Below are 950,685 nucleotides of genomic sequence, written 5' to 3'. Positions count from 1 at the left end.
GAAAGGAGGAAATTTCCATCTCATTTCGTCTTCTGCAAGTGAAGCTCCACCTACAGCCATTGGATGTGATTGCTGTGGGGAGGAAAAGCAATGTCTTCTCCTGAAAGATAACCAACCCAATCCAATATTATTCAGCATTTAATATTCAGCAAAAATGGTCAGCAGGATGGTAACTAATTTGTGGGAAACCTTCAGTTCTTTGATGATAATCAGGGTTCTTCAATAAGGAGCAAGAAGACAGACTGTCCACACTACTATAATACATAGAGGATTAATAGGTGTGTTCTAGAATGTGTTGGTATGGGTGTAGAAAGGAATCCCAGAAGGAAGAGTCTTAGAAACTCACCGATACATGACAGATATATTAAATGCTAAATATGATTGCACATCAGCCACCGAATCCTGCAAAGTATCAACTATGAAGTACTGTTATAATTTCATTGGGTGTCAAAACCAGATGGAAAGCATTCCAAGAATATTTGGAGCAGAAAACTTGCTCTCAGGTCACATTTATAGTTGGATGGGATAATGACTTCTTTACTGTATATACTTATTGCCCTTACCTGTAAAGGAAGTGGAAACTCATATATTTCATGGATTGCTTGAATAGAAAAAGCCTCAAAGGAAAGTGAGAGCAGACCAGCAGGACACGTTCTTCTCTGAGCTCAGAGGAGAAGAGTGTGCCTGGCCACCCCTTCAGGTGAGAGCAGCCAAGCGGGTCGCTTTCTCCTCCTCCAAACTTGGCTTCCCTTCCAAGGGAAGCCGAGCTCAGAGAAGAAGAATGTGCCCCACTCATCAAGGCAAGAGCAGCCGGGTGGGGTGCACTGTCCTCCCTTTCAAGGGAAATCGAGCTCAGAGAAGAGCTTCACCAACACGCCATCCAGACACTTTCACCCGGGAAGCTGAGAGCTGAGAGATGGAGGGTGAGGTGGGTGAGGTGACACCCCAGGCCACCTCCTACCTCTCCTACTCCCACACATCAGCCATTTGGCAAGCCAGGTCCCTCTGCAGTCCATCAACTATACAAACCTTAGCAAAAATATTATTTACTTATAGTTGATAAAATTACAACACAAATTGTTGCATGTGAATATAACATATTTTGATCCTAAAACAACGTAAAATATAGGTAATACCTGCTCATTCTAATAAATGGAGGGGCATGGTTATCCACAATTATCAATATCTATGGCGTTTTACATGGTATTTTCCCATGTGGGCTTCTTTCCATGTGGCTTTTTTCAGTATTGGCTTTTTTCCCATGTGGGCATTTTTCCACGTGGGCTTTTTTTCTGTGAGCATTTATGTCAGTGGGTTTTTTTTCTGTGAGCTTTTTTCCTGGAACTCCCAAACTTGTAGAAAATGAATACAACACATTAGTTTCAAGCAGATCTATATTACACTCTGTGTAATACAGTTTAAGTCTCAGTGGGAAAGGCAGACTATAAATAACACAAATAAACTAATGGATGTCTGCTACAAGACATATATATTTATATATATATATATATATATATATATATATATATATATATATATATATATATATATATATATATATATATATATTGAAATCGAAATGTGAGGAGCGTGAATGGACTCAAACGAGCCACTGCCATCTATCTATGGTCATTAGTTTTTGAATGCAAGCTCTATGCATGTAAGAAGTGTAACCTCATAGGCTCTACTTTTGGTTCAACCCCAGCACCTCCATTCCAGACATCTCAAAAGAGCAGCCTGATGTCAACTCTTCACCCATCAGTGGGGCTTAGATCTAAATGCCTTATGTTTGAAGGATCTGTGCTGACCTCCACATGATGACACTGAGGTAAGACCTCTATTATGATGGTTGGCTAATCCAGCAATTGAAAAAAGTGAACACCAGCCCAACATCTCAGTGTCGTCTTGCTAGGGACCCTTCCCTGGATAATTAGAGAAGAAGAAGAAGATAAGAAGATGAAGAAGATATTGGATTTATATCCCGCCCTCCACTCCGAAGAGTCTCAGAGCAGCCTACAATTTCCGTTACCTTCTTCCCCCACAACAGACACCCTGTGAGGTGGTTGGGGCTGGAGAGGGCTCTCACAGCAGCTGCCCTTTCAAGGACAGAGTCTCAGAGCAGCCTACAATCTCCTTTCCCTTCCGCCCCCACAACAGACACCCTGTGAGGTGGTTGGGGCTGGAGAGGGCTCTCACAGCAGCTGCCCTTTCAAAGACAGAGTCTCAGAGCAGCCTACAATCTCCTTTCCCTTCCTCCCCCACAACAGACACCCAGTGAGGTGGTTGGGGCTGGAGAGGGCTCTCACAGCAGCTGCCCTTTCAAGGACAGAGTCTCAGAGCAGCCTACAATTTCCTTTACCTTCCTCCCCCACAACAGACACCCTGTGAGGTGGTTGGGGCTGGAGAGGGCTCTCACAGCAGCTGCCCTTTCAAAGACAGAGTCTCAGAGCAGCCTACAATCTCCTTTCCCTTCCGCCCCCACAACAGACACCCTGTGAGGTGGTTGGGGCTGGAGAGGGCTCTCACAGCAGCTGCCCTTTCAAAGACAGAGTCTCAGAGCAGCCTACAATCTCCTTTCCCTTCCTCCCCCACAACAGACACCCAGTGAGGTGGGTGGGGCTGGAGAGGGCTCTCACAGCAGCTGCCCTTTCAAGGACAGAGTCTCAGAGCAGCCTACAATTTCCTTTACCTTCCTCCCCCACAACAGACACCCTGTGAGGTGGTTGGGGCTGGAGAGGGCTCTCACAGCAGCTGCCCTTTCAAGGACAGAGTCTCAGAGCAGCCTACAATCTCCTTTCCCTTCCTCCCCCACAACAGACACCCTGTGAGGTGGTTGGGGCTGGAGAGGGCTCTCACAGCAGCTGCCCTTTCAAGGACAGAGTCTCAGAGCAGCCTGCAGTCTCCTTTCCCTTCCTCCCCCACAACAGACACCCAGTGAGGTGGGTGGGGCTGGAGAGGGCTCTCACAGCAGCTGCCCTTTCAAGGACAGAGTCTCAGAGCAGCCTACAATCTCCTTTCCCTTCCTCCCCCACAACAGACACCCTGTGAGGTGGTTGGGGCTGGAGAGGGCTCTCACAGAGGGATATCTCACTTGAATTACTATATTCTCAGATCACTGGGAACAGAATAAGTTCATGCTGATTCTATGATGTAGCTGTGCACCAAGCTATGCATGCTTAGATCCCGCTGATTTTCCATTGCTGTGCATGCAACTCGCATCAGATTGTATCTCTGTGTATTTATTAGTGTATTTAAACAAATGGATAAATGTGGGGACACTTTCACAGACTTGGGGAAATGGACAATATTTCCACCAACATCAATAATGTATGGTACATAAAAAGTGCTCTATCATTTTACTTTTCAGTCTCCCTCATTAACCAAATATTGCTTGTTTAAGTCTTGTATAAAGGTTTGCATTTTTGAACTTGGAAACAATGGGGATGACAATAAACAGTGGGCGTTTTTGCACTGACCTTAATCGGCAGCGACGCCCCTCTTCAGCGTGCAGGATCTGCCCGGATTTCGCACCAATTGCCGCGGAGCACCCGGAAGAGCCGGAAAGTCCCACGGCTTTTGCGGCGCAAATGGAAACTGGTTTTTGGCGGTTTCCATTTGCGCCGCAAAAGCTGCTGGACTTTCCTGCTCTTCCGGGTGCTCTGCGGCAATTGGTGCGAAATCTGGGCAGATCCTACACGCTGAAGAGGAGCGTTGCTGCCGATTAAGGTCAGTGCGAAAACGCCCAGTGTCTACCAAGGCATAATCTGGTCTGAAATAGCCGACCCAAGAATAATAACCTGGTTGTTATAATTCATCCACCATCCAGCTAAAACTGAAGGTCTTACATGTGGGAATATGATTAAGCTATAGGACTATTTTAATATGATATTTATCTTTCACAGTTATAAATGACCACTATATTACAGAATACATTGGAACACCATCCAACTGCTGGAAGCCCTTCTAACTGAGCTTCTGCCTCACTCTCTTCTTGTTACATTTAAAGCTTGAGCTGTGCTTGAGGCATGAGTCTAAAGGCTGTTAGTCTGAGGTTAGGTAGGAAGGTTTAGGTAGGAAGGTTAGGTAGTCTGAGGGTTTGGTAGGAAGGTTTGCTGGCTGAGAGGGTGTCTCAGTTGGGGGGGAAACTGGCATATAAATGTTTAAATCAGGGGTCATGTTGTAGAAAAATAGGTGTTGGAGCTCATCGAGGGATTGTTATGCAGCTGCACATACTATTCAACGGGCAAGGAGGTGGAGCTCTCAGAAAGGTTCAGGAGCTGCACTCCTGTGGGCTCCCACTGAATCTGAGGCCTGGTTTAAATAAATAAATAAATGACAGTATATCCTCAGCATTTTTCCTGATCCTGTGCTGATAACAGCAATTTGATTTTTTAAAGCTTTATGTTTGTTTCTGCCCATCATGCCGCTCCTGTTATAGAACATGACAGGCTGTTTTTTGTTTAGAAGTTTTTCACAGCTATACTGCGCTGAAATCTCATAAAGCCCCCTACAACCTATGTAATGCTTTTTTAAAAAATTATTATTATGACCAGCTACAATGACACAAAACAGTGCCCCAGTTTTCGAGTTCACCAGAAGCCTTCCTCAGGCTAAGTATTATAGAATATAAAAACCAAAACGAGGTGGGGGAGAAACAAGATATACAGGCTATTATTTTAAAGGCCTCTTCTCCCTGGCTTCTCTGTGCTTAATGCTGGCAGACAAGTAGGTATACATTGATCCATTTTTTTAGGTCAGTTGGCAACCTCATATGCGCACAATAAACCCTATCGCCCCACAATTGTTTCTTTCCAACTGTAAATGAAAAAAAGAGAAAAGAATCATAATTGAAAGTAAATCCTTGAGTTCTTAGAATAGGTAATATATGTATCAGGACATGTCTGTGTCATGTTTTAAAGATCACGGGTCTTGGCGTTATTTAAAAAACTGATTTTTAATGTTCCTTTTGGACTATGTTCCTTTTAGCTATGCAAGATATCACCATATTCAGTTTTTTTTCCTAATAAACATGTCTAGTCAAAGAAAGCATTAATGAAGCAATTCTCCAAATAAAACAGCCCATCATATCTGAATTGCAGCAGAGAGAAAGTGTGGTCTTTGTAGTTTAATCAAGATCACAAGACTTGTTTTGAGCGTCTGTCATCTTTAATTTTACGGCACTTCATTTCAGAGTGGTCCTGCCAGGGTCACATGCAATTAAAACACAGGCAAGATTTGTCTTGTGAAATCTTTACATAAAAAGTAATGTGTTATTCTATTTTTAACTTTTCTACTGAACTCTGTGAACTCCTTAATTACTCCCCCCATCACCTTTTTTGATACGACATGGGTTTTTCAGAAAAGAGAAGTTTGGAATATTTTCCCTCCCTTCCCCCCCCCCCCCCCTGAATCATGCATATGATTGAGGATAACAAAATTACCCCCATGGAAAAAAGAGAAGCATATTAGAAATATCTGAACATTACTGTTACCATTACAAAGGGACCAAATGATCAAGACCAAGGAAATAACTCCTTGGCTAGGAAATAACTCCTTGAAGAGGCACAACAGCAAACGGAAGGTTTTATTGGAGCCAAACACGCTCTTTGTCTCTTTAGTGTGGTGGACCATGAAATGTAATAAAGACCATAGCTAGAGTTCAGTTGTTGAATTGCGGTGGTCGGTAAATTGCAGAAACCCTTATTAACCTTATTGATAAGGAGCTTAGGGAAGTCCATTCAGTCCAGAATGGCTTCTTCTGTTTGTTCTCCTGTTCTCCTTGGTGTGCAATCCTGCCCCTCTTTGTAGGCAATCTTTTTATGCTGCACCCTGTATTCTGTGGAACTCATCTGTTCATTTGGGCAAAGGGTCACGTGGGAACCACAGAGCAGAAAAAGGAGGGCAATCCCTGCCTATTTACATGTGCAGGAGACTCCTCGAGAATGTCAGAAAATCATGCCTCCCAAGGATCTTTTCTATCGCCTCTCATTCCATGCAGCTGGTCTCAAAGGATTATTTTTGGAACATGTTGAAAAGAGTTATGTCTCTCCCCTTCCCCCCGATTTCCATTCCTACTTGCTAGTTAATCTTATTGTGTACATGAACCACTCTCTTTAATACTTGCATTCTTTTGGTAATGCCCAGTAAAATGAAACTGTGAAATCTGCTTTTTTTGGAAGTCATTTTTGAGTTTCCACTCCTGGAAACTGTGACCTTAAAAGTGATTGCCATAAAGAGACTCCCACTTGCAGCTTCAATAGGAAAGACTTTTCACATGAAAAGGCCTTGCCATCTACCTGGATTTTGCTGAGGCAAATTTTGAGGATACCATCTTTGCACTTCATGGAATTTTTCACAAGAAGCTTCCATTTTGAGGCCACCATCTTTCCAGCAAACTACATGTAATGTTTGTGTGTTCTCTTATAAGGAGCTGTCCTCCCCATCTCCTGCTTTTCATTCTGGTTGTGAGTGGAAATTGTCAGTCAAGTACAGCAGAAACACAATTTTAAACAGATACATTAAGGACAGCAAGGAAAACCAGAGCCAAGCCATAAATTGTAGAAGATGCAAAAAGAGAGGGGGGAAATGACTGTTTAAAAAGAGCCCCCCCCCAAAAAAAAGTTGGAAAATGCAGCACATTTTAAAGGAATGAGCTATTTAAAGCCTGTGGTTTGACCAAAGATGTTGAAAAGGGTTGTCAACTTTTTTTCTGGCAGGACTCCTGTTCCCTGAATGACTGCATAATGAAAACCAGTTTAGGAAGTGATTCTTTTTGTGGGGGATATAATGGAGCATTTGCTTTGCATGCAAAGGATCCCAGGTTCAGTCTGTGTTGGACAGACAAGATGCATAAATACAGGAGGAACGCTAAACTTTCTCTTTTGGGACTAGCCCTTCTGGAGACAGAGTTTAAAAGAGATGCTGGACACAAGTAATTTCATATAGGTAAGTTCTTATGTCTCACCAGCATCAAATATAAAATTTTGCTACAGAGGAGAACCCAATGAGAGTTTCATTCATGGTTTTCCCTAAAGAACCTAGGGAGATATTCTGTTCTGGAAGTATTCTGAACCAGTTCTCCTCAAAACCCTACATTACCAGAGTTCCGTGCAAATCCATAATATAGATTTATCCTGAGAATATTTTGACATGCATTGCATTCATCCATGGTGTACACAGAGAGTGCACTCAAGCTTGTTATACACACACCAGGAAAATAGGTGTTCTTGGACTTTGACCAGTACAAAGCACAAAGTAAACCTCCTCTAGGAGGCAGTGAAGAAATTATGTTCACCATCTGCAATATATGAATATTTTTACTATTTTGTTTTTAGCTTACGATATTGTATTTTACCGTGTTAGCTGCCCTGAGCCCTGCTTGCAGAAAAGGGCAGCCTATAAATTGAATAGAATGAATAACTAAATTCACATCGGAGATTTGCATTTTTTTTCTGACTTTGGCTCTTCATCTGAAAAAATGCACTAAATTGGATTTGGTTTTGCCGTGTTTCCATGCATGAATGACACCATACAAAGCTTACAAGGTGGAGATACTACTCAGACATCCATCACTGATAAAATCTAATATCATGCACGAATTCTAATCTTTAATGTTTATCAATTAATCAATTATCTGTTATATTGGCTTAGATTCAACTTGTATAGCGTATTCTATTACACAATTCACGTCAGCTTTGTAATTCTTCCATGACGACTCTTTCAGTCTGCCATAAGGGCGACTGAGAGATCAGGCAAGCTGCTCATTGGTGCCATCTGGCTGATGGGAACCAGATGTGCTGAATCAGCAATGTTACAGCCCCCTTGTCCAAATAAAACCCCACACTGACATGCTCCTAAAAGGTCTGCTAGGAAGATCTATGGGTACTACAGCCAACGTGGGTCAGCTTCCTCACTCCCCCAAATGAAATCAGTTGGGTAGTATTCTAATGCATCGTTAAAGAAGCACAGAATCTCACATTGCGTCCCATTGCAGGTGTCCATTAATAAGAAAGAAGAAAGAACACTTCCTCAATATATCTATATCTTAAAGTTCAGTGGATGATTCCAGTTAAACTGAGCTAGGCTGGTTTTTTCCCACTTTCATACTGAACCACTAGAAATTTTCATTTTCACAACAACGGTATGGCAAATTGTCAGCTTTTTTGCACACAGCTGTCTCGGTATTCTCATAATTTGAATGATTCAAGATCACTGTCTGGCAGCGTGAATCACAGCATGCCCCCGTGCCTGCCTCTTTTTCAATTATGTCTAAGAGGAAGACTGCTGGAGACCCATTTTTTCATCTTGCGCAGGACCCCAAAAGTGCCAGATTCCATTTCAATATAATATGAGATGGTACATTAAAGTAGATGTTAACAGGACGCTGAAAGATATGTTCCATGGAGATAAGATAATACATTAAAGCATAGGACGAGCACTTTACTAATGCGGATTTTATGAATACAGAATTAGCACCACAAATAGAGACTCTGTGACTTTATACTTCAACACCGCAAAAGCTGTTTAAATCCTGTATGTGCTACTCATATAGCCACGCACTGGAACAAAGTATTTTGACAATTTGGATACCACATTTCCAAAGTTAGATACCACATTTTGAAGTAATAGCCTGGGATAAGAACTTAATAGGCTTTGATCCATATACCAACAGCATGATCATATGGTTGTTAGAAGCAAGCTCCACTAAGGTCACGGGGGCTTGCCTTGAGGTCAATGTACCTAACGCTAGGATCTTTTGCGCACTTAAATATGAGTAAGTTCCCTTACGTTCAATGGAGCTTACTTCTAAATAAACAAGAATACAATTGGCCATCATGATTATCAAAGGGTTTCACGATTATCGTAGCACTGCCAGTATAGCTGGCAAGGGCAGGGTTGGGAGGTGAATCACTCCTTCAGCTTATGGCTGCCATCTTGCCTGCTACTGTCTGTCTGAGGGCCATGATCTCCCACTCATGCTAGCATCAGCTAGTGCTTACTGCTTTCTACAGCTATGTGCATATAACCAGGGCTTTTTTGTAGCAAGAACTCCTTTGCATATTAGGCCACGTCCCCTTGATGTAGCCAATCCTCCAAGAGCTTACAGTACAGGGCCTACTGTAAGCTCCAGGGAGATTGACTACATCAGGGGTGTGTGGCCTAATATGCAGAGCAGCTCCTGCTAGAAAAAGAGCCCTGCATATAACTATAAAACTCGCTACACAAGATGTTGGGAAATTCCAAGGCACTCCTTCTCCTATAACAGAGGCAGATGTTTCTGAAAGTTACCTACAGACAAAATAGAGGAATGTCTCCTAGTTTCTTCTAAAGCAACTTCTAATCTTATATGATGGAGGAAATCCAGGACTGTTAGCTTTGTGAAACATAGGAGCAACAGGAAACAGGGCCCATGGTGAGCACTAGGGATTGGCATGAACCAGGAAAACATGGTTCACTTCATGGCTCATGGTGTGCCAATGGACCGAACACAGACCATCACAGACAACCGCTTCCCATTCATATGACCCAAACTGGTTTGCTAAGTTCAGATGCAGTAGAAAGCATGATAGAGAAACGAAACTCTCATCAGATCTCTGGCTGACTCCATACATACATACATACATACATCATTTTATTTGTATCCCGCCCTCCCCGCCGAAGCAGGCTCAGGGCGGCTAACAACATTAAATCAATAAATTATATACAATGATTTCAAACAATAACTGATTTAACAATTTAATTAAAATTCTAAAATTAATAAAATAAAATAAGATTGACATCCTGGTGCTATCAAGACAGATGGTAAATTTTCCTTAGCAGTCTCTTCTTTAATCAGTGTAGGCCATCCTAAAAAGGATGGTCTTGCAGGCCCTGCGGAACTGTTCAAAGTCCCGCAGGGTCTGCATTTCTTCCGGAAGCTGGTTCCATAGGTGTGGAGCCACTACAGAGAAAGCCCGGGTGCGGGTACTCTGTAGTTTTACCTCTTTTGGCCTGGGGATAGTCAGCAGGTTCTTCCCTGCTGACCTCAGTGCTCTCTGGGGTTCATATGGGGAAAGACGGACCCTCAGGTAGGCAGGTCCTCGGCCATATAGGGCTTTAAAGGTGATAACCAGCTCTTTGTAACGAATCCGGTATGTAACTGGCAGCCAGTGCAGTCCACGTAGCCCCGGCTGTATGTGCTCCCACTTTGGGAGCCCCAATAGCAGTCTAGCAGCCGTGTTCTGCACCAGCTGCAGCTTCCGGGTTCGGCACAGAGGCAGCCCCATGTAGAGGGCATTACAGTAATCTAGTCTCGAGGTGACCGTTGCGTGGATCACTGTTGCTAGGTCCCGATGCTCTAGAAAGGGGGCCAACTGCTTTGCCCGCCTCAAATGGGAAAAGGCTGACTTAGCAGTGGCTGTTATCTGGGCCTCCATTGATAATGAAGGCTCCAGTAGAACTCCCAGGCTCCTGACCCGGCATGCTGCTTTCAGCGGCGCCCCGTCAAAAACCGGGAGAGGTATTTCCCTCCCCAGAGCGCCCCAACCCAGCCAAAGGACCTCTGTCTTCGCTGGATTCAGTTTCAGCCTACTCAGCCTCAACCAGGTTGCCATGGCCTGCAGTGCCAGGTCTAAATTCTCTGGGACGCAGATAGAGCTGGGTGTCATCCGCATACTGGTGACACCCAGGCCCATGCTTCCAGGCAATCTGGGCAAGGGGGCGCATATATATATTAAACAGCATCGGTGAGAGAACCACTCCCTGAGGCACCCCACAGTGCAGTGTGCGCCTCTGGGACAGCTCACCCCCGATTGCCACCCTTTGTCCCCGATCCTCGAGGAAGGAGGAGAGCCATTGTAAAGCCAACCCCCTAACCCCAACATCGGCGAGGCGGCGGGTCAGTAGCCGATGGTCGACTGTGTCGAACAAATGTAACAAATGCAGCCGACAAATGTAACAACATCAGCACCGCCACACCACCTCGATCCAGATGCTGCTGGAGGTCATCTCCAGTACCTACCCTCTCAAAGAAGGTGGCCCATACTCAGGGGCAGTCCGACACTCCATGGCGCCCTAGGCAGACTCACTGCCTGGCACCCCCAAGTGCCAGCATGGTAACCCCCCCTCCTTGTCGTGGCTTCGTGCCCCCCTGTGCCTCCCCACTGCGCCTCCTCCTCCTCCCTCCCTTTGGACCCTTTCCCACCCACCCTGTGCCAATTTCAATGCTGGAACCAGCTCTAATGCCACATTCTGGCTCTCTAAAGTCCCCCCCCCCCCACTCCCCAGCTGAACACTCAAATCATGGGGCCGGGCTGCGCTCACCATCTCTCAGGAACAGCATCCTGAAAGGGTGACCCCTGTTGCCAATGACTCCTCTCCCATCCAGGAAGTGGGGAGGGGAGGAGTCAGTGGCAGTGGGGGTTGCCCTTTCAGGACACTGTTCTTGAGAGACAGTGAGCGCAGCCCGGCCCTGCAGCGCAGTTTTACCTGCTATTTGAGTAAATATTCCAAGGGGCAGTATCGCACGTGAGCAGTCCAAACAGGAAAAAGCCGATTTTGTGCCGCTGTTTTGAAAAAGGGCATTAATGCGGCATTGAGGTGCAGCAAGCTGGGATGACCCTGGATGACGCTCGATTGCCAGATGTGGATGTCTGAATGAACACATTTAATCCGTCAGCGAGATGGAGCTGTGTCGCCACTAATGGTACGTCTGGCCGCACCCCTAGAAGACTATCATGTGTTATGAGTCCGTTGCAGGTACTTGCCTATATTTTTATATCTAGAGACACGATAGCACTTATTTCTAGTTCTGTATGCTTTTAGGTTTTAAATAAGAGTCCTGTCCAGAGATTTAGAGTCAAAATGGTTGCTTGCCTATATTTGTGCAGAACTACCCATTTCCTTTATGAAACAAAACAAATCACCTCGTTTGGAAAGGAAACAGAAGAAGATAATGGGCTCATGTTGGTACAGTATCCTTTCTCTCCTGCCCTCGTTGTTGATTAGGGTATCCCCATGACTAGAGTTGCCAGGTGTCCCCTGGACACTGGTGGGGGATGAGATCCAGTTTGGGAAAGTCTTGGAGATTTGGGAATGAAGCCTGGGGAGGACAGGGGCCTCACAGAGGTACAATGCCATACAGTCTACCCTCCAAAGCATTCATTTTCTCTCTGAAGATGAGCTATAATTCTGGGAATCCCTAGGTCCCACCTAGGGTTGCTTATCCTCAGGTGGGGGCAGGGGATCCCCCAGTTTGGAGGCCCTCCCCCCACTTCAGGGTTATCAGAACTGTCTGCTGAGCATTCTGTTATACCCTATGGAGTATAATTCCGTTATACCCTATTCCCCAACTCCCCAGAAAGAGATAAGTGTGGTTAAGTCATAAGAACTAGCAACCCAACAGGGGGCCATGAGAACAAGTGTTCAGTAGTTGTTAAAGTGTTGAACCAGGTCTAAGTTCAGAATCCGTATTCAGCCAATAAGATTACTGGATGACCTAGGTCTAGTCACTCTCTTTCAGCTTAACCTACCCCAAAGAGTTATCTGTGAGGCTAAACGGGGGAAAGGAGAACTATATATGCCACTCTTAAAGAAAGATAGGATAAAAATGTGCTGGAAAAACAGAACTCTATGATTTTTTTTTTTTCTGCTCACAGTCAAAAATTGGTAAAGAGTGTCTGAGGCAAAATGTTTAATGACAACACACAAGTGCAGTTCTCTGCCCATGAAGTGAGCCATCTCTGTACTTGTGATTTACTAGCTAGCAAAGAGATTGTTACTTACAAGAGCTTTTCTTATTTATTAATATTGCTGCTATTCTTTACTTTTTAAAAGATCTCTTTCTGTAGAGAATTTTTTCACTGGCATTTTGTTCTGTTTTATCAATCATTTGTTAGTCATTTTGCCTGTTTATCTGACAAACAGAAGCAACTCCTAAATTCATAAAATAAAATGCGTAAACAGATGGCATTCTCACATTTGGGAATGTATACATAATCCAATCAGGAAGCAAATTTGACTGCATATATGTGGTTTTTAAAGCATTACTCAGTGCTTCTGGAAGAATGATCCTCTTAGAATCATCCATTAAAAACTGCCAAAATCAGAATGTGGAATTTATTTACTGAGAATTTTCTGTCCTGTCTTCCCCACAACAAGGGGCCCAACATCTCATCTTAAAAAATAACATGGAGATAAACAATCAATAATAAATTGATCTGCAATAAACAGCTAAAAGTTGACAAAGGGGTTAATCATCATCATACAGAAGGCCTACAATCAAAACTGAAAGTGCCATTGTTGTTAATTAACGGCCCTTTTAAAAACTGCTTTATTATTTATTTATTTATAACGGTCATAGACCAGCAAACAATTCATAAAAGACCAATTCATAACCAATAAAAGGTGATATAAATATACAATAATTATTATACACTAAAATATGATACCACCTAAAATATACATAAGATACGAATACAGACTTTAAGACACTGACACTGAAGATGTAAAATTAGTGTTAAAACCAAGGATGAACTAAAAACCTTGTCTAGACCTCTTTGTTTCTTCCCTTAATAAATAAATTATTTATTCACTGCCTAAGCCAGCATTTAAAGCAGTAAAATCATACAAAATTAAAACTGCTTGTCCATAAAATCATACATAAAAAGCATAAAATACTGTTATAAAACTACAAATATAACAAAACGTGGCAGTTACAGCCAACAGATTGGCAAAGGTGTTTAGCCATTTCCTGATTGAATCATTAGAGTTTTCCTTATTCTTGAGACAAGTCAGCCAAATTTTGTTAATTTGTATGTAACCTCAGGGTTCCTATCGCTAAGAAGATTCTTAAGGAGTTGCAATTTTTGGCTATTGGTAAAAGGTGTGGCCGTGGAAAATGGAAGTACTTCTCAATGATCATTGGAAGCCTCACAGTCAAATATGACATGCACTAGAGATTCGATACCGTCATTGCAGCAGCAGGGACATAATCGTTCTTGGAACGGCACCTTTTTGTATCTCCCCTCCACCACCACTGAAGGGAGAACGTCTCACCTCATAAGAGTGAACGTTCTCCTGTATTCATTGTTTGTTAAACAATATAGGTAGGGCATCGGGGTCACCCTGTTGATTGGTTCTGTCTGAGCTTGCCATTTGGTTGTGCTATTGAGGTCGTTTTGTCTGACAAAGTCCAATATTCTCTGTTTCACTATCTCCCTAGCACTATCATAAGTGAGAGAACTGAGATATTGTTTGGAAAGGCCGTAATAATTAATTCTGTCCTCTATGGCCCTAATCTATCTTGGGACCAAGGTATCTTGCAGAATTAAACTGATCAAGCCCTTAGGAAAAAACATAAGTTTCAACCAGAACTGGATGGCCAAAATCCAAAACCTCGCTTCTACTGTAATCATGCCAGTTTCTATTCTAATTAATGCATTCGGAATGCCCTTGGGTACCTGCAGAACTGTTCATAAAAATTTTAATTGAACACTCTCCAGTTTTTTGTCGTTTGTAGTGATGTTGATTGGGGCACCAAATGTTAGCTGGCAGAGGGATTTATCCTTAAACAATCTAAGGGCCACAGTTATGTATTTACCCCCTTTGCCCCAGTAGAATTTTTGGATAGCCCCCGCACTCCTTTTGGCATTTGAGTTAATCATGTTTATATTGGTGGTTCTTCTTCCATTCGCTTGAAACATGACCCCCAGGTACTTAAAGCATGAAATTTGTTCAATGGGAATAGAATTTAAGTACCAATGGTGTGATCTGGCTGTCTTTTTGCCAATGACCATTACTTTGGTTTTAGCATAATTTACCTCTAGATTGTTTTCCAGGCAATATTGAGTGAAAGCTTTCAAGGCTCCTCTGAAGCCCAAGGGAGTCCTTGAAGGTAAAACAGCATCATCAGCATAAAGGAACACCCCTATATGTTTGTTACCTAGCTTCGGTGGGTGGCATTCTGGTTTATTTATATGTGATGCCAATTCATTGATATAGAAGTTAAATACGTAGGGGGCCAGGAGGCATCCTTGCTTAGCCCCTTTGTTGGTAGAAATGGGGTCTGTCAAATAGGCTTGATGGGAATATTTGACCTGGATGGTTGTTTGATCATAAAGGGCCTGAATAAGAAATAACAGCCGTCTATCAATGTAGGTGGCTCTTAATTTATCCCATAGGATGGTCCTAGAGATAGAGTCAAAGGCTGACTTCAGGTCTAGAAATGCAGCATATAATGACACACTTGAGTTTGAGGAATATTTTACAATCAAGTGCTCCAACAGTATGTAGTGGTTTAATAAGGCACAACTTTCTCTGAAGCCAACCTGTTCCTCACCTAGGCAAAAATCGTTCTCAAGCCAGTCTATAAATTGCCACAGTAAGTGTCTAGCATATAGCTTGCTATCAAAGATTTCAGGTTTTCACGGCTGGTAACATCATTAGGGTTTGTAGAATCTTTCGGGATCAAGTGCCGTGTTCTACTGGAGAAAGTTTTCCTTCCAGACGTTTCGTTCTCAGCTGCGGAGAACATCCTCAGTGGCATTGCAACCCTAATATAGCTTGCTTGTTGCACTCGACAGGCTGATCGGCCTATAGTTGTTTGGATCTTCTTTGTTTCCTTTTTTATATATGAGGATGATGATAGCTGCTCCCCAATCCTTGGGGATTTTTCCTGATTGATCCATTTGGGAAAACAAAGCTGCCGAAACTGGGCCCCACAAGTCTGCATTCATTTTGAATAGCTCTGGTGGAATTAGGTCAATGCCTGGGGCTTTCCCTGGCTTCAAAGTATCAATGAGCTGCTTTACTTCTGTACACCCCAATGGAGGCCAAGTTGGTAAGTTATGGATGTTATCAAAATTAAGTGGGCTTGTAATTGTTTCCCCATATGCCATTTTATAATGATGTAACCAGGCATCTGGCAAAATAGGGCTATTAAATATATTTGGTGACCTATGTGATGGATAAGAGCCTAGTTTCCAGAATAATACTGAGTTTTTTTCTTTAATTCCCTATATGTGCTTCCTGAAAGCATAGCATGGCAGATAAATTTCTACCCTCCAATGGAAGGTAGTTCCATTGGGTTGGGATTACAGTCTTAAATATGGAGCAGAGGTCCATCAGTGGCTATTAGCCACAGTGTATGTGTGTATATAACATTTTTTGCCACTGTGTGACACAGAGTGTTGGACTTGATGGGCCGTTGGCCTGATCCAGCATGGCTTCTTTTATGTTCTTATGTTCTTATGTTAAATGGTCTGACACTTTTCTGACTGATATGACTCAATGGCCAATGACCAATGTTCTAATATAAGGGGCTCATAATGCAAATTTCCCCAGGTTCAGTTGATTATCTTGACCCCTTTATCTCAGTGAAATGATCCTATTTGCTGAAACAAACACAAACAGGCCTCGGATTCAGTGGGAGCTCACACGAGCACAGCTCTTGAACCTTTCTGAGAGTTCCACCTCCTCCTTCTGAGAGTTCCACCTCCTTGTCCATTGAATAGTATTGCAGCTGCATAACAATCCCTGGATGAGCACCACCTATTTTTCTACAAAATGATCCCTGGACACAAGCCTTTTTTGTTGTTACTGTTTAAGGGTTTAATAGTTTACATGGCTCTTAGTAGCGGGCCTACTGTAAGCTCCAGGAGGATTGGCTACATCAGAGGTATGTGGCCTAATACAAAGGAGTTCTTGCTACAAAAAAAGCCCTATTTAAGGATGTGTGATTTATGGCATACCAAATCCCAGCAATCAGATTATCATCCAGACTGGGAAAATTGGAGACATGAAAGGTGTTCCAATCTGGTTGTTTGGAAGTGGAGGGAGAACCCTTCCTGAACAACCAAACAACCGATCAATCTATGTAAACCATCATTATTTAAGAATCCTGCATACTATGTAAAGTGGTAGGAAGAATCTTGTGGGAACAATCAGAGAAATAAAATTTCCAGCCTTTGTGGCATCCACAGGGCTTTGCCTTCTCTTTCACACCCACCCATCCCCGCACTATAATTCCCAAGTGGCGGTGGGGGTATGGTCATATGCTCTAGAAAGGGCAGCTGGGCTCTAACTTTCAATAGGTGATTCTTTTCCAAAATGTTCACAGATGCCGCTCATAATTGATAACCCACTTCGATTTGAGCTGTGGGGAAGTTGCCCATCATGAAAAGAAACCAATTACCTTTACCACCGTGACTGAGGGAACAAAGGGGTGATTAAAGATGCTAACAAATTCACAGTAAATGACCCTGAGACTGCCTTGTAACCATAGAGTGATGCCTGTAATCCATGTTAGTGGTTTTCAGACTAGAACCTGAGGACAGAATTTGTACGGTATCTCTGAATGATAAGTGAGTGATCTTCAGGAAGCTTGGGGTTATAACAGCCAGTGAAAGCTTCCTTTCTGACATCAATAAGCTTCTGAACATAGAAGGATTTAACATATAAAGGTAATAAGTTACACTTGCTAGAATAGGATTAAAAATGTATGAGATATAATATAAACCTTCTTTCATGCTTAAGGCTACTACATGTTCAGACAAGATTATCATGTGGCTGGAATTTGGATGAAACACCCCCATTGGGCACTTGATGAAGAATCACACCTTTGCACCAAGGCAATGTTTTCACATGGGGGGGGGGGGGGGAGAAACCTGCAGACAGGAGCGTTAAGTCATGTGGCTTTCTCAAGGAGCCACTTGTGCTCTTGACGGCTGTGAAAGATAACATGCCTCACTACACAGTACAATACTAATCATATGTACTATCATAACACTACTAGACCAAATAGCAATCCTTACTATAATATCACATACTTAATTAGTACAGGAATGTAAATTGCTACTTTTCTCATTAGCAGAACTGTAGGCTCAATCCTGCCTGCAGTTATCTAAACAACTCCCCTTGACTAATGAGAACTGAAGAAGAGGACTGAGTTCAAATACAGGATTTTATGATGGCAAGGCGACCCAAGTGATTCCCGCAGAACTTGGACTGCTGTCAATACTCTTGATCACTGTAAGCCAGTTGTAAATGCATTCTTTCCCCTTTAAGAACTTATATCCTGAAGATTTTACTTGGATGCATGTTGTTTGATGTGGAATTGCTTTAAATCACTCAGAAACAGATGAAGCTCAGTTGAGCTTCAGTCTGAATTAGGCCATGGAGAAGTGTATCAGCCGAGAAAATGCTTAGGAAACAGTTGAATTTCACAAATAAGATGTCTGAAAGTTCAGTTTGCCATTCGGCTGAGCATTCTCATGCAACGGCAGTGATATCATCAATGTGTTGAGTGGTTTTGCACCTGCAGAGTTAGTGGTATTTGCAATGGTGGCTGCCGCCCAGCTAGCCTCTTGTGGGCACATACTCACAATTTACATGGCTTGTTTGCACTGCATATGCTCTAGGGTAATCGCATGGTTCTATGTAAAAAAAAGAAAGGCTAAATACTATTTTAAATTATCCTAATTATGTTAGGGTTGCCAAGTCCAATTCAAGAAATATCTGGGGACTTTGGGGGTGGAGCCAGGAGACTTTGGAGGCGGAGCCAGGAGCAAGAGTGTGATAAGCAGAATTGAACTCCAAGGGAGTTCTGGCCATCACATTTAAAGGGACAGCACACCTTTTAAAATGCCTTCCTTCCATAAAAAATAATGAAAGATAGGGGCACCTTCTTTTGGGGCTCGTAGAATTGGACCCCCTGGTCCAATCCTTTTGAAACTTGGGGGGTATTTTGGGGAGAGGCATTAGATGCTATTCTGAAAATGTGGTGCCTCTACCTCAAAAAACACCCCCTCCAGAGCCCCCGATACCCGCAGATCAATTTCCCATCATTCCCTATGGGAATTGTTCAAGGAAGTGCATAATGGCTGTGGGGGAAAGGCTTCCCCCGCCGGCCAGCTGGCTGGGGGAGGGGGGAAGCCTGTAAAACCAGGGGATCCCCCGCTGGGACCTGCGGATTGGGAAGCCTAGATTATGTCCACTTGCTCATCTTTCCCTCCAGCTTCTATATTGGGAAGGACATGTCTCCTTCCTGCCTGTGCTCTGGATGATCTTTTGCAAGGGTTGATATTGATATTAATAATAAGGACTCTCCAATAATCTATCAGGTACAGTTTCCAATGGATTCCCCTTGGTTCGTACAGATGTCCAGGCCCCTCCTCATGTTTGGATTACATCCTACTAAACATTTGTCAGGAAAACAAATATTGGCAGCCAGATACATACATTTTTGACATCCCCCCCCCATCGGGGGGGGGGAAGCCTCAGATGAATCTGGATGCAGAATGTAACATCTTGTAGAGACTTCAACATTTGAGGGCAAAGCAAACGGTGTCATTCCCCCTCACCTCTGCAGTAACTTCCCCCAAACCTCGTTAATTTTTTTTTTAAGAAAAGATTAAATTAGATAGCTCCTTCTCCCGGTTTGCAGCAAAGGTGGAAGGGAAATTTGTCAGTTTCATTTATTGCACATGATATTGTATCTTATCCGGTTCACAATCCAAAAGCAGTGAAGTTCAGCAGTGAACTGACCAATTTGAGAAGCCCCCTTTACTGCAGAGAACACTTGGACAAAGCAAATCTATTTTCAATTTCACCTTAGCAAATTAGGCTTGCATCGGGACTTGCTGCGAAGGTGAAAGAAAGAACGTTACTTTCATCTTTATTCTTTTAGGGTCTTTGTTCAGGGATTAGATAATACACAATTGACCCTGAACTTTCCTGGACAGCTGGATACAAATCTTTTGCACTTGCAAGTGGAAGCGGGGGTGGGGGGGGAGGGAAACCCAGCTTTAAAAAAAAGCTGTGATGCAAGAACCCAGATATGTATAGAAGTAGTTTGGTATTTCCTTGGGTATCTGAAACACTGAGTTTTCATGAATATACAATGGTTAGAAAAGCTGAAACCACTGTGAAAATAAAATAACAAATTTGCTTCTCCGTCATTAAGCTAGCCAAGCCATTTATCCACTTCCCAGACTGAGTTCAAAGACAGTTAGAATGCTGAGCCATACTATGACATGCTCTAAAAATGAACATTGTCCTCAGATTCTTTTAATGCGTTCTTTATCATTCACGTCTTTATATTATGATCTGCATAGATGATAACGCATACATTTCTTATGCCACAGGTTTCTTTTTTGAGCTGAAAGTGTGCGCATGTGTATTCTCCTAGGCTTGTCAATATATTTTGAGAATGAATGAAGTAAACCCATGTATACAATGCACACTTCTGACTGAATTTATGCAAGTAATTCACTACTTTTCAATTCTGTTGTAAACAATGACAAAATGGATCTCAATCTAATGGCTTAACATGAAAAAAAGATTAATTGTGAACCTTTTGACATGCTCAAGTGAAACATGTTCATGAGCTCTCTAGATATGTGACTTTCATATATGCTGGCTTAATAGCAAGTAAGAGACATGTATCAGTAATAGCACTGAATTCAGCAAAATGACATTTGAGCTCCAGAAATAAATGAAGAATATTGCATAAAGCAAATGAAACTCTTCAGCAAACTCAGTCTTGCCAATCATCCTCTTTCTAGTTGCACTGATACAAGGAAAAAGCCACTGTCAAAATTGAAGGGGTTATAGTCCCAGCAGGATTCTACTAAAGAACCAGATCAAAACTTGTTATATAGCTACCTATTTTTTTTTAAAGATCTTCTATGCACTTTTATTTTATTGATTGATTTTATTTATTTTTGCTCATTTGCATCCCGCCCTTTCCCACAAACAGGCTCAGGGCGGATCACAACAAGAGTTAAAACGATTAAAAACTACATGCTTGTATAGGTCTTCAGACTTAAAAGATGTATCTGCTTAACTGAGGGCAAACAAGTTCTACCAGGAGTAATCGAAGCACGAATGCCATACTGAGCAGGGCAACATATGTACCTATTAATCATCCATTTGAACTGATTCCAGCCACCCTGTCCCCGTCTACCTCCACTAAAACATCAGTGTTGCCAAAGATGACAGTGCCAATCACCTCTTCAACAGGAAGGTCCTCATTTAGTACCAGCATGGACACAGCTCGCTACTGAGCACGAGGATCTCTTGTCTTACTTTTCATTGTTGTTTAATTGTCATGGTTGGCTACTGTTGCTGTCTCTTTTTTTCCATCCTTGGAGTTTAGTCAAGTGCTGGTTGGTTCAGCCATATCCCAGATATTTTTCTGCATATCTTAACCATTAATCCTACAGCTTGTACTTGGTTAATGAAGCAGCTTGTACTTGGTTAATCTTTGTACATTTATTTTCCTCAATGATCATTTTCAAGAACAATCTCAGCTGCTTAACAATTTAGGGGGTTGTAAAAATGGTGTGCAACAATGACATTGTAAATCCTCACTATTACATTTGAGTCATATCTCTCTCATACAGCAGATTTATGCATTAATCGTATATTTGGGGGTTTTAATTGCTCTAAATATTTGCTTTTAGATCTGTATTTCCACACGTTTTATTTATATGGTTTATTTTTCATTTTATGAACAAATCGATAACCAGGCAGACTCTTTTACCACACTGGATTAGTTTTATTTATTCTCTTTGAACTGTCAAACATAAGTCTACATTTTTATCAGTGGAATATTTTTACAAAACAGAGTAGGGGATGTGTATAGCTGGAAACATACATTTCAGTATAAAACAATATTTGATATATTCTAGACAGTTACCCTTTTGTTTATCCATGACAACTGAAACTAACCATCAAATATACAAATTGATTCAAGTCTAGCCAAGTAATCCTAAGGGCGTATGAAAAGGCTTTTAAAAAAGTTCTTTCTAGATGAATTTAATGCAGTTCACCAATAAAGCATCTTCAGGAGCATTATAAAATTTTTGACAAAACATGACATAGCTAGGGAAAGACTGAAGTCATATAAAGTAATGGAGATACAAAATGGATAGCTGCAATATTTTAAGTCAAGGAAACTCAGGGACTGATTTAGTCCTTAAGTTTTAATACTAAGAATCTTTACATTACTTTAAGAGATGATAGTTGACAATAGGGAGGAAAAACAGCAGTAACATTTGATCCTCTGACTTTTTCTCAAGGAGAAATCAGCATTCAACATGTTTTCATGATTTTCAGCATGAGAACTGAGGGTCGGTCTCTCTCTCTCTCTCTCTCTCTCTCTCTCTCTCTCTCTCTCTCTCTCCACACACACACACACACACACACACACACACACTCATTGTAACTGAATATATCAGTACCAATTTAGTCATTCCAAATCCCAATTTAACTCCATTAACCTTCAACCCTGTTTGTCTGGGAGTGCCATTGCACATGCCTCTAAGCAATATTTCATCTGGATTTGGCCATATTCTCAAATCCCATCTGGAAAATAAAGGCATGAAAAATGGCATAGCCCTGGAGTGTGCTGGCAGACTGACTGAAGCAAAGGGTTAATATAATACTGAGCACATATAAGCAAATGTTGACAATATATTTTTACTCTAATGTTTGGAAATTAAAGACAAAATCATCATTAAGTTTTCACAAATTGAGGCATCTGTCACTAGAAGGAAAAAGAAATATTTCAAAAAGATGTTTACAGAAATGTAAAAATATTAGATATCAAGACAGATGTGAACATATTCAGTAATATTCCCTGTCAGTCAGTCTTCAGAGCTGAAGATCTTTGTGAACTCATTTACCATTAGCGTCACAGTCTGGTTTTTGTACACCATATGAATTCCCGTGACCCCAGTCCCCTGTTCAGGTTGAAGGAGTATGTCATGATCCTGGGCCTAGGGAGGCCTGCAGGTCCCAGGGAAGCCCGCTTAGGAGTTACTGGGAAAAGCCTACATCTTCGAGGATCCCCTCTGTCCCTCTGATTGGGCAGCAAGGGTTTTGGAGCGAAACAGGCCCAGAGAGGGGTGGGGCCTGGGAAGAGAATATATAAAGGCCAAGCCCAGGAAGTGGGGGTTCTTTTCCTAGGAGGCAGAGCAGAGGAGCAGGTGCTACCAGGAAGAGACCCTTGCCCTTAGAGGAAGGGTGAGTAGGCTAGGTCTGACTGAGACAGTAGGGACGGTAAGCTCAGACGCGTTAGGGCATTTGTTTATTTTCCCTTCACCCTTTTACTGTTTTATGGCACCTTGTTAATTTATATTGCACTTAAATAAACCTTTTTGTTGTTGTTGTTGTTGTTCACTCTGCCTAGTCCTCACGCCTATTATTTGGCCTAAGCTACAGGAAGCCTGGAAGGGTTTGGGAGAGGACTCTGGGCTTTCTCAAGGGAGACCCTTAACCCAGAGTGGTGGCAGCAATTGGTAAGACCCCCCTGAGTCGTGACAGAGTGTCAGTCTGAAAATTACTCCTAAACTTTGAGGAGACATAAGGTTCATACTTTCTTTCATTGCTACCCTCTTTAAAAAAAAAATGGTTAAAGACAAATGGATGCAATTAAAGAGTCTCACTGAACATGATATACGCTTATTCATCAGAGGTGATTCTACTATGAGTTTATTATTGGTTTAATTATTACAGAGATTGACATGGAAATAAGACAAAAAAATGGAAACTTTTGCTACATGATGACTAATAATAATGATAAGTTCAATATAGCTGTTGTTTTTGGATCTCAGTAAGCATGGGCATTCTACAATTCTGGTTTTTTTTCCCCTCTGACCAGAATGTGCAAGAAGTTTGTTCATTCAGTGGCTGATAATTTTTTGTTTATGACAAATTATATCATACCAGCAACAAAGGGGTAGGCCTGTATGAGCATAACTATGATACCAGCTTTAGAAATTGCATTTGATTATATCCATGTAACCTCCCAAACGTATATGCTTACATAGATTTATAAATCTATATAAATTAGGGTTGCCAATCCCCAGGTGGGAGCAGGGGATCCCCAGGTTTGGAGGCCCTCCCCCCATTTCAGGGTCATCAGAAAGTGGGGGGAGGGGAGGGAAATGTCTGCTGGGAACTCTATTATTCCCTATGGAGATTTATTCCCATAGAAAATCATGGAGAATTGATCCACGGGTATCTGGGGCTCTGGGGGGGCTGTTTTTTGGGGTAGAGGCACCAAATTTTCAGTATAGCATCTAGTGCCTCTCCCCAAAATACCCCCCAAGTTTCAAAACGATTGGACCAGGGGGTCCAATTCTATGAACCCCAAAAGAAAGTGCCCCTATCCTTCATTATTTCCTATGGAAGGAAGGTGTGCCGTCCCTTTAAATATGATGGCCAGAACTCCTTTTGGAGTTCAATTATGCTTGTCACAGCCTTGATCATGGCTCCACCCCTAATGTCTCCTGGCTCCACCCCCAAAGTCCCCAGATATTTCTTGAATTGGACTTGGCAACCCTAATATAAATCTATATAAAGCAACAGTTCCTTTTTTTTCCTACTCAGACTTTAATTCTCTTAAAAGAAATCACATAGTTCATGAACTGTGGTATGACCATACCCACCAGGAACCTATTCCTCATTATAGAAACCCCCCTTAGTCCTTATTTAGAAACTGCCCTGCCCATCAACTTCAGATACTTTATATGTAGTATATAGCTTTATCCTTGCAAAGACAAGATTAGACACAGTAAAGAAACCTGAAGGCCTTTCCAACTGCAAAGAAATAAACTGATATGCTGATGAAATGAACAAGTACCCCAGACCTTGATGCTTCTGTTATACTAGCACCAGTTCAAACCTCATACCTCCCACATGCAGATCCATGAAGAAATACGTCTCTGTGGGAACAATCCATGTAGGTGCCTGTAAGGCCTGCGAGCTGCTTATCAGTCAACAGAGTGCATATCGCAACTTCAAACATCACTGGTAACTTGGCTGCCCAGCAGGCTATTAGTGTTCAGACCACCCACTGGGTCTTGCATAGTTTGCTACATGACAATCTCTCTTATTCCCTCCTTCCCCATCTGCAACACTTTTGGCAGTAACATGGGGACTCTGGATGCCTGTAGACAGAACCATTTGGTAAGCAACATGTGAACATTCCAGTTGCCCGCATGGAGTGCCACAGCATTTTTAAAGATCTCTCCCCCCATATTCCACATGGAAAGTGTTAACATTTGAATTGGCCTCAAACAGCAAAAACTTAAGATGTGACTGATTGCTGATAAATGATTGTTATCACATTGCATGCAGCCAATGCTACAAGAGTCCTCAAGAGAAAGCAAGACAATTCAATTGAAATTATAGTTTAAAAATGACCTTCAGTAATACATCATAAGGCATTCCGGCCATCTTTTCATTTACGCTGGAGCACCACTAAGAGGTGATTTTCTCATTTGGCTACCCATTTATTCTGTATGCCACACTAGGAACATTTTCCACTTTCTCTACAGGCACCTTATTGGTAAGAACTCATTTTAATAAATACAGGATGAATGATACAGTATAAATGGACGCTTCTCAAACAGGAAATAGAAATCCCTGAGATATCAGCACAATGCCAAAGTGTACCTATGCAGGAATGGGGCTATAATCTTCTGTAATCTTGTCTAACATGAGAGAGTGAACTACTTATGAACTGTACTCAGGATAAAGTATGACAGTGGCTGTCTGATATGTCTGTCATGCTCCATTGAACAGCTCCAGAGCTGTTTTATTTAAAATATGTATGGTTTACTGAACTAGAAAGAGTTTACTGTGCAAAAAAAGTGTAATTCTTAGCAAATAATGAGAGCTAAATATGTTTTGCATTGGAGTATTTACTGAAACTCTTTTCTTTTAAGGATGTATTTTATCATGCTTTTTGTTTTGTATGGGGGGGAAGGTGAAATGTAGTGGATTGCTTGAAAGAGGAGATCCTACAGGTAATTGTTTTACCTGATTTCCACGGAAAAAAAAATCTTAATTTTTTTTTTAAACAGGAATTTTCTCTTTCCCCTTTTCTATTTCAAATACGTTTTGCCAGGGCTGCACGAAATAGCAAAAAATAAGAGGCATCATCTGTTCCATTCCTTTGAGAATATTTCTATCATACTAGTGGGTGGGGTCATGCAATGAACACTGTCTTGTGATGGAATCTTGCCAGTTTTCTAGTTTACCACATTCCCTGAACACACACGTTCATTTGAAAGGTTTCCCATTCCCTTTCTCGTCATGTATAAATAGGAGGCTTTATTAGAGTTCTGTCTCATGCTTGTAGACTGGGTGTCCATTACACAAAACACACTCCATATGGCACTAATCAGACAGACTTAATTATTCGTTTCTTAAATATAACATCTTTATTCTAAATGAAATGAAAAAGGCTTAATAATATTTTTTTGCACGGTATGTTAACATTAAATCACTTTGCTAGTTAGGGAATAGGTTGGGAATTTAACCAGTTGTGAAGAAATGATACCTTGTTTTAGTGTAGTTTTCAAATGAGACTTTTCTAATTAATCTCTTCTGGAAAAAAAAGGGTGTATTTTGTAGCATGTGTATCAGGACTTGAGTTTGTCACCTTTGGTACACGTCACAAATTGTATACATACGGAACTCCTTGAGGTAAGAAAAGCCATACACACAAAAAAAAGTTTTGTTAATTTTTTATCTACATTTTTGATACTGTTACAAGCAGATTAGTGTGAAGGTCTGCTTTCAGATATGAAAGAGAAAATTTGGATACATTGTCTTCCTGTAGTTAGTTCACAGGGTATGTTCAGATTGGATTTTAATTAATTATTTTTCAAGGACTTGTCCCTAAAATGGATAACCAATTCTTATTTCTACACGAATGCACACACTTATTCCAGCATTATACCATAATTTCAATTACTTATACACTCTTTCATATCTTTATTCAACATGTTTTTTATTATTTACTTTTTACTTTTAAGCATTCTTTAGCCACATTCTTCCTAAAACACTGGGAATAAGGATTCTATATTTCTGCCTTACCCTATCATCCTTCTCCTTCTCCTCCTCCATCATCATCATCATCATCATCATCATCATCATTATCCTCCTACTCCATCATCATTGTCGTCATCCTCCTCCATCATAGTCATCCTCCTCTTCCATCATCATTATCATCGTCATCCTCCTCCTCCATCCTCCTCCTCCATCATCATCTCTAGTCTTTACTTGGACAAATCTGTGGATAATTTAATCCACATATTGAGATCATGGACCATGGCAGCTGTTTCCATAAACCTGAGAAAAGTTCCAGGTTCACAAAAAAAAATCTAAAAACAACACTGAAAGGTTACTCCGCCTCCCCCCCCCCCCCAATAGAAAAAGCACCTTTGGCTTTAAGAAATGAATGCCCACCATGCAGCAGCCACATGCTCCCTAATATGTAAATGTGCTCCTGCTGGACTTTTTCTAAAACAACAACAACATGCAATTAGGAATAAGGCCCGCTGTGGAGAAAAATACAACAGGTTCTAGAAAGAGGTTCTGGGTGAGTGCTCCCCCACACTTGTCTTCCCACCCAACTGAAGACATTCACTCCTCAGATAATATGAAGTGAATGATCAGATGAAGGCTGACACCGAAACACGGCTTTGTAAACCTAGGGAACGTGTTATCAGCTGCACTTCATATCAGCTACATGTATAAAGACATTGCCTTAATTTTCTGCAAAGTAACCTTGACTTTGTTGGCAACATCATTACTGATCTGGAGAGGTTTTTTTAGCATCTATCAGGACTTTGCACTTTTGGGAGTCTTCATTCTGAGTGGACTCTTTCATTAAATTGTAAATTGGTAATTGCCTTTATGTAAATGTATATTGTAAACTGCAAGAGTGTTTTGTTGTACATTATAAACTATGTAGTGCTAAGCATTTAAGATAATGAGACATCCTGCATTTATTGCATCTAGTTTTCAGAAGTATATTCTGCAAAGGGTTTCAGCATTGTTCAGAAACAACTTCACATAACTAATTTATTCTCTCCTGTTCCTCACCTGGAAATTGGCAACAGTGGTTCCCCAGGAGGAAATGGCTGATTTGGAGGGTGGAGTCTATGGCATTGTACCTGTCTGAGGTCTCACTCCTCCTCAAACAATACCCTCTCCAGATTCCACACCTCAAATTTCCAGGAATTTCCCAACCTGGAGTTGGCAACTGCTAAATTACACTGGCTGTCATGGAGGGGCTGCTGCTGAACAGTAGCAAGCAGCCAGGCCTAGTTAAGTCATGCCAGTCGGTGGCATCAAGTCACCCAGAAGGTGCTACCAAGCCTAGGGTAAAAAACCTCCAGGTGGAGCCAGATGATCTCCTGGGATCACAACTGGACTCCAGACAACAGATCTCTCTCCCCCAGAGAAAAGAAAAGTGTTTTGGAGGATGTACTCTATGACATTCTATTCAGCTGAGGGCTCTCCCTTTATATCCTATGGCTAGCAGCTTCTCCAGTGGCCCAATCTTTATTTGTCCTGGGGTGAGGCTGAGGGGATGAGAGAGAAAGAGAGTGGCAGGAAAGAGGTGACCACCATGGCCTCTGAGGAAATGCTATGTGAGGTCGCAGTAGAATGGCAGCCCTTTCTGAGGCCGGTTGATGGAGAGGACACAGAGAAGCATCAGAGATGATGATGAAGAAGATACTGGATTTATATCCCGCCCTCCACTCCGAAGAGTCTCAGAGCGGCTTACAATCTCCTTTACCTTCCTCCCCCACAACAGACACCCTGTGAGGTGGGTGGGGCTGGAGAGGGCTCTCACAGCAGCTGCCCTTTCAAGGACAACCTCTGCCAGAGCTATGGCTGACCCAAGGCCATTCCAGCAGGTGCAAGTGGAGGAGTGGGGAATTAAACCCAGTTCTCCCAGATAAGAGTCCGCACACTTAACCACTACAACAAACTGGCTCTTCCTGTGTGTCAGTCCCTGAGATAAGACTGTTTTGGTGGTTTGTTCAGTGTTCCCAGGCCTGCAGTAGGCGGAGGACAGGGGAATTAGCCAGTGGGAACCCAGAGGTGGTGACTTGATCCATGATGGGCCAATGGTTTCTGGAGTGCACACCTAAGCCAACGGGAGTGCTCCATTTGGCCACCACCATTAGGGAATTATTTTTGTTGTTCAGTCACATAGTCGAGTCCGACTCTTTGCAACCCCATGGACCAAGTCACGCCAGGCCCTCCTCTATTCCACCATCATCCACAGTCTGCTCAAATTCATGTTAGTTACATCAGTAACGCTGTCCAGCCATCTCATCCTTTGCCGTCCCCTTTTTCTTTTGCCTTCTGTCTTTCCCAGCATCAGGATCTTCTCTAGTAAGTGCTCCCTTCTCATTTGGTGGCCAGTATTTGAGCTTCAGCTTCAGCATCTGACCTTCCAAGGAACAGTCTGGGTTGATTTCCCTTAGGACTGACTGATTTGATCTCCTTGCAGTCCAAGGGACTCTTGAGAGTCTTCTCACCAGCACCACAGCTTGAAAGCATCTATTCTTTTGCACTCGGCCTTCCTTATGGTCCAACTCTCACAGCCATACTTTACTACTGGGAATAACATCGCTTTTACTATATGGAATAATATAGGAATAAGGCCCATTGCGAAGAAGAATACAATGGGCTCTGGGCAAGTGCCTCCCCATGCTTACTGTCTTCCCACCCACCCAAGTGAAGGCATTCACTTCTCCCACCCTTGATGTTTTCCCACCCCCACTCCCAACTCACCCCCTACAACTACCCCCCACCCCCAACCACCTCTTCATCTCAACTACTCCCACACCCTTGGCACTCCACTACTTCCTCCCACCCATGAAATTCACTCACCTCCACTCTTGCTGTATCCCCTTGGCCTTCACTCACCTCCCCACCCTTGCTGTCTTCCCACTCACCCCACAGTTGAAACAGATGCTGGCTTCCCAGTCCCCCAACATGTGTATGTGTGTGTGTCCCCTATCTGTGGTAGCTCAAATGCCTGAATCAGGCCCAGAATGGAGAGAAGGAAGAATAATTATGGGGGTGCAGGGGGGCATGATGATGGTCATGTAGACACTGAAACTCAGCATTTCCTTTTGTTTGCAGTGCATTCCTGTCATATTCAGCCTTGTGGTGTTTAGCATCAGTGTGAGCTTGTGATGATGATATTGGATTTATAACCCGCCCTCCACTCTGAATTTCAAAGTCTCAGAGCAGCTCACAATCTCCTTTATCTTCCTCCCCCACAACAGACACCCTGTGAGGTGGGTGGGGCTGGAGAGGGCTCTCACAGCAGCTGCCCTTTCAAGGACAACCTCTGCCAAAGCTATGGCGGATCCAAGGCCATTCCAGCAGGTGCAAGTGGAGGAGTGGGGAATCAAACCTGGTTCTCCCAGATGAGAGTCTGCACACTTAACCCTTTTAAACCAAACTGGCTTGTGGCATGATCTGTGTTTTTTGGCCTGGCATGGGTGTGTTATGGTGGCCAAACTGCAGCTCAGGAGCCACATGTGACTTTTTCACACATATTGTGTGGTTCTCAAAGCCCCCCCCCCCCGCCCCATTGGGTGGCTTAGAGAAGACATTTGTCTCTTTAAATCACTTCTCCAAGCCAAGCCTGTCTGCAGCTTGGAGAACACATTTAAAATTAAAGTTGCTTTCTTTCCACCTCTTGCTCCTCCAATCTTCCTTCCTTCCTTCCTTCCTTCCTTCCTTCCTTCCTTCCTTCCTTCCTTCCTTCCTTCCTTCCTTCCTTCCTTCCTTCCTTCCTTCCTTCCTTCCTTCCTTCCTTCCTCCCTCCCTCCCTCCCTCCCTCCCTCCCTCCCTCCCTCCCTCCAACATCTGATGTTCATGTCTTGTGGCTTTCAGTATTCTATGTGGCTCTTGTATTAAGCATATCTGGCTACCCCTTCCACAGAGCATGCACCTCAATGCATCTGTTTTCTGTAGGAGAACTGATCTGACTTCAGCTTTCCATCTCCTCCCCCTCCCTGCATCCTCTACCTAGGAAAAGTGCAGTCTTTCTGCTCAGTGGGGACTAAAGCAGCGTACATCATTCTCCTCTCCCCCTTTTGATCTGCACAACAACCCTGTGAGGTAGGTTAAGCTGAAAGTCTGTGACTTGGTTGCCTAGAAACAGCCTCTGGCTAGCAGCTTCCCCAGTAGCCCAATCCTTGTATGTTTTGGGGGGAGAATGGGGGGAGGAGGGAGAGATGGAGTGACAGGAAAAGAGGTGGCAGCCATGGCCTCTGAGGAAACGCTCCTAACAGGATCAGGCCTTGCTGCCTAGTTGCATTATGGTGTGGGCGGCAACTCCTCAGCTATTTCAGTGTCCTTCAGAGGCTGCATGTGCTGGGAGGCTGTCTGTGTAGACCATTGATGGGGTGGCAGAGATCTGTTGCCGACAGTGGCCGCAATGTCTTAAGTGAAGCCACAGTAGAGCGACAGCCCTTTCTGAGGCCTATTGGCTGAATGTCAGGAGCCATGCTTTGTGCCCTGGTATATTTTCTTCTCTAGTGCTATATTCTTCTGTGGTTAATATGGGAGTGGTGCTGAGCAGTATTGTATATTGTGTAGTGTCATTGGACTGCCTGGCAAGAGGCCTGTGAATGATGTCTGGTGTCAAGTCTGATGTTTCAATAACGAGACCTTCTTGATAAAAAAAGTTTCTAGTTTATTGTAACATGTTGCAAGACTGTAGAAGCAAATTGAGAGACTGGCGAGCATGTACAAAGAGCAAACATTTAAGGTACACATCAAAGGGATTCCTGAGGGTGGGGACACTCTATGCAGGGCACATTCACACATTGTTATTATTTTATCGTTTTCAAGCACCGGCTGGCCTTGAGGCGCTGTCTTAGCACCGGCTATCTCTGAGAAGGCACAACAATCTTGTTCCCATATTCCCGTTTCCAAGCATTGCTACATAACAAAGGATGGGAGAGGGGGGAGGAGAGCTTTAGCTAGCAGCATCTGAATACAGAATGGTTTTACCCAGGATCCTTTTCCTGAGCCAAAGTTACAGCTGAATTGCTTAGACATTATAGCAGACTTGACAGTCTGGTGAGAGAGCTATGAATACCATCCTGTGAGAGTTCTCTTCCCCTTCCCCTTATCTAGACCTGAAGGAGGGAATCAACCTTAGAGATAAGACTGTGTGATCTCCCAAGTATGTCTCTGGCGTGTCTCTTAGTGTGTTTATGTTAAGATCTGGGATTTGGGAGTGGGGAGGTCCTCACCTTGGGGCTATTTAGGAGCAATAGTAGTATGCATTTTTATTCCTAGCAATGCCTTTCTGAAGAAGAGGTCCTGTACTCGTGACATATCAATAAAACTTCACCTATCTTCATATAGTGGAAGTACACCTGAGTGTTACTTGGCAGACTCATGCAGAGAGAACAGAGAGAAGCACTGGAGATGTGTTTGTCTCTGAGGTAAGACTGTTTTGGCAGTTTGTTCAACATTCCTGCGTCTGCAGTATTTGGGGGTTGTCTAGTATCTTGCCAATATAGAGTTAAATAAGAAGAATGTCTCTTTCCAACTGCTCTCTTTTTTCTTATCTCTCTTTCTCAAGGCTTGCACCTGTTGTTTAGACTGAATGTAGCCGCTGTTTAACTGCAACAATGTAACAAGAATGTTGCCTTGGGAATGTATATCTTTACTATTCTCAAAGCAAAGTAATCATGGGAAGAGTATGGGAGGGGGCCAGATCTAACACACTGTAGTTCATTGCAAAGTATAATAATCCTAACCGGCTATCCCTAGTAGTCTTAACTGAACTTCTGACAGTGATCTTCATACCTGAGCCCGCTTCGGCGGGGAGGGCGGGATATAAATATAAAAATAAATTTTTATTATTATTACCTACTTGATGCCTTTAATAAACAGAACCATTTGAACCCAATGGACTGTTCAATGAGTGCACAGGGGGGTGATTGACAGGGCAGGGGAATCAGCCAATGAGAGGCCAATTATTTATGGGCTAATTATTTATTGAGTGCATGGAATGCACCTGTAAGCTAATGGGAGAGCTCCATTTGGCCACTACTATGGGGAATTATTATATATGATGATTCCTTCCTTGGCGACTTCTGTGTTCTGCTTGCTTCCTGCAAAACTTACTTATGGTAGCAAACCAAAAGCCTTTATAGTTACTACCTTAAGAGCATCTGGTAAGCGATGGGAAGGTTTACACAATTTTAAAAGAAACCTGGTTCCCTAAAATCTTAAGAGACCATGTTGGTCCCCTCAGTTGGTAGAAAAAGCTTGTGCCTCTGCTATTATACTGAGCAGGGAGAAAACGGGTACACTATAGATTATTCCCCTTTGCTAAGTTTAGTAAAAGTGGGGGCGGGGGGAGCTGATTTTTTGTGGTTCGGGGAGGATGACTTAATCCTCCTGCCCTAGTATTACAGCCCCAATTAAAATCACCACCCATGATCTTTTAGAGCTTAAATGACCCAATGCAGATGCCAAATTCATGTGTAACCCTTAGCCAATGCACCGGGAATGGAATATTCCATTGTGATGGTGGAAAGTGCTGTCAAGACCCATAGAGTTTTCAAGGCAAGAGATGAACAGAGGTGGTTTGCTATTGCCTGCCCTGGACTTTCTTGGTGGTCTCCAATCCAAGTACTAACCAGGGCTGACCCTGCTCGGTTTCCAAGATATGATGAGATCGGGCTAGCCTGGTCCACTAATAAGATAAAGTGGAATGTTGCATCGTAGAATAATAGTTCCCTGTGTAATACATATGTCTCTTGTCTCACTCTCTGCACACATAGGTTTTTAAGGTTTGAAAGCAGAAAATCTGAATAACAGTTTTTTTAAAAAATGAATTTCACAGCTCTCTGAGGATATTTCACCATTTCAAATAGGAAAGTGTTCAGCAATGTCTATATATTTTCAGTTGTCTGAAAACGTACTCCCGCTGGAAATCATTGCGTGGACTTCTGTGCTGTGGAGGACTGCCTATTCTCATATGAACCTAACTGAACACTTTGGTTAACTTCAGAGGCAATGCTTTGGGTGCCCTGCCACCTGAGGCCAGACTGGTCACAACCTGAGAAAAGGCCTTGTTAAATGTTCTCTTCATGTAGATCAGTCCGTCTCCCTCTATTGTTGTCTTCTGCCATTGGGTGAAGACTTTTTTTGGTTTTATATGCATAATATTGTCCTGACCTGGATTGCCCTTTCTAGCCCAATCTCATCAGATCTTGGAAGCTAAGCAAGATGGGTCAAGATTTGGTAGGGGAGACCAGCAAGGAATATCAGGGTAGTGATGCAGAGGCAGAAATGACCAATGACCTCTGAACACCTCTTGCCTTGAAAACCCCATGTGGTCACCATAAGTCAGCTGTGACTTGACAGGAACCCCTCCCCCCCAACATCGTTTATATGGCATTATACACATAATACTTTTTAATGTTTGAAAAGTTTTGATGTTTGCCATCTCAGAGACCCTGAACTGGGTTGAAAGCCAGCATAGAAATATTTTAAATGAACAAATAAAATAAACGTTCCTTTTGAAAAAAAATGTTTTAAAAAAAGAGACGAGGCCTGCTGGATTGGACCAATGGTCCATATAGCCCAGCATCCTGTCTCACATGGCAGCCATCCAGTTCCTTTGGAAGGCAAACAATTGGGCACAGAGGCCGAGACCTTCCCCTGAGGTTGCCTCCTGACTGTGGAATTTAGTGCCCCTGCATGTGAAGGCTCCCCTCAGTCACCAGGGCTATCCTCCATGGATCTGCCTAATCTCCTTTTAAAACTGTTTATTCTGGCAGAAAATTCTACATTTGAATCACTTTCTGTATAAAGAAGTATTTCCTTTCATCCATCATCAGCCTACTGTTTGGTGTAGTGGTGAAGTGTGCGGACTCTTATCTGGGAGAACCGGGTTTGATTCCCCACTCCTCCACTTGCACCTGCTGGAATGGCCTGGGGTCAGCCATAGCTCTGGCAGAGGTTGTCCTTGAAAGGGCAGCTGCTGTGAGAGCCCTCTCCAGCCCCACCCACCTCACAGGGTGTCTGTTGTGGGGGAGGAAGGTAAAGGAGATTGTGAGCCGCTCTGAGACTCTTCGGAGTGGAGGGTGGGATATAAATCCAATATCTTCATCTACCTCACAGGGTGTCTGTTGTGGGGGAGGAAGGTAAAGGAGATTGTGAGCCACTCTGAGACTCTTCGGAGTGGAGGGTGAGATATAAATCCAATATCTTCATTTACCTCACAGGGTGTCTGTTGTGGGGGAGGAAGGGAAAGGAGATTGTGAGCCGCTCTGAGACTCTTCGGAGTGGAGGGCGGGATATAAATCCAATATCTTCTTCTTCTTCTACTGCCCATCAACTTTATTGGATGCCTTGAAGTTCTAGGATTTTGGGAGAGGAAGAAAAAGTTCTCTTTATCAAGTTCTCTCTGCACCCCATGCATAATTTTATAAATTTCTATCATGTCCTCCCTTAGACTCTTCTTTTCTAAACAAAAAAGTCCCGGATTCCTCAGCCTTTTCTCATAGGGAAGATTCTCCAACCCCATAGTCGTGTTGGTCGCCCTCCTTTGTACTTTTTCCAGTTTTGCAATGTATTTTTTGAGATAAGGTGACCAGAACTGTATACAGTATTCCAAATAAGGTCACACCATAGGGGCATTATGATACTGGCTGCTTTATTTTCCTTAACAATCCCTAACATAGAGATTGCCTTTTTCACAGCTACAGCACCCTGGGCTGATACTTTCACTGAACTATCCACTATGACCCCAAGATCTCTTTCCCTCTCAGCAAAACTTTACAATCCCTTTTCACAACGAAGTCCTGAATGCCTCCTGAGGTTTGTAGATTTCCCCTGAAGGTCCTATATGACCCCAGGTAAGAATCACTGTCCAGAATCATTACATTTTCCTTTTGGTAACTTTTCCTAGCATATGCATAAAGTTAAATACATGTGCAGTAGCTTGCTTGAGGATGGAAAATAAATGTGACAATGCTTCTGACTTCCACCCTGGAAGAGTAGACAGAAACTGTCCAATGAGTAAAGGAATAACAAGACAAAGGAAATGTTGATAGTGTTTATATTTCAGGGTTTCATATCAGAAGAATGCTTTTTATAACATACATAGACTGTCATGTTCAGAATGTGCCTTAATTAACTGCATCTGTTTAAAGAGAATCATCCTCTATGTTATGCTGATGGTAATCCTCCATTATAATGTTTTGAAGGCCGATGCCAGCCATGGATACAAATACTTCATCAGCCTACATAGATCATGGCTAACCGGCAAAAAACCTGCCTTAGTGGCAGGAGTACAACCCAGGAAAAAAACCTAGAAGATAGTTAATTATTTGTTACACCTCACACAACGGATATGTTGTTATATTTCTTAGCTTTATGACGGTGGATATTAAAGTTGTCTTTGGCGGGGAGGGAAGGAGGGAAGCATTTTTTGGACTGAATGTATGAGATCTGGGCTGAGTTTTCATTCCTACCCTAGTTGCAGTTGAGTAGTCAGGGTGTGGCCAAAAGCATGAATCTTTGGTGCAAACAGAAGGGCAAGAAAAAAGGGGTTCCTGGTCGTTGGCTCCTGGCCCATGGTTCAGAGTTCCTAGCCTGTGGTCTGGAGCAAGCCCGTCTAGTGGAACTAGGACTAGTCTGATATAACAGACCATTTCAAGTTTGAATTCCTTCTCTCTGAGGGCAGCCTTTCTCGGCAATTCTTTTTCTTTTGAGAACAGCTTCCCTCGCCAATGATTTATCTCTTAGGGAAACCTCCTCTTGCATTCTGGCCAATTTCAGCTTAATTTTTGAAATTTCTGTCTGAGTTGGAGTAACATGTTCCTCAGGCATAGCACCATATCTTTTTCCTTCTCCTTTCTCTATCACTTTATCCTTTTTGGGGGCATCCTAATGAACTGATCTCACAAAGGTTTTTATGGGTGATAACAGACAGGCAGTCTGGGGCGGATGGGAGGCATCCAGAATCAGGGCGGCTCAAAAAGATACTGGTAGGAAGAGGGAATATATCCTGCATGGTTACCAACCTCCAGTTGGGGCCAGGAGTTCCCAGGAATTACAACTAATCTCCAGACTGCAGAGATCTGTTACCATTCAGAAAATACACAATTGAGAGAAGTCACTCCAAAATTGTATGCATAAACAAAGCCAAAAGGTTATAGCGACAGTTGACTAACATATTGAAAAATAACAGAACAATATAAGATACCGTATACAATGAAGAAAACACAGGTCCCTCAGTAAAGTTCAGTTTAAGGAGTATCAATTCCTGTTCCCGAAGAGGAATCAAAATGCAGCGTTCCAATAGATGCCAAAGCATTCCAACCTCACATGTGGAATGAAAAACTAATAAAAATTCCCTGTGGACAGGTTGTCAACTTCTGCTACACCTGTTTCTGAATCTCTATCAACAAGGGATATTCCACAAAATTCACAGTGATAAACATTACAATTCTCAATCAGAATACATAGAGACCCGAAGTCTCCAGTACGTTCTCTCTTAGGGCTCACGCTCCCAAATGCTCCCAGCTTGGAGCTCTAGGATTGGGCCACTGGGAACACTGCCTTCCTGATGGCTCCTCCCCCTTGTGAAGTGAACCATTACCTCAAATCAGTCTTCTCTGAGAGGCCAGGCAGAGTGAGAGCCAACAGGGGAGACTGAGCTGTGGCGGGCCACCTCTGTGCTCATCACCAGGCTGGGAGAATCAGCAGAGGTGGCTCCACAAGGTCCCTGGAAGCCTCTGCCACAGGGGGGCTGCTGCAGCTTCTGAGGGCCTCTGCAAGGCTCTGGGAACTGGAGCCACCACTGGGGCCCTCCTGAGGTTTCCAAAACACCCTGGGAGCTGCAGCCACTGCTGTGCCCTACCACTGTCTCCCGAGGCCTCCACAAAGCCCCAGAAGCTGCAGGCACCACTGGGGCCCTCTTGAGGCCTCTGCAAGACCTGGAAGCTGCAGCCACCAATGTGGCCTTACCATGGCCAACTGAGACCTCTGCAAGGCCCCAGAGGCCTGCTGCTGGAGACCTCCTGTGGCCTCCTGGGCCATTGCAGAGTTTGCAGGAGGCCCTCAGTGGTGGCAGCAGCTACAGGGTAAAACATAGGTGGAGTGGGAATGAATAGCAAGGGGTGGGTGTGGGTGGGAAGAGAGTAAGGGTGGGGTTTTTATGCCAAGTGATGGGGTATGGGTGGGGGGACAGCAAGGTTGGGGGGTGCTTGCCAAGGGGTGAGTGGGGAGACAGCAAGGCAAGGGGTTGAATTCCAAGGGGTGGGGTGGGGTGGGGGAGACAGCAAGACTTGGGGGATTAAAAAATGCCAGGAATTGTAGTGTGTGGGAAGATGGCAGGGGTGTGGGGTGGGAAGGCAGCAAGGATAGGGGGTCTTAAAGGCCAAGGGTTGGGGAGTAGCAAGACATGTAGGGTGGGGAGGGGGACTGAATGCCAATGGTTAGCTGGTGGGTGGGAACACTGCAAGATTGGGATGGGATGACAGCAAGGGTGTGTGTGTGAAAATGCCTAGGGTTACTGGGGGGTTGGGACTACAGCAAGGATGGGGGAATCAAATGGCAAGGGTGGGGGTGACTGAATACCTACAGCTTGGGGTGGATGGTAAGACAGCAAGGGTGGGGGGAAGAGTGGACTGCCAAGGGTGTGGGGGTAGCTCAGAGGAAGAGGGAAGAATGTTGCAATACATGGCTTTGTGTCCTTCCATCTTTCTCTTCCTTGATAAATCTTCCCTCTCTTTCTCCCCTTTCCCTTATCTGTTACTCTACCCCAACTCTTTTGCCCCATCCCTTCTTTCTCAATCTACCCCACCTTCTCTGATAACCTATCCCACATTTTCCCACTTTCTCCCTTTCCTTTCCAAACAGCTGCCATCTTAACATGCCTTGTGTCCCTCTATCTTTCCCTTTCCTCCACAGCACTCCATCCCCCAGGCCAGGGCACACACACAGCCTCTTTATAGACCCTGCCGTATTTCTACCTACAATGGGCCTTATTTCTAGTCAGGGAATAGATTGATTTCTCCTCTCCATCTTCCAAAAATGGTGCAGAACCATTCAATGTCCATCCAGGGTTTCAGGCACATCCTTCACTCTGTTTTTTGCAAGTACAGCCTATTTCAGTGCCCATTGGTCTTTCTGGATTGTAAGACTGAGAATAAGCTATTGAATTTGAGAATATTAACAAGTGGTATGGAAATTCTTGGAGAGATCTCTCTTGATCAACTAGGACATAAGAACATAAGAGAAGCCATGTTGGATCAGGCCAACGGCCCATCCAGTCCAACACTCTGTATCACACAGTGGCCAATAATATATATATATATATATATATATATATATATATATATATATATATATATATATATATATATATATACATATACATATATATACACACTGTGGCTAATAGCCACTGATGGACCTCTACTCCATATTTTTATCTAACCCCCTCTTGAAGCTGACTATGCCTGTAGCCGCCACCACCACCTCCTGTGGCAGTGAATTCCACATGTTAATCACCCTTTGGGTGAAGAAGTACCTCCTTTTATCCATTTTAACCCGACTGCTCAGCAATTTCATTGAATGCCCACGAGTTCTTGTATTGTGAGAAAGGGAGAAAAGTACTTCTTTCTCTACCTTCTCCATCCCATGCATTATCTTGTAAACCTCTATCATGTCACCCCACAGTCGATGTTTCTCCAAGCTAAAGAGCCCCAAGCGTTTTAACCTTTCTTCATAGGGAAAGTGTTCCAGCCCTTTAATCATTCTAGTTGCCCTTTTCTGGACTTTCTCCAATGCTATAATATCCTTTTTGAGGTGCGGTGCAAGGACATGTTATGTAACGCCAGGTCCATAAATAATAAGACCTCAGTCCTTAGGGACTACCTGCTCAAGCAGGATATGGACCTGGCTTGCGTGACCGAGACCTGGGTGCGGGATGGAGAGACGGTGGCTCTCTCCCAGATGGCGCCCCCGGGCTACTCGGTCTTTCACCAATCACGGACCACTGGCCGGGGGGGAGGGGTGGCGCTACTCATACGGGAGGGTTACTCCTTTAGGGCTCTCCCGGCCCCAACGATCGAGGGCTTGGAATGTGCCGGTCTAGCGTGGGAAGTGGGGGAGGGGTTGGCGATCTGGCTGGTGTACCGTCCGCCTAACGCACCAGCCAGCGCCTTACCAGCCCTGATGGAGGCGGTGGCGGGCTGGGCGTTGGAGTTCCCAAGGCTTATGGTCTTGGGTGACTTCAACGTCCATGCAGACGACGCGGCCTCCAATCAGGCGCTGGACCTAGTGTCTTCCATGGCGACGCTGGGACTCTCCCAATTTGTTACCACTCCCACGCATCAGGCCGGACACATGTTAGACTTGATCTTTGCGTCCGGGATTCTGGTGGACGGTATCGCAGTAGAAGCGGTGCCATGGTCGGACCACCTAGCCCTTAAGGCCCGTGTGGGTGCGCCCCCCCCGACCCTGTACAGGCGGCGAGCCTATTTTGGCTCGCCCGCGGAGTCAGATGGACCCTGAGCGGTTCCAGAGGGCTCTGCGGGACCCCTGGCCCCCTAGCAATTCCCTTGATGACCTAGTAGATACCTGGCATGACAGGTTGTCCAGGGCCATCAACGAAATTGCACCCCGGCGTCCTCTGCGCCCCCGAAGTAGGCTGGCTCCTTGGTACACCTCGGAGCTACGCCAGCTGAAACAGGGACTCAGACGACTAGAGAGGCGGTGGCGGCATACTCGTGACGAAGCGACGAGAACATCCTACAGAACGTTTATGAAGTCTTATGAGATGGCAGTCAAAGCTGCAAAGAAGGAATACTTTGCGGCTAGGATTGCATCTGCAAATTCGCGCCCAGCACAATTATTTAAGAAAATTGAGAATCTGACCACTCTGCCCCAAGGCAGACCAAACATGAAAGAATTGGAAATAGGCTGTGAGGCTTTTGCGAAATTTTTTGCAGATAAAATCTCGTCACTCCGCCAGGACTTTCCTGCCACATTGAATGCAGTAGATGAACCCGAGGCTCCGTGCCTGTCTTCTGGTGCTATCTTGGATCACTTCGACGCGCTTAGTCTTGGGGAAGTCGACGAAGTCCTCTCAGCTGTACGCCCTACAACTTGCGACCTTGACCCATGCCCCTCCTGGCTAATCAAATCCTGCCAGAGGGAGCTTAGATATCCTATACGGGATATCATAAATAGATCCCTCTTGGAAGGGCAATTTCCAACATCTTTGAAAGAGGCCATGGTCCGCCCTCTCCTGAAAAAGAGTACAGCAGACCCGGCCGAATTGGCAAATTACCGGCCGGTCTCGAACCTACCATTTTTAGGTAAGGTTATAGAGAGGGCAGTGGCGCTACAGTTGCAGAGTTTTTTGGATGACACTTCCGCCTTAGACCCTCACCAGTCCGGCTTCCGTCCGGGTTATGGGACGGAGACAGTGCTGGTCGCCTTGGTGGATGACCTCCAGCGGCATCTGGATCGAGGCGGCGTGGCGGTGCTGATATTGCTGGATCTGTCGGCCGCATTTGATACGGTCGATCATCAGCTACTGGCCCGCCGGCTCGCCGACACGGGGATTAGGGGATTGGCCTTACAGTGGCTTTCCTCCTTCCTCGAAGGACGGGGACAAAGGGTGGCCATTGGGGGGGAACGGTCCCGGAGGCACCCACTAGTATGTGGGGTCCCACAAGGGGCAGTTCTCTCCCCGATGTTATTTAACATCTATATGCGCCCCCTTGCCCAGATTGCCCGGAGGTTTGGACTTGGGTGCCATCAATATGCTGATGACACCCAACTCTATCTGCTAATGGATGGCCGGCCTGGCTCCGTCCCAGAAAGCCTGCACCTAGCATTGCAAGCCGTGGCAGGCTGGCTCAGACTGAGTGGGCTGAAGTTGAATCCAACGAAGACAGAGGTCCTGTGCTTGGGTCGCGGTGCCCTGGGAGGGGAAATCCCCTTGCCAGTCCTTGACGGTGTGCAGCTCAAAGCGGCACACAAGGTCAAGAGCCTGGGGGTTCTTCTGGAGCCTTCATTATCAATGGAGGCACAGATAGCGGCCGCTGCCAAGTCCGCGTTCTTTCATCTTCGTCGGGCGAAGCAGTTGGCCCCCTTCCTAGAGCGCCGCGACCTAGCAACAGTGATCCATGCTACGGTCACCTCGAGACTGGATTACTGCAACGCCCTCTACATGGGGCTGCCCTTGTGCCGAATTCGGCGGCTGCAGCTGGTGCAGAACGCGGCGGCTAGGCTGTTGCTGGGGCTCCCAAGGTGGGAGCACATACAGCCGGGGCTGCGCGGACTGCACTGGTTGCCAGTGGCATACCGAGTTCGCTACAAGGTGCTGGTTATTACCTTTAAAGCCCTATATGGCCGAGGACCTACCTACCTAAGGGACCGTCTCTCCCCATATGAGCCCCAGAGGGCACTGAGGTCATCTGGGAAAAACCAGCTGAATATCCCTGGGCCAAGGGAGGCCAGGCTGAAAGCCACCCGGGACCGGGCCTTCTCTATTACTGCTCCATTACTGTGGAACCAACTCCCTGAGGAGGTGAGGGCCCTACGATGTTTAGAGGGATTCCGTAGGGCCTGTAAGACCCACCTTTTCAAGATGGCCTTCAACTAGCGGAAAACTGTGACAAATCTAGATATGCGGCTATAAATGCTTTTATTCTTGAAATGTTTTTACTTCTGAAATTTATTGAAACTTGTTTATAACGCCATACTGTTATGTTAATTTTAATACCCTGTAATTGTTTTAACTATGTTTTATAAGTATAATTGATGTAATGTATGTTTTATGTTGTGAGCCGCCCTGAGCCTGCCCCGGCGGGGAGGGCGGGATAGAAATAAAAAATTATTATTATATTATTATTGCTTGATAAACCAATTCATGAGGTTAACTAAGGGTGGTTTCAGACTGGGAAACTGACGCGGTAGTACTCCGAGGCGAAAAAACCTGATCCAGTCAAGTTCATTTTAGAGGAATCAGACAGCCGCCGTTGAAGCAGCAGGATCCCGGCAGCCATTGGTGGCTGCGCGTTCACACAGCTAGCGCGGCTCAAGTACCCACTGCTGCTGAAAGGGTGGTTTTTCTTTAATAGTTCCTCGTGTGTGTGCTCATGCAGGGAAGCACAGAAGCGCACCTCCGAGAGGGCCTGATGAAAAAAAAAATACCGGGTGGTGCTGCAAATGGCTTGGCGCGATCACACAGCTCTCCCACCCATGAGTCACACCGGGGCATTCAGGCAGCAGGGGATTATTTTCATTTGATTCATTCAATTTGTATCCCGCCCTACCCCACCGAAGCGGGCTACATTCGAATTATGCGACCTACACCTGAATTACGGGGAAGCTACTGGGAAGATCCAGGTAGCCTTTTACTGCAAATAGGAGGTGTCTGGGGATGGAGTGGGAATGGGTTGGGCTTGGGGGTCAGATGTGCTTGTGTGAACGTGCACATTTAAATTGAGTGTGCGGTGTTCCTAGGTCGGGCCAAATTTCTAGTGTGAAAGCACCCTAAGTGGAAGAGTTTATTGTATCAGTCCGGCAGTATGTTTTCATTAAGTGTTTTTTTTTTTAATTGAATGTATTAATGAAAATATGGAAACATATGAGTTCCTTAATACCGCTGCCACCCCAGTAACGGACCATTGTGCTCAGGGTTCTAAGCAAAGAAGTCTACTTTGAGACTTGATAGATATCCTTGAGAGCCAGTTTGGTGTAGTGGTTAAGTGTGCGGACTCTTATCTGGGAGAACCGGGTTTGATTCCCCACTCCTCCACTTGCACCTGCTGAAATGGCCTTGGGTCAGCCATAGCTCTGGCAGAAGTTGTCCTTGAAAGGGCAGCTGCTATGAGAGTCCTCTCCAGCCCCACCCACCTCACAGGGTGTCTGTTGTGGGGGAGGAAGGTAAAGGAGATTGTGAGCCGCTCTGAGACTCTTTGGAGTGAAGGGCAGGATATAAATCTAATATCTTCATCTACCTCACAAAGTGTCTGTTGTGAGGGAGGAAGGGAAAGGAGATTGTGAGCCACTCTGAGACTCTTCGGAGTGGAGGGCGGGATATAAATCCAATATCTTCATCTACCTCACAGGGTGTTTGTTGTGGGGGAGGAAGGTAAAGGAGATTGTGAGCCGCTCTGAGACTCTTTGGAGTGAAGGGCAGGATATAAATCCAATATCTTCATCTACCTCACAAAGTGTCTGTTGTGAGGGAGGAAGGGAAAGGAGATTGTGAGCCGCTCTGAGACTCTTCAGAGTGGAGGGCGGGATATAAATCCAATATCTTCATCTACCTCACAGGGTGTCTGTTGTGGGGGAGGAAGGTAAAGGAGATTGTGAGCCGCTCTGAGACTCTTCGGAGTGGAGGGCGGGATATAAATCCAATATCTTCTTCTCTTCTTCTACTGCAGAGTTCAAAGGCCTCTTGAAAACAGCAGGGGAAACCAATATCCATATTTGAGAGCACTCGGATTGCCCCATACAGGCTGAGACTGAGGTTTATCTTGTAACGTGATGGTATGCCAACTGCATTCTGATTAATCCCACCACTTTTGGAAGCTTATCACACGTTCCTCAGTATGAAGATCAATAACTTGAAGTCTGTTTTCCTGAAAGACGGTGGTGCCCACATCTCCATGCGGTGCTTAGTGGGGATGTTCTAGAGTACACTCTTGACCAAACAAGGTCGTTGAGGCACAAGCAATACTCTTCTTGAATGGTGTACCCTCCACTCTGCTTAATTTGCCATCCAGGAATAAACACAGGCTCACTTGTTTATGGAAACAAAGATAACTCAGCAGTGTATCGCAGCCAGTTTTATAACCTATAGACATGGTGTCGTAAAATAGTTTTGATTCTGTAGTCGGAGTCAACCTAGCAAACAGTGCGGCTTATGTGGAGCTGGAATCTATATTTCCCAGCAGGCAGCGGATACCTCTCTATGAAAGCAGCTTTAAGTTTTTCAGATGTACTTTCGTTCTTTTAATTCCAGACAGCCTGAAGCCACATTTCCTTGTAGCACTAAAAAATAAAAAGCACTTAGGTAACAATCTCACTTTGAATCAGGAACTACAAATACAGAAAGCTTTATCATCAGTACAGCACATCCAAAAAACGTCTTTGTAAAATAAATCAAATTATATGAGCTAATTGATTCCAGGGAACATCAGCAACTGCAGGTGGAAAATGAATAACAGGATGCTTATTAATGAAAGGCTATTAATCAAAATTTACAATACTGATCCTTGTTCCTGTGATTTCAATGCTACCTGCAGTGGATATGGACACATTTGTTCCCTTTAAAAAAAAAAAAAATACTGATTTAGTAAGAAAAAGAAGTAACAATGTGTAGGATTTTAGCTGGAGGAAGAGGGCTGTTGGTATAAATGCTGAAAGACTATTCTAAATCCAACATGAAAGGCAATGGCAAAGATGCTGGGGTAATTAATTAACACTTAGTTTCGACCACAGAACAACAGGATATGGAACTGGTGCTCATTGCCATTTCCCCTTAGGCTCTGTCTCATGAGGGTCAGGAGCGTGGTTGTTGCACTGACAGTAAGTCAACTGGAGAAACACACGGAAAGTCCAATTCCAGAAATATCTGGGGACTTTGGGGGTGGAGCCAGGAGACTTTGGGGGTGGAGCCAGGAGACACTGGGGTGGAGCTAGGAGCAAGGGTGTGACAAGCACAATTGAACTCCAAAGGGAGTTCTGTCCATCACAATTAAAGGGACCTCACAATTTTTTAAACGCCTTCCCGCTTCATCGTAGCTGCTCCTCCGAGATGGGCTCAGCCTGAGCCCATCTCGGAGGAGCAGCTAGAAGCGGAGAAAAGGCGGCAGCGCAGCGGCGTCGCCCGCTCCGCCTCTGAGGTAAAATCGGAGAAGGGGAGGGTAGAGGCAGGCCAGGAGCATGGTGAGCCGCGAGTCCAGGTCCTAGAAGGACCCAGATTCACGGCTCGCCATGCTCCTGGCCTGCCTCCACCCTCCCCTTCTCTGATTTTACCTCAGAGGCGGAGCGGAACGGGCAATGCTGGTGCACTGCTACCGCCTTTTCTCCGCTTCATCTTAGCTGCTCCTCCGAGATGGGCTCAGCCTGAGCCCATCTCGGAGGAGCAGCTATGGTGAAGTGGAGAAGAGGCGGCAGCTGCGCAGCGGCGTCGCCCGCTCTGAGATGGGGCGGCTCGCCATGCTCCTTGGCACCGTTTCCCCCTCCCCCTGCTTCCGTTTTTTTGGGGAGTGGGGGAAGATGCTGGAAATCCTGAGGTCCCCCGCCAGGGCGGGAGGGTTGGGAAGCCTACACGGAAAGGAGACTTTTCATGATAGATATCCATCGTTCTTGCTACCACCTTTGGTGATCACTGACAATAAAAAAACCTATGATTGGGGAAGATCTGCACACACACACACGGCTCCAGTAGTGTAGAGCATGCAATCACATCACATTGTGAGTCACACAAAAATAGTAATTCCAGAAAATGCCAATACTAAGAAGCAGTTGAGAAGCGTGCAGAATCCTGGTAGGAAAGCAACTTCATCTGAAAGTTGGCTAGCTTTGGGAAATAATTTTTAAAGTGCAGGACTAAAATTAAGTCAGCATTAGGGTTGCCAATCTCCAGGTGGGGGCAGGGGATCCCCCAGTTTGGAGGCCCTACCCCTGCTTCAGGGTTGTCAGAAAGCGGGGGGAGGGGAGGGAAATGACTTCTGGGAACTCTATTATTCCCTATGGAGATTTATTCCCATAGAAAATCATGGAGAATTGATCCGTGGGTACCTGGGGCTCTGAAGAGGGCTGTTTTTTGGAGTAGAGGCACCAAATTTTCAGTGTAGCATCTAGTGCCTCTCCCCAAAATACCCCCCAAGTTTCAAAGAGATTGAATTCTATGAGCCCCAAAAGAAGGTGCCCCTATCCTTCATTATTTCCTATGGAAGGAAGAAATTGAAAAGGTGTGCCGTCCCTTTAAATGTGATGGCCAGAACTCCCTTTGGAGTTCAATTATGCTTGTCACAGCCTTGATCTTGGCTCCACCCCTAATGTCTCCTGGCTCTACCCCAATGTCTCCTGGCTCCGCCCCCAAAGTCCCCAGATATTTCTTGAATTGGACTTGGCAACCCTAGTCAGCAGGAGGAAGTGAATCCACCATTTTTCTTTATTTTCTCTTGGATACTGTCTCTAATTAACACCTTCAGGAAGTACATAGAATTTCTTCATAGATCTGCATTACAGAGTAAAACTTTATGTGGAATGGCAAGAACTTGCAGAGTCAATGAAGTCCGCAATTCGACTATCCAAATTCAAAACAAAAGACAGATTTTTTCCTAATGCATTATTTACTGTGTTTAATCAAATATATTTTAAATAGCTCCCTAGCTTAGTTACTGCACAAAATATACAAATAAACCCTACACATTTTTTTTAAAAAAAATATCTAAATCTGTAAAATATGCAATTTACCTAATTATGAACCAAATTCAGAATCTGGCAAAAATCTGCAGAAAGGCCCACGGCTTAAAATATTCCTCTGCATCCCAGCACCACTCTCATCTGCAGTTAAACAAAAGCTAGAGCAGGCAGTCCCACAGTGCCCCAGAGGGTCCAGAGGGCCCAGCCTCCTTGTGGCAGCTTCTCATTTTCAAAGGTACAGCTTGATTTACATAAATCATTCCTATGTTTCACTTATGCAAATAATGCCTCCCAACAGAGTTTTGGACTGCTGAGAGTCTTGCTATGTTCAGGGCTAGGCTTGGGGCACGAGTCTAGAGGTCTGAACTGGGGGAGAGGGAAATAGTAGCCGCCTGCTTTAAGCTGCCTCTGCCTTTTCAAACTCTGGTTCTTGTTGTTATTTTATGTTGAAATAAGGAAGGGACGGAGGACGCACAGCAGTAGCAGAAAAGCAAGGAGAAAATGAACCAAGAAAGAAATAGGAACAATTGAGGAACGGTGTGTAGAAGCAGGAGTGAATCAACTACCCCTAGGGAATTACCACTTGGAAAGTTTGTTTCTGGTATTCATTTTTCTGTATTGGCATTCAGGCCTTCCCTACCACTACAGAGAGGTTGGCCCAGAGTAGGAAATAGTGGGAAGAGGAATGAAAAGTAAGTAGGAAAAGTAAAAACAATCCAGTAGCAGAAAGGATGTGATGCTTTCTAGTGAAAGGGACAGGAGAATGATCAAAATTGCCCTCCATCTGAGACAGATGCAAGTTTTAAGTGCGTGGGTAGAAAGCTGGATGGGTTTTCATCCTAGAGAGGGGGAAGCAGAAATCATCCGACGTACGCCCAAGCATGGGTTGATGATTATTCATCAGGTTTACAGTTTTATGCAATGCTGTAATGAGTACTGTAGGACAGGACAAATATTTTCCATTCAACTAACATCTTGCTGGTTTTTCATCTAACACTCTTACTTTAATTATATGATAAATGTAACCTGTATCAAATTATGAATATGCGAACATATTGAACGAGTACAAGAAAAATAAGCACCAGATTTTTTTTATGGTATACAGAAACTCAAAGGTATAGCAAAAAAATCTGGTTTCCTTGACCACATTGTCATAATATACATATAGAAGTGCTTATTAAATCCAGAATGTGTAGGCAACAGAAAGAACACTGGCTCCATACCATCACAATGCATGGCCACAACAAAGGGAAGGAAAAGAACAGAGTCTTTCATTCCATGTTTCCAAGTATTACCAACATTACCTCTGTCTGAAGTATATCTATGTATCCATGCATAAGTTATTAACTAGGTTCCCTGAGCGTTGTTGCTGAAGTTATTAATATATTCAAATTATATTCCAGCTACTGCAAAAAAGTAGATCAGACAAATGTATTAAGTTCTCTTCAAACAAAAGGAGTAGTTTTTTTTTTAAAAAAAATTAAAGCCTCCACCCTTTGCTTAATGTCATGAACAAAATTTTAATAATATACAATAGCAAGAAGTTATTATAACATGGAATATTGGTCACAGCTGGAATTCAAAGGTAAAAAAAAATACAAACAGTTAAACTCACAAACATGCTGATACTGAAATTATGTAATTCAAACTGTTCGCTGAGCAAAAACGGAAAGAGAGAGAAAGATGAAGCTGGCTGAAATTCAAGGCTGTCTTCTTTGAACTTTGTCCCAGTTCAAAATACACTGGGCCCAATCCAAAGGGTTGACTGTGAACAGCACAAAATCAAAAGAGGCTGCAGAGATGGTTTAACCTCATATTGACTTCCTTCCCCCCCCCCACCTCAGTAAGCTAGTTTTACTATTGGTCACAATCAGCCTTAAATAACTCTTTACCCCAGAGAGCCATAAGAAACACACTTATAATGCCTGGGGAGGAGGGAAAAATATAAACAACAAACAATTAGGATTAAAAGTATTGGGACTGACTATATTTGTTGGTTTGTTTCCTTGTCAGCTGTTCTCGCTGAGGCTTGAGACTAGTCACTTTGGCACAACTATGTCAATGTCCTTACAAAACATCATCTCAGGCTACGCTTTCTGAAATTTTAGAGACAAATGCCTGATATTAATGTCAAAATGCAAACTGGTGACTCCAGAATCAAACTCCAGCCTACCAACTTCAATTGCAAATGCCCGCCTAGTGCAGAATGAGATGAAAACGTAGCAGGAAATCACAATGAAAACCCAAAACCCAAAGCTGTTGTTCTTTGTCAAGTTTTTTAACTGGGTATGAATGGTGCCACCTAAGCAGAGTTACACCCTTCGAAGTCCATTGAAAACAATAGACTTGCCAAGGGTATATCCCTGCTTAGGAAGGCTCAGTAAATGTCTGCTATGATTAAAATTAGTTGAATCTATTACCTTTTTTTTTTCAGTACCACTGTCATGTTACATGAGCGTTCTTGTGTAATGATTCATACTAAACTAAAAGCGACAAAACAAACACATAAAAGAGTATTCCATAAAAACCATACAATACTCAAGGGATTCAAATTGGCACATCAGATCCATCCAATATAACAAAATGCATTCCTAATTTAGGTTTTGTGAAACATACGGCTATTTGTTTTGACCTGTCAGAGATTCAAAAAATCGGGTGGCTTTTTAAAAGCTCCTAGTGAGCTCAACTAGCATTCAAGGCATTTGGATGAGCAGTCTCACAAGTTGAGTCCTTGTGTTCGATATAGACAATTTAAGGTTTTCTGTTGTATTGCCATCTTTCCCACTGAAAACAAAACTGAGAACTTCCCAGGATAAAATGGAATAATTTTGCTGGAGATGACAGTCTATGCATGGATTACGTTTTAGTGGGATAGATGCCATTCGTTACATTAAGGATAGACTCCAGGGACAATCCAGTAGATTTCTCTCTTAGCCACCTAGTGAATTGCCTTTATCTGCTGTTCCTGCCATTACCTTGCCATACAGACCCCGAGGAATGAAATTAATTCTGTGTAAAAGCCCAAAAAAGTGCTTTGTGATCCAGATTATTGAATAATTTCTGAGGAGACAGTGGCCAATTTCAACATAATATTTTTCCTTTTCCACAAAGAAGGAAATACCCAGGATAACCAGTTCACCAGACAGCACATGAATTTTGCAAGAGAGATCATTAAACTTGAAAACACATTCTGTCTGAGTTCTGGGGAAAATGTTATGTTGGAATTAGCCCGTTTTGTTGGTGACAACCCTTGACAATCGCTGGATTGTTCTTTTCTGGCAGTGGCTACAACAGTATCCTCAAAGTAGGTGGCCACTTATCGCCTCCCTCATGTTTTTGCTTTTTAAAAAAAGAGAGAAGAAAGTGAAACTTTTTAGGCAGCCTTTAATGATTGTGGGAAGCGAGCAAGAGATACTAGTTTAGCTCACTGCAAATTATTAGTGGAAAAGTAGGTCTCAGAAGTATGCTACATCTAAAATATTTTTCGTCACTTGAACATGTGCAGCCCAGAGCTGGCTCCATTCTACTAGTCGAAGGGAACAAACATTTCACGTTCACAGATGCTCCTAATTTGGTGCGGTTTGGAGTGTAATTTAGATCAAACGTATCCATGTAAATGACTCAAGGTTTTCTTAATTAGGTGCCTCCAAAGAAAAAAATGGGGACCACATCAGTAGGTGAGGGTGTGGTGCCCACAATACTGGAGTCTCTCCTATGACCAAGGTTCAGTGTTGCTTAGGCATACTATTGACATTTCAGCCCACCCCACCCCCCCGTGCACAATCATAAATCTGTACATGGCATAGACATAAAGACGCTGCTTCAGAGAAGCTGCCTAAAAACACCATCTCTTTGGCAGCTGCCTAAAGGGAGATCATTGCACTATGATTTAGGTTTCTCTTCCTTTCTTTGTATTTCATTCCCAGCATTTTGTTCCCATTACATGAAGGGTGCATTTCAGTGCACAGTTCAGCTCTTAAACTTTCAAATAAGTCAGTTGTATATGAACATCTGTAGCTTTTCACAGGAAGAAAAAGGCTTATGCCTGTCTGAAAATTACTGATCTTATATTGATCAGAAATAGAACAAAGTTAGAGTCTAGTGACACCTTCAAGACCAACCAAGTTTTATTCAAAGTATGATATTTTGTTTGCATCTACACTTATTCAGACACAATCTCATACCTTGAATAAAACTATGTTGATTTTAAAGATGCCACTGGACTCAAACTTTGGTCTATTACTTCAGACCAACGTGGCTACCTACCTGGATCTATGATCAGAAATAGAACAGCTATGTTGACTAATAAAATAGCATAGTTTGAAATGTAACATCAGCCCTTAGTTAAGAGCCAAAGAGGGGGGGGCATAGAAGTGGGGCCACGGAGGTGAGAGCAAGAAGCTGAAGAGGCTGGAGGCCACTCCTCTCCTTCTCTCCTCCAGTGTGACTTGAATTGCATGTAAGCGCCGATTCCCCTTCTACTTTTCCTGGAGCTCAGCCTACAGTGACCAACTTCCAATTCAAGTTCAAAAGAAGGCTGATTTGTATCTCTGCACTGGCTCTGTCGTGTTCTCAGGGCACAGGCAGGCAGGAGTCCAAAGCCAGTCCAAGGGCAAAGTCCAGGAAGTCAAGCAGGAGCCAAGACACCAATGCAGAATCACAAACCGGAATCAGAAGTCAGTGTTCAAAAGCCAAAGGGTCAGGTCAGGATCAGGAAGGAGTGTGGATGCAAGCCATTGAATAGACTTGTTGCTTCCACAAGGTTACCAGGTCCTGGGTGGGAGTTATATGGGAGCCTCAATCAGCCTGCTCTAGGCTTGCCAAGTCCAATTCAAGAAATATCTGGGGACTTTGGGGGTGGAGTCAGAAGACTTTGGGGGTGGAGCCAGGATACATTAGGGGTGGAGCCAAGATCAAGGCTGTGACAAGTATAATTGAACTCCAAGGGGAGTTCTGGCCATCACATTTAAAGGGACAGCACACCTTTTCAATTCCTTCCTTCCATAGGAAATAATGAAGGATAGGGGCACCTTCTTTTGGGGCTCATAGAATTGGACCCCTGGGTTCTGAAACTTGGTGGGTATTTTGGGGAGAGGCATTAGATGCTATACTGAAAATTTGGTGCCTCTACCCCAAAAAACAGCCCCCCCCCGAGCCCCAGATACCCACGGATCAATTCTCCATGATTTTGTATATGAATAAATCTCCAAAGGGAATAACAGAGTTCCCAGCAGACATTTCCCTCTCCTCCCCCCGCTTTCTGATGACCCTGAAGTGGCGGGAGGGCCTCCAAACCGGGGGATCCCCTGCCCTCACCTGGGGATTGGCAACCCTAGCCTGCTCCCTGGGTGGCAGTGACTCTGCTAGAACTCAGGGCTGAGAGATCTGAAGCATCGGCATGCCTCATGTCTTTGCTCTGAAAGTTCTTTCTGGAGCCTGCTTCGAACTCTTGAGATGGGAGGGGGAGAGCTTGGAGGAGATTGATCATCAACAGCTGACACTGGTGCCTGGAATGTGGGGAGAGTGATTGATGGGCCAGCTGCTGGTTGTTCGGCTTAGGAACTGACTGGCAACTCATCCAGGTCTGTTAATCCTTCCAGCTCCCCCTCGTCAGGGCTCATGACAGCCTCCCCCTTTCCCTGCTTTCCTGTGCCCTTCCTCAACTGGGAGCAGCAGGGAACGTGCATGGCCTATACATGCTGGCTGGGGGAGACATGTCCTGGCCACCCCCCTCCCTCCCCTCCCCCATCCTGAAAGGACTCTAGCTGCCCTTGAAGCCTGTGCAACCTAGGGGCTTCTCCTCCCTCCCACCCAAGAATTTGCCATTGGGAGCGGGGGGGCTGGCTGCCCTCCTACCCATGAGGCGCTATGGGCCTGTGTAGCATGCTGTTTCCTAGAGTTTTAGATGACTGGAAGGTTTATGAGATGCTTGTAAACAAACTGAACCTTTAGTTCAATTTCTTGTTCTTTCATTGCACACACTCAGACTGATTCTCCACTAGCCTTGTCCCGGTCTTACGCTCCTGTTCTCTGTGGGGCTTCCATCCAATTTCACACAAGCTGTCCCGGGGCTGCAACTCACTCCGCCTCTTTCGCACAGCAAGCAGAAACCAGTTTTTAGAGGGTCTTGCTTGCCGCATGAAAGAAGCAGAGCAAATTGCAGCCCCAGAACAGCTTGTGCGAAATTGGAAGGAAGCCCCATGGAGAAGAGGAGTGTGAGATTGGGACAAGGCTAGTGGGCCTAAATAGTCCACCTATCTGGTTAACTGTGGAAACTCATTCTGCAAGTGGCCTACCTTGCAGGGGTGACTTTCTTGATTAATCTCGTAAGGTTAGAAGCTTGCCCCTTCACTTCTGACTCTTTGGATAATCCAAGGGGCTGGCGATAGATACCAGTATTGGTGAGTGTGTGGACACCCCCCCCCCCCCCGGCTTTTGTAATTTTATGCTCTGCTGGCTAATACCAAGAATCCTCTGGATAGGAGATTCTTGGCAATGATATGCATGGGAAGCAGAAGAAATTCGGCTTTGCCAGTCTTCTTAGTTGTTGTTTTTGCTGGCATGGAGCAATTACTAAAGCACAACAACACATGGCCAGTTTTACTCTGCAGTGGAGCAAGAATCTTGGGAACCCTATAAATCATCTGCAAATTACTAATCACAATATATGCTACAAACAGGGACCCTGGCAGAGCAGGCATATCCTTCCCATTCTCCTTGACTTTGGCTCCTCACCTACCACCCCAGGGGCAGCCCTAGGGTGTGCAGCACCCCAGGCAAGGCCTCACTGTGCTTCCCCCTGCCACGCCATGCCCTGCCACCACCCTCCTCCATGGCAACCTCACCGGCCACCTCCCCAAGGGGGTGTATGGCAGAGGAGGGCAGGGAGGATGTGTGCGGCTGCCACGTGATGGCTCGGCAAGCCTATGAATGCTGCAGAGGCTGCACACTGTCTTGGGGCTATTGCTCTGCCTCCCTTCCAGAAGTTCCAGAAGGGAGGTGGAGCAACAGCAGCCAGGCATTGCAGGGGCCTCTGGGGTGCTCAAAGGCTTGCCAGGCAGTTGTGTGGCTGCCATGCATACGCTCCCTGTCCTTCTCCAGATTTGCCTGTGACCTGTGGGGAGCAGAAGGGCGAGGACACAGCAGAGGAGGGCAGGGGGCAGCAAGTGGCTCTCCTCCTGGTTGATATCAATCACCTGGGAGGCGAGGGGGAGGGCCCAATCCAATACCCCCTGGAGGCCCACACCCTAGGCAAATTTGCCTAGCAGGTGGGCCACCCCTGTATCCTTCTACTCCTTTTCTCAGTCTCCCTCTCTCTCCCCCTTCCCCACCCCTTCTCTGACTTTGGGCGTTTTCCCACTGACCTTACTCCGGAGCAACGTCCCTCTTCACCGCGCAGCGTCTGCACGGATTTCGCACCAACTGCTCCGCAGAACCCGAAAGAGCCGCAAAGTCCTGCGGCTTTTGTGTTGCAAATGTAAACCGCCAAAAACCAGTTTACATTTGTGATGCAAAAGCCGCAGGACTTTGCAGCTCTTTCGGGTTCTGCGGAGCAGTTGGTGCGAAATCCGCACAGACGCTGTGTGGTGAAGAGGGACGTCGCTCCGGAGTAAGGTCAGTGGGAAAACGCCCTTTCTCTTTCCTCCTTGCCCCATGCCTTCTCACTTCCTCTTTCTCCATCCCCTATGCCTACACTCCCTCCTCTTTCTCTCTCCTCATGCCTACTGCCGCTCTTGTCTTCCCTTTTTCCTCTCCCTCCCTCTTACCTGTTGTCTCTCCTCTTTGTCTCTCATTCCCCCCTCCATTACTCCCCTCCCCCCTCTACTTATTTGGATCCCACCTGCTGGCAGTGCTGCTGCACCCCTCTTATGCAGCTGTGGAAAAGGGAGTGCAGTGGACACTGTGGTGGGAAGCAGGAGTAGGTCACATAGTGAGAGTGACTTCTCTTTTGGTGGCACTACCAGCAATTCTTCCAGTTACAGGACCGCCTGCTCAGCTGCTGATGAGGAGAGGCAGAGATGGCAGGGCTTGCAGCATCAGTCATTCTTCCTTGCCTGCCTATAGTGCTGCCACCGCTTGCTCCCCTGACTGCAGTGTTACTGCCTTACAGCCTCGGATGTTCCCCCAAGTTTGTAGGAAAATCTTCTCTACACCTGGCCGGATATTTATGCATCTGCAGATAGGACTAGGTTGAGAATTAGACATACTGGTGTTATTACTTCTGGGTTGCGAAGTCTTGCTGAAAAATTAATATGAATAAAGAATGGTTATACAAAGTGTTGCACTCGATGGGTTTTTTTGGGGCTGGGGGGGGGAAATAAGATAACATAAGAACATAAGAGAAGCCATGTTGGATCAGGTCAATGTCCCAACTAGTCCAACACTCTGTGCCACACAGTGCCCCCCCCCAAAAAAAACCAGGTGCCATCAGGAGGTCCATCAGTGGGGCCAGAACACCAGAAGCCCTCACCCTGTTTCAGAGGAGGCGGAGAAGCAGCAGCACCAAGAATACAGAGCATCACTTGCCCCAGACAGAGAGTTCCAACAATACACTGTGGCTAATAGCCACTGATAGACCTCTGCTCCATATGTTTATCCAGTCCCCTCTTGAAACTGGCTATGCTTGTAGCCACCAACACCTCCTGTGGCAGTGAATTCCATGTGTTAATCACCCTTTGGGTGACGAAGTACTTCCTTTTATCTGTTCTAACCTGACTGCTCAGCAATTTCATTGAGTGCCCACGAGTTCTCGTGTTATGAGAAAGGGAGAAAAGTACTTTCTCTACCTTCTCTATCCCAAGCATAGTCTTGTAAACCTCTATCATATCACCCCTCAGTCAACATTTCCCCAAGCTAAAGATCTCCAAGCGTTTTAATCTTTCTTCGTAGGGGAAGTGTTCCAACCCCTTAATCATTCTAGTTGCCCTTTTCTTGGCTTTTTCCAAAACTATAATATCTTTTTTGATATGGAATGATACCATTGCATAGTAATGCTAAGTAATGCTTAGGTGAATAGTTGGTGTAGCGGAATTCTAGATCTCATCTCTACAACCTGCATTCAAAGCAGCAATCATAGGATCAGGCTTCAATTACATCAGCAAAATTGGAAATACTTTTTTAGGAGTACCAGGTGGTTCAAAAGTATAGATCATCTTGGATGGGGTCTATGTCTTTGTCTTAGGGATAGGCCCAAACTGGGGAAATGGTGGTTCATGTTGGTTCATTTGATTGCATGAACCATGAATGTTTCCATTTTCTAAACTGGTTTGTGGTTCGTTTGGTTCATTTGGCTCGGGAGGTGGTGAAACAGTCTCCTCTTGAGTTAGAGATGCCAAACTCACAGGGAATCTTCAACAGGCTCTCCTCCACTCACTTTCCAAGTTTGGTGAAGATTGGATTTGAAATGTCTGAGTCATAGCTCTCCTGAGCAGGTTCTCCAGGAAAGCTCAGCTATAGCATTAGATTCAGTCTCTGAAACCACAACAAGGAACACTTTTTAAGCCGTGAGAGGTGTTTAAAAAAAGTGTCCCACTGTGTGGAGGGAGAAAGAGTCCCTCAAAGCCTCCCCTACATCAGCCATGCAGCAAACAATTCTTCTTGGGCTCTCATGACAACTAATTCTCTCTTCATGTTGCAAAGTGAACACAGCTGAGTCAGGGTGGAGTATTCTACTGATATATAATCTGCTTCGATAGAGCACAATGAGAGCTCCATGGTTGATTCCCAGAGCTGCCATGAGCTCCCAGAGCTATGGACATCTGTTTTGGGTGTTTATAGGTTTCTCCACAAGTGTTGCCTAGGGATTGATTGAATGGGTGCCAGGCTGTCTGGAGAATGAACCGCAAAAACAAACCACCCAAGCCTCCATAGAAAAAAGGAGATTCGTTTTTGGGTTTGGGAATGATGATACCATATGAACCAGTTCAAAATGAAGAAGAAGAAGAAGATATTGGATTTATATCCCGCCCTCCACTCGGAAGAGTCTCAGAGCGGCTCACAATCTCCTTTACCTTCCTCCCCCACAACAGACACCCTGTGAGGTAGATGAAGATATTGGATTTATATCCCGACCTCCACTCCGAAGAGTCTCAGAGCGGCTCACAATCTCCTTTACCTTCCTCCCCCACAACAGAGACCCTGTGAGGTAGATGAAGACATTGGATTTATATCCCGCCCTCCACTCCGAAGAGTCTCAGAGCGGTTCACGATCTCCTTTACCTTCCTCCCCCACAACAGACACCCTGTGAGGTAGATGAAGATATTGGATTTATATCCCGCCCTCCACTCCGAAGAGTCTCAGAGCGGCTCACAATCTCCTTTCCCTTCCTCCACCACAACAGACACCCTGTGAGGTGGGTGGGGCTGGAGAGGGCTCTCACAGCAGCTGCCCTTTCAAGGACAACCTCTGCCCGAGCTATGGCTGACCCAAGGCCATGCCAGCAGGTGCAAGTGGAGGAGTGGGGAGTCAAACCCGGTTCTCCCAGATAAGAGTTCGCACACTTAACCACTACACCAAACTGAACTATGGACCAGCCCAGTTCCATAATGCATGATTGAACCATGGTTCGTTTTTTAGTTCATGCCCATCCCTACTTTGTCTTGTCATTTCAGGTATCTCAGAGGCAATCGTTATGCTAATTGTTGTGATGCTGTGTTCCATGGTAACTAAAGGGAACCTCCAAATTCTAGGGCAGCAAATCTCTGAATAGACGTGATAGGAGACAACATCAACAAAAAGACTTGGCCTTTATTGATCTGTTTGTTGGTCCTCCGATGCAACCGGTTGGCTACTGTCTGAAACAGGATGCTAGACTAGATGGACCACTGGAATGGTCCAGTAGGTGATATCTTATGTACTTATATTCTAACAGCAAAGTACAAGGTCCAAAAGGATCTCCTGAACAATGGAAATTTTCCTGTTGGAACTGAAGAATATTGTGGGTGGCTTTCTAAATGGCCAAGTCATGGTATTAATAACAGTTGAAAAACACAGACCCTTCTCTAACTGCCCTTGTATTCTGTTTTAGTAACTGGCTGCTGATGGATTTTTTCTGTCATTTCAGACAGACCCATTTTATTAACTGGCTGCTAGTGGAATTTATTTACCTGTTCATACAAACCCACTTGAATTGGGTTAGCAAAGCATGGTCGAGCCACTTTTGAGGAAAATGGCTTTTCTTCCATTTACAACCCCTCTGCTGTGCTTCTGAATTACTGTGGTGTGCTGTTTAAAACACAGGTGTTGAACTCATTTGTTATGAGGGCCAAATTTGACATAAATGAGACCTTGTTGGGCTGGGCCATGCCAGGCTGTGTATACCTGTTTAAGATTAGGTAGCAGAGAAATAAACTTTATAAAGGATACGGACAAACACAAGATTTTTATAAATATACATATATAACATGCTTAAAACATTAGCACTTGTCTTAAAGGTACTTTTTTGTATTTCTTCCATGGGATCCAGGGAACTGGACAAAGGAATCTCTGGCTCTTTCCTTCTTTCCCCAGGGGACCAGGAGGGGGAGGATCCTCAGCCAATAGAAGGAAGAGAGGCTTGGCTCAGTAGTTCTGCTGTGCAATTGAGAGAGCCTGGCAAAGCAAGCTCTCCCTCCCCCCCTTTCTCTCCAAGGGAGGAGCTTCAGCCAGTGGAGAAAATAGAGGTTAAAATGTCCATAGCACTTCCCAAAATCCCACTCCCCCCCCCACACCCTTTTTTGCTGTGCAATCTTCCTAAGATTTTTTTTTTTAAAAAAATTGTAAGGTGAGCACCATAGCACTAAAATCTGAAGAAAACTGTGTAGCAAAAAAGGTTGGGGGAAAGGAGAGTGGCACTGTTTGAAATGTCCATAGCACTTTAGACGCAGCTCATTAACGGACAGAAATTCACTGTATGAAACCCCCATCCCTATATTGCTTTACTCAGAACTGGGCTACCGAAGAAAGAAAAAATATGTTGATTGTTGACCTTTAGTAAATGCTGTGGAAACTAAGGTAACTCTCATAACAGTTTGACCACCCCTTCTCCTGTGGCTTCATGTTGTAATGTGTTGGAATCTTGCTGACTTCCATGCTCTCCATGAAGCTCTAAGGGCATTTTTACATTATAGTAACAGTGCCTTTAAAAATTATCGATGCTTTAAATGTAATACCTACCCCACTAGAGTGTCTTTTCAGTTTTAAAATGGCTTTCCCCCCCTGTTCGGCATTCACACCTTCAGCACAAATGGCATGAGAGAGACTCTAAGGGTTTTTTTTTTTTTAATGTCATGTGTGAAAGCTCCCTACGCTGAGAGCGTGTTCTGCCCTCTCTCAGTTTGCGTAAGCTTACATTTGGCTTCTCCAGCCCCACATATCACAGGGTGTGAGTTAAATCTTTACTCTGACCTGAACCTTCAGAAACAGACTGGAGCAAATAGAAATCGCATGTAGAAACTGCATCTCCTTTCCTTTCAAAATATAATAATAATAATGGAAATTTTGCAGACTTCACTTGGTAAGCGCTCCGAGCTGTCATACAATAGCTTTAATTTTTGATTTATCCTCAGCATTCTGCGTATCGCTGCTGAACTTGTCATCACGTTGTCATCGCTTCCTTTTGCGTGAGCTACTGTTGCATTCTTCTTACATGTGGGTTGCTGGCTGGGATGATTTTTTTTTATAATAGGTAAAAATAAATCTCCTTTTGTTAAATATAGTTTCCAGAAGTGAGAGATCTTTTGCTATGCAATAAAACCAGCATAAGATACAGCATTTTGCGAATCTGTTTTCAGTCACTGGATACTCTTCACTTCATGGTGCTTCGAAAATGTGACGATGAAGCCAAATTTTTGTACAGAGAACATTCCACTTCAGATCTGTAGCACTTTTGTTTTGTGTGCATGCGAAATGGTGTTAAACAACCTAGGTATTTGTGAGGGGGGGGGCATTATTCCTCCCTTCTTTCTCGTGATACGTTTTCTCTGCTGTTGTTAACAAGGGGTAGTGAAATTGATTGAAGATGTTATTAAAAGAACTAACAGTGTTGATGGAGAGACAGAAAGGCTGATAATTTTGTATCTGGCAGAAAGAGAAGGGGGGGGGGGGGAGCTTGGATATGCAAGCGAGTAGTGCCCTACAGCAAAACACAAGTGACTTTGAAACATTAAAAAAAACACACACAACCCAATCCGGAATGAACAAGTTTCTGAAAATCAAAGGTGAATCAAAAGGAATTGGCTTCTGCCCGGGTAAAGCAGCCAGACAGGCCACAGTAACGGCTCCACGTGATAAACCAAGAGGCAACTGCAACGCTCCCCAGACAACTTGCCTGAAAGGGACTGCCAAGAAGCCAGATGCTGTTGCTGGAAGAGTCTCTGCCACAAGTTCTGGGCATCTGGGTTCAGTGCTTTTCACTTAAAGAAGAGGGAAGAGCAAGGAGGAGAAGGAAATCGAGATCCTGCCTTTTCTACACAATAATAATACCTACTCGTAATATTATTATCTAATATAGATTTAATACTTGAATATTGTTTTGTACTTTTGAGCAGAGGTGATGCTTAAAATATCATTTACTGCAACCAGTTCCATTTTTTGCATTTTGAAGGAAGAGAAATTACATAGAGCAGAAGTCTGTAGATTTGGAAATGTCCAGGATCAGAGACAAGCTATATAATGGGTCACATTTTTTTTTTTTAAAAAAGAACAAAATCCCCTGTTCTCACCTTTTACTGAGGCAAACCCAAATGACACGTAACATTGTGCAAGCTTTCAAGTTCAATAGAACCTTTACACAAGATTTCATCAGGCAGATGTTACAAAAATTACAAAAAAGGGGGAGGGGAACCCAATAATTGCCAGGTTCAGATCTTAAGCTAATCTTTGATGGGTAATAATTGCCAGGTTCAGATGTCAAGCTAATCTTTGATGGGTGACCTTTGGACCTTGTTGGATTGTGTTTTTTTTTTCCCAAATGAAACAATTCCCCATTGTTTGTTCCTTTTCCCCAGAATGCAAATGCTGTGGTCCAACCTTTTTGAGCTTGTGGGCAACTTTGGAGAGGCCAGCCACAAAATGGCTGCTGCAGGAGATGGAGCCAACAAAATATCAAGGATGGAGATTATTCATAAACCTAATGGTTACTTTTCAACATTTCAGGCATTGCCTTTTAAAATAAACATATTATTTCAGGCATATAGCCATGGTGGGGCACATAAGGTCATGTGTCCCTCAACTCATGGCCCACAACCCACAACTCCCAGCAAGCCTTCACCTCTCCAACTGTCAGAGAGGTGCAGAGGAGAGGTGTTCTTTTTGCTTCTGCAGTTGGCTTCAGCCACAAAAGCAGGAAGAAAACACAGTGAGCCCACCCCTCTCAGATAGTCAGAGAGGCTGGGGAGGGGGGGCAGGATCTTCCTGCTTCTGCAGCCGGCTGCAGACACAGGAAGAAAACCCAATGAGCCTGCAGTTCTCTGACAGTCGAAGAGGCAGGGGGGAGGCTTTCTTCTCTTCCCCATGTCCCCTTCCCCTCTCTCCTGCTCCCCCACTGTTGGCTTTCCCAACTGCCCCAGCATCCAAAATTCTCTCTCTGTGCCCCTGTATTGTTTTTAAAATGCCGTTGCATAAACAGAGCTTATCTGCAGTCTTGCAGCGATTGTCCTTATGCTGTGGTGGCAGCTGCTGCTGAAGCAATTTTTTAAAAATCTGAGCAGTCGATCGGAAGCCCTACAGGGGAAAAGGGTCCACTTGGCCCCACCCACTTTCTAAAAACATTTGGTGGGCACCAGAAAAAGTTTCAGCAGGAACCACCGGGCCCAGAGACACAACGCAGGGGACCCCAGCTGTAATAGAAGAAGAAGAAGAAGAAGATATTGGATTTATATCCCGCCCTCCACTCCGAAGAGTCTCAGAGCGGCTCACAATCTCCTTTCCCTTCCCCCCCACAACAGACACCCTGTGAGGTAGATGAAGATAATGGATTTATATCCCGCCCACCACTCCGAAGAGTCTCAGAGCAGCTCACAATCTCCTTTCCCTTCCTCCCCCACAACACACACCCTGTGAGGTAGATGAAGATATTGGATTTATATCCCGCCCTCCACTCCGAAGAGTCTCAGAGCGGCTCACAATCTCCTTTCCCTTCTTCCCCCACAACAGACACCCTGTGAGGTAGATGAAGATATTGGATTTATATCCCGCCCTCCACTCCGAAGAGTCTCAGAGCGGCTCACAATCTCCTTTCCCATCCTCCCCCACAACAGACACACTGTGAGGTAGATGAAGAGATTGGATTTATATCCCGCCCTCCACTCCGAAGAGTCTCAGAGCGGCTCACAATCTCCTTTCCCTTGCTCCCCCACAACAGACACCCTGTGAGGTAGATGAAGATATTGGATTTATATCCCGCCCTCCACTCCGAAGAGTCTCAGAGCGGCTCACAATCTCCTTTCCCTTGCTCCCCCACAACAGACACCCTGTGAGGTAGATGAAGATATTGGATTTATATCCCGCCCTCCACTCCGAAGAGTCTCAGAGCGGCTCACAATCTCCTTTCCCATCCTCCCCCACAACAGACACACTGTGAGGTAGATGAAGAGATTGGATTTATATCCCGCCCTCCACTCCGAAGAGTCTCAGAGCGGCTCACAATCTCCTTTCCCTTCCTCCCCCACAACAGACACCCTGTGAGGTAGATGAAGATATTGGATTTATATCCCGCCCTCCACTCCGGAGAGTCTCAGAGTGGCTCACAATCTCCTTTCCCTTCCTCCCCCACAACAGACACCCTGTGAGGTAGATGAAGATATTGGATTTATATCCCGCCCTCCACTCCAAAGAGTCTCAGAGCGGCTCACAATCTCCTTTACCTCCCCCCCCACAACAGACACCCTGTGAGGTGGGTGGGGCTGAAGAGGGCTCTCACAGCAGCTGCCCTTTCAAGGACAACCTCTGCCAGAGCTATGGCCGACCCAAGGCCATGCTAGCAGGTGCAAGTGGAGGAGTGGGGAATCAAACCCGGTTCTCCCAGATAAGAGTCCGCACACCTAACCACTACACCAAACCGGCTCTCACAGGCTGGCATGATAAGCATCTTAGCATCCGAATCTGGAACTTTATTGCTTCCCACCCCCCCTCCTTTATTTTTAAATTTTTGTAACTTTTGCCTAATGAAGAGTCCTATTGAACCCAAAAACTTGCACAATTTTTGTGTCATATGCGTTGGCTTCGGTAAAGATATGACATTATTTTGTTTCCATTTCTGGATTTGTGTTGGCCAGCCTTTTCTCACATTTTTTAACCTTTCTTCCCTTGCTTGATACATTTTGCTCCTTTTAACCCATGCTCCACACATTCTTTTGTCACAGCTTTATGCTCTGTTCTCCCTGGTGATGTGTGACGTGCATTATGGAGAGACCTTTGTCTAAGCTTCCACAAGTTTTCCGAGTTTGAATAAATTGTTGCGTCTCCTGGGGCCACAGTCTTCCTCATCTGGAGCATAGCTACAATAGCTGACAAGTGTGAGGTTCTGTAAAATTGCAAATCTCATAATTTCATGGTTTTTGTGGCATGTGTCTCCAAGTCTATGTCAACCACAGATTTTCAAAGCAGCCAAAGGATGAAAGCTTTACAAATGTACAAAGCAAATCACATAGCATCGAAGTGTGCAAGAGTGAGAAGTGTCTCATCAAGGCAAATATGCCTAAGCCATAAATATGTGTAAAACACATAAAATGCAAATGACTGGGTGCCAAGAATGAGCAAGAATTACTTTAAATCAGTGTACAAAGGGAAGCAGCAAAGTCTTCCATCATGAGGTTTGAGCCGTGAGTGGATCTCTTGGATACAAAGCAATGTTTCTTTTAATTAAGCTGTCTTAAGCTGCGCCTTGCATGCTTTTATGATGATTATAGGAAGAGTAGTCTGGACATTCAGCCGTTGTTTATTGATGGTGTTATGGTAGAACAGGTGACAGAATGGAAGTTTTTGGGAATTACTATGAAACAGGATCTAACATGGGGGGCAAATACTTTAGCTCTAGAGAAAAAGGCCCAGCAACGACTATACTTTTTAAGACTCTTAAGATCACAACAACTGTCAGGGAGTCTGCTGGTTGCCTTTTATCGTAGTTCCATTGAGAGCATTTTATCTTATTGCCTCTGCGTGTGGTTTGGGAGCTACACGGAAGCAGAGAGAAGGGTGCTCCATAGAGTGATGGTAAGAGCACAGAAGATTTGTAGATGTTCTCTCCCCTCATTGGTGGATCTGTATAATAGGGGATGTAAAAGGAAGATACAAATGATCTTAAGGGACCCTTCACATCCGGGCCACTTGCTATTTGAGATCTTACCGTCAGGTAGGCGATATAGAGTGTTGAAGGCTAAGACAAATAGATTCAAGGGCAGCTTCTATCCAAGTGCCGTGGTTAGGCTAAATGCAGGGTTATGAATGGTTATTTGTTTTTAGATGCATTTAAATGGTCTATGTATATGTCCTTTTGGGGGGGGGGTGTTGATGTGTTGGTATGTTTGTGGAAGAGCACCTCATTTCGTTGCTCTCATTTTCTTTTTTGAGAACAATAACAATAAATTTATCTATCTATCTATCTATCTATCTATCTATCTATCTATCTATCTATCTATCTATCTATCTATCTATCTATCTATCTATCTATCTATCTATCTATCTATCTTTTCAAGGAGTAGAGACATTACAAAGAACTAATATTTTGAAGTATTGTGCAAAATACTATTGGAAATTTTTCACTCGGTCTTTCTCCTAGACTGAGGCAAGGGGTATAAACATTTCCCTCTACTTTCCTCCCCATCCTGAGGAACTGCTCTGAAATCATTCAGCTATGATATTAAATGGTTTTATTACATGAAGACTGGCTAAAATATCCAAGGTACCAGTCCAAAAAGTACTGCGTTCACTGTAAAGTAAGTTTGTTTTCCCTCAGTGATGTAATCTCATAGTTAAATTCAACTGACTGCAACTGTTAAGCAAGGAGGGTTGGGGGGACATGGTAGAGGAAGCAGCCATGATCATGATGATGTCTGGGAAAAACTGACTGAGGCTTGGCAAGCCTGATTAGAAAAAAGAAGAAGAATTGCAGATTTATACCCCACCCTTCTCTCTGAATCAGAGACTCAGAGCGGCTTACAATCTCCTATATCTTCTCCCCCCACAACAGACACCCTGTGAGGTAGGTGGGGCTGAGAGGGCTCTCACAGCAGCTGCCCTTTCAAGGACCACCTCTGCCAGACCCAATGGCTCACCCAAGGCCATTCCAGCAGGTGCAAGTGGAGGAGTGGGGAATCAAACCCGGTTCTCCCAGATAAGAATCCAGTACTTAACCACTACACCAATTGTATAGGCTCAAAGCCAATTTTGACATAGTGAAGGCAAGAGGAGGGGGAAACTTAGCCCAACAAATGGAATTAAGAATCTAAAAGGTTAGTTAGAAAACAAGTCAGGAGCCAATGGTTAAGAACATAAATATAGAATAATTGTATGTAAAAATACATGTATTTATTGCAGAAACATTTAAGAACATATAAGGGCCCAACTCAAGCCTTAGAACATAATGGAAGTGACACATGCTCTATCATGAAAGCACACTGCTTCTGATTTGGTACTTTCACTTGTATTTTCTAGACCAAAAATGGAAGGCATACACTTACAATATTTTTCAGCTTGTATGTATCTGTAATGGACACAAAGCTCGTCTTGAGGAGGCCTCGCAAATAATATTTTCCTGTGTTTGATTTTATATTGGAAAATTATTTTTTCGTCCTGTATCTACTTGTTTACTGCTTTTTGATTGTAACAGGAGCCTATGTATACACTTTACATTGTTTGACCTCTGAGGAAAGTCCTATTGTCTTTGCAATACAAGTTGACTTTTAGACACCAAGCTGTGGCTTCTCATCGTGGGCTTGCATACTAAAGCTACGCATGAACCAGCCCTCTACAGGCCCAGCTTCAAGCGCGACTCCTTTCGGTGGGTATGTTGGGAGTATAACCAGGACAGGGGCCATTGGAGAAAGTGCAAATTTGACCACAAATGTGATGCCTGCTTGGACAACCCACTTGGCTATCTTGTAGGAATGAAGACTCTCATCACGTGTTCAGGAGAGAATGCGTCTGCCTTGCCCCTTTGAGCAAGGGGCTCAATTGCGCCGAGAATAAAAATAGCTTACAGCATCGAACAGACAAAAGCCCTAACAGGAAGTCATATGTCCATGAAGTCATGTCTTCAAAGTCTAGAGGAACTAATACCAGCTCAGCAGTTATCAGGAATAGATTTATCTGAGGACCGCAAAATGTAGTTTGAACACGGGTGTAAGAATCTTCTGTTCTTGTGTCAGCAAAAGGAAGCAAGAATACGAGTGTAAGATGTCTGCGCCCTTTAGCCTTTCAGACACAACGTGGGCAGCTCAGGCCGATATGCCAAATGCATGATCCACCCACATTTCTGTCTTCAGGCTTTGTGGGGTCTGGGGGCTCAAGCGTGTGAGCCCCACACTATCTTATCTAAAAGGTCCAACCTCGTCATAAGACATCTTATGAAAAGCCTTGTGAGACTCGATGGCAGAGTCATCCCCAGTTAGCGCCCAAGCACAGAGAAAGCTGCTAAGTGGCTGGACAAATATCAGCCCCGCTCTGGGTAGTCCAATTGGACACTCCTCGTGAACACCTTGTATCCTGACAACCAGATCTGAAAGGAGTCAACAGTGCTTCCCTTTAGGGTTGCCAGATCCGACTCAAGAAATATCTGAGGACTTTGGAGGTGGGGCCAGGAGCAAGGGTGTGACAAGCAACACTGAACTTCAAAGGGAGTTCTGGCAATCACATTTAAAGGGACTGTATGCCTTTTAAATGCCTTCCCTCCATTTGGAAATAATGAAGAAGAAGGGGAAGAAGACTGCAGATTTATACCCCGCCCTTCTCTCTGAATCAGAGTCTCAGAGTGGCTTCCAATCTTCTTTATCTCCTTCCCCCACAACAGACACCCTGTGAGGTGGGTGGGGCTGAGAGAGCTCTCCCAGAAGCTGCTATTTCAAGGATAACTCCTACGAGAGCTATGGCTGACCCAAGGCCATTCCAGCAGGTGCAAGTGGAGGAGTGGGGAATCAAACCTGTTTCTCCCAGATAAGAGTCCACACACTTAACCACTACACCAAACTGGCTCTCTAGGATAGGGGCACCTTCTTTGGGGGCTCATAGAATTGGACCTCCTGGTTCAATCTTTTTGAAATTTGGGGGTGGGGGTTGAGGAGAGGCAACGGATGCTATGCTGAAAATTGGATGCCTAACTCAAAAAAAGTTCCCCCAGAGCCCAAGATACATATCAATTCTTCATTATACCCTAGAGGAACTGATCTCCATCAGGTATAACAGAGAGCCCAGCAGACATTTCCCTCCCACCCTCTGCTTTCTGATAACCCTGAGGTGGAGGGAGGGCCTCCAAGCTGGGGGGTCCCCTGCCCCCAACTGGGGATTACAACATACAAAGAGTATCACGGCAGAAATGAACAAGGAAACAAAAAGCAAAAAGCCCCACGTGAACCAGCTTCTATACCCAATTACATAACAAGAAAAACCATTCAAATATAAATAATTGTATTTAACCCACATATATATTGCTTTCATCAAAACAACCATAATACTCAGCCCTTTGAACAAAAGGAAGCATTTACACCAAGAGTTCTTTTCCTTTATATGGTAAAATTGTCCAGCTTTTCCATGTAATCCTGGTGTGATATTCCAAATGATGAATGTCTCTCACTGGATGCAGCCAAATTTTCAAAGAGGAAAGGACAAGGTGGTACTAATACCCTTGTTTCGCAAAAGCTTTTTCAAGCTATAAAAGACCTCTTAGCAGAGACTTCTTCAAGCTGCAATACACCTCTTGGTGGAGAGCATATTCAAGCTGTAATAGACATCTTAGCAAAGAGCTTCTTCAAGCTGCAATAGACATCTTAGCAAAGAGCTTCTTCAAGCTGCAATACACCTCTTAGCACATTCTTAAATCAAAGGCAATCATAGCCCAAATGTTTTCTAACTCATCCTGGTGGGGGAAGGGCCCCATCCTGGTGGGTGAAGCCCCTTGACAGTCAGATGATGGACTTCACAGTACCTTGTAGAACCACTGTGTGATCTTGGGCCAGAGCACTGGATGATGCCATAACCAGTACTGGGTCCCACGCTCTTTAACTTGTTCATAAATGATTTGGAGTTGGGAGTAAGCAGTGAAGCAACACAATAAATCATGAACAGAAGACAACCACCAGGACAACGCCCAGCAAATCTGCCCTGCCTTGGGCCCAGAAAGAGCTTCCTCGAACCCTTGAAGGACTAGTAAAACCCTGCCTGAACATGTGAAGCTGTTTTATACTCAAACTAGTGGTTCATATAAGTCTATTCTGTATACTCAGATTGGCAGCAGTCCTCCAGGGACTCAGCCAGAAAAAGATCTTTTGCATCACCTACAACCTGTTCCTCCTTTAGCTGGAGATGCTGCTATAGATTGAACCTGGGATCTTCTGCATGCATACAAGCATACCCAGTTATTGACACCCCTCTCCATGACCTTTAATATTTTTTTTGGGGGGGGGGATTAAAATGAATATCTGGGGGAAGCAGGTTAGAGCCCATCCTGGAAAACCCTACTTCCCCCCCACACACACTATCAGGGACCACCAAGCTGACAACCTCAGAGCAGAAGGAAAATGTGTGGCTATATCCATTCTTGGCTGTGATTCTTCAAGACACGCACCCCTGGGGAACCTCTAGAACCATAAGTGGAACAAGCAGAGGGGTGGATAGTGGTGGTGATGGCTTAGGAGGCTCCATCACCCTATAAGCGCATCTCTGAGCTTTTCCTTGCCTGCATGCTTACCTGTGCTTTTTATTATATGCTTACTGTTTCCCACCTATCAAAGCTCACAAGAGATCATGTAAGCATGATCTCATCCCCACTGATCAGCTGTTTGGAAGCCCATGCTTTCTGCTCCCTGCAAAAAGCCATGGGGTTTAAAATTTAAATGGCTCACAAACTGATACGAACCAGGTCAGTTTAGGAGCCAGCCTCCTGATTACTATACGTTTGTGTTTCGGTTTGTGGTTCTGCCGTGAACCATGCACCAACCTGCAAAAATGTGGTTTATTCCCATCCCTACTCAGAAGTATGGAGAAGACTATGATGAAATCTTCGTACCAGTGGTGAGGCACACTTCATAAAGAATGCTCTTGAGCACAGCAGCAGCAAGGAGGATGGATGTGGAGCATCTAGATATAAAGACTGCTTTTCTACATGAAGAAATAAAGGAAGATGTTTACGCGGAACAACCACCATGAACATTTACTTGAACAATCCAAAGACAAGCAACTTGCATGCTAATTGTAAAAGTGCATACGTGGGCTGAAACAGACTGCAAGATGCTGGAATGAGAAACTTCATCAAATTCTAACCAAAAAGGGATTTGAGCAAGGCAAAGCAGAACATTACCTATACTCTAGAGAGACAACAAGTGGACGTGTTCTGACTTATATGGATGACCTGATTTTATGCTATGAAGACAAGGAGGACTGTGTTGAAATAGTTGAGCATCTGAATCAAGAAGTAGAAGTGAAAGTATTGGGAGACATTAACATCTTGGAATACAAACAGAATAAGAGGACAAAAAGCAGAAAACTTGAAGTAGCACCCAGCTTTGTAGAGGTGAAGTAGTCTTTAGAGAACCTGGTTGAAGAGTCACAGATGGAACAAAAGAAAGGAAGCTAATGTGTAGTCACTTTCTGTCTTCTTGTGAATCAAAACTCGTGTCACTGCGCTCTCAGTTCATACAGCTTAAAACAACTCTTTCTGCACTTTCCTTGTCTGATGAAACCGCCAACCAAAATAATGTGTTCGTTAAAAAAAAAACACACACACACACACAGAGAGCTTATAACAGATAGCATGCACATTCCACAGGAAGTGGCCGGTATTTTATATTATACTGGTAACACTGAATGATGTTGCCAGATAAATTCAGTCTAAAGGAAATATGACAGTGACTTTTCATATCTTAAACTCAACAATATTTAGTTTGAACTGTTTGCAGAAAACTACCACAAAAAAAAGACAGAGATAAAGCAGGACATTATAGCTCTTCATTAACAGTAGTTGTAATGTGGATAGTAGAGCTGAGGCACTGTCAATCTCAAAACTCACTTAAGGCCTGAATCAGGCTGAAAAGAAACTCTAGCTTAGAATGGAAGGTTAGTATTTACCTGTACTCTTTTTGATAGTACTTAAAGACCACATTTGATATTAACTGCCCTACTGAAACACTGCCCTACTAGTCTTTTTAAGTATGTGTCTATTGATCATTATGAAGAGAACTACCACTATGGTTTTGCCTGGTAGGATGAAGAGTTTAGTAAATAGATGTCGATAGTCCACACTGGCTAGGCATTGTTCTCTGGCCTATGGGACATCACATTAAGTTGGCAGTGGGAACAAGAAGATATCTAAAAGTAGTTTGCAGGTGTGGACACAGAGATGACTGAGAAGTTTTAGCTAAACCTATATCATTTGGGGGATGATGCTGCTCTCTGGAAATTTGAATGATAGAGGTTTACAAGATAATGCATGGAATGGAGAAAGTAGAGAAAGAAGTACTTTTCTCCCTTTCTCACAATACAAGAACTCGTGGGCATTCGATGAAATTGCTGAGCAGACAGGTTAAAACGGATAAAAGGAAGTACTTCTTCACCCAAAGGGTGATTAACATGTGGAATTCACTGCCACAGGAGGTGGTGGTGGCCACAAGTATAGCCACCTTCAAGAGGGGTTTAGATAAAAATATGGAGCACAGGTCCATCAGTGGCTATTAGCCACAGTGTATGTGTGTATATAACATTTTTTGCCACTGTGTGACACAGAGTGTTGGACTTGATGGGCCGTTGGCCTGATCCAACATGGCTTCTCTTATGTTCTTATGTTCTTATGAAGGAAGGTCAGCAATTCTATTGACTGCTTTAGAAGACTACTCGCTTCTAGTATACATAGAGGCCTTGAAGGATGCAGTGGTCTGTCCTCTGCTGGCCTGTCCTTTGGACCCCACAGTCCTTGCAAACTACCACCCAGTCTTGTACTTGCTGTAAAGTAATGGAGACGGCGGTGGCGATGCAGCTCCAGGCATTCTTTGAGAGCACTGACATCCTGAATGCCTTCCAGACCAGTTTTTGCTCTGCTCGTGGGATGGAGACAATGTTGGACACCTTGGTGGATGATCTCCGGAGGCATCTGGCTCGAGGTGGTCCAGTATTGCTGACCCTTCTTGTTCTGTTAGCAGCATTTAATACAGTTGACCACTATGTGTTGGCCCACTGCCTCACCTATGTGGGCATATGGGGGCTGGCCTTACAGTGGCTGGTCTCCTTTCTCCAGGGTTGGGGACAGAGGGTGTCACTTGGGGGGCAAATTATCCTGGCAGCACAGCACCCATTGCAATGTGGTGTGCCGCAGGGAGCAATTATTTTCCCAATGTTATTCAACACCTATATGTGCCCCATTACACAGATTATCCAGATATAGGCTGGGGTGTCAACAATATGCAGATGACACCCAGCTCTATCTGCTGATGGATGGCTACCCAGATTTGGCCCTGGAGGACCTGGGTAGGGCACTGCCAGCTGTGGCTGGATGGTTGCAACAAAGCCAGCTGAAACTGAATCCATCAAAGACAGAGGTCCTGCGCCTAGGCTATGGGGGGCTGGGATCAGCAATCAGGCTCCCATCATTTGACAGGGCTCCATTGGTGCCCACATCAGGGGTGAGGAGCTTGGGGGGTACTCCTGGATGCCTCTCTGACCATGGAGGCCCAGGTTACCACCACTGCAAGATCTGCCTTTTTCCATCTGAGGCAGGTCAGACAGCTGGTCCCGTATCTCACCCCCATCACCTGGCCACAGTGACCCATGTGATGGTCACTTCCAGACTAGATTATTGTAACTCTCTCTATGTGGGGCTGCCCTTGATCCTGCTCTGGAAACTCCAGCTGGTGCAGAACACTGCTGCATGGATATCATGGATGTTGACATTGTTGCCTGTATGGGCATTCATCCATCCTGTGTTGTGCGAACTGCACTGGCTACCTACTGAGTACCAGATCCAGTTCAAGGTGCTGGTGCTTACCTTTAAAGGCCTATCTGGCCAGGGGCCAACATACCTTCGGGACCGCCTCTCCCAGTATGAGCCCCATAGACCTTTATGATCAGCAGCCCGACATCTTTGGTGGTACCCTGTCAAGCATGCGGGCTCAATGACGAGTCGAGGTTAATACAAAGACTACGTTTATTGACAGACCGATACTTTGGCTCAAGCCGTAGCTTGAGAAAAATGAAACCAACATTGATACACAACTTTTAAGATACACTTCAAAGGGATTCCTATGTGGAGGGGAAGCAGGGGAGCGTTCACACATAGAATATCAAAACTACATACATTCCCAGGGCGTTATCAGGCATTCGGCCTTGCATTGCCCAGATGGCTCATCCTCCCGTAGAAGGATTCATGGGAAGGTGCTGATTGCTTTGTTCCCTCTAATTAACAGTCATAAAGCAAAGAAGAGCCAGGAAAGAATAATAAACTAACAACGTTTGGTTCTCTGGAATCTTACCCAGGCCTGCTTTTGTCAGGCCATAAACCCATCAGTTATTGATCAGAATTAGCCATGCTTGACAGTACCCGGCCCCAGAGACATCCGACCTGCCTCATGGAATGAGCTCCCTTTGGAGATCCAGGCCCTGTGGGACCGACTCCAATTCTGCAAGGCCTATAAAAGAGAGCTCTTTCACCAGGCTTTCAGTGAAGGCAGCAGATGTCACCTGTTATTGGCTTCCCCTCTTTCATTCCACCCTAGTGCTGTAGGACTTGCTGGAACTGGACAGTAGGCCATGCTTGTGAGGCTGAATCTGTCGTTTTTAGCTTTCAATGTTTAGTTCTGTAATTTTGGATTTTATATAATTTTAATTTGGTTTTAACTGTTGATTGTTTCTATGATATAACCTCCCCTGAGCTTTTTCTACAAGAAGGGCGGGCTACAAATATTCAAGAAAATAAATAGTGTGCTCGGCCTATATATTTGTAAAGAAATCGATGTTACAAAGATACTAATGTCTCTAAAGGAAACACACTATTCAATTTTAAATAGAGTCTATTTAATTCAGCCACCTTGCCTCCCTGGAGGAGAGTGGTACTGTCCTCAGTTGGTTCTCCTCATTCCTCCAGGGATGCTTTCAGAGGGCTGCTATCGGGGAGGAAAGGTCATCCCAACAAGACCTAAATTGTGCGGTGTCACAGGGCTTGGTCCTTTCTCTGATTTTATTAAATATACACTCTCACACACTCTCTCTTGCTGAAATCATCAAGAAGTTTGGAGTTGGGTGCCATCAAAATGCTGATAACGTTCAGCTCTTCCTCCTGCTGGATAAGCATCCGGTGACATGGCTCTCAGCACTATCCTAGTGCCTGGATATGATAATTCAGTGGTTAAAGGGGAGCTGGCTGGGAAAAACTGGCAGCTTGGAGAATACCTTTCATGTTGCTTTCTTTCCACATCTCCCTCTCTCTCCCCCATCTATTTAGTTTCTTTCCACCCTCCCTCCCTTTATGTCTCGCAGCTCTCAAACCTCTGACATTTATTCTTTGTGGCTCTTACGTAAAACAAGTTTGGCCACCTCTGAGCTAGAGGATCTCTTCTGAGACTTGATGGTGTCTTGCTGATAGCTGTGGACTCTGTAAAGAGCCTTAGGTTGGGGTTGAATTCTGCACTATCATTGGATAAAGAAGTGTCCATGGTATGCTGAGCCCACTGTCTGGCTCCTTGTTTGTCTGGGTCAGACCTTGCCACATTGATCCATGCAATGGTCACATTCAATATGGACTACTATAATTCGCTGTATGTAAAGCTACCCCTGAAAATGCTTTGGAGACTGCAGGTGGTCCAGAATGCGGATTTCAGGCTGCTGACTGGAACATCCTGGTCAGCTCATATTACTCCAGTTTTGTGGCGGCAGCAGTGGCTACCAGTTAGTTTCCGAATTCAGTTCAAGGTGTTGGCGTTAACCTTTAAAGAACTTCGTTTGGAACTCTCATACCTGCAGGACAGCCTCTCCCATTACAATCCCTCACACTCCCTCCAGTCATCCTCTAGAGGTCTCTTGCAGGTGCCGGCCCCAGGATGTCTCAGGGAAGGATGTTCTCAGTTGTGGACCCTGCCTTGTGGAATGAACATCGAGGACATCTGTGTCTGCTATACCAAAGGGTGTGCAAGGCCAAATTGCTTAGGTTGGCCTTTGGAGTATAAGCTGAATGTTTGGGTTGTTTTGTTAGTAGTATGGTGCTAGCCACAAATTTAAACGGTTTATCATTTTAATGTTAATAGTTTATATTTCTTATCTGCTTTCATTCTGTTTTTAATTTATTTATGCTGTTTTAATGTTGTAAGCTGCCACAAGAACTTTTGGGTGAGTGGTGATTAAAAAAAAATCTAATAAATAAATACCTTCTGTGCCCATTGAACTCAAGGGTATACCTCTGTTTAGGATGCATCTGTAAATATTGTAGAACTTGTAGACCTACCACTGGAAGGAACTTTTCACAGTTCCAGAAAGTACAAAAAGTATAACACTAGCATAAAAATATGAACCTTAATGGTCAATAACTAAATTAACCAGTTGACCTAATAATTATTCATACTTATTTTGCCTTCATTTATTTTTGACTAAAAAATAAATATTTTTATTGAAGTATAAGTGTTGAGCTCTGAAGAATGAAGAATGACATAGTGTTTACGGCACGCTGTATATTAAACTTATCAAACACCTTTTATGCATTGATGTCAGAACATATCAGCCTAGTAACGAAGGCTGCATTTTTAGTTGATTAATTAGTTAGACTAATCAATTAGAACATTGGATAGATTTAAAAGATCTCCTGAATTAATCAGGCAGCTAATGTTTTTTTTTTAAAAAAAACATTTTAATACAGCAATTTACAAACACCATGGGGGTAAAACAGTTACCTTAGAAGAGGCATTCCTCTTTCTGTCTGATTCAGAGGGAACACTTCTTCCAAAATGATTTGTACTGTATTGTAATAAATGCATCTAATATCAAGTATTTTTCCAGGAATATTTTTCATATGCAAATTAATGCAGATTTAATGTTGATTAACATTTCCTGGATTGGCACAAGCCTTTTAAATAAACTTCTACGTGATCCCCCATGCTTGTTATTTTAAATAGTTTATACTGTCATTTAAACTTGTATACTCATTTTAACTTCTGTTAACTATTTTTTTTTTAAATTTGTGCTGCTCATTGACCCTATTAAAATTGAATTGAATTGGTCTGGAAGATGAAACATCTGATAATTGAAAGGTATTGGGTTAGATTCTATGCCCTCTTTTATTTTAATTTGTTTTACAAAATTTATGTCCTGCCTTTTATGATCTGTTGTTCTTTTTAGTTGTAATGGTTTTAAAATATGATTTTATTATGTATGTTTTAATTTCTTAGATGCATTAGTGGCCCTTATGAAGACATATTCATAAGGGCCACTAACACAGCTAAGAAATTAAAACATACATAATAAAATCATATTTTAAAACCATTACAATTAACTAAAAAGAACAACAGATCATAAAACAATTAAAGCCAGAACTGAAATACAAAGAAAGACATAGAAACACCAATTAAAGTGTTAGGCAGGAAGAAGGGATTACTGAGAGAACAACACATGGGGAAAAAAACCTTCACCCACTGTCTCCCTGGAGAGAGAGTTCCAGAGTCTTGGTGCCATGACTGAGAAGGCCCTCTTCCAGATTGTCACACACCTAATCTCAGAAGGTAAGGACACCCAAAGCAGGGCCTAGGAAGACATCCATAGTGGTTGAGTAGGTATATAAGGGAATAGGAAAAAGGAAAGGTCCCCTGTGCAAGCACCAGTCGTTTCCGACTCTGGGGTGATGTTGCTTTCACAATGTTTTCACGGCAGACTTTTTACGGGGTGGTTTGCCATCGCCTTCCCCAGTCATTTACACTTTCCCCCCAGCAAGCTGGGTACTCATTTTACCAACCTCGGAAGGATGGAAGGCTGAGTCAAACTAGGGCCGGCTACCTGAATCCGGCTTCCACCGGGATCAAACTCAGGTCATGAGCAGAGAGTTCAGACCACAGTACTGCAGTACTGCTGCTTTACCACTCTGCGCCACGGGGCAGTCCTTCAAATATGTTGCTTCTAAATCACATATGGCTTTAAAGGGCAGTATCTTGAATTGTGCCTGGAAACAACTTGCAGGCCGATGTATGTGCTCCAAGACTGGAATGAAATGGTCCCAATGACCCACTCCAGTCAACATCCTGGCTGCAGCATTCTGAAATTTCCAAAAACTTCTCAAGGGCCGCCCTATGTAGAGTGCTTTGCAGTAAGAAATGGAATAAAATAAATTTTTAAAAATCTAGATGCGACCAGTGTATGCACCACAATAGCCAGGACTTTTCCGCCTAGGAAAAGTCACAGCTGGCTAACAAGCTGAAGCCGAAAACAGGCAATCCTGACTATAGCTGTCGCCTGCTTGTTCAGAAACAGCCCTGAGACCACAAGCACCCCTAGGCTACAGACCTACTCCTTCAAGAGAAGTGCAATCCCATTCAGAATTAAAGGTGACACCTTTAATTCCAGGACAGACATTCCACTCACCAGTAGCATGTCCATCTTGTTGGATGAAGCTTCAGTTTATTATAGGGTTGCCAAGTCCAATTTAAGAAATAGCTGAGGACTTTGGGGGTGGAGCCAGGAGACTTTGGGGGTGGAGCCAAGATCAAGGCTGTGACAAGCAGAATTGAGCTCCAAAGGGAGTTCTGGCCATCACATTTAAAGGGACGGCACACCTTTTCAATGCCTTCCTTCCATAGGAAATAACGAAGGATAGGGGCACCTTTTTGGGGGGCTCATAGAATTGGACCCCCTGGTCCAATCTTTTTGAAACTTGGGGGGGTATTTTTGGGAGAGGCACTAGATGCTGTGCTGAAAATTTGGTGCCTCTACCCCAAAAAACAGCCCCTCCAGAGCCCCAGATACCCGCGGATCAATTCTCCATGATTTTCTATGGGAATAAATTTCCATAGGGAATAACGGAGTTCCCCGTAGATATTTCCCTTCCCTCCCCCGCTTTTTGATAACCCTGAAGCGGGGGGAGGGCCTCCAAACCGGGGGATCCCCTGCCCCCACCTGGGGATTGGCAACCCTAGTTTATTAGACCACATCCACTCCAAAACTGCCTTTAGGTACCATTTTAGGGATTATATAGCCTCCCAGATTTCAATTGGACATATGAGGTAGAGCTAGACTTGCCAGTCTCCTGGTTTTGCAGGCCGGTGGGAGGAAGCCCCATTCCAACAGCCACAATGTGACTTTCTACCTCAGAAGTCTTAGAACTCAGCGAAGTCTTCCATAGGCTCTTGTACAAGCATTTGTGAAACAGCACCAGCAGCTATTTTAATTCTTCGCATTGTTTTTTTTGGCTCCTCCGCAAAGGCATGAGGAATAATTTTTCTTGCCCTAAACCAGGGCTTTTTTTGAGCAGGAATGCACAGTTTCGTCTGGCTTGGTGTCGGGGTGTGTGGCCTAATATGCAAATGAGTCCCTGCTGGGCTTTTTTCCACACAAAAGCCCTGTGTGAAACAATCAGGGGGTGTGGCTTAATATGCAAATTAGTTCTTGCTGGGCTTTTTCTACAATAAATATATTGTCATCATCATTTTAAAAGAGAATCCCAAATAAGTGCCCATTAATGCAAGAAGGATGCTCCACTGACACGTATGCAGCGAAAGTAACTGCACTGGCTGCTTCCTGCTTCACTTTGCTAGCCAATCAGCTTCTCCTTCTTCCTGCTTCACTTCTTAGCCAACCAGCTTCTTCCTGCTTCACTTTGCTAGCCAATCAGATTTTGCATCATCCACACAAGTATCTTGGCATGGGCTAATGTAACTGGTAGTCAGATCAGACTTTCTGCAGTTTCTATTCAGTGAAAATTAACAAAAATTAGTCCTGAATATAGAAATGTAATGTACACCATCACTATAAAGTCAGGCAGGAGTTTCAGGATGGTCTTATAGACTAAGCACTATTCCTTTACTCATAGCAATTATAATATGCCTCTGTTTGAGCTGATTTTTTTGCAATGTTTGGCATTCTGTGAGCAAGATCCAAAAGGAATCTAAGTTGCTGCTCCAGAACTGCCTTTGGAAAAATTGCAGTTACTGCCAAGTTGTAATTTTTATGCTGATGATATCACTTTTTAAAAAAACCATGTGAGTGCCAAATGTTAAACTAGAATCAGCCTAACTGGCAACCACTGAAAAATACTGCAAAAAAGCAGAGACCATGGCCTTTCCAGAATGTCAGAATCACTTTTTCAGTCTTTGTGAAAGTCTCATTAAGCAGTGACATTATATAGTGGTATGCATTTCCTTTTTCAGTTCTGCATTTATGATACAGGATCTTTGCATTATACACACAAAGAGCTGAAGATTACAACCAAAAAATTATAAAAACAGTATTCAAAATCTGATTTAGGTCTCCAATGTGAGGTCATTTTTTTTAGAACTCAAAGATTTGTCACCATCTACATGAGGCTCATCTTATGTTTTCTCTAACATGCAAACAAGGTGAACAATACTGAGAATGCTTATGTTCTTGATAAACACTACAATATACTGGAAGTAAGCTTGCTGGAGAAATATTGTCTTCTTCTTCTGTCTGGGGGAGCTTCTCTACAAGGTCCCCAGATAGAATCTGGGGATAGCTCATCACCTGCACTTAGCGCTTTTTTGATATCCAAAGGAGTCTTCGTCCCCTATAATATGAGGTAAAGTGTGAAATAAATGAAGTGACCACCTCAAATGTTGTTTGGCCTATCAGTTGAAGGGATTTACACTCTTATAAGCAGGCCTCAGATTCAGTGGGAGTTCACAGGAGCACAGCTCCTGAACCTTTCTGAGAGTTCTTCCTCCTCCTGAGAGTTCCACCTCTTTATCCATTAAATAGTATGCGCAGCTGCATAGCAATCCCTGGATGAGCTCCACCACCTATTTTTCTACAAAACAACCCCTGCTTATAACGTAACTCACCCTGCAGAGTATATATTGTTAACCATCACCGAGAAGCAGAGAACTCCACCAGAGAATTTCCAGTCACAAACATTCATTATAGAATTTCCCTCTTAATAGTATTAGATTGGCTCACCCTTTTAGGTGTCCAAATAGTATTTTCATGTTGTTTTATGTTCGGGAGACCCAGTTCGGTGTAGTGGTTAAGGACTCTAATTTGGGAGAACCAGATTTGACTCCCCACTCATCCACGTGCAGCTCCTGGGTGACCTTGGGTCAGTCACAGTTCTCACAGAGCTGTTCTCTTAAACATAGTTCTCCAAGAGCTCTCTCAGCCCCATCCACCTCACAGGGTGTCTGTTGTGGGAAGAGGGAGGGAAGGAGATCGTAAACCAGGCTTTCCAATCCCCAGGTCCCAGAGGGGGATCCCCTGGTTTTACAGGCTTCCCCCCTCCCCCAGCCAACTGGCCAGCGGGGGAAGCCCCACCCCCACAGCCATCATGCACCACCATGAACGATTCCCATAGGGAATGATGGGGAATTGAGCCGCTGGTATCGGGGGCTCTGTGTGAGGGGGGCTGTTTTTTGAGATAGATGCACCAAATTTTCAGTATAGCATCTAGTGCCTCTCCCCAAAATACCTCCCAAGTTTCAAAAAGATTGGACTAGGGGGTCCAATTCTATGAGCCCCAAAAGAAGGTGCCCCTATCCTTCATTATTTCCTATGAAAGGAAGGCATTTAAAAAGATGTGCAGTCCCTTTAAATGTGATGTCCAGAACTCCCTTGGAGTTCAATTATGCTTGTCACACCCTTGCTCTTGACTCCACCCCAATGTCTCCTGGCTCCACCCCCAGATATTTCTTGAATTGGACTTGGCAACCCTATTGTAAACTGTTCTGAGACTCCAAGTAAATCCAATATCCTCCTCCTCCACCTCCTCCTCCTCCTTCTCTTCTTCTTCTTCTGTCTGGGGGAGCTTCTGTACAAGGTCCTTTATGATTTTCACGCTATTGTCACTGCCTTGGATTTCTGAAAGGAAAAAAAAAAATACAAATGCTATAACCAACAGGAATGTGCAACTGCAGCAATTGTCACATATTATTTTACACCGGTAATATTAATGGACAGCCAGTCCTGGACAGGAGAGCTTAGTTATGTGAAAAACAAGAGCTCTTCCTTTTATAACCTACAGGGAAACTAAGACTTTTAAAATATCCTGGTGTCTTCATTCAATCTTACCAAAGGGAAGAACCTTTGTAATCTGGCGATCATTTATAACTGTAGCAAGCAAGCAAGATTTGTCAGTCACTAACCAAGATAAATATTTCTGTTAATTCTGTCACAGGAAATCCATGGATTTTCTATAACGGAACAGAGGCCTAGTTTCCATTGTGAAAGTAATACCTATGCCTAGGCTGTGCTATTTCCAATTACATCATATAGTTGAATTCTTTCATTTGAAAAAGAATCCCTGCGTATATAAAATGGCATGTCAGGGAGAAAGTTAAACTTTCCCCTGTTAACACCTATACATTCCAATAGCTGAAGTTCTGCCATGAAGCTCTTTGAGTGACCAATTACTCTTTCTCAGCCTACTCTACTTCACTTTGTTGCATAACTTCAGTGTTTACGTATGTAATTTTCGCACTTACTAGTGAGTAATTCTTAATTTACGTACAGACGTATACTAGTCTTTGCATGGCAGTCTGTCCTTCCACTACCACTTTTTCATAGAAAACGGTAATGAAAGAACGTGAGACTGAAACCTATAATCGCCTTTGTAATGTAAAACTTCTTTTGATGATGAGATAACAGAGTTGCTGCTGCTGACTGACTCAGGATAAGCATATTTTTAATGTGATTGATGGCTTTAAGTCTTAAAATATGGTTTCTGGCTGAGATATTTGCATGAGATGTTGAAGCATGTATAGCTGTGCTTTCATTGCACAAAAGATAAGGTAAAATAAATGTTCAAGGCCCCTGACATAAGGAAACTGTTTTACATGCTGTAGGTTTTAGATAACCTGACACTTGTTACCGGTCTTATCCATTACAGGCTTTTTAAAAAGCTGTTCTTGCTGTCTAATTCCCATATTTCTATTTAGAGAACTCCAGTAAGAATAGAATATTTTCTTCGCTGTAGAAATATCTAAAAAGCTACTGAAGGCCTTACTTCGGCTTTATAGCTACACATAGACACAGACCAGCCAATGACTGCATAGACTCCCCTTTCTGCTCCATTTTAATCTCTCAGTTTGACTTCCATCTCAAGTCATTATGTAGTAGGTAAAAAGGACACCTGGCCATAGACATCAGCAAAATTAAGAGGTAGTGGGAGCTTATGTTGTTCATTTCCAGGGCTTTTTATGAGCAGGAGCTCACAGGAATGCAGTTCCAGCTGGCTTGGATCAGGGGGCATGGTCTAATATGCAAATGAGCCCCTGCTGGGATATTTCTACAAAAAAATCCCTGTTCATTTTAGAAACCCTTTAAAAGTTGCTCTCTTTAAAGAACAAAGGGATTTTCAATATTACTAGGAGTAAGGCCCATTGTGAAGAAAAATACAATGGGCTCTAGAAGGAGGCTTTGGGTGAGTGCCTGCCACCCTTGCTGTCTTCTCACTCACCTAAGTTATGACATTGACTCTCCCCACCACCTCAAGGGGAGCTGATCTCTGCCATCTAAAAAGCAATTGTAAATCTGAGTGACCTCCAGTGGTTCCCCAGGAGGAAATGGCATTGTGCCTGTCTGAGGTCCTATCCCTCCTCAAACCCTACCCTCTCCAGGCCCCACCCCTTAAATCTCCAGGTATTTGCTAACCTGGAGTTGGTAGCCTATCTCTTTCCCTTTATCTACCCCTCTGACTTCCGGTTTCCATCACCTTCCCCCTTCCTGCAGCCTCTATATAGGAAAATAACAGTCTTTCTTCACAGTGGTAGGGGGGAACCAAAGCAGTTTACATCATTCTCCTCTCCCCCTGTGTGATTTGAACAACAACCTTGTGAGGCAGGTTAGGCTGGAAGTATGTGACTGGTCCAAAATCACCCAGTCAGCTTCCACAGCAAGAACCTCGGTCTGGCAGATCCCACTGTAAAGTCCTAGCTCCTATGCCATAGTGGCTGTCATAGGGTGGCTGCTTCTCAACAGTACCAAGCAGCCAGGCTTAGGGTAGCTAACCCCCAGGTGAGGCCATCCCTTTTTCTTCCCCTCTGACTTCAGGTTTCCATCACCTTCCCCTTCCCTGCTGCCTCTACATCAGAAAAAGACAGTCTTTCTTCACAGTGTGGGGGAGACCAAAGCAGCTTACATCATTTCCCTCTTCCCTCTTTGATCTGAACAACAACCCTGTGAGGCAGGTTACCCAGTCACCTTCCACAGCAAGAACTTGTGTCTGGCAGACCCCACTCTGATGCCCTAACTCGTATGCCCTCCTCAAACTCCACCACAGAATCTCCAGGAATTTCCCACCAATCTGGGAAGGTACCACTAAGGGCCTCTGGGTGAGTGGCCCCCCCCAGCCTTGCTGTGTTCCTACCCACCTAAGTGAAGGCATTCACTCCCCCCCCCACACACACCTCAAGGAAAGCTGATCTCTGCCATCTATCCAGATAGCAGTTGTAATTCTGAGAGATCTCTAGCCCTCACCTGGAGATTGGCAACAGTGGTTCCCAGGAGGAAAGGCCTCTCCCTCAGAGGCCTGTATTAATGTCTTAGGAATTTCCCACCAACCTGGAAAGGTACCACTAAAGGCCTCTGTGCGAGTGCCCCTCCCCCAGCCTTACTGTCTTCCCACCCACCCAAGTGAAGGCATTAATTCCCCCCGCATACACACACCTCAAGGGGAAGTGATCTCTGTCATCTGGAATTTCCTGACCTGGAGTTGGCAACCTAGCAGCCTCTACCTGGGAAAAGGACAGTCTTTCTTCACTGTGGTGGTGGTTGGGGAAACCAAGCACCTGGAGATTGGCAACAGTGGTTCCCTGGGAGGAAATGGCTGGTAGCATTAAGCAGCTGACACTGTGAAGAAAGCCATTACAAGACCCCCTTTCAGTCCCTCTGAACTGGCCTCTTCCTGCTGTGAATGAACATTCCTTGAAGAGATGAAACTGCTGTTTGTAGACAGACAGAAATAAATAAAAAGACTGAAAGACAGATACAGGGAAAGAATAAGGGAAAGAACAGAAGGGGGAGGTATTTTATTTATTTATGTTAATTTTTATTCCACCTAGCAGAGAACTGTCTCCTTCAGAGGTTAGTGGCCTTCTGCTGGGGTTCTTGCGGTGGAGAGCAGAATCAGCCAATGGCACAGCAGAGATGGGTTGCGAGCCAATCCTGCAAGAATGTGGAGAAAGCTGTGGTAAGCAGGTGACAGAAAGGCTACCCAATGGTAGTGGAAAGTGGTGACAGACAGAGTGTCAGCCAATACTTGGTGCAGTACGGTCCCAGTGACTGCAATGAATCAGGACGCTGGAAACTGCCATCACAGTTTTGGTTTTATGACTAAAGGATGCCAATAAAGGTTGTTATTGGAATTTATAATAGTCCATTATAGCGATGGGCATGAACTGGGAAAACGGAGGCTCATGGTTCAGGGTTTTCACAAACCCTGAACCATGAATCTCCAATGAACTCTTCCATTGGACAAATCAGATTGTGGTTTTTCTGGTCCAGGAGTTTGCCCCATTTCTAGTTAGCTCCAAAGGCATCTAAATGCCTTCAGAGCCCACCTCCAGACCAGGCTGAGCTCCAAGAGTGAGCTCCAAAGGCCTTTATAGGCCTTCAGAGCTCATTATGGGAGCTCAGAGGAGTTGGGTGGCCCTACTTGACAGAGCTCTCAGAGTGAGTTTTGAAGGCTTTTATAGGCCTTATATGTCCTTGTATGGGCAGACCCTTATATGGGCAGGCCATATAAGGCTATAAAAGCCTTCGGAGCTCACTCTCAGAGCTCAGTCCACCCAACTAGACTGAGCTCCCAGAGCAAGCTCTGAAGTCCTATAAAGGCCTTTGGAACTCAGTCAAGCTGGCCCAACCCTCTGAAGGCATTTTAATGCATTCAGAGCTCACTTCCAGTAGGATGGCCCAACCCAAAAGTCCCGTCAGGCCAAGGGACTGGTGGTGGGCTCATTTAAATGCCTTCAGAGTCTGCCTAAATCCTCCCTGAACCTCACAAACCTCCCATGGAAGTCCTTGAGTTTGGGGGAGGGGTCATGGGAGGCACATTCTCCCAGATCCCTCATTCGGGAACCATAGACCAGCTTGGTTTATGCCCGAAATGTGGTTGATGGTTAGGTTCGTGCCCATCCATAGTCCACAATCTTAGACAGGGTCTATATGTTATACCCACCATGGAGATCGGCATTGCTGTGGCTAGTACCCTTGGCTGTATGACATTTGCCAATGGGGATGGAGAATTTCTACACATAGGTCCTCTCTTACATGCCAATCTCCATAGTGCTTGTACCAAAGAGGCCAGATCTTAAACTAGTCAGTATAGAGCCATCTATTTGCATAACTGAGATAACAATTAAAAAAAACTGACCTGATAAATGTTGATACTAAAAAAAAATCTGGTTCACATATGTTACTCTATGCTTTGTTACATCAATCCATTAATGCTAATTCAGGCATAGCAGATGAAATGGATAAAAGAAATATTCCAGTGCACAATCACTGTAAAACACAGCAGCCAATCTCCTAAATGTGGAATAGTCTTCAAAAATGTGGAATAGCCTTCTAGTCTTCGTGCAATCTTTGGTGAAAGAGGTGAAAAATATTTAGCCAACTTATCAGTAAAGTGTATAACTCTCAGAAGTAATGTTGCATATAACTATTTTATGAATCAATGTATTTGCTAATTGTTTTCCAATTGCAAAAGAAGAAAAACAGTCAACATGTGGTAACTTTAGTCAGCATTTCTGAACTGCGAATGATAAACACCTCTGCCTGGCTCTGGCATTTATCAGTACTGAGATATTATTATCGCATAGGCTCACAGCATGGTTACTGTTATCATCAGGGGAAAAAAGAGGGAGCTAATCTTAATGGTTTGTAAAGCCGTTACCTGCACTGGTCTGACATTTATCATGATCATCTTACCACATGGGTCTTCCATAGCAAAGGTATTTTATCTGGAAGGGACATCACTATGAATTATTATTTGCAGCTAGGTAGAAAATTGTATGTTGTAGATACCTTTTCTTATTATAAATCACAGTCACATTTCACCATTTCCCACACAAACCTGCTGAGGACAGGCTTTTTGCCACAACACTCACTCTCTCTTTTATAGTTTCATGAAAATATTGGATATTATTTCATTAGAAAGGTTGATACTTATCTCTGTGGGTTTGTGTATGTGTGTGTATGAAAGACAGAAAGAGAACACAAGATTTTTATAATACTGTATTACAAATCTTGATATTTTTTTTTTTAAAAAAATTGTCTCCATTAAATCATGTGTGAGTTAACAAAATAAAACTGATTCACTTTCTCCACTTGGACACCATTTTGGGACAGTGTTTTCAATTCTCAGGCATATAGGGAAGGGAAGGGGGCAAAGGCACGTCCTTCTTGTTCCCACAAGCTCACCAGCTCCCTTAACTTCTGTTTGCTTCCTTCAGCCGCCCAAACGCTGCATTTGAATTGCTCAAAAGCCACAGGTGACTTTTAAACCACAGTTTGACAATCTGTTGTGTTAATGGCTACTTTTTACAATAAGGTGAATGTTCCATTACAGCGGAGCACAACCCCAAGGATTCCCTCAGGTCCGAATGGAAAAAGAATTATTCAGAAAAGCACTAAATGTCACATCAGGCTTTTTCTGCCCCACTTTTGAAGTACATCATATAGAGAAGATGACAAAATTTGTTTGTTACATAGGCTGCAGTCTTTCATACCATTACACTAGGCCCCTTGTGTGTGTCAGCAGGAGCAGCACGATGAGTCAGATATTCACTAAAGCTCAAGGCCTGACAGATTATCTGCAATTTACCAAAGACATCTCAGCTATCCACTCAAACCAAGAAATGGGATGCTGTCCCAGAGGTCCTAGCAATGTGGCATTCCTCTGGGACATGCTTCCATTTTCTAATGAGAGGGGTGCATCACTCACTCACTCATTCACTCACAGAAGACAGACGTGCACTGCTGCCTCTGCTGGGCATCTGGCTTACCTGGAAATGGGAGATTTCATGCTCCTTTAAGGTTTACTGGTACCAGCAAGTTTAAAAGGACTGTGAAAGAGGGAGCGTTCTGGTCCCTCCACTACTCCTCCTGGGAAGAAATGGAGCTTCAGAGACCCCTGCAATACTGCAGGGAACATAATACAACTCTTTAGCATTCCTTTTAACCCAGATAGAATGACGGAGGAATGGTAGCAGTTCCATACTTAGAATCATAGAGTTGGAAGGGACCTCCAGGGTCATCTAGTCCAATCCCCTGCACAATGCGGGAAACTCACAAATACCTCCCCTTACGAATGAATGAATAAATGAACTTTATTACAGTCATAGACCAATATAAAAACTATAACACATCATATAAAACCCTCCTAAAATACCTAAGATAGTATAAAATACCCTCCTAAAAAAACATAAAATACAATAAAATACATAAACATTTCCCCACCTATACAATCCAAGATAACTAAAATATAATTGAACCAATTTTAAAATTCAAGTCAGTTCCAATTTATATAAATCCTTTAAATCAGAGTATATAAAAACATTTATAAACTAAAATTCCAAGAGATCATACAAGACATGCAGTTTCTTGTTTCTTAGTATGGAACTTCACAAGATAATGGCAAAATTTGGCTATCTGTCTAGAGATAGTTGGACTTGCATCCACCAAAAGTTTCTCCAAACATGCCTCGTCCGCGTCTGCCATTGGTTTAACTACAAACGGGGAAACAAACCTAACCCTCTGTACCTGGTGGAAAGGGCATCGAAAAAACATATGAGTCATCGACTCCACCTCTCCCATAGCACAAGGACAGCGTCGGTCTTCATACGGGACTTTTCTATATTTCCCTCCCCTTACATTCATTCCCCTTCATTGCTGTCAGATGGCCATCTAGCCTCTGCTTAAAAACCTCCAAGGAAGGAGAGCCCACCACCTTTTGAGGAAGCCTGTTCCACTGAGGAACCGCTTTAATGGTCAGGAAGTTCTTACTAATGTTGAGCCAGAAACTCTTTTGATTTAATTTCAACCCACTGGTTCTGGTCCTACCTTCTGGGGCCACAGAAAACAATTCCACACCTTCCTCTATATGGCAGCCCTTCAAGTACTTGAAGATGGTGATCATATCACCTTTCAGTCATCTCCTCTCCAGACTAAACATATTTATGGGAAGGTATCTTGGCCAGACCTCCTTCCTCTTCCCCTCCTCAACATCTGGAGCTGGTTGCATGCAGTATTGACCATGCAGGATTACAGGTTTTTAAAATGGCTTAGATCCAATCCTCCTTCTCAAAGAACAATTAGGTATAACTTGAAACCAGCACCATTTGAAGCTACTTTGCACTCAACATACAATGCAGGCTTGAACAGGATTTACCATCATGTCCCAAGGTATCTCCCAATCCCCTTTTATCCATTTGTTTTTGTAAAATCTAGCTAGATGAAGAGTTCTGGAGAGCTCAAAAGCTTGCACTGTTGTCACCTAAGAAAAATTAGGTTGGACCTAAGAAAAATTATGATGTGGAAAATGTTCTTGCTTTTTTTGATTTTGCTTTGGGACCAGCATGGCTGCAAACAATTTGGATTCATGGAGCCAGAGTATGAGCACACAAGGGAGAAATCACTGATTCCTGCCCCTTCCTCCCAGCTAAATACCCCTAGCATTGTATCAAACATTGTTCTTGAGGGTCCCCTGACTCCCAGAAATGTCTTTGGGGCTACATAAAGCAGGCACACAGCAGTGGGAAGAAGGAAGTAGAAAACCCTGTTCTGTAAGCAAAACTCTGCAGGAAGCAAGCCACTGACAAGAAGAAAAGGAAGGAATAAAACTTTAACTCTTCTGCTAATACTTTACACAAATCATGATTACAGTAATTTTAAATGGACATGGATATTTACAGCAAACCCCTTTGTTACATATCAGGAAGTCCCGAGTTTATCTTCAATAACTCCCATTTGATAAGAACAGTTGTACCATTTCAGCCTGACACAAATGCATTATGTTGCAAGGTAGTGGAGTGTGACCTCTGCCCCCACCTTCAGCCTTGCTGCATTATTCATGGCTGACAGACCTGGTGTTGTGTTACTCTACCTCCCACTTCTTTTTCTAAAATCCTGCAAAGCCATGTGTCCATGTTTCATGTTAAACTGGTATTTATGGCTCACCCTAAAGCACAGTTTAGATTTAGGGCCTTGGGTCTTTGTACTCTTTTACCTCAATCTAGTCTTGAAAAACAAACAAACAAACAATTATGCTTCAAAGCTTTGTAAAACTATTGAACATTTTTATCTTGTCCCTTTACATAAAAACAAAACAAAACTCTCTTTTGGCTTCTCCTATATTCTTTGTTGTGTAGGGGTTGTTGTTTTCTTTTTATCATGTTCACCTGCTCCCTCCAGAGGGGAGAAATATCTGCAACAAGAATATTTTGACTACTGGTTTTGTCTATCTGTCTGCATCATCTGCCTCTGTTGAAACATAAAAATGGAGTGAATTAGGTTGTGATTTGGAGTGCGAAAGAAAATGTGAGGCTTCTGGTGTTGGCTATAACCAGCCACAGTGTTGGGCAGATGCTGTGCGAAGCTCCCCTACTGTGCTGCTGTGCAAGCTTCCCTGCTGGTATGTTTGCTATAGTTTTAATGTCTGTGAAAAAATTTTTTTGAGGCAACTAAATTATGCTCTGCCCTCTTGGATGTAAATAAAACATCCGATTGAGACAATTTGTAGTGCCCTTACCCCGTTTCAGCAGTTCCATGCCAACCCACTCATTTAAATATAATGATCGCCTCCCGAAATCCTGTACAAATGTTGCTACAATACAATCCATGTATGGTTCTTCTGGCTTAAACTTTTTTTTTTTAGCTTAATGAGAGTAAATTGTATGCATGTAGATAAATGAATAAACAGGAATAAAACATATAGATGGATAAGCAGATCTAAACCAGATAATGCAAAAATATACTTAAAAAAAATCTAATCTAACTTTTTTTTTGGGGGGGGGGGTGTTATCATTAGTTGTCTAAATCTGAATTATCCAGTTTAGACTGTATTTCTAAGCACAACTGCACGGTGATTTATGTGTTCAAATTAACTTATATTCATTCTAAGAGAAAGAAAAAATAATTTATATTCTTTTATTCGTTTCTCAAAAAGAGGGGGAGGAAAGAGGAGAGGGATATACTGTAAAATAAAATGAATGTTAACTTGCCACATTTTTACACTAGCAATTGATCAGTTAATCAAATGTGGTCTATAAAGAAAGAGGAGTTTCCCGATGAATATTCATACATATTTTTCAGTCCATTAGCAAGACTTAAGACAATGAGTTTCTAACTCTATCCCATTTAACAAATACGGATGTGAAATTAATGGAATAATAATAATAAAAACATCACAGTACTTAGAAAAAGTTAAACTCTAATGTCTGAACCTCCAGGTGCCATCGTTTGAGAAAAATAACCAATAATCGTCATTTTTTAAAATATATTTGATGGGACTGATTATGCAATGTGCAACTCTAAATGGCTTATAGCACATTGTACCATGGTTCCATCCCATTGGCTGCAGTAGGGTGCAGGCAGATGGATGACAGTGACAAGGAGAGAAGTGCTTTTGCTTAGCCGTGCGTTAAGATGCCATCCAGAAGCTCTGTGCGCTGCAGACACTTCATTAGGATGCCAGGATAATGGTAAACTACCACTCAGAGTGACACCCCATTTCCTGCTTACTGAGCTCTCCAACCTCGGCAGATGTCAACAATCTCACAGTGCTACAGAGCAGACCTAACTTTCCAGTCACTTTGACTCCAATTTTTTTCCCTTAACAGTGCCATACATTACAGGCAATATGTAGCAGCAAGTAACGGCAAACAGAAAACACAGATTTTCTGGCCCTTAATTGTTACAGAAACAGTATCTCATGCAATAAGCTTCCCTACGGTTAGAATACATAGAGCCAACTCTGCCTTTTTCATATAATGGTTCCCCTTTCCCTTTTTGGTCAGTGCTTCTTCCTGGGTAATAAATCAGTGAACTTTGATAACTAAAAAGCCTGATCCTGAGAGAGACTCCTGACTAGATTTCATTGGTTTAACTAGGGAAATAATCTGTTCCTCTTTTTCCGATAGATGCTTTTGTTCAGCTTCAGTTTGGTGCATAGTTCTCATGTGCACAGAAAGAGCAGACTTGAACATCTGGATAGTGTGATATTTTTCCCACAAATGCACAACTTTGAGGCTATCACACACCTCCCTAACAAGCAGTTAAAGCCAACAGAGATGTGAGCTAGAAGGCTTTAGCCTGCATTTCCTTCCAGAGACATAAATAGCCAGATAATCTTTTTCTCACATTATTTCTAAAGACAGAAATAGTATGGATCATATGACAAGAAATATCTTGCATCTTGTACATTCTCCCCCCACATGGTCTCTGTAGCAACAAATAAAACCTCTCAGAATGAAGGGGTAAAATAGCATTTCTTTTATAAATCCGTCAGTGTTAATATAGGGGATCTCAGTCTCCAAACAAGTTTCATGGCTTACTAGTTCTGATCTGCGTGTTCACAAAAATAAATCCACATCCTTTTTCCACGAGACAAAGGGGTGGGGAATATGAGGAGGTAAGGCAATGCAATCCACCAACTACAATGTGATTGCTTGATGGGAATCGGAGATCTCCTCCCCACCCCAGCACAAGCCATTTTAACTCCTGAATGGAGAAACACCCCTGACTGACTTCCGCAGGATTCCTTTCCAGGTTTTGCTGAGCTCTGTTAGATGCAAAAGATGACAGAACAGAGCTAAAGGGGAAGAAAAACATCACCCAGTTAAATCTGGAAGGTATTATCACGGCATGTTCTTTCATTAGGCTCGCACAGAGATTCTTTGGAAGAAGAGAGCTTTTGCTTTACTTATATTTCAATTAATCCCAGCCTATTCAAAGTTCTGCTACTGTCTATATGGACATATATGCATTCTGCTACTGTCTATATGTAAAATCCCAAGCATAGAAATCCTAAATAGTAGATTTGGTGTCCATGATTTTGACCCCATGCTGTTGCCAAAATAAAAAATAAACACATTTTTTTCTGTTAAAAAAATAGAAAGCAGTCAAATAAGTCCTTTACAAAAGAAATGTATATAGATAACTGTATGAATTCCCAATGGTGGCATCTAGGGCCAACGTAACGAATAACCTTTTGTTTATTTCTCTGTGACAGAAATTATAATGGAAAAAAATGTTGCCTCCCTTAAAAAGTGTTCCCCCCAGGCCATTTCAAGGGCTCAGAATTAGTCAGAATTTTTAATAGTAAAAGGCACACCGATTTTATTCTTTTGTTCTTGTTTTTTTTTTTTTTTTTAAAGCAAACAAACAAAGTAAACAGCATTTCCCCAGGGGAGATTTAGACTTGAAGACTGTTTATTATATCATTTGAATAAGACTAGACCTGGCCTTTTGACTTTGAACCACTACCAAATTTCAGGCTGTGAGGAAATTGTTCTACATTTCCTGACAAATCGAGTTAAGCAGACATTAAGTGGGCTTTAAGAAAACAAATGGCCATCTTTATCACAGGTGGACACTGATGGCTTAATGGGGCCTGGGCTGATTGTATCACTTCTAATGGCTTGACGGGAAGCATTAGGGTTTTTGCATAAAGAACTGGCATTGCGAGCCCTGCTAACACAGACCTGTCAAGCGCTCTGTATCCCTTTGTGCATGGAAGCAGATGTTTGTATGTATACTATGAACTGGCATTAGCAAGCGACAGATGCCTGTATGAATGCCAGGTTTGTGAATTTTTACAGCAGGAGCATGTTCTGAGGAAGTGCAGCCCTGCCCTCTATCATAGGTAATTCCCGGTGGGACTGCTAAATCCCAGCTATGTTTTCATTATTTTGTGTTTTTTTTCCTAGCAACTGGATGGATATGTCTGCTCTGAAAAAGGGGACGATGAGAACACAATCAAATTCTTGCAGATTTGCAGCATCAGAGTGGTTGTGAGGCTATTATTATGTTTTGCCTCTGCAATTTCCTATGTAATATAAACCACCTTCCTCAGAGAAGAAAAGGGGGTAATAGCTGTATAATTAAAACCTGGATGAACGTAAGGTTGTGAGCAATTTCTTCGTGTGTTACTATACCCTGCAAAAGCCAAGCCACCTCACAGATTTCTCTCTCTCTCTCTGTCTTAGCATTTCACTACTCTCTGCATCCCAAACTTATACTATAGTTGTCTGTCAGTGATATGAACAGGTAGCTTGCAGTCCATTAAACAAACATTGGGACCCCCTCACTTTTATTTGACATTTTATTTGGCTGTGACAAATGAGCAGCAGTTGGATTATAACATAATTTGTCTTGTCTTTATTACCAGCACAAAGGACACCATTCATTAATTATTCTGCCGTTGCAGCTTAACACTAACTGGAAAGGTCCCTCTTCGGACAGATGGCGGGGACGATGTTATTTATATCAATCAGCCAAAATCCTCAGCAAGGATTACTGTTCCTGAGACTACAATGATTTATTTCTTTTTACCTCACCCTCCCTCAACCCCTTCTGCTGTCAGAGATTTCTCTATAAAAACAAATTTGATGGGAATCTTAAAGCAAAGCCATATTTAACCTGTTAGCTCACAAAACAACATGCATGGTACATCGGTTTAACTACCCATCATATTAGTTAACTATTTTTGAACCTGTTAAATTGGGGGAAAATGGCTCAAGAGATGTGGTATAGGGGAAAGACTGAGGGTCTCTGAGCAATGAATTTTGCAAAAATTTACCTTTTTGGTAAGGTTATACTTCTGTTGCCCCCAGAGACCACCAGGATCAAGAAATAGTGCCAGCTGTCAGGCTTTCTGTTTCTGATAAGATGAGATGACCCACCTTATTGCAGAGAGACCAGCAGTAGGCCTTCTGAAAGATGAGCTAGAATGTTTAACTAAACTGAGGGTCAAACCATACATGAGACAGAGGCTCATCCATTCCTACTCTTATTGAGTATCAAGGGTAGGGTAGTGATGGATTTTGCCTTATTTACTCAATCTCCTTAAAGGCTCTGTGTGATGAAACAGTTGTAATTTCTGCAGACTAAATCCACATTTTCAAAAAATACCTTCTGAAATCTCTTAAAGGTCTGCTTAACAGTTGCCTTGGATGTTCTCTTCAAGGAAAGAACCTTACTCAGGTGGATTATTTCATTCCATAAAGGTTAAGGTTTTCCCAGATCATTACAACCTGGCACAATGAAAAGATTAAAATATGGGAAAGGTTATTGTCTACAGAAATTATTGGTATAACCTTGCTATCCTGATTAGTTTGCAAATATTAAAAGTTCCATCAAGACAAATATCAGCAACATGCAAATACCCTTGCAGGTTGTGATTAAGATTTTAAATGTATCCTTTTGCTTTTAGTTAATGAAAAACAAAGTCTTGGAGGATCTAAGTTGTAATTTATTAAACATGAAAGGCTCCTTGATGAAATATAGAAATGAGATATATTTTGCATTTCAAAGATTTAAGCTGACAACTTACTTGCATGCAAATAAGAGCAAGATTTGTAAAAATATTTGAAAAGAAATTATTCCTGAATGTACTTATTACAATAATGTGGCATGCAGATAAGAGAAACACACAGCATTAAAAGACATTCATTTCTCCAAAGTCTTAAAATTAGCTTCTTTCTGCCATTGTGTATTAATGTTCTTCTTCAGGAATGCAGCATATTAAAGAACTGAGCAGAATTAGTAATAAATTTGTTAATTACAAATTTAAGCAACACAACTGTGTTGTTTTCCCTATGTTTCTTTTCAAAAGAAGAATTGCTAATGCATTTTAATCATTTATGTATAAACATTTGAGAATAAAATATTCTGAAGTTTATCAATTTCAAGAGCTGTTTATTTGCTAGCAAAATAGGGCATGTTATACAACATATATCTTATCATTTTTGCTCATCAAATTCCCATTTGCAGAATGCAAATTTCTCTGGTCTAAGTGCTCTTGCACCTCAATTTAAATGAATAATAGGATAGACTCTATTAAAATCGGTTTAAGGTTGCCATGGGTGACATATCAGTAGGGTTAAAATGAAAAAAAAAAGGTCACAGAAGCAGTCCTTACAACTTTTTTAAAAAATAATGAAGCATATGCAAGCATCCGTATAGACTTAAGCCACACCACCACCATATTGAAACGACAGACAAAGCATACTTCGTAGATTTTACTAACATTATATTCCAAACCAAATGAAGAGGGAAATTATAGTCCCATTAGTAAGTCTGGGGATGTATTTAGTTGCACTGAAAGTTAAAGAGTCAACTCTGCTGCAGTAATGCTGCAAACTGACAGGTTATGGATTTGTAAAAATAACAGAGAATGCAGCACATGACTCCACTTTTCCTGGGATAAATCCTTCATTTCAAGGACCCAGCAAGGTATCATAATCATGCTACTCAAACAGCTAGAAACTATACCCAAACCCTACTTTTTGTGACAATTTTTGCATATGCAGCTAACTTGGTTTATGGGATTAGGCATACTTTCATTTAATAACTATTGAAAATTCTTCTACACTCTAGTAAAGGCTTTCTTGATCTATTTGCACATAGTGTTGCTCGTGTCATACCCTTACCCGGTGTAATGTGGAACAAATCACACCGCTAGCCATTCTTAAGAGTTTGATGAGCAGAATGTCTTCTGTTCTGAACATTAAAAATTGGTATCTGAAACCTATTAGTGCACCATATTTATTACTCTCAAATGATTTCCATTTGGATATCAGAGAATCAGAATTTTGCTACATTCCTTTCTTCCTTTACAATAAAGGGGGTGGGGGGGAAATCTCCTTATTTGCTAAGGTTACAGTGCTAGTTTAATTTTCATGGGAGAAGTGGAATATTTTGAAGTGAGTAACATTTACTAAGTCATTAGTTTTATGCAAACTAGGAAGCAAGATGAAAGAAAAAAAAATTATCAATTATTTATAGATTGTTAAAATGTATCTTAGTGCAGTGCTACTGTATAGAAATGACAATTAGCCAAACTTACCTTCTTTAATTAATAATGCATACATTATGCTCTTTGGGCAGCTAATCACCAGTTCTACAAATTTGTTTGACACTGTTGAAGATACCTAGCACATGGGTGTCAGAGAAAAAAGAACAGTGCTCTGGCATTAGTGGCCAACTATTAAATGCTGCATTTGAAATAGTTACCCGGGTGTCCAGTCTTCAGAATACTCCTCTCCTTCTCTGCCTGCTTCAGGACAGACTCCAAAGCATGAGTGCTTTTGGCGGCCTGATACCTGTATATGTGAACAGGGTATATGGTTACTATTCAAATATCCACCATTTGCTAATCAAAAAAGCAAACCAGATTTAAAATAAAAAACAACTTTCTGTTTTGTATTCATTGCTACCTATTTGGGCAAGAGCTGATGCCCGGGAAAGTCAGTGGGTTCAATCAGACAATCAGTTTGGCCCACAATAGCCACCCTTCCCCCCTGGATTAAATGGGTGTGATTATGCATGCGCACCTGGCTCCTGTGCCCCACTCTCCCTTACCTCACGCTATAATGACTCCCACGTGAATTAAATATATGGCAAATTCAGGCGGCTTCCCCAGTGAAGCACTTCCACGGTGGGTTTTAGGCCATCTGATCACTCCAGTGTATCATGGAAACACAGGGGAGGGACGGTGGCTCAGTGGTAGAGCATCTGCTTGGGAAGCAGAAGGTCCCAGTTTCAATCCCTGGCATCTCCAAAAAAGGGTCCAGGCCAAAAGGCGTGAAAAACCTCAGCTTGAGACCCTGGAGAGCCACGAATGGGGCTGTGGCTCAGTGGGAGAGCATCTGCTTGGGAAGCAGAAGGTCCCAGGTTCAATCCCCGGCATCTCCAACTCAAAAGGGTGCAGGCAAGTAGGCGTGAATAACCTCAGCTTGAGACCCTGGAGAGTCAGGAATGGGGCTGTGGCTCAGTGGTAGAGCATCTGCTTGGTAAGCAGGAGGTCCCAGGTTCAATCCCTGGCATCTCCAACTAAAAAGGGTCCAGGCAAATAGGTGTGAAAAACCTCAGCTTGAGACCCTGGAGAGTCAGGAATGGGGCTGTGGCTCAGTGGTAGAGCATCTGCTTGGGAAGCAGAAGGTCCCAGGTTCAATCCCCGCATCTCCAACTAAAAAGGGTCCAGGCAAAAAGGCGTGAAAAACCTCAGCTTGAGACCCGGAGAGCCGCTGCCAGTCTGAGAAGATAATACTGACTTCGATGGACCAAGGGTCTGATTCAGTAGAAGGCAGCTTCATATGTCCATATGTTCATATGTCCATGAGCGGTGTGATAGTTCCACTATTTCCAATGCATCCTTCCCTCCCCCAACCCCACTCCAAAGAGCGCTTCAATGCTCCCATAGAATCAGCCAGGAGTGTATGTGCACTTGTCTGCTTCTGCGTACCACATGGCGGGACTTGGGGAAAAAACACCCAACCCAGCTATGGGTCCATGGTTGCGGCACCTTAGCGATGTGGGCAACCAACCATGGGGCTGCTGTGCTACGATGCTGGCTTAAGGGGTGCTGTCTGATCGACATAAACTGCTCCAAAGTCACATTGGTTATTTAAAGCCAAGATACTACTGTGGCAACCTGCCCGTCTGATAGCACGCTATGATAAGTGTTGCGTACCTGGGTACTGGGACACTTGGAACACAGCAGTTGCCAAGAATTGGTGCTTACAAGGCAAACACAGATGGAGAGAGTTTTGAAGACTCGGGTTCCATATATGCATATAGCCAAACTTCTTTTTAGTTCTTCTCATAATAGTCTTGAGCTCACACCAGACATTTCTGCCAATGCACAGCTATTGCCACAAGGCGCAGCCCTGTGTCTTCTTGCCTTTAATTTAGAAAAATGGTTCTCTGATGCCATCATTGTGCAAGGATAATGAGGACTGGCAAGCACTTGGGCATGTGGTTCCATTCTCTCTTCAGGCTTTCCTTTTTATCCTCCCTTCTCTTTCTCCCTTCCTTCCACCTGGGTTTCCCTTTGTTTCTTTTAATCCCCTTCTGCAATTCTTTTGCAAAGCAAGGAAGGAAGTTTTGTGTTTGGCTCCACCTGCTGTGGAAACCATATTGGATTTGGGTGGCATTCGGGTGGCATTCACCATCCCTTTTAAAATCCCAAACTCGCCCATAGACTCAGAAAGATTGAGGACACCTGCTTTAATGGTAAAAATATGCTATGACAATTTGAATCTGACAAGCATAAATGCTTCCTGCCCTAAAATAAACAAGATGTGTGTATTTAAAAACAAACAAACAAACCCTCAAAGCTAAATTTCAAAATTGAAATTTGATGTTTAAAGTTTGCAATTTGAGACACAATTTTAATTTCAATAATACTAGAAAGAGACCCTTTCCCATTCTTTTTGTAAGTCCCTACCATTTGCAAAAAAAGCCCCCATTTATGGGATATCTACATGACATGTGTCAGGACATTTTAAAATAGAAATTGCAAGTGGTGATCCATTTCCAAGTTGAAAGTTCATACCTTTCACCTGGCACTATCTTCCAAACATTAAAAGGTTTCTTCTGTACATCTAGGGTGACTCTTCCAATTAAGGCTGTGAGATCTGCCCTATCCAAAGAAAGAAAAAAATCAACATAAAGTATCTTGTGTTAATAAGGTTATGCAAAATTGGTGAGAGAGGATGAGTTCCATTTTTTTCCTTACCACAGTTCTGTGTACAGCACCCCACACTTTTCTTGAGGTTCTCCTTACCATCACAATCAGTTTTTCTGCCATGCAGGGGACTATAGAAATAAGATGCAGTCCAGAGTCATATATGACCCATCCAATGTATAGATGATATACCTTCTAGGTGATGATATACCTTGATCTGGGATCTCAAACTGCTACCCCCAAAAGCTGATAAATGATGGTGGAAGTGCATGATTTCTGGCAACAAAGTGGAAGGTGAGAAGGGTTGCTTTCCATTGCCCATTGCTTTTACCATGCAACCTCCTCTCTCCAGCTATTTACACTGATATGCCAAAACCTAGGTGAGGGAAATGTAGCTGGGAGAAGAGATTTCAACAAAGGAGGGTTGGAGAAGGAGGACTGGGTCCAGACCGGCATTTAAGTCAACACATCTGCCTCCCATCCTGCTCCCGTACTCATCCCATCTTCTGGCATCTTTGAGGCAGCTCAAAAAGCTACCATTTATGAAGTGGTAGCAAATCCTTCTGCTGCACGCCATCCATCTTTCTGGGCATCTGAATGTGGGAGCATGCAAGCAAGGCAGGTTGTTGATGTAAACCCGCCAATCTGCTCTAGGTGCTCACTGGTATACTTTAAAAAAAATGGCAAGAGTGCATATACGCATGTATGAAATGTATGAAAAAAAGAAACCCAAACTGCACCAAGGGGATAGTGTGCAACAGCCATCTGACCGTGCCAAAGCACCTCCTGCGCGGGAAACGAGTTTGCAACAGCCATCTGACCGTGCCAAAGCACCTCCTGCGCGGGAAACGAGTGTGCAACAGCCATCTGACCGTGCCAAAGCACCTCCTGCGCAGGAAACGAGTGTGCAACAGCCATCTGACCGTGCCAAAGCACCTCCTGCGCGGGAAACGAGTTTGCAACAGCCATCTGACCCTGCCAAAGCACCTCCTGCGCGGGAAACGAGTTTGCAACAGCCATCTGACCATGCCAAAGCACCTCCTGTGGGGGAAACGAATGTGCAACAGCCATCTGACCATGCCAAAGCACCTTCTGCACGGGAAATGAGTTCGCAACAGCCGTCTGACCGTGCCAAAGCACCTCCTGTGGGGGAAACGAATGTGCAACAGCCATCTGACCATGCCAAAGCACCTTCTGCGCGGGAAACGAGTTCGCAACAGCCGTCTGACCGTGCCAAAGCACCTCCTGCGCGGGAAACGAGTTTGCAACAGCCATCTGACCGTGCCAAAGCACCTCCTGCGCGGGAAATGAGTTTGCAACAGCCATCTGACCATGCCAAAGCACCTCCTGTGGGGGAAACGAATGTGCAACAGCCATCTGACCATGCCAAAGCACCTTCTGCGTGAGAAACGAGTGTGCAACAGCCATCTGACCGTGCCAAAGCACCTCCTGCGCGGGAAACGAGTTTGCAACAGCCATCTGACCGTGCCAAAGCACCTCCTGCGCGGGAAACGAGTGTGCAACAGCAGTCTGACCGTGCCAAAGCACCTCCTGTGGGGGAAACGAATGTGCAACAGCCATCTGACCATGCCAAAGCACCTTCTGCGCGGGAAACGAGTTCGCAACAGCCGTCTGACCGTGCCAAAGCACCTCCTGCGCGGGAAACGAGTGTGCAACAGCCGTCTGACCGTGCCAAAGCACCTCCTGCGTGGGAAACGAGTGTGCAACAGCCATCTGACCGTGCCAAAGCACCTCATGTGCAGGAAACGAGAGTGCAACAGCCATCTGACCGTGCCAAAGCACCTCCTGCGCGGGAAATGAGTGTGCAACAGCCTTCTGACCATGCCAAAGCACCTCCTGCGCGGGAAACGAATGTGCAACAGCCATCTGACCGTGCCAAAGCACCTCCTGTGCGGGAAACGAATGTGCAACAGCCATCTGACCGTGCCAAAGCACCTCCTGCGCGGGAAATGAGTGTGGAACAGCCATCTGACTGTGCCAAAGCACCTCCTGCACAAGAAACGACTGACTCATGCAGGAGTGTCTGATCAGGATTCTCCTGCTCCATTTTGAACCAGTCTGATTTGAGACACCTCCCATGAGCCCAAAGTTGCCAGTCTGGACCTAGCCGAAGATGGTGAAAGCCACTTTCCCCTAATTCAAACTGCCCTCTTCACACGTTGCTTTGCTGCTGTCCAGTGTAGACTCAGATTCAGAGCCTCCTGAAGAACATCAAATTCAATTGCACTCTCAGTCACGCTGATGTGACACAAACTGAAAACAACACAAAGTGAGATCCCTGCTGTATTGCTTCCCATGTTAATTACACATGAGGTACATAGTTGCACAAGTGATTCCTCCATCAGTAAAACCCAGAAAGGAATCAACAGAGATCTCAAATGAGTGGAAGTGCTATTTCACAAATCGAAGGAAGCATACGATCCAAACCCATGTTTCACAGCAGAAAACCTCAGAAAACCTGTATACTTACATTCTCTTAACTTGCCTATTTAGCCATTAAGACAGGAAGTAGTATATATATTAGGACATATTTCCCTACACAGGAATATAAGGGGATACTTTTTGCTCAGATATCTGGTTATCTGATCAGGATGAAATATGAGGTCATTCAGAAGAAAACCGTCTCCCTTTGAGATTCCATGGAGACACAGTTTCATATATAATTAGACAGAATATTTAGGCCCAAGCTATATGTTTGTGTGTGCAAACGCACATGACAATATTCCAGCTAATGTTTAAATAAGGAAAGCCACCATACAGGGATTGTTACAAGTGAAGAAGTGGCATAGGAAGGAAGTGCTTAACTATTTCTTTATCTCCTGTTTTCCTATTCACTATAGTCTCACAATGCTATAAAAGTAGGGAGAAATTATTTGCAAGAGAAAAGTCAGTAGAAGGTGAATGCTTTTGAATGAGGAAAATTGTGAGGATATTAGCACATGCCCCTCCCCTGCCACTTCCGTATTTCTGATTGCTCTCACTCAGTACAGTTTTTCCTCATATAAATGGGTTATCTGCTATTGTTACATATATTTGTATGTAATGTAGTCTGGTCTTCATTTTCCTGTTTAAATCCTAAGGAACCTAAAGTTCCTCGTCCTCACGTTTTTGTTTTTTTTAAAAAAAGAAGCATCCAGATAGCAAACTTCCATAGCCTTGGTCTATTAATGGCTTACTGAAATATAGGATTGGGGGGGGGGGTATGTGGTTATAGGGCTGCCAGGCCCTCCCAGTCACTCGTGGCATGTCCTGGGGGAGTACGGTTAACACCTTCAGGTTGGAGAACTCCTGGAGATTTGGGAGTAGAGCCTGGAGAGGACACAGACCTCAGTGGGGTACAATGCCATAGAGTCCACCCTCCAAAGCATCCATTTTCTCTAGGGGAATTTATCTTTGTTGTCTGGAGATGAGGTGTCATTCTGGGGGATCCCTAGCTCCCACCTGGAAGCTGGCATTCCTAGGGTTTTGGGTGCAGAAGCTGAGTTTCCTTAATACGAAATATCAATAGGTTTGCATATAACAGCTCTGGGAAAGGGTCCCATTCATGGTTACTACTCTCTCATTGAGATAGGACTGAGATAATTAGTTTTGGTTGGATACGCTCATTCCTACTGTGGTAAGATTTTTCACTTCACCCTGAAGAGGACAACTCCCTTTTCTATTCTTGTCTTTTCACTTGAAACGGAACACTGTCATTTGTTTTAGTGTATGTTTTTATTCACACAGAAATGGATATGCAGCTAAATCAAGGAGTAATCTTTAACAATCTGCATCAGATGTGTCCATAACAACAAGAAAGATTTGTGCAGGACAACAATTACCTTTTAAAACACATTTTAATACCATGGAGGGTATCATGGACAACATTTTGCCCTGTTTTTGTTTGTTATAAGCTGAGTATTTGCAATAATTTATGGACAGCTTTGAATTTATAAATATGAAGGCACTGCCAAATATTTTAACTATTCCTTCATGGCAAATTGTCTTTAAATACTGGCAGGATATTTTTTTTTTCTGTTTTAACATTTACTTGCAGACCAGAAACACTTGCAGTCTATTGCCCTGGCCTTCTGTGAGAATGTTAGTTAGCAGTGCTCATAAAAACTCAATTCATCAATGTGAACATAATTTGCTATGAACAGAAAGCTCACAAAAGGGTGAATTTGTCAGATAGACAGGTGGCCTGAGATCTCTCCCTGATACTGAATGATATGAATAATAGATTCTGGTAAATCTATGCCAAGACTTGAGCAGTAAACACAGCTGCCTCCATTCCCTTCCAGAATAACAGCTTCGAGAACGAAAAGCATAGGAGCCACAGTTCCACCTGAGGACTGAGCTTGTGTACAGAGAGGGAAAGAGACTGATTCTCATTCTCACAAAGAAAAGAAGCCTTGTAAAACTAATATAGTCAGTATTTTTTTTTTCCCCAAGCCCTCATTTGCTAACCCCAGCTATGAATGGGCTGTAAAGAATGGAGGAAAGAAGAGGAAGGAAGAAACAGGAAAGGAAAAGAGCAGAACAAATCAATTTTAAAAGTGTTTGATCTTCAGGAAACCATTTACCGCTCCCATTCTGGCACAGAAAAGACTCGTCGCTTTGTTAGCGAAAGGATTGGGACCAAAAGTAACACACTGTTAAAAATGCAGCTCACCTTTTATTTATAAAACTTATTCCTCTTGATAGAGACATAGTCCCCCCATAATAGTTTGTCTAAACCTGCTGTAAAGCTCTTATATAATATCATTATTCAGGATTTTTTTTGTGTGGGGGGGGATTATTTTCAAAAGGATTTTCACAAGAGGGATACACCTTTTCTATCAGTACCATTCTAGTACACGAATGGAGTGAATCTGGATTAGGGATGCTGCAGAGGATGCAGGGAAATGCTGCTTTTGACATCACCATCACCTGTGAACCATCACCTGTGAACCACCAAAAAGCTTTGTGGCTGTGCAGCTGATGTGGAGTTTTGTTTCATTTTGCCATGCAGCCACGTTAGCATCTATGCAGTAAGTGAAATAGATTCTCCCACAGGGTCATGGACGGTTGGGTCAGGTAATTAAATGATGTGACTGGGGAAGGGGGATTACGACTCCAACAAGATTCTGTACAAATGTGCATGCGTGAGATAATATTGATGAACACTTCGATGAACACCAAATGGTATGATTTTTTTAAAAAAACACACAGTACTGGGTGTCATCTATGTGGGTGGAAGTATGATTTTCCAGCCTTTCCCCCCCTCCCCGCACTAACTGCATCCAAAATATACCCCCTCCAAATTGCCCTCATGGGAAAAGGGGGATCCATAGGAGCAGCATGAGTGGGGAGATGGAAGACTGTGGCAAGAGAGGGAGTTAGATGGGATCCAACTTACAGAGTTGATGAATGACTTCCTGTCTGGTTTGTACACTCTTTCATTCAAGAATTGGCTGCACAATGGTGTGCAGCAATGACTGGTGGGTGGAAGGGGGGGGTGGACTTTGAACAGGCTGTGTGAGAACATACATGCATGAAATGCTGTAGATTACACTTTACTGCACTGTCTGAACACAGAAGGACCACACTGAGCAAGCTCAGGCTGCTCACAAACAACCTGCCCCGCCCCCAAGACTTCCTGCTTGTGAATGTCAATCAGACTGGGCACCCAATCATCCCTAATGAGAATGTGCAAAAAATTTAAAAAGTCAGGTGTGAAATGAAGTGGTAGCATTTTAAAAACTTGAGCTGGATTCCTTACCACCAGAACTAAAACTAGTCATAATCGGAAGCTGTGAGTCATTTAATTGGTTTTAATGACATATATTTTAACTCCTCCAGAGGCAATGGTCAGGATATTCCCAGTTATTGAACCCTTTTATCAAGGGAGCCAACATTCCACATTTAGGGTTGCCAAGTCTAACTCAGAAAAATCTGGGAACTTTGGGGGTGGAGCCAGAAGACTTTCATATTCCCTAAAATAAATAAATATTTTAGTGCAGCAGTGCAGTTCCACTGAATACAGTCTTCATTTCCTCACCCCCCAGCAGCTGCACACACGCCCCTCTCTCTCACACACACAGCAGCCAAAATAAACAGTTTGCAATCCCACACTTTTGTGATCTTATCGGGGCAATTTACTCACTGAGTTGCTGAATGTAACCATCTGCTGTATATTCAACCAAGTTCTTCATACTAACACAGGGAAACCAAAGGTTCTAGTTTATTATTTACTCTCTATTTTACTGTCCAAACAACTTCTGAAAGGAATGTAAAACAAATCCTCCATTTGTTATGCTGATTTCCCTTCCTTTCTAGCAATTCATTGGGAGCAGCTATGTTGTTCAGCAAGCTTGCCCCACCCCCATTCAGCCTGGCTCCTACAGATTTAAAGGCACACACACCTTCTCAAAAGCAAGCAGTTTCCAAGCTTCTTCTAACCTTCCGAAGTGGAAAGGCACATGGTGGCTATTGGGGCGGGGCATCCCCCCACAAGCCAGCTGATTGGAGGCAGGAAGGAGCCTGCAAAACCGGGGGATCCCCTGCTGGGACCTGAGGATTGGGAACCCTATCCACATTTCAGGCAGACAGGAGAAAATATCCCAGTTCTACAGGCAATCTAAATATTTACTTGTATTATGGGCATAGTTAGGTATGAAGTGGCATTTGAGTGAGCTTTTCCCTCATTCCTTGAGATTCTCTATGCTTCAGCCTTCAGAGTAAGAAACAGGAAGGGACAAGGTTTAATCCCTCTGACTAGGACACTTTAAAAATACTCCCCACTTATCCTGCTTCATTTACATGTGAAAAGGAATAGTTGCCTTCCTGATGTCTGGGCTAATTTATTTTATTTATTTATTTATTTGATTTAATTTATATCCCGCCCTACCCCACCAAAGCGGGCTCAGGGCGGCTTACAACACAAGGATTCTAACACAAAATTCAAATTTTAAATATAATAAAAATATACATAATTAGAAAATTAAAACACTAAAAACATTAAACCAGTGCATCAGTCCAACAGCTACAATCTATACACTTCCTTCAACATTTTGATAGTTTGGTGGTTTGATGCTGGTCAGTTATAGGCCAACCGGAAGAGAGCTGTCTTACAGGCCCTGCGGAATTGTCCAATATCCCGCAGGGCCCTGACCTCTTCCGGTAACTGGTTCCACCAGCAAGGGGCTGTTATTGAGAAGGCCCTGTCCCTGGTTGACTTCAACCGGGCCTCCTTTGGCCCGGGGATTGCGAGCAGATTTTGGGAGCCAGATCACAGTACTCTCTGGGGAACATATGGGAAGAGACGGTCCCTAAAATAGGCAGGTCCTAGACCATATAGGGCTTTGTACAATTGTGCAAACAGGGAAACACTTTTTTTTCTCTTGGTTCCTTAACTTCCAGGTAGAGGCGGGAGATCTCTGGAATGACAACGCTGAAGGGGCTGAATGATTTATATTGATGGAGTGGCCATGGCTCAGTAATAAAGCAACCGCTTGGCATGTACAAAGTCCCAGGTTCAGTTGTAAAAAGAACAAGTGGAAACTTGTGAGGCTTTGCAGGAGGCACATCACTCCCCCTTCCCCCACTATTTCCTCTTTCCTTTTCCTAAAAGCTCCCAAAGCCTCGGTCCCCATTTCCTTCTCTACTTCATAGTTGCCAACCTCCAGGTAGGAAGGAAAAGCGAATGGCTACCATGTCAACAATGCCTCAACAACAAGGTAAACAAAATTACACAATCTATTATACAAATTATTCAGAATTATTCACAAAACATATCCACAATATGCATTACGTGTACCAAAATTGTGCAAACAGGGAAACACTTTTTTTTCTCTTGGTTCCTTAACTTCCAGGTAGAGGCGGGAGATCTCCTGCAATCACAACACATCTCCCAGCTACAGAGTTCTGTTTCCCCTTATGCTTGCCAGCCCCAGTTTGGGAAACTCTTGGCAATTTGAGAGTAGAGCCTTGGGAGGGTGAGGTTTGGGAAGAGAAGCAACTTCAGCAGGCCTGTAGCCATGGGGGGGGAGAGGCTGTGGGGGCACTGCCCCCTGACTTCCAGGCAGGGCCCCCCTGACTCCCAGGGGCTCCTCTGGGGGTGAAGTCTGCTTTCCCCCCCGTTTCTTTTTGCCATGGCTTAACTGGTGAAGTGTCATCAGTGGCAGCTGGAGCTGAGAGAGCTGGGAGAGCTGGGTAGGGCGCAGTGCACTGCAACAGCAAGAGCACCAGGTGGAGATGAGGAAGCCACATGGAATGGGCCAGGGAGGTGGGGGTCAGATGGAACTGCTGGCTGCAAAGCACTAGGGTGGGGAGGAGGGAGGTGGAAGGAAGCCCCCCCTGCTTTTACACAATGTGCAGTCCCTTCTCGATGCCAAAGTTTTAGGGTTGGCTGCCTTGACTTGGCCACATTCAGAGCCTCCAGCTTTTGCCCCTACCCCAGAAAGCTTCCGAAAAGCAGCATGTCCTGCAGTGAATGGGAAAGGGTGCCCCCTGATTTTTTAAAAATCCCCCTGACTTTTAAAATCCTGGCCATGGCCCTGAACCTCAGCAGGGTATAATGCCATAAAGGTAAAGGTAGTCCCCTGTGCAAGCACCAGTCGTTTTCGACTCTGGGGTGACATTGCTTTCACAACGTTTTTTACAGGGTGGTTTGCCTACCCTGGAGTTGGGAACACTATCTCTTTCTCACTTAATAGCCAACGTACATTTATCTGCTCCTCTGTCTTAAGCTTTTCCTCTTCCCCTCCCACAAGCAGCCTCTGCCTAGGAAAACTGTGGACAGTTGTGTGCTGCTGGCTACCAGGCCAGCCCCTCAAAGCGTTAGTGGGGGAGGGCACATCACTTTCCCATTTTCCCTTTCCCACACTATTTCATCTTTCCTTCCTCTGGGCAATCACCCTACTGTTTCCTCTCCCTGCCTTATTCTCTCCTTCTCACCAACCTACTTTTTATCTGCCTCCCATCTTTCAGCTATATTTATTATTTATCTATTATATATTTATCTGCCGCCTATCCCGCTCCTGTCCCCAATCCATCTGAGAGATGTCCCGCTCACGCTGCAAAATGCCACCACTTCTGAAGTAGTAGCTTTTTGTGATGAGTGGGACGGCCCGGGGACAGCAGGTAGACGCGCATGTTTCATCACACTTTTTTGATCTGCCCATGTCCGGTCTGTGTGCCAGTTCCAACTGCCAGTCTGGACCCAGGCCCGGGTTATTTTTCAGGTTTGTAGAAAGATCTGTCTTGCCCATTCACAGCTCCAGTCACCAGATTTAAGTATCCTCAGATTTTGCTAACTTTGATATTAGAATATAAAATGATTATTTGTTCCAACTTTGCAACCTATTTCCTATCATATTTGGAGGTAATACAACCGTCAGAGGGATGGTGGCTCAGTGGTAGAGCATCTGCTTGGTAAGCAGAAGGTCCCAGGTTCAATCCCTGGCATCTCCAGCTAAAAAGGGTCCAGGCAAATAGGCATGAAAAACCTCAGCTTGAGGCCCTGGAGAGCCGCTGCCAGTCTGAGTAGACAATACTGACTTCGATGGACCAAGGGTCTGATTCAGTATAAGGCAGCTTCATATGTTCATATATCTAAACCCTGAGCACGCTCTGGTGGGGGAGGGCAGGATATAAATCGAATGAAATGAATAAAATAAATAAATAAATAATTTTAAAAAAATTCTTAGCTGACATACATTGAAAGCCAACAACATGAAATTAGGAAAAAGTGGGTAGAAAACCAATGCTTCTCCTCAAATTAAAAATTCTGGGTTTTGAACTTTGCCCCCTTCTAGTAGTCTCGGTAGAGATACTGCAATTGCAACAAACAAGATGGTTAGAATTGAAAAGATTTATTTATTAGACCCCCTCACACCCTGTCTTCAGGGGGCTCAACATGTTGAATATGGTACAATTATATTCTCACAACACCACAGCGGGTAGGTGAGGCTGAAATGCAGTGATTAGTCAAAGGTCACACACCTGGGAGTTTAATAGCTGAGCGAGGATTTAAAACGAGGGATAGCACAAAAGAGTTGGGACTTGAACCTCTCCAGTCCTAATCCAACACTAACTATTACACATAGACCAAACAGACCAAACAGATCCCCTTAGACCAAACAGATCCCCTTCAAGCTCACACTAACTACGTTGCAATATGGCTTCCCATCCTGGAAAAATTAGACAGTGACCCATTCTATGTCAACTCTCTTACCAAGAATACGATGTACAAAGATCTCTTGTTGTTCTAACCTTTTATTTGTAATAGCCTTTCTCTTAGGTCATTTAACGTCTCAATATAATCAGCATGTCCCAGATACTTCACTTTCTTTTTCCCATATGTGTTGTGGTTATGTTGTTAATTGACTTGTTGCACCCTATATATTGCCTTGGATCATACCCTAATACCAGCTGTGGTACGACAATGTTAATTTACGTCATGTCTTGTTACAAATTGCTTTTCGCTATAGCTGTATTCATCATATGTCTGTATGATCCTCTTTATTTCAATAGAAAATGTTAAAACTCCAAAAAAAAAAAAACACCCAACTATTACACATACTCAAATTTACTGGATAAGTCATCATTAGCAAACAGCAGTATACATATGCGTGTGTGGCTTTTTTGAGCAGGAATGCACAGAACACAGTTCCGGCTGGCTTGGTGTCAGGGGGTGTGGCATAAAGGAAATGAGTTCCTGCTGGGCTTTTTCACCCAAAAAAGCACTGTATGAAACAGCAGTGATGTCAGGGGTGTGGCCTAAAATGCAAATGAGTCCATGCTGGGCTTTTTCTACAACCCCCCCCCCCACACACACACGATGCACACTGTCATTTTGGGCTACCTCCATTCGTTCTGATACGCGACACTGCTATGTTCTTTGACTACATAATAGGATACAGATGTTGTTATTATGTAAGTTCCAGAGAATGAGAGAGGTAAAGTGAAAGAAGGTACAGCAAATGCTTTTATTGGACGAACTTCAATCGCCTTGCAAGGCTTTCATTCTCAATCTGCTTTCCTTTCTGCCTGAAGGAGAGCTTTGTGAGACTTCTCTTATCAGCTGAAGATGGAGCAACAGAGCCGATCACCTTAATTACTCTGCATCTCTGCACAGCGGAGGCATACCTACTAGCTGATACCTATGCACAAGGCATCTGGGAAAAAAAAAATTCACTTTACAGTCACTCAATGTTTACACTAAAAATATTCACTTTACTTAATATTTATGCTAGTGCTTTATTATCTGGGAAACCAGCAGGGTATAAGCATCATCACAGCAGTCAGTGATAATGAACAAAAGTATATTACAGTTAGTGATAAGATACAGAGAAAGATGCCCAACTTTCAGAGCGGGGTTTCTTTTCTCCATCCCCCAGGATTTCTTCTTTGACACATTAAGGCTCAGGATATAGCTAATCAGGATTTCAATGAGAATTAATTGTACTGATTTCAGTGGCGTCAGCATGGAACACATTGGCTGCAGCCAGACTGGAAGGCTGGCGCAGTTTTGGTGCGCTGCTAATTACTCTGCTGCATTTTGTGACGGAGATTTTCACCCTGATCCGGCCTCACCACATGCTTCTTCTGTGGTTGACTGTTTAGGTTAGAGCTGCGCATCAACCACAGAGTATGTGGTCTGATGGTCTTCTTCTAGAAACAACTTTGACCTTTTTTGGGGGGGGGGGGATTATTTTTCAGGTTTTTCAAGAGACGGTACAGAAATGAATATAAATATGACATCATAACAGGATGAGAAGAAAAATTACAGGTACATTAAAGAACACAAAAGGAATACCATGTAAGATGTTTTCTGAAAACTGTCACGTATTATAATACAGAGATGAATTTGCTAGTATTCTAAATGCAATTGAAAACATATCTTGGGTATGCATGTGCACACACCTTATGTGCACTTCCAGGGTTTTTTTTTTTTTTAATAATGGCAAAACAGGAATTAAAGCTTTAAACTTCTGAAACAGTTTGAGCTCACACCAGGGGAGTTCAGACATTGGGAAACAAGGGATGAATGCACAGAAATCCATAAGCACTGGACTTCCTCCTGTGGCTGTTTACTCTGCATCCAACATGTCCTATGGTGGAGTAAGTATGACAGGGGAATTGGCAACAAATGTGCCTATGTGAATGAGCCCATTTAATCCAAAAGAAAACAGTAACTATATCAGTTCAAACTGTCCATCTGACCTCAGCCATTATGGCATTTGACATCATTCACTCCTAGCCAATGGGCAGGGGAAGGAACAGGGGTGACCTTTGTCACTTAATGTTATGACTGCAGTTAGGATTGCCAAGTCCCTCCATCACTGCTGAGGGGGAATCGTTCCTTGCGTGTGCTTTGTGTGCACAGCACTATGACATTACCTAGACGTGATGTCATCACACTGGGGACATCACACTAGGGACACTCTAGGACTTGTGATAAGAGTGTCACACCAGAAACGTTCACTGTAAAACTCTATGGTACCATAGTGTTTTTAGTGCGAGTCCTAGAGCATCCCTGGTGCAACGTCCCTGGCTGATGACATCACTTATGGGTGATGTTATCATGCTGGGGGTGGTGCACACCGAAAGGGCTCTTTGGGGGCTGGAATCCCCTCAGCGGCCTACTCCGTTGTTGGGTTGGGGCCCTTCAGGGTGGGAGCTTGGCACCCCTAATGACAGTATTCTTCTATGGACTCTTTTATGGCAGTGGCAGGAATGGCTGGTGAACAAGGGAAGGCATCCCTCAGAACAAGGCTTTTCCTCACCTCAGTTGGCCATAGCTGGGCACTCCTCCCTTTGTGTCAAGTCATGCTTGCAGAGAGGCTTGCACAGTGGAAGGTCATTGTACCCTGCCCACCAAGACTGCTCAGCAGCTCTGAGGTTGTACACTCACCACTCATCCCGATATGGTACAAGCGCCACCATCATGTCATCATTCTGACCAAATCGTGAATGTTCCACTGCACCAAAACAGCAGCATGGCCAATAAATTGAAGCTGGGGAAAATTATCTTTCATATATAGAAGTAGTGAAAGGCCCATCAAGTCTGATGAGAGAATGAAATGTGAAGATTTCCTATTCTTTCTCCAACCCAGTTCCTCCCTTCTCTTCCTTGCTCTCATCCATTGCCACTGCCTGAGATTTTATTTATTTATTTATTTATTTATATCCCGCCTTACCCCACCGAAGCGGGCTCAGGGCGGCTCACAACATAAAGGTTCTAACAGTAACATTCAAATTTTAAAATACAATAGCAATATGCATAATTAAAACATTAAAATCAATACATCAATCCAACAGTGTGCTATCTATAGACTTCCTTCAGTATTTTGGTACCAGTCAGTTATAGGCCAACCGGAAGAGGACTGTCTTACAGGCCCTGCGGAACTGTCCAATATCCCGCAGGGCCCTGACCTCTTCTGGTAACTGGTTCCACCAGCAAGGGGCTGTTATTGAGAAGGCCCTGTCCCTGGTTAACTTCAACTGGGCCTCCTTTGGCCCGGGGATTGCGAGAAGATTTTGAGAGCCAGATTGCAGTACTCTCTGGGGAACATATGGGAAGAGACGGTCCCTAAGGTAGGCAGGTCCTAGGCTATATAGGGCTTTAAAGGTAATAACCAGCACCTTGTACCGGACTCGGTATATTATTGATCAAAGGGTAGCACCTGGTCTGCTTTTCCAAACCCCAGCAGGTTTTGGAGAGGGGGAAGGGCATCAGTAAAAGCAAAACAAGGAACACCAGATAAAGGGTTTCAGGCTTAAGAGCCAGTTTGATGTAGTGGTTAAGTGTGTGGACTCTTACCTGGGAGAACCAGGTTTGATTCCCTACTCCTCCACTGGCACCTGCTGGAATGGCCTTGGGTCAACCATAGCTTTTGTAGGAGTTGTCCTTGAAAGGGCAGCTGCTGTAAAAAGTTCTCTCAGCCCCACCCACCTAACAGGGCGCGGGGGGAGGGTAGAGGAGATTGTGACCACTCTGAGATTCAGAGTATAGGGTGGGATATAAATCCAGTATCATCTTCTTCTTAAGACAAATAGCACCAGAACAACCAAGAGAGAAGTGGGAAGCAGAAAGAGAACATAGCAAACACAGCTAAGGCTGAACAAACATGAATCACTACTTTGAAATAATGTTAAAATAAAGGAGGGGAAAGGAAAGCTAGTGAGAGAAGAAAAGATTGAGAGAGAATGGTGAGGATGACAGTGATCAACTGGAGCAAAGAAATCCAGGTAGCACAGAATGTTGGGATGGGGGCTCTTTCCTGGAAGAAAGAGGATGGGATAGATTTGGAGAAACTCATAAATTAGAATCAGGAGCAGAGTTTGGCTGAGGGGTGAGAAAAAGAGAAAGGATGAACTAAGATATTGAGGAGAAGAGTGAGACTGAACTGAAGATGAAGGGAAATAGCACTAGTTATGGTTTGTTATTGTTGTTGTCGTCATCGTCGTCCTCCTCCTCATCAGACATTGCGTGTAGTATAGCCCAGAGATCCAAAGATTGTCTAGAAGCCTTAAGTTCTAACTCTTTTAGCATTATGCACCACTAGGTGTTGACCGAGTCTTATATGATACAGGGTATACTGTGGATACATGAACAAAATCTAAAAATGTTCATGAGTCCTCACTTGTTACTGTAATATTGTAGCTCAATATATTTCTATGACTACCTCAAAAACATGCATTTGCAATTTTTTCCCATTTAAATGAGCAACTTTTCAAACAGACAAAATCACTTTATCAGAAGTGTACGTTTCTCTGTTGTGCTCCCAGAACATCAGAAATGTTTTCATGGCTGTTTTGAACATATTCTTTGCACAATAATTTGCCTGGAAAATATTAGTCCACATGAACTTCTATCATCTAAATTTTGGGATGCCTGTCAGAACTGGAAGAACTTCAATCGAGGCCCAGTACTGGTTACAAAGTATAGGCATTTATTGAGAACTGCAGAGCTGAAGGTACAGGATAACACTGATACCGAAAGTTAGCATTTGTTACACTTTATGCGGTTCCTGTGACAACAATAAAACAATCTTTCACACGGGCATAGACAACTGTCTGTTTCTCAGGACTTGTTATCAGGAAGGGAGGATGGAGTCCCGCTGAGAAAGCCTGGCTTCAAAGGCCATCTGCAGATGTTGATCAGAGGCTATCTGCCACCCTTCAGTGATCACAGTTTGTTTGAAATGCACAAGAATGTTGGTTAGTTGCTGAAGCAAGGTTGCAGGGGTTAGTGTCTGAATACAATATGGAGTCACTTAGGCTAACAGCACCTAAGAAAGTTACAAGTTCTGACAATGCCCTTCTCCATACAGTTGAGACAAATCAGCTCAATAATTCACACACACACACACAACAAATGAAATGAAATAAAAGATTCTTTGCTTAGCTCAGCCAGTCAGGCAAGAGGGTAAATACCATGTGACGAATGTGATTAATTATATCATGCACTGAAAGCCACTCAGGAACAAACTGTAGTCTAAAGCGTGTGCACACATACACATGCACGCGCACACATGCATGCACACACACACACCTATTTGTAGGCTAACTGCAAGTAATAAATACCCTTGTAAGGATCATCACCTGCTTGCAGATAAATCATGATACATAAAAAGCTAAACTGATCAGATAAATTATTCACATTGAATAATTCGCCTATCTCCAGATCCAGCCAGCCCAGATAATTCACAAGCAGTAAAAGCAATAAATCGTCCTTGGTGGATAATCTGACCAGTTCCATCTGAAAGTTCTAGCTATAAACTGGGAAAAACAACAACAACCAGGCATTTATGCAGAACCTCGTTCAGCAACTCAGGAGAACATACTCAGTATCTGCAGGATAGCAAAAACATTTTCCTCCCTTCCTCCAGATGTCTCTTTTTCTTTCCAGAAGTTACAGAGCATTGGACAAGCAATAACAGATGATGAACACATGCATAACTACAAATGGGCAAGCTGATTGTTTTCAGAATTGGTATAAACATTTGCTCTCGGATTGAGATTTAGCCCATAGCAAATCTTTACATTCATGTTATAAACCTCTGACAAAAAGAGTTTATAGTGGAAGTGCTGACAGTGAGGAAATGTGGTTACGGTCAGAAAAGCAAATGGAGAAAAGTGCCATTTTGTAGTTCCATATGTAGAGCCCATCAGTGGCTTCCATATATAATTTTGCAATGTTTACGCGTTAAAATAAGAGCATACTAACTGCTGCTGTGGCAAATTCTACCTAGGAGTTGCAAATTTTGGCAGAACAATCACCCACACCCATCCGCCATTCTGCTTCACACTACTTCTTCACTTGAAGTACAGAGCAAAAAACCATTTCCCAGGCATCTGGATACACAGCTGATAAAGCAGAAGAAGCTCTCTCTTTTTTTTTTTTTAGCAACAAAAAACCTTTTAAGTAAATTTGGGAAATGAGGTATTAAATAAAGTAAAACTTGGAGAAGTAGAAGGGAAACTATGTAGAGGCAAATTTCCACAGATAAGGGGACAAATAAGAAAGAGAGAGGCATGCAAGAGACATCCTAATTTTCCAGACAGAAGGATGATATGAAACAAGGCAGATATCGAAATAAAAAAGTTAAGAGTAGGAGACAGACCCTAAAAGAGGAACCAAGACAGAAATTGTAAACTGACTATTGAATAAGTGCAAGTGAGTTGAGTGACGCTTACTTTTCCACAGGGCTTTTTTTTGTAGCAGGAACTCCTTTGCATATTAGGCCATGCACTCCCGATGTAGACAATTCTCCAAGAGCTTTCAGGGCCTAATGTAAGCTCCAGAAGGATTGGCTACAACAGGGGGTTGTAGCTTAATATGCAAAGGAGTTCCTGCTACAAAAAAGCCTTACATTTTACATAATAAAGCTTAAGTTTGTGTAGAACAAATACTGTAGGTATTTGGGCTTTCCGAAGGTCACCTTCCAAGATGGTAGTTATTTAGGTGGCATGGCTAGAATTTATCAATAGGGTGCCTCACCACTAATGCTACATGCTTTGAATTCTTTTTAGGTTTGTTTTATAAGTCATATATGGATATTAAATACAGGTAAACAAAATACCTGAAGAAAATCTTAAACATACAACAGATGCATGGAAGCACTGGAGCTGTAAGATAGAGACAGAAAAAGTGGAGGAGAAAAAAGATTAGCCTTAAGTACCATGTGATGGATCAGAAATGGAAAACCAGAAGAAATTTGACATCTTCAGGGGAAGTTATTTAGTTATCTAATTTGCATGTCTCCTTTTGGGACTTTATAGGGCCCCCAAGGCAGGTCTGAACAGCTATAAAAACAATTTAGTGCATCCATAATGACCAGAGGAGCTAATAAAAACACAATAAAAATAGAGCATAGTGCACATCAACAGTCATCAAAAGGCCTTTTAGAACAGAGATATTTGTTGTTTTCTCTGAAAGGCCTGAAGAGATAGTTCCAGAGGATAGGCATGTTAGTCTACAGTAGGAAAGAAGAAAGAAAGAAAGAAAGAAAGAAAGAAAGAAAGAAAGAAAGAAAGAAAGAAAGAAAGAAAGAAAGAAAGAAAGAAAGAAAGAAAGAAAGAAAGAAAGAAAGAAAGAAAGAAAGAAAAGTACAGTGGCACCTTAACTGCTAGAGACATCCCAGCATGAACTTTTGTGAGTCACTTCTTCAAATGCTATGAAGAGGAAATCATTTCCCATATTTTTATAAGGGAAATTACAGACAGGGAGGGGGAAAGGGAGGAGTTGGTATAGAGAAAGATTTGGTGGAAATTCTATCTTAAATTTTCTGGGGTGATTATCTAAGGCATGGACTGGTCCTCCTCCCTGTGCGTTGTGCTCACTCACTCAGCCATCCCTCCCCTCCTTCGACACAATCAAAAGTCGCCTACACCTTCCCCCAAAAGAGTCCTGGGCTGAAGAGAAATGGACAGGAGCAAGTCTGGAAAGCCTGGAACCATCTGGGCTCTGATGACTATACAGCCTGGGTTGGGGACCATGGGCAGGAGACACACCAGCTGCCTGGGGAGCCTTCCTGGCATACATTTTGCAGTGTCTTGTAGCCATTGCCCCAGGTGATGAACCAACAGCAGCCCTGGTGGCCCTGATGCCTAGGCAAAGTGCTGAGCTGGGGTCAAGCCACCTCTGCTTCTGCAACCCAGCGCAGGGATTCCAGTTTACATCATGGCCCTGCAAGGCACACTGCTTGCCCAGGCACACCCTTGTGACCAATGTGTTGATCACTCACCTGCTCATGGGAAGGCATCCATGAGATAATTTAATTAACTTACATTTAGTTAGGCTGGGTGCCCCCTAACATATTTACATGCTCCCCCAACAAAACAGAACTTGGCTATGAGCCTGATCAAGATTGGTAGCGATTTTATTCTGTCTGTAGCAGTAGAAGAAGAAGAAGATATTGGATTTATATCCCGCCCTCCACTCCAAAGAGTCTCAGAGCGGCTCACAATCTCCTTTCCCTTCCTCCCCCACAACAGACACCCTGTGAGGTGGGTGGGGCTGGAGAGGGCTCTCATAGCAGCTGCCCTTTCAAGGACAACCTCTGCCAGGGCTATGGCTGACCCAAGACCATGCCAGCAGCTGCAAGTGGAGGAGTGGGGAATCAAACCCGGTTCTCCCAGATAAGAGTCCTCCCCCACAACAGACACCCTGTGAGGTGGGTGGGGCTGGAGATGGCTCTCACAGCAGCCGCCCTTTCAAGGACAACCTCTGCCAGAGCTATGGCTGACCCAAGGCCATGCCAGCAGGTGCAAGTGGAGGAGTGGGGAATCAAACCTGCCTCTCCCAGATAAGAGTCCTCCCCCACAACAGACACCCTGTGAGGTGGGTGGGGCTGGAGAGGGCTCTCACAGCAGCTGCCCTTTCAAGGACAACCTCTGCCAGAGCTATGGCTGACCCAAGGCCATTCCAGCAAGTGCAAGTGGAGGAGTGGGGAATCAAACCCGGTTCTCCCAGATAAGAGAGCCCTGGCTGACCCAAGGCCATTCCAGCAGCTGCAAGTGGAGGAGTGGGGAATCAAACCCGGTTCTCCCAGATAAGAGTCCACACACTTAACCACTACACCAAACTGGCTCTCCAGAGTACAGCAAGAGTCTAGAATACAGCAAGAGTCCAGTAGCACTTTAAAGACTAACAAAATTTGAGTTGGGGTATAAGCTTTCGTGAATCACTGCTCGCTTCTTCGCAAAAGTGTTACAAAGAAGGATAAACAGCGATGAACAGAAGAAGAAGTCTCTATTTAATTCAACATGACAGAAGGTGCTAATTCAGCATTTTCAAGGTTGTATATCCCCATCCTGAATCCCTCGGGACCAGCACAGGAGGAAGTGTTCCCCATGTGTGCCATGCCACTAAGGTCCAGATTGGGCTTCAGTGGTTCCGCCTCTGGACTCTGTCCTGGACCTTTCCAGGAAGGAAGGTGCTCAATATCCAGACTGGCTTGAGTCAAACCTGATTTTAGGATAGTTGCATATTTAACACCTATATGCGCCCCCTTGCCCAGATTGTCAGGAGGTATGGACTGGGTGGTCACCAATACGCAGACGACACCCAGCTCTATCTATTGATGGGTGGCCAGTCCGACTGTACCCCGGAAAATCTGGACCTGGCTCTTCAAGCCGTAGCATCCTGGCTCAGGCTGAGTCGGCTGAAATTGAATCCGACAAAGGTGGAGGTTCTCTATCTGAGCCGGGGTGGTCCAAGGGGAGGGGTCCAGCTGCTGGCTCTAGACGGGGTGCCATTGATACCGGCCCCTAAGGTCAAGATCTTGGGTGTGCTCCTTGAGTCCTCCCTTACAATGGAGGCCCAGTTAGCAGCCACTATTAGATCTGCATTTTTTCATCTTTGGCGGGTGCGGCAGCTGGTTCCTTTTCTGGAGCATAATGACTTAGCAATAGTGATCCATGCTATGGTCACCTCAAGAATAGATCACTGTAATGCTCTCTACATGGGGCTACCCTTGACGCTGACTCGGAAACTACAGTTAGTGCAGAATGCTGCGGCATGGCTGTTAATGAGGCTCCCTCGATGGGAGCACATTAAGCCAGTGCTGAGAGAGCTGCACTGGCTACCTATTGTGTTCTGAATCCGTTTCAAGGTGTTGGTATTGACCTTTAAAGCCCTTTATGGTCAGGGACCTGTTTATCTGCGGGACCGCCTTTCCCCATATATTCCCTCAGAGAGCACTGCGTTCAGGGACAAAAAATCTGCTGTCCACCCCTGGACCAAAGGAGGCTAGGTTGCATTTGACACGGGCCAGGGCCTTCTCGGTGGCAGCACCAGAGTTCTGGAATGCTCTCCTGGAGGCCATAAGGGCCCTGCGGGACCTTCCTACATTCCGCAGGGCCTGTAAGATCGAATTGTTTCGACAGGCCTTCGACGAGAGAGAGCTGCCACCGGACATCAGCTAGACTTTCTGGTGACCAACCGTCTGAAAAGCAGAACCGCCAACATAGTAATGGTACAGCACCGTGGAATAGTTTTTAAATTTAATTGTATTAATGTTTTATCGATTTTATTGACTTATTGTTTTAAATCGTGTAAACGACTGTTGTAAGCCTAAAATAAATAAATAAAATAAAATTTAAATTTGCTAATTAGTTTCAATTAGCTACAATAAGCACACAGCTGAGGTCAGCCTGGGATGACCCATCTGAGATCCACAGGGTGCATCCAGCTATACGATCGTTTTGCCTGGCTCCTCTGGGCCTATTTCTTTGGAGTAGCACAAATGCCTCTCATAAAGCCTTTGTTTCAGCAGCAGTGATCCCCAAATAAGTTGTTGTGTGGAAAAGTACTGTTCAAAAGCAGTGCAATGCTGCTTTTACAGAACTCCACCCCCCCCCCCAAAAAAAAAGAGACGTGATCCCCAAAGCATCTGCATATCTCCAGTGCCTCTTGTGAAGCAATTGATTTTTTTCTTTAGAGGTCTGAAAGGAGCAAAACCTTCACTCTGAGTCTTAAAAGTTTTTTTTCCCTCTCTGGGCAGAGAACAGGTAGGAGGGTGGGGGGGGGGGGTCAGTTCAATTGTTTTCCAGATTTACCTCAGCCCACCTTCATACAAATGTTGATAGAGCTAGACAATGGGATGGTCAAGCTCCCCCCCCCCCCACTCCTGAAGTAGGGAACAGAGATTTGGAGGAATTAAGACTAGAGAGATTTCAGGAAGGAAGGAACTGAAGAATCTTATCTGACCCAGCCTGTCCTGGTCAGTGGGTGGGGAAAAGAGAAGTGATAGAACTCACTATCTTGGGTGCTGAGTCCCATCAAGGCCTTCTTGGGTGCTGAGTCCATCAGAGCAGACAGAACTCTTAATTGAGGTCTGGTGGAGGCAGCCATTGACCATGTGCTGACCTGAAGGGCTGGAGGAAGCTGCAAGGTAATGGTGATTCTGTAAAAATATATAACATCCTAAACTAAGGAGCCTGTCCTATATTTTAATATCTATTAGGGCATGTATAGAGAAAGGCACAGAGGAATTGTATTTTACCCATTTCTTTTGGATGCCTTGCTCATTCTGGCAGTGTGCTAAAAATATGCTTGTGAACATTTTTTAAAATAAACACTTTATAACTTTTGATGCTGGTAGTGGTTCTCTGTACCACATATATCTCCAGTGTCTTGGACATGCTATTTTTTAAAAAAAGCACAAGGTATGAACAAGACAGTAAAAACAGTCCCCATGCTGACCAGATGCTGGACAGCAGTAGACACAAAAGCAAGGTCTCAGAGCTTGGAAGGGAAGCTGGGAGTCCTGACCCTCCCAGCAGGCAAAGGTAGGTGGAAGCAGTGGTTACCCAAGAAAGAAAAGCCTCTCCAGGTGCTGGGAAAACCTTGGGGGGCTGGGTGGGACTGGACCTGCAGGCGTCTCTGTGTTGCAGCCAGGCAAAATCTCTGTCACACTGCTCTAGTCAGGAGTTGGCCAGGTTGGAAACAGAGCAGCAAGACTTCTATGACATTTCTGACACACATCCAGAAATAGGGTTGCCAATCCCCAGGTGGGGGCAGGGGATCCCCTGGTTTGGAGGCCCTCCCCCCTCCACTTCATGGTCATTAGAAAGCAAGGGAAGAGGAGGAAAATGCTAGGAACTTATTATTCCCTATGGAGACTTATTCCCATAGGAAATAATGGAGAATTGATCCGTGGGTATCTGGGGCTCAGGGGGGGCGGGGATGCTTTTTTTAGGTAGAGGCATGAAACTTTCCAGTATAGCATCCAGTGCCTCTCTCCAAAATACCCCGCCCCCCCAATTTCAAAAAGATTAGACCAGGGGGTCCAATTCTATGAGCCCCTATCCTTCATTATTTCCTAGGGAAGGCATTTAAAAAGGTGTGCGGTCCTTTTAAATGTGATGGCCAGAACTCCCTTTGGAGTTCAGTTATGCTTGTCGCATCCTTGCTTCTGGCTCCACCCCCAATGTCTCCTAGCTCCACCCCGAAAGTCCCAAGTTATTTCTTGAATCGGACTTGGCAACCCTATCCATAAACCAAGGAACAATGTTCCCTCTGAGGTCAATGGGCCATGATCTCATTTTGCTTGCTTGTCACTCCTGCATGTTCATCCCAAAGCAGGTAGGCACTTTAGGGACTTCAGAATAAAATCTCTAGCCTGAACTGTCCACCCAAGATGTGAGTAATCATTTCAGATGTTCTCTATACCTTTCCATCAGAACAATTTCATTGTACTGTGTTTCCCAAATAATTAATAGCTATAAAAGGCATATATTCATTGATATAAAAGTACAAGTCAGAATTCACTGAGCCAAGAAGAAATAGGATCATTTTCTAGATGTTTATAGTTCCTTTTACAACTAGATTATTGTGTTTGGTTCTGAGATTGCATTAACAACAAAAGATTGTTAAAAAAAAGACAACTACATAGTTAAATAGAATTGTTATGAGGAAAATTAAAGTATAGGTTGTTTATGGTCAAAAGGATTACTAGAATTACAGCATGATCATCTATTTCAAGGTGCACAATCAAGTTGTTATTAGCTAGGACTAATGATGTAAGATAAAGAATGAGAAAAATTTAGTCTGAGCATCAGGAAACATATTATGACATCAAGATCAATTAAAAGAGAAAATACCAAGCCTACTGACATACCACATAAACCATTAACAGTACAAAGAACAAACCCTGGGTAAAAGGACCACATTGACTTGTAGCACAATTAACACAATTATATCATTGCAACAATACACACCAGTTGAATTTGACTCCACTTGAACAGTTGAGAGCTATGCAGAAAACAAATCAATCGAACCCAGCTAATTAGAATATAACAAGTAGTTTGAAATTATGCAAAGCTTAAAGTCTTTTAACTCATTCATAATTCTGACTGTAAATTAGTAACTGTATGTCAGTAACTTCATATGCCTGCTGCAATAAATACAGAGAACAGGATATGTTTTGTCAATAGGCACCCTTCATGCACACTGGATACACAAGTAGGAAATAATAAGGTTACTTAGTGGCTAATGAATTAATTCAAGCTTCAAGATAAGATCAAGAGATCCTGCTGACTCTGCATGCTAATCAAGTGATTGATTAATTGCTACAATCTTAATAATTATAGGTTATAAATAGAAATACATTTAATGATATTTTGCATATTTTTTTTCCATTTTCAGCCACTCATCTATTATTTGTATCTAGGACTGTGGGCACAGTTCTCTCTCAAGTGATCATGCCAGATGACCATGAGTTTCTATTTTACCCACTATGTTGGCAGCATTGGGGTGCCATCCAGTTAAAGCTAAGCACTTTTAAATCCCATTGATTTCAATGGGAGAGTTAAGCACATGCTTGAATCTCTCCCACTAAAATCAATGGGACAAAAAGGTAATTAAGTTTGACTGGACTGTGCCCTTTGATTAGTTGTCTCGGTATTCTGATCAATACAAGTTGGATGATTTGAAAAAAAGTTGAGCCCTGTATGTCTACATGACTTCATAAAAACATTTTTCCTCCAGAGGAACCTTTGACTACTTTGTTACTTGCCCATTGGTCAGGGGGACGATATGTCATAATTCCCAGCCATTTTACAAGGTGCCAGTAGTGATCTGAAAAAGGAATGCTACCTGGTCCTACTGCCATCTGCTTCTCATTGCCCACCTGTTACCATACTGCTTCTACCTATTGCCTCTTCCCAGAATAGCTAGTTCCCCTCTTCATTCCCTCCAGATATCTTTAAACACAACAACATGGCAAGTCACCCTGGCCAACAGGGCCTCCTGATCTTTCATGAGATTCCTCTTGCAAGAGCTTGTGAAGGCCTGTTGGTCATGTGTAGCTCACCATGCCATGTTTAAAGATGCCTGGGCAGCTGAAGAGGGAAGGAGCACTAGCCGATACAAGTATGAAGATTCGTCTTGGCCCACACGGCCAATTGTCCCACCCAGTTAAAACAACAAAAGGGGTTCGTCAAGGGTGTATTTTGGCTCCACTTCTTTTTAACTTATACCTGAATGATACAGTTGATTCTCTTGCAGGTCCCCACTTTTTCCCAGTCAAAGTTGGTGAGAAATTTATTTCTATCCTGTTATATGCAGATGACACCCTGTTGATTTCTCATACCCAAATTGGCCTGAGAAGACTGTCGAGACGCTTTAGTCAATACTGCAAGGATCATCTATTGCATGTAAATTTTGACACTAGCTACTCCAGCGCAGGCACAGCAGTAGAGGAGAAGAAAGCAGTGGATAGCCTTCCCCCCCAAATCACTGCCCGAAGACACATCTCACTTGAGGCAGCTCTATTTTTGTTGTAAAAATTCATGGGACTTTGGTATGACGTTCTTAGTACAGGAAAATATAATATCACGATACACATACAGAGAGAAAGGATTGCTATGTTGGTGATGAATTTCTGAACGAACATTTATAGAGGAGCCGGTATGGAAAATAGATACACCCGTTCAGGGTTCGTTTTATAGAAAAATAGGTAGTGGAGCTCATTACCATAACTCATTAGCGTATGCCACCACCCACCACCAGCCAAAAGCAACCTGATGCAAGAAAGGAGAGCCCTGGGAGAGCAAAGCCTGTTTGGGCTGGCTAGAGATCCAGCCAGACCAAGCAGGCCTTGTTCACCTGCGGCTCTTCTTGACTGCCCCCCTCCCAGTTAAAAGGCCAGCAAGCCACCCACTACCCAAAATCACATAAGAAGGGGAGAAAGGATGGTGCGGGCTTAATGGGAGTTAATGAGGGCAGCTGGGGGTGTGGCAAAACTCCTGGCGGTTGGCTGGCTGCCCGCTTTCCTAATCCAGGGATTGTTATACAGCTGTACCTACTATTCAATGGACAAGGTATTTGGTGAGGAAGAGGGGGAACCCTCAGAAGGGTTCAGGAACTGCGCTTCTGTGAGCTCCTGCTGAATTCAAGGCCTGCACCCCTTCCATCCCCAGCATCATTACGTACGTAGTCTCTTTGCCAGAATGAACTCCTAACATTTTGGATTCAGTGTATTTTAGCACTTTTGAAGGTGTGTTTAGAGTTTTTACTAACCATTTCCATTTAATTTTAATGTCTGGATATAGTAAACATACATGTAATATGTATATGTAATCATGCTCTTAATAGAGGCATCTGGCTGGCCACTGTCATAAAAAGAAGGGTGGGTTGAATGAACATCTGGTCTCATCCAACAAGGCAGATCTTATATTCCTACTCCAACCTTGGATCACTACTGAAGTTTCCCCCCTCCCCAATGAATGCAGATTTTCAGGGTTATACATGGTGCAAAATTTCTATTCATGCAAGAAAATTAGTTGATTCCTACACTTTGCTTCCTTTCATTTAACCAATTTTAATCCATAAGAGAACACATTCTCTTATCCTATGACTGCAGTGTTTACTCAGGAGTCTTTGGTGAGGTACCTTGTCAAACCCCTTTTGAAAGTCCAAGCACATGTACAAGTTTGTTCATGTTATGTACTGGACTCTATGTTTGGCAGGAAGCTTTCGTGTGCCTGGGCTACTGCAGGAAAGTACTAGGAGATCTGGATTGCTCGTATGAACCATTGAGCAGTTCTGGCACGAAGCTTGACTGCCATGATTTGGTATGGGGACTAGGGGGGTGGTTCTATCTATGCATTTAAGCGGGGCTGCAGCCTCACCATTTTGTCTTAGTATGTAGTTATCAATAAAGCATGGTTCTTGTTTCGCTCCTATGCATCGAACCCAGTATTTAACAGTTCACTTTCTCAAAGAACCCCAAAAGGTTGTTGAGGCAGGACTTGTCTTTGCTGAAGCCATGCTGATTTTTCCTCAGCATGTTTTATTCCTCTATGTGCCTAAGAATTGTATCTAGATTACGGTTCTTGCTAATTTGCACAGGATAGACATTAAGCTAACTGGCCTGTTATTTCCTGGTTCTTCTTTGGATCCCTTTGTAAAAAATCCGTGCAACATTTGCTAGCCTCCAGTCTTCTGGTATAATGGCTGATTTAAGTGTCAAGTTATGCATACTGGTTAGTAAATCAATAATCTCACACTTCTTTTACCAGACCCTGTGCTCCCTTCTGTTCACTTCAATGGGGCAAACTTTGCATTTTCTAAAAGCAGCCCCTTTTGCTTTTTATAGCTTCATTTACTTGGGTTGTTCACCATATAGGCAACCTTTTAGATTTGGCTGTAACTTTCTTAAGTTGGGGTATACATTTTCTCTGGGCTTCAATTAGTGTGGTTCTAAACAGCTTCCATAACAATAAAGGAGGTACACAGTGTGCAATCACACCAAAATCTAAAATGCTAAAGAGGACCACACTTTATATACAATTATAAAGAGCTACATCAGAGCAAGGAGTCCCGTATATCATGTCCCTCCTCCTTAGTCTGACACTCTCCAACAAGTAGGACCCTGAAGATCTTGTCCACATCTCTCTCTCTCTCCCCTTCAGCTGTGCCAGGTTGGCAACCCAAACCTCAAGGGAATGAACCTGTTCCCTGAGATTTAAGAGGTCCATGCATCAAGCGCATGCATGCGTGTGTGCCCCCCCCTCACAAGTTCTGACCAATGAACACATAATGATACATGTGGAACTCCCTGCAAAATATTGGATAGCTTCCAATCCCCCATTGGCTTTCCATCTTCATAACTAGTTTGGTTGTTTAGAGATGTTTTAGGATTGGAATAGAGGGCTTACTTGAATCTGTGCAAGAGGGGTAACGCAGTACACTGCCCTCCTTGCTGATGTGGAGGTGTAATTACATAAAATTCAGATGTAATCAAGATAAATACAGAGACCATTCTCAATGCTGTAACGGAGACTCTTTCTCATTTTTGTTAAGCTAGTTAATACCGGTAATGGCTAAGGAACTCCAGGTTTATGGGTTTCAAGTAGATTAGCGCAGCTAATTCATTCGTTTTATTTTTGTATTTCCTAATTTGTAACCCTCATATCTTATTAAAATTGGGTCCTGGATGGTTCCTCACATAGAGATTTTCAGTATAATTATAACTGTTTCTCACTGTGATTCTTGGGGGCTGCTTGAAATTGACTCTCATGACATTTGGCAGCAACTTCACACAAATGAAGCAATATAAATATGCTGAGGGAAAGTAAAGGGAAGTGTTTTTCTAATTGTTTGTTGTGGTTTTATTTTATCTCTTTGCCTGCAGATCAGGTTTTCTACAAACTATCTTGATCTGATGTGGTCAGCAGGGAAATGGCATATAAATAAATACATAAATAGGTTGATTACCATAAATGAGAAATCAGGTGTAACTGTCTTGAAGTTTGAGGGAAACGCACACATTCTGGAGATTTGTCACAGTAGCCTTCTTCCCCCAGCTATGCTCCCTATACTTCATACATATCTGAAATCCACTGGCTAAAGAAGCCGCTACCAGTTTTTCTCACATCTAGATACAAACTGTGAGATGGGGTGGAAGAACTTGGAACAGGGGACCTTTTCTTAGAAAGTGCCTGGTTTTCAGAAGGATGTTGCACCAGCCTAATAGGGTTTACGGACTGGGCCTTTTTAATATACTTCTAATGGGAGAACAAACTTTTGCAGTCTTGAAAGGGTTACTGGACTTCTGCAGCTTGCTTGATTCAAAGTTATGGCACTGAAGGAGATAACAGTGAAACTGTACTATAAAAGTAAATTACTATCATGAATATTAAGCAACAAGAATATAATAAACATGACTGCTTACATGATTCTGATTTATTGATACTGATTTGCTTGTAAATTATCACACAAAGTACTCATTTTAATTTTTTTAGCAACATGTGCAGAATAAAATTTGGTGGACACTTCCTGGAGGCTTTGACATCTGCCATTTAATTCATTTCTAAACATCCACTTTCCTGCAGGCACGCACACACACGTGTGTGTGAAAGTAGCTCTCTCTCAGCACCAAGTACAGAAACGTAAGAACATAAGACAAGCCATGTTGGATCAGGCCAGTGGCCCATCCAGTCCAACACTCTGTGTCACATAAGAACATAAGAGAAACCATGCTGGATCAGGCCAATGGCCCATCCAGTCCAGCACTCTGTGTCACATAAGAGAAGCCATGTTGGATCAGGCCAGTGGCCCATCCAGTCCAACACTCTGTGTCACACAGTGGCCAAAAAAACCCAGGTGCCATCAGGAGGTCCATCAGTGGGGCCAGGACTCTAGAAGCCCTCAACTGTCCCCCCCCCCGCCAAAGCACCAAGAATACAGGTGCTCCAGAGTATCACTGCTCCAGACAGAGAGTTCCAACAATACGCTGTGGCTAATAGCCACTGATGGACCTCTACTCCATATATTTATCCAAAGGAAATTTTACTTTCTGTTGGTTTCTGTGGTTAAGAAAAAGATCCATGGGAGGTGAGTTGAGGAGGCAGCTTGCAATATGTGCTCTCAGTGCTCCTGTATTCAGATCTTGTTTTGTCAGCACTGCTGCAAGGGACTTCTGCTTTCATGGTCAAATGGGCAGTTCTGCTGTTGATCTCAGACTAGGCTTGTTTCCTGTTAGGTGAACTGGGGGAAGACAGGTTCAAAGACAGAGCCTATGCACTTCCTTCACCCCCACTCTGTCCTCCTTGTCCACATCTCAGGGACATAACTGATAACTTGGTAAGTAAGGCAGATTGGAAGAAATCTCCATAAATACGTGCACAGCTTTTTTCTGGGCTCACATTGTTGTTGTTGTTGTTGTTCAGTCACATAGTCGAGTCCGACTCTTTGCGACCCCATGGACAAAGTCATGCCAGGTCCTCCTGTCTTCCACCATCCTCCGAGGTCTGCTTATGTTACTCTAGTTCAATGCACTTTATACCTTGGCTGATACATAGCTAGAAAGGCAGACAGACCCATCCGCATTCAAAGCCCATTGCAAACGTCTCGCCTTGTTCTGTGTGTCTATCTTCATGATTTTGAAAATTCAGCTTTTGTCACTGTGTAAGAAATCCAGCTGCAAAACCTCCGACAGGTGGCTGCTGCTTCTTCTGTTGAAGCAGGTACCCGTTGAATCAAGTGGTTTTATTATGACATTTGTGAACTTCTCAGCACCAGAGGCTGGAATTCCCCAAAGCTTAAACAATTATACATTATTCATCAAGGTCCGGCAGCAGAAAATTTGAGTCACTGGTGAGGAGGGGTTAAAAACCACAGAAGGGATCTTTATTTCTCAAAACCAGTCTTGCGATATGTGAGTGTATGCATATATAACTAATGCCAGAGATATGTTCCATCTCTGCCTAATAGAACAGCAATGCATTGCCAAAGTTACTAACTAATAGAGATGGCAGGCATGAAGAGCTAATAGTTGTACAAAAGCCCTGCTGCCTTTATAGAGGATCAGTTATTTTTTTATCCACACTCATGGATATGTCATTGGAAAGTCGGATTACTTTCACCTTTAAATATGTCAAACTGTGCTTTGTTTTACATGCCTGTTTCACTTGGTGACATGCAGCTTTACATCAAGTATAAGGCGACTACTAGATATTTCTGGGTCAGAATCTCTCATTTTGCCTCCTGCCTGTATAACCTGCTGCCCCCCCCCCCCACCGCCACAACCACATTTGCACTATTGCCGACACATTGCCAAAAGGAGAAAAAAGGAGCACACACATTTTGGTGCACACATCTCGGTTCAGTTTCTATTAGCCCAATAGTTTCTATTTCCACAGGTCTAATCATTCACTTTTTAAAAAAATGCGTTCATGAAGAGGATGAAGTTTTCATTGCTGTGATTATGTTCTGGTCAAAAAGCATACAAGAGAAAGAGCCAATGTAAACAAAGAGCTCAGCTGCATGGCGTGTGAGGTTGAGATGGATCTGGGCAAATGTGTGTGTGTGTGTGTTGGGGAGAGAGAGAGAGAGAGATGCAAATTGAAGATGAGCAGAGGAAAAGTACCATTCTGTAAATGGTATCCAACAGATGGATCTGAAGAAGCATGTATAAACTTGTCCAGTAGTCAAGGTTTCGCTGTAACCTCTTTCTGTATTTATTAAAAATAAAAGCCAGGAAACCTCCTTGAGCTCACATGCCTCTCTCATTTGTCCTCAGTGTTTTCTTCCTACTTGCAGATCCTGTATTTAGACACTAAACTTGCTTCCACTAATGTTTTGATTCAGTTGCAGTGTTTTCATTTCAGCAGTGGATGCAGGGCAGTGGCTTCTGTACGGATGGTCACAGCGCATACGCAATTTACAGCTAGAGAAGTTCATATAGCATCCGGTTTCCTGAGCAATAATAATGCAGGCCTTTTTGACAGATAGCCAGGCCTGGCACTTGTCTTGATGAATATCGAGAAGTTGAAAGGTCCTCCTTCAACAAGCTTTTGAAACAACCCATTGGCAGGGTCCAGAGTGGCAGCTTGGGGCAGCAGTGTGCTGACCTGGAAGTAAGCTGGTACAAACAGATGCACCTTGGGGTGTCCAGATGGCACGCGGCCCACTGCCAGAACAGGGACAAGTTGTGGGTACCACAGCACTCACGTGCCTTACTGCCTTTCCCCTGGCACTTCCTGGCCATCCAGACGGCTGGGAAAGGCACCTGGGAGGTTTGCTAGCACTTCCGAAATGGTAGCTTTTGGGGGCACAAACTGGGATGCCTATGGATTGGGTGAGTGCAGGAGTGGAATGGTGTGCATTGTTTGGACGTGCTTTTTTGATCCGCCCAGGTCCTGTCCCCGTGGCAGCTTAAACTGCCGGTCTGGATTCAGCCATTATGTATTTTTTCAAATAGGCTTTTAAGATAGTATATACTATTGCAGCAAAATATCATTTATCTCAGGGTTGATGGACAGGCAGGTCGACAGGAATCTAGTCCACAGTTTTAGACGACTGATGGTGCTATTGCCGATTCATGCTTTGTGGAGCACACAGATTGAGCTTGGAGCCCCAACCTTGTGTCAAAGGTAATATAACCAGGCCTGAGTCATGATTCTCTTTCATTCCCAGCCATGTTGTGCCCAATTCAGATCAGAGCCACAACAGGTGCCGAGGAGGAGCTTCAGCCTTTCTTCCTATACAAGTTTCCTGTACCTGAAATTAGGCTTGCCAACCTTCAGGTGGTGGCTGGAGATCTCCTGGAATTACAACAGATCTTCAGGCGACAGAAATCAGGTGGACTCTATGCCATAATAGCCCACTGAAGTCCCTCCCCTCCCCAAACCCATTCTCCTCAGGCTCCAGCCCCCAAATCTCCAGGTATTTCCCAATCCAGAGCTGGCAACTCTCCTGAAACAGTTTGAGGGTTGCTAAGTTGCCTGGTGGGGATCCCAGGGGACATGTAGATTTCCCCAAATACTGCCCCTACAGATCCCATGTTTCCTGACATTCTGGATACTGCTATGGCAACCTCAGGAATGACCCAGTATGAGATCTTCCGATTGCTGTTGCACATAAAGTAAATTCTGAGGAAAGAGAATAGAGGATGTTTGTGGTGGGATATAGAGGTTGTAGGTAGCACTGTGGCACCTGGACCATTGCATTCCCAATTCTATCAACAAGAATTTTGCAGCTTAACCAAGTTAATTCTGTAGTTTCTGCATCACTGTTTGAGAACAGGGCTTAACCCTTTTATCCGTGGATCACCTTGACGGTTAGCCCTGTTGTCCATATTTCAAGCGGCAGCTGCCTATGGTGTGTGGCTTCAAATCTGGGGACTTCATTCCGTCTCTGTGAGTGGGTATGTATATTACAGCTGCATGACTGACGCTATAAACAGCTGCATTTTAAAAATATTTGGAGAAATATTGCATTGAATCGGCTACATATTTCTAATGCAAATATCAGACCCAGGGGAATCGCAACTTCAGATTGATATAAAATCCCGAGTGCATATATGTCCATCTTTTAAAGATAACAGTTAACTCGAGAATGAACTTGAGCCGCGGACAAGTTTGTTCCACGCAATCCAAAGCAGGTGCTTTACAATGAGAGTGGCAGCATCAGCAAGAAACGTAGTGTTGCTTATTCCTTCCATTTCCTCACTTTCCCTTACCATTCTTTCCCCTCTTTTCAGCTGTCACTCAGTACAGCAGGTGCAATATGGCTGCCAAAGATGCTTTCCCATGGCCAAGATCACCAGGTTTCCCGGCACTTGGGTTCCATAAAAGACTATCCTGCTCTTTGTTTAAGCGCACACTCTTTTGTGCTCATTTCAAGTCTTCCCTGCTGTCTGCCAATAATGTAGTGTCATCTGCATATCTCAAATTGTTAAAGCTCCTTCTGCCAATTTTTACTCCACCTTCTTAGAAATCTAATCCAGATGCTGAGCACAAGAGAGTGTAGGCTGCATGTGTACATATGAGAAGTGTTTGGTCCAAATATGTGTACATATTAGAAAAGTTTGGTCCAAACACATTCCAGCCCACTCAGCTGCTTATTTGCATAGCACATCCCCAACCATGTCTAAGCAGTCAAATTTCATTTCCTCAATGAGAGCATGTATAAATGTAATTTACAGCCAATCCATGATTATTTCAAGGGACAGCAAATGGCAGAAGAGTTTTAGGCTTAATGACAATTGTGATTCTAGCAAGTTCAGTAGCAAAAACAGAATTATAGCTTTAAAAATAAATTCTAGATTACAACAAAAGCAACATTTGCATTGCATCCTGTTTCATGCAAAATCTAAAAAAACCACTATTTCCAATATGAAGCACTAAGAAAAACTTGGTACAAATGCTAGAAATAACAGTTATCATCCAAATGGCAGAATGATATGCGCACATGCAGTATGCATATTCTTTGTGTCACTGTGGAAGCTGAGAAACCAAAACCTGGCTCTCTAAAGAAGGCATATCATGTGATCAGCTCTGCAATCTTATGCAGTTACACCAGTTTAAACCCACTGATTTCAAAGGGTTTAGACAGCAGTAACTCTGCATAGGATTATATTATTAGAATCAGAAGCCTGAACTGCTGTCTCATGCTTATTACAGTTTGTACCACTTCATTCTTGAGTCTGACTGTTAATGGAAGTCAACTAACTATATATTTCTCTCAGCCGGAACAATTCGTCTTTATTAAAAATATTTACCATATTTCCCCTTTGTGGCTTAAAGTGGCTTAAAATCCCAAAATTAAAGCTGCACAAAGTACAATAAAGTTTATTTCACCCCCTCCCCAAGAAAATGCAGCTTGTTTATATGTAAAGTGTCATCAAGACATTTCCAATTTATGGTGATCCTATGAATCAGTGACTTCCAAAATGTGCTATCATTAACAATCTTCCTCAAGTCTTTCAAAATGAGGTCTTTGGGTTCCTTGATTGAGTCAATCCATCTCACATTGGGTCTTCTTCTTACTGCTGCCTTCAACTTTTCCTAGCATTATTGTTTTTCCAATGACTCTTGTCTTCCCATAACGTGACCAAAGTACAATAGCCTCAGTTTAGTAATTTTAGCTTCTAGGGAGAATTCAGGCTTGATTTGAACCCACTTTTTGGCAGCCCATGGTATCCATAAAGATCTCCTCCAGCACATTTTGAAGGAATCAATTTTCCTCCTGTCAGCTTACTTAATTGTCCAGCTTTCATACATATACATAGTGATGGGAAATACTATGACATGGATTAACTTGATTTTGGTCACCACCACACATCCTTACACTTTAGGATCTTTTCTACTTCCTTCATGGCTGCCTTTCCCAGTCTCAGTCTCCTGATTTCCTGGGTATAATCTCCCTTTTGAAGAAGAGTTGATTTTATACCTTGTCCTTCACTACCTGAAGGCATCTCAGAGTAGCTTACAATTACTTTCCCTTCCTCTCCCCACAACAGACACCCTGTGAGGTAGATGGGGCTGAGAGACCTCTGAGAGAGCTGTGACTGACTCAAGGTCGCTCAGCTGGCTGCATGTGGAAGAGAACCCAGTTCTCCAGATTTGAGTTCACTGCTCTTAACCGCTAGGAGCCTTAAAGCTGGGTAGTCATTACTTTTGTCTTCTTGATGTTTGGTTGTAATCCTGCTTTGGCATTTGGCATTTTGTGCTTTATCCTTCATCAGTAGTCATTTCAAGTCGTCTTTGATTTCTGCTAAGAATGTGGAATGATCTACATATCTCAAATTGTTAATGTTTCTTCCACCAATTTTCACTCCACCTTCATGTAAATCAGATTCAGTTTTCCTTATGATATGTTCTGCATACAGAGAGAAGAGATAGGGAGATGAGATAAATCCTTGTCTGACACTTTTGCCAATTGGATGCAATTCTGTTTCTTCATATTCTGTCCTAACAGGCTTGAAATAGCTCTATTGATACCATCTACTCTTGGTGATAATTGTTAGTTGGTGGATCTGGACATCTGGTGCCTTAGTTCAGAGTCTACATTGCCATCCACCTGCTACTGGACTGCTTATGATATACTATAGCATCCATGTGCCTCATGGAGAGCCAGTTTGGTGTAGTGGTTAAGTGTGCGGACTCTTATCTGGGAGAACTGGGTTTGATTCCCCACTCCTCCACTTGCACCTGCTAGCATGGCCTTGGGTCAGCCATAGCTCTGGCAGAGGTTGTCCTTGAAAGGGCAGCTGCTGTGAGAGCCCTCTCCAGCCCCACCCACCTCACAGGGTGACTGTTGTGGGGGAGGAAGGTAAAGGAGATTATGAGCCACTCTGAGACTCTTCGGAGTGGAGGGCGGGATATAAATCCAATATCTTCATCTACCTCACAGGGTGTCTGTTGTGGGGGAGGAAGGGAAAGGAGATTGTGAGCCGCTCTGAGACTCTTCGGAGTGGAGGGCGGGATATAAATCCAATATCTTCATCTACCTCACAGGGTGTTTGTTGTGGGGGAGGAAGGTAAAGGAGATTGTGAGCCTCTCTGAGACTCTTCGGAGTGGAGGGCGGGATATAAATCCAATATCTTCATCTACCTCACAGGGTGTCTGTTGTGGGGGAGGAAGGTAAAGGAGATTGTGAGCTGCTATGAGACTCTTCGGAGTGGAGGGCGGGATATAAATCCAATATCTTCATCTACCTCACAGGGTGTCTGTTGTGGGGGAGGAAGGTAAAGGAGATTGTGAGCCACTCTGAGACTCTTCGGAGTGGAGGGCGGGATATAAATCCAATATCTTCAATATCTTCTTCACAGTTCCTCTGACTATTATTTGAACAGTGGCTGCAAGTTAGTTTAGTAGTTTGTAAACTGTATTCTTGGAAATCCCTGGAAACTTATCAGGAATTGCAGTGTGCTCAGGTCAGTAAAAACATCTTTGATAAAAAACTCCCTCTTCTAATATTATATATTTGATGTGTTCTGAAGGATTTACAATACATATACAATAGCGGGGACAAATGGGCCAAGCCAGCACCTCTGTAAATTGAGTGTGAGCCTAGAACACCTCTCAGAATTCTCTGCAATGTACAGACAGTCTTTTGCTGGAACTGCAAGGGTTCTTTAGGCAACACCCTGGTGCAGAAAAGGTTCTTGTTGTGTAAGTCAGGAGGGCAGGCTGCTTTTGAGTTGAGGCAGTTTGAACCTCTTCACCCTTTGTTGTTCTGGAGAGTTACTGAAGTGGATGGGGTTTCCTGTTCTTCTTGCTGTTCTTTGTGTTTTGAGACAAACTAATTATACTTAAGCTCTGCTGGACTTCGTTTTACCCCTACCAGACACACAGCAGTCTGGCAGAGACAGAAAACCAAGGACCACTGATCTAGTATTACTGCTCCTGACTTATGAATGCATTTCAATCATAAAACACCGTTGTTTCATCCCTATAATACTGCTTTTAACTGCATGAGACTGCAATGGTGCTTTTCTACCCATAATATTGGCCATTTTCCCACAGAGCTTACCGCGGAGCGACGTCCCTCTTCACCGCGCAGCGTCTGCGCGGATTTCCCATCAACTGCTCCGCAGAACCAGGAAGTGCCGGACCTTTTGCGTCGCAGATGTAAACCGCTAAAAACCAGTTTACGTTAGCGACGCAAAAGCCACGGCTCTTCCTGGTTATGTGGAGCAGTTGGTGGGAAATCCGCGCAGACGATGCGCAGTGAAGAGGGACGTCGCTCCGCGGTAAGCTCTGTGGGAAAACGGCCATTGTTTATAACTGCAAGTTGCAAAAAAAAACTTGGCGGAACAGCTGTTATCATTCTCAAGAGCACTATCATATAGATTTTTAATGGCATGTTTCTGAGTTCTCCTTTTCTGAAATCTTAAAGCCTCTATTGCTTTTTAAAAACAACAGGAATCAGAAATCTTCCAAGCTTATACACGGTTTAAGCAAACTTTTGCTAGTACGGGACAAATCCTGCAATTCACAAGTTAACTGCTTATACTCTGACTGAAGAATTAAATTCTAAATTCTATGGGTGAGATGCAATCTAACAACAAAACACACTTGAAGATTTGTAGTACTGGAATATACAGAATTTTTTTTTAAAAAGAGAATAGAATGAGAAAGAAAAATCAGTTGAAGAGACACTGCTAGCAGGTTGTAGAAGAAAACAAAGCCAAATAACCCTTGACTGGATCATTCTGGGATCATTCTGACTGTAAATGGGAAGCCCACAAAAATAGGGAATAATATTTTAATTTAGAAATGTCTTTGGAAGAGAAAGATGTGGAAAAATTTCCATTGTCATTCCTTGCCACATAAGTGAAATAGCAGGCTGCTTGATCCTGGATAAATTCCATTTCCCAAATAGCTGTTTTGGCAACAGTAAAATGCTATTTACATTTCCACGTGATTTTGATGTTCTCTGCCGTTGCTCCTCATGGAATGAACTTATCGCAGCAATGGATCCACAAAAGGGGAGCATAGCTCCAGCCTCTGATAACCTGGGCAGTTCTGCTGCTTATTGCATTGGCCAGCTCCACAAGCTTCTGACCTTCTGAAAACTATAGTCAGGCTCAGATGGCATTAGTCACGGTTCTTTTTATTATGCATATTTCAAATTTAAATCTGAAACAAGATGGTTGTGGATCAAGACCACAGTTATTCACTCTAATGAAGTTAAGGCTGTCTTGAAAAATAAGAGCAGATGACGTGAAAAAAAATCCAGGCAAATGGAAAAAGAACTCAAAACAAGAACAGTTCTTTAAAAAGAGTTTTATGTAGCGAAAATGCTACAAATACAATAGGAAGCATGACTGAAATGTGCTGATTGTTGTACAGCTATGGCCTACTTGTGACCGCTTAAAACTATGGGTCGAGAGACTGAATATTCCTCTGTATAAAGATAAAACAAGACATCAGCGAGAGAAATTTCAGCTAGGTTCCACAGATTCCAGGGTGCAATATTACCTGATTTTGTTTCCAGGGTAGTTCCAGGCATCAGTAACCTACAATTTTTCTGATTAGGCTTTCTAGATTTTTTATATATATAATTTTTATTTTTACAAACAAAAATAATAAAAAAAATTCAATACATTACTACAGTTATACATAGACACCTTATATAAACACAGAGGCATCAACATAAAGAAGATGAGAAGAAGAGATTGGATTTATATCCCACCCCTCATTACCCGAATGAGTATCTTCTTTATCACCCCCTTCCCACAACAGAAACCCTGTGAGGTAGTAGGGCTGAACTCCAAAAACTGCTCTTGAGCAGAATAGCTCTTAGCAGGGCTTTTTTTTTTTGTAGCAGGAACTCCTTTGCATATTAGGCCACACACCCCTGATGTAGCCAATCCTCCAAGAGTTTACAGGGCTCTTAGCACAGACCTTTATGTAAGCTCCAGGATGACTGGCTACGTCAGGGGCGTGTACCCTAATATGCAAAGGCGTTCCTGCTACGAAAAAAGCCCTGGCTCTGAGATAGTTATGACTGGCCCAAGGTCACTCCGGCAATTGCATGTGGAGGAATAGGGAATCAAACCCCACTCCTCTCAGATAGAGTCCATGCACTTAACCACTACACCAAACTGTCTCTCTGCACTTTTTAATTTTAAACATGGATTTATAGTCATCTACTTTTTCTATTATATCTATTTCCTACCTAAACAATGTACTATTCTATTTATTACAACTGTGAAACAGAACTTGCTTTGTTGCATAAGATCCCCCCCCCCCTCCGCTCACCCGGTTCTTTGTAATTGCTCAGATCATCACACTTTCCAGTTTCCAGCTCTTTTTCTTACAGGAAGTGGCCCATTCTTACAGTTTGCAGCTCTATGGGGAGAGTAGGGGAGGGCAATGGCGGCCATGGCAGCTCTCACCAGCAGGTCGGGGAAGAGGCTGGGTCATAGCAAGTGTGGGAAGCTTGGTCTTGCTCTGGCCTGATGCTGGGCCTTTCCCACAGGTCAGAGAGGGCTGGTGGGTGGGGGCAGCTGTGCTACCCTGGCTTGCCCTCTTTGCCACATGGGTGATTGGTCCAGCATCACTATGGCTCTGATAAAGGGTCCAGCCCCCCCCCCCCTCATCAGGCCAACACTGGGAAAGCAGGCGACAGTGGAGGACGCACAGCCAGGCCGGCTTCTGGAGAGCCTGGAGCTTGGTGCATGTGGCAGATCCTACACATCAATGGACTGTGGAGAACATGGTGGGGACAGCCTGACCAGAAGGTAGGCGACCCAACCCAACCTTCCTCTTTCCTCAGGAGCCCAGCAGTGACGCAGAGAGCTATGTGTTGCCCTGAGCCATGGTTAATCAACACATGGGGAGCTTGGGAGCCACAGCATGAGGGAGGCAGTCTGAGCAGGCACAGTACTCAACCGAACCTCCCCCTTTCCATGGAAGGGTGGTGATGCAGCAGTCATGAGGGCTGTGACTTGTCTCAAGTTATGGGTGATTGGTTGGGGAGGGGATTTGGGATCCAAAGGCATTTGAATTGTCCCTCAGGACCCTCTGGGGCTTCCATAAAGCACCATCACCCCATTTTGGCCGAGTCCGTGGGGTAGGCTCCAGATAATATCTCCTTTGGCCCCAGGGAATCACTGTGGGTGGGTGAGGGGACTGCAAGGGCTTCGTGAAGCACATTGTGCCCCAGGAACTAGTGGCCTCAGGCAGCCTCATGGTGCAGGGATCTCTTTGCTGCAGCAACACAAGAGACGTAGCTGGTAACTTGGGACACAGGTCCATTGGGAGGGCCTTTTCCATTGGCCCTCAGGAATGAATGGGCCCAGCAGCCCAGGACCATGGGTCCAAATGCTCTTAGGACTGGCAAACACATAGGTTCAAAGTTGCCACAGGAGTGGCGATGTGGGAGCATCACACTGAGGCTGCAGGGAGGGCCCTCCAGCGCTAATTTGCTGGGGAGGGAACTCCTCCAATATGCATTGCTTCCTGATCAAATGATACCCCTCATGGGTTAGGAACCATACATTGGTTAGGTACCTTGATGTGTACACAGATACACAGGAACAGATAGACAGCTATATAGGTAGAGGGATGTATACATAATAAGGGTTTGTAGAATCTTTCGGGATCAAGTGCCTTGTTCTACTGGAGAAAGTTTTCCTTCCAGACGTTTCGTTCTCAGCTGCGGAGAACATCCTCAGTGGCGTTGCAGCCAGAGCAGGTGCTCAGACCTTCTTGGCTGCTGTGCATTGAGTGGGGCCAGGGCTGCTGGAGAGCTGCTATTTGTAGGCTGGAGGGGGTGTGATGAAAGGGCAATTGTTTTGTGGATGTGCCCATTGTTTGGTGGGGCTTCCTGGAAGGGTAGTGATAAGGAAACTGGCTGTTGAATGTGACCATTGTTCTGTGTTAATTGCTGGGAAGGTTGGAAGGGGGTTGAAGATAAGGAAGATGGTTGTTGACTGTGCTGATTGCTCTGTGAAATTTGCTGGTTGTTCTGAGACTTTCTGCAATTTATAGTCTGTAGGGTGTTTTGCAGAGCTGGGTACCAAGATTGGTGGATGAAAATGCCTTCTTCCTTTCTGTTAAAATTGTGCTGGTGTTTGTAAATCTCAATAGCTTCTCTGTTCAGGCATGAAAACCTGAATTCTTTGATGTATACATAGTTCAATAGATCGGAAGATAGATAGATGGGTAGACAGAAAATTTAGTAGATAAAGAGGTAGATAGGACACTCCTACTGCTTAGCTGTATTAAGGCAGAGGTTCCCAGAGTCAGGCAATGACATTTTGCCTAAAAAACACCAGTGGGCTTGCCACACTTCAGCTGGGGCTGGATAGAACTCCCATTTGCTGGGCTCAGTGGTACAGCATCTGCTTCACATAGAGAAGGTCCCACATAGAGATGGTTCAATCCCCACCATCTCCAGTTAACAGGTCTAGCCAGGGGTTTTTTTTTTAAACCCAGCAGGAACTCATTTACATATTAGGCCACACCCCCTGACATTGTCATTGTTTCACACAGGGCTTTTTTGTAGAAAAAGCCCAGCAGGAACTACTTTGCATATTAGGCCACACCGCCTGACACCAAGCTAGCCGGAACGGTGTTCCTGTGTGTTCCTACTCAAAAAAAGCCCTGGGTCTAGCTGTAGGTGGCATGAACTACTTCAGCCTAAGACCTTGCACAACTGTTGCCAGTTTAAGTAGAGGATGCTGTCCTTGAGAGACCATAGGCTGGATTCGGTATAAAGAAGCTTCACGTGTTCAAGAGTATGATTCAGTGTAAGACAGCTTCATGTGCTGCCAGCATGCATGATGATCCCATTGGCACCAGGGGCCCACACTCACTAACCATCTCTGAGCCCAGTGCAGCATGCTGCAAAAACTCAACCTCCTCTGCATCTGTGCCTTTCCATACCTCATGGAAAAAGGCTTCTGCTCCTCCTGCTGCTTCCAATGTCCAGCTAGTGGTGCAGAATGCAATGGTTTCTGCTCCCTCTGCTGCTTCTCCCATGCAGCAAACAGTCGTCTCATCCCGTGGCATGCGGGTGGCCACGAAAGCCAGAAATGTTGATGCCCTGGAAGGCATCTCTGAGGTGTTGTCCTCACACAACATGTGGTTCACAAGGATGACAACGTGCAGGTGAAGCATGCTAGGAAGTTCAGCGTCATGGATGGTGAGTCAAGGTATGAATGACAGAGAAGGAGCACTGCAGAATATGCTGGCAGATGATGGTGAGAACAGTCCTCCACATTGGACTCTGGGTTCTCCAGCATCTCTGGGAGGTCTTTTATCAGAGGCTGTAGGTGAACTACCAGAGGAAAGAGGAGGCCCAGGAGGAAGAAGATGGTTTCATGCTTGTGAGGAGAGACTGACAGCAAGTGTCCATCCAGTGAATCCTCTTTAAAAGGGGATGCCAAGAGGTCCGAGTCTGATTATTGGAAAAAGGTGGCACATGTGCCCGGCAATCCAGCACAGCTGGGAATCATCACAAGGCTCTGAGGGCCATCTGGGGCCATCAGGATGCTTCTGACAAGTCCTGTATTGACTCCGCATTTGGGGACAATGAGGACACTTCAGATATCCACCTTTCAGATGAGATCAGGGAATGGATACTGGACCATTTCTACATTGACATGTTTACTTTGCTCAAGCCTGAGGGCAGAACTGGACTGGAAAACTAAAAAGAGGGACAGAAGAAAGGGAAGTAGGAGAGACACTATTGAATGCACATTCACTAATTGAATGGTGGGGTACCAATTTTACATGAAGGTTGTAATCTGCCTACCCAAACAGGGGTTGGCAACTGAATAACCACCTTGGTAAGGTTCTCAAGGCTAAGGTGACGGATAGGGTTGTGGCTGCAATGGAATATGATGAGGTCTTTCACAAATGTGCATCACACAATGTAAGGGCCAAGAGGGATTTGCTGCATGATAAAATGTGGCTGGTAGTGATTGGGCCAAATGTAAAAGGTAACCTGGATTCCCCCAGAGGAGGCAAGTGGCCTTCTCATCATGAGCTGCCCCACAGATTTTGTTGGGAGTTCAATTGGGGTGCTGTTGCAGGGCCCGATGAAAATACAATCATAACTGTGGGCTATGCTTGGGATACCACCCCAATGTGACTTGCTGCCATTCCTCCAATTCTCAGCAGTTCTTTTGAGGAAATAGGCCCTCCTCCAATGTAGACTTCCAAATCCCCCACTGAGGGTGGGGAACCTACAGTTTGTGACCCCCTCCCCCACAAATCAAAATCCGGGGGGCAGGGGACAAAATGGTGACCATTTTGTGATGCTCTAGGATTACTGTCTATGGTACCATAGAGATAAAGGCTAGAGCAGCAAAGGCAGAGTCCTCCAGGGAGCCATGTGCAGTGCTGAGTTGGTTTCCCCTAGGGCAGGGGTGGCCAACGGTAGCTCTCCAGATGTTTTTGCCTACAACTCCCATCAGCCCCAGCCAGATGGGAGTTGTAGCCAAAAAACATCTGGAGAGCTACCGCTGGCCACCCCTGCCCTAGGGTGTGCTGGTGCATAACATTGACTTTCCCCATTGTCACTGCCCCCAACCAGTGCACAGGTCTCTGACTGTGAGAGAGAGGGTGGCTAATATTTAATGTAACAGCCGCATTGGGGAGGGGATGTGTGTGTCTTTTTGCTTGTGTGAGAGAGAAGCTGCCTGAAAATGCAGGGGAGGGGAGAGAAAAGAACGTGTGTGTCTGTTTGCCTGTGTGTATGAGAGAGAGGCTGACCGAGAATGCCAGGGGGGGTGGGATGTGTGTGCCTGTTTGCCTGTGTGTGTAAGAGAGGCTGGCACACACAGCCTCTGTGTGTAAGAGAATTGGTGGGGGGGTTGGAATGAAAAAAATTGTTTGTATGTGCTTATATTCTGGGACTGTCAGGGCTATTGCTGATTCCTGGAGCTATCCAGGAAGAGAAACAGAGGAGGGAAAAGTGGAGCTGGAAGTGATCGGCAAGCAGCAGTAAGTTCTCCCTTGTTTGCCTAGCAGCTGAGCCTAAGGACTGGGGCTTGAGACAGGTTGTCTGGCTGGGCTATTCTTCAGGAGAAGAAGAGGATTCCCGTGACAATAAGCAAAGCCAAAGCTGAGTGTGAGTGGACATAACTTGTTCTTGAGGAATCTTGCTGCGCTCAGCAAAGGCTTAAGTCCATGCCCCCTGCAAATTTACAACAAAACCATGTGCTTCCCCCAATTCCTTTGCAGATTTGGGTTGGAAAATAATAACAAGGGCATAGGGAGGACTGCTTAATAGCGCTAGGTTCAGTCCTTGGCATCTTCAGTTTTTATTACTGTCAATCAAAATGCAGTTAGTATTATTTAGTGCACAGTTCTTACAGGTAAAACAGAGTTCTTCCAATTGTGTCCAGTTCCTTTGCTAGACCCTAGAAGAAACCCAAGTGGTCCATCAATTACACTGTTTTGCACAACATTCTGTGGATGCTGCTTCCATCATGAAGAGCTGCCAGCCTCCAGGGGGGTCCTGGAGATCTCCTGGAATTACAGTTGATCAGTTCCTCTGGAGAAAATAGTGGATTTAGAGGATGGGCTCTAGCATTATACCTCACTCCGATCCCTCAGGAATTTATCCAGAAATTTTCCTATTGAAAATTGGCAACCTGACCCCCATGTCTCGCCAGATGCTACTGATGTTTGCTTTGAGAGCCAGTTTGGTGTAATGGTTAAGTGTGCGGACTCTTATCTGGGAGAAGCGGGTTTGATTCCCTACTCCTCCACTTGCACCTGCTAGCATGGCCTTGGGTCAGCCATAGCTCTGGCAGAGGTTGTCCTTGAACGGGCAGCTGCTGTGAGAGTCCTCTCCAGCCCCACCCACCTCACAGGGTGTCTGTTGTGGGGGAGGAAGGTAAAGGAGATTGTGAGCCGCTCTGAGACTCTTCGGAGTGGAGGGCGGGATATAAATCCAATATCTTCATCTACCTCACAGGGTGTCTGTTGTGGGGGGGGGGGGAGGGAAAGGAGATTGTGAGCCACTCTGAGACTCTTTGGAGTGGAGGGCAGGATATAAATCCAATATCTTCTTTTTTCTTCTGTCCATTAGCAAAGGGTGGGTAGATTCAGTTAATCTTTCAAGTGTGGGTTTTGACAACAGCCCTAGAAGGTAGGCTATCCTCATCTTTCAGATGGGGTGGTGTTATAAAAGACAATGAACCTTAAAATGTAATTAGGTGCCCTGTGGCACCATAAATGTTTATAGACATTTTTTGTAAGAGCTGTACAATAACAAAAAAAGAAACAGAACCAAGGAGCCATGAAGTGTTGGAAGTAAGGGATGGAAAGTTGTTATAATGTTATAATATAAAATCAAATGTTGTAATAGAAATGTTACATTGTATCTTATATTCTAATAGCAATGTCTAATAACAGTGGGTGGGAGTGTATGTGTGCACGATGGTGGTGGGGGAGAAGCATGGGGAAATAAAAAGGCTGCAGTGCATGAGAAAGGGCAAATCATTGCTGGCATGTGGTATATCCTGGCACAGGGGTGGCCAAACATATTTAATGTAAGGGATGCATAGAATAGACATCAGATGTTTGAGAGTAGCAAGACATAAATGTAAGAGGTTTGAGAGCCGAAGGCAGGGAAGGAAGGAAGGAAGGAAGGAAGGAAGGAAGGAAGGAAGGAAGGAAGGAAGGAAGGAAGGAAGGAAGGAAGGAAGGAAGGAAGGAAGGAAGGAAGGAAGGATGGGAAATAGATGGGGAGAGATAGATGTAAAGAAAGCAACTTTAAATGCATTCTCCAAGCCACTGGCTGGCTTGGCTTGAGAAGTGATTTAAAGAGACCAATGCCTTCTCCAAGCTGGTCAGTGGGATGGTGGGAGCTTCAAGAGCCACACAATATGTATGAAAGAGCCACGTGTGGTTCCCAAGCTGCAGTTTCGCCACCCCTGTCCTGGCAGATAGAGAACAGATTTTTCAGGAACCGTAGCGCAATGGTTAGAGGACATGCTGCGATTGGCGGTGGATGAAAGGCTGGTCTACCGACGAATGATGCAACAACAACAATTCGAGGACATTTGGGCACCATTTTTGGCGGCTGTCAATAATTTACAGGGTCCGGGATGTGATCTTGAACATAGTTCCCTCTAGGCTGTGGGGGCCAAGGTGGTCCAGAGAGCTATATCAAGTATTAGGCATACAATAGGCAGTGATAGATAAGTATGGGCAACAAGGGTGATGGGTCACAGGGTGTTGGATGAGTGGATAATTATGAACGATGCAATTTTTGTTTGTTTAATTGTTAAATACTTATTATTACTATGGATCTGTTATATATACTAATCTCAATAAATGATGAATATTGAAAAGAAGTGTTAACAACAAGGAAGCTATTGGCATGAGGTGGGGATTAACAATCTCAGGTATTTATTTTGGGAAAATGTTAACAAATATAATAAAGTGATAGGTTCATAGTTATTAGTCTCAGGTACATGTTGCCAAACCACAAGACGTAAGAAAATTTGTGTCTGTATTCAGATAGAAGGTGCATGGCTGTGACTTATCTGTCTGGGTCAACTTTTGGAGGTGCTTTCTGAGGTAGTAGCTGGCATGATGCATTAGTGATGCCAGCCTCCTGGTGGGACCTGGGATCTCCTGGAATTACAGCTCATCTCCAGAATACAAAAGTCAGTATGGATGCTTTGGAGGGTGAAGTCAGTATGGATTGAGAAAATGGATGCTTTGGAGGGTGAAGACTATGATGTTGTATCCCACTGAGGTCCCTATCCTCCACCGTCAAATCTGGAGTTGGCAACTCTACATCCCCATCCATGACTTCAGAGAAAGTTGCAGGTTTGGGGGACTACCCTGAAAGTGACATCACAGGAAGGGGTGGGTTTTTGGTGCAGTGTGCTAGAAGTGGCATCAGTTGACGGATGACCTGAAAGTGACATCATAGGATGTGACATCACAAAAGTGATATCACATCCTTGCTCCTGGCTCCATCCCCAAAGTCCCTAGATATTTTCTGAGTCAGACTTGGAACCCTACTCCAATGGCACCTCATGGAACATAAGAACATAAGAGAAGCCATGTTGCATCAGGCCAACGGCCCATCCAGTCCAACACTCTGTGTCACACAGTGGCCAATATATGTGTGTGTGTATACACACACACACACACACACACACACACACATATATATACACACACACTGTGGCTAATAGCCATTGATAGACCTCTGTGCCATATTTTTATCCAATCCCCTCTTAAAGCTGGCTATATGGAAGGCTGGGAGGAGTCCAGTGGTGTCTCAGCTTCTGCCACCCCAACTCAGAAGTGAGCTGACCTTAGCCACCACTCCAGTCAAACTGCATGCCCTTCTGTCATTTCTAGACTCCTTATTCTTGCCAGCCTGCAGCTGCTTACCTCAGGGAGGGCTTCACCTTCAGTTTCCTAATTTGTTTCAGTGGTGAGCAGATTGTGACTGATGCAACTGACCTCAAATCCACCTGGGAGAATCCTGGAGTAATGACTGCCTAATACAAAAGGAGCATACTGCTGGGAGCATTGCCAGTCCTTTTGCAGCCCCTCCATTGCTCAGCTTGAAGGTCTTCCTGAAGAAAACACCAGGTGAATTCAGACTTATTCATCACTTGCCTTATTCATCACTTGCCTGGTCATCACACCAAAACCTGACCTTCTTATTCCAGAACTCCTTCCCCCATATAACTGCTGTCCCAAGAATAGGAAACAATTCTAGGAAGGTGAGGTCTCATTCTATTCCCAGCCCAGTTCACTGTGCAGGCCACCAACTGGCGCACCAACACCCATTGTAATACTTCCATCTTCATGCCCTTGGTTATTCATATATGGTGATGTGGTGCAGAGTCATCTGCTGTAGAGCATTCCAAGCTCACACAGAGTGCCCTGCCTGTCATGACTACCTGTTATCGGAAAGGCTTTTGAGTCTCTTATTTTTAATGGGGAAATTAACTAAGAGACTTGGTAGAGCGAATGAGGAGCAAAGGATCTTTACTTCAATTATACGGAGTTTGGGTTTTCAGCAAGAATACTCCAGGCAAGTATATTTTATAGTGTTTACTCAAAATATGTAATAAAATAGATTCGCACACACAAATACACAATACAGGCAATCAAGAAGCTAGGAATGATAGAGGTTATCGATAGAGACTTTAGGGATTGTTGAGAAGGGTAATAGTCACCTGATCCAGAAGAGGAGACGTCCTTTTCAGCAGGAAAGTTGGAGAGAGGGACAAGCATGACCAGCATAGCAAGCCCAATAGACTCAATTACAGGAGTAACGGGGGGGGGGGGGCACAAACTTCAAATGGCGCCCTACAGAATGCACACTGAAATGGATTTCTAGCCCATCTTATATAGAGTCCTGAAGGGTGGGGAACCCTTTAGTTACTAAGGAGTCCTTAATGGCTCTTTTGAATAGGTTTTCAGTTAGAAAAATAGATTGTGATCTCAAGGTATTCACTAGAATGATGGGCTAGGATGGTTTGGTACTGGTTTGGGTTGACACTCAGGAAGAAACCTCCTAAGATAGACAAAGACTTTGAGAGACAGGGTGGGTCCAATGAGGGAGAAAAAATAGAAGTGGCTGGGTGGAGAGGATGTGTAGAAGGGACAGGCTATTAAAAATAGAAGTGGCTGGGTGGAGAGGATGTGTAGAAGGGACAGGCTATTAATCAGTATTGGAAGATTAAGGTGTGAGCAATACTTACCAGCAGTCCCCATTGTTATTATGTATCCTGTTTGGGCGGAGGCGGAGGAACTGGGTGGGGTTGCACTGAGAGGAGGCCTTCAGGGGATGACCAGAACAAACTCTCTGCTGGGGCCTTGTCTCACCTCCAGGAGGAGAGGTTCTGCAGCCTGGCACTGGAGACCAACCATTACTCAGACCCATTTCCCAAGGGCCTCTGGGGACTTGAGAATCCACCATAATGAAAGGCATTTTTCACTCACTGGCCCCATCTACCTTATGCTCATATGTAGCAGCTGTCTCATCTTTTTTTGCCTTCTCCACTGCTGTTGGGGGTCTGAAGCCTGTCCTGTCCAGCCAGAGATGGTTCTTGGCTACATCTCCCACTTGCTTGGACAAGGCCTAGCACCAAGAACCATGTGGCATGCGGCCACCATTTCTTTCTTTAGCAAGACTCACACCCACAGAAGTCTGGTCCCATATTCATCTACAAGGACAACTCCTTCCTTACAAAGTACAATTTTGCTGGATGCCTGCAGACTGACGTGGCAGTGTTGGGCCTTCCACTCAGAGATTCTGAGTCCCATTCATTCTGAATCAGGACAGCAACCATTGTTGCTAAACTGGGCTTGTGGCCTTCGAGCAACTTGGCCATTGGGAGATGGCAATGTGAGGTGTATCTGATGTACATTTGTCCAGAACTGGCTGCTGATATTTGACACTCACTCATTCAGTTTCAGGGGGACAGCCGAAGTCCGTTTGGATCTGTGGGCACAGCACTGTGCACTGGGCAAGCTTTTACACCATCTCATCAAGCTGCATCAGGGACTTCAAGATAGGGTGCAAGCTACTTGGATTGGCAAGTGAGGTGTGAGATGGGATGCCCTCCTACCCACAGTATGAAGCTGTTTGGATCATTACCATCATCCAAGTGCGCTAGAGATTTAATCTGGTGAAAATGACTTGGGGACTTGCATTGGTATTGACTTAGTGAACCAGTCTGAGGTGGACCTGCTAATTTTGAAAAAAGGAGCTCCAGGATGCAACCATCTTTTGGTCTAACTGGCTTGAGTGACACTCTTGGCACGGGGTCCTCCACCCAGCAAGGGTCAACATGGTGAGGAGAAAGTTGACCAACTGGCTGGGTGAGTGTGTGGAGGCCATGGGGGGGCCATAGGATCTGCCACTCAGACATTTCACACCAACTGCTGGCCCTGTTTAGGCTTGAGAGACTCCATCTGTCTCAATGGGGGATGGATATATGGCTACTCAGTATTAGGAATGGCCCAGTTCAGTAGAACAGATATCTGAACATCCCATAGTGATTATAATGGTGTTCCTTGTATCAGTAACGAAGTCAGTTGCACTGCTCTTCAAACATTACAAAATACATTCCCACCCCCCCTTTCAACACAGAGATTAGACACTAGGTCAGGAAAAGTAACAGACTTGAATTTAAATAACTACAGTGTAAAGAGGTCCTGAAATTAATAGGAAACGTTAATGTAAAAGATACCGTTCACTATCAGTGCTGAATGATATGATCAAGGGTAACTGCCTCATAGAACCATGTGTTCTTCCCATGTTTCATGATTAATACATTACTTGATGTTTATGTTTCATAAATTACTCCCGGTAGCTGCCTCTGCCTGGCTGTCTTCTGTGTCATTTCTGTAACCGTTGAATGAAAATGGTCTCTTGAATGGGCTGACAGCAGCGCTTGCCGTGCCACCATTGCTCTACCCTGTAAGACCGTGTATGTGAAATCAGTATGTTTATCAGCTTACCCACTTAATCCATTACTTTCAAATGTTACTGAAATGGTGTCCAAAGAAGCCATAGTACAACCAGGGCTGCATCAGTGCTAAAATGCAGTGGAAATACTGAAACATTTCCAATAAAATACCCTATTGCTGAAAGTATTCAGCTTTTCACTGTCATTGTTTTCCAGATCTACTGCTGATTTGCTCCGTTTTTCTTAATCCTTGGAACTAAGTATTTACTTACTTCATTTATACCCCACCTTTCTCCCTGATAGGGATCCGAGTCACTTAAATTACTCTCCTGCCTTCATTTTATCCTCATAACAATCCTGAGAGGTAGGGTGTCAGAGATCCTAATCTGACACTCTAATCACTACACCACACCTGTCCATCCCATATCCAGAATGTGTTAATTTAAAAAAGAAAATATTTTAATTAAGAGCAAAAAATGCAACAGATCAGGAGAACAATGGCATGGTAGAAGCTTGAAGAATTTGAATATTTTTGTCATGAGTGGTGTCTGGGGGCTATCTCACTGCAACTGATATGTACCCAATCATATTTGGCTAATGTTCATGATGGCAAACAGTGCATATTTCAGGAAGTTCTACTCTTACTTTCAGTGGGCAAAGTCCCCTTTAATGCAGTGGCATTTTTCAGCACTGTCGAAAGCATTCATGAAAAGTGTCCACTGTTCATAATTTCAGCAAGTGTTAAGTTCTTGGGTTACAACTCACACTGTTAAGTATGACAGAAATTGGGCTGTGTCAAATCTGCTTAATTATTTATACACAACGATGACTAGAAGATAATGAGTTTTGTAACTATTAGGAATGAACTGAAATCAATAAAAGATATCAATAGGATCAGAGTTGGGTCATTATCTTCTTATCTTTTCTGGGTATCACAACAAGGGACACTTCACATATCTATATGTCAAGTTTAAACCAATGTACAAGTTATTACTGTTCCATTCTGATAAATGAAATATCTAAGTAGAGCAACTAAACATCACCTTAGGGTTGCCGGGTCCCCCCTGGCCAGCAGTAGGGGAAGGGGGGGGGTACGGCTGCCAGATCCAGATCCAAAAACTCCTGGAGATTTGGGGGTGGTGCCAGAGAATGACAGGGACATTACTAGGTACAATGCCAAGGAGTCCATTCTCCAAAGCATCCATTTTCTCCAGGGGGATTGATTCCTATAGTTTGGAGATGACCTGGGAATCCCCAGGTCCCACCTAGAAATTGGCATCCCTACATCACCTTAATGTTGTACAAAGTAACCAGCAGGCTACTTTTTTTTTTTTTTTTTAAGAATAACACATTTTAAAAAAAAAACCTGGACAACTAATTTCCCTTCTATGTAACAATCTTCTAAACCCCATAAGTGACTGCTCATTAGCCTGTCAATGTTTATAATGGCTTTCAGAACTGTAGCAAGAATTAAAAATAGTTCACTGAGCAGAAACGGACATTTATTTGTCATACTTAAATATGAACGCTTGAATGAGCCACCCTCTACCCCCTATCGTTCCCAAATCAAAACCACTTGTTTATTGCTTGTTACCTCTACCTTGCCAATGAAGAGTGCATTAAAAATAATCTACTCAGTCATCTGAAAATCCTTCATGTCCCAAGATAGAATTCCCCCATGAAGGAAGAGACAGTAGAATAATGATAGTGTTTTTTAGTTTAATTTTTTTTTCTGAAAGTACAATCCAAGGACTGATTGGAAGTAAGAGACTGTGTAATAAGGGAGAGTGATGGATTTAACCCCCAAAGAGCAATGTTATACAGAGATTGTCTAAACATCAGAAAGAGATTAAAGGCAGAGAGTGCATTAAACATTTGAGTGCTGAGATGCCTACAAAGAACGTGAAGGAAAAGGAATGTCTTGCGGTGCCCCTTGAACCAACTGTATCCCCTTGAAGGACCGAAAAGTCAGCACTCCAAGCAGACATAACAGGTACATGGGGAACCACCTGAAGTATATGTTAGAGCAAGAGAGCTTCAAATGAATATCTCCTCATTTCAGGTGCAGCACAAAAGCTGCAGCCAGAACTCTAAGGAATTGTTTGTGCTGTATTGCTTTTCTGTTAGATAATTACATGAATTTTGAAGTGTGAGATGAATCCCAAAAGGCACTGTTCTTTCTTTGTCCTGTTTGTCTTTATGACAAAAAAGGGAGAAGGTGGGAGTGGGGACTATGGATTGTGCCTCCAAAGGAGACGAATTCCTCAGCATGTTTGCATTGTGTTGCACGCTTAAACCACCATGGGGTATTTCTAAGCAGGCAAGAAGGAAAGGGAAGAATTTTGCAAGATATATTGAACTTTGTTATATGAGATGCTAGCCATGAAGAGCTTTCCTTAAACCTAAAGACTTTTATGAACATAAAATCAAATTAAACAGCACATTAAGGTTTCTATCTTCTCTGACTGATGTGCACGCGCAAACAACTCTCATTAACGGTAATGGCAATAATGCATGCGCATCAATCGGAGAACAGATCCCTAAGTGCTTTATTGTTTTTCCTGGAGATTTTTCTCTATTGGACTTTAATTAAGCTCCTGCTAGGCTTGCAAGTTTTCATTTTTTAAAGTTTTTTTCTATGAAAAAGTAGAAGTAAAATCAGCCTCTTTGCTGGTAAAAGTGTCCCCACCCCCAATTGTCACAACTGAGCAAAAGATCTCTTAGAAGCAAGGCATTTGTCCTGAAAGTTGTACTGCTGTTTGTCATTCCGCAGTGTGTGTGAAAGCTGATCAGAAGAAAACAACCTGGCTTGATCTTCTGCCTTTTATAAATAGTTTGATTCACAAAAATAAGCATAGCAGATCAAGTTTTTCAAAGCCTGAATGTTAACATCTGCTATTGTCTTCAGATCAAGCCAATGTTAAATGCATAGCTGCGGTGCCTGGCTGAAAAGTTGGCATCCCAAGCTGTTATAAACACATATGCATTACATTATTGGGATAGAAAAAAAAATCTGAATTTAGGATTGCAGTAAACCTACGTTTCCTGCACTGTAGTAATATCACACACGCAATTTCAATTTTCATCCCTCCTTTAAAACATAAACACACAGTCCTCTATATTATTTATTTATTTTATAAATTAAACTTTTAGACTGCCCTCCCCTGTATACACAAGGCTTATAAATATTAATCATGCCTAATAGTATTATGTTTGGGGTGCACAAATGATGAGCACGATGTATCTAATTTGGATACAATACAAATGCAGTATTATTTTTTCCGGTGTACTTAGTTCTTCTACAATAGAAAAATTTAACAGACAAAAATGAAAGAAATGGAAATAAGAAAGGAAAGTTAAAAGGCAGGAGCAGGTACATTTGGGGTGTATTCTCTACAATTTGGGGGATTTTTTTTTTTAAAGCACAAAGGCTATTTAATTAACTGGTACTGTATGTGATGTACTTACTTATTGCTTTCACAAACTGCTCAAAGAAGCAGTGTGGGAACAGTGGTTCAGGCAGCTTTCTGAAAAACATCTTGAGTGCTCCAGTGACAACGTAGATGTCCTCCCACTGGCTGTCGTCCAAATTCAGCTTCTCTTCTGGGAAAACACGAGGAGAAATGGAACAACTGGTTTTAATGAAACAATTACAAGACACTAATTATTATGTTAATGTTTGCCTACTATCATCAGCAACCGTTAACAGCCTTCTGCACCTAGAGGTTTGGTGCTGTGCATGGGTTCCCCCCCCCCCTTTTTTCCCCCTTTTTTTTCTGTAGGAAGAGAACATTTTCAATGGAATACCATCTGTAGGAATGCAGCTAACCAAAAAGCAAGAGGCACAAAGAGACAGTAGCATTGACACAGAATGTCAGATACATTTATTCCCATAATGCATCAGTAGAAAAAAATTAGCATCACTGCTCGACATTATTCAAAGCTATTTTGTTTCGAGGCCTAGGGCTAAGAGTTGCCAATGATGACCAGCTCAAGGGATGGGCCTAAAGGCCTCGCTGAGCCAACATGAGACATATGCTAAACATGCCAATACAAAATGAGTTATTGCTTTACATGTGCTAGCCTTCCTGTGTACAAGAAATAATGGGCAACACTTTTCTGGTTTTTTTGCCTGAATGTAACGTCAGTGAGCAATTCAGTACTGTGGGGGATGGGGGGGGGATATTAATTCCTCCTTACTGCTTCAAAAATATTTTATTTGGTTTTCAACTCTGAGAGGAAAATTTGCCCAGCAACAATATTAGACAGACCCCTGTTGGCCTACCTAGGCTATGCAAAGCTGTTAAAAATGATGAACACACTAAAAATGAACACACTAAAGACAAACCATAAGTGTTTGCAAAATTGATCCCCCCCCTCAAGCTTGACTGAGCTAGGAAATTTAAATATAAAAGGAGGAAGAATGCAAAAAAAAAATTCTAATAAAAAGATTGGGTGATTATTACGTTGCTTTTCTTTGAATCATTAGAAACATCTGGCATTATTATTAGTAGGCTATGATAAACTACAGAATCACAGATTTAACAAAACTAAGAAAGTGAAAATGCCTGTCGCTCCAGAATGGGAAAGAAGTCTCACTTTCTGCAGAATCACCTGTTCCAAAAAACCAGATTTAATTCCTAAATGGAAGGTATCACTTCAGAAATATATTAAACACAAAACTCAAAGGGAAAAGTCTCCAATCCAACTGAAGTACTTTTGCCTCATGTTTATTTTGCCTAGTCCATGCTAGTGCTAATCCTTGCAATATGTTTACCTGAAAAAAATGTAATGACAAAGTAAACTACATACTATAATTAACACTCTTCTAATATGTATTTCTTTTTGAAGAGAGCTATCAAAGAGGAAAATAAAGTTAGGTACAAAGTATCCAAGCATTACATGATATAGTGACTGTAATTCCTTTTTTTGTATTACTGCCTTTCTCTTAATTTCTAATAAAAGGTTGCAGTTGTGAGTAAAAAGCATACTTGCACCAGTTTCCCTTTTTTGCCACACACACACGCACACATGGGGGGGGGGAAGCATTCTCACCGTCACAAAAACAATTCACTCTTGAAAATGAATTAGAAGCGACTTTTCTTAAAACGCCACGATCAAATTTGATTGATTGTATTTCAACAGTCTTTTATTTTCCCCCACACACCGCTGAAATAGACAGACAGCGTTTTAGAAGGCCAGTTTTTACACAGATATCTGCTCACAATAGCATCAAAAAGAAAGACCTGGTGGGGTTTGCTGTCACTTTAAAGAACAGGGTGGGTTTCACATTGTTGAAATCTGTCAGATATTTTGAAATGTCCCTCTCACTATGGTGCCACACCCCCTGCGTGCCCTTATAATAAAATTGGTTTTACTCCTGATTAAATCATTTTCTCCCTACCCACTACCATACTTCTCATAATGGACCTGTGTGCACTACAGCTGGTGTTCTTCCCATGGTACCAATTCTTACTTTATCTTTTAAGCACTTTGCTGCTAAGATCTCATGCAGAGTGCTTATGTTTTGTTAAGAGCTTCATTCTTAGAGAAATAGCTTAACACATGTTCTAAAAATGTTGTACAACTTATTGCTTAAAACACATTTTGAAAATGTATAAGTACTGTAGCTCTGCACAAACCTTTAAGTGGAAACCCTTAAAAAAACCCTCTAGGTTGGTAAGGCACCCCCCCCTCCCCCGGTGCATTTTATTTAAACATCAAGAGTCAAATACATTGATTCTAAGGCTTTACTAAGAATTATCTTCCCAGATTTTTGCACCATTTCCAGCTCTTCAAGGAAATGTGTTAGGAACGTATCATCTTGAAAGGAAAGGGTGTCATTTAACCCTCAAGCAATAAAGTGCCTTTAAAAATGTTTGTTATAAGGGAAGCATGCCAAAAAAGAGGGGGGGGGAGGGGAGAACCACAATTAAAAAAAAATCAGTCAATTCAAAGTAACATTCTAATTTTTGTTATTAGACATGGGAGACTTGGTTACAGTGGTTTGTGGCCTAAAAAGAAAGTAAGGCCTTCTCCAAGTATTTAATGCAAGTGGAACTCCACCACCACCACTCCGTCCTGTGCAATAACATGGAATATAAACTAGGTAATGCCATGTATATCTGGATGCAATGTATCCTAGCCATCTAGTTTGGGGACCTCAAATTGGTCTCAATTTGTAACTATAATGTATCTCAAGTTGGTAACACTGAAATTCTATGCAGAGTTACACCGTCCTAAGTCCACTGACATCAATGAGCTTAGAACAGTGTAAGTCTCTTTAGAACTGCACTGTAACTTTTCTGGGTAAACAGCAGTAAGATTGTGATCTGTTGTGTTGCTTCTTGCTAGGTGCTGGGCCTATCAGTCCCTCTTCTGGGCTTGCTTCACCATGGCTGCTAACAGATAGGCAGTTTGGGGTGTATGGGAGGTGTCCCAAATCAGGCCAGCTCAGAAAGAAGTGTCCTAAACCGTCCACATGCTCCCCCACAAGCTGTCTTCATCCCATCAGTGGGGCAACTTTGCACAAACTGATGGCTGTTGCACACCATCCCCTATAGCTTGGTTCAGGCTAGAAGCTGCTTGTGGCAGCTTGGAAGGTTCACACTGTCAAGGCACCTCGCTTGCTTGCTTCTGTGTCCAGACGCTAAAGAGGCAACTGGTGTGTGACTCAGAAATTTTCTACCACTTCTAAAGTAGTAGCTTTTTGAGCTGCTCTGAGGATGATGGAGGATGGGTTGAGTATGAGATGGGGGCAGGTGGCAGTAGGGTTGCCAAGTCCCCTGTGTCCAGGAGCGGGGGACTTTCTCTCTCATGCAATGCAATGACGTCACCCAGAAGTGACATTATCGCACTGGCGATGCTGCACGCGGCTGCTGTAGGCATTTCCAGGAAACCTCTATGGTTTCCCCGGATGCTCTAGCCATTTGGGAGGGAAAAACTCTATGGCACCTATTGTACCATAGAGTTTTCCCTCCCAAATTGCTAGTGTCCAGGAAAGCCATAGAGTTCCCTTGGAATCACCTAAAGCGGCTGCTGTGCACTGTTGCAATGATGTCACACCAGCAACATGTGGGGGAGGTTCCCCCCACCAGCCCAAGGGTTTGGAACCTCCCGGGTGGGGCTTGGCAGATGTGCTCATTTGGACAGGTTTTTCTAGTCAGCTTCTGAAGCACCTCTGGGGCGCCTCAACCTGCCCATCTGTAAGCAGCCCACGTGTTGCTTGTCTCCTTGGCTTCTAAGAGCTATCTAGAAGGAGAAATTTGGATGACCCCACAGTAGCTTTTAAGGAGCTACATGATATCTTCTTGTTCCTCGTTTTCTTGTTCCTGTTTCTCCTGGTGTTGTTTTTGGGGTGTGGACAAAACAAAAGCTACCTGCTGGGTGAATTTTTGCTAGAGATTTTTTATCTTTCCATTTCTTGGTGCCAGCAACAGCAGTCGGCAGTGTCTCTGAGCTAGTTACCAAAGGCTGAACAAAGCTCTGAGTTGCTCCTGAACTCTCGTCTTTCCAAGTGCCTAGTTAGCGTGATGCTGCTTATGTTTTGCCTATTCCCTCTAACTTGCAGGGGGAGAGAGGGGGGGACCTACCCCCTCAAGCCTGCTGCTTTGTGGCAGGGGAAGGAAGAAAGAGACTTAGCCCCTCATTTGGACTCTCCTAGGTTCACCACTAAATTCTATGCATGTCCTTGCATCTTTTCTGGGTCCAGCACAAAGACTTTTGTTAAGCACTTAATTCCCAGGTATGTGGGGGCCTAATTTTCATCAAGATTATGGCACATGGGCTAACAGACTTTCAACTTGCTATTACTTTCCCAACCTGAAAAAGCCCTGGAATCTGCAATCTGAGAGAAGCTAGAAATGACCATCAATAGGTTATATACAGGGTTAAGGATCACATTCGTAAAGGTAGTCCCCTGTGCAATTCCCCCTAATGGTCATATGGAAACCATACAGAGGAAAGGGATAAAGAAGATGGGTGGCAACAATTTGTGCTTTGTCTCTGGCAGCAAAATATCTTGAGCTGTCAGTAGTAATTGAGGAACCAAACCCAGGTCAGAATGGATTATTCTGTGTGATCATCTTGGGGGAAAGCACCCACTAAAATTCAATAATGGAATCATTGATGAAGTATGGTCTTTGTCAAAGAACCATATGTCTGAAAGTAAGCAAAAGATCAAGAAATACCACGCTGCAGTATACCAAAGTCCATCTACTTACAATTTGTTTATAATGGTAGCTAGCTAAATACCTCTGAAAGCTTGAAAGCAGGTGAAGATTAAAATGTTTATTCCATGGTATTTTCTTCCACCTTACCGGGCTTAGAGCTGCATTGCCTCTGAACTTGAAGGCTTCATTTAGCTATCAGCTCACAGCTGTAAACAGCTGTATGCCACTTTTTAATTGTTTCTTTAAGGAGCTGAACACAGCTCATCACTCTTCCATTTTATCTTCATAACAAAGGCATTGTGGCACCCAGCAAGTGTGGATCTGAAGCTAAGTTTTGCCGGTCCAGGTATAGACTCTTAATCAAAATCACCTGCCTTGAGGTTTTTACAAACAGAAATATAAAAAATTCTAAAATATTAACCAACTTAATGCAGAGAACATGACCAGAGAGTGCAGGAATAAAGAAGATGCAACTGCACTAAAGACACTCTCAAAGGAGATGACCACGCAACTGAGCCAAGCCGTATTGTTGGGAAATGTTAACTATTTTGTTTTGTTTTGTTTTATTTGATTTATATCCCGCCCTACCCCACCAAAGCGGGCTCAGAGCGGCTTACAACACAGGGATTCTAACAATAAAATTCAAATTTTAAATACAATAACAATTTATATAATTAAGAGATTAAAACATTAAAATACATTAAAATCAGTACATCAATCCAGCACTACGCTATCTATCAACGTCCTTCAGTATTTTGGTAGTTTTGGTGGTTTTGGTGCCGGTCAGTTATAGGCCAACCGGAAGAGGGCTGTCTTACAGGCCCTGCAGAATTGTCCAATATCCCGCAGGGCCCTGACCTCCTCCGATAACTGGTTCCACCAGCAAGGGGCTGTTATTGAGAAGACCCTGTCCCTGGTTGACTTCAACAGGGCCTCCTTTGGCCCGGGGATTACGAGCAGATTTTGGGAGCCAGAACACAGTACTCTCTATACTATAGACTCTCTATACTATAGAACGCAGTACTCTCTATACTATAGTTTACTATATACTAAACTATAATTGCTCACCCCAGTATTAACCCCCCCCCAAAAAAAAAAATATTATTTCCCCTGACTATCCAATGGTTCAAAGCTGTGGCTACTGAAAAGAAAATGGATGCAGTCGCTTAACAGCATTTTGATGTAAACAGATGATCATGCAAGGATATTGTCTAAGTATACATCTATGCATTGCTAGAATACCCCATTTCCATGGAGCTCAGCACTAAATTAGCAAATAACTGAACTAAAAAAAACATATGTTCTGTGCCTGTTGAAAGGCTTTTGTTTATCACAGTTCTCTGAAACTTCAGTTCACTGACCTGAGAGCAAGCTGGAAAAACCCGGTGCTGCTAATTTAAATCTTAATTGGAGTTAGAGGGAAATAAGATTACTCTGTGGCATGCTCAGTCTTGGAGTGGCTCCATTGATACCCGTTGAGTCATACTGATCAGAGATGAACTCTGCCATTGTTTCTGCATGAAGAAGTCCACTATATTCGACCAAACCACAAGCGGCTCAGAAGCAGTGCATGATGAAAACATAAATGATAGTTCAAAAGGATTCTGAGACATGTTTAGCCGGCAACTCAAGTTATACTTTGATATACTGCCACTATCTATACAGAGATGTAGATGCAGAAATTCAGGAATATGAATGAATTGGGCACTTGTTATCATGCCATCAGCATCTTATCCACTCTGCTTCTTCTCTGCGCGCCATTTTAAGAATGTGGCATGGCCAGAAATAGCTTCCATGCAGTGATTCTGGCACTCTGATCTTATAGATACAAACAGCTGCACTAGCACTCCGAGTGGCTTGCACTGACATAGTTACAGCAGCATTGTGTGCAAGGCAGCTGGGGCATGTTTGCCCTGCTATGTTGTCAATTGGTTGCAATCCCTTCATAACAGATTACAGCCATGTATTTTAAGAGTAGGATTGTGGCAACATGAAGAAGTGGATCTAGGATTCAGCTGTGAAAGTGAGTTTAAGCTTTTGAGCCCCTCAAGGTTTATTTTTCCCCCTTTCTTCATTACCCTCATTCCCAATTGGGGGTGGGGTGGGGTTGTCCCTTTATTTCAATGGACTTGTCTGCCTTCTGTGTTTCGTTGTTTTGGCTCCCCATGCAAAATCCAGGCGTCTTTGGACATCCTTGCCTATATGCATGAACAGAATTCATATCCAAAGTAGTAATCTAACCCAAAAGCTATAAGTAATTTTATGCATGCAAAGCTTATACCATCTGGCTGTATTTTAAAGCAAGGACTATTCCACTACTGGATTAGTTCTTAGAAGGGCTTTTTTTGTAGCAGGAATTCCTTTGCATATTAGGCCACACACCCCTGATGTAGCCAATCCTCCAACAGCGTACAGGGCTGTTAGTACAGGGCTTACTGTAAGCTTCAGGAGGACTGGCTATATCAGGAAGGTGTGGCCTAATATGCAAAGAAGTTCCTGCTACAAAAAAGCCCTGGTAGAAATCTGAGCTGGATAGGAAATTCCATAGATATGTTTGAGTAACCTCTGATTTGACTCAAGTTTTTCATTCACTGGACAATGTGAGCCTCCCCCACCCGCCCACTATGCATCATTGATCAGGGAGGGACGGTGGCTCAGTGGTAGAGCATCTGCTTGGTAAGCAGACGGTCCCAGGTTCAATCCCTGGCATCTCCAACTAAAAAGGGCCCAGGCAAAAAGGTGTAAAATTTCCTTGTGTCCTTGGAGAGCCGCTGCCGGTCTGAATAGGCAATACTGACTCTGATGGATGAGGGTCTGATTCAGTATAAAGCAGCTTCATATGTTCAAAGTAAAAAAAAAACAAAAAAACAATCAGTGCAATCACAGAAAAATGTAAAATGTTCAAGGAAAAACATTATGGCTTACCTGAGTTTGTGTCAAGCATGCTATTTCTGGGTATTGAATCAATGTATGTATTGGAAGCCATTTCCTCTCTGCCTCAAAATTCTTCTCTCTCATAGTTGCATTTCAAAGCTTGCTTCCCCCTTCCCCCTTTTCTCTCTCCTTCCTTTCTCACCTCGATAGAAGATTTAGGATATGCAAGTAACCTTGATACTGGAAGCCAGGTGCCTCCCCCGACCAGTTCCCATCCATACATCTTAACAGAAAGACAGGAATGTCTGGGAACCGGGAGAAGTTGTGGTAACACAATGGTAGTTGATAGTACCCTTTGAACCTTTGTAGCAATTTACATCTGCATGTTATGGTTTGAAGTTATCTTTGCTATTGCCTTTGAAGTAGCCTTTAAGAATCTATACCATGTGAAAGTTTGTATCACTTCCAAGGTATCACCTTGGAGCAAGTACCGGATTATTAATAAAACGAGTCTTTGTATCAAACAATCGCTTGGTTATTCGAAATACCAATGCTTGACATTTTGGAAGTGATCCTATTAGGAATTTAACTGAACTGGCAACTTTCTAACTGCATGGCGGAAAGAACTCCAGATAACAGTGAATTCCCTACTTCCTTGGAGAGGAGACGAGGTGAAAGCGGAGAGGAAGAAGCCGGGGTACGAACCCCTCCGTGGCACATACTAGATGCCCATAGGTTTACAGGGCAAGGGTCTCCTCTGCATATTCAACAATTCCTCATCACCCCCTGAAGTTGGGAACCGTGAACTTCCACCACCCTAATGGAGGAGGCACCACGTCAGAGGGAAGCCATCCTGACGCAACATTCCCACTGGGTGAGAGTGATGATCAGGGAGAGCAGGCAAGAAAGTGCACGAGCCGGTGGTGGGGGGGAGCGAAAAGAACCCCTAGCTGAGGAGGAGGAGGAATGTGAGGCTCCTGAGCAACCATGCCCCGAAGGAGAAGAAGAGCCAGAACCTGATGACCGAGGAATACTCCAAATGGTAAGAAATGAGATGGCCGACATGGCAAGGGGTTTGAGGGATGAGATACAGGCCAACGCCACCTTCATGGCGCAAGAGATGAGGAGGCAGCTTGACAGGGTGCTGCAGGCCACAGACCCGAGGGGAGCCGCAATACCCCCGCTGGCGAGACAACCCGCAGCACCGCAGCCGCCGCTACCCCCTACTCCATGAGATTATGGCCAGGGGAGAGAATTGGTTGCTACATTGGATGGCGACCCTGAGGAGGTGGAATACTTCTCAATCCAAGCCAATAGCTATATACACTATTGGGGAAACAGCTTCTCAGATTAATTCAGCCGAGTAGACTACTTGGGATCGAAGCTGAAGGGGGCTGCTAAACGATGGTATGTGAGTCTGTATGAGACCCAAAGCCCCGAGTTGGACACAGTAGCTGCCTTCCTTCAAGCCTTACTCACGCAGTACGAGGACCCACTCCAAGAAACTCGAGCGCTGACAGCACTACGAAACATGCAGCAGGGTCAAAATCGGTGCATGAGTATGCAGCCGAATTTCGGGCAAATACGGCCAAAGTCTGGGGGTGGAACGAGTTGATGAAAATCAAGCAGTTCCAAAGGGGCCTGAATGCAAGTGTTTTGGATCGAGTTCTACAACAAGCCCATCCTACCACGCTTGTGGGATGAGTGCAGCTAGCCGGTGAAGTAGAGACCAACATGAAAAGAGTGGCCCTGCAACGCCAACAGCAGCAAGGGGGGACGTGATTCTTGGTCGGGAGCAAAACCAGATGGGAAAAAAACTAACCCCACAGGGGGAGCCAATAAATCAGCCACCCCACGACGTTGCTTCTGATGTGGGGACCTGAACCATCAGGCCACTAACTACATGGAGTGACCTCGAAGACCCCCTTACTCCGAAGTCCAGTGCGCTGACATCAAAGAAGATTGCAACTCGCCCTAAAGAATCAGCGAAAGGGAGCACTGTAGCCGTTACTTCTCTGGATGAAGAAACCATCATCATAGATGGGTTAAGTGAGATGTCCTAGGAAGACGAGGCGGCGGGAAACGGGAACGACCTGCACTGAGGTGCCAAGCAGCAAGTCGTGGAATTAATGGCACGACTAAAGGTGAGAATAACTGGATCTTTGTTTTTTGTCTCATTGACTTTGTTAAACACAAAACTAAAGAGGTTTGTCCATGTCCGGGCCCTAATTGATTCAGGGTGCACAAGATAAATAATTACGCCCAAGTTAGTGGAAGCCTTGGGTCTCCCCAAGGTCCCCTTACCACAACCCACACAATTCAAACAAATGGACGGGACAGTAATGAAAGGGGAACCATGTGTTGACCAAACTCAAGCTGTGCCGGTAGGCATAGAAAACCACAGAACTCTTTGTGATAGCTCCATCCGCCTCTGTTGACGTGGTACTAGGAGTGGGGTGGTTGGCGAAACATGAACCAGACATTAAATGGGGAGACCAAACCATAGACTTTACTGATAAAAAATGTGAACACCACCAGTGGGATAAAACTTGGGGCCCTGAGCCACCCCCTAGGAACGAGAGACTGTGCTTAATGGTAGAAGTACGCTCCATCCCCAAGGAGTACAAAGACTTAAAAAGGGTGTTTAGTGAAGAGGAAGCAAATGAACTTCCTCCCCATCGGGACACTGACTGTGCCATAGAACTGATTCCAGGGCATGAGCTCCCTAAAGCTAAACTTTACTCCATGGGATGGGCGGAAAAGGCTGAATTATGGAAGTTTTTAGACAAGAATCTAAAAAGAGGATTCATCCGACCGGCCACCGCCCCCCCATGCAGCCCCAGTACTGTTCAGAAAGAAGAAGGATGGTGGGTTCAGGCTTTGCACAGATTTTCAAGGGATTAATGGGATTTCTACCTCAAATGCCTATCCCATACCTCTAATTAAAGACCTTTTGAGTACGGAGTCTGAAGGGAAAATCTTTACCAAACTAGATTTATGGGATGCTTATTTCAGAGTGCACATAAAAGAGGGAGATGAATGGAAAACCACCTTCAATACTCCCATGGGACAGTTTGAGTACCTAGTCATGCCGTTTGGATTACAAGGGGTTCCAGGAGTTTTTATGAATTTTATAAATGAAGTATTATGTAAATATTTGTATGAAGGAGTCGTGGTGTGCATGGATGACATAATTATTTATTCCAAGGATTTACAATCTTGTGTAACGTTAGTAAGAGAGGTACTGAGTACCCTATATGAACATAAACTACGCTAAGTTATCCAAGTGTGAATTTCACAAAACAGAACTGGACTACCTAGGATATAGAGTGTTGGAGAAAGGGTTAGCCATGGACCCTGCCAAAATTCAAGCAGTACTAGATTGGGAACCCCCGAGGACATGTAGACAGCTCCAATCATTCCTTGGTTTCGCAAATTTTTACCATAATTTCATTCAGGGATTGGCGCAGACTATGCTGCCCCTAACAGACCTCCTCAAAACAAAAGGGAAAGGCCTGGAAGTAAAAAAACCAGGGGCGAAATTAGAGTGGACAGCCAAATGTCAGGAGGCGTTTAATAAATTGAAAAGACTATTCACTAGTGAACCTATTCTCAGTCACTCAAATGAGTTAAGACCCTTTGTGGTTCAATGTGATGCTTCCGACGTCGCTGTGGGAGCCATTCTGATGCAACCAGATGATGAGGGGAGGCTAAAACCCTTTGTCTACATTTCTAAAAAATTCTCTCAGGAACAACGGAATTGGTCTGTGTGCGATAAAGAGGCATTTGCCGTGATGTTCGCATTAAAGACCTGGAGGTCCTGGTTAGAGGGAGCCAGGGTACCTTTTCAAATTTGGACAGATCATAAGAATTTGGAAGCTCTCACAGGACGCAGAAAGCTACCTGAGAAACAAATTCGATGGACAGGATTTTTCGCCAAATTCGACTTTACTTTAAAGCAAATTCTGGGTTCCAAAAACGTTTTAGCAGATGCTTTGTCTCGACTTCCGCAACACAATAGCCAAAGGGAGGAAATTATTGACTCTATTATCTCACCCCATCATCTGTTGGGAACAGTAACTACCAGGTCCAAAGCTAAAAAAGGAAAAATAGAGGAGAAGTGGGAAGGTGAGAGACTAATTGTCAAAGTTGAAAAGGAGGCGGACCAGAAACCTGAGGGGGTCATTAAGGGAGAAGGAGGATTCTGGTACAGAGAAGGAAAACTGTATGTGCCAGAGAGCCTCCGGAAGGAGGTATTACAATTTTGTCACAGTAGTAAAATTTCTGGGCATTTTGGTTACGTAAAGACCTTACATCTGGTGAATCGACAATTTTGGTCCACCATGAAAAAGGACATTTTGAATTATGTGGCTACTTGTCCAGTATGCATAATGGCTAAGAAAAGGGGAGGGAAACCCCATGGACTGTTATAACCGTTGTAAACCGCCAACCGGCCATGGTCAGTGGTTTTGATGGACTTTATAGTGGAACTCCCAGTATCACAAGGGAAAACTGATTTTGGTAGTGGTGGACACTTTCTCAAAACAGGCGCACTTCATTCCATGTGCCCAGTTACCTACTGCAAAAAAGTTAGCCTATTTATTTTTCTAGCATGTGGTTAAATTACACTCATTCCCAGACAAGGTCATCAGCGACAGAGGGCCTCAGTTTGTTGCCAGCTTCTGGCGGGAGTTTTGCAAACTAACAGGCATGGAGCAGGGTCTGAGTTCCGTGTACCACCCTCAGACTGACGGACAAATGGAAAGAGTGAATGTGCTCCTAGAACAGTTTTTACGGTGCTATGTAAATTACCAACAATCCAACTGGGTAGATCTGTTACCATTTGCGGAGTATGGATATAACAATAGTGTTCATAGCTCCACCAAAAGTCTCCTTTCAGGGTGGTAAATGGTTATGAAGGGAAGCCCTTTCCACTATTACCGGGAGGAACTACCCCCGAATTACCTTCTTCATTTGAACATTGGTGGGGGAATTTGGGAAAGGTGTGGAAAATAATACAAGAAAACTTGGAAGTGGCTAAAGACACTTACAAGAGACATTATGACAAAAGTCATGTTCCAGTGTGGGATTTTAAAGTGGGGGAAACAGTTTTCCTTTCAACTAAGAACTTACCTATATCTCAACCTTCCAGGAAGTTAGCTTACAAATTCTTGGGCTTGTTCAAGATAAAGAGAGTCATCAATAAAATAACAGTGGAACTAGAATTACCAAAAATGTTCAGTAAAATCCACCCTGTTTTTCATTGCAGTCTACTACGCCGGGATCCTGGAGCCACATCTTGGCACCCTCGACCACAAACTCCACAACCTATCCAGATTGGGAGTCAGAGTCACCATGAAGTCAAAGAGATTTTAGATGCTAAATTAAGGAGAGGGGTGTTGTATTTTTTAATCAGATGGAAACATTTCCCACCAAGTCACAATGAATGGGTGGAGGTTTCAAATGTAAGAGCAGAAGAATTAATAAAGAAATTTTACAAATTGAATCCAAATAAACCCCGGAAGAAGTCTTAGGGGGAGGGCAGTATGTCAAGCATGCTATTTCTGGGTATTGAATCAGTGTATGTATTGGAAGCCATTTCCTCTCTGCCTCAGAATTCTTCTCTCTCATAGTTGCATTTCAAAGCTTGCTCCCCTCCCCCACTTTCTCTGTCCTTCCTTTCTTACCTCTTGATAGAAGATTTAGGACATGCAAGTAACCTTGATGCTGGAAGCCAGGCGCCTCCCCCCCAGTTCCCATCCATACATCTTATCAGAAAGACAGGAATGTCTGGAAACCGGGAGAAGTTGTAGTAACACAATGGTAGTTGATAGTACCCTTTGAACCTTTGTAGCAATTTACATCTGCATGTTATGGTTTGAAGTTATCTTTGCTATTGCCTTTGAAGTAGCCTTTAGGAATCTATACCGTGTTAAAGTCTGTATCGCTTCCAAAGTATTGACTTGGAGCAGGTACCGGATTATCAATAAAACGAGTCTTCATATCAACCAATCGCTTGGTTATTCGAAATGCTGATGCTTGACAGTTTGTCTTAAATATTAACATTAAAGGCCTGGTGATTTCTCAAGGGCTCATGAACTGCACATGGCCATTTGTGAGTCTGTATCCAGTGAAGGTCATTCAAATAAGTTTTCTATTGCACATGCAGAAGAGGGGGCAAACTGAGTGATCTGTGCACTTTAGTGACATAAGGGTGTGAACACAAGCAGTTTGGCCCAACATAGCCACTCCTCCCCTCTGGATCAAATGGACACTATCAAACAAGCACATCTGGCTCCCATGTACCATTTGTCCCTACCTCACACTAAAACAACTGGATTAAATAGCCATTGGCAAATTCACGCCCCCCTGTGATTAAATTTTATGTTTGCGTGTGGTGTGATGACATCACCCTGAGGTGACATCATCATGCACTTGCCACGTCCCCTGCGCAGCCCTTGGCAAGTTTGATGGGTGCTGTGGATTGGAAGCACTGTTCTTTCTAGCCTTTAACGGGTTGGGGGAGCTTCCTTAAAGCCTAGAAAAACAATCCCAGCCGGTGTTTTCACTCTGCAGCACTTGCTGAGTTCGGGGGGGGGGGCGCTGCAGAGTGTAAGCGCCATTATTTCTTGGATTTAAGGGGTCGGGGGAACTCCCCCTAACTTCTTAAAGCCAAGAAAGAACACTCACAGCACTTCCCCTCCCCAGCGCTTGCTGAATTCGGAGGGCGCTGCAGACGGGAAGCCAGTCAAAGGCTCGGGGACGGTGTGAGCGGGGAGGGGGTGCCTGCCTTGCCCCTGCTGGGAGTTGGTGCCCTAGGCAGTTGCTTAGTTTGCCTACTCCCACCCGCCGGCCCTGCCCAGGTGCACCATGGGAATGCTTGAGTGGTGTGATCATTCCACCCCATTTTTGGTGCATCCTTTCCCCCCAACTCCACTCTAGCATGCACTTCAGCACCCCCACAGAACATTGCCAACATTGTGTGCGTGCTTGTCTGCATCTGTGCACACACAGTGGGACATAGGAAAAAACCAAGCAAGTTGCAGGCCTGTGGTTGCAGCATGTTAGCAATGTGGATGGCCAACCACGGGTCTGTAGCACTATGACGCCAGCTTAGGGGTGCTTTCTGATTGACAGAAACCACCCCAGACTCAAGCAGATTATTTAAAGCTGAGATACTGCTGTGGCAGCCTGCCCATCTGACTGCACCCTCAGTTGCCACCTTGGGAGAAACAAATATCTCCCACTGTGCAGGTCAAAAAGAAGAGGATGAGAAAGAGATACAAGAATCATTTCATGGGTAGAAAAGGATGATTGAGGAAGGTACGTTTATATAGCCAATATGTGGTGAAGTTCAGAGCTCCTTTTCACAGGGGCTTCGTTTCCCCTAAAACAGTTTGGAGCACAGAAGTGCAGTCTGACTTTGTCCTACAGTTGAAAACTGAGGGTGCCGTCTCTCACACACTAATTAAATAATGCAGTACCAATCCACTTTCAAGGCACTTTCCAACTGGATTTATGCTGTGTGAAATGACAAAACCTACTTTCAAACAGTTGTTAAAAGAGGATTGAAACTGCATTATTTAGCATGTGGGACCACACCCTAAGATTTCCTCCATGGCACATAGCTCCTGCTAGGAGCTGACTTCCGCCCTTCAAGACTGTTTGGAAACTTTCATTAGTACAAAATCCCCAGGTTGCTCTCAGGTGTTGAATACCATGAACATTTTGCCCTGCCACTGACAGATGGATGCACTGGCAGATTATCTGTTTCTGAGTGCAATTCAAAGCGCGGGTCCCTACCTTTAAAGCCCTTAAATAGGCTTGCACATGGGCACTTGAAGGACCCTCTCATCCAGCACACCTGTTGAAATCTTCATCCCAAACCCTGCTCTGTGTGCTCCTGTCCCCAGAGGCGAGAGACATTGTCATTGGAAACAGAACTTCTTCAATGCTGTCCACTTGGTGCTTACTCCTTTGGAGTTTAGATGCCAGGTCAAGACACTGTGGTCAGGGCTGGCCCACCCATTAGGCAAATTAGGCATTTGCCTAGAGTCCCGGCAGGGCGGGGACACCAAATTTGACCCTCGCCCTCCCTATGCCCTAGACAAATCACTAGTTTGCCTCCTCCTCTGCCCGCTCACCCCTTCCCCTCCTCCGTAGCTTGCCCACCCCACCTCCTCTCCATGGCTTTCCTTCCTCCGCCCGTTCCACCTCCTCCTGTCACTTCTCGTCTTCATCCACCCATCCTGCCTCCTCCCCATCAATTCTCTTCAACTGCCCGCTTGTCCCACCTCCTCCCTGTGGCTTCTCTTTGTCCACCTGCCCCACCTCCTCCCAGACACTACTCCTCTTCCTCCACCTGTCCTGCCTCCTCCCCATTGCTTCTTCTCTTTGTCCGCCTGTCCCACCTCCTCCCCATTGATTCTCTTTGTCTGCCCACCCATTCTGCCTCCTCCCCATTGCTTCTCTTCCTCTTCCTACCCCACCTCCTCCCCGTCATAAGTTACTCTACTCACCCCCGCTGTCCTGGAGAACCGGGCTGGCTTCCCTCTGCTGCTGGGAGTTTGCCTCTAGTGTGGCATGGTGCTTTCTCCCCCCACCCCCCATTACATCCACGTGGAGTCCTCTTGATTAGCAGCAGACTGCAATTCGACCCCCCCCACTCCCCCAGTTTCTTTTTGTAGCAAGTGCCGCCATGGACCACTTCCTTTCTGACAGCATGATTCAGAGCATGGCCCTGCCCCTCCCTGGTGGGTGGTCATAGAGGAAGATTGTGCCCTCTTCTTTGCAGCCATCAGCAGGACAAGGACATCTCCCTCAGTTCTGTGGCGTGGTCCTTCACCTCTCCCGAGCAGGAGAAGGAGCTTGGAGCCAGCTCTGCTAACCAAGGGGAGAACTGGTGCTGGGAACTCAGGCCTGAAAGAGAGAGAGAGAGCAGGCAAAGGTCTGTGGGGAGGGGAGGGAGGGGGCTAGAGCTGGCTAGAGTTGGACTTCCCTCTCTTGCCCTTCGCCAGCCAGATCTTGGATGCTCCTTCCTTCCTATTAGTGAGCCAAAAGTCTCCTGGAAGGAGGAGGGTGAAGAATGCAGAGGTCTTTTTTTGAGGGGGGCGGGATCTCCATGCTGAAAGGCCCAGAGAGATGATCAAGGGAAGTCCAGCAGCAGCCCAGCCCTATAGGAAAGTTGCTTTTTTGCCCCTCCAACCCTAACCCCCCCCCCCAAAGTAGTCTGAAGACGCTGTCAGTAAAAAGACCATCTTTCCAAACCAGACTAGCTGCTGATGCTTCTGCCCAGGGACTGATGACACTGCCACAGAGGGAATTCTCATTGGTGCCTGTCTCTGCCTGGGCACTGCCCACTCCCCAGTATTTGAGAAGCAAAAGCCCTCCTCCCCCCTTCACTGCAGTGAGCAAAGTTTCCACTCAAGGCTGTTGAGTGAGGTTTTCGGGGCCTGGGGGACAGCCATGGGGGTCTGGCCTAATCCTGCTGAAGATGCTGTTGGTGATCCTAGGACTATCCCTGGTCCCTGGAACACAGAGGAGACTCCAGATTCCCTGTAAACAGAGCTTTTTTTTGGTGGGGGGCGGGAGGGAAGAAGAAGAAGACTCCAGATTTATACCCCACCCTTCTCTCTGAATCAAAGTGGCTTACAATCTCCTTTATCTTCTAGCCCCACAACAGACACCTTGTGATGTGGGTGGGGCTGAGAGAGCTCTCACAGAAGCTGTCCTTTCAAGGACAGCTATGCGAAAAGCGATGACTGACCCAAGGCCATTCCAGCTGCTGCAAGTGGAGGAGTGGGGAATCAAACCCGGTTCTCCCAGATAAGAGTCTGCACATTTAACCACTACACCAAACTGCCCTGCACATGTAACCTCAAAGCTGGTAACTGCAACATTGGGCAGGGGGGCTTGTGCAAGAATCTCTGAGCTGTCGAGAAGCACAGCTTTCTAGAAAGACCAGTTCAGTGTGAAAAGATTTTGTGTTGCTTCATCCCTTCCTTCCTGAGGGAAACACATCCTTGACCAAGAGCCAGAGTTCCAGGGAATCAGCATCAGGGCTTTTTTTGTAGCAGGAACTCCTTTGCATATTAGGCCACACACTCCTGATGTAACCAATCCTCCAAGAGCTTAAAAGGCTCTTAGTGCGGGGGACTTCGACACCCTTCTAATTTTTACTGTGTGTGAGCAAGAGGTCAACTGCTTCTGCTTACTGGGGGGGGGGGGGGGGGGGAGGCACCAGAATTGAATCTTGCCAAGGGCACCAGAAAGCCTAGGGCTGGCTTTGACTGTGCTCTGTTCAGGCTTTTAATAGAGCTTGGCAATTATTTTGCTTATTAGTTGGTCATTTTTGTATGTTTTCATGTTGAGTATATTATTGGTTTTCATTAGGCTAAGTCAGAGTCTTGCAGCCTTTTTGTTGGGGCGTTTTCGCACTGACCTTAATCAGCAGCGACGCCCCTCTTCACCGTGCAGGATCGGCGCGGATTTCGCACCAATTGCCGCGGAGCACCCGGAAGAGCCGGAAAGTCCTGCGGCTTTTGCGGCGCAAACGGAAACCACCAAAAACCAGTTTCCATTTGTGCCGCAAAAGCCGCGGGACTTTCCGGCTCTTCCGGGTGCTCCGTGGCAATTAGTGTGAAATCCACGCGGATCCTGCACGGTGAAGAGGGGCGTCGCTGCTGATTAAGGTCAGTGCGAAAACGCCCTTGGTCTTGGTTGTTTTATTTTGCTGACATTCAGTATTCTGGCCATTTCCCCCTCATTGCTAGTCAGGGAGGTTCATAACTTTGTACTGTTGCTATTTATTTGAATGGTTATTCCTGATTGAATGGTTTTTGCTTGTTTCAGATGCTGTTGCAAGCTGCAACCTTGTTCTGGAGAGGGAAAGAAATATTCCAGAATAAATAAATCAAATCAAATCCCTATCTGTACATGATCTGTGGGGTTGAAAATGTTTGTTAGATGGGAAAATTCTGGAGTCCTGACAGTCTATACTTATTCCTTACGTTCACTAACCTTTATATTCTGTCTGTTTTTATTATTTAAAAATGGTTCCATTAATACAGATAACCATGTAAACTAAAAATCTAGGATGACCTTACGTTCTGTTCAGGGTGGGAGTCCTTTTTTCAAGAGAGGAAGTGGCGTTAGGGTAGAACAGTGTCTCTTTGTCCATGTTCATGCCCACGGCTCAAAAATATCTCCACACTCCTTGTCATTTTAAAATGGGCTTTCCAATTAAAGCAGGGCGGCTCTCGGATCCTGACATACAGCTCTTTCATTGCTATCCCTTTCAAGGTTTTTTAACACAGCTTCTGTTTCCATGTTGTCAATGGTCTTTTCATAGGACACAATGTTTCATAATATTTGGCAGACTTATCCAAAACCTGATTCACTGTCTGTTTGTGATCCCTGGGTCAGGAATTACTCCAGACATAAAGTTCCCCAAAGGGTAAAACAAATTATTGCAATTAAGATTCAGCAGGAAAAGACAAAGGAAAAAAAAAGTAGCTGTTCTATTCATATTTGCGAGATTTTAACTCAACATTCACGTTTTCATGTGATTCTCCACAAAATGTAGCATTGTAATTGATCCACTTAGAAGACTAAAATAGCCTTGCTGCCTTTAAAAAAATAAAATAAAACCACCACCATAATAGGGGATTAAAAGGACAAATGTAAAGACAACAAGAACCAGAGTGAAACTTTGCAATGATCCTTGTAGATTTTGTGTGGTACCTAGTTGCTATGAAATCCTTCCCTCACCTCCATTGGACTTGATCCAATGAGCAATAAAATCAATGGGCAGACCTGGTGATTTCAGCAAAGGACCCAAAGTTAAAACTGAGATATAACTTTACTGAGATATAAATTTCCTCTTCTACCTAGTAGCAGTTATTTTTGTTGCGCTACAGGGAAGTGATTTGCAAATTGTGTCCTGGAGAAACCTAGGACTGGAAAATGCTTTCTTCCTGATCTGCACCTTTTGTTCAATGAGTAGCGTTTCCAGCACCGCCATAGCAAATGCTGGGAGATTTTGCCTGTGGAGCCTGGGGAAGGTGGAGTTTGCTGAAGATGTGATGTCCCTTCTGGGTGAGATTCTCGGAATATCCCTCAGTTTCTATGCTAAATACATGGGGGAATTCTTTGAGGGTCATCATTGAGGCCATTTTCTGGCCATTTTTTTCTCCCATTCCTCAGTTTTTCAAGGTTAGGGGACTGAAGCAGAAGTTAGGGTTTACCTGATACTGGTAGGCAAATGACAAGCATAACAGCAAGGGACCCTTCCTTGCTGGGCATGCCTATGTAGCTAGTTTCTGAACTTTAGTCTGAGTTTATCTTTAGGTTTGGGCCTAGTGACTGTGGTAACTTGAAGCAATCAATCTGTTTTATTTATTTATTTAGTAGGCTTATATTCTGCCTTTTCCCGTAAATGGGCTTAAGGCAGTTCACAACATATAATAATAACAATAAAAACCCTACATATCAAAGTTAAAGCACCATATTAAAATTAAGAGTAAAAAGAAGAAGAAGAAGATATTGGATTTATATCCCGCCCTCCACTCCGAAGAGTCTCAGAGCGGCTCACAATCTCCTTTACCTTCTTCCCCCACAACAGACACCCTGTGAGGTAGATGAAGATATTGGATTTATATCCCGCCCTCCACTCCGAAGAGTCTCAGAGCGGCTCACAATCTCCTTTATCTTCCTCCCCCACAACAGACACCCTGTGAGGTAGATGAAGATATTGAATTTATATCCCGCCCTCCACTCCGAAGAGTCTCAGAGCGGCTCACAATCTCCTTTACCTTCCTCCCCCACAACAGACAACCTGTGAGGTGGGTGGGGCTGAGAGGGCTCTCACAGCAGCTGCCATTTCAAGGACAACCTCTGCCAGAGCTATGGCTGACCCAAGGCCTGGCTAGCAGGTGCAAGTGGAGGAGTGGGGAATCAAATCCGGTTCTCCCAGATAAGAGTCCGCACACTTAACCACTACACCAAACTGCATCACCGGAGGACAAGGCACAGCATATCAAAAACCAGTTGTAGGCCCACCTTAAATGATGGCAATAACAATAAGACAGCACTGTAATAAAGCCTGTCAGCACAAGGGAGGCCAAATGATGGAATAATAGGACACCCAGTGCCTCAACCATAGGCATCTACTAAATAAGATGATGGTAGAAAATTGGAGAACATTTTAAAACTCCAAATACATTTGTTTGTGATACAGCATCATAATTGCTAAAGCAAAATACAATTGGTTGGTCTCAACTTTCTAAATGACTGTTTCATAATGAGAATCCATTTTGGGTTATCTGACCAAAGATAAGACTTCAATGGACTTACAATATCAGTCACCACTTTACTACTGCCACAAAGGGGAATTGGAATTAATTGGATTATGTTAGTCTCCGTTCGCTGATTGTAGTAAAGTCTCAAACTGTAACATTTCAAACAGACCATATCTCTCATCAACTAAGGGATTTGCACTCCAACTTGCTGCTAAGCCTTAATTTCATTCCTGTGCTTTCCTTTGGTTTGGAAGAGGTCACTGAAATGCTTTATTCAAGTTTATTCGCAATGATAGAGCAACTCTCTTCATTACTTGAAGTTACTTTATGTAGCAGCTATGCTCTTTATCTTCTGAAAGGAAAGAAACCTCAACTGTCACTTCCTTTCAAATTCGACACTGTTATTGAGATTGCTCGCTTATGTGATGTTCTAGTAGGTAGGAGAGATTGGGCAGGGCGATTAAGTTTGGCAAGGGATTTTCACAAGTGGCACGATAGCCCATTCCAGATGTTCTTTGGCACATTCCCAAAATGCACATAAAGGGAAACATCCCTCCTGGACCAATCACCTAAGTGGCCAGCAGAATATCTACAGTGAGCCCCTCTTTGCATACAAATGTATGCATATAAACTCCTTCACATGGTTGGGAACGTTGCAAGAAATAGAGTAATGACTGCATTGAATGCCTATGCATGTACAGTATATATGCACAGAGGTTCACGGCAGATATTCACCTGAACAAGCACAGCCATCACAGTGGCCAGTGTTATTGGTTTTAAAAAAGATTTTAACTTGTTATGTTTACTAATCAATATCCATTCTCTTCACACCCATCTCCCTGTCATCTCTAATTCAAAGATCTTGTTGATTTTAGTACAATATTCAAGCTACTTTCTCTCTACATACTGCAGCAGCCTGCCATCCTGCTTACTGCTGCCCCGTAGCTTCATCATTGCAGATGACCAGAGAGTGAATGATGGACTCTGTCCTCTCACCTGTCTCAGACGCAAGAATTTCCCTCTGGCTTTCTGTTCCCCTCTGTGACTGAACTGAACTGACCACATAATATGTCTCTCTTTTTTTAACCAAAGATATCCGGCTGTCCCACCCTTTGAATGCTCAATATTTTGGCTTTTTTGGCACAACCCAGGAACTTGAAGGAAAGATCAGGAGCCTTTTAAAACTTAAACTGCTGACAATAGTTTTAAAATTTGAAAAAGGAACAAAATATTGTATTTGACATAGAGGGGAAAGGTCAGGCGAATTCAGGGATTGAAATGTCTGAGGTAAAACCAGTTTTTGCATAGACTTTAGTTCTTTACCTTTAGTTCTTATGAGAGTTTCTTAAGCTTCTTTGCTGTTTCTTGAAACTTTATACTGAGAGGCTTTTGTTCCAGTATTTTTCTGTAACCCTCCAGCACACTTTCTATAGAATCTCTCAAACTTTTTTGGTTTCCCAGAAGGTTGGTATCCAGTATCCAGACACCTTCTCTTGAAACACCAGTTTTTGACTGACTCTTTAGGTCCCTATTGGCAATTTGCCCCCGCCCCTGTTGGAAGAAAGAGTCAGACATGAAAGTCGGGGTAAACTAAGGGCCACTATATTAAAACTTTAACGTGTATTAAATGGCAAGGGCCCAAAGTAACTTGTGGCACATCAAGACCAGGGGTCACAGTCAACCCCTCCTTTGCCCTATAATGGGTGAGCCACCCTGCTGCTGGCTAGAGCCATCTTGAGAAGGCTGCACGCAGCCAGCACAGCAAATAGGCTATGCCCTGGAAGTCCATCCACCGAGACTCACAACTTAAGGGGAGGATTTAGCCAAGGCAATCCCCAAAATCAGTCAGCATTCCTCACCCCCACAAGGGGTGATCAGCCAAAGTCTGCACTACATACAGACTGGGAGGGTGAGCCGAGCACAAAGCAAAGAGTGAGAATGGTGGGGGCAGACCCAGCCATTGTAAAGTTCCAGCTCTGGCCCCACCTAGAGCCAGTTGATGCCTCAGCCATCTGCTCTTCCTACTTCTGAAGGAGGCAAAGGCGACTCCTGGCATCATTGGCCAACTGCCTTGCAGAGCCATGTTTTATTCACACCAGACCAGGGATCTCTGTACTCTTCAGAGCTATTTTCCCCGTTAAACTAGGTAGGGAATCTTCTTCTCTCCCTAGAAGATTTTTCTTTTTTTCTTTTTCCCCTTGTTCTGAATGGGAGTCTGCATACACTTCCTGAACCTCCTAGTCACTCCTCTGCAGTTCTCCTGTCTGTGTTAAACCACTCTCAACTAAGGCTGAAATCCAACTGTCTCAGTCACGGCAGAATTCTGACTTTCTCCAATCAAGGCATAAAATCTGAGTGACTCTCCTCAGCATCCAGCTCTCTCAAGGCTGCGTCTGCTCAGCTGATGCTGTCCAATCAGATTGCTAAGAGCAGCCTGTCACTCAAGGCTTTCTGGATCCATGAAAAATTAACCCTTCACATACTTTTACTGTTTGTATAGTACTCTGAGTCTTTTAGAAAGGTGCAGTGTGTCACAGAGGGCTATTGCAAGTTAGCTTTGGGCAGGTGACAGAAAGGCCTAGCAGGGTCTTCTAAAGGGGATGATTGCCACCTGGTTCCTCTGTGTGATGAACATCAACAAACAGAGCTGCTCTTAGACAGTCCTTTCCTCCTTGATCTCCTCCTTGTTTCTAAACTATGCACCCTGACACTACTACAGGCAATAATGGCTCTATCACAGGTAACATTTGGCTCTTCATATTGCTGAATTAGATGTATAATACACATTTCACATTCAGTAACTGTATTTCTTCACATTGGGTCAACTAAAAAGCCACTGAAGAGTTACACCTACCTTCTGATTAATCTTCTTCTGCAAACTGATTGTGCACACTGACTCCCAGTGATCACACCTTGATGTTGTGTTTCGTATCAGAGGAGGAAAGATGTGCACCTGGGTGACTGATGGTGCAATCCTAAGGGGAGTTATGACCCTCTAAGCATAGAAGGTGTAACTCTGTTTAGGTCTGGACTCAAGGTACAAAATACTGGTCTGTTGTCCCTATCTGTCATACAATACCATCGCTGTGTTCGGAAAAGAAAACAGGATAGTTTTTTGATGCTGCTATAATCGTAATTGTTTGTCTGTACAAATCAGCTGCCATGGAGCTTACTAGGAATGTGCATTTGGATCTACTCTAGCTGAAAATATATCTGAAAGAAATACCTGCCAGTGGTTTTCAGGTATATTTTGGCTCCCCAGCTGTAGCCAAGTTTTCTCAGGAAAAGCAAAAAAAAAAAAAAATCCTGACAAAATCCTGGAATTACCAGATAGATCCAAAAACAGGGGAGAGGCAGGAGCAGATTGCTCCTGTCTCTCAGCTGTTCGTCAGGCTTGTACGGCAGCCCCTTGAAACCAGGGGTGTCAAACTCATTTGTTATGAGGGCTGGATCTGACATAAATGAGACCTTGTTGGGTTGGGCCATGTGTGTCATAAAATGTAACGCCAGGTAGTGGACACACACACAAAAAACACAATTAAAGATTTATTTATTTTTTTTAAAAAAAACACCTTATATAAATCATGCTTAAAACATTAGCACTCTTGCAATATTTTGCTTATTTGTCTCTGATAACTGACAGCTCTTATTCTGAATTATTTCATCAAAAACTGGAGACAATGTCTGTGCTGTCACAATCTTAAGTATGTTGTTCAGGTGTTGTTCAAGTGTTCATCTGTAAACTGCAAACCTACTTTTGATTTGCTCGCGGGCTTGACAGGAGCCCCCTGGGGCCTAATTTGGCCCCCAGGCCACATGTTTGACACCCCTGCTTTAAACTTTAAAGGGACTGAAGAAGGCAGCCCAAGAATCGGTTGTACTGGTGAGGAGCAGACTGTTCTGCTGGCTTGGCTTGGGGCTGGCTTTTCATGCCGTCTGGTTTACAGGAGAAGCCAGCCTAGCCAGGACCAGCGGTGTCTGCAGAGAGCAGATTGGTCCCTACTAGCTGGGCTTTGCGCTGGCTTCTCCTTCCTCCCAATTTAGACCATCCTGCAGGAGAAGGACACCCAGCCAAGATCTGCATGCTGTGGGGAGTGATCTGCTTCCCACAGCAGAGCAGATCCTGAAGCCGGATATTCCTGTAGCTCAGTTTGAACCATGTTGTAGGAGAAGCCCCCATAACCAGATCTGCATGCTGCAGGGACCAATCTGCTTCCTACAGCAAAGCAGATTCCTGGGCGGACATCTTCTACAGCTTAAAAAAAGCAACACAGTATTTTTCTTCGTGGTTCTATTGGACTTGAACCAAAAAATACCATTTTTATAAATTTGCATACTCCTAGAGCTTATATCTGAACCACCCATCTGAAATGCCGCAGCCACGGGTGCAAGAGGAAACATAGTAACATTTATAGGGACATCCATGAATAGGTGGGGTCAGAGCTGAATCCATATTTATTTTGTTACCCATCATTATTTCTGAGATGAAGATTCAGGAATTCCTTGAAAAAGACTGATGGCAAGAGACCTGCATCGAACAAACTGAAGTTGCATGTTACAAGACAAGTCTGTGGAGTTGTCCCACCTACTGAACACCCACAGATTTTGATACTGATTTATCAACATTTGAAGAGAATGAATATTGCAATAGCTTGTGGGTAGCATTCAAATCAAACAGAGATTTATGCTTCCTTTTGGATACAGAATTCTAAGCAAAGTTTTGAGGCAGCCGACAACAAAGCAATCGACAAGAAAGATAGCATCTGCTTTTCTGTCTATTCAAGCTGAGGGTTTTCATTCTAAATGCAACAATGTTTCCGAAGTTAACATAATTAACTCACAACAATCCTGGAACATAATAATATAGGATACAGATGGAAATTCAAAGCTTTAAAAATGTCATATAACTGCAACAGGATTACCATTTTATATAAAAGAAAAAATCTGAATACTAATCAAAACAGGTGTTTTTATTTCAAACACTTTTGAACGCTGTGAAATTACCAGCCGGGTTATTTATGTATTAGCCAGCTATGAAGTATTCATTTATTTATTTTTTAAAAAAATATGATCTGTGATAACATCAAAGTGATGAGATTAAAAAGAATGACACCGAATATTGCCTCGTGAAACAATAAAAGACTAGGAGTTCAATTGGCTGGTAATTTCTGTAGGACTACTTGAGAGATCATCCTAATTGTTAATCTCCCACTAACTAATACTTTATGCTTTAATTATATTTGAACACAAACAGCAAAGGTTTGCAGGCATACTGCCCTTCTGACAATATGTTTTCACTGGCCCAACGACCGCTTGCAAAAAAATAAATAAAGCTAAAAATGTATTTCCTCTCAAGAAGGAATTTTCATCACAACGTTAAAAAGAAAGTGGGTGGAATAACTCCCACTGTTTAACATGTTATCTTTTTTTTTTTTTTGGTGGCATTCATAATAGCTGAAGTCTCTCTAGGCGAGATCTTTCATTTTAATCTCATGTTGCACAAAATTCAGGGTAACAGGTCTGGGGTCAAGCATCATTCATCATTAGTTGAAGTGACATTTGCAACCCTTCACACAGCAGCTGCATGAAAGGAGAGGGGAAAAAAGGTATTCTTAGGAAGAACAGGGGCTAGAAAACAATCCAAGCACTATCTGCGACAAGAAAACAAGGTGCCACTATGTCAGCATGGTAATGCACTTAAATTCGGTGATGTCATTCTTCCGTAACCTCAGGAGTCACAAGGCACAAGGCAGCTGCATTCCTGAACTTAGTAGTTCTGGTGGAGATAAGTAATGACGGGATGTAAATGAATTACATTAGTGTGGCTGTGAACACAGCTCTGTGCATCTAAATGATGATTTATATCAGGATCCTATCTCTCTTTTTTAGAGTTTTCTGCTTGTTAACAAGGCAGCCCTTGTTCTCCTGGCATCCTCCGGGCATAATGGGTTCTGGGAAGCTATAGCAGATAGCTTTTTGAGACTGCGAGACAGCATTCCAGGACTTTATAGCAGAATGCACTGGCTAAATTAGGACTTCTAAAGGCCATTAACCAACAAATAAAACTGTGTTCCCCTACTCCTCCATCCTCTACAGCATGTTTTGCCTTCTACCAAGCATTAAGATCAGATCAGGAAATGCAAGGAAGTAAAAGGGAACCATAATCGTCTGCATGAAAAAAAAGATAAATTTATACTAAATGGCTAATACTTCCCAGTCCTTTTGATATTACAAGTACATTTTATGGCAATATATATTTTTAATGTCACAGTAGCTTTTTATTATGTGAAATATAAGATCTCTTTTGGAACCATGTACATTTTTATATCACATTCATTAAAACAGCACACAGTCGGATTGCGTGGCTTAGGGTGTGATACAGCACCCCCCCCCACCCCAATATATTAATATGTTTAAACTGATAACTGATTTATGTAACTTGTAATTACCTTTGTATTTTAAAGCATAATGTGATATCACTTGCTTGAGATGTTAGAAAATAACCACTTCACAGGAGAACTGTAACTTGTCTTATTAGGTTTGGGTGTATCGGAAGAAGTGCGCTTGCTCATGAAAGCTCATGCCTTGAATAAAATTTATTGGGTTTAAAGGAGCCACTGGAGTCAAACTTGGTTCTTGCCTTACTAGGGTTATTGACTGAATATTCAGGCTGAAAAACCAGGAGAAGGGGGGAGCTAGATACGAGTTCATCTAATGCCTTTCACTTGGAATTTAACCACACCCAATGCCCATGATCACTGACAGCACACTAAGTTGGAAGTAAGCCATAATGAACTCTATGGGGCTTACTTCCATGTATACATTCTTAAAACTGAGCTGTTAAGAGAATCGAGCCATATACAGTTCTGGTCTGAGAAATGCAAGAGAAGCATAACATACCCGTTCCACCCTTTCCCTCTTCCATTCCCTCCCTCCCTCCCTCCACAAGTTAAGAAGTCACCAGCTTTGGCTGAAAGAAATTTTAGTGGAAAGTATGCATTTCCTGGGTCCTGCATTCCACTACAACAAAAAATGCTCTATTGATTCAATGAAGGCTCTTGCTATCGAACAATGACAGCTTTGACCCCTCGAAATGTCCTTTAGCTGTTACTTTCTCTACTTGGCTCACAAAGGTAGCTCAGCCAACACACTGGTCACACACGTAGATAGCTAAGATAGGAGACGGCCTTCTCTTTCAAGGAACATATCGAATCATACATTGACCAGAGCACCCGGGAAATCACTCAATTGATCTTTTGCCCTTTCACCTTCCTATGGAATTTATTAATAGCATATCATGCATCAACAGCAGAGGCAGAACAGTTGTAAAAAGAATAAAGTTGCAATGAAAGGATGATTGCCAGGCCATGTTGCTATTACATTCCCCTTAAAGAGACCTGTTCTTTCCCATACCTTAAGTCTCTTGTATCATAAAAGTGTGTGAATTTTAGCAGATTTTGGGGGGATGTATGCCATGCATTTAAACTCAGACTTGATGCTATCTCTGCTAACTCACAGTGCACAAAGTCTAATTCAGTCCAATTTCAATTAGTAGAATGTTACCCCAAAATTTTGCAGGAGACTGCACTGCACAATCTTCCACATTAAAATAATATAGTTCTGTCTCTGTAGAAAAGAGCAAGAATCCAGTAGCAGCTTAACAAAGAACAAAATCTGTTGCAGAAATCTGAGCTTTCATGCAGCGACTCACGGGAGCTCATACCATGTCACGAGTTTTGTTAGTCTTTAAGGTGCCACTGGACTCTTGCTTTTTTCTACTGCTAGAGGCAGACTAATGTGACTACCCATCTAGTTCTGTCTCTGACTCTCAAAGGAACATATTTTAAGCCATTAAATCTCACATTATGTTGTTGTATGCTGCTTGTAATCCACCCTGATCCCATCCATGGGAAAGGGTGGAATATAAATCCACCGAATAAAAAATAAAATATCCTGCCCAAAGCCAACTTAGGGAACTGCTCTGCTATGGTTTTCTTTCTTTGTGGTCATGGACAGAGGGTGGCACTTGGTGAGACAGTCTCCTAGTGGTACCCATTTGAATGTGGAGTGCCACAGGGGGTGGCCCACTCACCAATGCTGTTTAACATCTATATGCACCCCATTGTCCAGCTGGCATGGAAGTACGGGCTGGGTAGTCATCTGTATACTGATGACATCCAGCTCTATCTGTTGGTGGATGGCCACCTGGATTCTGCCACAGAAAATCTGGGCAGGGCATTAGAAGCCATGGCTGGGTAGTTACAACAGAGTCAGCTGAAACTGAATCCAGTGAAGACGGAGGTCATGTGGCTGAGCTGGGGCAGAGTAGATTTGGGAATCAGGCTCCTGGCCTTTGATGGGGTGCCGCCGGTGCCTGCACCAAAGATTAAGAGCTTAAGGGTGATTCTGAATGCCTTGCTTTCTATGGAGGCCCAGATCACCACTATTGCCAGGTCTGCCTTTTATCATGTTTGGCAGAACAGGCACTTGGTCCCGTATCTTTCTGCCCAGGACTTGGCTACATGCAATGGTCAATTCCGGGTAAGATTACTATAACTTGGTCTATGTAGGTTTATACTTAAACCTGACCTGGAAAATCCAGTTGGTGCAAAATGTGGTGGCTTGCCTGCCGACTGCGACACCTATGTGGCTTCGTATTCAGCCAGTTCTTTGCTAGTTGCGGTGGCTACCATTTGAGTACCAGATCCACTTCAAGGTGCTGGTATTAACCTTTAAAGACCTGAGTGTCAGACAGTGGAACTTCAAATCAACCAGACCTTGAGTTGATACAACGTTTAAGCTTTATTCGAGAGTCCATAGCATCTGAACAAGGAAAGATTGGAACTGATACAGTGTTGCATACTAGAGCATGTCTTAAGGAATTTTACATCAAAGGTTACTATGCAAAACCCACATTTCTAAACATTGCTAGTTCGGGGTGCAAGGTTTCACGTGGTCATTCCTTCTTATCTCATTGTGATTGCTACTTTGCAGTCTGAACTGCCATCCCTGGAGGCGCTTATCTTCAAAGGAAGGTAGCTTTTGTTAGTTCCAGGGAAAGGAATGTTCACACTAACTGTTAGTAACATTTTGGGCCTCTGCTTTGATATGCAAGGTTGTTCCCAGGGTTAGTAGCATAGGTTAAAAGATGGAGTCAGTCAGGCTAAGCATTTCATCACAGTTATATTCCATTGTCTGACACTGAGCAGCCTGGGACCAGCAAATCTAAGGGACTATCTCTCCTCATACACCCCCTCAGAGAGCCTTATGTTCCTTGGATCAACATCTACTGTTTCTCCCTGGCCCAAAGGATGTCCTTTTCTTTCCTGGCCCCCACCTGGTGGAACATGCTCCTACCTGAGATCAGGGTTTTGTAAAACCTATTGCAGTTGCATAGGGCCTGTAAAATGGAGCTATTCCACCAGACTTTTAGTTGAGGAGGTAGACACCCAATTATTTGGCCTCCCTGCACAGAAGTTGCCCTGACCATCTGCCCCATGTGGAGTTTTGGTATGATACGTAGGGTGTACTTCTGCTACCACCTGCTTTTAATGCTCATCTTAAATGCTCATCATTTTATCTGCTTTTAATGCTATATATTAACTGGTTTTTAAAGTTATGTAACCTGATTTATCTGCCCTGAGCCCATTTTGGGAAGGGCGGGGTATAAATTTAATCAATCACCAACACCGCCATGGATTTATCCACGGAATTTTTCTCCTAGAATTTTAAAATATGAATAGAATTCTTCCACTCAATCGTATCTGATAGATTTCCCCAGTCCTACTCAATATGGGCTTACCCTGTAAGAAAAGGTGAAAGAAAAAAGGGAAGTCTTTTCATAGTTGTACTGTATACACACTAGTGTGCATGTTGAAAACAGTCCATTCATGAGCGTGCTGGCCTCAGCTACCTCCCACATGCTATTACCAGCATGTAAGCACGAAGTCTATATGTACAGGGAATGTGTGTGAGTAAACTCTGTCCTGGTAATGGGGAACACTCACTAATTCCACACTTAGCACTTGCTTCTCTTCTGTGTGGGACTCCTCACAGCGGCTCCTCTTCCCAGATTCTGCATTGGTATCTCAGGAACGGGTCTGCATGTTTCCTGCCCCACGCAAACTTGAGAGCCAAGAACAGGACCAGGACAAAGGCTAATGCAGAATGCTCCTGATGTCACCAACAGAGGGCCATTGTCTTTCAAAATGTCTAGCATTCTTATCCCCTAAAGCAGGGCTCTTGAGAGGCACCACGGGTTCCCACAGAGATTGTCTTTGCCTTTCTCACATTCAGAAGAATATACCGGTGCGATGAACTGCGCCTTTTAAAAGCCTCAAAGCACTGTACAAACAGAGTAAAGGTATATGAAGGGTTAACTCTTCACAGAGCCAGAGAGCCTTGAGTGATGGGAAACAATCCGATGGGAAAGCATCAGCTGAGCAGACGCAGCCTTGAAAGAGCTGGATGCTGAGGAGAGTCACTCAGATTTTATGCCTTGACTGGAGAAAGTCAGAATTCTGCCCTGACCAAGAGAGTTGATCAAGCTTTCCGCTTTAGCTGAGAGTGGTTTAACACAGACAGGAGAACTGGAGAGGAGCGGCTGGGAGGTTCAGGAAGTGTACAGAGACTCCCATTTAGGCCAAGGAAAAGGAAAAGATCTTTTAGGGAGAGAAGAAGATTTCCTACCAAGGTTAATAAGGAAAATTGCTCTGAAGAGTACAGAGATCCCTGGTCTGGTGTGAATAGAAACTGCATATAGAGACCTAGGCCGCATTCAGTTGGGCATTTTGGCCCATCATGGCTACCCCCACCCCTGGATTAAACAGGCGTTCATACAGGCACATCTGGGCCCTGCACCTACCTCATCTTCAGATGCCTTACATCAACTTTTAATAGCCACCAGGTACTCCCTGGTGGCAAATAGCTGAAGCACTCCCATAGTGCATTTCTGGGCCCACTGGGGTGTGCCATGGATTCGCCTTGTATGCGCATGAGCCATGTGACCAATCCTGCCCCGCCACTAGGCAAACTACGTGATTGCTTAGGGAGCTGGCCTTCTGGGGGTGCTGAATTGGGTGCCCCTACAGGACTCAGTGGACTGTGCAGAACCCCTTCTTATCTTTGCCATTGCTGCAGTGGCACATCTTGGCATGCAGGAGAAGCCCCCAGTAAGCAGTGGCTGTAGAAGCTGATGTCCAGCAGGCAGGCAGCTTGGCCCAGGAGGAGGTGGCCAGGAGGGTCGTGGCAGGGTCAAAGGGCACCATCCCATAGGCCACCACTGCCAAGCCCAGGCTCCAGAAGCGCAGCTGGCCCCTCACCCAAAGCAGCCCCAGCAGCTGCTCTATGCGGCCCTCCCTCCCTCAGTGGCAGCACCACCACTGCTGCCACTCTGCATGGGTGGGCAGCATTCTATGGCCCACTATGAGTCCACGTTGCCCTTCAGCACCACCACCAGTTGGGCCCCTGCCACCTCTTCTGCCACCACCACAGCAGCAACATTCCTATCCCCCTTCAGCAGTGGCAGGGGCACCACCGCTAGCTCAATGCCCGCTGACCCCAAGACCCCTAAGGGGGTGAGAAGCTCCTCAGCTCTGGCCTTGGCCAAGGCAACTATCAAGAAGAACCCCAAGATGGCTAACATCAGTGTCCAGCTGGAGATGAAGGCTCTCTGGGATGAGTTCAACCAGGTGGGCACCAAGATGATCATCACCAAGGCCAGCAGGTCAGTCAATCATCCCCCCTTCCCCTTCCTTGCCCTGGTCTGTGGGGACAAGGAGGGGGGCTGGAAGGAGAACCTTCAGGGACTTTCCCACGTAAGAAAGAGAGATGACTAAAAGGGGGGGGGGATACAGATCAGAGAGGTTTGCAAAATGATGCATGTGGTGGGGGGGGAAAGGGGGACATGGAAGACTTTGTAGGTTCAAGATGGACAACTGAGTGGACTTCCTCAGAAACAAGTCTCCCCTCATTTAAAAGTGGCACCCGTCTATCTGGGAAGAGGTCTTGGGTTTTTTTTATTTAAGAGCCGGGACTTTTTCTGAGGAGGAATGCACAGGAATGCAGTTTCAGCTGGCTTGGCCAGTTTCAGCTCCTGGGCCAAACTGCCTGCCTGCTGGACATCAGCTTCTGCAGCCACTGCACACTGGGGCTTGGGTTGTGGCCTACAATGCAAATGAGTTCCTGCTGGGCTTTTTCTATTAAAAAGAAAGCCCTGAAAAATAGTAATGGCGTTGATTTATTTCTTTGATTCATCCTCATGAGGCTTGGTCTTTAACAGAAGAAAAAACTCCATGGCTACATGTTGCCTCAAAGTAACGTCCTGCCAATTCATGGCATTTTATTTATATGCAGCTGCTGACTTCTTGTCATGAGCAAATTGTTATGCAAATATGATATTCTGAGATCTTTGCATTGACTATCAATTGATTAAAATCAATGCCTTGCTGAGTTCAATTCAAGATGCTGGATCTTACCTTTAAAGTTTCTCTTGACCTGTGACTTACATACTGGAAAGGTCATCTCTCTCAGTTTAACCTTGAGTGGCACCTTCATTCTTCCAAGTGGTTTCTACTGTCCCACCCTTAACTCAGATTAGTGTTAAATCTGCCTGTCCTTGTTCTCAAGCTTTTCCAGCAAGGGATGTAACAGACCCTGTGAATTCCCAGATTAATTTATTTCCTTCTTAAATAAAAAGTAAGATTCCAGCCCCTTCTGCTGCCAAGGTATGCCTTTCTCTTTATATCTCTGAAAGGGAGGTAGCTAGGAACTTATGCTCCACCCCTCCCCGCCACAATGCAAGCTGAGAATTTAGAGGAACTGCTAAGCTTGTTGTTACAGTGGTTTCTTCATATAACAATATGCCATTAAAAAAAAACAAACCTCTAGACCCCCTCAATAGCAGGGAGAAATGGCTGCCAGAGGGACAGGTCAGAGAGCTCTGAATTTTCCCACTCACACAGCAGCCATCCAGCTTCCAAGATCTGGCAAGATCAGGCTTGCCTGGGTTTTCCAGGTAAGGGAGCAATTTCAAGTATTGTGCTTTTCATTTCCATTCATCTGTTTTGGAGAATTGGTTTTCAGTGGGGAGGGGGTGCAAGTAGTTAGCCTTGTCTAGGGTGCCAAACAGTCTAGGGGCAGCCTTGCCTGTGGCGTGTGTGCAGTCCGTGCCTCTCTTGGCAACCAGGCATGTGCCATCTGATCCCCATGGCATGCTTCTAACTGCATGGGCTTTTTTGAAGTTGAGAAACCACCATAGCAAGGTTCCCATCTGCTTGCAGCCCTGAAGAGTCAGTCAGAAATCGGTATTTCAAGAGAAGGGTTTTGAGTACTGCAAAAGGGTGCACCAACCTTCTGGGAAACCATCTGAGAGATACTAAAGAACGAATGCTGGAGAGTTAAGGAACAATCCTGGAACAAAAGCCTCTTGATACAAAGTTTCAAGAAACTGCCAAAAAAACTTAAGAAACTTTCATTAGCTTGTACGTAAGAACTAAAGTCTGTGCAAAAAAAAAAAAAGTTTTACCTCAGAAATTTCATTCCCTTAAATTCACCTGACCTTTCCCTTTATGTCAGATTCAATATTTTGTTCTTTTTTAAATTTTAAAACTGTCTCAAGGGCCATTATTAGCAGCTCCTGGTCCTTTTCTCAAGTTCCTGGGCTGTGCCAAAAAGCCAAAATACTGAACTTTCAAAGGGTGGGACAGCCAGATTTCTTAATTAAAGAAAAAAATATATTACATGGGCAGTTCAGCCACAGAGGAGAACAGAGGAACATTTTGCCTCTGAGGGAGGGAAGAGGAAGGGATCTGTCATAATGGGTATGGTTAACTGTCCTTAGAGACCTAGGCCGCATTCAGATGGGCATTGTATGTATGCTTCTATAATGCTCCAGAGACAACGTGTTCAACAAACTCGGTCCACAGCATGACCTGCGCCCTGGAGTTGGTACACATAACTCCCACTAGTCCTGCCCCTAAGTAAATTTGCTTAGAAGTAGATAATATTTCTAATGAAATTAATGGGACTTAGTTTGGAGCAATCAAAAACAGTATCAAAAACAGTAACAGTATCAAAAACAGTAACTGGAGAGCCAGTTTGGTGTAGTGGTTAAGTGTGCGGACTCTTATCTGGGAGAACCGGGTTTGATTCCCCACTCCTCCACTTGCACCTGCTGGCATGGCCTTGGGTCAGCCATAGCTCTGGCAGAGGTTGTCCTTGGAAGGGCAGCTGCTGTGAGAGCCCTCTCCAGCCCCACCCACCTCACAGGGTGTCTGTTGTGGGGGAGGAAGATAAAGGAGATTGTGAGCCGCTCTGAGACTCTTCGGAGTGGAGGACGGGATATAAATCCAATATCTTCATCTACCTCACAGGGTGTCTGTTGTGGGGGAGGAAGGTAAAGGAGATTGTGAGCCGCTCTGAGACTCTTTGGAGTGGAGGACGGGATATAAATCCAATATCTTCATCTACCTCACAGGGTGTCTGTTGTGGGGGAGGAAGATAAAGGAGATTGTGAGCCGCTCTGAGACTCTTCGGAGTGGAGGGCGGGATATTAATCCAATATCTTCATCTACCTCACAGGGTGTCTGTTGTGGGGGAGGAAGGTAAAGGAGATTGTGAGCCGCTCTGAGACTCTTTGGAGTGGAGGGCGGGATATAAATCCAATATCTTCTTCATCTTCTTCTATCTTTGCACTTGCTGCACTTGTTTGTCACAATGTCCTGGTACTCTTAAGAGCCCTAGTTTGATTACCAGAGCCCGTGGGACTGAGTTTAAATGTTATTATTTTTCTATTTTTATTTGGCAAGTGACTTCCTCAGCTACAGAACCATGTCTGTAAAATGGGGATAATAATGAGATTATGTTTATGAATGCAAAAATGAATAAGATTAAGTTTATGAAGCACTACATAAAAAGTAAGAGCTTGCAAATGGTCCCAAATAAAAGCATGCCTCTCTTTCTATTATATGAATACAGGACAATTTCTTATATTTCTATTTATGTTTTTGATTGTTATGCACATTCTCTGGTGTGATTTCTTTTCCCCTGGAGGTTTTCCATTTTGAGACTGACAGAATAGGTATAATGAGATCTGCTGTTATTCCCAAAACACATTTCTTGCCACATAAACATAGGCAATTTCTTTTATACAGATAGATATAAATGTGCCCTTTAAGAGTTGAATATGAAAGTTTACCCAAACAAGAAAAGGCCAAAAGAAAACAAGACTGAAAATCCATTTTAACAAGTCTCCTCACCCTTTGTATCTGGGGAATTTTAACAGTTCTTAAAATGCTAGAATTCTATCAATCAGAAGATGCCTTAAAGGGACAGAAAGCCTTAAAATATGCTTCCTTATGTCCCTTGTTGAGAAAGGAACACAGAAGGGGAGGAAAGTCAAACAATACAAAAAGCATTAATGCAGAGAACAGTGGGGTCTCTCCCTAATTTGACTTTCTCTACTGGTGGTCTGCAGCTGTATCCAAACAGGTTATAGTGTTGGCTTCTCATGAGGACTACAACAAAGTGGTGTTTGTATTCTCAAGAATACATTTCATTTAGTGGCACAGAATGATTCAGGTCTAAAAATAAAGGGGGGGGGGGGAGAGAAGGCATTTTCCAGCATAGCCCGAGGTAGCTCCCTGAGCCAGCAGAAGACAGAAGCACCCTTGTTTCACTGGTTGTTCATGAAGATAAAGGCTATCAGAAACCTACTTCACATGACTCACTGGGGCCTACTGGCAGCCTGTAGCTGATTCATTCTGCTTGTACCAGCTTGTAGTCAATTGACTACAGCAACAGACTACACCAAATCAATAAATATTCTCTACCTTCACATTGTTTCTTAAAGGTAAATCGCATGAGAATGGTATCTGATCCCACAGCATCCATCAGAATCTGCAGAACTAGTTGCAACAGAAAGCATATTTCGGAATGGCACTTGGCATTTAAGCCTTGACCCCTGAAAAATGGGATATGAATAATGGCACAGAAGCCTCCATGTGTGGTGAATACATTTTTTGCTATCCTTTCAAAATATGCAAACTACAACGCACTTTGGATTTAAACTACTAATTTGCTTTACTCGTTTATAAAATTTACCTTTCTTGGGACCTGCTGGAGGTGACTCTGAAGGTAAAACAATTCAATATGTTCATCAGCAATAAACAGCCATTAAAACTAGCTAGGGCATGAAAATGGGTAAGATAAAAAAGATTTTAATAAAACAGTACTCAGGCTAGAAGCAGATCATAAAAACAGCTTTAAGACATGAAACCCCTTAGTTAAAAGCCTGGAGAAAAAGAAATAATTTGTCCTGGTGTGTAAGATTATTAGGACAATCACTGGGGGCCCCTCAAGAAGTAGGGCACTCAAATGCCAAGATTCCAGCCCTGTCTCTACTAGCCATCCATCTCACCTCTGCAGAACTCAGGAAAAAAAGTTTAACTAGTGGATTGGACAATACAAATGGAGAAATTCCAAGTATTCTGTCCTCAAGCTGTTTACCATAGAGTTTCCAGATATTCCCAGAGCTACCCAGGCCCTGAGGGAAAAGTGAGTCCTTGGTGAAAGACAGCTTGCCCAGTGGCCCAATCCTCATCTGTCCTGGGGTTGGATTGTGGGGTTGGTCACCAGTGAGACTGAGGGACATGCAGCTCAGCCAATGGAAGGCAAGGCAAGTCGTCAGCAAAATGGCTTGCCTTTTATATATATAGTAAGTAGTCAATTCACGGTGGACACTGGGACCATGGTGAACAGAAAGCTGATTGTTATAGAGCAAGAGTAAAAACAGTAAAAAGTAGATCACTGCACAACTAAACAATATCTGAATGTGCAATAAAGTACCCTTAGGTTAAATCATGGTATCGTGTGAATACTGCTAAGTCACCACACTTAAAACTAAATTTATTGCTCACACCGGACATTCTAATACTAAGACATAGAACACCATATAACTCTTAAAACAGACCAGTCACTTTTGTTAGACTAACTAGGGATGAGCCCTCTTGCAGGGAGGGTGGGATATAAATAGAAAGTAAGTAAGTAAGTAAATAAATGTTTGATCATCCCTCCGTTTGTGCTGATAAAGGCAGTCATATGAGGCACTCGATAGCAACGGTTACCGCGAACAAGGGAAGGATGTTTTTTAACAACTATTAAGATTAACATCAAATAAAACCCTAAGGCTAACTCCTCTCATAGTGTTACTTTTGTAAAGATAATCCTCATGTGCACCACCTTGAGCTTTCTGGAAGAAAGTGGGATACAAGTAAAGAGTTTTAAAACTCTTGTTAAAGTTGTTTTAATGAAGTATATTTGGGAGAGGGGGTTTATTTTACCGGTTTTATGGTGTATTTTATCATGTATGTTTTAAATTGTCGGTTGCCTCGGCAGTCCTCGTATAAATTTTATAAATAAATCATACCATAAGAAGAGCCTGCTGGACCAGTGGTCCAGCTATTCCAGCATACCCTTTCATACAGCAACCAACTAGTTGCTCTGGAAGGCCAAACAAAGATGGAGCCTTCTCAGCACTGGTTTCAGAGGCTTGCTGCCTCTCTATATGGAGGCTCCCTTCAGTCATCATGGCTAGTTGATGCACCTCTCCTCCATTAATCTAACTCCCATTTAAAGTGATCTAGGCTTCTGGCCATCTCTGCCTCCACCGGTCGTGAATTCCACACTTGTTAAGTAAATAAGTATTTTCTTTCGTTTCTCTTGAACCTATTTCTCAACAATTTCATTGAGCACCCCAAGTACTAGTAAGATTATAAAAAGCAGCAGCTCTCTGAAGAGGCAGCATATATATTTTCAAAAATAAATAAAATAAATAGAAGCAGGGCAGTTTATGTTGTTGTAACTGCAACTGTTGTACCATTTCAGCAGCCGCAGAGCTTATGTTTGAATCAGCAATCTGAAATGCTGAATCATCACATTGACATTTTGAAGACCATCCATGAACGGCATGATGCCAGAACAGAATCCTTATTTCTTTTGTTACCACTCACTGTTCCAAGTATGAAAATTCAGGGAATTTCTTTTAGAAAAGAGATGAATGGAAGAATGTATAAACATTTGGATGCACTGCACAAATGGGAGCTACATATTTTAAGATAATGTTAGTGGGAATTCTACCACCTACTGATGGACCCACAAATCTACAGATTGATCCGCATTTGAAAAGACTGAATATTAAAATAGTTTCTGGCAGAATATGTGGCTGGAAATATTATGAATGATCACTATCTAATAAAAAGTGTATCTGAATGTGATCTTTTCAGATACATTTCTTTAAAAAAGGAGTGACCATTCATCATTATGTAATATTTTGAAAAGCAATCCAGTACATAAGAATGAGTCTGATGCTAACCAACAATTGTAAAGTCATATGTGCCTAACCTGAGAAGGGATTCAGAGTTAAAACAAAAAGCAGCTACATCCCCTTCTGTCTTCTTTTGAAGGTAGCTTACCTTATCTTCACAAGTGATATACCTGTTCCAGGTCTTTGCACTTTTCCTGACAGGTTAGGGGCATCAATCTGCTCTTTCAAGGAACTCTATACAGGAATGCCATTCCCTGTTTTATCCTCCACAGCAACCATTTGAGATTGGTTAAGCTGAAGATTACTGACCAAAAGTCACCCAGTAAATTTTAGGTCACAGTAGGGATTTGCATCAAGTTGTCAGATCCTGATTGTCTTCCCATTACATAGCACTTCCTAATGTTTCAAACATTGGAGTCTTATTTTTTCCCACTGACAAGCTGGCACTCATTTCATGGCTCCAGGTATTGTATCTAGAAGAGATCCTGCATTCACAAGGTGCCCCTCCTCTTCTCTAGGTTATGCACTCCACCTTTTGTTCCTCCCATCCCAGTTTGGTATAGCGATTAAGTGCGCGGACTCTCATCTGGGAGAACTGGGTTTGATTCCCCACTCCTCCACTTGCAGCTGCTGGGATGGCCTTGGGTCAGCCATAGCTCTTGCAGGAGTTGTCCTTGAAAGGGCAGCTGCTGTAAGAGCTCTCCCGGCCCCACCTGCCTCACAGGGTGTCTGTTGTGTGTGTGTGTGGGGGGGGGGGGAAGTAAAGGAGACCACTCAGACTTTGATAAGGGATGGTCTGTATTCTTGGTGCTTGGTGGGGCACAGTGGGAGGGCTTCTAGTGTCCTGGCCCCACTGGTGAACCTTCTGATGGCACCTGGGTTTTTTGGCCACTATGTGACACAGAGTGTTGGACTGGATGGGCCATTGGCCTGTTCCAGCATGGCTTCTCTTATGTTCTTATATCTGGGGCAGGGATGGTCTGTATTCTTGGCCCTTGGTGGGGCACAGTGGGAGGGCTTCTAGTGTCCTGGTCCCACTGATGGACCTCCTCATGGCACCTAGTTTTTTGGCCTCTGTGTGACACAGAGTGTTGGAATGGATGGGCCATTGGCCTGATCCAACATGGCTTCTCTTATGATATTCAGAGTATAGGGCAGGATATAAATCCAATATCATCATCATCACCTCCTCCGTCTCCTTCTGAAAGAGCATTAATTACAGATTTTCTGTGGTATCTCCATCTTCAGTCATTAACTTGTTCTGCATTGAGGGGAGGGAACAGAAACAATGGTAAACTGCATTTTTAATCTTATTGCAGGTACTGTCTTGGAGACATATTCAAGACAAAGTGAATAGGTCCAATAGGAAGTTAATGACACACTATGCTGGATATGAATAAAAGAGAACCTGAAATGGTCCAGTGTGTTCATTCTTTCAGACACATGGCAAACTTCACTGGAACTCTTCTCTTTCTGTGATTAACAGATGTTCCCCATTTTTCTCAGTCTCAGCAATTTAAACCACTATCTTCAATTTTCAAGCCTAAGATACATTATTATAGGATACATCATAATGATATACTGTACGTTCATATACAGTATCCCATACAATGACTAGTTGATTTATAATTCAGATCCAATAAAGAGGAAAATTGGTTTTAACTGATGATCAGTGAAATAATAAATGCATTAAAATGTTTGAAAAGAACATCCTTTTCTAGCAGTCATGGTGACATAATAAAATTAAATATGGATATCAGATAATGACCGTTATTATTAGGCAAGGGAATATAAATGGGGTTTGGAAGGCAATCATGTAGATCAGATAAAGCTAAAGAACAATGAACAAATAAAGAAAATAAGTCTATAGAAATTAAACAAAGTTTTAAATTTTGCAAAGTATGCATAAAATGCAAATATATTGCTACTGATTTTGTCCTATACTCTGATTTAGCTTCAGTATTGGGTGTATTGCTAAAACTGTATTGACTGAGGAAGACCTTATTTTTAATTTTAATTACTGCAGCATGATGCAGTTAATTGTTATACAATTTCTGTATTCTGTAGCCAATAACTCTCTTGAAAGAGCTAATAGGTTCCACTTGCATTCTGCTCAGCCAACAATAGCACTTCCCTTTTTCCCAAGGAGCCTTTGTTCAACAAAAGGGGCTCTTTACACCAGATAAAACATCACTGCTAGCTGAACACCAGTAGTAGGATACAACCATGTGGGCCTGCATTAACTGAGAATTTTGACTTAAAATTTCAAACAATGCAGAAAACCACTGCATCAAAGACCACTGTGCTTCAAAATCATTCCGTTACGTGGTCTCAGGAGGGCTTCTTTCCCATGTATGTACAGCACTTTGGCAATTATTCTAGTAAGGTAAATATGCACATGTATGTTAAAATCTATTTGGTACCATCAAATAGGTTTCATTGAATGGAAAAGATATGAGGATGACTTTTTATGTCTAGGGACGGGGGTGAACTGGGAAAATATGATTTGGAGTTTGTGGTGTGGCCAGGTTGCGACCATTAGCCGTCACGAACTTTTAAGAGCGAAACAAACTGGTTCGGCTTGTAAGGTTCCCAGATCCTAGTTCAACACTTTAACCATTATACTACATTGGCTTTCATAGTGTTAATTTTGAATCTAGTGTTTGTTTATTCACTGAAAAAAAAAATACAGAATTGCAAGAAGGCTGTATTTTATGTAAGAGAATTCTGTGAGAATTTGTTTAATGGAAAAAAGTTATTGTGTATGTTACTTCTTTAAGTAGTATTCAGTGCTAAGCATCATTTTTTTTAAATCTCATTAATTTCTGCTAAACTCTTTTGATATAGCATTGTTTTATTTCATTGTGCACATTCTCTATAGGTAATAGTACTAAAAATGCTCTTTGTGCCTTATTCTTAAAAATTACAGCAGATTTTATATTCATAATATATTAAAGTGTCTGCACCAGGGTTCCAATCTATTTTCTATTGGTAATTTATAAGCTTGTAAACATTGTTCAATCAACACATCATATTTACTCTCAGAAGAGACTATTACATGCCATGGAACAATTTTTGCATTATACACCCACCCACCCACAGTTCTTTCTGGTATGTTATTATTTCTTTGTTTGCAGAGGTTACATATATCAGTAACTAAATGCCAGTGTGAATTTCTAGTCCTCCTTCATCAATCAAAATGGATCAATTAAAGACTAGTGAAACTAGATCAAAACTCCAAAGCTGTATGGTCATATTACCCACTTACATTATTATTAAAAAGCCACATCTATATTCCAAACTGGGCTACCATAACCCCTTTGTCATTTTCCAATAAAAAGCCCATACCAAATAGGCAGAGCACACCGTAATTAGCAGCTGGCAGAGAAAGCTGTAAATCTGTATGAGTTCTGAACGATTTGCTTACATTGTTGCTTTGTTGACAAATGATGCTGTACATGTTAATGTTCCTGAAATGTCCCCATTGCACCTGACGTGCCAATAAATGCCAGCCAGTTGTATGAATTATGGAAATAAGATTTTTGTTTATGAAGGTATCCCAGACATTTATTTTACTGCATGCCTCTTGACAGATTTAATGTCTGGAGTTACATTGAGAAGATATTTGCTACCTGACAGAATGGATAATGGAAACTTTAGAGGCTTTAAAAAAATGAAGGCACTAGTACATACATACTATCATACTATAGACCCCCATATACATATACACATGCATGCATACACACACTTCACAGCTCTGCATTTTCCTTTTTGTGCAAACCCTGCATATTTTAAATGAGAGGAATCTAAATTGTTCCTAATGTACAATAAATTGGATGAAGCCATTGCTGCAGTATATAACCAAACTGAGGCAAACTCTCTCCAAGAGCTACTAAAACAAAGATGTTCCACACCATGTTATCTGTTTTTCAAATAGATGACTTTTTCTCCTGTCTGCATACAGTGTCTCATTTGTATGCAACAGTGCTAAAAGTTTGGCATCCTTGAGTATTGTAAAACACACACAACATCCAAAAGCTTGTACAAAATTTATTTAGAAAGAAAGCTATAAAATGATTGTCTGCATGCTTAGGCAAGCTAGAGGCTACCGATTTATGAATAGTTTACTCTCTGATAATATTGGAAATTAGCTGAATGCACCATTAAAAACATTCTGTATTTAAAATTGATATGGAGTCTTTCATTAAAAATGCATGCAATGAAATGACATGCTTTGAAACCTGGAGCAGCGACAATTACTGACAAATGTCACCTTTTTCACCTTCATACTCAAGTCAAAACCTTTCTTGTGGAAAGATTGTGTGTGGGGGGTAGAGGAGATTCAGGAATATTTTAATAATCCTACAAAGAAAGCAATTGGAGGTTATGTAAGGAATACTGCGGATCAATAAAAGGATACGGCAAGACCACAGTCCTCTAGCTTCTATTTTACTAGGGCAACTTAAAATGATTGATTGGTTTGGTGCAAAATGCCTGTTTGGGAAATTGGGGCAGAAATTGGGGCAGTATAGTGGGCATATAAAATTAACATTGGAGAGACCTGGGTTCAAATCCTTGATCTGCCAAGTAGTTTTTTGAGTGACCTCGTGGCCAGTCACTCATGTTCAGCTTAACATACCACTCTCAGGGTGCGGTCACACGTACCATTAAAAGCGTGTGTGTAGCGCTCAAATCTGAACTGCTGAATATTGATTCGATGCAGGGCAGTTCAGACGAGCATCCAAGAATGTGATTCATTCTGTTGTGCACGATCAGACATCCAATACTATCACGTTCATTTTTTGGAGCATGCGTAATCAGATGGTAATTTCTGGGAGGGGAGGGGGTCCATTGAACATGCGCCCAACTGTTTGGAGCTGGGAAATCAAAACTTTCTTCAGAGGCAGGGGGGAAGGGCGAAAGTTTCTAGAATTAACGTTGCCGATCCAAACCACGGAACTGCCAGGAATTATTTTCCTAGAAATTGGAAGTGACAATGATATCTTGAAATCCTCCACATTGAAAAAAAAAAGAATTTTTTCCTGTTCTGAATAGTGGGATAACGTTTCCCCCCCCCCTCCGATCCTGTGTTGATTGGAGAAGCAGAAGCGTCACCTCAGATTCCCGGATGATCTGGCAATGCGCATGTCTGCTGGGGCTTTTTTTTTAAAAAAAAGGTGAGAGGCAGTATCGCACGTGAGCTGTCCAAACAACAAAAAAACGATCTTGTGCCTCTGTTTTGAAAAAGGGCCGGACTTTATGTGCTGTCAAATTAACGTGGTACTGATCCGCAGCAAGTCGAAATGACCCCGGATGACGCTCGAGTGCCAGATGTGCATGCCTGAACGAACACATTTAATCCGTCAGCTAGATGAAGCTGTGTCGTCACTAATGGTACGTGTGACCGCACCCTCAGGTTGGTTGTCAGGAGGTGAGAATGACCATTTATCTTTCCCTGAACAAGGAAGGTGTGAAAAGAAATACAGAATAGCAGTAAGGCCGTATGAATGACCTATTTAGTAATGGTGAGAGGGTTTTTTTTGCAGCTTCAGTGCAATAGATTGCTTATGCCATCAACACAGGAAACTGCTATCACATCCCCTCTATTGTAGCTGCAAGTATGATGCAGAGATCCTGCACAACTGGCCAGAGAGAAGGCATGGCTATTATGCTCTGTGAGTCCTTCAGGTTCTGCACACTCACAATGCAAACTATCACTGGCTTGATTGTATGCTTCTTACATTAGGGACTAAGAATAGATTAGGCATTTCTACCAATCATCTAGTTTCCCTGTGGGCACTTTTTTTGAGTTGTCTGAGGTACAGTCAGATGTGGTGAAATTTTTAGACTGATAGTTCTAGAGGACTTCTGACTTGGCCCTTTCCCAAATTGTAACTAGCCCAGCACATGAAAGAGGTCAGACTCTGGACCTTACATTGATCCCTTAAGGGAAGGTTTGGTGTCAGGACTAGAGATCTGTCTGGAACCATGGTCCGACCACTATCCACTTAAAGCCAAGGTGCATGTGGCTCTGCCACCCTGCCTGAGAGGGGGCCTGTTAAACTGGTCTGCCTTCAGAGGCCCATGAATCCTACTGGGCTCTAGAACAGGGGTGTCAAACATGCAGCCCAGGGGCTGCATCAGGCCCACAGAGGGCTTCTGATTCTGAGCAACTGGATCTTGTCTGCTTCTTTCCCCCCTCTCTCTTGCTTCCTTCTGCATCTCAACTTGCTTTGCAAGGCTTGCTCAATCGCACAGGAGCTACAGAGCAAAACCTCGATTTTCTCCATTGACTGAGGCTCCCCCACTCCTGGTCCCCTGGGGAGGGAGGGAAAGAGCCAGAGCTTCCTTTGCCCAGTTCCCTGGATCCCATGGGAGAAATACAAAGAAAGTACCTTTAAGACCAAGTGCTAATGTTTTAAGCATGCTTTATTTTAAGTTTTTTTAAAAAAAAACTTTAGTTGTGTTTGTTTGTGTCATTCAAAAAGTTTATCTCTCTGCTACCTAATCTTAAATAGATACACACATGGCTCAGCCTGATACAACACGACCTGACCCAACAGGGGTCAGATCTGGCCCTCATAACAAATGAGTTTGACACCCCTGCTTTAGAACTCCCTGTGAAATTTTAGGATCCTAAACGTGTGTTCTGTTGAAGTTCCAGCGGAAGCATGGAATGTGAAACTACGTAATAATAATAATAATAATAATAATAATAATAATAATAATAATAATAATAATAATAATAATAAAGTTTTTATTTGTATCCCGCCTCCCCGCCGGAGCAGGCTCAGGGCGGCTAACAGGACATGGTATATACCATGATCAGTTATATAATTCAGTTATACAATTCATACTTGAAGCTATCAACATACTTGCCCCTTGTCATCCTCTCCTGTCCTTAGGATGAAACCAGCCCCCAGTTTACCAGTTTACCACAGAGCTGGGTAATCTGAAAAGGATAGGAAAACATGCTGGCAGAGAAATCATTGCATCTGACAGACTATAGAGCTCATTGTAAGACTTAAGAAGCAATGGTGATGGCAATAAATAAAGGTTACGTTTCTAGTATTATTGCCAGGGCTTTTTTTTTTTAGCAGGAATGCACAGGAATGCAGTTCCAGCTGGCTTGGTGTCAGGGGGTGTGGTGTATGCAAATGAGTTCCTGCTAGGCTTTTTCTACAAAACCCCCCTGATTATAGCATCAGCTAGTTCATGTCCATCATAATTGTTCATGACAGCTCAGCATTTGCTGATGCCTAAATCTCAGCCTTTATTGTCCCAGGCACAGCTTTTGTCAAGTTTTTTGCTGATAAAATATCAAAAATATGTGCTGATCTGGTTGTTTGAGGTGTGCCAGAAGAAAGACTGTGTGGCCTATTTATAGATAAGTTTAACCCAGTTTCTACAGTGGATGTTGACAAGGTCCTTGTACTTTTGCCTATTTTGACTGCCATCACATCAACAAACAGCATCTATTATAAATCAGTCACTAACTCAGGGAACCTTCCCTTGTTTATTTGAAAAGGCAGTTATCTACCCACTACTTTAAAAACCATCCCAATAGAAAAATTATATGGCCAATTATTGCCCAGCCTCTAATCTACCATTTCTGGGCAAAGTGATTGAGAGACCATTAGCAGAGTAACTCCTTCTTGGATAACTCATCTACTCTAGGCCCTTTTCATTGTGGCTGGGAGACAGATGGAATGGTTAGCGTTAGTTGATGATGAACAAATAAAGGCCATGCCTCTCTGTTGCTCTTACTGAGCATGGATGGATCTCTATATATTTTTGAGTGGGGGCAAAACCAAAAAAATGGTTCCCCCACTCAAAAAATAGGATGCAGGTGATTTAAACGCCGGCAGGATCTTTAAATGGGGAGGGAAGCTGTGGGGCTGCCTTTCCCACCTCTCCGCCTTGTGGGGAGAAAGCAAAGGTAAGCAATCTGCCTCCCCCCATTTAAAGACCCTGCTGGCCGGCAAGGTCTTTAAAAGGAGGGGGGAGCCACAAGCTGCTTTTGCCACTTGTCCGCAAGGCTGAGAGGTAGCAAAAGCAGTCGATCTTTCTACCCCCGCCTGCCCACCCTGGGGCTACTGCCCCCTCTGCCCCCTCAGATCCAGTCCGGTTACTGAATTTATCTGCAACCTTGGATACAGTAGAACATGCCATCTTGTTGCAATGCTTGGAGACAGAAATGGGTATCGGGGATGTGCCTTGAACTGGTTCAAATCATCCCTAATGTAATGGACTCAAAGGATTGATACTGGGAACCAGTATTCCTCAGTGTAGGACCCGTCTTGTGGGGTTCCACAGAACACAGTTCTATCCCACATGCTTTCCAATCTCTGTAGAAAGCCCTTAGGTAAAACCATTCACAGTTTGGGATGGTGGTGGATGTCATCAATATGCAGATGATACCCACCTCTGTGTATCCTTATTCAAACCTCCTGGTGATACCATAGAGGTCTTAAAAAGCTGCTTGGCTGCTATGGTTAACTGGTTAAAAGAGAACAAATTAACTTCTGGTATTGTTCTAACTTTGTTGTTTTATTGTTGTGAGCCGCCCTAAGCCCGCTTGAGGGATAAGGTGGGGTATAAATCTAAAAATTAAATTAAATTAATCCCCCAAAAGACGGAGGTAATACTGGTTGGGAAGATGACAACCTGAAGAAAACTGTCATCCCCACTTTTGACGAGTTCAACTGATCCTTGATGACTCAGTTAAAATCCTTGTGGTTTTAGTGTATCCAGCTTCTACTGGAGAAACAAGTAATGCAGTTGCACAAAAGGCTTTCTTTGAACTTAGCCTAACCCAGAGGTGTTGAGTTCATTTGTTACGAGGGCCAGATCTGACATAAATATTAATTGGGGGGGGGGGCAGGCCATGTGTGCCATAAAATGTAATGCATGGTACGGCAGATACACAATTAACATTATTTTCCCCTCAAAATACAAACAAAAGCAATTGATTCCTAGCAATAGAAGCATCCTCCCCTTCCGGGTTTCAACTCCTTCCTGCTCCTACCATGAATATCCAACACCTGTCTCCCTCCATTCTCCACAGGCAGCTACAAAGTAAGCATTCTACTTTGTTGCCACTGGAGAAAGGAGTGGAGGTCAATGGGAGGAGGAAGAGGCCTACTCCCTCTCAGGAGGGGCAAACAGAGGGGGAGCAGGTGGCCCCTTTAAGAAAGGCTCCCAATGCTCGGGGTGCCATGGTTGGGACCCCGACAGGCTTCCCCACCCCCCCAGAGATCATGGTCCCAGGGATGCCAACAGTGCCACCCAAAAGATCAAGGGGGAGGGCTCAAGAAGCACTCACCTCATTAGTGAGATGTTCGCTGTGGATGGCAAACCCTTCTCCCTTGTGGAGGAAATAGCCTTTCACCAGCTGCTGCACCACCTGGTTCCTTGGTACTCTGTCCCTTTGGGGAGGACCATTAGCTGGTGAGTCTTGCCCGCCATGCATTGCTCTGTGGTGGCTCTATTCAAGGCCAAGTTCTCCAGATCTTAAGGTTGAACTGTCCATTTCATCATGGGCCTTTGGATCAGCCAACAGCATAGCTACTTTTCCCTCACCACTCAGTAGTGGTAACTGGAAGACCTCAGTGTCTGGACTGTTGGGCCCAGGCCCAAGGAGGGGGCAATCCTGTTACCTGGCTACAAAGTGGTTCTGTTCCATGCAGACCACACAGCAGCAAATGTTGCTGCCAAGATTCAGAGCAGCTTGAGTGGGTGGCAGCAACATCATCTGTGACTATATGGTGATGGATGCCGACACCAACATGCTGTCAGCAGTGAGGTCTGTGTACCTCAAAAGCATTGTGTGCTAGGCACACTCTCTGCACTTGGTCTTGAAGGGTGCTTTGGGGCTAAAGAGCACTGTAAGGCCTACCTGAGATGCTGCCACCCATGAGCTGCAGTCCTGCTGTAGACCTGCGGGCTCCTGCCTGCCAACTTCTCATGCAGCATCAAGTCTGCCTGTCCACAGTGTGAGAGGCAGGGGACGGGGATGAGCCCTAACACTGACTCATCCAGGATGTGCCCGCCTGCTGGATCTCCATGTATGCCATGATAGTATGTTTGGTGGAGCAGAAAAGCATGGTGCAGGATGTCATCTCCTCTGTGACCATCCTGCATGGGGAATAGGAGCTCAGAATCAGCTCTGACTGGTTGACTATCTCCCAGATGGTGCCTGTCCCTCCAGGACACCACCAACATGCTCTGCACCCATGCAGCCAGCCTGAGGCAAGTCATCCCCCTGATCTGAGGGCTGGACAGGATGCTGGCCTCCACATTGTAGCTGAGTACAGGGGGATGGCTGTACTCTTACAGGCCTAGGTCTTGGTAGAGAGGTTGCGGGTGGGTATCTCCACCTGGCTGTATACTCTCAGCAAAGAAAGGAAGTACAGGCTGACCTGTATCTGTGATCCATGTATCAAAGGCAGCATTGCTCTCTGTAACACAGAGCTCATGGACTGGAAGTGTGAGCTCTGCAGCCAAGTGTGGAGGCTTCAGGTCAGCAGACATGGTAAGAGGGAACAATGGGTGAAAGAAGCTGGGGGGGAGAGGTGGAGGAGGGAAGAGAAGGAGCCACAGACTAGCACAGACTCTGCCTCCAAGACCCCAACCAGGCAGATGCCCCACTACTGGCTGTTAGTGGTGAGGTGGAAGGTCAGCAGCAGTGTGCCATAGCAGAGGATTCAGCAGAGGTGATGGTGAAGGTGTATTTCACCAAGTCCCCTGAGCTTGCCTCAGCTGATCACCTCAAATATTGGTCATCCAAGGCCATAACCTGGGCTAACCTCTCTTGTTTGGCCATAAATCTCCTCTCCTGCTCTCCCACCAGCATGAAGGTGAACAGGTGCTCTGTCATCTGGGAGTCCTTCTCAGCCCCAGTTCTCCCACCTGGACCTGGCCAGGGTGGATGAGTTGGCTTTCCTATAGGTCAACCTCTCTCTTAGGGTTGCCAAGTCCAATTAAAGAAAAATCTGGGGACTTTGGGGGTGGAGCCAGGAGACTTTGGGGGTGGAGCCAGGAGCAAGGGTGTGGCAAGCATAATTGAACTCCAAGAGAGTTCTGGCCATCACATTTAAAGGGACAGCACACCTTTTAAAATGCCTTTCTTCCATAGGAAATAATTAAGGATAGGGGCACCATCTTTTGGGGCTCATAGAATTGGACCCTCTGGTCCAACCGTTTTGAAACTTGGGGGGTATTTTGGGGAGAGGCACTAGATGCTATACTAAAAATTTGGTGCCTCTACCTCAAAAAATAGCTTCCCCAGAGCCCTTAATACCCACGGATCAATTTTCCATTATTCCCTACTCTCCCTTCTGGGCCATGCCACTGTAGACCTGCTGGAGTAAGATCAAGGCCTCCCAGTGTTGTCCCCCCAGGTGTCCCCTCTCCCATTCCTCCTTCTGTCTGTGTGATCCAATTTGCAGCCAATGAGTTGCACTGTGATGATGGGTGGGATGATGGCCACCTCTGCTGAGTGGGGTCGGGCTTGCTTCTCAGCCAGCCCAAATAACATCTACCTCATAAGCAAACACCCACCTCATGAACAAACATCTACCTTATAACAAAACACTACTTCATGAACCAAGCAACATCCACCTCATAGCACATCTACCTCATGAAATAACATCCATATCTACCTGTACATCTGCCTATACAAGCAAGCCCCTGTTTGACTACCCCTTTCCATCCTCTTTGTAGAATTCATAATCACAACAAATCATCTCTTATCTGTTCAATGTATTCCACTAATGGTGAAGAACCTTCCAGAAATTTCACCTAGGGGTGGGCTATGACTATTGTATTTGAGCCTGAGGAGACCTGGGAGTGTTCTAAGTGTGCTTCTTTCCTCATGGAGTCTGGCTGGGTGCCTGCCAAACTGCCAGGTGTCATTGTGGGAAGCCTCTGTCAGAACTCTGGGGATGCCTGGTCTGCCTTTCTGATGTCTTTTCATTTATCTGTGGAATACAAGTATTTGTTGTGGTCAGTGGTGGGATTCAAATAAATTAACAACAGGTTCTATGTCCTAATGACCATTTTAACTATATCAAAAGATATACCGAAAGGTAGTTTAATAATTCACGCATTAAATACTGCAATAAGAACAGTAAAAGAGGTAAAGACAACTAGATTATGTTTAAAGAAAGATTTATTGAAGATATTTCCATATTGGGAGTTCTGGCCCTCACATTTAAAGGGATGGCACACCTTTTCAATGCCTTCCTTTCATAGGAAATAATGAAGGATAAGGGCACCTTCTTTTGGGGCTCATAGAATTGGACCCCCTGGTCCAATCTTTTTGAAACTGGGAGGGTATTTTGGGGAGAGGCACTACCGTCCTCCACTGCGAAGACTGCCCATTTATACTCACTCTCTATTTCCTATTACTCAGCCAGTTTTTGATCCACAAGAGGACCTGTCCTTTTACTCCATGACTCTCAAGCTTTCTAAGGCGCCTTTGATGAGGAACTTTATCAAAAGCTTTCTGGAAGTCAAGGTAAACAACATCTATTGGGTCCCCTTTGTCCACCCCCTCAAAGAACTGTAACAGGTTAGTGAGGCAAGATCTTCCCTTACAGAACCCACCCTGAGTCTTCCTCAATAACCCGTGTTCATCAATGTGCCTGCTCATTCTGTCCTTGATAATGGTTTCTAACAACTTTCCCGGTATTGAAGTCAGACTGACTGGCCTGTAATTTCCCGAAAATCCTCTGGAACCCTTTTTAAAGATGGGGGTGACATTTGCTACCTTCCAGTTTTCAGGAACGGGGGCAGATTTCAATGAAAGATTACATATTTTTGTCAGAAGATCAACAAGTTCAACTTTGACTTCAGCCCCCAGGTCAGATGGTTGACACCCCGGCTTTGCAGAATGAAGTGTCACTCTGGCAATGTGAGCTTAAAAGGCTGGCCTCCCTAAAAAAGCAGTGTGCCAACCAAAGCTGGTTATACAAGCTTGAGCAAACACGGGTGGAGGACTCACATGTCCAGGCAGAGGGTTTTTTTACCATCACCTGAAAGCTACTACAGTTGGGGCTCCCAAACGCATGCCACAGAACCCATCTGAACAGATCAACCGTTGGCTGGGGAAAAGCCCAGCTATCAAGCCTTGCATACATGGCAACACGCTCCAATATTTATCTCTCTGCAAAAAGAAAAATCTGTCACCTAATTTGACTGCCATTTGCAAAAAAACCAAACAAGCCCGACGCCCCCACAAGCGTTTGCAGCCCACAGACCTTCGCCTACTCATCCTTCCAGGAATGAAAGTGGGCGGGGCTTCCTGACTCCGCGAGCGCGCACGAGCGAGCGGAGCCCTTCTTTGCCGAGGGGCATGCCGGGTCTGGTAGTCTTTCGAGCCTCCTGCCTGCTGCGCTACCGAGCACAAGGACTACGAGTCCCAGAAGGCGCCACTGTGGTTAGCTTGAGCTGCTTTTTCCTCGGCACCTGGGTTTTAATCACACGTGGGAGTGGTGAAGCTGGAAGGGGCTAGAGGGAGTGAGACGCAATTCCTGGCAGGGCGCGCGTCTAACTTGTTCGCTTGGGCTTTTTTGCAGTCTGGTGGGGAAAAGAAACTGGTGAGTTTTAGGCACTTAGAGGGGAAAGTCCCCGTTGATCCGAGGGTGCCCGACCAACAAACGGTTCTATAGAACCGATAGCGCATTAGGTAACGGTTCCATAGAAGTGGTGCGAACCTGCTGAATCCCACCACTGGTTGTGGTGGATGGGCATGCTCTGGACCCAAGTGCAGTCAAATAAAACACCCATGTCAGTGGGTGACCACTGCAGCTGTCTGTTTCCAAGTTAGTGGGTTCCTTGGCTGAGTACCCACATCCATTGTACTTTCCCTGTTGTCATGGGGATAGTTTGGAAAGCCCCCATCAAAAGTCTGAGGGTGCTTGCCTTTCTATCAGTGTTTCGGCTGCATATGCCAGCCATTGGTGGTGGGGGGGAGGGTGCCGTGAGTGGCTGGGTGCAGCTGCCAGATGCAGGTGCAGAGTCGAGATAAACACCCCCATCAGTGGGTGTGCTCTGCACCTCTCTGTTTCCACCCTAGCAAGCAGGCGACTGGGATGAGTACCCACATCCATTACACCCTCCCTGCTGGTATGGGAATACTTCGGGGAGCTCCCTTTAATGTCTGGGAGTGTCTTTTAATCTGTCTTTCATACATAGGCTGCATGTCTCAGCCCTTGGTGGAGGTAGTCATGTTTTGGGGGTTGGGTGTCATGGTGGACTGAGGGCTTTAGAGCCACCACATCTACTTCCTTCTCAGGGCTTTGAGCCACTGGGTCTACTTCATGCTTTGACCCACCACATCTGATTCCTTGACAGGATTTTGACCCCTCACATCAACTTCATTATCAGGGCTTTGACCCACCATGTCAATACACAGCCACCTGAACCTTTATCTAGGTTCCCCATGAAGTGCTTTTCTGGGGGCACCTTCTTTGATGGAGTGTAACTCAGACACTATAAATCTAGTCCTCACCAAACTTGGAGGACAGGCAGAGAAGAGTCATCCAGAGATCAGCTGGGAGATTGGTGATTCTAGCATGCCAGGGGGCTGTTTTACTTCATCACAAATTTACAAAAATGGTTCAGTTTGTATGAACAGGTTTTTTGTCTGTGATGATCTGTGTTTGGTTTATGAGTGCACCACAAACCAAACCATCTTTTAGCAGTTCATGCTCATCCCTAGCCACCATATCCTTCTATTACTGAATAGAGTACAGGGTATGTATGCAAGATTTTATGCATTCTGGTGTTTTAATTCTCCCTTCCTCAGGTAACGCTGCAAATTGGTTGTAGCCCATCTGCCTGTCCCAGAACTCTGGACAATTGCCCCTACAAACACTGAAGATTATAACCATTTTCCCACACAGCTTACCTCGGAGTGACGTCCCTCTTCACCGTGCAGCGTCTGCTCGGATTTCCCACCATCTGCTCCACAGAAGCAGGAACAGCCGCGGCTTTTGCGTCGTTAACGTAAACTGGGTTTTAGCGATTTACATTTGCGACGCAGAAGCCCCGGCACTTCCTGCTTCTGCAGAGCAGATGGTGGGAAATCTGAGCAGACGCTGCACTGTGAAGAGGGACGTCACTCTGAGGTAAGCTGTGTGGGAAAACGGTTTATGTCCTTTTACTTTAACTTCAGACTTAAAAGCCTTGGAGAGGTTTGAATTGGGAGGTCATTCTACAGAGGTATTGCTAACCAGTAGTAATCCCAAATTAATGAAACACTTTGGGAGGGCTAAATTAGATACACAGGGTAGCAAAAATTTGTGCTAACTGGATTGAAATTGCAGGTCTGTAAGATAAAATGCTGCTATGGATTCAAATCCGAGGCATGCATTCAAGTCTTTATTTTTAAATACAAGTTCTTAAGCTTACTAAAGGATCACCTATCCCGCTACAATGGTATGAATAGAAAGCGCTTCTGCAATTATAAACACTGCAGTCCCTACATGTCTGGTTGTTGCAACCTAAGCTATTTTCTTCTGACATCTGTCACCTCCATTGGCAGGATAGGGAGCCCAGAAATTAATACCACACAAGTTATAGGAAGTGCCCAGATCTCTATGGTTTTAATCATAGAGAATTGGGAAATTTCAACCCTGGAACTAATGTCATAGCATCACAGAATGCTGGTCCCTGCCATTTTGCTTCTGCTGTGCCATTAAGCAGCAGCACGGATCCAAAGGCAGGGGTCAAGAGGCCACCCACCATAGCAGGCAACCTAGGAATGCCACCTTACAGGGAACAGAGTATGAACTTCAGTGAAACAGTATCCCAGATGAACAGACCTGTGCTGTTGGCTACTTGCAACAGTGCTAAATCAGAAATGCAAATTTAGCAAAATGGCCATAGAGCACTTTAATCAAAAATAAGAACTGGAGTGACAGAATGCGAAGTTATCCAAGAGCACAGACAAATACCATGTTATAATATAAAATCATAAAGCCTTCCCAAAGCTACTGAGATGGTTTAATGATTGGGAGAAAATGGACACAACAAGCACAAAATGTCAATTTTGATTATCTTGTTCAGCACAAACTTTCTGATAGGATAGTATTCCTTTGAGAGTCATATCTGCTGATCCTAAGTCACTCTTCTCATCGACAGTCTTAGCTTCCTGCTGCCCAGGAAACCAAAACCAGATTGTGAGGTGCTAGATTGGAAAGTTTCAGACAGCCAACCAAATGTCAGAAAATAATTATGTTCAGATTCACAGAATGAGCTGTTCAAGTTGGATCCTGATCAGCGCATTTCTGACAGCACATCCACATTATTTCACATACTTCCTGCAACTTTGTTTTCTGTCATATTGATACAGCCTAAAGCACATGATTGCAGTTCTAAATGTAACAGTGCAATCTTAAATTGTAACACACTTCTAAGCTCATAATATAGAAGGGTATAATTCTGTTGAGGATTGCCCTGTAAGAGGCATAATCCCAATGCTAAAGTTTAAACATTTTGTCTAATGGCCATATGTCAGGAGGAATATTAGACAATCAGATTCTTACTTTGTTAGAAATGTGTTCCAGGTTCTTGTGTGTAGTTCCTTCCAGCTCTTCCAAATCATTTATAAAGTTGTTGTTTCGTTATTGATTTGCTAAATTCATTGTGTATGTAAAAATCAGGCTCTCGCAGACATGCTCATGTCTCCCCCTCCTTTTTCCCTGAAGAAAAGAGAAAACAAAGAACCCAGATGGTTAAAATTATTTTAAAGCAAATATTTAATGGTCGCAGCTCAATACTTCTGGCACATACTCAACATTATAAAACTGACACTCTGCATTTGCTGGGTTTGCTGTATCCCAGCCAGCCAAATGAATACCTAGGAGTCTCCTACACATCTGTAAGCATAGCCTGGTGCAATCTCTAATAATGATGACTGGAAAACTAAGGTTGCTTTGAATTCAAAGAAGATTCCACAGTTCCCTAAGAACTAAGAAAGGCTGTAAAGCCTAGGCTGATCCCATGCAAGTTCTTCCCAGAGCAAGTGTTTTAGAATGCTGTATTGTTCCAGATAACACCATTTGATTAATTTTCAAAATAGCATTGCAACAATCACCTGCACTTACTTCTAATTATGAAAATCAAAAGATGCCCACATGGAAAATGTATAGTGCCCAACTGTAACTAAGCCTTTTCCCCTGGCTAAGATTCACATCATAAACAGGAATCTCCCAAGGCTTGTGATTTGGGTGTGGATTGGATGTGTAGTTTTAAAGTCATTAGACCCATAATATTAGCAATACATAGCTGTCCCCCAAACAACCTGAGATAACTATCCCTGGTTCTAAATTCACAATTGTGACTTCAATGTATACATTGGAGGAAATGGGGGGGGGGAGAGATAACCTACTCTTTTTACCAATTTTTAACAATAGCGATGCTCCCCGAATTATTGAAAACTGGAGTAATGCATTGGCTGAGCACAAACTAGGCATGACTTTGGAGTTCTATGACTGAAACTCAAGATTTATTTGGCTTTTGGCTGGCACGCATATTTGTATTATGGGAAACACAAGATGGATGGGTTTTTTTCTCATCACTATATCAGAAACACTTTATTAAATACTTGGATAAAATATAAGAAATATGGTGATGAGAGGAAGCCGCTTTGGATAGTGCCAGCAGAAGTAATAAAAATAACAGCTGAATCTGAGGAAGAAAGAGTGATATCATACAATCAATTGTTAAAGATTCAAGGTGGGAAAGTTGAATTAAAGTCAGCAGAAGAGCTAAATAATAAATATGACTGGTTCCAAATGCAACAGATAAAAAGTCTGATGGAAAATGATATGAAATCTGATGGAATTAGACGTGAGCAAACAGAATTGGAAATGGTTTTGCTTGGAGACAATGAAAAATTAATATCAAAAGTATATAAACTATTATTGAAATAGTCTACAGAAGAGGAAGTAGTAAAATCTCAAATGGTTAAATGGGCAATCAATATAAACAGAGAAATCCAAATGGATACTTGGGAGCACCTTTGGAAGAACTCGATGAAGATATCAACATGTCAGAATATCAAGGAGAACTGTTTTAAAATGATGTATAGGTGGTATATGACTCCGAAGAAACTAGCAAAGATGAGTAAAAAGATGTCAGACAGATGTTGGAAATGTAAGCACCATGAAGGTTCTTTCTTTCATATGTGGTGGACCTGTGAAAAAGCAAAACTTTTGGCGGATGATACAACAAGAAATTTCTAAAATTTTGGGCTATGACTTCAAGAAAGTGGCAGAGACCTTTCTGCCAAATAGAAAAATTTCCAAAAGAAGATAGGACTTTAATTTGGTATCTGCTCTCAGCTGCTAGGACATTGTATGTGCAGCTGTGGAAACAAGAAAAAATACCAGAGAAATGGGACTGGATTGTGAAAGTTTTATCATGGAGCGAGATGGATAAATTAACAAGAACTTTGAGAGACTATGATCTGGAAGTGTTTAAAAAGGAGTGGAAGAAATTTAAAAAATATATAGAGTTAGAATGGAACGTAAAAAGACATTGGACAATCTTTTAATATGAATGAGAAGAAAAAGACAGTGTGTTTTGATGGGTTTGGGATACCTTTATATTTGGATTTAAATATATAACTTCGGGGTAAGTCTAATAACGGAGGGAGGGGGGATTGAAAATATCATATGGGTTAGGGATAGAAAAGATATAACTAAACATCGTAACCGTAGGTTATTAATGAATTGTTAAAATACAACATTGGAGGGAGGGGGGATTGAAATGTCATACGGATTAATATTGAGATAATTAAGAAATAACTAAGTTGTATAACCATATGATATCAATAAATTGTTAAAACATAAGATTTATTTGGCTTTAAAAGACAGTATGAGTGGGGGCGCAATATAGGACTTGGGCCATAGTGTTAGAGAAGAAGAGTCACTTTTCTCTTGTACAGTGTTTGCTTGATTTAAAATGGTTCCCTTGGCTGCTTTAAGCTCGGGTGGGGGGGGACGACAGTCAGGAGACGGTTGGTAATTAGCATGGAATACCACACAAGAAGCCAGCAGGAAATGATGCAAGTGCTTGCTCAATGGTAGAGTGCAGCAAAGATTAGCAGGATGAATGCTGTTAATATGCCCTCTTTGGCTTCATTGCCAACCCCACACCTTCTGACATTTCATAAGAACATAAGAACATAAGAGAAGCCATGTTAAATCAGGCCAATGGCCCATCCAGTCCAACATTCTGTGTCACACAGTGGCCAAATATATATATATATATACACACACACACACACTGTGGCTAATAGCCACTGATGGACCTCTGCTCCATATTTTTATCTAACCCCCTCTTGAAGGTGGCCATGCTTGTGGCCGCCACCACCTCCTGTGGCAGTGAATTCCACATGTTAATCACCCTTTGGGTGAAGAAGTACTTCCTTTTATCCGTTTTAACCTGTCTGCTCCTTTTTCAGGGCTTAAAGGGGCTCCAATGGAAGAGGACTGTGGCAGAGATTTCCTTCAAAACCTCTATTTCATTCATTGTTGATAGGATCCTAGCCAATGTTTTCTTCTTTCTTATGGCTCAAAGTGCTGTTCCTTTTTAGGCCCTCCCTACCCCCAGCATTGGCTGCTTTAAGTAATGATGGATTAAAAAAAAAGGAGGAAATGGTGATTACCTTGTCACATAAGATAATCATAGCAAACTCTCTTCCTTTTCTATATAATGGGTTTTAAAAGGCCACTTTCTCCAGCTTGTTGTATGATGATAACATTGATAATGATGATGCAAGAATAAAACTCTGTATGAGTGTGTGTGTGTGAGAGAGAACCCTTTTCAGACATTCTAGGTAGGTATGATGAACAAACATTGGAAGGCAGTAGGACTGTGCTGGCAAGATGTGCCTCTGACTTACCCAGAATCTACATGTGTACATGAGCACATACAGTATTCCTGAACACACAGGCCGTTTTCGCACTCACGTTTTACTGGCGCCACGACCATCCTGACGCCGGCGAATCTGCATGGCTTTCGCACCAGAAGCTCCGGCGCTCCCAGAAGCGCCGGCTACTTCCGTCGCTAAGCCAGCGCAAACGGAAATCGCAAAGATGCAGGAAAACGTTTGCGCTGGCTTAGCGACGGAAAGCGCCGGCGCTTCTGGGAGCGCCGGCGCTTCTGTTGCGAAATCCATGCAGATTCGCTGGCGTCAGGAGGGTCGTGGCGCCAGTAAAACGTGAGTGCGAAAACACCCACAGAGAACAGAGAGTAAGTTCTATGCATATATTCCAATGAACACACATAAACTGGGGCAGAGTTTGCCTCTAGAATCTGGCACTCTCCTCTCACCTTTTTTTGGTGCATCCCTAGAACATGTGAAGAGGACTAAAAAGAAAGAGAGACAGAGCAAATACAGAAAACTCAAAACAGATTCTCCCCTTTTCTACTTCCTTAACTGTCTTACTTAATGCTTGAATTAGTGTGGATCAAGAACACTAGTAATGGAAATGGGCTCAGTAAAAAGGTTCACCATATCTGGTAAAAACAACAATATAACAGACATATTTATACATATAAAAAGTCTTTCCTTTATGCTGATATGTCAGTATAAAACTTTCAGAAGCACTAGCTAATGTACAGTCTCAGTGCTACAATGAATGATGCTGAACAGAAAGGAGGGATGGGTGTGTGCAAAAAGAAGAGAAAGAGAACAAATGCTGGTAATGTCCATACCATTTTAATGGCTTAGTTTTATGTGATACAATAATTAGCACAGTACCCATTAAAATATCAATTAGCAACCAGAAGTCACAAAGAGAATTGTGGCTGGCAGAATGGCCCCAGCTGACAGCCTCTTGTGGCCCAATTGGAAGAAGCAGCACCCATGGAAAAGAAAGTGGGAACTTCACGTGGCAGAGGTGGCGTGAGAGACAGGAGCCTTCAAGTAAAGGTGAGGGCCAGTTTGGAGAAGGTTGCTGAGGCAGGAGCAGAACCCTGGACTTTGTTGGAGGGTCTGCAGAAAGGCAGCTGAAGGAGAGTTGGGCATGTCAGGACCCAGCATTGGGGACAGGCCAGGACATCTCTTGTCAACAGTGAATAGAAGAGGATACAAGACAGCCAGTTTGGTGTAATGGTTAAGTGTGCAGTCTCTAATCTGGGAGAACTGGGTTTGATTCCCAACTTCTTCACATGCACATGCTGAGTGACTTTGGGTCAGTCACAGTTCTTGAAAGATATGCTCTCTCAAGAAGAAGAAGAAGAAGAAGAAGATATTGGATTTATATCCCGCCCTTCACTCTGAATCTCAGAGTCTCAGAGAGGTCACAATCTCCTTTACCTTCCTCCCCCACAACAAACACAGGACGGTGAGGCTGAAAGAGCTGTGAAGCTGACCCAAGGCCATTCCAGCAGGTGCATTTGGAGGAGTGGGGAATCAAACCCAGTTCTCTCAGATAAGAGTTCATGCAGTTAACCATTACACCAAATTGGCTCTCTTTAAAGAACTCTCACAGCCCTACCTACCTCACAAGGTATCTTTTGAGGGAAGAGGAAGGGAAAGGAGACTGTAAGCCGCTCTGAGTGAAGCATCGGTTATAAATTTAATCTCTTTTTCTTCAAAGTGGAGTGCAACCAAGGAAACAGCCACTGAGAGACTGGTGATCTGTGACACTAAGGGATACAGGGAAGGCCTATCAGAAGGGAGAACCCCAGAGACTGTAACTGTGGGACCAGAGTTTAGCCAGAGCAGTGGAGAAGGCACCAGCCTGGGTCAACCCAGTGAGAATACACCAAGGTCTGAGGAGAGAGACTGGGACTGGCATTGGTATATCTATTGTAACATTGAATGGGTGGCTGGGGAGGAAAACAGGAAGGTGTCACCTGGTCTGTGGCCACCTTAGTAGTTGACAAGAACCTCCCAGTACTAGCACTAATTACAATAAGAACAGCAACACTGATAATGTTATCCTGTCTGCTCAGAATAGCAACCTAACTTTTCAGTGTATATAGCCAAGGCTTTTGCTTTGACTGCTGAAAAGGGGCCTCCTGTGACTTCCAACTGTGGTATGAATACTTCAGCTTTTTGACACAGTCACATAGTAGTACATGTGAATTTTGTCTTACAGGCAGCTAGTCTCATAGGGATACTGAGAACTTCTCAGGAATATGATCAACATTTGAACTTTCCTTGTTCACAACACCCGTTTTGAAAGCTCCTTAGAAAGCTTGAGAGTCATGGAGTAAAAGGACAGGTCCTCTTGTGGATCAAAAACTGGCTGAGTAATAGGAAGCAGAGAGTGAGTATAAATGGGCAGTCTTCGCAGTGGAGGACGGTAAGCAGTGGGGTGCCGCAGGGCTCGGTACTGGCTCCCATGCTCTTTAACTTGTTCATAAATGATTTAGAGTTGGGAGTGAGCAGTGAAGTGGACAAGTTTGCAGATGACACTAAATTGTTCAGGGTGGTGAGAACCAGAGAGGATTGTGAGGAACTCCAAAGGGATCTGTTGAGGCTGGGTGAGTGGGCGTCAATGTGGCAGATGCGGTTCAATGTGGCCAAGTGCAAAGTAATGCACATTGGGGCCAAGAATCCCAGCTACAAATACAAGTTGATGGGGTGTGAACTGGCAGAGACTGACCAAGAGAGAGATCTTGGGGTCGTGGCAGATAACTCACTGAAAATGTCAAGACAGTGTGCGTTTGCAATAAAAAAGGCCAACGCCATGCTGGAAATTATTAGGAAGGGAATTGAAAACAAATCAGCCAGTATCATAATGCCCCTGTATAAATCGATGGTGCGGTCTCATTTGGAGTACTGTGTGCAGTTCTGGTCGCCGCACCTCAAAAAGGATATTATAGCATTGGAGAAAGTCCAGAAAAGGGCAACTAGAATGATTAAAGGGCTGGAGCACTTTTCCTATGAAGAAAGGTTGAAACGCTTGGGGCTCTTTAGCTTGGAGAAACGTCGACTGCGGGGTGACATGATAGAGGTTTACAAGATAATGCATGGGATGGAGAAAGTAGAGAAAGAAGTACTTTTCTCCCTTTCTCACAATACAAGAACTCGTGGGCATTCGATGAAATTGCTGAGCAGACAGGTTAAAACGGATAAAAGGAAGTACTTCTTCACCCAAAGGGTGATTAACATGTGGAATTCACTGCCACAGGAGGTGGTGGCGGCCACAAGTATAGCCACCTTCAAGAGGGGTTTAGATAAAAATATGGAGCACAAGTCCATCAGTGGCTGCCACAGTGTGTGTGTATATATGAAATTTTTTGCCACTGTGTGACACAGAGTGTTGGACTGGATGGGCCGTTGGCCTGATCCAACATGGCTTCTCTTATGTTCTTATGTTCTTGTTTTGTGTTGAGTGAAGAACATCACATGGTCACTTTGATGATGTCCTCACAATGCAAAAATGAACAGTATTTTGTATTCTGCATCAGTGCAGTGGTCAGGCATAGTAGTTAAGAATGTTGGCCTAGGACTTGGTAAAACTGGGCTCATATTCCCACTGTGCCATGGAACTTCCCCAGGTGACCTTGGACCCATCACACTCTCTCACAATAAGCAGTGGCAGCATTTAGCCTGGTAGCTGAGCAGTTGCTGTTGCTGACCCGCTCAGAATTTACTGACATGCTTGGACAAATCACATACCATTTTAAATAAACTGAAAGTGCATGTGCTTCTTTTGTGACTACATATTTGGTGGCAGTCATCATACTGGTGCATTGTACTGGCTTGTAGGCTTCAATTATCGGGTGTCAGAAGTCATGCAAGGCAGAATCATTCAGTCCAAGATAGGGGAGTCCAGAAGTTAGGCAAGGCAGAGTCAGTGGCTTAGCATCTATCATACTTGTTGTGTCTATGCCTACAGCCTCTCTTGGCTGGTTTTTATACTCTTGTGTCTACAGTCATGCTTGCAGCCAGCTACTCACAAGCAATCCTACAACTACTCATCTTTGTAATCAGCAAGCATTGTGCCAGGAGGCATTCACTTTGTCGTCTTGTCTGTTGCTCTGTTCTCAGCCTCCATCTGTGGCGCTTTAAGAGTGTGGGTGATACTAGTGGGTTGGGATTGACCAACTGAGGTTTACTTGCTGAATCAGGGTTGGAGGGTGTTGGTGGTTCTGAACCAGCTGTTGGCTGTGAATCCTGACAAGCCTGCAGCTCATTGTCCTGCTTGTCAGCTTCTATGAACTCAAGGCTGGCTATATGGGGCTTCTTTTCTCCTGAGGAGTGCTCGCTATAGCTGAGCCTTGCTTGACCCACAACAGGCATGTTCAGAACTGACTGAACTGAACTAGTACCAGGCAAGAGTGAGAAAATGTGTACTTCCAATTAATACCAAGGGATAAGAATATGCATGGTTTTGGAAAGAGAGCAAAATGGGAAAGGTTAGCGACTCAACCTGTGCAGCTGTTCCCTCCCCTCAGTAAGACTGACAGTGCAATTCTAAATAGTTAAATCCTTCTAAGCCCGCAGCCAAGGGAACCACCTGCTTTGCAAAATAAGATTTTTTCCCCCATCAGCTTGCAAATTGGCAAATGGATGGGGAAGAGGACAGTTGTATCAAAATATTTTCTATCTGGATCCAATGAACTCTGAGTCAGCTAAAAAATGGGCAAGGCCACCATAGAAAGGCAAGTCACATAGCCTCTCCTCTCCACTTGCAAGAAATATATTTCTCCACTTGCAAGAATATATTTTAAAACATATAACAATTATGATGTACTAGGAATAAGGCCCATTGTGAAGAAAAATACAATAGGCTCTAGAAAGGGACTCTGGGCAAATGGCCCCCTGCTGTCTTCCTACCCAACCAAGTGAAGACATTCACTCCCCCCCACACACACCTCCAGGGGAGCTGATCTCTGCCATCTGGAGATCAGCTGTAATTCGGAATGATCTCCTGCCTTTACCTGGAGGTTGGCAACAGTGGTTCCCCAGGAGGAAATGGCTGATTTGGAGGGTGGCGTCTATGGCATTGTACCTGAGGTTCCACCCCTCATCAAACCCCTCCTCTTCAGGCTCCACTCCTCAAATCTCCAGGAATTTCCTGACCTGGAGTTGGCAATTGCTAAGTCACACTGGCTGTCATAAGGGGGCTGCTGCTGAACAGAAACAAGTAGCCAGCCCTAGTTAAGTCATGCCAGTCAGGTGGCATCAAGTCACCCAGAAGGTGCTGCCAGGCCAAGGATAGCCAACCTCCAGGTGGATCCTGAAAATCTCCTGGGATCAGAACTGAACTCCAAACAACAGATTTCTTTCCCCATCCTGGAGAAAATAACTGCTTTGGAGGGTAGACTGTATGCCATTCTATTCACCTGAGGCCTCTCCCTTTACTGACAGAAGCTGGTTGCCTAGCAACAGTCTCTGGCTAGGGGTGAGGCTGAGGGGAGGAGGGAGAGAGGGAGTGACAGGAAAGAGGCAGCAGCCATGGCCTGTGAGGAAATGCTCCCAGTGCGGTGGTGGCTCTCTATTTATTTCAATGGCCTTTGGAGGCTGTGAGTGCTGAGAGGCTATTTGTGTGGACTGTTGATGGGGCACCAGAGATCTGTTGCTGGTGATGCTTTTTGTGAGGCCAGTTAACAGAGAAGAGTTGGAGATGTGTCTGTCTCTGGAGTAAGACTGTTTTGATGGTTTGTTCAACATTTCTGGGCCTGCAGTAGGCGGGGGCTGGGGAGTTAGCCAATGGGAGGCCAGAGACACTGAGTGAGCCATGATGGGCCAATTATTTGTTGAGTGCATGGAATGCACCCATAAGCTAATATGAAAGCTCCATTTGGCTACCACCATAGGGGAATTATATATAATTAGGAATAAGGCCTATTGTGGAGAAAAATACAATGGGTTCTAGAAGGAAGCTCTGGGTGAGTGCCCCCCTTGCTGTCTTCCCACCCACCCAAGTGAAGGTATTTATTCCCCCCCCACACACACACACATACACCTCAAGGGGAACTGATCTCTGTCATGTGGAGAGCAGTTGTAATACTGAGTGATCACCAGCTGTCACCTGGAAATTGGCAACAATAATTCCCGAGAAGAGAAGGCTGATTTAGAGGGTGCAGTGTATGGCACTGTACCTGTCTGAGGACCCACCCCTCCTAAAACCCCACCCTCTCCAGGCTCCACCCCGAGTTGGCAACCCTATCTCCTTCCCTTTATCTGCCCCTCTAACTTCAGCTTTCCATCACTTCCCCGCTCCCTGCAGCCTCCACCTACCTAGGGAAAAGACAGTCTCTCTCCACAGTGGTGGGGACCAAAGCAGCTTACATCATTCTCCTCTCTCCCCTTTGATCTGAAGAACAACCCTGTGAGGCAGGCTAGGCTGGAAGTCTGTGACTGGTCTGAAATCACCCAGTCAGCTTCCACAGCAAGAACCTGTGTCTGGCAGACCCCACTCTGAAGCCATAACTCCTATGCTCATAACTCCTCATACTCCACCACAGAATGTACAGGAATTTCCCACCAACCTGGAACTGGCAGCCATAGTCAGGACTGGCCCCAATATCTTCTCCCTCAGAGGCCTTTAGTGATACCTTTCAGACCAACACTCTCTCTCTCTCTGATAATGTTATTGGACTTAAACACAGGACTTCAATCAGTCTCTGTCTCCCACTTTCCTACCCTATCTCTGTATCTGGCCTGCTGGTATGGGATGCCATTCCTCCCATTTCTGTTTCCTTTCCAGAGTAGGATAGGGAGGAGTCCTCAGCCAATCGAGGAAAACCTTCCTTCCTCCTCTGTCCCTCAGCCAGTCAAGAGAAGGCTTTCTTTCTCTCCTCTGCAAAGCAGAGTGACAGGCAGCTTAGCCAATGGAAACATAAACTGCAGGAACCAAAGTTGGTTCCCTCTTTCTAACAGAAGCAGCTAGGTTGGCTAGCCACTCAGGCAAGAGAGAGGAACGGAGTCAACCAAGGAGTTCTCCCTCAAAGGCCAAAATAAGACTTGAAAGGAATTCCGCCATTGCCTTTTTCTGAGAGACCCGAGCTTGGTTGCTTTTTACTGAGAGAAGCAGTTGCCTAGCAGCAGCCAGTCCTTAGCGGGTTCACAAGAGAGTTAATCTTTGTCTGTCCTGGAGCCTGCAGTGGGTGGGGGAGAGCAGAGTTAGCCAATGTGATGCAAGAACAGTTGATTGATGGTTTGATGGACCAAGGGTTGATGCACCATAGTCCCACCCATCCCAACTAATGAGGGAGCTCATATTTGCCAAGACAAAACAACTTATATATATAAGATGATAGGGGAATTGTATATAATTATAAGAAACAGGGATGGGAAAAGCAATGGTAAAACATGCATTCACAGAACTTTATCAATCTACCTTCTAACTGTCAAGTCAACGGATTCAATAATGAGTCAAAGTTGATACTAAGTCTTTATTTATTGATAACCGGTGCTCTGGCGCAAGCCTCTAGCTTGCTAAGAATGAAACCAATACATTGATACATGGGTTTTAAGATACACTTCAAAAGCATTCCTATGGGGCAGGGGGCTTACAGGAGGAAACATTCGCATACAACTACTAGATACTTTCTCGGCCAATGGCTAGCAAATGCCCTTGGATTGTTATGCAAGGCTTTCCCCCACCTCAGGCCCTGAGAAGGCGCCGACTAGTTTCCTTCACACCAGTTACAAATCAAAATACGAAAAGGGGGACGGGAAGCAACTAAGGCAGAACATTAGCAGCAGTGGATCCATTATGATTTTAACAGGGCCTATTGCTTAGGCCATGATCCCAAGTCTTAAGTCGTTATTAGTCGATCTTGACACTAATACACACAAAAAAGATGTTTGAAGGTTCCAGAATTCTGCTCACTATTTGTGAACAAATTGCAATCTCAACACAGAGGTGTTTGTCTGTTTCTCAAAATACTGTTTCAGAGTGATTCCCCACTAGTCTTGTCCTGGTCTCACGCTCCTCTTCTTCGTGGGGCTTCCTTCCAATTTTGCACAAGCTGCGCTAGGGCTGCAACTCACTCCACCTCTTTCATGTAGCAAGCAAGATCCTCTAAAAACTGGTTTCTGCTTGCTGCATGAAAGAGGCAGAGCAGGGCAAGGCTAGTGAGGAATCGGTCTCAGTGCCACGTTCCATAACGGTCTCAGTGCCACGTTCCATAGTGGAGGCCTGCAACTCACTCCACCTCTTTCATGTGGCAAGCAAGATCCTCTAAAAACTGGTTTCTGCTTGCTGCATGAAAGAGGCAGAGCAGGGCAAGGCTAGTGAGGAATCGGTCTCAGTGCCACGTTTCATAATGGTGACTGTTGAGCACATATTCCTTTCTAGAGAAATACCTTTCCAGTGGTAAGGTGGAAGTACACTCTGTTTGATTGAACAGATAAGCAGGCATAGAGCAGACTACAGGAGAGTCCATGTAGATTGTCACTAAATTCTTTAGAAATTATTTTCTGTACGGGGTCCTCACTTAGGATTGTCTGATAACAACTAGAGGTTTTTTCAAGATTAGTGACGTTCTTTAGAAAAGTTTACCAGACTGGGTGTAGGTAATGTAAGACAGTTTTATTCCAGGGAACATTCAGTGAATGATAAACTTTTGACAGATTTGGATGTTTTTCATTTCAGTGATTTTTAAAAGTGTTTTTAATGCTTTGAATTGTGTTTTTGTAGCTGGATGTTGCATTGATAGCCACCTTGAGTCTGAGGAAATAAGGAGGCATAGAAATGTTTAAACGAATTATAATTTTTTTTTTAAAGTTAAAGGTTTATTGGATTTATATACAGAGCATTGCATTGTAATTAATTAAATGACCACTCCACAACACAGAATACATAGAGGTTTCATTATTTCTTAAAGTGTGCAAAAAGACTGAAATATAGATAAGTAGGGATGGACATAAACTGGAAAAATTGAGATTCATAGAGGTTCATGAACCATTAAAGCACAAACTTCCATGAACTTCTCTATTGCACAAACCGGTTTGTGTTTCGGGGAGTTTGTAGAGACCCCCAACCAAAAGTGAACTCTGAAGACATTTAAATTCTGTCAGAGCCCATCACCCTCACCCAAGTGATCTCTGAAAGCATTTAAATGCCTTTGGAGCCCATTTCAGGGTCAGGCTGTCTTTCAGAACTCACTTTAAATACCTTCAGAGCTCAATTGGGTGAGGATGGTGGGCTTTGATGGCATTTAAATACCTTTGGAATCCACTTCTGCTTTAGGTCACCCAACTGGAACTGAGCCCTGGCCATCAATATTTCAGCTACTTTATACTAATATAGTTGACCACACAGTTAAGGGAGAGAGAAGAACTTGCTGGGAAGTAACCTGGTATGGGCTTTATCAGCTCAATAAAGGAAGATGCTTTGCACTACCCAACGTAGTCCCAGTCCCATTAGGAGCAGCGGATCCCCAAGCCCCCCAGGGCCACACAGGCCCTGTGTAAGGCAGCGAACCATCCCCTGACTTACCAGGAGGTAGAGCTGGCACCAACGATGACCCACCACCGAGCACCCCGGACGACGGGCCCGCTCCCACATCCGAGCCAACAAGCCCTACAGCTCCTCCGGTCGAAGATGCAGTTGACCTGCCCTCCAAAATAGACAAACGGGTCAGTATATCTGCCTGCAAAGCCCGCTTAGGAACCCACCCCTTCTTAGGCATCTGAGAAGGTAGAAACCCTGATGCCTGCTCCAAGGCCTGCAGCCTCTGAAAAATGACTGCCTTCACCTCATCCTCCACCTCCTCATCAGAAGATGAGGGGGGTGGAGGATGCTTCGGGGGTGGCCTAGGAGCCTTAGGGGCAGGCTTCTTCCCCTTTGATTTTCCACTACCTTTACGCCCTGACATGCTCACTAAAGAGCACAGCCCAAATCAAAATTAAGTGGAAAATAGACTGCTGTAACACTTCTAACCACTCTGACCCAAAAAAGGTGAGTCACAAAAACCCACCAAACCCTTCAATTATCCTAACAGAAAAAGGAGGGGGGGAGAGGGCCAAAGCCTACACCTAAAATGGCCGCCACCTCACTCGGTCTAAAAATGGCCGCCGCCTCTCTAGACCTAAAATGGCCACCAAGAAGAAGGGAGAAGAACCCAACAAAAAATGGCCACCTAGACCCAGGAAAAAGAACAACCACCCAGGCTCCTACAAAATGGCTCAACCCCTCTCCCACTAATAACCACCTCAGAGTCTCCTAAAATGGCTAACAATGCCACTGCAAGGGAGCTCCCCAACTCCCCAAAAGCAGAAGTCGCAAGGAGAAAATGATTGCCCCTTACCAACAAGGCAACCTCTCCACACCCCGCTGCCCCACAACCGCACTCAGCCCCACTCCACCCTGATGGGCTGAAGCACGAGGCCAGCAGCCTTTATACCACTCTGCAGATCAAGAATATGCACGATGAGCCTAACGGATCCCACGATGCTCTCAAGCCGACCGCGCACAAAATGACTTTCCCAGGCCTAATCCCCCCAGGTGCAAGCCAGGCGCTCAAACACACACTCCCTTCTGGCCAAGCACCCGAAGAGGACTGACAGTCCACGGAGTGGAGGCTTCCGAGCAGGCGCAGAAGCCCCGCTCCCCCAAGACACGTCGAAAGCGCGCCGAAGAGTCCGCTCTCCCTCTAGGGGGGGCAAAATCTCCCCGGCAGCCATGCCATGATGCAGCGGGCTGCCGGAGGCTCCGTTATCAGCTCAATAAAGGAAGATGCTTTGTTCTCTTACTCCTCCCCATAGACATGTTTTCAGTTTCATTTATTGCAAGTAGGAGCTTTGTGTGTCAAATGGGTACAGGCAAGGTCAGAGTCCATGTTTCCCATGATCTGGCTACAACCAGACTGGACCAAGAGGAAATATGCCAACCCAAGTTAGTGAAGTACATAATATATGCTATGTCCCTAATATGCTTGACTATTTATGCAATATTGCAATTTACAATTTTCTACAGATTTGTGGGAAGTTCTTCCCTGGAAAGAAAGCATCCTGCCAAAGGCTCCACTTTTTATCTTTCCTTTTGATTTTCTGTAGGCTGATAAAACCTGGACATCTTTGCTATCTGAACAGTTTAACTTGGGAGATCTTCCTGGGACAGCACTTGAAACTTCTGTTTTAGATATTGTAAGGATTTACAGTTTTAACACAGAGGCATCATACATTTTCAATGCTAAAGTGTCTTCATTTTAAAATACTACAAATAGCAAAGCATTATTTTGCTTTTCTGGGAATCAACTGGACCTCTGAATCTTCAAAAAAAATTTTTTTTAAACTTCTCAAGGGATTTAAAGTATGCCCCAATCCTGTGTAGCTTGCTTTTTCCCTACCCCTCATGAGCTATTTGTCCCCACACACAACCCACCCACCCCAAGATTATGACTCTTTGATGTTAACTTCTTTCAGCTTCTCCATCTCACTTTGAGGAGGAGAAGAGTGTGGAATATAAAATTAAATGTTAAGTTTAAGGGATCTGTGACACTGGAGCTCCCCCATCTGAAAGTGCATCTGAAGAAAGAGGAGTTCCAAGGGGAATGATAAGCATGGAGAGGAGCCACCTGAGTCCTACCTATCCATTTCTTTTCTACTTGTCCCTGTGGTGAAGTTTATGTAGATTTCAACTGGAAAAAGTATTAAAGCTGCTTGCAGTGCAGCCCTATGCAGAGTTTCTCCAGTCCAAGGCCAATTAAATTGATTTGGTAGTCTTTATGCTTAAGTGTATTTCACTAGCTATGAGTAGCCGTTTGAAGTTATGATGACAAGGATCATTTCAATTTATTTGAGGTGTTCCTTTTCTTTTGATGAGGTACTTGCAGCAACATTTCTCAGGAAGTGTGAAAGATTCCAAGACAAAACTTTCTGTGTGGAATTTCACCTCACAGAAGAAGGGCTACTGTGTTTTTTTTTTCTTCCCTCCCAGACAGCTGTTGACCAATGTTTACCCACAGCTCCTACTGGCATTAAGGAACAGACAAGGCACAGGAAGTTTCATCAGATGCTATGAACTTGTCTGACAAGATAAACAGAACATATTACACCTAGATAAAGCAGTTCCTTCATGGAAACATGTTGATGTGGGGAAGAGTTACAGGGCTTCTAAAATCATCTTAGTCTCACATGAAGAAATTATGTTGTAGCAACGATCATAAAGTGAAAGTGGCATGAAAAAGCTGGTAGAGGGATTGGGGGGGGGCATTTCTGCATTGGGTGGGGATGTCTCTGACATGCTGACATCACCTGGAAGTGATGTCATTGTGTTGGTGACATCAGGGAAATGGTCTGGTTTTGGGGCAAAACTGTATGGTAAAATCAGCATCAAACCAGAGTTTTACTCAAAAACCAGAGCACTATCACACAACATCTCCCACACAATGACACTTCTGTGGGACATCAACATGTCAGGGACATAGTGTGCAATTTTTCTGGTTGGTGGTGGGCAGAAGCCCCAAAACTGGGGGATCCCTTACCTGGAACTGGGGAATGGTATCCCTAGCTTGAACTGTATTTGTGCAGTATGATTTTATCTTTGACACTACTGACTTGTGAATCAATCGAAAAAGAAAGTCACTTATATGTAAAATTTGGGGCTTTGTGGATAACTAGCTAGTTTTATTATAAGAAACTTCCACCATTTATGTAAACACTCCCCAAAACAAATATGTGTGAGTTACTGACTAAGAGTAATAGATGCAATGTAATTTTCCTGTTCTCTACTTGGTCAGATACTGAATTACGTTTTATTTGAAGATATTTTTCTAAATATATATAACACTTTTTTTAAAAAAAAGATAAAATAACCATTTGAAGACACAACAAACTAGATAGATTACATAGTCTCCCACCCTACAAAAAACCTACATTCTCAGTTACCTATGAAGAAAGAACTATATAATTTTAATCTGTGCGATTGATGACAACAAAGATATTTTCAGAAAACTGGCGTTGAAAATGAAATCCTTTTAGCAAAAAACAAGAACAACAAAGATGTAAAGTGTTCAGTGTGTGATATTCATAGTTGTGGCTATGTGTTGGCTTTCTGGGAATAGAAAATTGGGAAATTATAATATCAATAGTAATTACTAATTCCTACCATCATAACCCAATGCCAAAAATACAAATAGGAGATTGGAGAAAACTGGAATTCTACATGCATAAATGGGTGCCAAAGTAAGTGTGATTAAGACACTAAGAGAGTTGCAAACAAACCCTAGGTCAGCAATGACCACAATTATAAGTTCATTTTTTATTTTAAAACATGTCTAATATTTAGACTGCTGAAAGCTTGTGGGGATCATTTTCTTAGCAATGCAATATAGATACAGGAGTGGCCAAGTGAATTCAGCATCAGTACACACAAAACTAGGCCAGTGTTAACATAATGCATAAATACCATGGGTCTCCAAAAGACAAGTTGATGCAACTTGGGGAAATTATATAGTTTTAAGTTACCACTGCTTTATTGGAGAAAAACGATCCTTCACATGAACAACAACAAATGAATAAAAATGTTCATAATCTGATAGTTTGGTCACAGACAGGCAACAAAGTAAAGCATATCAAAGTTTCATTTATTTCAATAGGGAGAACAGAACACCTGGTTAATTACCCCACTAAAACTACTGGGGCTTAAATTGCTTCACTTAAGCTAGATCATGTATTGTACACCATGCAATCCTTATTTAACTTATAGATTTTAAAGATGCGCGAATGCACCCTTATACTGCAGTCCTATACAGATACTGCAATCTAATTCAATTTATTTCAGTCCGCTTAGATAGGGGTAACACTGAGTAGGTTTGTACTGCCAGTCAATTGGAATATGTAAAGAAAAATGGCACATTATACTTTTGTTAATTTTCACACACCAGATAGTATTTCCATGATTCCTTACTTCATCAGGTTTGATTTTCACACTGAAAAGATGTTTACACTTATTAAGATAAGTGTAATTATTTAAAAATGTATGCACGCTTAAAATTGGTCAGATATTTGCAAGTAGTTTATAGATTTTTAAATAACCAGAATATCACTGCACATTAAACATTTGTGTGGATTCTAAATGGTCAGCATTCCCCTTCCTAAAGCTATGGTTCATTACAAGCATTTTATTTAAAATCCAATGATCTCCTGAACAGGAGTTTAAAACAGACTGGAATTTTAGGCAACCACTGTGTTAAATTCTATAATGAAGTTTTAGAAAAGACACGTTTAATTAAAATCTTGAAACAATGCTGGGAAATGAGTCTTTCTAGATCAGTGGGAATGAGAAGCAGAATTTAAAAGGGTGGTAATAAGTTTTTTCAGTCATTAGTCAGTTCAAGTTAAGCACTTCAGAACCCTATTTTTGTTCAGTCGGAAAGTTAGAGTCCCGTAGCACCTTTAAGGCCAACAAAATTGTATTCAATGAGAAAGTTTGTGTTTGATACTCCTCCCCTAAAATCAGTGAGACCTATATCTCTGGCTGGGTCATGCCTTGGCTTGTTGGAGAGCTTGCTCAAGTCAAATACAGAGAAATTTAGCAAGGGAATACCTGGTAAAGTCATCATATCATTTCTAGGACATGTTATTTAGCACCAATATTTCTTGTATCTCAATTCGAAAATTGTACTGTTGCCTTTGAATAAACTGCAGAGCAAGAATCTATGATAAACAGGTGAAAAGAGAGCTAGGCACAAAAAATCCTACACAGTTCCCATTAATATAACAATATATCAACAGCCACAAAATGCATCTTACCAAAGAGCATGATCTATATCTATCAGTTTTACTTCAAAAAAAAAAACACCCCTATTATGTAATATCTACATATACTCAAGGAGGAGAAGAACAAGATGCTTTTGAGAGGAAACATTTCACAAACTGCAGAGACCCTTTTGAAAAACTGTAACGTAATTTAGTTCTCATCAAGCTGAAAACTGGTAGAAATTTCAGCAGCTGAGTCAAGTCACAGAAGCCTAGCAGTAAGCAACGTTACTACCTATCTGCATGGGCTTTTCTTCCTCCTAAAAGCAAACAGCCTCTATCAATAGTATCTCAAGTTTCTGCAAAAGTAACAGTTCATAAAAATCTATGAAACTACTACTGGGAACAAGCAAATTAAACAATGACAGTATTTAAAAAAATGAACGTGTTGGTGTATTCGTATGATGGAAAAATGGCTTCTTCGCTGGAATTAATACATCCTTCAGAAAATGATTTTAAATAAATCTATAACATATGAGCTCAGTTTTCATTATTCTTCTGGAAGAAGACAATTATATTTATGTGATGGAAGGTCTGTAGCTCTTCAAGAAAATGGACTGAAAGCAGCTTTTTTGGGTAGGGGGGAGGTCGTTTTAGTGGAAGGGGTAATAATCATACAGTATTTCATTTACATTTATGTCCCATTTAAGGCATTCTTGCAACTTGCCTCATTGCTGGTAGGCATGCCTTGCTTTTAAACTGTCTTTTAGGGCAAGGTGTTTTTTTTTTTTAAAGCTTTTCTTATAGTTTATGCAAAAAATATTTTGTCCCCATTGAATATATACTTTTCCTCCCCCCGATGGACAGATGCTTTTATCTTCACATCTTCTAGTTCCTCTGAGACAAAAAAATACTCATCAGATTAACATGGTAAAAATGCGTTCACATGAGTTGTTGCCGGGTGGAGATGCTTTGCTGTAAACAGCAAAAACATTGGCATTTTTGGTTGCAGCAATCTGACAAATGCTTTCTTTGACTTACGCTTTGAATGATCAGTTCAAAAACTGTCTCTGGTTACAGTATATCTTCATCCAGATTCGGAAATGGAAAAAAAAATAGTGAGTATACCTGCATGGTTAATGATTTCTGTCCAATCTCGCCCCCCCCCCCCGTGTCCCAAGAAGAAGTTAAATAATTCTAATAATCCAGATATCAGTTGCTCCTCTGCTAGTCATGAGAAAGTTATAAAAAGTTTATAGGAAAAGCATGATAAAGTCAGAAGTCAAGGGAAATCTGCTCAGTTAGTTATTTTTATTATCACTGGAACTAAACTCACAAATGTCGTTAAGCAAAGAGTTTAAAGCAGCCTGAACAGATAGCTACCCCACCTCCCCCATCCTCAGACAAATGCACACACACACGCATGCACGCCAAAACCTCAAGGCCTGCTGCTTCCAATTTAGTGCAATCATGCCTCTTACTGGATGACGGAAGGTGCAGCACGGACAGTCACAGGCAAACGGAGTATTCATGGAGACCTGGAAATGTACAAGAAAAATAATGACGTGCATTCTGTGGATAATTGCTTTTCTTTTTCAAAAGCTGCATCCAAAAGGGAACGTCACTTCACCCAAAATCCATAGCTGTTTGTACCGTTAAAATCTGGTGCTGAAGACAGATACTGGAAATGGTCTGGGTTAATGGATAGAAACTGAAGCATAGAGAAACTGAGGACTTCCACTTTCTACTGCAGTAACAAGCACACACCAAAAAAAGTATGAAGAAAAATGGCTCAGTGTCTGAATTCTTAATTATTTTCAAGAGAGGTTTTTAAACAGACAATGAATATGAACTAAAGTTTTACATCATGCTATTCTCCTCAGCTTTTTTTTTTCCTCTTTAGGCAGTAATAGAAGCTACCAAAGCTTCATATATTTTACAAAATTAAGCAGTTTGGCAATAGACTCTTCCTTATGTCACTAGTGTTCAAAGCCTAATTAGCCTTTGTCACTTCTGCTGTGACTGTTATTAAGGGTACCAATTTGTGGCAAGAAAGATGACAACCATAACCAACACCTTTCCATTAGTATGTCGATTTTCCATTCAGATGACACATGAGTCACGTGAAGACACACTGGCTGTGACTGTCTTGCCTTATCATATCCCAAGTCTCTTGTTATACTCAGATGTCTTAGCTTTTTTTTTGCGGGGGGGGGGGGGGGCAACAACTAGAAATGTCAGCTTGAATCAAACCAAAGTTCATTCAATGTAAAAGCTTTTAGAAAGTCTGTAAGGAGGATATGGTATACCATACAACCAGGCATTTGCTACCCACAAACAACTTGGTTCTCACTAGATCAAATCTCAGAATAATTGACTGGTGGAAAGAACCATGGCAAAACTGAGTTATGTGGCCTCTTGTGTGTGAACGAACACTGGTTTAAAGGGCTTTTTTTGTAGCAGGAACTCCTTTGCATATTAGGCTACACACAACTGATGTAGCCAATCCCTCAAGAGCTAACAGTACGCCCTGTACTAAGAGCCCTGTAAGCACTTGGAGGATTGGCTATATCAGGGGTGTGTGGCCTAATGTGCAAAGGAGTTCCTGCTACAAAAAAAGCCCTGGGAAATACCATTCAATATTGCTATGCAGGGATCATGGGACATCATGGACAAAAGCCAAATGGGACAGGGACTGAAATGAAGGGGATGAATGAGTGAGACTGCACAAAAAAGCTAGCTGGATCCAACCCAACATATCCCCTTGATCAAGGAGAGTGTTCTTGACTCATGTCAGAGTATGTGGTCTAGGGTGTATTGAACTGTTCATGCTTTTCACTAAGCTACAGAATGTATGATGGTCTGGTCATTGAAAATTCCAGCACACCTGGGATCTCATATTTATTATTCTTATCTCACATTTTTCCCAAGGAGTTCAGGATGGTGTACACTGCTTTGCTACATTCAACAACATTGTTGATTTTCCTAATGAGACTCTGACACAGGTGAAAATAACACCCTTTGACCTCAGCCTGTGGAAAGGCAATCCTCACTGATTCATACAGGAAAGGAAAGGTCCCCTGTGCAAGCACCAGTCGTTTCCGACTCTGGGGTGACGTTGCTTTCACAACGTTTTCACGGCAGACTTTTTACGGGGTGGTTTGCCATTGCCTTTCCCAGTCTTTCACACTTCCCCCTCCAGCAAACTCATTTTACCGACCTCGGAAAGATGGAAGGCTGAGTCAACCTTGGGCTGGCTACCTGAATCCAGCTTCTGCCAGAATCGAACTCAGGTCGTGAGCAGAGAGTTCAGACCACTGCTTTACCACTCTGCGCCACGGGGCCGCTTGCATTCATACAAGCCTTCTTAAAATCCACTAAAAACTTTTGAGGTGACAGATCTGGAATTATTTCAAACATTCCATTATAGGTGTCCATGTTCTTTTTTTGAAGTAAAATGTAAATACATGGTGGGTATGAATTACCCACCTTGGCATGCCATGTGGACAATTGGTAAAACGTATTTGGGATTTTATCAAAGGTGCCATCTCCATAGAGGGCATCTTTGTTTAATTCAGGCATAAGATCTCTATTACCTAAAACCAGAATTCTGTCTGGATTTTCCCACACTGGAATCGTGAAGTATCAGTTGCCTATACTTTTCAGGAATGTCAAAATGTATGGTTTTTGGGTTAGGCAAATTACTGCCTGCTCTGTGATAGCTTCTTTTTCTTAAATAGCAGAGGTAGTTAAGGCCTCATAGATCTAAGAAGCTAAGCAGGACTGACTCTGGCAAGTATCTGGAAGGAAGAAATCAATAAACAGTTGGAATTAAATTACAAAACATGGTATAATGGAGAATTGATCCACGGGTATCTGGGGCTCTGGTAGGCTGTTTTTTTTAAGGTAGATGCACCAAATTTGCAGCATAGCATCCAGTGCCTCTCCCCAAAATACCCTCCAAGTTTCAAAAGTATTGGACCAGGGGGTCCAATTCTATTAGCCCCAAAAGAAGGTGCCCCTATCCTTCATTATTTCCTATGGAAGGAAGGCATTGAAAAGGTGTGCCGTCCCTTTAGATGTGATGGCCAGAACCCCCTTTGGAGTTCAATTGTGCTTGTCACAACCTTGCTCCTGGCTCCACCCCCAAAGTTCCCAGATATTTCTTGAATTGGACTTGGAAACCCTATTCCACGTGGGCTTCTTTCCATGTGGACTTCTTTCCATGTGGGCTTCTTTCAGTAAGGGCTTTTTTCCATGTGGGCATTTTTCCATGTGGGCATGTTTCTATAAGGGCTTTTTTCCTGTGAGCATTTATGTCCATGAGGTTTTTCCTTTGGGCTTTTTTCCTTTGTGCTTTTTTCCTAGAACCAAAAATGGCCATCATTTTAAGAGCGGAGTGTGTATACTGCGGAGGCACCAGGTGAGGTACGGCACCTTTCTTTGTACTCTGCATCCATTCCAACAATGAATAGGTTTCCTTTGAACAAGGGCAGGTCATAAGCGCCCACTGTGAATGGTGCTCAGTCCACAATATCCTCAGGAACAGAATTCTACTTTTCCCCACAGGTGTCAACAACATTCCTTCACTTATATAGAAGGAACCAAAAGGTTAGAGCTGGGGGCGCAATCGTTTGTGGATTGCATTGGGAGGCCCAACCATTAAGAAAAGTATATTCATATATCCGCGCGCACACACACCTTTCCTGTTCATAGTGAAGTGTGCCAGAATATTTAAGGTTATGATGTTGGAAATAGGCTTTTACATACCCTAGATAAATGCTCCTTCTTATGATGAGTAGAGCTTATGTGCAGAGAGGGATCATATAACCTCATGGCCGTGGCTGTAGCCCTCTTTATGATTCTTGGGGGAGCTAGGCTACTCACTGCGAGGAATAGGGCATACATTTTGGTCTTGTCATAATCTCTCATCGTAATGTTTACCCCCACCTTTAACTTCAGAGCCAGTTTGGTGTAGTGGTTAAGTGTGCGGACTCTTATCTGGGAGAACCAGGTTTGATTCCCCACTCCTCCACTTCTAGCTGCCGGAATGGCCTTGGGTCAGCCATAGCTCTGGCAGAGGTTGTCCTTGAAAGGGCAGCTGCTGTGAGAGCCCTTTCCAGCCCCACCCACCTCACAGGGTGTCTGTTGTGAGGGGAGAAGACATAGAAGATTGTAAGCCGCTCTGAGTCTCTGATTCAGGGAGAAGGGCGGGATATAAATCTGCAATTCTTCTTCTTCTTCTATCAGAAGAAGGCAAATGCTGCAGCATTGGAGCAGGAATTAAAATTGTTGCCTGACTACCCACAGCAGTTATTACAAATTAAGTCTGTGTCTTTTAGTATAGCCCAAGTTCTACATTTTGGTCATGCAAATGTGTGGCAGAATGTTGGAACAGTGGAATGGAACACTGGAAGTTAGTTTTTATATATCTGTCTGTGGAGCAAATGACTACCACAATGGAGCCCATATCTTTTTACTGGCAGGCATTGGTGTCAGGCATAAGAGATGGCTGCAATGTTCCATTGGTTGGAGAGCACATGCACAGGTCTGAACTAATGATATAACTGACCTGGATGGGCAGTGTTGACTGTTTACTAGTTGTACACTTGAACAATACCGCTCACCATCTCTTACTTATGCTGCAATAAAGTCACGGGGCACTTTCCCTCCGGTTCATTGCTCAACATGGTTGCTATATACTGCCATCCACCACATCTTACTGGCTGCTGGTGGTATAAAAATCCATGGACCCCAATGCTTGTCCTTTTGTAACAGCTGTTCCTCCAGGGCTCTGATCTGGATGTTCTTCAACAGAACTTTGTTTTACCAATGCTTTGAGTTCAAATGACAAAAAAAGATAGAAGGGCATTTTACTGTCTCCTCTCCATTTTCTTTGGATATAAATAAGACAATAAAGGGGCTCTGTGAAACAGCACTATGTAATTCCCCTAGCGCTTTCCAGCATGAAAGCAGAACTGAACTTTTCAGAAAGAATGATATCTTTATACATGAGAGACTGGTGCCAGGACAACTACCAACTGGCATGCTATTCAGAATGAGAATAGGTTTTCAGATGTCTCCCGTATTAACATAAATAACACGGCCAGCACTAAGTATGGTCCACCTAAAGTTCAATGGACTCAGTGTGGGAGAGTTAAATATTCCATTAAAAGGGAATGCTTTAAATACATTTCACTTTGGCTGGATCCATTATTTTATGTATATCACACACATTTTGCTTCACATCTATCATAAACACACATATACACTCAACAATACAAGCGTCACAATTTAGATTCCCCTTCCCCACCAAACATTCAGCATCACTAATGCTACATAGCTTGCGGGGGGATATTAACATGTGGCTTGCTCTTCAGCTGGCAAAAGAAGAACTTTTGCTGTGAATGCTATAAAATGTTACCATTTTTTAAAGTTAATAGGATGCTAAACAAAATGGCTAATAATGCATTATACAATTAGTTGCCTTTCATATCAGTGCATCTATTAATGTAAAATATATTCAGAGGAGTTTTGGAGTTGCAATTTTAGTTAGAATTGCCCATGTGTGAAAACTAAATTATTTATTTTGGGTTTTTTTGAGTTCTAGATACATCAGCTTGCAATATATGCATCATATTTGAGTGCTTTGTCATGTGTCACAGATTCCAGAAAATAAAAAACATACATCTTTGTAAAAAGCACATTTAATTTTGTACAATGCTTGGAAATTAAGCTTGCTTCAAACTTAGAAAGTCCCAAAGACCATTCCCTAAATCAAGGAACTCATCTGTCATAGCAAGAGATACAATCTTATATCTCAGGGGCAAGAGATACAATCTTATATCTCAGGGGCAGCCAAACTTGCTTAATGTAAGGGCCACATAGAATAAACATCATATGTTTGAGAGCCACGAGAAATGAACGTCAGAAGTTTGAGAGAAGGAAGGAAGGAAGGAAGGAAGGAAGGAAGGAAGGAAGGAAGGAAGGAAGGAAGGAAGGAAGGAAGGAAGGAAGGAAGGAAGGAAGGAAGGAAGGAAGGAAGGAAGGAAAATAGATGGACAGAGAGGGGTGGAAAGAAAGCAACTTTAAATACATTCTTCAAGGCACTGGCTAACTTGGCTTGGAGTAGTGATTTAAAGAGACAAATGCTTTCTCCAAGCCAGCCAATGGGGTGGTGGGGGCTTGGAGGGCCACACAATATCTGTGAAAGACCTACATTTGACTCCTAGGCTACTGTTTGGCCACCCCTGTAATATCTAATGCTGAACATGGCCTCAGGGTGTGGATCAAAAAAGTACTGATGGAGAAAGTTTCTACAAACCTTCAAAAAAACCTCCTAGTTTGTGGAGAAAAATGCAAAATCATTTTTAGAAGTAGAGGAGATATACTGTTAAAATGAGATCTCATAATGCTACGTTACAAGACTTTAGCTGTGGGGTGGTGATGTTTAGTAATGCCAATAAACAACGAGAGCAGTGAAAGTTACAAAGGGAAGAAGGAAGCAGCTGTGAGAAAGAAGGAAGAGGAGGAGGCAGCTGTGGGAGGGAAGAAAGATGTTGATTTTTTTTTTTAAGCAGGGCACATCATGGGCACTATAAGCACTGCCAGCAGTTCAGACTGTACAAGTAATGTGAGCAGGGGAGGCTGAGATTCTGCCACCTCAGTCAAAGGCCAGGCAGAACAGCTCAGCTTTGCAGGTCCCAAGGAAATGTAATAGGTCCTACAGGCCCTGATTTCAAGTGGGAGGACGTTCCACCAGGCTGGTGCCAGAGCCCTTGTTGAGGCTAATCGAATGTCCTTCAGGCCAAGGACTAACAGAAGGTATTGGTCAGCTGAGTGTAAAGCTCTTCTAGGCATATGTGGAGAGAGTCAGGCCCATAGGTATGTTGGTCACTGGCCATGTAGGGCCTTGGATGTTATTATCATAACATTGAACTGGATCCAGTACTCAATTGGAAGCCAGTGAAATTGACACAATGCCAGGTTACTGTGCACCTGCACAGATGTTGCTGTCAGTAGGCATGCTGCTAGATCAGGTTCAAGATCAGCCCCTCCTAGAGCAAGTTACAGTAACCTAGAAGTGACCATTGCATGGATCACTCTAGCCAAGTTAGGGAACCATTTGCCTGACCATCTGTAAATGGTTCAAGGCTGACCAGGAAACAGTGGTGACATGGGCCTCCATAGAAAGCAAGGATCACCCCCAGGCCCCTCACCATAGGCTCTGGCATCAACGGTGCTCTGTCAAGTGCTAGGAGATGGATTCCCAATTCTAGACTCTCATGGCTCAGGTACAGGACCTCCATCTTTGCTGGATTTAATTTTAGCTGCCTGGACTGTAACTATCCAGCCACAACCTCCAATGCCCTGTCCAAAACATCTGGGGTGGCATCTAGTCAGCCATCCATCAGCCAATAGAGTTGGGTGTCATCAGCATACTAGTGACAACCCAGTCCAAACCCCCAGACCAGCTGGCTGAGGGGATGCATAAAAATGTTAAACAACATTGGTGAGAAAATCACTCCTTGTGGTACACTGCACTCCATTGGTACCACAGTGAAACCCTCTCCTTGAGTGCCACCCTCTGTCCCCAACAATGGAGGAAGAAGGAAAGCCATTGTAAGATGATTCCCCGAGTCCCTATGCTGGTGAGGCAGTGAGTCAAAATATTGTAATTGATCATGTTGAATGCTGCTGTCAGACCAAGCAGTAATAACAGTGTGACCCAGCTGTGTCTCCAGGTGTCTCTGGAGGTCATCTGTGAGGGCAGCTAATCAGGCCTCTGTCCCATGGCTAGGACAGAAGCCAGATTGGAAGGGATCCAGGATAGTGGAATCATCCAAGAAGGACTGGAGCTGCTCAGTCACTGCTTTCTCAACTACCTTACCTAGAAATGGAAAGTTCAACACTGGGCAGTAGTTGGCAAGGACTGCAGGGTCCAGTGATGTATTTTTAAAGAGCAGACGCATCACTGTCTCTTTCAAACCTGCTGGGGATATCCCTGATGGCAGGGATAGATTGATTATATTTCCCAGAGGGACACAAGCAACATCTTCACAGGTCTTAACCAGTCAAGATGGGCATGGGTTTAAGAGGCAAGTAGCAGGCTTTACAGCTACCAGGATCTTGTCAATCTTCTCCTGGGAGAACCAGCTGAAGTGGTCCAAAACTGGACCAGATGATGGACAAGGGGCTTCCAGTTCCCTTACTGTATAAACTGTGAAAGGGAGGATCAATAGCCAATTCCTTATCATTTTGTTTTCCCTGAAGCAAAGAAGTTAAAGACTGGATAGTCCTAAATAATTGAGGCATGAGCTTACAGATGCAATGGAAACCACATAAGATGTCTTCTTTGTGGTCTTAATGCCATCTCATAGGCTTTCAGAAACATCCTGTGAGTGAGATGTTCTTGTAGCTTCATTGGGGCACACTGCCACCCACACTCCAGTTGTCTCAGTTCTCATTTCATCCTCTATAGCTTCAGGGTATACCATTAGTAGCTAGGGGGCCCCTACCATCATCAAAGTGACAGCTGCCCTGCCCACACTTGCACGCCTCGCCCACACAAAAAATGAACGCCGTATGTTTCCTTATGGGGGAGTGACGCAACAGTCCCCGAGGGGGCTGCTAGGGATCCCCCCCCAAGGAATGCCGGCTGTTTCCTAAGGGGGGGGGAAGGAGGGTCAGCCACTGGTGTAGCAGGCTTCATATTGTTTTGGGGAAAAGCATGTTTTGCAACACAGACATTTTTTAGAGAATTGTGGAGATGCAACGGTTCTAAGCAGCCATAGTTTGGAGAGGAGACATACCCAATGGATAAAATGATGGCTTTAAAACTGAGCACGGCTAACCTTATACATGTAACATGTTGCATGTCGATACAACTCATGCTCTTTATCTTGTTCATTAATGATCCGGAATCAGGAGTAAGCAGCAAAGTGTCCAAGTTTGCAGATGACACTAAATTGTTCAGGGTGGTGAGAACCAGAGAGGATTGCGAGGCACTCCAAAGGGGTCTGTTGAGGCTGGGTGAGTGGGGCGACAATGTGGCAGATGAGGTTCAACGTGGCCAAGTGCAAAATAATGCACATCGGGGCCAAGAATCCCTGCTACAAATACAAGTTGATGGGGGTGTGAACCGGTAGAGACTGACCAAAAGAGAGAGAGAGAGAGAGAGATCTTGGGGTCAGGGTAGATAATTCACTGAAAAAAAAATGTCAAGACAGTGGGCGATTGCAATAAAAAAAGGCCAACGCCATGCTGGGAATTATTAGGAAGGGGATTGAAAACAAAGCAGCCGGTATCATAATGCCCCCCTGTATAAATCGATGGTGCGGACTCATTTGGAATACTGTGTACAGTTCTGGTCACCGCACCTCAAAAAGGGTATTATAGCATTGGAAAAGAGTGTAGAAAAGGGCAACTAGAACGATTAAAGGTTTGGAACACTTTCCCCATGAAGAAAGGTTAAAACGCTTGGGGCTCTTTAGCTCGGAGAAACGTTGACTGCGGGGTGACATGATAGAAGTTTACAAGATTATGCATGGGATGGAGAAAGCTGAGAAAGAGGTACTTTTCTTCCTTTCTCAAAATACAAGAACTCGTGGGCATTCAATGAAATTGCTGATCAGGCAGGTTAAAACAAATAAAAGGAAGTACTTCACTGTTACTTACTTGATCCCTTTTTAAGGTTGGCATTGTGTGGTGATTAACATGTGGAATTTGATCTGGCAGGTAGTAGAAGTGTGTAATCTCTTAATAAGCATAAGGAGTCTTTTATCCATGTTTAATTTATCTAGCTTAATCCAGAGGAGGTCCCTGTCAACTGAATCAAATGCGCCTTTTAAATCTAAAAAAGCAACAAATAATTTCTGGTTATTTTGCACAGTGTACTTGTCGACTAGACGGGATAGGGTAATGCAGTGGTCTAAAGTGGTCTTCCTTTTGCAGAAGCCCAGCTGTTCAGGGCCTAGAATTTTTTCCTGCAACATCCAGAAATTGAACTTGACTAATAGATATTTGGAGTAAAACTTGCCAATGACGGGGAGTAGGCTAATTGGCCTGTAGTTGGCAGGGTTAGTGTGATCACCTTTTTTGTATAGCAGGACCACTATTGCATTCAACCATGCCAAGGGAATTATTCCAGTTCGATCTACAATTGTAAACAGAGATGCAAGGGGAGAAGCCCACCAGTCTAGGTCTAATTTTAAGATTTTGGAGGAAATGGCATCCGGGCTGGGAGCCTTTCCTAATTTCAGTTGTGTAATTAATTCTATTATTTCCTCTGGAGGGACAGGAGGCCAGTCAGGTAAATCGGCTAGGGGAAACTCAGATGGTTCAGCAGAAGTTAGATCTTGATGGAACAGAACTGAGAAGTGCTGAAACCAAACATAAGAGGAAATGACAGACATAGATGGGTCTTCAGCCCGGAATGCACCCGAGACTATGGCCCAGAAATTATTAGAATTTTTTAAGGTAGTAGCTTGGTATAGCTCTTCCCATTGAGTTTTAATATAATTGTGCCTCTTTTTTGTTATAAGGTGGTGCAAATGAGTCTTAAGCTCAAAGTATTCTGATGACAAGGTCAGGGCCTTTGAATTGTGGTATTGGTTGTAAACTTTACATAGTAGAGTTTTTGTTTCTTTACATTCTCTGTCGAACCATCGATGTGTAGAGTTTACTAGAATAGTTGCACCTCTGCTTGGGCATTCTGAACTGACACTCAGTGATTCAGAGATATAAGATGTTAAAGAATTACAAGTTGATACAGATACATTAGGGTCAGATGCACATATTAAAGAGGATCTGTATTCTACAGCGGAACCAGATCTGAAGAGCTGTTGGGTTTTCTAAACTGTGCGATCGTTCCATGGAATTCTGAGCAATAAGTCAATCTTGTAAGGTTGCAACAGGAGGAAGAAATGTGAAGACCAATTTGAAGAGTCAAAATGAGGGGAAAATGGTCACAAATAATAAAATCCCCCAATGTAAAATCTTTGACATAAGGTTTCAATAAAGGAGAGATTAAAATGTAATCAATTACACTACAACCCCTCGGGGAAACAAAGATGAATTCTGTTGAATTTGGGTAGCCAATCAAACCATTTAACCAAATTCTGTTGTATTGCATACAGAATTTGGCAAGAAAGATGTCTACTGAATTTAGAAGGCTATCCTTGGAGTATCTTGGATAGGAGAAAATGGGTGGAAGGGTGTGGAAGGGTCTTGATTAAAATCAAGAGCTTTAAAAATATGTTACAGTCCTTCCCTACCCTAGCATTAAAGTCGCCCACTAGAATTTTTTCTATGGTTGGAAATTTCCTCTTTAATTCCTCCATGAGTGCAAAAGAGTTAGCTTATCTAGAGAGGGTGGTAAATATAAATTCACAATAATTAAGGAGAATTTTTTGAGGAGAAACTTGACGACCTGCACCATAGAGATGTTTGCCTGTAGTGTGATGTGTTCCAAGAAAAAAATGTGAGGAGACAAGTATAGACAATCCTGCTTAAAAATGACCCCTTGCATTACTTCTGAAGCCTGGGAGGGAATGGGAGTGGTATAACATCAAACCCCTTAAGATATAAACTCAGCATCCTTGGCCTTATTTTGCCAGCCGGCCACATTCCAGGAGACGATCTTAATATCCAGAATGGTGAAGGGTTTGGATGGCAAGAGTATGAAAGGGGTGGTGAGTCATTCTTCTCTAGCTAGTTGTTCAAGGGTGCCATTGGTATCATGAAACACAGATCCATTACCTAAGCGGCTCGAGATGTTCTTAATTAGTTGACTTGTTGACTTGTATTTGGTCATACAATCTCACTATTGCTGCTCAGAAGGGGGTTCTCAGCCATTACTGGAGACGCATGAACTTCAGCTTGTGTTGATGACTCTAGGTTCTCCTTGAGATCCAATTTACCTTCTATGGTGGAAATTAAATCAGTCTTCTCTTCAGCATTCACTTGTTGGGAGGGTGAGTGGTTTAATTCCTGTTTTCCTTTGGCCTACCTCCATAGAAATGAGAGGAGTTAGAGGGGCTGATAAAGCTGAGTGTTGGGCATCATGAGCAGATTAGATACTTGTTGCGTGCAATCACTTTTTGTTTTCAAAAGTTTGTCCCACAACACTTTGAGTTTAGTTGTGATTGCAAGTTGTTCCGTAGATGGGAGGGCTGTGAAAGAGTTAATTAGAACCTGTTCTGTGGAGTTCTCAAGAAGGAGATGCTCTGAAGCTGGGTTCAGGTAGAAAGGTGAATCAGGACCCTGAGCCAAGTCACTCTGGTCTCCAGCTTTCGTCATTCCTGCCTTGAAATTGATGTCCTCTGTCAAAGAGCCCTCTTTTTGCCAGTGGGGTAGCAGGGGGTTTAAAAGAGAACTGACAAAGACCCTAGCTGGAAAAATCCCCTTGGTGTGAGGGAAGCATTTCTGGGACTGCAGCAGACTGGGGATCCTGGAACTGCTGAAAGTGAGTAAGATTCTTTGAAGCCTGATTTGGGTTCCACCATAATTAAGAGGTTCCACCATAATTAAGTCCATTGATGGTAATTTCTCCCTTAGAAGGGCTTTTAGATGGTAAGTAGCCCATCGAATTGAGTTCCATAAAAACTTCTGTCCTTTGTAAGGGCAGACGGCTAAACACACTTTAGAAGGTTGCAGCTTTAATTTTAATTGGGCTCCCTCCTCACACTGCTGCTGTACCAAGTTCTTCTTTGGGCTCTTCACCTCTTCACTTGCTAATTTCTCAGGGTTTGTTTTAACTTTGGTATTTAGCAAGAATTTCTGAGACAAGTGGTCAGTTTTATTTTCAGTTTGTCTAAGTCTCTCAAAAATAGATTCAACAGTTTTAGCAATTAGCTGTATATGATCACTTGTAGCAAGTTCGAAGTCTTTGTCAACCTTTTGAGTTTTGAGATCTCTCTTAGTACTGGGAAAATGGCCTCACATCTATCCGTCTTGCAGGTGCCACAGCAGCGTAGAGCTTTTTCCCTTGCCAGATGCAACGCCATGCCCTCTGCCATTCTTTATGGCAGATTTAACAAGACAGCCTACTCAGTCAGAGACTGTCTCTGTAAGCAAAAATGTGTAGAGTCAGTTACTCATATTCTTCTTTATTGTAATTTGTATACAGATCTTCGTCACAAGTATTTACATCCTCTTTTGGTTAGCATGGTTGATTGTTCTGATGCACTTAAGGTCTGTAGTCTTTTGAACGATATTTCATCTAGTGTCACTGAGAAAGTGGCTAAGTTTCTTTATTCTGTTTTAAAGGCACGTCAGAGGATCTCATAGAAACAGTTTATGTTTATGCTTTTCCTGATGTATATGTATGCAATCGTTCCATTTTATCTTTTTTTTAACCAATTTGCTCTTATATATATATATATATATATATATATATATATATATATATATATATATATATAATTTATATATAATGCCAATAAAGGCTAACTTGACTTGACTTGACATATACTGTGACAACTACCCACTTGAATATAGTGGAAAGAGCCTAGTTGTGGTAGAATGCCTCCCACTGACTTCCATGATGCCCTTGTTTATTCTTCTTACACAATGTTCCCCCTGATATGCATCTCTCCGTCATTAACTGCTTTATCCTCTCACTCCTCACCACTCCACACATGGCTCCACTTTATTATATCCCCACACATTCAAGAAACCTTGGTAAACCTGCATGGGTCTTTAATTTGAAATAATCTGAATACATTTGCTTTTCAATGCAGTGCTAATCAAAGACAACAGGTCTGGAAGCTCCTCCATGTTTCAGGCTCTGTCTGCCAACAACCACTGCAGCCCAGGGGGAAATGTCTTCTCCTGTCCTGAGGAACATGAGAGCATTGTTGGCAGCCAGATTTCTATTGAGCTCAGGCCAAATTTAGATAGGACCAAAGCAACCAGGAATGCTTAACGATAGGGATGAAGCAGAGACAGAATGAGCAATGCCAGGGCCTATTTAGAATCAAATACATAAGCCCACCCAAAACACATCAAACACCCACACAGAAAAGTCTTAATCTTTCAGAAATAATCATATGAAGCACAGCATGATTAAAACAGTATGTGCTTAAACAGCTGGAGTCCTATATATGACTCTTGAAGCATGTCTTTTCTTGAATGAAAATAACATTTGCCCCCCCCCCCCCCGATGAAAGAAAGAGATGGACACAAGTGGTGGGTTTAACTAATGGGCCACTTTATTAATTATAACAATATAATGGCAAGGGCAAACTAACACGGTATTAGCAAGGCCAGGGGTATACAACCCCTCCCTTGCCAAATCATGGACAAGATCCCCTGCCCCAGGAAAGAGCCATCATCTGAGCCAGCCAGCACAGCAAAGGGGATTGTCCTAGAATTCCCTCTCCAGGGTCGTACAACCCAAGGAGTGGATCCAATTAAGGTGATCCCTCAAGGCAGACTGCTCTCCCCACCCAGAGCCATACAACACTTGAGTTGTACTCATCAGACTCCCGTTCCCCAAAAGGGGGATTTAGCTGGAGCTCACCAAACTGCATTTTATGCCCGTTAAACTTCTGCCAACCTAAAAAGTGACCACCTATTTAACAGCACCACCCTGTCCAATTTCCCAATTTCCAGTCACAGTGCAAGGTAGGTGAAAACACCTCCTCCTATGAGCCAATGCAGAAGAGGTGAAAAATTCCGACCTGGCCCCCAAATGGGCAACCAGCCAAGAGCCTGCACTAATAACCGTGTAGGAGGGTGGCCGGGTAGGAGGATCAGGTGAAGACTGATGCCACCCATGGGGCCAGCTAGGAACATCAGCCGGCCCTGCCCAAAGCCCTGACACCCTGGAAGTGGCATAGCTGCATACCGACGCCTCTCCCTCCTTTCAGGAGGGCAAAGGCATCTTCCAGACCAAGTAGCCATGGCCACCAGCCAAAGGATCTGCAAAGCTAAACTAACAGCAAGACATCATCAAAGTCAAAGTTTATTAAAAACAGTCATAAGACCAGCATACAAAATAATATAAGATAATACAGTATAAGAACATGGCAATAGACAGTTACAGCCATAATTCCTAAAATTCCGGACCGAACTAATCCTTCACTAATAACACAATTTACAGTATGATCTACGCTTTTAAATTACCAGATAACAATACCTAGCAACCTTGCGTGAGACGGATTCATAATTGTCAGCCAATAAAAACTTCATCACTTGTTCCTCGGCGTATTTACAATAATTTGGCAATGCTTTAAAATGTGAGAGCGGGGGTATCAGCAGCTGCTGTCTCTCTTCATCATACAGAGGACAATGAAGAAATATATGGGCAGCTGACTCCACCTGATTCAAAGCACAAAAACAAATCCTCTGGTGCCTGGGAGTCCGGATATATCTACCAAAAAGGACTGCTGATGGGGGCGCATCGAAACGGGCTCTAGTAAATGCCCATCTATAATTAGGATTTTTTTATAAATCCAAAATAAGATGTGGATCTTAGGCTTGGTCCCAGTTTCAGTTTCTTGTAATAACAAGGTAGGGCTGCATAATCATTTTGTGCTTCGATATCCTTAAATCTTTGAGAAATCAAACTCCTTGCATACTTCTGCCCTCCCTCTAATACATTTTCAGGATCTAACCCAATTGATTTCAGTTTATCAACTACTCTATGAAACCATTGGGGACAAGGAGTTGATGTCAGAAAAACAGGGATAAGCCCCAACGGGTTCAGATGAGTCTTAACCCAATAGTTATACCTCTGAATCCAGACATTCAATGTGACTGTGGATAAACCAGCTTCCTGTCTCAATATCAAACTTGGTGTACCTTTCGGGGTATAAAAAAGTGCTCTAAGAAATTTCGATTGCACTAACTCCAGTTCTTTAATTTTACTCACAGACAATATTTGTGTTCCATAAATCATCTGAAGGAGAACTCTGCTCAAATAACGTTTAAGAGCAGCCGGCACATACTGGGCTCCCTCATTCCTAAAGAAGCGCAATATAGCATTTGCGCTCTTTTGTGCTGAACATGCTGTATATTGAATATGACTGGAAGCCCTGCCGTTAAATGTAAAGGTTAATCCCAGATATTTAAAATTTTTAACCTGATCTACCTGGACCCCATCCATTATCCCCCGCATGGCCTCAAACGGGAATGGGAATTTGATTATGTTTATAGGTTTATATTTTTGATAGGTTGGAGAAACTTTCTCCCTTAACCCCTCTGCATTAATCTTCCCCCCCCCCCCACACACACACCTTCATGCATCTGTTTGTAATTTGTTATAGCTTTTAATGCAAAACTGTGTGCTTAACATTCAGCGTGTGTAGATAAAAATGGTGGATCACCGACTCAGATTCCCGGGGCTTAGATAACCTGCCAATGGCAGGGCAAAAGGAAAACATGTGACTTTGCCAGTATTATGCCTCTGGTATTATGTTGTAACGCAAACAAAGATGATCGCGTTGTAACGCGAACACGCATGAATGTTAAAAAAAAAGGGAAACATATGAGGGAGGGGGAAATTGCTACGATTGTGAGGGAAACTCCGGGAGCAGCAGTAATGCGGAATCAGAACACATGGAACATATTGGGAATTGAATCCAGGAGAAATTCTCTAGTGTGGAATTGGGAAATCACACCCGCATGGAACAACCCCGGAGCGAAAGGGAGGCAAATGCCAAATGCGGAATCAGCCCTAGTATGTTGTTCTTGACAGATGGTTTCGAAGGCAAGAGTTAGGCTGGGAAGGGGAAAATGTGTATGTAAAAAGTGTCAGTAACTTTTACTGACAGACTGAAAGAGAGGGAGCGAGAGAGAGAAGAGTGAAGTGTTCTGAGCAGATGAGAGGATATATATTAGAGAGATTGGAGAGAGAAAGGGGAGAACAGGATAGAGGTCTTGGAAAAGAAGATCATCATGTGAAGAGCTAGTTTAGATAGGAAGGAATTTATAAAGTGAGGTAGTTAGGAAATAATAACATTGTGAAGGGTTAGATTTACTATAGTGTCTTTTGGAAATTTTCATTTGACTGATTTGTGTTTCCAGTATTAGGCTGGAGTCAGAGAGATATTATTGAGTATTCTGAACTGTATGTGATTCTTAAAATAAAGTTCTTTTTTATTCACTTTATTTTGTAAATATTGTGCTCTCCACAGTTCTTCACTTAAGATCAATGGTTTGAGGGTAACTCTCATGCTAGTTAGCCTTTGATATGAAAAGAGGGGTTTAAATGAGTGAGGATCCAGAGTGATCCTGTTGGCAGCACAGTATGTTGGTACTGAGGGGAGGCAGGAAAACAGTTTTCACCTGAGATTTGAGAGATTTGAGAGGGCCTAAGAGGGAAAGGGACTGCTGAGCACAAGTGATATAGAAATGTGAGATACAAAAATAACAAAGAGTGAGGACAAGGTCATACAAGCCACCCTCAAGTGAAATGTTGCCAAAGTACCATGTTTTTTAAAACTATATTTAGCTTATGAAATCAGGACTTGGCTTGCAGTCAATCATCCAAAGCCTGGTTTGCCTCAATAAATGCTGGTTTAATCAGTGAGGCAAACTACTAGAGTGAAATGGTGAATAGTGAACGTGGTTTTGATTTTGAGCCACTTCTCAATTTCCTGGGGGTGGGGATGGGGCTGAACCTGGTCCAGGCTCACACTTAAAAATCTATATTAAATTAAATATGAAATCACATGCACACACACACACACACATATTTAAAAGAAGAAGAAGAAGATATTGGATTTATATCCCACCCTCCACTCCGAAGAGTCTCAGAGTGGCTCACAATCTCCTTTCCCTTCCTCCCCCACAACAGACACTTTGTGAGGTAGATGAAGATATTGGATTTATATCCTGCCCTTCACTCCAAAGAGTCTCAGAGCGGCTCACAATCTCCTTTCCCTTCCTCCCCCACAACAGACACCCTGTGAGGTAGATGAAGATATTGGATTTATATCCCGCCCTCCACTCCGAAAAGTCTCAGAGCGGCTCACAATCTCCTTTCCCTTCCTCCCCCACAACAGACACCCTGTGAGGTAGATGAAGATATTGGATTGATATCCCGCCCTCCACTCCAAAGAGTCTCAGAGCGGCTCACAATCTCCATTCCTTTCCTCCCCCACAACAGACACCCTGTGAGGTAGATGAAGATATTGGATTTATATCCCGCTCTCCACTCCAAAGAGTCTCAGAGCGGCTCACAATCTCCTTTCTCTTCCTCCCCCACAACAGACACCCTGTGAGGTGGATGAAGATATTGGATTTATATCCCGCCCTCCGCTCCGAAGAGTCTCAGAGCGGCTCACAATCTCCATTCCTTTCCTCCCCCACAACAGACACCCTGTGAGGTAGATGAAGATATTGGATTTATATCCCGCCCTCCACTCCGAAGAGTCTCAGAGCGGCTCACAATCTCCTTTATCTTCCTCCCCCACAACAGACACACTGTGAGGTGGGTGGGGCTGGAGAGGGCTCTCACAGCAGCTGCCCTTTCAAGGACAACCTCTGACAGAGCTATGGCTGACCCAAGGCCATGCTGGCAGGTGCAAGTGGAGGAGTGGGGAATCAAACCCGGTTCTCCCAGATAAGAGTCCGCACACTTCACCACTACACCAAACTGGCTCTCCCAAACTGGCTCTGTTGTCAACAATCATGTGGTCTTGATTTTTTCTTCATTTGTAATAGTCTGAACCTGAAAGAAAGTGGACTCTGTTAAAGATAAGATGCCATGAACTCCTTACGTGAGACAATTTGAGTAACTATTTCATTTGTGTATGAAAGGAAATGCTTCCTTCTCCCCTTCTCCTCGCAACTTAAGCTGAGTAACTAGCCCAGGGTCACATAGCGTGCTTTATGGGTAAGTGGAGATCTGAACTCTGGTCTTCCCAGACCAGTACTTTAACAACTACACCACTCACATACTAGATACGTAATATGAATCTCCAAATACATCTCAGAATCCACAGTAAATGCAGCTTCAGATGCTCATATGAAGACATTCTCATGCACAAAGAGTATGTACGGCTTGCCCATAAAAGCTCCCTGGGGGATTGTGCCCTTTCTTGGAAGGGAAGGGGGTTATGACAACCAAAAAGTATAACGTAAATTGGTGCCATTCAGCTTTAACAACAAAGAGACCGAGCATTTGTTCATCCTGTATGTTTGCAGTTTTGAAACGGGCACTCGGCAAAGTTATGAAAATATTCAAAAACTAAACATATTGCAAATTAATGCAAATTTTATTGGCATTAGCAGATATGCAAATTAGCTGCCAATCTTTCACAGTTGGTCACCTTCCAATGTGGCCCTAAGTGCCAAAAAAGATGAACACAGATTTGAGCCACATTTGTGCATTATCAGGTCAATGCTTGAAATTGGACAGCATGTCTGGTTTTCAAGTGTAATGAGATGTGTAGGGATGGGTGTGAGAGAGAAGAGGAAGTGAGAGTCAGAGATAAAAAAGACTTGACTCTTGCTCTCTGAATGTTTACTTACTTTGTGGAGGAAAGTATTTTTAAGTTCTGCATTCCCTGAAGTTTATATGTGAATTCCATCATGCACAGAAGACTTGAATCCAAGACGGCCTCAACACTGTTGATGATTAACTGATGCAAAGGAGAAACCACCTTCTTAAATGGGTGTTTGCAACATTTGCTGCTTTTTAAGTCTCAGTGGTGTTTTAGTCTGCTTCACTTGTCTGTTCACGTTGTAAGTTCTATGTTGCTGACCATTTGCAATGTTAAGCAACTCTAATTTCATCTCACAAATCAACTCTTACAAAAGTGAATTACAGTCTGATTGTCCTGCCTGTCATGGAGGTTCCATAGATCCAGTGCAATGTCCTGGTTAAGCTTATGCTGTGAAAACAAACAAGACAGAACAAGTACACAACCGCACATGAGTACTGTGAACAACTGAGTTTGTTCAGGAGCTTCATGCAAAGCCTTGGATGGGGCAGATGTGGAAAAATAAAAGGTATACCAAGATCACCTAGACCAACCGCCCTCAACTGTTTTGAGTATTTGGAATTTTGAGAAGGGGTGGTGTGTCTGCTGCAGGGGATGAAACCAAGCCCAAAAACCCTCCTCCTCGTTTTGCAAAAGGATCACATGGCAAGCACACGGAACACACAAAGCTGCTTTTACCAGAAGCAGATCATTGATCTGTCGTCAGTATTATTTGTACTTATAAGAAGAATGGCCACTGGCCACTGGGAGCCAGGAGGGGTAGGGTTTCTACTTACTTACTTTATTTATTTAATTCAATGTATATCCCACCCTCCGTGCGAGGCTCAGGGTGGCTCTGGCGGCTAGCAGGCTCTGAACAGTTCTCACCATTCTTGTAGCAGTCCAGATCCCTGGCTTGCAAGACTAAAATAAAGTTCCCTGTCTGACTTATTTATTATTTATTTATTACTTTAAATTTCTATCCCGCCCTCTCCGCAAGCGGACTCCGGGCGGCTAACAACATACATTTTTTTACAATTTAACCATTAAAACTACAATATAAAATTATTTAAAACACTTAAACATTTAAAACATTCCATTGCATTTTTGGTGCTGTATCACTATAATATAATTTAGCGTAGATATAAATGTAAATGGTGATCATGGTACTCTGTAACGGTGCAAATTGGCAGCTCTCTCCCGATTTAGGTTAGGTCTCAAAGGCCTGTCGAAACAAGTTTGGTCTTACAGGCCCTGCGGACTTGCCAAAGAAGCTCCTGCCAACATTCTTCTACACTTTCTGCCTCAGTTTATTCCATGCGAAACACATGAAGCAAGTTAATTAACCGAGAGCCAAACTGGTCATTGTATTTGCACTTGTATTGAAGCATTCCCTATAGCCACACAGCATCTGCAGGAAACTGTTCTTTTTTAGAAAAGGAGAACCCACATGGGCTCAGAACATCACCATAAGGGGAAATGGAACATCACCACTTCACCCAAAGCAGTTTTCTTGACCAAAACCCACATGTGGTGGGAATTATTTTGCTGATTTTTTTTCTCCACATGGAATACCTGTACACTGCTGGGGGAGGGGGGGAGAGGCAGGAGCCCTTTCTCATCCCCACAACACTGTTCCAATGAGTGGTTCGGTTGGGTAATTTTAATTTTTCTATGTAATGATCTAGGAGTCCTCCATGGGAAGGTATACATCAAGTATGAGGCTGAGCCAGGACTTCTACACCCAGAACTTTTCTGGATGGTGCCACTGGCCACAATATGTGGAAATAGCTGGCCAAATAATAGTTAACCAGTAGTAGTACTCCCCATACTCCTTCCTTGCAATACAGCAGAAGATAACTGCATTGAGAAGACATTCGAGAAACATTTCTTCAGTTGTCCAAAAGGGAAACACTGATTGCTATTGCAACCTCTCTCTTTGCAAGTGTGTTTACTACAACTACATTCATATACAATACTGGGGAGAAATCCTGCCACATTCCCCCTTTCCTAAAACCTGTTTCTCAACACACTAGTCAGAAAAGTAAGGTTTATCAGACAAAAAAAAAGATAGAAGCACTGCAGGTCTCAGTTTGTTCAAGTCACCAGATCTCCAGCTCAAGAACTCAGTTTGTAAAGAAATAACTAAGAGAACAGGTCTTTGACCACAGGTTGAAAGTCAGAGTTATTCTCTCACCACTGGGTAATTAACAACATACAACCAGCCCAAACCAGATTAAGCATTGCTGGTTTCAGAAGAGACTTGCAGGAGTCTCAGCTTTTCAGGAGGCAACATTTTTCAGAAGGTCTGGGAACAAAATGAATGAGAGCATGTACAGTGTGCCTTTAATTTACTTCTAGGTGCAATCCTACATATGTTTAAACAGGAGTAAGTCCTTATGCATTCATTAGGATTCACTGTCAAGCAAGAATTGAAGCCTGAAAGAGGCGTGGTATTCTTTGAGCAAGAAAATTCATATGGGAGTTTTGGACTTCCAAGTATTTTATTTTAAGAACCCACTGAGTGATTTGGGGCGGATGGGGGGCGTCCCAAAGTGCCAGTCTGTAATCAACCATTATGTTCAACAGCTTGAGTCCTTGAAGAAGTTATCTTCCTAGTTAGAGAAGCAGGAAGGATAATACCCCTCCCCCAGGGCCATAGCCAGTGGTGGGACATTAGAGGTTGTGCTGCCTCTCAAAGTAGAGGTGCTCCAAATTAGAAAAGCTTGTGGGTTCCCCCTCCCCCCCAGAGGACGAGGGATCCTGGGGCAATTGTGGGGCAACCATGGTTCCTCCCCTGTACCTGCTCCCTCTGTGCCTCTCCTCTCTTCCAGAAAGGGATTAAACTTTAAACTTCCTTTCTGGAGCTGAACCACAGTAGCAACATGATTTGTCCATTGGATAAAGTTTAAACCCCCTCTCTGTTCAGCTGGCAGGCAGAGGGAAGAGAGGGGGTGGCTGTGTGGTCTCCTTTCTGCCAAGTCTTCTTCCTGACCTTGCTAGATGAGGATCTTGCCCAAGATAAACCTGCCATGCCGCTGCCTATGATTAGTCAGTCCTGCATGGCACCTTCTTGTGAATGCTAAGATTTGGTGCATTAGGGCTGCTTCCCACCCACCTGGGTCTGCTTTGGAGTTTTGTGATGTGATGCAATCAGGCCCCACATCATGGTCACCATGACATTTGTCCTCATCCCAGCAGCCTCTTGGGCTTGCAGGAGGCACTGGAGAACATGGGGCACCTGGTAAGCTGAGTGAGAATGGGCAGGGAATTACTCTTGGTCCCTTCTCCTCTGTGCCTTTTGCAGCATTTCACCCCCTATTCATTCTCCTTTAAGCATGTCATGCTTAATTAGTGGAGGATGCATCAGCAATGGCAGGAAGCAACAAGCCAGAGGACAATGAGGGCTTCAGGTGCCCAACCAGGCCTGAGTATAGCCAATCCAGGAGTAGCAAAGGATTTCAGCTGCCTCGTCCTCACCTACTTGCCACCAGGCAGCACAGGTCAGTCATCAGCTTTGGTTGGCCAAGGGATGGAAGGCTCCATCGAGGGAAGCCGAAAACTGCCGCTAATTAAATTAAATGCATGCATAGGCCTATTCTAAGTAACTTTAATTTAATTAACTGCTGCCCCCAAAGGAGTTTAAATGCCCCATGATGAAAAAAATTCCTAAGTATGGGGATCCCATCCCCTTCAGCTTTTCTTTCATTCAGTAGCAGCAAGATTTCATTGTGAGACATATGCCTGTATAAATCCTCCTTTTCAGGTTTCACCCTCTTACAAACAGAAAATGGCTGCCTTCCTCCTGAATATGAAAGGGCAGCGAAATGTTCTGAGTGAAATGGCATGTGTATCCACACTACGGCCACCTCAAGAATATATCACTGTAATGCTCTCTACATGGGGCTACCCTTGTCCCTGACATGGAAACTTCAGCTAGTGCAGAACACTGCAGCACGGTTGTTAATGGGGCTCCCTCGATGGCAGCACATTCAACCAGTGCTGAAAGAGCTGCACTGGCTATCTATTGTGTTCCGAGTCCACTGCAAGGTGTTGGTATTGCCCTTTAAAGCCCTACATGATCAAGGACCCGCCTATCTATGGGACTGCCTTTCTCCATATGTTCCCCGGAGAGCACTGCATTCAGGGACGCAAAACTTACTATCTATCCTCAGATCAAGGGAGGCCAGACTGTGTTTCATATGAGCTAGGGCCTTCTCACTGGCAGCACCAGAAATGTGGAATGCCCTCCCGGAGGCCATAAGGGCCCTGCGGGATCTTTCTCAATTCTGCAGGGTCTGCAAAACTGAATTATTTTGGCAGGTCTTTAACACCTATCCGGGAGAGAACTGCCACCCTACACTGCTGAGGAACTGCGATCATTATTGGATCACTGCCAGAAGAGAGAAGATCCCACCTATACTGAGGCTGAACAGCACCTTAAAACGTATTTTAAATTGTTATTTTATCATTTTAAATTACAATTGTAAATGTTTTTTCTGAATTGACTGTCAGCCACCCTGAGTCCACTTGCGGAGACGGTGGGATATAAGACTGAAGTAATAGTAATCATTATCATAATAATAATAATTTGTAAAACAAACCAACCAACCCTTGATTCATTCTATGTACAGGCCTGAATTGGGCAGTAGGTGGGATAGAGACTTTAAGTTCATTTGGGCTTTGGAAGCTGTAACATTTCTCCTTTTGAGAAAGAGTCCCTGATTGATCCTCCCCCCCCCCCAATCTCCTCCCTGGAGAACCATTGACCAATATGTGTCTCAGAGGGAGCCATAAGGATAGCTCCCCAACCAATGAATTAACGTACGAGTGTGGATAAGCCTTGTCTTAAGGAAAAGGATTTCTACTTGAAGTGCTGAGTTAAACAAAGACAACAGAGAGACAGATTGACTTCACAGCTGGCAACCTGCCATGGCCTGGATTGCCTGGTGAGAACAATAAGGAGGAATGCAGGAGGGGTCTGGAAAGTAGTTTGATTTGGTATGGCATCTTCTCATTTGCCTTAATGGAGGGCTCCACTATCTAGGCAATGTGTCCCTTGGGTATCACATAGCATGGATACTCCTGCTGCTGAGGTACCAGCTTCATATAAATAGAAAAACCACTTTCAGAAGCAGCAGCCATGTCCACAAGAGTATGAATGTTCCTCCAGCAACCTTGTTGATCTCCAGAGTACCTACACTTTGTCTTATGTATCCAGTTATGTGTGCATAATTCAAGATGGTGGCAACTGCCCTGTAGACCTTTAAGAAAGCGATCACCTATATCCCATCCCGAGACATGTTGGTTGTGGGGCTAGGATAAATCACCCATCTCCTTCACTGGTGCTGATAAATGCCAGGTCCATTAATAAGACCGCTACTTTGCGGGGCTTTATTACAGAACAACAAGTGGACCTGGCATATATGACAGCGACCTGGGTGCGGGATGGTGAAACTGTCGCCTTGAACCAGCTTACCCCTCCTGGGTTTACTGTCTGTCACCAGTCTTGGACAAATGGGCGGGGGAGGGGGAGTTGCAGTGCTCATTCAAGACTCTTTTTCTTTCAGGGCACTCCCTGACCTGAACATCGCTGGCATAGAGTGTACTGGCCTGCTGTGGGAAACTGAGGAGAGTTTGGTGATCTGGGTGGTGTACCGACCGCCTAACGCACCACTGGAGAGCCTACCTGCCCTGCTGGACATGGTGTCCAACTGGGCATTGGACTTCCTCAGACTCCTAATTTTGGGGGATTTCAATGTCCACATTGATGATGTAGTGTCCTTGCAGGCACAGGACCTGGTGTCATCCATGGAAACGCTGGGACTCAACCAATTTGTTTTGGTTTCCACACACCGGGCCGGTCGCACACTAGATTTTATCTTCAGGGCAGGGATATCAGTGGATCTGATGGCGGCAAATGCTGTTCCATGGTCACACCACTATGTCAAGTCTGCTATAAATTACTCAATACCTGTATTAAGTTTGGTTCTGAAGTGAAGGAGTCTGGGTACCTTACAGTGTACACCGATTGCTGCTAGCTCACTTTCCTGCCCCCTCACTAGAGAAGCCTTTGTTGTGTAGTCTGCTTTGAAATGCTAACATGTGAATGAGATAAGGGCGCCTTCCCAGCCTTGCTCTCTGTGGGAGAGGCTTCGGCCTGGGAACGAAGGGAGTAGCATCCTAGTGCGAAAATGTGTTGCATAGATTACCCCCACCGTAGGAATTCCTTTCATCTATACCTTAAATGCTGGTTTAGAGCCTATGTATTTTAGTCCTTCAATCTTTGCCATGGTCTCTAGTTCTGTTTACAATAAACTTGTTGCTCTGTTTCACCAAGAGACTCGTTATTGAATTCAGCCGACTTGACATTTTGAAGGACTCCTCTATCTTGGAGTTCAACCTTTCCGGCAACTGAAAAGGCGATGTCCGAACAGTCTCCGGAGAACGGAGAACTCCCAACCAGAGTGGAGGGGGCCGAGACACCCTGGCACATCCATACGGCCAGAAGGACCGCGGCCTCCCCTCCCCAGTTTCAGCTGGTGGTGACCCCACGGCAATACCAGCCAAGGACCTCCACCACGCTGATGGATCAAGCCCCGATCCGACGGGAGGCGATCATGACCCGCCACACCAAGCGGGTCCAACTGGCCGAGGCCGCCGCCGCCGACCCGGGCGAGACGAGCGAAGGCGCCGGAGCTGCGGGGACTCAAGACCCCGGGAGTGGAGGCGAAGGGGCTGAGTGCGGAGCGGATGACGGAGGGGCGAGACCCAAGGACCAGACCGATGAGGATTACGAAACGTTTCGGGCGATGGTCCGCAGGGAGATTGACGGGGCGGTGAGAGACCTCAAGGACCAGATGCAGACCCTGACCGCGCAGCTGGGCAGAGCGCTGGGGGTGACCGGGGCTCGCCAGCAGCAGCAAGCCCCGGCGGGTCCGCGGGGACCCCCGGCTCAACCGGGCCCTGCCGCCCCTCCACCCGGAGCGGCCCCGCAAGCCCCAGCGGCGCCCCCTCCTGCCCCGGTCAGACAAAGAGACCTGGGGGGAGGCCAGGAGCTGGACGCCACGTTTGATGGAGACCCGGAGGAAGTGAACTACTTCGCGATCCAGGCGAACAGCTACATGTACTACTGGGGGGACCTATTCCCCGATGAGATGAGCCGCGTGGACTACCTCGGGTCGAAGCTGCGGGGCGCAGCAAAGAAGTGGTATGTGACCCTATGCGAAACTAACAGCCCGGTCCTCCACTTCGTAAACACCTTCATGCAAGCCCTACTGACCCAATACGAGGACCCCCTGCAAGAAGCCCGAGCGCTGGCGGCGCTGCGAAACATGAAGCAAGGGGCCCGATCCATCCGAGAGTACGCGGCCGACTTCCAGGCCAACGCCGCCCGGGCTCGGAATTGGAACGAGGTGATGAAGATCAAGCACTTCACCAATGGGCTGAACCCGAGCATCCTGGATAGGGCGCTCACACAAGCCAGCCCCGATACCCTGGTGGGGTGGATTCAGCTGGCGGGGGAGGTGGAGACCAACCTGAAACGAGTGGCAATGCTGCGCCAAGCACTAGCCGCCGGCAGGGGAACGCCGAAAGCAGCCCCCGGGAAGGCTGAGCCACCTAAAGTCAAGAAGCCGGCGGCGGCTGCTCCGGGGGGGCCCCGACGTTGTTTCCGGTGTGGGGACCCCAACCATCTGGCCTCCGGCTGCCCCCAACCAGCCACCGGGGCTGCCCCATCGCAGGGAGCCACCCGCCCGGGCACCCCCGGCCCCAAAAAGACCACCGGCCGCCCTAAGGATGCGGCGAAGGGCAGCGCGCTCCTAGTGCAAGAGGACCTGCAGGAGGAGGAGGTGCGTCTGTCCGAGGAGCTGGCCGAGCTGGCGTGGGAAGAGGAGCCGGCGGGAAACGACGCCGACCTGCTTTGAACGGTGCCAGCCAGCAGGTCGACCGGGAGGAGGCACCACTAACGGTGAGACCCACGGGAAGGTTGTACTTTATAGTGGTCAAATTGTTGAACCCAAAGCTAAAAAGGTTCCTACAGATCCGGGCCCTCATAGACTCGGGCTGTAATAGAGAGCTGATTTCCCCCAAGGTGGTGGAGGCTCTGGGGTTGGAACGCTTTCAACTGCCCCACCCCATGCACTTTGAACAGATGGATGAGTCAGTAATGGGGGGGGAACCCTGCACGCAAGAGACTGAGCCGTGCCCCCTGGGGATTGAGGACCACTGGGACTCAGAGACGTTTGTGATCGCGCCCGCCTGCGGCTACCCCGTGGTCCTGGGAGTGGGATGGTTGGAGAAGCACGAGCCTCTCATCCGCTGGAGAGCCCAGACCATCAGATTTCCAGACCCAAGTTGCAGCCAGCACCTTTGGCAAGCGGCATGGGGGCCACGAGCGCCAACCGCTCGGGAGAGGGCGTGCGTCCTGGTGGAAGAGGTGCACCATGTCCCGGACGCCTACCACGACCTAATGGAAGTGTTTAGTGAACGGGAGGCCAACCAGCTACCCCCCCACAGGAGCACAGACTGTGCGATAGAACTGATCCCCGGGGAAAGCCTTCCCAGGGCCAAACTCTACCAAATGGGGTGGGCTGAGAAGAAGGAGTTGCGTAAATTTCTAGACCTGAACTTGAAAAGGGGGTTCATCAGACCCGCGACGGCCCCCCACGCGGCCCCCGTGTTGTTTAGAAAGAAGAAGGACAACAGTCTTAGGCTTTGCACTGATTTTCGCGGGATTAACGCGATTTCCATGTCAAACGCCTACCCCATCCCCCTCATCAAAGACCTGCTAAGCACGGTGGCGGGGGGGGGGGAAATTTTCACAAAGCTTGACCTGCGGGACGCGTACTTCCGAGTGCGCATCAAAGAGGGGGATGAGTGGAAAACGGCGTTCAACACACCGATGGGACAATTTGAATACTTGGTCATGCCGTTTGGATTGCAAGGGGCACCGGGGGTGTTCATGAATTTCATATATGATGTATTGCGGAAATTTCTGTACAAGGGGGTGGTGGTGTACCTTGATGACATCATTATTTATTCTCAAGATGAACAGTCCCATGTGAAACTAGTGAGGGAGGTGTTGGCCACCCTGCTGAAGCACCAGCTCTACGCCAAGTTGTCCAAATGCGAGTTTCACCGCACGGAACTAGATTATTTGGGCTTCCGGGTGTCTGGGGACGGGCTGGCCATGGATCCAGCCAAAGTTCAGGCAGTTTTAGAGTGGGCCCCCCCGAGGACACGTAGACAGCTCCAAAGTTTCCTTGGTTTCTCCAATTTCTATAGGGCATTCATTGAGGGGTTTGCCCAGATCGCTCTGCCCCTAACAGACCTCCTGAAGACGAAGGGGAGGGGGGAAGAGGCAAAGCGACCAGGGGCCAGGCTGAATTGGACACCGACTTGTCAGGCGGCTTTCGACCGGCTTAAACAACTGTTCACAAGCGAGCCGGTCTTAAGCCACCCAGATGAGCGGAAGGGGTTCGTGGTCCAATGCGACGCCTCCGATGTCGCCGTAGGAGCCATTCTCATGCAAAGGGATGAGGAGGGGAAGCTCAGACCCTGTGCTTACATTTCGCGAAAGTTCTCGGAGGAGCAGAGGAACTGGTCGGTGTGGGACAAAGAGGCCTTCGCTGTCATGTTTGCACTAAAAACTTGGAGGTCCTGGTTGGAGGGAGCCAGGGTGCCCTTTGAGATATGGACGGACCACAAAAATTTAGAGGCCCTAACAGGGAAAAGGAAATTGAGTGAAAAACAAATCAGGTGGGCGGGCTTCTTCTCCAAATTCGATTTCACCCTGAAGCACATCCCGGGGACCCGCAATTTTCTAGCAGACGCCCTGTCCAGGCTCCCACAGCATGAGAGCCAGAGGGAGGAGGTGATAGACTCCCTGATCCCCCCCACGCAAGTGGCGGCTATGGTTACCACCCGCTCACAGAGAAAAAAGGAATTGAGTGGGTTAAGCAAAGAACGAATCGCCCTGGAGGCCGAACGGGAGGGAGGTGGGCGGCCAGAGGGGTTGCAGAAAAGAAAAGATGGTCTTTGGTACAAGGGAGAGAAACTGTACGTCCCGGAAACCTTAAGGAAAGAAATTCTCCAACTGTGTCACTGCTCCAAGCTAGCTGGGCACTTCGGCTATGTCAAAACCTTGCACTTAGTGCACCGGCAGTTCTGGTGGCCGTCTCTAAAGAAAGATGTGTCGGACTTTGTGGCTGGTTGCCCGGTGTGTGTGATGGCAAAAAAGAGGGGGGGGAAAACCCCAGGGCTCCTACAGCCGTTAGAAACAGCGAAACGGCCATGGGCCGTGGTGTCCATGGACTTTATAGTCGAGCTGCCACCCTCCCGGGGGAAAACAGTCATACTGGTGGTAGTGGACACGTTTTCAAAACAAGCCCACTTCATCCCCTGCAGCCAGTTACCCACAGCCAAGAAACTAGCAGCTTTATTTTTCGACCACGTGGCCAAACATCACTCCATCCCTGACAAGGTCATAAGTGTCAGGGGCCCTCAGTTCGTTGCCACCTTCTGGCGGGAGTTTTGTAAATTATTAGGGATGGAACAGGGGCTAAGCTCTGCCTATCACCCCCAGACGGACGGACAGACAGAGAGAGTGAACGGGGTGCTAGAGCAGTACCTACGGTGCTTTGTAAGCCTACGGCAATCAGACTGGGTGGACCTCCTCCCCTTCGCAGAATACGCTTACAACAACAGCGCTCACAGTTCCACCAAAGCATCTCCCTTTGCAACAGTGTTTGGGTATGAGGGGAAGCCGATCCCCATGTTGCCAGGGGGGGAGGGATTGACGGGCTCAAGTTTCGAGCAATGGTGGCAAGGTCCCAGCCAATGTTGGCCAGCCATACAAGAAAACCTGAAGCTGGCCAAAGAGGCGTATAAAAGACAGTACGATAAAAGCCATGTGCCAGTCTGGGACTTGAAGGTGGGGGACTCTGTATTTCTGTCAACAAAAAACCTGCCTCTGGCACAACCGTCTAGAAAGTTGGCTTTTAAGTTCCTAGGGCCATTTAAGATCAAGCGGGTAATCAACCCGGTGACAGTAGAGCTAGACCTTCCCCCTGCTCTTGGTAAAGTCCACCCTGTTTTTCATTGCAGCCTGCTGCGCCGATCTCCGGGGCCGTCCAAGTGGCACTCACAAGATTCACCAACCCTCCCCTCGAAGGGGGAGTGCCGGAGCCTCTCGGGGCCCGAGTTGCTGAGCCATAAATGTGAATCGCCCTCCTCGCAAGGCCGCCCGGCAGGGGAGGGGGCCTAGGGGGGGCAGTATGTCAAGTCTGCTATGAATTACTCAATACCTGTATTAAGTTTGGTTCTGAAGTGAAGGAGTCTGGGTACCTTACAGTGTACACCGATTGCTGCTAGCTCACTTTCCTGCCCCCTCACTAGAGAAGCCTTTGTTGTGTAGTCTGCTTTGAAATGCTAACATGTGAATGAGATAAGGGCGCCTTCCCAGCCTTGCTCTCTGTGGGAGAGGCTTCGGCCTGGGAACGAAGGGAGTAGCATCCTAGTGCGAAAATGTGTTGCATAGATTACCCCCACCGTAGGAATTCCTTTCATCTATACCTTAAATGCTGGTTTAGAGCCTATGTATTTTAGTCCTTCAATCTTTGCCATGGTCTCTAGTTCTGTTTACAATAAACTTGTTGCTCTGTTTCACCAAGAGACTCGTTATTGAATTCAGCCGACTTGACACACTATGCCTTGAAAGTCCAGCTAGACCTGCAGCTTCCACCCTGTTTAGGCAGCGAGCAGATTTATGCTCTCCCGCAGAGCCAAATGGACCCAGAGCGGTTCCAAGAAGCCCTGTGGGGTCCAATGCCTCCTGGTGGGTCATTAGAAGAGCTTGTGGAGGACTGGTATTCCTGACTCTCCACTGCCATCGATGACATCGCTCCCCGGCGCCCTCTTTGCTGCCGTACCAAAGCAGCTCCCTGGTATTCCCTGGGCCTGCTAAGGATGAAACAGCAGCTTAGACAGTGAGAGAGAGTGTGGTGGTGTGCTTGGGATGAAGAGTCCAGAACTTCTTATAGAACACTTATGAAAGTCTATGAGAAGGCTGTGAAGGCCGCTAAGAATTCTGCAAAGTCTAAGAATTCTGCAGTCGCGCCCAGCCCAATTATTTAGAATTATTCGGTCTCTGACAACTTTGCCATCGAGCAATCAAAAAGATAGAGAATTGGATATTGGCTCTGAGGCTTTTGCGACATATTTTGCAGATAAAATCTTGATTCTCCACCAGGACCTCCCAGCCACGGTTGATACAGAATGCGAACTGGAAGCCCCTTGGCCATCAGATGGTCTGATATTGGACTGCTTCAGTCAACTCACATTAGAGGATGTAGACAGGATCCTAGCTGTGGTGAAATCTACCATCTGCCCCCTGGATCCCTGTCCATCCTGGCTCGTAAAGGTCTGCTAGGATGGTATTAGGGACTCTCTGGGTGATATTGTTAATCTGTCCCTGACAATTGGGACATTCCCAGAGATGCTAAAGGAGGCTGTAATTTGCCCGCTTTTGTAAAAACCTTCGCTAGACCCTAGTGTGCTAGCTAACTACCACCCATTCTCTAACTTGCCATTTCTGGGAAAGGTAGTGGAGAAAGCTGTAGTGGAGCAGCTGCAGGTTTTTCTGGATGAAACATCCGCCCTGGACCCATTCCAGTCTGGTTTCCTCCCAGGCCATGGGATGAAGACGGTTCTAGTCACCCTCACAGATGACCTAAGAAGGCATCTGGACCAAGGTGGGTCAGCGTTGCTGATTCTTCTTGACCTATCAGCAGCATTTGACATGGTCAACTATGACCTATTGACCCACCATCTTGCTGTTGCTGGGGTGCAGGGGGTGGCCTTACAATGGTTTTCCTCCTTCCTCCAGGGACAGGGACAAAAAGTGATGCTTAGTGAGCAGACTTCCCTGCGGCATCCATTTATATGTGGAATGCCGCAGGGAGCTATTCTCTCACCTACATTATTTAACATCTATATGCGCCCCCTTGCCCAGATTGACCGATGACACCCAACTCTATCTGTTGATGGATTGCAGACTGTCTTCTGTCCCTGAACAGCTGTTGGAGGCATTAGGAGCTGTGGCTGGATAGCTACAGCAGAGTTGACTGAAGTTAAATCCAACTAAGACGGAGATCCTGTACCTGAATCAAGGTGGGGGGGGGGTGAGTTCATGCATACAGCTCCCAGCCCTGGATGGGGCCACTTTGGTACTGACTCAGCAGGTGAAGAGTCTGGGAATGATTCTGGATGCCTCCCTGTCCATGGAGGTCCAGGTCACAACAGCTGCCCGGTCTGCCTTCTTCCACCTACGGCAGATCAGGCAACTAGCACCATACCTATCCTCCCAAGATTTGGCTACAGTGATCCATGCAATAGTCACTTCCAGGCTGGATTACTGTAACTTGCTCTATGCTGGCTTGCACCTGAAACTGATCCAGAAACTGCAGCGGGTGCAGAATGCGGCAGCTTGCCTGCTGACCGCATCACCTATATGGGTGAGCATACAGCCGTGTTAGTTTTGACTTTTAAAGCCTTATGCGGCCTGGAACCAACATACCTACGGGACTGTCTCCTTCTATATACGCCCCGGAGGTTGCTTCATTTGGCCTCCCAGGATCTTCTGACAGTCCACGGCCCAAGGGATGCCCGTCTACCAGGGCCTCTACCAGGGCCAGAACTTTCTCGCTCCTGGCCCCAACCTGGTGGAATCAGCTCCCAATAGAGATCCGGGCCCTACCTGGCCTACTGGCTTTTTGTAGGGCCTCTAAAACGGAGCTGTTCCACCAGGTCTTTGGATGAGGCAGCGGGCATCCATCTATTAGATCGATTGACCTCCCCCTATGCCTTTATGGCCCACTGCATCACTGTATTGTGGAGCTATTCTATCTTGCCCACATCACCTTGCTGAACTAACTCACTGCACTTACTGAAGGTTGAATTGTTTTTTTATTATGATTTTGTTCTGATTTTAATTTAAATTGTTGTACTCCACTCTGAGCCCCTCAAAAGGGGGAAGGGGTGGAATAGAAAGTAATAACAATAATAATAATCTGAATGCTCCTCCAAATCTACCAACAATGATACCCTATTACTGCCACTGATATATAAGATTTTTTTTTTAAAAAAAGTTTCCTGTAAGTGTTGCCTTGAGTAGCAGCAATTCTGCAAAATAAGGTGCTGCCAGAGAGCTATAAATTCCAGTGTTCCCCACACTTGACTTTGGATTCTGATGGGCTACACCTAAACCAGCACTCATGCCCGCCCAGCCTCTGGGCATTTAACCCTCCTGAACTACCATGGTGCTAAGCCTAGCCAAGCACAAGGCACCCCTCATTAGGACTATCATAATGTGGACCAGAAATCACAAAGACTTTGGACTGTGACTTTGGACTTTAATGTGATGTGAAATGTGCTGTGGAGACCTGTGTTCAAATCCCCACTCATCCATGAAATTCAGTTGATGACTCTGGGCCACTCATAATCTCTTATTTTAGCGGTAAAGTTACAACGGGGAAGAAGAGAATCATATGCATACACTATCCTCAGTTCTTTGGCGAAAGGGTTGGTTAAGAATATAACAGTTGGAACTTCCAAGGAGCAACTGATGACGGGATTTATGGATAGCAGAGTGCCCAAGGCTTTAGCTCAGCAGAGCCCATCTGGTCACAGTGTGTGTTCAGGAAAGAAACACAAGTTACATGGAGCCTCTTAATATTTGAAAACTAATGCAGGGGTTTATTATAAGAACTCCATTTCTGGATAGAACAGAAGACAGATAGATTCTCTGGTCTAATCTAACAAACTAGATAGGCTGAGATACAGGAAAGCATCCTGATCTCACATCGCCAAGATGGAGAGTTAGGTTATTGTGGTGCGGGCAAAGGGGAAGCCAGAAGGAAGGAAATAATCCCTGAGATTAGAAATCTACTTCAAAGGAATAGCATCAGATAATGGAAGTAAAGGATGTTCTGTGTCCTGACCCCCTTTATCTAACCCTTTTGTAATCTTCCTCTGTAGTCTGAGAGAGGAGACAACGTAAAGCCCTTGACTTCCGAAAACTGATAGTATTATTTAAAATTTAGTTAAAATACTTGAGAGTGATTGTAAAAACCGGATCTCTCAAGAAAAGGAAAATGTGTTTCCATGAAGCCTACTTCTCCTGACTAAGAAAGCCACAAAAATCTGTCTGTACCACAAGTGGCTCCTTGGTTGACTCTTCTGGAAGAAAGTGACCAATGGCAGTCATTTATCATTGCCCTCCAAGAATCAACTCATCTACAGCTCTTCCCACACCAGTGCAGTGTTAGTAATCTGGCATAGGAAATTGCATGCTGTGACTAAATCCTTATAACATTAAGAATTAGCTGCTCACCCTAATGATGTTTTCTACAGAACAATCTAATCTAGTAAGGTTTTGTAAAAGGGGAGGAAAGCCCCACTATAATCAATGATTTCATAAAATTCCTTTTTAAATATGCATGAAGCAGTCTGGGCCTTTAACAGGGGAAATCTGCGCAACATCTCAGGATACATACAATTTATTGGCTACACTAATCTCCATATAGGTTCCCAAAGGATAAAGGGGAAAAAATGAGAAAAAAGAAATGTAAACTATCAGAGAGAATTTCCCTAGTCTGCTTAAAAATATTATTTCCCGTCAATCTTACCATGTGCTAAAAATGCTCCGGATTTCAGGTTCCTATTGACCCATTAAGGACATACAGAGCTGCTATCTGGAAGTAAGCGACTTGCACTGAGGTTCTCTGCCTGCAGAGCCTTTGTTAACAGACAAGAGGACTGCAGTTACCGGCTGCCTTTGAAATGGATATGTTAGGTCAGTGAAAACTGCTGGGTGGTTTTCAATGAATCCTTATTTCTTCTTTTCTTTAAAAAAAAAAATTACAACTATGAAAAGTAGGTGCTGGTTTTCTTCCCCGTCTCTTTTTAGGAAACATCTCCTAAACTCCCAACCCATGTTTATTGACCTGTTGAGTCAGTTTCAAAGGTAACTGCAGTCTTTCAGCAGAGAGGAAAAAAAGGCTCCACTGTCAGGACAGACAACAGTAACTCAACTCAACTCAACTCAAATTGACTGATAAAAGTAACTGCTTGATAATGTTCAGATCTGGCAGTTTTGCTGAAAAATACATACAGATTTCATGTTACAGTTTTTGCAGAGTTGCTTTTTGTAGCCATTGGCTCAAAGAAAACATCTGGAGAAGGGCTTTCCTTGTTCTTGTCTTTTCCCTTTCTTAGTTTGTTGATACAAGGAATAAGAATGACAAAAAGCATGGTTTATCTCAGTGGCCAAGGGGGTGGGAGGAAAAAACAGCTAGCTTGTCAGATGTTAGGATAAATGGGAGTACTACTTGCTGTAGGATTACTCAGAGAAAGGGCTGCTATAACATGTTTCAGCTAGCACAAGGTTTCAAACATTATAATATGACTGCAATTCTGTATTTGCATACACATACTGTATAAACCCCAGTGGAATCAGTTTTGCTTATGTGTATATAACTGGGCACAGGATTGTAGCTTTATGTGAATATTAATAGTGACTAACAATGCCACTAGCGAGTTACCTTTACAAAGGGGATACAGCACTTATAAATCCAATGCTGTAGGTATGTTGGAATCCATAAAATTTGCAATTATGGAGTCAGAATTTATTGTGCACATATGGAAAATAATACTTGTAAAAGAGAGTGAGGTTTGTGCCTGGTGCTGTCAATACTGTGAAGGATGGGGTGATTATAAAGCAAATTAACAATACTTTTAAATGTGCATTCACTTATCTTTCCAATTAAATCCTTGTTAAACAACTGCACAGACAGTAATGGTACTTCTGCAAAGCATGGATCAAGACTGTTTTATTGCAATTTTTACTTTATAACAATTAATCAGCTAGTCATTTTTTGTATTATTAAATTATTTAGTTAATAAATATTCTCAATTGGCCAACATATTTGTGCTTCCCAGAGTTGGGGCTCCCTCCTCCCAATGTTGGGATTTATATTTGAATGTTGTATTAGATATAGGACCACTCAAGACAGATTTTATTTTATCGCTTATTATTGCGGCAAATCAAATCAAATAAAAGCAACACCAGATGATTTTCTTGCATTATAAAAATCTGCCATCCTTTAATATGTGTTACAGTCTCTCCTTTCTAATGAATTCTGCTCCTTTTACAGGTAGAACTTGCATTATATTCTTCATAGGTAAGAAATATTAAAATGAGAGAAAACCAAAGCTCCCCCCTCCCGAGATGCATACAAATACTTAAAAAAAATACAGTAATTGACCTATGGGTGATACGTTGTGTTTTACAGTTAGCATGCAAATAAAGACATTCAAAGGTCACCCTACACTGCAAATGCCAAACATTTTGTAAACAAACTGTCTGATATGCAGACAATTATGATTTACCTTCATTTTTCCATGAGCCAGCACTTGCCAACCAATGAAATAAACTAGCCTGCATGCGCCATCAAGCTGAAAAGCAGCCCACCAGCTGTTCATGGCAGTCCACTGGGGCTTCATAAACCTTCTGTTTACCTGCCTATCTGTGACAGTTAAAACAGGGGTGTTGTCAAGAATATGGCAGGCCGCAGCATATAACTAGTGTGCTGCCTTCATCATGGTGTACCATAACCTACACAGGCAAGAAGAAGGAGAACATGCCATTGAGTCCCAACTGACTCGGGGTGGGGGGGGCATCTCTATCCATAGGGCATTCCATGCAAGAGATGAGCTGAGGTAGTTTGCCACTGCCTGCTTCCACATAGCAACATCTTCAGCTGGTGTGCCAACTGCAGCCACTCCTGGACCATCCTGAACTTGCTACAGTGATCCACGCCTTAGTTACATCTAGACGGGACAAGATTATTGAAATACTAGGAATAAGGCACATTGTGAAGAAAAATACAACAGGCTCTAGAAAGAGGCTCTGGGTGAGTGCCCCCCCTTGCTGTCTTCCCACCCACCCTCCCACCCAAGTGAAGGCATTCACTCCCCCTACCCATTCACTCTTCCCACTCACCCATCCCCCAATTTCCCAGCCTCACTCCTTCCAACTACTGCCAACCTCCAACCACCTCTTCCTCTTAACTACCACTAAACTTTAGCACCCTACCCTTGTTATTTTCCCATCTACCCACCAATCCTTCACTCACAACCCACCCTTGCTGTCTTCCCACCCATCCCAACCCTTGGCATTCACTTACCCACCCTTGCTGTCTTCCTACCCACTCTGCAGCTGAAACAGATGCTGGCTTCCCCACCCTCACCCCCATATGTTTGTGTCTCCCCGTGTCTGTAGTGGCTTAAAGCCCTGAAATGCTGATAAGGAAGAATAATTCTGGAGGTGTGGGGGGCATGATGACAGGCACACAGATGCTGGAGCTCAGCATTGCTTTTGTTTGCAGTGCATTTTTGCCACCTTTTCCTGTCATATTCAGCCTTGTGGCATTTAGCATCATCAAGAGCTTGTGGTATGATCTGGTGTTTTGTTTTTGTTTTGTTTTTTGGCCTGGCATGTTGTTATGTTATGGTATACTATAGAGCATGCACTTTCTATAGGGAAACTGATTTGACTTCAGCTTTCCATCTCCCCTCCTGTAGCCTCTACCTAGGAAAAGTAGAGTCTTTCTCCACAGTGTGAACCAAAGCAAGGGGAAAATTCAGCAAGGTATAATGACACAGAGTCCATTTTCTCCAGGGAAACTAATCTCTGCTATCTGAGAGCAGTTGTAATTCTGAGTGATCGCCAGCCCTCACCTGGAGATTGGCAACAATGGTTCTCCAGGAGGAAATAGCTGATTTGGAGGTGGAGTCTATGGCATTGTACCTGTGTGAGGTCCCACCCCTCCTCAAAACCCACCCTCTTCAGGCTCCACCCCTCAAATCTCCAGGAATTTCACAACCTGGAGTGGCAATGTCATCTTCTTCCCAGCAGCAGTAGCAAGTAATCAGGCCTAGTGTAGCCAACCTCCAAGTGGAGTCTGAAGATCTCCTGGTATCTCCAGACAACAGATCTCTCTCCCCATCCTTCAGAAAATGACTGTTTTGGAGGGTAGACTCTCTATATATTCAGCTGAGCTCTCTCTCTTTACTGACAGAAGAAACCTTGGTTGTCTAGCAACAGCCTCTGACTAACGGCTTCCCCAGTGGCCCAATCATCATCTGTCCTGGGGCAAAGGAGGCCTTCTGAGGGAGAGTAGCCACCAAAGGATCAAAGATGTATGTCTGTCAGAGGTAAAAGTGTATGTGTGGGTTTTGGCCATTGTTTCCAATGTTCCAGGGCTGAAGTGGGTGGAGGGCAGGGGAGTGAGCCAATAAGAGTGCAGAGGTGCAGCGTGACAGGCATAAATCAATGGGAGAACTCCATTTGGCCAATACCACTATATTTTTATTATAGAAAGGATGCTGTGTTTGGGGCTACCCTTGAAGTGTGTTAGTACAGAATGCTGTGAATAGACTGCCAGGTGGGACCATTGTGCCGTATGGTTGCCAACCTCCAGGTGGCACCTGGAGATCTTATAATTGATTTCCAGAAGACCAAGATTAGTTCCTCTGGAGAAAATGGCTGCTTTGGAGGATGGATTCTGGCATGATACCCTGAAGAGAGCTCTCGTCTCTTCAAACCCCACCCTCCCCAAGTTGCACCCTCAAAATCTCCAGGTATTTCCCAACTCAGAGCTGGCAGCCCTAGGTTACAGGATCATGTGGCATCTCTCTCACAGCAATTGTGCTGCCTTCCGATCTGCTCCAGAGCTCAATTCAGTGTGTTGGTTTAAAGTCTTACATGGCTTGAGACCAGAGTATTTGAAGGACTGTCTTCTCTGCTATGTTCCTTGGCTATTCATTGACCAAAGAAGTTTGTCAAGTGGGTCTATAAGAGAGAGCTTTTCAGAGGCAGCTTTTAAATATATATATATATATATATATATATATATATATATATATATATATATATATATATATATATATATATATATATATATATATATATATATACACACACACACACACATACACACACACGCACTTTATTCTGTTTTTTTATTATTTACATTGTAAACTGTCTTCAGTTTCTTTAAGGAAGAAATCCTGCTTTTAATAAATAAATAAAATGTAACTGTAGTTACAACAAAAATCCATAGCAGGCCTCAATATACAAATGGTGATCTTCAGTCTAGCATCCCAATTCATTTCAGGGCATCACACTTCTAGTCTAACCACTACCACCACCCCGCTTGCTTTCTCTTTTACAACACTGGATAGCCAACAGGTTGACCAGGTCAGACTAGGCCAATCATGTAATCTGAATGCTCTAATGCTACCCTTGAGGAAAGTGGGATAACAAACTGATTTTAATATCTAGGTTTACTATAACTGATTTTTTTTTTCTTCCAACTCTTTTCAAAAGATAGGGGGGGGGCAGGGTTTAATAATTGTCTCAGAGAATCCCTTGGACTTTTAGTTATTTGAATTAATGCAGCAGAGAATCCAATAGATTAGGAATACCCTACAATATTCAGGGATGCTAAAAGACTTGCCTTCTGGTAATCAAGATTTTGTTTTTTTTGCTTTTAATAAGAAAAATAAATCATTGATAAAAGATTATTGTGTTATCCAGAAGTCCAAGAATGTGCCATATCAACAGGCTTCTATACAAAAAACAACAAACATCTTATGTACCATTATAAAGTAAATAAGGTATATTGTTCTGCTGTGGCTATTGTCAGCAAGTACAAAATCAGCCTTTTGATTCTGGTAATAAAAGGATCCAGTCAACAGCAAACAATAATTCAAAGAGATAGTTTTATTTTATTTTAAAAGTGGGGTTCTGTTACATCTGAAGACACTTTCTAAAATGCTTTACAGTGAAAACTAGCAATCACTAAATACTTGTTCTCCTTCTGTCCTACTGCCTGGTTGTCTTTTATTCATTTTCTGATCCTATTGAAAATATCCTCAACAAAAAGAGAGGCTTGCGATAATGGTCAGAGGCTCACTCTCTTTTAAACAGCACTTACCATTCCCTTAACATTCCCAAGGTTCCTCTATGATTTTTCAAATGTGCAACTGTTTCAAGATTCCAGTCAAAAGGAAATAAGAATAGTCTAAATTAATGTCTGTTATGCACTCTATGGAGCAGGGGATTCAATGGAAGAATCACACATGGCCAAATGCGTAGGAAATGAACAGTCAAGTAGTTTCCTCATGGAAGGATTGATCAGCTGTTCAATTTGTGGCATTTTAAATGGATTTTTCATGCAATGCTGGCTAATGTTTATTACTGAGTAATATTAACAAGAGCATCAAAACTCTTCTCATAAGACAAATGAGAGGGGCAAATTAAACATAAAAACATGCTTTTTCTTCTTCAAGTAGAATAATGGGGAGGCTGTTGCATCATACCCAGCACAATCCTAAGAACACTTCCCTGGAAGTAAGTCCCATTGAATAGAGCATTGTAGAATTTTGAGTAGACTTGCTTAGGATTGCTCTCACAGAAACATTTTCAGACTGAAGAAGGAACACTTCCTCACATGTCATACTTTCTAGGGTCCACAATAAACCCACCGCATGTGCAGGGGCATCAGTTTCATACCGGAAGATAAGAAGTAGCTGTGATCCCACACTGAGTCACAGAAACAACAAACCAGGGCCTACTTTGTGTTCTGGTCTCCCCTGCCCCCTTGAAACCAGTGGAACTAATGTGGAAGTCAGTTTTGACTCCAGGTAAAATATTGCATGGGGCTGTATTTAAACAGATCCAAAGACTTATTTTAATTGAGTTGTTGTATTTGATTTCCACCTGACTTCTAAGAAGTACTGAGCAGCATTTTACCAAAACAGCAATAGGTGTTTCCTAAGTCCATGCAACAAGTTTGTCAGCAGAGTAGGGAACTGAATATGGCTTTTCCTGTTTCTAAGACAGCTACTACATCACTCAGATCCACTGGTCTTTGCCAGTGAAAATCCACTTCATCCAGCCCTGCAAATTAGTAACACTGTATACCAAATGGCTAGAAATGCAAGAGAAAAGATGGTGCTTACAAGTGTGTATTAAGAGATGGCTGATCAAGTCACTTAGACTTTCCCACAGTACTTTAAAGCAGCAAAAAGAACAGAGAATGAACATCTGAAACTTTACTTCTGGGAACGGGAAAAAGTGATATCTAACTAGAGCTTGCATGGAGAAATAAGAACTCTGACTGCCTTTTTTAAGTTGAATGACTTTACTGACTTGGTGGCTTGGGATGGATTTGGCAATTCAGTTTCATACAGAGATGTAGGACTTAGTTCATCCCTGGTGTAATTCCATCAAGCTCAAAGTGATGAGATCCTTTGTATATATTTGATGACAAGTTCACAGAAATATTTTAAACAGACTTCAGTAGAGTTACATCGAGGAAGAATTTGATCCTTTTCGGGGGTGGGCTCCCATCGTCTTTTAAATGCCTCACAGTTGTCTTCACAATTTGAAAATATTCTTTGGAAATAAATATGTCATATGTATATGAACCTTAAAATAAGGCAACATGGAACACATAACTAAAACATAAGAACAAGAAGAGTTGAGAGATGCAGAAATGCAATTTCACAGTACTTAACATACAAAATTACAATACAAAGATGAAACAGGTTCAAGGATATAAATGCTAATTTATGACTGCAATTGCCTAACATAACTAATATCCAAGCACAGTCTCCAGCATATGTCTATTGAGGTATTACAATATACACAAATGTTTAAGTATGGTGAATCCCAGGTCATAATATATGCTAATGTGGTAACATGAAGTACTTTTCTCCCTTTCTCACAATACAAGAACTCGTGGGCATTCGATGAAATTGCTGAGCAGACAGGTTAAAACGGATAAAAGGAAGTACTTCTTCACCCAAAGGGTGATTAACATGTGGAATTCACTGCCACAGGAGGTGGTGGCGTCCACAAGCATGGCCACCTTCAAGAGGGGGTTAGATAAAAATATGGAGCAGAGGTCCATCAGTGGCTATTAGCCACAGTGTGTGTGTGTGTGTGTGTATATATATATATATATATATTTGGCCGCTGTGTGACACAGAATGTTGGACTGGATGGGCCATTGGCCTGATCCAACATGGCTTCTCTTATGTTCTTGTGTGACACAGAGTGTTGGACTGGATGGGCCATTGGCCTGATCCAACATGGCTTCTCTTATGTTCTTATGTGACACAGAGTGTTGGACTGGATGGGCCATTGGCCTGATCTAACAGGGCTTCTCTTATGTTCTTATGTGACACAGAGTGTTGGACTGGAGGGGCCACTGGCCTGATCTAACAGGGCTTCTCTTATGTTCTTATGTGACACAGAGTGTTGGACTGGAGGGGCCACTGGCCTGATCTAACAGGGCTTCTCTTATGTTCTTATGTGACACAGAGTGTTGGACTGGATGGGCCATTGGCCTGATCTAACATGGCTTCTCTTATGTTCTTATGTTCTTATGAGAGCATGTCAAGAGTGGCCTGTTGAACATGTGGGCTTTGCAAATTGTAGCGAACACACCACTGTAGTATTCTCATATAGTAGAGAGGTCACCAAATGAGTACCCCAGCAGGTGTGGGGCCGCTTCTTGTCCCCAGAGCATTCGCACAGAGGAAGTTTGAATGAAACTTTTTGTGGGTGGCGATCACTACTGTTTGTATAATGGCAATGAACCCTTTTTGAGCTGCTCTCATTCTACAAATCTGGATGTGTGAGGAGTCCACAGAAGGGAGAGAAAGTGAGGAGTTGGAATAGAGGGAATGCTTATTAAATTTGCTGATGATACCAAATTGGGAGGGTTTGTAAATACAGTAGAAGTCAGAAACAGGATACAGGATGACCTTGACAGGCTGGAAAACTGGGCTAAAACCAATAAAATGACTTTTAACAGGGATAAATGTAAAGTTCTGCATTTGAGTAGGAAAAATCCCATGCATAGTTATAGGATGGGAGAGACTTGTCTTAGCAGTAGTATGTGCGAAAAGGATCTAGGGGTCTTAGTGGATCACACGCTGAACATGAGTCAACAGTGTGATGCGGTGGCTAAAAAGGCAAATGCAATTTTGGGCTGTATCAACAGAAGTATAGTGTCCAGATCACGCGATGTGATAGTATTGCTTTACTCTGCTCTGGTAAGACCTCATCTGGAGTATTGTGCTGTGTTTTGGGCACCGCATTTTAAGAAGGGTATAGACAAGCTGGAATGGGTCCAGAGGAGGGCGATAAAGATGGTGAGGGGCCTGGAGACCAAGTCCTATGAGGAAAGGTTGAAGGAGCTGGGGATGTTTAGCCTTGAGAGGAGGCGGCTGAGAGATGATATAATCACCATCTTCATGTACTTGAAGGGCTGTCATATAGAGGATGGTGTTGAATTGTTTTCTGTGGCCCCAGAAGGTAGGACCAGAACCAATGGGTTTAAATTAAATCGAAAGAGTTTCTGGCTCAACATTAGGAAGAACTTCCTGACAGTTAGAGCAATTCCTCAGTGGAACACATTTCCTCGGAAGGTGGTGGGGCTCTCCTTCCTTGGAGGTTTTTAAACAGAGGCTAGATGGCCATCTGACAGCCATGAAGATCCTGTGAATTTAGGGGTAGGTATTTGTGAGTTTCCGGCATTGTGCAGGGGGTTGGACTAGATGACCCTGGAGGTCCCTTCCAACTTTATGATTCTATAAGAGACGTAGGGTATGTTAAGATAGCAGGTTGCTGCAGCGATATCTCAGCTTTAAATAAGTCACATGAGTTTGGGGTGGTTTATGTCGATCAAAGCATTGTAGGCCTGTAGTTGGTCATCCACAGTATTAATGCATGGCAACCACAGATGTGGGGCTGGGGTGGGTTTTCTCCCAAATTCCAGCTGTCCGTGCGCAGAAGTAGACAAGTGCACATGTGCTCCTGGCTGATTCTATGGAGGTGCTGAAGTACACATTGGAATTGGGTTGAGGGGGGAAGATGCACCAGAAATGGAGTAGAACAATCACACCACTCATGCATTTCTACAGCATGCTGGGGTGATCAAATGGCCAGAAACCCACCATGGAAGAGCTTCACCAGAGAAGTCCCTGGAATTTGCCAGTGACTATTTACCCTATGCAGGCGTCATTTTAGTGTAAGGTAAGGACAAATGAGGCATGGGAGCCAGATGTGCATGTGTGATCATGCCCATTTAATCTGGAGAGGGGGGGTGGCTATGTCAGGCCAAAGTGCTCATGGGACCGCACCCATAGGATGTGGTCAGATGAGCAGATTGCCATGGCTGTATCTTGGCTTGAAATAAGTTGCATGAATTTGGGGCAGTTTACGCCAATCAGACAGTGCCCCATAAACCAGCATCATAGTGCTGCAGGCCAGTGTTGGTCATCTTAATTGCTAATGTGTGGCAATTGAAGATATTGAAGATATTGGATTTATTTCCCGCCCTCCACTCCGAAGAGTCTCAGAGCGGCTCACAATCTCCTTTACCTTCCTCCCCCACAACAGACACCCTGTGAGGTAGATGAAGATATTGGATTTATATCCCGCCTTCCACTCCGGAGAGTCTCAGAGCGGCTCACAATCTCCTTTCTCTTCCTCCCCCACAACAGACACCCTGTGAGGTAGTTGAAGATATTGGATTTATATCCCGCCCTCCACTCCGAAGAGTCTCAGAGTGGCTCACAATCTCCTTTCTCTTCCTCCCCCACAACAGACACCCTGTGAGGTAGTTGAAGATATTGGATTTATTTCCCGCCCTCCACTCCGAAGAGTCTCAGAGCGGCTCACAATCTCCTTTACCTTCCTCCCCCACAACAGACACCCTGTGAGGTGGGTGGGGCTGGAGAGGGCTCTCCCAGCAGCTGCCCTTTCAAGGATAACCTTTGCCAGAGCTATGGCTGACCCAAGGCCATTCCAGCAGGTGCAAGTGGAGGAGTGGGGAATCCAACCCAGTTCTCCCAGATAAGAGTCTGCACACTTAACCACTACACCAAACTGGCTCTCCCGCTGTCATATAGAGGATGGTGTTGAATTGGTGCAATCACAGACCCACAGCTGGGTTGGGTTTTTGACAAATTTCTGCTGTGTGAGAGCAGAAGCAAGCAAGTGCACATATCTTCCTTGCTGGTTCTATGGGGGCACTGAAGTACATGTCAGAGTGGGGTTGGGGGGATAAAAGGATGCAGCAGAAACAGAATGGAATGATCACACCACTTATGCATTTCTGTGGCATGCCAATGTGTGCATGCCAGATGTGTGCTTGTGATTGCACCCATTTAATCTGGAGGAGAGGGGTGGCTATGTCGAGGCAAACTGCTCATGTGAGCGTACCCATAGTTTCATGCAGATACCAACATCTGTAGGAGAGTTCCAGAAAATGAACTCCATACATTCATATAGTTCTGCCATTAGTCTAAACTGAGATATAGTTGCTGTACAGGAGCTGAAACTAAAGTTATTCAAGTTAAGCTCATTTTAACTGAAAGGTATGAATCAAATTTGCTTGCTTAGCAGTTAATCTTACTAGTGACGAGCAATGTTTGTATACCATGAGATAATCAGCAATCTTCTCACTATAACAACTATACTTAGAAGTGTGGCAGCTACTTTGACCTGAATAATTCAACACAGCATCTCTTCTTTTGAAGACTCTATTGTATGCATTTTTATTCCCTCAGAAATACTTACTTACAAAGAAAATAACTATATCTGCCTTTGAGAGCCTCTTTCTTGTGTGATTTATAAAATGGTAAGCCAAGATGGACACAACTCATCAGCAACGCTAAAACCCTGGGGATGGCTTGGGTTGCAATAAAACAACGTCTTCTGCAGCTTCTGCATAATAGGAGCAAGTATGCTGTAGTGGTTAGCATGCTGGACAGTGGAGACCTTGGTTCAAAGTCCCACTGTGTCACGAAGCTCACTGAAAGACTTTGGGCCAGTCAGTCTCTCAGCATTTCTTATCCCATGGTGATGATAAAATAGGGAGAACCATTTACCCTAACCTGAGATCACTGGATGAAGAGTGGAGTTTAAATATTTTTAAAAGTTTATTGGAAAATATTACATTTATTTTATACTATTGCAGAAAATCAATACAAAATACAATAGAAACAAAAGCTTAAACAGATCTTGGTACATATTTCCATGATTTCAAAATTAAGTGTCTTGAGTTTGCCTTTTTATTTTTGAATTTTCTTTTATTCTTCCCAATGATTCTTTAGATTTTTTTTGTGTTTTTATAACTTTCAGATACTTCCAGATTTCATTTCATTCTTTAAATATTTTTTTTCTTCTACTAATGTACCTTTCAGATTCTAATTTTCCATCATTCCCCCCCTTTCATTTTATTCTTTTATCACTCTGTTTTCTTTATGGCATTACTATTGCTCTTCCCCCCTTTTTTCTCTTTACTATATCTCTTTGCACTTCTTTACCACTCTCCCGCAAAATGCCACTCATTATCCCATGCCACTAATGTGCCACAGTTTCTGAAATCCATTGTATTGTCATTTCAGACAGATAAGTACTAAACAAAACATCATCATGGTGAAGGAATCACTTACCCTGATTGACAACAAATCGCAACTTCTGTATCATTGCCAGATTGCCGCTGACTCTGCATAGTCCATCAACATCCAGACCTGAAAAAGAAAAACATATTTCTTATTGGCTTGTGTGAGAATTGGATTTAAGATGTCTGTCAAGAAAATATAAATGTCCTAACAAATATGGAGAAATATATACTCCAGTGAACTTCTTGAGAATGATTCACTCCATGGAGGGGAGCCTCCTGGTGTACCTTTTCTGGTTTTTTGAAGAAACAAATTACATCTGAATTACTTTTGACTGGAGGGGAAAGGTTGAGATGGTACACAGGAGCTTCCCTGAGTGTAAACTCTTCTGCCTTCTGCTGAAATTGAAGGGCAGCACCTATGCACACAGTACAGGTGTGGAGTTTTACTGTCCTTAATGGGGAAGGGCATGTGGCAGGGCAGGAGATTCATGTATATATCATCACACACACAGAGAGCTCTGTATTGGGGTCTATCCATCTGTTCAGTACATTTTTATCCCGCTCTTCTTTCAAGGACCTCGTGGCAACATATGATTATTTCTTCCTTGTTTTATCCTCACAGCAACTCTGTGAAGTAAGCCAGGCAGAGAGAGAGAGAGTGTGAGTGGGCCAAGGTCATTCAGTGATAATCCAAGCTGAGTGGGGATTTTTTCCTAGGATCCTGCTGTATGTTTATTTTTATTAATTAATCTAAGGGCTAGTGTGAATACAATTCCTCTACTTCTTCACCACATTAAAGAACTTAGCCATCTCTGTGGGCTCACAATTCAGCTATGTAGCCAATAATTTTGGAGGGGGGGCAGGCAGGGGGCCGCTAGGGTTGCCAGGTCCAATTCAAGAAATATCTGAGGACTTTGGGGGTGGAGCCAGGAGACATTGGGGGCAAAGCCAGGAGCAAGGGTGTGACAATCATCATTGAACTCCAAAGGGAGTTCTGGCCATCACATTTAAAGGGACTGCACACCTTTTTAAATGCCTTCCTTCCATAGGAAATAATGGATAGGGGCACCTCCTTTTGGGGCTCATAGAATTGGACCCCCCTGGTCCAATCGTTTTGAAACTTTGGGGGATATTTCAGGGAGAGGCACTAGATGCTGTACTGAAAATTCAGTGCCTCTATCTCAAAAAAACAGCTCCCCCAGAGCCCCCAATACCGGCAGATCAATTCCCCATTATTCCCTATGGGAATCATTTTCCATAGGGAATAATTGCCCAGTAGACATTTTTCTCCCCCCCCCTGCAGCTTTCTGATGACCCTAAGGTGGGGGGGGGCTCCAAACCTGGGGACTGGCAACCCTCTCTCTCACACACACACACTTACCAATTGGTTCCTCCACAACAACATCTGAAATGAACAGAGGCTACCCTGCTCTCTCTCTCTCTCTCTCACACACACACACACACACACACACAAACTTAGTTCCTCTGAAACAAAAACAAAACAAACCGAGGGACTGTATTGCTGACACTTCCCATGAAGTACTTCCTGCTCAACTTTAAAGATATACAGACACACACAAACATTTTGAAATTAACCTGTTTGCAGGTTTCTAAACCTTGCAGATTTGCAGGAGATCTAGAGCTGCATGGTGGCTGTGGGGGAGGGGCTTCCCCCACCGACCAGCTGGCTGGGGGCGGGGGGAAGCCTGTAAAACTAGGGGATCCCCCGCTGGGACCTGGGGATTGGAAAGCCTAGGGGCAGCAGTTTAGCATGGTGGAGCTTACTTATGAAAAAAACCTGCTAATAATAATAATATTTAATTTGTATCCCGCCCTCCCTGCCAAAGCAGGCTGAGGGTGGCTCACATAGCATGTGATTGCACTGACAGAAAATGCATTGTGTTAAAAATTCAAGCAGTGATATTTTATTATTGTAACTCTGGGCATCACAATGAATGAGGAATGACAATAATGCTGTAAGAGTCTTGCCTGCAGCATACACACTTCTCTTCAGCCCAAAAACACTTTAGAAATGCTAATGACCTCCCTGGTGGGAAATGGTCAATTCACACCTCCAGGTAGGACAGCTAGAAAATGTTAGCTAGCAGGGAAATGAAAGCAGCTTTTACCTGCAAAAGGGTTTTTTCTCTCTGTCTCTCCTTTCAGAGTAGACACAGGACAATAAGACTTCTGGCCAGGCTGGGGAAACTGGGAAGGGGGCTTTGCCTGGTGAGAGCCTTCTTGTAGCTATGGGCCTGTCACAATTCCCTTCTACCTTCTTTCAGAGCAAATTTTCCATTCCCAGTGTCAATATAATATAATGTCACAGAAGCTTACCTAAGCCAATCCAGGGTTGCCAGCCCCCACCAGGGGAGGGGAACCCTCTTCCCCAGCCACCTTTCCGCTAATGATCAGCTGGCCAGCTGGGGGGGGGGGGAGATGGCATGCAAACCAGGGGTGAGCACAGCAGCATCTTGATACACTGATGTCATTCCCTGTGTACACACAAGTGACAGTGTGTTGCTGGGAATGCTGGGGACACTCTGGTATTTGAGCAAAACTCTATGGTAAAACCAGAGTTTTGCTCAAATACCAGAGCATGCTGATGTCACTTCTGGTGTACCCCGGAAGTTACATCACTGTGTTGCCAGCACCGTTGCCACAATTCTGAACTAGGCCTGCCTCACTGCTGGTAATTCTCCCTGCCCCCTACCAGTTGCCAGGGGGACCTGGCAACTCTATGCTAGTTACTCTCTCTGCCTAACCAACTTCACAGTTTTGTTTTAGGAATAAAACGGATGATGGGAGAGTGTTGTAAGCTGCTTTGGATCCCAGTGTGGAGAAAGAAGGGGTATAAATATCTTTAGAAATAAATTAAAAATGCTGATGCTGACTTTAGCCATGGCTAACAGTAACTAGATTCCTCTTTATCAAGATGTGTAAAGCAGCTTGTTTCCCTCTTTATGGTACAACCTGTCTAGCATTAACTATAGTCATCCCTAAACTGCAGTGAAGGCAGACTTGGGGTGTTCATTCTGGTGATTAGTGGACCAAAGCAAACAGGAGAAGAGGTTTAATCTGCAGCATACGTTTTGCCAAAACCTATACATTCCTCAGAACTGTGTGCAGAGTAACTGATTTCTCTGGATAGACTCTGGACTATGTGGTTATTCAACTGCAGCTGGAGACATTTAGATTCATTGGAACGGGAGTGCAATAATGCATCTAAAAGTATTTCTCATAAACCTCAGTATTATTAATGAATATAACAAAAGTATTAATCTGAAGGATACTGTATCATGAGGAATTATCTTGAATACATGAGAGTATCACACCAATCACAGTGGACACGTGCTATAGACTTTCTGCTTTAACTACTCTAAAAGCCGAACCAAACCAATATAAACGGGTGGATCTGGACATCCTTTTTCTCGCCTCACTATCCCAGCTGGATTCACAACTAGTTGCTTTGGAAATATATTTAGGCCATGTGTGTGCGTACATATGAGCAAGGGAGAGAAAGCCTATGTGAATATTTTACTAAAAGATGTTCTGCCTTTAACACTATCCTACTCTTGAGCTTCTGAACAGCTTTCAAAGAAAACAACTTCAGCTTCTAAGAGCACCTTTATCAAAAAGGAAAACATCCGTATTCAGCTGTCAGTATTTCTTGATGGTAGGCTTCAGTACTTGGGGGGAAAAGATAAGAAAAAAAGTCTTTTCAAAGTTTCCTGTTTCGGGATGGTATTAAAGTTTAGTGGTAAAAGAATATTCTGCAATAACACACATTCAATGCAATAAAATCTGACTCCTAGTTTAGTATATGCTGACCTTCTTATGTTTCAAAATGGTGTTTATCACTCTGACAGATCATGGGGCTTTCTCCTACAGTATATCAATATTTTCCCCTCCCTTTTTTTCTTTAAAGGAGCTCAGAACAGGGTGGACACAAACTCAGGAATCATAATCCAAATGGTGTTAAAAAACTCAGTGAAGACAAATGCAGCTGTTGCAACCCATTCCCACCATAAATCTTGAAAGCTTTCCGGTTTATATCTGGGGTAAGAATTAAATTTTCTGTAGTCCAGAGTACTATCCATATATAGCAATGTCCTTATTAAATGCTGTAGGTTAGAATAGTCGTTTTCAGGGCTTTTTTTGAGCAGGAACGCACAGAAATGCAGTTTTGGCAGGATTGGCATCAGGGGGCATGGCCTAATATGTAAATGAGTTCCTGAGTGAAACAATGGTGATGTCAGAAGGTGTAGCCTAATTTGTAAATGATTCCCTTTGGGCTTTTTCTACCAAAAAAAAAAAAAAAGCCCCTGGTCATTTTCAGAGTTTCTACCTTCAGGAAAATGTTTTCTTTACAACTTCCCTGTTAAGGAATTCCTGCATATCTGACAAAGAACTCCAGGATTCTGAGATACATTTCAGGACACTCAGTTCATATGAGATACTGGTAGGGTATTAGCTCCACTCTAAATGTGTATTCCAAGGGCAGAGTAGCCTTTTACCTTACTGGAAAATGGATCTTTTTTGGAAAACTCATGTTGTATAAGCACTCTGAAACTGAGGAAAGGGCTAATATACTAGAGTGTCTAAAAGAGTGATTAAAATCTCTGGTTCGAAAATGGCCTTTGCATTGAAACCACCAGGTGACCTAAGCATCTCATCAGTCTCAGCCCCACCTGAAAATGAAAATAATATTTGCCTACCTTGCCATGCTGTTTAATGAATTAATTAAGATACTTATAACACATCTTTCCTTTTGATTCGAGGCCACTTGCAATTTAAAAGCAACAGAATAAATCCCAGATGCCTGCCAACAAAGATTGTTTCTGAGAGGCATTTTTTTTTCTTCAAGAAGATTTGTTTTTATTTTAAAACCAATATAAAAGTGGTGAACACAACTGCAAGGCTCAATTTTTTTTTTTTGAAACATTTTGAACACCTAAGTTGTTACAAGAACGCCAAATGTTTTTTTTAAGAGGAAAATGCTTTTGAAACTAATTTCACACGGAAGCTTTTCACACTTACCGTTCTAAACCAGAAGGGAATCGTTACTGGGTCGTCAGGGAGAAATCCGGTACAGGGATGGGAGTTTCACACAGTGCTTTCCCTTCCAGCAGGGATCTGTCACTGAAGCATTGTATCATTTCATAGAGTTCCACTTTCCCTTTTGTGCCCCTTTTCACTGGGCAGTGTGTGTTCTCTCCTTTTTTTGTTGTTGAATGTCCATTTAAGAGCAATATGATGCTGTATCACAATGGGGTCCATGCATCCCAATCGTGGTTCTGTTGCATTCCAAAAGAGAGAGAGAGAGAGATCATGCGCTGGCCAGTAAAAAGGGGCGCAAAAACTGCTGGTGCTTCTGGAAGCACTAGGGGGTATTTCTCACAGCCTGCTGTAGCTATTCAGATCCAAGAGGAAGCGTTGAAAACTACACGGAAGCAGTCTTCAGTAATTACACCTCAGGCACACCCCACTGCTGGTACAGCTCTGGGACTGTCCGGAAAGGTAAAAGTATTCCAGTAGCAGTCAATTACTAAAACAGATCTGTCTGAAATGACAGAAGAAACCCATTACTGGGCAGTAACTGGCCAGTTGCCATACTGGAATACTTAAGCTGTGTGAAAAAGTACACTGTCTACTTAAAATACTGACCTCTACTGAATTTTAATTTATTTATATCAAAAGAAAATACTTAGTTAACTTTTCACTTCAGAGATAGATCAACCGTGCAAGAACAAGAAGAAAGAAGATCTGATTAACATATTCATTCATGACTGTTAAGGCCCGGGATACTGTTATTCCAGCCTGTTCAGACACTGAATGAGGCACAAGACACTATTGGCATAGTTGGTAATTGCCCATCCAATGGAAAGGGTGGTGGGAAACTTTTATAAAGCCTCTCTGCCTTTTCCACAGAGGCTACTGACCCACCTGTTCTTCTGTGAGGCAAAATGATTTACCTGCTTCATGTTGCTTTTAGGAGGCAGTATGACTAGGACTTGTCTTTGGACTGGTTAGTCCATAGTTAGAGATGGAAGGAAATGGGTTTCTTAATATAGGTAGGGAATATTGGTGACCACCCTGAGGCATCATACAAGGAAGGGCTTATAGAAACAGCCCTTCATTTTTTGTGTGTGGTCAGAAGGGTTGGGAGGGAATGCCTTTGGTGCTGAGAAGTATCAACCAAACCCTTAGTTGTTTGTGCAGAACATGGGGGTAAGGGGAGATTAGATGGTGCAGTTCATATGAAGGCAAGGATAAGTAAGACTAGCAAAATCACTGGGCAACTTTGGAGCCATGGCAGAATTGCCCAAATGGCAGTAACCATCAGACTGTCTAGTACATCCTGCTTTTAAATATATTATTACATTTGTGATTTAGATCAGTACTTGTTAACAATACATTAATGATCTGAAGTCATCAGTTAGGATGCTTGTGAATATACCATAACATCACACAAATCATAAGAACATAAGAGAAGCCATGTTGGATCAGGCCAATGGCCCATGCAGTCCAACACTCTGTATCACACAGTATCACACAGTGGCAAAAACCCCCAACATGTGCCATCAGGAGGTCCACCAGTGGGGCCTCCCCCCACCAAGCACCAAGAATACAGAACATCATTGACCCAGACAAAAGAGTTCCAACAATAGACTGTGGCTAATAGCCACTGATGTACCACTGCTCCATATGCTTATCCAATCCCCTCTTGAAGCTTTCTATGCCAATCAAGCCAATAGCTAAAAAGTGTGGGCTGGAGATCACTCAGAATTACAGTTGCTCTCCAGATGGTACAAATCAGCTTCCCTTGAGGAGGGGAGGAGTGAATGCCTTCACTTGGGTGGGTGGGAAGCCAGCAAGGGTGGGGGGCACTCGCCCAGAGCCTCCTTCTAGAGCTCGTTGTGTTTTTCTTCACAACGGGCCTTACTCCTAGTATGTCTGTGTGTGTGTGTGTTATTATTATCCAAAACATTTTGAATTAAGATATGGATACAGGAAAACAAGGGTTTGATGATAGAATGTTTACTTAGCCTTTTATGTAGATGGGATAAGAGTGACCAGAGAAAAAAAGCTGAATTTAGAGAGTGTGGCTCATCAGTATACAGTGGTAGTTAAATATACAAATCAACTTTGCCTAGACCTTAATCTTACTTCTGCTGTATAGCACTTCTCTTGCCATCTGAAGAATTTTTAGTTGAATCAGAAACACGGTTCGCGACAGTGCTGTCAGCAAGACTTTCGTGGAAGGCTTATAGTAACAAATGAAAAAAATATAGTTTGACGCTTTCTTTAAAAAAAAAGTAGAATCCACCATCAGAGTTCATCAGGCAAGGTGGTGCTTTCATTGGAAATGTGTAGTTGTCCTTTCTGAATATATTTGTTATCTTTTTATCATGAGGAGTATTTTTTTCCCAGCTAAACAAAAATGACCTCATTGTTTCCCACTCTATTTTCTTTTAAACATTAGCTGGGATGATTGAGATTCAGGAATGTGGGAAAATGGATTCCCAAGCCATCTCTATCCCTTCTAATTCTGAGCTGTAATTTTTGGCTGGGCTTGAATCACAGTCATCGCATTTCACTGTGAATCTCACTGTAAAGTGATCTTTCTTAAACATTTCTTTCACTCATCATGGGATCAGAAACAAAGCTATTCTACTCTTTCAACAACACTCTCAAAATGTCTTCCCTTTTTAACAAAGGGAGAAATAAAAAACCTTCCAGTTGCCTTTAAAATGCATTGGTGTATATGTCTTTTAAAGAGGAAGTATTGACAGTTTGACACCCTGTTTGTAAAACTTGTCATGTGTGTGTCAGACGCTACAGATATTTTAATCAGTTTTGTTTGCAATTCATTTTGGGTCTATGCAAGACAAGGCAGGTGATTCCAATTAATGTACTGCTGAAGTCATGAACGGAAAAAAATGCCATTGTGTTAAAGTGAAATTAGACACTTAAAAATCTATTAGTATTGTTACTGAATGTGATTTCACAAATGTATTTCATCACCTAACTCATCTCAGTTTTCTTTTCAAATGAAGAAAATTTTGCTGAAGGAGAAATAGAAAGTTACACAAGACCTTAGTTATTAAAGATAGTTATTTCATTCAAAAACAGTGGTAGTTTTAAAGTTTTTAAAAACACTTTTAAAATACATTTTATTTGATAGAACAAGATTGCAGAACCAAAAATTTTAAAAAAGGTGTTTTGATGCAAAAATTCTGTCCTAGGACATCAGAACTTTTATGGAATTATTTGGAAAATGTATGTATTCCATCCAGTATTCCATTCTTTTTAGTGGATCTGGACATACCTGATAAAACCTCAAATATGCTTTCACTATTGCTATTTAAGATTTACAATGATGCAGTGTAGATCCATCAAACATACAAACTGGTTATGCTCAAATTTCTTATAATAATAATAGTTCACTGAATTTTTTTTTTAGAAAGGAACACCGCATCCCATTGATCCAGACGTTTATTAATTATTTATTTACCTCATTTATAAAAAGGCAGTCCCTCTGTGCAAGCACAAAGTCATTATTGACCCATGGGGTGATGTCACATCACAACATTTTCTTGGCAGACTTTTTACAGGGTGGTTTGCCATTCCCTCCACCAGTCACCTACATTTTACCCACAGCAAACTAGGTATGGGGACCCAAAGCAGCTTACATCATTCCCTCCATTTTATCTTCACAACAAAAATATAGATCGATGGGTTGTGAACCTGCATACTGACTGCATGGTGACTTGCCTGCTTGGTGTGCAGGTAGCAGACATTATGCATGGTCTAGATAGGCTGGAAGACAGTGCTGGGAAGGAACCAGTGGTTGCGGTGCATGTTGGCACCAACCATGTGTGGAAATGTAGTTGTGCAGTCATAGAGGAAAAAATTAGGCTGCTAGGCAGGTAGCTTTCTGAGAAGTGGGGCTTGTCCCACGCACAGGGTCAGCTAGACAGGCACAAATTAGGAATCTCAATGCATAGATGAGATGATGGAGTAGGGAGAAAGGGGTTTAAGTTTGTTAGGCACTGGGATGCTTTTTGGAACAAGCAGGATCTGTGCAAAAGAGATGGCCTTCACTTGTCTGAAGAAGGAGGCTGCTTATGCTTAAAATAAAAAAAAGGTGATAGAGCAGTTTTTAAACTAAATCCTGGGGAAAAGCCAACAGGAGATGAAATGGATGGCTCCCTATACTGTTCTATAGGGAAGTGGATTAGGAGTGGCCACTGAGAGGGTGACAAATAATATTGACTGTGTGGCAAGCTGTTGAACTCATTTGTTACAAGGGCCAGATCTGACATAAATGTTACCTTGTCAGGCTGGACCATGTGTGCCATAAAATGTAACTTCAGGTACTGGATATACAAACTTTATAAAGGTGATTTTAGATGTCAAATGCCAACAGAAGGTGAATGACAATAGCAGGCTTGATTGGATAAGGTGTGATATGCAGAGGGGTTAGTAGGGGTGGTGATATCAGTATTGGTAATGAGACAGGAAACCTGTCTCCACTTGGTCCAGAAGGATCATTCCAGGAGGATCTAAAGAATAAATGGATATAAGATTGACATTCCAATGTCTCTACACTAATGCACAGAGTATGGGAAACAAACAGGAGGAACTGGAAGTCCTAATACAGGAAGAAGACTCTGACGTAGTAGGCCTTACTGAAACTTGGTGGGATGACACTCACAACTGTAATATTAGGATTCAGGGGTACAATTTATTTAAAGGGGACAGACAAATGAAAAAGGGTGGATGTGTCGCAGTATATGTGAAGGAGGTATATACTTGTGAGCAGGGCTCTTTTTCTAGCAGGAGCTCCTCTACATATTAGGCCACACACCCCTGATGTAGCCGATCCTCCAAGAACTTACAAGGCTCTTTTTTGTAAGCTCTTGAAGGATTGGCTACATCAGGGGTGTGTGGCCTAATATGCAGAGGAGCTCCTGCTAGAAAAAGAGCCCTGCTTGTGAGGAAATATGTGAATCTGAGCATGGCAGCTCAGTTGAGAGTCTCTGGGTCAAAATAAAAGGAGTAAGAAATAACAGTGATATTATGGTGGTCTGCTATAGACCACCAAGCCAGGTAGAGGACTTGGATGAGATACTCCTGCAATGGATTGCAAAGTTCTCCAAGCGAAGGGACACAGTGATCATGGGAGATTTCAATTACCCGGACATCTGTTGGAAGTCCAACTCTGCTAAAAATGAAAGGTCAAATAGATTCCTGACTTGTCTTGCTGACAACTTCCTTTTCCAGAAAGTGAAAAAGGACACAAGGGGATCTGCTATCTTGGACTTGATTCTCTCCAACCAGGAAGGATTGATTGAAGAAGTGGAAATAGTGGGCACTGTGGGCAGTAGTGACCATATGATTTTGGAATTTACAGTCTTCGGGAAGGGAAAAGCTACACGTAGTCAGACTTATAGGTTGGACTGCAGAAAGGCAAACTTCAACAAACTTAGACTTATGCTGGGTAAAACCCCATGGTCAGAAATACTTAGAAAGAAGGGGGTTCAAGAAGGGTGAGGATTTCTTAAAAGTGAAACACTGAAAACGCAAATACAGACAATTCCTACGAAAAGAAAAAAATGGAAGAAGCCTAAAGAAGCCAAGGTGGCTCCATAAACAGCCCTCTAAAAACAGCTCTCTAAAGACAGCTCTCTAAAGACTCCTTTAGGAATTGGAAGGAGGCCCTTATAATCAAGGATGAATATAAACAAATCACCAGTGCTTGTAGAGAAAAAGTTTGGAAAGCTAAAGCTCAGTATGAGCTTAGGCTGGCCAAAGATGCTAAAAACAACAACAAAAAAGGGTTCTTTTCTTATGTTCAGAGTAAGAAGACGAGCAAGGACATTGTAGCCCCTTTGTAAGGACAGGAAAGTGAAATTGTAACAGGTAATGAAGAGAGGGCGGAACTGCTCAATTCCTACTTTTCCTCAGTCTTTTCTTCTGAGGGAAACAGTGCTCAACATGGCAAAAACAGAACATATAATGAAGGTATGGAGTTTCAACCTAGGATCAGCACAGGGGTTCCAGTTTCTTTAAATGGAACTAAGTCCTCAGGGCCAGATGAACTGCACCCAAGGGTTCTAAAAGAGCTTGTGGATGTAATTTTTGAGCCTCTGGCTATTATTTTTGAGAATTCTTGGAGAACAGGAGTGGTGTTGGAAGATTGGAGGCGGGTGAATGTTGTCCCCATCTTCAAGAAGGGGAAAAAGGAGGATCTGGGTAGCTTCCGACCCGTCAGCTTGATATCTATACCCAAGGGTTGTTTTGTAGAAAAATAGGTGGTGGAGCTCATCCAGGGATTGTTATGCAGCTGCAATACTATTCAATGGACAAGGAGGTGGAACTCTCAGAAGGAGGAGGTTGAACTCTCAGAAAGGTTCAAGAGCTGTGCTCCTGTGAGCTCTCACTGAATCTGAGGCCTGTCGATACCTGGAAAAGTTTTAGAACAAACCATCAAACAGTCAGTCCTGGAACATTTAGAAAGAATGGCTGTGATTACTAAGAGCCAGCGTGGGTTTCTTAAGAACAAGTAGTGTCAGACTAACCTGATCTCTTTTTTGAGAAAGTGACTACCTTGCTGGATCAGGAGAATGTTGTAGACATAGTTTAACTTGATTTCAGTAAGGCTTTTGATTAGGTTTTACATCATATTCTTGTTGGTAAAATGTTGTTTGGATCCTGTTACCATTAGGTGGATCTGTAACTGGTTGACAGATTGCACCCAAAGAGTGCTTGTGAATGGTTTCTCATCCTCTTGGAGAGGAGTGACAAGTCGAGTGCCTCAAGGATCTGTTCTGGGACCTGTTTTGTTCAACATCTTTATAAATGTTTTGGATGAAGGAATAGAGGGAATGTTTCTTAAATTTGCAGATGATACTAAATTGGGAGGGGTTGCAAATACAGTAGAAGACAGAAACATGATACAGGATGACCTTGACAGGCTGGAAAACTGGGCTAAAATAAAATGAATTTTAACAGGGATAAATGTAAAGCTCTGCATTTAGGTAGGAAAAATCCAATGCATGGTTATAGGATGGGGGAGACTTGTCTTAGCAGTAGTTTGTGCAAAAAGGATCTCCAGGTCTTAGTGGACCATACGCTGAACATGAGTCAACAGTGTGATGTGGTGGCTAAAAAGGCAAATGTAATTTTGGGCTGTATCAGCAGAAGTATAATGTCCAGATCATGTGAAGTGATGGTATTGCTTTACTCTGCTATGGTAAAACCTCACCTGGAGTATTGTGTTTAGTTTTGGGCACCACATTTTAAGAATATTGCATTTAATATTTAAGCATTTAAGAATATTTAAGCATATTGCAAAAAACATAAAGACCAACAATAAAACTTTCTTCAAATATATTAGAAGTAGGAAACCAGCCAGGGAGGCAGTGGGGCCCTTGGATGACCATGGGGTAAAAGGATTACTGAAGGAGGATAGGGAAATGGCTGAAAAGCTAAATGAATTTTTTGCCTCCGTCTTCACTGTAGAAGACGAGAACTTTTTGCCCGCCCCAGAACCACTAATTTTGGAAGGGGTGTTGAAAGACCTGAGTCAGATTGAGGTGACAAATGAGGAGGTCCTACAACTGATAGACAAATTAAAAACTAATAAGTCACCGGGTCCGGATGGCATACATCCGAGAGTTCTGAAGGAACTCAAAGTTGAACTTGTGGATCTTCTAACAAAAATCTGTAATCTTTCATTGAAATCTGCCTCCATTCCTGAGGACTGGAAGGTAGCAAATGTCACCCCCATCTTTAAAAAAGGTTCCAGAGGAGATCCGGGAAACTACAGGCCAGTCAGTCTGACTTCAATACCGGGAAAGTTGGTAGAAACCATTATCAAGGACAGAATGAGTAGGCACATTGATGAACACGGGTTATTGAGGAAGACTCAGCATGGGTTCTGCAAGGGAAGATCTTGCCTCACTAACCTGTTGCATTTCTTTGAGGGGGTGAACAAACATGTGGACAAAGGAGACCCGATAGATGTTGTTTACCTTGACTTCCAGAAAGCTTTTGATAAAGTTCCTCATCAAAGGCTCCTTAGAAAGCTTGAGAATCATGGAGTAAAAGGACAGGTCCTCTTGTGGATCAAAAACTGGCTGAGTAATAGGAAGCAGAGAGTGAGTATAAATGGGCAGTCTTCGCAGTGGAGGACGGTAAGCAGTGGGGTGCCGCAGGGCTCGGTACTGGGTCCCATGCTTTTTAACTTGTTCATAAATGATTTAGAGTTCGGAGTGAGCAGTGAAGTGGCCAAGTTTGCGGATGACACTAAATTGTTCAGGGTGGTGAGAACCAGAGAGGATTGTGAGGAACTCCAAAGGGATCTGTTGAGGCTGGGTGAGTGGGCGTCAACGTGGCAGATGCGGTTCAATGTGGCCAAGTGCAAAGTAATGCACATTGGGGCTAAGAATCCCAGCTACAAATACAAGTTGATGGGGTGTGAACTGGCAGAGACTGATCAAGAGAGAGATCTTGGGGTCATGATAGATAACTCACTGAAAGTGTCAAGACAGTGTGCGTTTGCAATAAAAAAGGCCAATGCCATGCTGGGAATTATTAGGAAGGGAATTGAAAACAAATCAGCCAGTATCATAATGCCCCTGTATAAATCGATGGTGCGGTCTCATTTGGAGTACTGTGTGCAGTTCTGGTCGCCGCACCTCAAAAAGGATATTATAGCTTTAGAGAAGGTGCAGAGAAGGGCAACTAGAATGATTAAAGGGCTGGAGCACTTTCCCTATGAAGAAAGGTTGAAACGCTTGGGACTCTTTAGCTTGGAGAAACGTCGACTGCGGGGTGACATGATAGAGGTTTACAAGATAATGCATGGAATGGAGAAAGTAGAGAAAGAAGTACTTTTCTCCCTTTCTCACAATACAAGAACTCGTGGGCATTCGATGAAATTGCTGAGCAGACAGGTTAAGACGGATAAAAGGAAGTACTTCTTCACCCAAAGGGTGATTAACATGTGGAATTCACTGCCACAGGAGGTGGTGGCGGCCACAAGTATAGCCACCTTCAAGAGGGGTTTAGATAAAAATATGGAGCACAGGTCCATCAGTGGCTATTAGCCACAGTGTATGGAGCACAGGTCCACCAGTGGCTATTAGCCACAGTGTATGTGTGTATATAACATTTTTTGCCACTGTGTGACACAGAGTGTTGGACTTGATGGGCCGTTGGCCTGATCCAACATGGCTTCTCTTATGTTCTTATGTTCTTAAGAAGGATATAGACAAGCTGGAGCAGGTCTAGAGGAGGGCAACGAAGATGGTGAGGTTCTATGAAGAAAAGTTGAAGGAGCTGGGCATGTTTAGCCTGGAAAGGAGGTGGCTGAGAGGTGATATGATCACCATCTTCAAGTTCTTGAAGGCTGTCATATAGAGGATGGTGTAGAATTGTTTTCTGTTGCCCCAGAAGGTAGGACCAGAACCAGTGCATTGAAATTAAATCTGAAGAATTTCCGGCTCAACATTAGGAAGAACTTCCTGACCATTAGATCAATTGCTCAGTGGAACAGGCTTCCTCAGGAGGTGGTGGGCTCTCCTTCCTTGGAGGTTTTTAAACAGAGGCTAGATAGCCATCTGGTAGCAATGCAGATCCTGTGAATTTAGGGGGAGATATTTGTGAGTTTTCTGCATTGTGCAGGGAATTGGACTAGATGATCCTGGAGGTCCCTTCCAACTCTGTGATTAGAAACCACAGCATTCAAAAACCAATGGGGACATTCAGTTGCTTATCTAAGAGTTCTCCTACACAGTAATTTCAAAGGGAGATTAGAAAGAGAGACTGCTGAACTGCAACTGATAATGGAGCTCAAGACAATGAATCCTCCTTGACTGAATTGAGACCTAGGTTTCCTGTTGCATGACCAACACCTGCTATTGTCATTTGGCATCTAAAATCACTCCACTTTCCAAGATATAAGGACAGAGAGACTCACATTCTAGCTGTACCTGAAGTAGTGACCAATGACTCACAAAAGCCCATACCCTGCCACAAATTCTGTTAGTCTTTATGGTACTACTGGACTCTTGCCCCTTTCCAATAATAAAGATTGTAAGCTGTTAGGTCCCCCCCCCCCATGTTAGCAATGGAGAACAGGATCTCTCCAATTGAAATAATGTGTTGATTTCAAACCAGGCAAAATCCACTCGGTGCTAGTGGTGATGATGAAACAGTTAATAAAGTGGGGGCGGGGGGGGGGTTAATGTGAAGAAAGGCAGCTAGTGAGATGGCAGGGGAGGGAGGGAGACATGTTGAACTGGAACATATGGAACCATACATGTATTTTTAAGTACTTCGTTATCTACTTGCAGCCATTAAACAATGGAATCCAATCAGTTCAGTTCAATTTTATTATGGTCAGCAACCAGATACAACTGACAAGAACATTATCAAACACACAGGTATTCAAATTAAGCTCCAGTTAAAATAGGAACAGAAAATTTAACAAAAATCTATATAAAATTGCATAGTAGGCAGAGAATAGCATATAAAATACATACAATATCATAGATAACCATGTTTCAAATTTGAACCTGGAATCTAAAAATTAAAAAAAAAACCCTATATAATAGACCTCATGATGAAATCTAAGTCAAATGAGCAGGACTGAAATTTATTACGCACTTTGATCGCCTGTGCACAAAATCTAGCAGTCAACTTGGTAATAACTGAGATTTGATCCGTTAATTTATCTAAGCACATCTGGTCTGCCCCTATCATGGGAGTATCTACAAGGGAAAGAATGGTCTCATCTCGAATTTGTTTATAGTGGGGACAGTGGGAAAAAAACATGTCCTGTTGTTTCCACTTCCATAAAGAGCAGGGGCAAATCCTTTCAGAGTATGTAATCTATCTCGCTTCAAAATCATGGACAGCATTGCATCACATCTAGCCAGGGTAAAAGCCCTCCTGTAAGTGAGGAAAATCTAGATATTTAAGAAATTGGGCCATTCTCATGACGTATTTCATCTTCTCAGGGGTCCTGAAGCCAAGAGACCATTAAGTCTTGCTGGAGTTCCATGTCCTTTGCCTAAGTGTGAATTTGGCCTACTGAATGGTCTGTGACAAAAGGGCACCAGGTGAAAGGCCGTTATTTCAAGGCTTCCTTCAGCCCTGTGAAGCCAACTCAGTCAGTTTGGTGTAGAGAGCCAGTTTGGTGTAGTGGTTAAGTGCACGGACTCTTATGTGGGAGAACCGGGTTTGATTCCCCACTCCTCCACTTGCACCTGCTGGCATGGCCTTGGGTAAGCCATAGCTCTGGCAGAGGTTGTCCTTGAAATGGCAGATGCTGTGAGAGCTCTCTCAGCCCCACCCACCTTACAAGGGTGTCTGTTGTGGGGGGAGAAGACATAGGAGATTGTGAGTCTCTGATTCAGGGAGAAGGGCGGGGTATAAATCTGCAATTCTTCTTCTTCTTCTTTGGTAAGAATCTTGGTTTTTTTAATCCAATCCAAATGTAATCCCTAATATGGGTCTTTTTGAAAGAAAATAAAATCCCAGATAGACACAGAGAAATCTAATTGGAAAAAAAAACAAACCTTTCCAGAGTGAGCTAAAATGACTTCCTTTTAATTCCTCTTTTCCCTTATGCATCTCTTTCCCAAGCATCCTTTCTTTCTTTTAATGTGTGCGGGAGAGAAACCAAAGACAACCCATACTAATCAGGACTCAAAGTAAACAGCAGAAGAAGAAGATGAAGAAGATATTGGATTTATATCCCGCCCTCCACTCCGAAGAGTCTCAGAGCGGCTCACAATCTCCTTTCCCTTCCTCCCCCACAACAGACACCCTGTGAGATGGGTGGGGCTGAGAGGGCTCTCACAGCAGCTGCCCTTTCAAGGACAACCTCTGCCAGAGCTATGGCTGACCCAAGGCCATTCCAGCAGGTGCAAGTGGAGGAGTGGGGAATCAAACCCGGTTCTCCCAGATAAGAGTCCGCACACTTAACCACTACACCAAACTGGCTCTCCAACTGGCAGAGCAGCGTGATCTCAATGTAAATTATGCTTGTCAGAAGAATCACCTCCTTCCCCTCCCTCCTTTCCATCTCAGTCAGCAGTAGCAAAGAATAAAGGAGAGGGAGGAGACCTCAGCCAATGGAGGGAAGGATTGGCTTTGAATCTCTCCCTACATGATTGAGGAATATGGGCAAAAGTCTGTAGTGAGATGGAGGTGGTGGCAGCACAAGGAAGGAAGCAGTAGCTCATGGGCCTGATATGAGCCCTGGATGAGCTGGTTCCACCCACAGGCTGTATATTTGACAATCCTGGTCAAGAGGCTATAAGAGGAAGGTTGCAAGCCCAATGGGTCTGGGGAATTATAGATGTTTAAATGCAAATCCTAGAAGTGTCCAAAGTAAAAAGAGGGAGCTGGAATGCTTAGTATCAGAGGAGAACATAGACAATGTGGGCATTTCAGAAATTGGTGGTATGAGAATCAGTGGTCCTTAATATAAATTATATCAGAAGGATAGAGAGGGAAGGGTTGGCGGTCCAGTGCCTCTGTATGTCAGAAGAATATACAGTCAGAAAATGTCAGAGGAATAGATTCACTTCCGGAAATGCCATGGGTGGAAATAATGGGCCCAAAAGGAAGCTTAGCTCTGGGAGTTTATGGGCCACTAGATCAAGGTTAGAGAATGATTTGAAAACAGCTAAAGAATTAAGGAAAGCAACTATATGAAATAACTGTGTCATAATAGATTATTTTAACTACCCTCACATTGATTAGGCCAATAGGTGTTTAACTCGGGAGAAAGAGAATGGGTTTCCAGATACTTTCAATGACTGTGCCATGAAGCGGATAGTCACAGAACCTACCAGGGGTGACGTGATTTTTGACTTTTGTCCTAAGTAATGCTCAAGACCTGGTAAGTAATAAAGAACAGTGACCACAATGCTATTAAGTTTAGCATTTAGTAAACAGGGAGTTGCTCCAAAAGACCAACACAGCCATATTTAACTTTATTTAACTTTAGGGCACTTGTGAAGAAGAAACTGAAAGGAAAGGTAAGGAGGATCAAATCCCTTTGGGAAGCTTGGAGACTATTTACAACTACAATACTAGAAGCTCAGATAAAATGTATACTGCAGGTTAGGAAAGGTACAAATAGGTCTTTAAAAAAGGCCTGCATAGTTAACAAAGTAATGGAAGTGGTGAAGGGCTAGTTCAAGTGAGGTAAATATAGGTGCTCAGACAGGCAAAAAGGGACTATGAGTCACATATTGAGAAAGAAAGAAAGAAAGAAAGAAAGAAAGAAAGAAAGAAAGAAAGAAAGAAAGAAAGAAAGAAAGAAAGAAAGAAAGAAAGAAAGAAAGAAAGAAAGAAAGAAAGAAAGAAAGAAAGAAAGAAAGAAAGAAACCAGATGGGGATGCAGTGGGGTATCTGGTTGACCAAGTAGTGAAAGGATCACTAAAGGATGATAAGGAAATGGCAGAGAAGTGGAATGAATTTCACTCTGTGTTTACTGTGGAATATTGGAGGTATTTGCCTGACAATTTCAGGAGGGGTGTCAAAAGACCTGAGTTGGATTGAGGTGCTTACAGAGGAGGTCCTACACCTGAGGGACAAATTAAAAATGAACAAATCACTAGGTCTAGATTGCACACATCCAAGAGTTCTGAAAGAACTCAAATGTGAACTTGTGGATCTCCTGTCAAAAATATGCAATCTATCACTATAATCTGCCTCCATTCCTGAGACTGGAAGGCAGTTAATGTAACTGATATATTTTTAAAAGGTTCCAGAGGAGATCCAGGAAATTACAGGCTGGTTAGTCTAATGTCTAATATTGGGTAAACTGGTGGAATCTGTTATTACAGACAAAATTAGTAGGCACATTGATAAAAAAAAGTTATTGAGAAAAAATTAGCATGGATTCTGTAAGGTTTGTAAACTTTTTTATGTAACTGATTTTATATATATGTATTTTTTTAAAGTTGCACATCACCCAAAGCCTGGCACTAGGATGAAGAGAGAGATCTTGGAGTCATGATAGATAACTCACTGAACATGCTAAGTGTGTGACTGAATTTTTTTAAGGCAAATGTAATGTTCGGGATTGTTAGGAAAACAAACCAGCCAGTATCATAATGCCTGAAAAACTCCCAACCCTTTATTGTCTGGTTGGAAAATTTCAGTCCTGCTGTATGCAGTGTCAAGACGTGGAACTTCAGAGACAGATCATATTGTTGCAAAAATAATCCATTTATTTGAGAACAAACAGTCTAGTAAGGAGCCAAGTTGAGTTTGATAACTCTCAAGGCTGAAACCAGCCTTTTTGTGCATTTCAGAGGAAAGAAACAATACAGCATTTTCACACTCCCAGAGACAGTCGGCGCTTCCCATGTCCCTTATCTCCTTCCCAGGAAGCTATTCACTAGTCACCTTGAATATGCTAACTTCAAAGGCCCCAGATGGTTTCTAGGCCAGGTGTGAAATTCTTCTCCTTGCGGTTACAGATTGCTCTGGGGAAGGATACATGTTGCTGTTCTCACAGTTAGTAAAGCAGAGTTCACAACAGGGTGCAATATGGCGTGAGTAATGTCAAGCTATCCTACTATAGAATTCACCTTACTATAAGCAAGTTACATGTCTGACATGCAGATGATATGGAAATCATGTGTTTTTCCAAAATTGGGCTCAGAAGGATACTAGTTGGGTTCACTGACTACTGTCATAGAAAGGAATCAAGAATTAATTATAATAAAACAAAAATTGTAGTCTTCGGTAATAATAGATTCAAACATAGATGGACTATTAAAGCTCATGAAATAGAACAATGTCCATTCTTTAAATATCTAAGAATAGTATTTTCATGGCAGGCACATCTTAATGCAATTTTATTAACTGCTTGATGTACATTGGGAGCTAATTTAATTTTAATCATCCAATGAGCAATTAACATGTGGCATTCACTGCCACAGGAAGTGATGATAGCTACAAGCATAGTCAGCTTCAAGGGGGGACTAGTTAAATATATGGAGAGGAGGTCCATCAGTAGCTATTAGCTACAACATACAGATGGAACATTATGTCTGAGGAAGTGATGCTCTGTATTCTTGGTCCTTGCGGTGTCAAAAGTGAGAGGGCTTCTGGAGTTCTAGTCCTGCTGGAGGACCTCCTGATAGCACCTGGGTTTTGTGTGAACAGTATTCCCTCTAAGCTGAGTTAGTGTGAGCTAGCTTACAGTTTTTTAGTCTCCAGCTCACACATTTTTGTCTTAGCTCAGGAAAAATGGCCCCAGAGCCAACTAATTTATGCAATAGTCAAATCACTCGCTCACAACTTACAAAGTAGAATTTTTGCTCACAAGACTCCGCAGTTTAGAGGGAACATTGTGTGTAACACAGAATGTTGGACTGGATGGGCCACTGACCTGATCTAACATGGCTTCTCTTATGTTCTTACCTCACAGGGTAAAAGGGAGTGTAGCAGGAGGATGCAGACTGTTCTAGATTCCCATTGTGGAGGAAAATTGGGTATACATTAAGAAAATAATACATATAGCGGTTCAATAGGCACTGGAATGTATGGCAGTATTCCTTTCTGTATTCACCTAAAAATCTAGAAGTCATATTTTAAAAACCTGTTTGCTACTCCAAGTGAACACTATACTTCTGAGATACTTGAACCTGATGACTCTCTTTCTAACTGGCCCAAGATGACTCCTTCTCAAGTTGAAGACTTTTAAATGTAAATTTTGTTATAAAAAGGGGGAGTGCAGAAAGAGAAAAAAGGTAGAGGATATAAAGATAATAATAATAATCTACGTCTTTTACATATATCAAGGACATTATTGTAATACCTAATAAGAGTAGGTTATTTCAAGGTATCCCTCAGATCAATTAAATGAAGTTGTCATAACATATCTGTATATTTTAACAACCCATCTTTATATATATAGATATGTACACACACATAGATAGATAGATAGATAGATAGATAGATAGATAGATAGATAGATAGATAGATAGATAGATAGATAGATAGATAGATAGATAGATAGATAGATAGATAGATAGATAGATAGATAGAGAGAGAGAGATATGCAGGACTTTTTTTGTAGCAGAAACTCCTTTGCATATTAGGCCACACACCCCTGATGTAGCCAATCCTCCAAGAGCTTACAGTAGGTCCTGTACTAAGAGCCCAGTAAGCTCTTGGAGGATTGTCTACATCAAGGGTGTGTGGCCTAATAAGCAAAGGAGTTTCTGATACAAAAAAAGTCCTGTATATAAGTAATTTTTGGTATAACTGTTTTAGCATAACATTTATAATCCTTTCTCCAAAGCATAATTTTACTTAGTGTAAGCCAAAATGCCCTCAAAACGAGGTTGGGGAATTGTCAGGTGGGCACCTGACTCACTCAGGATCTTTTTACCTGTGTATACAGGATTTCACGTCCAGGAAAGTAATGCTTAAAATATTGGGGACTCTAATTAAGTAAAAACAATTAAAATTTATTAAGAAAAATATAGGCTTCCATACAAGATACAATATTCATAAATCATTCATACAGTCCTAGAAAATATAGATAGATGGATAGGGGAACACATAGGTAGACAAACAGGGTGATATTTACCGATCGTAGTCTTCAAGGAAGGCTCCAATGGCGACAAGCGAGGAAGTGGGAGAAGGAACCCGAAACTTGGCCTTAGAATCGGGGATGGATCTATGCAGCGGAAATTGGGATACTGATAGAAGCACACCTGTGGGTAGCTAGTCCACAGATTATAAGGACTCTCTTGAGCCCTTAGGGGATGGGAGGTACAAGGGAGGAGGAAGGTGGTCAGCTGGTGCATGACCTTACGAAAAGGGGAGGCTTCGCAGTGACCACAAGGGCTGGACTACTATGATAGCCAATGGGAAGTTCATTGGTGTCACCTAATTGGGTGCTTGCTCTTGACCAATGGACTGTCCTGGATTCTGGATACCTGAGAGAACTTTCAGGTTGAAACGGACCAGGGGAGGCTCCAAAGTGACAGTTAGGGAGAAGAATGGAAAGATTACTTGGGTGGGGAGATACTTAGGACTGTTGGACTTGTCTAAAAGGGTGACAATAGAGAGTCAAATCATGGCCTAGGTAACACCCAGTCTAAACAAAGGAACTTGGCTCTGGCTGAAAATGGTCTTCCTCTTCTTCTGTCTTCTTCTGGGCACCAGTCTTTGTCTAGAGTTCCGTTAAACAAAGAAAGTGGCGGTTGGACGATTTAACCACTCCTGAGGTGGGTGGGTTGCTTGCAGGCATAGGTGACATCTGGTGTGTACGTTAGCCATTCGCTTTGCTGGAATGGAGTCAAGCCTGGTAGGAAGATGGCTGCATGTGGTGTTAGCCCCCCACGGTGGATTCCATGGTCAGAACTTCATAACCATTCGCCTGGATAGCTCCTGGTGGTGCAGTTTCCTCCATTCCAATGCTGGGATGGCTGTCATACAGAATGACAGGAAACCATCTGTTCTCCTAGTGGACACTCTTATACCGGTTTAGAGTGTCTTAGTAGCATCATGGCTGCTTGTACTTTTTGCCCCTGGATAGGTTTACCCACACTCTCTGGCCAGACGTGTGCGAGTCACTTCTCCAGGTGCTTTGGCAACCAAGCTGGTAATCACGATGTTCTGTAAGGGGGCTTTTCCTCACATTAGCATAGGTGCAATTAGTAAAATAAATATAATACCAATTAGAAAATAGTTATAATATCTCATATTCTGGTGACTCTTCAATTATTTAAGAGAGGACAAGCTTATCTTCATTTATTGATCTTTACCCACATGAGTAATATGTGCTCTATTTCTGCTGAAATTCTATGATTGGTCTTTTGTTGACTTAATTCCTTAATTTTGTCATTACAGCATATTCAGCTAATTTATCATTCCAAGCTTCTTGCACAATCTTCTGTTTTCCATTTAGTTGCACAATACTCATGACGCAGCTACATGTCTAAATAAACCTTGTGATTTTCTTTCAACATTATCTGAAATTGTCCCCAGTAGTATTGTCTCAGGATTCATTGGAAATTTAGTTTTTTTAAAGAAATTTCTGAATGTGTGTATTTAAATCCAGTATTTCCTTGGGGTTTTTACAAGTCCACCACACATGACAGAAGGTGTCTTTATTTCTTTGCATTTCCAACAGGTTCATTTGGAATTCTTTTCCATCTTTTTAATATCCAGTGGAGTAAAGTACCAGCATGAAAACATCTTATACCAATTTTCTTTTAAGGCTTGACAAACTGTGAATTTTATATATTTCATCCATAAATTTTCCCAATGTTGGAAGGATATCTCTTAACCAACATTCTGCATCTATTTTATCATGCACATCTTAACTTGTTCTGTCTCAGTATCATATTGAAGAAGTAGTTTATAAATTTGTCATAATAGATGGTCTTTATGGTGTATGATTATCTTTTCAAACTCAGTCAACTCTTTTGTTTCATATATTTTTGTATAAAAATCTCTCTTGATTCTGGAAATTAGTTGAAGATAAATTAGTCATTCTATCCTCATTCCTTCTTGAAACATTTGCCAGGATTTGATTCTACCTAGTGGGTTAATCATATCTTTATAGTTTATAAAATTGTTTTTTCCCCTTGTATTTACAATTATATGCATTTATTGGTGACCTTATAGTCATTGGACTAATTCTTTTTCTTGTGAACCCCCAGTTAGTTTGGGGTTAGTTTTTTGATCCAAAGAAGGCAATGCAATCCATCATCCAAATCCACAGCTTCCAATTTTGTTAGTCTATCATTAGGATTTTTAATCCATTCGCAATCCAGACCAGTTTGGCTGCTTGTTAGTTTTGATATTAGAAACTATTATTAGAAACTGCCAACTGTCCTCTTTTTCCCTCATCTTGCAGCACTTTGAATTTGATTCTTAATTTGTTACCATTCAAGTCTAGTGCATTGTCTTCCCAAAGCTAGTTAAGGATGTTCATTCTGGTCAGACTAAATGGTCACTCCTCAGTAGTTATAAGGGGCAGCTTCATGCATTCACCTTATTCAGAACAAATCTGCCTCTATCCCTTAGATAAGATTGATATGATATCACATATTCTTCTGGAGTGTCTTCTGTACACTAATCTAAGGAGGCTCTATATTTTATCATGTTTGCAAGTTCATTTGGAAATATATTCCTATGACTTAATTAGTTCGTTTTATTAGTTTTATAACCTGCTGAGCCCTGTAAACAGAGCTCAGAGTGGGTGACATTAATAAAACCAATAAATACAATAAATAAATCTAAGCAACACAAACAACTACAACTTTCAACTTCCAATCTCAGGCTGAGTACAAATTTTATAAACTGTTTGATGAAAGGGCAAGGGGGAGGGAAGAAGTGAAAACCTAGGAAGTAAGAAAGTGGGGAGGCCAATCAAAGATGTCAACCTGTTGCTGTCCTCAACTATAGGCTTGGTTGAACAACTCCATTTTACAAACCCTGTGGAACCACATTAGATCCCACAGGCCCTGGATCTCTCCTGGAAGAGCCAGGTCAGGGCTGAAAAGGCCCTGGCTCTAGTTGAGGATAACTGGATGCACTTTGGTGCAAGGAATCACCAGCAGATTTTTGTCACTTAAGCATATCACTCTTTGAGGTGATGTACCAGGAGAAGCAGTCCTGAAGGTATGCTGGTCCAAGACCATTCAGGGCTTTAAAGGTTAACACCCAAACCTTGAACCTGATCCAGTACTCTGTCAGGAGCCAGTTACCTTTTTACAGGCATCCAAAAAGAACTCTTGCAGTTACAATTTTTTTTTTCTCCTTTTGTCTATTGAGTAATAAGTGATAAACATATCCGCTGCTCAAGACTGACGTATCATAGAGCTTTTATTGGATGAAAGGAAAGGAATAAATAAATATAGTGAAAGATTGGGGGGGGGGGCAAACAATAGGTAGGAAGGAGAGAAAGGGTGTTGGAAAGTTGAGGATATGGAGTCTGCCACAAGTAATGAAAGAGGAAATAGTGCAGGTAAGGGGATTCGAGGGGAAATGATGCGCTCCCTTCAAGTACTTGTGGGTTCTCCACCACACATCTGGGCACAGCCTACCAGCCAGTACTCTGCAACTTGCAGCCAGCACCACACAACTGGTCCATTGTTTACTCAGGGACAGGCCTCCAAGAGGAGAGCGAAAAATGAAGACAGAGAACAGATGAAGGTAGATTAGCTGGTGAGTGAAAAGGAGAGAAGGAAACAGGAAAAGGGAAGAGGCAATGGGTGCTGCTGGGAAAGGAAAAGGGGTAATGGTGGGGATTGGGAGGGGAAATGAGATATCCTTATGTGTTCCCTTCTTGTAATTATCTAATGCTAAATCTTTAAAGGCATATATATATTCTAAACTTCTAACCACACACAGACTGAAAGCGAGCTCCTCATACACCAGTGAGATATAACCACCAGTTGGAGATAAATTCATGGCGACTGGAAGAAGCTGAGTATATCTGAGAGAAAAGGGATATATTAAAGCTAATTCTGTTCCAGTAGTGCTTCTTTCCCTCTGAAACCACACACAACTTAGCAGTAAAGTACAGTTGAATAATATTTACTGCTAGAAGAAACAGAAATAATCGCTCCTCCTATTTCTTCTGTCACACATTAATGTACTGAAAGAGTTAAGCAACAAGATTATAACTGCCATGGATGACTACTATACATGTATGTCTTGCTGTAATCCATTTACCACTTTATGGATCCTCAAACCTCTAGAGAGTTGCCGAGGTTCACATGATACCCTTGAGTACTGCATTTTGTACTTTGTTCTCTGATTTAGCTGAAAGAATCTTGAAAGCACATGTAGCTTGACAACTCCCTACTGGCTACACAACTGAATAACATAAATTTACCAGTAAAAGCCAGCTATAGCATAGTCTCCATCTGGCTAAGATCTGCCTGTTCCAGACAGTAGTGTATGAAGATGGCAACCATTTCTCCAAATCTCCTTACTCTCGATGAACTGTGCCCCTTTTGCAGACACATTGTGAAGTGGTTTGAATTTTCGGAGGAACATGAACAAGGGTCACCATACAGTCACTTTCATCGTGATCTTAAACACAAACACATGGAAGCAATCCCCACTGATTTCAGAGGAAACTATTTTCAAGCACATTTAAAATCTTTAACAGATATGGCATAACCCAATGTCCTTCTGCTCATGGGTGCTGTTCTGGGTCACATACATGAAACATGAGTCAGCAGAAGCCAGCAAGCAGGAGGATGAACTGCAGGCTGCTCAGAATTCACAGCCAACAGCTGGTGCAGAGCCACCAATATACTAACAGGAATGTCTCCAGCCCTGAATCTACAGGTGAAACTAAGCTGATTGTTCCCAGCCCTCCAGCATCGCTTGCACACTTTGGGTACCACAGACAGAGGGCATGATTAGAACTACAGGAGAGATGGCAGAGTGCTTGCCTCTTGGCCCAACACCAGCTGCTTGAGTAGTTGCAGAATTGCTCCTGAGCAGCTGGCTGCAAATTGGACCCTTAGGCACATGCCTATAAAAATCCAAGTGGAACAAACAAATCAATCCACTACTGACTCTGCAACCAGAGCCTTGGATCCTGCATTGCCTGTGGGACCCTTGGACTGGCTTCTGATTATGTGCTTGACTTCTGCTTGGCTATGCCTTGGACTGCTTGACTCTGCCTCTTCGACAACGATTTGGCAACAGCTCTCTTGGCTCTGAATGCTTGTTCTGGACTCTTGACTTGGTTTCCCTTTATTTGGACATTGACTGCCCTCGAGGAACCCACCCTTGGCTCTGCTTGACCTGTGACAGATTGGGGCAATTTGTGGTGGAACAGACCTCACAAGAGCCCATTTCAGCACCACTGGAATGAAAGAATTAGCCAACCAGGGTCTCCAGCCTCTTGATCTCTTCCTCCACTTACCTACCTCTCTCAGGGTATCTCCAAGACCCACAAAACGATCTATGTTTTGGCTCACTCTAAGCTCTCTAGGAGGAATAGGACTTAATGGCTGCCCCACAATTTCACTCCTGGTAAGCATGGACCAAAGGAGGCTTAATGTGGTTCACAGAGGTCAGATTAAGCTAATTTCAAGTGAAATAAGTAAATGAAAAACACATGCTGCATCTGCAAACAAAACAGAGTGAATAAGGGTAGAAAATGATAATAAACACAAATCTTTGGTTTATACTAATCCATGGTCCAAGAATTAACCTTTTTGTCTGCAAACCACAGCAGTAATTCTAGGGTGGCAGGCATTTCACCACAAAAGTACTCACAGGAGCTGTTAACATTTGAGCCCTAAGAAACTATAAAGCAAATAAAGTTGAATCGCTTTTCTATTATGGTACATGGAGCACATACTAATGAAGAACCATCATGAAGTCCTATCATGATCACATAAGCAATAAATATCTCTATAATATTCTGAATAATGATTTTGACCATGAACAGTTTAGGAAGCTTATTTCTCTTCTGTGGGTTGAGAACATTGAGGTAGGCATGCTGAAAATATAACTACCAAGTGGATTTCCTTGATTATCTTGTTGCAGAGGTCATTAACGGTTGAACTGAGTCCATGAATGGTGAGCATGGGAATGTGGAAAAAATATGAATGGGGTGTGAGGAAAAAGCCCCCTACTTTTCATACATATGGACATCGTGATCACCAGTATGGTTGCCAGGGTGCCTGGAGATTTGACTCTCACACATCTTCTCTAAGAAGTGGACTTTGCCCACGGTTTCTAAGGCTTATGTGGCAGCTTTGCATTCTACACCTCTGGATGCGTGTTAGCCAGAACTCTGCTCCTTGCGTGCCCAGTCTTGGCCGCTGCAGTAAGGGAAGCCAGGCCACCATGTCTCCAGCCTGATTCCATGTACCAAAGGCTTAACACCACCAGAATCCATCTTGCTTTCCTGATCCAAGCATACCCTGCCAGGCTGGACTCCATTCCTTCTTAGTGGGAAGATCACGTACACACCCTGTGTCACCCTTGGCCTGCAAGCAACCCATCTGCCCCATGAATGGATTAACAGATCCACTGTTGTTCCTGATTGTCTGGCCATACCCTAGATAATGGTTCCCGCCCAGAAGAAGATGGGAAAAAAGGAAGAACATCTCCTGTCTCAACCAAATCTTTTGTCTAACCCGGGTGATACCTAGGCCAGTATTTGATTCCCTATTGTCACCTTCCCAGATAATCCCATTTAACCTTAAGCATCCAGCCATTCCCAATTCTCACCCCAGTCTAATACCTTGGAGCCGCCCCAGGCAACATTGCAGCTTGGAAATTTCCAGGTTCACCGGACTAAGGTGAAGTTCATTGGTCCAAACTGGCATCCAATTAGGTGTCCGCAAGGGACTCGCCATTGGCTCTGCTAATGTCCAGCCTTCATGGTCATCACAGAGCCTCCCCCTGCTCCTCCCCAAGACCTCCCAGCCCCTGAGGGTCTGAGGGAGCCTATTTAACCTCTGACCCAACTCCACTCATGTGTGCATCTAACAGTATCCCAGTTCCACTGTCTAGATCCATCCCCAATTCTGGCCACAGTTTTGGGTCCATTTTCCCTGTCCTCTTATGTCGCCATTGGAACCTTCCTGGAAGACTACGATGGTAAATATCGCCCTGTCTGTCTACCCATATATGTTCCCCTATCAATCTATCTGTATTTCCTTAGACCTGTGTGAATGTGTGATTGTTTTGTATTTTTATCTTGTATGTAAGAACTATTTTTCACAATAAATTACAATTGGTTTTTATTAAATTAGAGTCCTTTTATTGAGCATTTACTCTCTGGATGGTTGAGCCTGGTATACATTTGGTAAAAAGATTCCTATTAAGCCAGGTGTCCACCTAACTAATTCCCCAACCTCGTTTTGAGGGCATTTGGCTTAACAGGGGAACAGGCCCAAAGCCAGAAAATTTTAGATGGGGGGGCCATGGAAAATATTTGGGTGGAGGGCCCCCCCCCGCTCTGGCGGCCCCCATTCTCTCCACCACCACTGCTCCTACCCCCTCTGCAGTGCCTCCCCCTCCCTCCCTCCCACTCACCCGGTGAAGTGGTGAAGTGCCGGCTTCTGGGGCTTTTTCATGGTGCCCCCCTGTCAATCAGCTGATTGGCAGGAAAAGCTGTGCTGAGGCCGGTGATTTCTACACCAACTTTATGGCATGCTCAGCATATTCAGCACTCCTGGGCACCTTGAAAGAGTCAGCACTTCACTGGGTGGGTGAAAGGGAGCGGGAGGCACCATGGAGTGGGGCAGGGGCTGCCAGAGCAGAAGGGAGATCAGGGGCTGCCAAAGCAGCAGGGAAAGGAGGGGCCATAATGGTGGAAAGAGGGATTGGGTGGAGATGCCCCCCCCCCATGACTATGAGCCTGATGGGGAATGAATGGAGTTGATGTCTGTCCTAGGCATCAGTATGAACTGAACCACAAATCGCAATTCATGCACAAATTGGGCCAATTGTTTCAAACCGCTTCTGACCATGGTGCTCTGTTTGTTTCATTTTTGCAGTTCTTTTTCCCAGACAGCCTGGTGCTGATTCAGTCAATTGTTAGGCAATGCTGGGGTGGACCTCCAGGAACCTTAGAGCTATCCATAGCAGTTGTCCATAGCTTGATTGGCAGTTCTGGGAGCCAATCACAGAGCTCTCATTTTGTAGCATGAAGCATACTCGGAGGACAGGTGAAGAAGAGCCTGCTGAAGACTCCCTGTGAATTTAACACCTCCCAAATCAAACAAACCAATCAACCACAAACCGGGTCTAAAATCAAATGAATCACAAAACAAAATGAACCACCATTTCCCCCAGTTTGTGCCCATCCTTAGTCTGCGCTAACTGAACAGTGCATGCATGAATGAGACAGGATATAGTAAAAGCATTACAAACAAAACACCCCCCCCCAGTCTTCTTATATAGCTGAACCTTGATAATATAGTGCTAAGGTGAAAAACTGATCACACTCCAGTTGAAAAATTCAGACACACTTTACAAAGTTTTAAAAGCATATTGTAAACTGCAAATTATATGCCAAAATACAGTTCAATGCAGCTTCTGTAACAGAAGTTAAAGAACTCTCCAACAGTCTATGTAGAGAGAAGTTTTGGTCTAGTGGCTTTTTTAAGAAGTACTGTAAGAAACACACTTCTTACAATTTAATGTCATTTCAGATCCAGTTCATTTTCCATGGAAAATATCCAAGTGTTGAACTGGATATTTTCTTGCAAACAGGCAGCTCCCCAGTCTCAAACAACTGACCGAAAATAATGCAACATCTAATTTGAACACGGACCCTGGTACCAGAGCTTGCAATAAACCCAGATGCTAACTTTGCTGCCACATATACCCAGACAACACAGTCTCTGGACCTAGAAACATTCATTACACCATCTCAGGTTTATTCACATACTCATCTTCTAATGTCGTATATGCCATTATATGCCAACAATGCTGTTCAGTTTTCTATATCGGGCAAACAGATAAAACCCTATGCCAAAGGATAAATGGACACAAATCTGTCTGGTGCGGGGGGTGGGGGGCAAGGCAATGTGCTCAAAATGGCAGATACCTGAAAGTTAAAGCTCCTGATCCCATACCCAAACTGATTGCCAATTTCAGCAACACTGCTGAGATTTAGCCATGGGGAAGCTGAGGGGAGGAAAAGCAAAGACCACAGTTACATTGTTTTTTCCTGGTTAGGAGCTGAAAATGATGGACTCTGGCAAGAACTCCAAGATGGTGGCACTTATCCTGATGAAAGCTAGACTGACCAAACAAGTACTCTTAGCCTCACTGGTAGTTAATATTGTTGAGAAACTGAAAAAAAAATGTATGGCTGATCAATTCAAGTAGATTATGGTCACTTTGGTTCAGACACAGCCTTGGAATTAGAATTAACTCTACAGGAGGAGATGTAACACCAACAATTATTTGAAGCTTAGTGCAAAGAACAATTAATGGAGCCAAACAACAAAGCTCAATCTAACAATTAAAAATTCAGAGGCTTTGAAGAAAAAGAATACTCTAGAGATTCAGTAGCTTTTATCTCTCCATGGCTAGCAACTGCATTACTACTAGAAGATGGTGTCACCCCAATAATTGTGCAGGTTTACAGAGCAGGGCCCTCAGCCTCTTCACAATCCAAGCTTCCACAAGACATTTTGACATGCTTTCTAAACTACCAAACTAAAGAAAAAAAATACTTCAAAAAGCAAGAAACCATGAACACCAGTTTTTGCAAGATAAAAAAAAAATCCAGAGACCTTAAGATGAAGAAGAGCTTTGGAACCTATAACTGCAATCCTAATGAAAGCTAATATTAAATAGATATGGACTCTATCTTCATCCATGTTCTCAGTTCTCCATTATAGATTTCTACTGCAAGCCAGCAATCTAGATAAAGGTAAATAGCTTCTTAAATTACCCAATATAGGAATCTTTGAATCTACCCAACACTCCTCAATCAAAATCTCCTAATAAACCTACAACACATAAAAAAGTGGAGTAAAATCGCCATTAAGAATTTCATGAAAACATTTTTTTTTTAACCTTGAAAGGAATAGATGCCATTTAGGTCTATATGTTGCTAGGTCTATGTGTTATTTCTTGTCATTGGTTTGATTTGAACTGTGAACTCTAGCAGGCAGGGCTGGTGCTAGGCTTTTTGGTGCCCTAGACAAGGTTACCTACTTGTGCCCTCCCCCAATCAATAAAACCACACCAGCAAGAAATTTGCAAAGTCATTCAGAAAGCTTCCATGGCAGAATGGGAGTTCAAATGTAAATTTCCCAGATCCCAGTCCGATGCTTTAACCACTACACTGCATTGTCTCTTGCACAAGTATCCTTTTCAGCCAGCCTGAGTGTCAAGTCTGCTGTATTTTTATTAACATGTTTGCTAACTCTGGTTCAGAAGCAAGGGATTCTGGGCTCATGCTGAATACCGAATGCTGCTAGCTACCTCTCCTCCCCCCCCCCTCCACTTAGCTATGCCTTTGTAGTGTAGTCTGCTTTGAAATGCTGATATGTGAACAAGATAGTGGAGCCTTCTCAAGCCGGGTGTCTGTGGGAGTGTGAAGCGCCAAGGCCTTGGCTTGGGAACGAGGGAGTAACATCCTAGTGTGAAAATATACTGCATGGAGTACCCCGCCCGTAGGAATCCTTTGATCTATACCTTAAATGCTTGGTTAATGTCTATGTACCCCAGTCCTTCAATCTCTATCATGGTCTTCAGTTCTGCTTTCAATAAACTAGCAACTTTGTTTCAACCAAAGACTCGTTATTGAATTCAGCCGACTTGACACTGAGACCCTGCTAGTCTATTGCAGCAACACAAACATGGGTGTCCAGTGGCATCTTAAAGAGGGACAAAATATATCCCAGCATAAGTTTTCAAGAATCAGAACTTCCATTGTCAAAGTCTTAGACTTCCTTGAAAGTTTTTGCTTTAAATCACCATGTGAAATGGTTTGTCACTCTACCACTCTGTGATTCTTGCTTCTTCCCTTCTCCTTACAAGTGCAGCCCTTTGTCAGATTTTGCTAGATCCATCCCTCCCCTCCCCATTCTGACATTTGTTGGATAATGTACACATCAGGGGCAGCGCACACACTAGCTGGGGCTTTAAGAAGTCAGCAGAAGTGGCAAGGCTGCAAATAAAATTGTGCCAATCAATTGGGTGATCCAGCGATTTTTTTTTGCTGGAAAAGTCGCTTTGTAGCATCTGCCAACTTTCCCGTTCCCGTTCTTCTGCTTCTTGGATTTACAGCCCCCCCCCCCATTCCTTCCCATCAAACCCTTTCATGAACTGAAAAGGAAACACTCTTACAACACAAGGAGACAATCTCCATTCAGAAATGGCTGGCTGATCTAACATTTCTATCTAAGTTTTACAAATTATGGAAGGGGCGGAAGTGGCGGGTGCATAGATGGAGGTGGTGGTGGAGATGGAAGTTTCTTTAAGCCTTTTCTAATTACTCAGCAAGAGTATCAGTGTCAGGTTTGCAGTTTTGGAAGGCAGAAACCAAAAAGTGAAGGAGGGGAGGCAAAGAAAGTTACACCAGGCTGGCCCTCACCACTTCCTTTTGGATGCCTCCAGCACGAAATAAGTCCCTGCAGCTACAAGAAGAGCAGGTCAGGAAGGAGGCATGGAGAGAACATAGGGGGGGGGCTTCTTACCCCCTCAAATTTTACCCTATGACCCTGTTGCACCCCCTGCCCTGCCCCCTTACCTATGGCTGTAGATGCCAACTCTGCTCTGCAGCACATTGGAACCTGTCCTTGCATCCCCCCTTGCCCCACCCTGATGACTTCAATTCCTGCTGTCAGGTGGTTGGTGGTGGGCACATGTAAAGTTTGGCAAGCCCAGGTCAGAATGGCAGTGGCAGCATGGCAGGGCAGCTCTCAGACATGCAGGAGTCCACTCCTGTGGTCAGATGGCACCCTAGTTAACTGCCTACATTGCCGATTCCTTAGTGCCAGCCCTGTTGGAAGGCCCTTCTATGCCCACTATTGAAAGCAATGTGCTCACTTTTTAATTATGCCCACCTGAAGACTTTTTGCTGGGAACCTCCCTAATTATCTAGCAACACTAATTAGCATCACCAATTAGCTAAGTGTGCCCTGACTGGCTACTGGAGCTTATTGTCCAATGCAAGGATTTCTTCTTTCACAGAAGCCTTGGAGCTTGCTGTTCAATATCATTCCCTCAGTTTGTGAGAGTGGCTTCTGTTTCCATCCTTTTCAAAAACTTAGATGACTAAGATTTCCTGGAATGGCATGGTCTTTTCTTTCTTGAGCCCATGTTTAAGAACATGATGCCTCAGGGCTACATCAAAAAAGGGAGTTAGCCTTTAGCTAGTAATGGTTGAGTGTGTTTGTTTTCATTGTCATTGCTTGTGCTCATAGAGTGTCACTGCTTGCATACGCTCTTTATGATTTGAATAATTTAATACATGTTATTTTTTGTGTGTGTCATGAGTCAATTGCTGAATGCTTACATATGTCCTCAGAAATGAACCCAAAGGCTAAAAGGACTCAAGGAAAGGTCCAAAACCCTGTAAGGCTTCTAGGGTGGCTATGGTTCAGAACCTGAGAACAGGAGCAAAGGCCCTCTGAACCCTGACAAGAGTCTTTTATATTTTTATTTTAGACAACTTAATGTCTGCAAACTGTAAGCTTAATTGGTCAACTAAAGGGCATGGGGATTGGGCAGCTTTGACTTTTTCTCTCCAGATTACTAGTTTCCCATGCTTAGGGTACCAGGTTTACCCTAATATCTAGTCATCAGTCTGGATACCTGGGTAAATGACTCAAACATGAGGCTTAGTTTTGTGTTTGTTCTTTTTTGGTTGTATTTAGGGTGGGATAATTAACAAAGGTGGAGTTAGGAGCTTCCTGTGGATAAAATCCAGCTTTGATCATTCACACAACAGTTGTGAATTATGTTCATTTTATTCATGTTATATTGGTAGTGCAGTTAGTTATGAAAGTTAATAACTTGCTTATTTTTAAAACTGTTTACCTTTAAAATTATAAATATAATAATTTTTGCAATATATCATTGTGTGGGATAGGTGGGAGGGAGAAGAGTTTAGGGGTTCTTAATTGATTACGAATTTTATACAAGAATTACTATCAGTGGTTATGTATGTCCACTGTATTTGTATCTTGAAACCATCATTACTAATTTTATAGTTTATCTACACTATAATACAACAAATGGCTCCTAGCATTAAAATAATTTCCATAAATTGCAGGAGTTTGAACAATAAAATAAAATTAAAGAGAATGACATTATTTAAAATATGCCCAGATATTTTATTTATCCAGGAAGCATACCATACATTGACATCACAGCCAAGTTTCAAATCCCAATGGTTTGCACAGCAACATCAAGGCCCTGGAACTTCTAAGTCAAGGGGAGTTGTGATCTTGATCTCAAATAATATCTGCTTTATTTTTAAAGCAATTGAGACTATATTGTTGCAAAGGGTTCCTTAGATGAAAAACTATAACTGGCTTCCATCTGAGCCCCAAATCAAACTTCAATTTATTGAGAAAGTTTTGACAAAATCAGACCTATTTTATGAAAGGTTAAAACGGATCAGAATCAGACCTATTTTTGCTGAGCAGAAAGGTTAAAACGGATAAAAGGAAGTACTTCTTCACCCAAAGGGTGATTAACATGTGGAATTCACTGCCACAGGAGGTGGCGGCGGCCACAAGTATAGCCACCTTCAAGAAGGGTTTAGATAAATATATGGAGCACAGGTCCATCAGTGGCTATTAGCCACAGTGTATGTGTGTATATAAAATTTTTTGCCACTGTGTGACACAGAGTGTTGGACTTTATGGGCCGTTGGCCTGATCCAACATGGCTTCTCTTATGTTCTTAAGGGAAAATTGTTATCAGGGCAATTTGAATTTTATAAAAGACTGAGATAGATTTTACATATTACTCCCCGATTGTACATATTACTCCCCTAGATTCAATTTTCACAGTAGAACAATATATTAATTTAAAAGCAGTTTATTATGACAAACTAAAAATGCATTTATGGACCGCTGCTTTTTATTCTTATTTTTATGTCTTATTAATTATGGTTTTAACTTTGTTATGTAAATGTTTTAAGCTGAATTTATGTGAATTAAAATGTTGTAAGCCGCCCTGAGCCACTTTGGTGGGAAGGGCGGGATATAAGTCTAAATATAAATAAATAAATTAATCAGGCTATTTTTTCTAAAATGGGTTTTAAACTTTGGATTGAGCACACATGTTTAGAATGTATCTTATGTAGTAAAGAATCTAATAACAGAAGTGTGGGGGTGGGTTTTAAACAAATCACTTTTATTAAATAACTCAGCCAACAAGGAAATTGCTCTTGAAATAGAAAATTATTTTAAAAATAATGCTAACTGTGAAACATCCCAAGCTATGATCTGGCAGGGGTGGAATTCTAGCAGGAGCTGCTTTGCATATTAGGTTACACACCCCAGATGTAGCCAATCCTCCAAGTGTTCACAAGGCCCTTTTTGGTAAGCTCCGGGAGGATTGACTACATCAAGGGGTGTGGTCTAATATGCAAAGGAGCTCCTGCTAAAATTCCACCCCTGTGATCCAGGATGTAATGAAGGCAGCGATAAGAGGAAAGCTAATCTTGATTGCTGCTTACTACAAAAGAGAGAGGAAATTATTGCCAAAATAAGGTGTTTAACAAAGGAACACAAGATAACAGGTAGCAATATATATATAAGGAATTACTATCTGAGAAAAAGATACCACATACTCTAGAAACAATGCAAATTCAAAAAAATCCACTAGATTTAAAACAAAAGTACTGGCACAAAAATTCAGATTCTTTAAGGCTACTATCCTGGAAAATTAAGGGGGGGATTCATCAAAATATATAAATTATATTAAAAGCCTTTAAGACAATACTAAAAACAAATAGTAAATTCAATTGCTAATTATTATGATCAATTATATAACACTAATGATCCAAATACAGATTTGATTATTGATTATTTAAACTCTAATAATTTAATCAACAAAATCTCATTAGAATATGACAGCTATGGAGCAACTTATATCAGCTGAAAAAGTTTCAGGTATTATTAAATCTATAAAGAACAATAAAGCCTCAGGCAAAGACAGTTTTCCTGCCAAATTGTATTTAAAACATTCCAATTTGTAAGTAGGAGACCTAGCTAAAACTTTCAACTATGTTTTGACAGAGAAATCTATGCCACAAACATGGGCTGTATCTAACTTTGTCATAACCCTTCCCAATATAGAAGAAGAAGAAGATATTGGATTTATATCCTGCCCTCCACTCCGAAGAGTCTCAGAGCAGCTCACAATCTCCTCTACCTTCCTCCCCCACAACAGACACCCTGTGAGGTGGTTGGGGCTGGAGAGGGCTCTCCCAGCAGCTGCCCTTTCAAGGACAACCTCTGCCAGAGCTATGGCTGACCCAAGGCCATGCTAGCAGGTGCAAGTGGAGGAGTGGGGAATCAAACCCGGTTCTCCCAGATAAGAGTCCGCACACTTCACCACTACACCAAACTGGCTCTATAAGAACCATCCTACCCCAAATTTTATAGATCAATATTCCTGTTGAATCAGGGTGTCAAAACATTATCAGCAATTTTAGCCTATAGATTAAATAAATTCATAACAGACTACATATATTCAGACCAGATGGGTTTTATGCCCAACAGAAACATAACCAATAATATTCATAAAATCTTAAATATTATTAATTTTTGTAATATCAATAATATACAAGCTTCAGTTCTGGCTCTGGATATCAAAAAAGTTTTCAACAAATTGTAAGTCCATTGTTTTAAAATGCTTTCAATCTATATTGGGTTTGAAGACAGATTTATCCATGTAATTCAAGCCCTTTATTTAGCCTCCAAAGCTCATTTGAGAATAAATGGAATATGCTCTGAAGATTTCCCAGTTACAAGAGGTACAAGACAGGGGGTACCCTTCATCCCCACTTTTATTTGCATTAGCAACTGATCCCCTAGCTTCAGCAATCTCACAAAATTCTCATGTAGAAGGTATAGTTATCAGTGACAAAGAATATGAGCCAAGCTTGTTTGCTGATGATTTAGTTCTGTACATCTCAAATCCAGTGTTTTCATTACATGCCATGGAGTCTGAGATCAAAATTTTTACTCAAATCTCAGAATCACATGTGAATCAATTCAAAACAGAATTATACCCATTGAATCTGACTCCTGATGTAATTAAATCTATCAAAAACCACTTCCCTACAAATGCATCACAATAAATGAGCATCAAAGTACCTTCAGATTTGAATGATCTTTTAAAATACAACCTATCAGTACTTCATCAATCAGTAACCTCACTTTTAAAACAATGGAATAAATTACCTATATCCTGGATGGAGAAAATCAATTTGGTCAATTTTTTTTGTTTTACTTTGGAACCCTCCATATCCCAATCAAACACACACACAGATAGATGGATAGATGATAGATGGATAGATGACAGACAGACAGACAGACAGATAGATAGATAGATACGCACAAAAATGGCAAAAATCTTTAAATTATTTTATTTGGAACTACAAGAAGCTGAAGGTGAGCTTTTTTCAATGCACACGCCGTCTAAACTAGGAGGGCTTGATCTTTCTAACCTTACTTTATTATGAAGCAATACATCTTACAGATTTGGTAATTATGCTAAATCATTTTTTTTTACTGAACTTACACCCACCCCAAACCCTTGCATGAGGTTATTTGGAATAAACATGCAAACAGGCTGAATTATATTAATAACAATATGTTTCTACCTATTAATTTAAAGATTTGAGATAAAAGAAGAGCTAAATTAGCTTCTAATATTTCCCCTTTATCTACATTTTAAGGGCAGAGCTTGAACTGCGGGAACATATTTTTAAAAGCTACCATTATAGACAGAACTTCTTTAGAAAGAAGTAAAAATAAGGAAAAAGGTACCATGGTTTCAATATATCCAAGCCAAACATCTAACTGAACATCCTGGGGTACTGAGTGACCTTATGGGAAACACAATGTATTTTGAAAATTTACTTAACCAAACATTAATAGGTACAAAGGCTTTATCTCGAGACTCTATGGGTGATAACAGATGGCCGGTTTGGGTCGGCTGCAAACTATCCCAAAGAGAGCCGGCTAGAATTGGAGCACCCCGGAGCTTCCGGAGGGCATGCAGAAAAGGGGTGGGCACCCAGGGAGCATCTGGAATGCTCTTACGTCCCATCCACAGCTCTTCGGGCACCTCCCAGCTTTTCAGGCACCCCAGCAAAAAGGTATCACTTTGAAAGTGGTGCCTTTTTGAGCCAGCTCCCGGCAAGCCTGGGACAGGATGGGACCGGGGCAGGACAGGGACGGCAGGCAGATGTGTGCATGTGGGCACACTTTTTTGGTCCACCTGCCTCCCGTCCCCCGAGCAGCTTTAAACACCTGTCTGGTATCACCCTATAAAACCTTAATCTTAGCTGTTGGAATGGAACATTCTTCCTATTTAAAACCCTGTCACAGGTATTGCAATTTAAAAAAAAAATCAGAATTGGAATGGTCAAAAAATTGGCAATCATTTATATTTAACACAAAATCCATAAATAATAAAACGTTATATTTCAAAATTCTTACACATTGGTATAAAACTGCTTTAATCCAAACTCAACTATTATCACCCAGTTCCTTATGCATCTTGAATCTAACTAGCCCTTCCTGGCAACTACACCCCCCCCCCCCCACTGATGTGTAAGGCTTGAGGGAAACTATTTCAGTGTATCTGATGAAGTGTGCAAGAAAGCTTACACCCAGAATTGAACTTTATGGTCTTAAAGGTGCCACTGGGCTCAAACATGGCTACCCACCTGAATCACGTTTCTTGAGGACAGTTCAAGATTCCAGATATGGTCCTTGTGTAGGGGAAGGAAGGTTTCTTGAGTTTACGGGCCTCGGCTCCTTGCAACCAATGACAATAAATCTCAAAACATTTAGGGAAGTAGTGTGTAAGCTACAGAAAACGGCCTGTGATTTAACTCATAACCTACAGTGATCCCCCCCCCCCCTCGTTGTAGATGCAGGTATAAAACTAGGTGAACAACTGTCTAGCAGGACAGTATTTCTGTATCTTTTAACAGTTTTGTTGCAGAGGGGATTTTAAGTAGGTGTGGCTTTTGTTCTTCATGTGCAACAAGTTTCACCTGCCAAAATTCCTACACAGTTGATAAAACCACACCAGCTCTCTCTTCCTTTACAGCTACTCACTCTATATAAAGCTGGAGTAAATAGGAAATAAGGGGAACACTCCTTGATCACAGTAAATATCTTGGGGTTCTTACTTGCAGGGTCGGGCAGGATATAAATGAAATGAAATAAGTAAATAAATATATTTAATTTAATTTCATGCCTCATATTCTCTCTTGGGTTTTCTTCTTCTCAATATTTGGATGGGTGGTTTCCAAGGAATACCAGGGCCACCACGTAGTGGTGCTTAATTCTAAAAGAGCTAGAACTTCTGGCTGCTAGACAAGCTTAGGATCTCCTGTCTATACTACACACACTGCCAGATGACGATGATGATGATAAATTAGGGGTAGGGGTAGGGGAATTAGCCTCCCCGGTTCCCTGAGAATTTAGAGTGTTTTATCTACTTTAGGTGGTCAGATGGGAACCAATTGTAACTTGGATCTTGCACTGTCTCCCCTCTGAGATTTCTCACAGGTCCCCTGCCTTGCAGTAAACAAATATTTAGTTAAACATTGAAAGAGCTCTAGTTAAACATGGGAAATAAAGAACAACAGCTAAAAATTGTATTTTTAAAGATGATTTGTATTTTGTGGGAAGGATAACATTGCAATCTTAAGGGAAAACTAGAGACATTTTGTGGAATTTTGAAGAGCTTTTTAAAGATTATATATGCAACATCTGATATAGCTGTGGTTTAATTTCCAGAGTTGGCAATGACAAGGACACAGCCCGTATCAGTCCCCTTAACTAGTTTCTGGGATCAGTAGTCTGCCTTTCTTGAGCCGGAGTCTGTGCAAGGACTTCCAGCTGCTTAAACCCAGCCGAGAGCTCTGTTTTTAAGGGTTGTCAAAACATCAATGGCTAACAGCCTTAGTTTTTAAAATAAAAAATTTGTGTTAACATAAACATAGCTTGCAAAATTGTCCATGCATTTTGAGAAAGGAAATTTCCACATGGTGCTCCATTTTGTTGTGTTTACAACCATTTGGTTAATATGCACTTAAAGAATCTCTCTCTCTCTCTCTGGAGTTTCTTACTTTACCTGGTTACAGACTTACCTTACTTAGAAATAAAAAGGCAGAAGATTAAATGTCTCCTTTTTGCCATGCCAGTGAGAGAACTGGAGTGTTCCCAGGTATGAATCTGGCCTTGTCACAGCAAATGTTTCTGCGGTGAAGAGTCAGTAACCACTTGTTTATACTGGCTAGGCTTGGCATACTAATGCTTTCTTTCTACTAGCACTGGATACATTTCTCTGGAACGAATTACTCAATGAAGCAGGTATCAGGTAACTCTGACAAAGACAGCAACAGGCTTTGGAACTTGTCTTTTTCCATTATATGGAAATTTCCAGTTAGGCTTCTGTACTATGTTGTTCTTTTTCTTTGCCTCCTACTATTTGTACAGTGTGATCCTTCTTGATGTTGCCTCCTGTGGCTCCTAGATTTAAAAAACAGCAACACAACAGACAAAAAATTGACACAAAGTGCGGCTTTTTCACAGACCTAGAGGCCCCAGAAAAAAATACCCCTCTGAACCAACTTTAACTTGGATCTTGCACAGAACTATTAACAGGCTCTCACTTAGAGAAAGATGGTCATAGTGGGATTAAATGAGTCAGAAGACAGAACTCCTACAACAATCCCTGCCAAAACATTAGCACTGCATTCATTTGTTCCTGATTTCTACTTAAAAATCACCAACATCTTTTTATATCGCAAACTTGCATGGCGAAATTGCTGGAATGTGCTTTATTAACCTCATTGTTAGTTTCAGTTGTGTTCCTTTGAGCAAGACACTCAGTGGTTGCTGAAACATATATTGCAGAAATTTCAATCATATTTTTTACAACCCACAAATATTCCTTGAAATAGTTATCTGCTGAATAGCTGAACCTTTTAATGCATATATTGTCAGTTTGTTTCTCTTCCTTGTAGCTGCGCATAAAAACAAGAAGCAGGAATCTTGGAACCAGGAGGCATCGTAAAAGACTTCAAGGATCTCGTCAAAAGTTAAACTGTACAAATTGCACATTTTTCATGGAAGTATTAGCTTTTAGTGCATGCCTGGATCCAAGTATAATAGATTATCCCTAAGTGGGAAGGAATGTATGATTCAAAATTAGCAGAACTAAGAGCTCAGATCGTTCAGCAGAGCAATATGATCTCTGCACTTTCAGGCTATTGTTCTTGAAGGTAACTGGAAACACTATTTAAAACTGGAGGCCTGGGAAAAGGAGTAAATGTTAGAGTGTTGATTTAAAGCAACATTAAAATAAAGGGAATTACAGTTCTAAATAATTAAGATCAGCAAGTCAACATATTTTGACCATCTCTGCCCATGGGACGTCCGGCTTGCCTTGACCAGGGGCAGGGCTTTCTCGGCCTTGGCCCCAGCCTGGTGGAACCAGTTCCCTATAGACAGCGCCCTGCTGGGTCTGTTGCTATTCCGGAGGGCCTGTAAAACGGAGCTGTTCCACCAGGCCTATGGCTGAGGCAGGTGGACGTCCTCACCTTATTATATACCATCAAATTGGCCTTCCTGCACTGTTATTTAAGCCGGGCCAATACAGTTGACATCCTTGACACCAAAGCTGTATTTAACTGATGTGTCCACACCATTCCATGCCGCCTTAAATCAACTCTGAGTTAGACGGCTTAACTTGTTTAAATTTTAATCTGTTTTCAATTGATTGATTCTGTTTTATTGTTGGCTTGATTGTTTTATTATGTTGGAACCCGCCCTGAGCCCATTGCGGGATAAGGTGGGCTATAAATCGACTGAAATAAATAAATAAATAAATAAATAATTATTATTATTTTGATTTGTTAATCGCCCAGTCTCAGGTTGCATCGGGCTTGGGGTGATGTACAGGAGCATAATGCCATAAAACAATATACAACTTTAAAATCCAGTATACAGTTTGATAAAAAAAATTTAAAGCAGAATAAAAGAGATCCAGAATTTCTTATCAAATTCCTGACTGTCTTAAAACTGAATATATTGGGGTGGTGGGGGGAGTGAAGGATGCCAGCCGTTGCTGCCCTCAACCCAAATCAGGTTGAATATGTGCCGTCTGTGATGTTTGATGCAGCACCAGTTGAATACGTGGTGTCTCTAAGGGCGTTTTCGCACTGACCTTAATCGGTAGCGACGCCCCTCTTCACCGCGCAGGATCTGCGCGGATTTCACACTAATTGCCGCGGAGCACCTGGAAGAGCCGGAAAGTCTTGCGGGTTTTGCGGCGCAAATGGAAACTGGTTTTTGGCGGTTTCCGTTTGCGCCGCAAAAGCCGCGGGACTTTCCAGCTCTTCCGGGTGCTCCGTGGCAATTAGTGCGAAATCCGTGCAGATCCTGCACGGTGAAGAGGGGCGTCGCTGCCGATTAAGGTCAGTGCGAAAACGCCCTAAGTTACACTCTTCTGACATGGACTTCAATGGACTTTGACGGGTATTACTCTGTTTAGGACTGCAATGTTAGAAAATCAAGCGGTTAAACACACAGAACCTGTAGGTTTCTGGCTTGTAGTTAGAGGAACAGGCTCATTATCAAGCAAGCTGGCACCAGAAGAGATTGTATTTAGTTATTATATCTCTAAACCCCCTATCAATTGAAGTTGCTGGCAGACGTTTCAAAATCACCCTGTAGTGGGTGGTGCCATCTTTTAGGAGAACCTTTTTATGACACAAATCAAGAGGAACAGATATGCGTTGCACCAAAAATTAAGAAGTGGGATCTAGTCCACAAAAGCTTCTTGCGGAATAAAAGCCTGTTAGTTCTTTTCTTTTCTTTTTGGTGAATGATACGATATCAATTCAGATGCAAACATTTCTTTCTTAAATTGAAGCATTCTTTGGGATCGTACAGTGGTGAGCCATGGTACTGCCAAACTCAAGTGAGAGGTATGGTACCTACAGCACAAGGGGTTCGGAGCAGCTATTATTATTTTGTTGTAATGCTCTAACAACTCAGCTGATTGATATAGCAGATTTGGACTTCCTACAATCAGCACAAAGATGGGTCCAGATTCACATTTGGCTTGGAACTCTGCTTTAGCATGCAAGTCACCAGCAAATCAATTCTTTTGGAAAGAAGCTTTGAAAACAAAAGCTGCCATCAAGTAACACAGTAATCCAAACTCAACCCCTGCTGGTTTTAATGGGACATAAGTAACTAGGTGTGAGACTGCATCTGGCAATTCCTGAGTGCTGGAGGTCTCTAGAATCTCTTCCTATGAGAACATTCTTCACACATTTTGGGAATAACAGTTATGGTTGAGTTCAACTATTTAAAAACATGCCTTGTGCATTATGCTAAAAATGTAGTAGGGATGGGAGGAAAAGATGTTGCCACTGTAGGGTATGCCCGGCAATATCGGGATTAAATTGCTGCCATCTGCTCTATGTGGGTCTGTCCTTAAAAATGTTTGGAAACCAACTGATACAGAATGTTGCAGCCGGGATGCTCACTCCAGTGGGTTATAGGGAGCATATCTCTCCAGTTTTGGTCCATCTACACAGGCTCCTAGTTGGTTTCTAGGCCCAAGTCAAGGTACTGGTGTTGACCAATGTGGTTTGGGACCACCATACCTTAAAAACGACCTGCTCCCATAACAACGTACCTGATTGCTACGGTCATCTTCTGATACATAGTTTGGGCACCCCTGCCTTCTGAAGTTAGGCAGGTGGCAATCTGAGAGAGGATTTTCACAGTTGTGGTATAAAACCTATAGAACTCTGTCCCCTGGAGATTTGTTTGCCTGTCTCTATCACACTCTTTCTCCAGCAGGTGAATTCTTTTTTGTTCTGACAGGGATTTCCTCCATGCCCCTGCCTTCCTGCTCTATGTTTTAAATCCGGGGTATGCAGAGCTTCCTCTGAGCAGAATGGTGGAATATAAATTCTGAATCATCCTGATTCCTGCCAAAGCAGTACAGCTGAGCCTCATCACTCCTCTGATTGTGCGTGGGCGGGGGGGGGGGGGAGGAATGAGGCTCGGCTCTACCACTTCGGCAGGAACCGGGCTATTCTAAGTTATTTGAAGAGTGCTGAAGGGGGCTTCTCCCCCCCCTCACTTCTATAAGTGAGGGAGGGGCGAAACTCCTCCTCCTCCAGCCTGCTCTTCAAACAACTGAATCAGCTGGGGCCCTGCCGAAGCAGATAGGGCTGTCGCCAAGCCTCCTGGTTCCTCTGCTCATAGGGGAGGGGGTGGGAGCAGAACATGGTGTGGCACTGGGGAGGGGAGGTGGCGGGCCGTGGTGCCTTGTGCATGGGGGACGGAGCACGGCACCACTTTGTGGTGCTGCGAAAGGCAAGTGGGGGGGGGCGGCAGTGGGGGGCGGAGAACAGGGAGTGGCTGCCCAGTTGCTAACAGGCCACAGCCTGGCAGTGGGCCGTGGCCCGGGGGTTGGGGACCCCTGCACTATATGATGGTTCATATGATTCCTCCACTGACCATATCCCATGTGCCTTTTTTGTCCATGAAGGTCCAGTTGTCCCTGACATTGCCTTTCCTGGAATCAAAAGTGTCTCCTCTTCCCTCTTGTAGCAGCAGAAAAGTTTGCAGTACTCATTGCAAGGAAACAAAATTTGGCAGTGCTTCCTTGGGAATTTCTCACTGCTTGGGGAAGCAGGGAGCGTTATGTTTTGGGCTTGCTCAGAATTTTGTTGCTAGCTTTTATTTTTGTCCCACTGCATTGTGAGGTCTTACGCAGACAAGTAAATACACTTCCCTGTGTAAGTAAATACTGGAAGATGAAATGATTTATTTAGGTGAACAATTCTGAGAATATGTTTGACTTTTTTATGTGGTCATATGTTAAAATTTCTTGAAAACCTAACTGCTGCATTGTCTAAATAATATACCGCCATTCAAACACATTATTGAAATGTTGATACTGGGACCGAGGGCATAGGTATAAACTAGTGAGAGCTCAGACCTCCTCCAGATTTTTCTAGTGGGGGGCCTTCCCCGGGCAACCAGTGCCAGGCAATACTGACTAACTCCTTTGAGTTTATGAAAATGTTTTCCAATCCATTTTAGATTTTCAAGAAGGAGAGAAAATTATCTTCAGAGACACAAATGGGGTAATAGAGCCTTTGAAGAAATGCATTTTTCTCCCGGGACATTGGCAAACAGGAAAACTCCTCTTGTGTGCGCTTTTTTTTCTGGGCAGGAAAGTCTAATGACCTTCCAGGTGCACCTTCTTACCAATGCTAATTGGGCTAGCACGGGGTAGGGAACGTTGGCTCTCCAGATGTTTTTTGCCTACAATTCCCATCAGCCCCAGCCAGCATGGCCAATGGCTGGGGCTGATGGGAGTTGTACGCAAAAAAACATCTGGAGAGCCAACGTTTCCTACCCCTGGCTAGCAGGCTAGACAGTTGAATTGTTAAACACTCCCCTTCTCTCCCCTCCCTTTTCGAAGCAGGGAAGATATTTGTAGAGGTATGTATATTCACAGATCTTGCTGTGACTATTCTAAAACTGAATTTCAAAAGCAAGACACAGCATTAGACCGCTGAGATATAAGTATAACCACTGGCAAACTCCCACCTTTCCTGGGTTTGGCCCAGCCCAGGGGCATTGTTAGGGGAGTTCTCAGGCCTTCCCTAAATTTCTGGGGAGCTCCTCTCTAATTCTCCCATGGCCCTACCTCCAAAGATAGTGATAATGGAGGCCCCTTCCTGAGATGTCACTGGTTCCTCTTTATGATGTCACAGGACCCTTGTTCTTTTAAGGACCCAGCCACAGCCCCCTCCAAGAAGAGCCAGTTTGGTGTAGTGGTTAAGACTCTTATCTGGGAGAACCGGGTTTGTTTACCTACTCCTCCACTTGCACCCGCTAGCATGGCCTTGGGTCAGTCATAGCTCTGGCAGAGGTTGTCCTTGAAAGGGCAGCTGCTGTGAGAGCCCTCTCCAGCCCCACCCACCTCACAGGGTGTCTATTGTGGGGGAGGAAGGTAAAGGAGTTTGTGAGCCGCTCTGAGACTCTTTGGAGTGGAGGGCGGGATATAAATCCAATATCTTCTTCAATATCGTCTTCAAAATTGGAAAGTCTATGCTGCTGACCCAGGGCACAGATCTCTGGCCACAGACACCTTTTATTCCAAGCTCAAGATCTACTGCAAAAAAATGTAGTCAACACAACACTTTTTATAGTTGTAATGTGGATGGCTAGTAACCTTGAATAAGCAGAGGCAGTAGAAGTAGGATATCCTTCGAAAGAACATACTAATCTATGATTCTGACCCAGTGCTTGCTAACCAATACAAATGATTTATGATAGCTGAGAAGTGATTCCAGTTTCATGTATTTGATAAGCACACCATGTAATCATGTGGTTTTACAATAAAACGGAGGCAAAGAGAAGCAACAGGTTAGGTATATAACAGATTGTGAGTCATTTTGAAAGTTTAGAAAAGGACAGCGTTTCCAAAGCTGAGCAATGCTAAATGTGCAAGTCACAATTTAGCAAGAAGGATGGGTGGGAAATAAGGGTAAGATGAATGTAAAGATGAGCTATTGGAATCTTTCAAAATATTTTGTAAATGGATTGTGCATTTGGCTTAAAACATTAAAAAAAACTATACAGATGAGAAAAAGTCTTCTGTTCGCTGTTTCACACCATTTATATAGATCCAGGTGGGCTTCTACGTTGGTCTGAAGCAGTAGAACAAAGTAGGAGTCCAGTAGCACCTTTTAGACCAAAGTTTTATTCAAAGATTTGGAAGGTTCGGGGACAGTTCCTGCCCACTTGGCTTCACAAAGCACCAAGTGGTGGCAGGGCACCTGAGAAGGCCAAGGGGAGGCAGTTTTAACTGCCTTCCTTTGAAGCCCTAGCTGAGCCTGCAGGGAAAGGTCTCCCTGCAAGATCGGCTGCTTTGCCTAAAGAACAGCCAATCCTGCGGAGATACTGCTACTCTCAGGATTGGCTCTTTTGTGAGCTCTACTGGGCTGCCCAGTTGAAACTGAGCAGCACAGCAGAGCTGGCAAAGCAACCAGTCCTGTGGAGAGACCCTTCCCGGCAGGATCAGGCACCCCAGCAGAGCCCGAGCTGGGCAGAGGTCTCCTTGATCTTTATTTGCTTCCCCAGCCTGCCTGTCAGGGCCCATAGGATACAATGAAGAGATTAGGCTGTGGCACAACACTAGAGAAGGTGTTTAAAGTTTAAATCCATTCTCTAGCATCATGGACCCATAGGATACAATGGAGAGATTGCGACACTAGAGAAGGGGGGGTTAAAGTTTAAATCCCTTCTCTAGGGTTGTACCACAACTGCGGCCCTATCTCTCTCTTGCATCCTATGGCCCATAGGATACAATGGAGAGCTCTTGACCAGGAAAAGGGAGGGAGTGGCATTTAAATGCCACCCCCTCCCTCCCCCAGCCATAACGAACCATGAATCCCCAAACCATAAATTGTTCGGGGATTCATGGGTTTTCTTGGTTCATTTTTGTTTGGTTCATGAAATCAGCGGAAGATGAAACAAACCACCCTTTCCCCCAGTTTATGCCCATCCCTACTGCCGTTTTATTGGTTTTAATTTGTTTTTAATGTTTACATGATATTATGTTGTACCGCCCTGAGCTCAGGCTTTCTGGGAGAGGGTGGTCTAAAATAAAATTTAATAAATCAATCAATAGAATAACCAAGGACAACCTGGTTCTCTGTAAAACAAAAACAGCAATTGGAAGAAATGTCAAAAGCTAATGTGACAAACAGGCAGACGTTACAGCAAAAAAGTTGATGCAATCAAATGACCAAAACACAGTTATTGAATTCAGAACAGGAAGTTGAGTATCCTCAGCAGGGCGGGACGGGGGGGGGGAGTGTCTAACGGAAGCTGGAACTGTTTATTCCTTTTAACCTTTGGTGTAAATGCTGTACTTCATGCTTGGGAATGAATAGAGTTTAAGACATTCACCTTAAAATTATTGCTATTACATTACATTGTTTTAAAATGTTGGTAACTGCCTTGAGTTTTCATGGACGGTGTGAATGAAAACTCTGAAAAGCCTTAGAAACCAGGCAAAGTTTGTATTATTTCTTGTTCAATTGACAGCCCTATCACACACTTGAGGAGAAGCCATGAGGGTTTTTTTTTTTGTAATGGTGATGCGCACTGTTATCACATCTTCTGAGTGACACATTCTGTCAGTATCACCATTGACTACAAGACAAATCTGCTTTATAAACTGTTTGTGCAACATTTGATAATGCATCAGAAACCATGAAGCATCCATCTCAAGTAAGTTGGTTACTGACTCTAGTTTTTTTTTAGACAGCTGAATGTGGTTCAATTCCACCAGATGCATAATTCTTTGCACATCTGCTTCCACAGGTTTTGAAAGTTTTGAAACAAAACAAAATCCTGCAAATTTGTTTACTAGAACTAAAGTAGGATAAGTGTATGCATTATAATCAACAATACCTCTTCCAAACGGCTTTCAAATACCTGAAGCGATGAGATTTGACTTCAGCCTACAAACCATTAAAAACTGCCAGTCTCTTAGGAGGTGTAACGATGCGGTTGCATTGAAACTGTGGAGTTGGATTCAAAGGAGCCCTTCCGAGAAAAGAAAGGTGGCTTCTGTGACCTCTTGCACACAGTTTCCAGATTTGGATCCAATCCTTAGCCATGAAATCCTTCCCCACAATTTAAGGTGGCTGCAAAACAATTTTTTTAAAAAAAATTATGTGTGGAAGGTCATGCCTGCTCCTGTAAAGCATTGCTAGTTTGGAACTCGGTAAAGAACATGTCCAACAACCACTGCAGAAGACAACAAAAGGAAATACTTAAGGTACCATAATCATCTTAGCCTCTTTTTTTCAGGTCACTGTAATCTACCCAAAGATAACTAATTGTACAAAGTAAACATTCCTCTCCAACCACAAAAGGAATCCATTACACAAACATATAATTCACAGTCATTTTTAGTGGGTTGTAAACAGTTTGGAATGAGAATGAAATGGAACAAAAAATCAAAGTGAGCATTTCAAAATGAAAAAGTGTTTGCTGCAAAAGGTCAGTCCCTTTGCTTGGCAAACTATGCAGAAAAGCCTGGGAAAATGTTGAACACACAAGCAGTAGGGGGATTTGAAAGCCAACAACCTCCCTGTTTCTTTAAACAGACATCGGAACCTATAACTGGATGCTGTCAAACAAACGACAGCAAAAAAAAATATAACAGCTGCTAAGAAGTAATGTTGAGAGATAAAGTTTTTTGTTTTGTTTTTTTTAAAGTAAGGGACCTTCTCAGATGTGGACTAAAGGTCTTTCTTAAATCTTTACACAAGGTTACGGCTCTCAGGAAGACTTTTTGGCGGGGAGTCAAATATGTAGTTTTGTATATAATTCCTGCCATAGCATCTTGTGCTTGAGAAAGAAAATCAACAGAGATGCAATATTCAAATAATAATAAATCTTTCATGCCTGCAAAGATTGGCAGCCAGGGTTTGGGAACAGAAGACAAAGAGGGTCGTCCACTTTCATTACAAGGATCCCAATATAAATACAGTAGCATCATTCCCTCACATCAGGCTAAAAACACTGGACCACAAAGAACATGTACACCACCATACTAAGAAGACTTATCCAGAAAAAAGTCCCACTGAATTCAATTGAGCTCAAACAGCTGCAGCCTCAGGATACAGAACATTCCATGTGGCAAAGTACCCCCATTAATCAGAACTTCACTTTAAAAGGAGAGGTGTCCTGGAGCAAATTTCCATGGAAGTCATGCCTTCTGGTTTCCTAACCCATACCCTTAATTCAGAAGGTAGGTGAAGGCAGAACCAGACATATGGCTGTCACTTAAAACAACTGCCAGGTCTCCTCTTCCTCCTCGCTTCCTGTTTCTTAACATCCACGAATGCATAATGCATGACGCAGCATTATCATACTCTACCTTTCCTTGCTTCCCCTCTACTACACTGCCAGCAGCTTGAAAGGGACACAAAATTCGAGGCATGAGAACATCACGGCACACATTCTATATTACTAGACAGATTACCAAGGAGAATAAGACATGGAGACACTAGCATTGGTGGTCATCGGGGCTTTTTTTGAGCACGAACTCACAGGAATGCAATTCTGGCTGGCTTTGTGTCGGGGTGGTGGTGGCCTAATATGCAAATGAGTTCCTGTGGGTGGTCATCATTAATATTTAGATAGGCCTCAATGCTGATGCAAAAGCACCCTGTATATGATTGAAGGGACTCTGTTTTGCAGTATTATGTCATAGGGTTTGAGGCTGCACCGCAGCATCGAAAAGAGAAATGGCAGTAGGCTTTGGTTTGCCCTGCATAAAATCTCTTTCTGTGAGATCAGTGTTGAATGCACAGTGTTGAATGCACAGCAGCCAAGAAGGTCAGAGCACCTGCTCCGGCTGCAACGCCACTGAGGATGTTCTCCGCAGCTGAGAACGAAACGTCTGGATGGAAAACTTTCTCCAGTAGAACACGGCACTTGAGCCGGAAAGATTCTACAAACCCTAATGAAGTTACCAGCCGTGAAAACCTGAAATCTTTGATAAGTGTTGAATCTGCTTCAACTGTGAAGACTCAGTCCTGGAATCTCAGATGTAACACCCAATTACCACTGCTATTTTACTATATCTAACAGTGATATAAGTAATTTTTGCCAATCGTAAAAGCAGCAAACCCAGAACGGCCCCCAGAAAAGGTAGGGATTTCTGGATACTCAAGGGCCTCTCCAGGTATGCTGGAAAAGAAACAAAATCCTCTAAATGGCTCAGCGTTGACAGTATATGACAGTTGGTTAGGGAAAACACAAAAGACCCAGAGGTCATTCTGTGTTTCCAGAATTGCATTATTTGTCCCTATGAAATTGATGCAGTATATATGCAGAAAAACGTTACTTTGTAAATAATAATAAGGGTTCAACTCACCCTTGCTGAGTCAATTAAGAGTCAAGCAGCTATACTAGATCCAGCCTTACTTCTGGAGAATCAAGTTAATGCAGCAGCAAAAAAGACATTTTTTTCAAGTTAGTTTAGCCTGGAAGCTGCCCCCCACCCCTTAAATGACTAAGCTGATCTGCCCACTGGGATCCATGCCATGGTAACAGTGAGACTAAACTACTATAATGCTCAGGTCTCCCCTCGAAATCAACTCAGAGACTCCAGCTGGTGCAGAATGCCACAGCTTGGTTATTATTGGGAGCCATGCGAAGCATGCATATCATGCCCATTCTGCCTGTCCATCAGTTATCAAGCTCAGTTCAAGGTTCTGGCTATCACATACAAAGCCCTGCGTGGCTTTGGAACCTCATAACTGTAAATTAGACTCTCCACCTTTGTCTCATCACAACAACTTTGCTCATCTGGGTGAGATTTCTGCAGGTACCACAGGACAAATGGGCAAGATCAGAAATTGCCCATACATATGCCCCTACCCTGATGAGGTCAGGAAGACTCCCACGATCCTGGCATTTCACAACATATGTTAAGCAGGATTGTTTAGGAAGCGTTTTTATAAAAGAAACAGGGCTATGACAGATTGTTCCAGCAGTAGTCAATAGATGCTGTTTTGAAGCCTAAATAAAGGACATAATGGCAAGAGACCTTTCCAGGGCAACTGAAGATCAGGGAGTCAAAATTCCTGGAGACTGGGTTTTTTCTGTGGTTTCTGAGAAATCCCGTAGTCCACCTGCTACATTTTGCTATTATGTGAGAGTAAGTATGCTGTTGGTTAAATCTTGGCACGCCTCTCTGGGAATCCAAAAACCCTGGCTGTAGCTTTTTGCTTGATTCTACTGTAGCAAGAGAGCACTTGCTATACTTTCCAGGTAAACAAAAGGTTAAAGTGAGAAATCTCAGATACCCCGAGAGGGGTTTTCCTGCTGTGCTTCACTTAGCCTTTGGTGAATTATTTCCATTGTTGTTTGAGAATGTGTGTTTGTGGGGGTCCCCTCTCACTTGCTTGGCATTCTGACAAGTGGGGGCTCTCAGTAGCCCTGGCTTTTGGCAGCCCTGGCTCTCTTTTCCACTGAACTTGTATCCTCCCTTCTGTTTGTTCCTTGTTCATGATATCCAGGGGGCAGACTACCTGTGAACTGAAAAAAAAAAATAGATTTAAGTGGGTAGCTGTGTTTGTCTGAAGCACCAGAACAAAGTTGGAGTCCAGTGAGCACCTTTAAGACCAACAAAATTTGATTCTGGGTATAAGCTTTTGCGTGCATGAAAACTTACCCCCCCCAAATAAAACTTTGTTGGTCTTAAAGGTGCCACTGAGTGTGAACTTAAAAGTTCTGGTTCACTGTCACATTTGTAAATTCTCCATGAGTTTGTCTAATCCAGTGTTCTTCGAATGATGAGTTTGGACCATCAGTCTTGACCTAAAAAAATGTGAGCTAACTGAGCCATCTCTGGCACAAAGATCTTCTGTCATCTAATTTGCCTCGCTGGTTAACCCTATAGAATGAATGGAAGATCGCACTGTGAATCCTATCCCCATCCTACCATTCCACTAATCAAAGTTTGAAGCCTTGCTCTCATCTAAAGTGTCTTCCTCCAACAGAAGAGCACCTTATTCCCTGGGCTGGAGGAAGGCTTCAGAATTAGGATGCACTCTCCTGTCTCCAGAACTCTAGGGGGCACCCAGTGGAACCACAGAGCTGCGTATTCACCATAAATTCATTGGCACATGCCCAACCTTTATGCTTTTTTACATTTATCATAGCAAACTAGAATGTGCCTAGCATAAATTGTGAAGGATCTGCATGAAGGCTGGATTCCAAATGTCCAGGTAGTAATACCAAGGGTTATCATCATATTCCTGCCTCATTCCTACAGCAAACGAGGCCATATTGCAGTGATGCTACATAATTAAGAGGAAGGACCCCGGCACAAAAAAGGTGAAAAGCCAAAGCACTGAAACATAGAATGCAACATCCAAGAGAACAGCCAAGGTTTTCTAGACATGCAATACAGGCAGGAGGGAGAAGACAAATTTCATGAAATAATTATTAGGGATTTTTTTTTTTTTAAGATGAAAAGGGAAATGGGACTAAATGGAACTGAGACCAAAGCAGTTTGTAACCTTCAGTTTAAGAATGTACATGCTGTCGATGCAGGGAAAAAAAAATGACTGCTATCCTAAGAATAATTATATTATTCTAAGCCTACAGTCTACAGCAGACTTAAAATGTTGTGGCGAGAAAGGCCTGCTCTGAGGTAACACCTGGAGAGACTTTTCTTCCTCTCTTGTAAGGAATTGCCTGCTGGGAGGGGCAGGACTCCCCGTTTCCCTTCCAAGTTATGAGGGCTTGCCTCTGTGTCTCCCTTTGCTCAGCACCTGGTCACTATAAGGACAGTTTACTGCCTTGTGTGCCCTGGAGGTATAGTCACTTGCCAACTGCCCACCTTCCCCCTAACACTCCTTTTAAAATAGCATGTCGAAGACAGTGTAGGTCTATGTGGCACAAAGAACCATGACCAGCATCAAAAGTTACAAAGTATTTTTTAAAAATAAAATGTTCACAAGCATACTTTTAGCACAGCATCAGACTGAGCAAGAGATTCAAGAGAAAAGGGTAAAACGCAATTCCTCTGTCCATCTCTCTATACAAGCCCTATCAGATGGTAAAATAGCAGCTGATATTGTTTTAGGAAACACGATTTCTCTGTTTGTCTCTCTATACATGTCCTATCAGATGGTAAAATAGCACCTAATATTGTTTTGTTTTTATTTGTTATGTATTTATTATATTTGTATGTCTGTGGTTTATATCAAAACTGGTTTTTATATGATTTTTGTGGAATGTAAGCTGCCCTGAGCCTGCTTCAGTGGGGAAGGCAGGGTATAATCCAAGTAAGTAAGTAAGTAAAATGTAGGACAGGCTCCTTAGTTTATGATGTTATAGATCTCTGCAGAGTTTTTTCTAGTCTTAATTCCTCCAAGTCTCTGTCCCTGCTGGGAGGGGGGTGGGACTAACCCATCTCTAGCTAGACTAGACCTATTAGCATTTGTATGAAAGTGGGCAAAGGAAACTCTGGAAAACCATTGATTGACTTCCTCTCTCTGTTTTCTGCCTAGAGAGGAAAAAAACTTTTAAAAACACTAAGACTGTTTTTGCACACAGCTTACCATGTGGTCACGTTCCTGTTCTCTCCGCAGCATCTGTCGGATTTCCCATTATCTGCGCCGGAGTTACAGGAAGTGCCATGGCTTTTACGTAGCAAATGTAAACTGGGTTTTAGCGGTTTACATTTGCTATGCAAAAGCCGTGGCACTTCCTGTAACTTCGGCGCAGATAGTGGGAAATCCGATGGACGCTGCGGAGAGAACAGGAATTTGACTCTGTGGTAAGCTGTGTGCGAAAATGGTCTAAGTGAATTACTTATTTCAACCTCCAAAGAAAAAATGCATGTCTTCACAGGGTGTAATTCTGCTTAGAATAGCGCTGTTAAGCATATTAGATCAAAATGATGGAAGATCATATTAGATCAAAATGATGTCTTCACTGTGGAAGATGAGAAGTGTTCTGTCTTCACCGTGGAAGATGAGAAGTGTTTGCCCGCCCCAGAACCACTAATATTGGAAGGGGTGTTGAAAGACCTGAGTCAGATTGAGGTGACAAAAGAGGAGGTCCTACAACTAATAGACAAATTAAAAACTAAGTCACCTGGTCCGGATGGCATATATCCAAGAGTTCTGAAAGAACTCAAAGTTGAACTTGTGGATCTTCTAACAAAAATCTGTAATCTTTCATTGAAATCTGCCTCCGTTCCTGAGGACTGGAAGGTAGCAAATGTCACCCACATCTTTAAAAAGGGTTCCAGGGGAGATCCGGGAAATTACAGGCCAGTCAGTCTGACTTCAATACCGGGAAAGTTGGTAGAAACCATTATCAAGGACAGAATGAATAGGCACATTGATGAACACGGGTTATTGAGGAAGACTCAGCATGGGTTCTGTAGGGGAAGATCTTGCCTCACTAACCTGTTACATTTCTTTGAGGGGGTGAACAAACATGTGGACAAAGGAGACCCAATAGATGTTGTTTACCTTGACTTCCAAAAAGCTTTTGATAAAGCTCCTCATCAAAGGCTCCCTAGAAAGCTTGAGAGTCATGGAGTAAAAGGACAGGTCCTCTTGTGGATAAAAACTGGCTGAGTAATAGGAAGCAGAGAGTGAGTATAAATGGGCAGTCTTCGCAGTGGAGGACGGTAAGCAGTGGGGTGCCGCAGGGCTCGGTACTGGCTCCCATGCTCTTTAACTTGTTCATAAATGATTTAGAGTTGGGAGTGAGCAGTGAAGTGGCCAAATTTGCGGATGACACTAAATTGTTCAGGGTGGTGAGAACCAGAGAGGATTGTGACGAACTCCAAAGGGATCTGTTGAGGCTGGGTGAGTGGGCGTCAACGTGGCAGATGCGGTTCAATGTGGCCAAGTGCAAAGTAATGCACATTGGGGCCAAGAATCCCAGCTACAAATACAAGTTGATGCGGTGTGAACTGGCAGAGACTGACCATGAGAGAGATCTTGGGGTCGTGGTAGATAATTCACTGAAAATGTCAAGACAGTGTGCGTTTGCAATAAAAAAGGCCACGCCATGCTGGGAATTATTAGGAAGGGAATTGAAAACAAATCAGCCAGTATCATAATGCCCCTGTATAAATCGATGGTGCGGTCTCATTTGGAGTACTGTGTGCAGTTCTGGTCGCCGCACCTCAAAAAGGATATTATAGCATTGGAGAAAGTTCAGAAAAGGGCAACTACAATGATTAAAGGGCTGGAACACCTTCCCTATGAAGAAAGGTTGAAACGCTTAGGGCTCTTTAGCTTGGAGAAACGTCGACTGAGGGGTGACATGATAGAGGTTTACAAGATAATGCATGGGATGGAGAAAGTAGAGAAAGAAGTACTTTTCTCCCTTACTCACAATACAAGAACTCGTGGGCATTCGATGAAATTGCTGAGCAGACAGGTTAAAACGGATAAAAGGAAGTACTTCTTCACCCAAAGGGTGATTAACATGTGGAATTCACTGCCACAGGAGGTGGTGGCGGCCACAAGCATGGCCACCTTCAAGAGGGGGTTAGATAAAAATATGGAGCAGAGGTCCATCAGTGGCTATTAGCCACAGTGTGTGTGTATATATATATATATATATTTGGCCGCTGTGTGACACAGAATGCTGGACTGGATGGGCCATTGGCCTGATCTAACATGGCTTCTCTTATGTTCTTAAGAAGTCTGGAACACATTTTTAGCAGAGGTGTTAACAAAATCCTGAGGATATACATACTGACCCTGACCCAAACTGTTGTGCAGTTACCAAAGGATACATTTATGGAGCAACCCTAAGCTTAGTAGATATCCTTAGGTATAGATTCACGTGGGTAGCTGTGTTGGTCTGAAACAATAGAACAAAGTTTGGATCCAGTTGCACCTTTAAGACCAGCAAAATTTATTATGCATGTGCCTGAAGAAGTGTGCAGACACATGAAAACATATACCTTGTTGATCTTAAAGGTGCCACTGAATTCAAACTTCGTTCTACTCAGAAGTATGTTATTCAAAAGGACTTACTCTCAGGAAAGTGACCAAAGAACTGCAATCTTAGGTCCTTTTTTTAAAAAAAAATACATTGTTGTTACTTATTTTCACTGGTTTGTAATGCAGCCAGAGAACGTGTATGAACATGAAATAACAGCCAAAATAGGCTGGCAATGCTTCACTATCCTGAGCTCTTGCCCTGTGTTTATCCAATGTAACCCTGCTGAATCAAGAGCACAGTGCCTGTCACAATAGATCTGAACAGCTGTTGGTCTACCCTGGTAAAGTGGCAAAAGCCGAGTTCAGCCTATCTGACTGATTCAGTTCAGTGCAACTGAATGTTTTGTCTGGGGGTTATCAATTGCCTGTTCACATGTTAGCATTTGCTCAAGTTGGTCACTGGGTATTACAAGTATTTCCATAAAGCAATGAGGAGTAAACCCCCCCCCCTATTAGACTGATGAAAGCAAGCAAACTGCCCCGTAACTCTATTATGCTAAATTGCTCGGCTCTTCTAGTATTAGGCTAGGCCAGTAAGGTATGCTCTTCTTTGAATCATGCTTTGTCTTAAACAAAATGTATGAAAATTTCTGTGTACAGTTACAGTGTGTAGATCGGGGGCGGGGGGTTGGGGGGGGGGAAGGCACACAGTTTCCCTGCAGCAGCTAATATGCCAGCTGCGCTGAGTATTTAGGCCATCTTACTAAGACTATGGAAGTAAATATACAGTTTTCATTAAACGTGCCTTTTCCATAATTGGTGCATAAGTATTTCCCATGACTCTGCAGTGGAATAACTTGGCTGGAGGCAGATCTGGCCATTAGGAGGAGGCCTTCAAATCTGTTGAGTCCTAGCCATGCCGGGAGACTTGGCACCTCCACATGCTGCTTCCTAATACCAACCTCAGTTTAAAATGTCATCAGAAGCTTTCATAAACATTGGATTTAGCTTCACATAAATTACTGCTGTCCTGCGATAGTCTATGCCAGATTTTAGAGAAAACAACTCATCAAGTAAACAAAACAGAAGTAAATGCAAAGGAATCATAATCCATGTCCACATAATAGAAAACTGCATACCAAGTACAATGTTATAAATACGGTGATAAAACAGGATTTTTATCACATGTTGCCTGAAGATTAGTTACTATATACATCTCTGCTGGCTAAAGCCATATGCTGGTTTAAAGTTCCAGTAAGCAGAAGGAACAAAGCACACAAATCAAACTGGAACAGTGACAATAAGCTTTCATATGCCTCCTTATATACTAATTTCATCATCATGCCAATAGCTAACCCACTTCCTTGAATCTTTTAAATATTTTAGCAATTTAAACTGTGATTCTACCAGCCTGTCAAAACTGCTGTTTGTCAGCCTCGCTCTATCCCCTTTATATCATGGGGATAATAATACTGCCGTATCATGCAGGGTTATTGCATGGATCACTATATATGTGAAGTATTTTGAAGAGGAAATGTACTACAGGCTATTACTAGTATTATTATTTCCATCAACATACGTACATTAACAAAACCACACTATATTGCTAAAGGACTTTGTTTCCATTCAGCACCTCTTCTCATGCATATTGGTATGTACTTTTCAATACATTCCTATAATCCTGTCAAGCATCGGTATTTTGAATAATCAAGCTATTGTTTAAATCAAAGACTCATTTTATTGATAATCCAATACTTGCTCCAAGGGACGAAACCTTGGAAGTGATACAGAGTGTCACACAGCATAGAATCTTAAAGGCTACGTCAAAGGCAAAGTTTCAGATAACTTCAAAAGCATAACATACAGATGTGAATTGCATAGAGGGTTCAAAGTGTAATATCAACTATTCATTTGGGTACTACAACATCTCCTGGTTCCCACACATTCCTAGTTTACTGATAAGGCATATGTATGAGAACTTGGGGGAGAGGCATTTTTGCTTTACAATGGTAAGATTACTTGCATATCCTGAATCCTTGAGAGTTGCCAGGTAGGGGGGGCTTTGAAGAGGAGTCTTTATTCAGAAAAGGAAAGAGAGGGGGGAAGGGTGAGCACAAAATACATATTGATTCAATAATCAGAAATATCATGCTTGACAAATCCTATATATATAAACCAAGTATGTTGGCACTTTCTTGCATTGGTTGTGGTGTGTACTCCATCAGCCATGGACCCATCAACTGCCACTCAAGTTCCATTACATTCCACTAGTTAAACCAACTCCTCTCAACTGTCACCTACCTACTCACTGTGGCATTAGGAGAAGAAAATAGGAAGTGGCAACAGGAAGATGGAGAAGAGACGGGGAACGGTGGTGATAACATGACTAGGTGGCAAGGCCTGGCCCCATAGGAAGCCTCAGAGGCCAGGGGGGAAAGAGATCTGTTGCCTGGAGTTCAGTTGTGATACCAAGAGATGTTTCAATGGCTACCTTCAGGTGCATACTCTCTAGCAAGGCTTTTTAAATAGAAAAATCCCATCAGGAACTCATTTGCATATTAGGTCACACCTCCTGAAATTGCCATTGTTCCGCACAGGACTTTTTTGTAGAAAAAGCCCAGCAGGAACTCATTTGCATATTAGGCCACACCCCCTGATGCCAAGCCAGCCGGAATTGCGTTCCTGTGCATTCCTGCTCAAAAAAAGCCCTGCTCTCTAGTTTACCGTAACACAACCATGCTAGGCCAAAAAAAAAAAAAAAAACCCCAAAAAACCAGATCATACCACAAACTCACACTGATGCTAAATGCTGCAAGACTCAATGGGACAGGAAAATGTGGCAACAATGCACTGCAAGCAAAAGGAATGCTGAACTTCAGCATCTGTGTGACTGTTGCTATGCCCCCCTGCACACCCCATAATTATTCTTCCTTATCTCCATTCTGGGTCTCTTTCAGGGCTTTGAGCCACCAGAGACACAGGGACACACATATATATGCTGGAGGGGTGGGGGCAGCCAGCATCTGTTTCAGCTGCGGGGTGGGTGGGAAGACAGCAAGGGTGGGCAGTGAGTGAAAGCCAAGAGTTGGTGGGTGGGTGGGATGAGTGACTGTCACAGGTGGGAGGAGTAGTGGAGTGCCAAGGGTGCCGGGGTAATTGAGAGGCAGGAATGTTTGGGAGTGGAGGGGATGAGGTGGGATAATGGGAGGGGGTGGAAAGACACCAAGGGTAGTGGGGGGGAGTGAATACCTTCACTTGAGTGGGTGAGTGGGAAGAATGAGGGCACTCGCCTAGAGCCTCTTTCTAGACCCCGTTGTATTTTTCTTCCTAGTATCTTCATGATCCACAAACTAATTGACCTGGAATTATTCTAATATCACACTGTATTCACAGTATATGCAAGGCAGGATTTCAGCGCTTATGGTAACCACAAATCATATCACTGGTGTACTAACTGTAAAGTTTGTTTAGTTCTATTTGTTTAGACTTGCTGAACTTTAAAAGTCCCACTTTCAGTGACAAATTTTATCAGCTGTGACTGATTCTCCAAGGTCTGAGAGATAATGTTGTGCATAAGCCATGTCTGTCGCAGTCTTCTGTACCACTGGCTCTAGCTGTACTGCCAGTGCCATTTGCTTAAAAAGACATCTGGCCCTGCATACCAGGCAAACCCCCCCCCCCAAACAAACCCTAGTATGCTGCTGTCATCATACATGCTGAGGTTTGTCTACCCCTGTGCTACTGTAATACATGATCTGTGGGGTTGCCTTTATAGACTATAGCTGGCTGACCATGAGATAGCCAGATTAATTTTTGCAGCTAGTGACTACATAACAATGGTCCTGTATGACCACAACGGGTTCTGGGTTAAACTCAAGGCACATTACTTACCATTTAGGTCTTCAATGGCCTTTGCTTGAGATATCTGAGAGAGAGTCTTAACACCCCACTTACCAAGATCAGTTACTGATAATTGATTGCCATCTTTCATCAAACAGACTAGTTTTTTTTAGTGGCTCTCAGATGCTGGAACCAAATGCCTGCTGATTCCTGGAGTCTTTTTGTTTTTATGAGAGGATTAAAGAGTCAACTTGTAGCAGGTGAGGGCAGAACTGCTCAGTTCCTACTTTTTCTTCAGTCTTCTCTTGCAAGGGAAATGGTACATAAAATGGCAAAAATAGAACACATGATGTAGGAAGGCAGTTGCAGCCTAGGATCAGTGTAGGGATAGTATATAAAAACCTAGGCCGTTTTCCCACTGACCTTACTCCGGAGCGACGTCCCTCTTCACTGTGCAGCGTCTGCACGGATTTCCCACCAACTGCTGCGCACAACCAGGAAGAGCCGTGGCTTTTGCGTCGCAGATGTAAACTGGTTTTTAGCGGTTTACATCTGCGACGCAAAAGCCGCGGCACTTCCTGGTTGTGTGCAGCAGTTGGTGGGAAATCCGCACAGACGCTGCGCTGTGAAGAGGGACGTCGCTCCGGAGTAAGGTCAGTGGGAAAACGGCCCTACTTTCTATAAAACAAACCAAGTCCTCAGGGCCATATGATTTCCATCCAAGGGTACTAAAAGAAGTTACAGGTATAATTTCTGAGCCTCTGCCCATTATTTTTGATGGAGAACGTGTGAAATGTCAGAAGACTGGAGGTGGGCAAATGTTGTCCACATCTTCAAGGGAAAAAGGAGGATCCAGGTAACTACTAGCTTGTCGGTTTGATGTCTATACCTGGAAAACAAATTTTGGCACCTTTAAGACCAATATAAGTTTATTCAAGATATGAGCTTTCATGTGAAGGAACACTTCGTCAGATACATAGAAATGGAAGTTAATAGTTCATATCTCATGAAGTTTTATATATAGATACCTCTATACCTGGAATCATTTTAGAACAAATAATCAGTCAGTCCTTGGGCATTTAGAAAGGATTGTTGTGATTACTAGGAGCCAGCATGGGTTTCTCAAGAACAATTTGTGTCAGGCTAACCTCATCTCTTTTCTTTTTGAGAAAGTTACTGCCTTGCTGGATCAGGGGAATGCTGTAGACATTGTTTATCTTGATTTCAGTAAGGCTTTTGATTAGGTTTCACATCATATTCTTGTTGGCAAGATGGTAAAATGTGGTTTACATTCTATTACTGTAAGGTGGATCTGTAACTGGATGACAGATCGCATGCAAAGAGTGCTTGTGAATGGTTCCTCATCCTCTTGGAGAGGAGTGACAAATGGAGTGCCTCAGGGATCTGTCCTGAGGATTGTTTTGGTCAATATCTTTATAGGACAGGGAACCTGTCATGGCCATCTTCTGGCCATGGAGCAGGGGACACTAAGGGTGTGGAGGGGAGGCAGTTGTGAATTTGCTGCATTGTGCAGGGGGTTGGATTAGATGATCCTTCCAACTCTATGATTCTATGTTTCAGAAGGGCTTCTGGAGATTACAATATTGGCTGCCTATTGATTATGGTTTGATTACTAAGGATGGAGTTCATCTTTGGTCTAATGTTTGTATAAATGATGTTATTGTTTTACTGTATCAGTATACTTTTATGCATTAGTATGTTGGGAACAGTGAATGCAAAAAGCTAACCTCAGATTAAGCAAAAACACATACAATAAAGTAAGAGCTAAACATTCAGAGATAGGAATTTTAAAATGTTTGCCACAATACCAATAATACGTCATAAAACTAAGTTGTGAAAATAAAACCAATTTTCTGGGCAACTGAACTCTATATTTTCCTTCCATATTCTTCTTTTATTCACATCTAACATTATTCACACTATAAAGGGACACTTGTTTAATTAACATACTCCTTTCTTTCAAAAATTATGCTGCTTATTTCTGTTTTGATATTGTCTTATTTCATACCTATCTAATGTTCTGGGAATTATAATTTTCCCAATTCCCTCTCTGCTGTACAAATAAAACATGAATTCCCAGATTAGATAGTTCTACACCAATGTTATTGCATCTTTCACAGTAATGCCAGATAATGATTAGATAAAAGCAGCTTTTTGCTTTATGATTAACTTCATGGTTATTTTGTTGGTATTCTTCTATTGATTTTAGACTCTCACTTACAAGACGCTAGGCAATGGGACTGCGTGTACTTATTCTAAAAACATCTGTATCTCGTGTATGATTCCCTAGATCCCCTGAAGAGGCTGTAAATGTGCTTCAGATGGGGGATAAAGCTTTACAATTCTCTACAATATATACCTGCAATATACATAATTACTTTTCTTTGGCAACTAATTTAATCATCTACTGAAAATTACCTGGAAGAAAGGACTGAAGAAGGTATGTCTGCAGAAAAAAGGGAAAGAAGGTAGGAAGCAAAGAAGGAAGGAAACTAAGTGTATTTATTTTAGAATGGTCTCAGTACAGCAGTTAATGCAATGTGGGTTTGTATTGGCCGGTAAACAAGAAAAAAAAAAAAACCACCATGCATTTAACAGTTACGAATGACAAGAAACTTAATATGGCTACTTACAAGTTACAGTGGTGGGGTGGGGTTAAACAATGATGGTGATTTACTAAATAAAACAAAACAAACTTCTAGTATAACTTGAATGTGAGAAAAATGGAAAGGGGAAAGAGATGGGCAGGTAGTAAAAATGGAATTTTATACAAAAATATATTTTTAGTTCCAGAAGATCCCTGGGAGATTATACTGGAATGCTTAATTTAACAGCCTTAGTTGTAAATATAGCTGGAAGATGAAGAAAAAATGTTTACTGTTAGGTTACTCACCATGTTTTTAAACCTTTATGCACAATTTCACAAACTGTGGGACCATGGAGCCATTGTGTTCACACGCACACACATGAGTTCCTGCTGGGCTTTTTCTACAAAAAAGCCCAGCAGGAACTCATTTGCATATTAGACCACACCCCTGATGCCAAGCCAACTGGAAGTGTGTTCCTGCTCAAAAAAGCCATATATATATATATATATATACGTTCAAGGAAACAGACCTACAGAAGACAGAAGGTAAAGTTTTTGCCTCAAATATTGTGAGCTGTTCTTACTCCTTTTTGCCTCAAATATTGTGAGCTGTTCTTACTCCTTTGTCGACATGGAACGCGCTTGGATCAACATACTATCAGGGAGAGTCGCTTCTTCCATCAATTCGGGCGACAAGACAAACATGGCAATATTTGGGTGACACTTACGGATTTGATAATTACACACATAGTTGGATGACCCTATGGGGCAACCCTGAAGTGAAGATAGGGGGACGGCCGGTGATTTGGAAGTCGTGGGCGCAGAGGGGTCTCTTAACTCTCAATCAGCTTAAAGACAGCAACGAGGACGCATTTCTCTCTTTTGAGGATTTACAAAGTGTCTTTGGGTTACCAGCTAACCAATGGCTGCAATTCCAGCAACTGAAGCATTCACTGTCTACTTCTTTTGGCATAGACACCTTGGCGGTTCCGGATGCTCCGCCTCTCCTGCAGACCCTAGAACATGCAATTGAACAAAATAAGCCAGTCCGTGTTTTATATTTATGCCTGAAAAAAGATGTGCAATACTCTATGGAAGACTTGCGTTGTCAATGGAGCGAGGAAATTAACTGCCCTATTTACCCTTTTCAATGGGCAGCTATCTGTAGTGGTCTCCGCCATTGTTCGAAAGATCTTCGTTTGATTTTAATTCAACAAAAGCTTTTGTTCAGGATTTATTGGACTCCTCTTCGTCTGTATAAGCACAATTTGGCTGAATCCTCAGCTTGTTGGCGGTGTCTACGCTCAGAGGCGGGCCTGGTTCATATGCTGTGGAAATGCCCGATGTTAAAATATTTCTGGGATGGGATTGCTCGATGGATGCAAAAGGTACTTAACATTGACCAGTCTATTTCTGCCATGCAGATATTACTGAATTATTTCCCGACGACCTGGTCACTGACTCGTTGGCAGCGAAGATGGGCGGCACGTGCGATAATGATTGCGAAGCGGCTTATCCTGCTGCAGTGGCGTGAAGACTTCACCGGCACGATTACTACTTGGCTTGAGGGAAGGTATGCTTTGGCTGTGCAAGAAAGGATAGCATATCGCCGGCAATGTCAACAACAACAATTTGAAGAGATTTGGTCGGCTTTTCTAGAAGCATCTAATGTTTAAAGCTCTGCATTTTGAAGTCTGGGACTTGTTTACCCGGGGGCTCTCGGAATGGGGAACTGGCATGCCGGCATCTAATTAACTCGATCAGTTCAGGCAGTTTAGATTAGGAGAATATATGGTGGCGGTGCACAAGGTGTTGGATAAGTGCCTCCGTTCGTTCGACGGAATGAACGTCCGTGATATGCTTTATGAAAAACTTAATAAAGTATAAATAACAAAAAAAAAATATTGTGAGCTTGCCACAAATTATATACATGGGAACATTTTAAAAAATCTGTTTCTCATTTTAACCCTCGAATGTTCCGTGGTTTTTATATTTTTCTTGATAAACTGGATATGCATGAGGTTCATTATTTAGTGATAACTAAGTAACTGCAAGACATTACACAGCTTCCTCAAAATTGCTTCCAACTGAATTTAGTTCTTACTTCTTCTAGCTGGACAGGCTAAGAATTACTGAACTATGACTTTAAGCTTTTAAAACACTTTTGTACTTCAACCTAAAACTGCTGATTCTTACCTGGATTAACTTGAAGACTTTGTTTACACCAAGTCTTGGTTTGGCTCCTGTTACCATTAGGTGGATCTGTAACTGGTTGAGAGATTGCACCCAAAGAGTGCTTGTGAATGGTTCCTCATCCTCTTGGAGAGGAGTGACAAGTGGAATGCCTCGAGGATCTGTCCTCAGGCCTGTTTTGTTCAACATTTTTTTTATAAATTATTTGGATGAAGGAATAGAAGGAATGCTTATTAAATTTGCAGATGATACTATATTGGGAGGGGTTGTAAATACAGTAGAAGACAGAAATAGGATCCAGGATGATCTTGACAGGCTGGAAAACTGGCTGAAACCAATAAAATGAATGTTAACAGGGATAAATGTAAAGGTCTGCATTTAGGTAAGAAAAATCCTATGTATGGTTATAGGATAGGGGAGACTTGTCTGGGCAGTAGTATGTGCGAAAAGGCCATCTGACAGCAATGCGGATCCTGTGAATTTATTGGGGGGGGGGGTGGAATTTGTGAATTTCCTGCATTGTGCAGGGAGTTGGACTAGATGATCCTGGAGGTCCCTTCCAACTCTATGATTCTACACACAAAACCAAATAATGGTTGTTACTAAAGGAACTAGCTCTATTCTTGGTTTTCCCCCGACCATCACCCTCCAATTAATTTAGATGCTTCCAAATCAGATAACATTCAAAGCCAAGTTTGCAAGCCACAATCTGGAGCCTCTTTGCAATCTAGGGCAAGCATTCTTGATGCATCTTGGTCTGGTATCTCAGCTTTGACCATTCTGCTTTGAGTGACTTTACCTGGAATTTAGACTAGGGTTGCCAGACCCCCCTGGGGGAAGCAGGGTCCCCCACCAGCAGGCCTTGCTCCCCAGCTGCTGAACAGCTGGCCAGCCGAGGAACTTACTTGGAGCAAGAGAATGGCCCAGGCCTCATTGCCAGCGTCACACAGGAAGTGCTATCATCACACCAGCAACATCCAGGTGATGCTCTGGTATTTGGGCAAAAATTCTATGGTAGAAGCTGGTTTTACCATAGAGTTTTAGCCTAAATACCAGCGTGTTGTCTGGACATAGCTGGTGTGATGATATCACCTCCTGTGTGATGCTGACAATGAGGTCTAGGCCTTTTTTCTTTCTCCAAGTATTTGGTTTGGATCTGGGCTCTGGGAGTGAGGGAAGGGAGGTTAACTCTGGCTCCTGTACCATTTCCCTAGCCAAAAATCCCCTGCCCTGATGCTTTTAGGCCTCATGGGAATGGAAAAGGCAAATATCCATACTGTGCACATCTTTCTCTATAGGGGCTTAAGCCAACTTGAAAGGCCATCTTCAATCAAGAGAATGACATGGGGTGCATAGTTAAAGTGCCCAGTAGGCCAGTTCTGCCAGCAGGACAAGCTGAAAAGTGAACCACCACGACTGCCGCAAGCTTCATGAGGCATGGGAGCAGACTGAGCCAGCAACTGGGGCAATGGAGGGGCAGGCAAGAAATGCACTATTTACAGTTACAGTAGCCTGGGTGATCAGCCCCCCTTTTATCCTATTTTGTTTCCCAGACTGTTTCTTCCAGTGTTTTGTATGGAACAGACATCTCACACATTAGCTGATATTTTTATTTCATTGTGAGGGAAATAGTGTATTTTGATAAGAAAAAAAATTAGCCCTCACCCTTGACAACATTTGTAAAATTGTGTTATTTACAAAATGAATTTGTGTTTAATTACATAACACAACTTTTTTTGTGCTTCGTACCTTAAAACCTCTGGCCAGCCAAGGTCATTTATCATGAAGCTTGTCAGCATAACCAGGTTAGTGCTCTCAGATTACATATTAGCTTTATCCTCCTTCATCTCTGCTATATATTTTTGACAAATTATGAAAAGAACACTCTGTAATGGGAACTTTGTCAGCAGAATCAAAATGAATCAAACCTATGAGGGAAACCATTCAATAGAGGCAGTTTAAAATGTTTAAACAATGTGGCTATAAGATCATCATTTAAACTAAGAGATAGTCTTCACATATCTTTCCAGCAGAGCATGACACTTTGAAAATTGGGGTAGAGTCCTTTGATAGTACTTTTATAATCAATGTTTCTTGGAAAGACTGAAATAATCCTGAGAGAACATAGATAGCTAACTATATAGTAGCCATATTTATTCTTACACTGGTTTTCCCACAGAGCTCTCAACCAGGAAGCTGTGTTAAATGCTCCTTCAAAAAGGATCCATATTTCATTTTCCAATACATTATTGTACGTTTTGAGAATCCTTTCCCAAATAATTCCCCCCTCCCCCAAGAAGTAGCACAGACTGTTTGACAAAAAACAAAACAAAACAAAAAAAAAGGTCAGATTTCAGTTCCCAGCATCCTCGACCATAGTCCTATTGTGATGTCAAAGAAGCAGGTAACTCTTGAATGGGGGCGGGGGAATCCATATGCTTATTAGAATGAAGATGTTTTAGTAGGTTGATTAGAGAAAAGGAACTGGTACAGGTCAGGGATGGAAGATGAGCATGTAATGAAGACAGGAGTTATACGAACATGATATCATACTTCTTTGTTTAATGGGCACAATGCCCTTGCACAAATACTCCAGTGAGAATTTCACTTCCTGTCCAGAACATGAGTGGAGGTTTCTACCTCTTGCAGTCAGGATTCTGATCAGTGTTTCACCGTCCTCCTCTTCTGGGGACAGGCAGTCTGGGGATTAGCTAGTTGTTTCCAGGGCCTGAGCAGTGATTAAATTGGGTTCCATTAAACTGGGTGGCACAGGACTCCTTTTTTGCCTGCTTTACACTGCTTCATGCCTGGGGTGGCTTCGTTAAATAGGTCTAGCAGTAAAACTGGTGAAGTCCTCATTAAATTGGCAGGAATTGTTAAAATTCTTTCATGCGGATAGGAAAATTGCAGCCTGAGTCAAATGCATGGACATTTCCTCCATGCGTTTGTTCCACGCAGACAGCTTGGCAACGGCACAGAAGTAGAGGGCGGAGCCCCCATGCTCAAGCCTGCTCTCACTCCGTATGTGGATGGGTTGTCTGTGCAGGTTTACAAGATAATGCATGGGATGGCGAAAGTAGAGAAAGAAGTACTTTTCTCCCTTTCTCACAATACAAGAACTCGTGGGCATTCGATGAAATTGCTGAGCAGACAGGTTAAAATGGATAAAAAGAAGTACTTCTTCACCCAAAGGGTGATTGGCATGTGGAATTCACTGCCACAGGAGGTGGTGGCGGCCCCAAGCATAGCCACCTTCAAGAGGGGGTTAGATAAAAATATGGAGCAGAGGTCCACCAGTGGCTATTAGCCACTGTGTGTGTGTGTGTATATATATATATTTAGTATTAAAAGTATAAGAACATATTTGGCCGCTGTGTGACACAGAATGTTGGACTGGATGGGCCATTGGCCTGATCTAACATGGCTTCTCTTATGTTCTTATGTTCTTATGATTTATGGCAATCATTCAAAATATATGGATGGGCATTCAGATGTACATTCTAAAATAAAGAAATCATGCCTCTACTTCAACATATCACAGGGTCTCATGTTAACACAATTGCAGTAAACCAATTTCCACAAGTTTTGCTTATAAAAAGGCAAGACGACAATAAATGTTTTGATTAAAAGGTCAAAAATATTTATTATTTATTTGTTTCCAATTCCCCCCACCTTTCTGCCCTATGACATATATCCCATACTAGGAATAAGGCCTGTTGTGGAAAGAAATTGCAAGAGGCTCTAGAAAGAGGGTCAGGCTGACTGCCCCCACCTTTCCTGTCTTCCAATCAATCCACCCAAATGAAGGCCCTCATTCCCACCATTCTTGGTGACTTCCCCTACCCCAACCTCAAATTACCACATCCTCCAAAACACCTTTTCCTTTCAACTACCCCTGCACCCTCCCTCCCCTTGCTGTCTTGAAGGGCTGTCATGTGTATCTGTGTGTGTGCCCCCATGTCTCTGGGGGCTGCGTACGTCTCCATCTTTAATTTCTAAATGGATACTTTCACATCTGGACAGGTAGGATTGCCTTATAATAAACCCTAAAATTCCCTACTGCTCACCTCTATTTTCTTCGCTTCTTGCTTGTGTGTATTGTATTGCTTGTGTGCGTTGATTGTATTTTTACATATTTTTTTCTGAGTAAAACATTTTAAATCTTATTTTAATTCTGGAGTCTTCCTTCTGATACTGTCAAGTCAAGTCAAGTCAAATTTATTTTTATATCCCGCCCTCCCCCGCCAAAGGCGGGCTCAGGGCGGCTCACAGACATGGAAACCATGATTTAAATAAAATACAATACAATGTAAACACGAATTTTAAAATATAGTTCAAATACACAAATTATTTAAAATAAATAAAAACAGATGTTATAAGGTGCTATAAAATTACAATCAAACATAAGATGGCTATGGCTATGGACCTTCATATTATTTGGTGGGAAGATTCTCAGCTCCTAAGCTCTACCTAAGTCTCCTTCTTGCTAATTTCCCTATCAAAAGAGGAGACAGCCAGTGTTTCTAGCAACACCAAGTGCTGAGTGTTCTGTCATTCTACCACATGCAACTAAGCCTATCTGTTCTTTGGGTCCGACTAATAATTCTAAGGCAAGGGGCTTCGGTGGAAGCAAAAACAAGGCAGGCGAGGAGATAGCACAACACAGGACAGTTTAGGACACCTCAGAACTTTACAGAGGTTAAACATAATGGGGTAACACCCAGTGAAAGAGAAAATGTATTTATTTAATTGGATTTTTGACTGCACTCCCCCATAGCTGGGCTCAGGGCAGTTAACAACAGGTTTATAATTACAACCAATAAAACCAAAATGAATAAAACCATACAATGTTCCATTACCCATAAAAGATGGCATCAAAATCCGGGTGGTGTTGCTATCTTGTGTGTGTGTGAAGGGGGGTGAGAGAAGAAGAAGATGATATTGGATTTATACCCCTCCCTATACTCTGAATCTCAGAGGGGTCACAATCTCCTTTATCTCCCCCCCCCCCCACAACAGACACCCTGTGAGGTAGGTGGGGCTGAGAAAGATCTTACAGCAGCTATCCTTTCAAGGACAACTCCTTTGAGAGCTATGGCTAATAGGGTTGCCAAGTCCAATTCAAGAAATATCTGGGGACTTTGGGGGTGGAGCCAGGAGACTTAGGGGTGGAGCCAGGAGACATTAGGGGTGGAGCCAAGAGCAAGGCTGTGACAAGCATAATTGAACTCCAAAGGGAGTTCTGGCCATCACATTTAAAGGGACCTTTTCAATGCCTTCCTTCCATAGAAAATAATGAAGGATAGGGGCACCTTCTTTTGAGGCTCATAGAATTGGGCCCCCTGGTCCAATCTTTTTGAAACTTGGGGGGTATTTTGGGGAGAGGTACTAGATGCTATACTGAAATTTTGGTGCCTCTATCCCAAAAAAACAGCCCCCCCAGAGCCCCAGATACCCACGGATCAATTCTCCATGATTTTCTATGGGAATAAATCTCCATAGGGAACAACAGAGTTCCCAGCAGACATTTCCCTCCCCTCCCCCCGCTTTCTGACAACCCTGAAGGGGGGGGAGGGTCTCCAAACCGGGGGATCCCCTGCCCCCACCTGGGGATTGGCAACCCTAATGGCTGACCCAAGGTCATTCCAGCAGCTGCAAGTGGAGGAGTGGGGAATCAAATCCGCTTCTCCCAGTTAAGAGTCTGCGCACTAAACCACTACACCAAACTGACTCTCACCCTGGAAGTGGGAGTGCCAAGATGGAATTGTAGCTGCCCTCAACCAAATGCCTTACAGGCCCTACAGAACAGTAATAGGTTCTGCAGGGCCCAGATGGAGTTTGGCAGGGAGTTCCGTAAGATTGGGGTCAAGGCAGAGAAGGCCCTGGCCTTGGTCAAGGACAGCCAGATATCTCTCAGGCCGGGGACCACCAGCGGATGTTGATTATCAGAGTGCAGGGCTCTCTTGGGGGTATACCAGGAGAGGTGGTCCCAAAGGTATGTGGGTCCATGGCCATTAAGAGCCCTAAAAGTTACTACCAACACCTTCAACTTGATCCAGTACTCCACTGGAAGCCAATGCAGCTCCCACAGCATGGGAGTTGTTCATGGGGTGCCCATGAGGACCCAGGCTGCTGCATTCTATACCAGCTGCAGTTTCAAGGTGAGCCTCAAGGGCAGGCATACATAGAGCGAGTTATAGTAATTTAGCCTGGAGGTGACCATTGAATGGATTACAGGGGCTGGGTTGGAGTGGGACAGGTAAGGGGCCAGCTGCCTGACTTGGCGTAGTTGATAAAATGCCAGCTAGGCAACATTGGAAATCTGGGCTCCATTGTCAGTGAGGCATCCGGGATCACCCCCAGACTTTGGACGGTAGGTGCCAGTCTCAATGACATGCCACCCAGAGGCAGGAATTGGGACTCCACATCAGCATCCCCCCCAACAATGTTACAATGGGGGATGCTACTAGTTCAAGAAAAGCCTTAGCCGAGTAGAAAACCATAGAATGGCTTCTAACACAGCTCAGACACCCTTAGCTCTGCCAACACCATAGTACATGTACTGCAGCAAGGGGCATTTGAAAAAACACTGGCAGAATGGATCAGCTTTGGCTAGCAGGCCCTATTCTGCCATACCTCCCAATGTTTTTCTTAACACCCGGAGAAGCTTTTCTCTCTTGGTCCCCCCCTTCTGTGGTAACTTGCTGCCACCATTTGACCTTTGTAGGGATTACCCACTGGGAGAGCCAGTTTGGTGCAATGGTTAAGTGTGCGGACTCTTATCTGGGAGAACTGGGTTTGATTCCCCACTCCTCCACTTGCACCTGCTAGCATGGCCTTGGGTCAGCCGTAGCTCTGGCAGAGGTTGTCCTTGAAAGGGCAGCTGCTGTGAGAGCCCTCTCCAGCCCCACCCACCTCACAGGGTGTCTGTTGTGGGGGAGGAAGGGAAAGGAGATTGTGAGCCGCTCTGAGACTCTTCGGAGTGGAGGGCGGGATATAAATCCAATATCTTCTTCTTCTTCTTCTGGGAGGGTCGGGATTCCCAGCTTCCCTTCCAAATTCTGAGGCCTTGCTTCTGGGTCTCCCACTGCCAAGTGCCTGGTTACCACAGGGACTACTTACTACCTTGTGCACCCCTGGAGGAATAGCTACTTGCCAACTGCCTGCCTTCCCTCTGGCACTTTAAAATAGTGCGTCCGAGATGGTGGAGGTCTATGTGGCACAGAGAACAACTGCCAGCCTCAAAAGTTATAAAGTATTTATGAAAAAAAAATTACAAGCATACTTTTAGGACAGCGCTAGACTGAGCAAGGGATAAAAAAATTTGGTAAAATGCAAATCTTCTGTCCTTCTCTCTATACATGCCCATCACAGGGGTAGTCAAACTGTAGCTTAGGAGCCACATGTGGTTCTTTCACAGGCATTTGTTTCTTTAAATCACTTCTCTAAGCCAAACCAGCCAGCAGTTTGGAGAACGCATTTAAAATTAAAGTTGCTTTCTTTCTACCTCTACCTCCTGCCATCTATTTCCTTCCTTCCTTCCTTCCTTCCTTCCTTCCTTCCTTCCTTCCTTCCTTCCTTCCTTCCTTCCTTCCTTCCTTCCTTCCTTCCTTCCTTCCTTCCTTCCTTCCTTCCTTCCTTCCTTCCTTCCTTCCTTCCTTCCTGTCTTGTGGCTCTCAAGCAACTGACATTCATGTCTTGTGGCTCTCGAACATCTGATGTTTATTCTATGTGGCTCTTACGTTAAGCAAGTTTGGCCATCTCTGCCCTGTCAGATGTTAAACTGCAGGACAGACCCCTTTAGCTTAGGTAGTTACAAATCTCAACAATTTTTTTCCATTACCTTGAAGATCCCGCCAACTCTTTAAGTTAGCACATGGTCAAAAATGGCTGCTTTTCCAAGGGAGAGGTCTGTGTGTTCTCTGGGACTCAGCACCCAAATAAAAATACCTCTTCCTGGCTGCCATGAGTTTTTATCATCTCTGTTTCTCCTCCCACTGACCATGTCATGCCAAGTCAAAGACACATTTCCTGGGATTTCCTGGAGATTATTTCTGGATCAGTTCTAGTATAAAGTCCTCCAAATCTCTGTTCCCTACTCAGAAAAGGGGAAGAGCTTGACTCACCCATTATCTCTCTTGCTAGATCTATTAGCATTTGCATGACTGTGAGCTGAGGCAAGTCTGGGAAGCAATTAAATTGACCCTCCACTCCATTCTCTGTCTAGAGGGGGAAAAAACTTTAAAAATGCATTGTAAAGATTTTGCTCATTTCAAACCTCCCAGGGGAAAAAGGCATTTCTTCACAAGCACTTTATGATTTATTTATTTAATTTGAAGAGTCTTTATATCACCTATCCAGGGACACTACCCAAGATGTCTTACAAAATAAAGCATAATACATGTATTAAAAGTTGTTAATTAAAACCCAACATTAAAAACCCTATAACAGTATAAAAAATAGATAAATGAGAAGCTTAAAATGATTAAAAGTTTTCATGCTAAAACACTATATAGATGGTGTTAAAAGATCAACCTCTTAATTTCAGAGAGCTCTGAGAAAGAGTGGATAAGAAGTGCTATAAGGGTGAGGTTTGGCTTTCTGAACATCTGGGGAAGTTGCTGAGAATTTCTGAGTTTGTAGTTGCTGGGGAACTGCTGTTTGTTTGATTTGAGTGGGCTGAAGGTGATTGTTGTTGATTGATTAGGAGTGGCTGTGTTCCTGGGGCAGACTGATGCCCCACCCTCTTTGCATTATTAAGCTGCACCTTGCCAGAAGCGCAAGCCGAAGGGCAAGAGCTAAAGGGCTCTTGGCCTGTGGCTCTTAGCCTGGGGGCTGTGTAAGGACCAGGAACCCAGATCCCTATTTTCTTTGTGCTCCCAATAAGGTAAGTAGACCCTCCAGAAGGAAGCCACATAAGCAAACAGGATTTAAAAGAGGACTGTATATTTTAAAAAAGCTATCATGAAGGTAGAATGCCAGCAGCGGGGTGGGGGCTTTCCAGTGTTTTGCACTGAGTGTCACATGTATGACTATCTGCCCACGGGACAGAAGTCTTGGGTGTGTGCTTGATGCAAGGAGCTCCTGGTCCTCAGGGAATGAGTTCGTACCCTTGAGGCTGAGGTGACTGACCTGGAAAAGCAGAGACAGTCAGTTAGGCACTCGGAGAAGACTCTCAGGGATGTATTAGATGAGCCCCACTCTGAACGTGAAGCATGAGGGAGCATGAGGGTCGAGAGGGAACAGGGCACCGTGCTGAGGATAAGGGGAATGCACCCTCAGAAGGGACCTCTTCTTCAGTTGGTGAGCGGGTATCCTTTTGTGCCAAGGAACGATCCCTGGGCAGGGAGAGGGTGTGTGTGTCTTGGTAGTTGGTGATACGATCCTTAGGCAAGTAGACAGCTGGGTGGCATACTGACTGTATATGACTTGCCTGCCTGGTGCAAAGGTAGCAGACATTACACATATTGTACATAGGCTGATAAAGTGCTGGGGAGGAGCCAGTGGTCGTGGTGATTGTTGGCACCAATGATGTGGGGAAATGCAGGTCCTGGAGGAAAAATTTAGGCTGCTAGGCAGGAGACTTAAGGTCAGGACCTCCAAGGTAGCCTTCTCAGAAGTGCTACCTGTTCCACATGCAGGGCTGGAGAGACAGGCACAAATTAGAAGTCTCAACGTGTGGATGAGACAATGGTGTAGGGAGGAAGGGTTTAAGTTTGTTAGGCACTGGGATGCTTTCTGGAACAAGCGGGAGCTGTACAAAAGAGACGGTCTCCACTTGTCCCCAGATGAAACCAGGCTGCTGGCACTTGAAATCAAAAAGGTGGCAGAGCAGTTTTTAAACTAAATCTTGGGGGAAAGCCGACAGGAGATTAAATGTCTCTGATTCGGGAGAACTCATCTCAAAGAGATGAAGGGTTAGCTGTTACTTTTCTACCAGGTAATGGATCAGAGTTGTCCACTGAGATGGTGACAAACGGTATGGACTGTCTGCCAAAGTCTCGAGGCAGCAGGAGGAAGGTTGCGAGCCTAACTTGCCTGGGAAATTATAGATGTTTGTATATAAATGCTAGAAGTGTTTGAAGTACAATTGGTGAGTTGGAATGTTTAGTGTTGCGGGAAAACATAGACATTGTGGGAATTTCAGAAACTTGGTGGAATGAGGAGAATCAGTGCGACTCGGTGATTCCTGGATATAAATTATATCGGAAAGATAGGGAGGGAAGGGTTGGAGGTGGGGTGGCTCTGTATGTCAAAGAGGGTATACGGTCCAGTAAGACTGAGGTCAGAGAATTAGATTCCCTTCTATAAATGCTTTGGGTCGAATAGAGGGCCCAAAAGGAAACTATGGGAGTTTATCGCCCACCAAATCAAAAGATAGAGGATGATTATAATATCATGGAAGGATTAAAGATAGTGGCTAAATGTAAAAACTGTGTCATAAAAGGTGATTTTAACTACCTGCAGATTGATAGGGTCAATATGTGTTCAGGTCAAGAGAAAGAGATTGAGTTTCTAGACGCTCTCAAGGACTGCACTATGGAGCAGATGGTCACAGAACCTCCCAGGGATGGGGTGATCCTGGATTTGGTCCTAAGTAATGCCCAAGACTTGGTGAGAGATGTAAAAGTGATTGCACCGTTTGGAAGCAGTGACCATAACGTAATTGATTTCACCATTTGTATAAATAGGGAGTTGCCCCAAAAGACCAGCACAAACACATTTAACTTTAAAAGGGGTAAATTCTCTGAGATGAGGAGGCATGTGAAGAGGAAACTGAAAGCAAAGGTAAATACAGTCCAAACCCTTGGGGAAGCTTGGAGGCTATTTAAAACTACAATCCTAGAAGTTCAGATAAAATATATACCACAAGTTAGGAAAGGCACAAACAGGTATAAGAAAAGGCCTGCATAGTTAACAAACAAAGTAATGGAAGCTGTAAAAGGCAAGAAGGATTCCTTTAAGCAGTGGAAAGCTAGTTCAAGTGAGATTAATAAAAGGGAACACAGGCTGTGGCAAATCAAATGCAAGACTGTGATCAGGCAGGCAAAAAGGGACTACGAGAAGCATATTGCAGAAAACATAAAGACCAACAATAAAAATTTCTTCAAATATATTAGAAGCAGGAAACTAGCCAGGGAGGCAATGGAGCCCTTGGATGACCAAGGGGTAAAATGATTTCTGAAGAAGGCTAGAGAAATGGCTGAGAAGCTGAATGCATTTTTTGCTTCCATCTTCACTGTGGAAGATGAGAAGTGTTTGCTCACTCCAGAACCACTAATTTTGGAAGGGGTGTTGAAAGACCTGAGTCAGATTGAGGTGACAAGAGAGGAGGTCCTATAGCTGATTGACGAATTAAAAACAAAAAAATCACCAGGTCCAGATGGCATACATCCAAGAGTTCTGGAAGAACTCAAAGGTGAACTTGTGGGTCTCCTGACAAAAATATGTAATCTTTCATTGAAATCTGCCTCCTTTCCTGAGGACTGGAAGGTAGCAAATATCACCCCATCTTTAAAAAGGGTTCCAGAGGAGATCTGAGAAATTACAGGCCAGTCAGTCTGACTTCAATACCAGGAAAGTTGGTAGAAACCATTATCAAGGACAGAAAGAGTAGGCACATTGATGAACACAAGTTATTGAGGAAGATTCAGCATGGGTTCTGTAAGGGAAGATCTTGCCATACTAACCTGTTACACTTCTTTGAGGGGGTGAACAAACATGTGGACAAAGGGGACTCAATAGATGTTGTTTACCTTGACTTCCAGAAAGCTTTTGATAAAGTTCCTCTTCAAAGGCTCCTTAGTAAGCTCAAGAGTCATGGAGTAAAAGGACAGGTCCCCTTGTGGATTAAAAACTGGCTAATTAATAGGAAGCAGAGAGTGAATATAAATGGGCAGTCTTTGCAGTGGAGGACGGTAAGCAGTGGGGTGCTGCAGGGCTCAGTACTGGGTCCCATGCTCTTTAACTTGTTCGTTAAAGATTTGGAGTTGGGAGTAAGCAGTGAAGTGGCCAAGTTTGCAGATGACACTAAATTGTTCAGGGTGGTGAGAATCAGAGAGGATTGTGAGGCACTCCAAAGGGATCTGTTGAGGCTGGGAGAGTGGGCATCAACGTGGCAGACGAGGTTCAATGTGGCCAAGTGCAAAGTAATGCACATTGGGGCCAAGAATCCCAGCTACAAATACAAGTTGATGGGTTGTGAACTGGCAGAGACTGACCAAGAGAGAGATTTGGGGTCAAGGTAGATAACTCACTGAAAATGTCAAGACAGTGTGCGATTGCAATAAAAAGGGCCAGCGCCATGCTGGGAATTATTAGGAAGGGAATTGAAAACAAATCAGCCAGTATCATAATGCCCCTGTATAAATCGATGGTGCGGTCTCATTTGAAATACTGTGTACAATTCTGGTCACCGCACCTTAAAAAGGATATTATAGTATTGGAAAAAGTCCAGAAAAGGGGAACTAGAATGATTAAAGGTTTGGAACACTTTACCTATGAAGAAACGTTAAAACGCTTGGGGCCCTTTAGGTTGGAGAAACATTGACTGCGGGGTGACATGATAGAGGTTTACAAGATTATGCATGGGATGGAGAAAGTAGAGAAAGAAGTCCTTTTCTCCCTTTCTCACAATACAAGAACTCGTGGGCATTCAATGAAATTGCTGAGCAGTCAGGTTAAAACGGATAAAAGGAAGTACTTCTTCACCCAAAGGGTGATTAACATGTGGCATTCACTGCCACAGGAGGTGGTGGCGGTTACAAGCATAGCCAGCTTCAAGAGGGGATTGGATAAAAATATGGAGGAGAAGGTATTTGCCATCTGTGGCTATTTGCTACAGTATATTATTGGAACTGTCTGGGGCAGTGATGGTCTGTATTCTTGATGCTTGGGGGTGGGGGCAAAGTGGAAGTGCTTCTAGACCCACTTGTGAACCTCCTGATGGCACTAATGTTTTTTTCTTGGCCACTGTGTGACACAGAGTGTTGGACTGGATGGGCCATTGGCCTGATCCAACATGGCTTCTTTTATGTTCTTAATTAAAAGGCCAGGTAAGGTGAAATATTTTGGTCTGGTACCTAAAACACAATAATGTAGAGAATCTCTGTATTCAGAGGCAGTAAACTTTTGAAACCCAGTGCTAGGAGGCAAAACTGTGGAACTCTCTCACCAGGGGGATTCGTCTGTCTCCTTCTGATGCTGTCTTCGTCCACTGGGTGAAGGCTTTTTTGGTTTGGTTTGTTTGACATTCCTTCAGTGATCTCACCTTCTTGACCAATGTTTTAATTGTTTTTATGTCTTATTTTAATTCTGTTTTTGTTGTAATGATGTGTGTGTTTAGGGGTGAGTTTAAATGGCTTCAGTTTGAATGTTTTAATTTGTAAGCTGCATTGATGACTCTTGTGAGAGCAGAAGGTGGGAAATAAATTTTGTAGGTAAAGAAATAAAAACATTAGGGGAGGGCCTTGGTTTCTCTGCCCTGTTTGTTTGCTCCTCCTGAGCAAATGGGTGAAGCAAGATGTTGGAGTAGATGGGCCACTGGTCTGATTCAGCAGAGTTATTTTTATGTTCTCTTTTATCTTCTTGCAGGCCAGGCAAGCTTCATAGTGCTGTCACAGAAAATGCCCTCACTGGTTGCTGCCCACTACATCTCTGAAGGTGAAAGCATGGAGAGCAGTGCTTGTGAGGCAGAGCTTAACTAACCTTAACTAATACAAACATTAAACAGCCAATGTTGGACTGTAAGGGAGGGAGTAAATCCTAAACTGAAGCCATTCAGGGTTTTAAAAGTAAAAAACAGCACTTTAAATTGTGCCCAGAATTAGCTAGTACAGATCTTTCAACATCAGAGTGATATGAATCCTGTATTCTACTTGTGACAGTAGCTTGGCTGCTGCATTTTGGACCATTTGAAGTTTTTGGACTATTTTCCATGGCAGCTTCACAAAGAGCACATTACACTAATCCAACCTGGATGCACCCAGAGCATGGATCACTGCTGCCAGACCAGGCATACTGAGGAATGACTGTAACTAGTGTATCATTCAAAAGTGGTGAAAAGTATTAAATGTCATTGAGGAGACCAGGGCCTCTAATTATATGACAGCATTCAACACAACCCCCTATGTATGAACCACTCCTTCAGTGGCAGTGCAACTCCCTCCAGGACAGGCTGACTCCACAGTCACCTTTATCAGTGACCAACAGCATCTCAGTCTTGTCTGGACTGAGTTTCAGTTTACTGAACCAGATCCATTAACATTTCTAGGCACCTGTTAAGGACTTCCACAGACTCAGCTGTAAAGAAGAAGCAGAGCTGGTTATCATCCATGTTTTGGTGATACCTTTACTCTAAATCCCCTGATGATCCCTCCCAGATAGAACCCAGTGGGATGCCATAGCATAATCCTATAGGGCTAAGCAGTAGGCCTACAGTGTCAAGCATCGGTATTTCGAATAAACAAGCAATTGTTTGATACAAAGACTTGTTTTATTGATAATCCGTTGTCGCTCAAGGTATGGTACCTTGAGAGTGATACAGAGTTGCTCATAGCATAGCGTTTTAAGGACTGCATCAAAGGGTATAGAAAAGATAGCTTCAAGACATAACAAACATATGTGAATTGTTACAACTATGCAAAAATACTACCCAGTATTATCATGTTATTTATGGCTCCGAATCGTGGGTATTATACCGTCATCATCTGTGACTCCTTGAGCGCTTTCATCAGCGCTGCCTTCGCACCATCCTCAACATCCACTGGAGTGACTTGGTGACCAACACTGAAGTCCTCAAGCAGGCGGAGGTTACAAGCATCGAGGCATTGCTATTGAAGATGCAGCTGCACTGGGCAGGGCATATCTCCAGGATGGAAAACCACCGCCTTCCCAAGATTGCCCTGTATGGTGAACTTTCCACCGGCCATCGAAATAGAGGGGCACCAAAGAAGAGGTTCAAGGACTCCTTGAAGAAATCCCTTGGTACCTGTTGCATTAACCATCACCAGTGGTCTGACCTAGCCTCAGATCGCAAAGCATGGAGGCACACCATCCACCAGGCTGTCTCTTCCTTTGAGAACGCACGCATAGCTGGTCTTGAGGACAAAAGGAGATTGAGGAAGAATCGTACTGCTACAGCACCAACCCCAAATCAGACTTTTCCCTGCAGCCACTGTGGCCGGACCTGCCTGTCCCGCATTGGTCTTGTCAGCCACCAGCGAGCCTGCAGCAGACGTGGACTACTGCACCTTTCTTAAATCTTCATTCACAAAGTCAAGCCGAGAGAGAGAGAGACAGAGAGAGAGAGAGAGAGAGATTATCATGTGGTTGAAACTTCCCTGGTTCCCATACATTCCTACTTCTTTTGATAAGTGGTGAATGGGAACTGTTCGGAGGAGGCGCTTCCTTTCTCTCTATCATCAAAGTTACCGCATTCCTACATTTGCTAGCCAGAGGTGGGAAAGGAAAAGGAAGGTGAGGGGGGGGGGCTGAGCTTTGAAATGCAACTATGAGAAAGGAAAGATGTTAGAACAAAGGAGAGAGAGAAATCAGATTCCAATAACTGCATTGATTAAGTACACAGAAATAGCATGCTTGACACACAGCACCATCTTCTGGAGTGGGCCAGTGCAATAGGATCAGAACCACTGAAGCACAGTCTCCCCAACTCCCAACTCGCCCAGCTGGCCACTACAAATTAATATCAAGGCTGCCAAGGGTTCCAGGAGAATCAACAGGGACACACTGCATCTGTCACTCTGACAATGAAACTATCAGTCAGGGTGACCAATGCTGTCTCCATCCCAAACCCAGGGCTCAATCTGTGTTGAAATGGGTCTAGACAATCTGCCTTCTCCAAAACTGCCTGAAACTACATAGCTACATTGCCTGAAAAAAGAATGTTGGCCACTGGGTGTTAATTGTTTAGGTCAGTGTGGTTCAGAGAAGCCGCTTTCAAGAAGGGTCTAGATGCAGCTTGCAGAGTACCACTTGCTCATCCTTAATCTTTACCAAATGTGAGTGATGTGTTATAAGCTGATACCCTTCATGCTTTTCTCCCATCTTTAGAAACACCTAGGTCAGCTCTTCCAACATCTTTCTCTATTCTGTGTGTAAATGTTGAAAACCTGCCATGACAAGGAAGCAACCAGAACATCTTTTCCCATAATGAAAACAATAACTGCTCCCAAGAGGATAACGAAAGCGACGGGGGCCTTGTTTGATTTATTAGCTAAAAGGTTCTTTAGAATGCCACATTTTTTTAATAACAGCTAAAGGGGGCGGGGAGGGGGTAGAAGATGTACACAACACTCCAAACTTCTTGTTATGACAGTTTATGTTTTCTATGCAGCTTATTTAGCTCAAATGTCTGGGAAATAGACACAATTACCACCTTATGGAATGCTACTTAACTTTAAATGCTCCCTTCTGAATACAAACCCGCCTCATCCTCTCAAAGTTTATTCCAGTTTCTCAGGAATGGCTCCCACAATAAGCTTCAGAAATGTTCTTTTTCATCATTTAAAAAAAAATTCAAGTAATGAAATATTTTTATTATAATAAAGAAAAATTCCCATACAAAAAGCTGTTCACAAGAAGTTGTTAAAAAAAAGAAGAGGAAGAAGGGAAGGAAAAGGGGAAAAAAATAGAGTTGCATTCTATGCCCTTATAAAGCTTTAATCATTCACTCCTTCAGCTGTTATCAATTTAAAACCAATGAAACTCCCACACTGAGTCCATTTGAGCAGTCAATTTTAATATCTCGAGGCATCTGTAGTTATTCTGAATTGGCTGCAAAAGCAGAACTAACAAGTTAAGCTCTAACCATAAGTCTACATCAGGCTGGTAAACCATATATCAAACACCGACAGCTAGTCAATACTATAGTATGAAAAAAAAACCAACAACCATTTTTAAGACGAGCAATATATTCACATTGTGCTCAGTAGCACAGTTCAAGTTACCCACTGCTGATATACGCTCATAAAAAACCAACCATTTGAGGTAGTAGAGGGCATGACAGCTTTGTAGGTGGATATAAAAGGAGGCATGAGGGGAGCACACGATAGTCATTCTGAAGTTCTAAGACACATAATAGAACGATTATTGTGGCAATGAATGGCCCATCTAGCTTCAAGAAGCCCATGCAGTTCAGTTCACTGTTTTTTTTGGGGGGGGGGGGAATTGACAGAAGCAATAGTGCAGGTTATTTGAGCTACTGATTTTGCCTGACTGAAAACAGCACAAAAAACTAATATGCATGAATTACTTGATTTGGTTTTAATCTGTAACGTTTTAATAGTATTTTGTAAGCAGCTCTGAGCCAAAAGAAAGGTGAGATATAAAAAAAATTAATACAAATCCTGCCTTTTCTTAAAGGGCTTGTAGGCAGGACATGCAGATCATCCCATTTTATCAAAGATTTCAGGTTTTCACGGCTGGTAACATCATTAGGGTTTGTAGAATCTTTCAGGATCAAGTGCCGTGTTCTACTGGAGAAAGTTTTCCTTCCAGACATTTCGTTCTCAGCTGCGGAGAACATCCTCAGTGGCGTTGCAGCCGGAGCAGGCGCTCAGACCTTCTTGGCTGCTGTGCATTGAGATTTTATCCCATTTTATCATTGCAAAAACTGTGAGGCTGAGAACTCCATTTCTCCATATGCTTCACGACTGAAGGCCAAGTTGCACAATATGGTTTTTGGTGAGTTTTGGGGGGAACCTGGGCTCAATTTGTCCCTGCTGACCCATAGCAGCTGTGGGAAATGTCATTTTAAAAATCATCCGGAGTCCAATTCAGCTTTGAGATGGGGCATGGGGGGGAGGAGGGGCTCATGTCTCCTCATGTGCTGAAATGGCCCTAGCAGGGTTCTTTTCTTTTTTTTTTTACATAACTCTGGAGCAGTACATACAGGGACAGCAAGTCAGGTCTGAGAAATATAGACTTGACTCCCCCCTAACAATGCATTGTGTAGTTTGTTCTTGACAGAGGATTTGATTTCAGGATTCACAGTTTAGCACAATCTATTTTACTCTTACTGTTTCTCAGAAACAAAGACTGTTATATAATATTATAAAACAGTACTTGGAACAAGATCCAGCATCCATTTTTACTGCTGTCAGCTATTTGCAAAAGCAGGCCACTCTGTCAAGTGATACATTTTAAAAATCATTGGCAGTTCATTTTCTTAATACATTGAAAGAGAGTCTTGCTTCTTTCCCTTTTTGATTGTCTGAATAATTTGCTTGTTTTAATTCCTCCAGAAAGGCATCTGACAGAACCTTGGAAGGGAGATTTCCATAGATGACTATAACTGGAATCTTCCAGTAAATCTCCAGCAGCAGAAGGCATTTCTGTCAGTGGAATGGGATTTCCTCACCTACCCTTCCCCCTGTAATCCCAAATGCCTCCTGAAATGCTGCTCCTGGGATACAAGAAACTCTCAGGAATAGCATGAGAGCAAATTGGAGATCTAAACTAAAAATTGACCCCTTGTTCACAAAAATGTACTGCGAGATCCAAGCACATTGTCTTTCATTATCAATGCCCTTGTATAAAATTGATGGTGTGGCCTCATTTGGAGTACTGCGTACCATTCTGGTCACCACACCTCAAAAAAGATATTATAGCATTGGAAAAAGTGCAAAAAAGGGCAACTAGAATGATTAAAGAGTTGGGACACTTTTCCTATGAAGAAAGGTTAAAGTGCTTGGGACTCTTTAGCTTGGAGGAACGTCGACTGAGGGGTGACATAATAGAGATTTACAAGATTATGCATGGGATAGAGTAGGTAGAGAAAGAAGTTCTTTTCTCGCTTTCTCACAATACAAGAACTCATGGACATTAATGAGATTGCTGAGCAGATGGGTTAAAACAGATAAAAAGAAATACTTCTTTACCCAAAGGGTGATGAACACATGGAATTCACTGCCACAGGAGGTGGTGGCAGCCACAAGCATAGACATCTTCAAGAGGGGACTGGATAAACATATGGAGCAAAGGTCCATCAGTGGCTATTAGCCACAGTGTATTGTTGGAACTCTACGTCTGGGGCAGTGATGCTCTGTATTCTTGGTGCTTGGGGGGGGGGGGGCAACAGTGGGAGGGCTTCTAGTGTCCTGATCTCACTGATGGACCTTCTGATGGCACCTGGTTTTTTGGCCACTGTGTGACACAGAGAGTTGGACAGGGTGGGCCATTGGCCTGATCCAACATAGCTTCTTTTATGTTCTTATGAGTTAAGCTGCACATGGAATAGAAAAAGGAGACGCAGAGGAACCTTACCAGTTTTGTAATGGGACAGAAAGATGAGCTTGCCAGGAAATTTAATATTGGTTCAAGTCATCAATGTTCTTTGCCACTAACAGTTGTGCTGCCCCTCCGTGGCTTGCACTGCAACTTCCTCATGTTCTTTTGTCTGGAGAAAGTGAATGAAACATCCCTCAGCCACTTACCGGAGGGAGGCAGTGGCATTTGTTTCAGGCATGAAGTTTCAGTGACTTTCCCAACTGGAGAAGGAAAGGGTGATATAAGCACCAGCACTAGAAAAGGATAGAGGGAAGAAGAGAAGAGATAGGAAGACTGATATGCTCCTCTAATAAAAACCAGAAACTTCTAAATAATCTGTACAAGAACAACTTTTATTTGTTTAACTTAAGTGCTTGAAATATCATGTGGTATCATTTTGACTTTGTCCTCAAAACCCTTGAGGTATGCCAAACAGTTCTGAATGCATGACAGGAAGGAAGTATATCAATATTTTAAATAAAATAAAATGAATATCCACCTGTGTGCATCACATTATATTGCTTGTCGTTTCACACAGCCACTTTTTAAATAATAGTAATAAATCTGTGTGTGAAACTATTATTTTCTAGCTGACAATCTGTTGTTACTGTCCTTTTTTAACAAAAAAAACCCCCTGAAGATAATTATGACCCCAACCAGATGCGGCATCTGAGAATTTTTGCTGTCTGGTTGTTAGGATTTTGTGGAAATGTTAATGTTTTTAGTCTTAAATGATTTTACATTATTAGGCAACTTGAGGGGGCTAAAGGCAGGCTATTAATGAAGCAAGTCAATAAACAAACAAACCCATTTACTGATAAGCAAGTCTTACCTGAAATCAATAGAACTTATTCAGAAGCAATCTTGTCTATGTTTTCTATCTGGCGACTATCTATTCAGTATTGCTACTGAACCCTGTCAATTAACTTCATTGTGTTTTGTGTCATGAATACTGGTTGCATTAATTCGACCTGCTACCATGGCATGTCCATCTTACCACTTACTAATATTTGTGCACTATATTTTCATAGTGGCTTAGATGCATAGAGTCCATGGGTGAGTTCTATCCACGAGATACACAAGGTTTTATGATCAGGCCTATGCACTTGTGGGGGTCAGTGGCTTGGAGATGCTAGAAGATTTCAACATGTGCTATTCTCAGGCAAGTATAAAAAAAACCCTTTCACACTAGACCCCTTGCACTAAGTTAAACATAGTCTTATTTATTTAATTCTTTTATACCCCACCTTTCTCTCCAGTGGGGACTCAAAGTGGCTTACATCATTCTCCTAGCCTCCATTTTAATTCTCCTCCTGAAGCCCTGTGAGGAGGACTAGGCTGACAGAGTGTAACTGACCTAAGGTCACTCAATGAGTTTCCATGGCATGAATGCTTCCAAATACCAGTCCAACAAACTTAGCCATTACACCCCACTGGCTCTCTCATACTGGCATGTCCTGAACTGTTCTTCTGCTTTTGCAAGATGTTGTGTAACCAATTTCTGAGCACTAGCCAATATAGGGATGAAAGTATTGCACAAGATCTTGCACAAAAAACCTGCTTTAAATCCATTTATGTTTCTCTTTGCACATCCTTGAATCTAAGCTTTATGTATACAGGCCCTTGTAAGAAAAAGCCCCCTACTTTTCATACACATGGACATCGTGATCACCAGTATGGTTGCCAGGGTGCCTGGAGTTTTGACTCACACACATCTGCTCTAAGAAGTGGACTTTGCCCACGGTTTCTAAGGCTTATGTGGATACTATAAGCCTCAGCTTTGCAGCAGCATTCTACATCTCTGGATGGGTGTTAGCCAGAACTACAGATGAGCCTCCAGCCGCTCCTTGCGTGTACAGTCTCAGCTGTTGTAGTGGAAGAAGCCACGCCGCCATGAACTGTACAGGCAAACAGTTTCCAAACTGTTTCCATGATCCAAAGGCTAACACCACCAGAATCCATCTTGTTTTCCTGACTCTATTACAGCAAAGCAAGAGACTCACGTATCCAACAGCTGCTTCAACTTCTGCATAAGGCAATCAAGCTTATCTTAGGCGTGGATCCTGCCAGACTGCCTAAGCTTTTGTCCAACGGAACCCAAGACAAAGGGTGGTACCAGTAGAGGAGTAAAGAAGAGGAAGAACAGCTTCACTTAGAGCCAGAGTTCTTTGTATAGATTGGGTGTCACCTTAGGTAGCAATTTGGCCCTCTATTGTCACCTTTAGAAAAGTTTGATAGCTGTTTAATCACCTCCACCCAATACTCCACCCATGCCCTGCCCTAACTGTCACACTGGAGCCTTCCCCTTGCCCATTGTTACCTGAAAGCCTAATCAGGCAACCAGGTCCAGGTCCGCTCATTGGCCAGGTATGGGTATCCAATCAGGTGCCCCCATAAACTGGCCATTGGTTACTGCACAAGTCCAGCCCTTATGGTCACTGCAGAGTCTCCCCTTTTTCTGAGGTCATGTACCAGCTGACCACCTGTCATCCGCCCCTGAACCTCCTACCCCATAAGGGCTCAAGGTAGTCCTTATAACCTCTGACCCAACTCCCCACAGGTGTGCATCTAGCAGTACCCCATTCCTGCTGTTTATATATATCCCCGATTTCTGATCAGTTGAGGGTCCCTTCCCGCATATCCCTAGTTTGTCGCCACTGGAGCCTTCCTTGAAGACTACGATCAGTAATTATCACCCTGTTTGTCTATCCCTGTTTTACCTCTGTGCATTTCTCTATATATTTCTTAGGTCTGTATGTGTGTTATATGTATCCATTACCTTGTACGTGTGTTCTATAAGTTTCTGTAATAAAAGCATAATTGTTTTACTTAATTAGTGTCCTTGGTAAATTTAGCAATAATTTCTGGAAGTGGAATCCTGTATACATAGATTCTAGGTCCTTTTGAGCCAAAGTTGCCCTCCTGTCAACGCCCCAACCTCTTTTGAGAGCATTTTGGCTTACACCCTGATACGAATATGATGCAGTACATGAAGCTCAAGTGGAATGAACCCAACATATTCCAGTATGTGGACTGAACATGGATATGTGACTCAGGAGACAGAGCACATGCTTTGTATGCCAAAAGTACAATGTTCAGCACCTGGAATTCCCAGGTTAAAGGTAGCAGGAGCTAGGAAAGATCCTGTGCCTGAGACTTCACAGAACTCATTCCAGTTACAATAGAGGCAATAGTGAGTTAAATAGTACAATGGTCTCAATATAAAGTGGTTTTATTCATTTGTATATACATTCACATAAAGCCCAGTGAAATTACTGGAATCAGCTCTAAAGTGATACCTGTTGAATATATTCCATTGCTACTGTCTTACTTCATATGTCCTTACAAAAATAATGTTACTAAGGAAGAACCCAAAATGACAGAAGTCTTAAAATGTCAGGTGCATCAGTACTGAAAATTACTAAAATGTCTAACAACAATTAGAAGTAGCAAGAAAAATTAACCTCGATCACTTAATCACTTAATGTGAAATTCCATGGGATTTTCTATAAGGGTACTTTTTATATGGGAGCACCAGTGTACCTGGGTGAAGTTAATGCTGATAATAATATTCAGGATCGGAGTCTTTTAAAGTCCACACAATATATAGTAGCCATACAAGATTAATATCACTTTTTTATTGCATTAGAAGTTTTGAAAGTGATCAATATCACGAGAAAACCTTTCTTACATATAGCTCATGGTCAGACAATTAGTTTGACCCAACACCTCTGTATTACCTGTGTGAATTTTAAGGGGCTCAGTCAGACTACAACATCTGCCTTCCATGGCCCAGTCGTTGGCAGCCCATCACACTCTGCTTTGGCACTGGTATTAACGGATTCCATTTTTCCCAATGTCTCAATTCTCCCAGCATGAAAGGAACCTGGAAGGGAAGTGTGAACAGGAACTTCAATATGTTCGTTGTCTTTTTTCCCCCTTTCACCGCTGTGACGGAGCTCTGCGGAGGGGTTATGGAGCTAGCAAATGCAGCAATTGTTTGGTAAGATGCTTATGTGCATGCACAAGGATGATCTTTAAAAAAAATCCCACTGGCACAGCAGGTCCCATGGCTGACACACAATACTGATGTGATGTGGATGTTTCACCAAGGGACCACCACATGAGTAACCCACAGCAGGGTGTGCAGTCTGGTTGGTATGCCCAACAACACTTTACACCTGCGCAATTAAAGGCTCCGCTATATTGCACCATGCTATCAGAGTGACCACTGCCATAATTTATCTAATGATAAGGTATCTAAACTTATGCTGTTCATTCAGCTAATATTTCATTTTACAATGTGGTACCTGTTAATCTAACTTGCTTCTAATTGTCTGTTATTGTATCGATTGTGATTTCTGACTCTGTTTTCTATTGCCTTGAATATATTTAGCATAAAAGTGAACATTAATCACAAAAGGAGTACAAAAGGAGTAAAGGACTTGCAGGGAAAGGAAAATCCATTCTCTTTCCACTGGCCCCTATATTACTCCTAAGGATACAAAAAGAGCCCTCCTGGATATGACCAGTGGTCAATCTAGTGCAGCATCCTGTCTCACACAGTGGCCAACCATTTCCTCTGAAGGGCCAACAACAGAGGCTGAGGTCTTTATCTGATATTGTCTCCTGGCACTGGGATTCAGAGGCTGACTGACTCTAGTTGCCATGTCTAATAGCCACCAAGAGACATATCCTTCATGAATCTCTAATCCTTTTTTTTTTTTTAAAGCTTTCTGTGCCTTTAGCCATCATTACATCCTCTGACAGCAAAATCCACATTTTAATCACTCTCTGTATAAATAAATATTTCCTTTATCTATCCTGAATCTAGTGCCCATCAGTTTCATCAAGTGCCCTTGAACATATGAACATATGAAGCTGCCTTATACTGAATCAGACCCTCGGTCCATCAAAGTCAGTATTGTCTTCTCAGACTGGCAGCGGCTCTCCAGGGTCTCAAGCTGAGGTTTTTCACATCTATTTGCCTGGACCCTTTTGAGTTGGAGATGCCGGGGATTGAACCTGGGACCTTCTGCTTCCCAAGCAGATGCTCTATCACTGAGCCACCGTCCCTCCTTCCTTCCTTGAACATATGAAGCTGCCTTATACTGAATCAGACCCTTGGTCCATCAAAGTCAGTATTGTCTTCTCAGACTGGCAGCGGCTCTCCAGGGTCTCAAGCTGAGGTTTTTCACACCTATTTGCCTGGACCCTTTTGAGTTGGAGATGCCGGGGATTGAACCTGGGACCTTCTGCTTCCCAAGCAGATGCTCTATCACTGAGCCACCGTCCCTCCTTCCTTCCTTGAACATATGAAGCTGCCTTATACTGAATCAGACCCTTAGTCCATCAAAGTCAGTATTGTCTTCTCAGACTGGCAGCGGCTCTCCAGGGTCTCAAGCTGAGGTTTTGCACACCTATTTGCCTGGGCCCTTTTTTGGAGATGCCGGGGATTGAACCTGGGACCTTCTGATTCCCAAGCAGATGCTCTACCACTGAGCCACAGCCCCATTCATGGCTCTCCAGGGTCTCAAGCTGAGGTTTTTCACACCATTTGGCCTGGACCCCTTTTTGGAGATGCCGGGGATTGAACCTGGGACCTTCTGCTTCCCAAGCAGATGCTCTACCACTGAGCCACCGTTCTAGTATTTTGAGAGAGGGATAAAAGGTTCTGTTTGTCAACTCTCCCACCCTGTGCATAATTTTATAAATCATCATGCTGTTCCTTAGTAGTCTCTTTTTAAAATGGAAAACTCTCAGATTCTTTAGTCTTTCATCTCATGATGAAAGCATCATGGGGAACGTACTCCACCCCGCCCCCATCATCTTTATTGCTCTCTTCTATACTTTTTCCTAGCACTGTGATGTCCTTTTTGAGATATGGTGACCAGAACTGTACACAGTACTCCAAATGAGGCCACATCATTGATCTGTACAGAGGCATTATTAATATCAGCCATTTTATTTTCAATCTCCTTCCTGATAATCTTCAACACAGTTTGCCTTTTTCACTGCTGCAGCACACTGGGTTGATAGTGCAGCACACTGAGCTTTCTATTTTGATCCCAAGATATTTTTCCCTCTCAGTCTCAGCAAGTTGAGACCCCTAAGCAGGATTTTGTTGTTCCAATGTGCGTCACCTTATGCTCACCAACATTGGACTTCATCTGTCACATTGTTTCCCATTCATTCAATTTGGGGAGAGCCTCGTGGAGTCATCCTTGGTTTTAACCATTCTGAATAATTTTGGTCATCTACAGACTTGGCCACTACACTACTTACCTCAGGTTCACATAATTTATGAACAAATAAAATAGTACAGCCCTAGTTCTGATCCTAGTAGACTCTACTGCTTACTTCCCTCCATTGTGACAACTGTCCATCTATTCCTCTTTCTCTGGCTATGATTTTTCTCCCTCTATTCTAACTCTTCCTTTCTAACTTCCCTCACCCACTCGCCTATTTTTGTCTTCCCCCAAACACTTGCTTGGATGCCCACTCCTCATTTTCCTGCCTGCCCACTTTCTTTCAGTGATAGCTCATATTACCCCTTTCAATTCCATAAAATTGCAAAATTGCAGCTAAAACAGTCTCAATTGACAGAGACAACACCCTCTGAAAACAAAACCAAAAAGACAAAACACTACAGAACATGAGCAATAACTTTGCGCAGAGGTTTAAACATTCCATCTTCCATCCTACTTTTCTGTCTCTTCCACTAGAGAGTAAGAGAGAAAGAGGAAATAAACTATTTCTGAAACACTCAAAACCACCTATAAAAATTAAATAGTTTGCTTTCTAGGACAAGAAATTTGTCCAACTCTTTTATTTTTAATCTGTCTTGTTCTGTTTTGCGACTTTGAAAATGTTTTAATGCGAGCCTGAACAAAATTAGCATTTAAAAGTGTTCCCTGTCAGTGTAAGCAGTGCAACTGCATTTTCATAACATTCTACCAGATTAAGGGATAAACTCTACTGAAGACAATGAAGGAAATTTATCATATGAGCATTTCGCATAGACTTACTGGAGATTGGAATTAAGCTTTGCTAACGAATCTTAACTCATTTGCATGGCCAGAACATAATCCTAATGAAACTTCATGGCAGGAAACTAACATGCTTTTTCTCTGCAACACATTCCACAGCTACTAAAACCAATGCTAAAAATAGCAGAAATAGCATGACAGAGCATGACTGAGCATAGAACATGCAAGAAATACCCCCCCCCCCCCAAGAACCAGACTATGCCGGTAGATCAGGATTCTAAAGCAAGTCTGTCTGAAAACACATGCACCCGCTTTTCCTTCAGAGATACATTAAAAGATGGATTCAAGTTGTGTTAATGAATCTGGATTTGTTAGTTAGTATCTCATTTGGTTCCTATGTAACACCAAAGGGGATTCATGAGCTACACTTTATTAAACTAAAAAAAGTTAAGAAACAAAGAGTATAAATTACAGCTTAACTTCAGTTGTTTTTGGATCAAACCAAACAACACACACTACAGATTCATGATCCAGTGCATTTTTCTTTTTTGTGGAGAGGCTATGACTTAGAAGTAGAACATCTCTGCATTCAGGTCAGTGTCTTTATTAAAAACAGTAACTGACAGCACAACATTCAGGAGATCCCAGATTTTATCCTTGACATATCTACTGGTGAGCCACAGCTCATCAGAATAGACTATCATCATAGATATAATAAAAGCTGAACGTGTTGGCTTGATCCTCAATTTTTATTGGAAGTTGTGGCTACCACAAGAGAGCCATCCACTCTGTCACCACTCCCCCCTGTCATTGGGTAGCCTCGCTGTGACCCACCTACTGCCGGCCCTGTCAGGCCAGAACCCCATCAGAAGGCTGCTGACCTTTGAACGAGACAATTCTCTACTGAGAGGTTCTCCTGGAGCCTTACTGATTACTTCTGCCTCTCCTCGGTCCATCTCCCCCCCCCCAAACAATGCTACCACCATTTTGCAACCTCCAACTAACAATCCCTGTCAAAGTTGCACTCGCCCAGTGCACACACCCTGCTGCTACTGTTTGAGAGGTGAGGTATATATATTCTATTTATAAATATGTCAGAAACTCCTCCTTATGGGGCAATATTCCACCTCTTCATTTACAGCACAGTCTGTGTTGAATCCAGTGTGAACTAATATCATGCGGCAGACATACTTGCTTAAGTAACATTAATAACTATATACACTGAAGCAAACTTTGATAGAAAACAGTTAAAACATCTTCAACTAAAATAAAAGGAATGTTCCATCACAATGAGGGGAGGGGGATGTTCAGCAGCAGCAGAAGCAGACTCTATACTGACTCTGTATCACCTTTCCACCTACAAATAATCTTCACTATTTCTATTCAAATTAGGCTACAGTGGGCTACTTGCTTTAAGAGCTAGGAAGCCATTTGAAAGCTCTCTTTCGCCCCCCCCACCTGCAAGTGTGAGGGGGTGAAAGGCAGGCTTCTAATGGCTGCCTACCTTCCTGCCTGCTTGCTTGTCTTCCTGTCATTTCTCTGTCTCCCTGTCTTCCTTCCTTTCCCTTTATTTTATTCCTTCCTCCCAAACTTTAACATAACTCTCACTTCATTCATTCCTCTCATTCTTTCTCTGTCTTTGTCTTTTTCTTTCATTCTGTCTTATCTTCCTTCTCCTTTTTATTTCTCTCACAGGCCTCATTTTGGGCAGGAGCTCACAGGAGTTCCAGAACCTCTAAATTTTAATGCGTTCCTCTGGCCATTGCTGCTGGCTGCTAGAAACGGATTCTTCCTACAATGGGCTTTACAGCTAGTAGATATAATAAAAGCCTAACGGGTGGCTTGATCCTCAATTTTTGTTGGAAGTTGTGGCTACCACAGGAGTGGCCTTGCACTCTTATTTATTTATTTATTTATTTATATTTAGACTTCTATCCCGCCCTTCTCACCGAAGTGTCTCAGGGCAGCTTACAACATAATAATTTACACAGATTCAATTTAAAAGCATTTACAGATATCTGTAAATCTGTCTGTCTGTCACCACTCCCCCCTGTCATTGGATAGCCTCGCTGTGACTGCCTACTGCCACCCCTATCAGGCCAAAACCCCACTGAGGGCCAAGGGGGCATAGGTGGTAGGTGGGATTTCAGTTTGATTGGTCAGATGTCATACAGGGCAATTGTAAAATAAGCCATGTGTCAAACACCCTGCAGGTATTTTGATACAAAGCATTCAAGACATCATATGGTCAGTCAACAGAAATGTCACTGACATTGTTACATGGACTGGAACTGAAATAAAAAGGAACATCAGTCTACACATGTTAATTTACAAGAGTAAATAGGGTTCAGACAAATAAGCAAGTTCTACTTTAATGAAGAGCTCACCCACATTCTGTCACAAATGGCACCACATTCCAAATTTTAAAGTGAGTGAAAAAAAAATAGATATTCCTGAGGCAGAGGTTTCAAAACAGCTCAATGGATTTGGTAAAATAACAAACTGCACTTTACTGGTAGAGGACCAAAAAATAACAGTTTAAATGTCAATATGCACATATGGCGCTGCAAGATATGAATGAAGTGCATATACGTTGTATGGCTCCATTTCCCCATAAGACACACCAAAATGTGGTCCCAATCTGTTTACATAGAAAGCAGCATAAGCATTTTGACAATTAAATGCAGCTATTTTCAATATGTGATTTCAAAAAAGTAAACAAATACTTCTAAGCATCATTTATTGCAATGCTGTATACCATTAAGCTATTTAAGTGCAGTAAAGTAACAATCTCACTTAAAATCTTTTTTAAAGATTCCCTTAGCTTTAAGTTTGTGCCTTTTCAGATAAAAAGATAACTTCTTCATTTGGACAGAAATGTGATTGGAATTCAGGAAGATATATATATATTATAATATATATAATGACCCAAGCCAAACCATTGCAATACAGTTGGCTAGAAATGTCATTAAATAAATCAATAAACATTATGTATTCATATTCATACGTCACAACTTCTGAAAGGTAGCTGAGAACCGTTTTGTACTCTCAGTGTAAATTTGCCTCCATTAGACAGTGCACCATTGTACTTCAGGAGGATCATAATGTCTTCTCATTCATTAAATAATTATATTGATAAAATCCCATTGGATTTAATGAAACTACCCCAATGCAACGCCAATGCTATTCTCAGCCTCATTGGATTGGTTACATTCAGGAAGCAAATGAATCCCTTTCACTGTTCCTTTAATCTGCCACATTTTCCTCCTCTGTGGAGCTGCCCTAATTTGCACTGGTTGAGGCCTTTCCATTAGTTCAAAATTGCTGGAAAACAACCAGAACATCTACTATGCTAAAGCTGTGCACAGCTGGTGAAAACGCACCTTTAACTACCTAATTGGCATGAGCAGTTGTGGTTTTAGCGCACTCACTGATGGCTGGGCAAATTTTGCAGGCAGAATTCTAGAAGATAAAATAAAAGTTGACCTTGCTTAAATATTGCAAGTCTTTCAGATGTTATCCAGGCAGAACCGTAAAAGTATAATATTAAAGTCAGTATTTTCTTTTGAACACCGTTGTCCTGTTGAGCAGCTCCGTCACATATGGATTCAAAAGTTCATACATACATTCAGGAGTTGCACCCTCATCAAATGAGTTAGGAACACTTCCTGCAATCCAGTAGAGATCTTCCACTGCACAGCAAATTCCAGGATTTAAGAAGCAGAGGATAGCCTCTGTTTGCACAATGTCCTGAACATGTATTAAGGCTGCCAAATGTGTGGGTACAACCCACTCATCTGAATCATCCTGCTTCCACCTGATGGCCGTCATTCTGCTTTCTGTGGATTTCCTCAGCAATAGCCTGATGGCTCACTTGAGTGAAGCGATAAAAAGACAAACCTCATTTAGACTGAGAGGGAACTTCAAAATTAGATGTTGAACACAGACATTGGTACCAGAGCTTGCACTAAACCCAGATGCCAAGTTTGCTGCCATATACACCCCAACAATACAATCGCTGGGTCCAACAACATCAACAACATCTCAGGCTTCTTCACATGCTCATCTTCTAACGTTGGATATGTCATTCAATACCAACAATGCCCTTCAGTTCTCTGTGTATGGCAAACAGGGCAAACCCTACATCGAAAGATAAATGGACACAAATCTGACACCAAGAATTACAAGACTGAGAAATCTATAGGAGAGCACTTCAGCCTTCCAGGACATTCAATGGGTCATCTCAAAGTAGCTATTTGATTGCAAGGGAAACAGACTAGAAAGGGAAACTGCTGAGTTGAAAGTTATTTCAACAATGGAATCCCCAGAATTTTACAAGGAATATTGTTTTCTTATTACATAAACTAACCTCATTCAGCCCTTACATCTGTATTTTCACCAATACCTCAGAAGGGCCATATGTCTTCTTCATTTTATTTTATTTCTTATTTGGAATAATAGATTAGAATAGTATATTGCAGTGTAACATAATGAATAGTGGAATGTAATGTTATTTGGAATGGTAGATTGGAATGTAATTTCCCTGTTCTGGGGACAGGTGAGATAATGCTGCACAGCCAGTCACCCCACTTCAAAGAAGAAGATGCTGTAAGGTTGCTTCCATGCTTGAGAGGAGATGGAACATAATGGTAATGACTCAGTTAATTACTCTCAGCATTCCATAATTAAGAAGGGTACACCTGCTCATCAGCCTCCAGTTCTGATATATTTATTTCCTTCACTATGTTCCTCCCCACTCCCCGGAATTAAACCCAAACAAATGGCAACCAAAGAAACTAAGCTTGTTATTCCTGCTTGGTCCTCTGATCTGTTAAACATCTCCATTATGCTGTATGCTAATTTACTGTTTACCCTCTATGTATGTGTTATGGACTGGTAATTTCCATTTCATTGTATCTGAAGAAGTTTGCATGCACACCAAAGCTTATACCTTGAATAAAATTGTGTTGGTCTTCAAGGTGTCCCTGGACTCAGACTTTATTCTGCAGCTTCAGACCAAGGCAGCTACCCACTTGACGCTAACTGCTTTTTAAAAATGAAGAGATAACATACCTTTAACAAAGCCCTTTTCTTTCAAATATTTCAGTCACCGTCTTCGAGTGATAAACTTCTTTAATCTGCTTTTCATTTGGTTTCTATCCGTTTTGTCAGAAATACTATGGTTCAGTCCGAAAACTGAAAGGAAACCAATGAAAGTTGTAAGAAATACTGTGTTTTAACATGGAAATCTGGACATCTGTGGGATGTGCTATATCTTCCATCCAGATGTCTGATGTGTGGGATGATCCAAAAAAAGAAACTGATTAATATTATTATGAATAAACATGTGAGTTGAAGGAGTCATATTAGCACAGCTCAAGTTATTGGCCAACTATCAATCTGTGTATATACTAAATGAATCCCAAAGGTTCACATAGCTAATAAACTTGGAAATAAAAATGTGCTATTTATTATTTCTTAGTCAAATAAAATAGTGGAATGAACAATGCTACAATAGTAGGAGAAGTCAGAAACCCTTTGCCAAGTGTGGCAACCCATCATATATCCATAATAGAAAGCATGGCCACACAGCGGAAACATGATTTCGCACTAGCGTTTAAACCGCGGTGACATCCCTTTTTCCTCCGGTTCATTTGTTGGATTTCGCACATGTTGCCCCGCATTCTCGTTTTGATCCGCGGCTTGGTGATGAGAGTTGGCGGTCTGGTCAGTGTGAATGAGTTTGGCTTAAAGGATCGAGAGCCAGGCCCTCTGCTAAAGAGTTTTAACATTCCTTAATGACCATGGAAAAGAGCCCTGTGGCACAGAGTGGTAAGCTGCAGTACTGCAGTCCAAGTTCTGCTCACGACCTGAGTTCGATCCCAACGGAAGCCGGCTCACGGTTGACTCAGCCTTCCATCCTTCCAAGGTCAGTAAAATGAGTCCCCAGCTTGCAGGGGGTAAAGTGTAAATGGCTGGGGAAGGCAATGGCAAGCCACCCTATTAAAAGTCTGCCATGAAAATGCTGTGAAAGCAACGTCACCCCAGAGTCGGAAATGACTGGTGCTTGCACAGGGGGATTACCTTTACCTTTTTAATGACCATGGGCATGTCATTATGCGGTATGTGGGATAACTGCTAGAAAATAACTGCTAGAAGATGGTTCCCCAGTAATCTCTCAAAGTACTTACCAAAACTTGAAGAAGTTGATCCCTCTCATCTGTGGGGAGGACACAGAGGCGTGTGTGTGGTTAGGTGTGTGTGTGTACGCACTTGAGTATGGAACATAGATACACACAGGGGTCACTTTATAGAAAAATAGGTGGTTGAGCTCATTAGCAAAACTCATTAGCATATGCCGCCCCACCACCAGCCAAAAGCGACCCAACACAAGAAAGGAGAGCCCCAGATGAGTGAGGTCTGCTTGGGCTGGCTAGAGATCCAGCCAGTCCAAGCAGGCCTTGCTCACCTGGGGCTCTCCTTGGCCGGCCGCCCCCAACAGTCAAAAGGCCAGCAAGCCACCTGCCACCCAAAATCACATAAGAAGTAGAGAAAGGATGGTGTAGGGGTTAATGAGGGCTGTTGGGGGTATGGCAAAGCTCCTGGTGGCTGGCTGGCTGCCCGCTCTTCTAATCCAGGGATTGTTATGCAGCTGCACCTACTATTCAATGGACAAGGTAGGTGGGGAGGAAGGGGGGGCTGTCAGAATGGTTCAAGAACTGTGCTCCTGTGAGCTTCTGCTGAATTCAAGGCTTGGATACACAAAAGCAGTAGAGACCATTGTGAGATGGCTGGTGCACTAGGGAGTGCAGGATCTCTCTCTCTTTCTCTCAAGTGGGATAGTAGATTTTTTTTCCTGTAGGAATAATTCCTTGTCTTCTGTACTCCATGTCTATATTGGTGTGTGTGTTTACAGAGAGAGATCAGTTCCTCTGCTTTGGTGGGTGAGGCTTATGGCATTCTATCCCCCCTGAGGTTCCTCCTGTCCACAAACCCACCCTCCCCAGGCTCAATCAGCAAATCTCTAGGATTTTTTTCCACTAAAAGTCGGCAATTTTATAGGGTTGCCAGGTCATTCCAAGTCCCCAGTCGGAGAATTTGGGGTGATCGGGGAGGGGGCGTGGACAGCCCAAACATGATGATATCATGCAGAAGTGACATCATCATACTGGGGACCGGAGGTCACGTGCATATGCACTCCAAGCTGTGATTTCATGGCTTGGATTGCAGGCGCACACCACCATTCTGCTTCCCCAAATTTAAAGGCTTGGAGAAAGAAGAGGAGGGGGGCGGTTGCGCATACAATCATAGCCTCAAAATTGCAGCTTGGAACGCAAACTTGCACATCCCCTTCTATGCTTTGGGGAAGCAGGGGTAGAAGAAGATGATTTTGGATTTATATCCCGCCCTATACTCTAAATCTCAGAGTCTCAGAGCGGTCACAATCTCCTCTACCTCCCCCCCTCCACAACAAACACCCTGTGAGGTAGGTGGGGCTGAGAGTGCTTTAACAGCAGCTGCCCTTTCAAGGCCATCTCAGCAGGTGCAAGTGGAGGAGTGGGGAATCAAACCCGGTTCTCCCAGAGAAGAGTCCGCGCACTTAACCACTACACCAAGCTGGGTGGGTGTGCAATTGCACTAAGCCACGGTTTTGCAGCTTGGATTGCACACATGCTCCCCCACTTCTTCCACAAAGCGTTTAAATGTTTTTAAAAATGTTTTGGAGATTAAGTGGGTGCACGCATGAGTTTGCACTCCAAGCTGTGATTGCACAGCATGGGTTGCAGGTGCATTCCACCCCACCCCCCACTTCCTCCTCAAAGTATTTAAAGGAATTCTTGAAATGCTTCAAGGAAGAAGTGAGAGGGTGGCACCTGCCCTTTTCCCTCCCTCACGAAGGATTTAAAGGGCCCTCCAGCTGAGCGGCAGGCCCCATGTTCCCCCCATCAGCTAGAAGGCCCTTTAAATCATGCAGATGGGGAGGGAGAAGGGTGGCTGCTGCTGGTGGGTTGGAGCCCCCTAACTGGGGAAACCCCTGCTGGGACCCGGGGGGATGGCAACCCTACAATCTTAGCTGCTATACTTTTTTCTGGAAAAGTGCCCCTATGTCAGGACTTATTCTGGTCGGCCCTGAACCTACCCACTTTATTGAAGTCACATAACATCTGGGGGCATAGATCCATGTTGCTGTCCGGAGGGCTGAGGAAAAGACGGCCAGTGGGCCTGAGGCCTGTGCCTGCCTATAGCAGCCAGTCTAGTATTCCATCACACGTGCTCATGTCATTAGTGGGCACCAGACACGGATGAAGGCTCTGGGAAAGGACAGGCCAAGCCATGCATGAGTGATTGGTTTGGTCCCTGTGTTAAGCATGTTGGGTCAATGCTGAGGCTGAAAATGTTTGTATCTTCAAGTAGACTGCAGACCCCAGCCTCAGGACAGAAGGTGGGGAGGGGAGGCATCTTGCGCAGCAGATGGACCAGTAGGAAGGAGGAGCCCAGAGACAGCTGGAGATGTGACTGGTTGGTAGGTAAGTACTGGCACCTTTTATACACAATAAAAGCACTGCTGAATTCTATACCTGTTGCACTGCTAGACTTTACCTGCAGGTTACTTGAGATGGGAAGTCCTTGAGAGAAGGAATTGATATACAAAACATACTTCCTGGATGCAGCCTACTTGAAGATAAAACCTTTTCAGCCTCAGTATTAAACCCAACATGCTTAACACTGGTTTAATATTTATTCCTGCTCCTTGGAGACTTGTGGGAAGTATAATTCTTTTAAAAGGAGGGGTCTTGAGAATCTTATAATAGAAAAATGAAACGATTAAAAGATGTACCCTCCAAGGCATGCTTGATAATCTAGTGTAACAAGAGGAGAATCCAGGAATATCGTGGCTCACATTCCAATTCTGACACTAAAAATCAAACTAAAAAGAGTGGGGTGAGGGCTAGTTTGATTTTTTGCTGCTGTCAAGGGAGAACAATGTGCCAGATTATTCATTTTAAATAAATACAAGATACCCAATTAAGGAAAGCAACATAAAAACACATGCCTATGATAATCAGAGAATACTTTGCTTCTGATTTCACTACTGATTTGAAAAGAGGACTGTTCTGTTTTCCCACAGCACTGCACTGACCCCACACATACTTCTGTGAGCTAGTAATCACAAAGGACATATAAAAGGACACTTTTACTGGAACATTCACAGCATGGGACAATAATCCATCACTTATAAAAAAATAAAATTCACATTTTAGTGGTAGCATTCTTAAGATGATATATCATAGAATACAGAGATTAGTGTTCAATTAATAGCTGGCTCTTTTGTTCATGTTCTATTTTAGAACACTTGGGTTCAAATGGGAACAACCCTTGGCAGATGTCTCCTAAAATTCCAAGGCACTCAGCTCTACTGTAAGAAGAGAAACAACCATTTCTGAGACTATAAATTTGGTGGCATATGGAAAAGGAGAAACAATACACAAAATACTGTGTTGTCTTTGTTTCCCTTTCTATGCTTTGCTTCCCTTTCCATTCACTCACACTTCCACAGATATTTAAATACAGATAGATATGAAGCTAAATGAAGTACACATATATCTCCCATTAAAATCAATGGTAGTTTGATGTGAACTTTGTCTGGGTCATACCTATAGGTCTTTGCTCAAAGCTTCTGCTTGAACCATTTCACCACTTCAAATCCACCAGATGTTATTCACTTAATAACAGCTAATTTACTGAAATCCTCACACATAGATCAATATAAAAGTTGCATATTCACCCCAAGTATGACATCTTCAAAGTACAATATTGCACATCCATGTAACAATGCCAAGTTTTGTTTTTGTTTTTTTTTAAAAGGGCCCCTTCTAAGTCTTTGGTGCCTGAGGGACAAGATCACTCTTTTGGCTAGTATCCTGACTAGGGATAGGCACAAATCCACAAATGGTTTGAGCATGAATTGGGTACGTTTGTGATTCCTAAACCAGGGGTTTGGGAGAACATGCCTCCCAAAACCCCTCCACAAACCTGCATGGAGGTTCATGAAATTCAGGCAGGGTTCATGTGGGCTTTGAAGGCATTTAAATACCTTTAGAGCCTGACCAGAAATGAGCTCCAAAAGCCATCGGAGCCCACCACTGGCCCCTCAGCCCAACCTGAGTGAGCTCTGAAAGCATTTACTTCAGGTCAGGCTTCCTGACTGGAAGTGAGCTCCAAAGGCATTTGAATGCCTTTGGAGCCCACCTCTGGGTCGGGCTGGCCTGAACAAGCTCTAAGAATGTGATCTGAAGGCCTTTATAGGCCTTTGGAGCTCACTGTGGGAGCTCAGTCGAGTTGGGCCACTCAACTCAGCTGAGCTCTCAGAGTAAGCTCTGAAAGTATTTATAGGCCTTCGGAGCCCACTTAAAGGTAGGTGTGGCCTGAAAGTGGGCTCCAAAGGCCTATAAAAACCTTCAGAGCTCACTGAACTCATTTGGGCTGGCCGAAACTGTCACTGAGTTCTGGAGGCATTTGCCTTCAGAGCTCACTTTTGGTCAGGCGGTCCAGCCAGAAAGTAAGCTCCAAAGGCATTAAATAAGCTCACTCAGGATGGGCCAAACAACCGAACTAGGTGAACCACAAACTAGTTCATCCAATGGAAGTGTTCATTGGAAGTTTGGGGTTCGTGAAAACCTGAACCTCCAACTAATCTTTATTTCCTGGTTCATGTCCATACCTAATGATGCTCTCTCAGCAACTGAAATTTACTAATGGAGTAATTTTAAGCAAAGATATGACCTAAACTTATTTACTTCAATGGATTTAAAAGGGTAAGGTATACATTTCTTTATGGATCACAGAGATTAGAAAACTAGATATTTGTATAATTTAAGAAATAAGAGTGAACGATAAATCTGGTCTATCACAGATTCTAGAGATCTGTGACAGAATGACATTAAATATGTGATGGGGCAATGAGGCATGATCCTAGAAATCAATAACAATTGTGTTAGCTGAATATATCTCAGACCAACAGGGATATTGTAGGGTTGCCAACCTCCAGGTGGCACCTGGAGATCTCTTGCTATTATAGTTACTCTCCAGATTATCAAGATCAGTTCCTCTGGAGAAAATGGATGCTTTGGAAGGTAGACTCTATGGCATTATACCCTGCTGAACTTCCTTCCCAAACCCCACGCTCCTCAGGATCCAACTCAGAGCTAGCAACCCTAACATTCTGTGTTGCCAAACTCTTCCATCAGACTACTGCAGTTAACAGTGTAAGCCTAAAATGAGCTATCCCTATCTCTCTTGAAGTTCATAAACATTTGTTGTTGTTCAGTCACAGAGTTGAGTCCAACTCTTTGTGACCCCATAGACAAAGTCATGCCAGGCCCTCCTGTCTTCCACTATCCTCCGAAGTCTGCTCAAATTCGTGTTTGTTACATCAGTAACACTGTCCAGCCATCTCATCTTTTGCCGTCCTCTTCTTCTTTTGCCTTCTGTCTTTCCTAGCATCAGGATCTTCTCCAGGGAGTGATTCCTTCTCATTTGGTATTTGAGCTTCAGCTTCAGCATCTGACCTGCCAGTGAACAGTCTGGGTTAATTTCCCTTAGGACTGACTGATTTGATCCTCTTGCAGTCCAAGGGACTCTCAAGAGTCTTCTGCAGCACCACAGCTCAAAAGCATCTATTTTTCTGCACTCGGCTTCCTTATGGTCCAACTCTCACAGCCATACATTACTACTGGGAATACCATTGCTTTAAGTATACGGACTTTTGTTGGCAGGGTGATGCCTCTACTTTTTATTATACTGCCCAGGTTTGCCATAGCTGCCCTCCCAAGGAGCAAATGTCTTTTAATTTCATGGCTACAGTCACCATCTGCAGTGATCTTGGATCCCATAAATGTGAAGTCTGTCACTACTTCCATGTCTTCCCCTTCTATTTGCCAAGGTTTGATGGGGCCAGATGCCATGATCTTAGTTTTTTTGATGTTGAGTTTCAAGCCTACATAGAAGGGTATAATTTCATTTAGGATTTCAGTGTAGGTAAACCAGAAGATGCTCACTGATCAGAATTAAGAACATGACAAGGACTTGCAGGGGTATCTCATATTCCCCTTCTGCACTATTTCCTCTTTTCCTTTCCTGAAAGCCCCCATAGTCTCTTTCCTTTTCCTGCTTCCTTCTCTCCTTCCCATCCAACAGTAAAACCTATGTTTATCTCCATCTCTTGTCTTCAGCTTCCCTGCTCCTCCCGCAGCAGTGTCTACTTAGGAAAACCATGGCCTGGTTGTGTGGTGGCGGCCACTAATTTTAGAATAAAATAGAATAAGGCCACTAAGATTAAGTTCAAATCTAGCATGTTGGAACATTGTTCTGGGCATTTTCTTTCACGCTCCTTTCTTCAGTAAAGCAGGAATGTACGTTCTTCCTGAAGAACTTTATTTCACAATTTACAAAACATTTATCTGAAACCCCATGGGTTTACCACCTGTGATTAATTCCTGCCCAGTACAATGTTATCTCAGTACTTTGGACATGTGTTGAGAGCATTGGTTTTTGAAGAACTATCCATTAATGACTTTCTGAACTGTGACAATGGATATTGACAGTACTTGTCAGACTAAAGCACTATTGATTGTTTCACATCATGTGTATAGCAAAGCCAATTTCTTTCAAGTGCTGCTTTCCTAACTGAAATACATTAGAGCACTGTCTCTCAGTTCATTATGATTCCCAAAATTACAGCATGCAATGCATCCTAAAAGAAAGGATTAACAAAATATGAGCATTGCTAGTGGGATGACATTAAGGTGCTATAATAATAATAAAAAAAGATTACTGTAAATCTCAAGGCATTTATGTTTCATCATAGATACTCCTTTTAAAGAAGAATTTTTGCTCAAGTTAGTCCGAGGAATGCACAAACGTGTACATTTTCAGTTCTTTTAGCGTGTGCCTATGTTCAAGAAGTACATATTCTTATTGCCTAATTTGTTGGGGGGGGGGGAGTTCTGCTGTTTTCCCAGTTTACAGAGCAGTTCTATGCCAAATTACTGCAATTGAAGCCTGTTTCTCACTAAACTCATTGCAGTAGCTCAGCATGGGATTGCTCTGTCAGTCAACTAAAATATGTCTTTTTGAGCCTGTTATTTCTAGAATCCAGCAAATTTCTAACTAACTGTATGTCTCCAGTTAAATGATCTTGAAGTATAAACTGTATAAGCAAGTTTTGTGTTTGACAACAAATTATTCAGAGGATAAAAAATCCCAGATTGATTGCAAAGTACTTGCTTTAAACCAATGATTTCCAAATGGTTGATTCATGTAGTTTGGAGTGCTTTAATACAACCCTAAGCAGAATTGCATTCTTCTAGACCCACTGATGCCAGTGGCTAGGATGGCACTGCTTATTTCCTAATTTGCAGCCCCTTCATGGAAAATTATTATCATCAACAACAATATAACAAAAGACTGATCAGCTAACCCAGGTCAGGTTAGAAAAAAATCAGGTAATGTTTATCTAGACACAGATGGCTCAAAGAATTCTAAAAGGACAGTGAACCAACATTTCTGTTATCCAAGGAACCTAAGAAAATGTACAGCTGTGGAACAAGAGTCAAGTAATACAGCAATGCAGCAAAGTTCATAAATTACTATTTATAATATAGAATATCCTAAAGTGACTGCAAAACCCTTTCATCTAAACTGGGGGTGTCAAACTTATGGCCCACAGGTTGGAACCTGTCCACTGAGGGCTTTAATCTGACCTGTGGCTCTTTTCTTCCCCCTCCTCCCCCCCCCCCTTTCTTGTCTTCACCCTGTGAATCTCTAGGCTGCCAAAGTTCCCAGCTCCCTCTGCCATGTCTTTGCCTACTTTGGCAGGAAGTTCTAAGATTGCAAACTTGTAAAGAAAATGCAGAATGGATTTTCCATTAAGATCTCTGGACCCAGACAGACTACTCCGTTTCTGGCAATAGAAACAGTGCTCTGGGACTGGAATGACAGCCCCCAGAGCAGAATGACAGTCTCTAGCAATAGAATCTGTGTTCTGGGACTGGAATGACAAGGCACAGAGTGGAATGGCAGCCGCTGGAAGCAGCAGCGGTGTTCTGGGAATGGAATTTCACTCTGGGGGCCTCATTTCATTCAATTCCCAGAATAGGGTTGCCAAGTCCAATTCAAGAAATATCTGGGGACTTTGGGGGTGAAGCCAAGAAACATTGGGGCGGAGCCAGGAGCAAGGTTGTGACAAGTATAACTGAACTTCAAGGGAGTTCTGGCCATCACATTTAAAGGGGCCACACATCTTTTAAATCCCTTTCCTCCATAGGAAATAATGAAGGATAGGGGCACCTACTTTTGGGGCTCATAGAATTGGACTGCCTGGTCCAATCTTTTTGAAACTTGGGGATTATTTTGGGGAGAGGTACTGGATACTATGCTGCAAATCTGGTGTCTTAACCTCAACACCCCCCGAGCCCCCAGATACCCACGGATCAATTTTCCATTATTTCCTATGCGAATAAGTCTCCATAAGGAATAATAGAGTTCCCTCCCCTCCCCCCCGTTTTCTCTCTCTCACTCACACACACTTAACTGTCTCTGGTGCAAATGGGCAGCCGTGTTGGTCTGAAGCAGTAGAACAAAGCAGGAGTCTCTGGTGCCTCCACAACCAGGTCTGGAAAGTACAGGGGCTACGCGGCTCTTTTACACACACACTCACTCGTCCAAAAGGAAAGCAAAACAAACAGAGGGGCTGCACTCTCAGGAGGTCTGCTGAAGGGGAAGGGAAGGGGTGAGGAGAAGCTGCTGCCATCGGGGCTGGGTGGGAAGGGAAGGGAAGGGGCGAGGAGATGCTGTTGTGATGGGGCTGGGTGGGAAGGGAAGGGGCAAGGAGAAGCTGCTGCGATGGGGCTGGGTGGGAAAGTAAGGGAAGGGGTGAGGAGAAGATGCTACGATCGGGTCTGGGTGGGAAGGGAAGGGGCAAGGAGAAGCTGCTGCGATGGGGCTGGGTGGGAAAGTAAGGGAAGGGGCAAGGAGAAGCTGCTACGATCAGGGCTGGGTGGGAAGGGAAGGGGCAAGGAGAAGCTGCTGCGATGGGGCTGGGTGGGAAAGTAAGGGAAGGGGCAAGGAGAAGCTGCTGCAATGGGGCTGAGTGGGAAAGTAAGGGAAGGGGTGAGGAGAAGCTGCTACGATCGGGGCTGGGTGGGAAGGGAAGGGGTGAGGAGCAGCTGCTGTGATGGGGCTGGGTGGGAAGGGAAGGGGTGAGGAGAAGCTGCTGCCATCAGGGCTGGGTGGGAAGGGAAGGGGCAAGGAGAAGCTGCTGCGATGGGGCTGAGTGGGAAAGTAAGGGAAGGGGCGAGGAGAAGCTACTACGATCGGGGCTGGGTGGGAAGGGAAGGGGCGAGGAGAAGCTGCTGTGATGGGGCTGGGTGGGAAAGTAAGGGAAGGGGTGAGGAGAGGCTGCTGCGATCAGGGCTGGGTGGGAAGGGAAGGGGCAAGGAGAAGCTGCTGCGATGGGGCTGAGTGGGAAAGTAAGGGAAGGGGCGAGGAGAAGCTGCTACGATCGGGGCTGGGTGGGAAGGGAAGGGGCAAGGAGAAGCTGCTGCAATGGGGCTGGGTGGGAAAGTAAGGGAAGGGGTGAGGAGAGGCTGCTGCGATCAGGGCTGGGTGGGAAGGGAAGGGCCGCCATTTTTCCCCTGCTTCCAGATTTTTGGCGAGCAGGGAAGGAGGCTCCAAATCAGGGGGTCCGCTGCCCAGGGCAGGGGATTGGGAAGCCTATCCCAGAATGATTCTGCTTCTTGGAGGGATCATCATTCCAGTCCCATAGTAGTCTATCTGGGCTAGGGTTGCCAGGACCAGCTCAGGAAATATCTGGGGACTTTGGGGTGGAGCCTGGAGATTTTGAGGGTGTAGCCAGGAAGCTTTCCCATTCCCTAATATCTTAGAATATAGAACTTGTCTCAGAAGACAGAGCTTGTGTTTAGGTTAGACTGCTTTCTGGAATGTTTATATTGGGGGGGCACACATTCATGAGTTACTTAATGATGTGTGTAGGGTTCATTTTGTAGGAGGAGCTCCTTTGAATATTAGATCACCCCCCCCCCATGTAACCAATCTTCCAAGAGCTTACAGGGCTCTTATTACAGTGCCTACTGTAAGCTCTTGGAGGATTGGCTACATTAAGGGAGTGTGGCCTAATAGGCAAAGGAGCTCCTGCTCTGAAATGAGCCCTGGATGCGTGTAATTTCTGTCTTTAGCCCTGGTAAGCCTTTCCTAAGGGAAGGGTCATGCTCATGTCAGAAAAGGAAAGGTCCCCTGTGCAAGCACCAGTCGTTTCCAACTCTGGGGTGACGTTGCTTTCACAGCGTTTTCACAGCAGACTTTTTATGGGGTGGTTTGCCATTTCCTTCCCCAGTCATCTGCATCCCCCCCCCCCCCCAGCAAGCTGGGTACTCATTTTACTGACCTCAGAAGGATGGAAGGCTGAGTCGACCTCGAGCCTGCTACCTGAAAACTGTCAGATGTTGGAACTTCAAATAAGAACAAATCATTTTTGTTTCAAAATTAATCCATTTATTTGAGAACGAGCGGTCTGGTGTAGAAGCAGATTGAGTTTGATACTTTCCAAGGCCAAGCCTTGTGCTTTTGTACAGTATATGGAGGCATAACAATAAAACCATTCTCACACTCTAAGAGACAGTTGATACTCCCTTATCTCTTTCTCAGGGAAGGAACCCTGCTGGTTACCTTGGGGCATGCTAGCTTCAAAGGCCCCAGATGTTCTTTGTACCAAGTGAGAAATTCCTCCCTTGCGGTTAACAACTGCTCTTGTTTGAAATGCATGTCTCTGTTCCCAGGGTTAGTAGAAGGGCATAGAATATAACAGCCTACAAAATGGGGTTAGTCATGTCAAGCAAGCATGTCTATCTACCATAGAAATAAAGGCCAGTTACAATGTCTGACAAAAACCCAGCTTCCACCGGGGATCGAACTCAGGTCGTGAGCAGAGCTTGGGACTGCAGTACTGCAGCTTTAACACTCTGCACCACGGGGATCTTCATTTTCACCATGTTTCCAGCTATCATCACAGGTTTGTCTCTTGCTTGCTTCAAAATATCCTCTCAGGTCTTCTTTATTGTTAGTTTCAAGTGCACTTTGCTAGGTAATTTGTTCTGTCTTGTATAACTTGATGGCACTCATCTTACATGATCAAACTCTTCTTCCATCCTTTGAGGAGTCACCTGTAGAGTATCAGTCGAGGCTTCACTTAGTATTTTCTGCAAATCTTCAATTTTCTCTTCTGGTATGTTTTGAAACCTCAACATATAGGCAGCTTTCTCCACTTCCAGCTGCAAGCATCTAGATTCATGTATGTTCTGTTCTTTTTCCAGATGTTCCACCTTTTGTATATTCTCTGTTACCTGGACATCTAATACTTTTAAGGCTTTGTTGGTCTCTGCTGTCTGCTTGCTATTCTCCAAAAGCTCTTGTTTGATCTCTGCCATCTGTTCACCAATATTTTCTACTTTACTAGTCAGTTGTGCAATGGCAGTCAATAAGGTATTTTGCATCTCTTTCATGTCTCTGTCAGAACTTGTATCTTTACTGCTGATTCCTTATAATGCAACCAATGCTGTATTGTACTCTTACTGTGACTCAGAGCGGCTTTGTTACTGAACCAAACCGACTCCATGTTGTAACCCTTGTTTAACCCAAAGTGCTTGAATAGTAATTAACCTTGCCCCACTGGTATCCAAAATATTTGGGGCTGTAGAATGAGTTATGTTATGTCTCTGCACATTCTCACACTAGGACCCTTTGAAGCCGAACAGCATGGCCTTCGGAGTAGGGAGGCATCCTCTCTACTGATAGTGATGGTGAGAAGACAGATGTGCCTGTAACGGTGTGAATTGTGGCTTTGTGAGATGTTTGCTTTACGTGTATAAAATTGAGTTGGTGCTGGCTCTCGCCATCACTGTTATCTTGCCTCTTCCAGTGCTTAGTTCTTTCTAATAAAATCCTAGCTTTGTAACCAAGTATGGGATCCGTTTGAAGTTCTTAAGTTCTGACATTATAACAGTGATCCCATTGTTTCGTGGCTTATCTGTACTGGAGGCTTGGCCCGATGGCGGCAAAAGTTCCAGACGACGGAGAGCCCACCACCCCAATGGAGGACCCGCCGCTCGACCCGAAAGTGACGGGGGTTCGGCGCAAAATTAAGGTCCCAGCACCTTTCTCGGTCGACGCGTTCCCCGCCCCGCGAACCTGGAGCCCGCGGAAGTCTACGGCAGCGATCGACGCCGCGGAGCAACGGTACAGAAGCATGTTGGGCGAAGGGGGAGCCGAAGACGGCGACGACGACCAGGCAGAGGGCCCGGAGCCCCGAGGGGGAGACGACCAACTCCGGACCCTCCGCAACGACTTATTCGACTGGGTGCGGGAGATCCACGACGACGTGCATCGGTCCCACGTGTCGATGGCCGAAGAGATGCAGCAGAACCTGGGCGCAATTTACGACCAGCTCCGCACCTTGCAAACTGCGGTCCTGGGGGTCCCTGCTGGAGGGCTGCCGCTGGGGCAACCGCTCGCGGCTCCGCCGGCTCCGCCGGCCCCAGCCCCGCCGGCTCCGGCCGCCCCGGCGCCACCGGCACCGCCTGCCCCAGCCCCACCAGCTCCGCCGGCCCCGGCCCCGCCGGCTCCGGCCGTTCCGGCGCCACCGGCGCCACCCGCCCCGATCCTGCCGGCCCTACCGGGCCCAGCGCCACCGCCGGCAGCACCCCGAGCCCCGGGGGGGGCCGAGGGTCGGGGAAGAGAGTTGAAGATTACTTTCGACGGGAATCCCGAGGACGTGGAGTACTTTACAATACAGTGCGACACGTTCTTCACCCACTGGGGTGCCGATTACCCGACCGAGGCCAGCCGAGTGTACCACATCGCGTCCCGACTGAGAGGCCCGGCCCGCAAGTGGTACGTGGGGCTCTTCATGGGAAGAAAGCCCGAACTAGCTACCGTGGCGGGGTTCCTGCACGCGATGCTCCGCCAGTATGGCGACCCTCTACGGGAGGAGAAGGTGGTCGCCGCCCTTCAGCGCATAGAACAGGGCAACCGCTCCACTCACGAGTATGCCACCGAGTTCCTGGGCTACTGCGCAGCAGCGAGGGGATGGAACGAGGTCATGAAATACACTGCGTTTATCAATGGCTTGAACCCGAACATCCTCGACCGCTGCTACAGCCAAGGGAGACCCGACACGCTGGTCGGGTGGATCCAACTGGCCGGAGAAGTGGAGACCAACCTCCAACACGTAGGGATGCGGCGGCAGCAGTTGGCAAAGAAGGGGGCCAAACACACCCCGACTAAAACCGAAGGGCGGAAGACCCCGGCAACCTCGACTCCGTCCCCCGCCCGCAAGTGCTTCAGATGCGGAGACCCGGATCATCTCGCCGCCAACTGCCCAGTGAAAGCGGGGACCACCCCACCCACGGCGAAGCCGACCGCCCCGGGGCCGAAAAAGAAGAAGAGCAGCCGCTCGAAGGAGCCCAGTCGGGGCTCCGTCGCCACTTCCTTGGCGACTGACGAGGATTTTACCACCGACCTGGCGACTGTGGAAGAATCAACCGAGGAGTCGGACGACACCGAGTCGGCGGGAAACGACAGCGACCTGCTTTAATGGGTGCCGCAAAGCAGGTCCAACAACAGCCGGCACTCCTAACGGTGAGAGCCTCGGGGGGTTTACTATTTATGGCCGTTACCCTCCTTAACCCCAACCTAAAGAGATTCATGCACGCCCGAGCACTAATTGACTCAGGGTGTAACAGAGACCTGATCACCCCCCGCCTAGTCGAGGCGTTGGGATTAGCCACCTCGCCCCTGCCACAACCGATGCAATTCCAGCAGATGGACGGGGGGCCCATGAGGGGGGAGCCCTGTACACTTGAGACTCAGGCGGTCCCGGTAGGAACCGAGGAACATTGGGGGATTGAGACTTTCGTAATTGCCCCCTCTTGCTCTTTCGACGTGGTGGTAGGCTCGGCTTGGCTCACCCGCCACCAACCAGACATAAGGTGGGAGGAACAAATCGTCCGGTTCCCCGATTGGAGGTGCGAGCACCACCACTGGCGCCCCGAATGGGGGCCGCACGCTCCCCCCCAAAACATGCGGGCTTGCCTCACACTCGAGGAAGTCGCCACAATCCCCAAGGAGTATAGGGACCTAAGATTAGCGTTTAGCGAGAAAGAAGCGGACGAGCTACCGCCCCACCGCCCTACGGACTGTGCTATTGAGCTGATCCCAGGGCACCAGCTTCCCAAAGCGAAACTATACTCCATGGGTTGGGCGGAGAAAGCAGAACTCCGAAAGTTTTTGGACAAAAATCTTAAACGCGGCTTTATACGACCGGCCACAGCCCCCCATGCCGCCCCCGTCCTATTCCGAAAGAAAAAGGACGGGTCTCTTAGACTTTGCACAGATTTTCGTGCGATAAACGGGATTTCCATGTCCAACGCCTACCCGATCCCGTTGATAAAAGACTTGTTGAACACCGTAGCAAAGGGAAAAGTATTTACCAAGCTTGACCTCCGAGACGCGTACTTCCGCGTCCGCATCAAGGAGGGTGACGAGTGGAAGACAGCCTTCAACACCCCTCTGGGACAGTTTGAGTACTTAGTTATGCCCTTCGGACTGCAAGGGGCCCCTGGTGTATTCATGAACTTTATCAATGAAGTGCTGCGGGACTTCCTCTTTAAGGGGGTGGTGGTGTACCTTGATGACATCATTATCTATTCACAAGATCTAAAATCTCATGTGCCACTGGTTAGAAAAGTGTTAAGCACCCTTTGTAAACACAAACTGTATGCCAAATTGTCAAAATGCGAGTTTCATAAAACAGAACTGGACTACCTGGGTTTCCGAGTGTCGGGGGAGGGATTGTCAATGGACCCCGCAAAGGTCCAAGCGGTGCTGGACTGGGAACCCCCTCGAACCCGCAAACAATTACAAAGTTTTATCGGGTTCGCCAACTTTTACCGCGACTTTATTAAGGGGTTCGCTACAGTCATGCTCCCCCTCACGGAACTCCTCAAAACCAAAGGGAAGGGTGACGAGGCGAAAAAGCCAGGCGCGCGCCTAACGTGGACACCTGACTGCCAAAAGGCTTTCACTGAACTGAAACGCCTCTTCCCCTCCGAACCCGTGTTGGCTCATCCCGACGAACTAAAACCCTTCGTGGTCCAATGCGACGCCTCCGACGCCGCAGTAGGAGCCATATTAATGCAAAGAGGGGAGAATGGGGTGCTCCGGCCGTGTGCCTATATCTCAAGGAAATTTTCCAATGAACAAAGAAATTGGTCAGTCTGGGACAAGGAGGCGTTTGCAGTCATGTTTGCCCTTAAAACCTGGCGCTCCTGGCTAGAGGGAGCGAGAGTCCCCTTCGAAATCTGGACCGATCACAAAAACCTCGAAGCCCTCACGGGGCGCCGCAAAATGACTGCAAAACAAATCCGGTGGGCAGGCTTCTTTGCTAAATTCGACTTTGTGTTGAAACACATCCCTGGCTCAAAGAACTTTTTGGCGGATGCCCTCTCTCGCATGCCGCAACACGACAGTCTCCGGGAGGAGGTGGTGGACTCACTAATTTCCCCCTCAGCCATTTCGGGGGGAGTCACCACCCGTTCCGGCAGGCAGACCAGCCCTCCGGATTCAGACCTGCTGCCTCGTTTTCTCTCAGTCTATAGCCAGGAGACTGACCGCCCACCCAACTTAGTCAAAGCCGAAAACGGTCTCTGGCTGCACAATGAAAAGATCTATGTGCCCACTCCCCTCAGAAAGGAAGTCTTGGAACACTGCCATTCTAGTCGCCTGGCCGGCCACTTTGGCTATGTCAAAACTCTCAACTTGCTCACCCGCCAGTTTTGGTGGCCTAAAATTAAAAAAGATGTATCGGAATTCGTTCTCTCATGTCCCACCTGCCTCATGGCAAAACGAAGGGGCGGCAAACCCCCGGGCCACCTGGTTCCCCTCCCTACAGCCACCCGGCCTTGGTCGGTAGTCTCCATGGACTTCATTGTCGAACTCCCGCCTTCACAGGGCAAGACGGTCATCTTGGTTGTAGTTGACACATTTTCAAAGCAAGCCCACTTTATCCCGTGCAAACAACTACCCACGGCCAAAAAACTCGCCCAGCTCTTTTTCACCCACATTGTACGCCTACACTCATTCCCAGACAAGGTCATTAGCGACCGCGGGACGCAGTTCGTTGCCAACTTCTGGCGGGAGTTCTGCAAACTTGCCGGCATTGAGCAAGGACTGAGCTCTGCCTACCACCCCCAATCGGACGGACAGACAGAGAGGGTTAATAGTCTTCTAGAACAATACCTCCGCTGTTTCATTAATTTCCAACAGTCCAACTGGGTGGACCTCCTCCCTTTTGCGGAATATGGCTACAACAATAGCCTCCATAGCTCTACCAAAACCTCTCCTTTTCAGATCATCAATGGTTACGAAGGCAAGCCGTTTCCCACACTCACCCTCCCTGCCAGCCCGTCCGAACCAACATCATGCCAACAATGGTGGGAGGGCCTTCGTGAAGGCTGGAAGGGTATTCAGGAAAACCTGGAGGAAGCGAAAAAAGCCTACAAAAAGCAGTTTGACAAAAAACACTCCCCAGAGTGGGATCTAAGGGTGGGGGATACAGTCTTCTTGTCGACAAAAAGTTGCATAGTTGTAAATTTCCCTGGGCCGGATGGAGCACTAGGTGAAGTTATTGGTGGCTTTCATTCTTGATTTTCTTTTTTCTTTACTGTTTCTTTAAAACCAATTGCAGCTTTATTTTCCATTCTTATTAAATAAAATACATTCACAGCCACCAAAGCTTTATGTTGCCTCTTCAAAATTTGTTTTGGAACACAGTAATCCTGTTTATAACAGATAAACTAAACTCTGCCAGACAGTGTCCTTACTATGAAATAGTTTTGAAAGGAAAACAGCCTTCTAGTTTCTATCAACAGTTTGTCATACCCCAAACAATGGTCTAACGGATAATAAACAAAGATTTTTTAGGAAAACACAGTTAATACCACCAAACCACAACAATTCAGTTCGCTACAACAAACACAATTCGCTATAGCCAGTCCTCTGTCAATGGAAGTGCACTTGCAGTCCAAGTCACTAGCAAGTCTTTCAACAGCTTCAGAGTATAAATTTATAATCCAGGGCTGAATGCCCTATTTATAATCCCAAAAATAAAATCAAAGATTAAAAATTAAAAATTAAACCAATAATCCAAGGGGAAGGTAAAACCAAGCAGTCCCAGCAAAAAGGAGGAAAAACCAGTAACAATAAAAAAGACTCCAACTTTGATGTGCAAAGAAAGGACAAATAAAAAAATTAAATCCAAGATCAAAGATATTCAAACCATAACAAAAATATTCAAACCAAAAATTGAGAAGAAAGAAAAAAAAGAAAAACCAACAAAATTAAAAGGTTATATCCATAAAATCCAACAGCAAGGAATTATAATCCACTTTAAAAATGGTACAAATGTTCTTCTTTCAACCAAGAATCCTTTTACGTTTTATAGATTAATATACAATATCCACTAGATTTTAAGAGTCGAATTGGGGCTCATATAAGTTTATTCAGAGCACTTCAGTTTAAGCTGCAAATTACTTCTTAAACCAACTGCCTTCACATCCACATATGTTTACACACAACTTTCCCAAAGTCAAATCTTTTCCCCCAGACGTTAGTTTAAAACAGCGTAATTAGGTCCAGCCATCAAGTCCCTTCTGTATCTAGAAATTGCTGTGCTTCTCCGCATGCAAGTATTAGCAGATCATCAAAATAGCAGAAACTTTTTGTGGTTATAAACAATTTTATTAGTAACATATGGTAGCAAAACTATACCTATATCTTACAACTTAAAAAAGAAAAAAATTATCTACCCCATATCTTACTTTTCCCCCACTCCTCCTCCCGTTACTTGACCCCCGCCAGTGTTATTTACTTAAGGAAAAACAAATATTAAAGGTACCCTTAACTATTAAAGAACCAAAAGTTATACTCTTATTTTAAAAACTTAATCATTATCAAAGATTGTCCAGTGTCCCTTTATTTTCCACTCTTTTTCTACGTATCTTCTGAATTTCTTCCACTCCAACTTAAAAAGTTCTAAATCATAGTCTCTTAATATTCTTGATAATTTGTCCATTTTACTCCATGACATAACTTTTATAATCCAGTCCCATTTCTCTGGTATTTTTTCTTGCTTCCACAACTACGCATACAATGTCCTAGCAGCTGAGAGCAAGTACCAAATTAAAGTTCTATCTTCTTTTGGAAATTTTTCCATTTGTAATCCCAACAGAAAAGTCTCTGCAACTTTGTTAAACTCATATCCCAAGATATTAGAAATCTCTTGCTGGATCATCTGCCAAAACTTTTTAGCTCTTTCACAAGTCCACCACATGTGGTAGAAAGAACCTTCATGCTTTTTACATTTCCAACACCTGTCTGGATCTTGTTATTCATCTTTGCTAATTTTTTAGGAGTCATATACCATCTATACATCATCTTAAAACAGTTTTCTTTAATACTTTGACATGTTGCGAGCTTCATAGAGTTCTTCTACAAATATTCCCAAGATTCCATCTTTATTTCTTTATTTACATTGATTGCCCATTTTATCATTTGAGATTTCACTACTTCATCTTCTGTAGACCATTGTAAAAGTAATTTATATACTTTTGAAATTAATTTCTCATTGTCTCCAAGCAGTACTTTTTCCATTTCTGTTTGTTCTTTCCTTATTCCTTCAGTTTTGATGTCATTCTCCACCAAGCTATTTATTTGTGGCATTTGAAACCAATCATATTTATGATTCAATTCTTCAGCAGTCTTCAGTTCTATTTTCCCACTTTGTATTTTTAATAATTGATTATATGACAGCCACTTTTCTTCGCCTGTCTTATCCGTTATCTTTATCACTTCAGCTGGCACAATCCATAAAGGTCTTCTCTCATCTCCATATTTCTTATATTTTATCCATGTATTTAATAAGTTGCTCCTTATATAATAGTGAGAGAAAAGACCATCTATCCTCTTTTTTCCATAATACAAATATGCGTGCCAGCCAAATTTATTTCCGTGGCCTTCCAACACTAAAAGTTTTTTGTTTAACAGCGTTATCCATTCTTTCATCCATACTAAACAAACTGCTTCATGATATAATTTTAAATCTGGTAGTTGAAATCTCCCTATCTCTTTTGCATCTGAAAGAATTTTCATTTTAATCCTTGGCTTCTTCCCGGCCCACACAAATTCTGAAATTTTCCTACGCCATTTATCAAATTGTTTGGCATCCTTCACAATAGGAATAGTTTGAAACATTATCCTTGGTAGAATATTCATTTTTATTGTAGCTATTCTACCCAGCAATGACAAATTAAACTTGTTCCATTTTAGCATATCTTCATCCATTTTATGCCATAACTTCTCATAATTATTTTTAAACAGATCAATGTTTTTCATTGTTATCTCCACCCCTAGGTACTTTACCTTAGAGGTAACTTCACAGCCTGTTAATCTTTGTAATTCTTGTTGTCTATTCAACTGCATATTTTTACACAAAATTTTTGATTTTTCTCTATTTATAGAAAGTCCCGCCAACTCCCCATATTCCTGTATTTTCATTAACAACAAAGGTGTAACTTGTATGGGGGTTTTATTTATAAACATTATATCATCAGCAAATGCTCTATATTTGTAAGTACATCTTTTTATTCGTAAACCTTCTATATCTTTTTCTTCTTGAATGTGTATCAATAAAATTTCAAGAGTCATTATAAACAACAATGGCGAAAGTGGACAACCTTGTCTGGACCTTTATTAATTTTCATTTCTTCTGTGAGATCTGCATTAACACACAACCTTGCCCTTTGTTCAGAGTATATTGCTTTTGTCATTCTTATAAAGCTTTCTCCCAGCTCCATCTTTTTCATTACAGCAAACATAAAGTCCCAGTTTAAATTGTCAAATGCTTTCTCTGAATCTGCAAAGAATAATGCAACTTTTTTTTTCTGGATGTCTTTCATAATATTCTACAGTATTTACAACAGTCCTAATATTGTCTCTTATTTGTCTTTTGGGAAGAAACCCCAAAATAGCAGAAACTTTTGAAAGCCTTGAAGGAGAGGGGGAGAGGGTTTCCCCCGCCCCACTCTCTCTAAGTTTTGCCTCCACTTGAGTTCTGCTTCAGCCTCAGTTCTCCGTTTTCCTGCTTGTCAATGAAGATGCCTTAAAAGTCAACATAAAAGAGAGAAGACACTTACAGTTCTAATAATAGCGATGCAGCTTGTGTTGCCATTGAAGAATCTCTTGAGTCAGAATGTGGGGAAAAGAAACTGGCAGTCAACCCTCTTGCCATTTAAGAATGGCGATCAGGGCAGCGAGGCTAGAAGCGAGCGGGATCAGAATGCAGCTGCCTCCACTGCATCCCCCATTCAACCACTCAAGCTCCTTGCCTTCTGGGACCCAGGAAGGGTCCCAGAACCGAGTCCCCCTTCGTGTGGGACCCCTCAAATGCCTGATTTAGAAGCGGCTCAAAATGTGCCGGTCCAAGGCGCTTCTAATGTCACGTCGCCGAAACCGGAAGTCTCTGGACATGCAATTCTGTAAGTTATTTGCCAGAATCTGAAAAGATGCACCTGTATTCTTAAGTCAAAAATGCAACACAATAACCTCATACAAACCATCTGGAATCATGAAGGCAGATTTAACTCTAGCTTCTTCCTCTAATTCCATTTGCCAATTGTAATGGACAGCCAGCAAAGGCATGCTTATAGACAGTGCTGCTTGGATAACTGACAGCTCATTTGCACCGATTGCAAAACTGCAGCTAACTGTCAAGAAGGGGATGATAGGCAGTTGGAGAAGGACTTGGAAAGTTATAGAGTGGGTGGAGAATGGACTGGTGGCTTGAGAGACTCTCTAGTGTGAGAAGAGTCTAAAAAGCATAGTCTGTTTCAGATTCAGTGTGGTGTGGCTTTGGAAAAAAGAGAGGCTCTGGGGAGACTGGTCCAATAGTATAAACAGTCTCTGTGTGTGAAACAAAGAAACACAACTTGAGAGGGAAATAAGTTTTCCAGTTTTAAACTTAATATCCAGTGTTGAAAGACTGTCATTTTGTAAGATATGGATTTGGCAAATGGTTTGAAGTGGCATTGAAAAGTCCTAAACATGCCAAAAGCCTAGGTTATTGATCTTAAAGAGAAGATAATTACTACCTTGCCAGAGAAAAGGGTCTAGTTGTAAAACCCTAGTCTTACACAAAGGGATAAAGCTGAGTACAGTCTCCAGACTGTGTGACTACAAATGTGAAGTTCAAAAGGAAATCTAGAACAAGGAATAACTAAGAAAAAGCATTATAACACCTGACCTTTCCATAGAGCAATATAAGAGGCAGTTCTGTGATCATACATATCTTTCTATCAATTCCAAATCCCAAACACTATGTAAATATCCATTTCCTTCCCTGCCAGTTTGTTCAAATAAATTAAAATACTGTTTAAATCTGTAAGTGTACCTAACTTGCCATTTCTGAAGGGAAATATTTGAAAACTGAGACAACAGCAGGATGATCGCTTTATAGAGGGGAGACTATTAAAGTGGTCACCTTGTCACACCAACAGCCTTTACCCTGTAGTCTATAAGGGGGCCACCTGACAGGCAGGTGAGACCGAGCATCTATTCCATGCCTAGCAAAATCCATTGTCCCTGGTTCCTTCCTGAAACCAGTCTCAAACTGATGCAAAATTTAAAAGATTCTCTCTCTGCCCTGAACTGATCAACTTCCTGGCCACTCCAGCTTCTCCTACTGAGTTGGTTCAGAAAACTGACCCAAAACATCTATATAACATTCATCTGGCTCCTCATCTCCTCTTTCCTTCTCAGTTGCACTCAGCATTAACATATCCCTTTCAAGATAAAGTTTCCACCTGTTCACGTGAACATCCTTGGTCTTTTCCCCTGACCTTTCCATAGAGACAGTATACCTGTGATTGCCTAGCCAGTCCACAAGCACAAGAGGTCCTCCCTATTCAACTTTCTGCTTCTCAGTGTGTAAAGGCAGAAAAGCCATCACTTGTCACCCAGCTCAAAATACCGAGACCTAACTATTTTAATAATGCCAACTGTTCTGATTCACCACGGCCTTAGCCAGATTCTCCCTCACAACATTCACCATCTTTTTTTAGCCACTCACTAAAATATATCACACAATGTATTGACTTCTTACCCTTAGGAATCTTTTCTTCCCACCTCTCCCTTTCAAGATTCAGCAGTCCTCTGACCTTCCTCCCAATCTCCCATGAAAGGAAGAGACTGCACAGGTGCTCTCACCTTGTAGCCACTCTTGCCATCTCTCTTACAATGTCTTATCAAACGTACAACAATCTCCCACATCCTGTGCTATTAAAATAATTTAATAGAAGCTTTGGCCTAGACTTGTTGATTCCCAGCTGCCCTGCACATGAAATGTCATGTGCCAACTCCATGAAACTTTTCCTGTATTTCTCAGGAACCATAAGCTGTTGGACTGCTTCCCAGGACACCTGTCTGCCCTGCTCAAAGAGAGTATCAGAATATCTCCCTTCTTGGAGAGCCAGTTTGGTGTAGTGGTTAAGTGTGTGGACTCTTATCTGGGAGAGCCAGGTTTGATTCCCCACTCCTCCACTTGCACCTGCTAGCATGGCCTTGGGTCAGCCTTATCTCTGGTAGGAGTTGTCCTTGAAAGGGCAGCTGCTGTGAGAGCCCTCTCCAGCCCCACCCACCTCACAGGGTGTCTGTTGTGGGGGAGGAAGGTAAAGGAGATTGTGAGCCGCTCTGAGACTCTTCGGAGTGGAGGGAGGGGTATAAATCCAATATCTTCTTCTTTTTCTTCTTCTTCTTCTTCTTGATCCACAGCTACTTGGCAAAGTGGTTCCAGACTAGGGTTGCTGTGGATCTTCTCCAGGAACCTGTCCAGTTCCCCCAAGCATTCAGCTATTTGCTCCTCAGAGCCAACACTGCCATTATGAACTCCTACGAAATTGTCACCCTCTTCCACTGTCTCCTCAGTCTGCATTTCACTGAAGAAAAATAGATCCACTTCTACACAAACAAAATCCCCAGCCTTCTGTTGCATCTGGGTGGAACTGCACCCTCCCCTCTCTTGGGGGACCCCTCCCTCAAGGTTTGAGACAGGGTGGCCCTCCCTCTCCTGGGTCACCTGGGGTCCCACTTCCCCTGAAGTAACTGAGATACTTTCTCCCCTCATGGCTGGTGGAGAACCGGTCTAAAAAGGTGGCTGAGTTGAGGCTGGAAATGCAATTTAATTGGCTTGCCTTTTCTTGGCTCAGAGAGAAAAAAAACATTTTATAACTCAAAGTGGAAAAGGCATTTATTCACAGGCTGTACCTTGCCTCCTTCTTGCCTTTATCTATTCACCGACTATAATTAGTACTTGTACCTAGGAACACAAGAGCACATAGGTGTCAATACCCTACAAAACAAGAGCCTTCTACATACTAGAAAACATGCCAAATCTTAGTTGTTTTCACAAATCAATTCTGACATATAATCAGCATTTATCTTAATTAGCCTTGAAATATGTGACAGAGTGACACTTAACATTGTACAAGTATATTGGCAACCAGTAAAACAGGAAACAATATGCAAGTGAGACAGAAGAAAATCATGTCTGAGATTACGCAAGAAAGATTAAAGTTCAGACCAGTTGTCACAGTTCTACCTTGCTTAGAAGTCAAAGGTAACAACCAGGCCTCATTTTAGGCAGGAGCTCACAGGAGCGGAGCTCCAGAACCTCTAAATTTTATTGTACTCTTTCTTATCTGCCCCCCCCCCCAAAAAAAAATACTTGCTTCTGGGCTCCATTGTTTATACCCCCTGTAAGAATTTTGCTGAACTCTAAGATTTGACAAACCTTCTAATATTTTTGCCCACAAAAAAATGGGAAAATAACCAAAACATATAATGCAGGCAGATGGAAATCTTCATCATGCCACTGTGTGGCCATATAGGAAAAAGTAATTTTAAAAGTATGATGGGAGTAAAGTTTTATTATGACAATTATAATTCAAGAAGCATGTTAAAGTTGATGCTGAGCTGATATAATTTAGTACACCTTCTGGTGATGTCAGGGGTGTATGGCTTATGCAAATGCTAATGAGCTCCAGCACCTCTTTTTCTACAAAATGACCCCTGGTAACAACACAGGTAAACCTAAAGCATTATGAGTATGACTCTGGACAGTCTTTCTTTATGAGAAATACTATAATTATACTGTTATGCATGAAGCACAACAGAACAAAGATACACTCAATGTAGGGTTACCATACAGGAGATAACACTGCAATCTCTTCCTTCTATTGGCTGAGGCTCCTCTCCATCCTGGTCTCCTGGGGAAGGAGTGAAGGAGCCAGAGCTTCCTTTGCCCAGTTCCCTAGATCCCATGGGAGAGATACAAAGAAAGTACCTTTAAGACCAACAAGTACTAATGTTTTAAGCATATTTTAGTTTACTTTCTAAAAAAAAATAATTAATTTTGCTTGTCTTTGTCCTTTATAAAGTTTCTATCTCTGCTAGGAACACACACGACCCGGTCCGACATGGCCCGGCCCAACAAGGTCTCATTTGTGTCAGATCCGGCCCTCATAACAAATGAGTTTGACACCCCTGGTTTAACACATTTCCCAGGTTAGACCTTCCTTCCACTAGTAGCATCTCCTTGGGTAGGGATTAAGTTTCAGTTTGTTAGCCCTCATCCATTCCAAAACTATGGCTAACTGATTTCTCAGTCAGGATGTTTCATAACCAAGTCTACTCCTCCAGCGTTTTCCTGCTCAGCTGAATAGGCCAGTCACCCAAGCTGTTAATTGTGTGGTAAGCTAGCCAGGATAACTGGGATCAAGCTCGTGGACATTACTAAGGTGACCATGGCTAGCACCAACTCAAGAAGTAGGCCTGTTCTAGACGATACCTTTTCAGTTATTCTCAGATGGCTGAACACACTTACATACAATTTCCCTCCTCAAGTTAGAAAGCTACATATTAGGAGGAAGAAGGGTTCTGAACTTTCTCCATGATTCCTAATTTTCTATTTGAGGCTGGAGTGTATGTATCGGTTTTGTATCAAGGAACATTTGATCATGAAAAAACCCACCTGCCATTAGAAGTGGTGCAGACACAGATTTACCTTCTACTGAGAACAAGGGCTGTGTTACTCTCTATTATACCACCTTTATGATGAAAAGTGAATTGCCGGAAAACCCTGTGAATATTGCATGTAGATCTGGTGACTGATTTATGCTAACATAACGTGATACATAAAACATTGGGAAGAAAACCTACTCTAATTTATAGAAAGCAAAAGAAATTGTGTTCATTCAGGGTACAGAGTGGGCCTATTTGCATAAATGAACCAATTCCTGCCTGCTGAGATATTTTATTTATTACCAGTTACTTTATTTTTAAAAATCATCCCACCAAACCAGCTAATTCAAGCTTTTGTAGTGGCTTACAGTTTAAATCTTAAACATCTATCTCCCTCTCTCTGTAAGATGCTACAAGACTCCTCTGCTAATTTTTTTTTGGGGGGTGGGGGGGTTGGCTGCAAGAGACTAACACAACTAACCCACTAGACTTATGAAACACAATGCATTAGGAAAATTAGCAGAGAATCTTACTAGAAGTAAATATTCATAGTTTTATGCTACTGTTAATCCATACTTTCAGTGTTTTTAAAAAAGTCTTTCTCCTAATTTGTGAACAAGTTACTTAGAAATAACATGATCTATTTGCTGGCGTCTCAAAAGTCAAGTTCATTCATATGAGCTTTAATCCATTGGAGCAGTTCTGTGGATGAAAAGATATCTGCTAGTGGAGGATGACTTTCTCATCTCCCTCCTCCCTCCAAATAGCCCCTGCACTGCTGGACCTTGGAGACAGGAAACTTGAAACAGAAACTCACAGATGCAAACCAATAATAGTAACTATATTGTTGACAATTTGCTGGATTTTATCAGTACTTCTCAAATCTGCCACCCGAGATGGACTTCCTCATTCTGTCTTGTGTCTTCCATATGTCATGCCAAAGCAAAGATGAAAGTGATTTGTTTCTCTGTTACTATGAACGGTGAAACTCTTGTGCTGTAATCCCAAACAAAGTTAGGCTTCTCTGCCTATTGACTTCTGGAGTTCATGAATCTTGCCATGCATGTTCTTAGCATACACAACATCCTATTTTGCATATGGTTGCAGATACAACTGTACTCAGTGGTGGGATTCAAATAAATTAACAACAGGTTCTATGTCCTAATGACCATTTTAACTATACCAAAAGATATACTGAAAGGTAGTTTAATAATTCACGCATTAAATACTGCAATAAGAACAGTAAAAGAGGTTAAGACAACTTGTTCAATGTTTGAATCAAATTCAGAGCTTTCTACAGCTGCAGTAGAGGAAAAAAATTACATTGGGGCATACTCCACATATCTCTCACATTAAATGGATAGATTAAAATGTGTAAGATTGATTAAAATTTCTTTAATCGGGTGACAGCCCTAATTATGTCCTGTGTTAAATGGAAATCAGATTGCTTACTTAAATTACCGGTATACGTACAAAAATGCTTGGGAATGATGGACCTACTCAATCAAGTGGATATCAAAATTACCACATCAGGGTATTTTCCTACCAGCTGGAAAGCTGGAATTTGATACAGGCTTAATTCAAGATACACCAATGACGAGAAAAGTCTGCAAACTGGAGGCTCCCCTTGAACTGGGAGACATGAAGAGTATCCCCAAAATGGTCAAGGATCTTACACAACCAACTGATGAATAGAGGTGATTTGCCACTGGGTAATCTTGTGCCAAGTCACTATCTCTCAGCCTAATCTACCTCAAAAAGTTGTCCTGAGTGTGAAATGGACTAGGGGAGAACCATATGTGGTTACCCTGAACTCCTTGGACAAAGGGTGAAGTAAAAAATGTGATCAATCCTTGCATTTATACACTTTAAAATGCCTGTTTATTTGTTTACTTCATTTATGTCCCACTCCCTGCCCTGCCCTGGATAGCCCAGGATAGCCCCATCTTGTCAGTTTTTGGAAGCTAAGCAGGGCTGGCCTTGGTTAGTATTTGGAAGGGCAACCTCCAAGGAATACCAGGGGCATGACGCAGAGGCAGCAACTGCAAACTGCCTCTGAAATGTCTCTTGCCTTTAAAAAAGTCTAGCTCACTACATAGTGGTGCATAATGCTACAAGAGCTAGAATTTTGACTGCCAGACAATCTTAGGATCTGGTAATATTACCACACTGCCAGATGATGATGATGCATTGTGTGTAGTATAGCCAGGAAATCCTAAGATTGTCTGGCAGCCAGAAGTTCTAGCTCTTTTAGCATTATGCACCACTAGGTGACAAGATAGACTTGTTTTTTAATCAAGAGATGTTTCAGAGGCAGTTTGCCACTCCCTCTGCATCAGGACCCTGGCATTCCTTGGAGGTCGCCCTTCCAAATACTAGCCAAGGCCAGCCCTGCTTAGCTTCTGAGATCTGATAAGATCAGGCTAGCTGGGCCACTGCCTACTTCTGCATAATGACCCTGGACTTCCTTGGTGGTCTCCCATTCAAGCACTAACCATGGCTGACCATACTTAGCTTCTGAGATTTGACGACATCAGACTAGCCTGGGCCATGGTGGTCAGGGTGAACACCATGTTACATTATCTCAAATGCTACACTTTTGAATGGATTCAATTCACACACTTGAAGTCTGATTCACACATGCACCTACATCATTACTAAGTGGGGAAGAGGCATGCCAGAAGTTCATAAAATTGGTGCATGGCCTGTACAGGACAGAGAGAAATTATTCAATACCCTCTCATAACACAGGAATGTGGGATGTCCAATGAAATCGATGTTTGGTAGACTCAGGATGGAGAGCCAAAAGCATAATAAACATGGAATTGATTGTCACAAAATAAAGTGATTGCCACTAGTTGCTTTTGAATGGGAACTAGACTAATCCATGGATGATAGTTCTATTAATAGCTGTTAGCAACAATAGTTAAATGAGACTCTAAATTCTGATTAGCAGACTCTGGGTAGGGGTGGGGCCTGTTCTGTTTGGAGCTTCAAGATGAGATCTTGCTGACCTCTGCAAGAAACTGGATTTTGGACTTCAGATCTTTGGTCTGGACCATCTTTCTACTTTTTTCAGCACCTGCCAATTTGCAGCTGAATGTGTAAACAGATTTCAAGTACTGGTGTTGTAAGTAACAGAACTGATATTCCCCTACTCTCCCCTGCAAATTTTAGAGTTGACACCCCGCCCCACCCTTCAGTGGAATTTACTTCCAAGGAAACATGCACTTTTAGAACCAGGTGGGCAGCTGTGTTGGTCTGAAGCTGTAGAACAAAGTAGGAGTCAAGTTTCACCTTTAAAACCAACAAAGCTTACATTCTGAATAAAACTTAGTTGGTCTTAAAGGTGCTGCTTGACTCCTACTATGCACTGTTAGGTTATCCTATGCATGTTTTCCGGGAAGCAAATTACAGCAGTGAGGCATGCAAACACTCTAGGATCAGGCATTTAATTGGGTAAATGGTGGCTAACGTTTCACAGAACGTTGTACAAGAAAGGCAAAGCTATGTAAAATGGGGGAGGGGCTGGAGTTGAAAAATTCTGACTAAGCTAAAGTGAAGTCCCCTTTGGGCAAGAAATTGCGTGCACGCTTATTTCTCATCCTTTTCCTACTGATAGCATTGCCTGGTTGCATACGCCAATATACTACACCTTTTCCGCGTAGGGATTGCAAAAATGCAAAACAATTCCAAACCTCAGGTCTTTAAAAAAACTTCCAAGACCTCATATGCATGGGGCCAACGCACACAATGCTTTTTAAAAAGCATTTTCTAAACAAGCAAACAAAAAAACTTTCCTGCAGTTTTTGGAGGACTCCTTTTGCGTCTTAAGTTTGCAATCAATCTAACAAAAAAGGGGATGTCTAACTACACAATATTCGCCATCTGAAATAACAAGTTACACAAAAGTCCCGCTTGTTTGGGGACCAAATTGCTATAATGCTTGAGCTAGCTGCTATTGATGATGATGACACTAATAAGGAAAGACGAGGGAAATTAATAGAGAATCGGGGAATCGGTGATGCAATGGCTTGCTGATGTGCCCAGGAAAGAAAGAATGAGAAAACTGAAGGACAGAGAGGAGGGAAAAAATGACCAAAAGTCTTGAGTGTTGATTTATTGCACAAGCCGCTGGTCATTTCCATATATTGAAATGCGCCCAAGTGGCCAGCCAGGCAATTTCCTTTGAAAAGCGACTGCTGTCGTCCCCGGCCGGGCTGTTCCCACGTGACATCTCCCTCCCCCTCCAGAGTCTTTACACCTCCCAGCTCGGCAGGGGTGGGGAGTTGGTGCTCAATGTAATATGTGATTTAAGAAGTAAGACGGGAGTACGATCTTTGCCAGGAGGAGGAGGGTTGAGTGGCAGGGACAGGTGGGCTGGGGCGAAACCAATTTCCAAACTATCATTCCACCTTCCTTTCTCGCCCCCCCCCCCCATCCCCGCGCTGCGTGTTTGCTTCTTTGTGTCTTCTACGCGGCTGCAGAATCAGCCAGGGAGGTTTGGGAGCAGTCCGGACTTACTCGGGAGTAAACATTGCTGAATGCAGAGTTCGGAGCAAACCTCAATGGGATTTCTTAGCAACAGCATAGGATTGTAGCTGTCCAGGGCGCATTTAGGCTGCAAACCGGTGCGCTTTTACTCCTAAGTAAGCCCTACAGAACTCGCTGGGACCTAGCCTGACGCGCCTAGCAGCTAGATTGCCCGGCTGCGCCGCTAGTCGCGTTTACTTAAAAGTAACTCCCCTTGAATCCCGTGTGGCTTACTTTCGAGTAAGCATGCAGAAGGTCAGACTGCCGTTTACCGCGATCCTCTGGGGGTGTATCTGGGTCCTTTGAGCCTTAGCTGCTCCTCCGATTTGGGCTCAGAAGGACCCGGACTTGCAGCTCGCCACGCTCCTTGCCGCAGTTTCTCCCCCCCTCCCCCCAGCCAACAAACGGTTCTCAGAACCAATAGAACTTTAGGTATCGGTTCTATAGAACTGGTGCGAACCGGCTGAATCCCACCACTGACTGTACTCCCCTGCTCCTTTGTAATGTATGAATTATCTTCCAGTCTTCAGTGTCTGTAGAGCTCCTTGACTCAGTCTCATGATTATTAATATTCTTTGTTTACTGCACCTAAAATCCACACATTTCCCCTTTCGCAGCATGCTGCAGGGCAAAGTTTCAAGGAGGCACAAACACTGAGTTGAACCTCAGGTTGTAGAAGAGGTGTGTCCCTGAAAGTTTACTGAACTAATTACTGATCCAGGATGCCAACAACTTCAACTTGTCTGTGAACTGCATGCATGTGTTTGAAAAAATCATTGCTGTCCAAAATCTATTTCTTGTTGTCCTCTCTCAATATCAAAAGACTGGGGCCGTTTTCCCACTGACCTTACTCCGGAGCGACGTCCCTCTTCACTGCGCAGCGTCTGCACGGATTTCCCACCAGCTGCTGCGCACAACCAGGAAGTGCTGCGGCTTTTGCGTCGCAGATGTAAACCGCTAAAAACCAGTTTACATCTGCGACGCAAAAGCCGCGGCTCTTCCTGGTTGTGCGCAGCAGTTGGTGGGAAATCCGTGCAGACGCTGTGCGGTGAAGAGGGATGTCGCTCCGGAGTAAGGTCAGTGGGAAAACGGCCTGAATCTTGATGCTGGGTCCAGGATTTTGAGCCAGAATCGATGGATTGGATAACAATCTATATATATATGCAAAACTAGGAAATATTAATCCCTCTGCATTATAGACTCTGGTGGCTGCACAGAATCTTGCAATTGTGTTCACACTCTAGGTTCCAGACTTAAGGTCATCTAGGTGATGTACCATCGCTCTTCCTGAATAAGCAGAATAAAAGTGCAATGGAGGTCATTATAAAATGGCCATTGTAGCAATACATGCTTCAACTTCCTCGGTAGCTCAGGGGCATAAATACTTGAGAAATGGAAAATTCTGGAAAATTAAGGTGATGGTATTTTGCAGTGAAACTTAGGTAGTGTTTGAGTTCAGTATGCCAGATTCTTTAATTTCTGATTTACCTTTGAGAACCCCAAGGTTATTAAACTGCTGGGAGAATATCCAATGGACTGTAAATTCTCTGAGAAGGATTGTTTCCATTTTGATTCAAAGGTATGTGTTAATGTCAGGGGTGCCAGACCTACAGGATGACAAAATAAGCTTTAACCAGAAATCAGTTCTATGTATCCATGCATGAGCTTCCAGGGTTATTAAACCTGCATCTAAACTCAAGAGTGTGTTGGGAACACAGTGAGGGACTGCTAGTACGGCTCCCAGGAATTTAGACTGCACAACTTAGACTGTAATTAGCACACGTGCATAGCTGAAAGCCATACAACAACTGAGAAATAACCTTTGCACATTAGCTGAAGGAAATGGTATGATCCCTCCCTCCCCCAGAGAAGGGACACTTCCCTGGGCATTTCCAACCACATTCTTGATTTCAGTGTGCCAAGACGCAAAAGAATGGGAGGGAAAGACACCTAAATGTTTAAAACACGTCATCTGCTCATAACATTCCCATTAATCAACATTCCCATTAATTAGATCTTCTATTAAACACAATTATTTTGGATTTACTGTAATTAAATGTTAGATGTTCATTATTGCAGTATGTTGCAAGGGCTGTCAACATAATCTTTAAACCTAAACAAGTATGGGACTGCAGGAGTGCATCATCAGTATGAACTAAAACTGAACATGGTCTAGAGGCCAGTGAAGGGGGATGAAAACTAGGGTCAGACAAACAGTTAACCAATGAATTTACATAGAAGAACAAAGTGGGTTCTTTTGTAAGTCGGGATAGGAGCTGACAGATGCCCAGCATGGTTACAGTTAACCCTTAATGATGTGTTTTCATATAGCTGACAAATGAGAATTTTCAAATAGAAAAAATATCTAGTATATTTTCTATCCAGTTCAATAACTTCCTGTGCAGATGGCTTGCAAATAATTTACTAATAACCATAAATTGATAGGGTGATAATTGGCTGGTTTGGACCTAGAACCTTTTTAAAATATTGGAATAATTATGGCCAGTCCGCAGTCCTTTGGGATGTCGGCTGTAAAATCAGTCCAGGTGAATAATGAAGCAAAGACTGGAGCCCACCAGCCCAAATTTGCTTTTAATAAATCTGCAGTAATATTATTGCCACATGGGACTTTGCTTGACTTCAGACAAAAGATAAGGTTGCTAATTTCTGAGACAGATACTGGTGGCCACTTGGAAACCCCAACCAAACCATCAGCAGCTACCCATGGGCCCTCCTGGCCTAATGCAAAAAAGTCTCTAAAATGTTTCCCATGCATTCATGGGTATGCAAGAATTTAAGGCAGCTGGTTGGGTACTTAATCTTCCCATTACATTCCTCCAGAAACAAGCTGAATCATTCATCTTTGATGCTGCAATCAACTTCTGCCAAACTTCTCTCTGGGTCCATGTATTTCCCTTTGATTACTGTTTTTTTTTTTTATAATTCCTCATCGCTTTGACCTTTTCTTGCATTGAAATCTTCTGCTATACATACAGACTACTGTTCTTTTGTTTGCAATTGTTTTTTAAACAGTTTATTGAAGTCTAAATAAGTACAAAATTAGGAACATTATAAGATTAGAACATTTAACGTACATTAATGAAACATACAGGTTACGGGAACAGAAAAAGTAGTGATAACCATGAAAAGGAAAGTCAAACCTGACTCATAATTTACCAGTTTCTGATAAAAAGCTGTAAACAACACAATTTCAATAACAAGAGTCTCTTAATAACATATGACAACACAAGATTAAAATATTAAATTGAGAGATTTAATTTTCTCTGGAATCATATTGTGAGATGACATACATCTTGGACAGAAAACCATTTCTCAGTGAAATCAGAAGATCTAGGATAGAGTTCAGATTGTAACAATCAGAGATCAATCCATGCAATTGTTGATGCTGTTGAAGGAGGAAACAATGCTAATTTAATTTTTTTTAAACTTAAATTTAAGAATCACTGCATTGGTATAAAGAAGTGGTTCAAGATGGATAATTGATGCCTGTAACTCGGTAGACACACAAATGTCCAGACCACTTTTGCATCTACCTCCTATGACACTAGAAGTTGCTTTGAGCAAGATGTGGCTCATTGAACCAAGTCACCTGAAGTAAAATAACATCAGTTATTAATTTTAATGTACCACCCTGCAATCTCCCAAGAGAGCAACTTAAAGGAATTTTCTTGATTCACATGTAGTCAGTCAGAAGGTTTAGAATCAGGCCTCTGAGAAAAGCTATTTATCTCTGTATTTTCTGTGGAAGTGGCTGTATATTGGTCTTCATATGAATCCCACTGCATCAAATGTTGACTCTCTTGAAGGCATTGTGGATCCAGAATTAAATCCTCCAAGCCAGTTTCAGGGGATATTTTGCCTCCATTAAGGACAGAAGACATCAGTAGGCAATATGGGAGCCTTCTCTCCAAACTGAGGTAAGCAGATGTGGTAGACCACAGAAAATGGTTGTGTGAGTCACAGTCACAAACCATTAATGAATTTTCATGTGGCAGTAGAGAATCTTGTGACAATGTCATCCATTATTTCAAAAGCTAACCAATGATTTTCAGGGTTCATCCTTTCACGACAGATAGATTTATCTGCCAGATCAATCAGCTCTTCATGGTCAAAGAGGAAATCTCTATCCAGATCATCGTTATCATCAGACCCAATGTTAAGAGTATGTTCTGGGATTTTTCAGTTATATTTGCTTCCTTTATAGTCCCTGGAGTCTCTGCCATAATTCTAGCAGATTTTTCATGCACAGCTTCATTACTTCCTTTAGGGGGCATCAGAGACACCAATGAGTCTGCCAAGGCTTGCATAGTGATATGGCTTCCTTAAGATCAGCATACTTCAAGGAAACATTCTTCTGTTCCATCCTATAAGAGAGAAAAAAATAACTTCTCTCTCTTTCTGCTGTTAATTTATCCAAAGGTCTCTTAGCAGAACAAAAGGGCTGGTTTCTATCAGACATGTGAGAAGCAGAGGGAGCCAAGCCAGGTACTACATCAGTAGCCAAAGAACAAAGCAGGAGTCAAGTAACACCTTTAAGATCAACAAAGTATTCAGAATGTAAGCTTTCGTGTGCTCTAAGCACACAAAATGGAAGCTCAGAGCACACGATAGCTTAAATTCTGAATAAAACTTTGTTGCTCAGAGCACACAAAAGCTTACATTCTGAATAAAACTTCATTGGCCTTGGCTCCTGCTTTGTTCTACTGCTTCAGGCTGCCTATCTGGATCTATCAGGAGCCAAAAGAATAGTGATCGTTCCATTAACACCACCTTAGTCAGAGTTCTTTACTGGAGAGCATTTCCCCCAAGCATTTTACAGATGAGTTAAAATTAATGGGTAGGGGACTAAATCTCTAAAATCTCTGACAGGACAAATTTGAAAAACAGCAAGAATCTTATTCTGAAAAGCATAAAAGGAATGAAAGAATGCTTGAATGCTGACTGAATTATCATAAAAGCAAGAGAACTTGGAAGCCAGTTAGCATAAATTAGATTTAGCCAGGTTGTGTTCGTAAAAGTTTGCTCAGAGAGTACTTGTGCTTTTTGTGGCTTCCATTTGCCATCATTTATTCTGTTGGAGGCAATTTGTAGCATAACTTGATTTATTTGTAAAACCTATTCACAATTTCTGTTATCAACAACTGTTGAGTTGTTATGGAACTCTTCTTCTAGCTGTCCTTGCTTTTCTTTTCAGGTATACAGCTCTTTGGTGACTCAGAGGTAGAATTCAACAAGCCCTTGATCATACTTGAATATTTCTGAACATAAGTATCAAAGGAGTTTTTAAGTTCATCAGTTTATTTGGTGATATGAGACAGCTGTTCAAAGACTGAAATAACTGTGTGAGCAATCAAAAGACATTGGTTTGCAATGAATTCCATGGGATTATCTCACAATTGTTGTAAATTAGAGTGATAATCTGAAGGACTGTTTCCCACATCATTCCCTATATCATTATCAAGCAAATCCTCCTGGCAGTTACCCAAGACCAAGTCAGACATTGGTGCTAATGAGGAACTGGGGAAAAAAAGAGGGGAACAAAAACTTAACCCCCCCCCCCCCAAATGAATTGAGAACCTGAAAGGTTAAATGGATAGAAATTAGTTAGCCCAATGTCAAAATCAATAAATATACAACATAAATATTACAAATTATCAAAGATACATGTATTTTATTAGTTTGAAACTATTATGGGCCCAAATATAGACTCAATAAGAATTACAAATTGTACAATATGCACAATTAGAACCTAATGCAACCCTAAAAGCCGGTTTCGTGTAGCGGTTAAGAGTGTGGACTCTAATCTGGGAGAATCAGGTTTGATTCCCCACTTCTTCACATGCAGCTGCTGGGTGAGCTTGGGCAAACCACAGTTCTCTCACAGCTGATCTCTCAAGAGCAGTTCTCAAAGAGTTCTCTCAGCCCTATGTACCTCACAGTGTGTCTGTTGTGAGGAGAGGAAGGGAAGGAGATTGTATGCCACTCTGGGGCTCTGAGTGAAGGGAGGAGTATAAGTCCATTCTCCTCTTCTTCTAGAAGAGACATGTTTGAGCTTACCTGCCATCTTCAATAGTCAAACATAAATGTTGCACATAAGCTCAATTATTGCAATACTAGTAGTAATCAAAATAGGACCAAGTGAAAATTATGCTTTATTAATGCCAGTGACATAAGGCAAGGATGTACTATATAAATCTATATGGCATTGCAGTGTGTCCAAATCAGGTAATCTAACCAAAATGATATTTTGACTGTGTACTGTCCTTTTTTGGTCCAGGGGGTTCAGTTCCAAAAGCAAATATGGAGTCAGTGTAACAAATATTGCATATCTTCCTATTTTGGTAAATATGGTCCTAATTGTGCATATTGTATGATTTATATTTTTTACAATGCGGCAATATTTGGGCCTATAATTGTTTTTAAACTAATTTGTAATAAATACATGCTAATGAGGAATCAACATTAAGAGATTCCCCCAAAGCTGAGAATCTATTTAAAGCAAGAATAGCTGGAATTTACAGTCTTCAGTGAGTTGAGCAGATCATCAATTCTGACTTGTTAAGATGACTTTGTTTGCACCTGGGTGTCTGGGCTTGACCTGCAGTGTTTTTTTAGGTATCATCATAATAGATGAGTAGCTGGTAAACAGTAAGCACCTTAAAAGTAAGCTATCAGGTTTGAGGAAACGAGCACTCAAAATAGTCTCTGTCCTCCAGGTAACAGTGACCTTGGATTGTAAACAAACTAAAAAAATCAAATAAAACAGAAAAAGAGAGAGAGAGAGCAGTAATGACAGCTGCTGCTAATCAGTCATCATCTTGAATATTCTCCCCTGTGGCATGTCAGGAATGTTTATGTATATAAGTATTTCAACGTATAGATCAATCCTATCATGTGGAAAGTTTCCATACAGCATGAGAAAATTTCAAGAATAGCACTGTTCTCCACTTACATGCATTGCATACTCAGGAAAATCCTGCTACATAAAAGTATTTTTTTTTTTGTTAGATGACCTGCCTACGATAATAAGAGACGTAGTCCCATTGGAAACCAATGCCAGATCATAGCATATCAAAAGGCTCTGTAGCCTCTTCCTGGATCCTAAGCATGGCTTAGAAGAGACATAAATGGCATCTCTCCCCTCTTACTACTATGGTTTATCCCAAGCACAAAGAATGTTTCCTGTTGACAGGTGAATGCAATGGCTAGTTTTGGCACTGGTATTTGATCAAGATGACTTGAATTAACACTGTATTTGGATTCAGACTGAGCTTGCTCTGCAGCATGTGCACGACTGTTAAGCCAAATATGATTTACGTTCATGAGGGTGGCTATGGAACGTCCAATTAACTTGAACTGATCTCATCAAACTGGTTCAGCATTATATGCTGGCATACTGTTCAGTGGTACTTTCGTCTGCCCAAACGAAAGAGCTGCCTAGCTTTCAGTCTATTTATAAGTGGCAATGGCACAGCAGGAGAGCTCTCCCCCTTGCTAACGTGCAAGGGGGGCTCTGTTAGAGACCCACATGGGGACGCAGTACAAAAGCCATACACAGTACAAAAGTCATGAGATGCAAATGTTTCTTCAGACATGGGATTATTAGGTTAAAGGCTTTATGGCATATCTCCTGATAAAGACAAAGCCCGCTTACAGTTAAGACATTCCAAATAAAATGTGAAAAAGGTTTTCTCTGCTCAAACAACAAGATACTCAGTCTGCCTGAGAAAAACTGATAGCCATGACCACATTCTGGGCTACTGAGGGAGGAGGACATAGGGAATAACATTCTGGGAGCCTCGGGGCATGGAAATAAGCAAGTCAAATGATTTATTCTTCATATAATATTTTGGCTGGGTCTGGGTGGTGTGAGGAGATACTAAAGAAAATTATTGTCTGGGAACTTGCAATGGCTCTTGGCAACCATGGCTGTGTTGTCAGCAGACCTGTAGCCACCGGGGGGGGGGGGGGGCACGGCCCCTCTATTAAAAAAAAACCCCTTCCCCTGTAGGGCCCCTCCATTGGACTGCTGGCAGTTCAAGGAATCTGGCCCCAGCAGGGGTGGAGTTTGCAGGAAGTGCAAACGGGGACATCTGGCCCTCAGCCCCCCACCACCACCATATTTCTTACCTTGGGGGCCCCTCTACCCCAAATTTTCTGGCTATGGACCTGGTTGTCAGATCTGTTGTATTGGTTAGAAGGTTAACACTCCCACCATGATTAACGAAGGTGTTCTCTGATGGCTCACTTAGCAACTATTTTTGCCTTGTTGCTTCCTCAGTTTGAGAATGACTCTACATCTTTTTCAAAGAGTGGTAATTAAAATTGAACTCAGTAGTTTGAACTACATCATCAGCAATGTTTGCTCCAACAATAATGTTACTTCCTGTTTCTTGAATACTTTCTTCTAGCATTATTTACCAGAAAGCAGCATTTTTTTTTTAAATCTTAGCTAATATACAGTCTACTTCAGCCCAGACATCGTTTTCCAGAGTGCTACTGCTGGCTTAGTTATTTCAGTTTTCTTTTCCTACTTCAAAACTGTATACTGGCAGCGACTTTGATGGTTTGGAGTTCAGATCTTCAGTATAACAACTGCAAATCATTTCTAAAAGTATAGTTTGACAATAACCATCTATATAACTTCCTGTATTTGAACGCTTCAGCTGCATCCCCTGCCCCCCATAGGAAGGCAGGATCTATCTATGGAACCAGAATATTTCATTGAAAGTTTTTTTAAAGTGCTCTTTACTGTATAGGCTTCTTTAACATGCTTGTCCTTAAACTGTTTATTTGGCACGTCAGCAGGCAGCTGGTGGAACAAATAGAAGATCCTGGGAAGCACATTCATTTTAAAGGTTAATACACCCAGTCCAAAAGACAGTAATGTGCTTCCGTCCATTAAGTTCCTCTTTAAATGTTTTGGATTGGAGGATCATAATTTAAATGAAATGCATCTGCCAACCTGGAAGGTATAAACATTTAAATGATTTCCCCATCATGAAAAAGGTGAGCCTAGCCAATGCATGTTTTTTTTTTTAACAGAATCAAAAAGCCTAAATTAGAAGCTTCCTATTTTAAAGCAATGAAGACTTTTACAGCACAAAAATCCCACCATCCCTTCCTGCTTATTTGATCACACTTCCGAATTACTGGGAAGCTAACATCTGGATTGGTTATAAATAGCCAAGGGAATGAGGCGAGGTAAATCCTCAACAACATGCAATTGGCATTCAGGCATGCTGGCTACAGAACTGCACTATGGGGAGGGACGGTGGCTCAGTGGTAGAGCATCTGCTTGGGAAGCAGAAGGTCCCAGGTTCAATCCCTGGCATCTCCAAAAAGGGTCCAGGCAAGTAGGCGTGAAAATCCTCAGCTTGAGACCCTGGAGAGCCGCTGCCAGTCTGAGAAGACAATACTGACTTTGATGGACCAAGAGTCTGATTCAATATAAGGCAGCTTCATATGTTCATATATTTTCACTAATATAGCACTCGTTTTAATATCACTAGGGAATAACGGAAGTGATGCAAATGACAGTGGTGCCAAAGAATGCCATTGCTGGTAACGTTTTAAAAAAATACAACACAAGATATCCTGGAGTTCTGTTAACAAAGTGGGCTTCTAGAATCACAGCAACAATTAAATGGTCAGATCACACTGCTAGAAGAAGTTCGTAGTCTATATAATAATAATAATAATAATAATAATAATAATAATAATAATAATAATAATAATTTTTATTTATATCCCGCCCTCCCCGCCAAGGCAGGCTCAGGGCGGCTCACAGACATGGAAAGTGCCATGATTACAGCAATACATTATACAATAAAACACATTAAAATACATTAAATAAATAAATTGATTGATTAATTAATTAATTAATAAAGGCCAAATCCAAACCATTCTGAACATTACTCCTTTTCCAGTTTGGGTTGGTTGTAATAATGATACCAAACAATGGGGTGTTATTTGGTTCAGTTCTTGATTAGTCGATATCGAAATGCACATCCTTACTGCACAAGTCTTGGAGGGATGTTGCAAGACGGGAGCCACACAACAAGCCCAGCTTTATCGCTCCTTTAGAGGGCGCTCACAATTTGATTACAGTAGCAATATATTTTACTTTTATTGAAACTTTATCATAGATTACAAACCAACAAAATAAAAAAAAACCCTAAATGAATAAATAAATAAATAAAAATCCTAAGCGGAATATAGTAGCCTCACATTCAAGGTAAACTGTATACAGCATAGGCTGTTAACCAATATACCTGTCCACAGTACGTTAATATAATTCAAGATCAGCATATTTGAGTGGAATTTTACAGTCTTCAGGACAAACAGAATTAACATATTCAAACTGTGGGGAGACTACAGAGAAGCGAGGGAAAGGGGAGCAAACTAATATTTTGTTACTCTAACATATGAAGCTGCCTTATACTGAATCAGACCCTTGGTCCATCAAGTCAGTACTGTCTACTCAGACTGGCAGCGGCTCTCCAGAGTCTAAGCTGTTTGACTGGACCCTTTTTAGTTGGAGATGCCGGGGATTGAACCTGGGACCTTCTGCTTACCAAGCAGATGCTCTGCCACTGAGCCACAGCCCCATTCATGGCTCTCCAGGGTCTCAAGCTGAGGTTTTTCACGCCTACTTGCCTGGACCCTTTTTAGTTGGAGATGCCGGGGATTGAACCTGGGACCTTCTGCTTACCAAGCAGATGCTCTACCACTGAGCCACTATCCCTCCCCAGTCACATATGTCAGGCCTGTCATGTGCAAAGCGTTCTTTTCACAGGTAGGTGGTGGATCACACCACCAGAGCAGTAGTATACCTCAGTTCTAATTCAGCACAGCACTGCAATTAAGGAAGGAGATATGAGACAAACTGTCTTAAGAAGAAATAATCTTTATTCCTCTACCAAGATACAAGACCTTGCTCAGTTCTGCAAGGCCTGCAAGACCGCTCTCTTTCGGTTGGCTTTTAACTGACGCGGAGCCTACATCGTAGGAAACTGGAGAAATGGCGTCGCCACTGAAAATATACAACATCTAATGAGATTAGCCCCAAACCAATTCTGATTGTTTTAAATTGTAGAATCTGTAATTTTATAATATGTATTGTTTTTAATTGTCGCTGTGATTTTATACTGTGAGCCGCCCTGAACCTGCTTCGGCAGGGAGGGCGGGATATAAATCAAATAAATAAATATGACTAAAAAGATGGAGTGCCAGGGAAAGCAAAAATGTGAAACAACTTTGCGATAATATTATGCAATCCTAGCAATACTGCCCTTGGTTGTTGCTTGATTAGGATATCTAGGGGAAATAAATGGTGAACAGAAAGCATACATGTTTTATCCTGAAGAGATGAGTCTGTGGGCAGAAGAAAAGGAGAGCTGATCCAGGACAAATAATAATAATAATAATAATAATAATAATAATAATAATAATAATAATAATAATAATAATAATAATAATAATAATAATAATAAATTTTATTTGTACCCCGCCCTCCCCTGCCGAAGCAGGCTCAGGGCGGCTAACAATACGGTGACCAATGGTGCACCAACAATAAAACAGTTACATTAGAAACATTAAACATTAATTGACCTTAAAACCTGATTAGAACAATTAACTAAAACATATTATAACGCTATCCTTGACGCTCTTCTAGTTGATGCTGATGGCGGATTTTCTTCGTTATCAGTATAATTCAGTTATTCATAAGCTAATTTAAAAAGGGTGGTCTTGCAGGCCCTGCGGAACTGATCAAGGTTCCGCAGGGCCCGCACCTCCTCTGGAAGTTGGTTCCAGAGATATGGGGCTGCGGCCGAAAAGGCCCGAGAGCGAGTGTTCTGTAGTTTGATTTGTCTTGGCCCAGGGGTAGTCAGTCTGTTCTTTCCTACTGACCTCAGTGCTCTCTGGGGTTCATACGGGGAGAGACGGTCCTTCAGGTAGGCTGGTCCTCGGCCATATAGGGCTTTAAAGGTGATAACCAGCACCTTTAAAGACAAAGAAAAAATCAAAACAAAAAGCAACTAAAAAGTTGGGGATCCAAAACAAGTGATTCAGGGTGAACGTCTATGAGGCAAGGCAACTATGAGGAAACAGGCTTGAGTATCAAACCAGCAACAAGGAGTTATGGAAGAAAGTCTGAAGAGGGAGGGGAATCCAGTCATTTCAGCAGCGGCAGAGGTTTTGAATCGAAGCTAACTACAAAACTGGAGAGGACTGAGATACCCTTTCATAGGATTTGAAATAGACATACTTCTACTGGGAATGCTGTTATTGGCTCAAATTTGGATTCACAGCACAATTGGATTATGGATAAAGGGTTTGGTTTTCCTTCGGTACGTCTGAATTTTGATTACTGAACTTGAGGAAGGAATCTTTGGGCATTGAACTCAGGAGGGGTGTGTATCAAAGTCCACATGTAGGCATACTAAGTGAGATGAAAGGTAGATGGTTAGGTGGGATAATTAAGCTACCTGAGTGGCAGAGTAGCTCTTTTGGGAGGGGGGGGGCTTACTACTAATAAGAAACAATGAAAGACCCAGAGGGACAAATAGTAGTAAATATGCTCATGCTTTGATTTCTGTCATGTTAAGCAACATTTAAACTACTACTCAAGAACTCAGTTTTAAAAATGATATTAGAGGACTTATTTATCTGCTGCATGGTACAGATAGAATTGCAGGTCCATGTAAGAAAAGGAAACTTTGATACTCCCTGTGAGTATTGATTTTTCTCAGCTGATGGAGATTATCCTTAATTGGTATATTTATTTTACTTCATTTATACCCCACCTTTTCCACAAAATGTGGACCCAAAGCAGTTTACATAATTCTCCTCACCTCCATTCTCTTCACAATTACTCTAAGGTAGATCAAGATGGGTCGCCATGTTAGTCTGCATGTAGCAGTAGAAAAGGGCAAGAGTCCAGCAGCGCCTTAAAGACTAACAAAATTTGTGGGAGGGGATGAGATTTACCCGGACACAAATTCTGTTAGGTAGGTTAGGCTGTGTGTATGTAACTGGCCCCAGTTCACCCAGCAAGTTTCCATGATAGAGAGGGGATTTGAACCCATCTCCCAGATCCTAGGCTGATATTCTAACTACTACAAAGAAATTTGATTTGTGTTCAGCTTAATTTGTTCATTTAAAATTATTGGGATTTTAAAAATGCTGTGGCATAAAATCTGGAGGACTGTTATATTTGGGTGATGTTTAGACTGGTTTCCAACCAGTGTGATGATAACAGGCAAGTAACTTGACTCCTCTTGCTCAGGAATATTTTCTGATTTCCATGCAAGAGATGAAGGAAAGGGCATCACTTTCCTGTATTTCTATTACTTGACAGGGAAGGAAGAGGAAAATGTGACAAATAGATATCCAGAGTCTGTAGGAATACATGAGGCTGCCTTATACTGAGTCAAATCGTTGGTCTATCAAGGACTCTTTTCTCTTCTTGGATGGCAATGGTTCTCCAGGGGCCTTTCTCGTTGCCTGCTAATGGATCTTTTCAATTGGAGATGCCAGGGACTGAATTTGGGACTGAATTCAATACTGAGCCATAACTCCTCTACAGACAGTGAAAAGTCATCCAGCATTCTCAAGAGGAACTTCTGCAGTAGATGTTGTTCTTCTAGGTGACTTGAGGATTGGAACTGAGATCTGCACCCCAATGCAAACTTTGAATTTGATTTTGCTTCTGCAGTCATGAGAAAGGATTAACCTAATCCAGGGATTGTTATGCAGCTGCACCTACCATTCAATGGACAATGTAGGTAGGTGAGGAGGTGGGGGGTGTCAGAAAGGTTCAGGAGCTGTGCTCCTGTGAGCTCCTGCTGAATTCAAGGCCTGAGTAACCTGAAGAATAGTGTCTTCCTGAACAGCTAATATCTTAGGAAACATAAAGATGGTTTGTAAACTTAAAAACATTTTGAAATTTTGTGTCCAAGAGTAGGGATGGGCACAGACTGAGAAATTCACAGTTCACAAATTCAAACAGGCCTGGTTTGCAATCCAGTTCATGAACCAGTTTGGGTGGGGAACAGCTACTTCAGATCCTAGAGGCCCCCACATCACAGAGAATCTCCAGATGACTCTCTTCTACCTACCCTCCAGGTTTGGTGAAGATTGAATTACAGAACTCCAAGCAAGGCACCCCAGGAAAGCACTTTTCAGGGACATGTCAGGAGTGGATAGAACAGACCCTGGGTGAGCTAGAGGCATCCAACCCACGGCATACCTGAGATGACCCTTGACATGTACCACAAGTTACATGTGGGTTGGGTTTCAGGGGTCTGAGTTATAAACCCTCAAAAAAGGTGCCCTCAAGAAAGTGCTTTTTGGAGAGATGTCAAGTGTGTGTAGAAAAGTCCATCCAGACCACCCTATATCCAACTGAAAATGTGATCACTGGGTAGGACAAGTCTGTCCACCCCACCTGAACCTGGAAGCTACCTGCAATATTGAGGGTGCTTGAGATTGACCTTCACAAAGGAGAACACCCTAGCCAGGTCCAGATGGGATTGGTGGGGGCTGAGGATGTCTCCCAGGTGGGATAACACCAGATCACTGTGTACACTGGTTGGAGGGCAGGAAAGTAGATTGATGGCCAAACTGGTGAGATCAGGTCATATGGTGGTCTTGTGCACCCAGTACTCAAGTGCGTCAGAATTGGTGGGCTCAGGAGACTTTGCTAGGAACTCCCTGATCATTACATCCATGGAATCTTCTGCCATTGCATGCCTGGCCCCACCTCACAGCAGTGCTCCTGACCTCTCACCTCACAATGGACAACCGAAACCAAAATTCTTGCTCACTTGCCTCCTATCTGGCTGAGTCTCCAAGGTTTCTCTCATCCTCATCTTCCTCCTCCCCCTTGTCTTCTTCTTCTTTTTCCTCCCCCCATCCTTCTCCTTTTCAGCTCCCTCTGCCCACTGTCATGTCTGGCTGCATCCACGACTCTGGAACCTTGATGCCTCATGGCAGAGTTTATGCTTCTAATGAGTGAACTATAGAGCTGTGACAGCTGTAGAGAGGGCTATGCTGCTCTTGATACGGAGTTTGCACATGCATGCCAATTTGTGCTCCCACATTTCACAGAGCAGATGCAACCTCTTAATAATGCTATGCTGGGGATCATTAGGAAGGGAACTGAAAATAAATCAGCCAATATCATAATGCCGCTTTATAAATCGATGGTGCGGCCTCACTTGGAATAATGTGTACAATTCTGGTCACCAGACCTCAAAAAAGATGTTATAGTACTGCAAAAAGGGCAGAAAAGGGCAACTAGAAGGATTAAAGGGTTGGAACACTTTCCCTATGAAGAAAGGTTAAAGTGCTTGCGGCTCTTTAACCTGGAGAAATGATGACTGAAGTTTTGTAAACACGATAGAGGTTTACAAGATTATGCATGGAATAGAGAAGATAGAGAATGTAGTACTTTTATCCCTTTCTCACAATACAAGAACTCATGGGCACTCAATGAAATTTCTGAGCAGTCAGGTTAGTACTTCTTCACCCAAAGAGTGATTAACATATGGAATTCACTGCCACAGGAGGTGGTGGCAGCTACAAGCATAGATGGATTAAGGAGGAGATTGGATGAATATATGGAGCTGAGCTCCATCAGTGGCTATTAGCCAAAAGATATAAATAGAACTCTCTGTCTGGGGCAAGTGATACTCTGTATTCTTGGTGCTTGGGGGAGGGCAACAGTGGGAGGGCTTCTAGTGTCTTGGCCCCCCGGTGGACCTCCTGATGGCACCTGTTCTTTGGCCACTGTGTTGCAGAGTGTTGGACTGGATAGGCCATTGCCTGATCCAACATGGCTTCTCTTATGTTCTCTTATATCCTTCCACAACCTGTCTACCAAGGCCCTGACCTGAGGGAAAACCACAGTTCCCTCAGAGCCCAGCTATACCATAGACGCTGTTGCCCTTTCCAACTCACAACTGAAGGGGATGACTTACTTTAGGCTGATCATGTGGGCACAAAGCACATCAGTGGTGTCCTGGCTCCATCTGGTAGACAATCAGGCAGTGATCGGTGCTGATGCTGAGTTTACCTTCCCCATGCAGGACAAAAGAGTCCCGTGGTGCAGAGTGGTAAAGCTGCAGTACTGCAGTCTGAACTCTCTGCTCATGACCTGAGTTCAAACCTGGTGGAAGCTGGGTTCAGGTAGCCGGCTCGAGGTTGACTCAGCTTTCCATGGTCGGTAAAATGAGTCCCCAGCTTGCTGGGGGGAAAGTGTAGATGACTGGGGAAGGTAATGGCAAACCACCCCGTTAAAAAGTCTGCTGCGAAAACGTGATGCGACATCACCCCAGAGTCGGAAACAACTGGTGCTTGCACAGGGGACTACCTTTTACCTTTTTTTTTTATGCAGGACAGACATGGAGGAGATGGCATTCTGCACTGTAGTCCTCTGCTCCACCAAACATACAATCATGGCATAGGTGGAGTACTACCAGGTGTTCACATCCTGGACAAGGATGTATTCTGACCCCTCCCCCTGCTTCTCTCTCAGCAGCTATGCAGCCTTGATGCTGTGTGAAAAGTGGCCAGCCAAGCACCAAGCAGGGAGCTGATCACAAAGGTGGCATCATCCCATGTTGTCCCAACATAGCTCCCCAGCCCAGGAGCTTCTTTCACCACAAGTCATAGCTTGTGCAACATGCAACAATGTTCCTGAGGTTTGCTCCCCTGCCCCCAGCAGCCTTTTGCATATTTGGGCTGCCATCTGTGACCAGGTATCCATGGCTGAAACAGTTGAAACAGTCCCTTAGGCTGCTCCATATAGTCACTGTAATATTAACTGAGGAGTGCTCCACATCCATACCCTGAATGTGGAGGAGAAATATCTTGTAGCCAGGTGGAAGCACATCCACTCCCCGAGGCATTGCCGTGGCACCACACTGGAGTTCATCTGGTTGCCACCAGTGGGTGGTGTGGGAGAGGTGGGTAGTGTAAGAGAGTGGGTGGTGTGGTGGTGGCTGCTCCAAAGCTCTGCCATGATGTGGACAGTTCACCCTTGCACCTTAGCAAGCTCAAGCTTGACCAGATGCACCACATAGCCATCAATGGAAGGAAACATTCAATGGTTTATTGTCCTCCCAGGGGGTATTATGTTCCAGGGAGCCAAATGGTGCATCAGTCTAAAAAAGGCCACATCCTCCATGAAGGAGAATAGTTGGCCTCCATGGTAATCATCCATGGATGTGCTGAGTGGCCATCTCATGAGCCCTACCCCTCACCCTTCTTCCTGCCACTGGAGAGTCCCCACAAGCATGATCTCTTGTAGGGTGGTTTGCCTCAAGGATCCCACCGCAGAGGCTAGAGACCCAGAGTGGCCTGCTCCTCCAGTCCCCTCTCCTTGCTGAGTAGGAGTGTGCTGCCTGCGCATGGCAGTAGGGTCTGTCATTCCTTTCTCCAGCAGCGGCAAACTAGGGTGTGACCTTTGCAAATGCCTCTGTAGAACAATGGTGGTCAAGTGGTACAGATCCTTCCTCCTCTATACATGTGCCTGGCACACATGGCACTCCACCACACATGAATAACTGGGCATAATGTGGAAGTACTTCATGCAGCAGAATGGAACTGCGTCCCCATGCCCACGGTTTGGGCATTTTGTAGGCACAACTGCTTATTGTGTTGGGCCCTGGAGTGATTGATGGGGGTGTACCAATGGAATAGGGACCAGCAAGGAACCTTCATTGGGAATCTTTGGCTATGGAACAAGAGGATGCATCATAACCAGCAGCGTGAGAAGCACCAGCGTAAGTATCCTTCCCCCACAGACTTTGGTGCCACAGCTTGAGAGGCACATGAGAGAGCACCCAAGCAGCAGTCAAGACTAGCTCTGTGAACATGGATGGCACAGGGGGAGTAGCTGCGGAGACCACTGATGATGTATGTAGGGAGGAGGCCGCTGGTGGGGGAAACTGCGGTCACAGTCCATGACCAATGTTCAGGGTGGGAAGTGTTGGCATCTGTCCACAGCCATGAGTGTGACCACTTCCATCCCCTTTCATGGCACTTCACGGCAGACCCAGGTAGTAATGGCATAACAGTGGGTGTCTGAGCTGCAGAGGAATGAAAAACCAACAGTCAATAATATTGGAACAATCAAGGCAGAAAACCCCAGAGGAAGTTGGGATTGGGGTATTGGAGAGCAGCAAGGCAACCCCAGGCAGCAACACTGGAACAGAGTAGCCAACCAAACCCCAGGAAGAGGTGGGGTGATGTGGAGGTTCAAGCTGCAGAAGAATGAAGCAAACCCAGACAATGACTATGGAAAAATTCAAACAGGAAACCCAGGAAGAAGTGGGTGGTGTAATAGAACAGCAGTATAACAAGGCCAGGAAATACCTGTGGAATAGTGCAGGCAATGAAACCTCAAAAAGAGTTGGGACAATATGGATGTTTGAGATGCATAGGAATGAAGCAAACCCCAAGCAATGACTGGGACAATTCGTAGAGGGAACCCAGGAAGACGGGGGGTGGGTATTGTGGCCCAACAGTTAGGCAATCCTAGGCAGCAACTCTGGAACAGTGCAGGCAATCAAATCTCACAAGGTAGGAGGCAACTCCAAGCGATCGCGGTGGACCAACTCACAAGAGAAAACTTAGGAGGAAGTGGTGGGTATAGCAGTTTGACAACCCCAGATAGCAACTGTGGAACAGCATGGGCAACCCAACCCCAAAGAAGGGTTGGGATGAGGTGGGTGTTTGAGATGCACAGGCAATAGCACTAGAACAATTCAGAATGTAAACCCAGGAAGAAGTAGGGGATATTGTGGTTCAGCAGTCTGGCAACTGCAGGTAACAGCTCTGGAACAGTGCAGGCAACCCAACCCCCCAACCCCCCCCCCCCCCCAAAAAAAAGGTGGACTAAGGTGGGTGTTTGAGATGCAGGCAATAGCAGTGGAACAGCTCAAAGGGAAAACCCAGGCTGAAATGAAGGCATGAAATGGAGAGGAGTGAGGCAAAAAGAAAAATCAGGGACAAGTAGAGGGTAATGTGAAAGAGCAGTTTGGGAACCTCAAGCAGCAACTCTGAAACAGCATGGGCAACCCAAACCCTGAAAGAAGTGGTGGATTGTTGGAGATTGTTGGTGTACAGGTTGTGTTCTCGTCAGTGCTTCCTGCTGAAGGCCATGGCTTAGGACGAGAAAGAAGAATACTTCAAATAAACGACTCGCTACATCGATGGTGTTGACAGGAAAGATTCGGATTTCTGGACCATGGCTTACGCTTTTGAGATGGTGGTCTTCTATTGGGAGATGGTTTGCACCTTATGGCGGTAGAGAAAAGGGTGTTTGGTAACAGCCTTGCTAACCTAATAAGGAGGGCTTTAAACTAAATTGTATGGGGGAGCGAGACAATAATTCAAAGCCTCATATGATGCCAGAAACTGGGGATAAGAACATTAAAGATTTGCAGAGAGTGGAGCATACACTAGGTAATGTTAACTTGCAGGCTTGTACGGAAACCAAACCCTTGGGATGCATAAAACGTGGATTCCGATGTCTCTACACTAATACACATAGTACGGGAAACAAACAGGAGGACTGGAAGTTCTAATAAAGGAAAGAGACTATGACATAATAGGCCTTACTGAAACATGGTGGAATGACACAACTGGAATATTAGGATTCAGGGGTACAGCTTATTTAAAAGGGACAGGCAAATGAGAAGGGTGGAAGCGTAGCAGTATATGTGAAGGAGGTATATACTTGTGAGGAAACATGTGAATCGGAGCATGGCAGCTCAGTTGAGAGTCTCTGGGTAAAAATAAAAGGAGTAAGAAACAACAGTGATATTATTGTGGGGGTCTGCTATAGACCACCAAGTCAGGCAGAGGACTTGGATGAGATACTTCTACAGCAAATTGCAAAGTTCTCCAAGAGAAGGTATATAGTGATCATGGGAGATTCAATTACCCAGACATCTGTTGGAAACTCTGCTGAAAATGAAAAGTCAAATAGATTCCTGACTTGTTTTGCTGACAACTTCCTTTTCCAGAAAGTGAAGAAGGAAACAAGGGGATCTGCGATCTTGGATTTGATTCTCACCAGCAAGGAAGAATTGATTGAAGAAGTGAAAATAGTGGGCACCCTAGGCAGTAGTGACCATGTGATTTTGGAATTTACAGTCTTAGGGAAGGGAAAAGCTATACGTAGTCAGACTTATAGGTTGGACTTCAGAAAGGCAAACTTTGATAAACTTAGAACTATGCTGGATAAAATCCCATGGTCAGAAATACTTAGGAGGAAGGGGGTTCAGGAGGGGTGGGAGTTTCTTAAAAGCAAAATACTGAAAGTGCAATCACAGACGATTCTTATGAGAAGAAAAAATGGAAAAAGCCTAAAGAAGCCGAAGTGGCTCCATAAACAGCTCTATAAAAACTTGAGAAATAAAAAAGACTCCTTTAGGAATTGGAAGGAAGGCCTTATAACCAAGGATGAATATAAACAAATCACCAGTGCTTGTAGAGAAAAAGTTTGGAAAGCTAAAGCTCAGTATGAGCTTAGGCTGGCCAAAGATGCTAAAAACAACAAAAAAAGGGTTCTTTTCTTATGTTCAGAGTAAGAAAACGAGCAAGGACATTGTAGCCCCTTTGCAAGGACAGGAAAGTGAAATTGTAACAGGTAATGAAGAGAGGGCGGAACTGCTCAATTCCTACTTTTCCTCAGTCTTTTCTTCTGAGGGAAGCAGTGCTTAACATGGCAAAAACAACATATAAGGAGGGTATGAAGTTCCAACCTAGGATCAGCGTAGGGGTAGTACATAAACACCTAGTTTCTTTAAATGAAACTAAGTCCTCAGGGCCAGATGAATTGCATCCAAGGGTTCTAAAAGAGCTTGCAGATGTAATTTCTGAGCCTCAGGCTATTATTTTTGAAAATTCTTGGAGAACAGTGTAAGAAAAAGCCCCCTACTTTTCATACGCATGGGCATCATGATCACCAGTATGGTTGCCACGGTGCCTGGAGTTTTGACTCGCACACATCTGCTCTAAGAAGTGGACTTTGCCCACATTTTCTAAGGCTCATGTGAACACTATAAGCCTCACCTTTGCAGCAGCATTCTACATCTCTGGATGGGTGTTAGCCAGAACTACAGACGAGCTTCCAGCCACTCCTTGCATGCCCAGTCTTGGCCGCTGCAGTGAAAGAAGCCACGCCACCATGGACGGTACAGGCAAACAGTTTCCAGCCTGTTTCTATGAACCAAAGGCTAACATTACCAGAATCCATCTTGTTTTCCTGACTCCATTACAGCAAACAACCCCAGTTCCTTCAACCTTTCCTCATAGGATTTGGTCTCCAGACCCCTCACCATCTTTGTCACCACCCTGGAGAGGAGGCGGCTGAGAGGTGATATGATCACCATCTTCAAGTACTTGAAGGGCTGTCATATAGAGGATGGTGTGGAATTGTTTTCTATGGCCCCAGGAGGTAGGATCAGAACCAATGGGTTGAAATTAAATCAAAAGATTTCCCAGCTCAACATTAGGAAGATCTTCCTAACCATTAGAGCGATTCCTCAGTGGAACAGTCTTTCTCGGGAGGTGGTGGGCTCTCCTTCCTTTGAGGTTTTTAAAGAGAGGCTAGATGGTCATCTGACAGCAATGAAGATCCTGTGAATTTAGGGGGAGGTGTTTGTGAGTTTCCTGCATTGTGCAAGGGGTTGGACTAGATGACCGTAGAGGTCCCTTCCAACTCTATGATTCTATGAGATGCAGAGGCAGGGCAACCCCAAGCAATAGCAGTGGAACAACTCAGAAAGAAAAAAACAGGAAGAAGTAGAGGGGTATTGGAGATGCAGAGGAATGAGGCAACCCTAGGCTGTAACTCTGGAACAGGCCCCACAAGGTAAGCTGAGTGAAGAGAGACAGGCTGTCAAACATGAATCACCAGGTCCATGGAGTGGGGGGGGGGAGTTAAAACTGAAAGCAGAAACACAGATCTCCCCCAAAGAAAAAGCAGCACAGGGTGTGTATAAGGGGATATGAAATCCCATTGAATTATTTCCTCCTCCCCAAAGCACCCTCCATAAATGTACAAGGAACAACCCTCACTGTCTTGCTGAAATCCAAAGAAAGGGCGAGGAAAGGAAAATGAAATGGAAAAGAGAGGGAAACTCTCAAAAAGTCCCTCCCGAAGTACTCCAAAAGTACTCAAAGAAAAACCCCTCATTGTCTTACTGCAAACCAAGGTAGGGGGTAGAAAGGTTAACTAAAACAAAAAGGAGAGGAAAAGTCTCTAGTTGCCAGAGAGAAGGCTTGCAGGAAAATCCCTCTAAGTAAAAATGATTTGTGAAAGTGAATGAATTCAACCCAGGTTTGCCCATCCATCCTTAGCTGCAAAGTATAAACAGGGGTGGCCCAAGGGCAAATGGTGCCCTAGGCAAACTCCTGGGTCCCCCCTCCACAGTGCCCCCCCTCTCAGTGGAGCTGCTGCACCCTGCCTCCCCCCAGCTCCCTCCCCCTGCAGCTGCACCTCTTCCTTCCCTCCCTGGTCAATTTCAGTGCTGGGGAGCTGGCACTCAAGCGCCGCACTCCCCGGCAGGCCTTCTAAAGCCCCCCCCCCCCCGCAGCGAACATCTGATAAAGACTACAAACGTGAAAGACTCACTCAAAGTCAGTGCTGCAGGGCCGGCCAGCGGGCCAGCCACAGCAGAAAGGAAAGGGCACACACTGCAGCTCCCTCCTCCCACTCCTTCCCATCCAGGAAGTGGGAAACGGTGGCGTGCACCCTTTCCTTCCCGCTGTGGCCGGCCAGCCGCCTGGCTCCACAGTGCTGACTTTGAGTGAGTCTTTCGCATTTGCAGTCTTTATCAGGTGGTTGGGAGTGGCGGGGCAGCTTTAGATGGCCTGCCAGGGACTGCGGCGCTTGAGCACCAGCTCCCCAGCACTGAAATTGACCAGGAAGGGAAGGGTGGGAGGAGGCAAACTTGGTGTTTGCCAAGGGAAGGGGGGGGAGCCCAATTCGGCGCCCCCTACCTCCCAGCGCCCTAGACAACTGCCTAGTTTGCCTAGTGGCAGGGCCAGCCTGAGTATAAAACCCGGGGGCTGGGGAGAATTGCAACAGGGGAACCCAGGGAATCTCCCTGGCTGCTGATTGACTCATAATCATGATAACGATTTCTTGTGTGGCAGTGTGTTTCATGGCCTGGAGATCCAGGAAATTCCCCCATCCATGCCCAATAACAAAGCTCTTTCATGATTGCAGGGATTCCCTCTCCTCTCAAAGCCCCAGTGTAAATGAATAAAGAAAATTCATGCTCCTCCAGCATTTATACTCTGGTCAAGTAGAGATGGCCATCTGTTACTGGCAAGCAGCATTGCCTATCAAGCTTGGGAGGGTCCCTATTTGTGTTTCCAGTGCTCGAAAATAGCATTTTCACAAGAAAGATTGTGGGAGGGATTTCTTTTCTGAGAGGTTCTGAGTTGTTCAGAGATTTCTGGGGCAAACATGTAATTTTCAAGTCACGCCTTTTGAACTTTGAACTGGGCAAAGTTCAGCCCAGACTTTGGCTTGTATTCTGGTCTGTGCCCAGGGTATAATTGTATCCAAGAGTATAATTGCATTCAATAATTTCAATAGATATTTAAGCATACAATGCTGTACTGAAAGCAGCACTGGTTACTGGCATGTGTGTTAGCTTAGTTTACTTGCATTCCTTCACAATATATCCTTTACTGTACATGTTAACTTACCACTACTGAATATAGATTTTATTAACAAAAATATATATAGCTCTCTCCTTCACACAACAAAGATAAAAATATTTATAAAACATGCATTTCTGGGTCCCATTTTTTTGAGAAGTCATTCAATTCAGTTTTGAACAAGTCTAAAGAGATTTTAAGGCAGGCATTTTGTATTATATAATTCCCTAGGGTTATATGTATGATCGTCTTTACTAAAGCTTCTTTCGCTCCCAGTTGAATAAATATGCATTTTATTTGCCTAATCTTGAAACAACAGGAATAAAGTTTACCCAGGTCTTTTATACCTCAGAGAACAAAACAAATACTACAAATCTTTGGAGAGAAAGGATATACAAAAAGGCTTGAGGTGAATGTTTCAAAGTAAATATTCTTAAATGATGTGCAAATTGTTCTAGTACTTGAACATGATTTATAAAAGGGGATTAAGCTGCTGAAACAAGAACCCAGTTTAAACTGTTGGGTTTCAAAGTCAAAAGATGAGAGGTGGGTAGAAGAAGGAAGAAGAAACCAGATAGCAATCTGTTGTGGAGCTTTCCGATTGATATTCTTTAATTTACTTTACTTTACATTACCTACCATTGCCGCTTCTACTGAGACATTGTACAGCAGTTGTGTTTGCCGTAAAGCGCCATAAAATGAATTGTGTGTTAGTGAAAAATAGATGTAATAGAGAGATAGATAATAGCTTATTGGCTAAAAAGCTATGTCCCTAAACAGACAAAAATTAATTTGAACCAATAACACATTTTCCACTGCAAAATGAATAGCTTTTATGAAAATTATGGCTACAGTCCTTCCATGTGTGGGTCCTGTGATCACTTCCACAAGGAGGTGCGCAACAGTATTTTTTTCTTCTCCTCTACCCTCAGCAAGGGTGCAGAGATCCTCTTTATTTCTTAAGGTCCCATAATTTATTGCCCCATTGTTCAAATGTAGGCATTGAAGAGTCCTTCCACTTTGCTGCAAGTAAAAAATTAGCAGTTGCTAACAGTTTCTAAACATTGTAAAACATTCACAGCATCCACTGCACATAAGGAAATTATAAGAAGTCATTTTAAAAAGCCTCATAATATTTTTTAAAAAAAACTTCTGTAACACTAGTGTCAAACCTAGCAAAACAAGGAGGCCTGTTTTTCCTTATAATGAGATAGACATCTGGTGATGTCAAGCAACCATTTGAAATGCCTAAAACAGGTAGGGCTCCCAATCCCCAGGTGGGGGCAGGGGATCCCCTGATTTAGAGGCCCTCCCCCTGCTTCAGGGTCATTGGGGGGGGGAGGAAATGTCTGCTGGCCACTCCATTATTCTCTATGGAGACCGATTCCCGTAGGTTATAATGGAATATTGATCCATGGGTCTGGGGCTCTCGGGGGGGGGGGGCACACAGCCTTAGATTCAGTAATTGCATGGTTATTGAAGGATTGGAGACTTAGCAAACCTGGATCCCACTATCAAAAACAGTTACAAAAGCCAGTTTGGTGTAGTGGTTAAGTGTGCGGACTCTTATCTGGGAGAACCGGGTTTGATTCCCCACTCCTCCACTTGCACCTGCTAGCATGGCCTTGGGTCAGCCATAGCTCTGGCAGAGGTTGTCCTTGAAAGGGCAGCTGCTGTGAGAGCCCTCTCCAGCCCCACCCACCTCACAGGGTGTCTGTTGTGGGGGAGGAAGGTAAAGGAGATTGTGAGCCGCTCTGAGATTCTTCGGAGTGGAGGGTGGGATATAAATCCAATATCTTCTTCTTCTTCTTACAAAATCAAGCTTGACAGTATTGTTGATGTCTCCCATTCTCTTTGTTGAATCCAGTTCTGGCACAGTTCTGAAAACTGGTGACAGAGACAATATGGGGATAATTGCAGATGGCTCTTCTAGATGCAGGATCTTACCTTGGAGATGTAAAGAGAGGATAGATGACTGGAGTGAAGTGTAAAGGAGGGAGTTTTCAGACGTGAGGGTAGTTCTCATGGCTTTCTTGGAACTGAAGGTGATAGTTTATGCAATTAATCTGAGTTTTTTTTGTCTTAGACTTGACTTTTTGGCAGGAGGTTCCAACTGGTTTTGAGAATATGGATGAGATCTCAGAGTGGAACTTGGAGTTTGCAGAACCAATGTTGTGATTGGAACTAACAGGAGGGTCAGAACTGGAGAGAATTATGAAGCCATAGCCAGCCATTCATAGTCTCCACCAAGTGCAGTGGAGCCAGAGGTACTCCTTTCAAGACACTCCTCTACAAAGCAGCTTTTTAGGCATGAAGACTTCTTGCTGTGAGCCTTTGGGATAAACTGCTTACATAACAGTGCATCTTGATTATTGTGGCCTCCCTCAAGAAATAAAGGGCTTGAGTAATGGCCATCCATCTGTGCCATCTCGGTTTTGCAGCAGGAAAACCAATATTTTGAAGAGTGCTTTTGAAGCCATCAGTTTGCACTGAAAATCCTGTGTGAAATCTTCAGTAAAGGAGCTTTTTCTTTTAGGAGACATGAGATAGAGATGTTCTTCAGCAGCAGCAGCAAAGAAAGAACTGAGAGAGAGAGAGAGAGAGAGAGAGAGAGAGAGAGAGAGAGAGAGAGAGACTCTCCCACCTTATTGTTGGTGAGAAACATGCTAAAGGTTGGTAAAGCACCTCATGCTGCCAGAATTACTTGGAACAAAGCAATGTTTATAAAAATCCACACAGCCAATCAAATCAGTTCCCTTTTTTGGGGAGCCTATTTGGATGGAAAGGCAATGCAGAAATGTTTTAAATAAATAAATAAATATAACCAAACAAACTGCATGTACAGCAGCTTATACTGTCTGCTATGACAATATACGTAATGAACATTCATGCGTGGTCAGATCTTTGCTACTCTGTAGCCTACAATGTAAATCTCACACTTTCATACCCTTCTGGAGCATGACAACCATCTATAGTAGAGCTCCCTAAACTTTTTGAGCCTTTGGAATTCTGACATGACATGGTAGGCACAACCATAAAATAGCGGAAACAAAATGGCTGCCAAAGAAGGCGGGGTCAACTACAAAATGGTTGCCCAAACATACTTTCAGTAAAACATTTGCAAATCCTTGTGCTGACAGGGCAGCTACTGCCAAAGCAATGTTTTTTTTAAAAACTCACACAGCATCAAATCAGCCCTACCCAATTTCTAAAAACACTTGGCAGGCACTAGGAAAAGTGTTCGTGGGCACCATGGGGTCTATGAGCACTGTGTTGGGTACCCTGATCTATACTCATCTGTTCATTCTTTATATTTCAGACACAGATACTTCAAAGCATTAGCAAGTCTTGTAATGCAAAGCTCATGATTATGAAGTTTTCTACCCATCATCTGTAGTCAGATGAGAAGCATTTTCTATGAGCTTTTAATGAAAACCACCTATTCCACTCCTTTTCTATCCCAGAACAAGAACCAAGGAGGGAAAGTGTGTGTGTGTGTTTATTGATTATGCAAACTGCTCTTCTTGCCTTAGCATTTAAATATTCTGGTTTGTTCCACTTTAAATGTGATATAAATAATGTTGTTAAAACATATACTCATTTCTTTAGCTTGTGGGCATTTGCCAAGAACATGGACAGTCCAGAAAGAGATTTTGATTATTTATTTTTTTAAAAAAACACCTTTTGAAATGCCCTCATTGCAGACACTGCACATATCGTCTTTGTGCTCCACAATCAAACTGGACAATGGAACGACCACCTGTTAACTGCTAACAACATGTCATTACCAGTTCTCATGCCTTTTTAAAGCAATTTTGGCTCTGGTTACTGATAATTCTGGCGACGATGCTGGTGTGAACATTAAGGGCATAGAAAGCCAAAGGCAGAAAACTGACAATAGTTTGTGCTTTGACTACTAATAAGTAAGTGAATGCTAACATTTTTCTAATTCCACATAATTACTGAGTCTCAATGGGCCAAAAGAAAATTCCAAATACATATTTTTAAGGAAACATAATCTAAGCTATTTAAACACACACAAAGCTTGAATCAGTGAGTCTTCATGCCGGATCGCTTTTACTTTTTAAAGAAAAGTTAAGCAGGAAAGGGGCTCCTCATAACTCACTGTAGTTCATGCACTGGAATCTTTGATAACTTTTGTCATTGGTGGGAATTTGATCTGTCTTCTAAATCAGTACTGGTGAGATGTTAGAATTACGATGCCAAGAAGCATAAAAGACAACAACAAATGGTGAGACAGCATAGTGGCACTTTGCCAACACACAGCAAAGAAGTAAGGTTCCATGGATTGTATCTTTTCACCACAAGTCATTTTAACTAGGGCTGAACAAAGCCATGCATTGGAAGCTTTACAAAAGCTGAAAAGGCGTCAGCCTCACAACCAAATTGATATAAACTAGGTAAATTTGTAATCAGTACAATAACAAACTCATTTGATCCATGAAGATATATAACTTTCATGAAGATATACAACATGATCAGACACATTTACTGATACTCACCAATATCCTTTGAAGACTAAGATGCTTATTCAGTGATTAATATCTAAACTACCTCTTATCTTAGCCTATCACCTTAGCTATGATAGTTAAATAGAACCATCATGTCCAGAGGAAATATACCCATACATTCTGGGGCTAAACAACTAGGAAGGCTGGTTGACTTCACATTCTTATAAGATTCCCAGTGCCATCTGGCTGACTTTCTGGAAAAACAGTGCAGGTTAGATGAATTTTTGGTTCAAACCAGTAAGGCATTTTATAATTTCATATGACAGTTTAAGGCATAAATCTTGTGGTGTTCCTACAGACCACAATCCCAAATAGAGTTGCCATTCAAAATGAACATTTTTATTGCAGTGAGACAATGAAGATGTCCTCATATGCAGGAAAATGTGTGTGCATCTTCTAGTTGCAACCAAATTAATATTTAAAAGCAAGTAGTGTACCTGCTTTCTGCCATCATAAATGTACTGTATACATGCTTCTTTCTAACCACTGCTATAAATACTTTGGAGGTATCTAATAGTAACTGTGTCCTTTTCCAATAATTTTGACTCATCTGAATCTGATTGAAAAGCAAAGTCCTGGCTTGAGCCTTTACATGGTCTTTAAAAAAAAACAAAAGCAAAAAAGGATAAAAATGTGATAGTGAACAACCAGAAAGCTATTTTCATTCTACACCAGATACTTATCCTTTTTTATCTGTTCAGATCACCTTGACACCCCATTTCCCCCTTTCTCCAGATGTTCATAATTTTCTGCTTCTGAGTCATGAACAATAATCCCTCCAAGCTGTGGAGTCTTGTGAGCAAAAACTCTACTTTGTGAGGTGGCATTAAAGTTGTGAGAGAGCAATGTGGCTACTGCATAAATTAGTTTGCTCTGGGGTCATCCTTCCTGAGTTTAGACAAAAATGTGTGAACTGGAGGCTAAAAAACTGTGCTAGCTCACACTAACTCAGCTTAGAGGGAACATTGATTGCATTCATTGGAGGTGTCTCATTAGCGTTGCCAGGTCTCATCTTTTCCATGACGGGGGGGTTTGGAAGGTGTTCTGGGAGGGGGCCATCCCCAACATGATGACATCACACAAAGGCATGTCAGCACATCGGGGACACAGTGCCATACACACATGCCCCCCCTCACTTTCCCCCAACCATTTAAAGGTCCCTTTAAATTGTTGGGAGGGAAAGCAGGTATTACACACGTTTGCCCTGCAAACCACAAACGTATCACTTGCAGGGCAGCAGATAGCCCCTGCTTGAGATAGGGCAGCCTTATCTTCTTCCCACCCAACTGTCAACCTACATTACCTGCACTTTTTTTCTTGTGCTGCCCCCCACCTTCAGCCTCTTTCTAGGAAAACAGTGGCCAGTTGCATGGCAGGGAACCTTCAAGGACTTGTGTGGAGGTGTCTCTCTTCCCCTGTATCTCCCTCTCCACACTTTCATCTATCTATCTATCTATCTGTCATGCCCTTTTCCATCTTGTTCTGCTTTCATATGTTGCCATTTTGAGCCTTTTTGCTTCAACACTTTTCATGGTTGCAGAACCCCCTCAGTCTCCCATGGGGGTTCAGTTTTGTTTGTTTCTCTCATGGTAATCATATGCCATTTCTACTCTATCTATCTATCTATCTATCTATCTATCTATCTATCTATCTATCTATCTATCTATCTATCTATCTATCTATCTATCTATCTATCTATCATCTGTCTGTCTGTCGGTCGGTCTGTCGTGCCCTCTCTGTGAACAGGCACAGGGAGGGTTACAGCATAAAATTATAACAATAATTCCATCAAAACTTAAAAAAACACATTCTAATCAGAAAAGCAATACAGATGGCGATTTAAGATGACAATCTAAGATGATACTGCCATACCAGTTCTATTTCTGAGTTTATTGGTATTCTGGTACGGCAGGCTCTAAGGGTACCTGGTTTACCAACTCCCTGCTTGCAACAGTCTGCCATTGCCTTCCCCAGTCATCTACGCTTCTCCCCCAGCAAGCTGGGTGCTCATTTTACCGACCTCAGAAGGATGGAAGGCTGAGTCAACCTGGAGCCGGCTACCTAAACCTTGCCTGGGGCGCCAGATTGTCTAGGACTGGCTCTGATAGTTTGACAGTTCAGCAGGGAGTTTGAGCAGGAGGGACCAGATAGTATTAGACATCTGTGGCCTGGAAGAATAGTTCTGTTTTACAAGCCCTGCAGAATTGTAAAAGATCCTGCAGGGCCCTGATCTCTGTCAGGAACTCATTCTACCAGGTCAGGGCCAGAATAATAATAATAAAAAGCTCTGGCCCTAGTTGAAGCTCAATGGACATATTTTGGGCTGGGGATTACCAGAAGATGTTTGTCAGCCCAATAAGGCCCTTCAGGGAACATACAGGGAGAAGCTGTCCTGTAGGTATGTTGGCCCCTGGACACTCAGGGTCTTAAATGTTAAAATTAACAACCAGAAGCACTGGTTGAATGTGCTCCCAGAAGGACGGTACAGATAGCAGATACACTACTGAGATCTGCACCAACTGTAGCTTCTGGATCATGTACAAGAGTGAGCCCGTGCAGAGCAAATTACAATAGTCCAGTCTGGAAGTGACCATTACATGGATCACTGTAGCCAAGTCATGAGTGAAACAGTAAGGAATTCATTGCCAAACCTGTCAAAGATGGGAAAAGACTGATTTGGGAACCGCTATGACAGGGGTGGGGGACCTTTTTTCTGCCATGGGCCATCTGGATATTTATAACATCATTCATGGGCCAGCAGGAACACATTAGCATATTAGACCGCACCCCTAAAATTAGCATATTAATTCATTAGCATACTATGTCACACATCCATTAGCATATTAGGCCACGCCATCAGGGATAATCAAGTGCAAGTTGAACTGGTGGTAGCTGGCTCCCACCCAAAGCCTCGTGGCGCAGAGTGGTAAAACTGCAGTACTGCAGTCGGAGCCCTCTGCTCACGACCTGAGTTTGATCCAAGCGGAAGCTGGGTTTTCAGGTAGCCGGCTCGAGGTTGACTCAGCCTCCATTCCTTCCAAGTGAGTAAAATGAGTCCCCAGCTTGCTGGGGAGGGTGGAAAGTGTAGATGACCAAGGAAGGCAATGGCAAACCACCCCATAAAAAGTCTGCCGTGAAAACGCTGTGAAAGCAACATCACCCCAGAGTCAAAAATGGCTGATGCTTGCACAGGGGACTACCTTTTTAGCTGGCTCCCACCCCCAACACCCGCTACTCCTCCGTTCATGCAGAAACTGCAGCTGCTCCCACCAGACCCAAGGCACCCACATACCCAAGCAGCAGTCCTTCACAATGCCCACCACTCAGGTTCCACAGACAGAAAGAAAGAGAACAAGGGGGGGGGGAGAAAGGGAAATAAATAAATGGGGGGATAAAGGAAAATAAAGAAATGTGGGGAAGAAATGAAAAGAAAGGGAAAGAAAGAAAGAAAGAAATGTAGGAAGAAAGGGAAATAAAAAATGGGGGGGGGGAAGAAAGGGAAAGAAAAGGAATAAAGGAAGGGGAATTAAGGGAAATCAAGAAATGGGGGGAAGAAATAGAAAGAAAGGGTAATAAAGAAATGAGGGGGAAACTTACTTGAACTGTGGCAGTGAATTTCCTAGACCCTGTAGTGATCCTGGCCAGCCAAGCAGGCCCTGGAGTTGGGCCCTGTGATCCCTACTCACCAGCTGGGCCCCAGGGAGGCTGCTGCACAACGTGGCTGGGCCCCACGATCCTTGCCAGCCAGCTGTGCCCCAGGGAGGCTGCCACATAGCTCAGCTCAGCCCAGCAATTCCTGAGGGCCAAACCAAGTGATCTCAAGGGCTATAAATGGCCTGAGGGCCAGACGTTCCCTGCCCTTGAAATAATGGCTTGTGGTTTCCCTGATTATAGAGAAAGTACTACAGTCTTACACAACTCATCTCTGATATTACACTGTTCATACAAGTAGACTTTCCATTTGAGCAGTTATTTGTGTACAATGGCTGGGTAATGTTATATCTGAATCAGCTCTAGGCCTCTCTCTGTTAATCTAGTTCTATCAAAGGTACTGTTATTTATCCTTTTTTTATACATGTGTTCTAAGTGACTTCTAAACTTCTCATATAGCTAATATTGAGTTGTATCATATAATGACAATATTTTCTTAGGTCTACATAACAGGCACTTACTTAAATATCTTCTGATTTCTGGCTTTGACTCTCCAAACTGCTCAGCAATTCAAAACTTGAAGATATTTGAATTCTGAACTCCTTGGTCCTTGATGTGACATGCCTTTCTTTGTATTAGGTGGAGAATTGGAAAAGAGCTATACAAAACAATATTACTCACTTAAAAGACTACATCATTGAAAGTGAATAGAGACCTAAGGAAACAAAGATATGTATCCCATAAGGCAAAATGAGTATTTAAGCTCAGGAAAGTATGCTTTGAAATATTTTTGGTACAAAGCTGCTAAAATTATGATGCTAAAAGCAAAGTTTAATTCTGCAGTGAAACCGGGATATTAAACCAATGTTTTAGAAAGCACTAATCAATAAAAATTTTCCCCTGGCTACATAAAGTTAAGATCAAAATTATAAAACCATACAGTTAAAGAATGCAAAACTACTATTTGAATGGGAAAGGGGGGCTTATGTTGAAATCAACAGGCATTAAAATTGCTTACAATCTGGCTCAATTGCAATTTGGTGTATTATATTTTTAACTTGGTGGAGTGAAATCATGCTGCTTTACACCAGTTTTAGTTATCTGTAATCCTTGTCCTATTACATTATTAGATGTCTTATTCTATCGATTGCATTGATTAATAATAATAATAATAATAATAATAATAATAATAATAATAATACCTTTTATTTATATCCCGCCCTCCCCACCGAGGCAGGCTCAGGGCGGCTCACAACATATAAATACAATGTACAATAAAACCATAATTCACAATAATTACAATCATATAAAACCATCATTAAATCATTAAATTAACTTGTATTAAAATTAACGTTATGGTGCTATGACTTAGATCTTCTATAAAATTCAGTGGCTAAAACATATCCAGCAAATCTTTCTTGGCTCGGTATTAAGTGAAGGCTATTTTGAAGAGGTAGGTCTTGCAGGCCCTGCGGAATTGGTCTAGACACCGCAGGGCCCGCACCTCCTCCGGGAGTTGGTTCCACAATATGCTGTGTATTCTGCCTTGAGTCTCTATGAGAAAGGTGGACTATAATCATAGACAAATGAAATGAAAATAAAGGTAAATTTGAGAACAAATACATGATTGGAGACTGCAATTTTGCCTATGAATTCTGAAATTGATGCATGTATGTGAGCAGAAGGGTAGAGTTTGCATGTACAAGCTGCTCCATTCATTATTACAATAAAGAGAAAAAGTGCATTCTGAGGAAGGCATGCATGAATTTTCCTAAACTATAGGGATGAATGGATTGTAGTGCCACCTTTTCTTCATGCAAATCACTTTCCAGAACTTTTCTAGGTGATCTCTGGCTGATTTGCTTAATCCATATTTCCAGCTTTAAGTACATGTTTTACATAATTTGCCTCCCTATATCTACCTTAGAGTAGAAGTTTGTATCTAGCTAGGTAGCCAGCTCAAGGGTGACTCAGCCTTCCATCCTTCTGAGGTTGGTAAAATGAGTACCGAGCTTGCTGGGGGGAAAGCGTAGATGACTGGGGAAGGCAATGGCAAACCACCCCGTAAAAAGTCTGCCGTGAAAACGTCAGGACTGGTGCTTGCAGAACCTTTACCTTTATGTAATGACTATGCAATTCAGTAAGATGCCTGGTACCCTGGTGGCATACCATATATACATGATCACAGGAATTATACATTAACAAAGGACCCATTGTGGAGAAAAACCCATGCATTAATTGAGGGCAAATGGAAAACAATCTAAAGAAAGTTAGGCAAGCTCCCATTCTAGGGACATAGTGGCCCCAGAAATCCAGGTAAGAGCACAAGTGAATCATGATATGAAGTACTTATAGTAATCTCCTCTGGCAGAATTTCGCAGCATTGTTGAGAATTTAGTTGTCAAACAGACTCTTTCTAAAAAAGTGAACACGTGAGCAGTGACTCACAGAAGCTCATATCTTGACACAAATTTTCTTAGTCTTTAAGGTGCTGCCGGATCCTTTTCTACTGCTATAGACACACTAACATGGCTACCCATCTAGATCCAGATATAAACCCTTTTTAAAGAATGAAATATTTTACTAATCTAAAAACAGTTTTTGGTTGTTGTTGTTTTTTTTTGTCTTGAGCACCAATATTAGATTTGGGAACCCCGTTATAGCCCTATTATCGGCTAGCCCAGTCTCATCAGGAAATTAATCAGGGTTGGTTGCTATGCAGAGGCAAGCCATGGCAAACCTATTCCTCTCTTGTTTTGAAAACCCTATGGGGTGGCCACTAGTCAACTGCAACTCGATGACACTGTTCACTACCTTATATTCCCAGAGAAATTATCAGAAGCATGATGGAGTTTCTGACTCCCATTCTGAGACTACTGGGTTCCCCATGACAACTTACATGCATTTGGTTGTAGTAGCATAGGGAGAGACTATGTTTGAAGACTGCTGGCTCCAGAAGCCTGTGGACATTTGGGTCGTTTTCGCACTTACCTTATTCTGGAGCGACATCCCTCTTCACCGCGCAGCGTCTGCGTGGATTTCGCACTACTTGCTCCGCAGAACCTGGAAGTCCCGCGGCTTTTGTGTCGCAAATGTAAACCGCCAAAAACCAGTTTACATTTGCGACGCAAAAGCCGCGGGACTTCCGGGTTCTGCGGAGCAAGTAGTGCGAAATCCGCGCAGACGCTGCGCGGTGAAGAGGGACGTCGCTCCGGAATGGTTTCCTGATATCAGTACTAAGGATGTTAATTATGCCATTCCAACTACAATTTGCAGCACTTTTAATGCCATTTAAGACACCCGCTTCCTGTTACCAAAGCAAGGGGCAAATGATAGGTAATGAAAGAGATCTTCTCCAGCTCAGGTTACACTTCAAGCCAGAGAAGAACTCTCAGTGCTATCATGATCCCCGTGGGTTAGAGGTAAGCATCATGAGCTGCTGTGGTTTGTATTTTGAATAAAGAACTTTGGTGTCACCACTGGCCTGATGTTGAAAAAGGAAACAGCATTATCATTTAGTGCTGCAATCACACTTTCACATTCCAAGTTTTTTTTCAATTCTTATTGGTCTCACTATTAGTTCTTTAAAAGAGATGTGTAGATCACACGTTAAAAATGTCAACAGATTAGTCTCAGCAAGATCTAATGAAAAATGCAGCAAAGGATGACTTTTCTTATAACCCCTTATCTTGCACAAATTGTTCCAGCATAATTAGGAGAGAAGAAATGTGGAATGTATACTATATAGGGTGAAAATCATTGGAGGAGGAGGGAGCTTAAACCATTGGCGAAGGAAGTAAAATAGTTGTATAAAATACAGCCCTACTCCAGAGAAAGAAAAACAACAATAATTGGTTAAAACTAACATTTGCTAAGTCTGGCAAATAAGTAATATGAAAATGCATAAAAGAGCCATATGTATTAATAGTGCTATCCCAGATTATATCCTGTAAATTGCATAAACAGAAAATGTAAAAATCCATTCGTTATTAAGCATTTTGTGCTTTTACATCCCACAGGAAACTAGTCTGTTTGAAATTTCACAGCAATAAATGCAATATTCTGTTTTAGGATACAATCAAATAACATTTTAATCCAGCAGCCCTGTTTATCTGACACTTAAAAATTAGATACATTCTTATGCTTGCAGACAGCAGCATAGCTGCTAGGCTGCATGAGCAGAGTTTGCTTCCTTGGATGTGAAGAGTCAGGGGGCGCCCGTTTCGGTGCGCAGAGAAAAAGGCGGGATCTGACAGTCTAGCTTTCAGATCTGCGCTCCTTGTCGGCTCCTTCGTCTTGGCAGATAATCGGCCCTCCTGCCCGCCCTGCATGTTATGTGGGCAATTTGCTGTTTGCCTCCTTGGAGGAGCTGGGTAGAAATTTTTTACACCTTGGCTGATTGGCAGTGGCTGGGGTGCGTTTTTTGCCTACCCCACATAGCAATGCAGTGGATTGAGGATTTGGCTATCAGGAGGCGCTGTTAAATAGGCGGTCACTTTAGTGGCAGGTTTTTGGGGTTTAGGGCACTATGCAGCTAGGGGAGGACTGTGAAGCATCCCCCTTTTGGGGAATTTGGGGTCTGGTATGATCAACCTTCGGGTTTGAAGACCCGGGTTTGGAGAATGCAGACTGTCTGGAAGGCTTGGCAAGAGGATGCCTTTCTGGTGAGACATGCATCTGGATTTGGGCCCTCTAGTGCGTGCCTCCCTGCTGGGCCTGCCTGGAGGGAACTGAGTAACACTCAGCTCTGGCTGAGGGGCTGGGTCTCTCACCCGTTAATGGCAGGGGAGCGGTCGTGGTGACCCCTAGCCCTGGCCAGGCCACTGGTGGGGTACCCTTGCTGTTTATTAGAATATTGAATAAAGTGGCCCAATTTTATACCAGTACTCTGTGTCTGACTCTTTATTCCATCCTTGGGGAGCAATTACATATTATAATGATTGAAAAGGGGGTGGCTATTTACTTAGCTTGGTTTCTATTCTAAAACCTCCTCAAATGCTTAAACGTATACAGTCTGAATGAGTATATCTTAATTAATAAAGGTAACAGCCTCCCAAAACTACATACCACTTTTTCAATTACATTTTTGATAGCAAAGAACCTTTCCAGTATGATGAATTCTGTATCTAACTGAAGGAGGAACTCATTTCCTGATGCTGTTGAGATCTGAATAGCAATGGAAAATCATACATTTGTTTTTTTTAATGTAATTTGCAGCACTTCATCTTCCATAACCTACATTCCCCTCCTCTAGATGCTGTTCATTCTTTCATGGAAAGCTGCATATTTGCAGAGTTGCCAATGGGCCTAGAGGAAAAAATGTCCCATCTCTTTAACAGAGGTTCCATATATGGAAATGAACAGCTGAAACTTTTCTTATGATGGAGGTAAATAACATCACCTGGTAAATAAGCTTCTATTAAAGGAAAAGGACATTTTTCTATTAAAGGAACAGGACATTTTTCTTCAGGCTTTTGACAACTCTATGCAAGTTATAGCTGAGTTGTGAAGCTTTCTTTTATGTAAATCCTAGCAAATTCAAGCAGACATACAAGTAAACACATTCTGAAAAAGAGTACACCCAAGCACTAAATGGCAAATGGTCTTTTAGCTTCTTGGCTCAGGCCTTCTTGCATGACTGTTTCAGTTCTTGTCAGCACTGTTTTCAGTTAGCCCATGACAATCCCTAGCAGTAGCTGAATGGACTGATTTAGTTATGTCCATTCTGCTGTTCTGTGCTAAAATCATTACTAATTGAGGGTGGTTTTTTTTTTAATTTCTGGTGGAGGGATTAAAGGGGCCAGTGGCCTTCTCCTTAAGCAAAATTTTCCCCTTAAACTCAAGCGAAAACTGCCATCGACTTTGAGGAAAGCAGAAAGAGTCTTGATTCTTGAAAGAGTCTTGATTTATGAATGTTTATCCGTTTTAGATGTATTTAAATGGTTTTAATGGTTTAAATGGTTTAATGGTTTTAGATGTATTTAAATGGTTTATGAATATGTGTGTTTGATGTGTTGGTATGTTTGTGGAAGAGCACCTCATTTCGTTGCTCTCTTTTTGTTGAGAACAATGACAATAAATTCATCTATCTATCTATCTATCTATCTATCTATCTATCTATCTATCTATCTATCTATCTATCTATCTATCTATCTATCTATCTATCTATTTCTATCAAACATATTTGCCTCGCAGTTTTCCTTTAGTGATAATCAGTTGTCAGGCCAGACCCACGCTACTCACGTCTCACATACCTACCTAGAACCCACAACAGACTTTTATGCAATAAATAATAGTAAAGAACAGCTACGCTGCTGATAAGGTGGATTTCAGATTAGGAGATATGGTCTTGGATCCTTGAAATATGTGAAACCATTAAAAATAATGGATAACAGACACTAAAGACAGTAGTGAGTTATACATCAAGATGCTGGACTTCTTTTCACCCAGTTGCTTTCTCAGCCCTACAAAAGCCACTGCTGAAAGTCAGGAGACCTTCCAGAATAGCATGCCATGTGCTACAGGGGGCTGTATCAAGAAAGATGGCTGTAGAAATTGCTTCCTCTCACTCTTGTGTGAGGGTCAGATACACTCAGTCAAGCTCCGCCTGCACAAGAACATGGCAACATGTTTCCTACCGAATCTTCCTCCTTGCTGCAGTTGCCAAGCCTCATGGCATGCTGTTCTGGAGGGTCCCCTGACTTGCAATAGCTTTTCAGAATATGCATTATTCTTCTGGCAGAGTTGCCAACCCTCAGGTGCTGCCTGGTGATCTCTTGGAATTGCTGCTAATCTCCCTAGATAACCAAGATCAGTTCCTCCCAGAGAAAATGGCTGCTTTGGAGGACAGATTCTATGTTATTATAATATGCTGAGGTCTCAGCCCTCCCCAGGCTCCACCCCCAAATCTCAGAGTTTCCCAATGCAGAGTTGGCAACCATGTCTGCTGGGGAAAGAGGAACAAGCAAATAAACACGTGTGCACTCAATTCACAGAATCACGATCCCCCAGTGCCCACAACTATTTTCCACATGGATTATAATGGGATAGTACTGATCAACATGCTCTCAGGAAACCTGAGATGGGAGGGGAATAGGGCTGCCAAGCCCCCAGTCCGGGTGAGGAATCTCCCGCCCTGGAGGTTCTCAACCCACCGGCCCACATTGGGCCAGCAGGGGGAACCTCCCCCTGCGTCGCTGAAGCGATGATGTCACCCGGAAGTGATGTCATCAAAATGGTGGCACCCGTGTAGGGCTGCTCTAGGTGTTTCAGGGGAAACTATGGTTTCTCTGGACTCTCTAGTCATTTGGGAGGTAAAACTCTATGGTATAATAGGTACCATAGAGTTTTAACCTCCCAAATGGCTACAGCATCCGGGAAAACCATAGAGTTTTCCCAGAAATGCTTAGAGCGGCCCAGCATGGGCACCACCATTTTGATGACGTCACTTCCGGGTGACGCCATTTTTCGTGCGCGCACATCGCGCATACGAATGTCCCCCGCCGGGGGATGAAGAGGACTTGGTAATCCTGGAGGGGAATTCTATCTATCTATCTATCTATCTATCTATCTATCTATCTATCTATCTATCTATCTATCTATCTATCTATCTATCTATCTATCTATCTAACGTGTTGTGAGCCGCCCTGAGCCTGTTTTGCGGGAAGGGCGGGATATAAATAAAAAGTATTATTATTATAATCAGATTTATATCCCACCCTCCCCTGATGGAATCCCTGATGCACAGATATTGTGCTCTGGTGCAAATGCTTATAAATTTATAATTTTTACCAAGTTCTATAATTGCTTCACTTCAGAAGTTCTGATACTCTTCTGATTTTTTCCCCATTTACATGTTTTGGTATTTAGGAAAATATAAGATTTTTCTGCCAACAGGCTCATTTTTAAATCAATTATCAATCAATTTCCTGTCATCTCTCTTGTCAAATATGAGGCCAGTTTTATTGATTGTTCACAACCTGCTACTTCAAGAAAAGGAAGAGTGACTAACAGTTACAGACACAGACACATTATTAGATCTTTGACAATGGTGGTGGCCTAGAGGTAGTTCCATAGGAAAATATTTTTTGCAGTTCTTTCCCTGTGCTATTATTCTAAAATCCCTAGTTATTTAATAGTCAATAACAGCATACTGTTGAAATCTGGTGTATACTTTTTTTTTTTAAAGTCTGCCTTTCTCCCCTGTGGGGACCCAAAGCAACATACATCACTCTCTCCCCCTCCATTTTATTCTCACAACTACAACTCCATGAAATAGGTTAGAAGAAGAAGAAGATATTGGGTTTATATCCCACCCTCCACTCTGAAGAGTCTCAGAGCGGCTCACAATCTCCTTTACCTTCCTCCCCCACAACAGACACCCTGTGAGGTGGGTGAGGCTGAGAGGGCTCTCACAGCAGCTGCCCTTTCAAGGACAACCTCTGCCAGAGCTATGGCTGACCCAAGGCCATTCCAGCAGGTGCAAGTGGAGGAGTGGGGAATCAAACCCGGTTCTCCCAGATAAGAGTCCACACACTTAACCACTACACCAAACTGGCTCTCAGGTTAGATTGAGTGAGAGTAACTGGCTTATGGTCAGGTGGTGACCTCCCAGAGCAGACAGGTGGGATCTGAACCTGGGTCTCCCAAATCGTTCCTATACCCAAACCACTATACAGTGCTGGGAGTAAGCCACATTGAATGCAGTGGGATTTATCTTCAAATAAACAGACATGCATAGAATCTTCAAAACAATTAATGATCCTCAAAAAGCACAATTCAGAATTCTGCATGTGAAGCTTCCAGCCAGGAAATAGCTACTCCACTCTGCTCAGTTATGTTAACATCCAAAATAACTGCCTGTGTGTAAGTCTTAAACAGCTGTTGACTATGGCATGAGCTATAAATGTAAACTGTGGGTGAGTGGTGGAGACCTAATAAGAGGGATCCATTGTATTCTATGGAACAGGGATGTATGGAAATAGAGGACATCTATTATGCTTTACAGGAATGTGATGCTCTGGAACAAGGGATGTGGCAACTGCTGTGTGTGTTCCTGATTCAAGCATGGTATGATTTCAATATAAAGGTAAGTGACAGTGCCATTCTAAGCAGAGTTTACACCCTTCTAAGCCATACTGCAGGCCAACATGACTATCTTGAGACTTTGTTTAGGATGGCACTGTAACTGATAGAACCTCTCTCTAGCATGTTTCAATGCTACAGGTTCTTAGAAGGAGGTGTTGAATGTTTTATATAACACTTCAAATACATTAATGTGCACATGGATTATACTAAACACAATGGTCAATCCAATCTAGCACATCTCTTCCAATACAAACAAACCACTACTTAACATTAGTACAAGAAATAATATTTTCAAAGTAAAAACAACACACATAATTAGAGCGACTGTATTTTGAAGGCTTAAGAAGGACGCAACATAGTTCACTCTTCCGTTGAGTAAATTTGAGCTTTATTAAAATACAAGTATTTCAGCATTGCATAAACATTTGTACCCTTATGATATGTAAAAGAGATACTTCAGTGCTAACAAGACCAAAGCAACATTCATTTTGAAAGTGTCTTTGTCTTAATGTGCTGTTTGTAATAATCATATATAATCGGTGATGTATGAATATATCAGCAAAAGTAGATCATAGAATAGGGAAAGTGAATTCATTCAAAATCCTCTCTGTTTGAGATACAGTTCAAGGCCCTTTCTCTGTAATCTTCAGAGTTACTAGACAGTTTCAAGAAGACTGCTACTGCTCTCTACAGTTTAAATGCATCCACTTCTTAATTACAGTAAGTAATTGACTTTGTTCTGCTCCATCCCAGACATTCAGAGGAAAGCAGTTCCAAAGGCTTTGGCTTGGTGAATTACATTAAATGGTAGGTTTTCTGGCCCATTTTTAAGTATTCCCTACTTAGAATTCCTGATTAAGAGTTCTTGGAAGGGATTCTCAAAACCATATTTGCACTTCGTACAATAACATTTTTAAGACCATTCGGAAAAGACTGCAGAGAAACAAATGCCAGATTTGGCTCAAAGATTTGAACAATCTACAGTTGCAGGCCTAAATAATGTATAACTAAAAACAAGCATCAATGGCACCATATTAAGTAATTTTGCATTTATCAAGTTGGGTTGGAATAAACACAAGGACTACTGAAATATCAAAGGGAACATGAAAAACTCTTTTTTGCAAAAGAAGCTGCCCTCCGTGTTGTTTTTAATTGCATTCTTATTTAATATCCACAAAATTATCCTGCCTTAAAGAGTACATCATTTTCCAAAGCACTGGATCTCAGAGATACATCCCATTTTAGAGGGACAGTAGTTTGAACATATGAAGCTGCCTTATACTGAATCAGACCCTTCGTCCATCAAAGTCAGTATTGTCTACTCAGACTGGCAGCGGCTCTCCAGGGTCTCAAGTTGAGGTTTTTCACCCCTATTTGCCTGGACCCTTTTTAGGTGGAGATGCCAGGGATTGAACCTGGGACCTTCTGCTTCCCAAGCAGATGCTCTACCACTGAGCCACCGTCCCTCCCCTTCAATAGTAAGTCAGTCAAAACCAATAAATAAGCTTGCAGATTGCTCTAACTTTCATTTAGGCAGGTAGTTATGAGTGAAGTTTCCTCTCTTACTTCCACCTCTGTGTGTCAGTGAATCAAAACATCTATGGGAATGAGCATACATCAGTTTGCTGGATCCTTAATTCTACCTTCTGAAAAGGTTCAGAAATCCTGATAACAGGGTACTCATATCTATCTTATACAAGCCAGTCATATAAGGTTATTCACAAGCTGTGGTGAAATAATTATCACATATCACTGAATGGGATCCAAGCAGTTAACTTTACCCAAATTTGAATTTGTAACATTTGCCAATTTTCTGAGTTTTATTAACTTTGTTTTTGGCCCTGGATCTCTCACCTACCCACGTACATACATACCAATAGGACATATGGGGTGGGAAGGAGAAAGTGGAGAGCATAGGGCAGATGAAGCAGAACACAGAAGCTGAGCAATGATGTAACTACACACAAGATGGCTTTCCCTGTTCTCTTCTGCTCCCCATCCCCCCCTGTTTTTTTTCAAAGGAGAAGAAAAGTAAAACAAGCTAGGAGAAAGGTGATTAAACCAGGCAAATCATCTAATGCTGCTTCCCTCGTTGAGTTTCACTTCTTGTCTGCATTCTGTCTCTACTTTCTCACTTACTCCTTCCTATTTGAAACAGTAAGGAAAGAACCAGGACCACAATCACAGACAGCAGTAAACTCCCATCACCTCTGACACCTGAAATTCTGAGAATTATAGGGGTTTTTCCTTCTCCTTCTTCCTGGTAAGTGATGCATTAAAAACAACTATTAATTCCCAGAGTCATGAAGTCACACTCCATACATGCTCAGAAGTACTCATGGCAGAGTAAAGATACTCTGGCTTAAATCTGAAAATATGGTGACTTAAAAAAAATGTTTTGGTCAAGGAATGGGGAAGAACAAAAAGCTATATTACCATAGTCCATGTTGGCAGAAACAGCTTAGAAAACATGAACAGTTTAGAAGCAGTTTTCATCTCAGCTGCTGCTTTCCCTCCTCCCTCTCCCTTATAATTTGGTAAATTTGTGGAAGTGTGGGAAAGGGGGAGAGGAGGAAAACTGGCAGCTGAGACAACTGGCACAGAGCCATTTGGAACTGAGGTGAAATTCAGTATGGAATGATTCAGAGATTCACAAACTGGAAAAGTTACATGGCAATCCCATGCAGGGTTGCTCCAGTCTAAACCCTTTATTTCTGAAGTAACTCTGCATCAGATTAAACTTTTCATTCCTCCCCCATTTCTGAAATTCTTCTCTATCCTTGCTTATTTGGTGTAATTTACTGCACACAAGATGTAGTAAATTGTGTGGAAAAGTAAAATAGTAGAAAGGGCTCCGAAGCCCTGTTCCCTTGCCACTAGAAATCCTGCTTAGGCCCCACTGTGGTTCTGAGGTTTTATATGACCAAGCGTTGCCCATCTACTTTGATACCAGACAATGCTAACAGCAGTCGTGGAAGGTCATTCTAACTAAATTCCGGTGGCCCAACATTTTTGCATTTGCAGTTCTCGTGTAATTGATGACTTATTTCACAATTTACTTTTCTGCCCGCTTTATTCTAGTCCAAGGGCTAATTTTTTAGATGGAATTCTGTCATGCCTATTAAGACGTGGAAAAAATAGTATTTCTTTTATCTGACACTGATGCTTTCTTTCCTTGCAGCAAAGAAAATATATGCCAAGGTGGCAATATGAAGGGGTTATTTGTAGATTTATGTGTATACCTCTATTGTCATTTTGTATTGCATTTGCTGTTATACCCTTTTGTTTTCCATAATACCTTGTATGTTCATTAATTTCTAGTTTACTTTCCTTTTCCTTGAGAGTCTTGAAGACTTGTAACAGCCAATGGCTAATTAGAATAAACAAACCGAAATGAACTGAAACCTACTTTCATACATTTGCGTGCAGATTTAACAGCTATACACTTGATTTATAATATAGCAGCTAATTTTCACAAGATGCAAAATTCTTCATGAGTACTATTTTTTTTTTTTTTTTTGTATTTCATGGTGCACATTTGAAATTGTAAAGGACACACAGATCAGTAAATGCCTCCATAAAAAAGATACAAAGAAAATATACTGGATTATATCCAGTATCCCCTTCTGTGAGCTGAAAGGGCACTCCTGGTCCTAACATCTCTGTTGATTCCCCTTCTGTCTGCAAACGTGCATGCTATTTTGCATGGTTTCCTGAGGATCCCCCAACCTCCAGAAATGTATTTTCAAGGGGCTGCAGAAGGAAGTAGGAAAGATCCATTCTGTGAGCTCTGCTTTGTCTGCAAGTTCTTTGGATCCAACGCATTAAAATTCCACATTGTTCATTTTTGTTTGAAAATCTAGTTGAAATTTTCTGACTGGGCCTTCATTTGGTAAATAATAACCCCCTTCCTAAGGATAAATAGCACTCTTTCACATGGACTTATCCTTGAAAGAAAACTTAAATTTTCAGTTTTAAATTTTTTTAAAAAAATTAATAATTTTGGTTTACGTATTATAGTTGGTAACTGGAAAAAAGCCAACAGGAAAAAAGCTCGCAAAAACCCCATGGACATAAATGCTCACAGAAAAAAGCCCATATGGAAAAACACCATGTAAAGCACCAGAGAGATTTATAATTGTGGATAATCATTAACCTCCATTTATGAGAATGAACAGGTATATTTTATGTTGTTATTTTAGGATAAAAATCTGTCATATTCACATGCAACAATTTATGCTCTGATTTCATCAAGCATACTTAAATATTAATTTCACTATGTTGTTAGTATATTTGATAGACTGCAGAGGAATCTGGCTTGCTCCAAACTAACACTGGCTAACGCACAGGCAGGTTGCCTGGAGTGAAAAAGAAGAAATATGAAGCATTACATGACATGGTTGCCATTTTTGTGCAGCAATATGAGCATGGTCGGTGTGCGAGTCAGTGTGTTGGAGTAGATGGCTGCCTGGGGCGCCACCTCACCTACAGGGTGCTGCCAGGTGCCCCCGCCCTGCCACTCTCGGCTTCCCAACTCCCAGACTCAGGAAGCTGAGAGCGGCAGGATGCACTCTCTTCCAAGCCCAGTGTGCACTCTCTTCCAAGCCCAGCTTCCATTGCAAAAGAAGCTGAGCATGGAGGAGAACACCCCCTGCCTGGCTGCTCACACCTTGAAGGTGAGAGCCGCTGGGCGGGGTGCGTTCTGCTACAAGCTTGGCTTCCCTTGCAAGGAAAGCCGGGCTTCAAGGAGAATGCCTGCACAGTGTGGAGGCGCTCCAAAACTGCCCTGAGAAGGGCAGTCTCAAAGTGCCTTTGAGAGCACACTGCGCAGGCATGGCTCACCCACAGCCTCACTTTAAGCCTTCTCAGGTCTGCACTCTTGGAGACACAGCTTGCCCATAGCCTCGCTCTCAGCCTTCTCGGGCAGACCCAAGAAGGCTGAGAGAGAGGACTGTAGGCAAGCCATGCCTGTGTAGTGCACTTTCAGAAGCAGTCCAAGAGCACACCTCCAAAAGCGCACTGTGTAAGCATGGCGTGGCTGGCGTCTGCCCTGCCCTCCCCTACTGCACTGCTGCACCTATCCTCCCCGTGGGTGGGGGTGTGGCAGTGGGGCAGGAATGGGTGTGGGATGCAGGGCAGGTGCTAGCCTGGGATGCCTGAAGCCCTAGCACTGGGTCTGAATATGAGCAGGTGGAAGATAGATTTCATTACTTAAGGAGACTGGCTGATTTGCAATGAAGAATTATATCTGAGTTATGATTGTCATTGTTCTTAAATAATTTTTGCTTTTACTATTAGGGTTAGATATTCTTTTGTAGTTGTCACTGGGTCTAGGGTTAAGGTCACTGGGTGTACCACAGTGTATTTGTTAAAATACAAGCAAAGGGAAATTGAGCTAGGAAAAAAGACTTATTTTAATGTTATCTTATGGTTTTGTTATTTTATGGCAGGTGTGGGGAGTAGGGTGGCCATATTGTCTGAAGGCCAGCCAGGGACACCTTGGGGGGGGAAGGTAGGGGTGCGCCGGAAACAGGAAGTGATGTCACTTCCGGTGATGTCATGCCACCGCCGGAAACAGGAAGTGACATCACTTCCTGTGACGTCATTTCCCCCGTGCCATGCGCGGGGATGCTCCCTCCCTCACTCGCCGCCTTCCCCGCCCGCGCGTGCGGCCCACCGGCTCTCTGGCTGGCTAAACCGGGACCTCTAATGGTCCCGGTATAGCCAGCCCGGGAGCCGGGAATTGGGGGCCAGAACCGGGACTTTCCCGGGAGACCGGGGCGGTCTGGCCACCCTAGTGGGGAGCCTCTAGCCCGCGGACCGAGATCCCTCAGTCTGTCCCACAGGCAGCCTCCCTGGGACAGGCCGGCCAGCAACGATCGCTGGACCAGGCTGCACTGTGGCCTCCCTGAGCCCAGCTGGCTGGCAGGGATCATGGGGCCCAGCCACACTGCATAGTGACCTTCCCTGGGACAGCTGGCTGGCAGGGGCTTCCCTGGGGCTGCTTGAGATCACTGGGCCAGGCCGTGCTGTGTAGGGGCTTCCCCAGGGCTGGCTGGCCAGTGTAGACTTCTGTGCTGGGCTGTGCTATGGTCTACCCGGGGCTAGATGGCTGGAGAGGGTTGCTAGGCGGGGCCACTGAGCTGCGTAGCAGCCTTCCTGGGGCCAGCTGGCTGGTGGAGGTCATTGGGCTCAGCCATGCTGTTTAGCGGCCTCTCCAGAACCTGGTGAGCCAACCAGGATTGCTGCAGGACCTGGAAGAGTCACTGTGGCAGTTCAAGTAAGTTCCTCCCCTCATTACTTTATTTCTCTTTCTTTATTTCCCTTTCTTCCCTTGCAATTCTTTATTTCCCTTTATTTCCATTTCTTCCCCTTTCTTTCTCTCATTTATTTATTTATTTCCCTTTTTCGCATTTCTTCCCCACATTTCTTTATTTTTCCTTATTCGCCCCCACCCCATTTCTTTATTTCCCTTTATTTCTCTCTCTCTCTCTGGCGCCTGAGTGGTGGGTGTTGTGAAGGATGGCTGGTGGGGTATGTGGGTGCCTTGAGTCTGGTGGGAGCAGATGCAGTTTCTGCATGAAGGGAGGAAGGCAGGGGTGGCAGGGGTGGGGATGGAAGCCAGCTACCACCAGTTCAACTTGCACTTGATTATCCCAGATGGTGTGGCTTAATATGCTAATGAGTTCCTGCCAGCCTGCAAATGATGTTATAAATTTCTATATGGCCCTTGACAGAAAAAAGGTTCCCCACCCGTTTTATGGTATTAATTTTAATAACAAAATAAGTAAATGACTTTAATTACTTGAAAATTTTTAAGCTATATAGTTGTTCAAAAGCTGTGAATACTAGACAGTACTTTAGAAATTACTTCATACTAACATTAAAAAGGCTGAAAAATTGTAAATTAATGAAGTATTTGGTTTTATTTAAAATATTTTGATATAAAGTTTAATTTCAGTTATTATTGTTTTTCCTTCTTAATAAAGTTCATTGACAACAAAATGGTCACTTTTATTTCCTGTATTTTCCCTTCCAAACCTTTACTCTCAAGAGGATTAAAGCCCTCTTCATACAGGCCAATTTTATACAGTTATGAGTTACAGCCCAATCCAGAGATAAGGGGCGGCCGGCTATGGCGGAGCTGCCATGCCACTAGTAGACTTCCTGAGGACTTCGGCATGCTGGAGCTTGAGGAAGGGAGAGGCGTAGCTTGCTGTGAGGGAGATGGTCGCCATGGTGATGCCACTGATGGAGGCATGGAAGGGAGGCGGAGGCAGCCGGAGGGGAGGGCCAGCCCACCCCCCCATTGGCCAGTCCTGGCGCATGTGCCAAGGCTCATGACAGCCAGGGATGGGGAGAGGCAGCCCCAGAGAGGCTGATAGCCATCCCCAAGCTGCCCCCAAACAGACAGCGGAGCCAATGATGGGCAGATCATCACAGGCAAAGGAGAGACGGCCCAGCAACACGGGGAAGGACCAGGAGTGAGGCTGGGCATGTGCGCACGAGAAGCCTGGCTTGGTGGCGAGGCAGGGGTGGGGGCAAGACAGGTTTGCAAGGGACCACGGAGAAGCTGTCAATCCCCTCACACCCTCCCGCTGTCAGAGACTCTGCCAATGGCAGGCAGACAAGCAGGAAGTACCAAGTGCACGAGTTTGTTGTCATAGACTGCGGCTGGACTGTGTGTCTGGGAGTGAGCAGCCCAGCAGCAGACACCCCCCCCACCCGTGCTGCCCTGATGCCCCCTGCCATGTGCACTGAACACCTCCCCCGGGGGCCGCAGAACTCAGAGTGCGAGTGCATCAGCCACAGAACTCCGAGTTCACTTAATCAGCCCCCCCCTTAGTGCCCTGCGCACAACAGCCCTGTGGGGTTGGGTAGGCTGTCAGCCTGGCCAGGCTAAGGGGCAGCACTCCCCTCCCCTGTTCAACCACGTGGGGGGCAGCATGGCAGCTCATAGACCATCCCCCCCCTAAAATCAAGTCTGCCCACCCTCCCAGGCATTCCCTTGGAGAGGTCATTGACAGGGGTGGGGGGTTGCCCAGGGAATGTGCAGCAGATGCCAAGTGGGAGAGACAACAGGGCACAGCTCAGAGAGACAACAGGGCACAGCTTATTTTTCCAGAACAGAGTGCAGCAGTCTCCCTGGTGTGCGCTGGGCAGTCTCACCGTGGGTGGGGCTCCATTCTGAGCAGCAGGCAGAAACAGCTGAGGGAGTGGGGGAGTATTGGAGCAGCACACGCAGAAGCCTCTGTGTTGGAGTCCCACCTGCAAAACGGAGATAGAGATCAAGGGCACCTGTAGGGGCGGCGGCTGGAAGAGCGGGCTGTGTTTCAGCCAGGCGCTCTCTTAAAGGGACAGTCTATGACCCACCTCCATGCAACAAAGCAGCTGCCACGCACACACGGCCCATGCCCTGCCAGGTGTTGAGAACACGGCAGAGGGCAGACCAAGGGCAGGGAGCAGGTGGCAGCACAGGGGAGCAGGGTCAGCAGATGCCCCCTGCTGTAGCCCACTGCCTGGTTCATGTGCCAGAGATGCTCGCACACCGAGCGGTCGAGAGCGAGGGGAGGGGGAGGCAGGGGGCAGTGGAACTTACCCAGCTATGGGCAATAGTCCTTGCATGCAGAGCCTCCGGGAGCCCAAAACCTGTGGAGACCTGGAAACAAGAGCAGTTAGCCCCAGGGGAGAGACCTCTCTCTCCCCCTTGCAAGGCAAAGATATCATGAGGTCAAAGCAACCATGAGGTAAAGTTGCACCTCTCGGGGGGGGGGGGAGGGCGTGTCATGGGCCAAACTGCTCAGAAAGCTGTCTAAGCCTGGCCACGCCCCCAACTCCACCCCCTCCTCCGCCTGAATGCTGTGCTCCGCCTCACTTCCACCCACACTCGGGTGCAGCCCTCAGGCACTGCTGCCCTCAGGCAGGGCGCCGCTCGGGTGGCTCCCCGCCCACATACCTCCCCTCTGCTCTGGCGGTGCCGGTTGTACATCAGCGCAAACCCTTTCTGTGCCCACGTACTGACTCGTTTGCTTCCAAAAGACTTTCTGCCCCCCCATGGATTGCACTCTTAATATATTAATAACATAGCAAAATTATTATTTAATTATACTTGATAAAATTGCAGCACAAATTGTTGCATGTGAATATGACATATTTCAATCCTAAAATAACAAATAAAATATAGGTAATACCTGTTCATTCTCATAAATGGAGATGAGTAGTTATCCACAAGTATAAATATCTTCAATGCTTTAAAAGTCAGTTTGGGTTAGTGGTTAAGTGCATGGACTCTTATCTGGAAGAACTGGGTGTGATTACCCACTCCTCCACTTGCAGCTGCTGAAATGGCCTTGGGTCAGCCATAGCTCTTGCAGAGTTGTCCTTGATAGGGCAACTTCTGGGAGAGCTCTCTCAGTCCCACCTACCTCACGGGGCATCTGTTGTGAGGGACGAATGTAAAGGAGATTGTGAGCTGCTCTGATACTCTGAGATTCAGAGTGGGGGGAGGGATATAAATCCACTATCTTCTTTTTCTTTAAATGGTATTTTTCATGTGGGCTTCTTTCCGCGTGGGCTTTTTTCCATGTGGGATTATTTCCATTAGGGCATTTTTCCATGTGGGCATTTTTCAGTGTGGGGTTTTCTTCCTGTGAGCATTTATGAGCATGTTTTTTTTTCTGTGAGCTTTTTTTCCTGTGGGCTTTTTTCCTGTGGGCTTTTTCATGGAACGATTATAGTTGTATAAACCACCCAGTAAAAATACAATGTAGCAAGACTTGTCCATGCCCTTTGTGAACAGAAATAGAACCTAATTAATATAACATTTTGAGGTACATAGTTTAATTAATTTGGATTTGAGACTCCATAGTCATTTAATTAATTTGGTTGGAATTGCATTTGATTTGAATTAAAATAGAGACGGGGATTTGTCAGATTTCAAAAATACCACAAAAATAATGTCTATAATTTCACCAATAGCTCTGTCTCTTGGCTATGTTTATGTTGAACAAATGAACGGGAACAGTGACCTATCAAGTATTAAGAAATATATGTGTTCGTAGTAATTTTAAATTTTAACATTCTACATGTGTTCTAAGTATATCCCATTCAGATGTTGGTTTTTTCCCTCTCATCTAGTGCAGGGACTGAGGAGCATTAAATTACCTAGAGTATTCAAAGGTGTTTACAGCCACCAAAGAAATAACATTATTGGGCAGAATATTTGTCTCAGATTACAACTGGATGCTAGCAGCCTCCAATAATTCATTCTGACATGTCCATCCTAAATGACATCTAAAAAAGTGAGGCAGAAGGATCCCTCTGAAGAAAAACGCTTTCAAGAAATGCTGCTAGTCAAAACACTTTGTGAGAATATATCTGCCTTGTATCCCCAGTGTTACTAGATGTTAAGTAAATATATGCTTATTGTGAAAAAAAAGAATGTTGCTTTGCAACTTTCTTATTAAAATGCATTTGTAACTCCTCCCTCCCCCCCCCAATCTGTCAAGAAAGTTTTGAAAAGTTTGTTTACTTTGGAAAGCAGCCTTATCCAGGGTTACCTCAGCAAACAATGATAGCAGTCTTCAGAAGTTGTGCAAGGAACAAGTCACTAGGGATCCATTTTTGTTTTAATTGGCACACACAAACACTTTTCTGGTCTGTCAAGATGATCAAGCTAATATGCATGGAGGGTGTTATATTCTCAGCTTTTGGGAGAATGAAGGCTCTCTTTATTTAAGTAATTTAAAAGAAAGACTGCAAAAACTTTGCAAGTCAGAAAAAATGTTTTATATTTTCATGGGGAATATTTGTTTTAAAAAACAGAAAATGTTCTACATATCTAAAGATGTTGAACCTTATGTTATAATTAACCTGCTTCTTCCGACTGTGTAAAATTTGTTACAAATTCACATGCTGCTAAATAAATCAGCCAACAAATATTGCCTACATTTTTGCAATTCTCCTTACTGCTAAAAAATGGGAGGGCATTCATATCCAGATGTTTACAGGATATGTTTCCACTGCATTTTGCCATGATTGATTTGCATGTACATTTGCAGGAAATCTCAGCGGTGCCATCATATCAAAACAACCTGCCTATGAAAGCAATTTGTTATTTAATGGAAAGAAAACAAATGCTCATGCTATTATGCACCAGGAGATCTCAAGTGGGTTTAGTGTTCCAAGGGCTGGGGTCAAACTCACACAGAAGAGCATTTCCTTAATTGAAATTGAGTTGTACCTTTGGTACTTGAATAATTTTCTTATGTGTGCTTATATAACACTGACTCATACAACATAGTATCCTTTGAAGTGGAACTTGGGAGAATAAGAATAAGAATCTTATTTCCCTGAGAAATAAGTATGTTTCAGGGCTGTATGTATTCCCTGCTCACAGGTTTAAGGGTATTATGTGCTGTGCTATGACTCTTGAATTCCATCAGTCCAAGTGGAAATACAAATGTTGATTCTGCTTTACATGTAAGCAGACTTAAAGACTGGATGAAGGGTGATCCCTTGCCCCCACTAATAGGTACACCGTGCATCCTGGTGATAAGGGAAGAGGTACTGACTACAGGTTCAGATGAAAAAAGTTTTTTTAAAAAAATGCATTTAGGGCAGATCTAAACAAAATGGGGTAATCAAAGTGGAGAATAGCAGACTTAGGGCATTTTCCCACAGAGCTTACCGCGGAGCGACGTCCCTCTTCACCGCGCAGCATCTGCGTGGATTTCCCACCAACTGCTCCGCAGAACCAAGAAGAGCCGCAGCTTTTGTGTCGCTAACGTAAACTGGGTTTTTAGCGGTTTACCTTTGCAACGCAAAAGGCCCGGCACCTGCTGAGATGGCCTTGGGTCAGCCATAGCTCTGGCAGAGGTTGTCCTTGAAAGGGCAGCTGCTGTGAGAGCCCTCTCCAGCCCCACCCACCTCACAGGGTGTCTGTTGTGGGGGAGGAAGGTAAAGGAGATTGTGAGCTGCTCTGAGACTCTTCGGAGTGGAGGGTGGGATAGAAATCCAATATCTTCTTCTTCTTCTTCTTTCATCACACTGCCAGGGCTGCACAGGGAAGAAAACAATGGCCCAGGAGAAAGGTCCTGCCATGGCCCTTTGTAAATTCGGTGGCGGGAGGGGGGGGGAAGCCTGTATGGGATGAGGTGAGGTCAGACTCATCCTTCCAAGTGCTGCATGAGGTGAGGCAGTCCAGGTGCATCTTTCCATGTGTTGCACAGGACAAAGCAGGCACATCATTTCATGTGCTGCATAGAGAGGCAGGCATTTTCTCTGATTCAGATCTATTGGACCTGGAAAATATCAGTATTCCTGAATATTCCTCAATCCTGATATCAGTATTGTATTGGAATTCAGGTAAATATTCAGGAAACCCAAATTTATTCGGCTCCATTATGCCCCATGGGGACTGGGTTGCACTGTGGTGATGGCATGACTTGGCAAGTTCAGAAGGCATTTAAACTTTAAATGCCTTTAGAATTCACTTGCTGAGTTGCACCATGGTGGAAGCACAACTCTGCAATCTCAGAAGGCATTTAATCTTTAAACACCTTCTGAGTTCACTTGCTGAGTTGCACTGGCCTTCACCCGGTTCCCATGCCACCTGGTGGTGTAAGGCAGCTGGCAGCCCCAGCCTGGGCATGTGGCTGAGTGGCTCCACACACCAAAGTTCCTTATCGTAGCCCCCCAATTGAAGGAAGCAGGCATGCGGGCATATCCTCCTCCCCCAAATGGATCCATCCCAATGCCCCAACTGCTAAGCTGTGACAAAAAAGAAGAAGAAAGAATCAAGTAACATGGTCAAGCCAGCAAACTGCAAAAAAATAGGCAGAAGACATGCAGGCTTGCTTAAATAGCCCCTGGGCTCCTGCTGCCCATGTCCCCCCTCCCATGTGCTTCCTGATGAGGCACAGTGTTGCAGAGCCAGCTTGCCCTTTTTGCCTAGCCCAAGGGCACCATGCAACCAATCAAGTCTCCTTCCAGCCTCCCTGCCTCTTGAACCACAAACAATGGTGGAGGTGTGTCTTTTGCTGTGCTTGTGGGTTCAAGAATGGATAGAAGCTGAGGTGTTGGAAGGAGTAATACACACACCACAAGTATCTTTTGTTAAAACTTATGCTGCACAGGCCAGTTGCAATTTCTCTTCTTTGGGCAAAAATGTTGACAGTGATCTCGCATTGCCTAGGTGTATTTCTGGCATAATGACATCAACCATGATGTTTCGGCTGCTTCAGCATGTGAATAGGCATGAACAAGATGTGATGTATTTTGCACACAAAAATACCAAAAGAGAGCGACGTGACGTGTTTCATCATGGGCAAATACAATCAGAGCAACTAATCCAAGACCATCAGCATTTCTGTATATTGGATCTGTCTAGGTTACCTACCTGTAACCATTGCTTGACCTTTGCGGGAGAACATACACATAGGAAAAAAGCTTATTGCAATGTGAATGTGCTTTTATTTAGCTTTGGTTTTGAACCCAAGACTCCTCTTCTTGATACTCCACTGCCAAATGACTGACAAAAGTAGCCCATCTTACACGATGACTGCAGAGTACTGTATTCTCCAAGAGAAGGGTGATGTGGAAGTGGGAGCAGCTATGAAGCAGGCAGCTGCTGACTGCAGCATATGCCAGTATTTAATTTGTTGATATGCTAAAGCAATAATATGCACTATAAAAAAGAGAGCTCAAAGCGTAATCAGTGTTATAAGCCTATTTTTAATGTATGCTATCTTCTCTCATAATTGTTTGCAACCTCATAAAACATTTCAGGTAAGTTCCTTCTTGTCAGATTCTTTACCAAGGTGAAGAAAAGAGAAACATGATGAGAAACATAAAGGGGTGGGTGGGGTGGATTACATACCCATATTGATATATAATGCTGAATTATACAGAATCAGACTCTTGGTCCATCAAGGTCAATATTATGAACACAGACTGGCAGCTGCTTTCTGAGATCTTCAGAAGAGGTGTTTTATTTGACTGCTGAATCCTTCAACTAGAGATGCTGGGGATTGACTCTGGGACTTTCTGCATACCCAGCAAATGCTCTACCACTGAACTAGGAACTGTCCATAAATAAATAATCTAAGCTTCTCCATATGTCCTTAGATGTTTGACTAAGATCAATGGAATTTATACCCAAGTGTATAGGATTCAAGTCTTAAGGTTTTCTTCTTTTTAAAAAAAGACCACATCAAGCTCTTAAAAACCTTATTGATTGATCATCCTTTAAAATATCAATTAAAAAAATTAGGTCGCTATCAAACCTTACATCAATCTTACACCGTTATTATCCATTACACACAGCATAAACAATGTTTAATAAACAATATTCTCAGTCATATATACCTCTATCTATCTATCTATCTATCTATCTATCTATCTATCTATCTATCTATCTATCTATCTATCTATCTATCTATCTATCTATCTATCTATCTATCTATCTATCTATCTATCTATCTATCTATCTATCTATCTATCTCCCCACCCTCTCTTCAAGAATGTTGTGTTCCATGACAAATTCTAAGCCAAACAGAATGTTGGTTGAGTTATATACTGTACACTTTCCCACATGTGTCAAAGGTATAAAACTCAAATTGATGGAACATTCAGAAGACCAGCAAATCTGAGGAGACTTTTCTAATCTCAAGGTCAATTTTTTAAAAAACAAAACAAAAATGGCTGGTTGAACTGACTGTAAATTAAGCCCATTTGATTTACATTATGTGGATATTCCTGGAAGGTTTTGCTGCTGGAAGCATACCATTTCTTACTAACAAACCAGGGACCTTGCCCATTTTATTAACACACTGGCACACCATTATATAAACAAGTTGTTATATAAAATGTGCATTTTTTTTATTTACTTTTTTTTTTAGACTGCCCTTCCTGTATAGGGCTCAGGGCGGTTCAAAACATTAAATAAATACACTCTAAATAAATGCAGTCATAAAAAGCAAGTTAAAACCAGTTAAAATCTAGTTGAAACAAGAATATATATAAACAAGAATATAATCAAACTATACCAGATGACGTTCAAATATTTGTATCTTATCCCTCGGAAGGGCAGAGAGATGAAGGAGGTCAAGTTTGATGTCAGCTTTTGCGATCCTCAACCATAGACCTGGTCAGGGATCATTTTGTAGAAAAATAGAGATCCAGCCAGCCCAAGCCAGCCTTGCACACCTAGGGCTCTCCTGGGCTGCCCCAACCCCAGTAGTCAAAAGGCCAGCAAGCCACTCACCACCCAAAATCACATAAGAAGTGGATAAAGGGTGATGCAGGGCTTCTCCAGGGGTTAATGTGGGCTGCTGAGGGTGTGGCAAAGCGCCTGGTGTCTGGCTGGCTGCCCACTCTCCTAATCCAGGGATCGCTATGTAGCTGCACCAACTTGTCAGAACTTGTAACTTTATTATTGCTAGCTTAATGTAGAACCAGTATAATTGATGGTTGGCAAGTATGCACAGAGTGGACCTGAGCGTTGAACCAGACCGACCCCATATTGTAACCTTTCTTAACCTGAAGTGCCTGAGTAGTAGTTAACCCTGCCCCGATGGTATCCAAAGTATTTGGGGGCTGTAGACTGAATAATGTTGTATCTCTGTACTTTCTCACACTGACACCCTTTGAAGCCGAATCGTGTGGCCTTCAGAGTAAGGAGGCAACGTCTTTGCTGATAGCACTGGTGGGAAGACAGATGTGCCTGTAACGGTGTGAATTAAAGCTTTGTGGGTTGTTTGTTTTACTATATAAAACCGGGCCAGTGCTGGCTCTCGCCATCACTGTTATCTTGTACCTTGCATCTAACAGTTCTTAGTTCTCTCTAATAAAATCCTAGCTTGGAAACTAAGTATGGGATCTGCCTGGAGTTCTTAAGTTCTGACATTATAACAGTGATCCCATTGTTTCGGAGCTTATCTGAACTGGAAACCCAGCCCACCGGATTCGTTTTGCAGTCATTTCGCGGCGCCCGGTCAATGCCTCGAGATTGTTGTGGTCAGTCCAGATTACAAATGGGACTCTGGCCCCTTCAAGCCAGGAGCGCCAGGTTTTCAAGGCAAACATGACTGCAAAAGCCTCCTTGTCCCACACTGACCAATTTTTCTGCTCGTTCGAGAACTTTCGTGAAATGTAGGCGCAGGGGCGCAGAACCCCGTTGTCCCCCCTTTGCATTAATATGGCTCCGACGGCGGCGTCGGAAGCATCACATTGAACCACGAAAGGTTTTAACTCGTCAGGGTGGGCCAACACGGGCTCCGAGGTGAAGAGGCGTTTCAATTCTGTAAAGGCTTTTTGACACCCGGGCGTCCACGTTAGGCGCGCGCCCGGCTTTTTTGCCTCTGCCCCCTTCCCCTTTGTTTTAAGGAGCTCCGTAAGGGGTAACATGATGGTGGCGAACCCCTTTATGAAGTCGCGGTAAAAATTTGCGAACCCGAGAAAACTTTGGAGCTGTTTGCGGGTTCGTGGGGGCTCCCAGTCTAGCACCGCTTGAACCTTTGCTGGGTCCATTGACAACCCTTCCCCCGATACTCGGAAGCCTAGATAGTCTAGTTCAGTCTTGTGAAATTCACATTTTGATAGTTTGGCATACAACTTGTGCTTGCACAGGGTGCTCAACACTTTTCTGACTAGTGGTACATGTGACTTGAGATCTGGCGAATAGATAATGATGTCATCAAGGTACACCACCGTACTGGCGGAGCATGGCGTGCAGGAACCCCGCTACGATGTTCGATGCGCTGGAGGGCTGCCCGATCCCATTGATTAAGGACCTATTGAATACTGTGGCCACAGGGAAAATATTCACAAAACTCGACCTCCGAGACGCGTACTTCCGAGTCCGCATCAGGGAGGGGGACGAGTGGAAGACCGCGTTCAATACCCCGCTAGGACAATTTGAGTACTTGGTTATGCCTTTCGGGCTACAGGGGGCCCCTGGGGTATTCATGAACTTTATCAACGAGGTTCTGCGAGAGTTCCTGTTTAAGGGGGTGGTGGTGTACCTTGATGACATCATTATCTATTCGCCAGATCTCAAGTCACATGTACCACTAGTCAGAAAAGTGTTGAGCACCCTGTGCAAGCACAAGTTGTATGCCAAACTATCAAAATGTGAATTTCACAAGACTGAACTAGACTATCTAGGCTTCCGAGTATCGGGGGAAGGGTTGTCAATGGACCCAGCAAAGGTTCAAGCGGTGCTAGACTGGGAGCCCCCACGAACCCGCAAACAGCTCCAAAGTTTTCTCGGGTTCGCAAATTTTTACCGCGACTTCATAAAGGGGTTCGCCACCATCATGTTACCCCTTACGGAGCTCCTTAAAACAAAGGGGAAGGGGGCAGAGGCAAAAAAGCCGGGCGCGCGCCTAACGTGGACGCCCGAGTGTCAAAAAGCCTTTACAGAATTGAAACGCCTCTTCACCTCGGAGCCCGTGTTGGCCCACCCTGACGAGTTAAAACCTTTCGTGGTTCAATGTGATGCTTCCGACGCCGCCGTCGGAGCCATATTAATGCAAAGGGGGGACAACGGGGTTCTGCGCCCCTGCGCCTACATTTCACGAAAGTTCTCGAACGAGCAGAAAAATTGGTCAGTGTGGGACAAGGAGGCTTTTGCAGTCATGTTTGCCTTGAAAACCTGGCGCTCCTGGCTTGAAGGGGCCAGAGTCCCATTTGAAATCTGGACTGACCACAAAAATCTCGAGGCATTGACCGGGCGCCGCAAAATGACTGCAAAACAAATCCGGTGGGCTGGGTTTTTCGCCAAATTCGACTTTGTACTGAAACACATCCCAGGTACCAAGAATTTCTTGGCGGACGCCCTCTCCCGCCTGCCACAGCACGAGAGCCTCCGCGAGGAGGTGGTGGACTCCCTTATCCCCCCTTCGGCCATCGCGGGGGGGGTCACCACCCGCTCCGGGAAGAGGATCGGCCCCCCGGAGCCAGACCTCTTGTCTAAGTTAGTTGCGGAGACTGCTCGGGAAGCAGACCAACCACCGAACCTCCATAAAAGCGAGGACGGCCTCCTGTTGCACAACGAAAAGATCTATGTGCCCTCCTCCCTCCGCAAACAGATTTTAGAGCATTGTCATTCCAGCCGCCTGGCGGGCCATTTCGGCTATGTCAAAACCCTCAACCTCCTTACCCGACAGTTTTGGTGGCCTAGGCTCAAAAGAGACGTCTCCGAATTCGTCCTCTCATGTCCCACCTGTCTGATGGCTAAACGAAGAGGGGGTAAACCTCCCGGCCACCTAGTGCCCCTCCCAACAGCCACCCGGCCTTGGTCGGTAGTGTCTATGGATTTCATTGTGGAGCTCCCGCCGTCGCAGGGCAAAACTGTTGTTTTGGTAGTGGTCGATACATTCTCCAAACAAGCCCACTTCATCCCCTGCAAGCAGCTCCCCACGGCTAAAAAACTTGCCCAACTTTTCTTTACACACATTGTACGCCTACACTCGTTCCCAGACAAGGTCATTAGCGACCGCGGGACGCAGTTCGTTGCCAACTTCTGGCGGGAGTTTTGCAAACTTGCGGGTATTGAGCAGGGCCTCAGCTCAGCCTACCACCCCCAGTCGGACGGACAGACGGAGAGGGTTAATAGCCTTCTAGAACAGTACCTCCGCTGTTTCATTAACTTCCAACAGTCCAACTGGGTGGACCTACTCCCATTCGCTGAATACGGCTACAACAACAGCCTTCACAGCTCTACTAAAACCTCTCCTTTCCAAATCATAAATGGCTATGAGGGCAAGCCTTTCCCAACGCTTCCCCTCCCTGCCACCCCCTCAGAACCCACATCGTGCCAACAATGGTGGGAAGGCCTTCGGGAGAGCTGGAAGGGAATTCAGGAGAACCTGGAGGAAGCGAAAAAGGCTTACAAAAAACAGTTTGATAAAAAACACTCTCCTGAATGGGAATTGAGAGTGGGAGACACTGTCTTTTTGTCCACAAAAAACCTCCCCCTTCCTCAGCCCTGCCGCAAACTTGCGTTGAAGTTTCTTGGGCCTTTTAGGATCAAACGAGTAATCAATAAGGTGACTGCAGAACTCGAGCTGCCCAAGTCTCTAAGCAAAATCCATCCTGTTTTTCATTGCAGCTTACTCCGGAAAGACCCTGGTGCCACGTCCTTCCATCCCAGGGCTCCGCCGCCCCCTCCGACGACAGTGAGGGGTCAGAGTCACCATGAAGTCCACGAAATCCTGGACTCCAAAGTCAAACGGGGGAAACTGTATTACTTAATCAGGTGGAAGCACTTCCCCCCGAGCTGTGATGAATGGGTCGAGTCTCAGAACGTAGCTGCGCCGCAATTGTTAAAAAAGTTTCACCTGCTGTACCCGCACAAGCCCAAGCCGCCACCCCCCGGGGGAGGGCGCTTAGGGGGGGCAGTATGTCAGAACTTGTAACTTTATTATTGCTAGCTTAATGTAGAACCAGTATAATTGATGGTTGGCAAGTATGCACAGAGTGGACCTGAGCGTTGAACCAGACCGACCCCATATTGTAACCTTTCTTAACCTGAAGTGCCTGAGTAGTAGTTAACCCTGCCCCGATGGTATCCAAAGTATTTGGGGGCTGTAGACTGAATAATGTTGTATCTCTGTACTTTCTCACACTGACACCCTTTGAAGCCGAATCGTGTGGCCTTCAGAGTAAGGAGGCAACGTCTTTGCTGATAGCACTGGTGGGAAGACAGATGTGCCTGTAACGGTGTGAATTAAAGCTTTGTGGGTTGTTTGTTTTACTATATAAAACCGGGCCAGTGCTGGCTCTCGCCATCACTGTTATCTTGTACCTTGCATCTAACAGTTCTTAGTTCTCTCTAATAAAATCCTAGCTTGGAAACTAAGTATGGGATCTGCCTGGAGTTCTTAAGTTCTGACACAACTATTCAATGGACAAGGTAGGTGGGGAAGAAGAGGGGGAACCCTCAGAAAGGTTCAGGAGCTGTTCTCCTGTGAACTCCTGCTGAATCTGAGGCCTGGATCTGGTGGAACATCTCTGCCTTACAGGTCCTGTTTTAGGTCCTGCAGGGCACACATGTCATCAGTCAGAGAGTTCCGCCAGGCCAGTGCCAATGCTGAAAAGGCCCTGGCTGTGGCTGAGGACAGCTGGATATCTTTTGGTTCAGGGATCACCGAAAGATTCTCCCCCCCCCCTCCCGAGCATGGCACTCTTCAAGAGTTGTGCTAGGAGAGGCAGTCCCATAGATCAGTTGGCCCCAGACTGTTTAGGGCCTTAAAGGTTAATACCTAAAACTTTGAACTTGATCCAGTATTCAACCTGGATCTAGTGCCGCTGGCACAATACCAGTTGGGTATGTGCTGTTGGTGAGGTCTCGGTAAGGACCCGGGCTGCTGCATTCTGGAGCAGTTGTAATTTCTGGGTCAGTCTCAAGGGCAGCCCCGTGTAGAGTGATTTACAGCAATGTAGCCTGGAGGTAACCATTGCATGGATTACTGTGGCTAGGTTGGAGCAAGACAGGTAGGGGACCAGTTGCCTGAAATGGTGTAACCCATCCTCCACTGTGTTTTAATGTATTCCTTTTTTTTTCTAATGACAAACTATGATGATGTTATGATCTCTTGAGTCACTATGCCCTCTATTTAAACCCAAAGCTAACAAAGCCAGAATGTTACCCAGATTTATGGCACTTCACACCTACGACGTCAATCTGCTTTTTATCACCCTCCAATGTTTTTTCAGCCCAGTGAACAACATTAACTAACAAACGCAGACCCCAATTTGCGATTCTTTTAATCTGCTAAAAACATTCCCATGATTCTACATACCGGCTCACTCCCCACATATTAAGAACTGCTGCTTACCATTCCAATTTTGTCTGATGTAGTCTGCTTAAAGCATACAAAAGCTTACGTTCTGAATAAAACTTAGTTGATCTTAAAGGTGAAACTCGTCTACTGCTTTGTTCTATCCAAGGTGTGAAAGCATCTTTCTTGGTTAGAAGTGGTATTGGGGAATAAGTCAGAAAGTACTATATCCTGATCCAGAGGAAAGCTTTCATTACATTTCTTTGGAGAAAGTCCAGAAAAGGGCTACTAGAATGATTAAAGGGCTGGAACACTTTCCCTATGAAGAAAGGTTGAAATGCTTGGGGCTCTTTAGCTTGGAGAAATGTCGACTGTGGGGTGACATGATAGAGGTTTACAAGATAATGCATGGGATGGAGAAAGTAGAGAAAGAGGTACTTTTCTCCCTTTCTCACAATACAAGAACTCGTGGGCATTCGATGAAATTGCTGAGCAGTCAGGTTAAAACGGATAAAAGGAAGTACTTCTTCACCCAAAGGGTGATTAACATGTGGAATTCACTGCCACAAGAGGTGGTGGCAGCCACAAGCATAGCCACCTTCAAGAGGGGTTTAGATAAAAATATGGAGCAGAGGTCCATCAGTGACTATTAGCCACAGTGTGTGTGTATATAAAAAATTTTTTGCCACTGTGTGACACAGAGTGTTGGACTGGATGGGCCATTGGCCTGATCCAACATGGCTTCTCTTATGTTCTTATGGAGGTCAAAGAAATGTAATGAAAGGGTGATCAGTTTTCAAAGCAGCTATCTCAACTACCCATCATGCACATGTAATCGCCGCCAAGAAAAACTCTTCTCCATGTGATGTGCTGTAAGGAACACCGGTCCATGGGCTAAAATGGTGGATTCATGAAGTGTGATAACACCAGCACGAGTGACCACTGTGGTATAATTGCAGGCCCGCGGTACCATAGGAAGCCTAGTAAAGAGCTCCCTAGCATTTCCTATAGCAATGATACCACAGTGGTCACTCGTGCTGGTGTGAGAAAGGGCCTGTGTTGGCTGTAGGGTTGCCAATCCCCAGGTGGGGGCAGGGGATCCCCCGGTTTGGAGACCCTCTCCCCGCTTTAGGGTCGTCAGAAAGCGGGGGGAGGGGAGGGAAATGTCTGCTGGAAACCCTACTATTCCCTATGGAGATGTATTCCCATAGAAAATCATGGAGAATTGATCCACAGATATCTGGGGCTCTGGGGGGCCTGTTTTTTGGGGTAGAGGCACAAAATTTTTAGTGTAGCATTTAGTGCCTCTCCCTAAAATATCCCCCAAGTTTCAAAAAGATTGGACCAGGGGGTACAATTCTATGAGCCCCAAAAGAAGGTACTCCTATCCTTCATTATTTCCTATGGAAGGAAGGAATTGAAAAGGTGTGCCGTCCCTTTAAATGTGATAACCAGAACTCCCTTTGGAGTTCAATTATGCTTGTCACAGCCTTGATCTTGGCTCCACCCCTAATGTCTCCTGGCTCCACCCCCAAAGTCTCCTGGCTCCACCCCCAAAGTCCCCAGATATTTCTTGAATTGGACTTGGCAACCCTAGTTGGCTGCAGGAGCCCATTGTCAGCTTGAGATGCCTGCCAGAGGTCTGGCCGTGGACTGCTGTCTGTGTCTAGAGATGGTGACATCTGCGGGAGCCATATATACATGCCCTTTGACCTGAGAAGCACTATCTGGAAGAAGCATAATTGGCATGTCTGGAACAGTTACGAGAATACAATGAATATTGTCTTTTGCTATTTTTGAGACTACCTTTCCTGTTCGTGGTAGAGGAGGGAAGGCGTAAAGGAATCCTTGAGACCAATCTAGATTAAATGCATCTCCAAGCCAGTTTGGATGTCTGTTAGATCTGGAGCAGTGTTGAGCCATTTTTGCATTGAAGTGAGTCACAAATAAATCTAGATTTGGGAACCCCCACTTAGGAAACACCAGGTGAAGAACTTCCAAAGAGACCTATAGCAGCACCCGCCTCATGGTCTCACTGGACCTCTTTATCTCAGTCTCTTCGGGGTATTTTACTTTGTTATCTGATGGAACTAGAATTCACTTTGTAGGGGACCACAGCAGCTTTGTTTGTTTTTCCCAAAAATGTAGGCTCTCGAGAACTTTCACTCAAACCACAGATTTATTATAACACAGATTTATTATAACACAGATTTATTATAACACAGATTTATTATAACTTGGGGATATGGGAGATATTTCCACAGGCTAACATGTTGCTCAGTTGTTTCAGGCTTTACAATAACTTTTCCTTTCTTGAGTCTCTCAGCTTCACAGTTCACAGTTTCTATATAACACACTCTCCACCTCTAGCAAGGTCTGGCCTCTTGGGAATGATGTGCCAAGTCTCACCCCTCGACTGGAGCCACTACTCCTAGCCCTTCTGGTGTCTCAGACCCACATCCGCTCCCTCAACCACCTCACTAGATCTTCAGAGGTGTCTATAGGTGTCTGTGACCGTTTCGGTCTTGACTGACTCACACTTGTTCCTCACACACAGCCCTCTTAGCTGGTTATTTTCGAGCTTGCAGTCAGCTTTTCTTCTCTTGAAGACTTTCCCGCCACTGTCCCAAGCTCCGTCAAAGAATCAGCTGCCCTCTTAGCCTCTGTCAGGCACGAACTGACCCTCTCCATCTGGCTCCAACTCTGACAGACTTCTGACAGGCACCAACTCTGTCAGACACCAACTGACTGAATGACTGCCTCAGCAGTTTGCTGTCACTCCCAGACTTTCCCTCCCTGAGAGATCCGAGCACTTGGCCCCCACCCTCAGGTCACCTGACGCAGGCCCTGTGCGTCTTCAGTTTCTGGTTAACCCCTAGCTTTCCGTCACAAGTCCATTCACATTTGCTGTCCAATAGCTGGATTTAGCTGTCCACTGTAACGTTTTATTTTCCTGCAATGTGAATGGCCTGCAGAGTGGTGTGATTTTCTATGGCCCATTTCCATATGGCTGCTCCTTTGTGGAATAACACTAGAGATGCCCACCCTCCCTGTTTGTTTAGGTAATGCATTACTGTGGTATTGTCTGTTTGAACAATACCATATTGCTTCTGACCATATCTGGGGGGGAAAAAATTAAAGGCATAGTTTACTGCTCCCATTTCTAATAAATTAATATAAAGTCTTTGCGCCATCGAGGGCCAGACACTCCAAGTCTGGATACCCTCACACTGTACTCCCCAACCAGAACCAGAAGCATCAGTCTTCAATACCAATTGAGGAGAATTAGAGCCAAGTTAATTTCTTGTGACCACCAAATTAGATCCCAAAAAATGGCTCTAGGTATGAGCAAACATCGATATGAATGGACCCCAGGTTTAAAGATCAAAATAAACCAGTTTTGAAAAGGCCACATCAGTAATTGTGGAAACTGAATGACAAATATAGATCTTCCATCAATCCCAGCAGACTCTGAATTGTTATTGCCTTTGGAATCAATTGGATCTGAAGCTAGTTACCATCTCCTTTAGCAGAGCCAATCTTTCCTCTGTGATAAACATACATCCCCTTGTAGGGTCCAAGAATGCTTCAATACTTTTTGTGATGAGACTTTTTCCAGTTAATATGAAGCCCCAGTTTAGTACAAATGTCAACAGTCAGATTAATTGGAGTCTGTAAGTGGTCCCTTGATTGGGCAGCCAGTAATCAAGTCATGGAAATACCAAACAACCCATAGACCTAAGATATGTGACAATAAATGCTACACACTTGGTAAAGACCCCGGGTGCTGTGAACAACCCAAAGGGCAACACTCAATATTTACAAGACTTGCCATATATCAAAAAAGTAGATATCTCCTATGGGACTCATGTATCTGGACATGAAAACATGTGTCCTGTAGATCAAGGATGGCAAACTATTCTGTCGTAGTTAAAAACTGGGCTACCAAGGACAAGATTATTTTAAACTTCTGAACATTAAGGAAAGCGTTTAAATCTTGTAAATCTAAAATAGGGCAAGAGCCCATCTTTTTTCTAAATTGGGAAAAAATCTGAATTCAACCCAAACTGAGAAACCTCCAACTGGGATGGTGTCACCGCTCCCTTTTGTAATAAAAGCTGAGAATCAACAGAATTCTAAACAGTAACCATCAGAAATTCTGAACAGCACCCATCTGTCAACTGTAATATCCCATTTGAGGCAGAACTGGGACAAACCGTCTTGAAAATAAAGGCAGACCATATTCCTGGAGCAGTCAGAAAGATTGCTTAGTCTGCTGCCCTTGTTCTCTGACTTGCCCTTGTGCCTGGAGGCCCCCCTTAGTCCTTGGTGCCAGTCTCCGAGCATTGGTCTGCAGAGTTTGAATGAAGCCCCTGTTGTGGATATAGAAGTAGAAAGTATTGCTGTTGGCCCTGGAACCCTGAATGAAATATCAGCTGGATACACTGCTGGTATCCTTGATAGGTAGGTGAAGCTGCCAATACTCTAAAAGAACATACTGTTTATTTCTTCTCTTCTGCTACAGGTACTCATTGCTCATCTCTGAGAATTGGGAAGAGCCTTCAAACAACTGGCTGCTGTGCATTGAGATCTGAGCGCCTGCTCCGGCTGCAACGCCACTGAGGATGTTCTCCGCAGCTGAGAACGAAACGTTTGGAAGGAAAACTTTCTCCAGTAGAACACGGCACTTGATCCCGAAAGATTCTACAAACTCTAATGATGTTACCAGCCGTGAAAACCTGAATTCTTTGATAATTTATAAGGATGTTGACCAAACAGATCCTTGAGGCACTTCACTTGTCACTCCTCTCCAAGAGGATAAGGAACCATTAACGAGCACTCTTTGGGTGCAATCTGTCAACCAGTAGCATCTTGGCCATTGTCTTATATTCCTCAGGCAGCCCCTTTAGATGCTAGGACATCTTCTCCCACAAGAATATCTGGCAACGTTCCATTATAGCCATAAAATTGGCAATATGGAGACCCACGGCTGCTGATGTATAAATCTTCCTTCCCATTATGTCTAATTTTTGTCCCTCCTTATTGAGGAAAGATGAATGAGGAACCCCTCTCTATTTGGATGGCAAAACCTCTATGACCAGGGAATTGTCTGTGGAATGTTGAAAAAGAAATTCACAGCCATCTTCCTTAATTTTATACAGATTTTCCATCTTCTTAGAGGAGGGTTGACCAGACATTGATCTAGTCCAGGCATTGGTGGCTATATCTTTTACGTTTTTCACCATCACTAATGCCACTAGGTCTTGCTCTGCCACATATAGCATTCTCATGATTGGATCTGATGATGTCGGAACCAGAGTAATATAGTCCAGTTCCAGTGCCTTGGCCATCCTCAATAGTTGCTCTGAGTATAGATACAGGCTGGATCCCCAACCTTATAATCAGGAGATGGGAGGAAGTGCACTTGTACTGGATTTCTGATTCTGGATCCTGGGGGACCTCTGGCTCAACAGTTAAAGGATCAGGCACAGGTTTTAAACGGTGGTGCTCACTCATGGTCTGGCTAGACCCTTGCAGACATGAGGCTGAGGGATATTGCCAACCTTGTACCTTGGAGTTTTCATATTGCCCACAGAGAAGATAGAGCCCAATGCCCCATCTGTGGGAACTCGGTGTTGGACAGGGTGGGTGGGTGAGTGAGACCAAATACTTGAGTCAAGAGTTCTACTTGGCTGGTGGGACCTCTGTGACAACATACTCAGATGACTGGTCTTCAGTATGACCTAACAATAAGGATGGTATCTGTGGCTTCAGGGTCAGGATTCTTTGTGAAGAGTTGCTTCAGCATTGATGCAAAGGAGAACAAGCTTCAAGCAGAGGGTGACCATCAATGTAAAGATGAGATTGACCTGTGAGATGGGGTTGGAGATGGCGTTTGGCGCTTAGGGCTATTGAACAATTGATGATGAGCAGTGACATTGAAGCCTCACTCAGAGTTGAATGTTGTCTGTTCTGAGGCACTGATGAAAGTTAAAGTCATGATGGCAATAGCCCTTGACATCGAAGAGATGAGGCTGAATGGCATTGAGCTGGCAAGATCATCAGCAACCACGCTGCATCAGAAGGTAAGCCTGAATCTGGTTTTTCTGGCTCTGAGTATCTTGCCTTCTTTTCGGCTTCCTTTGCTGGGGGCTCTGAAGCTGTTCTTTGCATGGACACAGCCCCATTGAGAGGTTGTCCTGGAGAGGCCTGAAAATTTCAGTGGAACTTCCAGCAATTTTTTTCCATAGTGCCACTTTAAGGTGTTGTGTCCAGTTTTGGCATGCTTTAGGCATGAAAAGGCAGTATGCCTTGCAGGTACTGGTGCTATGCCCTCCACTTAAACACATTAAGCACTTAGAGTGGCTACATTTTTTACACCTTTCACCATCAGTAATGCCACTGGTCCATGCTCTGCTGCATATAGCATGCTCATTTTGGGCCATTTTCATGCCACATGATTGGCACTTCTTAAAGAGGGCCATGAAGAGGGACTTCTACTCAGAAGGTTTTTGAGAAGAGGCATGCTGAAATGAATTTATGAGCAGGGACTTGTGGTATGTTCTCTCTCCATGGTGGCAAGAAGAGGACTGAGAGAAAAGTGCATCCTCCCCCTCCTTCACATGACCAAATGGGTGGGGAAAGGTCTCTGACTCTGATGGAGGGGAGGGGGAGCACTCATCTAGAAGCTTTCGAGAGACTTGTTCATTTCTCTTCTTTACAGCAGGCTCTGCAACACGGCACTCCCATGTGTGCCTGCACAGAAGATCTGGGGATGAATAATGGGATTCAGAAATGTAACACAATATACTAATTCAATAAAATAAGCAAATAAAGTTGTCATTTTTTAAAATACTATATATATATAATTCTGGTAATGAATAGGATTTGAGCCTGAATCATTCTAGATTGAGGGTGAAGCCCACAGCAGAGTGCAACTAGGAGATGAAGCTCAGCATTCTTAGGCAGGTGTTTCTTCACCCTACTCAAAATCTGTTAATTCAGCTATGCTTTTTCAAAGCTTCAAGAAGATAAAACAAAGCCATCACTCCCTGATTTTCTGATCTCTGAGGACTTTATAAACAACTTGCAAACAAAAGCAAAGGGGGAAAGGGGCACTAAGCACCGGGTCACACAATATAGCTGATGATGGTTTAATAGGTCAGAGGGTGTGCCAAGCTAGCCTATTATAAGGAGGCTCTGTTATACTGATCTTATCTAGGTGGTCAGTTAGCCTAGCAACGTTACTGGTGGTGTGCTTTGACCATCACTGTTGTTTGCCTTGCCTGTTTCTTAAACAAATAGCTCCTTTTCAGGCGTTTAGTTTTGATACTTTCTAGCAGTGGCAGCTTGTGAGCTAGACTGTATGTAATAAATGGGACAGGGCTGGTAACCATGAAGGCAATATCTGTGTGGCCATCACTCCCTGATTTTCTGATCTCTGAGGACTTTATAAACAACTTGCTGAGCAGACAGGTTAAAACGGATAAAAGGAAGTCCTTCTTCACCCAAAGGGTGATTAACATGAGGAATTCACAGCCACAGGAGGTGGTGGCAGCCACAAGCATAGCCACCTTCAAGAGCAGAGGTCCATCAGTGGCTATTAGCCACAGTGTGTGTGTATATATAATTTTTTTTGCCACTGTGTGACACAGAGGGCGTTTTCGCACTCACCTTCAAGTAGCGCGACCACCCTCTTCACGCCGGAGGATCTGCAGGGATTTCGCATAAGAAGCGCCGGAGCAGCCAAAAGAGCCGGAAAGTTCCGTCGCGAAACCCGCTCAAACGGAAACCGCCAAGAAGCAGGAAAACGTTTGAGCGGCTTTTGCGACGGAAGTCGACGGCTCTTTTGGCTGCTCCGGCGCTTCTTATGCGAAATCCCTGCAGATCCTCCGGCGTGAAGAGGGTGGTCGCGCCACTTGAAGGTGAGTGCGAAAACGCCCAGAGTGTTGGACTGGATGGGCCGTTGGCCTGATCCAACATGGCTTCTCTTATGTTCTTAACTTGCAAACAAAAGCAAAGGGGGAAAAGGGCACTAAGCACCGGGTCACACAATATAGCTGATGATGGTTTAATAGGTCAGAGGGTGTGCCAAGCTAGCCTATTATAAGGAGGCTCTGTTATACTGATCTTATCTAGGTTATCGCTATTATCATTTATAAATGGAATTAGCACCTGGAAATCTGTATAATACTTTGTTAACTGGAATGTTTTAAAATTAATGTGGTTTTAAACTCTGTGTAATTTTATGAAATGTTGTTAGCCGCCCTGAGCCCGCCTCGGCGGGGAAGGCGGGATATAAATAAAATTTTATTATTATTATTAGGTTTTTGGGGAAAATGTTTTCCTCCCAGGTGGTCAGTTAGCCTAGCAACATTACTGATGGTGTGCTTTGACCATCGCTGTTGTTTGCCTTGCCTGTTTCTTAAACAAATAGCTCCTTTTCAGGCGTTTAGTTTTGATACTTTCTAGCAGTGGCAACTTGTGAGCTAGACTGTATGTAATAAATGGGACAGGGTTGGTATCCATGAAGGCAATATCCGTGTGGCCTTTTGTTCATTTCCAATCCTGTTACTTCATTTGAAAAATATAAACAAGGAGGAACAGCTGCAAATATGGGATTTTCCAGTGGGATGTGTGTAGGATGAAGAGGCTCTTCAGCTCTCACTTTCATCGCAGAATTGCTGTACAGTAAAAGCTGACTAGAGAAGCTCAGCCTTCAATTCCGATTGAAACCTCTCGCGAATGCAGAATATATAAGGGATATGTCAAGGCAAAAACAACATGAAAAACTGGGAAGTAGGAAGAAGATGAAGAAGAAGATACTGGATTTATATCCCGCCTTCCACTCCAAATCTCAGAGCGGCTCACAATCTCCTTTACCTTCCTCCCCCACAACAGACACCCTGTGAGGTGGGTGGGGCTGGAGAGGGCTCTCACAGCAGCTGCCCTTTCAAGGACAACCTCTGCCAGAGCTATGGCTGACCCAAGGCCATGCCAGCAGGTGCAAGTGGAGGAGTGGGGAGCCAATGCTCTTATTCTCCAGTTGTTGTAGCAAGGAGCAACACTGGGAGCCTGGGGGAGGCAGAGACTTCCAGGCTGTGGGCTTGACCCCGAGCACTGCTAGTGGAGTTAAGATGAAACCAAAGTGCACTATGTTAACAAGAATTGTTAATGATATTTACAATAACAATTAATCTACACCAATGCAAGCTTATAAATGTAATTACTATCATTTTGCACTTAACACATAGGATAATAGATGAGTCATTCAGGACTTAACAGGTGTTATAACAAATGCACTGGCAAAACTACTATCTACTGGCAAGACCTCAAATGCTGACATTCAGAGAACCAGATAAATGTACAAAAATCCATTTTTATCTCTTATAGAGCAGCACTGGCCAAATTGCTGTAAAGACAAAACTGACTTAGTCCAAATGAGACATTTCAATTCCTTCATCAGAGAACATTTAACACTGGAATCAAGGACAACTTCAGAGGGCCTACTGTAATATCAATGCAGATATTGCAATACTCTATTTGGAAGAAATATGGAGTGAAGATGGCAGACGAGGTCTTTCCTGCCTCCACTTCTGCTACTGTAGGCTACCAAGAACTGTCAGAAGAGTCTGGAGACAAATGGCCAACTGCTTGGGGAATCGGAATGCCATGAAAGACCTTCTGCATCAACTCCTTTTGTAAACTCTTCCACTGGACCCGATGCAATACATAGTAAATGTAAAATATTGGTGCTTCTTCTAAGATGAAAATCTTTATGAATTTGAGTCCCAAACCATCTTTGCTGTTATTTGTACAGGAGCTCTAACAGATTAAATATCTTTTCATGTAACGGTAACATTTCTTGGTCAGGGTTTAACAATCAAACACCAGCTCAGGGTTGTAATCAGCTGAGTCACATTAGATCCAATCACATAACTCCTGGCAACTTTATTTTTTATTGAAAAGTGGCTAAATGCACTTCTAAAGGATTTTTTGTGCGTGCGTGTAGAAGAAAATTCGTTTTCTCCAGCGGAGCTATTAGAAATATTGAAGAGCGCTATTTAGATTGGGAAAAGCAGCATGGAAAAAAAGGATTAAGTTTGTTTCCCTCAGTGAGGAATCCCAGCCCAATCCTCCCCCATGTCTGTCATAACTAAAATTAAAGGCATCAAGAGATTGAGAGCGTTTTCTCACTTACCTTAAGCCGGAGCGACGTCCCTCTTCACCGCGCAGCGTCTGCACGGTTTTCGCACTAATTGCTCCGCAGCACCTGGAAGAGCCGCAAAGTCCCGCGGCTTTTGTGTCGCAAACGTAAACTGCCAAAAACCAGTTTACATTTGCGACGCAAAAGCCGCGGGACTTTGCGGCTCTTCCAGGTGCTGCGTTGCAATTAGTGCGAAAACCGTGCAGATGCTGCGCGGTGAAGAGGGACGTCGCTCCGGCTTAAGGTAAGTGCGAAAACGCTCTCAGTTTTGGATCTCCTCTATCTTGCATGGTTCCATACTAATAAACGACCATAACATTTTTTAGGCACTTGGAATCTTTGTATGGTCAAAGAGTGGCAGAGGTACAAGATCAGGCCTGGGCCTATTGTCCCTACTCCCATTCATCAATCTGTATGTGCAGAACTGATCAATGCATGGAAGTCGCAGGCAGAGACAGGAAACCAATTCTACTCACCCTTCTGTGTGTAGATTACATGTAGCTTGTGATTGTCTGAAAAGTCCTGATGTCAGAACCGGCCAAAAATTCCCATTCCTTTGTTAATGTTGTAGGACAGTTACCTCTATGTATAAGCAAAGCTGAGGTGTCACAAAAAGCGATAATGAACGAACAAAACAAACCCCAAAACCAAATCAAACTTATGATAGCTGGGTTAGCTCTTTTGCTTAAAAGTTTTGCATTATACCATGTCGCTATCTCACCTGCCCATGAATCCAGACATTCTGTACCATTAAAATAATTGCATTTGGATATTTTAAAAAGACAAGCTGAAAAAATCCTGTCGATACAGGATACTTGCTCAGTGGGTGGGGGGGGGAAGCTGAAAAAGTCAATTCTCTCCTTATCAATCATGCCTTTGACTAGAGATGTGTAAATGATTTTCCACTGCAAACATAACCTGGTGAAATTAACATTTACATGAGATTCACAATAAAACAGCATGACCGTGACATGAGCCCACATTGAAATTATCAAGCATATCTCTTCACTCAGTCTGGAAACAGAGCTAAAACGGGACTGAAACATGGTAACTTTCAAACATAATATGGAACAGAGCCTTTACCTGAGCAGAATTAGAGGTGCACAGCATGCATGTCAACCATCTCTTTCCTCACAACTGCCCATGGAGTAGTTCAGCGAAATCCAACATCAGTCCACTGACGTTCTTTCAGTCCTACAAACTGACAGGGCAGCTCAGTATGTACATGTTTGGCAGAGCAGAAGGACAGGGATTCAGATATTACTGAAGCGAAGGCCTGCTTCTGTGTGAAGATTCTGGAGATGGTAGCAAAGTAGCACATCAAATGTTACATGAGCAAGTAGGGAATGTATCTAAGGCAAATGTTTGCCAATGGCAGTTGCCAGCGGCGTCACTAGGGCGGGGCCAAGGGGGCCATCGGCCCTCCCCCAGAGGATTCTCATTGGCCCCAGGCACTAACCCATGACCCCCCCAACAGGAAGGGGCTGGCCCTGGGACTAGAACGCTGCTGCTGTGTGTGGGCTGGCCGGGATTCTGAAACCGGGGCCGCGCTGCCGCCGGCTCAGCTAAAAGCGTGTGGGTGAGTGGGGGAAACGTAAATGCTGCAAAACTGGTATCTTGGATTACGGGGGCTGGTCATGTGACCAGAGGGTGGATGAGGGAGGGGCCATGTGAAGTGGGCGGGGTTGTGTGCGGAGGGGGGTGACGCAGCCCTCCAAAAGGGGTGATGCCCAATGGGGGGGGGTGACTTGAATCAGTTACACCCCAGGGTGCAACCCACCCTAGTGACGCCTCTGGCAGTTGCTTGTTAGAACATATGCATTGGGGTCCCCAAGGTTTTGAGAATATGGGCACCTTTGGAATTTTGAGGCAGGGTGGTGCTTTCCCACAATGGCTGCCACAGGAGGCAGAGGCAAATGCAGAAAGGCTGCTTTCAGAGTTCGAGCCAAACAGACCTCCCTCCTCACACCGCCTGAGGAGAAAGAAATCAAAGGAGAAATGGAACCAGCCATTGACTAAGAACAGTGCAGTTGCTTACCAGTCCTCATCCTCCAGTGGAAAACCCTTTCATTTGAATAAGGGCAGCCAATAACCAGCCTTACCTTGTAGCAGCCCCACCCACTTTATGAAAATCCTGGCAGGCATCAATAACATACTGGCAGGCACCATGGCTCACGATGCTGGAGAATCCTAACCTACATTATCAGCTCTGCTCTCTTCAGATCCTAAGGCATCACCAATGCTTCAGGACAAGGACCAAAGCACACTTTCAGTTTTAAATGAAATGCCCCTTCTCCCTCAAATATGAACAGATGCATGACTATATTTTCCAGAATACCTTTTTCCTAGAGATAGCTTTCAGTGTTTTAAGAATAACTATTCTGTTGTGTCCCAAATTTGTATTTAACAATAAAGATTAAGCTATGTATCTGATTTCTTTTTTAAAAGTTTTTCATACTGGATCTAGTACTTATGGTACCATACACACACTTTTGAAATTATAACTATTACTAGTAATAAGGCCCGTTGTGAAGAACGAGGCTCTGGTGAGTGCCCTCCCACACTTGCTGTCTTCCCACCACCCAAAGTGAAGGCATTCCCTCCCCACCCTCAAGGGGAGCTGATCTCTGCCATCTGGACAGCAGTTGTAATTCTATGTGATCTCCAACACTCGCCTGGATATTGTCAACAGTGGTTCCCCAGGAGGAAATGACATTGTACCTGTCTGAAGTCCCACCTCTTCCCAAACCCCACCCTCTCCAGGCCCCACCACTTAAATCTCCAGGAATTTGCTAACCTGGAGTTGGCAACCCTATCTTTTTCCCTTTATTTGCCCCTCTGACTTCAGCTTTCCATTGCCTCCCCCTCCCTGCAGTCTCTACATAGGAAAAGAACATTCTTTCTTCACAGTGTGGGAAGGAAACCAAAACAGCTTACATCATTTCCCCCCTTTGATCTGCACAACAGCCCTGTGAGGTAGGTTAGGATAAAAGTCTGACTGGTCTGAAATCACTCAGTCAGATTGCACTGCAAGAACCTGGATCTGGGAGACCTCATTTTGAAGCCCTAACTCCTATGCCACACTGGCTGTCATAGGGGGCTGCTGCTGAACAGTAGCAAGCAAACAGGCATAGGGTAGCCAACCCCAGGTGGAGCCTGAAAATCTTCTGGGATCACAACTGAACTCCAGACAACAGATCTCTCTCCCAATCCTGGATAAAATAACTGATTTGGAGGGTGGACTGCATGACATTATATTCCCCTGGGGCCTCCCTCTTTTGTGGGTTGCCTAGCAACAGCCTCTGGCTAGCACTTCCCATGGGGCAGCCATGGGCTCTAAGGAAACATTCCTAGTGGGGCCTGGCCACTGGCTATTTCTGTGGCCTTTGGAGGCTATGTGTGGTGGGTGGCTTTTTATGAGGCCCTTTCTGAGGCCAGTTCAGGGGCCCTTTCTTCAGTCCTTTCTGAGGCCAGTTGATGGAGAGGACAAAGAGAAGAGTTGGAGATGTGGCTGTCTCTGAGATAAGACTGCTTTTGGCAGTTTGTTCAGCATTCCTGGGCCTGCAATAGGCAGGGGAGTAAGCCAATTGGTGATTGATGTGATTGGCCTATAGTGTGTTCCTGCAGTAACTGTGTGAGAGAGGAGTGGACTCAACCAATGGCACATAAATACTCTTGACTGATAGTTTGATGGGCCAAAGGCTGATACCCCGCAGTCCCACTGAGCCCCAACCAAGCAGAATGATCAGATTTGCCACCACAACAGAATTATCCCTGGTGCCCAAGCTGGACCACCACCCTCCAAACTCCCAGAAAGACTCAGCCACAGAGCGAAGAAAAACTCCAACAACTCCGACGCGTCCCGCAACGCTGCCTGCGCCTCCGATCTGCTGCCGACCGATCCTTCCAGGAAAGCCTTTCCCTTCCAGGAAAGCCCGAAGCCAGGGAACCTCCAAAAGACGTCTGCCGAAGACGCGCCCGACGCAGACTGAGAGAAGCGCAGGTCTAGCTGTCAATCAGCCAGACCTCGCTTCCCAGCCTGCGCGCCAGAACGGGCGCCCTCTGTCTCTCCCCGTCTGGGGAGGCAAACTCGTGCCTTTGCAGCCCAGCCGCTGCGCGGCGGGCTGCAGGCACCCGATAGTATTTTAAACTCAAATTTCAAGAAACACAGTAATATTAAAAAACTGAAAGTCACTGAAAAGTCTTTCACACCACAATGCAAAATCCATGAAAAGCAAAATCCCTATATTCATTGATAAGCATTAGACGATATGGCATTACAAATACCAAAGTAACATCAGGAAATCTATCATGCTAGAGGACAATTCAGAGGTCTCCACACGGTAAGAAAGCTTGATGGACTGATCAGTCAATACATTGTGTTGAAACAGTGGGTGCATTCACACACACACTAAATAATGTGCTTTGCAACTGGATTTTTGTGTAAGAATAGCAAAATCCACTTGCAAACAGTCACTGTGTGAAAGCACCCACTGTCCTATTGTTGCCTGCTGTAGGAAGGCAGAGCGAATGGAAGCCTGATGCTCTTGCTATGTTACTTACTGGTCAGCCCACTCTATCTGAAGGGCTTTGATACAGAGGCATGTTCTTGGAAAGGACCAGGGGGAAGACCTCTTCACTACGATCTATTCTCAGATTTTAAACACAGCCCCAGCCAGAGCCCGGTGAACCACTCTGGCTGCTTTCCCTCCTGCCTAGTTTATTAGCACATCATCACTGCCGTTCTAAACAGAGTTACACCCTTCTAATTCCACTGGATTCTCTGCTTAATTAAGATGGCCCTGTTATAATCTTTGTTTGGTGTAGTGGTTAAGAGTGATGGACTCTAATCTGGAGAACTGGGTTTGATTTCCCACTCCTCTACATGCAGCTGCTGAGTGATCTTGGGTCAGTCATAGGTCTTTCAGAGCTGTTCTCTCAAGAACAGTTCTCTAAGAGCTCTCTCAGCCCCACCTTCTTCACAGAGTATCTGTTGGGGGGAAAGGAAGGGAAGGAGATTGTAAACCGCTCTGAGACTCCCAAGTGAAGGGCAGGGTATAAAACCAGTATCTTCTTGTTTCTTGCATTGTGCTTTAATTAACCACTGTTAACAACTGTTAGAGTGGACCAGGAAAAAATTTACCAGCTTCTGGAATGGTAGAGGGAATCTACTATTTGCCTTCCTCTTAACAAGGCAAGGCTATTAAACAATGTTGATTTGTTGGTTAAACCATTAACATTTGCTTATCGCCTTAATTTTTGGGCAGCAGGCCAACAATGCAATAATGTGAGAAACGGGGCTGCCTCCCACCATGTCACCCTTGAGTTCATTTTTAATGTCGCATGCCATCAATTCTTGTTGCTTTCTTCCTATTTCCTATTACAGGCACAAAAGTTAATTTTCCCCATTACTCAATAACTCCAATATCCTGTTCAGTTGGAGCTAAACATGGCTTGGCTTGGTTGTTTATTACTGGGGAGGAAAGTTTATTTATTTATTTATTTATTTTGAACAAAATATCCGAACTTCAGGTCTCAGAAGCCTACGGAGAACAGTCTTCTAACCAAACTATTTGAAAAAAAAGGAGGAAAAAATGTTAGGCAGACACATTCTTTTCAATGAGGTCCCAAGAAAGCTTTCAATTAAGTAAAAAACAATTGACTGATGTTCCACTCCATACTGGCAGGAAACTCTATGTAGCATTTCTAGAGCTTTTCCCCTCATTCTGCCCAACATGTGGGCTCAGTGTCAAGCTGTGACTTTATAAATCTCTCTCAGCACTTATCTGAGCTCAACATGAATTATAGAATTGCCAAATCTATTTGATGCAGGGTTTCTTTTTTTGTCATTGTTGTTGTTCAATGCAAGGAGGAAAATGGACAATGTTATGGTCAAAAAGATGTTCCTTCCTACAAAATTACAATTATGAATGATCCCTAGACAGGAATTTATTCCCTTTATTTAAAGAGTCAATCTGTATTCTATCAGTTCACATTTATGCTGACTAGTAAGGCACTTGTAGTAAACATTATAAGATGTTGCTTCTTTCATTAAGCTACTTTGCTTGGAACAGAATGTTCCATAAAATATAAAGACATGTACACAATTCAATGCACACTAGCAAAATGCCCATCATGTGGGAGGAGATACTGCATATTTCAAGGAGCTCTTTGGAATGTAGTGCATCAACAGAACATAAGAACATAAGAAAAGCCATGTTGGATCAGGCCAATGGCCCATCCAGTCCAACACTCTGTGTCACACAGTGGCAAAAAAATTTATATACACACACACACTGTGGCTAATAGTCACTGATGGACCCGTGCTCCATATTCCCATATTGTAGCCTTTCCTGAAAGAACACTGTCAATGATACCATATAACATGGCGACTGTTCATTTACAAATACATTTGCAGATACTACTGAGACTGGAACAAATCTACGGGCGTTTTCCCACAGAGCTTACTGCGGAGCGACGTCCCTCTTCACCACGCAGCGTCTGCGTGGATTTCCCACCAACTGCTCCGCAGAACCAGGAAGAGCCGCGGCTTTTGCGTTGCTAACGTAAACTGGGGTTTTAGCGGTTTACATTTGTGACGCAAAAGGCCCAGCACTTCCTGGTTCTGCGGAGCAGTTGGTGGGAAATCCGCACAGACGCTGCGCGGTGAAGAGGGACGTCGCTCCGTGGTAAGCTCTGTGGGAAAATGCCCTACGTCTTCCTTGGCCATACCCACTTACTAGCTCCTGTCTGCATGAACCACCCTTCATCTCGAAGCTGTATTCTCAGTTCTGTTTCTTGGTCACAGTGTATGACAAAGTATTTGGAAAAGTTAACCTGGATGTGCCCACACATAGAAATAATTGCCCAACATATAAGCCCCAGCAGATACCTGAAAGTCATACAATACAATGCACATTCCAGTGAACGTATAAACGACTAAATGATCATGATGGGATTCAATGACTACTGCACTGTCATAGTGGAAGGGTATGGATGAAGGACATGTGATACGCCTTGCTTACACTAACTGTAATTGGGTCTGGATGACATCTGAGAAAGTAACTTCCTGGGAATCCTGTGTAAGCTAACTTGACTGCCGTGGGTGAAGAAAGTCAGGTTGTAAGTACATAAAGACATCACATTCTAAGCTTTTTAACAACACTGCAACTATCTAAGGATGTCACGCCACTTTGGTGGTAGTTGGTTTGTATTACTGTGCTAGAAACAGCTACCATCAGCCCCATAGAGTTGTGGATATACAAAAGCTTTTTCAGCCAATATTGACCTAACCACAAACCTACACATCTGATACATAGTAGCAAGCGGCTTGGAGGGGATTACAAAAGAAACATAACAAACAGGGGAGAGCTTTCCCACATTTGCCTCACATTGGATATTCCATTTGTATATGTAGCCTGCATTTAATTTTAGCTATTCATTTTTAAGATGGGGTAAATGCAATAAATGAATAAGAAATTTCTATATAGACTGATTGACCAAGGTTCGCTCTCCTTCTTTGTATGTATCAAATGTGAGTGTACTCCTTTCATACATGTACACACAATTGTCAACTACTTAATAAGAATTACAAACTATCCCTTTGATTACAGGCCTAATAAATGTAGAATGTGTGTCTGTGCCTGTATTTTTTAATATCATTATAATAATATTACATGGCAGGCAAAAATATAATGAAAATGATAATTTGCCAAAAAGATTTAAAAAACACTGAGGTGTCACCTATCAAAAGTTCTCCTTCTGTCTGTGATACAGCACAGATTGCAATCGTGACAGTAAATCTGGTGTTATTGTTAATGCCATGGCACTTTGGTTTTTGGCTTGCTTCAGTCCAATCTGTGACATGCTTGTGAATATCTTTCTTCTGTTCTGTCTGTATGGCATATGGATTTCTGGGATACAACGTCAGACCTATCCACATAACAAGTGTTCAGAGAACCTTATCATTTTTAAAAGCCAATTACTCAAAAAGACAAATGTGAAATGTTTCACATTTAATGATGAGCAAATCTGCAAAACAAATGCAATTTTGCTACATCTCAGGAAAAAAAAAAGTTTAGTTTAACTGTAAATATTGCAATGGAGTCTTTAGCAATACACATGATGGGTAGGGACCAGCTCATATTATGCATATTTGTACATGACTGTCACTTAAATTTGCAGCATTTTTCATAGTGGCTTGTTTGAAATAAATAGAAAGAAAATAAGGCACAAATGACTGAAATAGAAGCCTGCAGAAATGTCATTGCTCACGTCGAGCATTGGACACTTTAAAAAAAAATATTTTGAAAGTCTCACCCAAAAACATGAAAACTGCATATGTCTACAGAGGTAGAGGTCAGTAATGAAACAATTAACAGCAAAAATATGAAAACCATTTCCTAGAAATATTTGTCAATACATAAACAATGTTTGGTACCACACATAAGTTCTCCATGAAGCCTGGATTAGTAGCCGTATGTCCTATTCCCAAACTGAAATGGTGTCAGTCCAAATACCCAAAGACAGGTTTTCAAAGAAATGTTTTGCTGGGACTAGGAGGGTTCAAACTATTATTCTTTTTGATGCAGCACCAAATTCTGAAGACTTAGAAACTTGCAAGTCCATTTATAGTGCACTCAATTGCACATGTTTATATTTACAGTGTCTCTCCTTGTCAGCAGAAGGTGTCCCTTTGATCTGTCATACTTACATATATATCCCAAGTTATTTACTATATGGGCATTTTTGTTCACCTCTGAAGCTTAGGTAGAATGGGAAGGGACCTGATCCAAACTGCATGGAGAAGATACTGAGATGACAGTAAAGTGTGTGTGTGTGGGGTGGGGGGCGTGTTGAGCTCAAAATTTTAAAAAATTACTTACCAATGCAGTATACATTTTCTCAGGAGTAATTCCCACTCAACTCAGTGGGATTGTCTTTCATTTTGCATTACTGTTTGTTTGCTCCATGATACTTAATACTAGATTAATACAATTCAGTTACTTAATACAACATTTACTGGCATGAGAAGCTGAATAAATGTATTTATAAAGTTAGAAGAATCAAAATCTTGACATACGTAACACCAGGCAATGTTCACTTTATAATTCATATTCTTTTTGAACTGCATCACTAATAGCAAATCAGAGTTTGGTTTTGTTTTTTACAGACGTCCATCCAGAATATGTCTCTCAGCTATCACTATGGTCAATTAAGAATCGACTAATTCAAGTAGTTTGGTTACATTTTTCTTATCCAGCTCTGCTGTAAAATCTCAAAATCTAGCAACGCAAGGGAGGCAGGCAGGGAAGAAGATGTCTATTTTAATTGAGATCCTGTTGCTGTTCTGCCTTTTTAAGAAGATCGACCATATCTGTGGATGGCTTGAAGATGGCCAAATGTGCTAAGCTAATATCTGATTTGGGAAATGGACTGTTTTACCTCTAGTTGACAGCCAAGCTGTAAGGACAAATTCTCCTATCGTCTTAAAGCCTCAATATACTCTAAAGGAAAAAAAAAGGATATCTCAGCTTTAGCATCAATTCATAACTGTAAATGTTTTTAAATGCTTAAAAGCTATGCAGTTGTAAGTATAAATGAATGAGGTTAAAGGCAGAACATTACAAAACAGAAGAATTTCAGGCTAGTGAACTGAAGCAGCATTCTCTTAATCTCCTCTTTTTCTTTCAAGTTTTTAGGATGTAAATAAACAAGCTGTACCCCCTCCCCTTCCTAGTTGCATAGTAAAATACAAATTTACTTAGCCAGAAAGCAAATTCAGAAGTCAGAATACAATCACATAACACCTTTTAATAGTACCAACCAAATGAAGTCAGTTTGAGTTCACCTGTGAATATTTTAATGTGTGCTCGACATACAGCTCCATTTTAAAAGTAATATCATATCAGAGGCTATCTGAACAGTTCTTTCAGAAAGAGTAAATAAAAAGAAAGGCAACTTTTTAAAAAAGGTTTCTGTTACAAAAAGATACATAAAAATTAGAAATGTGTCAATGTTATTTCATTCCAGTACACTGAAACAACGCTACAGAGGACACAACTCAGACACAAGAAAAGCAGTTCAATCTCGTGTGCATTTCTGTCCTAAATTCTGCTCACCATTTTATTTTTAACTTCTGATACCTTTCAGGAAGTAGGCTATTCTAAGAATTTCTGGAAGCAAAGCTCTAGTTTTACTGGCAGATTGTAAAATGAAAGGTTTAAGGACTTTTTTCTAATTTACTTTGAGCTTAATCTGAAGGGGTTTAATCACAGCTTGTACGCATCTTTTTTTTAAAAAAAAAATTATATAAGGGTGTATGGTGGGGAGTAATAATCAGGCAGGAAATCATTACAACAGATGCTGACTTTGGTGATCCCATTTACACATTAACAATCTGATGCAAAACCCCATCTAGACAGTACCTGTGTTAACTGAAGTGTCAGTTGGTCATTAAGCAAGAGAGAATAAAAGGGAAACAGAACATCATTTTTTGTTAATGGCTGGGATCTCCCCCCCCCTCTCCTTTGCACCTGTTATTCTACTCTTTCTTTCAGCTACATTTCAAAACACTGCAGTTGGGGTCTCCTTGCCAACCTGGGATGGCATAAGCTTGGGTAACAGAACAAAATGTTAGGAGGTCCTTCTGTCTTTAACGCCTGTTCTCCAGTGAATCAGCCTCCAATTAATCTGTTTCTTCAGTAGGAGTTTAATAAAAAAAAAAAAGTCAAGCACACACATGTTCAGTCTTGTTTAGCAATAAAGCTCTGTTCACATTATCTGTGTAGCCAGGTCAAAAACTGTATATAATTAAATGCCAAAAAGCACTTCAAAATCATAAGGAGGTTTTCTTTTAAAAAATAAAAAAAAACAAGGCTTTTTGGGATATATAATTAATTATGAAAAGCAGGGTGGCTTAAAAAGAGATAACGAGGAATTTGATGTCACTTTTCATTACATATTTTTTAAAAAGTTTGTTTCATGGCCAACTGACATGTGTATTAAAAAAAAAAAACTTTCACTTTATTAGGCATGCTAGTTTGCATTTTTATGAACCAGTCAATGCAGTTACTTAGATTTTGCATCCACACCATAGAATACAAACTGAGTTGGATGTGCACATTCCAAATCTCAACACTGTCAGCCAAATATATCCCACAGTACCAAGATGCTTTTATGAGAAGCTGCTGGTCTCCAATTGGCTTTGAGAAAAAAAAAATACTTCTTTTTGCATTGAAGTATATATTCGATAGGCATGAATGTTTTAATGAACAATATTAAAACCAGTTCATACATTCCCTCCTTAATGAGGGACTACATGTATCTACCCATGCTGTCTGTTGTCTCTCTTCTCCCAGTGGCCAAGCATTCACTTTATTTGACCAGCAATTCATACCTTGTATTTTGCTACCTTGGCTGGGATTCTTCTTCTCCGATGGCTAATGATTCTTCTCTGAGTAGAAAAATGAGTGGCCTTTCCTGCTGACTGCTCAGAAGATCAGCCACCACCAAACAGAAGAAATATAAACAATATCTCAAAAATATAAAAGGCAGCGTGTTACTGCTGCCCGATAGAACTAGCTTCTGCTAAGAGAGAGAGTGAGTGGTGGCAGAATGCACATCACTACACCAAACACACAGAAAAGGACCACCAAGAAAGGTCAAGAGAGTAGTTTTCCTTGGTCAAAATCTCTAGCTGGTTTTGGCTGTCCTAGAACCCAAATAAAAGAAGTAGGAAGCAGTGGGGCTTGATTACAGGCAGGCAATGAGAAATGCTGCCAAGTTGCAGCTAACTTATGGTAAGCCTGTAGGTTTTTAAGGGAAGAGACATTCAGAGGTGGTTTGACGCTGCCTGCCCTTTCAGAACAGCCCTGGTCTTCCTTGATGCTCTCCCATCAAGGACTAGGTTGGGCCATTCAGGTCAACATGATTACAGGCAGACTAAAACTTAATTACACCGGTTCCCTTTTTAAAAGGCAGTGCACAAACTGGCCTTGTAGATTGTATAGAAGATGAGATGTAGGACTAGGTTCTGTTAGTAGGGTTGCTAACCTCCAGGTGGCACCTGGAGTTCTCCTGTCATTACAGTTTTGCTACAGGGATCAGTTTGCCTGGAGAAAATGGCTGCTTTGGAGGGTGGACTCTATATCCTACCGAGGTGCCTCCCCTCCCCAAACCCCACTCTTCAAGGCTCCACCTCCAAAATCTACTAGGAATTTTCCAGCTCAGAAGTGGCAACCCTATCTTTTAATAGCAGCTTAACAGAATTCCTAGATTTATAGGAGATAATTTTTATACTGCTCTGTTTTTACTTGTTAGTCACCTTATTGGCCCTGATTGGGATGAAAGGTGGATCATATATCTTGTAAATAAAAATAATAATAAATGAAATCCCATACTTTAAATACAAATCCCATGTCCTGTAGGAGATGTATTGAAATTATTAGTATCTATATTACACCCATGGACCTAGAAACAGCTTCTCCTTTTCCCTTCTCAGTTTTTCAAAGGAAAAGCAATTCTTTCACAACCAAAATCTCACAGATGATAACTAGTGAGGCCTTCCTCATCTAACCCTCATCATCAGACTACAGTTTAGGAAGAAGTGAGGAGAAAGGTGTGCTGGTGGGTTAAACAGTGGTCTGCCTCAGAAGCCAAAAGTTAACAAGATAATTGCAGCATTGTCAAGGGATTGCATTCATTTTATTGGAGACTGACACGGATTTAAACATGTTTTAAGAGTCATCATGGTGTAGTGGTTAGAGCATTTGATTAGGATGCGGGAGACCTAGGTGTGAAATCCCACTCTACGATGGAAATTTGCTGGGTAACTGTGGGCCAATACACTCAGCCAAACCTAGCTCACAGGTTCATTGTATTGTAAGCCACTCTGGCTCCCCATTGGGGAGAAAAGCGATGTTTAAATAATAACAACAATAATGTAAAGTTTCGATGTTAAGCCAATAAAATTGACATGAACTATCCATGTTCGTGATTGATTGCCTGAGTTAAGATGCAGGTGGCGGTTATGCATCTATCCTTTCTGGTTGGAACATAGGGACATTTTTTTCCCCCTTTCTTTTTCTTTGTATACTAACTACACTGTGTTACAATGCATCTTTCCATCAGCAGGTGTTGCTACAGTTTTGAATGCACAGCTAACAGCTCTACAGCAACACCTAGTGGCAAGATTTGAAGGGATGCACCTTGAAAACTGCTGATGGTTCATTAATTTCCAGTTCCATTGACATACTCTACAGCAGGGGTGGCCAACGGTAGCTCTCCAGATTTTTTTTTGCCTACAACTCCCATCAGCCATTGGCCATGCTGGCTGGGGCTGATGGGAGTTGTAGGCAAAAAAACATCTGGAGAGCTGCCGTTGGTCACCCCTGCTCTACAGCAAACAACTGCAAGTTATGTAGGTAAACTGAACTTTATATGACAAAATTGGGAGGTATTCTGTGAGCTGATAATCTGTAATAATGAATACAGAAAGATAGAAGATCAGAATTCATTTCAAATAGAAATCAATCAATCCATATCCATTCGTATTTGAACAGGTAACATCTGCACAATATAGTGCCTCGATCTGGCATCATGGCTTTATAACTATAGTAATGACATCCACTTCAGTCAATACAGAGCAATCAATATACAGCAAAATTTCCCAGTCTTGATCTGGGAAAAAATAATTGTATTCTAGATTGGAAGAAGAACAAGGGGAACGCTATGCTTATTTCCACTCCTTCAAATACATTTTAAAATGATTCATAATACTGGAGAAACAATGCTTGGGTACTAGAGGTGAAAACATCCCCACGTTTTTCAGAGTGGTTTTCAATTCCCCTTTCCCAACACAATGCAAGGTGATGACAAAGTGGTTTTAATTGATCCAGATAGAGGAGAAATGGGCATCAGACTAGAGCTACCAACCTCTATTTGGGACCTGGAGATCTCCCAGAATTATAACTGATCTCCAGGCTATATAGATTGGATCCCCTGGAGAAAACGGACAATTTGGTGGGTGAACTCTATGGCACTGTACTTCTCATCTATAAGCTCCACCTTCATGCTACAGGAAATTTCCAACCCAGACATGGCAACCCTACTTCAGTCCAGGTAGAAGATAATACATGAAAAGAGCAAGCCTAGGCAGAGTTACACCCTTCTAAGTCCACTGAAGTCAATGGAATTAGAAATAAGGCAGCCAGGTCCCATGCTTCGGCAGCAGCCTCCTACCATTGAGTTTTGCCCCCGCCTGATAGAGTAGCAAAAGGAAATTGAGGATGCTGTAATTGTTTTCCATGATAGCACAATGTCGCCTCTGAGTATGTAACCAGAACTGACATTGCCGTGTCATGGGATGCTCTGCAATTTACCCCCAAATCTATGGTTTTCAAAGTTTCAGGGACATGCTAGAGCATGTGTTATGGTGATATAATTTCTCTTTATGCAGCTGGATGTGATGTCATGGCATCAAAGGCTGCCAGTTTGGTAAGTCTCTAGCCGCCCCCCCCCCCCATACTCACAGGTATTGCCACCCAAGGGCTAGCAACCTTATTTAAGAAGGGTCTGACCATGCTTAACATTGTACTGAAATTTAGGTGAGTTCACATTTATTTGGTTCTGGACACGAGAACAAGAGATAGGGGGAGAAGTGTCCTCAGGTATCAGGAAGAAAACAAAAGCCCTGTCAAGTCCCAAAAGTGTGTCTTGCATATCTGTTTTACAATCTATAAGCGGAAACTACCACAGCTGTCTATTCAGGAAGCAGAATACTGAGTAGGAATGGTCTCTTGCACATAACATAATTGAATTGATGTACATTACTCTCTCTCTCTTTCACACACACACACACACACACAAGCTAGAGAGCTCTTCTAAGGTGCAATCATCTAAAAAGGAGCAGTTTTGGAGAAAGGACTGGGGGAAAACCAATATTTTATTGGTTCCAATGATGTCATGGCCATCTGTTATGGTAAAAATTAAGCAGAACAATATCAAAAAAGAAGAATCTAGACAGACAAAAAAAATTAGTTCTACTGTTATCAAAGTTTTTTTGCTGTTTCATCGCAAAGCTTTACAAAAATAGACACTGGCTGATGGACATAGCATTTGTACCCAACTATGAACACTGAGGTTTAATACTGGGGCATTAATTTACATGCACAAATAGCTAGAATGCAGATTTCTACTGGCTTGGGAACTAGCTCTCTTTCCACTGAAATATACTAATTGTCTCTTGAACATGTAGCAGAGTCCAGGTTTTTAAAAACAATCAAATTAATTTTGTCTATTTTTGTACACTATAGAAATTTAAAATGGAAGTCAATTGCCTACTATATAAAGTAGCAGAATTCAGAAGTTTTACCGCTGTAGATTAGAAAGCATAAATACAGTGTAGGATCTATGGGGAAAACAGTCTTGTTTGAGAAAGGGACATCTGGAGTTCCGGGCAGTGCATTCTCTGTGTTGGTATGTGAACTTTACTTTAGGATTAGAGCAAAATGACACCCTCATAAATATCTAAACCATCCATCACCCACAGAGCAGGAGGCAGGCTCCAGAGTAAAAAAGTTTCCAAAAATTGCAAGATGTCATAATGCAACACTTTTTGATTTTCAGACTGTTATATTTTACCTTATTTGCTTCACGGGACTCTTTTAAAATATTGTAATCAACATGGCATCTGCACATATTAAAAAGTTATTACATTTATTTGCAGCTAGAAAAGAAACCAAAACCCAGCCTTATCCATGTTTACTCAAAAGCAAGTCCCACTAATAAGAAAGGAATTTATTCCCAGATAAATCACATCCTTCTGGGGTTGGTAAAATGAATACCCAGCTTGCTGGGGGGAAAGTGTAGATGACTGGGAAAGGCAATGGCAATCCACCCAATAAATGTCTGCCGTTAAAACATCGTGATGCGACATCACCCCAGAGTCGGAAATGACTGGTGCTTGCACAGGGGACTACACGTACCTTTTAAATCACTACAGGACTGCAACAATAAACTTGAAATCTGAAGCTGCCAGGTCTCCTATCTGGAACTCTCTCTCTCTCTCTCTCTCACTCAACAATTCCTTAGAACTATTTCATCATCTGTTTCAAAGCCAAGACAACTTCTCATTAATGGGCAGAAGAGAAAGCAGGTATACTGTGGCTAGAATATACCCCAGAGGAAGCTAAATAGAACCTTTTCTTTCCTTAATCTGATTGACTGGCAACTGGGCAGCCAGCCCTCAACAACTAGGCAAGTGGGCAGGCCAATCAGCTGGTGCCTTCCCTGGAAAACTGTACTGTCCACAAGAACAGATCACATCTAGATGGGATCCTTCCATTTGTCCTGTGCTAGGAGACAGATTTGGTTTAGGGCCAACCATGAAATCGTTATGTCTCCCTGAACATTTTGGTTGTGGATTGTTCCACCATAAGTCTGAAGAACACAGTAAAGGCAGTTTCCACTGCAAAGAAGAAACAATTACAGATTTTCTCATTCTATGCTGTGGGGGCTTCTTGCCAGACTGGAATGACATGTTGATAACCCATTGAAAAGAAATCTGGGGTCTGGAAAAGATCAGAGTGGGGATAGAATAGCTGCTGACTGTTGATCACCATCTTGTTATTATTGATCCCTACAATACATTGCACCATGGTATTATATTGGTGCTGCCTTCCTCATGCTCAGCACTCTATATACATAGCTGATATCATAGAGGTTACAAGATGGTACTTTATTATAAGACTGATCCAAGGTAGCACCCCCTGGGACTTGATGTGGGAAGAAGAAGAAGAAGAAGAAGAAGAAGAAGAAGAAGAAGAAGAAGAAGAAGAAGAAGAAGAAGAAGAAGAAGAAGAAGATGATATTGGATTTTTATCCCGCCCTCCACTCCGAAGAGTCTCAGAGCAGCTCACAATCTCCTTTACCTTCCTCCCCCACAACAGACACCCTGTGAGGTAGATGAAGATATTGGATTTATATCCCGCCCTCCACTCCGAAGAGTCTCAGAGCAGCTCACAATCTCCTTTCCCTTCCTCCCCCACAACAGACACCCTGTGAGGTAGATGAAGATATTGGATTTATATCCCACCCTCCACTCCGAAGAGTCTCAGAGCGGCTCACAATCTCCTTTACCTTCCTCCCCCACAACAGACACCCTGTGAGGTAGATGAAGATATTGGATTTATATCCCGCCCTCCACTCCACAGAGTCTCAGAGCAGCTCACAATCTCCTTTACCTTCCTCCCCCACAACAGACACCCTGTGAGGTAGATGAAGATATTGGATTTATATCCCGCCCTTCACTCCGAAGGGTCTCAGAGCGGCTCACAATCTCCTTTCCCTTCCTTCCCCACAACAGACACCCTGTGAGGTGGGTGGGGCTGGAGAGGGCTCTCACAGCAGCTACCCTTTCAAGGACAACCTCTGCCAGAGCTATGGCTGACCCAAGGCCATGCCAGCAGGTGCAAGTGGAGGAGTGGGGAATCAAACCCGGTTCTCCCAGATAAGAGTCCGCACACTTAACCACTACACCAAACTGGCTCTCCTGTGAGTGGAATTTTTAACATCTATCTCTATTATTTGATTACTAAACCACAGTGTGCCACCTTCTATACAGAAGAAATTGAATATAATGTTCCTTTGGTAGTTTTTGAAAATAGTGCCCCGATAAAGCGACAGAATTACAGGTGAGCCCAGTCTGTTTTGGCCAGCTATTTACTATCACACATATACTTGAGTGAAAGAGCTGGTCTCTCTTATCTAATACTTTTACCTTTACAGAACGAAGTTTGAGTCCAGTGGCACCTTTAAGACAAACACAGTTTTATTCTGGGCATAAGCTTTCATGTGCATGCACACTTCCTCAGATACACTGAAGCAGAAGTCATCACCAACCGTTACATATAGATAGAGAATGAGGAAGGTGTCGCCAGGATGGGACAAAGAGTCAAGTTGCATAAGTAACTGAGCAGTAAATATAGCACCTTTCTAGTTAGACAGAGAACATTACCTCAGACATTTCAAAGAGTTACTTGAACTATAATTTTCTGTGGGATTGAAGTTCCACACTCAAAAACTCAGATAAAGAAACTCGTTTCATAGAAATTGTTGCCAATGAGATCTTTCCTTGTCTAATGAAATGAATATTTATCTGCAATTGCACCTAAACTGAAGTATAAACAAGAGCTTCAATCAACAAGGGTAACATATTTCACTACGGTTAATTATCCTGATTTAGCCCAAGAAATGAGGTTTTAGTTTGTAATCTGTGAGGAAATCTGCTGGTCTAGTCCTAAATCCTTTCCTCAACCTGGTGATTATCAACTACATTTTTGTACTCGAGGGAATTAATGCCACATACTGCCTAAGCAGCTTTGAAGTAAAAAGGCCAAGACCTGTAATAACTTTTATATACTGTATCGATTCAGAGGCAGAGAAAAAGGGAGGGAGGGAGTCTAGAGCTACAGGGCTTTCTCATAGATTTCCATGTCCTTCTTTACCCCTATAGTCTGTAAGTACTTATAACACCAATGCGAACCTTCATATTAACTCACCACAGGAGACCCCCAGGTAACCTACACTGCTGTGATCATAGGCTACACATAAAATCAGAGGTAAAACGGCTGGAATTACAATTAAACCTGATATTTTCCCACCAGCTAGTAACAACAATCTATATGGCTTTAGAATTTGATAACTAGAAACCTTTGGAGAAAATAATCATGTTGGCAATGTACCACACAGAGGTATTTTTTCCCTTGAAAGTGTGTGCACCACAGATTGAGTACCATTTATATTCAGCGTGATTATTACCTGAACAAGCCCAGGGTTTTTTTCTTCTTCTTTAAAATAGTGCTCCCACATAATAAGAAGGGGCTGTGACAGAAACTGGGTTGATTTCAACTGGGTTGATTTCAAAGCTTTTTAATCTGTGCGCACGTCTTCATCACTTGAGCGATAATTAAATCTCGGAATCACAGGTGATGTCCTCACATAGTCTCTTTGCCTGGCTCCCAGTGGGCCAATGAAACAGGCCTCCCTGTGAGGCCTGTTAGCACGGATCAGGTGGTAATGTGGAGGGACAGATGAGCTTTAGCTGACAGATGGCAGGATGACCTGGAAAACCTGCCCCTTTTCTGGGATCAGGCAGCAGCTGACAGGTATTATTTCATAAAAAAAAGTCTAAAAGGAATCGCCAGGGTCTTCGCATTAATCTGAGGCTGCAACCAGCCATGTAACGTTTATGTCAGAACAAATCTGTCTCCATGCAGGAGACGGAAAGTGGTTTTTGATGAAGTTGTTCATAAATTTTAATATAATATGCCCGATGGTGTCAGATATAGTCTCATATCTCTTTTATATTTAAAGGCTCTAGTGAAACACAGAAATATTCAATCTTCAACAAGCTACTTTTAAATAACTAAAAAGTTAACCAAGGATACCTTTTGTGCATTTCCCCTTATTTTCAATAAGGAATTTGCATGTATAATCTTCCTGTTTTCAAATGAAAATGATTTCAATTGTAGAAAGCCCCTTCAAGCAGCTCGGCTGCTGGTGGAAAGGAGCAAAGCGCACTAAACCCCTTTGCAGAGTTGCTTTTGTAGAAATGAATGGTGACCCCCCTCCCAAATAAATACTGAAAGGAAATGCAGGAGGACAATTGCAAAACAATTAATTGACAATGAAGCATTTAAATCAAGAAACTGCTGTTTTATAACCTGAGTTTGTATGGGCAATCAAAGCATTTGTTTTGTCCTCCACAGCCTCTAAAAGTTTACCCACTGGTAGATAATGTGGATTTTTTTAAACGCTAGTTTTAGTTCAAAAACCTTTACCTAAAAGAGTAAAAAAGTGGGCATTTGTGTCGCATCCTTTCATATTATTGATAAAGTAGGTTAAATACAAGCATTGATGTGTAAATGAACTGAGACACAAACCTGTGCCAGAAAATAGCTTCTGTTGAAATTTGTTGGCACTGGCTAGAAAATCACATGGTCTTTGTGGTACTACCTGTGCTCAGTTTTTCTAGTTTATAGTCATTTCATGAAGAAATACCAGTTCAACTATCTCTAGGGGTACTTTTTTAAAAAGATGGGGGGGAAGAGACCTCACAGATAACAGATGTACAAGTGATGAATGTATTGCAGCTACAGAACTACCATCACACACATCATAATCACACTTCACCTGCCCATCTGGTGCAGACCTGTAGCTTGTAAGTAATATTCATGGGTATAAAGTGCTTTTTTTTACAAAAAGAGCAGCTGTTAATAAAAATACAGATTTGAAGAATGAATAAACAAGGGACAATAGCTTAATATCTAAACATTCAAAAATATTAATAGTATGTAAAAATAGTTGCTATGTGTTATTAAGCTTGCTTTATTGTATCCTGATATTGTTTGGAAACTGTCTTAGACAGGGATTTTTTTGTAGAAAAAGCCCAGCAGGAACTAATTGGCATATTAGGCCACACCCCCTGGCGGCACCATTGTTTTGTGCCGGGCTTTTTAGTAGAAAAAGCCCAGTAGGTGCTCATTTGTATATTGGGCCACACTCTGACACCAAGTCAGCCGGAACTGCGTTCCTATGCGTTCCTGCTCCAAAAAAAAAAAAAAAGCCCTGGTCTTAGAAGTCCTAGAAGGGGGCTGCTTTGCATTAATTAAAAAAAAAAGACAAATAACAAGCAAATAAATGAAATTACTGAGAAATATAGTATAATCACAAGTGGACAGAAACCAGATTTATTGATTTATGAAAGGTTTGTAGAATCTTTTGGGCTCAAGTGCCGTGTTCTACTGGAGAAGGTTTTCCTTCCAGACGTTTCGTTCTCAGCTGCGGAGAACATCCTCAGTGGCGTTGCAGCCGGAGCAGGCGCTCTGACCTTCTTGGCTGCTGTGCGTTGAGTGAGGCCAGGGCTGCTGGAGAGCTGCTATTTCTAGGCTGGAGGGGGTGTGATGAAAGGGCAATTGGTTTGCGGAAGTGCCCATTGTTTGGTGGGGCTTCCTGGAAGGGTAGTGATAAGGAAACTGGCTGTGGAATGTGACGATTGTTCTGTGTTAATTGCTGGGAGGGTTGGAAGAGGTGTGAAGATAAGGAAGATAGTTGTTGACTGTGCTGATTGTTCTGTGGATTTATGAAGGATATTTCAGAGTCCTATTGGAAGCGGCTTACAATTAAAACAGCATAACGACATAAAAACAAGCCATTAAAACATAGCATAATACAGAAATCCCCAATGTGGTGCCTCAGGGTGCCAGGGTACCTGTCGAGACATTTCCTAGTGACTCCCAAGTGAGTGGAGGCATGTTGGGCTCATGCCAAGCAGTGTTTCTAATTGACCAGCTCTTAACTGGCAGGCTGGATGGTCACGGAGAAGACAGTCATCCACTTATCATGGCCATTTAGGGCAGGGCTGTCAAACTCCCAGCCTGCAGGCCACACCCAGCCTTGTCCTCACCCTTTGAAGCTTCCAGGCTGCCAACAACATTCCCAGTTCCTTCTGCCTTGTCTTTGCCAGCTGCATCAAGAAGCAATTCTGGGCTTGCAAAGCTGCAATGAAAATACGGAATGAACTTTGCATTAAGGTCTCTGTGCCCAGATAGATAGTAAATAACTCTCTGTAGTTGTATGTGACGGATGTATAGTTGTTTCTGCTGCTCAGGAATATCTATGACAGCAAGGTGTTATGCCCCTATGTGCCCCTGCAAAAAACTGGGAAAATGATGTTTCTCATCATGTTTCACTCCCAGTTCTTTCATAGTAGATGTCCCCACCTTGTTTGACCCAGGAGTGGGCCAGAGTGAGGTCTGGAAGTGTACTGTACAACCAAGATGGAGTAGGACCAAATAAAATAGTTCTGGCAGCAAAAGGACAAATCTGTGCTGGCTGTTTTGGGAGGTGGTTCTAAGGTGTTTCCAGGCAATAGGATTTTCCCATCCAAAACAAAGAGGTATCTATTGTGGATCCCAAAAGAAAGGAGAAATCACTCCCTATCACAAACCACAACACCTTGACTCCTCCCTTCCTAAACCTGACACCTTAATTAATTGGCCATCCCCACAACTGGGTAGCCTTTTCTCTTCAGCAATCAAGGATCATTAGTGGATTGTTAAGCTCTCACTTTCCTAACCACATTCCTACAGAAACATTTGGTTCTTGCTTACACCCCAAATCCATCATCCTGGCTTCCTGAAACCCTTTGTGTGTCTCAGCAAAACACATCAACTCATCTTGGCACACATTGTCTCAGAACTTCATAATCCAATCTGACATTGTTCAAAGAACATTTTGACCACCTATGCCCCTAGGATACATTTGTACCTATTTAAAGACAGACTCTGGACATGCTCAGTATGTCTTGTCTTGCTAGAGACTTGTACTCCCATACTCTGTTTGGGCCACTTTCAATATTCTCAACCTCTGCTACATGGACTCCTGGATCTCATCTGGATTGATAGATATAATCCCCCTTGAAACCCCTCCTATAATGTCAAGCATGAGATTTCAAAATAACCAGTCCTTGGGTTTTGAAACAAAGTTAGGTTTATTGATCATCCATGTGGCTCATTCGAGCAGAAGATTGGAACTGATACTTTGTAATACTAGAGTACATGCTTTAAAATGGCACATCAAAGGTTCTATAAACAATTCTATATTCACGTGTGAAATTCACACTCTGGATTCCTTATCTATATTGCAGCTAGCGCATCCTGGGTTCAGGCCTGGCTAGGCCTGGGAACAAGTCCCAGGAGGTCTTATCTTCAAAGAGGACATTCCTGCATCTGTTAGTAAAAGCGAAAGAAGAAAGTTGGGGGCTGCTACTTTGATGTGCTCACATTTTAACTTTGGGTTAGTAACAGCTCTACAATCTGAATTCTATAATATAAAGGTAACAATTCTAAAATCTGGCTTCTTTAATATAGGTTGAATACACAATGCTTGACATATAATTCCTCTCACCCCTGTATTTCTGCAATTTATTCTGTGTTCTGTGTTTGGTTTTATGTGTGCATTTATTCTCTGTATGTGTGAATTATTTTATTATTTTCCTATTATTAAAGCAACTTCTTTTGGTTAAGCAAAAATGTGATTAATTCTGAGAGTTCTCTAAGGAACAATTCTGGTCGACAATTGGTGTCAAGGCCCCCATAAGAGATAATAACAGCTAATATTTCCCCAAAATATTAGGGTCCCCCAATTCTGATAACAAAGTGGCAACCCAAAATTGCTTGCCCTCATGCCCCTTGTAGGGATGTCAAGAAAATTCTGTTTCAAAAGAGCTGGGAATTCCTCCCTGCAGCAATTAGAATAGGTACAAAGAATGGCTGAACTGCCTCTTCTCCTTCAAAGTCATCAGGGTATGCTGGGGAAATGGGGCTTGGGGCAAGATGTTAGCTCTGAGGCCAGGGGCAGGGGATCCTTCACCCCCAGATCCAGGGCTTTTTTGTAGAAAAAGCTCAGCATGAACTCATTAGCATATGAGGCCATGCCCCTGACATCACCATCATTTGCATTATAGGCCACAGCCCTGATGACAAAAGTAATACAATATGCAACTAAAATTCTCAAAGCAGCACATCTTCTTGAGGAACAGGTGTTGGTGCTTTGCATAGTGATTTAGCTCTTGAGATTAACTAGACACTCTTCAGTCTCACCTCAGCTTGGAATCATTGATTAGAGTTAAAGGATAACAGCCTAATACCTCCCTGCTTTAACACTGGCCAACCATGCAGGATTGGTGTTTAAAAGGCAATTTTAAAAAATCAGATAGAGTTAAAGGATAACAGCCTCATTTCTCTCTCCCCGCCCCTCATTTAACACTGTTCAACCATGCAGGATTCTTGTTTAAAAAAGCAAAAATAAATAAATAAATAACAATCGGATAGTCATACAGATGGGATAGGCAGCAACTGCAGAAAACTGCAGCCGCCAAGGCACAAGAAAGGCATGCAGAGAACACAGGCATAAGAAAATCAAACTGAAGACTCTCCTGTGCAGCCCCCCCCCCCCCATGCCCTTGGTGGCTCGGACTAAGTTCCTGCTTTTCCTGCCTGGCAGAAAGTGCCTGGGTTCTGAACTGAGCAAGGGAGAAGGAGAAGGAAGCTAGAGAAAAGGGGCTTTGGGGATGGGAGGACTCTGGTACAGGTCAGTTCGAGATTCATACTACTGCCCCAAGAAGGAGACTGCTGCATGTTGGGCTTGGCCCTTCCCTGACCTGGGAGCTTCCCCATGCTTGGCTCTTCCCTGACCCACTGGCAGGACAACGCCACCTCACCTGGAGGAACGGGTCCTGTTCAACAACTGCACATTGCAGGACCGGATCTGGGGGGGGGGGGGCAGAGGGGGGTACTTGTCCCAGGCGCCGATTGGGGGGAGCGCCAAATTAGGTGTGGAGACCATTGTATTCTATGGGACCATAAGATAGAATGGCCCATAAGGGGGCATCATTTTTTAACCCCCCCCCCCCAAAAAAAATGTAGATCCTGTCCTGGCACATTACCACACTGGGCTCTGGCTGGGGCAGCAAAGTACACTGCAAGCCATTCGCTCTCTTGGCTGTCTCCCCCGCCTGTTCACCCGGCACTCTAACCTGCCCACTCGCCTGCCTGCTGGGCTCTCCTGCCTGGCTCTCTTATCCGCCTGCTTGTCCAGCTATCTCACCAGCTCTCTCACCTGCCCACTTGCCAAATGCCCGGTTTTTACCTTCAGCTCTGTTGCAAGCCCAAACAAGGTGGCCTCAGCAGGAGAAGGGAAAGGACTCAAGGCCTCCACACACTGGGTACTCTGACCACATGCATTTCCACAGCGAGAGCCAGCACAGCAGAACCAGCAATGGCAGTCAGCCCCAGGCAACACAGATACTTCCAATCAGCAACAATCACCTGATGTATTCAGCTACATTCAGCTACAGCCCAGTCAAAACAGACAAATAGAAATAGCAGTTACTCACTCTGCAGCTAGCACACACCCCCTCAAACTCTCTCCTTCCACACAGTAGCCTCAGCTAATTTCCCCCAGCAGTGAAGAAAAGGCAAACACTCAGCCCTTCAAAAGCTCCCTTTCCTGCTCTCTCTCAGAGCCAACTGACTGTGCAAACTGTATGGATCTCATTTCTATGGCAAAAATGCATACTCTTCTAATTATCTACTATACTGTATCAAAGGGAATTGATAGCTTGAATTCACCGAACTTCATCTTGCTTAGATTTTAGCAGTGCCATGTCATGTCATGTCAACATATGCATATTTTGTTGCCAATTAATCTGGCAATTTAGCAGGTTCAGTGACGTTTATTTCATTTTACCAATGAAATGCAGCTGACAGCCTCTTGTCTTCAAATCAATAATGAAAAAGTAAAACACATCTACTTTACGGAGCCGTATATGTTATGCCAAACAATAAACCAGGCCGAAATAAACCGAAAAGTGTTATGGAAGAACCAGAAAACAGGAAGTGAAAAGTACAAGAACTCAGTAAAACTGCCAAATTTTTATTCAGGGCGGGGGTTAATTTCTTTTTAAGGGTGGTGTTGGCTAAATAAAGTTACCTCTTCTGATCTTAAACAACAACAAAAAAACCCAACCCTGTGCCAGTGAATGCTAAGTTGGGGCAGAAGGCAGTGGTTATTAAATAGTGAGAGGCAGTGGCAAACCAGGGCGGGGGTGTGGTTTGTCCAGAGGGCAGCTTGAGGTTGGCCCTTGAAGGGAGGCCTTTCAAGTTAGTGTTATGCTGCATCCAGTCACATGTCTTTCATTTTGTTTTCAACATGCAGTTCTGGCTGCAGCCACTTGGGGCTCAGCATAGCAAAATGCAATTCTAGGATCGACTAAACTTTCCGTTCTTCCTAAAACTGAAGCAAACTTGCTTAACAAAGCCAGCACTTTGATAGCTGCTACAGTAATTGCAGGCAATTTTCTCCAATAGTCTAGCCCAGGGGTGACCAAACTTGCTTAAGGTAAGAGCCATATAGAATATACATCAGATGTTTGAGAACCACAAGACAGGAAGAAAGGAAGATGGGGAGCGAGAGATGGAAAGAAAGCAACTTTAAATGCGTTCTCCAAGCCACCAACTGGCTTGGCTTGGAGAAGAGATTTAAAGAGAAAATGCCTTCTCCAAGATGGAAGATGGGGTCGTGGGGGCCATGCCATTTGTGTGAAAAAACTGTGTGTGGCTCCTGAGCCGCATTTTGGCCACCCCTGGGTTAGCCTTTCTCTCTTCCTTTCCTTGCACCCTGCTCAGCCAGATCTTGAAAAACAGTAGAGCGCTGCAGCAAAATAAAGCAACCTTTCCCTCTCTTAATTTCCTTCTCTCTTTTCTACACTTTTCTGATTCATTTCTGTTCCCTTTCATCTAATTTTTCTGTGTCCCTTCTCCTTTATTTTCACTTTTCAGTTTCAAGACCTTCTTATTCCTGTTCTGCTTGATGACAGAATGCATTTAAGAGTAGTATAGTAGAAAACCTTTAATATTATGAACAAAAGGCACTGGGTTTGTTGGGCACTGTACATTATACTGGTTCTGCTGGGCTTCTAACCCCCCACCTGTTTCTTGGACTGTGATTTTGTGCTTGATACCAGTCCTGTTGAGCTGGCATTGCACTGGGTTCTGCTAGGCACTCTTCCAGGGCTTTTTTTGAGCAGAAACACACAGGAATGCAGTTCCGGCTGGCTTGGTGTTCAGGGGTGTGGCCTAATATGCAAATAAGCTCCTGCTGGGTTTTTCGTACAAAAAGCCCTGCGTGAAACTATCATGATGTTGGGGTGTGTGGCCTAATATGCAAATGAGTTCCTCCTGGGCCTTTTCTACACCCCCCACCTGTGATTGCACTGGTACTGCTGGGTACTCTGTAAACTGGTGCTTGTAAAAATGCCCCACCCAACTTTTTCATAGATTTTCTAGTTTCACTCTTGAAAGCTTATTTCCTGGAACTCTTTTTCGGTCTCTAAGGTGCATTCATTGTATTATTATTACTGAAAATAATTTTGTTGTATAGAGGAGGGGGAGTGTTAACAATGATCCGCTCCAGGCATTGAAAATGCTAGGTGTGCCACTGACCCACAGGGCTGCCAGAAATCAGCTGTGACTTGACAATAACAACAACAAAAACAGAGGAGGGGGTGTTAAAAAACCCCATCTTCCCCAGGCATCAACTAGGATAGGTATGCCACTGGTGAGAGGAATGATTCGAGTAAATGACTCAAGGGTAACTTCCCGGGGTAAATATTACTTCATACATACAGCAACTGAGGGTTGGGATTGCAAGCAGATTGCGTAATGAGTCCTGCTCAGCATACAGAGTTAAAAGGCAGTTATGCAGATTGTGGCTCATACTCCACATCACAATTCTGAGTCAGACGGTTGCATGGTGTTTTTGTGCCAGAGAACTCTCATGAATGACAACACAAGCGATGCTTATAAGGCAGTGTATCTGGCACATACACACTCACCCCCTCTGTAACGCATAGGAAACTTCTATCCTACTAGATGACTTTTGCTAAAGTGCTGGTCAGGGGAATCCGTATCAGATGAGGTGCTCTACGCTTTTCTGTCTTGTTTACCTCTTATGTTTAGAAATTTTGTGCCATCCCAAATCAAACCTACTTTATTTATTCAGTAGCTACAAAAAAAAAATGTAGCCCTGTATGTCATAATTTGGGGGGGGGGGTGTCTTTTCAACTTCCACGTAGAGGCTTCGGCCATCTGACATTCCTGAAGTTACTGAGCGAACAGCAAAGCTGGACACCACTGAAGGAAGCAGATGGGGTGTACATTTCCAACATGCACCATCTGCATGTGTTCTCCCTCACCTCCCACTTCATAAAGTTCTTAGAGCGCATTCTAGCAGCAAAGGTCAACTTGCAGCAGAAGGGTAAACAAAACCCAAGCCTTCAAACTGTAAGATAAAGAACTGTAGATCTGCTGAGAAAATGAGATTTTATTATTTCCCCCATCACTCAAAGTTTGTAACTGCCTATACATGGGAAATGCCAGTTAGTGGAAATCGCTATCAATCTAGAAAGGCTTCTTTCTGAAGAAACCTACTCCCTTCATATCCTAACCACTTATGAAACACTAGGACGCTTGATGATTGTAATCTCATCATGAACAAATCCAAATAACCAAAACTTTCATGTTAAAGAGAGCAAGATTGCAAATTATATGTTTATCAAGCAGAGATGTTAACCAGCTATTAACATAAGAACATAAGAGAAGCTGTAGCGTCTTGTGCTGAAATAAAGCACCGCACGGCCATGCAGCAGAGGCGACCAGGGGAAGTCGCCCAGCGCAGTGCGCGAAAGGACCCCGCCAATCACGATCTGTGGCGGGAAGTTTGACTGGCCAGGATTGGACTGGCCAGTTAGTGGGCTGTTCCGGGATAAAGTGTATATAAAGCGGGTCCCGGCCCGCGTTGCCCACTCCTGTGATGTACTATCCAATAAAGCATGTTGCCTTCAGCATGTCTCGGCTCTGAGTACATTACAGAAGCCATGTTGGATCAGGCCAATGGCCCATCCAATACAACACTCTGTGTCACACAGTGGCCAAAAAAATTAGATCCCATCAGGTTGACTCTTGAAAGATCTCAAAAATGTCACAGAGCTTCCCAGCTTTCAAGGGATTCCCCATTCATTTCCTTGGGCAAAGCAGCTTCACAAATGCATGGAAATGGACAAATATAACTACTAGGGAATCCCTGATATGAGCTTTTCATATGCATTAGAATGGATTTTGGATTGCAGTTAACTATATGCTTGAGACTTAGGGCAAACTTTGAGGGAATGTGGAGTTTTAGTGGTCAGCTCTAAGTTAATTTCAGACTTCACAGTTTCTTATCCCTGTGCTTAGACGAAAATTTGATTCTCCTGCCCATTCCTATTGCCAGTCAAATTCTTCTCAGCCTACAGAGCTTGTATTTGTAGGGCAGAACAATCTTAGTCAAACTATTTGACTTCTGATTGAAGGTGTGGAGAAAAGGATCAAGAAACATCTATCTAACAAAATTTGCATGATTTGTTCTGTTTGCAGTGAAATTGGGGGGAAATGCTTAAAAGTATGCAGAACTGAGGTTTCAAGCATAACTGCTTTGATTCAGTTATCTTATCTTAATGGCTTTCAACTTTATTTTATGATTCCAACATGTTGGAAATATGTATCTGTTTTGTATGTCCTTTGCAATGTTCTAAAGTTCTAGGCATTATAGGGTTAACACTGTGCCTGATTCCCTATTGTTTGCATGACCTGGGAAGAAGACACTGACTGCTGTCAATCAAGGTCTAGAAGCGGGAAAACCTGCTTTGTTTGTTTGGTCAGTTAGTCAGGTGACTTCCTTTGTTCAGGCAGAGAGGTCAAGAAGAAGGGGGAATTAGCCTCCATTAAGCACATGATCTTCTAGTGTGAGGATGTTGTTCTATAGTGTTTGTTATTTTCACTTCCCAGTACCCTTTTCCCTGTAGAAATAAATATATTTTTGCTTTTTCATGTTAAATGCCTCTCAATGATATTTGATCCAGTGACCCATCGCACTGTTTGAGATAAAGAAATAGAATTTCAAACAGAATTCCCTAATTGATAGCAGAGCAGATGGTTCTTGGTTTTTGCCCTCAAGCTGGTAGTTTATAGCATGGACTGTTTTTTGAACTCTAAATGATTTTTCTTAATCTGGATCACCTTTGAGAGCATTTGAAAGCAATAGGCAAAAAGCTGCTATGCTGTGCAGACAAGCCTCAATTTTAAAATGATGCCTTTTTTCTCTCTGGCCATTACTGAGAGCATTCTGACTTAAATAAGCTTTGAATTCAGATTGTTTCGATCTGGAGATGCTGCTACTTTTGTCTAAAAGCCTCAGATGTGTTAGAAAGGAAATTTTGGAGCTTTTTAACCCTTTTTCTGTGGATTACGTCAGAGACCTTGGAAAAGCCTTGTTGCAACCACGCGTGCACATTCAGCCGCCTTTTCTCTCCAGTGAGGAAGGAAGAATCTTTAACCCTGTCCTGCCTGATTGCTGTGAAAAATGTCGAACCCAGAGAGAGGAGCCACTGGATCTTCTGTTTCCACATCTTCAGGAACAGCCACTGCAAATCTTGGTTTTGGTTCTGTGAGTAACCTACCAGAGATAGGATTTAGTACCCTGAAGTTAACTAAGAATAATTTCTCATTTTGGCTCTCATTCCTAATGCAAAGACTTGAGATTTATGTTGCTGAAAGAGTTTTGTCTGAAAATTCCCCTGAGAATGAGCAAGAAAAATCAAATTTTAAATGGCTAGATGGTTTTGCAAAAACTCATTTTAGAATCTCTTGAGCCATATGAAATTCCTGAATTGCATCATCTTAAAACTGCAAAAGAAATACTTGAATGCCTTAAATATAAATATAACAAAACTCCCATAAACACTATTCATGATTTAAAGGGCGAAATATTTGGTTTTCAAGTGCAAGAAGGGGAGAATGTGACTAAATGTCTGAAGGAACTTATGTGCATGCAATCCAGACTACAGGCGCTTGGTGAGGCTATTGCATTAAGAGACTTAATCTTTATATTGAAAGCTCTACCCAGTACTTACAAGCCAATTAAGATGATTTTGAGACTGCAAAAGGATTTGAGTCTGGAAGGCCTGTTAAATGCTATCGAGGAGGAAGCAGCCTCCAGATATGGGGACAAGGACACTGAACGAAGGAATGTTAAAGCATATGTTTCAAATGAGGGAACATGGGCACCATCTCATGGCCATAGAAATAATAGCAGCTGGAAATTTTTAAACCAGAAATTTTCCAAGCCACATGGCCCAGGTGGGAACAAAGAAAAGAACAGAGAAAGTACCGTGCATGTTAATAATGTGGATTTTATTGGTGAAAGAGGAAGATTTCTGATTGATAGTGGATCTTCTATGCATATTTGTCAATATAAAGGCATGTTTTCAGAGTTGGATGAAAGTCAGAGACCTGAAATGATAGGTGCCAACCAGAAACCCTTACAAATTTATGGTGTGGGTGAGATCAAAATGAAATTGCTTTCCACAGATGGAGATTTAATGCCAGCAAGACTAAAAAATGTAGCTTATGCACCTGAATCAATTGAGAATTTACTTTCAAGCCAAGTGCATGTAAGAAATAATTATGCTGTATATCTTGATAAAGATGATGGTGAAATTATTCAGAAGAATTCTGGAATTAGTTTTAAACTGGATGAAAGAAATGGAGCTCATTATATTATGGACTTAAGTGAAAGGCCAGATGCTGTTGATGTTGTGGAAAAGACTGTTTGCCAGACTGAAGGCAGAAAGTGTGACCATAGGAGATGTGTTTATGCTTGGCATGTAAAGAACATACTAACATAAGAGAAGCCATGTTGGATCAGGCCAATGGCCCATCCAGTCCAACACTCTGTGTCACACAGTGGCAAAAAAATTTTATACATACACACACACTGTGGCTAATAGCCACTGATGGACGTCTGCTCCATATTTTTATCTAAACCCCTCTTGAAGGTGGCTATGCTTGTGGCCGCCACCACCTCCTGTGGCAGTGAATTCCACATGTTAATCACCCTCTTGGTGAAGAAGTTAGGGTGAAGTTAGCACACAGAAGCATACAGAGTGTTGAGAAGTTGCTAAAGGATTGTGGACTTGATGGTGTGCATTGTGATACATCCAAGGAAAGATGTGATGTTTGTCTGAGAGAAAAAGGAACTGCACTTTGCTTCAGTGGAAAAAGCAGTGTGCATAATGAAAGGTTTTTGGAAACAATATTCAGAGATGTTGTTGGACCTATAAAGGCTTCGATTGGGAGAAATAAATTTTTCTCAGTATTCACAGAGACAAAGACAAAATATAGCATTGTCTATGTGCTCAAATCAAAAGATGAGACTCTTGATAAATTTAAAGAATATGTTGCTATGGTTAAAAACAGATCTGGGCGTGCACCTCAAAGCTTGCTGACAGATGGAGGTGGCGAATATTGCAGTACTGAGTTTAAGAAGTTTCTGAAAGCAGAAGGAATTGAACACAAAGTGATAGTCCTATACACTCCACAGCAGAATGGGAGTGCAGAAAGACTTAATCATGTGTTACAGGAAATGACCAGAGCAATGCTCATGCATTCTGTATTACCTAAAGGCCTATGGGCTGAAGCTGTAAATACAGCAGTGTATATCCACAATAGAATACCTTCAAAAGTAACATGAATTACTCTTTTCCAGGCTTGGTTTGGTAAGAAGCCAGGACTTAAGCATATTAAAACTTTTGGAGCAAAAGCCTATGCATATGTTCCTAGAGAAAATAGAGGGACGCTTGATGCAACGACTGAGATTGGATATCCCTCAGTGGGAAAAGGCTACAGAGTCAATGATCCAAAGCTGAATAAGACCAAACATTGTAATGTTGTATTTGTGGATGACAGTAGTTTGCCTAGAGCACCCTGTGTACCTGAATCTGATCCTGAGGTTACTGATGATGCTTCTGAAGATTGGTGTACCTGGCTACCTGTAGTGACCACCGGTGAACTGGCAGGTCTACCTTCTGAAAACTCTACTGAACCAGAAGGGGAAATGGGGACTGCACCGCAGGGAGTGACTGAACCTCCACTCATTTTAAGACGATCAGAAAGGAGCACAAAAGGGCAACCACCACAGAAATATGGATACTGTGACACTGTGAGATCTATAGAGACTGTGAAACCTAAAGAGGAACCCAAGAACTGGAAACAAGTGTGTGATTTACCTAATGAAGAAAAGGAGAAATGGATTCAAGCAATGGAACAAGAGATACTATCCATTTATGAAAAAGATGTATGGACTCTTACAAAGCTACCTGCAGGAAGAAAGCCTGTTGGATGCAAATGGGTCTACAAAATAAAATACAAAGATGATGGAACTATAGACTTGTACAAAGCAAGGCTAGTAGCCAAAGGCTATGCACAAAAATTTGGAACTGATTATTCAGAGACTTTTGCACCAGTTATCAATAGTGCTACACTTAAAACACTACTGAGTGTGGCATCATCTAGAAATATGCTTGTAGAGTTATCAGAGGAAATCTATATGGAAATACCTGAAGGTTTTCAAGTCATTAGGCACTGAAAAGGAGTGTTGGAAATATATATCTGTTCTGTATGTCCTTTGCAATGTTCTAAAGTTCAAGTCATTAAAAGGCTAACACTGTGCCTAATTCCCAATTGTCAGCATGACCTGGGAAGAAGATACTGACTGCTGCCAATCAAGGTCTAGAAGCGGGAAAACCTGTTTTGTTTGTTTGGTCAGTTAGTCAGGTGACTTCCTTTGTTCAGGCAGAGAGGTCAAGGAGAAGGAGGAAGTAGACTCCATTAAGCACATGATCTAGAAGAAGATATTGGATTTATACCCCACCCTAGACTCTGAATCTCAGAGCAGCCTACAATCTCCTTTAGCTCCCACCCCCCACAATAGACACCATGTGAGGTAGGTGGGGCTGAGAAAGCTTGCCCAGAAGCTGCCCTTTCAAGGATAGCTCTGAGATCGCTATGGCTGACCCAAGACCATTCCAGCAGCTGCAAGTGGAGGAGTGGGAATCAAAACTGGTTCTCTCAGATAAGAGTCTGTGCACTCAGGGCCGAAACATGGGAGCAGGCCAAGTAGGTGGCAGCCTCGAGCACCACTTAGCCTAGGGGCACCAGGAGGCGCCCCCTCTCCTCACGGGCCACCACTGCATTCCTGACCTCACCGAGGCTGCTGAAGCCTCAGCGATGTTGAGGAGGCGTGTCAGCGAGCACCGGGATGCAACAGCAGCCTCAGTCAGCCTCAGCTGCAGCAGAAGCTCAAGAACAGGCGGCCGGGGGGGGTGTGTGGCTGGTAGCCCCCTCCCTCCTGAGCTGCTGGCAACCAAGCAGGGCTGCAAGTTGAGTCCAGTTTGGCAGAGAAGCCCCACTCCTCGCTGCCACTCTCTGGCCAACCCCCCTGTGCTCCGCCGCTCACCCAGCAGTACCATCAGTCCCAGCAGCACCAAGGGCAGAGGCTCCATCCTGCCGATTCCCCATGGGGTGCGGGCTGAGCCCTCAGGTGGACAGCACAGGCAGGAGAGCCCCCTCCATCCCTCCCACCCAGCCCCAGCCCCTCTGGGCTTGGCCAGGTGGCTGACTGCCCTGCTGAAGGAGCAGTTTATTTAACTGAGTATGTGTTTATAGATATGCTTGCATGAAAGAGAGCCAGAAGGTAAGGAAGGGAACAAGAATATGTTTTAAAAGCCATGGAAGTGTGTGCTATTTTCTGAAGATTCACACTTGAGTTTCATGTTCAGTGCCAGTGGTCAATTTTATCTGTGAATCTTCCTGTAAGCATTACATTGGATCTAAAAAACTCACCCTTTTTCAATGATTGACCATTGCAAAGAAGCCATTGAGAAGTGTAAGAACAAGTTTAGAGCATCCTTTAGAGGCCCCTGAAAGATGCCTGCAGCACCATAACTTAAAAATCAAGGGGGAAATATTTTTGAATAACTGTCTTTCTTGATCCGTTTCTTCTCAGCATCATTGAACATCTCCATCTCCCTTCTCCCTTCCTCCTTATTCTTCCACATTAAAAAAGAAAGCAGATAAAGACTAATTGTTTTGTATAGTAAGAATTTTCACGTAGAGCAGGATTATTCCTCACCACTAGCTTAAGTCTGAAATTGGATTTCCTTTTTTTCCCGCTTTAGCATGTAGAACAACTTGACACAATAGAAAAGTAAAATGCAAACTGTAATGTACCGAGCCGGGAGACGTGTGTAGGGCAACATACTTTATTGCAGGTACATCACACGAGAGAGAGGGAACACGCGGGCCGGGTCCCGCTTATGTACATCAGCCGGGACAACCTCCCAGGCCGGCCAGTCCAATCCTGGCCAGTTAAACTTCCTGCCACTGATGGTGATAGGCGGGTGCTTGTGCGCTGCGCGGAGTCGCCTGGGGCATCCCCAGTCGCCTCCTAGCCACGCTGGGAGAAGACTAACGCCTTTGCGTAATAACGTAACAACGTAATAGTGTATTGTTGCCATCAGGCTATCGCCATACACTACACAAACTAAGGAGACAGTAGCCAGTGCCGCCCTTAGTCTCATGGGACACTCCAAATCGCTAAAAGCCATCAACACTGCCTGGTGTAAAGATAGCAAGGGGGCCCCTCGTCTCTTGCCCCAGGATGCTTGCCTGAGAAGGAGATAGGGAAGCCTCAGAGGGTTGTTGTTCAGATCAAAGAGGAGGAGAAGAATGAGGAGAATGATGTAAGCTGCTTTGGTCCCCCCCTCCCATGAAGAAAGACTATGTAGAGGCTGCAGGTTTGCTACCTCCAGGTTAGGGAATTCCGGCAGATTTAAGGGGTGGGGCCTAGAGAGGGTGGGGTTTGAGGAGGAATGGGATCTCAGACAGGTGCAATGTCATTTCCTCTTGGGGAACCCTGGTGCCAATTTCCAGATGAGGACTGGAGATCACTCAGAATTATAATTGCTCTCCAGATGGCAGAGATCAGCACCCCTTGAGGTGTGTGTGTGTGGGGTGTGTGTGTGTGAATGCCTTCACTTGGGTGGGCAGAAAGACAGCAAGGGGGGCAGTGACCCAGAGCCACTTTCTACAGCCCATTGGATTTTTCTTCACAATGGGCCTTACTCCTAATGTGTGTGTAAAACATAAATAAAGATACTTCACACCTTTCAGTGTTCCTCTGTTTAGAGATGGCTCAAGGAACGAGTCTGCTGAGACTGCTCAGTCTGCACTGATGCCCAGAAAAGTAATCTTCCTTCCTCACCTTCCATAACTCTAAGCACAGAACATAAGAACATAAGAGAAGCCATGTTGGATTAGGCCAATGGCCTACCCAGTCCAATACTCTGTGTCACACAGTGGCCAAAAAAACCAGGTGCCATCAGAAGGTCCATCGGTGGGGCCAGGACACTAGAAGTCCTCACACTGTTGCCCCTCCCAAGCACCAAGAATACAGAGCATCACTTGCCCTAGACAGAGAGTTCCAACAATATGCAGTAGCTAGTAGCCACTGATGGACCTCTGCTCTATATGTTTATCCAATCCCCTCTTGAAGCTGGCTATACTTGTAGCCGCCATCACCTCCTATGGTAGTGAATTGTGTGCGTCCTGTAGCGGTTCCTGAATACTCACAAGATTCCATCCTCCATTCCTCTTTTTGTGAGTTTGACCACCTTTAGGAAAGTTCTTATATTCTCAGTGTGCATGAACACATTTTATAATGTTCAACAATTATTTGTATGAATTTTGAACTAAAATGGAGCCTGGTAGCTAACAGTTTTCTGTATAGTTTAACTTGCAGCACATAGACTGTTGTCTGTAGACCAGAGTCCTTTTTAGATGTTTGATTTTGCCATTGTGACAATGTGTAATATGCATGTGTGCTCCCCACAATCCTCCCTATATCTCCCCAATATGAGAAATTACCATTTTCTGGGAAAAGGGGCAGCATGCATACAACTTTGACACATGGAAACTGTTTTTTTTTAAGGTCCATGTTTGCATGTTGTCAAGAAACTGATCTGAACAACAACCCTGTGAGGCTTCCCTATCTCCTTCTCAGGCAACCATCCTGGGGCAAGAAGTGAGTGCCCCCCCCTTGCTATCTTTACACCCCCCCCCCAAATGAAGGCATTCACTCTCCCTCTCACCTCAAGGAGAGCTGACGTCTGTCATCTGGAGAACAGTTGTAATTCTGAGTAATCTTCAGCCCTCACCTGGAGATTGGCAACAGTGGTTCCCTGGGAGGAAATGGCTGGTAGCATCAAGGCACCCAGAGGTTGCTGCCAGGTCTAGGGTAGCCAACCTCCAGATGGAGCCTGAAGGTCTCCTGAGATCACAACTGAACTACAGACAACATCATCTCTCCCCCCATCCTGGAGAAAATCACCGCTTTGGAGGGTGGATTGTATGCCATTCTGTTTACCTAAGGCCTCTCCCTTTACTGACCAACAGCCTGTGTTGCTTAGCAATAGCCTCTGGGTAGCACTTTCCAGATAGCAGGAGACATTCCCTGCAGGGCCATGCCTCTCTGGCTATTTTTGCGGCCTTTGGAAGCTGAGTGTGCTGAGAGGCCCTTTCTGAGGCCGTTTGACAGAGAAGACATACAGGAGATATGGCTTTCTCTGAGGGAAGACGGCTTCTGGCAGTTTGTTCAACATTCTTAGGTCTTAGTAGGTGGGGCAGGAAAGTCAGCCAATGGGAGGCCCAGAGACACTGACTGATGTGTGATGGGCCAAATCGTTTGTTCCGGAAATATTAGCCAGTGACCATCCTAAATTTGACTATGGCGATAACAGAATTATTACTATATGTATTTCAGCTTAACTGGAACAGTGGAAAAAAACTTCTTACTGCTACCAAGGTCTGTGTAAAATTGTTTTTGTTTCTGGATCCAACTTGCCCTTGGAGTTTTGGAGTTCAAACATTTAGGAGAGTCAGGTGATAATGAGTGGGTGGAATGGGTGGAACTATTCCAGACAGCATGTTTCTTGAACAACAATAACAACAACAAAAATGCTCCATACCAATAGAACTGTATGCTGTGCAGATTTTCTAACGACTTAATTTATTGGACTTTATTTATTTAGATTTACTGTCCTCCCCATAATGGGCTCAGGTCAGCTAATAACCAATAAAAACACATCATATCATAAAACGTAAAACAATCAACAAAATACTATGCAATAAATAATCAGTTAAAATTACATAGTTAGTAAACAATAGCACCACTAGTACTATCCAAGATCTTGTCGGATACGGCACTCATGATGTTATTACAGTAATTACAGATGTTACAAGATTGCCAGTTCTGCGGCAATTTATACTCAATTTTCTCCTGTATGAGGACCCAAAGTGGCTTACAAGATTCTTCCTTCCTCTGCTTTATCCTAACAACAACTGTGTGAGGCAGGTTAGGCGAAGAAGAAGAAGAAGAAGATGATATTGGATTTCTATCCCGCCCTCCACTCCGAAGAGTCTCAGAGCGGCTCACAATCTCCTTTACCTTCCTCCCCCACAACAAACACCCTGTGAGGTGGGTGGGGCTGGAGAGGGCTCTCACAGCAGCTGCCCTTTCAAGGACAACCTCTGCCAGAGCTATGGCTGACCCAAGACCATCTCAGCAGGTGCAAGTGGAGGAGTGAGGAATTAAACCTGGTTCTCCCAGATAAGAGTCCGCACACTTAACCACACTTAACCACTACACCAAACTGGCTAAGCATGTGTTACCGGCTCAAGCTTTCATAGCAGAGTAGGGATTCAAACCTGGGTCTCCCAGATCCTAATCAGACATGCTAACTGCTATGCCACGTGGACTTTTTTAAAATTGGGAAAAATTAAACATCTGATCCGCCACTTCAAAAAAGCTCAATAAAAGGACCTAAAAGAGAAAAGAACTTGGCCTTCTATTCCAAAACCTTTTGGCTAATCCAGGCTTTATGTAGTTCTCCAGTTTGTCATCATATAAATACTGGTGGTGGAAAGTGCCATCAAGTCAAAGCCAATTTATGACCACCCCAGAGTGGTTTCTGTGGTAGGGTTGCCAATCCCCAGGTGGGGGCAGGGGATCCCCCGGTTTGGAGGCCCTCCCCCCACTTCAGGGTCGTCAGAAAGCGGGGGGAGGGGAGGGAAATGTCTGCTGGGAACTCTGTTATTCCCTATAGAGATTTATTCCCATAGAAAATCATGGAGAATTAATCTGTGGGTATCTGGGGCTCTGGGGGGGGCTGTTTTTGGGGAAGAGGCAGCAAATTTTCCATATAGCATCTAGTGCCTCCCCCCAAAATACCCACCAAGTTTCAAAAATATTGGACCAGGGGGTCCAATTCTATGAGCCCCAAAAGAAGGTGCCCCTATCCTTCATTATTTCCTATGGAAGGAAGGCATTGAAAAGGTTTGCCGTCCCTTTAAATGTGATGGCCAGAATTCCCTTGGGAGTTCAATTATGCTTGTCACAGCCTTGATCTTGGCTCCAACCCTAATGTCTCCTGGCTCCACCCCAAAAGTCTCCTGGTTCCACCCCCAAAGTCCCCAGATATTTCTTGAATTGGACTTGGCAACCCTATTCTGTGGCCTGTCTCTGCTTAGCACCCCTGGACTGTGGTTCCATCCAAGTACTAGCCAGGGCTTACTCCACTTAGCTGCTGAGATCTGCCAAGATTGGGCTAGCCTGGGCCATCCAGGTCAGGCCTGTAATACTAGTGCAAAGGAAATCAATGATGTCCACTCATACCCAGTAGAGTGCCGCAGTTAATCATTTTTCAAAGGAGGGGTTACAATCACACTCTAAAGGGGGAGGTGCCCATAAATCAATAGGTAGCCTGCACTTTAGTGACAGTTTGGCAAAAGCCAAAAACTATTCAACTAATACAAGATGCAAAAATGGAACCATCCAGGAAGCTCAGGATTCCTCAAACAGATGTTAGTGCCATTAAGAATGCAAAGTAAATTCACCCTGGCAGTAAATAAGATTTATTTTTTTTCATTTACAGTCAACAACTGCTGAAACCTTTTTTTAAAAAGTTATTGACTGAGATTCATAGAACTCTCACCTTCACTGACAAATCAAAACGGATCAGTAAGAATATTAAAAATGGCCAAGACATAAGAAACATGGCAGGTATAGTAAGAAAGATTTGAACAGACCACCCTGTTAAATATCGCTGATAAGAAAAAAATGTCACCCATTAATCTTCTTAAAATATGCCTGTCTATACAAATTACTCAGTGAGAATATACCCTTTGGTTGTCACGCTTGGAACCATTTATATAATGGTCAGGGCTGAACCATAACTTCTTGGGCTATTACAAACTGCAACACAAACACATATCATACCATACACAAGTGCCATACCGCACATGAGTGTCGTGAATTGTGAAGAAGACAAACATATTTATGAAATAACAAATGATCCAAATAGAGCACTATCATGGTAAAGCCTTCTAATCTGGGTACAGTTGCCAACTCTGGCTTGAAGAATTCTTGGAGATTTAAGGGGTGGAGACTAGGGAAACTAGTGTTTGGGGAGGAGAGGAACCTCAATGTGGTATAAAGCCACAGAATCCACTCTCTAGGGGAAGTGGTTTATGTCAGCTGGAGATCAGTTGTAATTCAGGGAGATCTCCAAACCCCAAGTGGAGGTTAAAACCAACAAAGCAAAAATCCTCCATTACTAGGGGAGGAACGGTGGCTCAGTGGTAGAGCATCTGCTTGGGAAGCAGAAAGTCCCAGGTTCAATCCCCGGCATCTCCAAAAAAGGGTCCAGGCAAATAGGTGTGAAAAACCTCAGCTTGAGACCCTGGAGAGCCGCTGTGAGTCTGAGAAGACAATACTGACCTTGATGGACCAAATGTCTGATTCAGTATAAGGCAGCTTCATATGTTCATATATGTTCATATGTAGGGTTGCCAAGTCCAATTAAAGAAATATATGGGGACTTTGGGGTGGAGCCGGGAGACTTTGGGGAGGTGTCAGAAGCAAGGTTCAGTTATGCTTGAACTCCAAAGGGAGTTCTGACCATCACATTTAAAGGGACCACACACCTTTTAAATGCCTTCCCTCCATTGGAAATAATGAAGGATAGAGGCACCATTTGGGGGGGGGGGGTCATAGTTGCATTACCTGGTCCAATCGTTTTGAAACTTGGAGGGTGTTTTGAAGAGAGGCACTGGATGCTATGCTGAAAATTTGGTGTCTCTACCTCAAAAAACAACCACTCCAGAGCCCCAGATACCCACAAATCAATTCACCATTATACCCTATGTCAGGGGTGGGGAACCTTTTTTTCTGCCAAGGGCCATATGGATATTTATAACATCATTTGCAGGCCATAAAAAATATCAATTTAAAAAACAGTGCTCCGCCAAGGGAGAATGATTCAGGCCAGCAAAATTAATGCAAATAATTGTTTTTCTATTTGAAGTCATGTGGGGAGAGCCTAACCTGGCACACAGATACACACACACCAGGCCCGCCACCCTAGGCAAATGCCAGGGCTTTTTTGTAGAAAAATCGCAGCAGGAACTCAGCATATTAAACAACATCCTTTAATATTAGCATATTAGGTCACACACTTATTAGCATATTAGGCCACACCATCTGGGATAAGTGCAAACTGAACGGTGACAGTAACTTTTCCAGGCCCTGCAGCAATTCTGGCTGGCCAGCCAGGCCCCAGGGAGACTTCTGCACAATGTCAAGCATTAGATCTCAAAGTAACCAGTCCTTGAATTATGAAACAAAGTTTGGTTTATTGATAATCCATGTGGCTCAGCCGAGCTAGGTATTGGAACTGATACAGTGTAACAGTAAAATGCATACTTAAAGATGGCACATCACAGGTTCTATAAACAATTCTACATTCTCTAAACAATCCTACATTCACGAGTGAAACTTCTCACTGTAACTTCCTTATCTCTACTGCGGTTGGCGCATCCTGGGTTCCAGCCTTGCTGGTCTGGGAATTAGTCCCAGGAGGTTTTATCTTCAAAGAGTATATTTCTGCATTTGTTAGTAGAAGCAAAGGAACATGGGGGGGGGGGGGTTGCTACTTTGATGTGCATAACTCAATTTATGGTTAGTAACATTTCTACATTCTGGCAACTAAAGTCAGAAAGGAATAAACAATGCCTGACACACATTACATCTGGGGCCTGTGATCCCTGCCTGGCCCTGGGGAGGCTGCTGCACAGCGCAGCTGGGCCCCACAATCCTCACTGGCCAGCCAGGCCCCAAGGAGGCTGCCACATGGCTCGGTTCAGTCCAGCAATCCATATTCGGCCCTCGGGATGGAGGTTCCCCATCCCTGAATTGGTCTCCATAAGGAATAATGGAGTGCCCAGCAGACGTTCCCCCCACCACTTTCTGATGACCCTGAAACAGAGGGAGGGCCTCCAAACTGGGAAACCCCCTGCCCCCACTTGGGGAGTGGCAACTCTATCCATTAGTATCGTCAGTTACTCACTTGTCCTCTTGGAGGCTGGCAGCACTTGGTTCCCTGAACGCCAGAAAAATGCACCTGCTTCCCCAGCTATAACTAAGTTAAGAGTTTGGACTGAAACTGGGAAAGTTTAATCAGAACGCACCTGTTAATTAAAACCTTCAAGTAAGGGGCTTCTATAGTAACTTCTGTCTTTGGGGGTTGAAATTGCAAAATTTTGCCCTGAAACAGATTCCTCCTGCCTTGTCTTTGGTGGTACCCCACTTCTGGACTGTCATTCCCAAAAGCATTCTATTGCCATCTATTTTATTGAACTCTGGCTGCCATGTCAAAATTAAATTGTTTGTTTGAACTTGGCTGCTGTTTCCTTTGTTCACTCTACTGCTGCTTTTAATAATAATAATAATAATAATAATAATAATAATAATAATAATAATAATAATAATAATAACAACAACATTTTATTTATATCCCGCCCTCCCCGCCGAGGCAGGCTCAGGGCGGCTAACAATATCAATTAATAAAACAGGTTATACAATAATTTAAGAACAATAAATAACAAATTGATTAAAAATTCTAAAACAAAACACAATAAAATTAACATTGTGGTGCTTTTTGCTTTCTTTCTGCTTATTTTGTAGATTATACTGTTAATAGTAATTCTTTGACAGCTCAGAAACTCCCTAAACTGGTAGAAGGGACCTAAAATATTTTTTAAAGAAATAAAAATGTTAAAAGGCTTTGATGTAAAGATACTTCTCCTATATAAAAGTAACATGTCAGAGAGAGGAGTTCAAAGACAACCACAACCAAACATACAAGCTGAGAAAGCCTTAAAAGTAGATGTATACTTATGATATAAACTGGTCCTTACATGGTGATAAATTTAGAATTTTTCCTCTTCTGACAAAGTCCTGCAGAAAAAAAAGTAATAAAACTTAGAGTAAACCATTGAACATTATAGTTATTTAATCCAAGATGGAAGGGTCCTACAAGCTTAGAGTTCAAAGTTCATTTATTTAACACTGCTTTTAAGAAATGCATGATCTATTCCTACTATTCTATTCCTACTTACTCAAAATTGACAAAGACAGTTGGCTGTTTTGTGCTTCACAATGTACCCTACATATGGATATCCCAGCTGTATTGTCTTACTGCTTAAGCAACACCTAAGTGTCATATTCTGTGATGTTCATTTCTAGGTCATGCCACTTTCTTTACACATCACAAGTTATGTTTCAACATCTCTTTTCCAAGATGAGCCAAGAAGTCAAATAAAATATGTTTGATAGCATGGCTGTTCTTCTCCTTTCTCATTATATAGTACCTTTAGCAATTTGCTTTGACCTATTTTTTTATATTTCATTTGTTAGCTACTTTGCATGGAATAATGAAGAAAGAATATATTTCACATCTGATATTCCAAATTTTTAGTGTAATGTCTTCCTTGTAACACATCAACACTTTAATCCTAAGCATGGTACCTGGTAGTAAGTCCCTCAGAACTGATTTACCTCTCTCCCCACCCCCCATCCATATGAATGGTCGTAACTTTACTTGAACACTTTCCTTGGTCATTTTGCATGGATAAATATGCATAAACCAGCTGATCATGAACACATCCACCAGCAATATCCATGATACATTTCAGAAATGTTACCATAATGTACTAATTAGCTCATTCAAGAAAAGTAATTCTGAGAGTTTGCTTTTACTCTGGCAGGAAGTAGAAAATGATGCATCTGCCCTGGCAATTAAACTTGTACAGGATTTCAGAAATACTGTACTAGTGGTTCAGTTTGCAAAATATATTTTATCCACACAACTAGCTCTGAACATCCCTAGATTCATACTCCTATATTTGAATGAAATAACAAAACTGAGTATTCATTAACATATACATCAACAAGTGCTGTGAATGTGGCATGGTTTTTTTTCTAGTTGGCCACAAGCGTGGTCTTACCACAGACCTGTAAATTACTACTGATCATATCAGAGAACAGCCAGTTCAGAAATTACCTTTGCTTTCATAGGCAAAGGTAGAGCCAGTATCATAATGCCCCTGTATAAATTGATGGTGCGGTCTCATTTGGAGTACTGTGTGCAGTTCTGGTCGCTGCACCTCAAAAAGGATATTATAGCATTGGAGAAAGTCCAGAAAAGGGCAACTAGAATGATTAAAGGGCTGGAACACCTTCCCTATGAAGAAAGGTTGAAACGCTTAGGGCTCTTTAGCTTGGAGAAACGTCGACTAAGGGGTGACATGATAGAGGTTTACAAGATTATGCATGGGATGGAGAAAGAAGTACTTTTCTCCCTTTCTCACAATACAAGAACTCGTGGGCATTCGATGAAATTGCTGAGCAGACAGATTAAAATGGATAAAAGGAAGTACTTCTTCACCCAAAGGGTGATTAACATGTGGAATTCACTGCCACAGGAGGTGGTGGCGGCCACAAGCATAGCCACCTTCAAGAGGGGGTTAGATAAAAATATGGAGCAGAGGTCCATCAGTGGCTATTAGCCACAGTGTGTGTGTGTGTATGTATGTATATATATATTTGGCCGCTGTGTGACACAGAATGTTGGACTGGATGGGCCATTGGCCTGACCTAACATGGCTTCTCTTATGTTCTTATGTGACAGAGTGTTGGACTGGATGGGCCATTGGCCTGATCCAACATGGCTTCTCTTATGTTCTTATGTGACATAGAATGTTGGACTGGATGGGCCATTGGCCTGATCTAACATGGCTTCTCTTATGTTCTTATGTGACACAGAGTGTTGGACTGGATGGGCCACTGGCCTGATCCAACACGGCTTCTCTTATGTTCTTATGTGACACAGAATGTTGGACTGGATGGGCCATTGGCCTGATCTAACATGGCTTCTCTTATGTTCTTATATAACTGGGGATGATTAGGCTAGGATTGCCTTCATAGAAGAATTATGCATTGTGTAAATTCAAGTTTTTAGGCACACAATGTTTTATTTATTTTCTTCTTTGGTTTTGCATAGACATTCTTTGTTTGCTTTGTGGTTGTAGGGTGTAAGAATGTCAGATTATTTATAGTTTTTGAAAATAACATAGCTGGTTAGAATGATCTTCGAGGTTTGCTAACGTTAGTAGCGCTTTGTCCCAATACATTGAGGATGATACGGACGGTCTGCATGATCTGCTAAAAGTTATGGATGAAGCAGAAGTGATATATTAGGAGCTCTGCCCTGTTCACTTTTATTTTCAAATTCTGTACAGAGTATTGTGTCTGTGCAGTCTGCCATCCTCAGTACCTTATTGCATACATCTCTTTCCCTTGTCTGTATTACCCAACATGCATTGATAAAACGCGTCAAAAATCAATCCCGATGTGATTAAACATTCAACTACTCCAAGTTTCATTCCGTGTGCCGTTCTGCATCTTCACAGGAGGGCACATGCCAAGCAATGAAATGTTGCATAAAGATATGATTAATTGTTTATACCATCTCATCCAGGTTCTAGCAATCAGAAGGGGGAAATGAGCAAATTAACAAGGAACAGAAAGTGATCGTCAAACGGAAAGTGATATATTTAATTTTACATGTTTTCTTGGTTAAATTGGAATACAGGATTGGACCTAGAGAGAAATTCTGAAACAATAAAGTCACAGAACTGAAGAAATCCACTCATGCCTACCATAGTTCTCTGGTTTTTGTACAGTTCTCTACCTGGTGTGCAGGAACCCCAGTGCATCTGCCTTCACACTGTCCTGAACAGCAGACAGGGCTGGCGCTACCCAGTAGGCCAGATCAGCAGCCACCTAGGGCCCCACTTGGCTACAGGGGCAGGCCCTCATTGCCACCTGCCCTCGCTGCCACCTGCCTCTCTGCCACTGTCCTCTGCCTCACCGTACAGCTTGGTGGCTTACCAGGAGTGCTGCAGGTAGGTGGGTGGCAGCAAGAAAGGTGGTGAGAGGGGGCAGCAGGGTGGGGTGTGTGCTCCCTTCCCAGCATGCCACCTGAAGGCAGAGGCAGGCAGGGGTGCCTCGCCTTGGGCCTGCTGCCATGCTCACCTTCACTGCTGCCTGCATCTCCACTGCCCTCCTCCACTTTGCCATCCAGTCAGAGCCCCTCACTATCCAATCGGAGCTCTCTGGCTTGGGGCCCCCCATCCCCGCTGCACTTGCCCTTGCCACTGCCTGCCTTTCCACTGTCTTCCTCCACCTTGCCTATTAGGTGTGCCGTGGGTGATGGTGGCAGAGAAGGGGCTAAGCAGGGGCAGCCGGGTGGCAGAGGTGGGTAAACTCGGAGGTACAAGTAAGTCCCCCTGCCTGCCCCAGGCAGGAGAAGGGCCACGGGGGCCAGTCAGAATGCTAGCCTTCCCTTGTCCAGTCCCCCCATCGAGGCACTTGCTTGGGCTGGAAAGGCCTGACTTTGCCCACAGTTGGGGAAGGAAGGGCAGAGGTGGTGGGGCAGGAAATTGGGAGTGGAGGGGGCTTCACCTAGGGTGCCAAAAACCTAGCACTGGCCCTGATAGCGAACATATGTAAAACTGCAGGATAGTTCTCCAGTGTCTGCTGAAGAATCTGCTGTCAAATGAGTTATAATAAAAATTTCATTTCCCACAGGCTGCAAGTGCCATGCATTGTTCTACTCTAGCCCCTCTTGGACAACACAGCACAGCCGGGAATCAAGAAGTTCTACTCCTTCATTTCTTCTCTTTCCCATTTCTCTTTGCCTGCCCAGCTCTGATCCCTGTCCTGGTGTACATGGCTGTGCCACTACCTGGAGGGCAAGAATGTTGCCTCAAAAGAGTTCCAACACCTGGGAAACAGCAGGCTGAGAGGTTTGTACCAGATCCGCTATACACTTAATTATGCAGCAATTACCACAGACTGCCAGAAGAAAAGAAAAGAAAAGAAAAGAAAAGAAAAGAAAAGAAGGGAGGGAGGGAGGGAGGGAGGGAGGGAGGAAGGAAAGAAAGAAAGAAAGAAAGAAAGAAAGAAAGAAAGAAAGAAAGAAAGAAAGAAAGAAAGAAAGAAAGAAAGAAAGAAAGAAAGAAAGAAAGAAAGGGAGGGAGGAAGGGAGGAAGGAAGGAAGAAAGAAGAAAGAAAGAAAGAAAGAAAGAAAGAAAGAAAGAAAGAAAGAAAGAAAGAAAGAAAGGAAGGAAGGGAGGGAGGGAGGGAGGGAGGGAGGGAGGGAGGGAGGGAGGGAGGGAGGAAGGAAGGAAGGAAGGAAGGAAGGAAGGAAGGAAGGAAGGAAGGAAGGAAGGAAGGAAGGAAGGAAGGAAGGAAGGAAGGAAGGAAGGAAGGAAGAAGATTTGTATGTCTGAGTCTGTTTTGTGGGGTAACTGTGTGTGGGGGGGAATCATTCAAAGTAAGTTTCTCTATCAAATGATTTTTCTTGTTTCGAATTCTATTTCTAGCATAAGTTACATGTTTTAATATTTTCACTGTTTTGTACAATGAATTGGACATTTTGCAAATGCTTGGAAAATATAGTCAGTGTTTTCAGAGAACAGGAAATGATTCATAACCCAGTTAAACTGCTGCAGCTCCACAAAAATCAATGTGAGAGTGCAGATAGTGACATCTCTGCCTTTAATATACTTATTTACACTCCTTGAAAGTTGTGTGGGTAAAAGTACTATGGACAGGAAGCAATACCCTAAAATGAAGGCACAACTACATATAGGGGGGAGGCCTATTAAGTGACTACTGTAAGAACTATCTGCTGTGACACTTTACAAAAATAAAAACTTTAGAATAAAGTAAAACTGAGAATCTAGCTCTCTGAAATTAAAAAACCTCAGCAAAGCTCCAGATCACTGTTGCCTCTGTGGTGAATGCAGAAGAACTGAGGAGTGAAAATATGACTCCTCCCACCTGGCACAAATTTCACTTCTTAGTGGGAGATTTTCATGCCTAAATCCTAGCTCCAGAAATTTCTGAATCTTTGCTGTGTGCAGGTGCAAATTTCCTGTTCTGGATAGGGTTATACTCCTCCTAAAGGAAAAAGATTTGTAACTCTAGTAGGCTGCCAAACTGTCTCCCGTTAGCTAAAACAGGTGTCAGTGGTGACCACGAGTGCCTTCTAACAGCTTCAGCTGGTGAGCCAGCTGAAGCCCTTCCTGGGTCGAAAAGATCTTGCCACTGTGGAGCATGCACTGGTAATATCGAGATGAGATTATTGCAATGTTCTCTATGTTTAGTTGCCCTTGAAGACAGTCTGGAAGCTAAAGTTGGTACAGAATGCTGTAGCCAGAACATTAACTGGAGTGGGCCATAGGGCATATATCACTTGAATCTTATTTCACCTACACTGGCTCCCAATTTGCTTCCAGGCTGAATTTGAGGCACTGGTTGGGGCCACTAAAACAGCTCCATGGGGCTTGGATAGCATTGGAGTGCTCCTGACAGCCTGACCAGAAGGAAACAGGGTGGGGCCAGAAGGAGTGTGGCAAATGTTGTCTTGCTTCAAAATATCAACTGTTATTACTTCAAGTTCAAAAAAAAAAGATTGAAGAGACTGATTTGAAAGGATATATAATAAAAATAATTGCAGAACTTTTGGAGGAAGATCCTGAAGGAACTAGAAGCATGCATGACTATATGTATAGAGTGAACTCACTATATGCCAAGAAAAATATTCTACCAAGAGATGCGGTTATAAGATATATGACAAAAGAAATGGTGGGAAAAACTTGAATAAAAATTTGAAAACACATTGATAGTGGGAAGCAGCAGAGTAAGAATCATGAAAGAATTGCCAAGACAAGTGATAAATGACAGAAAAGCATACAAAAAATTGACAGAAAAACTACGTGACAATGAAATGAGGTATAGATGGATAATACCTGAAGGTCTGAGCTTTGAGCTGCAAGGAAAAAGGATTACAATTACAAGCACACAGGAACTGTGTAGGTTTTATGAAGAACATAAAGAATTTGCACCATGATGGATTACAAATTATTATCTTGGAATGTAAATGGACTAAATTCACCATAAAAAAGAAAGGCTTAATTGGATTAAAAAGCAAAATTGTAATATAGTTTGTTTACAAGAAGTGCATATCAAACAAAAGGATTACAAATTTTTTATGGAATAAACAACTGGAATTAGAATTTTATTCATTGGCTGAACAGAAGAAAAGGGGAGTGATTTTCTATATTAAACAAGAATTGGAGCCGAAATTAGTGTTTAAAGATAAAGATGGAAGATTTGTAGTGGTAGAAATAATATTAAATGCAAAAAAAAAGTTGTTATTGGGACTGTATGCACCAAATGGTGTAAAGGATGTTTTAATTAAAAGACATTATACAACAATTTGATGAACTGACTTATGACCAAGTTTTGACAATGGGGGACTTTAATGGAACAATTAAGAACACACTGTATAGGTCTGGGGGGGGGGGGAAATAATAAGGAAGGAAAATTGCCAAAATCTTTTTTTGAATTGGTCAAACAAGAAAATTTGGAGGATATATGGAGGAAATTTAATCCTGAAGTGCAGGACTATACCTTTTTTTTCAGCAAGACATAAAACTTTTTCCAGAATTGATATGTTGTGGGGCACTAAAGACTTAGGCCTTATAACAAAGAAAATAGAAATTTTACCTAAAATTGAGGCTGACCATAACCCAATAATGTGGATTACAAAATTGTCTAAGAAGTTGAGAAGATGGAGATTGAATGAAGATTTACTACAGAATAAAGAAATAGTGACATCTCTAAAAAATGAAACTAAAGCTTTCTTCCAAATAAACAATAAAGAGGATATAGAATTTCAGATGGTCTGGGATGCCTATAAAGCAGTAATGAGAGGAATATTGATTACATTGAATAACAAAGATAAGAGGGCAAAAGAAAAACAGATGTTGGACATTCAAAATGAAATAAAGAAAAAAGAAGGCAAACTGAGAAAAAGGCCAGGGAAAAAGAAAATTATAAGGGAGATTACAATATTACAAACACAAATGAGACATTTGTTAAATAAAGAACTGGAATGGAATCTGAAAAGATTGCAGCAGAAATCTTTTTTGGGAGCAAACAAACCTGGAAAATATTTGGCCTGGCAAATGAAGAAAAAGAGAGAAAGTAAAATTATTAATAAAATTGTGGTGGATGGACGAGAGGTGCTAGATCAAGAAGGTATAAAAAAGAGAATTCTTTAAGTATTATGCCAAGTTATTTAAAGGTGTTAAAATAAGGAAAGAAAAGATGGATGAGTACTTACAAAAGATAAAAATAGCACCCTTAGCAGAAAATATGTGAAAAGTTTTGAACGATCCAATTGAAAAAATAGAAATTGAAACAGCAATTAATGCAATGAAAAATGGAAAATGGAAAAGCACCTGGGCCAGATGGATATACAGCTAAATTTTTTAAAACCCTCAAAGAGGAGTTAATCCCGAAACTTCAGAAATTGATGACTATGATAAGAACAAAAGGGAAAATACCAAACACGTGGAAGGAAGCTGTTATTTTGTTGATTCCAAAGGAAGATAGAGATGTTACGAACGTAAAAAATTATAGAACAATTTCATTATTAAATAATGACTATAAAATATATACAAGAATCTTGGCAGAACGGTTTTAAACAATATTTGATAAACTTTATAAAGGAAGATCAAGCGGGGTTTCTTCCCAAAAGGCAAATAAGAGACAATATCAGAATTGTTGTAAATATTGTGGAATATTATGAAAGACATCCAGAAAAGGAAGTAGCATTATTCTTTGCAGACACAGAGAAAGCATATGACAATTTAAATTTGGATTTTATGTTTGCAGTAATGGAGAAAATGGAGCTGGGAGGAAGCTTTATAAGAATGATAAAAGCAATATATACTGAACAATGTGCAAGGCTATGTATAAATGCTGATCTTACAGAAGACATGATAATTAGTAAAGGTACAAGACAAGGTTGTCCACTTTCCCCACTGTTGTTTATAATGACTCTTGAAATATTACTGATGCAAATTCAAGAACTCTGTGATAAAGAAATAGAAGGATTAAAAGTAAAAGGATTTACTTACAAATACAGAGCATTTGCAGATGATATAATGTTTATAAATGAAAACCCCATACAAGTCACACCTTTGTTGTTAGCCAAAATACAAGAATATGGGGAGTTGGCGGGACTTTGTATTAATAAAGAAAAATCAAAACTTCTATGTAAAAATATGCAAATAAAAAAGCAACAAGAATTGCAGAGACTGATGGGCTGTGAAGTTACCTCCAGGGTAGGTTATTTGGGTGTGGAGATAACAATGAAGAATATTGATTTGTTCAAAAATAATTATGAGAGGCTGCGGTGTAAAATGGATGAAGATATGTTAAAGTGGAATAAACTTAATTTGTCACTGTTGGGTAGAATAGCCGCAATTAAAATGAATATCCTACCAATAATAATGTATTTGTTTCAAACTATTCCAATTGTGAAAGACAGTAAACAATTTAATAGATGGCAAAGAAAAATTTCAGAGTTTGTGTGGGCAGGGAAGAAACCAAGAATTAAAATGAAAATCTTAACAGATGCAAAAGAGAGAGGCAGATTTCAGTTACCAGACTTAAAATTTTATCATGAAGCAGTTTGCTTAGTATGGATAAAAGAATGGATAATGTTGTTAAACAAAAAACTCTTATCATTGGAAGGTCATGGAAATAAATTTGGCTGGCACGCTTATATGTATTATGGGGGGGGAAAGATAGATGGCTTTTTCTCTCACCATTATATAAGAAACAGCTTGCTAAATACATGGATGAAATATAAGAAATATGGAGATGAGAGAAAACCGTTATAGATAGTGCCAGCTGAGACAGGTGAAGAAAAGTGGTTGTCATATAATCAACTATTAAAAATACAAAGTGGCAAAATAGAATTTAAAACTGCTGAAGAGGTGAATAATAAATATGATTGGTTTCAAATGCAACAAATAAAGAGCTTGGTACTTGCTTTCAGCTGCTAGGACATTATATGCGCAGTTGTGGAGACAAGAAAAAATACTAGAGAAATGGGATTGGATTGTAAAAGTTATGACATGGAGTGAAATGGACAAATTAACAAGAATTTTAAGAGACTATGATTTAGAAGTTTTTAAAATGGAGTGGAAAAAGTTCAGAAGATATGTAGAAAAAGAGTGGAAAATAAAAGGACATTGGACAATTTTTGATAATGATTAAGTCTTAGAAAAAAGAATATTAATTTTTGTTTTGATTAGTTAAGGGTACCTTTAAACATTAGTACTTTAAGTAAATAACATCGGCGGAGGTCAAGTAACGGGGGGAGGGGTGGGTAGAAAGTAATATACGGGATAGATAAAAGAAGTTATTAATGATGCAAGAAATATAATTTGTTACCATCTGTTACCAAATAAAATTGTTTTAACAAAAAAAAAGATTAAAGTGAACAGTTACGAATTCCCAGCTATTGTTCAATCTTTGAGTTTTAAACTTCTGACCCAGACCAACAGACATCATGCTGGCTGCTACCAGGTTTTCACATGAGAGCAAAATAAGGCAGGTGGACTGCCTGTCTTCTTGGGCCAGGAAGCATTTTGAACCCAAAGAATTTTGCGCACACACACTTTTAGTGGTCCTCAAACAGCCTAAGGAATATAAAGATGAATGGGAAGGAGTCTCAGAATATTGTCAGACTTGGAACTTCAAAGTAAAACGGACCATAGTTTGTAGCAGCTTAATCCATTTATTTGAGAACTAGTGGTCTAGGACAGGGATGAGTTGAGATTGATATAGTTCAAAGCAGAACATGCCATTTTAACCTCTAACATCAAAAGCTAAACAATAAAACCATTCTCACACTTTCAGGAGGCAATAGCCGGTTCCCAGGCCTCCTTATCTCTTTCTCAAGGAAGGAACCCTGCTGGTTACCTTGAGGCTCACTATCTTCAAAGCTCTGTTACATTTGTTAGTGCTATGCTAGGAATTCCCATGGGAGTTAGTAACTGTTGCAAAAGCATTTGAAATGCAAGCTTTTATTCACAGGGTTAGTAGAATCATTCAAAATGGAGTTAGTTAGGGCAAGGGGACATGAACAGTTTAACGCACATTAAACAGGTATTATTTATTTATTTATTTATTTATTTATTTATTACATTTGATTTATATCCCGCCCTCTTCGCAAGCGGACTCAGGGCGGCTCACAGTATCTACACAATTAAACCAGTACAATATATAAAACCATAATTTAACATTTTCAGTTTAAAAAACATATTACAATTAAAAATTATTAAAACCATTTTAAAGTGCTGAATCCCTACATTATAGCGGCATTAGAATTCCAAACAGTGATCACCGGCGTTCTGTGTGATGTAAGTTACAATGTCTGACATACTGCCCCCCCTAAGCTCTTGCTCGGGGTTTGTCTGGGTGCAGTAGGTAAAACTTCTTTAGTAACTGGGGGGCTCGTAGGTCTGTTGACTTAACCCACTCGTCACAGCTACTGGGGAAGTACTTCCAGTGAACCAAGTAGTGCAACACCCCTCTCTGGACCCTGGAGTCCAGGATCTCTTGCACCTCATGGTGGCTCTGGCCCTTCACTTGAATAGGTGGTGGCTCTGGAGGGCGGGGGTGCCAAGATGTGGCTCCAGGATCCTTGCGAAGAAGGCTGCAATGAAACACAGGGTGAATCTTACTAAACTTTTTGGGCAAGTCTAGCTCGACTGTCACCTTGTTGATCACCCTTTTGATTTTGAAGGGTCCCAGGAACTTGTAAGCTAGTTTCTTGCATGCCTGTGGTAGAGGGAGGTTTTTGGTAGACAGAAACACACTTTCCCCTTCCTTGAACTTCCATTGTGGGGAGTACTTTTTGTCAAAATAAGTCTTATAGTCCTGTTTTGCTGTTTCTAAGTTTTCCTGGATCACCTCCCAGCCTTTCCTCACTCCTTCCCACCATTGCTGGCAGGATCCAGGAGGCGCTGTTCCCTCAGCACTTGGTAGAGACGGGAACGGCTTGCCCTCATAGCCATTCACGATCTGGAAAGGGGAGGCTTTAGTAGAGCTGTGCATGCTATTGCTGTACCCATACTCAGCGAACGGCAGTAGCTCCACCCAGTTGGACTGCTGGTAATTGATGTAGTAGCAGAGGTGCTGTTCTAGAAGGCCATTCAAGCGCTCCGTCTGTCCGTCCGTCTGAGAATGGTACGTGGAACTTAAGCCCTGCTCTATCCCCGTCATCTTGCAAAACTCCAACCAGAAGTTGGCAACGAATTGCGGGCCGCGGTCGCTAATGACCTTGTCGGGGAAGGAGTGGAGCCTAACCATGTGATGAAAGAACAAGTATGCTAATTTTTTGTCCGTGGGGAGCTGCTTGCAGGGGATGAAGTGTGCCTGCTTGGAGAAAGTGCCCACTACCACCAGTATCACAGTTTTTCCCTGTGAGGCCGGGAGTTCTACAATAAAATCCATGGACACTACTGACCAGGGTTGGGAGGCAGTAGGCAGGGGCTGTAGCAAGCCGGGAGGCTTCCCCCCTCGCCTTTTGGCCATTATGCAAGTCGGGCACGACCCCAAGAACTCCGAGATATCCTTTTTCATTTGGGGCCACCAGAACTGGTGATTTACTAGGTGCAGTGTTTTCACATATCCAAAATGGCCAGATAGCTTGCTGCAGTGGCAGTGCTGTAGTATCTCGGCGCAGAGGGTCTTGGGCACGTAGAACTTCCCCTTGTAGTACCAGAACCCTCCTTCCCCTTTTACTATGCCTTCTGGCTTTCCCTCTCCCTCTTTCTCAGTCTCCTCTATTAGTTTGTTACCCCGCCACGGTTCCGGTCGCCCAGTTTTCTTCCCAGACCTGGTTGTTACTCCCCCCACTATGGCAGAGGGGGGAATGATTGAATCAACGACCTCCTCCGTGTTGGGGCAACCGAGATAGCGCATCCGCCAGAAAGTTTTTCGAGCCGGGGATGTGCTTGAGAACAAAGTCAAATTTAGCAAAGAATCCCGCCCACCGGATTTGCTTGGCCGTTAGCTTTCGCCAACCGGTTAGGGCCTCTAGGTTTTTATGGTCATTCCAAATTTCAAACGGCACCCGGGCTCCCTCCAACCAGGATCTCCAGGTTTTCAGAACATAGGTTACTGCGAATGCCTCTTTGTCCCAAACCGACCAGTTCCTTTGCTCATTAGAAAATTTTCTGGAGATATAGGCACAGGGCTTGAGCCTCCCCTCCTCGTCTTTCTGCATTAGAATGGCTCTGACGGCTACATCAGAGGTGTCGCATTGAACCACGAAGGGTTTGAGTTCGTTAGAATGGGCTAACATGGGTTCGCTTGTGAACAGTCTTTTTAGCTTCTCGAAGCCGCTTGGCACTGAGGGGTCCAGTGGAGGCTCGCCCCCAGTTTTTTGGCCTCGAGCCCTTTTCCCTTCATTTTTAATAGGTCCGTGAGGGGTAGCATCACTTGGACGAACCCCTTAATGAACCCCCTATAGAAATTTGCGAACCCGAGAAAAGATTGTAGCTGCCATCGGGTTCTTGGGGTCTCCCAATCCAGCACAGCTTGTATTTTGGCTGGGTCCATCGCTAACCCTTCCCCGGACACCCGAAACCCCAGGTAGTCTAGTTCCTTTTGGTGGAACTCGCATTATGACAACTTCACATACGATTTGTGTTCATAAAGGGTCGTTAGGACTTTCTGAACCAATGGCACATGTGACTTAAGGTCCTTCAAGTAAATAATGATGTCATCCAGGTACACCACACCCCCTTGTACAGGTATTCCCGCAGTACATCATTTATAAAGTTCATGAACACCCCCGGAGCTCCCTGCAACCCAAACGGCATCACCAGGTACTCGAACTGCCCCATCGGTGTATTGAAGGCTGTTTTCCACTCATCCCCCTCTTTAATTTTGACTCTGAAGTAAGCGTCCCTTAGATCGAGCTTGGTTAAAAACCCGCCTCTCTGACACCGTGCTCAGTAGGTCTTTGATCAGGGGGATGGGGTAGGCATTGGACGTGGAGATCCCGTTAATCCTGAGAAAATCTGTGCAAAGTCTTAGGCTCTCGTCCTTCTTCTTCCTGAAGAGGACCGGGGCGGCGTGGGGCACCGTGGCGGGCCTTATGAACCCCCGCTTCAAATTTTTGTCTATGAACTTTCTCAGTTCATCTTTCTCCGCCCATCCCATTGAGTATAGTTTAGCTCTGGGGAGCTCCTGCCCTGGAATCAGTTCAATAGCACAGTCCGTGTATCCGTGGGGCGGCAGCTCATTGGCTTCCTCCTCACTGAACACGCGTCGGAGGTCCCGGTATTCTTTGGGTATCAACCGGATTTCCTCCACCGTTACACACATCTTTTCATTCGCCAGAGGGGGTGTGGGGCCCCATTCCTCCCTCCAGTGCTGGTGGTTGCATCGCCAGTCCGTAAAGTCTATCATTTGGGCTTCCCACTGAATGTCCAGTTGGTGTTGGGCTAACCAACCCACCCCCACCACGACGTCGAAGGACGAGGATGGTGTCAAGTCGGCTGAATTCAATAACGAGACTTTGGTTGAAACAAAGTTTCTAGTTTATTGGAGACAGAACTATAGACCATGATAGAGATTGAAGGACTGGGGTACATAGACATTAACCAAGCATTTAAGGTATAGATCAAAAGGATTCCTGAGGGAGGGGCACTCTATGCAGTGTATATTCACATCAGGATGTTACTACTTCATTCCCAAGCTGAGGCCTTGGCGCCTTCACACTCCCACAGACACCCGGCCTGAGAAGGCTCTACTATCTTGTTCCCAGATCACCATTTCAGAGCAGGCTACACAACAAAGGGACGGTGAGGGGGTGAGGAAGGTTAGCTAGCAGCATTCGGTGTTCAGTGTGGTTTACCCAGAACCCTTTACTTCTGAACCAATGTTAGGATGCAGCTTGACCAAAATACAGCAGACTTGACATACTGCCCCCCCTAAGCTCCCTCCGCGGCGCGGGCCCGGGGAAGGAGCTGTTCCCGTTTACAGTCCAGGGCTTCTAGGGCCGGTAGGCTCCGGCATCCCCCTTGGAGGGGGAGGGCTGCTGGTGCTTGAGGGTGCCAACTGGACGGTTCCGGACTTCGGCGGAGCAGGCTGCAATGAAACACAGGGTGGACTTTACCAAGTGCAGTAGGCAAATCCAACTCTACCGTCACTGGGTTAATCACTCGCTTGATCTTAAATGGACCCAGGAACTTAAAAGCTAGCTTCTTTGAAGGTTGGGAGAGGGGTAGGTTTTTCGTTGACAGAAATACTGAGTCCCCAACTTTTAAATCCCAAACTGGCACATGGGATTTGTCATACTGTCTCTTGTAAGCTTCCTTGGCCGCTTTCAAGTTCTCTTGGATGGCCGGCCAGCACTGGCTGGGTCCCTGCCACCATTGCTCAAAGGCTGAGGATGTCCCCGGGTCTCCCCCCCGCAGGCAGCATAGGGATTGGTTTGCCCTCATACCCAAAGACAGTTGAGAAGGTGGAGGCTTTGGTAGAGCTATGAGTGCTGTTGTTGTAAGCGTATTCTGCAAACGGGAGTAGGTCTACCCAGTCGGACTGGCGTTGGCTCACGAAACATCGTAAATATTGTTCCAGCACCCCGTTCACTCTCTCTGTCTGTCCGTCAGTCTGGGGGTGGTAAGCTGAACTCAACCCCTGCTCCATCCCTAATAATTTACAGAACTCCCGCCAGAAGGTGGCAATGAATTGAGGCCCGCAGTCGCTAATGACTTTGTCGGGGATTGAGTGGTGTTTTGCTACGTGATCAAAGAACAAAGCCGCTAGTTTCCTCGCAGTGGGTAGCTGTGTGCAAGGGATGAAATGGGCTTGCTTTGAAAACGTGTCCACCACCACCAGGATCACTGTTTTCCCCCTTGAAGAGGGGAGCTCTACTATGAAATCCATGGACACGATTGCCCAAGGGCGTTTGGCCGTCTCCAGTGGCTGTAACAGCCCGGGAGGCTTCCCCCCCTCTTTTTTGCCATTATGCACACCGGGCAGCCTGTCACAAATTCCGACACGTCCTTCTAAGGGACGGCCACCAGAACTGCCGATTCACTAAGTGCAAGGTTTTCACATAGCCAAAATGCCCCGCCAGTTTGGACGAATGCAGAGTTGCAGGATCTCCCTCCTTAGGGGCATCAGGATGGAAAGTTTCTCTCCTTTGTACCACAACCCATCTTTCCCCTTCTGCACCCCCTCAGGCCGCCCTCCTCCCTCCCTTTCGGTCTCTAAGGCGATGCGATCGCGACTGAACCGGGGTGCTCTGTCTAGTCGGCCCCTGCGGTGGATTGTTGCCTACGGGGGGCTGAGGGCAGTTGGTGGCGAGGTGGTTTGGGTCACCGCACCGGAAACAACGGCGGGGCCCCGCCGGGGCGGCCGCCGTCGGCTTTTTGGCTTTGGGGGGCTCGGCCTTCCCGGGGTGGATTTTGGCGCCCCTTTCCCGGCCAGTGCTTGGCGCAGCATCGCCACTCGCTTTAGGTTGGTTTCCACCTCGCCTGCCAGCTGGATCCATCCCACCAGCGTATCCGGACTGGCTTGGGTGAGTGCCCGGTCCAGGATGCTGAGGTTCAGCCCGTTGGTGAAGTTCTCAATCTTCATCACTTCATTCCAGTTCCGGGCCCTGGCCACGTTAGCTTGGAAGTCCGCTGCGTATTCCTGGATGGATCAGGCCCCCTGCTTCATGTTCCGTAACGCTGATAGCGCTCGGGCCTCCTGCAGGGGGTCCTCGTACTGGGTCAGCAGGGCTTGCACGAACGTGTTCATGAAGTGCAGGACTGGGCTGTTGGATTCGCACAGGCTCACGTACCATCTTTTGGCTGCGCCCTGCAGCTTCGATCCCAGGTAGTCCACTCGGCTGACCTCGTCTGGGAACAAGTCCCCCCAATAGTACATGAAGCTGTTCGCCTGGATTGCGAAGTAATTCACCTCCTCTGGGTCCCCGTCGAAGGTGGAATCCAGCTCTCGGCCCCCTCTCATGTCCCGTGGTGCCGCCGGGGTGGCGGGGGTTGCTGCCGGTGCTTGGGGAGCCGCACCTCCCGCAGGGGCTGCGGCCGCCGGTTGGCTTGGGTGGCCTCGGGGCCCCGCCGGCCCTGCTTGCGGCTGGCGCATCCCGGTCACTCCCAGAGCTCTCCCCAGTTGCGCGGTCAGGGTCTGCATCTCTTCTTTGAGGTCCCTTATCGCTCTGTCGACCTCACGGCGGACCATCGACCGAAACATCTCGTAGTCCTCATCGTGTTGGTTCTTGGACTTCGGTCCTACGTCCTCCGCCCCACACTCCGCACCTTCGCCTCCGCCGCCCGGGAGTTGGGTCACGGGCGCTTCGGCTCCTTCGCCCGGCTCGCCTGGGTTGGCGGCCGCGGCCAGTTGAACCCGCTTGGTGTGGCGGGTCATGATCGCCTCCCGGCGGATCGGGGCCTGGTCCATCAGCGTGGTGGAAGTCCTCGGTTGGTATTGCCGGGGGGGTAACCACTAGCTGAAACTGGGGGGGGGAGGCCGCGGTCCTTCTGGCACTGTGGATGTGCCAGGGTGTCTCGGCCCCCTCCGCTCTGGCTGGGAGTTCTCCGTTGTCTGGAGTCTGGTCGGTCATAACCTTTCAAGTTGCCGGAAAGGTTGAACTCCAAGATAGGGAGTCCTTCAAAATGTCAAGTTGGCTGAATTCAATAACGAGACTTTGGTTGAAACAAAGTTACTAGTTTATTGGAGACAGAACTATAGACCATGATAGAGATTGAAGGACTGGGGTACATAGACATTAACCAAGCATTTAAGGTATAGATCAAAAGGATTCCTGAGGGAGGGGCACTCTATGCAGTGTATATTCACATCAGGATGTTACTACTTCATTCCCAAGCTGAGGCCTTGGCGCCTTCACACTCCCACAGACACCCGGCCTGAGAAGGCTCTACTATCTTGTTCCCATATCACCATTTCAGAGCAGGCTACACAACAAAGGGACGGTGAGGGGGTGAGGAAGGTTAGCTAGCAGCATTCGGTGTTCAGTGTGGTTTACCCAGAACCTTTTACTTCCGAACCAATGTTAGGATGCAGTTTGACCAAAATACAGCAGACTTGACAGATGGGGCTACCACAAAGACCTCCACCCCCAGTGGTCTTGGGTTCCCACCGGCACTTCTTGGGTCTCTTCTGTGTACGGCTTCCCCCTCATGGCTGTTCCATCCATTTGTTCAAACTGGATGGGGTGGGGGAGCGGGACCTTGGCCAGTCCTAGGGCTTCTACTCACCGAGGGGTAATGATCTCCCGGGTGCAACCAGAGTCTATTAACGCTTGGGTATGCATGAATCGCGTTAGTTTGGGGTTCAGCAATGTCACTGGCATAAACAGCAGGGCCCCCGTTATTCTCACCCGTAGTGGTGCTGTCAGTTCCATGACCTGCCGCTCGGCACCCTTCAGTGCAGGTCGCTGTCATTTCCCGCTGACTCTGGATCCCATGATTCTTCTCCCGAGTCGTCGACCATTATAGTATCCTCGTCAATCGCCAGGGATGTGGTGACGCTGCCCCGATTGGGCTCCTTTGGCTTGCCCCCTGCTTTCTTGGGCCCCGCAGCCGACTGCTTTGGGGGTCTGTGGTGGGGCGCATGGCTTCTCTGGGCAATTAGCCATCAGGTGCCTGGGGTCGCCACAGCGGAAACACCTCCGTCCAGGGCTCGGGGCCGGGCTGCTCACCGGGTTTGCCGGCTTCTTCAATTCCGCTTAGCGGCGGGCTTTGGGGCTCATCCCCCTTTTCCCGCCTGCTGCTGTTGGCGTCTTATCACTACGTGCTGCAAGTTGGTCTCAACTTCCCCAGCGAGTTGGATCCACCCCACCAGTGTGTCGGGGCGACCTTGTTGGTAGCAACGATCCAGGATGCTTGCGTTGAGGCCGTTCTGGAAAGCCTCGTACTTCATCCGCTCGCTCCAACCCCTCACCTTAGTGCAGTGGGCTCGGAATTCTGCGGCGTACTCCCGGATCGTTCTCGATCCCTGTTCCAGCCCCCGCAAGGCTACGAGGGCTTTTATCTCTTGTAGGGGGTCACCATACTGGCGTAATATGGCTTGTAGGAACCCCGCTACTGTTGCCATCTTGGGGCCCCGGGTCTCGTATATACTCACAAACCATCTTCTCACGGCCCCCTTTAGCTTGGAGGCTCACCTCGGTCGGGAAGGTTTCCCCCCAGTGCGCCATGAAGCTATTGCACTGGATAGTAAAGTACTCCACCTCTTCCGGGTCCCTGTCGAAGGTTAGCTTCCCATAGTCCCGGGACCTGGGGGCCGAACAGCCCGACTGGCCACCCTGGGGGCAGCGCCGGCATGGGGAAGGAAGCTGGTGGTGGTCTCGTTGGAGCTGGTACTGGTGCCAGTGCAGGCACAGGGACCGGGCCCTCCAGTTGATCGGGTGGCGGCCCGGCCAGTTCCTCTGGCACGTCTGCGGGGGGATTCGCTGGTGGACGGTCGCCCGGGCCCCTCTGTAGTTGCTCTCAGATTAGGTCCAGTTGCCTCTGTAGTTCATGCGTGATGTGCATGTGGCTGGTCTGGACCTCGTTCCGGATTTCTCTGGCCCACAACAGCATCTTGTTCCTCAGCAGGAGGGCCTCCTCATTCCCTTTCGGGATTTGGCTGTCTCCGTCCCCCGGGCTTCCACCTCTTTCTCCTCCTGTTGCCGCATCCTCTCCCTCGGCCCCCATTCTGGAGATCAGGGTGGTGAATCATCCGGCGGCCTCGTCCATTAGGGCTGATGAGGTGCGCGGCTGCCACTTCCTCGGGGTGCGGAGTAGTGTGGAGAAATGTATCGGGGATCCCCCTTCCTTCGGGTTACGGTCACTCCACATGGGATCACCAGCTCGTCTGTTGGTTCAGTGGGCTCTCCGTTATCCGGCACTCTGGCAGCCATCCAGCTAAAAGTTACCGGTTTGGATAAGCTCCAAAATAGGATCAATCTCAAAATGTCAGACTTGGAACTTCAAAGTAAAATGGACCATAGTTTATAGCAGCTTAATCCATTTATTTGAGAACTAGTGGTCTAGGACAGGGACGAGTTGAGATTGATATAGTTCAAAGCAGAACATGCCATTTTAACCTCTAACATCAAAAGCTAAACAATAAAACCATTCTCACACTTTTGGGAGTTCCCAGGCCTCCTTATCTCTTTCTCAAGGAAGGAACCCTGCTGGTTACCTTGAGGCTCACTATCTTCAAAGCTCTGTTACATTTGTTAGTGCTATGCTAGGAATTACCATGGGAGTTAGTAACTGTTGCAAAAGCATTTGAAATGCAAGCTTTTATTCACAGGTTAGTAGAATCATTCAAAATGGAGTTAGGGCAAGGGGACATGAACAGCTTAACGCACATTAAACAGGTAAGTTACAATGTCTGACAAATATAGGAGATGGGCAGAGCAATCCTGAGCCTTGCCAGCACTGTGGCAACTGGCTGTGGTGCAGCTGTGGCATCGCCAGTCACCATACTAAGTTACATGGTGGCTGAATGGGAAAGAAGGTGCCTTGACAGTGTTGCTGGGTGCTGCTGTTGCAGCAACCCTTGCAATTCTGCCACAGAGTTCTGTACAGGTCTCCAGAGGGGGACAATCGATAAGAGCATGGATGTCTGGATGCCCCTGCTCACCTACAGTTGTGGCACCTAGATGGGCATCCACAGCATCCACTTGTCAACCCACTTTCCACCTCCACTGGAGGCACTGCAGCAGGAGGGGCCAGGGAGAATCTCAAACGGGGTCCCCAGAAGTCTCTTAATGTGCCCCTGTCCCTTGGTGGGTCAAGAAGCCTATCCAGGTGTCCAGCAGCCATCACCACAGATGCTGGTAGTCCCTCCATCCTTTACCGCCCCTTTGAATGGGTTTCCTGCCCCCTGAAATGGCTTTCCAGCTGCTCCCACATGTAGGAAAGGGTGAGTGGGATGGACTGTGCTGGACGTGGGCCTCATGCCTGAGGACCTGACAAAAGGCCAGGATCTCCTCCTTCCTCCAGGCTACCAGCATCCATGACACCTGGCCAAGAGGCAGCTGCCATGGCCCTGCCACCCCTTTCCCCCCATATCTGCTAGGCCAGGGCCTCTGCCATCTAAAGACACTGAGTCTGCCCCAGGCCTGTAGCCACAGGGGGGGGGGGGGGGCTGCGAGGGCACTGCCCCATGACTTCCAGGTGGCAGGTTGCTTTCACCCTTTTTTGCCATGGCTGGGCCGCCAAAGCGTCATCAGTTGTAGCTGAAGCCAGGAGAGCTGAGCAGGGCACAGGGCACTGCAACAGCAGAAGCAGCAGGCAGAGAGGGGGGAGGCGGAGGAAGTCAGGTGGAATGGGTTGTGGAGGGGGGACGGATGGATCTGTTGGCTGCAAAGTGCCAAGATGGGGGAGAGGGAGGTGGAAGGAAACCCCCCTGCTTGCACACAAGGTGCAGTCCCGTCTTGACTCCAAAGTTTTGCGGTTGGCTGCCTCGACTTGGCCACTCCAGCTTTTGCCCCTACTCCAGAAAGCTTCTGAGAAGCGGCAAGTCCTGCAGTGGATGGAGAAGGGTGCCCCCTGAGTTTTTAAAAAGCCTCCTGACTTTTAAGATCCTGGCTACGGCCCTGGTTTGCCCTTCGGGCCACCTCCTCCCCAGGCACCAGGGTCAGGGACTCTGAGATGCCAAGCATTTGGAGGACCATAGAGGCTGCCACTTCTTTACACCTCCTAGGGGTCAGGGCATGTAGTCATTCCACCACTTCTGCAGCAAATGTCCAATAATCGAGACACTGGCATGGGGGGAAATGTGGCAGTCAGCTGACAGGTAACTTCCAGGTGACCACCAAGGCCATGTACTCCACTCTCTTCTGGAGGCAATTCACTTCCTGACCTGAGAGCTATGCTTTTCTGATCCTGTAGCTCAGCTTCCTGTCACTCAACCCCATCTCCTTCTCATTTGGCACACAGGGGCAAGGCCTTTGACATGAAGTCCCAGGGTCGTCATGGGAGGACCCTGGCTGTGGAGATGGGAGCATAACCAAAGTGGAGTCGCTTTCCTCCGTGAGGGCAGGGATCAGCATCCCACTACTCCAGCTGCTACTGCATCCTGGCCTTGCAGGCCCAAAGGAGTCATTCTAATGCTTCAGAGGGCACATCTCTGTCCAGACGGCATGTCCCAGCATGGATACCCATTCACCAGCATGCACAAGCAGGCACAGTGATGGGATGTAGCGGAGCTGCTCCTGGCAGTCGGAAGGGCAATGCTCACATGCTCCACCACCAACCCAAATAGCAGTGCCTTTTCTACCTCAGTCCAGTTTGGCTGGACATGGCCATCCCCACTAACCAATGTTGCAGTGGCCATGCCACCCACACACCAGGAAATTGGGAGGTGGGCGGTCCCATTGTGGGAACACACAGATCCCTGCAGCCTGGCCCACCTCCCATGCTCACGCCATGGCCACCAGATGCCAGGAGTTGGCTAAGAGAGGGGGTAAAGGACCTGCTCACAGAGGGGGTAGGTAGTATACAGGAGGAAAGGGAGGTGGCCAGCTGGAGCAGTGTGGCAGTGGGCATCCATCACCATAGTGATCCCTGTTCCCCTTTTCCATAGGATAAGACTATCCATGGACAAGATGGTGCCCCTCCTGCCCTTGCCTCCTATCTTCAGAATGTGGCACATCCACTTGCTACCAATCCTCTACATATGGGTGGCACAGTGCTGACAATGGAAGAGCTGTGTTCACCTTTATGACACCCACTTTAGCACCCTTTGTCTTTGGGACAGCACCTGCCTCAGATGGTTTTGCCTAGACAGAGCGACCATCTGCAAAGAGCTCTGCAGGGCCATTCCCCCACTTCCCATGCCATTCCTGTTTTACAGAGGATTCTGATATCCCAGAGGTTTCTGGCTACTGGATCCTTCCAGGAGGTAGTTGCAGAGGTGCTTGAGGTGTCCCAGACCTCAGCTAGTTGCTGCCTACGTGGCTTCCTGAATGCTATGTTAGACTCTTCCTGGAGTATGTTTGATTCCTTACTGAGGAGGCCAACCTTGTGGGCATCAGAGGAGGGTTAGCATTGTTCTATGGCTTCTTAGTTGTAGTGGGGGCTGTAGACTGTACACACATAGCCCCCTCTCTGGGAGCAGCTGCAGGCCTGTTGTAACCAACACCACTTCTACAGCCTGAATGCTCAGTCCTCCTCATTGGTAAATGTTTTGTTGCTTACTGCCCTGGGGACCCTCTACAAAGTCTAACTCCAACTAATGAAAAACTCCACACTACTACGCCAAATGGAATACTCTTTGTAAAACAAATCATACAGAAGTATGGTGAGGTTAGATATGGACTATGATTTCTAAGGCATTGAAATGCCCGATTGACCTCTTACAAGGTAATCACCCACTAGTATCTTACCCCAGTCAAGCTATAGCATCTTGTAAATATGCCTGGTGGTCTTGGCTGGAAAGGCTGCAGCTCAAAGGACACACATTTTCACTGCTGTTGGTCCTGTCTATTGGTCCTCCATTTTTGGAGTCAAATTGACTCTGAAATTCAAAAAATGACAGGATACACAGTTCCCATTAAACAACAACACATTTTATTTATATCCCGCCCTCCCCGCCGGAGCAGGGGATCCAGTTGCAGAGTAATCCTCTGCAACTGTTGGGACCAAGTGCATGTTCCATGGTCTAGTGGTCACCCAGTACTTACCATGATAGCCGCAGTGGAGCTAGCCTTGGGCCTTGGCCAGTAAGTGGGAAACCAACAAAATTCCATCTCTTGTGAACTGGAGATCCAAGCTTTGGGGTTCCTATATCATGGAAAAAATAAAAGACCAAATAATGCAACAAGACACAACTCCTACTGTTTCCCATTTTGCTACAAAATGGCTGCCGTATATTACTTACCTGACAGAACACAACTTACTTCCAAGCAATCTGATGATGCTGGAGTTCTATATATTCTAATTATGTGTTTCTTATTCATCTCTTTCTATTCCTTTTCTATCTAACTTCTCTCTTTTCTATTTTTATAATACTTTTCTTGTGCCAATGCTATTTGCTTGTCCCCCATTCAACCAAATGTTTTATTTTATGTACTTTTTAAAGAGTTAATAAATTTATTTTAAAAAAAGAAAGAAAGAAGCTGAGTCAAATAAACAGAGTGTGTCTCATGTCATAACAGCAGGAGAAAAAAAAATCCAACCATGTAACATGTATCGTGGAGAATACTGAAGGATGCACCGGAAAGATTACCCCTGCCTGATTATTTCATTTCTAAGGCTCTTTATCACATTGCAATGAAAAGTGGTTTTAAAAAAAAAGACAAAAAAACTGGCAGTCTAAAAAGAGAAGGGGTTCTGAAAAGACAGCACAGGCCAGCACTATGCTGCCTCATCATGGCTTTGTAACACAACCTATATATGTGTGTGTGTGTGTAAAGGTAAAGGTAGTCCCCTGTGCAAGCACCAGTCATTTTCAACTCTGGGGTGACGTTGCTTTCACAAGGTTTTCACGGCAGACTTTTTATGGGGCGGTTTATATATATAGGAGTGCGGAATTATTATTGCACTGTCAATGTTTGTGAACTATATTGATGGGTGTTCAATTGCCTTGCATGCTTGTTCTGTAATCAGCAAGGCAGCAGGGTCCTGAGGCAGTGGGTGACATCCAGGGAGAGGCGGGAGCATGAGTGTGGGAAAAGGTGGGCATTTGTCATCTTTATCCCCAAGTCTAATGATTTCCACACAAGAAACAATGGGCCTGACCCTAAGGCAAAGGGAAACTTCTTGGAAAACAGACACGAAGACACGAAGGGAAACTGAGTAAACTGTGAGCCAAACAGTGAGGGCATGGTAATGAGTGGGAAATTGCCAAGAAGAGCTGGGACAAACAGAAGGCAGAGGGTGGAACAAATGCTTTTGTGGAATCAGTCTCTGTTTTTCAACATTGAACAGGATCCCCTGAAAAGGGGAGAGGACAGTGAACACAGAGCTAAGAATTTCCACCAGGTGTAGGCTTCCCAACCCTCCCACCCTGGCGGGGGACCCCAGGATTTCCACCCTCTTCCCCCACTCCCCAAAAAAACGGAAGCGGGGGGGGGAACGGCACCGGGAAGCATGGCGAGCCGCCCGATCCTGGAGCGGGCGAGGCCGCTGCCGTCCCCTCCCCGCCCACTGCAGCTGCTCCTCCAAGATGGGCCCAGGCTGAGCCCATCTTGGAGGAGCAGCCAAGAGGCGGCAGCAGCGCAGGCAAAACCAGAGAAGGAGAGGGCGAGGCAGGCCAGGAGCATGGCGAGCCGCGAATCCGGGCCCTTCTAGGACCCGGACTCGCGGCTCGCCACGTCCCCGGCCCACCTCCACTCCCCCTCCGATTCCACCCCAGAGGCGGAGTGGAGTGGGCGAGGCCACCGCGCCGCTGCTGTCCCCCCGCCCCCCCGCAGCTGCTCCTCTGAGATGGGCTCAGCCTGAGCCCATCTTGGAGGAGCAGCCACGGCGAGCGGAGAAGAGGTGCCACGCTCCCCGGTGCCGTTTCCCCCCTCCCCCCTAGCTCCACCCCCAAAGTCCCCAGATATTTCTGGGATTGGACTTGGCAACCCTAACCAGGTGAGACCAACCAGATATGCATTTTCTGCAAATGTAATGAGGGGGGGGGGCGGGTTTCATGGAGTGAACTGCACATCCATGTGGATAACTGATTCCTCCACAGTGCAGGCCCCTTGCATATAGCCTACAATGGGTGGATACTTCTAGTTCTGTAGGCCCTGGACCTTGGGATGCTAGCGCATGTATGAAGCCTAACTTCCAATGGACACCAGTGGCATGTACCCACATGGTTGCTGTGCTGCTAGAGGGCCATCTGAGAGACGAGGATGCATGTGGCATGTGGCAACCATCCTCAATGCTATGGGCAAATGATGTTAGCCAGTTGCAACTGTTGATTGCCATTCTAGATCCTCATTTGCATACCCAAATATTGCCAGGTAGGCTGGGATACTGATGGCCCTTGACTCCACAGTTATATGCCCTTATCTCTCCTGCAACGCTCACAGCTGTCAGCTGGACCTCGCCACGGTTACCCGCCTACATGGCATGAAATTGGTCCCAATGAGGGGTCCAGCACTCATTGTGAAGTTTGGATGTGGGGGTCCCAAACCCTCACCAGGGTCACTCTGGGAGCAGGCACCCATGGCATTGTCCAAACAGAAATGTCTCCTCCCAGATGCCTTTGCCCTCTTTTCCAGAAGGTGAATTTGATGAGCAACTAATAATGTTTGTGCACTGTGGGACTATGGCTGGGGGAATGGAGTTCTGTACCACTGGCATTCGCTCCCACCCATCCGTCTCCATTTCTTTGGTTGCAGTCTTGGCAGGATGAAGCCCCCATTGTTGTTGTCTTCACTGGAACCTTGTTGCTGCTTCCTCAATGCTCTCCTGCCACTTGCTCCCCGCACAGGCTTCCAAAAGAGACCAACAGCTGAGATTGCCATAATGAACTGACTCTACTAAAGGGAACCAAGGATAATGGAGTGGATCTCTTGGGATTGCAAGCCCAGTCAGTCCTTCACCTTTAGGGCCACCTCCTCAATGGTAGTGGTCTGAGAATACCCAAGTTGATGAATGTGTCTGGCTGCTTACATAGGGCGGCTTCCACTGCACCACTGGCAGATGATGGTAATCTTCCTGCAGAGTCAGAGATGCCCCAGCAAGCACTCTGATGGCGTTTGGAGGCTCCCCTGAGAGCCAGTTTGGTGTAGTGGTTAAGTGTGCGGACTCTTATCTGGGAGAACCGGGTTTGATTCCGCACTCCTCCACTTGCACCTGCTAGCATGGCCTTGGGTCAGCCATAGCTCTGGCAGAGGTTGTCCTTGAAAGGGCAGCTGCTGTGAAAGCCCTCTCCAGCCCCACCCACCTCACAGGGTGTCTGTTGTGGGGTAGGAAGGTAAAGGAGATTGTGAGCCGCTCTGAGACTCTTCGGAGTGGAGGGCGGGATATAAATCCAATATTTTCTTCTTCTGGGTTGCGGCTTCCATACCCTTTTCACTTAACTCAGACCGATTCCTCACTAGAAGTTGCACCACCCCCAGGCTTCTGCTTTCCCCACCTCAAGCAAAAAAATTCCCCAACAGTTGCTGCACAGGTGCATTTTGATCCGTGGCTCCCTCTAATTTCCCTCACGGTTTCTGGATCTCCCCCTCTCCCCCCCAAAAGTGCAAGAAGCTGTGAAGGAAATTGGAAGGAGGTAAAGATCAAATGCACCCATGCAGCAACTGGTGGGGAATTGATCGCGTGAGCCAGGGAAAGCAGAAGCTCTGGGATGGAGCAGCTGCTAGTGAGGAATTGATCTCTGTGTCCTGTCAGCTCCTTCCCATAATCGAAGAGAAATGCCACTAGTACCTTCCAGGCATACTCCTCCTGGGTGGGGAAAGTGTGTGATCATCATGCAGATCTGGCCAGCACATAGGTGGAGGCTGAAATCCCTTTCCCTTGCACCATGACTGCAATCCAAATTGGGCCCCTGTAGAATTCAAATATTAGTTTCCTGCACCTCTGGGTCATTTTAAAAAAGACATGTTTAATTTGACACTGATAAAGCTTGTGTGGAACATGTGACAACTATATGGAAGAAGGGGAAAAAATCAAAACAAATGCAGATCTTTTCCCACCAGTACAGCTCTACTGATAGGGAAGATCCACATCCAATGAATTTTTTCTCGCTATATAACTCAGCAATGAGGCCTTGTGATCACAGGCTTGGGAAAGGGAATAAATTTCACAAATTGATTTGAACCACATAGTCAAATCTGCAGTAAAGTGAAGGGAAGAGGTCATGCTAAGAACCTTTACAATATGTTCCTTATACTATCTACCTGGTCAGAGTCAGACCTTACAGTTTCCAACTGCCATTGCTATAGTCCTGTCCTGGATATTACAAGCACACTAGATGTCCTTAGGAGTTTCAAAATACTTCCCTTTCTTCTCAAAATGGGGGAGGGGGCCAAAATGAGAATAGCACAAACCTTTCAAGCTGTTCTAGCAACAGGGCTAGAAAATTTAAGAGTAAGATTAGTAGTTCAGTGCTAGGTTTGAGAAGTCAGCCATTGAGCTACTTCATCTCTGATGAAATATAAGAAAGAGAAATGACTAAACAAATACATTTTTTGATCATTGCACTTATTGTAACAGTATTTTATACTTACGCTCTATTCCAGCACAAAAACAATAGAGGTAAAAAGCCAATGGTGCAAGAAAGAGAATATTTGATAACGAAAGGTTTAAAATGTTCTGCTGTACTCAGATCTCAATAAAGAGGGAAGATTTTAAAATTCCAATTCCTACTCATTTTATGTTAGCTTCATCAGGGGATCTAATAACATTCATCATCTGTTTGCTAAAATTCCCCCTGAATGAGGAAGGTATAAGAGACAATATTATTGATGAAACAAACACAGAACACGTAAAGATATAAATAAATAACATACAAAAATATTTCCTCTTGTTGGGATTGAAGCTTTAATTATCTTAAAATATTCTCTTTCTGGCATCATTGGCTTTTTTAACTTGGGCAATCTCTTGTCACTTTCTCCCCCCCCCCCCCGCTCCATCATAGTCAAAGGTGATCATGATCAACCTAGCAACTAGTTTTTTTAAAAAAAATTATTATCATCAGAAAAGAAACATGCATAGAAGCAGTTTCTAGGACACAGCCCTTATATGCTGAAACTAGCATTGGGTGTCAGGTGACATATGTGTATGGAATCTCTCTCTAAATGGTTATATCCTTGTATATGCAAAGAATGAGCTGCATTTATCCCATTCACTCTCTTTGTATGCATCTTAAACTGTAAAAGATTAAATAATATATATGGGATGAATGCCAACTCTGAGTTGGTATCAAAGCCCTTGAGATTGGTGAATAATGTATAAACCATTTCTCCTCTGTTAGTTGCACATGTCCTGGTTTATGGAGACTTCTATATCACTTTTAGGCATTCACTTTGTCACTCAAACTTAAAAATCTTTTCCTGCTTCTCCTCTCTCTTGCAGTATCCCCCTCCATATCATCCCAATCTGCCAAAATTCTAACTTCCAAGTACAAAAGCAAAACCTCTTCTATCATGGGGGACCAAAGACTAGAAATTCAAATGAGCATTAAGCAAACATCACAGCACTAAAAACACAGAGCATGTTTAAATCTATAAAAAGAACAGATACATAGATAAACGGAGCTTTCTGCTGGACCCAAGCACTTTGTAACAAAGCTGCCTCTAGTGAGGGAATGGAAGCTCTCCGAGGACTGAAGACCTTCAGGAGAGGGATGGAGTTTCCTCAGAATTACAACCTCCAGACTACAGTGATCAGTTCCGCTGGAGAAAATGGCAGCTTTGGAGGGAGACTTCTGAATCCCCCCCCAAAAAAAAAAATTCTGCCCTCCCCAGCTCACCCTCCAGTCTACTGGAATTTTCTAAGTCAGTGGTGACAACCCCAGGTGCTCCACTCTCATTGCCTTCTACCAGTTTTTTTCTGACCCATTGTTTGTTCTCTTCAATTTCATCATAACTTAATTCTGTGCCAGACTGTAGTGGATATAAGGTCTAATGTTGTGTAGAGCTGAACAATCTTGGGTATGTCCTGTTGGTTTTTAGGCGTGACCCTCTCACTTCTTAAGTTACATGTACTTGGGACGGGAGTGCTTTCCCCTTCTTTTCTGAATAATCGCAGCAAAACCCTCTTTTCTAAATCTCAGATTAAAATAAGCCACTCCCGTCCCAGACTGAGGAGGGCACGGTGTACACAGGCTTGATCTATATTCATGCCAATCACAGCAACAGGAAAAATAGGAAGATTACAAATGATACAAATGATCCTAGGAAGATACAAATGATCCTAAGGGACCATACACATCTGGGCCATTTGCTTTTTGAGATCTTACCGTCAGGTAGACGATATAGAGTGTTGAAGGCTAGGACAAACAGATTTAAGGACAGTTTTTATCCAAGTGCTGTGGTTAGGTTAAATGCAGGGTTATGAAGGATTATCTGTTTTAGATGTATTTAATGGTTTAAATGGTTTTAATGGTTTTATGAATGTTTATCCGTTTTAGATGTATTTAAATGGTTTTAATGGTTTAATGGTTTTAGATGTATTTAAATGGTTTATGAATATGTGTGTTTGATGTGTTGGTATGTTTGTGGAAGAGCACCTCATTTCGTTGCTCTCTTTTTGTTGAGAACAATGACAATAAATTCATCTATCTATCTATCTATCTATCTATCTATCTATCTATCTATCTATCTATCTATCTATCTATCTATCTATCTATCTATCTATCTATCTATCTATCTAACAGGAAAAATAGATATTATTCCATGGATATTTGTCCATGGATATCTATACTCAGAATGCATCATACAAAGCAATACTTCTGAATTGCAAAAAAGAAAGGAAAGGAAAGGAAAGGAAAGGAAAGGAAAGGAAAGGAAAGGAAAGGAAAGGAAAGGAAAGGAAAGGAAAGGAAAGGAAAAGAAAGGAAAGGGGAAAGGAAAGGGGAAAGGAAAGGAAGGAAGGAAGGAAGGAAGGAAGGAAGGAAGGAAGGAAGGAAGGAAGGGAGGAAGGAAGGAAGGAAGGAAGGAAGGAAGGAAGGAAGGAAGGAAGGAAGGAAGGAAAGAAGGAAGGAAGGAAGGAAGTTCACAATGTAAAACTGAAATAAAGGTCATTTCCATAGGTTTGCATGATGAAGTGTCCTTGTGGCTGCCCCAAAGACTTTGCAGCATGCATGGGCTGGAGGTTTCATGCTTTCTAGGCATGTGAAAGCCTAATTCAGATCAGGTATGTGATACAGGTGGAAAAGATGTTTCAGCCTTCCCATCCATGACATTTTCCTGACATGGTATGGCCCCAGAGAACCATTATTGTTCTCTGCTTGGCTCCTTATGGGGACTGATGGCTACATGCAGGGTTTTTCCTTGAGCTGAAGAACGCCGGAGCACAGCTTCAGCTGGCCTGGCTGCTGCCTGGGGAGGTGGGTGGCCAGATGGCCTGGGAGCCGACGACATTTCTGATACTTCTGGGCTGCGGGGGTTGTTGCCTCTCCCTGTGGAGGGCAGTCTTCCCCAGTTTCTCTGCGTTCGCCCCTCCCCAGCTTCCTCCCTCGGTGACAGAAGTGATAGCAGCATGCCTTCCGAATAGGAAAGGCTGGGCTGAGTTGCTGTTGCTGCTGCCGCCTGGGGAGGTGAGTGGCAAGATGGCGCTCAGGCTGAGGCTGTGAGCTGGCAACACCTCCACTAGGCTGTCAGGGGTCATCGCCACTGCCGGAGCTGGTTCCTTTTGGTTCTGGGCGGGCAGTTTCCTTTGTGAGGAGAGGGCTGGGGGTGGCTGGGGAAGCAGCTGCAACTTCAGTATAAAGGGAGGGAGGGAGGGAGGGAAGGGTGGTGAAGAGGTGGCAAAAGAGGAGCCAGTGTGGGAAAGGTGGCATGCAGCGGTGGTGATGGGCCCTGGAGGGCACCCTGCAAGTAGAAGGATCTAGGATTCTTTATTTTGAAGCAAATAGGACACCTTCTTCAGGGTGTAAAAGGAGCAAAAAAGAAATTGCCAACTGCATTGCAAATTAAGGTCTCCCAGATGACAAATGACTGCATGCTGCGCAAGGTCCTGATCCCTTTGTTGAAAGCTTGAGCAAGTTCTACTCTTTCCTAAGTAGTAAGTTGTATTTGTGGGGGTTTTGTTTTGGATGCATTCTGGCATTAAGGCAGGAGGAGATTTTCCACAACATTTCCCAGAAAGCAGGATCTTTTCTTCTCTTTTTATGGGCTAGTTTTAGAATGTATTGGGACTCTTTAGCGTGGAGAAACGTTGACTGCGGAGTGACATGATAGAGGTTTACAAGATAATGCATGGGATGGAGAAAGTAGAGAAAGAGGTACTTTTCTCCCTTTCTCACAATACAAGAACTCGTGGGCATTCGATGAAATTGCTGAGCAGACAGGTTAAAACAGATAAAAGGAAGTACTTCTTCACCCAAAGGGTGATTAACATGTGGAATTCACTGCCACAGGAGGTGGTGGTGGCCACAAGCATGGCCACCTTCAAGAGGGGCTTAGATAAAAATATGGAGCAGAGGTCCATCAGTGGCTATTAGCCACAGTGTGTGTGTGTGTGTGTGTATGTGTATATATATATATATATAAAATTTTGGCCACTGTGTGACACAGAGTGTTGGACTGGATGGGCCATTGGCCTGATCCAACAGGGCTTCTCTTATGTTCTAAGTTCAACTCAGATAGTTGCACAGGTAAATGGAGCTATTTAAAGGCTGGATTATTAGAAGTCGCATTAGTGTCTGTTTGTCAACATACTTGACAATGTTTGGGGAGTCATATTCTCTCTGTTCTCTACATGTGTTAGACATCAATAGTCATGCTGGGAGAAGACACACCAGAACTAAAATAATCCACCATACCGAGCAGGAATCGTAATACCACAACACATTAATTAGTGTCAATAGGCAAATCAGAATGGCGAGTCACTGATGCTAGTGGCACTTGACAAGCTTTGATGTGGCAAGGTGGGAATGGCTGGTGATGTCAGGGGGTGTGGCCTCATATGAAAATGAGCTCCTGCTGCGCTTTTTCTACAAAAAAACCCAACCCTGGCAATGTGCAAGTTTCCAATGGAGAAAACAATGGCGCCCTGGGTGTATTTCAAGTTGGGAAATCTGTCTAGATGATGAAGTCATATGTGGAGGTCCTACATCAGTTTCCACAGCTTATAAAGGAAGGCATAGGGTTATTATAGATATGGATTCTTCAGTGACAGACCCCTGTCTCCCCAGCTTGTGGAATCATTACCCAACTGCAATTCATATCACTCTCTCTCCTTTCAAAATACTAAACCCTCCTTTTTGGAAAAGGAGTTGGGAGAAGATGATTACTTGTTCAGGCTGGGTATTTTCGTCTCATGCTGCTGCTGCTTTTATACCGATCTATACTTGGGTAAGTAGCAATGTGTTTTGTTTTGTTTTACGGTACTTCTGCAATGTTTTAAATTGTGAACTTAAGTTTCATTATTAGCTTTGAGGGTCCTGATATAAAGCACAAAAAAATGCATATAAGTTAAAATGTACAGATGTCCCATGACGGGTGTTGGGTGCAACCTCCAAATAGTTTCCCTTCTTCACCACAACCCCAGAGAGAATCACCTCAACTCCCTCCCCCTTGATGGTTCTGTTAAAACTTTCAACATGACTGCAGAGCATGTTTTCAGTGCCCTCCATGCGATAAATATATTTTTGGCCTGTCCTAAAACTGATAACTTGTCAAGTTAACTGGGTTCTGTGTGGAGATGCCCAGCCGTGGAATAAAACTTATCTTTAATAAACAATAGTGTGGTGATTGCTAATGGAAAATAGCATGTATTGCTAGAATGAAAATACAATGATGTCCTTGAATGTTAATTCCCTTGACTGCTATGTTTGCTCTTGGATTCTATAACTAATGAGATGATCAACATTTGTATGAGATTTTGGATTAAAGATTTTAGTTTGTAATGGGGAAAAAAAGACTAGGAGATGACAGACTACTTTGTACATATTTAGCAAACCAATCCTGAACACATTTACTTCCAAGAATGCTTTACTGAAACTTCCAAGCAGGCCTCAGTTTGAGCCGGAGCACACCAGAGCACTGCTCCAAAACCTCTGGCAGCTCCCCACCCACTCCCCACCTAGCAGGCCTTGCAGGCTTTCTGGGCTGGTAGCAAGCCATTCACTGTTGGTGGGGTGGCTGCCTAAAAGAATCCGGGAAGAGAAGCCTCCAGCCAGGGTTTGCATACACTGGGGAGAGACCTCCCTGCTGCACACAGATCCCAGAGCCAGCTTCTCTTGCTGGGCACTTTAAACTGCCCAGCAAGAGAAGCCTCCAGCACACAGTTCCCAGGGATAGCTTCTCTTCCCAGGCAGTCTAACCACCTGGTAAGTGAAGCCTGTAAACAGGCTCTCTGTGCAGTGAGGAGAGACCTCCCTGCTACACAGAGATCCTGGCCCCAGCTTATCTTGCAGGACAGTTCCTCCTTCCTTCCTTCCTTCCTTCCTTCCTTCCTTCCTTCCTTCCTTCCTTCCTTCCTTCCTTCCTTCCTTCCTTCCTTCCTCTTCCTCCCTCCCATCTATTTGCATACTTTGTTTCTTTCTCTCTGTTTCCCCTCCTTTGTTTCTTTCTCTCTGTTTCCCCTTCCTTCCTTCCTTCCTTCCTTCCTTCCTTCCTTCCTTCCTTCCTTCCTTCCTTCCTTCCTTCCTTCCTTCCTTCCTTCCTTCCTTCCTTCCTTCCTTCCTTCCTTCCTTCCTTCCTTCCTTCCTTCCTTCCTGTCTATTTGCTGTCTTTCTCTTTGATTCACTCATTATCATAACTTTCTTTCTCTCTTATCCTCACATTTGCATCCCAGAGGGTGTGGCATATGCAAATGAGTTGTGCTAATGAGCTCCTAAAACTCTTTTTCTACAAAATGACCCCTGTTTCCAAGTAAGCCTGCTTAAATTGGCAGTTTGATATGACAGACCAAATTAAACTTCTCTAAACAGACTAGCTGAAATTATAATTTCCTATTACTAATAATTACCAGGGATCAGCATGAAACTAAAAACAGTGGTTTATTTTGTTCTGTGGTTTGAGGAGACCCAAAAGCGAACCCCAGACCAAATTGAGCCACAGGGACCCCACCCAAACTGAACCAGTCCAGGAAGTTTGGTTTCGCCCTGGAAAGGACTTCCCTTTCCCCTTTCTGTTGGTATGGCTTGCTATTCTCATTGCTGATGTAGCCCATTAAAAAAGATTATGCCAGGGAGACAGAGGCAGCTGCCTGCTCCCTGGCATAGTCCCTTTAAATGGCTGTGCAAGCAAGCCCAAGACTGTTGGGCTGGTACATAGAAGGCTCTCTGAGCCAGCACAGCCACCTGGAGCTCCCTGGTATAGCCCCTTTAGATGAACTTCCCCTTTAGTCCAGTTTAAAGGGGCTGCAGGAGGGATTCCAGGACTGCAAACCCGCTGGGGAGAGCTGTGCAGCCAGGAGAGAGGCAGATGGGGTGTCTCTTCCCCAGTGGTCCTGTCTCCTTTTCTCATGGCTGCTGCAGGTCATTTAAAAAGACTATGCCAGGAAGAGAGAGGCAGCTGCCTGTTCCCTGGTGTAGTCCCTTTAAATGAGCTGTGCAGCTAAGCCCAAGACAGTTGGACTAGTGCTGAAAAAGGTTCTTTACACCAGTTCAGCTGCCTCTAGCTCTCTGGTGTAGCCCCTTAAATGGGCTGCAGGAGGGAGCCCACAGCTGAGACGGTGGAGAGAGCTCTCCCTGTTGTCTCAGCTGCAGACTCCCTCATGGGGCTCATTTTAAACAGTCCTCAGGAGGGAGCTCAGGACCTCTGAGCTGGCAGGAAGAGCTCTCTGTATCAAGGATCCCACAGGTGGGCCATGGGGACAGCTCTTCCCACCAGCTCTGCTGTCTTGGGCTCCCTCCCCTTTAAGCCAAGTTGCATGAAGGAGCAAGCAGCTGAGATGGCAGGGAGAGTTCTCCCTGTCTAACAGCTGTTGGTTTAAATGGCTCAGAGTCATTTAAGCCCTGCTTTCTACTAGGGGTGTGCATTCGGTTTGGCTGAACCGAATCAACCCCCAAATCACCCCTGATTCGGAAGTATATGGCACCGTATACTTCCAAATCCATTTTGAGCCCATTATATAGAAGCCGTATACGGCTCCCGGTATTCTTCCAAATAGGTATTTGGAAGTATACGGAAGTCCATGGAAAAGGCGGGAAAGGAACTTCTGCAGCCTCAGGGGAGCTGCTTGCCTCCTTTCCCGCCTTTGGAAGCCTTTTCCCGCCTCTCCCATAGCCTCCCTGGAATCATACATGCTTTGACGAGCTGTTGTGTAGCTGATGGCTGGGCTAACCCCCCAGCCATCAGCAGCATTGTTGTTCTTTTGTTTACTTGGGTATCCAAGTAAACAGTGTTCTCTGTCCAATTACAGAGAGCAGTGCTATTTTTTGAAACTGCTCTGTGTAGGGCCAGATTTTTAAGGAGTCTGCCTGGCTGGACTCCATTCCATTGCTGCTGTGTTGGTGTGTGTGTGAGAGAGAGTGTGCTGTGCTGGCCCTTAGCCTCAGCTGCTGCTGCTCTCTCTCAGCCTTGCATGACTTGCCTGGAGTAGAGAAGACGTCTAAGGTAAGACAGTCTTGGGGTTCTTGTTTTTATTAGTAAAAGGACTTTTTAAGACTTAGAGTCCCTTTACTTATCCAGATTTGGGTGGGTGAGTACTGGGTAGCTTATTTGAGGTTAGGGTTAGGGGGTTCTGCTGGGGGTGGGGGCCTGGAGTGGGGGGGTTGCCAATTTGCCCATATCTTACTTTAGTGAGAGGACTTTTAAAAGTGCAGTGTCCTTTTACTTTTCCTGATTTGGGTGGCTTGGATTTCTTGGGGTTAGGGTGAAGGGGTTTTTTTGTTGGGGGGGAGGTTTGGTAAAGTTCTTGTATTGTTAAAAGTCAAGGGTTTTTTACTTTTTAAAAATGATGTTATGTTTGATTTGTTGCTGCTGTGTTGTGCTGCTGTTGTTCCTTTTCTCTTCTGGTTCTGGTTCTTTCGGGGGGGGGGGGGTGCTGTTTGGCCTAATTTTCATTGTTAGAAAGGTGAATTTTTAAACAGTTGAGTTTGTTGGTCTTTTCTCAGTGATCTGTTTGGATCTATTCTCTGTTGCTGCGTGTTTTGCATCCTCCTGTCCTGTTGTCCCTTTTCCTGGTTCTGGGTTTTTTTGGGGGGGATGTTGTTCACTGATTTGGCCTGAGGTTTTTGTTGAAAAGGTCACTTTTTTAACAGTTGAGTTTGTTGGCCTTTTGTCAGTGATTTGTTTGGATTTATTCACTTTTGCTGTGGGTTTTGCATCCTCCTGTCCTATTGTCCCTTTTTTTGGTTCTGGTTTTTTTTGGGTGGTGGGTTAAAAGTTAAATTTCTTTCTGTCATGTTTTGGTTTTTTTTAATTACCTCTGGTTGGTGCGGGGGTTGGTGTGTAGGCTGTGTGGGGTGGGTCACTTTCATGTTTTTGTGGAGTTTTTTTTTGGAGCGTGAGTGTGCTTTCAGTTTGGCTAGGGCCACTAAATAGGCTGCCCCACTAATACGGGTGTTTTTAGGGATTGTGTTTATTGAAATTTTAAAAAAATCAATCCAGTTTAGAGCTTTATCTTCTTTCAAAATTCAAGTAGGCCAGATAGGGGCGATTTAAAAGATTTCAGGTTTCTCATAAAAGGCAGCATGACAACTAGGCCACATCAGGCTCCCTTTTAAAGAGATTAGGGTTGCAGTGCATCTTGCTTTCAGCTACTGAAAGCTGGTGCATCCTTAGATTTCCATAGGGTAAACCACAGCTTCTCTCAAGTTATAGGGGACACCTGATTTCTAGTTTGCAAGGAAATCAGGTTTGTCCCAGGATCTAGTTAGGAGAAGTTTAACTAGGAGAATATAACAAGGATTGCCTTCATCTCAAGGTAGCCTTTTAAAAACTGTACCAGGTAGAGGCAGGATCACCTAGTCTCCTAAACTTTACCAGACTACTACTAACCCAACCCAAAGAAGGGCAAGTTAGGGACCAAAAAAACAAACAAGTTTTGGTGGGTTTTTAAAAAGAAGTCAGGGCACCTGTTGGTTCAGGGTACAGTGCAGTGAGTTAGGTTTGTAAAAAAAAACCCACTCTCAGTTCAGGTTGCGTGAGACTGGCCAAGGGTGACATGAGTGACAGGCAGCAGAACAGGGGCCCTGGGGGCAAGGCCAAGGAAATGTCTAGAGGGGTGGAGGGGAGGGGAAGGACCCAGGTCTCCCCTCCACCTGTGCGTAGGGCCACTCCACAGACGCCTTCCAGCACTCCGACCTCTGGCCAGAGTGTGATGAAGAAGAAGGCCCACCTTGGGCCATCGAGGCTGCTGCTGGGGCACCCTCAGCAGAGGTGCCATTAGGTGCTGGTACTGAGCAAGGGTCTGCTGCTCGGGCAGTCTCTCCTCCAGCTGATGTCACTCAGCTTCAGCAGCCAGAGGAGGGGCAGCAAGAGCAGCCCTCCTTGGAGATGAGCTTTGGGGACAGTTTTCTGTCCAAAACGAACACCCCAAGGAGGGTGCAGAGTGTCGTGCAGGAGCTGGAGGAAAAGCTGGTTGAGGAGGACCAGCCCCCTTCTTTGGTTCCTTCGGGCACCAGCAGTCCTTCAGGGGATGGCCAGTAGGGGAGGCCGCATGGGGTGGAGGGGGAAGAGATGGAGAAACACGAGGCGCCTCCATTTCCGCCCACTTCCCCCCGGCAGCCAGCCCCTCCTGCCACTCTGAGACACTATGTGTCTGCCCCGAGCCCCTCACAAGAGGTGGCTCTGGACACCCAAGCTGCCAGTCAGCTTAGGCATCTATACACCTCTGAAGTCTGGAAGCATTTCCAACTTACGGAGGATCCACGCAATGCGCAGTGCCAGCTGTGCAGGGCCTGGGTCAGTCGTGGACAGGTTCCTGCCCACCTGACTCAGAGGGGGATGCGGAACCACCTGCGGAAGCAGTACCCGGCGGTGCTTCTTAAGGGGGAGAAGCAGGCTGGTGCTGGGGTGCCCAAGCAGCCAACACCACCCAGCCAGGAGGTCTGTCCCATAGCGACTACCTCCAGAGCTCTCCAGGAGAGTTCCGTGGCAGTGCAGGGATGCCAGGCATCTCTGCCTGAGATGTTTGGTGGGGGTGGCACCTGTGTGCCAAGAGGGGGAATCAGGTATGGCAGGAGAGTGATCACCTGGAACCTTGCCAGGTCGATTGCCCATGGGCTTCCATTTTCAGTGGTCAAGAATCCTGGTGTGCTAGGGTTGCTCGAGTACCTGGTACAAAGTTCCTGCTAGAACCACCATTAGCAGGACCATTGTGCCAGCTGTTTTCAGGGCGACCAGATCTGTGGTGAAGGCGCATTTGTCCCGTGCTGCCGGGGGGACTGTTCATTTCACCTCAGATATCTGGAGCTCCCAACATGCGTTCGAGGGGTATCTCTCCCTGATTGCGCATTGGTGGCAACCCAGAGAGCTGCAGGGTGGGAGTGGCACTGGCAGTAGCGGCAGGTAGGGTCAGGGCCACCAGGCTGGCTATCACTGGGCCTTGCTGCACACCGAAGCAGTCGACGTGCCACACATGGCAGACACTCTCAGAGCCATCCTCTCACGGCAGTTAGAAGGCTGGGTAGGCAGCGGGGACGTCTCGATGGGCTTCGTGGTGACTGATGCTGGCTCCTCCAACATCAAGGCGGCTGTCCAGCATCAGGGCCTACAATGCCTTCCTTGCGTGGCCCACCTTCTCCACCTCGTGGTTAAGGATGCATTGGGCCAGACGAAAAGCCAGGATCGTCGGTATCTAGCCGTGACCCAGGAGTACCGACTTCTGCTCCAGAAGTGTCGGCACATCATGGGTCACTTCTCACGCAGCAATATGGACTCATATCTGCTGCATGAGAAACAGACACTGACAGGCGTGCCAGGGCACCACCTGATCGGTGACATCAGCACACACTGGAACTCCACCTGTGCCATGCTGGAGCGCATGGCGGAGCAGAGAGCAGCCCTAGATGCCTTCGTCTCTGAGACAAGGGTCTTTTGGGATGAGAACTGTCTCACCCAAGAGGATTGGGTGGTCATTTCTCAGACTGTGGAGGTTCTTGGGCCCTTCAAGACCCACACAGAAATGCTCCCATCTGACACGGTGAGCATCGCACTGGTCGTCCCCATGGTCCACATGGCCTGTGAGGACTGGGCCTCATTTCTAGTGCCAGCTCAAGGCCATGCAGATGTTCTTCCAGTGGTGCGCACCCTGGTTGTTAGGCTGCAGGAAGGGCTTGAGGCCCGCTTTCAGACTTTCACCCAGGATAAGGTCTACATGATGGCGACCATGTTAGACCAGCACCTTAAGACCACAGTTGCCGAGCGGGCCAATGAGCTCGATCACTGGCAAGATGAGCTCTCCCAGAAGGTCGAGCATTGCAGAGTCAGGGCGGGCCCTGTGTCGGTAATTGAGGAGGAGGGGGGTGGAAACAGCTCATCTGCCACTTCCACTGCTGTTCATCCCCAACCAGGCAGTGTTTCCCACCAGACTCATGCCATAAAGAGTCCTCACTCTAATCGGGTAGATAGTTGGCCCCTCTGGGAGTGGTAGGCCCCTGAGAGCAGAGATGGGTGCTGCGATGGTGAGGGACTATCTTTCAGAGCCCAACAAGTTGCAGGAAAAGTCTCCTTTGGACTACTGGGTCACGAAGGCGGGGGTCTGGCCAACCCTCTCCTCCGTGGCCAAGGCGTTCTTCTCATGCCCACCGACGAGCGTGCAGAGCAAGCGCATCTTTTCGCATATGGGAGACATTGTCTGCCCACATTGCAATAGCCTGCAACCCTGGACAGTTGAGCAGTTGGTCTTCCTGAAGGTCAGCTTGCCTCTGCTCAGTTCTCCGAACGTAGACTTTGAGAGTGAATGAAGTGAGCACCTACTTGGGCCTGCATCCTCTCTTGGCCCGCGCTTGGAATGTGGTTGTAAAACGCTCTCCCACTAAAAATAGACTAGAGTCCAAAGACAGCCCCAAAACCACTCACAAATTGATTGGCAGTGCATCCCCCCACCCCTCATCCATCCCCAAACCAAAAGTGAATGCTGGTTTAAAATCTGCAAAGCAATCCAAATTTCCCCTGTCCCTATCCACACATGCCTAATAATACTGAAAGGGCCATTGTAGCCCCCAACTGTAACCGACAGCACACACAGGCTCAGCCAGGATAACCCAGGTTTTTTTTTTCAGGGGCAGGAGGAAGAAAGAGGGAGGTGCCAGTGATTATGACAGACAGCCAGCAGCCATACCATTGCTGGGGTACCTCTTATGGGACAGTGATAGCTGGTGTGCTGCTGCTGAGCTGAGAGAGAATGAATGGTTCCCTTCCTCTCACACAATCTGAGGCCCTCCCAGTGATCTTCCTCATTTGGGGTGCAATTCTGGCTCTCCTGCTATTGGTGCACCCTGGGTAACACAAAAGAGCCTGGACCAGCCAACCATCCATCACTCAAGGTAAGTCTAAATGCTTCTTGCTTTGTGTCAGATACAGAATGATGTGGAGCTAGGTGTGGTCCATCACTTCTCTTGTTTGAGAATTGTTTTGTTTGGGGCAGGGCTGGTGAGCTGGCATCTGTAGATTGCGTGTTCTGTGGTAGGGAAGCTGGCACCTGGGTGAGAGACCCAGAACCAGCATGCTTGATGTGCTTGGTCAGCTCTATCCACGTTGTTTGGGGCAGGGCTGGAGAGCTGGCATCTGTAGATTGTGTGTTCTGTGGCAGGGAAGCTGGCACCTGGGTGAGAGACCCAGAACCAGCAGGCTTGTTGTGCTTGGCCAGCTCTCCCCATGTTGTTTGGGGCACAGCTGGAGAGCTGGCACCTGGATTTGCTGCAGCCAGGTCTGCAGAGCAGACCTTGAGCAGATTGTGCTTTGTGTGGCAGTGATGTTGGCAACTGGGTTTATATTGGTTCCATGCCTGCAGGGTTCATAGAGTAGATAGATGGATGTAGTGCATTTGGGTCCTATAGAGATTCTCTGGTGTGAAGTTAGGTTTGGCTTTGGGTGCCCCAGGAACTGGACCCCATGGTCCAATTTTTTTTTTTTTTGGGCTTTGTGGGTTTTGTGTGGGACAGTGCCCTGAAGCTGCACAGCAGTTTGGGGGGCTCTCCTCAAAACCCCCTACTCCCCAGAGCCACTTTTCCCACAACAATTACAGTGGAGGAAGTGGCTAATTGGGTTTTCCCAGCATTGGTGGCAATGGGCCTTTTGGGGAGCCCAAAGACAGGGACCCCCTGGCCCAATCTTTTTGGGACTTGGGGGTTTTGTAGGGGAGAGTCCCCTGTGGGTATCCTGCATTTTGGGGGGCTCTCCCTCAAACCTCCTGCCCCCCAGTAGCCTCTAATTATGCCCTATGTTGCCATTGATTTCAGTGGCCCATAGGGTATAATGGTGGGATAGGGGTACCCTCTTTGGCTGCCCCTGGAATGTGACCTCCTGGCCCAATCTTTTTGGGACTTGGGGGATTTTTAGGGGAGAGTCCCTTGCAGGTCCTCTGCAAATTTGGGGGCTCTCCCTCAAACTCCCTCCTCTCCAGGCAGCTTCCAATATATTCTATTTTGCCATTGATTTCAATGGCCATAGGGTATAATTGGGCCGTATATTCGGAAATAGCTGCGCATCTACCATATATGCGGCTATTCCAAGTGCTCGTATTCGGAAATATACGATATTCCAAATTTTTCGGCCCCATATATTTCCGAATCCAATTAATTCCGATTTTTTTTTTTTTTTGCACACCCCTACTTTCTACTTCCTGCAAAAAACTGTTGGGAACTCAAAGCAGCGTTTAAATGCCTCAGAGCCATTTAAACCAAACAACTGATCAACATAACCCCTCAGCTCTTTCTTGTGAAGAAAAGAATGCAGAAGTAATCCTTTCACAAAGGGTCATGAACCACTACAAACTGTTTCCTCAAATTTTGGAGGTGTGTTGTGATTCATGTTCACAAACCTCAGTTTGCAAACTCTGAACTGGGCAAAATTGTGATGGAACTTTTGTTCATCATCCAGTTCACACCCATCCATAATGATTACATTGTTAATTAACTCTCCTTTCAGTTAATTCAAAGAAATGTTCACCTCCCCTATTTCATATTCAAATCCACCCTGCCTCAGACAATGGATAAGAAACTGTGATGCTAGCCTATGGCCACCTCACATCATGGGACAACAGAAATTTCAACCCAAGTCTCTTTGGTCAAAGTCCAATGTTCCACTTACTGTACTATGCTAACTCCAGTTTCAGTATGATTATTGATAAAAGAGGAGCCCCACTTAATACAAACTCTGTCAGTATAGATTTATGCTATCCTCCATAACTTCTGTGATCCCTTGTGGCCTATAAACAAGAATTTGGTGGGAGAACTCCTCCCTGGCACAACCAGAATGGCACATGATGTTGCATAGCATAGATATCCTGACAAGCCTAAAAGATAACATACTCTGAATTTGCAATGGAAGTGAAATAGGTCCTAGAAATCAGAGCAGCACTTTGCCTTCAAGCTTGAACCCCATCATCTGTTACAGCAATTCATAGGACTGGCCCCTGAGTGTTTGGTGTGATACAATATAGATTTTTCAAATATGGATCATACACATATAAAGAAATGTGCATATACTCATATGTAAACATACCTCCAATGAGTAAGCATATATATCTCATAGACATTATATACAGATGCACATAATCTACACACATAAGATAAACACAAACATACATATGTGAACACTATCAATGTATAAATATACACACATAAATAAATGCATATGCATACAAACAAACATATACATCATGTTTAAGTTAATACACAATCACAATATTGCTGTAACTTTTTGTGTATACCATTCTTTTATAGCAAATCCACTTGCTTTAAACAGATGGTCTTTATCATTTTCCCCCTTTATTGTAGCTGATTAGGATTTGGCTTCCGCTACAGAATTTTTTTGAGATTATATATACTTTAGAGGTATAATATCTGGGTTGGTAACTGAGTAGATTTTTAGGAAAGAAAAGAGATACAGAGAAGCAAGATCATGCTGTGATTATTATATACTATTTTTTTCAGCATATCAACATTATAATTTTTAGCATATATTACATACCTTTGTAATACGTATAGCACAAAAACTAATGTTCACTCAGTGTGAAATTAATTAAATGATTAATTAATTTAATCACACCATGACCTAAATTCCGGCATAGATTAAACAATCCTTTTGTGTGTGTGCACAATTTTTTCTGTCTTTAAAAAAAAAAATACAATATTATTTCTTTATGAAAATGAAAGCACATTTTAGATAAGCCTTCCCCCACACCTTTAATTATAGTATATCTAACATTACTTTAAATATTGGGGTTGATTGTTTTTAAAGGTTGGGGGGGGGGGGTTGTATTTAGATGGCACGCACACATTTTCAATCATGTCTTAATTACTTTTAAAAATGCTGCACTGGCTTAGGGACAAGACAGATAACTTGTTAAGCATTTGAAATTTCTGAGCTGTTTTCTCAGTTCTGGCAGTCAATACCCAAGTCCAGATTGTAACCTCCTTTCTGTCTCCAAAGCCTGCCTTGGCTGCATGTCCAGTGAGGGATTATGGATTTAGCAAGGAAGGTAAGTGTGACTGCAAGCATTGGCTCGCCATCTGCTCCCCAGCAGAGTTTGGGCCAACCTGCATAGCCCGCAGCAAGACCAGGGCACTGTTCTCTATCCAGCCCTTTCCAACCTGGCTCAAGAAACACATCACATTCAGTCAGATGATTAGGTCTAAGTAGTCCATATGTAACAGAATATTTTTCCTAAATACCAAAATGAAAACAAAATGAATGCCATTTTCCTCCCCACTTTCCTTGCTCAATACATCAAGTTTTACACAAATAAATACTCTCTTAAGGTTTATGCAAATGACTGAAAAATAAAACTATGCATTATTTAGCAGTTCTTCTATTTCAAGATCTAACAGACTTTATTCACAGCATGTTTTTCCCTAGTTTATGTTGGCCTTCTTTTTTTATTCTTTTTTTAAAATTCATCTTTTTAAATTATTCCTTTTTAAATCATTATCTTATGTGTCTTCATAGATTTTCATACATTAATCTATTATTAATTTATTTTTACTGCTACATACAACTTAAATCTTAAATTGTTTAAATGCCTTTAAAGTGTAAACGTTTACAGGAATTTTTTTTTAAGAAATTCTCTGCACTTTAACAAAGAAGAGGCTTTTTTTTTCCTGTTTGTAGCTAGTGACCTTGTTGAAAAACCCTCTCATGAATGTGTCCTTTTATGTTGGAGGTATTTACAAGAAATCAGGCACCATATGTGAGAATCTTCAGAAGTGATTTTGAAAATCAAGTTTTGGGTTTTTTTTTTTTAAATAATGCTCTGTTAAAATGATGTATTATACCTTGAATCTGTTGGTTAGTAAATGAGATTAATACCCTTTCCCCAATTTATTCCATTTGCCATGTGTCAATTTGGGTCAAGATTTTGTTTTTTCTTCCTGAAAATAGAAAGCTGCTAAAATTAGCCTTGTTTACTTTATTGCTTCCTACGGCCCAGTTGTGAACATGAAAATAAACTGAAGAAATAGTGTGTCCTTTTTACTTAAACTGTTGTCTGCTCAACTGCAGAATGCACATAAAAAAACAATCCAAAAACTGCATAACCCATAATACAGTATATTAAATTACAGCACTGGTCAGTAATGGAAACTTATTCCCAGATATGAATTATTTACAGTCCATTTAAGTAATCCATATTCAGGTGTGGCAATGAAAAAAAAAAGTGCAACATAAATCTTTAATGTTGACCGGTTGAGAGAGCAGAGATGAGGATTACAGACATTTTAAAGGAGGAGGGGAGGGGGGGGCACCTAAACAAATTGATATAGCCTGTTCACTGGCTTACTGCTCCAGCGTGCTAATAAATTGACGGATGGTGTGTCAGGGATGTGAGTCAAAATCCCAGCATTTCTAACTAGAGTGGGATCTATTATCACTGTATCAAAATAAGGAGTTCCTTGACCCTAATGTCAAAGGACGCAGCCTGTTCCTTGTTCAGTATACCCTCTAGATGTTTAGCATGTTTAATTTTAACAGACACACTATACACGTTTAACCCTGTAAATGCACTGAATAAGGTCCAAGTCTGAATATTGTAATGTGGAATAATCTCATATTAACATGAACTTTTGTTTCATACCTTTACAGAGCAGTTGCGGATCAATTGATATTAACAATTTAGTAGCTGTTTGATTATTTCAGTCACATTTTCGGGACAAAACAGCATATTCCCAAGCAACTAAGAAGGGAAACGATGGAAGGCAAAGAGTGGCATTGCCGTTCTTGCTGCCCCCTCCCCAAAATCATATAGCTCCTTCCAAAGGACATGGCAAGATCACTGCGTTAGGAACTGTGCTCCTTTTTGTTTCCTGGAACAGTTACCTATATTAATTCATGTTATAAAGATCATTGCTCTAGAATGAAATTTCTGCATACATTAGAAAGAGGAATTAGCATTGTACTGTGTACAACATTCCATACTAACTTCTCTCCGAGCAACCATTAAAGGTCATGTTTTGATAACTGAACGGCATGTCGGCACCTTAGTTCCCTAGAGAGGCATTCCCCAGGTACATGCAAAAGGTTATTAAATTACCTTCCAAGCAACACTATCTCTTCGGATGAAAATAATTATAGGCTTTTAGAGGCATCAGAATGCTTTTCCTCTCTCCCCCCCCCTCCTTGTTTTTTAAATAAGATGAAGATGCAGTACCTAATGACCATTTTTGTGTGTGAGTCATAGAGCCTGTCAGCAGTGACAGGACAAATGAGCATAATGGCATAGCTTAAAGGGGAAAGGTTCATTTTAAATAGTGACAAATAATATTTAAATGGCATTGTTGGAGACCCATCATGCTTCCACAATGTAGTTTGTATCTCTTCTTCATCCTTTAAATTCATCACTGTCAAAAAGGATTAGCTGTTAGCATGCAACATCAGGTGCTGATATAATTTTTAACTATTAAACATGGCCATAACCAAACAACAATGCATCTTGATTGTTCCTGCATTTGGTGGTGCAATAAATAAGGTATTTTTTTTTATATAATTCACAATTTACTTTGCTGTTCTACAAGGGTGTTTTTTTTAAAGCTATATAATGAAAGTCTTTGGGGGAGGGAGGGAGGGGAAAAAAACCTAAACGTGTGATACCTCGGTTGGATTTCTTGTTGCTAACATGCTAAAATGGAAATGACTTTCTTTGTAGACTAAAGTAATTCACAGGTTTGAAGTACAGGCAAGATAATCAGATATTGTAATTTGGTCAAAAACAGTCACAGGCAAACAAATACGATGGCACAAAGACAAAGCAGGAGCTTCAATTAACAGGGGTTGTCATTAAAGTTACTCTTAAAACACTTGATAGAAAATGAGTCCTTTAAAATGTTTCATGACTAGTGTGGAACAGAATTCTCCAGCACAAAGGCAAATGTATCACTCAGAAAAGTTAATCAAAAAAGATAAGTAAGTACCTGACTTTAAAAAATACAAATGAATAGAAAGTCACACCATGACAAATAATAAAATCAAGGGGTTTTTTTTGGAATTCCTGAATTTCATTAAGAATCTCATAATTCTAGCATAATTTTGCACAGTTTCATCACATTTATGGCTCTTTTATTTTTAGATGACTTAAGCCAAAAAAAATAAAAAAAAATGGAGAGTTTAGTGCACCTACAAGTTGTTAAAAGTTATAGCCAATTTTCTGGAAAAATTATGCCAGCTAAAAACACCACATTAAATATTTACCCTGTTGGATGTTAAAAAACGCTTACAATGAAAAATGTTTTACATATTGACTATTCAAAATGGCCTTCACTTTGAAATTGTGAAATGGAAGGGATTGCAGATGTACAAGAATAAATATAAAAACAAATGAGTTGACTTGAAGTGTTGCCGGCTTTCATAAACATGCTACTGCAATAACATGTGACATTAATATTTAATTACAAAAGCACTGCTGCAAAATCTTTGAAATTAATGTTTTGCAAAATTAACATTCCGTGCACAGAAGCAAAGTCGTTCCAGGCGCGACTGTGATTAACAATGCCATTCACTTTACATATTATATTAATATATTATTCAAGCTAAGAATTAACACCTCCTAATTTAAATAAGGTGCTACATATCATGATGAGCTAAAATGCTTTGCTTAAAATGGCCCGTCTGATTTTATGCAATCTGTGTTTATCATTTAATATTTGTTATTGAATACTCTTGGTTGGTTTGCGCATATGTGTTTTGTACTTTCATTTTTCGAAATGTAGAGATTTCATTAAACTGTTGACTTCAAATTCTTGAATTAGCAAGTCATGTCAGCAATCTTCCCCATCTTTGTAACTCATCTCCCTATCCTTGCTACTCATAATGATCCTGGGTGCAATCCTGCTTTTTTTTTTTAAGACCCACAGCAAAACTCTTATTTGTAATGAAAGAAGAGAGTTTCAACTGTGGTTTGCTATTGTGATTCCTGGATGATTGCTAAAAAGCTAGCCTTCAGTCCTGATAAGGAGAAATGGGCTATATCATTGCATTGGTAAGCATGTACTCTTTCTGAAAGAGAAATTGGCCAAATTCCTTTAAGGCTATTTTCTGGGCTGCACCAAAAGTCAGCCTATGTCTCCATTGGGACCAAAAGGATCTTGCGGGGGTGCTGAGATCTTTCTGAAAATAGTCCATAATGTTCACCTATTTTTTTTATAGCTGGTTCATTGCTGCTTGTTCCTACTATTTCCTCGCTGTAATGCTTCAGAATCATTTTTCTTCAAATTACTTCAGCCTTTTCTTATTTTCTCATCTGGGTGATCCCAGGCAATCACAGAGCACACAATGAATTGGATGATGTCTCAGTGCTATGTATCCAACTCAGATATTAATATCTGGTGACATCAATGAGGGTAAACCAAGTCAATCGATAGTGATGGCAATACTTCCTAATCCAGTCACGTGTATGATCCCCACCAATAAGATCACCATTTTACTTCACTGTGAATGAATGAATTCTTTCACCTCCTTAAGATAAAATCTCAAAGTCTGGCCAAAATGGGGAGAGGAATTTTTCAGTGCTGCTGAAAAGATTTGCAAAAAGCATCCTTCCTTCCAGCTCAGTCTTACATATCTGTTTTCTCAGACTTGTTGAACTAATCTTCTTCTTCAACATACTGCATCCAGCTCCCCGATACACACCATTTAAAAATCTCAGTTTATTGCAGAATCATAACTGAGGTTTTATTATGTATGCATGTATTCACTGTATATAAAGGAAGTACTACAAATGTAGGTCATCATAATTCGTAATTCATAAAAAAGAAAAATAGTGTAATTAAATCTGTGTCAGGGCTTCATCCATGAACGTGTAATGTGTAAAACTTTTTTTCTTTATTGCTATATTCAGCAGGGCTTTTTTTGTAGCAGGAACTCCTTTGCATATTAGGCCACATACCCCTGATATAGCCAATTCTGCAAGAGCTTACAGTAGGCCCTGTACTCCCTGTAAACTCTTGGAGGATTGGCTACATCCAGGGTGTGTGGCCTAATATGGAAAGGAGTTCCTGCTACAAAAAAGCCCTGCTGTATATGCACAATTAACATACAAACATTTGGGAATGTTGTACCATAGAGTTTCCCCTTCCAAATTGCTAGACCATCCGGGAAAACCATAGAGTTTTCCCAGAAATGCCTAGATTGGCCGGTGCATGACGTCACCAGTGTGATGATATCACCCGCAAGTGACGTCATTGCATCAGCGATGTCAGGAGAGGTTTCCCCCGCCAGCCCAGTGTGGGCCAGTGGGTTGGGAACCTCCAGGGCGGGAGGACCCCTGCCCAGAGGCCTGGCAGCCCTATGTATCTTGTGTGTTTTAGCATACAAATTCTCATGCTATCCTTGCAGGAATCTCTCACCACCAACCTCAGAAGTAGGCAGTAATCTACAGTCTGAGAACCAGTGCTAAATGGTGAAAATGAGCACAGGTCTGTTCAGTTTAGTGGAAACCATGGTTTAAAGATTTAGCCATGGTAAGGACCTACAAAGAAACTCTGTATGAATTGGAGTCGAGAATGAAACAAGGGATTTGATTTCCTTTTTTGAATAGCAGACAGGTTAGAAGGGTACAGCGTCATGAGGAATTTTGCCATACCAGAAGTTTTTCTTGGAAGTAACCAAGGAGAGCTCTAGGATTTTCCATAAAGTACATGAAGATACCTTTAAAAAAATCTCCCACCCCTGTTCTAAGCAGCAGTGAGCAATGGGACCTGGGGTGAGGGATCCGCCACCCTGATGAGGGGCTGAGCAGCCCTAGCTCCACAGCAGCAATAAATTTCAAAATTTGTGATGAGCAGTAAAATGTTTCTTTTGAAAGAAAAAGAAATACATTATGGGGTTAATATTAATTAATATTAAAAGTAATTCATATTACTAGCAAAGTTTTTATTTACTTGGCAATTTTGGGGTGTGTGGCTATATATGTGTGTTACAGAACAAAGGGCAAAGCTCCATAAATACCAGTCTGAAATGGACGTTAAATTTCACCTCAGTTCTTCTCTTTGGGATTGTTTAGTTCTTCCATCATTTAAAATTATAGAGAAATAAGTGTGTGCAGTACATGCGTCTCATGTTTCAGTCCTTTCTGAATCTCTGTATTTTCTGTATCCTGTGTTGGGGTTCAGGACACAGTTCTATTTCTGTTCCTTGGCTGTGGCTGAAATCATGAGTCTTTCAACTGAAATGTTCTTCTTTGCTACACTCCCAAGATTATTTCTCCTTCAAAGAGATATTTTAACCCTATGTCAACCATAAATATTATTGAGGCCTCTGTCCACATGTTTTTAGCCTTTTATCTAGGAGGGTTTAGAAGCTTCCCCCATCACCACAAAATGAAACTTTAAAAAGCTGGGAATCAAAGCTGACCAGCAAACAAGGCATTTTTTTTTTATCATTCCCTACATATGCTACCAGATGATTGAGAACTATGAACAAGATCTTTTGTTCATCTTACTGTTACAAAACTTTCCTCAGCTTATTGTCTGACTTGTTTTTTTTTCCCCTCTCCCCACTTCTCATCAGAGAACAAAGTGTTAATGATTGTTGGAAGGGGAAAGGGAGGGGGGGATATGAAGCATTATTTATCAGGAAACCAAGCTCAAAATAGGAGCAGTGATGGAAGCAAGAGGTGGAGCCCAGAGGTTTCTGGCATATTTGGTGGCACAACCCTGTGGTTTCAGATGGCTCTAGGAACACAGTTCAACAGGTTCGGAAAAGTCCAGGGTGCATTCTAGAGCAAACATTGTCTATTTATAGCTTTATAATGGAAGGAAAATAGACACCGCACCTCACTTTATTTATTATTTGAAAACCTGTATCCCACCTTTCCCACAGTTCAGCATTGCACATGATCTGTTAAAACTGTAAGGGCGTTTTCGCACTCACCTTCAGCCGGCGCGACCCCCCTCTTCACCGCGCAGGATCTGCGCGGATTTCGCACTAAATGCCGCGGAGCAGCCAGAAGAGCCGGAAGCTCCCGGCGCAAAAGCCGCTCAAACGTAAACCGCCAAAAAGCAGTTTCCGTTTGCACGGCTTTTGCGACGGGAGTTTCCGGCTCTTCTGGCTGCTCCGCGGCATTTAGTGCGAAATCCGCGCAGATCCTGCGCGGTGAAGAGGGGGGTCGCGCCGGCTGAAGGTGAGTGCGAAAACGCCCTAAGACTTAGGAAAAAAAAAAAAGAGAACACATTCATCATTACCTAAAAATCAAACAAAGAGCAGAGTAAAAATCACAGCAGAGAAGCCTATCAATATTCAAATACTTATTCAAAGAGATTGGAAAAACTGGAAAAAACAAATGGTTTAAACACCCAAGCAGCCCCATCCAGAGAATAGGTTCTACCATCAAGACAAACAGACCAGCTCAGGGTGGGTCACTTGGCAATGCCAGGACTTCATGAAAGGAGAGCAAGTAGAAGCAGTCACCAACAGAACAAAAACTATTCAAGGCCTACCTTAGAATTGCTTCAGGTTTTAATTTCATTGTGAACTAGCTTAACATTAACCAATAGTTGCTACATTTCCAGCAGCCTTCATCTTAGGTGTTTTAAAACTCCTGAGGTGGGAACTTACAAATGAGCCTTCCTTGGCAGGATTGGTGGGATATAAATCCCAATATTAAATTTAATTAATTGGTTATTTAACTATTAAGCTGCCCCCATTGCTTTAATTTTTTTTTAAACCTTGTGATATGAATACTGGGCATTTCACTGCAGGTGGATGTTGTTAATAATCATTGTAAACACAGATTTATTTATTTTTCTGTTTGAGTAACTTTGCAAAGTTGAGTATCGAGACAGAGATCCCAAACAGCTTCATAGGTCCAATTCATGGAGACTCTGCCATGAAGTAAAAACGTCTAAATGCATGGAAGGGTACTTCATAGAAAAGGGGAAAAGCTAGGAGGGTCCAACTCAGCAGTGGCCTGACTTTTGCAGTGTCTGACATGGGAGTCAGGCAGAAGCCATGCTGGCCATGGATGTGTTTTTGGCGGTTTCCATTTGCGCCGCAAAAGCCGCGGGACTTTGCGGCTCTTCCGGGTGCTCCACAGAAATTGGTGCGAAATCTGCACAGATCCTGCACAGTGAAGAGGGACGTCGCTGCCGATTAAGGTCAGTGCGAAAACGCCCTTTGTCACAACTTTTGGTGGTAAAAGCATGGAGCCAGATACATTTTTTTTTTTAAAAAAATTGACCTGTGTGCCATTTCCCAGATATAACATCTTCCTACACTGTTAATATGTTGTTATTTTTTTTTAAAAAAGTCTATATTGCAGCAGACATAGGACCTTTTCACACTTACCGGTGGAAACCGGAAGGGAGTCGGTATTGTGCCGCTTGCAGTAATCCGAGACAGCGATGGGAGTTTTCATACACATGTTTTTTTCCCCGGTAGGGTTCCGTGATTGAAGCGTGATTGAAGCGAGCCATTTCACACTGTTCCGCTCTTATCTCGCTTCCACCAGCGCCAGCCGGTTTTGCGCCATTTTTCGCCCGCCGGCGCGCGCGATCTCCAGCTTTTTTTTTTTTGGAACGTCAGTTTAGATCGATATAGCGATATATCGCTATATCGACCTGTCAAAACAGCACCACCATAGGGATTGCAACGGAGCCTAGCCATCCCTGTGGTGGTGCTGTTTTGACAGGTCGATATAGTGATATATCGCTATATCAATCTAAACTGACGTTCAAAAAAAAAAAAAGCCGGAGATCGCGCGCGCCGGCGGGCGAAAAACGGCGCGAAAACTGCTCCCGGGTTAGATACTGGACATTTCACACAGCACCCCATAGCGATTTCAACCCGGAAGGAGGGGTTGAAAAGTGGAAGAAGCTGCTCTTTGTTTGTGATGACTCAGGCACGCCTCACTACCGGGACAGCCGCGGGAGTGTGTGAAAAGGTGAGAGTATTCCGGTAGCAGCCAGTTACTGAATCGGGTCTGTCTGAAATGCCAGCAGAAACCCATTACTGTTCAGTAACTGGCCAGCTGCTATACCGGAATACTTAGGCTGTGTGAAAAAGCTCATAATGGTTGTAGCGGTGCACTTAAGACAGTGCACACATGTCCTTTTTAGGAAACACCAAATGGTGCCGCAGGAGCATTAGCACTAGGAAATGATTAGTTCTTCACCCTCCTGTAGCCTGACACTGTTAACCGTGGCTTGCAACACATCTAAAAGCTGGCCAGCTGCTTGGAACCCTTGGGCATTTGAAAGACTTGCTCCATGTCCAAGACAATTTGTATTCAGCTACCACGTTGTCAGAAATTGGGTGACCAGCAGGGGAGGGTGGATTCAGGATTGGAGGGATGAGTGATCACTTTGCTTTTTCTGCAGACTGGGCAAGGCTCTAAGCTGGCAGTGGTATACAACCATCTCTCTTCTTCAAGCGGTTACGTCTTCAAGGACCCACATCTGAATTGGGGCAGAAGAAAGAAAAGGGAGAGTTGGGAAAGATGGACAATTCCATCCAGGTTCTTGATGCCACATAAGATTTGACAACGGATGCAAGGTTTTCAAAAATATGAAAGAAAGATAGGAACTGTGGTTCAAGTGAAAGTATCTATACTTTGTATACAGAAGGTTGCAGGTTCAATGTAGGTATTTTCAGTAAAAAAAAATCACGTATATCAGATTTTCCTGGTCATATGTTAAGGTTAGGGAAAAAATGTTGAGCTAGAAGTTTAGAGACTACAAATTTGGAGACTCTAAAATTGTAGTTGTTTTTTTTACTCAGTCTTTAATACCAGAAAGCTGTAGATGATATTGTAATTTTTTGAAAAAAGATCATCGTTCTGCAAGTTCTTCCCTTGACTTTCCACCTACACACTCATCCACATGCCCAGCTTCTCAATGAGGTCAGCTCTCATTCTGCACTCTCCTCATTTTCATTAAGATTGTGTAGGAGAGAGTACAGCTCAGAGCAGGCATTTAACTGACTCATATTGGCAACATTCTAAAAGGAACAGTTTTTGGGAGAAGGATCAGTGGTAGATGCATGGGACACTTGCAAATGAAGTTCAATCCCTGACTTTCTGTTTTTCTTAATAAAGGAACTACATCTTTCTCAGAAGTTGCTGTAATATCCACCCAAATGTTCAGTGGCAGATTTTGGGGCTGCACATCATGTTACAGTTACTGGAATTGTGATAAATTTTGAAAGGTCAGGTAGTCTTACCTATCTGTTGGCTATTGTTTTACCTGCAAGGGGTGCAGCAATTCCCTTTTGTCTCTCTTAGAAAAGCCTTGGTAGATATGGTGTCATTACACTAATTACCCTAATTGCTAATGGCTATGACATTATAATTACCATAATGAAGTACATCAGCAAGAGAATCAAGAGCCACTAACAATGTATGTAGTATGAATCAATACCACCATCACCATCAAAGGCAAATGTGTCTTCTTCCTGGTGCAGACCAATGGTTAGTAGTTTCACAGAGGTGTATCTCAGCCTCCCCGTTCCTCTTCCAATCAGTGTATTCACTCAGACAGTTGGGTTTTCCACAAGAGAGAGAGAGAGAGAGAGAGAGAGAGAGAGAGAGAGAGAGAGAGAGAGAGAGAGAGAGAGTCAATCCAGCAACCCATCCTGGCCCTGAGACCATTCTGGTGGTTTGTGCCCATTTGTTTTTAGTTCTATATTTATAATACCTGCTCCTCCAACATTTAGGGACTTACCTTTACGACAATTAATTTCTGTCAGACTCACACAAACTTGATACTAGTTTACAGCCAGCCTCCCAACCTTGTCTTCATTTATAACATGATAAATTACATTCGGACTCATTTGAAAAAGTGACCGACATTGAATACTCCTCCTAAAATCAGCTGTGCAACAGTGTGAATGGGGGAACAGTGCTGATGGAACCATGAAGGTGGCTCTTCTAACCACTAGCAGTAAGGCTTAATTCAGGTTTTTCATGTGTAATATGTCATTCTCCTTAAAAATAAGAATTAAAGCTGGACACCAGGGATGTATCAAACGTGGAATTTGAAGGTAAAGTAAACATGTGAAATTTGAAAGTAAAGTAAATATGGAGCAAGTAAACTTTCTCAGGATTTGTCAGCTTGTCACGTTCTCACAAGTTAAGTGAGCTGTATCCCTCACTATCATTGGAGTGAGAGTGAATATTTTAAAATTCACTCTTATGTTTAAAAAAATTATGACAGGCAGAAAATTATAATAGCATGAAACTGATGGTGTAGAACCTTTCTCCTAGTTAAGTCTACCCCACATTCTTCAAGGGAGCTTCTACACAGGGCAGCATTCAAAATGGCATCTAAGACCAAGCAATACAGTCCACTGTATGACTTCAGTATTTCAATACCACTTCCTGTTCTTGTGATGGCCTCTTACAGTTCCATAGGAATTGAAGTATGCTATTATAAACCTGTTTACTTCCCTTCCAAAACAGCCTTCTATGGTAGCATATTTAAATCTTGATGGCTGTAGAATAGTGAGTTCCCTATTGTGAGATAAGTTTTACTGTTCATTCAGAACACAGAAGACTCTTGAAAGAGGATTTTAGGAAAAGGAACAGTAGTGTTTAACTCCCCCCCCACCCCGAATGGTTCAGGTGCTCAAGTAGTCACAGGCACAGGTAAAGTAAAGTAGAGTTACAGCCTGGACTGAAGTAAATGTTTTCTTCATAGGCTACAGTGTGAGAAAGTTTTATGTATAATTTAAGTAAATAGCTCAGAAAGATCTGAAGTGATATGTCACCAATAAATGATATATTTTGAGTCAAGAACCATTTAGTGACTTACCCTTACCAGGGGTTTTGAACTCATTTGTTATGAGGGCTGAATCTGACATAAATGAGACCTTGTCGGGCCGGACCATGTCAGGCCAGGCCATATAAAATGTTAGCACTTGTTTGTCTTAAAGGTGGTTTCTTTGTATTTCTCCCATTGGATACAGGAAACTGGGTAAAGGGAGCTCTGGCTCTTTCCTTCCTTCCCCAGGGGACCAGGAGGGGGAGGAGACTCAGCCAATAGAGGAAGAGATGTTTGGCTCAGCAGCTCTGCTGTGCAATTGAGAGAGTCTGACAAAGCAAACTCTCTCTCCCCCCTTCCTCTCCAAGGGAGGAGCCTCAGCCAATGAAGAAAATAGAGGCTTTGCTCTGTAGCTTCTGTGCAATTGAGCAAGCCTTGCAAAGCAAGCTGGTATGCAGAAGGAAGCAAGAGAGAGGGAGAAGGAAGCAGATGACAGCCAGTTGCCCAGAGGCCTGATAGGAGCCCTCAGGGGGCCTGATTTGGCCCCCAGGCCGCATGTTTGACACCCCTGCTTAAGACAATTTCTGTCAGACTCCCACAACCTTGATACTCCCCACCCTGTTTTTTGTTTTGTTTTGGAAAGACAGATTTGAAGCAGATTAGACCCGTTTATACACTGGGTTCTAATCTACCCAGTCTGTTCCATCCTAGAATCAGACTGTCTTTATAGTTCATCAGGATTGATTACAATGTTATTTATGCTCTTTTATACAAAATTCAATACAACTAAAATGAAACTCCCAAACTCCAAAAACACATTGACATAGATTTATCACAAATTGTTTTTAACAAAGGTAAATATAATTTAGCTAAAAGGGTACTGCTTATTTCACTTTGCTTTGGCACATACAGGATTTTAATCTGAAGCAGCAACACAGTAGCTTCTAAGAGGGACATAATTTTTTACCAGACCTCCAGTTCAACTTGAATGACATACATAAACTCTAAAAGTTGGTACTCTCCAAAGATGTTCTATAGATCATTCTAGTTTGGAAACAGTTGACGAAACTGGTACTGATAAATTACTAGTCTTCCTACCTAGAGTTCAGAGTTAGTAATATTTTAGAAGGAGAATGAAAGAGTATGATTTGTGGCATTTAGGTGAAACATTGGGTGAAACTACCTAGAGTTCATAGCTAGTAATTATAATATTTTAGAAGGAGAATGAAAGAGTATGACTTGTGGCATTTGGGTGAAACGTTGTGCTAGTATTTTTACTGGATTAAGAATCATGAACTGAAATTTGGTTGGGATTATTTCCATATAGTACAACAAGGCGGCTTCCCATTTGCACTTTCTATGATCTAGCAACTGTAATCCTAGGGAATCTAAAGATTAGGTTCTAATCTAAATTTAAGAAATATGGGAAACATTGGGATGACAAGTTAATGTTGGTTATGTTTTCACCAACAGAAAAAAAATGTGTGTGTGTGTGTGTGTATATATATATATATATATAAAAATTTTGGCCACTGTGTGACACAGAGTGTTGGACTAGATGGGCCATTGGCCTGATCCAACATGGCTTCTCTTCTGTTCTTATGTGACTCAGAGTGTTGGACTGGAGAGGCCACTGGCCTGATCCAACATGGCTTTGTTCTTATGTGACACAGAGTGTTGGACTGGATGGGCCATTGGCCTGATCTAACATGGCTTCTCTTATGTGACACAGAGTGTTGGACTGGATGGGCCATTGGCCTGATCCAACATGGCTTCTCTTATGTGACACGGAGTGTTGGACTGGAGGGACCATTGGCCTGATCCAAATGGCTTCTCTTATGTTCTTAATATGCAACAAGAAGCAACACTATTTTATCTGGGTTTCTAAAATAAGTAGTGCAACCTTCTGCAGAGTTATTTCAAAACCCACTGAAATCAATGCGCTAGAATGGAGTAACATTGCATAGGAGTATACTGAAAGATTCTTAATTGTGAAGTAAATTTATTTTTAAGGAGAGTGGCATATTATGCATGAGGAGCTATTTGCGCAAAATCAACCAAATTGGGGTGGGTGGGGGTGGGTGGGATGAAATGTTTCTATGCTACGGAAAAACAATTGGTTGTTTCTCTGACATGGCAAACCCTTCAACTCTGTCTATATCTGCAAGGTGTATTTCCCTGTTAGCAGCTGCCCACATGGAGATGTGGAAGTAAAGCCAGCCTGATTCCTTTACCATCTCAAAAATAAATATAGCCATTGGCCCAAAAGCGAGCATGTGACAATAATAAATTATTAGCAGACTTGAAAGCTTTTTCTAGTCCATCAACTGGTCCAAAGACTGGTGTTTATGTACAAAAATTCAGCTCAGGGATGAATGCTTGTATCTCCCTTGATTGCAGTGGGAGCTGCACCTTTTTACACCAAGACACAGCTTGGATTTCTATGCATAACATTTGCTGTAAGTTATTATTATCATTATTTATCATTGTAAACAGAGCATGGCCATTTTGGGTTTTGTTCCATGGAAAGAGGAAAAAATGAAAATTAGGCTCTTAGTGTTAATCAGTTACATCACTGCTATTCTCCTTCTCCAACTCAGTGCTGTCTTCATAAAATGTTCTTCGCTGGGCCATTCCCTGTTGGCATAGAAGCGGCAGTAGGAGCATTTACCATTATCAACAACATTGTGGTTCTTTAAATGAGCTCTAATGGTTGTTGTCTGTAGATTCAAGTCTTAAAGAAGCTTTTAATTTCCATTTGTAATCTAACCTTCTGCATTGTGTATAAAACTGAGCTGCATTTTAAACTAGTTGCCTCAAGCAGTGGCTATGGAACACGAGATGCCCTTCAGACACAGAGCAATATAATAAACGTGTTACCTAAATAAGAAAAAGGCCTAGCAAATCATTGCATGGTATTTCAAAGATAACATCCTTCTATCTGCCAATGTGATATATTGGACTAAAACTAGGAAGCCCAGGTTCAAATCTCTCCTCCTCTACTCAGTCATAACAGTCATAGGATGACCTTGGACTAGATTTACAAGGTCCTACCTGGCAGCTGGCAGGGGGATCTTGTGTCCTGTCTGGGAGCTTCTGCCCCATATGTGAAGTGTGTACAGTATGACATCACCCAGAAATGACATCATCATTTAGCCAATGTCAGCAAAACTCTATAGGTTGTAGCCAATTTTACCATAGTTTTGCCCAAACACTAGAGCATTGCTATGCAACATTGGCAACATGATGATGTCACTTTTTGATGATGTCAGCATGTTGCCTTTTGGGCCAGTTGGGGGTGGGGTTTTCATCTGCTGGCCAGCTGACCAGTGGCAGGGAAGTGCCCCTCAAAAACAGGGGTTCTGCAACCCTACCTTGTACTGGCAAGTGTCTCTTTATGTAACCCACCTCATAATTTGTAGTGAGGTCAAAATGGGAGGGAGCAGCCATGTTTTTTTATCAGCCTGAGCTCTTTAAAGAGCATATTAATGAAACAAAGGAAGAAAAAAAATCTAGGTCAAAGCTTCACAACGATGGTTTACACTGAGGGTCTTCCGCTCAGACACTGAAATATACAGAATAAAAAACTGTGCATTCAAAGAAGAGGTGGTGAGACCCAAATATATTATTTTGGAGGATTGAAGCTACTATAATGTTCCATTCCGGGACTTTTAATGTATGTACAGGAGCTACAACACACAAACAGGAAATATGCTGTATGCCATGAATTGGAAAAAAATGAATTGGAAATTCCTTTAGTGTGCAAAACCTTATTTCACGTTCCAGAAAACTGAGGTAAGAAGGACGTTGCTGAGGCAGAGTTCCATGTGCCATAATGGAATTTCATGGAGCTTTATATAAAGCCATCAGCATCTCACGAAAAATGCCAACTTCATGGGGTAAAAGAGGTATATGTAAAAACATTTTGTTGGCAAATATCTTGGTGCTTCTGTGCCACAGAACAGATAAACAAGTTTCGTAAGTAAGTTAAAAATTCCACTACAAATCTTCAAAGAGGGCAGCTTGAGAAAACATAATATTAAATACAACAGTATAGAGAGTGGATCCTGGAAAAAAACACCCAAAAAGCACATACTCATACAAAAAGCCATTCTGTAATGAAACTTCGCAACAAACAAAAATAAAAAAATATTTTATATTCCTTCAAGTTTATGAAGAGGTTATACGACCCTTTGTACCTAATGCAACAATTTGAGAAGGATGTATGAAATGAAAAATCCTGCCAGGTCTACAGAGAATATCCACTCAGCAGTGCAATCTTCTCCTCTTGTTTATGAAGATTAGACAGTGAGAGCCAAGCCTAAAGATATATAATATAAGTTCCTGATATAAAATTAATACTTGGATGATAACAAAATGGTGTTCCCCACAACAGTTTTGTATGCTACTCTAAATGTATTTTTGTTTAAGTTGTTTAAGACTTTTCATCACTGTTAACAGTCCAGCTCATTCCTATGTATGTCTAATATAAGAAAGCTCTTATACCCATTCATTGGAAACTGGTCAGCAACGGAAATCAAAAGAATCAAGTACTAGATTGTTTTCTCTTACTGCTGTGCTTCATTCTGAAACTGCTCTTTGCTTTTGTTCCTTTTTTCCCTTTGCACAAATGCTTGTACAAGCTTTTGCACAATCGGTCTCAATGGAAATGTTTTATTGGTGTAAAACAGGGGTAGGGCTGCAATACTCCCTCTAAGCTGTGAAGTCTTGTGAGCAAAAATTCTGCCTCATGAGCTACTGGCATTAAAGTTGTGAGCTCCTGCGTAAATTAGTTTGCTCTGGGGCTGTTTTTCCTGAGCTGTGACAAAAATGCGTGAGCTGCAGGCTAAAAAACCTGTGAGCTAGCTCACACTAACTCACCTTAGAGGAAACACTGGAGGGGGGAAGATTTAATTGGCTGGTATATTTTTATGTTTTACATCCACTACCAATAGTTAGTCATTTCACTAGATAACACCAGTGCTGTAGAGTGTATCATGTATCAGTGATGGATCTTTATAGAATCTGTTTTCAAGGGATAGTGAAATCAGTCATGAAAACTGATCTGCCTGCCATGATTCGTGAGTTATTTCATATAATACATCATCCTGGGCCAGCTGTGCTCTTCTAGATTTTCATATTGTTTGCTTACATTCCTAACAGTGATCTCTGTGTGAAGCCAATTCAGTTCAGCACTAGGAAGGCTCTGCCTGACACCCCTTTCTGCTTTCAATCAGCAAAACTTACCCTGTGGATAGGTTTTGTTTTACACCTTGTTTTGTTCAGAGAACTAAGAATTCAAGTGCCAACTAATTCAGTATAAAAGTCCACATAACGTATGGTTAGTTGGTGGAACAATGACAGGAAGGCCTCCCTTTTATTACATCGCTGAGCACTACCATCCTGAGGGGGGAAACATGATTGCACTTACCTGTAATTCATATTTATCAAGCGGTCATCTGTGCAGTTACATGGGCACAGTACCCACGTAGGACTGCACAGTGACCACAATGAAGTAATCAAGTCCAGGACTTAGGAAATGGTCAGCTTCCATCATTGTTTTGCATCACAGAAAACAATAATTTGACCTTGATCACTGTTCACTTCCAATGCATCAACTATCCCACAGTGTTTATGGCAGACCTTTAATTTTACTCCTAGGGCTAGAAAAAAACAATGAGTGCTTCATGTTACAGTCATACTATGAGAAGTTTCTTTCAGGTATTTACATCAGATCAAACACGTGTAAATACCTGGAATGCACCTTTTAAAGCAAAGCAACAATCTACCTCTGCTTGTAAAATTATGTGTGGTTTGCTTATTTTTAAAAGTTAAAAAAATAGATGCTCGTCATCCGTTGTTTAAACCAAGCCAACCCCCCCCCAGCAACCCACATTCAAATCCTCCCTCCCCCTCCCAAACAAAATTCAGAAAGAGTTAAAACAGCAAATAAAATTACGAAAGCACTAATGATATTTTTATAACAGAGCTCCTGCTATTCAGCTGTATTTCAGCAAAAACATTGCACATTTTGATGACTGTCAAAATTTACATAACTTACTCTACATGAATTAACTATGAGGTATAAAATGCAACTTTGGCTGAATAAAACCAAAGCAATTGTAATGCAGGATTTCAGGCAGTACTAAAATAATATGACATCAGAAACGCCAACAACAGCGACAACAAAATGAATATTTTTGTGGGGTAACCTAGTCAACATTTAGAGTTATTATGCAGAAATAAATGAAGCAACAGAAGATAAGCAAAGCATGTACATAAAGTGTCTGCAAAGACAACAATACATTTATTTTGAAAAAGCATACACCCCCCCACATAGTTTTAAATTATATTTTGGAATATTTTTATTCTTTATATTTTGGGTTTGTTCATGTGTGTGCATATAGGGCAGGGGTGGCCAGCAGTAGCTCTCCAGATGTTTTTTTTGCCTACAGCTCCCATCAGCCCCAGCCATTGGCCATGCTGGCTGGGGCTGATGGGAGTTGTAGGAAAAAAACATCTGGAGAGCTACCGGCGGCCACCCCTGATAGAGGGTATCCACAAACCAACTCTGTGGTCAGCTGCTGAAGAGCATCCGACAGTACAAGATATGAATATGCTATAAAAAATGATAGAATGTATTGAAAACGTTAACCCTAAAAGAAACCAATTCCAGTCTTTTAACATCTGTCCTAAGGATTTTTACCACTTATCTGCTGATCAAAGTTTCATATGATGCCAACCCCCACCCCCCCACCCCAAAAAACACCACTATGAAGTCAAAAGGACTTGGTGGGGGGGAATCTTTGTCTCTCCCTAAAAGCCTAAAAGTTATACCCAACTGCAGCACTGAAGAGTAAAGAGGTTGTTATTCATATTAACTACATTTACATTCCTATCGCAACATCCAGAGAGCTAATAGTGGGGTTATTAACATAACAAACGTAAATGTTCTATATAAATAATACTGTTTCAGGCCAGCAACCGCTCATCTGACAGCATTTAGGCACAGGCTCAACATCTGTTTATGAACACTTTGCCTAATGATATCATCAGATATCATTAAGTGCGGCAGAATACAGCACAGAGGCAGGTGCAGCTGCCTTCAGTACCCATCACAGAGGAAGAAAAGAGCTGCATTCCCGATCCGAAAACCCATCATTAGGACAATTTTCTTCGACAAACCAGCCCTGTGATTTCAATCTGTATATCACCTGTAATTGTAGTTTTTAGCAAGAAGCTGATTCTATACATTTAGCAACGGATCACGTTGATGGCCTGAATACTGGAAACACATTTGTGGTACCAGCTGCAGCAGCTTTTTTTAGAGCCTGTGTTAACAAAATACTGCTAACAAGGCAATGCTTGGAGTGCAGCTTTGTTTCTCTTTCTTGTTCATACTGTTTAGACGTGCATAATTATGGAAATTAGCGATTGATTACTTCTCAATAATAATTGATTATTGGTCACTGAACCTTTGCCAAAGCACTTCACTGGGAGGTGAGCAGAGGAGCTAAGTGAGATCTTAGCCGTTCTAAGAAACGGAAAGGAAGGGTCCAAAAGAACCTTCGATTTCTTTATCAGTTTCCACAGTAAACAGAGCAAAAGGATAATAGAATGTCCCCAAGCCTTGCTTGCCCGCAGGCAAATTGTAGAGATCACAGTGAGCCTGCTGAATTTTCCCTGTGGACTACGTAAGAAACATACATCATTTTTATATATGTCAGTTGCTTTTTGATTTGAAAACATTTCTGCTCATTTAATTCTTCTTTTTCAATTCGTTTTCTTATATTGCACAATTTAAGGGCTATACGAAAAAAAAATAAATATCAATTTTTCAATCGAAACAACATGACAGGATAAGGCACCGTCTTCCTTAGCAAAAATTCAGAAACAGCAAAGAATCATCTATTGTTACAAACAAGACAGCCCTGACTTCAATATGCCGGTAGTCTTTTGATCTCTTTTACATTAATAGCAATTTGCAATTCTAGACTAGGGTAGCATCGTGGCATTCTGGGGGTGAAATAGGATGACACTGTTACGAGAGAGAATGGTGTTATTAGTGGCCTAATCACCCACTGTTGATTTGGATATATTTCTATTAAATTCAATATAAATATATTGGCCTGTAAGAAACTGCATAAAAATGGAACATCTGCATTCATTTGGCAGTAAATATGCATTATTAGTGGCTACTCAAATGCTTAAGTTAGGATTTTTGAGTCAGTTAAGATAAAAGTAAACAGATACTACACTTGATCTTAACCAAAAGGCCGAGGATAAAGTAAAAATGTGAATACAATTTTGACGCAGTTTCCTATTCATCTTTAGCATGCTTGTTTAAAGTATTTAATTTCAATGCAGACATGTATCTTTGATAACACTGTGTCTATTCAGAAATAAGTTCAGAAATTAAATTATCTCTTTTGGTCGGGAACGCTAAAGCTTGCTTGAAGCTAGCATAGTCAGTTCTTCCGCTATGCTGCAGCAACATCAGGGGATGCAACGTAAGAAAAGAGACGGCTGCTGCTGAAGATCATCCGAGGAGGAGGGAAAGGTCAGGCTCTTTCCAGAAAGAGTTATGAGATGTATGGTAGACACTGGCCAGTTAAATCTGGTTCATACTTGGACCAGCAACTCCACTGGGTATACATGACCTTTCAGGAGCTACAGACCTGCACACTATCTTTCTGACATAGATACACCTGCTGAGGGGGTCCTGAGCTTCCACCTGCTAGGTTGCCACCTCCATCTATATTTTGCAACCTCCTGCAAGTCACCTCTACCACTATCAATACCTGTATGCTGGGGAAATGCAAAATCATTAGTTCAAAAAATGTCACAATCCAATACAAACGTTAGCATACTTAAACACATGACAATATGATTAGCCAAGGAGAGCTGGCAGTCTTTAAGGTAATGCTTCAAATCTGACTCCTATCCTCATACCAAACTAATGTTCCAGGGAAACTGCAAGCGACATATTCTGCTGCAGATTTTGACCTTTTTTTTTTTTTTAAGGCCACATTAATGCTAGATCAGCTCATAGTCTAAAACAGTGATTTGACTAACTCTCTGTGATAACTGAAACATATATGTAACAATATATAATTACATTATATTCAATTTGAGATGCTTACGAACATTCTGTTTGGACCAGCTGTCTGCAGTACTTCAGAGGCCTTCTCTTTATTAAATACTTAGGTGATTAATTCTTAATTACAAAAGCTACACCTTTTCTATGTAAACAGTTGTTCAAGTCCTTTCAAACTTGATATACAAATATTGAGAGAAAGAAAGAAAGAGACGGAGAGAGAGAGAGAGAGAGAGAGAGAGAACAACCCGTCCTACAAGCTTGTAAAAACTGTTATTTGAAATATTAGGTATTGCAGTCCTAAGAACAGATAAGGGCCGCCAAAGAGGAAGAAGGGAAGGGAAGGGACGGTGGCTCAGTTGGTAGAGCATCTGCTTGGGAAGCAGAAGGTCCCAGGTTCAATCCCTGGCATCTCCAAAAAAGGGTCCAGGCCAATAGGTGTGAAAAACCTCAGCTTGAGACCCTGGAGAGCCGCTGCCAGTCTGAGAAGACAATACTGACTTTGATGGACCGAGGGTCTGATTCAGTAGAAGGCAGCTTCATATGTTCATATGTTGAAGCAAACGCAATAGCAATAAACATACTGAGAATTGAATTGGAGTAAAAACAGGCTACAGCTTTACTGATTTCAACAGGTGGAGCCTTGGTGCAGCACAGGAGAGAATCCAAGGCGTCAGGCGACCTGCTTCTTGGCTGATGAACCCCATTCCCAGCAAGCCTGCAAGGGGAACCAGGAGTGGCAAGCTTTTGTGTGGAACCCTTGCCACCTGGGAGTGGAGCTGGGTAGCTGTCCCCAAGCCAGGTATGCCACTGTAAGGCTTGACCCCAAGACACCTAAAGAGTCCCCAACAGAGGAGGCAGGCACAGCCTCCTCAAAAACGGATCTGGTCCAATGTCTGAAACCCCCACATAGCTTGACAACTATATAACCAATAAACAACTGTGAAACCCAAAAAATAAAGGGAGGAAGGGTAGGGCGGCAAAGCAAAACAGACTGGAGAGTGCAGCAGGCTGGACTTTATATAACCAGAGGAGTGGGTGGGACAAATCCAATGCTTTTCCCAAGCCTGTCCCCTTTCAGCCTCTCAAGAGATTCCTGAAAGAAGCAACCTGCCTGCCCAGCCTGCCTGCCCAGATTGCCCCAGAGCTGCTGTGCCTGGTGCCACTCACCCACACCATGGCAGCAACACGGGGTCTTCTTCCTACCAGTTTCCCCCACCCCACCCTGTGGCCACAAAGCAGCCACTGATAAGTCAGAGGCCACAGATTGGGCTTAAGGTTCCAAGTTGTGCAAACTTCTGTTGAGAATCTATTGGATATTATACAAGCTTTACGGAAAGAACAGGAGAAGGTCCTCTAACTGTTAGCATATGGACAGTGATAGCTTGTAGATGAAGCATACTCATTCACGGGAGCTAGAATGGCACAATAACAAGAATTTGCTCAACAATTAATTTTAGCTATAGAGATTAGAAAAGATGACAACATTTGAGAGGTAAACGTGGAAGAGGTAGAGTTCAAAATGAAAAGATATGCCGATGATGTGGTTCTAATAGTCTAGAACCCCAGAAATCATTGCAATATGCAATTTTCGATTATTTATTGCGCTTATATCTGCCCTATCTCACAGTGGGCTCAGGGCAGCTCACAGCATGCATAAAATGCAATTAAGATGCAATTAAAACCCAGTTAAATAAAAGAGGATGACAGCTAAGAAACATACACTACTCCAGTGCATGCCAATCTGCCTCCTGTTAGATATTCTCAGGATAGTGGTCATCTGTAGCCTTACTATGGACAGGGGAGGCTGAAATGGTGGAAACGTCCACCACCCCAACCAAAGACCTGGCAGAACAGCTTTGTTTTGCAGGCTCTGTAGAACTGTTGCAAGTTCCCCAGGGCCGGGATCTCAATTGGGAGCACATTCCACTAGGGTTGCCAAGTCCAATTTAAGAAATATCTGGGGACTTTGGGGGTGGAGCCAGGAGACATTGGGGTGGAGCCAAGATCAAGGCTGTGATAAGCATAAATTGAACTCCAAAGGGAGTTCTGGCCATCACATTTAAAGGGACTGAACACCTTTTCAATGCCTTCCTTCCATAGGAAGTAATGAAGGATAGGGGCACCTTCTTTTGGGGCTCATAGAATTGGACCCCCTGGTCCAATCGTTTTGAAACTTGGGGGATATTTTGGGGGGAGGCACTAGATGCTGTACTGAAAATTTGGTGCCTCTACCTCAAAACACAGCCCCCCCAGAGCCCCAGATACCCGTTATTTTCCATTATTTTCTATGGGAATAAATCTCCATAGGGAATAACAGAATTCCCAGCAGACATTTCCCTCCCCCCGCTTTCTGATGACCTTGAAGTGGGGGCAGAGCCTCCAAACCGGGGGATCCCCTGCCCCCAGCTGGGGATTGGCAACCCTACATTCCACCAGGCCCTGGTTGAGGCTAATCAAATATCTTTTGTGCCAGGGACTACCAGTAGATGAACATGAACATATGAACATACGAAGCTGCCTTCTACTGAATCAGACCCTCGGTCCATCAAAGTCAGTATTGTCTTCTCAGACTGGCAGCGGCTCTCCAGGGTCTCAAGCTGAGGTTTTTCACACCTATTTGCCTGGACCCTTTTTTGGAGATGCCAGGGATTGAACCTGGGACCTTCTGCTTCCCAAGCAGATGCTCTACCACTGAGCCACAGCCCCATTCATGGCTCTCCAGGGTCTCAAGATGAGGTTTTTCACACCTATTTGCCTAGACCCTTTTTTGGAGATGCCGGGGATTGAACCTTGGACCTTCTGCTTACTAAGCAGATGCTCTACCACTGAGCCACCATCCCTCCCCTGCTCTCCAGGGTCTCAAGCTGAGGTTTTTCACACCTGTTTGCCTGGAACCTTTTTTGGAGATGCTGGAGATTGAACCTGGGGGGACCTTCTGCTTCCCAAGCAGATGCTCTACCACTGAGCCACCGTCCCTCCCCTGAATGATGTGCAGAGCACAAAGCTCTCTGGGGCATATACGGGAAGGGACAGTCCCAAAGGTATGCTAGTCCAAGGCCATACAGGGCTTTAAAGGTCAGCACCCTAACCTTGAAGTGGATCCAGGACTTAACTGGTAGCCAGTGCAATTGGCATAGCATTGGCAGAATGGGCATCCATATAGATGTCACCATCTGCAAGCATGCCGCCACATTCTGCACTAGCTGGAGTTCTGAAGTCAGGTTCAAGGGCAGACCAGTAATTCAGCGTGGATGTGACTGTTGCATAGATCACTGTAGCTAAGTGTTGGGGAAATGAGAGATGCAGGAACCCTTTCAAGCAATCTCATTTCTATGTGTTCTTTTGGGGAGGGAGAGAAGCTGCTTTCTCAGTTTCATCAAGAAAGAGAGATAATTAAGAACATAAGAACATAAGAGAAGCCATGTTAGATCAGGCCAATGGCCCATCCAGTCCAGCACTCTGTGTCACAGAAGAACATAAGAGAAGCCCTGTTGGATCAGGCCAATGGCCCATCCAGTCCAACACTCTGTGTGACATAAGAGAAGCCATGTTAGATCAGGCCAATGGCCCATCCAGTCCAACACTCTGTGTCACACAATGGCAAAAATTGTTTATATATATTAGGGGGGGCGGAGGGGCGGGAAACCTTATTTATTGAACTCCAATCCCAAATTCATTAGAATCTATAAGAATCTGGTATGCATACATCATTAATCCAAAATCAATGTTTAAACATTGTGCACAGTGATTTTATAAAAGGATATATCCTGGTTATTCTGTCAAGTCACATTACACATAGTCATTGGCCAGAAGAAGGAACAAGAATACATTCACACATCAAGTACCTCTTTCTATCCATAGGAGCCAATGTAACTGCCAATCTACTCTGTGACAAGCATCTGACATATAATGATGTATACAAGAGAGCTCAACCCTTTATTACCGTATATACTCGAGTATAAGCCGACCCGAATATAAGCCGAGGCTTCTAATTTTACCCCAAAAATCTGGGAAAACTTATTGACTCGAGTATAAGCCGAGGGTGGGAAACGCAGCAGTTACTGGTAAACCTATGGTACCTTTCATATACCCTATACAGTGAATTGTTTTACTTCGTGGCTGGTGCTCCCGCGGCTCCCGCCTATGCACTCATCTCGAGTCCCCCTCCCTACTGGCCGCCTCACGCCCGCCAATAACTGTGGGCGCATCACATCCACTGTGATTGGCGGCGCTTGTTGTCACCATCTCCCCGCGGCTGTAGTAAAAAAGCTGGGCGGGCAGCTGATTAAGCTTGAATCAGCCGCCTATATTACTGAATAGAGTGATCAGCCGCCCGCCCGCCTATATTACTGAATAGAGTGATCAGCCGCCCGCCCGCCTATATTACTGATTAGGGTAATCAGCCGCCCGTCCGCACAGCTATTTTACTACTTACCATAATCATTATTATAGCCGCGTGGGAGCTGATTAACCATCAATATAGGCATGTGGGCGGAATAGTGACTCGAGTATAAGCCAAGGAGGGGGTTTTTCTGCCCAAAATTTGGGCAGAAAAACTCGGCTTATACTCGAGTATATACGGTATTCTGAGTCAATTGAGTCTGAGGAAGCTGATAAAGGGTTAAACTAAGTTGACTCAGAGAGTCAAGGTTATCTATGAGAGTCCTAGGAAGCTAGGTTCTGACACTTTTATCTATTTAGAATTTGATAGTATATAAACATTCCAAAAGGCAAAGTCATGTGAGGCAAAAGACAGCGTTATCTGTACCAGGAAGGTTACATCACCTGAAGTGTCCTAAAGCATCCTGGGAAACAGAACCATAGTTTCACCTATAGAGTCTAATTCATACAGACGTTGAAATAGCATATGCTTAACATAAGCAGATGACTGAGAGTCAATCCAGCCCTCAGTCTGCAATGCAAATCCTGGGAGGAGTGATAGGGAACAAGTTGCCTGACCTGCTGGAGATGATTAAAGGTAGACCTCAAGAGCAGCAACCTGGGCCTCCATTGGAAGTGAGGCATCCAGGATCACCCCAAGGCTCATTGCCCTCAGTGCTGGCATCAGAGATGCCCTGCAAGTGTTGGGAGTTGGATTCCCAATCCCAACCCAACCTCCACAACTCAGGTACAGGACCTCCGTCTTCATTGGATTTAATATTAACCAGCTCTGCTGGTGACAGCCCAGCTCAAACCCCAAGACCGACGGGTGAGGCGATGCATTGGAGATAGAATTGTCCCCCTGCGGCACTCTGCATTCCAGTGGGCTGGGCTTCTTTTGTAAAAAGAAAGCCTAGCAGGTACTCATTTGCATATTTAGCCACACCCCCTGACATCACCACTGTTTCACACAGGGTTTTATTTTAGAGAAAGCCTAGCAGGAACTCATTTGCATATTTAACCACACCCCCTGACATCACCATTGTTTCACACAGGGTTTTCTTTTAGAGAAAGCCTAGCAGGAACTCATTTGCATATTTAGCCACACCCCCTGACATCACCATTGTTTCACACAGGGTTTTTTCCTAGAAAAAGCCCAGCAGGAACTCATTTGCATCTTAGCCCACACCCACTGATGCCAAGCCAGCTGGAACTGCCTTCCTGTGTGTTCCTGCTCCCCCCCAAAAAACCCCTGCCAGTGAGTACTGCAGAGACACTGGGTGAGATCAGATGGGTTGGTTGCTGCGGCAGCCTCTTGGCTTGAAAAAATTTGATCCAGGTTGACACACAGCTCAGCGATCAGATGGTGCCCACTGGATGCCTGAGACAGGCATGGGCAGCACACACAGGACGAAGCATTCACGCACTGCACCTGTGCATGCCTGGCATGCCCAGAATGATCACTTGGCTGGAAATGCACCATGAAGGCTATTTAATGTGTATGGTAGTCATCCTACGATGGGATAAGGATGAGTGGGCCATGCAGAGCAGTTGTGTGTGTGTAATTTTGCACATTAAATCTGAGGGTGAGGGTGGCTATGGTGGGCCAAGAAGGCTATCTTATCGCAACCACTCTCTCCCCAAGCATCACCCTCTGTCCCTGACCATGGAGAAAGGAGGAAAGCCATTGTACAGCAATCCCCCATATCCCTACATTGGCAAGTCAGTGGGTCAAGAAATTGTAATCAGTCAAGTGTGCTCTCTCTTTTTCCAGTGTGAACTTCTCTCTGCCTTCTTATTACAGATCTGCATTTGCAACCATCAGCAGCCAGAAGGGGGTATGTGTATTTTAATTTCATCGCAGCGCACAAGGAAAAACAACTAAGTTTCTCCTCTATGGCATAACCTTTTCACCCGTGTCAAACAGGGGTGGAATTCTACAGGAGCTCCTTTGCATATTAGGCCACACCCCCTGATGTAGCCAATTCTCCAAGAGCTTACAAAAATGCACCTTATAAGCTCTTGGAGGACTGGCTACATCAGGGGTGTGTGGCCTAATATACAAAGGAGCTCCTGCTAGAATTCCACCCCTGTTGTCAAATATCTTTCAAGAGGGTGGTATGCTCTCTTTAAAGGAGAGATCAGAGCTGGAAAAAGGTGTCTACAGAGGTCATCCTTGAGGCCAACAAGTCTGGTCTCCATCCCATGCCCAGGGCAGAAGCCAAACTGGATGGGATCCAGGATGAAAGCAGCGCTCAAGAAAACCTGGAGCTGCTCAGCTACCACTCTCTCAACCACTTTATACTAAGAAATGGCAATTTCAAAACCGGGTAGAAGTTGGAAAGGACTGCAGGGTCCAGTGATGTGTTTTTTTAAAGGCTGATGCACCACTGCCTCCTTGAAAAATAGAATATATTGAGGAATTTGGATCCCTATCAAGCTGTGAAGATATGCATTTTTTTTCTTTGCAGGTTTAAAATGAGCAAAACCAGGGCTTTTTGCAGCAGCAGCAACTTCTTTGCATATTAGGTCACACACCCTGATGTAGCCAATCCTCCTGGAGTATACAGTAGACTCTTGGAGGATTGGCTACATCAGGGGTGTATGCAAAGAAGTTCCTGCTACAAAAAAAGCTCTGAGAAAAATCCTTACTCTGGGCGTTTTCGCACTCACCTTAATCAGCAGCGACGCCCCTCTTCACCGCGCAGGATCTGCGCGGATTTCGCACTAATTGCCGTGGAGCACCCGGAAGAGCCGGAAAGTCCCGCAGCTTTTGCGGCGCAAACGGAAACCGCCAAAAACCAGTTTCCATTTGCGCCCCAAAAGCCGCGGGACTTTCCGGCTCTTCCAGGTGCTCCGCGGCAATTAGTGCAAAATCTGCGTAGATCCTGCGTGGTGAAGAGGGGGGTCGCTGCTGATTAAGGTGAGTGCGAAAACGCCCTCTGAGTTTCAAAAAAATTCTCTTTCAGCAGAGAACAAATAGCAAGGGGGAAGTCAGTTCAATTGCTTTCCAGAAGTAGCTCAGCCCACTTTCATGCAGATGCTAATAGATCTAACAGGAAAGATAATGGGTTGGTCAAGCTCTCCTCCTTCCCTAAGCAAGGGACAAATATTTTGAAGGATTAAATATTAGAGAGATTTCAGGAAGGAAATTTCTGGAAACGTCAGAAAAAAAACTTCTGGAATAAACATAGGTTTTTTTAAAAAAAACCAATGTTATACTTTATGAAATAATGACAAGATTATAAAAAATAGTTTTGATGTACATATGAACTTACTTTATTGTTATCCTTTTTATTTTTAAAAATGCTTTAAAAATGCTCTTGGATTTAAATTTGGTTATGATAACTGTGATATTAGGATGTAAGAATATATAATGAAATAATGAATGTTAATAATAGTAACTAGTGATAATTAATGTTAGGTTTTAGTAACAAGCATAATATATAGAAATTAGTGAATACTTGGTATTTTAAATTATGTTTTATACTTACTCTGACATCATTTGTCCTTATGATGAATAAATAACAGATAAATATGATACTTATAATGCCCCCTTTTCATTTTTTTTCTTTTTGTACCCCCATCTCAATTTATAACAATAGAAAAAATATTGAAGAAAAACTTCTGGCCTGACCTGGTCAGTTGTGGCTAAAAGATGATGATGATGATGATGATGATGATGATGATGATGATGATGATGATGATATTGGATTTATATCCCGCCCTCCACTCCGAAGAGTCTCAGAGCGGCTTCAATCTCCTTTACCTTCCTCCCCCACAACAGACACCCTGTGAGGTGGGTGGGTCTGGAGAGGGCTCTCACAGCAGCTGCCCTTTCAAGGACAACCTCTGCCAGAGCTATGGCTGACCCAAGGCCATGCTAGCAGGTGCAAGTGGAGGAGTGAGGAATCAAACCCGGTTCTCCCAGATAAGAGTCCACACACTTAACCACTACAACAAACTGGCTCTGATCAAACTCAAGGGAGGTGATTAAACTCAAGGGAGCGAGGAGGAAAGTCTCTTTGGTACAGAGTCCATCAGAGCAGACAGAACTCTTAACCAACCTTGATGTCTTCACACTTACCCAAGGCAGCCATTTCTGTAGGGGAACTGATCTGACTTCAACTCTCCATCTCCTTCCGCCTCTCTGAAGCCTCTACCTAGGAAAAGTACAGACTTTCTCCACAACATGAACCAAAGCAGCTTACATTATTCTCCTTTCTTCCTTTTGATCTGCACAACAACCCTGTGAGGTAGGTTAGGTTGAAAGTCTGTGAATGGTCTGAAACCACAGTGTAGACCAAAACAGGAGGGAAGCAACCTCAGCAGGGCATAATGAAGCTTAGTCCACCCTGCAAAGTAGCCGGTTTCTCCAGGGGAGTTGATCTCTGCCATCTAGAGAGCAGGTGTAATTCTGAGTGATCTACAGCTCTCATCTAGAGATTGGTAACAATAGTTCCCCAAGAGAAAATGGCTAGTTTGGAGGGTGGAGTCTATGGTATTGTACCTGTATGAGGTCCCACCCCTCCTCAACCCCCCCCCTTTCCAGGCTCCATCCCTCAAATCTCCAGAAATTTCCCAACCTGCAGTTGGCAACCCTTCCCAACAGCAGTAGCAAACAGCCAGGTGCAGCTCAACCTCCAGGTGGAGCCTGAAGATCTCCTGGGATCACAACTGAACTCTAGACAACAAATCTCTCTCCCCCTGGAGAAAATAACTGTATTGGAGGGTGGACTGTGGCATTTATTCAGCTGAGGCCTCTCCCGTTTCCAAACTCTGGCTTCTGTAAACTCCACCTTTTACTGAGAGAACCAAGCTTCATTGCCTTTTACTGAGAGAACCAAGATTTATTATTTGTTTGTTTGTTTGTTTGGCTTATATCCCTCCCTCCTCGCCAAGGCAGGCTCAGGGCAGTTTACATTCCATAAAAGTCATAAAAACTAGTATTGATATAAACCTCAATCATAAAAATATAAAAATACAGAATAAATAAAAACATAAACAGTATTGGGTGCTATTTTGATCTCAGAAAAGAATATGCTAATGTGTTGATGATGGCAGATAGGTCCTAATGTCATGATTGTGCATTTGAGGTGGACCAGATAGTTCTGTTATTATGAGCCAGATGGTTCAGTGTCTGTTGTCATTGATCTTAGGTAGCAAATGCCTGGCGGAAGAGTACTGTTTTGCAGGCCCTGCAGAACTATGCGAGCTCTCACAGGGCCCTAACCTCCTCTGGAAACTCACTACACCAGCACGGAGCTACAACAGAAAAGGCCCTGGCTCTGGTCATCTTGAGCCTGGGGGCCCTCGAGGGCCGGGAATCAAAAGCAGGTTTGGCGACCCTGACCAAAGTGCTCTCCAGGGAACATGTGGGGAAAAGGCAGTCCCAAAGGTCTGCAGGTCCCTGGTCATATAGGGCTTTAAAGGTGATAACCAGCACCTTGAAGTGAATCTGGAAAGCAATAGGTAACCAATGAGTAGATTGGTAGCCTAGCAACAGCTATTGTCTAGTAGCTTCCCCAGTGCCCCAATTTTCATCTGTCCTGTATCTAGCAGTGGGTGGGGGAGAGGAGAATAGCCAGCAAATGGCATAGCAGAGCGACTAACTGGCGGTTTATGGGCAATCACTGATGGAGTGCACACCACAGCCAATGGGAGAGCTGGATTAGGCCAATTCCATTCGTGATTTATATTTTAGAGCAGGGGTGTCAAACTCATTTGTTATGTGGGTCGGATCCAGGGCTTCTTTTGAGCAGGGATGCATAGGAACACAGTTTCAGCTGGCTTGGTGTCAGGAGGTGTGGCCTAATATACAAATGAGCTCCTGCTGGGAATTTTCTGCAACAAAAGCCCTGGCCGGGCCATGTGTGTCATAAAATGTATCCTCCTAAACTTGTAAACCGGCATATATCTGTTTTACTGTATGCTGATGATGCTGTGATATTATATCAAACCCCAGTTGGTCTTAGGCGAGCCCTAAGGAAGTTCAGCATGTTCTGTGAAGATGAACTTCTCACAATAAACCATCAAAAACCCAAAATTGTAGCCTTTGGGAGTAGATCAAAACCCAGGAATCGGGCAATAAATGGACATCAGATAGAACAAGTTGACAGTTTTAAATACTTAGGTGTAGTTTTACAGGCCTCTGGTTCTAGGGTTAAGCATAGTAAATATGTTGCTGATCTAGGGGAAAGATCAGCAGATGCCATACTGAAATTTGTTCAAACTCACGGCAGATACTATGTTCCTGCAGCCCTGAAGTTATATAAGGCCAAATCATTGGCACAACTGCTCTATGGAAAGTTTCTAGGGCCACCCTCCTCATGCTTTGCCCCACAAGAAATAGTTCAGTCCAAATTTCTAAGAGCCATTCCACAAGTTCCAAAATGTGTATCCAATGCTTGGATACGAATGGAGTATGGTAAGGTTTGAAGCTAGGGTTTGTATTCTATCCATCTATATGTGGCTGAAAGGTCATTTTAACCCACAAGGCCTGTTTCCTTTGATTTTCCAGGATGATTTCCAATCCAGTTGGCTCAACGCAGTCTACAGCTAAATTCACAGAATTTGCTTTTCACTCCAGTTACTCTTATCTTACGGACTTGAACAAGCTAAAGGGCTAATTAAACATAGAACTGAGGACATAGAGCAACAGTCTGATATCTCTAGTGCATCCAAACTTGGGGTGTTGTTAAATATCAAAAGCACTACTGAGCTGGCATCATATCTGACTTCACTGGAAGGAAGAAATTTTAGAAGGGCATTTGCTCTAGCTAGATGTTCTGCCCTTCCATCTGCAGTTATGCAAGGAAGGTACAATAAAATCCCCTATTCTGAAAGGCTATGCTCTTGGCCTCTAAGTGAAGTTGAATCTGTAGAGCATATGTTTTTCAGTTGCCCATATTATAGGGAGGCTCATTTTAGAATTATTTTGCTCCATTAGTCGATAGGACATCAGCTTATATTAATACAAACAAAGCAAAACTTAATTGGTTCCTATCAGATAAGAATTCAGGGATTACGCATTCAGTTGCTGAGTTTTGTGCTCTAATTCTTAGACTGTGGGAATTGCATTTTAAAAGTTCTTAAATTTCAATCTCTATTTTGGTATACTATGTCTGTTTTTATTTTTTTTGTATTATGTTTATACTGTATTCTGGTTGTGAAACTGTAATAAACTTTGATGATGATGGTAATGCCAAGTAGCGAAGATACAGACTTTGCAATTAGCACTCGTAGGTCTTAAAAGTGTGTATTTTTTCCTGCTCAATCCAGGGAACTGGGCAAAGGAAGCTCTGGCTCTTTCCTTCCTTCTCCAGCGGACCAGGAGGGGAAGGAGCCAATAGGAGGGAGAGAGGCTTGGCTCAGTAGCTCTGCTATGTGATTGAGAGAACCTGGCAAAGCAAGCTATTTCTCCCCCCTTCCTCCCCAAGGAAAGGAGCCTTAGCCAGTGGAGAAAATAAAGGTTTTGCTCTGTAGCTCCTCTGCGATAGAGCAAGCCTGGCAAAGCAAGCTGTGATGCAGAAGAAAGCGAGAGAGAGGGAAAAGGAAGCAGATGACAGCCAGTTGCTTGTGGGCCTGATAGGAGCCCTTTGGAGGCCTGATTTGTCCCCGAGTCACATGTTTGACACCCCTGTTTTAGAGATTAAGAAAATAACTAAAAAGATCATAACTCAAGAAAGAAGTCACGTAATCAGTGATGAACTTTTGAGAATATGGTTTACATGCTTGAATTTATTGAGCCCCTCAAACTCTTTGCTTATTTCCCCAATAGAAGCTTCTTATGATAAGAACACAATAAATAAAAATGATTTTTAACATATGGCATGATGATAAACACTCAATGACTGATATATTATCAATTAGTCTCCAAGACTACAAGGGATCACAAGTATTGAAGGTATTGAGATCTAAGATATGTGACTAAATCTGAACAGCTGATTATAAAATAAAAAGAGCATTTAACATGATGGAGATATAAGATTTTACTCCAGCTAAAAACAGAAGATAAACTAGTGAAAAAAAATGTATGATTAAGTGGATGCAAAACCTTAAAGAACTAATATCTATGTAACAGTGGGAACTACTATGGGGAAAAGATTTCAAATTTACAGTCAGCCAGACACTAAGAGAAAATGGGTAGAAAGAACATTGAGAAAGCACAGAAAAACTACAAAGGGAAATGGTGGAAATGTCAAGATATACATGGAACTTTCTTTTATATGAGGTGGACTTTTTAAGAGGCAAAAAGATATTGGAAAGAAATACACCAAAAATGTCAAATATATTAAAGTTTAAATTCACAATGAAAGTCAAGGAATGTTCTGCCTAACAAATTACCAAATATTTTAGAAGAGATATTCAAACAGAAAAAGAGAAGAGACCGAATTTTTACCCCACCCTTTACTTAGAGTGGCTAACAATCTCCTTTCCCTTCCCCTCCCTTCAACAGACACCCTGTGAGGTAGGTGGGGCTTAGAGAGCTCTCCAAGAACTGCTGAACACTGAATATTCAGGATGTTCTGTTAAGATCAGATTTCAGTTGTGCAATATGTAAACCTCCTGAACCTAAGGGACATTTTACATGTTATTTGTGTGCAACAAGCTCCATGGCTCTGGAGATTAAGGAATATTATCAGGTTTCACCAACTGCAATACAAAGAGGTTGGTGTATGTAATAATCTGCCCTTGTCGGCTCCTGTATGTAGGAAGTACAACAAGGGCTATTCAATCAAGAATTTTAGAACACAAAACATGTATTAGAAATAGGATGACAGAGGCTTCTCTTGTTGAGCATTTTGTTCAACATCATCATAGTGCTGACACATTAAGATTTTGTTGTTATATTTAAATATATTGGTCAGAATTACAATACTGTGAATGTGAGTAGAGACCTCCAACAAGAGGACCTTTAAGCTTTTATCTATGTCTCTCAGAGGGCTAAATCAAAATATGAACCTTACCCATTTTATTTATTGTATTTACTTTAGACTGTCAAGGCATTTTGGTGCTTTAAGGTGTTGTTCTGGAAACATATTGGGCAAACTTGGTGATTAACTGTTAATTTGAGATTGGTAATTGAGTAAAGTCTTTGACAGTTGCACATGTACAGCTTTTTTCCCTTCTTTCCCTTTCTTTTCTGTACCCCACTGTTTTCCTAAATAAAAAAAGAAGAAAACTTCACTTTATGTTGGAAACTCCAGTTTGAATTACTATATTTTTTACCTGTTCCAGAAAAAAAGAGAGAGAATGTCTGCCAATATCTGGTTCTGCTCCTGTCATTGAGGATTCATATTGCCTTAACTGGTAGAATGTCTGTCAAATAGTATGAATTATTGGGGGCAGGGAGATATAACCAATTTTCTAAATGAAGAAAGATATTTATAGATAGATAGATCTTCACATGCAGGCAAATTATTTGCAGATGCAAACCAGAAAGTTAGTTTCAAAAGCCCATAAGGCTTTCTCTCTCTCTCTCTCTTTTAAACTATGCTGGTAATCTTGCATGGATTTTCAGATATAAGAAATGTTGGGCCATAACAGTGCATTTCTTATAATTACTCTGCACTCAAATTATAACAGGTATTTTATTTACAACTCTCACCTAAAATTAGCATTGCTTGAATAGTAATTCTTTATCATACAACACATCTTAAAACAACCAATGCTCCTCCTCCTCACCCTTAAATAGCAAATAAGTAATGAAGGAAAGAACCCAACTCCACTCTAATGAACAAGAATTCTCCAGCTGACTTCCTTTAAATATTGACTGTTGACAAAAGAAGGCCAATTAATAAACTAAGAAATACGAATAACATCCTCTCCTGCTAATTCATAAAGAAGACCTTTTGAGCTTAGAGCAGTAATTTGTGTAAAACATGCTGTGAATCAAATAAAATTGTGTCTTATTTTATAGAGGCATCAAGATTAGAGAGATGTTAGGTTTGAACTGGAACGTACTGATTCTAGTCTTCTACCAAGTCAGTCAGTGACTATCATTCAGTCCACACCTCCACTGTAATATGGGAATAATAACACTGACGCACCACTACAGAACTCATAATGCGTGAAGTGCATTGAGCACTCAGGAAGGTGCTGTACAAACACTACATAGTAACTTTAGAAAAAAGGTCTTCAGTAGTATCTTTAAGGGCTCTAAAATATCTCTTGAACAGTTTGGGCAGTGGCATCTGAGACAGCTATAGCAGTACAACATTATTTAAGTTTCAAGACAATTTGCTAAAGCCTTTGTTAGGAAGATGCAGCAGTGGAACTTTTTCTTTGTTAGAGTCCATCTGTCATCCTTTACATAGGAGTCTCTGATGCTGCCTTGTCCATAAAATTGTTGCCTGCTCACTCACATGTGACAATATGTCAATTATTTTTAAAAGCCTATGATCCTCATCTTTTTTTATAACCAAATATGCCCTTTCAGTTGAATAATGAAGCACTGAATAATGATGGCCACAATCCAGCAGCTGAATACTACAAATACTGAAAGAGCTTTTCAGTGACTGACTATTTACTGACGTGTGATCATGGATCATTATTGATTTCTATTCTATTTCATTGCCTAGCAGAGAGATTTATTGTGCAGGAGGTCTGCTTAATTTCAGTCTGGGACTGCAATAGGAAAAAGAAAAAAGAAACAGAACTGATTTCAACTGTCTAATGTTCAAAGATTGTGCATCAACGAATGAAATAGCATGTAATGAATGAAGATGGCATCATCCTGAAACAGGGCAACACCCAGAAGGTAATGGGGGCAAAGCATGGTGTGTTATGGTTGTGCTGATGTATGTTCCTTCCCCCCTGCCACTCATTTCTTCTTGCTAGTGCCTGCAACAAAGGAGGATACTTGGGCCTCTCACTATAGCAGTAGACCTGATACCCCTATACTTTGATAAAATCTGTATTGAGCAATGAATAAGTCACTGTGCTTGAAACTAAGATCCAAAGAAGAAATGCACTTCTCAACAGGGTGAAGAGAAATCAATCACTATACGATCGTGAACAGAAACAGAAACAGAAGTTCCCGCCATATTGAAGTTGCATAGCACCATATAATGTTTTAAATTGTATTTTATTGGTTTTAAACTGTTTTATAGAACTGATTGTTAGCCTCCCTGAGTCCGCTTCCAGAGAATGCAGGATAGAAATTTAAAGTAATACATAAATAAAATAAATACATTCCACTTTGGAAACCCACATTTGGCTCTGTGGGCTTAAAACAGTTTTCCATGACAGTTTTGGGGCATGTATGGAGGGCTATAAACTAGGAAGTGGGATTAAAAATCCAAATTATACAAATGGAAGTGCCTTCTTGTTGCAGGAGTTTAGAAACCACATCATAGTTTGCTGGAGCTGCAAAAGTCTTTAAGGTATTTTTTTTTAAAGTTACAGCTAAGTTTTATTCATATGGTCAAGATTATTGGTACAGAATTGGTACCATTATACACATAATCAAAATTAATAAAAATGAAATTCAAGTCTCAAAAGTCAATGACACAAGTTATCACTTTAAAAAAAATAGTCAGCCAGAAGACATCTTTTTTATGCATCACAAACCTGAGAAAATGATAATACTTTCCCTCAACCAGCTACAGTTGAGCCCAGTTTTGTTCTAGACACACAATCACTCAGGGAATAATTTCTGCATCTATAGCTCTACTAAGGAAAATGCCCACTCCATTCAGCTAACTTTGAAAGGATACCAACATCCATCTTGAGAAATTCTTGGAGATTCAGGAGTCGTACTTGGGCAGGGCAGAGATTAGGGAGGGAATTTAGCAGGGATATGTCAGAACTTGTATCTTTGCTGCTGGTCCCCTATAATGTGACCAATGCTGTATGGTAGTTTTACTGGGGCTTAGAGCTGTATTGTTAATGAACCAAACTGACTCCATGTTGTAACCTTTGCCTAACCCAGAGTGCCTGAATAGTAATTAACCTTGCCCCACTGGTATCCAAAATATTTGGGGCTGTAGAATGAGTTATGTCTTGTCTCTGCACATTCTCACACTGGAACCCTTTGAAGCCGAATAGCATGGCCTTCGGAGTAGGGAGGCATCCTCTCTACTGATAGTGATGGTGAGAAGACAGATGCGCCCTACAATGTGAATTGTGGCTTTGTGAGATGTTTGCTTTACGTGTATAAAATCGAGCTGATGCTGGCTCTCGCCATTACTGTTATCTTGCCTTTTCCAGTACCTAGTTCTCTTCAATAAAATCCTAGCTTTGTAACCAAGTATGGGATCCGTTTGAAGTTCTTGAGTTCTGACAGGATATGATGCTACAGAATCTGCAATTCAAAGTTGCCATTTTCTCCAGGGGAACTCATCTCTGGAAATCAGCTGTGATTTGAAGCCTCACCAGGAGGTTAATAACCCTAGCAGCATGGCAACCAAAACAGGCCCTACCAGATTTTCTCTCCATACAGCGAGGATCAGTTGACAGAAGGCAGTCTACCAAATAAAATGGTCAGAGTTCATTCTAGATTTTTAAAATCTATAACCCACTCTTTGGATCAGACTAGAATCCTTAATATTAAAGGTTGTCTTTCGAAACAAGATTCAGCTAGCAAGACAGAGACACCCCCCCCCCCACAAACCATCTCTTTTAAATTGCAATTGTGTTTTGCATGTTGTTACAGTGAAATAAAATAACTGTTCTAATCACATCATTTGCTTTTACTCTGGGTACGGTATGCAAAATGATTGGCCATGCTGTTACAACGAAGCACTTCCTCTCTCCCCCAGTTAATTTAGTGATGATGGCTATTGAGATGATAGTAGAGTCTTATCATTTGTTCAATTTACCTTTTTAATTGAAAGCTTACAGTGTGTTGTTCTAAGAGTGCCCATTTAAAAACATTACTTGCCATCTGCAACATTTACCACCTGCTCCTCAAGCTTTGGCTCTTGGGCAGGAGAAAGTATCTGCAGGAGTACCAGATTGACTAAAAAAACAAAAGACTGAAACGATGAAAGGCTTCATGATAATATTTTACTATTCTGTCCTGGAACTGAAGCATTGAACAACTATTTGAAACGCATCAGGGTTTCTTAGACAAAATCCAAAGGAATTGTGAATTATCTTCTGTCAGTAAAGTGACTTCAGCATTCTGTAACAAAATGTATTTTGTGTCAATTTTGTGGAACAAGCTCCCAATCCGTAAAGTCTTTGTATACCTTACAATATCTCATGTTCCCGGGGAGGCTGTGGAAATCATGAATGGGTACCTGGAAGTAGTTTTGGGTTAGATGAGAGCTAACAAACTGAAAAATAATCCCAGCAAAATGGAAGAGCTACTGGTGGGAGCAAGGATTGACATAGAAATTTTTAAGTGTCTCTCCTATTCCAGATGAAACTGCATTCCCCTAAAGGAGCTGGTCTGCAGGCTGGGGATGTTGATAGACTCAGGCTTCCTGTTGGATAAGTAGGTGGGGGTAGTGGCCAGAAACATTTTCACTAACTTCAGGGGTAAGCCAGTTGTGACCATTCCTGGGTAAAAACAAACGAACAAACAAAAACTTGCCACAGTGGTACATGCCCTGGTAAAATCGAGATTAGACTGCTGCGATATGCACATATGGATGCCCTTGATGAGTATTTGGAAGCTACCATTGGTACAGAATGGTGCAGTCAGAAAGCTGACTGTAGTGCATCATAGGGACCATAGCACTCCAGTCCCATTCTACATACAGTGGCTCTCAATTTGCTTCCAGCCCAATTCCAGGTTCTGGTATTGACCTTTAAAGCTATATATGGATCTGGGCCAGCATATTTAAAGTTCTGCCTACTCCTATGGAACCTTACCACATGGTCATCTTCAGGGGCCCTGCTTCAGGTGCCCCCCCCCCCCAATCTGAGGCTAGATGTGGGCAATCCATGAAAGATCATTCTTGGTCATGGAATAAAAATTATGGGACTTCCTTCACAGAGCAATCCAGAATTCCCTCAGCAGCCAGTGCAGATGACGCAGCACTGGCAAAATGGGCACACACTTGGCCAGTGCTGCATCAACTGTACTGGCTGTTGATAGAATTTCAGATCCATTTCAAGGTGCTGGTGTTAACCTTTAAGGCCCTTAGTGGCCAGGGACCAATATATCTACAGGACTCTTCCCATAGGTGTAAGCCAAAATGTCCTCAAAACGAGGTTGGAGAATTGTCAGGTGGGCACCTGGCTTAATCAGGATCTTTTACCTGTGTATACAGGATTCCACATCCAGAAATTAATGCTTAAAAATATTAGGGACTCTAATTAAGCAAAACAGTTAAAATTTATTCCATAAAAATATAGGCTTCCATACAAGATAAAATACTCATAAAATCATACATACAGTCCTAAGAAAAATAGATAGAGAGATAGGGGAACACATGGGTAGACGAACAGGGTGATATTTACCGATCGTAGTCTTCAAGGAAGGCTCCAATGGTGACAAGCGAGGAAGTGGGAGAGGGGACCCGAAACTTGGCCTTAGAATTGGGGATGTATCTAGACAGTGGAATTGGGATACTGCTAGAAGCACACCTGTGGGCAGCTAGTCCACAGGTTATAAGGACTACCTTGAGTCCTTAGGGGATGGGAGGTACGAGGGAGGAGGAAGGTGGTCAGCTGATGCATGACCTCCCAAAAAGGGGAGGCTTCGCAGTGACCAGAAGGACTGGACTGCTGCGAGAGCCAATAGAAAGTTCATTGGTGTCACCTAATTGGGTGCCCATTCCTGACCAATGAACAGACTTGGATCCTGGATACTTGAGTGAACTTTCAGGTTGAAATGGACCAGGGTGGGGATGCTCAAGGGGATAAGAAAGAGAAGAATGGGGGAAATCACTGGGTGGAGGTATGCTTGAGTTTACCAAAGGATGACAATAGAGGGCCAAATTGTTATCTAAAGTAACACCCGGTTTACACAAAGGAACTTGGCTCAGGCTGAAGATGGTCTTCCTCTTCTTCTGTCTTCTTCTTGGTACCAGTCTTTGTCTTGGGTTCCGCTGGACAAAGACAGTGGCGGTTGGGCAATTAGCCAAGCCTGAGGTGGGTTGATTGCCTACAATCACAGGTGACATCTGGCGAGTACGTGAGCCTTTCTCTTCTCTGGAATGGAGTCTGGCCTGGTAGGAAAATGGCTGCATGTGGTGTTAGCCCTCCATAGTGGATTCCATGGTCAGTGCTTCAAAACCGTTTGCCTGGATAGCTCCTGGCGGCGCAGTCTCCTCCGCTTCATGGCCGAGATGGACGTCATACAGAATGGTGGAAGGCCCTCCGTTCTCCTGGCAGGCACTCTTGTACCGGTCTTGAGTGCCTTTGTAGCGTTGTGGCTGCTAGTACTTCATAAGTCCCTTTCGCCCCTGGATAGGTTTGCTTACACTCTCTGGCCAGACGTGTGTGAGCTATTTCTCCAGGTGCTCTGGCAACCAAATTGGTAATCACGATGTTCTGTAAGGGATTTTTCCTCACATAGGTGTCCTGCTGGGCCTCACACTCATTGGCCAACTTTTACTGAAAGTCCCTGGCCCAAAGGATGTCCATCTAGCCTCAATCAGGGCAGGGCTTTTTCAACCCTGACCCCAAACTGGTGGAACAAGTTCTCAATAGAGATCAGGGCTCTGTGGGATATGTTACAGTTCCACAGGGAACTGGTAAAAGGGACCTGCTTTGCCAGGCTTTGGGGGGGGTGAGCCTGCAAATATCAAACACCATTTGGCCCCTCCTGTTATAGCCTCCTATAGTCTGCTATATTGCTGTGTCACTGAACTACAATGCCTGAGACCAGGGGTGGCTAAACTTGCCTAACATAAGAGCTACATACAATAAATGCCAGATGTTTGAGAGCCACAAGACATGAATATCAGATTTTTGAGAGCTACAAGGAAGGCAGGCAGGCAAATAGATTGGGGGCAGGGAGAGGTGGAAAGAAATCAACTTTAATTATAAGTATATTCTTGAAGCCACTGACTGTTTTGGCCTGGGAAGTGATTTGAAAGGTGCAATGCCTTCTCCAAGCTGGCTGACTGGGTAGTGAGCAATGTTCCCTCTAAGCTGCAGAGTCTTGTGAGCAAAAATTCTACTTTATGAGCTGCTGGTATTACTGTTGTGAGCTACTGGCATTAAAGTTGTGAGCTACTGCATAAATGGGTGTGCTCTGGGGTCATCCTTCCCGAGGGTTGCACAGAAAAATAAATACACACCCACCTGATACATGTTCATAACGATAGACAAGTCAATGGATAAATTGTAATAGAATGACAAACATGTGTGAGCTGGAGGCTAAAAATCTGTGAGCTAGCTCAATCTAACTCAGCTTAGAGGGAACACTGGTAGTGAGGGCTTCAAGAGCTGCCCAATATGTGTGAAAGAGCTACATGTGGCTCCCAAGTCCCAGTTTAGCCACCCCTCCCTGAGAGCAATGAACTGTACCAACTGGAAATCGTATAGGTCTGGCCTCTCCTTTTTGCTGTTATGCTATGCCAGGACTTCATAAATGATTGTTTCAGAACATTATCTTGTTTTAAGGCTTAATGGTTTTAGAGTGTAGAATTGATTTTACTGCTTATTTATAAATGTGTTTTTATATGTTGTAATTGCCCCGAGCCTGCATGCAGGAAGGGTGGGGTACAAATTCAATCAATCAGAAAGATTCTATTGTTTACCTCTGCCATCGTCTTCCACCAGTGGGTAACGACTTCTCTGTGGTTGCTTTTTGGAGTTCCCTCATTGAGGCTCTCTGACCCTCTGTCCCATTTGTATGCTTGTGTGTTTTCAATAAAAAAATGAATTATTGCTTCCTACTTTAAACTGATGTACAGAACGTGGTCCATAGGTATGGGCAGTAAGCTTAAAGCTTTGGTGTAAAGCAAGAACTAGCTCCCGAACGGCATGTTTGGAATGGGAAAGAAGTATCTGATATCCATTTCTGCTAGATCTACAGGGCTCTGCTAAATGTTTTGCTGTATGAACCTCTGTTTGCTAAATGTTGCATCCTCGGGTATCTCAGCACCTGTTGGCTTAATAGCAAACGTGTTTGGGAAGGGAGAATTTATTTATTTATTTTATTCCACTTTTATCCTGCCCTCCCCGCTGAGGCGGGCTCAGGGCGGCTCACACAGACATGCATGTGCATGATTCGACATAATAGCACAGCATTAAAACCATAAATAGTAAAATAGACCTAAGATACATTTAAAAAAAATGTTTCGGTGTCATGATCGTACATTTTCCAATTTTATAATTCTCCGTATAGCAGATCTTAAGTTACCCTCTCTGCAACTGCTATACAGCAGATTGTTGGTGGTGATTCACATGTTGCTATAAACCGTAGTGGCTAACAGCCTAGTTCACAAATGCCTGGTGGAAGAGTGCTGCCTTACAGGCCCTGCGGAACTGTATGAGCTCTCGCCGGGCCCTGACTTCTTCCGGCAACTCATTCCACCGGCTTGGGGCCACTACAGAGAAGGCTCTGGCTCTAGTTGACATGAGCCTGGCCTCCTTAGGGTTGTAGAGAAGTAACAGAGGATAGAGAGGGTGCATTTCCCTGACCAATGTTTTTCAGCTTGAAAATGCCTTCCCACATGGCTTTTCTACCTCCCTCAGCATCAGGCAATTTGGAAGAGAGAATTGGCAACTCCAATTACTTCTGTGCTCAAAATTGCCTCCTTTTGAAGCTGCTTTGTTTTAAAAAAAAAGAAGCCACAAAGCAATAGGAAATCATTATACACATTCAAATGTAATGCGTAGATTTCTCATGGCCTTTTTTGAACAGGAATGCACAGAACACAGTGGCTGGCTTGGTGTCAGGGGTGTGGCCTAATATGCAAATGAGCCCCTGCTGCGAAACAGTGGCGATGTCAGGAGGTGTGGCCTATTACACAAATGAGCCCCTGCAATGTCAGCAATGCTGACATATTGGATTGTGTGCTGCAAACCACAGAGCACCAGTACCAGGAGGCAACATTAGGTGAAGGCTTCAGCCTCTGTGCCCTGGTGTTGATCCTCCAGCATAAGTGGTTGACAATTGTGTGAGACAGGATGCTGGGCTACATGAACCACTGGTCTGATCCAGCAGGGGCCTCCATGTGTTCTTATGTGATACAAACCAGACAAATTAACTTATTTTGCTGCAACACAGCCTCTTAGTATCTGTTTCTGAAGCTCTCCATAAGACAAAAACAGAACAATCAAGTAGCAGTGCTGTGACCGCTTGTACATGACTACCACAGCATGAATCCAGAGGCCTTTTGCGCAGCCATAGGACACAGAAGACGTCATTAGTTGCACAGGGTGTTTCTGCCGAAACCTGTGTTTCTACTGACTGAGAATTCTGTCCATTTAGATTCTATATGTGAAATCGATGTTATATATAGGGAAGTCTTGAACTACTAGCTAACACTGCCTTGGTTGCCCATAATGGTGAAAGATGGGACAGAAAGCTTTAAAATGCAAATTAAGTGAATAAATAGCAGAGCAGTGTCACTGGGAAATCAAAAAACCCTCCATCTTTAAGTCAATATTTATAAAAAAAGGTTTGGAGGGTTGCACAGAAAAATAAATACACACCCACCTGATACATGTTGAATATATGAACATATGAAGCTGCCTTATACTGAATCAGACACTTGGTCCATCAAAGTCAATATTGTCTTCTCAGACTGGCAGCAGCTCTCCAGGGTCTCAAGCTGAGGTTTTTCACGCCTATTTGCCTGGACCCTTTTTTGGAGATGCCAGGGATTGAACCTGGGACCTTCTGCCTCCCAAGCAGATGCTCTACCACTGAGCCACCGTCCCTCCCCAAATGTTCATAATGATAGACAAGTCAATGGATAATTTGTAACAGAATGACAAACATTCTAGATTATTCTAGGTAGGCAGCCGTGTTGGTCTGAAGCAGTAGAACAAAGCAGGAGTCAAGTTGCTCCTGCTTTATTCTAGATTATTGATCAGTTTCATCCATTTATATCAATTTGACTATTTTTTGAACACAAAGTATTTTGGGGGGAAAGATAGAGTTAAAAGGAAAGCTCTGCATACAGATGGAATGAAGTATTCTTCCAAATCATGTATTTTTGGTGCATGTTCATTTTCCCCTGCAATAATCTCTCCCTGACGAGCAACACAGGGCTCACACTTGGCCATTTTAAAATAAGATTCTCAGACTCAATTGATTTTTAATAATGTATTTCTTAAGATTTTGAATGTTAAAGATAGTTCAGTGAAAAACAGAGACAGGTGGAACTGAGGATAATGGTAGTCTTGGGGAGATGTTTTGCAAAGCACCTTAAAATGGTCCCACTTTTGTGTTTCTTTTTCTTTGTAATTTGCTTAAAATAACATCACTTGAGTTGAGTCCTGGTCAGATATATCATGAGATGAAGGCAGAATTCTCAAGTGCTTGGAGAATAGTAGCCAAAACAGCAAACTGGAGTTCAGTTAAAAAAAAAAAAGTTAACATTTACAAAAAGTATCTCTCTTGTTCTTCACACAAACCATATATTGTCAATACGAATTCTCAATAGGAATGTGGTTTAATACCGTACACTTGGCATTCCTCCACATTCAGCTGGAGCAACTTCCCTGCCATCTGAGCAGGTTTTTTGCTAAATGCCACTGAAGTGGCTTCACTTCAAAACAACACTCGAGAAGGTTTTGTTTTGTTTTGGAGGTTTTTTTTTTAATTTTTTAAATGTCAGTGTTCTGACTCTAGCATAAGACATACTTTCTATCTGAAAAGTTCACTGTTTGGCTGTTGAACCCATGAATGCCTATTGCTTAGGCCAGGACAAACTCTTTACGTCGCAGTGCGTGCTAGCGCTTTATTTCAAGTTAATCATGCACTATTGAGAAGTACCAGAAAACAACAAATTCCCATATGCCATTCAACTTTGTACATGCTGTTTGGAAGCTCGTTAATAATTTGTGAATTAAGGAAGATGTGAATCTTAGAAAGAAGAGGGATTTTAATCACTCCTTTTGTTCCATCATGTTTTTGAATATTTTAAAGCACAACCAAAGAACACATTTGGGTCACAAACAATACTAACAGTTTAGAAATTTTTTTTTTGACAAACATTAGGATTTTTATCTTGCTTCTTCAAGAGATCTGGCCTTAATTAGTTTTTGCTTCAAGAGAGACTAGCACAGCTACCCTTTTGGAATTTGGCTGTAATTAATTTTGCTTCGTTTGAGTTGATTTATGTTCTGGTGAAGTAAAGCATGTCATCGTGCCTGATCCAATAACAATTTATATTTCAGCAAATTCTGTTTTCATTTGGTCATTTTCCTACCATACTCATTTTCATTTGCTTTCATAGTTTCTTCAGTCCTCAAGAACTTTACTCACCCAGTTTTCAAAATCAAGAAATGACTGAACTCATTCAAATCAATTACAATGACATATATATATATTCACTGTGAAAAAGTCCAGTCCTAAAATAATATTTTGCTATATAGATGCATTTGAATCCAATGATACACAAAATGTAGGGACTTCAAATGCATTATAATAAGGTGTATTTTTCTGTATTCTATACTGATAGACCCCCATCAATGAGAAATACAAGCCCACCTTCCTGTGTAGCTCAACACAGTTTATAATTAAAATACCACATAGCTCCGAATCGTGGGTTTTATACCGTCATCACCTGCGACTCCTTGAGCGCTTTCATCAGCGCTGCCTTCACACCATCCTCAACATCCACTGGAGTGACTTTGTGACCAACACTGAAGTCCTCAAGCGGGCGGAGGTTACCAGCATTGAGGCACTGCTGTTGAAGACGCAGCTGCGCTGGGCAGGGCATATTTCTAGGATGGAAAACCACCGCCTTCCCAAGATTGCCCTGTATGGCGAACTCTCCACCGGCCATCGAAATAGAGGGGCACCAAAGAAGAGGTACAAGGACTCCTTGAAGAAATCCCTTAGCACCTGTCACATCAACCATCACCAGTGGTCTGACCTAGCCTCAGATTGCAAAGCATGGAGGCACACCATCCACCAGGCTGTCTCTTCCTTTGAGAACGCACGCATAGCTGGTCTTGAGGACAAAAGGAGATTGAGGAAGAATCGCACTGCTACAGGACCAACCCTAAATCAGACTTTTCCCTGCAGCCGCTGTGGCCGGACCTGCCTGTCCCACATTGGTCTTGTCAGCCACCAGCGAGCCTGCAGCAAACGTGGACTATTGCACCCTTCTTAAATCTTCGTTCGCGAAGCCAAGCCGAGAGAGAGAGACCACATATTATAATCCATATATACCATTTTAAAAACTAAATATTTAAGCTCAGTTTTCAAATGCCCTAATGCATTCTTAACACATCTAAAGACAGTGCTGTTTTACCTCCTTAGGAAGACCATCCCATAAATTTGGAGCCACTATAGAAAAGGACCAAGCTCTGATTGACACAAGGCAGAAGAGCCTTGAGTGGAAAGATGGCCAAAAGATGGAGATCAAAATAATTGTTGCACCAGAGCATACTGAGCAAGAGACTGTACTTAGGGTGGCCAGACCGTCCCGGTCTCCCGGGAAAGTCCCGGTTCTGACCCCCAATTCCCGGCTCCCGGGCTGGCTATACCGGGACCATTAGAAGTCCCGGTATAGCCAGCGGGGAGCCGGCAGGCCGCGCGCGCGGGCGGTGTGTGCACACGCAGGGACGCTGGCTCCCTCACTCGCCGCCTTCCCCGCCGGGCACGGGGCCCGGCGGCGGTGGCGGAGGCCGGGGAGGCCGGGGAGAGGCTGCCGCTGGTCCCTGGAGGGCCAGAGACCAGCGGAGGCCTGTCGGTCACTTCCGGGTTCCTGTCCTGCATCTCGACCTGTGTTATTAGTGACAGGCTGCTTCAGCGTGCCGCTGCACCGGCCCCCTGGGTCCCACAATGATGGGACTGATGCCACAGGGACGGGCTCGAAACACTCTATAACCCCTCAAAAGAACAGCAGTCTAGCTCACTTCCCCCGAGCCCTGCAGCCATAAGCCTCAAGGGGGCTCATTTTGCAGCATCTCCCGGCGGGAGGGTGGCACCCACACGGGACACATATCAAATGAAAGAGGGGGCGCAGGGCTATCAGAAACAGCCGGCGGAGGGAGTCGGAAGACCACCCCACTGGGGGATCCACACCCCGAAAGTGATGAAGGTGGCGCAGATAGAGCCAACAGAGCAAACAGGACAAAATAAATAGGCTGCATTATGCAGCACAGTCTCACTGGAATCTCACTGGAATCTGACTGGCTTCTCAGCGTGGAACCCGTTCTCTCTAGTCTTCTCACTTTGAAAAAAGTAAAAAAAAGAGTTTTATTTAACTTTATTTCCCCCTTTCCCTCTCTATAAATAATCTTGGTGTTTCCGGCGGTGATATTTGGGGGATTTTTGGGGACGTCACAGGAAGTGCTGTGAAGTCACTTCCTGTTTCCGGCAGTGGCATTTGGGGGAAATGATGTCATTTGGGGGAAATGATGTCACAGGAAGTGATGTCACTTCCTGCTTCCAGCAGGTGGTGCAGGGGAAATGATGTCACAGGAAGTGACGTCACTTCCGGTTTCCGGGAGGTGGCGCGGGGGAAATGATGTCACCGGAAGTGATGTCACTTCCTGTTTCCGGCAGTGGCATGACATCGCCGGAAGCGCCGTCACCGGAAGTGATGTCACTTCCTGTTTCCGGCAGTGGCGTGCCATCACCGGAAGTGACGTCACTTCCTGTTTCTGGCAGTGGCATGACATCACCGGAAGTGACGCCACCGGAAGTGATGTCACTTCCTGTTTCCGCCAGTGGCATGACATCACCGGAAGTGATGTCACTTTCTGTTTCCGGCAGTGGCGTGACATCACTGGAAGTGACGTCACTGGAAGTGATGTCACTTCCTGTTTCCAGCAGTGGCATGACATCACCGGAAGTGACGTCACCGGAAGTGACGTCACTTCCTGTTTCCGGCGGCGCATGCACAGAGCGCGCACACACACGCATTCCTTCCCCCCTCAAGGTGTCCCTGGCTGGCCTGCAGAAATTATGGCCACCCTAACTGTACTTCACGTATGTTGGTCTCAGGCTGTGAAATACTTAAACCAAAACCTTGAACTGAACTCAGAAACCAACATTTCATGTTGACAATTTAAAACAGGATTCCCCAATGTGGTGCCCATGGGTGCCACGGTGCTTGCTGACACACTTTCTGGTGTCCATAAAGTGTTTTTAGAAAGTGAGCAGGGCCACCTGAGGCTTTTACCCAGCAAGACTTCTGATTGGCATGAAACCAAAGCAAACATGGTTGTTCATCAATGGATTAGTAAGAAAACCAATGGGTGCAAAGAAACAAGGAGCATTGTTGACAGCACAAGGGACAATAGAGGAATGGATCCAAAGTACCACAACTAAATCAAATTCAAACAACGGGCCTTTCCTCCCTTACCCCTACTGCTACAACCCTTTAAGCCCCCCAATCCTGCTCTGGGGGGAGCAGAGGCCCTCAAGAATAGTGTGAGAGTGGTGGTAGCAGTCTATTATTTCACTGGAGTTAAATTCCATTATCAAACATATATGGGGGACATTTTTCCCCAAGATCGCATATACTTTCTAAGTAATTAAACTTAAATATGAAAATGTCTACATTCATTTATTTTTTTTTATTAGGTATGACAGCACATATGTTATGTAAAATCTCCCACAGTTTTGAGGCTCTTGTAACACCTACACAAAGTACAACAAGGAATGATAATCATGGCATTTCAGCTTCTATTGAGAATTTCTCATATTTTCCTGGTTTGATACTAATTTTAAAGTTAAAGGTTTCTTTCCTTACTTTATTTGACAAAATGGTGACATATCCATAAAAATAACAATTGCTCGTAAAATCTGTTGCATGGTCACAAAATGGAGACAGCCACTCACCCCCACACATGACAAAAAAATTAATAAATTCACATGGAAGGAGGATATTGTCAATTATGTAGTTTAGAAAAGCTACCCCATACATGTCTTTGAGGGGACTTCAAGAAAAAAAATCTATATCTTATCTGCCATCTTTTGGTGGACAAATTAACATCTCAATTTTGTCCTGTTGTATATGGATCTAAAATAGGTTAGCAAAATTTGATTGGAGGCTATGCTCTCTATTGTCTTGCTTTCCTGTGCCTGTTATGTATAGCATTTGCTAGTGCAGTGCTTCAGAGAACAGCATAAGATGAAAGCATCTGAACACTTAGGTTGTCACCTTAAAACAAACTGTCACACATTTTTCTTCACACATTTGAAACCCAAGTTATCAAACTTAACAAGTGTTGTTATCAAAAGAATTTTGGTGCCTTTGTTCTTTCCCTTTTGCAAGTAAATTACACTTTTAGGATTTATTAAGACAAGAAACAATTTTGAATAGCAGGTCAAAACTCTCTATGGAAAAATTCTCATTACTTTCTAGCCTCGAGCAGTATTTACCACTCCAACTTATCCATCTTCCCCCCTGTTTATATATATATATATATATATATATATATATATATATATATATAGTTTCTGTGCGTAATGCTACAACACTGCAGCAGTTTGTTCAAAGCAACACTCTTATTTTTGCTCTTAGTCAGTGCTATACAAACCCTGATCAATTATTGAAGTGTAAGCCCTGAAGTAACACAGCCATTACTGCAGCAGGCAGATAAAAATGGAACACTTTTAGCTACAGTATATTTACTTTTGAGTTTTCGCAAACAAGTCAACAAGTTAAACTACCTTGTCTTTCACTTTGTTTGATGTTCTAATATTTCCTGCATGTTCAAAAACAGTCTTTCGTTTAAAGAAACACCAAGTTACTGGAAAAAAATGTGATGGCAGCTTGTTTGCAGGGATACCTAGATTCGACATTTGCATGAAACAGCCTTGAGATACAGAACGGGTAGCATTAAAGTTCACAGAAACCTAATACAAAAAGCTGCTATCTGTGATGCAATAAGAGCCACATTTCTTTCCAAGGTCTTTGGTGTTTTAAGTTCAGCAAAACAGCCAAGCGTACATAAGGTAATGGCACAAAAATGATGCTGGGATGAAGCTAAAACAACCAACATCACTATACTAATTACAGATATGAGGTTGGTGGTGGGGGGGGGGGGGACTCAAATTAAAGGTGTAGAAAAATCCTCATAAAAATCAAACACTATTCACTGGTGGACTTTTCTTTTTCTCTGAAGCTCAATTTGTCCTCACAAAGGAGTGCCCTAGATGTTTGGGGTTTTTTTTGCTTATTTAATTATACTGAGTCTATCACATGGAGACAACCAGTTGAAGATGACATGAATTCATCTCCTGATTTGGTTGTCTGTGCATCTGTAGGCAAAATATGGTCTCCCTATGTGTGTGCCGTGTCCCCCTCCCAGTTTAAACGTCTATTCTGGGCGTTAAGGATGAAACGATAGTGAGAATGACTGGAAGTATTCCAGATCTTACCATACTTACGACACAGCAGAGACAAGAATGATGTCTTATGTTAACAGAACTAATAAAGTTTGACATTTGTGTTGTATCACTTATAATACAAAAATGTGGGAAGTTTGGAGAAAATACAAAAACAGAATTTTAAAGCAGATCTTTGTAAAAGGTCATACAGAAGATAGTTTGCTAAGAAGCTAAGATCTTCTGAAGTAAGGAGAAGGCATTATTATTCCATAGGTTATACAAAGATTTCCAGTGAAACCTGGCTGTGACAGGTACTAGATAAGGCCTACCTTAAGTGGCATTCTTGAGGACGCAAACTGTCAATTATTTATTGTTATAGTTTAATATCATATTGAATACCACGTGAATTTACTGCCTCCGACATTTAATTACTTGCAATGCTTTGCTTTCAAATATGTACATTTAGGATAATAGCTCAAAGTGCAATCCTATGCAGGATTACTTCACTTCTAACTGATTTAACCTGATCTCAGCAGATCTTGGAAGCTAAGCTGTATTGACCTTGACCGGTTTTGGATAGGAGACTACCAAGGAATGCCAGGGTTGCTATGGAGAGGCAGGTAATGGGAAACCACCTCTGAATGTCTCTTGCTTTAAAGCCCACCAGGGGTCACCATAAGTAAGATGTGACTTGACAGACGAGAAAAAAAACTGAAAAATTAAATGTTCATGACGAACATATGAAGCTGCCTTATACTGAATCAGACCTTTGGTCCATCCAAGTCAGTATTGTCTTCTCAGACTGGCAGTGGCTCTCCAGGGTCTCAAGCTGAGGTTTTTCACACCTATTTGCCTGGACTCTTTTTTGGAGATGCCAGGGATTGAACCTGGGACCTTCTGCTTCCTAAGCAGATGCTCTACCACTGAGCCACCGTCCCTCCCCTATTGATTGACAGTAGCTTGCTCATGTCTAAACACCACCTTGCCCTTGTGACATGTGTCCTGCTACACACCCAAATCAGAAACCCTCCTAGCTACCATGAATAATATTTTTTAAGGTTAAAGCTTCACTATGGGTTGAAAGGAGGATCCTAGCAGCAAGAACTGTATAGCATTGTATCAGTTTGGTTCTGATTACGATATGTTACCTGTGTGTAACTCTGCTAAATAAATAACAAGTGGTAAGAAATTTAAATTACATGAGGATTGAAAAGATCACACACATCTCTAAGAACCTGTTGACATATAGGTGAATGGAAACAAATTCCTTCCCTTGTCAGCTCAAAATACTGATCAAAGTAGCTGCTTGCTGCTTTAACATATTCATGCTCAGCTGATTGCTGAATCCTTCCAGCAAGAAATTTAAGAAGTTTTTGATATTCTTATATCCTTAAGGAACTACTCCCATACGAACCTACTCTGGCTACCTTTCCAGCCCCTTCTTTGAGACTAGAATCATAGAGTTGGAAGGGACCTCTAGGGTCATCTCCAACCCCCTGCACAATGCAGGAAACTCACAAATACCTTTCCCTAAATTCACAGGATCTTCATTGGTCTCAGATGGCCATTTAGCCTCTGTTTAAAAACCTCCAAGGAAGGAGAGCCCACCACCTCCTGAGGAAGCCTGTTCCACTGAGGAACTGCTCTAGGTCAGGAAGTTCTTCCTAATGTTGAGCCTTAAACTCTTTTGATTTGATTTCAACCCATTGATTCTGGTCCTACCTTCTGGGGCCACAGAAAACAATTCCATACCACCCTCTATATGGCAGTCCTACAAGTACTTGAAGATGGTGATCATATCACCTCTCAGCTGCCTCCTCTCCAGGCTAAACATACCCAGCTCCTTCAATCTTTCTTTATAGGACTTGGTCTCCAGACCCCTCACCATCTTCATTGTCCTCCTCTGGACCTGTCCCAGCTTGTCTATATTCTTCTTAAATTATGGTGCTCAGAACTGAACACAATACTTCAGGTGAGGTCTTACTAGAGCACAGTAAAGCGATACCATCACTTCATGTGATCTGGACACTATATTTCTGTTGATACAGCCCAAAATTGCATTTGCCTTTTTAGCCACCACATCACACTTTTGACTCATGTTCAGCGTATGGTCCACTAAGGTCCCGAGATCCTTTTCGCACATACTACTGCTAAGACTAGTCTCCCCTATCTTATAACCATGCATTGGATTTTTCCTACCTAAATTCATAACTTTACATTTATCCTTGTTAAAATTCATTTCATTGGTTTTAGTCCAGTTTTCCAGCCTGTCAAGATCATCCTGTATCCTGTTTTATATTCTACTGTATTTGCAACCCCTCCCAATTTAGTATAATCTGCAAATTTAATAAGCATTCCCTCTATTCCTTTATCCAAATCATTTATAAAGATGTTGAACAAAACAGGTCCCAGGACAGATCCTTGAGGCACTCCAGTTGCCACTCCTCTCCAAGAGGATGAGGAACCATTCACAAGCACTCTTTGGGTGGGATTTGTCAACCAGTTGCAGATCCACCTAATGGTAACAGGGTCCAAACCACATTTTACCAACTTGTCAAGATAAGACTAGACAGATAGCAAGCTGTAGCACCAAAGGTGTGTTCACACTACACTAGATAATGCATTTTACATCCGGATTTTTGCTATTCTTACACAATAAAAACCCAGATGTAAAAACACATTATTTAGTGTAGTGTGAATGCACTACAAAACTCTGAAACTCCCTCCCCAGAGTTTTTTTGCTCTACTGTCTTCTGCCAGTGGGTTGAGACTTTTTATTTGACTTTCTCTCACTAACTTTCCATTGGCTCTGTGTTTATGTTTCATTTATTTTATATGCATTTTAAACACTGTCTTAATTTTTCACCACCTTGGGGATTTTATGTTGGTTGTAAAGTCAGCATACAAATGTATGAATAATAAATAGTGTGAAGGCCTACTTCCATTCCTGTACCACACAAGCCTACCAGGAATGGTCACATACTTGGTTGACAGAACCTATTCTGAAGAACAGCTAACTTTCCATCAGCATAGCACTTTTGCTTTTGTTCATGCCACTCAACGTCTATACTGTCTTCTAGAACAATTCTGACTGGAGGGTGTACACTCCCAAGTGGCATACCTTGCCTATTTGGTGTCTGGGGTTGATAATTTTTGATACCTCAATTCTCTATTATTATTTTTGGGGGGTCATCAAGTCACAGCTGACTTATGGCAACTCTATAGGATTTTCAAGGAAGAGATGTTTGGAGGTGGTTTGCCATTGCCTGCTTCCACACCGGCCCTGCTTAACTTCTGAGATCTGATAAGAACAGGCTAGGCTAGGGCTATCCAGGTCAGGGGCCCCCTTCTGTATGTGACAAAATTATTTCCAGTAATAATAATAAAATAAAACGAATAATAATGGCATGAAAAGAAAGGGAGTCAGTAAAAAACCCCTCAAATTCTAACACACTATTCGATCACAAAAGTCAGTATTGTAGTTAAATTGCTGGATTGTTGTTGTTCAGTCGCACAGTCAACTCCAACTTTTTGTGACACCATGGACCAAGTCACACCAGGCCCTCCTGTCTTCCACCATCTTCTGAAGTCTGCTCAAATTCATGTTAGTTACATCAGTAACACTGTCCATCCATCTCATCTTATGCTTTCCCCTTCTTCCATGTTGAAACCCAAGAGTTGATTATCCCAAACATCTACACAGAATGATCTCAGAAGCTAAGCAGGACCAGTTGTGACTTTATGGCAAATAATAAATAATAAATCCATCACACCACTCATGTTCTGAGCAAGCACTTGGGCTTCTGTTCTCCATTCTGGGTTGATTATCCCAAACATCTACACAGCATTTTTGAGCACTAGGAGTCTGCCTTTGTACTAACACTAGCCAGAGCATCACAAAATAGTGATCTCATCTTTCACCAGACTGGACATTAAGAGACATACTAGCTCCCAAAGAAGGTGCTCCCATCCTATATTCTTTCCAAGGGACTAAAGTAAAACCAGAGAATCTCTGCAGTAGAAATTGAAGAGGGGGCATTTTTTAAAGCCCAGCAGAACCAGTGCAGTGTACAAAGCACCCAGCAGTACAATCACAAAGTGCCCAGCAGAACCCAGTGCCATTGTGACATTGCCAGTTGATCTCAAGCACATAAACACAGTCCAAGCAAGGGGAGGAGGGTTGGAAGCTCAGCGAAATCACTGCAATGTATAGTGCCCAGCAAAACCAGTGTCCCTGTGTCAATGACAGCTGATGTCAAGTCCAAATAGGGGATGTTTAGAAGCCCAGCAGCACCAGTGCAACATACAGGACCAAGTAAAACCAGTGCCTTCTGTTCATAATATTAACAAAGTTTTACTACTATACTACTCTTAAGTACATTCTTCACCAAGTAGAATAGGAATGAGAATGCCTTCTTAAGACCAAGAAGCAAAAATAAAAGGGGGGGGGGGACACTTGGAAATATTAGGTAGAGGCAGACAAAAAATAATGAGAAACATGTGGGGAAAAGGGAGATAAAGTAAGAGAGGGATAAGTTGTCTTAACTTGCTGCAACACCGTGCTTACTGTATTGCAAAATCTGGCTGAGCTGGGTGTAAGGAAAGGGAAAGAGAAAGTTAGATTATTGGAGAAAATATATACAGGTCAGCAATTACTGGCATTTACTTGCTCTCAGCATCCCGACTTAGTTGTTGGTCTTAGTAAGCACAACTGCTTCAGTCTTGGAGGAAGGGAAGTACAGTCACTCCTAGCATGCTTTTTCCTATGCAGAGACTTCCTGCAGTCCGAGTGGCTGCAGCCAGAACTGCATCCCCTCGCCTGAAGAAGTATGCATGCATACGAAAGCTTACATTCTGTATAAAACTTTGTTCGTCTAAAAGGTGATACTGGACTCCTACTTTGTTCTACTGCTTCAGACCAACACGACTGCCCACCTGGATCTATCTGCATTTTAAAAATAAGACTTTTGCCTGGACACAGTAGGACAACACTGACTACAATGGCCCCTCTTCCTCAAGCTGTTCCTGGGGCAGACCACCCTCCTGCTTTATTGGTACACAGCTTCTGGACCCTGGTGCAGGTTCTTAGAAAGTTTCTGAGAATGCTACATGGACAGTATAACAACTTCAATGTACCACAAGAGTCAGGGTCAGCATTTGGGAGTTGGCGAAGTAGGCAGCCATTCCCCCTCCCCCTCCTTGCCGACCCGGACATCCTTTGCCCAGCCCTCTCCTGCTTCAGAGGGAGCTGGGAAGAGGCCGCATCCTTTTTTCTTGTGAAGAAAGAAGGAGGTGACCTCTTTCTGAGCCCCTCTGAAGCGGGAGAGGGTCGGGTGAGGGGCTGAGTGGGCCGCATATTCTTTCTTCAAGACTGCAAGGCTCAGCCCACCCTGCCCCTCACCCACTCCTCTCATGCTTCAAAGGGAGCCAGCAAGAGGCCACATCCTTCTTTCTTGTGAAGAAAGAATGAGGTGGCCTCTTTCTGGGTCCCTCTGAAGCGAGAGAGGGCCAGGAGAGGGGCGGGGTGGGCCGAGCTGCGTGTTATCGGAGAAAGAATGCGTGGCCTGCCCCGTCCCTCACCTGGTCCTCTCCTGCCTCACAGGGACTTGAAAAGAGGTTGTCTCCTTTCTTCAAAAGAAAGAAGGATGTGGCCTCTTCCCGGCTCCATTTGAAGTGGGAGGAGGTGGGCTGAGAGCTCGTGCGTCATGCATGCAGCCCAATGACATCACTTCCAGTGATGTTATTGGGCTGCGCATGTGCAACACATGTGCAAGAAGAACCCTGGGATGCCAGAACTCCTAGTGCTGGGCCTGACAAGAGTTTGGGTCAACACAGTGCTATTAGAATGATTCCCCACATCCAGATTCCCCCCAAATCCAGCAAGATGAGTGCAAGTGATAAAAAACATACATGAAAAATACTCAATCATGGTATCCATATGGTATCGATGCAGGGATAAACAACAACAAACTAAAAGGATGCCTTGCTATGCATCATCCATCTCAAAACTGTCTGGAGCTGGTGCATCATCAATTATTCTACATTTGAATTGTTTTAATTAGCAGTTTTTACATGTAATACGATTTCACTGCAATTATATTTTAATGTTTTACTTTATAAGCTGCCTTGAAAATTAGACATGGAAAGGCAGGATAAAAACACCTTGAATACATTGCCATTTTATTATTTAATTCATTTATACACCACTTTTCTCCCCGTTGGAGACTCAGAGCGACTTACAGCATTTTTGGCTTCTCTGTTCTGTCCTCACAATAACCCTGTGAGGCAGGTTAGCCTGAGAGTGTGTGAATGGTGTAAGGTCACCCAGCAGGTTTCCATCACACATGAGGAATTTGAATCTGGTTTTCTCATATCATAGTCTGACACTCTAATCTCTACACTGATTGTGTTCCGTGTTCGTTACAAGGTGCTGGTTATGACCTTTAAAGCCCTATATGGCCGAGGACCTGCCTACCTTAGGGACTGCCTCTCTCCATATGTTCCCGAGAGAGCGCTGAGATCTAGTTCCCAAAACCTACTACGAATCCCTAGACCAAGAGAGGCCAGATCGAAAGTAACAAGGGAGCAGGCCTTCTCCACAATGGCTCCCAAATGGTGGAACCAACTACCAGAGGAGGTGCGAGCCCTGCGAGACCTAAACCAATTTTGCAGGGCTTGCAAAACCACCCTCTGTCAACTCGCATTTAAGATGGCACCCGGAGATGACACCTAGCCATCCTATACACATTCTGAACTGTGGCACTTTAATTTATACTTGATAAAAATTTTAATTGTTATTTAACTTAATCTGAATTGTATTTAACTATTTAATTGTTTTAATGTATTGATGGATTTTAGTGTAATCATGGTGTAAACCATGTCATGTGAGCCGCCCTGAGCCCGCTTCGGTGGGGGAGGGCGGGATATAAGAATAGATTTATTATTATTATTATTATTACACAGCACTAGCTTTTAAAAACAACTGGCTGTTCAAAGGTCTGAGGTTTAGAATCCATTTTGATGCAGGAACCAGTCCAGCACGATATCATTGCATCTCACAAGATATTTCATGTTGATGGAAGACAGATGGTTCTCCACCTGGGTCAGCACGGTGCCAGCCTCCTGGTGACATCATTCCCAAATCAATGCCTCACCTACGACTTGATGTATGTTTTGGCAGATCGGTTGTCCATGCAAACAAGAACATGACAGCCTTGAAACTGATCCTAGAAGTCAAGCAATGCTGTTTCATGGTGCAGAGCTCCAGCCAGTTGATTCTTTTCCAAGACTCTGATAAAGACCACATCCCCTGACCCCCTGGTATGCTCCCCAGCCAAAGAGGCTGTCGTCTATTGTGATTAAGGTACCGCTGGGGCTAAAACACTCATTTCCTGGGAGAGGTGCCATGAAGTCAACCACCATGCCAAATTATGAAGAATTTTTGGGGATACTGCCAGAGAAAGAAGGGCCTGATTGGCGATTTCAAACTGGAACAGGAGAAGCATCCTCTGAAGAGATCTGGAGTGAAATCATAACCATCCAGCCACATCTTGGCAAGAAACCATTGTGATTAAAAGCTTTGCCAATATCACAAGGTCCCCTCAGCCTCTCCTATGTATGGATCTTTCTTTGCCATTTGTCAAAGAGGGTATTCTTGTGCTACATCATGTCTAGTATCATTCCCAGGTATTCCAAGCATTGTGTCAGCATCACAGCACTTTTTGTTACCAACAAATTCATGGACTTTGAGGAAAGGAAAATGTGGCCTGTAAAGCCTTCTGACCAAGACAGTGGGAAAGGGAATGAATGTGAATGCCATCTAAATTTATTTAAATACCTTGAAGATTCAAATGTGCCACTGAGGAAAGAAAACTAGTACCTTAGTGACTACTCTCAGCCACCCAAGTGACTCCAAATGATCAGGCTTATACTGGAAATGTTATAGTTGCAATGGAGGTAAGGTGGCTGACTCAGACCAAGACAGAAAAACAGTGGAAAGTCAGAAAACCCTCATGTTTGCTTTTTAATAGCTGAAGAATTTGTTTAAACTGTTCAAATCCAAGACTGCCCTCATCTAGTTTCTTTTTTGAAATCAAGAAAAAGTTGGATTAATCCCAAAGCACCACTGGTTTTGTAGGAAAGCTTCCATATCTTGTATGTAAACGTCAGCTCATTTGTATCACTAACTGTTACTCTGAAGTGTTCTTCTTTGGGGACAATGCAATGAAATTATATGGAGACAGTTTTGCCAATTGCAGAACATATCCCTATGAAACTATTTCTTGTATTTCTGGTTGTCTATCACCAAATCATAGCAAAGTACAGGAGATACCTCCTTATGGATTTCAGGGAGTACTGTTAAAAGTAAATTATTGAATGGCATTGTGTGTGGTATAGCCAGGAGATCCTAGGATTGTCTGGCAACCTGAAGTTTTAGCTCTTTTTTAGCATTATGCAGTGAATGAGGCTTGCTAGATCTACCAATTGATCTAGGAAGGCAATTCTTATATTGATGTAAGATATATGTTGATCCCAAATATATGTTTGTTGTTGCCTTAATTTAACTTTATATATATATAATTTCCATTTCTTTTCATTCTATGCAAACTGGGCTGATAACATATTCAAAAAATGCCTCCAGCGTTTGGATTCTGAAACCTTTACATTGGAATGTGAGACTCCTTGAAAGTGAACTAGCCAATTAATCGATGGAAGTGTCTATGCTATTTTTAGAGCTTTCGGCAGACAGCTCCTACACAGTGGTCTGTATGAACCAAGAACAATTTTTTAACAAAAAGGGGGGAAGCAGAAAGAGAAAAAAACGTAAAAGGCGATATGAGCTTTTGTGAATCTTTTGTCTGCTTAAGCAATACCCAGATTTATGATGTGCAAAACTATGTTTTACAATGATTAACAGTAAGATTACAGTTCAAATATGAAGTCAGTCTCTAGAAAAACAAGTTAACTTCCTGAATATTATATGAAATATTCCGCTCCCCCAGTCTGGCAATAGAAGTTTTTGGTTGCCTTTATTACAAACTTCAGATATGATACTTAGGAGGCTAATGTTCCAACTACACTGATAATGCATGTTTAAATGGCATATTCTGGTCTTCATAATGACCCATACCTAATAAAATGCATATAATACTAACACCGTGTAAAATACCTCTTTACACAGTGAACATTCAAGTTGTGAAATACTACATGATACTACATGATGTCATGATGAAATAGCACACTTCTGTCCAGAAGGTTCCAGTAAAATATATGCCTCTACATCAGAGGTGGCCAAACTGAGGCTTGGGAGCAACATGTGGCTCTTTCACACATATTGTGTGACTCCTGAAGTCACCACCACCCCACCGGCTGGCTTGGAGAAGGCATTTATCTCTTTTGTGTTTTAACAATTTATTAATAACACATGGTTACAATATTTAATTAACTCTTTCTTATACTAAACCATATGATATTTCACCCCCCCTCCCTCCAATGTTGACTTCCCCGAAGTTATAAATTTCCAGTTAATTCTAAAGGTACCACTAATCTATCAAAATGTAATACTTTTGATTAATACTAAAAAATTGTCCAATGTCTTTTTACGTTCCACTCTTTCTCCATATATCCTTTGAATTTCTTCCACTCCTTTTTGAATAAGTCTAAGTCATAGTCTCTTAAAGTTTTAGTTAATTTGTCCATCTCACTCCACGATAAAACTTTCACAATCCAGTCCCATTTCTCTGGTATTGTTCCTTGTTTCCAAAGCTGCGCATACAATGTCCTAGCAGCTGAGAGCAAATACCAAATTAAAGTCCTGTCTTCCTTTGGAAATTTTTCTAATTGTAATCCAAGCAAAAAGGTCTCTGCAGTTTTTTTGAAGTCGTAACCCAAAATTTTGGAGATTTCTTGTTGTATCATCTTCCAACACTCCTTCGCTTTTTCACAAGTCCACCACATATAAAAGAAAGAACCTTCATGTTTTTTACATTTCCAACACCTATCCGACATCTTTTTACTCATCCTAGCCAGCTTTTTCGGAGTCATATACCACCTATACATCATCTTAAAACAATTCTCCTTAATACTCTGACAGGTTGAGATCTTCATCGAGTTCTTCCAAAGGTGCTCCCATGCATCCATTTGTATTTCTCTATTCACTTTAATTGCCCATTTTACCATTTGAGATTTTACTACTTCTTCTTCTGTAAACCATTTCAATAATAATTTATATACTTTCGATATTAATTTTTCATTATCTCCAAGCAGGACCCTTTCCAGTTCTGTTTGCTCGCATCTAATTCCATCCATTTTAATATTTTCCATCAAGCTTTTAATTTGTTGCATTTGAAACCAGTCATATTTATTATTTAACTCTTCTGCAGATTTTAATTCAATTTTGTCTCCTTGAATCTTAAGCAGTTGATTATGTGACATCGCTCTTTCTTCATCAGATTCAGCTGTTATTTTTATTACTTCCGCTGGCACTATCCAAAGCGGTTTTCTCTCGTCACCATATTTCTTATATTTTATCCAAGTGTTTAATAAACTATTTCTGATATAGTGGTGAGAGAAAAAAACGTCCATCTTGTTCTTCCCATAATACAGATATGCGTGCCAGCCGAATTTATTCCCATGAGCTTCTAACCATAAAGGTTTTTTATCTAACAGCATTATCCAATCTTTTGCATAAACAATTTTATTAGTAACATATGGTAGTAGAACTATATCTACAACTTATAAAAAGCTTAAGATAAAAAAAATCATTCTACCCCACATCTTACTTTTCTCCCACCCCTCCCCCAATACTTGACCCCCGCCAGTGTTATTTTTTTTTGAAAAAAAACAGATATTAAAGGTACCTTTAACTATCAAGAAAAAACAAAAATTGATAAAGAAAAGGATCCCCCCTTCAAAGTTATATTCTTGTCTTAAAAGTCTTAATCATCAAAAATTGTCCAATGTCCTTTTATTTTCCACTCTTTTTCTACATATCTTCTGAATTTCTTCCACTCCCGATTAAAAAGTTCTAAATCGCAGTCTCTTAGTTTTCTTGTTAATTTGTCCATTTCACTCCATGACATAACTTTTATAGTCCAGTCCCATTTTTCTGGTATTTTTTCTTGCTTCCACAACTGCGCATACAATGTCCTAGCAGCTGAGAGCAAGTACCATATTAAAGTTCTATCTTCTTTTGGAAATTTTTCCATTTGTAATCCCAGCAGAAAAGTCTCTGCTTCTTTGTTAAATTCATATCCCAGGATCTTAGATATCTCTTGTTGAATCATCTGCCAAAACGTTTTAGCTCTTTCACAAGTCCACCACATATGGTAGAAAGAACCTTCATGCTTTTTACATTTCCAGCACCTGTCTGGCATCTTATTGTTCATCTTTGCTAATTTTTTTGGAGTCATATACCATCTATACATCATCTTAAAACAGTTCTCTTTAATGCTATGACATGTTGCGAGTTTCATAGAGTTTTTCCACAGATATTCCCAAGATTCCATCTTTATTTATTTATACAAAATCAGCAATTTTCCTTTGCCATTTGTTAAATTGTTTGGTATCCTTCACAATCGAGATAGTTTGGAACAAATACATTATTCTTGGCAAAATATTCATCTTAATTGCAGCTATCCTGCCCAATAAGGACAAGTTAAGTCTATTCCATTTCATCAAATCTTTGTCCATCTTACACCATAATTTTTCATAATTATTTTTGAACAAGTCAATATTCTTCATAATTATTTCCACTCCAAGATACTTGACTTTAGTCGTAACTTCACAACCCGTCATTGTTTGCAATTCCTTAAGTCTATTTGGTTGCATATTTTTACATAAAAAATTCGATTTCTCTTTATTTATAAAAAGTCCTGCTAGTTCTCTATATTCTTTTATCTTAGCTAACAGCAACGGTGACACTTGAATCGGATTCTCTATTATGAACACAATATCATCTGCAAAAGCTTTAGATTTATAAGAGAATCCTCTGATTTTTAATCCTTCTATTTCATTGTCATTTTGTATTTGTTGTAATAGAATTTCAAGAGTCATTATAAACAACAATGGTGATAACGGACATCTTTGTCTTGTACCTTTGCTTACCTTCAACTCTTTTGTAAGATCTGCATTTATACACAGTTTTGCATATTGTTCCATATATATTGCTTTCGTCATCTTTATAAAATATTCCCCTAAATTTATTTTTTCCATTACTACAAACATAAATTAGGGGGGGGGGGGGGGTTGAGTTTAACTATTAAACAATGCAGCAAAACAAAATGGGAAACATACCTTTATATCCTCCACCCACTGAGCACACCGGTCCCTCCCCTCAAATACCATTTCATTGTGTTATTTGATTTGGCCACCAGATTCCATATCCAATGTTACTTGTTTTCTTAATTTATATCCCACTCCACCCCCCACCCCCCAAGGACCCAAAGTGATTTCTATCATTCTCTTCTGGTTTGTTTTATTCTCACAACAACCCTGTGAGATAGGTTGAGAGCATGCTCACTCAGCAAGCTTTCATGGCAGAGTGGCAATTCAAACCTGGATTTCCCAGATCCTAGGCCAACACTTTAACTACTACACCAAGCTGGCTCTCTTAAAAGTAGGATTTCAAATTAATGAGTGAAATTTACACCAGTTCAAAAACATGGCAATGCTAAATGCCTGGGGGTGCTGGAGGCAGGGCTGATGTAGTGGATGGGCAGGAAAGCATCACCTGAAAAAGGCCCCAAGGTTGTATCCACTAATGGGCAAGTGACGTATCTCGTTCTTAGCCAATCAGGCACTGGCTCCACAGAGTATCATTAACCTGCAAATTAGTTGTCTGTTCTTCATAGCTGATTAAATCGACTGGGAAGAACTGAAGATTTCTGCAGCCAAAATAATCAATAAATCTTATGGTTCCCTATGGTTCTGAAGATTTCAATAGCAAGGACATTGTCAGAAAAGCTTTCTCTAGCCAAAGTGGAATTGGTCAATCTTCTTTTTAGGTAAACATATGATGGAAAAATTCCAGGAATATCTTAATAACCTCTCTGCTCTTGACCCATTTCCATCTGATTTGAGGCCTTGTTATGTGAAAGTGACAGCATTTGTCACTCTGGTATATAACTTCAGTTCACATTTTCCAATATATTGGTCTTTCTGTTGGTAGCCTTTGATACAGTGGACCATGCAACCCTAAATGTTAGCTGGAAAAGAATGTGGGAGTATTAGGGTGATTTTGGTCTCTTTTGTCCACTTAATGGAAAGCAGAGAGTTCCCATCAGTATGCTGGGTGATCCATGTGGGGTAGGAAATGTGGAATCCCCCAAGGTATCGTTTTCTTTCCTGTATTTAGATTTATTGATATTTATTGAGCTGTTAAATTAGATCATTTGAACTTTGGGAATTGATTACCATTAATATGTTAATGACACAGCTCTGTATTTCATTAACTAAGCCTTCAGAAGCAGCTGTTACTGTCCTGAAATAAGTCCAGTGGCACCTTTAAGACCCACAAAGTTTTATTCAAGTTATAAGCTTTTGTGTGCATGCAAACTTCTTCAGATACAATGAAATGGAGGTTACCAGTCCATGTTGGGATCATCTTTGTGGGTCTTAAAGGTGCCACTGGACTCAAACTTTGTTCTGCTACTTCAGACCAACATGGCTACTCACCTGAATCTGTCTGAATTAGTACCTCAGTGCTGTGATGAAATTGATCTAATCCGGGATGAACTAGTATTGGCTCATTGGACGAAGAGTTAAATTGTGCTCTTGTTAGGGATGTGTTTTTCACAACGTATATTTCGAAAGGAAGTTTCGTCTTGGCTTAGTTACCAGGTTATTTCCAAGCTGGGCTGCTATAATATACTATTGAAGACAACTTGGAAGTTCAAGATCCAGAGCAGTCTTACCTCATTTCCCTCTCCTACATTTTATCCTCACAAAACCATGTTAGGTATGCTAGGCTGAGAATAAGTAAGCAGCCCAAGGTCACCCAGTACCCCTCCATGGCAAAGTGAAGATTTGAAACTGGGTCTCTCAGATCCTAGCCTGAAACTCTAACCACTGCATGACATGACACAACACGACATGACACTACACTAGCTTTTGTGGGATGGCTGCTGTTGAACAGTAGCAAGCAGCCAGTCCTGGGTGAATCATGCAAGTCATGAGACATCAAGTCTCTCAGAGGTTGCTGCCAGGGCTGGCCCTACTCCCTCAAAGGCTTGGAACAATCTTAGAAAGGTCTCAGGTCCTTTCCCACATTTTACTGATAGAAACCATAAAATGGAAGGCTGGCAATACTGTTATGGTTGCCTAGAAACCTCCACAAAATCTACTACAGGGGCATTCACTTCTTAAAGCGACTGGCACTGCTTCTATTATTTTGTGGGGTTTTAACCCCCACTCCTAGTGTTCAATCTTGCCTTCAGTGGTTAAGGGGAGGTGGCTATTATTCCACAGCACTGACAGTCTCACTGAACTAACATAATTGAAACCAGAAACATCAGAATAACCAGAACATCAATGTGCATCTTGGACTTTTAATGACTATAAAATGTATGGAAATGATTTTATTGTATATTTTTAAAAAATATTTTATGTTGCTTTTATTTGTTGTTAGCCTCCTTGAGCCTATCAGGGGAGGGTGGGGTATAAATCTGATTAAATAAATGAAATATTTCAGATTGCTCTCCAAAACTGGCTTTCTTCAGGATTGTAGAAATACCTGTCTTGTCTGTTCATGGCTGCTCTCTCCACAGATTTGGTCATATTGATAATTAGATAAATTGGGTTTTGTTCTATGTCGTATTTAGCTTTTGTGAGGTATAAACTTTAAACATATATTAAATAAATAAAATAACGAATGGGAGGAACAAAGCATGATTCTTTGTTGTGCAGCAACAAAAAATTCTCCCAACTGTCACATCTCTCTAGACAGGGCACTTCAAGAGTAGGTTGGGAGGTTTTTGTTGTTGTTGTCGTTTGTTTGTTTGATTGTTTTCTAGCCAGAAGTTAAGTCTCTACTCATCCCATCTTCCATACAGATATCAGTTTTGTATAAGAGTTTTTCTCCTCTGAGCTAAATTATGCAGGCTATCATAGAAAGAGATGAATTAATCTGATTTTAAAAGTCACAATCAGCTTCCAACTGGTTTGTCATTGCTGTTTGTTTGTTCATTTAGTTTTATACAATTAGGAAACTGAGCAATAAATAGAAAACTACTTTCTCCAAAGTAGGGCTTCAGGAAACCTTGCTCCAGGCAGTCTAAATCAGCAACAAAAACGAATGATGCTTCATAGCAAACAAAAAGAAAGGGAGTAATTAGAGGGGGAAAAATCAATATACTATTTCTGTTTAACTTGTAATCTGTAGAGTCCTACAGAAAGCAGTTATATTTTGCCAACATAAGGTGTAAAAGTCCTGGAATACAACCTTTTTGCCCAAATGCAACCCCCCCCCCCAACACCTATCTGTTAAGATGCTAATTTGTTAGCACGCAAACAAAAGAGAGAGATGAGAATTGTTCTTGCTCAGACATACCTCATATTTTAAACAGAAAACTAATGTTCTTGTTGCACAGAAGAGTTGTTTAGAAATATCAGTATGAAGCAACAGTAGATTTACCTTCAATATGCACACTTAGAATCTGATTGCAATGGATAAAAATAATACCTATGTAACGTTTGATCTTAAAAAAAATACTTTTTGATCAGGTTCCTACTGGGACACAGAGATATCAGCGAGAGGGTTTATCCTCACATTTTCACACTCAGAAGTACTGCGCTCCAAGTTTTAAGTTCAAGCAATTGCTGCAGGCTTCAAGCCTTCCTTCCATCTTTCGTATGCCATCTCAGCCTGGTTGCTCCTGTTTTGCTCTCCCACTAGCCTCCCTTCCAGGCACATGACGTTCATCTAGGAGAAAGCATCAGGAAGCAGAATGAAAGGCTGCCCTATGCCACATTGGTTCCTGTGCACAAATACTCCATCCTTCAGGGGTAGGCTATTTTTTTTTTCTTCAGCAGCTTAGATGAATTGTGTCAGATGGCCAAAGAGTGGCTTGAGAGTAATGGCTGAAGTCACTCCTTGATCTGAGGATGACTAGAGTCTCCTGCTGGCCAGGAGTCCTGGTCTCTGCTGGTTGCACCTGAGGGGGGCAGCAGTAATTGTTTCTGCTTCTGAAAGAAGTGGTGGTGCCACACACATAATGTAGCCAACAACCTCCCATGTCTGCTTCACCATCTGACCATGCTGACCAGCAGCACTGCATGCCTATGCAATAGACATTCTATCCATTGGATAGATACTAGCCCAACAATAAACAATATGAATCTACCTGGCGTGATTATTTTATAAGTTACAAGCATGCTATAAACCATACATCAACCAAACAAAGTTATTAAAGGTACACAACCCCAAATACAAAATCAATCAAGAGGATAAAGCAATTTCTCCAGGTCACCTAAGTGACTCTCAAGCAATGATTGTACACAGTATATATCACAAAGGTGAAAAATCACTCAAAAAGATGTCAGACCAATCATAATGGTGGAAAATCACTTAAGATGAAACCTGTCTTCTAAAGACATCCTCAAAGGAGTCCCACACAAAGAAGAGTCAATACAAAGAAGAGGCAAGGGGTTACTGGCTTTTGGATTGAAATGCATGACTTTTATAACAAAAACTAATGAGGTACTAAACGATACAGTTAAGGACAAAAGTTTAATACGCTGTTCTTCTGTTGCTAATATCATTGTGATTTATACTGTGTACAATCATTGCTTGAGAGTCACTTAGGTGACCTGAAGAAATCTCTTTATCCTCTTACACTTGATCTTAGTCAAAAGGTTGAGATGCCATGTACTCCCCTCTGCAGTTCTAGAGGGGAGATATAGAAAGATCCCTAAGAAAAAGAGGCTCTGCCCTTGTGGAGCCAGGACCATTGAAACTGTTGAACATGTTCTCCTCTAATGCCAATTTTACCAGGAGATATGGGCAAAGTTAATTAGTCCCTTAATAAGTAGATTTCAGGGCCATTCCAGTCCTTCTGATTCTGAGGTCACTAGGAAGTTTCTTTTGGGTGTGAACCCACAGATTACAGGTCCATGTGCAAAGTTTTTTCAATTGCTTGTAAAGTTCGCAAAGATATATTATGTTCTGAAGCTAAATTTTAATTGTTATTTTATATACTCTATTTCTCTATAGTTATTTTAAGTGATACTCAAATATTTTATAAGTATTTTAGCTTTGTCTTTTAGCTTTTGTTAACTTGTTCTGATTTGTGCTGATCATTGACCATATTAAAATCGAACAAATGAGCTTTATCTTCTTGATTGTTTCTGCATTGTTAGCTGTATACCTTTAATAACTTTGTTTGGTTGATGTATGGTTATAGCATGTTTGTCCTTTTGTTTATGAAATAATCACACCAGGTAGATTAATATTGTTTATTGTTGGGTTAGCATCTATCCCACAGATATAATCTCTTTTGTGTTCATCATTGGTATCTGCAGTCCTCTATTGTTGAATACTGCCTATGTGATAAAGCATCAACCACTGGCTCTGTTTGATAATATTACCAATCCAGGACAAGAAAAAGTCCTGGACTGAGCTCTGGCTCTTTTCAGCTCAACTACATTCCCATTTTTGATGTGGACCAAGAGAGGATCTGTGCTGAGGGCAATGGTTAGTATGTCACCATTTGGGGGTCACCTACCCCTGCCCTGGAGGAATAAATACAGCATTTTAATTTGCCTTTGACTTCGTTGTTTGTTCTCAGTTTCTAATGTCTTTCAAAAATGGTGGTTAAATATGAGAATTCTTTCTCATTTTTGGCTTTGAACAGAATAATCTATTTGATAACTCTACTGGTTTTCTGTCCAAACTATTACAGGCAGCTAGAGTCAATAGGTACATCAAGAGCATTCTTGGAGTGATTCTAAAGAGCTTATATTTTGCAGAGATGTTTTGAATTCTTCTTTTAAGGAAAACCCTAGGATCAAAGGCAGGATGAGATTCTTATGTGAGAGACACTTCCTAAGGAAGCTTGGCAAACAAGTCAACAACCTGAAGCAAGGAACAGAAGGATATCAAAAAAATAAATGCATTGTGTTTAGTACTAGGATCACTAGAAATGTCCTCTTGGCATTTCTCATGAAGTCCATTTGCCTTTTTGGGATAGCCAGCTAGCCAGGAAAACAAAGGGCATTTTCCCACAGAGCTTACCTCGAAGCGACGTCCCTCTTCACCGCGCAGCATCTGCGCGGATTTCCCACCAACTGCTCCACATAACCAGGAAGAGCCGCGGCTTTTGCATCACTAACGTAAACTGGTTTTTAGCAGTTTACATCTGCGACGCAAAAGGTCCGGCACTTCCTGGTTATGCAGAGCAGTTGGTGGGAAATCCGTGCAGACGCTGCGCGGTGAAGAGGGACGTCGCTCCGAGGTAAGCTCTGTGGGAAAACGCCCAAAGTGTAACTGTCTTGGTGAGCACTGAGTGCAGTTGACCAGCCATTATACTTGGGGCAAAATATCTGTCCAACACAGATCTAGAGTCTATTAACCACAATCAATGAGTCAAGGACAGTATTCAAGCCCCCACCAATGAACAGCACTTGAGGACCCCACTGTAAGGCAGAAGTAAAGGTGGTGGACACTGTGTTAGAACTGTGCAAGGGAGTGGCTGATACCTAGCCATCTGAGTTTTGTCTGGGACAGAGAGTGCAGGGATAACTGGCCAATCAGCAGTCATGTGGACAGAGTTGACACCTTAATTATGCAATTTAATATCGTTAATAATATTACATTTCACATCTTAGAAAATTTAGAACATGTAGCTGATTTCTTATATTAGTGTTACGATTGTTACACAAACAATAGATTCCTTCTGTGAATTAATGAGATAGTCATTTGGCAACAAACTCATAAGTTGAAGAAGGATGTTAAGGATTTAAAATTAGTTGAGCCCAGGGAACTTGTAATAGTATTGACATACTGACATACATTTAATATTGATACGTATTTGTTTTTAATCATCCTGGTTTTGGATATTTATTTATGCATTGTATACAAGGCCTTTTGTATCATGAAAGATGATAGAATATATTTGGGACTTCATGTTGATTGGTTAAGGTCCTTTTTGTTTACAATTTTGTTATATAAGTTTAATGCCCTGTTCATGAAGCAAGACTAACTTGCCTACAAACAGGAGAATAAAGGACATTGCTTTATGGATGCCAACAAAACCTAACCAGAGGAAGATCCAGGGAATTTTTTTTTTAAACTAAACAATGGTCTTTTCTTCTCCTCATGTATAATCATATATGGTTCTGTTGACTGCTTTTGATAACTGGAGTTGTTCGGAGAAACCATCCTTCAAAGACAGGCCTTGAAGATATTTCTGAAAACTAGAAATATGCCACTTTGGAACTATCCATCTATTTTGATTAAAAAAAATATGGCTTGGATGAAATGGGAAATTTTCTTTCAAATGCTTACATAAAATATACTATGTGCAAAAAAACAAAACAAAACCCTAGACAGTTACAAACCTCTTGATTGCGCCATAAATATTCTCATGATCTTATGACATATGACCTACTGTGCACATGCCGAAGAAAGATTAATTTTGAATATTCATTATTATCATATGTTTAAAAAACATTTTAATGTCACACAGAAACAAAAGCTATTCACGGGCCAAAGCCCAGTCACTTAGGTTTGCCATGGATTGATGATAGTACATCAAAATGTCAGCAAATCTGTATTTACCTAGTTGGAGGAAGAAAATCTGACAAATACTATTTAAGATAAGTGGCATTTTTTCCTAATTGTTTTCAGATGGATGAATGAAAACCTAATGCCCTGCTACTTTGGTGGTGCCCTTAAATGGTTTAACAACTCATGTATATACAATACACTGGCAGACATACTAAATGGAAAATCAAAGAACACAGCTTGTTATAAGAACATCTCAGTGATTACACACACACACAAACTCCCCTATAAATGCTAACTAAATTGAATTCAATGTGTTTATTTTGTATTCTTTCACTCCCTAGTGAATATTTACTTTCTGCCTTTCTTTATTTCATGATGATATTATTTTTCACAAATCCAAAAAATTGTAATGCAGCACTATATGTTACCCTAACTATGTAAATCACTGAGCTGGTTGATATGCACCTTAATAGTGGTTTCCAAAACCAAGTATCAACTTGCAGAGGAGGCAATCCTTCAATTCCTGATATCACCAATTCCTGCTTTCACCAACATTGCTCTCGACCCCACCAGCCTGTTTCACATCCCTCAAAGTGTGATGAGGGATTTATTGTGTCACCAGTTCCCTTATGGCAGAACCATAACAGCAGAAAAAATGCAAGACTGTGATCAGGCAGGCAAAAAGGGACTATGAGGAGCATATTGCAAAAAACATAAAGAACAACAATAAAAATTTCTTCAAATATATTAGAAGTAGGAAACCAGCCAGGGAGGCAGTGGGGCCCTTGGATGACCATGGGGTAAAAGGATTACTGAAGGAGGATAGGGAAATGGCTGAGAAGCTAAATGAATTTTAGGACTGGAAGGTAGCAAATGTCACCCCCATCTTTAAAAAGGGCTCCAGAGGAGATCCAGGAAATTACAGGCCAGTCAGTCTGACTTCAATACCGGGAAAGTTGGTAGAAACCATTATCAAGGACAGAATGAGTAGGCACATTGATGAACACGGGTTATTGAGGAAGACTCAGCATGGGTTCTGCAAGGGAAGATCTTGCCTCACTAACCTGTTACATTTCTTTGAGGGGGTGAGCAAACATGTGGACAAAGGAGACCCGATAGATGTTGTTTATCTTGACTTCTAGAAAGCTTTTGATAAAGTTCCTCATCAAAGGCTCCTTAGAAAGCTTGAGAGTCATGGAGTAAAAGGACAGGTCCTCTTGTGGATCAAAAACTGGCTGAGTAATAGGAAGCAGAGAGTGAGTATAAATGGGCAGTCTCCACAGTGGAGGACGGTAAGCAGTGGGGTGCTGCAGGGCTCGGTACTGGGTCCCATGCTCTTTAACTTGTTCATAAATGATTTAGAGTTGGGAGTGAGCAGTGAAGTGGCCAAGTTTGCGGATGACACTAAATTGTTCAGGGTGGTGAGAACCAGAGAGGATTGTGAGGAACTCCAAAGGGATCTGTTGAGGCTGGGTGAGTGGGCGTCAATGTGGCAGATGCGGTTCAATGTGGCCAAGTGCAAAGTAATGCACATTGGGGCCAAGAATCCCAGCTACAAATACAAGTTGATGGGGTGTGAACTGCCAGAAACTGACCAAGAGAGAGATCTTGGGGTCGTGGTAGATAACTCACTGAAAATGTCAAGACAGTGTGCGTTTGCAATAAAAAAGGCCTACGCCATGCTGGGAATTATTAGGAAGGGAATTGAAAACAAATCAGCCAGTATCATAATGCCCCTGTATAAATCGATGGTGCGGTCTCATTTGGAGTACTGTGTGCAGTTCTGGTCGCCGCACCTCAAAAAGGATATTATAGCATTGGAGAAAGTCCAGAAAAGGGCAACTAGAATGATTAAAGGGCTGGAGCACTTTCCCTATGAAGAAAGGTTGAAACGCTTGGGACTCTTTAGCTTGGAGAAACGTTGACTGCGGGGTGACATGATAGAGGTTTACAAGATAATGCATGGGATGGAGAAAGTAGAGAAAGAAGTACTTTTCTCCCTTTCTCACAATACAAGAACTCGTGGGCATTCGATGAAATTGCTGAGCAGACAGGTTAAAATGGATAAAAAGAAGTACTTCTTCACCCAAAGGGTGATTAACATGTGGAATTCACTGCCACAGGAGGTGGAGGTGGCCACAAGTATAGCCACCTTCAAGAGGGGTTTAGATAAAAATATGGAGCACAGGTCCATCAGTGGCTATTAGCCACAGTGTGTGTATATATAAAAAAATTTTGGCCACTATGTGACACAGAGTGTTGGACTGGATGGGCTGTTGGCCTGATCCAACATGGCTTCTCTTATGTTATTATGCACATGGCAATCTTTGCCCCCTCTCAGTATGGCAAGCAGCTGCCAAGCCATCCACTTCTATATTAACCTTTTCCCTCGGCAAAACATCCTCCTCAGCATAATTTGAGTGCATAGGTTCAATGCAAAGTTCCAGAAGAAGTGATCCACCTCTGTTCCATGTCATATCAAACCTTGGCAGCAGATGCTCCATGAACCCCCATTCACTCGCACCCGTACACCTCCAACCACACACACACACACAGAGTGTTTAACTTTTATAGCCTGAATTTGTATAAATTCACCACCTGCCATATTTCTTCATTGTTCACACTCTGGGTGCTTCCAGACTAAACTGGCAATTTCTGCTGATTCCTCATGCCATTCCAAAGGATCCTCTGTCCTGCAGGAGCAGCATTTCATGGAGATCAGTAGGCTGCAATAGGAAGGGTGAGGAAGGAAAGTACCATCCTGCCACTGGGAAATTTAGTCTGGATTTAACTATTAGGTCCAAAAAACCAGCCAAAATTCATTCAAGCGTCCTTACATCCCCACCTCTTTCCACGCATGCAATACACACACAAGTGAATTGTTACAAGAACTCTACTAAATAGCGCAAGAAAAATTACAAACACAAAAAACTAAGAACAAGGCTGAATTTTTTAAAAAAAGTGTCAGGTGAGAAAAAAGTTGGTTTCAAAAGGTTCTAGGGTAGGTAGGGCAGCTATGAGTATTCAGGGACCTCTACAGACATGGTAGTAAGGGTCCCAGATGAGCCCAGTAATGCTATTGTGGACAGCATTGCATCTGGCTTCACAGCCTTGCGTCTGGGGGCTGTTTTGCCTCCTTGCAAGGAGTGAGTGATGAAGCAGATTGCCTTGGGCTTGCATGGATTGATTCGCCCATTAGCCGTGTGGCTGGGGGTTGGAACTCCAGGGCATAACCTTTGCTAGGCCGGCCGAGTACGAGCCATACCTAGGGGCAGGGTGGCTCACCCGTTATGCGGCAGAAGAGGGGTATTTCATCCCCTGGCCCTGCCGTGCTGCTGGTAATGTTTACAGCCCTTGTGTTAATGTAATAAAGAAAGAAAGTGGCCCTTTAGTTACCCAAACCCTTGTGTCCGTCTCTTCCTTCCATCTGTCGGGGGGGGGGGAACCAATTTCAAAAAATATCTCCCTTCGACACTTCTCTGCAGCCTCTAGAAATTTAGCAACAAATAAGGACATTTGGAATCAGAATCCTCTAAGACAGAGGTGTCAAACTTATGGCTCATGGGCTGCAACTGGCCTGCCCAGGACTTTAATCAAATCCATGGCCTTTTCTACCCTCTCCTCCTGCTCCTGTTCTCACCTTTTGAAGCTCTGTGGCTGCTGAAGTTCTCAGCTCCTTCTGCCTTGCATTTGCCTGCTTCAGCAGGAAGCTCTTCTTAGCTTGGAAAGCTGCAAAGAAAATGTAGAATGGGTTTTTCATTATGAGAGTGCAGAGATCTTAATGGAAAATCCATTCCATGTTTTCCTTGCAATTTTGTCTATGCTGCAATGTATTTCAATGGAGTGGAGCTCAAGTAGTTTCAATTTCCAGTGTTTGTGTGACCAGTTGAAGCTGTTGCTTTCAGGAGTTGTCTCCTTGGAAATAAAGGGTTGAAGAAGTCTGAATAAGAAGGAAGTTTACCCTTAAACTGAAGGCTCAAGGCATGTGGAGAACATGTCTGTAATTATTTGAATTTATATATGTGTTCCCTTAATTGTTGGTAAGTTGCAGTAGAGAAAGGAGGATGAAAGAGGGGGAATGAGTGAATGAGGTGGACAGAGCTAAGAGGTATGTGTGGAGAAAGAAAGAGAGAAGTCAGTCAGCAGTATACTTTCAGCAGAGTGACACCAGTTAAAAGTCAGTTGTAGTCAGTCAGCAGCCTACAGAGTCTGAGAAGCAGGCTTCAGATTAGAATTCCATACTAGTGCTGTGAAAGGCATCAAGATTCCAGAGAAGAAAAGTAGACTACTTCAGAGGACATAATAGAGGCTAGATAGAGAGACAAGACCTAATATTGCCAGGGTGTTATAGGAATGTGAGAGACAAAAGCTGTCAGAAAGCTGAGTTAGGAAGAGAAAGGAGGATTTGAGAGTGAGGAGTGTGTGAAGTGAAAGAGTGACACCTCAGTCATAAGTTATTATTATTCACTGAAGAATTAAGCTATAAACATCTTGAAACCAATATGCTTACGGTACACAAAGTTTTATTTTGTTTTATATTAACCTGGAGTTCTATAATTTTAAAATATAAGAGCCTCATCCTCAGGACCACATAGTCCAATGAAGAAACTTTAGAACTTGGGCACAATTTAGTTGGGAACATTAAATAAAGTGCTTGGAATTAAATTCCTGGTGGCAGCATTAGCTACTGTACATTGAGGGAAGTCGTGACAATGTCCTCTAAGTGTCAAAATGGATATAGCTCTTATCTCTGGCTTAAATCAGTTTGCCCACATGCACTGATTTACAGAGGAAGAAAAAAGCTCCTCTACCTGAAGATTGACGAGACATTAATTTTGTAAACAAAACAAAACCCTCGACTCAGAGAACCTTATACCAGGGGTGGCCAACGGTAGCTCTCCAGATGTTTTTTGCCTACAACTCCCATCAGCCCCAGCCATTGGCCATGCTGGCTGGGGCTGATGGGAGTTGTAGGCAAAAAAACATCTGGAGAGCTATTGTTGGCCACCTCTGCCTTATATGATTCCTCGATGGTTAGGCTTACTAAGCTACCCTCAGGGCCCTCAAAGATGGAACCAAAAATTAAAGACATGTACCCAGGCAGAGGTTTCTATAGAGCTTATGACCAAATTAATAATGAAGGATCAATGATGATATACACATAGGGAACCCTCCGTTTGCTCAAAGGAATGAGGACTGTATTCTGTCTATAGAATTATCTACAGCATGAATCCGTATAGTGATACCACACAAAAGTTGTGAAATCACCACTGAATTAAAAACTCTAATTGCAGCTGAGTCATAATGTACCCCATTAGAAAAACAGAAACACAAAATTGCTTTCACAGTAGCCATAGATCAATTGAGAGCTGTCAGATTCTTGTATTCTGCCATGCATACAGTTCCAAACCATACATCTTGATGTACAGGGTGATCTCCTTGAAGTTTAACTCATGGACACTGATCCTTTTGTGGCACTACTAGGGGTGCAATCTTAGCGCATCTTGATCATATCTTTGGAGATCAAATACCAACCTTACTGCAATACTGGTTTGACAACCCATCCAGGATGTGCAGAGATGGGGAAACAGAGAAGGATCTGTTGCCATGCAGTCTTGGAGTACAGAGCAATGAGAGGTAGCATTCTAGTGAAAGTTGACTGAGGGCAATTTTTTTTTGAGCTACTTTTGCTAGCCATTGTAGCTTCAGCAGGCACACAGCATTAGTGGGACACAAACCAAAATTAGGACAGGACACTGCATTTATACATAATGTGAAAGAATGGTTAAGACTAATCGTGGCTAAGCAACCACAGGCATTTTGGATTATTGCCAGGCTTTGAGTGCTTCTGTAGCTAGCAATGAGAATAGCAAGGCATACAAAACTGATCATTTAGTGTCCAAGTTTCTTGAAGCAATATGATGTGAAATGAAGTTATATATTCTTTAAAGGAGGCATCAGCTCCCTTAGATGGCCAACCTGTAATGTTCCAAGTGAGTAGTTTGATATTACCTCGTAGCAATGAACGTCAGTCTAAAAGAGATCAGGGAAATCTCACCTTTGAGTGAGTGGTCCAAGGTGGTCTCTGCAACATCCAGTAGCATATCCTTACTTACAGAGATGCTTTGATTCTTGTTTTTTGGGATAAAAGGCTCCTGTGATGGTTGATAGAATTCCAGTGTGTTAGTTGTTTCAGGGTCTGTTATACTGATGGATGGGGCTGCCAAGTCCTGTTCTCTTGAGTAATGGATGGGGTTGCAGGACATCTACAGAGCCTGTTCTATCAGCACCCACCTTGCTGGGCTTTACTTGAGGTGTTCTGCTGCCAACTGTAGGTTTCCCCTTTGATGCATCAGCTTTGTTAGATGTTGGCAAAATTGGAGTTGGCACCTTTGATGGGGTAAAGATAGAAATTGACTTGTCAAGGTCATGAAAGAACTGCAAACCATTGTCAATATCAGGGATAAGAGAGATCATATCGGCACCACAAGCTCAAGTCTTTGGCTTGTTGTTAGGCAGTTACCATACCAAACCTTTAATGGCATAATAGATCCAGATAAAAATACACAGAATATAAAAATTTAAACATTGGAGATAAAATCAAAATAAAACCGAGCTTACAGATGCATTCCAACATGGTCAGAATTAAATTTAAGGATGTCAGCCAGAAATTTTGCCACAGCCTCACTAACCACCCCCTCAGTAGCACTCAATAAATAATAACAGGGTGGCAGAATAGGCAAATCTGGAGCAAAAGAAAGCTTGCCAAATAAATCTTTACGGAGGTTATGGTAAAAAGAACAATCAAGCAATATATGCTGGATTGAGTCAGGGGTATTCGCTCCACAGGAGCAAAGTCTGTTGGCTAAAGGGACTCGCTGATATCTCCCTTGTAAAACTTTGGAGGGAAATGCATTTAGTCTAGCCAACATAAATGCCCTGCGATGACTTGGAGTGGTTAGGTCTGATAGATAATTGGGCATTTTGTTAGGCAGTTGTCTCACGGGGAGAAATAGAGTAAGAAGCTCAGCTGTAGTACAAAGATGCTGCAGTGAGCTCTTCAGTTTCTCCAAAGTAGAAGACTTTTTTTTTTTGGTGTTGTTCTTCAAAAAGAGATGCTCTCAGAGGGTTTGCAGGGTACAGCTGTTCTGCTTTATCTGGCACCTTGGTCATGCTTGAGCTGATTTGTAGTTTAGGCAGGCTTTTGTCTCCACTCCGCTTGGATCATTGCCAATTGTGTCAAGAAGGGCTTTACTTTCAAGGCCAGAGGTGGGAGATGTTCCACTTGTAGTTCCTGAGATTAACGTCTGAACAGTTTCATCAATAAAGACTCTAGTTATAAAGATTTTGAAGGAGGATAAAACCTTTGCATTTTCAAAAGTATCAAGGGAATTGTTGGCTGGCTGAAAGTTAGGAGATCTCTCCTCCCAGAAGGTGTGTTTGGAAGTCTTTTGATTCTCTCAAGGTCAATATGATACATATCTGCATGCAGGAGTTAATTTGCCCAATGTCCTGGTTCACAGAATTGTGCTTAATAAATAATGCAATTTGATGGTTTTGAAGCTTGCATGTAGAACCTGGCTTTGCACCTTCCTCACTGTTCCTTCTCCCTGCAGAGGGAAGTGGTATGTCCTTTGTTCTTAAGCCAAGGAGGTTTATAGTTTATTTTAGATATGAGGGGAATAAAGGGTGCAGGGTCTCTGGAATTAAGACACTGAATTCTTGCCTAAGGCAGTCAAGTTCAACAGTAATGCTGTTGTTAAAAAATAGTCACAACAGTTTTGTCAGTAAGGTGGCAATAGTATCCTACAAACTTACGCAGAAAGTCTCTGTGGGTCTTGCTCACACCACCTGTTCTCAAAGGAATTATCCTCCTTCTCTGAGGTTGTGAGTCTGCTACATGGGTAGCTTCAGGGCAAGGCTCCACCCCACCACCCTACTGCCCTCCACCTACCCCCATCCTCCCTTGCCCCCAGCAAGGGTGAGGTAAATGCAATAGCTATGGAATGGCTGTTCTGCCTCAGAGTGTGCATGCCACCTGGTCACCATTGTTCAGCCTCCCGGGTCTGCACTTCCAGAAGAAAGAGCGGCCAGGCTGAGCAATGGTGACTGGGCAGCATGTGTGCTCTGAGGTGCAAAAACCATGCCACACCACCATGCTTACCTATTTCCATCACCGAGGATGCAAGGGGGGAAAGATTCAAATTGGTGTCCCCCCAGGGCTGTGCCCTAGGCAACCACCTATGGCTGCCTAATGGATGGGCCAGCCCTAGTCTGCTTATCTAATCTCCCTTTTGGGATTTGTCAGCTTCAGGGAGGTGATGATTTATGGACAGTTGGGTGACTGGCTCATTGTATACGTCCAGAGCTTTGTATTTATTAGTGGAAAGAAAATTAGAGAAGTCACTTATTGATTCTTTTATTAGCAGGTTGTCTATGCCCAACTGCTTGGCTGGTTTTAGTGGGGAGCGTACATATGAGTCCCTCCTCATTCTTTTCTTCTCATTTCTTTTCTTCTTCCCCATGTCCTGCTGTATTGGTTGTTTCACTGAGGCAGCAGCTCTTGGCTCAATGACCACTTGGAGCTCAGTAGCAAGTTTTGTTGTTATAAATATCAGCCCAGCTGGTCCAGATCACAGAATAAATATAAAGATAATAATTCAATTAATTCCAAGTAGATCAAGCAGTCTAGCAGCCCAAGGCAGACAAAAAGGCAGTCCGATAAAGTGCTTTTAAAGAACTAATATAGCAGAGCCAATGAATAGGACTGTTCATCCATTGCTATCTGAGGGCAATCTGACTGTGGCATCTGTCACCCCATTGATCACCAGGGTTGATTTGGCTGATCTGGCTGGCTAGGTGGGTGTCCCCTATCTCCCTCACTGTTCCATGTATGATCATTTAATGTATATAGAATGTATTCTCTTTTTTGTTATTCACTCATTCCTAAATTTTATTTGAACTACTCTGCTGTGCTGACACTCATATTGATTCACAGGCTTAAAATATAGTGAAACCATAGCAAAATATTACTTCTGTTATAAAATTACAAAATGTACTAGTACTCAAAGTCACACTTCAGCTAGAGGCTAGACATTTATGTTTAGGATCTGATAACGTACATTTCTATCAATGGCTAAAAGATAGAGAACGAAAGGTATCATTTACCAAGTGCTGATGGCACCCAGCTCTTTCTACTGATGGACAGCCGGCTTGGTGGCGTCCCAGAAAATCTGGACCTAGAGTTGCAAGCCGTGGCAGGATGGCTCAGGCTGAGTAGGTTGAAGTTGAATCCAGCGAAGACAGAGGTCCTTTGCCTGAGCCGTGGCGGCCTGGGAAGGAAAATCCCCCTACCAGTTTTTGATGGTGTACCATTAGAAATGACACACAAGGTCAAGGGCTTGGGGGTACTACTGGAGCCTTCCTTATCAATGGAGACCCAGATAGCAGTCACTGCTAAACCCGCCTTTTTTCATCTTAGTCGGGTGAGGCTGTTGGCCCCCTTCCTGGAGCATGACGACCTGGCAATAGTGATCCATGCAACGGTCACCTCGAGGTTAGACTACTGTAATGCCCTCTACATGGGGCTGCCCCTGTGCCGAACCTGGAAACTGCAGCTAGTGCAGAATGCGGCAGCCAGACTGTTATTGGGAGTCCCTAAGTGGGAGCACATACAACTGAGGCTGCGGGAACTGCACTGGCTGCCAATTGTGTACTGGATTTGTTACAAGGTGCTGGTTATTACCTTTAAAGTCCTATATGGCTGAGGACCTGCCTACCTTAGAGACCGTCTCTCCCCATATGTTCCCCAGAGGGTACTGAGATCTGGTTCGCAAAATCTATTGACAATCCCTGGGCCGAAGGAGGCCAAACTGAAAGTTACAAGAGAAAGGGCCTTTTCGATCACAGCTCCCCACTGGTGGAACCAATTACCAGAAGAGATGCGGGCCTTGCGGAACCTTACCTAGTTCCGCAGGGCCTGCAAGACTACCCTCTTTAAGCTGGCTTTTTCTTAATGTGGAACCTATTGTACCATCATTACATAAAATTGTAAGATGAGTAACATCGAGACTGTAGCGCCAAACTAATTTGTTGGTTTTTAAATTTGATGATTTTAATTAGATGGTTTTAATGTAATAATACATATATTTGAACTGTAATATATAATTGTTATGTAACCAGTGTACTTTTATTATTGTATTAATGTAATGTTTTGCATTTTATATTATGTTATGTAAGCCGCCCTGAGCCTGCTTCGGCGGGGAGGGTGGGATATAAATTAAATATTATTATTATAAAGTTACTCTAGTTTAGCTCCATAGATTTCAGTGGGCTGAAACTGGAGTAACTTCATATGATTTTGTGTTAAGTGCCATCAAGTCATGTTCAACTTATGGCCACCTATGAATTCATGACACCCCCCTCCCCCCCAAAAAAAAACTCCCTCCAATTGCTCAAGTCTGACAAACTGAGGGCCATGGCTTCCTTGATTGAATCAATCCATCTCATGTTGGGTCTTCCTTTTTTCTTGCTGCCTTCAACTTTTCCTAGTATTATCTTTTCCAGTAAGTCTCATCTTTGCATAATATGAACACAGTGAAGTAGCCTCAGTTTAGTCATTTTAGCTTTTGGTGAGGGTATACGATTGCACTCGATTGCCCTAGATTTTTTGTCTGTTTGTTTTCCTTCTATGATGAACCCCTGCCACTCCCCCACTGTGACAGATTTTCCCAGCAAAAGTTTTGTTCCCTTCTGTAACTCAGCAGTCCTCAGTAATGTGTTATTATTCGTGGTTTTGATAGTTTGTTTGTCCACCCTGTCACACAGAATATAATTTGGCTTTTAGCCCAGCCTAGAAGCTTGATGGGGAAAACAGAAGCCCCCTTGTTTTACCCTTTGAAATGTCATTTGAGATGGAATAACATTCAAACAGAAATCTTCAGTTTATTCAACAGGCAGGGGATGAATAAATGTAGTCAGGGGTTGAAAAAGTAGAGGTAAAACTTACTGTTATTTCAAAGTATACTTCTTTAAACAGGCAAAGTAGTACTCTTGAAGCTAGTTTGCATGTATTCTAGTGAGATTTTTTACTTAGTATTTTAGTTATAGCAACGATGTTTCTTCAGAGAGTTTTCTGTGACAGTGCAATTTTCCTGGAGTGGGTCTCTTTCTTTGAGCACCTAACTCACTCTTTTCTTGAAATTACAGTTTATTTCTGTCTCCTGAATTGTCTAAAATTGTTTTCCCCTTCGCATTAGACCCAGGGTCCTCCTCAAAGTCAGCCCCTCCCAGAGAAACTGAGCACGAATTAATCATCTTCTTCACAGAAGATATAACACTGTTCCTTTTGGCTTGAAAAGGAGTTTTAGCACACTACCCAATCACTCTTGCCTTATCTCCATCCCAGTTCTAGTGTCTGTGTAAAATGCACGTTAGGCTAACAGATTCTGAATTCTGTTAATTATAGGAATACTAAAGTTAAGGCAAAGGAGTCTTTTTTCCTTCACTCTAAGGCAAGGGTGTCAAATATGCGACTGCAGGCTGGATCTGGTCCTCACAGGGTTGTATGCAGCCTGTGAGCAACTGGCTGTTGTCTGCTTTGTTTTGCATCACAGCCAGTTGCTCACTTTTCCAGACTCTCACAGTTGCACAGGCGCTACATAGAAAAGCCTATCTTCCCTCCATTGGCTGAGGCTTCTCCTTTGGGGAGAAAGGGAAAGAGCGAGAGCTTGCAATGGCACAGCAAAGCTATAGAGCCAAGCCTCTCTGCCCTCCATTGGCTGAGATGATGACTCCTCCTCCTCCCCTGGGGAGGCAGGGAAAGAGCGAGTGCTCTTCCAGGTTTTGGTCATGGAGGATTGAGCTGCTCTTCAGAAGATGGGCAGATCAGAACCTCTGTTCTGGACAGAGAAGGTGACCTTAAAACCTGCTGCCTACCCCTTCCAGGTAGGGAGTGGGCCAAGAAATGCATATGAAGTTCTGAGGGGATTTACTTTGGCTGACAAGGAGCTCCAGTGGGGTTTCTTTTTGGCTTTGAAGAGTCCCCCAAGAAGGACTACATTCCATCGTCTACAGAGGATCTCTGAGGCCATTAAATTGGCTTAATCCACCAAAATACAAAGCTTCTATGAGTAACATCTGAGAACTAAGAGAGCAGTGTGAAGAAGGATATCAGAACTGAAGGTAAAAGTTTTATATCTATCACTCCAGGACAAATAAAAGTCTAAATAAAACTAAAAGCAAAGGTCTGGAGCCAGAAACGTAATATTATATCTAGGAGAATAAAGGAGGAGTTGAAATTGGGACTTTAAAATTGTGAGAAACAAGTTTAAAAGAAGAACAATAGATATTGTTTGGGATACCTATGGTTTGAATAGAAAACCCCTCCTAGAGGATCTGCTGAGCTGGTGATTATAATACAGGAAGTGTCATCACTGAAACAACATGAGACTTCACAACCATAGAAAAAGAGACTTCGTGTCAAGAAAGGAAGGAAGGTAAAGAATGGAGCCATTATGAGAAGGGAAAAATAACAAGTCCTCCAGCCCTCTTTAGGACTCAAAACCATAGAGAAGTATCAGTTGCCATTACAAGAAGGTCAAAATTTTAAAAGTTAATAAAAAAAAATCTGGATATTGAAAAATAGCAGAGCCAGCAGATATCATCATTAAAAGGTAAAATCTATTGGACTATATACTTAGAACTAATTTTGGTGCTGTTTTGGAGGAAAAAAGGAAAAACTATTTAAACTGACAGAAAAACTGCGGCAGCCATTTTATGCAAAAAAACTTTTTAAAAATTAATATCTTGACTTAGGAGCATCAGAGAAAGGTGATTTTGGGCTCATTTAACAGGGCATGATCTAATCTATAAGACCGTGTGCTTAAAATATGAATCTGAGAGGTCAACTTTTGAACCTATTTAAAGCAACAGCCAAGCAGCTATGACGGAGCTGAGATCAGCAGCAAAGAAACAACGTATGAGGGCTGGATCACTTGAAGAAGAGAGAATGGTTAAATTTAAACCAGACAAGACTGATAAAGCAGGAATGCAAGAAGCAATAGATGCTATGGAAGCAAGATTGGCAGATATAATTAGAGAAACAAAAACAGAGTTAAAAAGAGACATTGAGACAAGTGCAGAAGATGTGAAAAAAGATATTGAAGATCTCAGAAAAGATTCACAAGCAGCTCTGCAGAAAGTAGAAGAAAAGGTGAAAGACCTAGATATGAGAATTGACCATGTAGATTCCACTATGCAAAAATTGCAGGAGAAAGCATTACTAGCTGACTGTAAATTAATGGAGAACCAGTTATGGCTAAGAGGGGTGCCTGAGTCTACTACTACTGACCTAAGGACATATATAATTAAAATTATTGCTGAATTTTTAGGAGAAGACCCAGAAGAAACTGATCATTACTATGATTATATTTACAGGGTAAATTTGGAATACGCAAAAAAAAAAAAAATTACCAAGAGATGTGGTGGTAAGATTTGTGACAAGAGAAATGGTGGGAAGGACTCTTAGTAAACAATTTAAGAGCCCACCGGAGGTGGATGGCAGTAAGAATTATGAAAGAACTGCCAAGGAAAGTCATCAGTGACAGGAGACTCTAAAAAAAGGTTGACAGAAAAGCTGAGAGAAAAAGAAATAAGATACAGAGGGGATCTTCCAGAGGGTATGAGTTTTGAATTCAAAGGACAGAGATTTACCATCACAACCATCCAGCAAATGACAAACTTTCTGAGTGAGCATAAAGACTTTGGGGGATCAGATCAAGAATAAAAACCATTATGGATTACAAATTAATATATTGGAATATAAATGGACTTACCACAAAAAAGAAGGGCAACTTTTCACTGGATTGGGAAACAAAAATGTGACATAATTTGTCTACAAGAAGTACACATCAAACAAATGGATTACAATTTTTATGGAATAAACAGCTTGGTGTGGAATTTTTTTCATTGGCTAAGGAGAGAAAAAGGGGGTAGTTTTTTATATCAAACAAGAACTGGACCCGAAATTAATTTTTAAAGATGATGATGGCAGATATATTGCAGTAGAAGTGACACTAAATTATAAAAGAACTTTGTTGCTGGGAGTATATTGCTCCAAATGAAGCAAAAGACTCTTTTTTAAAAAGATATAATGCAACAATTAGACCAAGTGGTGCACGATCAAATTATGATAATGGGAGATTTTAATGGAACAGTGAAAAACACTCTGGACAGAACTGGGAAAAAATAATGAAGGGAAACTGTCAAAATAATTCTTTGAATTGCTAAAACAAGTGAGTTTAGAGGATATATGGAGGGAATTAAACCCCAAAGAATGTGATTATATTTACTTTTTAGCAAGGCACAACTCTTTTTCGAGAATTGATATGATTTGGACCACAAAAGATCTTGGACTTTTAATGAAGAAAATAGAGATACTTCCTAAAATAAGAGCAGACCACAATCCAATATTGTGGTCTGCAAAATCAAGGAAAAAGACTCTAAGGTGGCGGATAAATGAGGATTTGCTACAGAAACAGGAAATAGTGGTGTCTCTGGAAAAGGAAACTAAATGAAAAAGAAGATACCCAGTTTCGAATTGTGTGGGATGCATATAAAGCAGTTATGAGGGGCATTTTGATTACATTGAACAATAAGGATAAAAGAGTCAAAAATAAACAAATGATGGACATTCAGAAAGAAATAGGTAAAAAAGAGAAAGAGCTTTAAAAAAGACCTGGGAAAAAGAAGATCATAAGAGAAATTACAATATTACAAAGCCAACTGAGCCATTTGCTGAATAAAGAATTGGAATGGAATTTAAAAAGACTACAGCAGAAATCTTTTGAAGGTGCGAATAAACCTGGAAAATATCTTGCATGGCAAATGAAAAAAAAGAAGGGAGAATAAAGTAATTAACAAAATTGTATAAGGAGAAAAAGACATTATTGACCATGAAGGCATTAAAAGGGAATTTTACAAACATTATGCCAAACTGTTTAAAAGCCAAAGTGTAGATGTCCAGCATGGTAAAATGCAAATGGTGATCTATGGTTTTAAGGCCATAAAGCTGGTCTGTGAAACATCATGGAGGGCCAAGGTAACATGGCTCTGTTATTCTTCCCCCCCTCCTCTTGCTTTATGGCTTTTGTAGTGAATTAGGAAAGGAAACTAGTAGAGAAGAGAAGGAGTGACACCTTCCCTTATATTCCTGCATGGGAGTGTAGACCATCTGGGGAAAGCAAAGACAAGATACTGATAACATAGTGAGAATGTAGACTTTTATGATAGTTTATGCGTCAGCTGGCATTCCTCACCACTTCCCGTGAGAACCCTTTGATGTTTGTATTTAAAAAAATATCTAAACCCCTCTTGAAGGTGGCTATGCTTATGGCTGCCACCACCTCCTGTGGCAGTGAATTCCACATGTTAATCACCCTTTGGGTGAAGAAGTACTTCCTTTTATCCATTTTAACTTGTCTGCTCAGCAATTTCATCAAATGCCCACGAGTTCTTGTATTGTGAGAAAGGGAGAAAAGTACTTCTTTCTCTACTTTCTCCATCCCATGCATTATCTTGTAAACCTATCTTGTGAACAACATAAGAACAGTTATAGATATTATCGAATATTATGAGAAGCATCCTGAAAAAGAAGTAGCATTATTTTTTGCAGACGCAGAGAAAGCATTTGATAATGTGCATTGGGACTTTATGTTTGCAGTGATGGAGAAAATGAGATTGGGAGAAGACTTTATTAGAATGGTAAAGGCGATATATTCTGAACAATCAGCAAGGCTCTGCATTAATGCAGACTTAACAGAAAAAATGATAATAAATAAAGGAACAAGACAAGGTTGCCCACTGTCTTCACTGATATTTATAATTACTTTAGAGGTTTTGTTAATTCAAATCCAAGACGATAAAGAGATAGAGGGGCTAAAAATGAAACTTTTTTTTCCTATAAATACAGAGCATTTGCAGATGACGTGATGTTTATAAATGAAAATCCCACTCATGTAACACCATTGCTGCTTCGTAAGATACAAGAATATGGAAAGTTGGCAGGCTTTTATATAAACAAAGAAAAATCAAAAATTATGTGTAAAAATATGTTAAAGAGTAAACAGGAAGAACTACAGAAAAGTACTTACCTCAAAAGTAAAATACTTAGGTGTAGAAATAACAATGAAAAATATTGATTTGTATAAAAACAATTATGAGAAACTCTGGCACAAGATCGATGGAGATACAATTAAATGGACTTCCGGGATCGGAAAATGGTGAGCTGAGCTGCTTTCCTTAATGGGGGCAGGCTGGCACTTCTGTTCGGGGAAGTAAAAGGCAAACTAATGCCTTCTGCCTACTTTTCTCAGCTAGAGAATTGTCCAAGATATGCACAGATACTTTTAGGAGACTTACCTTGGCTAAAAGGGAGTTCCGGAGGGGGCTGCTTTGAGGGATCTCCGGAGAGAAGTTGCATATTCATCATCTACAGAAGTTTCCAGAGTCATTTATTTGACTTAAGCTCGACAGGATCTGAGTCTTCTTTTACAACTTTAAACATCTAATCTACCAAAGATTGGTGTCGATTTAGATAAACTACAAAAAAAAGATACTGATCGCTATATTTTCACTCTAGGACTAACTAAAGCTAAACAAAACAAAATTAAAAGGTGGGAGTTGGATATAATGGAAGCCTGAAAGGAGAAGAAAAGGGGCTAAATTTGAACTTTGTAAATCTAAAAGACAGTGCTAAAAAGAGAAAGGAATTTATTGTTTAGTCTATCTGCGGTTGAGGAAGTAGCCCCATCGTCATAGATCTGCAGCACTCACAGTCAACACAGGAAGTATGTCAGACTTCGTGAGATTTCTCTACCAGTGAAATGAGACTTGGTGGCGGGAAAAGCAGGAAGTACCAGAAAAAGAAGAAGGAAGTAAGAGAAGTAAATAGCCTACTCTAGGATTATAATATTAGAGAGAAACATCAGCAGCAATTGCTGGGAGGACCAAGTTTTAACAACGTTTTTAAAGTGACTGGACAATAAAAATTGGTGGAGTTAATTGAGTTGGTAATTTTAAAATAAGGACTATTGGACAGTGGTGAAGAAGATCTGTAATTGGATAAAGGGAAAAGAAGAAATTTTTTTTAAAGTGAAGCAAAAGTCACGACTGCCATTTTGGGGGAAATAAAAACTTTAAACAGGCCCAGAGGACGGCAAAATTGGGTTCATTGGAAAGGGCAAGCTTCACTTTATTAAACCTGATGGTTCAAATTTAATTTGGTGAGATAAAATTTTTTGATCTTTTTTATATGTCTGACCTGAAGCAAATTCGTGCTTCAATGGAGAAAATGCAAGCCCAATTAGATGCAATGGAAGCCAGGATAATGAAGAGGGTGGAAGAAATGATTACTGCCTCTAAAAAAGAAATAAGAAAGCACATTGAGGGCTCAAAAAAAGAATTAAAAAAAGAGATAGAGACTCTCAGAAATGAGACTGTAGTAATAACAAAAAAAAATACAAGAGTGGAAGAGAGAGTTAAAACACATGATTCCACCTTGTTAAAATTACAAGAAAAGGTGATAATACATGACTGTAAGTTGATGGAGACCATTGCTGCTTCGTAAAATACAAGAATATGGGGAGTTTGCAGGCTTTTATATAAACAAAAAAAAATTCAAAAATTATGTGTAAATATGTTAAAGAGTAAGCAGGAAAAACTACAGAGATTAACAGAGTGTGAAATTACCTCAAAAGCAAAATACTTAGGTGTAGAAATAACAATGAAAAATATTGATTTGTATAAAAACAATTATGAGAAACTCTGGCACAAGATTGATGGAGATATGATTAAATGGAACAAATTGAACCTATCTATGCTGGGCAGAATCTCTGCAATTAAGATGAATGTTTTACTGAGAATTATGTTCCTGTTTCAAACAATTCCAATACTGAAAGACAATAAACAATTTAATAGATGGCAACGGAAACTTTCAGAATTTGTATGGGCTGGGAAAAAAACAAGAATTAATATGAAAATTCTGACAGATGCAAAAGAAAGAGGTGGATTCCAACTGCTAAACTTAAAAGCTGTATCATGATGCAGTTTGCCTGGTGTGGATTAAGGAATGGATGACATTATCAAACAGAAAGTTACTGACATTAGAAGGACATGGAAATGTCTTTGGATGGCATGCTTATATGTACTATGGGAAAAATAAGATGGATGGTTTCTTCTCACATCACTATATCAGAAGCAATCTGTTAAATACCTGGTCAAAATATAAAAGATATAGTGATGAGAGGAAACCACTTTGGATTGTACCAACAGAAGTAATAAAATTGTATTCAGATATTAAAGAAGAGAAGTGGTTAACATACAAGCAACTTTTAAAAATCCAAGGAAAAAAGGTGGAATTAAAAACAGCTGAAGAAATACAATATAAATATAATTGGTTTCAACTGCAACAAATAAAGAGTTTGCTTGAACACGACATCAAGAATGATGAAATAAGACAAGAACAAACAGAATTGGAGAGAATGCTGTTTGGAGAAAATGAAAAGCTGCTCTCAAGGACATATAAACTATTATTGAAATGGTCTACGGAAGATGAAGTAGTTAAATCACAAATAAAATGGGCGATAAATATAAATAAGGAAATACAGATGGAGTCATGGGAATACCTATGGAAGAACTCTATGAAAATTTCTACGTTATAACATTAAAGAAAATTGCTTTAAAATGCTATATAGTTGGTACATGACACCTAAGAAATTTGCAAAAATGAACAATCAGTTGTTGGATAGATGTTGGAAATGAAAATGTCATGAAGGATCTTTCTACCATATGTGGTGGACTTGCGAAAAGGTGAAACAATTCTGGCAAATGATTCAGCAGGAGATCTCGAAAGTTTTGGGATATAATATTAAGAAGGCACCAGATACTTTCCTGTTGGGATTACAAATGGAAAAATTTCAAAAGCAAGCTAGAACAATAATTTGGTATATGCTTTCAGCTGCACAGACATTATATGCGCAAATGTGGAAACAAGACAAAATACAAGAAACATTTAAAAATGATTGGGGAAAGTTTCAAAAATACATTGAAAAACAATGGAACATTAAAGGACATCTGGTGATCTTTGACAATGGTTAATTTTTAAAGAAACGATATATGGATTACACTTTAAAAATATGATTATTGAATTATAACTTCTTTTCCCCCCCAATAATTAAGAAGAAATACTATGATGATGGATTATAATGATAACTTTTGCTTTTTTTGGAGAAAGATTCTTTAATAGATAGAGTTTATTACCTTATAACAAATTAGATCAAATAGTAATACGGGGACGTTTGCTAAGGGGGTCTTCCCTTTGCAGAAGCCCAACTGTTCAGGGCCTAGAATTTTTTCCTGCAACTTCCAGAGATTGAGCTTGACTAATCGATGTTTGGAGTAAAACTTGCCAATGATGGAGAGTAGGCTAATCGGCCTGTAATTGGCAGGGTTAGTGTGATCACCTTTTTTGTATAGCGGGACCACTATTGCATTTAACCATGCCAAGGGAATTATGCCAGTTTGATCTACAATTGTAAACAGAGATGCAAGGGGAGAAGCCCACCAGTCTGGGTCTAATTTTAAGATTTCGGAGGAAATGGCATCCGGGCCAAGAGCCTTTCCTAATTTCAGTTGTGTAATTAATTCTTTTATTTCCTCTGGAGGGACAGGAGACCAGTCAGGTAAATCGGCGAGAGGAAAATCAGATGGTTCAGCGCAAGTTAGATCTTGATGGAACAGAACTGAGAAGTGCTGAAAACAAACATAAGAGGAAATGGCAACCATTTCATGTTTTCCTCTCAGTCAGGCTCAAAGCATTGACCATGAGATTTCTGTAATGAATGTCAATAAATCAAAAGTAGGTTTGGAACTTACAGATACACACCTGAACATGGACAGCATATGCTAGATTGTTACAGCACAGACATTTTCCTCCAGTTTTTGATGCAATAATTCAGAGCAAGAGATATCAGTTATCAGAGACTGTTAAATAAATAAAACATTGCAAGATTGCTAGTGTTTTAAGCATGTTTTATTTTACTTTTTTTTAAAAAAATCTTTAATTGTGTTTTTCTGTGTCTTTTATAAAGTTTATATCTTTGCTACCTGGCATTACATTTTATGACACACATGGCCCCGCCCAACAAGGTCTCATTTATGTCCCCATAACAAATTAGTTCAACACCTGTGCTCTAAAGTGGACTTGTCTGACTTTTCCAGTCAGACTCACTGACTCCAGACTCTGTCAGAAATCAACTGGCTGCCTTCAGAATGGTTCCAAGGGACAGGACCTCTGCAATGGAATGAACTGAACTCAACTGAATTTTCTTTAGCACTTGTCTAATCATATAGCTGTTCTCAGCTGGTGCTGGCCAGTAGGGTTGCCAATCCCCAAGTGGGGGACAGGAGAGAACCGTGTTCTACTAAAGAATAAATTAGTTATGTGAAGTTGTTTCTGAACAATGCTGAAACCCTTTGCAGAATATATTTCTGAAAACTAGATGCAATAAATGCAGGATGTCTCATTATCTTCAGTGCTTAGACTACATAGTTTATAATATACAACAAACATTCTTGCAGTTTACAATATATATTTACATAAAGGCAATTGCCAATTTACAGTTTAATGAAAGAGTCCACTCAGAACGAAGATTCCAAAAGGTGCAAAAGTCCTGATAGATGCGAAAAAGCCTCTCCAAATCAGTAATGATGTTGCTAACGAAGTCAAGGTTACTTTACAGAAAATTAAGGCAATGTCTTTATATGTATAGCTTATTTAAAGTGCAGCTGATAACATGTTCCCTAGGTTTACAAAGCCATGTTTTGGTGTCAGCCTTTATCTGATCATTCAGTTCATATTATCTGGAACTAAATACATAAATACATATGCCATAATGTGTTACAAAAATTTGTTTATAAAGAATGCAGCTTACCCAATGCTCACAACAGTATAAGTGCATTAGGGTTTGTAGAATCTTTCGGGATCAAGTGCCGTGTTCTACTGGAGAAAGTTTTCCTTCCAGACGTTTCGTTCTCAGCTGCGGAGAACATCCTCAGTGGCGTTGCAGCCGGACCAGGCGCTCAGACCTTCTTGGCTGCTGTGCATTGAGTGGGGCCAGGGCTGCTGGAGAGCTGCTATTTGTAGGCTGGAGGGGGTGTGATGAAAGGGCAATTGGTTTGTGGATGTGCCCATTGTTTGGTGGGGCTTCCTGGAAGGGTAGTGATAAGGAAACTGGCTGTTGAATGTGACCATTGTTCTGTGTTAATTGCTGGGAAGGTTGGAAGGGGTTTGAAGATAAGGAAGATGGTTGTTGACTGTGCTGATTGCTCTGTGGAAGTGCAGTTAGTGGAAGTATAAGTGCAGTTAGTCAGTTTCTCCAAAGGGCATTAGCAGTTCTCTAACACCCAGACAGAGCAGGCTCTTAAATACTGTCAGCTGTTACAAAGTCTTAAAGGAACATATTACTCTCTATTTGCAGAACAGGATCATTCAAAACTTACAGAAGGGGTGTCTCCTGGCTCCACCCCCAAAGTCTCCTGGCTCAACTCAAAGTCCCCAGATATTTCTTGAATTGAACTTGGCAACCCTACTGGCCAATCAAAGACAAGGAACAGCTCGTCACTCAAGCTCTCCATTCCAGTTGAGTGTTAACCCTTCGCCTCCCATATCTGTGATTCTGCTGCACTAGAAGCCTAGTTCTTAAGTGCTGTCTGTCACACCTTCAAATGCATTTTTTTTAAAAAAAAATCAGGATTATAAAATACAGTACAAAGAAATGCAAAATTTCAATGTATCCGAAGGTAAAACTCAGTCCTAAACAAAGTCAATCCTTCTATTAGCTTTAGACTGTATAGGCTGTTTATAAGAAGTAACTGTTTAGGATTGCACTATTCAGTAATTGCTGTAATTCAGCCAGCCAGTACACTCCTGATGTAACATAACATGGGGTGCCAACATATTTTGCAGCCTCTCCCTAGAATGCTGAAGTCCTGCTAGCTTCAACGTTTTTATCACATCCTACACTTGCTTAACCAATCACTTCTAATAGGAATATACCAGGCTTTCCAGTATCAAGCACATATCATTCTAACTCGCAGTCGCTTGATATGAATTTTGGGCAATCATTACATAATTTAATGCTGATTGTGTACTTACTAAGCAGCAAATTCTGCATAAGCACATCTTTGGATAAGCAACTTCTATTATTTCAGCTACGTTTTGTCTCATATATAGACAAACGATGTTATTTATATACACACTTTGAATTATAGAAAAGGTGAGATCAATGATTAATCCCTTTCTAACTAATGACATATAAGAAAAATCCACATTATAAATGTGGGGAAAGAATCTTCAGCTAAAATACCTAGAGTTGAATCCTGTAGGACCTTATAGACCAAAAAGACTTTTGGGTGCTACTGAACTCACATCTAGCTGTTCTACCGCAGACCGACATGGCTACCCTCTGAAACTATTTAACTAAAATGTGATCAGTTGTGCATTTGGTAAAATGCATAAAAAGCTCCTGAGGATGGATGATGAGTGCCCAAACTCATTTTACTGGTAGCATAAGGTAGGTTCGTGAAACCCAGCCATGAAACTCTAGTTCATTAATTTTCTACACCAACTGTTCTCATACTGTTTCCATCCACATAATAAGCAGGCCATTAAAATACTTTCCTTCTAATTGTGGTTTGAAAGAAATTTGTGAATGTATGATATTATTGACAAAGATATTGCCCTGTTATAGAGATTATGAGTTAAGGTACGTTTCAAAGTAGACGTGATTAATATGTTTCTGAGGTGATATAATTGGCATGCTTTTGTTTCTGCCAACTGATGACCAGACAGCTAGAACAGACTTAGCCAATAAGCAGAATCTACCATCTGGAAGTTGGAGTCAATGTGGATCCTGTGATACAAGATTCAATCTGCCCTGCTAAAGTTTGTAGACAGTTCTCTGGACTCTTCCAGGTGTTTGTTTATTCATACAAAATTAACATTTTTACAGTTTAATCAGCTAATATTGAAAGTTTTATTATTTGTTTTATTATTATTTTAAACTACTTACAACTTGCCTTTCTCTGGAGAGCTTGAATTCTTCTTTAATTGAAATAATTTCGTGGGCATTAGTTGAATAGTGTACTCCATTATATGGTTTGACTTTGGAAAAAAAAAAAGCAACAGTATTACTTAGCAATTCAGGGAACAATAACCTGTAAATGCTCTAAACCTGCATTGCGCAATAACAGTACTGTGTTTCTTAGCCACTGTAAATATCAGTTCCTAAGCTGTATGCATTCAATCTTTGAATGTTCACATTGTCTTCCAATTACCACATAAACGTTAGGGCCATAGCACACTAGCAACATCAGTGAAGTTCATATCGACAGCAGTCTGTTGAAAAGTATCCAACCAAATATAAGTCACCAGGCATGTTAGTATATCACACATACACCCCTATATCCAGGCGCATGATTTAATGGAGGTGTATCCTAGCATTGTTTTCTGATATGGTAGGGTCCAACTAGGGTTGTCAGACCATGGCTGCCAACTACCAGAAACTTGGGAGGTTGGGACATTGGGGCACCAAAAATGTCATTGTGTGCTGTGACATCACTTCTGGGAAAAATTCGGCACCACCCAGCCGAGCGGACCACCGGCCGCCTTAGGCTGGGGGCCGCCCATTGCCTCCCCTGCAGGATAGGAGACTATGGTTTTTCCCCTGGGCTGCTTGGAGGCGGGCAGCCTTAAATAGGCTGGCCCGTCCTTCTGTGGCGCAGTTTTAATTCCCAGGGGTTTTTGGTGCAGCTCACCCACAAGCGTGCGTGGCCGGGAGCCGGCCTTCGGACCTAGTTGCCTCGCTCGGCAGCACGAGCTGTCTGGGAGCGTTAGAAGCGTCCAGGGCGGTGGCGAGGTTTGCGGAGGCGCTTCGGGCAGCAGCTTGGAAGCTAGGATCAGCGTCGTCAGAGCAGGGAGTATCGGGCGGCCGCGGTAGCGGTTGCTCGTCTTCCCCCCCCCTTTTTCTTTTCCGCCTTGTTTAAAAGTGGCTGTCGGTGTGGGGGCCGCCTGGGAAGTTCATGGAGACTTAGGTAGCTCCCTTTCACTCTACCTCGGCTCTGGGAACACTTGGGTGGCCCGGTCGGGCTTCCAATGGGAGGCCTTGGCTTACCTTCCCCCCCCCCTTCAGCTCTCAGCGCGGTTAGCCCGTTCGCCTTGTCTTACCGGCGAGAGCAGAGTTAGCGGCAGCTGCGCAGGTGAGCGCCGTCTGGCTGTTGACGGACAGCCGAAGGAGCTGGGTGTCTGAAGCTCGTCTCAGGGTGGAACTCTGGCTATACAGGGAGATTCGGCCGTGTGCTTCGACCTCATTCTTTTGCAGTGGGGGCTTGGTCGGGTTGGAAGGAGCCTTAGCGACGGACCGGTGAAGGTCCTTGTTTGCGCTGCCGCGTTAGCGGTGACTTCGGCTTGCTCGTACATCCCCCCTCCCCCCTCCTCGCCCCTGGATGGCCCAGGCTAGACGGATCTCATTAGATGTTGGAGGCTGGGAAGGGTCAGCTTTGGCTACTACTTGATGGGAGACCACCAAGGAATTTGGTGCTATACGGGGCTTCAAAAAAAGGTTGCACGCGCTTTTTGGGGCGGTGAGTTGAGGCTCCCAGTTTCCAGTGCTTGCAGGATTGCACACGCTTTTTGGGGCGGTGTGTTGAGGCTCCCAGTTTCCAGTGCTTGCTGAGGCGGTTTTTCCCCGCTCTTTTTATTTCCCCTCTCTCCTTCGCTGTTGCTCTGCCGGCTGGGCTGTGCCTATAGGGGGAGGATAGGAGCCTGTTGCTAGGGCTTTGAATTATTGCCTACGCTAGCGCTGTGATGGCGCTTAGCTCTTTCCCAATCTTTTGGGCCAATTGTGACCTGCCCCCCACCTTCCTGCTGCCCCGAATTTGCGCAGGCTGTGGGCGGAGGGGCGGCATTTTAGTTGGGGGTTTTGAACTTTTACCCACCCCCCCACCCCACTTCCTGGTTGGGTGGTTGGCATGCGGTGCGCTCTGGGGTGGGTGTGGCCGGCCTTTAGGTCCTGAATGGTCCAGGCCGCATCCCATGGAAATTTAGTTGTGGGCTGGGGAAACAGTCTGTTCCCAGTGGCAGGTTTGGGATAACGCCCTCCTCCCTCATACAGTCAGTTAGCTGACGAAGTGGAATAAGAGGAGGATATTGGATTTATATCCCGCCCTTCGCTCCGAGGAGCCCCGGGGCGGCTTGCGGTCTCGTTGCCCCCTTCCCCCGCAGCGGTCTCCCGTGGGGCCGGGGGGGCTCTCGCGGCGGCTGCCCCCTTTTGGGGGCGGCCTCCGCTGGGGCTGTGGCCGCCCCGGGGCCATTCCTTGGCGGGTGCGGCGGGAGGAGTGGGGGGGCGGGCCCGTTTCTCCTAGATTGGAGTCCGCTTGCTTGGCCACTACACCAAATCGGCTGGTGGCTCATTGCGCTTGAGGGCCTTGCCCATCAGCACAGGGTTACAGGTAACAACTGGATCCTGTTGGCCATGGGGCTACATGTTGACTTCTTTGGAGTGCGTATTTCCCTTTAGGCCACGTGGTCGGAGTTGCCCGGTCAGGTGGGGCGTTGTTCGGATTGCATACTATGGGTCCTAAAAAAAAAAAAAAAAAAAGAGGGCCGGGGCCCTTCAACGGGTAAGCAGCCTGCCAAAAAGCCAACGAAGAGACCCTGTCCAGTGGAGCCCCTGGCCGAGGAATGGGATGTGCTGGTACTCGCCAAGCGATCCTTGATAGCTTGGCTGCTTTAGAGGGGGAGAGAGGCGTGACGGGTCCTTCTCTGCGCATTTCAGGTCTTATGGGAGGCGCCGGGGCGGCAACCATCCCGTTTCAGAAAGAGGTTCTTGCTCGTTTATACACCTGGCAGGTTGGCAATGATGGTGAGGGGCCGGACCAGGTGGCTCTGGATGATGAGCAAGGGCAGGAGCCAGTGGACATGGCAGTGGTTTCGCTGGAACAGGAAGGGTGGCAACGTTGGCGACCCGTCGGATCAGGTAGCTCTGGAGGATGAGCACAGACATGAGCCCGAGGAATTGTAGTGGCTTCGGTGGAGCGTGATGCCCCTGGGGCCTTTTGGGCCCGGTCATAGGACTGGGACAGGCACAGGAGTGCGCCTGCCCAGGGACCGGGCTGACCGTATTTGATTGAAGACCCTCTTTGAGTCAGCGGGCAACATTAGGGGGGTCGCCTTTCTTGTCTCCTTCATCGGGGCAAGCTGGTGGAGGGGCTTCCTGGTCGTCTTCGCCGTTTGCGGCGGGGCAGAATAGTGGGACCAGTGGGTGTCGAGCCCCATGGCTGGGGGGTGTTTTTCCATTGGGAGGTCAGTTAGTGACCCCGTCTGCTCCACATTGGTCCACCCAGTAGCGGGGTGGGCAGGGATTGCCTTCACAGCCCTCTGTTTCGTATGCTGGGGTTTCTTCCATTCCTTTTGGTGACGCGGCCATGCCATTGGGCGACCACCTTACGGTGGCAACTAGAGAGATGTCCTGAGGGGCGAATACGTTGTCGTATTCAGCTTGCTATATCGTGAACTTGAGAAGATGCCGGAAGAAGAAATGTACGATAAGGATAAAGAGAAACTTTAAAAAACAAACAAACAAACAAACAAAACAAACAAACAAAAAACTGATCGGTCCCGGTAGAACTGGTCGCCGGGGTTTTTGATTTATGCGGGGGTAATTGCAAGGGCCCAGCCTTGGAGGGCCACCCTGCTTTTTCAGTATCGCGATATCATTTATCACGCATATAGTGGGCGGAGCGTGGCTCCTGTATGATGAGGCGTTCCACATGAGAGTGGTGGTTAATCCCGGATTGCCGTGGGGATCAATCAGCCAACAGCTCTGGTTGCAACTGATGGCTCCTGCAAAGCCAGCCGGTTCAGCCTCGGCTGCTTTGGTGGGAGTTTACCTACCAAGGGGCGTGCTCCAGAAAAGCCTTTAAATAGGCATGAATGTCTGGTGTGCGAGGGTTCTTATGCGTTTACAGCATATAACAGGTCAAAGCCGAAAGAGGGCTTCAAGAGGCCGGTAGGGCTCAACCAATATCCTGGGAAAAGGCCCCAGCCCCATCAGAATGGGGGTTCCCAGTAAGCTTTTGCTAAATGATCCGCGTTTGGATGATAGGGTTAGTGGTTACAAAGTTTCTACGTATGGGTTTCAGATTCCTTACCAGTGTCCTCGAATACCCCTGGTTTTTGTCCAACTTGAAGTCAGTCAAAGGATTTGAGCCCAAAGTGCAAAAAAAAAAAAAAAAAAAATTTTTTTTTGGTGGGAATGTGCAGATGGACGAATATTTGGCCCCCTTTTCGGAAGCACCTGTCTCCCCTCTTGGTTGGTTTAAAAAAAAAAAGGGGGGGGCAAGGGTGAGTACCAGCTGATACGTCACCTATCATACCCACGGGGCCAGTCGGTTAATGATGCCATTCCAGATGAGTTGTGTTCGGTTAGTTACACCTCGTGGGACCGGGCAGTGCGATTAGTTCGTCACTGCGGGGTTGGCCGGGAGTTTGCTAAATGCAACATTAGGTCGGCCTTTAGGTTGCGGCCCGTGCAGCTGGACGATTTTGAGTTGTTGGGTTTTGCTGGAGGCCTAGCGGCAGATTGTCTCGCACGCAGCGGGCACCACCGGATTTGGTGTGTATTCCCGGGACAGTGGTGTGCTGAACCTTGGCCAGCCGAGGGGCGGAGATCTGATTTGATTCGTCACTGGCATTTTGGAGTTCTTTCCCATTATGGCAGTTTTATTGGGGGAGTTCTTTAGACAATTATTCGAGGCACTTTTGGTACGACAACATGTGGTCCATGTTGTCAATAAGCTTACTTCCAGATCTCCCCTGTTATGAGCTCGGTAGGCGTTTTATGTTACACTGCCCAGTACTGATGTGCTGGTTGCCGCCCGGCATGCACCGGGCTCTAGTAACGGTTTGGCGGACGCTCTGTCTCGCCAGCAGATGGAGCGGTTCCGGCAGCTCTCATTCTGCCATGAAGGCTCCTCCCCTCGTTCCAAGTTCCAGTTTTGGGCAGTCATCTACACCAGCCCTGAAAAGCTGGGTTGCGGGGGTGTGAGGTTTGGCACCCACTCTTTTCGAAATTGGAGCAGCGTCTCGGCTGCGGTGATGGGCTACCGGGTGACGCCATTTGCCGAGTGGCCGTTGGAAGTCCCGGGCTTTTCCGGCATATATACGGCCGCTGGTTTCCTAATAAGTGGCAGTGTGGTTTCTTATATTATGTTACGGTTCTTAACGGTTGTGAATTTACTGTTTCTTCCATAGGTGCTGTGGCTGGCCCGAAAAGAAGGAGGATCCTTATTTGCGGCCACAGTATCGTTTGCTGGGCGGCACATCAGGCCCGTCGATGCCGGGAGGATCTCAGTTGGGCCCGAGCGAGCAAGCCACTATTGAGTGGCAGGCCCAGCGGGCACGAAATGGGCGGGACCCTTCTTCCTTTTGTCGGGGAGAGGAGGTGCCCGCCGCCGCACATCTTGGTGATTCACCTGGGGGAGGATGATTTGGGCCTAATGAAGTGTAGGGCCCTATCAATTCAGGCCCGGGATGATATCACCCTGATAAAACGTAGCTGGCCAGGCGTCCTTGTCATGTGGTCGGCCATGTTGTCGCGCCGGGTGTGGCGGGCAGCTTGGGACCCAGAGGGTTTGGAGCGGCCAGAAAGAAGGCAAATTGAGCCTTGTGTAGGTTTTGGAAGCAAGGTGTGGAGTTTACGTGTCTCTCCCAGCCACCAGGGCCATGTGTACGGGTTTGTACAGGCCTGATGGCGTGCACTTGTCGATAAAGGGCTATGAGGCCTTTTTGGCCGATTTGAGGCATGGGCTGGAACATGTTCTGTTTAGTGGGGGGACAGTGGCCTAAGCAGAGGCTTGGCTCTGTCCTTGGCGGGTTTACCGTTGGGAACATGTTCTTTTGGGGGCATTTGGTGAGCTCACATGGCAACGCACCTTTGGGGGTGTAAGGCGTCCCTGGGGGACCTTAGCTGCACGGCTCGAGGTTGGCTCCACGGAGGCTGGTGATCCAGTCATTAGGGAGCGGTCCACAGCCCAGGCTGTACGGCGCGGGTGAGGGTGGAGCTCAGTGGACTGGATCTTGGTGCCTGGCCGGCCGGTTTTGAGCCGTTGGGTCGGCTCACTCCCGGGGCCCGGGGCTCGCCCAGTTTCAGGTTGTGGAGGTGGTCTGGGTTTTGACCCCTGGCTCAACCTGGCCCCAGGTTTTCCCATTGCCGTTAATTTAAATAAAGTGGCCCTTTATCCCACATTGTTGTCTGTCTCTTCATTCCGAAGGTGACAGTAGAGCTGGAATTACCGAAACTATTTAGTAAAATCCATCCTGTTTTCCATTGCAGCCTTCTTCGGTGAGATCCAGGTGCTACGAGCTGGCCCTCACAGTTATCAGATTCAACTTCCCCCCTCCCCTTTCTCCCTGGTAGTTTTCCAGTGTGTCTGCTTATCTTATTCAGCAAGGAGTTTCCTGCTATCAATACACATTTGTGACTCACACCCATTTGGGCTGCCTGGTTTTAACAGTTACAGCTGCTTCAAATATTGCATCAGACATTCTCTTCTGAAGGCACAAAAACCATATTTTCATTTATTATTATATAGTTATTCATTAATTATTCAGGGGTCTCCCCTTCACTGTCAGGGGAAGTGAGGAAGCAGAAGCGGAAGATAACAGGGAAGATAAAAGATAGGTTCTCTGGTGCATGAGAAGGACAAAAATAAATAACAAAATGGAAAAGCTTTGGGGGCTTTCAGGGAAGGGAAACAGGAAATAGTGGAGGAGGAAAACACAGGAGAAAAGACCTTGTGCTCCCCACATTTGTTTTATTGGATTCCTTTCCTCAAATTGTTTGGAAATCTATGCAAGAATACGTATCCAGTATGTCAACTAATTCAGATAGCACAAATAAATATCTACTCCATGTACTAGATGATAGATGATAGATAGATAGATGATAGATAGATAGATAGATAGATAGATAGATAGATAGATAGATAGATAGATAGATAGATAGATAGATAGATAGATAGATAGATAGATAGATAGATAGATAGATAATGTATATGATAGCAGTAAATAGCATACTAACTAATACATCATAGGAATTGCCTGAACGCTGCTTCCCAATGACTTGGTCTGGTACTGTCTGCAGAGATGAACCAAATGGGTCCACTGAAGTATGTAGTTCCTTTCCATATTTGCTGCAGCAGAACAGGAAAGCACATTTGGCCTACACAGATGGTTCCTTTTTTACAGACACAGAGCATTGTGGGATAAGATCAAAAGAAAGCATTTCCTATGCCAGTCTAGGAATATAAAAACTAGAATTAGTAAGAAATCTACTTAAATATTAGTGGACACCAAATGTACTCCGAGCCCTCATACTTGACTTACAAAAGCAATTACATGTATTTAAATAGAAGGTGCGAAGATTTTGAGGGGTGCATCAAATGTCTTTTTCTTACATTTTGTGTTATAAACTCAGCAAGTAAAACCATCGAAAAAATGTTTGTGGTATGTGTGAATCAAACCAACTGAGGTGGTTCCATGGCTCATAGGCAGAGCATGTGCTTTGCACACAGAAGATCCTACTTTCAATCTCCTGCATCTCCTATTAAAAGGTACAGATAGTAGGTGACATGGAAAACCTCTACCTGAGACCCTAGAGTGCTGCTGCCAGTCAGAGCAGACAATACAGATCTTGACAGGCCAATGGTCTGACTCAGTATAAGGCAGCTTTGTGCCTTCAAGTGGTTTTCTCTTTGTAGTTTGTTATAAGAACCACACTGCATTCAAATTATCATTGGGCAACAAGTAAGGTTTGAACAATAACTGTTGACTCAACTGTTAACACAAGAGAAAGCTGTTCTCACATTTTTTTGCTTACTGCATTTTAGTTAGCAAGAAGTAAAGTATACAACACAAGGATAGGAACCTGTCAAAAATGAACCCCACTAATCAAGACTGATCAGCCTGTAGGTGCTCCACAACAATTTTATAAAGTATGTGATATTGTGATAACTCTTCAGCCTTCTTCAGCATATTTCCTGGTTTGCAGGTAGAAGCTTTAATTTAGAAATATAAACACAACTATCATGATTAGGGATGGGTTACTACTTTCCAGTCATAAAAAAATGATGAAGAGATTGCTGAAAGTTCCCAGGACTAGGAGAGGGAAAATAGGGCATGTATAAGCTTTCAACCAAATCTGCATTTTCTTCCCAAAATGGTTTCTTCCTACAGTAATGGATGCTACTATTTTCCCAAACCTCAGGACTCTGCTATTGAGCTTTGTGAGGTAGTAACAGAGAAAAACTGTGACAAAGATAAATCTTTGATTTACCTTGAGTGTAGCTTTGTGTTTGGTACATTTTTGGTACTGAAATGACCCAGTCTGAGAACCTCCATCTTTGAACAAAATAGATTTCAGACTCTGACTCTGCACAGTTTGCTATTATCAACGGTGACTTTTGCTTAGATTGAGCGATAGTTGTGCAGTCCATGAGGAATATCAAACTGCAAGTAGTAGGAAACACTGGGAAAGCACCTCTTAATTGAAAGTGTTTGGGTGGTGGTGGTGATGGAATGCATTAAACTTGTCCAAATGGATTTTTACAACCAACAACCTCTCCCACCAGACAAGCTCAATAATGTCTGACTGTACATTGTGGCGGAAAGAGAAGCATGGATTGCTGGTAGGTCCCCAGATATTATCTAACTCAGATAATATCTGGGGACCTTGGGGGTGGGGCCAGGAGACTTCCCCTAAAATAAATAAATAAAAACTCAGCAGTGCAGTGCAGTTCCCCTGAATACAGTCTTCATTTCCTCACCCAAGCAGCTGCAAATCATTTCTCTCTCTCTCTCTTTCTCTCTCTCACACACACAGAAGCAAAAATAAAACAGTTTGCAATCCCACACTCGTGTGGTCTCACTGGGGCAATTTACTCATGAGTTGCTGAACTTCCAATAACACAGGGAAACCAAAGGTTCAAGTTTACCCTTTACTATGCAAACAACCTCTGAAAAGCTTGTACAACAAACAGAGGATCTGGGCTGCTTTCACAGCTACTGGGAGCTGCCTGCTCACCCCGCCCCTATTCAGCCTTAAGGACACAGACACACCATCCAAAAAGGAAGCCTTTGCAAGCTTTCTCCTAGCATTCTGAAGGGGAAAGGCACATGGTAGCTTTGGGGGTGGAGCTTCCCCTCTCTGGCCAGCTGACTGGGGGCAGGAAGGAGCCTGGGAAAGCAGGAGAACCCACGCTGGGACCTGGAGATTGGCAAGCCTAATTGCTGGATTTTTGAATTTATTTTGTGGGATCATTTCAAGAGCTTTAGAAGAATCTGTGGAGTTAAGATAAGCAGCTGTTGAGATGCCATGAGAACCAGATTGTACAGAGGTCCACACATAAAGGTCAACAGACCCCCCCCCACACACACACACACACCAACTGCATGTACAATTATGCTATATAAGAGTAGTCTTCCTTAAACCCCAGGCTGATATTATTGGAAGTCCCTGGAATGTACTGCTGATTGCTGAGAAAGCAAGAAGTTCCCAGGAAACAGCTGTACACCTGTACCTCTAATGAACAAGAAGAGCAATTCCATGATCAATAAGAAGAGTTCTGAACAACATATTGTTTTGGAAGATGTTATGGATATAGAGTTTTGCAGTCCCCTAAGTGTCAAGGCAAACAATAAAAGAGGGGAAAGGTAAGTCCATGCCTCTAACTACACCTCTGAGGAGTGGGATGCTACCATGAAAATGCAGAAAGCCTGAGGAAGGCACGTTTGGTAGTAACTTTTCTTTTTAGGACAGCAGTAGCCCCGTGGCACAGATGGGTAAAAGTTGCAGTACTGCAGTTGGAGCCCTCTGCTCACGACCTGAATTCGATCCCAGCAGAGTCACTCCATCTTGTTCCTCTTGCCATATGTATCAAGCTATATAATACTGTGCTTGTGCTAGCTGTGTTGCTTTGATGTAGTTGCTGCTTGTTGTTTATCTGAAGGGAGGATGGTATGTCTGGGAGCTGGCTAGTTGCTATGTAACCAAGGCTATGAACAGGAGGAGATACAACCTGAGAACTGATAACGACACCTGTGGTGATGAGAGCTTAATAGAAACCCCATGCAAAACTCCCACTTTAGCTTGGTGCACTTTGGCTTGAATTATAATGGTCAGGGCAAAGGTCTATAAGTTGGAGGAACTGGCAGGCTTGTCAATTCTGACAACGCGTGTATATGCCCATGAAGCTGAAATAAAGAGCTTGAACTCTACTTATCCTTTCCTTGGCTCTGAGCCTGCCCCCCCCCCCTGCAACCAGTCCCGGAGAGGGGGTGAAAGGCCACTGATTCCCACTGGGGGGGAGCCCCTGCTGGGGGTGATCCACCTGCAGGGGGTGACCCAGTACCCCAACCCCAACTTGGGCCAGAGGAACCAGTGCTGATACCAGGGGGGGGGGTCCAAGTGAGTGAGGCAAGTTTCAACGGGGATCCATTGGAACTGGCCTATTTCATCATGATGGTGCGGGGACACCTCAGCGTCTGGGCCTGCAACTTCCCAATGGAATAGTTGTGGGTGGTGTACATCAGCAGCTGTCTACGGGGCCCGGTGGCTTGATGGTACGTTACCCTGTTCGAGAAACGGTCCCCCGCCCTGAACTCAGCCACTGACCTTTGGAGGGCTTTGTGATGCCACTTCGAGGACCCCCTACAAGAAACTAAAGCGATAGCAGTCTTGAAAGACCTGAAGCAAGACTACCTCAGCGAATTCAGGGAGCTGAATTCCAAGGTCCAGCGATGGGACGATGGGGCCAGGATCGAGCAATTCAAAAGGGGCCTAAATTCCCACATCTATGGGAAGGCTGTGAAGCTGGGGGAAACCGCGAGATCTGGGCGGGTGGACCCAGTTAGCTTGCGAGATAGAGGACCTCAACAAGATGATCACCCTCCATAAGAAACAACAAGGGGGCCCCCCGAAAGAAGCTCAGGAGAAGACGCCTCGACCCAGTTTGGTCAAACAAGTCCCAGAGCAGCTCTCATGGGAGGAGCACGACTGGAGAGCCAAAGCGAAGTTGTGCTTAAAGTTTGTGGGGGAGAATCACATCATCAGTGAGTGTCCAAGCAAGCTGAAGGAGCCAAGGACCTCCACACCCCTGAAACTGGAGGCGAAGAGGAAGACTGGTGGGCCAGGAGCTCCAATGACCAAGGCCAAGTCAGCAGTGTTGCAGTTCCGGGAACTGATCCCCGAGGAATCTGAGGAGGAGGACAGAGGAAGCCAGCTGTCAGGAAACGACTCAGACCTGCTGTGAGGAGTGCGAAACAGCAGGTCAGAGCCATGGCCATGCCAGTACAGGTGAGATTATCCGGGACTTTGAATTATATACCAATAACTCTAGTAAATCCCGTTACAAAACGGTTTTCCTGAATCAGGGCCCTACTAGACTCGGAATGTTCCAAAGACTTAGTGTCTCCAAGTGCGGTGGAAGCATTAGGACTAAAAACTGTGCCCCTTCAAGAATCCTATGCGTTTGACCAGGTGGATGGGAGCCCGATGAAGGGGGAGCTGTGTAGGACGAAGTGTGCACCTTGAGGGTGGGGGAACATTGGGAACCTCGCACTTTCATTATCGCCCCAGCCGCCAAGTTTCAAGCTGTCCTCAGCCTGGAGTGGCTGACCAATCACGACCCTCTTGTCCAGTGGAGTGGAAGCACCATTTTCTTCTTGGATCTGGTAAAAAAAAAAAAGTCTGCCGTGAAAATGTTGTGAAAGCAATGTCACCCCAGAGTCGAAAACAACTGGTGCTTGCACAGGGGACTACCTTTACCTTTACCTTTTTAGCCAGTTTTGAGGATGTCTGTTCCACTCTGCCCACCCACACTTCCCAGAAGATAAAAGGTTGAGAACTCCATGACTTCCTTGATCCTTGGATAGCTTGGAAACTGTGGTAAAACTGGGACAGAAGGGTGGTAGGGTGGCACTGGCAATTCATGCGTTAACACTTAGATTTGCCATGATATATTGAGTTTGCTCTCATGTTTGCAACTTTTTGTATTTACAATTACATTATGGCTCCCTTTATACTACCTAGTGTGTCCTCTACTAAAGACTGTTTAGAACTATAGTGCAATGCGATCTGAAGAGAAACCAGAGTATAGAACTATAGTGTAGACTCATGTTTTATCTACCAATGCTTACGTATTCCATATTATTTGCTGCAATGTTATGCATTTTTCTGATTGTTTTGAATTCATGTTTTTTTTCAATACGTATTCCTGTATCATGAGTCTGATTCAGTTTGCAGTTTGTAATTTGCTTTTGTAATGTATTGTGTAGTAGTGTTTTCCAATAAACGAGTTAATTAATATCAGTAATACTTCGGTGTCTGCGTCATCCTGTTTACAGTCACGTACCCAGCAGGGTAATAAGAACCTGTAGGAATAGAGGCCTCCTGCTTAACACTTTGCTGAGCAGTCTCAGAGGGTGTGCAGATTCAGAAAATCCCCAGTAGCCACTTTTATCAGTAAAAAAAAAAAAATGTTTATTGAAGTAGAACAAACCCTGATGCATTTAGCTATTATAACTTTTTAAAACCTTAAAACCAGATTACATTATGAGCTTATTTTCCCCAGTACTTTATGTTCCTATTTGACTAAATTTTCTGCTCTGAGTCCTTCACTTTCAGGGATGGAGACTGTTATTTAGTCTAGGGCTTTGGATAATTTCCATACATCAGCTGTGTATATCACTGGCCATACTGATGGATTTTATGGCCCTGCCAGACTAGGGTTGCCAAGTCCCCACCGGCTGCCAGTGGAGGACTTTTTTTGTGCATGTGCCATATTTGGGGGGGGGGGCAGGGATCCCCCCAGTGGCCTCCTCCCAGCCTGCAGGTTGGGGCCTGCCAAATTGGGGGATCCCCTGCCCTGGTGGGAACTTGGCAGCCCCATGCCAGACCCAAGTTCTATTTTGCACCCAGATTGTAAAAATTTTTTATGGAGATCTTGGTGGGATGGTCTCGAGATTACTACTAGTATCCATTAAAAAAAAAAAAAAACCTAGGAGTTGAATAAGGATGAGAAGAGAGGAAGTGTCTCAGTGCTCATAATATATAATTCCCTGATAGAAGAATAATAGTTGGCAACAATAAACCAGTGTGATCTTTAGTAGTATGCAAACCCCTGACTCTTTATTTCCATTGAGATGTCTGCTTTTCTGACCCTTGATGGCTGATAGCCATGGAAACTCTATGGAGTGTCTTGGGTACACTTGCTTTCATGGACTGCCCTAATAAATCAAATGCACCTTTGATGCTATCCAGCACTTTCAAAGAATGTGCATCCAGACAACATTCACATGCAGAGAGATTATTTTCTTGGGCTGTGCATTCAGGTACAACGATCCCCATTGTTAATATCTGTGTTAGCTTAAGAACAGGCTTGTGTACTTAACTGCAAATCATGTCCTCCTCCCCCTTGTCAGAAAGTAAATTAGACACAATTAGACAGGTGACAGAGTCAGGATAATTACACACACCACTGAAATAACAAGAACTGTATCAGAAACGTAACATGCTAGGTAATTGTGGCATTCCTACTTGACACAATTTCAATTAGTAAACTTAGTACCAAGTCAACACAACATACCTGCCCTCTGTGCAAAGATTCAGAGAGGCTCTAGGAAAAGGAAAAAAGAGCTCTCCAAACTCCAAATTTCTCCATACAGTAGCCCATCGGATTTTACTGTCAGTCATACCAGAATATTGGTCTGATCAGGAGTGGAATTCTAGCAGGCGCTCCTTTGCATATTAGACCACATACCCCTGATGTAGCCAATCCTCCAACAGCTTACAAAAAAGAGCCTTGTAAGCTCTTGGAGGATTGGCTACATCAGGGGTGTGTGGCCTAATATGCAAAGGAGCTCCTGCTAGAATTCTACCCCTGGGTCTGACATAGTTTTGGGTTTGGGAGAGCTCCTGCCCTATAGCAGTGGTGGCCCTAAGAAAGCATAGATTCAATCAGTGCCAGAAAGGGAGACTTAGACCCCCTCTTTGTAAGCCAATCTGAGCTTTCTATACATGAAGTACAACATAAATCATACAAACAATGTAAATAAAGTTATTATTCCATGGTAAATTATTGAAGGTCTACAGATAGTTAGAAAAAATTAACTAATGCTCATGTTCACACGGGGAGAGTTGTAATTCCACTCTTCTTTGTGATCACACAGCATTATCTGACTCGTAGTTAATGTACAAACGATGCAACTAATTTTGAACACTGGTTCAAGTAAAAGTTCTAGGAGGATGAATCCTTCTGAAGCATCCAGAATTACAGAATACTGTAACAGACACGGACCAGTGATGTGAAGCAGAGCACTAGAGCAACAACAAAACCGAGGAGCAAAACAGACCCTAATTTCTAAGCATCAAAATAAGAATTTACAACAAAGGTGTTCAGCTGGACCCTGACTCAGATTCACACACTCCATAATCTGAGATATTTTGGGGACTCTGCAAAATATATTGCTTAGCTTTGTTAACATTGGCACTTTCTTCCAACCCATGGAAATGTCCTCCAGTGCTAGGCTTGCCAATCCCCAGGTACCAGCAGGAGATCCCCCAGTTTTGTAGGTTCCTTCCCACCCCCAGTCAGCTGTCAGGTGGGGGGAAGCCCTGCCTCAATAGCCACCATGTGCTTTTCCACATCAAAGGCTAGAAGAAGCTTGGAAACTGCTTGCTTTTTGGAAGGTGTGTGTGTCTTTAAATTTGTAGGCGCCAAGCGGAATGGAGGTGGGGCAAGCTGACAGAATAACAGCGAACTGTGAAGCCGTGTGTAAGAAAGGGAAACTAGCCCAGTCCCTCCGTTTGTTTTATATTCCTTTCAGAACTAGAACCTTTGGTTTCCCTGTGTTAGTCTGAACTTGGTTGATTATACAGCAGACAGTTATATTCAACAACTCCATGAGAAAATTGCCCCAATAAGATCACAAAACTGTGTGTGCTTGCAAACTGTTTGTTTTGGCTGCTTTGTGTGTGTAAGAGAGGGGGTGGGGCGAGAGAGAGAGAGAGAGGATGTGAAGCTGCTGGGAATGAGGAAATGTAGACTATTCAGGGGAACTGCACTGCTGTTTTATTTTTTTATTTATTTATTTTAGGGAATACATTTCTATTTATTTATTTTCGGGAATGTGAAAGTCTCCTGGCTTCACCACCAAAGTTCCCAAGTATTTTCTGAGTTAGACTTGGCAACCCTATCCAATGCGTGAGGCCCCTCCACAAAAGATGTTACTGCAGTAGTACGCAACACAGTGTGAATCAGAAGTAAGATAAATATACCACGGTCAAAAGCAGCGTTCTTGTTTCTTAATGACACACAAGTTATATGGTTGTACTCTGGAACTGGAAAGAGGCTATGTTCTTGAGGGGCATGTTACGTTATCAGACTAGGATGTGGGAGAGTCGGGAGCAAGCCCCCACTCTGCCATGGAAGCTTGCTTGATCACCAAGCTTGCTAGTTAGCCATGCAGTCTCAGCTTAATTTACCTCAGATAGTTGTTGTGAGGATATAACGGAAGAAAGGAGAATGATGTAAGCCACTATGGGTCCCCTTCAGGAAGAAAAGTGTGGTAAAAATAAATAAACAGAGGCATGAATTACACATCCAGCCGATTGAGGCAATAGAGTGGGCTATTCTCGCAGGTAGAGAACATATTTTTTTTGCATGTTCCCCCACATTAAGCATAGTTACACACTAGTAAATGTGATACAGTTATCATCAGTTTTACAAACAGAAACAATGGAATTTCAAGTAGCATTTGTTGTTATCAATCAGCTGTTTCCCCATTATTTTCCTCATTATGATCCCATTTTTTTAACCAAAGAGAGGTTTTTGCAATCATTTCTTTGCTTTTGTGTAGAACAGAAGCCCAATCACAGCTGTGAACTGATGGACCTAGTGCTACCATTTTGCCAGTTTCTTAGAATGACATTATTTGGTATGGGTACACTGGTGAGAGAATTAGGGATGGGCATAAACTGGCTCATAAACTAAATTTCATCATGAATTTTAGTTGGTTCATAGTTCAAGTGATGTCCATGAACTGGAGTCACCACAAACTTCCTTGAATTTTAAGACAGTTTGTGAAGAGCAGAAAGGGGTGGCTTTCTGCTTTTTACAAAAAATAGTTGAGCAAAAATAGAGCAGAAAGGGATGGCTTCCTGCTTTTTACAAAAAATAGTTGAGCAGCAGGGAGCAGAAAGCAGGGGTTTCTGCTCTCTGAAGAAGTAGAATCTGTAGAATCTATGGCGACATCATGTTTATGTCTGTATATATTCACATATAAAAATAATCCTTTTTCAGAAAGAGGAGGGGAAAACTTGGGTATTTTCCTGGGGAGAAAATAAAGAGAGAAAGCACAGTCAACAGTCTCCCAATTATTTTCCTGTCAGTTTCTGTGACAGTATTTTAACACCACAATTTGCAGTTCAGATCCCTTGAAAGTGACAGTTCACAGTGTATGTAAGATCAAGGTGACAAAAAAGTGTATGTAAGATGAATGTAGCTATTTTTATTGTAGAGTGGTCATTATTTAGGAAATATGCTGTCCCTTTCGCAGTCTTGTTTACTTAGAGCCTAAAGCTGCACTAACTGCACATAAAAAAATAGTCTATCCCACCGGAATTACCAAACAAATAGGGGTTAATCTTTCACCCCAGATGCCAAAGTTCGGCATGCCACTACTGCTGTGTTTGATATCCTACACACACACACACAAACTGACTCAGCTGGCTAACCCAAGATTTAAGCTACAAATGTCTTCATTATTTCAAACTCTGCAGACATGGCCGTTCTCTTCAAAAGCACTACAGCCTGAACACTGCCCACACCATATAAATCTGCTCCTTTAAACACTTTAAGAAAGGTTAAGCACATGTAAGAGTACATGGTGAGCTATTTTTATATAAAGCTAGTATTCCTGATTTGTTAGCTATGGCAATTTCACAGAGAAAGCCTTTGTTGCAAACTGAATTTCTCATGTAGTAATTAGCAGTGGAATATTACCCCAAACAGGTGTCTGTAGCCTGTCAAAGTCAGAACAGGTGATTTAGAATTAGCGTATTAAAAGAACTGTGAATTAGCGAAGCAAAAACGTGTTAATTTCTTGTTCCATCTGTTAATATGAATTCACTGCCAAATATTTTACTTTGTAGAACTGTGTGCTGGGATTGGCAAGAACATACACTATAAAAAAAAGTTTAAAGGCCTGAATGTTTAAAAATCATGACATACGTTACTGCAAAAATAACTTCTACATTTTGAGCTGGGATTTATTTTTTTCTTTTGTGTCTTTTGAAACTTCATAGTACAGATCACCATATATTTTTAAAAAACCCCAGAATTAAAGCTTCACAGAGCTGAAATCGGACCATTGAAAGAACTGGTTTTATTTCAATTAAACTCTAAAAGGAAGAGTATGCTTGTTGATCAGACACAGACTCAAAAAAAAATTGTATCTTCGTATATTAGTTATGACAGCGAAATGGACCCTCTGTGTTTGGAGGCAGTGGATCTGAGATAGACAGGTTTTGATATAACCTAAGAGCGCATTTGTAGATCTTATGTTGTTAAGAGGAGAGTGAGCACTTTGGTCTTCAGCAAGATAAAGGCAAACACATTGGAAAAAGGCTAAGAAGACCATAATAGCTCTAACAACTGTTCGGAGCGACCTATAGGGTCCACCTCACCACTGCTACACAGATAAGGATTGCTCAAATTCATAACAGCATGGATCTCTAAAATAAGTTAAACACTCATATGACAGCATTATCTCCTGTACGACCTAGTTTGACTAATATAAACATGACACATAAAATATTGCTTGAAAGTCCATCCTTGTCCATATTCACTTAATGGCTTGGTACAGTTGTTATGTGAAACTATGGCTGAAATAAACTAATTATGGTTAGCAAGATCATCTTAATTAAGAAGATGACATTGGGTTTGTATCCCGCCCTCCACTCTGAATCTCAGAGTGACTCACTATCTGCTTAACTTCCTCCCCCCACAACAAAACCCAGTGAGGTAGGTGAGGCTGAGAGAGCTCTCACAGAAGCTGCCTTTCAAGGACAACTCTGTGAGAGCCATAGCTGACCCAAGGCCATTCCAGCAGCTGCAAGTAGAGTGGGGAATCAAACCTGGTTCTCTCATATAAGAGTCTGCACACTACACCAAACTGGATCTCTGCAAACCAGTCCATTAGCTACGCTTTGTTAGGGCATGTCAAATGCAAGATCTAAAACCATGGTTGGAAGTTGGTTTATCATAACTATAGTTTCATGTGAACTATCAAAGCAGACACCCAGGCTTAGTCCTGGCTTATTTTTTATACTGCTTTCTCCACAATCCACACTAAGGTACTAACTGGGCCTTTGCAGGGGAAATTAAGGAAAGAGCAAAGGTGATTAAACAAAATTTGTCAACGCAAAGCAGAATATAAATGTAGATCCAAGTGAGCAGCCATGTTGGTCAGAAGCAGTAGAATTGAGGAGGCGTGACAGCACACAAAAGCTCATACTTTGAATGAACTTTTGTTGGTCTTAAGGGTGCCACTGGGCTCAAAATTTGTTCCAGAATATGAATGTTAAAATATTAAGAGTTCAGTTTTGTGAACTGAACATATGACTGTCATGTCGATGATACTCTATGGAGCTAGCACTGCAACTTCAATGAACTTAGATGGGTAAAACTCTATGCAGGATTATACAGTAAAGCAGCGATCGTGTAGGTGGTGCTAATGCCCCAAACAGGGGTGTGCATTCGGATTTACCCAGTTGGAAAATATACCCCTCAAAAAAGGCTTTATCAGTATTTTGGGGTATATTCTGGCTTCCCAAATGTATCTGGGATTTGTCAGGAGAACTGGAAAAAAAAATCCCTCCCCCCACCCCCAACAAAACCTTGGATCTATTCAGGAATTATCAGCAAAACCGGGGTGTCCAGAGAACCTGAGCAGAGTTCCCTGCAAGATTGGCTGCTTGGTGGTTCTGTTGGGCAGTCCTGTCTAAACCAGGCTGCCCAGCAGAGCCTGCAGAGAGAGTTCTCCCCACAGGATTGGCTGCTGGGCAGGTTCTCATGCAGTCTGGTCTAAACATGGCTGCCCAGCAGAGTCCTGGGGAGAGTTCTCCCACAGCATAGGCTTCTGGGTGGACTCTGTTCGGCAGTGTGGTCTAAACCGGCTACCTGGCAGAACCCCAGTTGAGCTGCAGGGAGACATCAGCTCTCTTTTGGGCAGTCAGCTCTCCTTTGGGCAGTCCAGTTTAAAGAGCCCCAGCTGAGTTGCCTCTCAGTTTTTTAAACACTTTGCTGCTGCCCCCCCCCCCCCGGTTTTTGTTGTTGTTGTTGTTTGGGTCCAGTAGTCCGCTCAAAAAATTGAGATTTCCAAAAAATCCCAGATCCAAATACTTCACCAGTAATGGGATCTGGGGGTTTTTTTTGGGGGGGGGGGAGGGGGGAGGGAATCCCAATTTTTTTTTTGTCCAATAGACCCAAACTAAAAAATACTGAGAAAAAAATTATACGCCTCTTGTCTCAAAGCTACCTGCATTTTACAAAACTGCATTTTTTGTTCCTTCATCTAGTTCCATATATCGGAGTGGTTAGAATACACAGACCATTTCTTTCAACATTTCTTTACTGCTGGGATTTTGAGAATCAAACTAACAGGAGATAACAAATTTGGCACTTCCTGAGAAGGAACTGCTGCCTATACATGATTTTCCTCAGAGAGAAATTGTTAGGCACTCCAAATGTTTAGTGTTGCCATTGAAAGGGGTGTTGAATAGAAATGAGGACAACACCCAGCACCAAGTCTCTGTACTTCCCCAGGAAGTATATATAACAGTTGTCTTTTAGGTATTGCCAAATGATAACTTATCAGGTATAGCCAAATGATGTTTGCCAAATGACTCCTCAGCAGGAAATGAATGTGGAAAATGCATTCCAGGGAGATCTTGGCTGATGAAAATATGACTATGAATGGCTAATGTGATGTAGCCACATAGAAGGCAGACATGATAGATAATTTGGATAGCTAACATAGCAACGAAATAAAGGAAGACAAATTACAATGAACTCTGAATCTCTCTGTTCTACCTTCTCTCTTTCTAGGGAAGTCCACAATTTCAAAACAGCAGTTTTTGTACAGTGAAATAAAGAAATCCTATTGCAAACAAATGTCAAGCCTAACTAATGAATGAGGAGATCTATTGGATTGGATCTTCCCAGCTCTTTAAAAAGTCAAATCGTTGACAGGCAAATACTTGATTCAGATTGGGGTCACAGTGGAAACTGAGGGGGGGTGTGATTTACCCCTTTCATCAGCCGCTCTGAGCCTGCTTCGGCGAGGAGGGCAGGATATAAATCAAATAAATAAATACCGTAATTAAAATAAAATCAACACACTCAGTTTCACCAATCAACATCCCCAAGCATTTAGTGTTTAGCTGGTATTAGCTCTGGAAGAGAAACAAGCATTCTGTCTAGAGCTGGAGAAGGGGGCATGGACTGCCATCTGCCCTGTGAGGGTCGAAGTATTAAACCCCTTATTACCTTACCTCGTAACCTCTCCAAAACCAGGATCCTGCATGGCTTTGACTTTTTAAAAAAGACTGGAAGATCATATATCTCTCTCTCAATCCAATCCATCTCAGTCCTTTTGTTATACATGGGGTTTATTCAAATATACAAAACATACACAAGGTACAGGCTTTGCTAGATCATAGGTAAGAAGCATTATTTGTCTGAGTGTTCTGTTAGTAAAGCTAATATGTCAACTGGAACATCATATTAAACCTTCCTCCCTAATATGTTAGACATGTGTTTCCTTTCATCTGTACTATGAAATGACACTGTCCAAAAATGACTAAGTGCATTTTTCTGCATGTGTGATTCAACTGTAAGGTTTTAGTATAGGTAGGGCACGTACGTATGCCAATTAAAGCCCAAATGAAGGATAATCTCCAGTGGCAGTGGTGCAAGCAAAGGCTTAAATCATCAGAAGCATAATCTAATACTTGGAAATCAAGATACAAATTGCTGATGCTGGCAGATTTCCCAGAAATATCCTATATTCTCCATCCTTTGCATGGGATGAGTTTGGCCTCCAGTGAGCATAAATGGTCCAAGAACTGTACCATTCAGAGCTTGAAGAGAATCTCAGTTGAAGGTTGTTGTTGTCCCAATAGCAGATCCTAGTACCCCCCATGAGGAAAATTGAGCCTTCTCATTAGCCTCTACTCCCAATGCTATCAACTTTGGAAAAGAACCATTAATTTAGAGAACTAGGCTTTTAAGATATTTGAATAAACCCTATCCATATCCAACACTGTGTGCTTTCCAAATTAACTGGATTCCATTAGCTGAATTTCTTGCCTTTGGCCAATATCTATATTTATATTTATACTCTGTAAATACAAAATAAAAGGTGAATTTGAGAGACATTGCAAAATTTGGTCTAGTTCTTATAAATTACAGATTTACATTCCAATGAAGAGAATCTTACAATGAGTGTCCTATATGCCACATGCTTGCATCTGCCTGTACCTCGCAAAATATTGGCAATGTGATCTACGCAACCTCGTACGGAAGTCCCCTACAGAGGACAAGGTGATCATCCTTGGCGACTTCAATGCCAGAGTAGGTAAAGACTCGGAAGCCTGGAAAGGAGTACTTGGCAAACACGGCATTGGCAACTGCAATGATAACGGGCGCCTCCTGCTAGAATTCTGCACGGAGCACCAGCTCACCATCACCAACACTATCTTTCAGCAGAAGAACAGCCTGAAGACAACCTGGATGCACCCACGGTCCAAGCACTGGCACCTTATCGACTACATTCTGGTGCGCCAGAGAGACCTTCGAGATGCCTTACACACCCGAGTAATGCCCAGTGCGGAATGTCATACGGATCATCGTCTTGTACGCTGCAATCTCTGTCTTCACTTTAAACCCACACCCAGGAGAGGAGGTATCCCTCGAAGGAAGCTTCAGGTTGGCAGCCTTCAGTCAGCTGAAGTTAAAGCTGCCTTCCAGGCAAAACTCCAGTCAAGAATTGAGGACCCCAGTTGCCCCACAGACCCTTCTCCAGAAGCACTCTGGGAACACCTAAAAACTACCATCCTGCTGACCTCTGAAGAAGTCCTCGGGTTCTCCACAAGGAAAAACAAGGACTGGTTTGATGAGAACAATCAAGAGATCCAAGAATTACTAGCGAAAAAGAGATCTGCCTACCAAGCACATCTTGCTCAGCCCTCCTGTCCCGAGAAAAAAGCAATCTTTCGCGCTGCATGTAGCAACCTCCAGCGCAAGCTTCGAGACATTCAGAACGAGTGGTGGACCAAGCTTGCAGAGAGAACCCAGCTGTGTGCAGACACTGGTGATTTAAGAGGGTTCTACGAAGCCCTGAAGGCAGTATATGGCCCATCATATCAGGCTCAGAGTCCCTTGCATAGTGCAGATGGCCAAGTGCTCCTCACAGACAAGGCATCCATACTGAACCGGTGGTCGGAGTATTTTCAGGCTCTCTTCAGTGCCAACCGCGTAGTTCAAGATTCAGCAATCCACCTCACCCCACTTCAACCTGTGAAAACGGAGTTGGATGAGATCCCCACCCTAGAAGAGACTGTTAAAGCCATCAAGCAACTGAAAAGTGGCAAGGCAGCGGGAGTTGATGGAATCCCACCAGAGATCTGGAAGCATGGGGGCACAGTACTACATAGCACACTTCACAAAGTACTTGTCACCTGCTGGGAACAAGGCAAACTACCACAGGACTTTCGCGATGCAATCATCATCACTCTATACAAGAACAAAGGAGAAAAGTCAGACTGCTCCAACTACCGGGGGATAACTCTGCTCTCCATCGCAGGCAAAATCCGTGCCAGAATACTCCTGAACAGACTGGTGCCCACCATTGCAGAAGAACTCCTCCCAGAGAGTCAGTGTGGCTTCAGAGCTAACAGGAGCACCACCGACATGGTATTTGTTCTCAGGCAGCTCCAAGAGAAATGCAGGGAACAGAACAAGGGTCTATATGTGACTTTTGTCGACCTTACCAAAGCTTTGGATACCGTTAGCAGGAAAGGCCTGTGGCAAATCTTGGAATGTTTAGGATGTCCTCCGAGGTTCCTCAGCATGATCATCCAGCTACATGAAGACCAGTGAGGCCAAGTCAGACACTGCAACGACCTCTCGGAGCCCTTCCCAATAGGCACAGGTGTAAAGCAAGGCTGCGTTCTCGTGCCAACTCTCTTTACGATCTTCTTTAGCATGATGCTTCAAAGAGCCACAGTAGATCTAGATGATGACGATGGTGTCTACATCCGCTATCGCACCGATGGCAGCCTGTTCAACCTGAGGCGACTAAAGGCCCACTCCAAGACAATGGAAAAACTCATCCGAGAGCTACTATTTGCTGATGATGCTGCACTCGTCTCCCACTCGGTATTAGCTCTGCAGCATATGACGTCCTGCTTTGCAGAGGCTGCCAAGCTATTCGGCCTAGAAGTTAGTCTGAAGAAGACAGAAGTTCTCCACCACCCTGCACCCCAGGAAGATTATCACCCTCCCTGCATCACTGTGGGTGAATCAGTACTGAAGACAGTCCAGCAGTTCAGCTACCTGGGGTGCATCATCTCCTCAGATGCCAAGATTGACAAGGAGATCGACAACAGGCTGGCAAAGGCAAACCGTGCATTTGGCCGACTGCACAAAAGAGTGTGGAGCAACAAGCATCTGAAAAAAGGCACAAAGATCAATGTTTACAAAGCGGTTGTGATGACAACCCTCATCTACGGCTCCGAATCGTGGGTTTTATACCGTCATCACCTGCGACTCCTTGAGCGCTTTCATCAGTGCTGCCTTCGCACCATCCTCAACATCCACTGGAGTGACTTTGTGACCAACACTGAAGTCCTCAAGCGGGCGGAGGTTACAAGCATTGAAGCACTGCTGTTGAAGATGCAGCTGCGCTGGGCAGGGCATATTTCTAGGATGGAAAACCACCGCCTTCCCAAGATTGCTCTGTATGGCGAACTTTCCACCGGCCATCGAAATAGAGGGGTACCAAAGAAGAGGTACAAGGACTCCTTGAAGAAATCCCTTGGCACCTGTCGCATCAACCATCACCAGTGGTCTGACCTAGCCTCAGATCGCAAAGCATGGAGGCACACCATCCACCAGGCTGTCTCTTCCTTTGAGAACGCACGCATAGCTGGTCTTCAGGACAAAAGGAGATTGAGGAAGAATCGCACTGCTACAGCACCAACCCCAAATCAGACTTTTCCCTGCAGCCACTGTGGCCGGATCTGCCTGTCCCGCATTGGTCTTGTCAGCCACCAGCGAGCCTGCAGCAGACGTGGACTACTGCACCCTTCTTAAATCTTCGATTGCGAAGTCAAGCCGAGAGATCTCTGAAAGCGTAGGTGATCTGGAAGAGTTGAAAGCACATTGCATTCAGAACTCGCCAACTCAAAACTTATAACAGCAAGTGCTTCATGAGGACTGTGTGGACATGCACATTCTGATGTGATAAACAGTAACTGTACACTTTCTACCTGGAAATTGTAATCCACTGCCAAACACCATACATGCAAACACACTGTTTGTCAAGCATAGGAGTTTCAAAAGATCCAAACAATGTTTAGAAACAAAGTATTGGTTTATTGATAATCCATAATACTCATCCAAGGACCATATTGAGAGTGATACATTGTATTGTATAACAGCTGGATCTAAGCAGTACATCAAAAGAATACTAAAGATTGCTAGGAATTCTAACATAGGCGTGTGAAGTGCTACATTCACAGATTCAGTTATCTTTTGTGGTTAATAACATCCTGGGTCCCAGGCTGAGGCATGGGAATATGTCCCAAGAGGCATTATCTTCAAAGCTAGCATTCCTGCATTTGTTACAAGAGGTATAAACTAGAGAATGGGTTACATGGCTTTGATATGCACCAGCAAAGAGCAAGGATAAACAATACAATTCTATACTAACAAGAAAATATATACTTGACATACTGCCCCCCCTAAGCCTTGGCCCGGGGTTTTTCAGGGTGCAGTAGGTAAAACTTCTTCAGTAATCAGGGTGCCTTTACATTAGATGCCTCCACCCACTCGTCGTGGCTTGAGGGAAAGTGTTTCCACCTTATTAAGAAGTAGAGTACCCCCCCCCTTTTCACCCTGGCACCCAATATCTCTTGCACCTCATGGTGACTCTGCCCCTCCACTTGAATCGGCTGTGGCACCGGCAGGCAAGGGTGCCAATTCGTAGCCCCCGGGTCCCGGCGTAAAAGGCTGCAATGAAAGACAGGGTGGATTTTACTAAACAGTTTTGGCAACTCTAGTTCCACTGTCACTTTGTTGATTATCTTTTTTATCTTGAACGGCCCCAGATATTTATAAGCCAGTTTCTTAGATGTTTGTGGTAAAGGCAGGTTTTTTGTGGACAAGAACACCGTGTCCCCCACCTTAAAGTCCCATACCAGAACGTGCTTTTTATCATAATGCTTCTTGTAGGTCTCTTTAGCATTTTCTAAATTCTCTTGTATTACCTTCCAGCCTTCCCCCAAGGGTCACCACCATTGTTCGAATGAAGAGGGGGGCTCATTCTGCTCGCCCCCTGGTAGCAGGGGAAAAGGCTTCCATAAGAACATAAGAGAAGCCATGTTGGATCAGGCCAATGGCCTATCCAATCCAACACTCTGTATCACACAGTGGCCAAAAATTTATACACACACACACACACAGACTGTGGCTAATAGCCACTGATGGACCTCTGCTCCATATTTTTATCTAACCCCCTCTTGAAGCTGGCTATGCTTGTAGCTGCCACCACCTCCTGTGGCAGTGAATTCCACATGTTAATCACCCTTTGGGTGAAGAAGTACCTTCTTTTATTCGTTCTAACTCGACTGCTCAGCAATTTCATTGAATGCCACGAGTTCTTGTATTGTGAGAAAGGGAGAAAAGTACTTCTTTCTCTACCTTCTCCATCCCATGCATAATCTTGTAAACCTCTATCATGTCATCCCACAGTCGACGTTTTTCCAAGCTAAAAAGCCCCAAGCGTTTTAACCTTTCTTCATAGGGAAAGTGTTCCAAGCCTGTATTCATTCTAGTTGCCCTTTTCTGCACTTTTTCCAGTGCTATAATATCCTTTTTGAGGTGTAGTGACCAGAATTGCACATAGTATTCCAAATGAGGCCACACCATTGATTTATACAGGAGCATTATGATACTGGCTGATTTGTTTTCAATTCCCTTCTTACTAATTCCCAACGCCATGCTGGGAATTATTAGGAAGGGAATTGAAAACAAATCAGCCAGTATCATAATGCCCCTGTATAAATCGATGGTGCGGTCTCATTTGGAATACTGTGTGCAATTCTGGTCACCGTACCTCAAAAAGGATATTATAGCACTGGAAAAAATGCAGAAAAGGGCAACCAGAATGATTACAGGTTTGGAACACTTTCCCTATGAAGAAAGGTTAAAATGCTTGGGGCTCTTCAGCTTCATATCCCTTCATATCCATTCACTATTTTGAAAGGGGATGTTTTAGTGGAGGTGTGAATGCTGTTGTTATATCCATATTCAGCAAAAGGTAACAATTCTACCTAATTGGATTGCTGGTGGTTAATATAGCACCATAAATACTGTTCGAGAAGCGCATTCACTCTCTCCGTCTGCCCATCCATCTGCGGGTGATAGGCGGAACTCAGTCCCTGTTCCATCCCGGTTAGTTTACAAAACTCCCACCAGAAGTTGGCAACAAACTGCAGGCCCCTGTCACTTATGATCTTATCAGGGAAGGAGTGGACTTTAACCACGTGCTGGAAAAACAGATACGCCAGTTTCTTTGCATTAGGTAGTTTGGAGCAAGGAATTGAAATGAGCTTGTTTAGAGAATGTGTCAACTACCACTAATATTACAGTCTTTCCCTGGGATAGTGGTAGTCCTACAATAAAGTCCATAGAGACCACGGACCACAGCCTCCCCACTGTCTCGAGCGATTGCAGTAGCCTGGGAGGCTTCCCCCCCCTCTTTTTTGCCATGATGCACACGGGGCAAGTAGAGACGTATTCTGATATATCTTTTTTCATTTGGGGCCACCAGAACTGTCAGTTGACCAGATGTAGAGTTTTTACATAACCAAAATGTCCCGACAGTTTGCTGTTGTGGCAGAATTGCAAGACTACTTTCCGGAGGGTCTCCGGCATGTACAGTTTCCTTTCCCGATACCAAAACCCCCCTTCACCCTTTTTTACTCCTTCTGGCTTTGCCTCACCTTCTGCTTCTACCTCCTCTATTAGGCGTTGCCCTCCTCATTTGTCCTCTACCATCTCTTTCTTAGATCTGGTGGTAACCATTCTGGTGAAGTGATTGGGCAATATTATTGAATCAATCACCTCCTCCTTTTGACTATCGTGCTGTGGCAGTCTAGAGAGAGCGTCCGCCAGAAAGTTTTTGGAGCCCGGGATGTGTTTCAAGGTGAAGTCAAATTTGGTGAAAAACCCCACCACCTAATTTGTTTTTCGGTCAGTTTACTGCGTTCCGTTAAGGCTTCCAAATTTTTGTAATCAGTCCAAATTTCAAACGGGACTCTTGCCCCTTCTAACCACGATCACCATGTTTTTAAAGCAAACGTGATGGCAAATGCCTCTTTGTCCCACACAGACCAGTTCCTTTGCTCTTGTGAGAATTTTTTGGAAATGTATGCACAAGGTCGTAACCTTCCATCCTCATCTGTTTGCTTTAATATTGCCCCAATGGCCACATCGGAGGCGTCGCATTGGGCCATGAAGGGTCTGAGCTCATTAGGGTGGCTCAAAATGGGCCACGGTAAGCAGTGGGGTGCCGCAGGGCTCGGTACTGGGTCCCATGCTCTTTAACTTGTTCATAAATGATTTGGAGTTGGGAGTGAGCAGTGAAGTGGCCAAGTTTGCAGATGACGCTAAATTGTTCAGGGTGGTGAGAACCAGAGAGGATTGTGAGGAACTCCAAAGAGATCTGTTGAGGCTGGGTGAGTGGGCGTCAACGTGGCAGATGCGGTTCAATGTGGCCAAGTGCAAAGTAATGCACATTGGGGCCAAGAATCCCAGCTACAAATACAAGTTGATGGGTTGTGAACTGGCAGAGAATGACCAAGAGAGAGATCTTGGGGTCGTGGCAGATAACTCACTGAAAATGTCAAGACAGTGTGCATCTGCAATAAAAAAGGCCAACACCATGCTGGGAATTATTAGGAAGGGAATGGAAAATAAATCAGCCAGTATCATAATGCCCCTGTATAAATCGATGGTGCGGTCTCATTTGGAGTACTGTGTGCAGTTCTGGTCGCCGCACCTCAAAAAGGATATTATAGCATTGGAGAAAGTCCAGAGAAGGGCAACTAGAATGATTAAAGGGCTGGAGCACTTTCCCTATGAAGAAAGGTTGAAACGCTTGGGACTCTTTAGCTTGGAGAAACGTCGACTGCGGGGTGACATGATAGAGGTTTACAAGATAATGCATGGGATGGAGAAAGTAGAGAAAGAAGTACTTTTCTCCCTTTCTCAGAATACAAGAACTCGTGGGCATTCGATGAAATTGCTGAGCAGAAAGGTTAAAACGGATAAAAGGAAGTACTTCTTCACCCAAAGGATGATTAACATGTGGAATTCACTGCCACAGGAGGTGGTGGCGGCCACAAGTATAGCCACCTTCAAGAAGGGTTTAGATAAATATATGGAGCACAGGTCCATCAGTGGCTATTAGCCACAGTGTATGTGTGTATATAAATTTTTTTGCCACTGTGTGACACAGAGTGTTGGACTTGATGGGCCATTGGCCTGATCCAACATGGCTTCTCTTATGTTCTTATGTTCTTATGGGCTCGCTAGTAAACAGTCTCTTTAATTTGCTGAATGCTTGCTGACACTCGGGCATCCAGTTTAGCTTCGCCCCTGGATTTTTCGCTTCTGGACCCTTCCCCTTAGTTTTTAGGAGGTCTGTGAGGGGCAACATTGGCTGGGCGAACCCCTGGATGATGTTGTGATAAATATTTGCAAACCCGATAAATGATTGGAGCTGTGTCCTTGGGGGTTCCCAATCCACTACTGCTTGGATTTTGGCCGGGTCCATGGCTAGCCCTTTGCTGGACACCCGAAACCCCAAATAATCCAATTCCCTCTTATTGAACTCGCACTTGGATAGTTTGGCATACAGTTTGTGTTTATAGAGGGTGGTTAGTACCTTCCTTACTAATTTCATGTGTGAGTCCATGTCATTGGAATAAATAATTATGTCATCCAGGTACACCCCCCCCCTTGTACAGGTATTCCCTTAGGACTTCATTAATAAAGTTCATGAATACCCCCGGGGCCCCATGTAATCCAAATGGCATGACCAGGTATTCGAATTGGCCCATTGGTGTGTTGAAGGCGGTCTTCCACTTGTCCTCCTCTTTTATCCAGACTCTAAAGTATGCATCCCTTAAGTCCAGTTTTGTAAAAATTTCCCCTCTGAGACTGTGCTTAGCAGGTCTCGGATCAAGGGGATGGGGTACGCATTGGAGGTTGAAATCCTATTAATCCCTCTAAAATTGGTGCAAAGCCTGAGACTACCGTCTTTCTTCTTCCTGAACAGCACAGGTGCAGCGTGCGGGGCCGTCCCAGGTCTAATAAAGCCCCTCTTGAGATTCTTGTCTAAGAATTTCCTTAGCTCTGCTTTCTCAGCCCACCCCATGGAACACAATTTCACTTTGGGTAGTTCCTGACCGGGAATAAGTTCGATCGCACAGCCTGTGCTTTGATTGGGGGGGGGGGGAGTTTGTTGGCCTCCTCCTCACTGAACACTCTCTTTAGATCCCGGTATTCCTTAGGGATGGACCAAACCTCCTCCACTGCTAAGCACAATTTTTCATTTTGTGGTGGGGGGTCGGACCCCCATGCCTTGATCCACTGGTGTTGCTTGCATTTACTGTTGGTAAAGTCTATGCTCTGATCCCCCCACCTAAAGTCCGGTTTGTGCTTGGCTAACCAGCCGACTCCCAGGACTACATCAAAGGAGGTGGAGGGGGCAATCACAAACAATTCAAAGTCCCAGTGGTCTTCTATGCCCACTGGAACCACCTGCATTTGTTCCACGCAGGGCTCCCCTTTCATTACAGAACCATCCATCTGTTTGAATTGGATGGGATAGGGCAAGGGGGTTCGCGAGAGGCCAAGCGCTTCCACTAATTTGGGGGTAATTATCTCCCTTATACACCCGGAGTCTATTAGGGCTCTCACATGTACAAATCTCTTAAGTCTCGAGTTTAACAAAGTCAATGGCACAAAGAATAAAGATCCAGTTATTCTCACTCTCAGTGGTGCCATTAGATCCACGACCTGCTGCTCGACACCCTTCAGTGCAGGTTGTCCTCGTTTTCCGCCGGCTCTTCCTCCCACGACATTTCACTCAGCTCATCCAAGATGATGGTTTCCTCTTCAGTGATTGTCGGTGTGGTGGTGCTCCCTTTCGCTGACTCTCTCGTGCATGCAGGGGCTTTCTTGGGTGCTGCTGCAATGGGATTCGGAGTCACGGTGGGGGGGGGCCTCAAGGTCTCTCTGGGCAGTTCACTGCTAGGTGATTCGGGTCCCCACATTGGTAGCACCTGCATGCCGGAGGGATTTTGGCGGTCCCCCCCCGCTTGCGGGGCCTTCTTCACCTTGGTTTTCACCCCTGATCGAGACTCACATCCCCCCTTTCCCCCTTGCTGCTGCTGCCATTGCAGGGCCACTCGTTTCATGTTGGTTTCTACTTCCCCCGCCAGCTGCACCCACCCCACCAACGTGGTGGGGCGCGCCTGCTGGAGGGCCCAATCCAACACGCTTGCGTTCAAGCCCCTCTGGAACTGCTCTATTTTCATAAGCTCATTCCAACCTCGGACCTTGGCCACGTTGGCTCTAAAGTCGGCGGCATACTTGCGCACCGACTTCGATCCCTGCTGGATGTCCCACAAAGTGGTTAAAGCTTGAGTCTCTTGCAGCGGGTCCTCGTATTGGGTCAGCAGGGCTTGTAGAAAGGCTGCCACCGTGTCCAGCAACGGGCTTCTAGTCTCATATAGGCTCATGTACCATCTCTTGGTGGCCCCTTTTAGCTTGGACCCCAGGTAGTCCACCCGGCTGAATTCATCTGGGAACATGTTTCCCAAATAGTGCATATAACTATTGGCCTGAATGGAAAAGTATTCTACTTCCTCGGGGTCCCCATCGAAGATTGCATCTAGCTCTCTTCCCCTTCCATAGTCTTGGGGCCCTGGGGTCACTGCCGGCGGGGCTGGCACCCCCGGCGGTGCAGGGGGCTGCTGGGCTTGTGCCGGTGGAGCCGGTGCTGCTGGCTGAGTGGAAAGCTGGGGAGCTAGTGGTGGTCTAACCCCCGGGATCCCTCTTGGGTCCCCCGGCCTCAGTAAGCGGCCGATCTGCCTTTGCATCTCTTGGGCCCTGAAGGCTGCGTTAGCCTGGATCTCATCCTGTAAGCCCCTTGCCATTATAGCCATCTCCTCCCTCACAGTCTCGAGGATATCTGGCTCACCGGGCCCTCGACCTCGCCCTTGAAGTCAGAACCACCGCCCTCCACCACCATCATCAAGTCAGGGCTCCCTCCAGTCCTCATCCTCCTCGGGTGGGTTGTTCTCCCGCTCACCTCCTGGGGCTCCACCGCTTCTTCATCCACGAGTGTGCCTCATCAGGATAGCGTCTCGTTGGCTGGAGCTTCTTCCATCAGAGTGGTTGAAGTTCGCAGCTCCCACTTCCGTGGGGTGATGAAAAGCTGTTGTATGTGTAGAGGGGACCCGTGGCCTGCTACCCTCCTCGTGTTCAAGATGTGCCACGGGGGAGGGGGGGTCTGCATGTCTATCCTGTCTTCCAGCTCTCTCTCCAGTGGATTAAAAAGTTCATTGTTATCTGAAACTCCCTCAACCATTTGGTTCAAAAGTTGCCAGGTCAGTTGAACTTTAAAGTGGATCACTCTCAAATTGGCAAGCATAGGAGTTTCAAAAGATCCAAACAATGTTAGAAACAAAGTATTGGTTTATTGATAATCCATGTTACTCATCCAAGGACCACATTGAGAGTGATACATTGTATTGTATAACAGCTGGATTTAAGCAATACATCAAAAGAATACTAAAGATTGCTAGGAATTCTAACATAGGCGTGTGAAGTGCTACATTCACAGGTTCAGTTATCTTTTGTGGTTAATAACATCCTGGGTCCCAGGCTTCGGCCTGGGAATCTGTCCCAAGAGGCGTTACCTTCAAAGCTGGCATTCCTGCATTTGTTACAAGAGGTGTAAACTAGAGAAAGGGTTACATGGCTTTGATATGCACCAGCAAAAAGCAAGGATAAACAATAGAGTTCTATACCAACAAGAATACATATGCTTCACACTGTTGACTTCTGTTCCCTACCCAGAAGGGGATTCATGTAAACATATTGTCCTTATGTTATTAGAGCTTGGATCCTACCTAAAACTTTTGTTGTCAGAAAGATAGCCATCTTCAGAGCTTGACTTCTCTGCTGTCCTCATCTTACTGCAGCTCAAAATGCACATGTGAAAGGTGGTGGGAGGAACCCAGGACTAACTTGGGGGAGTCAGAAGTATGTCACAGGAGGGCAACTGGCAAAAACCAGCTCCCTTGGGCACACTGAACATTTAGAAATGAGCCAAGGTCATTGGTAAATATTTTTGCCTTCCTAGCTCTTGTTTGTCTTAAAGAAAAGTATTTATGTTAATAAACTAGAATAACTAATAATTTTTTGGGGGGAGATATTGCATTTTCTACCTTATTTATGGCATAACTTAATAAATTACTGATAGGCTTCGCGAATTGAGTCCATGTTGATATTAATCACTGAAGAAAAGCAAAACATTAAATCATCATTTTCTACAGTCTGACCCTATTATATCAACAACTATCCTCCTTTTCTTTCATTGGTGAGTGATAGGAGTTACAACCTTAGAACCTATGGGCAAGTGGTACAGTTCCCCCCTGTTTGAACTGAAACATGGCGGCTATATGCTGTTGGCATCTTTACATGCTTAAAATAAATCGGTCACATTCTTTCTCAGGGAATGTGCCCCCAAGTCTATATTTATAAAAGACAGGCTGCCAACGTTTTAAACTTTCTGGTGATAAACTTTCTTTTTAAATGCTGGATAATTCGGTGTAAATGTCAGATTAGACTTTAAATAGAACACATATATTTGTTCATAATATTTAAGAAATACAATGCCATTATGCTGTTATCAGTGGTAAAATATGTCTAATCTTGATAAAGCATCATTTTTAACAAATGCCTGTAGGGAAAGTGGGGGGCTGTGACTGCATTTTATGTAGTTTTAAAATATACAATACATTAAAGCTTTGGTTGACTTATCTGAAAAGACATATTTTTTCACACATAAATAAAAGAGGAAAGAAAAGAACTTGTCATATAGCAACGAAAGTATGTAAATGAAATCAAAGGTAAGGAAGCCCTACTTTGTATAATAACTGTGTTAACAAATTTTTGTGCATATATACAGCTACTTTGCTTTGGCACAAACAAATTCATTGCTTCTCTCCAAAGAATGGATTAGAACATTTTATTTTATAAGATTTGGATAGACAGGCTAAAAAATGGAATGACCATCTATGGGAAATAAATATAAAAATTATTCAAGCTTCATCTCCTTTACGTTCATAATGAGATTCATCTCATTCAAATTCCCTTTGATTGGAACACTGCTGAGGAAGCAAGAACATGATTCCATAGGAAATGATTTCTAATCTTGGTGATAACATTCTGGCATAATACAATTATTTACAATTGACTAAAAGTTAATTCCTATAGCAAAACATCTTTCATGCAAAAATGTCAGCTTTTATTGATGAAACAACTTAGGAATATACCAGGGTAGTTGTTTTGTTGTGCTTTTTAGTTGGAATCATAAATGTGCCAGTTTTAATAGCAAACCTAACAGTACAGCAATTCAATGAACCAAGAAAAAAAATACCTTAAAATGGCAGTATTTGCATAATTTTACCCAATATTATAAGTAATAATAAAGCAAGGATTTTTGGGGTGCTAAAAGAAGTGTCAAGTGATAAATAAATGCAAGCACTGTAAACAAAAGTACAAAAGATCATTAAGAAACCTAATCTCATGGCTGAAAATGTAAAATCTGTTTTCTATGATCTGCAGGAACTTCAGTTTACAAATAGTCTGTGCAGACCTCCAACTTTTTCAGCCTATAGTAGCACATTGCCAGGTCACCTTTGTGTGTACTGTGAACTAACACTTTTATGGCAAGACCTTTGTATGCAGGTAGGAAAGCCTTGGCCCACACTGAGTCAGGGATGGCCCCAGATAACTGTAACCTTTGGGTTGGATTTAACTTGGACTTTTCTCAATTCACCACCAATCCTGGGATTTGACAGGTGGTTAGAACCAACTGTAAATGTTCTCCTAACATAAATGTTGTCCTAACGATTCCCCAGAAGGTGGCATGATCAACCAATCATTTAGGTAGGGGAAGAATGAGCATTCTTTTGTCCTCAAATATGTGACATCAGCAGCCATGCACTTTGTGAAGATTCTAGTGACTGTTGCCAAGCCAAATTAAAGGGCCAAATATTGAAAAATCTCTGAACTGTGATAAAAACAGAGGTATTTTCAGTAAACGTGGATAACAATATGAAAATAGGCATCTTTAAGGTCTAAAACTATGAATCAAGTATTTACCTCCATAACTGAGGTAAGGGAAAGCATTCTAATCTTTGAAATATGTAAAAACTTATTAAGTCCATGCAGATATTTTTGTAGTGGTTCCTGTAACTGCTTGAGCAATCTGGGATAACAGCTGTCAACTGCTGTTGAGGGAAGGAAACAGGGAGTCATTGACTTAGAATTTAAGTCAATAGCCATTTTGGATTATGAGCAGAACCCCAAAACCGGAACACTCAGTGAGCTTGCCACTCAGAGGAGAAGTGAGCAAGTCTGTTGGAGAAACAAAGACTGACCACTACAGATTGCAGAGACAGTCAGAATTTCTGTGCAGGTTTGTGTTAGTCTTCAGGAGGGGGATGGGCGCTAGGGATGGGCATGAACTGGCTGATGAACTAAAGATTTTCATGAATTTCGGCTGGTTTGTGGTTCGTGAAGTGGTGTTTCAGGGCTTTTTTGTAGCAGGAACTCCTTTACATATTAGACCACAGACCCCTGATGTAGCCAATCCTCCTGGAGCTTACTGTACTAACACCCCTGTAAGCTCTTGGAGTATTAGCTACATCAGGGGTGTGTGACCTAATATGCAAAGGCGTTCCTGCTACAAAAAAAGCCCTGGGTGTTTGCAAACTGAAGAACCACCACAGAATTCCATGGATTTTGATGCAGTTTGTAGTGATTCATGGAGATCAGAAATTCCCTGCTTTCTGTTTTTTAAGAAAACAATCGAGTGGCTCCCTGTATTGTTGAAATGCCTCAGAACCATTTAAACTACTACTTTCTGCTCCCTGCAAAAAGTCACGGGGAGCAGAAAATAGGGATTTCCGAACAGCCGGATCAAAAAGGATCAGTAGGATCAAAAAGCAGGGTTTAATGGATCAGAAAGCAAGCTTTAAATGGATCTTTGGAAACCATTGCTTTCTTCTCCCCACAAAAAATGGCTCATGAACCAATATGAACTGGTTTGGTTTGAGAACCAATGTATCAGTTCATGGTTCAGCCATGAACTACAATCCGAACTGCAAAAATGTGATTCATGCCTATCTCTATAAATGACCTCCTGACCTGGATGCACTCTTCCATCAATGGGAGGAGAGAGCCTGATAATGATGAGGCAGAGGATACAATTGCTGCATCTAGTGCTGCTATTGGTATTGCTGGCTATGATAAAAAAAAAAAAAGTGATAGGTCCCTGTTGGTGAGGAACAAAGCATTGGCAGGAATGGGTGATGGTATTTATTTATTTATTTATTTATTCTATAACTTATACCCCACCCTTCCCATAAAATGGCTCAGGGCGGCTCACAGCAAATGATAAAACAATAAAACAAAGTACAGAGTTATTACATTTAAAAAGTCGAAGCATTTAAAAACCTAAAAACCTTAAACTCTTAGCATTAAAACTATACAATATAATTCACAGAAGTCTAATTAGCTACATTTATCCAGTCAGGCGTAGGCTAACCGGAAGAGGGTTGTCTTACAGGCCCTGCAGAACTGAGTAAGATCCCGCAGGGCCCTCACCTCTTCCGGTAGCTGGTTCCACCATGTAGGGGCCATTGTAGAAAAGGCCCTGTCTCTGGTTGACTTGAGACAAACTTCCTTAGGCCCAGGGATGGTGAGAAGGTTTTGAGTCCCAGACCTCAGTACTCTCTGGGGAACATGTGGGGAGAGACGGTCCCTCAGGTAGGCAGGTCCCAGGCCATATAGGGCTTTAAAAGTAATGACCAGCACCTTGTACCGGACTCGGTATGTTATTGGGAGCCAGTGCAAAGCCCGAAAACCCAGCCGAATGTGCCCCCACCTTGGGAGGCCCAATAACAGCTGGGCCACGGCATTCTGCACCAGCTGCAATTTCCGGGTCCGGCACAGGGGTAGCCCCATGTAGAGGGCATTACCTAGTGATTTGGTTTGGCAGGGAGCAAACCTAGTGATTAGGTTGTTTGCCTATTTTTCTTCAATGTGGAGAGGAATGATTCTGTTGTGGCTGAAAATATTGTGGTATCATTGAAAGGTAGGTCCTCAGCTCTGCATCATGCATCCAGAAGGTCAGCAATAACACAGAGCCAGCAACATCCTCTCAGCACTATAGCTGATACTACTGTGTGTCCCCACATTGATCTCCTGTTTGGAAAACTTTATGGACTCCAATCAAATAAGTTTGGCTAAAGAATGTATATCAGCAGGGAGGGACACCAGATACTGGAAATTTTTCCCATAGCAAAGGCTAATAGCTGCAGAAGCATAAAGCTTCTGTCCCAAAGCATCAAGGCATTTGTGTCAAGCATTGTATACCCATTCTATATTATAGAAGCCAGATCTTAGAATTGTTATTTTTATGTTAGAGAATTCAGATTTACAGAGTTGTTACTAACTCAAAGTTAAAATGTGAGCACATCAAAGTAGCTGCCCCCACCTTTCTTCTTTTGCTTTTACTAACAGATGCAGGAACGTCCTCTTTGACAATAAGACCTCCTGGGATTTGTTCCCAGGCCCAGCCAGGCCTGAACCCAGGATGTGCTAGTCGCAATATAGATAAGGAGCCCAGCGTGTGAATTTCACACATGAATGTAGAATTGTTTATAGAACCTTTGACGTGCCATTTTAAAGCTTGTATTCTAGTGCTACAAAGTATCAGTCCCAATCTTCAGCTCGAATGAGCCACATGGATTATCAATAAATCTAACTTAGAAGTAGGAGTAGAAGTAAAGGAGTAGAAGTGCGGACCACCACCACCCCTCCCCGCGGCACATTGTTGGAACTCGGAGAGTCGGGGGCCATGGATCCCTGCTACGTGTACAACAACTATTCATCACCCCACAGAAGTGGGAGCCGTGCACTAATGGATGAGGCGCCAACACGCCACGAAATCATCCTTTTGAGGCTGGTGCGAGGGAGCAAAGGCGGCAGGAAACCCGGGGGAAGCCGGGAGGATTGTCCCATAAGAGATGAGGATGAGCGGGGTGGACCCTGACCAGAGGATAGCCGTCCAGTTGGGTCCGAGTCAGAGGAGAAAGAGGGGGGCAACCCGAAAGAGCCAGACATCCTGGAAACTGTAAGAGGAGAAATGACTGCCATGGCAAGGGAGCTATGGGACGAAATCCAAGCCAACACCACCTTCATGGCACAAGAGATGCAGAGGCAGATCGATTGGATGCTGAAGATAAGACCTCCTGGGACTTGTTCCCAAGCCTAGCCAGGCCTGAACCCAGGATGTGCTAGTCGCAATATAGATAAGGAACCCAGAGTGTGAATTTCACACATGAATGTAGAATTGTTTATAGAATCTTTGATGTGCCATTTTAAAGCTTGTATTTTAGTGCTACAAAGTATCAGTCCCAATCTTCAGCTCGAATGAGCCACATGGATTATCAATAAACCTAACTTTGTTTCAAAATCCAAGGACTGGTTATTTTGAAATCTCATGCTTGACTAGATAGATAGATAGATAGATAGATAGATAGATAGATAGATAGATAGATAGATAGATAGATAGATAGATAAATTTATTGTCATTGTTCTCAAAAAAGAAAATGAGAGCAACAAAATGAGGTGCTCTTCCACAAACATACCAACGCATCAACACCCACAAAAGGACATATACATAGACCATTTAAATGCATCTAAAAACAAATAACCATTCATAGCCCTGTCTTTAGCCTAACCAAAAGATCTTTCATCTTCGGCGGGAACAGCAGCTGGCTCCTTTCCTGGAGCACAACGATTTAGCGATGGTAATCCATGCTACGGTCACCTCAAGAATAGATTACTGTAATGCTCTCTACATGGGGCTACCCTTGACGCAAACCCGGAGACTACAGCTTGTGCAGAATGCTGCGGCACAGCTGCTAATGAGGCTGCCACGATGGGAGCACATTCAGCCAGTGCTGAAAGAGCTGCACTGGCTACCTGTTGTGTTCCGAGTTCGCTTCAAGGTGTTGGTATTGACCTTTAAAGCCCTTTATGGTCAGGGACCTGCATATCTACGGGACCGCCTTTCTCCATATATCCCCCAGAGAGCACTGCGGTCGGGGGCAAAAAACCTACTCTCGGTCCCCAGACCAAAAGAAGCCAGGCTATGCGTGACAAGATCTAGGGCCTTTTCGGTGGCAGCACCAGAGCTTTGGAATGCCCTTCCAGAAGCCGTACGGGCCCTGCGAGATCTGTCTGCGTTCCGTAGGGCCTGTAAGACCGAGTTGTTCAAGCAGGCCTTCAATGCTTGATGGAAAGATGGCTGCCACCGGACATCACACAGATTGCCGATGATCACTGTTTGGAATTTTAATGCCGCTTATAATGTATGGATTCAGCACTATATAATGGTTTTTAAAAATTGTAATATGTTTTTAAACTGTGAATTGTAAATTATGGTTTTATATATTTTAGTAGTTTAACTGTGTAAATGATACTGTGAGCCGCCCTGAGTCCGTTTGCGGAGAGGGCGGGATATAAGTCAAATGTAATAATAAATAAATAAATAAATAAATAAATAAATAAATAAATAAATAAATAAATAAATAAATAAATAAATAAATAAATAAACAAACAAACAAACAAACAAACAAACCACGGCACTTGGATAGAAGCTGCCCTTGAATCTATTTGTCTTAGCCTTCAACACTCTATATCGCCTACCTGACGGTAAGATCTCAAATAGCAAGTGGCCCGGATGTGAAGGGTCCCTTAAGATCATTTGTATCTTCCTTCTACATCCCATATCCTACAGATCCACCAATGAGGGGAGAGAACATCCACAAATCTTCTGTGCTCTCACCATCACTCTTTGGAGCACCCTTCTCTCTGCTTCCGTGCAGCTCCCAAACAACACGCAGAGGCAGTCAGTCAGAGGGTACTGAATGCTGGCCATGCCTCTGCCTTGCTTTGTCAGTCAGAGGGTACTGAATGTTGGCCATGCCTCTGCCTTGCTTTCATCTCCTCAGTGACTAGAGAGGTGGGTGGTTAGGTGGGTGGAGAGAAAATCACAAGAATCTTGTTTTATCTGATAGAGATTCCCAATCCTGCAAGAGATTTCTAGGATCAAAGCAGGTTTCAACAATATTGGTGCTGTCAACTGAGCCCTCTAGTACTAGAAAGACAAAAATGCCCAATAAGTCAGGGTAGAAATGGCTGAGGATCTGATCTTTAGGTTTGTTATCTTTGGTTGTAACATCTATTTCTAAGGATTTTTACCATATTCACATCTGTTCTCTGTATAGGTAGAGATCTTCATTGGGGGACCTGTTGTCAAATGAGGACTCAGATTGCCCTTCAGAGCTATAGTAAGAGGGGATGGTCCCTTCTTCCTCTGGTCTGGATTCCACCATTGAAGGTGCTGCCAGAAATGGCAGAGGTGGTTTTGGGTGCCTCAGATCCAAATAAGATTGTTGAGTTCAGGGGGGCAGGACAGTGGTGCATCCTTTGCCACAAAATTCTGACAACTCCTGGATGTACTATGGAGACATATAAAATGGATGCTGTGGTGGGGATGGGTAATTCTGGGGCCGTGTTGCTGGTCTCATAGGTTTGGCAGCAGGCACCAGATGTTCTAGTGGAGGCTGGAAAGTCAGTTCTACCTCTGCTTCAGAGAATGACCTATCTAGTGACTTTAAACTAGGGATGGAGAACATGGAGATATCCAGATGACCATGGGCTGGGCTGGAACCATCTGGGCCAGGGGAGAGGAGTATCTTTGTCTCTTAGATGTAGTCTTAAGTTTTTCTTTATGTTTTCTTTAGTTTTCTGCTTTGATTTCTTGATAGATGGTTTTGATGCACTGCACATCGGAATGGAACATGAAGGCAAAGGTAAGCAAATTGTTTGAGTATGGCATTGAAATTATATGGTATTGGAATTATAGGACCCAACCTAGTCAGTGTGGGTCAAGACTGTTGGTTGACATTGATACCAGCTGAAAATACTTTATGGATAGGAATGGGCATGAATCAGGAAAATGTGGTTCATTTGGTTTGCGATTTGTGGTAGGCCTGATTCATGAGCCACAAACTGTCACAAACATTTAAGAGCTAAAAGAACCATTTCAGTTCGTGATGCAACAGAATGCCCTCCAGCACAGTAGAGACACCAAACTCAGAGGGGTTCTCTGGCTGACTCTCCTCTATCTACCTATCTTCCATTGTTTCCAATGGAGAAAAAAAGAGCAAAAAAGAAAAGGGCAATAGAAGCCCAGCAGAATAGAATCAACATCCTAGAGAATCTCTGCAGTAGAAACTGAAAGTGGGGGACATTTTTGCAAGTCAAGCAGAATCTGTGCAATGTGCCTAGCTGAACCAGTGCCCCTGTGGCAGTGCAAACTCAACAGAACTAAGGGCAAACCAGAGAATCTCTGCAGTAGAAACTGAATTTTTTTTTGGGGGGGGTGCATTTCTAGTGCAATGTACAAGTGCCCAGCAGAACCCAGAGCCAATGTAGCAATGCCACTCAATCACAAACCAACAAGAAGGGATTTTTACAAGCCCAATAGAACCAGTGTAATATACAGAGTGGCAAGCAGTACCAGTGCAATCACAGTACACTGGCCTTAATGAGTCTGGTGCTAGAAGCAGGTGGAAGTTCCGCAGGACAAGCAGGCAGAAAGCACCAGGTAATCACTCACAGCAAGAGTTCTGGCAGGAGAGTGGTCAAGAGACATCCCAAAGTTCAGGAGCCAAGAAGGGGAATTGTCAGACAGGTCAAGGTTCAGGGGTTCGGAAGTCAGGTTGTCCAAGGTCCAGTTTGGGTTCAGAGCAACAGAGGCTCCAGTCAGAGGGTCAGGATACAGAGCTGGTGGTTATATATCTGTGGTACAAGGTGTGTCCACAGTTATCAGCTTCCTGTTGTCTAGATTTCTAGCTGGCTCTCCATAGACTGTTTAGTCACTGTTAATTGTGGCACACATTCCTGCAAGTACTCATCTCCTGGTTCATCTGGTGACAGGCATCTGCAATTCATCAGATGCTCACTGCGACAGGTTCTCAGGTCTGATCTCTACTGATGGTACTGGTACTCAAGTGGTGTTGGAGCAACACTGAGCCTGGCCTCCTTCTCCTCCACATCTTGTCTGCATGCCTGCAAATTACTTGCAGCTGGAGAAGAGGGCAGATTGGCTTTATCTTCATCTCCTGTCCTTGAAGACTGATGGGCTCTATCTCAGCTAGGTGTTCCGCCTCATCTCCGGAAGAGGTTTCAGTAGCAAGCTGGTCATTCATCTGGTTAGGTTGGTTATCAGGATGACATACAACACAGAGAAGGTGCAGCAGAACAGAGTGCCAATGTGGCAACAGGACTGATGTCAAGCACATAATCACAACCCAAGCAAGGGGGTTTGAAAGTCCAGAAGAACCAGTGCAATGTACTCAGGCCCACACAATGTACAGAGTGCCTGGCAGTACCAGTGCAACCACAGAGGGCTCAACAGAATCCAATGTCATTGTAAGCTTAAAGGGACTGATCTCAAAGCACAGAATTATAAATGTAAGCTGGGGGGGGGGGGGATGTGACCGCCCTGCACCACTTAAGGTGACTTATGGTGACCCCAGCCCCTCCTGCCAACTTTATTTTTTCCTTCTAGTTTTACCTCACGACTACTGAGTAAAAAGGGTGGGTATTATAAGGATTTCTAGTCTCTTCGGGGTTCTCTTTTATTTTCAGATAGACGGATAACTATGTATGTAGGGGACCACTGCTGATTTGCTGCTGATTCCAAATACTCGGGCACCAGAGAACTTAACAGTTAACCACAGATTTTTATATACACACAGTCTTCAGCTGGGGGGAAGGGATGTATTTGCATAGGCTATTTTGTATCTTGGATGAATAACAGTTGCTAAACAGTTCAGGCTTTACAATACAGAGGTTCACTGAGGTATCTCAGGGTCCACAGATCTTATATTCTTCACTCTCCAAACTCTAATTAGGTTGGCCTCTTGGGCTTTATGTGTCTGGTCTCTTGAGTCGACTGGTGTGTCTGCTCCCAGCCCTCTTGACTTTCTCAGACCCACATCTCTCTCTCAGCAACCTTGTTAGTTCTTAAGAGTAGTGTAAATATTTCTGTGACCACTCAGGTCTTTCACTGTGACACTCGATTGTCACTCTCAGCCACCTGGCTGTCTCCACAGAGCTAACAGTGAGCTTCACTTCACCAGAAGTCTCTTCACAGCTCTCTGTATCAGTTCTTTCTTCAGCTCTCCTGCTGACCATATACTGCCCACTTCAACTGTCTCCCTCTGACAGTTGACTCTCCAGCCGTTATCTGTCTCTCACTCATCCTGAGAGTTCCGAGCACTCTGGCCCCCACCCTCAGATCACATGACTCAGACTCCCTGAGTCCTTAGCTTTTCTATTAACCCTTCCAATTCTGTCACAGGGGAATTCTGAAAGCTCTGTGAAAGAAAATGGGACATGAACACAAAGGAACCCCAGCAAAAGGGGAGGGGGGGACTAGTCTGAAACTGACAAGTTTCCCATGCTGGAAAATTCCACCCCCTATTGTTTTGAAGTTTGGTAAACATTTTGTTTTGAAAAACTGATCTAGTTTTGATAATTATGTAATGACCTCAGTCTACGTCAGATAACAAAAGTGGCTATATGTAATGTTATTGATTGGAAAGAATGAAAGATACATGTACTAAGATGTCTATTATTGTTTAACGCTAAATAAAGTTTAAAATTGAAAAAAAAACATTTTGTTTGAGTGGAGACTGTCTGTTTGAAAATGTATCTATTCCCAAACTGGCACAAACTTCTACATATTGGTTGAAAGTTCATGGAAAGTTCATGCTCGTTGACTTGGAACCACACATTGGCATTGAGGGAGGTAAGAACTCTCTTCCAATGTGCTGCTTTCAATTGGTAGCTCTTGGACTTGGCCTTGAGTGTGAACCCCTTGCATATTTTGTGAGTGGAAGTGTGGGCCTCCCAAAGCACATGAGGCAGAGATTGTGCTCATCAATATGTGTCATTTTTGTGCTGCATTGTGTACACTTTTGAACAAGGGTTTGATGGATGTGATTGGTGGAGAGGAGCCAGAGGAAAGGGGTACAGAAAAGAACAAGCAACCAATGGCACATCAGTTAGATCAGACATGGCTACCTCACTCTTAAGGTCTGGGAAAAAGAGAGCCCAATTGGGCAAGAATTAAGACGGTGGGCAACACAACTTTTTTTTGTCATCTCATCCCCTCTTGCTCTTCAGCAAAGGATCAGAAGTAATTGGCGAAGAGATGGTTCAAAACGCACAGAGAAAAGTGAAGTTCCTATCACAACAGTGGCAAGAAAGGACCTGTGGGAAGGTGGTGCCACTTTTCTAGAGCAGGTGATCATTAAAGTGGGAAAAATGTTGTGCCTGCTCTGGAAAGAAGGGTCCCTCCATTGATTCCTAAGGAAGCTAGAAACTTCTATCCACAGCCAATCTGCTTGTGCAGAGTCCCAGTATGGATTTGCACTGAAGGCAGAAGATGAAGTCCAGTTTACAATTAGTCAATGTTGACATCCAACTCCATTCAGCCTATAGTGGCACACTGCCAGTCACTGGCTGAATTCAACCCAAATCAACTTTTGACAAATCACTGTAAAAAGCTTGAAATGCTTAGCAAAATATTAACCTGATTGGCTCCAAATTGAAATCAGTTTAGGCTAGGATTGCCACCTTAGGGTTGGAAAATTCCTGGAGATTTTGGGCTGGAGCCTGGGGAGGGCAATGTATGGGGAGGGGAGGTAGCTTAGTGAGGTATAATGCCATAGAGTCCACCCTCTAAAGCAACCAACTGTAAATCAATTGTAATTCTGGGAGACCTCCAGGCCCCATCTGGCGCCTGGCAGCCCTAATTGAGGCTAACTGGAAATCATAAGCTTCTAGTTTGGAAAGCAAAAAACTGGAAAGAAATCTCGGTATTTCCCATGCTAGTGCCAAGATCCAAAGAAGCATGGCATTTCTCAAAATCTGTTGTATTGTCAACGCTGAACAGGTATACTAAAAAAAAAAAAATGACAAGACTGTAACTTGAATCCTATTGAAATTGGCTTTCTTGCTGTCCCTCCTGCTGCAGCCCTAAATGCTGAGGGTTGGAAGACTCCCAGGAAGAGCACAAAGGGAAAGTGGGAAGTCTGCTGTGGGTAGATAGAGTTGGTATAAACCTAACCCCATATGCTTACAGAAATGTTAGGTGGTATCTAACCTCCTGGTGAACCAAAACATCTGGTTGCACACCAACCAAAGCTTTTATTAATTTAGAAATTAATTTTGAAAACGTATATGCTGCCTCTCCAGAGACCTGCTCAATCTGCACATGAAAACTCGAGAGGTGACTTATTACAATACCAAAACATCCAAAAATATGAGGATCCTACCCAACTTATTTCACTGGAAACATGATAATCGAAAGGATACATATGTTTTTTTAGAAAATTTGAACTAGAGATACAGGACATGTTACAACTAAAAGATATTACAGGAAGCAATAGAATTTTTTTATCTGCTATGCAGATAGACATTTTGATATAACTTTCTGAAACAGAAATGTTTACTTGGTCAGCTACTGGTAAAACCATAAGGAAAATGACACGGCTGCTCGTACTATCAGTATATAGTATAATCAGTATAAAAAGACAATATATGAAAAGAAATAACGGAGTAGAATGATTGAATATGAACAATATTCTGGGAAATGGGGAATAAGGAGAATTATAATTAAGAACCCCCAGCTGGATGTCCATTTCCTGTGTTGCCAACTATCCCTGATGTGCAGCTGTTTTCTGAGAGGGAAAAGAAAATCATTCTTACAGCAAAGCAATGTGAACCCATAACAGTGTGCCAGAAATGAAAACTGATAGTGATCTCAGTCCACTATAAAAGCAGCTGCATCACCCCATCCACACTGGTAATGCTGCTAAATTGCTTTGACCAATATTCAAGTGCCTAGCTAAGTACGCCCTTCTAAATGCAACTAGAGCAGTCCAGTCTTATCTGTTCACATGGGCTGGCCCAAGAAGCTTAAGTTCTCAAACAATGAAAGGAAACAGGTGCTGGAATAAAATAGGTTGTAGCCTCCACAATAGCTGCCTGGGGAGAAATTCAATCTAGGTATCTCCAACAAATTGGCTTTTCATCAAGGTCTATTTACACAAGCAATGTACTGTGTACCTATTTTGAACATATATTGTATCATACATTACGGCACCAACTGCTTTTGTTTGATTGGCATAATCTTGGCATTTTGTAATATTTGTTGTACAAGGAGTTTTTTGTATGTGTTTTTTTTAAAAAACATAAATGTATTTACAAACTTATTTTCCAAGGCCCTAGGGATATCATAGTACAGTATGTTTCTTCTTACAGCCCAGTTCCTTTGCAATACCAAAAGGAAACAAGTTCTGTATGAATTGACCTCCCAAATGTCTCAAAACTATTTCTTAGAAGATCCAGGAGGTGACTGAATGTGCAAAATCCATCCAGCAACTTGGACCCTGCCTCCTGTCATTCCAGAAGGCCTACTCCCAAGATGAAATGGGCTACATACATGTTGATATAACACGTCCAGCTGAAGTAATTACGACAGTGGATACACATGCTAAAATAATAATTCTCAAATGACTTACTTGAGAATAAATTGCAGTATGCATTGCAACAAGGGCTTCTTACAGTCCCACACTGAGGAAGGTTGCAGCTCATTTTGGGTTTTTTGGTGGCAACTCCTATCCTTTGGAAGGGGCTGTCTAGAGGAAAGTATCATCTCTGGAGACTTTTAGGGGGATAAGTAGGGCTGCACTATTAAAATGGGCCTTCGGAAATGGATCTGGTTTTGTTCCGATTGAAAATCTGATGTAAACTGGATTTAATATTTATGCTACTGTCCGTATATATCAGTAGTGCTTACTCTGTGGCTACTGAAGAGCCCCATTGACAATTACCATCAACCAAAAGAACTACATAGCTATTGTGTACCACCTCATCAACAAGATACACTGCACAGTAATGTAATACGGTATATTATTGAATACTGTAAAAGAAAACTATAGAAGATATAGCTATAGGCTGGCAGCAGGGATAGTGATAGCCACAAGCTTAGATAGCTTTAAAAGAGGGTTAGATAGATTCATGGAGGAGAGATGCATCGGTGGCTACTAACCATGGTGACTGAGGGGTGAGTCTCCATCTACAGACAAAGCAAACCTCTGAATACCAGTACTGGGAGGCAACAGGGGAAGGCCTTGGCCAGTTTGGTGTAGTGGTTAAGTGTGCAGATTCTTATCTGGGGGAACTGGGTTTGATTCTGCAGTCCTCCACATGCACCTGCTGATGTGACCTTGAGTCTCACAGAGCTGTTCTGCTCAAGAGTGGTTCTGGGAGAGTTGTCTCAGCTTCACCTACCTCACGGGGTGTCTGTCGTGGGGAGGGGAAGGGAAAAGAGATTGTAAGCTGCTCTGAGACTCTTTTGGGTAGTGAAGTGTGGGGTATAAATCCAATCTCTTCTTCTTGTCCAGCCCTGCAAACTAACTGGATAGCTGCTGTATGAAACAGTATGCTAAACCAGATGGAACACTGGCTTGATCCAGCAAGCTTTTCTTACGTTCTTATGGCTTTTTAATTAACACAGTGTTGAATCTTTGCAAGCCTTTGAATATTTGTAGTGAGGAGAAGGGTCTGCAACTCAGAGCTATGACACAAAACAGAGCACAAGTTTTCAGCTCTTCAGAAGTCTTTTTAGGCTGGGTGTTAAAAATAAATGTTTCCCTATGTTAAAAGCCATTCATTTGCTGGGATAAAAGAGAAGACACCGCAGTAGAAGGTGGATGGGGGTTGCTGGAGAGGAGGCTTGCAATTTATTCATCCCCCAGTCACTCTGGTGGCTGCTGTATCTAGATGGGAGTCACTTGACAAACACAGCCCCCATCAGGAAATGGCTTCCTGCTCCTCCTCCTTCTTCCAGTAACTACTACTTATTTTATTTATAAATCACCCAATCCCTGCTACAGCAGGTCTCTGGGTGATGTATAGCATACTCTCCTAAATGATGGAGCCGATGCCACAGAGGGAGATGGTACCCAAAAGAGCCACAGCCAGCATGTTGTTGTTTTTGTTCAGTCGCACAGTCAAGTTCGACTCTTTGTGACCCATGGACAAAGTCACGCCAGGCCCTCCTGTCTTCCACCATCCTCTGAAGTCTGCTCAAATTCGTCTTTGTTACATAAGTAATGCTGTCCAGCCATCTCATCTTTTGCCGTCCCCTTCTTCTTTGGCCTTCTGTCTTTCCCAGCATCAGGATCTTCTCCAGTGAGTGCTCCCTTCTCATTTGGTGGCCAAAGTATTCGAGCTTCAGCTTCAGCATCTGACCTTCCAGGGAACATATATACACACACTGTGGCTAATAGCCACTGATGGACCTCTGCTCCATATTTTTATCTGTAGGGGAATTGATCTGAATTCAGCTTTCCATCTCCTCTCTCCCTGCAGCCTCTACCTAGAGAGTAGTCTTTCTCCACAGTGAGGACCAAAACAGCTTATATTATTATCCTCTCTTCCTTTAGATCTGCACAACAACCCTGCAAGGTAGGTAAGACTGAAAGTCTGTGACTGGTCCAAAATCACAGTGTGGACCAAAGCAGAAGGGAAGCAATCTCAGCAGGGTACAATGATACAGCAACCATTTTCTCCAAGGGAAGTGATGTCTGCCATCTGGAGAGTAGCTGTAATTCTGAATGATCACCATCCTTCACTTGGAGATTGGCAACAATAGTTCCCTGGGAGGAAATAGCTGATTTGGAGGGTGGAGTCTAAACCCCATCCAATCCAGTCTTTACCCCTTAAATCTCCAAGAATTTCCCAACCTGGAGTTGACAACCCTATCTCCTTCCCTTTACCTGCCTCTCTGACTTCAGCTTTCCATCTCCTCCACCTCCTCCTGCAGCCTCTAGCTGGGAAAAGCATAGTCTTTCTCCACAGTGTGTGTGTGGGGGGGGGGGGGGGACTGAAGCAACTTACATCATTCTCCTCTCTCCCCTTTGATTTACAAAACAACCCTGTGAGGTAGGTTAGGCTGAAAGTCTGTGACTGGTCCAAAATCACCCAATCAGCTTTCACAGCAAGAACCTGGGTCTGGCAAAACCCACTCTGAAGCCCTAACTCCAATGTTACACTGGCTGTCATGGGGGGGGGGGGCTCCTGCTAAGCAGAAGCAAGTAGCCAGGCCTAGGGTAACCAGCCTCCAGGTGGAGCCTGAAGTTCTCCTGGTATCACAACTTAACTCCAGACAACAGATCTCTCCCCATGGAGAAAATAACATCTTTGGAGGGTGGACTCTAGGGCATTATATTCAGTCAAGGCCTTTCCTCTCCCTAAAACCTGCTCTCCTCAAACTCCACCATAAAATCTCCAGGAATTTCCCACCAACCTGGAACTTGCAACCTTAGCCCCAATGAGTTCTCCATCAAATGCCAAAATAGGCCTAGCAAAAGTCTCCTCCTCTCACCTTTTAGTGAGAGATCCAAGGTTGATTGCATTTTACTGACAGAAGCAAACTTGGTTGCTTAGCAACAGCTACTGCCTAGCAGTTTCCCCAGTGGCCCAATCTTCATCTGTCCTGGGGCTGGCAGTGGGTGGGGGAGAGGCGAAGACCTAGCCAATAGTACACAAGTTGTCTTGACTGGCAGTCCACAGGCCAATGGCTGATGTGGAACATACCACAGCCAAATGGGAGGGCTGGAAAATGTCAGGATGCGGCACTGTAGCATTTTGAGAAAGAAAGCGTTACTGATCCCAAAGTTTGTTTACACTGTGTTTTGACTCAGCTATTTTCTCCCATCTCTTCTTCAACAAGTGGCAAAAGTCTTTTTAAATCTTTTACAATTATATTTTAAAAGGGAGGCAATCCTACTTACTCTAACATCTAGGAATGCGGACAGATACAAGAACAGAATTGAAAAGCAGACTGACAGACTCTAAGAAGAGCAATATGTATATGAGAGCCTTTTCTTTCCTCCCAAGCAAAGGTATTTGCTCCACCTTACAAAGCAGGCATAGCTTAGAGTCTCTGGATCGTTAGACACCCCTTGTCCATTTCACACAGTGCCTGGCAGCAAGGCAAACCTGACAAGCATCATCATGGTGATTGGCAGGACTGTAACTGATAGCGTGAGTCAAATCAATTGGCAGCGGCACTAGCATATCTCCCCTCTCAAATAGCAGAATTACTTACAATCTCTTGTGTGACCTTTTTAGATTTAAGCTGTGAGGGTCAAGAAAAGGAAACAAACTTGATGCTTCTAATAAGTCTCTGACTGTGTTCTCCATGCAACTATGTACTAGGGAGTCTGCCACGTATGATGATGTTAAAATAGAAATCAGTGTCATGTGTAGACAATGGAGGGCCTCAGGTAAAGCATTCTGCCTTCTGTTTTGTTTGAAAATAAAAAAAACATGCTGTAAAAAGCTAAAACTCTTGAATGTAAAAAATAAACTGGTACACATTAAGCTGTCTTAAACTGAATTGGAACAAAGCATCTATCATCACTATTGTCTACTCCAACTGATTGATGTATTTATTATGGTCAATGAGCAACAAAATTAACTATAATAAGCACTGAGATAATAAAAAATGCAATACTACAAATCTATATACTGAGAATTCTTATAGTGTTAATATTTAAAAGTGCAACATGCATTTTTTTTAAACACAATACTTTGCAATTTTTTTCCATAGTCTGATGTGATTTATCTATCTACAGAAGAATAAACTTCTTTGTCTTTTCCTGGGAGTTTTTGTAATAATGGAGATAAAGGCTCATTATACATGTCTAATGGAGCTAGACCTGTCAGAAAGACACACCTGAGCTTTAATGCAAATCAGACCCATTTCTGGGTATAATACTGAATTTGGTGTTAGGGAATTCTGTTTGAAATTCTATTTCTTTATCTCAAACAGTGCAATGGATCACTGGATCATATAATCATTGAGAGGCATTTAACATGAAAAAGCAACAACATATTTATTTCTACAGGGAAAGGGTACTGGAAGGTGAAAATAACAAACACTATAGAACTACATGCTTACACTAGAACAGGGTTTCCCAAACTTTTCTTTCCCGTTGCCTGGTTATTTTTACACTTCTTCTTCGTGGCCCACTAAAATTTGGGGATGGAGCCAGGAGACTTTGTGGGTGGAGCCAGGAGACAGGAATTATGTCATTTCCTGTGGTGTCAAGGACCAGGTGATGTCACTTCCAGGGCACACTGAACCAAAACTCCACCTTTTCCTGTGATGTCACTTCCAGGGTACTCCCCCAAACCTGCCTCTTCTTTGGAAGTAAATTCATTTTCAGAAAAATCTCTCTGAAACTCTTGCTGATCCAAAATGGGGGTGGAAAGTGGGTGGTCCTCTCTTCTCACCCCCACACCTGCATGCAACTATCTGTGTATTCTTCTCCAGCTTGCAAGCACTCCTAATGCCCATGTTCAATTGCCTGCACCACCTACACATCCCTTCCTCAACAGCACTGGCCAGTATATGCAGTTGGGAGTGCTGTTGCCATTGCCATCAGGAATGCCGGCACTGTGTACCACCCACACTGGGCCATGGCAGTTGCTCTACCTCAAAATATGCTGATACATTTAGTAGGCCCTTCCTTCACCTGTTAGTACTGGAACGCTGCCTCAAGCTACAACCAAGCTTGCTTGGTTTCAAGAAAATCTTTCGACAGCTATTTTTCATACTTTTCTTTGGTTGAAACACAGGGAAATTGCTGTGAAAGGTAGCAGAGAATTATACTGCAATTAATATATTAATTTCAAGTTATATGAAGTTCATACAAGCTTTTTTGCAGTTATCGCAAAAAGGATATTTATGAGGGGCGTGCAGCTTTTTACTGGCTATGTTTCCCATGCCTTTAAAAGCAACCTGTTGTGCAGATACTTGGCCAGTGAACTACTTTCATCCTTTTTAATATCTACAGGAGGAGTTTAATTTTGGTGTCAGACAGCTGTTAAATGCAGGACCAGTAAAATGGTGCAAGTTCATAGTACCATCTCTTCCAGTGCTGTTGAGATATACTGCAGTAATCTCCAATAATCTCTTTCTGCCCCACATCTCTTATTCTCACTCACCTGGCTACAACTGGGGGTACCAACTTTTCATTGGCAGAGCACCTATGTTTCCAACAACAGTATGATGAACAGAAAAGTTTCATCCAGCAAAAATGAAAGGAAAGAAAGAAAGAGAGAGGGAAGGAAGGAAGGAAGGAAAGAGAAAGGGGAGGAAAGGGAAGGGAAGGGAAGGGAAGGAAAGGAAAGGGAAGGGAAGGGAAGGGAAGGGAAGGGAAGGAAGGAAAGGAAAGGAAAGGAAAGGAAAGGAAAGGAAAGGAAAGGAAAGGAAAGGAAAGGAAAGGAAAGGAAAGGAAAGGAAAGGAAAGGAAAGGAAAGGAAAGGAAAGGAAAGGAAAGGAAAGGAAAGGAAAGGAAAGGAAAGGAAAGGAAAGAACATAAACATAAGAAGAGTCATGTTGGATCAGGCCAGTGGACTATCCAGTCCAAAATTCCCTCATACAATGCCCCAAAAGCACCAGAATGTCCACCAGTGGGGCCAGGGCACTAGAAGCCCTCCCACTGTTGCTCCCCTCTCCAGCACCAAGAATACAGACAAAGCATCACTTGCAGAAAAAGAAAGAAAGAAAGAAGGGGGTGGCCAAAGGGGAAAAAAGCCTTCCTCGCCATCAGATGACCCCAGCCAGCAAAAATTCTGCCCAGGGGTCATTTGGTTAAAAAAAAAATACAGCTACTGGAATGCTCACTCTCTGCCCCTCCCAGCTGAAAAAAACACACACTCTCTTCTTTGCCACCCAGGCCTCCCGGGGATATCTCCCCAAAAGAACATACTAAAAGGCACATGAAAGCTCATACCCTGAAGAATACTTCATGGGTCTAAAGTGCCAATGGAGGCCAGTTTTTCTCTCAAACATTGGGAGCAGGGGAGAAGGAAGAAGAGGCAGCCCAGCTCCTCTCTGCACAACACAGAGATGAGGTGGGGCTAGCTTTGCTGAGGGCAAGGCTAGCTTTGGCTTTTCTTGTGACCCAGCAGTGAGGCTTCCTCACTACTTTCTTGTGACCCTGCAAATGGGAAACACTGCACTAGAAGATCATGTACTTAATGGAAGTTTACTTCCTCCCTTTTCTTGAACTCTCCGCCTGAACAAAGGAAGTCACCTGACTAACTGACCAAACAGACAAAACAGGTTTTCCCACTTCTAGACCTTGATTCACAGCAGTCAGTATCTTCTTCCCAGGTCATGCAGACAATAGGGAATCAGGCACAATTTAACCCTATAATGACTGGAACTTTAGAACATTGTAAAGGACATATAGAACATATATATATTTCCGACATTTGGTACACAGGATGGCAAGTTGGTTTGTATGATTTCCAAGGATTTAGGGTTTAATATTAATATTGTGATTCATACAGCATTTGGTTTGCCTTCAGTCTGGCAAACAGTCTTTTCCACAACATCAACAGCATCTGACCTTTCACTTAAGTCCATAATATAATGAGCTCCATTTCTTTCATCCAGTTTAAAACTAATTCCAGAATTCTTCTGAATAATTTCACCTTCATCTCCTTTATCAAGATATACAGCATAATTATTTCTTATAAGCACTTGGCTTGAAAATAAATTCTCAATTGATTCAGGTGCATAAGCCACATTTTTCAGTCTTACTGGCATTAAATCTCCATCAGTGGTAAGCAATTTCATTTTGATCTCACCCACACCATAAATTTGTAAGGGTTTCTGGTTGGCACCTATCATTTCAGGTCTCTGACTTTCATCTAACTCTGAATACATGCCTTTATATCGACAAATATGCATAGAAGATCCACTATCAATCAAAAATCTTCCTCTTTCACCAATAAATTCACATTACTAACATGCATGGTAGTTTCTCTGTTCTTTTCTTTGTTCCCACCTGGGCCATGTGGCTTGGAAATTTTCTGGTTTAAAAATTTCTGGCTGCTATTATTTCTATGGCTATGAGATGGCACCTGTATTCCCTCATTTGAAACATGTGCTTTAACATTGTTATTCCTTTGTTCAATAGCAGCATTACAATTATTACAATATTTTGCGATATGGCCTTTTTGCCTATATCTATGGCATATTATATCTCTTCTTGACTTATTCCTATGCTGTGGTTTCAGGCTTAAAGCAGACATAGAATCAGACAATTCAGTGTCCTTGTCCCCAGATCTGGAGGCTGCTTCCTCCTTGGTAGCATTTAACAGGCCTTCCAGACTCAAATCCTTTTGCAGTCTCAAAATCATCTTAATTGGCTTGTAAGTACTGGGTAGGGCTTTCAATATAGTTGAGATTAAGTTTCTTTCTGCAGTAGCCTCACCATGCTCCTATAGTCTGGATTATTGAGACTGCTTGCTGAGTTCTGCAACATAGAAGAACTAACAATCAATGTTAACAAATCTAATGTGCTTATGTTTTCTAGACAGAAAAACAACCACAGATGAATGAATAAAGGAAATTGCATAGAACAAATCAAATGGTACAGATATTTAGGGGTGGGTTTTCATTCTTCTGGTTCTTGGTCTGCTCAACTAAAAGCAAATGTTCAAAAGACTCTAACAGCACTGCTGAGGTTTTTTTTTTTTTTTTTACATGAAGAGAGGACAGTATATACCACCTATTAAAGTCTTTGATGTGAAGGCAAACCAAATGCTGTATGAATCACAAATCTGTTAATATTAAAACCCTAAATCCTTGGATATCATACAAACCAACTTGTCATTCTGTTGGAATGTTGGAAATATATATCTTTTCTGTATGTCCTTTGCAATGTTCTAAAGTTCCAGTCATGATAGGGTTAACACTGTGCCTGATTCCCTATTGTCTGCATGACCTGGGAAGAAGATACTGACTGCTGTCAATCAAAATCTTGAAAACCAAATATTTTTCCCTTTAAATCATGAATAGTGCTTATGGGAGTTTTATTATATTTATCTTTAAGGAATTCAAGCATTTCTTTTGCAGTTTTAAGAGTGTGTAATTCAGGAATTTCATATGCCTCAAGAGATTTTAAAATGAGAGTTTTTGCAAAACCATCCAGCCTTTTAAAATTTGATTTTTCTTTCTCATTCTCAGGGGGATTTTCAGACAAAACTTGTTCAGCTCCATAAATCTCAAGTCTTTGCGTTAGGAGCAAGAGCCAGAATGAGAAATTATTCTTAGTTAACTTCAGGGTACTAAATCCTATCACTGCTAGGTTACTCACGGTACCAAAACCAAGTTTTGCAGTGGCTGTTCCTAAAGATGTGGAAACAGAAGATCCAGTGGCTCCTCTCTCTGGATTCGACATTTTTCACAGCAATCAGGCAGGGCAGGGTTAAAGATTCTTCCTTCCTCACTGGAGAGAAAAGGCGGCTGAATGTGCGTGCATGGTTGCAGCAAGGCTCTTCCAAGGTCTCTGATGTAATCCATAGAAAAAAGGGTTAAAAAGCTCCACAAATCCTGTTTCTAGCACATCTGAGGCTTTTAGACAAAAGTAGCAGTGTTTCCAGATTGATACAATCTGAATTCAAAGCTCATTTAAGTCAGAACGCTCTCAGTAATGGCAAGAGAAAAAAAATACATTGTTTTAAAATTGAGGCTTGTCTGCACAGCATAGCAGCCTTTTGCCTATTGCTTTCTAAATACTCTGAAAAGCGATCCAGATTTAAAAAAAAACATTTAGAGTTCAAAAAACAGACCATGTTATAAGCTACCAACTTCATGGCAAAAACCAAGAACCATCTGCTCTGCTATCAATTTTGTTAGAGAATTCTGTTTGAAATTCTATTTCTTTATCTCAAACAGTGTGAAGGATCACTGGATCAAATAATCATGAGAGGCATTTAACATGAAAAAACAAAAATATTTATTTCTACAAGGAAAGGGTACTGGGAGGTGAAAATAACAAACATTATAGAACTACATGCTTACTCTAGAAGATCATGTGCTTAATGGAAGATCACTTCCTCCCTCTTCTTGAACTCTCTGCCTGAACAAAGGAAGTCACCTGACTAACTGACCAAACAGACAAAATAGGTTTTCCCACTTCTAGATTTTGATTGACAGCAGTCAGTATCTTCTTCCCAGGTCATGCAGACAATAGGGAATCAGGCACAGTGTTAACCCTATCATGACTGGAACTTTAGAACATTGCAAAGGACATACAGAAAAGATATATATTTCCAACATTCCAACAGAATGACAAGTTGGTTTGTATGATATCCAAGGATTTAGGGTTTTAATATTAACAGATTTGTGATTCATACAGCATTTGGTTTGCCTTCACATCAAAGACTTTAATAGGTGGTATATACTGTCCTCTCTTCATGTAAAAAAAAAAAAAAAACCTCAGCAGTGCTGTTAGAGTCTTTTGAACATTTGCTTTTAGTTGAGCAGACCAAGAACCAGAAGAATGAAAACCCACCCCTAAATATCTGTACCATTTGATTTGTTCTATGCAATTTCCTTTATTCATTCATCTGTGGTTGTTTTTCTGTCTAGAAAACATAAGCACATTAGATTTGTTAACATTGATTGTTAGTTCTTCTATGTTGCAGAACTCAGCAAGCAGTCTCAATAATCTCTTTAAACCTATAGAATTTAAGGATATTAAGACTACATTGTCTGCATAAAGGAAAGTTGTGAGTGGGCCTAATGCCAATTTGGGTGGATGATAGATATCACCTTCAGTGTGGTGCCAGAGTCAATGTGGTGTAGTGGTTGAGAACAGTGGACTCTAATCTGGAGAACCGGGTTTGATTCCCTACTCCTCCACATACAGCCAGCTGGGTGACCTTGGGCCAGTTATAGTTTTCTCAGAGCTCTCTCTGCCTCACCTACCTCACAGGGTGTCTGTTGTGGGGAAAAGAAAGGGTGATTGTAACGTAAGCTGCTCTAAGATTCCTTTGGATAGTGAAGAGCAGGGTATAAAAACCTCTTATTTTTCTTCTTGAAACTTTCCTATTAATATAAAAGTGGGATCAAGAATATATCCTTGTTTGACACCTCTGAAGATATCTATGGTATTGGTAAGGTAGCCAAACAACTTTTAGCCTAGTGACTGTATAAAGTTGTTATATCAATATTAATAACAATTTGTCAATAGATGTATTTTTAAAATTTTGTCCACGATCGATCTCTCAATATAGAGTCAAAAGCTGACTTAAAATCAATAAAGGCTGTGTATAAAGCTCCGTTTTTTGAAATGCCATATTTATCCTAAGATGCTGAGCTTGATCTATTGTAGAGCAGTCAGATCTAAATTCAGCCTATTTATCAGCAAGAATATTTTCTTTCTCTAGCAATCCCAGATGCTCCTCTAGTAGATGTTTCCCATATAACTTCTGATGACACTCAAGAAGCTAATTGTATGATAATTGGCAGGATTTAATCTGCAACCCTTCTTGAAGATAGAAATAATTATGGCTAAACCCCCGTCCTTTAGAATCTGAGTTGAGCAATTTATCTCAGTGAATGAGACCATTGAAACTGGGACCCAACAATCCAGGTTGTCCTTTAAGATTTCTGGTGTTATTTCATCAGTTCTGGGAGCCTTCCTCATTTTCAGCTAAAATATGAGATTTAAAATTTCAAGAAAAGATACCGGTGGCCGTTCTAGTTAGTCATGGTGCTCAGATGAATGGAGCTGGGTAGGGTCCAATGCATAAAACACTCTTGAAGTATGTTTCCCAGACACTTGCTGGAATGTGTGCATCAGGACCAGGAACACGTACATATATCTCATTCACTACAATTCTCCAGAACATAACTGAATTGTTTTGTTTTGAAGCTGCTATTAATCTCTGTCCTAAGTCTTTCTGCTATTGTTGTTTTTTCTTCGTAATAAGCAGTTTATACATTTTTTTAAAAAAAAAAACCATACTGTCAAGCATATGAGTATTGATCTTGGGTTTTTTTTTTTTTCCTGAATGTATTAGAGGTCATTGAGTATTAGGACATGCACCCCCTCCCTGTTTCCTTTCTGTGCATTCCCCTCAGTCTCCTTTAATGTAACAAATGTAGGAATGCTTTGAAGGTAGAAGGTGCCAAACCTATTCCCAATCTAAGGCCTGGGAAGATAGGAGATTGTAACCACTATAGGTAGTTGAATGCATAAACTGTAGCAGTTCACACACTGGTGTGACATTCTCCCCTTATCTCCCTTTGCTTCTTTGAAGTATCTTTTTAATACTGTATGTCTTTCATTGTCATGTATCACTTTCAATAAGTCCATTGAAAGAGCAACACTAGATTATCAATAAACTAGAACTTTGCAACAATGTCTGGTTATTAGAATTTTCCATGCTTGACACATACCACTTGGTATTTTTATCAAATTCTGTCGTCTATAGTATTTGTATTGATCAATCAGCTTTTTATATTTAAAAAAAATGACTTCGCAATCTTTGTCATGCCATGGTTTGCTTTCATGGCTGAGTGCTGGTGTGGTTGAAGTATATTGAGATGCTGAAAGGCTCTGAAGGCATTGAATTAATTTATGGTATATGTCAAACACAGTTATCACATTTTCTGCTGTTGTAATCCTAGACTTGTAGTCACAAAAGGTATCCAACTTAAGCGGTTCTTTAATCAAGTCAAATATGCTTATATGCTCGGTATTTTCTGCTGGATGTTGCTTAACTAATTCTTCATATGCCTGTTCTGTAATGTTAATAGCGCTAATAATAAAGTATTTGAAAAGTAAAAAAAAAAAGTCAAATTATTTGACGTAGCATTTAATTTGAAAAGTACTTTGTTCTGACGTAGGCTGAAGTGCAGGGGTCCTGTGACACATAGACATTTTGAGCTATATGCTTCAAGGTTAAAACAAGAGGTAAACGGTCACTCATTAGGAAGAAAGAATGCCGAAAAACAGATAAAAAAGGTGTATCCCTATGCATTTTGCAATTCACCTCTTTGGAGGATCTAGTATAAAATATAAGGTAAACTACAATTCAATCAATTAAAAATTATATATTATATACCATTCAAAAGTCAAGCCTAACTTTAATTATGACAATATTCATTATAGCAAAACCAAGCACGATACAATGCAATGAAGAGGCGAGGTGGTAGTGATCATCAGCTCTTTATTAGGTACAGCATAGAATAGGGCTGCGCTAAAAGACTGAAGAAGTGGGCCAAAGAGGCCAACGGTATACAGCTCAGGGTTCCTGGGCAAGCACAAGTTTGGAGAAGGGATTTGGATCCTGCTGCCCATTGTTCCCAAGTCCCCAAGCTCCGTTCCAATGAGCCAGGCAGGAACACCCCTATAAGTCTTCACTGGAGTCCTCATACACAACACATTGAAATCTTCTTTGTCAGTTCTGTGAATGAAACTGATGCAGGGAAACGGCCACCAACTTGGCCCAGCTGATGTGCAAGTGATGAGGTACACCAAAGCCTCTCCATTCTCTCCTCCTCACTTCCCTATTCCTTTCTGCTCACCATCACTGGGCTACTCTGGGCATGGGTGACCCATAAAGGGATGTGAGCTTGGAGGTTGGCTGGTTTGTCATTCAGTTTGTGCTTTTGGTAGCATCTGTGTCCACCGAGGCTGTGTTTGTGGAGCTGCAGCCAGAGCTGTTGAGGACGTAGTTCTTCCAAGGGGTGGGGGGGGGAGAGAAATTTTCCCAGAATGAACATTTCCAAGAAGCAGAGTTTTTCACCTTGCAGGAAGGAGTCCAATAAAAAGTAGATGTTTCGCTCCCTCCCTCCTTCTGCCTCCGGCTCTACATTGAGCCATATGTGTATGTGCAGGCAGCAGCTCCCAACAAAGGGAACTGACATTCGTGGTGTGGAAAATGCTTCTTTGTAAAGCCCGCTTCAAGACATCTGCCCTTGCTTTCCTCACAAAAGTGAATCAAAGAAAGAAAAAAAGAAAGACAGATTTGAGACCAACCATGCTGCTGATTGCCTCCCTGCACCGGGTGCAACAGCAGAGACAAACTCAGAGCCCTGAGCATTTTATAGAATGCAGAGTGCTCTGGCCCTGGTCAAGGACAACTGGACCTCTTTGGGGCCAGGAATCACCAGCAAAATTGCTGCCAGTGGAGCATAACGGAGGAGACAGTTCTGCAGATATGTTATGGTATTGTAATAGTACAATAGATCTAAGGTTCCAGTTATACAGTGTATGGTTTTGGCTGTAGTATGGCTGTATTTGGCTGTATACCGATACAGCCAAGTACAGAAGTGTAGTCACATGGCTCATTGGACTGGCAAAATTCATATTGTGTTAGGTGGACAGGTATTTGGTACCACTAACTTGGACTCGCCTGCGGTTACGTTAGTAAGTTAATTTTACCTTATCTGGAACAGTAGGCTCCGTAGGCTTTGTGAGTCTTGGTGCTGACCATTTAGGGAAGACAGTGCAGCTGTGTCAATTATACAGGTTGTGATAGCACCAGGACCGTGCCACCTAAGAAGGCCACAGCACCAAAGTGCCAGACCACTAGGGCACAAACAAAAATGTTCAGTGGGGCAGCACACTCCAAATCAGCTAGGAGCATGCCTCAAGGCTAGCACAGGCAGGAAGGACTACTGCTTTCAAAGGTTCAGGCAAGTAACCTTCCACACTTATGAATCATGCTCGCTAGTCTGCTGCAGCATGAAATAACACTTCAGTCCCTGGGCATCAAGCCCAGACAGCCATCTTTTACTATGGGGGACCTTGACAATTCAGTTATTTTGCAAGCCATAACATGTCTCAGTGAGTGATTTGAGCAGCTGGAAGCTTGCCTTGCATCCAATGAACCTGATACAATGAGAGGCTGCAGGGGCGCAAGTAGGCAGCATTCATCTATGGAGTTTGAGGGTTTAAGTACATTCAGAGGGAGCACCTTTGCTAGATACCCACCAGCAAGCATCATTAATCCCATAGGTTGGGATCATGAAACTCTGAGGAGCCCCTGAAGAATATTTTTTCTCCCTAACATGCCCAGTTTCCTGCTTTCTCTATCCATATGGAACGAGTGTGACTCTGATCGCTGCCTGGCAGAGAGGACCTCTGCCACTATTGGAACTGGCTACTGGATGCTTGAAGAGGAATTTGCAACCTGCCTCTTTGATTTTGTACAGATTTTCTGTTTTCTTAATAGAAAATTGCCCCAAGGCTGGGGTGGCTTAGATGTTATGTTCTGTATCCAAAATCTTGTTTAATTGGGAACACTACTGTCCCTGTACAGCACATTTAATATAGGGTTCCTAAGCTTGAGATCAGAAGGAACAAAGTCGATGTCCATGGTCTTAGCCATTCTAATCAATTGTTTCGGAATAGAACTTTAAGTCCTCAATGGGGAAAACCAGTGCTAGGTCCCCTCCTGAGTCATCTGGAGGTAGGGAGTATAAATGGAATTGGGCCTTACACTATAGCTGTCACAACATACTAGCACCTTGCAGGTGCCACAAAGCCTAGGCACAATGGGACCAGTGGAGAGCAAAGCTTTAGCTTTAAATCAGGGTGCACTGTGGCCTATGCGCTCTCATTCAAGCAAAGACTTTATACCTCCTAAACTACTGCAATGCATGTTGCATTCCACCAAGATTTAAAATTCATCAGACAGACAAAGTGTATATTTAATACCCATATGAGGGAATACAGCATGCATCAAGCTCCTAAACCCTTTACATCGTTCATTGTTAAGCTACATGGATTTTGATTTGTACAATTTTAAAGAATATTCTGAAGCCCAGTCAGTCTAACACTAAAAAGCACTGTTGCACAGTAAGAAATCATGAAATACAATTCAGCAAACCTGGTGTAGTTGGTCCCTGGGGATGCTTTTTTCCAATTCTGTTTGTCATAGCCCAGATCCATCATGTCATGCTAGCCTGACTTACTACTAGCATCTCTCTCTCTTTCTGGCACACTCCAACTATTTTCTGTTGAACTACTGCTGTCACGAGAAAACATATAAAAATGCTCTTTTGCAAGCATACTGTTTGGTCTCCACTGAACTCTCTAGAGCCATGGATTTCTCTCGCTGTCTTTATCAGGGGTGAATGTTGACAGATCACTGAACCTTACTGTCAGTGGTGACAGGCTTAATGCTATTCTGTGCAAGGTGGGGGAAACAAAAAGGCTTCTCTGACTTGCATCTAGAAAGTCCCTGAAACTGCAGCAAAGGTTTACATTCAAAGATGATTTGCTTAAAGGGATTTCAGAGAGGATTATTATTATTATTATTATTATTATTATTAGCGGCAGCAATTTGGTGTCTTGCTACTGGTTGAGATATGAATTCACTTGAAAACAAAGGCAGTAGCAATCCTGCTGGGATGGCAACTTTAATAATTCCATGTATTTATCAGAATTGTGTCAAGATCTTTGGGATTTTTGCCCTTCAGGTGAAGCTGAAGGAATGGATATGGAATGGATACAGTCCTGAGCAATGTCACTCAGATATACATAGAAAAATGTCCCACTATGTCTGCAGGGACAAAACCAAATGGAAAAGAAGCTCATCAAGCATCTGAAAATACATAACACAGACAAATGTTTCCAAGGCTTCAAAAATGGAGGTTGAGATTTTTACATGACTCTTCACCTATGCATAAAGCCCCAGAACAACAGACAAGAAAGAAAGAAAGAAAGAAAGAAAGAAAGAAAGAAAGAAAGAAAGAAAGAAAGAAAGAAAGAAAGAAAGAAAGAAAGAAAGAAAGAAAGAAAGAAAGACTGTGATAGTTAATTCCTACTTTCCCTATAACAAAACAATGGATCTTTTTTTAAAAATATATAAAAAACAATATGTTTAGTATATCTCTGGCAAAAGATGCTTTGATCAAATTCGATGAGCACCCAAGATGGGCCTGAGAAAAGGACAAAACACTGCCACTGAACTAAATTCACACAGAAGCAAAGGAGTCTTTAACACTTCTTTGCTGTTAGTTACATACACATTTCCTCAAAGGGAAGTTATGGTACTCTTTTTCATGGCCACTGACATTAGAACCAATTTGCTTGTCCTAAAATGATAATGACCAATGGGAGGTATATAGTAATTTGGTGTGGAGCAGATATATCTCTTCATGCACCATCAGTGAGATCCAGGGGACTTTCAGAAGGAAATATCTCCTAATTAATGATGGTACAGAGCCTTATGAAGTGTGAAAGAATGTCGAAAGGAATGTGGCGAGTAAGCATGATTCCAAAGGGAATGACAGCATATCTGTAGAAAGCAATAAAGATTTAGAACTAACATGCAAGGGTGACACTGTGCCAGGGAGCCAAAGGGGATTTAAACTCAGGCTTCAAACATCTGGATGCCCTGCAGAGATAAATCTTTATAGGGAGAGTCCAGACATCTTTCTTTTGATAGTTAATGAATGGAAAGTCATGTAATTATCTCAGTTTCCTCTATGATATCCGCAGTAAAAACAGAGAACTGACTTTCTTTGACTCAACATTTAAAAACACACACACACACACAAATTACTTAAATATTTATCAAGACATCCATGGTAATCATTTTATCTCCCTTAGCATACTGTTTTCCTCATTGAACTAAGAACCAACGGTGTATTTGCCAGTTCCTGAAAAGTAGAACACTGACATCCTTTATGGACTACTGAGCATGCAGGTGGCCTGAAAGACAATTACTAGATATTTATACCTCAATGATGAGAAATGCTAAAGCCTATTGTACAGTGTTACCACAAAACCTGAGACAACTCTGGAAGCTACTGTGTTGCCTTCCGTTGCCCTGAGGTGACTGAATACTTAGAAGTGGAACTAGAACGTTAACCTGATGTCATCTCAAAACTTGACTCTAAGAGGAGAATGGTCCTGTAGGTAATCCACATTTATTTAATCAAGTAGCTTACATATTAAATGCACTGGCGGGAAGGAGAGAGGGAAGGACCATCTCTGATAAAATTACAGAGCCCCACATACTTGGGGCTCCCAGTGTTTTCTTCCATTAGCGGAGCAATGTGAAACCACGTCTGTATGTATCCCGATCTACATAACACAATCAGCATAAAAATGAATTTACACATTAAGCAGATGTTCTACGTATACAAAAATGGCAACTATAGAAAAGTGGAGAGAGGAGGAAACCTGGCTCTGGACACACAGACTCTCATGTATATTGTGCAAATTTTGAGAAGTGTCTCCTATCAGAAATCTGTACACAAGCTCATATAACATGCAGTTTATCAGTGCGGAACAATACGCACATCCCTTTGCCCCGTTGGGCGCTGTTTTCTTGATTAATTGGCTCAGCTTGATGGAAAAGAATCAGGAGACTCTTACTTGAGATTAAGTGCTGAGTGGTCCACTGTTTGTTTGTTTGTTTATTTATATTTCAATTTATATCCCGCCCTTCCCACCGAAGTGGCTCAGAGTGGCTTACAACATATAAAATCTAACATAGGTTTAGCTTTAAAAACATCAATTTACAACAATTTAAAACAGTAAGATAATAAAACATATAGAACAGCGGTCTCTCGAAATGTTACACTACAGCCTTCCAAAGTTTCCAGTGTCAGTTAGTTATAAGCCAGCTGGAAGAGGACTGTCTTGCAGGCCCTGCGGAACTGCCCAAGGTCCCGCAGGGCCCTCACCTCTTCCGGCAGCTGGTTCCACCAGCAAGGCGCCATTACCGAAAAGGCCTGGTCCCTGGTAGATTTCAGACAGGCCTCCTTTGGCCCGGGGATTACAAGCAGGTTTTGAGAACCCGATCTCAGTACTCTCTGGGGAACATGTGGGGAGAGACGGTCCCTAAGGTAGGCAGGTCTTAGGCCATATAGGGCTTTAAAGGTAATAACCAGCACCTTGTACAGGACTTGGTATATTATTGGCAGCCAGTGCAGATCCCGAAGCCCCGGCCAAATGTGCTCCCATCTTGGGAGCCCTAATAACAGCCGGGCAGCGGCATTCTGCACTAACTGCAACTTCTGGGTTCATCACAGGGGCAGCCCCATGTAGAGGGCATTACAGTAGTCCAACCTCGAGGTGATCGAGGCATTACAGTAGTCCAACCTCAAGGTGTTGGAAAAAGAATACTGAATAGGGATGGACATGAACCAGAAAAATGTGATTCGTGGCTGAACCATGAACTGAGCCATGAATCAAGCTAAGAGGTTCATTAGCAAATAGAACTGGTTTGTAGTTCATGGCCCTCCACATTCCATTGGAAGGGACTGCAGTCCATTTCAACAGAGTTTGCAGAAAGTCTGAAAAACAGCTGAATGGCATGGAGTAGGCTGCTCCCCACCACTCAGCTGTTTTTGCAGCCTTCGCAGGGAACAGAAAACAGGAGTTTAAAGGGCTCAGAGTCTCTTTAAACCCCTGCTTTCTGCTCTATCCACAAACCATCACAAACTGCTTTAAAGTTTTGTGAAAGTTTGTGATGGTAGACCTGTGATAAAGATTGGTTTGTAAACCACAAACAGGGGGAAAATTGTGACATATTTTGTTTTGTGGTTTGGTTCGTACTTATCCTTAATACTGAACAAGATAATAGGAATGCTTAAGCTTATGAAAATCAATTATGTGACACCACGACCTGATTCTTTTAACTGGAGATGTCAGGACTGATCCTGGGACCTTCTGCATGCAAAGCAGACTGAAGGTTAAGCTAGGAGCAAGTTCTGAGCAAAACCTTTGCATTGTGAGCCAATTTAGAACATGTTAGGGAGATGACACCAAATTTGGAATACATATCAGTATTATGAACTGGGTGAATGGGTCTTTAAAACCAAGAAACTGCAGATTTCATTAGCATCACTACCTTGATGGTCCCAGTATCCTATTTCATATGTTCTTAATATCTGGTCTGCAAACACCTTCTGAATGTTCTAAATATTGTTGTTAATGGGTTCCACTTCTAATCTAGTTAATCTTTTTATCTACCTTTTAAAGACTGCTGCTTAAATTTTGACACTCAGTAATATGAAAATCTGCCAATTGTATAAATCCCACTTTCCTCATTTCAGACATCCTTCTCAAAAGAGCTCTTGAAACGAACTGTGCATTTTGCAGGGCATTTTCCCCCTGTGATGTTTTAGAAGAGTGGCAAGTAGCACAAAATACAAGGACTGTCGCAGCTTTTTATCATTATCTGGAACAGCAGGATCATAGTTATAAAGAAGTCCTGATGAGGTTTACTTTAAGATACTCATATTTATTCTCTTCCTTTTCCTTTTTTATTTTTCCCCTTCTTGTATTTTTATTTATTACGGTATTATTTTGTATTAAATGGGAGTAAAAAGACCTGCAAAAAACATTGCAGCCTGATTAACCTGATAAATATTTAAGTAGAGCAGAGTTGTTGTTGTTTTTTTAACATACTGAATGGTTAGACTAAAGACGTTTTCAATGGATCAGTTGATGGCTGGCCCCACTGTCATAATACAAAGTTCTAGTAGGTTTCAGTGGAAGTACAGAACATTGCCCCCCAAGGTCAGAATGAAGAGTCAGACACAATGCACTGGAATAAAATTTGGGCCACTTTATTAATTAACAGCATAAACAGCAAGGGCACCCTACCAGCGACCTGGCCAGGGCTAGGGGTCACCGCGACCGCTCCCCTGTTATTAACGGGTGAGAGACCCAGCCCCCCAGCCGCAGCTGAGCGACTCAGCTCCCTCCAGGCAGGCCCAGCAGGGAGGCACGCACCAGAGGACCCAAACCCAGATGCACGTCTCGATGGAAAGGCACCCTCTAGCCGAGCCTCCTGGACAGTCTGCAATCTCCAAACCCGGGTCTCCAAACCCCAGGTTGTTCATGCCAGACCCCAAATTCCCCAAAAGGGGGATGCTTCGCAGTCCTCCCCTAGCCGCATAGTGTCCTAAACCCCAAAAACCTGCCAACTAAAGTGACCACCTATTTAAAGGCACCTTCCCTAAGCCAATTCCACAATCCACTGCACTGCTATGCAGGGTAGGCAAAAAACACACCCCAGCAACAGCCAATCAGCCGAGGCGTAAAAAATTCCTACCCGGCTCCTCAAAAGGGGCAACCAGCCAAGCCTACGTAACTGACAGGGCAGGCGGGAGGGCCGATCATCAAAGGACTGCCAGGGGGAAAGGTGGAGCTAGCCGTTAAAGCGGCTAGCCCCACCCCCCACATTGCACGCCCAAACAGGCGAGCTCTGACTCCTCCCTCCCAGGGAGGCAAACAGAGCTGATGCAGCCTAGCAGCTACGTTGCAGGCTGCAGGCTCACGATTATAACAGTTTTGTCTTATGGAAGTTTACTTTTGGAAATGTCAATTAAAGGAGAAGATAGACCAAATAGAAGGTAGTGTTATACAATCTGGAGTGTATTTCTCACATTTACCCAATAATGAATGGTGCGGCTAATTCCAGTCCACAAGAGGATTTGTGTATTTTTAATACTTACATGGAACGGTGAGGATCCATTAGCGTGACTTTTCCCACCACAGCGCCTCAAGTCTCTCTGTGCAACTCCTTTATCAGCAGCAATTCAGTTGTCAGTGTATGAGATGGGGAAAAGCACTGTGAAGTGACTTTCCTCTTATTTATTGATCAAGTGACAGGCCACTTTACATGTGCACACTGGACAAACAAAGGACACAACCTTGCTGCTTTCACACGGTGCTAATTCTCCACAGTTCTCGCTGCTGTTGAGAATTGAGAGGGATTTGTAGTGGCAATGGAGCATCCAAATGGTTTTTCTTGTGCTTTTCTTTCACTTTTCGTGCTTCAGCCCTCCTATAGACAATACTTTGACTCCCCCCACCCTGGACACCAAAGGAATTTTGAAAAATCAGCAATTGCCAAATTGCTATACAGCGATAACATTATAAGAGTCAATTGCTATGACTTACTAGTTTCTCTGAAATCCCAGCTTTGGTTTTGAAGAAAAAATATCTCTATCCATTTTCATTGTGGAGATATAAGGGGTGCACTTTTCATCCTGCATCTCCACAAAGTAAAGGGCTAGATGCTTTTTTTTTGGGGGGGGGGGGAAGAGAAATGGAAGCTGGGAATTCATAAGAACTAGTAATCATGCAACAGCCACAGTGGGTGAGAAACAGGGGCAACACTTCACCAAAGATTTTTCATGCCCCATCACTCAGCAGTGCTCCTCTTCATACTTGCTGTGTGGCAAGACAGTCAAAAAATTTGACCAAGCCTTAATAGAGCATCCGGAGGCAGTGATCCTTGCCAATCAGGGTTCTGGTTTCTCTAGCCATCCAATCCTCAGCATCAAGAGGAGGAAATGCAGGCAAGTTTAGCTTATCTCAGGATTCTGTTCCCTGTTCTGCCCCCTCTCATTCTAGCAGATTTCAAAGAGATTGCATTTTTGAGTTTTTGAAATGTAGGAATTTCTTGTAGGAGGTGAGCCCCACTTTTACTGCCATGGTTTGGCTGCAAACATTCCTGAACTCGAAATATGTTAAGGTCTTTTTAATCATGCTAACACAAATTTGACAAAAAAAAAAACCTTACCTCTCTGGGTGCAGAAGGGTCACTCAGCTGAGTCACAGAACAAACACAGTTGGAGGAGTTACTACAGAATGTAAAAATTTGTCTACTTGAAGAATCAATGCAGTCATGAGCTGACAAATCCTGGGAAGTGTTAATTCCTTTCAGAACTTTGCTTTACTTCTTGCTCACTTACTCTCTATACACACTTAATAGGAGCAAGTCCTAAATCCTGAAATCTCATAGTTAACTATGCCCTCAGTCAATAACTGGAGAATCTGGCTTAAATATGGATTTGATTTTTTTTTTCAAAATTAGGAAAGTTTGTTCACCTTGTACATTTCTTTGCATTCTGTGTGATGTGTTCTGTCAGACTCCAACAGTTCTTATTGTTTTCCAAGTCACTATCTATTTTATTTACTATGCTTATTTGTGTATATTATATTGCCTTTGTACTGAACCTGCCTTATGAACTGTGCCTGCATGATTCTGATCCTAGGTGGATTGTATAGTTGTATTCTAAGTTTCTGCTAGGGGGGTGTGTGTGTGTTATGGGTTTAGTATTTTCTGAGCATGATTGTGCAAATGCTGTATATCTTGTTAAAACTCAATAAAAACAGAATTGGGGGAAATCTCAAATTTAATAAAAAGTATGCAAGTATATTTTAATACATTTGCTAGAATTTGAGGTGCCAACATTCCTTTGTTTTTAGTTATGAGTGAAGGCTAAAGTCCTTACAACCACACAATTTGTTTCAGAAGCACCAACTTTTAATTCACTGTGAACTTTTGCACACTGTATTTCTACTGCAATCATAAACACACTTAACTGGGAAGCAAAGCCATGGTATTTATTTCTAAATACAGGTGCAATGTTTAAATGACTTTGATTAATTAGACTAACCTATTAAAATCTTTTTGGTTGTTTAAAAGATGTCCATGGTTTATTTGGTAGCAGATTTAAAAAATGTTTGTGTGTATGTGCACGAGAATGTGCACGCATACACATATGCTTATAAAAACAATTGGTGGCAGGTATTATTGTAAACTCTCTCATGGATTGCTACCTTGATGTGGCGAGAGGGCTTGCGCGGTTCAGTGAGGCTGTGGGCTATGTCATGAAGGGCCACCCAAGATGGATAGGCCAGAGCTGAGAACCCAGACAAAATGTGATCCACTGGAGAAGGAAATGGCAACCTACTCCAGTATCTTTGCCAAGAAAACCTGATGGACAGTAACAAAAGGCCAAAAGATATGGCGCTGGAAGATGAGCCCCTCAGGTTAGAAGGTGCCCAATATGCTACTGGGGAAGAGCAGAGGGCAAGTCCAAGTAACTACAGAAAGACTGAAGCGGCTGGGCCAAAGCCGAAAGGAAGCTCAGCTGTGAATGTGTCTGATTGTGAAAGAACAGCCCAATGCTGCAAAGAACAATACTACATTGGAACGTGGAATGTAAGATCTATGAATCAAGGTAAACTGGATGTAGTCAAACAAGAGTGGCAAGACTGAACATCGACATCTTGGGTATCAGCGAACTAAAATGGATGGGAATGGGTGAATTTAACTCAGAGGATCACTACATCTATTATTGTGGGCAAGAGTCCTGTAGAAGAAATGGTTTTATAGTTAACAAGAGAGTGAGGAAAGCAGTAATGGGATACAATCTCAAAAATGACAGAATGAACTCGGTCCATATCCAAGGCAAACCATTCAATATCACAGTAATTCAAGTCTATGCCCCAGCCACTGATGCAGAAGAGGCTGAAGTGGACTAGTTCTATGAAGATCTACAACACTTTCTAGAATTAACACCAAAAAAAGATGTCCTCCTCATCATAGGGGACTGGAATGTCAAAGTGGGAAGTCAAAAGGTGACTGGAACAACTGACAAGTTTGGCCTTGGAGAACAAAATGAAGCCGGGCAAAGGCTAATAGAGTTTTGTCAAGAGAACAAACTGGTCATAGCAAACACCCTCTTCCAACAACCTAAAAGGCGACTCTACACATGGACATCACCTGATGGGCAACACAGAAATCAGATTGATTATATACTCTGCAGTCAAAGATGGAGAAGCTCCTTACAGTCAGCAAAACAAGACCTGGAGCTGACTGTGGCTCAGATCATGAGCTACTCATTCCAAAATTCAGGCTTAAACTGAAGAAAACTGGGGAAGCCATTAGGCCATTCAGGTTTGACCTTGATCACATCCCTTATGAATATATAGTGGAGGTGAAGAATAGATTTAAGAGTTGATAGAGTGCTTGAAGAACTATGGGCGGAAGTTCATGACATTGTACAGAAGGCTGCAACCAGCACCATCCCAAAGAAAAAGAAATGCAAGAAAGCAAAGTGGCTGTCTGATGAGGCTTTACAAATAGCTAAGGAAAAAAGGAAAGCGAAAGGCAAAGGTGAAAAGGAAAGATTTACCCAACTGAATACAGATTTTCAGAGAACAGCAAGGAGAGATAAGAAGACCTTCCTGAAGGAACAATGCAAAGCAATAGAGGAAAATAATAGAATGGGAAAGAAAAGAGATCTCTTCAAGAAAATTGGAGAAATCAAGGGAACGTTTTGTGCAAAGATGGCTGTGTAAAGGACAAAAACGGTAGGAACCTAACAGAAGCGGAAGAGATTAGGAAGAGGTGGCAAGAATACACAGAAGAATGTACAAGAAAGATCTCAATGTCCTTGACAACCATGACAGTGAAATCGCTGACCATGAGCCAGACATCTTGGAGTGTGAAGTCAAATGGGCCTTAGAAAGCATTACTAACTACAAAACGAGCAAAGATGATGGTATCCCAATTGAGCTTTTCAAAGTCCTAAAAGATGATGCTGTTGAAGTGATGCACACATTATGTCAATAAATCTGGAAAATGCAACAGTGGTCACGGGATTGGAAAAGATCAGTTTATATTCCAATCCCAAAGAAGGGTAATGCCAAGGAATGTTCAAACTATCGCACCATTGCACTCATTTCACATGCCATCAAGGTCATGTTAAAGATCCTACAAGCTAGGCTTCAGCATTATGTCGATCGGGAACTACCAGAAGTTCAAGCTGGGTTTCGGAGAGGTAGAGGAACTAAAGATCAAATTGCCAACATTCGCTGGATTATGGAGAAAGCACGGGAGTATCAGAAAAATGTCTATTTCTGTTTCATTGATTATGCTAAAGTCTTTGATTGTGTGGATCACAACAAACTGTGGCAAGTCCTTAAAGAGATGGGAGTACTAGACCACCTCACATGTCTCCTGAGAAACCAGTATAAGGGTCAAGAAGCAACGTCAGAACGGGATATGTGTTACCGGCAATGCTCTTAAGTCTCTTATTTTAATAGGAAAATTAGCTAAGAGACTTGGTAGAGCGAATTTAGGAGTGAGAATCTTTGCTTTCAACAATACGGAGTTCGGGTGTTCAGCCAAGAATAGTCCCAGCAATTGTATTTTATAATGTTTTACTCAAAGAAATGTAGGTGTTGCAATACAATCATTCCTTTACAGATAAGTAATATAAGCACACACACGAGACCTAAGAAATAAAGAGGTGAGATACAGCAGAGTCAAAGGGAAGACACACAGGGCATACTACCTTTCCAGGTGTGCAGAGGTCCATTTGGGACCTTGGTGTCCAGTCAGGAAGAGAGAGAGAGAGAGAGAGCAAGCATGGCTTGCAGTCCTGTATATAATCTTTGGAGGGGTTGAGACCAACCCAGAAAAGGGTCTGGGTTGTGTGGTGGGCAGTTGTTAGTCTATTCTGGGTATCTGATTGGGTGCTCATCTTAAGCCAATGAGTAGAGCAGACTCTGGTCACCTGGATGGACTGATAGTGAGGGTGATTTAGTAATGTCCTCCCCATAGGTTACAAAAGGTCAGGATATGTGTTAATGGTTTGGGCGGTTCAGCAAAGATACCCCTGGGGAGAGGCAAGCATAGAAAACAAAGAATCTGCCCAGATGTCAGACATTACCATAGCAGTAGACAAAGAGAAACTGAGTCACAGGAAGAGCCAAAAAGATGGCTGATTGATCAGTAGCTGAGGATTAGGGTGTGAACAATACTTACCAGCAGTTCCCATGTTATTATACATCCTGTTTGGGTGGAGGTGTTGGGGGGGGGATAGGTGAGACTACACTGAGAGGCAGAATTCAGGCGCCAGCCAGAACAAGCTCTCTGCAGGGTCCACTCCACCTTTTTAGATGGTGTGTTTTCTTGGCCTGTTTTTGGTCGGACTCCATTTTGTTTAACAGAAATAGGAGACACTCTAGGCACTGGGGTACTCCATTTTATCAGGCAGCTCCTCTCAGTAACATATGGAACAACTGATTTGTTTAGAATAGGAAAAGGAGTTCAACAAGGATGTATATTGTCACCCTGCTTATTTAATTTATATGTAAAATACATCATGTCGAATGCCAGCCTGAATGAAGCACAAACCAGAATTAAGATTGCTGGGAAAACAATCAACAACCTCAGATATGCAGATCACACCACTCTAATGGCAGAAAGTGAGAAGGACCTAAAGAACCTCTTGTTGAGGGTGAAAGAGGAGAGCACAAAAGTAGGCTTGAAACTCAACATCAAAAAAACTGAGTCATGGCATCCGGCCCTATCACACCTTGGCAAATAGAAGGGAAAGATATGGAAGTAATAACAGACTTCACATTTCTGGGGTCGAAGTCACTGCAGATGGTGACTGTAGCCATGAAATTAAAAGACGTTTGCTTCCTGGGAGGACAGCTATGGCGAGCCTGGGCAGTACAATAAAAAGTAGAGACATCAGCCTGCCAACAAAAGTTTGTATAGCCAAAGCGATTGTATTCCCAGTAGTAATGTATGGCTGTGAGAGCTGGACCATAAGGAAAGCCGAGTGCAGAACAAAAGATGCTTTTGAGCTGTGGTGCTGGAGAAGAATCCTGAGAGTCCCTTGGACTGCAAGAAGATCAAATCAGTCAGTCCTAAAGGAAATCAACTCAGACTGTTCCCTGGAAAGTCAGATGCTGAAGCTGAAGCTCAAATACTTTGGCCACCAAATGAGAAAGGAGCACTCACTGGAGAAAATCCTGATGCTGGGAAAGACAGAAAGCAAAAGAAGGGGATGGCAAGAGATGAGATAGCTGGACAGCATTACTGATGTAACAAACACGAATTTGACCAGGCTTTGGAGGATGGTGGAAGACAGGAGGGCCTGGCGTGACTTTGTCCATGGGTCGCAAAGAGTCAAACTTGACTGTGCGACTGAACAACAACAAACTATTGTAAAAGAAGTATATTCTTATGCATGGTGGGAATGCCTCTTCTAAGTTAGTCTCTTCTCTGAAATGACTGTTTAGCATGAGTAAAGCATCAAAAATCAACCTGATGAGGATTGTCCAAAAGCAATGGAATGTTGATAGCAGCTGAGCTAAGGAAAGGAAAATAAAGGAGAGGGGGAATCAACCTGCTCAAACTTCTGTGAGGTAGCATGCCTGGCTCCAGTAGTGAAGTGTCTGGAACAAGGGAATAAACAAGCGAGTTTAGCAGATGTGTGAAGAGAGGGATACCGTTAGCAGGAAAGGCCTGTGGCAAATCTTGGAACGTTTAGGATGTCCCCCAAGGTTCCTCAGCATGATCATCCAGCTACACGAAGACCAGCGAGGCCAAGTCAGACACTGCAACGACCTCTCGGAGCCCTTCCCAATAGGCACAGGTGTAAAGCAAGGCTGCGTTCTCGCGCCAACTCTCTTTACGATCTTCTTTAGCATGATGCTTCAAAGAGCCGCAGTAGATCTAGATGATGACGATGGTGTCTACATCCGCTATCGCACCGATGGCAGCCTGTTCAACCTGAGGCGACTAAAGGCCCACTCCAAGACAATGGAAAAACTCATCCGAGAGCTACTGTTTGCTGATGATGCTGCACTCGTCTCCCACTCGGTATCAGCTCTGCAGCATATGACGTCCTGCTTTGCAGAGGCTGCCAAGCTATTCGGCCTAGAAGTTAGTCTGAAGAAGACAGAAGTTCTCCACCAGCCTGCACCCCAGGAAGATTATCACCCTCCCTGCATCACTGTGGGTGAATCAATTCTGAAGACAGTCCAGCAGTTCAGCTACCTGGGGTGCATCATCTCCTCAGATGCTAAGATCGACAAGGAGATTGACAACAGGCTGGCAAAGGCAAACCGTGCCTTTGGCCGACTGCACAAAAGAGTGTGGAGCAACAAGCATCTGAAAAAAGGCACAAAGATCAATGTTTACAAAGCGGTTGTGATGACAACCCTCATCTATGGCTCCGAATCGTGGGTTTTATACCGTCATCACCTGCGACTCCTCGAGCGCTTTCATCAGCGCTGCCTTCGCACCATCCTCAACATCCACTGGAGTGACTTTGTGACCAACACTGAAGTCCTCAAGCAGGCAGAGGTTACCAGCATCGAGGCACTGCTGTTGAAGACGCAGCTGCGCTGGGCAGGGCATATTTCTAGGATGGAAAACCACCGCCTTCCCAAGATTGCCCTGTATGGCGAACTCTCCACCGGCCATCGAAATAGAGGGGAACCAAAGAAGAGGTACAAGGACTCCTTGAAGAAATCCCTTGGCACCTGTCGCATCAACCATCACCAGTGGTCTGACCTAGCCTCAGATCGCAAAGCATGGAGGCACACCATCCACCAGGCTGTTTCTTCTTTTGAGAACGCACGCATAGCTGGTCTTGAGGACAAAAGGAGATTGAGGAAGAATCGTACTGCTACAGCACCAACCCCAAATCAGACTTTTCCCTGCAGCCACTGTGGCCGGACCTGCCTGTCCTGCATTGGTCTTGTCAGCCACCAGCGAGCCTGCAGCAGACGTGGACTATTGCACCCTTCTTAAATCTTCGTTCGCGAAGCCAAGCCGAGAGAGAGAAGAGAGGGTAAGTGGAACTTTTAATATATCTATATTAAGTCTGTCAAAATAGGCTAAGTGAAAAGGGTTAAAACACGAAGAAGGGCAAATAATTAAAAATACTTTAGGTACCAGCATTTGGTCACTTCTCAGTATGTAGCTGCTCAAACTACTCAGATGTGGCTAATTTTAGTTCCAAGCAGGCTCAGTTCTTGGCTAGTTTAACTGAAGTATGGGAAGGGTTAAACAAAGGGTCAAATGAATGACAAGGATTAAAAGTGAGGGCACATGGCTAATTTAAGATCTACTATCACCTTGCAACTTAATTATGCCTATAGATTAAATTACTAATACCAGAGAGTACAGATAGTGAGTAGGAGATTGCAAAACAAAACAAAACAAAAAATTGGGGGGAAATCTGATTTGGGGGTATTCAGGGCTTAAAAATTGGGCAGGGGGCTGAATATCTCCTAATAGCAGATTTGGTAGCCAAATCTGATTCAGGAGATATTTGGCTATTCCTGAATGTATGGCCTCATTATATTCTATGAGCTATTGAAGTCAATTGCAAAATAGGGTACATTGAATGGTAGCTAGGAAGGTTTGAGGTAGTGGCAGGAGCATCTACCTCACAGAACCTTCAAGTTTCAAAAATATTGGATCATGAGATCAAATTCTAGGGGTATCAAAAGAGGATCATTCCACCATTGTTCTCAATAAGCTATTGAAGTCAATGGCAAAACATAGGATAATGTATGGGCTCTGGGAAGGAGGGGGTTTGAGAGAGAGGCCCCAGATTTTCAGGGAAGTTGCAGGAATCTCTCCCCACAGAGCCCTCAAGTTCCAAAAAGACTGGACTGGGGGTTCAATTCTAGGGGCACCCAAAGATGGTGCCCTCATTCCCCATGCTTTCCTATCATGGAGGGGAAAGATGTCAATTTCTCCATGGTGGGAAAATTGAGACTGGAGAGGAGGGGGTTTGCGGGAAAAGCACCAAATTTAGCTGCTGGAGCCTGCTGGAGTGTAGCTGCTGGAGCCTGTCCCCCAAGGAACACCCAAGTTCCAGAAAAGACTGGACTAGGGGGTCCCATTCTATTTGACCCCAAAGTGGTTGCCCTCCCTTCCCCATTGTCTCCTATGATGGGGAAAACTTGCAAACACAGGTAGCAGTCAGATTCTCCTAGAGAATCTCTGCAGTGGAAAGTCAACTGTAGTAAGGATGCTTGTTTGAATGGATGATAACAGTGCTATGTGCCCAACAGAACATGTCCTACTGTGGCAGTGCCACACACAGGTCCTTAGTTCAAATCTGAGAATCTCTGAATTACAAACCTAGGGAGGGTGCTTTCTTCAAGGAATGCAGTACAAAAACAGTGCATTGAATGCACTGGGGCTAAGCAGCAGAGCCCTGTGCCAACCTAACGGTAACCCGCCTACTGACACAACCCTACCAACTACTGCCCTGCAACTGAACCCAGTGCCATTGTGGCCTGGGTATACTGAAAAGATGAATAGGCACAAATCTGAAATCAAGATTCACAAAGCTGAGCAACCTGTTTTACTGCAACATCATTTCAGAAATCGACTGGAATCTCCTTTCTTCTATTAACCCCACCCTCCTCTCCTGTTCTCTAGAATTGGATCCCCTGGTCCAATCTTTTTGAAACTTGGGAGTTCTGTGGGGGAGAGGCTCCTGCAGCTGCCCTGCAAATTCCAAGCCTCTACCTCAAACCGCCTCCCCCCACCCATCATTAAATTTACCCTGTTTTGCCATTTACTTCAATGGCCCTGTGATGGACTGACAGCAGTTTGCCTGGGTGAGTGTGTAACAACTCACTCTGATTGGCTGAGCCGCTTCCATAGATACAAATGTATCAAGTGGAAGGAGGCTGGCAGAGGGGGGAATATTGCCTCACAATTAGTTCAGTTGGAGATTGACTGGAGTGAGGAGCTAAGAGCAGTCTATCAGCTTAGTTCCTGAAGGTTCTGCTGAGGAGTCCTGTCAGTGCCAAACGACAGGTTCCTGGTTCAAACAAAGAACACAACCACACTGGGAGAGAAGTTAATGTTCTTGTGGCTGTGAAGAAATCCCAGAATTCAGACAGGGGTACTAGCTGTGTAGGACTGAACACAGGGAATTGAGGTGCTGGTGTGATAGCACTCAAGGGTGTTAGTTCCTAGGTATTACCCAACATCTGAAGTGTGCCTGTGTGTAGTGGAGAGTATCTGTGTGGGGATATTTCTGTCATAAGTTCAGATAGTCCTCTGAGTGAATGACAAAGAGTATGTGGATTTTATATGTAGAAAGCCTGAAACTATTTGATAAACCTTTCTCTGATTAAGAGTGTTTTCTAGAGTTAAGGAAACACTGTTTATTGGTTTTATATTACTTTAGCCTGCCAACATTTCTAGTATTCAGAGATTATTTTGTTATTTGAACTCCTGCTTGCCAACTGATTTAATATCCAACCGTTATTATTTCCCCCTTCCTTGCCTTCTGTAAATCAGTAAACTTAATATTTTGTTTTTGAATTTAGAAGCATCATCGGTGCTTCATAATTTCTGACAAGGTTTTATTTTAGTTCTCTGAGGTACTGGGTAAAAGTGACAAAATTTCAAAGCAGTCCCTTTCCCCACGCTGACCCTGACTGTTTCTCACAGGCCCATAGGGTATAATAGGTCTGAATAGCAGCTGAATTTCGGTGGCTATTCAGGACTGCCGTATTCAGGGCTGCTGTATATTTATTTATTTTATTTTTATTTATTTATTTAAGATTTATACCCCGCCCTTCCCACAAGTGGCTCAGGGCGGCTAATATATGGCCCTAATACAGCTGAATCAGCTGTTTTTCAGGGTTGTATTTGGTCTAGCCAGACAGAATGCACACCCCTAGTAGTGAGTTCACAGATAAGGCTAAACCTTAGATAGGATTTTTTGGGGAAAAAAAGGAAAATAAATAAGCAAACTGCAGCTATGGTTTAAATACAGCAAGGGGTTAAAAACAAGGGGTCCAATTTTTAACTAAATCTAAATTTTAATCTAATTCTCACTTTTTAAAAGAGAGAGAGAGAGAAAGGTTTCCCCCCCAAAAGAAAACAAGCAGTTACATACCTCCTGTAACTGTTGAGGCTATTCAGATAGAGTCCCCTTTCATCCAAGTCCAGATGGGCTAAATTAACAATTGAAATTAAATTAGCATTTGAAGTAAAAGACAGCCTAGGTAGGAGCTCTTTTCTGAGCAGCTCCTTTTCAGCAATACCTATTGTTAATCAATCAGAAGATGACTCACTCACCCTCCTTTATTGGTTAGGTCCCAATCAGTGTGATTGGCTTTCAGTGAGGATTGGAGTTTTGGACCAAGCCAGGCCTCATTTTGGGGCAGAGCTGCCTGGAGCACAGGTCCAGTAACTCAGGAAGCCCAATGGGGGGGTGGGAGGGCAGTGTGTGTGCGTGTGAATGAGCCAACATCCCATTGACAGCATGGCCCAGCACTCTATGCCAGGCCAGTGCTGTCAGGGAGAGGCAGTGTGTCTGCACATGTGTGCATGCATTCAAGAGCTGTCTCTCTGTTGGCAGCACAGCCCAGCACTCTTCACCAGGCCATCGCTGTTGGGGAAGACAGTGCATGTTTGTGCATGTGCTTGTGTGCATGTAAGAGTCGTCTCCCTGTCAGCAACACGGCCCGGTGCTGTTGAGGGGAAGGCAGTGTGTGTGCTGTATTGGGGGCTGTGGCATATGTGAGAGACCTAGCTGGCACATGTATGAGAACATGCTGTGAGCTAGGGGCAGGGCCGGGGAAGAAGGTGGTGGGGAAGGAGGTGGTGTTGCTGATAATGTCAAACATCGTTATTTCGAATAAACCAGCGATTGTTTGATACAAAGGCTTGCTTTATTGATAATCCGTTGTTGCTCAAGGTATGGTACCTTGAGAGTGATACAGAGTTGCACATAGCATAGGATTTTAAGGACTACATCAAAAAATATAGAAGAGATAGCCTCAAGATATGTGTGAATTGTTACAACTATGCAAAAATGCTATCCACTACAATCATGTGGTTGAAACTTCCCTCGTTCTCATACATTCCTGCTCCCTTTGATAAGCGGTGAATGGGAACTGTTCGGGGGAGGCGCCTCCTTTTACTCTATCATCAAAGTTACTGCATTCCTACCTTTTCTACTCAGAGGTGGGAAAGGAAAAGGAAGGAGGTGAAAGGGGGGTAAGCTTTGAAATGCAACCATGGGAAAGGAAAGGTTTCATATACATGGAGAGAGGAGTTATATCCCAATCAATGCATTGATTTAATACTCAGAAATAGCATGCTTGACAGTTAGCCCCAACTTCTGCAGCGGCTGCTTCAGCTGCTGATGTAGCAAAAGCCACTTTACAGTGCTCCAATTGCCCATGATCCAATAAGGGTTCCTCGCCCTAAAATTGACCAGTGATTCCAGTCAGAAGCCCCTATTTGTTTTTGTTCTCTGATGCCATGCCAGCACCAATTCAGGTATTGCTCCCATCAATTCGCAACTGTGAGATTGCCAGGAAATACAATACTGCTTGTTACTGTCACCACAAATATCAGTGCTGCTTGTCACTTCATTTAATGCATACTCATTTAAGATACACCCCACAGAAGAAGCTTGCAACTCTTTGTAGGCCAAAAGAGAATTTCACTCAGTTTATTCATGCCAGAAACCAGGCCTTGGATTCAGTGGGAGCTCACAGGAGCACAGCTCCTGAACCTTCCTGACAGTTCCACCTCCTCCTTCCCACCTTGTCCACTGAATAGTAGATGCAGCTGCATAACAATCCCTGGATGAGCTTTACCACCTTTTTTTTCCTACAAAATGACCCCAGCCAGAAACTATGACCGATTTCGCACTAGGACTTGTTCCGGGTGAAGAGCCCTTTTGCCCCTGGCACTTCTCGGTTTTCGCACAAGCTGCCCCAGAGCTGCGAGTTGGCCTGCCGCTTTTCCACAGCAAGCAGAAACCACTCATAAGAGGATCTTGCTTGCTGCGGAAGAGTGGCACGTCAACTCGCAGCTCCGGGGCAGCTTGTGTGAAAACTGAGAGAAGCACCAGGATCAAAAGGGCTCTCCACCTGGGACAAGCCTAGTGCAAAATCACTCTATGTCTCCACATCAGAGATTTCACCTCACCCCTCTACAAGTCAACAGTAGACTGAAGGCAAATGAATACATACAACTTTAAAGTTCCAGAATTTGATAGCAAATACTTAAGTTCTGTCCTAGGCTTTGATAGCAACCAGCTTCCAGTGATGTTAGGGGGTGTGGCATATGCGAACGAATTATGCTAATGAGCCCAGCACCTATTTTTTCTACAAAATAACCCCTACTTACAAGCAATCTGAAGTCGTAGAGCCCAGACACAACTCTACCACCTCAATGAGGTCATTGTCAGAGCATTTTCATCACTACTTCAAGAATGTTTTCTATTATATTTTTATCCTGTATTTCCTCCCAAAACTTTAAGGCGGCATATACAGTTTTCCCTTTCTCTATGATAATTTGTCTTTTGGGTAGCTGAACCTACATACTAATAAACTTTAAACTCTCCCGCCCTAGGATAGTTCAGTCATCTATGTCATCTTCTTGAGTAATAAAGAGGATTTTACTACTTGTCAACTATACTGTGTGCCTCAAGGCCATAGAGCCCTAAGCTATAGTGTTGAAGAATGCTGTATCTTAAGCAGATTTCTGGATGCCCCTCTAACCCCATTGAGATAATTATAATTGTTTTGTATATGTTAATATGTAAAGTTTAAAAATCTTTTTTTCTAACAATATAAAAGCCTGAAAGTTTCATTTTGTTTGCTTTCTGGGTTGCCGGGGTTATCATGTGGTTCTTCTTTCTCTTTTTCAGCTTGTTAGTTGAGGAATTTTTGTGGGCAAGGCTGTCAGACAAACAGCAACGCTTTTTGTTATATTTTGCGCAATGCCAAGAAACCCTTATGCTTGGGCCATATCTAAAATACATTATTTTATTACTTTGAATCATACTCAACACTGCACAATAACAGAATGATGTACTTTGGATGTAGCATTATTAGTGAATCTTCCGGCATGTCACTGAGGCAGCGAAGACTGCGTTTCCTGGTATTGTGAAATTGTAACTTCCTATTACTAATGTGATTGAATTAATGCAAACAACTTGATAACAAGGTTATTATTATGCTAACAATGGTTAAAAGTGGCTCAAGTGGAACAGCCTGGCACATCTGAGCATTTCAGATCAAAGGTCTATTGAACTGAAACAACAAATAGAATCTATTCCTTCAACTGTTCCTGCATTTCCAAACTGCAGTGTTCCGCCCTAGAATGTGACTTAATGAAATACAGATGAGAAGTGCCATGGAGCAGCCAGTCCTGCTCAAACAATGAAAATTAATGTACCACTTGCTTGGCTGAGGAAACCAACCGTTTATTGAAGACAGCTTTGCACTTTAACACTTCAGTCTTGGAGGGCTGAGATAACTTATTTAGTCACAGCTAACTAAGAAGTAGTTACAAATGGAGAAAAATCTTCAGCTGGGTGGGTGAATGAAGCAATCTTTGTAGAACTTCTTCTATGGCACACCAGAATGTTAAGATTTCTTGAGTCTGTTCGGTTAATGTACACAACCATTTTGATTTTCATTGCTGGAAAACTTTTAGCAGTATCAAAAGGTCTTCATGTTCCAAGAAAAAAAAATCTATCTTAAGAGGGTGGGGTTTTTTTTTAGTACCTCATAAGAATTATGGGGAAGACTGACAGGGATTTTTTTTGATGTGCACTGACTCATTACTCTTGGCATAGAGATAAACATGTGATCTTCATGGGAAAGTTTTAGAAGGCACCAATATTGGGTTCCATTCAAATTCCACCAACTGTTGACTGCACATGAGCTCACTTCTTTCTCACTCTCTTGTGTGTCTCTATATGTCACAGTGGCTAAGTGACTGTAAAGGAGGATGCCCCCAGTTCAAATCTTGTGTCAGCCACTAGCTCACTAGCTGCCTTTAACGGTCTTAAACCCTCATGTCCCTATCTGTAATGTGAGAACTAAAGTATTTTCTCAGTTTACAAGTTGCTGATAAGATCATTCAGATAAATCATGAGAAATGCAATATAAATACAGAGTGTTATTAAAGCAATGTTAAGACCACCATGCAGGGACTGGAGTTGCAGAACACTGAGAATGCTGAGAGAAGACTGAGAGGGGAGCACAGCAAGTGGAGCTAGTTAGAACCCCTTAAACACTCAAATAAATCTTTGTATGATATTCACAAGGAAAAGTTTCAGATGGTAGCTGCAGCAGAGTCCAGTATTACTTTAGATACCAATAAGATTTCTAGAGTATAAATTTTCAAAGTTGGTATCTGAAAAAGGGAGATTTGACTCTCAAAAATGTATACCACAAAAATCTTGGCCTCAAAGGTGCTACTAGTGTTAGCCAAATTGCCTCAAGAGAAAGTTGGGGAATTGCTTAGGTGGACAAAGATGGCAAACTATTTTGGGAGCGATAATCCCTGTATACCAGAGTCAGTTTCTCTAGGAGCACCCTTTAAATAATGATGAGATTTTAAACTAAACATAGAACTTTATTAGAAAAGCACACAAACATACAAGAAAAACACAAGTTCTCATCACACATACAGGCCTAAGAAAAATAGGGAGGAAATAGATAGGGAAGTTTGCATTAACAGGAGAGTATTACATATACTTAAGAGCCCCATGGCGCAGAGTGGTAAAGCTGCAGTACTGCAGTCCTAAGCTCTGCTCACGACCTGAGTTTGATCCCAGCGGAAACTGGGTTCAGGTAGCTGGCTTGAGGTTGACTCAGCCTTCCATCCTTCCTAGGTCAGTAAAATGAGTACCCAGTTTGCTGGGGGAGAAGTGTAGATGACTGGGGAAGGTAATGGAAAACCACCCCATTAAAAGTCTGCCATGAAATCGTGAAAGCAATGTCACGCCAGAGTTGGAAATGACTGGTGCTAGAACAGGAGACTACCTTTACCTTTTTATTACATATACTTAACCCATTTTCACTATATTTTAATGTATTCTTTTTTTTCTGATGGCAAACTAGAATGATGTTTATAATGTATAGAATGATATTTATAATGTATGTTACATTTTTAAAAGTAAATTAGGTGGACAAGAACATCACTAGGAAATACATGTCCTTTTGTTTTACCTAGACTTGTAGCAAGAGCAATTAACAGACAATGTTTATTGCCTTTTATTGGTTTCCCACGCAAATGCTATCCAGATCAAATGGTCTTTCAATTTATTACACTATTTTGCCATTGGATCTTAACTTTGTATCACTTTACATTCTTAACCACTACCCACTAGCTATGTGTAAGTTCTGCTCACTGTACCCCATTCCCTCGTCCGAAGAAGTATGCATGGATACGAAAGCTTACATTCTGAATAAAACTTTGTTGGCCTTAAAGGTGCTAATTGACTCCTACTTTGTTCCATATTGCATTGTAATTCTGATAATTGTTTACTTCATCTGGTATCGGGGGAAGGGAGAGTACAAAACTCCTTCCCCCCACAACATTGTCTGTATTTGACAGAAGGACCACCCATGATGTCATCTTACTGAATTTTATATCATTTACTAGACATGTTTTCTGATTATATTCAGGTCAAAGTATGCACCATTTGATCCACCGTATTACTGTTGCCCCTTTTCCTGTTTCCAGTGTGCCAACTTAAGTACTAACACACACCGCATGTCTCCTCCATTGTATATAGTTATTTTAGAAGTGCGAAATGTTTCTCTTAAGTTTAATTCTACATGTCATCACAGTAATCATAATATGGTTAAGGTGTATTACCGTGTATTTTAATGAAATGAGTCCAAGAATGTGAAGAAGAGCCATACGTTCTTGCTCATTCATCACATATCTAAAACTTTTTTGTTTTTTTTTATTGGCTTTATAGTGATAGCCCATGACCCGCGTGTGTGTGTGTGTGTGTGTATAGACAGATAGACAGATAGACAGATAGACAGATAGACAGATAGACAGATAGATAGATAGATAGATAGATAGATAGATAGATAGATAGATAGATAGATAGATAGATAGATAGATATGTGTATATATAGATATAGATATATATCTATATATATGTATATATAGATATATAGATATGTATATATATGTGTGTGTGTGTGTGTATGTGTGTGTGTGTGCGTATGTATATATGTGTGTGTATATACACACACACATACACATACATATGTATGTTTGTAAATCTCTCCATAGAGCCAGTTTGGTGTAGTGGTTAAGTGTGCGGACTCTTATCTGGGAGAACCGGGTTTGATTCCCCACTCCTCCACTTGCACCTGCTAGCATGGCCTTGGGTCAGCCATAGCCCTGGCAGAGGTTGTCCTTAAAAGGGGAGCTGCTGTGAGAGTCCTCTCCAGCCCCACCCACCTCACAGGGTGTCCGTTGTGGGGGAGGAAGGGAAAGGAGATTGTGAGCCGCTCTGAGACTCTTCGGAGTGGAGGGCGGGATATAAATCCAATATCTTCTTTTTCTTCATATTGAGAGATGCCACCTGATGTGGTCAGAGTGAAATCTCAGGGGGGGGGGGCAGGAATTGATACCCCACTTGTGTGCCCTGTTCATACATATGCCTTGTGGAGGACAAGCCAGGCTGCATTGTGGCGCAAGTATCCCTCAATAACATTTGAAACTTGCGACACTATTGTACTCTGGACACTCTGTGCCAGGCTTGGCACACAAAACTGAGTCTGGCAACACTTTGGACAACCTGCCTTAGATCCAAACACACTGTGACCCGAAGGCTCAGCATGTATAAGCATTTAACAAGTGAAGATAAGTATGCATAAACTCTTTTTTGTCTCTGACTGAGATGGCCCCAGGGTTTGAGAGACAACAGACACCTAATCTCTTCATTCTTTTCAGCTTCCATGGAATGCATAGACTAAGAAAAATCCTTTTCACTAGAGTTTTTGCCTTCTCCTAAAACCTTTTCTCTCTGTTAACAACACCTCTGGGTGTGTCAATATAAATGTTTCCTGTTAATATATTTGCTCCAACTCCTGATTCTCCTGCCCCATCTCAGAAATTAACAGCTTTCCTGCCTCCGTTCAAATATTCTAATCACCCTACCCATTTTCAATTCTTTCCTCTTACCTTTCCTGCAGTTGGCTATTGACACTTAATAGTCACATCCAAAACCTGTCACCCAGGCTTCCTGAGACTCTTTGGGCGTTTTCCCACAGAGCTTACCTCGGAGCGACGTCCCTCTTCACCGCGCAGCGTCTGCGCGGATTTCCCACCAACTGCTCCGCATAACCAGGAAGTGCCGGACCTTTTGCATCGCAGATGTAAACCGCTAAAAACCAGTTTACGTTAGCGACGCAAAAGCCATGGCTCTTCCTGGTTATGCGGAGCAGTTGGTGGGAAATCTGCGCAGACGCTGTGCGGTGAAGAGGGATGTTGCTCTGAGGTAAGCTCTGTGGGAAAACACCCTCAGTTTATCTCAGCTCACTCTTGCGCACATTGTCTCACAACTCCATAATCCTATCTCACATTGTTCCAAGGAACATCCTGACTACCTATACCCCAAAGTTATGTTTTTGCCTATTTAAGGAGACATTCTGGACATGCTCAGTGTGTCTTGTCTTGGTGTTTTTAGACTTGCACCTCAAAATGCTGTTTGGGTAGCTTCCATAGTGGGATGCTGGTCATTCTGCTACTCTTGTCCATGGATATCAACTCTCCAGAACAGGTAGATATGATTCCTCCCCCCCAATAAATTTCACCCCGTATTGGCTCTGCTAATCCCTATTTTCTGGCGTTCTTGTATGTGTGTTAGTTTAAATTCTGCTTGAGTGTGTGTTAAAATATTATTCTCCCTTCAAGAAATAATTTTCTTTATTAAAATTGGCTTGGTCATTTCAAGGCCTCTCTCTCTGAAGTTGTTACAGGTATCCATTTTGTGGAGATTCCACTCCATAAGAGCTTTACCTGGGTCTGCCTCTGCTAATTTCCCCATAACAAGAGGAGGCGCCCAGAATTTCTGGCAACACCAGCACTGCTGAGCATCATTGACAACTTATTCTATCTAGGAGATACTAGCCTCCAGATAGGACCAGGAGATTCCCCAGAATTACAGCTCTCCAGACCACAGAGATCTGTTCTCCTGGAGAAAATCATAAGAACATAAGAGAAGCCATGTTAGATCAGGCCAATGGCCCATCCAGTCCAACACTCTGTGTCACACAGTGGCAAATATATATATATATACACACACACACACACACACTGTGGCTAATAGCCACTGATGGACCTCTGCTCCATATTTTTATCTAAACCCTCTTGAAGGTGGCTATGCTTGTGGCCGCCACCACCTCCTGTGGCAGTGAATTCCACATGCTAATCCCCCTTTGGGTGAAAAAGGACTTCCTTTTATCCGTTTTAACCTGTCTGCTCAGCAATTTCATCGAATGCCCACGAGTTCTTGTATTGTGAGAAAGGGAGAAAAGTACTTCTTTCTCTACTTTCTCCATCCCATGCATTATCTTGTAAACCTCTATCATGTCACCACACAGTTGACATTTCTCCAAGCTAAAGAGCCCCAAGCGTTTCAACCTTTCTTCATAGGGAAGGTGTTCCAGCCCTTTAATCATTCTAGTTGCCCTATTCTGGACTTTCTCCAATGCTATAATATCCTTTTTGAGGTGCGGCGACCAGAACTGCACACAGTACTCCAAATGAGATCGCACCATCGATTTATACAGGGGCATGATGATACCTTAGAGGATGGACTCCATGGCCTTGTACCCCACTGAGCTCCGTGTCCTCTCCAGGCTTGACCTCCAAATCTCCAGGAGTTTCCCAACCTGGATCTAGCAACCCTACCCCAACATCCCCTGCCTATGGCCAAGCGAGACTCGGAAATCCTAATTCTTTCACCTACGAGATGGGAGCAGGCATTAGACTACCCAATATTTTACAATCAACATTCTTATTAATTCTGACAGCCTAAACTTTAACATCACTTGCAAGCAAGCTCATACCTAAACCATTTAAAGCAACAGTCACATATACGCCTATCCTCTAAGTTGTGCAAGTGTTTTCCAAAGGTCTGCAGCATCTCTAAACAGAAAGGTAATTGTGCAGCGCCTGCACACCAAACTCACATGTCATCAGTGTGATTTATCTCATTCCCTTCTCTTTTTTTGCACAATGGCACACAGACATGTGTCTGGCCTCATTACAGGGCAAAGTAGCTTTGTTGTCTCATCTGCATTACAACTCTCAGTACAATACACCGAAAGGCTGGCAACAGTGAGAGAAAAAATGATGTATAAGAACATATTTTCACACGAAGCAATGCCTATCACGTTCAAATACAGTGCTTTTAGGGGCCAATTCCAGAAACTTGAACCAATTTAAAGATGTCCAATGGAACATTGCCCCCAGTTAAAAGGATGTCTTTATTCATTCACGCACACACATACAAATTGAAAGGGGGGGAAAGTAGAAAATGCAATATGGTCCACCAGAAAATATCAGATTTATTTGTGAAAGTTATTCATAGCCTTTGCTACATTAAGCATGGCAGATGTATGAGTGTTATGTTTGTTTATTTGAAACGGGAGTCCTGAGTGCAACAACAAAAAAAAATCTATTTTTGATACATAAAGTGAAAAGTTAAGGTTTTTTATTTGTATTTTTACTGGTGGAGTTGAACAATGACTTTTTCCCATCCCACACCTAACTGTTGAAGTAAACTATAAACTCAGGTCATGCTCCTTAATTAATTGCAGTATTATTTATAAAAGGGGGGATTATTATCAATTAATGTATTAAAGCCTTTGCACAGAATGGCCAAAAATGCAAAACAATTGGCTGTTTGTTTGCTAGTGGCTTTGAAACACCAGGACTTTTTTTGTAGCAGGAACTCCTTTGCATATTAGTCTACACTCCCCTGATGTAGCCAATCCTCCAAGAGCTTACAGAAGGCTCTGTAAGAATAGCCCTGTGAGCTCTTGGAGGACTGGCTACACCGGGGAGGGGGGTGTAGCCTAATATGCAAAGGAGTTGCTGCTACAAAAAAAAAAAGCCCTGTGAAGCACTATCTAGTTGCTGAAACCTCAGTTAACCTCACTGAGGTCAATGAAAGTGCTGAAAAAGGAAGCATTCAATGAAGGAAAAACATTTATGAAAGAGAGAGAAAGGGAAAGTCATAGATTGTTATGTAAAGTACCTATACTTTATGTATAAACTGGGCAACAATATGGTTTCCAGAGGTGTAGGGAAACAACTTGTTTTGTGAAAGAAATTCCTAAACTAAATTATTAGTGGAGCTCAATCCTGCAGGGTGTCTGACAATTTGATCGTAACATCTTTGAAAAAACATCTGCAAATGTTGTGAGCTGAAAAGGCCACTTTGCATGGGCAGATTGATGAGTTGGCAAAGGTCATTTTGGAAGAACAAAAACATGACACCTACAGGAAGGCAACGGTAAGGATTATCATACAGGGAGCTCCATGCACACAATGGAACTTCTGATCACTTCCATTCCAAAACCTGCCCCCCTCCCCCCAGCTATGATGAAACCTGGGAAAATGTTTGGACAGCTTGCAATGCTGTGTGAAAAGTTGGGAGCAAATTCTGTGTGTTTCTCCAATGGTGGTAAAAACAGCTCAGGGTGACATTTTTGGCAGGGAAACAGCTGAGAGTAAAGAATGAAATAATCCCTCCTCCTACATGTGGTGATATCTCCATTTTAAACTGCCATCCTCATGGTGATATTCTACTTTTTCAAAATTATGAAAAATTATCACAGATCTACAACTTAAAGTTTGCCCTCATCTTGAAAACAGTAGGGAAAGCTTCACATGGGCACAGGAGAAGAGTCAGCTTTCAGTCATGTGGTGATCTGAATCCTGGCCCATTTTAAGAGCTTTGCTTACCAGCACTTTATAGATCCCTATTTTTCATCTGAGAGCCTCATGATACACAGTGGTAAGATGCAGTACTGCAGTTCCAACTATGGTCATGACCTGAATTCGATCCCAGCGGAAGTTGGGTTCAGGTAGCCGGCTCAAGGTTGACTCAGCCTTCCATCCTTCCGAGGTTGGTAAAATGAGTACCCAGCTTGCTGGGGGTGAAGTGTAGATGACTGGGGAAGGCAATGGCAAACCACCCTGTAAAACATCTGCCGTGAAAATGTGAAAGCAACATCACCCCAGAGTTGGAAATGACTGGTGCCTGCACAGAAGGCTACCTTTACCTTTACTTTATTTTTCATCTGATTACTGAGATAATGTCATTATAGTTTAAAATGCTAAAAAGGCACTGAAAAACAGGTTGTTTACCTGTAACTGATGATCTTCGAGTGGTCATCTGTGCAGTCACACACATGGGTTTTCTGCCTGGAAATGAACCCAACCTCAGAGAATTCAAAGCTAGTCTAGGCGTTTATTTTGGAGTGCATTCCCTCTCAATCTGGGGAGCAGGCATCCACTGCACATGCCTGGAGTGAGGGGAAGGCGCTCCACCCACCCAGTTTCTTCTAGCCACTGTATAGAGGGAAAAAAATTGTAGTAGAAAGAAGAATAAACCAGCAGTGGGGAAGGCTGGGCGGGTGTGTGTGACTGCACAGATGACCACTCAAAGATCATCAGTTACCGGTAAGCAACCTGTTTATTTTCATCGTGGTCTCTGTGCAGTCCCACACATGGGTGACTGGTAAGCTGAAATGCACAGAGGCGGGTGCTGGTTCTGTAATAAAAGAACACATGTTAAACATGCATATAAATGATAAGAAATATTGTATTTACAGGGCAAGGGGCTGAAGGCGTCAGTCAAAAATGGAGCGAAGGACAGCCTGCCTGAAGGATACGTCACGCCGAGCACGAATGTCTAGGGCATAGTGCATGGCAAACATAGATGGAGAAGACCAGATCGCAGCGGCACAGATGTCCTCCATTGGTACGCCTCTACAGAAGGCTGATGATGTAGAAACGCCTCGAGTGGAATGAGCATGCAAGTGTCCAGGTACGGGCTGTTTAGCCAGTTGGTAACATAAAGCGATTGCAGCCACAACCCACTTTGAAAACCCTGGGTTGAGATTTTGTATCCCTGCTTATGTGTTCCATAGGCCAGAAAAAGTCTAGAGTCCTTACAGAAGGGACGTGTCCTGTCAATGGAGAAAGCAAGGGCCCTACATATGTCAAGATTGTATAGGGTCCGTTAACTGGTATCACTAGGTTCTTGAAAAAAGGAAAGCAGTGTGGTCGACTTCCCCAGGTGATAAGGTGAAACTACTTTTGGCAGGAAAGCAGGGTCAGGGCGTAATACCACTCTGTCATGGTGGAAAACAGTGTATGGAGGGTCTGTCCGAAAGGCACAAACGTCACTGACTCTCCTGCCGGATGTGAGTGCCACCAACAATGCCGTCTTCCATGACAAGAGATGCAGTGGAATGGATGCCATTGGCTCAAAGGGGGGTTTCATCAACTGGCTCAGAACAAGAGATAAATCCCATGTGGATTGCAGTTGGTGAAATGGAGGGTGAAGGTGAAGAATGCCCTTTAGGAAGGCTTTTGTTGCAGAATGAGAGAAGACAGTGCATCCCTCAATGTATGGATGAAGGGCTGAAATAGCAGCCAAGTGAACCTTAAGAGAGGAGTAGGCAAGACCTGAGTTTGACAGAGACAAGGTGTACGTCAGAATCTGAGCTATAGAGGATGATTCAGTAAGAAAGTTGTGTTGAGCAGCGTACGCTGAAAAGTGCTTCCACTTTTGAGAGTAGGATTTTCTAGTGGCAGGCTTCCCGGCATTGAGAAGGACATGTCGGACTTCTGTGGGAAAATCTAGAAACTGATTTTCCAGGCAGTCAGTTGTAGAAGTCCTGGGTTGCGGTGCAGGACTTTGCTGTCTTGTTGAGAGATCAAGCACCAAACTTGGGGAAAATGATGAAACACACTGTTTGACAGAAGGAGAGTTTTTAATGTTTTAACTGTTTACTGTTTTTTTATGAGTTTTTAATGTTTTAACTGTTAACTGTTTTAATGTTTTAACTGTTACTCTGTTTTTAATGTTTTAACTGTTTAAATATTTAACTGTTTTATACTTGAAATTGTTTAAATTTTATGTTTGATTGACTGTTGGAAGCCGCCCTGAGCCATTCGTGGGAAGGGCGGGATATAAATCCCAAATAAATAAATAAATAAATAAGAGTGGTGAACCATGGTTGGCAAGGCCACCAGGGAGTGATGAGGATACAGTTGGTCCGATCCAGTCTGATTTTCTGAAGTGTTCTTGTTATCAGTGGGATCGGAGGGAACAGGTAGTGGAGTGGTCCTGACCATGAGTGGAGGAAGGCATCTCCCGTGGATTGCGTGAATGGAGGGCCCCGAGTGTAGAAATGTGGGCATTGAACGTTGTATGGAGAGGCAAAGACGCCTATGGCCAAAACCCTGGATGTCCTGAAGACTGTCAGAAGTTAATTGCGGTTGAGGGTCCATTCGTGGTTGTTCACAAGGTGACGACTTAGTGCATCTGCCTGAACATTCTGGATTCCCAGCAGGTATACAGCTGTTAGGAATATGTTGTGAGCAATGCTCCAATGCCAGAGAGATAAGGCTCACCTGCAAAGGTGGATAGACGCAGTGCCCCCCCGATGATTGATGTAAAACACGGTTGCCGCATTGTCTGAGGTGACCTGTATGTGCAGACCGTGAAGGGATGGTAGGAATGACTTGAGTGCTCTGTGGACTGCCAAGAGTTCTAGGCAGTTGATATGTAGAGACTTCTCGTAGGCTGTCCACTGCCCTTGTACCATTAGTGTCCCAAAGTGGGCTCCCCAACTCCACCTCGAGGCATAACAATGACTGACGGGGGCAATCTGATGAACGGCATTCCTGCCAGAAGATGATGTTTCATTTTCCACCATTCCAGAGATGGAAAAATGTGGTGTGGAACGGTGAGTAGAGTCATTTGGTGTTGTCGATGTGGGCGGAACGTCCGTACAAACCATAATTGCAGAGGTCGCATGCAGAGTCTCGCAAAGCACAGGACAGAGGTTGTGGCAGCCATAAGTCCCAGCATACGCGGAAAGATGAAGGCTGTTTGGGCAGGGTGCAATATGATGGTAGTGGCAAGAGACTGAATGCAGTGGCCCTGTCTGCAGGGAGGTAGGCCTTGTGGGATACCATTGATAGGCGTGCACCTATGAATTGAATGTCCTGTGTTGGGATGAGATTGGACTTTGTCAGGTTGACTTGGAAACCCAATGAAGACAGGAGAGACAGAGTGGTCTGTTTTGGTGAGCGGGGACGTTTATAATAGGATGGCTTCCAGACTCTCTGCCGATTGGGTTGAGACTGTTGTTGACTGACTCCCAATCTCCTAGCTCTTTTTCTACTGTCATCGACAGTGGTCAGGATGTCATCAGTTGTAGCATTAAAAAGGCCCTGACCGTCAAAGGGCAGGTCTTCAATTTTAAATTTGATGTCTGGTTGCAATGAGGAGGAACGAAGCCAGGCATGATGGCGCAAGGTGATGGATGTGGCCATGGTTCTGGATGAGCAAGCCACAGCGTGACAAATCGAGTTAATCTGCTGTTTGCTAACTCGGGAAAGCTCTTGCAGGATTTGTGAGGCTTGTTTCGGTGCAGAGTCAGGCAGAGATGGAACCAATGTAGTAAGCTGGGGTGTCAAATTAAAGGTGTAGGCCGAAAAATATGCCAAATAATTTTGGAGGTGGCTGTAGAGAGGGAGTAAATTTTTCTCCCTAAGGTGTCAAGTTTCTTTCCTTCCTTCTCAGGTGGGACCAGATGACGTGTTTGTTTGGATTTAGATGAGGAGTGCACAATCATGGAGTTGGGTGCAGGGTGGTAAATAAGAATTTAGAATCCGGTGCATGGATTTTATATAAGGATTCGATCCTCTTAGATGTAGGTGGAACCGATGCGGGCTTATCTCAAGCCTCCTTTAGGCCTTCGAGGTGAACAAGGAGCATTGGGAGGAAGAAGCCCACAGGCAAGTCTGCATGGAGATCATGGACCACATTGGATGCTCTCAGCACATCAGTAGGGAGTTTTATATTGAGAGCATTCACCATGCTGGTAAGCAGGTGACATGCTGTATTCACACAGGAGGCATTTAAAAAAATGTCATAGTGCAGTTTGGACTGCAGCCACTAGAGGTGCAGGGAAGGCAAAGCACAGCCAAGAGCTCCTTGATCTTTCTGCAAAGTTTACCGGGAGACATAGGGAATGTTTGCTAAACCCATCATCAGCCAAGCCTGCTCTGAAGTAAGGGAAGACTATCCAAGACAGAATGCAGTCTTCTAACAAGGTCTATGGTCTCCCTTTGCCCTGAACAGCCAGATCTTGCCAGGGCAGCCATAATAATAATAATAATAATAATAATAATAATAATAATAATAATAATAATAATAATAATAATAATAATAATAATAATAATAATAACTGGTCGAGGTTCCGCAGGGCCCGCACTTCCTCCGGAAGCTGGTTCCACAGTGCAGGTGCCGCAACTGAAAAGGCCCGTACTCTGGTGTTTTGGAGTTTGACCTCTCTCGGCCCAGGGATGGTCATTTTGTTCTTACCCACTGACCTCAGTGCCCTCTGGGGTTCATATGGGGAGAGACGGTCCCTTAGGTAGGCTGGTCCTCGGCCATATAGGGCTTTAAAGGTGATAACCAACACTTTGTACTGGACTCGGTAGATAATTGGTAGCCAGTGCAGTCCGCGCAGCCACGGCCGTATGTGCTCCCATTTCGAGAGCCCCAATAGTAGCCTGGCCGACGCGTTAGTGTTAGTGTGCGGTAGCAAAACCACAACAACAAATCTATCCCAACTTCTAATTTTTCTGCCTCATCCTTTATTGTTCAGGATTAATGCCACTTCACTCATCCTGGTTGGCAACTCAGAATATATTTGGGAGGGATAGGCACAAACTGGCTCATGAACTGAAGTTCATTATGAACTTTGGGCAGCTCATGGTTTGTGAAGTTCGTGGCGGGTCAACAGGCACAAACTTTCTGTGAATTTACAAGCTGTTCATGCTGGTTTGTGAATGGATTCACTTCCAGACTATCTCTGCTCAAACAAAATGTTTACCAAACTTCAAAGCAAAAATGGGCAGGAACTTCAAAGAAATGAGGTGGGGTAGAATGCTCCAGTCTTGAATTGCTTTCTCCCCACTCCCACCCGTCTCAGGTTTCTATGAGCTTGACTGCTTGACAGTTTCAAACTAGTCTTGTCAGTTTCAAGAGTTCCTCCCCTTTCCCAGGGTTTCTTCAGTTTCCCTGCCCATTTTCTTGCACAGAGCTTGTAAAACAGCATACATACCTTTGCTTGGAGTGTGATTTTGTGCTAGACATCAATCCTGTTGAGATGGCACTGTCACAGTAGCACTGGATTCTGCTAGGCCCTCTTTGATTGCACTAGCTCTGCTGGGCTTGCAAGTCCTCCCCCCCACCTTCAGTTTGTACTTCAAGGATTCTCTGGTTTGGCATTAATCCTCTTTTGCTTGCATTGCCACAGTGGCACTGGATTCTACTGGGCACTAGTACATTACACTGGTTCTGCTGACCTGGCAACCCAACCTTGCTTGGAGTTTGATGTTGTGCTTGACCTCAGTCATTGCTACAATGTATTCGTACACTGCACTGGGCTTGCAAAAATGCCCTCTACCTTCAGTTTCAACTTAGAGATTCTTTGGTTTTATCTTAGTCCATTGAAAACAATGAAGGATGGGCTACCTTTTAGGGGGGGGAGTCATAACCTGGACCCTGTAAATCCAATCCTCACCAAACTTGGATGGCAGGTAGAAGAGAGTTGCTCAGAGATCTTCCTTAAATTTGGAATCTCTAGCATGCCAGGGGCTGATCTATCACATCACAAACCTCACAAACCAAATCAGTTCATTTGGCCCCTAAAAGTTTGTGATGGTTTGTGATTCGTGAACTGGACATGCTGCAAACCATGACCTGAACTGCATTTTCCTAGTTCATGCCCATCCCTAGTATTTAATAGTAGTAAAGAAACAAATTTCTGTTACTATTATGGGAAAAAGAGGGAGTTAATATTTCTCCATAATCTATGTTGGCACCAACGATGTGGGGAAATGCAGTCGTGAGGTCCTGGAGGAAAAATTTAGGCTGCTAGGTGGGAGACTTAAGGCCACGACCTCCAAGGTAGCCCTCTCGGAAGTGCTACCTGTTCCACGTGCAGGGCAGGAGAGACAGGCACAAATTAGGAGTCTCAATGTGTGGATGAGACGATGGTGTAGGGAGGAAGGGTTTAAGTTTGTTAGGCACTGGAATGCTTTCTGGAATAAGCGGGAGCTGTACAAAACAGACGGTCTCCACTTGTCCCCGGATGGAACCAGGCTGCTGCATCAGTGGTATGAGCAGAATCTGCATCAGTGGTATGAACAGAATGATGAACAGAAATGAGAATGTATTTATTTGCCTATATGGGGACCCAAAGCAACTTTCATCCTTCTCCTGTCTTTGGTCCTCACAACAGCTCTGTGAGGTAGGCTAGGCTGAGAGGGGGTGATGGGTGCAAGATCACCCATCAGGCTTCCATGGCATGAGTGGGGATTTGAACTTGGGCTTTCCAGATCCTAGTCTGACATTTTAACCACTACACAACCTTCGTTTTCACTGCAAATAGCATGTGGGGGTGGAGATAAATTGGACCAAGATATTCCAGTTCCTGTAATTTTTGGCCTTGGAGTTCCCACGATCATCCTGAAGCTGGAGCCCAATTTTTACTTTCCTGGTTTTATTTTCTGGTAGAAGAAGAAGAAGATATTGGATTTATATCCCGCTATAGCAGCGCCAACCTCACGGCCTCACTGGATCTCTTTATTTCAGTCTCTTCGGGGTATTTTACTTGTTTATTTGATGGGACCACAGCAGCTTTGTTTGTTCTTCCCACAAAATATAGGCTCTTGAGAACTTTAACTTAAACCACAGATTTATTGTAACACAAAGTTCTTAACTTGGGGATATGGGAGATATTTACACAGGCTAATACGTTGTTCAGTTGTTTCAGGCTTTACATTCACTTTATCTTTTCTTGAGTCTCTCACAGTTACACAGTTCACAGTTTCCCTTTAACTCACTCTTCACCTCTAGCCAAGGTCTGGCCTCTTGGGATTGATGTGTCTAGTCTCACCCCTCGACTGGAGTCTCTCCTCTCAGCCCTCTTGGTGTCTCAGACCCACATCCACTCCCTCAACCACCTCACTAGATCTTCAGAGTAGTCTCTAGGTGTCTGTGACCATTCCGGTCTTAACTGACTCACACACACACAGCCCTCTTGGCTGGTTTTGGTTGAGCTTGCAGCCTCTGGAAGTCTTTCCCGCCGCTGTCTCAAGCTCCTTCACAGGATCAGCTGTCCTCCCAGCCTTGGTCAGGCACGAACTGACCCTCTCAGTCTCTGTCAGGCCCCAAACACTGACAGACCCCTCTGACAGGCCACAACTCTGTCAAATATCGACTGACTGTCTCAAAGCCTCAGCAGCTTCTCTCACTCAACTTCTTTCCCTCCCTGAGAGCTCTGAGCCCTTTGCCCCCACCCTCAGGTCACCTGACGCAGCCCTGTGCGTCTTCAGTTTATGGTTAACCCATTGCTTTCCGTCACATGTCCCTCCCCCTTCTGAGACATTGCGCAAGGCGAAAGGTCTCAGCCTTTTGCTGAGCAATGGGACATGGGCACACTTGCTTGGGTTACACTACGTTATAACTTTACACTCTTGTTATAACACCAACTTCAAAATTATATACATTCTTCATCAGACTAATATCTTCTATAACATTAATATACAAACAGACTTTCCAAAAGTTACATTCTTCTTGACAGTGCATCTGCTATCACATTTTGCTTCCCAGGGATATGCTTTATGTCAAATTTGTAATCTTGGAGCTGTAAACTCCATTTTATCAATTTGCTGTTCGTATCTTTAACCTGGTTCAACCATTTCAGGGGAGAATGATCTGTACACAGTGTAAACTTCCTTCCCCATAGGTATGGTTTCAATTTACCTATTGCCCACACAATCGCTAAACACTCTTTTTCAATTACTGAGAGGTGTTGCTCTCGGTCCAATAACTTTCTACTCAAATACAGAACTGGATGATATAGTCCTTCCTCTCCTTGCTGACTTAATGTTGCACCTACCCCAACATTAGATGCATCAGTAAAGAGGGTAAACTCCTTTGAAAACTCTGGAGTTTTCAACACTGGTTCAGTGGTCAGAACCACTTTCAGATGTTCATAAGCTTTTTGACACTCTGCATTCCAGTTTACTGGATCAGGGTTCCTCTTCTTGGTGCACTCACATAGCGGTGCTGCTATCGTGCTAAACTCAGGTATAAACCTCCTGTAGTATCCTACTACGCCCAAAAATGCACGAATTTGTTTTTTGGTTTGGGGTCTAGGCCACTCGTGTATGGCTTGCACCTTTCCCCAATCTGCTTTGATCTTACCTCCACCTAGCACATGCCCTAAATACTTAACCTTGGCCATGGCTAGTTGACACTTAGATGCTTTGATGGTGAGACCCGCATCTTTCACTCGTTGTAACACAATGGCCACATGCTGCAAATGTTCCTTCCATGTAGCACTGTAAATAGCAATATCATCAATATATGCAAGAGCAAATTCTTTCAGTCCCACTAACATCTTATCAATTACTCTTTGGAACGTGGAGGGAGCGTTCCTTAACCCAAATGGTAATACAGTAAACTCAAAGAGTCCCTCTTTGGTTACAAAAGCTGTTTTCTGCTGATCTTTAGGATCCATAGCTACCTGCCAATAACCTTTTGTCAAATCTAAGGTGGTAATAAAATTGGCAGCTCCAATTGTCTCGACCAACTCATCTATGCGAGGCATTGGATACACATCCGGTACTGTGATCTTATTCAATCTTCTGTAGTCCACACAAAACCTCATGGTTTTGTCAGGTTTGGGTACTAGGACTACAGGTGAGGCCCACGGACTTTCTGATGGTACAATCAAACCCAATTTCAACATTTCTTCTACCTCCTGCTGTACATACTTGGCATTCGGGCCGGTCACTCTATACGGTTGGAGTGCCACAGGCCTTGAATCCCCTGTGTCAATCTTGTGACACGCTAAGTTTGTCTTACCTGGTACATCTGAAAAAATTGTTTTGTACCTTCCCAATATTGTTTGTAATTGGCCTCTTTGTTCTCTATTAAGAGAAGGGGCGAACTGAACCTCATTAATGGTCTCTTCCTGGGATATTTTCCCCCAACCCGACAATTCAGTTCCCGCACACACTCCCTTCTTTGCAATTAAAACCAAATTACCCCTGTCAAAATAAGGTTTTAACATGTTTACATGGAACACTTTACATTGTTCACCATCTTCACTTAAGTTCACTACATAGTTCACATTGGAGACCTTATGGGCGATGGTATAAGGTCCCTCCCCGGCCACATCTAACTTGTTCTTCTTCCTGGGCTTCAACACCAGTACTCTGTCTCCTGGCTTGAACTCTCTGTCTCTGGATTTGGAATCGTACCACTGCTTCTGCCGTCGTTGCAATCTTCTCATGTTGTCTGCAGCAGCCGTCCTCACCTCCTGCAGATGCTGTTGTAGTTCGTGTAGGTAAGAGATGACATCTGTCTCCTGGATGTCCTCGTTCCCGGACCACGCCTCTTTCAGAACATCAAGGGGTCCTCTGGCTTGCCTTCCATACAACAGTTCAAATGGGCTGAACCCGGAACTTTCTTGGGGTACCTCCCTGTACCCGAAGAGCAGGTGTTGCAACCTCTGGTCCCAATCGTTGGGATGCTTGTATGCGTAAGTCTTTAGCATATGATTCAGGGTGCCATTAAACCTTTCATTGAGTCCATTTGCTTGTGGGTGGTATGCCGTTGTGGTCACATGCCGGATTCCACAAGCTCTTAATAATTCTTGCATCACATTTGACATAAATGTGGTGCCTAAATCAGTCACCATCTCTTTTGGAAAACCCAGTCTTGAAAACACATTCAATAGGGCTTCCGCCACTATCTTTGCCTCAATGTCCTTAAGTGGAACCGCTTCTGGAAACTTGGTGGCATAATCTACGATGGTAAGGATGTACTTGTTTCCCCTTCTGGTCACTCTGGAGATAGGACCAACAATATCTACTCCTATCTTCCCAAAGGCTTCTGTGACTATAGGGACTGGCTGTAATAGACCCTTAGTTTTGTCTAGAGCTTTCCCCACCATTTGGCAGGCTTGACACGATTTACAAAAAGCCCTTATGTCCTTGCCCATATTTGGCCAAAAGAACCGTTCTTGCACTCGGTCCCTTGTCTTATTGATGCCAAGGTGAGAGGCCATGGGTGATGCATGAGCCAAATCCAACACTTGCATCCTATACTTTCTTGGCAGGACTAATTGCTTCTTTCTTTCCCATACTATGTTATGTTTTCTTTTTAAGGCCACCCGGTATAGTTTCTGGTCTATCACTTTAAATTGGCATGGGTGTTCAATTGTGATCTCAGTATCACTCACCCCAGTTCTCTGCCATAGTTCCTTCAGGCTGTCATCTTGTTGCTGCTCTCTGAGGAATTCTGCAGCAGGGATGGTCTGCAACATTGTTGCCTCTTCTTCTGCTGGTTGCTGTACACACACCTCAGTTGCTGCCTCTGGCCTGCTTCTTGTAACAATGTTGACAGGATTAGCTTGCTGTCTCTTTAACTCAGAAGCTAAATCATTGCCCAATAAAAGCGATGTTCCTATGTCACTCAGGACTCCCACAATCCAATCACCTTGGAACTCTCTATACTTGATAGGAACTTCTGCTAGGGCCACTTCAAATGCAAGTCCTTTAATGCCTTTTATGGTGTAAGATTTCCCAGGCAAATACTGACGACTTTTTACTAATCCTGGCTGTATCAGGGAAACCTGCACCCCTGTATCCCTAGAAGCCTTGACTTCCTTGTCATTTACTGTCACAGTCTCAGTATACTCCTCATCCAAGCTTTCCTGTACCTTCCACACTTTCAGAACACTAGTGGGTCTTTCTGGTGGTGTGTTCTCTGGAAGTGAGGGGTTTGTTTCTACTTCTTTCTGTTGACCTTGCACCATTTTAACTGTCTTGGCTGGTGGGGTCTTTTTTTCCTTTTTCTGGGCAAAATCTGGCATAGTGCCCTATTCCCCCACATTGGAAACAAGCAGCCTGTGTCTTTCTGTAAGGAGGTGGAATGGACCGCTTTGCAGGGCTGTTGTTACCCGCCCCAGACTTCTCTGGAGAGTTCCAGACTCGGGGTTTTTTAGTTGGAGCAGTCCACATTGATCTCCCTAGATCTGATTCAATCTCATCTAGAATCATAGCTGCTTCTTCTACTGTCTTCAATTTCTTGTCTCTCAGAACCCACCTATACTGAGAGGGGACTTGGTTATAAAACTGTTCCAAGCCCACTAAGTTTTTCAGGTCTTCTAATGTGGAAACTTTACTCCCTTCAACCCATCTGTTAAGGGCTCTGTCTAGCCGACAACCTAGTTGAGAGTATGTTTCTCCAGGCTTTCTTCTGATTTCTCTAATTTTTTTTCTGCTTTGCTCTGCTGTTAAGCCAAAACGGATCCTGACTCTTTCCTTGTACAATTGATAGTCAGAAGTTTCCTCATCCCTCAGTTCAGAGTATATTTCACTCAACTCTCCACAGATCTGAGTCTCAAATAAATCATTCTGTCCTCATCAGCAACTCTTAAATCCTTACAGGTTCTTTAAAAATTAAACAAAAAAGCTTCTACATCATCCCCTTTTTGGTACTTGGGGAATTTCTTTTGTTCTACTGTGAGGCGCCTTTCATTTCTAGTATCACGTTGAAATTCTGGCTTTCCCTGAATCTCCTGGAGTTTCAAACTGTACATTTTTTCCTCATGTTCTCTCTCTCTATTTTCTGATTCCAGCCTAGCCATTTGTAATTCTTTCTCTCTTTCTGCTTCCCTTTCTCTGTGTTCTCTCTCCTCTCTTTCTCTCTCTGATTCCAGCTTAGCCATCTGCAATTCTTTCTCTCTTTCTGCTTCCCTTTCCTTTTGTTCTCTGTCTGATTGAATTTTGGCCATCTGAATTTCTTTTTCTGCTTCTATTCTGGCAATTCCAACTGTATTTTCATAGCCTCTATGCTCTGACTAGGATTCTCCTCAGGAATCTCTTCTTGTGTCTGCCCATCCCCCGTGGCTGTGGTAGTTCTCTTAGGAGGAGCCATTTCTGACAGGAATGTTTCACAAAACTGTCTTAATTCCTTTACTGCAGTGTCCCTCTACTTTCTGTGTGTCTTAGTGACACTTATCTTGGGGGTTTTCTTCGAAATCCCGACGGTGGCAACCAATTATAGCAGCGCCAACCTCACGGCCTCACTGGATCTCTTTATTTCAGTCTCTTCAGGGTATTTTACTTGTTTATTTGATGGGACCACAGCAGCTTTGTTTGTTCTTCCCACAAAATATAGGCTCTTGAGAACTTTAACTTAAACCACAGATTTATTGTAACACAAAGTTCTTAACTTGGGGATATGGGAGATATTTACACAGGCTAATGCGTTGTTCAGTTGTTTCAGGCTTTACATTCACTTTATCTTTTCTTGAGTCTCTCACAGTTACACAGTTCACAGTTTCCCTTTAACTCACTCTTCACCTCTAGCCAAGGTCTGGCCTCTTGGGATCGATGTGTCTAGTCTCACCCCTCGACTGGAGTCTCTTTCTCAGCCCTTCTTGGTGTCTCAGACCCACATCCACTCCCTCAACCACCTCACTAGATCTTCAGAGTAGTCTCTAGGTGTCTGTGACCATTCCGGTCTTAACTGACTCACACACACACAGCCCTCTTGGCTGGTTTTGGTTGAGCTTGCAGCCTCTGGAAGTCTTTCCCGCCGCTGTCTCAAGCTCCTTCACAGGATCAGCTGTCCTCCCAGCCTCGGTCAGGCACGAACTGACCCTCTCAGTCTCTGTCAGGCCCCAAACACTGACAGACCCCTCTGACAGGCCACAACTCCTTCAAAGATCGACTGACTGTCTCAAAGCCTCAGCAGCTTCTCTCACTCAACTTCTTTCCCTCCCTGAGAGCTCTGAGCCCTTTGCCCCCACCCTCAGGTCACCTGACGCAGCCCTGTGCGTCTTCAGTTTATGGTTAACCCATTGCTTTCCGTCACACCCGCCCTCCACTCTGAAGAGTCTCAGAGCGGCTCACAATCTCCTTTCCCTTCCTCCCCCACAACAGACACCCTGTGAGGTGAGTGGAGCTGAAGAGGGCTCTCACAGCAGCTGACCTTTCAAGGACAACCTCTGCCAGAGCTATGGCTGACCCAAGGCCATCTCAGCAGCTGCAAGTGGAGGAGTGGGGAATCAAACCCTGTTCTCCCAGATAAGAGTCCGCACACTTAACCACTACACCAAACTGGCTCTCCAGTTTGGTGAGTTATGCCTGCCATAAATGGACACACAGATGGACTTGTGGATTCTGTTATTATTATAGATGTATGCTAACAGCCAGCAAAGTAATTTGCTTAGTTAGGATATTAAGTTTGGATCAGGGTAATATGCGGGAGGGATGGCAGAAGGAATTTATGTCTGCGAGTGGCTCTTGGCAGCTCTGGTCCAGGATCCCTAGTTAGATTTTTTGGGTGATCAGAGGGAGATCCCTCCTTCCACTTTTTTTTTCAACTGAAAAGCTGATTGGATCTGAAGCAGCCAAGAGACTGGCGAAACCTGTATGACTTGTATAACTTCCCCACATTAAAAAAAAACAACCCCCCCAAAAAACATGCTGACTTGGAAGGTCGATCGCTTAAACAGAAGAATAGGGAGGAGGTGCAGCTTAATCCTTCCTTCTCTTGCATTTTTTTTCTATTCAAAACAACCCTCTAATCTGCTTTGCTCTCTTCCAAAAACAAGGGGAAATTTAAAAGGATTCATTTTGTTTCTCTTTAATTTTCACAACTGATAAATTAAGGAAGTGTGCCATGTTTTGGTATGTGGAGGTACCAATATGTATATATGATTCTCTAGCTCTGTGATGCTTGCTTACAAGAATGAAACAGCACTACTTAGAGCACATTTCTGCTCCAATCTCTTAAATCTGTCAATTGTGATATATCAGGGCTTATCATATAATGTTTAATTAATAGTTCACTGATTCCAACATGAATCATATATAGAGTTAGACCATTGTTCCATCTAGTTCCAAACCGGCAGTACTTTTCTTCCCAAAGATCTGCTTCCTGAGATCTTTAACAGAACCAGGAACTTTTTGCATTCAAAGCATGTTCTTTACCTACCATACCTCTTCCTTTGGCTTTTTCCCCTTGGGGGAACATGCCGGAATGGTGTTCTGGAGCCTCTTTGTGAAAACAAAATTCTCAAAAAAATGTCTAAAAGTTCATGAGGGGAACCAAGGGAGCATGACAGTCTTTGATCCAACAAAGTACCTTTAAACGCTGTTGTTTCAAGGTCATCATTCACTATTAGGCACCAAAAGCAAGACCTGAAAAAGAACTGAGGAAGTTGGTGACATGTCTCACAATTTGGAAATCTTTAAAGTAGAGGTAAGTCTGTAGCACATGAAAATAGTATTGCTTTAAAGAATCCCATGTGTTTCTCCTTCATTTCTCTCTTGAGAGTTCTGGCACCTTTTTTTCCAGAAAAAAAACCCTGCCGCTAATGATCATTTATAAAGGGTCATTCCCTCCCCCCCCCCCCCAGCAGGCACACACACAGACTTTCTTCTTTTGGCCTTACCAACATTGATGCAGCTCAAAAGAGACAAAAGAGTGCTCTGTTCCTTCCTTCAGGTGCCAGTCCTAGCAACAGGTAAGATGTCACTGCAGAGAGGTCACTATGAAGAGCTCCTTTTCCCTACCTGGACAGTCATGAGAAGGAGATAACAGAGCACAACTATGCTATGCAAAACCCACACCCTACTTCCTCCAGGCAGGTCTCCCAAGCAGAAAATAGGAAATTGCCCCATATCAGAGACACAACAGAATGTCATTTTTGAATAATAGTTCAGATCCAGAACTCTGCACAATTCATTATATGTTCTGTAGGAATGGATATGTCTCTGTTCATTGAAAGAGATACATCCCTTTGGGCACTCTGAGCTCTCCTATTAAAATAAACATAGGAACATAGTGAGTTTGAGTGCTCTCTCGTTCTGCACTCCTTTGGCAACAAAGAACCACAGACTGAAGTTTCAAACTTACAATAATAGACAGTACTGCAGACAAACACATCGTAATGTGAAGACAAATTCCAGTTAGACCAACTTAACTGAAATATATTTGCTTTTTAGAGGGGGTAAAATAACCACTTGATTTTGTCCCCCATTGCCCCAAGTTATTTTAAAATATAAAAATTACTATAAAATTTACAAAACCTCAATAATAGTAACCCTCTCTATTAAATCAGACATTACCTCATTAAACAACCAGCCTGAAAAGGTGTTAATGTTACTATTTCAAAGAGGGCAAGTTGGCACCTATTTATTCCCTTATTCATTTTAAAACAGCTTTGAACACCAGCTGAAAATGACTAACGTTTGTTGCACCTGTAAAAATTTCTCAGGCTAATAAAAAAAAAAGAGAGTAGTCCCACATCATTAAAACTTCAAGAAAGGAATTCATCCCTCCTAGATGACAAAAGACCATCAAGACATGTGTGTGTGTTGCGGGTGGTGGTTTGTTGATCAGTCGCACAGCTGAGGCCGACTCTTTGCGATCCCATGGACAAAGTCATGCCAGGCCCTCCTGTCTTCCACCATCCTCCAAAGTCTGCTCAAATTCGTGTTTGTTACATCAGTAACACTGTCCAGCCATCTCATCTTTTGCCGTCCTCTTCTTCTTTTGCCTTCTGTCTTTCCTAGCATGAGGATCTTCTCCAGGGAGTGCTCCCTTCTCATTTGGTGGCCAAAGTATTTGAGCTTCAGCTTCAGCATCTGACCTTCCAGGGAACAGTCTGGGTTGATTTCCTTTAGGGCTGACTGATTTGATTGTCTTGCAGTCCAAGGGACTCTCAAGAATCTTCTCCAGCACCACATCTCAAAAGCATCTATTCTTCTGTGCTTGGCCTTCGTTATGGTCCAGCTCCCACAGTCTGTTTAATTGAGTCTAGAAAATCAGAAATATTATTATTATTATTATTATATTATTATTATTATTATTAATATGCCAAACTATTCGGCCTAGAAGTTAGTCTGAAGAAGACAGAAGTTCTCCACCAGCCTGCGCCCCAGGAAGATTATCACCCTCCCTGCATCACTGTGGGTGAATCAGTTCTGAAGACAGTCCAGCAGTTCAGCTACCTGGGGTGCATCATCTCCTCAGATGCCAAGATCGACAAGGAGATTGACAACAGGCTGGCAAAGGCAAACCGTGCATTTGGTCGACTGCACAAAAGAGTGTGGAGCAACAAGCATCTGAAAAAAGGCACAAAGATCAATGTTTACAAAGCGGTTGTGATGACAACCCTCATCTATGGCTCCGAATCGTGGGTTTTATACCGCCATCACCTGCGACTCCTCGAGCGCTTTCATCAGCGCTGCCTTCGCACCATCCTCAACATCCACTGGAGTGACTTTGTGACCAACACTGAAGTCCTCAAGCGGGCGGAGGTTACAAGCATCGAGGCACTGCTGCTGAAGACGCAGCTGCGCTGGGCAGGGCATATTTCTAGGATGGAAAACCACCACCTTCCCAAGATTGCCCTGTATGGCGAACTCTCCACCGGCCATCGAAATAGAGGGGCACCAAAGAAGAGGTACAAGGACTCCTTGAAGAAATCCCTTGGCACCTGTCGCATCAACCATCACCAGTGGTCTGACCTAGCCTCAGATCGCAAAGCATGGAGGCACACCATCCACCAGGCTGTCTCTTCCTTTGAGAACGCACGCATAGCTGGTCTTGAGGACAAAAGGAGATTGAGGAAGAATCGCACTGCTACAGCACCAACCCTAAATCAGACTTTTCCCTGCAGCCACTGTGGCCGGACCTGCCTGTCCCGCATTGGTCTTGTCAGCCACCAGCGAGCCTGCAGCAGACGTGGACTATTGCACCCTTCTTAAATCTTCGTTCGCGAAGCCAAGCCGATATATATATATGAACATATGAAGCTGCCTTATACTGAATCAGACCCTGAGTCCATCAAAGTCAGTATTGTCTTCTCAGACTGGCAGCGGCTCTCCAGGGTCTCAAGCTGAGGTTTTTCACACCTATTTGCCTGGACCCTTTTTTGGAGATGCCAGGGATTGAACCTGAGACCTTCTGCTTCCCAAGCAGATGCTCTACCACTGAGCCACCGTCCCTCCCCTCAATATATATATATATATATATATATATACATATATATATTTGTAAATCCAGTTGCATGGATTAGGAGATACATATATATAATAATTGCTTTACTGATGTGCCATTTGTAAAAGCATATGTGTGGCCTCTGTAACTAGTGACCTCCCACCCCAATTGTGGAAACAGTTTCAATATCTTTCATTTTTTTTTTCTGCCTGCCAGGAAGCATGGAGAGAAGAGGCTGTCTGGCAGCAAGCTGGACACTCTGTATTTACAACTAGTTTGTTCGGTCACATGTTGAACAAGTGCAATTGTAGGCAGTATTTTATTTCATTGGGGGGTACTATTATGGACAGGAAGCACTAACTGTTGTGAAAATGGAATGCTCGGTTTAAGCATAGTTACTTACATCCAAGGAACTGAAATTCCCACCACTGCCTTGCTTAAGAGTCACAGCCTCAAAGCTGCAACCTGAACAAAATAGAAACAGTGCTGTCATGCCCACTGACCACCAGATGGCAGCAACCTGTTTTTATGAATAATGCAATAAGACAGTGCCATCAAGCACAGTAAATGTGGTAAGAGACAACACAAGAGAGCAGGGAAATGGCATTCTTAAACTGACATTGTTGTCTGTCCGGCATATTCTGTTTTAACATAATGGACTGAAATCCAAGGACAATATTACACTGAAAGTATCCAGTTACTTGAGCCTTGTTGGGTTTCAGTGCTTCTGCTCCTGACAAAATTATTATTTCATGTATATATTAAAACATTAAATATTATGAAGCTTAACTTTGGTAATAAAGATGTCCATTGGGCTTGAACTAGGTGCTTTCATTTTTGATATAGCAGAACTATAGAAGGGGCAGAAAGGAAACATACAATTTCTTCAGACAAACACCCTCACATGCTCCTGGAGACCTTTAACTTCCTAAACAGATTAACTTCTAGAAGAATAGACTTAATCTCAGTGATTGCAGATAGACAGACAGACAGACATCTTATACACCAGGAGTAATGGTGTCTGAGTAACAGAATGCTCTCTTTGGAATGGTTTCTCTCAAGCAGTCACCAGGATTCATTCATTGCCAACTTTTGTGAAGAAAGTCTAACACTCTTTTTTTCTACTCAAACTTTGTGGTTAACAAGACTCGGGATATCTTTTTTTTTAAATCATCTCTTTGTATATGAATTGCTTGCATGCTGCTATCTCACAAGTGCTTCTGTGTGGGTTACTCCCATCACACACACACACACACACACACACACACACGAGCTACAGTGATTAGCTGAACAACAGAAGGCACCTCAATAGTGGTGCCCAGAGTCTAGAAATACCCACAAAGGGACATTTCCTTTCTTTCTCTGCTTGGATTCCAGTGCCAGGTAAAGACCTTTGAGAGCTAGGGACAACTAATAAGGGATATTGAAGAGGTTCATAAAATTACATATTGGGTGTAGAAACTATATGGAGGTACCTTTCTGTCTCTCTCCCATAATACTATATTTTGTGGCCATGCAACGATAGTGATGAGTAACAGACTAAGGACAAAATACTTATTTATTTAGTTAATTGCAGAATTCAGTGCCAGTGGACATACGCTCAGTATTACTATCCTTCCATAATGTGTAAAAGGATCCACTCAGGTTTGCTTGTACCCCCCACCCCCAAGAATTTTCTACAGTCTATGAGCAACTTTGATGTGCAGCTATGAGCCAGTTTGGTGTAATGGTTAAGTGCGCAGACTCTTATCTGGGAGAACCAGGTTTGATTCCCCACTCCTCCACCTGCATCTGCTGATGTGACCTTGAGTCAGTCACAAGTTCTCATAGAGCAGTTCCTTTCAAGAATAGTTTCTGTCAGAGCTCTCTCAGGTCCACCTACCTCACAGGGTGTCTATTTTGGGGAGGGGAAGCGAAAGGAGATTGTAAGCCTCTCTGAGAATCCTTTGGGTAGTGCAGGGCGAGGTATAAATCCAATCCAATCTCTCTTCTTCTTCTTCTTCTTGACCAGCCTTTGTATTTGCAGTATAAGTGTACATCATGCATGTTCTTTGAAACCAGACATTTACCTGCTGGGTCCCCAATGTAGAGATAGGCAAGGTATAAATGAAATAATAAATATAGCTAAAACTGGGAGCTGATAAAAGGTGGGATTAGTGGGTGAGAAAGAGAAAAGGAATCATTGAAAGGAGAAGGGGGTTGCCAAGAGGAGAAAAAGAGAAATTGGAGGGGACTGCAGGGGAAAATGAAATGCCCCCCACAAACCCCATCATGCAACTGGACCCAGCCCAGCAGCCAGCACAACACAACAGGACTATAGTTTTCATAAGCAGAGGCTGCCAGGGGCAGGGGGAGGGAAGGATACTGGCAGTGGAGACACCTCCATGTCTCATCAGGGGAAAGAGAATGATGAAATCCTAATTTGGAATGACTACATTCTAAATGGTGGAGGACTTTGTGAACTATCAGAGAACTCTCTGGAAATTCCTCAGTAATTCCTCAGTAATTCTTTGAACGAGTGAGCCAATTTCAACCAAGACTGACAGCATCTACCCATCTGTATGTACTGTGCATAGTACATGGTCGGTGCTAAAGAAATGCTTCATATAGCATTCTTTGTAGTAGTAGTTGTAGTATCATATTTACTCAAAAAGCAGCTGACACTGAATATTAAACAATCCCCCTAGAAAAGGTTATTCCCATTTTTTTAAACTAGTTCATATCTATATCTTGTATGCAAATTTAAGGACGTTTCTTTTTCTTGACTGCATATGGGGAAGGAAACCTAGACTTCCTTTCAGGTAAATAGGGGTGATATTTCTACTATGGTTGCCTCATCTTTATGTGAACTGATGCTAAACTCAGCAGTTTGCTCCACCAATGAGAATGTTACATTGAGAGAAGGCTGATTGACTTTCATCTTAGAAGAAACAAAGAGCAAGAGTGGCATGGATAAGCCCTTTCTGGAAAGTTGTACCACAGGCATGTAACAATGAACCCTGAGATGATTTCTAAAAACTAAACTAGTTACTAATGCTTCAGTAACTATATTAGCACTGACTGCAAAGTGTGTTTATGCCATTGCTTTCTTTAGCTCCTGCCCCCACCATTCATACCTAGTGTATGTAAAAGTGGTGTAAATAAAAAGGAGAGAGAATGATAGCACAACAGAGACACCATTTCAGTTGCTGACTGACAACACTGCCATCCCTTAACATGGTTTTATTTAGTTATTACAACCGTCTCTCTGTAAATGACACTTAGGATTATTTAAGATTATGTTGTAATCCTTTTAATCCCCAGTGCTTTAAATTTCGGGCTCAACACCAAAGAGCAAACTAGCACTTAGCGGATATGTTTAAAGCATGTGATTTGAACATAAATCTTCTTTTATTCACTACTCTTCTGATGAAGACCTAGTGTAACATGTCAGTTTACCAGGGAGACGAAAGCAATATCCAGCCGCAAATTGCTCCATGCGCTGATAGGATTCTGGGAAGCCTCTTCAAATAACTCTGCTTTCTGGTTCTCTTAAGTCAACAAAAATAAATATTCACAAGGCAAAGGGTCACAGTCATCTCGGGGTGTGTGATAGTGGACCACGGGGGAATCCAATACTTAAACTGCACAGAAACTCCACAAGCAACCATACAAGTATTTCCAGCTGTTATACACACAAAAGCAAACAGGGTTGCACTTACCTGTAAAAGTTGTTCATTTAGTGGGGACTGCACAGTCACAGGCCTCCCACATAAAAGATTTCCAAGCTTTCTAATAGCCCGTCCTCCCTCTGACACTTTTCTGACAAATGATCACATGACCAGGAGGAGGGGCGCTGCCACTGGAGGCCCCCATAAACTAAGATTTCAGAGAGTTCAGCAGCAGGGAGGGATGTGTGCCTGCACAGAAGACCACTCAATGAACAATGGTTACAGGTAAGTGCAACCACATTTTCATCTTCATGGCTTCTGTGTAGTCCCACAAGGGAAGACTAGCAAGCTCACTGAGTGAAGGAGGTGAATGTGAATCTCACAAAGAGAGAGACCACAGAGGAACACTTTCTAAATAGTTGTTTGGCGGCACAAATAACGTTCACCCAGAATTGACTGATACCAGAGCAGAGAACTCCCTGCAAGTGTCTCTGCTGAAACACATGCAGGAACATGGCAAAGAAAAAAAAAAGAAAACAGCACTCTTTTCAAAAAGAGTGAAAAACACCACCTGAAGTGGCATTGAACAGCCATGCACTCAAGACAGAATGTGGTAGCTTCTACTATCCCACAGGTATGGGTTGTGTCAGGATGCTGACCATGTGCAACCTGAGAACCAAAAGACAACTCCTGATAAGGGATCCACCTTGTGAAAACTTATACTTTGAGAGGAGTAAGTTAGAACTCCCAACACTTACATTCCACAGTTGGAAGTGTTGCATGCTTAAAAAAAAAAAAAAAAAAAGTTGAGAGAATTTGTGTCCCAACCGGTGGCCAAAACATAATCAGCAGCACAAGAAACAGGATTGAAAGCCTGTTACAGCTACAGTAGAAACTCTTTTCTATAACGAAGCTGTAATGTGCAAAATCTGGCAGTGCAACAAGGGTGCTTGTCATTCAGAAAAGTGGTAGGCTACTGTTACAATGCAGGAAGGAGATGACAGAAGAAGTAGCAGGTTGTTAGCAGGAGTGAGAATAAGCAGATCTGTACCATAATAATGAAGGCAGTGAAAACATGCATGATGTGGCCAAAGAAAGGATGGACAAGATGTGGCCTAAATGAAGCATGTGCAGATTGCAGAACAATTTGCGCAGCAATATAGCCATAGAAAAAACATGAAAACAGATTGTCTTGGTGAGGTATAGAAGGGCATTCCTCAATGGGGGCGGGACGGTGGCTCAGTGGTAGAGCATCTGCTTGGAAAGCAGAAGGTCCCAGGTTCAATCCCTGGCATCTCCAAAAAAGGGTCCAGGCAAAGAGGCATGAAAAACCTCAGCTGGAGACCCTGGAGAGCCATGAATGGGGCTGTGGCTCAGTGGCAGAGCATCTGCTTGGGAAGCAGAAGGTCCCAGGTTCAATCCCTGGCATCTCCAAAAAAGGGTCCAGGCAAAGAGGCGTGAAAAACCTCAGCTGGAGACCCTAGTGAGCCATGAATGGGGATGTGGCTCAGTGGGTAGAGCATCTGCTTGGGAAGCAGAAGGTCCCAGGTTCAATCCCTGGCATCTCCAAAAAAGGGTCCAGGCAAAGAGGCATGAAAAACCTCAGTTGGAGACCCTGGAGAGCCATGAATGGGGCTGTGGCTCAGTGGCAGAGCATCTGCTTGGGAAGCAAAAGGTCCCAGGTTCAATCCCTGGCATCTCCAACTAAAAGGGTCCAGGCAAATAGGTGTGAAAAACCTCAGCTGGAGACCCTGGAGAGCCGCTGCCAGTCCGAGAAGACAATACTGACTTTGATGGACCAAGGGTCTGATTTAGTATAAGGCAGCTTCATATGTTCATATGTTCAATGACCAGGTCCCTATAAGGAAGAAAGCATACAGGACAGGGCCTGGAATGTTCCACTGTGGGGCAAGGTCAAATTGCCCAAACCTCCCATCAGAGTATCAAGGAGCTGGTCTTTGTTAGTCAATAAAACATAATTGCAGTGTCTTCCATGACTATGTGGAATGTAAGCACTAAAATAGAAGACAAAAACAAAGCTTGTCTAGTGCTCTAAGTGAAACCAACTTGCAAATATGGAAATATCCATAGAGTAATGCTTGATGGAAGTCAAAGGTAGTTTCAAAGAAAAAGATGTGGAACAAGCTTGGGCTCTCTTCAAGTGTGCAGAGGCATTGAAAGGACAAGCCTTTCCCGCCTCACTGTATGCTGTCTTAATAGCTGAGATTACCCAATTTTGCACAAGTCCAAGACACTGTGAAATGTATATCCAGTAGGACCTTCACACTGTAGGGAAGGAGACATCTGAGATGACACTAAGTTCCTGAGGCTCAGAGTCAAAAGAATTGCTCTGAGAAAAATGCAGTGCGGAGACCACCAGAATGATAGGAGGAATGGTGGCACAGTGGTAGAGCATCTGCTTGGGAAGCAGAAGGTCCCAGGTTCAATCCCCGGCATCTCCAAAAAAGGGTCCAGGCAAATAGGTGTGAAAAACCTCAGCTTGAGACCCTGGAGAGCCGCTGCCAGTCTGAGAAGACAATACTGACTTTGATGGACCAAGGGTCTGATTCAGTAGAAGGCAGCTTCATATGTTCAAGTGTTCATATACACATTAGGTCTACTTCAGAAAGAAGGGGGGGGGTGGTCTGGGCATCCCTTGAAGGGTAAAATATACATCAGAAACACAAATTCTGTTATGGTTGCACATATCAATACATAAAAATGCCAGAAAATGTAGCAGTGAAAGCCCACAAAGAGTTGACAATAATAGTAAAATGAGGACTGATGACTAAGGAAAGCAAAGTGAAAGTCAGTCAGGTCTCCTTGGGAGAGATCAACAAACACCCATCAAAAGAGCATGGGAAAACAATATAATAGACTCCCATGGGCCACCCAAATTGCTGTGCACTTTGTAAAACAACCAAGAGTAATCTCAAATGATGGGAAATGTTAGAATTCTTCCACTGGCAGCTTCCATGCCCAATGGCAGAGGGCTGTCCATAGGAACAGTAGAAAGGTCAAAGAACCAGATAGCCAAGCAAACATGTAGACTATAAGCCCCTTGACCTGGGCCTGATCACAGGCCTTCTCAGGTGTTCCCAAAACACATAAGAATCCATTGAAATCACACCTATTTTTTTGTTCTAAGGGTAGCCTGCCTTGAACTGAATAATTTAATTAATGGGAGACAGGCAGACCCCCTCTAGGAGGAGAGTTGGGGAAGATTTGGGGTCTGAGCTCGCAAAGTGATATTGGTGCAAAAGACTAATTGAGAGCCTGTGGGCAAGACAGCAAACCAGGGATTGAAAAACAACAACAGTAATTCCTGGCATGAGCTAGGGCCATATATATGTTAATAAAAACCTGATCCAAATTAAAGGGACAGACTTGTCATGTAGATCACTAGAACAGGCTGTGAGATGGTGAGTCAAGTCCTCTTTAAAGGGGATACTATAAAGGCCATAATGGGAGAATGCAATAGAGAAATTCTGCTTCCCATCCTGGTTAAATCTGCAGCACTCATACTCTGCTCAGCTGTCACGTTATCTTGGATAGTTCTTTAATCTCCAGAGCTGTTGCACACACACATGGTTCTGGAGATTGCTGAAGTGGTTGATATGAAATTGACCAGGGCTCTTTTTTGAGCAGGAACGCACAGGAACACAGTTCTGGCTGGCTTAACATCAAGGGGTGTGGCCTAATATGTAAATGAGTTCCTGCTGGGCTTTTTCTACAAAAAAAGCCCTGAAATTGACTAAAGGAAGACTTGTGTCAGTAGTGAAGTAAAATTATATGAATTTGAGACTTCTGAGAGAATGGAGGGAGGGAGGGAATCTCTGAGACAGGCCCTCTTTTCCAGGTCACACATCCAAGCTTTTGATGAATTTTCCCATTATGGCCTTTATACTATTGCCTTTTAACTCACCACGGGGCTCAGCGAGCCAAGCTGTGCACCAAGAGTCAGCAGTTTTAAAGGTGAGTTGCTTTCTTTCTTTCTTTCTTTCTTTCTTTCTTTCTTTCTTTCTTTCTTTCTTTCTTTCTTTCTTTCTTTCTTTCTTTCTTTCTTTCTTTCTTTCTTTCTTTCTTTCTTTCTTTCTTTCTTTCTTTTCCCCTATTTGGTTTATTTCCCACTCCCCCTCTCTCTTTTTGTCAGTCCCAGTCTTTTCCTCTTCCTTCCTTACTTGCTTCCTTCCTTCTTTGCCATTGCTAATCTGAGTAGACCGGAGGGGGGGCAGGGGGAGAAACTTGAAATGCCCTGCCATTTCATGTTTTCCCAGGCTGAGAGCATTTTATATTTTTAGTTTTCTGCTGTGTGATTTTTGTGCTTTTTCTTGATGTTTTATTTTTAAAATTGCATTGCAAAATTCCACTATTCTCCTACCTTCCCTAAACAAAATATTGCAAGAGTCTTAAGCATGTTTATAGTTTAAGTTAAGAAATAATATCTTTTCCCCCCCTTAATTAAACTTTATTGAATGTTTATCAATACAGTGATGACATGTCCATACATTTTACAAAGACAAGATCAGTCTAATGTCAATGACAACCACAATGTCTTGCAGTCAATATAGCAGAATAAACAATATTAGTTCAAGATCAAAAATAAATCAGTTTCTTGTAAAATAAATTCTGAAGTACAATATTATGTTCCATTAAATAAGAAATCAAAGGAAACCAAACAGATGCAACACACTCTTCATAGTGTTCTAAAGATAATTCAAATGAGTTACATGCAATTTTGTTAATTATAAACAGTTCCCATAATCTCTGAAACCAATTTTCTAAAGAAGGTGGAGAGGAGTTACCCAGCTAGCTGCTATAGAAAGTCTGGCAGCTGCAATTAGGATATTTATTAAAATAGAAGTGCATTTTCTAAGTGAGAGATCTTTCCAACTGTGTAGCAGATAAACATCTGGTTTTAAAGGCAAGTGGTAGCAGGTAATCAATCTTATTTTGGTTTGAATTTGTTGCCAAAATTTATAAATGTGTTTACAGTTCCACCAAACATGTACATAAGTAGCTAATTCTCCACATTTTTTTGTACAATTAGGTGCAATAGTGTTGGAACTCAGTCCTAAAATGGCTGACTGACTCCATCTTAGTAATAGTAATGTTGTTTCTGCAATGTCATGCTGAGTCATGCTGCATCATGATCCAGCTGTTACCTGTTACTGAGGTAAGGTGGGATGACCTCACCTGTAATGAGGCTTTGTGCTGACTCACAGAGCTGATGCAACCTTGCATGATTGGTATGTGTACTTAGGGAAGCTCAGTGAGCCTGCTCAGTCTGCCTGTAAGGATTGTGGGTACTAAGAGGCTCACTATCTGGGTGGCAGCGAACACTGCTGGTGTTGGATCCTATGCTACTGTGCTTGGATCGTGCTGTGTATACTTACTGCTGTGTACTGTTATCTACTGAAGTGTGTACTGATTACTGTGTATGACCTTGGCCTGGCAACGACTCTGAATATTGGATACTATTCTGGTAAATATATCTACCATTGAATACAGCTGTTTCTCTTGTCTATTAATTCCTGTGTTTTGCCTGTCCCTCTCCTTCAGCTCTTCTGCTGCGTGCAAAATCTCTAACAAATAGTAGGGACAAATTTGTGAATTCTGATGGGAGGCCAGAACCACCTCATAAGAATTTTGACAAACTGAAATTTAATATTTAAAATAATAGTTTTATTACCATAAGAGTTCCAAATAATACTCCATTCAGCAAAGTCAATTTGTCTATGGCAATCTACATTCCAACTTTTCTGATATCCCATTGGCTAAGTTTTAGCCATTCGAAGCAGGACTTTATACAACTTGGATATAAGTCCCTTATACTCATCTTTCAGCATCTTTAGCAACTGTTCAAAACAAGTGAGAGGGCAAGTACGCATTATCTGGATAAGTGATGAATGAAACATATGAAACATTTAATTCAATACGGCAAATCACAAAAATACAACTTGTTGATTCTCTCACTTGACACTGAGAAAGCTTTTGACAGTGTTGAGATTCCATACCTTAAGACAGTCTTAGATATGATGGGTTTTGGCCCATCCTTTAAAAATGCAATAGAAGCCTTATATAAAGATACTTCTGCTTCTTTAAAAAATAATGGCCTCTCCTCTTTCCCAATTCAAATTCAAAGAGGGACCAGGCAAGAGTGTCCATTATCCCTTTTGTTATTCATAATGACACTAGAACCTTTAGCCGAGGCCATCAGACAACACTCAAAGATTTCAGGAATTACAATAGGAGAAAAGTGTTATAAAGTGGCAATCTATGCGGATGATTTAACAGTCTTTCTAACAACTCCCAGACAATCCTTAAAAGCTTTATAAGACTTACCTTCCTCTTTCTCCTTAATATCTGGAATCTCTTTTAAAAAAGAGAAATCAGAATTATATGCTATTCAAGTTTCCCAACAAACTATGCAAGTTCTCAAGGATATGGGCTTTAACAAATGGACATCAACCACTTGGAGGTTATTAGGAGTTTTCATTCCTCCTGCTCTTGCTAATCTGTTTCAAGTCAACTATGTTACTTTGTTAAACTCAATTCGTCTGCAACTGAAAAAATGGGACAATCTTCAGTTTTCTTGGCAAGATATTTTTTATTAAAAATTTCATTCTCCCTAAATTTTTATTTCTTTTTAGAGCCTTACCTATACTTATCCCAAACTCCACACTACGTAAATGGCAGAGTACCCTTAACAAGTTTTTGTGGTCCAATAAACATACCAGAATAATGCATAGGACTTTGATTCATTCTGCTGCCTTCAGAGGTTTAGATTACTCAGATCTACGGTCATATTATGAAGCTATTATCCACACAAGCTATTTTTATTATTCAAAACAATTGCGATGCTGATTGGGAACTGATTGAACTAGTATACCTAACACCATTTCATAAAGTGGATGTTTTATGGAATCCTAAACTTATAGCTCAAATGAAACTTGCTGATAATATCTTCTTGAAAGCTTTCTTTACAATCTGGCGGAGACAGAAAGATAAGTTGGTCACAGACTTGTCTTTATTTACTTCTTTTCTCAATCAATCATGGTTCCCCTTAGGCCAAAATGACAATTTTGTTAACTCCTGGCGTAAAACAGGATGCTTTCAATTGATTGATCTGCTTGATAACTTATTCTTAGACAAACAAAAATTAGAAAAAAATTCAGGCTTAAACATTCCCTGGTTTCAATACCTACAAATTAAATATATGTTTCAGAAATAATATCTTTAATTGTGTTTGCCTGTGTCCTTTATAAAGTCTACATCTCCTCTATCTGGCATTACATTTTAGGACATGCATTGCTCAGCCCCACAAAGTCCCATTTATGACAGATCTGGCCCTCCTAACAAATGAGTTTGACACCCTGAGATGATGTATCATATGTATGCTGACGAGACCCAGGTCTGTTTCTCCTTTGCATCTAAATTAGGATGAGGCTATGGATATTCTGAACAAATATCTGATTCTGTAACCGGTTAGATAAGGGCCAATAAGGTGAAACTCAGTCCAAATAAAATGGAGGTTATGTTAGTAGATGAAAAGACTTATGTGAAAGTTAGCCTAATATGAATTTTGAGTCCAGTGGCACCTTTTAGACCAGGGGAGGCAAACTGTGCCTTGGGAGCTGTATGTGGCTATTTCACATATATTATGTGGAGATGAGAGAAAATGTGTTTCCTGCATAATTGTAGCATAATCCTGCAGTGAACAGCCTGGATCAAGTTTACATCATGAGCAACATTTACATCCAGGAGCCGCTGACTAATGGCAAGGTGAAGTGTGCATTTTGCCTGGGGCTGAACTTAACCACAACTTCGAAGGTAGAACTGTGGCTGGTGGCTGACTAACAGGGCCACTTGGCTGAACCTTATTTTGAGGAAATATCTTGTGTTTAGCTGCCAACTTCCATGTGGGACTGGGAGATATCCTGGAATTCTAACTCCAAACTTACAGAGATCAGTTACCCAGGAGGAAATGGCAGCTTCAGATAACAGACTCTGTGAAGACTTCAGATAACAGACTTCCTCTCCCCTAAATCTGCCCTACTCAGGTACCATCCCCAAATCTCCAGTACTTTTCAAAGCTGGAGTTGGCAACCCTAACACAGTACAGTGTTACACATTGTGGCTTTTTTACAAAAAGATGCTCACAAAAGATGTTTGCGTGTTCACTGAAACATGAACAGGCAGGTTTGGGGGAGTGCCCTGAAAGTGACATCACAGGAAGAGATGGAATTTTGGTTCAGTGTGCCCTGGAAGTGACATCACTTGGCCCTTGACCTGGAAGTGACACCAAAGGACATCATTTCCTGTCTCTCAGCTCCACCCCCAAAGTCTCCTGGCTCCACCCCCAAATTTAGTTTTAAACTAAAAACACAAAACAAGTTGCCAATCAAGTTTGAACGTGGCACATTAATCAGTAAATCAACAGGTTCTCAAGGGTTTTTAGCAGTCCCAATCATTAAGACACTTTAGCCCAGAAAAAAACGAAAGCAGGAGAGGCAAAGAAATTTATGCTTTCCATGTTTTAACAAAGTACAAATACTGTCTTGGCTCACTTTATAGTTGCACATGGAAAGGACACCTACCCCCCCCCCCCCCGCCATCAAGTTGAGATAACCCAAAGCAAACAAGTAATAAATCATCTCCAGCTGAAAAACTTTCTTTCTTCTGGAGTTCTCTGTGGTCCATTCAATGCGAGCTCCATGCAAGTCCATCCATTCAGGCTTATACCCTGTTTTCTGTAAACAACAACAAAAATAGAGCAAACATACCATGTTGACAGAGGCATAATTATCAGATGATATGAGAGTTGATCATGTTCCCCTAGGACAATTGTTACATTAGTTATTTTAAAAATGGATGGGTGAAATCAGACAGCCGGTTTGGGGTGCCTTGAGGCCGCCCCAAATAAAGCTGGCCAGAAATAGAGTGTCCCGAAGCTGCTAAATGGCGCTTGAAAAAGGGGCGGGTCGTGGGTGCCCGGGGAGCATCTGAAATGTTCACACGTTCCATTCGCGGCTGCTCGAGCGCTCTTCAGGCGCTTCCCAGCCTTCTGGACAGTCGGGAGCCACCTCAGAAAAGGCACCACTTTTGACGTGGTACCTTTTTGAGGCGAGTGGATCGGCCCAGAGTATGGGATCAGGACGGCCGCCAGATGTTACTGTGTGGACAGTTTTTTTCAGGCGCCTTCTGAGACGTCTCTGGGTCGGCCTAAAGTGCTGGTCTTTTAGCGGCCTATATATTCCAAATTCTCAAACATAATATGAACCTTTACTTAAAGATAACTAGAAACATTTTCAAGTATCTGACCAATACACACATACAAATTAGATGCTGGCACCTTATAATTTAATTTTTCAGTTCCATATAGGCTCAATCCTACTTGGGTAGCCAGACTCAGGTTCAATCCCCACACAGCCATTCAAGCTTGCTGGGTAATGTTGAACTATTGTGACAGACGGACTACATACCCATCCTTTTCTGTCAGTCATAAAATCCCCTGTATTCCTATTTGGTGAAACAACCAATCAGGGTCTTAGAATCGTAGAATCCCTCCAGGGTCATCTAGTCCAACCCCCTGCACAATGCAGGAAATTCACAAATTTGTTGTTGTTCAATCACACAGTCGAGTCTGACTCTTTGCCACCCCTTGAACAAAGTCACACCAGGCCCTCCTGTCTTCCACCATCCTCCGAAATCTGCTCAAATTCATGTTTGTTACATCAGTAATGCTGTCCAGTCATCTCATCTTTTGCCGTCCCCTTCTTCTTTTGCCTTCTGTCTTTCCCAGCATCAGGATCTTCTCCAGTGAGTGCTCCCTTCTCATTTGGTGGCCAAAGTATTTGAGCTTCAGCTTCAGCATTTGACCTTCCAAGGAACAGTCTAGGTTGATTTCCCTTAGGACTGATTGATTTTGATCTTCTTGCAGTCCAAGGGCTCTCGCAGGGAAGCGGATGTGTGCTTGCGACAAGTCGGCTACAATGGAGCATTCAAACATAGAAAGTACACGCGGGAGTCGTCGGAAGCATTCTTATTCCGAATTTAATGTACTATAAAAAAAGTCCGCGTCTCAATCATGGCAGTTCGGGACACAAACAAGCCAATGACCATTGCCAGATGCTGCTGTTTGGACAACCGCATAAAATCCGACATGCATCTGGCTTTTATCCATGCTCATCTCGTCAGTTTATGTGCGTCTGACCTCAGCCAATAGAGACCATTTCTTTTGAAATGGTCTCTGTTATCACATATAGGATTACATGATTATTGAACAACCATAACAAGATGGCTATCCTGTAGGATGCACACCATTAAACTGCAGTTGAAGATATAAATATGTGTGTGTGTGTATATCACAATGCACAGAAGAGGCATGTCACACTACATACAGAATCAAGGTATGATCCAGCAATGAGCTGAATTCTATTGCTTTTACCAGCCAGTCTTCCAGACTCCCATCCTCACCACAGACCCAGTACAACTGTCCTGCTTATCAGGCAAGGGGCCACCACTTCAACCCATAGCTCTAGCAGTAAACAAGCAGTGTGATCTGTCTCAGAATACAATGTCTAAAGCACAGTTCAAGGTCAAGCCAAAAGTTCCCACTCATAAGCAGACACTACAGTCAGGGGGGAAATCAAATAAGCAGAATCCAGATCCAGTCCAACAGGTTCTCAGAGTAAGGGCCCAGTTCCAAGGCAGCCTTTTCCATTATCATGCAGTTAATCCACACTGTCCTTGATCTGATAGCAAACTTAAGTAGCCAGTTCCCTTCCAGTGGAGTTGGAATCAGTCATTAGGATCAGTGGCTTGGCTGAGTCATCCTTCCTCTTCCTGAGGGGCAGCAAGGCTTGGATCTTGTAAACACTCATCACTGTAAGTCCTCTGCTTCTACAATGGGAAAGTAGCTGCAAGTTGCCAGGTACGCATTCCTGTCCCTCCTCAAGGCTAGGGGTATACATTTGGGCCTCTCTCTCTCTCGGCTTGACTTCGCGAATGAAGATTTAAGAAAGGTGCAGTAGTCCACGTCTGCTGCAGGCTCACTGGTGGCTGACAAGACCAATGCGGGACAGGCAGGTCCGGCCACAGTGGCTGCAGGGAAAAGTCTGATTTGGGGTTGGTGCTGTAGCAGTACGATTCTTCCTCAATCTCCTTTTGTCCTCAAGACCAGCTATGCATGCGTGGATGGAGTGCCTCCATGCTTTGCGATCTGAGGCTAGGTCAGACCACTGGTGATGGTTAATGCAACAGGTACCAAGGGTTTTCTTCAAGGAGTCCTTGTTGGGCCTACCCAACCAAAAATATACCTGAAAAAACATCAGAATTTTTGAGTATATTCTAACTTCCCAAATGTATTCAGGATTTTTCGAGAGGACTGGAAAAAAATCCCCCCCTCCCCCCAAAAAATCCAGATATATTTGGGAATTACCAGAAAAACCAGGCTGCCCAGAAGAGCCACAGCAGAGCCAGGGGGGAAACTCTCCCTGCAGGATTGGCTCCTGGTGGAGCTCTGTTGGGCAGTTTAGCTTAATGTGGGATGCTCAGCAGAGCCCCAGCAGAACCTGTAAGGAGAGTTCTCCCTGCCTGATTGACTCCTGGGTGAAATCTGTTGGGCAGTCTGCTGTAAATGGTCCCTTTAAAATGGGCTGCCCTGGAGAATCTACAGTTAAGGCGACCTAAAATTCAGATGTTCTTTAGTTGCTATTCATCATTGAGAAAAAACAACACTACTTGAGTACACCATTTGCCCTTGATATCCTTCCTAAAGTCTGTAAACCCCTCCTACTTTACAGTAAAATAAGTCAAGGCTAACGAGTGCTCCCTCCAACACTTAATGTCCTTGGCTTTGTGTTCTTTAGTCAGACCAATTATGTTATATCAATACCATTGGAAGGGGCCGTGCTTATACATTGCTATAACTGCATGTTATGTTGAAATCTTGCCCTTTGAAGATGGATTCCAAAGGCATTTTCACTACATAAATTAGTTTGAAGGCTAACAACCGGGGTAAAACATCGTCTTCCGAATAAATTCTCTGGAAGGTGAGAGAAAAAAAAAACATTTTGTGGACTAGCATTTTATGTCAAAATGGAGATCCTTGTAAAAAAAAGATATTTACTTGTAGAATGTTGCTGACAACTTCATCTAAAGGAGAAGCAGAGAGCAGAAGACACAATTGAAACTAAAATGAAATTTAGTCTTTTACACACAAAACGTTTTAAAGACTGGCACACAAATGTACACAATTTTTTTTTAAAAAAATGTGTATCTCCTGAACATCCCAGCTGCTGTATATGCAAATAAGGGTGTAGTTCTCCTGCACCAGTGAAGTGCTAAATTTATGGTCCTGGAAGAAAGCCCAGGATAACAGCAATGAATTGATGTTACATACAACACTGTGATGGTGTACAAAGCCTTTGCAAACAAAGCAGATACACAAGAACTGTGGCTACATATGCATGTCCCCGTGTCCCTATGCCTTTTGGTTACTGCGAAGTCAGATGCATTGGCACAATATCCCATGAATGCATGAAGCTTATAGTAAGTCAGGATATTGGTCTATCCAGGTCAGTATTGTCTATTCTGACTGACAGCAACTCTCCCGGGTTTCAGGTCCAGGGTTACCCTGTTACCTGTCCTTTTGAATGGAGATCCCAGGGACTGAACCGGAGAACTTCTACATGCAAAGTAGACTTTCTACAACTTAGTCAGAGCACCACCACATCCAGATGGTGCTTTATTGTGCTCCTTATATTAGAGTTGCCAGGTCCTACTCAGGAAATATTTGGGGGCTTTGGGGGTGGAGCCAGGAGCAAGATTGTGACAAGCATGATTGAACTCTGAAGGGAATTCTGGCCATCACATTCCTTTCAAATGCCTTCCCTTCACTGGAAATAATGGACGATGAGGCACCTTCTTTTGGGGTTCATAGAGTTGTATCCCCTGGTCCAATCTTTGTGAAACTTGAGAGGGGGCTGAGGAGAGGCACCAGAAGCTATGCTGAAAATTTAGTGTCTCTACCTTAAAAAACAGCTCCCCAGATACCCACGGAATGTTTCTCCATTATACCCCATGGGGAACAGGTTTCCATAGGGTATGATGCTCAGCAGCCATTATACCACACCCCACACACTTTCTAATAACCCAAAACCTGGGAGAGGGCCTCCAAACCAGGGGATCCTTGTCCCCAAATGGGGATTGGCAAACCTACCTTATGTATAGTACCTACCCTGGTTGTATTTGAATTACCATCTCTGTCCAGCATGATAAGAGAGAGATGAGTGATCAGGGCTTTTAAAGATAGTTTCATGATACTCTGAAGAATATATATTTTAAGAAGCTTTGAGCTGGAAAAGTATTTTTTAGACAAGTAAATAACAGTTGTGGGATCAAAGTGATAGGCTTCTATTTTCTCAATTTTCAGAATCTCTCCCTAATTTCAGAGGTTTTATTCCAGAGAAAGCAAAAAAAAAAAAACATGTATCCAGCTTTTCACTTTTTTATGTTTTCAAGATGCATGTATTTACAAACATTGGATTGCTTATTTTATTTTGGGGACTTATTCTTCTACAGAATTGGGTGAGACTACCAGTTTTTGGTAAAAGTAGGATACTTACCTGAATGTCTTAGGGCGTTTTCGCACTGACCTTACTCGGGAGTGACGTCCCTCTTCAACGTGCAGCGTCTGCGTGGATTTTGCACTAATTGCTCCACAGAACCCGGAAGAGCCGCAAAGTCCCGCAGCTTTTGCGTCGCAAATGTAAACTGGTTTTTGGCCAGTTTACATTTCTATGGCAGATTTTGGATAGCCATACTTCAAGTCTGCCAAAAATTTTGGGATTTCTTTGTAGGATTCAGCAGTAACACTACATGGGATCACAACCTCTGTGTGATAAATCTCCAAAATAGTTAGAATGGGAAAATGTCCTATTTATATAGTTACTATGATGCAGAAGGGTGACTCATGACTAGAAGAAGGTTACTTTTCTTGCTGCCTTTCTGAATGCCATCCATATGTCCAGTCACAGTTAATGAGTAGAATGAAAAGTTCTTTTTTAATACACTTATAGGGCTGCCACTTTCCACTTACCCAGTTATGGCAGGAGACCTCCCACTGATGCTCCCTGTCCCCCATTCTCAGTGGAATGGTTGGCAGAAATTGGGGGAACAGCTATTGTGGCTGGGATATCACTTCCTGTTTTGGAATAGGATTTCCATACATATCAAGATAAAAAACCACAGAGATTTGGAAATTCCTATAGCATTGTGATGTAACTGCTTCTGGGCCAAAGTGACATCAGAGCATTCTAGGAGTTTCCAAATCGCTATGCTTCTCACCTTGAAAAATGAGGGGGCGGGGGAGACTACTGGGATGTCACTTCCTATTTCAGAACATGAAGTGATCACTTTTGATAGCACCACTCACCTGTTTGGGAAACAGTACTTGGTGTTTTCAGCTTTTGACTGTGCTGACCATCTGCTTAGTGGATAGACATGGAGAGATAGTTAAGTGCAACAACATATGCAGAATTCACATCAGCATGTGTATGGTACCTGTACGTCTGTCTCCAAAGGAAAAACAGCAACTTTGGAGAAGCTGGGCAATGGGGAGGGGACGAAGGTCTGGAATACAGCAGAGGAAAGGGTTACAAATTTAAACAAAATCATGTCTAGCATGGTCTTAAATGTCAATCAGGTATAATAGTTGTTTTCTCAAGCTAACAACTAGATATACATCTCATACAGTCCAATTCTATGACTGTTTATTCAGAAGTCCCAGGTAATGCAATCTCACAGTAAAATGCATAGAATCATGAATTCTGATTCTGTAAACAAGTCTGTGTGTGCAACACTAAAAAAGTTTAATCTGAAAATAAGAAACAAAAGGAGCAGAGATGCTATAGTCATTTGCTCTTTGTAAATAAGAATATTATTATAATTATGCTAAATATTTATTCCTTCCATAGCAGTAAAAGAAGGATTATTGAAATATACTTCTATTTCTTTCCTGTGTATTGTTGGCATTTAACTGTGCATGGAACTATTTTTTTTGTTTCATATTTTTGAATCCATTAAAAAAAATAAAACTTTATGCACAGTACTTAATCATCAAGAATTAATGCGTTAATAACTTTTTGGTTTAAAAGTGTATCCATCATTTTAGTAAATCACATCATTTCCTTACTAAAAATAAGATTGCTATGTTATTAAATTCATACTACAATGAACGAACACTGATTTCATTACATTATTCAATTAATGGTTGACTTCTTTTATACTGCAAAGTAAACAATACTTGAAAGAAAATTCAGTAAACAAATATTTTTAATGAAATCACATGTGTACATTTTCTGCTCTCGAAAACTAGCAGGGTGAATGGTTTTTTGAAAACATTACATTAGCTGCATCAAAAACAAACCAGACTGCTGCCATAGAATGCTTTTGCTAAAGAACTCCCCCCCCCTTCTGATCCTGAGGCTCACAGAGAAACAGTTCTGTGTTATTATTGGCAGAATACTTCAGTAGTGGGAGAATTCACCTGACAATGAATTCCAGGTTAAAAATTACCTGCATTAATAAATAATGGCTTGTGCTTGGTGGCAAAAGCTGGATAGTGAATGAAATTTAGTCTACAGAAACCATCCTTTTAAAAATGACCTGGATCAAAAATGCCTGCATCCGTATCTAAACACTTTGGGGCATTTATTGGAACTTCCTTGAGTTCCTGCTTTATTTTGCACTGCTTGCACTGGACCAGAAGCCCTTCCCAGAAGCCCACAAGCAATTTATACTGCACCATAAGGGGCTACTATTTGCAGGGGGAGTCTCTGAAGCCCTATCGCATAGGCCCAAGCCACCCCTCTGGTACTTTAAATTCCTTATAATTTTTCATTATATTTATTTAATGCTGAAAGCTATGTAGCATATGAAAGTTATGTAGTGATGCTAACCCAGGAAGGACTGCCCTCACTCCAACTTGGTTTTTTGATGATGGGACATAGCAAAATCTAACTATTCCATGGGCGTTTCCCCACAGAGCTTACCTCGGAGCAACGTCCCTCTTCACCGTGCAGCGTCTGCGCGGATTTCCCACCAACTGCTCTGCATAACCAGGAAGTGCCGGACCTTTTGCGTCGCAGATGTAAACCGCTAAAAACCAGTTTACGTTAGCGACGCAAAAGCTGCGGCTCTTCCTGGTTATGCAGAGCAGTTGGTGGGAAATCCACGCAGACGCTGCACGGTGAAGAGGGACGTCGCTCCGAGGTAAGCTCTGTGGGAAAACGCCCCATGAATCCTCAACTATGGGCACCTCTGGAAATTATTTAGACTTTTAGGCTGCCCTTCCCTGCAAGCAGGGCTCAGGGAGGCTTACATCAAGATTAAAACCCCACACACAACAGTCTACGTTGATTAAGTTAGTATTAAAACACCATGCAATTACTAAGTAAAACAATTTCAGATGGTGGATGATTTGGATCAAGATGGGAATCCCTCAGAGCTTCTAGGAGGCAGGGAAAGGTACAGGAAAATCAGACTACATACTGTCCCATCACTGTCCTCAATCAAAGGACTGGCAGAACATATCTGCCTTACATGCCCTGCAGAAAGGTAGTAAATCCCACAGGGCATGGATGTTCTCTGGCAGAGATTTCTACCAGGAAGGAGCCAGAGCGGAAAAGGCCCTGGCCTGGTCAAGGACAGCTGGATTTCTGTCAGGCTGGGGACAACCAGGAGATTTTTAGTACCTGAGTGTAATGCTCTATTGGGGCATATTGAGAGAGGCAATCCTAAAGCTGTCATGGGTCCATGCTGTCCAAGGGGTCCCTGTCAGGACACACGTGGCCTCATTCTGGATCTGTTAGAGCTTCCAGATCAGCCCCAAGGGAAGATCCATATACAGCGAGTTACAGTAGTCTACCCTGGAGCTGACTGTTCCATGAATTACCATGGCTAGGTCAGAGCAGGACAAATAGGGAGCTAGTTGCCAGGCCTAGTTGGAAAAATGCCAGCCTAGCAACCTTCATGACCTGGACCTCTATTGATAAGGTAGCATACAGAGTCACACTCAGGCTCCTGATAGTAGGTGCTGATGAGAGGAGCACCCTGTCAAGGGTTAAAAGTTGGCAACCCAACCATGACCCACCCCCACTCTTCCACAGGACCTCCATCTTATCTGGATTCAGCTTCAACTGACTTTGCTTTAGCTATCCAACCACAGCCTTCAAACCCTTGCTAACTTCACAGGGATGGTGTTGGGCTGGCAACCCATCAGCAGAAATATTTCCTGTAATATGAACTGTGATCCCAGGTTGTTGTTTAATCAGTGTACTGGTGACACCCGAGCCTGAAACTCCATGCCAGCTGGGCAAGAGTGCGCACATAGATGTTGAAAGACAGTGGGGAAAGGAGTGTCCCTTGTGGGATCTCACATACTACTAGGTGCTTGGGGACACTTCATCTCCCAGTGCCACCCTCTGTCCCTGAACCATGGAGGAAAGAGGTAAGCAATTGCATGGCTACCCCGCAGACTCCGATATCGGTGAGGTGGCGAGTCAAAAGATCATAACTGACTGTGTTGAACATTGCTGTAAGACCAAGGAGGATCAGCTGCACCAACCTGCCTTGGTCCAGTTGCCTACAGAGATAGTCTGTGATGGTGACCAGCACTGTCTATGTTCTGTGGCCAGGGTAGAAGCTGGATTGAAATGGAACGAACACCATTGTGTCATCCAGGAATCACTGGAGCTGCTTAGCCACCACTTTCTCAGTTACCTTGTCCAAAAACAAAATATTTGAAATGGGCTGTAATTGGATGGATCTGTAGGATCTAAAGTTTGTTTTCTAATGAGCAGGATAACCAGTCCACCTCCTATTCCTGAACTCAGGGATAGGTTTATAATATTCTCCGGGAGACCTAGTAGTACCACACCACTGGCTTTCACCAGCCATGAGGGACACAGATCCAGCTGGCAGGTGGTCAGCCAGACACCACCTAGAAGCAATTCTGACACAGGTTGGTGGATGCAACCTCAAAATGGCCGCTGCAGAAGAAGCAAACCACCAAATGGCTGCCGCAGGAAGCAGAACCAGCCACCAAATGTGCAGGAGCGAAGCCATTTATAATTCTGATAGTAACTCTTCCATATTCCAGCTCTGTTTAACAAGATACCTTTTAAAATGAACATATTGTTTAAAATATATACATTTAATTTTCTTAATATACACAGTTTACTTTTAGTCAAGCAGTGAATATTCTTGTACTATGGTGAGATCTGCTGCCAAAGCAATTTTTAAAAAAATCCGCACAGCCAACCAGAAACCTGCTCACTTTCTAAAAACATTTGGCAGGCACCAGCAAAGGTGTCAACAGGCACCATGGTATCCATAGGCACCACACTGAGAATGCCTAAACTGTTCAGTGTAGGGATGTTATCATATTCACCACGTAACTCCCAACCGGCTGACATCACACTTCGCTAAGATAACCCAGTGTGGGGGAAAATGGCTCCATGGCAGTTGCTGACTGAGGAACAACATGGTACATATAAATTAAAGAACGTTTCAGGAACATTACGTTACCTTGAAAATGCTACATTTGCACACAAAACTGAAATGGAAGAATTATCAATGCCATCAGACTTTTGCTGAAAAAATAGACTAATGTCAAACTCTGAAAGCCACACTGGCAGGTATAGTCTGCGTTCACTGTTGTGGTCACAAGTTGTACAGGCCTGTTGCAGAAACTAAAGGGTCTCGAAATCTTGGCGACTAAGACTGGCAATCAGGAACATTTTGAATGACAGCTTATTATTTATTCATGTATTAATTTAGAAAAGTTATTTGTCATCTCTCCAGAGAGCTGCTCAAAGTGGCTCACGGTTAACAAAACAATAAAAAATAAAAGAATAAAATTGCATTAAAAGCCAGCCAGAGCATAACCACAAATCATTAAACATAAAAGACAGTCCTTAGACTAGAGCAGAGCTTATAAAAAAATGCAATATCAACTTTTAGTTAAACACCTGGGCAAAAAAATATTTTGGCCTGGCAACTGCAGGTAGGGACACAGAAGCAGAGTTTTTGAGGAAGATCTTAACTGGAGGGCGGAAAGTTCATCACAGTCAATATACTAGGGATCTCACACAGGATTTGACATAAGGAGATAGAACTGCAACAGGGTCCATCCCATTTCTAATTAATTTGTTATTTCTAATTATTTGTAATGATTGCCTTCTTGAAAATTCAGACACTGCTTCATTTAACCATTGCAGCATCTAATCCAATTCATAAAACCAACAAAGAGATGTGTCACATTATTTCCTTTTCCTTTCCTTTTTTTTTTCATCCAACATACCATTAAAAGAAAATAGCAAAGTGCCCTCTGGCTCATAATACCAGTGGCACAAATGCCAATAACAGAACAAAACAGAAAGAATGCTCATCACCTGACATCTCTGAATGTATTTATTGTTTGTGACTCCTGTCAAACTGAGCACCTTTTGGGTCCCTCATCAAACCAATAAGGTATGGCAGGTTTGATCAAGCCTTGGGAAGCCATCACAATAGGGCTCTGTCAAACCTGTCCCTGCTCAGCCCACAGGGTCATGATTTTATGGATATCTCTGGGATTTTTGGAGTCCAGAGAAGAAGAGGCTCAAACTCTGCAGCAGCTAGTGCTGACGGGAAACATGCCGTGACGACTTGTGTCACATCTCTGAAGACTACAATCAATGATCTCTCCTTGAGGCACTTTTTTTTTTTTTTAAGGTATGGTGGATTAGGTTTTGAAATACAGAAACTGCATTAACCACATTAGAGTGAGTCATAAGGAATATCCAGGGACATTATAGAAAGTTTCACATTTAGACAGAGATAAAAATCACTTTGCTAACTTCCAGTGTTTCACTGTTCGGTAACACCCTACATTAAGGTGCCATTTATAACTAGTTTATTATTATTTATGATATGCAAGCCACTTTATAGCAAACAGGATAGCAACTTAAATTCATGTATTAAAGATGCAAACCACAGGGTTTAATACAATTTACGTCTTATAATATCCTTTGTAACAGATTCTCATCGCATCATCCGCTAAGCATTTATTACTAATGCATTTTATAACATACTTTATAATACATTATTTGAGGAAGTAGTTGCATTTAGAGATCATTTCATAAATAAGAATAAAGCATTTATAACTGGCACCTTAATTTAAAGCGTTACCTCCACATTATGGGAGAGCCACTCACCATCCGTCTCACTTTGTAATTATTCTCAAAAAGCACCTCTTAATAAAAGATATGCTGAGTTCTATTTTCCCTCCTCTCTCATCTGATTAAAAGTTTATTGAGTCATTTTCTTACATCTGCTCTCAGATGTCTCAGGCTTAGCAGCTCTGTGAGTTTTTTTTTTATTTTTTTATGATGATGCCAAACTTTTTATTCAGTAATAAATTCAAATAAATTTATTGAAAATGTTTCTGAAAAGATGAGGCATGAGAAAGATAACTGCAGTGGGGTACCAAGGCTGGGGTGGGGGGGGGTGTGAGGTCCACCCCAGCAGCACCTTGAGGAACTCAGCTGGAGAGCTCTCAAAGTCCGTGTCATGCTGTGTCCAGCTGAACATCTTTCTTTTTCTTTTTAAAATGCAGTTCTGGTTGCAGCCACAAGGAGTACATGGAAGCCTGAGCATACTCTAGGATCAGCTAGATTTCCTTTTCTCCAGTGCTTGTTTTGTAGAAAAAGCCCAGCAGGAACTCATTTGCATATTAGGCCACACACCCCTGACTCCGAGCCAACATTCCTGCTCAGAAAAAAAGCCCTGCCTTTCTCCGAGACTGAAGCAGTTTATACTACAGAGTTTCTCTGGTTTGACTTTAGTCCTTTGGAAACAATAGTAGATGGGGGCACCTTCTTTGAGAGGGTTGTGTGATTCTTATCATCCAGTCTGGTGAAGCTTGCAATCACTATTTTGTGATGTTTTGTCTAGTATTAGTAAAAGTTAGTTCAAAGGCAGAAACCTAGCTCTCAAAAATTCCTTGAAGATGTTTGGGATAGCCAACTCTTGGGCTTCAAAATGGAGAATAGAAGCTCTTCCAAGTGTCTGCTCAAAATACAAGTGGTGTGATGGGATTTTTTTTTTTTGGCCATCAAGCAGGACTTTTTTTGTAGCAGGAACTCATTTGCATATTATGCTATACCCCCCTGATGTAGCCAATCCTCCAATAGCTTACAGTAGGCCCTGTAAGAAGAGCCCTGCAAGCTCTTGGTGGAGTGGCTACATCAGAGGGTGTAACCTAATATGCAAAGGAGTTAATGGAGTTCCTGCTACGAAAAAAGCCCTGCCGTCAAGTTACAACATAAGAACAACATAAAAATGACTTGACTAATTAAACAAACATTCTTTTTTGTGTGTGAAATAATTTTTTATTGATAGACAATGGCTTCAAATTATTCACAGTTTGTACAAGTTCACACACATATTTATCCAGCATCTCAGATAATATGGAAATAAACAAAAGTGATAGAAGAAGAAAAAGTCAGGAAAAACATGAACTTCTGAATGTAGATTTCTTCAACTCAGTTCTTAGGAAATGTCTGTAATCTGATTACAATGACTATATTTCCTAGGATTCTTTGTGGGAAGATTGTGATGTAGACAAATGAAAAGAAGGGGGAAGGTAGCAAGAAAGAGAAACATTTTATATCTATTTGAAATTAAGGAAAGTAGAGGGAGAACAGCTATCAGAACTACAGAAGCTAAAACAGACACAAGACTGCATTTTTAGGAGTATGCATAAGATGTTTTAAGTGTACAGTACACCCAAACAAATGTGAACATGCCAAAAGTATGTACCACAGTTGAAAAGACAGGCTTGACTATGTTGATGACAGCCTGTTATGAGCTGAATTAATGTAAGTACAGGTTATGGGCCAAGACCTTAGGATAAATTGCAAGAAAGCTATAATTGTGAGTCAGTAAGAGAAAGGAGGGCCATGGTCAATCCAGAGGAAGATGGTAAACTGTGCAGATATTAAGTTTGCAGTGGCCAAACGGAATAATAGCAGTTATAAGTTGTGGAAGTTCAAACTGGAAATGCTTCTGTGCGGTGATGATGATATATCTGGGATGTTTCAAGCATTGACAGACCAGCCAGTAGGAAAAGAAAAACAGGCAAGCAAAAGCAACAATAAACCTGTTAGTGGGAGATGATCAGCTGATCCACATAAGAAAAGAAGAAACCACTAAAGCTATGTGGAAGTGTATAAGCATTCAAACCTTAACAGCAAGCTATATCTGCTGCATAAACTATATAAAATGAGACTTGGCAGAGAACAAGGTATGCATGAACATGTAAATGTCATGGTAGAAATGGTGGAACAGCTGTGTGGACTTGGAAACGATATGAAAGACAATCAAATACTGACACTATTGTTGCGCAGTCTTCCAGAGTCCGATGGTCCAATCTGAAAAAAAAGTTCAATCTGGAGAGCTAAACAAAGAAATCACCCAAAGAAAAGGCTAAGAAAGCTGCAAGGGGATAAGAAATGGATGTCTAAAAGTTATGCAGAGCAACACGTCAAATGGATGGTACATTGATTCAGGTGCCACAAGCCACAGGACAAGCAACTAGGACTTATTTACAGATCTTGATCTCAGCACAAAGGAGATCTTCCTTGCTGATGGAAAAAGCTTCACTGCAGAAGGAACTGGAAATGAAAGTGCTGTGGGCCATCTAAAGGAATACCTAAACTCCTTGTGGAAAATGTCCTATATGTTCCAGAACTAGAGAGAAGCCTTCTGCCTGAGAAATGCCTCATCAGCAATGCTCTTACAGTGAAATTTCAAATAAACCAATGGAAGATTAAGAAGGGGAAAGAAATTATACCGAAAGAGCATTTGTATAAGCTTACACAACCAAATGAGGGAGTTAGAATTGCTACACAAGTTTGCCACAGCAACTGCTTCTATCTGTAGTACAGATGTCTAGGACATGGGCACCCACAATCCATAAAAGAGCTTGAAAACTGAGGGTTAACCAAGGACATGAAGATGAAGTCATGTCAAACATATATGAAGGGTAGATGCTGCATAAAGGCAAAAACTACACATTCCTCACTTCCTAAAGGCAGTGAAAACATGCCTACACATCCTTTACAGATAGTGTATTTTTACACTTTACACCATGACATTTGCAGACCCAGGAGGAAACCAACACCAGATGACTTTCATTGATGACTATTTCAGGTACACTGTCACATATCTCCTGAAACAAAAGAGTGAAACACTTGAGAAACTCCAAGAGTTTTTGGCAGCAGCCAACTATAAGTTCCAAAGAAAGCCACAAAAGACTCCTCACAGACAATGAGGAGAATATACAAGTAAAGAAGTGAAGCAGTACCTAAAGGAAAATGATATAGGCACCTGACAACTGTGCCATACACACATGAACAAAAATGGAACAGCAGAAAGGAAGAACCCCACCTTAGTTGGAATGGCCAGATGCATACTAGTAGTAAATAGACCCCCACGCATTATTAATGAAGGGGGCATGGCCAGTGACATCACTTCTGGTGATGTCACTGGAAACTGTGTCAACCCCATGCATAATTAATAAAGGGCATGGCCAGTGACATAACATCTGGTGACATAACCAGAAACTGCGTCATCAGGGTCATGACCCCAATGATGTTACCCAGGTCATGACCCCAGTGTCACGTGACCGGAAACTGTCAAATGGAGTATGGAAGTAACCTATTTTGGGGGCGCCACCATGATGTAGGCACCCCGCATATTTAATTAAGCGCCTCCCACCAGGAGGTGTCCTGTCTAGTCCCACCCCCATGTTACCTAGCCTCGCCAATCACCATCTATGCCGCACCCTGACGTAGCTACCCCGCATATTTAATTAATTAAGCATCTCCTCCAGGAAATGACCTTACTGACTCACACCACGTGGCGTAGCCAGGCCAATCAGCATCTACGTCCACCTCACTTTGATGTAGCAATCCTGCATATTAATTGAGCAGGCTGGAAATCACATGTAGCCCCCTCCCCTGCCCCCTTCTCCAGCGCCACCCACTGCAGCATCATTGAACTTCAACCTGTGGCACCCCACCCTGGAAAATGGGGGCCGCCACTGAGAAGGCCTGAGTAGGTCTGTGTGACCCCTCTAACAACACGCCCAGTCACCCCTGACCAATAGCAAATGGGCTGGGGGGCTGGGGCCCACCCCCACCAGGTTATTTTAGGAAAGAAGCCATTTGTGCTTGAACACACATGTGCAGGCTCTTGCTGAGAACATGGAAACTCCTGCCAGGTCCCAGGTATTCACCACACCACCACCATTGGGGAGGCCTAGCTTCAACAACATTGGTGCTCCTGCCAGGCAGCTGGTATTTGACATCCCTTCCCCGGGTACATTTGGCGGGCCAGAGTGGCAATCTGTAATTTGTCCCTGGGGTTTTTAAATAGAACCAGGAATTTTGTATTTAAACTTATGGTTCTGGTGCTTTTTCCACAAAAGAAAATATTCTGAGTAATAAATATAATGCTCAGATTCCAAAGATGCACGTATTTGGTAAAGACTCTCTCAATTTCAGGGTTTTGACAAGCAGAGTCCATCAAATCATCCACTATAATCAAACTTACTTTATTAGCGGGGAGCAGTTGATCATCATTTAGGGTTTCAGGCAGCCCTTCAACAAACTTTACAGATGTGATTTTACAGAGGATTTTGTCATACAGATTCTGCCAATAGCTGTAAAACCACACGACATTATCAGGTGATACAAAAATCACATGTTGAGCATTGCCCAAAATACTTTTTACAAAGACACTCTTGCCACAATTGCTAGCCCTGCCAGTACTGCAGAAAATGGATGTTTCCACCATACATCCATTTTAAAAACCGCATGGCAATGTTCTGTATTTGTCCACAACGACCCTCTTATCATAAACGACTTTGAGGGTTTTCTTAAGTGGCCCTGTCTCAATAAGCCACTGATTCTTTTTCCTTATGATGGAGGGTTGCTGGACTCTGATCTCTTTAGATGCCTGCTCGGCAGTGTAATCTAAGACCAGATTCTTTAAGGTATTAAAGTTAATTTTTTCACAATTAGAAACATTGAGGGTGATGCCTTTGGCTTTCATGCACACCTTTCCACCCAACAATTTGTAACCATAGGTTATAGGACCTACTGATGTGAACTCTGTGATATGTTCATCTGGTGGGAGTTCGGATGTGAGATATCCTAAATAATCTCCACGAGCCAGAATAAAATCCCTCTCCCTACTGACAAAAATGACTGAATTGGTGTCATAGTAAACAACGCGGTCCTGTAGCCTGTCTAAAATTTCATACAATTCTAACCGTGCATAGGATGTTGTAAAACATGTAATCAGAACATTCGTGTTGCCAGCTAAGGTAATTGTATCTTTTGCGTGTTTCGAGGACATGCTTACTGTTTCATCTTCAATTATGTTAAACCCTGACACATCATATGCTGGAGAAAAGGCAAATTTTAGAAGCTTGGTAGCATCCCTCACTATGGTAGTGTTTACCAAGTTTGAATGCTGTCCAAACTTGCCCCACAAGGAATTTAAAAATAATTTTGCAATCTGCCTCTTTGCAGGATTGACAGCTATGTGTTCAGGACGCAACTGAAAACCTTCTTTCTCTAGGTAATCCTGTATGTATTTGGCCCTTTTCCCCTCATCTGTACACCAGCTAGGATAGCCAGAAGACTCCTGTTTTTGGCGGAGGTGCATTTAATGTATTCAGAAAACAGGTCTTCAGAGCTTTCCTCAAAATGACAATAATTTTTCTGGCCATAAAACCCTTTCAAATTAATTATTCCATAATAATGATTCTCATGATTCAAAACAAAATGGGTTCTCTGGTATACAGGGGGTCCTGTTCTAAAAATTTCCCAACCTTTACCACCATTCAATACCACACCTATATTTACTTTTAAATGCTTTTCAAAGGTGACAACATCTGATAATAATATCTCCTGCTCATCTGAAAACCCAAGCTCTCTGTGCAACAGCCGTGCCCTTTCTGTTAATTCAGGGATGGTTACCAACTTCTCTGACATAACACCAATGAGACTTATCCCAAAGCACAGCATACGATTGCCATGATCTGGATTTAATAAATGCTGCTGCTTCTTTTTGATAACTTCACTATAGAGGACGGTACTTATAACTCTCTTCCCTCTCCCTCCTCTATTCCTTATTACCGTCATAGTTAAGCGCAGGGTTCCATGAAGATGAAGTTCGGCATTACTCTGCATGAGGTTTGACATCTGATTTATAAACTCATCAGCAGGAAAGCCACCTGCTGGCCCCCTTACAGAATGCAGGGGATTGCTTAGCCCCACCTTATCAATATGGAGCTGCACTAAATCACCACCTGGACTCTGGCTCTGATATAGTTAAGAGGGCCCTGAATAGCTTCCCGTATTGCCTCTTGTATGAGGGCGGGGTGGCTTAACTGCTTTTACAAACCTGAAGACCTCTGAATACTGATCCATTGGCAAGTTTGCAAGATGTCATTCCCACTCTCCAACTTTTTGGTGTATCAGGGCTAGGGGACAGTTTTTCTGGGGGTGACGAGGGGCCTTATTCAGCAGCAGCATTATTATTTGCCAAATTGGTGACAGGCTCTACCTCTGCACTGAGAGGGCACCATGAACTGAATTATCATTTGCACACTCAGAGGCAGGGGCTGCATTGTTATTTGGCAAAATGGAGGTAGCAGCAGGCTCTACCTCTGTGCTGAGAGAGGTGTCATCACCTGTGTTAACATTTGGCCTCTCAGAGGCCCTGACTATGTTAAGAAACCTTAAAAGAGAGCCACTTCTTTTTTGTCTAGATTTATTTTGCATTCTTGAGGTGCTTTTGAAGGACTCTTTGCCAAACCTTTCTTTCTCAGTTTCAAATGCTTGCTTTTCCTATGGTGTGTGTGATGAGGCCTTGCACCTATCTGCAGGGCTCCCCCATTTGGACATATAGTAGAACTTTGTAAAATTATTTCAGAGCCTTTCCAGAAACCCATAAGGCTGTCTTTTAAAGCAGCACTTAAGGGATTGCAAGAACCATCTAACCCCAAAGAAGGAAAGCTTGTGGCTTGGCCGTTAAGTATTTGCACGGCAACTGTTGTAATGCCAAGCAATTTCAACACACGCTCACATATCTTGCTAAAAGGGGAATTAATGATATTAATGAGGGGCTGACAGCCTCTAACCCGGCTTGCATCCCTTTCCCTGTTTTTACACAACGAATCAGCTTGTAAAATAATTTCAGAAGCTTTCCAGAAACCCATAAGAATGCCTTTAAAAGCAGCAATTAAGGGGTTGCAGGAGCTGTCTATACCCAATGATTGAAAACTGTTTGCATGATCAGCAATTGTTTGCATGGTCAGCAATTGGTTGCATTCCAGCTGTTGTAGCTATCAGCAATTTTAGCTTGCGTTCATACGTGTCCCTAAAAGATGCATCCACATTAGCATTGTCAATTTTCTGTTTCTTAGAGGATGGTTCAAAAGCACCCTTTTGTAGGTGTTTACAGTCTGCTTGGTTTGTGTGTTTCCTTTTCACTTTACCACAACCTTTTGGCTGGGGCGGGGTGGATGATCCTTTCATGGAAGTCTGCAGCTTGGATTGCTGTGCTAATGTTTTGTGGCTGTGTCCAGACCTCAGCGAGGTGGAGATCATTGTGCTCTGAGGATATCGCTGGTTTTTGACATCTTTTGGAGAGAAGATTGAATGAAAATAAAATGCCAAGCCTCAGCAAAAATATTATTAACACAGCAAGCCAAAACAGTCATGCGGTTTATATATATATATACACATGCACACACACACCTTTCAGGGTTCCTTTGTGTTTCATAACACCCCCTAGCATTTGCTGGCCTGCTATGTTTTGCTTAGAGTCCACATGTGCTTCATCAGATTTGTGCCTTTTCTCATCTACGGTGGAGAGTTATTACATAGGCACAAAGTTAAAAATCATTTCCCCACCATATAAATTTAACATTAAGCTTGCGTTTTAAAATGAAAATCCAAAACAGTGAAGCAAAACTTAAAATTTACCAGACAGTGGTTTCAGGCGTCTCTTGGTTTCCAACAGGGATAAGGGAGGAGGGAAATTTTCCTTTTTTTCATCTTTGTCAGGGGCATGCTGGCCTAATGAAAAAAAAATAGCTTTTTCAAATTGTTTTTTTTTTAAAGGAAAAAGCCCTTAAATTCATTCACCTGCCACCCCCACACACAAAGGCAAATCAATTATTTACCACATGGTATTTTTGAACGTATCATTTTCCACCATTCTTCACAGCCCTGTGGTCTCTTCTGGCCTGCATATTAAAATGCCAAAAATATGAAAAATCATGCAGTCACCTTATTTTTAAATTATCCCCCACCACACACCCCTCTTATAAAAACAACAACAAACTGATTTTAAAACTGAGAGGAATGCAAAATATACCTCTTTTTTTGAAGACTTCTCTTCTGCCATATTTGTTCTTTTTAACCCCTAAGATTTACAAAAAATATTGAAAAAGACAGATCACAAATAAACCTTTTTACAGCATTAAATTATTATCCCCATTTATGAAGCTTAAAACAAACACCTCAAGGTAAAAAAAGTCTCCCTTTAGTGCCTCTTTGTAAACTAGAAAAGGATGTGCCTGGCCCCTTAATCTAATCAAGAAAAACTGAAACAGCCCATACTACTCCCCCCCATTCATTTTAAGCCAAAGGAAAGAAATCTGCCTGTTTTTTAAAAGCATATTGTAAAATATATATAAAAAACCTCTGCCATTCAAAAGAGCCGCCATTAAATGTAGTTAAATATCTTTGTAGTTTGCAAAGGTCTGTTGAATTAAAAAACAGGAGTAGATCCCCTCTTTCTTCTCATTAAACATTAAACATCTGATTTACAGGCAGTAAAAGGGTTCAAACAGACAAAATTTACAAGCAGTATTAATTTCTAATCACTTAGGAAAAATAGTAGCACATGGCTTACCTGCAGCCTCAAGGTAAAGATGTCTTCTGACATCCAGTAACTCCGTTACTCTGCATAATGTGTGAAGTGACCCTAAAACCTTTTTTTCTGGAGGTAAGGTTTAATTCAAACATTCAGTAACTTATGTAGTACAGTACTCTTGCCTTATCTTTATTCAGATTTAACTGCCCATAAGCCATACATCAAGAGTAGTCTTGCGCAGCCATATTGCCTCATGTTTAAATGGCAGGAGGGCTGCTTGTGTAAAACCATCTCCCTACACAGATCCACGCCACATGTGACAAAATTCGTGTCAATCTTCATCTGTCGAATTGCAAATGTCTGGGCCTGGAATTCAGATTGCATGCTTTACTACTTGGGTTGCTGTTAATCATTATCTAATAATAAAGTGGCTGGCTCATGTGTGGTAAGTTCAGGCTACACACCGATAAGCCCCCCAGTGAAGGTCAGTATGTGGGGGAGCATTGGGTCTGCAGTGGGAAAGGGGAGGCAAGAGACTTACACTCTGTTGGCCAAAATCTTTCTGCCTCACCTAGATCCAAACCAAAGAAAACAATTTTTAAAAAAAAGATGAACAGAATTAAGAGCAAACCAAAAACATACACGTGAGCATTGAGACCAAGCTAATTGAGCCAATTATATTTTAAAAGCACCTTTAAATAATTTAGCCTTGCGGTGGTACCAGAAAACCATCAAAAGAAGGGCTTCTCACAAGAAGGCCATTCCATAATACTGGCATTATCACAGAAAAAACCCCAGCCCAGGAAGCTGTAGGCCAAACTTGCCTGCAAGTCAGAACAAGCAGAAGGTCTGCCTTGGCAAAGTACAACTATCTCTGGGGAGTATAAAGGCAGTTTTTCAGATATGAGATATCAACGTAAGAACATAAGAAGAGCCATGCTGGCTCAGACCAAAGGCCCATCTAGTCCAGCATTCTGCTCACACAGTATCCATCTAGCTGCCTCTAGGAAGTCCCCAAACAGGAAAGACTGCAACAGCAGTAAAAGGAAAGTATCCTACCTGTGGTTCCAGCAACTGATACAAAGATGCATACTGCCTGTGATACAGGAGGGAGAAGATCATCATCAATAGCCACATAGCCCCGTCCTACATGAATTTGTCCATTCCACTTTTAAAGCCTTCCAATATGGCCATCACAACAATATCCTGTGGCAACGAGTTCCACAACTTAACAATTCAATGGGTGAATTCAGAGAGTCAGGTTGCAGTGGCAGCACCTCACACCTGGATAAGCCATCTGAGTTTGTGCCACCCCACTTTGATCAGATGGCAGGTACCCAGCCAGCACCAAAGCAGCACAGGCCCATGGTTGTCCATTCACAGTGCAAATGCTCCACAACTATGGACCCATGCGGGATATGTTTTTTAAAAGTCCCACTGTGCATGTGCACAAGGGGATGAGTGCTCCTTGGAGTGGGGTTGGATGGGAAAAAAGGACTCGCTGGAAACGGATTTAAGTGATCACGCCACTCATGCATTCCCATGGTGCGCTTGGGCAATCAGATGCTGGAAACCCACTATGGAAGTGCTTCCCTATTTAATCCATTTGGGAGTTGTCATAGCATGAGGAAAGGATGAGTGGAGCATGGGGGCCAGATGTGTGTGTGTGTGTGTGGGGGGTATGTCAGAACAAATTGCTCATGTGATTACATCCATTGTGTGAAGTACTTAGTTTTATCCAGGGGTGGTCAAATTGTGACATGTGTCTCTTTCACACATATTGTGTGGCTCATGAAACCCCCACCTGCCATTGGCTGACTTGGATAATGCATTTAAAGTTAAAGTTGATTTCTTTTCACCTCTCCCTCCCCCATCTATCTTCCTTCCTTCCTTCCTTCCTTCCTTCCTTCCTTCCTTCCTTCCTTCCTTCCTTCCTTCCTTCCTTCCTTCCTTCCTTCCTTCCTTCCTTCCTTCCTTCCTTCCTTCCTTCCTTCCTTCCTTCCTTCCTTCCTTCCTTCCTTCCTGTCTTGCAGTTCTCAAACATATGACAGTCATGTCTTGTGGCTCTCAAACATCTGATGTTTATTCTATGTGGCTCTTATGTTAAGCAAGTTTGGTCACCCCTGCTTTTATCTGTCCTAAATTTTAGTATCAGTGATGACTCACTGGAGAAGGGGCTGTGGCTCAACAATGGAGCTTGGCATGCAGAAGGTCCTAAGTTCAATCTTTGGCATCTTTAATTAAAAGCACCAGGCTGTAGGTGATGTGACTTCTGTCTGAGACTCTTGAGAGCTGTTGCCAGTTGGAGAAGAGGGGAAAAGGCTTCTTCCTGCCCACTCTTTCCATACCATACATAATTTTAATCTCCTCTTACTTGCCTTTTTTCTAGGCTAAACAACCCTAAGTGTTTTATCTGATTCTCACAGGGCAGCTGCTCTAGCCCCCTGATCATTTCAGTTGCTTTTTTCTGCACCTTTCGAAGCTCTACAATATCCTTTCTTAGGTGGGGTAACCAGAAGCATATAATATATTCCAAGTATTGTCTCACCATAGATTTTGCAGCGTGATAGCAATATGAATATAAGGGGTGTATATGGGCAGGATGATAATGGCAATTTTATCCTCTATTCCTGTTCTAATTATGTCTAGCATGGAATTTGCCATTTTCACAGTGGCCACACACTGAGTTGACATTTTCATCCAGCTATTCACTACCATCCCAAAGTTCCTTTCTTGGTTTGATGTTGCCACCACAGATCCCATCAGTGTAAATGTGAAGCTGGGATTATTTGCCCCAGTATGCATTGCTTTACACACTTGCTCACATTGAATCTCATTTGCCATTTGAATGCCATTTCCCCAATCTAAAGAGATGCTTTTGGAGCTATTCACAGTTCATTTTTGTCTAAACCACTCTAAATAATTTGGTGTCATCTGCAAACTTGATAACCCCACTACTCACTCCAAGTCATTTATGAACAAGTGAGAAAGCAGTGGACCCATACAATAATCAATCAGAAATATTACAACTATTGTGTAATAAAGTTGGGAGTAAAAGACACATAGCATAAATCCAGATATTATTATTATTTAGTTTATTTCTGTTCCGCCCCTTCCCTCTTTTGGGGGGCTCAGAGCAGAGTACAACAATTTAAATTAAAATCACAATAAAATCAAGATAAAAAGCAAATTCAACATTCAGTAAGTGCAGTAAGTTAGTTCAGCAAGGTGATATGAGCAAGATGGTATAGCTCCACAATACAGTGATGCAGTGGGCCATAGAGACTTAGGGGGAGGCCAACCGATCTAATAGATGGATGCCTGCTGCCTCATCCAAAGACCTGGTGGAACAGCTTCGTTTTACAGGCCCTACAAAAGGACAGTAGGCCAGGTAGGGCCCGGATCGCTATTGAGAGCTGATTCCACCAGGTCGAGGCCAGGGCCAAGAAAGTCCTGGCCCTGATAGAGGCAAGACGGGCATCTCTTGGGCCGGGAACTATCAGAAGATCCTGGGAGGCCGAACGAAGCAACCTCCGGGGTGTATATGGAAGGAGACGGTCCCGTAGGTATGTTGGTCCCAGGCTGCGTAAGGCTTTAAAAGTCAAAACTAACCTTGAAACAGATCGGTACTCTAAAGGCAGCCAGTGCAGGTCACGGAGCACTGGCCGTATGCTCACCCGTATAGGTGATGCAGTCAGCAGGCGAGCTGCCGCATTCTGCACCTGCTGCAGTTTCTGGATCAGTTTCAAGGGCAAGCCAGCATAGAGCGAGTTACAGTAATCCAGCCTGGAAGTGACCCTTGCATGGATCACTGCAGCCAAATCTTGGGAGGATAGGTATCTGCCACAGGTGGAAGAAGGCACACCACGCAGCTGTTGTGATACGGACCTCCATGGAAAGGGAGGCATCCAGAATCACTCCCAGACTCTTCACCTGCCGGGCGGGAACCAAAGTGGCCCCATTCAGGTCTGGGAGCTGGATGCATGAACCCACCCTCCCTTGATTCAGGTACAGGTTAAATCCTTAGTTGGATTTAACTTCAGTTGACTTTGCTGTAGCCATCCAGCCATGGCTCCTAACGCCTTTGACAGCTGTTCAGGGGTGGAAGACGGTCTGCCATCCATCAACAGATAGAGTTGGGTGTCATCAGAATACTGGTGAAAACCCAACCAAAAACCTTGGGCAATCTGGGCAAGGGGGCGCATATAGATGTTAAATAATGTAGGTGAGAGAATAGCTCCCTGCGGCACTCCACATATAAGTGGGTACCACAGGGAAGCTGCTCGCCAAGCATCACCCTTTGTCCCTGTCCCCGGAGGAAAGAGGAAAACCATTATTTCCTGTCCACCATTTAAACACTTAATAAAGGTACAATTTATAGAATTTATATATAAAAAATTCTTACATGGGAAGATGTAAATAATATTCAGAAAAAAGTTAGCCACGCATAAGGCCAAATTAGTTTATTACTACAGTAGTGTGGTAGCCCTTGATAATATAATCTTCAGGGCTCCAATTTAGGAGCATATGCAAATTCATACCACCATAGCCACTGATCTTGGGATAGGTAGCAAAACCAAGGTACCACGAAGAAACTCTATGGTGATATGCTGCCAACCAAGGTATGGACGGTGGCTCAGTGGTAGAGCATCTGCTTGGTAAGCAGAAGATCCCAGGTTCAATCCCCGGCATCTCCAACTAAAAAGGGTCCAGGCAAATAGATGTGAAAAACCTCAGCTTGAGACCCTGGAGAGCCACTGCCAGTCTGAGTAGACAATACTGACTTTGATGGACCGAGAGTCTGATTCAGTATAAGGCAGCTTCGTGTGTAACATGGAACAGGATCATAGATACAAAATAAACACAAATAGGAAAGAACTGAAGCACCCTCATATGTTGAGTAGAGGCTGTGGATTCTGCTTTGTATGCAGAAGATCCCAGGTTCAATCCCTTGCATCTCCAGTTAATAGGACCAGGCAGTAAATGATGTGAAAGACTCTACCTGAGATCCTGGAGAGCTACTACCAGTGTGTGTAGCAAATAGTGACCCTGATTCTGTATAGGGCAGCTTCACATGTGTGTTCATAAATGTGAACAAAAAATGAGTAGATTCTAAGAGCCTTAGTAAGGCAAAAGCTAATGTTACTAGAAGTGACAGGGTAATATTGAACGATGCGGTTTTGCCTTCATTTTGTGAACAGTCTTCTAAAAATGCCCCAAAGTAGACAGGATTAAACAAATGTCCAGATACTGAATTTAACCACTGGCCAGATTTCCAAAAGTGCCAGTACCCTGCCTATTTCCCTAAACGATGTCATGCAATCTTCCAGAAAACCAAGGAAGAGCACACTTGTTTTATTTTACCCTTGGCTGCTACAGCAAAGGTTGACTGAAGCATTTATGAGCTGATACTGGTTTCTGAGCTTACTGACTAACAGAACAAAGCTCCTGATGTTTAATGATTCGCTATAGTTAGGTAAACCACATGGCTTTTAGTGGTTGCCAAATGAATGCTTTTTAGTCCCTATATTCAAATTTCAACTTGTATATGTGATTTTAACATCAGACTGTACCTTTATTTCTCTGCTTGTCTGAAGAAGCAGATATGCAAAGTCTTTTTAAAAGTAAATGTTTGAAAAAAAAAACATTAATTGCCAGGAAGAAGGCATTCAATACATTATTCCACGCAGATGGTCTTTAAATATTTTTAATGTACAAATACAAGTGTAGAATATTTTAAAATACAAATGCAGTCAGGACTTCTGTACCTCGAGGAAAATCAGTTCAGCAACAGCTAACCCTATTTCGGCCGCATGAGCTAATTTGTGAAGAACATTTAATCGCCAATATGGAGAGAAGGAATCGGAAGCAGATTAAGTACATTTCAAGAAAGTGAATCATTCTGGACTTCCCCCGGTATTTCTAAAGAGAGATGGCAACAATAACACAGTAGGAGAAACGAGAAAGCTACATCGATGTAATGCAAAGAGATGCATGAAGTGTACCAATCAGATGTATAGTCTCTGTAAGCAACACTTTCAATGTAAATTTTAAAACGCTGGACAACTTTGCTAGGTAAAATGTGGCATCACAGGAATGGTTATTTTGTAACTTGACGGCAAAGAATTTATGCGGCAATCATACTGCGGCCATTGTATTTGCATTCTGGCAAATGGACACCTGATGGCAGCACACTATAAGACCAACTCAGTTTGCATTGCTGTACGTTCCTCAAAGCAGTAGGCATTTGAAGTCTGAAGGGACAATTCCAAGTTTATCCAAACAATAAAAAATATCTCAGTCTTCCAATTGTAATAATAAGAGCAGGACTTCTTTCCCTGAAGTGGTCATTGATGGATGCATTTTTGCCCTAAAGAAGAAGAAGAAGATATTGGATTTATATCCCGCCCTCCACTCCAAAGAGTCTCAGAGCGGCTCACAATCTCCTTTCCCTTCCTCCCCCACAACAGACACCCTGTGAAGTAGATGAAGATATTGGATTTATATCCCACCCTCCACTCCGAAGAGTCTCAGAGCGACTCACAATCTACTTTACCTTCCTCCCCCACAACAGACACCCTGGAGAGGCTGGAGAGGGCTCTCACAGCAGCTGCCCTTTCAAGGACAACCTCTGCCAGAGCTCTGGCTGACCCAAGGCCATTCCAGCAGCTGCAAGTGGAGGAGTGGGGAATCAAATCCGGTTCTCCCAGATAAGAGTCCGCACACTTAACCACTACACCAAACTGGCTAAACATTTGGGCATGCAACAAAAGCATAATAACAAAAGCAGGGTTTGTCACATTTTGCAGAAATGCCACAATGTAACACAACTCTTCATAACAGTTATTTTACACTGATGCTACCAGTCTTTGTACTTACTGGGTGCTCTGGGTTTCCTAGCTTGCAATCTTGATTTTATCTAGCTGACAGGGATAGTGACAGATTCCCAAGTGAGGCTTCTGCCCGTAAATTAACAAAGTTACACTCAAAATTAACAGAGTGGCTGACAAAGGACATACAGTGAAATTAAACTATAAATGCAGTTATAACCTATTCTATAGCTACAATAAGCCCCATGGCACAGAGTGGTAAAGCTGCAGTACTGCAGTCAAAGCTCTACTCACAAGTTCGATCCCAGCAGAAGCTGGGTTCAGGTAGCCAGCTCAAGGTTGACTCAGCCTTCCAAAGTCGGTAAAATGAGTACTCAGCTTGACCGAGGAAGGCAATGGCAAACCACCCCGTAAAAAAAAAGTCTGCCGTGAAAACATCACACGCAACGCCACCCCAGAGTTGGAAAGGACTAGTGCTTGCACAGGGGACTACCTTTACCTTTTTACCTTTATAACTACAATGTATTTGAAGTGTGCATGGACATGAAAGCTTATACCTTGAATAAAACTTCGTTGGTCTTAAAGGTGCCACTGGACTTGAATTTTGTTACATTGATGTTGACCATATCTCTGTTTAACCCCTTCATCCAGCACCTTTCTGCAGCAGTATTTGGTCATCCACAACCTTTGCCTGTTTCTTAGCTCACTCTCTTCCACACACCCTTTGATAGCCAGCCTTCAACTGTCAAACTTCAGCTGTTACTTAAGCCTATATACTGGAAGGTTCAGTTGCTCCTGTCTGTCCATTGACAAGTTGCTGGTTTTTTTGGGAAGGGGACAATAGTTTCACAGCTCACTAAGTAAACTTATAACGCTTTATAAATGCATGATTTCATCACGCCAGTCTCATTTCTTCATCAAATAGGATGAAACACTGTAGTTAGGATCTCTGAGCATCTCTGTTAGTTCACACTATTTGTCACACAGCATTCTCCAATATCACCAAGCATCACAGATATTAAAGAGAGAGAGAGAGAGAGAGAGGTCTTTCCCAATCAAGTCTCTCACTATGTCAACAGATTGCTCACTAAAAATTATAGTCTGCATGCTCTAAATAAAAGAGCCCCATGGGGCAGAGTGGAAAAGCTGCAGTACTGCAGTCCTAAGCTCTGCTCACAACCTGAGTTCGATCCTGGCAGAAGGTGGGTTCAGGTAGCCGACTTGAGGTTGACTCAGTCTTCCATCCTTCCAAGGTTGATAAAATGAGTACCCAGCTTGCTGGGGGGAAAGTGTAGATGACTGGGAAAGGCAATGGCAAACCACCTTGTAAAAGGTCTGCAGTGAAAACATTGTGAAAGCAACATCACCCCAGAATCAGAAACAACTGGTGCTTGCAACTATAAGTAAAGGTTTCCATCTACCTTTGGATCTAGTCTCTCTCCAACTTTTTATGTCTTTTAAAACAACCACTCTTACCCAAAGAAATCCTAAACAAAAAAGTAGTGGTGGTACCAATCTAAACTAGGTCAAAAGCCAACTGAAGACCAATGATCGGAGAAAATCAATAGGTAAAATGTGTCCTACATCAAAGAATCTGTGAGAATAGGTGAAAAAAGAGGTGGGACACTCCTGTGAGGAGACTGTTCCACCACCTCCAACTGTGAATTCCTGAATTAGTGCAACTAGGGGGAAACATAAATATATGAATCCACCAATAGAGTGATGGATCTTCAGTTGTCTCTAGATTCTTCTAATCCATCCCCCTGAATCCTCAGATGCACTTTTCACACACAGAAATCACTAATTACAAATGACATTTCCAGCTTCTGTTTGAAAAGCAATGATTTCCCTTCCTCTTAAATTAGGATCGAGGCAGAATGATCCATGTGTTTGCCATGCCTAAAGCTGAGGGAAGAAGTGGCATAAGAACTGCAGCTCACTCATATAGTGCTTAAAAAAACACAGCATGGTGCCCTTAACATTGAAAGTGTTGCAAGTTCACTTTTTTCAGAAAAGGATTTTGTTTAGCCTTTGCTTTATACACACTGCATACACCCACGTTTCACCCACTAAATTGATCTTAAGATGAATAAGATTTAGGATCAGAGATAAGAAATGGTTTTACAATCAGGTAATTTTCCCACTGAAGTTTCTTCCTTTAAAAAGTAGTAGGGTATCAATATACAGTATGTCACAGATGTGAGTACACCCCCTCACATTTTGTAAATATTTAAGTATATCTTTTCATGTGATAACACTGAAGAAATGACACTTGGCTACAATGTAAAGTAGTGAGTTTACAGCTTGTATAACAGTGTAAATGTGCTGTCCCCTCAAAATTACGCAGCACACAGCCATTAATGTCTAAACTGCTGGCAACAAAAGTGAGTACACCCCTAAGTGATAATGTCCAAATGGGGCCCAAGTAGCCATTTTCCCTCCCTGGTGTCATGTGACTCATTAGTGGTACAAGGTATCAGGTGTGAAGGGGGAGCAGGTTATCGCTCTCACTCCCTCATACTGGTCACTGGAAGTTCCACATGGCACCTCATGGCAATGAACTCTCTGAGGATCTGAAAAAACGAATTGTTGCTCTATATGAAGATGGCCTAGGATTTAAGAAGATTGCCAAGACCTTGAAACTGAGCTGCAGCACGGTGGCCAAGATCATACAGCGGTTTAACAGGACAGGTTCCACTCAGAACAGGCCTTGCCATGGTCGACCAAAGAAGTTGAGTGCCCATGCTCAGCGTCATATCCAGAGGTTGGCTTTGGGAAAGAGATGTATGAGTGCTGCCAGCATTGCTACAGAGGTTGAAGGGGTGAGGGGTCAACCTGTCAGTGCTCAGACCATATGCCGCATGCTGCATCCAATTGGTCTGCAGGGCTGTCGTCCCAGAAGGAAGCCTCTTCTAAAGATGATGCACAAGAAAGCCCGCAAACAGTTTGCAGACAAGCAGACTAAGAACATGGATTTCTGGAACCATGTCCTGTGGTCTGATGAGACCAAGATAAACGTATTTGGTTCAGATGGTGTCAAGCACGTGTGGCGGCAACCAGGTGAAGAGTACAAAGACAAGTGTGTCTTGCCTACAGTCAAGCATGGTGGTGGGAATGTCATGGTCTGGGGCTGCATGAGTGCTGCCGGCACTGTCAGGCCATGCTTCATTGAAGTTAATGATGCTCTATGACTATGCTTATTTTATGTCTACTAATATAATTACTGAATAAAATATCATGCTACTAATACTGTGCCCTGCAAGAGAAGGAGGAGGGGTGGGAAGGAAGGTGCCAAGACTCCAAAGACCCGTAGAGGCCTTTGAAGTGCAGAGCGCCAAGCTCGCCTCCCCGGTGCCTTCCTAGCGGAGCAAGGACACCACCAGGGGGGAGAGTGCATCCATCACCGGTACAAGATAAGCAGGCGTGTGAAAGTATTGCTTGTACGGACAACTGTAGTTTTATTATGAGAAGTAGTTTAAAGCCCTAGTCTTTGATGTATATTCATAAATACCAATGGCTCAAGCTATCTGTTATCAGTTTCAATGAATCCATGTAGAGAGTAACATTGTTGTAATCAATAAATGAAACTTAGTTTTGAACAAAGACAAGTTTGATCATTTTGAAACTTCAATGAACCCTTTGCTGACTGGAGAGCTACAGTTCATTGAGGGAACCATGAATGCCAACATGTACTGTGACATACTGAAGCAGAGCATGATCCCATCCCTTCGGAGACTGGGCCGCAAGGCAGTATTCCAACGTGATAATGACCCCAAACACACCTCCAAAACGACCACTGCCTTGCTAAAGAAGCTGAGGGTGGAGAGTTTCCTGTTCCGGCTTCAGCTCAGCAAGTCGGGGGGGATCACTGCTCTTGCGAACTCCCCGAATTGAGCAGATTGAGTGGGTCTGGGAAGCCCAGATACCCGAGGGGAGCCCTGGAGGGGGAGCCCTGACAGCATGGGAAACGACATTCCCAGGGATTTCGTTGGTGGGCAAAGCCTGGTTCTTTGTCTATCCTGAAGCCCCACTGCGACAATTGCCATTTTGTACGGCACTAGCTGTGTCTACCAGTAACAACATACTTTCTTCTAATCATTTTTCTACTTCATCTAACGAACTATACCTTGCAAGTAAGTTCACACTGGAATGTAACCTATCAACTAAAGTCCTATTATAAAACCAAATTTGGCTGTTCAAAAGAGGGGGAGGAGGCTAAAAGACCCCCCCCCCCCACAAGAGAGGCTTCTAAAATTAAAAGAACAAGCTAACTATTGACTTTATTTCAAGTAAAAGGAATTGGACTGAGTATATAGTTGTGGATAGATCTGGTTTAAAATTAAATAAGTGACAATTGGACTACCAGCATACTATACAAAGCTTGATCAAAGGTGGAATGTGACTTTATATGAGAAAAGCTGGATTTCTGGATTTTCAACCTGGCACTCTGAACTTATTTTCTGATTTCTACTATCATACTGATTATAACAGCAGGAAAGACATGAATAATTCAAAAGATTTTATGGCTACTATATTCTCCATAAGGCAGGGACTTGGTATTTTAACAGAATTGGTAAAGGAACAGATGGGAAAATTCCTGGAGAATTGTAAAGAAATGGAAAATATGGAAAATATACAAGAACAGAGATATCAAAGAGCATAAAATCTGCCTGAGAAGTGGGCAAAAGTGAAACAACAATTCCCTGAGATTGCCTTGCCTGATTTTAAAATGAATGCAGTTTATGCACTTATGCAGGAGAAACTAAACCTACAGTTCACTGAGACAAAAAGGGGGGGGATAACATCGATTCGGCTCCAAAGCTTTTTATAAAAATGCTCAGCAATGAAAGGAAAAAATCAGTCGACTCAATTAAAATGTACAGCCTCAGAGCAAGTCCAACAGCAAGGATTATGACTTGGAAGGCTTTCAGGAAGAAGAGAATATAAACTCTTACTATACAGTGGCTTGACATGAGCATAATATTATGGATCTGACATAACATCTTAGAATGGATATTCTGATTTTCTGATTTTCGAACTAGGGGATCTTCATTTTTATTCAAACTATAAGAAGAGATTATAGGCACAATATTATGGGACTTAATTTTGAATCCCCCCCCCCTTTTTTTGAGGGATTCTTCAAACCTAAAGCAGGATTATTTGTTTTTTTTATTTTTCAAATTGAAAGGGAAGCTTGTTTTGGTTTGGTGTGATTTTCTGCAAAGCTCAAAATCATAATGAAGTTTAACAATCTAAAAAAGAGGGGTTTCAATGACTCTAACAACTTGTAAAACTTTTGAAAATTTAAATATACGTTAATGTAAGGCTAAAAAGTTAATCTGTTTAATTGGAATTTGGACTATTGTAGCTAGAATTACATACACACATACATATATATAAGGAAAATGTGTACATACCTTTAATATTTTTGCTTTTTCTTGAATGGTTGGTGAGGTGGTCCCTTTGTTCATTCCCATGCATGGAGATGTCTGCCAATGAATCAATCCACTAAGAGCTTTTTCCTTTGCTTTTCAGGGAAGTAAATGAGTTCACTTTGATGGGAGTGAGATGAATCTTCCCTATAGATCAAGGTTCCCCTTTCTGTTTAGTGTGAAGCTGTGGGAGGAATTGGGAATGACTAGTGCCTTCTGAGACGAGGGCTGCTGTAAAAACAGCATTCCAGGGGTTTGTGGGTTTTTTCTTCTCCTCCCTTGCTTACCTTTGCTCTTTTCTTTTTGAAAACATCTGCTAATAAGACATGAGTATCATAACTGTACCCATCTAACTCAGAAGCCCTTCATGGTTAATGAGAAGCTTGTTTTATTTTTGTTTAGCCTTGAGATTCCTTTGTAAATTAGACAGAGATGCAGCTGCTGTTGTTACATATTGAAACCTCTTGGTTAATAAGCTAGTACTGAAGACCAGAATTTGAACCTTTCTTTCTCTTCTTTTTCTTCTTCCTTCTGTTGCTTTATGTCGATTAAAGATACATAGATTTGGTTTTGTATGATCACAGATATGATAGATAAGAATCTGGAATCTGCCACTAAATAGTTGGTAAAACAGGAGAATTTTACAGTAATATCAAAAGATCATAAAATATTTGTAGACTTTAAAGGTAATATCTATGTATTAATTTTGAGTACTTGCAGGTATAATTAATTATACTTCTTTTGTTCTTCTTGATGTAGTAATAACTGTAATCTATTCTTTTATTTTCTGTATCCTATCCCTGATCATTTCCCCAATTCCCTAATTTTTCTTGTTAAATTTAATAAAACTTGTTATACAATAAGAAGCTGAGGGTAAAGGTGATGGACTGGCCAAGCATGTCTCTAGACCTAAACTCTATTGAGCATCTGTGGGGCATCCTGAAATGGAAGGTGGAGGTGCGCAAGGTCTCTAACATCCACCAGCTATGTGACATCATCATGGAGGAGTGGAAGAGGACTCCAGTGGCAACCTGTGAAGCTCTGGTGAACTCTATGCCCAAGAGGGTTAAGGCAGTGCTGAGAAATAATGATGGCCACACAAAATATTGACACTTTGGGCCCCATTTGGACATTATCACTTAGGGGTGTACTCACTTTTGTTGCCAGCAGTTTAGACATTAATGACTGTGTGTTGCATAATTTTGAGGGGACAGCACATTTACACTGTTATACAAGCTGTAGACTCACTACTTTACATTGTAGCCAAGTGTCATTTCTTCAGTGTTGTCACATGAAAAGATATACTTAAATATTTACAAAATGTGAGGGGTTGTATTCACTTCTGTGACATACTATATATATATATTGATACCCTACTACTACCTATATATATAGGTAATCCCCTGTGCAAGCACCAGTCATTTCCAACTCTGGGTTTGGTTTCACAACATTTTCATGGCAGACTTTTTACAGGGTGGTTTGCCATTGCCTTCCCCAGTCATCTACACTTTGCCCCCAGCAAAGCTGGGTACTCATTTTACCAACCTCGGGAGGATGGAAGACTGAGTCAACCTCGAGCCGGCTACCTGAACCCAGCTTCCACTGGGATCGAACTCAGGTCGTGAGCAGAGCTTAGGACTGTAGTACTGCAGCTTTACCACTCTACGCCACGGGGTTCTTGCTCTATCTATCTATCTATCTATCTATCTATCTATCTATCTATCTATCTATCTATCTATCTATCTATCTATCTATCTATCTATCATCTATCTATCTATCTATCTATCTATCTATCTATCTATCTATCTATCTATCTATCTACACATGTACTTACCAAATTGAAATCTTTCTTACATAACAAAATATATAAAACAGCAGATTAACTGTTTGTCATTTCTCCTTCCATTTTCTATAAAGTCAAAGAATCAGCTACCTTAAATTTTTGCCTTCATCTGCAATTTTAGCTTTTTGAAGATATCCTTCTTTGATGACCTGCAATAAAGAACAAATCTGTGGTTGATTTATACTCCCAGATTTTCTTTTAAATTGACATAGGTACTGGGCCAAACCAAGCATACATAATAGTTTCAGAATATATTCAAAAACAGCAGCTAACTTTAGTGAGGTCAAGGCTGCAAGTTGTTTTGCAGTATCAGACTGGTGTCAAGACGTGGAACTTTAAATAAAGACGGATCATAATGTTTCAAAAATTAATCCATTTATTGAGAACAAACAGTCAGCAGAAAGGCAGATTGAGTTTGATACTGGTCCAAGGCTGGGGCCAGCTTTTTCTACATTTCAAAAGTGGGAAACAATACAGCCCTCTTCACACCCCCGGAGACAGCAGGGTCTTCCCAGGGCCTTATCTCTTTCTCAGAGAACGGGACCTTGAAGATGTTGACTTCAAAACCGCAGATGGCTTCGTGGCTGGATGTGAGATTTTACTCCTTGTGGTTACAATATGCTTGGGGAAAAAGCACTTGCTACATTTCTCAGGGTTAGTGAAGCAGGGGTCATATCAAGGCACATCATGGCGTTAGTCATGTCAAGCATTTCTATTCTACAATTCAATTCCAGTAAGTTACACGTCTGACAACTGGATCCAAAGCCTGATAAATTAATTATTAGAAAATGGGAACGTTTCATGAATATGATGATGAAAGGCTTTGCAGCAAACACCTGGCAAGGAGGTCAGGAAAAACTGTAATTGCCCAGAAACCTGTTTCACATGCTCTTACTATTAGACAGAGCTGGAATGGGGTTGTGTTAGCCTATAGTGGTGTTTGGAGCTTTGTATAATGCTGAGAAAAGGGAGCATTCAAAGGACTCATTCAAAGAAAACAGAAGCCTAGCTTCTCTGATCTAAGGTTCATTGTAAGCAACCATGTAATAAACTAGCAACAAATACCATACTTATTCAAAAGGAAGACAACCCTGAATGTAAAATAACCCCCTTTAAATTGTGAATCCACACACAAAAAATCATTACTGAACATAACTGTAACCTTTATGCAAATGTAAGATGACCACTCTTTTTTTTTATGGCATACCTGTACAGGGGAGGGGGGAGAAAACCTCGTCTTGCATCCGAGTAAACATTGCATAACTCCTTCCTTAGTTCTTTGACTTTCATCCCGAAGTGGCATACTAACTAGACACAGCCATTGTTATAGCTCCCTCTGTTGGTCAGGATAACTATCTTATCTAACAAGAAGTAGCACCCAGGGGCATCAAAGCCGTAGCTGCATTAATAGCAAGCATTCTAGCAGCACAGGTGTTGAACTCATTCGTTATGAGGGCCGGATCGGACATAAATGAGACCTTGTCGGGCCGGGCCACGCGTGTCATAAAATGTAGTGCCAGGTAGCAGAGATATAAACTTTATAAAGGAAACAGATAAACACAATTGAAGGTGTTTTTTTCTTTTTTAAAAAAACAACAACAATGACTTAAAACATGCTTTAAAAAATTAGCACTTGTTGGTCTTGTTTATTTATTTATTTAGGCAATTTATAGTCCGCCCTTTCCCAAAAATGGGCTCAGGGCAAATGACAACGTTCTTAAAAGTGCTTTCTTTCTATCTCTCCCATGGGATCCAGGGAACTGGGCAAAGGAAGCTCTGGCTCTTTCCTTCCTTCAAACCACTAAGTATAATCCAAACTAGGTTTACTGTGTATCTTAAACAGAAACAACTGCTGCATCATTCAGTAAGAAAGACTAAGCTGAGTCAGATCTTCTATTAAATCATTTTCCAGCAAGCAGTAATTCAAATTCTTGTTATTTACAGTCACTAGGAATGTTCCTGTTCAATTCTCCATGTTGTGTTCTTGTACGCAATACCATCTACTACTCACTACTGCCAAAGCAAAGATAATGGAACTAGTGTGTCACCTACTAGATCAGCTGAGCTCAGAACCGAGGCCTACAAATGTGTCATCTGTATGATTGATTGTCATTCACCAGAAACTCAATAAACTTGATTTTTTGCTGTCTAGAGTCAGAAAAAACAACAGTTATCAAACACTTGCCAGGCCAAAATGCTTGGCTGGTGGGCTAAGCTCACCTTCACCAGTAGATCCACAAGTCACTTAAACTGGTTTAGAAAATCAGAGGTTTTACAAAGCTTAAAAGGCAGTATTTCAATTAAAATATGCAATTACCAGTCAATAACAGATCTGTATATTGTATGCTTTCCAAAATGCTAAGCAGTAGCATACAAACATGTGGCTGTGTCAGTGCTGTGTCTTGCAACCGTATTTTCATAGATAAGACTTTGGAATACAATAAGCAACTGTAACCTATTTAATTCAAAAAGCAGTATCAAATAAATATCTTTTTAAAAAAACTGAGAGAGTTCACAACTATGACCGAATGATCCCACCCTGTGACACTTGCATTTATAAAAATAACAATAAACAAACTTCAGTTAGTGTTCCAAACCATATGTCTGTTGTATCTGAGCAGACCAAGGACCTCGTTTTTCTGACTTCTGTCCAGCCAGTCTCTTGAAGATGCATCAGCTTGCTGCTCCGCTCTCTGTTGGGATGTCCTCTGTCCTTTACAGGATTCTCTGGCAACCAGGAAATTTTAAAATGTAGTTTTATAGAAAAAGGAGTGCTTCTGAGGTCAGAGTGCTTCCCCCTGCAGCTTCAGGCCCCCCGCTCCCTCAGGGAAAATAAACGTAACATCCATTTCAAAAAGTCCCAATAAAAATCAAATACAGACTAACAGCCAATTAATATAAACATACTCCTCCCTTTTAGTAATCAGTATAAGAAATTATTATTCCTATAAATTATAATATTAACATTTAGTTTTATAGAAAAGGAGTGCTTCTGAGGTCAGAGTGCTTCCCCCTGCGGCTTCAGGCCTTTCTAATCTCTCAGGGAAAACTGTGCCCTTTTTCCCTTATAAGGAATACTTCAATGCTTTAACTCTCCTTAGTGGACTCAAGAGCTACACAACTACATATACTACTCTGATAATCATCCATCAAATATGTTTCAAAAATTTGGAACACTCTTAACACTGCATAGGATTGACACTTATTCTGTTGAAATCCGTGGGGCCGTTATTTCACTGCTGATTACAGAAGGCAAAACTTGTATGGCCAAAATGACTATTTCTCAGAATCAGGCTGTTGCTCCATCTAGCAGTTGCAAGGATATGCTTACATAAATCACTCAGCTTTCCCCATCCCATGGCACCAAGGTTATAGCAAACATCTGGCCTTTTCCTCTTCTCACTCTATACCTTACATATGCCTACTGTTCTTGCCAGAATTATGTACAAGGAAGTTATTTCCCCCCTGGCTAAAATCAGAGTTGGAAGAGGCTTCTGTTTACCATCCAAGCTTCAGATTGTTTCTCTGAACTAGATCCCAATTTGGTCACTTTTTCTAGCCTAAACAATTCATTCCAATCATAACAGGCAACAACCAAATTGGGGCCCTGGTGTCTGGTGCAGATGCAACGGTTGCAGCCTCTTTAACACTGTTGAGATGAGCAGATCTTAAGAATGATCCCGTCTGCCATCTCTCCCTTTTAGCACGTCTTGTAAATTTAAAATATAATGATTGGATCAGACCACAGATAGCATTATGAATTGCACTGGTATTTGTCTGTTAAAATCCCCTTCCAGAAAAAAATCCAAGTTTTCCTCTGATTTCTTACAAAAGGTGTTCCCTTTCCCATACCTTTCCAGCTGAGGAACATATTGAACAACATAACTTGAACAACACTGAGTATGAAAGCAAAGCAAACAAATTCAAGGACTCTCTCAGAAAGGAAAACAGATTCATGTCACTCACTCAAAAAGGAAGGTCATAGATTTATACCCCATCCTTCTTTCTGAATCAGCATCTCAGAGTGGCTTACAATCTCCTTTTCTTCTTCCCTCACAACAGACACCCTGTGGGATAGGTGGGGCTGAGAGCTCTCACAGAAGCTGCCCTTTCAATGACAACTCCTATGAGAGCTTTGGCTGACCCAAGGCCATTCCAGCAGCTGCAAGTGGAGGAGTGGGGAATCAAACCTGGTTCTCCCAGATAAGAGTCCATGTCCACACACTTAACCACTACACCAAACTGGCTCTCATATTCATGAAGCTATGTTGGTCTGGAACGACAGAACAACGTTTGAATCCAGTGACACCTTTAAGATCAACAAAATTTAATTCTGAGAATAAACTATCATATACATGCTTTATATTTTCTCAGGGCTTTTTTTGTACTGGCTCAATGTACCTATTACTCTAATACCCCCTTAAGCATTAAAACTAAAAAACCTCACCCCAGTGAATTTGAGCACATTCCACTAAGATCTAAAACTGTTTCTCGAATGACTGCCCCATGCCCCAACATGAAATGATATTAAGAAGAGAACAAATATATTTTCATTTATTGATTTGAAATATGTATATCCTGTTTCTTTGCTGAGAGGCACCTTAACAGCATCCTAGAAGCAAAGCGCATGCACTTGTGTGGTGGCTGGATTGGAAGGTCACATGCCTTAAACTTGTTTCTGTAATAATATTATTTTCAATGGCATACTAAAATAAACAAATTAAATAGTATTTGCATACGGAATCCATTTTGTTAATCTGCACCACATTTTCCTTATCCAATATAGAAAACAAGTTAACTTCTAGTTACACACTTAGAAATTATATTTAAGTGTTCCTTCCAGTTTTAACTCATAGACAATATAAATAATAAAGACCACACTAGAAATGAAAGGCCTGTTAGCCAGCAGCCCAACTTCAAGAATGTGCTCAGTCACATTGGGCTAAATAACCATTTTGCCATCTGACCACTAGGTGGCAACAAACCTGACAGATTCAGAATAAATCTACTCCCCAAAGAAAACTGCTTAAGAGATCACTAGCTGCAGTGGAATAAACTTTCTTTGCATGGCCTCAGCTCAGTCAAAGCAGATTAACAGATTCATCCTGCCTTAAAAAACCTTCATTTTAAAAGGACAATCCTAAGAACACTTTCCTGAGAGTAAGCCCTAAGAAAATAGGACTGCTGAGTAGACTTGCTTTGAATTGTTTCCTGTGTGACTTTCACTACCTACATATTAGTGCTCTTTCCTATTTAGCTTCTATTTAGCCTAGCTTGCCTGGGGAATTATAGATGTTTGTATGCAAATGCTAGAAGTGTTCGAAGTAAAATTGGTGAATTGGAATGTTTAGTGTTGGGAGAAAACATAGGCATTGTGGGAATTTCAGAAACTTGGTGGAATGAGGAGAATCAGTGGGACACGGTGATTCCTGGATATAAGTTATATCGAAAGGATAGGGAGGGAAGGGTTGGAGGTGGGGTGGCTCTGTATGTCAGAGAGGATATACAATCCAGTAAGACTGAGGTCAGAGAATTAGATTCCCTTTTAGAAATGCTTTGGGTTGAAATAGAGGGCCCAAAAGGAAATTTAACTATGGGAGTTTGTTATCGCCCACCAAATCAAAAGAGAGAGGACGATTATAATATGATGGAAGGCTTAAAGATAGTGGCTAAACGTAAAAACTGTGTCGTAATAGGTGATTTTAACTACCCACAGATTGATTGGGTCAATATGTGTTCTGGCAGAGAGAAAGAGATTGAGTTTCTTGATGCTCTCAATGACTGTGCTATGGAGCAGATGGTCTCAGAACCTACCAGGGGTGGGGCGATCCTGGATTTAGTCCTAAGTAATGCCCAAGACTTGGTGAGAGATGTAAAAGTGATTGCGCCACTTGGGAGCAGTGACCATAATGTTATTGATTTCACCGTTTGTATAAATAGGGAATTGCCTAAAAAGACCACCACAACCACGTTTAACTTTAAAAGGGGTAAATACACTGAGATGAGGAGGCATGTGAGGAGGAAACGGAAAGGAAAGGTAAATACGGTCAAAACCCTTGGGGAAGCTTGGAGACTATTTAAAACTATAATCATAGAAGCTCAGATAAAATACATACCACAAGTTAGGAAAGGCACAAACAGGCATAAGAAAAGGCCTGCATGGCTAACAAACAAAGTAATGGAAGCTGTAAAAGGTAAGAAGGACTCCTTTAAGCGGTGGAAAACCAGTACAAGTGAGATTAGTAAAAGGGAACACAGGCTGTGGCAAATCAAATGCAAGACTGTGATCAGGCAGGCAAAAAGGGACTATGAGGAGCATATTGCAAAAAACATAAAGACCAACAATAAAAATTTCTTCAAATATATTAGAAGTAGAAACCAGCCAGGGAGGCAGTGGGGCCCTTGGATGACCATGGGGTAAAAGGATTACTGCAGGAGGATAGGGAAATGGCTGAGAAGCTGAATGAATTTTTTGCCTCCGTCTTCACTGTGGAAGACGAAAACTTTTTGCCCGACCCAGAACCACTAATTTTGGAAGGGGTGTTGAAAGACCTGAGTCAGATTGAGGTGACAAAAGAGGAGGTCCTACAACTGATAGACAAATTAAAAATTAATAAGTCACCGGGTCCAGATGGCATACATCCGAGAGTTCTGAAAGAACTCAAAATTGAACTTGTGGATCTTCTAACAAAAATCTGTAATCTTTCATTGAAATCTGCCTCCGTTCCTGAGGACTGGAAGGTAGCAAATGTCACCCCCATCTTTAAAAAGGGTTCCAGAGGAGATCCGGGAAATTACAGGCCTGTCAGTCTGACTTCAATACCGGGAAAGTTGGTAGAAACCATTATCAAGGACAGAATGAGTAGGCACATTGATGAACACAGGTTATTGAGGAAGACTCAGCATGGGTTCTGTAAGGGAAGATCTTGCCTCACAAACCTGTTACATTTCTTTGAGGGGGTGAACAAACATGTGGACAAAGGAGACCCGATAGATATTGTTTACCTTGACTTCCAGAAAGCTTTTGATAAAGTTCCTCATCAAAGAAAGCTTGAGAGTCATGGAGTAAAAGGACAGGTCCTCTTGTGGATCAAAAACTGGCTGAGTAATAGGAAGCAGAGAGTGAGTATAAATGGGCAGTCTTCGCAGTGGAGGATGGTAAGCAGTGGGGTGCCGCAGGGCTCGGTACTGGGTCCCATGCTCTTTAACTTGTTCATAAATGATTTAAAGTTGGGAGTGAGCAATGAAGTGGCCAAGTTTGTTGATGACACTAAATTGTTCAGGGTGGTGAGAACCAGAGAGGATTGTGAGGAACTCCAAAGGGATCTGTTGAGGCTGGGTGAGTGGGCGTCAACGTGGCAGATGAGGTTCAATGTGGCCAAGTACAAAGTAATGCACATTGGGGCCAAGAATCCCAGCTACCAATACAAGTTGATGGGGTGTGAACTGGCAGAGACTGACCAAGAGAGAGATCTTGGGGTCGTGGTAGATAACTCACTGAAAATGTCAAGACAGTGTGCGTTTGCAATAAAAAAGGCCAAGGCCATGCTGGGAATTATTAGGAAGGGAATTGAAAACAAATCAGCCAGTATCATAATGCCCCTGTATAAATCGATGGTGCGGTCTCATTTGGAGTACTGTGTGCAGTTCTGGTCACCGCACCTCAAAAAGGATATTATAGCATTGGAGAAAGTTCAGAAAAGGGCAACTAGAATGATTAAAGGGCTGGAATACTTTCCCTATGAAGAAAGGTTGAAACGCTTGGGACTCTTTAGCTTGGAGAAATGTCGACTGCGGGGTGACATGATAGAGGTTTACAAGATAATGCATGGGATGGAGAAAGTAGAGAAAGAAGTACTTTTCTCCCTTTCTTACAATACAAGAACTCGTGGGCATTCAATGAAATTGCTGAGCAGCCAGGTTAAAACGGATAAAAGGAAGTACTTCTTCACCCAAAGGGTGATTGGCATGTGGAATTCACTGCCATAGGAGGTGGTGGCAGCCACAAGCATAGCCACCTTCAAGAGGGGTTTAGATAAAAATATGGAGCAGAGGTCCATCAGTGGCTATTAGCCACAGTGTATATATAAAATTTTTTGCCACTGTGTGACACAGAGTGTTGGACTGGATGGGCCATTGGCCTGATCCAACATGGCTTCTCTTATGTTCTGTCTTAAATATTTCAGTATGAGAGTTACCAGCCTGCAGGTGGAACCTAGAATTCTAGCTGAATTACAACTGATCTGCATACTATAGAGATTAGTTCCCCAAGAGCAAATAGTGACTCTCTATGGGATCAAATGCCTACCAAGGTCCCTTCCCAAACTCTGCCCTTCCCCAAACTTCTCTCCCAAATTTGCAGGAATTTCTCATGCCAGAGGGGGCAACCCTATTCAGTACCTTTTATCTCAGTCTGCAGATTTCCTATAAGAAGGCGCAATACAAGCAACAAAGGAAACACAAAGTCCAATTTATTTCTTTATTCCAAACACTATAATTATGTTTCCTTCTTATTGAGTGGCAAACTATTCAAAAAGGGTTTACACCTGGCATTTTTTCCTAACTGTATTTATTTTGCTAACTTCAGCTACTCATTTTGGGCAAAGCAATGTCATCTCCTAATAAATATCTATTAGTATTGCTGGAATGTCATCCTTAATTCTCTTGACTTAATGGGTAATTGAAATTCTATATCATTCGCTACAATGGCTTGTAGCTTCCACAATTATTATTTTCATTGTTTAACCAACCTTCTCCCAAATCTTTAGTCCTTTATTTTACCCTATTAATATATTGAGGCATCTGCAGCCATAAGTACTTATTCTTCAAAAATCATGCATTACATTTTGATTAACAAAATCTAAAATAAAGTTAAATCAATAAATCATAAATTCTGTAATACAATTGCTTACCGTTTGCTCCAGTGGGCTAACGATCTCAGGGACTGTTAAATTATGTAGGGAATTATTTCTTCTATGACGGGATATCTGAAAATACATTCATTCCAAAATCAGAATCTGCTTGTATTCAAATCAAATAATGTCAAACATGGAAGAGCAGTTTAAAATAACTTTATGCAGTGCATACAGTTTGCACTGCATTAAGTGCTAAAAATGTGCATGCTAATGACATTGAAACACCATAATTAATTAGCTCTTAATATTTATACAATATTGTAGAACATTCAATGCAATTCGCACATATTCGCTCATAAGCAGTTCTTCCAACAGCCCTGTACAGCTGGTCCGTAGTGTTAGAATTGTATTCTTTCTAGTAAAAGTTTTATGTTTAAGGGAACCCTGGAAATTTGAAGTCTTCTTTTTTTCAAAACGAGCAACATTTTCCAAAACATTCTTCATTCCTTCCTAATATTGGCAATTCAGCTCTAAATGATATGCTACATTTAACACTATTCTGAGGTCCTATGGATACAGATTATTTTTCCTACAACTATTACATGGTCTGAAATAGTCATAAAATAGTGATTCATTGTAGCAACAACCAAATCATCTGACATTAACAGTATTAGTTATTGGGAAGGTATGAATGATGGGATCTTAAATATGACATTTAAATAAAGGTAGCCTTAACCTATGCAGTCTCTATCCCCTCCTCCACCTTACAGACTAAATCAAAGTAACTTGTGAATGAAATAAGTTCAGCACCCATGAAGGAAGCAGGGAAAGAAGTGCAATTTTTATTTATTCCCAGGGATGGGGGAATAAAATGGTTCAGAAATGAAGACAGAAACTAAACGCATTACAGTCTTGCCGGGCTCATTCATTTGTAAGGCTTGTTTGTTTGTTTTCAATTTTTATCTCACCCTCCCTACATGTGGGCTCAGGTCCCATGAGAATATCACGACAATAAACAATATTAAGCTCAGCAATATGGATAAAAATTCAGGGAGTTAAAATTTAAAATTTAGTACCAGAAAACCAGAGTGAAAGTTGCCTCAGTAGCAAGGCTCAGATGGAGCCTTCTGAGTAGTGTTGTTGGATATCAAGCCACAGGAGAGCCAGTTTGGTGTAGTGGTTAAGTGTGCGGACTCTTATCTGGGAGAACCGGGTTTGATTCCCCCCTCCTCCACTTGCACCTGCTGGAATGGCCTTGGGTCAGCCATAGCTCTGGCAGAGGTTGTCCTTGAAAGGGCAGCTGCTGTGAGAGCCCTCGCCAGCCCCACCCACCTCACAGGGTGTCTGTTGTGGGGGAGGAAGGTAAAGGAGATTGTGAGCCGCTCTGAGACTCTTCGGAGTGGAGGGCGGGATATAAATCCAATATCTTCTTCTTCTTTTTCTTCACTAACCACAAGGCCAAGGCTATCAGCAGGGGAAGCCAAGAATGGAAAAATTGGATGCCCACTGCCTCAACAAAAAGCCCAGCAGAACAGCTCCATTTTACAGGCCCTGCAAAATTGTAACAGATCCTGATCTCAATTGGGAACTTGTTCCACCAGGCTGGGGCCAAGGCTAAAACGGCCTTGGTCCTGGTAAAGGCTACAGATGTTCTTCAGGCCAGGGACAACCAGACGATATTGATCAATTGAGCACAATTTGGGTACATCTGGGGAGAGGCAGTCCGTGAAATAAATGGTCCCTGAGATATGCATGTTCCTGGCTGCATAGGGCTCTAAAGTCAGCACTAGAACCGTGAACTGGATCCAGTACTCTATAGGCAGCCAGTGCAGCTGGCGGAGCACTGGCTGAATGTGTGCCCACACAAGCATCACCGTCAGCATGTGTGTTGCCACATTCCACACCAGCTGCAGTTTCCAGGTCAAGTTCACAAGCAGACCCACATAAAGTGAGATTACAGTTCATAATTTAGCAAAGTAGATTAACACACAGGGTTAATCAAAACAAGAAACTTTTATTTATAAGAACAAAACACTGAGGGAAATAAAGGCTAAGAAACAGTGTTGAATTTTTGAACTGAGGTCCTATACCAAAAATTTGCTATTGTCAGGACTAGAGGGGATTGGTGCTTTTCAGAAAGCGGCATCCATCACAGAAGAAAACCAGTTTGTGAAGTCCATCTGTAGCGTAGAACATTTCAAACTGAAATCTGGGCAGCACCACCTGCAAACCCTTATGAATACCCTGTCAATAAACTTGAATTCCACCCCCTTCCCTTCCAGTAAAGCTCCCTTTGTCTCATTCGACAGTCTTTGCCCATTGTGCCATTTTTTTCAATAAACTTAAAATATCCCTGCCGTAAAATACTCTTTTGAACACAAGGAGAACAAGGAGGGTTGGTTTTTAGACACCATTTTTCTTTACCCTAATGAGCCTCAGAGCAGATTACAATCACATTTCCTTTCTCTCCCCACAACAGGCACCCTGTGAGGTAGGCGGGGTCGAGATAGTTCTGAGAGAACTGTGACTGGCCCAAAGTCTTCATGTGGCCTCAGGCTTCATGTGGAGGAGCGAGGGATCAAACCCCATTTCCTGTATTAGAGTCCACTGCTGCTAACCACTACACCATGCTAGTTCTGAAAGTGCTATATAGTGAATCTTCTTAACTATATATAATAATCTTCTTAACTGGAGAGGTCAGAAATTCAACCTAGAGCCTTCAAGCATGCCAAGCAAATGCTCTACTACTGACCATGGCCTCCCTCCCTAATTTTTCACTATGTTTGGCTCCACTGTACATACTGACCGTACTGTACAACTTGCCCTGCCTCTTTCCTGCAGCAAGCAAGATCCACTGAAAACTGATCTGCGATATATGGGAACCAGCTACAGAAAAAAAAAGCCACCATTCCCATTCTCTCCCATCTTCCTTTACCCTGAGAACACGAGTGTCCCTCTTGAAGTGTGATGAAAACTTGATGAGCTATTAACTGGCCACTTAATATGTGAACCACTTCCTATCATGGAATGGGAACCTGACAACACCGATACCTATTCCCCACTAACCTTGTCCTGGTCTCACGCTCCCCTTCTCTGCAGTGCTTCTGTCTGATTTTGCACAAGCTGCCATGGGGTTGCGACTTGCCCCGCCTCTTTCCCACAGCAAGCAGAGACCAGTTTTCAGCTGATCTTGCTTGCTGCAGGAAAGAGGCACGGCAAGTCACAGCCCCACAGCAGCTTGTGCGAAATCAGACAGAAGCGCCACAGAGGAGCATGAGACCAGGACAAGGCTAGTGGGGAATAGGTCCAAGTCTAAGGAGAAAGCAGCATTGAAACCACTCCTTGTCTCCCTCCACATCAATTCACCCAGGCTTTTGTTTCCTGCTCCTGGGTTCCAGCGGGGAACTGAGCAGAAGGCCCTGAACTTAGATTGCTAAATAGCAAATAAAACCAGGTTTAACATGTGACATAGGACAGACTAACCTTTTGGTTCACCTTGTGCAGGCCCAGCCTTTATGCAATCGTGCTATACATGCAACATTAATGTACAACAGGCACAATGCCTGGCCTGGGCTAATGCTCTCTGATGAACTGACATAGCATATGTACCGCCTGAAGGCCCAGTTTAAATGAGATGCTGAATGTCCGCAACATCACATGTACAAACCCTATTTCCCCACCAGCATTATTCAACCCCACTTTTCTCCCCGATGCATCCCCAAAGTCACTTAAAACATCAATTTCACCTCTTTTATTGTCATAACAGCCCTGTGAGGTAGATTAGGCTAAGAGAGAATAACTGGTCCAAGATTACACAGCAATTTTCTATGGCAGAGTAGGGATTCAAACCTAGTTCTCCCTGGTTTCTGGTCCAGCACTCTAATCACTACAACACACCAGCTTGGGTGTTCAGGTTTCAGGCTCTCTCTTTCCTTAAGTCTGCAGATCTGAAGAGGCAGGACCAGCGAGAGGGAGTAGGCCAAGTAGGCGGCCGCCTCAGGCGCCACTTTGCCTAGGGGTGCCATGAGGCGCCCCCTCTCCCCATCGCTGCCTGCCACCATTCCCCTCCCTGCAGTGGCCCGTGGCCCACTGCCGTTTGCCTCCTCACAGCCACCTGCTGCCATCCCATCCTGTCCCCATGGCCACCCCCTGCCGCCATCCCCTTCCTGTAGCCATCCGCCACCATATGTCTCCCCATGGCAGGCCGCCACCTTCCCCTCCCTTCGGCCACCCACCTGCCCACCCGCCGTCGTTTACTTCCCCTTGCCCGCTGCTGCCCCCTGCCTGCCGCCACCATCCACGCCCACCCTCCACGCCAGCTGCTGACTTGGCAAAGTCTGGGGAGGCGCATTGCAGTGACTTAATAATGACATCATTGCCATGCGCCCCCCTGGACTTTGCTGAGCCGGCAGCCAGTGCAGGGGGTGAGTGGGGATGGTGGTGGCAGCAAGCAGGGGATGGCAGCAGGCGAGGGGAAGTAAACAGCGGGTGGCGGGCGATTGGCAGGCAGGCGGGTGGCTGCGGGGAGGGCAGTTACATCATTATGATGTCATTGGGGCGCGCGTGCACATAGCACCCGTGAAAAAAACATAGTGGGGGTGGAGGTCAGGAATTCGGCCTAGGAGTGCAGTCACCCCTAGCCCTGGGCCTGTGAAGAGGTCGAGTTGCCAACCACAGCTGGCTAATTCTCTGGGGAAAACTGGGGGTCATGGACGTGAACAGCAATCTCATGCTGGTGAGCAACATCACTTCCAGCACCAACCAGTGACATCATCTTGCTGGAGGGACACTCTAGGATTTTCCTGCAACTCTGTGTTTTGGCCTCAGAAATGACATCATTGTTCTTCCACCTATTTTCCCCTGCCAGCCTGTAAAGCACCATTGAGGGTCAGGGAAAATGTCCAGGAGGTCTACATCTGTATAGGGAGACCTAGCCTTCCTGCAGGGATGTACATATCCCCTGCTTTCTTTCCTCTTACACCCAGAACACAACCAAGCTTGTCTTGGCCAAGTTCTCTGACACAGAGTCATAAGGGAAGGACTGGCTGAACTGAAATAGCCAAGCAGAGAGCAAGCAGCTCTGTGACCTCTTCCTGTGACTCAGAGGAAGATCTAGGAGGTAAATTTCAGTCGGTGCTTGTTAACCAAAGAGGCAGTCTCCTAATTAGTTGGGGAAATTAGCTTAAAGGAAACAGAGCAAGAGGGGGTAACTGGGGTTCTTGACCTATGTTTACAGGGACTTTTCCATAAGAGAAGTCTCAAAATGGAGGGCAGAGAACACCTATTCAGATGGAGGGCGAACCATTATCCCAAGACTATAGTCAGAAGAAAGATATACCAAAGACTGAGCCATACAGCTGTATAACTACCTGCTGCAGCTACCTTGCAGAATTACACTCTGGATTTGATGAATGGATGCATCAGTTCCGATACTAATGGGTCTCTTAACCAGCTTATAGAAATAGAATGACTGAGTAACTTTGCAGTACAGAGAATCTAATTAGTTTCCTGGAATATTGCAGGATTGGGGGGGGGGGGGTAAAGCTAGAATTCTTAGATTACCTCAGAACTCATGATATTGTTCTCCTTCAAGAGATTTGAGCGATTACCCCAATATATCTTGAGGGGTATAAACAGCGGTGTCCCATGGGTGCCTGGCGCCCTAGGCAGGCTGCCTCCCTGCTGCCCCCCATGGCACTCCAACACAGTGCCATGCTCCACCCCCCCACCCCTTGGTGCCCCACCGAGGCATGGCAGCCACCTGCCTCCTCCTCCCCCCTTCTCTCCCTTTCCCATTTACCTCCCTCCCCCTGCTGCCGCCAGCTTCCTCCAGCCTGCCCCTGCCCCCTCTGGCCTGCCAACGCTCCCTGTGCTGATGCCACTCGGCTCACTCGCTCGCCGCCCCTCGCTCCCACTCGGCACAACTAAAACTAAGGCTTGCCAGCTCCAAGCAGTCCGTGCCTGTGTGTTTTGTTAAGATACTTTTAACAAAACATGCAGGTGCGGGCTACGAGGAGCCAGCAGACCTTAGTTTGAGTTGCACCAAGGGGGGCAAGGGGTGGTGAGCAAGTGAGCAGAGTGGTGAGGGGGGTGTCAGTGGGCCAGAAAGAGCTAGTCGGGAGCCGGAGAGGGCGGGGGCAGGCTAGAGGGCGCTAGTGGCAGCGACGGCGTGGGGAGGGGGAAAGGAAGAAAACCAAACTAGGTGGTTGCCTGGCTGGGGCACCGGAGGGGGGAGAGTGCAATTTTCTGCCCCCACCTCCCGGTGCTCTAGGCAACTGCCTAGTTTGTTTAGTGAGTGAGCTGGCCCTGGGTATAAATTCTTTTCCCAACCTACATCAAAGACTAACAACAAGGGCCGCCCACAATCTGGATTTACTATATTTGTGTCTACAACATTTGATGCAAATCTTCTTAGCCTACAGGAAACTCAGGAATATCAAGATTTGTACTTGCAATCATGCTTACCCTTGATGAAGTCCTTATTATAATAATCAAAGTTTATTTGGCACCCTTGAAAGACAGAACAGCACTAGCTAAACAGTGGAATAGACTGATGGTCCTTATAGAACATCTGACTCAACTATATCCGTGTGTGGACTTTATTTTAGCCAGAGATTTCAATGCAGGGGTGGGCAGCAACATTCAGGATCTTGTTAATAATTCTGGCCTAGATCAGGAGATATCTGATTTAACATTTTTACCTGATAACAGATACTCTCAAAATAGTGTATCTAATAAAGCTGGACAATACTTCATACAATTATGCGCACAATTCTATCTTACCTGGCTGAATGGTTTAAAGGAATATGGGGATATTCATTTCTACTACAGGCTGTAGTATATTTGACTATGCTCAATGCACAGCAGCCAAGAAGGTCTGAGCGCCTGCTCCGGCTGCAACGCCACTGAGGATGTTCTCCGCAGCCGAGAACGAAACGTCTGGAAGGAAAACTTTCTCCAGTAGAACATGGCACTTGATCCCGAAAGATTCTACAAACCCTATATTCTAGTTCCTTTAGCTCTTTATTAATTGTACTAGGAGTAAGGCCCGTTGTAAAGAAAAATACAACAGGCTCTAGAAGGAGGCTCTGGGCAAATGCCTGCCACCCTTGCTGGCTTCCCACCCACCCAAGTGAAGGCACTGATCCTGCCCCCACCTCAAAGGGAGCTAATGTCTGCCATCTAGAGAACAGCTATAAATCTGAGTGATCTCCAGTGCCTCCCCCGAAGGAAATGGCATTGTACCTATCTGAGTTCCTATCGCTACTCAAACCCCACTCTCTCCAGGCTCCACCCCTAACCTGGAGTTGGCAACCCTATCTCCTTTCCTTTATCTGTCCTCTGACTTCAGCTTTCCATTGCCTTCCCCCTCCCTGAAGCTTCTACATAGGAAAATGACAGTCTTTCTTCACAGCGTGTGGGGGACAAAGCAGTTTGCATCATTCTCATCTCCTCCCATGTGATCTGAGCAACAACACTGTGAGGCAGGTTAGGCTGGAAGCCTATGCCTGGTCCAAAATCACTCAGTCAGCTTCCACAGCTAGAACCTGGGTCTGACAGATCCCACTCTGAAGCCCTAACTCATATGTCCTCCTCAAATTCCACCACAGAACCTCCAGGAATTCCTCACCAATTTGGAAAGGTACCACTAAAGGCCTCTGGGCACGTGCCCCCTCCCAGCCTTGCTGTGTTCCCACCCACCCAAGTGAAGGCATTCACTTCACCCCACATCAAAGGGAGCTGATCTGTGCGATCTATTTGGACAGGAGTTGTAATTCTGAGAGATATCCAGCCCTCACCTGGAGATTGGCAACAGTGGTTCCCCAGGAGGAAAGGCCTTTCCCTCATAGGTCTGTAATGATCCCTTAGGAATTTCCCACCAGCCTGGAAAGGTACCACTAAAAGCCTCTGGGTGAGTTTCCCCCCACCCCCAAGCCTGGCTGTCTTCTGACCCACCAAAGTGAAGTCATTCACTCCCTGCCCCCCCCCCCCAATCTCAGGGAGCTGATCTCTGTTATCTAGAATTCCCTGACATGAAGTTGGCAGCCCTGCAGCCTCCAAGGAAAAGGACAGTCTTTCTTCACAGTGTGTGTGTGGCGGGGGTGTGTGAACCAAAGCAGCTGACATCTTTCTCCTCATTTCTCTCCCCCCCCCTTTGATCTGAACAACCCTGTGAGGGCTTCCCTATCTCCTTCTCAGGCAACCATCTTGGGGAGGAGGGAGAGAGGAAGTGAAAGACAGTATAGGTGAGACAGGCATGCCCTCTGAGGTGGAGGCAGGCTCCCTGGCTATTGCAGTGGCCTTCTGAGGCCGTGTGTGCTGGGAAGCCGTCTGTGTGGGCCTTTTGTGACGCCGCAGGAGCTCTGCAGCCCTTTCTGAAGCCGGATGAAGTGAAGAGCTAAGAGATGTGGCTGTCTCTGAGGTAAGACTGCTTCTGGTAGTGTCAGAACTGGAAGAACTTCAAGCGAGGCCCAGGACTTAGTTACAAAAGTATAGGCGTTTATTGAGCACTACAGTACTGAAGGCACAGAATAACACTGATAACGGAGTTAGCATTGGTTACATTTTTATGTGCTTGTGGCAGCAACAATAAAACGATCTTTCACACGGCCAGAGACAACTGTCTGTTTCCCAGGGTCTGTTATCAGCGAGGGAGGATGGAGTCTTGCTGAGATGTCCTGGCCGGCCAGCTTCAAAGGGCACCTGCAGATGTTGGCCAGAGGCTATCTGCCACCCTTCAGTGATCACAGTTTGTTTGAAATGCATAGCGGTTTGGTTAGTGGCCTGGCTGAGAGCACATTGAGTTAGTATCTGGTTACAATATGGAGTCAGTTAGTCTAACAGCATATAGGAGAGTTACAAGTTCTGGCATACTGCCCCCCCTAAGCTCTTTGCCTTGGGCTTGTGTGGGTACAGTAGGTGGAATTTCTTAAGCAGCTGTGGGACTGATACATCACTGGCCTTGACCCACTCGTCACAGCTCAGGGGAAAGTACTTCCACTGAATCAGGTAGTACAATACCCCCCGCCTGACCCTGGAGTCTAGGATTTCCTGCACCTCATGGTGGCTCTGGCCCTTCACTCGAGTAGGAGGTGGCTCTGGAGGGCGAGGGTGCCAGGACGTAGCTCCAGGATATTTGCGAAGAAGGCTGCAATGAAAAACAGGGTGGATCTTACTCAGTAGCTTGGGCAGCTCCAGTTCTACAGTCACCTCGTTAATCACCCGCTTTATTTTAAAGGGGCCCAGGTATTTGTAGGCTCGTTTCCGGCAGGTCTGGGGTAGCAGGAGGTTCTTAGTTGACAGGAACACCTTTTCCCCTTCCTTAAATTCCCACTGGGGGGAATGCTTTCGGTCAAAATGCCGTTTGTACTCCTCTTTGGCCTTTTCCAGATTTTCTTGTATTACCTCCCACCTTTGGCGGACTCCCTCCCACCACTGCTGACAAGAGGTTTGCCCAGGGGCCCCAGCTGGAAGGGGGAGGTGAGGGAAAGGCTTGCCCTCATATCCGTTGACTATTTGGAAGGGCGAGGTCTTTGTGGAGCTGTGCAAGCTGTTATTATACCCGTACTCTGCAAAGGCCAGGAGTTCCACCCAGTTGGACTGTTGGTAGTTGACGTAGCACCTGAGGTACTGTTCTAGAAGCCCGTTGATCCTCTCCGTCTGGCCGTCCGTTTGTGGGTGGTAAGTGGAGCTAAGCCCCTTCTCTATTCCTGCGAGTTTGCAAAACTCCCGCCAGAAGTTGGCAACGAACTGTGGCCCACGGTCACTAATTACCTTATCGGGGAAGGAGTGGAGCCGGACCACGTGATTGAAAAACAAATAGGCTAACTTCTTGGCTGTGGGCAATTGCTTGCACGGGATGAAGTGGGCTTGTTTTGAAAAGGTGTCCACTACCACTAGGATTACTGTTTTCCCTTGGGAAGGTGGTAGTTCTACTATGAAGTCCATCGACACCACCGCCCACGGTCGGGTCGCAGTTGGTAGTGGGATTAGGTGGCCCGGTGGTTTCCCCCCCCCTCCATTTGGTCATGATGCATGTTGGGCAGGAGCTTACAAACTCCGACATGTCCTTCTTCAGGTGCGGCCACCAGAATTGCCGGGTGACCAGGTTGAGCGTTTTTACATAGCCAAAATGCACGGCTAGGCGGCTGGAGTGGCATTGTGTTAGGACCTCACTCCGCAGGCTTTTTGGCACATAGATCTTCCCATTGTAATACCACAGCCCTCCTTCCCCCTTTTCCACGCCCTCGGGCCTTTCCCCTCCCTCTGCCTCTGCTTCGGCCACAAAGCGTTCCTTTTCTTTGGGCTCCGGAGTCCCTGTCCTTTTTCCTGACCGGGTGGTGACTCCGCCCGCCACTTGGGTGGGGGGAATGAGGGAGTCTATCACTTCCTCTCTTTGGATGTCATGTTGGGGCATGCGTGAGAGTGCGTCGGCCAAAAAGTTTTTTGTCCCGGGGATGTGCTTGAGCACAAAGTCGAATTTAGCGAAAAACCCTGCCCACCGTATTTGTTTGGTGGTGAGTTTGCGGCGTCCGGTTAGCGCCTCAAGGTTTTTGTGGTCTGTCCAAATTTCAAAAGGGACCCGGGCTCCCTCCAGCCATGATCGCCATGTCTTTAGAGCGAATGTGACCGCAAAGGCTTCTTTGTCCCACACTGACCAGTTTCTTTGTTCGTTCGAGAACTTGTGGGAGATGTATGCGCAGGGTCTCAACCCCCCCTCGTTGTCCCTCTGCATCAATATTGCCCCCACCGCGACCTCGGAGGCGTCACATTGTACCACGAATGGCTTTAGCTCATTGGGGTGGGCCAATACTGGTTTGGAGGTGCATAGTCTTTTCAGTTCATCGAATGTGCGTTGGCACTCTGGTGACCATGCAAGGCACGCCCCGGGCTTTTTTGCTTCTTCCCCCTTCCCTTTTGTTTTGAGTAGTTCTGAGAGGGGTATCATAACCCTGGCGAACCCCTTGGTGAACCCGCGGTAAAAATTGGCGAACCCGAGGAAAGATTGTAGCTGCCGTCGGGTTCGGGGCGGCTCCCAATCTAGTACCGCCTGGATTTTGGCTGGGTCCATCGCTAGCCCTTCCCCCGACACTCGGAACCCCAGGTAGTCTAGTTCCGTCTTGTGGAACTCACATTTGGTCAATTTGGCATACAGTTTGTTCTGATACAGGGTGGTCAACACTTTTCTAACCAGTGGTACATGCGATTCTAGGTCTTTAGAGTAAATAATGATGTCATCCAGGTACACCACCACCCCCTTATACAGGTAGTCCCTTAACACTTCATTGATAAAATTCATGAACACCCCCGGTGCCCCCTGCAACCCAAACAGCATCACTAGGTATTCAAACTGTCCCATTGGCGTGTTGAATGCCGTCTTCCACTCGTCTCCCTCTTTGATTTGGACCCTAAAGTATGCATTGCGGAGGTCGAGCTTGGTGAATATTTTGCTCTCCGCCACCGTACTTAGCAAGTCTTTTATCAGCGGGAACGGGTAAGCATTGGACATGGAAATCCCGTTTATCCCGCGAAAATCTGTGCAAAGTCTCAAACTTCCATCCTTTTTCTTACGGAATAGGACGGGGGCTGCATGGGGGGCCGTGGCGGGGCGGATGAACCCCCGCTTCAAGTTTTTGTCTATGAACTTTTTCAGTTCCGCTTTTTCCGCCCAGCCCATCGAGTAAAGCTTGGCTTTCGGTAGTTCCTGCCCTGGTATTAGTTCGATGGCGCAGTCAGTCGGGCGGTGGGGGGTAGTTCGTTCGCCTCCTCCTTGCTAAACACCCTCCTCAAGTCCCGGTATTCCTTGGGAATTGATTTCACCTCCTCTATGGTCAGGCATAGCCGTTCGTTTTGAGGTGGCGCTTTGGGGCCCCATTCTTTCCGCCAATGGTGGTGTTCGCACCGCCAGTCCAGGAAGCGTACAATCTGTGCCTCCCACTGAATGTCTGGCTGGTGTCTCGCTAACCAACCCGCCACCACCACTACATCGAACGAGGAGGAGGGGGCTATCACAAACGTCTCAATCCCCCAGTGATCCTCGGTCCCTACCGGTACCGCTTGGGTCTCCTCGGTGCAGGGCTCCCCCCTCATCACTGACCTGTCCATCTGTTCGAATTGGATTGGATGGGGTAACGGGGACTTAGCTAGCCCAAGCGCCTCTACGAGGCGGGGGGTGATAATATCCCTTGTGCACCCTGAGTCTATTAGGGCCCGGGTGTGCATAAATCGCTTTAAGTTGGGGTTCAATAAAGTCACGGCCATAAATAACAGTTCCCCGGTAACTCTCACCATCATTGGTGCCGGCATTTCACGGACCTGCTTTGCGGCACCTATTAAAGCAGGTCGCTGTCGTTTCCCGCCGACTCGGGGTCCCACGATTCCTCGCTCGATTCCGCGACGGTTATAATATCCTCATCAATCGCCATGGACGTGGCGACGGCGCCCTGACTGGGCTCTTTGGCTCGCCCCCCTCCTTTCTTCGGGGTGGCCGCGAACGGCTTGGGTGGCGGGGTGGCGGTTTGTGGCTTCTCGGGACAGTTGGCGGCCATGTGCCCCGGGTCCCCGCACCTAAAGCATCTCCTCCCCACCCCGGCCGGGGTGGAGGTGGTGGGCACCTTCTTCCCCTCGGGTTTGGTCGCTGGGGTACTCGGCCTTCCCCCCTTCCTCCCTAGCTGTTGTTGGCGGCGGATTCCAACATGTTGCAGGTTCGTCTCCACCTCTCTGGCCAGTTGGATCCAACCGACCAGGGTGTCGGGTCTGCCCTGGTGGTAGCACCAGTCGAGTATGTTGGCATTCAGGTCGTTCTTAAATGCCGTGTATTTCATCAGCTCGCTCCAACCCCTCACTGCCACGCAGTGCGCCATAAATTCTGTGGCGTACTCTCGGGTGGTGCGGTTCCCCTGCTCAATTCTCTGGAGGGCTTCTATGGCCTTTTCTTCTCTCAGGGGGTCGCCGTACTGCCGCAGCATTGCCTGGAGGAAATCCGCCACTGTCGCCAGCTCGGGTCTCCTTCCCGTGTATAGCCCCACATACCACTTCCTCGCGGCCCCCTTCAGCTTGGAGGCGACGTGGTCTACTCGACTTGCCTCCGTTGGGTAGCTTGCGCCCCAATGGGTGAAGAAGTTGTTGCACTGGATGGTGAAGTACTCCACCTCGTCCCCATCCCCATCGAATGTGATCTGGAGCTTGCGGACCCTCACTCCGTCCCCTGCCACTGGGGCTGCGGGTGCTGCGAGCGCCACCGGTGTCAGCCCCGCCGGTTGGGGCCCGGCTGGCGGCGGCGGTGGCAGGCCCGGGGGTGGTCCGGCTGGCGGCCCCGCGGGGCCGGGGGCCAGTGGCCCGGCTAGGCCCCCACCCCCGTTGATGGGGGGCGCTGTGGGTTGTCCTGGCACTCCTCCGTCTGGCGCCGCCGGCGCTCCATCGGCAGGCGCGGCCGGCGCCCCCGGTCCGGCCCCTTGCAGGGCACGGATCTGGTTCTGGATCGCGTCCAGCTGCAAGTGCATCTCCGCGGCCAGCTGGACACGGGTCTCGTGGACCTCATCGTGGATTTCTCTCACCCACTGGAAGAGCTCGTTGCGGAGCGCGTGTGCCGGCTCGCTGCCACTAGGGATTGGGGCCCCTTCTCTCTCTCCAGGTCCCAGTCGTCCCCTCCGGTTCCAGTCGCCAGCGCCTTGTATCAATCAATCAATCAATCAATCAACCTTTAATGGCATATAGCCTTGTATCTCTCGTCTGCGGCTTCCATGAGCGCGGTGGACTTTCGCGGGGTCCAGCTCCTTGGGGCAAAGATTGCCGTGGAGAAGTGCGCTGGGTCCTTGACTTTTCGTCTCACTGCCATCACCCCGGGTTCTAGCAGTCTCTCCCCCGGGGGTGTGCTGGGCTCTCCGTTATCTGGAGCCTTTGCTGCCATCCAGCTAAGTTGCCAGTTCGGATAAGCTCCCAAAAAGGGATCAGTGTTATAATGTCAGAACTGGAAGAACTTCAAGCGAGGCCCAGGACTTAGTTACAAAAGTATAGGCGTTTATTGAGCACTACAGTACTGAAGGCACAGAATAACACTGATAACAGAGTTAGCATTGGTTACATTTTTATGTGCTTGTGGCAGCAACAATAAAACGATCTTTCACACGGCCAGAGACAACTGTCTGTTTCCCAGGGTCTGTTATCAGCAAGGGAGGATGGAGTCTTGCTGAGATGTCCTGGCCGGCCGGCTTCAAAGGGCACCTGCAGATGTTGGCCAGAGGCTATCTGCTACCCTTCAGTGATCACAGTTTGTTTGAAATGCATAGTGGTTTGGTTAGTGGCCTGGCTGAGAGCACATTGAGTTAGTATCTGGTTACAATATGGAGTCAGTTAGGCTAACAGCATATAGGAGAGTTACAAGTTCTGACAGGTAGTTTGTTCAACATTCCTGGGCCTGAGTAGGCGGAGTAGGGAAGTCAACCAATGGGATGCCAAAGACACTAACTGACATGTGATGGGCCAATCATTTGTTCTAAAAATATTAGTGAATGGCCTTCCTCGGTTAGGCCATGGTGATAAAAGAATTATTACTATAGATTTCTAATTTTTCAATTGAAGAACAGCTTTACAGTGACCATCTGCCCCTAGTCCTTACAATTGCAATCACTCACAATTATTGACTCAAGAACCAGATTTATCAATAAGGATCCCCTGGTTGCCAAAATAAGGTCGAATTTACCAACACTTTTGAATCAGGCTATTATTTCGTTTACTGAACAGATGTCGAGAATACTGTAAAATTAATCAACTAGAGCAAAATTATGAGAAATCCAAAATCCTAGTTTTCTCCAACTCCAGGAAACAATCTACTTGGAGACTAGGTGACCACGAGATTGAGCAAGTTAAACATTACAAATACCTGGGTTTGTATTTCCAAGCCACTGCAACATGGACCCAACAACACAGAGCAATAATTAGCAACTCTAAGGCAAATGTAAATGCACTTCTGTGTTTCTTTTTCTCTGAAAGAGGGAGTCAATACATTCCAGCTGTTTTGAAAGTGTTCAATCTGAAAATCGGCCCCCAATTATAATATGGTGCCGCCATCTGGATTGACTCAATAAATAAGGCAGGTACAATCTGGCTTCTTACGGAAGATCTTGGGTGTCCCATTTTGTGTCCCATATGCGGCTTTATGCCTAGAATATGGCCAGAATTTTATGCTCACAAGGGCGTGGCTCATGACATTCAAATATTGGCTGTGTTTGCATTATAACTCTGACCCTTCCAGCTGCTGCTTCCAACTATTCACTGAATCTCATCATTCATCCTGGCTGGCTAACATAGGAATGAAACTGGAGACACTGAGTATTTCTCTTGAATCCCTCCTTCCTCTTTCAGAAAAGGAGGCACTGAGAATAATAAGGGATAGACTGGTAGAGGCAGAACTAGCGGAATTGTACAACGCAGTCAATAAAACTTGCTCTCCCCTCAGCCATGGGATATTACCTATTTTGGGTCATCCTCCCAGCTACCTTTACCAACTTCAGAATTCAACACTACGTAGAACCTTTTCACTTGCTAGGCTTAATGTCCTCCCCTCAGCAATCCTTAGAGGAAGAGTAAATGGCACACCTTTTCATAGTAGATTATGTCCCTGTGCAAGTGGTGCCATCGAGACAGTATCCCACGTGCTATAAGAATACTGTCTCTACATCAATATACGGCATAGCATTTTATCACCAATTCTTGGTAGTATTTTAGATTTACCTGACTCACACAAATTGCTTTTTCTGCTAAAAAATACTAGGGGTGGGCATAGACCAGAAAATGCTGGTTCAGGTCACAAACAGAACCAGACCAGTTTCCAGACCAGTTCGTGACCCAAACCACAGCCTGGTTCGCAGACCAATTCATGAACCGGTCCAGTTTGTAAAAAGCCCCCCACAGGGTCTCGAGGCTCCAAAATGGCAGGTTGTCTCCAGATCACTCTCCTCAATGCACTCACCAAGTTTGGTCCACATTGGACTTCGGTGGGCTGAGTTACAGACCCCTAAAAAAGTGCAATGCTTTTCAATGGGATGTCACATCTGCTGGTTCAGGAGTGACAAAAACTGACCTGGGTGAGCTAGAGGCCTTCAACACAGATTTGTTGCTGTAAACAAGTTGCCAAGTTTCTTATTTTTCAAAAAAAATGTTGATCTTTAGCCAAAATATGGGTTTCTTGTAAACAAATTATATCCATTTCCAATTTTGTCAAATATCTCAAGGTCTTCCTCCATTTTACAGGAGAATTGAGTCCATTCACATTAATAGAAATTATTGATGCCATTATGAATTTTTCTTATCACTATCTTTTTTGGTCTGTAATCTTGTTGGATATTTCCGTGTTATAGGTCATCTGACCTGCTCTCCCTGAGGGAGCCAGGTAGTCTTTAAAAGGTCAAGCACACCTTTCCTCTGGTGTGCTTCGGACAGTTACCCTACTCTGCTGTCTGAATCTACCCCCTGAACCTGATCAGTTTTGGGCCACCAATAGCAATGGGGTGCCTTGCTACCCAATTCCCTTTTTGTCGCTATCGGAACTACGGAGGAAGCCGATAACAGGTACAATACCCCTTGTCTGTGTTTTATCCCTATGTTACCTCTATCAATTTCATGTCTATTTTCCTTGGTCTGTGTGAGTGTTGTATGATTTTATTGCCTGGTATGTGTGTTTTACTTAATTAGTCTCCTCATCATTTAAGAGGGAGTTTCTGGAGGTCATCTCCTGTATACATTGCTTCTGTATCCCACTGAGTCATAGTTGCCCACCTTCTAAATCCCCCAACTTCTCATTGAGGGCAGTTTGGCTTTCAGCTCTACTTATACATAGTACTATGGTAAACTAAGCTATTTTATAATGATTTAATTCATAACTTTTAAAGAATGGAACTGAAAGATGGAATATGTTTTTATACATGTGTATGCTTTATTTCTGCATTTTCTTTTATCCAACTCTTTTCTATACTAACAGTTTTATAATGTCAATAAATGAAATTGCTATGTATGTATAAAATATGCTGTGGGTGGCATGGTGTACAGATACATTGAGATAAATGTTCCATGCTAAATTTCTTGAAATCACATTTGATATTAAAATACAGTATCGCAAAATTGTTTTATTGTGTGATTTATATTTTTAAATAAAGGTTGTAAGGGCCTCTTTGTATGGTTTATGTGAGTTTATTTCCTTCCCTGTCCCCCATAAACATTCTTTTCAAAAAGCACTGTAGATACATCTTTGGAGTCCTAAAGTATAAAGCATTGTTACTTAGCAGGTCTTACTGAAGATAAAGTTCACAACAGTGGTGCCTGCCTTCATAGAAAAGCTGTGCCTGGAGCACTCATTGGTCTAATATCTCATAGCAAGAGCCCAGCCTCATTTCCTGATCTGAACATGTGGAGCAGTTTATACAGAAGGTGTTTCCTCAAACACACTGAGCTCAGAGTCCATTGCCACAAGCACTCATACTTCATGGATACACATAATAAAATTTATAGAGCTGGTCTTAAACTTTTACTTCAGTTTGCAAACTTTTATGCCTCACCAATGATGGAGGAAGGCAGGGTCAGATTAAGACATGTTGAGGGCCAGATTTAGGGGCGCAAACAAACAAGCAGTTTGGATTGACATAGCCACCCCTCTGAATTAAATGGGCAGAACCAAACAGGCACATCTGACTCCTTATCCTTACCTCATGCTAACATGACACAGATTAAATAGCCACTAGTAAATTCCAGTGGTTACCTTTAAGAATAAAATGCAATTTAAACATACAAACATGATTATTTTTGCACCCCAAGTAGAATTTTAAGCAATAGTATTACCCGTCTCACTTCCATGGCGGGTTTCTGGGTATCTGATTGGCTGGGCACGCCATGGAAATGCATGAGCAGTATAATCGTTCCACTCTATTTTCGGTGCGTCCTTTTCTGCCCTCAACCCCATACCAATGTGCACTTCAGCGCCCCTGTTGAATGCAGCCAGGAGTGCAGATGCACTTGTCTGCTTCTGAGCATGCACAGCAGGAATTTGGGAGGGGGAAATAACCTAACCCAGCCATGGATCTGTGGTTGCAATGCATTAGCAATGTGGACAACCAACCATGTGGACAACCAACCAACAAGACAAAGTCTGAAGGACATAAACCACCCTGAAGTGGCTTATTTAAAGGCATGATACTGCCATGGCAACCTGCTCATCTGAGCACACCCTAAGAAATGTTGAAGTTAGGTAGAAGAGACCTAATAGTGCCTCCTCATCTGATGTCCTAAACCAGGGGTGGCCAAACTAGTTGAAGGTAAGAGCCACATAGAATAAACATCAGGTATCTGAGAGCTGCAAGACATGGACATTAGATGTTTGGAGAGAGGGGGGGAGGGAGGGAAGCAAATAGATGGGGGAGAGAGAGGTGGAAAGAAAACAATTTTAACTTTACATTCATTCTCTAAGCTGCTGGCTGACTTGGCTTGGAGAGGTGATTTAAAGAGACAAATGCCTTATCTAAGTCATCCAATAGGGCAATGGGGGCTTTGAGAGCCTCACAATATGTGTGACGGAGCCACATGTGGCTCCTGAGCCACAGTTTGGCCACCCCTGCCCTAAACTGTAGTCTACTTGCTTGGACATAAATCCAGCTCTGGGAGGAGAATTACAAAATTACATATTTTATAATCTGTTTATCTTGTGGAGGGATGATGGTTTGCAATAAGGCTTCAAAGGCATCCAGCCTCTTATCTCTTTGGTATTATGGCTGCCAGGTTGGGGGGGGGGGTGGAGAACCACCAGGAGTTTTGTGTAATGGCACCAGGCATGACTTCACGTTACTTGCAGCCACATAACCAGAAGTGACTTCATCTATCACCATGATGCTCTTCAATTGTCCTATCAATCCCACCCACTCAGCGGTTACCATAGAGTTTGGGGGTATTGCTAGAACATCAGGCCAATGCACGACACCTCTTCCAGCTATGGGGCCAGAAGTGACATTGCACGATGTCCATCCCTACCCCCAAAAGTTCTCAGGATTACTTTCCCCCACCCCCAGTTTATTCTACTTCACTGGGCAGCAGCAGGGAACCAAAGGCAGGAGGCAAAAGTCTCGGTATCTCATTGATATATCTCATATTTTGTGGAGGTTTGCTGCATTTCTTCACAATGATTGAGTCAATGATAGTGTCTTTATGATCCAGCACTATACGGAAATGTGTCTCTAAATACATGTTTACAAGAGCAAATGCCTCCGTGAGGAGGACGATTCACATGAATCAGCATCCCTTTACCCAGTAATGTGGTCCTGATCCAAATCACTTTTCATCCTAAAGTTTCTTTTAATAGACATTTAAAGAAATGGGAGACCCAGTAATGCATTTCAACAGATTGTCTCCTCTGGCCCTAAATTCCAGACACATATATGTCATCTAAAGCGAATGGGTTAAAGAAGAAGAAGAAGATATTGGATTTATATCCCGCCCTCCACTCCAAAGAGTCTCAGAGCGGCTCACAATCTCCTTTCCCTTCCTCCCCCACAACAGACACCCTGTGAGGTAGATGAAGATATTGGATTTATATCCCGCCCTCCACTCCGAAGAGTCTCAGAGCGGCTCACAATCTCCTTTACCTTCCTCCCCCATAACAGACACCCTGTGAGGTAGATGAAGATATTGGATTTATATCCCACCCTCCACTCCGAAGAGTCTCAGAGCGGCTCACAATCTCCTTTACCGTCCTCTCCCCCCACAACAGACACCCTGTGAGGTGGGTAGGACTGAGAGGGCTCTCACAGCAGCTGCCCTTTCAAGGACAACCTCTGCCAGAGCTATGGCGGACCCAAGGCCATGCCAGCAGGTGCAAGTGGAGGAGTGGGGAATCAAACCCGGTTCTCCCAGATAAGAGTCCGCACACTTCACCACTACACCAAAGCCAGGCAGCAGAAGCTAAAGGACCTTGAACAGAGGCAGAACTTAAGAAATAAAAGTTTACTGCCTCTTTCCATTCACTGCAGTGCACTGAATCTTCTTGAGTCAGGGGAACCATGCAATTTGGAGGCAAAATGGGAATCTGTGTTGAGAGTGGGGAATGGCAAAAATTGCCCCCCCCCCCTTTCAAAGAATGCCATACCACTAATGTAAATGCAACCAGTAAAACAACTTATTTTAATCCAGCCTATGGGGACTAACAGGTGTTGTTTCTTAATAGCTGTAGAGTTTTTTAAATGTTAATGCTTAGAAGTTCATTTCACTCAGGGTTCGTTTTGTAGAAAAATAGGTGGTGGAGCTCATCCAGGGATTGTTATGCAGCTGCACCTACTATTCAGTGGACAAGGTGGGGAGGAGTTGGAACTCTCAGAAAGGTTCAGGAGCTGCACTCCCGTGAGCTCCCACTAAATCCGAGGCCTGATTCCACTAAAGATAACTTAGTCTGTTGCTAGGTGAACTAGATCCCTCTACACTGAAAGTGAAGTGTAGGAAAATTACTTCAGCTGCTAAAGTATGATTTAAATGTAACAAAGAGGAAGCTGTTTAGATTTTTGGATGTGAGTAGGGTGATGCTATTGCTTAAAATTCAACTTGGGCTACAAAATCGGGTGCCTGCAGCCCGCCGCGCAGCGGCTGTGCTGCAAAGGCACGAGTTTGCCTCCCCGGACGGGGAGAGACAGAGGGCGCCCGTTCTGGCGCGCAGGCTGGGAAACAAGGTCTGGCTGATTGACAGCCAGACCTGCGCTCCTCTCAGTCTGCGTCGGGCGTGTCTTCGGTTGGGACGTTTTGAAGGCTTCGTTGTCAGCTGGGTACGTTTTGAAGGCTCCGTGGTCAGGTAGGACGTTTTTGCTTGCGTCGGGAGGATTTCGTCGTTGCTGATCTGCTCTGCTGGCATCTTGGCTGAGTCCTTTTTGTTTTTGGAGGGGGGTGGTCCGGCGTGGGCTTCTGGAGCATTGAGAGGCTGTGCTGTTGGACCGCGGGCTGCTTATGTGTGTGGTTTCGGAATCACGGGGGTGGGATCTGCTGGAGGGCATTGGGGGTGTTCCCCTGGGTGCCTGAAGCGTGCCATCCATTCCATGTGATATAGCCCCGTGGTGCAGTGTGTTAAGGCTTCAGTACTGCAGTTCTAGCTCTGCTCACAACCTGAGTCCGATCCCTGGCGGAAGCTGGGTTGTTTAGGTAGCCGGCTCGAGGTTGACTCAGCCTTCCATTCTTCTGCTCACAACCTGAGTTTGATCCCCGGTGGAAGCTGGGTTTTTTAGGTAGCTGGCTCGAGGTTGACTCAGCCTTCCATTCTTCTGCTCACAACCTGAGTTTGATCCCCGGTGGAAGCTGGGTTTTTTAGGTAGCCGGCTCGAGGTTGACTCAGCCTTCCATTCTTCTGCTCACAACCTGAGTCCGATCCCCGGCGGAAGCTGGGTTTTTTAGGTAGCCGGCTCAAGGTTGACTCAGCCTTCCATTCTTCTGCTCACAACCTGAGTCCGATCCCCGGCGGAAGCTGGGTTTTTTAGGTAGCCGGCTCAAGGTTGACTCAGCCTTCCATTCTTTGGCTGGCTGGGGGGCTGGTTTGTGGCCTTTTAGGCAGCTCCTTTAGGGTGTGGCCTGGTGGTACCCTTAGAGCTTTCCAGGCGGGCACTTATTTAATGCCCGGTAACAGGGCGGGCCACCATCTTGGGTCTATTCAATTGAAGGGGCAGCAGCGGCCATTTCAGGCAGCATTTTGCCCAGCAACAGGTCTGTCAGCCATCTTGGGCTTATTCAGCAGTGGGGGTGGCGGCGGCCATTTTAAGTTGTGGTTTTGCCCGGTAACAGGGCTGTCGGCTATTTTAGGCTCCAATTTGCCTGGTAACAAGGCATCGGCCATTTTGGGGCTCATCCATTAGAAGGGTTTGTGTAAAGTTTTGTGTAGAGCTTTGTGTTGTCATCATGGCTGGTGGTAAGGGGTCTGGGAAGTCTAAGGGCAAGAAGACGGTGCCCAAGGCACCTAGGGCACCGCCTAAGAGACCTCCTCCTCCTGCATCTTCGTCTGATGAGGAGGGTGATGGGGTGGTGGAGGCCAGTATTATGAGTAGACTGAGGGCGCTGGAGCAAGCGTCAGGTCTGCCTTGTCCTGGGGGGCTAGACGGTCCTGGGACATCCAGAAGGGGTCGCCAAGCTAATATTTTAACTAGGCTTTCTCTCCTTGAGGGCAGGTCTGCTGGTGCATCTATGGATGCTGGGTCCAGTGGGGCGGATGCAGCAGCAGCTGCTGGAGCGTTTGGTCTGGGGACGGCGGTTGCTCCTTCTGGATGGGCTGGTAAGTTGACCGGAAATTTACAGGTGGGTAGTGGTCAGGCTTGGCCATGGGGTCCTTGTGGCCCCACCTTATTGCCTGGACAAGGGTGCCCCTCGTCTGGTTTGGGCATGCCTTCTGCCTCTGGGTTTGGGTTCCCTGTTACCTGGCCTGGGTTTAGCGGGAAAGGGGGGCCTTGCGGGGCTTGTGCGGGTGCTGGTCAACTGGGTATAGCCAGCCCTTTTAGCGGGGCACCTTCCCTTTATGGGATGGTGCCTTTTGCTTCTTTGCCCTTTGGAGATGTTGCTCTACCATTGGGTGACCACCTGCTCCCTGCAACGCGAGAGAAAATATTAAAAGGGGAGTATGTGGATATATTTTCATTGCTCTTTAGGGAATTGGAGAAGAAAGACAAGGAGGATTTAGATAAAAAAGAGAAGGAAAAATTGAAGAAGCGTAAGGTGGACAGAACCTGGGCCAATTGGCTTCCAGGGTTCTGTATATATGCAGGGGTGATCGCCCGGGCCCAGCCTTGGAGGGCTGCAGCCCTTTTTCAGTATTTAGATATTATATATAAGGGCTATACGGCCTTTAGTGGCCCGGCGTGGCTGCAGTATGACGAAGAGTTTCGGATGAGGGCTGCCCTTTATCCGTCTCTTCCGTGGGACAGGATCCACCAGCAGTTTTGGCTGCAGGTTATGTCCCCTGCTAGGCCTAATCTGGGTGACCGCTCTGACAGTGGTCATTTGGTAAATAGGTCCTCCGCTGTGTCGGCTTCATCAGGCTCTCCCCGCGGCGCTGCGGGGCAGGCGGTTCATCCCTGCTTGCTCTGCTGGGAGTTCGGTTCCCTCGGGGTGTGCAACAGGAAAGCGTGCCAGTTTAGGCACGAATGCCCCTTGTGCGGGGGCTCGCATTCCTTTGACAGCTGCCCCAGAGCCAGGGGACGTAAGAACCCAAAAAAGCCAGGGGGAGGTGGAGGAGCCTTTCCAGCTAAAAAAGGGCCCCAGCCCGATAAGGGTGGGACCTCTTGAACGGTGGCTGGCAGAGTATCCCAGAAGGGCCGATGGTTTGTATTTGTTGGATGGTTTTAAGTTTGGTTTAGGATCCCGTTTCATGGGCCTAGAGTTCCATTTCTTTCTTAAGTCTGTGCTGGGTTTAGAGCACGTGGTTAGGGATAAAATTGCTAAGGAGCTAGGTGAAGGCAGGGTGTTGGGTCCCTTTTCATGTCCTCCAGTGAGTACTCTTAGAGTCTCTCCTCTGGGGGTGGTACCCAAGAAGACGCCTGGTGAATTTTGTTTGATTCACCACAGGCCATTGCCGTGGTGCGGCGTTGTGGGGTTGGGGCTGAAATGGTGAAATGCGACATTAAGTCAGCCTTTCGCCTTTTGCCTGTTCACCCTGCTTATTTTGAGCTCTTGGGGTTTCGTTTTGAAGGGCAATTTTACATGGACAGAGCATTGCCAATGGGCTGCTCTGTATCATGTTCACCTTTTGAGCGTTTCAGCTCATTTGTAGAATGGGCTGTGCGGGCAAAAGTGGGTTTGCAGGATGTCGTTCATTAACTGGACGACTACCTCTTTGTGGGTCCTTTAGGATCGGGGCGTTGTGCTCAGCAGCTGTATGGATTTGTTGAGCTGGTTGAGGAGCTGGGGGTTCCGCTGGCACTTGAGAAGACTGAGGGACCAACCCAGAGGTTGACCTTTTTGGGGATTGAGATCGACACTGTTGCGCAGTTGTCGAGGGTGCCCCTGCAGAAAATAGTGGAGCTAAGGGCTAGGATTTCTGCCTTTCTTCTTAAGAAGAAAGTTGCATTGTTGGAGCTGCAGCAGCTGGTTGGGCACCTTAACTTTGCTTGCAAGGTGGTTGCTCCTGGTAGGGCTTTTCTTAGAAGGTTGTGCGATGCTATGGCAGGCTTACACTTGCCTCAGCATAGAACTAGGGTCACACGCAGCATGAGGGATGATTTGGAGGTTTGGCAGGAATTTTTGGAGTCCTTTAGTGGAGTCTCTTTTTGGAGGGACGATTTGAGGCTTGAAGCTGATCTCTAGGTCATGTCTGATGCTGCGGGATCGTTAGGTTTTGGGGTCTACTTTCGTGGACATTGGTGCATGGATAGTTGGCCTCAATCCTGGGCTCTGATGGGTGTGAACTAAGATCTCACATATCTTGAGTTCTTTCCCATTTTAGTTGCGGTTTGGCTGTGGGGGAAGGATATGGCCAATCACACAGTGCATTTTTGGTGTGATAATATGGCAGTTGTCCACGTCATTAATTCCCTTACATCCAAATCCGGGTGGGTTATGCGGTTGGTGAGGGCCTTCACTCTGCGCTGTTTGCGGCTTAACATTTTGTTTTTAGCCAAGCATGTTCCGGGTGTGAGTAACGGGGTGGCTGATGCTCTATCTCGTAAACAGATGGAGAGGTTTCGTCAGCTGGCCCCGGAGGCTGACAGAGAGCCGGTTGCAATGCCCCAGGAGCTATGGCTGATTGGAGAGCTGAGGCATGCAGAGCGATAGGTCTAGCCATTGCGCCTAGTACTCGGAAGTCTTATGAACGGGCTGTGCGGCAGTTTGAGGGCTTTGGGGTAGAGGTCCAGCAAGGCGCTAGGTTATAGGGCATTCATTGGCATATAAGGCCTATGTGCGGCCTTTGCTTAGGACGTGTATGAGTTGGGTTTTGGGAATGTTTGTTCTGCTGGTGTTTAACTGTTTTTTCCTTTTAGATGCTGCTGTTCCTGGCCAGAAGAGCCGGAGCCGAGTTCTCATCTGCGGCCATAGCCACGTGTTTTGGGCCGCTCTGCAAGCACAGAGAACTGCGGTGGGCTCTCAGCTGGGATTCAGCCAGCACACTGTTATTGAGTGACATGGGTGCCGTGGCCTTCAATGGGCGGGCCTGCTGCCTTTTTGCACATTCGGGAGCGATGGCCGGGGACCATCATAGTGTGGTCAGCCATGCTGCCCCGCCTGGCAGGGGCGCCGTGGCCTTCAATGGGCGGGCCTGCTGCCTTTTTTACACATTCGGGAGCGATGGCCGGGGACCATCATAGTGTGGTCAGCCATGCTGCCCCGCCTGGCAGGGGCGCCGTGGCCTTCAATGGGCGGGCCTGCTGCCTTTTTGCACATTCGGGAGCGATGGCCGGGGACCATCATAGAGTGGTCAGCCATGCTGCCCCGCCTGGCAGGGGCGCCGTGGCCTTCAATGGGCGGGCCTGCTGCCTTTTTTACACATTCGGGAGCGATGGCCGGGGACCATCATAGTGTGGTCAGCCATGCTGCCCCGCCTGGTATGGCATTGTGCTTGGGACCCCGCAGCCGTAGAAAGGGCCAGGTTCAAGGCTAATAAAGAGCTTTAAAAAGTTGCTCGAGAAGGGGTTGGGCCACTATTTGCCCATCCGGACATTATGGTGAGATGTCTTGACCTCTACAGAGGGGATGGGGCCCATCTCTCGGAAAAGGGTAATATACTTTTCCTGAGAGATTTGCAGCAAGGGTTGCGGGTGGCTTTGGGCCTCCCGGTGGGTGCTAAGCCCTAAGTAGAGACTTGGCCTTAGTAGTGGCAGGTTTTTGGGGTTTAGGGCACTATGCGGCCCGGGGAGGACTGTGAAGCATCCCCCTTTTGGGGACTTTGGGGTCTGGCATGATCAACCCTGGGGTTTGAAGACCCGGGTGGAGAATGCAGACTGCCGGGAGACTCAGCTAGAGGGTGCTTTCTGGCGAGACGTGCGTCTGGGTTTGGGCCCTCTGGTGCGGGCCTCCCTGCTGGGCCTGCCCGGAGGGAGCTGAGGCCCTCAGCTCTGGCCGGGGGGCTGGGTCTCTCGCCCGATATGGCAGGGGAGCGGTCGCGGTGACCCCTAGCCCTGGCCAGGCCGCCTCTGGTGGGGTACCCTTGCTGTTTATGAAGTTAATTAATAAAGTGGCCCAATTTTATTCCAACACTTGGTGTCTGTCTCGTTATTTCGTCCTTGGGGGGTTTGTATGCTTAAATTGCATTTTATTCTTAAAGGGAACCACATTCTGCTATCTGGGACAGAAACAAAATGAAAATATTGCTTATTTTAATCCCTACTAGGAACATTCAGTAAATTTTAACTGATGTTAACAGCACTCTCCATCTTCTTTACTAGTAAAGCAGAGTTAACAAGAAGCAGCTATATGCTGTTTATATGTAACTGTCAAACTCTATAAAATGTTCCTAATTAATCCAGAGGGCCCCCCTCAAAATATACTTTAAAATATTGTGATCCCATATTTTACGGTACACACTGCTTTCATGTTTATTTGTAAGCACTAACATTTAAACCCTGAAATCTACATCTTAGAAAGTGCTCCACTCTCCTAGTGATAACTAATGAGCTTAATGAATTACCCGTTCTAAATTTAATACCGATGTTTCACAGAGAAAACAGATAAAACGCTCTATGAAATTCAAAAGTTTCACTGACCTATTTATGAGGAATATCACTTAACAATTTCATTAGGAATGAGTAACAGCTGGTGACACGGCTGTGTCCTAAAGTGTTTTTCTCTCTTAATATTCTGCATCTTAAGCAATCGAGCCCTCATAAGAAATGCTTTAGTTAGTGGCAGTCCCTCCTTTGGGGAGAAAAAAAATGTCAGACCACATTTTCTGTATTTTGCGATCTTGTTTTCAGGAGTGTCATGGTCCTATTTTATTAGCATGCTGGGTAAACAAGAAAGATCTGCTGATGTTATGGAGAGAACTTTTAAGATTTCAGACTTTGCATTTAGATTTTGGATAGAACTTGAATATTAATGCAAGCAGAGGCATGTGTGTAAATTCAAAATAAATTAGTTCTATTTATCTTTTTTTGTCTCTATCTTTTAATGTTCAACAGATCTAGAGCTCATATGCAGCATCCGCATTGAAACCATTTAAGTCTACATCATTTCTATTCTCGCTTAAAAATCTCTGCTCTTAATTATACTTTCACATACAGCAAGCAACGGTATAACATAGCCTTTGCTCTCTGCAGAATTAAAAGAAATTACCTCCAGTTCTTCTCTGCAGTAGATAAATGATAAGTCATCCAACGGCTAAAGGGAATGAGCAAGCTACAGTGAAGCAATTCAAAGCACAGTTACTAGGGAGTACAATCCCATTGATCTCAGTGGGTTATTCCCCACTAATACATACCATTGAGTTAAATCTTACACTATTGTTCCTGGACCTCAGAAGGATCCTACGACACAAGAGCTTGGGTTTAACAAGGACACAGCTTTACTGAAAGGACTGCAGTATAGCTTAATCACTCTTGGCACATTACAGACGTCTGAGGAAAAGAGGCTAGAGGCTGCCTCCTTCAGGCTGTAGGAACAAGCTGTCTTAAAACTGTTAAAATATAGCTTCCTAGTCACTGCAGTTTTCAGTACTGTTGCTTCCTTGCATTCACCTCTGTGGTTCCTTCCACATGGGTTATTTTCCCTGGCTTCGATGCAATTGGAAAATGTGTGCCCTTCACTTTCCCACAATTTTGCAGTGCATACCTGCACCTCCTGGGGTTTGCTCAAATTTTCTTCGGTATTTCTCGAACTTCATCTGTTGGAATGTTTTGGAAAAGATTGCAACAAAGCCTGAATGGCTGCCATGTGGATGGGAAAGTTCAGATTTCCCCCTTTCTGTTCAGATGGCAGCTCTTTCCCCTGTCCCTGTCATAGTCATTTCCTTTTCTTCCCACCATAAGGGAGCATTTTATTTATATTTGACATTTGAATAATGCAATATTATTATAATGTTATAACACTTGGTGTATCAGGTTCTCTGAATTCTTAGTTTTCATTTTTTTAAAAGTATCTATCTGTTGGTGTGGTGGATGGTGCTGTCAAGTTGCAGCCCTATATTGCCTAGGACCTGCCTATCTTAGGGACCGTCTCTCCCCATATGTTCCCCAGAGAGTGCTGAGATCGAGTTCTCAAAACCTGCTTGCAATCCCTGGGCCAAAGGAGGCCCGATTTAAGTTGACCAGAGACAGGGCCTTTTAAATCACAGCCCCTTGTTGGTGGAACCAGCTACCGGAAGAGGTGAGGGCCCTGCGGGACCTTGGGCAGTTCCGCAGGGCCTGTAAGACAGTCCTCTTCCGGTTGGCATACAACTGATCGGTACTTGAAAATTTCGAATAGAAGGCTGTAGTATGGTACTTTGGTAAATGGCTTTGTTTTACTGTTTTTACTGGTTTATTGTTTAAATGTTGTAAATTGATGTATTTTAAAACTTAATCCTATGTTAGAACTTTTGTGTTGTGAGCTGCCCTGAGCCGCTTTGGTGGGAAGGGCGGGATATAAACTAAATAAAATGAAAATTAAATGAAAAAATGAAACTTATGGTGACCCTGTAGGGGTTTCAAGGCAAGGAACTAACAGAGGTAATTCACCATTGCCTGACCTTGCTAAGCACCTCTGGTCTTCCTTGGTGATCTCCCATTCAAGGACTAGCAAAGGATGGCCCTGCTTAGCTTCTGAGTTCTGATAAGATCAGGCTAGCCTGGTCAGGGCTAGGTAGATATTTAGACCGTTTCAGTGTAGAAATATAGGGGGAAAGACATATCTTCGCAACAAAAGGGGCTAGGTTGCATATAAAGGAATTCTGTGAATTAACAGAAGCTATACCTAGGCTGCGGTCAGACTGGCAGGCTGGTGCAGTTTGGGTACACCCCTAACTACTCCATTGCATTTTGAGATGGAGATTTTCCATCAGACTCCCACCCTGATCTGGCCACACCACATACTTCTTACGTGGTTGACGGTTTAGATTAGTGATAAATGTCAACTGTGGAGTGCATGGTTTGGTCTTTTTTAAAAGAAAGTAAGGAAGAGCTTTGACTTTTTTTGAGCATATTTCTTGGGTGTGTACATATGCCCATGTACATATGCTCTACAATTTAAAAAAATAAATAAACCAGAACTAAAATTTCACACTTCCAAACTGGTTTGAGCACACACCGGGGGAATTCAAACATCCAGAAACATGGGATGAATGTGCAGGATCTTGTTTAGCACTGGAATTCAACTACCATCTATTTACTCCATCTCTGACTCATCTTACAATGGGATGAGTGCAACTGGGGAACAGCTGCCAGATGTGACTGTGTGATCAAGCCTATTCAATTCAAGAGGGAAAAGTGACTGCATCGGGCCAGACTGCCCGTCTGATTGCAGCCCTATACAGCTATAGCTATGTATTGATATTTAACTGTCAATTAAAAAAAAACTGGAAAAACCCTGGTGGCAGGGGGGGGGGTGCATCCACTGCTGGCAAAGTGGGGCAGGAAACCTACAGGGAATAAATAGAAAACCAGTAGCAGTGGGTACCACTTGGGATGACATTCCAACTTCTCTTATGGGCACTACTCCTATAGACATTGGTGTAACTCCTCTAGCAGTGTAATCCTAAACAAAGTTGCAGTGAGCTTGGAAGGATGTTGCTCTGCTTAGAACTGCACTGTAATATACCTGCTGTCAGTTCCTTCTTAAAATATGTGGCAATGAAAATCACATATGGTTGCATAGCAGGGGAGAATCTCCTTTTTACATTCTATATATAAAGAAAACATCCTGTCCCTTTAACAAAGGTTTAATGGTATGTTATTTACGGGGTGATATCATTTACTTCCATTCCATTAAAAGATTTAGGCGCTCATTTCCACACATTAAGCCTATATTAAAAAGAGACAGGATGTTTTTCTCCAGATCAGCTGGGAACACTATATAGTGCATGTAAGAAGAAACCATTTCCCAAACTGATCTGAAGAGCTGGCAGTAGCAGGTAAGTGCTTAAGCTGCGGCCTACCAACAGCTATGTGTAGGGTCAGCAAAAAGACATTACATGTATGCTGTGTACTACAGGCAAAATCATCAGCAACAAATAATTAATGATTAGGACACAAGGCTACATGAATGAACCTTCCTTCAACTGGAGTTTCTCCCAGAACCCACAATAAACATTTCTTTTTTATCTCCTTCAAATATGGACTGGTAGAGAAATCGAAAGAAACCACAGAACAATTTCTTTTCAGGAAAGCTAGCTCATCAGCACTTTTCTGATTTCATGAACATTCTTCAGTCAGCAGCAATGTCACCTGGAGCATTGAAAAGTCTACTCACTAAGCACTTGTAAGTCTGTGGCATATCCAGTTTTGTTATATTCAGCCTCAGCAACTTTTTCCTCTTCCCTCCCTGAAGTTATCTAAAGGGTATCTCAATACTGTTAGAGCTCTTCTAGCATTCGGGAATGACGTCTGTCAGTTTTTGCAAAGACAGAGGCGCTGCAAAAAATATCCTACAGTAAAGGAAGGATTGTCAGTATCACTTTGTGTGGAACAGATTTGTGATAAGCAAAATAAAAACAAAGACGTGGAATCAGCATAATTCAGAACACCAAAATAAAAAAGCATTTGAAGTGCAAGAGTGAGGGATCCTATAAAAGGATTTTCACAATTTCACAACACACGAAATTTCACAACTCATGAGGTTTCAGCTGCAATTGAAAAAATGAGTACATTTTTATTTGATTGCAATGTTTTTATGATCTTGGCTTAAAAACTTATGAACTGACTTGTAACAACAAAGTCAACCTGTTAATAACCAAACAAGATCAAAACTTTGGTATAAGACTAATCATAGAAACAACAGCATAAAATTGATCAGAGCAACATTTTTCCAATGCATATCATTAAAAATCAATGCGGTAAAACTACAAGGCAGAAGAACAACAAAAATAAGTCAATAATAAAATTCTCCTTCAAAACTCTACATGGGAAAACAGAAGTGTTTTTGCCAAGGAAGGACATTTCAAAGACTGTGCCACAACTGAAAAAGGCCCAGTCATTGATACTTTACTTCAAAAGGTAGGAGCATGCAAAGGACTGCCTGTGAAAGGGATCTTAGTAGTTGGCAGGTCATATGACAGCAGGATGTTTCAAAGACAACCTGATCCCACAACATTTACTGCTTCAAAATCAGAACTAGCACTTCGAAGAGTGCCCTGAATTGAACTGGTACCCACTGTAAACAATGGAAGGTCCTGAGTCTCTCTACAGGAATAAGGAAATTTACTGTACTTCTGCCTCTAACCAGTTGCTCTAACCACTGATCACTTAACACAGAAACATCTCCTACTCTTACCTGTCACAGTAACATATATCATACCTTTTTGTTAGAATCTACAGCCAAACGTCAGAGGAGAAAAACAGATCTGTGTTCCGTTCTTCTCTTTATGTCTCCTTTTAAGTACACTGCCCTCTATACACTGTTCAGTTCCCCAGAGTGTGTAAGAATAATGATAATAGCTTTGCTTCCCTTGACCCTTTATTCAGTTATAAATCAAAATCTTATAGACCTTTTAGCACAGTAAGAGAGTCCTCCTTCATCCTCAAGCCTAGGAAGGTATTTTTTAAAATATCAAGGCAATTTATTATAGCGGGAGGAACCCAATCAATTCACAGTTTCATCAGGATAATGAGCAAGATAATGTCGTGTCTTAAGCAAAATCAATATCTGGTATTGCATAACTCATTTCTCCAGATGCCTGATCTAGAGAGAGGTCTGCCCAGCAAAGCATTTGACTAACACATGTGTGGTTGAAAAAGCTTTGTACAGCTGCCCAAGATACATATTCCTACTTGCACCTTCTGTGCACCTTCATTCACACTGTTAATTATTTGATGTGAAACTGCATGTCCGTCCCTGTGGACCCACGGCTATGCTAGATCATTGCCACTCTGAAACACAGCAGCAAATGACAGCCTGTGTGCCTAGACGTCAGGATCCTTATTTTTCACCCTTGACTACAATTGGACCTTTTGGATGTTTCCATGAGAGAAGATCTGCTCCTTGTAGTCATTGACACAATTGCTGGATGAGGACAACAGAATATATATATATATATTCTTCTGCTATAAACAGGGCCATAAAACAGAATCTAATTTCATTAATAATAGGATTCAGGTTGTATTTTGAGATGGAGTCAATTTATAAAGAAAATATAGAGATGCTACACATGGCCTTTCATGGATGCACATGTCTCCTGTAGGTTAGGCTCCTCTCCCTCCTTTGGATGGCAACCTGAATGTGAACTAGATTTACTTGAATAAGTGTAATTTCTCTCTCTCTCTCTCTCTCTCTGCAATATACTTTTTGGGAGATTTATTCATTGCACTCAGTATCACACTTCTATTACTGGGAAAACTCTACAATATTAACCAAATATCCCAGTAGTGTGTACCTGATCTGGCCTAGGTTGGAGACCCTAAAAGCCCAATCCAAACTGCTCTGAGCAGACTGCGACTATGTTAAATGAATAAATGAAATCTCACTTGCAATCCACTCCATAGAAAAAGATCATAGATGTGCAGTCCTGGCTAGCCCCTATACTGCACAGATCAAAATTATGGCACCAATAAATGCAAATGAAATGATTGGCAAAAGGGGTCTACACAAAGCTCCATGCATTTGAAATCAAGGCATGGGATGACTGAAACAATTATATTCTCCTAAACCGGCTGGCCTCGCCATATGAGCTCTTCTAATGAGATCCCACCCTCTTCCATACAGCTAAAAGCAATAGGCTTGGGGTTCTAGTTGCTCTTCCACACAAGTGTAGGCAGGCACAGACTTAATCAGTTACAGATAGGAGGTATATCACTTGCTTTAGGAAGGGATTATACATTACACTCAACATCTGAAAGCTTCCTGAACCAGCCTCCAAAATGGCAGCTTCCGCCTGTGGTAGCTGTAATGTGTAGATTAGCTCACCATGTGGCTCCCTCAGTCGTATGCAGAGCTTTTTTGTGCCACCACTGTGAATGTCTGGTGGCTGTGGTCGCACTCCATGCAAAATAGGTCATTTCCATACTCCATATGAAATAGGCCATTTCCATACTCCACACAAAATAAGCAATTTCTATACTATTTTAAATGATAAAGTCATCCATCAAGCAAACTCTACATGGAAGGTATTATAAATGACTTCTATATGGTAAACATAGCATATAGATAAGCCTCCAATACTTTCAATCGGGTATATCTATTGTATTTGCTATACAGGGCCTTATAGAATATGCATGTTGACTGTCAGGTTTCTCTGTGACTTACCTTATGATCCTTTCTCTTTTTTATGCATTTCAAGAGATACAAGTCGGCTATTAAGTGATTACAGATTTTCCCTCAGTGCAATACAGCACTGGTACAATACACCTGGTGAAGCAAGGTCTACTATTGTAGCTTTATCGCCCCCCCCCCCCCAAAGAAAAACAACTGTGTAATGTTCTTGATGGTCAAAATGTTCTTTACAGTTTATCCTCACAAAAGGAAGGGAAAAGAGGGAAACATTTTGTCTCTTTTAGATGGCAGAGAAGCAGAGCAGCATAGAGCTTGGGGTATAGGTGGGGCACATGCCTCCCTCTTCATGAGCAGACGGAGTAGGATATAAACATAGGCCAAGAGTTCTGTGGCCTGACATTGAGCACAAATGTACAGAACAGAGGGTCTGTAAGAGATCAGTATGAGGAATGTTCAGATTAGCATTTTATGTGAAAGAGAACTGGTTTATGCTATGATATCTCTCATCATGTTAAAGTATTAACAAGATGCACCTTTCCCTAATAAAAATCACACATATGCACACACACACACACACACACACACACACACACACACACAGAGATGCTGTTAGCTCTAATAAAAGGAAAGAACACAATCCCTTCCATTCATGTGTGAAGAAAGGGAAGGTCTATTTTTCAGTTTGTTTGTTTTTAAAGAATATAAGTGGGCCTTCGACTGTCTTACTCAGGAGCCTTCCAGATTTATGTCTTCAATCTAGTGACCTAAAGTGGCTTACCACATCATTCCCTACTTCCTCTTTTAACAAACCCATGAGGCTGAGAGAAAAGTAACTAGTCCAGGGTCACCTGGAGAACTTCCATGGCAAAGATCAAAATTGTGTCTCCCAAAACTTAGTTTGACATTCTAACCACTAAACCATGTGTAAAATGTGGAAAGCATGAGGGGGGTTAGTTTCTCACATTTATGTTTTGTTTTTCTTTTAAAATAGAGTGTGGCCCCCACATCTCTGTAGATCCTTGAGGAGCCCAGAAAAAGCAGAAAATCTCACACACCAATTAATGCCTCCCTGTGCTCACTTAGCAAGTGAGAATTCTACCTATCCTTGCAACGAGATACTTCCTTCATCCGCTGAAAATGTTGGTAGCGGTCTCCCTGTGAATTGCATCCCAATTAAAGCGGGAAGAGAAGAAGTTATAATCAGAAATATGCTGAAAACAATAGAAATGACTAGGATGATTTCCTAATATGACTAACTTTAATCCTGGTATTAAGGGATTCAACTCAGCTGACTCTGGCATAATGCAGTGGAATCTCTTATGGCTTATATTATTTGTTGTATTGGATATTACAAGCAGAAATAATATGTATTGTAACAGGCATTTATGCCCACTTTTACGCAGTTAAGACACACATCTGAATATTTTGTTTGCATGCAGTTAGAACTAGATTGGGGCCTAAATCCTCTATAAAATGGTATAGTGCAAAATAGTCCATTTAGAGAGAAAGCTCAGTTGTAGGAAAACGAGACATACCTCAATCAGAAGGGCATTTCAGTTCTGCTGGAATGCTCCTGTTGCTGAAAGTTTTGCCAGTCTGGGAGAGGAAGAGTTAATAAGGATGCTGCAAACTGCCAGCTATTATCTACTCAGAGATGCCCTTGTGCAAGTGGTATTTTAAATACTCCTTGCCCTATATTTATTCCCCTCTAGCGGATGCTTCATTAGTGCTTCTCTTTATCTTGCTTGCCTAATTTATTCTCCCAGATTCAAACAAGCCAAAAGCTCACCTTATGCTACGGCAGAAGCAATTTTTATTTTTTGAAGGTTAATCCAACTCAGCAGGATTTAGGGATGGCACTTTTCCTTGGTCGTAGGCATGTTGGCTCAGGCCAGACAGCTGTTTGGACACTCTCCACTGGGAATCTTGCCCTCAACACCCACAGTTGATGCACAGACATGGTCTACTGGCTGCCTACTTCATGCCCATCTGTTCAGATGGCATGCTGCCCACTCACAAGTTCGCTGGAACCTTGCCCTTAGTGTGTAGGTGCCAGACAATGATGGGTTGAGATGGGCAGTCTGCAAAATATTGTAAGTGATCACTTTTTCTCCTGCAGGAAGTCCTTGCTCTGTGCGACCACGGTCGCACGGTCACTTTCTGCTAGGTTGTAATTAATTAAAGTTGTGCACACTTACATGGCACCCCTCCACCCCCCAAAATAGAATAAGGCTGCTGGAAGTTGAATATTTCAGGATTACAATGCAATTAAAATGGGCAAAGCCAAAAGGGCTGGCAAGAAATCAGGATGTACATAGATCATAGATGTACAGACCTGGCTGGCCCCTATACTGCACAAATCAAAATTATGGCACCAATAAATGAAAATGGAATGATTGGCAAAAGGGGTCTACACAAAAGCTCCATGCATTTGAAACCAAGGCTCTCTATGCATCTCAGTGCAGTCCTTATCCAAATTTTGGATAAACTTACAGTAGTCCCTTGGTTAAACAGATGTGAATGTGAACTTACACAAAGCCAACTTACAGGTGGTTTTGGTGCATTTAAAACTCAAACATGAACTTTTGTTTCCTCACCTGATGTTACATGATTCAGTATCAGGGTTTAGCATGCACCCTTTGTTTCATGGTTGCTCAGAGGGTGAACGAGGGCTCTGCTCTCTTTCTTGTATAGCTCTTTTTGTTTTATTCTTAAAGCCTTTTTAATGTCCTTTTAAGACAATATGGCATTTTTTTTTAAATGACATGAACGAATAGGCAAGAAAACAATCGAGGAAATTACCGTCTCTGTATCTTTCACTCTCTTTCCATGCAGAGAGTAGATCAAGAAAGCAAACACAATTCATAAATCAGGGGCAATGGAAAGTCAGACTATCGGGCAAACATTTCCTAGAACCAAGATACACTGTTGAGGTTATGTGTTCAGAGAGAATGGACTCACCATCAAATTTGTTCCATTTTTGTTTGTTATCTATAGCTGAAGATAGACATGTGAGTTCCTTTTGCCCTCTAACGAAGTACCCTTGGATTGCACCCTGACCTGGGCGGCCCAAGCTAGCCCAATCTCATCAGATCTCAGAAGCTAAGCAGGTTCAGCCCTGGTTAATCCTTGGATGAGAGACCACCAAGGAAGTTGAAAACTTTACCATAAATCGGCTGCTACTTGATGGCATTTATCACCACCATCATCCTGGAGTAGCCTGAAAGAGATTATGAGATAGGATATGTTTGCAATAGAAGCTTTCTCCAGGACGTGTCCCCGTAACAGCACATCCCAAGCACAATTCTGTATTCGGGTTGTTCTCGATTTCTCTGCTACGAAAGAAACATGTCATTGCAACGTGACATACTTCCTCCTGCGGTATCTGGACAGGGATCATGCTGCAAATGTTGCACTCAGAATGCAGGCAAACTGACTGGAACCTCCAAATGAGGGAGACAGGGAGAGAGAGAGATCCTAGTTTGCCCTTTTAAAGTCCTTCTTCTCGAATATATTTCTACACTTCAAAATCTGGTCTAGTCAATTTAACTCTGGCCTGATGGATTTGAAGGAAGCTTTTAAAAATGAAACTGAGTATACTAGAACACTACCACCTATGAAAACCTGTTTGGTGTAGTGGTTAAGTGCGTGGACTCTTATCTGGGAGAACCGGGTTTGCTTTCCCACTCCTCCACTTGCACCTGCTGAGATGGGCTTGGGTCAGCCATAGCTCTAATAGAGAGCCAGTTTGGTGTAGTGGTTAAGTGTGTGGACTCTTATCTGGGAGAACCGGGTTTGATTTCCCACTCCTCCACTTGCACTTGCTGAGATGGGCTTGGGTCAGCCATAGCTCTAATAGAGAGCCAGTTTGGTGTAGTGGTTAAGTGTGCAGACTCTTATCTGGGAGAACCGGGTTTGATTTCCCACTCCTCCACTTGCACCTGCTGAGATGGGCTTGGGTCAGTTATAGCTTTCATAGAAGCTGTCCTTGAAAGAGCAGCTGCTGTAAAAGCACTCTCAGCCCCACCTACCTCACAGGGTGTTTGTTGTGGGGGGGGGGGAAGGTAGAGGAGATTGTGACCACTCTGAGATTCAGAGTATAGGGCAGGATATAAATCCAAATCCAAAATCTTCTGTTCATAAGGGAAGCTTTCAATCTGCATCTTGAGTGGAAGGCTAGAGTCCTGCTCATGAGTCAATGACCAAACATGCCATTTTCATGACATTAAAGCGAGTATATTGGAAATATATTATAGATTGTTCAGTAAATTAAAGTTCACACTTCTGAACTGATTTGAATGCACACTGGGAGAATTTAGACATCCAATAACATGGGATAAATGCATAGGGATCTGTAAGAACCTGATTTTCTCTGGTGGCTATTTACTCTGTATCCAGCTCATCATTTGACAATGTTTAAAGCAATGTTTAAAGCAGCACTTTTATTAATATTATTTCCCCTCTCTAGGATTATTTTTCTTCCTGTGCCTAGCTCCCAGTGACCCTGAGACTCAGCTTTGTTCTGGACTTGCAGCCTGTGGCAGTAAAATGGGAGGTGGAGATATCTGAGATGTAGAGCCGTAGAGCGCACATAAAAGAGAAGATGTATACAAACTGAAATGACATGGCAGCTGAAACATCTTGTTGCTCATCTGGTTTGCATGTTTGAAGAGAGAATGGGAGGTAAATAGTGATATGTAAGTGAATAACACTCGACAGGGTAGATGGTTATACAGTACAGGGTCATGTAGCGAGGCTGAGAGGCAAAGGACAAATGCCGCTAGTGTACTTACGGTCAGATTGTATCCAGAGAACCTAAAAAGCAGAGCGTGTAGATGGATAAAAGAAACACATAGAGCTCCTCTTAAATACTAAAAGATACTGAAGACCGAATCTAAACGTGAGCATCCCTTTTCACAACTAGTTTTAGAGCCAGCCACTATTCTGAAAAGCCATATAGTTATGCATAACCCCAGCCGTGTTCATATAACAGTGAATGCATATACATACTTTCCACATACTATCTTTGTTGACAAGTTGGTAAAATGTGGTTTGGATCCTGTTACTATTCAGTGGATCTGTAACTGGTTGACAGATTGCACCCAAAGAGTGCTTGTGAATGGTTCCTCATCCTCTTGGAGAGGAGAAGAAGAAGAAGAAGAAGATATTGGATTTATATCCCGCCCTCCACTCCAAAGAGTCTCAGAGCGGCTCACAATCTCCTTTACCTTCCTCCCCCACAACAGACACCCTGTGAGGTGGGTGGGGCTGGAGAGGGCTCTCACAGCAGCTGCCCTTTCAAGGACAACCTCTGCCAGAGCTATGGCTGACCCAAGGCCATTTCAGCAGGTGCAAGTGGAGGAGTGGGGAATCAAACCCAGTTCTCCCAGATAAGAGTCCGCACACTTAACCACTACACCAAACTGGCTCTCCAGTGACAAGTGGAGTGACAAGTGGAGTGCCTCAAGGATCTGTCCTGGGACCTGTTTTGTTCAACATCTTTATAAACGAAGGATGAAGGAATAGAGGGAATGCTTATTAAATTTGCTAATGATACTAAATTGGGAGTGGTTGCAAATAAAGTAGAAGACAGAAACAGGATACAGAATGACTTTGACAGGCTGGAAAACGGGGCTAAAACCAATAAAATGAATTTTAACAAGGATAAATGTAAAGTTCTGCATTTTGGTATGAAAAATCCCATGCATAGTTATAGGATGGGAGAGACTTGTCTTAGCAGTAGTATGTGTGAAAAGGATCTAGGGGTCTTATTGGATCATGTGCTGAACATGAGTCAACAGAGTGATGTGGTGGCTAAAAAAGACAAATGCAATTTTGGGCTGTATCAACAGAAATATAGTGTCCAGATCACGTGATGTGATAGTATCACTTTATTCTGCTCTGATAAGACCTCACCTGGAGTATTGTGTTCAGTTTTGGGCACCACATTTTAAGAAGGATATAGACAAGCTGGAACGGGTTCAGAGGAGGGCGACAAAGATGGTGAGGAGTCTGGAGACCAAGTCCTATGAGGAAAGGTTGAAGGAGCTGGGGATGTTTAGCCTGGAGAGGAGGAGGCTGAGAGGTGATATGATCACCATCTTCAAGTGCTTGAAGGGCTGTCATATAGAGGATGGTGTTGAATTGTTTTCTGTGGTCCCAGAAGGTAGGACCAGAACCAATGGGTTGAAATTAAATCAAAAGAATTTCCAGCTCAATATTAGGAAGAACTTCCTGACCATTAGAGTGATTCCTGGAACAGGCTTCCTCGGGAGGTGTGGGCTTTCCTTCCTTGGAGGTTTTTAAACAGAAACTAGATGGCCATCTGACAGAGATGAAGATCCTGTGAATTTGGGGTAGGTATTTGTGGGTTTCCTGCATTGTGCAGGGGGTTGGACTAGATGAACAGCATACATCACCAGTAACTCATAACATTGCATATGAAGATGACATCCAGCTCAATATGCAGAGGACACCCAGCTCTCTCTGCTGATGGATGGCTGCCCGGATTCGGCCCCAGAGGAACTGGGTAGGGCATTGCAAGCTGTGGCTGGTTGGTTGCAACAGAGTTGGCTGAAATCGAATCCATCGAAGATGGAGGTCCTGTGCCTAGCTCACGGGGGGCTGGGATCAGAGATCAAACTCCCATCCTTTGATGGGGCTCCACTAGTGCCCACATTGGGTGTGAAGAGCTTGGGGGGTACTCCTGGATGCCTTTCTGACTATGGAGGTTCAGGTAACCACTGCTGCCAGATCTGCCTTTTTCCATCTGAGGTGGGTCCCATATCTCACCCCCCACAACCCGGCCACAGTGACCCATGCAACGGTCACTTCCAGGCTAGATGATCGTAACTTTCTCTATGTGGGGCTGCCCTTGATCCTGCTGCAGTAACTCCAGCTGATGCAGAACACTGCTGCACAGATGTTGACCTTGTTGCCTGTATGGGCACGGATCCATCCTGTGCTGCATAAACTGCACTGGCTATCTGTTGAGTATCAAATCTGATTGAAGGTGCTGGTACTTACCTTTAAAGCCCTATATGGCTGTGGCTAGTATACCTTTGGGACTGCCTCTTCCTGTATGAGTTCCGTAGGTCTTTACGATCAGCGACCCAACACCTTTTAGTGGTACCCGGCCCCAGAGATGTTCAGATGGTCTCAACGAGGCCCAGAGCCAGGGCCAGTGCTGGGCTTTCTGGCACCCTTGGCGAATCACCCACTAGCATCCCCCCATTATTAAAAATATAGGGAAATTGAAGAGCGCCAAACTTGAAACTTTTCACATTTTTAATTTACTGATTTTTAATTTTTCAAAAAAAATGTGATGTTATAAAAAATACTGTGAGAATAAGTGCTTGCCAGCCATGTTAGGAAGGAGGGTGGCAGGACAGGATAAAGTGGGAGGCCAAGTCACACATCGGGGAGAGGGGAGTGGCTTGGCTTTGTTGAGGGCAGCTTGGTGATGGGACAGTGACAGTGGTCAGGAGCCAGAGTCATGCGTCAGGGAGGGAGCGCCCAATGGTGCCCCCTAGGCCAGGTGGCGCCCTAGGCGACTGCCTACTTTGCCTAATCCCATGCACCGGCCCTGACTAGAACCTTTTCGGCCCTGGCTCCTGCCTGGTGGAATCAGCTCTCCTTGGAGATCTGGGCCCTGTGGGACCTACTTCAATTCTGCAGGGCCTGTAAAACAGCTCTTTCATCAGGCTTTCAGCTGAGGCATTGGATGTCACTTATTATTGGCCTCCCCCTTTCGTTCCATCTTAGTGCTGTAGGACTTGCTAGACCTGGACAAAAGGCCATGCTTGTGAAGCAGAATTTGTCATTTTAGTTTCTTTTTAGTTTTATATATATTTTCATTGGTTTTAACTGTTGTCTTCTTTTATGATGTAACCCGCCCGAAGCCTGTTCTACAGGAAGGGTGGACTAAAAATCGAATAAAATAAAATAAATAAATCTAGCAAGGGTGTACCTACGATGACAATCAAGTGTATCTCATTCCAGTTTTGCCATTCTGTTTTATTTTAAACTGGTAGTACATACACACATGGAAACATGAGTGCTCATGCCCGCTCAAGAAATATTCTTTAAAATGTCAAAATTGTTTCATTTGTTTTTTTTTAAAGAAGATCAGACAACGCACTCCATGACTGACCTACAGCACTAATTTGACAATCAACCACGGAAGAAGTGTGCATTGTGTCTGGATCAGGGCGGGAGTCTGATTTAAAATCTCCATCACAAAATGCGACAGAGTAATTAGTGGAGCACCTTAACAGCGCCAACCTTCCGGTCTGAGTGCAGCCTTAAATTCCTACAGCCTGCTGGAATTTATTCCAGAACATATTAATATACCCCAAATATAGTTGCTAACTGTTCTCCTGTTGTACCAATGATTCAGTAAATTCTTATGGCTAATAGGGAATTTTGACAGGTGCATATGCAAACAAGAAAAGCCAAAGTTGCTGAAATTATTCCTTTCACACAACTCATAAAAGTACAGAAGCTCTGTTCTCTTTTTCCTTTGGTTATCAGAAACATTATGCAATGAGGTAAAACTACAAATGTTGAACACTTTTGGCAGATAACTACAGATCAATGTAGCAGTTACTCTGTGCTGTTCTCATGTATGAAAATAACCATGCAGTTTAATGTGATGTGAATTTACTAAAAAAAAAAAAAAAACAACCCTAAAATCATGGAGGCTTTCTATCAGCTGTGTGCAGCAAATTCTAATTTAAAACTGTTAATTTCCTAGGAGAATAACCTTAGTAAGATACCATTTTCTTAGACATTTGTCATGTATGTGTTTCATATGGGTATACACAATTTGGAACCAGAATGAAGCAATCTCTCTCTTTCTCCATCTAATTGTGAGGAGGCAAGGCATAACAAGGGGCACCATACAGACCATGCAAGATTGTGCCTCCGTAAAAGGCAGAACATTGTTATACAGTGCAGTCAACAGCAAATTGCTAAGTATCTTACTATAGATATTTCGTACTGTGCTCTTACATGGCCACTAAAAGACTGGAGTGAAGCAACAGGTTTGTATTCAGCAAGAGCCTGGATAATGTCTGTTAAGAACATTTTCTAGAGAACAGAAGAGAACGGTTGGGAAAGACAGCTGCCTGAGACCTAGTATAAAGAGACTGCAAGTCCAAGTCTAAGGCTGCTTTTAGCTGGAGATAACTGAATTTGGTACCTTCTGTATGCAAAGTATTCAGTTTGCCTATACATTATGAACTTTCCACATGTATCTGGCAGTACAGGAATTCAGCTTCATCCAGATAAAATAGCATTTGGTTATTGTAGAGGAATCAAAGGTAGATTTTTTTTTTAACCTGTTCCATTTTACAGGCTGCTCTATAATGTTCAAATTCTATAACACTCAATAGAAAGCACAGAGTGACATTCTGAATGAAATGTTATGAGTACTAATAACATCAACATGGAATCCAACTGTCATTCCCCATCCACCCCAAAGCTGAAGAATTCCCTCATCCTGCCCCATTACTATCTTTCACTTACTTTGCCTGCTAGTGCTGGTAACTGTACCAGCACCAGTTACAGCAGATAAGTAGAGTTGCCAAGTCCAATTAAAAAAAAAAAAATCTGGGGACTTTGGGGGTGGAGCCAGGAGACATTGGGGGTGGAGCCAGAAACAAGGATGTGACAAGCATAATTGAACTCCAAGGGAGTGCTGGCCATCACATTTAAAGAGACAGCACACCTTTTTAAATGCCTTTCTTCCATAGGAAATAATTAAGGATAGGGGCACCATCTTTTGGGACTCATAGAATTGGACCCTCTGGTTCAATATTTTTGAAACTTGGGGGGTATTTTGGGGAGAGGCACTAGCTGCTATACTAAAAATCTGGTGCCTCTAACTCAAAAAATAGCCCCCCCAGAGCCCACAATACCCATGGATCATTTCCCTATTATTCTCTATGGGAATCGTTCTCCATAGGGAATAATAGAGTGCCTAGTAGACATTTCCCTCCCCCCCCCACACTTTCTAAAGGGGGGGGCCTCCATACCAGGGAATCCCCCTCCCTGCCCCCTCCCTCCCTCTCTCTCTCTCTCACACACACACACAAATACTTACCGTACTTGGTCTTCTTCCAGCAGAATTTGCTCGCTGTGAAAACAAAAGCAAGCTGCACAGAAAAAGAAAGGGAGGGGCCGTTCCTGTTTCCTGTGCAGCCTTAAAGGGACACATTTTAAAAACGGATCCCAAGCTGTAAAACATGATGCCTACAGGTATGTTCTCTCCCCCCCCCCCGTCCCCAGATTTTTTAAGAGCGGGGGAGGAGGCTGAAAATTTGGGGGTCCCCCGCCAGGGCGGGAGGGTTGGAAAGCCTACAGATAAGACTTCAAAGGCCAGCCTCCTTCCCAGCTTCCTGGCGTCAGAAATGTTAGCTTCCTACTGACTCAGGCATCCTGGAAAACTGCATCTCCCAGAGTCCTTAATACCTGAATCACTGAGGTTACTAAGGTTATGAAAGAGAGAGGCCTTCAGGACTCTTTCTCTGTTGTCTCTGTTACCATTGCTGCAGGCCATATAAGAGCCTGCCTCGGCGGGGAGGGCGGGGTATAAATAAATTTTATTATTATTATTATTATTATTATTATTATTATTATTATTATTATTATTATTATTATTAGTAGTAGTAGTAGTAGTAGTAGTAGTAGTAGTAGTAGTAGTAGTAGTAGTAGTAGTATGAAAAGGCAGTTTGGGGAGCTCTTGAACAGACTGTAATATTGTAATTTCAGAAATACTTCCTTTAAAGAAAATTGGGCTCAAAATAAAATATTTCCCCCTGGTTTTTCTGCAAAAGGCTCAGTTAATGTGGGCCCATTGAACTTGGGGATGCCCCCTGTCTCTCACTATCAGATAAATGGGCCTTATTCAGGGCTTTTTTGTAGCAGGAACTCCTTTACGTATTAGGCCACACACCTCTGATGTAGCCAGTCCTCCTGGAACTTATAGTAGGCCCTGTAAGAAGAGCCCTGTAAGCTCCAGGAGGATTGACTACATCAGGGGTGTGTGGCCTAATATGCAAAGGAGTTGCTGCTACAAAAAAAGAAAAAGCCCTAACCTTACTATATGTCAGGCATACACATCTTTTAATATGGTTGGTTTTGTTGTTGGCAAATAAAGCTTCTCTGTATATGTATCCCCCTGAATACACAGGAGAAAATATCCATTGACTGAAGTCCAGGACTCAATATTTCAGTTGTAATTGTAAATTTAAACAATGGAAAGACATCTCAGACATCTATCCTGGGAATGGCTGATACCAGATGAATGTAGCCATCAGCAGACAGCCGTGTTTTATTTGTGATGCATTCTGACTTTGTTTATTAAGTAATCATTTCTGGGTACAAGTGTCAACACAATTTGCTTTTTGAATAATGTGAAGCAGATAACCTCAATTAACAAGCAATTACGGTAATTTTCATACTAAACGCTCTCCTTAATTGTTTTCGAAACCTGAAACTAAAACTGCAATAAATGATGAATGGTGAGAATATGTTGATGTAGGGTACTCCATAATGTCTCCCCCCCACACACACACACAAACACACACGGGAACATGCCCAACTGAATGCAGAAGTTTTAAAACCAATGAGTTCTGTTGATTCATAAGGATGGGATCAAGCCTTAACCATGGATTAACCCTTAGCTCTTGCCTTTGGTACTGATAACAACTCTTCTTTGGAGGTCTTTTTAGAAGTTTCCATTTTCTTCTTCTAGCCAGACATGTTCCCTTACTAAATGTGTTAACTAGCTAGATGTTTTGCTTGAGTAACTTATCTTTATTAATAACCAATACAAAGCACATGCACTTAAACTTCAGCCTAGCCATTCATGTCTGGAAAGGCCACATACCTGGTATTTGTGACTGCTTATCATTCTATTCTCAAGGAACATTTTTTTTTGTCAGAGCTGGTATCGGTTTTGACAGCATCTCCAGTATGAGTATGTAAGTGTTGCCCCTTGCCAGTATCCTCTCTCTTTTTTTCCTTAATGTTCTAGCATGTTTAAGAGTTAAACTTCACACAACATTGTTAGTTCCATGAACAGCTCTTCCCTGCATTTTAAAGGCAAATGGTATAGTTTTGATGATTAAAATTGACCCCTACCATGGACTTTAGTAGCCCTTGCAGAGTAATAAAGATAATATATCTCAGTTGTTTCCCCCTGCCCTGCCACGACTAATAACAATCTGAATAGTGGTGATAGTTTTTATTGACAGAACTGTATTACATGCAGAAGGATTTTAATCAGTGCCCACATCGCTTCTGTTTAACCAATACTAGAATGTCCAGTCATAGAGCTCCCAGCAACATGGACAATTTTGACTCTGTGAAATGGGATACAGCATAAGGCTTTACAGAAGAGCAAAGGGGGCTATACAGGCATTCAAGGTTGCAAATGTCTTCAGAAGACAGCCTGTTAGAAAACGATTGGGTGGGTGGCACAAAGGGTTAACTTGGCTGATAAGTTCAGCAATGAATTAGCCAAACAGGAGACTGAGAACTTTAAATGCAAGGACTGAAATCATCTAGATCAAAAGGCCAATAGGATTATGGTTTATAGTATTACCTTCCTGGTTCGAACTACCTGCAGTTCTCTCTGGCTAATAAAGCAGGGAATACTGAATCAGCCCTTGTCCTGCAAGAATGAAATTTTGAACTCCATAATAACTGACAAGCAGGCTCACATAAGCACATACCACTGACATAGGGTTGCCAAGTTTTACCTTGGCCACAGCGGGAGACTGCATCAGTGCATGCAAAGTTTGTGCGCATTGCGATTATATCACCCGGAAGTGATGTCATTGCACAGGGCACATTGCTCCAGGCATGTTCTAGGATTCAGGTTAAAACTTTATGGTACCAAAGCCTATTTTAAAGGGATATCATAGAGTTTTACCCCGAATGCTAGAGCATCCCCAGCGCAATGTGTCCTGTAAGATTACGTCACTTCCAGGTGATGTTATTGCACTGGGCACATCATGCAATGATGGAGCTCTTTGGGCTCAGGGATCCCCCCAGAGGCATGCATCGTGTCGGTGGGTTGAGGCCCCCAAACCAGGTGATTCCTCTACCCCCAATGGGAGCTTGGCAACCCTGCACTGAAATATGTGGTACAAAGCAAACAGCCTTCAATCTGAAGGGTTTACAATCATCCTAAGTACAGCTCCACCCTTTAAAGCCCAATGACTACAGCAGACTGAGAAGGGTATAATTCTGTTTAGATGAAGAAGAAGATATTGGATTTATATCCCACCCTCCACTCCGAAGAGTCTCAGAGCGGCTCACAATCTCCTTTACCTTCCTCCCCCACAACAGACACCCTGTGAGGTGGGTGAGCTGGAGAGGACAACCTCTGCCAGAGCTATGGCTGACCCAAGGCCATTCCAGCAGGTGCAAGTGGAGGAGTGGGGAATCAAACCCGGTTCTCCCAGATAAGAGTCCGCACACTTAACCACTACACCAAACTGGCTCTCTGTTTAGAATGACACTGTTAGTATATGTTTTCACTTTCTCCCATATCAGAGAATGGTTGCCACTCAATATTATGGGAAAAGTAAAGTACTTTGTTTGGAAACTGTGTTGTCTCAGCATCACAGCCATCACCAGCAAAGACACTGTGATGTGGGGAACCATGCACTTTCTCTACTGCCCACCTGGAAGGAAAATGTTATTTTTATGCTTTCAACATCCTTGAAAAATCAGAAGTGAAATACTCAAAAGTGGAAGAAGGAAGTAGCTCCTCCCTCTTTGCCAACACACACACTCCCTTTAAGTGTGGGAGTGAAAGCAGAGTTCCTCACCTCCTTTTCAGGTATAAACTGACTAGAAAGACAAGAGCTCAAGGAAAGTGAAACAAATCCCCTTAAAATAGGCTTTGATTTTTCTTTATTAAAAAGGTCTATTAAAGCTTGGCTTGCACTTCATTGCTATATACAAAGTTGGAATGAAGAGCTATCAAAGGTGATTATCAACTTTCCCCCCATCCATTTAACGTTTTCTGACTGTTAATCTGCTCACTTTGTGGAGACCGTCATTAGTGTCTTTCATGTGAAACAAAGCTTCTGGATAAGAGCTTCTAGTTGAAGATCAATAAGAAAGATATCATTTCAGTTAAAACGTTAATAAGTGCAACAATAGGGAGTCCAGCTTTATAGATTAATGCAATTTAGAATGTACCAGGTACAAATCTTACCAAACATTCACAATAGTTGCTAAGGGATTTTCTAGGTAGAGAAATTTCTGAGGAATGAAACAGCATTATAGAAGTTCATTAGCCCTCACAATATAATTAAAAAAACTAAAATTACAGGAAATTATAAGTCAAATGCTGCAGAAAGAGTTGGCAGAATGTATGTTTCTGCACATTCCCCTTTCCTCAACATCCTCTCATTTCAGAAATACTCTCTGAGCTTCTCTTTTTCTTTCCCCCCCTTTTTTACAATGTGAACCATAGTATGAGGGACTGCAGTAAACATGGCGGAATAGTCCTGCTGTGACCTGCAGGCCTTGTTCTACCCCACCCCATAAGGTTTTCCCAACACCATTCTCTGCTCAAGGAGAAAAACGTTTTAAAACTCCAGGTGAAGGTTTTGCTCAGTTCAGTCCTCCACTCAAAAATGCATTTCTTCACAGTAATGAATCAAATGAAATCACCTACTTTTCCCTCCTTTTCCTGCAGAAGCCGCTGTCAGAAGGAACAGGATGCCATTTGCCATGGCATATAGTCCTCACTGTAGCCCCTTGGGCTGTTGTGTATTACATGAATTTTCTATGGGATCAAACCCAGAGAGGCAGTTTGGTGTAGTGGGTTTCATTCCCCACTCCTCCGCTTACAACTGCTGGAATGGCCTTGGGTCAGCCATAGCTCTCTCAGAGCTTGTCCTTGAAAGGGCAGCTTATGTGAGAGCTCTCTCAGCCCCCACCCACCTCACAGGGTGTCTGTTGTGGGGGAAGAAGATGAAGGAGATTGTAAGTCACTCTGAAACTCTGATTCAGAGAGAAGAGCATGGTATAAATTTGTGGTCTTCTTCTTCTATTATTTCAGGGATGTTCAAACATCCACCATTTCAGGAGACTTCCAGGGGAGGAAAATGCCGAGCTATGCTGCTTCTCATAACGGGAGCAGGCTGGAACTTCTGTTCAAGGTAGTGGAAGGCAAATTAATGCCTACTGCCTACTTTTCTCAGTTAGAGATTAGTCCAAGATATGCACAGAAAACTTTGAGGAGATTTACCTTGGCTAAAAGGGAGTCCGGGGGGGTGGAATCCTTTGAGGAGTCTCCGGAGAAGAGTTGCATTTTCATCATCTGCAGAAGCTCTCAGAATCATTTATTTGACATAAGCTCGACAGAATCCTAACCTTCTTGGACATTGCTAAACATCTAAAGCTACACAAGACCAGTGTGGATCTGGATAATTGGCAGAAAAGGTACAGATTACTATCTTTCATTCCGGGACTATTTACAGTTAAACAGAATAAATTCAGAAAGTGGGAAATGGAAATCTAGAAAGCTTGGAAGAAGAAGGGAGGAAGTGGTGAAATTTGGACTTTGTAAATTTAAAGGACAGTGCTAAAAAGGGAGAAGGAATTTATTATTTGGTCTACTTGCGGTTTTGAAAAAAGAGCACCATCGTCACAGACCTGCAGTATATATAATCAACACAGGAAGTACGTCAAGTATTGTGAGATCTCTTTACTAGCAAAAACAAGATTTGGTGGCAAGTAAAGCAGGAAGTAGCAGATGAAAAGCCTACTCTAGGACTATAATACCATAGAGAAACATCGGTGGCCATTGCAAGGACGTTAAAATTAAAATAATATTTTTAAAGTGTTTGGGACATTAAAAATTGTTGGAAATAATTGAGGTGATGATAAGAAGTTAAATACTATTGGATATGTTGTCTATAATGGACCTTAGAAGCCTTTAAAAGGAAAAAGGAATTTTTTTTTTAGAGAGAAGCAAAAAGTCACGACCGCCATTTTGAAGGATTTAAAAACTTTAAAAATTAATAACTCGATCAGAGAAGCTTTGAGGACGGTGAAATTAGGCTTGTTGTAAAAAGCAAGCTCTAATCTTTTGAACTTGATAGTCAAATATGAAATTGGTGAGATCAAAATTTTCGGTGTTTTTAAATGTCAGAACACAAGCAAACCCGCACAAGGGCTACTTCATTGGAGAAAATGCAGGCTTAATTAGAGGCAATGGAGGCCAGAATGATGAAAGGCATGAAAGAGATGATAACTGCATCTTAAAAAGAAATTATTGAAGAGATTTAAAAATATATGGAAGATCTCAGAAAAGAGACAGAGGAAACATCTAAGAAAGTGCAGGAGGTAGAAGGGAGAATAACAGTACATGACTCCATGTTGAAAATACAAGAAAAAATGACAATCCATGTCTGTAAATTGATGGAGTCTCAGATACGTCTGAGAGGAGTACCTGAAAAGGGTAACTTGAAATAATATATAATAAAAATAATTGCAGAATTTTTAGAGGAAGATCCTGCAGAGACTAAAAATATGTATGATTATATGTATAGAGTGTACTCACTCTATGCCAAAAAAAAAATTACCAAGAGATGTTGTCATAAGATATATGACAAAAGAAATGGTGGGAAAGATCATGAACAAAAACTTTGAAAAGACATTGATAGTGGGAGGCAGCAGAGTAAGAATTATGAAGGTGTTTCCAAGGCAAGTGATAAATGATAGAAGAACAGATAAAAAACTGACAGAAAAATTACGGGACAATGAAATGAGGTTTAGATGGATTATACCTGAAGGCTTGAGCTTTGAACTTCAGGGGAAAATAATTACAATTATAAATGTACAGAAACTGCGTAGATTTTATGAAGAACATAAAGAATTTGCACCATGATGGATTACAAATTATTGTCTTGGAATGTAAATGGACTAAATTCACCACAAAAAAGAAGGGCAACATTTCATTGGATTAAAAAGCAAAATTGTAATATAGTTTGTTTACAAAAAATGAATATTAAACAAAAGGATTACAAATTTTTATGGAATAAACAATTGGTACTAGAATTTTATTCATTGGCTGAACAGAAGAAAAGGGGAGTGGTTTTTTTATACTAAACAAGAATTGGAGCCAAAATTAGTGTTTAAAGATAAAGATGGAAGATTTGTAGCTGTAGAAATAATATTAAAAGCAAAAAAAATTGTTGTTACTGGGACTGTATGCACCTAATGGTGCAAAAGATGCTTTTTAAAAAGACATTATACAACAATTTGATGAACTGACATATGACCAAGTTTTGACTTTAACAGAACAATTAAGAATTCACTGGATAGGTCTGGGGCGGGGGTGGGGGGATAATAATAAAGAAGGAAAATTGCCAAAGTCTTTTTTTGAATTGGTCAAACAAGAAAATTTGGAGGATATATGAAGGAAATTTAATCCTGAAGTGCAGGACTACACCTTTTTTTCAGCAAGACATAAAATTTTTTCCAGAATTGACATGTTGTGGGGCACTAAGGATTTAGGTCTTATAACAAGGAAAATAGAGATTTTACCTAAAAATGGGGCAGATCATAACCCAATAATGTGGATTACAAAATTGTCTAAGAAATTGAGAAGATGGCGATTGAATGAAGATTTACTACAGAATAAAGAAATAGTGAATCCCTAGAAAATGAAACTAAAGCTTTCTTTCAAATGAATGACAAAGAGGATATTGAATTTCAGACGGTCTGGGATGCCTATAAAGCAGTAACGAGAGGAATATTGATTACTTTGAATAATAAAGATAAGAGAGCAAAAGAAAAACAGTTGTTGGACATTCAAAATGAAATAAAGAAAAAAGAAGAGGAGTTGAAAAAAAGGCCAGGGAAAAAGAAAATTATAAGGGAAATTATAATACTACAAACGCAAATGAGACATTTGTTAAATAAAGAATTGGAATGGAATCTGAAAAGATTGTAGCAGAAATCTTTTGAGGGAGCAAATAAACCTGGAAAATATTTGGCTTGGCAACTGAAGAAAAAGAGAGAAAATAAAATTATTAATAAAATTGTGGTAGATGGAAGAGGGGTGGTTAGCCAAGAGGGAATAAAAAGAGAATTTTTAAAGTATTATAGCAAGTTGTTTAAAGGTGTTAAAATAAAGAAAGAAAGGTTTAAAGGTGTTAAAATAAATAAAGAAAAGATGGATGAGTATTTACAAAAGATAAGAATAGAACCCTTAACAGAAAATATGCGAAAAGAAAACTGCTGAAGAGCTGAATAATAAATATGATTGGTTTCAAATGCAACAAATAAAGAGTTTAGTGGATAATGATATTAAAACTGAAGGAATAAGAAAAGAACAAACAGAAATGGAAAAAGTTCTGCTTGGAGACAATGACAAATTAATTTCAAAAATATATAAATTACTTTTAAAATTGTCTACGGAGGATGAAGTAGTGAAATCTCAAATGATTAAATGGGCAATTAATGTAAATAAAGAAATACAGATGGAAACTTGGGAATACTTGTGGAAAAATTTTATGAAGCTTTCGACGTGTCATAGTATTAAAGAGAACTGTTTTAAAATGATGTATAGATGGTATATGACTCCTAAAAATTGGCAAAGATGAACAAGATGCCAGATAGATGTTGGAAATGTAAAAAACATGAAGGTTCTTTCTACCATATGTGGTGGACTTGTGAAAGATCAAAAAAGTATTGGCAGATGATTCAACAGGAAATTTCTAAGATCTTGGGATATGAATTTAAGAAAGTTTCAGAGACTTTTCTGTTGGGATTACAAATGGAAACATTTCCAAAAGAAGATAGAACTATAATTTGGTACTTGCTTTCAGCTGCTAAGATATTATATGCACAGTTGTGGAAACAAGAAAAAATACCAGAGAAATGGGATTGGATTGTAAAAGTTATGACATGGAGTGAAATGGACAAATTAACAAGAACTTTAAGAAGTTTTTAAGATGGAGTGGAAAATGTTCAGAAGATATGTAGAAAAAGAGTGGAAAATAAAAGGACATTGGACAATTTTTGATAATGATTAAGTTTTAGAAAAAAGAATATTAATTTTTGTTTTTGTTAGTTAAGGGTACCTTTAAATAGTATTTTAAATAAATAACACTGGCGGGGGTGAAGTAATGGGGGGAGGGGTGGGTAAAAAGTAATATATGGGATAGAGAAAAGAAGTTATTAATGATGCAAGAAATATAATTTGTTACCATATGTTACCAAATAAAAAATTGTGTTTTCAAAAAAAAAAAAAAATCCACCATTTCAGCTTATGTGCTGGTTCATCAGTCATGAATAGGGAGCCATTTTTTCGACTGTATATTTTGTTTTATTTGTCTCTGTGTTTGTAGCTCTTCAGCAAGTCACTGCAATTGTTCCTTCCTGAACTGTAAGTTACAGTACAATCAGTCTTTTGCACGAACATGATCTTACACAGCCCTGCAAAGTTCTGTTTCCTCATGCTGTGCCACTTCTTAGTAGGCAGTTGTTTAAAGAAATAATCCATTACAAATCATAAATAAATGCTATGCTTTTTTTTAAAAAAAAATCCCATTGTTCAGTGCTTTTCTAAGCAGCAATGGTAACAGCTGCCAGTCTTTTGTTATTATTCATTCTCGGTTTTGCAAAAACTTTATGCAACTCTTTTCAACAGGTATTTATGTCATTTGGTATTGAACTTAACAAACCTCATGATAACCTCACATCCAATCGATATGCTAGAACACAGAAGTTCGACTTCTGAACAGATTCACTATGGAATTTGTAGCTTTCCTAATTTATGGAGTCCATTCATCATCCATTGACAACTTGCAATGGTGAGCCATCTTGCATGAACAACAGTGGATTACCCACTGAAACTCAAGCTACTTCATTTATTTACTTCATTTTTACTCCACCTTTCTACCCAGGGTGGACCAAAGCTGTTTACATCCTCCTCTTCTCCTACATTTTATTCTCACAACAACTCTGTGAAATAGATTAGCCTGAGAGTATATGGCTAGCTTAAGGTCACCCAGTGAGTGCCCTAGTGATTCAAACATGGGTCCCCAATATCCTAGTTCAGCACTCTGACAACTACACCAGTCAATATAGATTTCCTACTCAAGCTCGAGTCCTGCCCCAGAATCTCACCCTGGTCCTCAAGCCCCCTAGCCCTCAGGAACAGCCTTTCTGATGGTGCATGAATGCGTGCAAAAATCCACAATAGGCTGGAAAGATCTGGGTTGTATCCTCCCAGCTTTTCTATGATCATAACGAGGAGAAGCCTTTTTGACCTCCAGTGGATTATAGGAGTCATGTAGGATCGAATTCAACCAATTTCCCCCAATTTAATCAGTTTGTAGTTTTAGCAGCAAGATGAGTCATCGAGTGATGAAAAATCAAGGGTACAAATATACATTTGAACCAGTTAAGATCTTTTAAGGCCTCGAGGGTGGTGGTGGTGGTGGTGGTTATAAATCGAATTAAACATAAACATTTATATCTGCATATCCAGATACCCATTAGCTCAGTTGCCCTGATCCTTATGCAAGCACTGTGGAAATGCAAGAGATTACTTTGAGACTCTTAGCAGGCACTTCTCTCATAGCAATGTCATTTGCTAGGCCCTTCCCTGAGATTCCTGGCCATTGTGAGTTGCAGTATTTCATCAGACTTCCCTTTGTAAAGACTGTTGTGAGACCTCTCAAATCTCAGCTGCAGTGTCTATCATAGGGTTGCCAGGTCCAATCCAAGAAATATCTGGGGACTTTGGGGGTGGAGCCAGGAGACTTTGAGGGTGGAACCAGGAGCAAGGGTGTGACAAGCATCATTGAACTCCAAAGGGAGTTCTGGCCATCACATTTAAAGGGACCACACACCTTTTAAATGCTTTTTCTCCATTGGAAATAATGAAGGATAGGAGCACCTTCTTTTGGGGCTCATAGAATTGGACTCCCTGAGCCAAACTTTTTGAAACTTGGAGGGTGTTTTGAGCAAAGGCACTGGATGCTATGTGGCAAATTTGATGCCTCTACCTCAAAAAACAGCCCTCCAGAGCCCCAGATACCCACAGATCAATTCTCCATTATACCTTAAGCAAATCAGTCTCCATAAGGAATAAAGGAGCGCCAGCAGACATTTCCCACCTTTACCCCCCCCCCCCACTTTCTAATGATCCTGAAGTGGGGGGAGGACCTCCAAACCAGGGGATCCCCTGTCCCCACCTGGGGATTGGTAGCCCTATATCACCTTTATGTGGTGTTGGCTCATCTGACAGACTGAAGTCTGTATGACTGGCAGTACAATTGAAGATGAAGAAGATATTGGATTTATATCCCGCCCCTCCGAAGAGTCTCAGAGCGGCTCACAATCTCCTTTACCTTCCTCCCCCACAACAGACACCCTGTGAGGTGGGTGGGGCTGAGAGTTATACCCTTCTAAGCCTGTTAACTTCTATAGACTTAGAAGGGTAAGATTAGTTAGGACTGCACTGTAAACCTTCTTCAGCAGCAGTTTCTGTATACTAGTGAAGAGCTTGCATGGAGCCTGCACTAAACATGCACCAGCTTATTCACTCAAACCCAAGTATTATAGAGGTTTATTAGAAAATGGTGTGCGTGTGTTCCTACTGTAGTCTAGATTGGTGGTGAAGTAAAATATAACCCAAATGGAAGATTAAGACCCCCCCCCCCCAGTATTTCAATATACATTCTTTCATTTCAAGAATTCTTGGATTTTGGTTTTGAAATTCAACTTTCAAAAATACTTCTAAACAGGGCTTTTTTTGAGCAGAAACACACAGGAATGCAGTTCCACCTGGGCTTGGCATCAGGATGTGTGGCCTAATATGCAAATGAGTTCCTGCTGGGCTTTTTCTACAAAAAAGCCCTGCTTCTAAAAAGGATTTTGTATGAAATCTTACAAGTTAATTTTAAACCACTGTACTAAGACTGCATTTATTCAGTAAATAAAGGAGCATCAAATCCCTTATGCAATCATTCCCTGACCCAACTGGAAACTGGATATGTATCTCTACACTTCAAAAGGCTCCTAAAGAGGCCATCTCTGGATCCATCTAGCAATGGACTACTTCATTCATTTTTGTTCCAAACTGGGCTGTTAGTCAATAATGTGGATCATCAGCTTGAAGAGGAATCGGTGTGGATCTGTGTGATTATGGGCACAGGTGCATAGAAGAAACCGCAGGCAAGAAATCAACAAAGCAGACCCAGATAATTTTGAAGTGGAAAAAAGGCCACAACTGTTATTGATTATATTGTAAAGAGCACTGGGGCAGCATGGGGATGGAACCACTATCAGGCAACCTACCTGCTGCTTGATAGATGCCATACCTTAGCCACCCACTGGGGCATACGCAAGAAGTGGCAAGCCTGTGGGAACCATATGGGCAGCTGGGGTGAGAGTCCCCGCTGTCATCTCCCAAGCTGGGCATGCTGCCGAACTGGCTCAACCCCAAGACCCTTAAGGAGATCTCCTACTATTTGATGCAGGCACACAGGCACTGCCTCTCTAACCAAATCCACCCCAGTGCCCAAACTGCCAGAAGAGCCTAGCCAAGTCTACCCTAGTCAGAGAAACAACCCTGTGCCACTTTTGCCTCTCGAGGAGGCTTGACCTGATCAAGCTAGTGTTAGGAAGCCATGAATGAAAGGCTTTCAAGTCCACAGCTTGGGTCAATATCACTCCATTCTGCACCAGGAGATCATTTCCCCCTTGCTGGATAACCAGAGTGTCACTGTGTCCAAAAAGAGAGACTTGACATGAAACTGATAAGAGAAGAGATGGCCCGTGCATTCCGCAGTGTTTGAATGAAGTGATCTGCAGCTGTTTTTCAAGGCCTAAGGCTTCTTCCCATCTAAACAATGAGGCCTACTTCCTTGCTGAGTAGCTGATGCTGTGGTTCATGACCCACACGTTCTTAAAAGATCTAATGAGGCTGAGAGACAAAAAACATTAGTGACCTGGCTGACCAAAGGGCCATATGTAGGATTTATAGGCTGAAGATTGCCAATTGTGTAAATCTGCTCCACTGGGAGACCCAACTCCAAGGCCACTGTGGCAGCACCAATGCAAAAAGAATGCACACCAAAATCAGAGAAGGAAAGCCCTGGGACTTCAGTGCCATTGCACATGATGCTAGCAAATTGATGCTTAGAGAGACAAGACCTGTCAGCATTCACACAGAATATCAGGTGAAGGGGGTCTGATTTTGAGATAGTCCAGGAGACCATGTGAAGCCAAATGTAGGAGGATCCTTGGGTCCTGCCCAAGCTGGTCAGTCTTGGACTGGCACAGGTATACCTGCCACATCACCTAAAATGGAGACATCCTGGCAAGGTAGGGCTCTCCCAGAACAGTCTTGACATGAAGCTGCTACAAAACATACCAAAGAAGGCCAGTGAAAAAGCTTCGTGAAAAAGGGCAACCTTGAAGGCAGACCAACAGACCCTAGGAAGCTGATGTACAAAACCTGACAAATTATGAACAGTGATGGGCTTTCAATGGTTTGGCTTGGCAGGAGACCCCTATGTCTCAATGCCAAGAAGGTATTGCAGGGATCAGGTAGGCTGAAGGCCTTTCTGGAGAAGGAGATGGCCATCAGGAATGTCCCCATGGTCCTGATGGAAAGATCCTGCTCCTTCAAGTGTGCCAGAAAGTGCAAGACTTTAACTTCCGAGGCCAGCCAAGACCCCACAAAAACCAATGAAATCACAAAGGATAGAAATTCAAAAGCTGCATAAGAATAGAACTGGTGGGTAGAACATAAAAACATAAGAGAAGCCATGTTAGATCAGGCCAATGGCCCATCCAGTCCAACATTCTGTGTCACACAGCGGCCAAATATATATATACACACACACACACTGTGGCTAATAGGCACTGATGGACCTCTGCTCCATATTTTTATCTAACCCCCTCTTGAAGGTGGCCATGCTTGTGGCCGCCACCACCTCCTGTGGCAGTGAATTCCACATGTTAATCACCCTTTGGGTGAAGAAGTACTTCCTTTTATCCGTTTTAACCTGTCTGCTCAGCAATTTCATTGAATGCCCACGAGTTCTTGTATTGTGAGAAAGGGAGAAAAGTACTTCTTTCTCTACTTTCTCCATTCCATGCATTATCTTGTAAACCTCTATCATGTCACCCCTCAGTCGACGTTTCTCCAAGCTAAAGAGCCCTAAGCATTTCAACCTTTCTTCATAGGGAAGGTGTTCCAGCCCTTTCATCAGACAATAGAAGGGACAATAGATCCCAAAACTCCCTGGGTGATCAAGTGTAGTCAAGCATCCATAGTTCCTCTAGGAAGTGTTCCAGGTGTAGGTTCACCCCAGGGATCAGCTTGCAAAACTGCTCTTTCTGAAATCAAGACAATGTGTCTGTGAAGAGAGCTGCCTGGGTTGAACAATGCTTGCTGGAAGGAAATTCCACTAAAGTCCTGAGAAAGCTGATCCATACTGCAAAATTCTTTGAGGCCATGCATGAACCTAATATGGTGATGAGGGGCCAAGACCCCTGAAGTGGCCTAGACAAAATGGGTGCAAAATGTGCACCCTAGGGTCACAACTTGGCAGACAAAATTAAGACGACCAAGGAGGGCTTGTATTTCTTTCAGGATGCATTTTTGGCAGGCACTAACCTGCCATAGCACGTAATTAAGGGACGCTAGCTTATTCTCTGGGAGATGAGAAGTGCCTTATGCTGGCTCCACCCCAAGACCCTTAAGGAGATCCCACCTAGTTAACACAAATTAACTCTTCTGAAAGCCTCATTGTACTCAATGGCAAGGGAGTCCCCCACCAACAGTCTAGTCAAAGGACATTTGCTAGATGACTGGACAAATGCCATCCCCATTCAAGATAAGCAGACTGTACTATACTTAGGAATATAGTGTATCCTGACAGCCTATTCTGAAATGTGCACTCAGCAGTGCCCTTGGAAATAACACTTTTGCAGGGGGTGGGGGCCAACCTTGACAGCCTTGTCCTTTACCTCAAAAGATTAAGTACATTCACATAATATTTGCCTAGAATCCACTCCCAGAATCCCACTGAGTTGCTCTGTACCCCAGATGATACCCAGGCCTGGCTGTTCAACCGCACGATGCCTAAGGACCCATGTTGGTAGGCCTAGAACATAGGCCCTGACCAACCAATAATTATCCACAGCATGAGCGGATCCCTCCTCCAAGGATGACTCGCCCAATGAACCTTCCCTTCTGGACATGTCCTGTGCTCGAATAGCCCTACAAGACTTCCTTTGCTTGGCACACTTCTTCCTAGGAGGGGGAGGCCTCTGTGGAGTGCTGTCCCTTGAAACAGTTTCAGCTGTCCTGAGGATGGGTAGCCACCAATGCCTATGGAGTTGCTGGGATGGTACCCAGCTGGGCAATGGCCTGAGCAATCCCTTGTAAATACAGCTGTATGCTCAAGGGCCTGGTGGTGGTGGGAAGTGTCACTGGTGTGAGGAGCACATGAGCAGGTGCCTGCTGCCTGACAGACTGTTGCTTGCTGCCTGCCCCTAGCAGGAGACGCCCCACATGCCACATGGCACCCTAGGGGCAATGCCTGGAGCAGGGCCACTGGTAGCCTGCAAATGGGTTCCCTTCCTAGGGACTGAATTCTGTTTAACCTGTGTGGGTCGAGGCTTGGCTGCCCCTTTATGCTGTGCCGTAGCCCTTTAGGGAGGCGGGATGACTGTGACTATATGCCCAATAAAATGGGGAATTGGTTTCCTACCCTGAAACAAATTGGCCCAAAACTGTGTACTGCTTAGGCCCCATGATCAGTTCTCATTAGGGTTGCCAATCCCCAGGTGGGGGCAGGGGATCCCCCGGTTTGGAGATCCCTGCTTCAGGGTCATCAGAAAGCGGGGGGAGGGGAGGGAAATGTCTGCTGGGAACTCTATTATTCCCTATGGAGATTTATTCCCATAGAAAATCATGGAGAATTGATCTGCGGGTATCCAGGGCTCGGGGAGGGGGGGCTGTTTTTTGGGGTAGAGGCACCAAATTTTCAGTATAGCATCTAGTGCCTCTCCCCAAAATACCCCTGTTTTTATTCCCTTTTTTTCAACTATGTATAATGCAACTACTTATCTAGCTTACCATTATATTTATCTTTCTATTATAGAACCAATGAAATGAACATAATACGTCTATATTCTATTCCAAGCTAACCAAGCTAAAACCTTAATTAATTGTAAAACTAAGCTGCCTATGAATTACTTATAGTCCTAATAAATGCGCTCTGGCCCCATGTACTGTATAGGAAAATATTTTAATCCCCCCCCCCCCAAAAAAAACACACACACACACGCACCCCTCTGAAATACCCAATAAATTCTTGGAGCAAAAACAGTTACTGTACTGGAAACCCTTTAAAAAACATGAGCTCAATTGTAAAGGAAAACACAAAAGATGGAATAGACATATGAAGAAGAAGAAGATATTGGATTTATATCCCGCCCTCCACTCCGAAGAGTCTCAGAGTGGCTCACAATCTCCTTTACCTTCCTCCCCCACAACAGACACCCTGTGAGATAGATGAAAATATTGGATTTATATCCTGCCCTCCACTCCGAAGAGTCTCAGAGCGGCTCACAATCTCCTTTCCCTTCCTCCCCCACAACAGACACCCTGTGAGGTAGATGAAGATATTGGATTTATATCCCACTCTCCACTCCGAAGAGTCTTAGAGCGGCTCACAATCTCCTTTCCCTTCCTCCCACACAACAGATACCCTGTGAGGAGGGTGGGGCTGAGAGGGCTCTCACAGCAGATGCCCTTTCAAGGACAACCTCTGCCAGAGCTATGGCTGACCCAAGGCCATTCCAGCAGGTGCAAGTGGAGGAGTGGGGAATCAAACCTGGTTCTCCCAGATAAGAGACCACACACTTCACCACTACACCAAACTGGCTCTCCAATGCTGCTGGACAGATGAAGCAGAAAAAAATAGTGGTGGTGGGGAACGGCTCCCAATACCTAACAAGCTGCCACATGGTAGCTAGAGAGAACATGGGGGGTGGGGTTGTATTAAGAGGCTACATGAACTAGAGCCCACTGTCCAAATAGCCCAAACCACTGGCAAACTGCAAACTGGACCAAAACCCAGTTCTGGAGCCCAATCTACAATGGCCCTGGGAAGCTCCAACAGTCACCTCTGCTGTCATCCTCACAGTTGTTGCTGGACTGTAGTACCATACACCATGAACAGGGACCCTCAAACCAGTAACACATTGCACTTACCCATCATGCAGTAGAGACTTGATACTTTGCCCCAGTTACAGAGAGCAGTTACATGACTTTTTGACCCAGCAACCACTAGATGGGTGGGAAGATCACGAGTCTAGCTACCCAGACAAAGGTCAGCAGGGACTTTCTCAAATGTGGGGAAACAGAGATGTTCTTACGTCTGTCACCTTGAGACAAGTTATTTCTGGATAATTGCCATGGTAGATTTCGGTATTTCGGTAAATGTTTTGCATGTCCCTTGTGCGAGTCTTGTGATTGTGATGACAAAATCTGAGACCAAATCCTATAAAAATAAAGACTGCTGGCTTGCAAGCTGAGCAATTCTCCCAGGACATGTGTCTTGTGTGGTTGCTTCCTACACTGGACCTTTAAATTGTGGCCGCTCCTAGGTGACCCACAGCACTGGCCGCTTAAACAGCATGTTTGCCTGGCTGCTTCGTCTTTATCTGAAGCCTGGCCCCACTCCTGACTGGTCAATACAAAGCAAGGAGATGGTGGTCAAAATTATGTATTGATTGGACTTACCTTTCATGTGACATTAAAAGCTTCAAAAACAAAATTATATAATTTCTTAATAATTTTGACCACCGTCTATTTGCCTTGTATTCACCAACTTTTCTGTGGTTCGCTCCACTGTATATCCCGCTCCCAACCGTCCAGCTATGTGAAAGCTTCTTCAATCAGCTTTTCCCATCGGGTACGCTGCACACAGAAAAAGCCACAGAAAAACAATGGGATGGGGTCCCAGCAGCAGAGCATCTTTTGAGATAACAGGTGTGAGGACCCAGCCCTTGGAACCTCTTGCCAGCCCCTGCCCCAAATGACAAAAGCTCTTGTGATGGGTTCATCCTTCTGCTGGCCCAGGGCCCTGCCCATGGGCTGAGCCATGTGGCCAGATAACCGAAGATCGCATGGTTGCCCATGTTCTTCATCAGCTCCAGGGCCCACAATGGCAGTGACAGGGTGAGTCCCAGCCACAGTTTCAGTCCTTTCTGCTCATCCTCCTGTCTTATCTAAGTTATCTGACTGGGGAGACACATGCAGCAATCAACAGCTGCATGCATGCTCAGTTGGACAGACATTTTATAGAAAATAGATAATGCATATTTTATGTAGCCATAACAATCCATTAGATTCCAGTGTTACCTGCATTAGGAAGATGGATAGAATATGCTTCAACGGATTATTCTTGACTCAACACAAACACACACACACACACACACACACACACAAACACCAGACTGTCAGAACTTGGATGAACTTCAGACGAGTCCAATACTTGTAGCAAGTTAGGATCTTTATTGAAGAACGACAGTACTATAGTAACGAAATAACAGTAATGGCGATTCTGGGCAGTTGGTTACATTTTATGCCCACAGCAAAGCATAATAAAACAATAATTCACACGGTTTCAAGCGGTTGTCTCTTCTTCCCAGCCTTCGTTATCAGCGAAGGAGGATGCCCCCCTGTTGCGAAGGCCAAACGGCCTGGCTTCAAAGGGCACCTGTGGATGTTAAGCAGAGACTCTCTGCCGCCTGTCTCACCGCCCTAAATATTTGGCATAGCAGAGGGGCCTGGGTCAATGACCGCTGTCAGGCACTTTAAGTTACAACATGGAGTCAGTTTAGTCAAAGCAAAGCATTCAAAGTTACAAGTTCTGACACCAGACATTGGCTATGAACACTCTCAACATCACTTTTGATAACGTTGCATAAGGTAATACGTTATAAGAGCCCTGTGGAGCAGAGTGGTAAACTGCAGTTCAAGCTCTGCTCATGACCTAAATTCAATCCCAGTGGAAACTGGGTTCAGGTAGCCAGCTCAGGGCCTGTTCAGACGCACAGTTTAATCAGTTGTCACTGCTGTTTCCTACTGGATTAAAAGTGGCTGATCAGACAGCAACATCTGTCTCCCAGTAGGCAATCATTGTCGCCCCCCTTCAATTCTTCTCCAAACCGGATTATTTTGTTACCTGATCCCTTGCGGTGTTTTTTGAGTTGTCCAGTTTCACCTCGTAGTTTTCTCCCTCTGGATAGTTCTGCTGCGATATTAACCAACTTCCAGATGTCTGAAGGCTGTCTCAGAGGAAAAGGAGCCTTGGACACCAGGTTTACAGTCGTCATTTTTTTTTTACTACTTAGCGATATGCACATAACCGCATAACCACATAATGTTTTTTTTTACCTATGTGCATGCACATATGCACATAATGTGCTCTTATGAGCATAACAGTGGAGGAAACAAAAAAAGAACTGCATGGTGCCGCCACGTGAATAGCAGAAAACGGTTTCACCACAAAGTGATTCGAATTGCAGTATGGCAGTCTGATCGATAATATCCGGAACAAAGATATTTCGAACAGAACCGGGTCAATTTAACATGGACTCAACACGCTGTGTAAACAGGGCCTCAGCCTTCCATCTTTCTGATGTCAGTAAAATGAGTATCCAGCTTGCTGGGGGTAAAGTGTAAATCACTGGGGAAGGCAATGGCAAACCACCCCATAAAAAGTCTGCCATGAAAACGTTGTGAAAGCAACATCACCCCAGAGTTGGAAAGGATTACCTTTATCTTTATAAGGTAATACTAACATGTTCTGATCTGTTGCAAAGGTAATAACTTAACTCTTGGCACATAGGCTCTGACCTTACACCTATCTTGATCAATTCTGGACCATGTGGCATACAATAAGACACTGGATGCAGTATGTATGCCCTTGATTAAGACATAAGGCTGTAGAATAAGAGGCCTCAAGAATATCTTTAAGTCTTTGTCATTTCATTACATTTCCTTGTCGTCCAGCATCATTCTATTGTTTTATTCTATACTGTAGTATGAGCCAATATGTGTACTTACTTTCTGACCTCTGGAGAAGACCAGTCTAGGTTGAAACGTGCCAGGTCAAGTTGAGTGGGTTCCCATTGTGGTTTTATGATTGGATAGAGGCTTATGATGGGCCCTTAAATGGTTTTAGCTTTCTACAGTAAATACATGTATGTTGGTTTATTATTTATTTTACCGTTTGTTTTTAATGTTTGGCCCTTTAATTGCATATTAACCTTTCAGGTTTCTTACTTGCAAAGGTAATACTAACTTGATCTGTTTTAAGCTATCCTACTTTTAACTGTTTTAATTATTGTAATTTATCTGATGATATAAATTCTGTTGCAGTCTGCCCTGAGCCTGCCAGTGGGAAGAGTGGAATATCAAGTGAAATAATAAATAAATTAAGTAATTAAGTAATAATTAATTAAGTTTGAGTCCAGTCGTACAAGTCCTACAAAATGGTATTCAAGATATGAGCAAACACACCTCTTCTGTTACAGTGAAACCATTACATATAGGTAAAGAGAGAGTGGGGAGGGGTATTAGTTGCCAGGAAGGGTTACTTACAGTCAAGATGCATAAGTAATTGAGTGATTATAGCCGAGATTGGATTAAGGTGGGAAGATCTGTGAATGGCAATAAATTAGCATACAAATACAAGAGTTAATGAACAGATGTGAGAACAAAGTTTGAGTCTAGTGCCACTTCCAAAATAACAAAGTTCAGGATCAGAGCAGATGCAGCTGTAGTGTAGCGCCTGGCTGTATACAATGGATCATTTGGTAAGTTTAGGATGATAGCTGGAGACATGTAGGTATTTTTGTCAGTCAGTAGGTTTCCAATATAAGGTGATGTCTCTACATTCATTGTGTATTTTTACAGAAGTGTCCACAAAATGAATTCCTTGCATAGATTGGTTTATTGTCAGGTTGATAGTGGGGTGAAATTTGTTGAATGCCTGGTGGAATATGTCCAGAGTTTTATTTTACCATGTGTCCAGACAATAAAAATGTCATCAGTGTATCACAATGCATAATTCATTATCTGCATACCAATTTGCTGCTATTTACATGTTTTACCAAATGTGTTATTCCAATCTTAGCTATATTTATTGCTCAGTTACTTATGCATCTTGACTCAAATTAACCCTTCCTGGCAACTAACCCCCCATCTGCATGTAACATTTGAGGAAATCTGTTTCAATATATCTGAAGGAGTGTGCATCTACATATGCTGTCTTTCCACTTATACCCAAAATTGAACTTTGTTATTTTGGAAGTGTCACTGGACTCAAACGTCATTCTCACAGATGTTCATTAACTCTTGTAATTGTATGCTAATTTACTGCCATTCACAGATCTTACCAACTGCCTTAATCCAGTCTCAGCTATAATTGCCCAGTTACTTATGCATCTTGACTGTAAGTAGCCCTGGAAACTAACCTCCACCCCCACCCCCATTTTCTCTCTATCTATATGCTATGGTTAAGGAAAATATGTTTCACTGTATCTGAAAAATCTTATAACTTGTGTGATGGAACAGGTCTGCTTTGATTTGTAAGCCCTGCTCTGCCCACTCCAACTTGGTGTTGCCAACTGTTGGAGGGATTACTTCTTTCTTCCACTAACTAGGGTAACTCACTGCCATCACCTGCCCTTTTGGAGGGTTTCCTGCTCGGAGGACAGAACCTGAGGCCCCGCTTCTATGTCTGTTACCCAGAGCCTGGTTACCATGAAGGCCAATTACAGCTTTTGGGCCCCTGGAGAAATAGTCACATGCACACAGACTGCTTTCCTCCCAAAACAGGGGGCCTTCTTGGGCTAGGGTGTCCAAGATGGTGGAGAATCCAGGTGGTACAGAGACTGAACCCAACTCTAAAGTCAAAAAAGTTTTTTTGAAAGAAAATATTTAGAAGTATCCTTAAGTACAGCACTAGATCAGCAAACAGATTTCAAAAGAAAATTGGTCATAAATGCGATCCCCTTTCCCTGTTTTAGATTTACACTAACTGATTCTAAAATAGAGCAGACACTAATAATCTTAAAGAGTCACAAGGTTGCTAGCTATGTCCCATTACCTGAGACACTGCCTGGTCAGAAAAAGATGGCTGCCTGATTGCATCTTCAGACAAGAGGTCTATCCAGCTTAGCATCTCAAGTTAAAAAGGAGACTGCCTTCCCCTTTCAAGGCAGTTTTAACAAATCTGTGACTCCTCCCCCTTAACATCACTCCCTCCAACCCTTGGCACAGTTCACCCAGGACACAGGTGCATACTGGGAGCCCTCCTGCAAGGTACTCTGGGAGATCTCCAGGAATCGTCTGGGGTCTTCCTAGCCCCAGATTCCTTAGTTCATCTTTCTACCAGGGCCCTTCACATATGTATAGATGTAATCTAGCAGGTCACTGAACTGGCTTTCTGCCATTTCCAGAGAGGAAAAAACTCCGCAGTTTTAAAACTCGGGGCAGGGGGGTCTCCACGCCTTAAATAAAATTCTGTTGTTCGTAAAGATGCTTCTAGGCTCAAACTTTGATCTGCTGCTTCAGACCAACATGGCTATCCATCTGAATCTATGTTATTGTAGTCTTTGACTCCATTGAATAATTACACAACTGTATTCTATTTCTGCATTTCATCTGAGTTGTTTACATAGTCAAATAGATAAATATATAAAGGTTTAAAAGAATCTGTTTTCTTTTTTTCTCCTGTCATGTTGCGTTGGGTCACTTAGTGCCACATGATGTGATGTAAAGTAACTCAATGCAAGGAGACAGATGTCCCTTCTCATTGGAGATTTAAAGAAACAGTGCTTTCTTTTCCCCTCTGGGAAATTAAGCAGGTCAGGTGCCCAAAACTAGCTGTGGGAAATTTGATCAAATCTTCTCAGTTTCAGTATCTACTTATTTTCACTCTAATAGCATTTGGAGTATGACATGTACATGAAGGGAAGGTTATTGTCCTAATTTTACTGAAAGAGTCAAAGAAACTAACATTATAAAAGGGTTATTCTTCCTCATAACACTTTTGGACCAGCCTGCTAGCCTACATTGTGTATTACGATTCCTACACATTGAACTGGTGCCATTTTTACAAATATTTATTTAAAAACATGAAGATTTGGGGGCTCACATTGAGACAAGTATGCATTAGCACATTTTCAATTCTTTCCATGGTGGCTGTTGCTTAATTGTCTCACAACTACTATGTGAAGTAAACTAGTCTGAGAGACAATTAATGAAGCTGAGGGCTGAGCTTGAGACTTGAACACAGTTCTTTCATTCCAAGTCTAGTACATTAACCACAACTCTGTATGGGCTTTTTAGGACCTCAATAATCAGAATCTCTTTAATAAAAGAGAGAGTGCTCAGTTTACATAGAAGCAACATTTCCCAGCTCCATTGCTTTACTTTGTACTTTGCAGTTGTTATTTTTGGTTATTTCAGGGAATTATATTCATCTGGACTTTTGCTCACATCTTTAAATGTTTTAAATCCTTTCTCCCCCCAGGTTGTACCTGAACACATATGACATTTTGTATGTGTTTAGCTGAATATCAATTGCAATCATACACTGCTTCTCATGTTGGGGGGTTGTTTGGAGTTTCTGATATCAGTTTATGCTTCTCAGGCTATATAGCCTATGGTTTCTGTGTGTGTTGACACTGCATCACAAGATAATAAAATAGGTGAACAAATGTGTTAAATCTTATAAGTGGCAAAATTAGACCAGCAAAAAAAAACCCAAAAGGGGTAGTCAGATCCATTTCAAATAAATGGGAATGAATAGATGGATGAAGTATGGTAGAGAAACAAAATAGGAGTCAATTGCACCTTTAAGACTAACTTAGTTTTATTCAGATTGTAAGCTTTCATGTGCTCTCTAAGCACACTTCATCAGACGAGGAATCCAGCACAGTGAGCAGAGCCTTACATAGCTGGTAGGCATGGCCCAGAATGCAAAATGCTACAGATTTAAGAACCAGTGACAGTGAAGTAGAATTATCTGGTAGGCAGTGATTTAGAATGTAAAAGTACAAATATAAGATCCAATGACAGAATAGTAAAATTGACAAACTGAGCAAACCTTTGCTCTGAATAGCATGAGCATGCAAAAGCAACAAAACAGTAGTATGTCAAAATGCGAGAGTGTCTGTCAATGACTCTATTGCTATGAATCTTCCCCAAAAGGAAGGAATTATTATGTTTTCCCATCCAACTAACCCACCTTTAAACATGCAACATACATATAGTTTGTTATTAGGAGAAAAATACATTAAAATTTAGTGGGAGATGGGTTCAATATTTGTAATGGGATAAGCAACCAATATCCCTGTTTGAGTGTGTCGATACAGCTAATAGAGAAATACATTGGATAGTGATGTTCTAGTCCACCTGATTTACTTTTTAACATGTAAATATCATTCTAGTTTGCCAAGGGAAAAAAAAGAATACAATAAACTATAGTGAAAATGGGTAAAGTATATGTAATGAGATAAACAGCCAATATCCCTATTCTGAGTATGTCAATAGAAAAAAAATATTCTGATACACAATTCTAAAAGAGAAACAATTAGAATATTGTGGATGTATAACTATACTCAGTGAGAGTGGGTTTAGCATCTGTAATGAGATAAAAAACCCAATATCCCTGTTCAGTCCTGGGGAGGTGTTTGTTCCAAGTTTCATAATAATTTGTAATTCAGCAATTTCTCTCTCTATTCTGCCCTTGAAGTTCTTTTGCAGTAAAACAGCTACTTTGAGGTCATCCATTGAATGCTTTGGAAGGTTAAAGTGTTCCCCCATAGGTTTCTCAGTTCTGTAATTCCTGATGTCAGATTGTGTCCATTTATCCTTTGGCAGAGGTTTTGTCCTGTTTGCCCTATGGAGAGAACTGAAGGGCATTGTTGGCATTTAATGGCATATATAATGTCAGAAGATGAACAAGTGAATGAGCCTGAGATGGTGTAGTTAATGCTGTTAGGTCCAGTGATTGTGTTGTCTGGTTGTATGTGGCAGCAAAGTTGGCACTTGGGTTTATTGCAAGCTCTGGTACCAGTGTCCATGCTCAGATGAGATGTTGCATTGTTGTGGGTGAGGAGTTGTTTGAGATTAGGGGGCTGTCTGTGTGCAAGAAAAGGTTTAACCCCCAGTACTTTAGAAAGAGAGCTGTCACTATTCAGTAGAGGTTGTAAGTTGTTGATGATGCGTTGAACCGTTTTCAGTTGAGAGTTGTGTGTAACCACTAGTGGTGTTCTGTTATTGTCTTTTTTGGGTTTGTCTTGTAACAGGTTTTTCTGGGTATCATTCTGGCTTTGTTAATCTGTTTCCTGACTTCATCAGGTGGGTACTTTAGTTCCAAAAAGGTTTGTTGTAGATCCCTCAGGTGAGAATCTCTGTCAGCAGGATTGGAGCAAATGCAGCTGTAGTGAAGAGCCTGGCTGTATACAATGGATCATTTGGTATGTTTGGGATGGTAGCTGGAGGCATGCAGGTATGTTTGTTGGTCAGCAGGTTTCCGGTATAAGGTGGTGTCTATGCATCCATTGTGTATTTTAACATTGGTGTCCAGAAAATGTATTTCTTGCGTAGACTGGTTCATTGTCAGGTTGATGGTGGGGTGAAAGTCATTGAATGCCTGGTGAAATGTATCCAGGGCTTCTTTACCATATGTCCAGACCAGAAAAAATGTCATCAATGTAACGCAGGTATAAGGTAGGTAGGAGTGGGTGGGAGTCTAGGAAGCATTGCTCCAAGTCAGCCATGAAGATGTTAGCATATTGTGGGGCCATGCAGGTGCCCATGGCTGTACCATTGATCTGTAGGATCAATGTACCTGGTCAAGGTTCCTGTGATGTGTCTGACAGAATTTGTTCCTGAATACTCAGTGGTAATTCCTTTGTAATCTTGTTTAGTTCTTTTTTAATATTCCTGTGTGGGGTCTGAGTCCAGTGGTTTGTAAAATGAAGTATCTTCCTCGTCTGATGAAGTGTGCTTAGCGAGCACACGAAAGCTTACATTCTGAATAAAACCAAGCTGGTCTTAAAGGTGCAATCAACTCCTATTTTGTTCTACTACTTCATTTATTTATTTATTTATTTGATTTATATCCCGCCCTACCCCACCGAAGCGGGCTCAGGGCGGCTTACAATACAGAGATTCTAACAATAGAATTCAAATTTTAAATATAATAGCAATTTACATAATTAAGAAATTAAAAACATTTAAAAACATTTAAAAAATCAGTACATCAGTCCAACAATGTGCAATCTATACACTTCCTTCAGACCAACACAGCTTGGATTTATCTATATGGTAGAGAAAGTTAAGGGTAAAGAATTTAATAGGCATTCAGCGGGAGCTCACAGGAGCACAGCTCCTGAACCTTTCTGACAATTCCATCTCTTCCTTCCCACTTTGTCCATTGAATATAGGTGCAGCTGCATAACAATCCCTGGATGAGCTCCACTACCTATGTTTCTACAAAACAACCCCTGTTAATAGGTATCCCTCTCTAACTCTGTTTTGGGTACCATCTTAAGTTAGAAAATATATAGGGAAATAGGGAAATTTCCATAATTTCAAGCTCTTCCTCATAGTATGTATTCTAAAAAACCATGTATAATCATTGCTATTTTGGTTTCTTCTAAGCGGCAACCAGTGATACCATGGAACAATTGTTTATATACAATTTTGTGTTTTGGTATCACAAGCCCCTCCTTGAGGGCATGTTTGCATTACACATTGAATCAAGAGACATGTTCTCAACTAAAGAATCTTTGGAACTATGGATCTTTTGCAGAATGGCGGAAGAGAGAAGTTCATCAGTAACACAACTAATTTCACAATGAAGCCATACACTCTGAACATTTTACTGACAAAGTAGTCCAAACTGGTATTTGCTTGAGACATTCACCTCACCTGTGCTGTCTCTAAGCCTGGTGTCAAATTTAAATTTATAATAGACCTCATATATTTAGAAAGTTCAAGGTTCTATTTAGAGCATTATATTCCCCGTAAATCCCAACATTCCTTAAAACATATTGATTTTTCAAGCTGAAACCATGTCCTTTGGTTTGCTAGGATAACTTCAGTGATGTACATACTTGGCTTTCTTAAGAGGGTTTCTTACTTCTATAAATTATGCTTAATAAGAAATCATGAGATAGGAGTGAAAAATCAACAATTTCAAAAGAGGAAAAACTTTTAAAGAGCCCTGTTTATTTACTGTACAGCAAGCACTGCGTTTGCTGATAACAAACAACAAACATTCATCTAAAAAAATTGTTTTCCCTGAGTTTTACTGTTCAGAGATGCTGCTGTTTATCAGTTTTTAATATACTCTTTGGAAATTGATGTGTACTTTACCCAGCCTTTTAAAATAACTGAGAGATTCAAAGGCAGGGTAAAAGACTTTCATGATTCCCTAAAGAAAGATGAGAGGGCAATTAAACAGATGGTAGCAATAAACTTACCTCCAGGGCATCAGGGAATACAGTCCCTTATTAAAAGCCCAGCACAATGAAAGCAGGGACAAATCTCCAGGGGAATATTTTTCATTGGCCTACACCTTTGAACCAGATTCCACCTAAATAACAAGGCCTAGCAAGCTCTCTAGAGAATAGCTGGGGATGGTCCAAAGAAGCAGCTCTACCTTCAGATGACTATGCTGAAGGACAAATATTTGAGAAAAGCCATAATTACCTCGGGAACTGAGGCTGCAAAGCTAGTATGCCTAACCCAGAGCATGTATGTTGCAGCCAAAGCTTGATCTAAAAACACTTGAGGATTTAGATGATGACAATGAAGCCAAGACCTATTGAGAGGGGATGGATGCCATCATATTATTTACAGCCTGTTTGCCAAGTAATGGAGACAACAGTGGCCAAACATCTTACTTGGGAAATTGTTACTCCGTTCCTTACCTGAAGTTGCTACTGGAACAGAAAAAGAAATATTGTCAGCGTCAGCTCTTTAGACTGTTATACCGTGGAGAGCAACATTGCATTCTTCATGCAATAGCTTCTGGATATCAGTGCTAAATCCCATTGACAGTAAAGCTAAAAACTTGTAAAGTGAACAATAAAAGAGAAATAGCTATGTTATATATAATAAGCAAATTCATAGGAATCATCATCACCACTATCATCTTTGTTCGTGTGCCTTAACTCGTCTAGTTCTGTGGTGCAAATTGAAAAACCTGATTTGTACACTAAAATGGCACCAGGCAATAAACGAATAATAAGAAATGGCAATTTTGAAAAATCTACCAAACCTGCAACATTATTCTCTTTCTGCTTGGATTCGAATGTTACATAGTCCAGTACACTGTCTGTGTTAGAGTTTACGTATGTAGCTACTTGTTTTCAGAAAGAAATCATCATTCCTCAATGCAATTGGAAGTAGAGTTCAAGGTGGAAGAGGTCACGAACAGGTGGTTCTCAAATTATTCAGCAGGTTAAGTCTAAATTTTACTAAGGTGCTTATAAACAGCGATCTGATCTGGAAAGCTGACTGACCCAGGGAAGCAATTGTGACTTCTGTAGCATGAAAAAAAGCAATGTGTCGCTTTACCTGTAATCTCTAATACAGCTCTGCCCCCTTGTGCTGTTGCAGTGAACTCATCTGAAGAACAGCTTGGCTGCCTTTGTACACGAAACCCACTTTCTCTTCTCACACACGCACACATACACAAAGCCACTGTCACTTCTCACTGTTCTGGCAAGTTCAAGGTCAGTGCCTAGCTATTTTCAGCTCATCTCTTCTTGATCCGTTCAGAGAGATGACAAGGTAACGTGATTTGGGGTCAGCTGTATTACAGGAACTGTTACATAAAGGGAGAAAGTAGAAATCAATCCTAGCTGACAGTGTCTTCAGGATAATCAGCGCTCACTCCATGCCGCTGTCAGCTTCCCTGCATCAAACACCATGTTACTTCTGTCAGATCTTTTTAACAGAGCCATATTCTCACTTTTGGCAAAGTAAATAAATATTTCACTTGGGTTTGCATTAAATTCATTGTTAGAGAACTTTACCACTTTCCTCTCTTTCAATCAATTCCTCTCTGTATTTGCTAGATTTTTATGTTCGGTCCTCGCTCAGATTTTAGCTTTGGACAATTTTAAGTAATGGATATAATTGACTCGGGGGGAAAATTCATTTTTGGTTTATGCATCTTCTCTCAGAATTTGCCTTTCCTCTTCTTTTATTTTTTCTTTCTTTCTTTCTCCCCCTGCCTTTTTGCCTTCAACGTTTGCCTAAATGATGCTCTCCGCCGTCCTGATTCTATGAAGGCTTGGCCATAATGTTTTAAGACACCTTTCTCAATTTGTTTGATTAGGATCGCTTCCTCTGAATTGTTTCCTCCTGCAACAAGACATCTTCCTCCGTGTGGAATTATGAACATATCATTTCACAAGATGGGCTGCATTTAGCGGCGTTTCAATGACAGCACATGGTATGTCAGTTTGGGGGAAAGAGCAGCTATTCCATCCCACCCACCTTGTGCTCCCATGAAACTGCCAAAGCCTGCAGTACTTCTCAGAAGAGCAATTTACCATAATATTAGTTGTCGGTAAATTCAAAGACAGAATTCCTAAAGCTATAAAATGGATTAGAAACAATTTTTTTTTAGAAAAAAAAAAAGAATTAACAAACTAGACTAAGAGTATACTGTCAACAAACAAATGCTTCATCATAGCACTGTAATTTGGAATTTTAATTACCCCTCTGCTTCTGTAACAAAACAATGTCTGAACTGGCAGCCATTTGAATCTCTCACAGGTCATTGAGCATTCTAGTTAATTACTCTATGAATAGCCTGTTTTTCTCCCCTCTGGAAACACGTTTCTAATGGCAGTCAAGGTCTGACAAATGTGTCATCTACATAATTAGCTAGGAAGCAACACAAAACATTAAACATGCTTTGTGCCGACAACTATCAAAACATTTCATTTGTTGTCAATTATTCATTACTTTGTAGGTTCTGAAGGGGTTGTTATTATGGAAATAAGTCCAGATGCTAACAAGGTTAGAGCTTTTGATTCAAATTAGTAATCAGAGGACTAACTTTACAAAAAAAAAATTGCATCCCCCTTCATACCTTAGCGTTAGTATTCAATTGGTAGTGAATTATAAACAAATTTTGCTAAGTTCCAGTCTGAATTCTCCGCAGCATGGCTCACTCGCTAATTTATAGAGTTGCATCCGCCTTTGAAGTGCTAGGATCTAAGCACAATAAAGAAACTTTCAGAACCGTTGGCAAGACTCATTTGTACTTGGTAAATAGAGTAAAAGATTTTCACAGCATGCGATGTTATAATGGGGAGGAGGGGGAACTTAGAAGTTTTCAGAATGCTCCCCCCCCCCCTCATCCATGCAGCATATTGGATAAAAGTTTTTAGAAGTCACATAAAATCTTGGTTTCATAAAAAAGCCATGCTGCCTTTCTTTGTCAAAGTATCAGGAATGAATTAAATCTGGATTTTAAAAAATTGTACCAGAGGCTTGTTTGCTGTCCAATGTCACTAGGGTATTATCCACAAATTAGTCAGCTAAAATGTGTGTTGGGTGGAGGTTACATGACACAGAACTCCAAAGTGCTCTTCATTCTTCAATTTAGAAATCTTGGAGGGCGTGAATCTTGCCTAAGGAGCAACTGCTGGTAAATAAGAGAATATAAACAATTAGAGGGGGGAGGGGCTGTCCAGAAGCAACCAAGATACCAAGATAATGTGGGGTCAAGTAACTGGGGATTGTCTTATTGACAAAAGAAAATAAACTAACAAAGTTGTTTTAAACACCTCTGCGAGTCTCAGTTTTACATCAAGCCTGACCCTATGCAGTATTGGGCATACTTAAGACCATTAGAATGGATGGCATTAAATGTCTCTAACTTTTCATAGGGTCAGACTGTGTTTCTTTAATACTGAGAACATCACTGATGGAAAGTTAGAAGCTCAAGGAACAACAGCCCATAGAACAGCAATAACAGGTAGTTATTTTTTCCCACTACAAGACCAAATGAATAGTCTTCCAGTTGATCACACGAAAGAATTTAACTTTCTTCTCAAAGGTCAAAAAAATCAGAATTCATGCACATCGTTTAAAATGCAACTCTCTGAACCCATAGAGACAACCAAACCGAGTAACCTCTCTTATTATGTGGTAATTTGACTTTTCGTAGAATCAACACTTCCTTTTTCAGGTATGCTGCAGCTGGATTCTATGATAAATGGGCTTCATCCATATGACTTAGTTAACTAAACACTGTGATCTACATAAACTATTGATGCATAAGCGAGTTTGTTGCTGGCAGAACAGCTAAAGGGCACCATGTATCACCTCAGATCTACCTAAATTTAGTAATGACTGACAATAGATTGCTACGCAGAGTTGCTGCAGTGTAATCTTATCGATTTTAGTGGTATTAGAGTGAAGTAGCTGCTTAAAAATTGCAGTGAATGCAACTGGACTTAGTCACTAATTAGCCATTACTAACCTATTCCTTTTGGTTTCTGTTTGACTTTGGAGGCATTTACACGTCACAGTTCTTTCAGAGATATTGTTCAACCTACAGAACAGCTGCAATGTTAAAAAGCCTATAACGACATTCCTGGGCTGCTCCCCTGCTATTTTAGGGGCAATCCCTAGGCAACTGGACCCTCGCAGGTAGACCTGCTTTTCTTATTTATATGCTGCTTATCTGCCTCAAAAGAGACAACTCAGGCAATAACTGAAGATTACAAAATGCAGCCAACTGTTAAAATAAGCAAAATTTTAAAGCAGCAAAACCCCAAAATAAACAAGGCCAGGGCTTTTTTTTTTTGTAGCAGGAACTCTTTAGCATATTAGGCCACACACCCCTGATGTAGCCAATCCTCCTGGAGCTTACAGTAGCCCCTGTACTAAGAGCCCTGTAAGCTCTTGGAGGATTGGCTACATCAGGGGTGTGTGGCCTAATATGCAAAGGAGTTCCTGCTACAAAAAAAGCTCATGTGAAAGGCTCATGTGAAGCACAAACATCTGTATGCCTCAGTCCATTTACCTGAAGGGCCTTTGGAATAAAAATGTCCTCAGCCAAGTCTATAGCGATGGCATCAGTCTTAAGCCATCTTCTGGGATGAGTCCATGGAAAAACAGTTTCTGCAGGAGGGGCTGCGGGGCTTTTTTTGAGCAGGAACGCAGTTCTGGCTGGCTTGGTGTCAGGGGGCATGACCTAATATGCAAATGAGTTATTGCTGGGCTTCTTCTACAAAAAAAGCCCTTGTGCAAAACAATGATGATGTCAGGGGTGTGTTGTCTATTATGCAAATGAGTTCCTGCTGGGCTTTTTCTACCAAAAAACCCCAACCCTGAGGGGCTGTAATATTCAGTCAACACTTCAGTCAAAACTAACTTTAGCCAGACTGGCTAAAGTTCTGTTGTACTGACATGGTTAGAGCACCAGATTTGGACTGCAAAGACCTAAGGTAGGGATGCTTGAACACACACCACTTTGATTTACGTTTTATTCTTTGGCTGTAAGCAGGAGGCAATTTTTCAGCAAGCAGTTCAGCTGCTCACAGTTTGATCAGGTTACTTTTCACATTCAGTTTCATCCGATCTCTAAGCAGAGTTGGCCCTGGTTAGTATCTCGATGGGAGACCAGTTTTGTGGGCAATGATAAACCACTTCTGAGTGACTTTTGACTTGATGGCCCTTTCCACCACCACCAAATTGCTACTTGATCAATAGCTGTTGTATTCTAACAAACTAAGATAAGGACCGGTGAAGAACACACATCTCTCAGTCCAAGTTCTTAAATTTATCACAACAGCTTTTCAAATTCCTATTTGAATCTGTCAGCCAAGATCTACCTCCAATGGACATTGCCATTTTGTCAGATTATGCACTTCCATAAAAGTCAATATGGTGGTGCAATATGTAAGTTTGGAGGTGATGTAAAGCGGCATAGTTTTGATTAGAAAACTGACTCCTATGGGCATTTTGCCCATTCATGTTTGGATTTTTTTTTTAAATTCAGTGTCTGTGTTTTTCTGTCAGGAAAGAACAAAGTAGAAAGCAAAACAAATCTTCAAAAAAAACCAAAAACACCCCCAAACACCCACTCTTGCTTCTTCTAAATATGCTCCTTTTAAAACTGTGTTCTAATGATCTTTCCATGAAGAAAATAATCCATTTTCAACTAAAACTACCTGCAGCTATGAGGAAGGGTGGGTTGGGGGAGGGGGAGGAATCATGAAACTGGAAACATTTTTGAAAGGGATGCAGACTCATTTAATTAACAGTAAACAGATAACATATTTATGCAGAAGTCAAAATATTTTGGAAGCTGATAATCCTGTAAGCCTTAACACGGCAGAAAAACAAGAAATAAATGCAAAGTGTTACTGTTCCACATGCCTGCCTGATCAATGGTTTTCACATATTGATCTATAAATGGAGTTGACAGCCTGTGTTGGCTGCACATTTTCCAAGCAACTCTATTTTTGTACAAACCCAATACGGGCAATTACCTTTGTTTGAGATGCCAACTCTTATCAATTCAATGTGATTTAGTGTCATTTTAATTAAATATCAGGATATACTTCAGGACAATCTCCACATACAAAGCCTCAAACTTGACTTTAAGCTTGATGTGAAGTAAACACATACCATAGCCTCGCCATTCCTGATGGGGCTCAAAAGTCTCTGCTCAACAGAAAGGCCTTTCATTTTAGGAATGTCATTTCTCACATTGACTAGCAAAAACTTTGGGCAAGTAGAAGAAGAAGATATTGGATTTATATCCCGTCCTCCACTCCGAAGAGTCTCAGAGCGGCTCACAATCTCCTTTCCCTTCCTCCCCCACAACAGACACCCTGTGAGGTAGATGAAGATATTGGATTTATATCCCACCCTCCACTCCGAAGAGTCTCAGAGTGGCTCACAATCTCCTTTCCCTTCGTCCCCCACAACAGACACCCTGTGAGGTAGATGAAGATATTGGATTTATATCCCGCCCTCCACTCCGAAGAGTCTCAGAGCGGCTCACAATCTCCTTTCCCTTCCTCCCCCACAACAGACACCTTGTGAGGTGGGTGGGGCTGGAGAGGGCTTTCACAGCAGCTGCCCTTTCAAGGACAACCTCTGCCAGAGCTATGGCTGACCCAAGGCCATTCCAGCAGGTGCAAGTGGAGGAGTGGGGAATCAAACCCGGTTCTCCCAGATAAGAGTCCACACACTTAACCACTACACCAAACTGGCTCATGTAGTCATGTAGGAGGAAGGGCAGGGCAGGAACAGGCACCAAATAAAGGGAAATTGTTTCCTGCCTCTCTGATAGTATGTTAAGGAGACAAGTAAAACATCTGCTTCATCTAATCCAGAACTCTAATTCATTAACCTTTTGGAATGAGTAAATATATATTTTTAATATATGCACCAGTGAATGAAGATGTTTCATATTTTTGGATTTTCCTTGAATGATACAAAATACAGCTCTCTGAGCTTTAAGAGCTGGAAATAGGGAATACTTGCATATTAACTCCAGAAGAGCTTGTTTTTTAGAGTCTAGGTCCCGTTGTAGGATTTGTACTGTTAAGAAGTTGGGATTGCCAGGTCCCCTCATCGCTCCAGTGATGGGATTTGGGGGACGCAGTTTCTGGGATGTCCCTGACACAATGAAATCACCCTGAAGTGACATCATCATGTCAGGGACATCATATGGCAATGCTCTGGTTTTGGGGCAAAACTCTATGGTACAACTGGCTTCAAACCATAGAGTCTTGCCCTCAAACCAGAGCATCGCTATGCAATGTCCCTGATGGGATGACATCTCTTCTGAGTTTGGGGGCAGGGTTCGCCTCACTGGCCAGCTGGCAGAAGCCCCAAAAACTGTGGGAACCCCTGCTGGGACCTGGGGACTGTGCAACAATAAACAACCGAAAGGGTTATAGTGACCAAAAATTACTAAGATGTAATGTACTACAATTCTCAACATTTATATGTAAAACATAGTCCATACATACACATGCATATATGGAACAATCTCAACACAAAGTATATTCCCACAAGGGATTCACAATATGAAGCAGAGTTCCAACGTACAGGAGGTCGACTTGATATCCTGCTTCGAAGTTTCTTCCAGCAAAGGTATACTCTACAGTCTCCTCTTCAATGGAGCTGCAAGGTAAGTATTATCCAAAATAGTTCATAAACAGTACAAATCACTCACACTCTAATACGCTACTACAAACATATTACTTACACAGCTCCAGTAATTTTAAGAACACTCCAAATGGAAGGCAACTTCAAATTCTTCCTCCTCCAACTATTTTTATTGAAACATAGTATAAACATAGCATGGAGAGCCAGTTTGGTGTAGAGGTTAAGTGTCTGGACTCTTATCTGGGAGAACCGGGTTTGATTCCCCACTCCTCCACTTGCAGCTGCTGGAATGGCCTTGGGTCAGCCATAGCTCTGGCAGAGGTTGTCCTTGAAAGGGCAGCCGCTGTGAGAGCCCTCTCCAGCCCCACCCACCTCACAGGGTGTCTGTTGTGGGGGAGGAAGGTAAAGGAGATTGTGAGCCGCTCTGAGACTCTTCGGAGTCGAGGGCGGGATATAAATCCAATATCTTCTTCTTCTAAATCATTTACTATAACTGTTCACAAAAATACATACCCCGTATCATAAACCGACATTGCAATATACTCACATAGCGTCTCATACAGTACATTCATACTAAGTCTCAACTCCCTGTTTGCAAAATGGCAACAGTTCAAAAAACTGGTGAGATCTGATAAGCTGTCATACCCTAGCTGGAAGAAACGTCGAAGCAGGATATCAAGTCGACCTCCTGTATGTTGGAACTCTACTTCATATTGTGAATCCCTTGTGGGAATATACTTTGTATTGAGATTGTTTCATATATGTATGCGTATTTATGAACTACGTTTTACCTATAAATGTTGGGACCTGAAGACTGGCAACCCTGTATTAAGATCATGTCTTATCATGTCTTGCCAGGTTCTCTCTGGCCACCAGCAAGGGATGGGGTTAGGGTTGCCAGCTCAAGGTTGGGAAACTCCTGGAGATTTGGGGATCAAGCCTGGGGAGAACAGGGACCTTAGTGGGACACCATGCCATAGAGTCCACCCTCCAGAAACTCTCTCATGGATTGCTGCCTTGACGTGGCGAGAAAGCTTGCGCAGTTCAGTGAGGCTGTGGGCTATGCCATGCAGGCCCACCCAAGATGGATAGGCCACAGCTGAGAACCCAGACAAAATGTGATCCACTGGAGAAGGAAATGGCAACCCACTCCAGTATCCTTGCCAAGAAAACCCCATGGACAGTAAGAAAAGGCTACAAGTTATGGCCCTGGAAGATGAGCTCCTCAGGTCAGAAGGTGCCTAATATGCTACTGGGAAAGAGCGGAGGGCATGTTCAAGTAACCACAGAAAGAGTGAAGCGGCTGGGCCAGAGCTGAAAGGACGCTCAGCTGTGGATGTGTCTGATGGTGAAAGAACTGTCCGATGCTGCAAAGAACAATACTGCATTGGAACATGGAATGTAAGATCTATGAGTCAAGATAAGCTGGATGTAGTCAAACAGGAGATGACAAGACTGAACATCGACATCTTGGGAATCAGCAAACTAAAATGGACAGGAATGGGTGAATTTAACTCAGAGGATAACTACATCTATTACTCTGGGTAAGAGTCCCATAGAAGAAATGGTGTGGCCTTTATAGTAAACAAGAGAGTGAGGAAGGCAGTAATGGGATACAATCTCAGAAATGATAGAATGATCTCGGTCTGTATCCAAGGCAAACCATTCAATATCACAGTAATCCAAGCCTATGCCCCAACCACTGATGCAGAAGAGGCTGAAGTGGACCAGTTCTATGAAGATCTACAACACTTTCTAGAATTAACACCAAAAAAAGATGTCCTCCTCATCATAGGGGACTGGAATGCCAAAGCAGGAAGTCAAAAGGTAACCAGAACAACTGACAAGTTTGGCCTTGGAGAACAAAATGAAGCCGAGCAAAGGCTAATAGAGTTTTGTCAAGAGAACAAACTGGTCATAGTGAACACCCTCTTCCAACAACCTAAAAGGCGACTCTATACATGGACATCACCTGATGGGCAACACAGAAATCAGATTGATTATATACTCTGCAGTCAAAGATGGAGAAGCTCCTTACAGACAGCAAAAACAAGACCTGGAGCTGACTGCGGCTCAGATCATGAGCTACTCATTGCAAAATTCAGGCTTAAACTGAAGAAATCTGGGGAAGGCATTAGGCCATTCAGGTTTGACCTTGATCACTTCCCTTATGAATATACAGTGGAGCTGAAGAATAGGTTTAAGGAACTAGAGTTGATAGGGTGCCTGAAGAACTATGGATGGAGGTTTGTGACATTGTACAGAAGGCAGCAATCAGCACCATCCCAAAGAAAAAGAAATGCAAGAAAGCAAAGTGGCTTTCTGATGAGGCTTTACAAATAGCTGAGGAAGGAAGGAAAGCAAAAGGCAAAGATGGAAACGAAAAATTCACCCAACTGAATGCAGATTTTCAGAGAACAGCAAGGAGAGATAAGGAGGCCTTCCTGAAGGAACAATGCAAAGGAACAGAGGGAAATAATAGAATAGGAGGGACAAGAGATCTCTTCAAGAAAATTGGCGAAATCAAGGGAATGTTTCGTTCAAAGATGGCCATGATAAAGGACAAAAACAGTAGGGACCTAACAGAAGCAGAAGGGATCAGGAAGAGATGGCAAGAATACACAGAAGAATTATACAAGAAGGATCTCAATGTCCTTGACAACCATGACAGTGAAATCTCTGACCTTGAGCCAGACATCCTGGAGTGTGAAGTCAAATGGGCCTTAGAAAGCATTACTAACAACAAAGCAAGTGGAGATGACGGTATCCCAGTTGAGCTATTCAAAGTTCTAAAAGATGATGCTGTTAAAGTGATGCACACATTATGTCAACAAATTTGGAAAACGCAACAATGGCCACAGGATTGGAAAAGATCAGTTTATATTCCAATCCCAAAGAAGGGTAATGCCAAAGAATGTTCAAACTATCGCACCATTGCACTCATTTCACATGCCAACAAGGTCATGTTGAAGATTCTACAAGCTAGGCTTCAGCAGTATGTTGATCAGAAACTACCAGAAGTTCAAGCCGGGTTTCAGAGAGGCAGAGAAACTAGAGATCAAATTGCCAACATTTGCTGGATTACGGAGAAAGCACAGGAGTATCAGAAAAACGTCTATTTCTGTTTCATTGACTACGCTTAAGCCTTTGATTGTGTGGATCACAACAAACTGTGGTGAGTCCTTAAAGAGATGGGAGTACCAGTCCACCTCACATGTCTCCTGAGAAACCTGTATAAAGGTCAAGAGGCAACTGTAAGAACGGGATATGGAACAACTGATTGGTTTAGAATAGGAAAAGGAGTTCGTCAAGGATGTATATTGTCACCCTGCTTATTTAATTTATATTCAGAGTACATCATGAGGAATGCTGGCCTGGATGAAGCACAAACCGGAATTAAGATTGCCGGGAAAAACATCAACAATCTCAGATATGCAGATGATACCACGCTAATGGCAGAAAGTGAGGAGGACCTAATGAACCTCTTGCTGAGGGTGGAAGAAGAGAGCACAAAAGTAATCTTGGAACTCAACATCAAAAAAAACTAAGATGATGGCATCCGGGTCCATCACACCATTGCAAATAGAAAGGGAAGACATGGAAGTAGTGACAGACTTCACATTTCTGGGATCCAAGATCACTGCAGATGGTGACTATAGCCATGTAATTAAAAGACATTTGCATCTTGGGAGGACAGCTATGGTGAACTTGGGCAGTATAATAAAAAGTAGAGACATCACCCTGCCAACAAAAGTCCGTATAGTCAAAGAGATGGTATTCCCAGTAATAATGTATGACTGTGAGAGCTGCACCATAAGGAAGGCCAATTGCAGAAGAATAGATGCTTTTGAGCTGTGGTGCTGGAGAAGAGTCTTGAGAGTCCCTTGGACTGCAAGAAGATCAAATCAGTCAGTCCTAAGGGAAATCAATCCTGACTGTTCCCTGGAAAGTCAGATACTGAAGCTGAAGCTCAAATATTTTGGCCACCAAATGAGAAGGGAGCTTTCACTGGAGAAGGCCCTGATGCTGGGAAAGACAGAAGGCAGAAGAAGAAGGGAACGGCAAAAGATGAGATGGCTGGACAGCGTGACTGATGTAACAAACACGAATTCGAGCAGACTTCAGAGGATGGTGGAAGAGAGGAGGGCCTAGCGTGACTTTGTCCATGGGGTCGCAAAGAGTCGGACGCGACTGTGCAACTGAACAACAACAACAAAAATACAGAAAATGAACTGATCACCACTCAAATAACAACTGCAGGTATGCATCTATGTTCTACCATATCAAATGACCCCGATAGATTATGGTTGTTTGAAAAGAGCTCGTATGTATGTTTTACTTGTTCCCCCAGGATTTGTAAACAAACAAACAAAAATGGCACGAATTGCAGCAGCTTTTCAAAGGTTAGACAAAGTCAATGAGTTGGCAAGTGATCTGGCCCACAGTCAAGAGTTCCAGTACAGTTGGCTTACTACAATGCAGGCAATTGCTGAAAAAAACTGAAGGGAGGGGTATGAAGGAAACAGCAGTTGATGAATCTCTTGACTTTGAAGTGGCAGATTAATTAATCAATTAAGTCAATATGGATTTGCATAGGAATAAAACAATCATTCAGGAGAATAAAGCATTATCTCTAAACGTTAGATGATGGCTCAGCCAGTGCTTTCAAAAAGACTGAAGCAGGAAAGCCTCTTCTTAGATGGCATCTGCGGCCCACAGCTTCTGCTAGCATTTGTATTCAAATTTCACCCCTAGTTCACTAAGGGCAACCTTTACATCCATCAAAATATTTTTGATCTATTCATATAACTAGCAGTTGGCAACTCTAAAAACCATTCAGAATTCTTTGTGAACCAGAGGGACTTGTTGAATGCAATCCTGGATATAAATCCCACCACATCCCACCTCACCTTATAGCCATATTAGTTTATCTTTAGCAAGGCTTTTCTTTTCCATGTATAGAATTTAGGGATGCTTCCAAAATTCTTGTTGTCCAGATTTCTCTCCAGGGATTGGTATTCCAAATGGTCATTCCCCCAAAATGGAGTCAATTCATCAGGAATTCTTGATGGCATTTTAGACAAAGTACTGTGGCATTTGGTTCTTTTACATCATTTAGTCATTTGCATCTCTTCACCTTTTGCATTTATGGTTTTGTCATGCTCATTAAAAGGACAATTGGTGCTTTGCATGTACAGTTATAACAAGAGGGGGTTTTGTGTTTAATCAACATACAGGAGCACATGCCTTAAGGAACCATCTCACAGAGCAACACTGGATCCAATGCAATGTACAATCACAACAAAATTGCATTTCTGTAGTGTCTTATCAATGTTTACTTTGCATATTAAAAACACAGAAGAGGAGAAAGATGACAAACAGTGAGAAAGTGAAAACTGTTGCACACTGTGCATGTTCCAGTTCCAAAATCAATTTCAGAAATTCTGCTAGCTGAAGTAGAATCAAGAGAAGTGGAATGCAGAACAGAGGAAATTCTGCAACAATAAAGGAATGGAACAGGGAAGATCCACTAATTCCTAGCAGCATTATATTAATATTCTAGTTTTTATATATTAAGTACTTGAAGCCTTTAATATATAAATGATTCATAGTATCAAAATATCTTTACTGAATGAGAGAATGCTCATTACATATACACAACTGATCATGTTTATCTTTTTTTGCATGAAGATATGTAGAATCTGCTCTTTAGAACGCTGACAAGCAAGTTCTGCTATAATCAGTTGGAGAAAGGTCCAAGTATATCACCATAAAACTGGTGTTTTTGATTCATTCCCTGCTTTGTTAAATTTTGATTCACCTTGCATATCGATGTAAATTTTTTGCATTTTGCCATATTTTAAGAAAAGGAAGCACACTTATCAGATCCCAGCAATTGCAATACAAATTGCGTTGCTTAGTTGGAAATGGGATCAACATTTCCAAACTACCAGGCAGGGAAAGGTCGTCCATAAATACCCATCAGAAATCCTATTTTGCTACTCCGATATGTCGACATTCAAGTAATACTGACTTTTATGTAAATCCTTCCTGTTCAAATTCCCATCAGTTGTTCAGCCCATATTTTGTAATGTTTGTACTTTTTCTTAAGACATCGGCCTTTCCTATTTGCTTTCCACCAGCCACTTAGGAGGCATGCTCAAGCAAATATGCCAGCTTACTTTTCATTCTGTCAGTATCTAGTAAAAAACTGGGCATGACAAAGAGAGAAAAAGAGAGGGGGAGAGAGATGAAAATACTTGAATGATCGAGGAAATTAGAAGCATGGCAAGCTTTCAATCTATTATATCAGAGCCAAGTTTGCATGGTGAAATGACATACCCCGTGTCTGTATAATTAGCTGCTAAGAAAATACAACTTTTCAGCTCCCTACAAAACAACTCAAATTGCAACTGCTAGGCTTATGGAAACAAGCAGCAAATATTTATGTCTGGTGCAACTTAAAAAAAAAATTGGAATCCTTTTTTGGTCTACCATACCCACGTACTCTCTCTTCCCCCCATCCCCCCAAAATGAAAGTTATGTAACAAGGTAATACCAACAATGAGAAACTGCATGATAAAATCCTGCCCAAAAGTGAAAAATGCTAATTTTGTCTCATTTAGCAGCTGGATACAGAAATGCTCATTAGTTTTAAGAGGGTTAATCCTTTTAACTTTTGCATATTGATATGCCAATTATGCCTAATTGTACAAGAGGCATCAGTCAAGGTAATAGTGCATAAACACATGAAAGTTATTAAGTACATCCCAACATGTAATAAAGTAGGTGTTAATTGGTAGCTGAGTTCTGCAGGCTATTGAGGTGGATAATTCATTGAGAGATGGATCACTTGTAATTTCTCTACATAATTCCTTTTGCAGTCTCATGCTGTGATGTTTTCATGCTTGTCAAAAACAACTGCAGCCTAGTGCCTTTTGTTAAACATAGCCAATAAAATATGTTAGGCATCATTAAATATACTTAACTTTTAAACTTTTTCAAAGGTACAGTTCTTACTGATAATAAATTATACTATTTTCAAAATAAATTACTGTAAACACCGTTTTAACTTCCTAACCGAAGAACATCTCACTTGTGTGTATTTTTTTAAAGGCACAATGTGCAAATGTGTCAGAGGAAAGTGATAGTTTTAAATTGGAAAGCAAGCATAAGGAAATGAATGTTTCATCAGTTACAGGGATGATGTCTAAGGAGTAGGGTTTTTTCTCTCCCCCAAGTCCTGAAACATAATGCTACTTTCTCTGAACTTAAACATTCACTTCAGCCAACTGAGAGGAGAATAATTAAAAGCATGTATTTGCAGAACAGCCCTGATGAAACAGCTGTGGTTAATTTTGCATTTGTGCACAGGGCAAAAAATAGCGGGGGGGGGGGGACCCACAACTACAGCAAGCTGATTCCATTTAGAATCTCAGTCAAGGAACTGAATATTTCATATAGTTTCACAGTATTGGCAGAACAGCCAATTAATAGATCTCAGGGCTTTGAAGAGAGAACGAGGGGAGGTGGGGGTTCAAGTATCGTTTTTTTTTGGTCTTTCGCTTGTTTGCTGTGAGTTGCAAAACTGAGCAGGAGTACAAAATGAGTGCCTAGCATTGCATAAATAATTTTGCAACATCATATGGCCTCAGCTGCAAGTTGCAGCCATTATGGAGAGAAATTAACCAAAGGAGGCTCATATCGATCAGTTTGTTTAGTATTAGAGGATGAGTAGAGGGAAAGGGACATGACTGGCAACAGAGTTCACCTCTAAAGTATTTGTGTTTAAATCTTTCCAAAACAAAATTGACCATCACTTGCCACTCCTAACTGTTTAAATTTCTGACTCCCATTTTTGACGGTTGCTAATTTTCTCAGATTTTTTTTTTAAAAAAAATACCATTCATTAATATGCTTTACATACTAGGAAGAGATTTTGTCCTGCTTTGGACAAATGCTGTCTCTTTCAGAATGCATAGGATGTTGGGCAGTTCCATCCTAAGATCCTGATACCAAAGATGCAGCCACAGCTCTGGGAAACCAATATGGTGCCTGTAGGTACCCCACTGGGGAATCCTGGTGTAGATACTTTCCTACAGTATGTGTTAAAAAAATGATGCATATTCAAAAACTAGAGTTAATACACACTACCATTTTTATAGTGATAAAAAATTGGACACATGAGGAATTTTTCAAGGTCAGTAAAAAATTTGCTAATATTTCAAGGTCAGTACTGTCTTTTCTGACTAGCAGCATCTCTCCAGGGTCTCAGGCAGAGATCTTTCATATCTACTACCTAATTCTTTACCTGGAGATGCCAGACATTGAATGTAGGACTTCCTGTGTATGAAGCAGATCCTCTACCAATGAACCACTGAGTCCCTCCATGCAAAATGACTTGAGAAACATAATAATCAGACCATTCAATACTTCAACATATTTCCATATTGGGTCAAGTACACCACACCCTAAAGAAAGCCCTTACTTTGGGAATTGACAGAAAAGGTTCTCAGCAGAGAAATCAGCTTATGTTAGGCCAAAGAGCATGCATAATTAGCAAAATTTCACAATGGTCACTAGCGTAGAAAACAGTAAAATAGATTAGACAAATCTACAGAGGATAAGATTATTAATGCTGTCAGGGTGAAAGACTGACGATAAATAAGCAAATCCATAAAATACTGAAGAAAAATGGAATCTCTGTATTAAGAGGAACCGTGACCTTCTAAACGTCTGATGCTAGAGTAACTACTCCTAACTAGGCTATGTAAGTAGAGCATGTGACTCTTGTTCATTTTAGAACTGTTTACATCTAATACCAACATAGAGACGGACAATTTATGGTGAAATACTTAAAGCTTCAATGACTTTCAGATTATCAGACAATACCATAGGTTTGCTTTGACTATGTCGGCAATTGGGGCTGCTAGTACTTTTGATCGTCACCTGAACACAGCCTGTGCTTTCATGGGAACAGTGCAATTTTTCAGCCTCGGTATCAGAAGATTCCAACCCCTAAATGACTAATATATCAATCCGAAAAATAAGTTGGTAATATTAAACACACTCTGCATCAATCCAGGCTTTATTCCAGTTTAGTCAACTAAAACACACACACACACACACAAGAGAAACAGGCTGAATATCTTTAAATATCAGAGTATCTATAATCAGAATCAATATCTAGGGCATCTTATTGCTCACTATCCCATCCAAGCTGTCTTGAATGACTGCTGTTTATGTAAAATATTATTCTTATCTCAAAAGTCATTCTTCTGTTGTGTAATCTTTCAGTAACCTTTCTGGTACACCCAGCTGGCAAGCATTACAGTTTGCCTTTAGCCTGCCCGTTGGAGACAGATATCCCAAGTTTTCTCATGGGCTACAAGTGAAGTGTTTGGCCTCAGCTGATTGTGCCAGAAAGATCAGAGGAGGAAATTAGATGCAAGTTGGCTTTTCACATTGTGTGCTTAAAGGTGTACTATTGTGCACACCTACTAAAAACGTAACGTGAAAAGGAACAAATGATAGTTAGTATCAAACTATAGCTAGAGAGTTTCTCTTGGGTGAATGGAATCAGCTTCAGCAATGAAGTTCACATGGGTGACCTTGGGCTAGAGATTGCCTCTCAGCCTTACAGAGCTGAGATTACAGGGCTGTTGAAAGATGGGGGTGGGGGGGTGGGCAATACATGCTACTCTTAGCTCTTTAAAGGAAGGGTGAGATAACAAATGTAATAAATGAATTCAGGGGTCATTATGTTAAAAAAGCAAATGCTGGAGCCCAGCCACCCGATTCCTCTCGGGCAGTCCTTGGGGTGTGGTGGTAGGAGATCTTCCTCCTGCATTTCCAGCCTTGACTGGAAATGCAGGACTAAGCCCAGACACCCCATGGCAGTCTGGGAGATTGTGTGTGTGGGAGGAAGATCTTCCTCCTGTGTTTCCAGCAAAGGCTAGAAATGCAAGATGAAGCCCAGCCACCTCATGCCTCCTGGGCAGTTCAGGAGGTGTGGGGGGTTGGAGAGCTTCCTCCTGCAGTTCCAGCCATGGCTGGAAACACAGGACGAAACCCAGCCACCCTGTGCCTCTCGAACAGTCTGGGAAGTGCATGGGGGGTGGAATCTTCCTCCTGCATTGCCAGCCAAAACTGGAAAGGCAAGAAGAAAGCCCAGCTGGCCTGCACCTCTCTGACAGTCAGAGAGGCGGGGTATGTTTGGATTGGGGCCTTGCAGGAGCTGGAGCTTCTGGAGCGCTGCTCCAGTGAGCTCCACCCCAAACTGAGGCCTGAATGAATTTACAAATAAATGTTAATAATAAAGTGTAGCATTCAATTATATGTGCTGGAAGACTGGTTGTGGTTCACTGCAGTATATAGTTCCCCATATGGCAGTATTTACTGCCCTCAAGGAAACTCAAGAAATCTTCCTCAAAGCCATCCATTTGTCTGTCTTGCTCCCACCCAATTTTCTCCATATCTCTAACTTGGGCTCATTTGGAACCTAGGGATTTTAGCACTTCATATATACATGAAGAAATGCCAGAAACTGCTGAAGTTATCACAGAAGACAAAATTCTAGGTTTAAAAAAAACAAAAAGAATTGAGGTGTGATCAGTTTGAAAATTTTCATGTGGAGGGCATTTCAGAGAGCTACTTGAAAATGAGATGGTAAGGAGTCTATGTAAACATTAGTACTTCAGAAATAAATGTATGAATCGTATCTCTAGAAGTGAAACTTGATCCATATTTTTTCTCTACTGTAAGAATGTAACAAATTACAGCTATTTAAACCATGTTCCCTGAACCTGTTTGGTATTTTTAAAATGCTAAGGCCACTCATCTAGTCTCATTGCTTCAGCCGTTTTACTTATTTTGCAGGAATACTTTTCTAACTTGGGACCCTGGGCTATTATTAAATCTGTCAGATTGCATAACCACAGGGTTGTCATGCCCAATTTGTATTTAGGTGGGAAATCTGGAAGGAATGTCTAAGAGCTCCCGGAAGTAGGGACATTGTGCTGAGAAGTATGCCATCTTCTGGATAAAACTCAAAGCAAAGTTTCCCAAATATCTACCCTTAAAGTTGTGTCTGCACCTTCTATTTAAAAGATGATTATGCACATAAGATCAAAAGATAAAGTGCAATATCTGGTGGAAGAAACTCATCCTGAGCTCCTCTGATCAATTCAGTGTTCCCATCCAGAAATGGCTCTTATTATTGATGATTTGCTGCTATTTACTAGATAAATATTTTCCCATTTTCTTATTATTACTTTCAAAAAAGTTCAATATTAATGATAGCTAAAGTGCATGCGGAGAAAGAACTTGAATGTGACAATAACTTTTGTAGATGCAGTTCCATGCTGTTCTTCATACAAAATCACATTGCAATGGGCAATGAGGGGGAAATTCCCTAGTATATGAGGGAGGAAGCAGGTTTTGTTCCTATAAAACAGAGTCCCCACAACATTTTGGTGCCTGAGGCAGAAAAAAATGAAAAAAACACCTCCTCAGTTTGGTAAAAATAAGATAAGTAATTGATAATTTGCTGCTCTGTAATGATGCCTCAAGATCTGCAGTCTGAGGCAGACCATCTCACCTTTCTTTTTTGGCAAGATTAGCCCTGACACTGGTAAATCCAGCTATGAAGAATTAAGTTGAAACTTTACCTCTATAGTCTCTATCCTCTTCATCTGCATATAACCTACCTGTATTATTATTATTATCATCAAAGATTTCAGGTTTTCACGGCTGGTAACATCATTAGGGTTAGTAGAATCTTCTGAGCTCAAGTGCCGTGTTCTACTGGAGAAAGTTTTCCTTCCAGACGTTTCGTTCTCAGCTGCGGAGAACATCCTCAGTGGCGTTGCAGCTGGAGCAGGTGCTTTGACCTTCGCCCCACTCAATGCATAGCAGCCAAGAAGGTCAGAGCGCCTGCTCCGGCTGCAACGCCACTGAGGATGTTCTCCGCAGCTGAGAACGAAACGTCTGGAAGGAAAACTTTCTCCAGTAGAACACGGCACTTGAGCCCGAAAGATTCTACAAACCCTAATTATTATTATTAATTATTACTATTATTAAACTGAAGAAAGCTCATATCTTGAAGAGTCTTAAAGGACTCTACTGGACTCTAACTTTGTTTTATAAATGCATGAAGCTTATGAATACATGAAACTAAGTCAAATCATTCTCCTATCAAAGTCAGTACTGTCTGCTCTGGCTGACAGTGACTCTTCGGAATCTTAGGTAAAAATATCTTTCACTTCACCTACTTGGTCCTTTTACTGAACCTACAACCTTCTGCATGTAAAGTAGGTTCTCTACTACTGAGGGAAGGCCCCTCCCCAGTATAGCGAGTTGCCTCGTACTGACTTAGACTGTTGGTTCATCTAGACCTGTTGTGTTTGCACTAACAGAAAGTAATTATGCAGGAATTCAGGTAGGAGAATCCTTTCCAACCTGTGTTAAGGAAAAACTTTTCAAGAGATACCACAGTTTGAACCTGGGTGCATACAATTTATGTCCTACACCAAAGAACCATGGGTTTCTCATTTTAATATATGATATTCCTGTCCATGACCTACAGCATGCTCCCCCAAAGTGGTGCCTGTGGGTGCCATGATACCTGCCAACACCTTTCCTGTAACCTGCCATATGTTTTTAGAAAGTGGGCAGGGCCAGGTGGGGCTTCTACCCAGCAGGACTTCTGATTGCCCATGGGAGATTTGATAGGCTGCACAAATGTTTTACAAAATGCTTTGACAGCAGTTGTCACTACAGCACAATATGTTTGTTTTAAAAGGCGTCTTGTTAAGTAGAGCTTCTGAAAGAAATGCTGAAAAGTTACTTTTTATGCATAACCTCACTCCTTGGTATTTTGTGGTTGCATTCTACCTCCTATGGTAGCCATTTTATGCCAGTTTGGTGTAGTGGTTAAGTGCTCAGACTCTTATCTGGAAGAACTGGGTTTGATTCCCCACTCCTCCACTTATGGCTGCTGGAATGGCCTTGGGTTAGCCATAGCTATCTCAGGAGTTGTCCTTGAAAGGGCAGCTGCTGTGAGAGCCTCTCAGCCCCACCTATCTCAGAAGGTGTCTGTTGTGGGGGGAGAAGATATAGGACAGGTGTGAGGAAAAAAACCCTTACAGAACATTGTGATCACCAGCTTGGTTGCCAGAGCACCTGCAGAAATGATTCACACATGTCTGGCCAGAGAGTGTGGGTATCCAGGGTCAAAGGGGACTTATACAGTACTAGCAGCCATAACGCTACAAAGGCACTCTAGACTGGTGCCAACCAGAAGAACGGATGGTTTCCCATCGTTCCATATGATGTCCATCCCAGCCATGGAAGAGACTGCGCTGCCAGGAGCTATCCAGGCGAACGGTTATGAAGCGCTGACCATGGAATCCCTGGCTCTAAAGACCTTTGCAGCTGCTGCTTAGTACATTCAAGTCTTACAAGGATCACCTGTTGATCTTTTGCTGGAAGACTCCCAAATGACTGCAGAAGGTCATCTTCTATTGAAACATTAAGGGATGCATCGCATGGATCGCATGCATCGCATCCATATAGGGCTCCACTGATGACTCATTATCCAGCTAGGGTTTGATTGGGACTGACCAGATCTGGATACCTTAAAACACATCAAAGCCTTATATTTTGCCGCTGAAAATGATGCCTTCTTCAAAAGATGAGTATTACTTTGCGTACTGTCCCTTGCAGACAGGTTAGGCTGCAGAGCATTAGTTTGAGAGTTAATAAAGGATCGCACAGGGAAAACCAACCATAACTAATTCTTTTGCTTCAAAATTAGTGAAGGAATGTTGGGGGATTGAAAGGTAAGCAGGATCCTCTGCATTTGAGACGGATCATTAAGCGATTTGATGGTAATCAAGTCAATTTTGTGATAGTTCAGATTAAGAAATTCACAGAGATGAGATTTAACTAAAAGTTTACTTCTCCAGCATGGGATCTTCCTGCCATAAGGACAAACTGTGATGCATACCTTATTGGGCTGTAGAGCCAATTGCTGCACGTTCCTTTTATGGCCCATGCTGACCTTAGACTCCATAAAGGAGCTCCGGGGATCCACATCCTGTGTTGCAGACGGACACCGCTTTAAAGGAGCTAAATCTCCAATAGAGGTATCATCCAGCTGGGCTAAGTGAACTTTATCCATTGACACTGATAGTCTCTTTATTTCCAAAGAAAAGTCAAGAATTTGATCTTCTAATCCCTTTAACTTTTTAAAGATACATTCCACTGTGCTTGCAATCAGGGTAATTGGGGCGAGCTCGTCAGAAGATGTGGATCTTTCTTCATTATCATGCTGTCTCTGCTGCACCTTTAAAGCTCCCACCCCAGACTGGAGTTGAGAGTCAACGACATCTTCGTGATCAGACTCATTAGTCAGTTCATTAGTCAGTTCCTCCTTTTCTGCTGGCTCTAACATGTCTTCTAGAGGGGAGAAGTGATTCGATGTTTTAATAGCAAATGACAGCAGAGCAGATTTGGACTTGTTTAAGGTAAAAAAGTCCTCTATCCTAAACTGTTTGCAAACTGGCAAAGAAGCAGATTCCTCCTCCACTTCTCTTGGCTGCTTGCCCGATGCCATTAAGAGGGTTCTGTTGGACGGCAATTGGCACTGTTCTGATAATAAATAAATAAAACAAATACCAAACAACTAATGTCTTAAAACTTACAGATAAAAGCCACATCTGCTAAGAATATCATGAAATGTCTTTAAAAGCCAAATTTGTCAGAGCCAACACTGTAGCCGACTGCACTCCGCCATGTTGCTTTGCAGAAGTTGACTTAATTTCAACCTTCAGTTAAATACACAGTTCAAATTAAAAGACTCTAAAAAACCCCCTGTCTTTTAGGGACAACATAAAAACTTTATAAAACATCAGCTGAAGTTCGTTAGCTGCAGCAGCTTCTGAGTCAGAAAGCGAAAGCAGAAGCTTATTAACTGATTAAACAGCCAGAGCTTGGGAAAGACGAAACAGCTGCACCAAAATTAAAAGTGTAGTGATAAGATAAGATTATTTAAAAACAATTCCTTCTATCAAGGCAAGATAAAAGTTAGAAGATTGAAAACAACTTAGCGTTTTTAGGAGCAAAGAAACAAGCGTCTGCCTTCCTCCGAGTCTGTGCAGTCCCCCCCTGGGGACCCCTTCCCCTTGATCTTCAGCAAGTTTGTCAGGGGGAGGGTCACCTCAGAGATGTTTTTTTATTAACCCCCTGTAAAAATTTGCAAACCCGAGGAAGTTTGGAATTGTTTGCGGGTTCGGGGGGCCTCCCAGTCTACAACAGCTTTTATTTTGGTGGGGTCCATCCCCAGCCCCTCAGCTAAAATCCTGTATCCCATAAAGTCGAGCTCCGTTCAATGGAACTCATACTTCGACAGCTTGGCAAACAGTTTGTGCTCGTACAAAGTCTGCAGCACCTGCCGCACTAGACTAACATACGAGGGGAGGTCTTGTGAATAAATTAACACATCACCCAGGTAACAGACTACCCCCTTGTACAAAAATCTTTGTAACGCTTCATTGATTAGGTTCATGAACATCCCTGGCACTCCTTTTAGTCCGAAGGGAATCACCAAGTACTCATACTGTCCCAAGGGCGTGTTAAAAGCCGTCTTCCACTCATCCCCCTCCCGTATCCGGACATGGAAGTAAGTGTCTCGGAGGTCCAACTTAGTGAAGATCTTCCTTTGGGACACTTCGCTTAATAAGTCCCTTATAAGCGGGAGGGGGTAGGCATTACTCATAGATATCGCGTTTAAGCCCCGCAAATCCATACAAAGTCTCAAACTGCCGTCTTTTTTCTTTCGGAACAAAACGGGGGCTGTGTGGGGGGACTTGGCAGGTCTAATGAACCCCCAGTTTAGGTTAAGTTCTACACACTTCTGTAGCTCCTCCCTCTTGGCCCTACTCATCGAATACAGCTTGGCCTTGGGGAGGGGTTCCCCCTCTACTAGCTCAATGGCACAATCAGTGTCCCAATGTGGGGGCAGCTCATCTGTTTCTTGGGCATTGAAACCCTTGTGTAGGTCCTTATACTCGGGGAGAATGGTGGAAGCTCCACTATCATTAGACACAGTCTCTCTAGCTGGGGGGGGGGAGGGCTGGTCCCCAGGGCTGGTCCCACTGGTGGTGGTCACACTCCCTGACTTGGAAATGGATTGCGCTGCCACTCCACAAAAATGTATCATGATCCGCTAGCCACTGCAGGCTAAGCACCGCGTGGAATTTGGCAGCTGGGGTGACCATGAACGACCGTGGTTCCCAATGTTCACCCACCCCCAAGACACAAGGATCCGTACCCTCAGTACAGGGCTTCCCCTTCATCGCCCTTCCATCCATCTGTTCGAATACTAGGGGGGTGGATAGCGGGGCAGTCAGCGCTTCCACTTGATTGGGGGAGATTAAGTCTTTAGAGCACCCTGAGTCCAACAAGGCCCTCACACAGGAGAGTCGCTTAGTCACTGGGCTCACCGAAGTGATGGGGACGTTATATAAAGTGCCTGAAAGTCTCACCCGAACTGGCGCAGCTGTCAATCGGACCTGCTGTTGCGCGTACCTCACAGCAGGTCGTTGTTGTTTCCTGCCGGCTGGCCGTTGTTGTCCTCTTCACCGGATGCCTCGGGCATTGGATCATGATGTCAGAACTGGAACGAACTTCAGACGATTCCAATACTTGTTACAAAGTAAAGATCTTTATTGAAGAACTACAGTGCTAGAGCTACGAGATAACAGTAATGCCGAGCCCTGGCAGTTAGTTACATTTTATGCCATCGGTGGAGTACAATAAAGCTATCATTCACACGGGTTACAGACAAGTGTCTCCTTTCCCAGGCTTCGTTATCAGAAGGGAGGATGCTTCCCCGTGGTGAAGGCCAAACGGCCTGTCTTCAAAAGGGCACCTGTGGATGTTGAACAGAGACTATCTGTCGCCCGTCAAGGAGCCCTAAATATTTGGAATAGCTATGAGGCAGGGTTAATTGCTCAGGCTATGGACTCTGTGTTAGTATCAAGTTACAGCATGGAGACAGTTTGGTCAACGCAGACAGAGAGAAAGTTACAAGTTCTGACACATGATACAGCAGTGCCACGGCTTTCCCCTTTGTGTCTCCCAGGCTGGGTTAACCCGTCTTCTTCTTAGATCTGGTTTTGATGGGGATTAGGGTGGCTGGGCCCCGCGGCTTGCTGGGGCACTCGCTGGCGATATGATTCTTACCTCCGTACTTGAAGCACAGTTTGGCCTTAGCCCTCCGGTCTCTCTCTGCCTGAGTTACAATTGCCTCCATCCCTTTCTTGGGGCCTGGGGGCTTGGGCTTAGAGGGTTTCTCTGTCTCATCATGTGGACCCCCCATGTTGTTTGCGGTGGAGGGCGATGATCTTGTGGTGATCTTTGATCTCACAAGCCACTTGGATCAGTCCACGAGCGTGTGGGGTTCCCCCACCTTGAGGGCCTCCCTGAAAATGTTAGAGTTCAGCCCCCTTTTGAATTGTTCCACTCTTGCCTCATCGTCCCAATGGTGGACTTTGGAGTTGAGGGCCTGATCTTGCTTGTGTATTTTCGAACAGTCTTCGCCCCCTGCCTTAGGTCCTGGAGTGCAGAGATCACATTAGTCTCCTGGAAGGGGTCTTCAAAGTGGTGGTGCAAGGCTCGCAGCAGTTCCCATGCCAAATTAAGGGTGGGCAGTTGATTCACAAACAGCATGACGAACCAGCCTGCGGCAGCCCCTTCCAAGCATCTGCCTATGTAGACCACCCTCGACTGCTCCGTTGGGAAGTTGCGGGCCCACACACTCAGGTGTCTCTGCACTAGCATAATGAAATATGCCAACTTCACCAAGTCTCTGTCAAACTTGGCTTCACTTACCCAGGGTCCCCCCGGGATCAGCACCGGCTCTTCTGGTTGGGGAGGGGGGCACAATAGGTTGCTCCCCCCGCTGGTGGTTTTCCCCCTGCTGGCAGCTCCCCCCCCAGCAGGTGGCCCTACCGGTTGTCCTGGAGGCCCGGCTAGGGCCTCCCTCGGTACGTCCATGGGTGGTAGTTGGTGGGGTGGACCCCCAGCTACTTGCCCGGTGACATTACTCAGCTGGCGACTAAGCCCTTGCATCTCTTGCACCAGATAGGCATTCATGGCCAGCATCTTTTCTCGCAGCTGATGGCTTTGGGAGGCTAGTGCCTCCTGCACCCATTCCATCAAGCTGTCGCCAAACCTACACATCAGGGAGTGGTCCAGGCTATCGTCCTCACCTTGGAACTCCCATGGATGGGGGGATCATTGCAGGCCCGAGGTTTGGAATCGGGAGGGGGCCTCGCTTTGCAGACTTCCGATAATACTATCCCAGAAATCTATGGCTCCCCATTCCTTCCGCCTGACTGTGACCGTGAATGGGGTCACCTTTGGCCCCTCTGACTTAGGCTCCTTGTCCCCCGTTTGGGTGGTCATAGTGGTAGTTGTTCCCGTGGCTTGGTCCTGCTCATCAGCCATGGTCAGGCAGCCTGGGATAATAGAGTTTCAGCAATATGTCAGACCCCAGAGTCAAGGAACATATAGAGATAATTCAGATGTTTATTCCAAGCATCCTTAAGGCAATACAAGCGGTTGCCAAAACTGAGGTTCCAGCCAGTAGGCACCACCTATATACCCTCGGTGGGCCATTACTAGTTCAAGCAAAGTGCAGAAAATAAAAGTGGTTACTTTGGGCAGGTTTTCTACTTCCCCTTCCCCAAGTCCAGGTGTCTATCTACGAGCTTCTCTGTCTCCTTCAGCATGATCTTGGTTGCCATGTCAACAAGTCTCTAAGATAACCATTTGGGAATGCGTTCTCTAAGCAAAGCAAAAGTAAGCAAAAGCAGCAATTATATAGTTCAGATTGGAATGCAGACAGTTTCACTCAGTTACAAGTTACACTAGTGTTCAGGGTTACAGATAAGCATGGTCTGAACAGTTCATTTTAAGAGGATACAGTAAAGGGGTAGACTCTTGACAGCTGTCATATAGAGGATGGTGCAGAATTGTTTTCTGTTGCCCCAGAAGGTAAGACCAGAACCAGTTGTTTGAGATTAAATCAGAAGAGTTTCCAGCTCAACATTAGGAAGAACTTTCTGTCAGAGTGGTTCCTTAGTGGAACAGGCTTCCTCAGGACATGGTGGGCTCTCCTTCTTTGGTTTTTTTTTAAAACAGAGGCTATATGGCAATACGACAACAATGCTGATTCTGTGAATTTAGGGGGAGGTATTTGTGAATTTCCTGCATTGTGCAGTGGATTGGACTAGATGGTCCTGGTGAGTCCCTTCCAGCTCTATGATTTTATGATTCTATAAGTAGGCTGAATGAGTTTGGAGAGAACCAGGACTGGTTCCAAGTCACCCAGCTGGCTGCATGTGGAGAAGGAATAGGGAATCAAACCCAGTTCTCCAGGTTAGAGTCCACTGCTCTGAACCACTGCACCATACTGGCTTTCAGGAGCTCCTAAGGGAATGAACAACAACAAAAAAATGCTCTCCCTTATTTGGCACCCAAGAAACTTGTATTCACAGGTACACTACTTTTGAATGTGGAGGTTTTGTTTAGCTGTTCTGGCTAACAGCAATTGATCTGTCTTGGCTTGGAATAAGTGGGTCTGTGCTAACTATAGTCCTGGTTAATCCCTGGACTGATTTTAAACTTTTTAAGAAAATATGGTCATTGTTCTAGGGAGCTACAGCTGATCAAAAACAGCTATCTAAAACTCAGTTCTTAAAAAAAAAAAAAAGGGCAGAAAGAGCTAAGGAGCAAGCAAAGGAAGAGGGGTTCTTTATGGGTTTTTTTTTTAATTGGTTAGCAGGGGTGGGGTGCAAATAGTCTTGCCTAGGGTGCAAAAAAGCCTGGCACCAGCCCTGTTCGGAAGTAGTATGTGCAAAAACAATCTAGGGGTCTTAGTAGACCATACACTGAACATGAGTCAGCGGTGTGATATAAAAGCTAAAAAGGCAAATGTGATTTTGGGTTGTATCAACAGAAGTATAATGTCTAGATCATGTGATAACTCTATTCTCACCTAGAGTATTGTGTTCAGTTTTGGGCACCACAATTTGAGAAAGATATAGACAGCTGGAACGTGTCCAGAGGAGGGCAATAAAGATGGAGAGGAGTCTGGAGACCAAGTCTTACAAGGAAAGGTTGGAGGAGCTGGGTATGTTTAGCCTGGAGGACTGAGAGGTGACATGATCACCATCTTCAAGTACGTAAAAGGCTGTAATATAGAAGATGATAAAAGAGTTGTTTTCTGTTGCCCCAGAAGGTCAGACCAGAACCAATATGTTGAAATTAGATCAAAAGACTTTTCAGCTAAGAACTTCCCGATAGATAAAGCAGTCCCTTAGTGGAACAGGATTCTTTGGAGGTTTTCAAGCAGAGGCTAGATGGCTATCTGATCGCAATGTTGATCCTGTGAAGTTAGGCAGATCATGAGAGGGAAGGCAGGAAGGGTTGCATCAGCGCTTAGTTCTTGTGGCCCTCTCTTATGCATCCAAAGAAATACTTATTGCCACTTTAGGATCAGGAAGCAATTTTCTCCAGGCCTCTTTGGCCAAGGATCCTGAAGGGGTTCCCCTACATCTTCTGGGCATGGTAACTGAGGGTATGGGGGAGGTATTTGTGGATTTCCTGAATTGTGCAGAGTGTTGGACTAGATGGACTTTCCCACTTGCAGGATACGGTAGGATATAAATAGAAAAATTAAATTAAATTAAATAGTCCCTTTCAATTCTATGAGTTTATGAATATCATAGGACGATTGGGCTGGGACCACTACAAAAGCTTTCTTGGCAGCCACTCCTAAACTCTGGAACTTCCTTCCCCAGAAGCTTTAAAGGCCTTCCAGTAGCTTTTAAAGACATATCTGTTCTGGCAAGCTTTCAAATGGGATTTGATGTCATTGTGGTGCGCCGTGTTGGGTAGGGCCCTGGAAGCCTGTGGAACAGCTAACAGGCCAACTGGAAGTAGATCAGCCTCTAACAAGAAGTGTCATCAGGACTGAAGGAGAAACCAGACCTCAAGACACAGGAGGGAGGCAAGTAATAAAGATCCCCCCAGATTTCACAGGGATCAGTAAGAGACGGACAAAGTAGCTGACCAGAGCTCCAGGCTGCAGATGGGAAAACTTTGCTAAAGCTCAGGCAGGTAGTATAGTTTCTTTACAGTCACAGCATGGTGAATGTGAAAGTCAAAAACAAGCCTAGCAGGGTTCCACTGAGACCCTTGCCTCAGGTTCAGGGGGCACTTGGATTACAGAGTACAAACATGTGAAATAGGGTCAGATTTGCAGCCCCTGAGGTGTTGCGGGGCGGGGGGTGGGGATACATCAACCATTATTCCTGTGTATTGCTTTGTTTCAGTCTGTGCTTAATGACTGTACATGATTTTATGTACTATTGCATTTTAACTTTGTCAATGATATGAAGTGTAGACAGAATATAAATTATCAGTAAATAAATAAATGTAGGGAATTGGTGCTGGCAGTCTGAGGGCCACTGCTAACCCCACTCCACTATTTAAAAATATTCTCTGGACCCTGAATTGCTAATGAGAAGTAACAGGGTATGTAAAGGGTGCATCAGCTATGGTAATAGGTCCACACACCCAGTCCACATCCTCAATTACTTACTATAACAAGCCATTATTCAATGAGATAATCTCGTAATACACATTGCATATAAGTATTCTGGTAGCTAAAGTGACCCAAGGATACTACGGAAACCTCCATTTTTTTCCTGAGTTGTTTAGTGACGTATTCAGTGCATCACAGGGCATCTTCTTAGCTTTGGTAAAAATATTCACCCTAACAACAGAGTCAGTCTGCAATCTGGGAGGAGGGAATAGAAGAAAGAAGCAAAAAACAAAACAAAAGCACTGAAGCAGATTTGGAATCTTACTGGCTATGGTTCTCATACAGGTAGTGTATTTTATTTGCACAGATTTTCAGAGGCCTAGTTCATATTTAACATTCAGATGCCTGGCTCATTCACTGACAATCCACTGCAGTTTTAAAAAGAACTACTCATACTTCCAGTCTTCCTCTGCTCACGAACTACCACAAAGTGTGCTAAGAAGTTTGTGAATATTTGTGATGATAGAGTCTCCATGGACACCATGACCCAGCCAAAATTTGTGATGAATTTTGGTTTGTGAGCCAGCCTAGTGCTAGAAGAAGAAGATGATGAAGAAGATATTGGATTTATATCCCGCCCTCCACTCTGAAGAGTCTCAGAGAGGCTCACAATCTCCTTTTCCTTCCCCCCCACAAAAGACACCCTGTAAGGTAGACGAAGTTATTGGATTTATATCCCGCCCTCCACTCCGAAGAGTCTCAGAGTGGCTCACAATCTCCTTTCCTTTCCTCCCCCACAACAGACACCCTGTGAGGTAGATGAAGATATTGGATTTATATCCCGCCCTCCACTCCGAAGAGTCTCAGAGCGGCTCACAATCTCCTTTCCCTTCCTCCCCCACAACAAACACCCTGTGAGGTGGGTGGGGCTGGAGAGGGCTCTCACAGCAGCTGCCCTTTCAAGGACAACCTCTGCCAGAGCTATGGCTGACCCAAGGCCATTGCAGCAGGTGCAAGTGGAGGAGTGGGGAATCAAACCTGGTTCTCCCAGATAAGAGTCCGCACACTTAACCACTACACCAAACTGGCTCTCCAATGATACAATAGGTGGATCAGACCAGACACCCACCTAAATTTTATTTCCTGGTGCTGACAATGCTGCCAGAATACCTGTGAGCAAATGAGATTATGTGAGATCCTCCTTCAGTAAAATAGTTAATGGAAATTTGGGGGATCAGAAGAAAGCTGTGTGAATCAGAGATTTCTTACGCCTAATCTCTGATGAAATAGTTAAAAGAGAATGGCAGAAAGACATTTGGAAAGGAGACTTTTCAGAGACATAAACATTGTAGGGGGGGGGGGGGAGGACAGCTATCAATTTGTCAACTTGGAATTCTGCAATTCTAGTTAATGATACCAAACCCCTAGTGTTTCTTCATAAACATTTCAGAATTATGCTCCCTCTATTGAATGTTCAAGGCATTAGCATCTTGGGAAATCTCTTCCACTTCCAATATTGCTGATATGGGTCTGCAAGTGATTTCTAGTGAAAACACACTAGGCACATTTTTCATTCTTAATGACAAGTCCACAGGATACTGCCTTTACTAGCAATCCCACTGTTTATTATCCTTGTTGATGCTGCACTTCAGCAGTGGGCTATTCCACAAAAATCTGCTAATATAATCTTGTCATAAATCAATAGCTTTTTCTTTTCCATCCCTCCTCAATCCCCTTCCTCTTATAAAACTATTTGCTAGCAAGGTTACATCAGGTGTATGCCAAAGGTTGCCTTAAATTTTATAGCAGAAACCAGCTGAGTCTTGGGAGGGGAGGGGAACTGTGTGAAAAGGAATCTTCAGTTTTATGCACCAGATATACATACAGATGCCAACACTGAGGCATTTTCTCACATCATGAATCTATGCCTTTTCTAGGAACCCACTGAACAGGTTGTTCTATGCTGAACAGGTTGCTCTTCACTGTATTTAACATTTCAGTATGTTGTCTGTCTCTCTTTAATCCCCCCATCATCCATCTAACCACAGGTTGTACAGAAAGTGTTCACTTTCCTTACCCACAGATTGCCACACCTGCTTGTCTTCTCCATTCAATTATGTAAGCTTGCATCTTTTAATGAGAAAACACAAAGAGGTGTGTATCTGAAGAGTTTAAATCTCTGGTGGCCTGAAGCAACAGAAAGCAAGCAAAGAGGAAAGCTCAGTAAAATGACTTCCTGTTCAGAGGAGTTAAGCACCTCCCCATCAAGTTATGTCCAATCATTCGGACAAGGTATTACTCCTGTAAATTTTGTATTAGAATGTTCACTGATTTTTGAGGATGCTTACGTAACTTTTAAACTATCTGCCCATCTCTTGGATGCTAAATGATGGTAAATGAAAATGGCCCCTCCATGCCCTTAACTATAGCTTAAAGACTTATATTACAATATTGGAAAGATAAATGCCCATCTCCTGTGATCCAGTGGATTGAGGACCTTAGAACGCTATCAGTATTTGAATGTATGGCATGTAGATGACAATTGTGTAGGGACACATTTTTAGATATTTGGAAATCATTTATAAAAACTTATGTGTAGATCTGCCACTACTGTTGTTTTATTTTTGTCTCTATTTTGTGTATATTCCCCCCCCCCTTTTAGTTGTTAACTTTTTTAATGTATTTTTTTAGCTCTGCCTGCCAACCATGTGTTATGATCTACCAGATCAATTAGTGGGATGTATGGGCCTTTAAACTTTTGTTTCTTTTTCGGGAGCAGGTGGGTATTTAATATTTTTAAAATGTTACTTCATCCTTCCATGGGCTACTTAAAAAAACTGATTTTGGACAATTGTTCTCCTAGTATTAGTAATAGGTTTAATTTGTTATATCTCTGTTTTGGTTTTTGATGTCTCTGTCTAGTAAAATGTGTTCCTTTATATGCTTTCTAAGTGCCAGTGAAAATTATAGAAAACAGTCTTTCCTGCCTGCATCAAATGAATGTTTGTGTACCATTCTTACTTTTCTTGTTTTAAAAATCAGCTCTTTTTTAAGCACCAGGGAGTATCAATTGATCAATGTGACTTACTTTTATTTTGACCAATTGCAAATTTTGTTCATTCTTCACACACAGAAACGTACACCTTTCCTCTCACTTCAGATGGAAGCATTCACTTCTTTCAAATCCCATGGATACACAACAGAATAATCAGGGTTCTGTTTCCAACCAGTTAAACCACCAAGAAAATGTCACCAACTGTTCTGAATAACTAACAAACAAAATAACGGTCAGCTGAAATTCATATCAATACAGATCACAAAGGGACACATGACATTAGGTGTTGAGAGCATGCACCCTGCAGAGCACCTTAGTGATATCTGTGTCACAATTAATGAAATAAAAACTATCATAAAAATCTGAGCCCCCCCCCCCCCCCCATGTGATGGAACAGAAGAAATTAATAAGACACCATTGGGGAGTTTATAAGATGTTTTAGCTTGAATGTTTTGTATTGTTTTAAATGTATGTTCTTTGTGTTCTGGTGTTCATCACCATCACTGGGATGGGGCAATTAATTGAGAGAGAGAGAGAGAGAGAGGGAAGGAACGAAGAAAGAAAGAAAGAAAGAAAGAAAGAAAGAAAGAAAGAAAGAAAGAAAGAAAGAAAGAAAGAAAGAAAGAAAGAATTCAGTGAAAATATGCTTCCACTGGAACTTTGTCAAACAATGAGAGATCAATTGTGCTTTCTTTGTAAAAGAGAAACTATTTGACACTCTATGCTTTGAATTAAGCCATCAAACTTCAGAATTTCTTTTTAATCCCTACCAAATATTCCCCTATTTTACAGATTCAAGCAGGCCATAGCAAGGCTTACTGAGTTCCTAGTAAGCTCTAATACATGGTTGATATGGTTGTCCAGGCTAATAGTCACAATTTCACAGGCTTATGTTAAGTGACATCATCAAATATATAAATGTACTCTTTTTAGTTTATCTTGTTCATATGTTGTGAACCTCTTCATTTCCCTAATGTTTGGTGCTGGTATTCCAAATCTGTGCATTTGTTTATAGCATACAGGTGCATTTAATGCACTATGCACCATTATTACCCTATGTATGCAAAATTTATATAAAAACAGGTGTCAGGTTTAATGATTCTATCAAATTTTGTTCATGTGGCCAGAATAAAAGATGATTGCAGTTCTCTCTTAACTCAGAAGAACCTGTGTCAGAACCTGTGTTCCTTAACTAGAAAGAACCATGTCAGATGAAAGTCTGTGTTCATGTAATTCACGAAGAATGGTTATTGTTGCTTGGAACTGGAAGATGGACAAGCAGATGTAACTTAAATATGATGGCTTTTGTGATCTGTACCATTCTAGGGGAGAAAGGCTATGGTCCTAATGGCTGACTTGTGGTTTTTATGCCTTTATCGGAAAGCCATTTGATTTGTCCAGGGAAGAGAGGAAATAGGTCAGACCCAATAGTCAAATGGACATTGATCTATTGGGCTTGTCTATACCTGGACAACATTGAGACCAAGTGAATCAAAAGACATTTTATACACTAAATATAATCTAGGAATGAACTAAGAAAGAAGCCAACAGTTTTTCTTCTTTCATGAAGAACATCTGACTTTTGATACATTGATAAGTGTTTCAGGTTGAATTTGCATTCTGATAATTTTGTCTTTTGATTCGTAATAGTTTAATTCACCATAATTTGATTTGCCTTTTAGTATAAATGTGTAAAATTTGCCTTAATTTGTGCAAATTGGTTAATGCCTCTGTTTAGTGTAATTAATTGAATTTATCAACTGGAAAGAGAACCTGATATAAATAGCCCCAGAAATACCCAGAAATTTAAAAGGAATTTCATTTTCAATAATCTAGTAATATTCCATGTCATGAAATATGCAGTGTAATTGAATCATACCAATATTTTTTAAAAATAAATTTATTTCATTTTATAACATTTTAATTTTGAACTGTGGCTATCCAAACTCATTATTAAAACTGAAGTATATACAATTGCAAGGTTGTTTTTTTTTTAAAAAAATTAACCTAAAATTGACAGGTATGAAGAAAAGACATCATGAGTTCTTAAAAAAACATTAGGGCTGACTCTTCTACTCCATTTATTTAGTGGTGAGTGCAAACTAGGAGTCATTCCACTAACCTAATGTAATGTTGTGTTCAAGAAATGGTTCTGCTGTGATACCCTATTGTGTTCTAGCACAAGGATCCTTTTGCAAAAGCTGACCTCTGCTCTGTGTATGGATCCACCACTATACAGAGTTGTTGATCACAGCTAGTTATTTGTAAATGAGAGCTGTGTGCATAGAAGTCAAATTAAGAACCATATGTACAATGCCTACATAGGGCAAGTATGTTACCCAAAATAGTTGCAAAGAAGGAGAAATTAGCTTTAAAAGTGTTCCCGAAAGGAATAATATGAGACCTTTGGTCTATGTATACCATGGTTGGATCTTGGTAGGGATACCCCACAGTAAAATTATGAAGAAAGAGAGTGTGAGGGAGTGATTTTAAATACAAACAAATAGCTTAATTATATACGATATAAAATAAAAGAAGCAAAAATGTAAAGAACCTACACTAAGCACCTGGAGAACTAATTCTCTACATCACACATACACACACACACACCAACAAGAGGGCATAAAAGGTAGGAGGGAGGGAATTGGGAAGTTTTAGGGAAGAGACAAATGACCAGAAATCCTGGGGTTGAGGTCTGGAGAGGTCCAAGAAGCAGAACAACAAGCCAACTAAGCAAAGAGAAAAAGCCTGCATTACAGTTGCTGGGGTATTCAGTTACTGGGAAACTTTTTCCATGTTGGGTGCTGTGCGTAAGCAATCTGAGGATGAACATTAACGGTGGGATATGCCTCTCTGAAGAAGTGTTTTCCTGGAAACAGAAGCAAAGGAGCGTTCCTGTTAGAGGCTTATGCTATACTTTACTCACTTTACCTTATGAATGGTTCTTTTATGGGATCTGGAAGCCTTGGATTTGGGCGTTTAAGACGAATATGAAAATTATAAGGTTCTTCTGCAATGAAATATTTGGAGCGCCAGCACTTTAATTTAGCCCGAAGGAGCAGGTGAATCATTGTAAGTTTTAAAAGTTGGAACTTGACGTCTGCGCATGGTCTTGAATAAATAAACTTGGACTGTAATTTTGGGCATTTATAATTAGGAATGTAATTATAGGTTGCTATTGTATAATCCTTTCGTTTCTGTGGTATCAGTATTGTGTTGTTTTAATTGTTTGAATAGATACTTTGTTTTGAATATTTGTTATATTTATTTCACAGTTGTTTGCTTTTGCTCCTTACTGTAATACACCTAGGGTTGTCGATCTTTCTATAGCTCAGAATCAATGGCTGATTTCGCACTCACCTTGCTTTGGGGCAGGCTTCCGTTTCTGTGTGGAGCAAGCTGACGATTTCACACCAGTTGCTCCGCACCGTCATTTTGAATGAGGCAAGCCTGTGATTTGCTGCACTGCAGCAGAAACCTGAAAAAAAAAAAAACAGGTTTATGCTGTGGTGTGGCAAATTGGGGGTTTGCCCCATGCAATATGGCAGCATGGAGCAACTGGTGCAAAATCGCCAGCTTGCTCCGCACAGAAAAGGAAACCTGCCCCGGAGCAATGAAGAATGCTTTATTGCAAAAAGAAACAGTCACACAGAAACACTGGCAACATGGCAAACTATATACAATCTGGCCATGGTTAACCCCGCCCCCCCCAGCAGGCAACAGTTACTCCTATTGGCTCTCTCCAGGATCCTTTATTTGCATCTCTTTGTTACATGTTGTTACATGCCTAGCATCCCGGTTAGCCAGTTCATCCAGGCTTCAGGATCCTGGTTTGCAATGAGTGCCTTCCTCAAGCTCAGGCAACAAGAGCCCAGTAAAACACAATACATAACAATTGTTATTGATAACCCTGAACTGGGAGAGCTTACACCAGCACACCTGTCTCTTTCCTGGGCTTTTGTGGCTATACCCAGGTGCCTGTCTGAGACCCTCCAGGTTTCAAGTCCCCTGGCACTTAGGCGCTAAAGGAGGGGGGGGGGTGTACCTGTTAAAACAACTAAGTCCAAAATAAGATGAGGTCTTCACTAACCATGGAGGTCTCAGATGGAGGAGAGGACAGGGTCCGTACAACTACAGGTGTGATGCAGATTCACATCCAGGCAAGAATTTATGTATACTGTCTTCAGTGACAGTGCTGTGTGAATACAGTACATTTTCCCTTCTACCTTGTGCTTTAGTAAGTTGGTTTGGATGGATGTTCTATGTCTGGCCAAAGTTGACAAGGATTTGTGATGGTTAAATAATGTGGTTGGCAGGTCAGCAGTCTTGGGTGGTGGAAAGGCTATTTCACACCCTGGAATAAAATTCTTGTTGCTGTATCTTTTTAGGCCTGATGGTGTACATTTGTCAGCCAGCAGGTCTGACATGTGTTTAGCTGATCTGAAGGGCGGTCTGCACATTCTATTAGTGCACAGTGGGTGGGTGGGGAGTTAAGCCAAAGTTAATCCCCTCGTGGCAGGAAAAGCACAGGTTAAGGGAAGTCCAGCTTGGTAAGCACCGAAGGTATCTGTGATGGGGGGATTATCAAATTGGGCATCTATTGGCATTGCAGTCTGGCTGGCTCAGTGAGGATCCCCTTGGGGGGATCATATGATAAACCTTACAGCTGAACAATCATGGGTGGGGAGTACCCCCTCTGTCCCCTCTACGCACTCAAGTGTGGACTGTGAAGGAAAAGCTTCAAGAAATTCCAGACCTGGCTTTGAACTAGGGTGGTGTTGCCCATTTCAGGAGGCTTGCTTTGCATGCCAGTTGCAATCTGTGCTTTAAGAGTTCTTAAGTTTTAGATCGCCTAGTTTCAATAAAGTTCCTAGTTAACCTATAAACGTGTCATGTTTTCATTTAGGGGTGAGCAAGCAACCCCCACCTATTTGAAAGATCAGTTGGATGCATACAGTGATAGGAGGGTAATCAACTGTATTTGTGATTCTTCAGCTTCTCCCAATGTGAGAATTTGAAAGAAAGATACTGATGGGAAATATTAAAAGACACTGTTTCTCCTTCTGGTCTTTTGAAGGCTGAATAATTTTGCACATATGCACATATACACACACCATTCTACAAGAGACAGACTCTGAAATATTTTTTTTTTTCTAGTAGAGGCTTTAAAGTATAGAACTCATCAAACATATTGTCCTCTGAGACGATGTCATCTAAGTTCAAAGGATGTACATACAGCCCAGCAAAAACAATGTCTTATTTCATTGCACGTTTGAGTTGATTAAATTAGAGGGTTTTTTTTTTTTTTTTTTTAAAATCTAGAATTAAAAATAAGAATAATCAAGTCTCAAAAGCACTGGAAAAATATATACCTCGTAGAACACATAGAAAAAATATTCTATTGAAGGTAAAGCCTTCTTTTCAATATTTTTTTCTGTGGACAGTCTTTTTAAAAAAGATACTGTTTTATGACTGAAAATAAAAGTTATACAAATTATTAATGTTAATGAGGGTCATTGTAATTAATTCTGATTTAGAGATGAACTTCAAAGGGATTTAAATTTGGCCAGAGATATAACTATATTCCTTTTCAACTGAGTCTTGTTTAAAATACAATTGCAGTTAGCCTTTTGCATTGCACATGGAAGATCCTATTAATGTGATACATACGGGAAGTTGGAAAGTTTGTACACTGAAACATGATTTGACCTTCACCAAGAGAGAGCCAGTTTGGTGTAGTGGTTAAGTGTGCGGACTCTTATCTGGGAGAACCGGGTTTGATTCCCCACTCCTCCACTTGCACCTGCTAGAATGGCCTTGGGTCAGCCATAGCTCTGGCAGAGGTTGTCCTTGAAAGGGCAGCTGCTGTGAGAGCCCTCTCCAGCCCCACCCACCTCACAGGGTGTCTGTTGTGGGGGAGGAAGGTAAAGGAGATTGTGAGCCGCTCTGAGACTCTTCGGAGTGGAGGGCGGGATATAAATCCAATATCTTCATCTTCTTCATGTTGGATTCTCAACAGCAGTTTATTCTTACAATTTACCTAAGTAATGTGTGGCATCTGACAGTTCCATAATGCCTATAGTTCTACCATTTATTCACTGTGGTATATTTGGGTCAGTTATCATTATTCCTATTGTGTACAATTGTCATGACCTCCTCTGACCAGTCCAGTGACGCTGACTCAAAGTCTTCAGGGGAGCCAAGGCCAATGGCCAAGGAGAACTAGAAGGACCAGGGAGGGGCCAGCACTGCAGAGGCACCAGCTAACAATGTGACAGCAGTACCAAGGACCACCCTGCCAGACCTTGCAAGGGATACCTCACCATTGGTCCTTGATATAGCCACCAGGCCTCTGTTGGGCAGGACACAAACCTGGCCTTGTAGCTCCTTAGGACTTGCTCTTACTGTAGGAATGGTGGTGGCAGAAGGCCCAGGACTAAGTAGAGCAAAGGAGGCAAAGTTGCAGACTGGCTGCATGGAACTACATTAATAATAATAATAATAATAATAATAATAATAATAATAATAATAATAATAATAATAATAATAATAATAATAATAATAATAATAATAATAAAAATTTATTTCTATCCCACCCTCCCCACCTCGGCAGGCTCAGGGCGGCTAACAACATTTCATAAAAACATACAATGGTTAAAACTTTTAAATTTAACAATATAAAACAGTAAATATTAACTTAATAACATTAAAACAATCCGGTAAGTGCAGTTATTCAGCGGTGTGGTCTTAACCGCATTGGTGGGTGCTTAATTGCCGATCTTCTTAACAGTCCAGGTATGCGAGTTTAAAAAGGGCGGTCTTGCAGGCCCTGCGAAACTGGTCAAGGTTCAGCAGGGCCCGCACCTCCTTGGGGAGTCGGTTCCATAGGGTAGGGGCCGCGATTGAAAATGCCCGTACTCTAGTATTTTGATATTTAGTCTCCCTCGGCCCGGGGATGGTCATTAGATTTTTCCCAACTGATCTCAGTGCCCTCTGGGGTTCATACGAGGAGAGACGGTCCCTCAGGTAGGTAGGTCCTCGGCCATATAAGGCTTTAAAGGTAATGACCAACACTTTGTACTGGACCCGGTATATGATCGGCAGCCAGTGCAGTTCACGTAGCCTCGGCTGTATATGTTCCCGTTTTGGGAGTCCCAACAACAGCCTGGCCGCCACGTTCTGCACTAACTGCAGTCTCCGGGTCCGGCACAAAGGTAGCCCCAAGTAGAGGGCATTACAGTAGTCCAATCTTGAGGTGACCGTTGCATGGATCACTGTTGCGAGGTCCCGGCGCTCAAGGAAAGGGGCCAACTGCCTTGCCCGCTTCAGATGGAAGAATGCTGACTTGGCAGTAGCTGCTATCTGGGCCTCCATCGATAGTGAAGGATCCAGTAAAACACCCAGGCTCTTTACCTGGCGCGCTGCTTTCAATGGTGCGCCATCAAAGCCCGGAAGAGCTATTTCCCTTCCCAGAGCGCTGCGACCCACGCAAAGGACCTCTGTCTTCGCTGGGTTCAGCTTCAGCCCACTCAGCCTGAGCCATGTCGCAACAGCCTGTAAGGCCCGGTCGAGATTCCCTGGTGCGGGGTCGGGCCAGCCGTCCATTAGTAGATAGAGCTGGGTGTCATCCGCATATTGATGGCAACCCAGCCCAAACCGCCGGGCAATCTGGGCGAGGGGGCGCATATAGATGTTGAACAACATCGGGGAGAGCACTGCTCCCTGAGGCACCCCACAATCCAGTGTGCACCTCCGGGACCGTTCACTCCCGATAGCCACCCTCTGTCCCTGACCTAGGAGAAAGGAGGAAAGCCATTGCAAGGCCGACCCCTCAACCCCAATGTCGGCGAGGCGGCGCGTCAGTAGCTGATGGTCGACTGTATCGAATGCAGCCGACAGATCTAATAGCATCAGCACCGCAACGCCGCCTCGATCCAGTTGCCGTTGGAGGTCATCTACCAAGGCGACTAACACCGTCTCCGTCCCATGGCCCGGCCGGAAACCAGACTGACATGGGTCTAGGACAGAAGCGTCATCCAGAAACCTCTGAAGCTGCGACGCCACGGCCCTCTCAATAATTTTACCTAAAAACGGTAAGTTAGACACCGGCCGGTAGTTCGCCAATTCGGCCGGGTCTGCTGTAGCTTTTTTCAAGAGAGGGCGGACCAAGGCCTCTTTCAGAGGTGTTGGAAACTGCCCCTCTGAGAGGGACCTGTTTATGATGTCCCGTAAAGGACAACTAAGCTCCCCCTGGCAAGATTTAATCAGCCAAGAGGGGCAAGGGTCCAGATCGCATGTTGTCGGGCGAGCAGCAGAAAGGATTCTGTTGACTTCCTCCAAGCTAAGTGAGTCGAAGTGGTCCAGCACTAAACCCGAAGACAGGCACGGTGCCTCAATTTCACTCACTGTATCCAAAGTGGTAGGCAGGTCTTGGCGGAGCAACGAGATTTTATCTGCAAAGTATTTCGCAAATGCCTCACAGCCTATTTCTAATTCCCTAACGTTTGGTTTGCCTTGTGGCAGCGTTATAAGATCCCCAATTACTCTAAATAATTGTGCTGGGCGCGAGTTTGCAGATGCAATCTTGGTTGCAAAGTAATCTTTCTTTGCAGCCTTGACTGCCATCTCGTAAGACTTCATAAACGTTCTGTAGGATGTTCTCGTTGCTTTGTCCCGAGTATGCCTCCATTGCCTCTCTAGTCGTCTGAGCCCTTGTTTCAGCCGGCGCAGCTCCAAGGTATACCATGGCGCCAGCTTCGTACGAGGGCGTAGAGGACGCCGAGGTGCAATTTCGTCGATAGCCCTGGACAACTGGTCCTGCCAGATCTCCACCAGGTCATCGAGGGAATTGCCAGTGGGCCAGGGATCCCTCAGGGCTGTTTGGAACCGTTCCGGGTCCATCAAGCCCCGAGGGCGAGCCAAAATAGGCTCTCCGCCCATACAGGGTTGGGGCAACGCCCCCATACGGGCCTTAAGGGCCAGGTGATCCGACCATGGTACCGCTTCTACGGCGATATCGTTCACCAGAATCCCGGATGCAAAGATCAGGTCTAATGTGTGCCCGGCCTGGTGTGTGGGAGTCGTAACAAATTGAGAGAGTCCCAGTGTCGCCATGGTCAACACTAGGTCCATCGCCTGAGTGGAGGCTGTGTCGTCGGCATGGACATTGAAGTCGCCCAAGACCATAAGCCTCGGGTACTCCAACGCCCAGCCCGCCACTGCCTCCAATAGTGATGGTAAGGCATTAGCTGGTGCGTTGGGCAGACGGTACACCAGCCAGACCGCCAACCCCTCTCCAACATCCCACATCAGACCGGCGCATTCAACCCCATCGATCTTTGGGTCCGGGAGGGCCCGAAAGGAGTAATCCTCCCGTATGAGTAACGCTACGCCTCCCCCCCGCCCACTGGTCTGTGATTGGTGAAAGACCGAGTATCCCGGGGGGGGACATCTGGGAGAGAGCTACTGTCTCCCCGTCCCTCACCCAGGTCTCGGTCACGCAAGCCAGGTCCATATTCTGCCATAGCAGAAACTCCCTAAGAGTCGCGGTCTTATTGTTTATGGACCTGGCATTACATAACACCAATGACAGAGGCGGGCATTTCCTCTTGGTCCCACTACCTGCCACCGTTGGGATGGGAAGTAGACTGAAAGTAGACATTAGAGATCAAGAGCAATGCTATGAGAGTACTACTTCCTCACAACTTCCTGACCAACTCAATCTAGGATTGCTAAGCAGGGCCTGGCAATTGGCGGGGAGACATACTGGTGGAATAGGCTCTCACTGGTGATATAATGACATTATCAGAGTTGCAGCGATGTGCACCCAGAAGTGACATCACTGCATTGCCAGGGAGATGCTGGGGATGCTCTGCCATTTTTGCAAAGCTATGATTTAACCGCAAAGTTTTGTTCTCATGCCAGAGCATTTCTGACATCACATCCAGGCACATGGAGAGTGATGTCAGTGAGTTGTGATGCTGCCGACATTCACAATTTCCTGATATTTCCCCCCTTCCAGCCACCTAAGCAGCGTTAGGGGATCCCCACTCCAAGCAGGGGAATGGCAAGTCTGGCACAGCCTCCAGAGCTCAAACACCTGCTGGCTGTACAGTTGGACCCAGTTACCTGCCACCTGACTTAAAATGAGCCCTAGGAAGACAGTCTTTCTGGATCAATTGTTCCACCATGCATAAGCCTTGTGTTTCCAGTCTGGCCTGGCTCAGGGCCAAGGATCTAGTACCACTCTAGGAAACCTAACTGGGCCTGACTGCAGAGTACAGGACAGCTATTTAGAATTTTATCCAACAGGCTCGAGACAATTTCCTGATATTTCCCCCCTTCCAGCCACCTAAGCAGCGTTAGGGGATCCCCACTCCAAGCAGGGGAATGGCAAGTCTGGCACAGCCTCCAGAGCTCAAACACCTGCTGGCTGTACAGTTGGACCCAGTTACCTGCCACCTGACTTAAAATGAGCCCTAGGAAGACAGTCTTTCTGGATCAATTGTTCCACCATGCATAAGCCTTGTGTTTCCAGCCTGGCCTGGCTCAGGGCCAAGGATCTAGTACCACTCTAGGAAACCTAACTGGGCCTGACTGCAGAGTACAGGACAGCTATTTAGAATTTCATCCAACAGGCTCGAGACAATGTCAATTGTTTCTCTCCCCACTCCCCCCGCCCCCATTACTTTCACAACATTCCTGTTAAGGCTGAGAGTGATTAGCCCAAATCACTTAATGAACTTTAGTGAGATAAATATTAAAGTTCCTACCTCTACCTGGAGGTTTCCTACCCTAGGCCTGGCAGCACCCTCTGGGTGACTTCATGCCATTTGACGGGCATGACTTAATTAGGCCTGGCTGCTTGCTAATGTTCAGCAGCAGCTCACCTATGACACCCACTGTGACATGACAGTCAGTGCTTCAGAGCAGGGGCTGCCAGACCCAGATTCCTACTGTGGAAGCTGACTGCGCGATTTTGCACCACAATCTACCTCACAGGGTTGTTATGTGGATCAAAAGTGGGAGAGGAAAATGATGTAAGTTGCTTTGGTCCCCACTGCAGAGAAAGACTCTCCTTTTCCTAGGTGGAGGCTCCAGGGAGGGGGGACGGGATGGAAAGCTGAAATCAGAGGGGCAGATTAAAGTAGGATGATGGTTACAGCTACCTTCTCAATGTACCTTGCCTCCCTCTATATTTCCCTTCCCTCCCCAACCCCCCAAGGCCATGACACTCACCCACAGCAAATTTCTAGCACCCACTGTATTTCTCCCCACAACAGGCATTGTTTATTAGTATTCTGTGTATATTGAGGAGAAAGCAAGCAAGGACACAGTGTTGTAGAACTATGCAAGCGTGGTTGTATGCTACAGCCATTCCCACATGGACTCTACTTCTTGTGAGCCCATGAGCTATTGTGGAGTAAGTGTGCTGAACAAGAGACATGCCTACCAGATAGTGGAAAGAAAACAGTCACAGCTTTACTGTACACAGGTCAAAGGAGCATTGGTGCAGAATGGGAAAGGATCAAGTATTGGACAACCCACCTGCTATTTGATGAAACTCAACTCCCCCAGCCTGCCTACTGGGGGAGAAAACCATGAAGTGGCAGGCTGTGGGGACCACATGGGTACCAGCCACTGTGTGTTTCCCTTGCCACCTGGTGGTGGAGCCAGCTGACAGTCCCCAAGCTGTACATGCCACATAATGTTTCCACCCCCAGGACCCCATAAGGGAGTCCCCAAATGGGAGAGTGGGTGCACAAACCCATCTTCCTCCTGAAAGGATCATTCCTGATGCCCAAACAGCCACAAGAGTGAGAGGGTAAACACCATTGCTCCCATCAATGCTCCCATTGCTCCCACACTAAGTCTGTAGCCAACAAAGAAATCCATTGTGAATATCATGCAACTATGTGTCCATTCCCCTTTCCAAAAGTGGACCCCGCCAGCCCTGAATACAGCATAATGAAATGTCCAGATTCCTGACAATAAGTTCACCCAGATATTCAACAAGTTACCGAGCTGCCATCTGGCTAAATACACTATATCAGGGGCAATGGCACCAGGCCACTCACGATGCTTCAGCAGTTCTGTCCAAATAATCTTTATGTTTGAGAGATGCAAGGAGAGGATCCAAATGATGGATGTTACAGCATTTAATAGAATGGCATCTTTTTTTGAGAAATAAAGATCATCCACCCAGCTGGATGATAATTGCATCTGGTGGGCCATGGCAAAAAACCTGGTGAGAAATGGTGCCCATGAGGGATGTCCATTGCATGTCCCTTGTGCCCAACTACATGAGATGTAGACGATCATCAACCTCCAAGGAGTTTCCCCATTCCAAGGCTGATGTGTATTTCTTTGCCCAGAAGACAATGCCATGCTTGGCGATCCACACAGATCTATTCTATATCAACCTGCTAAGAACTGAGATTGACAATAAATTGAAACCTACCTAAGATAAGGTCAAATGTAAGACTGGTAAACAAGCAGAGCACCAGTGGCCAGTAGCCTTGACCGTGTCAGCCAGAAGCCCTGCCATAAGTGGCAGGAGGGAAGCCAATAGCAGCAGTACATCTGCATATGACACTAGAAACTGGAATCTAGTCAGGGGGAACCGTTGCTATGGATGAAAAAGTAAGGAAGGCCAGCCTGAGTGCCACATAGTCAGTCACGCAGCAGACTGGGCAGTGCAGTCCTTTGAGGGAAGAGCATAATGAAATCTTAAGGCCTCTACCCAGCTGGTTGGTCTTAGACCACCATAACATTATCCTGAGCTCATTGCCTTTTAATAAGATGTCCTGGAGAGTGAGGGGCTGCTCAGAGGAGACGTAGCACAAGGTTTCAAAGAACAAAATAGGAGTCGGATCGCACCTTTAAGACCAACTTAGTTTTATTCAGAACGTCAGCTTTCGTGTGCTCTCTAAGCACACCGTTCAGTGCTGTGGAAGGCACTAAAAAGGCCAATGTGAGTGCTGCCCTGAACAGGGGGGCTTTGAACACAGACCAATAAATGAACTGAAGGGGCCTCATAATACTAGTTAGCACCTGCATGGCAATAGGCTTTGAGGTGTCAGTAGATGGGGGATGGGCTGCCTCCACCCTTCAATAGTGTGGCCGGCAATAAAGACATTGCAAGGGTTGTGGAAGCTCAGAGCTTTGCTATAGAAGGGAATCACAGTTAGGAATAACCCCATAGTTGTAGATGCAAGACTCCACTCCTTGGGGCAGTATAGGATTAGTGCCTTCAAAACTAAGAAGGTTGCACTGCAACCCATAGAGCCCAGAAAAGACATGAGAAAGACTGTGTGTTCCTGATTGAATCAAATGCTTCCTATAATATCATTCATTACCAAAGCTCCAGAGTTTGTCCAGGAAACATCTGGACATTACATTAAGCAAGTTTGGTCACCTCGGTGGGAAGGGCGGGATATAAATCAAAATATAAATAAATAAATAAATAAATAAATAAATAAATAAATAAATAAATAAATAAATAAATAAATAAATAAATAAATAACTAACAAACAAGAACACTGCATATTTCAGTCACAGAAGATGCCTATCTCCACTGTTGTGCTCTTCTTCAGCCTGGATGATTACTTAGGGCCCAACTACATGTGATGGTGACCACAGGTCCGTCCTGTGACATCTTTTAAAAATTGTTATGAGGACTGGATCTGGAATCGGCATGTGGTATGGTTGTCCCAGGAGCTCTTGCTCCCCCCCCCCCTTTTAAAGTTCAGAAACAACCCCTATGGCTGTTTGTGGGAACAGGGACAAAAGTTCCTGGCTGCCATGGAAAATTAAAATAGTGTAGGCACTATTGCTCCCCCCCCCCCTTTTAAAGTTCAGTGTAGGCACTATTGTAGGCAGTGTAGGCACAGTGTAGGCAATAGTGTAGGCACGATTGCTCCCCCCACTATTGCTATTGTAGGCAGGATGGACCTGTGCCTGCCATCACTTGTAGTTTGGTCCTTAGTGATTTTCTAATTTTATTTTGTGTGTGTGTGTGTGTGTGAGAGAGAGAGAGAGAGAGAGAGCACTTGGAAGTCATGGTGACCTCTGGTGACTGATCGCCACTGAAGGCATAAAGGATTTTCAGAGAGGTGGCTGAATAAAGATTGGCCTTTCCTCCAACTCTGATATCCCAAGGAAATCTCCCATCCAAGTACTTGCAGAGTTGACCTTGTTTAGCTTTTGAGATCTGATGAGATCAGACTTGCCTGTGGTTTTTATTATTTTTATTCCATCCAGTGATTACTAAATGACCCACCCCTAAGCTAGATGGCCCAGGTTAGCCTGATCTCATCAGATCTCAGAAGCTAGACACAGTTAGTCTTGTTTGGTACTTGGATGGGATCCCATCAAGGAAGTTCACAGAGGCAGGCAATAGCAAACAACATCTCTTGCCTTAAAAGCCCTCTGGGGTTGCCATAATTTGGCTGTGAGTTTATGGCACTTTATACACACAGCGATTACTAATTAAACTGTGGTCAATGAAATTGTCAAAGTTATCAATGAGATCTTAGCATTACTAAGTAAAGAAATGCTATGTTAAAAAGCTGACAGTGCAATGATTTGCCTATAGCTTGGAAATATGATGGTAAGAATAACCCGTCCTTCCTTTTTACAGTGAAGGATTGTTTTATTGTTTTATCTGCTGTAAATTATTTAATGTATTTTAATATTTATTAATCTTATTGTTAGAATTTTATGTTGTAAGCCGCCCTGAGCTCGCCTCGGTGGGGAGGGCGAGATATAAATCAAATAAATAAATACATACATACATAAATACATAAAATCTCCTGTCCTTCATTCATAGGATGAATTTTATAAGAAGATTTGTTGAGATATACTGTATATGATTTGGCCATGGATTTTGCCTTTCAATATATGCAAGCAAAATCTAGGCATTTTTTTTTAAGTTCTAATTTTGAAAGTGTGCCCATATGCTATACCCCTCAATCATATTACACTGTAAAAGCTCCTGGAATGCACATTTTGAATGCATGATCCGTTAAAAAGCTGTTTCATATTATTTGATTAATGGCTCAAAACTGAATACAAAGATAAAGAGGACTTTGAAATTCATACCTTGGAGTATTAAAATATACTTTGGATTAGATGTAAATGTCAGGGAGAAAAAAGATCTAATGAACTCTTTATTAGCAAAATACAGCACTGTAGCTGCATTGAATTGAAAACATTTCTAAAGCGTTTGATTTTAGATTTTAAAAAGATTGATAACCTTACTCACTGTATGGTTTATATCCAGTATTTAAAATGCCCGATTTTAAAGACTGTATAATTAATTTTGGCAAGCTAGACATTTCAGAAACTGGGCATTTTGTTGGCATTCCACTGATGGTATCCGGTTTAGAATATTGTCCAGAAGTGATGTGTAGCTACAAAAGTATTTTCCTTTCAGGAAAATTACAATGCCATAAGTTTTCATTTTCTCCTGATGTTTTTTCCTGCCATAATAATGGCTTCAGGATTTAAATCCTTTGCTGTTATTGTGACTTCAAAGCTTTTTTTTTTCTTTTTAAAGCTGCAATTGAATGAAGCTGTTCATTTGTCATTATTCAAATATGAAGCAATTACAATGAAATAAAGATAGAATTCCATGGAGAAATGCCCCAATCAATTTTCACTTATTTAACAGAAAACAAAATGATGCTTAAAAGAATACGTTTAAGTAAGAAAAACTGGAGCCATACAGAAGTAGGAATTACTGATCTATATCTATTCATTTCAGAACTCCAGGAAGCCTATAAATATATTTTTACAAACATTGGCAAAAGTTTAGCCTTGTGACAATAGCTCTCATCCAGACTTATAGGTTTGTAGTACTGCAGAGAAAAGGTAGGACTTTACCTCTTAAGGTCACCCATTCCTGGCATTTCTGTGAGTGCCTCAACTTCAACATATCAAGATACGATTAGAACCCCACTAGCACCATGGCCATATTATGCACCACACTTTTCCACCATGCTCAATTATAGCACGTCCCAGTCCCTAGTCAGACTATACTTTCTGTAGTGTATCGGACTCAGCGCAAGCGCCGCGCAACCCGAGCCACCCTCGGGTCGCCGTGCGCAGCGCGGGAAAAGCCACCGCCAATCCAGACCAAGGGCGGGAAGTTTAACTGGCCAGGATTGGGCTGGCCAGCAAAGGGGATGTTCCGGGAGGCATGTATATATTAGCGGACCCGGCCGCGTGTTCTGTGTTGCGTGTGATGTACCAGCCAATAAAGACCTATGCCTTCACCACGTCTCGTCTCTCAGTACATTACACTGGCGACGAGGATGGGATCTAGATAGGTCCGGCCGCCCCGAGGGGAACCTGACCGGGCCGGAGACGAGGAAGGCGTGAGACCGCAGGATCGCACAGCCCGCCGCCACCATGGCGAACTCTACGGTAACGACGGGCCATCTTGCGGAATTCAACCCGGAGCACCCCGAGAGATGGGAGACCTACACAGAAAGGGTTGAGTGTTACCTGCGGGCGAACCTGATCGAAGATGACGACAGGAAGAGAGACGTCCTGCTGAGCGTCTGTGGCGAAGAAATTTTCGAGATCGCAAGAGGCCTCTCCGCTCCAGCTAAGCTGACCGAGAGGACCTACCGGGAAGTCGTGAGACTCCTCACGGGCCACTTTTCGCCCCAACCGTCCATCGTCGCCCGCCGATTCCTCTTCCACAAGAGGGACCAAAAGTCGGGGGAGACAGCGGCGGTCTACCTGGCGGCCCTTCGGCAGATCGCCGGGAACTGCAATTTTGACAAAAGGGACGAAGCCCTGAGGGACCGTTTCGTCTGGGGCCTCCGAGACGAACGACTGCAGCAGAAGCTCTTCGCTAAGGAGGAGCTCACGCTACAACAAGCCTTCAACGAGGCGACGGCGTTCGAGAGGGCCACCAAGGCGTTCGGCCAGCCACGCGGCGAAGCAGTCCACCAAGGAGAAACAGAGCTGGAAGACAGAGCAGAAGAAGAAGCGTTTCAGCTCCGGAGGCCTCAGAGAACGGACACACGGGCCCCCGCGAGACAACGAGCGACGGAGAGGACCACCGCCACCACCGGTTCCAGGTGCGCCAGCTGCGGCGACCCCCACGAGCGACGGGACTGCCCGTACCGCAACCTGGACTGCCGCAGCTGCGGAAAGACAGGCCACATCGCCCGGGCTTGCCGGGCCAAGAACAGCCGCCGCCAACCGTCAGCGCATCACGACTCCCTGGACACACACACGACGGCATCCACCAGTCTGCAGGTATTGAACTTGCCCCTCTCGGCCCCAGACAAGGTCAAAATGTCGGTCCTAATCGAGGGCGCCCCCTGCATCATGGAAGTAGACTCGGGTTCCTCTATCTCTATCATTTCGGAGGAAACCCTCAAGAAACTATGTCCCCGCCGCCGCGTCCAAACGAGGCCAGCGGACTTCGTACTGAGGGACTTTCAGAAGAACCCAGTACACATCGTGGGGTGGGCCCGGGTGCATGTAGAAAGAGGGGGTTTTAGGGGGCCCCTAGACATCCTAGTGGTCAAGCGCCAACTGACCACACTTCTCGGGTTGGCGTGGTTCAATCCACTGGGGATCCAGCTGGTGGGGGTGGACCACTTGCAGGCCAGCAATTTCGACGGGGTCTGCCGGGAGTTCCCCGAGGTCTTCGACGGGTCCTTGGGGAGCTACAAGGGTCCGCCCATCACCTTACCGATAGACCCAATGGTCAGGCCCATAAGGCTTAAAGCGAGGCGCGTCCCGTTCGCCCTTAAGCCTAAAATAGAGGCAGAACTGGACCGCCTAACAGCCCAGGGCGTCCTAGAACCTGTAACGTATGCGGAATGGGAGACCCCCATAGTAACGCCAGTCAAACCCAACGGGGAGGTTAGGATCTGCGCTGACTACAAGTGCACGATCAATAAGGCGCTGCAAGACAACCCCTACCCAGTCCCGGTGGTTAGCCACGTCCTAGCAGCACTAGCCGGGGCGAGGGTTTTTGGAAAGCTGGACTTAGCACAAGCATACCAGCAACTGCCGGTCGACGCTAAGACAGCGGAGGCGCAGACGATCGTGACCCACAGGGGCGCGTTCAGGGTTAAACGGCTGCAGTTCGGGGTCAGTGTAGCTCCGGGGATATTCCAGAGCATAATGGACTCTCTCTTGAAAGGGATCCCCGGAGTTCAACCCTTCTTTGACGACGTTTTAATCGCCGCCCCCACCGAAGGAGAGTTCAGCTGCCGCCTGCGAGAGGTCCTCAGACGGTTCCAAGCGGCAGGGCTGAGAGTCAAAAAGGAGAAATGTTTGTTGGGTGTTCCGCGAGTGGAGTTCCTGGGGTTCGCCGTGGACGCGGCTGGAATTCACCCGACGGCGGACAAGACCAGGGCCATAGTCCAGGCCCCTGCCCCCAAATGCAAGGCAGAACTACAGAGTTTTTTTAGGATTATTGAACTTTTATCATGCATTCCTGCCACACAAAGCCGCCGTGGCAGAACCGTTGCACCGCTTGTTAGATAAACAGGCCCCGTGGGTCTGGGGTAAACGCCAAGCCGCGGCGTTCCAGGCAGTGAAAGACCTCTTGGTCTCTAACGCGGTACTTCATCACTACGATGAAAACCTACCCCTGATCCTGGCTTGCGACGCCTCCCCCTACGGAGTAGGAGCGGTCTTAGGGCACCAACTCCCGGACGGGAGAGAGGCGCCGATCGCTTACTACTCCCGGACTCTGTCCCCTGCCGAGCGGAACTACGCCCAGATCGATAAGGAGGCCCTGGCGATCGTGGCGGGGGTGCAAAAGTTCAATGACTACCTCTACGGTAGGCGTTTCACCATCGCCACTGACCACAAGCCGCTCCTCGGCCTCCTAGCCCCCGATCGTCAGACCCCCCAGATTCTGTCTCAGAGGGTTTTAAGGTGGAACCAGTTCCTGAATTCATACACTTACGCACTGATACACCGCCCTGGTAAAGCAATGGGTCACGCAGATGCCCTCAGCCGCCTGCCGCTACCCACAACGGACCCAGATCCCGCCCCGGCACACGGGGTGATGCTCATTGAGTCGCTCCCCGAGCGCCCACTGCACGCAGACGAGGTGGCTCGGGCGACTGGGAGAGACCGCATCCTCGCACGGGTCAGGGACTGGGTGGGGAGGGGGTGGCCCTCGGGCAAGGTGGATGAAGCATTTCGGCCGTTCGCGTCCAGGAAGGACGAGCTATCGACACACAAGGGGTGCATACTCTGGGGGAGCCGGGTGGTGGTCCCCCCCCCCTGCGCAGACAGGTATTGGAGGATCTCCACGAGACCCACCCGGGCATCGTGAGAATGAAAGCCCTGGCCCGGAGCTACGTGTGGTGGCCGGGCATGGATGAGGAAATAGAGGGGTGGGTGAGAAGGTGCCAACCATGCCAGGAGTCCAGACCCAATCCGCCGTCCGCCCCGGTCCACAGGTGGGAGTCGAACGGGCGGCCGTGGTCCCGCCTCCATGTGGATTTCGCGGGGCCGTATCAGGGCCAGATCTTCTTTATACTTGTGGACGCATATACAAAATGGCTAGAGGTAATCCCGGTGGCCTCGACCTCCACCGCAGCAGCAGTCAGGGCGCTCAGGAGGGTCCTCTGCACACACGGGATCCCGGACACCCTGGTGACGGACAACGGCACGGCATTCACCTCCCGGAAATTCCGGGAGTTCACCGACCGGTACCTCATAAGGCACATAAGGTCCGCCCCATTCCATCCAGCCACCAACGGCCAGGCGGAGCGCATGGTGCGGACCACCAAAGAGGCCCTTGGCCGTATAGTACATGGGGATTGGGACCACCGCCTCTCAGCATTCCTGTTCCACAACAGGATCACCCCAAACCCTGTAACCGGTTTCAGCCCCGCAGAACTGCTCATGGGGAGGAAACTGACCACTCGTCTAGATAGGCTACACCCGGACCGGGCGCCGGATGTCCGCGGGTCCCCCGAGGTCCGGGAAGCAGTGAGAGGATTCTTTCCGGGCGACCCAGTGTATGCGAAAAACTTCGCAAGCGGCCCCGAGTGGTTGGCGGGAAGGGTTCTGAGGGCGACAGGCTCCCGGTCATACGAGGTAACCACCGCCGGAGGCCAGGTGCTGAGACGGCACATCGACCAGCTGCGCCGCCGCACCCTACCCGAGGAGGCAGAAGAGGCAGAGAGTAGGGAACCGCCAGCAACGGAACCGCCAGAAGCGGCCCCGCCAATACAGGAGCTACCCACGTACGAGGCCCCCGCAGCCGCGGGACCAGAACCGGAGCCAGCACCCGACCCGGGCCGGCAACAGCCAGAAACGGCGCCACCCACGTTGGGATCGGGCCCCACACCAACGGCAACCCCGAGGAGATCAACACGGGAACGCAGGACGCCAGCGTACCTACAGGACTATGTAGTTTAAACTAGGAGGGGAGGAGTGTAGTGTATCGGACTCAGCGCAAGCGCCGCGCAACCCGAGCCACCCTCAGGTCGCCGTGCGCAGCGCGGGAAAAGCCACCGCCAATCCAGACCAAGGGCGGGAAGTTTAACTGGCCAGGATTGGGCTGGCCAGCAAAGGGGATGTTCCGGGAGGCATGTATATATTAGCGGACCCGGCCGCGTGTTCTGTGTTGCGTGTGATGTACCAGCCAATAAAGACCTATGCCTTCACCACGTCTCGTCTCTCAGTACATTACACTTTCTCTACATGTAGAAGAAGAAGAAGAAGAAGAAGAAGAAGAAGAAGAAGATATTGGATTTATATCCCGCCCTCCACTCCAAAGAGTCTCAGAGCGGCTCACAATCTCCTTTACCTTCCTCCCCCACAACAGACACCCTGTGAGGTGGGTGGGGCTGGAGAGGGCTCTCACAGCAGCTGCCCTTTCAAGGACAACCTCTGCCAGAGCTATGGCTGACCCAAGGCCATGCTAGCAGGTGCAAGTGGAGGAGTGGGGAATCAAACCCGGTTCTCCCAGATAAGAGTCCGCACACTTAACCACTACACCAAACTGGCTCTCCAATGTAGGGAATTGACGTGCAGAAAATGCTTCAAAAGTAGCTTAAGTATTTTTCATAATGGTTTCTTGATTGGTGTATTCCTAGCCCAAAATCTTCTGGCATCATGCTTCACACTTTGAAGTCAATCTGTTCAAGGAGATTATGTCTAACGTGACTGAGTTTCAAGTGAAGTTTACCAAATAATAAGGGAGATACTGCTTGAATTTGGAAACTAGAGTTGAAAGTGCAATTTTGCATATAGAGTCAAACTGTACTGTGCCCTAAGATTGCACAAAAGGATCACACTGCTGATAGTGATGAAATGATTCAGCATAACATAATATAAGACATCCCATTCCATTTATTTCAGTGGAATTTAACTCAGACAAATGATGATGCAAAACTATCTTTTACTAAGTCAAACCATTGGTCTTATCAAGGTCACACTGATTTCAGTTTTCCAGGTTATCAGGATGGCATATTTCAACCTTGTGTACTACTGACCGGGTTAACTGGAGATTTTGGGGATGGAATCTTGGGCCTTTTGCATGCAAAGCAAGTGCTCTATGACTGAGCCCTGGTGCTTCTCCAAGCACGATAGTGATCTGAATGTAATATAGGTTTACATTGTGCTTGTATATTTGAGGGCTTTTGTTTTGTTTTCTTTTGGCTCTTGAGATATATTGCTTTCCAGCTTTCATGTCAATGGAGAAAGTATTCTTTCTTCACAACACTGCCCTCTTAAATTCAATGCCATTTCTTATTTTAAAACACAAATATGACAATGTATTTAGTATGGACAGAGCTAACCATTTTGGTGCATTTGTTGACACAAGGCATATTCTTTTTACTCCAGTGATCCTAATCCACAGCTTTTGAAATAAGAGTTGAAAATGTTTTTCTTCTCTGAGCTGTGGCTCTTCTGATAGTTACTCTCACAAAATAATATGTAAAATGCTGACACCTAATGTTAACTTTGAGTATTATCCATGAAGTGTATCTCTTTTAAAAATGAGGAATTAAACTGTTGTACTGTAGTGGCAGAAAGTAGTAAGGAGGGCAAGCCACTGACATTGAATTAAGAACTTTACTTCAACCCAGGGGTATCAGATGGCTTTAGCTATATGTCCCTGGTGAGCATGAGACTTGAACAATCAATAAATTATGTCCCTGTTATTAATATGGTCAAAGCTGAGCAGTGAGATGCTTTGCACTGCTAAGGTCCCAGGCATAATTACTGATGCTACTACAAAAAAAGTATTTCAGGTAACTCGGCTGGGAAAGGTGGTTTGCCTTTGACCTGAAAGAGCTCCTGTCCCCCAGAAATACCTGCCCTACCTGGCCTACTGGCCTTTCGTAGGGCCTGTAAAATGGAGCTGTTCCACCAGGTCTTTGGATGAGGCAGCGGGCATCCATCTATTAGATTGGTTGGCCTCCCCCTATGCCCTTACGGCCTGCTGCACCACTGTATTATGGAGCTATCTCTCTCTCTCTCGGCTTGGCTTCGCGAACGAAGATTTAAGAAGGGTGCAATAGTCCACGTTTGCTGCAGGCTCGCTGGTGGCTGACAAGACCAATGCGGGACAGGCAGGTCCGGCCACAGCGGCTGCAGGGAAAAGTCTGATTTAGGGTTTATGGAGCTATACCATCTTGCTTCATATCACCTTGCTGAACTAACTTACTCCACTTACTGAATGTTGAACTTGTTTTTTATTATGATTTTATTGTGATTTTAATTTAAATTGTTGTACTCCGCTCTGAGCCCCCCAAAAGGGTGAAGGGGTGGAATAGAAATATAATAATAATAATAATAATACAAAGTACCAAAGGTGGAACAAGGTGGGACTTAATATAAAGCAACTTTTATCTTCCAGAAAGAGGCATGGTAGTGGTGTATAAGGGTTGCGTCTCCGGTTAGGGATGGATATGAGTCAGCTCATGAATTACAGTTCATGATTAATTTTGGCCTGTTTGTGGTTTGCAAACTTGCGGCAGGTCAACCGGCATGAACTTTCTAGCAGTTTATGGTGGTTTGTGACAGTTTGTGAATGGATAAATTTCCAGATAGACTGTCTCTGCTTGTCATGATCTATGCTGTGCTGTGAGACAGAGGCCTAGTGGGCCTAGGGAGCCTGTGAAGCCTATGTCTCAGTAGAAAGAGAAGGCCTACAATCCCCAGAGTGCTTGGTGCTGGTTTCAGCTAAGTAGGCTTTAAGGAGAACTGTTTAAAAGCTCTTTCAGGAGACAGATGCTGTTCTTTCCTCCTGAGAGGTCAAGCAGGAAGAACAGCTGCTGTTTAGGAGGAAGACCCTTGCTGTTTTCGCACACAGTTTACCTCGCAGTCACAATCCTGTTCCCTCCGCAGCATCCGGTCGGATTTCCCACCATCTGTGCCGGAGTTACAGGAAGTGCTGCAGCTTCTGCGTAGCAAACGTAAACTGGGTTTTAGCAGTTTACGTTTGCTAAGCAAAAGCCGCGGCACTTCCTGTAACTCCGGTGCAGATGGTGGGAAATCCGACCGGACGCCGCGGAGGGAACAGAATTGTAACTGCGAGGTAAGCTGTGTGCGAAAATGGTACCTCACTCTGAGGGAGAGAGTGAGCAGGCCGAGTCCTGGGGCCTAACAGACTAGGAACAGTTAAGTTTAGTGGCGTTAGGGACTTTATGTTTATTTTCCTTCACCCACGTTACTATAGTTTTTGAAGCACCTCATCTGTTCACTTCCCCTTTATTGATTTTCCTGTGTAAAATAAACCTTTTTGTTCTTTGCTACTCTGCCTGGTCTACATGCCTTCTCTACTACATGCCTTCTCTAAATGCCTTCTCTACTTCCCCTTCTCTACTCAGAGCATCCAAGTAGGCTCTGAGTAGAACTATTTAAAAGCTCTTTCAGGAGACAGATGCTGTTCTTTCTTCCTGAGATGTCAAGCAGGAAGGATGTTTAGGAGGAAGACCCTCACTCTGAGGGAGAGAGTGAGTAGGTCGAGGCCTGGGGTCTAACAGACTAGGAAAGTTTAGTTGTGTTAGGGACTTTATGTTTATTTTCCTTCACCCACATTACTATAGTTTTTAAAGCACCTCATCTGTTCACTTCCCCTTTATTGATTTTCCTGTATAAAATAAACCTTTTTGTTGTTCTTTGCTACTCTGCCTGGTCTACATGCCTATTTTCTTGGCCAGAGCAAGGGATCTGAAGGCCTTGGGAGGGGACTCTGGGCCTTCCCAAGGAACCCTAATTCCAAAGTGGTGGCAGTGTCAGGTGGCACCCCCATATGGATCATGACATGGTGTCTTTTAGCGGTGGGATGGGTCAAATTTGGACCTGGTGAAAGACAGATTGTGATTGGCTTATTTTTATGAGAGAATTTTTTTCTCTTTTTCTGGCTTAAGGAACCCACATTTTTTAAGGTGCTGGTAGGACCAAGTAAAAGGTCTGGTAAAGGTGTGGTGAAGAGGTTTGATTTATTTTTAGCTGTCAGGTCAGTGGGACAGTGAGGCGAGAGTTAGGCAGTGCGAGTTTCTCCATCCTGAGAGACAGAAGCCAGAGGACACCCCTGTGCTTAGAAGCAAGAGTCAAGCAGGAGTTGCTGGTTAGATGTCTGAGGAGAAGGCATCAGACGGAGGAACGGCAACTCCAACTGAAGAGGTCTTGTGTCTCCAGCTGCAAATTAAGCAGATGGAACTTGAGAAGGAAGAGAGGCAGGCGGAGAGAGAACATCAACTACAGATGGCCAAAATTCGAGCAGAAGAGAAAGAGAGAGACAAGGCAGCCCAGAGGGAGCTGGAAAGAGAGAAAATGAGGCTGGCTCATGAGCCTGAAATGGCCAAGCTGGGAAAAGAGCCACCTTCGCTTCCTTCAGATGCTGCTGTGCAAGGGGATAGAAGAAAATATCCTCTCTACAAGGAAGGGGATGACATCGAGGCCTTCCTGCAGAACTTTGAATAGGTGAAGAGAGGACCAATTATTAACTTTTCAAACAAAGAGTGCGTGAGAGAGTGGGGTTCACCAAAGAAAGGGGCCAGAAGTGCTTTAGGGAGATCAGGCTGGAGGGTAAAGAGCTCTACCCACAGCTGATGTATAGGCTGGGAAGAGCCTATGACTTATGGGTAGAGGTTGCCAAGGCTAAGACCATGGATGACATCAAGGCCCTGATGTGCATCGACCGGTTCCTGACTCTTCTGCCAGAGCATATTAGGTGCCCCCTGGTGGACAAAAGCCCTTCTACTCTCTGGGAAGCAAGACAGTGGGCTGAATGACTGGCTGAAACCTACAGAACGCAGAGGTACAACTCCCATTGGGACTGGCCTAAGAGGAAGTCTCCAAGTCCCCTCCTGGCTCAGGAAGCAGCCTGAAGAAAAAGGGGAGCCACCCCAACAAAAGCAATCTGTTTCACTGAGTGCTGATGTGAATTCACCCAAGGTAGAGAAGAAAGTACCACAGTGCTTTGCATGCAACCAGTTGGGGCATATCCGGAGTCAGTGCCCAGAATTTCACATGATGCCAGTGGGCCCTGAACACACCTCTTCTGATCCAGACCCTGAGTGCACCCTCAGCATCACCGTAAGGAAGTAACCATGGATGGGCATAGTGTTACAGCCTGGCAAGACACTACTTCCCTTTTGACCTCTGTCCATCATTCCCTTGTTGACCCTAAGTATTTCATCCCAGGAGAAGGAAGGTAAGAGCTGCGCCTCCATGAAGACCAAGGAGTTACCCTCCCGGTGGCCAGGATACCCATCCAGTATGGGGGGTGGACTGGAAAATGGAAGGTTGCTGTATGACCACACCCTGTAGTTATGTTTCTAGGGGAAGTGTGTAAAATAAACCTTTTTGTTGTTCTTTGTTACTCTGCCTGGTATACACGCCTATTTTTCTTGGCCAAAGCAAGGGATCTGAAGGCCTTGAGAGGGGACTCTAAGCCTTCCCAAGGGACCCTAATTCCAAAGTGGCGGCAGCCTCAGGTGGCACCCCCATCTGAATCATGAAACTGCTCAATCTAAATGCAGTTGGGGGGGGGAGCAAGCTCAGAGGCATTTAAAGGAACATCAAAGGACAGTCCCTGCGACTTTGATGTCTCCAGCTTGCACAGGGTATGTTTTATACACTCCTAAACCTGTGCCTGTTATTTCTCCAGAAAGCGCTCTCCTGGGGTACATTCTTTGGGGGACTCGAACCGCATAAATTCAATCCTTGGCAAACTTGGAAGGCAGGCGGAGGAGAGAAAGCCAGAGGTCCCCTTGCACAGGATCTATGCCATACACTCCGGAACCTCCTGAAACCCGAGTCTGTCATTTCCCCATAAAGCACTTCCCTGGGGAAGCCTTCTTTTTTGGGGGTGGTGGTGGAATAACTCAGATCCCATAAATTCAATCCTCACCAAACTTGAAGGACAGATACAGGAAAATCAGCCAGAAAGATTGTTGTCTCTACTACACAGGGGGCCATTCTACCATGTCAAAAACCTCGTGAAACTAGTTCATTTGGCTGCTAAAAGTTCACAATGGTTCATGGTTTGCAAACTGGGCACACCATGAACCGAACCACATTTTCTTGGTTCATGCCCATCCCTCCCTATCTCTGGCCCACTGCACACGTTATGTATTCTTAATGCGTAAAACTGCATCTATGTTTCAAGGTCAAAAGGGACAATGACTTCTTCTACATTGTGAGGATTACTATTTTTAGTAAACTTTATCCTGCTTTCCTCCAAGGAAGTCAGGGTGGTTTGTTCTCACTTTCTTTAAGTTATGCTAACATGAGAGAGAGAAAGAGAGATTGTACTTAGAGAGCATAACTGACCAAGGTAACTGTATTTAAATCCCTGCATTTGGTGGCAGAGCAGGGATTTAAATACAGGTCTTCTAGGTCCTAGTCTAACACTCTAGGTCACATATTTTGACATGAGTCAAGAACACTTCCCTTGATCAAGAGGATATGTTGGGTTGGAGACCCAGTTTGGTGTAGTGGTTAAGTGCACAGACTATTATCTGGGAGAACCAGGTTTGATTCCCCACTCCTCCACTTGCAGCTGCTGGAATGATCTTGGGTAAGCCATAGCTCTCATAGAAGTTGTTCTTGAAAGGGCAGCTGCTGTAAGAGTTCTCTCAGCCCCACCTACCTCACAAGGTGTCTGTTCTGGAGGGGTGGGGAGAGATTGTGACTGCTCTGAGACTCTGTGATTCAGAGTATAGAGTGGGATATAAATCCAATATCTTCTTTTCCTCCTCCTCCTCAAGTTAGCGGCATTCCTCCTGCTAGGGGAGGCAATAGCTGGGTACCTCCATTCTCTCTGCCCATTCTGGCCATGCCTCATACCTCAGAGGCTGCTCTGAGGCTTGGATGGTTGCCTCAGGTCCCTCACTCTTCTCAGGACTGGAGCCTGGCATATCTGAGCTTGCCATATTCTCCTCTCCCAATGGCTATATTGAGAAGTAGAAAGCCAGGTGCCTGGGACCGATGTGGATTCCTCTCCAAGTCTGGCCATCAGGGCAGCATCAGGTTGGCTGCTGCTGGCCTCTCTGGGGCTTTCCTGTGTTAAATCTCTGTGTGAGTTGAGGCCCAACAAAAGCCTAGGGGCTTGTGCCTGGGCGTTCTTTTCATCCTCTGCTGGGATGGGGTGGGCAGTCTAGGTCAGGCATGCCAATACTTGGACAGCCCCAAAACCCAAATAACACCACAAGAATATAATTAATAATATTTATTGAAAATTGTGCAGAAGTATACAAATATAGATGCAGTGCAAAGCACAGAAGAACAAAAAAACCCTATCCTAGAATTAGGCTTGCCGATTCCCAGGTCCCAGCAGGGGTTCTCACGGTTTCCCAGGCTCCTTCCCACCCCCAGTCAGCTGGCTGGCGGGGGAAAGCCCCGCCCCCACAGCCATCATGTGACTTTCCACCTCCAGAGGCTTCAGTCTCCAATTGAAATGTTTCCTCTTGGAATGGTGTGTCTGTGTGACTTTGAAGAAGTTGGCAGCAACTCGTGAGTAAAGAGGCCAAACCCTCGCTTCAGAGTTGCCAGAAATGGGGGGGGGGGAGGGAAATGTCATTATTCCCTATGTGGAGATTGATTCTCATAGGGTATAATGGGAAATTGATCTGGAGGTATTGGGGGCTCTGGGGGGGCTGTTTTTTGAGGTAGAGGCACCAAGTTTTCAGTATAGCACCCAGTGCCTCTTCCCAAAATACCCCCCAAGTTTCAAAATGATTGGACCAGGGGGTCCAGTTCTATGAGTCCCAAAAGAAGGTGCCCCTATCCATCATTATTTCCTATGGAAGGAAGACATTTTAAAAGGTGTGCTGTCCCTTTAAATGTGATGGCTAGAACTCCCTTTGAGTTCAATTATGCTTGTCACACCCTTGCTTTTGGCTCCACCCCCAATGTCTCCTGGCTCCACCCCCAAAGTTCCCAGATATTTCTTGAATTGGACTTGGCAACCCTACAGAATGCTCATTCAGATTTTAGTCATCAGACCCAGATGTTACCTGGTCAGACTGAAAGTATTGAGTCCAGATAGGACTCCAACTCCAAAATCCAAGAAGCAGGTGTTCTGATTGCACAAATCCTTTCCTACAGACAAAAGAATGTCAAGAAGGAAGGCAGACCCAAATAGGGTTGCCATGTCTGTGTTGAGAAATACCTGGAAATTTTGGGGTAGAGCCTGGAGAGCATCCAGTTTGGGGAAGGGAGGGACCTCAGGATGGTTCAATTCTATAGAGTCCACTCTTCAAAGCAGCTGTTTTATCCAGGGAAACTGATCTATATTGCCTGGAGATCATTTGTAATAGCAGGAAGCTTGGCAACCCTGGGCCTGAAAAAAGATTCAACCTAGAAAGAAGGTCCGGCCCCTTCCCAGCCGAGCCAGCTTGCAGGCTATAGGCTGGGGGCCGTCTTTGCCTCTCCGGAAGGAGGGAGGGGCAGTAGCATCACCCGACATATGGGTGTTTAGGCAAGGCGCGGAGCTGGGGCTATATAAGCCCCGGCTCACGCCTATCCACGCAGTTGATTTTCGGCTCTCTGTGCGAGAGCCACGTTCGTTGGTGCCGCTGCGGTTGCGGCCTGGGCAGCTGGGCTCGGGACCTCGTCAAGGGATCAGCTGATCGGCGCTGCGCTCGGGGCTTCGCGCGGCGAGGCGCGCTTGCGGCGGCGGTTCTGACCGGCGCGGCAGAGCCTTTGGCGGGGATCAGCTGTTCGGCGGGGCGTGGAGGCCACGCGCGGCGGGCGCGCTTGCGGCGGCTGAGTAGTGGGGCGAAAGGCTCCGTTGTATCGGGGGGGGAGGCCGGGACGGGTCGGGGCGACACGGACGCTTCCTTCTCCAGGCCCCTCGTGACGGGGCTCGGCTGGGCGGCATTTAGCTCGGCCATTCTTTTCACCTTGTGCCGGGAGCACAGGCGGCTGGCCAAGTTTGGGCGGACCCTTCTCTGAGGGGTCTCCTCGGTTGTGTTTGTCATTGGGGGGTGTGCCGGGCTCCTGGTCGTTACGTTGGGGGTAGTGCATCACTCCCTCCACCCCCCCCTTCCCTCCCCTCAACACAGTTTTCTCTTTTGAGTGGAGAGTTGTTGGCCAAATATCCGCGCGGCCTCCTGCTTTGGCTCGTGCCTTTAGCCCCCCCCTCCCTCTCATCTCCTTTCCTTCCCCCCTTGGGGTTGGAGGGTCCACAGGCGGTGCCTATCCTGGGTTTGGGGCTTGGGTGGGGTTTACCCCATTGGCAGGAGTAATAGCCATCTCCTCCTATCAGGGGAGGTGGGTGGAGCTGATAGGGGCCTTTAGGTGGCCGGTGGGCCCCAGCCTTTTCATTACAGATTCACCAGTAGAGGATGGCACCAAAGAAGGGACAGGGCAGGTCCAAGGGCAAGCAGCCCGCTCGCCCTCCCCGGGGGCGGGGTCAGCAAGGAGCTCCAGCGGATGATCAGGGCCAGAGTGAGCGGGTTCGGCTCGCCATTATGTCCCAACTGGATGCCCTTGAACAGGACCGGGTGGCCAGGGGTGCTCCCATTTGGGAGGGCCGCCGCCATGCCACCGGCCGGTCGGCGCGGCTGACTTTTGAATCGGAATTGCTTGCACGGCTGTCTGCTTTACAGGGTGGACAGTCGGAGCCTGAAGCGCCGCTGGAACCTGACCAGGAGGAGGATCCAGGCGAAGGCCCATCGGGCATGCCATCGGGCGGCGGGGCATCGGGAAGCGGGGGGCCGCAGCCCCCTGGAGGTTCGGGCGTCTTACCGGGTGATGGTGGTAAGCCTCCTACTCTGCCTGTTCAAGGTTGGCCTTGGGGCCCCACCCAGCCAACCCCCTATGTGCAGGGGGCGAGCGGGGTGGGATGGGGGCCGGGGTGGTTAGGCGCTAGCGAACAGTCGGGCCCCGCTCAGCCATGGGCTTGGGGTTTACATGCACCCAGCTTGCTGTCTAGTGCGGTTCTTCCCCCTTTTGGTCAGCAGGTGGGCGCTGGGGCGCCTCCTGCAGCCCCTCCCCCCCGCCCACACCTGGCATTTTGCCTTGGGGCGGTCAGCAGGGGGCACAATGGCAGGGAGCATGGCCTGCAGCTCAATTGGGCAGGTGGTTCTATCCCCCGAACACTTATGCTAGTATCCCCTTCCACACTTTCCCTTATGGGGATACCTCCTTGCCTTTGGGGGACCATCTGACGGTGGCCACGCGTGAGAAGATTCTCCGCGGGGAATACGTGGATGTTTTTGGTCTCCTGTTTAGAGAGCTCGAGAAGAAAAGTAAGGACGAGCTCGATGACAGGGACAAAGAAAAGCTGAAGCGTAGGAAGGTTGACAGGGCCTGGGCAAATTGGTTGCCCGGATTCCTGATCTATGCCGGGGTCATCGCTAGGGCCCAGCCGGCTAGGGCGGCGGCCCTCTTTCAGTATATTGACATAGTCTACAGGGCTTATACGGACTTCGTCGGTGCAGCATGGCTGCAGTATGACGAAGCCTTCCGAATGCGGGCCGCTGTCAATCCTGGAATGCCGTGGGACCAGATAAATCAGCAGCTGTGGTTGCAGCTGATGGCCCCAGCAAAACCGAACGCCGGGGATAGAGCCGATAGCGGCCATTTGGTGCAGAGAGCACAGCAGCAGCAGTCTACCACAGGTGCCCGCGTTTCCGCGGGCCAGCCGGTTCAAGCCCGGTTGGTGTGTTGGGAGTTCGCTTCCAAGGGAGTCTGCCCCAGGAAGCCCTGTAAATTCCGCCACGAATGTCCGCTGTGCAGTGGGCCCCACGCACTGTCGGCCTGCAGTAGATCGAAGCCTGGAGCGGGCGGTAAGCGCCCCGGAGGCGGCGGCGGGGGCCCACAGCCACCTGGAAAAGGGGCCCAGCCCCATCCGCCTGCCGGCTCTCAGTAGGTTATTGGCTGCATACCCCTGCAGGGCGGATGCCAGATATTTACTGGATGGGTTTACTTTGGGCTTTCGGATTCCGTACAGGGGGCCTAGGGCCCCCTTTTTGGCTCCCAACCTAAGGTCGGTTGTTGGGCTTGAACATGTGGTCCGGGATAAAATAGCCAAGGAATGTCAGGAGGGCAGGGTCCTCGGACCTTTTGAGGCACCTCCCGTTCCAACATTGAGGGTATCCCCGTTGGGGGTGGTGCCCAAGAAGGCAGCGGGTGAGTATCGGATTATCCATCACCTGTCCTATCCTAGGGGAGCTTCGGTTAACGACGCTATTCCCGAGGAACTTTGCTCAGTGCGGTATACTTCCTTTGACCAAGCGGTCAAGGTAGTCCGCGGCTGCGGGGTTGGGGCGGAGTTAGCGAAATGCGACATCAAGTCTGCATTTCGCCTCTTGCCTGTCCACCCCGATGATTTTGAGTTATTGGGTTTTTCCTTTGAAGGAAAATTTTATATGGACCGGGCACTGCCAATGGGCTGCTCCGTTTCCTGTGCTGCGTTCGAGCGATTCAGTTCCTTTTTGGAATGGGCGCTCAGGGATAGGACAGGGGTTAACGACACGGCGCACTACCTGGACGACTACCTTTTCGTCGGCCCAGCAGGATCTGGTCAGTGCGCCAGGTTGTTAGGCTCCTTCCAGGATTTAGCCCTCGAACTTGGGGTGCCGCTCGCACATGAGAAAACTGAGGGCCCCAGCACGGTCCTTACTTTTTTGGGCATTGAGCTGGATACTCTCCAGCAGACATCACGTTTACCTGAGAACAAGGTCTCTGACCTTAAGGGCCGGTTGGCCGCGTTGAAGGGACAGCGTAAGGTTTCCCTGTTAGAACTGCAGCAGGTGGTGGGCCACCTTAACTTTGCTTGCAAAGTGGTGGCCCCCGGCAGGGCCTTTTTGCGACGCTTTTGCGACGCCATGGGCCGGTTGCGCCTCCCCCACCATAGGGTCCGGGTCAGTGCTGGTATGAGAGCTGACCTGGAGGTCTGGGAGGAGTTTCTGGAATCCTTCAATGGCGTTTCCTTTTGGAGGGAGGACCTGAAGATTGAAGCAGAGCTTCAGATTTCTTCAGACGCGTCTGGCACCAGTGGTTTTGGGGTATATTTTAGGGGCCATTGGTGCGCCGAGCAATGGCCCGATGAATGGCTGGATAGCGGTCTCTGCAGAGATCTCACGTTTCTGGAGTTCTTCCCCATCTTGGTGGCCGTTTGCCTTTGGGGGGAGCAGCTTGCCAACCATTCAGTCTTGTTTTGGTGTGATAACATGGCGGTAGTACATGTCATCAATTCCTTGACTTCTAAATCGGCCGCGGTCATGAATCTGGTTAGGTTTTTTACCCTGCGTTGCCTCCGGTTGAATGTTTTATTCCTGGCTAGGCACGTACCGGGTGTATGTAATGGTGTGGCGGATGCTCTGTCTCGCCAACAGATGGAGCGTTTCCGGCTGTTG

At 43.5% G+C, this 950,685-nt stretch overlaps 1 protein-coding gene and 3 non-coding genes across 4 annotated transcripts; 2 read left to right on the top strand and 2 right to left on the bottom strand.

Moving 5' to 3' along the window:
• Window positions 1-22,625: 22,625 nt before the first annotated feature.
• ARHGAP15 (Rho GTPase activating protein 15) lies at window positions 22,626-907,245 on the bottom strand. The gene is given in 20 exon segments (XM_060257451.1): window positions 22,626-22,740; window positions 23,308-23,373; window positions 79,532-79,565; window positions 80,354-80,425; window positions 151,371-151,505; window positions 273,230-273,307; window positions 337,209-337,289; window positions 370,445-370,567; window positions 391,875-391,887; window positions 433,524-433,630; window positions 438,063-438,168; window positions 492,205-492,213; window positions 771,309-771,389; window positions 777,205-777,273; window positions 787,303-787,411; window positions 805,839-805,897; window positions 814,661-814,735; window positions 892,788-892,790; window positions 902,052-902,207; window positions 907,198-907,245. Coding segments are annotated over 20 exon segments (1,539 nt in total).
• On the bottom strand, window positions 610,577-610,643 carry TRNAP-AGG (transfer RNA proline (anticodon AGG)). Its single transcript has one exon. It is a non-coding gene; the product is annotated as a tRNA-Pro (tRNA).
• TRNAS-GGA (transfer RNA serine (anticodon GGA)) lies at window positions 763,870-763,936 on the top strand. Its single transcript has one exon. It is a non-coding gene; the product is annotated as a tRNA-Ser (tRNA).
• On the top strand, window positions 764,133-764,205 carry TRNAP-GGG (transfer RNA proline (anticodon GGG)). Its single transcript has one exon. It is a non-coding gene; the product is annotated as a tRNA-Pro (tRNA).
• Window positions 907,246-950,685: the final 43,440 nt, after the last annotated feature.

Source organism: Heteronotia binoei, chromosome 16, assembly GCF_032191835.1.
Source record: "Heteronotia binoei isolate CCM8104 ecotype False Entrance Well chromosome 16, APGP_CSIRO_Hbin_v1, whole genome shotgun sequence".
Classification (NCBI taxonomy): Eukaryota; Metazoa; Chordata; class Lepidosauria; order Squamata; family Gekkonidae; genus Heteronotia; species Heteronotia binoei.
Note: the sequence above shows the minus strand (reverse complement) of the source record. Positions and strands in the feature narration are given on the sequence as shown.